Raw genomic sequence first — 1,153,433 nt, forward strand, 5'->3', positions numbered from 1 at the left:
TAACTTAAATGCCTCATGGACCATGTCCGTTAAGGCCTGAACCCACAAACTTTCCCCTTGGGAGGCTGAACCAGACCCCTCAGTATCCAGATCCTCGATCTCTGAACCACCCTGGTCCAAAGCGTCAAGTCTATCCAATTCCCCCAGGGAAAGGATTTCTGTGTCTGAGGGTTCTTGCTCGGGTGACGGAGACCTAGTTCGCTTTCTACCCGATATAGCTTTAGCTATCCTTTTTGCCATTCTTTTCTCTAGTTCACCTAAAGAAACAGCAAGAACTCTCTCAGTGACAAAGCCGGGGTTGGACTGACCTGGATCAGCCCCAGCACCAGATCCCCCAGGTCCCATCAAGGCGTGCCCTGATATGTCCTGTGGGGAGAGCAGCGGCATAGCCGTGTCTGAGCCCTCGGATTTTGCGGGGGAATCCCCACCCTTTGTACCCTCTGACCCAGAAGGCATGGTACAATACCGAGGTACACCTGCTATCACCCAGCCACAGACGTAGCTAAGGGGATCTGTCGGTTTGGGAGCGATAGAGACTAACGCCCAAACTGAGAAGGGAGATCAGCAGTTCTTTCCCTTCTTCTCTTTTTCTTTGAAGAGGAAAAGAAACCACTCTGTCTCCCACTAAGTATTGCCAATAGCCATCTGCTGAAAAAAGGAAAAGAAAACCTATCTGTAGGTTTTGACAGTCCTTAGAAAAACTGCAATTCTTCCTTTCGCCACCGGGTGTCCTCGGCGTGCTCCGCTCTGTGTCCTCCTCTCCTCTAGCTCAGGATGACACTGAGCTCTTGGCAGCTAATGGAAGGACCTCCCCTTCCTTTATTTGTGATTCCGCGCCCCCACCACGGAAACGGTGCGAAAATCGTTTATATCTCGGGCGCGCGCGCCCGTCGGCAGGGGCCATCACACATGGAGGAGGACGGAGCAACGCAGGCACCCAGGCAGGTAAGCCCTTTAGGTAGGTCACAGACCTCCTGTTAGCATGGGAAAAAGACTCCCCTCTTACAGAGATCCCACACCTAGCGCCAGCAGCCCAGCTAAGCAACACTTACCAGGGAGGTCACATATTACTGGGGAAAAAAGATTGAATCATCCTGTCTCTGTCATAGACATAGTGATTCCTTGCCAATGCAGAGCATACCCAGGCCTGTCCCCCTGTGCACCCCCTGTAGGGAACCTGCTAAGAACCAAGTTCCGCAAGCTCCCCCAATACTTACCTGCTCCATGCCGCAGGACTTTTGCACAGCAAGAGGTCCAATCTTCCCCCATCTCCGTGGGTGGCGTCTAGACCTTCAGGCCCTGGGTTCCTATGAAGGAGCCACTGTCCTGGGCCCATATAGCACCCTGGCAACAGAAACATTAGGCCCCCAAAGGTTTCTAAGTTCTGGGCCCAGGGTCCAGCTCTCTGAACAGAAAGCATTATGGGCTACACCCCAATGGTTTGGGGTCCGGTTGCTGACCACTTTAGCACTGAGGCCTTTGGACAGAACCGGTTAGCCCACCTTAATCCCAAGGATGTGGAGGTAAGCTAAACCATGACCAACACCTAAGACACTGGCGAAAAAACTGAGGTACTCCTCCTATGGGAGGGGGTTATATAGGGAGGGGCACTTCCTGTTTGAGATTGCCAGTGTCCATCACCTGAAGGTACTCCATATAATTCACATAGTAATGAATATGCCGCTCTGTGTCCCGTGATGTACGAGAAAGAAATACATTTACCCAGCGCCAACATGGCAGCACATAGATTGGCACCAGGAAATCAAAATTTACAAGTATTTGATACAATTTTCTGTTGTCCTCGTGCAAACATGACAGTATATTACCATGTGTGTTCTGCCATGGATTAGCACCAGGAAAGGAAAGTCACAGTAAGCAATACGTAAAGTTATTAAAAATACAGTATATGCATGAAAAATTCTTACATTTAAAACTCAAGCAAAAAAAAATATTGTAAAAAAGTAACAAATATAAAATGTGCATATATTTGGGGTTTGAAGGCCGCAATTAATGCGTACAACATATAAACTTTTTGGTTAGATCCATTATAGAAGTGAAAAAAATAAAGTTGATCCTGCCAGAAATCCCACAAGCTTATAATTTTCTGATGTGTGCAGTGTTGGCTCAAGCAGCCTTAAAGCAGAGCTCCACCCAAAAGGGGTAAATTCCGCTTGTCTGCCGCCGTCTTCCCAACAGTGCCATGTTTGGGAGGGAGAGGGTACCTGCTCCCACTTCTGGCTCAGTTCACAGTGGGGAAGTGAGCCGGAGGTCCAGCCCATTGAGAAAGCACAGCACGAGTCACGTGTGTGCAATAGGAAACAGTTTGTGAAGCCTCAAGGCTTCACTGCCAGTTTCTCTTAGCCAAGATGGCAGCTTGGCAACAAATCGGCTTGGGTGAGGACACTGCTGGATGCCTGGACAGGCAATTACCCCAATAGTAAAGTCAGAAGCTACAATATTTGGAACTCCAAGACTTACAAGAACTACCTTGGTTAGCTATATAAACTAAAGAAACCCCTCTCTCCCACTATTATGGAAAGGAGACGGAGTGGTTTTATAAAGTCCTATCTTAGGTAACAATGCTGATCCTCTAGCAGGATAACCAAGTAAAAAAATAAAAAGCCTGAGAAATGAAAAAACTAATGAAGTCACCACATTAAAAAAAAAAGAAAACACACACAAACAATACTGATGTATGGATTTTACTTTATTAAATCACAAAGCATATTCGCTACATTCACAAAAAGAAAAGCGTAAAAAAAAGAAATCTTATGAATAAGCACTGTAACGTGTTATTTTAGAACTTAATATTCTCTCTTCCCATGAAAAGTCTTTACGAGCAAATGTTTACTAAACCAGTACGTAAAAGCAGTCTCCTGTCACGGTTCAGTCAGTCAGCTGAGGGTCATGTCATAACTTAGTCTGTGGTCTGTAGAAAGAGCACAACACAGTTATGAAAATAGATATCTAAAAACTTGTCATTCACAGAAATGTATCCAAACACTGCATCATCTTCTACTAAACATACTCCTTTATTAATACAAAGGATGCTGATGTCGGTTTAAAAGATCAGTTCCACCTAAAAAATACTTGCTGTTGCTTACAGAGTAAAATGCCTTCAGTGATAAAAGTATGTGTGATTTATTGGATTACTCAAGCCTTATACGCATGCCAACTAGCATCTGGTGTTCAGTTTTCATGGGCATCACTGGACCAAATTCGAACAACCAGGTCATGTAGGATGAATGTGAGACATGAGAGCACCTTTCATAGGATTGGCATGTAGTGAGACAATCAATTTCACTAGAGATAAAATGTACAACTGGCACTGAAACACTGAATGAAAAATGAGAAATGGTTCAAATACAAAATGTCTGAATGTTTCTAAACTAAGGGAGGCCATGCGGCCAGTTAAAGTGGTTGTAAACCCTAACATATGCCCAGTGAAGTGACTGGCCGGTAACACACAGTGATTAAACAAATCCTCCCTACATCATTTGTACCCGTCTGTCCCCTATGTTTAAAGCACAGAATTTGAACTTGGCTCTGAAAAGCAGTGGGCGGAGAAGAAAAGCGACAGGGAAAAGCGAAAGGGACCCCCCCCCCCCCCCCCCAGGCTGTCAATCAGCTGGAACTCCCTCCCTCCCTTGTCACCTTGTATTCGGATACCATTCATGCAGATTTTAGATTGTAGGCTTGCAGGAGCAGGGCCCTCTTGTATTGTCGCCCTTTATATTGTAAAGTGCTGTACAATTCCTGTAAAATAGCAGCAGCAGAGAAAGCTACTTGGTTCTCGACTGAGACAAGTACACACTGCTTTGTTTATATTTTATGTCTGAGGTTTACAACCACTTTAAAACTTGCCTCATTCAACATGACACAATAAGGAACTAAACTGAAATACAACCAAATGGTAAAAGTAAAATAAAAAGACAAAAATATGTATATAGAGTAGAGAGGGATTAAATGTGACATTAGGGTCTTTTGACATCTGTGCCTTACGGAATTCTAAGACAACTCATCAGAACAATGATGCCCATTCGATTTTTCTTCTCATTCTGTTCGGACAACCTTAAAATTATGGATTTTCCCTGACCGTCTCTGGATCTACCGACTATATTGACAGTTTCAAATTAAGGTAATCTCTGCTTGGCATTTTTCTTTGCATGCTTAAGCTGAATAATTTAGACTTGTGCAGGTTTAAACCAAAATCGATTTCAGAAGGACTTCTATAGGCTGCCAAGAGTACGTCTGTCCTGTATAAATGAATAGGACTGCAATGTCTATGCACAGTATGAAGAGGAATCAGGCAGAGGTTTGTTTTTGTGCAGGTTTTGCTGCATCAGCAAATATTGCCAAAACAGATAGGGAGGTAAAGATAATAATGGGGGTAAAAAAAAAAAAAATCTTTAAAATGTTAAAAAAAAAAGGCAACCTCTTGGGTCCATGCACATTCTAACTCCTAAGAGGACATTATATTTAAAGCGGGAGTTCACCCATTTATTTATTTTTTTACCTTTTCCCCTTAGATTCCTGCTCGTTCGGTCTAGGGGAATCGGCTAGTTTTAAAATATGAGCAGTACTTACCCGTTTTCGAGATGCATCTTCTCCGTCGCTTCCGGGTATAGGTCTTCGGGAGCGGGCGTTTCTTCTTGATTGACAGTCTTCCAAGAGGCTTCCCGACGGTCGCATCCATCGCGTCATTCGTAGCCGAAAGAAGCCGAACGTCGGTGCGGCTCTATACTGCGCCCCGACGTTCGGCTTCTTTCGGAAAATCGTGACGCGATGGATGCAACCGTCGGAAGCCTCTCGGAAGACTGTCAATCAAGAAGGAACGCCCAGTCCCGCAGCCCATACCCGGAAGCGGCGGAGAAGATGCATCTCGTAAACGGTAAGTACAGGTCATATTTTAAAACAACTAGCCGATTCCCCTAGACAAAACGAGCATGAAGCGAAGGGGAAAATGTGTTCTCTATGGGTGAACCTCCGCTTTAATAATAATAAAAAAAAAAGTCAGGAATCGAATAATTTACTTTAAAACATAAAAGTTTGAAATCGCTTCCCTAAAACATTGATGGTTGATAACTTGTATCATGTCCAGAAGAGAGAGTAGTGTAAAAGAATTCTGCCAATCTGGGAGCTAGAGAATTAAATGCTGAATGAATGCCAGGAGGAGAGCACAGCAGCCAAGAACTCTAATGAGGAGCATACCTAGTGTCATGTTGTATCTCATATTTACCAGAACACTGAAATGAAGACACTCACTCCTCACCACACTTCAATATTCAGAGTATCATAACATTGTAAGGACTATGCTATGAAATTAGTTAAAGCTTGAAAAGGAAAATTAACATGTTGGCACTGTAAAAATTCTTATACCATCTAAGACGCTATTTGGCATGACATGAATGATTAAATTATATCCCCTCTGATTTATGAATACAAAATACATATTTAAAACTAATCACAAGGGAAGGTCAGGGTAGGATCAAATTGCTAATTTAAACTTAATTCTTCAGTCACTTTTAGAGAATGAAAAACTAGAACTGCCCAAAGAACTAGCCACAACAGGGAGTCAAGAATTGTCACACGGCAAATTGCGTAAATATTCATTTCAATTATAAAAGCACATTTGTTTACTTCATCTGTACATATTTAGGTATTCATAGTAAAAAGGCATCTTGTTTTACACAGATGAATTAAAATCAATATTTACACAATTTTGTGAATATTCTTACATGTACAGTGATACCTCGGTTCACGAACGCTTCTGTTCACGAACAACTCGGTTCACGAACAGGAAAGTTCATAAAAATATGCTCCGGTTCACGAACTCCGCCTCGGTTCACGAACAGGAGCCGCGGCCATTTTAATGCTATTTCCAGGCTGTCACATGGTGGTGACTTTCTGTAGGAAGACCGTGGAGAGAAGAAGACACACAGAAAGAAGTACTGTGTGTACTCTGCAAACATTTTGAGTGATTTTTTGATTTTTGGTGTGCTTTTTAGCACATAACAGTACTGTACTACAGTACTGTCCTTGCTGTATTGTACAGTTCACTGAAGGAGATCCCCCTGATGTCCTTATGGAGGGGGACTCTCCCTCCAAACAATAACTGCCTCCCACCTGCCTTCCTCCATGCCAGAAGTCATCTCAAGCAAGGTTAGTGTCCTCTCTTTATACATTACTATACTGTACTAATGTGTATTGTAATTTGTTTCATATTTTTGCGCTTCAAAAACCCCCAAAAAAAGGTCAGCACGGATTAACCGGATTTACATTGAACCCTATGGGAAAATGTGCCTCGGTTCGCGACCAATTCGGTTCGCGACCAGAGTCAGTTCACGAATTAAGTTCGTGAACCGAGGTATCACTGTATTACTAAAATCAGCCCAAATAGTTCCCACCTTCTGGGTGTCGAGTCTGAAACTAGAATGTTAGGTTTAGAGGGGGGTAACCTCCAATCCTGACCATTAAGCTAAAAATGTCAGACTTGGATCAAAAAAATATATCTAAATAAAAAGAAAATGTATTAATCCACTAGCAAGTAAGCTATTACAGGTAGAATAAAGATAGAAAATCTTAATTGATTTTCCACTTCTGCAGTCAAATTGGGATAAACACTAACTTTACAGATTATCGGTTGTCATTCACATGGCTTTATTTTAATACTTATATTGCTGCTTAGTTTTTTTTTTTTTTTTCTTAAATTGCCCTTACATTTTACTCAAACTAAAATTTCCCAGTGGAATACAAGTGGCCTGGGGATAAAAAAAAAAAAAAAAAAAAAAAAAAAAATGCACATTATCTCCCCTCCCCCCCAGGGAGCCTGAAAAGCCACCCCTGCATTCTTTGTCAACAAGGGACAGCTCAGTGTGTCCCCAGTGTGTGTAGGGGGACAGACACTATGGAGATAGTCCAGTGTTAAAACTGAACTCCAGCTTTTCATACACTTTACATAGTTTGTTTGGGCCAAACAAACTGTTCCTCTAGAACAAGTGAGGCAGCTGGGGAGGTGCTGTATAAAACGGAATATAGCCAAGGCTACATTACAGCATTCCGCACCGTGTCCCAGGTGCGAACCAAGATCTTCCCGTCTCATATCCAGAACACAGTTTGAGCGACGCTCAGTCATTCATAGAAAGCAGTGTATTCTATGAAAACAACGCTTCCTCTGATTGGCTGAGAAGTAGTGACATCAGCCTGCTTCTCCATGACGGGGGAAGCTTAGTATTCATTGCTATAAAACATGACTTTCTATGAATGGCTGAGCGCCGTTCAGATAGACATTAAGTCTCAGTTCGCATCCAGAACACAGTGCTGTAAATAGCCCCCGCCACATACAGCACATCCAGCGGCCTCACAGGTTAGTGGGAGATAAAGAACCATGTAAAGTGTAACAACATTTGGAGATCAGCTTTAAAGTAAGACTGGCTGTTGTATCTAAATAAAAATGATAAAATAAGCCTGAACGGTGTACATAGTAAGAGAAAATACTTACACAGAATGATTGTGAGAGTTCTCTTAACTAACAGAGTTTTGCATAATTAAGAGAGAAGGTTAGATCATGCATCATTTGCCTTAGATGGAATACACGTCTGCCTAGCAACCAGTTGTGCGCCTAGAATTAATGGGATCTACATTTTTCCCCCATGAGAGCATAGCTGAAGCAAAGAAAACTTTTTTGGAGAACCCTACATGTATTACAAATATGTAGTCTCTAAAAATACAACTCTGAGTGAGGCCCACTTGCTCACCAGAAATGTTTGCAATCGGGTACAAGGCCTTCTCTTCAGAAACATCTAGGTATTGCGTGTAAATGGGTTCACATACATAGTGGGGTTTTCTCAAATGTGACTGAAGACCATTCATTAAACACACACCAGTCGTACACACTGCCAGGAGAACTTTTGGCCGGGAATCCCGGCCATGTGTATGCTCCATAGCAGTTTTCCCGACAGGAAAACTGCTAAAAAAAACCCCCGGGAACCTACTCTATTTTCCCGGCAGAGTGTTTCCTGCCGAGAAAACCGGTCGTCTGCATGCTTACCTGAAGGGGACATAAACCACGCATGCTCGATAACAATTCGACGCATGCGCAGTAGCATAGAACGTAATTTAGCCAGCTTGTTGTAGTATTTGACATCACCGCGTTCTTGCCAATCAAAAAACGGCGGGTCTTGTGTGGCCGTGTATACATGGCTTTTCAAGGCAAGCTTGGCAGAAATCCCATCGGGAAAACTGTCGGTTTTCAAACAGACGGGATTCCGGGCCGTGTGTACAGGGCTTAAGGGTTCTCTTAAAATATAACTGTGCAGGCTTATTTATGTAGGTGTAGATTTGGTCCTTTATTTAGCTTTAGGCATGCAGAAGCTGAGATATACTATATTGGAGGTCAAAAAAGCAGACCCTCAAGCATCAGAATACACATAAAATGATATATATATATATATATATTAGTATTTAGTAACACTGCAATAATTTAGAAGGAAGAAGGGCTCTTGAACCAGGTGGCCATTAAAACTGTTCCTAAAAGTAAACAAAGTGGTCGATTTACTAAAAGCAAATCCACTTTGCACTACAAGCAGAAGTGCAGTCGTTGTAGATCTGAGGGGAAGATCTGAAATGAGGGGGAAGCTCTGCCGATTTCAATCATCCAATCGTTTACAAGCAAAATGTTTTATTTTCCTTGCATGTCCCCCTTCAGATTTACAGCGACTGCACTTCCACGTGCGCTTGTAGTGCAAAGTGGATTTACCTTTAGTAAATCAACCGCAAAGTGTCCCGTGCAAAAGATAGTAAATGTGTCCCACTGTGTGGTACTGATCGCTTCTGTAATCAGTGGCTTAATAAATCTTTAAAATCTGACATATTTGGGAGGGTTGGATTTCTGGTACCCTCTAAAAATCAGTATGTTCTGTAGAGACAGAGGTGGGGGGACCACAGGGAAACCGCAGAGCTGGGAGACTTAGGATTTGACACTAATGAAAGCATCAGGACCCTAAAGAGGGATTAACTTACACTTAAATAAAAAAATAAGTGATTGTAGATCTTTATTGCGGTGGTGTCTGGTTATGACACGGTAAGCCAGCCCTTTTTTTATAGGGTGCCTTCTGGGTTCTTTAAGGGTGCCTTGGCAAAAACGCCTACAAATTGCCACAAACTGACCAAAATTATCATCAACAAGCCAGCAAGTGGATCAAGCCTGCCTTTTGGTTACATGAAGCCACAGGTTTTTATAGCAGCATCTTAACCTTGGGTACCACACAGGCCAACCTCTGGCATCTTAAGGATTTCATTGGTTGACAAGACATTAGGATGCACAGCATCCTTGTTTGCGCCCCCGTCAGCACTAGGATCACATTGGCAGAGACGGGAAGAAAAAAAAAAAAAAAAAAGAATTGGAGGGAGAAACACTATTCAGTACCAGTTTGCAAAGTGTGGAAGAATAAATCACTTCCAATGCTGGCAAAGTGTGTGGATGATTCAGCAAGATTTAAAACTATTAATTCTGTTTTTACATTTTAGAATGGGGTGCCTTGAGGTTGTGTATAATTTTAAGGGGTGCCTTGACTGAAAAAAGGTTGCAAAACAAAAATTCATACATGAACGTGTGAACTCCTGTGTGTGAGCCAGTATGCCTCTCTTGGGCACTGGGTATGATCTGCATGGTTTTCCTTAATGGGCCTGAAGAAATTACAATAAATACAAACCTCCATCCTACTGACAAAGGGAGAAAATATGTCATTTTATATCTGCTGTGAAGGTCTGTTAACATGTGCTGGGTACAAAAAGTATGAGGCAATGACAAATCTGAAGATATTAGGCTGGGTGCACAGACAATCTTATTAAAGGGTCATCTCCTAGCAATTAATAAATCACTACATATGTAGTAGCAATTAATCACACACATTTGGAATGCTGTGCTACCATTAGAAATTAATCACAACCACATGCTACACTTTGTTGTTCCCCATGTGCTAGAGATTAAATTGCATGGCGAGAAGAAACAAAAAAAAAAAAAAATAAAAAAAAAAACTTCACCCGTGTGCACCCAGTCTTGCTGCAAAACAGTCCCTAAGTGAACCTTTACTACGTTACCCCTTTTTAAAAAAAAAAAATTCTGAAGAGCACATAATGCTTCATTTTACCTTTACTGGCCAGAAAAGGGTCATCTCCAATTTAAATTCCAAAACTAAAATCAAAAAGGGACAAAAAACTTTTCTAGCAAAAATCATGTACTGCCTGCTTTTAGAAAGGAAATGTACTTTTAAAAGTTTCAAATTGTGTACCCTGAAAACAGATATACAAAAGGAGACCCTGAACTTTTTTTTTTTTTTTTTAACTTTGCCAGAAGAAATATAAAATTGTATTTGAGTGAAGAAACATTTTAGAAGAAAGCTTTAATTAGACGGAGACCTGCTAGGAAGCTCTAGAAATGGGAAGACTGTTCCAAGCAAGTAACCTAATGAAACACTTACCTGAGACAAGTAAATTTAGTATGTTCTCTGTCTCTTATTGGATTCATCTCTTGGAGACTCGGCTTGCATTACTTTCAGCTTTACACCATTCACCATCTTTCCATGTAATGTGGCAATCGCATCATTTGCACTTGATACTTCGGAATATTTGACATAACCAATGTTCTTCCCCGGCACAATGTAAACTTCAATGAAATTGCCGAATCGACTGCAGTGATGTACAAGAGAATATTACATATATAATACTGTATTTTTTCAAAGACTCAGTTTTACACAATAAATGCTGACAGTATTTAATAAAAAGTAGCAACTGAAGAAAACATGGAAAAGTTCAGGGCTATTAAAGAACAATGTAATCATACCCCCGGCCCGGGCGACTATTGACGCTTGATGATTCCCACTATCGAATATGTCTTTAATGTGCACTTTTCAGCTGTGCCATGTTATGTTTATTGTTTATATCCCCTTCATGGGATTATTGCAGTTCTCATTCCTTAAAAACTTCTAATAAAAAAGATTGTTCATTTTTTCACATAAATGATTACACTTTGTTCTGGTACATACACATAAAATTATAGCAATATGAATGCCTCACCCAATGTGATTGTGACAACAAATGTCTCTATACATATGTTTACAACCCAATATTGAGTTCACAAAAATAGTCCATATAGTGAATAAAAGTGACCAATACAATCCAGGCAATGGAAAGCTGATCCAAAATAGTGGACAGTCCAAAAATAGATAGGACCCTCTGAATATATATGTAGAGCAGGGTTCTCAAACTGGTGGCCCTCCAGCTGTTGCAAAACTACAAGTTCCATGAGGCATTGCAAGGCTGACAGTTACAAGCATGACTTCCTCGGGCAGAGGCATAATGGGACTTGTAGTTTTGCAACAGCTGGAGGGCCACCAGTTTGAGGCCCCTGATGTAGAGAGACAACCAGATGACAACTTGTTAGATATGTATATCTTGTTACATATATGTAGAGAGACATTTGTGGTCACAATCACATTGGTTGAGGCATTCATATTGCTATAATTTTATGCTTATGTTCATTTTTTCACATACATGATTACACTTTGTTCATTAATAGCCCTGCACTTTTCCACAGCCACCATTTTGCTTTGTCCACAAGCTGTGCTGGATGCTGTTTGACTTGTCACAGCGCAGTATTTTCTAACTGAAGAAAACATCATTTTTCAGTAGATACATTTAAAAGCCTGAAACCTTATTTGTGATGGATGGTTTCTATGCTCCACAAAAATCCGGAAAAGGGGGGGGGGGGTTGTTCATCACAGGCCACAACAGTTAGAGACCCTGTCACCACCTGTTAATTTTTAACATAAACACAGGCAGGGAATTTGTATTGGTAGTACTATCAGAAACCCAACCCGTTTCAGTTTGTGGATTAAGGTGAAGAGTGCCATGCATGAAAAAGACTTGGAAACTCCAGCCGGTTGGAGAACCATGTTCACTTTAATATATGCCATAAAGCATAGCCAATGCGTTTTAGGGAGCATTCTTCAGGGCTTAGCTAGCATTAGTTCTGATGGCCGTGGGCACTACATTCTGTGGCCTAGCATGGTATAAAAGTGTTTTAATAGTACTTCAGAATGTCAACTGTGTGTAGGCACATGGTGCTCTTCTATAGGATAGGTGGATCGTGCCAACTTTTTCTATCTATATATAATATACATCTATCCACTCTCTGCAATATCCTTAACCAACACAAATTAAAAATATTCTGAATACAACCTATCATATAAATGCCAGTTAAAAAAAAAAAAAAATTTTTTATATATATATATATATATATATATATATATATATATATATATATATATATATATATATATATATATATATATATATATATATATACACACACACATACACATATATATACACATATATACACACACACACATACACACATACATACACACACAAGTATACACACATACATACACACACACACACACACACACACACACACACACTTTAAACTGGCATGTAATACAATATACTATACCTATAGAGCACAGAGTTCACAATTTAATTTGTGTTGGTTTAGGATATCACAGAGTGGCTATATATATATATATATATATATATATATATAAAAATAAAAGTTAGCGCGATCCACCTATCCTATATAATTTTCAAACACTCAGATCACAGGGGTGTATGTTTTACTTGATTACAGCAAACTTAACAAGCATATACTAACTGGTACCTTGGCGTCGGTAACACATTATTTACATGGTGCTCTTCATCTACCATCACATGGTCAAGGGGATCCACTGAGAATGTTCCATGAGTCAAGTAGTCAAACAATACCCAGAATTGCCAGATAGAGAGCCCTCTGGGACTATCCTCTACATCAGTGTACTAAAGGCCACTGCGTAGTAAGTCAGCTCCAATTGTTAACATGCCACTGAACACTCCATGGTCTTAAGGTTTGAAGGAGGGCACTGTTGGGAGTGTCAAGCTTTCAGGCTGCCACTAGCATCAAATCTACAATAGAACCAAGGCTGCATTCACAGCTGGCAATTCTGCCTGCGATTCGAAATGCCCAGGTGTAAAACGGAGCCAACACAGTGATATCCTTAGTAACAGAATTAAATTATTGTAGCAGGCAGGGCTTCTGTAGTAAGTACTTCCAATACAGCCATTTCCATGGATGCGTTAAGTTAGAATTGCAATAGGTGGTGACATTGTCTTTTTAAAAGTTTAAATCAGGTTTAAAATCCCCACTCCTGCAGATAACTGACAGTGCATACAAGAGCAATATTTAAAAAAAAAAAAAAAAAAAAAAAAAAGGGGGGGGTCAATGAGGAAAGCATTTGACTGGGGGGCTCAGCAGAAGGTGGTTTTGTGGCAATGTGTGGAACTGCTAGTAGTGAAAATGTCACCCTATAAATGCTATAAAGGCCAACAAAAGGTGGGCGAATTACAGGCGTATGTTGATAGTTTGTCAAATCATTTAGCAGGTATATTAGTTCTTACTGTAAAGACCATCTGATCTGTATATTTTGTGGTTTGCATAGAGGTACTCTTGGCAAACTAAAAAAGATTCATAGCTTTTTTAGAGAAGCAGGTGGGAAGACCTTCAGGCTATAAGCTGCTAGTTAAAAATCCTTACCAGAAAACATCTTCCGCAACGTCTTGTGGCAATGGGTGAGGATTGAAAACAACAAACAGTCTTTCCTTGGAGTGTGCATCACTGGAAGCTTTCTTTTTGTATGCTGGAAGGGTAGCGTCTGTCTGAATTTGAGAGGCAACGGGGGAGGCAAATGATCGATCATAGGCCTGCTGATAAAAACAGATTCACTTTGAAAACCCAGCTGAATACTTCTAAAACGATGCAGGCAGCTAAAAAAAACATCAACATTCCCTTCAAACCAAGAAGAAAAAACAAAAAACACATTCCAAGACTTTATCTCTTTAAGTCAAGGGAAGATACTCGGTAGCTTGAAAATGTATGATAAAAGTGTAACCCTAACTTTGATAAAATTTCAACGTTAACCTCCTTGATTGCCTCAACAGGTGTATGTGGTGTGCTGCTTTTACTCACAGATCTGGCTGCGTTTCTCTCCTTGCGTTCAGTTCTAAACAGCAGGGAGAAATTGAGGCAGAGTTTACAAACAGATCTGTACTGGGATTGGCTGTAACCTGCTGAAAAACTTGTGCCGCCTCCAATCACAGCACAGGTCAGCAGAGGGCTCGCACACGTGCACCTTTAAACCAGGAAGTACACCGACGTATGGGTACACGTGGTGCCTGGCTGTTTGCGGGCAGCACGTAGTTAAATAACTACTCTTTCTATGGTGGTTTTCAGTGAGACCGTCACTTTTCCCCAAACGAAGCCACTTTGCATGTTTTCACATACCTAGAAGTATTGGAATTTTCAATGTTGCACAACACTGTGCTTGACTGTCCAAATGTCAGGCATAAATGATGTCACATGGGTTGCCTAGCAGTATGCAGACTGACCATCAGGGTATGTCATTAGAATATTTACAAAGGCTGCACAAAAAAAAAAAAAAAAAAAAAAAAAGGCATGCAGCATTCACAGCAGCACAGTGCGCAGCAATGCATGTTAGGCCCCTTTCACACCTGAGGACCGTATGTCCGCTTTTTCATCCATCCGTGTGCAAAAAAAAAAAAAAAAAAGACATACATTGGACCATATGAAATTGCGGATGTCAGCGGATGAACATCCGCTGACACCCGATCTCGCCCGCTTCCACATTCCTCTGATTCTGCAGACAGAGGAAAACCTTATTTTTTCCTTCTGTCTGCGGATCGGGAGAACATGGACAGATGTGTTCATCCGAACCCCCCATAGGGGAGAGCGGAGAAAATACAGGGCGGTCCCTACACAGTGTGCGGGGACCGCCCCTGTCATCCGTCGGCTCAGCGGAGATCAACAAACGGATCCCCGCCGAGCAAGCAGAGGTTCACGGGGCGGATCATCACTGATCTGCCCCGTGTGGAAGGGCCCTTAGTGTAATGTACAGTTCCTCAGCGCTATACTGTGAATTCAACCTGCCATTGTTTCAATCTTTTGAACAGCATTGCAGATTTCCTTCTTTGCAATGAATCACACAATTTCTGAATCCAAATTCAAAGGCGTCACACTGGCAGAAAGGTAATAATGTGTAGTATACTGAAGTAATATTAGTAAAATGGTGGCATCCTTTGGTGTATAGAGCATTTACCTGAAAGTATTTTCTTTACTGATCAAAGACATGCGATGTGACCAATGTAAATGTGGTGAAGCAGAAAACGCATGCAAACTGAATTAAGAGCACTACTACTTCTTTCAATGAGATGAATATGAATGAAGCCATAAACTTTGTTTAGTCTCAGACCAAATGAATGTGTTTGCGTCAGAAAGGACTGGATTGGTGGATCAATTTGCTCATCTCTGCTCTCTCCTTGTGTAGGAGGTTTATTTTCAGCCTTGAATGCCTTTTACAGTCAGTTAGCGAAATATAAAGAGCAAATGCCAGCAAGACGTGGCATTAAATAGAACAGCAATGTCAACCTTGAGCCGGACACAACATGGAATAGTCTCGATGAGTCATGAAGTGCTGTTGCCACGACAACCTTACAATGAGCTAGAGAAGCCTAGGAACATAAAAATAAATGAAATGCCTAAACCAGCAAGATATAAAATATGACCCTCAGTGCCGGGGGAAATAAAGATCTGTGCCATAAAACTGAAACGGGGACACAGATAAAAAAATCAAATTGCTCCCACTTACTAGGAATATAAAAAAGGAGGAGCAGAGACATTTTACCCTGTGTTACTTGCCGACTTAATATAGGGGGGTCATTTAAAAAAGGCAAAACAAGTGCAAAGTGCACTTGGAAGTGCAGTCGCTGTAAATCTGAGGGGTAGAGCTGAAATGAGGGGAAGCTCTGCTGATTGTATTATCCAATCATGTGCAAGCTAAAATGCTTTTTATATTCCTTAAATTTCCCCCTCGGATCTACAGCAACTGCACTTCCAAGTGCAATTTCAAGTGCACTTTGCACTTGTAGTGCACAGTGGATTTGCCTTTCGTAAATAACCCCCTTAGTCTTCACTTTTTTTGTAGCCATCAGCTTACTGCAAGACCTCGTTCACACAAGCATACCCAAGCGTAAGCCTGTCTTTACCCCACAGAACATCTGTGCATCCCTATGCAGGCAAACTGGGAAGCAGCAGCTGCATGGTCACAGATGCAACTTCCAAATTTAACAGAAATGCAGGTGTGGGTTCCCAAAACACAAAAGTGCAAGTTCAGGGATCCACACAGATATCAAATTGGGAGAAGCGTCTGTGCAGTCACTGCGATCCAAATTACATGAATGGGAATGAATGGAACACCTGTGCAGGCATATGCTCAAGTAAACCTGTGTGAACTAGGCCCAATCTTATCAATAAAGAGCATTTTACACCTATGCAAGTATCGTACATACTTGAGTATAAGCCGAGGTACCCAATTTTACCCCCAAAAAAACTGGGAAAACCTATTGACTCGAGTATAAGCCTAGGGTGAGAATGCAGCAGCCACCTCAAGCGGGGAAAAAAAAGGGTCAACAATGCCTATTTGTACGCCTCATGTGCCCGAGTCAGTGTACCTGAAATTTTCACAGGCTGCGGGCTTCCATTCATTGTTTAAAAGTCGCAGTCTCCTCCTAGTCCTGTTACGCTGCTGGGAAACACCCATCATGGACTTCTCATCCTCGGACTCATTTTTCCAGCAGACACTGTGTTCAGTGTTCCGCCAATCACGAACATCTTTTCATCCTCGGACAAGAGAGAGTCCGTGATAGGCGGAACACTGAACACAGCGTCCGCTGGGAAACGCCCATCACAGAAGGGACCAGGGGGAAGCCGCGACTTTTAAACAATGGATGCTCGATGCCCTTAATGTACACTGACTCGAGTATAAGCCGGGGGGGGGGGGGGGGGGGGGGGCTGAAAAATTTGGCTTATACTTGAGTACATACGGTATGTTGTGTTGCCTCAGTTCATTCATATCCTGTTGGACCTGATGTCAGACTATTCATTTAAAAAACAATCTTCTCTAAAATTGTGTGTGTATTTTACATTTTAATAATGGTATTTACTTGTAAAAGCCTCCCTTGTGTAAAATAAGTTTAAAAATGTTGCCTCCCCATTGCCACACATACATTTTTTTAAATGCTTCATCCGTGTAGAAGTGCAGGCCCGACAAGGAGGCTTAATCACAGAGCAAAGATAGCCACACCAGCTCTAGTCATTGTCAGCGGGGGGGGGAAGAGAACATTTGCACCCATCAGTGGCAAAGAAAGGAAAAAGTCGGAATTACGCAGTCAAGTGACCACGGAGATTATAAAATGTATGTATGTATGGCAATGGGAAGGAAACATTTGAAAGTTGGTTTACTGCCTAGACTTTCCTTCTACTTTTAAAGGGTTTTTATTTGCCAAGTGTACATACATGTCAAGAAAGGTTACAAACGGGGTGTGTATCAAATATAGTAGTTAAAAAAAAAATTCTCTCATCTCTATGGCGCATTTCCACCGTACATTTAGCTTCTTTTTTTTTTATATAAACGATAGTCATAGCATGTGCTCATACAAATAACTTCCCTTCTACTTAATTACTTCATTAAAGCGTATTGTTTTTTCTAATGCAAGTACCTGAATTTGACCTGGCATAAGTCTTCGGGTTCCTGTACAGCGGGGTTGGAGTGTGAGGTGAAGCAGTACAAAGTGCAAATCAGTTCAGGTGCTGGCAAGAAACATGTTAAAAGCAAGAAAGCAGTGTGACTGATGAAGTCATTGCCGCGCTGCTTCTCCTTTTAATGTCCAGTCACAGGCTTTTACAGCAAAATCTGGTTTTGTTATTTTATTTCTGAAAAGGGCCATTTTTATGTTCTTATTTTTGACTGAAATTTTGTTAGATCTGCATTAATTTTGTCCGATCTACCTAGAGTTCAGCTTTATTACAACTAGGTAGCACAATATCGCATAATGGTACACAGAATGAAAATAAAGATTACTTACAGGGGCCGCTGCTGGGAATTGTTGTTGAACTTGGGGTCCCCATACTAACGAATTTACCTGGGCAGCCACCATCTGAGAGGCCATTTTTCTAAGCAGACTACAGAGAGAAGAAAACATATGTGAATACATTAAAACATTTGTCCTAAATGACATTATTCAGGATTTTTATTGTGCCAACAGTTTGTGCAGCGCTTTACAATAATGAGGGCAAACAGTCCTGTTACAATACAATTTCAATACAGGAGAAATCAGAGGGCCCTACCCAAACGTTCATATCACAAAATACTTTCTAAAGGGCTCTTTCACACAGAGCAGATCCGTATTGATCCGCTCCGTTAGCCCGTTTGGCGGGGATTTACGGAGGAATCCCCATTGAGCTGTCGGAGGACCCCGCACACAGGGCAGAGACCGCCCTGTCTCTCCTCCGCTCTCCCCTATGGGGAATCGGATGAATACGGACCGTGTGTCCGTATTCATCCGTTCCGCCGGAAGGAAGAAAAATAGGGTTTTCTTCCGTCCGCAAAAGCGGATCTTTGCGGACGCGGATGGTTGCGGACGTTAGCGGATGCATCACCGGCTAACGTTTGCAATCCCATAGGGATACATTACAAGTCCGTAAACGGACTTGTAATAAACGAACCGTTGTCCGTACGTGTGAAAGGGCCCTAAAGCTTCATACACACGATCGGACTCCAACTGATTTTTCTGTGGATTTTGCTAGGAAGGGTGGTGTCCGTGAACTTGGTATGCATACACACGGGAGGACTTTCAGTCAAACACAAAAGTAGTGATGTAATAGACGCACTGTGGTTTTTCTGCTCTTTACTGCCACCCTTTAGTCAACTTCTGCTATTGTCTGATCTTTAGCATTGGTTCTGAGCATGCTTGTTTAGACTTTAGTGTACACACTATAGGATTAGCCGATGTAGGACATTTGTTGCCGGAAAGTTTGGCTGTTCACACAGTGAACATTCGTCCGATGAAAAAGCAAAAAAGTTTGTCCGATGGAGCGTACACACGGTCGGATTGTCTGCAAAAACAGGTCCGTCTGAGGTTTGGTGTCAAAAAGTCTCATCGTGTGTACGGGCTGTAAGTATGCACTTAAACGTTATCCGACTGATCAAAGTAGTAAGTATATTAACCTCCTTACAACCGCACGCCTGTCATTAGAAGCTGCTAGGGGGGGCGCGCGGCCGTCGCGTTACTGGGAATAGTGCGCGTGCCCGGCGGCCGCCGGGCACCCGTGATTGCCCGGTAACTGAGCAGGGACGTGGAGCACTGTGTGTAAACACAGAGCTCCACGTCCTGTCAGGGAGAGAGGAGACTGATCTGTGTCTCTTGTACATAGGGACACAGATCGGTCACCTCCCCCAGTCACCCCCCTTCTCCCACCGTTAGAACACTGACTAGGCTACACATTTAACCCCTTCCCTGCCAGTCACATTTATACAGTAATCAATGCATATTTATAGCACTGTTCACTGTATAAATGTGAATGGTCCCAAAAATGTGTCAAAAGTGTCCGATGTGTCCGCTATAATGTCGCCGTCCCGAAAAAAATAAATCGCAGATCGCCGCTATTCCTAGTAAAAAATAAATAAAAAACATAATTATGTCCCCCTATTTTGTAGGCAATATAACAAACCAGTCACTATACGGTGATTGCGATTTTTTTTTTACCAAAAATATGTAGAAGAATACGTATCGGCCTAAACTGACATAAAAATAAAAAATGGGATATTTATTATAGCAAAAAGTTAAAAAAGTGTTTTTTTTTTCTTCAAAATTGTCACCGTTTATAGCGCAAAAACTAAAAACTGCACAGGCGATCAAATACCACTAAAAGAAAGCTCTATTTGTGAAAAAAAAAAAAAAAAGTAAATTTTGTTTGGGAGCCACGTCACACGACCGCGCAATTGTCAGTTAAAGTGACGCAGTGCAGGAAGCTAAAATTGAGTCTGGGCAGGAAGAGGGTGTATGTGCACTGTAGGCAAGTGGTTAAAAGACCATTGAACTAAGGAGTGTTGAAACATTTAATGAACTATAATAGATTAGTCCCCCTCTACTAAATTTCTCTTTCCGCTGCTCATCTTTGGAGAGAGTGTTCAGAGACAAGACAAGCTGGTGTTATAAAGCAGCCATCTTTCTTAGTTGTTGGATCCACTATAGCTAGAGTTATGAGCACATAGCAACAAGGGTCCAAACAAACAAAAACTTAACTGCATTAAAATGATGAAGCGGTGTTAAGAGCAGTTTTTTGATGTAGCAAATGTTTGTTGTATACATTCAACTATGTCTGACAATTCATGGAAGAAGAGAACCTACAAAAAGGGCAGGTCTTCCCAAATCAGATAACCTGCCTTCATATTAACATTATTGGGGTTCCAAAATTGATAATTACATCAGAGACCAGGCAAATGCCTGCTTACAATAGTATACTCACTCAGTGCCATCGCCACCATCATTTAAGTATGTGACACCAAGACGATTTCCAGGTGGGTACTCAAAGCCATGTAGCTTGAATTTGGCATAAATAGCAGATGAAATGTTTTGGTACTGAACCACAGCATGGGCTGCCAAAAAGGAAAGCAAGGGGAAAAAATAAAATTAGTAAAATCACAACAATCCTGTACAGCCATGTAACCCATTCAGAGAAACCTGTGAATGGAAAAACTACAAGTCATTGACACTTCTTCCAGCTTTGGAATGGACATCCTGTACAGAGGATACAGCCAAAAAAGTTAGAGAAAGTGCTTGGCAGAGCCCGACAGTCACCTCCAATCTACAAATCCCAGGTTCACTGCTCAGGCAGGCAACAGAAAAAAGTAAACTACACTTATATGTTGACACCATCGCGCCCCATGTAATCCCGCAATGACAGGTGTTTGCCAGCAAAAAGCGCTATACCGCCTGAAAAACTCCTCAGTTTGAAAGGGGTCTTGCAGTGTGTCAGAAGACATTTGGTGGATCGGTTATTTTTCTTGCACATTGCACTTTCTATGCTCCTTTTAGTACATGCTCAGTACATTTAATCGATCAGTGCAATATGTTTGTCATACGACAAATCCACTGATTTAATGAATAAGTCTATCTTTTTTGCATATTAAAAAATTAAAGTGTAGAGTGTCTTAGCGCGCGCGCACACACACACACACTTAATTGATTAGCACGATTGTTATTTTGCTTGTGTGGTCAATCACCTGCCTCACATAGAAAGAACAACGTGCATACATGTCAGATATGGCTCCTAGGCTGCATTCTGCCGTACTAGGGAAGCAATACTGCCCAATAGGTCAAGTGTTAGGCCATTGACTATTGTGCAATTTTAAATTGTACCTCTGCCTATCAAACACTTTACAATTATTTTTGTGTTAATCTAAGAAAAAGCAAAATCTTAGGATGCAGCCATCAAATTAGAGAGTATCTGCTGAGAGTAAACATGAAGGGCCATACTTTTTAATCATATCAACACTGCTTCAAAGTCTGATGGAGAAGTTACAGATCTGGGCACATACGAAGCATCACCTTAGTCACATGACATCACGCACGTGTAAACTGCCAGCCATGCAGACACTGCCCCCTAGCTGTGATGCCCCCACCATTCCCCATAGTGCAGGGACAGGTTCCAGAGTGAAACCTTGCTGTGGCAAAAAAAAAAAAAAAAAAAAAACACAAACCACGACAAAATGCAAGAACCAGCACCTTTCACCCTCATAATACTAGAATTTCAATTTCATAACTCCCCCTCCCTCATTTTAAATTTAAAGTTCAAAGTATATTTTTAAAAAAAATAAAAGTCTTACAGTAAGTACTGTAGAGATCCCTCTGAACCTCACAGAACTCCAGCCCTGGAACAAGGTCAAACAAGCTGTATAGCTGCTCCTGAAGAAGTGGCACCCGGGATACAACAGTGAGACGCTTAGACACAGCTTCCTGGTTCCTAGAATCTCCACCTTTATCATAAGCTGTATAATCATACTGATCTTTAAAATAAAAATAAAAAAGGAAAATAGTGTTGTTAATTACACATCTGGCTCTTCAGTACAAGAGAAACAGCAACATAAAATGTACAACATGTTTACTGGTAAATAAAAATGATGGGGGGGGTCATTTAATTTGGTAAACTTTGTAAATGCAAATATTAAAATTTGCTCAATAGGCTTGCATGTATAAAAAGAAAGCATTCGTAGTGTACAGAGAAATTGCAACTGTCCTTTCTCCACAATAGATTTGAAAATTAAAACTGCACCAACACATCCTTTATGAATTCCCCCCAATGCGTTTTAGTTCTATGCAAGAAAACTAAAATCTAGACACTGAATACAGTACCTCATTGACCCAGACAGCCTTCCAGATTTTCCCATGATATACAATGTATACTCGAGCCACTGACATTTCACAGCGCATGCACACATTGCTGGCTGTAGACAGGTATCTGCACCCCCCTCCCCCCTGAAAGGTGTCAAATGTGACACCGGAGGGGGGGAGGGTTACGATCAGCGGGAGTTCACTTTAGAGTGGAGATCCGCTTTAAGGGTCAATTCACGAACCTGTTTTGTTATGATCATTACTAACTTAGTAAAAACCAATTGTCTCCCAAGATGAAAATATACATATCTCTCTCTGTGCCCAGGTAGGTCCAATATGACATGGCAGTCAGAGCATAAGAATGGACCTTTTTAGCCATTTCTAAGGGTGGATTCAGCACCCAAATGCAAGGAGCATTATTCCCTTCTGACCCCCAAGGTAAGAGGCATTTTCCCCCCCAATGACGAACGTAAGAAGAATTCCTGCAATTGACCCCCAAATGATTAATTTTAGCAGGCGTTTCCCAGAAATAAAAATACATTTAAAGGTTCCTCAGACAATTCAGGTTGAGAAAGGCTGATCTCTATATTTTTCTCTATCCGACCCTCCTACATTTATAAACATCTACTAGTCAAAAAGAAAGTGCAGAAACTTCAGGGGAAAAAAAAAAAAAAAAACAACTTACCATAAGGATATATGGGGGGTGCGGCCGGTTCAAGCAGTGGTTCTGGGTGTCGGGAAGCACTGTGGTAATCTGGGGTATCTGATGTTCCAACTTTGTTTTTGGGTTCTGCCAGAATAGCCTTATAATCTGCAAAGCAATAAAATATAACAGAAACTTTGAGAAATAGTTTGTGGGATGACTGTCAAACAACACTCACGATACAGATAACGTATACCGCAAATTGCAACCCAGATTATGTGTGTGTAAGAGAACAAGTCATAAAAAGAGGGTCAATGAGGGATGCAGAGCTATAGGTTTGCCTCTGTCTGCCCACAGTTAAAATGGCTGCAGCCAGACATACGGAAGGCAGATTTCTGCAGCATATTTGGCAAGTACAGAATCACATTGTGTGTATGAGATAGATACCGTAGATAGATAGATAGATAGGACACACACACACACACACAATATGCAAAGTGGTTGGAGGGAAGCTTCAGAATGGCAAAGATGTTTTTATTACAAATGTGAGCAGACTGCAGTTCCTCTTGAATATCAAACCTCCTGTCTCCTACATAAAATTGCTAGTGGCTGGGCCTTGCAGCAAAAAAATGGCTGATTGTTTCCTCTTCGTTGCCCTTTCATTTTTATTTAGCTCGTAGAGACAGTTACCCGTTTTACATGCAATTGCTCTTTACAAGGACTACTGAAAGCTAAAAACAAATTACTAACAGAAAAGCAAAATATTGGAACAAAAAAACAATGCAACCAAAAAAGACAGCTCAGGTAGAGAGGTAAAGTCCAACAGGGACACACAAACCAACACTTACTTCGGTCACAGTTTTCTATCGCCAAGGCAGCCTGGGAAGGTTTCAAGAAGCGCACATATCCCAGTCCTTTACTTTCACCTGTGCTCTTATTTTTGATAATTGAGCAATACTCAATATGACCATATTCCTGGTAAAAAAAAAAAAAAAAAAAGTTATGAAATAAAAAGTCACTGCTTTGTCAAGTTAAAATAAAGGTTTCATTCTAAAAAAGGCATTTTTAGCTCCACTTTAAGTCATAACTCAGTTTAAATGTTCTGTGAAATCAATTGCAGTCAGATTTAACGCCACTTAGAGCCGGTTCACACTGGGGCGACCTGGGATCCGACTTGAAGTCTCCCCAAGTCATCCAAAGTCGTGCGGTTGAGAAAATCAATGGAAGTGAATGGAGCTGTCTTAATGTACACTAAGAAAGTCGCTCTGACTTCAGAAAAGGTTCCTGTACTACTTCAATCTGACTTGTAGGCAATTTGTACCCATTGATTTCAATGGAAGTTGCCTCTGAATTCTGATCACTGTCTTAAAGGGGAGGTTCACCCTAAAAAAACACTTTCTCTAATTACACTGGCCCCCCACATTACAATACGATTATGCCTGTTATGTTTTTTTTGATGCTGTACATACCTTCGTACAGCTATTCACCCGTCTCTTCGGGGTTGCGAGTCCCGCGGGAGTGGGCGTTCCTCACATGCTGGTGATTGACATTTTGACAAAAAAAACAGCTCCCCCCCGTCGCGCAAGCCGCGTCATCATTGGCGAAAGGAGCCGAACGGCGAGGCGCAGTATAGCGCCGACTCGCCGTTCGGCTCCTTTCGCCAGTCGTGACGCAGCTTACGCGACGGGGGGGGGGGGGGGGGGGAGCTGTTTTTTTGTCAAAAAGTCAATCACCAGCATGTGAGGAACGCCCACTACCGCGGGACTCGCAACCCCGAAGACACGGGTGAATAGCTGTACGAAGGTATGTACAGCATCAAAAAAAACATAACAGGCATAATCGTATTGTAATGTGGGGGGCCAGTGTAATTAGAGAAAGTGGTTTTTAGGGTGAACCTCCCCTTTAACTGAAGCAACTTTCCAGGAAGATAACATACATTTCTCAGGCAAACCCCTCCCTCCCACAGAGCTGATTGTTGTTTGATTGGCCACTGGAAAGCCTCCTGTCCTGGAGGCAACTTCAAGTTGCCTTGTAAGTTGCCTGATGATTCATACTCAAGTCGTGTCCAAGTTGCCTCCCAAAGTCGTGCTAGAAGAACCGACTCTTACATAAGCAGTGAGAATCTACCTCATGAATTAATATTGTCCACCTGTTATTTGTATTCCCTACGTAATGTTGCCATTCATATTTAAATCTCTTCTAGCGAGTTTAGGCTGGGTTCACACTATTGCGATATTAGACCTTGCATTTGATTTGCACCGCATTCGGGCCAAATATTGGCCCATTTCTATTGAACTGGCATGTGCCATCCAATATTCAGGCCTTGTGTAATAGGCTATAGGGCCTGTGTCAATAGCATCAGTTTGAGATCATTTAGAATTTATGGACAGTTGCCTTTGACCTGCAATTGACCTCCATCTGACCTGTTTCAATTGAATTTTGCATTGTCTTATATGGGACGGCAAAACCCGTTGAAAGTGAAGAAAAGCATATCGACACATGTTCTCAGTATATTCAGGTAAATGCATGACAGCCCCCATAAATTATGAACAGCAGAGGATGCATTACTGAAATCAGAGTTATATAGTATCCTAGATGTAACTCTTAACCGCTTGCCGACCATGGATGTTATACAACGTCCTTGGTTTGTGGGGGTATATCTGAATGATGCCTGCAGCTACCGGCATCATTCAGATATCGGCATTTTCAGCCTGCGATTCCCTACACCATAAGAACGATCATAGCCGCTGTTCCGCCGCTTGAACGTTCTTATGAGCGGCAAGAGGGGACGCCCCCGCCCCCCCCTCCCGCCGTTTCTACCGACTCACCTGTGCGATCGGTGAGTCGGTGACAGGAACTGACGAAACCGGATGTTGATCATACAGATGGTCGCCGGAGTCTCTATGATCGGAGGCCGAGCGCGATGTTATGACGTCACGCCCGACCTCTGCATTCAAAAAAATAATGGCGCTGCTTCGGCTGCGATTTTAAGTCTTCCCAGCCTAGAGGTGAGATGTGGGGTCTTATTGACCCCCATATCTCACTGTAAAGAGGACCGGTCATGCCGTATTCCTATTACAAGGGATGTTTACATTCCTTGTAATAGGAATAAAAGTGATCAATTTTTATTTATTTTTTTAAAGTCTAAAAATATTTTTTTCTTTTAAAATAAAAAATTGGCCTGGCTGTTAAATTGGTTATTCTTATTAAAAGGAGTTGAAAAGGCAGGTGTTTTTTTTCTCTTAAAGTGGATGTAAACCCAAATATTTTTTTTTTTTTTTATGTCACAATGTAGAGAATACGATTTTCTATCATCTGTGCCCAGTCTTGTCACACAGAGTTAATCCAGCGCTGTAAAGTGCACAATTCACATCCCCCTCCCCTCCAGCTCTCCCAGGATTGGCTGTCTTTCCTGTGTTTTGATTAAATGTTTTCAAAATATGGGGTGATCCACAGTTCAGTGTAAACAGCCATCAGAATATACATAGACAAGAAGCTGTGCTTGTCTGCAAGCTAGTGCACGAGATGTGTAAATAAGCTGTCACTCAAGCAAGGACTTTGGTCTTTATCTGGAAGTCTGTTTTATTTCACTGAACAATAAAAAGAGGATTGCTCTGTTCATCTGTGGCAAGAATGGGCACAGATGATAGGAAATCGTATTCTCTACATTATGACATCCACTTTAATGCATTCTATGCATCAAGATTTAAAAAAAAAAAAAACACGTGTGTAGCAGCCCCCCTCTAATTACCTGAGCCCCTTCTCTCTCCAGCGATGTCCACAATCCCCTCAGCCATCCAGAACACTCCTCCTGATTGGCTGAGACAGAGCAGCTGCGCCATTGTCTCCCACGGCTGCCAAAGTCAGCCAGCCAATCAGGCGAGAAAGGGGGCGTGGTCAGGGCACTGTGTGAATGGATACACAGAGCTCTGACTCTGCTTGGGTGCCCAGTGTAGCAAGCTGCTGGCTGAGGGGGCACTGAAAAGGAGGGAGAAGAGGAGCATCCAGGCAGCTCTGTGCAAAAAAAAAAAGAAGTATAACATACACAAGCCTTTACAATCACAAGTATGCGTGTACCTTGAATGTATCCTTGACATCATCTTCAGTGAAGGTTTTGGGAATCATCACAAATATCCTAGTTAATTCTTCATCTTCCACATCTCTGTGATTCGAAGACCCCCGGGATTGCGCAATAAACACCTACATTAAAAAGGATGCATGTTAAGGCAAGGCTTACTATAAAACTGAAACATTTTAATGGAACAGCAAGAAACTGTCTGTTTCTCCACAGAATTGGCTAAACCGAAGCCAAAAAACAGGTTATTCCCACAGACAATAGAAGGATTCCGGCACAGGTAGAATGCTGTTACACGCACATGGAATCTGCTTACAATTTCCATGACTTAGGTTTAAAACGTTCAACATATAGGAAAGGCAATCAGAAGCCGGTTATCGGCTCCCCCCCCGCCTCACACTGACAACATGAGGAGAAAAGAAGAAACCAGATAACAGGCTTCTGGTAAAGGGACATCAATTCCAACAGTGCCGCATCATCAGTGTCACCCAACGGTGAAGGAGAAAAAAATTACCTATTTGCAAAATTTTATAGCAGTTTTCGGTCTTTTTTTGTTTGGCAAAAAATAAAAAGGTGTCTGTTTATGAAGCAGTGATCCCAAGGATCACAGCCCATAAACAGTTTATGAAACAGTGATAATCGGGGGGAGAAGTGTTTGAATTTGTTCTCCCGCCGATTATCTCTACACACAGAGAATCCTCAGACTGACACAGCAACGGCCAGTTTATGAAGCTGTGATCTGAGAGCTTCACTGGTGATCTGAGTCAGAATTCACACTCCCCGATTCACCATCTCAGAGGTGGTGAAGTGGGGAGTGAAGAGGGAATCTCGGGGGTTCTGAGGAGGAAGGAGGAAGAGATATATATATATATATATAAAATCTCCTCCGTGAATGCCCGGAGAACGAAAAAGTGAATAGATTTCACTGCTTCATAAAAGGACACCAAAGTAGAAAAAAGTGGTGATTAAATACCAGCAAAAGAAAGCTCCATTTGTGTGGGGGGGGATGCATTTGAATACAGTATTGCATGACCGCGCAATTGTCATTAAAAGTGGGACAACGCTGAAAGATAAAAATTGGCCTGGGCAGGAAGGGGGTAAAAGTGCCCAGTAGGCAAGTGGTTAAACCAAATGATTCCCTCTTTGAGCACAGGATGCACCCCCAAACACAAGCATGCACACCAAGGAATTATTCAATTTAAATAGTACTGGCAAGGTAGGTGCTGCCAACCCAGTAATGCATACATCACTCTCACCACGTAGAAAACAAACGTTTCTCACTAGAACAATGAGAGCGCATGTGCAACATTGACAGCGTTTACGCTGCCGTCACTATAGCAACATACAAATAAAATTATTTCCCAGCTAGTGCATTAGGTTCATGGTGCAATGCATATGCACCCAGCGGGACATTATTAACGGATAAGTTGAACTTTTAGGCCCCTTTGATGCTTGTGTATTGTAAAGTCGCATGACAAGTTATACCCTATGATTTCCTATGAGTACCATTCATATCTGTGTGACTTCAAGTCGCAACAACTTCAAAGTTGTCCCTGTGCTACTTTGGTTCCGACTTTGATGCAAGTTGAGGTCCATAGACATCAAGTTTACACAGGCATTCCATGAAACCAGCAGCGAAATCACAGTAAAATCATGCAACTTTTGAGTTGCGGCAGTGTGAAAGGGGCCTTAGGGGGTAAAAAAAAAAAAATTCCTACAGAAGCCTGCAAAGCATTAGACCCGCAAATCAGTGGTGCAGTGCCAGGCTCCTGTATGCTCTCCCTCCAGGCGGCTGCCTGGGCCCCTGTAGTTCAGTTTAAAGTGGTTGTAAACCCTTACAGTCAAATTCTTACTACAGACAAGCCTATAATAAGGCTTACCTGTAGCTACCTCGGATATCTCCTAAACCAGGGCTCGACAAAATCCGGGCGCAATTGCGACAAGAAATAGTGACCTGGTGCCTGGGGAAGCTTAGGCCTGTAGAAGGCCGCGGCCTCAATTACCGGCCGGTTGGGGCGCACGGAGACACAGGATCCTGCGTCTCCGTGCGCCCCCACCTCCCCCGCTGCACGATCGTGGTGGCCGTTGGCATTACAAGTAAAACAGCAATTCTAATGTGTTTTTCACTGCCATCTCCTTCCCTCTAGAGTCCCCAAACATTATATATATTTTTTTATTCTAACACCATAGAGAATAAAATGTCGGTCGTTGCAATACTTTCTGCCACACCGTATTTGCGCAGCGGCCTTACAAGCGCACTTTTTGGGGAAAAAATAATTTTTTTAATTAAAAAAAATATATATATAAAAGACACCTGTAAAGTCAGCCCAATATCTTTTTATATTGTAAAAGATAATGTCACGCCAAGTAAATTGATATCCAACATGTCACGCTTCAAAATTGCGTCCACTCGTGGAATGGCCACAAACTTTTACCCTTTAAAATCTCCATAGGCGACGTTTTAAAAAAAATTCTACAGGTTGCATATTTTGAGTTACAGAGATGGTCTAGGGCTAGAATTATTGCTCTCACTCTACCGATTGCGGCGATACCCCACATGTATGGTTTGAATACCGTTTACATATGCAGGCGCTACCCACAAATACGTTTGCTTCTGCGCGCGAGCTTGTCGGGACGGGGCAGGTTTTCTGCCTCCTAACTATTTTAGCTGGCTCCTAGATTCCAAGCAAATTTGTCAAACCCTGTCCCTAAACACAGTTTAGGAGAAATCCCCTGTATCAGCATGTGCCAGCGTTATCGGCACACTGAAGCAACGGCTCGTTCGTGCTGTTGCTGCAGATTACCGGTGGCTTCCGCGTGCATGCGTGGGACTGACGTCATTGTGGCTCTGGCCGATCACAGTGCCGGAGCCCACTATACCCAGAAATAACTCCGGGAGCAATGTCGCCGGTCGAAGCAGTGTACGGGGACCGCTGCAGGGGCTTCGATCTAAGGTGAGAATTTCATAATGAGCTAGTATGCCATTTTAATACCGGGCACTTTTACCTCCTTCCTGCCCAGGCCAATATTCAGAGCTCTCACACTTTGAATGACACTTGTGCAGTTTTGCAACACTGTACCCATATGAAAAACTTTTAAAATTTTTGCTAAAAACGAGTAAAGACCAAACATTTTGAAAGAAAAGAAAAAAAAGTTTGTCAGAAAATGTAGTAAAAAAGTAATTTCTCTCCTACACTGATGTGGCGGCACTAATATGCTGCATTGACAGGCACTGTTGGGGCTGCACTGATTATCTGTAAGGCTGCTTTTCACACTTAAAGCGGTAGTTCACCCTCCTTTCCATCATTAGACAATTAAATTCGGCATCGTAGCGCGAGCTACGGTATGCCGGTCTTAAATTTTTAATCCCCGTACTCACTGTGCTATTGTTGATTGAAGAATCCGACTCCCGCGGGGAATGGGCGTGCCTATGGAGAGGGAGGATGATTGACGGCCGGCTCTGGCACGTCACGCTCCCCGAAGACAGCCGGAGTAGGTCTCGGCTATTCACGACGCCTGCGCACAGGCTATGCGCAGGCGCCGTGAATAGCCAAGCCTATTTCGGCTATTTCCGGAGAAGCGTGACGTGCCAGGGCCGGCCGTCAATCACCTTCTCTCACCATAGGAACGCCCATTCCCCGGATTCTTCAATCAGCGATACCACAGTGAGTACGGGCATAAAAAATGTAAGACCGGCATACCGTAGCTCGCGCTACGATGCCGAATTTAATTGTCTAATAAAAAAAAACTTTTTTTTTTTTTAACAGGGCAAACCCCCGCTTTAAAGTGCCCTGGTGTCAGCGGTAAAGCGACACTATTTTTAGCGACGCTTAACCGTCGTACTTGCGGCATTTTTTGGGCGCTTTTAAACGAAAAAGGGTTAGACAGCGCTTTGCCGGCGGTTCAGCAGCGCTGCCCATTGACTTCAATGGGCAGGGGCGCTTTAGGAGCGGTGAGTTCACCGCTCCTAAAGCTCTGCAAAGAAGCTGCTGGCAGGACTTCACTCCCTGCCAGCACATGCGCCCCAGTGTGAAAGCCATCAGGCTTTCACAATGGGGTTGCAGTTGAGGCTTTTTTCAGGCACCATTTTTAGAGCTAAATCACCTGAAAAACGTCTCCAGTATGAAAGGGGTCTTAGGCCTCTTTCACACTGGGGTGGGGTCAGCTGTAAAGCACCGCTATTTTTAGCGGCACTTTACCATCAATTTTTCGTCGCTATTCGGCCGCTAGCAGGGCGGTGTTACCCCCGCTAGCGGCCAAGGGTTTAAAACCACCTCTACAGAGGCACTTTGTCAGTGGTATAGCTGCGGTGCCCCATTGATTTCAATGGGCAGGAGTGATATACATACCGCTCCAAAGATGCTGCTAGCAGGACTTTTTTTTACCGTCCTGCTAGCGCACCGCTCCAATGTGAAAGCCCTCTGGAGACAGCGGCTGTTTCAGGTCGGTTTGCAGGCACTATTTGTAGCAAACCGTCCCAGTGTGAAAGGGGTCTAAAGGTCTCTCCTTTGAGATGCCGCAAATTGGCTCTCATCTCCCTCTAATCAGTGTAAGGCAAAGAGAGACAATAACCGGCACTTCCTTGTTTACATGTGATCGGCTGTGATTGGACCACATGGGAAAAGAGCCGCCTCACCAGCTCTTTACCGAGATCAGGGTCACGCCATGTAAAAAGGGACACAGCGCATGAGCGTGGCGAGACTGGGGTGACGTCATCCAAAAACAAGAGGATTTTGTCGTCATTTACCTATACAGGTGGCGGTTAAAAACCAGAGGGAGTGTTAATGGAGATCTCAATGGGCTGATCATCTCGATCAGCCCATTGAGATCTACAAGCTTTTTTTTTTATAGTAGAAGATGGAGGTTGTAGTGTAAATATATAATGTATGTAAATATGTGTGAGAGAGTGATGCGGCCAAAGGACGGAGCACGGGAGGATAGGAGGAGGGAATGTAGAACAATGCAGTGATCAGGCCTGGCTGGAATCCTCCATTGTCCGGAGATCCGGGGACTCGCAGCCACGTGGACAGGCCGGGGGTGACGTCACGCGGCCCTCACCTTGATGGGTTTGCTGCCGTCTCCCAGTTGACGGCCGTGCATCCCCTCCATCGCCCGGCAGGCATGGGAGGACTTGGCGTACTTGACGTAGGCGATGCCTTTAGACTCCTTGGTCTGTTTGTCCCTCACCACCCACACGTCCTGGATTTCGCCGAACGCGCAGAACTTCTCCCGGATGATGTCCTCCGATACCGACCGGCACACCACCAGAAACACCCGGCTGTTAGGAGGGTCGTCCAAGTTGCCGACTGAGGGGCGGAAGCCGCTGCTGTCCTCCATAGTGGCGGTAAGAATGGATTACAGCTGACTGGAAGATAAACACAAACCACACCGATGCAGGCCTCCAAGCAGTCAAGTTCTGCCCTTTCCGGCGACGAAACGTCACTTCCGTTTCACTATCTGACGAAACACCCAGTTGGTTGGCGAGACTCATTCTCTACGCAGCGACCTCTGCCGGCTAGAGGATAATAATGCAGTAGATGTAAAGGCGCCCGCTTGGCCTGATGTGGTTTACATATTATTAGAAAATCATCTGGCTAAAATTAGAATCACAATTCTTTTGCTTAGAATACAAAAGATCAAAATTCTTGCCGCGTAACATCATCTTTCACATTATACAAACAAATTGGGCTAACGTTACTGTTTCGTTTTTTTTTTTAGTTCACTGAAGAGTATTTTTTCCTAAAAAATGCCGTTACAAAAAACGCAGCGCAAATACAGTGTGACATAAAATATTGCAACAACCGCCATTTTATTCTCTAGGGTCTCTGATAAAAAATATATATATATATATATATATATATATATATATATATATATATATATATATATATAAAAAACATATGTATATATAATGTTTGGGGGTTCTATGTAAATTTCTAGCAGAAAATACAGATTTCAAAGTGGTTGCAAGGCAGGGTTTGACAAATTTGCTTGGAATCTAGGAGCCAGCTAAAAAAGTTAGGAGCCAGAAAACGCACCCCGTCCCGACGAGCTCGCTCGCAGAAGCGAACACATACGTGAGTAGTGCCCGCATATGTAAACGATGTTCAAACCACACATGTGAGGTATCGCCGCGATTGGTAGAGCGAGAGCAATAATTCTAGCACTAGTCCTTCTCTGTAACCCAAAACATGCAACCTGTAGATTTTTTTTAAACGTCGCCTATGAAGATTTTAAAGGGTAAAAGTTTGTCGGCATTCCACGAGCGGACGCAATTTTGAAGCGTGACATGTTGGGTATGAATTTACTCGGCGTAACATTATCTTTCATAATATTAAAAAAAATGGGGATAACTTTACTGTTGTCTTATTTTTTAATAAAAAAAAAGGGTAATTTTTTCCCAAAAAAGTGCGCTTGTAAGACCGCTGCGCAAATACGGCGTGACAGAAAGTATTGCAACGATCGCCATTTTATTCTCTAGGGTGTTAGGATAAAAAATATATATAATGTGTGGGGGTTCTAATTAGAGGGAAGAAGATGGCAGTGAAAATAATGAAAAATGACATTAGAATTGCTGTTTAACTTGTAATGCTTAACTTGTAATACCAACGGCCACCACCAGATGGCGCCAGCTTACACATCTGGTGGTAATAACTTGTAATACCAACTGCTCACCACCAGATGGCGCCAGCTCACCTTCCAAGCCAAGTCGCCAGGACACCATTTCTAGTCGCCATGGCGACCTGGCGCCCGGGATTTGTCGAGCCCTGTTGTAAGGAGATATTTTCCCCAAAACGGCAGCGATGTCTACGGCACATGCGTGCCGTAAACAACGGTGCAGGCACACTGAGCAAACCATTAGTGAAGGCGATCATGCCATCACTGCATCAAAAAAATTTTTTTGAGCCCCCTAACATACACACTCATATACAAAAGGTAAGCACGTGAATCAGGGGTGCCTACACATGAAAGGATGATTGACACATGTTACATATTGTCATGCATGCGGCAATAATCCTAGGCCCATTAATCTCATTTAGCCCTAGGCTGATAACCAGTAGGGGCTTTTAGACCCCTTTCACACTGAAGCGTTTTTACAGCGTTTTAGCGTTAAAAATAGCGCTATTAAAACACTCATAAAACGCTCTCCATGCATCTTAATGGACCCTTTCACACTGAGTCCTGCAAGCAGCATCTTTGGAGCAGCTTTTGGGCGCTGAAAAAAAACGCTCCAAAAACGCCTCTCTCCATTGAAATGAATTGAAAGCACTGTAAAAAACGCCTTACCCTTTCACACTGAAGCACTGCAAAAACGCCCTAAAACGTTAGGGTCTTAGCGGTGCTTTACCAGCACATTGGGATTGCAGATGAGGCTTTGCTCGAAAAACGCTCAAATAAATGCTCGAAAAAAAAAGCTTGAATAATGCCTGAAAAACGCTTGAATAACGCTCGAAAAACGCCCCAGTGTGAAAGGGGCCTTAGTGTCACCTATGGAAAATTTAGGTTACTGAAGTGTACCGCTTTTTCACAGGTGAACACAATATTAAAGTGACACAAAGCCCTGGTTAACACTGGTGCAATTTGACATGTCAAATCAATTGCCGGCAATGGCACTGTCCTAATCGGATCCTCCTCATCTTTGCTCCTGGCCCCTCCCTCCTGTTGAGTGCCCCCACAGCAAGCAGCTTGCTATGGGGGCACCTGAGCTGAGCCGCAGCTCTGTGTCCATTTAGACACAGAGCTGTGCTTCGGCCCCGCCTCTTCTCTCTCCTGGACGGCCGAGGTCGTCGTGCAACATCGCTGGATAGAGATGAGGCTCAGATAGGTATTGGGGGGGGGCTGCTTTTATCTTAACCACTTAACGACTGCCGCATGTACATATATGTCCACAGAATGGCATGTACAGGCATATGGGCGTACATGTACGTCCCTGCCTTTCCGCGGGTCGGGGGTCCGATCGGGACCCCCACCTGGTGCATGCGGCGGTCGAAAATCGTATGGGAGTGATCCAGGATGAGGGCACGGCTATTCGTTTCTAGCCGCCCCCTCGCGATCGCTCCCCGGAGCTGAAGAACAGGGAGAGCATTATGTAAACACGACTTGCCCGTGCTTCACTGTGGCGGCTGCATCGATCGTGTGATCCCTTTTATAGGGAGACACGATCGATGGCGTCAGACCTACAGCTGTGAACACACACTAGGTGAAACATAACTCCTTCAGCGCCCCCTGTGGTTAACTCCCAAACCGCAACTGTCATTTCCACAATAAAGAATGCAATTTAAATGCATTTTTTGCTGTGAAAATTACAATGGTCCCAAAAATGTGTCAAAATTGTCCGAAGTGTCCCCCATAATGTCGCAGTCACGAAAAAAAATCGCTGATCGCCGCCATTAGTAGTAAAAAAATGTTTTTTTTAGAAAAATGCAATAAAACTATGCCTATTTTGTAAACGCTATTTTGCGCAAACCAATCGATAAACGCTTATTGCGATTTTTTTTTACCAAAAATAGGTAGAAGAATACGTATCGGCCTAAACTGAGGAAAAAATATATTTATGTATGTTTTTGGGGGATATTTATTAAAGCAAAATTATCGCTCTATTTTTGTTTATAGCGCAAAAAAAACGCAGAAGTGATCAAATACCACCAAAAGAAAGCTCTATTTGTGGGGAAAAAAAGGACGTCAATTTTGTTTGGGAGCCATGTCGCATGACCGCGCAATTGTCTGTTAAAGCGACGCAGTGCCGAATCGCAAAACCTGGCCTGGTCCTTTAGCTGCATTTTGGTCCGGGGCTTACGTGGTTAAGGCATAGAATGTACTATCAGGAGATGGATTGGGGGGTCAGAGAAGACAGGATCAAACAGTCTTTTTACACAACATAGAGGATTAACCCCTTAGGTTCCACAGTGAGTATAACAAGCACACTTTACTGCATATACAGACTGATTTTACTGGTGTGGGTTTAGTGATACTTTAATGGCCACGCATTTTTCTGCAGCTATTTGTAATGCAAAAACAGAAGAAAAACTGGTCAGTGTGGAAGGGCCATTAGGTATCTATTTCCTTGGCACAACCTCATCTTTTATTTCACAAACAGTTGGGCAATACATGGTGTTTGTGGGCCAAAAAAAGGAACTTCATTGTATACTGTTCTAGTTTGTGTCTTATAAAGCATTGTGCTAATATCATGTGACATACATTTGGAACTATCACTATTTTATTCTCTGGAGCCTCTGTTTCACAACATATAAAACGTTTTTCGGGGTTTAAATAATCTCCAGGCTTAAAATGATTTTCCCCACACGCTTCATGTAGGCACACAGGGCTCTAGCAGCAAGCTCTCCTATATCAGTCCCTTGTTTCCCAGCACTGCATTATTATAGACTTTGTACATGTACTAGGAAGCGCTGTGGTACATGCCAGCGACATAGAACTATGAAGCCCCCGTGGCCGACAATACAGCCGCATTCCCCGCCCCAGGCTACACATCCTCTACCCGCTACTTTTCTATTTTAGGACATATCTCAGCCTGCCCCGCCCATCCTATTTTCACTGCCAATCGCCTCGTGAGAAGCACGGAACGCGTATAACCATTGGAGAGAGTTGGCGCTGGGCGTGGTGCCGGTCTCCAGCTGTGTGTGACGTCACGCTGAGCCCGGTGAATTCGGATTGGATGGAATTAGCCGGAGGCCGGGTCACGTGTGTGCAGCAGAGATCGTGATCTGCAGAGCGGTGCGGGGCGGACAGTGAGCGAGAAGTCCGGTGAGAGGGGGAGGAGGGAGAAGTCAGAGTCATGTGATCGGGTGTAGATTGCAGGGTCCCCCTGTGTCCTCATCTATGGAGGTCTAGGACTTTCTGTATGTGCAGCTCTCATAGGTCGGTCTCTGATCATGTGATCATGCATGCAGGGCTGGTGTAAGGATTTGCCTCCACCCCCCTTGGCCCCGCCCCTGGCTCCACCCATTTGCCCTGCCCTTGTAAACCCTGACACATACGCTGACCCACCTGACACATACACTGACCCACCTACCTGACACATACACTGACCCACCTACCTGACACATACACTGACCCACCTACCTGACAACTATGCTGACCTATACAGTGACCCACCTACCTGACAACTACGCTGACCTATCTGACACATACACTGACACACCTACCTGACACATACACAGATCCACCTACCTGACAACTACGCTGACCTATACAGTGACCACCTACCTGACAACTACTCTGACCTATACAGTGACCCACCTACCTGACAACTACGCTGACCTACCTGACACATACACTGACCCACCTACCTGACAACTACGCTGACCTACCTGACACATACACTGATGCACCTACCTGACACATACACAGATCCACCTACATGACAACTACGCTGACCTACCTGACACATACACTGATGCACCTACCTGACACATACACAGATCCACCTACATGACAACTACGCTGACCTACATGACACATGCAGTGACCCACCTACCTGACAACTACGCTGACCTACATGACAAATACAGTGACCCACCTACCTGACAACTATGCTGACCTATACAGTGACCCACCTACCTGACAACTACGCTGACCTACCTGACACATACACTGACCCACCTACCTGACCACTACAGTAACCCACCTACCTGACAACTACGCTGACCCACCTGACACATACACTGACCCACCTACCTGACCACTACAGTAACCCACCTACCTGACAACTACGCTGACCTACCTGACACATACACTGATGCACCTACCTGACACATACACAGATCCACCTACATGACAACTACGCTGACCTACATGACACATGCAGTGACCCACCTACCTGACAACTACGCTGACCTACATGACAAATACAGTGACCCACCTACCTGACAACTATGCTGACCTATACAGTGACCCACCTACCTGACAACTACGCTGACCTACCTGACACATACACTGACCCACCTACCTGACCACTACAGTAACCCACCTACCTGACAACTACGCTGACCCACCTGACACATACACTGACCCACCTACTGACCACTACAGTGACCCACCTACCTGACAACTACGCTGACTTACATGACACATACAGTGACCCACCTACCTGACAACTACACTGACCTACCTACCTGACAACTACACTGACACATAAACTGACCTACCTGACACAATGACTTCTACTTTCTGCACTACTCACCCCCATCCCCCACACACAGCTCGATGTAGATTGGGGAGGATCCATCCTCCTCCTTACCTCTGCGCTTGATTGATTAAATTATCAGGGCTCTCCTCAGCAGCGGGCGGGCGGGCAGTATAGCATAGGAGTCCCTGCCAGCGCCGCCATCCAGCCGCTCCATGGTGTCCCCGCTGGTCGGGAGGTCAGCTAACAGACGCCGCACCTTTCAATGCTCCAATCTCCACCAGGCCCCGCCCCTCCGCTGCAGACACACAGCGCCGCACCAGAGGGACAGGCTGAAGGAAATGTGACAGGGCGCTCAGCGGGACACATCGGAGGATTGTCGGTACGCACAAGAGGTGTTCTCTGGCACCGAGCTCACACACACCTGGAGCTTCACCAGGACAGAGTGGTGGCGCCCTAGGTTTGTAGTGCACCCTAGGCGGCTGCCTACTCCGCCTAGTGGTAGCACCGGCCCTGCATGCATGGAATAGCATCAAATGGTTGTCATCAGTAGGCTCCACCCCTTATTGATATACATTATACGCTCCCGATATCCTCTTCACCGCTCAGCCTGGCCGCTGATTGGCTAGAGCGGATGGATTGAGAGCAGCACAGTCATTGGCTGGCGCTGCTGTCAATCACATCCAGTGACGCGGCGGGGCCGAGTGATACAGTGAGTGGCTATGGCCGCTCGCTGTATCACAGGAGCGCGCCCGCAATTACTGACCACCATGCGAGCTCTCGCATTACTGTGGTGAGTTATTGCGGGGAGGACCAGAGACAGCCGCCGAGGGACCCCAGAAGAGGAGGATCGGGGGCACTCTGTGCAAAACGAACTGCACAGTGGAGGTAAGTATGACATGTTTGTTATTTTAAAGGAAAAAAAAAATCCTTTACAAACGCTTTAAAGCGGGATTCCGGGCATAGGGTTTTTTTTTTTTTTGCAATCCACAATACATTACATTCAATATTCTTTTACAATTATCAAAAAAACACGATTGGTACATAAAACCGTGTGAACACTTACCTGATATCTGCTCAGCGATCTTGTGGCCGTTTCCATGTTAGCTGTGGGCATGAGAAGCCCAGTTCCTTCGTCTTCCTGGATTTCCCTAGAGAGGTGCATGCTGGGATTTTTAGGCTCAGTAATGCCCAGAGACTCCTGGGAAATGAGTGTCATCATTTCCCAGGAGGGAATGGGGTCTTAGGACAGGAAGTTGAACCCGGGCTAGGAACTAGGCAGATTATGAAATCTGCCTAGTAACAGCCATATACAAGTAAAAAAACTTTTTTTAAGATTTTTTTTTTTTTACATTAAAGGCAAGCTGTTAATAAAAAGTTTGTTTTTAGGGTGGAACTCTGCTTTAACCATTTATCTACCAGTATAGTAGCTCAGTTGTTCTGACAGGACGTCATATGACGTCCTCGTATTTTAAAGCCGATAGGGGGCGCGCGCTCCCGCCGCATTACTGGGAACACGATGTGCGTGTCCGGCGGCCGCGATTGCCCAGTAACTGAGCAGGACCGTGGATCTCTGTGTGTAAACACAGAGATCCACGTCCTGTCAGGGAGAGGAGACCGATGCTGTGTCCCTTGTACATAGGGACACAGATCGGTCACCTCCCCCAGTCAGTCCCCTCCCCCTACAGTTACAATCACTCACTAGGCTACACATTTAACACCTTCCTCGCCCCCTAGTGTTAACTAACCCCTTTCCTACCAGTCAGATTTATACAGTAATCAGTACCTATTTATAGCACTGTTCACTGTATAAATGTGAATGGTCCCAAAAATGTGTCAAAAGTGTCCGATGAGTCCGCCATAATGTCGCAGTCCCAATAAAAAAATCGCAGATCGCCGCCATTACTAGTAAAAAATAAATTAAAAAATGTATAATTATATCCCCTATTTTGTAGGCGCTATAACTTTTTGCGCAAGCCAATCACTATACGCTTATTGCAATGATTTTTTTAAATAATGGGATATTTATTATAGCAAAAAGTAAAAAATATTTTTTTTTTTTCAAAAATTGACGCTCTTTTCTTTGTTTATAGCACAAAAAATAAAAACCACACAGGCGATCAAATACCACCAAAAGAAAGCTCTATTTGTGAGGAAAAAAGGACGTAAATTTTGTTTGGAAGCCACATCGCACGACTGCGCAATTGTCAGTTAACTACTTCAGACCCGGCATATAGTCAAAAGACGGCGTCCAGGTGGCTCTATAAATCCGAGACGCCGTCTTTTGACGTCCTCGGGTCCTCCGGCCACTGGGGGATGCACCCAGGGGGTCCCTGTGATGCCGATGCGCGTGCCTGGCAGCCGCGATGTCCGCCGGGTACCCGCGATCGGCAATGACAGAGCCAGGGACGTGGAGCTCTGTGTGTAAACACAGAGCTCCACGTCCTGTCAGGGAGAGGAAACAGGTTCTGTGTCCCTTGTACATAGGGACACAGCATCGGTCACCTCCCCCCACAGTAAGAATCACTCCCAGGATACACATTTAACCCCTTCCTCGCCCCCTAGTGTTAACCCCTTCCCTGCCAGTCACATTTATACAGTAATCAATGCATTTTTATAGCACTGTTCGCTGTATTAATGTGAATGGTCCCAAATTTTTTTCCGCCGCAATATCGCAGTCCTGCCAAAATTCGCAGATCGCCGTATTACTAGTAAAAAAAAAAAAAAATGAAAAAAAATGTCAGAATTCTATCCCTCATTTTGTAGCCACTATAACTTTTGCACAAACCAATCACTATACGCTTATTGCGATTTATTATCTTTTTTTTTTTTTTTTTACCAGATATGTAGAATACATATCGGCCTAAACTGAGAAAAAAAAATAGTTTTTTTTTTTTTTTTTAATGTATATTTATTACAGCAAAAAGTAAAAAATATTGTGTTTTTTTTTTTCAAAATTGTCGCCCTTTTTTGGTTTATAACGCAAAAAATAAAAACCGCAGAGGTGATCAAATACCACCAAAAGAAAGCTCTATTTGTGGGAAAAAAAGGACGTACATTTTGTTTGGGAGGCACGACCGGTGCTGCCTCACCCTTGCCCATTAATGCTACCTCATCAGTACCACTTATCAGTGAAGCCTCATTAGTGCCCACCAGTGCAGCCTCATCAGTGCCCATCAGTGAAGAAGAAAAAATACTTATCAACATTGTATAACAGAAACTAAGAAAAAAAAATTTCCTCCAAAATATTTGGTCTTTTTTTTTATTTTTATTTTTTATTCAGCTTAAAATAAAATACCCAGCAGTGATTAAATACCACCAAAATAAATCTCTTTTTGAGGGCAAAAAAAGATAAATATGAATATGGGTACAGTGTTGCATGACCGTGCAATTGTCATTCAAAGTGTGCGAGCACTAAAAGCTGAAAATTGACCTGGACAGGAAGGGGGTGAAAGTGCCCGGTATTGAATCAGTATAAAAAATAATTAAAAACAAGAATAAAACTACCCAGAAACATGCAGGGAAATGCACAGAAGTCCAAATGACTGCAGGTGCGTATTTAAATGCATTGTAATTAGTGTTGTACTGAAAATTCGGCTGCCGAAAACAACCCTCTGAAAATAGGGTTTTCAGCGTAGTGCTGATAATGGCTGACGAAAACACCCGCAATTTTGCCGCAATTTTACCTTGCTTATTGTGTGTTTTTCATAGGTCATGTGACAAAATGCTTACAAAACAACACGGGTGCATTTATGATGTATTCTTGCTGCGTTATCAATGCATTTCAATGGGGAGGTGCGGTTTGCCAAATATGCACCAAAAATGCAGCAAGCAGGATTTTTAACACCGCTTCAAAAGGAGCCAATAATGGCTGACAATAAATTCATATTTATTAAAGTTCATATTATTAATGAAAAATATAATACAATTATTTATAAAAAAATATATAAGAGCAAGAGAAGGGAATTATTCTCTTTCCTTTTTTTTTCTTCTCATCCCTTTTTTTTTTTTTCTCTCTCTTGGATGTTTTTCTCTCTTCCCTCTCGAATATATCTTCAGGGAATCGAGATAAATTAATTTGAAAAGTTTTTTTTTTCAAATTTTTTTCTAAAATAAAATCTGATTAACAAAAAAAATATTTCTAATTTTTATTTTTTTTAAACCATTAGTTTCAGTTTCAGCTAAGTGCATCCTGAGTTTTCGGTTTTGGTTTTTGCCATCGAAATTTTGATTTCGCTGCACCACGTAGTTATAATGCACGTTGGCCCTTAAAGTGAATGTAAACCCACTGTCATCCTTTCTAAACTAATGCCATAGTGCTGATCTATAAGGATATAGATGCCTCCTGCATGTATCCTTACCTATCAAATGTTTCCCCTCTGTCTGTTATAAGAACTGAAAAACTGCAGATTCTGTGGGTGGATCTGTTGTCTGGAGCTCGGTGGGTGGAGTCGTGAAGTAGACTTCCCACCCGCCTCTACCCTCCCCTTACACTAAATTCTGCTATGATCACCAACATACAGTCAAAATCCAGAAATGTATCCACATGACTTCAGAAAAGGAGTGGGGTGGGAATTAAAAAATAATGGGGTGGATTCAGGGCGTGCAAAACTGCAGCGGCGGCGTAACGTATGACATTTACGTTACGCGGCCGCAAGTTTTACGGGCAAGTGCTTGATTCACAAAGCACTTGCCTGTAAAGTTGCGGCGGCGTAGCGTAAAAGGGGCCGGCGTGAGCGCGCGTAATTCAAATGATCTCGTAGGGGGCGTGGATCATTTAAATTAGGCGCGTTCCCGCGCCGAACGTACTGCGCATGCGCCGTCCCTAAAATTTCCCGACGTGCATTGCGGTAAATGATGTCGCAAGGACGTCATTGGTTTCGACGTGAACGTAAATGGCGTCCAGCGCCATTCACGGACGACTTCCGCAAACGACGTAAAATTTTGAAATTGCGACGCGGGAACGACGTCCATACTTAACATTGGCTGCGCCTCCTAATAGCAGGAGCAGCCTTACGGCGAAAAAGACGAACGCAAACAACGTAAAAAACGACCGCTGGCCGCACGTACGTTTGTGAATCGGCGTAAGTATGCAATTTACATACTCTACGCTGACAACTACGGGAGCGCCACCTAGCGGCCAGCGTCAGAATGCACCCTAAGATACGACGGCATAAGAGACTTATGCCAGTCGTATGTTAGGCTACAGTCGGCGTATCTAGCTTTCTGAATACAGAAAGTAGATACGCCGGCGCTACTTAGCAATTACGCGGCGTATCTATGGATACGCCGGCGTAATTGCTCTCTGAATCCACCCCAATGCCTGTCTGAAGCTAGTGCATGAGATATGTAAATAACCTGTCACTCGCAGCAAGGGGGCGGAACGGACTAAGGGTTTTCTCTGTAAGTCTGTTTTATTTCACTAAACAATAAAAGAGGATTGCTCAGAGCTGGATTAACTCTTTGTGGCAAGACTGGGCACAGATGATAGGAAATCTTATACTCTACATTGTGACATCAAAAAAATAAATACACATTTTCGGGTTTACATACACTTTAAGGCGGCAGCTTTAACAAGACTAAATGACTTCAGCAGGTGCTTGGAATACTTCAAGGGAGGTCAGAGTTCTATTTTAAGTAGGTCTGAGTGACGCAACGCACCGTTTCTGCATAGACCAGCAAGCCTTATCGTATTTTCAGCACATGTTATTTGACTGCCTGACTTTTCTTATCTCCCCCATTCATTCTTTTATATTTTTCTATAGGCCAGAGGCAGGAATCAAAATGGGTGATGTGGAGAAAGGGAAGAAGATTTTCGTCCAGAAATGTGCCCAGTGCCACACTGTTGAGAAGAATGGAAAGCATAAAACGGGACCAAATTTATGGGGTCTCTTTGGTCGCAAAACAGGACAGGCTCCAGGATTTTCCTACACTGATGCAAACAAGAGCAAAGGTATTGTAGATGTTATAATGCAGGTAGTAATGTAAACCAACAGTCCACATGCTTCTGCTCTTCAATGGGATGATGGCAAGTTGACTTGTGCACTGCCAAAAAATGTGTCCCTTTTCGTCTTTGTTTCTCTTGGTTTTTGGTAGTTTTGCGGGTCAGTCGAATATTCGTAATTCGAGAATCTGAAAATAAGAAAGAAAAACCGAAAATTATAAAGATTAACTAATAATAACCAACTATTAAATTATAGGTATTGGAATTTCCTTTCAAATCTGGCTGTTAGGGCCCTTTCACACATACGTTTTCGGATAAAATAAGGACATACATGTATCCCTATGGGATAGCGGGTGTCAGCGGATGAACATCGGTCAGTGTTCATCCGATCCCCCCCATAGGGGAGAGCGGAGAAAAGACAGGGCGGTCCCTGCACAGTGTGCGGGGACCGCTCTGTCATCTGCCAGCTCAGCGGGGATCAACGGAGCGATCCCCGCTGAGAAAGCGGATAAGAAAGCTACGGATCCTCACGGATCCGTACGTGGGAAAGGGCCGTTAGTGAACGTTACGAATTTATCCAAAGTTACAAATGATCCAAAATAACGAATGCTGCATCCAAACAAATGTAACAAATTAATAATTAATAATAAAACGTTTTTAATATTGTTTTTTTTTAAATTATTAACCACTTCATTACTGGGCACTTAAACCCCCTTCGTGCTCAGACCAATTTTCAGCTTGCAGCGGTGACGCACTTTGAATGACAATTGCGCGGTCATACAACACTGTACCCAAATTATATTTTTATCTTTTTTTTCCCACAAATAGAGCTTTCTTTTGGTGGTATTTGATCATCTGTGCGATTTTTATTTTTTGCGCTATAAACAAAAAAAAGACAGAAAATCTTGAAAAAAAACACAATATTTTTTACTTGTTATAATATCCCAATTAAAAAAAAATGTTCCTCGGTTTAGGCTGATTACGTATTCTTCTACATATTTTTGTAAAAAAAAAAATCGCAATAAACATATATATTTATTGGTTTGCGCAAAAGTTATAGCGCCTACAAAATAGGGGATAGATTTATGATTTTTTTTTGTCAGGCCTGCGATATTGCGGCGGACGTATAGGACGCTTTTGACACAATTGTGGGACCATTCACATTTATACAGCGATCAGTGCTATAAAAATGCACTCATTACTGTATAAATGTGACTGGCAGGGAAGGGGTTAACACTAGGGGGCGAGGAAGGGGTTAAATGTATTCCCTGGGTGTGTTCTAACTGTGTGTGGAGGGGGACTGACTGGGGGAGGTGACCGATGCTGTGTCCCTATGTACAAGGGACACAGATCGGTCTCCTCTCTCCCTGACAGGACGTGGAGCTCTGTGTTTACACACAGAGCTCCACGTCCCTGCTGTCACTGCCGATCGCGGGTACCTGGCAGACATCGCGGCCGTCAGGCATGCGCATCGGCTTCCCAGCGATGCGCCAGGCACAGTGTTTCCCCGCTGCGTGCCCGGGGAATGTAAACAGGACGTCCAGGGACGTCCACCCGGCACTTGAGAGCCGCACTGTGGACGTCTTTCGTCTATAGCGCGGCCCTCTAGTGGTTAAAGCAGAGTTCCGCTGAATTTTTTTTTTTTTTAAGTCAGCAGCTACAAATGCTGCAACTGCTGACTTTTAAAATAAGGATGCTTACCTGTCCAGGGCGACCGCGATGTCCTCACCTGAAGCCAACCCGTCCCTCCGCTCCCGGGTGGAGGCGCCGCAATCTTCACAGCCTGGTTCCCTACTGCGCATGTAATTTTTAAATTCGGATAAATTTGTATTTGCTATGTTCACTAACAGGCAAATTTGAAAGGAAATTCCAATACCTATAATTAAATAGTTATTATTTCAGATTTTCAAATTTATGAATGTCCAAATTATCAAATTTACGAATATTCGAAAAGATTAGTTAAACAGTGTTTTCGTATTAATAAATTTGTCGAAATTCTTTAAAAAAAAAAGAATTCGGACCAAAACGAGTTGCACGTGTCTAATGGCAAGTGTTCCAAACACTGACATAAATATTACCCATTTACGGTCCGCCACACATTTATATATATGCGCGTCCTGTCAGCAAGTGGTTGTAACAAGCTCATGGCTGCAACCATTGGTATCCTTTTTTTACAGCTGGCAACCAGCTGTTTCGGTTTAAAAGCGATCTGAGGGTCTCTGCAGCCCCCTGATTCCAGAAGTGAAAAGGTCTGGTCCCCTAGCCCCCCACCTTGGCTACAGCCAGGGAAGCAGCCAACCAAAGGAGTGATGTCATCGCGGCTTGGTCATTCAAACGGCTGGACCCCGTGAACCCAGAAGGAAGACCGGGTGAAGATGGAACCCCTGTCAGCAGTGATAGGGCGCCGCTATAGAGATCTGTTTTTTAGGTAAATCGGTCATAATGTGCTAGCATGCACAGCATACTAGCACATTATGACATGAACCTGCGGGGGGACCCAGGCAGTTTACTACTACATTACAGTGCATATATTGTAAAGCCAAACTTTAGGTAAAAAGGTAAAAACTTTCCATTTCTGTTTTGGAAACAGGAAGCGAGAAGAAATTTCCCAGTGAGGGAATTCTCCCATCTTAGGCAGTTGTCATCAGAACATTTTTCCCCATTGAACGACTTTAACCACTTGCTGACTGCCCCATAGCAGCCCCTTAACACCAAGATAAGCAAATATGGTCCAAATACAAGAGGCATGCATGTTTTTCTTTGAATCTTGTGTGTACTTGTGTATTTCTTCTAGATCTGTTCAGCGATCCAGTTTGAAAATGTACCTCTCTGCAGGAGCTTCCTGTAATAAAGACCAGTCACTGCTGCTCTCTGTCCTTGTACAGGGCGACTGGTCTTGTCTCTGCCCCCTTTTGTAGTATTCTGCAGGTAGCCTGTAGTGGGTGGAGTTGGTGGGTCCCACCCACATCTCTGCTACCTGCACAGGCTGTGTACAGCGCAGGGATGTCACCACTACGTTTACGAGGTAATAACTGGGTTTTCAAAAGCATTTGGTGTACACAAAGTGGATTTTTATCCTCCATGCCTAATAAGGAATATATTTGAATGAAAATGTTCATGCTTGGAGTTCAGCTTTAACCGCTTAACGACCACCGCATGTATATGTACGTCCACAGAATGGCACTTACAGGCATATGGGCGTACATGTACGTCCCCGCCTTTCCGGGGGTCCGATCGGGACCCGCCCGCTACATGCGGAGGTCAGAAACCGGCGAGGAGCGATCCGGGACGAGGGCGTGGCTATTCGTTTCTAGCCGCCCCCTCGCGATCGCTCCCCAGAGCTGAAGAACGGGGAGAGCCGTATGTAAACACGCCTTCCCCGTGCTTCAATGTGGCGGCGCATCGATCGAGTGATCCCTTTTATAGGGAGACACGATCGATGACGTCAGACCTACAGCCACACCCCCCTACAGTTGTAAACACACACTAGGTGAACCCTAACTCCTTCAGCGCCCCCTGTGGTTAACTCCCAAACCGCAACTGTCATTTTCACAATAAACAATGCAATTTAAATGCATTTTTTGCTGTGAAAATGACAATGGTCCCAAAAATGTGTCAAAATTGTCCGAAGTGTCCGCCATAATGTCGCAGTCACGAAAAAAATCGCTGATCGCCGCCATTAGTAGTAAAAAAATAAAATAATAAAACTATCCCCTATTTTGTAAACGCTATAAATTTTGTGCAAATCAATCGATAAACGCTTATTGCGATTTTTTTCTACCAAAAATAGGTAGAAGAATACATATCGGCCTAAACTGAGGACATTTTTTTTATATATATGTTTTTGGGGGATTTTTATTATAGCAAAAAGTAAAAAATATTGAATTTTTTTCAAAATTGTCGGTCTCTTTTTGTTTATAGCGCAAAAAATAAAAACCGCAGAGGTGATCAAATACCACCAAAAGAAAGCTCTATTTGTGGGGAAAAAAGGACGCCAATTTTGTTTGGGAGCCACGTCGCACGACCGCGCAATTGTCTGTTAAAGCGACACAGTGCCGAATTGTAAAAACGCTTTGGGCATTTAGCAGCATATTGGTCCGGGGCTTAAGTGGTTAAATTGAAGAAGTAACTAACGTGTAGGATTGTAGGAAGGGAATGTAGTCCTCTTTTTTGTGCTTGCACAGCGGTATCCATGTTATTAACAGCTCCCCAGATCTCAATAAACGTGGAGTCACAATATCCAATGGCAAACAGCACCACCTACTGGCAAATGCATTGCTTCCTTCTGGATCAGTTAAAAAAGCCAACTTGAGAATGATTCTTTGTTATCAGTTTGATTTGAGTTACTATATACGGAAATAGGACAATGTTTCCTGACATCATTTATATTACTTTCTGCAGGGATTGGCAACTTTGAGGGCACTCTAAGGCTGGCCATACATTATATAATTTTCTTCTACAGTTTTCCTTTAGATTTACCAAATAATATGAGGTCAAACCCTAAACACTTTCAATTTGTATGCAATCAGACAGGCCCTTTCACTACATAGTTGAAGGTAAAGCTAAAGAAAATTGTATAATGTATGGCCAGCCTAATGCCTGCAGATTCTATTTAAACCACTTTAGCCCTGGAAGGATTTACCAACTTCCTGACCAGGACATTTTTTTGCGATACGGCACTGCATCGTTTTAACTGACAATTGCGCGACGTTATACCCAAACAAAATTGCTGTCTTTTTTTTCCCCCCACAAATAGAGTTTTTTCTTTTGGTGGTATTTGATCACCTCTGTGGTTTTTATTTTTTGGGCTATAAATTTTGAAAAAAATAAAACCGTTTAGGCCAATATGTATTCTTCTACATATTTTTGGTAAAAATAAAATCGCAATAATAGATTTGTGCAAAAGTTATAGCATCTACAAAATAGGAGATATATTTATGGCATTTTTATTATAATTTTTTTTTTTTTTACTAGTAATGGCGGTGATCAGAGATTTTAGAATGATTTGTGTTTAAGTGTTGACCGAAATCTGCCTATAGGCTTATAGGTTTTACTATTGTGTTATGTTCACACTCTTCTAGAGCCGTATCACAACCTCCTTTTATGTATCGGCTATGCCTCATATTTGACAATTGCAGGATACATTCACGCCACCTACAGAAGTCTGTTGATTAAGGATGAGCTCCAGCGTGTTCGCACAGTCCACGTGCAGAGCCCGCCAGGAAGTGGGCCCCGCGCTGCACTAATCACAGGCCGGTGCTCGGCTGCAGAGATCGGGAAATGTCTCCCTGCCTGTGATTAGCGCAGCGCGGTGCCGACTTCCTGACGGGCTCTGCACGTGGACTGTGCGAACATGCTGGAGCTTATCCTTCCTGTTGATCCTTCATTATTTTCCATTTCTCTCGCCCTCTGTATTTATTTTATTTCACTACCCCCTTTTGTATTTGTGTTTTTTATATTTTTGGATTGAAACAGTCAAAACGTAATAAAAATGTGTTAATTAAAAAAAAAAAGGCCGCTCTCATACTGATTCACTGTGATTTACCCACACCGCAGGTGCAGTGTGCCTGCAGCTTTCCTGGTGGTTTGCTGAGCTTAGCCATAGACTTCTGAATGCAGAAGTTTTGGTGCGTTTTCAGAAAATGCACCACACCTGCAGGATATAATAGAAGTCTTTGGCAAAGCGCAGCTAACCCACTGCACTCACAGTGCAGGTAAACCGCAGAACAACAGTGTGAACGTTTAACCCCTTGGACCTCACAGAAGCATGCAGTTGCAGAGTGGCACCATTTACTTGAATAGGACACAATTGCCAGGTGGCAGCACCCTCCAAAAGCAACAGGGGGTTTAATTTCTGCTGCAGCATGTGTTCAACTCTGACTGATGCCTCAGCAGCTAAAGGGGGTAGGAATTGGAGGCAGTAAAACCGCAATTAAACCGTACCACTCCCCAACTTTATATGTGAATGAGCCCTAAGGGTGCTGCTATCGAATGCAATTAAGGACATTATTCACAAGTGCAGCAGGCACTGCTGCTCCTCTGAGTGTGTTTGATATGTTGCCTCCTCACCACCTGATTAAAACCCATGATTGCCGAGCAATGCAATCGATTGCAACCTGGCAGTACGGCTATTGAAAGTTTAAATTGGGTGTGAGGAGGCGACACTGTCTGGTTATTTTTACTTCTCCCATGTTGTTCAGGTAGATCTCCACCTCTTTAAGGTTGCCTACCCCAATATAACGCATTTTAATTAAATCTGTTTGAGTGAAAAATCTGTTTGAGTGAAAAAACTTTTACCAAATCCTAATTCAGCTTAGAAAATCATAATAATGTGTAAACATAATGGGGCAGATCCACAGAGAGAGTACGCCGGCGTATCTACTGATACGCCGGCGTACTTTCAAATTTCCCGCGTCGTATCGTTGTTTTGGATCCTCAAAACAAGATACGACGGCATCTGGGTTGGATCCGACAGGCGTACGTCTTCGTACGCCTTCGGATCTAAGATGCAATTCTTCAGCGTCCGCTGGGCGGCGTTCCCTTCGTTTTCCGCGTCGAGTATGCAAATTAGCTATTTCCGACGATCCACGAACGTACGAGCGGCCGGCGCATTCCTTTACGTCGTCTCTTGTCGGCTTTTTTCGGCGTATAGTTAAAGCTACTATTTCGTGGCGTACTCAATGTTAAGTATGGCCGTCGTTCCCGCGTATAATTTCAATATTTTTTTTTTTTTTGCGTAAGTCGTTCGTGAATCGGGATGGACGCAATTTACGTCCAGGTCGTCATTTCGCGCAATGCACGGTGGGACATTTAGGGACGGCGCATGCGCAGTTCGTTCGGCGCGGGGACGCTCTTAATTTAAATGAAACACGCCCCCTACCCGCCCAATTTGAATTGTGCGCCGTTACGCCGCTTGAGATACACTACGCCGCCGTAACTTACGGCGCAAAATCTTTATGGATTCGAACCAAAGCCAGGTAAGGTACGGCGGCGTAGCGTATCTTAGATACGATGCGCCGGGGCAGATCTTTGTGGATCTGCCCCAATGATTTTCTTTTCTTTTTTGGCTTGGAAATTCTTAGTTATGGAATTATTCTTACCTAGGATAAAAAATGGAGATGTATCCAACTATATGAGTGTAGCATTATGAAAACATTTCTAGACCTAAGATGGGAATTTAGTACAGTAAAACCTTGGTTTGAGAGTAACTTGGTTTGAAAGCGTTTTGCAAGACAAGCAAAATGTTTTAATACATTTTGCCTTGATATACAAGCGATGTCTTGATATAAGAGTAGTGCCATGTCACAACTAAGTATAAAAAAGAAAAGAGGAGCCTCTAAGTGTAGCAATATGGTTACATTTAATGAAGGTATAACATTTAGCAACTTATTGCTACACTTAGAGGTGCCTCTCTTCTCTTTTATACCCTGTAAAAAAATGCTTTGATATACAAGTGCTTTGAATTACAAGCATGTTTCTGGAACGAATTATGCCGGCAAACCAAGGCTTTACTGTATATTAAATAATTCTTTCTACAAATACCTCCAGATTAGACATGCCCTCCAGGTGCAGTTCAAGTCACAAATAATTGAATGGAGCCAGATCCCCACTCTCCTAAAAATAATCAAATTAGATACATCTAAAGGGCTGATCTCCGAGTTATACGCCAGGTTGGGGGCTAGAATTATGAATGGAGTAGGACCTTCCAAAAGCATGGTAGGATGGGAGAGAGATGTAAGGGCAATAACCACTGAACAGTGGGATACGATTTTAGAACGAGGGGCATTAGTTTTGATTTCCCCCCTCACAGAAAGTATCTCACCTGTTCCTGGTACACAGAGCCTACTACACCCCAAAAAAATGTTTAAACTTGGTTGGAGATATGACGACGAGTGCCCTAGGTGCAAGGCGACAGGAGATTTCATACACATGATGTGGAAGTGCCCGAAGCTATTTAGATATTGGGTCAAGATAATAGAATAAATAAAATCTTCGGGACTACATTAGAACCAGAGGCCAAGACATGTTTGCTAGGGAGTATGGAGAAATTTAGAGCGCTGGTCGGCACTATTGAAGAAGTGCTGAGATGCCTATTCCAAGCGAGGAAATCGATTGCACAGAAATGGCAGGCACAGACCCCCTTAACAGTGGGAAATTGGGTTGAGACAAATAATACAACAGTCTGGAGCGAGAAAGTGGCATTTACTAGGTGTGACAATTATAAGAAGTTTGTGAGGATGTGGAGGCCTTGGTTGAAGGAGATGGGGTGTCCCCTGTGAGGGGATCGGATGAGAGTTCTCCCTCGCTCGCCGCCACCCCCCCACTTCCACTCCTCCCTTCTTTGTGACTCCAGACCCCTTTTTCTTCTGCCATTTTTTTTCTAAAGACATTTTTCTCTTCTTTCCTTCTTTCTTCCCCCTTGTTGTATTGCAATCATTGTAAGTACGCGCAAAATTAATGTTCGGGTGGTGTAGGTGGGTGGGTTGGGAGGGGGAAGGTAAAGTAATAACTGTTTTATGCAATGTAAGTCATTATATAATGCTTCACGATGGTGTATTTTTTTCTTGAGAATGGAGAAACAATAAAAAAGTATTTAAATTTAAAAAATAACGAACTAAATAAATAGATTATAGAGGTCTGCGGTCACTGTAATTCATCTGCTGTCAAATAAAGTACCTGACTTACCGTATTTTCCGGCGTATAAGACGACCCCCTAATTTTCCAGGAAAAATTTGGGTTTTGGGATATACTCACTGTATAAGACTACCCCCTTCTTACTAGTCTTTCTGGAAGCTGAGGGGTAGCCAGAACCGCTGACAGAAACAGGCTTTTTCAAATCTCACTGCACTGTGCCATTACATTACATTCCTCACTGTGCCATTACATTGCATGCCCCCACTGTGCCCTCACTTGCCCCTCACTGTACCATCACTCGCCCCTCACTGTACCATCACTTGCCCCTCACTGTACCATCACTTGCCCCTCACTGTACCATCACTTGCCCCTCACTGTACCATCACTTGCCCCTCTCTGTACCATCACTTGCCCCTCTCTGTACCATCACTTGCCCCCACTGTGCCTGAACTTGTTGCCCCCACTGTGCCTGAACTTGTTGCCCCCACTGTGCCTGAACTTGCCCCTCACTGTACCATCACTTGCCCCTCACTGTACCATCACTTGCCCCTCTCTGTACCATCACTTGCCCCCACTGTGCCTGAACTTGTTGCCCCCACTGTGCCTGAACTTTTTGCCCCCACTGTGCCTGAACTTGTTGCCCCCACTGTGCCTGAACTTGTTGCCCCCACTGTGCCTGAACTTGTTGCCCCCACTGTGCCTGAACTTGTTGCCCCCCCCGTGCAATCACCGCAAACCCTCACTTTTTTTGCCGGCGGTGACGGTCTCCGTACTGCGAGCGCTAGCGTCAATGATTTGAAAGCCGCGCCTTCTCTTCAGAGTGTTCTGTGATAGGCGGAACACAAATTTGCCCAGCAGCGCCTCTGTTCTGTGTTTTCCGCCTATCACGGACGTCTTCTCATCTCGTCCGAGGATGAGAAGGCATCTGTGATAAGAGGAACACAGAACAGAGGTGCTGCTGGGAAGATTTGTGTTCCTCCTATCACAGGACACGCTGAGGAGAAGGAGCGTCTTTTAAATCATTGACGCTCGCGCTCGCAGCACGGAGACTGTCCCCGCCGGCAAAAAAAGTGAGCACGGAGACCGTACCCGGCGTATAAGACGACCCCCGACTTTGGATGCACGTTTTTGCATCCAGAAAGTCGTCTTATCCGCCGGAAAATACGGTATGTTTGATTACACAAAAAAAAAAAGTTCCCTACCCCGATATAAAGCATTTTAATTAAATCTGTTTGAGTGTGGAAAAAAAGAGGTCTTACGCAACTTTTTCTTTTTACCAGTCCTAATTTAGCTTAGAAAATCATGATAATGTGTAAACATAATGATAATTGCAATGAGAACTTTTCTTTTTTGGCTTGGAAATTCTTAGGTGTGGAATTATACTTACCTAGGATGAAAAGTGCAGATGTATGCCCATGTAAAAGCTAATAAATGAATAGAACAAATAATGCTCATTGGATTATTGTTTCCTTTTTCACAGGTATTGTGTGGGGAGAGGATACTCTGCTAGAATATCTGGAAAACCCTAAAAAGTATATACCAGGAACCAAGATGATTTTTGCTGGGATTAAGAAGAAGAATGAACGCTTGGATCTTATAGCCTATTTAAAACAAGCAACATCGGAGTGATTAGTCTAGAATAGATGTATTACAAATGTAAAAGCCATGTTTGCAGCTGACAGCCACATTTGTGTCATTATAAATGTTGTCATACTCATCTAACAAACTACAAGAAACCCTGCGCTGAATGTCAACTGGAGGGGAGATACGTAACGCTGTGATCCGTTAAGGCTTCTGAAATATGATTGGATGAATACATAAAGGGAATCTATTGTGAATGGGTTGGTTCATCCAAAACTATTTTGTAGAAGATGCTGGTGAGTAAAATCACTTGCTGGCTTCTAAAGTCACTTGTGAACTCCGACAGTAAGAGCTCTACTCTGGAGCTCAGTTCCCGGCCACCTTCTGGGGTTGATTTACTAAAACTGGAGAGTGCAAAATCTAGTGCAGCTCTGCATAGAAACCCATCATTTTTCAGATTTATTTTTTTGTCAAAGCCTAATTGAACAAGCTAGAAGCTGATTGGTTACCATGCACAGCTGCACTAGGTTTTGCACTTTCCAGTTCAAGTAAATCATCCCCTCTGTGTTCATTATTAAACACTCTCACACTGCCTGTTGGGTTTTTGGCTACATTTTGGATGAGGTGGCAGAAGAAGTGAGAGGCCCGGATTCACAAAGCACTTACGCCGACGTATCTCTAGATACGCCGCGTAAGTGTAACTATACGCTGTTGTATCTGTGCGCCGTGCCCACAATTTGAGATACGCCTAAAAATAGGTTTCCTACAACCAACGTAACTTGCCTACGCCGTCGTATCGTGGGCGCATATTTACGCCGGGCGCATTTGCCGCTCCCATAGATTTTTTATGCACATATGCAAATGAGGGAGATACGCCGATTCACAAACGTAGTTGCCCATATAGGAGGCGCAACTCATGCAAAGGTATGGACCAGGGAACGCAAGCCATCGTATCTTTTGTCGTTTGCGTTGTACGTGAATATGACTAGGCGTGGGTTACGTTCACGTCGTAGGCAGTGATTCGACGTATCTTAGGCAGTTGTCTCAACGTGATTCTGAGCATGCTCACTGGGATGCGGCCACGGGACGGCGAATGCGCCGTTAATTTTAAGTACTTCTATGGCGCTCGGCCCATCATTTGCATGGGGTCACGCCTCATTAGCATGGCACACACCCACTTTCACCAACACTGGCTTACGCCGAGGAAACCCAGCGTATCTTTAACAGCGAGTGGGAGCAAGTGCTTTGTGAATCCAGTGCTTGCCTCTGTGCACTGCGCCGACATAGCGTAAAAGAGATGCGCTACGGCGGCATAAATATGCGCCGATGTATGTGAATCCGAGCCAGACTCTCTAGGATGGAAAAGCACAGCTTGATTCTCAAAGACATTAAAGAAGCCAATGGATGATTTGTTGAGCAGGCATCTGCCCAATAAAGAATCTGTTTTTGGTGGACAAACCCTTTTACATAACTGTGAATTCATATTTATGATACTTTCTATTTTATGTTACACATATAAGTTAATAATAAACTAATATGATTGTAAATTTGGAGTGTTTAGTCTTCTAATTTATATCTGGCCCTTGCATGTGGTAAACTCTGTGGGTCACACAATTTTAACTTAGGGGAAATTTTAACTGAAAAGGGACAGTGGTGAGGATCACTCCTGTATAGATAGCCAGTGGTGAACAATAAAGAGGCAATTTAACATAAATGATGTCCCAGTGCACAAGTCCCTGATGTACTGTATTAATGATAAAATAAATACTCCCGCGCTGAAGGCCACAAAATGTCTAAAAAGCAAAGCAGCTAGCACAAAACTCAGGGAAAGTGTCACGATAGAGAAAGCAAGAAGTGTGCAGCGCTAATGCCTCATGGGAAAACTGAACCAACCCGTATTGATATGTGCAAAATTAGCAAAAAAGTAATCAAAATGATAACACATCCAAAGTGCCTGCGCATACAGGTGATACTGGAAAAATTTAAATATCGTGCAAAAGTTCATTTATTTCACTAACGCGACTTAAAAGGTGAATCTAAGAATCGAATAATTGATATAGACTCATTACACGCAAAGCAAGATATTTCAAACTGTGATTTGTCATAATTATGATGATTATGGCTTACAGCTCATGAAAACCCCAAATCCACAATCTCAGAAAATTTGAATATTACATGCAATCAATAAAACAAGGATTTTACAATATCGGACCTCTGAAAAGTAGAAGCATGCAAATGTACTCAGTACTTGGTTTGGGCCCCTTTTGCAGCAATTACTGCCTCAATGCGGCGTGGCATGGAAGCCATCAGCCTGTGGCACTGCTGAGGTGGTATGGAAGACCAGGATGCTTCAATAGCGGCCTTCATCTCTTGTGCATTGTTCGGTCTCATGTCTCTCATCTTTCTCTTGGTAATGCCCCATAGATTTTCTATGGGGTTCAGGTCAGGCGGGTTTGCTGGCCAATCAAGCACAGTAATCCCACGGTCATTGAACCAGGTTTTGGTGCTTTTGGCAGTGTGGACAGGTGGCCCAAGTCCTGCTGGAAAATGAAGTCAGCATCCCCATAGAGCTTGTCTGCTGAAGGAAGCATGAAATGCTCCAAAATCTCCTGGTAGACGGCTGTGTTGACCCTGGACTTAAGGGAAGCACAGTAGACCAACACCAGTAGATGACATGGCTCCCCAAATCAACACAGATTGTGGAAACTTCAAGCATCTTGCCGTGTGTGCCTCTCCATTCTTCCCCCATACTATGGGTCCTTGGTTTCCAAATGAGATGCAAAATTTACTTTAATCAGAAAAGAGGACTTTGGACCACTGAGCAACAGAACAGGTCTGTTTTTCTTTAGCCCAGGTAAGACGCTTCTGACATTGTTGTTCAGGAGTGGCTTGACAAGGGGAATATGACATTTGAAACCCATGTCCAGGATCCGTCTTTTGATGCACTGACTCCGTCCACATCTTGAGAAAGCCCCCAACACTTTTGAATTGCCTGTTCCTGACAATCCTCTCCAGGCTGTAGTCATCCCTGCTGCTTGTGCACCTTTTCCTTCCACACTTTTTCCTTCCACATACCTTTCTATTAATGTGCTTTGATACAGCACTTTGGGAACATTCAACTTCTTTTGCAATTACCTTTTGAGGCTTCCCCTTCTTATAGAGGGTGTCGATGATGGTTTTCTGCACAACTGTCAGGTCAGCAGTCTTTCCCATGATTGTGATTCCTACTGAACCAAACGGAGAGACCATTTAAAGGCTCAGGAACCCTTTGCAGATGTTATGGCTTAATAAGCTGATTAGAGTGGGACACTTTGAGCCTACAATATTGCACCTTTTCACAATATTCAAATTTTCTGAGATTGCAGATTTGGGGTTTTCATGAGCTGTAATCCATAATCATTACAATTATGACAAATAACGGCTTGAACTATCTTGCTTTACGTGTAATGAGTCTATCTCATATATTAGTTTCACCTTTTAAGTTGCATTAGTGAAATAAATGAACTTTTGCACGATATTCAAATTTTTAGAGTATCACCTGTAAATAGATACAGTATCTTACAAAAGTGGGTACACCCCTCACATTTTTGTAAATATTTTATTATATCTCTTCATGCGACAACACTGAAGAAATTACACTTTGCTACAATGTAAAGTAGTGAGTGTACAGCTTGTATAACAGTGTAAATTTGCTGTCCCCTCAAAAGAACTCAATACACAGCCATTAATGTCTAAACTGCTGGCAACAAAAGTGAGTACACCCCTTACTGAAAATGTCAAATTAGCCATTTTTTCTTCCCGGTTTCATGTGACTCGTTAGTGTTACAAGGTCTCAGGTGTGAATGGGGAGCAAGTGTGTTATATTTGATGTCATTGCTCTCACTCTCTCATACTGGTCACTGGAAGTTCAACATGGCACCTCATGGCAAAGTACTCTCTGAGGATCTGAAAAAAGGAATTGTTGCTCTACATAAAGGTGGCCTAGGCTATAACAAGGTTGCCAAGACCCTGAAACTGAGCTGCAGCACAGTGGTCAAGATCATACAGTGGTTTAACAGGACAGGTTCCACTCAGAACAGGCCTCTCCATTGTCGACCAAAGAAGTTGAGTGCACGTGCTCAGCGTCATATCGAGAGATTGTCTTTGGGAAATAGACAAATGAGTGCTGCCAGCATTGCTACATAAGTTGAAGGGGTGGGAGTCAGTCTGTCAGTACTCAGACCATACGCTGCACACTTCATCAAATTGGTCTGCATGGCTGTCGTTCCAGAAGGAAGCCTCTTCTAAAGATGATGCACAAGAAAGCCCACAAACTGTATGCTAAAGACTAGCAGACTAAGGACATGGATTACTGGAACCATGTCCTGTTGTCTGATGAGACCAAGATAAACCTATTTGGCTCAGATGGTGTCACATGTGTGTGGTGGCAACTAGGTGAGGAGTACAAAGACAAGTGTGTCTTGCCTACAGTCAAGCATGGTGGTGGGAGTGTCATGGTCTGGGGCTACATGAGTGCTAACGGCACTGGGGATCTACAGTTCATTGAGGGAACCATTAATGCCAACATGTACTGTGACATACTGAAGCAGAGCATGATCCCCTCCCTTCAGAGACTGGGCCACAGGGCAGTATTCCAACATGATAACGACCCCAATCACACCTCCAAGATGACCACTGCCTTGCTAAAGAAGTTGAGGGTAAAGGTGATGGACTGGCCAAGCATGGCTCCAGACCTAAACCCTATTGAGCATCTGTGGGGCATTCTCAAAGGGAACATGGAGGAACGCAAGGTCTCTAACATCCACCAGCTCTGTGATGCCATCATGGAGGAGTGGAAGAGGACTCCAGTGGCAACCTGTGAAGCTTCATGCCCAGGAGGGTTAAGGCAGTGCTGGAAAATAATGGTGGCCACACAAAATATTGACACTTTGGGCCCAATTTGAACATTTTCACTTAGGGGGTGTACTCACTTTTGTTGCCAGCGGATTAGACATTAATGACTGTGTGTTGAGTTATTTTGAGGGGACAGCAAATTTACACTGTTATACAAGCTGTACACTCACTACTTTACATTGTATAAAAGTGTAATTTCTTCAGTAGTCACATGAAAAGATATAATAAAATATTTACAAAAATGTGAGGGGTGTATTGTATATAAAAAAAAAATCAAAAACATTTAGTGCTGGTGATAACAAAAAAAGTGCTAGTGCAAAAAAGTCCCAATGACAAATATAATAGATGAAGATATGTATAAAGGTTCAGTTTTCACATGACATTAAAGTACAGTTGTTAAGAGGGGGCAGAATAGGCTTCTCTGAAGTAAAGGGTTTTCAGGGATGGTCTAAAAGCGAACAGATTAGGAAATAATCAGACAGATTGGAGTAGGGAGTTCAATAGGATGGGAGAGCATCGGGTAGTCCTGGAGGCGAGCATGGGAAGAGTTGACGAGGGAGATAGAGAGTTAGGCCCCGTACACACGGTCTGTTTGGTCCGATGAGAATGAACCAAAGTTCATTTTCATCGGACCAAACCGACCGTGTGTATAGGCTATTGGTGTCATTGGTTAGGAAGGGGTGAATTTTGGAGATGCTGCGTAGGTTGAGGCGGCAAGCTTTGAACAGTGATTGGACATGGGGTTGAAAGGAGAGTTCAGAGTGCAGGATTACATCTAGAACCTTAGCATATGGCGATTGGTTGATAGTTGTGCCATCTATCTTGACAGAGAAATAAGGGAAAGGGGCATGTGGGGGAGAAAATATTATGAGCTTGGTTTTGGACAAATTGAGTTTGTTGAAGTGGTGTGACATCTAGGCCGATATGTCTGTTAGTAAATTAGTGATACCTGAGGAGACTGAAGGAGTGAGCTGAAGTGTAGAGAGATACATTTGGGTATCGTCAGCATAGAGATTATTGGGCAATTGCACCTACAGGTAAGCCTATAATAGGGCTTACCTGTAGGTACAGTGAATATCTCCTGCACGGACATGAACCCGGAAGAAGTTCTTCCGGGTGAAGATGGAAGTGCCTGTCAGCAGTGACAGCATGGCTGGAGGGCTTCGTTCTAAGGTAAGTATTTCATAATGTTTGATGCATACTAGCACATTATGCCTTTACCTTGCATGTTTGAATTTTTTTTTTTTGGTGAGGTTTACTACCACTTTAACTGACCCAGGGAGGAGCTGGAAAATAAGAGAGGTCCAAGAACAGAACCTTGGGGGACCCCGACAGAGAAAGGAAGAGGAAGTAGAATTGTAAGTAATGCTGAAGGTGCAGTTGGATAAGTGGGATGAGAACCAGCAAAGAGTACAGTCACAAGGACCAAAGACGTGGAGGTTTTTTTAGGAGGAGGGGTGGTCCACTATGTCAAAGGCAGCAGAGAGGTCCTTGAGGAGGAGTACAGAATAGTGTCCATTGGTGTTAGCCGTTAGCTGATCGTTTGTGAGTTTTAGGAGAATAGTTTCTGTGGAGTGTTGAGAGCGAAATCCAGCCTGAAGGGGATCAAGAAGGTAATTCTAGGTGACAGTGTCGACCGGTGGTAATTTTCTTTGGGATGGTTTCAAACGGTAACATTGCCCCCCCTTGGTCAGTCGGTTGGTGGGCGGGACTGGTGCACTTACCCCATCTATGCGGCGCTTCTCCCGTGCTCTTGGCAGCAGTGCCTCTCCAGTTCTCCTGCTCTCCACGGGTGTCGGCTCTGGCTTCTGCTTCCTCCCTCCTCGATGGCCAATCGGGAGTCTTCTCTTTTTGGCCAATCAGAAAATAAGTCTCACACCTGCTTCTGATTGGCTGGATTGAGGATCAGTGTTACAACAGCAAATCATTTGCTGTTGTATCACCTGGGTGGGCTCATGGAGCAATGCTCTGCGCCACGAACACATTGTTTGTAATTCAGGCACCCGGTGTCCTGAAAGAGGCCTGATGCCGTATAGGGGGTGGCAGTGGCAGCCGTGAATATCCATTAGTTATATAGGGAGTGGTTTTGAGAGAGGTAGCGGCACCCGGGCACCCTTAATGTACAGGCTGCCGCTGCTCGGTGAGGTGGTCGCTCAGTCGGATGTAGACTTTTTTTGGAAGGGGGGCATGGGGTACCTAGCTTTGACAGGTACCTTCTCTGATTTTCACTCAGATCGCCTAGGCGATCCAAGCAGAAGTTCTCCCCCAGCTGTAAAGCCGCAAGGAGTCACAGCCTGGCTGCCCACAGTTAACATGCCTGCACAGGGGACCAAAGGCCGATGAAGAATCCGGCCTGGGTGTGGATGGTGCTGGATCATTGGACATGTAAGTGTCTATTTATTAAATGTCAGTAGCTACAGTTTTTGCAGCTGCTGACATTTAATTTTCAAAGAAATGCCTGAAGAACCGCTTTAAAAGGTCTGCTACTTATGGCTTGATTCCAGGTACCACAGCATACCTTCAGATGTCTAATGGTGTCTATGCCTCTAGGGGTCAGGGCTGTTTTGGCAGCAAAGGGGGCTGTTTTTCAAGTATGTATTTTACAGTTTTTCAGGGATTCGGTCTAAGGTAAGAAAATGAAATAGGGCATAGCAGGAGTACAGTTTTGCTAATCAGACATACAAGTATTTATTAGGGCTGTTACTGATTAAAATTTTTGTGTTCGAATTGTTTTCTTTTAAATCGATTAATCAACTAATTTTGATTAATTATAACGCACATACAGATCCAACTACTTTTTGCTGATCTTCTTGCAGGCTGATTCCCAGTGCAGCTACCAACCATTGGAAAAATGGATAGCAGGATACAAAAAACACAAAGGCAGCGCTCGATGGAAATAGCATTAAAACTTTTATAGTCTTCAAGTAGGTAACAAAATAAATATTGCCCTGGAGATAAAACCGATGTAGCTACATAAACTATAAAAATGGTGCGAGTAATACCAAACGGTAGCAAAAGAAGTCATAAAAACTTGTAGCCAAGTATGATACTGGTATAAAAATGTGTACAACGATACCACTGCTGAATCCAGATGTGGAGGGGTTAACATCAGTCCGTCAGAGGAGCTGCGGTGGCTCAACGCGATTGGCACTGCGCTGACAAGCCATTCACCTCTGCAGCTAGGGGTTCGGATCCCGGTCTCGGCTACATGTGAATTGAGTTTGGTGGTCTCAGCCCGGCTCCCCACCGGGTGTGCTATGCGAGGTAAGCCTCCCTCCCACAAAAACCACCACACTTACACGCACTCGACATTGGGTTAACATGCACGCACTTTGACCACGCGGTCTCTAAAAAGAGAGGCGAAGGACTAACGGGGCTGGTTGAGCGGGCTAATCCTCTCACTCCCTTATAGGGAGTCCCTCTGCCCCATTGGGCTTCAAAGCGGAGCAGGTAGGGTGGGCTGTGTGGGAGGACCCCCTCACACACCCACCATTGCCACCCGGGGCATGGAGAAAGGTGACAGATTGCCTCTGGGGGAGGCCTGCCTACTCCCAACTCCTGCAGTCCGGCTCCTCTCTCGAGTACACGCACAAAATACACTTTAAAAAAATAAGAAAAAAAAACATCAGTCCGTCAGCATGTAGATGTCCCGTGAAGGGAACTATCACAACTCCCAGTTGATGGCTGTAGAATCCCAGGTTGATGATAGAGGGAAGTGTAACAGCCCTTGCGTGTGGCCGATAGTAAGGTCCCTCCAGAATGCAGATATGAAGGCACAGCAAAGGAGCCCTTCAGATGGACACGGCAAGCCCCGCCGGTGTCCGTGATGTCACCGGATCTCAGATGGAACTCCCTGAAGGCCCAGAAGCCGGCGGAGAGTTGAGTACCAATCAAAAAAAATTTGATCGATGAAAAAAATCGATCGAAAAGATAAATCGAGGAATTAATAGTTAATTTCCACAGCCCTAGTATTTATATTACCAAAGCAGGGCTCAAGTCCTGCGGGAACGCGTGGGAACGGAGTTCCTGCACTTTTTTCACAGCAGGAACGCAGTTCCCTTTGCAGGACTAGAGCAGCCGAGAGCAGCCGAGCCACCCGAGCCAATCCTTCACTAAGCGGCGATGCCCAGCTTGAGTCACTGTCAGGGGCAGACGAACCTTAGTCATCCTTTATGTTACTGGCCGCTTCCTGTATATGGATTCATCATCATCCGTCACTTCCTCGATGCCGCAATGTCTCCTGGGAGCTTTTGTCATTGTTCCCAGGAGACATTGCGGAGGTCTGCCGCGAGTTATCGTGGGATTTAGAAAGAACTTGCTTTAGAAAAAACATGCGGTTTAGTAATTATGCATATGAGCGTATAATTTTTTTTTATTTTGGTGGGGTAGTGGATGGGGGAGTTCCCACACTTTTTTCCCCAGGACTTGACCCCTGTACCAAAGTAATAAAACAACCACCAGAAATTATTAAAAAAGTATCACAGACAGAACTCAACAGTTTATACTACCAAAATAAGCATAGTTCAAATTTTTTTAATTATTGGTTTGTTAAGGCTGCGAATACAGATTTCAATCGTACTGATTTGGTCATCTCAATCTGCTCAGCACAGAAAGGCAATCTCTCTGCCTCACTATTCTGTCAATGTGCAGATGGCTTTTGATAGCAAGACAGTTCCTAAATGTGTTAGAGGCTTCCCTGGATGGTGTCATGACTCAAATGGCAATTTACTCTTTGCTAGTCACAGATTTACAGAACAATATGTTCTAGCGTGGATGGCGGGTGAACACATTCCATGGCACAATGCAAAATTTATAAACACATGGCACAAGGGAAATACACAAAATATTGTTTCTCTAACCAAGTTCCCGATCCTTACCAGCAAAAAGTAAAACGATGTAGCATGTACGATGTACACATGAGAGGGAAACATTTAGAAGAACCTGATTAAGATTATATTCCTAATTTAAATTTTTCAAAGAGAACCAGTCATAATTGAGTTCATGTAAAAAATCTTAAAGGGGTTGTAAAGGTAAAACATTTTTTTCCCCTAAATAGCTTCCTTTACCTTAGTGCAGTCCTCCTTCACTTACCTCAGCCTTCGATTTTACTTTTAATTGTCCTTATTTCTTCTGAGAAATCCTCACTTCCTGTTCTTCTGTCTAACGCCACACAGTAAAGCGAGGCTTTCTCCCTGGTGTGGAGTGTCGTGCTCGCTCCCCTCCCTTGGACTACAGGAGAGTCAGGACGCTCTCTACGTTGCAGATAGAGAAAGGAGCTGTGTGTTAGTGGGCGTCCTGACTCTCCTGTACAGAGCCGCCATCAGGGGGGTACAGGCAGTACACCTGTAAGTGGCCCGGAGGTCCCCAGGGGCCCGGATGGCAACCCCCTTTAAAAAAAAGGAGGTTGCCAGGCCCCCAGATGGCAACTCTCCTTTTTTTATTTTAATATATTATTATTTATTTTTTTATTAAAGGGACAATTTTTTTTTTTAGGGGTCCGGAGATCCCCAGGACCCTGGATGACAACCCCCCTTTTTTTATACATTTTTTTTTAATATATATTATTTTCTTTCTTTTTTTCATATAATTTTTTGTAATGCGATAACCCCCCCCCCCCCGCTCAACAACTCCGATCCACGGAATTCCCCCCCCACTTGGTGCTTTATCTGCATTAAATTAGCCTCAGAACCTGTGTAAATAATAGGTGTTCAGGTTTAAAGGGATGAGGTGGCAACCCTAGTCTCAGGTCTGAGGGGAGACCTGTAATGCACAGTGCTCTAATAAGCCGGTGGTCACCAGAGGGGGTCTGTAATGCACACTGTGCTCCGGATGGACTGTGGTCTGAGAAGAGGCCTGTAATTGCAATGTACATACTCACAGTGCTCTCTGCTTTGGACGGTCACCGTGAGTCAGGAGTGGGACACTTGTTGGGAGGCCTGTAATGCACAGTGCTGCTCTGGACGGTCGTCTAAAGGCTCGGAGGCCTGTAATGCTGGCTGCACAGTGCTGCTAACTGTTGCTAAGTGAAGCACGCTACCGACACGAGTCCCCTACTTGCTGGGAGTGGAAGCACTAACGGGCTCTACACAGGCAAAGCTTCGTGGAAACCAGAAGTTCACAAGGGTAAACGTCCCTTCCTCACATTTTCGTTTTGTTTTTGAACGTTAACGAATAGTGGATGAAAATATGATGTACTTTTTGTTTGGTTTTCGGCACTGTAAAATGTTTTCATCAACTAAATTAACACTGGTTGCTGATATAGAAAAAGCATGCACACAAAGAGACATAAATGGGCTTGGCTTACTTCTATTATGTTCCTTTGTTTTTAGAAGGTTACCTTGTGATAGATGACTGCAATGTTTGGCTGGAAACCAATTAGACGTTAACATAGTGTAACAGATATATATATATACTTGGAGTGATGTTGTTCCCCTTGTTTGTTTTGTAGATAGGTTGGTTTTGCAGACTTCTGCCTGGTGAGCACTGATTGATAACTGAGGAGCAATTCATTCTCAAATTTCTCCACAGAGGCACTGAAGTACACACAGAGTAGGAGCTCTGGAAGGGGAAGGCATAGTGAGCTTAGCTGCTGAAAGAACTTAAATGGCTTTTTAAATCTTCTGTTGTGAACTGATGAATTGCATAAATTGCTTCACACTGCTTGCAGCTAGTGGTCAGTGGGGGCTTGTTTTAAAGCTTGTTATTGCTTATTGAGAATATGTAACTACTTTAATGTATATAGCACTATACTTTAATGAGAGAGAGAGAGGCAGCTGGTTGCATGGGCTGCAAATAAAAGGAGTTTCTTTCTGGGAGCTACTTCTCAGGGAAGAGGATGAAGACTCTATGGATCAAATTATTTTCCAGTTCGTAACATTGTAGAGTCGCATAATAGATTCCAAACGGAGCAATGGAGAAAGGTTTGGTTGAGATTCAGTGATAGTACTGGGATAGTAGGAGGGTGAGAAATGCCTTGTGTGAATGTTGGCAAACGCCTTACTTATCATCTCACTGCATGAAAACTTTCTGCTGTATCTGAAAACTCAAATTTCCAGTTACCGTATTTGCCGGCATATAAGACCCCCTAATTTTCCAGGAAAAATGTTGGTTTCGGGATATACTCGCCATATAAGACTACCCCCTTCCTACTAGTCTTTCTGGAAGTTGAGGGGTAGTCGGAACTACTGACAGAAACAGGCTTTTTTCAAATCTCACTGTGCCATTACATTACATGCCCCTAATGTGCCATCACTTGCCCCCACTGTGCCATCACTTGCCCCCACTGTGCCATCACTTGCCTACACTGTGCCATCACTTGCCTACACTGTGCCATCACTTACCTACACTGTGCCATCACTTGCCCACACTGTGCCATCACTTGCCCCCACTGTGCCATCACATGCCCCCCACTGTGCCAACAGTGCCATCACTCACGTTTTGCTGATTTGTTTCCAGGCCGGTGACAGTCTCCGTGCTGCGAGCGTCCATGATTTGAAAGCCGCGCCTTCTTCTCAGCGTGTCCTGTGATAGGCGGAACACAAATTTTCCCAGCAGCGCCTCTGTTCTGTGTTCCGCCTATCACGGACCTCCTCTCGTCCGAGGATGAGAAGGCATCTGTGATAGGAGGAACACAGAACAGAGGCGCTGCTGGGAAGATTTGTGTTCCGCCTATCACAGGACACGCTGAGAAGAAGGAGCGGCTTTTAAATCATGGACGCTCGCAGCACGGAGACTGTCACCGGCGTATAAGACGACCCCCGACTTTGGATGCATTTTTTTGCATCCAAAAAGTCGTCTTATACGCCAGAAAATACGGTACTAAAAAAAAAAAAGACCAAAACCCTCCTATTTCCTTTTGTCCATAAGCAACGTGAGGTAAGCTGGTCATTGTCACACAGGAAAATGGGGTCTTACCTAAATAAATTCGGCCTTACAGAAAGTTGGTATTTTCATAAATTCTGGGATTCCAACAGCCCTCTGCAGTAGGCACATCCTAAAAGAGAAGTTTGGCTAAAGCTTTTTTGGCCATACTTCTCTTGTGGGTTACACGGTACACTTATGCCGCGTACACACAATCATTTTTCGGCATGAAAAAAAAACGACGTTTTTTAAAACGTCATTTAAAAAGATCGTGTGTGGGCTTCACATCGTTTTTCGGCTTCTGAAAAAAAAAAAAAAACGAACATGCTGCATTTTTTCATGTCGTTTTTTAAAATGTCGTTTTTCATGATGTAAAAACTGATCGTGTGTGGTCAAAAACGACGTTTTAAACCCACGCATGCCCAGAAGCAAGTTATAAGACGGGAGCGCTCATTCTGGTAAAACTACCATTGGAGTAAGCACATTCATCACGCTCTAACAGACAAAAAAGCGCAAATCGTCTTATACTAACAGGAAATCAGTTAAAAACAGCCCAAAGGCAAATAGAACTTCCCCTTTAGAGTGCCGTCGTACGTGTTGTACGTCACCGCGCTTTGTTCATCATTTTTAAAAAACAATGGTGTGTGGGCAACATCGTTTTTAATGATGAAGTTGGAAAAACTTCGTTTTTTGGACATGCTGAAAATGTCTTTTTTTTTTCATGCCGAAAAACGATCACTTTTGCTCTTCTGTGACCCAGAGAGAGCTATTGCCACTGATGGAGTAGAGATGCTCCAGGATCTGGAAGGATCCCAACAATATTGTCTTACTGACAGTCACTGCTCTCCACCCTGAGCAGGCCAAGCACTGAGCAATCTGTGGTCATGAGATCACTCAGTTCTCAGTTAGAGCAGACGAGGACAGCTGCTGCGTCACTCTGATGCTGCGCATAGAGGGGAGTATTGAATGTTTGTGTTTTTGAAAATCCCAAACTTCTCCTTTAATTTTTACTTCAAGCAAGTAATGCAGGTACAATTTAAAATGTTTCTTTGTCCAGACTATAGACATTAACGTAGTCACATATTCTTAGCAAGCAGTAAAAGAATTTGAAAACATACTATCCATGACCATGAAAGAAAAAAAGTAAGGATGGATTGGAGCTTTTATGCCACCTCTATTGTGAATTTTGAAGATTAATTTCTTCCCAATGCCTATAGCTGCAGAGGTGATCTAGGGCTCGTAAAGTGCTTCACCTGCTTGTTTTGAATATGTAAATGCTTTAGTATGCACAATTTAGGCACGAGTTAACTTAAAGGGGTTGTAAAGGTTTGTTTTTTATTTTCTAAATTGGTTCCTTTAAGCTAGTGCATTGTTTGTTCACTTACCTTTTTCTTTGATTTCCATTCTAAATGTCTTTTTTCTTTGTTTTCTTTGTCTGAATTTCTCACTTCCTGTTCCTCCTCAGTAAGCTGTTCTGGCTGACTAACCCCCATGGATGATGGGGGCAAGCTTACTGAGGAGAATCAGGAAGTGAGAATTTCAGACAAAAAAAATAAAAAATTTAGAAGGGTAACGGGTAAGTTTGATCTTATATGGCAACCATGGTTGGGGGATGCCAGTCTCGCGCCACCACAATTGGTAATGGATAGACTCCGGAGGTAGAGACTCTAGGGAGCTGAAAAGGAGGGAAGATGGAAAGGAGTAAAAAGCATAATCCAAATGAGTAAATGTATATACGCTAGTTCTAGAGAATCCCGGGGGTAGAAGAAAAGAAAAGACTGGCAATATTTAGACACAATAGGGCCAGATCCACAGCCAGCGGGCTTAACTTAAATGTTCCTATTTAAGTTACACTGCCGCAAAATTTCTACCTAAGTGCCCGATCCACAAAGCACTTACCTAGAAATTTGCAGCTGTGTTAAATCCGTCCGGCGCAAGGCGTGCCCAATCTAATGGGGCGAGTTCCATTTAAATTAGGCGCGCTCCCGCGCCAGACGTATTGCGCATGCTCCCGACGCTATTTTCCCGACGTGCTTTGCACGGATTTACGTTGCGCGCAGTTTTGAGAATCGCGACGGGTGTAAAAGAAAAAAAAAGAGTTGCGGCGGGAAAAAATTTTTTTTTAAAAAAAAATTGACAGCGACGCGGGAAAGAAGGGTCTACTTTTACATGGTTTACTAAGTTTACACTTTGTAAAAGCAGCCCTAATTTTGCGACGGCAAACTAACACTTAGAAAAAAAACGAAGGGAAAAAGCTTTGTGGATCTCCGTAAGTGCTAATTTGCATACCCGACGCGGAATTTCGACGAGAAATGCCCCCATCAGCGGCCGAGGTACTGCATCCTAAGATCCGACAGTGTAAAACTATTACACCTGCCGGATCTTAGGAATATCTATGCGTAACTGATTCTATGAATCAGCCGCATAGATAGAAACAGGGATACGACGGCGTATCAGTAGATACGCCTGCGTATCCCTTTTGTGGATCTGGCCCAATAGGGTATAAATAAGGTGGTGGTAGCTAGGGGGGTGGGGTGGAGGGGTAGGAGGGGGGGGAGGGGTAGAAAAAGGGGAAAGGGGAAAAACAGAAATAACTGCACAAAAGGTTACACGATTAATGATAAAATGTGTTTTCTATGTGTATTTTTTGTATATGACTAAAAGCACAGAGTGTATCATAAGATTTCAAAATAAAAAGAAAGGAATTAAAAAAAAAGCATGCTTCTTTAGAAAAATTCTAAGGATTGGTATTTTCAGCATAGTTTTTGCTATTTATAGAAGCCCCAATGCATTGACCAACCTAAACCATAAACCAACCTAAACCATGCATATAAACTATTACAATACAGAAGACTAAAGAGCTCCATTCCACCTCACCCTAGTCAGTGATAGGAGTTGATATTTTAAAATGGCATATGGTAATAAATATGGATTAAACTAAAATGCAGAGCAAACCGCAAATATCTCTCCACTGCAAAATCACAGTGCCGAAGTTGGTGCATTGCCAGAAAAGCATTGCAGAGAATTCATTTCTACCTAGAAACCCCTTTGATAAGCTTTCTCATTACTCATCCCTGCAGGAAAGAGGAGGCTGGGAACATGCATATTTACCAGTCATACATTATAATAAAAATTCCTATGTTTGAAGTTGAATGCAGATGCCTTTACCTGCTACCCAGACATTTTGACTGGCAGTGCCACTAAGGATTCTGGAAAATGTTTGAAGGAAAGAGAAGGGAAAGTAAAAACATAAAAAGATACATTTATAAACCTGCTTGATTTACCTATAGAAATATCCAAGCGGTGTTAAAAGTATAATCATTCTATGATGCTATTTTTTTTATACTCTTTATTAAGAAATCAGAAGGTGCCAATGATACCAATTAGGTAACTTTTATTTGCCAATTGAGAGGTAAGTTCATCTTTACCATAAAACTGCCATGGCAGGTAAGGGGTGTTTGTAGATAAAATCAAACTGTGCAGCTCTGACTAAAGTTATAATGCCCTTAATATAGGTGTAGGCCATTTATGTACCTCCTGAAGCCTGACCAGAATACTCCCAGAGAGGCCTAGTCATTACTGCTCACCTACACCATCACAGGAGGGAGCTCTTTCTCTGACTCAAACTGCCTCACACGTGCTTTCTCTCCCCTGATGCAGTAGCTCTGAGCTCAGCATTTAAGAGGTCGCTCCTGTGATGGTGGAGGAGAGCAGTAATGACTAGGCCTCTCTTAGCAATGTCTTGGGAGTGTTCCAATCAGAAGGTACGTAAATGGCCAATATTTATAGCAAGGGTGCTCAACCTGTGACCTTCAGAGCCCTTTGATGTGGCCCGTGACCTCAAATCAGGGAAGCGTATGCTAATGCTCTGGGATAGCAGGGCAGCAAGCCCAGATTGCGATCAACGGGTAGCCAACCTGCTATCCTAGAGCTTTAGCGTGCACATAGCCATCGCCGGCAGAAAAGGAAGCAGGCAGGTGCGGAGGGAGCAGGAGGCACAAAAGCTGACGCCTCCTCTGTAGCGCCAGCTCCTGTTTCAGGCAGAGTGATACCAAGTGCACTTCACATGGGACCTTTCTAGCAGCTTGAAGCGCAATGCCAGCAGAAGCTGGAAAAGGAAAATGCAAGAGTTTTAGTGAACTTTCAAAAAGTGCACCACACCTGCAAGATGTAATCAAAGTCTATTGCTTAGTGCAGCTAACCTACAGAAAAGCTGAAGGTGCACTGAGATGCACCTGTGGTGTGGGTAAATCGCAGCGCATAAGCCTGAAATCATCCTTATGGGGGCTCAGGACAGTAAGGGCTTGTTTACATTTGCGGTTTGGAGGGCAGTAATACCCCATAGTCCATTGTGGCCCATAACTGATTACAAAATTACTGGTTAAGCACCCCTGACCTACAGCAAGGGCATTCATAGGTGTGCGCAGTCTATGGCATTAGGGTGTGCACCCCAAATGTATTAAAACATGGATGGTGTCAGTAGAGCAGTGGACTTATTAGTAGAGCAGTGGTTGGTGTCAGTAGGGCCATGGACAGTGTCGGTAGCTTTTTATTTTTATAATTTTTTTTTTTACAATTTTTTTCAGAGGCATTGGTTCAATATCAGCAGGGGGAATCGTCACCTCAAGCGGTGATTAGGGTGTGCCCAGGCACACCCAGCACACCCCCTGCGCACGCCTATGAGGGCATTATTTAACTTTTGTCAAAGCTACACAATTCGGGCCAGATCCACAAGGAACTGCCTATCTTTAGGCAGGCGTAGCGTATCTCAGATACACTACGCCGCCGTAAGTTACGGCGGCGTAGTGTAAATGTGTCGGCGTAAGGGAGCGAAATTCAAATGACTAAGATGTGGGCGTGTTTTATGTTAATTCATCTTGACCCCACGTAAATGACGTTTTTTTTGAACGGCGCATGCGCCGTCCGTGGGGGTATCCCAGTGCGCATGCTCGAAATCACGTCACAAATAGTCAATGCGTTCAACGTGAACATAATTTACACAAAGCCCTATTCGCGAACGTTTTACGCAAACAACGTAAACGACAGAAAATTTGACGCTGTCCCGACGTCCATACCTAACATTGCGTACACCTCATAGAGGCAGGGGTAACGTTACGCCGAAAAAAGCCTTACGTAAACGACGTAAAAAAATGCGCCAGGCGGACGTACGTTTGAGAATCGGCGTATCTAGCTAATTTGCATACTCTACGCGGAAATCAACGGAAGTAGCACCTAGCGGCCAGCGTAAATATGTAGGGGCAGCCACTGTAGATTACCATTTCATACTTCCAGCATCTACTTTCCTGTAGCATATATTTTTTTAAACTCTATTCCGTAGCGCGGATTCATATCATCTTTCAGCAGTAACAGTGTGTCACTGGAAGATTAGTTTTAAGTAGGGTTGTCCAGATACCGATACTAGTATCGGTATCGGGACCGATACCGAGTATTTGCGGGAGTACTCGTACTCGCGCAAATGCTCCCGATACCTAAATAGAATACTTTTTTTGTATTTATCAACATGTTCTATGAAAATTCTTTGAGTTTTTTACTACTGCGTGACAAGCAAATAAAACATTTTTATTCATTTTTACTCATTTTTATTCTTTTATAATGTCTTGAGTTAGAGTTCTTCATAATTCTAAAGAAAATATCCTTAGTCTGTATTGTGGTTTGAAAACTGTCACATGACATTTAAAAAAAGTATCGGTATTCGGTATCGGCGACTACATGAAAAAAAGTATCGGTACTTGTACTCGGTCCTAAAAAAGTGGTATCGGGACAACCCTAGTTTTAAGGTAATCATTTCATAATGTGTTAGTATGCAATGCATACTAGCACATTATGCTCCTAACATACAGGGATTTTTTTTGGGGGGGGGGGGGGGTATGGGGTTTACTCTCACTTTAACAATATTCTGGATAACTACAGAATTATGTTTGTGTCTGGAGTTCAGCTTTCGATGTATGCGTCCACTACCTGCCTGGAGATTACTGTTCTCCCTGTGCTTGCGTGGGTTTCCTCTGGGTACTCTGTGTTCCTCCCACATTTTAAAGACATGCTGGTAGGTTAATTGGCTCCTGTTTAAATTGGCCCTAGTATTAGTATGTATGAATATGCATTAGGGACCTAATATTGTAAGCTCCTTGAGTGCAGGGACTGATGTGAATGTACAATATATATGTAAAAGCGCTGCATAAATTAATGGCGCTACATAAGTACCTGTAATAAATAATTAAAATAAGAATATTCACAGAAAAGGTCTGTGACGACGGAAGCCTCTAGAATCAGGACCATGGACAGGGACTGATTCTGTTTCATATCAGCTACAAGAATATATTTTTCCTGATTTAAAAAAAAGCTACAGTTAAAGTTAAAGTATAACTAAAGGCAAAACTTTTTTTAGTTTTGGGTAGAGTGGAGAGGGATTAGAACACCTGTCAGTTTTTATTATTGTCTGTGCCCCCATTAGGGAGATTCACCCTCTCTATTTGTCGTGTTTACCGTTATCATTAAAAGGAAAAGAAAATCATTTGGGGTTGCCCCCAGAAAAGTAATAGAGGGTAAGATTGCGCCGATAGTAGCAAATGCACCGATACCTGAGACTGATACTTTCAGGCTCGGTTCTTTGAGCTGGCAGTGGGTCTCCCCTGTTGACTGCTGAACTGTTAAAAAAGTCTGGTAATTGGAGCTGTCAAAAACAAACAAAAAACAACATCATTGCTCTGCCTGTAACACTAAAATAAAAAGAAACCTTGTTTTCTTTTGTATCTTTCTGTTTCTTCATCTGCAGATCAAAGGGATGAACAAATGTTCCTCTATTTAACCCCTAATTTATTCAAATTAGCCTTAACTCCCTATTCTCCTCCATTTAATTATTATTTTCCTGCTTTTTTTTCACGTCTATTTTTTAAACGATAATCAATTAAAACTTATTTTTTTGTTTGCTTTATTAGTGAATATTTTTACACATATATATTAACATATATTTACACATTTCACAAAATGAAAAAATAAAATAGATAAATTATTTAATTTGTCAATAACTTTTCAATGCTTTGTATCATTGCTGACAGCTGAAGTGAAAACAAAACAGTTGCGGTAGGTATCGGTAATTGGTATTGGCGAGTACTCAAAAAAAGTTTTCGGTACTCGTAAAAAAAATGGTATCGGTGCATCCCTAATAGAGGGTAAATCTTCCGATGGGGACATTAGTTCTGGTGACCTGGGGGTCTCCAAGGAATGTAATTCCCTTAATTTTCAGGGATTTCCTCTCACTTCCTGTTTGGCTATGAGACAGGAAGTGAAGGGAAATCCCCCCTAAGGGGACACAGATGGCTCTATCCAAAATGACCAAAAAAATTGCCTATAGTTCTACTTTAAGGCAGGCCAAATACAACCCCATTGTGTCTAGATACAAGAACCTGTGTCTAGATCATACACACTGAAATATATACCATGTTTTCCCCGAAAGTAAGACCTACCCCAAAAAGAAGACCTAGCGTTATTTTCCAGGAGGGCTGCAATATAAGCCCTACCCATGAAAATAAACCCTAGTTTAAAAATGCATGTACACTCCTATAATCCACTCTATTACAGTAGCATATAATGTACAATGTGTGTGTTTCTGTAATATAATTGCGGGGAATAGAGCTCCAGCGGGTCACAGAAGCGCAGCGCAGCGTTATAACAAAGGTATTTGGCACAACTATATTACAGAAAGTCAGAAACACACATATTGTACATTATATAATACTGTAATAGAATGGATTATAGGATTTTACATGCATTTTAACTCAGTTCACACAGAAGACAACACATTACATGTTAAGACCTACCCCGAAAATAAGCCCTACTGTGTCTTTTGTTGCCAAAATTAATATCCGACCCTGGCTTACTTTTGGGGAAACACGATAGACTTTTTGAACAAGTAGTAAAAGCATTTTAAAATAAGCCTTCATTTATCCTTGCATCTTTAAGTGTTGTGAAGAGATTCATTTTTAAAATTCACAACACAGCCAGTGTATGCATTCATAGAGACAGCATTCAGGCACAAAGCTTGCTGGGAGCACACACACCCTTCTGGGCAAACTAGCCATTCTAGGACTGGATTGTGGGGGCAACAACAATGGGACCAGCTGAACAAGTAAGAAAATAAAGTTTTAAACCCATGAGAAGCAGCACTCAATATAAGTGTGAACATGCGTTGCTGAAATATTAAAAAAAATATTGCGTTTAATCTATCTTAAAAGCAGCTAGAGCGGTCAAGATGGCTTACTTCAAAGCTCTTTTACTTCTTGGTAAGAATATGTAAGTAGTTTCCATAGTGTCCAAAGTCTGGGGACGGGTGCACTTTAACTTACTTCTGCTGAAAGATCATTTTCTTGAATGACCCTCGTCTGCAACCTTTTCCCCTGACTTGAACACAGGCAAAACGATATTCCTTTGTATTTCCAGTAGACAGATATTCCGTAGGGGATAAGGATGATACTTCAGTAGATGCAGATATTGTCAAGCATTCTCAAAGTATAAATTCACCTTAGCAGGTCAAAAAAGAAACACTGAGGCTTCAAATGTGCCAGTGCAGGTATTATACTGCAAATGTTCAGTAGATCTTATTCATATATATTTTAAATGACATACAGTACAGTATATGCCAGAGTATCTGAGATTTGAGAGGGCTTCATGTATCTAAAACCATCCCTGTAGATATACTGCTTCTCTCTCATGAAAAGATCCAAGGCAAATAGTATTTGAAAAAGTGACAGAACATAGTAAAGACTTTCGCAAATGGTAACTGACAGGTGATTAAATATTATGGAGAAAATAAGGTAACCAAAGCCAGTATATATTATAAGTAGGAATGAGAAAAACACGGGGGTTGGGACTTTGAATGAAGCACTTCGGAAAAGGGCCTCCATCTCTGATAGCAATGTGAATGCGAGAACAATTTTGGGACTTTAAATGAGGCACAAAGAGGAACCGGAGTGTAGAAACGATCATTTATTGATCGGCAATAACCATGACATAGTACACTCAAATGGATATTGCAGTAAAGGTTATGTTTACAGAAACTCGAATACAATAGAAAGATAAATAAATAACATAAGTGATACAAAGATATACAATAATATTCCCGTTATAGCTCCATGTACAAATTCGTATAAAACTTTCTTTTATAAAAAGGAATGAATATCCTCACAGATGGCGTCATTAGAGTATGCATCTTTCTAAGCTCTACGCGTTTCAATGGATAAATAATACCACCTCATCAGGAGCTGATGCGTATGACGTTTCTGTGAAAAGAGTATGTAGCGCTCACCCCCGAAGGAGCCGCTGGTTGAATTTGGGGTCGGCCTATTAAGTTACCCTGGTGTTGTCTAGGGGTGTATTTGTTGTGAGAACAGAGTTAGTGAGCAAAGGTCCAGGCAGTGAATAAAGGTTTTTACAATGCTTTATTTCCAGGCCAAACAAGGCCAGCATCAACATCAATTGGGAAGAACAAGGTTGATGAAGGAAGAGAGAGAGAACCTTGCAGTATCAGGCCTGGATATCAATGGAGCAGTACTGCTCTATATAGTACCAATCTGTAACTCGTCGCCGCTCTGCTTGAAGTGGGTGAAGTGCCCCCGGACAGACCCCTGCCACAAGCCTGGCAGCCGAGGTGTCACTTTAGATTTCTGGGAGGAACAGGCCTCTCTCACAGACCTGGCTCTAGGGCCTCTGCCACAGGCCAATTACAATAAATGAATTAAAGAGAGCGAATCCTCCCAGTAGACTTTTCTGTATAGGTCCCCGGATGACAGCAAGCATACCTGTCAGCGTCCCGGTCACCCGATCCCAGCCTTGGATCTTCTCAATAGATCCAGGAACCCAGTGAAACACTGGGGTCCCCTCTTACCTCTGGATGAGGTTCAATGCAGCCTGCAGCTTTGGCCAGGTAGGCCGCGCCGGCGGGGTCCATGGATGCGCGCACCCTGAAGGTGGATGCCGCACCTGGAACCGGGACCCCCGCGAAGATTTTAGAACACATGACACCTGTCACAGATATACTCCTCTCAAGCACGCCCCACGAGGGAAAAGTTCCTCTGAATTGGCTGCTGGAGAAACCTACTCTGCCAGAACCCCTCTGGCGCCAACTGCTGGCCAGGGATGGCATTGCATCCCTGGACCACAGACTGAACCAGTAGACATTTCTGGAATGACAGAAGTCCCAAAATGTAAACAAATTGTGAATGGGAGCAAAGTAACTCTCCCATTCCCCACTAACTTTAGCGTAGTGCCCATACTGAAAGTAAGGGGGCGCTACAAGTATAAAGCATTGAACATATATTAACCCCAATAACAAATGAAGATATGGGGAAGTTGATACTTTCTACTCACTTAAAAACTCAGCATGTCACTGTAATGCACCGAGAGGACAGGGAGCCCCAATAGTGTCTCCACCGGGAGCTGAGGTGGGAAAGGCACCCAGGGCATAGAGCAGCAAATGCCTCCCCGCCAGGATGAGGAAATCTCCACTTCAGAAGAGTCTGAAAAGTGATTCAGAAGCGTCGCAACACAAGCACTTTTAAACTCTTCTTATGCCGCTAGCGGGGGTTAAAAGCGCGCTGCTAGCGACCGAACAGCACCACTTAAACACTTAACGGACCCCCCACCCAGTGTGAAAGCAGCCTTAGTAAAAGCCCCTCCCCACAAACACTGGCTAGGCACACAGTTAACCCTTTGATCGCCCCTGATGTTAAAGTGGATGTAAAGCCACTCTCATCCTTTCTAAACTACTGCCATAGTGCTGATCTATAAGGATATAGATGCCTCCTGCATGTATCCTTACTAGGGTTGTCCCGATACCGATACTAGTATCGGTATCAGGACCGATACTAAGCATTTCCCCGAGTACTTGTACTCGTGGAAAATGCTCCGATACTTCACCCGATACCTGAATTTCCCTGTATCCTCCTCCAGTTCCCCCCATCCGTTCTGCTCTCCCCCTCCACACTCCGTGTCCCCCCTCCATACCACTGCTATCCTCCTGGGTTCTGCTCTTCCCCACCATGCTCTGTCTCCCCCTTCTGTACCGCTACTATCCTCCTTGGCTCTGCGCTCCCCCTCCATGCTCCATGTCCCCCCTCCGTGCCGCTGCTATCCTCCTCGGTTCTGCTCTCCCCCTCCTTGCCGCTGCTCTCCCCCTCCGTGCCGCTGCTCTCCCCCTCCGTGCCTCTGCTGTCCCATTCTGTGCCGCTGTTCTCCCCCACTGTCCCGCTGCTCTCCCCCTCCGTGCCGCTGCTCTCCCCCTCCGTGCCTCTGCTGTCCCATTCCGTGCCGCTGTTGTCCCCCACTGTCCCGCTGTTGTCACCCTCCGTGCCGCTGCTGTCACCCTCCGTGCCGCTGCTGTCCTCCTCCATGCCGCAGCTGTCCCCCTCCATGCCGCAGCTGTCCCCCTCCGTGCCGTAGCTGTCCTCCTTCATGCTCCGCTCTTCCCCTCCATGCTCCGTGTCCCCCCTCCGTGGTGTCACTCTCCATCTCCCCCTCCTCCATCCCCTCTGTCAGGATGGAGAGCGGCGGTAGGAGCCGCTGAACCCGGCTCCTACCTTTTCCGAATGAACAGAGTCAGTGATCACTGACTCTGTTCATTCATATAACTGAAACATCGTAACCTGTGTTTACAATGTTTCAGTTTATGAATGGATAGGAGCCTCTGTCTTCTCTCCATTCATTTTCAGTGCAGCTGAGAAAGGGACTGTCCTTAGTCCCTTTCTCCGTCTCAAAGGGGAGATATCAGAGGTCTGTTAAGACCCCTGATATCTCACCAATGCCCCCCCCCCCCCAACAGGGCTGAATGGAAAAAAAAATATTTGCAATAAATAATAATTAAAAAAATTAAAATGCTAATAATAATAATAATAAAAAAAAACACACTGACACTACCCCCCCCCTAAAAAAAAATCACTGTAAAAAAAAAAAAAATACCGCCACTGTCACATGACATTAAAAAAAAAGTATCGGTATTCGGTATCGTCGAGTACTTGAAAAAAAGTATCGGTACTTGTACTCAAAAAAGTGCTATCGGGACAACCCTAATCCTCACCTGTCAAATGTCTCCTCTCTGTCTGTTATAAGAACTGAAAAAATGCAGATTCTGTAGGTAGATCTGTTGTCTGGAGCTCGGTGGGTGGAGTCATGATGTCAGCAGACTCCCCGTCCACCTCTACATTCCCCTTGTCAACATGCATTTTGTCCTTTGTATTACTTACACTGAATTCTGCTATGATCACTAACATCCAGTCAAAATCCAGAAAAGTAACCACAAGACTTCAGAAAAGGAGCGGGGGTGGGAATTAAAAAAGAATGCCTGTCTCCAGGCTAGTGCATGAGATATATAAATATCACAGCAAGGGGGCGGAACGGACCAAGGTTTTTCTCTGTTAGTCCGTTTTATCTCACTGAACAAAAAAAGAGGATTGCTCAGAGCTGGATTAACTCTTTGTGGCAAGCCTGGGCACAGATGATAGGAAATCTTTTACTCTACATTGTGACAGCAAAAAAAATAAAATTCGGGTTTACATCCACTTTAACCCCTTCCCTTGCATATTTTTAGTACTGATCACTGTATTAGTGCCACTGGTTCCCCAAAACAAAGTGTCCAATGTGTCAGTTAGGTATCTGATTTGTCTGCTTCAATATCGCACTCCAGCTATAAGTCGCAGATCGCCGCCATTACTAGTAAACAAAAACAAAAATAAATAAATAGGATTGCCATATATCTATCCCGTTGTTTGTAGACGCTATAACTTTTGTGCAACCCAATCAATATACACTTATTGGGATTTGTTTTGTTTAATAAATCTTTATTGAGATGAGGTATAATTGTAAAGTGTTACAGGAAAAATTGAAATGCAATAATATATGGCCAATATTGAGGTTTATACAGCATTAAGGTGAGCGTAAGCATCTCAGGCAATGGATCCAAATAGTGAAGAGAAAGAGAAGGAGGGAGGGTAAAGGAAGAAGGAGGAGAGACGGGGGGGGGGGTAAGGGGAGAAGGGTAAGTGGCGGGGGGGAGGGTATTTGCATTAAACACATTTTATGACTATATTGTTTAGCAACGTATGTTACAATGGGTATTGATACGAGGAAATACACAAATACTAAAATACTAATGCCGCGTACACACAACCGTTTTTAATGTCATGGAAAAAACAAAATTTTTCCTGATGTGATTCTTCACGTCAAGCCTGCCTTGCCTACACACAATCGTGAAAAAAAAAAAATGCTCGAGCAAAGCGCGGTGACGTACAACACGTACGACGGCACTATAAAGGGGAAGTTCCATTCGGATGGCGCCACCCTTTGGGTTGCTTTTGCTGATTTTGTGTTAGTAAAAGTTTGGTGAGAGACGATTCGCACTCTTCAGTCTTCGTGATTTTCAGTCTGTTACAGCGTGACGAATGTGCTATCTCCATTACAAACGCTAGTTTTACCAGAACGAGTGCTCCCGTCTCATAACTTGCTTCTGAGCATGCACATTTTTTTTGCGTCGTTAAAGCCTACACACGACCGTTTTTCACGACGTGAAAAAAGACGCAAAAAAATAGAGCATGTGCTAAATTTTTAATGCCCATTTTTCACGTCGAGAAAAATGCTCTGGAGCCTACACACAATCGTTTTTAATGACCAATTACAAAAATTGCATTTTTCACGTCATGAAAAACGGCTGTGTGTACGCGGCATAATACTACTACCAGAACAGGAGTATGGCTATGCAAATATAATTAACTTTAATAGGAGCCGTGATGACTGATGGGGTGGATTTGAAGGCCAGCCAGCATGTATTGTGATTTTTTTTTTTTTTTTACCAAAAGTAAGTAGCAGAATACATATTGGCCTAAATTGATGAAGAATTTTTTATTATTATTATTAGTATTATTGGATATGTTTTATAGCAGAAAGTAAAAAATATAATATTTTTTTTTCCAAAATTGTGATCAAATGCCACCAAAAGAAAGCTCTATTTGTGGGGAAAAAGGGAAATACATTTTATTTGGGTGCAGTGTCACAGGCAATTGTCAGTTAAATTAACACAGTACTGTAACGCAAAAAACGGCCTGTCATGAAGGGGGGTAAATCTTCCGGAGCTGAAGTAATTAAGGGTGCAATGAGCTTTAAAATGTCTAAGGAACCATTTTCGTGGGCGATTTGCCATACTGTCATTCCCAGCAGCAGAAATCGACTGATTCCTGCTGCTGGGATTGACAGCTGCACGTGGATAGCAGCGGCTGCTGACCCTGCACACTGCAATGATAGGCTGCCAGCAGCTGCAGCTATTTATGCCAGTTCACTAAAAGGGACCAGAACATATTTGCGTTACAGCTTTGCAGCGCCATATATTTTGAAAGGCACCCCGATGTACTAAAGCAACGCACAGAAACGCATAATATGGCCGCCTTAATGGACAACATGCTAATATGCAAAATAGCGCACTTTGACGCGCGCACCACTAAGAAGTAAATAGGACCTTAAAGATTTATGATATCTAAGTGGTAAATTATCTACTTTGCTTAACAAGTCAAATTTCTGGCCATTTAGATAAAAGAACTGATGCCTGGCACATTAATATATAACAGAGAATAGCTTTGTGTTTTATCCACTGACCGGGTGTAAACCAGTGAAGAAAATTAGCTGTCTATGAGGATTTATAGCTTAATTATCTTAATCACTCACCTAAAAAAAAAAAAACGCACGTCAGTAAAACAGAGTTGTGAGAAACAGAACAATAATGTCAGATGTGTTTTATTGTCTTCAGTGTGAATGAATTGTCACCTACTAAAATATACATGGCCATTTAAAGGGGCATTGTTAAAAGGTTGTTAGGAATTTTTAACTAAATACTAATGTGACTATTACACTGTAAATATTATATTTTATGTTTTTTTTAAATATTGTGTTAAGTATTGTCTTTTTAACCAATTAAGACCCGGACCATTATGCAGGTTAAGGACCTTGCCCCTTTTTGCGATTTCCTACTGCGTCGGTTTAACTGACAATTGCACATTGTGTGACGTGGCTCCCAAACAAAATTGGCGTCCTTTTTTTCCCACAAATAGAGCTTTATTTTGGTGGTATTTGATCACCTCTGTGGTTTTTATTTTTTGCGCTATAAACAAAAATAGACCGGCAATTTTGAAAACAATTCTATATTTTTTACTTTTTGCTATAATAAATATCCCCCAAAAAAATATATAAAAAAAATTTTTTGCCTCAGTTTAGGCCGATACGTATTCTTCTACTTATTTTTGGTAAAAAAAATTGCAATAAGCGTTTATCGATTGGTTTGCGCAAAAGTTATAGCGTTTACAATATAGGGTATAGTTTTATGGCATTTTTTATTAAGTGGTCTTGCATAGCACATATATATTATTATTCTTATTATAGCCAAATTTGCCACCCTAACTCCTCCCACAGTTTTTACACTACATAGACGAGTAATATATCAAAACGTGCGGATTGTTCCCAATCGGTGGGCTATTACTTTGTGGAAAGTTTCGCCAAATTGTTCGTGAAATATCGTCGTTTTTGCGGCAAAATTTTCCCATAGGAATGAATGGTGAGAGGTAGAGTGTGGGATGTCAAAAAATGAAACAGAACTAGAAAATGCATTTCCTGAGGAAAATGCGTGTGGGAATGCTGAATTGCTGAGCCCGCACCAAAGCCATTCACCATAACCACTACACTATCTTTAGGACACACAGCTCCTTTCTCTATCTGCAAAGTAGAGAGTGTCCTGACTTCCTGGTCGCCCCTCCCCCCTCAAGAGGTTTTCTCCCCCCCAGGTCAGTGAGGAGGACTTCACTGAGGTAAAGGAAGCTATTTAGGGACAGAAATACCATTACAAACGCCTTTATATCATAGACCAAATACATGAAATAAGCCTTCAAACAAACCTTAATAAATCCACAACTGTACATGCGATCGATACAGCGACTTCACCGTTTGAAACACAAGGCTTTTGTGAACGAATCGGTATAAAATTTATGTTGATGAACTTAAAAATGTGGCCATGTCAGCGATTTAGAAAAGAGCGTCTTTGTGTGTTTTGCAGAAACATTTTTTTTTAAATCCAACAAAAAGTTTTTATTGATGAAAAGGTGGTACACAGCTTATGGCATTCAACATTTCACAGCAAAACCAAGAATACGTTTCTCATCGACCAGTCCCAGCCCCCCCTAGTATACATTTCCCCGAATTATAACATTTATCCCACATGCGCTCCCAGCAATCTATCCATAACCAGATCCACCGGTGAAAGCCCCGGTGTATCCAGCCACGGAGCCCAAAGGTTTTCATATTTACGGTTGCTTCCCCTGTGTTGGTAAATGAGTTTCTCCATACGTATCATTTCACCCTTGCAGAAACATTTTAAAGACGTTTTAACATGACGGTCAATGGGAGGAATTTTGGGGCTCTTGTCCTTTAGAAGCTCCTGGAACTAAAAATCAAATGCCTATCACAAAACTGATCACATTGCCTGAAACCAGACAAAAATACCTACGTTTTGATATATAAATTGTAGATCTTGTGGGCGTGAGAGCAATTTGTTCCCCCTTTTTTTAAAGATAATTTTTTTTTCAACGATCTGCACTGTAATGGTCACATCACACACTATAAACCTGCTTCATAGGAATTCATTATAATCGATACAATTTTCTGAAAAAAACACTAAACGTAAATTGCTTTTTCACAAAAACTATAAAAGATATCAATCTGAAAAGTCATAGCTGAATATTTTGTGACCGTTTTAAAGTTTGTTTGGTGTCTGTAAGTGAAAGTATGAAGGAGCTGAAACTTTTGGCAGCACGTGAGATTTGAAGCGGGAAAAAGGATGTTCTCATTGACTTCAATGTTAAAAAAAAGGGTCTAAAAGCTTAATATTTTAAAAAGTATAAATAGTACAAAAAAACTTGAAGTCCCATCGTTAGCTGAACGAGATGAACATTTTAAAAGTTGAATGGTCTCAATCGCTGAAAGTATGCAGAAGTTACGCAGATGCAAAAAACGTACGGAATAATAATAAAGGATAAGAATAATACATTTACGGATATCAATACTGGGAATGCTTATTAAAGCATTCCCACTAATTAAAAATCCAATATCCTCCTCTTCCGTTGGTTAAAAATCCAGCTTCTTTTTAAATAAAAAATTGTTTAATTTATAAAAGTTGCTGTGCAATATTTCTCCCGAAGTATAAAACAGAATAAATAATGGGATATCCTCCAATATCCTCTCTGTTGGTTATGCGCACGCTGGCAAGCTTGTCCCTAGGCGGCCACTCTGGGTTGCGAACCTACACACCTACAGGACTCAGCATTGCCAATCCTACGTGCTAACCAATACTCTACGGGTGCCGCCCAGACATAGAGCAGACATTTCAGAGTTAAAAGATATGTCAAAAACTGAAAAATCAGGACATGATTTGTAAACTGCGACCACTCCCTAATTTTCAAGCCGACCTACACAAATCTTATATCAAAACGTTCAGCTATCCCTGCTGCCACTACACGTGTTCACGGCTAAGCGATCGACCAAACTGTTTTCAAAATATGACAATTTGTTTGCAACCTACGCCATCCATTGATCTCCATTGACTTCCATTGAAATTCAAAGTCAAAACCCCTAAAAATGTTAGGACAATATATAAACTGCGACTGAGCTTTCAATTTTAATATTTTAGAGAGATACTATACATCAAAATGTAGGTCTGGGTCTTGTGATTCACACAATATAAAGGTATTCGCTGTACGATTTATAGTTTTTAAAATACAACCATTTGAACAGGACATGTATTAAAAAAAATCCTGAATTTCTGGTCTGTGTTTACAGAGAGCCCTCAAACCAAACAATTGGTCTCCTAGGAGACGCTGAGGAGTTTTATAACTCCTCACAAACAGCTGTGAGGTGAGTTGGCTCCTCCCACACAAGGCTGAGGGAACTTGGCTGTTTTTTTTCGGCTCTGTGTAACTTCTGCATATAGCATACTCTGCATATAGCAACCATCCATAGCAACCAATCCATAGAAACTGTCCATAGCAACCAGTCCATAGCAACCATCCATGGCAACCATTCATGGCAACCAGTCCATAGCAACCATCCATAGCAACCCGACCATAGCAACCAGACCTTAGCAACCCGACATTAGCAACCAGACCATAGAAACACTCCATAGCAACCACTCCATAGCAACCAGTCCATAGCAACCGTCCATAGCAACCAGTCCATAGCAACCGTCCATAGCAACCAGTTCATAGCAACCTGCCCATAGCAACCAGTCCATAGCAACCACTCCATAGCAACCAGTCCATAGCCATCAGTCCATAGCCATCAGTCCATAGAAACCCTCCATAGCAACCAGATTTTGATGGGGCAAATAGGATGGTGCAGTTTTGATGGTGCAGTTTTGATGGGGTAGTTTTTGATGGAGCAGTTTTTGATGGGGCAATGGGTCGAACTGGATCGACACACGGTTGGATCACATTTACATCTCCAGGCGCACTGTCTCCAGTCAGGAGTATTGGTGGAGGCAAGACCACGTTGCACAATTTCCCCAGAAATTGTATCTTTTCTAGTTAATAATTATTTTTTTACTAGTTATGGCAGCGATCAGCAATTTTTTTTGTGACTGAGACATTATGGCGGACACATCGGACACTTTTGACACATTTTTGGGACCATTGTCATTTTCACAGCAAAAAGTGCTATAAAAATGCACTGATTACTGTGAAAATGACAATGGCATTGAAGGGGTTAAGTGTGCCCTAAGGGAGTGATTCTTACAGTAGGGGGGTGTGGCTGTAGGCGTGACATCACTGATCGTCGTTCCCTATGACAGGGAACAGATGATCAGTGTCACTGCCACAGAGAAGAACGGGGAAGGTGTGTTTACACTCACCTCTCCCTGTTCTTCAGCTCCTGTGACCGTTCGCGGGACATGGGCGGCGATCGGATCCGCGGGTGCGGAGCTTAGGACCGGGTCGCGCGTGACCCACGGCTGGCCTCTTAAAGGCGACATACAGGTACGTGCCTGTTCCCAGCCGTGCCATTCTGCCGACTTATATGTGCAGGAGGTGGTCCTTAAGTGGTTAAAGAAAAAGTGTGCTTGGATTCAAATCCTTTAATAGGAAATAATCCTATATGTTTACACCATAGGTGTGAGCAGAGCAGGAACAAAAATTGTCTCTGGACAGCCGCACACTGAACAAATTGTAGTCTTTATTGAAAGAAGGACAGCACTACAAGTCACAGCAAAGTAAAATAAAACCCAACTGCTGACGCGTTTCGCACTGAAACTAGTGCTTAGTCATAGCTAAAAAATACAACAAATGATATCAAATATATATATACAACCTTAATGAGACCATATGACTGAAGACCCAAGAAAACAGATGGTGTCTAATTGTCTAATTAGTTGAAAAAAAACAATAAGTGGGTGGGAGTGTCATGTGAAAAAACCCTCTAATGAAAGAGAGAAAATGTGTGCCTGGTGATCTACACGTGTATACCTTCATGTACATACAAGGATTTTATAGAAAATATCTCTACAAAAAACTTATAGGGGCAGATCCACAGAGATCTGCACCGGCGCAGCGTATGTGAGATACGCTACGCCGCTGTAACTTACTTTTTTAAACTTCAAATCCTCAAAGAATTTGCGCCGTAAGTTATGGCGGCGTAGTCTATCTCTCGCGGCGTAAGGGCGCCTAATTCAAATAGGCGAGTAGGGGGCGTGTTTCATTCAAACGAAGAGCGTCCCCGCGCCTAATGAACTGCGCATTAGCCGTCCCTAAATTTCCTGCCGTGCATTGCGCTAAATGACGTCGCAAGGACGTCATATTTTTTAACATAGACGTGAATTACGTCCATCCCGATTCACGGACGACTTGCGCAAAAAAAAAATTCAAAATAAACGCGGGAACGACGGCCATACTTAACATGGCAAGTCTAACTATACGCTGGGAAACACACTAGCTTTAACTATACGCCGGAAAAAGCCGACTAGAGACGACATAAAAGAATGCGACGGCCGCGCGTACGTTCGTGGATCGTCGGAAATAGCTAATTTGCATACTCAACGCGGAAAACGACGAGAACTCCACCCAGCGGACGCCGAAGTATTGCATCTAAGATCCGAAGGCGTACGAAGCCATACACCTGTCGGATCTAACCCAGATGCCGTCGTATCTTGGTTTGAGGATTTAAATTTGAAAGTATGCTGGCGTATCAGTAGATACGCCGGCTTATCAGTAGATACGCCGGCGTACTCGCTCTGTGGATCTGCCCCATAGATGGTAAATGTTACACAGATGTAAAAACAACAAAACTAAAAGACAAAAGCACCTATTGTTACATGAGTGTGGATGTGTATGGGCCTTATGTGCCAGTGAATAAATGTGTGATGTGTGTTGCAGCACTAGGACATAAAGTTAATAAAGAGAAAATAATGAAATTCATGTGCAAGGCTGTACAGTGAAATGAGGAACAATTGATTATACAGCTGGAAATGGACAAAGGTTGTGTATGTGTATCATAAGCAGGGCTCAAGTCCTGCGGGAACGCGTGGGAACGGAGTTCTTTTCTTTCTTTTTTCACAGCAGGAACTCAGTTCCCTTTGCAGGACTAGAGCAGCCGAGCCGCCCGAGCCAATCCTTCACTAAGCGGGGATGCCCAGCTCGAGTCACTGTCAGGGGCAGGCGAACCTTAGTAATTCTTTATGTTACTGGCCGCTTCCTGTATATGGATTCATTGGGTATTGTGCGGGTATTTCGTCACTTCCTCGATGCCGCAATGTCTCCTGGGAGCTTTTGTCATTGTTCCCAGGAGACATTGCGGAGGTCTGCCTCGAGTTAGCGCGGGATTTAGAAAGAACTTGCGGTTTAGTAATTATGCATATGAGCGTATCATTTTTTTTCTTTTTTGGTGGGGGAGTGGATCTTGGGTGGGAGTTCCCACACTTTTTTCCCCAGGACTTGACCCCTGATCATAAGTGATTCAAATATTAGTGTGATAATAACACAAATGTGAAATAAATGTGTACACTGTGTAAAATAAATAAGTGAAAAGTAAGGCGAGTCCTTCATCCTTCGCTGACAAATTGCCCGCGAAAAATTGCTTACTTTTTGTTCCACGCAGCCGGTCCCCGGTGCCAAAAGGTTGGGGACCACTGATCTAAAGCATACATACGTGAACGTAAAGTGAACATATTTAAACATTAGTATAATAGTACAATTTTAACATTGATCAACCTATTGCATGGAATTAAACATCCATGCAATAAGTTGCAAGATGTAACGGAAGGGCCCATGGGACCCAGAAGCTCTTAGAAAGTATGAGATACTCCTGTTTCAGCTTCTCCGATGCCTCTTATGTGTAGATCCCCCTGTGTCTTTAATAGGGGCACAGGGTGATTGAGAACCCCACTATGGTCTGTGCTAGTCAGATTTAATGTGGTATATATTGTATATATATTGTGTGTTGGCTGTAGTGTACTATAAAGCTTGCTATGATGAGGTGGGGTATGATTGCATTCTATTGTCCATTGGGGTAATTAAGTCTGCTACTGTGATAAATGTGTATTGTGAGTTAACAGACAGTCTAAAGGTCAGGTGTATGAGTCATCAGCTGTAGTTAATTAGCTCATGTAAATTAGGTCAGGAGCCAGAGTCAGGGTGTCTGTTAAAAGATGTATTGAGGAGGATGTGTATTGGGGCTCATTAGGTAAACATTGTGTGATGTTGTGGGTGGAGTTGGGTCATTGTTCATTTGATTACTGCAGTATCCTAAAGTGTATATAAGAGCTGTATTTCTCAATAAAGGATCTATTCCTGTTGAACCTCAAACAGAGCTGTGTCTCGTTAATGGGGGAATTCTTATGGGTCGTGTTTGCCGGATTGTGGAGTGTCGGTAGCTGCCTTGTGTTCGGAAATGGAATATTCTAAACGGCGTTTACCCCTGTCCCATTTGGGGTTCCGTTACAGGGATGATAATATTTTGAATCTGAATCACATATTCCCTTTATATATTGCTTAATGTAGTATTTACTTAAAATGCTTGCAAGATGTCTCAGACTTATGCCACGTACACACGATCAGAATTTCCAACAACAAATGTTCGATGTGAGCTTTTCCGACCATGCATATGCTCAATTGGACATTTGCTGTCGGAATTTCCGACAACAAATGTCAGAAATTCAGATTGTCTGCATGCAATTCCGACAAAATCCACAAAAATCCTACGCATGCTCGGAATCGATTCAAGGCATGCTCAGAACTTAATTTTTCTCTGCTCGTCGTAGTGTTGTACGTCACCGCGTTCTTGACGTTCTGAATTTCAGACAACATTTGTGTGTATGCAACACAAGTTTGAGCCAACATTCCGTCGGAAAAAAAAATCCACTGTTTTGATGTCGGAAATTCCGATCGTGTGTACGTGGCATTACAGTCATGCAAGATCTATGAAGATCTGTACTTTATACTTTATTCTTGCTGTGTGTTTTAAATATTTATATATTTGTATATAGAAATATTTGAACTATTCTCTCACTTTAGAATTTTGCTGGATACATGCTACCAGTGGGAAGTTGAATCGTGTAAAAAAATGTCAGCTATATAACATCTGCATCTATGTTATGTCCAGAAAAATATAACAACATGAAAACAGCAAAAGAACAGCTTGCGCTACAAAACTGCCGACAATCCATTCTGCAGTAAACAATAGGTCCCCACTCTTATATGTGCACAATACTACACAAAGATAACCCACAGAATCAATCCTCTAAGTGATACAGGTTTTCCCTCTGTAATCACTGTAGACTGTAGAACTCAAAAATCTGAAAGTCATATTTTTACTTACCTTACTCTCCAGTGTCATAAATTATGTAAGAGAGGATGTGATGATCTTAAAATAAAACTTATATAATCTGCCTTCTATATTTCTCAAAATCATTGCATTGCCACTAGAGATGTACAGAACTGTTCGCCGGCGAATAAATCGCGGCGATTTTTGCGCGTTCGCGTTCGCCAATGCGCGCGAACATATGCGATGTTCGATCCGCCTCCTATTATTTTTCATTGAGCAAACTTTGACCCTCAATGTCACAGTCAGCAGACACATTCCAGCCAATCAGCAGCATACCCTCCCTCCCTGACCCTCCCACCTCTAGGGCAGCATCCATTTTAGATTCATTCCGAACCTGCATTCTTAGTGAGAGGAGGGATAGTGCTGCTGCTGCTGAATTGATAGGGAAAGAATAGCTAGAGTAGTGTTTTCAGTGTCCTGAACGACTCATCTGATCTCTGCTGTAAGGACAGCACCCCAAAAAGCCCTTTTTAGGGCTGGTATATCAGTCTGCTTTTTTTTCTCTGTAATCTTATCTCATTGCAGTTGCCTGCTAGGAAGGCAGCCTGTGTGTGTGTCAGGATCACAGCGTACACTGCCCAGTGCCATCCACCACTCATCTATCTTGGTGGCTTTTTTTTCTCTGTAATCTCATTGCAGTTGCCTGCTAGGAAGGCAGCCTGTGTGTGTCAGGATCACAGCGTAAACTGTGCCCAGTGCCATCCACCACTCATCTATCTTGGTGGCTTTTTTTTCTCTGTAATCTCATTGCAGTTGCCTGCTAGGAAGGCAGCCTGTGTGTGTGTCAGGATCACAGCGTACACTGCCCAGTGCCATCCACCACTCATCTATCTTGGTGGCTTTTTTTCTCTGTAATCTCATTGCAGTTGCCTGCTAGGAAGGCAGCCTGTGTGTGTGTCAGGATCACAGCGTACACTGCCCAGTGCCATCCACCACTCATCTATCTTGGTGGCTTTTTTTTCTCTGTAATCTCATTGCAGTTGCCTGCTAGGAAGGCAGCCTGTGTGTGTCAGGATCACAGCGTAAACTGTGCCCAGTGCCATACACCACTCATCTATCTTTCTTGGCACAGTAGATAACATTTAAAAAAAAAAAAATTATTACTGCAATATAATTGCAGTCAGTTGCCTGTCTGCCAGCGTGTGTCAGGGTACAGCGTACACTGTGCCCAGTGCCACCCACCACCCATCTGTCTTGGTGGCACAGTCGATAACATTAAAAAAAAAAATATTATTACTGCAATATAATTGCAGTCAGTTGCCTGTCTGCCAGCGTGTGTCAGGGTACAGCGTACACTGTGCCCAGTGCCACCCACCACCCATCTGTCTTGGTGGCACAGTAGATAACATTTAAAAAAAATAAAAAATTATTACTGCAATTTAATTGCAGTCAGTTGCCTGTCTGCCAGCGTGTGTCAGGGTACAGCGTACACTGTGCCCAGTGCCACCCACCACCCATCTGTCTTGGTGGCACAGTCGATAACATTTAAAAAATATATTTTTATTACTGCAATATAATTGTAGTCAGTTGCCTGTCTGCCAGCGTGTGTCAGGGTACAGCGTACACTGTGCCCAGTGCCACCCACCACCCATCTGTCTTGGTGGCACAGTACATAACATTTAAAAACCCCTAAAAATTTACTGCAGTAGAATTGTAGTCAGTTGCCAGCGTGTGTCAGGCTCATAGTGTAAACTGTGCTCACTTGCCCAGTGCCACCACTCATATATCTGGTGGCATAGTATATTAAATTTAAAAAGAAAAAACACAATTTTGACTGCAATAGAATAGCAGTTAATTGTCTGCCGGCGTGTGTCAGGCCTACAGCGTCTACTCTGCCTACTTCCGCCAGTGCACAGTGCCACTCATATCTGGTGTCACAGTAGCTTGCACGCATAGTACAACTAAACAAATAATAAAAAATGACTGGCAGAGGCAGGCCACCCCGCAGGGGCTATCGTGGTCGTGGTGCTGTGATTCCCTTTGGCCCTAGAATAATGCCGAGTGTTCAGAGGCCACGTACCCTGAACTCGAAAAGTTCTGAGGACATAGTTGACTGGCTAACACAGGACACCCAATGTTCTACAGCTTCTGCTCATAACCTTGACACACCATCCTCCTCCAGCTCAGCTTCGGGCACCTCTCAAGTTACCACTCGCCCGCATGCCGCCACCACCAACACTAGCATCACAGCTGCTTCACTTGATCCGTCAGAGGAGTTATTTACACATCAGTTGGAAGAAATGAGTGATGCGCAACCATTATTGCCCGAGGTTGTAGATAAAAGGGATATGACTCAGTCAGGCAGCATTACACACATGGACGTATGGTGTGATGATGATGTACCCGCTGCTGCTTCATTTGCTGAGTTGTCAGATACAAGTGAAGCGGTTGATGATGACGATGTGTCCGGGGATGTCACGTGGGTGCCCGCTCGAAGAGAGGAAGAAGAGGGGGAAAGCTCAGATGGGGAGACAGAGAGGAGGAGGAGACGAGTTGGAAGCAGGGGGAGGTCGTCGCAGGGAGCAAGTGGCACAGTCAGACAGCATGTATCGGCACCCAGGGTCAGCCAGACAGCATGCCAATCAACACATGCTGTTGCCACCACCAGAATGCCGGCATTGCAAAGCTCAGCAGTGTGGCATTTTTTTTGTGTGTCTGCCTCTGATAACAGTGATGCCATTTGCAACCTGTGCCAAAAGAAACTGAGTCGTGGGAAATCCAACACCCACCTAGGTACAACTGCTTTGCGAAGGCACATGATCACACATCACAAACGCCTATGGGATCAACACATGCTGAAGAAGAGCACAAGCAGCACACAAGCTCAAAGCCACCATCCTCCTCCTGCTGCAGCATCTTCAGTCACATCAACCACTGCTGTCTTCCTTGCCCCCTCTCAACCATCCGCCACTCCATCTCTCACCTTGAGCAGTTCCTGCTCATCTGCCCACAGTTTGGTGTCTGTCAAGGACATGTTTGAGCGTAAGAAGCCAATGTCACAGAGTCACCCCCTTGCCCGGCGTCTGACAGCTGGCTTGTCGGAACTCTTAGCCCGCCAGCTTTTACCATACAAGCTGGTGGAGTCTGAGGCCTTCAAAAAATTTGTAGCTATTGGGACACCGCAGTGGAAGGTACCCGGCCGAAATTTCTTTTCACAAAAGGCAATCCCCAACCTGTACTCTATTGTGCAAAAGGAAGTCATGGCATCCTTGGCACACAGTGTTGGGGCAAGGGTCCATCTGACCACTGACACCTGGTCTGCAAAGCACGGTCAGGGCAGGTATATCACCTACACTGCGCATTGGGTAAACCTGCTGACGGCTGACAAGCATGTAATGCGTGGCTCTGCAGAGGAGTTGGTGACACCGCCACGACTTGCAGGCAGGTCTGCTGCCACCTCCTCTACTCCTCCTACTCCATCCTCTTTGATAACCTCCTCGGCTGAGTCGTCTTCTGCTGCTGCGTCTTGCTCCACATCAACTTCACCCCCCCAGCTCCCCAGGGGCTATTCCACATCACGCATACGACAGTGTCACGCCGTCTTGGGGTTGACTTGCCTGAAAGCAGAGAGTCACACCGGACCAGCACTCCTGTCCGCCCTGAACACACAGGTGGATCAGTGGCTGACTCCGCACCAACTGGAGATCGGCAAAGTGGTGTGTGACAACGGAAGCAATTTGTTGGCAGCATTGAATTTGGGCAAGTTGACACATGTTCCGTGCATGGCACATGTGATGAATCTGATTGTACAACGCTTTGTGCATAAGTACCCAGACTTACAGGATGTGCTCAAGCAGGCCAGGAAGGTGTGTGGCCATTTCAGGCGTTCCTACACGGCCATGGCGCACTTTTCAGATATCCAGCGGCGAAACAACATACCAGTGAGGCGACTGATTTGCGACAGCCCGACACGTTGGAATTCAACACTCCTAATGTTCGACCGCCTGCTCCAACAAGAAAAAGCCGTCAATGAGTATTTGTATGACCGGGGTGCTAGGACAGCCTCTGCGCAGCTGGGAATTTTTTTGCCACGTTACTGGACGCTCATGCGCAATGCCTGTAGGCTCATGCGTCCTTTTGAGGAGGTGACAAACCTAGTCAGTCGCACTGAAGGCAGCATCAGCGACATCATCCCATTTGTTTTCTTCCTGGAACGTGCGCTGCGAAGAGTGCTGGATCAGGCCGTAGATGAGCGAGAGGAAGAGGAAGAGTTGTGGTCACCATCACCACCACCAGAAACAGCCTTATCAGCATCGCTTGCTGGACCTGCAGAAACGCTGGAAGAGGAGTGTGAGGAAGAGGAGTCAGAGGAGGAATGTGGCTTTGAGGAGGAGGAAGACCAACCACAGCAGGCATCCCAGGGTGCTCGTTGTCACCTATCTGGTACCCGTGGTGTTGTACGTGGCTGGGAGGAAGAACAGACCTTCAGTGAGATCAGTGAGGACGAGGAACGGGACATGAGTAGCTCGGCATGCAACCTTGTGCAAATGGGGTCTTTCATGCTGTCGTGCCTGTTGAGGGACCCTCGTATAAAAAGGCTGAAGGAGAACGACCTGTACTGGGTGGCCACACTACTAGACCCCCGGTATAAGCAGAAAGTGCCTGAAATGTTACCGAATTACCGGAAGTCGGAAAGGATGCAGCAGTTCCAAAATAAATTAAAAAGTATGCTTTACACAGCATACAAGGGTGATGTCGCAGCACAACGGGAATCTAACAGGGGAAGAGGTGAAAGTAATCCTCCTCCTACCATGACCATGCCGGCAAGGACAGGACGCTTTACAGACGTGTTGTTGATGGAGGACATGCGGAGCTTTTTCTGCCCTACGCGTCGCCACAGCCCTTCGGGGTCCACCCTCAGAGAACGAATCGACCGACAGGTAGCAGACTACCTCGCCTTAACTGCAGATATCGACACTCTGAGGAGCGATGAACCCCTTGACTACTGGGTGTGCAGGCTTGACCTGTGGCCTGAGCTATCCCAATTTGCGATAGAACTTCTGTCCTGCCCCGCTTCAAGTGTCCTTTCTGAAAGGACCTTCAGTGCAGCAGGAGGTATTGTCACTGAGAAGAGAAGTCGCCTAGGTCAAAAAAGTCTAGATTGCCTCACCTTTATTAAGATGAATGAGGCATGGATCCCGAAGGGACTGACAGTGGGCGATACATTTGACTAAAGGCCTGATGAGATGAGCTTCCTTGGGCTACAAATGGTCCACACGCTGCTGTATTTTATCTCTGCCGGATGACTTGCGTGGCTTATCCGCCACCAACTAGGGTTCAAGCCTCAATGTTTTAGTGCACTTTCTGCCTGGAAAACGTAAATTTTTCTGGCCGCTGCTACAGCAGCAGCTGCAACAATACTTAATTTTTTAGACATGTGTACATGCCTAATTTTTCTGGCCTCTGGTGCTGCACTGTGGCTGCAAAAACAAAACAAAAAAAAAAGGCACAAACATGTGTCAATTCCCCTTCGTGATCGCTACCTTGTTGTGGTGAAGGGGCTTGCGTATCACGATGAAGCGACCACCTCTATGAGTGTGTTGGCAATGACAATGCTGGCACACCCCAGATGATAAGGTCGTTGCTTCATTGTGATCAGACCAAAAGCGATCAGCTGGATAATTTTGCATAGAAAAACCATTAAATTTCTTTGTGATCATCTAAGGTGATCATTAAAGCCTACTAGGCCAACAATGGGCCCACACTGCAGAATCATTGTTTTCTGGGTCACTTAACTGTCACTGAACTACCTCAGCACGACCATAGGCTTTGAAAAACCCCCATCGCCTGCAATCTCAAAAACGTTCATTGACGTCAGTGAGGACAAGGAACGGGACATGGCTAGCTTGGTATCCAACCTTGTGTAAATGGGGAGTTTGCGGTTGTGCAAATGGACTGTTTGCAGGTGTTTGCGGTGCGTTAAACGGGGAGTTTGATCTGTCAGAGTTTGGTCTGTCACTGTGAACCCTAACCCTATTACAGACAGGGTTAGGGTTACAGATAGGGTTAGGGTTACAGATAGGGTTTGGGTTAGGGTTACAGATAGGGTTAGGGTTACAGATAGGGTTAGGGTTAGGGTTACAGATAGGGTTAGGGTTAGGGTTACAGATAGGATTAGGGTTAGGGTTACAGATAGGGTTAGTGTTACAGATAGGGTTAGGGTTAAAGAAAGGGTTAGGGTTAGGGTTACAGATAGGGTTAGGGTTACAGATAGGGTTAGGGTTACAGACTGTAACCCTAACCCTATCTGTAACTCTAACCCTACCCTAACCCTAACCCTAACGCTATCTGTTACCCTAACCCTAACCCTATCTCTAACCCTAACCCTAACTGTAACCCTATCTGTTACCCTAACCCTAACCCTATCTCTAACCCTAACGCTATCTGTTATCCTAACCCTAACCCTAACCCTTACACTACCTGATCGATATAACATCATACTTGATGTTTTAGAGCACGTTATTCCAAACAATTTATGAATGTTATGTGATTTATACCCCTTATGGATTAAAAACGGACTCTGCGACAACTACGTAATTTTCCATTGGAGTTTTGCCATGGATCCCCCTCCGGCATGCCACAGTCCAGGTGTTAGTCCCCTTGAAACAACTTTTCAATCATTATTGTGGCCGGAAAGAGTCCCTGTGCGTTTTAAAATTCGCCTGCCCATTGAAGTCTATGGCGGTTCGCGCGGTTCGCGCATGCGCGAACATATGCGCAAGTTCGCAATAGGCGTTCGCGAACGCAAAATTTTAGGTTCGCGACATCACTAATTGCCACATGCTAACCTTTTAATGAGTTTCTCCTTTTTGCATACACAGTAAAACCTTGGTTTGAGAGTAACTTGGTTTGAGAGCGTTTTGAAAGACAAGCAAAATGTTTTAATACATTTTGGGGCAGATCCACAAAAGAATTACGCCGGCGTATCTCTTGATACGCCACGTAATTTCAAATTTTGCGCGTCGTATCTTTGTTTTGTATCTACAAAACAAGATACGACTGCATCTCGGATCGATCCGACAGGCGAACGTCTTAGTACACCGTCGGATCTTAGGTGCAATTTTTCGGCGGCCGCTAGGTGGCATTTCCGTCGAATTCCGCGTTGAATATGCAAATTAGCTTGTTACGGCGATCCACGAACGTACGTCCGGCGGCGCATTTTTTTACGTCGTTTGCGTTCGGCTTTTTCCGGCATATAGTTACCCCTGCTATTATGAGGCGTACTCAATGTTAAGTATGGCCGTCGTTCCCGCGTCGCCTTTTTTATTTTTTTACGTCGTTTGCGTAAGTCGTTCGCGAATAGGGATTTTCGTAGAATGACATCACCATCGTAAGCATTGGCTTGTTTCGGTTTAATTTCGAGCATGCGCACTGGGATACCCCCACGGACGGCGCATGCGCCGTTCAAAAAAAGTCATTTACGTCGGGGCACAACGTATTTGCATAAAACACGCCCCCATCACATCCATTTGAATTCCGCGCCCTTACGCCACCAAAGATACACTACGCCGCCGTAACTTATGGCGGCGTAGTGTATCTTAGATACGCTGCGCCCGGCGGAGATATGCGCCGAGGTACGTGAATCTGCCCCTTTGACTTGATATACTGTACAAGCGATGTCTTGATATAAGAGTAGCGTCATGTCACAACATCTTCTCTTTTATACTCTGTAGCTCCTGCTGCATTTTGCTTCTAATCCCTTTGTGGAGGCTTCCATTTGTGGATGGACTTTTTATGGTTACACCACCCATCACATTGCTATAATCTTTTTATATGGACTATAAACTAAAAGACTTGTGAATAAATGATTGTGGAACGAATCATTTGAGTTTCCATTATTTCTTATGGGAAAACTTGCTTTGATATACAAGTGCTTTGAAATACAAGCATGCTTCCGGAACTAATTATGCTCGCAATCCAAGGTTTTACTGTAGTATGCCCAGGTCATCCTGCCTCTGCTTTGCCAAAAAAATGTCCAGATCTGACATTAAAGTGAACATATACTGAAATAATAGACATAAAAAAAAAAAACAACATGCATCTAATAGGCTTTGTTTATTTGTTTATTAGTTTTAAACTATGCTACTTGCCTCTACATGCTGTCTTTTTGCTACTAATGCTTAATCAATCACCCTATTTCTATATTAGCTGCCAACAATTACTTTGCATATGTAGATACCCTTGCATATTATAACATAGAAGCAATACGGGATAGTCAGTACCTTTTTCCACTTGAGTTGCAAGATATTTTTTTGAGCCCACACAAACAAATTAGTATCTCCAAAAGTAAAAGTGAAGGATCTTCATCGAATCAGAAGATCACTGAATTATATCAAATAAATGTACTCACCCTGCCTTAGAGCCGGTTCACACACAGGCGACACGACTTTGGGGGCGACTCGGCAAGGCGATCTCAAGGCGTCTTGAGAGGCAACTTGCAAAATGACTTCAGTATTGAAGTCAATGCAAGGCGCCCCGAATTGCCCCCAAAGTAGTACAGGAACCTTTTTCTAAGTCGGAGCGACTTACGTCGCTCCTATTAGAACGGTTCCATTCACTGCAATGGGACGCGACTTGTCAGGCGGCTGTGTCGCCTGACGAGTCGCCCCAGTGTGAACCGGGTCTTAAAGAGGAATTCAACTTCCCTCTAATGTTTGTACCTATAGGTAAAGCTATAATAAGGCTTACCTATAGGTACTGTAAATATCTCCTAAACTTGCACCGTTTAGGAGATATTTACTGTACAGTATACTGTGCCGATGGTGTCTAAATATCTCCTAAATGGTGCAAGTTTAGGAGATATTTACATTACCTATAGGTAAGCCCCCTAGTGTTAACCCCTGCCAGTGACATTTTTACATTGATCATTACATTTTTATAGCACTGATCAATGTAAAATAATGTCAGTGGTCTCCAAAAAGTGTAATTTGGGGTCAGATTTGTCCGCCGCAATGTCACAGTCCCGCTATAAATCGCAGATCTCTGCCATTACCAATAAAAACAATAAAAAATAAATAAAGGTCCCTAACTCTATCCCGTAGTTTGTATAACTTTTGCGTAAACCGATCAATATATACCTATTACGATTTTTTTTTACCAAAAATATGTACAAGAATAATATATTGGCCTAAACTGATAAATAAATTCATATATATATATATATGTGTTATATCAGAAAGTAATTATTATTATTTTTTTTTAATTGTTGGTCTTTTTTTATTTATAGCGCAAAAAATAACTCATCAGATGGTATCTAGACCCTGACAGTATATCCCTCCCACTGCTTCCGAGGTTGTACAACCCCGGACACACACATACACATCTGGTGGGAATGCCCTAGAGCCAACTTCTTTTGGATGGAAGTGTTCAAAATCCTCTCCACTATGTTCTATGTTACCTTACCACCTGATCCACCAGTAGCACTCCTGAATAGCAAACCACAAACCATAACCCACTGCAAATTCAAACTCATAACCACAGCAGCTAAGCAAACCATAGCGAAGGCATGGAAATCCACCTCACTCTGCATAGCGTCAGTCAAAGGAGTAAAACAAGCCCTGAATCAAAAACCGAAGCAATCCTTCAATAAAATATCCAAATTTGAATCATTATGGAAACCATGGATTGAATACTACCTACCCCAGGGCTTTGACAGCTCACTTCTACTACCCTGAGGGCATACTGTATAACACCCACTTCACCATTATGTTTAACCCACACCTAGCTCTCTAGACCAATGGTCCTCTCTGGAGACCCCTTCCGTCTCCCACCCCTGCACCCAACTCTTCCCTTCCTTGTTCATCCACCTGTATTCCCAACTAACATAGGGGACACTTGGGATAGTTTGGATCACTAATCCACCCATCAGATAACGGCAAGCCATAATGCCGGAACTTGACCCTGGTAATGTCTAACTATACCCCCAACTATCCCACTACAACTTGACCTATCATCCCATTCACAACTCTGTCACACTTGTTTAATGATCTAGTTACACTGTTTTATTTTTCAATGTTCACTGTTAACATGAAATCACAGCCTATGATACAACTTATAGAAAATATATTGTATCACCTAATTATCCTAAATTATTTCTCTTGTCAACTACTTTTCAACGGAGAAGCCTAATTACCAGTTCCTTTTCTCATTGTATTACCACATATGCCATTAATGTAAGAATTTTATTGTACTGTATTACTCAATAAAATATTTGAAAGAGAAAATCCCCCAGGTGCAACCCCCCCCCCCCTCAAAAAAAAAAATTGCAGAGGTGATCAAATACCCCCAAAAGCTCTATTTGTGGGTAAAAAATAAAGTACATTTTGTTTGGGTACTGTGTCGCACGACCACACAATTGTCAGTTAAAGCAACGCAGTGCCGTATCGCAAAAAATTACCTGGTCATAAAGAGGGCAACTCCTTCCGGAGCCGAAGTGGTTAATAAAGCGGTTAAAACCAGACCTACGTATGCCAACACCACTAGCATGTGATTTATGCAGATCCGTTTTAAGGCTTCTGACATGGTCCTAGTAAATAATAATGTGCAATAGGAAAAACTGATCCAACAAATCAATGCTCAATCGTAAAACGTTCAGACTTTACAAGCCTTGCTGAATTTGCACCTCTAATATAGGAGTTAAAATAAGACTTTGCCAAAACCAGTGGTACACATAAGAAATATTATTAATACATTATGAGCAAGGTATTACTTGATAAATTATTTACTTCATTCAGTTGGTAACAGCAGAAAATTATGGTACAAATAACAAGACACTATTGGCTAACATGGTTTTCAATGAGCAATACATTTGACAACACTGTAATGACTGGATTTTTGTGCTTACCATAAAACCTATTTCTTGGTGTTTTATTGACAGACATAGAATTCAGAGACAATTGGGTTCCACTGCTGCCGACAGGAGGATTTGAACACCGGTGAACAAGAAACAGTGACTATATATAATCCCTCCCACTCCCAACAGTCTTCAGTTTTGTAAAAAAGCAATACTGGGTGCAAGATCATTGACACACAAGGGTATGACCTGTGTCCTTTACTTATGGTAAGTAAAAAAAATCTAATTGTCCATATTGTTCATTGAGGAACATCGGATTCAGAGACATCCAAAAGCAGTTGAACTGTAGGTGGGCAATAGTAACAAAACACTAACAAGCCCAAATAACAACAACAAAACTTGATGCTGCCTGCAGCTTAAAGTACCACCTAAAGGACCTTACATACAAAGCTGGCATCAGATGAGGCTTAAAGGTGTTGTAAAGGAATTTTTTTTTTTTTTGCTGAAATGACTGTTTACAGGGTATAGAGACATAATAGTTAACTGATTCCTTTTAAACATGATTAAAAATAAATAAAAATCAATCATATAATGTACCTACAGTTTCAGTTTAGTTTTGCATGCTGTTTCCTGCTTCTGTGATGTACAGAGACACAGAGCCAATACAGGGCAGTGATGGTTTGTAAAACAAAACTGATTGGTGTTGAGGGGTTTTAGACACACAGTAATCACACCTCCTTGATTAGTGACCACAGAGCGAAAGCTCCCATGACTTTTTTCATCAGGAAACAGACAACCAGGAAGGGTTCAGAACAGAGAAGGATTACAGCAACATCAGAGCAAAAACGAACAATGAGGACATGAAACCAGGACTGCAGTAAGGTAAAGGAAGCTATTTAGCTAAAAAAAAATTCCTTTAGTGACCCTTTAAATATTCTTCTGGGTAAACTTAGAAAATGTATGATCAGAAAACCAGGTGACAGCCTTGCAAATCTGGAAAACAGTAGCCTGATGTCTATAGGTTCAAGAAATACTTGCAGACCTAGTAGAGAATCATGTCTTGCAATGCTGAGGTCTGGCTCTTTATAGTATTCAGGGCCAACTATTGATCTAGACCTGACTGTAAAAAAAGTGAGAATTCATCCAACTGAGTATCTCCTGGGATGAAAGTTTCCTCTCACTAAGCAAAGTATGCTTTCCAGAATGCCTTCCATCTCAATCCGGCAGTGCAAAAAAAGTTAAATGTGTTTATGGGGAAGAAAATACTACAGTAGCCTTATCATTACAGTTTGGAGGAATGTTTCTTCAAAGAGACTCATCAACAGGCACAAAGATCAGGCATGGATGGCAATCCAAGGGGGATTGCTACTCAGGACATTCTTGCATGCCAGAAACCTGTGCAGATACAGGCACTGCCCCTTTTGCATCATCCAGGAGGAAACATCATATCATGTTTTCTGGGAGTGCCCCTTTGCACAGGGCCTGTTGACGGCCTTGGAACCTGAACTTAAAGACTTTGTACCACAGACTGCTATTACACACTTTGGTGTGTTAAACGGACTCTTCTGTGGAACTCATTCACAGGAGGACATTGACAGTGCCTGGCGGGTGCTGTGTTGCTTTAAAGATGCTTTATGGTACGCCAGGAACCGCCGCGTACACCACCGGCAGAGGATGTCCATTGAGGACTGTCGCAGACTGACCCTCAGTCTGCTGAGAGACTATACCTTGAGGGACTTTAAGGAGGAAGAGGACGTCTGAAGATTTCCCCTTCCCCCTGACATTGACATTTCTTGACACGTTTTTTTTTTAACTGCTGTTTTCAGGGTAATGCGGCGTCATGCACGATGTGATGTTTCGGGGTCTCACAACTCTGCGCAACACATCAGGCATCATACCGCAGAATGGGTTGAATGAATGTAATTTAATTGTATGCTTGCAACTGTATTGATATGTAGTGTATTTATGCGCTGCGTCGCAGTACAGAGAATGTGACTAGTTGTGTTACAATGAAAAAAAATCTGCTTTTGTTAGTGATAATCCTATTTTTTTTCTTTCTCGTCAGGAGATCTTTATTTTATATCTAATATACAGTATGTGTGGTGATGTCACTATGGTCTTCTAGTCTACGATATTTATGTCAGCTCTCCGAATATTTGCTAGCTCATGGGATCCCTACTATTTGGCACACACACACACGGGCACATTTTTGAAGGCTAAGGGCACTCTATGAATGCGAAGCAATATACATAGTATATACCGCCTTAATAGTTCCTCCTGAAGAAGTGGATTGTCCACAAAACATGTCAAAGCATTTTGGACCCAACATAGGTATACACATATTTGTTACTATACTGTAAGAATTCTGATATTTTTAGCATCTACTCTACAATATACTGGATATGTGGAAGGATCAATAATTTTTCCAGTATGGTTTTGAATGTACAGTGCATTATTATATATGATGTTTTATAAAAAATAAGATTTTTTTCTACTGAATATAATTTTAGATTGTAATATCTTAAAAAACTAGAGTTGGTGTTGTACCTTAAAGTCTCATTGATTGTTTTTTGTTCGCTAGAACAATGGCCAACAAGCCTGAATTAAAGTCTCAGGCCTCGTACACACGACGGGACATGTCCGATGAAAAAGGTCCGCGGACCGTTTTCATCGGACATGTCCGCTGGTGGATTTTGGTCTGATGGCTGTAAACACAATCAGACCAAATTTCCCGCAAACAGCGAACGCGGTGACGTGGCCGCGCCGTCGCCGCGACGATGACACGGTGACGTGCGCGACCCTGGAAGGTCAATGCTTCCACGCATGCGTCGAATCACTTCGACGCATGTGAGGGCTTTTGGCCGAGCGGACATGTCCGGTGAGTCGTACAGACGACCGAACATGTCCGACGGACAGGCTTCCAGCGGACATGTTTTATAGCATGCTAAGAAACATTTGTCTGCTGGAAACCTGTTCGATCCGCCGGAAAATTGTCCGGTCGGCCGTACACACGACGGAACATGTCCACGGAAACTGGTCCACCGGGCCAGTTTCAGCAGACATGTTCGGTCGTGTGTACGAGGCCTTAAAGACATTATTTGCATGGCTTCGCTCACTATCCTAAAATGAGGACTTCTCCTTTTACTTTTGGGGTATGAGATGGAATGATACATGCAAATACCTTGTGTTTTATGAACGCATTACATGTGTATGTGTTGATAGATATGAAAGGCTTTTTTATTCCATTTATCCCCTTCTTACATTTACACATTATTAGGTAGATTCACGTACGGCGGCTTAACTTTGTGTGGGCGTAACGTATGTTATTTACGTTACGCCGCCGCAATTTAGAGAGGCAAGTGCAGTATTCACAAAGCACTTGCTCCGTAAGTTGTGGCGGCGTAGCGTAAATTGGCCGGCGTAAGCCCGCCTAATTCAAATGTGGAAGAGGTGGGCGTGTTTTATGGAAATTATTCGTGACCTCACGTAAATGACGCTTCGAACGAACGGCGCATGCGCCGTCCGTGGACGTATCCCAGTGCGCATGCTCCAAATCACGTCGCAAATAGTCAATGCTTTCGATGTGAACGTAACCTACGCCCAGTCCTATTCTGAATCGACTTATGCAAACGACGTAAAACGTGAAAAATACGGCGCTGTGCCGACGTCCATACTTAACATTGGTTGCGCCATCTTTTTGGTGGTTTACTTTATGCCTGAAAATGCCTTACGTAAACGGCGTATCTTTACTGCGACGAGCGTGCGTACGTTTCGTGAATAGGCATATCTTGCTGATTTACATATTCTAGGCGTAAATCAGCGTACATGCCCCGAGCGGCCAGCGTAAATAGACAGCTAAGATACGACAACGTAGGAGACTTACGCCGGTCGTATTTTAGCAACATTTAAGCATATCTCAGTTTGAGCATACGCTTAAATGTACGACGGCGCGGATTCGGAGTTACGACGGCATATCTACTGATATGCCGTCGTAACTGTACATGAATCCAGCTAACAGTCTTCACTGTTTTAACATTTTGGTTACAAACAGAGGAATTTTTTCCATACATTTTCAAATATATGTAAAACCATACTGCCACATCACAGCACCTCCTGAAAATTGTGGTCTCTAACTCTAAACTACCTGAGATCCTAACATGACACATACATTATACAGTACAGTAGAACCTTGGATTACAAGCATAATACTTTCCTGGAGAATGCTAGTAATCCAAAGTACTTGCATATCAAAGCGAGTTTCCCCATTGAAGTCAATGGAAACAAAAATATTTTGTTAAGCATTGACTTCAACAGGATGCAATACCGCATGCGGCCAGAGGCGGGGGGTGCCGGAGAGCCTCATAAACGTCCAAAAAGGCCCGAGGACACTTCGGCTGACCTCGGCAAACCTCGGAAAGACTTCCTACCTGAAATTTGCAGAGGTCAGCCGTGCTGTCCTTGGGCCTTTCCGAACTGCGCCAATCGGCTGCGATTGGCGACGTTCGGCTCTGCTCGGTTCCGGTGCCCCACTACCTCAAGCCAAAAGTGGTACTGCACACCGCTTTGGCCTGAATCTTGCTCGTTTTGCGAGACAACACTCGCAAACTGAGTCACGATTTTTTAAAATACAGTGCTCGTATTGCGAAACGCTCATTAACCGCGTTACTCGCAATCTGAGGTTCCACTGTATATTGCAATGCATATATTTTAGAGCAGACTTACATTGGAGGTAGCCCTGACTCCTTAAAGTGGTTGTAAACTGTCGTGTTTTTTCACCTTTTCATGCATTAAGGTGAAAAAACACATTGCAGTCACCCCCCCCCCGAGCCCCCGTTTTACTTACCTGAGCCCTGAATCTCTGTGGGTGCGATCCCCTGTTGCTTTCCCCCAGGTCTTGTTGGCTCTTTATTGGATGATTGATAGCAGCGCAGCCATTGGCTCCCGCTGCTGTCAATCAAATACAATGACGTGGCCACCGGGGGGCGAGGGCGAGTTATACCTGCAAGGTAACCCCCTCGGGAGACAGCTTCCCAGAGGGGGTTTGCTCTAGCGGAGAGGAGCCGCGAGAGCCACCGTGGGACCCCAGATGAGGACGATTGGGGCCACTCTGTGCAAAACGAACTGCACAGTGGAGGGAAGTATATGTATTTTTTTTTTTTTAATAATACCGGAACCTTTACAACCCCCTTAAGGATAAAGCAATACACCCAAAGCCCAGACTCATTTTAGTAAATGAATTCCTGTGTTGGTGAACTAAACCCACAACAGTAAAATCAGTCTGTATATGCAGTAAAACTTGCTTGTTCTACTCACTGTGGAACCTAAGGAGTTAATCATCTAAATTGTGTAAAAAGGCTGTTTGATAATGTCCTCTCTGATCCTCTCCTTCTTCCACAGTCCCCAATCCATTTCCTGATAGACCAGAGCCTTGAGAGCAAGCTGCACATTTTCTTGGGAGAGTGCATGTGACCAGCACAGGGCCAATCAGCACTCTCCAGACAGGAGGTCAGGGGTCCTGTAGCCTCATAAGACAATCAGGGGAGAATGAAAACTCCTTCTACAAGGTTTAAGCAGACACTGATTGAAGTCACAAGACTGCTATAACTGCTGATGAAAAAAGGTATTTTGTTTTAGTCTTAGTTTATACTTAAAGCGTTTGTTAACCCCCAAAAAATAAATAAATCCTGTTCTTAAAGCATTTTATACAGCACACAGTGGAGGTGCATCTATTAAGGGCACACAGGCGCCACCCCCTCTCTCCAGCCACCCCCCTTTAATGACTAATGGATAGACTCATGCATTGCTGAAAGGACAGGCGCTATGATTGGATGCCTATCAGAAAGAGGGGAGGAGACGCATGGAGGACACAGAAGCCACTGTCTGACCCGCTGCAAGGCTCGCCGCCGTCACCCACATGTCTAACCCACCCCCGAGACAGAATAAGTGCCGGGCAGAGGGCGAGCGGGTGGGGGGGAGTCACAGTGGCAGCACTTGATGGGGCACAGTAACAGCATTTGATGGGGTAAAGTGGCACTATTTGATGGGCACAGTGGCAGCATTTGATGAGCACAGTGGCAGTATTTGATGGGACATAGTGCAGCATTTGATGGGCACAGTGGCAGCATTTGAAAGGCACAGTTGCAGCATTTTATGGGCACAGTGGCTGCGTTTGATGGGCACAGTGGCTGCATTGGATGGGCACAGTGACTGCGTTTGATGGCACACTGGCTGCGTTTGATGGCACAGTGGCTGCAGTTGATGGGCACAATGGCTGTGTTTGATGGGCATAGTGGCTGCGTTTGATGGGAACAATGGCCGAGTTTGATGGGCACAGTGGCTGCATTTGATGGCACAGTCGCTACGTTTGATAGGCACAGTGAGACTGCAGATGATGTTTTTTTACATAATTTTTTAGTTTGTTTGCGCCCCCCCCAAAAGATTTGAAGCACCAGCCGCCACTGACAGTGCTTGTGCTGTGTCATTTGGCCCCCTGTATCGCCTGAATTACCTGGCTAAACCTGCCTGGCTATGCCCTCCCTTGGAGTCATCAGTACGTGCCTCTGTCAACCGCAGATACAGTGAGTGCAGGATCATGGGTTTAGTAACACTTTACGTGTTACAGACCACACTTTGTAGAGGGCATTTCTAGAAAAAAACATATATTACTTGTTTCTTTCGAGAAGTACAATATACACAAGAGAGAACAGTATTTATATTATTGTAACCAGTGACAATCAGGCACCAATAGCACATTGATGACGCAAAAGAAAAAGCCGTCTGCTAATTTATCTGGTTTGACAGGTTAATTAAAACCTTCTTAATTGGTTCTATAATTCCTACGATTTACTCAGCTACACTTGTTGGCGAAGGCAGCAGCTGTTTCATTACACTCCTTTCACTTCACATCTGCAAGGGGAAATTATTTGTGTGAATTTAACTTCCTTCTTCCTAAATGTTTTGCAAAACACTTATGATAACTCTGAAAATGTTATTTAGAACAGAGCTTACCCAAACAATGACATCGCCAGCCATTCTTCAAAAGACTAAAGGATAGGCAACAAGTGAATCCAATCAGCGAGGTATTAATGCTATTCAGAATTTTTTTTGCTAATACCACAACGTTTACTCACCTCATGGGGTTACTGTGCTTGTTGTTTCTAAAGCTTGTACCATGTAGACATGTGTGGTTTGTTTCAAATTCATATTCAGACACATTTTTCTTTATTCTGAGATTCGGATATATCAGAAAACCCGAATTACAATATAAACAAAATTTACCAAATGCTCTGAATAACGAAACTAAATTTGTCCGAATTTTGGAAATTCCGACTGAAATTCGAAACGAATATTACATCAAACTCCATTTGAATTCTAACTGTAAACATATTGCTGAAATCAAAGACTGTGGGCCAGATCCACGTAGCGGATCGTAATTTTCGGCAGGAGTAGCGTATCGTACTAACGCTACGCCGCCGCAACTTTGAGAGGCAAGTGCTGTATTCCCAAAGCACTTGCCTCTAAAGTTACGGCGGCGTAGCGTAAATCTGCCGGCGTATGGGCGCGAAATTCAAATGTTAAAGATGTGGGCGTGTTTTATGTTAATTTTACTTGACCTAACGTAAATGACGTTTTTTCTGAGCGGCGCATGCGCCATCCGTGGGGGTATCCCAGTGCGCATGCTCGAAATTAACCCGCAACAAGCCAATGCTTATGACGTGAACATCATTCTATGCAAAGCCCTATTCGCGAACGACTTACGCAAATGACGTAAAATTTACAAAATTCGACGCGGGAACGACGTCCATACTTAACATTGAGTACGCCTCATATAGCAGGGGTAACTTTACGCCGAAAAAAGCCTTACGGAAACGACGTAAAAAAATGCGCTGGCCGGACGTACGTTTGTGGATTCGCGTATATAGCTAATTTGCATTCTAAACACGGAATTCGACGGAAGCGCCACCTAGCGGCCAGCGTAAATATGCACCTTAGATCCGAAGGCACATTAAGACTTACACCAGTCGTATCTAGCCCAGCTTCAGGCGTATCTTGTTTTGTGGATACAAAACAAAGATACGCCGGAGCAAAATAGAAGTTACGCGGCGTATCAATAGATACGCCGTCGTAACTTCTTCGTGGATCTGCCCCTGTGTGTGTTATTAGAGTACCATTTCAAAATAATGCTGATTTAGTTAAGCCAATGGTGATTTAAAGAGTCATTGTAATCATTTGATGAAGATTTTTCTTTTGTTTGTTCACTTTGCCACATTCGAATAAAAAAAAATATAATCTAAAGTTTTCGATTCGGCTGACTCAAAATTTATCGATTTGAGCGTTTCGAATCGAAAACAATCGGTAAATTCGGAATACAAGTTCCGAATACAAATCCCAAATACGAATTGAACGAATCAACCAAATTTAACAAAACTAAATAAGTAGATTAACGAATCAAAACGAAACTAAACAAATGTTATCGTCATGCACATGTCTAGTACCATGTAACTCCTTGTATCTGTCCCCTCTGCATCATCAGTCATACCTAAACTCTTAAAGTGTTTGTTAACCTAAAAAAAAAAGCATGAATAACAGCACAGTGCAATTTGGTCCCTTCTATCACCTAAAAATCTGGCTGATCCTGCCTGGTTCTGCCCTCCCCCCTGTAAACTGACCACGGTTTATCAGGGCTGCTGAGTCCCGACACTGTGGTCAGTTTTGATTGCGGTTTGCAGTCCAACCAAAAGTGACGGTTCTGCCAGCCGGAGAACCTGTCATGGTTGGAGGTAAAGGGAAAGCGGTCGCCACTAAGGGACCATCCACCTTATTACCAGGGACCACAGTGAGTAGCTGAAGCAAGTTCCCGGAGCAGTATTCTCACCAACCGGGGACGGTGACGAATCGGGAAACTTCAGTGGGTATCAAGCCAGGGACCCAGCCAGCGGAGGTGATGCTTGCAGAGCAGCCTTGTGTGTCAAGCCAGGGACCGAGCAGGCCAGTGGGGTGAAGCTTGAGAAGAATCTTGAGTGCCAAGCTAGGGACCCAGCAGAGAAGTGGGGTGACGTGTGAGGAAGATACTACCGTGAAGATTGGAGAAGCTCAAGGGATTCAGTGACACTGAATCAACTAGTCTAGTGAGAGAGAGACTGGGAGCTCAGTGGGCTGAAGAACTACAAGAAGTGATTGTAATGGAAGTGAAGGAACTGTTACACTTTGTGTTAGGAACTGTTAAAGACTGTTGCCATAGAAGACAGCATTCCTACACATGCAGATGTGGCGTCTTGCTGGATGCCTTTCCCTGCATAGCTGTCCCCCTGTTGAAGTCTCGGAGTCTGCCAATTAATCTTGCAACTATCTAAGGGTGACCTGGCCCTAACCCTCTCTCACAAAGTTCTGATAAGAGAAAATAAATCTCTTTTGTATTTAAGAACTGTCTGGCGCCCAATCAATCTACCTTGCATTACACCCACTATGCCATGCAACCCACCATATACAGAAGGATGTCAGCTATCTCTGTCCTGGAGGTTCTCAGTAGACCAAAGGAGGCCTGGGACCTTGCTATATAGGTATGTCTGTCCCTGATTTACTGAAAAATACATAATTTCAACAAACCAAATAAATTATAATGGACATCTAGAGGGGTTTGAGAAAAAAAATGTGGCATGCAAAGCACACGTGTGGCAAACACTTGAAGGCATGGCCAATAGCAGGTGGGTGTGGTCAGTGGAGTTGCACATTCCTTTATGGCTTATGACTTGTAGTGTTGCACCTTTCCACCTTTTCTATGTTTTAGACAATATAGGGCTGTGGTATACACCAAAGAGGAAAGGCATTGCGCTGAATATTTGGCATAATAAATAGAGTCTGGGTCTACGCACCTATACACTGCAAAAATATGCTGTATCCACAAAATATGCCTTAATTACTGTCACAGTCTAAAAGTTGCTCATACATTTCAAGGCTAAGTGGTTTTCTGCATACAGAATATAGACAGAAAGCTAACAGTTGTCTCAAAGCTTAATTAAAAGTATTAAGGCATACTTGTCAACTATTCCGGAATTCCACTCGCCGATGTTTCTCTGGCTCACTGTTTCTACCAGTTGACCCTAGAAACAATCCGACGGTGTGGCTGGCTGCTCCCTTAGGCAATTAAAGAGTAGATACTCTTTGACTGCCTCTATGGCATTTGAGGACCGGACCGATCTTACAATGTCACTTCCGGTCCAGGTTGGAAGTAATTTTTTCTTTTTTAAAGCAAAAGATGAAAAAAAAATTGCTTTTTGATCTTTTGCTTTTAAAGTTAAAGAAGAGATTTTGGGTCTTTTTGATCCCAGACCCCTCCATAACCTGTCATCCTTATTTCTATTACAAAGAATGTGTACAGTCATATAAATAAAAGTGATTAAAAAAAAATCTAAAGAGACAGTGTAAAAATTTTTTTTTTGAAAGTACCCCCCCCCCATCCCTCTGTGCTCACATGCAGAAGGGAATGCATACGTAAGTCGCACATGCATATGTAAACGGTATTCGCACCACACATATGGGGTATCACCATGAACATTAGAGCGAGAGCAATATTTCTAGTGTTATGCCTCGTACACACGACCGGTTTTCCCATCGGATTAAAAAAACGATGGTTTTCCCAACGGAATTCCTTTCAAGCCTGCCTTGCATACACATGGTCACACAAAAGTCCGGTGAACTTTTGACTGCCAAGAATGCGGTGACGTAAAAGACTACAACGAGCTGACAAAATGAAGTTCTATGCTTCCAAGCATGCACGTTTTTTTTCCCCCTCAGAAAAGCATACAGACTAACGGTTTTCACGCTAGGATTTTTTCCTGATGGGAAAAAAGAGATCCTGCTCTTTTTCTGCAGTTTTCCCGTTGGAAAAGGAGCGTACACACGGCCGGGATTCCAGAAAAAAAGCTCTCATGACATTTTTTCAGACAGAAAATCCGTTTGTGTGTACGCGGCATCAGACCTACTCTGTATCCCTAACCAGGTAACCCGTTAAGCATTGCCTATAGAGAGTTTTAAATACCGTAGTTTGTCTCCATTCCACTAGTGTATGCAATTTTAAAGCATGACATGTTAGGTATCTATTTACTCTGCGTAACATCGTCTTTGACATCATACAAAAAAAATGGAGTAAATATTGTGGTTTTTTTTAATTCATTGTGTATTTTTTCCCAATTTTTTTTGTAAAACTGCTGTGCAAATACCGTGTGACATAGCAAATTGCAACAATCACCATTTTATTCCCATAGGGTCTTTGCTAAAAAAGAAATGTATAATGTTTGGGGTTATAAGTAATTTTCTAGCGAAAAATACTGACTTAAACTTGCCTGGTCCGCAAGTGGTTAAATACAGGCTGAAGGATTGTTTACAAATCTCTCTCTGCTTGTAGATGCTACTGCAGCCTGAAGATGGCAGCGTTCTTTGGTGTAATATTGTAATTATCAAATACAATTACAGTAGAAAGCCTAAATAAAGAAACCTGAGTTGGGCATTTATTAAAACAGATTGCCAAATAAAAGCCTTATGTGTCTTTAAAACAAAGTGAAAATAGTTTAGATAAGAAAATTAGTTATGTAGAGTTATTGTAAAAGCCAACGTTGGTGAATTGGGTGTCTGTGCATCTAGGTTTCAACTGGTCATGAAAGTTTTACTGGAGACTATACATGTACAGCACACACAGAGAGAAAAAAAGATATATATCTATAGATAGATAGATATCTATAGATATATACACAGTATAATTACTAGCTTCTTGAATTAGTTCTCTGTGTTATAGGAAGAATGGTCTGTTATTTGTGAAATGATATTGCTTTCGCTGCCAGTTGGTCTATTGGAAAGGGAGACTTGTTAGCTTAAAACATTTGTTCCAATTAAAATGCTTCTCTCAGTATGAAACCTTTGCCAGGACTTGTCATGACACACATGCTTAGAGCTGTTGTTGCAGTTTGTTTCGCTGAAGCCCCACTGGTACAGCCAAGAGCTGAGAAGCTTGTCTGTGTATCCTGCTGCCAGTGCAACCGTGTGCTTTGCATGCCCTGTGCTCTTCTTTGAACTGCCTGGCATGCACCCTGAGCAATACTGTACAAATGTACTTTATGGGAGGCCTGGCTGGTAGCATTTTGCTGGGAAAACAGGCACTTCCATGGAAAGAAATCTGAGTCAACAGATATAAGCTCATCTGTATCCCCCACGCTGTGTTCAAACATCAACATCATTATCTTTAAAATGTGGTAGCTGAACAAGGAGAATTATTGGGGAAAAAAATGGTTCGAATATATTAAAACTTATAGTAGAATATATTAGGGGAGTGGAGTTTTCACATATTAATATAATTGCATTTGTCTTTAGAGCATATCAAACCCAAGAACACAAATTTGATATTGTATATTCCTTAAATGTGGTGACTGCATTCGTTTTCCTTGTTTCTTTTTCATTTTTCTTCCTTCATATTCACATGATGATCCTGCCAGGATGAAAATACACACACCTCCACTCCTTTAGTCTTGAGTATGATTACATTAGTAAGAGGTGTATGTATAAGTGATCCCGACTGGGACCTATGTATCATATAACAATTGTGAGATTCTTGTTTTTAATAATAATTTACTAATGCATGGAGTGTTACTTTTAAAGCATTGTAAATAAAGATTGATATTTAAAAAAAAATTGTATTCTGTCCCATGTGGGTGCCAGTAAAGCCCAGGACTGGTTCCTGCAAATTGTACATTCAATAAATCTTTAATTATACATACTAGTGCTGTTTCCTGCAGTGCCTTCATTAATATTTTGCATATTAGTGTATGTATAGTGTATGCTACATTAGGGCACGTTTTTAATGATAATTGTCATAATAGCCAGTATGCTTTTTTTTTTTTTTTTAGCTTTTAACCAATGTTAAGCCTTCAAACGGCTGGTGTCATATCTGGTCATAAGTACATCACTGTGATGGATCTCGGATACCCCAGGTGGGCACATCCACCAGACCTGTGTCTCCTGTCCTCCAAACGCACCCACAGCCTGCAGATTTGCCATAACCAACCCTTAACCCCTCAATCACGAGACAAGCCACACAGGTGCTGAGGGTTAAACATGCAGAGCATAAACTGTTTATTAAATACAAAACATACACTTTTACACACAGTTAGGGACACTCCCCTTAGCCTTGTCATAGAGGGGAGGGGGTAGGGGACAAGGAAGAACCAATGGGAACGGAACACTTGTACACTGAAACAGACTACAGTTAAATATAAAGGGATTATGGTAAGCAGGCAGCCTCTCAATACACATCCCCTGCGGAGAGATGTCTTCAGTCCAGAGCATTGTCTATGTGCCATTTACCAACACAATTAGACACAGCAACAAGAGGGGGGGGGAGAAGGGATGTAGCATTACATAACATTATCTCAATGCCAGCTAGTGCCCAGGTCTCCAGTCTCTTCTGGGCCATAATCTGTGGGTAAGGGGCCCACCCACAGTCCCTTCCAAAACACACAGTGACAGTGGGTTCTGTCACAGTCACCATCACTACTGCAGATCTAAAGAGAGTTTAAGATGGCGCAGATTTGAGGATAAGAGGATGTTGTTCTGCTTTAAAGTGACCCTGTCAAGTCTAAAAAAAAAAACTAAAGCTTGTTCTCCACAATAGAAGAAAAATTGTGCTCACTTCTCCGGTGATCCATGTCGCCTACATTCTTTCCTCCAATACTTTTGGTCCTTCAACACATCCAGGAGTGTCAGAAGCCTGTGGCCTCCATTTACCGGCTGACACCGTTGCAGGAACTAGCTTTAGGATTTTTCAGAGACGTAACCTAAGAGATTAAAGTCAGAGTTACAATGAGATTCCAAAATGGTGGCAGTTGAACTTGTCACTGCAAACCCTAATATCTGGATGCTGCCATAGAGGCAGCCAAGCAACATGTAGGCTGACAGGACACGATAGTTCTAAAATCTACTAGTCCCAAGGACAGCATCTAGTGGTCCTATCCTCCTGCTTTATCACACTGTATTTATAACTAAATTACAGGCATACTTGAACTTTACAGATACTTAATCAACTATGGACAATTAGAACTTAAAAAAAAAAAACTTTTGACAGTTTATCACTGTAATCCTCCACAGGATTATTATGCAGTGTGTGTGTGTTCAGTCAATGAATGTTTATTCATTGTTATTCATGGAAACTGGGTATTGAAAAAGGGCTATTCTTATTTCCCTCTGGTAATTAATTCTCTCGGTTATTTTTGACTTGACAAAGTTGATGCCTCTGCAAATAAATATATTCTGAGCTTCTGCAAGACTTTTGTTTTGTGTCTTCAATTACGTTTCTAATTGCAATGATTTTGCCTCTAGCATATACAGAGCATTTATGAATTAAGAAACAGATTCTAGTCATACAAATATTTACATGTGAATAAAGCAATGCATTTAAAATGTAGTCTTTCCTTTTGAGAGAGAGCATTCCCAAAGAAATACAATAAATCTGACGTTAATTCTTGCCTTAGTCAGAAAATGAACAAATAGAGCCCCAAGATATGCAATTTATGTAATACAGTGTCTGTGATTACTTCTGTGTGGTAAACCTGATAGCGAGCTGTAGATAGTCTGTGGATTTTTAGGGTTCCTCCAAAGTTTGCTGAGGGTTCCTTGAGCTTTGACTTATTGATCTCCCATCTGATGGTGTCTCCATATTTCCAGGGGCAGTGCCACTTGGCAGAGCCAGCAATATGACACCGGTTATTATCATTTTAGCTGTTTGTAAGGGTAGAATTTTGTGACAATACAATCAAGATTTCTTGTATTTCTCCATTGGATCATTCTTCAAGATCCTGGGGTAGATTCAGATAGATTAGCGGATCTTTAGATCCGCCGGCGCAAGTTTGAGAGGCTAGTGCAGTATTCAGAAAGCACTTACCTCGAAACTTGCGCCGGCGGATCGTAAATCCCCCAGCGGAATTCCAATTCCGCGGCTAGAGGGAATGTAGTATTTAAATCAGGCGCGTCATTGGTTTCGCCGTGAACGTAAATTACGTCCATCCGTATTCGCGACCGACTTACGCAAACGACGTAAAAATTCAAAACTCGGCGCGGGATCGACGGCCATACTTAACATAGGATACGCCACATATAGCAGATGTAACTATCAGCCGGAAAAAGCCGAACGCAAACGACGTAAAAAAAAAAGCAACAGGCGGGCATTCGTTTCTGAATAGGCGGATCTCCTCATTTGCATATTCGTCGCATATACAAATGGAAGCGCCACCTAGCGGCCGGCGGGAGATTGTAGCCTAAGATACGACGGTGTTAGTCACTTACACCTGTCGGATCTAAGGTGAGATCTATGTGTAACTGATTCTTATGAATCAGTCGCATAGATCCGACCGTCGGATCTCAGAGATACGACGGCGTATCAGGAGATACGCCGTCGTATCTCTATCTGAATCTGCCCCAGTATACGTATCCCTATCCGATAGTAGCAATTCCATTTCCTTCAGGTAATCACTTTTCTTTAGTTTCCTCCCCCTCTTATTTTTCACTTGTGGGTGAAGCGCAGATTGCCCACGCTTTACATCATGTCATCATACCCACCAGGGCACTTGGCAGTTGTTTTTCTGTATGTTGTATACCTTTTCTAAGATGTGAGTACATTGCTGGTTTTAATAAAGTGGCATTTTAATCTACTACACTATTGTGGTTTCCTTACCCTCTCCTTATTTAAAGAAGTTAACACTTTGATGACCGATTCTTAAAGCTGTGTGAACATTTGGAAGTCTGTTCCTGGACTGACTATCGCTCATCCATCCATTTATTGAGGTTTTCTACTACAAATTGCTTAGACCTTCTTGCATCTGAGGTCTAGCTCTCTGGAAAGCAGCGGTGTGGATCCTTGGTAGCCGGCACACTGCGGCGGCAGCGTGTTATATGAAGATTTTGTTCACTCTGTCAGATAAGTGCCAGTGGATTGTTTTTTCTAAAATATGCTCAAAGAGTTATCAGAGTTGCTGAGTGGTGTTAGTAAAAAATGGAAGTCTACTAGTTCCTTAGCTTAGAATGTCTAAAGTATTCTAAAGATACACTTACTCAAGGTCAGGGATACAGATAGCAGTAAAAATCTGTCAGGGGTTCTAACCCCTCACCATGCAACACTAAAAAGAAAGTTCTGGCTTTAACTAATTTACTGTAGTTATGTCAATTTTAAACAAGGAAATTAAATGATTGGTCTTGGACAACATTTCATGAAACAGATGCATTGGTTTTGCTGGATCTTTTGTTGTGCCATATTACCATGTACAGTGCCAGGAGACTTTGATGACTAACTCTTCTGTTCAGTGGAATATTGGCTGGCTGCTTTTCCATAAATTATTAAGGAATTGCTCTGATGTCTGATTCATTCAATCTTTTTTGCATCAATTTTTTTCCTTAATGTATTTACTAGAAGAGTGAGACTTTTGTATCAAAACAGGATGCATGGAAAGTAGAGGTGTTATGTACAGCATCAAATCTAATTTCAGATGGTATTTGTACTAATAGAAATTAGAAGATTGATTGCTACAGGCAACAGCTTTAGTATTCCTTGCTAACAGGCTGTCCTTTGGCTGCCAAGACAAGGAATTAAGTGTAGATTTCGGTAAACTACAGAAACCATTCAAAATGATTCCTTTAGTTAACTGACATTAGTAAAAAAATGTGAAATCAGATTGGTTATTTATAGGTTGCTGTAATTTTTGTTTAGATTTCTTTTTCTTTGTACTGCCTTATTGTATAAGTCGATTAACTCATATTCATTTTTATACAAGTACTTTAATGTCTATTTATATGTTAGGCTTTTTTTTACTTTTAGTTTATAATTTAAATGTAATTTTATCATACTATATTAAATCCAAGGTAAGGGAGGCCTAGGTTATTTCCAGTGGCCCCTCTGGGGGTAAGTGCTACATCCCCTTCTTGATGCCCTGAAAAACAAAGGCTATAAATTGTATATAATGCTAGGATAACTGTCATATTCTACAGCGCTTTACAGAGAACACTTGTAAGGGAGCTTGCAATTGACTCTGTGTTGGCGCCAAAGAGTACAAGTCCCAGCCCTGCTTCTTCCTGCTAGAACCACCTGCTTGAAGCCCTAAACATCGGCCATCTTTTGCCTGACTCCTTGCCAGAGGCCTATTAGCAGGTTATTAAATCATGTGCTTAGAAGCTTGTTGTATGCAGGGACTACTTTACTTTCATTGATAAATATCAGAACATGTCTTTATCATGACTTTACATAGTGTAGACAAACAGGAACTGAATAACAAACAATTACACATTTTAGATACAAACACTACATCCTGTTATATCATAGAATACATTCACTATACACTATAATACTACAGTGCCACCTGCTGCATAGATAGGTATAATGCATACAGTATTGTCAGTTTATATGCAATTATGCTGTTGTACTTCCAACACCCCTTCTCAACAGAATGTGCTTTGTCAAATTATATTCAGCTTCTTCTGTAAATAGCTATGACATTGACGTTCCTTCCACAAAGGCTTGGTGATTGCATCAGCAGTCATCTCCTCTGATGGGCAGTATTGAATGTCAATAACACCTTGCTCTTGATTGTCCCTCAGTAGGTGATACTTGACGTTGATGTGTTTGGTCCTAGGATTGACCCTTTCTGATTGTGTAAGCTTTATACAACCCTGGTTGTCTTTAAAAATGGGAATTGGTTTCATTATGCTTTATATTTTGAAGAAAGGAATTCCCACACAAAATAAGTATAGTTGCTGCACTTTACTGTTGTTGTTTTAGGAGATGTCCATTACTGTCACATCACACAGACATGCTACCCGGGGTCACTTAACAGTACTTTGTAAATCACATAAGTGGACAAACTGCAGCAGTCACATGTGAAAGCAGCATACAATACTTAAACCTTCAGCCATCTTTCCTTTTAGGCCGCGTACACACGGTCGGACAAAACCGATGAGAATGGACCGAGGTTCAGTTTCATCGGTCCAAACCGACCGTGTGTATAGCCCATCGGTCTGTTTTCCTTCGTTCCAAAATTTTAAAACATGCTTCAAAATCGAATCGATGGACCGCTGCCCGATCGGTTCAAACCGATGGTTAGTACAGAAAGCATTGGTTCAAAACCCGCGCATGCTCAGAATCAAGTCGACGCATGCTTGGAAGCATTGAACTTCGTTTTATTTAGCACGTCGTGTGTTTGACGTCACGGCGTTCTGACCCGATCGGTTTTTGGAACGATGGTGTGTACGCACATCAGACCATCAGGCCACTTCAGAGGTGAACCGATGGAAATGGCCCATCGGACCATTCTCATCGGTTTGGAACAACCGTGTGTACGCGGCCTTACAGTCTCTCTCTTTCCCATGGTCATTAGTACTCATTCAGACGGCTCTGACTTGCCTTAGGGTATCTGTGTCCAGCTCATGACTCCATGCTTGTCGTTCCAGAGATAGGAACACTGCCGCTGCACCTCTACCTCCAGTACACTTCCCCAGGATCCTCCAAAGGCCTGGCCTCAAAGGCTTTTGAAACCCACTTTAGTCTCCCTCACCATAAAAAAGACAGGATGACTACAGCTGGCTCTTTGGGTGAAAAACTATAACTCCCTGTCCTTCAACCCTATGCAGGGACCCTGCATTAGGTGACTACATCTGCAAAGTGTGTGGTATATTGCTCCCATGTCCCAACTGTACTAAGGCTCCTCCCAACCTGGTTCATATACAGTATGGGTATTGACTCACCTATGATATCATTACAGGAGGGCTAAAGCTGAAAGGACCTAGCACCTGATAACACTATTCACTGTTACCACACACTATCCTGGGACAGAGCCACCTAGTGGCAGACTAGCTAACAACACTTGCTTACACGCTAATATCCTTAGTCTCTAATGGATAAAATGTCCCTCCCAGCACAATCATACAGACCAACTTTTGGTGGATGGCTGGATGCCATTAACCACTGCTATGTTTTTAATTGCATAGATTTTCTTCTGACCTGTAGAAATGTAATTCCAATGCAGGAAGAAAATACAAACCGGGCATGTTAAATATGAACCCAAGCCTTTAGTGCGGCAACTCATGGTGATGCCTACTAATCCACTGCAGTGCCTGCCTGCCTGTTTTGTCCTACTGTCCATTCTTTTCAATAATGTCTGTTACCTGCACATGGCCCAATTTATTGGTTTTATTGGTCAGGTTGTCACATATCAGAGAGGCTTATCATAGAATTATTATTATTATAATATTATGTAATGTGCCCCAATACTCATTAGGATCTTGATTTCTTCTTACTAGCAAATTGACAGAATGTTCAGCCAGAAATTCACAAAGCACTCACATGGTTTCCTAGGCTATAAATAAATGTGACATAGACAATCTGTAATATTTCATTCTTACTCCTTAGAGTGAAACTATGAAGAGAGATGTATGGAAGGTGCCATTGATAATTGTTTTGAATGAAACCTATTCAGCATGCTTGTTCTGGCTCACTGACAAATAGGTAAGTCAGGCCAGATATTGCATAAATTAAATGCCATGCTTTGCTATCTGCTGCATTAAAAAAATGCTATAGTTTTTTTTTGTCTGTTACCATGCATTTGTGGTACCTTAAGGGCTACCTTAAGGCAATGCAAGTTAACATGTAAAATACTGCACCAGGTTTTTTTTTTGTGAATCATACTTACCTAGCTGGATGCAGCATTAGTCCAATGCTGCATCTGTCCCCTGCCAGCTCTACCACTGAGAACCGAGTGATAGAACAATGCTGGTCGCTCGGTTCTCACAGCTTTCTTCTCTGTCTCCCTGCACTCAATGGAGGGCTGGGCTGTAGAGGGGGCGGGAGCGGCCGGCTCCGGCTCTCATCGGTTCGCTGAGAGGCTGAGCCAGGAATGTGGGTGGATCCCGACCATATGGTTACGATTCTAGAGTCTTAACTGGCTCTGTCACATGAACCAACAGCGGGCTTCAGCTGTTGTCTGCTGAAAACGGGTCACAGGTGTGCAAAATGAACTGCCCTCCTGTGATCCACAGGAGAAGTTCAGCTAAATGAGCTTTGGCTGTACTTCTCCTTTAATTATCCTAAATAAGTGAATCTAGGTTCTGCCTTCTTCAAAAACTGGAATTCTCCTTCAGCACCTTACCTGTTTGTTGCCACTAATTACTCTTATTCAAAGTTTCACTATGGAGAATTTTGGTTACTTTAGGGCTTGTGCACACCAGTACTTTAATTTTGAATGGTGACCTAACACACCACAAGGATACAGTTAGGTTGCAACACACTGCAGCAAGTAGGTGGGGTGCAGCATGGTGCGGCAGCAATAACTCACACAGACCAAGTACGATGAAAGAATTTGTATTTAAATAATGCAAGAACAGTTCACAATAAACATGGTGGGAAGACATCCCAACTGGAGACACTCACAGGTCCAATAGTGTGCAGAGAGCAGGTTTCAGCCAAAATGACAGCACCTGTTAGAATGTGGCCTGGCTGCCTCATACCCAAGTGGGGAGATGTCCAGAGAAGTTGCGAACCCTACGCTTTTCCTCCTCATCAGGAACCTTTCGCTGCCGCTAGTTCTGTCCCTACCAGCGGGGTTATCTGTCCCTACTCTACCAACTTGCAAAATGTGTGCCAAGCCTGGGAGCCAGAATCACATGTGGCAGCAGCACCCAATTGGATAGTTTTGCCAGTGATCCATGAAACCATAGAGGAACTTTGTTCCTCTCGACTTCCTCTTCAACTTTAGTGCAGATGCGGAAGAGCGCAACCTGCAGTGGAGAAAGTAGGCTGCACCTGCCTACAAGCACACCACAATACATGATGCTCTTTGCAGTGTGTTGCAAAAAACTGCAGCATGCCCTATATTTCTGTACACTAAGGTGCGTTGCAGGCCGTTCATGGACTGGCTAATGCTACATATCACTAACTGAACCAGTTTGTGGTCAGATGGGCCAGAGCCTAATAGCGTGTAACCTTCTCAAGAAGACATAACTATTATGAGGAACACCTCCCTGATTGCTGCCAGAGTACCTAGTTCCAGTGGGGTGGCCCTTTGTCCCTCTGGCTGCTTTCTTGTGTAGCGCTCACCCCCGAAGGAGCCGCTGGATAGTTTGGGATCGGCGTATTAAGTTATCCTCTTTCTTTTAGTCTAGGGGTGACACTTGTGAGTGTAGGTACAGAGCGAGTGTCCAGACATCAATTAAGTTTTAAATGCTTTCTTCCAAGGCCCAACACGGCCAACATCAACATGGCACACTATAGAGAAAGGTTGATGAGCATAGAGAGAACTTTAGTATCAGGCCCTGGATATGAAGGAGAGCAAGCCTGCTCTCGGCAATAATTTAGCTCAACTCGTCGCCACTCCAACTAGAGTGGGTAAAGTGCCCCCCGGACAGGCGGTTATCACAGGCCTGGCAACCGGAGCGCCACTTGCAAATCACTGGGAGGAACAGACCCGACTCAAGGCCTCTGCCACAGGCTTAGAAATTTTGGATATGAAGGATTGAATGGAGCTAATCCTCCCAGTTAGTTTAAATAAGGGTCACCATTTGACAGCTTTAGTGTACCTGTCATGCAACGTGATGACCGGATCCCCGATGGTTCGTCTAGCCCTCCTGGACAACCTCTATCTCTAGGTTCTCCCCAAGCCGTTTCCCCACCATGCAGCTCTCAGCTTAGGACCCTCTCAATGAAGGTCTGGGGCACCGCAAGTAGCTGGAGCCCCTCTCAATGTCAGGGTGAAGCTCTGCATGGTGCGCAACTTCGGTCAAGTAGACCACGGTGGCGGGGCCCATGGATGCGTGTACCCTGAAGGTGGATACCGCACCTGGAACTCGGGCCCCGCACAGAACAGAACAGAACATGACGGTTGCCACAGATATACCCCCCTCCAGCATGCCCAAAGAGGGAAACACTCCTCTGATTGGCTGCTGGGGAAGGTGGGTCTGTCAGGACCCCTCTAGCGCCAACTGTCGCCCAGGTGTGGTAACTCACCCCTGGAGCGCAGACTGACCTACAGGACAGTTCTGAATTGACAACAGCCCAAATTTCAATAGATTGTGAATGGAAGTAAACTAACTCTCCCATTCCCATTAACTTTAGCATAGTGCCCATACTGAAAGTAAGGGGGCGCTACACTTGTGTTAACAAAATTAAGCTGGGCTTCACTAAGGAGTAGAGATGAGCTGAGGAATCATCTGAACTCATCTCTAACTTGAACTCCAAACTTTGATTTTTTTTGTACTCCAATGAGGGTACAAAAGAGTGAGATTCTGGAATTGGGGCTAGAGATGAGTTCAAAGGATGACAAGCGCATCTCTACTGAGAAGGATACGGTTTATGAGGATGATCACAAGTAGTTGTACATTAGCTGTAAAGGATATACTATGCAGCCACATGTTACGCTGATTGAGCCAAAGACACATTGCTGTGAAGCGTCCATGTTTGTGCAGCTTTCACAATCTGTTCTGAACAGTATTATTCTGCAGTATATGCATGGTTTTTGCCATCCTGAACCCATTTTGCCTTACCTCTTTTAAAGTGGTTGTAAACCCTTACATATATCCCGTGAAGTGACTGGCCTCAGGTGGTACACATATATGAAACAAATCCACCTACATAGGTTGTACCTGTTTATCTTCAGCCTGGGAGCTGATTGGAGGGAAGGGACACACCCCCCTTCACACAGAACACAGGAATATAGTTGAGTCTGTCAATTAGCTGGAGCTCCCTCCCCTGTCACCTTTTTTCTCTTATGCCCCTGTACAGGACGCCGTGGCTGGGTCCTGGAAGGATGCTATATTTCCCCTCTGTTTGGACTGTGGTCCCTTTAAGGGAACAGAAAGAGTTAACGCACCTGTCCAAGAAAGTGGCTTAAAGCAAGACAGGACGTTGTAGGTGGGTGTGGAGGAGTATAGTGGATGGTGATGGTGGACAGGGAAAAGATGTGAAAGCTGTGAAAAGCTGTGAAAGCACTTGGCAGTGTCCTGCCTGGAATCCTGCTATCTGGGGAACTTACCTGCATCCTAAAGTAAAGACTGTTTAACTGCGATAGCAGTTCTGAGCTCTACAAGTCGGTGAGACTGTTATTTCTTTTGTTTTTGCTGCTGTGAAGCCATTTAAGTTAAATAAATCTCAGTTTTGATTGAAAAGCCTGTGTCCTGCGATCTAGCTGGTTTCTCCGAACTTTACACTGGTGGAGAATGCGGGCAGGACAGAATAACAGGCATAAGAAGAGAAGAAAAAAAACGTATTTTTTTCTTTTGCATTGGACTTTATATTTAACTGACATTTAAAGGCACAAAGAGGCGCTGGCTCTGCAGGAAGAAAATACTCGCCTGTTGGTGGCCCAGCAAGCAGGCCAGCAAGCAGCCCAGCAAGGGATTATGCAGGCTCAGGTGACTGCCTTAAAGGAAGCGGTGCAGCAGCTGTCTCAGGTTCAGGAGTAAGCGTCTGTTGCCCCTGGCAACCAGGTGACTGTGAGGGCAAGCCATTTTCTGCAGAAATTGTCCCTGAGCGATGATGTAGAGGCATTTCTTGCTACATTTGAGAGAACGGCGGAGAGAGAAGGGTGGCCTCAGGACCAGTGGGCCGGCCTCATTGCTCCTTTTCTCACCGGAGATCCTCAAAAAGTCTACTTTGACCTGCCACCAGATGATGCTAAAGATTATCAAAAGCTAAAGGCAGAAATTCTGGCTCGTCTGGGGGTGACTACGGCCATTCGGGCCCAACGAGTACACCAATGGAAATATCGTTCAGATCGGCCACCCCGGTCTCAAATGCATGACCTGGTGCAACTAGTAAAAAAATGGCTGCAGCCGGAGGTGTTGTCTGGCCCCCAAATCGTGGAGCGGGTCATACTGGACCGATACCTGAGATCCCTGCCAGATGACCTTCAACGGTGGGTCAGCCATGGAGACCCCAAAACAGCAAACCTCCTTGTCGAGATGGTGGAACGATATACAGTGGTGGAGGACCTGCTCGGACCTAACAAGCGCATAGGGCCCAGTCTTCCACGGCCTGTTCAACCAACTGCTGCCCTTCGAAAGGATGTTCCAAGGAGCCCTGGAACAAAACCCCCAGATAGCCCCGGTACCTCCTCAGCGTTCTGGTCCTGTTCGGAGAGGAGGGGATGTACAATGTTGGCAATGTCATTCTGGGGTCATACCAGGGCACACTGCAACTGCAAGACGAGCCCATGGAATGCGGGGTTCTTCGGAGGGGGTCTTTTTATGCCCATAAAGTATGTACCACACATCTCGACCTGGGTGAGGAAAAATTTGAGTGTGAAGTCCAAGTGAACAACATCCCTGCCCGGGCTTTGTTGGACTCTGGAAGCATGGTAACCCTGGTTCATCCTAGAGTAATTGGGAAGATCGCTCCGGTAAGCAAAACTTTACTGGTGGTGTGCATTCACAGGGACACTAGAGAATACCCTCTCATCTCTGTGTCCATCTCCTCAGCATGTGGCATTGGTACTCAAGAGGTGGGGGTGGTAAAGAACTTGGTACATGATGTTATAATAGGACGAGACTGTCCGTTGTTTACAAAACTGTGGGAACAAGGAGAACGGTTCAGAGACTGGGGAGAAACTAGCCCCCTGTTCCTGCTGCTGAGAGGAATAACCCTAAACTGCCAATTGTTCTTAATGTGGATCCAGATGAGGAAATGCTAATGATTTGGTTAATGGTGATGAAAGTAGTGTTGATCCTGTTGAGAATGTCAAGATATGTGGTCCACAGACCTACCAAAACACTGAGGGGGAGGAACCTTCCCCACTTCAGGTAATGCTGGGGGAAGAGGATGAGGAAGTGGCCTCTACCCCTGCCTGCCAGATTTGGGTGTTCCCCTGGGGGCATTTGGTACTGCTCAGATGCAGGACCCCACTTTGGCCCGTGCATGGGAACAAGTGGTAGTAGTAAATGGGGCTCCCCAAGAGCCAGGTGCGAATGAGCGGTGGCCACACTTTGCAATATATAATGAATTGCTTAATCGAGTTACCAAGGTGAGAGAAAATGTGGTAGAACAATTGTTGGTACCCCAACAATATAGGCGAAAGGTTCTGGACATGGCCCATGACGATGTGTTAGGGGGACACCTAGGAGTTGAGAAGACAGAGGCACGGATCACCGACCGGTTTTACTGGCCAGGTCTGAAATCAGAGGTAAAGAAATACTGTACCTCTTGTCCCACCTGTCAGTTGACCGCTCCGGTGACTCACTTCCGGAGCCCTTTGGTCCCTCTGCCCATAATTGAGGTCCCGTTCGAAAGGATAGTCATGGATATAGTGGGTCCCTTGGTAAAGTCGGCTCGAGGTCACTCCTACATATTGGTGATTCTTGACTATGCCACCTGATATCCTGAGGCCCTACCCCTGCAGAATACCTCCTCAAAGGCCATTGCCCGGGAATTATTCCAGTTGTTTACACGGACTGGTTTTCCCAAGGAAATAGTCACAGACCAGGGCACTCCGTTTATGTTGAGGGTTATGACCGATGTGTGCAAGCTGTTCCGGATTAAACAGCTGCACACATCGGTCTACCATCCCCAAACGGACGGGTTGGTGGAACGCTTTAATAAGACCCTTAAGTCTATGCTCAAGAAAGTGGTACAAAGGGATGGTAAAGATTGGGACTGCCTGTTACCTGCTCTCCTGTTTGCTATCCGGGAAGTTCCCCAGGCCTCCACTGGGTTTTCGCCCTTTGAGTTGGTATATGGGCAGAGACCTCGCGGACTACTTGATTTTGTTAAAGAGGAATGGGAAAGTGAACCTGTTCAGCATAAGAGTGTTCTTGAATACGTCTCCCAAATGCAGGAAAGGATCCAAACCATGATGCCACTAGTCAACGAGCATTTGCAAAAAGCCCAGGAGGCTCAATGACGGGTCTATAACAGGACTGCTAAAATAAGACACTTCCAAGTGGGGGATCGAGTGGCGGTGCTAATTTCCACTGTGGAAAGTAAATTCTTGGCCAGATGGCAAGGTCCCTTTGAAGTTGTGGGCTAACTAGTGTCATAGAGCATGACATTATCACAGAACCTGGAGTCAAAGTTTTTGTCCGGCCCTACCGCATCCCAGAGGTTTAAAGGAAGGCCATTTCAGAGGAAGTGAAAAAGATGCTAGACCTGGGGATCATTGAAGAATCGCAGAGTGAGTGGTCGAGCCCGATTGTGTTGGTACCAAAGCCCAACAGGACTCTGCGATTCTGCAATGATTTCCGGAAACTTAATGAGGTTTCACAGTTTGATGCCTACCCCATGCCCCGGGTAGATGAACTTATTGAGAGACTAGGTCCTGCCAGGTATATCACAACTTTAGACCTTACCAAGGGGTATTGGCAAATCCCATTAACTAAGGCTGCTAGAGAGAAAACTGCTTTTTCTACCCCAGAGGGGAGTTTTCAGTACAAACGAATGCCTTTTGGACTGCAAACTGCTCCAGCCACATTCCAGCAAGCAATGGATAGGATTTTACGACCTCATCGGGAGTATGCCTCAGTGTACTTGGACAACATAGTCGTTTTTAGCAGAGACTGGGAATCACACTTGCCCAAAGTCCAGGCAATACTGGACTCTCTTTGGAAGGAGGGGTTTACAATAAACCCTGAAAAATGTGCTTTGGGAATGGAGGAGGTGAAATACCTGGGCTATATCGTGGGTAGAGGGGTGGTGAAACTTCAGGTCAGCAAAGTAGAGGCTATAAAGAATTGGCCCCCCCCCCTCACAAAAAAGCAGGTACGTGCATTCCTGGGCATGGTGGGATACTACAGGAGATTCGTACCCATCTTTGCCACATTGGCGGCTCCATTGACCAATCTGGGTAGGAAATCGATCATGGTGGAGTGGAATGCAGATGCTGAGAAGGCTTTTTTAGAGCTCAAGTCAGCACTGTGCCAACACCCTGTCCTGATAGCACCCAATTTTTCAAAAGAGTTTGTTGTCCAAACTGATGCTTCCGATGTAGGATTGGGAGCTGTGTTGTCACAGGTTGTTCATGGTGAGGAGCATCCAGTTGTCTTCCTCAGTAGGAAGTTGACACCAGCGGAGAAAAACTACGCTATAATTGAAAAAGAGTGTCTGGCCATTAAGTGGGCTCTGATTCCCTCAGATATTACCTCTTGGGGAGGAAGTTTAGGCTGATTTCCGATCATGCCCCTTTAACATGGATGAGGCAAGGTAAAGGGACTAATGCCAGGATTACCTGTTGGTTCCTGGCGCTCCAGGAATTTAAATTTGTAGTGGAGCATAGGCCCGGGAGACTGCATCAAAATGCAGATGCCCTCTGCCGAGTCCATTGTTTGAGCTCCACTGTTGCCTCTACCTTCTTGGCGTTGGGGCACAGGGGGGGGGGGTTTGTACAGAACGCCGTGGCTGGGTCCTGGAAGGACGCTATATTTCCCCTCTGTTTGGACTGTGGTCCCTTTAAGGGAACAGAAAGAGTTAACGCACCTGTCCAACGAAGTGGCTTAAAGCAAGACAGGAAGTTGTAGGTGGGTGTGGAGGAGTATAGTGGAGACTGTGGATGGTGATGGTGGACAGGGAAAAGCTGTGAAAGCTGTGAAAAGCTGTGAAAGCACTTGGCAGTGTCCTGTCTGGAAGCCTGTTATCTGGGGAACTTACCTGCATCCTAAAGTAAAGACTGTTTAACTGCGATAGCAGTTCTGAGCTCTACAAGTCGGTGAGACTGTTATTTCTTTTGTTTTTGCTGCTGTGAAGCCATTTAAGTTGAATAAATCTCAGTTTTGATTTAAAAGCCTGTGACCTGCGTTCTAGCTGGTTTCCCCAAACTTTACACCCCGTATACACGATCGGAATTTCGACTGTGTGTATGCCCCATCGGATTATTTCCATCGGAAATTCCGAGGAATTCCGTGGGAGTTTAGATAGAGAACATGTTTTTTTTTACTCTGATGGAATTGCGATGTGATTTTGGTCGGACAAAGGTCCGACTATGTGTACGAGGCTTTAGTGCCTGGAAAACTTGTCAGAAGTGATTCATGCTGATAGCAGAGGAACAAAGCAGCAGACAGAAATGACACTTAGTGCTCTTAATTGAGACAAGTACACACTAAAGAGCAATATTGCTAGAAGACATTGCTATGGCGCTCCCGCCATTGATGTGTGTCTCCACCATCACAAGAACGCACTGGGATCCACGCCACATATGCACCATGAGCCGAGCACCATGGCAACATGGGATAGAATGTGCAGTGTTTGATTCTGAGAGAGCACACTTTTGCAATGGCAGAGGCGAGCATCAACGGCTGGAGCGCCATAGCAACAGGATGGGAAAACACCAGCTGTGGGAATTTTTTTGGGCAGGCTTTGGGAGATCCAAATGCTGGTGCTCACCTCTGCCATTACAAGAGCACAGTCTCTCTGATTCAAACATCATTAATATGTTCTCTCCAGTTTCTATGGTGCCAAGCACAATGCCATGACAAAGTGCACCTGTAACATCTAAATCCAAAAGAGACGTTGTTGTGGCACTCCAGCTGCTGATGCCCACCACAGGCTCTTGGATTCAAATGCTCCACCATCTACCCCATTGCCATGATACTAAGCTCATCACCATAGCAACAGGGAAGAACGTGCATATGCAGTATTTAAATCTGAGGGAGCGGACAACGTGTGGAGGCGGAGGCGATCAACAACGGCTAGTGCTCCAGAGCAATATCCTAGCATCAGTTTTGGATGTTTTTTGGGCTGGCTTCTAGAGGGGTTTATAATTCAATATTGCTCATAAGAGCACAGTTTGTTTTTATCTACAAGGGCAGATTTTTGGTAAAGTGGACTGGTCCTTTTAGTAAAGAGCACACCCTGCCCTCCCCAGTCCTGGAGTCAGCAGAGTGAGGTGAGGAGACATGGCCTCACAGAACTCCCACTGCCACTGTACAATGCATAGGGAATACAAATCACTTGTGTATTTAACTGTTTGCCTGGAGTAAAACCTCTTCCTTCCCCTCCCCCTGATCCATCCTGTTCCTTGGTCGATAGATGCAGGGCTCTCCTCCACATACCCAGGACATGTGACAGCCCATCCGTGACCTTACCATATTGTGCGCCCCAGAGTTAGAATTTCCTGAGTAGGAGGGCTTGTCTCTGGTGGGATTGGCCAGTGTAGGCGCTAATGGCACAGGGTGGGTATAAGTAGAAGGGAATAAGGAGTGATGCAGCGTGCTGTGGTGCCCATCCTTTCCTCCACACTCTATTCCCTGTGGTATCCAGATTTGTGCTGCGCGCTGCTGGGCACCCTCCATCGGCTTTGCCCCTCCTAATGCCCTGCTGGTAGTTCTGCCCCTGGCCTCAAGGGGCAGCTGCTTTGGGCCCCACAACAATGACTGGGCCCAAGTCAGCTTCCCCTTTTGCCCTGAGTTAAAGACAGCCCTGAAGCAAGGAAAGGGGCGCTTCTGAGTATGTATCATAAAAATATTTATTAAGACAACAATATCCACTCACATGGAGAAAATTTTAGTTGAGTTCAGACCCGTTTCTGGCTGAAGAGATGGGACTGCAGGTCACAGCAGGTCCGTTTATAGCTGGCACCACATCAGATCCAAGGGAGATAGTGTGGGATGGCTGAGCACAGCAACTGTCCAGGTATGGCACATCAAGGTCGGATGAGGTCAGTAGAAAGACCATCTAGCAAGATGTGGGTTCCGGGAGTGGTTAATTATTGGATTCAGACACCAGAGCCTGTAGCTGGCCGCACTGTGGTTCCAAGATGTTCGTCCGGTGTAAAAACACGGCCGACCTGCAGTTCCATCTCTTCAGCCCAGAAAGGGACCTGAACTCAACTCTAATTTTCTCCATGTGAGTGGATATTGTTGTCTTAATAAATGTTTTTATGATACATAGTCAGAGGCGCCCCTTTCCTTGTTTCTCTCCTAGCTCACTGGAACCCGCTTCTGGTCTTTTTGGTGGCAGCCCTGACAGACACATCAATATATATGTTTATATATATATATTTCTATATCCCTGCTCCTTGGACTATTGGAAACTACACAATATTATATTGAGGTATCTTAGCATTGCGCCTTCTAAGGCCCCATACACACGATAGAATTTATCCGCAGATACGGTTCAGCGGACCGTATCCGCGGATAAATCCTCTCTAAGATTTCAGAGGATTTCAATGCGATGGCGTGTACACACCATCGCATTGAAATCCGCGCTGAAATCCTCTGCCGATGACGTGTCGCGCCGTCGCCGCTATTATGACGCGGCGACGGGCGCGACACTGTCATATAAGGAATTCCACGCATGCGTCTATTCATTACGGCGCGTGCGGGGAATCCCTTTGGACGGATGGATCCGGTAAGTCTGTACAGACGAGCGGATCCATCCGTTGGAATGGATTCCAGCAGATAGATATTCTGTGCATGTCGACAAATATTTATCTGCTGGAAATCCATTCCAGGGGAGATTTATCTGCGGATAGATATCCGACGGAGTGTACACACCATAGGATCTATCCGCAGAAACCCATTTGATGGGATTTATCTGCGGATAGATTCTATGGTGTGTATGGGGCCTTACTTGTAAGAAAAAGACAGCCCTGGACAGCCATGGACAACCAAGACATGAATTAAACCTCATGTTGTATCCAGCAAGCAGTACCACCCACTGAAGGCAACCCATTCAAATGAATTGGGTCACACCATAACCACCCGGTGGTGTGGGCTTTTTTATGGGTTAAAACAGGCAGCAAGGAGGCAACATAATGCCACCTCACCACCTGTCAATCCACCGTGGATCACTCTTCAGAGGGCTAACACTAGTGTAAGTTAGCTCTTTCTGTGGAGTTTGTTTTGCTAACCTAAAACATTTCATTATCCCTATATAGGAAAAGTACACCTCATCCCCCCAGCAAATTTGTCATGGGAAATAATATTGTTTCACTGATAAGGTAATAATAAAATCAGATGGCAGCGAATATGTTCTTCCCCAAATGAGGTCTAAATGGATGTGCCGCTGCCTGTAGTAAAGTGCTTCTGGGTTTTTCAAGAGAACAAATTATATTCAGATCATATATTTTTTTGTATGACACATCTGTTGCAAGATTGATTGCAGCTGCAAATCTCTCAGTCATTTAGGGAGATAGGAAACCTGTCCTTTAGTTTGAATCAGGAAATCATTTCTTGAGAAGTATCACAGGATATGCAGAAAGTCGCCAATTCCTAAGATATTCACAGGATTACATTATGTAGAACTCCTCAGTAGGAAAACAGGGGAGATCTTTGTACAATGTACCAAACCATCAACTAACTACTTCCTCCCACACACAGCACTATCCACAGGTACGTATACAATACATGTTCACATTTCACTCTCAAAACTGTTCTTTTCGGTAATCATGCAGTGTTTTTATTTAGACAAAAGTAGAACTCCAGCCAAATCTTTCTTTTTAGTTTTGGATAGAGTGCAAAGAGTCAGATCTTCAGTAACATTTGTATTGGCATTTGATGGGTTTGGTGACACTGGAAGTCTTTAGCTGCCTTGTAAATGAGATGTATGGACGTCTGATACATTGTTGTACCTATAAAGCCTAACTTTGCGCAAATTAAAAATGATCCCGTTCAAACTTGAGCGCTTTGTAGCTTGTAATACTAGCCATATACAGTTCGAATCTCGGCCGGTTCAGCAGGAACTGGCCGAGATTCTAACCATTAATTGGCAGTCTGAATCAGTGGCGTCACTAGGGTTGGTGTCACCCGGTGCGGTAAAACATGGTGTCACCCCCCTCTGTCTAGGCTGCCCAGCACCAAGCAGGCAGCGCACGGGAACGGGGCGCACCCCAAACCAGCCCCTGTAAATGATAGTATAGGGCAGTATAGTGACAGGTTAGGGTAGTATAGAGTGGTATAGTGGCAGGTTGGTGTAGTGGGGTGGTATTGGACAGGTTAAGGTGGTATAGGGCATGTTGGGGTGATATAGGGTAGTTTTGGGTGGTATAGGGCAAGTTAGGGTGGCATAGGGCAAGTTATGGTGGCATAGGGCAGATTGGGTGGTACAGAGCAAGTTAGGGTGGCACAGGGAAAGTTGGGGTGGCATGGGAAAGTTTGGGGTGGTACAGGGCAGGCTGGGGTGGTACAGGGCAGGCTGGGGTGGCACAGGGCTGTTTGGGGGGGTACAAGGCAGGCTGGGGTGAGAGAGATCAGGCTGAGAGAGAGAGAGATGGGGCTGAGAGAGAGAGGTGGAGCTGAGAGAGAGAGAGAGAGGTGGGGCTGAGAGAGAGAGAGAGAGGTGGGGCTGAGAGAGAAGTGGGGCTGAGAGAGAGAGAGAGAGAAGGGTGAGGCTGAGAGAGAGAGTTGAGGCTGAGAGAGAGAGAGGTGAGGCTGAGAGAGATATGAGGCTGAGAGAGAGAGAGAGGTGTGGATGAGAGAGAGAGAGAGAGAGGTGTGGATGAGAGAGAGAGAGAGAGGGGGGGCTGAGAGAGGGGGCTTAGAGAGAGGTGGGGCTGAGAGAGAGGGTAGTGGACAGAGAGGGGGCTGAGAGAAAGAGAAGCTCAGAGAGAGAGGGTAGTGGACAGAGAAAGGGGCTGACAGAGAGAGGAGCTCAGAGAGAGAGGGAAGTGGACAGAGAGGTGGGGCTGAGAGAGAGAGGTGGGGCTGAGAGAGAGGGTAGTGGACAGAGAGGGGCCTGAGAGAGAGAGGGTAGTGGAGAGAGGGGATGAGAGAGGTGGGGCTGAGAGAGAGAGGGAGAGAGCGGTGGGGCTGAGAGAGAGAGGTGGGGCTGAGAGAGTGGTGGGGCTGAGAGAATGAGAGAGAGGGGGTGGGGATGAGAGAGAGAGGGTGGGGATGAGAGAGAGAGAGGGTGTGGGGATGAGAGAGAGAGGTGAGGCTGAGAGAGAGGTGAGGCTGAGAGAGAAAGGTGAGGCTGAGAGAGAGAGAGAGAGAGAGAGAGAGAGAGAGAGAGAGGTGAGATTGAGAGAGAGGTGAGGCTGAGAGAGAGAGAGAGAGGTGAGGCTGAGAGAGAGAGAGAGAGAGAGAGAGAGAGAGAGGTGAGGCAGAGTGAGAGATGAGGCAGAGAGAGAGAGATGAGGCAGAGAGAGAGATGAGGCAGAGAGAGAAAGAGAGAGAGGTGAGGCTGAGAGAGAGAGTAGTGGATAGAGAGAGGGTTGAGAGAGAGAGGGGCTCAGAGAGAAGGTAGCGGACAGAGAGGGGGCTGAGTGAGAGGGGCTCAGAGAGAGAGGATAGTGGACAGAGAGGGGGGCTGAGTGAGAGAGGTTGGGCTGAGAGAGGGGCTGAGAGAAGGGGTAGTGGTCAGAAGGTGGATCTGAGAGAGAGGGGGGCTGAGAAAGATGTGGGGCTGAGAGAGAGGGTGGTGGACAGAGAGGGGGCTGAGAGAGAGAGGTGGGGCTGAGAGAGAGGGTAGTGGACAGAGAGTGGGGCTGAGAGAGAGGGGGGGGGCTCAGAGAGAGGGTAGTGGACAGGGAGGTGGATCTGAGAGAGAGGGGGGCTGAGAGAGATGTGGGGCTGAGAGAGAGGGTGGTGGACAGAGAGGGGGCTGAGAGAGAGGGGGCTGAGATAGATGTGGGGCTGGGAGAAAGGGTAGTGGTCAGAAAGTGGATCTGAGAGAGATGTGGGGCTGAGAGAGAGAGAGAGGTGGGGGCTAAGAGAGAGGACGGCTGAGAGAGAGAGAGAGGACGGCTGAGAGAGAGAGAGGACGGCTGAGAGAGAGAGAGGACGGTATCTGAAGATAGGTCTGTGTCCATGTATGATGCCAAGTACCTTCTTGATCTGGGAGGTGCTCTGCTGCTTCTTACAGCAGTTCCCTGGCATCACATTAGTGTCACTGGTCTGACTCTGGCTGCACAAGAGGTTGGTGCAGTAGCTACAATAATAGCATAGATGGTCAGTGACATTAGGCTATTTTAAATCCTGCAGCATGAAGGGGCTTATTAACCCTGGACACTTATTCAGCACAAGGGGGTTATTTAACACTGCCATTGATCATTAATGCAGTGGTGGCCAGTGTTAATTTACCCTTTTGTGCTTTATTAGTGGTCAGTGTTATTTAACCACTTTGTATTAGAGCATGAATGGGTTAATTAACACTGGCCACTAATGCAGCACAAAGGGGTTAATTAACTGCTACTGGTTACTAATGCATTTCAGATCAATGGTAGTGTTCATTAACACCTCATACTGAATTAGAGGCCAGTGTCAGTACATTAACCCCTTCATGCGACACATTGCTAGCTAATGGCAGTGTTAGTTCATTGAAACCCACTGACAAAACCCACCACAGTTCTCAAGACAGTAACCAGTCCAGTCAGGGCACTGAGAAAGTGCTGAGTCACTGTAACATTACACATACAACATACATTCTGCTCTGTATGTCACTGCTCACTTACCTCATAACAGCAACATGCAGCTCCCTCGCGGTGCCTCTCTCTTCCTGTCCCAGCCTCTGAATGACATCATGACAGAGGCGGGGACTAGAAATGATCTGTCCAGTGGAGTTCACTCCTGATAGAGAAGTGTTTGCAATAGATGTGTACTAGTGCCGAGTGTAGGAGGCACACAGGGAGCGTTCCTGCACTCGGCACCCCGCTCCAGCTCTGCAAGTGCTCTTCAGGGTCTGACTTGGGCAGTGATTTGTGTACATGATGTACATGATGTTAAACTGCCATCGGGCAGACATAAGCCAGCACTGCCCGCACACTCATCTCTTCACGCCCCTCCTGTCCTGCTCTTGGTGTCACCCTCTGGTGGGTGCTAGGGGGGTGCTTTTTTTCTTAAAAAAAAAAAAATTTAGCTGACATGCCCAGCAGTGCTGGGCATGTCAGCTAAAAAAAAAAAAAAAAATTTAAAGAAAAAAAAAAAAAAAAAGGGAGGGTGTCACCCCTCTAGCGGGTGTCACCCGGTGCGGGCCGCACCCCCCGCACCCCCCTAGCAACGCCTCTGGTCTGAATGTACAAAGTTGATTGATCGATCAATTTGAGTACAACCAGCCTATCGGATTCACTTCCGAATATCACAAGTGGCTGCTACAGTTGCTAGCGATAATAACTGTCTTCTCCCGTTGGGACGGCTGCCCCTGCCGGTACAAGACAATTGCTTAGTGGGAGGGATTCCCCTGTTAACACTGTCTGTGTTGATGGGGGAATCGTTAGAATTTCTTTCCTGCAACACGCGGTTGCAGGAAAGAAGTTCACACTGTCTATGAGCTGCCTATTTCAAAGCACAAAATCGCTCAGCAAGCAAAAACCTATTTCTTGATCATACATCACGGGACACAGAGTCTTAATTACTTAATGGGTTATGTAGTCACCACAGGTGATTGGACACTGGTTAACCCAATTAAAATTGAGTTCTCCCCTATATAACCCCTCCCAAATGGAGTGTGTCTCAGTTTTTTCGCCAGAGTTTAAGGTGGTTGGTCGCGTTCAACATGGTCTAAGAAGAAAAATGCTCTTTTGATGGGCTGGCTGCGGAGACCTAGGACCTATAACCGGATCCATTCCTCGGGCCGATATCTAAAGCCTAAGATGGTTGGTACCAGGGGCCTCGTGTAAAGAAGAAACAAGGTTTGCCTTTAATGTCTCTCTGCAGAGGTCTGGGCTCTGGGATCCAGACTTTGGTGTACTAATACATCTGTGGCACGAAAAGTTTCTGGCAGAGACTTTTACAGGTATGAGGTTTCTCTAATGGATCCCTTGATAAACCTGAAGGTTGGCACAACTTGCCCACCGTGATGGGTGAAAGCTGAAACGACTTTTAGTAGCTCGTAGCCGTGTGGATAAGGTAAGAAGAGGATCATTTATTTTGTATTATCTTCTGTGAGTAGGATGTCTTTCCTGGTTTTCACCACTGGAGGGAGTAAGTGCATACCCAGTATATTCTTACATAGCCATCCAGGAACAAACTCAATGAAGTCGGTCAAATAAAAAACGCCACTCACCTCCTCCGCTGTAGGCTCTGCCACAAAACGCATACAGGGGTCGCCTCAATGATGCCCCAGTAATCTCTCCCCCTTCTCCTCGTCGCCCTGGGGGCCGCCATGACAGTGGCGCGCATCGGGAGTGCGCTTTATGCTGTCTAATGGGCAATCCACTCTGGCTAATGTGATGGAGAGGGGGGGCCGTGGTTGCGCATGCACTGTGTGCAGGCGCCAAGAGGCTGATTAAAAGCCCAACACGCCAGAAGCCTTCTGTAAGCGGCATGGACACAGAGCTGTGGGCTGTAAGCATCCCTGTGGATTTGAACCAGGCAAACTAAGACTCCTACTCTGTATCAGGTTGTGCAGTGAGCTAATATATGTGTATTGTAAGTCTGTAACACAACAGTGATTGCATTTTTTTGTGGATAGTACCTTTGCTTTGCAGTAAGGACTATGTCACCAAGAAGAGATATAGGGGCTGGTAAAGAGAGGCATCAGAAGATCCCCGCTTATGGCTAAGAAATCTGAGCTTGCCTGCAGTTTACCATCCCCCTCTGTCAGCCTGATAGCAGCCTCACAGGATGAGCCCCTGTCTGGTTCTGCATTTTCTCCTATGGCAGCTCCTGTATACATCACTGAGGACGCTTTAAAAGTTGCTTTGGATGGCTTAGAAGGAAGGATAGCTACTATTATCGCAACCTCCTTGAAAGATACCAGATAACAGAATAGATCCCCTTCATCTACTCTGGCTCTCTCATCAGATGAGCCTTCTGAGGGTGAAAAATCCCTCTCTGGAGATGAGGATCATGTGCAGTCTGAGGACTCAGAGGATGAGAGGATTCCTGCTACCTCTCAGTCGCTAAAGATGCAGGTGCAATAATATGCAGAGATGGTGCGTACCACTTATAGATTGCCTCCTGTGGAAGTTTCTATGTCCTTTGTTTCCTCTTTTGGGATCTCAGAAGTCCCTGCAGGCTGCATGCTCCTTTCCAGTTCATCCCTTGCTGGATAAACTGATGTATGATGACTGGGTTCACCCAGATAAACAGTTTTCTCCTCCTAAACAAATTTCCCTCCTTTATCCAATGGAGGAAAGTTTCACTAGAAATGGGAGGGGGGGGGGGGGTTACCTGCTATTGATGCAGCTATTTATTGTGCAAACAAAAGCCTGACCTGTCCTATAGACAATACTCAGGGTTTTAAGGATCCAACTGATAAAAATCTGGAGTGCCTATTGAAAGCCTTCTCCTCCATGGCTGGGGCTGTAGTACAACCTGCAGTTGCAGCCATTGGTGTATGTCAGTTCCTCAAGGAACTAATGAAGCAGATGATTAACCTCCTCCCTACAGAGGAGATTGAGGTTTATGAGGACCTTCTTAAGGCTTTGTGTTTTGCGATTGATACGATTATGGACTCCGTTCAGCAAACATCTCGCTTGAATCTCCTGCAGGTACACATGTGCAGGTTCTTTTGGTTAAAACATTGGGAGGCCGAGGTTTCTTGCAAAAGATACTTGGCAGTGTTCCCCTTTGGGGGAGGATGCCTGTTTGGGGATGACCTGGATAAATACATCCAAAAGTTTACCGGAGGCAAGTCTACTCTGTTGTCCGTTAAAAAGAAGAGTAAACGTCCTTCATGTAATCGTTCTCTTTCTCCAGCCCCTAGAACTTCATTCTCCAGGCAGTGGCGATGGCCTCCCCAGTCTAACACTAGGGGAAAGGCCCAGGGCCAAGCCCAAGGGCAAAAAAGGACTTGGGGTTCAAAGTCTAAACAGACCCCCAAAACTTCCCTATGAAGGGATGCCCCCGCTCGACCGAGTGGGGAGAAGGCTGCTGCAATTTGCAAACACCTGGTGGAAAGAAAGTTCAGGACAAGTGGGCCATCTCCACAGTGTCCTCGGGCTGCAAGCTAGAATTCAGAGAACTTCGGCCACCCCATTTTTTCTGAGATCAAGTGTTGCCAAAAATCCAGAAAAAAAGAAGGCCTTTGCTGTTGGCCTTGGAACACCAGTTGTCCCAAGGGGTAATAATGGAGTTAGCCCCAGAGGATCAAGGATCAGGGTTTTACTCAAACCTTTCAACGGGAATGTCAGACCTATCCTGGATCTGAAAGGCCTAAATCAGTTTCTGAACATGCGCTCCTTTCGCATGGAGTCTGTCCGTTGAGTTGTTTCCACCCTTCAGGGAGGAGAATTCCTGGCATTAATAGACATCAGAAATGTATATCTACATGTGCCAATATTTCCCGCTCATCAAAGGTTTCTAAGGTTTGCGGTGGTTCAGTGCCACTTTCAGTTGGTGGCCCTTCCTTTCGGGCTGGCTACAGCACCTCGAGTGTTCACAAAAATACTGGCCTCAACCCTGGCAAGTCTAAGGGCCCGGGGCATAGCAGTAACAGCCTATCTGGACGTCATTAGGATACGCCCACCCCTTGTCCAGATTGACTCTCTCTTGCCTACATAAACCAGAATCCCCAGCGGTCAGACACGCCCCCCTGATGACGTGGTAACCCACGAAACAATTGTCGGAGGCTAGTCTGGCACTTTCTCAGCACACCAGCTGATCCCGCACGCCGCTGCAATTGAACAACGCGCCTCTTCACACAGCAACCCACACAGCTGAGGGTCCTGTTAGACGCATGCAGTCCTAGTGCCGGGCAGGCACTCTCCAAGTAAGGGGCCAATCAGCTTTTTATGTTATGTGATTTTAAAATAAACGGTAATGCACTATAGCTTTTTCTTTTTGGATGGAATCCTGATCATCACTGGCATTGAATCTGCAGTCTGCACGTTATCATCAGTGTGCAGGCACTAACACCTGTTCAGCTTATCTGACCCAATTCATATGAAAGGGGTCCACTGCCTTTGGTAAGCCTCCCTTTTAGCAAGATCACTTCGGGTGCAAATGTATTAATGGTGGTGGCTGTAGCAACACTCATGATCGTTTGGATTGGTCAATAAGCACAAATGGACTGTTTTATTTAATTTTGCATATGGTTTTGAGTACCGCAATAAGACGCACTATTTGGATAGTGTTTTTTTGGACTTTCACTGAGGTCACCAGTGTGTGTGCTATATTAGCACAGTGATTGCATATGGTCAAATCGAGATATTTTTTGGTATAATTGTTTAGACATTAGAGTGTATCATATACACATTTCCCACATATACCATTTGGGATCACGTTTTCAACACCCCATTAGAGGTATTTTTTACTAGCGCCCTCTTCCCCCATTAGATTCCATTGCACAATATATTGTTTATGTTTTGACACAGAGGAGCAGCTGGATATTAAGTAGTAATTCCCAGCAGAGAGCAATTCACTTATCACTAAGTGGTTAATTGATTTCATTAGTGAATTATAATTATACTTAAATAATTTGGCGCGGAAACACATCTCACCTTTATCTGGACGATTTGTTGATCATAGATCAGTCCGCTGCACGCTTGGGCCAGAATATGCACAGTACAGTGGATGGGTCCTCAATCTGGAAAAATCCTCCTTGCAGCCTCAAAGAAGGCTGGAGTACTTGGGTATGATTATAGACACATCCCAAAGCAAGGTATTACTTCCCAAGCCAAAGGCAAAAGCCATAGGAGACTTGGTCCGAGTGATAAAGGCAAAAAGAAGGCCTTCCATCCATCTATGCATGAGATTATTGGGATAGATGGTAACCTCATTCGAGGCTGTTCCTTACACCCAGTTTCACTCAAGGCCGTTATAGGGCAGAACTCTGTCAGCTTGGAACAAAGATGTTCAGGCCCTTCTTATGATCTTATCTCCAAAGGTTCACCAGAGCCTCAATTGGTGGTTGCTCCCCCAAATTCTGTCAGAAGGAAAATCTTTCACTTCGGTTACCTGGAAATTGGTAACCACAGACGCCAGCCTTCATGGCTGGGAAGGGCAGTTCTAGAAGAAGCATCTGCCCAGGGGAAGTGGTCCGGTTTCCGAAAAGCTCCTACCCATCAACATTCTGAAAATTTGGGCAATTCATCTGGCCCTCAGAGTCTGGTCTTACAGACTGCAGGGTTGGCCTGTTTGGATTCAGTCCGACAATGCTACAGCCTTGGCCTATATCAATCACCAAGGAGGCACCAGAAGTCTGGATGCCCCAAGAGAGGTGAATCACATCCTGGCCTAGGCAGAAAGGCATATTCCTCGCCTATCTGCAGTCTTCATTCCAGGGGAAGAAAATTGTCAGGCAGATTTTTTTAACCCACCAGCAGCTGAGTCCAGGAGAATGGTCTCTACACCCCGACATATTTAAAATCATATGTCAGAAATGGGGTACCCCAGATCCGCATGTTGGCTTCCCGGTTCAACTCACAGCTGGACAAGGGTCAGATGTCCTGACAATCTCATGGGATTGTTGTTCTCTGATTATGTGTTCCCTCCAGTTCCGCTTCTCCCACGATTCCTTCAGAGAGTCAAGAGGGAAGGAAAGCCGGTGATTTTGATCACCCCGGCTTGGCCCAGGAGACCCTGGTACATAGAAATCGTACGGATGGCAGTAGGTAAACCTTGGGTTCTCCCACTACACACGGACCTACTATCGCAGGGTCCAATTTTCCACCCTGCCTTACAAAGTCTAAATTTGACGGTTTGGCTGTTGAGACCCACATTCTGAGGAAACGTGGGCTCTCAGGTCCAGTCCCATCCACTCTGGTTAATGCTAGGAATCCGGCCTCCAGACTCATCTATAGAATCTGGGAGGCATATGTTTCCTGGTGTGAACCCACAAGGGGGACATCCTAGGAAGTTAGCCATTAATAGGATTCTTGCCCTTCTTCAGTTGATCTTAAATATGAAGTTGGCTTTGAGCACTATCAAGGGCCAGATCTCGGCCTTGTCGGTATTCTTTCAAAAACCGCTTGCCTCTCATTCTCTAGTCCGGGCCTTGTTTAGGGAGCACTGCGGTTGAATTTGCCAGTTAAGTCTCCCGTGTGCCCATGGGATTTGAATTTGGTATTATCTATTTTATAGAAGCTACCTTTTGAACCATTTTACCATGCTTATTAAGTCTTCTGACAAAGAAACAGTTTTTTCTTGTTGCCATATTCTCGGCAACGAGGGTATCAGAATTGACGGCTCTCCCATGTAAAGAACCGTATATGATATTTATGATGACAGGGTGGTGCTGCATCCTCACCCGACTTTTTTTACCTAAGGTGGTTTCAGGATTTCATCTGAATCAAGATATAGTCCTACCGTCTTTTTTTCCAGATCCGCAGTCTGCGGAGGAAGACAGTCTACACTCTCTAGATGTCGTAAGAGCGGTAAAAGTTTATCTGCAAACTACGGCTTAGATACGAAAGACTGATTGTCTGTTTATTCTGCCAGGGCCCAGGGAAGGGCCAGGCAGTGTCGAAATCTACTATTGCATGTTGGATTCATTATTCAGGCCTATGGTTAGAAAAGAAGATTCCTCCTTTTCAGGTGAAGGTGCACTCGACTAGAGCAGTTGGTGCTTCATGGGCTGTGCATCACCAGGCCTCCATGTCTCAGATCTGTAAGGCTGCTACTTGGTCTTCGGTCCATACATTTACTAAGTTCTACTAGGTAGATGTGAGAGGGTATGAGGATGCCACCTTTGGGCGTAGTGTGCTGCAGGGAGCAGTATAGATCCTCTGGCGGTCTTATTTCTGACCTGTGTCTCCCTCCCCTCAATTTTAGCATTGCTATATGGGACATCCCATTAAGTAATTAAGGCTCTGTGTCCCGTGATGTATGATCAAGAAAATAGGATTTTTTATTACAGCTTACCTGTAAAATCCTTTTCTTGGGAATACATCACGGGACACAGAGCTCCCGCCCCTCTTCAGTTAAATGTGGGACACTTATTGCTTTGCTACAAAACTAAGGCAGTCTCCATTTAGGAGAGGTTATATAGGGGAGGAACTCAATTTTAATTGGGTTAACCAGTGTCCAATCACCTGTGTTGACTACATAGCCCATTAAGTAATTAAGGCTCTGTGTCCTGTGATGTATTCCCCAAGAAAAGGATTTTACAGGTAAGCTGTAATAAGAAATCCTATTTTTTTCAATAGCCTTTGTTCACATCTGAGCGTCCTGTCATTTGAAGCAAACTGCCTGTTGCTAAAAAAAAGTACCACTCCATTTACTCCTGGACGTTTTGGGATCTCAAAACGCACTACAATCGCAAAACGCAGATTCAGGTGCCAATATTTTCAATGTCACCTACAATTGGGAGCGATTTTGCTACAATTATGGAATGATTCATTGATCGGCAATCGCATTGTGTGAAGCTTGTCGCCCAAAAAAAAGCAGGATCTTCTTTTGGGTGACAAGCTTCACGGGATGTGATTGGCACACAATAAGTTGCAGCAAAACTGCACCATGTTTTCAGCGCCATTGAACATAATGGCGTTTGAACCTGTGTTTTGCGATTGTAGTGAGTTTTAAGATCATGGGTGTGAACAGGGCCTACAGTAAATGAGGCTACTTTTCAAGCAGAATTTTGCATTTTTGTCCTCAATGGACTTCAGTGGAAATGCCTCAAAATCATGGCATGAGCTTTTTAGAGCTTGTTGTCCTCAAACAGCAGCTATCCACCCCCTTTTCAGCAGCACTCCACACTTTTCAGTTGAAAAATGCCTAAAAAATTACTGACAAAAGCTGCATAAACGTGTACAGTGACATGAAAGGAGGATGAAGGGTTGTCTACTGGTGAGCCAGAAACCACAAGACAACAGAAGATCATCAGAAGAAACTATTGGCATGGAACAAGAGGTGGTCAGGGACTGTGGGTATGCTACAGAAGATGATTCGAGACTTTGGGCGTACAACAAGAGATGATTGGAGACTGTGGACATACTGCAGAAGATGGTCAGAGACTACAGAAATGCTACAAGAGATGATCAGAGGCTGAGGACATTCTACAGAAGATAGTCAGAGACTATGGGCATGCAACAATAGATGGTCAGACTGTGGACAGACTACAGAAGATGGTCATAGATTACGGACATGCAACAAGAGTTGATCGGAGAATGTGGACATGCTACAGAAGATGGTCAGAGACTGTGGGCACACAACAAGAGATGACTGGAAAGTGTGGACATACTGCAGAAGATGGCCAGAGACTACAGAAATGCTACAAGAGATGATCAGAGACTGAGGACATTCTACAGAAGATAGTCAGAGACTATGGGCATGCAACAATAGATGGTCAGACTGTGGACAGACTACAGAAGATGGTCATAGATTACGGGCATGCAACAACAGTTGATCGTAGAATGTGGACATGCTACAGAAGATGGTCAGAGACTGTGGGCACACAACAAGAGATGACTGGAAAGTGTGGACATACTGCAGAAGATAGCCAGAGACTACAGAAATGCTACAAGAGATGATCAGAGACTGAGTACATTCTACAGAAGATAGTCAGAGACTATGGGCATGCAACAATAGATGGTCAGACTGTGGACAGACTACAGAAGATGGTCATAGATTACGGGCATGCAACAAGAGTTGATTGGAGAATGTGGACATGCTACAGAAGATAGTCAGAGACTACAGACCTAAAACAAGAGATGATCAGAGACTGTGGATATGCTACAGAAGATAGTCAGAGACTACAGGCGTGCAACAACAGATGACCGGAGACTGTGAACAGACTACAGAAGATGATCAGAGATTACGGGCATGCAACAAGAGATGGTCAGAGACTGTGGACATGCGATAGAAGTTAGTCAGAGACTACGGACATGCAACAAATGATGATTAGAGACTGTGGACAGACTACAGAAGATGATCAGAAATTACGGACATGCTTTTGGAGTTTTTGGAGATGGGGGACATGCTTCAGGAGACAGTAATTGACTTAAGACACATTTCATAAAACTGCTGGAGTTTATTGCTATGAAATCACCTTTACAAAGCAATGTTTCTCCAGGTATGGCTCCCCACAGCCTTCCTAAGATTTACTTTACCACATTTACCTTCATGTCTCTCAGCAAGGTCCATTATAAAGGACCAGATTAACAAAAAAACATAAAAAAATATATAAAAGGTATGGACAGCATAGAAAAATTAGAACCGAGTGAAGGAAATAAACTGAAAATTTTAACTGTCTGCAGGGGCCCCAAGGGCCATACAATAAGTGCCTAATGAGCACAGTTTGGGAATTTAAACAGATCAGAGTGTAGCAGAATCCCAAGCAGTGTTAGACAACTGATAAACTGGTTAGTAAGCTAGTCTGGTTTGTCTCTTGTTTTGTGACCTGGAAAATTTGCTGTCAATGATGACAGAGAACTCCAGACAGCCGGAAACTTTCATGAAGGGATCCAGGTCACCAGTATATAATATCATATAAATAGCACAGTGTGCAACAAAATGTTATGCAGTGTTTAACTACCTGTACACTTGTGATTTTCAGCTTACCTGTGCAGTGCACTGGTCTTTTGAAATTCACCAACTTTAAAATATAAAATACTAAAAATACTAATCTCTCATACACCATATGCCGAGTTGCATTAAGTCATCTGTATTGTGATACAGTATGTACTGTATATATAGTATCTCACAAAAGTGAGTACACCCTGCACATTTTTTGTAAATATTTTATTATATCTTTTCATGTGACAACACTGAAGAAATGACACTTTGCTACAATGTAAAGTAGTGAGTGTACAGCTTGTATAACAGTGTAAATTTGCTGTCCCCTCTAAACAACTCAACACACAGCCATTAATGTCTAAGCCGCTGGCAACAAAAGTGAGTACACCCCTAAGTGAAAATGTCTAAATTGGCCCCAATTAGCCATTTTCTCTCCCCGATGTCATGTGACTCGTTAGTGTTACAAGGTCTCAGGTGTGAATGGGGAGCAGGTGTGTTAAATTTGGTGTTATCGCTCTCACTCTCTCATACTGGTCACTGGAAGTTCAACATGGCACCTCATGACAAAGAACTCTCTGAGGATCTGAAAAAAAAAATTGTTGATCTACATAAAGATGGCCTAGGCTATAAGAAGATTGACAAGATCCTGAAACTGAGCTGCAGCATGGTGGCCAAGCACATACAGCGGTTAAACAGGACAGGTTAAACTCAGAACAGGCCTCGCCATGGTCGACCAAAGAAGTTGAGTGCACATGCTCAACATCATATCCAGAGGTTGTCTTTGGGAAATAGACATTTGAGTGCTGCCAGCATTGCTGTAGAGGTTGAAGGGGTGGGGGGTCAGACTGTCAGTGCTCAGACCATATGCCGCACACTGCATCAAATTGGTCTGCATGGCTGTCATCCCAGAAGGAAGCCTCTTCTAAAGATGATGCACAAGAAAGCCCGCAAACAGTTTGCTGAAGACAAGTAGACTAAGGACATGGATTACTGGAACCATGTCCTGTGGTCTGATGAGACCAAGATAAACTTACTTGGTTCAGATGGTGTCAAGCGTGTGTGGCAGCAACCAGGTGAGGAGTGCAAAGACAAGTGGGTCTTGCCTACAGTCAAGCATGGTGGTGGGAGTGTCATGGTCTGGGGCTGCCGACACTGGGGTGTCATTGAGAGAACCATTGATGAGGATGAGGCCCTGACTCAAATCAGGGGATGCCTGTTCTGCGTGCTGGGTCCAATTGTGTGTGAGCAAGAAATAACAATGTTCCTTGCTTCAAGTCCCGTGCAAAAGAGGAAGGGGTGGAGGCCATGCGGCTTCCGTTCCTAACAATATGACATCACAAGCATAAGCATTCACATTGGTCAGTTTCATACAATTCAGCCCCTTATTACACGCCCCCTGTGACGTCTGATCTTTGCACACGGCAAACATTCTCCTTGTAAGTCCATTTATGGTATGGGGCTTCTCACAGCACATTTCAGCCTTGTGTAATGTCCATTGTACAGGGGTCCTTAGTCAACTCTGCAAGGGTTTTTGTCTTCAAAGTCATTTATGGACATAAGTGAAGCAAGGAGGAAGGGGGGTTTTGGAATGAGAGAAACAGGGGGGGGGGGGGGGAATGGCAGCTGAACAGCTCTTCCCGTTTCCAATGCTGAGTTGTAACTTTTTAAGACATCATATCTGATATAAATTCTCAAGGAAAACAAACACTATTGTGATATATATTTTTCACACATGCATATATAGATAATGAATATAAAACCAATATAAAAATATAAAAGAAATTAAAAGAATATAAGAAGAGAAAACATTTCAGTGGTTCTAATAAAAGAATTAGCTTAACACAAAATAGGAATTTTAGTATCATCCATCACACCATGAATGCCAACATGCACTGTGACATACTGAAGCAGAGCATGATCTCCTCCCTTCATAGACTGGGTCGTAGAGCAGTATTCCAACATGATAATGACCCCAAACACACCTCCAAGACAACCACTGCCTTGCTACAGAAGCTGAGGGTAAAGGTGACCAAGCATGTCTCCAGACCTAAACCCTATTGAGCATCTGTGGGGCATCCTTAAATGAAAGGTGGAGGAGCGCAAGGTCTCTAACATCCACCAGCTCTGTGATGTCATCATGGAGGAGTGGAAGAGGATTCCAGTGGCATTCTGTGAAGCTCTGGAGAACTCCATGCCCAAGAGGGTTAAGGCAGTGCTGGAAAATAATGGTGACGAAACAAAATGTTGACACTTTGGGCCCAATTTGGACATTTTCACTTTAGAGGTGTACTCACTTTTGTTGCCAGCGGTTTAGACATTAATTGCTGTGTGTTGCGTTATTTTGAGGGGACAGCAAATTTACACTGTTATACAAGCTGTACACTCACTACTTTACATTGTAGCAAAGATTCATTTTTTCAGTGTTGTCACATGAAAATATATATTAAAACATTTACAAAAATGTGAGGGGTGTACTCATTTTTGTGAGATACTGTGTGTATATATATATATATATATATATATATATATATATATATATACACATACATGCATATTAAATACATTTTGAGGCATTACAGTCATGGAAATCATTAAAACTTCCAGTTCTTTCAATTAGGACTGCACATAGGCTGCCTCCTTGTTATACAACATACAATTTTCTGATTAATGAGAAAGAGGTAAGGGGGTAATTAGACTGTAAAATGGGTCACCAAGACTCCTAATAGTCTCCTGTATGTAGATCGGAGTTGAGTCATATTTTACATGGTGTGCATTGGTCTACTAACTGTACGTTAACTCTTTGTGGGGACCTGCAGGAAATGTGCGGCAAGAGTATACTGTATCCAAACACAACTGTAATGCAAAGGTACATTAGTACATAAGAAAACACAACATAGTTTTAAGTATGCATCTACCCAAGTATAGTGATAGAGAAGAGAAGGGTCGGAAGTGAGTGAAAATATGAATTGAAGGGAATTCCCTGTTGGACAGTTGTCACCACAAGGGGTTTCCATTGAAACAGTTAGCCCTCGTTCACAAGGGCATACTTAACCCCTTAGGCCTCGTACACACGGACGGACTGTCCGCTGAAAAAGGTCCGCCGGACCGTTTTCAGCGGACAGTCTGCCACCGGATTTCTGTCTGATGGTTGTACACACCATCAAACAGAAATCCGCGCGGACACGATACGCGGTGACGTGGCCGCACCGTCGCCGCGACGACTACACGGCGACGTGCGCGGCCCTGTAAGGTCAATGCTTCCACGCATGCGTCGAATCACTTCGACGCATGCGAGGGCTTTCGGCCGAGCGGACATGTATGGTGAGTCTGTACAGACGACCGAACATGTCCGATGGACAGGCTTCCAGCGGACATGTTTCTTAGCATGCTAAGAAATTTTTGTCCGCTGGAAAACGGTCGGCTGGACAAATGTCCGCTGGAAACCTGTCCGATAGGCCGTACACACGACCGAACATGTCCGCTGAAACTGGTCCGCGGACCAGTTTCAGCGGACATGTTCGGTCGTGTGTACGGGGCCTAAGTGACAGAGAGTAAAACAAATGTTGATGCCTGAACACAATTTTGCAAAACTGTACATATCATCACAACTACTTTGTTTATCAAGATGAATTCTTTCTTTCTTTTGGTGGTAAATGGCAACAGATACTGTATCTCCTGATTTTCTTTTTATTATCAAAGGAAATCTGGCCCATTACTTGCTATTACCATAACTTACCATCAAAAAACAACCCAAAATAATTCTCCTGCTCCTGACGACTGCGGCGATACTACATATGTACATGTTAGTTTGCACCTGTAGTAAGGCCCAGAAACAATGGTGCGCATTTTTGCTTATTTGTTTTTAAATTCCTAACTAAAACACACTGGCCCGGATTCACATACATTGGCGCATATATATGCCGCCGTAGCGTATCTCTTTTACGCTACGCCGACGCAACACAGAGAGGCAAGCATGGAATTCACAAAGCAAATGCCCCCAACGTTGCGCTGGCGTAACGTAAATTCGTAGGCGTAAGCCGGCGTAGGTGGAAGTGGGTGTGACCCCATGCAAATGATGGTCCGAGCGTGGAGCAGTGTTTTACACCCGGCGTATCATGAAGGGAGCATGCGCAGTGACGCGGACGTTATTGCCAGGTGTCTGGAGCGGGAGCAAGTGGAGGGCCTGAAGGGCTTTGACTCCACGGATCCGAACTTGAGGACAGGTAAGTGTTTTTTATCCCCCATCCGGTGTGTAGCATGTGAGAGGGTGTAAGGGAACATGTGACAAGTGTGTGGGTCCACCAACATGTGAATGCTTTGTGTCATCCACAGATGTGCTGGAGGGAGCGGGCCCGTCGTCAGCTGCTGGACGACCCATGCCATCCTCGGAGGAGTGTGCCCACACCTCTCCTCTAGAGGAAGTTGAGGAGGAGCAAGTGGACCTTGAGGAAGGTGTCTACCTCCAGGAGGAGAACATCATCCCTGGACCCTCCCAAACCTCCGCCCCCATCAGGGGAAGCCCCTCACCCTCCTCTCCCATCAGGGGAAGCCCCTCACCCTCCTCCCCCATCAGGGAAAGCCCCTCAGGGTCCTCCCCCATCAGGGAAAGTCCCTCAAGGGCCTCCCCGTACAGATGGCCCCAAGCCTTTCCTTGCGGAAGACAAGGGGTGTTCCTGAATCCCTCATTGAAAAATCTTGCGAGCGAACAGGGCCGCCAGACCCGCCATATGGGTGCTATAGCCGGGGATCTGCGCCGTGTGGCAGACAGCCTGGCCTCCTCGGCCCAGATAACTGACAGCCTGCAGGATGTGAGTGGTAACTGCGCTGCTCTGGTCACCTGCGTTGGGGAGCTGCAGGCCTCGTGGCAGAGGTAAAGAGCCTGGCAGTGGCTGTACAGGCCAATACTGCTGCCATCGAGGCGGAGGGGAGGCAGACGAGGCGCCACCAGCGGCACACCACCACCCGCCAGCTGCGGATGCAGGCGCAGACTAACGCGGTCCTCACCCGCATTGCCCTGGCGTTGGAGGGCAGGCAGCCAGCACCTGCCAGGAGTGGCAGACCTGGGGATGATCCTCCTCCTGATGCCCCACCCCCCCACCCGAGGCTCCCCCCAGACAACTGAGGAGCCGGAGCCGTGGCACTATGCCTGGCCCACGACAGGGCAAATGAGTGCCTTTTTTTTGCTCAGGTTATGAGCTTTTTTATTTTGGAGTGTCGTGCACAGAAGGATGTGCCGGCCTCCAGTAAGGGCATGCCATGTTGGTCAATGGCATGAACCCTTTTTTTTTTTTTGTGACTGCACACGGTCAGTAGTGCAGGCTACAGTGTGACTGGTGTGTGAATGTGGGTGACATGCCTGCCAGCATGCTGTGTCACCTTGGGTCGTCAGGGAGAGGTTATGAATGGACAGTAACACCATTGGGGCCTTGGCGTGGCGTTGCTGCTCCCAAGTCCTGCATGGTGGACTTGGGCTAATCCAATGTGAAGTGGATGTGGTGTGTGTGAGCACAGGACCCCAGATGGCAAGTCACCTTTTTTTTTATTTATTAGAAAAAAAAAAGTTTTTGATATTTTTTAATTTCCTTTTTTATTCTTTTTAGTTCCTTTTTTTATATTTATTTTTCTTTATTTCGTCTTTCTTAATACGCGGCAGCACCCCCCCAGGCCGATGCCTGAAGCTGTGTAAGGGGCCCCATAATTCCTGATGGCGGCCCTGCCTGGCATGTTGGCATACAGATGTGTTGTCCTGCAAGTGTGGTTGCTCAGCTCATCCGTAACGGTGCTGCTGCAGCTGCTCTCCTGCTGACCTGTGCACGTCTGGTGCTGAGTTACACCTGCTTTATGAGGAATAACTTTAGGCCGGACGTACAACTTACGCGCACATCGCGTAGCCTGCGTCGGGCGCATGTACGTTTGTGAATCACCGTATCTCCCTCATTTGCATATTTGAATAGGAAATCAATGGGAGCGCCAGATGCGTCCAGCGTAAATATGCGCCCACGATACGCCGGCGTAGGAAAGTTACGTCGGTCGTAGGAAGCCTATTTTCAGACGTATCTAGTTTTGTGGGCACGGCGCACAGATACGATGGCGCATATTTACACTTACGCGGCGTATATATTGAGATACGTCGGCGTAAGTGCTTTGTGAATCCGGGCCACTGACGCTAATTTAATTCTTTTTAAAACCTTTCCAAAATATACCTACAGTGGGGTAGATTCACGTACCTTTTACGGCGGCGTATCTCCAGATACGGCGCCGTAATTTGAAATCCGCGCCCGCGTATCGTTACACCGATTCTCAAAGGCAGATACGCTCAAAAAATAGGCTTCCACCACCGACGTAACTTGATTGCGGCGGCGTAGAATTGTGTGCAATATAACGTTGGCCGCTAGGGGCGCTTCCGTTGTTGTCGGCGTAGAATATGCTAATTACCTAGATACGCCGATTCACAAACGTACGTACGCCCGGCGCAATTTATTTACGTCGTTTACGTTAGGCTTTTTCGGCGTAAGGTTGTTCCTGCTATTAGGAGGCGCAGCCAATGTTAAGTATGGACGTCGTTCCCGCTTCGAAATTTGAATTTTTTATGTCGTTTGCGTAAGTCGTTCGCGAATAGGGCTGGACGTAATTTACGGTCACGTCGAAACCAATACGTCGTTGCGCCGTACTTGGGAGCTATGCACACTTGGATATGTACATGAACGGCGCATCATATATTTACATAAAACACGCCCCCCTTCCACATTTGAATTATGCGCGCTTACGCCGGCCCCATTTACGCTACGCCGCCGCAACTTACGGAGCAAGTGCTTTGTGAATACTGCATTTGCTCCTGTAAGTTACGGTGGCGTAGAGTAAATACGATACGCTACGCCGCCGTATCATTGCGCGATCCTACCTGAATCTACACCACTGACTTTTGACCATTACCTTGACCCTAACACTAATCTTAGCACTGACCTAGATCAACCCTTTTCTTCTTTATTTTTTTTATATATTTTTTTTATTATTATTCACATTATTATTTTTTTTTACACACTTTTGTTTATTTACAACTTCATCTCCTGCAAGGAGAGAAAGGTTCAACGTATCTTTCTCTCAAATCAAAAGGGAAAGTAAACACATGAGCGAGCTGCACAGTGACTGATCATTGTGATAGCCAGTCAGAGGCTAAGACAGCGATCATTTGACCCAGAAACGGGCATTTGCCTGGTTGTTATCCTGAAAGATGTCATATGACGTCCAGTCAAGATAACGGAAGCACCGCCATTTTGCTATAGGCTGGGCGGAAGTGGTTAAGCCCGTCCCTGTGAACAAAGTCATACCCTGACTGCTTGATCTGCTGACAGTTGTAAAAAAATGGAATTCCCACCACTTCTGTCTTGATGATAATGGTCACTATATAGTGGTTCAGGCTTATGTATGCATAAATGCTTGGGCACTACAACACTTTAAAATCCAAACGAACCACTACCATACACGCAATACGAAAATAAAATTTCGTCTGACGAACGATCTGCTGATTTTCAGATCGTTAGTACAGTGCTTTTCGACAGTTGATTTCGATTTTTCATCCGACAAAAGCTGGATGTGCAGACTATAAAATATTTGGCGTACATGAACCCAACGTCCGATTTTCATTTAATCGTCTGAAAAAAATCGTAAGAGCAAGACTACGCATGCTCAGAAACGAAAGAATACATACAAATCTATTCAACACATGACATCACTTCTGAAGTTGTATTGTGTCGTACGAGAATTTACATATGGTGAGTAACCTCTTCGCTTTCGACATGAGACTAGCATGCCACAATAAACGGACAAGCAGTTGTCTAAAAATCTGATTGTGTGTACGAGGCTTTAGGGCCCATTTACACTTTGCGTAGTGGTAACACGCACTCCCGCTCACTTCATTTGAATTGGCTGCCCTATGTGCGTTTGTCGTAAAAGAGCAGCTAATGGACCTCTTTGGATGACGAGCTTTGTGCAATTTTTTTTCATGCGTTTCGCTGTGGTTTCCACTTGTGTTTGTCGCACGACAATCGTGGCTGTTTTATGAGAAGTACCTTTTTACAGCAGCCCTCGACGATCATGTAACCTGCCTGAGCTCTTCTTCTCCGCTCCAAGATTCCTGCTGGCATCAGCCCGCTTCGAGCACTGCAGAGGGAAGGGCTGAAGACGTCAGCCAGGAAGAGAGGAGAAGACCTCCGGTGGGTCAGTGGCGACTGGGGTATTTTGCATGATCGTTGCGGGGGGAGGGGGGGGATGCGGGGCACTGCACCTTATGTTTTACAAATCGGATAATTTTTTTAAAATTAACTTTACTAGGGCTTATTTTTGGGGTAGGGCTTATATTGCAGCCCTCTCCGATAATCACGCTAGGTCTTACTTTGGGGGAAACACGGTAAGATCATATTTTAAAGGATATGTTCACTTTGAATTTTTTTTTTTTAATAAATGCACATTTTTTGCAGGTTTATGTTTGCCTCCTCCTCCTTGTCATAGTGCAGTAATAAAAAAAGAGTGGTTTATTGAGCAGCAGCAAACTTACATCTAATAACGCAGTGTTCAACCTCACATAGATCAGAGACTTCCGGTCCGGTTCGGAAGTGACGTCACTCGACTCCACCTGACGAGTTGCGTCACAGAATAGGGACTTTATCGAGACTTTATGATGTCACTTCCGGTCGTGGCCGAGACAGAAGGTCTCTGATCTATGTGAGGGTGAACACTGCGTTTTTACATGTAAGTTTGCTGACACTCAATAAACCCCTTTTTTTTATATTACTGCACTATGGAGATCTCTTTCTATTCTATGTGAGCTTTGAGTGGAGAAGAGTGAAGAGTGGAGGATATCAAGGAGGATAATATTTACAGTGGGGTTTCCATTACAACATTTAGAATATATCCTATCTGGCTGGATGCTCCAAGGAAAGTAGTCTGTAGTTTTTCCCTTCAAGGTGATCTAACAACAGAGGTGTTACTAGACCTGTAGGGGTCATAACTTGAGGTGGGGGCACACTATTGGTACTGTATACTACGTTTGGTGGAAGTTATTATCACTTAATTGAACTGAACTTTTTGCACCTGATGTCACATTCATCACCAAGGATTTTTGCACAAACACTTTATTCATTTTATTTTTTGGATTTAATTTTTGGACTGATCACGTTATTTATATTAAGCATAATATTGTCTTATACAGTTTTGTGGTGTGATTGCAATTTTTGCACGTTTTTTATTTTCCATTTATGTGGACTGATTTATTTGCCCTTTTGGTGAATTTGCACTATGTTATTGAGTAAGCGCCACATTATCACACCTGATGTACTGACGGCCTATCTCATTTTAGGACAGTACAAATACCCCCCCAAATGACACTTTTTTAGAAAGTAGACGGTCCAAGGTATTTAGTAAGTGGTGAGTTTTTTGAAGTTGTGATTTCTTTCCCACGATTCTTTGCAAAATTAAGATTTAATTTTTTTCAAAAATTGTCATAATAACAAGTTATTTCTTACACACAGCATATGCATACCACAAATTACACCCTAAAATACATTCTGCTACTCCTCCTGAGTATGGCGATACCACATGTGTGAGACTTTTTTTTCACAGCCTGGCCACATACAGAGGCCCAACATGCAGGGAGCACCACCAGGTGTTCTAGGAGCATAAATTACACATTTAAGCCCGGATTCACGTAGAAGCACGCATCTTTGTGCGGGCGTAACGTATCCTATTTACGTTACGCCTCCGCAACTTTGACAGGCAAGTGCAGTATTCTCAAACCAAAGTTGCGGCGGCGTAGCGTAAATAGGCCGGCGTAAGCCCGCCTAATTCAAATGTGGAAGATTTGGGCGTGTGTTATGTAAATTTAATGTGACCCAACGTAAATTACGCTTTTTACGAACGGCGCATTCGCCGTCCGTGAAAGTATCCCAGTGCGCATGCTCCAAATTAACCCGCAAGAAGCCAATGCTTTCGACGTGAATGTAAATGACGCCCAGCCCTATTCGCGAACGACTTACGCAAACGACGTAAAACGTGAAAAATTTTACGCTGTTCCGACGTCCATACTTAACATTGGTACGCCTCATCTACGCCTCATATAGCAGGGGTAACTTTACACCGGGAAAAGCCTAACGTAAACGGCGTATCTGTAATGCGACGGCCGGGCGTACGTTCGTGAATTGGCGTATCTAGCTGATTTACATATTTCTAGGCGTAAATCAGCGTACACGCCCCTAGCGGCCAGCGTAAATATGCAGTTAAGATACAACGGCGTAGGAGACTTACGCTGGTCGTATCTTATACAAATTCTGGCGTATCTGATTCTTTGAATCAGGCGCCAAGATACGACGGCTCAGACTCAGAGATACAACGGCGTATATGGAGATAGGCCGTCGTATCTCCTACGAGAATCTGGGCCTGAGTTAACTGACTACCTATCACATTTTTTGAAGGCCCTGGAGCACCAAAACAATGGAATTACCCACGAAATTACCCAATTTTGGAAGGAAAACACCCCAATCTATATAGTACGAGGCATAGTGAGTCTTTTGAACATGTTTTTGGAAAATGTGGAAAGAAAGTGAAAACATATTTTTTTTACACAAAGTTGTCAATTTATAGATTTTTCTAACACATAGCATGTACATACCAAAAATTGTGCCCCAAAATATATTCTGCTACTCCTCCTGGGTATGACGATACCAAATCTGGGAGATTTTTACACAGCTTGGCCACATACAGAGGCCCAACATGCAAGGAGTACCGTCAGGTGTTCTAAAGACATACATTTCAAATCTAATTTCACTATCTATTACACTCTTGTGAGGCACTGATGGGCACTGTAGTGGCATGGATGTGGCACGGATGAGCACTGATGTGGCATAGATGAGCACGGATTTGGCGCTAATAAGAACTGATGTAGCATGGATGAGCACTGATGTGGCATGGATGTGGCACGGATGAGAACTGATGTGGCATTGATGCACCATGGATGTGGTACTGATGAGAACTGATGTGGCACGGATGAGCACTGATGTGGCATGAAAGTGGAACTGATGTGGAATCGATGAGCACTGACGTGGCATGGATGTGGCACTGATAAGAAATGATGTGGCATGGATGAGCACTGATGTGCCCCGGGTGAGAACTGACGTGGCATGGATGTGCACTGATGTGGCATGGATGTGGCACGGATGAGTACTGATGTAGCATGAATGTGGCATGAATGAGCACTGATGTGGCATGAATGTGGCATAGATGATCACTAATGTGGCATGGATGAGCACTGATGTGGCACGGATGAGCCCTGATGTGGCACAGATAAGCCCTGATGTGGCACGGATAAGCCCTGATGTGGCATGGATGAGACCTGATGTGGCACGGATGAGCCCTGATGTGTCACAGATAAGCCCTGATGTGGCACAGATGAGCACTGATGTGGCACGGATGAGCCCTGATGTGGCACAGATAAACCCTGATGTGGCACGGATGAGCACTGATGTGGCACGGATGAGCACTGAAGCAGCATGGATGTGGCACGGATGTGGCATGGATGTGGCACGGATGTGGCATGAATGTGGCATTGATGAGCACTGATGTGGCATGGATGGGGATCGATGAGCCAGGGAAGGAGCATGGATGCACATGAATGTAGATGCATGAGCCAGGAATGGAGCATGAATGAGCCTGGGACGGAGCATGAATGTGAATGGATGAGCCAGGGATGGAGCATTGTTGAGCATGCATGTAGATGGATGAGCCAGTAATGGATGGATGAGCCAGGGATGGAGCATGGATGAGCATTAATGTGGATGGATGAGTCAGGGATGGAGTATGAATGAGCCAGGGATGGAGCATGAATGTGGATGGATGAGCCAGGGATGGAGCATGGCTGAGTATGAATGTGGATGGATGAGCCAGTAATAGATGGAGCCAGGGATGGAGCATGGATGAGCATGAATGTGGATGGATGAGCCAGGGATGGAGCATGGCTGAGTATGAATGTGGATGGATGAGCCAGTAATGGATGGATGAGCCAGGGATGGAGCATGAATGTGGATGAATGAACCAGTAATGGATGGATGAGCCAGGGATGCAGCATGGTAAGCATTAATGTGGATGGATGAGCTAGGGATGGAGCATGAATGAGCATGAATGTGGATGGACGAGCCAGGGATGGAGCATGAATGTGGATGGATTAGCCAGAGATGGAGCATGAATGAGCCAAGGATGGAGCATGAATGTGGATAGATGAGCCAGGGATGGAGCATGGCTGAGCATGAATGTGGATGAATGAGCCAGGGATGAAGGAGCCAGGGATGGAACATGGATGAGCATGAATGTAGATGGATGATCTAGGGATTGAGCATGAATGTGGATGGATGATCCAGGGATTGAGCATGAATGTGGATGGATTAGCCAGGGATGGAGCATGAATGAGCCAGGGATGGAGAATGAAAGTGGATGGATGAGCCAGGGATGGAGCATGGCTGAGCATGAATGTGGATGGATGAGCCAAGGATGGGCACAGATCAGGGCTGTGGGCACTTCAGATCCAGCTGCTGCACCAGCTCCCTCCTCTTCTCTAGTGTTGCTCACGAATATTCGCATTGCGAATATTCGACTCGAATATAGCATATTCGAGAAATCGCGCTATATTTCGAATTTCGCGGTGAATATTCGCAATTCCGAATATTCGCATTTTTTCAATTTGATTTTTAAAACAGATCACATCCTATCGACGTCTAAAAGCATTGCTGGTATGATTAGAGACCCTGGGCCGAGTAGCTAAGCTGAGGCGATCCTTTTATGTTGCCAAATTGAAAAAAAAAAATTTGCGATTTTTCGCTATTGCGAATGCGAAAATGATTGCGAATTTTCGATAACTGTGGTAGGAGAACTCTGATTGTCTCTGATGCAAAAGGGGGGGGCTTTGTGTATGTGTATATTATGAATATTTGTATGTTTGATATTATTATTTTTTGTAAGAAGGAAAAAATTGCGCATACCTTAAAAAAGGGGAGAATACAGCAGCAACTCAAAAATTTTATACAACATAAATTAATACAAGACAGAAAATGGAGTCGCTCTACAAGAATAAAAAATATGTCTAGTGACAAGACATGTGGGCAAATTATAAAATAAGCAAGCGCAAATAACTTGTGAAATACACAGTGAAACAAATATATAAAGAAATATAGTCCCAATAATAGAAAAATAATCTTTCATAAAAATGTCTGATATGTGAAGTGAAAAAAAGTCCAAAGCATGCAGCATGAACGTGTTCAATCTTCAAGGTGTTTGATTGACAAACGGCTGTGACAGATGGATAGAGTAAAGAATCACCACCAATGCAAAACACTTTTTATTTTCTATTGTAAAATATCACGAATATTCTGAGCCAATCAGAGTGCTCCTTCCGCATTTGCCGAATATTCGCAATTATTTTGTATTGTAAAATATCAAGAATATTCTGAGCCAATCAGAGTGCTCCTTCCGCATTTGCCGAATATTCGCAATTATTTTGTATTGTAAAATATCACGAATATTCTGAGCCAATCAGAGTGCTCCTACAACATTTGTCGAAATTGCGCAATAAATATCGCATTCGCATGTTGCGATATTTCGATAAAATATCACGAATATTCTGAGCCAATCAGAGCGCTCCTCCAGCATTTGTCGAAATTGCGCAATAAATATCGCATTCGCATGTTGCGATATTTCGATAAAATATCACGAATATTCTGAGCCAATCAGAGCGCTCCTCCAGCATTTGTCGAAATTGCGCAATAAATATCGCATTCGCATGTTGCGATATTTCGATAAAATATCACGAATATTCTGAGCCAATCAGAGTGCTCCTACCACAGTTATCAAAAAATCGCAATTATTTTCGCATTCGCAATAGCGAAAAATCGCAATCATTTAATTTCGATAAAATATCACGAATATTCGAATTTAGCGAATATATCTCGAATATTCGAATATATATTCGAGATATATCGCGAAATCGAATATGGCATATTCTGCTCAACACTACTCTTCTCACACGCGTGAGGAGAGGGGAGGAGCTGAACCGAACATGCTCCATATTGTTTACAAGTGATCATTGGACGGCGTGATCATGCGTGATCATGTAGTAAAGAGCCACTGTCACTACCCCGATTCGTGACACCCTACAGTCACAGACATTCCCGTGTGCCCGATGCTGGAAGAATGTTATAGTGCGCCCTCCCAGAGTTTTTGGGCTATGGCCAGTCGGCAAGTGGTTAAAAACTTACCACACTAAGCAGGAGAAAGCACAGCGGTCAGTTCTCTAGCTGTACTGGGAGCTCTCCAATGATCAGACCTGTCCTGCCATGCCCACGTTGCATAGCCATTGACTGGGAAGCTCGGTGTGCTGCTGCTTCTCCTCCCCCAGCTCTTATGCAGGTGAGAACAGAGATCACTTATAAAAAAGGGAAAAAAGGGTTTTTATATCTATACCAAAATGTTTTGCCTTTTATTTCTATATTAAACTGCATGGGTTGTTTTACAAGGTGATCATTTGCAATCACTTTAAAAGTTAGCAGCTAAAGTATTTGTAGCTGCTGACTTTTATTTTTTGGTGGGGAGCCTGGAGCTCCTCTTTAACCATCAATCGAAATCCACTTCCCCATGTGTGGCATCATAGGTATGTGCATCCTTTTGTATTGGGGTATGCTTCCCAAAGCTCAAACACACATGCCTTTCTCTGCAGCCTCAACTGCATGGGACAGTGAATGAATGGGAAGTGCTCTGTGCTGATTTGGCTGCCTGTTCATTTACAAACTGAAGCATAGTAAACACAGTTTTCTATGGTTCAGTTATGAATGGACACAGTGAACGAGTATGTTCACTGTCAGGGATAACCCACAATGATCAGGACTGTACCCCCAATCAGGGACAACCCCACAATGATCAGGACTGTACCCCGATCAGGGACAACCCCACAATGATCAGGACTGTACTTCAATCAGGGACAACCTCACAATGATCAGGACTGTATACCAATCAGGGACACCCCCACAATGATGAGGACTGTACCCCGATCAGGGACACCACCACAATGATCAGGACTGTACTTCAATCAGGGACAACCCCACAATGATCAGGACTATACCCCAATCAGGGACACCCCCAAAATGATCAGGACTGTACCCCAATCAGGGACACACCCACAATGATGAGGACTGTACCCCGATCAGGGACACCCCCACAATGATCAGGGGGCCACCCCCACAGTGATCAGGACTGTACCCCGATCAGGGACACCCCCACAATGATCAGGACTGTACCCTGATCAGGGACACCCCCACAATGATCAGGACTGTACCCCAATCAGGGACATTCCCCACAATGATCAGGACGATACTCCAATCAGGGACAACCCCACAATGATCAAGACTGTATACCAATCAGGGACACCACCACAATGATCAGGACTGTACCCCAATCAGGGACACCCCCACAATGATGAGGACTGTACCCCGATCAGGGACAACCCCACAATGATCGGGGTATACCCCCACAATGATCAGGACTGTACCCCGATCAGGGACACCCCCACAATGATTGGGGTACATCCCCACAATGATCAGGACTGTACCCCGATCAGGGACACCCCCACAATGATCAGGACTGTACCCCAATCAGGGACACCCCCACAATGATTGGGGTACATCCCCACAATGATCAGGACTGTACCCCGATCAGGGACACCCCCACAATGATCAGGACTGTACCCCAATCAGGGACACCCCCACAATGATTGCGGTACTCCCCCACAATGATCAGGACTGTACCCCAATCAGGGACACCCCCACAATGATCGGGGTACACCCCCACAATGATCAGGACTGTACCCAAATCAGGGACACCCCCACAATGATCAGGACTGTACCCCAATCAGGGACACCACCACAATGATCAGGACTGTACCCCAAACAGGGACACCCCCACAATGATCGGCACTGTACCCAAAAGAGGGACACCCCCACAATGATCGGGGTACACCCCCACAATGATTAGGACTGTACTCCGATCAGGGACACCCCCACAATGATCGGGACTGTACCCAAAAGAGGGACACCCCCACAATGATTAGGACTGTACTCCGATCAGGGACACCCCCACAATGATCAGGACTGTACCCCGATCAGGGACACCCCCACAAGGATCAGGACTGTACCCCAATCAGGGACACCCCCACAATGATCAGGACTGTACTCCGATCAGGGACTTCCCCACAAGGATCAGGACTGTACCCCAATCAGGGACACCCCCACAATGATCAGGACTGTACCCAAATCACGGACACCCCCACAATGATCAGGACTGTACTCCGATCAGGGACACCCCCACAATGATCAGGACTGTACCCCCGATCAGGGACACCCCCACAATGATCAGGACTGTACTCCGATCAGGGACACCCCCACAATGATCAGGACTGTACTCCGATCAGGGACACCCCCACAATGATCAGGAGGACTGTACTCCGATCAGGGACACCCCCACAATGATCACAGTAGGTGATGTGCGGCTTGTCAGTGATGGGGATGATGATCTCCACTATCGGTGCACAGAGGTGACTCCGGTCGGAGGAGAGATCGGAGTTCCTCGGTCGGATTGATTCTGCATGGACTGTCAGCGCTGGAGGTGGCAGCGCAGGGGTTAACGTTAACCCTTTGGTGCACACGCTCCACCCCGAGGTATTTGCGTCACTGGGAGGTTCCTGTGGCTGCTGGGTGACACCTAGAGCAGCGCTGTGCTGTGCCAGTCTATCTTTGCAGGAGCAGAGAGAACACCGGCTGGGCTTCCCAGGATCATCATCACTGCACCGCACAGGGATCCCCTCTATACACCCAGCAAGGTGCACAGGAGAAGTCTTCATCCCATTGACAGAAGTAGAAGAGTGGGAATCCCCGGTGGGCGGGGGGGCAGGGATGGCTGGGAAGTAAGCAGGTGCAGAGGGACTGGCATTGCACACATCATCATGCTTCTTCTACAAACTTGAGGACTGGATCTCAGCGCTGGGACTATCACTGAACCTTCATCACAGAGGAGAGGAGCTGATCCTGCAGAGATGTCAGAACCAGCGCTGGACTTCTCCAAAGTGGAAAGTTTTTTGGACAGCCACCCAGATCTGTTTGAGGATTACCTGATCAGGAAAGGCAAGCAATGCATGGTGGAGAAGTGGCTGAAGAGGAACCAGCTACCCAAGACACCTCTGAACTCTGATGACAAGAACAAGGACTCTTGGGGGCATAGAGGGGAAGGGTTGCAGAGGAGAGCATCCCAAAAGGAGCTGAGGAAAAGCTTTGCCAGGTCCAAGGCCATCAATGTCAACAGGACCTATGATGAGCATGTCAACTCTAGAGCCCAGGAGCCCTTGACTAGCATGAGGAGAAGGGCATTGCTCAGGAAGGCTAGTTCTCTTCCACCCACCACTGCCCACATCCTCAGTGCACTGCTGGAATCCAGGGTCAACATACCCCAGTACACATCCACTGCCATTGACTACAAGTACTACCTGAAGGAGAACAATGAGAGGGAGTTCTTCTTGGAGTTGGTGAAGGACATTTCCAATGAACTCAACCTGACCAGTCTTTGTTATAAGATCTTGATTTTCGTGTGCATCATGGTGGACGCTGACCGGTGCTCTTTGTTCTTGGTGGAAGGCTCAGCCAACAAGAAAAGTTTGGTCTCAAAGTTCTTTGATGTTCATACAGGGATCACTCTACTGCCTTCTTGTAGAATGGAGAATTCCAATGAAGTCCAGGTGCCCTGGGGTAAGGGCATCATCGGCTATGTTGCTGAGCACGGAGAGACAGTCAATATCCCTGATGCTTACCAGGTAGGTCAATGTCCTTCACTTGGTGCCTCACTGTAATGCCGCGTACACACGATCGGAAATTCCGACAACAGAACCGTGGATTATTTTCCGACGGAATTTTGGCTCAAACTTGTCTTGCATACACACGGTCACACAAATGTCGACGGAAATTCTGAACGTCAAGAACGCGGTGACGTACAACACTACGACGAGCCGAGAAAAAGGAAGTTCAATGATTCCGAGAATGCGTTGAATTGATTCCGAGGGTGCGTAGGATTTTTGTGCATACAGACGATCGGAATTTCCGACAAGAACTTTTGCTGTTAGAATAATTGAGAACCAGCTCTCAAATGTCCTATGGAGCTTACACACGGTCGGAATTTCCAATCGTGTGTACGCGGCATTAGGGTAAGGGTTTTATCAGTTATGTGGATGAGCATGGGGAAAGGGTCAATATTATTAATTATTATTATTATTATTAATAATAATAATAAACAGTATTTATATAGCGTCCACAGTTTGTGCAGTGCTTTACAACATAAAGGGAGACAATATAGTTATGATTCAAGACAAGAGGGTCCCTAATGCTCACCAGGTAGATCAATGTTCCTCACCTGGTGCCTCATTGTAATGGAAATGGTGTCATTGGTTAAGCTGATGATAAGCATGAAGAAATGGTTAATATTATTATTATTGGGCTGGATTCAAGAAGCAATTGCGCCTGTGTAACCATAAGTTACACAGCGCAATTGCTTACTTGCACCGGCGTAACGAATGCTCCTGATTCAGGAACCTCGTTACGCTGACTGCAGCCTAAGATATGCGCGGCATATGGCTCTTATGCCCGCATATCTTAGGCTGCATTCTTGCGGTGGCCGCTAGGTGGCGTTCCCGTTGTGCTCAGCGTATAGTATGTAAATTGCATACTAACGCCGATTCAAAACGTTGCGCGAGCCCTGCGTACGCAATTTACGTTGTTTCCGTACTGCGGTTTTTGCGTAAGGCTGCCCCTGCTATTAGCAGGCGCAGCCAATGTTACGTATACCCGTCGTTCCCGCGTCGCGAAATTTGAAATTTACGTACTTTGCGTAAGTGATTCGTGAATGGCACTGGACGCCATTCACGTTCACTTTGAAGCAAATGACGTCCTTGCGACGTCATTTGCCGCAATGCACGTCGGGAAAGTTTCCCGACGGAGCATGCGCTCTACGATCGGCGCGGGAACGCGCCTAATTTAAATGATTCCCGCCCCCTACGGGATCATTTAAATTGCGCGCGCTTACGCCAGGCATTCTGCCGGCACGCCCGCGCAATTTACGGAGCTACTGCTCCGTGAATCAAGGGCAGCGCAGTAATTTTGCGGGGGCGCAGGGCAAAAACGTTGCCCTGCGCCTCCGTAAAAAATGCGCAATTCTACCTGAATCCAGCCCATTATTATTATTATTATTATTATTATTATTATTATTATTATACAAGATTTATATAGCGTCAACAGTTACACAGTGCTTTACAAAAAAAAAGGAGACAATACAGTTACAATTCAAGTCAATAGGGTCCCTAATGCTTACCAGGTAGGTCAATGTTCCTCCCCTGGTGCCTCACTGTAAAGGAAAGAACATCATCAGTTATGTTGCTGAGCATGAACACAGGGTCAATAATATTATTATTATTATTATTATTATTATTATTATTCAGGATTTATATAGCGGCAATAGTTAGCACAGTGCTTTACAAAATAAAGGGAGACAAAACTGTTATGATTCAAGACAAGAGGGTCCCTAATGCTTACTAGACATGTGCACACTGAAATATTTATTTTCTGAATTTCGTTTTCGTCCAAAAAATAAATTTATTTAGTTACTCTCGAATTTCGTTTTTACTTATTTTGTTTCGTTAAAAAAAATGCATTCGTCTGAAAATCCGAATTAATTAAGGTTGAATCTTTCATTGAAGGCTTATGGTGTCTGTCGAATGTTCTAAGAAGATTCGACGGAGCAGCTAAACTGTACGACGAATCGTTTATTTCCGGTCGAATGTTCCGCCTACAAGCTATAGAAGAATTCTAATGTTGTATGACACTAGTAATAATTATATTTATAAATTATTATTACTAGTCAACTAACATTCAAATTCTTCTATAGCCTATGGGCCGAGCATTTGACCAGAAATATACGATCGCGGCGTTGTACAGTTTCGACAGACACCATAAGCCTTCAATGACAGATTCATTGGCCCGGATTCAGATACCAGTTACGACGGCGTATCTCCGGATACGCCGTTGTAACTCTGAGTGTGCGGGGTCGTATCTATGCGACTGATTCATAGAATCAGTTACGCATAGATTTCCCTAAGATCCGACTGGCGTAAGTGTCTTAGGCTGCATATTTACGCTGGCCGCTAGGTGGCGCTTCCGTAGATTTACGCAAGGAATATGCTAATTAGGTAGATACACCGATTCAGAAACGTACGTCCGCCCAGCAATTTTTTTTTTACGTTGTTTACGTTCGGCTTTTTCCGGCATAAAGTTACCCCTGCTATATGAGGGGTATCCTATGTTAAGTATGGACGTCATTCCCGCGTCAAATTTTTAAATTTTTACGTCATTTGCGTAAGTCGTTCGTGAATAGGGCTGTACATAAGTTACGTTCACGTCTCAAGCAATGACGATTTGCGGCGTAATTTCGAGCATGCGCACTGGGATTCTTTCACAAACGGCGCATGCGCCGTTCGTAAAAAACGTAAAATACGCGGGGTCACATGAAATTCAAATAAAACACGCCCACATCATCCAGATTTGAATTAGGCGGGCTTACGCCGGACCACATACGTTACGCCGCCGTAACTTAGGGCGCAAGTACTTTCTGAATACGGAACTTGCGCCCTAATTTACGGCGCCGTAACGTATCTGAGATACGTGAGATATATATCTGAGATACGTTATGCCCGCCGATAGATACACCAATGTATCTGAATCCGGGCCATTGTTTGCTTGTTTTTCGCTGCTTCGAAGGAATCTTCGTCGTTGGTCTACATCAGGGGGCTCCAAAATGCAGCCCGAGGGCCAGATGTGGCCCTTTGCTAGCTTCTATCTGGCCCTTGGGGCACTATTCCTTCCACTGATATGAGGAACTGTTACTCCCACCGACACCAACAATGGGGCACGGTTTCTTCCACTTATACCAATGATGGGATACTATTCCTCCTACTAAAAGGGGCACTACCCCTCCTATTGACCACCAATCCTGAGGTCATATTTATTCTCACTGATGCCAACATTTTTTGCCCCTGTTGGCCACAATCCGGCCCTCCTAAAGTCTAAAGGACAATAAACTGGCCCTTTGTTTAAAAAGTTTGGAGACCCTTGGTCTACACCAACACTGTCTCTATAATGTCAAATCTTTTCTCTCTATGTAGAATAATCTTGAACTAATAGAGTTAAAGTGGTTGTAAACCCCTTCGGGAAAGTTACACCTACAAGTAAGCCTAGATTAAGCCTAGCTTACCTGTAGGTGCTTGCAAAATTTCCGAGACCTACACGGTCTCGGAGATATTTGCAGTTTCCCAGAGCGCCGCCACCTTCTGAAATCTTGAAAGGGCACTCTGTGCCGTTTCAAGCCGGGGTCATGCCATAAAAAGCAGCTCCGGCACGCATTCGCGGAGTGACGTCATCGCCGCTCTGGCCAATCACATTGCCGGAGCGGCGATGCCCGTGAAGTAACCTCCGGGAGAGATGTCGCTGCTGGAGGGGGAGACGATGACCGCTGCGAGCGCTTCGATTTAAGGTAAGTAATTCATAATGAGCTAGTATGCTAGTCATACTAGCTCATTATGCCTTTGTCTTTCAGGTTTAAAAAATAAATTGGGGGTTTACAACCACTTTAAAGCGGGGGTTCACCCAAAAAAATGTTTTTTAACATTACATTCAGCCGAGTTGTCAGAATGACAATCGGCTGTTTTTTTTTTATTTCATTGCCGTACATACCGTATTTTCACCGCCGCTTCCGGGTATGTAATCTGCGGGACTGGGCGTTCCTAATTGATTGACATCCTTCCGACCGGCGCATACAGCGCGTCACGAGTTGCCGAAAGAAGCCGAACGTCGGTGCGCAGGCGCCGTATAGAGCCGACTCGCAGTCCGGCTTCTTTCGGCAACTCGTGACGCGCTGTATGCGCTGGTCGGAAGGATGTCAATCAATTAGGAACACCCAGTCCCGCAGATTACATACCCGGAAGCGGCGGTGAAAATACGGTATGTACGGCAATGAAATAAAAAAAAACGGATTTCGGATTCTGCGCGTTCGTTTTCGTTTGTTAAAATGATATGAAAATTCGGACGAAAATGCATTCGGACGAAAACGAATGCACATGTCTAATGCTTACCAGGTAGGTCAATGTTCCTTGTCTGGTGCCTCATTGTAAGTTAAAGGGTGTCATCAGTTACGTTGATGCGCATGGAGAAATGGTCAGTATTTTTATTATACAAGATTTATGTAGCGCCAACAGTTTGCGCAGTGCTTTAAAAAATAAAGGGAGAAAATACAGCTACGATGAGGGTCCCTGATACCATGTACAACGTCCCTCACCTGATGGCTCAGTATAAGTATTCAGTTAATGACTAGAGGTGGGGGACATCGTTTGCCGGACTGATTGCCCAGGCAGATTACAGTAATCTTTCTAAACAAGGCGTTGGGTTCCCAGTTGCATTGATTCGCAAGTGATCCAACTCGCTGATGGTCAGTGAGTCTTTGGCACCTAATGACTTTAACTAGTGCTCAAGCCTATGGGAATTACAGCTGTCCATCAGCAATCAGCACTGCAAGGCAATATTTGCAAGGGATGAGCATGGTTGTACTTATCTTGCACTTGCTATTAATGGAAATCTACTTGTCCGCACTGTGGCTAATCGATTCCTTTATTTTCTGACATCACATTTGTAACCATTGGCTACATTTAATATGTATTTATAGCTATTTATGTATGTATGGTATATGTGTATCATAATTATAAAGAGTGAACATCACTAGGAAAATATTCACTGACACACTGTAACATTCAGCCATGGAGAGTCATTGTCAGTATGCTTTATATATTCATTATATGATGCATTGTATGTAAATAAATACAGCATACAGTAAATACAGTATATAACGTTACCATGTAATTAAGAGGCAAACTACACGCCAACCCCTGATTATTTAACTGGCCTGGTTTTAGGTTGCTTTATCAAGTAGGGCACATGATAATCGCTGTACTTCTTAATCTATTTTATGACTTTTTACGTATGAAATATTACATTGCAGGATTACCAATTTTTTTTTTTTTGAACAGCTGTCAAAAAAAAAATCAGCTCAAACTTTTTGAAGGATACATTACCATAACACTGGACTGCTCGCGGCGATGATCTCTTGTCATTTTTGGCTACAATGCTTTTTAGTTTTTTTTAACACTTTAGCAATTTTGATTTTTAAAGGACCATTATCAAATAAAAATAAACTTTGGGTGGATTGACCCTTTTTATCATTTGATTTAGGCCCCTTTCACACTGGGGCGGGAGGTGCGATGGCGGGATAGCGCCTCTATTTTTAGCGGCGCTATACCGTCGGAATTGCGGCAGTATTCGGCTGCTAGCGGTGCGGTTTTAACCTTCGCTAGTGGCCGAAAAAGGGTTAATACCGCCGGCAATGCGCCTCTGCAGAGGCGTATAGCCGCGGTGTCCTATTGTTTTCAATGGGAAGGAGCGGTGGAGGAGCGGTAAACACACCACTCCTCTCACCGCTCCAAAGATGCTGCTTGCAGGACTTTTGGAGCAGTCCCGCCAGCGCATTGCCTCAGTGTGAAAGCACAAAGGCTTTCACACTGAGACTGCGGGGCAGGACTTTTTCAGGCGGTATTTAGGCGATATTTTTAGCGCTAAACCGCCTGAAAAACTCCTCAGTGTGAAAGGGTCTAATGGTAGGCTAAGGCCTGATGTACGCTGCTGCTGCTAAACGGACGTTTAGGAGCAGTTGGGCATTTTTTTTTTCCAGCTGCCCCTGAACTCTCCTCTATGTTATCTTATCAGTACATGTACACAGAGTCGTTTAGAGGCTTTTCTAAGTAGTTTAATTTAGAGGCTTTTCCTGGAACCCAAAAAAATGCATTCAGAAGCTGAGTTTAGAGGCATTTCAAGCTCCAAACGTGGTGAAACGCAGTAACTTGCGTTTAGCGGCATTTCGTTTACAGACATTTTTCATTTTAACCTCCCAATTTTTTTTTTTCAATTCTTAAAAGCGCCTAAAAAACACTCCAGTGTGAAAGGGGTCTAAGATAAGCACCTGAAGGACCACAACATACAGGGATATACAATGTAATACTGACATATAATCACACACATAGGTTGGACTTGATGGACTCAAGGTGCACAGGAGCACAGGACAGCAGATGTCTCCATGAGGCTTACTGAGGCTCAAGCTGTGGCTAACACACAGCGCTCGTTGATCCCTCAATAGAGACCTCCCGGCGGCCCTCCTGTGCTCCTGTGACACTGCACATGGAAGCTCCCACCCGCTCTAGCACTCTGCAAGTGTTGTTTTATACTTATATACTGAATAAATTCCTAAACTGTGTAAAAGATTGGCTTGGCGCTTCTCTCTCTCCTCCTTTTGCTTTCCTTTTATTCTAAATGAATAAGCTGGCAATACACCACAATGCACAAAAAATTGTGCATGCACCAATTCTGGCAGTGCATCTCCTGGAAGTCCTTCGGCAACATGCATTGGGGTGCCATTCAGAACGATTGCCACCTGTAACCAGTGGCCCCCCTAATCCATGCGTCCGGCCCCCTAATCTACATGCAGAGTGCCAGACACATGGATTCCAATTGTTGTGTTTTTTTGTTTTAATAGAAACCACGTGATTAGAGCCAGAGGCTCTAGCAGGCTTTAAAAAAGGGTGGGCTCGGGCACAGTGAGTTGTGTGACAATAGTGAATTAATATTCGCTATTGTCATCCTCAGGCCACAGAATGCTACAGGACAGGCAAAACAAACAATTTCTTGGGGCCCCGAGCTGGCCTGGGGCCCCCAACTTCCCCTTCCCAGGCTGTAGCGTGGCTGAGTTCCTCTTCCTTCCACCTGGAGTCTTGTCAGTCTGGCCGGGTACCGCGTGTGGTACAGGAGATTCAGTTTCCTGTTCCCGGCCGGACTGACAGGAAGTGCACACTAAGTGCTCAATTCCTTTCAGTCCGGCCGGGAAGACAGGAAACTGAATCTCCTGTACCGCATGATACCTGGCCTGGCCCGGGCACTATCTGATAGGGGATGGGGGAAGAGGAGCTCGGCCACGCTACAGTGGCAGCCTACAGATAAGAAGGGGAGGTAAGAATAGAAAAATATTGTAGTGTAGCGTTAATGTAGGCTTTGCATCCGGGGGGGGGGGGGGGGGGAAGGGGTGCTTTGGGGCCCCCATTTTGCTTGGGGCCCCCAAATTCTATCAAATGGCCCTGGTCATCCTGACTATCCTCCCGGTTAATCAGGAAGCGGGTCCTGAGATCCGTCAACCGATTGGCCGAGAGGAGAAGCGATCCTATTGGCTGCCGCGGAGGGAGGAGACGCAGGGGAAGCCACCGTGAAGCACCAGGAGGAGGAGATGCCACCTGCCACCCAGAGGAAGCGATGGCCGCAAAAACATAGATGGGGTAAGTGCAGGGCCTGGTGACCGACCGGGGGGAGGTGCCTGTGACCTGACTGACTGACCAGCCGCCACTGCCTGTAACATACATTGCAGTAAAAAAGGATAACAAAGGAGCTCTGACCAGTATGCCCCTTATGGGTCCTAAAAATAATTGCTTGCTGAGTAAATCTAGGTTATTAAATTGTTACATTAATAAGGACACTGCTTTGTGGCATTTTCTCTATTCCTGTCCTCCTGCTTTCTGTCATGCACTTTGTGACTTGCAGTGTGGCCAGAAAACTACTTGCACCATCTGTAAACCATTTACTGAAGCATGCAGTGTTGTTTTAGCTTGTTCTGCAAATGTTCCAGCAGATCATTATTGTAAGATAAGGTGGAAAAGGAGAGCTTTATAGGACTGCAAAACCTGCCAGCCTTTTCCTTCCTTGTGGGAGACAATAGACACTTTATTAGTTACCTTTCCTTCTGGCCTCAGATCATGATTTCTGTTAAACAACAGTGAAGAACCGACCTTTTGAAAACCTGCATAGATTTCATATTCAGCTGTGCGGTCAGAGAGATTATCAATTATTGAAAAACAATGCAGCACTGAGGAAACTAGCGTACTAAAGCATGCTTTTCTGTGAAGGGTTATTTGAAGATTTAGGCAATTTTAGAGAGCGGAATTGGCCAACCATACGGTAACACTACAAGTCCCAGCATGGTTCTGCTATCAAGGTCCTCGAAAATGTTATATATATATATATATATATATATATATACAGGGCTCAAAATTTCAAGTCCTGAGCTTCTAGCCAGGCCTCAAGGGTTACTCGCCACCAGTTTCCCCACCCAACCCCTACCCTGCCTCTAATTCCGCCCCTAAACACGCCCTCATATATTATCTCATGAACTTACACTTAAATGTTCTATGCAGAATTACGTTATAAAGATAAATATTAACAACAACTTTATCCAAACCCAAAAATGCAGCCTGCCCGCGTCTGCCAATGCAGCCTGTGCCCGCCAGTGCAGCCTGTGTCCCGGTCCTCAGTGCAGCCTGTGTAACCAATGCAGCATGTGTCCCCAGTTTGAGCCTGTGTCCCCAGTTCAGAGTTTGAGCCTGTGTCCCCAGTTCAGAGTTTGAGCCTGTGTCCCCAGTTCAGAGTTTGAGCCTGTGTCCCCAGTTCAGAGTTTGAGCCTGTGTCCCCAGTTCAGAGTTTGAGCCTGTGTCCCCAGTTCAGAGTTTGAGCCGCCTGTGTCCCCAGTTTGAGCCGCCTGTGTCCCCAGTTTCAGCCGCCTGTGTCCCCAGTTTGAGCCGCCTGTGTCCCCAGTTTCAGCAGCCTGTGTCCCCAGTTTCAGCAGCCTGTGTCCCCAGTTTAAGCAGCCTATGTCCCCAGTTTCAGCCGCCTGTGTCCCCAGTTTCAGCCGCCTGTGTCCCCAGTTTCAGCAGCCTGTGTCCGCAGTTTCAGTCCCCAGTTTCAGCAGCCTGTGTTCCCAGTTTCAGCCGCCTGTGTCCCCAGTTTCAGCCGCCTGTGTCCCCAGTTTCAGCAGCCTGTGTCCCCAGTTTCAGCAGCCTGTGTCCCCAATTTTTTTAGCCTGTGTCCCCGCGAATGTAGGGGATGAGAGGGGAGAGCCGCCACTGCCGCCTGGCTAATTAGAGCGCTGGGGAACATAACAGCTTTCATTACAATAGCTGTGTGCTTCCCCGCTGTGCGCCACCATATACAGCCCCTCCCCCTTGTCCGGGGAACTTTGATAGACAGATCACCGTCCCAGGATTGGACGGTGATCTGTCTATCAAAGTGCCCGGACAAGGGGGAGGGGCTGTATATGACGCCACACAGCGGGGAAACACACAGCTATTGTAATGAAAGCTGTTATGTTCCCCACTCCCCAGCGCTCTAATCAGCCAAGGCAGCTGCGGCGGGTCTCCTCTCTCTTCCCCTACGATCGCTGGGACAAAAGCTCCCATACAACCCAGGCCGACGGCGGTGCTCCCCCCCCCTCTCCCAGGCAGCCCACACTCGCCCCCTCAAAATCCCACTGTATATATATATATGTGTATATATATAGATATATAAATAAAATAACTTTAAACAAAATGTAATTATTTTTTCATTTGTAAAAAAAAAAAATTCAATCTGAAAAAAATATTGTAAAAAATTGTAATTGTTGTAATTCGGTAGGCAGAGGCCTTGTGATTTCTAATGGCAGCCCTGCATAGGCCATCAATGTCAATGGATGCAACTAACTGCAGACACCTTATACAAGAGGATTTTGTCCTCATTCACAATGAACACAGGTTTGAAACATCGCACTATTTTCAAACCTGCATTTCAGTGCGAGTATGGGGGTTGATTTGAAAGACATCTGTGCAGGTCCATGCACAGATGTCATTAAAACGTCTCTGAAGTCGCCAAAAGTAGTGCAGGAACTACTTTTGGAAATTGGAGCAGAGCGTGCAGGGTTGGTTTTGCACCGATTGGGACAGTGCCATTGCCGACAATAGGCTGTGAGTTGGTATGCGGTTTAAAATGTCAAATTGCGCCAATGTGAACGAGGGCTAAATCATAGTGTTCCTTGATGACATGTGAAAAGTAAGAATTATATGCTTCTAAGTTTATACACAGTCACAGAGAAATGGTTCTATTTGTGCCTGTCTCTGTTAGATCCAACCCCAGAGGAGTCACTGCTCTGTAAAAATAATTATTCTCTGCCTTTCTCACAAAGCTCAAATCCCGGAACAGTTAATGGAGGAATAATTCAGAACCTTTTACAAAAAGCCCCTGTGTAACAGGTGTTGCTAATTACTTTCATATCAGCGTTATATTGTCTTTCTTCACTTTGTTAAACTATTTGTGTTCCCAGTATACTGAGTTTCACCACTTTTTTTCATGTGTGGACTAAAGCTCCTGCAGGTACTCGTGTCTGTCTTCAAATTTGTTTTTTAACCTCAGGACCATTTGGGCACTCGGGCACTGCCTGAGGGCCCCTTGCCACTAGGGGGCCCCATCAGGGTTGCCAGCCTCAGTAAAACCAGGGACAGTAAAAATCTGTGTGTGTTTTAAAAATCCCAAGATTATAGCTGCCCCGCCTCTCCAGTACCTTTTCAATGGGTGTATGTGTATTCTGTGTGTATGTGTACTGTGTGTATATACTGTCTGTGTATATTGTGTGTCTGTGTGTGTATACTGTGTATGTATACTGTGTGGCCCCATAATCTATTGCCTGGGGGCCCCATAATCTCCTATTGCCCGGGGGCCCCATAATCTCCTATTGCCCGGGGGCCCCATAACCTCCGATTTCCCAGGGGCCCAATAACCTCCTATTGCCCGGGGGCCCCATAACCTCCTATTGCCTGGGGGCCCCATGAGTTGTCAGTCCACCCCTGCTCAGGACCCATAACCCTAAATTCATGCTATATACAGGGCTTTGAGTTTGGGCCCCACCCGTCCTGATATAAAAGCGTGTCTAAATCCAAGAACAAAAATGTAATATATTGCAACTTACTAGTCCTCAGGTGTGGTTGCTTTATTAGTTTTCTTTTGATAAGCTTTTTCCCTTTATTTTCACCTGGTAGTTTTTTCAGTAACACACTCCCTGTCCTGGTGACAACGCTCATTCACTGTACTCTATGGAGAAGCAGAGTTGTCACCCTAGAACAGGAAATTTATTAGGACTACAGAACACCCCTCTCCTTTTCTTCATAACACGAGAGGTGTTCTGTGGAATTTCTGGCAGGATCAATAGTTATCAAACAGATATTCTAAAACATTTTTAATTGCACGTTTAACAGACCCAATGTAAGAAAATAAGAGAGCTTAAAGGGTAACTCCACTTTCGTGGAAAAAAAATAGCAAAAAAATTAATATAGTATATACAATTGCGACACAAATCATATTGTAATTAAATGTTATTAAAAATTATATTTTCTTTTCAATCTGAAGCTCTGTAAATATCTGCAATATGGCTAACTGGAGGTGTTCTGTACAGAATGTGTACAGAGCGCCCCCCAGAATCATACCATATCTATCGGCGTATAACACGCACAGGCGTATAACACGCACCCTAGCTTTAAGAGGGAAGTTTCAGGAAAAAAACTTTCCACAGCCCACTGCGTATAACACGCAGGAACAGTTTCTCTCTATTTTCAGGGGGAAAAAGTGAGTGTTATACACCAATAAATACAGTAATTTCCTGCTTGTGTGATTGGCTCACTGATTTACCCTGAAGTCTGCACTAAGATACAAATTTGATTTTTGGCATCCCCTGCAACAAAAATGCAATTTTTGGTGAGATACTCCAATAGGAAATCACAGCTAAAGGGATGCAGACCCTGCAAGTTTCCTCATTAGAGCTCTGCAGGTGCAGCAGTTCGTTGATAGTTATGAAACCACTCCCATTAGACCGAGCACAGGGGCACAGAGGAACAAACAGTGATTTCTTCAGAACAACAAAAGGTAGGAATCTACAACAACGTTTGTTAAAATCCTTGCAATGTACATAGATCACCCAGAGGGGAATGATTTTTTTCTTAACAAAAGTGAAGTTATGCTTTAAAGCTCAACTCCAAGAAAAGTCCTCTCTCGCAGTGGCACCCACACTGCAAGAGTCAACTGCTTGTTTTTTTCTAGGGGTTAAAAAAAGCACTTTTGTTTACTTGATCCTTCACTTTGTCGAGAAGCAGCGCTCCCCTACCCTTAAGCAGTGGACTGTACCTTGGCGTCCTCATTTCCAAAATAGGGCTTTGGTTCCTGCATCGGTCTTAATAACCATCAGAGAGCAGAAAAGAAGAGGTTGCAGGGAGCAGTCTAGAAGCATAAAGAAGCCTGCAGGAGCAAAAAAGATAGGACTTTTACTTTTCACAGAGTGAAGCTTTAATTGTCAGGCCTCGTACAAACGACAGTTGTCCTCGACAGAATCCATCAAGAAACTTGGTGGCAGAGCTTTTTTGCAGAGGAAAACGGTTGTGTGTATGTTTTTCATCGAGGAAACTGTCGAGGAACTCGACGAGAAAAAAAGAGAGCAAGTTCTCTTTTTCCTCGACGGGAGTCTCAATTTCCTTGTCGTGTTCCTCGCCGGGCTGGTTTTCTTTTTTTTTTTTTTTTTTTAAATCAAACCAAAGTTTAATGAGCATGTAAAAAAAGGGTTACAGACAGTGTTCTAGTCGGTGCAACATGCACCACAAGCAAGGATACATTGCAATGTCAGGTGCGCAGACTTGACAGACGAGGTAAATGAAAACATGTAACATGTGAAAATGTAGAGCAGCACATGAGGACGGGGTAGGTCGGAGGTGAAGGTCACAGCCCAATAATACTCAACAGGTACATATAAGGGGTGTTAAGCAGAGGGGGTAATGCAGGTGGAGGCATCTCCCAACCATCTATCCCAAATCTTGTTATATTTACCAGGGCAACCCCTGTGGACATATAGAAGCTTTTTAAAGGGTAGGGTGTCGTTGACAGCTTTGATCCATTGTTGTAGGGTGGGGGGGGGGGGCCCCCTAAGCCAAGTTCTCGCTATCTGAAGCCTTGCAAGGAACAAAGTCTCTTGTAGCAATGTGTTAAGATATTTTCCGGCCTCAGACAGCGAAAATATTCCGAGCAAACACTGACGGGGGCTAAGGGAAATGGGAGAACCCATGCGGTCATGGAGAAATCGGACCACCTGGGTCCAAAAGCCCTGCACGCAGGGGCACCCCCAGAGAAGATGGTAAAAGGTGGGATCAGGGGAGTTGCAGCCCGGGCAGTTAGGGTTTGGGGGAAACCAGTCTGCAGTTGACGAGAGCTTCATCCCAGTCCTCCGACGACAGCACCCCCAGGTCAGGAGCCCAACGAGCTTTAACCTGCTGGAGGGTGGCAGCCGCCGAGGGAGCCAGGAGGTATGAGTAGAGTTGGGAGGTCAGTTTCTTGGGGTCCGAGCCCATGACAATGTCAACAGGAAGCGGGATCTCGAGGGTAGGGATGGCAGCACCAAATTGTGTGGTAAGTGCGTGTCGAAGCTGGAGGTAGCGGAAGAACATGTGATTCGCTAGGGCATGGGTATCTTTGAGGGATTGGAAGGACCTAACCGAGCCGTGTGAAACTACTTGCGAAAGGTAAATAATTCCGCTCCTGACCCAGATACCATGGTCAGGGACCATGGCAAGCTCGGGCAGCAAGGGATTATCCCAAAGGGGTGTGTGAGAGTGGGGGGACGGGGCCTCGCCGACTGACATGGTAGTTTGCCAAATCTTGCGGTGGTGATGGAGCAGTTGATTACTATCGTCTGGGCGCCTAGAGTTGCGGGGTGGACACAGCATGAGTTGAAAGGGGTGCGAGACCGGGCCAGGGGCCTTGGAGCACACCATGGCCAGATATCGCCTCCTCTCGGAGTGATGAATGTAGTGAAAGTGGGAGAGCTGGGACGCAACATAGTAAAGGTAGAGGTCTGGGACCGAGGCGCCCCCTTGACTGGAGGGGCACTTTAGAACCCGCCACGGCAGTTTATGCCGGGACGGGCCCCAGATGAATGAGTTGAGAATGGACTCCATTTTTTTAAAAATACGGGGAGGGATACACAGCGGTGCATGCCAGAAGGCATAGAGCAGCTTCGGGAGAAGGATCATCTTGACTAGGCTTATGCGGCCCATCACCCCAAGAGGGAGACGGGACCACGTTTGCGTTTTGGACTTCAAGGTATGAAAGAGTGGCTCAATGTTAAGGCGTATGTAATCTAGAGGGGACCTAGTGACGAGGATGCCCAGGTACTTAATGACATCCGTCCGTGGCAACGGGAGGGCTGCCTGCATTGCAGTGGGGGGACCCAGATCTAAGGGGAGGATATAGGATTTGGTCCAGTTCATCTGCAGGCCTGAGAATTCCCCGAATTGGGTTATAACTTGGAGGGCCATACGAAGTGAGGGGCCGGCATCCGATAGGTAGAGGAGCATGTCATCAGCGTATAGGCTGAGTAGCTCAGTGACCTGGCCACAACGCAGCCCGCTAATCCCTGGGCGACTACGCAAAGCTATGCTCAGGGGTTCCACAGCGAGGGCATAGAGCATGGGTGAAACGGGGCAGCCCTGACGAGTGCCACGAGTCAGGGGGAAGGGAGAGGAGGTCCTACCATTGACCCTGATACGCGCCGTAGGAGCATGATATAGGAGTTGTAGCCATTTCACAAAGCGGGGACCAAAACCGAAACTGCCAAGGCATTCCCAGAGGTATTTCCACTCAACCGAATCGAAGGCCTTGGCAGCATCGAGGCTAACTATCACCCTAGAACCCACTTCTGCGTGTTGGGCCTGAAGGTTCATGTAAAGTCTGCGGAGGTTGAAGGCCGTGTTTTTGTTGGGCATGAACCCAGTCTGGTCAGGGTGTATTAAGCTAGAGATGACTTTATTGAGACGCAGGGCAAGAATTTTAGCGAGGATCTTCACGTCGAGCTGAAGGAGGGAGATGGGGCGGTAGGACTCGGGGAGCATAGGGTCCTTGCCTGGTTTTGGTATAAGGACAATGAGGGCCTCGCGCATGGAGGAGGGTAGCGTACCCGAATCAAAAATGTGATTATATAGCGCGCAGAGCCTGGGGACAAGGGAGTCCTGGAAGGACTTGTAGAATTCGAGGGGAAGCCCGTCGGAGCCCGGGGTTTTAGAGGTGGGGAGGCTTGCTATAGCCGTCTCCACACAGACAGTGGTAATTGGGGCCTCAAGCATAGAGACCTGACTCGGGGATAGGGTTGGAAAGGTAACACTCCGCAGAAGGGCGGTAAGCTCCTCCGCGGAGTGTTGTGCAGTGGAGGTGTAGAGCCTCGAGTAAAAGGACCGAAACTCTTCCGCCACCAAGTCAGGGTCAGAAAGTATCGCCCCGGACTCCGCGCGGAGGGCCACGACCACAGGGGGTTTGTGATCTAGGTGAGCCATATAGGCAAGTAGCCGACCAGCCCGTTCCCCATGCTCGTATGTGCGCTGTTTGCTAAAGAAGATACCCCGGCGTGCCTTCTCGAGGTGTAGCTGATCCGTCAGCCTGGACTGCAGACGGAGCTGAGAAGCAGTAGTGTCTGACGGATCAGCCTGAAAGGCCCGCTCAAGAGAACTAAGCTGCGCCTCGGCCTGGTGGATTAACAGTTTAGAGGAGGCTTTGTGTCTGTTGATGCGTAGGGATAGGAACATGCGAGCGTGTAGTTTGAACGCCTCCCACACGGGTCCAGCCGAGGCTGAGCCGTCATTGGTGGTAAAGAAACGGACCCATTCGGATCCGATGGAGTCCAATTCCGGGAGAGCCCTCAACCAAAACGGGTTGAGGCGCCAGGTCTGGGTCGTGGGGGGTGACGGGAGTCTCAGCCTGACCCAGTACGGAGAGTGATCAGACAGTGTTCTAGTATCAAACCCTACGTCAAGGAGATGTGGGAGGAGGGAAGGGGTCACAAGAACAAGATCGATACGTGACATCACTGCACGGGAGGGAGTAAAGCAGGAAAACCCTAATTGGGTGGGATACTTATGTCGCCAAGTGTCGGTGAGGGCAAATTCAGCTAGGAACCTACCGAACCTGGTGATTTTTGGTAAAGGGCCTGTGGGGGCGCTCTGGCCCAGTCTGTCCATGGATGGGGAAATGACCATATTAAAGTCGCCCGCCCATATGGCAGGCACCGATGGGTGGAGAGTCATAAAAGCCACCCCACGTTGAAGCACTTCAAACTGAAAGGGAGGGGGGACATAAAAAGCAAGGAGTAATACTTCGAGGCCTCCAATGGTAGCATGAAGGAACAAATAACGACCCTGGGGATCAGATTGTAGCGTATGTAGTTGGAACTGCTGCGATCTTGCTACCAGCACCGCCACCCCTCGAGAATTAGAGGTGTGGGGGGCTTGGTACACCCATCCCACCCAGGCTTTTTTGAGGCATAGCTGCTTCTGACCTGCGAGATGAGTCTCCACCAGGATAGAGACATCAGCACGCAGGGACTTTAGGTGGGAGAGGACCGCCGACCGTTTAGCCCGATCCCCCAAACCCCGGACGTTCCAGGACACTATTTTCAGGGAAGCCATGGGTAGGAATGGTGGGGTAGGGGGAAGGCATGGGGACCATGTGACTGGATCAGGAAGCAGTGGGTGGGGACCACGCGACCCCCGAGGGCCCAAATAGAGCCCAGCGCGGGTAGGCGCGGGGCCCACCCCATACAGAGAGGTACATCAAAATATTCAGTAAAGTCTGCAACACACTTTGACAATATTAAATCGAAACAGTAAAAAAAAGGAAAAAGAAAAAGGAAAAAACAGAAACCAACAATAACAGCGCTGCGATGAAACCGCAGAGCATAACCTGCAATAGCGCTGGACCGACACAGCAGGCATAACACCCCACCACCCACCAAAAGTCTGGGGACGGGGGCCGGCCAGGGAAACAGTAACTTAGCCATGATTGCCCAAGGTGATGAAAGTTCCCGAAGGATAGGGCAACCGGCGGGAACGGGGGGGGCGAAAAAGAAAAACTGCAGAGCACACACTGGTGCAAGAGTGGGGTGACTGTTCAGGCGGAACACCGATGCAGGTGAGCCGCTCGTGGCGCGTAACAGGGGGGGAAATTATCGGGGGAGGCAAGGGCAGAGAGGGGGGGGGATAGGTGGGGAGCCAGGCAGGGGGTACACGGATGGAGGAGAAGGAGGGAGGCCCCCGGGGAGGCAGCAAGGTCAACTCACGGTTCAGGGGGTACATGTTCCAAAAGTGACGCTGTCCAGGAGAAACAGAGCGGCCTGCCGCGAGGGGTAAGTAACAAGTGGGGCAAAGTGGAGACGAGGAATCAGTTGCGTGACGAGCCAGCTCCATCGCGGCGCTCCAGCCAGGAAAGGATTGCCTGAGGTTCCTCAAAGAACTGGGCCTTACCATCGCACACAACCCGGAGTCGCGCGGGGAAGAGCATAGCGTATGGCAGGTGATGCACGCGTAGCAGCCTCTTAGCCTCCGTGAAGCGCGCCCTCCTCTTCTGGACCTCCGACGAGAAGTCCGGGTATACGGCAACCGTTACGTTGCCGATGGGGATATTACCTTTCTCGCGGGTGAGTCGGAGGACGGCATCCCGATCGCGGTAATTAAGCATCTTGGCGATGAAGGTTCTCGGAGGGGCGCCCTCCGGGGGGGGTTTCGCAGCAAGGCGATGGGCGCGTTCAACAACAAAGGTGGCGGAGAAGGCCTCCCTGCCGAATGTTCTGATCAGGAGATTTTCCAGGTAAGTAGGGGGGTCTGCTCCTTCCGAACGCTCAGGGAGCCCCACAAAGCGCAAGTTACATCTGCGAAGGCGATTCTCCATATCATCTTGTTTAGAGAGCACCGCTTGGAGCTGATGTTGTAGGCTCTCCACCGTAACCTGAAGCGGGTGCAGGCCATCCTCCACGTGGTCCAGCCTGCGCTCCGTCTCAGACACCCGGTCCCGCAACTTTTGCATGTCGTGTCGGATGTGCGAGATATCCACCTTGACCTCCTCGATCCGGGTTGTAAGGGACGTTTGGCAGGCAGCAATAGCCTCCAGAACCCGTGCAGTGTCACCCGATGGACGGTCTTCGCTCCCAGGGGGCACGGCGACGCCATCTTCCTCCACCTGGTCCCGCTCACTCTGACGGCCCTTGTCGAGTTTTGCCAGGGTACCGGACTTCTTGGGGGGCGACATGGTGTAGTCAAATAGTAGGGGCATATGTGGGTAGGTTTGTAGCCGTTTTCAGGAAAGATTCCCCCAGGATGGATGTAGATAGGATCAGCCACGAGCGGAGCTCTCACTCAACACGTCTTACTCCATGCAGCTCCAGACCACGCCCCCGCCGGGCTGGTTTTCGACGAGAAACACGTTTGTGTGTATGCTTAGAAACCTGCGCATGCTCAGAATAAAGTATGAGACGGGAGCGCACCTTCGGTAAAAGTAGCGTTCGTAATGGAGATAGCACATTTGTCACGCTGTAACAGTCTGAAAAGTGCAAATCGTCTCTTACCAAACTTTTACTTAACACGCAGTAACATGAGATTAGCAAAAGCAGCCCCAAGGGTTGTGCCAGTGGAAGCAAACTTCCCCTGCCGTTGTATGTGTTGTACGTCACCGCGTTTGAGAACGAGGAGATTTGGTCTTGACAGTGTGTACGCAAAGACAGCTTGTCAAGTTTCTCCACAAGCCTGACAAGGAACTCGTCGAGGAAAACGATGTTTCATTTACGACGAGTTCCTCGGTCGTGTGTACGAAGCCTCAGGCCCCATACACACGAGAGAATTTATCCGCGGATACGGTCCAGCGGACCGTTTCCACGGATAAATCCTCTCAAAGATTTCCGCAGATTTCGATGCGATGGAGTGTACACACCATCGCATTGAAATCCGCGCGGAAATCCTCTGGCGATGACGTGTCGCGCCGTCGCCGCGATTATGACGCGGCGACTGGCGCGACGCTGTCATATAAGGAATTCCACGCATGCGTCAAATCATTACGACGCGTGCGGGGAATCCCTTTGGACGGATGGATCCGGTGAGTCTGTACAGACGAGCGGATCCATCTGTTGGAATGGATTCCAGCAGATGGATTTGTTGTGCATGTCAGCAAATATCCGATCTGCTGGAATCCATCCCAGAGGAGATTTCTCCGCGGAAACAGATCCGCTGGCGTGTACACACCATAGGATCTATCCGCAGACACCCATTTGCTGGGATTTATCTGCGGATGGATTCTATCGTGTGTATGGGGCCTCAGGGTTAACATACATTAAAGTGATTTGTAAACGATCACCTTGTAAATTTAATTTAAAATACTAATGAAAGGCAAACATTTTTGTATAGCTTTAAAAAAAAACATTATAAATACCTTTTTTATTTATAGAAGTGATCACATTCTCTCTGTTCTCAGCTGCATAAGAGCTGGGGGGAGGAGAAGCAGTAGCACACTGTGCTTTCCAGTGAATTGCTGTCGTAGCAGCATGTCAAGACAAGTCTAATCATTGTAGGAGAGCACACTGAGTTCCCAGCATAGCTAGAGAACTGACCACAGTGTGTTCTCCTGCTTAGTGTGGTCAGGTTTTAATAGGAAAGCCGAGGGACTGGCAGGAACCCCAGAAATTTCACACAAAGGAAGTAATACAAAGAGAACAGGATACTTTCTCATAAAAGTACATGATACAGCAGGCACATATCAGGAATATGAAGTGTTGGGGTAACAAACATTTTAAGGACTGCCCATGGTCATTTAGCTGTCAAATACCAAAGCGTTGGAGGGAGCCAAGACTGATATACAGCCTAGGCCTAGGATCCAGGGTCCTCCCCAGGCAAGCTATTGACTTGAACAGAAGGGCAGGTACCAAGCATGTAGTTTATCAACAATGTTAGTTCATACACTTTGCTAGAAAATGACAGGTTCACTTTGATGCTACAATGTAATCTGAATTTACAGGTGAATGCATTTTGAATAATTGTGAGCCATGTCCCAGAACACCCAGAACCCCTCTATGATTTCTGCTGATATTCTAATGAGAAGTAGAGATTTGAATAATAGTCTTAACCTGATTTATTACATATTTTATGAAAAGTATTAAATGATATCGCTCTCATTGTGTTTGGACAGAAAATAACCTTGAAAATCATGTTCAAAATATGTTCTATAATACAAACAGGGGAGCATATAGCTCAAAAATGATTTGACAAAATCCAGCCTTTTCAGATATGAACAAATCCAGTTGATGAGTCATTGCAGTACTGTAAAAATTCTGTCTTCTAGGGCCCGCGGCTATGAAGGCTTCTGGATTATACAAAGTGAAAAATCGTAATTCATTCGTTAGGGAGTCATTTTAGAAATATAACATTGTCTAAGTAAACAATTCTATACAGTACAAAATACTAGAATTGCACTTCCACGTTGGCATATTTTTAAATAGATTCCATTCTTGCTGGTGTACTTAACATTATAAATCCTTGTATTTGATGGTTGGATATCGCTGCTTTGGACTCTTCCACCGTCTGCATTTTTCTTTATAACCCAACAGAATCTGGGGCCTCGTACACACAACGGTTTTCCTCGACAGAATCCATCAAGAAACTTGGTGGCAGAGCTTTTTTGCAGAGGAAAACGGTCGTGTGTACGGTTTTCATCGCGAAAACTGTCGAGGAACTCGACGAGAAAAAAAGAGAACAAGTTCTCTTTTTCCTCGTCGGGAGTCTCAATTTCCTCGTCGTGTTCCTCGTCGGGCTGGTTTTCGACGAGAAACACGTTCGTGTGTATGCTTAGAAACCCGCGCATGCTTAGAATAAAGTATGAGACGGGAGCGCACCTTCGGTAAAAGTAGCGTTTGTAATGGAGATAGCACAATCGTCACGCTGTAACAGACTGAAAAGTGCAAATCCTCTCTCACCAAACTTTTACTTAACACGCAGTAACATGAGATTAGCAAAAGCAGCCCCAAGGGTTGTGCCAGTGGAATCGAATTTCCCTTGCTGTCGTACGTGTTGTACGTCACCGCGTTTGAGAACAACAAGATTTGGTTTTGACAGTATGTACGCAAAGAAAGTTTGTCAAGTTTCTCGACAAGCCTAACAAGGAACACAATGTTTCATTTACAACGAGTTCCTCGGTCGTGTGTACGAGGCCTAAGCGCTTCCATCTTCTGTAATTTCCCTTCCTCTTGCCATTCACATAGGTGGCAATAGGGAGGGAAAAACCGATGGCTGATCTGCATTTTTACTGCCCCCAGCCCACCCACCTGAAAGCTAACATGGCAGCTGGAGGGGCTTGTACACAAGGAATGCTTTCCTCCTTGGCAATTTTAACTCTGCATGTCAAGTTTGACAGGTTGCACTGCCTATCTAACTCACCCATTGCAGTCAGTGGGAATGAACAGCAACTGCAAGCCAAAAAGCTTGGTTATTAGGCTTGTGCAATTATTTTCGTAACAAATGGAAATTCTGACAAATTTAGCAACTTTCGGAGGTTCGGAAGCATTCGAATGTCCGAACAAAGCAATTACGGATAAAACCGAATGCAAAATAAATGATTTTGCAAATAGCGAATGCCCGAATGCCTTCGGCATAATTCGTTGCTGCGTTAATGCGGCCTAATTCAACAGCAAGTCGACTTGTGATCCCAACCACACATCCAACAATAACATTCTCTGCTCTGCTCTCTGCTCCTCCCTCTCAAAATGGTGTACAGGGGCGGAAAGTACAAATGAAAGTAAAATACGGGATTTCGAATCGTTACAAATAACCGCAATGTATTTAGAAAAGTACAAATCCATTTGAAGCACGTTAGGCAGCGCTATTGTGAGAGAGACATGGAAAATTACGAATCATCGAACCAAAAAAAAGTTACGAATCAACGAAAAACAATGTACTCTACCGAAAGTACGAATTATAAATCAACTAAAAATAAGGCTTACATTAATACGAATCATTCCGATTCAACGAAAAATGACGCTTGCGAAAATACGAATTAGTGCGAACACGAAAAATCCCGTTTAGCAAAATTACGAATGATTACGAATCAACAGGACGGAAAATTAACTAAACTAAACTAAACTAATTGTACCGTTGTGCACAAGTCTATTGGTTATTGGTTGCGGTGTGGTATTCCCATGCAAAATCCCCATTCAGCTGCAGCTACGGTATCTTATGCCAACCCTCCCCTACTGCCTGCATCTCTCTGCTGCATCACATGCCCCACACCGAGTAACATACTAAGGAAGAATTCGGGGACTGCATCTGCCAGGGCAGTCCATGGTAACGGTACCCAGCAAAAAGAGAGAAGGGGGGTTATTTAGGCAAATCCACTTTGCACTACAAGTGCACTGCAAGAACATTTGAAAGTGCACTTTCAAGTGCAGTCACTGTAGATCTGAGAGGGACATGCAAAGAAAATAAAAAACAGCATTTTTGGTTGCACACGATTGGATGATAAAATCAGCAGAGCTTCCCCTAATTTCAGATCTACCCCTCAGATCTACAGCGATCTACAGTGACTGCAATTACAAGTGCAGAGTGGATTTCCCTTTAGTAAATCTACCCCGAGGTCTTATCTCAGTGACCATGTTCTGAGAATGGAAGCACCATGGATTGATTTACTAAAGGCAAACAGACTGTGCACTTTGCTGAGTGCAGTTGCACGCTGCAGAAGCAGTTGCCCCAGAGTTTAGTAAATGAGCAGAAGTTCTGCTGACATCCCTCATCCAATCATGTGCAAGCAAATATGCTGCTCTTTCCCTTGCTTGTGATTGAGTATTCTTTACAAAGTGAAGCTTTTCCTCTTTTTAGGCTTGCTTCACACTGAGGCGGTTTTCAGGTGTTTTATCGCAAGAAATAGCCTCTAAATAATGCTTGAAAACCGCCTCCCATTTATTTCAGTGTGACTTTTCACACTGGGGCGGTGCGCTTGCAGGTCGTTCTGAAAAGTCCTGAAAGAAGCATCTTTGGGACAGCTTGGGAGCGCTGCATACAGTGCTCCCAAAACTCCCTGCCCCCTGAAATGAATGGGCAGCACTTCTAAGCGTTTGAAAAGCAATTTGGAAGCGCTGCAACACGGGTGGTTTTAACTCCTGCTTCGGCCGCTAGTGGAGGTTAACCACTTCAGTACTGTGGGTGTTTTTCAGATTTGGTGTTTACAAGACTAAAACATTTTTTTTTGCTAGAAAATTACTTAAAACCCACAAACATTATATATTTATTTTTTTCTAATACCCTAGAGAATAAAATGGCGATCATTGCAATACTTTTTGTCACACCATATTTGCGCAGCGGTCCTACAAGCGCACTTTTTTTGGAAAAAAATCACTTTTTTGAATTAAAAAATAAGACAGCAATAAATTTGGCCCAATTTTTTTATATATTGTGAAAGATATTATTACGGCGAGTAAAATGATACCCAACATGTCACGCCGCTCGTGGCATGGCGTCAAACTTTTACCCTTAAAAATCTCGATAGGCGACGTTTAAAAAATTCTATAGGTTGCATTTTTTGAGTTACCGAGGAGGTCTAGGGCTATAATTATTGCTCTCGCTCTAACGATCGCGGCGATACCTCACTTGTGTGGTTTGAACACCGTTTTCATATGCAGGCGCTACTCACGTATGCGTTCGCTTCTGCGCGCGAGCTCGTCGGGACAGGGCACTTTAAAACATTTTTTTTTTTTTTTTTTTTTTTTATTATTTTTTACACTGGAAAATAAATAAATAAATAAATAAATGATCACTTTTATTCCTATTACAAGGAATGTAAACATCCCTTGTAATAGAAAAAAGCATGACAGGTCCTCTTAAATATGAGATCTGGGGTCAAAAAGACCTCAGATCTCATATTTAGACTACAATGCAAAAAAAATAATTGAAACTGTCATTTTTTCAAATGACAAAAAAAAAAATGTTTCTTTAAGACGCTGGGTGGGACTGACGTTTTGACGTCACTTCCGCCCAGCAGAGCTATGCGGACGGGTGGGGGCGATTTTTCCCTCACTCGCATTCCCACACAGCAGCCGAGCGGACCCGATCATCTCCGCCGCTACCGACGGCTCCGGTAAGCGGCGGAGGGCGCGGGAGAGTGGCGGGAGGGGGGGGCCCTCTCCCGCCGCCGATAACGGTGATCTCGCCGTGAATCCGCCACGGAGACCGCCGTTATCGTTAATAGGACCGCTCACACTAAAGATGGATACCTCGGTTGTGGCAGCAGCTGCTGCCGTTACCGAGATATCCATCTTTAAAGTGTGGCCGTATATAGTCGTACAGCGGTCTGGAAGTGGTTAAAAGCACCCCGCTAGTAGCTGAAAAGCACCACTAAAACGAGCTACACTTTAGTTTTGCCACCAACTTTTGCACTGACAATTATGGTTTGGTCCAGTAAAACCATATGCAAGACAGGGGCATCCAGCAACAGGCACCCACAGCAGAAGAAGCAAGAGAGAGATAGAGAAAGATAAAGTGTGAGAGGGAGAGCCCTGAGAACCAGTCAACGCGCATAAATTCCTGTACACAGCTAAGACTAATAATAAGGCTACCAGTTGGGAATCTAGGAATATAGCCTTTATCCCACCCAAAGTTCTACAAAGCCTCCTGGCTGCACGACTTAGGACAAGAAGTATTAAAGTGGATGTAAACCTGAATTTTTTTTTGATGTCACAATGTACAGTATAAGATTTCCTATCATCTGTGCCCAGTCTTGCCACACAGAGTTAATCCAGCTCTGAGCAATCCTCTTTTGTTGTTCAGTGAAATAAAACGGACTTACAGAGAAAAACCTTAGTCCGTTCCGCCCCCTTGCTGTGAGTGACAGGTTATTTACATATCTCATGCACTAGCCTGGAGATAGGCATTTTTTTTTAATTCCCACCCCCACTCCTTTTCTGAAGTCGTGTGGTTACTTTTCTGGATTTTGGCTGTATGTTAGTGATCATAGCAGAATTTAGTGTAATAGGAAAAAATGCACATTGACAAGGGTAGTGTAGAGGAGGGCGGGGAGTCTACTGACATCACGACTCCACCCACAGAGCTCCAGACAACAGACCCACCCACAGAATCTGCAGTTTTTCAGTTCTTATAACAGGCAGAGGGGAAACATTTGACAGGTAAGGATACATGCAGGAGGCATCTATATCCTTATAGATCAGCACTATGGCAGTAGTTTAGGAAGGATGAGATTGGGTTTACATCCACTTTAAGAATCATACAAAACAAAAAAGAAACCCTGGAGCCCCCTAACTGTGTAAATGACAAACCCAGGCGATAGACACCATTCACAATCCTGCCTTTAGTACCTGGGTGTATATAAGTTTTGAGAGATGAAGCGTGGTGTGGTGGCAGTAACCACTCACTGCAGTTGCAGAGAACAGAACGTGTATTAATGTTAAAGTTCAGCAATACACAACAAGCTTGGTGGAAAAGCACCCTTCCGGAAACACTCACAGAATGCAACAGCGATGTGTAGCAAAGCAGCTCTCGGGCATGACATTATCTGTCTTGATTGGCGGAATACATCCTCGCCAGTCTGTGCCCAAATGGGGAGGTGTTCAGGAGGGATAGTTACATAGTTACATAGTTAGTCAGGTTGAAAAAAGACACAAGTCCATCCAGTTCAACCACAAAAAAAATAAACAAACAAAATAAAAAAACACAATACAATCCCATACACCCAACTCCATACCCACAGTTGATCCAGAGGAAGGCAAAAAACCCCAGCAGAGCATGATCCAATTTGCTACAGCAGGGGAGGCAATCGGATTTTCCCTGGATCAACTTTACCTACAAATCTTAGTACTCAGTTATTTTATGTACATTTAGGAAAGAATCCAGGCCTTTCTTAAAGCAATCTACTGAGCTGGCCAGAACCACCTCTGGAGGGAGTCTGTTCCACATTTTCACAGCTCTTACTGTGAAAAAACCTTTCCGTATTTGGAGGTCCTTATCCTTTGCCTTCTCTTCTGGAACCTCTCCCTGCTGCTAACTGTCCCTGTCAGACGGGTGACCTGTCCCTACACTACCCACAAGCGAAATGTGTGCCAAGCCTGTGAGCCAGGACCTCAAATATGCTCTGCCTGACCTGATATGGCTGCCAGAGTCACATGGGTTAGCAACATCCAATCATAAAGCTTCCCCAGTGACCCAGGAAGCCATAGAAGAGCCATGTTTCTTTTGACCAATGCCGCTGCGGTTGAGTGCCACCTACAGTGGAGCAAATAGACTGCACCTGCCTTCATATATATGAATATATACACATATATTTAATTATACATACATACACACACACACACGCTTGTGTGTGTGTTTTTGGCTTCTAGCTTTATATTACATTATAGTATTGTTTTTCTTTTATTTTTTATAACCCAACTAGTTTTTCAACCTGGAAATTGTGTTCAGAGGAGAAAGACAAAGGATTCTCAATGTAGCCTTTCAGCAGGCTTTTTGTATTACAATACAAGCACTTCTTGAATCCTCTATAAGCGTTAGTAATTTCACACAGCCTTTCAAAGTTTGTAAAGCGCTCGAGGGATGTTTTTTTACTGAGTCGTAATTAAATATTGTTATTGCTGGATAATACCGCAGTTTAACATCTCAAGAACAAAAGTTCTACTTGCTGGTAGGTGATTTAGAAATGCAGTAAACCTTGCTTCAGATCACTGTTGGGCTATTCAACCTACAGGGAGACGGTAGTACATCAATGAATCGTGGTCAGATTATTAATGCTTGACTCGGAGAACCCTGTTTTACTGCAACACTTTACATTTGTGAAAACATTTAAAATAAAAACAATAACATTATAGTTCTTACTTCTTATCATGAATGCTTTTAAAGGCAAAAGGAAGCAGAAATGTATGAGACGTTGCCTTGTAAATGCAGCTTCCTGACATTGAGGGTACGGGGGGCCAGATTCACAAAAGAGATACGACGGCGTATCTCCTGATACGCCGTCGTATCTCGGTGATCCGCCCGTCCTAACTATGCGGCTGATTCATAGAATCAGTTACGCATAGATAGCCCTAAGATCCGACAGGTGTAATTGACTTACACTGTCGGATCTTAGGATGCAATTCTATGCCGGCCGCTAGGTGGCGAGGCCATTGTGGTCGGCGTAGAATATGCAAATGACTAGTTACGGCGATCCACGAACGTCCGCGTTACGCGTCGCTCTAACTTTACGTCGTTTCCGACGAGATACGCGTCATAAAATTAGGGCTGAGCCCTAGGTGTTCTAAGCAATGTTAAGTATGGCCGTCGTTCCTGCGTCGAAATTTAAAAAAATCACGTCGTTTGCGTAAGTCGTCCGTGAATGGCGCTGGACGCCATTTACGTTAACGTCTAAACAAATGATGTCCGTGCGACGTCATTTAGCGCAATGCATGTCGGGTAATTTTCCAGACGGAGCATGCGCAGTACGTTCGGTGCGGGAACGCGCCTAATTTAAATGGTGCCCGCCCCATTTGAATTAGGCGGGCTTGCGCCGAGCGGATTTACGTTACACCGCCGCAAGTTCACAGGTAAGAGCTTTGTAAATCAGGCACTTACGCTGTAAACCTGCGGCGGTGTAACGTAAATGGGATACGTTACGCTGCCGTGGAGCAACGTAAATGTATCTGAATCTGGCACGGGGTTCTTTAGCATCTTATGGTTCTTGAGAGGGTGTTAGAAATATGTTAGCAGGAGTACAGCCAATGGAAAATGTCCACATTTGTTTTTGATGCACATTGAAGGGGGTATGGCATATTAATAATGTGGAGGTTTTCTGGACGCATTCACAGTAGGTGAAATCATATATATTAAACCACTGCTAATAGAATTTTACTTAATACTATCTTTGTTAAAGCAGACCTTGCAAAGAAATCTAAGATCACTTCTCTGAAAAGCCCCCAGCACACCAAAACAAAATGACTATATGAAAGCTAAAAAAAAAATGAAAAATAGAAAGTACTTACCTTGAACCCTGGCTTCCAGACCCTTTCTAAATCCCTAAGTGACATTATTGTGCCTTACCGGTGCCTCCTAGAAAGGCTAAGTGCCAGAAATTCCTTAGAACACAGTGCAAGAGTGTATATATTTTCCAAGGGGGCAGTGGTGAGGCACTGTGATGTCACTGAATACAAATAGAATTTGTATTAAAGTGGCTCTAAAGACTGAGCTCCCTCTCGATCAAGCGATGTGCACTAGAGCATCGGCGGGAGCCATTGGCTCCCTGCGGTTGTCAATCGCAGTCAGTGAATTAATGAGGAGAGAGGGGGCGGGCCGAGTTGGGGCTCTGTGTCTAAATGGACATGTAGTGTAGTGGCTCAGGGGGGTGCCTACTTGTGTGCCCCCATAACAAGCTGCTTGCTCCGGGGGAGCTCGAAAGGAGGGAGAGGCCACGAGCACCGGCGGGGGACCCAAGAAGAGGAGGATCGGGGCTGTTCGGTGAAAAATCGATGCACAGAGCAGGTAAGTATGACATGTTTTGTGTTTTTTTTTTTTTGCCTTTTATTATGACTTTAATATTTAACTTCAACAATAAACAACAAGTATATATTTGTTCAAGTTAGAACTGACTTACTAAATAATAATCAGACTTTTCTGCACTAAGTTAAGCTTTAAAGAACAGACCGTATTCATGTCTATAAAGATATCAAAGACAAGGGGCTAGATTCAGCAATGATTTACGCCGGCGGATCCATAGATACGCAGCGTAAATTCAAAGCTGCGCCGGCGTATCTTCTTTCTGTATTCGGAAAGCAAGATACGCAGACATTAGCCTAAGATCGGACTGGCGTAAGTCTCTTACGCCGTCGTATCTTAGGGTGCATTCTCACGCTGGCCGCTAGGTGGCGCTTCGGTCGTTTTCGGCGTAGAGTATGCAAATTACCTAGATACGCCGATTCACAAACGTACGTGCGCCCGGCGGTAGTTTTTTACGTCGTTTGCGTAAGGCTTTTTCCGGCGTAACGTTGCTCCTACTTCTATGAGGCGCACGCAATGTTAAGTATGGACGTCGTTCCCGCTTCGATGTTTGAATTTTTTACGTCGTTTGCGTAAGTCGTTTGGGAATAGGGCTGGACGTAATTTACGTTCACGTCAAAACCAATACGTTGTTGCGCCGTACTTGGGAGCAATGCACACTGGGATTTGTACAGGGATGGCGCATGCGCCGTTCGTATAAAACGTCAGTCACGTCAGGTCATCAGACATTAACATAAAACAGGCCCCCCTTCCACATTTGAATTACGCGCGCTTACGCCGGCCCCATTTACGTTACGCCGCCGCAAATTACGGAGCAAGTGCTTTGTGAATACCGCACTTGCTCCTGTAAGTTGCGGCAGCGTAGCGTAAATACGATACGCTGCGCCGCCGTAAGATCAAGCGCAGCTACCTGAATCTAGCCCAGTGACAATAATATTTTAATCCAGGGAATTGTTTTGACTGCTTTGTGGATTCAGGACCTCTTTCTTGAAAAAGCCAAATTGATAATAAGGATGATTTGGTTTTGCTTTCTCCTGAAACACATGCAGCCCCCAGTAACCAAGCATATTTTTTTATTGACCAAGAAAAAGATGAAAGCTGATCCGTTTCTTTGGGCAACCACTAAATGTTCTTGTGACTGAGGGATTCGCAGAGTACCCAGACTCAATTATCCCAAACCCAGTAATCCAAAATACAACACCTCCCCCATACCAAGTGACCAAGCAAAATATACCCATTTTTGAGGATCAATGGCTATAGCAGCCCTTTATTTTAACACAACAAATGAGAATAATGCAATCTACGCATAACATACAATCAGTACATTAACAGAACAGCAATTGATTCTACCGGGTTTAAGGTTTTTGAAGGCACCTATAAACCCAACAAAAAGGGAAAGGCCCCCAGCCGCTACTACACCGTCTCAGGGACAATTAAGAACCTCTGTACTCCCAGATACAACCCAGTAAAGTTAATGTTACCAATGTAACCTATTGTTGGGAAGGGGCAGACACCCATACCTAACATGGGCCCAACTCATAATCCTTCAATATTTTAATACAGCACTGCCTTCAAAGACCCAGAGACCTCTGCCCACTGCTTTGACTGGCAAACAAAATGACCAGTACATACCAAAAAAACAAAACAGTATGTCCTGGGGAGAGAGGATAGGAGAGACTTCACCAATGCTGGCAAAAGCTCAGACTAAAGCCAAACGAGGGTTCAGCTCCCTCTCCCAAGGCCTCGTACACACGACCGAGTTTTTCTGCAAAAACCAGCAAGAAACTTGCTGGGATTTTTTTTTTGCCGAGGAAACCGGTCGTGTGTACATTTTGACAAGGAAACTGTCGAGGATCCCATCGAGCCAAAAAGAGAGCATGTCTTCTTTTTCCTCGACGGGAATGGAGAAACTTGCCTTGTCGAGTTCCTCGACAGCCTAACAAGGAACTCGACGAGGAAAACTATGTGTTTCGCCCGTCGAGTTCCTCGGTCGTGTGTACGAGGCTTAATCCTAAGGAACCAACCTTGATCCCCCAACCCTCCAATGAAGCAAGTAACATTCCATTTTCATAAATAAACCTCCTAACCCATTGTACAACCTACCTCTTCTGCTCACTCCAGTCATTTTGGCCCTCCTCTTAGCTCTGCTCAGTAGTTTCAGGCCATATACCTTTTTATGTTCTCCAAGGTTATATAAATGTCCCTTATCTCAATTCATGTGCGGCGTGGGAACATTTACATATGTAGTTTTAGTTGTTTCACATAATGTATCGCTCATTTTATTTACCAGGTAATGGGAATAATAACTTGTTAAGATTTTAAAGTATTTTCCCCCTACTTTGGAAACAAATGCTGTGTGTATTATGAAGATTGGATGACATTGTATACAGCCAGCAGTGACTTGAAAAGCAATCGGCTTCACAATCTGCAGCACTACGAAACAAAAAGTGTCTTGTTATCGAATGCCATTTGAGTAGAGTGTTGTATACTTGTCTTGATTAAGGTTGCTGACTTCCCTGCCATTTTCATCTGATACATGCGAGCTGCTCACAATCACATGGCTGTATATTATTTAAACGAGAGGGGACCCGACAAGTTTAAAACAAACAGACTTAACGAGGCTCCGAACGATATGCACAGACAGGCAACAGATGTTCCTTTCAGATCATTGTTAATCCTGCACAATACAGCACTTTAAAAATTAATAGAGGGGGCCTGGTATGATTTTGTCATTGTCGCTAATGATGTTGCAGGTGTGTGATTTGCCGTTTAGAGGCATGTAGGGTAAATATGCAGTAGTGATCAAGATTCTACAAAATACTTTGACACTTTGTTTAAAATAATGGTCAGAGATATAAATATTCCGGGGAAATAATTAAGCATGCACCACATTAACCACATTGTTCCAGATCCAGTTCCATTGTCACCCACGCCAATTTCTATTTCAGAGTGAAATAAAAACTAGTACAGGTTGCACCTAATTAACAGAAGGAGTGTGGCAGTTTTCCATATGGAAAACTGACGCAGCTTCCTGCGAGGTGTGACCTGACTTCCAGGATAAAAGCAGATAGCTGTAGTGCTTCACCCGTAGGAGCTGCAGGATTACTCTCCAGGTCTTCCCAAACTCCTGCCCCACAGCCAGGCACACAACAGGCTCATTCACTCTTCCTTCAAGGACAGGTCTAGGGGATGTTTTTGTGGTTTTTATTTTTGGAGAACTTGGATACGGTTGAGGGAATTGGTGGAGTACTCCAAAGGTAAGAACCATGTACATCTGAGGACTTGATATTCCTTTCTGAGCTAGCTATAATGAAGTCCGGGCTTGTAAGAAAACAGTAGACCTCAGCTTAAAGTGATTGTAAAGCTTTGTTTTATTGTTTTTTAAATAACAAACATGGCATACTTACCTCCACTGTGCAGTTCATTTTGCACAGTGTGGCCCCAATCATCGTCTTCTGGGGTCCCCCGGCGGCTCTCGTGGCTCCTCCCCACATCAGATAACCCCCTAGGAGAAGCGCTCCCCCGGGGGGTTACCTTTGCTCATTCACTCTTTCTTCAAGGACAGGTCTAGGGGATGTTTTTGTGGTTTTTATTTTTGGAGAACTTGGTCGAGGGAAGTGGTGGAGTACTCCAAAGGTAAGAACTATGTACATCTGAGGACTTGATATTCCTTTTTGAGCTAGCTATAATGAAGTCCGGGCTTGTAAGAAAACAGTAGACCTCAGCTTAAAGTGATTGTAAGCCCTGGTTCACACTGGGTACGATTTGGTACGATTTGAGATGCGATTTCACATGTCAAATCGCATCTCAAATCGGCGGCATTTGCCGGGAATTGTCGGCAATGGCACCGTCCTAATCGGTGCAACGCCGCATCTGCGGCACTGCACAAATTTCAAAAAGTAGTTCCTGTACTACTTTTTGCGATTTTGGGCCGCGATTTACATTAAACCCTGCACAGATGTCTCTTAAATCGTGGCAAAACCGCAGCCGCAAAATCGCGGTAAAATTGCGATTTTACCACGATTTTGAATTCGCAGCAGTGTGGACCTAGCCTAAAGCTTTTTTTTTTGTTTTTTAAATAACAAACATGGCATACTTACCTCCACTGTGCAGTTCATTTTGCACAGCGTGGCCCCAATCATCGTCTTCTGGGGTCCCCCAGCGGCTCTCGTGGCTCCTCCCCACATCAGATAACCCCCTAGGAGAAGCGCTCCCCCGGGGGGTTACCTTTGCATTAAGGTGAAAAAACACAAGGGTTTACTACCCATTTAAGTAGTAATTAGAGCCACAAGAGTCCTTATAGATAGGAGATTATCTAGACAAAGCTCTTCAGGACACCAGCCGATAGGCCAGGGCTGCATCCATATTCATGCAGACATCTGCATAACTCAAAACCTATCATCCCAAAACTTGTCAAGATACCTGGATACAGAGGGAGCTATCCAGCAGACTGACAGCCACAGAGAACATAGAGCAGACATACTGTAACTAAAAAAATGTCAGCTTGCTGAGTATAGTGAGCCAAATTATGATTTTATATTACCCAAATTTACAGCCATCCTAACTACAGTGTGAAAACTAAATTGCACCAACACTTAACTATCATATGCACCTACCTAGGAGGGTGCTACATAGCTCATATCCCTCTCCCTCCCTGCCTGTACAGTGATTACAGTACATGGGCAGAGCCTGAAGGTTTAACAACCCTCCTCCTCCCTCCTGCTGTGAGCTGAGCAGGGGACAGCGATGGGCAGGGAGATTAGAGCATGCAGCCCTAGCTCTCCTGTTCTCTATGCTGTGTCTGTCACAGCCACATAACAGGTAATTCATCCCTGTGCCCTATTGCTGGTACCCTTTTGTTAATTAGAAACAGCATCTTATATATTTTTATGTTTAGATAAGTGGGGTAAGCATTCCTTGGAATTAACTAAAGGTTGCCATACATGGAATCTTTTTTCTTTTTTTCATCAGCCCTCTGGCTGATGACAAAAAAAAAAAAGGATTCCCCCATCTGCACAATCAAAGTGGCTGGGGGAATCCTCCCCGCTATGCTTTTTTATTCTGACAGTGGGACTGTTCGAGAGAAGTCGATCACTAGATCAACTAATCTTGAGTGGCTTAGTTGGTCTAGACCAGTGGTTCTCAACCTTCTAGTGCCGTGACCCCTTGATAACATTTCCCAAGTTGTGGGGACCCCTAACAGTAAAATTATTTTTGTAGCGTGGGTTGTCGGCACCCAAGGCATGACAAGTAATTTGCGCCTAAACCACAGACATTTAGCGCTCCCTGAGTCCTTTTAATCCCAACTTTAATCACACTCACTGTGTCTTCATGTTCACTGTGTCCCTGACTTTGTGGTGTCTCGCAGCAGTGACACTTATGCCGAAATCAGGAGATGGGGTCTCCTCTAGCCCATCCCACTTCACATTCCTCACCAGTCAGCTGACCTCTAGTCTCTGCCCCCAGCCATGCTGTGAACTGAATGGGCGCCTGCAAAGAGGCTGAATGGGTGGCCGTGGGCTCCAGGAACAGCCCAGCTGGGCAGCCACAGGCTCCAGGGACAGCCTTGCTGGGTGGCCGCAAAAAGGCTGGGAGAGTGGTGCGGGCGTCAGGAATAGCCCAGGATTCGGTGACCCCTGGCAAATTATCATTTGACCCCCGAGGGGGTCCTGACTTCGAGGTTGAGAACCACTGGTCTAGACTCTAGATGGATCACAATTCTGCAAAATTCATGTGTGGTTGCACATTTTGATGTGTGTCATGGTGAGGGCCGGCCCTACCATGGGACCCGATGGTACCATTGTACCAGGAAACACTTTGAGGGGGCGGCAAATTGCCGCCCGCACGCCATCCCATTCTGCCAGCTCCGCTCTCCACTCCACTGTGGGTTCAATTGCATTAATAGAGCCATAACAGGTCCTCTTTATACTCCTATATACATGTATAGAGCCATGATAGATCCACTTTAGTTATCATGATATAAAATAATGGATGTGGGGGCATTTTGGTGGGCGTAATTTTTTTTTTGGGGGGGGGCAGCATTTCATTCTTGGTACCAGGCAGCACAATGTCTTGGGCCGGCACTGGTCATGGTGCACCGACGGCCGTTATGATGTGCATTGATACACATCTGAATGTATTCATTAATGTGTTTCGATTTCAATAGAAAATGCCTCAAGCAAAAATGCAAAGACCTGAAAACTGAATTGTCATCACCCCTTGGATGTACTTCCTATTTTCTGCAGCGATGAAAGGCTAACGGGCATATTTATAAAGCAGTTAGGGCCAGTTGACACTTAACTGTTTCGTTGCAATGTGTTAATGCATAAGCGCTTTATGACCCACATTATTGTGCATTGTGTTAAGGAAGTCTATTCATTATGAATGGGCTGCCAATGCACAGCGACAGATGAAAAAACATACATTGCCCTTTTTTTAAAATGCAGCACACCACAATGCATGGTATATGTGTTGTGGTGCACTACAGTATTGTGCATTCAGCTCTACTATGCAATGGGGTAGATTTACTAAAACTAGAGCACTCAAAATCTGGTGCAGTTGTGCATGATAGCCAATCAGCTTCTAACTTCAACTTGTTCAACTGAGCTTTGACAATAAAATTTGGAAGCTGATTGGTTACTATGCAGAGCTGCACCAGATGTTGCCCTCTCCAGTTTTAGTAAATAACTGCCACTAGGTTGTAATGCAATTCACAATGAATGGCAATGTCATCAAGCAGGTCCATTGGCATGTTTTGTGGTAATACATGTTAAAGCAAGCGCTGCCACAACGCATTAGTGTGAATGTGCTTCTAAAGCGAAGCTCCAGGCTCCTTCAGAAAAAAAATTAGTCAGCAGCTACAAATACTGTACTGACTTTTAATATTAGGACACTTACCTGTCCACAAATCCAGCTCTGTGTTTTAGCCTAGCCAATTTTTTAATCAGCTCTCGGGTGCTGTCCCCGCCATCTTGGATAGGGGTAACCGACTGTGAAGCTTTGTAAATTTCCCCGCGGTGGCAGGGGAAGGAGAAGAGGGGCCAAACTTCCAGAAGAGTTTGGCGCTGCAAAGTCAGCCAGAAGTGGTTTTGACAGGTACTCACTCCCCCGGCGATAAGTGCCAAATGTGGTAGCGGAGGGGGAAGGAGGCAAATAAGTGGAGCTTCCCCTTTTGGGTTATGCTCTGCTTTATTGTGACATTTACCAAATATTCACTGCAGGCTTATCTTCCTAGTGCATGTGTTTTTAGTTACAGAGAATGACTAACTACCTGTGAATGCTTAGTAAATTTCAAATTCATTGCTTTATAAATACAGTATAACATGTTTTAAAATATTTTAAAAAAAATACCCTTAGAATCACTTTAAAGTGGAGTTTCCATCCCCAATTTTTTTTTCATTATTGTGCTCATTAGACCTAAAAAAGGAAAAAAAAAATGTTTTTTTTTACTCATCTGGAAATGCCTGTTGCTATGCGGTCCCACGAAATCTGCCTTTGGAATCACCTAGGATTCTGACATCATCTCCCTCTAATGCTCCTGGGAAATGTGTGTCATCATTTACCAGGATGCAGTGAGCTACCCAATTATCACTCCCCATCCAAGACTTCCAGGAAGTAACTGCTTGTGGGCTTCACAATGCCCACAAGCAAAATGACAACGGTGTGGACATAGTTTTATAAACAATCTTTTCGAATAACTATGCGGAGTGGCGGCGGATTGTAAAATAGTAAGTGACCGAATTTATATTATAAAAACGAATGATGAAAGGACATACATTTAAAAAATGCTAATTGTGGTTGGAACCCTGCTTTAAGAAAATATTATCTTTTTCCAGAATTCATATTTAACCACTTGAGAGCCGCGTTATAAACGAAAGACGTCCACATCGCGGCTCTCAAGTGCCGGGTGGACGTCCTTTTATGTGCATTACCTGTGCACCGCTGGGGGCGTTCAGCGGGTAAACACTGTGCCCGGCGCATCGCTGAGGAGCCGATTCGTGTGCCTGGCGGCCGCGATGTCCACCAGGTACTCACGATCGGCAGTGACAGCAGGGACGTGGAGCTATGTGTGTAAATACAGAGCTCCACGTCCTGTCAGGGAGAGAGGAGACCGATCTGTGTCCCTTGTACATAGGGACACAGCATCAGTCACCTCCCCCAGTCAGTCCCCTCCCCCCACACAGTTAGAAACACACCCAGGGAATACATTTGACCCCTTCCTCACCCCCTAGTGTTAACCCCTTCACTGCCAGTCACATTTATACAGTAATTAGTGCATTTTTATAGCTGTATAAATGTGAATGGTCCCAAAATTGTGTCAAAATTGTCCGATATGTCCGTCGCAATATCGCAGGCCTGACAAAAAAAACGCAGATCGCCGCCATTACTAGTAAAAAATTTAAAATAAATCATAAATCTATCCCCTATTTTGTAGGCGCTATAACTTTTGCACAAACCAATCAATATACGCTTATTGCGATTTTTTTTAACAAAAATATGTAGAAGAATACGTATCGGCCTAAACCGAGGGAAAAAATATTAAAAATAAAATTAATTGGGATATTATTATAACAAAAAGTAAAAAATATTGTGTTTTTTTTTTTAAATCTCTGTCTTTTTTTGTTTATAGCACAAAAAATAAAAATCTCAGAGATGATCAAATACCACCAAAAGAAAGCTCTATTTGTGGGGAAAAATGATAAAAATACAATTTTACAGTGTTGTATGACCGCGCAATTGTCATTCCAAATGTGTCAGCGCTGAAAGCTGAAAATTGGTCTGGGCACGAAGGGGGTTTAAGTGCCCAGTAATGAAGTGGTTAATATTCTTTCATTTTTTTTTTATTCATTATTTTTGACTATAGCTGCAGTATATTATAGCTTTCACAACATATTTTTTAGGTTCCTAGTTTTTTTTTTTTTTAACAGAAATAGGTTCCTAGTTTTATATATAAAAAAAGACAATTATGACTTAAAACGCTTTACTACAAGGTTTCCTTTTGCTGTATTTGATCTCAGAGAGGGGATTCCAAACATTTCCTGTACACAGAGAGCATTATTAATGAGACTAGAAGAACATGTCTTTGCTGCAGCTTGAGCTGTTCTACGGCTTTGTATCTGGTGATGCTTATTTTTAATATTGCTGCTTCCCTTTGTACTTCGCTTTCATTAACATTCCCAGGAATAGATTGAAATGGCAGAATAGGGCCAACAACAAGCAAAACAATGTTTGCTTATTTCTATTTAGACATTTTCAGAGGCAGCAGACGTGGATGAAATCTGTGATCTGTCTTCCTGTGGATGTTTCCTGAACTGTACAGTAATGCCGCGTACACACGATCAATCCATCCGATGAGAACGGTCTGAAGGATCGTTGTCATTGGTTAACCGATGAAGCTGACTGATGGTCCGTCGTGCCTACACACCATCGGTTAAAAAAACTATCGTGTCAGAACGCGGTGACGTAAAACACAACGACGTGCTGAAAAAAACGAAGTTCAATGCTTCCAAGCATGCGTCGACTTGATTCTGAGCATGCATGGATTTTTAACTGATGGTCGTGCCTACTAACGATCGGTTTTGACCTATCGGTTAGGAATCCATCAGTTAAATTTAAAGCAAGTTTGCTTTTTTTTAACCATTGGTTAAATAACCTATGGGGCCCACACATGATCGGTTTTGACCGATGAAATTGGTCGATCAGACCGTTGTCCTCTGTTTAACCTATCGTGTGTACAAGGCCTAAATCGTGACTCTTTTAACAGATAATCTAATGATTGCCTAATTTATTTATCTTTTTAATGAAGTAATGTACCGTATTTTCCGGTGTATAAGACGACTTTCTGGATGCAAAAAAATGCATCCAAAGTCGGGGGTCGTCTTATACGCCAGTGACAGTCTCCGTGCTGCTGCGGGCGTCCATGATTTGAAAGCCGCGCCTTCTTCTCAGACTGTCCTGTGATAGGAGGAACACAAATCTTCCCAGCAGCGCCTCTGTTCTGTGTTCCGCCTATCACGGATGCCTTCTCATCCTCGGACAAGAGGACATCCGTGATAGGCTAAACACAGAACAGAGGCGCTGCTGGGACGATTTGTGTTCCGCCTATCACAGGACAGTCTGAGAAGAAGGCGTGGCTTTCAAATCATGGACGCTCGCAGCAGACGGAGACTGTCACCGGCCTGGAAGCCAGAACCTGCAAAACGTAAATGATGGCACAGTGGGGGGGGGGGGGGGAGTGGGGGCAAGTGATGGCACAGTGGGGGCAAGTGATGGCACTGTGGGGGCAAGTGATGGCACTGTGGGGGCAAGTGATGGAACTGTGGGGGCATGTAATGTAATGGCACAGTGGGGGCATGTAATGTAATGGCATAGTGAGATTTGAAAAAAGCCTGTTTCTGTCAGCAGTTGTTTCTGTCAGCGGTTGTTCCACCTACCCCTCAGCTTCCAGAAAGACTAGTAGGAAGGGGGTAGTCTTATACCGCGAGTATATCCCAAAACCAAAACTTTTCCTGGAAAATTAGGGGGTCATCTTATACGCCCAGTCGTCTTATACGCCGGCAAATACGGTAAAAGGAATGGCAATTTTAAATATGCATGTGTTGTATTGCTATTTGTTGTACATAGTATAGAGCATTTGCAGCAACATGTCAACATTCCTTGGAGCTTCTGCACATGGGTCGGCTGAGCCTATTTTGCGTAACTGCAGCCATATTTCCTCCGTTCGGGCAGCCAGGTGTAGCGTATCGCCTGTCATTGACATGAATGGCTTCATGTCGTTGTACTCATGAATACGGTGCTTTCGCGAACACAAGTACTGGTGTTGGCATAAAACAGAAAAATGTAATTTTTTTGTGAATGTTCGTACTCTGGAATTAGTGTTTACGGTTGCACCGTCGTATGCACAAGTACAGCAGTGCACAACCGTTTGTGTTAATGACAGGCCATACACTGCACTTGGCTGCCTGGGTGGAGGAAACATGACTGCAGTTACACTGAACAGGTACAACCAGTCCTGTGCTAGAATCCTTGTTCACCAGGGGGAAGTTGTAATATACCAGTGGTCTCCAAACTGCAGCGTGGGGGCCGGATGTGGCCTTTTGCTTGCCTTTATCTGGCCCTTGGGGCATTTTTCCTCCCACTGATACAAGACAGTATTCCTTCTACTTTAACCAACAATAGGGCATAATTCCTGGTGGTGACATCAGCAACAGTGGAACTATTTCTCCCATTGACAGCAAAGATGGGGCAATATTACTTAAACTGATACCAGCAATTGGGATCTATTCCACTCACTGACACCAACAATGGGGCACTATTTCTTCCACTGACACTAATAATGGAGCACTATTCTTTCCACTGATACTAATGATGGGTCACTAATCCTCCCACTAATACCAATTATGTGGCCTAATTAATTCCCACTGATACCAATGGCGGGGCACTATTCCTCCCACTGATACCAGTGATTGGCCCCTATTCCTCCCATTGATACCAATGATAAGTCACTATTCCTCCCACTGATACCAATGATAAGTCACTATTCCTCCCACTGATACCAATGATAAGTCACTATTCCTCCCACTGATACCAATGATAAGTCACTTTTCCTCCCACTGATACTAATGATAAGTCACTATTCCTCCCACTGATACCAATGATAAGTCACTTTTCCTCCCACTGATACCAATGATAAGTCACTATTCCTGCCACTGATACCAATGAGAAGTCACTATTCCTCCCACTGATACCAATGATAAGTCACTATTCCTCCCACTGATACCAATGATAAGTCACTATTCCTGCCACTGATACCAATGAGAAGTCACTATTCCTCCCACTGATACCAATGATAAGTCACTTTTCCTCCCACTGATACTAATGATAAGTCACTATTCCTCCCACTGATACCAATGATAAGTCACTATTCCTCCCACTGATTCCAATGATAAGTCACTATTCCTCCCACTGATACCAATGATAAGTCACTATTCCTCCCACTGATACCAATGATAAGTCACTATTCCTCCCACTGATACCAATGATAAGTCACTTTTCCTCCCACTGATACCAATGATAAGTCACTATTCCACCCACTGATACCAATGATGGGACACGATTCCTCCCAGTGATACCAACAATAGGGCACCCACTGATACCAATGATGCAAAATATGGAGGAGGTTGGCAGTATGTGTGTTATGACCTCATCCGTCTAATTCAATATAATATACAAGAAAAAACCTAGTGCTCGGGGCACAATGTGACCCCTCAGGATTTTAGAAGGCGGACCAGGTATGCGTTAAAATTGAAGCTTATTGAGTTTACACAATGAACATTTTATAGACAATAAAATGGTATAGACAAATATACAATATATGACACACATGCGTCCAATGTTAATAGCATAGAATTGATGCCTTAACACAAACATATAACATGTTTCTCAGCTACCCTGTGTGCGTTGATGGGCTAGCGAGATTACATGTTAGGATAAATGACGCCTGACATGTTTCTGACTGAAATGGTCCTTCCTCATAGGCTTACTGGGCCAGATTCTGGTACATTCTGCGGTGACATAGCGTAAGCCATTTACACTATGCCGCCGCAACTTACTAGAGCAAGTGCCGTATTCCTCAAGCACTTGCTCCGTAATTTGCGGCGGCGTAGTGTAAATGGCCCGGCGTATCCCCGCGTAATTCAAAGGGGGCGGCTTGTATTTAAATTAAGCGCGCCCCCCCATCGATTGAACTGCGCATGCGCCGGGCTGAAAAATAGCCCAGTGCGCATTCTCCAGCTCACGACGGAAAACGTCAATGACGCCGACGTGTGCGTCATTGACGTAAAGTCGTATTCAAGAACAACTTAGGAAAACGACGTACCCGACGGGAAAAGACGACGCGGACCCGACGCCATACTAAGCATGGCATACGGCAGACTGGCATAAGGTTACCCCTCATATAGCAGGGGTAACCTTACGCCTACGGAAACGACGTAAGCGACGACTACGCAACGCAAATTTAAAATCCGACAGTGTAAGTCACTTACACCTGTCGGATCTTGGCCGTATCTATGCGAAAATGATTCTAGGAATCACTCGCATAGATACCCGGGTCAAAAAACAGAGATACCACGGTGTTTCCTGAGATACACCATCGTAACTCTGCTGAGAATCTGGCCCACTGTCATTAGAAGAGTCAGAAAGTATTCTACAATATAAAGAATCAAAATTAGTACAATAAATGTGATATATATATCTCAATCACTTTCTCATGATTTCTCTCTCAGCGATAAAGTTGCATGATCACAACCATATTGATCTTAATAGAATTCAAAGTTATACTTACATAGGCAAGCTAGTTGCAAATCTAGTTGGTCTCTCTAATAAGTACAATCTCTGAAACTAATATTGGTTATGCACAGTTGCTGAGAAAATCAAGAGTATATAATAATAAAACATATTATATTGGATACCAATGATGGGACACTATTCCTCCCACTGATACCAATGATGGGCCACTATTCCTTACACTGATACCAATGATGGGCCACTATTCCTTCCACTGATGCCAATGATGGGTCACTATTCCTTCCACTGATACCAATGATGGCCCACTATTCCTCCCACTGATACCAATTATGGGCCACTATTCCTCCCACTGATACCAATGATGGGTTACTATTCCTTCCACTGATACCAAGGATGGCCCACTATTCCTCCCACTGATACCAATGATGGGCCACTATTCCTCCCACTGATACCAATGATGGGTCACTATTCCTCCCACTGATATCAATGATGGAACACTTGTCTTCCCTCTGATACCAATGATGGGCACTATTCCTCCCACTTATACCAATGATGGATCACTATTTCTCCCACTGATACCAATGATGGGGCACTATTGCTCTCACTGACACCAAACACCGGACACTTTTCCTCCCTCTAATACCAAAGATGCATTGTTTATTCCTGTCACTGTAACCAACAATGGAGCATAATTCCTAGTGGTGACATCAACAGGGGAACAATTTCTCCCATTGACACCAACAATGGGGCACTGGTCCTCACACTGATAACAACAATTGGAATCCATTCCACCCACTGACACCAACAATGGGGCACTGTTTCTTCCACTGACACCAACAATGGGGCACTATTCTTTCCACTGATACCAATGATGGGACATTATTCCTCCCACTGATACCAACGATGGGGCCCTATTCCTCCCACTGATACCAATGGTAGGGCAGTATTCTTGTGCCTAACAATGTGTAATGTAGGATGATTTTTACTGAAGATCTGCTTTGTAGGCATAAGAAACAGAGAGATTGTTCCTTTTGTATATAGCCCTGTGCTGTTTGTCGAAACAGGGCTCTGGGCTGTGATTGGACACAGCTGATTAGCAGGTCCCGGCCATGGATCATTGGCTGGGACCTGCTGACAGACTCAGCAGAAGAGGTGACGGGGGTGTGCATGGGTGCATCCTAAACCCGGAAACAGGCAGTGACGTAACAATATGTCACCTAGTGTGCGGACAGCCTTTAAGTGGATATATTTACTTTATTTATATATCCATTTATTTTATATGTGCATGCATTTAGGACATACAGTATATTTATGACTCTTTTAATGTAATTTTGGTATAATTCAATTATTTGTATTTAACATGTATTTAGAACATTTTTTGGAAAGGAGACAGAGTGGGGAAAAGTTAAATAGGGACCAATGTTCTTAACAGGGACTTGCACCTTTAAAAATCTTACAAAGGCTCTAACCCTCCCTCACTTTATTGAACGCAAGATGTGGTTAGACTTCTGCTTTATTGGCAGTACCAGTTATGAATTGCAATTCTGCTTTTTTACAGTAGGTGTTATATGAGTGTATTCATTTCTGAGGACCCTAGTTGCACTATTGTCTTTATATTGTTTATGGAAAATACACACAATAGTGCTGAACTTTTACAATTATGGCACAGGTTTGTTGTTGTGTTTTTTTTTTTTTTTACATAGTTTTAAATTAAAGGAAAAGTTTACATGTTTAAATAATAATAACAAAATGTAAAAATAAATATTTTATACAAGTTTTAGAATTCCAGAACACTACTGATTAGCTAAAGAGACAGCACAGTGGTAATCGTATCCTGCATATCACTGCAACAAGTCATTCAGCACTGTGTTTATGATTAGTTTAAGCTACTGATCTCTACGAACAACGAAGGGTAAAACAGAGATTACCTTATGAAAAAGTAACCTAAAGTTTCACCTGCTGGCACAAAAAAAAAACACAAAGTATTCACAGAAAGTATTTTTTTAATATTTTCTAGAAAAACTCACTAGAAAAAAATATTATTTTTGTCCTGACCATAATAAACATTTATATAAAATATGTACAAACACACTCTGCATTCCCTTTAATTTAATTAGCGATTCTTTTTTTTTTCTTTTTTTATATGCATGTTCTATGACTCTTGAAGGATCTGGTTTTATTTCTGTCTTTCTTAGTATATGTATTTTATTTAGGTTTGTGGAACATCTACTATATATATATATATATATATATATATATATATATATATATATATATATATATAAATCTTTTTTTACTAATATTTTTATAAGGTTACATACATCCTATGGTAATAGCACTTAATTATATGTAGACTGTACATTAATATTTAAACAAATAGGAAATGAAAACAGCCAGTGGGCAGTATTATTCCTGCCAAACTTTGTGAACCTTTGGCTCCTTACAGAGCTCTTCATTTACTTCTTTAACTGATAGACATTATGTAGCATTAACCCTTAACCATCAACAATAGCGTGCAGTATGAGATATATTATATAAATGTGTGTGTTTCCAATTACTTTCATAATACAAACTTACAAATATGTGAACCTTTAACTTTTGAAGATGTAAGCTACAGGACTGATGCTACATATTCTGTCTTCTGTGTATGGAGGAGATGGGCAGGACATGGATGATATAATTGGAATGAGCACAGCGTGACCTCCAGCTTCTGAAGACGTCACATTGATGACGAAACGCGTCCTATGCACGGTTCGGTTGTTTACACAGGAGGTTTTTAATAGAATTTATACAGCGTTTTTGTAATGCACAGCCTATGGAGGTTTTAATAAAGCTACTTTAATGTTATGACACCATGAGGCGCCTGTTCTCAGTTTTTTTTTCTTCTGTGCCGTTGGTGATATTGGAGTGTTTGGAGCAGTGCGGAGAGGATCTCTGAGGAACTGGCAGGTGGATACTAGGAGGTCTTGGAGAACTAGTAAGCTTTTTCAGATCATTCTTGCTATAATGCAAGGGGGGTCAACATCATCTGGTAAGTGCAGACCCTGATTCTCCTTGTTGGAGCTACGATTCACGTAGGAGGAATTCCACGCATTGGATACTAATAAGGACTTTCTTGGGACTTTTGCACATATATATCACTTTATGGTACCTGCAAGTATCTATGTTAAGCTGGCCACAGACAGCTTGAATTTTGTCTAATTCCTGTGAATCAACACCAACAGGCTTGACAAACTTAGATTGAGACATCAAAGGAGCCAGACAGCAAAAAGTGGCCGAACAGTGACTGCAGCCAACCAGCTGCATTTTTTTAGGGCATTCTGACAGCCATGGGTGCTGGCTGTCAGAATACAATAGTGTGCAGCAGGAAAAATGTATTTGTGCTGTTTATTTAGCATGAATGGGGGAATTGAGCGTTTTTCTCTCATTTAGTCAGCTTATGTTTTCAAATTGATGGAAAGAAGACAAAACAGGAAAGAGCTGTGTACTACCTTCTATGAGTAAACTGCCCCAAAATAGTCCCACTTATAAGGCCCCGTACACACGAGAGGATCGATCCGCTGAAATTGATCCGCAGATCGGTTTCAGCGGATAGATCCGCTGGTGTGTACGATCCAGCGGACATTTATCCGCAGATATATTTCGGGCCGACCGATTTGCAGCGGATAAAAATTTCTTAGCATGCTAAGAAATCTATCCGCTGGAATCGGCTCCAGCGGATCGATCCGGTGGTCTGTACAGACTCACCGGATCGATCCGTCCGAACCCATCCCTCGCATGCGTCGTAATGATTCGACGCATGCGTGGATATCCTTATATGACAGCGTCGCGCACGTCATCACCGCGGCGACGGCGCGACACATCACCGCGGTGTGAATTCGCGCGCGGATTTCGATCCGATGCTGAGTACAATCCAGCGGATCGAAATCCTCAGAGGATTTATCCGCAGAAACGGTCCGGAGGACCGTATCCGCGGATAAATCCTCTCGTGTGTACCCGGCATAAGGCTTCCAACACTTATTTAGGTATTTAATCCAGGGGTCCCAAATTTTAGAACTTTTTTTTTTCCATTTTGGATAGAGTAGGGGAAGGTGGGACACCCCTGTAAGTTTATCTTTTACTATCTGTACCCCTTTCACTTATAGCCAAAGTGAAGGAATAACTGGTTGTCATCAGGGCTAGTGTCCCCATTGAAAGGTTTCCCCTTTATTCCTGTTCTGGTGTCAACCCAATTTGGATTTTTAACTTTTTAGTGATAATGGTAAACAGGACAAATAGAGAGGATGAATGTCTTTAACGGGGGACATAAACCACAATAAAAAAAACCTGACAGGGGTTCCAAATCAATCTCCACTCTATGCAAAAAGTAAAAAAAAAATGTGTTGCTTTTAGTCATACTTTAACTACACCCAGCAATCTATACATACAATATTTTTCGCTCTAATGGGCCTTTAGTTCTACTCGGACAGTTGCCGTGGATACATCACTGGTTTGTCCATAAAATGATTTTGTAAAATACTATTGATAGCTGGGACTGAGAGGGTTTGAAATGTTAGTGTTACAGATTTCTGAGTAAAAGCATAATCAACGTCAGGTGTTGTGAGCCGTAGGATAAAGTAATAACTTTCAGTAATGAGAGGCATTTCTCCAAGGAGGAAGAACCGAGTCTTTTCATGACCTGGTCTGTGGTTGCATTAGGCCGTCATCAAAATAAACTCTACCACTACAAAAGTAAAAAAAGACTAATGTATCTTTTGAAAAATTTGAGGTTGCTCCTTTGAAAAAGTTTAAAGCTAAAGCTGAACAGTAGCCATTTAGAAAATTGCATATAATGTAGCTGGGCAGGCATTTTTCCAAATTTATTATCTTCATGTCAATTTTATTTCTTTTTAAGGCTTCATTATCTGTTATAAAGTTGGCTGCTACCAATATGTATGTTTTTGCTGAAGTGGTTAATTTTTGAAAGCGCACAATCTCTGGTTTTCTGGCTTTGCGCATATCTGTTACCCAGCGAATCACATTAAATGCCCTTATCCACCAAATATGGACCATGGTGCCTATCTGGCCGTATTTCCTGAAACATTGGGTTGTAGCCTGTGCATTCAACCTAGTTATTTTGGTCTGGACCATATACTATTGTAGTAATGTTTTGTAGTTAGAATCTACTAGAGCCGTCTTGATAGATATCTTGGAGAGTTTTTTTGCAATATCCTGCCACTCCGGTAGGTCCCATGTGGCATTAAAATCTCCCTCCCAATGTTCAATATAAGGAAGCTTAGAATCTGGATCTATTATGTAACTGATATTACTGTATGTAATTGTATTGATATGTTTTGCATCATATAGAATGAGAGTGTCTGTTTTTAAAAGGAAAACATTGAAATGAGTGAAAGAGTGAAAAGCAAGCGTAAGAGCCGATTCACACAGGGGCGGCACGACTTCGGGGGCGACTCGGCCAGGCGACATGAAGACGACATCTAAGGCGACTTGCAAAATGACTTCTGTATAGAAGTAAATGCAGGTCGCCTCGAGTCGCCCCCGAAGTAGTACAAGAACCTTTTTTTAAGTCGGAGCGACTTGCGTCGCTCCTATTAGAACGGTTCTATTCACTAGAATGGGACGCGACTTGTCAGGCGGCTGCGTCGCCTGACGAGTTGCCCCAGTGTGAACCGGGTCTCAGGGATAACACAAGTCACAATACTAGGAGGGTGTTGTGCTCCTAATATACACTTAAGCTCACAATATACTGTACATTGCACACTCAATGTATAATCTATGATCAGTCTCCCTTAGATTTTCCTACACCATATAATATGAAAAACTACTTTAAAGCGTATTTCCACTTCTGCAGTCAAATTTGAGAAAAGTCCACCATATGTTTTTCCATTCACACTGCATGCCTAAAAATTTCAAATATATTTTTAAAATTTTCGATATTTCTCATGAGGGGGTATCATGACTGACTGCAAGGTTTTTCAAACAATGTTAGAGTGAGCCAGTCCCAAACCTGTCATTGTTACCATACAATGAAAGAAGCCCAAACTCTATACCCTTTAAGCTTTAATAGGATAAATCCTTCTCAAATCAAGATACAATTGATAATGAAGATCTGCCTGCACAGAACAGCTAGGGTTAATTATTGAAAACATAGCTCCCTAGTATTTTTCCTAGTATTTTTCCTTGCCAGAGGGTCCAGAATAGAGCATCTGAAAAAGGTGAACTGCAATTTTTATTGTTTACGTTATGCTGTGTGAATGGGGACATATAGCAAATATAAAGTACCGTATATACTCGAGTATAAGCTGACCCGAATATAAACCGAGGCACCTAATTTTACCACAAAAAAATGGGAAAACCTATTCACTAAGCCTAGGGTGTCCATCTGCATGCCTCAATGTGCCTCACTGTACCAATGCCTCACTGCCCATGCCTCACTGTGCCCATGCCTCACTGTGCCCATGCCTCACTATGCCAATGCCTCACTATGCCCATGCCTCACTGTGTCCATGACTAGACTGACGTTTAACATGGAGTCCATGGAAGGGGTGCCCAGCTTTGAAAAATCAGTGCTCCCCAGCCGTAGGGCCCTCAGACAACAAACTTGTCTTGTAGAGGAAGAGTGGGGCTACATGTGTGCCAAGTTTGAGGTCCAGGAGACCTATGGCTGGCCGGTACCGGGTCCCCAAAGTCCAGGTGATCACGCCCAAAAACTGGTGACCCGAGTATAAGCTGAGGGTGGCATTTTCAGCACAAAAAAAGTGCAGAAAAACTTGGCTTATACTCGAGTATATACGGTAGGTGTTATCCCAATATGGCTGCAAAAGTGGAAATACACTTTAACTATGCAATCAATTTGTATCTAATCGTCCAGGCCTTGCACTACATACTTTTTGGTAGATTTAAAGGAGATACTACAGCCATGTTGTAATGAGTGTGGCGAGCTTTAGATTTGTAGAATTTCCCCTCTTTCTCATAGGGCTTAATACCAGATGCCCCCTGTTTTTTTTACAGCATAACCAACATACCCTCTTATACCTTGATAAACGTGTTTGCCAGAATCTGAAAGAAAGATAAATGTTGAAAAGAACACTATAAGCGGAACAGTATACAGCATAAACTGAAACATTGCACAAATACCACTAACAGTGTACAAAGCTATTGTGAGACTCGGGCTATACAGCTAGTAGACTGAGGATGGAGAGCATGGCAGACATGAGTACAGTATAGTTCTCAAGGGCAGGGGCTAACTAAGACTAACAAAATCAGGACTAGAAACATAGGGGCAAGGTAGAGGTGAAGGTAGAGGTACATTGACAAAATGGCAGGCAACAACAGAATATAAGAACTGCAATATAAAGACAAATAGTAAGTTAGGTAGAGAGATGCAAAACATGCAAGAAAAAGCAGACAAAAGAAAGCCATAGGGCAGGGACTACGTGGCATGCAAACACAAGTAGGGAACAAACTGTCAAGGCTGGGATCCAACAAGTCAACAGTTCAGGACACCAAACACAAACTAGCAGAATGTTCCAGCAGGCTAATTAAAAATAATATGTGGTGCACTCAATCTAAAATTGAAAGTACAACCAAAAAGCAAACACCACAAATTGTCTTAACCCATTTAACCATGTCTGTATCTTGTAAGGTTATTTTCATTTTCCTATAGTGATTTGAGGAATAAGCCTAATTGACCAATGTCACTGTGTGTGTTATCTTTTCTACCTTGTGATTGCCTGATTGGCCAGCAAGGCATTCTCATTGGACAGACTGGTGGCCAGGCAGGGCTTAGGCACCAAGTACAAGCCTCCATAGCAAGCTGAAAGCACCTTCTAAATACCCGGTAGGATTGACAAACAAAACAGGAATAGCAGAGGCATCAGAACAGCCAAGGTATTGGTTTCAGTAGTCTGGTGAGCATAAAAAACGTACTGTTTTGTGGACAGAGCCACCCTTACATTATATAGCACACTGCACAACTTTTACATATTATGTTGCAATGTGCATGTTACCCTTTAATGACTTTGCATATCCTTGCTATTATTTTGAATCTGTTACTACCATGTTGTCATAGTAATACACTGGTGGTATCATAGTTGGTGAGTCCATGCTGCCACATTAGTGCTGTAAAAACTTGTTTTTAAGGGCGATTGTTAAAGAAAAACAAACCTTGGCTAACAATGTATATACTCTAGTGATACTTAAAGTGATACTAAAGTCTTGTTTTTTTTTTTAAAGAACAAACATGTTAAATTTACCTGCTCTGTGCAATGGTTTTGCACAGAGCAGCCTGGATCCTTCTCTTCTTGGGTCCCTCGCTGGCACTCCTGGCCCTTACCTCCTGCCTCCACAGCAAGCAGCTTGCTATGGGGGCACCCGAACTGAGCCGATGCGTCCATTCAGACACGGAGCTGTGGTTTGGCCCCACCTCCTCTCTATCCTCATTGGCTAACTGACTTTGACAGCAGCAGGAGCCTATGGTGCCCAATGCTGTGTCTCAGCCAATCAGGAGGGAGAGTCCCAGATAGCCAAGGCACTTGTGCCCATCGCTGGATCGAGATGGACTCAGGTAAGTATTAGGAGAGCTGGGGGGGCTGTTTTTTTTATCTTAATGCATTAATGCATTAAGAAAAAAAAATTCTGCCGTTAGAACAACTTTAATGCTCCTAAAAACATTACCTATTCCATTTCCTTCTCATTCCATTTTTTAGCTAAAAATTATTTTCTAAAATTCCTGAACAATGTTAGAATATTGCTTTCTTGCAAAGCCTTCCCAGACAAAAAAAAAAAACAGGAATCCCATGTAATAGGTTAATAATTTGTGTTGAGATATGTTTTAAAAACTCTTTCAGAATAAAATCATGTGCCTACTACAATGCTGATACTGATTAGGTGAATAAATAAAGGCATATCCTGTCAAATGGCAATCTGTTTATTAAAGATATAGGCATCTCCAGAATTAGGCCCCTTTCAGACTGAGGCAGGAGCTGCGGTGGCGGTATAACGCCGCTAAAAATAGCGGCGCTATACCGCCGGAATTGCCGCGGGTATCAGCCGCTAGCGGTGCGGTATTAACCCCCGCTAGCGGCCGATAAAGAGTTAATATCGCCCGCAATGCGCCTCTATAGAGGCGCATTGCGGGCGGTATTGCCGCGGTTCCCATTGTTTTCAATGGGAAGGAGCGGTGAAGGAGCGGTATACACGCCGCTCCTCTCACCGCTCCAAAGATGCTGCTGACAGGAGATTTTTTTTGTCTCCCGCCAGCGCATCGCCTCAGTGTGAAAGCCCTCAGGCTTTCCCATTGAGTCTGCACTGCAGGAGTTTTTCAGGCGGGATAGCAGCGCTATTTTTAGCGCTTTACCGCCTGAAAAACTCCTCAATGTGAAAGGGGCCTTAGGGAAGGTAAGAAACTGCAACAGCGTTTGATGCAATTCTCACAAAATATATACTTCAACTAGAGATCAGGTGGCCCTTTAGTAGGTAGAACAAATATATTAAATATAAAATGGGAACTGAAACTATGGTTACCCAATGCTCCAACACGGCTGCTTAGTGCACATGTCCTATTTCTTTTTATGAATGCAATTTTTGTTTTAATTATGTATTGCCAGTTGGATTGTATATGGTCCACACTATGTATGAAATGCATTAATATGGATTCATTACAAATTGGCTTGTTACCATTTTATCCTCTTTTTGTATTCAATATTTAATCATTTATTAAACAACAATGTTGGAAACGAGTTATTCATTGGTCATATGTGCTGTGCCTCATTTAAAATCCCTGGACAAATAAATTGGTTGATACTACTATGCATAGCTTCACCCGATTTTTACACTGTCTAGTTTTTAATAGCAGACCTTGCACAATCTTGGTTGGTCGAACTGGATGGACTCGTGTCTTTTTTCAACAAGATTAACTATAACTATGGGCCAGATTCTCGTACTTTTGCGGCGGGCGTAGCGTAAGCCATTTACACTACGCCGCCGCAACTTACTGGAGCAAGTGCCGTATTCCTCAAGCACTTGCTCCGTAGTTTGCTGCGGCGTAGTGTAAAAGGCCCGACGTATCCCCGCGTAATTCTAAGGGGCAGCTTGTATTTAAATTAAGCGCGCCCCCGTGCCGATCGAACTGCGCATGCGCCGGGCTTATAATAGCCCAGTGCGCATGCTCCAGTTCTCGACGGAAAACGTCAATGACGCCGACGTGTGCGTCATTGACGTAAAGTCATATTCAAGAACGACTTAGGAAAACGACGTACCCGACGGGAAAAGATGACGCGGACCCGACGCCATACTTAACATGGCATACGGCGGACTGGCGTAAGGTTATCCCTCATATAGCAGGGGTAACCTTACGCTTACGCAAACGACGTAAGCGACGGCTACGCGACGCAAATTCGTTCAGGAATCTGCGTATCAGGCTCATTTGCATAAACAAATGAGACCTGAACGTAAACGCCACCTAGCGGCCGGCAGGGAATTACATTTAAGATCCGACAGTGTAAGTCACTTACACCTGTCGGATCTTGGCCATATCTATGCGAAAATGATTCTAGGAATCACTCGCATAGATACGCGGGCCAAAAAACAAAGATACGACGGTGTTTCCTGAGATACACCGTCGTAACTCTGCTGAGAATCTGGCCCTATGCAACTAAAAATGCACAGTCTGCTTATATACCATACTAGGGAATTAAATAAAAAACTAAAAAAACTATCCTCAAAAGACCAAAACACACACACAAAATTCTTGTGGTAAACATCCTTCCCTGCTGCATCATGAAGCAATTCTTGCCAAAACGTGATTTGTCTTGAATGGTTCTGTATTTTCATCTCCCATTGCTGCCCATTGATTACAAGCCAACAGTGTGCATTTTACATTATGTTCTTTGAGGGCTGATTCACATTCCAGGAGAGGACAGGTTTCCAGTGCAGTTAATTGGCTTCTACAAAGTGGAGAGGATGATGAGAGGTAAAAGTGAGGGAACAGGTGCTTCAACTGAAAACTAAAGACGTTTGCTAGAAGTATAGCTAATGTTTATATACAGCAATTAATGTTTTATTGAATTATAATAAATGTTTAATATAGGTAAAAATCAAAGCAGACATACACTATGTTTGAGACTACCCGCAAATTAGGTGATTTCGAAGGCAACTTGCTTTTACATACAGCAATTAATGGTTTATTGAATTATAACAAATGTTAATAATAGGTAAAAATTAACCGCTTGCCCACCGCCGTTTTACGTCAGTAAGTCTGCTCCCCTGTGCGAGAGCACGTAATATAACGTTGCCCCCCGCTCGCCCCCGACTCCCGTGCGCATGCCCGGCGGGCACGATCGCCGCCGGGCACACGCGATCGCTCGTTACAGAGCGGGACCAGGAGCTGTGTGTGTAAACACACAGCTTCCGGTCCTATCAGGGGGAGAAATGCTGATCTTCTGTTTATACAATGTATAAACAGAAGATCGGTCATTTCCCCTAGTGAGGCCACCCCCCCTACAGTTAGAACACACCCAGGGAACATACTTAACCCCTTCCCCGCCCCCTAGTGTTAACCCCTTCACTGCCAGTGGCATTTTTACAGTAATCAATTTTTATAGCACTGATCGCTATAAAAATGCCAATGGTCCCAAAAATGTGTCAAAAGTGTTCGAAGTTTCCGCCATAATGTCGCAGTACCAAAAAAAAAAAACGCTGATCGCTGCCATTACTAGTAAAAAAAAAAATATTAATAAAAATGCCATAAAAATACCCCCTATTTTGTAAACGCTATAACTTTTGCGCAAACCAATCAATAAACGCTTATTGCGATTTTTTTTTTTTTTACAAAAAATATATAGAAGAATACGTATCGGCCTAAACTGAGGAAAAAATATTTTTTTATATATTTTTGGGGGATATTTATTATAGCAAAAAATAAAAAATATTCATTTTTTTCAAAAGTGTCGCTCTATTTTTGTTTATAGCGTAAAAACTAAAAACCGCAGAGGTGATCAAATACCACCAAAAGAAAGCTCTATTTGTGGGGAAAAAAGGACGCCAATTTTGTTTGGGAGCCACGTCGCACGACCGCGCAATTGTCAGTTAAAGCGACACAGTGCCGAATCGCAAAAAGTGCTCTGCTCTTTGGGGAGCAATATGGTCCGGGGGTTAAGTGGTTAAAGCAGGCATCCAGTGAATCCGGAAAGTATTCACAGCGCTTCACTTTTTCCACGATTTGTTATGTTACAGCCTTATTCCAAAATGTATAAAATTCAAAATTTTCCTCAAAATTCTACAAACAATACCCCATAATGACAATGTGAAAAAAAATCACATGTACATAGGTATTCACAGCTTTTGCTTAATGCTTTGTTGAAGCACCTTTGGCTCCAATTACAACTTTTACAGTATGATGCTACAAGACCTATTTTTGGGAAGTTTCTCCCATTCTTCTTTGCAGGATCTCTCAAGCTCCATCATGTTGGATGGGGAGCGTCGGTGCACAGCCAGTTTCAGATCTCTCCAGAGATGTTCAATCGGGTTCAAGTCTAGGCTCTGGCTGGGCCACTGAAGGACATTCACAGAGTTGTCCCAAAGCCACCTCTTTGTTATCTTGGCTGTGTGCTTAGGGAAGTTATCCCGTTGAAAGATGAACCTTCGCCCCAGTCTGAGGTCTAGAGCACTCTTGAGCAGGTTTTCATCAAGGATGTCTCTGTACATTACTGCCATCTTTCCTGCGATCCTGACTAGTCTCCCAGTTCCTGCTGCTGCTAAAAAACATCCCCACAGCTTGATGCTGCCACCACCATGCTTCACTGTAGGGATGGTATTGGCCAGGTAATGAACAGTGCCTGGTTTCATTCACACATGACACTTACCATTCAGGCCAAAGAGTTCAATCTTTGTTTCACCAGACCAGGGAATTTGGTTTTTCATGGCCTGAGAGTCCTGAGAGTATCTGTTAGCAAAGAAACTCAAAGACTCTTTTTAAATAAGAGAGCTTTGTTGAGCTCCAGGAAAACAGATGTATTCACAAATGAAATACATATAAGGAGACTGTACCTGCATATACCAGAGCTGAAGGGTGCAGACCCAGTGGGCACCAGAAGGTGTCTCCCAATCGCCATTAGATTCTAGTTTTAGGCTCCACCTGATCCTGGCTGCTGGGAAGGTATAAAACCCCTCCATTAATTTGAATCTTACAAGAAAACTGGACTTACTATTCACAAAGAACTGTTTAATAACCACGTTCTTCACTTTAAGGACGCTTCCTACCCATCTTCAAATCACATCTCAAAATGTATCTTTTTAAACTAACAATACTTCGTGTTTTTGTAATTTATTGGGTATTTAATGTATATTTATTTTTATTTATTTACTTTTTTTGTTGCTATATTTGTAAGGTGACCTTGGGTGTTTAGAAAGACACCTATAAATATAATGTATTACTATTATTATTATTATTATTATTATTATTATTATTATTATTATTATCTTTACGTCAGTGTTGTCAGATGTCTGTTTGCTGATTATTCCTGATTGTAACAGCACTGGTGAATGGAGTGACCCACAACCGCGGTTAGCAAAGATTTCAATGCGCTTCTTTATGTGACAACTCAGTATTGGGCCCCAGGTGTCACTCCTCACAAACAGGAGTTTGGGGGATCTCTACATCATCTCTCTCTCACATAAAGAAAGGCGTTGAGCTACTAAGAATGGACGCATTACAACATGTGACCAGAGCTTAGCGTTTAAAATTATATAATATACTTTAAAGATCAAGATTCCAATACACCTCTATATGCAAGTGATTATCAGTACAGGACCCCAGGCATCACTCCACACAAACAGGAGTTTGGGGGTTCTCTACATCATATCACTTTGAGCATATAGGGATGTATTAGGCCACTAAGGGAGTTGGTATGAAATACCATCAACCCTTAGCATAAAAAAGTTAGAGCGAACATGTTCAACAAATTAGGACAAGGCCTAAAAAACGATGTGTACTTATGTCAAGCTCGTAGTAAATAGGAGTTGTAGTGATAACAAGTAGTTGCGTATGAGAGGCAATATAGCTCAGGTAATAGTAGTTCCGTATAGGGTTGTCCTGATACCACTTTTTTAAGACCGAGTACAATTACCGATACTTTTTTTCAAGTACTCGCCGATACCGATACTTTTTTTTAATGTCATGTGACGCACTGATAGATGGCACTGGCTGATGTGCACCAAAAGGTGGCACAGACTGATGACTGGCAGTGGCACTGATAGGTGGCACTGATTATGCAGCACTGATGAGCACTGATAGGTGGCACGCACTGAAAGATGGCACAGATAGCTGGCACTGATGGCTGGCACTGACAGGTGGCACGCACTGATTGCTGGCACTGACAGGTGGCACGCACTGATGGCTGGCACTGACAGGTGGCACAGATATGTGGCAATGATGGACACAGATGAAGTGGCACTTATAGGGCTGCACTGATGTGTGGTACAGATAGGTGGCAATGATGGACACAGATAGGCAGCACTGATAAGGGGGGGCATTGATATAAGGTGGGCTGTGAGCTAATGGGGGTCTCCAAGGGGTGTTCTGCTGATCTAATGGTTGGTTACCACACATTATATCAGCAGTCAGTACCCCCTCTTAGAGACCCCCATTAGCTCAAAGCCCCCCCCCTTTTTTAGAGACTTCCAGAGATCAGAGAGCTGCCCTCTTTAAGACATCATTCATGTCTTACCAGCATGACCCAGGAGGGAGTGTGAGAGTCGAGCTGGGGGAGGGGGGCAGAGCCGCTCTTGGGGTATGCAGACAGTATGTTATGTTACTCACATGCACACTGTTCCCCGCAGCGCCGGCAGCACTTTCTTCCTCTCCTCCTGAACTGCTGAACGATGTCACGACAGGGCGGCACTAGAAGGCATCTGTCGGGCGGGGAAGAGATAATGCTGGGTGCAGGAGGAGTGCACACCGCTGCCATCCCTGTACAGTGAGTGATTTTCCCTCTGCGCCCACTGACTTCCTGTTGTTCCCGCCTCTCTCTCTCGCCTCTCTCCACCATCTCTCTCCCATCCCAGGTAACGGTGAAGCATCTGCAGCATTTGCGCGAGTACAAGTACTCGCGCAAATGCTTGGTATCAGTCCCGATACCGATACTAGTATCGGTATCGGGACAACCCTAGTTGCGTATAAGTGGCAATATAGCCCAGATAATTATAGTTGCATATAAGAGGTGAATATTGCACAGGTAATAATAAATGCACATGAGAGGCAAATATAGCTCAGGTAATTTGAGGGTAGCTGACCCTAAGCAGCAGATCTTCCTATAGCACTACAAGTGATACAATAGCTACTTATCCGTTTGCAGGTTTCAATGTAGGAAATAGGGATTCCGTGGTGTAGAGTGTTCAGCAGGAAGGCCTTAAGGTTGTCCCCAGCAAAGGCTCTGTGATGCAGTAGGTGCAACAGCACCAGCGTAGTAGTTGTTGCCTGGAGAGGTGTAGCAGCATGGGGAGTGATGGCACCGGTATGAGTAGCGTGGCCGAGCTATGGCTGACAATAATAGAACGGTGTGCAGAAGGCACACTGCTCTGTTTAAAGGATAGCGCCAGCTGTAGTGCATAAGCACTAATTCAAAAAGGAGCGATGTTCGCTGCGGCACACTTCCGCGTTCCACGGTGGAACGCAGAGGGCGCCGCGCGATGACCGTAAAATTTACCCTGTTATTCCATACTTCCTGTTTGTATATATTGTATGATAGTTAGGTTTGCTAGTTAGATTTCCTGTAACAAACGCATAATCATTTATTTCCTGTTTACCAACCTGTTACCATCCATTACTATATTAGAGATGTAGCTTTTACGAAGCTCCATAGATGCAGTGGCAGGCCAGTGAATGCTCTAATTATCTTTAGCACTAAAACAACAGTAATACATTTCTTTAACTATACTCCTCATGGGAATAAAGAAGAAATCCTGAAATGGATCTTTTCCAAACAGTTAAATTGTGTGACTAACAAGATAGCAAAAGTGTCCTCTAGAGAGTAAACAGTAATAGTTCTACACTTTGCCACGTTTGCTACAAATGGTGAAGACTTCACTGAAGCACTGCAATGATAGCACCAATAACCTTGTTATGGCTCACCATCATGGCCGAATGACGTAATGTAGTGGTAAATGGATTCTATCTACCAGGGGTGTATCAAAAATGAGTGAGCACATGTGCAAGATCACAAGTGGGCCCCAGGCATCGATAAATAATTTAAATGCGACGCGCATAGTGCGCTGGGTCGAAAAAGTGGGCGTGGTTTATATTGTGCTAAATATTGGGCATGGCTTAAAGGAGTGTGGTTAAATAGAGTCTGAGATGACTTGCACAGTACAGAATGTGGCAATGTTAAATAGGGAATGTACAGTGCATAGTATACGGCAGTGGGTAGTCTGTGCAGGAGAGGAGTGTACGGCGGTGGGTAGTATGTGCAGGAGAGGAGTGCAAAGCATAAAATGATTGGTAGTATGTGCAGAAGAGGAGTGTGTAGTGTATGGTGGTGGGTAGTATGAGAAAGAGAGGTGTGCAGAGTGTACAGTGGTGGGTAATATGTGCAGGGAGAGGAGTGCAAAGTATATGGCGGTGGGTGGTATGTGCAGAGAGAGGAGTGCAAAGTGTATGGCGGTGGGTGGCATGTACAGGGAGAGGAGTGCAAAGTGTATGACGATGGATAGTATGTGCAGGAGAGGAGTGTGGAGTGTATGGAGGTGGGTAGTATGTGCAGAAGAGGAGTGCGGAGTGTATGGTGGTGGGTAACCATATGTGCAAGTGAGGCGTGTATGGTGGTGGGTAGATGCGCAGGACGTTATCAGTAGGGCAGTGGACGGTGTCAGTTGTTTATTATTATTATATTATTATTTATTTTTTACAATTTAATTTTTTAGGATTTTTTTTTCAAAATGTTTTTGGGGGCCAGTGAATGGTGTCAGTGGGGCAGTGGGCTGTGTCAGTAGAGCAATGCACAGCATCATAATAGAAAGACACAGGGGGTCAGAAGAGAACACAGAGGGGGCAGAGGACACAGGGGGACAGTTGGGGTTAAACAGTGCAGTGGGGGGGGGGGGGGAAGTTACAGCAGGACCGCTATTAAAAATCATCGGGCCCCCTACAGACTGATGGGGCCCACCAACCCTGTCCCTGACCCCGCATACCTGCCTAAAAGAATGCAGCTTTGTCTTCAAGAGGGACTAAAGAGAGCACTGATGCAAAGACAGGGGAGGTGGGGGGTCCTGATGCTTGGTGGGGAGATATTGGGGGTCTTGGTGCTTAGTGGGGGGAGATGGGGTGTCCTGGTGCTTAGTAGGAAGAGAGGGGGGTCCTGGTGTATAGTGGGGAGAGATTGGGAGGGGGTTCAATGGTGCATAGTGGGGGTCCCGGTGCTTACTGGGGGGAGTTGGGGTTCCTGGTGCTTAGCAAGGAGAGATGGAGGGATCTTGGTGCACAGTGGAGGGAGATAGGGGGTCCTGGTGCTTAGTGGGGAGAGATGGGGGTCCTGGTGCTTAGTGGGGAGAGATGGGGATCCTGGTGCTTAGTGGGGGGAGTTGGGGGTCTTGGAGCTTGGTTGGGAGAGATGGGGGTCCTGGTTCTTAGTAGGGAGAGAAGGGGGTAAAGGTGTTTAAGTAAGGAGATATGGGGGGTTTTGGTGCTAAGTTGGGACATATTGGGGGAACTGTCAGTCAGTGGAGGAAGGGGCACTGGTACTCCTTACCTGGCTGCTTGATCCATTTGGAATTCTGTATAGAAGAAACACCCCCCTCTCACTTTTCTTCTTGGTAGATTGTTCTCATCTGAAGGGATGTCGGGGGTAACCAGTGCAGTGATAGCTCAGACTATCTCACAAAATTACATTTCCTTGCCCGGGGCTCCTGGATGAAAAAATGGGCCCACACCACTGCACTGACAACTCCATACAGATCATCCGTCCGTGCAGGGTAGGTCAGAGCACAGTGGGCCCCGTGTGCTGTGAACACCCTGAACCCATGGATGATACACCACTTCTTCCTACCTACCTATTCTAATGGTACAGTGGGGGCGGTTGTGGCACACACCTATTTACTTGAATGGGCCACATTTTGTGGCGGTACTGCCCGCCCAGTATGACTTGGGGGGTCGGGGGGCAGTAAAACTGTAGCTGAACTGACTGTTTTTTCCACCCTTTCCAGCTGCAAGTGTAAAACTAGGCCTAACAGTAAAAGTTGTACTGAAGATGCAATGGTTATGATAGCACTTGACTGACCCAAGTTTTGGAAACACTTATATATATGGGTCTGTGTTAAATATACCAAATTGTTATTTCTTCTTGCAAAAAAAAAAAAAAAATTAACCACATGCTTTATGACAGTAGGGCTTCCAAAGCCAGTCCTGTAAATGTCTTTCCTTGTACCACATCTGAGCCGTGAGCAGAAAGAACAGAATGGGAGCCACTCCAACTCTGAATCACCAGTTTCAGAGCCGGGAGAAATCTGTTGATACAATCTGTTAAGGTATCAGTTCTTGCAAATTTCAATGTAGTATGTAAATACAAAGTAGTATTGGGAAATGTTAATGCTGTAGTGAAAAGAAAAACACACTTTTCAGCTTGTTTGTGTATACTTCACATCCGAATGACTTTCCACTTTTTTATTCTTAGGCCTGATCGACATAGCCTGCACTATGATGCACAACCTGTGGCAGTAGATGGCTCCCCGCTGAGCAGAATTGCTTGCTGTTATACACAGCAACAGCGGGCAACTCTTATCCACCAATTATGTAGTCAGGCTGTTAGTCTTCATGTGGCAAGTATTTTAAAAGCAATTAGTTTGAAAAATAATTAAGTCTTGCACGCATTGACGTTTTGTTTGTTAAACTGCATCCAGACTTTATTCTCTGATAGCTTCCAGAAACAATAGGACATGTTGTGACTTTGTGTCTTTAACAGGGGACTTAGAAAATTTTGGAGTATACGAGTTAAAGCAGGAGTTCACCCGAAAAATTTTTTTAACATTAGATTGATGCTCATTTTGTCAAGGGGAATCGGGTGTTTTTTTTTAAATCGAAGCAGTACTTACCGTTTTAGAGATAGATCTTCTCCGCCGCTTCCAGGTATGGTCTTCGGGACTGGGCGTTCCTATTTGATTGACAGGCTTCCGACGGTCGCATACATCGCGTCACGGGTAGCCAAAAGAAGCCGAACGTCGGTGCGGCTCTATACGGCGCCTGCGCACCGATGTTCGGCTACTTTCGGATAATTGTGACGCGATGTATGCCACCCGTCGGAAGCCTGTCGGAAGCCTGTCAATCAAATAGGAACGCCCAGTCCCGCAGCCCATACCCGGAAGCGGCGGAGAACATCGCTCTCTAAAATGGTAAGTACTGCTTCGATTTAAAAAAAAAAACACCCGATTCCCCTTGACAAAACGAGCCTCAATCTAATGTTAAAAATGTACTTTTTGGATGACCCTCCACTTTAAGTCTGGTCTTATTCTTGTGATTCCTTTGGAGAAGAATTGTTGTTATGTAGGAAAAATATTTTTCAAGAAATCTACAAAAATCTACCTTCAAAAGAAAACTTCAAATTGCAAACTGTTAATTAACAAAACCTCAATACAGTTTCTGTATACCGTATTTATCGGCATATACCACACACTTTTTTCCCCTTAAAATCAGGGGAAAATCGTCTAGGCTCGGCCACGCTCGGCTCCGCCCGCCGCAGCCTAGAGCCGAGCCAAGCACTCAGCTAGGCTCGGGCCATGCTCGGCTCCGCCCGCAGCCACGCGAGAGGAGCCGAGACAAGCCGAGACAAGCCGAACACACAGGAAATCCGGGTCCTTTCGGCGCCAAATCCAAAAAACAAACACCGCTGTAACCCCGGGCAAGGTGCGGAAGGACACGCTGGACGGAGACTGACACGCTGGACGGAGACGGACACCTGGATGGAGGCCGCAAACGGACACCTCCAAAGCCGCAGATGGACACCCACAAGGCTGGACAGACCCCGCGCAAGGAAGCCGCAGCCGGACACCCACAAGGCTAGACGGACTCCGCGCAAGGCCGCAGACGGACGCCGGACAAGGCCGCCAATGGACGCAGGACAAAAATTTAGGTTTTCTTTTTTTCCTTAAACTAACTTTCTAAGCTTGGGGTGCGCGTTATACGCTGGCGCGCGGTATACCCTGATAAATACGGTAATTATCTTTTCTCTGGACAAAAAAAAACATACTATTTATCCATGCCAAGGGATCATACACATGGGCATTAGACGGTCATCCAAATAGCTCAGTGCACTCAAGCAGTGAAACGAAGCAAAATGCACGAGACACGCCTACTAGAAATAAGTAAGTCATTCAAAATTTGCTTGTAAATTTAGGCACAACTCTGCACCCATTGTGAATCCATTGTCCTGTACATTTTAAAATCAATTAATAAAATCATTACAACACAAAAAAACACTAATGTGTACACACGACCATTTTTAATGGTCTAGAAAAATTGATGTTTTTTTCGACCTGATTCTTGTCAAGCCTGCCTTGCATACACACGATCGTGAAAAAAAAATGCTAGAGCAAAGTGCGGTGACGTACAACACATACAACGGCACTATAAAGGGGAAGTACCATTCAGATGGCGCCACCCTTGTGGCTGCTTTTGCTGATTTCGTGTTAGTAAAAGTTTGGTGAGAGACGATTCGCGCTTTTCAGTCTTCGTGCTTTTCAGTCTGTTACAGCGTGACGAATGTGCTATCTCCATTACGAACACTAGTTTTAACAGAACAAGCGCTCCCGTCTCATAATTTGCATGTTTTTTTCAAGTCGTTAAAGCCTACACGACCATTTTTCACAACTTGAACGTGAAAAAATGATGCAAAATTTTTTTTAATGCCCATTTTTCACGTAATAAAAAATGCTCTGGAGCCCACACACGATTGTTTTTAATGACATTTAAAAAAAAAAAAATGTCACGTCATGAAAAAAAGGTCGTGTGTACGCGGCATGACACTAATTGTGTGTTTATGGGGGGGGGGGGGGGGGGTTGCTGCCTGCTATGGTACAATTCTTATTTCTCAACTTTCTGCACTCTGTGTCCTAGGGTGAAGAATAAAAAGATGACAGTTGTGAGAAATGTAGTTTGGTGAATGGGTTATTGTGGGAAGATAGAGTCAATAGTGGAGTGCTGGTGGCACTGCCAGCGGTGGAAGAGGAAGTAATTTTTCTCAGCAGATTCTGGTGTGTTTGTTCATGGTGACTGGTGATGGTAACAGTGGTGGTGACAGTTGTCTCTCTACCACAGTATGTAAGTCATAACTTATTAAGGACTTGATGAATGTCAATAACTCAATGCTTGATGGCAGTGGCAGGGTGCACCATTTGTTGTTGGTGTACCTACGGCACTAAATAATGTCTAATAAAGCATACTGGAGGGTTCGCTTTGGGCCACTACTTCAGTCTTTGGACCCAGTTATCCACTGGTATATTTGTTTTGGATTGTGGAAGGATGTAACTATGTATTTTAGTTTATTTTTCCGGTCAAACTATTTGTTTTGCCCTATAAAATGGTATAAAAAATATTTAAGCAAATCTAAAATGTTCCCCTCTCTGTCATGCTTTATGGATGCATTTACAGCTTTTTTCCATAGACCCTAATGAAGAAGACATCTACTTGCATCAAAACAGCTTCTCCATTAGAACCTTTGAAGCCAGGGTGAAGCATGCTCAGTTAGGAAGACCAATTCTTTTTTTCCGGTATGTAGTGTAGAAATCCTTTTTGTAGTGCCCACCTTGTTTTCTGGTGACTATACTGCTACCCATGGCATACCGGAAGTGTCAATCACAGGGTCATCTAGTCTGCCAACAGAAAATATGACCCGACAGCTAGCTTCAAATCACTGTCCTTTATTATATTTCAATATTTTTTATTGAATAGATCTGGCAGTAACAAAAATAACATTGGAACAAAGCCATGTTTCAGGTTGCCGTCATAGTAAGACATAGGCAAATAAAGTATGAACAAAAAGTATAATCCAACATTATATGAAAAAAGCATACATTAGGCAAAAAATGGTCTCAGGTTAACATCCAAGGGTTCAATGTACTGTCCATCATCATCAAGAAATGTATTTTTATTCCTGATTAATAATGAGACCGAATTGGCACTTCTTATCAGTAGCCAGGAATATAGCTATGTATGATAGAGGGCAGGAACAAGGGCATGGCATGGGGGAATAGATAGAGGGGGGGTCTGGAGATGAGAGGAAAATAATGGTTAGGGAGTCGCAGGGGAAATCCCCAACACTAAACCCTGAGACTATCATAGGACACACAACTGTATAAGGCCCCCAAAGACAACCAAATGTACATTACATGTAGATACCAGAGAAAGAGGGAAATAAAAGGCAAAGAAGAAGAAGAAGAAGAGGTTCAATCCGGAGCTCATTGGGGAGCCGAGATATAACAAATCCACGGATCCCATATCTTGTCAACCTTTTTGAAATTGTTATGAAGTATATGAGTGAGTTTGTCATTAACCATGTGTAACAGCCACTCCTCGCCCGGATGTTCCCTGTAATAACAGGCGCGTTCAGCGCCGTAATGCGTTCCATGCTGGAACGCATACGGTGCTCGCTCAATGACGTCCTTTGCCCGGCACCGTGGTGCGTTCCAGCGTGAAACGCAATAGTGCGCCGCGAATCGGCACTTCTCGTCGAATCCGTGCTAATGCACTGCACCTATTACCTGCCTATAAAGGCATTCACCGGGAATACAGACTTTGTTCGATTATTGTCGGCCGTAGCCGGCTAAGCTACAACCAAGCTAAAGCTACCAGTGATCCCTGGACTGCATCGCTCCCCATGCTGCTACACCGCTCCAGGCAACAACTACTACTTTGGTGCTGTTACATCTACTGCAACAGAGAGCTATTGCTGGGAACAACCTTGAGGCCTTCCTTGCTGAACACCTTACACCATGGAATCCCTGCTTCCTACACTGAAGCCTGCAAACGAATAAGAAGCTATTGTGTCACTTGTAGTGCCATAGGAAGATCTAGTGCTTGTGTTCCATCTAAAAACAATTGCTGTTATTTGTCATGTCTTGTGGCTATCAAAATACTATTTGGGATATACTGTTGTGCCTATGGCTCATTGGTAAGGAATATCTTAAAGGGACATTTACTTCCAAATTACCTCAGCTATAATTGCCTCTCATATGCAACTATTGTTACCTCAGCTATATTGCCTCCTAGATGCAACTATTAGTTGTCGCTACAACTCCTATTTACTACGTGTACTGTCAAAGTACCTAAGTTATAATTGCCTCTCATAAGTAATTATTGGTTGTCTCTACAACGCCTATTTACTACGTGCTGACATAAGTTCTACTTGTTTATGGGCTCATGCCCTAAGTTGCGGAACATGTTCGCCTAAACCTTCCTTTGCTAAGGGTTGACGTATTTCATACCTTCTCCCTTAGTCGCCTAATGCACGACGCTATGTAATACTCATAATCACTAGCGTACAGTTGTGCATTGGAATCTTTTAGTACATAATATAATTTTAAACGCTAAGCTCTGGTCGCATGTTGTAATGCGTCCAAGCTCAGTAGCTCAATGCCTATCTTTATGTGAGAGAGAGATGATGTAGAAAACCCCCAAACTCCTGTTTGTGTGGAGTGACGCCTGGGGCCTAATACTGAATTCTCACATAAGGAAGAGCATTGAAATCCTTGAATCCGCAGTTGTGGTTCACTCTTTTTCACCAGAGCCGTTACACCATGATCCAATTGAGTTTACTCCTAATGTAATCGAGAGGAATAACCGACTGTTTCCAATGCCTAGCAATTGTGATCCTTGCTGCCAGAAATATTTCATAGACCTTCTGGGCACTTAATCAGGCAGCTTGTGAAAAAGAGCTGGTTCTGGGGATCTGCAAATGTTCACCCCCCTCACCGAGTTTATAAGATTAAATATCCTGATCTGGAACCTAGTCACGGGGATGCATTGCAACCAAATGTGATGCATCGTCCCCAACTGGCCATAACGTCAAACAATTCAGGGATGTGGAAGGATGCATTTTGGCTATCCTAATCAGAACCAGGTACCAGCGGAGGAGTGTTTTATAATTGGCTTCAATTAGTAGTATTGATAAAGACTTTAGATAAATTCTAAGCAAGGTCCTGCCACTCAGTCAGATCAAATATAAGGTTCAGGTCCTTTTCCCATTGGTTTATATAGGTACGTTTCGAGTTAGGCTCAGTGAGAGAGGCATATTCCGCAGATACACGCCCCCTCAAAAGGCCCCTGGTTTGGCAAGATATTTCAAAGTTTGTCAGTGTAAGGGGCACTACCAGTAAGTTAAGTTTAGATCTGGCAAAGAATGGTATTTGATTGTATCGGAAAATTTAACTAGGAGGTATTTTCATTGTATCCTTAAAGTTTTGCAATTCCTAATAGCCCCTTATTAAGCCACCACTGAAATAATCTTGGTACCAAACCAGGTGGAAACTCTGGATTAAAAAAGATGGGAGCCAGTGGTGTATGTTTGGACGATAAAGGTTTGCGGTGACGTGTTCTGTCCCAAACTGCCAAAGAATGTGATAGAGTGGGACATTGTATGGGAGGGTGTAAATGGCTAGGAAGACACACTAATGATCCTATTGCAAATGGATGGCAAGAAAGTGCCTCAATGTAGACCCAAGGAGTGACATAGCCTTTAGCGGTTGTGTAGGATAATTGGGCAATTTGAGCTGCTGGGAAAATTGCCTGCAGATTGGAAAGACCAAGCCCACTCCCAGATTTTGGGGTATATAGTGTTAGTTTCTGCATCCGTGGTTTCCTGTTACCCCACATGAAGCACAGGACTTCAGCTTGTAGACGCTGCAGTTCCTCCCTCGGGACCGCCACTGGTAAAGTTCTAAAGTAGTAAAGTATTCTGGATAAGAACGTAATTTTCACTGTCCTTTATTATTGGCAGGAGTGCTGTGGATTGGGTTCACAAAGGCACTGCAGTGTCTTCGTTTAGGGTGACGCCATTGCACGACAGTGTTGCAGCATGTTGCATTCTGTAGAAAGGGTAAGATGCAGTTTTAGTTCTGCTGGGGTGTGTTGCCTGCTCATTCAAAATGAATAGGCTGCCTAAACACAGCATATGTTAATATTTGTGCATTAATGCACCGGACAATTGTGAACCTGGCCTTAACCTCCATGGCGGTAATCCAGAGTTTGGTTCGGGGTGGAAATCCAGTACCATTAGCGGTATCCCCGAGTCAGACTCGGGATTGCTTCGCAGTATCAAGGCTGAGTATACTTACCTTGTCCCCTGGATCCTGCAATGTCTTCCCACTGTGTGATTGAGCTGTCTCCTTGCTCGATTCACACAGTGCCGTGTGCCGCCGAGCTCCATTCCCTGCAATGTTACGATGCACGGGGAGATCGGCGCCAAATTCAAAAAAATAAAAACACAGTACACATACACATGCTTACATCTTACAGATTACAGTACTGTATACAATAAATACACACCCCCCTTTGTCCCCAGTGACCTGCATGCACTTTTATATAATAAAGACTGTTCTTTCTGCCTGGAAACTGTAGATTGTCCATAGCAACCAAAAAGTGTCCCTTTATGTCAAAAGTGGTTTTAGAGCAGCTAGAAATCAGCGATAATAAATTAAAATAACTTGCAGAATTGAGCGATAGCGATTTGTGGGGAAATTCGTCATCAAACACTGAAAGTAATAATTTTTATTATTTGTTATAATTTTTTATAGTTATTTATTATATTATAATTTATGATTTTGTGTTTCAAACTTTATCATACCCGGGATGTCTACTAGACACTTGTTTGGATAGATTTAAGTGAGTTATTCCTAAGGCCTACAATATAACATGCCGAATTTCTATGCAAAACAATTGTACTGCATTCAGCACCAAAAATCTGAAAGAATCATACCGCCAGGGAGGTTAAACAGCTTTGGATGAGCAAAAATAAAATTAACAAGTGTGCAAGTGGAGATAACAATGAACAAGCAATAGACTTAGGGGCAGATCCACAGAGCGAGTACGCCGGCGTATCCACTGATACGCCGGCGTACTTTCAAATTACCCGCGGCGTATCTTTGGTTTGAATCCTCAAACCAAGATACGACGGCATCTGGGTTAGATCTGACAGGTGTATGTCCTCGTACGCCTTCGGATCTAAGATGCAATACTTTGGCGTCCGCTGGGTGGCGTTCACGTTGTTTTCCGCGTTGGGTATGCAAATTAGCTATTTCCGACGATTCACGAACGTACGAGCGGCCGGCGCATTTTTTTCCGGCGTCTCTAGTCGGCTTTTTCCAGCGTATAGTTAAAGCTGGTATTTAGTCACGTATAGTTAGACCTGCCATGTTAAGTATGGCCGTCGTTCCCGCGTTTATTTTGAATTTTTTATTTTTTTTGCGTAAGTCGTCCGTGAATCGGGATGGACGTAATTCACGTCTAAGTTTAAAAAAATGACGTCGTTGCGACGTCATTTAGCGCAATGCACGGCGGGAAATTTAGAAACGGGGCATGCGCAGTTCATTCAGCGCGGGGATGCGCTTCATTTAAATGAAACACGCCCCCTAATCGCCGATTTGAATTCCGCCGCCAGAGATAGACTACGCCGCCGTAACTTACGGCGCAAATTCTTTGGGGATTCGAACCGGCCAAAAGTAAGTTACAGCGGTGTAGCGTATCTCACATACGCTGCGCCCATCTATTTCTATGTGGATCTGCCCCTTAGATTATAAAGCTGCTTAATCAACTGACAATAGAACACTTACTTTATATCTAATATGTCAGTCTTCCAGTATTAGCAGTAGACCAGTATATCCCACTTTGTATTCCCAAAGCACTCAGTAGTAACTTAGAGCTCTTAGCACTAGATCAAGGTAAACCAATTTCATTTTATTTCTAGCACAGTATATAAATATGTATCTCATGTAAATTGTGCAGCACACTCCCATAGTATTGGGCAAAGTTCACAGTTGTGTGACCCGTGTTTTGTGGGTAGGGCAGCCCATCCATTTCAGTGAAGTCCCAGACCCTTGTTTTTTTTTATTGTGCTACACAGAATTGCTTGCAGCATAATGCGGTTTCACGTGCACAAAAATGTGGATGTTTTGCCGATGTCATTCTTAATGGCATCCTTGCCCGTCTGCTAAAGAGCAGCGCAATTTGCCTGCAGGTTGGGAACACACATGATTTTTTATGGCATACCCGACCTGTGCACGTGTGAACCTAGCCTAAGGGGCCAGGTCACATCAGAACGCATTTGCGCCCATGTGTATTTGACAGCCCATTTATTTTAATGTGCTGCCAAATGTGCGGAAACCCGCAAATAGTAAGTCCTGTGCCATCAGTCAAGAGTTTCCCATAAACAATAGAAAATAAATCTGCAACCGTTTTGGATCCATTTGATTCTTCCTCAAGAATTAACATGCTCATTTGTTAATACTTGAAGAAGGATCGAATTAATTTGAAAGCGTTGTACTTGATTAACGTGATTGATTTGAATATGCATCTTGCATTGATTTGAAATAAATGCAAGATGCTTCAGAAACGTTGTGGATTCATTCTCTCTGATTAATTGTGGATTCATTCCCTGCTACAGGGCGGCACCTCTGCACACACACATATATATATATATATATATATATATATATATATATATATATATATATATATATGTGATCCAGCTCTAGACAGTGGGAGCCCAGCGCTAGGTACAGCAGGCTCAATGTCTGCCGACACCCGCCAATCATCGAGCAGAGAGACAGAAGGGCGGGCTTCCTATGTAAACAAGGCAGATCACCGTTCTGACAGGAGAGAGGGCATGGATTCTGTATCTTTGCAAAGCAGGGACCTTCCCATGTCTTCCCCTAGTAAAAGCACCTATCACAGTTTAGAAAAACACTGGTCAGGCACACAGTTAACTCTTTGATCGTTCCTGATTTTAACCCCTTCCCAGCCAGTGTCATTAGTACAGTGACAGTGCATATTTATTAAGACTGATCACTGTATTAGTGTCACTGGTCCCCAATAAAGTGTCAGTGAGTATCAGAATGTTCGCTGCAATAATGCAGTCCCAAGTCGCTGATTGCCGCCATTACTAGTATAAAAATAAATCAATAATTAAAAATATCCCATTGGTTGTTTAACTTTTGTGAAAACCAATCAATATTGGCTTTTTGGGATTTTTTCTTTACCACAAAATATGTAACAGAATACATATTAGCCTAAATTTATAAATACATTTAATTTTTTTCAATTTTTTTATTGTATAGTAGAGCTGCACGATTAATCATTAAATTGCATTGCAATCTCGATTCAACCCCCCTCCCAATCTTAATCTATGATTTATGTAACAAGTGCAGAGCTGTTCTCTGCTCAGAGCAGTCAAAAAAAAAGGCAGCCGACAAACTTTATCACAACATTGCTCAGCGCTGAGATAAAAAGAAACATTGCATCATTTGGTTATTTTAGATCAAAGGGATAAACTTCGGTCTGCAAATGAGGGCAGTTTAACCACTTAAATACTAAGGGCCAGATTCACAGAAGAAATACGCCGGAGTATCTACTGATACTCCGGCGTATTTTAAAATTTGCCGCGTCGTATCTTAATTTGTGATTCACAAACAAGATACGACGGCATTTGGCTAAGATCCGACAGGCTTACGGCTTCGTACGCCTTCGGATCTTAGGCTGCAATACTTCGGCCGCCGCTGGGTGGAGTTCGCGTTGTTTTCCAGCGTTGGGTATGCAAATTAGCTTTTACAGCGATCCACGAAGGTACTCGCGTGCGTTAGGTCGTCGCAAGTCGTTTTTTCCCGTCGCAAAGTTAAGCCAGCTTTTTCATGGCTTAACTTTACACCAGCCATGTAAAAGTATGGCCGTCGTTCCCGCGTCGAATTTAAATATTTTTTTTGGCGTAAGTACGTTACGCACGTCGCCATTCACAAACACGTCGGGGCTCCGTAATTTCGCGTAAAGCACGGCAGGAAATTTCCAAACAGAGCATGCGCAGAACGTTCGGCGCGGGAACGTGCCTAATTTAAATGGTACACGCCCCATTTGAATTAGGCGGGCTTGCGCCGGACGGCTTTACGCTACGCCGCCGAAAGTTTACACGCAAATGCTTGGTGAATCAGGCACTTGCGCTGAAAACTTGCGGCGGTGTAACGTAAAGACGATACGTTACGCTACCGCATTTGTACCTGAATCTGGCCCTAAGCCTTTTTCTGGCACTTGTTGCTTACAAGTTAAAATCAGTATTTTTTTGCTGGAAAATTACTTAGAACCCCCAAATATTACATATATTTTTTTAGCAGAGACCCTAGAGAAAAAAAATCGTGGTTGTTGCAATATTTTATGTCACACTGCATTTGCGCAGCGGTCTTTCAAAAACAATTTTTTAGGAAAAAATATACTTTAATTTATTTAAAAAAACTAAATTGTTTTATATAGTGAAAGAGATTGTTATGCCGAGAATCGTGATCTTTATTCTAAGCAAAAAAAAAAGATGATTCTCATTGTATTCAAAATCGTGCAGCTCTATTGGATAGGTTTTATAGCAGAAAGTAAAAAATGCCTATAAGGACATAAAGTTTATGTGGGTACAGCATCACATGACTGCGCAATTGTCAATTAAAATAACACAGTGCCGTATCGCAAAAAATAGCCTGGTCATGAAGGGGGATAAATCTTCCGGAGGTCAAATGGTTAAATAAGCATCCTGGGCCGGATTCAGATAGAAATACGACGGCGTATCTCCTGATACGCCGTCGTATCTCTGAGTTCCGTCCGTCGTATCTATGCGCCTGATTCATAGAATCAGGTTCCGCATAGATCTCCCTAAGATCCGACAGGTGTAAGTGACTTACACCGTCGGATCTTAGGCTGCAATTCCAGGCTGGCCGCTAGGTGGCGCTTCGTTTTTTTTTTACGCAGCGAATATGCAAATGAGGATTTCCACCGATTCAGAAACGAACGACCGCCCGGTGCATTTTTTTTTACGTCGTTTGTGTTCGGCTTTTTCCAGGGTATAGTTACCCCATGCTATATGCGGCGTATCCTATGTTAAGTATGGCCGTCGTTCCCGGGTTGAATTTTGAATTTTTTACGTCGTTTGCGTAAGTCGTTCGCAAATACGGATGGATGTAATTTGCGTTCATGTCGAAACCAATGAAGTCCTAGCGACGTCATTTGGAGCAATGAACGCTGGGAAATTTAGCGGACGGCGCATGCGCAGTTCATTCTGCGCGGGGACGCGCCTGATTTAAATGTTACACACCCCCTAGCCGCGGAATTTGAATTCCGCCGGGGGATTTACGTTCCGCCGGCGCAACTTTAGAGGCAAGTGCTTTTTTGCCTCTAAAACTCAAAAACTTGCGCCGGCGGATCGTAAATCAGATAGGTTACGCGGATCTAAAGATCCGCTAATCTATCTGAATCTAGCCCACTGTGTTTTCCCTTCGACCTAGTAAAATTTGACCATGCAAGAACGGTGTGCATTGACTTAAATCAGTGGTTTTTAACCTTTTTTGAGTCACAGACTCCTTTAAGAATCTGATAAAAGCTGTGGACCTGTCACCAAAAATATTGACATAAACAAAAGTTTGCATGCCATGAATATATGTACTTTATTTAACTGAAATTTGATAGCCTCATACATATATTTCATACATAAAGTTTGAATAAAGTAAACAATTCTACCAAAAACGAATTTTCTGTTTCAAATATTTTATTGAGCTTTATAATTATCAACAAAATTCCATTAACAGAGCACGTACAATAATTTATTAGAAATAGATATTCCATTAACAGAACATGTACAATAGTATAATAGAAAAAGACGTAATTATTCAGGAAAGTAACTCTTATAAATGTAAAAATAGATAACCTAGCGGATTGTAGGATAAGATTATGTAACATGAAATGCCATAATCATAGCTTCATGGCAGCTATTTGATGACAAGTAATTGAAAAATTAAGTTGATTGAAATAATATAATATAATAATGTCATCTATGAATAGAAAATAGAATAGGGTGAACCTATAAAGAAATATAAAGTTAGTGTGTTGTAGAATGGCTGGGGAAATAAATTCGGCTAAACCGGAGCCAAGTTCCTTCTCTTGGCTTGGCTTTATCTAGTGCGACGGTCAAAAATCCCAACCATTCAAAGCATCTTCTATTACAGTTGGTATATCGGATAATTAACAAAATAAACCTAGTAGAGGGGATAGGGCACAGAGGGGAGAGAGAAAAAAATATCCAGGAGGACCAATGGTTAGAGAATCGGGTGAAGGTATTCATAGTAGCAGGGTGGATATTAAAATCTCTCAGGGAGAAATTAGTGAACAGTCCAAACCAGGGGGTAAATAGTGTTCAAAAACTCCTTTTCATGAAAAAAGAAATGGCCTTTCATTACAAAGTGATAATAAAATGAACTACAATCATCTTGTGTAAATTAAACAAATCTATTTTAACCACTTGCCGCCCGCCAATGACATATTGACGTTGGCAAAGTGGTTGTAGAATCCTGACTGGACGTCATATGACGTCCTCAGGATTCTGAGCCGCTGCGCGCCCCCGGGGTGCGCATCGCAGCGATCGTTGTTGCAGGGTGTCAGTCTGACACCCCGCAACACCGATCAAGGTAAAGAGTCTCTCACAGAGACTCTTTACCACGTGATCAGCCGTGTCCAATCACGGCTGATCACGATGTAAATAGGAAAAGCCGGTAATCGGCTTTTCCTCACTTCGGTCTGTCAGACACGAGTAGAGGAGAGCTGATCGGCTGCTCCTGTGACAGGGGGGGGTTTGTGCTGATCGATTATCAGCACAGCCCCCCCCCCCCCGAGGATGCCCACTGGACCACCAGGGATGCCCACTGGACCACCAGGGATGGCCATATAGACCACCAGGGATAAAAAAAAAAGGATGCCACCCTAGACCACCAGGGATGAGGAGGACACACAAAATGGATGCCAATCACTGCCGCAATGGATGCCAATCAGTGCCCACAATGGGCATCACTGATTGGCAGGCATTGTTTGGCACTGATTGGCATCCATTAGTACAACACATACAATAGTGCCCATCTATGCCCATCCGTGCCACCTATCAGTGCCCATCCATGCCACCTATCAGTGCCCATCCATGCCACCTATCAGTGCCCATCCGTGCCGCCTATCCGTGCCCATCCGTGCCGCCTATCCGTGCCCGTCCGTGGTGCCTATCCGTGCCCAGCCGTGCCACCTATCTGTGCCCATCTGTGCCACCTATCCAAGCCCATCCATGCCTCCTATCCAAGCCCATCCATGCCGCCTATCCGTGCCGCCTATCAATGCCCATCCGTGCCGCCCATCAGTGCCGCATATTAGTGCCCATCAATGCCACCACATCAGTGCCACCTCATCGGTGCCCATCAGTGCCGCCTTATCAGTGCCCGTCAGTGCAGTACCATCAGTGCCCATCAGTGAAGGAGAAAACGTACTTATTTACAATGTTTTATAACAGAAACAAAAAACATTTTTTTCTAAATTATCGGTCATTTTAAAAAAAAAATTGCAGAAAATAAATATCCCAGAGGTGATCAAATACCACCAAAAGAAAGCTCTATTTGTGGGTACAAAATGATAAAAATTTAGTTTGGGTACAGTGTAGCATGACCGCGCAATTGTCATTCAAAGTGCAACAGCGCTGAAAGCTAAAAATTGGTCTGGGCGGGAAGGTGTATAAGTGCCCTGTATGGAAGTGGTTAATAATGCTCAAATGTTCTACTACTGGAAAATGAGAATTGGCACTTGCTGTTAAATAGTGGCACAAGGTGGCAGTCGGGCAGAGAACAATGATACAAAGGTAAATGATAAACATGGGTCAACAAGGAGTCAAGAGATGCTTAGTGCTAAAAGCAGTGGTAGGGTGCGCTTTCTTTCATTTCTTTCAATGGGAAACCATTGATTGGGACGAGGGGGGGGGTTTGGAGCTGCATAGTAAAGGTAAATGTTATTTTTTTTGTCTGACCCTCATGGACCTCCTGAAACCCATTAATGGACTGCTTAGGGATCCATGAACCCCAGGTTAGGAGGCTCTGACTTAAATGATCTGAAAAGCATGGTTGGAGTTTATTTTGTGTTGACAGTGCTTTATCTTTTTCCAGTTTTAGTGCATTGGTTCATTGATTTAAATCGTCTTTTGTTTATTAGGTATTACCTTACAACCTTAACGCTGCATAAATCATCAGTTTTTATAGATGTTTGTCCTGAATACAGTTATTATTCATATATGCTATATTTCACATATGGCTCTGCCATTAATAATTAACCATTGGGATGCTGTGAGCTTGTTCTTTTGGATAAATAATTCCAATAGTTTAACATGTTAAATGGAATAATGGCTGTATAGAGCAGCACTGAGAGGTTTGCTGAGTAGCTCAAGGTGATATATAAATTATTAATGATCCAGTTTCCCTGCTGTTGTGTACTTGCATTTTCCACTAGTGCATGAACTGTAGCAAGTAACAGCCAAGGCTAACTAATAATTGTTTGAGCCTAATATTCATTAGTTCTCTGCAATCTTTACCTTGCAGCCCAGCATCCCAGAGGACAAGGTACTCGCAGTGCGGCCGTTTCTTGGATAAACAGCAGCAAATCAATGATCCTGAGACTGATTTACTATGTAAACTCTTAGATGCAATTTCCTGTTACTTAAAGCAAAATAGGGCTGAAAACGTTTTAATCCCAGTTGCAATAAGAAGCTAGATTCAGAAAATCCAAGTAAAGTATTACATATATAGGCTTAGTTAATGCAGATCTGCCCAGGTTTTATTTGCAAGGGGTTAGTTGAAACCTGCATGAAATCCACAAAAGCTGAACTTAAAGTGGTTCTAAAGACAGAAGTTTATTTTTATCTTAATGCATTCAGCCCCCCTAAATATTTACCTGAGCCCAATCTCGATCCAGCGCTGTGCACGACTGCAGCAGCTCTTCTCCGCTCTCTCTCTTTTCACAATAGACTCAGCAGCAGCGGGAGCCTTTGGCATCCACTGCTGTCAGTCAAATGCTGTGAGAAAGGGACGAGGTCGAGCCGCACTGTGTGTGGTTATGGACGCACACAGCTCGGCTCAGGATCGATCCCAATCGGGTGCCCCCATAGCAAGCAGCCATGAAGGGGAGTTTCAGGGCTGCACTGTGCACAATCATTGCATATAGTAAAACATGTTTATTATTTTTCCGAAACAACAAAAGAACATTTACAACCACTTTAAAGTTTTAAAAAGTGTCTAAACACAGTGCACACAAACTCTTGAAAACCACAATCCCACATTCCTTTACCTCCTCCCATAACTGCATCCTCAGCTATTCTTGAAATATTCAAAATATATGTTGCACTTACCCTCGCATGGGCCTGCTGATTTGGTCCCAAGATTCTTTCCCCAGTTAATGTACTATAGCCAGACACATGGTTGCAGTCACTCTTCTGCCTCAATAAACAGTCTAAAGCCCTGTACACACGATCGGTTTGTCTGATGAAAACAGACCGATGGACTGTTTTCATTGGACAAACCGATTGTGTGTGGGCTCCATCGGTTTGATTTCCATCGGTAAAAAAAATAGAACATGTTTTAAAATTTTACTATGAATAAAAAAACGATAGAAAAATCCGATCGTCTGTATGGAAGTCCATCGGTCAAAAATCCATGCATGCTCAGAATTAAGTCGACGCATGCTTGGAAGCATTGAACTTGTTGTACGTCACCGCGTTTGGACACGATCGGATTTTTGACTGGTGGTGTGTAGGCAAGACTGATGAAAGTCAGCTTCATCGGATATCCGACGAAAAAATCCATTGGATTAGATTTCATCAGAAATCCGATTGTGTGTACGAGGCTTTAGGGTATCTTTTTCTCTGATACTTTATTAACCACTTAAGACCCGGACCTTTAGGCAGCTAAAGGACCCGGACAGTTTTTGCGATTCGGCACTGCGTCGCTTTAGCTGACAATTGCACGGTCATGCGACGTAGCTCCCAAACAAAATTGGCGTCCTTTTTTTCCCACAAATAGAGCTTTCTTTTGGTGGTATTTGATCACCTCTGCGGTTTTTATTTTTTGCGCTATAAACAAAAATAGAGCGACAATTTTGAAAAAAATGCAATATTTTTTACTTTTTTCTATTATAAATATCCCCCGAAAATATATAAAACATTTTTTTCCCTCAGTTTAGGCCGATACGTATTCTTCTACCTATTTTTGGTAAAAAAAATCGCAATAAGCGTTTATCGATTGGTTTGCGTAAAATTTATAGCGTTTACAAAAAAGGGGATAGTTTTATTGCATTTTTATTCATTTTTTTTTACTACTAATGGCGGTGATCAGAGATTTTTTTCGTGACTGCGACATTATGGCGGACACTTCGGACAATTTTGACACATTTTTGGGACCATTGTAATTTTCACAGCAAAAAATGCAATAAAAATGCATTGTTTACTGTGAAAATGACAATTGCAGTTTGGAAGTTAACCACAAGGGGTTACACAAGCTGAAGGGGTTATGTGTGACCTCATTTGTGTTTCTAACTGTAGGGGGGTGTGGCTGTAGGTGTGACGTCATCGATTGTGTTTCCCTATAAAAGGGAACACACGATCGATGACAGCGCCACAGTGAAGAACGCGGAAGCTGTGTTTACACACAGCTCTCCCCGTTCTTCAGCTCCGGGGACCGATCGCGGGACTCCAGCAGCGATCGGGTCCGCGAATCCCGCGGCCGCGGTCACAGAGCTTCGGACCGGGTTGCGTGCGACCCCACGGCTGGGCTTAAAGAGCCACGTACATGTACGTGGATGTGCCCAGCCGTGCCATTCTGCCGACGTATATCAGCGTGAAGGGGTCCTTAAGTGGTTAAGCTTGAACTTAAATCATTGCAGGGTAGCTGTGTACTCTTGGAGGAAAAAGTTACAACTTGAGGATATCTCTTACTTGCTCAAACTTCATAGCACAGTCCTCACAGCAGCAAATAATGAACTGGGATACACAGGGACACCATAAGGAATGTCCACTTTTAAGAACAGGCTGACCCTGATTCCATAGGGGTAGCAGCAAGGATCTCACACACTGGTCTGTACTCACAAATGTCCTTGGATATTTGGATGCCTCCTTCTAATATCAGCCAGACATGACTCCTGCGAACTCTCAAGACCAGATCCACAAGAAGAAACCCCCTGATTAGCGCCATCAAAGTTCAGTAGAATAGGCCTCCAGTTGACCCTGCTGGGACCTCAATGAGCAAAGTAAGAAGCACAGCTGGACTGTCCAGAAGGACAGCAGCCCTTCAAGCAGGAACTGCCTCCTCCTGGATAAGAAACCCTCTGCTCCAGGCCTCAAACTATTTATACACTCTCCCAGCCACCTACTGGGCTGCCTCCACATGATTGGCTGAGACCACATAAATATTCAGGCTGCTTATTTGACTGTCCCAGCCCACTACATTCCAGAACCCTCCAGAAGGCAGGGGAAAACAGTCAAACTTTCAACCAGTGAGACACAGAACGGTGCAAAATGATCACAAGCACCTCAGTTGACTACAGTAGAGCTAAAGAAGTACATTTACCTAGCTTGGCTATCTGCCTAACTAGGAGGGTGTTACATATAAACTCCAGGCATGTGTTTGGTAGAAATTGGCTAGCTTCAGGATGGTACATGAGCACTTTAATAGATAGGGAATAGAAATGGATGAGGCAGGTTTTGTCTTAAAAAAAAAAAATAAGAGTGTATTGTTTGAGAGACAATAGCCACAATAATTGCACAGTGGCTGCAGGATAAACAGCACCATGCCCCCTCCTCACGTAAAGAATAAAGCCTTCTGTCTTCTTCTTCTCTGATTGGTAATCTAAGCAAATTTGGGATGTGATTTGGTGGCATCACTAGTTTGCAGTTTTCATTGCTGGGGGCTATGACATGAAGAAGCAAGGTCATACGAAGATAGCCACCCTACACCGAGAGCAGAACAAGTTCAGTAATGGAGAAAAAAACTGCTTTTTTTATGGGGCACAACTTCTAGAGCTTAGCCCTTCTTTGAAAGCCAAAGCCAATGTCACTTGACCCTTCTTTACAGCATCACATCTTTTGCTGTGACAGGTGAACTTTAAGTGGGTTGCACATATTATAATAAACCAAAAGTAAACCACATTTTTTGATGATGAATCATCTCTCCTGCCATCAATCCATTTAATAATTTTTCTTAATTTTTTTTTACTTCCTTCTGTAAAATGAAATGGTTAACCCCTTGTATAGCAGTACACTTTAAAATAATTATGTTGCAGACTTTGCAATCAGTCATGGTGGATTTTTGTTGCACTCCAATGTACCCCTAACCAATGTGTGTTTTTTCCTGTTTAAATTCCATTTTATAATCTTTCTCACACCTCTTTATTTTTCACTTTTTATTTCCGCATTTTCTTTCTCAGCATTTCATGTGAAATGTTGGGTAAAGTACACATGGTACAGGGAGTTTTACTAAAGTTGGAGGCATTTTGCATGAAACAGTATCTTTGGAGAAATGCTGTTCTGCAATAATTGTGTCAGTATAAAGACAGCTATTCACAGTGACATGCAGAGCTCGAGTTCTTCTAAGGTAATGGGAGTTTTTCTAGAGTAATTACCTTTCAAACTCGCGCAAATGTTTTTCTATACACAAGGATGATTCCTATCTCTGTGTTTTTATAGCACATATCAGTTATCTCTGACGTACAAGAATGGTCTCCTCGGCTGCTAAACCATGTAGTACAGCATTATGGGTCCGCTTTGTAACTTCCTACAAGCCATTTAGATCCTGTTTTTCCTCTTTTATTGTTGCACACCAGTCATAGTTAAATAAGGCGTTTTCATAATTTTTTGGGGAGTTTATGCTTTATTTTTGTAGGGTGACCTGCCTTTTTAATAGCATTGTCGTAATTATAGTATTTTGATTCATTTTCACAATACATCAGTTTGCTCAATGTGAGAGATGAGAACTTTTTTACAATTCCATGTAGATTTCTCTCTCTCTCTGTCTATCTGTGTGTATATATATATATATATATGTATGTGTATATTGTGACAGGAAGCCAGGTAAATCTGGGGGTGTTGTCACAGACGGGAGATACATTTCTGCCTTGTTTAGAAAATTCATCAATTACTATCAGGTGTCGGCTGCAGAGGTAGCCAGAAAGGTTTAAGGACGTTGGATAGCTTCAGCTGTTCAGAATGGAAATTAAGGCCTCTATAAGTTGTCCAGAGGATTACTACTTAATGCTGCATCCTGAGGCTTGTTGAGTTAAGGAGAGCAGTGAGCTGATATTTTTGCAGTGTGATAAGAAAATCAAAAAGACTATTGTTTTCTGCTGGAAGACCAGCAGTGTCTGCCCAGCAGTAGGCTGTGCCAGACTCCATAGGTAGGTTCCTGTGTTGTGAAGGTAGACAGCCCAAGTGGCCAGGGTTTATTTTATGTTTTATTTTGTTTATGCTGTTTTGATGCTTGCACTTGTTTTCAGCAATATGGAAGAATAAACCATAACCCTTGTTTTTCAACCACCCACAGCTGCCTCTCTGTATAATTCAGTGTGTAGTGAGCCCACTCAGGAGGTCACACACCCCGCTACCGAGCTAACCCCTTACAATATATATATATATATATATATATATATATATATATATATATATATATATATATATATATATATTAGGCCTGTGGAAATTAACTATTAATTCCTCGATTAATCGTTACATTTTTTGATCGATCAAAATTCTTTTGATCGCTACTCACCTCTCCGCCGGCTCACGGGTCTTTAGGGAGTTCCGTCGGAGATCCAGTGATGTCACTGACACCGGCGGGGCTTGCCGTGTCCATCTGAAGGGCTCCTTTGCTGTGCCCTTATATCTGCATGCCGGCGGGACCTTACTATTTGCCACGAGCAAGGGCTGTTACACGTCCCTCTATTAACCTGGGATATATATATATATATATATATATATATACACAGTATCTCACAAAATCGAGTATACCCCTCAAATTTTTTCAAATATTTTATTATATCTTTTCAGGTGACAACACTGAAGAAATTACACTTTGCCACAATGTAAAGTAGTGAGTGTTCAGCTTGTATAACATTGTCAATTTTCTGTCCTCTCAAAATAACACAATTGGGACCAATTAACCATTTCCCCTCCCTGTTGTCATGTGACTCGTTAGTAGTGTTGCTCGCGAATATTCGTTACGAATATGGCATATTCGAATATTCGCGAATAACTCGAATTTCGCGGCCAAAATTTGCTATTCCGAATATTCGTATTTTTTCAAATTTATTTTTAAAACAGATCACATCCTATTGACGTCTAAAAGCATTGCTGGTATGATTAGAGACCCTGGGCCGAGTAGCTAAGCTGAGGCGATCCTTTTATGTTGCCGAATATTCGCAATCGCGAATATTCGATTTCCGAATATTCGCGAATACTTTCTCCGCCCTTCTTTTGCATCAGAGCCAATCAGAGTTCTCCTACCACAGCTGTCAAAATTTCGCAATCAATTTCGCATTCGCATTAGCGAAATTTCGATAAAATATCACGAATATTCGCAAATACTTTCTCCGCCCTTCTTTTGCATCAGAGCCAATCAGAGTTCTCCTACCACAGTTGTCAAAATTTCGCAATCAATTTCGCATTCGCATTAGCGAAATTTAGCAAAATTTTTTTTTTTGATAAAATATCATGAATATTCGATTTTAGCGAATATTTCACGAATATTCCTCTATATATTCGTGATATTTCGCGAAATCGAATATGGCGTATTCCGCTCAACACTACTCGTTAGTGTTACAAGGTCTCAGGTATGAATGGGGAGCAGATGTGTTAAATTTGGAATTATTTCTCTCACTGGTCTGGTCACCGGAAGTATATATATATATATATATATATATATATAAAAAATATACACACAGGAATAGGAAGGGTTTAATATGTTTATATGACATTTGACACACACACAAATGGGTCAGGGTATACATAAATAGCAACAAGGATTCTGAGGAGTCAGAATATTTGATTGTAACATTTTGTTCCGTAAACCTTAGTAAGTGATGTTTGTGGCTTTGGTCTCACCTGATAAAGTTTTTAAGCTAGACTGCCATGGTTCCCTTTAATTGCATCCCTACACCAAAAAACCTGCTTGAATGCAAGAGATATTGATCTGCAAGAGGGGCTAGTTTAATGCAGTTAACGTAACTAGGATAATATAGAAGACCTGGCTCCTTCGGAACCCAAGCCATTAACCACTCTGATATCAGACCAGTGTTTCTCAACTTCAGTCCTCAACAGGTCATGTTTTCAGGCTTTCTACTATTTTGCACAGGTGATTTGATCAGTTTCACTGCCTTATGCCTTGTACACACGATCGGAATTTCGATGGAAAAGTCAGACAGAATTTTTTAATCGGATATTCTGACCGTGTGTGTGCCCCATCGGAGCTTTTCCATCGTAAATTTCTACGGACTTAGAAAGAGAACATGTTCTCTTTTTTCCGATGAAAAAAATTTCTATTGGAATGGAACTCCGACAGAGAAAAAAACGTGCATGCTCAGAAACAAGTTGACACATGCTCGGAAGCATTGAACTTCATTTTTCTCGGCTCGTCGTAGTGTTGTACGTCACCGCGTTTTGGACGGTCGGAATTTGGTGTGACAGTGTGTATGCAAGACAGCTTGAACGGAATTCCATCAGAAAAATCTGTCAGAGTTTATCCCAACGGAAATTCCAATCGTGTGTATGGGTCATTAGTAATTACCACAGCTGTTTCATCTGAGGGAAATCCTGAAAACATGACCCTTTGAGGTGCCTTGAGGACTGAAGTTCAGAAACATTGTATCAGACCATCAAGCATCTCTCATTTCATTACCATGTTTGGAATACCTTGGGGTGGTGCACAAGCCAAGAACCAATAACCATATGTCTAGAGCAAGGTTGAATGCATAGGGTAAAGGCTAAATACAGGGTTTTGATGGGTTTGGGTTAGCAGGGGTTAATCGTGTGCAGGATGTGATGTCAGCAGGCAAATGGCTGAACATTTATTTCAGTTTTATCAGGTAGACTTTGGGGATTGTAGATAGGAAGGGGTCCTTTTACAGTCAGGCAGAGTTTAAACAGTGATTGGCAAGCATCCAACAGGGGTTCTTTTACTCTGTCACTGAAGAAAGATGCTTTCTCTGTGATCTTTTATTTGTGCCTATGTAGATTAAAGTAGAAAAAGAGACGAAAGTTCATCAGTGGCTAAAACCCATTCTACAGTGGTCAGAGCAAACATCTACAAGGGCTGCCAACACACTGACAAACCCAAGGGGGTTTAGGCTTCCTCAGCATTTAGGCCACAATAAGATACTCCAGTGCTTCAATTTTAGCCACTTTTAGGGAAAAGAAAGACTGGGCTGAGGGACAGAAGGACATTTTCACCCTAGGCAGTACAAATGATATACGAGCATTTGCCGCTGTATAAGGCAACTGGGTGTATAAGACGACACCCTAATTTTACAGTTTTTTTATGATTTTTTGCCTGTAGTCGCCGTAAAAGACGACCCCATTTCCGAGGCTTCCAACGCTTCATATTTCTTCCTTCTGGAGCCATATTCTTCTTTATTCTTGCTGGAGCTGGAGCCAATCACAGCGAGCGATGTATTCTATAAATGAATACAAAGCCTGCTTGGATTGGCAGAGGCTGTAACATCATCAGCCCATGCCTCTCTGACTCTCAAAGCCAATCTGCTCGGATTGGCAGAGGTTGTTACTCCAATCCAAGCAGGCTCTGTATTCATTTCATCGCATACCGGGATTGGCTAAGCGGTATATACTATATTACCGCACATCCAGCAGGCATCCGAGCAGCTGACCCGGTGTATAAGATGTCCCCTGCTTTTTGGACATTTTTTTTAAGTGTGATGCCGCGTACACACGATCATTTAAAAAATATGTCATTTAAAATGATCGTGTGTGGGCTTCACATCATTTTTCGGGTTCTGAAAAACGACGATTTTTTTCCCCGAACATGCTGCATTTTTTAACAACGTTTTAAACTATGACGTTTTTCGGGTTGTAAAATATGATCGTGTGTGGGCTAAAACAACGTTAAAAACCCGTGCATGCTCAGAAGCAAGTTATGAGACGGGAGCACTTGTCCTGGTAAAACTACCATTTATAATGGAGTAAGCACATTCATCACGCTGTAACAGACAGAAAAGCGTGTCATCCGCATGGGACTTCCCCTTTATATTGCCATCGTACGTGTTGTACGTCACCGCGCTTTGCTAGAGCATTTTTTTAAAACGATGGTGTGTGGGCAACGTCGTTTTAATGATGAAGTTAAAAAAATGATCGTGTGTACGCGGCATAAAAGGTAGTCTTATACGCCAGCAAATACAGTGGCCCAGATTCAAGAAGCTATTGCGCAATAGCTGTTTTGCTCCCGCGTAGCGAATGCCCCTGATTCAGGAACATCGCTACGCGGACTGCAGCCTAGGATATGACAGACATAAGCCTCCTTATGCCTTCATATCTCAGGCTGCATTCTTGCGCACGCAAGGTACGGAGTTTCCGTACGGCGACTTTAGCATAAGGCTGCTCCTTCTCATAGTAGGAGCAGCCAATGCTAAAGTATAGCCGCCCTTCCCGCTCGTGAAATTTAAATTTCACGTAAGTGATTCGTGAATGGCGCTGGACGCCATTCACGTTCACTTAGAAGCAAATGTTGTCCCTGCGATGTCATTTGCCGCAATGCACGTCGGGAAAGTTTCCCGACGGAGAATGCGCTGTTTGCTCGGCGCGGGAGCGCGCCTAATTTAAATGATTCCCGCCCCCGGCGGGATCATTTACATTAGGCACCCTTACGCAGGGCTAATTAGCATAGCGCCCGCGCAATTTACGGAGCTACTGCTCCGTGAATCGCGGGCAAATCGAAATATTTGCGTGGGCGCAGAGAAAGATATTTGCCCTTTGCCCACGCAAATATTGCGCGGATCTACCTGAATCTGGGCCAGTATGTTTTGCTAGTGACCTTAAAGTGGAGGTTCACCCTCAAAAAAAATTCTGACATCACACAGAGTCGCGCCATCCTACCGACAGAATTCTCAGTACATACCTCTTAATCCCGATTTTCACCTAACGGCAATCCCGCGGGAGTGGGCGTTCCCAAGCACTGCCTGTGATTGACAGGCTTCCGAACGGCGCATACTGCGTGTCACAGGTTGCCGAAAAAACCCGAACGTTGGTGCGGCTCTATACGGCGCCTGCGCACCGACGTTCGGGTTTTTTCGGCAACCTGTGACGCGCAGTATGCGCCGTTCGGAAGCCTGTCAATCACAGGCAGTGCTTGGGAACGCCCACTCCCGCGGGATTGCCGTGAGGTGAAAATCGGGATTAAGAGGTATGTGCTGAGAAAAAAGAAAAACACCGGCATTTTGTCGGTAGGATGGTGCGACTCCGTGTGATGTCAGAAATTTTTTTAAAGGGTGAACCTCCACTTTAAGTAGAGATATTCCCCATTTGGATTTCAGTCAGAGTAAGGCCTCGTACACACGATAGGTTAACCAGAGGACAACGGTCTGAAGGACCGTTTTCATTGGTCAAAACCGATCACGTGTGGGCCCCATAGGTTATTTAACCATAGGTTAAAAAAAGCCAACTTGCTTTAAAGCGGTGGTTCACCCTAAAATCCACTTTCTGTCACTAGATCCAGCATACTGCTGACATCTGCAGTATGCTGGATTTTTTTTGTACTTATCGTTTTATCCGTATGTCTGCTCCGGCTCCGAGCGGCGTATCCTTCCGGGTATAGGCGTTCCTAAGTAAAGCGCAGTTGATTGACGGGCTTGGATAGCGCGTCACACCTTCCGGAAATAGCCGACGTGACTCTCGGCAATTTACGGCGCCTGCGCAGTCAGCTCTACACGGCAGGCGCAGGCGCCGTATAGCGCCGTAAGCAGCCGAGAGTCACGTCGGCTATTTCCGGAAGGTGTGACGCGCTATCCAAGCCCGTCAATCAACTGCGCTTTACTTAGGAACGCCCATTCCCCGACGGATTCCCCGCTCGAGCCGGAGCAGACATACGGATAAAACGATAAGTACAAAAAAAAGAAAAAAAAATCCAGCATACTGCAGATGTCAGCAGTATGCTGGATCTAGTGACAGAAAGTGGATTTTAGGGTGAACCACCGCTTTAAAATTAACCTATGGATTCCTAACCGATAGGTCAAAACCGATCATTAGTAGGCACGACCATCGGTTAAAAATCCATGCATGCTCAGAATCAAATCAACGCATGCTTGGAGGCATTGAACTTTTTTCAGCACGTCGTCTTTTACGTCACCGTGTTCTGACACGATCAGTTATTTAACCTATGGTGTGTAGGCGTGACGGACCATCAGTCAGCTTCATCGGTTAACCTATGACAACGGTCCTTCAGACCGTTCTCCTCTGGTTAACCTATCGTGTGTACGAGGCTTAAGACTTGCAGTAGGTGATAGATGCTAGGCAATATATACAGTAGCTACCTGCAGAATATCTTTCATCATTGACCTCCCTTGCAGTATTTATTTGGGTAATTTTTCCAGAGCAGTAGTCATTTTGTTTAGCTCATAACAAACTTCTTTATTTACAACTCTTCCCTTTACAATCCTCTTTTTTTTCAGCATATGCATGTGACAAGATTTGTTACTCTGGCTGCCCATGACTATAGCATTATGGCACAGTTTGTGTAGCACACTTTCTTTACCCTACAACTGTTTCTACTATGAAAGGGCCAGTTTTTATTTTCTTCTTTGGCCAAAAGTTCCTCATTCTCTTCTACCCTGTAGCTGTGCCAGCAAAGCAGAGTTCTGCTTCAGCCAGTGGTCAAAATTGAGCAAAACGGAGAAGATGAGTATTCCCAACCCCCTATCAGCAGCCTCTGGTTACCTCACTGGATATTGTCCTGGTTGAGGAGGAAGCAATCTGTGGTTGATGGACAGCAGCATGTACAAGCTAGCTTCAGGGTATGGCTGGCACCTCTTGACCTTGGGGAGAAGATGAATATTGCAAACTATACACAGTACTTTAGAAGACCCAGAGTAAAAAAAAGAGTAAAAAGCAATGTGTGGCCTTCTTGGTTAGGCCCAAGAACACCCAATGTGGAAGGGGAGGTCATCATATGGGTGCTTTACCAGTGGCCTCAGGCAAGATGAGATAGTGGGCAAATGGTCCAGATATTCTTGGCTAGTCCCTGCTGGTCTGGTCAAAGTTCATTCCGTGTACGACTGGCTTTAGTTGGTGGTCGAAAAAGGGCATGAGTTCATCTGAGGCGTGGTGAATCCAGACAATTTTCTCCTGTTTTTTACCTTCTTAGCAGTTTAGAATAAAAGTAGGGTTTAAATTAGTTAGCTGGTACATTGTGCAAAAATATAAAAGTAGAGGGCGCTCAATTACAGGGTATAACTACCACGTACCAACCTATAATTGTGATTGTGTCAAATTAATACACACTTAAAAAACAAATATATGAATATGCAAAACCGTCCCAGTGATGCACTAAACATTAGTGCTGCTCCATGCAATAGTGACTAATTGTTAATGAGTCCCAATAATTGTATATTGAAAAAAAAACAATGACAAATCTTCTTCATCAACTTGTTATATATTCTTACTTAAGGTGATAATTGTGATCCTTCACCATTAATATATCTTCACCCGAAGTGCTCAAATGTTATAATGCGCTTACCACAGATATTTGACTTCTTTACTGAAAAAGATAGTCAAATATATTGTTGACAGGATTGTGCCTGCACACATACAGCTGGTACATTGGAGCAGGTATGCCAGGCCAGGGTTGGCTAGAGCAGGGTTTGACAAATTTTCTTGGAATCTAGGAGCCAGCAAAAAAAGTTAGGAGCCAAAAAACGCACCCCCGTCCCGCCAAGCTTGCGTGCAGAAGCGAACGCATACGTGAGTAGCGCCCGCATATGTAAACGGTATTCAAACCACACACGTGAGGTATCACCGTGATTGGTAGAGCGAGAGCAACAATTCTAGCCCTAGACCTCCTCTGTGACTCAAAACATGCAACCTGTAGAATTTTTTAAACGTCGTCTATGGAGATTTTAAAGGGTAAAAGTTTGTCGCCATTCCACGAGCGGACGCAATTTTGAAGCGGGACATGTTGGGTATCAATTTACTCGGCGTAACATTATCTTTCACAATATAAAATAAAATTGGGCTAACTTTACTGTTGTCTTATTTTTTTATTAAAAAAAAGTGTATTTTTTTTCCAAAAAAAGTGCACTTGTAAGACCGCTGCGCAAATGCGGTGTGACAAAGTATTGCAACGACCGCCATTGTATTCTCTAGGGTGTTAGAATAAAAAATATATATAATGTTTGGGGGTTCTAATTAGAGGGAAGGAGATGAAAAACACATTAGAACTGCTGTTTTGCTACTTGTAATGTAACTACTTGTAATGCCAACGACCACCACAAGATGGCGCCAGATCACAGAAGGAAGCTTAGGCCTGCAGAAAGCCGCAAAGCCGCGGCCTCAATTGCCACGACTTTGCGGCCTTCTGCAGGCCTAAGCTTCCTTCTGTGAAGGACGCAAAGACGCGGCCTCAATTACCGGCGATCGCGCTGCGCGATTGTGGCGGACGGTAATTGAGGCAGCGCCTTTGAGGCCTTCTGCAGGTCTAAGCTTCCCCGGGCGCCAGGTCACAATTTCTTGTCGCAATTGCGACCGGGCACCCGGATTTTGTCGAGCCCTGGGCTAGAGATGGTGACTTGTATTTCCTATCTCTGTAATTTTTTCCAGTTTATTGTCACTAACTCAATTTCTTCTGCCTAACTCGGCTAAACTACAAAAGCCATTGGTATCTAACTCCCTTATGGATGTCAAGGACTTGGCAGATGATGGCGTGGGTGACTAATTTACCCCTAGCTGTGCCGACTAGAGTTCTGTTAAGTGACTTAAATGATTTAATATCTGTAATGTCAGGAGATGCAACTGCTTTAGCTAGGGCAGTGCTGTGCTAAGTACAGTGTTGTCACCTGTAAAGGTGACACTAAAAAATACTTCTTAGTATGTCAGTGGGAGACCAGTTCTATTATATTAGAATAAGACAGAGCCAATGCTTATGGGATTAAATAGGATTACACATTGAAACACACAGATAGATAAAGGGCCTGACAGAGCATGTCATGTGGCTGGAATTCAGCTTTTTTTTGTTTTTAAGGGTTACCTTATAAGTCTCATGTAACTTGGAAAGTTGCCAAAATATTTGAACAAAAGTACATTAACATGATTTTTTTCTTCCTGTGGAGAACATTGAATGAGTTAAAGAAAATCAGATAAAAGTAAGAGAGAGTAGAAGAAGCATCATTTCAGGCAGCCAGGACTGCTGATAGACTGCTGGAATTTGCCATAGGCCAGCAACTTAATGATATCATTGTAAGCTAAGCTAAGGTGCGATGGAGGCAGGACCCATCTCAGACCCATTGACAGTTGTCAGGCTTATGGCGCGTACACACGACCATTTTTCGGGTTCTAAAAAATGAAGTTTTTAAGGGTCTAGAAAAAACAACGTTTTTTTTTCAACCCGATCATTAAAACAACATTGCCTACACACGATCGTGAAAAAAAACTCTCTAGCAAAGCGCGGTGACGTACAACACGTACGACGGCACTATAAAGGGGAAGTTCCATTCGGATGACGCCACCCTTTGGGCTGCTTTAGCTGATTTCGTGTTAGTAAAAGACGATTTGCGCTTTTCTGTCTGTTACAGCGTGATGAATGTGCATACTCCATTACGAACAGTAGTTTTACCAGAACGAGCGCTTCCGTCTCATAACTTGCTTCTGAGCATGCATGGATTTTTCACATCGTTAAAGCCCACACACGACCATTTTTTACAACCTTAAAAACGGCAACGTTAAAAATGTCGTGAAAAAATAGAGCATGTTCGGAAAAAAAATTGGCCATTTATTAGAACCCGAAAAATGCTCTGAAGCCCACACACGATCGTTTTTAATGACACTAATTTTTTTTTAGAACCCGCAAAATGGTCGTGTGTGTACGCAGCCTTAGTATTTGTATTCTTCTTTCTGCAGTTGCTGTTTTACAGTACAATTGTGTTGGAATATGCCTTTCTAGACCTTATTGGTTTGTTACTAACATTTATGGTTATATTTTTATTTGCTGTTTTTATTTTGTTGTATTTTAGATAAATAGGCTGTTGAGACTACAATAATCTAGGTAAAGTGATTGTAAAAAATATTTTTCTTTCCGGTGTGGTCTCTGAGCTTGTGGGGATGGAGAGATAGCTCTCGGGTACAGTGCTGGATTGCGACCAGGCTCAGGTAAGTACTTTGGTGGGGAGCTGAACACGTAAGGTGTATTACCTTAACGCAGAGAATGCATTAAGTTAAAAAAAAAAACCTTAGTCCTGCAATTTGTCAACTGTGTAATCAATAAAAAGTGTGAAGGCAGTTAAAAAGGCAGAATTGCATATTGCATTGAAAACGTAAAGAGTTGCTGTAAAAAAAAATGATATTTCATTCTAACATTGTAAGCTGAATCCCATGCTGCCTAATTTCCTCTTAGAGACTCTAGTAGCAAGATCTTCCTGCTAGAGTTCCTAGCTCTGCTCTCCTTGACTTTTACACCTGATTCCTTCTGCTCTATTTTTTATAATAGAAACGAAATTGAAAGACCAAAAGGAAGAATAAGGCCTCGTACACACGATCGGTTAACCAGAGGATAACGGTCCGATGGACCGTTTTCATCGGTCTAGACCGATTGTGTGTAGGCCCCATAGGTTATTTAACCTTCGGTTAAAAAAAAGGCAACTTGCTTTAAAATTTAACCGATAGATTTCTAACCGATAGGTCAAAACCAATCATTAGTACGCACAACCATCGGTTAAAAATCCACGCATGCTCAGAATCAAGTCGACGCATGCTTGGAAGCATTGAACTTCGTTTTTTTCAGCACGTCGTTGTGTTTTACGTCACCGCGTTCTGACACGATCGTTTTTTTGGGGGGTTTCGTCCAAAAAATACATTTATTTAGTTACTTCCGAAATGTGTTTTTATCCATTCATTTTTTTTCGTTAAAACATGCATTAGTCAGAAAATCCGAATTAAGGTCGAATCTGTCAACTGAAGGCTTATGGTGTCTGTCGAATGTTCTAAGAAGTTTTGACGAAGCAGCTAAACTATACGACGCCGCAATCGTACTTTTCCGGTCGAATGCTCCGCCCACAAGCTATAGTAGAATTCTAATGTTGTATGACCAGTAATAATTATATTTATTAATCATTATTACTAGTCAACCAACATTAGAATTCTTCTATAGCCTATGGGCGGAGCATTTGAGCATAAATGTCTGCTCAAATTGATTGTATGCTTCGTCGAATCTTCATGTCTCTATAATGTCAAATCTTGTCTCTCTGTCAAATAATCTTGGACTAATATGCCCTGTACACACGATAGGTTAGTCTGATAAAAACGGTCTGATGGATTTTTCCATCAGTTATCCGATGAAGCTGGCTGATGATCAGTCGTGCCTACACACCATCAGTTAAAAAAACGATTGTGTCAGAACGCGGTGACGTAAAACACAACGACGTGCTGAAAAAAATGAAGTTCAATGCTTCCAAGCATGCGTCGACTTGATTCTGAGCATGCCTGGATTTTTAACCGATGGACGTACCCACAGACGATCGTTTTTTATCCATCAGATAATTTTAAAACAAGTTCCTATTTTTTTAACCTATGGATAAATAACCGATGGGGCCCACACACAATCGGTTTGGTCTGATGAAAACGGTCCATCAGACTGTTTTCATCAGACTAACCTATCGTGTGTACGCAGCATTAGATTTGGAATTAGGCACATTTGACCACAGGTTCGATAGACACAGATCGCTATTGTCACCGCCATGTCGAATCTTCTATCTATATCGAACTGTTGTCACAACAAAACAAAAATTAAGCATTTTTTATGTCGGATCTTTCGGATTTCGGATTCTGCGCGTTCGTTATCATTTGTAAAAACAAACACGAAAATCCCAGAAATTCAGATGAAAATGCATTAGGACGAAAACAAATGCACATGTCTATTATTGATCCGATATTGTGTTAATGATGGCTTCCCAATAAACTATAGTTGTTATAGGCAGTGACAAGGAAGTCATGTGACATTGTCATTTGATTTGATATCCAGCATAAAAAAAGTTTCTTCACTAGCCTGATTGCTCATTTCCAAACAGTCAAATTTCTTTGTGTGGCCAACATGATATTTAGTAATTCTAAAAAACTTTTAGGAGAATATACATTTCTCGAAGCCCGATTCAGTCAGTAGCCACAACCTGTCATAAATTGGACATATCAGTAATGAATAAACTGTGTAATGATTACATACAATATAAAATGGCTGTAGTAATCTGTTTTTCATTATTACATTACATTGAAGTGGTGCTTTAAGACCACATAGCTAAACAAGTAATTGCAGTAAATCTCTACAGACTAAGCTGCATGATCATATTGGGCTTGTAAGAGAATTGATAGAATTGTAACTCATTTGTAATGAGTAAAAGTAACAAGCATTGTGTTGATAGGATCAATGCTTTTGATTTACCGCTTGTCTCCTTTGATCCACGGTGCTCCTAGAGCTCTTGACACAGGAAGATACTATAATGACTATGCTGTGCTTTGAAATGCTTCTTTGGTTATTGATCTAAATTGAACCCTGGTTAGATGCCGCTGGAAAAGAGTGCATTATTAAAAATCATTTATCTTGTTTATAAGCTCTATTAGGGAAATGGGCAGACTATGGGAATTCAGAACTTGGTCTATGCCGAAACCTCCTTAACAAGCTTTGCAAAGCAGCAGCACTTTAGTGAAGCCTAGGGGAACAAACAGAGGTCTTAGTTAGAATGCCTCTAATACATTTTAGGAATGGCCACATGATAGCACATTGTGATACACCAGGTTATGCGGTTTTCTGTGTTAAATGTGATGTTAATTTTACTGCAGTAACTCTGTGGTACTACTGGTAATTTACCAAAAAAACAAACAAACAGATACATTGATGTTTTCAAGTTATTGCTATTAGAATCTGCTTCCTAGGGAGACCTTTACTTTTAAAGAAGTCCAGATAAATGTGAAAACTGTTATTTATTTACTCCCAAGTGTACGTTAAAACGGAAATTAACAGTATCTAAATAGTACAAACTGAAAATGCTATTTTACCACTTTAAGACCGGGCCTACTTTTCAGACTTGTTGTTTTACAAGTTAAAATATTTTTTTTTGCTAGAAAACTTACTTTAGAAAACTTACTTTTACCCCCAAACATTATGGGCCAGATCCACAAAGATCTGCCTATCTTTAGGCAGGCGTAGCGTATCTAAGATACACTACGCCGCCGTAACTTAGAGCGTAGTTTCTGTATCCTGAAAGAATTCGCGCCGTAAGTTACGGCGGCGTAGTGTAACTGTGTCGGCGTAAGTGCGCGCAATTCAAATGGATAAGATGTGGGCGTGTTTTATGGTAATTCATCTTGACCCCACGTAAATGACGTTTTTTTTTTTAACGGTGCATGCGCCGTCCGTGGGGGTATCCCTGTGCGCATGCTCGAAATCATGTCGCAAATAGTCAATGCTTTCGACGTGATCAATATATACGCCCGCGTAAGTTCTTTGTGGATCTGGGCCTATATATTTTTTTCTAACACCATAGAGAATAAAATGGCGGTCGTTGCAATGCTTTCTATCATGCTTCTATCATATTTGTGCAGCAGTCTTACAAGCGCACTTTTTTTGTAAAAAATTTGAATTAAAAAATAAGACAACAGTAAAGTTGGCCCATGACAGGACCTCTTAAATATGAGATCTGGGGTCAAAAAGACCTCAGATCTCATATTTACACTAAAATGCAATAAAAATAAAAAATACAAAATGTCCCTTTAAGAGCTATGGGTGAAAGTGACGTTTTGACATCGATTCAGCCCTGAAATTGTATGGAGCCGAGTGGGGGGCCATCTTCCCCTAACTCAGCTCCATACCTAACACGGAAGAGGACGCAATCGCTCTAGTAAGCAGCAGAGGGCACTGGAAAGCGGCGGGAGGGGGGCAAATCCGGCGCAGAGACCACTTTTATCTGAAAGCGGACCGCCCGCTGAAGAAGTGTATACCGGGGTTATGGCAGCTAGCTGCTGCCATAATATATTAAACATTTTCTTTTACAAGGGATTTTTATTAATCAGTCAAACAGAGCCAACAATTGGACAGATACATTCAACAATTAATCAATGTGAGCATGAAAAGCCCAGATAATCTGGCTAATTTACTAACTGAGCCATACAGTATAAAATATTAAAGATTTAGGTTAACGTATAAATGTTAGCAACATCAGTATTAAATAGTATTTCTAATGATACAAATGCATAGACTTAGAAGTGTAATGTTTAAGGCTTGTTTTAGTATCAAAAGTTAAGATTGTACAAATCGTAACCATCTAAGCCAGGTCTACGCCTGATGGCCAGACATTCTTAGTAGCTGATCAAAAGATAGGAAAACAGAAGAAACAAAAGAGAAAGAGAGCAGGAGCTGGAAAGAAGAAAAAGAGAAAGCAGAAGAAGAAGAAGAAGAAGAAGAAGAAGAAGAAAAGGAGTCCCAGGGAATCACAAAAAATACAGGTATATGCGCAAGAAGCTAATAGTCCTATCCTCTGCCAATTAGCAGCATTTGGTATCATAACAGGACAGGTGGCGCTTCCGTATAGTTACGCAAAGGAATATGCTAATTAGGTATTTACGTCGATTCAAAACGTCCGTCCCGCCGGCGCATTTTTTTACGTTGTTTATGTTAGGCTTTTTTCGGCGTATAGTTACCCCTGCTATATGAGGCGTAGCTAATGTTAAGTATGGCCGTCGTTCCCGCGCCGAGTTTTGAAAATTTTACGTCGTTTGCGTAAGTCGTTCGCAAATAGGGCTGTACGTCATTTACGTTCACGTCGAATCCAATACGTCCTTGCGGCGTACTTTGGAGCAATGCACACTGGGATATTTTACGGACGGCGCATGCGCCGTTAAAAAAAAACAACAAAAACGCGGGGTCAAGTGAAATTTAAATAAAACACGCCCCCAACATCCCCATTTGAATTAGGCGGGCTTACGCCGCCACACATACGTTACACCGCCGTACCTAAGGGCGCAAGTTCTTTCTGCATACGGAACTTGCCCCCAAAGTTACAGCGGCATAACGTATCGGAGATACGTTACGCCCGCAGAAAGATGCGCTCGTCTTTCTGAATCCGGGCCCCTGCCTGTTCAAAGACTTATGTATAGTAGACTCATAACAATAAAACCTGGAAGCTGATTGTTTTTTATGCAGAGCTGCACAGGATTCTGCACTCTCTAGTTTTAGTAAATCGACCCCTATGTGTTTTATTATATTTTCTTTATCTACTGGATTTGGATAATTGTATTCCTTTCAGTTGTATTAGATAGAATGTTCCATTTGTACGTAGCAAAAGGTTGTATATCCTCCATGTTTCTCCATTTACCAGTGTGACTTTGACAGTCCCTTCCTGAGATATGTTGTGCCCCTTGCTTTTTTTTCCAAAGCCTATTGCAAGCACAGCAAGAAGCCAGGAATTGTGCCCCGGTAAAGATTACATTTGTCAGTATGATGCGATAAAACATCATGTGGTGCTGAGTGATATTGTGAAAGAAAAGCTTAGGTCAGATACACCAAGTACAGGCTGTCAGAAACCGCAGTGAAATGTAACAATGTCATAGACATTAAGGAAACTTTGTAGCTAAACCTATGCCAATCCTAGAGGTGTTCTACCTAATAAAAGGCTTGGGGAGCACACCAGGCAGGCACATGTAAACAAGACACAATATTTGTTTCTGAGCTCTGCTACTTAATTCTCAGACTTCTTAATAATAAATTCCTATTATTTAATCCTTTCGCTGCAAGAGCCGTTTTTGAAGGTTTTTTTTTGCACACGTTTAATTTTTTTTTTAGGCCTGATGATTGCACAAACCCCCAAAACATTATGGGCCAGATCCACAGAAGAATTACGCCGGCGTATCTATTGATACACCGCGTAATTTCAAAGTTCCCGCGTTGTATCTTTGTTTTGTATCTACAAGATACGACTGCATCTGGGCTCGATTTGACAGGCGTACGTCTTAGTACGCCGTCGGATCTTGGGTGCATTTTTCCGCTGGCCACTAGGTGGCGTTTCCGTCGAATTCCGCGTTGAGTATGCAAATTAGCTAGATACAGCGATCCACGAACGTACGTCCGGCCGGCGCATTTTTTTACGTCGTTTGCATTCGGCTTTTTCCGACGAATAGTTACCCCTGCTATATGAGGCGTATCCTATGTTAAGTATGGCCGTCCCCGCATCGAATTTTGAATTTTTTACGTTGTTTGCGTAAGTCGTTCGCGAATTGGGATTTGCGTAGAATGACGTCACCGTCGTAAGCATTGGCTTGTTCCGGTTTAATTTCGAGCATGCACACTGGGATACCCTTAAGGACAGCGCATGCGCCGTTAAAAAAAAACATAATTTACGTCGGGTCACGACGTATTTACTTAAAACACACCCCCATCACATCGATTTGAATTGCGCGCCCTTACGCCGCCAAAATTACACTACGCCACCATAACTTACGGAGCAACTTCTTTGAGGATAAGGAAAATACGCTGTAAGTTACATAGGGCCAGATCCTCGTAGCGCAGCGCATTGTTGCGGCCGGCGTAGCGTATCTCTGATACACTACGCCGGCCGCAACAATGCGCTGCGCTACGAGGATCTGGCCCTATATATTTTATGAAAGCAGACATCGTAGAAAAAAAAATCGTGGTAGTTCCAATTTTTTTAAATCACACAGCCTGTTGGAAATGCTTGATTTGTGCTACTGGCTATAGCCGACAATGCTGATGGGTGTATTCTGATGGCGAAGCCTCCCCACTGCTAGAACACAATAGCTCCATGGGGGGGATTCGCTGTAAATCTGAGGGGTAGATCTAAAATGAGGGGAAGCTCTGCTGATTTTATTATCCAATCATGTGCAAGCGAAAATGCTGTTTTTTATTTTTCTTGCATGTCCTCCTCTGATATTCAGCAACTGCACTCCCAAGTGCACTTTCAGTGCAATTTAAAATGCACTTTGCACTTGTAGTTTGCACTTGTAGTGTAAAGTGGATTGGCCTTTAGTAAGTAACCCCCCGAGTGTGTGGATGGGGGAATCTATTTATTTTCTTTTGTTCAATCTACTGGTTGAACGAAGGAAAATTAATAATTTATGGCCCACCTTAATGCCACAGTATCCTGATGCAAGGTTTAGGCTACATTCACATCTAAAGGCTCATACACACAGTCAGACATCCAACAAAATTTCCCTTGGATTTTTTTCCTAATTGATTTGTCCGGCCACACCCATAGCATACACACAGTCAGACTTTTCTGCAAACTTTTCTAAAACTTTCTTAACATCACGTGTTTTTTTTGCTATTTTCTGCTCTTTACCGCCACCCTTTGGTTAACTTCTGCTATTGTTTGTTGCTTTTAACATTGGTTTTGAGCATTCGTATTTGCACTTTGTCCATAAGTTGGTTGGATTGCTGTACACACGGTCACACAAAGCACCATCTGACTTTTGTTGCCGAAAAGTTGGTCCGTTCGCAGACCCAACTTTTTGTTGGATGAAACCAGAAAAAGTTGGTCTGATGGAGCGTACACACGGTCGGACAAATTTGAAAAGTTGCAGATTTTGAAGTTGGTTGGCCAAAAGTCCTACCGTGTGTACAGGGCTTAAGCGTCACAAATGTTTTTTTTCAAGAGTTTGTGAGCGTTTTTTGGAGCAGAATTGCAATTTTTTTCAGTTTTTGTCAGGTGTTTTTTCAGGCTTTTTTCAATGGAAAAATGTGAAGTTCTGCTGAAAAAGGGGCGGAGAGCTGCTGTTTGAGCAGAAAACGCATTACAAAACCCTTTAAAAAAAAGTTTAACAAAGCTCTTCAGGTGTTTCCATTGAAGTCTATGGGGACAAAAACACTTAATTGTGCCTGAAAGGTAGCTCATGTCTTTTTTTGATTGACAGGCATTTTGCTACTAGTGACGGGATGCTCAGATGTGAACAAAGGCTATTGAATACAATACGTTTTTGCTTGTTGAGCGTTTCTGAGCTTCAAGCTACAAGCTACAAAATGCTCAAGTGTGAATGGGGCCTAAACCTGCCCTTTAAAACACATTTAATTATATTCAGGGATACCAAGCAACCATTACATTTATCTTTTTCTTTATCTACACTTTAAAGTGGAGTTCCACCCATAAATATAACATTACATCAGTAGTTTTAAAAAAATGTCATTAGTCCTTTCCGAATTTTTTATTTTTTTTTAGATGCCTTCAAAGTGTTGTTGCTAGGCAGAATAGTTAATCTTCCCACTTCCTGCACCTAGGTGCTTAATGCTTCCTAACCTACACAGCACAGACTCCTGGGAATGTAGTGGGTGTAACTTTCCAGGAGTCTGTGCACTCCCCAGTCTCAAAGAATCATGTGACTTGGACAGCACAGGTGCTGAAACCTGATCTGACACTGCTTGTGCAGCACTGAGCATGTGCGAGATCTGCAAGGCTGAAATCCAGGAAGTCATACAGTCTGGCTTCATGATGCCCACACTTAAGATGGCCCCAGTAAATTTCTATTTTATAAAGTGTCTAAATGCTGTAACAACCTAACATAACGGACCTTAGTTTACAGACTAACTTTACTAGAATACATTAAGCTTGTGTATTACAGGGGTATTTATATTTAAAAAGTGAAATTGTGGCCGGAACTCTGCTTTAAAATGGAGTTCAACCCACATTTCCATGTTTGCACCATCCGCTTCATAGCAGCAAGTAGGGTTGTAGGACTGAATACGAGTACCGATACTTTTCATCAAGTACTCGCCGATACCAATTACTGATACCTATTTAAAAAAAATTGTTGTTTATGTCTGCAGTGACAGCTTCTTGGTGGGATAGCTCAGGATGGATTGGACTCATATCTGAACACACCAGTGCTCATCCCTGACCACCACTGCTGTAAAGGATAGGAGCATTTAGTTCAGCTTTAAGGACAACAGCGGGTGGGTACCCCGATGCCCTGTCACAAGCTGGTGACCCTGGTCCCCTGTCACAAGCTGGTGACCCTGCTCTGGCAGGCTCCTGGTTAAACGGACAGTCATGGGGCACTGCACATGCTTCTTCACTATCCTCCGCAGAAAAATTCAGAGCTCCAGAGTCCACAGAGGCCACTCTGCTCATTCTTCCACCTGCCACCCTCCAGCACCGGGCTCCAGACCTAAAGGAGCTGGAGCAGTTTTGCCAGGAGGAATGGGCAAAAATCACAGTGATAAAATGTGGCAAGCTCATAGGGCCAGATTCACAGAACAAATACGCCGGAGTATCTACTGATACTCAGGCGTATTTTCAAATTTGCCGCGTCGTATCTTAATTTGTGATTCACAAACAAGATACAGCGGCTTTTGGCTAAGATCCGACAGGCTTACGGCTTCGTACGCCTTCGGATCTTAGGCTGCAATACTTCGGCCGCCACTGGGTGGAGTTTGCGTCGTTTTCCAGCGTTGGGTATGCAAATTATCATTTACGGCGATCCACAAACGTACTCGCGTGCGTAACATCGTTTTTTCCCGTCGCAAAGTTAAGCAATCTTTTTCATTGCTTAACTTTACACCAGCCATGTTAAAGTATGGCCGTCTTTCCTGCTTCGAATTTAAAATTTTAATTTTTTTCGGCGTAAGTACGTTACGCACGTCGCCATTCACAAACACGTCGGGGCGCCGTAACTTCGCGCAAAGCACGTCGGGAAAATTGCGAACGGAGCATGTGCAGAACGTTCGGCGCGGGAGCGCGCCTAATTTAAATGGTACACGCCCCATTTGAATTAGGCGGGCTTGCGCCGGACGTCTTTACGATACACCGCCGCAAGTTTACAGGTAAGTGTTTTGTGAATCAGGCGCTTACGCTGTAAACACGATACGTTACGCCACCGGAGTTCTACGAGAATCTGGCCCATAGAGACTTATCCAAAGCGACTTGGAGGTGTGATAGCCGCAAAAGGTGGCTCTACAAAGTATTGACATTAGGGGGGTGAATAGTTATGCACATTTTTTTTTTCTGTTATTTTGTCCTATTTGTTGTTTGCTTCACAATAAAAAAAAAAGCATATTCAAAGTTGTGGGCATGTTCTGTAAATTAAATGATGCAAGTCCTCAAACAATCCATGTTAATTCCTGGTTGTGAGGCAACAAAAAGCGAAAAATGCCAAGGGGGTTGAATACTTTTTCAGGGCACTGTAAGTTCAGTGCTCGCAACCTTTCTTCATAACGAATATCCTCCAGACCCTTTATTAACTTTGTAGCCCTTTTTTGTACTCGCTCCATGTTTATTATTTTTATAGAAAAAAAACGAGACTTTACAATCACTTTTACCATTCTTTACTTCACCCGAAGCTGAAAAAAAAATAAACGTATTTTTTTTTCTTTGCATACACTTTAATATGATTTGAGACTTTTTTATGTCGGATAACTGAGCAGCTTTCAATCTGTATGTCTACGATTTTATCTCAGAGTTGCCAACTGCCACTGATCAATAAAACGTTGTTCTTAATTTTAAACCTTGTAATAGAAATTTCTGTTTTGCTACTTCCAGTGATTTTCAATATATGTATGTTATATAAAAGTATGTTAAACTATTTCAAATACAATTTAGTAGGAGTTTTAAAGTATCTATCTACATTATCTGTCTCTATCTACAAAATCTATCTATCTATTTATCTACAGTATAGGTATCTATCTATCTATCTATCTATCTATCTATCTATCTATCTATCTATCTATCTATCTATCTATCTATCTATCTATTTATCTATCTATCTACATGTTTTTTTTACAAAGCACCTACTTAGCAGCTAAATTTGTGTTATTCCGATTATGAACAGCCAATCTAATCATGATCAAATTTAGATTTTTTAAATGAAGGCATTTTAAATGTCTTAGCAACCGAATAGTCGTGAGCCTGTACACTATAATTATCAAGGTAGGAATACAATGTAAACGCCTCCACTTATTTGATGAGCATCAGTAACCAGGCCAGAATATATCATTAAGGCACTAGTAAAGTTAATAAAATAATATATGTTAAAATAAGATATCAGTTGTTAAACAAATTAATAGATTTTAATTCTGAAAAATGAAATGTTAACTTTGTATTTAACTTATTTTACTGCATTTTAAAGCATTGTGCAGACTCATCCTCTTCTGATGTTGGAGTGCCAGTGTGTTTTCTAAGATCTGCAGTGTCACATATACAAATATATGTATGAGGTGTGTCTAAAAAGTTGGGTGAATGGTATCAGAAAACAAACAAATAAAACAGAAATACAAATTACCTTATTTGGCCTTCAAATTAACCGCCATCCTTCACAACACACTTTTGGCAACGTTCAAAAAGCTTCTGGAAACTGTCAGCAAAGGTCTCTTTAGGAATTGGTCGCAGAACTGTTGTCACACATTCCTGGATTGCCACCAAATGTGCCCCTTTTCATGATGCTCTTCAGACGGGGAAACAGAAAAAAGTCCACAGGCGCCTGATCGGGGAGTACGGTGGATGATCGAGAACCAGTACGCCGCACTGAGCCAAAAATTGGCGCACGCTGATCGCACAGTGTGATGGCACAGGATGTATCCTGGTCACATGCGGTAATGAGATTTCCAGAAGTGTCCACCTTAGCTTGTGCGGCACAAACCGGGAACAGATCTACCCACATTTTCGTGCAAAGGGTGTCCTTGTTAATGCCCAATTCCTCTGCCATCAATCATAGTCGTTCACCAATCTCGTGCCAGCATTTGTCACACTCGCTTAACCATGTCGTTTCCTTCCCATCGTGAAAGCATTTGAACCAGTTGCAAACACATTTTCTGCTCACGGCTTCCATCCTGTACACTTGCAACAAAATTTCATGTGTCTCTGTCGCCGTTTTCCCCAATTTGTAGCAGAACTGGAAGTTCACTCGTTGCTCAATTGCACTTTGACCCTGCCTCTCACACTGACTATGTTTGGCTGCCCACAGCAGGTTTACCCTGATGGTCACAGGTACGCCACGCAAGGTGGCTCTTCTCAATGTGTCTCTGGATAGCCATGTGCATGCGTGCGCACCTGGCCCATGTTGCTCTTGAGATACTGGACCATACACCAAACTTTTTGGACACAACTCATATGCTGATAAAATAACAGGTATTGTACACAGCTTTATGTTGTCTATAGATAGCATTCCTGAAATGTACAACCATGAATCTTTTATCCAGCATCGACATCCACATTCTGTTATCTACTGTTGAAGTGCTATCAAGAATACCAAAGTAGTACACTCAATTTTACAGTATGTCTGTTTCCTCTGAATCTCTTTTTAGTTAGTTAGTTATTTTATTTCTTTACTTATGCCCCTTACACACCGGGTGGTGGGTGCTTCGGTGGTAAAACAGGGCTACTTTTAGCGCCGCTTTACCGTCAATTTTGCGGCACTATTAGGCCACTAGTGGGGTACTTTCACCCCCCCACTAGCGGCCCTTGAAAAAGGATTAAAACCACCACACTGCAGAGGCGCTTTGCCGTTGGTATAGCCGCGGTGCCCATTGATTTTAATGGGCAGGAGCAGTGGAGTAGCGGTAAACACACTGCTCCTTCACTGCTCCAAAGATGCTGCTAGCAGGACTTTTTCCAATGTCCTGCTAGCGCACCGCTCCAGTGTGAAAGCCCCGAGGGCAGCGGCTCTTTCAGGGCACTTTGCAGGCACTATTTTCAGCCTTAAAGCACCTGCAAAGCGCCCCAGTTTGAAAGGGGTCTAAGTTACCAGGGATTAGGATTATATTTGTTCTGTTGGGATGGTAACTTGCTGTTCAGGAATTTGGATTACATTTTTATACTCCGCTACCAAGGTTAAGATTATATTTTGACAATATGCTACCCACCTTTTAATGATACATTTTGTTGCTGTGTTTTCACATTAAGCATTTTTTCCACTTTTTGAGTGAAAAGTTTTTAACTTTAAAAAAAAAAAAAACATTATTCTGCAAGCCTACCAATGGTAGTCTAGGCCCATAGATGAGCATGTCAAATATATCGTTTCCAATACTCTGCCATGTATTTCAATGCACCATCAGGATTCAAAGACATTTATAGTGTTTTCATTTCACATTCTAATTTTCAAGACTATTACACTGATATTCAGGACTGTCTTCTGATCATAATCTAAAAGTCTGTACTCTCAAATGTCAGATGGGTTTGTGGTCCTTCTTGGTTCCAGTCATCCACATTTCTGTGTGGTAAAATGCTGAGAAGTGGCCATCATTTTAAACTCTTTGATTTATTGACGGATGTAAGAACTCACAGGATCTCAGCACTATAGATTTGCAAATAGCTGCTCTTGTGTTCTTATAAAGTTCTATTAACCAGTAATAAAAATAAGGCGCACAAATTAGTGCCAAACTCTGAATGACTTTATATAATTGTGAATTTATTTAAGACAATAAACTTATCCAAAAACATTGAACATTGACGTGTAAATCAATGATAAAATCAAACACTGTGAAATTTTTTTTATAAAAAAGAGTCTTTCCAAACAAAAAATGTGTCCATAAATTATTCCAAAAAGAGACCTCTTTGAAAGGGGATTAACTGAGTGAACACCCAAAAATTGTGAAATATGGATAATTCAACTGTGCCAAAAGTTCCTAAAGTGATCCAAATAAACACGGTGCTTGGACAGATCCCCTCACTGCATGCACACGCCTCTTACAAGAGGCAGATAATAGAGATCACATTCGCTATTTAAATTCCAGAGCACTCAGTGGCAGGGCTGGGGAAGACGTTTTGATTCACCGATATTCAAGATAATGACTATTCTAAAAATCCAGACTCGCTTTGAAAGCGCTGTCTCGCAAGATAAACAGGATTCAAGCCTCTGGGGTGTGCAATACCGCATTTGGCCAGAGGTAAACAGATAGTCAGAGCATAAACCATTACTGAAGATTAATGACCCAATGATAGCAAGAAGTAACTGTATGTGAACCACACCATTGCCCTAACAACTTTTATATGCAGATAGTCATTTCAAAATTAATTATTAATTATTTCCTGATAATGTTTTAAATAAGTTTCAATCAGAGTTGTGTAATATTTTTAATGATTAGGCAGATAAAATCTTTGAATTGTAAGTTGCTATAGACTTTTATTAACTGAAGCCTTAGAAAGCATTTTATCTTAATACTGTGGTAAGTTGCAAAAGACCTTGTAGGTACCTGGAGACCACAATTCTGCAGATCAATAGTTGATGTCTCAGCAAAGATTGACGATGTTGATGATGGGGACAGTTGTCTTGTTGGCAGCTTCTGCTTACAAGCAAATAGAACGATTTGTTGAGAAAATTAGCTGCATTGTAAAGCAGATATACCACATCCTTAAATATTGAACTTGTATGTCATGTTCTTCAACAGAGCTGCCACTGCTTCTCTCCTAAGAAACATTGGGCCAGATTCACAGTAGAAATACGCCGGTGTATCTACTGAGTTTGAATTCTCAAACCAAGATATGACGGCTTTAGGCTTCGATCCGACAGGCGTACGGCTTCGTACGCCTTCGGATCGTAGGTGCAATACTTCGGCGCCCGCTGGGTGGAGTTTGCGTCGTTTTCCGCGTCTGGTATGCTAATTAGCTGTTTACGGCGATCCACGAAGGTACGCGCGTTCGTCGCATTCTCTTACGTCGTCGCTAGTCGACTTTTCCCGGCGGATAGTTACGGCTGCTATTTCATGGCTTATATTTAGGCCTATATTTAGACTGCCCATGTTAAAGTATGGCCGTTGTTCCCGCGTCAAATTTAAAACATTTTTTTTGCGTAAGTCGTCCGTGAATAGGAAAGGACGTATCGCACGTCGCCGTTCAAACAATTACGTCGGTGCAACGTCATTTCGCGCAAAGCAAGGCGGGAAATTTCAAAACGGAGTATGCGCAGTACGTTCGGCGCGGGAACGCGCCTAATTTAAATGATACACGCCCCATTTGAATTAGGCGGGCTTGCACCGGATGCATTTACAATACGCCGCCGCAAGTTTACAGGCACGTGCTTTGTGGATCAAGCACTTGCGCTTAAAACTTGCGGTGGTGTAACGTAAATGGGATACGTTAGACCGCCGCAAATGTACCTGAATCTGGCCCATTGTTATTTAGTCAATCACACATAAGACAAATGGTTATTAGAATGACGTTGGAATGATCCGGACTGTCACTTTGAAATATATGTCTAATAAAACTTTGTTTTAATCATATTGGATGCAGTAAAATTTGCACATGCCGGAAATTCCGCACAATGGTGTAAATATTATACTTATGACAAAAATAGAAAGTCTCTCAAACGTGACTCTTCCTAGTGGTAAATAATAACTCCAATAATTGTCTGTGTGTAGGATTCAACCAACAGTCCAAATTTATCACCACGTGTTGATCCAAACCACCACCTTTGCACACTCGCCAGCTATTAAGCTGCAGCAGCACCACTGCCGGATCCACAGAAAAGGATATATAGTGTAGTCATTTAATCATAAAATCAACTTCTATCCATCCATTAAATTCATACACCAAAGATTACAGGTATAGCAGAGTGTAAATCTACCATTTGGGGTACATTCACTTACTAAGATGGCCGCCGGTCCCAAAAACAGGAGCAACGGTGTGACGTGTAGCATGTAGCTTCTCCCAACGCGTAATGTGCAGAGCTGTGACATCACTGACTCTCCTCCCACCTGTACACACAGTAGGTAGCGTGGCTTGGCATCAATCAAAGGTAAGGGGGTGTAGCAAAACAATTTGCTGGTGTCAGGATTTTTGTCATTAACACAGTGAGGAGGATTTCAGCTGATAGGCTGCTCTTTCACAGGCAGACTAAGGACAAGTAAGTTGTGCTTGCATGCTGTACTACCTAAAGTGGTCATTTTATATTGGGCTTTTTGAGTTTACAAACGCTTTAAAGCTGAAGTCCAGGCATATATAGAAGACACACAATGATGAAGCTCTGTAATATTGAATACATCATGGCATTTATACTCAGTTTAGATTGCAATCGGTGTAAGTACCTGCATTTGATCGGATGCCAGTAAGTTCATGTGCATGCTGTTAAGAGAAAGCAGAGAGACTTTGATTGGCTCTCGGTTATGATAACCTGGAAGTGATGACCTGAAATCACTTTTTTTCAAATCAAAAGCATTCAAAAACACTAATCTTGGATTTTAGGGGCAGAGGAGGGATTTGGGGACCTATAGACCCCAGATCTCTCCATAAAGACTACCTGTCGCATGCCTATTGTATTGCTGTCAAAATGATGTTTACATTCCTTGTGACAGTAATAAAAGTGATCAATTTTTTTTTTTTTTTGCAAAGCAACAGTGTAATAGAATATATATATATATATATATATATATATTCTTTTAAATACATTTAAAAACATTATTTTTTTCTTTTAGGTGCCCCCTGTATTCTCTCGTGCCTCTTCTTTTAACGATATATAATGTTTGGGTGTTCTAAGTAATTTACTACCAAAAAATACTGATTTTGACATCAGAAAAGGCCTGATTTGGAAGTGGTTAAAATAAAAAAAAAGTTCCAAATGATTCGTGCCAACCCTACTCTTTACCTCTGCAATTCACTTTCTATGAAATAGTATATTATAACATTTGAAATATGAATACCATGTTGTCTCTATAAATTGCTATTTATCTTGTATGCATTTTGCTTATTTTTTTAACAATATAAAACGTTACATATTACTTTAGTCTAGTCTAGACTAATAGCTAATGTATTGCAATTTGGTTGAAAAAATAATTCTTATCGATTTTAGACAATCTTACAAGTCTATTGTACTGTGTTGAAATTATCTTCTTGTGTATTTTTGTCCTTAAACATAAACTGTAAAAAAATATTAGCTTGAATGTGGTTAAACACAACTGTAATATAGCTTCAAAAAAGGAATGTTAACCAATGAACATTTAACATCTATGTTGATGTAGACTGTTACCGCCTTCTTTTTAAGCTTCACAAGACATAATAAGAGGGGTCAGGCCATCATTCCATCTTATGTCCAAATTATTGTGATATGCATTGTTTTATAAATGCTGCCGCACTGATTATAAGTAGTTTCACTTATGTAGGATAAAGAGTGCCAGTTATGCCTTGTACACACGATCGGAATTTCCGATGGAAAAAGTCAGACTGACTTTTTCCATCAGATATTTCGATCGTGTGTAGCCCCATCTGAGTTTTTTCATCAGAAATTCCGATGAACTCCATCAGAGTTTAGATATAGAACGTGTTATATTTTACTCCGATGGAATTCCGTCGGAATTCTGATGTGATTTGGCCAGGCAAAAGCCTGATCGTGTGTACGGGGCATTATTCTGCATGCCTATGTACCCACTGAGTGGAAAAGCTGTCTGAAGTTAAATAAAATGCTTTGATAGATGTGATTGGACTGTCAGACTTCTTTCTGGCTGCCATCATAACACTTGTCTTTTTGTATTGATGGCATATAGATGGCAAACAACCAAAGACTCTTTTTTCTCTTTTTTTAAATTTCCATCATTTCTATCTCATATTTATACCTCAGAATCAGATTCAGACCTATTCCAAAATGTTCCTGTGTGCAAAAATGTAATCTAAAAGTGTATATAAAGCCAATATTTTTCAATGTATTGCATAGAGTCAAAGGGTTAAGACCTGTGAAAACAATCCGAGATGTAGTCCAAAAATGTTTTATTTGTCACAGGAACAGGAGGGGAAATCTTTCACAAATGGCACACAGATAGTGGAAAAATAACCTAGGGTCCTAAACACACACTGTTTAATTTACATGATCCCTTCTCTTTCTGTATGTGGATGATGGCACTGAAATTATTTTAATTAAAAAAAAAACATCTAAGTACTTTTTTTACTAATCGATATACAGTACAGCTGTCATGACCTAGCCATTTACCAGCCTGTCTGCAGGGTAACAGTAGTAGGATGAGCTTCTAGTCCTCTGCTACGGGTCACGTGTTCACAAAAACTGAGTTAAAGTAAATAATTAGTATCAATAAACTATTTTAAATTGTCTTTCAAATATATATTTGAAATAAAAAATTTGTTGGCAATAATATGGTGCTGGTGGATTTTTGCCAGTCACAGGCTGCATCACACCCCTCCAGCCAGTGTCTTAAAATAAGATGGAGGTGAAACCTTTATTAATCTACATGTAATATCCCACCCCCATTGTTTTTAGCTGTTTAGTGAGCATAGAGGAGGAGGGAGGGAGTGGGCTGTCATTTACCACTGTGTATGCACCCACATGTGTGACTCCATAGTTCAGATGTGATTGGAAGGAAATGCTCAGCATAGGGACTCGCTGAAAACTGAGCATGTGTAGAGCTGCCAACACTGTTCTGCAAAATCCCTAGCTAAATTGGGGACTTGGACAGAAGGGGGAGATAGCGGACAGCAGGATCAACCAGGTTTTTTGCAGAATACAAAAAAAGAATCTCATAGTGAGTATAAGCATCATGAAATGGAGCAAAATGTTGAAAGCTACTCTATTTGTGTGTTGGGGGCCATTGCTAACGACTCTAATTTGCAGGGCAAAACGTGCATCACATATTACTTTGTGTTACTACAATTTATTGGTGTACAGCCAGCTTAAAGAAAACCTGCACTAAAAAAAATTGCTGACCTCTACGTATGGAAATAACGAATCCAAGGGTGGCATGCTGATCCAGGGACTTTAGTAATATCTGAGTTACTGACTTTGAACAAGTATGCAAGTTCTAACTTTATACTGACTTTCATCATGTACAAGCTTTTTCTAAGTCTGAGACATCTAGGCAAAAATCTTTTTTTAGAAGGTCAGCAAGGGCAACCTACATATTTCTCTTTGTACAGTAGATTGTTCGGATCTGGATATAGTCTGTTATAGTTTTATATAGTTTTATATCTATCATGTGGTTATGAACGAAATCTGTATTGCATGATGGGACAAAGTTTTATCCTATTTTTGGGAGTATCAGAATCTATTTCAGGTATTGATTGATGTCGGTGTCCCAAATAGGGAATTTTTTCCTCACTTTTTGCCCCTGAGACACAAAGAAGGGAGGGGAAATTTCCTTACAATTAGGGAAAATTGCACCTTTGAAAGCTTCGTCCATTTAGAGATTTTCTCCATGCTCCTCTATATTGTGCATTTCGCCTCACTTTCTGTCCTAGCAGCAATAGTGAAAAGGATAGAAATTGAGTGAATCTCCTTAACAGCAACAAATTATAAAAATTATTTGAAATTATTAATTGCGATCTTTCCTTTCAATCTAAAACTAGAAAAAGTATTCTGTCTGGTATAGCCTTTTACATTTGTACGCAACACTACTTAAATGTATGTTTTTGAATGCAAAACTCACATTTGGGGAGAAGAGACTGAGTTTGACACACTGTAAAGCCGTGTACACGCGATCGGTCCATCCGATGAGAACGGTCTGATGGTTAACCGATGAAGCTGACTGATGGTCTGTCGCGCCTACACATCATCGGTTAAAAAAACGATCGTGTCAGAACGCAGTGACGTAAAACACAACGACATGCTGAAAAAAATGAAGTTCAATGCTTCCAAGCATGCGTCGACTTGATTCTGAGCATGCGTTTTTTTCCCATCGGTTAGGAATCCATCGGTTAAATTTAAAGCAAGTTGGCTTTTTTTTAACTGATGGTTAAATAACCTATAGGGCCCACACACGATCGGTTTTGACCGATGAAAACGGTCCATCAGACCGTTGTCCTCTGTTTAACCTATTGTGTGTACGAGGCCTGACTGGAATCCAAACATTATTGTTAGGTCCTGCTGCGTCCAAAGAAACACAACACAGAGCATATCATACGCAGCCTCTGAACCTTCATTTACAGTACTCCATTGAAGTTAATGCGATTAATTAAACAGTGTCTGTGTACATGAGACCATAGTTGTTTGAAACAGAAAACTGCTTAAATCTATGTTGTGTTCATTAATATTTTTGTCTTTTGTAGGACAGACGATTCAGTGATGAAATAGACAAGCTTACTGGGTATAAGACAAAATCTTTGCTGTGTATGCCAATACGCAGCAGTGACGGGGAGATCATCGGTGTTGCCCAGGCAATTAACAAAACCCCAGGAGGAACCCCATTCACAGAGGATGATGAAAAAGTAGGATACATTTAAGCAGTTTTTTTTTTGTTGTCAAAGTTATCTTGGCAGTATAATGTCTATAATATAGTCTGGATGTTTATATGCATTGGCTTATGGAAGCATTTTATTAATGATTAATGATATGTTATCCACATTACTAAGTTCAAGGTGAGGAATTAATAATAGAGATCTAAAAAAAACTGGTATATGCACAGACATAAACTACCACTTGCCAGGCTTTATGGGGGAGTGTGTGAAACACTACTATTCCATGTGATGGTGCTAGTGATTGGTTGCTCAGGTACAACAGCACTGTCAATAAAAGATGAAGGAGAGACTACCCAGCCCGGTGTAAGCTCCAACTAAATCTATTTGAAAATTGTACCTACTGAACTGTATGAATTTTAATCCATCTATTGCCTTTTTAAAGTGGTTGTAACCCTTAAAAAAAAAAAATGCTCTGTCCCTTTAAGGCACGAGATATATCACAGTGCTTTTGCCATGCCAATTTCCCTTTCTATGTTCTGCAATACCTGACTGATCCTGCCTGTTCCGGTGTTCTATGATTAAGCACTAGCCAATAGTGCGAAACGTGTCGGCTACATTTATCCCCTATTTTGCTGTGATTTGTAGTGTTTTTACAATTTTTATAATAAAGGCAACCATCAAGTTTTTTTTGGAGTGAGGCTATCCATATATTTTCTCTATTTTTGCCTTGTGCATTGACGGCACCTGGGATTTTCTGAGAGGACATTGATTGTTATAACTAGGGTTGTCCCGATACCACTTTTTTAGGACTGAGTATGTCCCCCATATCCAGCAATGTCTCCCCATATGCAGAAATGTCCCCCATATCCAGCAATGTCCCCCATATGCAGCAATGTCCCCCATATGCAGCAATGTCCCCGCATATGCAGCAATGTCTCCCAATATGCAGCAATGTCCCCCCATATGCAGCAATGTCCCCCATATGCAGAAATGTCTCCCAATATGCAGCAATGTCCCCCCATATGCAGCCATGTCTCCCAATATGCAGCAATGTCCCCCCATATGCAGCCATGTCTCCCAATATGCAGCAATGTCTCCCAATATGCAGCAATGTCTCCCCATATGCAGAAATGTCCCCCATATCCAGCAATGTCCCCCCATATGCAGCAATGTCCCCGCATATCCAGCAATGTCTCCCCATATGCAGCAATGTCCCCGCATATCCAGCAATGTCTCCCCATATGCAGCCATGTCCTGTTTCCCTTACCTGTATCTCGCCGCATCCCCGCTGCCGCCGACTGTGTAATACGGGCGGGAACATTACAGGCAGCTTTGAATAGCTGTAATGATTGGCCCGGCGCTGCGTATAGACACTACCCCTTGCTCGGGATTGGACAGTTCACCCAAGCAAGGGGGAGTGTCTATGCGCGGCACAAATCATTACAGCTATTCAAAGCTGTAATGTTCCCGCCCGTATTACACAGTCGGCGGTAGCCGGGATGCGGCGTATCGCGGCGGCGGATTGCGGCTTCGGTGGCGGCAGTCGGCGGCGGCGGGAGGGGACGGGGGGGTGGCAAGTATTCTATTTGTGTATCAGGGCGGGGTATCTGCGTCTGAGTACCGCCGAAAAAACTCGGAATCGGTCCCGATACCGATACTAGTATCGGTATCGGGACAACCCTAGTTATAACATATCCACCTGGAGCGCTAACTCTCTTTCTCTGTTCCGGTGTTCTTCCGTGTGTATTGCATTGTATTGCTGTTGTATTGTGTCCCTATATATTGTAAAGTGCTGCACAAACTGTTGGTGCTATACAAATCCTGTATAATAATAATAATAATAATAATGACCATGCTTATCATGGCTACTGATCTCTGGTAGCATGATCAGATTACGTCCCTCTGGCATCCAGCTCTCTCCTCAGTATCTCTGCATCTCCCTGTCTCCCCCTCCCTCTCTCTCTGTCATTTCCATAGTCTGTGTGTGTGAACTGTGAAGCCGATCTCCTCCCTGCCCCGCCCCTCTCCTGCTGCCTTGTTTGAGTAAAATTCTGCAGTTGCTCCTCCCCTTTGTTAAAGTGTAACGTAATGTCTATTATATCCTTTACTTTTATCCTCTCTGTTTCACAAACATATTAAGTGCAGTGTTTAAATTTTAAAAGTTAAATGCCTTCTTTGCCCAGGGCTGCTGTGTGATCACATGTCCTCCCTCTGCTAGCTTGCATACATCAGAAGAAAATCTCAGCCCCTCCCACTGCATTCCTTAAATTGAGAAGGAGAGCAGAGGGAGGCCACGTAACCACACAGCAGAGCTGGGCAAAGGAGGTATTTAGCTTTATAAAAAAAAAAAAACACACACTGTATTTAATGTGCTTACCCCTAACATACGCTACAGCTAGCGTCTGTGTTCTTCACCTCTAGCACTCCCCTTTCCCATAAGACAAGCAGGCTTACTGGTACTCAATGCCACACCAGGGCATGCACATACTAAGCAAAGCAAACAGGTACTTGCGGTTGGCAGACAAGGTTCAGAATAGTCAGGGTCAATCAATAGTCAAAAGGCAGGCAAAGTTCAGAGAATAGTGAATATCCGATCTGAGGTCATAAATAGGGTAATCAAAACAGCAGAGCAGGACAAACAGACAGAGAGCTTGCACATATTACACACGCTATATCACAAGCACGAGACTGCAGGCTTGGCTGGCTTATATCAAGTTTGGCCTCCACCCAGAGACTGGCCACAATTAATCACCTTCGAGGTGGAGAATGCCACAGCCAAAACCAGAATGCTGAAATGAGGAGCAGGAACGCTAGATGCTCCTGACTATATGTTCCTGAAACAGAAAGGATAACAGAATATAATATATTTGACTTTACAACCACTTTAAGTCCACCTAATCTGGTTGTGGTATCCATCATGGCCTTGACTGGAGCATTTGCTGTTCAGTGTAGTTATTGGGAATGTGTGCACTGTTTGCTAAACCTGCGTTTGCAACAAAATTACTGATTTAGAGCTCATTCATATGGATGTATCACACTGTACCCCTGCAAAGGATGGATGCACAGGTGTTCCATGCTGACCCATGCAGGTAGCCTGTTCAAATTAATGACTGGCTGCCAGCTGCACAGACCTGCATGGATCTCCATGTGCATACTGAAGTATACATCAGTACAGGTCAGATGCACAAATCAAGACGCAGATAGACTTAAAAAGGTGGAGATCGTGACTTCACCACTTGGCCTCTCCACCTCATCCAATCAGTGAACACTTTGCATTCATTGTGCTCTAAATGGGGCTTGTGTCAAGTAAGCAACCTACTGTGTTCATTCCCAGCAGGGTAGCCACTCGGCACAGGACCCAGAAGCTAGCAGCATTCACTGTATTATCTGTGCCTAATACAGTCATTTTTAGCTTTCACTGGAATTAGCTAGGTATGGCACAAACATACTTAAAATTGGTCCAAGATAGACCATTGTAATTATGCAAAAAAAAATTATATTTTTTATTTTCTGCTATAATACATATCCCCAAAAAATTAATAAAAAAAATAATTTTTTTATCAATTTAGGCCAATGTATTCTTCTACATTCTTTTGGTAAAAAAAAATCCCAAAAGTTAGAGCGTCTACAAACTATGGGATGGATTTAGGGACTTGTATTTATTTATTGTTTTACTGGTAATCGCGGCAATCTGTGAATTTTAGCGGGTTTGCGAAATTAAGTGACACTTTTTGGGGACCAGACACTAATACAAAGATCAGTGCTATAAAAATGCACTGATTACTGTATAAATTGCACTGGCAGAGAAGGGGTTAACGCTAGGGGCGATCAAAGGAGGGAGGTGCTTACTAACTGTGAGAGGCAGTATCACACTGAAGGAAAAGAGAGATCTATGATTCAGCTTAGCAGATCACAAGAACTCTTTTTCCATTCCTGACAGATCCACCATTTGCCTTGTTTACACAGGCAGATGGCTGATCCACCTCTCCTGTGAACGATCGGTGGGTCGTGGCAGCCATCGCAGCCACTGGACGTGCTGATAGCCTCCCGCTGTGTCCATTTACAGAAGGAGCGGTGCCCCAGTGGCATGCATGTTTCCCCAAAACCGTGTGCACTAATTCACGTACAGGTACGTGATTTAGCGCAGCCGGGTCAACCTGCCGCAGTAAATGTACATGGGGGCGGTCCAGAAACATTTAGAAATCATCAACAGCACTTTAAAGTGGATGTAAACCCTTACATATACCCAGTGAAGCAGCCTCAGATGACACACAGATATGAAACAAATCTCCCTACATTAGTTTTACATGTACTGTATATCTACTGTCTTCAGCTTTATATATTCTTTAGAATGTTCAGATCATGTTAGGAGCTTTTCTCTTCCTGTTGAGCACTGCAGTGAAGTCTGGGCATCAGCCAAGACGGCTGATTGGAGGAAAGGCACACACCTCCACTCCACATAGGTAGAGACTCTTAGGCCCCATACACACGGGAGGATTTATCCGCGGATACGGTCCAGCGGACCGTTTCCACGGATAAATCATCTCGAGGATTTCCGCGGATTTCTATGCGATGGAGTGTACTCACCATCGCATTGAAATCCGCGCCGAAATCATCTGGCGATGACGTGTCGCGCCGTCGCCGCGATTATGATGCGGCGACGTGCGCGACGCTGTCATATAAGGAATTCCACGCATGCGTCGAATCATTACGACGCATGCGGGGGATCCCTTCGGACGGATGGATCCGGTGAGTCTATACAGACCAGCGGATCCATCCGTTGGGATGGATTCCAGCAGATAGATTTGTTTGGCATGTCAGCAAATATTCGATCTGCTGGAATCCATCCCAGGGGAGAAATATCCGCGGAAAACAGATCCGCTGGAGTGTACACACCATAGGATCTATCCGCTGAAACCCATTTGCTGGGATTTTTCAGCGGATGGATTCTATCGTGTGTATGGGGCCTTAGAGCTGTTCATTGAATAGTTCAGAAGTCTGCTAATCTATTTATAGCATCCTCCCCAACACAAAACTCAGGCTGCTTTTATCTCCTGTGATGAATAACTTGTCACGAGTTATCAGGCTGATAACAGAAGAACAGAGCAGGAGAAAGATATGGGGCATAGTGCTTTGGAGAGAGATAAGAAAACACTGCACATATATGAGCCCAGCTCAAATTTAATGAATCGGGTTTACATCCACTTTAATTTCACCTTCCCTATTGACTCCAATTTATTTAGTTAAAACGGCAAACGTTACAAATATGTCTTGGTTGTTGTTTTTAATTTTGCAATTATGTACTTTGCTTCGACATAGAAGTAAATATATAAGCCAACACACTCTCCGTTACTGTATTGTCTGGGTTTAGTATCAGTGAGGTCATGGGGAAGGAATAGAGCAGATATCTTGGAACAGTATTTTCCTGCAGGATACCCCAGCTGTTATGACATTCCTGGCATGATTGAATTTGCTTGCATCCTCCCAAACCGGACTTAGTTTGATTATAATGACAGTTCTATTTCATTTCAAATTGTGTATTCATTAAACATTGGTATATTAAATGCTTATAGCATATTAAATGAGAGTTGAATTGTATATGATTTTTTTTTTATTGTAAAACAAATGCATATGATTGTGATTTTAGGCATATTAAATTAGGTAGGTTAAAGAACAGCTACCGTATTTATCGGCGTATAAAACGCACCCTAACTTTAAGAGGGAAGTTTTAGGAAAAAAACTTTCCACAGCCCCCTTATTACGCGCAGGCACAGTTAACCCTCCATTTTCAGGGTAAAAAAGTGAGTGTTATACGCCAATAAATACAGTAATTATATTTTAGTGCCCTGCTGTCATGATTGGGGGTTCTTAGACGTTTGGAAAAAAAGCAGTTATATTTATTGGAAAGCACTGATAGCACTTATATTTTTGGCTCACGGCATCTTAAATTCCATTTAACAATGTGTTGTTCAAAGATTAAAATACAATTAATTAGCCATGAAATGTTTCTATTTTCCCAGGTGCATTATTTTGTCAATTTACAGTGGTTCGTAGTCTATTCTCTTTTCATTCCATGGTCTGTCCTAATACGCTTCAATAAATAAAGTCTTGGCATGTGTTGTTTTAGCCTTCCTGTGTTGCTTTTTTTTTTTTTTACTAAAAATGGGAACTGAGGGTCCATTACCAAAAGACATTAACAGATATTGATTCACATATGGCATACACAACATTCTGCACAGTTGGAAGAATTATGCTCTGGGGAATTGGCTTGTATTGGTTAGTTTCATGTTCGAGAAAATATCCAACATTATAAGGAAAGACACATAACTGATGATTAGGGAGATGGTCCTCAGGGGCATTCCCTATGTAACTTATTAGTCTGTTGTCAGTTTGTGTAGGCCATGTCATCTTTTTATATATTGTGGAGTATAGTATTGATCTCGAAATGACCCGATGTGTTGTATGCTTTAACAGACAGTTTTTATGTGCACTTTCCAGGCATATCAGGTTCAAACAGATACACATACACAAACACCAAAACCAGAGTTTCCTAACATTATATGTCAAATTGTGTGCCCATATAGAGGTCTGGCTTTGTGGAAGCAATATGCATCATGGCTTATGGTGGCATACTGAAACTTCGAGGGGGAGGCAGGCTGCTTCCCAGATAGCAAGCAATTGTGATGCACGTTTGAAAATGACTTGCTAAGCTATTGCTAGCCTTGTCAGGCTTCACAAGTTTGTATTTACAATTGCAGCAAGTCCCCATTGCATGACTCCAGACCAACGTTTTTGCAAGTCTGCTGCAAGTTCTGGTTTAGTTATGTTGTGCAATAGTCATCCCACCACATGGGTGTCAGGAACCATGAATCAGACTGAGACAGAAGTGAAGTAAAAATCACACTCTTTAATAAAATGGTACACACAGTGCTAACGTAGTCAAAACATAGCATGGGTACGGTAACCAGAGCTGGTAGTTAGAAGTAAAGAGGGAGTGGAGGGTTTGGCCTGGCTGTGTTTGTGTGTGTGTCTATGGATGCGCACAGCCCTGCTTGGGAACGCGCCCGCATGGGTGCCTCCTCAGCACATGGCTTGCTAAGAGGGAACCTGCAGCAAAGGAGGAGCAGACAGCATCAGTGGGGGACTCTAGAAGTGGAGGTAAGGGACCATTCAGGGCAGGTAAGTATAGCATATTTTTTATTTTAATACCATCACTATAAAGATGTCCAAAGGCATGCACTATATGCCTGTTCCCACCTTTTAATTAAAAAAAAAAAAAAAAACTTCATTGACTGGTGTACATGACTGTACTTTGCTTATATCAATAGTCTCAAAAGCTGCGGCTCAAGGGCCAGATTTTCTTAACTATTTCCTGCCTTTGGAAGACTATTTCTCCCACTGATTTGAGGCACTAATCCTCCCACTAATGCCAATGGTGGGGGCACTATTAATCCCTTTGATACCAGATTGGGCATTGTTTCTGCTCCTACTATAGGCTCTAACTTTTTTTACTCCCACTGACCATAAAAGCCTGAGATATTGTTTACTTTCACTGTTGCTGGGACATTTTTTACTCCTGCTGGGCACAATCTGGCCCACCTAAATTATGAACTGACCCCTTGTTTACAAAGTTAGTAGACCCTTGGTTTTTATGAAATTGTGCAAGCATAATCATGTCCAGTAGATTATAAATTGATTATAAACGTATTTTATACAAAGTGCTGGAAACTGTGCAAACAGCATAGTAAATTTGCCCATAGACATTAGATGATTGTTGCCCATTTCAGCTGAAGCTACATTGTTTCAGGCAAGCACCATTTATGTCCTTAAAGCGGGAGTTCACCCGAAAAAATTTTTTTAACCTTAGATTGATGCTCATTTTGTCTAGGGGAATCGGGTAGTTTTTTTAAAATCGAAGCCGTACTTACCGTTTTAGAGATGCATCTTCTCCGCCGCTTCCGGGTATAGTCTTTGGGACTGGGCGTTCCTACTTGATTGACAGGCTTCTAACAGGCTTCCGACGGTCGCATCTATCGCGTCACGAGTAGCCGAAAGAAGCCGAACGTCGGTGCGGCTCTATACGGCGCCTGCGCACCGACGTTCGGCTACTTTCGGAAAATCGTGACGCGATAGATGCGACCGTCGGAAGCCTGTCAATCAAGTAGGAACGCCCAGTCGCGCAGCCCATACCCGGAAGCGGCGGAGAAGATGCATCTCTAAAACGGTAAGTACTGCTTCGATTTTAAAAAAAACTACCCGATTCCCCTAGACAAAATGAGCATCAATCTAAGGTTAAAAATTTTCATTTCCGGGTGAACCTCCACTTTAAGATAAGCCAGCTCTGCAGATGTCTTCCTGTTCCCCTCTATCTTTAGTCATATAAATCACCAAGTTTTTCACCTCACAGGTTCAATACCTACACAAACATCATTTAGCCGCAGTTGTCAGCCTTATACACTGGATGGTTGTTGATATATAGTATTCAGATTTATAAGCTTAATTTTCAGTCACCCAGTCATGCAAAAGACAGATCCTGCAGTCAGCCTGTCCTCAGCGTCTTCCTTCTAGACACATGTAACGAGTATGTGTGTATTTATATATACAGTATCTCACAAAAGTGAGTACCCCCCTTACATTTTTGAAAATATTTTATTATATCTTTTCATGTGACAACACTGAAGAAATTACACTTTGCTGTGAGTGTACATCTTGTATAACAGTGTAAATTTGCTGTCCCCTCAAAATAACTCAACACACAGCCATTAATATCTAAAGCACTGGCAACAAAAGTGAGTTCACCCCTAAGTGAAAATGTCCAAATTGGGCCCAGATTGTCAATATTTTGTGTGGCCACCATTATTTTCCAGCACTGCCTTAATCCTCTTGGGCGTGGAGTTCATCAGAGCTTCACAGGTTGCCACTGGAGTCCTCTTCCATTCCTCCATGATGACATCACTGAACTGGTGAATGTTAGAGACCATGCGCTCCTACACCTTTTATTTGAGGATGCCCCACAGATGCTCAATAGGGTTTAGGTCTGGAAACATGCTTAGCCAGTCCATCACCAGTAGTGGTCGTCTTGGAGGTGTGATTGGGGTCCTTATGTTATAATACTGCCCTGTGGCCCAGTCTCCGAAGGGAGGAGATCATGCTCTGCTTCAGTATGTCACAGTACATGTTGGCAATCATGGTTCCCTCAATGAACTGTACCTTCCCAGTGCCGGAAGCACTCATGCAGCCCCAGACCATGACACTCCTACCATGCTTGACTGTGGGCAAGACACACTTGTCTTTGTACTCCTCACCTGGTTCCCGCCACATGCATGACACCATCTGAAAATAAAAATAAAAATGTCTTGGTCTCATCAGCCCACAGGACATGGATCCAGTAATCCATGTCCTTAGTCTGCTTGTCTTCAGAAAACTGTTTGTGGGCTTTCCTGTGCATCATCTTTAGAAGAGGCTTCCTTCTGGGATGAAAGCCATGCAGACCAGTTTGATACAGTGTGTGGCATATGGTCTGAGCACTGACAGACTGACCCCCCCACCCTTAAACCTCTGCAGCAATGCTGGCAGCACTCATATGTCTATTTCCCAAAGACAACCTCTGCATATGACGCTGAGCATGTGCACGCAACTTCTTTGGTTGACCATGGCGAGGCCTGTTCTGAGTGGAACCTGTCCTGTTAAACCGCTGTATGGTCTTGGCCACCGTTCTGCAGCTCAGTTTCAGGGTCTTGGCAATCTTCCTATAGCCTTGGTCAGGGCTTTTTTTCTCGGAGAATAGGTGCAGGAACTCCAAACGTCACCCTTCGTTTCTACTCCCTACCCGCCCCAGAGCACTGTTCCTTGGCTGCACCTCTTACCGACCTTACAGTACCGCCCATTTTAGAGAATACAGAATAAAGTATTATTTTTGCTACTAAGTGATTTGCACAGAATTTGTTAATGATAACAACAAAGAAAGACAGTAAAATAGATCCCCTGCATTCAGCAACAATAGATCCTTTCCCTAGCAACAGTAGACCCCCCAGCAACGATAAACCTCACCCCAGCAAAAATAGAGCCCCCACACAACAAAATACCACCCCAACAACAATAGACACCCGTTAGCAACAACAACTGTCCCAGCAGACTTCATCAATAGACACTCCAGGAGGCTGCAACAATAGACCTCTCCCTCAACAGTAGATCCCACCCAGCCACAATTGCTCCCTCCTAGAAACATAGGACCCCCCACTAGCAACAATAGATCTACCCAGCAACAAGAGACCTCCACACAAAATATATCCCCACCAATGAAAATAGATCCCCCAGCAGCAAGCATTAATGGACCCTCCAGCACTCCTTGCCATTACATACATTCATTGCTGGAGGTGCCGGAACTGCGTTTCCCCATGTTCCTGCAACAAAGATTTTTTTCAGATCCTCAGAGAGTTCTTTGCCATAAGGTGACATGCTGAACTTCCAGTGATCAGTATGAAAGAGTGAGAACGATAACACCAAATTAAACATACCGGCTCCCCATTCACACCTGAGACCTTGTAACACTAACGGGTCACATGACCCCGGGAAGGAAAATGGCTAATTGGGCCAAATTTGGGCATTTTCATTTAGGGGTTTACTTACTTTTGTTTCCAGCGGTTTAGACATTAATTGCTGTGTGTTGAGTTATTTTGAGGGGACAGCAAATTTACACTGTTATACAAGCTGTACACTCACTAATTTACATTGTAGCAAAGTGTCTTTTCTTCAGTGTTGTCACATGAAAAGATATAATAAAATATTTACAAAAATGTGAGGGGTGTACTCACTTTTGTGTGATACTGTATGTGTAATATATATATATATATTATACTGTATATGTCTTAGTAAGTGATCATTGCAAAGACTATCATGTCAGTGCACCCATCATTAGGAACACAGTGACATCACTTTTTCTTGTAACCCTGACAACCATTGACGTTTGTGAGAACAGATCTGTACACACCTACAGTAATTTGTGATAATTTCAGTGCAATTTCCATGACAAAATATGCATAATAGGTTGTTAATTGCATTGTTCTTAGAAGGTTCATATGTAAAATATATATTTTGGTAGGATATGTGCTAAAATGTAGCATGTGTCATAAAGTGTGTTTTTGTATTTTTCATTCGTTGAATTACTTTAATACTCATTAATTGGATTGGATTGTTTTAATATCCGTTTTCTGTTATTAGAGTTTTAAATACCACATCTGTTATTGGAGCATTAAAACAATATACAGTATCTCACAAAAGTGAGTACACCCCTCACATTTTTGTAAATATTTTATTCTATATTTTCATGTGACAACACTGAAGAAATTGCACTTTGCTACAATGTAAAGTAGTGAGTGTACAACTTGTATAAGGCCCGGTTCACACTGATGCGAGTTCATAACGAATGTGATGCGTCAAAAACATTCTAAATTCGCATGTCATCCATAAAGTCATTGGGCCAGATTCTCGTCCAGCGGCGTATCTTTGCGGCGGCGTAACGTATCCGATTTACTTTATGCCTCCGCAACTTAGACGGGCAAGTGCTGTATTCTCAAAGCACTTGCTCCGCAAGTTGCGGCGGCGTAGCGCAAATCGGCCGGCGTAAGTCCGTCTAATTCAAATTTGGAACAGGGGGGCGTGTTTTATGTAAATGTTCTGTGACCCGACGTGATTGACGTTTTTCACGAACGGCGCATGCGCAGTCCGTGGAAATCTACCAGTGTGCATTGCTCCTAATACGCCGCAAGGATGTATTGGTTTTGACGTGAACGTAAATTACGTTCAACCCCAATTCACGGACGAGTTACGCAAACGTAAATTTTCAAATTTCGTCGCGGGAACGACGGCCATACTTAACATTGGTACCCCGCACTTACGCCACCATATAGCAGGGGTAACTATACGCCGGGAAAAGCCTAACGTAAACGGCGTAACTTTACTGCGTCGGCCGGGCGTACGTACGTGAATTCGCGTATCTAGCTGATTTTCATATTTCAACGCGTAAATCAGCGTACACGCCCCTAGCGGCCAGCGTAAATATACAGTTACGATCCGACGGCGTAAGAGACTTACGCCTGTCGGATCTAATAGATATCTATGCGTAACTGATTCTAAGAATCAGGCGTATAGATACGACCGGCCAGACGCAGAGATACGACGGCGTATCTGAAGATACGCCGTCGTATCTCCACTGAGAATCTGGCCCATTGTTTTCAATGACGGTTGTTCACATACATGCGTTGCAATTCCTCTACGAATGCAATGCTGGAAGTTCAACATGGCACCTCATGGCAAAGTTGAAAATGCAAAACCTTGCACCAAATATGTAATAAATAACTAAAAAGCTGCTCCCCAGATAGCGTAGAAATCTACTAAATGAAAAAGAAAAGGTGATGGGGGCGCTAAATATTAAACCCACTGTGTAAATAGGCCAGTGATTGTGTTAAAGCGGGGGTTCACCGTGACCGGAAATCATCTCTAAGCATCCTATGCGAGCCATCCCTAGTGTCGGGAAAAGGCACTAGTACATGTAAGCAGGCATTTTAAGTTTAAGTTTGTTTTACCATCTTTTAATAAAGCAGTATTACGCAATTTGGTTCCCTTCCTTTCTTTCATTCCCAGTAGGATCCCATGGTGGAGAGGAGGATGGAGCTAAACAAGTTTCCAGATTCATCTCTATCTAAACAAGCCATAGGATTTTTTAACCAAGCACTTCCAGACCTTCTTTTTAATTAAAGAGGTCATGGCTATCTGGTGAGCAGGTTTCTCTATTCGAGCACATTGGGTGGTTTGAATCTATTGTCAAGTGGTGGAGGAATTTTATTGCACGTCATTGGCTAATTGGAGATACTTCACTGAAGATTTTATGGACTGTCTAAAAGACACTTGTACTTTCATTGTTTCTCAATATGTATTTTTAGCACTTGCTTTCCATGTATTATATGTGATCATAAGTGATTTATTTAAAGCGGGGGTTCACCCAAAAAATAATTTTTAACATTACATTCAGCCGAGTTGTCAGAATGACATTAGGCTGTTTTGTTTTATTTCATTGCTGTACATACCGTATTTTCACCACCGCTTCCGGGTATGTAATCTGCGGGACTAGGTGTTCCTAATTGATTGACATCCTTCCGACTGGCGCATACAGCGCGTCACGAGTTGCCGAAAGAAGCCGAACGTCGGTGCACAGGCGCGAATAGAGCCGACTCGCAGTCCGGCTTATTTCAGCAACTCGTGAAGCGCTGTATGCGCCGGTCGAAAGGATGTCAATCAATTAGGAACGCCCAGTCCCGCAGATTACATACCCGGAAGCGCCGGTGAAAATACGGTATGTACGGCAATGAAATAGAAAAAAAAAAGGCTAATGTCAATGTAAAAAAAAACAGCCTAGTTTAGACATTATTGGCTGTGTGTTAAGTTATTTTGACAGTTATTTTGAGGGGACAGCAAATTTACACTGTACTCATTACCTTAGTTTTTATATATATAGGAAGGCCAGTATGGTGGCCTGAAATTATGAAAGGTGCCCAGGGAGGTATTTAAGCAAACCACCCAAACTGGTCTTTGTCGGTTCCAGTGCACGGTATTACGTTACCAGGTTCATTCTGCCAGCTCCCTGCATGTTCGCGAGTCTGTGTTTTCGAACTGCAGGGTGTTGCAGTTCCCCGTTCGTAGGTTTTTGTTGATCGCCCCACGCTTTCTGTCGCAGGTAGGATTTGTTATTACCGTTCCTACAAACGAACCGTTGGTTATCATGTTCTCCGTTCGTAAAACTGTCATCACTACATGTCGTAAGTCTCTTGCCTTATTTCTAACGCTTTGTAGAAATGTTACCATATCGTTCGCATGTGTTCGTAATTAGTAGGGTTTTCAAGAGCCACTACCACCCATACGTAAAGATTTGTACCTCATTCGAGTCCAGTCGCATGTTTTACGTGATGACTTGTGTCAACCCACTGCTCAGGACTATTCGTATCAAGTCGCCTCGGCACGAACAATACGAATCCACATAACTCATTCATACTACAGCCATTTCCGAATCAAGTTGCATCAGCAGCATATGATTGAGCTACACCTGATTGAGTTTACAAGTAATTTTTAGGAGGGGGTGATCCTTTTTCCCCTTTTACTTGGATGTTATAAGTTGCACTGAGTAAAATACAGCTGGATAAAGCAAACACTGTTCTTGTCTTCATTTCAGGCTGCAAAGCAACAAAATGTGATTATTTTAAAGGGGGGTGATTTTTTTTATACCCACTGTATATAAAGTAGTCTTAGAAAAGACTAGTGTCTAGTGGTTTGCACTGAAATAAGTGGAAGGAAAAAGTGTCTAAATTAAGGCTGATGCCTCGTGACCAGTTTTCCTGTCGGCAAAACTGCCATAACAGCATTTGGCCGGGATAACTGGCTGTGCGTATGCTCCATGGCAGTTTTCCCTTCAGGAAAACCGCCAGGAAACCCGGCGGGAAAAGTGAGAACATGTTTTCTTTTTCCTGGCGGTCTTTTTTCCAGCAGTTTTTCTATGGGAAACACTGCAGTGGAGAATACACACGGCCGGATTTCCCGGCCAAAGCTCTCATGGCAGTTTTCCTGCCAGGAAAACCGGCCCTGTGTAGGGGGAAAAAGCTACGAGCAAGGCCTTAGCGTGCAGAAAGGGTAGAAGGATGAAGAGTTGGATCTTTTGATGGGAAATGGAGAATTATTCCCCACAATGAAGATATTGGGCCAGATTCAGGTAGATCGGCGCATCTTTGTGCCGGCGTAGCGTATCTCATATGCACTACGCCGACGTAACTCTGAGAGGCAAGAGCAGTATTCACAAAGCACTCGCTCCCTACGTTGCGCCAGCGTAACGTAAATTGTCTGACGCAAGCCCGCCTAATTCAAAGTAGGAAGGTAGTGGGCGTGATACATTTAAATTAACCGTGACCCCATGCAAATGAAGGGCCGAACAAACAGTGCATGCGCCGTCCCGTGGACGCTTCCCAGTGCGCATGCTCAGGATCACGTCGGATCGAACGCCTAAGATACGTCGAATCACTGAACGTAACCTACGCCCAGCCCTATTCACGTAGTCCTACGTAAACAACGTAAAATACGACGGCTGTTCCGTCGTCCATACTGTACCTTTGCATGGGATGCGCCTCCTTTTGCATGGGATACGCCTCCTATAGGTGGAATAAATTTACGCCGGATGTACGCCTTACGTAAACGGCGTATACTACTGCGACAGCCGCAAGTACGTTCGTGAATCGGCGTATCTCGGTCATTTGCATATTCGACGCGTAAATCAATGGAAGCGCCCCCTTGCGCCCAGCGTAAATATGCGCCCAGGCTCCGACGGCGTAGGAAACTTACGTTGGTCGGATAAAGCCAAAATTCAGGCGTATCTTGTAATAAGAATCCGGCGCATAGATACGACGGCGCATCTGTGCACTTACGCGGCGTATCTACACATACTTCGGCGTAAGAGCTACGTGAATCTGGTCCATTGTGACTGGGTTAGAATGAGGGCATTGAATATTGCACTGTTTAAAACAATTCCTCAGATTCTTTTACTTCCTATTTTTGTCTATGGATAAATTGTAATAAGCAAATTTATATAAGGACAGCGTGTCATTTTAAATCATAATAAATCACAATGTACTTTTGTCACAATATTATTTTATTGGAAGCCTGAATAATCTAACCATCACACTTTAATGCTTTGATGGTTTTCCTCCCCCACATTTTTTTTACAGGCCGCTGAAAATATTGCATTACTCATGAATTTAAAATTGTATGCTTAGCATCTTCCAGTCATCCTTTCTCTTTCTGAATAAGTGCAGCAATTACTTCTAGTTTATGTTGATTTTTTGTCAAAGGAATACCACCACAGCTTATTTTGAAGGAAGGCATTGTTGTTGTGCACTGAAATGTCAAAACTTTTTTTTTTTCTAGCTGGGGTTGGAGTGTAAAAAGTGAGACCCCTTGTCTCTTTGCTATCTGAGGCTCTCTGAAGCCTCGTACACACGGCCGAGGAACTCGACGTGCCAAACACATCGAGTTCCTCGGCCAGTTCAGCACTGAAGCCGCCGAGGAGCTTGGCGGGACGAGAGCTCCCATAGAACAACGAGGAAATAGAGAACATGTTCTCTATTTCCTCGCCGAGCTCCTCGTCGGCTTCCTCGGCCGAAAGTGTACACACGACCAGTTTCCTCGGCAGAATTCAGCCAGAAACTCGGTCGGAAGCTGAATTCTGCCGAGGAAACTGGTCGTGTGTACGGGGCCTACGAGATATATCCTTCACTTCCTGCCCTGGTGACACTTTTTTTTTTTACTAGAGAGGAAGTGGGGAAAAATCTGCAACAGGGAAAAAGAAAACAATAAAAAATTGACCGAAGTTCTAGCATTTCTCTATGTACATTAAAAAGCATTCTTACTTCAGTCTGTGTGGTTATTGGGGAGTTTTTCTCATTTTCTGTCTGGTATACCTGTGTCACCAGAATAGGAAATGAGGGAATTTTTTTCTAACCAAGCCCTGGATGCCAGTAAAACCTGACAGGGGTTTAATCCTTTCCCACTGAAAATTAAATTGACTACAGATACACGCGTAGAGTTGGAGCGCTGCTCAAAGCTGGAAGATAACAGTGTCCCTACCGGTATTCAGAAAGTGGGAGCAGACATCAGGCACCAATTCAGAAGCATGGACATATGTGGGGCAAGATGCCGCTCAAAACGGACCTAGTGCTTTAGATGTGGATATGGCTGTGTGTGACCTCAGGCTGACATGTTTCGCCCCACCTACCAGGGGCATAAGTGATGGCTGAGGCCATACACAGCCATATCCACATCCAGGCATGTACTGGCCATTGGGACTACCGGGAGTGTCCCGGTGGGCCGATGGCTCAGTGGTCTGGTTTCAGTGACAGCGGAGTTAGAGCACGCGGGGATTCCCAAACCCTGTCCTCCAATAAGATAATCTCCTATGTAGCTGTTTAGAAAAAATCTTCTCCGGGCCCCTGTGTTCAGTGGGGGCCGGGGGAAAAAAAGCAGACTATTTCATCACTTTCGTCTTTGGGTGGTTTAATCCGCGGCAGCGCACTACATAGTTGAAGGCCGGCCTGTGCTATATCAGTACACTAGAGCCAGCCGGGAGCGCTGCATGCTGATTCTGAGCATGCGCACTGGGATGCGACCAGGGGACGGCGCATGCGCCGTTCGTTTTAAGTACTTCTATGGCACTTGGCCCATCATTTTCATGGGGTCATGCCTTATTAGCATAGCTCACGCCCACTTCCACCTACGCTGGCTTACGCCGAGGAAACCCAGCGTATCTTTAAGAGCGAGTAGGAGCGAGTGCTTTGTGAATCCAGTGCTTGCCTCTGTGCACTGCGTCGGCGTAGCTTATATTAGATACGCTATGCCCGCATAAATATGCGCCGATGTATGTGAATCCGGGCCAGTGTGTTCTTTCTAAATCCCGCGATAACTCGCGGCAGACCTCCGCAATGTCTCCTGGTAACAGTGACAAAAGCTCCCAGGAGACATTGTGGCATTGAGGAAGTGACGGAATACCCACACACTACCTGATGAATCCATATACAGGTGAAATGGGCTGGTATGCCGGGAATGCTAACTGTCACATTTGCTTTTACTCTCATCCAAACTGTCAAACCATCAAATTGCTGGCGTCATAACTGATCACATGCTCAGCCTTTAAAGCGGAGGTTCACCCAAAAATCCACTTTTTGACATTAGCTGTAGCATACTGCTAACATCTGCAGTATGCTGTTTTTTTTTTTTAATTGTACTTATCGTTATATGTGCCCTTGTTTTCCGTCTCCGAGCGGGGAATCCTGTGGGGAATGGGCATTTCTAAGCGAAGAGGAGTTGATTGACGGCTGCTAAGGCGCGTCTTGGCCTATGTTTAATCTTCAACTGCCATGTGCTGCACATGTGATCAGTTATGACACCAGCCATTGGATGGTTTGACAGTTTGGTTGAGAGCACAACCAATGTGACAGTTAGCATTCCCGGCATGCCAGGAATGTAACTGCTTTTTCAAACTGTTAAATTGATGGGTTTACTTCCGCTTTAAGGATGCTGGAAAGTTCATTTTGAGGGTGAACCTCCACTTTAACTTTAGGCCTTTTCCAGTAAGAAGTGCACTGAGAATATATGAACTGTTGCAGAGAAGGGTACTAATTGGGCAGCTTTATGGCTGCCAGTGTTTAACAGTTTGTACCATAATTAAACCAATATAAAGGGTCAGCTTGACCAAAACCAATGTGTTACTTTAAAGCAGAACTTTACCCATAACAACTTGATAAAAAAAGAATGTTCTTTAGCAGGGAACATACATTAATAATTACGCTACCAAAATATTGTGTTCTATAAATTGCCTCCAGCTTTGTTCCTATTTCTTCTTGTTGGAGGCTGCCATTTTGCTGAAGCCCGAATGGCTATTATAACCACTAGCAGTAATCACAGTGTTCTCCTTATTGGCTAGGCTCCCCCTGTCTTGCACCCCCCCACCCCTGCCGCTGGGAGAACACAATGACTCTGTGGAAGGGATTCCCCCATTAAAACTGACTGTGTTAGTGGAGAAATTGTGAAATCTTTGCAGGTTTCAGGAAAGAAAATTGCTCCATCTACAGTCAGCTTTAGTCTGTTTTTTTCCAGTCTTTTCCATGATAGAAAATTAAGGAAGAGTAATAGTAGTGGGTACGGTGGCAGCTGGTCCATACCACAGGATTTTTCAAAAAAGAATGAAAAAAAAATGTGATGTCTGCGCTGTGAAATGCTGCTTATGGAGAAAGCAGTTAGGAAGGGGGAGGGGCCGTGAAGGGGGCGGGGGCACAGGTGGGCCCGTGGGGCAGAGAAGTGGGGAAATGCAATGTACAAACACAATGGGAAATACAACCTGCAGCCCAGACATCATGTTTTTTTGCATTATCACTAGAATAGACCTTTTTTTGTTTGCTGCAGTGTACACACCCACATTTATCATTCGTGCCCCCCCTCCCCTTTCTCTCCTCTTCCTTAAGTCACCTATCCAACACAGCGCAGGAGTTTCACCTACCACTTCATTTCGCAAAAAATGTCGAAGAAACCATGTCCACCGGAGTCTACTCAACTCAAATGTTATTTGTCAATGGCTTCTTCCTTTAAATGACCTATATATCAGTTTTATATTTTTGTTTGCACATAATTGGATGATGGAACTCAGCAGCTGTTCAACTCATTGACTAAGTTCTGAGGAAAAACCCCATGCGAAGTACAGACTTTTCTTGCAAAGTAAACAGCCTATTTGTCTTTAGTAAATCAACCTCACTGACTCAGAACAATTATACAGATCAGTTCTGACCTTACATGCTGAATATAGTCTCATGCCGCGTACACACGATCATTTTTCGGCATGAAAAAAACTTAGTTTTTAAAAAATGTCATTTAAAATGATCGTGTGTGGGCTTCACATCATTTTTCGGGTTCTGAAAAACGACAAAATATTTTTTCGAACATGCTGCATTTTTTAACGACGTTTTAAACTATGTCGTTTTTCGGGTTGTAAAAAATGATCGTGTGTGGGCTAAAACGTTAAGCAAGTTATGAGACGGGAGCGCTCGTTCTGGTAAAACTACCATTCGTAATGAAGTAAGCACATTCATCACGCTGTAACAGACAGAAAAGCGTGAGTCGTCTTTTACTAACACGGAATCAGCTAAAGCAGCCCCAAGGGTGGAGTCATCCGCATTAAACTTCCCCTTTATACTGCCGTTGTACGTGTTGTACGTCACCGCGCTTTGCTAGAGCATTTTTTAAAAACGATGGTGTGTGGGCAATGTTGTTTTAATGATGAAGTTGGAAAAACATTGGCCCGGATTCAAGTAGCAATTGCGCCTGTGTAACCATAGGTTACACAGCGCAATTGCTTACTTGCTCCGGCGTTACGAATGCTCCTGATTCAGGAACATCGTAACGCCGGCTGCAGCCTAAAATCTGCGTGGCATAAGGCTCTTATGCCACGCATATTTTAGGCTGCATTCTTGCGATGACCGCTAGGGGGCGCTCCGATTGTGCTCAGTGTATAGTATGCAAATTGCATACTAACACCGATTCACAATGTTGCGCGAGCCCTGCGTACGCAAGGTACGTCGTTTTCGTACGGCGTGTTTAGCGTAAGGCTGCCCCTTCTAATAGTAGGGGCAGCCAATGCTAAAGTATACCCGTCGTTCCCGCATCGCGAAATTTGAATTTCACGTTGTTTGCATAAGTGATTCAAGAATAGCGCTGGACGCCATTCACGTTCACTTGGAAGCAAATGACGTCCTTGCGACGTCATTTGCCGCAATGCACGTCGGGAAAGTTTCCCGACGGAGCATGCGCTCTACGCTCGGCGCGGGAGCGCGCCTAATTTAAATGATTCCCGCCCCCTACGGATTCATTTAAATTGCGTGCTCTAGCGCCGGGCAATTTTGCCGGCACGCCCGCGCAATTCACGGAGCTTCTGCTCCGTGAATCAAGGGCAGCAGATCAAATTTGCGGGGGCGCAGGGCAAAATCGTTGCTAAATCCGCAAAAAAAGCGCAAATCTCTTTGAATCCGGGCCATTGTTTTTTTCTACATGCTGAAAAACGTCGTTTTTTTCATGCCGAAAAATGATCGTGTGTACGTGGCATTAGATCAGCGATTTAGTGTATTACAACTAGAGAGGGACAGACAACTACCATTCTCAAAGGGATGTCAGTACTTGAAACCTTCCTTTAAAAAAAACACATGTTGTATTACAAAAATATTAAAGGTAAGACATGCAAAGGCATTTGCATGCAGTTTAAAGATATATATGTATTATGCATTCAACATAGAACACATTTTTAGTTGATGAATAATCTAGGACAGCATCTTCAGACAGACAGAGAAGACAACTCGACGGCATAAGAAAGGTCAGGGAAATGTTGCTCGAAAAAGCAACTGCTGCAGACCTTGAAAGGTCACCCTCATTAAAAACACTTTTTATAAGTAAGACCTTTTAATGGGTGTGTGCTTGTATGTCTGTTGTACTATCTTTATGCTAGTGAACATTCTGGTCTGCCATGGGATTCTGCTTTATTTCATTAACTGCTTGTCTAGATAGGATAAGCCGGACACCACAGGCTAGTACCAGGTCATTCTGGGGAAGGATTGGCAGCAGGAAGGCAATGGATGATACAAAACATATTGTTGTTGATTTTTGTGACTCAGTCTTTACAGTATGCTGGAAAGTGATAGGATGAAACTATATATAACAACTTTGGTGGTTTAGTAACCTAGCCCCCCACACCCCAAGAAGGAACCTTTGACAATAAAAATATAGGTGCTGATATTGCTTTTCTGATTTGTTTTTTATTAAGGTGCAGGCTTTGAAGTTCATTCTGGCAGGAGTTCTAACTAGAGATAAGCTTTGGGTTGACTTTAAATTCACCTCGAACCCAAGCTGTTTTCCGTTTGCCGAATGAGCGAAGATAATAGCCAGATTTGGCCAGTTTGCCTGTTTAAACCCCTGGCTTTTGCAGCCAGAAATCCTTTATTTGGTAGTGGTATTACTACCACTAAATATCAACCTCTTTCTCTGGGCCACCCCTCACCTCTCATCATTGGTTACTAGGATGCTGGCGGCCACCCTCCCCATAACAACCAAAGACAATATGTGGTCATGGCCCTCTATGTCCTCGCAGTCAAAGATACTGGGGGATCTGTAAGCATCATTGGTTGCTAGGGTGCAGTCAGATGCACAGCATCATTGGCTGCTAGGATGCAGGCAGTCACACAGGAGTTGATTTACTAAAACTACGGAGTACAAAATCTGCATAAAAAACAATCAGCTTCCAGGTCTTTTGTCAATGCCTGATTAAACAAGCTGAAGTTAGAAGCTGATTGGCTACCATGCACAGCTGCACCAGATTTTGCACTCTCCGGTTTTAGTAAATTACCCCACAATGTCATCAGTTGGTAGAACCCAGGTAACCAGCAACACTGTTTCATATTGTAAACAAGCTGACAGGTTCACATCCTGAGTAACATAATTGACCAAATAATTGTTCAATGATTTATTTTTATCTTCTTAATAAAAGACCTTTTCAAATGTTTATGTGTGAATCTGAATGAAAGCGTAAAATGAATTGTTGACTTAACAAAGATGCATTCAAAAAAGGTAAAAATCATACCTCCCAACTTTTTGAGACGGGAATGAGGGACACCTATCAGCAAAAGTACGCAGGCATAGAACACACCCCTTGCCACGCCCCTTAAAGGAGAATTGTACAAAAAAACAAGATTTGTTAAACCCACAAGGGATTTTTTTACCACTACTATTCCTTTATATTGGTTTTTGGAATTTACAAATGCAGCAATTTAGAAATCAGATGAAAGGTTTGGCGCTTGAAAACACTTTTTGATAGATAAAAAGTGCATTTTATATACAACTATATAGATCAGACCAAAATGAGGGACAAATGAGGAGAATGAGGGACAGAGGGACATTGCTCGAAATCAGGGACAGTCCGTCAAAATCAGGGACAGTTGGGAGCTATGTAAAAATGAAGAAACTAAAAAAGGGCAAACTAAAAATTCACTTAATTCCTTATCTAAATTTAATTGGCCCCAAAACCTGTGTAAATAATATGTGTTCGGTTTTAAAGGGATGAGGTGGCAACTCTATTACACACGCATCCCAGGAAAGGCAAGATGCCAAGCCTGCAGACTACTATAGCAAATTAGTCCTGTGGGCGACACTCTAAAACCTATTATAGTCTAATTTTATTTAAGAACAATGCAATATTTTGGGCTTTATTTTAATATTTTTTTATAAAATGGTACATCAGTTTAAACAGTTGACGTTTTCTATTTTCTGACGGTGAAAATGTTTAATTAAATTATATACAAAAAGTACAAAAGATACACAATCATCAAATGTTTTCTTTTTTCTATTGTGGGATTTGCAAAATATTGCATTTTATTTTTATGTAGATTTTGATTGTTCCAACTTTTTTGGAACTTTGGTTGTATTTCATTATTAGTAAAAAGTAGGAGTTGCGCTAAATAACCCTTATATGTAATTTAACCATATAGTATAAAGAAGGAATTGTGCTAGAAACACCTCGTAACGATGACCAAAAGGTCAAATGTGTAAATAGTCCCAATAAGATGTGAACACACAAAATTAGTGAAAATATATAAGATTGTCCAATCAGTAAGAATAGAATCTAATTCCGTGGCTAATGCTGGATCAATATCAGGGTAAAACACGTTCAAGCTGACCCTTACCAGAAGAATAGATCCTTATGGATCAAACTAGGCAATCCGTGATGTATCCAATTGAAGATCCAACATAGATATATTTCGGTTGAGAAGCTCCCACATCAATGGACTCAGCCCAGTAGATAAAGAGGAGTCCATTGATGGGCTGAGTCCATTGATGTGGGAGCTTCTCAACCGAAATATATCTATGTTGGATCTTCAATTGGATACATCACGGATTGCCTAGTTTGATCCATAAGGATCTATTCTTCTGGTAAGGGTCAGCTTGAACGTGTTTTACCCTGATATTGATCCAGCATTAGCCACGGAATTGGATTCTCTTCTTACTGATTGGACAATCTTATATATTTTCACTAATTTTGTGTGTTCACATCTTATTGGGACTATTTACACATTTGACCTTTTGGTCATCGTTACGAGGTGTTTCTAGCACAATTCCTTCTTTATACTATATGGTTAAATTACATATAAGGGTTATGTTGCGCAACTCCTACTTTTTACTATTCGTTTTTATGTTGTATAACATTTTGAGTTTGCTGCTTCTTTATTGAGTTTATTTTGGTATGCGCATTTTTTCACTTTTTTATATTTTTGTATTTCATTATTATGTTACAAATTATTACTGTATAGGATGTTTATGACACACATTTACTGCCTGCTTGCTTTTAAGGGATAAGTTTATATTTTGTAGCATGATTATGTTATACCCACACAAACCTACTGCCCCGTGCACCCTCATCCCAGTTTTGGCATCAAGCAGATCTTCTCCCTCCCGTACGTTGCGAGCCACAATCTAAAAAAAAACCTTCTGTGCTGCAACTACCCCCCTATTTTCTTACCTGAACCTGATCGTTCCAGCGACAAGCACAAGCCCAGCAGCTCCAGCTGCTATCTCTGGTCACCATTGGCTCCCGCTGCTGTCAATAAACACAGCAGCAGGACTCGGAAGTGCACCCGCACGGGTGCCCCCATGGAAAGTGGCTCTCCATGGGGGTACTTAATGTAGAGGCGGGGCCAGAAGCACAGCCGGGGTACCCCAGAAAAGGAGGATTGGGCCGCTTTGTGCAAAACCCTTGCACAGAGCAGGCAAGTATGACATGTTTGTTATTTAAAAAGAAAAAAATACAATAACTTTCACTTAGCCTTTAAAAGCTTTCTCCATGGTGTATCGCTGCTCTCCCAAAGTCTCTTCCCTTCATTGCTCGACTGGTTGCAGGATCTGTGACATCATAACACACAGTGCGGGACCAGAAGTCCAGCATTGTACATGAGGACAGAGGAGGCTTGCCAACACTCTGAAGCATCAAAGAGTGGAGAAGTGGAACAAGGAATAAACAAAATGAGCATTTAAAGGGGTTTGAAAAGTCAGAAGTTTTTTTTTATCTTAATGCAATCTATGCATTAGTATAAAAAGCCATCTGTGTGCAGTAGCCCCCTTCAGCCTCCCTAATACTTAACAAAGCCCATCTCTGTCCAGTGATGTCCATGAGTGTCATGGTTCTCCCTCCTGATTGGCTGAGACACAGCAGTGGTACTATTGGCTCCCGCTGCTGTCAATCAACGTCAGTTAGTTATGCAGGTGAGAGGGGGACGGGGCCTAACCACAGCTTCATGTCTGAATGGACACACGAAGCTGCAGCTTGGCTTGGATGCCCCCATAGCAAGCTGCTTCCTGTGGGGGCACTCAAAAGGAGGGAGGGGCCAGAAGCACAGAAGAGTTAACCGAGAAGAGAAGGATGCGGGCTGCTCTGTGAAAATCCACTGCAACAGAGCAGGTAAAAAAAACATGTTTGTTATTTTTATAAAAAACAAAGAGACTTTACAATCACTTTAACTATAACTGTGAATGGGGTAGGGGTGCAGTGCTTAAAGTGTAACTCCCCTTTTGTTGATAAAAAAACATTCCCCCCTGGGGGAGCTTAGTACACTACAAGGATTTTAACAAACATTGTTGCAGATTCCTACCTTTTGTTGTTCTGAAGAAATCCCTGTGTGTTTGTATGCATGTGGGAAAGTGAATCTAATGGGAGTGGTTTCATATTTTTCAATCAGCTGTGCACCTGCAGGCAGTGGCGGCCGGCCCATAGGGGGCGCCCGGGTGCCGCCCCCCCCTCCTGTAGGCACAAAAATATATATATATATATATATATATATATATATATATATATATATATATATATATTTTTTTTCAGTGGCCCCTTTAAGAAACTTGAAAAAAAATAGTTTTCCTTTACTTAAAAAATGTTTGAGCGCCGGCCACCATTGCCCTATGAAGCGCCGTGTCAATGCAATCTTTAGATTGCATACATGGTGCTTCATATGCGGGCTTTTCAATCCCTGCCTATCGAGCGCATTGCAAAGCGCTGATGACCTTCCCGTCCCCCTGACAGTGCTTGTATGGGCGCTGGGCGGCGGGAGCATTGTTACTTCCGGCCATTCGTCTTTTAGACGAAAAGCGGAAGTGACGTCACGCGGGAGCGCACATCATTTCATACAGCCCGAGCGGAAGGGTCGGCTAGGTAAGCCGATGGATGCCTGCCTGGGTTGTTGTGTCACGTCACGGCTGATGACTTTGGGGGCGATCAAGCCAATACTGAACTGCTTGATCCCCATCCCGATTGGAGCCTGTTATTGTAGTTAGACTGCTGGGACTTGTAGTTCTCCATCTTCTCATGGAGAAGATAGAGATTGGAGAACTACAAGTCCCAGCAGATTATACATACAATAAGGCTCTGAGGTGGATGGGTGTGTGGATTGCATGCACCTATCAATCCCCCGGGATTGAAACAGAAAGGTCATTTTTTAATAACATTCAAATACAATATGACTTGTGTCGCAATTGTATAAGCTATATTATTTTTTCTTTGCTATTTTTTTTCCCCACGAAAGTGGAGTTACCCTTTAAGATTACCGCTGGTAAATAAGTGAAAAGGAACACAGAACTCCCGCTGTCTGGAAATGGGTAAAAATGAAACATATGAAATTATCTTGTTTACCAGACCAATATGAAATATATATATATTCCCATATGTATTTTATATTTCGTCTGTATTTTTAGGCTGTAAGACAGAATTGAAATCCTAGACAGACTATATAAGGAAATTTATATAACTGAGTGTGGTAGTTTTCCTACTCAGCTTTTCTCCTGTGCCTTCTGCCTTAGTAAAATATCATACCGCTGAAAGTTTAAAAGTTTATTGTCAAGCACTGTTTTTAGTTCAACTGCAGTTGTCAAGATTTGTGGTTCTTGAGTTGAAAAGAATCCAACCATATTTACAAAATAGTTTTTCTTCCCATGGATAATATTAGCAATATCCGGAGTTAGAGAGCTGCAATGTGCCCATTGACTGTCTCATAACAGGCATTTTCTTTGCCATAACTTCCTGCTTTGTTTTTTTATGAACTGTAACTTTAGGCGCGCCGGTGGGGGACCCAAGAAGAAGAGGATCGGAGTCGCTCTGTGCAAAACCATTACACAGAGCAGGTAAGTATAACATGTTTGTTATTTATTTTTTAATCTGAAGTTTTAATATCACTTTAAAGGATCTGCTACTGACGGCTTGGTACCAGATACCACAGCACACCTTCACAGATCTGGTGGCATTAGGGTTGTTTTGGTGGCAAAAGTGGGACCTATTCAACATTAGGGGTGGGTATAACGTTTTGGCTGATCTGTATATTTGTAAAGAGCCATAACAACCATTATGTGCATGTCAAACTGCTATCTGATATGGTGCATTAATTTTAAGTCCAATGCTGTTTATTATTGTGCCACAGGTATTTCATCAGCAAAAAAATTGAAAAAAACCCACAGGGCCAGATCCACAGTGAGAGTACGCCGGCGTATTTACTGATACGCTGGCGTACTTTCAAATTTCCTGCGTCGTATCTTTAGTTTGAATCCTCAAACCAAGATACGACGGCATCTGGGTTCAATCCGACAGGCGTACGGCTTCGTACGCCTTCGGATCGTAGATGCAATACTTCGGCGTCCGCTGGGTGGAGTTTGCGTCGTTTTCCGTGTCGGGTATGCAAATGACCTTTTTTTCGACGATCCACGAACGTACGCGCCGCTGTCGCATTCTCTTATGTCGTCTCTAGTCGGCTTTTTCCGGCGTATAAAATAAAGCTGCTATTTTGCGGCGTATAGATAGACTTGCCATGTTAAGTATGGCCGTCGTTCCCGCGTCGAAATTTGAATTATTTTTTTTTGCGTAAGTCGTCCGTGAATAGGGATGAACGTAAGTCACATCTAAGTTCAAAAAATGACGTCGTTGCGACGTCATTTCGCGCAAAGCACGGTGGGAAATTTTGAAACGGAGCATGTGCAGTTCAATCGGCGCAGGGACGCGCTTCATTTAAATGAATCACGCCCCCTAATCGCCGATTTGAATTCCGCCGCCAGAAATACACTACGGCGTGAAATCTTCCTGGATTCGACTTAAAGCCAGGTAAGATACGGCGGCGTAGCATATCTCTGATACGTTGCGCCTATCCATTTCTATGTGGATCTGGCCCACAGTATCCAAAGATGTACATAACTCAAAGGGCCAACTTAATCTGTTTTTTTGCAATAAAATATAACGTTTTTACTGCATGCCAGTGCATTTAAAGTGAAAACTCCATTCTGTGGGACTAGTTCACATCTATAATACTTGCTGCTTAGCTTGTTTTTTTTTTTTTTGTTTTTTTTTAAGGGCATAATTTTTTGTATTTTTGTGTAAATGCAAATGCAAAATGCAAAAAAAGACAAAAAAACAGCATGAATTCAATACTAGTTAAAAATTTGCTGCATGTGCACAGGAGTGAAAGTGCCCTAAACTGACCCTAAGGCTGGGTTCACATATGAGCATGCAGCAAGTCACAGGAGAAGTCCAGTGTGTCCTTGTTCACTGTTTCAGGTCCGATTTCAGCCCGAATTTTTGTCTGAATTTGGACCTGAAACGCGCCTGAAAGTGGCACCGGGGTCCTGTGCAATTCTTATCGGAGCCACTGAGGAGATATGTAAACCGGCTCCATAGAGAGCTGGTCACAATCTCCTGCTGTGAGAATTGTATATGCGTTTCGCACTAGTGTGAACCCAGCCTAAAAGCTGGCTTTCAAGCATAACTAGTTGTCTCAATGATAGCAAAGAGAATGTTCTGATGAAAGATTTTGATCTGAACGTTCTTAAAAAAAAATCAAACTGTATGTGGCCAGCCTTACTTTTCTTTTTATGTTTTATCAATGTAGTTGTAAAGCCTTTACAACCACGTTATGCTACAGGTAAGCCTATATTAAGGCTTACCTGTAGCTACCCAGGATATCTCCTAAACCTTCAGGAGATATCCCCTGTCCTGTGCATGTGCTCATGTCATCGGCACATGTGCACTGGGGAAAACGGAATCAATGGCACCTATCTGTCTGTGTGCCGTTACCGGCGGCTCCCACACGCATGCGAGTGACGTCATTGCGGCTCCGGCCAATCACAACGCTGGAGCCGCGATAGCCCGAAAGTAAGCGCCGGGAGAAATGTCGGCGGCCGGAGGGGGAGACGTGGACCGCTGCGGGGGCTTCGATCTGAGGTAAGCTATGCATAGTAGCTCATTATTATGCCTTTGTCATGCAGGGTTTTTATTTTTATTTTTTTATTTTTTTAGGGTTTACTTCCTCTTTTAATATACATTAATGCTTATAATAATGCAGCTATATGTGTTATTTCTTCACTGTTATGAATCAAAAATATTGTCAGAATATTTCCTATGACCAGGTACTTTGTTTATTATAGCACTGTTCTTGCTTTCACTTAATAAGAGTTAGATCTCCTTTATTTAAGTGACTGCAGAGGTTTTTATGTTGCATTAGTAGCACATCAATTTGTACAAGGCGCTGAGGTAGAACAGGCTGTAATGGGTGACGTGCTTCATCGGAATTATCTGCAGAGCAAAGGGTCATTTGCTTGTCAGGGCGATCGTTTGAGCTGAAACAAACCTTAAAGATTGAATTGCAAAAATTCACATCAGTAATTTCTCTTTTCGACACTAAAGGTGACATTTAACATGTCTGCCGGGTTTTCCTAAAGTGATATGTTGACAAAATAAACTCAATCCAATAATTAATGTGGTGGGACACTTTCTATCCATGCAGAGGTTTCCAAATGGTTGGTCATTGAGTTTGTTTTACAGATAGTAGAGGTTGCATCTGTTAATGTTTTCATTGCTTCATAGGATACCCTTCATCATGGGCACCCACGCAGTGCTAAAGAGCATGGTATCTGTGTGGCCGAGGCACACAGCTTATACAGTTCTTGGCATGGAAATGCTCTTATGTATTCCCAGTGTTGTGCAACAACACATGGAAGTTTTCTGAATGCTGTTAAGAAAGGTTATAATAGGCAAGAGTTTTAAAAGTCTGCACATCTTTTGCACTTATTGTCTTTTTTATACATCGAGAGATTTGCAAATGGCAGGTCATCAAGTGGATACATTGTTTTACAGACAGTAGATATTAAATTTATTGCTTTTTTGCATTGCTCCATAGGGTGCCTTACCTAAAGGATACTCAATGCTAAAGACCATAGTGTCTGTAGACAAGCTTGTCCAATTCTTAAAAGTATTCTTGTGAATGTCTGGTTTGCTAGGATACATAAACTTTTTGTAATGCTGTTTAAAATGTTAGGAAAGGTTATAAAAAAGCTGAAGTATCTGGGTAAGGCTCCATTCACACTTGTGTGACTTGGACATCAAAGTCGCATGACAAGTCGTTCACTATGTTTTCCAATGATAACCATTTATAAATGTGTAAAAACTTGGGGCCTAATCCACAAAAGGGATACGCCGGCGTATCTACTGATACGCCGTCGTATCCCTGTTTCTATCTATGGAACTGATCCACAGAATCAGTTTCACATAGATAGGCAGAAGATCCGACATGTGTAAGGGACTTACACTGTCGGATCTTAGGATGCAGTACCGCAGCCGCCGCTGGGGGCATTTCTCGTCGAAATGCCGCTTCTAGTATGCGAATTAGCACTTACGGAGATCCAGAAAGCTTTTAAGCTTCATTTTTTCTCCGTAAGTATTAGTTTACCGTCGCAATATTAGGGCTGCTTTTACAAGGCCTAAACTGTTTACACCTTGTAAAAGTAGACCCTTCTATCCCGCGTCGCTGTCATTTTTATTTTTTTTATATTTTTTTTCCCGCCGCAAAACCCGGTGCAACGTAAAACCGCGCAAAGCAAGTCGGGAAAATGACGTCGGGAGCATGCGCAGTACGTCCGGCGCGGGAGCGCGCCTAATTTAAATGGGATGTACACATATTCGCCAGCACACCAAGGATCATTGAAAAAACGTCCAAAAATTTAATGCATAATAGCGATTCAAAAAGCAACGTTTCGAGGTCACGCAGGACCTCTTCGTCAGGCAAAAGACTCGCCCCATTAAATTAGGAACACCTTGCGCCGGACGGATTTAAGTTACACCGCTCAAAATTTCTAGGTAAGTGCTTTGTGGATCGGGCACTTAGGTAGAGATTTTGTGGCGGTGTAACTTAAATGGCAAAAGTTACGTTGCGCCGGGTTTTTTGTGGATTAGGCCCTTGTTACTGCTGTGCATGGTAAAAAGAATATTAAATAGATAACCAAAAACAAGCTGCTGACACAATATTGATGAATGTATATACAGATAGTAAAAAAGGAAAAAAGATGCAGGGCTTAATCATTAAAAATCATATAAGTCCATAGAAGCCAGAAAGGCTTCTTTCAAAGTGCAGCTAATCAGCGCATAAGTAAGGGGACCACCACCGAAACCCAATCACACTGCCTCCTACCCCTCTTTCCAGACCCTCAATACAAAGGTAAAGGCAAAAAACAAAAGAACAAAAGCTGGACAGCCGCACTCCAAAATTTTCTTTAAAAGAGATGTCTTTATTTTCAACTGTGCATACAGTCACTGCAAGCCCACAAAAATCAGTATGGCCAACGTTTCGCACTGGCGTCAGTGCTTAGTCATGGCTAAGCACTGACGCCAGTGCGAAACGTTGGCCATACTGATTTTTGTGGGCTTGCAGTGACTGTATGCACAGTTGAAAATAAAGACATATCTTTTAAAGAAAATTTTGGAGTGCGGCTGTCCAGCTTTTGTTCTTTTGTTTTTTGCCATTACCGCATTGCCAGCACCCTGGTGGTTCAACAACCCCTGATCATCACGAGGCTCACCTGGAGCGGTGAGAATTCTGTCAATACAAAGGTAAACATGCAGTGAGCAGTAGTAAAATGGAAGTCATGGAGGGACAAAAGAGACACTCCTCTTAGTGCAGAGATCTAATTTAATAGGCAATATAAAATAACACTCACATGGTAAATGAGTAAACATACATTGTCTCTGTTACAAAACAGCCAGTGTTTCAAACCAACAAGATGGCTACCGCATCCCGGCATACAGAAGTGTCATACGTCTCTATGACGTTAGGGAGAGTGTGATGAGTCTGAAGCATTATGGGTGGGGTGTGCATACTACAAAGGTTGTCATTTGAGTTTTTTATAGACCTCCCAGTGTTAGTGAGGGGGTGGAGACTCAGTTCCTTGCACAGATGGAAAGGGCTGCAAGGGCTGGGACAGTGATAATAATGAGGGATTTTAACTACCCGGAAAGTGACTGGAGTAACGGCACTGCTGGGAAGGTTAAAGGGCAAAAATGTATAAACCTTATACAAGACACATTTATGGTCCAGATTATTGAGGTCCCGACTAGGAATGACGCTCTGCTGGACCTGGTAATCTCAAACCATGCAGAGCTTATTACCAATGTTCATATGAAAGAACATCTGGGTAGCAGTGACCATAACATGACTTAATTTAATGTTAGTTGTAAGCAACAAACACATACGGTAAGTTAAAAACACTTAAAGTGTTTGTTAAGCCATTTATTTAAGTCTAAGCCGGCCCCTCCATTAGGGCCTGGCATAGCACACTGTGTAAGTCTTTTATAAAAGCAAGCCTTGTAAATACCTTTTTAGAGCTGTCTTCAGGCTGGTCACATGACTCGTGGCTGCTGTACAGCTCTGATGGATGGCTTCTGCAGGAGGAGCCAAGATCTTTCTCTGACATCAGCTGGGGAGATCACATGGCCGCTCAGCCCCACCTGCAGTAGCCCTGGAAACCAACCAAGAGTCATGTGACCGGCCTGAAGATCGTGCTAAACAGGTATTTACAAGCCTCCTTTTTAATAAAGACTTACACAGTGTGCTATACCAGGCTCTATTAGAGCATTTATCATTTTTTATTTTAATAATAGTGTCGGAGCAGAGACAGAGAGACAGACACAGGGCTGACAAGCAGGGAGGAGGGGTGAGGGAGAAAGAGGATAGCAGAGAGCAGGGCTGCGAATGACGAAGGGGCATATGCTGACAACAATGGTCAGAGCTCAGCAGTCCTGATTTCCGTGGTCAGCACAGAGAGGGGGAATACAAGTGGCAGGTTCAAGGAGGTTTACAGTTTAGAGAGGAGCAGATTACACAGCACAAGCACTGTGCTGTTTATTCTGCTTTAAGGGATCAGGATCTGCATTTTATTTTGTGGGTTAACAAACACTTTAACTTTAAGAGAGCACATTTTCCAAGGATGAGGGCTGCTCTCTAGGACTTAGACTGGGAGGGAATATTGGCATCACTGGACACAGAACAGAAATTTGAATTCTTCAAAGTGACTGTATGTAAACTCACTGAAAAGTATAGGATGCAAAAATTCAAAACGAGCAACAGTTGCAAAAGATAGTAGGACAAACCCCAAAAAAGTATATTAATAGTAAAAAGGTCAGGTCTGATCACGTAGGCCCTTTACAAAAAATCTAGCGTGGGTGACTGGGGACAAAAATAAAATTGTGAGCAAATGTATTAAATACTTTCTTCAGCTCTGTGTATACAAAGGAGCATGGGGAAGCTCATGTCCATAATAGGGGTGGCAGTGACACAGCACCAAATGTTCCACAATGGCTCAAAAGTGATATGGTCCAGAAATATTTAGACAGAATAAAGGTGGATAAAGCACCTGGACCAGATGGTATCCACGCAGGGATCCTAAAAGAATTGAGCTCTGTCATTTCATGGCCATTGTTTCTAATATTTGGTGACTCGTTAATGACTGGAATGGTACTACTGGATTGGTGCAGGGCCAATGTGGTGCCCATTTTTAAAAAGGGATCAAAGTCTTTACCAAGTAACTATAGACCTGTTTGTTTAACTTCTATAGTCGGAAAGATCCTGGGGAGTTTAATAAAAGATCACATAGACGAGTTCTTGAATATGCAGTTTAGTTTTGAGCACCAGTTTTCAAAACGGATATCGGGGAACTGGAGAAAGTGCAGAGAAGGGCAACCAAACTGATAAGGCATGGAGAAGCTCAGTTATGAGGAATGATTAGAGGAACTGAATCTATTCTCTCTTGAGCAGAACAGATTAAGGAGGGAAAAAATCAACATGTACGAATACGTAAGTGGTCTATATTGTGAACTTGATGTTGAGTTATTCACTTTAAGGGGCACTCTTTACGTCTAGAGGAAAAAAGATTTCATCTCCAAATATGGAAAGGTTTCTTCACAGTAAGAGCTGTGAAAATGTGGAATAGACTCTAGAGGTGGTTCTGGCAAGCTCAGTAGATTGCTTTAAAAAAGGCCTGGCTTCTTACCTAAATGTACATAATATAACTGTGTACTGACATTTATAGCTACAGTTCATCCAGGGAAAATCCAATTGCCTCTCGGGGGATCAGGAAGGAATTTTTCCCCTGCTGTAGAAAATCGAAGCATGCTTTGCTGGGGTTTTTTCGTCTTCCTCTGGATCAACTGTGGGTGAAGGATTGTGTATATGGGATTGTATTTTATTTATTTATTTGGTTGAACTAGATGGGCTTGTGCCTTTTTTTCAACCTGACTAACTATGTAACTAAGTAACTATCAATAGACCCTCCAGCACAGCCAACGACCCCTTGCCATTACATACATTCAGTGTTGGTGATGCCAGAACTGCATTCCCCCATGTTCCTTCTGAAAAAAAGCCTTGGTGGCATCTATTAAGAGGATCATTTCATTTGTGTTTAATTTGACCGGTAGATGCTACCCTTTTGCTGACTTCAATATGCCTGAGACATCAGTCAATTTTTTTAGAAGAGGTTTAAAGGAGAGTTCAATAATGTGATTGTTAAACTAAATAGTGTTTCCTCCATTACGCTTGGCTTGTGTCATTGCATTGCAGCTTACTGCAACCTTGCTGCAAACCTCCATGATCCTAGACAACATGTAATTTGGTCAAAGCAATTGACTGTGGCGACGGTTGGGGGAGTCCAGTGCTGCATTCAGTTAAATATTACGTATTATAGTGAACAAAATACTGAAGTGAGTACCATAAGGATTAAAAACCTATTGTGGTTTAAAAGAGATTTGCATATAAACATTAAAGCCGAACTTTACCCTCATACTTAGTCTTGCACAGTCACATAGGCTCCTCTATTGCACTGAAAATACTTAATCTGTACCTGTAAACAGAAAATACTTAATGTGAGCATCTCCTCCCCAGCTGGACTGTCATGAAGGCTCGGCATCATTTGTGGGTGTTACTAAGGGAGGCTCACTGTTTTCAGGGTGCTATTTAAAGCTCCTTTCATCAGCCATGATCTGCCACCATTGCAAAGAGAGACCCAATAATGACATTAATGGGTCTAAAATAAGGTATGTATTAAAAAAAAAACAGAAGGGGGCAGATCCACAAAGATCTGCACCGGCGCAGCGTATCTAAGATACGCTACGCCGCCGTAACTTACTTGGCTTTGTTTTAAATCCACAACGAATTCGCGCCGTAAGTTACGGCGGCATAGTGTATCTCTCGCGGCGTAAGGGCGCAGAATTCAAATGCGGCGAGTAGGGGGCATGTTTCATTTAAATGAAGCGCGTCCCCGCACCGAATGAACTGCGCATGCGCCGTCCCTAAAATTTCCCGACGTGCATTGCGCTAAATGACGTCGCAAGGACGTCATTGGTTTTGACGTGAACGAAAATGGCGTCCAGCCCCATTCACGGACGACTTACGCAAACAACGTAAATGTTTCAAAATTAGACGTGGGAACGACGGCTATACTTAACATTGGGTACGACACCAGATAGCAGCTTTAACTATACGCTGGAAAAAGCAGAACGGAAACGACGTAAAAGAATGTGACGGCCGCTCGTATGTTCGTGGATCGGAAATAGCTAATTTGCATACTCGACGCGGATTACGACGTGAACGCCACCCAGCGGCCGCCGGAAAATTGCATCTTAGATCCGACGGCGTACTAAGGCGTACGCCTGTCGGATGTAACACAGATGCCGTCGTATCTTGTTTGGTGGATACCAAAACAAAGATACGACGCGCAAAATTTGAAATTACGCGGCGTATCAACAGATACGCCGGCGTAATTTCTTTGAGGATCTGCCCCACGGTGTTTATTTCAAAATGTAATTAGCACATTAATTATAGGGGTGTGATAAACCAGGAAGCAGAATATAAGCAGATTAAATGTCATCTTCAAAGTGTTACTAAACCCAGGACCCATTCACTATATCTGGTCTCCCACAGTACACAGAACATGGAAATGCAATTACTTCAGTAGATACTCCATAAACTGCTAAATTCCCTTTCTCATCAGCAGTTTAGCAGTCTTGTGACTTCTATCAGTGTCTGGTTAAAGCTTGTAGGAGGAGTTTCCATCCTCCCATGATTGGCCACCCGCGATCGATCCACAGAGAACCAGATCTGTCAATGTAAAAAAAACAGATCCCGTTCTGTTAGGGGAGTAGAGTTCACCTGTTCTTGATCACCACTAGTGTTAACCCCTTCCCTGCCAGTGTCATTTATACAGTAATCAGTGCATTTTTATAGCACTGATCGCTGTACAAATCTGTCCGGCGCAATGTTGCATTCCCACTAAAAATTGCTGATCACCGCCATTACTAGTAAAGAAATTATAATAATAAAAATGCCATAAATCTATCCCCTATTTTGTAGACGCTATAACTTTTGCACAAACCAATCAGTATACGCTTATTGCGATTTTTTTTAACAAAAATATGTAATAGAATACATATTTTACTAAACTGAAGAAGAAATAATTTTTTATATATTTATTTTCTGGATGTTTATTATAGCAAAAAGTTAGAAATATTGCTTTTTTTCAAAATTCTCGCTCTTTTTTTGTTTATAGCGCAAAAATAAAAAACACAGAGGTTATCAAATACCACCAAAAGAAAGGTCTATTTGTGGGGGGAAAAGAGACACATGTTTTGTTTCGGTACATCGTCGCACGGCCACGCAATTGTCAGTTAAAACGATGCAGTGCCGCAAAAAATGGCCTGGTCAATAAAGAGGGTAAATCCTCCTGGTCCTTAAGTGGTTAACCACTTAATCCCCGGACCATATTGCTGGTCAAAGACCAGAGCACTTTTTGCGATTCGGCACTGCGTCGCTTTAACTGACAATTGCGCGGTCGTGCGACGTAGCTCCAAAACAAAATTGGCGTAATTTTTTTCCCACAAATAGAGCTTTATTTTGGTGGTATTTGATCACCTCTGCGGTTTTTAGTTTTTGCGCTATAAACAATAATAGAGCGACAATTTTGAAAAAAAATTATATTTTTTACTTTTAGCTTTAATAAATATCCCCCAAAAATATATAAAAAAACATTTTTTTCCCTCAGTTTAGGCCGATACATATTCTTCTACATATTTTTCGTAAAAAAAAACGCAATAAGCGTTTATTGATTGGTATGCGCAAAAGTTATAGCATTTACAAAATGGGGGGTATTTTTATGGCATTTTTATTAATATATTTTTTTTACTAGTAATGGCGGCGATCAGTGATTTTTTTTCAATACTGCGACATTATGGCGGACACTTCGGACACTTTTGACACATTTTTGGGACCATTGGCATTTTTATAGCGATCAGTGCTATAAAAATGCATTGGATTACTATAAAAATGCCACTGGCAGGGAAGGGGTTAACACTAGGGGGCGGGGAAAGGGGTCAAGTATGTTCTCTGGGTGTGTTCTAACTGTAGGGGGGGGTGGAATAACTAGGGTAAATTACATATCTTCTATTCATACATTGTATGAACAGAAGATCAGTATTTCTCTCCCTGACAGGACCGGTCCCCGCTCTGTAACGAGCGATCGCGTGGGCCTGGCGGCGATTGCGCCCGCCGGGCACGCACACGGGAGTCGGGGGCGAGCGGGGGGCGCGCGCGCCCCTAGTGGCCGCTTAGAGAGCTAACGTTATTGTACGGGCTCTCGCGCAGGGGAGCCGACCTGCCGCCGTAAAACAACAGCGGCTGGTCGGCAACTAGTTAAATACAGGAGCCGGAAAGCAAGCTTTTTTTTTTTCAAATATCTCAATTTTAGATGCACTATTGGAAGAAGTAGAACTTTTGCTTATGTCTGTAATAGAAAAGGGAAGAGGGAAATAATTATGGCATGCTTATATACAAACACAACATTTTAAAAATATGTTTATCCTTGTTTCCTCATGGTAAAGTAGAGCTCTAAAATGTTTTTAAAGGCAATCTGGTTCATGATATACATATGTAATCCATTATATCAACATTTTTTATATACATCATAGAAAATATTACAACGCGTTTCTTGAAACAAAGTCCACTTTTTCGTGGATGCATATGCAGTTCAAATGATGAAACAGATCTTATGGAAAAACAAAAAATATCATGAAGGTTGCAGATGTACTGTATTCTGTATGTATCATATCATCCCCATCATATATTTCATACAAAACCCAATTCAGACCTCATTTTATGGATCATGTTGATTACATTTAGGTTAAAGGGTCACTAAAGGAAAACATTTTTTTTAGCTAAATAGCTTCCTTTACTGCAGTCCTGGTGTCATGTCCTCATTGTTCATTTTTGCTTTGATGTTGCTGTAATTCCTCTCTGTTCTGGACACTTCCTGGTTGTCTGTTTCCTGATCACCACAGTACTGGGAGATTTCTCACTGTGGTGACTAATCAAGGAGGTGTGATTACTGTGTGTCAGCACCAATCCAGTTTCGTTTTACAAAGCATCACTGCCCTCTATTGGCTCTTTGTCTCTGTACATCAGAGAAGCAGGAAACAACAGCAAAAACTAAACTAAACTTCAGGTACATTATATGATTGTTTTTTATCTATTTTTAATCATTTTTAAAAGGACTCAGTTAACTATTATGTCTCTATTCCCTGTAAACAGTCATTTCAGCAAAACATTTTTTTCCTTTAGTGACCCTTTAAGAACCACCAGCCATCTATTTAAAAGTTGCTAAGAACCCATTTCATGAGATAAAATGTCAAACCCGAGGAACTGCTGCAAAATAGATAAAGAAACCAGATTAAAAAATCTTTAGCGTACAGAGACTCCTAAAATGTGACTATCCCCTAAAGAACCTTCAATACAAAGTCTACCCCTCAAAACTTGCACCTATCAATAGGATTAAATAGAAGTCCATTGAGTGATGTACCCCACATGGGGACTGCTCAATCTGCAAGCATCCACTGACCACAATGGGAGAGAAAAAGGCATTCTCCCCCACCATGTGGCAATGCATAGCATAATTCCTAAGATGGACAAAGAGCGTAGTGGACAGATGAAAAAAAGCCCTCCAAGTTATACCATACATACCGAAAGAACAAGATTTCCCAGGGTTATGTCTCAAAAAGAAAAAAAAAATTCTCAGGATGTGTTTGTTCTTTAAACTACCCACCAGATAACAGCAACACACCGATCATGGAGAGTGTACAGTATATGTATCAAATCACAAAACAATGCATATGTAACCAATTACAGTAAAACCTTGGTTTAAGAGCATTTTGCAAGACAAGCAAAATGTTTTAATCAATTTTGCCTTGATATACAAGCGATCTCTTGATATAAGAGTAGCGTCATGTCACAACCGAGTATAAAAAAGAAGAGAGGAGCCCTAAGTGTAGCAATATGGTTACATTTAATGAAGGTACATCATTTAGCAACTTATTGCTACACTTATCGGAATTTCCGACGGCCTAAAATCGGATTGATTTTTTCATCAGAATTCCATTCAAGCTGTCTTGCTTACACACTGTCAGACTAAATTCCGACCGTCCAAAACGTGGTGATGTAAAACACTACAACAAGCCAAGAAAAATTAAGTTCAATGCTTCCGAGCATACGTCGACTTGATTCTGAGCATGCGTGGATTTTTCTCCGACGGAATTCCACACAGACGATCAGAATTTCCCATCGGATTTTTTTCCATCGGAAGAATTTAAAACATGTTCTATTTTTTTACTCCGATGGAAAAAAGTCAGATGGGGCCCACACACGATCGGAATTTCCGATAAAGTCAGTGCTTAGTCATGGCCATGACTAAGCACTGACTGTAAGTGCGAAACGCGTCGGCCATACTGTATATTGTTGGTTTGCAGTGACTGTTTGTGCAGTTGAAAAATAAAAAGACAACTTTTTTAAGTGATTTTGGAGTGCGGCTGTCCAGTTCTCGTCCATTTATGTGCTATCATTAGCATTGCCAGCACCTTGGTGGTTCAACAACCCTTGATTGCTCACGGGGCTCACCTGGAGCGGTGAGATATCTGTCTGTTTACGCGGCATAAGTGTTTGTTCCTTAAGCTACCCACCAGAGAACGACAACGCACCGATCATGGAGAGTGTACAGTATATTTATCATATCACAAAACAATGCATATGTAACCAATAATAACATACAGTATATGTGAACTTATTAAATCTTATCAAAACTTTAGTACTATACAAAAAATAAGTAAAAATCTAAATAGTAACCAAAATAATATATTCAAATAATTTTTACAAAAACAAAAGTATTTTCTCATTAAGGCCTGAATATAATGGGGTCATTAATCAGCATGTCCACCTACATTCAGATTGCAGTAAGAGTATCAAGATCTCCACTTTTCTTTTTTTAAATATGGTTCAGGGATAAAAATGTGGCTTTGGAAGGGTCAAACCCACGATTTTTAGGAAAATACCATTTGTCCTTATGACAATGATCATATATTATTCTACACATTTCCATTTTTATCTTTAACATTGACAGAGCAGTTAAAAAATATTTAGAGATAGAAAGTTCCCTGTTGGGTTATCTAATTTATTTTAATGTGTGTACACAGTACGGTTTATCTAAATTGATTACAAGCCCCACATCTAAATGCGACTCTTAATATAGGTATTTTATTATTATTATACAGGATTTATATAGCACCAACAATTTGCATATTATTTTCTGCTTACTGGTATTAAAGTAACCATGACACCAATATGACTTTTAAAGATTATGCTCTTCTAAACATAATAATAGTAAATGTAAAGAGGAAAGGAAATTAGAAGAGGGGGTATTGTGCAAATAAAAAAAGTATTATGATATCCTATTTTTTTTTCCAAAGAATACATCCACTGCTCAATGGTCCTGTAATTGTTTTCCATAAAATAGTTTCTTACTGTGTTTTTTCTGCTTCCTTGTAACATTCTCCATTATCTCCTTTTGCCCATCGCTTCCATCTGTTTGGAACAAGTGCAGTGCAAGTTAATTACAATCATGTGCACTGCTCTAAGCACATTACACATCTCATAGTCCATCTCTTATTTGGATAACCCTTTGCATTTGGTGGTAATGCCGCATACACACGATCATTTTTCGGGTTGTAAAAAACTAAGTTTTTTAAAAATGTCACTTAAAACGATTGTGTGTGTGCTTCAGAGCATTTTTCGGGTTCTGAAAAACGAGCCAAAAATGTTTTGAACATGCTCTATTTTTTCACAACGTTTTAAACTATGTTGTTTTTCGTGTTGTAAAAAATGATCGTGTGTGGGCTTTAATGACGTGAAAAACCCACACATGCTCAGAAGCAAGTTATGAGACGGGAGCGCTCGTTCTGGTAAAACTACTGTTCGTAATGGAGTAAGCACATTCATCATGCTGTAACAGACAGAAAAGCGTGAATCGTCTTTTACTAACACAAAATCAGCTAAAGCAGCCCAAAGGGTGGCGTCATCCGAATGGAACTTCCCCTTTATAGTGCCATCATACGTGCTGTACATCACCGCGCTTTGCTATAGCATTTTTTTTTTTAACAATCGTGTTTGGGCAACGCCGTTTTAATGATGAAGTTGAGAAAAACATCGTTTTTTCTAGAGCCTGAAAAAGTTTGTTTTTTACAACCCGAAAAATTATTGTGTGTACGCGGCATAATTCAAAAGCTGAAGTATAAAAGGGGAGGTGTGAGATTATGGTGAGAATGCAGAGGCAATTTAGAGACTCCCTGCAGCTCAGGTAACTCACAGTCATCATCTCTAACTCTTCAAGCTCCTTATTGATCAACTCTCCTATCAAAATCTGTAAACTTACACGTTTTAGGCAATAGGATTGTGGATAACATTGTTGAAGGTCTTACAAAGAGTGGCATCATCCACATGTGTGTAGGACAGTATGAATTTTGGATATACTGTTAATAGTACAATACTGGAGCACCATTGTATGGGGTTCATGAAGAGGTACAACAAAGCAATAAAAGTCAACATCACTGCTAAGGAGCACCACTGGAAAATGTAGTATGCTAATGAAACACAGTGCATGTAAAGTGATAACAGCACACACGCTATCAAACTGAGACACGTTCCTGTTTGCAGGATCCAACATTGTAATAAACACCTTTTGTAACATTATTCATTCATAAGTTCAATAATCCTTGGGGAGCTGCATTGCATTTAGTTCAGATTCATGTTTGCATTGTAAAAATTGCAGGCATGCAGCATGCATGTGAACTAATTGCAGTGCAGCCAATGTTTTCCGTGCTTCTGGATGTACACAGCTGAACCTACTCAGGACCTCCTATTCTCCAGCTATATACCAAGCAACAAGGGCAATTTCTGCTTCAACCCTGACATTTAAAGTCTGAATGATGTAAATAAATATTGGTAAAGATTACACATCTCCAGGGCCGTATACATCTTAAGGCATTTGTGGGTCTAGAGTAAAAGGGTAAAAGGAGACCCAACCAACGGACAACAATGTTTTTTTTTAATTCTCAACAGCTCTGGACACACGTGGCCAATTGCAACACCAGATCAAAGAGAGGTCACAAGACTTTTTTTTTTAGCATGCTGTGATTTAATATTTCTCTGTCAAAAGCACATTCTGATTGTAGGATTTGTTGTAAAAATAATGGATCGTATTCCTGCCTAAAGGCTTGGAATCTGTGAGACGTGGTACCATCCTTTGCATGTACCTAAGGCGGTGTGACATTTAAATACAGCTCTGTGTCTTGGAATGTACAGTATATAACTGGCAGTTTGCTCCTTGGCGTAGGACTGGCAGACTGGACAACCTTGGCACATAAAATACATCAGCTTACATTGCTGTGCATGTGAAAGTTTTGCCAAGCTTCGTAGAACAATAATGTTTATGTTGGAACTGCTGCATACTCATTACCCTTTCAAAGCCTAAGGGATAATGTGTTTGAACCACAGTGAACTTTGTTGTTTCATTAAAATGTGGCTGATTAAGGCTGATGATAGCTCATATTACCCCACATACAGTAGGCTCTCATACCTGCTAAGCTAAGGTGACCAGATTTTTAAAATAAAATCCAGGGATATATTATTTTTTTTACTAGTAATGGCGACAATCAGCAACTCCTCTGCCCATCGTCGCCGCCCACCTTACAGCCTCTCAAGTCTCACTCTATGGGCCCCGGCTACTACTGGGCGGGGAGCGGAGGAAGGAGATAAGCAGGCAGGTGGCTGCGCGGGACTTGAGCCAAGGCAGAAGAACATGTGAGGGGAGCTGAATAAGTATGCACCCGAAACTGAAGAAATATTTCCTCCGCTCCGACCAGCACATGATCATCAGAAAGGGGCACAGATAATGGACCAAAATACACCCCCCTAAGCTAGTAGGAGCGGTGTGTAATTCAGATTTTTTTTTTATTCTGCACTGACTGTCTTTGAAATTGCCCCAGCCCCTGTTAAAATCCCATCCGGGGACAAAACCAGGTACAGTGTCCTCAATCCGGGGACTGTCCCCTGAAACCCGGGATGTCTGGTCAGCCTATGCTAAGCCCTACCTGCTAAATTGCTACTTTAGGTCTCTTAAGCCAAATGAAAAAGTAAAATGGCAGTTAATGTCTTCATAGTAGGCATATAAGTGTGTAGGCATATTGAATTGAGAAGTTGATTTCTATAGCAAGGTATGTTGTAAAAAACTTTGATTCATACTCAAATACAGTATAAAGCAGGTACCGTGGACTGGCTATTTAGTAGTCCCAGAAGTCTCCCGTGCTCCCCACAGACCAGCATCAAGAACTTTGAGGAGCACAAGAAAGGCAGTACCTGCTCCTCTTCCCAAGTTAGTTTCAGCATCTGTTATATTGTACTCATTGAGTTCCTAACCCTGTGTCACACATCCAGCATGGTTTCAATTTACCTTGAATTTAGATCTGACTTCCCTGAGGTGAGATTTCCCAGCTAATTCACCTCCACCTGCATAGAGAAAGCTCTGGGATACCAGTGAATGGGAGAAATTATCTGAGCAAAGAAATGTCATCAATCCAAAAACCTCATCACAGACTTTCTGGGGGACAACACTCAGAACTTTTTTTCCGCAGGAAGTGGGGGGAATGAAGTTCTGGCATCTTACTGAATGTGTGAAAGAGTACTTACTGAAAGAGTGCTGGGGTGTACTGGAGGATCTTTTAATGCTGGCTGCTGGCAATCTATTTTACAGGGGGGCTAATTGTTGCTGATGGGGGGTCTATTTTTGCTGGTGGTTGCTCTATTGTTTGGGGGGGGGGTCAGTTGCTGTTGGGAGAGATCTACTGTTGAGGGAGGGGTCTACTGGTGTTGGTTTCTGTGTTATCTATTGTTGCTGGTAGTTTATTTATTGTTGTTGGGGGTCAATTGCTGCTGGGAGGGATCTACTGTTGAGGGAGGGGTCTACTGTTGGCTTCTGGGGGATCTATTGTTACTGACAAAAATCTATATTTGCTGGGGTGGATCTGTTGTTGCTGTGAGGTATATTGTTGCTGGGGACCTATTGTTGCTGACTTAAGGTGTAAGTAACCCCTCCTATAGTTGTCAGCCAAGGAAATGGCCATCTTTGCCTCCAATTATACTACAACTGCCATGATGCTGCACATGACACCAGCCATTGGATGGTTTGACAGTTTGGTTGAGAGCACAACCAATGGAAGTGTTACATTTCTGGCATGTGTCAGAAATGAAACTGTTTTATGGATGGGTTTACTTCCGCTTTAAGGGGATCTATTTTACTGCTTTTATTAATATTGTTAACACATTCCATACAAATTACTATTAGCACCACAGAATGATACTTGGTTTTCTAAAAAAAGGGGTCATGGAAGCAGGAGATAGTGCTCGGAGGTGGTTAGGGGGCAGAGACCAGGGTTTACCCAGAAAGGGGGAGAATCTGCACCTATTCTCTCAAAAAAAAACCCTGACAACACTACTCTGTTTTATTTTTGGGTAAAAAACAATAGGAATATCAAGAGAGCAACTACAATCAAAGCACTAAGGCCATATTTATATAATTGTTTTTAATTTTAAGGGGCAGGCTTAGTTTTTTTTAAGTAATCTTTATTTTTGTTTTACAAGTACAGAAAAAAAAGAGGATATTCGTATAGGCGAATGGCAGTGGTGGACAGTGGTGATGTACAATACAACAGCTGTAATAACACTACAATCAGGGGTCAAGTCCTGGGGAAAAAAGTGTGGGAACTCCCACCCAAGATCCACTCCTCCACCAAAAAAAATTAAAAATGATACGCTCATATGCATAATTACTAAACCGCAAGTTCTTTCTAAATCCCGCGATAACTCGCGGCAGACCTCCGCAATGTCTCCTGGGAACAATGACAAAAGCTCCCAGGAGACATTGCGGCATTGAGGAAGTGACGGAATACCCGCACACTACCTGATGAATCCATATACAGGAAGCGGCCAGTAACATAAAGGATTACTAAGGTTTGTCTGCCCCTGACAGTGACTCGAGCTGGGCATCGCCGCTTAGTGAAGGATTGGCTCGGACGGCTTGGCTGTTCTCGGCTGCTCTAGTCCTGCAAAGGGAACTGCGTTCCTGCTGTGAAAAAAGTGCAGGAACTCCGTTCCCACGCGTTCCCGCAGGACTTGAGCCCTGACTACAATCATAGCCCCCAAAAATCAAAATGCACACCAAAACCCGTATCTGAAAAGTGCAGATAACATTCAGAAGTTATAAGGAACACAAGCAAAATTCAAATAACACAATCATGAGCTGGTTGGCTCTGGAGGTCCAGAAAATGGGTAGCAGGCCAAGCACTACCATTGCGACCTGGCATACAAACCATGCAGCAGAAATACTTGGTACCTCCTCATGCTGACAAGTTATCAACAAATGGCAACTAGGCCACGCCAGAGATACACCCAATCACTAGCACAGGCCCAGGCTTTTAACCTAAGCCTCTGTAATTTATTTCTGTTACTGCAAGAATCCTGTAAGTTTCTAAAGATCAGACCTTCTTTGTGCTGGAACATTCCAATACTAACCAACACCAGCGCTGGTCCTATAGGGCAGTTGCATACCTGGGGGGGGGGGGCAGGAAACTTGAAAGTGTGTGGAACTGACACTGTTACAATAGTGAGATTGCGCTCTGGAGTACGATGTGAAGAGACATGCGCAGGATAGCCGGACAAGAAACCATTAAGATTTTTTTTTGGGGGGGGGGGGGCAGGTGGGTACAAGGGCCCTGACAAAAGGCCCTAAGATTTCTGCCCTGACTTACAGCCAATGACTGACCACCAATGCTGGAGAAGGGGATGTTACTATTACAGCTTGCTTCTGACAACCAATGCTGGTAAGATAGGTGTGAGTTTACTGTTCTGGCCAATCATTGACCACCAGGGTAACTGAAAGTGGACAATATAGGAATTGACATAGAAGGTCAACAACATTAAGCAAGAAATCTTTTTAAACTTTCCTTAACGTTCATCATATTTAAGCTCCCGGCTATCATAATCTGATATACTATTATGAGGTCTGTCTGAATCTATGAAGGCATAATGTGGAAGCTTTCATCTTAAGATTTTAAGATGAACATAAAGCTCTGATGTTGGTGCAAGAGAGAAGCAGATAATACATTTTACTGGTTTACCAGCTTTAAACCATCTCTTATGCCTCGTTCACACGGGATGTATGAATCCATGTCCTGTGTGAGGATACACTCCATGTGAACGAGGCCTTAAACCCGGTACACAGTGAATTTTTTTTTTTTTTTTCATTCAACCCAGCAGGTTGAATTAAAAAAACTTACAGAGCACCATACCAACACAAGTGATGTTGGTGCGGTGATCTTCCCCGATGTATTATTGTATTCTGACAGAGGGGACACTGGCCAGTGCTCACAGCCATTGGCTGCAAGCGCTGATCACATGCTGGTTTTCCATCATGTCCCTTCGACAAAAGACTGTCATTACACCGACTTCTGTCGGACAGACAACTGTACACACTGATTGAAAGTCGAGTAGTTCCTTTGGAACCGGCTGATTTTCAGACACTGTTAGGTAGATTCACAGAGATTGCCGCAACTTTAAGGCGGCGTAGCGTATCGTATTTACGCTACGCCGCCTTAAGTCAGAGAGGCAAGTACTGTATTCTCAAAGTACTTGCCTCCTAACTTAAGGCGGCGTAGCGTAAATGCGGCGGGCGCGCCTAATTCAAAATAGGCAGAGGGGGCGTGTTTTATTATAATTTTGTTTGACCTGACGTGATTGACGTTTTTTTTTGAACGACGCATTCGCCGTCCGCCTACATTTACCAGTGTGCATTGCGGCAACGTACGCCGCACGGGCCTATTGATTTCGACGTGGACGTAAATGACGTAAATCCCTATTCACGGACGACTTGCGCAAACGACGTAAAATTTTCGAATTTCGAAGCGGGAACGGCGGGCATACTTTAACATTACTATTCCAACTATTTGTTGGAATAGCTTTAGGCCTGATAAAGCGTTACGTAAACAGGGTATCTGTACTGCGTCGGCGGGCATACGTTTGTGAATAGGCGTATCTAGTGATTTACATATTCTACGCCGACCGCAATGGAAGCGCCACCTAGCGGCCAGCCTAAATATTGCACCCTAAGATAGGACGGCGCAAGCCGTTGTATCTTAGATAGGTTTAAGTGTATCTCTGTTTGAGAATACACTTAAACTTAGGTCAGCGCAGATTCTGAGTTAGGTCGGCGTATCTACTGATACGCCAACCTAACTCCACCTGAATCTAGCTATGTGTATCCAGCTTAAGTCAAGTTCCTTAGAGTGTTATTTCCCAGACTATAAAACAGATTCGGCAGTTTTGCAGATAAAGACCAGACTTTGTCTCATAACTGATTATATTGTAGTCCAAACTTCTCTGACATATAAATAAAATAGCCTTCAACAAATGTCAAGAAACTTTTTTTTATGTTTTGGATAGAATGTGGAAGGTTCAGAGACACTCTCAGGCTTTCATTGCGAACTGTGTCCACGTGGGGAAGCTGCACTGTATTTGTCCTGTAACTGTTGTCACTAGGACTGAAAATGATAGGAAATCCAACTATTTTAGTTGTCACTGAAACAAAAATAGAGGGGAAATGGTTGAATGCATTCTAGTGACCTTTGTCTTAGGCTGGGCTCACACTTATGCAAATTGGATTCGGTTCATACAGCTCCGGGGTGGCTGTGGTTCACATTTGGAAAGGGTCCTGTGCCTCATTGGTTCTAATTCAGGCAAAAATTCTGACCTCATTTGCACCTGAATCGGTGAACAGGGACGCACTGGACCCCCTGTCGTGAGCCACGGCCACAGCATGTGTAAACCAGCCTTAGAGGGCATTTCCCTCTCTTTTGAGAAATTTCCAGTCACTTCCTCTTGCGTTTGTCAGATGGGAAATTAAGGAAAATCTTCTTAATGGGAAACAAATGGCAAAAAAAAAAAAAATCCAGTGATGATGGTTTACCAGTTCCTACTCTAACTAAAATAACAAATATTACATTTTGGCTTTAGATATACATTTATTCGAGTATAACGCGCACACGTGTATAACGCGCACCCCTAATTTTCGATTAAAAATCGGTATAAAATCATTGTAATTGCCAAAAATCATTTATTGTATTTATTGTATGTCCAGCCATGTCCCCTGTATGTCCAGCCATGTCCCCCGTATGTCCAGCCATGTCCCCCGTATGTCCAGCCATGTCCCCCGTATGTCCAGCCATGTCCCCCGTATGTCCAGCTATGTCCCCCGTATGTCCAGCCATGTCCCCCGTATGTCCAGCCATGTCCCCATATAACCAGCCATGTCCCCTGTATGTGCAGCCATGTCCCCTGTATATGCAGCCACCTACTGTTAATCACCGCGGCGCGGGAACATTACAGACAGCGTTAGTTTGAACAGCTGTTTTCCCTGCCGCGCATAGACACTCCCCCTTGCTCGCGATTGGACAGATCCGTCCAAGGGGGAGTGTCTATGTGCGGCGGGGAAAACAGCTATTCAAACGAAAGCTGTCTGTAATGTTCCCCGCGCCACGGGGATTAACGTTGTATCGGCGTTGGTGGCGGCAGCGGTAGCGGCGGCGGCGGCGGGGGGAGGGGGGAAGTATTCTAGTATCGGCGGTATTAGCGGGAGTACGAGTACTCCCGCTAATACTCGGTTTCGGTCCCGCCACTGTCATCCCACCCCAGTCCTCGTTTATAACGCGCACCCAAAACTTTGATTTTTTTTTTGGTATAAAATTTTGCGCGTTATACTCGAATAAATACGGTACTTAAAGTAGCTTGGATATAAGAATATTTTCACCTAGCTTTTAAAATACATATTCCCCTTTCTAAAACCTTGTTCAGGATCGTGCTGGTACCCGTGCTGTGTACAGGCTGCCTTTGTTTTGGTGTCTGCATCTCCCCCGAGTTGCGTGCAGCCAGCCTAACGTGGTGGATACAGATGCTTTGGCTGCCTGGACACAGCTGCATGTCAACATTTGACAGACGCGCAGGAGCAACTGCATGATCCCTAACACAGTGTGCACTTGTGGCTGTGCAGCCACTCCTGTACTGCTGTCAAATTTTGACATGTGGCTGTGTCTGTATAGCTAATGTATCTACAACCACCTCTACAGACTGGCTAGATGCAGCTCAGGGAGGAGGCAAAAGCCAAAACAAAGCAGCCTGTATGCAGTATGAGTGCTAGTGTCCTTGTGCACAATGCCTAACAAAATGCTCCCAACCTCTGCCTAATAAACAGATCTAGGCCTCTTTTCCTTCAGGTATGTAATTACCTTGTCAAACAGCTGCCTACACTGTATACATACCAGCTGGTAAAAGTCTAGTGCCAGGCTGCCCACACCTGTACATCATCATCCCATAGACTATAATGGGACACTGCTTCTGTTATATGAGTATTCCTCAAGTAAGTATATGGACTGGTGCAGGCAGTCCATCGCTATATTTTTACTATCTGGGCTGCAAACAACCTGGGAGGTGACAGTAATCAGAGGAGGTAAATATGGACCTGTGAGGAAGATGATCCAGCTCTAGTATTTTTTTTCGCAATATGATTACTTCCAGTATATTAGGCGAGGCTTAGTTTATCCAGCTACAGTGTGTTTACCAGTGCCAAAAACTGTCAAAAAGCATGTGTTTTTTTAAGGAAACATGGAGCCAGTCAAATGTCAGAAACCTGGTCTTTATACTCCAATTCATTGCGTAATTAGGTAGTAAATCAACGATAAGGATGAATTCCCCCAGAGTACAGATCAGCTATAAATTGGTAAACAAAATGTTGCGCTATAATAAAACGTAACCAAATAATCCCAAGTGAAAAATGACATTAAAAGAATATATAATAATAATTTAATGGTCCCAAAATAGATGGTGCTAAAATATTGCAGCCACAAATCAAGGTGAGTAACATCACACTCCCTTCACCACAAAGGCCGACAACCAGCAACCGGACAGGCTGTATAAAATAAGAAAAACCTTAAAAACTTTGATTTATTGAATAAAAATGTCAGTTTCTATATTATGTATGAAAAGAAAAGTCACATGGATAATGGAGCAGGAAAAAAGACTTGGCTCAATGTTGGATAGAATTACTCAGTTTAACAAAATTTGGGAACCATGGTTGAAGTATTTGGGAATCTCATACACCTTGCGGGTTTAGCAACACCATTCGCTGTGTACTGATGTATACATTTGGCAGGTAGGCTGGCTCTCTGTCCTTCTACCCTCTTATACCTACCCCCTTTCTTTTTCTCTTTCTCTATATCCTTTTCATGCTTTCTTTTTTTCTTTCTTATTATTTCTGTATCTCTATTTTTGTTTTGTTTATGTTCTTTATATATATATATATAGTACTATATATACTATATATATATATATATATATACTATATATATATATATATATATATATAGTACTTTCTTTATATATATATGTTATTCTTTGTTTTTAAAAAAAAAATCTATTTTTTCTATATAATACACTTTTAGTTGGTACAGATAAATTGAAATTTGTACTAGGGATACTTAAGACTTCTTGGGGCAGATTCTCGTAAATCGCCGCATCTCTGCGGCGGCGTAACGTATCTCATTTACGTTACGCCGCTGCAAGTTTTACGAGCACGTGCTTGATTCACAAAGCACTTGCCTGTAAAGTTGCGGCGGCGTAGCATAAATCCCCCGGTGCAAGCCCGCCTAATTCAAATGATCCGGGTAGGGGGCGTGGATCATTTAAATTAGGCGCGTTCCCGCGCCGAACGTACTGCGCATGCGCCGTCCCTAAAATTTCCAGTCATTGCGCTAAATGACGTCGCAAGGACGTCATTGGTTTCGACGTGAACGTAAATGGCGTCCAGCCCCATTCACGGACGACTTACGCAAACAACGTAAATTTTTAAATTTCGACGCGGGAACGACTGCCATACTTAACATTGGTTGCAGGGGCAACTTTACGCGTCGCAAATCTAACGTAAACGTTGTATCTTCACTGCGTCGACCATGCGTACGTTCGGGAATTCACGTATTTTGCTAATTTGCATACTCGATCGGGAAAACGACAGAGGCGACACCTAGCGACGATGAAAAAATTGCATTTAAGATCCGACAGCGTAAGAGCCTGTCGGATCTAATGGTTATCTATGCGTAACTGATTCTAATAATCAGTCGCATAGATACGACGGCCCAGATTAGGACTTACGACGGCGCACATGGCGTTGCGCCGTCGTAAGCCCTTTCAGAATCTGGGCCCTTGAGTCTATAAATTGGAGAATGGTTATGGAGTCGGCTTCTCGAAAATGTGTTTGTCTTAATTGTTTGTTAAGGGAAAGGGTGGGCGCGGGGGGGGTTACTCTTCCTCCTTACTCTTCCCATTTGGGGTGTCAGGGGGGGTGGAGAATGCCCTAAACATCTGCCTTCTATATAGGTCTAAATAATAAGACTTATGAGTTAATATATATTATAATTTAGAGACACTAGAAAGTGAGGCCCGGAGCAACTGGAAGTCAGTGTAGGGCCGGCCATGACAGGGTTAACAGAAACCCTAGTAGCTGTGGGGGGAGGAGCAGAGCAGGGGAGGAGAGATCACAGATATCTCTTACTCTCAGTTTCCCGGGCAGAGGCAGCGTGGGGGAGTGAAGTTGGTGGGGGAGTGAAGTTGCTGCTGTGTCTGCTCAGCCTGCAGGGATTTCGCTTGTCCCAAATTGTCACGGCGATGGCTGCGATCGAGGATTTATTCGGGAGATTGAGGGCGGAGGCGGCTATCCGGGGTGAGGACTGGCTGCAGAGGCAGTTAGGGGCGCTTTTATCGCAGGATGGAGGGGACATGGGGCGCATGGCGTCGGGGCCTAGCCGCGTCCAGACCGGACAAGCAGCATCGGGGCCGGAGCACACAGGTGTGGTGCTGGCGGAGTCGGGGCCTGAACGGTCGGTCCGGGGAGCAGGGCGGGCACACGGGGACACAATTCAGGTCGCATCGGGGCCTGATCACACAGGCATGGGAGCAGCGTCGTCGGGGCCTAGTCACACAGGCCGGGGGGCCTCGCGGACGCGCTCGTCCCGCCCCCCCCCGCCGGTATTCGCCCAGTATATCCCCGGGACGGCAGAGGGGGGATAGTGGACATAGCAGGGCCCCTTCGGGCCCCCCCGCGAAGCGGGCGGCGGGTATTGTGTCGGAAGGCCCAGCCGGGGGCACCAGGAGTAGCGTGGGTGCAAGGGGGGGACGGCCAGGGGGCTCAGATGCGGCGGCCTTGCCCGCCCGGCGTGTGGATCAGGCAGTGACGGGCCCGGTGGTGGGGTCTCGGCAAGTGGGATCGCAGGCCACGGTGGCTAGCCCCCCAGCTTCCTCGGCTAGCCACTTGCAGGAGGTGGAGCGCGTCGGCAGCAACAGGGTTATGCCAAGCAGGAAAGCTTCGGCAAAATCGCCGCACGGGTCCAGGGCCCGCAGGGGGAGTGAATCCGGCCCTGGGCCTTCGGCCTCCGGGACCGAGCCGCCCGGTGGGTCATCATCGGAGGAGGAGGATCGGTCGGAGGGAGAGCGGTCGGGATCTGAGGACGAGGTCTTGCCCAGGACGATACCAGCAATGAGGGATTCGAGACGGTCGGCTGATGGGATTGCTTCCACGCAGCCCGGTAAGTCATTTTACACTGATGTTTCTAATAGGCAATGTGTTGATGTGGTTGAGAGGAATGTGGTTGTTGCACCGGCGTCCCAGGTTACGGATGCACAGGTGGGTATTGCTGGAGGTGATGTGGGTTTGCAAAGGTTTTTGTCGGGGTTAGAGGCTCTGGTCAGTCAGCTAAAAGGGGGGGACAGACCTCCCGCAAGCCCGGCGGCGGCTTGGGGGCCGGTCGGGGGAGCTACGGGGGTGGCCGCGGCGGCGGTGGCGGCTGCCACTACGCCGTTGGTGGTAGCTGGAAAGGAGGCAAGTGGGGGCGGCTTGGGGGCCGGGGCATCAGTGCAGCCGGAGGTTACCGCCGAGTCGGCGGGGGCCGCTTCAAAAAAACGGGATTTAGTACGGTTAGCGGATGAGGCTAGGGGACAGGTTTACACCTGTTACGATGCGCCGCTGGGGTCGCATCTGAAACAGGAGGTACGGGAAAAGATCTGGAAGAGCGAGTACGTGGAGATATTCGCGCTGTTACCGCTGGAAAAATTCAATTTGGACAGGGTAAAACCAGAGGATTCTAAGAAGGAAGATGAGGAGAAGAGGAGGTACAGGCTAATACCTCGCACGTTTGCAAACTGGTCGCAGGCGTATTCCATTTTGGCCAGTGTGATTGGCGAGAAGAACCCCGAGCACTGCTCGGCGCTCTTCAGTTACCAGGAGGCGATCAGTGAGGCCTACAGGTGCTATGGGGGCACAGGTTGGCTTAGATATGACGAACAGTTCAGGCAACGTCGGGCGATCAGGCCGGAAATTCGTTGGGACGCCAAGGACATTAGCCTTTGGATGCGGCTTATGACGGCTCCGAGGACGTCGGCGCCGTTTTTCAGGGGGGGGCCGGCGGAGCCTCTTCCCTGGGACAGTCGGCCGGAAAGAAAAAAGGGGTTTGTTGGCAGTTCAACGAGGGTAGCTGCAAGTTTGGGGGGTCGTGCCGATAAAAGCATGAGTGCTCCGGGTGTGGGGGTAATCACCCCTCTTCCCGCTGCTTCAAGCAGGGCAAAGGACGTCCCGGGGATTCTTCAGGTAAGAGGGAGCACCCCGGTGATGGTGAGAAGGATGCTGCCGTTTCTCGGTAGGTATCCGGACAGAGCGGCGGCTCAGCTCCTGGAGGAAGGTTTTACTGTGGGGTTCCGTATTCCTTGTAGCTTGACGGTGGTTCCGCCGCTGTCCAAGAATTTGCGTTCGGCTCTCCAACACCCCGAAGTGGTTTCTGAGAAATTACGGAAGGAAGTGGGGCTAGGCCGCATGGGGGGCCCGTTTGAATCCCCCCCTTTGGAGGGTCTGGTGGTATCACCGTTGGGGGTGGTACCGAAGAAGGAACCAAACAAGTTCAGACTCATTCAACACCTCTCATTTCCGAAAGGGGGGTCGGTAAATGATGCGATTGATGCGGGCGATTGTTCGGTGTGCTACACATCGTTTGACGCGGCGGTGGGATGGGTCAAGAAATACGGTCGGGGGGCGTTGATGGCCAAGTCGGACATCGAGGCGGCCTTCCGGCTGTTGCCGGTGCACCCGGACAGCTTCAGACTGTTGGGGTGTCACTGGGGAGGGGAGTTCTATGTGGACAAATGTCTGCCCATGGGCTGCTCGGTATCCTGTGCGTTGTTCGAACAATTCAGTTCCTTTTTGGAATGGGTGGTGCGAGACGTGGCGGGAGTGAATTCAGTCATCCACTATCTAGATGACTTTCTCTGCATTGGACCGGGGGGGTCACGGATTTGTGCAGTTTTGTTATCTACGCTAGAACACATAGCGGAACGTTTTGGGGTGCCTTTGGCGCCCGAAAAGACGGAAGGTCCTAGGTCTGTCATTCAATTCCTGGGCATAGTCATAGACGCCGAGAAGATGGAATGTCGTTTGCCGCAGGATAAGCTAGAAGGCCTCAAGGCGGAGGTCAGGGGTATGATTGGAGTGCATAAGGTGCAGCTGCGGGCTTTGCAGTCGTTGTTGGGTAAGCTGAATTTTGCCTGCAGGATTATCCCGATGGGGAGGGTTTTTTGTCGTCGGCTGTCGGTTAGCACTGCGGGTGTTAGGTTGCCCAATCACTATGTGCGGCTCGTGAAGGAGCATAGGGAGGACCTGCGGGTATGGCACTCTTTTCTAGAGGGTTTTAACGGCAGGGCCTTGTGGATGTCCGGCCCGGTCAGCAATTTTGACCTGGAGCTGTATACAGATGCGGCCGGGGGTGCGGGCTTTGGGGCCTTCTTTCAGGGTCAGTGGAGCGCTGGCTCTTGGCCGCAGTCTTGGGTGACTGCGGGCTTTACAAAGAATTTGGTGCTGCTGGAGCTGTTTCCAGTGGTGCTGGCGGTTGAGTTATGGGGCACGTCTTTCCGGGATCGGAAGGTGCGCTTCCATGGGGATAACTTGGGGGTCGTGCAGGTGATCAATCGAGTTACCGCATCTTCTCCCCCAGTGATTCGTCTCCTGAGACACTTGGTGCTGCGCTGTATGCAGCTGAATGTGTTTGTGTATGCGGTGCACTTACCGGGTGTGGACAATGTCGTGGCTGACGCTTTGTCTCGGTTTCAGTGGGACAGGTTCCGGGAGCTGGTGCCGGAGGCAGAGGAACGGGGGGTCCCTTGTCCGGAGTGGCTGTGGCAGATTCCATTGGAACAATCTCCACCTGGATTAGGAAATCGTTGAGTGCGGGTACTTGGGCGGCCTATGAGAAGGTATGGTCGGAGTGGAGCGATTTGGTGAGGGAATCGGGGGTTCACCTTTCGGGACCGGAGGTGAGGACACTGGTTCTGTATTTTTTGTCTAGAAACATGGAAGCGGGAGTGTCGCCGTCGGCGTTGGATAAGAAATTGGCCGGGTTGGCATTTCTGTTCAAATGGCAAGGGTGGCCGGATCTTACAAAGGACTTCTGGGTGCGACAAGCTCTGAAAGGGTACAGGAAACAGGGGCGGCGACCTGACGCTCGCCGCCCGGTGTCTTTCGAAGTTTTGAGAGGAATCCTGGCTAAAGTGGGGGCGATATGTTCATCCAGGTTTGAAGTTACATTGTTCCGCGCGGCATTCGCGCTGGCATTTTTTAAGGCCTTTAGGGTGGGCGAGCTGGTGAGCCCGTCGAAATTGGTCCAGGGGGGCATGGGAGTTGCGGATGTCGGTTGGACCCCGGAGGGGGTCACGTTGTGGCTCAGAAGGTCCAAAACGGATCAGAGTGGCAAGGGAAGGGCGGTTCATGTGTTCCCAATTGAAGGGTCGGAGTTGTGCCCGGTCGGGCTGGTAAGGGACTACCTGGACATACGTCCGGGGGTGGGGGGCGCCTTTTTGGTACACGAAAATGGGTCCCCGATGTCACGATATCAGTTTGTGGCAGTGTTTAGGAAGTGTCTGGGGGCATTGGGCCTGGTGGCAAAGGAGTTCTCGGCTCATTCCTTTAGGATCGGGGCAGCTACGGAAGCGGCAAGGAATGGACTGGGTGAAGAGGCAATAAAGAGGATAGGGCGTTGGGAATCCAGGCGGTTTCAATTATATGTTAGGCCGCAGCTGGTGGCTAGTTTGGGTTGAAGGTCTGGGGAGTGGGGTTTTGAGTTACGGGGCAAAGGGGGTGACAGGGATTACTCAAAAGCGGGTTATCTCTATGTGGGTATGTTGGTGACGTGTTTTTTTTTTTTTTTTTGTTTACGGTTTTTCAGGTACTGGACCGCTTTTGGTCTGGATAATGGGCCACTCCTATGTGGTTCGGGGGGCCAGACGGGCGGATGATCGCCCGACCGGTCGCCAGCTGGGAATATCGAGACAGGAGGCGAGTGTAAGGTGGTTGGGGGTCCCCGGGATGTTATGGAGCAAGGTGGTGCCGGAGGTGCACAAATTTGCACAGCTGGACAGGCCACCGGAGGTTCTGGTTATTCACGCCGGGGGGAATGATCTTGGAGTGAGATCGATGATGGAGATAGCACGGGACATTAAATTTGACTTTCAGCGGATCCGGATGTCCTTTCCGGATACGATAGTGGTGTGGTCAGACATGGTGGCCAGGTCAACATGGAGGATGGCCAGGTCGGTAGAGGGGGTGAATCGGGCGCGCAGGAAGATAAACAGAAATGTGGGGCGGTTTGTGCTCAGGAACGGGGGGCTAGTGGTTCGGCACCCCGAATTGGAAGTGGACACATGGAGATACCTCAGGAGTGATGGTGTTCACCTCACGGACGTGGGGATTGATATGTGGGTGTTGCGTTTAGAGGAGGGGGTACAGCAAGCGATGAGGGTGTGGAGGTGCTCCCATAGGTAAGGGGTTACCTTTGGGTGCTGGTGGCGGGTGTTTTTGGACTTTGCAGGAGAAGATATTACCCCAAAGATGGACGCCAGTACCCAGCGGTGGGAGGGGTCCTGAAGGGGTTTCTAGTTCCCAGTCTACTAATGTAGCTGGAAGGTTGGTGAATGGGGGCACTGCGGTCAATGGTCGTCTTTGAGCCAGCTTCGGCTTGAGGCCTATGACCAGAGGTTAGGACACCGCAGTGCCAAAAAAGTGTTACATAGTTACAAAGTTTAAAGGTTAACGAGTTAAGGGTTAATGGGTCCTGCAAAGTCCAGCACCATGTTAGAGAGGTTATTATCTCAGGAAATAAGTGTTTTTTCTCTATGTGTTATTGGTTTTTGTTATTGGTTATTTATGATTATTTAAAGAGTATTTAAAATAAAGGAGGCTGCTACGGCCAGTTTTTACTCCAACACTAAGTAGTGGTCTCATTATTTATTAAAGGTTAAGTGGGGGTATTAACTGTAAAGGGGCTTTAGCGGTCAGGGTGAATTCTGGTATACCATAGTCAAGTGAGGCCCGGAGCAACTGGAAGTCAGTGTAGGGCCGGCCATGACAGGGTTAACAGAAACCCTAGTAGCTGTGGGGGGAGGAGCAGAGCAGGGGAGGAGAGATCACAGATATCTCTTACTCTCAGTTTCCCGGGCAGAGGCAGCGTGGGGGAGTGAAGTTCCCACCCACCCTCCCTTTATTCTGGGGTTTTATTGATTACGGTATTGATGGTATATGGATAAATTGGTATGTGGTTTGGTGCTGTTTTGGTGTTTTCTTTTCTTTCAGGTTTATGGATCACGTTGTCGTGGCAGTGGCGGGTGTTTTTGGACTTTGCAGGAGAAGATATTACCCCAAAGATGGACGCCAGTACCCAGCGGTGGGAGGGGTCCTGAAGGGGTTTCTAGTTCCCAGTCTACTAATGTAGCTGGAAGGTTGGTGAATGGGGGCACTGCGGTCAATGGTCGTCTTTGAGCCAGCTTCGGCTTGAGGCCTATGACCAGAGGTTAGGACACCGCAGTGCCAAAAAAGTGTTACATAGTTACAAAGTTTAAAGGTTAACGAGTTAAGGGTTAATGGGTCCTGCAAAGTCCAGCACCATGTTAGAGAGGTTATTATCTCAGGAAATAAGTGTTTTTTCTCTATGTGTTATTGGTTTTTGTTATTGGTTATTTATGATTATTTAAAGAGTATTTAAAATAAAGGAGGCTGCTACGGCCAGTTTTTACTCCAACACTAAGTAGTGGTCTCATTATTTATTAAAGGTTAAGTGGGGGTATTAACTGTAAAGGGGCTTTAGCGGTCAGGGTGAATTCTGGTATACCATAGTCATGGAATGAAGGGTTTGTGGAATTTAGGAGGGTGTGGGAGGTCAATCCAGCCAAGTTTTATTGTTTTCAAGAAATGTATGCTTTCATGTTGTACTTAGTTTCTTTTACACTTGGATAGAGCATTGTTTATGAAAGAAAAAAAGAAAAGAAAACCGTAAACAAATTGTGCTTTAATATTTAAGATTGTGTATCGCAATGTACTGATTTTCTGTGATGCTCTTTAAAATGTACTGACTCTATTCAAAAAATAAACTTAAACTTGAATGAAAAAAAATGTCACTTGCATAGATAAATGTTAAATGCACATGTATTTGTAAAAAGACACCGGAAGGTGAAAATGGCGTCCTCCGACACCTCCGGTCAACGTGATGACGTAGGCGTTTCTTCAGCCTTGGAAGAAGTCCTTTGGTGACAAAACGCGTATGGTAGAGCGGCATGTCTACGTCATTGCATCGCATATTATATATTTTTTTCATAATTTTTTTGCATGTTACTATATCCCAAACCCCCCCAAAGATGCTGCTTGCAGGACTTTTTCGAACGTCCTGCAAGCGCACCGCCCAGTTGTGAAAGCACCCATTGCAATAAAAGGGAGGCAGTCTTCAGGCGCTTTACAGGTGCTATTTCTAGCGCTAAATTGCCTGAAAGCAGCCTCAGTGTGAACAATATGCCACTTTTAAATTTGTATATGATATTTATGCTTGCACATGTTTGCTTTGGACACTTGATATTGAAAAGTTTTATTATAACAGTATATGAAAATGCATTAGAATTTCATTGGAAAGTTATGCTAATATAATTTAAATGAGATCCATTCATAAGACGCGTTTTAAAAGATTTTAGCGAAGATTAATTTTTGAAGTCACGTCCTTTTCATGAAATTGCTGTCAAAGTATATCCTTGTTATAAAATCGTTATTACAGATAGCTGAGAAGAGAATTCCACGTTGAGATAAAACAGGTCCCATTACAACTACATTAAATGAAATTAGGTTATGAAGCTAATATTGTTGGCTCATTAGAGAACTGGGGATAAGAAAAAAAGTCATATTGAAAAAGAATATCATTGTGCTAAGCAGAAAAAGATTCAAAGAATGTTAATTATGGCTTATTCCACTTGAGTTAATTTTAAAGCTGTATTAAACCCAAAAGCAAACATTTATTATATTGCAGCTTACTATTTTTTTCTGGTGATGGCTGCATTTGTTTTCTTTTTAGGTCTTCTTTCCTTATTTTCACCTGGTGATCTGACCAGTAGGTCTATTGTTTTTTTAACAGAACAAGCTGTTCTGCAGCAGTTACAGGGTTGAAATAAACAATTTGCTACTGACAGGGTTGCTTACAATGATCAGCACCACATCTAATGGTTGGTAAGTTTCAATCTATTACATTTTTGGTTTTGGGTTTAATACCACTTTGATTCATTGTTAACCACTTGCTTACTGGGCACATAAACCCCCTTCGTGCCCAGGCGAAATTTCAGCTTACGGCACTGCGTCGCTTTAACTGACAATTGCGCGGTCGTGCGACGTGGCTCCCAAACATAATTGACGTCCTTTTTTCCCCACAAATAGAGCTTTATTTTGGTGGTATTTGATCACCTCTGCGGTTTTTATTTTTTGCGCTATAAACAAAAAAAGAGCGACAATTTAAAAAAAATATATATATTTTTTACTTGTTGCTATAATAAATATCCCATTTTTTAAAAAAAAATAACAATTTTTTTTCTCAGTTAAGGCCAATACGTATTTTTCGACGTATTTTTGTAAAAAAAAAAAATCGCAATAAGCGACTGGTTTGCGCAAAAGTTATAGCGCCTACAAAATAGGGGACAGAATTATGATTTTTTTTTATTATTTATTTTTTTACTAGTAATGGCGGCGATCTGCGATTTATATTGGGACTGCAACGTTATGGTGGAAACATCGGACACTTTTGACACAAATTTGGCGCCATTCACATTTATACAGCGATCAGTGCTATAAAAATGCACTAATTACTGTATAAATATGACTGGCAGTGAAGGGGTTAACACTAGGGGGTGAGGAAGGGGTTAATGTGTGTCCTGGGTGTGTTCTAACTGTGTGGGGGGAGGGGACTGACTGGGGGAGGTGACCGATGCTGTGTCCCTATGTACAAGAGACACAGATCGGTCTCCTCTCCTCTGACAGCACGTGGAGTTAGTTCTCAGACTACAGACAGAGGTCATACATTAACCTGTGCAGTGCCAAGCAGCACATCTCATGTTTCTGCACAAACAGAAACTGCTGACGCCGGAACTTGAAGATTTATTTTACTTTAACCTGTGCATACAGGGCAACAAATGACACCATGATCAATGTAAATCTTATGCAGTTGATGTTTATAATGCCTTTAAACGCTTGAAAAATCTGGATTTTGTTCATGAATTCCTTATGTGCTAAAAAAAAGTGTCCCTCTTAATCATCCTGAAAAGTTGGAGGTATGTACGACAAATACACAGAGACTATTGGGCCCCTTTCACACGATCGGACCGTTGAGGTCCGCCTGTCAGTTTTGATGGCGGACCTGATGGCCACTCCGTCGGATGTCAGTGGAGACATGTCTGCTGACATCTGACCCCCAAAATCGGACGGATGGCGTTACGTCCATGGCGGATCGGATCGGGTGAGATCTGATGAAAACGGACATGCTGTTAGTTTTCATCAGATCTCCCCATAGGAGACAGCGGTGCTGCACAGGCCCGTCCCAGCTCAGTGAGCAGAGAGGAACTTGTCATCTGCCGGCTCAGCGGAGAGATCTTTCGCTGAGCCGGCAGGAGCTGGCGGACTTCGCAGCGACGGAGTCCGCCTGTGTGGAAGAGCGCTAAAATGGATAATCATGTCTTGTAGAAGAGTGAAATCCAGTTTAAACATGGGAGAAATCAATAGCATGTTGTGTAAGCATCATTGCTTATTTGTGTATTTCCATATTTAATTTGTATTTACCGTATTTATCGCGGTATAACGCGCTCCCGCGTATACCGCGCACCCCTAAAGTGGCCCCCAATCCTGTGGAAAAAACGTTTTTTTGTTCTTACAGTTTTGGTGTCTTGCGCGGCGTCCATCGGCGGCCTCGTCGGGTCCGGCGTCCTTCTGCGGCTTCGGGTGTCCTCTTCGGCGCATCCGGCGTCCGTCTTCGGTGGGTCGGGTGTCCTCTTCGGCGGGTCGAGTGTGCTCTTCGGCGGGTCGGGTGTCCTCTTCGGCGGGTCCTCCTGCGGCGTCCTCGCGTCCTCCCCGCTGGTTTCCCGCGCCAAGTTTGAATACTGCACCGACATATACCGAGCGCAGTACACTCGTGTATCGTCGGGCAGGCTCGGCAACTGTCGCGCTGACGTCCTGTACGCTCAGGACGTCAGTGCGAGAGGCGCCGAGACTGCCTGAAGATACACGAGTGTACTGCGCTCGGTATATGCCGGCGCAGTATTCAAACTCGTGGCGGGAAAGCGGGTATCGGCGTATATAGCGCACCCACGATTTTGCCCTAATTTTCAGGGCAAAATAGTGCGCGGTATACGCCGATAAATACGGTACATGGTATGAAAGCAGATAAGTAAATATTGGCATCACTGCCAAATCTAGGACTGTAATTCCTTCACGAGGTGGAATTTTTTTTCCTATTAGTTACTTATGGTAATTAAGACACTTACATTTTATCAGAATAAAAGGAACAATGCAAAATCCAGGACTACTTCATTATGACTTGTCAGACAGCAAGCCTAACAAGATCCATTTTGTTGCAGGCAAGTGAGCACAGTAATTAACTACTTAGAGTGAATATGTTCTTTCAAGTGTATTGCTTATATTATTACTTAGAGCTAGGGGAAGCGTCACAATCGGTTTTCTTTGTGTTTATCTTGGATTACATATTAATGTCACTGGGAATTGTATGCCATTAGCAGCACTGTAGAATTATTCATACATGCAGGATACGTTTTTGCTGCTCAATGTAAGCAATTTTTATTTCTAAAGAAAAACTCTGCTTTTAAAGGAAACAATCTGTTTGGCTGCATTGATAAATAAGTATGTAGTCTGTAAATTTTTTTTATAAAGTCAGTAATCCTGATATGCATGCTTATCCCTGGTCTGTGAATCAGAAACCATTGAAGGGGTTCAGTATGACAACCAGAAGGAGATAAGTAATGCTAGACCAAGCATTGTTCTTGTGACAGGTTTCTTTTAAAACTGAACTTTCAGTTTAACCAGCGAACAGGTAGGAAAGCTGCCGCTCCAGGTGAGCACACCTAAGGTAATCACTGTCCACTCAAGAACCAACGGGTGCCGGCAATGCACAAGCCATGCAAAGAGAGAAAGGTATATGGACAGCCGCACTCCAAAGTCTTAAAAAGACGTGCCCTTTGGTTAAAAACAAAATGCACTACAAAAAACAGCATACAGTGGGAAAAAACAGCTGATGCGTTTCACATTGAACCTCAATGCTTAGTCATAGCTGTTGGGGGCTCATGTTCGATGCTTATGGCAGAGCTCTAGTTCTGACTCAACAGGGGGCGTATCAGACCTCTGCAGAGAGGCTACCGCTTCCACACAAGAACAAGGGTCCTTAACTTAAAGCGGAGCTCCACCCTAATTATAACATTCCCTCTATTATATTTTAGCTATAAAACCTGCTAAAAACCGATGTTTACATTTAATAAAAATGTACAGTACCCGTACAATAGAACAGGCTTCCGGTCCCCAACGTTGCGGGAACAATACGGGCATTCCGTCACTTCCCGTTTCAAGCAGTGTACTATGGGAGCTTCTATGCATAGCTCCCTTTCTTCACTGCGCAGCCGTAATATAAAATGTGTGGCTGTGTTTACATCTGAGGGGGCGGGACGGGAAACCCCAGCCGTTGTTAGGGGAACAGAGACGCTGACGCCGCTGCTCCCTGCTAAGAGTGCGCATGCGCGAGATCGCGTGCTGCACGCTGGGATTACAGCGTCAGCGAAAGGAGGAAGTCGCTGCTGGTGGGATTGTAATGCCCACAATAAAGATGGCAACGGCGCACAGAGCAGAATATAAGTCATTATTGCAGACTGCAAGCGAATGCAGCGGACGTGTCACCGGCGAAACGTGAGTTTATTTAAGCCTTCCGAAGATACATTTAACTACCCCAAAAAAAACAAAAACGATTTGGCATGGGAGAACCGCTTTAAGCTAGCAAGGGACAGACATTTCTACAGTGCACTGAAGTGCAGCACACAGGGGGAATTTATCAAAACTGGAGCAGCTGTGTATAATAACAAATCGACTTCAACTTGTTCAGATAAACTTTGAAAAGGAACGTAGAGGCTGATTGGTTGGCATGCACAACTGCTCCATATTTTGGCTTCTTCAGTTTTGAGAAATTCCTCTCAACACGTTCACACATTCACATTCACTGTGTTGCCAAAAATGCAGAAGGACTTATTTATGCCTTAGGGTGAGTTACAACCTATTCATTTTGATTGGCTGCCTAACACTGTGCACTGCAGAAATGTATGAGATGTATGAAATGAGATTTTTTATCCTGTACCCTGCTGTGGTTTGTACTTTTGTAATTTTGCACAATAAAGGCATTTTTATTGGCGTACAGCTGTCCAGACCTTCCCTCTTCTAATTGCTGCCATTCCTAGCCAGTGGGGCGAAAGCATGGAGCGGAGCCAAGCCGTGCCATGTGTGTCAATGGACAAACACAGCACTGCGTGGGATCAAGCCCACACAAGTACCCTATAGCAAGTGGCTTGCTGTGGGGCTACTCAGAGGGGGTGAGGAAGAGCCACCCGGGGGTTCCTAAAAGAGGAGGATCGGGGCAGCTTTGTGCAAAACCATTGTATGATATGTTTAAAATATTTTTTTTTATTTTTTTTTTGAAAGGTAGAAATTGTACATAACTGGTATAGCAAAAAACGAGAAGAGCTGAAGTACACAACATAAAGAATATTACATCCCAAAGTTCTAACATAATATTACAGCAAAACATAGTAGCTTGCTAGTATAGAAACCTAGTTTTTGTTTGAAATGTGTATAGAACATTAACCTATTCATAACATTATAGAAATATAGGAAGAGAAAGCTAAGACTAAAACTAAGGTTGCGACTTTAAGTGAGGCAATAAGTATATAAACCTCCATCCCTGATAACGTTTGGACAAGAAAACTAAAGCGTGGGACTTTAAATGAAGCACACTGCCAATTGAAAGAACCAATCAATGCACACATAATTTTATTAATACAAAAAAGGTATACATACACATGTAAAATAGTAGCATTTTATAATAGTAGGTCGTAGTAGAAAGGCATAAACAATACACGATAGTGCACAATTGTCTAAACGTTTATACATAGTAAAAAACTTTGGGTAAGTAGACTGAGATTGTAATGGTATCATGTAAACAAGGTAACAGTGGCAGATTGGTTCATTAAAATAGAATAGTAGAATACAGATATTAAACATAGAAACTGTGACGTGTCATCATATAGGAGCTCTACGCGTTTTGTGGTTGAATACCACTCATCAGGAGCAGATACACAGTAAAGGGGTATCTATAATAGAGTAAAAATGCCAAGATGATATGATGGTACAAAAAGGGAAGTAAAAACTTGTAAAAGCACAGAAGAGAGAGGGGGACATGAAAGGTCCCAAGTGTTCTCACCTATCTGTATTAAATGGGTACAATTGTAGAATGGTATCAATGATAGCCGGCAGCTATAGAAGACATCATCCCCGGGAGCTGAGACGGTAATGCCCAGGGCATGGCGGTAGCACCAGCAGCCAATAGTAGATATGAGAAGGCCAGTTGTCAGCTAGGGTAAATGTAGTAGGTGGAATAGTTCATTAAGTGAATAAATTCCCAGTGGTATCTGTGGGGTTAATAAATAAACGAATTAAGCAGCTGATAAACTGGAAGTATAGTCTAAGTATGCAAGGATACTTTAGTTTGGTATCTCATGTAACAGTGTGGTAACTCGTAGGGATTGCCTCAGCCCAACTTTCCCTACGTGGGCTTTCTTATCAAGATCAATCAGCCTGTTGTGTGGGGGATGGGCTCTCCCCGTGCAGTTGCGGCCAGTGGCCCCTAGCAACTAAAAGGGTAAAGGTGGGTTCCGGGGGGATCTGGTGCATTGGCTGACCGAAAAATGTATTGGGATAGTGAAAAATAATAAACCATGAACAAAAATAAAGAATAACGAAAGAGGAAGAAAAGGGATAATAGAGAATGGGGTAAAAGGGAGGAGAAGGATCGATTGGGGGGAAGACCCTTGGATGTAGGGGAAAGGGGTTAGGGGCAGCTTTATCCTCCTCCTCTGGCTTGAGACTGATCTTTCTGGCATCTAATCAGGTCATCAGATGGGAGTCTTCAGTTGTTGTTTTAAAATGGTGCCAGCAAGACCAAATCTTTTAAAATTTTGAAGTTGTCTCCTTGGCTGAATGAACAAGCTCCTCCAACTCGGCAATCTTGTTTATGCAAAAAAAAATTCAAGGAATTTTTTAAATAATAGTCTGAATTTCAGTCAATACATGGCATTACTCCCTAACCTCCTTTCTCCCTTTGTAGCAATTGGATATTACATTGTTGTTCATCTTGCACAATTGGATGCCCTACCAACTGGCCCCTGCTGCGGGGTTCTGAGCAGTGAGAAGTAGAAAGGGGCAAGAATAGCAGGGTAGAGTAGTGCTGAGAGAGAATCATAAAAGGGTGTTGAGATTACCGGTCATCCAGCGCACAGAGAGGAATCCGGGGTGACTGCTATTTTCTACAGGAATTTGGCTTTCTGCAATGCAATACATCTTGCATCTTAACCATGATTGTTGGATATTGGCAAATAACGGAGAGGAAAACAAAGAGGATTTCATCAAGGTGAGGTCAGAGCTGCATTACAAAATAAAATTATCTGTGCCCGAAGATAAGCTTTAAAATATATTTTCACTGCTGATAAGAAAAAGCAATCCTCTTCAAGTCAAGTATATAAATTACAATGATTTAAAGCCTAAGTTTAGTAAAAAAAAAAAAAGCACAAGGGACAGCACTTACATTCAATGCAAAGTGCCCCTTGTTCTGCTGGTTGGTGTGGTAGTTAAAGTCCAAAGTCCTCTGCTCCCCCCATACCCTTGCAACCGTAATCTTTGATTTCTGCAGGATTTAATACCTGGCTGTTACAGGCACTCTTTAAGATTGCTTCTCCTCCATTCATAGAAGCTGTACTATAGCTTCCATGTATAAAAGGCACTTTATGAATGGAGGCAGACTTTTCATTCATCCTCCCACACTTTATTTATAAATCTCATTTTATTGAAGATCCCACAGTGCATTGCAATCAGCTATGCTTTTTTTAAGGTCCATTTACATAAGATGCATTGGGCTGTGCTGGGCAGCCTTGCCCAATGCAGTTTCAAGGCATGAGGTGGTGTATGCTAAAAAAAATACTGCATTTTGTATTTCTTTTCAGTGCAATATGCTTTGGTGCAATTCACTACCCTGCGCTACCCTCTGGTCATTTAATGAAATAAAGAAGAATTAACGAGTAAAGAAAAAAAATAAACGTGATGCTCTGTTTTTAGCACATGGACACCGCTGCCTTCCAGCACACACCAGCGGCAGTGGAGTAATGCATGATGCTTGTGTGAATGGGTTCTTAAGATTAACTGCATGGGGAGTTTATAGCATGTTGGATACTGAATATTTTTCCTCCATAATAAAGAAAGTAGACATGTTTAAGTACATTTAAGCCTAGTACACATTAGTAGTTATTTTTTTCATTAAATCCAGCAGGGCTGAATGAAAAAAACAAACAAACTGACAGCTCTGGAGGAGCCACAGTACTAACCATGTGATCTCCCCTGCTGTGATATTGTGTTCTGACAGGGGGATCGCCCCCCACGCCAGAACACTCACCATTGGCTGAGAGCGCTGATCAGGAGTCTGTCGGCAGACCTTTTTCAGTCATGTCCAATGGACAGAAGCCGACCTCAACGGCCGGCTGCAGTACACATGGGCCAAATGTCAGCCATTTTCTATTGATGATGCTGCCTGACATTCGGCCATTCGTGTGTACTAGGCTTTAACCTCACAAACAAAAAATTGTCATATTGCATCTCACCAATCTTTAATTGTGATGGCTGCTGTTTTTTTCTACCCTTTTTTGTTACCTGGTTATCCTGCCAGTAATGTACTTCTTGTTCTAGGTTGATAAATAATGTCCTTCGCGCTACTTGAAGAAATGAGTGAATATCTCAAATATACAAAGTGAAAATGCAGCAAAAACTAACAGTGTTTACAATACACCAAATAAAGATAACATGAATAAAGGTTCTCGCGCATAATCTATACACGCATAAATACTATTAAATTGAGGTGAATGAAACAATAACAGTGATGTGTAATAATCAATTTGTGTATAACACCAACAAATAGTCCATACACATAAGGCAGATAAACTGCTGAAAAAAATAAAAAAAAATTAAACAAATATAAATGTGTAAATGGAAAATAAACGTTAGTTGATCTGTAAGCCCAAAACAACGAATAAGTGGTCTGATCCCCAGCGTGTCTGGTCTCTCAGAACTCTCACCTCATATATATACAGCAACAAGGAAATCCATAAAGAGCTTCACCTCCATACATCAAACGATATTCCCACTCTATACACTTTCACTGGTATCTTTCAGACTTCCTGCAGACTTCATATATATTGCTGCGGCTTACTCCAAACAATTCCTCAAATAGTCCCTATTAGGGCTCCAATCAGGGGACCGGGGGAGAGAGAGGACAGAGAAAGACCTCCAATGGTGTAGTATCAAAAACAAGGGGACGTTTATTCGAATGTAAATGCTCTTACGTCAACATAAAAAAAAGGTGCAAAGTAAGAACTTGAACATCGGTGCACGTCTGTCCAGAGCCAATCCCTACGCGTTACAACACCGTCACGTGTCTTCATCTGGGTTGCTATCTCCTGATTTGAATATCTCTTCTTTCTTCATCTCCATAACATTTAGCAGTTCAATGGGAGAACTTGTTTTTAAAGACGAAAGGTTGTTTAACTGAATGCATTACATAAAAGAACAACAGGCAAAACTTTTTTTATTTTTTTCATTTTGGATAGAGTAAAGAATGGTTATAACCACTGTCAGATATTTTATTCCACAAGCTGTGTCCCATAGGGGAGATTTTCCTTGACTTCCTGTTCCATAGCCAAACAGGAAGTGAGAGAAAATCCCTGCATTTTAAGGAAATCACTTGGGGACCCCCAGGTCACCAGAAATAGTGTCCCCATTGGAAGATTTCCACCTCTGTTACTTATCTGGGGACAACCTAAAATTGGGGATTTTCTTTTACTTTCACTTTCAATGATAATGGTAAACAGGACAAATAGAAAGGGTAAATATCTGAAACGGGGGCACAGACAGCAATACCAACTGACAAGCTTTCTAATCCCTCTCCATCCTATCCAAAACGAAAAAAAAAGTCTTGCCTTTAGTTATACTTTAATCTTCCACTAGCTGTTCCCCCACAATACCCATCGATCCAGCGCTGTTCCCATCTGCAGTAGTGCTGGTCAGATAAAGAGCAGTGGGAACTGTTGGCTACTGCTGCTTTCAATTAAATCCAGTAAGGAGGGAGTTGGGGGTGGGGCCAAGCCAGGCTGTGCATTTCTATGGACACACACAGCCTGGCTGGGGAGCACACCCGCCTGTGTGCCCCCATAGTGAGCTGCTTGCTATGGGGGGCACAGACAGGAGGGGAGGAGTGAACAGTGCCGGTAGGGGACCCCAGAAGAAGAGTAAGAAGTAAGTAGGCGCTCTGTGCAATATTCTTGCACAGTGCAGGTAAATATATACTGTGTGTGTATGCATATATATATATATATATATATATATATATATATATATATAAAAATATATATTTTAGCAGAAAGAAACTGAGCATTTACAATCACTTTAAAAGGACTAACATTTGCACAAGAAGTTTAGTGGATTTCTGGCAGTATCCTTTTTTTGACGGTATCCTTTTTTGCTGTTGTTGTTAAAGCTCTTTCAATGTGATATTTTTATCAAACCAAAAGAGAAAAAACAGAAGTGAATTGTTAGTGTTTACATACATTTTATTATATTCATTAAAGTGGTTGTTAAGCCACACAATAACCTTGCAACAATATCCTCTGCCATTTTAAATAATCTCCCCAGTGCATTTGTTTAAAAAAAAATGTCACTGTGTACCTCATTTTTGAGCGGCGCTCATGTGACCGGCCACCTCTCTCCTCCCTCGAGCTGACAGAAAAGCTGGTGGGGCTGGGAAACCCCTGCTGATGTCGGCCAGGAGGAGCAAGAGGAGAGGAGGAAAGAAGAGGCCAGTCACGTGAGCACCGATCGGCGCTCTGAAATTAGGTACACAGCGGCATTTAAAAAAGAAAAACAAATGCACTGGTGCCTTTATTTAATATAGCAAAGGAGAATGTAGCAAGGTTATTGTATTATGTATTATGATAGCAGCAGGAGGGGAGATCTGGGGAGTGGATGGAGCTGGTGGGGTTGGGGGGAGAGCAGAGAGGAGAGCTGCAGAGGACGAACGGACGAAACTGACCACGGTGTAAGGGCTCAGCAGCCATAATATACCGTGGTCAGTTTACAGGGGGAGGGCAGAACCAGACAGGATCAGCCAGGTATTTCAGGTGATACGGGGGGCCAAATTTCACAGCACTGTGCTGTATAACATGCTTTAAGGGAACAGGATCTATTTATTTATTGTTTTATGGTAACACACACTTTAATTTTAACAGTTCTTCATTCAGGAGGCTGAGGTTCAATTAGAAGAGTTTGTTAATAAAATGGCCTTAAGCCCAAAACAAAAGCTCACTGTATATGAAATTTTCATTTAGGGCATGTCATTCAAAGCCTGGTTACACTCTCCACATCCTGAAAAGCATCTGTTGTACTGTCTTATGATGGATTCTCGTTAAAAAGAATTTGGAAAAGGCGGATGCACGTATCCTTGGCATGGCATTATTTATCATAGCACGCAGTGCATTCTTGTGGAAAAAAGATGAAGAGCAGAAACACATTGCTATAAATGGTTTCTTTCATTCAGAATTTCCAGGTATCTGCCATCTATAGCCAGAGCAATGAGAAAACATGAGTCTACTGAGCTGATAGGACTCCATGCCTGGCTGACACTACAATGTAATGCACTCCATTAATATCATTATTGTGATTTGTGCAACAGTGTGAACTAATGCTTAGCATCCTATAGGATCTATAGAGAATAACCGCAAACCAAAATGTTCATATATTATTTTCATTATTTCATATTATCCTGTTCATTCATATCATCTCTCAGGGTAAACTGCAGTTTATGAATGCCAATTTTTTTAATGAAATTTTCTATGGGGAATCCTTAAGAGTGTGGTCTCAGTAGCTCAAAATAGGCCCAGCATCATATATATGTTTCATGTTAACTCCATGGGGTTATTTACTAAAGGCAAATCCACTTTGCGTTACAATTGCAAACTACAAGTGCAAAGTGCATGTGAAATTGCACTGAAAGTGCATCTGGAAGAGCAGTAACTGTAGATCCTAGGGGGACATGCAAGCAAGCAAAATAAAAAACAGCAGTTCCTCGGTCATGTGTACGAGGCCTAAGGCATGGTCGTGTGTTTTTGGCCCTAACAAACTTCAATAGGAACACCTAAGAAACAGGCTTAATGCAATTTCAAAACTAACAACTGTCTGTTCATTCTGGTACCCAGCTTTTCATTGGCTAAAAGAAAAATGCACACCTCTGAATTTGGCTGTAACCTGTGCAAAGACATGCAAAAGCGCCCAAAAAAATCTCAAAAAACACATGAAAAATCTTACACTCAAGTGTGCATTCAGGCTTGTTCTTCAGCAAGCTGTATGCCCCATTTAGACAGTCTGTTCACTGATCATTTTTGTTCAACTGCTACTGGGAGCACAAACATAGATACTTAGAACACAACTAAAGCCTCGCACACATGATCGGATTTTCTGACAGATAATGTGTGATGACAGGCTGTTGGCGGAAATCCGACCATTTGTATGCTCCATCGGACAATTGTTGTCGGATTTTCCGCAGACAATTGTTGGATGGCAGGTTTTAAAATTTGCTGTGAACATTTATCTGTTGTCGGATTTTCCGATTGTGTGTATACAAGTCCGTCAGACAGAAGTCCAAAGTACAAACACGCATGCTCGGATATAATGCTCACCAAACACAACATTAGCATAAGGTGCCCAAATGGTGGCACTAAAGAGATGAAAAACCACTTTGTTTCGTGTTTGTTCCTCACAATTTTTTGCCGTTTGTATGCAAGACAAATTCCTGACCAACACCCTTCAGACAAAAGTCTTATGCTTTGTCCGCAAAAAATCCAATCGTGTGTACCAGGCTTAAGGTTCAGTATGAAAAAGCAATCAGACTGGCTAGTGGTAAATGAGCCAAATATATTGAAACAGGCTGCAGTAAAAAACAGTATGCACATAAATGAGTAAGTAAAGGATTAGATCAGTTACCGTTCACTAGACAATATGATCACGAGGCTATAGCAGAATAGAATGGAGTAATATGCTGCTAAATTACAGTAAACCTGATAATTCACAAAATCAGCAAAACATAATGGCATTAGAAAACAGTAAAAGCAATGGGAATCAGTATCATGATAACTCCTTTATAAACAGTACGCTATATCCACTCTAGAGTGCTCTCTATATGAATGGTAGCGATGAAAGTTAGGACTCCCTAAAGAGGTGTCTATTACTAGAGACAATAGGCAAAGTTCTTGTCAAGCAGCTATCTGAGTGAGCAGTCTTTAGCCCTAGTTCTTCAGTCAGCTAGTGCTGGGGCCCAGTCTTTACGGAACTGCACATGAGTAGAGTCCCAGTAAAGCCTGCATGCAGTAAATAATGCTGCTATTTTGATGGCCAATCCCTGCATGCTCAGGCTCTGCTAGCAGCAATAGGGTAATGGAAGCAATATCCTCTCACCAGTTCCAGCAATATAGCAACCGGGGTCCCACTGTTCAGATGTTAGCTCATTTCTGGATCTGTCTGGAAGGACTCTGATCCTCAGCACACTGCCACAGGCTTGTAGCAGGTTGATGTGCACACAGGAGCAGTAATGTGCACACCTCAGTCCCCTCACAGAAAAGAGGAGATCTCTCTGTATTCAGCCTGTGAAAATACAGCACTCTCTCTCTTTTTACCCGGCTTCCATTGCAAATTGTAGTCCAAAAGTCAATAAACGGGCAATAGTAAAGTTTTTTCCCGGAAGTCGTCTTCCAAGTCAGCCCTTGAGAGATGGAGCTCCTCCTCACAATTAGGAAACACGTAGCCACTAATTTTTCCACCCTTTAAGAGGCGGTCCCTGGTCAGTTTTAGTGTTTCCTCCATCCGGAGGAGACATGTTGCCAGGGACCTGGAGGGTTCCATCTCTCAGGGGCTGACTAGGGCAATGGTCCGATCGGCATGCTGTTTAAAGTGCAAGACTGCAGGCGACAGCAAAGCACAAGTAGGAGCGGTGGAGCTACTGAGTGGCAGGGGGTCAGGGGGCTCACTGGTGCCGTCGGATGCGGTGGAGGAGGTCGGTGTTCACGACCACAGGCAACCCTCTTAAAGGCAGTGACAGGAGGTGTCCTGGTTTCGGGAATTTCCCCCTGTGCCCAGGCGTGGAGAGGCGCCGATCCTGCATTCCCTCGGCGGCTTCAGCGGGGGGCGTGTACCCGTAGCTGAACGCCGCTTGACCCGGAAGATGCGGTGCATCACTTGACATCATCGGCGTGCGCCGGGGAAGCTGGTCCAATCCCCTTAAAGGCGCGGAAATTTCAAAACGGTCGCTGGTGCAAACACACGTGGAGTGGCTACAGGCGTTAGCACAACACAACACGGTGTATCAAGAAACGCTGCTGTGCATCTGGAAATGCTGGAGGAGGATGAGATCCCATCGGACCAGGCTCCAGGAGGCGAGAGCACCAGCAGGATACAGGTAGGCACCAGTGGGTGACCTTTTGTATCCATTTTTAAGGGAACAGCAGCTAGATGGTGGTGGTCACTAGCTTAGCTGGGGGCTTACAGGTGTAGTGTCACTGGGTGTGCACTGTAGATGGTATGGTGGAGTAAGTAGTCTCACCGCCATGGGGCCCCTGTGTTATGTGTCTTTTGACAGGTGAAAACACCTAAAGAGCCAAAGCCCACTCCCAGGAAGCGCTGTGTAAAGTGTAATACCAAGATTCCTTTGGAATACACAGAGCTGCTATGCCAGAATTGCATTGACAAGCTGGTACAGAAACAGTCTGACGCAGTTTATGCAAAGATTTTTGGATCCGTGAGGGATGATATGGCCAACACCTTTAAGGATCTCAAAAAGTTCATTACAGAGGTTAAACCTCCAGCAGTTCCTTTGGGAAGCCCCTCTCTCATGGCCTCACCCAGATCAGAAGTCGCATCAGGGTCGCATGAGTCTGTGAGGGAGTGAGCAGGCAGCAGCACAGCTAGCGTTATGGCCAGCGATGACTCAGAACCAGAACAGGAGGAGGGGGGTGAAGAAAGAAGGAAAGGTCCCAATTACAAATTATCGCTAGAGGATGTGGATGATTTGCTTGGGGCCATTTATGAAACCCTGGAAATTGAACATGAAAAAGAAGAACCTTCCAAACATGACCTAATGTACCAAGGTCTGAGGAAGAAGAATTCCAAGGTGTTCCCAGTTCATCAGGTGATGTCCGATACCGTGAAAAACGAATGGACAGATCCAGAGAAAAAAAACATTTTTTTGCGGCTAGTCACAAAAAGCGATTTCCTTTTAGTGACGATCCAAAGGAGGTTTGGAACAAAAAAACAAAATTGGATGCACCACTCTCCAAAAATTCTTCATTAGCTTTTGAAGACATGGGGCATTTAAAAGATGCCATGGATAAGAAGGGTGATATCATCCTAAAAAGAGCCTGGGAGACAAGTGTCGCTAGCCTAAAACCAGCGCTAGCTACCACCTGTAAGGCAAGAAACCTAGAATTCTGGTTAACCCAGTTACAGGACCATATCAAAAATGGGACACCTAGAGAGGAGATCCTAAAGATGCTTCCTGTACTCTCCAAAGCAGTAGGTTACATTGCAGATGCTTCTGCAGAGTCCGTTAAACTGGCAGCAAGGTCAGGTGGACTAGCTGTCGCAGCAAGGCGTGCAATTTGGATGAAATCCTGGACAGGTAACGCCGCACCCAAAACAAGATTATGCAATTTACCTTTCACAGGAGATTTTCTTTTTGGATCAGGCCTAGACGAGGCCTTGGAGAGAACAGCAGATACAGTAAGAAGAAGTCCTTTCCTGCTGAAAAGCACAAATTTCCACAAAAAAGTTTTTTTCTTGGAAGAAGAGATTGTCCCCAAGAAGGGAAGAAAGAGTTCCCGAAGAAAAACTGGACGGGTCACAAAGGAAAACAAAAGAGTAATCCACTCTTTGGCGCTGCTAACCAGGCCACCAAACAGTGACAACCAAGTGCCAGTAGGGGGAAGATTGGCTGCCTTCCTACCGCAGTGGCAAAAGGCGACAGCCAATCAGTTTATCCTAGAAATAATCGCAAAGGGCTATTCGCTGGAATTCAATTGCCATCCTCCAGAGACATTCCTATTGACAAAGCTTCCCTGAGATTCATGGTTCAAAAAGTCCTTATCCCAGTTCCAGAGAAGGAAAAAAGAAAGGGTTTTTACTCTCACGTATTTGTCATCAAGAAACCCTCCGGGAAGTTTTGTTTAATACTGAATCTCAAGCCCTTGAATCAAACGATTCAATACAAAAAATTCCGCATGTAATCCATTTTCTCAGTCAAAAACATTCTGCAACCAGAAACATTCATGGTGACTATGGATCTCAGGGATGCATATCTTCACATTCCCATCAGAGAAGAATCCCAGAGATACCTAAGGTTAGCAGTAGAAATAGACGGGAAGGAATACCACTTTCAGAGCAGAGCTCTTCCGTTCGGGTTGTCCTCATCACCAAGGATATTTACCAAGGTGTTGGCAGAGGTTCTAGCCCCTCTAAGGTTGAAGAAGATGACAGTAATTCCTTATCTAGACGACCTACTGTTTGCAGCACCATCAGAAGCGCAGCTGGTAAGGAACCTCAACGAAGCACAATGGTGGTTGAAGTCACTGGGGTGGATTCTAAACTTGGAGCAGTCAAACCTCTGTCCCACCCAAAACATTTGGTTCCTGGGATATCTACTCGGCTCCATAAAGCAGAAAACATCTCTTCCAGAGGAGAAAATTCAAAACCTCATCGGTGGGTGGGTTCTATTCAGAACAACCTACCGATAACTGTCAGAGAACTGATGTCGGTTCTAGGTCTGATGACATCATCAATAACGGCAGTCCAGTGGGCAAAGTTTCATCTAAGGCCACTTCAGATTTTTCTCTTAAAAAAACAAAGAGGAGATCTGGACAAGTCAGTACTACTTTCAATGTCAGTAAAAAGATCGCTATGGTGGTGGAGGGTCCACACAAATCTAAATCAGGGTCTGGCTTGGTCATTTCCGATCTCCCGAAAATTGACCACAGATGTAAGCAGTTGGGGTTGGGGAGCTCACCTAGCAGGGCAACCTGCTCAGGGGAGATGGTCTCCGGAGGAAGCCAAAGCATCCTCAAACTGGAGAGAACTCATGGCGATAGCCAAAGCCATAGAACTTTTTCAGGACCAACTGAGAAGTCGTCACATCCTGATACTATCAGACAACGCCACAGCAGTGGCTTATGTAAACAAACAAGGGGGCACAAGAAGTTCATCTCTGAGACACATCTCCAATCAGATATGCCGGTGGGCAGAAGGGAACCTGCTATCACTAGGTGAAGTCCATCTAAAAGGAGAAGACAACCAAGTGGCAGACTTTCTCAGCCACCAGGAGATCTCCCAAGAGGAATGGGTATTACACCCAGAGGTGTTCAAAGAAATTACAGCCCGCTGGGGAGTCCCAAGCATAGATCTTCTTGCCTCTCGGAAGAATGCTCAGGTGAAGTGTTTCTTTTCTCTAAACCAGCAAGACCAACCTCTTGGGATAGACGCTCTCCAGAACCCTTGGCCAGAACCCTTGGAACTTCAAAATGTGCTATGCCTTCCCTCCGGTTCATCTGATTCCACGAGTGGTAAAGAAGTTTCTACAAGAACAGACGAAACTCATACTATTTGCACCATACTGGCCCAAGAGAGCCTGGTTCTCTCAACTACTCAGTCTCTCAGCAGAAGAGCCATGGCTTCTACCTCACATGACAAACCTGATGTGTCAGGGTCCGTTAACAGGCCTAAAACAAGAACATTTCAAGTGGGCGGCCTGGTTTTTGAAGAGGACCTTTTGAGATCAAAAGGACTCTCAGAGAAGGTAGTGACAACACTTCTGAGTGCCAGAAAGCCAACCACCAGAGCCATTTACAAAAAGATCTGGAGAAAATTTAACAGTTGGTGCACGGAAAACCAAAAGACAGAAAATGGATACTTCGACTATCCTTGAGTTTTTACAACAAGGCGCTGACAAAGGGCTAGCGCTCAGTACACTGAAAGTGAAAGTGCAGGTTGCAGCACTATCATTTATTAATAGAATTTTAACAGTATATATAGTTTTCCACAGAGGGGTACACCTTTGTGGAGGCACATGGTGATAACCATAGGTGCTAAATAGTCCTTTATATTGCATAAGGCGAGGCTGATCCAGGTCACCTGCCAGGGTAGTGCAATCCTTGTATCATACCCTTTAGATTTTGGGCGAGCCACCACAGAGTGACTTGCACCCTTTGATTGCAGCAAACCATACAATATAGAACATATCTACAAATACAAATATTTGTATTTTTTCCATTTGCGCCAGTAGTGTTAGGTGAGATAAAGGAAGATGAACATGCACTACTAGTCAGGACCAACCTGAAGAGGTTAATAAGAACTATGTGTGCAGCACCTCTGTTCATCTACGGATTCTCAAGATGAAAATGTGTCAGGTCTCAGTGACATTGAGTCTCCTGGCATCTCATTGTTCTTAGTGAGACATCTGCCTGTGTATGGCTAGCCTAAAGTACAATATCTCCCAGTTTAAACAAAACTAAACCATCTGTAATTGTATTTTTCCATCTGACAATCATCATTTAATCTATATTTACACAGATATCATATTTTAATAAAACGTAATTACTCTTGCCTGAAGTACTGTCAGGCTACACAGCCTACACTTTTATTATTAAGAATTTTCTTCATTAGAAAGTGACTTAAAATATCATGAACTTCTTCATTAATTGTGTATGTTCTGCTCAAACATGAGACTATTGATTTGGGGAGCCATGTCATCCGCTGGTGTTGGTCCACTGTGTTTTATCAAGTCCAAAGTCAGCATAGCCCTCTACCAGGAAATTTTAGAGCAGCCTTTCTCTGCTAACCAGCTTTATAGAGATGCTGGTTTCATTTTCCAGCAGGACTTGGCACCTGCCCACTAGGGTGACCACATAAGTTCCCCTTTACAGAAAAATCTGTAAGGTGAACTTACACAGGCAGGGCTGTCTTAAAGCGGGGGTTCACCCTATTAACAAAAAAAAAAAAATTTGTTTTATTCTAGCATTACATTCGGCATCGTAGCGCGAGCTACAGTATGCCGGTCTTACATTTTTTATCCCTGTACTCACTGTGCTATTGTACATTGAAGATTCCGGGGAATGGGCGTTCCTATGGTGAGAGAAGGTGATTGACGGCCGGCCCTGGCACGTCACGCTTCTCCGGAAATAGCCGAAATAGGCTTGGCTCTTCACGGCGCCTGCGCATAGCCTGTGCGCAGGCGCCGTGAAGAGCCGAGACCTACTCCGGCTGTCTTCGGGGAGCGTGACGTGCCAGAGCCGGCCGTCAATCATCCTCCCTCTCCATAGGCACGCCCATTCCCCGCGGGAGTCGGAATCTTCAATGTGCAATAGCACAGTGAGTACGGGGATAAAAAATGTAAGACCGGCATACTGTAGCTCGCGCTACGATGCCGAATGTAATGCTAGAATTATGTTAAGGAGGGTGAACCACCGCTTTAATGAGAGAGCACACCTGGGCACTGCCCAGGGGCCCCAGCTGCATGGGGGGCCCTGCATTTTCCCCAATGCAGCTGGTCCTTGAGCCCACGCTGCCCCAAAATTGGGGGCCCCATGATGTCACTGAGAGTGATAGATACACATGGTCTGCCTCCTACCTACTTGATGTCTGTTTACCTGCACTGTCATCATTGTAGGGGCCCCAGAGTATTACTTTGCCCAGGGGCCCATGATGCCATTAAGACGGCCCTGTACACAGGACCCCCTCCTCATCTCCCCGGCCTCACTGACCTGGAGCCCGGCGATCTCCCGTTCTGACACCTCGTATAGCCGCCTCATTGGTCCGGGGTTTAGAAATCCTCTTGGCTTAATCTCCAAAACGCACCTCGTCAGGAGGTACATTTTGCAGCATTCTAATTGGTCAGTGCCGTCACATGGGCGACACGACCAGTCAGGACCCACGTAGCCTGTCCTGTCACCACAAGGGAAGAGGAGAGAAAGCCGCAGGGATTTTCTGTAAAAGTGAAAGGTTAAACTGACACTAAACAATATCCTTAGGCTCCAAAAATAATCCACATGCATCCACTACTTAATGGTCCTGTAATCTATTTGTCATGAAACTATACTCTATAGCTGCCCTCAAAATTTCCACTCGCCTGCTCACATTTGGAAAGTAGAAATACCTGAGGTTGAGCGTGGAGCCGCATAGGCAGAATCATGCAGAATTAAGTTACAAAAATAAATATTAACAACAACTTTATCAGTGCAGCCTGATTGGTTCCCATCAGTGCAGCCAATCAGTGCCCGTCAATGCACCCTTATGGGAACCGATTCTCCTCCCCGCGGTCGGCCAGGAACCTGGAGAAGAGAGAGTAGAAGAAGAGGAGAGCCGGCCGGATCACACAGAGAGGGGAACTCCGCTGTCAAAGTCCCACCTCCTGGACCGACTCCTATGATAGGGAGCACACGGGTCCAGTGCTGGGAAGTTGAAGTAGTGTGACTTCTAACATAGGAGCAGGTCCAGTAGGCGGGACTTTGACAGCGGAGTTCCCCTGTCTGTGTGATCCGGCCAGCTTTCCTCTCCTCTCCCTTCCCCACAGTTTCCTGGCCAATCACTAGGAGGAGAATCGGTTTCCATGAGGCTGCATTGATGGGTACTAATAGGCTGCACTGACGGGCACTAATAGGCTGCACTGATGGGCACTGATGAGGTTGCCCTGATAAAGTTGTTGTTAATATTTATTTTTGTAACTTAATTCTGCAAAAACATTTACCTGTTAAGGGACGGCGGGGAAGGATAGGGGTTGAGTGGGGCAACTGGCAGCGAGTAACTCGCTAGTCTGCTCAGGACTTGACATTTTGAGCCCTGACATATAGAGAGTGAAAATGTATCAGGGAGTCAGATCACAGTGGCAAAAACATAGTGGGGCAGATCCTTGTACAGCGGCGCATTTATGCGCTGGGCGTAGCGTATCCAAGATACACTACGCCGCCGTAACTTACTTTTTTTTAATCCACAAAGAATCCGCGCCGTAAGTTACGTCGGCGTAGTGTATCTTTGGCGTAGTGTATCTCTGTGATGGGGGCGTGTTTTATGTAAATACGTTGTGACCCGATGTAAACAACGTTTTTTTTAACTGCGCATGCGCCGTCCGTGGGGGTATCCCAGTGCGCATGCTCGAAATTAACCCGGAACAAGCCAATGCTTCCGACGGTGACATCATTCTACGCAAATCCCTATTCACGAACGACTTACGCAAACAACGTAAACATTTCAAATTTCTACGCGGGAAGGACGGCCATACTTAACAATGAGTACGCCACCATATATCCAGCTTTAACTATACGCCGGAAAAAGCCGAACGCAAACGACGTAAAAAAATTCGCCGGACGGACGTACGTTCGTGGATCGCCGTAACTAGATAATTTGCATACTCAACGCGGAATTTGACGGAAACGCCACCTAGCGGCCGCCGAAAAATTGCATCTAAGATCCGACGGCGTACTAAGACGTACGCCTGTCCGATCTAGCCGAGATGCCGTCGTATCTTGTTTTGAAGATACAAAACAAAGATACGACGCACAAAATTTGAAATTACGCGGCGTATCAAGAGATACGCTGGCGTAATACTTTTGTGGATCTGCCCCAATGTGGCTTATATATAAGTGTGTTGAGAAGAAAATTTCTTATTGGCCGTTATCAACCAAACAGCTTTACATTGTCATTTCTAGAGCACTTGTTTTTAAAATGTTGCAGTGCTTTTGATTGGTTTAACATAGCATATCAAGAAATGTTCTTGTTAGACAACTTTCCTTTGTCCAATTTATTTTTTTTAATCATTTTTTTTAATAAATGTATTTTATTTAGCTCTGGCTTACTTTCATTCCTTGAACTTATCCAATTGTATAGTTGCTGGCCTGTTGTGTAGATAATTTCTTTGCCTGGAGCTGTTTCCTAATTAACAGAAATATCCCTTTTTTGGGCCATCCGCAAAAAAAATGTGATTACCTTCTCTTTTACAGCAGCTGTGTCATAGTACAGAATGCAAGGTGTATTTGTTAAGTGATAATGTTTTTTTTTTTTTCGTTTTTTACATGCTAGAGCATTTCTACATTCACAAGTATACATTCCAATGTGTAGGCTTATAAGTGTAGTGATAAATGTAATGATGATAATGTGTACAGTACGTCCATACCTAATTTTGAAACAAGAATGTCTCAGCCTTCTCCTATCTTCCTTCTGTACTTAGCTTGTCAGTTGGAAATGTTCTGACAGCATCTCTTATCATCAAATCCATTTCCCTCTGGAAAAAAGTGTTAACGATCATATACAGTGCCTATTACAATGCAGCCAGTGGAGAAAGTGCTGAGCTAGTACCTTTGCTAACGAGTTTAATCAACCTCGTGCCTTGTTAAGCAGTTTCACAAAGTGAGTTTTCTACCAGTAAGGAAATCTGGATCTCTAGTTTTAGTCATCATAACTATGTTTCTATCCATAATGGAAAGCGAAAACCTCACTTTTTTTGTGTTTTTGTAGCTTATTTATTCATGATGTTTTAATGTTTTCATAGAAGAAACTTTTTTGTTGAAGTGTAATAGATTCTCATTTATAGCCTCAAGCTCTGTATACACGGCCCAGATTCTCGTCAGGAAAAGCTTTGTTTTTCCTGCCGAGATCCCTGGCAAGAATCTCTTGCCAGCCGAGTGAACCGCTGTTCTTTTGAATGGCACGAACGTGGTGACATCATCAACTACGACGAGCATGCGCTCGTCACATTCGATGCTGTCGGCGCCATCAGGGCCGATCTGCCTATAGGCTCACTATGCAAGCCGCTTAGGGCCCCGCAAAGCTGTGGACGGCCCCCCAAATGACTAGAGGCCCCGCCTGGTGAGAAGTCATTTTCGGACCCTCAGCCCGCTTATCAACTCGCTGGCTCCATGGGAGAATAGGTAAGAAGTCAGTGGAGTGGAGAAGGATCTGGGGGTTTTAGTTGATCATAAGCTCAATAATGGCATGCAATGCCAAGCTGCGGTTTCCAAAGCGAGCAAAGTCCTTTCTTGTATTAAGAGAGGTATGGACTCCAGAGACAGTGATATAATTTTGCCCCTGTACAAATCATTAGTAAGACCTCATCTGGAATATGCAGTTCAGTTTTGGGCACCAGTTCTCAAAAAGGACATCGGAGAACTGGAGAAAGTGCAGAGAAGGGCAACCAAACTGATAAGATGCATGGAGGAGCTCAGCTATGAGGAACTAAATGTATTCACTCTTGAGAAGAGGAGAATAAGGGGGGATATGATCAACATGTACAAATATATAAGAGGTCCATACAGTGAACTTGGTGTTGAATTATTCACTTTACGGTCAACACTGAGGACAAGGGGGCACTCTTTACGTCTAGAGGAAAAGAGATTTCACCTCCAAATACGGAAAGGTTTTTTCACAGTAAGAGCTGTGAAAATGTGGAACAGACTCCCTCCAGAGGTGGTTCTGGCCAGCTCAGTAGATTGCTTTAAGAAGGGCCTGGATTCTTTCCTAAATGTACAGAATATAACTGAGTACTAAGATTTGTAGGTAAAGTTGATCCAGGGTAAATCCGATTGCCTCTCGGGGGATCAGGAAGGAATTTTTTCCCCTGCTGTAGCAAATTGGATCATGCTCTGCTGGGGTTTTTTGCCTTCCTCTGGATCAACTGTGGGTATGGAGTTGGGTGTATAGGATTTTACTGTGTTTTTTATTTTGTTTTTTTATTTTTTGTGGTTGAACTGGATGGACTTGTGTCTTTTTCAACCTGACTAACTATGTAACTATGCAACCCCCCACTTCTCACTTTACTGTGAGATGTAATTTCCGACAGCAGAACACCCCCTCCCCCACTTCTCAACTTTAATCTTTAATGTGACATGTCATTTTCGGCAGCCCCTGCTTCTCAACTTTAATGTGACATGACATTTTGCTTAGGGCCCCAAGGAGGTCACTGAGGCGATTCAGTTCGCGATTCAGTTTGCATATGTAGCGCTATACAAGTTTCTCACTCACTCAGAAGCTCATTGGTTTCTATGCAGAAGTGTGCCTGATTTTGCACTTTCCATCTTTAGAAAATAAACCCCATTGTGTACTTAAAAGTGGGGTATGTATATATATATATACTGACAGTGTCAGCAGAGCAATGGACGGTGTCAGTAGATTACATTTTTACTATTTAATTTTTTATTATTTTTTACTTTTTTTTTACAATTTCTTTAAGAGCCCTGCTAGGGGGCTTAGGTGAAATATTAGGGGTCTAAACAGGGAGAATCTGCACCACAAGGGATGATTGGGGTGTGCCCTGGCACACCCTGTGCGCAAGCCTATGGAAAGAGATAGAAAGTAAAAGAACATTCTTGGAGCCACCCTATCTTTTGAGAAAACAATAGCATTCAATAAATAAAGGAAAAACACTGTGCTCATGTCTACCTTTAACCATACCTCCCAACTGTCCCTGATTTGATTTGTAACAAAGTCCCTCATCCCTCTGTCCCTCTTTTCTCCTCATTTGTCCCTCGTTTTGGCCAAATCTATATAGTTGTATATAAAATGCACTACTTATCTATCAAAAAGTGTTTTACAGCGCTAAACCCTTCAAGTTCTACGTTGATACAAATGACAAAATAGTAAATGACAAAAGCGAATATAAAAGAATAGTAGCGCAAAAAAAGCATTAGTGGGCTTAAGCAATCTTTTTTTTTTTTGCATCTTTCCTGTAAGGGAGCGTGGCAGGGTGTGTGTCCAATACCTACACACTGTTGCTAATAGGTGTCCCTCATTCCCATCTCAGAAAGTTGGGAGGTTTACTTTAACAGTAGCATGCCAGGCGGTGTCTGTAAATATTCTAGAAAGCCCAGAGATATTCAGTAATTTCTCAACCCGACCGTTATTAGCCCAACCATCTTATCTCTTTTGGCAACTTTAGGCCCCTTTCACACTGAGGAGTTTTTCAGGCGGTATAGCGCTAAAAATACCGCCTAAATACCGCCTGAAAAACTCCTGTCTCAGCATTCTAAATGTGAAAGCCCGAGGGCTTTCACACTGAGGCAATGCGCTGGCGGGAGAAAAAAAAATCTCCTGCAAGCAGCATCTTAGGAGCGATGAGAGGAGCTGTGTGTATACCGCTCCTTCACCGCTCCTTCCCATTTAAAACAATGGGAAACTGCAGAGGCGCATTGCGGGCAGTATTAACCCTTTTCCAGCCATTAATACCGCACCGCTAGTGGCCGAATCCTGCGGCAATTCCGACGGTATAGCGCCACTATTTTTAGCGGTGCTATACCGCCAACGCACCTCCGGTCCCCTGTGTGAAAGGGGCCTTAAGTGTGACTTAAATTCAATTCCTGTAGCCTCTACCTGAAGCAATATACAGTGGGGTTCCTACTGGACAAATGCTACCTCTCATTTATAGATGCAAGTAAAGATATTTATTGATTAATTGCTTACTTTTCCTTTATGATCAAAAATAATGCAAAATTATATTTCCTAAGTTCAGTCAAATATACTAGATATACAGTTTGAAATTTATTTCCAAAAACACTCACAATTGTATATTTTTTAAACAAGCGGCATCAATTGCACTTTTAATTGACTAGTGATATCAAGTTTACTGCTGGCAACGTGAAGTTTGATAAATTGAATCATATATGGAACAAATATCCTCCTCCAGGCAGATAGAGCAAACAGATGTGAGATGGTAAACAACTGCTCTAAATTATATTAGAAATTTTGAAAGTATTATGAAGTATTGCTGTTTTAACCTAATGTATTTCTAGGAGAACATTGAAAAATGAATAACAGAACAAAACTACGTGTGCAGACTGGAAAAACCCATTACAGCAGCACTTTGTGTTTGGTTTGTGTGTTTTAGCATACTAGATGGATATTAGGAAAATCCTATATTTATTGGCAATAACGACAAATCAGTCTTTTGCTTTTGTTTTCTAAACTGCATTTGAGAATTGATCGCTGGAACTTGATTAGTTGATGCATACCCTAATTTTTTATATTCTATACTATAACAACATCATACAGGAAACTCTAGGTCAGTGATAACGAACCTATGGCATACAGAGCCATTTCTTTGGGCACGCGAGAGAGTCCAGGTTCGTGACGGTGAGAACGCGGCACCCTCTCTATGTCTCTGCACTCTCTCTCTGCTCTCTCTCACTCTGTTCTCTCTCTCTCTGCCCTCTCTCTGCCCTCTCCCTTTCTCTGCCATCTCTCTCTCTCTGCCCTCTTAGGGGGCAGAGAGAGAGGGCTGCCCTCTATCTCAGCCCTCTCTCTCAGCCATCTCTCTCAGCACTTTCTCTCTCAACCCTCTCCCTCTCAGCCGTCTCACGCTTATTGCAGTGTTGGCACTTTAAATAAGATGGTTTTGTGTTGCAGTTTGGGCACCCTGGCTCAAAAAGGTTCACCATCACTGCTCTAGGTCATATAAGGCTATACCAGTTCTTCTCCTTTCTCTCTGATGAAAAAAACAATGATGCAGTGCTAAAAAATATGCACTGTTATTGTACTAATGACACTAGTAGGGAAGGGGTTAACATCAGGGGCAATCAAAGGGTTAAATATTTTCTAGGGTTTTCTAACTGTGTGGGTGGTGCTTGTACTGTAAGAAGACAGAGATCCATGTTCCTGCTTAGCAGAAACACAAAATCTGTCTTCTCCTGTCACAGAATGGCGATCTGCCTTGTTTACATAGGCAGACCGCTGTTCTGTCTGCCTTGGGAAGGATCAGCGGGTCCAGGCGAACATCGGGTCCACCAGACCGACTGGCTCCCGCTGTGTCCAGTCACATCGGCAGCGGGTTGCTGGCGGTGCACGCACACGTTCCAGAAGAAGAAATCACGTACAGGTACGTGATTTTGTGCTTAAGGGCCGCCCCGCCACAGTATATGTACGTAAGGCGGTCCTTAAGCATTTAAGGAAGGTTTAAAGAAATTAATGGTCGTTACTCACATTGCACAGAGTTCTGAGTTCAGTAGTAGTGATGAGCCGAACTGACCTTGAGTAGGGCTCAGCATATTACAAATAAGTTATTGCTGAACCTGAACCCCATTGAAATGAATGGGAGACAAATCTGTCAAATTAACCACTTCAATATCGGGCACTTTTACCCCCTTCCTATCCAGGCCAATATTCAGCTTTCATAGCTGTCGCACATTGAATGACAATTGCACGGTCATGCAACACTGTACCCATAAGACATTTTTATCATATTTTTCACACAAATAGAGCTTTCTTTTGGTGATATTTTGGTATTTAATCACCACTGGGTTTTTCATATTGGTAAATAAACAAAAAAGGACCTAAACATGTTTTTCTTTGTACAATTTTGCAAATAAATAACCTTTCTTCATTAATTTAGGTAAAAATGTATTCTGCTACATTTCCTTAGTAAAAAAAAACAAATCATTGTATATTTAGTCTGTAGGAAAGGTATAGTGAACATAAACTATGGTGCATATATATCTAAAAATCGATTAATCCTGATATACTGACAGCCTTATTTCTTGAGGCTGGAAAAGACCAGGGGCCAGATTCTCATAGAATCGGCGGCGGCATAGTGTAAGCCATTTACACCACGCCACCGCAACTTACTGAAGCAAGTGCCGTATTCTCCAAGCACTTGCTCCGTAATTTGCGGCGGCGTAGTGTAAATGGCCCGGCGTATGGCCGCGTAATTCAAAGGGGGCGGCTTGTATTCAAATTAAGCGCGCCCCCGCGCCGATCGAACTGCGCATGCCCTGGGCAGAAAAATAGCCCAGTGCGCATGCTCCAGCTCACGACGGAAAACGTCAATGACGCCGACGTGAGCGTCATTGACGTAAAGTCGTATTCGCGGACGACTTAGTAAATTGACGTAACCGACGGAAAAAGACGACGCTGACCCGACGCCATACTTAACATGGCATACAGCGAACTGGCGTAAGGTTACCCCTCATATAGCAGGGGTAACCTTACGCTTACGGAAACGACGTAAATGACGACGACGCGGCGCAAATTTGTTCGGGAATCGGCGTATCAGGCTCATTTGCATAGTCAAATGAGAACTGAACGTAAACGCCACCTAGTGGCCAGCGTCGAATTACATCTAAGATCCGACGGTGTAAGTGACTTACACCTGTCGGATCTACGCCGTATCTATGCGAAAATTATTCTAGGAATCATACGCATAGATACCCGGGGCCAAAAGCAGAGATACGACGGTGTTTCCTGAGATACACCGTCGTATCTCTTCTGAGAATCTGGTCCTATGACAGTAGAAATACCCCCTAAATGACCCCTTTTGGAAAGTAGACAGTCCAAGGTATTTAGTAAAAGGCATGGCGAGTTTTTTGGAAGTTGTAATTTTTTTGTCCAAATTTTTGGGAAAATTTAAATTTAAAAATGCAATTTTTCAAATATTTTTTTCTTTTTTTTTTAAGATTTTTTTTTTTTTAACACACTGTGACCAGAGCAATACAGTGTTACCATTGTAACACTGTACTACTTTTTTTCTTTTGTACACATGATTGCTTATACGAATGAATTTCATATATAAGCAACCATTTTTACTGAATGAAACTGAAACTGAATTCATGCAGTGTCTTTTGTTGTGATTACCTGTAATTGGCCAGAGAAAATCACATGGTACATATGGGCTGTGATTGGCCTTGTCTGTACCATGTGATCACCGTGACCAATCACAGCCAGCAACACATTTGTATACAATGGATGGCATGAAAAGAAGCCATCCATTTTTTACAATTTGTCAAGAGATCTGCTGTGATTGGCAGAGGGCCGGTATCAGTCATCGGCTGTGTCCGGCAGACTCAGCTGGTAACAGAACATGTCGCTGCAAGCACTTTTAGAGAGGATGTCATATGACGTCCACTAAGGAGGAAAGTACCACCCGGACGTCAATCTGCTGTGGGCGGGAAGGTATTAAAAATGCAAATTTTCTGGGCTAATAGGCAGAGGTTGTCAAAAAATTGTATGGGAGGAAAGCACTGCCCCTGTGAACATGTGAGCAGATGACATCGCAATCTCCACCTCAGTCAGTCAGAGGAAGTTTTGTATAAATTCAGAGAGTAGCCCTGTGTCCCATAACTGGAACAAAGGTCTGTACACTCTGTGTAGCTGAGGATACATACAGCACACTGAGCAGATGCACTTTCTAGAGTAGGAAATAGTTTATTTGGGCCAGCTTGGAGATCAGCTTTAAATAGCTGGCAAATGACATCTCTCTCCTGGCTTCTTTTTTTTTAAGACCCCAAAGGTGCCTCACAATACTTATCAGTCCCCTAGAGGTTTTTTTAATTTATTTATTTTTTTAAGATGTCAGCAATGAAGTAAAAAATGTTGTCAGCAATTTAAACTGTCTCATTTTTTTTTCTTTGTAAATGTCACTTTTGCTATAGCACTTTTTTTTAGCAAGATTTAAAAAAAATGCCTAGAGTCTGGTCCCTTTGAGTTTGGTATGGGTTTTAAGAGGGTATCTGATGCAAAACAAACAAAAAAAATGTATAAGGTACCCAAGGGAATCCATGCCAGACCCTAAGTGGGAGGTCCCCCTAAAAATATGTGCCAGGCCCTTAATCCATACTCCCCCCTGACATAACAACTTGCCTCCATGCCCCATGTTGATAAGGGCAAAGGGCCCCATCCCCACAACTCTGGGGGTCTGCAGATGGGGGGGACAGATAAGGGGATCCCCAGATACCCCCCCTGTGAATGAGTATGGGGTACACCCAAATGTTTGACAAGTCCTTTATTAAAAAAATGAATCCCCCAAAATTGCCCCTCATTGTAAATCTATTGTCAATCACGATGCCCATCCCTGCCCAACACCCTGGCCAATGATTTGTTCAAAAATGACCTATGGCATGGCTCACACTACTGATCACGACAGTAATCATAACCTAATGACAGCTCCACAAACTGTCATTGGCTATATAAGGGAAGGAGCAGGGATAGTGGTGACATCATTGACCAAATATAGCCAGGGTTTGGCCATTGATGTCACCATTGGTTACATGGCCAAGGATACAAGCACCGACTGCTTATTTAGGAACCAGTGACAGCAGGATGCTGTCATACATAGCTGTAATACTACTGCTTCTATCCTGCTCCCTCTGAACATGGTGCTAAACAGGCAAAAGTACCTAAGTTTGGACCAAACTGTAGGCTTATTCCTAGTCAGTAGTATGTAATGCAGAGTTCAGTAATCTGTAGTATATAACACAGAGTACAAAGATCATGAACACATAGCACACAGTACAGGGGTCAGGAGTAAGTAACACAGACTGTAGGGATCAGTAATATGTCATGCAGAGTGCAGGGGTCAGGAGCAAGTAATGCAGAGTGCAGAGGACAGTAGTATGTAACACACAGTGAAGGGCTCAGAAGCAAGTAATGCAGAGGGCAGGGGTCAGGAGTATGTAACACAGAGTATAGAGGTCAGTAGTATGTAACATAGAATGCAGGGGTTGGTAGTATGTATGCACAGTGCAGAGGTAATTAGTATGTAGAGTACAGTGCAGGGCTCAGGGGTAAGTAATGCAGAGTGCAGGGGTCAGGAGTATGTAACACAGAGAATAGAAGTCAATAGTATGTAGCACAGAATGCAGGGGTTGCTAGTATAACACAGCGTATAGGTCATAGTAGTATATAACACACAATGCCAAGACCAGGAGTAACCAACACACTTCTTCCCCCCACAAGCAAGAATATCCACTCCAGTACAAAGATCAGACCCCTCCTAAGCTAATTTTCCCTCAGCACAAATTCCCTCCCACCTCTGTAAAAGGCACTCACTAGACCTCAGATGCAACAGTGCTTGGCAGAGTTAAGAAAGTCCTTCCAGGTCTCTTGTTTCATATGACATGTCAGAAACTTGGACTTTGCTCAGTTCTGCAGTGCCTATTGCTGCTTGATCTGGAGTCTGAGAGGCAGTGGCCAGGGACAGGAGCTGGTGGCTGGCACAGTGGAGTCACGATCTGTCAACAGGTAGATCACAACCAACATTTTGACGACCCCCGCTCCATACCAATTCATACTTGTAACTGGTATATATGTGGGTTATTCTGCACAGTAATAAAGCCCATAGTGACCGACAGTTAACCTTTTTCCTTTATGAGGATGCATCGTGAAGTGCACACAGGTGTAAAGAATGTGTACATGTGCCGAAAAAAGGCAACAAATAGAAACTGAAAATACATAGCTATTACAAACATTACAGGTTGAGCTTTTTGTGTTCTCATTTTGATGGATATTTCCATAAAAAAAAAAGAGAATGTAGTAATTGCACAGATGAAAATAATGGGTGTTTCTACCGTGCTGCTGAATGAAAGTCTGATCCAGCAGCTCCTCCATCATGTCGGGGATTTCACCACCTAGAGGTGACCCACAGTGCTATCCATGCACCTGCGGGCATGACCAGGCGCAGGAAGGACACTTCTAACACTAAGGCCTCATGCACACGAGATGCTGTTCAGAGGCAGTTGGACACTTTTTTCAACTGCCCCTGAACACATTCAATGTTATCCTATGTGTCCATGCACACTCGTTTATTAGCGTTTTTAGGCAGTTGCGTTTAACCTCGTTTTTCCATAAGCAAAAAAATGGGTTCAGACACAAAAGTTTTCCACATTTCAGATGCAAAGCGCGGCTAAATGCGGTACCGACGTTTCGCCGCGATTTCATTTATAAGCGTTTTTAAAGGTGACCTATTTTTTTACATTACAAATCTCAAAAATGATGGCAAATTATGCAAAAACATTTAATAAATATAAAAAACTGTAGTTGCTTGCATTGCATTGTGGACAATCCACAACTTGTGGCAAGTGGACAATCCACAACTTGTGGCAGGTGTCGTGGCAAGTGGACACTCCACAACTTGTGGCAGGTGATGTGGCCAGGTGACATGGCAAGTAGACATTCCACAACTTGTGGCAGGTGACGTGGCCAGGTGACATGGTCAGGTGACATGGCAAGTGGACAATCCACAACTTGTGGCAGGTGACGTGGCAGGTTATGTGGCCAGGTGACGTGGCCAGTGGACATTCCACAACTTGTGGTAGGTGACATGGCCAGGTGACGTGGTCCGGTGACATGGCAAGTGGACAATCCACAACTTGTGACAGGTGACGTGGCCAGGTGACATGGTCAGGTGACATGGCAAGTGGACAATCCACAACTTGTGGCAGGTGACGTGGCAGGTTATGTGGCCAGGTGACGTGGCCAGTGGACATTCCACAACTTGTGGTAGGTGACATGGCCAGGTGACGTGGTTCGGTGACATGGCAAGTGGACAATCCACAACTTGTGGCAGGTGATGTGGCCAGGTGATGTGGCAGGTGACGTGGCCAGGTGATGTGGCAAGTGGACAATCCACAACTTGTGGCAGGTGACAAGGCTAGGTGACTTTGCCAGGTGACATGGACAATCCACAACTTGTGGCAGATGACGTGGCCAGGTGACGTGGCAAGTGGACAATCCAAAACTTGTGGCAGGTGATGTGGCCAGGTGATGTGGCAAGTGGACATCTACAACAACTTGTAGCAGGTGATGTGGCCAGGTGACGTGGCAGGTGATGTGGCAGGTGACATGGCAAGTGACATGGCCAGGCGATGTGGCAAGTGAACAATCCACAACTTGTGGCAGGTGACGTGGCCAGGTGACGTGGCCAGTGGACAATCCACAACTTGTGGCCAGGTGACGTTGCCAGTGGACAATCCACAACTTGTGGCAGGTGATGTGGCCAGGTGACGTGGCCAGGTGACGTGGCAAGTGGACAATCCACAACTTGTGGCAGGTGACGTGGCCAAGTGACGTGGCAGATGATGTGGCCAGGTGACGTGGCCAGTGGACAATACACAACTTGTGGCAGGTGACATGGCCATGTGACGTGGCCAGGTGATTTGGCAAGTGGATAATCCACAACTTGTGGCAGGTGATGTGGCCAGGCGACATGGCCAGGTGAGGTAGCAAGTGGACAATCCACAACTTGTGGCAGTTGATGTGGTCAGGTAACGTGGCAAGTGAACGATCCACAACTTGTGGCAGGTGACGTGGCCAGTTGACGTGGCAGGTGACATGGCCAGGTGACGTGGCAAGTGGAAAATCCACAACTTGTGGCCAGGTGACGTTGCCAGTGGACAATCCACAACTTGTGGCAGGTGACCTGGCCAGGTGACGTGGCAAGTGGACAATCCACAACTTGTGGCAGGTGACGTGGCCAGGTGACGTGGCAGGTGATGTGGCCAGGTGACGTGGCTAGTGGACAATCCACAACTTGTTGCAGGTGACGTGGCCAGGCAAAATGACGCATGCTCGGAAACAATTTGACGCATGCTCAGGAGTATTGAACTTCATTTTCTCGGCTCGTCGTAGTGTTGAACAACAAGCGTTCTTGACGGTCGAAAGTTCAGAGAACTTTTGTGTGACCGTGTGTATGCAAGCCAAGCTTGGCTTGGAATTCCGTCGGAAAAAACATCCAAGATTTTTCCGATGGAAAATCGGATCGTGTGTATGGGGAATTAGGCTGGGATGCAATCTCATTTGTGTGCAAGAAACACATTTCCACACCTCATCACAAACAAATTCTTCATATCTTCACTGCCTCTGCGCCAAAAAAAAGAAAGGACATAATAGCAGTAAAAAATACAGTGCACAAATCCTTCTGTGACCCAGAAGGCAGATACCTAATTCTTATTTTGCGATATATAAATAACAGCCCATTCACTGTAGTAAACACCTATGCACCCTACTCGCACCAGATCCACTTTGCTCGCAAACTTTTTTGCAAAGTCTCAAAAGTAAAACGCGTATCTCTTGTAATGTGTGGAGACTTTAACCTTACTGCAAACCTTCACCTGGATCTATATTCTAAACCTAGGAGACTTCCCCTAGCACTCTAGCAGATATTTACTAGAGAAGATTTACATGACACTAGGAGATGCCAGCATGCCGAAGAGCATGATTATACTTTCCATTCTTTACCCCACAACTCTTATGCCAGAATTGATACGATGTTGGTTGATAAGGTGCTGTCACAGGCTGTGTCCTCTTCCACTATACATGATATCATATAGTCAGACCATGCTCCCATATCTATATCAATAGCGGAGGAGCACACACCCAACTCTGCTCACATTTGGAGAGTCAACTCCCAGGTACTCAACTCACCCCAAAATGTCAACGCCATCACTAAACATCTTCAGGAATATTTTCAGATGAACTTGAATACTGTTTTAATGTGTGGTGTGCCCATAAGGCCTTCATTAGAGGTATCTTCATACAAATGTGCTCCTGTATCAAAATGCAGAAGTCATCGCAGCTTGACAAACTATTGGGAGAAATTTGGACTCTTCAGTCTATCAACAAAACAAACCCATCCCAATCTACTGTACAAGCACAACTTTATCCAAAATACACATAGATCTGCGGGACCTGCTTATAGAGCAACATGACAAACACATTAGGGCCCTTAAACTGATGCATTAATCCTCAGGGAACAAGACGAGCAAATTTCTAGGAAATCGCTTTAAAGCAAATAAACTACAATCTAAAATAGAGTTCTTACTAGACCCAACGTCTAAGAACAAAATTATTAACCCAAAGAATATTGCTGATGCCTTTGCCTCTAATTATGGATCCCTTTACAATTTAAAGGAGGATCCTGATGACCCCCAACCACAGGGTCCCAATATTGAATAATTTCTCACATACCTATCCTTACAAACACCCAAATCCAAACACTCAACGCACCTATAACTCCCCCCCCCCCAGGAAATCGGCAAAGCTATCAGGTCCCTCCCTTTGGAGAATTTTCTCTTCACCCAATTCCCTATTTTACCTACCTTGATCAAACGCGACCAGATGGACTTAGTCGCTAGGCGTGGGATGCAACAAGAAGGGTTTTGGGCTTTATTCAGCAGGCTAGGACTGGTTGGGTGCCTTCTCTGCTGTTATCTCTGGATGAAGGCATTCGACCACATCCATTGGCAATATATCCATAAGACACTCCAAACATTTGGGTTCACAGGACCTATCCTGTCTGCGATCTTAGCACTGTATTCTAGGGTATACAACTCCAATACGCTCTCCCACCCCTTCCAAATCACGAACAGAACTAGGCAAGGATGCCCCTTATCCCCTTCCACCTAATTGAACCACTATCGGAAGCTATCAGGGCATCCCCATAAATCCCCATAAATTCATGGATTCAGATTTCAGCAACGTTCTTACATTATAAATGTATTCGCTGATGACATCCTTATTTTTTTGATCTATAGCATGGGTCTCGACATGAACGTGGAGTTCATGTCGAGACCCATGCTATAGATCAAAAAAATAAGGATGTCATCAGCGAATACATTTATAATGTAAGAACGTTGCTGGAATCTGAACCCACAAATTTATGGGGATGCCCTGATAGCTCCCCTGATGATGTAATGTAGGACGAAACTAGTAGGGTGAAGTTTATGCTCAATCACATCACGCTAGTTTTTGATCTGCAGATTATTTTACCCAGGAATTTTTTTATCCATGTTTTGTTGGACTTTTTATACTATGTGGCAACTTTTTTCCCTTCTTTATACCATATCCGTGAGAGAGAAGGAGAGCGAGTAACCAGTGTGGTTGTATCAACATCACCCTGCTTATGTCCAGTGGATGGATCCCTCGTGATGTGTGAATCCATCTCTTACTAGATGCCAATAACGCAGGAAGGGCACATCCTTTTCCTATCACGGTGAAAGGTGCACTTTTGGCGTATAGTCATCCACCATCCTTGAGATACGATTCCTTCCTATTTGTTTGGACACTTTCATGGACTGATCACTGATATTTCTATTCAAGAAGAAGATGTGGAGATAGGCATCTTCTGCGCCTTTGCTACCATTTTCTACACTATGTTGGGTCTTCTTGAATAAAAATGTCCATCAAAGTGAGTGCACAACCTAGTAATATCATGATAACTTAAAATAAAACATTTTTTTCGGTGAATCTGCATACCTCTAATATGTGGGGAAGTTCAAAATGTTGCAAGTCACAGACAAGTGGCCTTCTGATTCATTGCTTAGACACAAAATGTGTCCAAGTGCTGCCAACCCAAAGTTAAATGTGAGTTTTACATTAGGCACAGTTGCAGTAGTAGATTGTGCAGGACTGCTCTATCCTGGAACTAGCATAGCTTTAGGGAGAAAGGCAATGGCAGCCTTCCATGTAATATTGTCAAACTGTCTGTGTTAATGCTTGTCACTTGCTCCCTTTAAATATCACTTCCAGCATATGAAGGAATTAATGGAACACATGAGCTTGTGGAGAGAACTTCTGCCTCTATCTAAATATAGAATTTGGAACAAGCTTATAAAGTTTTCCGCTCTATTTTCTTCTTGAAACACTAGAAACCCAATCAGCCCCACTGGTTTATGTAACACTAAGTAATGTTACAGTTTCTCAAACATAAAAAGGCAATGTGTACAAGGCAGACAAGTCGACATGCAAGTTCACTAGATGTTATATTAGATTTTTAGACAGGAAACTGTATATATACACACAGGCCCGGATTCACGTAGAAGCGTGCATCTTTGTGCGGGCGTAACGTATCCTATTTACGTTACGCCTCCGCAACTTTGAAAGGCAAGTGCAGTATTCTCAAACCAAAGTTGCGGCGGTGTAGCGTAAATAGGCCGGCATAAGCCCGCCTAATTCAAATGTGGAAGATGTGGGCGTGTGTTATGTAAATTTAATGTGACCCCACGTAAATGACGCGCTTTACGGACGGCGCATGCGCCGTCCGTGAAAGTATCCCAGTGCGCATGCTCCAAATTAACCCGCAAGAAGCCAATGAAGTAAATGACGCACAGCCCTATTCGCGAACGACTTACGCAAAGACCTACAACGTGAAAAATTTGACGCTGTTCCGACGTCCATACTTAACATTGGTACGCCTCATCTACGCCTCATATAGCAGGGGTAACTTTACTCTGGGAAAAGCCTAACGTAAACGGCGTATCTGTACTGCGTGGGCCGGGCGTACGTTCGTGAATTGGCGTATCTAGCTGATTTACATATTTCTAGGCGTAAATCAGCGTACACGCCCCTAGCGGCCAGCGTAAATATGCAACTTAGATACGACTGCGTAAGAGACTTACGCCGGTCGGATCTAATACAAATCTGCGTAACCGATTCTAAGAATCAGGCGCATAGATACGACGCCTCAAACTCAGAGTTACGACGGCGTATCTGGAGATACGCCGGCGTAACTCGTACGAGAATCTGGGCCACAGGGTTTTAGGCTAATGATACTCTGTAATCTGGTCACTCACAAGTAGTCTTGGTTCAATTAACCCCAATGGACTATCCTGTGGGAACTGTTTACGGCTATAAGTTGTTCTGGAGTTTTTTTATATGGTACCCCTTTTCTGTTGTTTTCATGCAAATCCTTCTACTATGCAATGTATGTGTCACTCCTACACATGTGTGTTGATGTGCTGGTATTTAACGCAAGATGTCCCTGGTTACTAATTTGAACTATTTTCCCGGTATACTCTAATGCCCCGTACACACCATCACTTTATGTGATGAAAAAAAATGACGTTTTTAAAAACGTCACTTTAATTGACCGTGTGTGGGGGAAAACGTCGTTTTATGTCTTCTAAAAAACGACCAAAAAAAATTGAAGCATGCTTCAATTTTATGTGTCGTTTTTCAAAACGTCAACTTTTACTTCACAGAAATTGACCGTGTGTAGCAAAAACGTCGTTTAAAACGACGTTTTTTCACCCGCGCATGCCCAAAAGCTAGCTTCAATGGAAAAAGTGGTGAGAACGTAACCTCGCTTTGCTAGAACATTGTGAGAAAAACGATGGTGTGTAGGCAACTTCGTCTTTGAAAATTGAAGTTTCAAAAACGTCATTTTTTACTTCACAGAAAATGTCGTTTTTTTTCATCACATAAAGTGATGGTGTGTACGCGGCATAAGGCCCCATACTCACGACCAAACATGTCTGCTGAAACTGGCCCGCAGGCCAGTTTCAGCAGACATGTTTGGTCGTGTGTGGGCGCGAGCGGGCCGAATTCCAGCAAACATTTGCCCGCCGGGCCTTTTCCCAGCAGACAAATATTCCTGGACTTGTTTTAAAACAGTCTGCTGGAATTCTGCCCGCTCGGACATGTACGGTCGTCAGTACAGACCTACCGTACATGTCCAGGCGCCCGCCGTCCCTCGCATGCGTCGAATGACTTCGACGCATGCGTGGAAGCATTTTAAAGGCGGGCCGCCCACGTCGCCGCGTCATTGTCGCGGCGACACCGCGTCATCGACGCGGCGACACCGCGGACACGCCCCGCGTATTGTTTACGCGCGGACTTCTGTACGATGGTGTGTACAACCATCGTACAGAAGCCCTCTGGCAGACATGTATGGTGAAAACGGTCCGACGGACCGCTTTCACCATACATGTTTGTCCGTGTGTACCCGGCCTTATAGCTGCTGGCCCCCCACTGTGGTGGCTTTGCCTACTCACATGTTGCCTTCGCCGTGCCTGCAGGAGTTAGAATTACCTCTTGGAACATTAGGGGGTTAAAGGACTCTGTTAAGTGTAACGCTATATTTTACTATTTTTCGCAGCAGGGAGCCTCCATCGCCCGCATACAGGAGGACAATTTTACCACAGACACCGCCCACCTGCTGAACTCTCGACTTTTCCCAGTACAATACAACTCTTTTTTCTTCCTATGCGAGGGGAGTCAGTATCCTAATTTCATTCAAGCTGCAATTTTCTTGACAACAAGCAGCCGCCGGACCTTGCTGGAAAGAAGTTTCCCGCGGCATGGACCGGCAGCGGTACCAACGCCTCGTTCCAAGGTAAGTATTTCATAATCAGCTAGTATGCAGTGCAATTTTTTTTTAGCCTATACAACCGCTTTAATCGGTAGCTCCCGACAGATAATATAGGTAATAGGGCCATTCTTTCACTAGACGCGGCTAGCGTGGAATGGCCCTATTTATGGGAGGTTCTACACCGGTTTGGCATGGGAGATAGTTTTATCAGGTGGGTAAAGCTATTGTATTCTAACCCTCAAGCGTCCATGCTGATCAATGGCTCTCAGTCTGATTCCTTTAGCTTACATAGAGGCACACGGCAGGGATGCCCTCTTTCCCCTCTCCTGTTTATTGACTATTGAGACGTTGGCTGCAGCCATTTGCCAGGCTGACTCCATAGTGGGTTTTAAAAGGGGGCAGGTGCAGGATAAAATCGCATTTTACACGGTCAACACTTTGATGTTTTTGGGAGGTGCTGGGGGTTCTCTTTCTTCACCTAATGTCCACTATTAGTCTTTTCTGGATTTGTGATTGGGATAAACTAGTGCTCTTCCCACTCAATGGCCAATCAATTGCTCTACCTTCATGTGCCCATAAAATCAAAGTAGTATCAGTGTTCAAATATCTAGGAGTTTGGGTACATCCCAGGGTACAAGACTACTTACAATATAACTTACAACCTTTGTTGGAAAAATTCAAGAATAAAACCAAGGCTTGGTGTGAGCTCCCACTATCTGTGGTGGGTCGCGCAAACCTGGCTAAAATGATTTGGCCCTCCCCCAACTGCTGTACGTTGTACACAATTCACCCGTCTGGATACCACTGAAGTGGTTGAAAAATATATATTACCTTTTTTAGCACATTAATATGGAAAGGTAAACAACCCAGAATTAGGCTAACTAGTCTTCAGCTACCCAAGGACGAGGGAGGCCTGGCTGTGCCCTCACCCTGTATGTACTTCTTGGCTGTCCAACTGCAGCACTTCTCTGGGTGGGGGTGTATGGACATTAGTGACTCCATACAGACCATTTTACTGGCCAGGTCCAAAAAATACCATTTACTGGCATAATTGGAGGCAGGAGGGTTATGGGAATTTCCCCAGTTCCCTTCCATAATTCTTATGGCTAAGGTCTGGGATGAGATGAAAAGAATCATGGGGTATATTGGTATCACCAGGTACCACCCCATATGGGTTTCTCAGAGTGGTACACCCTAGGTATTCACTATATACATCAACTATACAGTGATGGACACTTGAAATCATTTGAGAATCTATGTTCTGAGTTTGGTATTCAGTCCACCAGATTCTACCAATATCTCCAACTTTGACATGCCCTGACGATATAGGCTAGGAATACATCCTTCAGACAGATAGATGCCCCTTTTAGACAAAGTGGCCACTACCCCGGATAAGAAAGGCCTTATAACTTCCCTTTATGGGTCATTATTGTACTGTCTACAAGGAAATGTGCAGCTACCAGGCAGCAAAGGTTGGTCTAGGGATATCCTGAACTTAGATGGGGAAATATGGCAGTCTGTGCTGGAACAGGTTGGTGTCCATCTCCCCCTCCCAACGCTTATCTCAACACTTCATTATCCACAGACTTCATTGCACACCTCAAACATTGCATAAATGGCCTTGTAGAGACAGCTCGGAGTGTCCTAGATGTGTAGATCTGGAAGACGACCATATACATATGTTCTGGAATTGTCCAAAGCTAGTACAGTACTGGAGTAAGATAATTATCATCATTAATCTGACGTTTAAAGTGCATCTGAATAATGACCCTTTGACATGTACTTTAGGCTATCTAGATGAAGAACTGTTCACGCCTGGGGTTAGAACCGCTCTAACTAGATTACTGTTTCTGGCTCGTAAGTGTGTCTTGCTGAAATGGATTGCCCCATTGCTCCCTAAATTTAAAGACTGGCGTACGCAAGTAAACTCCTCTCTCCTTAAAGAGAAACATATATTCAAGGCTCGGAGCAGTCCATTAAAATTTGAGAAAATATGGGATCCATGGTTACAGGCACCTGGTCTGGCTCCGATTGCGTTAGTGTCCCTTCGAATACTTCAATGCTAATGCACAGTTCTGTGAGGTTTTGTATTACGGGAGCAACGACACATGTGTTAAGAAATGTAGCAGGTTCTTAATAATGTGAAGAAGGATGGATCTTAGTTGTAGGTTTTTTTTTGGGGGGGGCAGGGGGTTATGTGTATTTTCCTGTATTTGGAGGGCTGGGGGTCGATTAAGTATTTCTCAACTCACAGGAAGGCTGACAGCAGGAAAGCATACTCAGAGTCAAACTATCCATGACATACAGTATACAGTATATATCTCTGGAATTGGCTGGAGGCCTATTCTCACTGTTGGCTTTTATGGTGTTTATCATTTAGCAATGGTAAATCATATCAGTTATGTATGAGATTGCATGATTTGTGTCCCCTGTAAATTTGCCTTGCAGGTTTTTCTTTTTGTCCTTTCTTTTCCAGTTTTTCTTGGTTATGTTGTAGATTGTTAAATGAAAAAAACGTTCAATATAAAATATTTTGAAAAAAAAAAAAAAAAAAGAATGTGGGTGGGGGTGGGAGTAGGTTTAGAGTTTGGCTTTGCCTTTACTTCCACTTTAAGAATCAAAGCTGAGTGTCTGATTGTTGGAAGGCATCAGTGTCCCTTTTACTATGGGGTAGCACAGTTACCCCCTTGGTGATCACGTGACTAAAGCGATTGCACAAAATGCAGGATGCTTACATGACTGCAATAGATCAATAGACATACATAGCAGGCACTAGGCAGGAAAAAACTATTTATACTCATACAATAAAAGTATTAGAATATTGGAATTCCTTCACTTTTATTGTATTGTAGGCTGAATTCCCACTTCTACATGGCAGCAGTGTGTGCATTGTAACGTGTTGCTATGTGTTTCTGTAAGGCATTGCACATGTGTTGTACCATGTTGCTGTTATGACTCTGCAATACTCAAGATACTAGACTATAAGTTTGGATCTCAATTGCGGAGGCTACTCAGCTCTCAACCACCGGTTCACTCTCAAAGTGATATAGAGAGTTTGGGGTTAGGTCATCACAACCTCCAGAGAACAAACGTATAATATAGATAGCTTATTAACTCATAAGCTTGTTGTCTTAGTGCAGCATAATCACAGTCTTACTAATTAGTACAAGCTGACGTAGGTATTGTTTCAGGTTAACTGCACATTTAATTGAGAAAGTAAGAGACTGGCAACGCTCACAGAAGTATACTAATATCCATTAGACAGTTAGTATGGGGTTGAATACAGTCCTGTATAGTTCAGCATAAACTATAAGCAATACATCTACTGATAGTGAATACTTGCGGTTAGGAGATCTCTTCTGTAATTGGTTGTTTTGTGAGAGGAGAGAGTTGATGCTGGCGCTCCTAAAAGATATATATAATATGCAGGCAGATGATCCAGCAGGGGTTCTGTGACATGTAGAGGCAAAAGGATGAGTCCCAAATAAAGAGATTCCTGGTGGGGTTTCAGCTGATGTCCCCTGGGGATGAGAGCCCAGGGAGGAGAGATCCAGGGAGCAGGGTCCAGGCTGCAGGGAGCAGGAAGCCGAGTCCAGTGGGCAGTGGTTCCCTATAGGTGCTACAGCACGGTACCGGGTTCCAGGTGGCGGCAGGGTCCAACAAGAATAACCGAACACCCTGCCGCCGATCCTGGGGAGTTTAAATAACCCGGGTGCCGAGCGCCGAGCGTGACACGCTGGGACGCGCTTCCGCGTTCCAGCGTGGAGCGCAGACGTCCGCGCACCGGAAGTGACGCGGACGTCTTACAGAACGGAGCGCAGCTGTTAGAAACAGGGACAGCTGCGCTCGTTCTGCATGGAATAACGCCGAGGGCGTTACAGTTGCAATGTACATTAACACACAGTAGTGTGTTGTTTTACAAAATGCACTGTAAATGGGCCCTTTCTGTTGGAATACAGAAGGTTTAGGAAGAACTTACCAGGCTTTAGTCTCACTAAGTTTGGGAAACACTGATCTAATCTGTCTGAGCATCTTAAAAACCTATATCAATAAACAATACCAGCATAGCACAGGGATAGTAGAAAACCTGTAAACAAAAACTGTGGGATGAGCAAAAATGTAGCATACGATTTTCAAATTTCAAGAGAACTTTTGTTTTTTTTGCTGCTTATTGTGTAGAACTCCCTTTTCAGTTCATTACCAATCTTGAGTTAGAAGCTGTTGTTCCCAATGTTCTCATGCCACTCGATTTGCTTAAATTATTTGTGCTGTTAGAGTGTGGTAGAATCTAGACAGTCTGTGGATTCTCCAATGTATTTCCTTTTGCTAGTATGACAGCTCTCTGCTAAAAGTATACAAGAAAAAATACAAACTTCTTTCATCGTGTTGGAGGCGCGCAGAGCATCATGCCTTGCCTTGGGCATTGTGAGCTTGAACTAGTAATTAGACTGTGAGAGGAGTGCACTTCATGCAGCTTTTTCTTTCTAAGCAGCTGTAAGTCGCATTCTCCATGAGAATACACACACAGCTTGAACTGTTACAGATGGGAGGATGTTAACAAGGATGTCCAGGATGAGTAAAGAATTCATTAGTTTTCAAAGTTCCTTTACTGTCTGATGCTGTTCCAGAATTATGTAGATATCGACCATGTTGCAATTCATTTATGGCAAATATTATTAACACATGTTATTGTACCTAAGGGAAAAAAAATACTTATATGGTATAGTCAGCAAAATTTACAATTACAGGTTTGGGAAAACCATTATACACAGATGGAAATGCTTACAATGGTCACAAACCTGTTACTGTAAGTCCTTAGTGTTAACTGGCATTGTACCTTAATTTGTTTGTCTTTTACCAGAAGTTCTATCCAAGACTACGCTGTCCATAGGGGGCAATTACAGAAAGCATATCTCCTAACTTTTTCAGGATGGCCAGGACTGTCCTGAGATTTCATTGAAATACTGGCGTCCTACAGATCTAGGCTAAATCCCGAAGCCCAGTTCAGGAACAAGTTCTGGCCCTGGGCTTCAATAATCCCCCTGCTCTGATCAGGCTCAGGTTGCCTGCAGTGCAGCTGGTCTCTTTTACTCTCCCTCCTGTCGGCTGCACTGCAGGAGAATCTACACCCAGCTCCCTCCCAAACCCCCCACTGCTCCAGTCCCCCGTGTGCCCTGAAACTGCATAGAAAAGAATGAGGAATTCCTGTCCTCAGTCCTATTCTCTGTCTCAAAAGTGAGACATCAGGGGTCTGTTTACAACCCTGATATATCACCAAAACCCCCCAACAGGGCTGTTAAAAATGTACCAAAAAATGTAATAAAATTCTAAAACCTGTAAAAAAAATATGTTTTTAAAAATGATTAAGGGTTCGCTCACACTTTGGTCTCTGAAAAGCGATATCATTCAGATTACTCTTCAGAGCTCTGCAACCCTACACTTGTATTCCAGAACCGTGTGTATTGCACGCAGTTGCAGGGCACTTGCAGAGTAGTGCCATTCACTTGGATAGGTTGTGTTGGACAGGAGATATAATTCATGGTGCAGCTGTGAAGCAAAGCGTTGCCAGATTAAGAGGAGGTCATTTATAAAGCTTTTGTAGAAGAGAAACGCTGATATCCCTTGGCTAAAAAATATATCTATACACCCACTCCGCCAAAAATAGGTTAGCAATACTGGGCGCAAATTTTGCACCCATTGCTACTCCTGTACTTTGAATATAAAAGTTCCCCCTATACCAAAAGTAACTCAAACAGAAATTCAAGATTTTTTTAAGAAATATTTTCTGTAGTCAAGGAATGTGATCTTTTTTACTTAAGGCCTAATTCAGGCCTCATATTGCATCCTCAAGTTGTATATAAAGAAGAGACAGTGACAGTAACCTGATACACTTGTGTTCCTGGAAGCCAATGTGACCTGCTGCAGTGATCTCAACAAATCCTTTGTATCCTTCAGATGGGTTTTAGTAGATGTAGCATTAGGTTGTGAGAAAATATCCAAATATACTCCCAACTTAGATGTCACCGACCCTATTCCATTATCTATTGGTCTTAAAGAGTAAGCTTGCCTATTTTTTGTGAGGCTGTATTTTATTGGGATCCAACACTTGACAGATTTTTTACTAAAACTGGAGAGTGCAAAATCTGGTGCAACTCTGCATAGAAAGCAATCAACTTCCAGGTTTTATTGCCAAAGCTTAATTAAACAAGCTGAAGTTAAAAGCTGATTGGCTAACATGCGCAGCTGCACCAGATTATGAGTGTATCAGTTTTATTATATCTCCCCTTAGAGCAGTGTTTCTCATCTCCAGTCCTCAAGGCGCCCCCAGCAGGTCATGTTTTCAGGATTTCGCTCGGATGAAATAGCTGTGGTAATTACTAAGGCAGTGAAACTGATCAAATCACCTGTGCAAAATAATGGAAGGTTTGAAAACATGACCTGTTGGGGCACTTTGAGGAGTGGAATTGAGAAACAATGCTTTAAAGTCAGGTATTTAATTTTTTTCTTTGTGATTTCCCCCATCTTGTATCCTTCAGTAACCAAGGACTTCAATTCTCTATTAAAATCTTTTGTGGGGTCTTAAATCAACTTTTTATACATGTCCCTGCCTAACAACATACTTATCATCTCTTCATAGTATACTTTCCTATCCATATTTACCACCTCTCCCCTCTTGTCATTCGGACGCACAATAATATATTTCCTTCTTTGTACTTCCTTGATCCCTCTACCTATATAATGGGGTTAATGCCTTCCTTAACCAGACAATTCTCAAGATCCTTCTACCTAATGATTATTACTTAGAGGTAGATTGAACAGGGATTTATTTCTTAATTAACTTTTTATACCTTCCCTAGCTGTTTCTTCCCTTACTCTCGGGTAGAGCAAATTAGTAGTATTCAAAGAGGATGCAAATATCATGGTGTATCCCTGCATTTTTAAAAGATACATAATAAAAATCCATCCTTACTACAGTTTTGGGGGGTAGATAGGGCCCATCCACATTGGAGAGGGTCAAATGGGGTGAGGGAAGTTTCCAAAAAGGAGATCAAGTGGATATACCTGTTAAAGCCCCCGAACTCCAACGGTTTAAATACCAAGTTGGTGTTGAATTGCTACATTAGTGACTATTAGATGTGTAATATTTTTTTTAGTAGTGTAGTCTTATTATATAGGTGGGTAAATTAAATCGAGTTAAGCACCTCTAATTAGTACAGACCAATGGCTTCTTGTTTTTAATATTCTAACCATTGCATTTTAAATTGACATTTTTTTGTATTTTTAATACTTTTTGTATTTTATTTTAATCCATAAAAAATGTCCATATAAAATAAATAATTTTTAATAATATAGTGAATGTCTGAAATTTGATTGTAATTTAATGAAACCATTGTGGTGGACATTACTAAATCGATTATGCATGTTCTAAAGTATAGTAAAGTGATGTATTGAATATTCATTATATAGTTAAAATTTGTTGTTGTAGCACAGTAAAACATTTGAATACATAGTTATTAGGTGGATATTTAATGTATTAGATCTTCCAGTGGATCTCTGATAGTCTGCACACACTGTACTACCACTTATACCTACAGGTGAGCCTAGAATAAGTCTTACATGTAGGAACTGTGAATATCTCCTAAACTTACACACAGTTTAGGAGATAGTCAGAGTGCGTACAGCTAATGACATTATTGGATGTGTGCTCTGAAGGTCCGGCTTACAGTGCCGGATCTTCATAGACCATGCCGGAAACGGGGGGTCCCCTCGTACATGCGTGGCAGTGACGTCATTGCGGCTTTGGCCAATCACAAACCTGGAGCTTGCAAACCCAGGGGACAGACGGGGGGACATGTCAGCCCTCTCAATGGTAACTTTACAGCGCTGAAGGGCTTCATTCCAAGGTGAGTATTTCATAATGTGCTAGTATGTGATGCATATTAGCACATTATGCCATTGCCTTGCAGTTTATTTTTTTTCACAACCGCTTTAATGTAACAGTGTAGATTTGTAGTTGGCTGATGAATTTAATTGTTTATGGCCGCTCTTGGGAAATTAGAAGGAGAGCTACAGAAGAGTAAAGATTAATGGAGATGTTGTTTTAAATACGTTGGTTGTTTATCCCTGATTTCAATCGGAAGGGGTTAAATATAGTGGAACACAATTTAAAGCAATGTAGTAACACTATTATGCCATCCTCTTGAAAAGTCCTATACAGAAGAAAGGCATCGGAGCAAGGCCTACTGGTGGGCATGTACAAGCTGTGAGAGCTAGTGAAGGGAACTTCATTCTGGAGAGGGAGGCAGAGCGGCAGAGCGGCAATTGTCTGTAGGACAAACAAAGGAGATTCAGAGGTTTACTGATATATGATTATATCCTTCTAACTATGTGAGTCGTTTAAAAAAATAAAACCAATGTATGTGTTTTTTTCAAAATTACACTATTAAACTCCTTGTATTTTGATGTATACAGAAGGTGACCGTGATATTGTGTCAATCTCGCTCCCTTTGTCGGCGAGATTGATCACCTACGAGCCCCATCGCGGGAGCCAGCACCGAGCTGGCTTGCCACGATGCAGACAAAGCCGTCATAGAAGCGTCTTGGATTCCCGCCAATTCTAGCTGCAGCGTTTGGTATGAATACTGAGGGGGAACTACCACGCCAAATTTCAAATAAAAAAACGGCATGGGTTCCCCCCCCCAGGGGCATACCAGGCCCTTAGGTCTGGTATGGGTTGTAAGGAAACCCCCCCTATGCCGAAAAACTGGCGTGGGGGTCCCCCCACAGTCCATACCAGACCCATATCCAAAGCAGGCTGCCCGGCCGGACAGGAAAGAAGTGGGGACGAGCGAGTGCCCCCCCTCCTGAGCCGTACCAGGCCGCATGCCCTCAACATGGGGGGGTTGGGTGCTCTGGGTAGGTACCGGAGCATGATGGGACTGTGACAGCATAAGAGGCCTATATAAATCGGTGGGAACCGCGCACCCGTCATTGCAGCGGGAAGAAGCGTTGTGTCAACATCGGAAGAAGAGAAGAAGACGTCACAGAAGAGCGGGCTGGCCGCCGCTAGTAATTGAGCGAACACACGAAGATATCGGCGGCCAACCCTGAAGAAGAAGGCAGCGGGGAGCACCGAGATGACAGCGGAGAAGATGGGAGAAGACCCCCGGAGAGCGGAAGAAGACACCCGGAGAGCGGAGAAGACCCCTGGAGAGCGGAAGAAGAAGGCCCCCCTGGTTAAAGAGCTAAAGAAGAGAGGGGGGCCCCCCGGAGCTGTCTAATAAATTACTTTAAAAACCCTGTGTCATGTGTTTATTTTCTTTTACACTTTGCCTCCAGGTGAATGGGTAGGGTTATGATGTACCTCATATTCATTCACCTAGGGTGGGGGGCCGGTATCTGGGGGCCCCCTCATTAAAGGGGGCTTCCAGATTCCGATAAGCCCCCCGCCCGCAGACCCCACAACCAACGGCCAGGGTTGTCGGGAAGAGGCCCTGTCCTTATCAACATGGGGACAGGGTGCTCTGGGGTGGGGGGGCCGCAGGGCACCCCCCTGCCCCAGAGCACCCAACCCCCCCATGTTGAGGGCATTTGGCCTGGTACGGCTCAGGAGGGGGGGGCGCTCGCTCGTCCCCACTCCTTTCCTGTCCCGCCGGGCAGCGTGCTTTGGATACAGGTCTGGTATGGATTGTGGGGGGACCCCCACGCCGGTTTTTCGGCGTAGGGGGGTCTCCTTACAACCCATACCAGACCTAAGGGCCTGGTATGCCCCTGGGGGGGGAACCCATGCTGTTTTTTTAAATTTGGCGTGGGAGTTCCCCCTCAGGATTCATACCAAACGCCGCAGCTAGAATTGGCGGGAATCCAAGTCGGATCCCGTCGCTTCTATGACGCGCTCGCTGTAATGTGCTTTGTCTATTCCAGCGAGTGCGAGATGTCGGCACCCTGTCGCCGAGAATCAGCGTGATGCTGTCGTGCTGGAAACACATTCTCGGCAACAGGTACTGTATGCCTGTCTGGAGATGAGTTACGAGGTGTAAAGGGAAGCCAAAAAGTGGCGGTTGAAAGCCTACGATTAGATAAGATTTTAAATATTTTTTCTAGATCTATTATTAGAGAGGGAAAAAAAGCATATATTGTACTGTAAAAAACATGCACCAAATTAGCATAATAAAAAGATAATGCACACACTGGTTGTATGCTGTAATTACACACAAATATAGACATACAATGAAAGGCAAACTAACACATATACCAGGCAGCTGACACAATACAAATGTAGGAGACCACCAATTTTTGGCCAGTGTGCTTTAACTTATCTATTGTTAGAAATATTTAGCTGGTGTGCTTATTCAAAATATCGATCGTTTGACACTGACTTTTTCACTGATGTGGTTTAAGATGTACCCAATGCGAATAAGCACCCCTTTATTTTATTTTTGCTTTGAGATAAAATTGTCTTTGATTTTTGGCCAAGGATATCTTGGTAGGCTAGATGCTTTCCAATGACCCCCCAGTTCATTACTGACCTTCTCCTGCATTGTCCTCTTAGTGACTTCTTTTGATCCGCTTGCTGGCCTTCACTGGGCATTCTTCTTATGTGAATGAGTCCCATTGTTATCTTGCCATTACATATTCTTTATGTTGATTATATTGGATTGTATCTTTTGAAATAAAACCTTCATCCTCAACCAAAAAATAAATACAAAGTTCATATGCTTAGCCATTGTGCTAAAATATGGTCAGCCATGTAATTTTCTATCGTTATCATCCCTGGCCCTTAGATACATAGGCCCGGATTCAGATACCTTCGCCTATCTTTAGGCGGGCGTAGCGTATCTCAGATACACTACGCCGTCGTAAGTTTGAGCAGCAAGTTGTGTATTCACATACAACTTGCGCTTAAACTTACGGCGGCGCAGTGTAACTGGACCGGCGTAAGCCCGCTTAATTCAAAATAGGCTGGTTGGGGGCGTGTACTATGTAAAATAGTACTGACCCCAAGTTTTTGACGGTTTTAACGAATGGTGCATGCGCCGTCCGTGGACATATCCCAGTGCGCATGTTCCAAATGACATCGGCAAATCATCATGCTTTCGACGTGAATGTAAATTACGTCCAGCCGTATTCGCGAACGACTTAGGCCCCATACACACGGGAGTATTTATCCGCGAATACGGTCCAGCGGACCGTTTCCACGGATAAATCCTCTCGAGGATTTCAGCAGATTTTAATGCGATGGAGTGTACTCACCATCGCATTGAAATCCGCGCCGAAATCCTCTGGCGATGACGTGTCGCGCCGTCGCCGCGATTATGACGCGGCGACGTGCGCGACGCTGTCATATAAGGAATTCCACGCATGCGTTGAATCATTGCGACGCATGCGGGGGATCCCTTCGGACGGATGGATTCGAGAGTCTGTACAGACCAGCGGATCCATCCGTTGGGATGGATTCCAGCAGATGGATTTGTTCTGCATGTCAGCGAATATCCGATCTGCTGGAATCCATCCCAGGGGAGATATATCCGCGGATAAAGATCCGCTGGCGTGTACACACCATCGGATCTATCCGCTGAAACCCATTTGCTGGGATTTATCTGCAGATGGATTCTATGGTGTGTATGGGGCCTCACACAAACGACGTAAAAAATTCAAAACTCAGCGCGGGAACGACGGCCATACTTAACATTAGCTACGCCTCATATAGCAGGGGTAACTATACGCCGGAAAAAGCCGAACACAAACGACGTAAAAAAAAAGCGCCGGGCAGTCGTTTATTTCTGAATCGGCGTAAATACTAATTTGCATATTCCTTGCGTAAAAATACGCAAGCGCCACCTAGCGGCCAGTCTGAGATTGCAGCCTAAGATACGACGGTGTAAGACACTTACACCTGTCGGATCTTAGGAATATCTATGCGTAACTGATTCTCTGAATCAGGCGCATACAGTAGATACGACCGACCACACTCAGAGATACGACGGCGTATCAGGAGATACGCCGTCGTATCTCTTTTCTGAATCCGGGCCATAGACATGCAGATGGCGTACCTATAGAAAAATTGTGTCTACTGCAAAGCTACAAACTCAATCCAAGGGTGACCTGCAGGCATATTAAACTCAACGTTTGCTTGTGCTACTTTGGTATCAAGTCACATCTAAATCTTTTAAGGTGACAGAAAACCCCTTGGGCACTCAAACAAGTTTGCAAAAGAGGATTTCCATAGATTTTTTCACGTTGCTTCCGCATCACAACCTCTGTTTGGAAACGGTTTAAATTATCTCCCTTATACGGTATTTGTTTTCAAATCTAATTTACCCTACGGCGAAAAGTGTTCTCGTCTTTACAATAAGAGCAAACAAATTTATAACCCCGAGGAGAAGATAATGCTTTGTTAATCAAACTGTCACTTCTCCCGCAGAAAGAACGATTGTGACTTACTGCTTACAGGCAGTTAGGAGATCATTTGTGTGTCATAGTGGGAAATTGCCGCAGCTGGTTATATAGCAGACACAAGTTCAGTCCAGTGGTAAGTGCTGTGCCCATCAAATACTGGATTTTCCTAATTAAACTTATCACAGGCCACAAAGTATGCAAGTTCATTGAGGCGCAGCATTGTAGCTGCATTGCAAAACAGATACAAAACTGATAAAGGGGGAAAAGCACAGTTTTATATAGAAATGCTAATTGTATTTTTGTTTGCCAACCCCCAGACCATTAACCACTTCAGCCCTGGAAGGATGTACCCCCTTCCTGACCAGAGAACTTTTTGCAGGTCACTGGTCACTTTAACTGATAATTGTACGGTCGAGCGACGTTGCACCCAAACAAAATTTATGTCCTTTTTTTCCCACAAATAGAGCTTTCTTTTGGTGGTATATGATCACTAGTGTTGCTCACGAATATTCGTATTGCGAATATTCGGCTCGAATATGGCATATTCGAGTATTCGCGATATATTTCGAATTTCGCGGTGAATATTCGCAATTCCGAATATTCGCATTTTTTCAATTTGATTTTTAAAACAGATCACATCCTATCGACGTCTAAAAGCATTGCTGGTATGATTAGAGACCCTGGGCCGAGTAGCTAAGCTGAGGCGATCCTTTTATGTTGCCAAATTGAAAAAAAAAATTGCGAATTTTCGCTATTGCGAATGCGAAAATGATTGCGAATTTTCGATAACTGTGGTAGGAGAACTCTGATTGTCTCTGATGCAAAAGGGGGGGGCTTTGTGTATGTTTCTGTTATGAATATTTGTATGTTTGATATTATTTTTTTTTGTAAGAAGGAAAAAATTGCGCATACCTTAAAAAAAGGGGAGAATACAGCAGCAACTCAAAAATGTTATACAACATAATTTAATACAAGACAGAAAATGGAGTCGCTCTACAAGAATAAAAAATATGTCTAGTGACAAGACATGTGGGCAAATTATAAAATAAGCAAGCGCAAATAACTTGTGAAATACACAGTGAAACAAATATATAAAGAAATATAGTCCCAATAATAGAAAAATAATCTTTCATAAAAATGTCTTTGATATGTGAAGTGAAAAAAAGTCCAAAGCATACAGCATGAACGTGTTCAATCTTCAAGGTGTTTGATTGACAAACGGCTGTGACAGATGGATAGAGTAAAGAATCACCACCAATGCAAAACACTTTTTATTTTCTATTGTAAAATATCAAGAATATTCTGAGCCAATCAGAGTGCTCCTTCCGCATTTGCCGAATATTCGCAATTATTTTGTATTGTAAAATATCAAGAATATTCTGAGCCAATCAGAGTGCTCCTTCTGCATTTGCCGAATATTCGCAATTATTTTGTATTGTAAAATATCATGAATATTCTGAGCCAATCAGAGTGCTCCTTCCGCATTTGCCGAATATTCGCAATTATTTTGTATTGTAAAATATCAAGAATATTCTGAGCCAATCAGAGTGCTCCTTCTGCATTTGCCGAATATTCGCAATTATTTTGTATTGTAAAATATCAAGAATATTCTGAGCCAATCAGAGTGCTCCTTCCGCATTTGCCGAATATTCGCAATTATTTTGTATTGTAAAATATCAAGAATATTCTGAGCCAATCAGAGTGCTCCTTCCGCATTTGCCGAATATTCGCAATTATTTTGTATTGTAAAATATCAAGAATATTCTGAGCCAATCAGAGTGCTCCTTCCGCATTTGCCAAATATTCGCAATTATTTTGTATTGTAAAATATCAAGAATATTCTGAGCCAATCAGAGTGCTCCTTCCGCATTTGCCGAATATTCGCAATTATTTTGTATTGTAAAATATCACGAATATTCTGAGCCAATCAGAGTGCTCCTTCCGCATTTGCCGAATATTCGCAATTATTTTGTATTGTAAAATATCACGAATATTCTGAGCCAATCAGAGTGCTCCTACAGCATTTGTCGAAATTGCGCAGTAAATATCGCATTCGCATTTTGCGAAATTTCGAAAAAATATCAAGAATATTCTGAGCCAATCAGAGTGCTCCTACCGCAGTTATCGAAAATTCGCAATTATTTTCGCATTCGCAATAGCGAAAATTCGCAATCATTTCATTTCGATAAAATATCACGAATATTCGAATTTAGAGAATATATCTCGAATATTCGACTATATATTCGAGATATATCGCGAAATCGAATATGGCATATTCTGCTCAACACTAATGATCACCTCTGCGGTTGTTATTTTTTGCGCTATAAACAAAAAAAAGGCTGACAATTTTTAACTTTTTGCTATAATAAATATCCCCCAAAAGTATATAAAAAAAACACATTTCTTCCTCAGTTTAGGCCAATATGTATTCTTCTACATATTTTTGGTAATAAAAAAATAAAAAAAATAAAAATCGCAAAAAGTTTTCGCGTCTACAAACAAGGGGATCGATTTATGGCATTTTTATTATTACATTTTTTTTATAAGTAATGGCGGCGATCTGTGACATTGCAGCAGACATATCAGACACTTTTGACACTATTTTGGGACCAGTGACATTTATACAGCGATCAGTGCCATAAAAATGCACCGATTATTGTGTAAATGACACTGACAAGGAAGGGGTTAAACACTAGGGGGCGATCAAGGGTTACCTGTGTTCCCTCACTGTGTTCTAACTGTAAGGGGGATTGTCTCACTAGAACATGACAGAGATAACTGCTCCCAATCACTGGAAGCAGTAGATCCCTGTCATGTTGCTAGGCAGAACAGGGAAAAGCCTTGTTTACATAGGCATCTCCCCGTTCTGCCTCTCTGGCAGACGCCCACGCGCCAACTATCCTGCGATTTAAAGAGGACGTACAGGTACGCCCATTTGCGCAGCCATGCCATTGTGCTCCATTTTTTTCCCCCTTCTAGTTCTTTTAATTTCCTCCTTTTTCTTATCTGTGTATCTCATATGACTGTAAAGTTACACATATGGGCATATACACAGTGATAAATGACAGTCCCTCCTTCCTCTATGCCCTCCTATTGCTTAACTGTATGGGTACTTCCTTTTAGTCCAAGCACATAAACACCATAGACACAAGCTGGAGGGGTGTACCACATCCTGTGATGGGCAAAACCTTGTCCAGATATCTTTACAGTGTAAATAATGTCAAAGCTATTGGTCTACACCAGGGGTGCCCAACCTTTTGAAGCGTGAGGACCACTAAAGTGACTTGGTAACTGATCGCGGGCCACAATCAGCGGAGCGGGCGCATGTCAGGTCCATGTCCACTCTGCATATTCAGATCGGAACACGGACACAGCCTGATCGGATTGGAGGTTGGACACAAGTTGGTTTACATCTGCCACTCCTTGGAGGTGAATGGAGGGTCCAATTGGGTCGGACTGATCGTGTGAAAGGGGCCAATGGCTACTTTCACACTGATGCGCTGAGGTTTAACCGCACCGTGGGTGCAACACAGTGTACCTTTTGGCTTTTCTACACTTTGCACTAGACTTCTATAATATTCTGCAGGTTTGGTGCACTTTCAGAAAGCTCACCAAACTCGCAGGTAATAACAGAAGTCTATGGCTCAGTGAAGGTAACCAGCAGGTGCGCTGCTCTGCATCTGCGGATTAGTTTGAAAGCAGGCCAGTAACCACTGCAGAAAAGATATGCCCATATATACACTGTGGGGTAGATCCACAAAGAAATTTTGAAATTGCGCCGGCGTATCAATAGATACACCGGCGTAATTTCAAAATTCCTGCGTTGTATCTTTGTTTTGAATCCTCAAAACAAGATATGACGACATCTCGGCTAGATCCGACAGGCGTACGTCTTCGTACACCGTCGGATCTAAGATGCAATTTTTCGGCGGCCGCTAGGTGGCGTTCCCGTCGTAATCCGCGTCGAGTATGCAAATGAGCTATTTACGGCGATCCACGAACGTATGTCGGCCCGTCGCTTTTTTTTGCGTTCGGCTTTTTACGGCGTATAGTTAAAGCTGCTATACTGAGGCATACTCAATGTTAAGTATGGCCGTCCTTCCCGCGTACAATTTTGAATTTTTTACTTCGTTTGCGTAAGTCGTTCGCGAATAGGAATTTGCGTAGAATGACGTCACCGTCATAAGCATTGTCGGGTTCCGGTTTAATTTCGAGCATGCGCACTGGGATACCCCCAGGGACGGCGCATGCGCAGTTCCAAAAAAACGTCGGGTCACGACGTATTAACATAAAACACGCCCCCATTAGATCCATTTGAATTCCGTGCCCTTACGCTGCGAGAGATACACTATGCCGCCGTAACTTACGGCGCAAATTCGTTGAGGATTCAAACAAAAGCAAAGTAAGTTACAGCAGCGTAGCGTATCTTACATACGCTGCGCCCGGCGCAGATGTATGTGGATCTGCCCCTTTGGTTTTAGTAATAAACTGACCTTTAGTAACAGTATTCTATTCTTTTCCAGAGCAGGACGTCGCGGGCCACGTCAGAGGGCTCTGCGGTTCACATGTGGCCCCCGGGCCACTGGTTGGGCACCCCTGGTCTACACCATGTAATTGCTTTGAAATATATATTTGTAATAAAATGTAAAACATTTTGTAGCTAGTAATTACAGTTGTGCTCAAAAGTTTACATACCCTGGCAGAATTTGATTTCTTGGACATTTCTTTCGCTCATGGTTAGTGTTTGGCTGAAGCCATTTATTATCAATCAACTGTGTTTACTCTTTTGAAATTATAGTGGCAACAGAAACTACCCTTTTGCTACCTTTTCATCAAGCCAAACCCGAACACTTAGCGCTTGCATTTTTTGGGGGGGTATAGGCTATAAGATTGTAAAAGACCTGGAACACTTTTGGTGGCCTGAAAGAGAGTAGTAATGTGGCACATAGCTCGCCGCAGCAAACAGTGTGCGTGGCTGAATTATGAGTGTACTACACGGAATGCAGGGGTCAGATACTGTATGTCCTGGGGAGAGGGCTAGTACTAGCAGGGGGGTGGGGAGAGTTAGATACAGTATGTGCTGGGGGGCAGTGGCGACTGGTGCTCACATTTCTTTTGTCGGGCACAAACAAACTAAAAAATTCTGAAAAAAGAACATCAATTGCAGCCTCCGTGTGCCCCATCAAATGCAGCCACTGTGCCCCATCAAATGCAGCCACTGTGCCCATCAAATGCAGCCACTGTGCCCATCAAATGCAGCCTCTGTGCCCATCATATAAAGTCCTGTGCCCATCATATAAAGTCCTGTGCCCATCATACAGCCACAATGCCCATCATATGAAGCCTCTGTGCCATCATACAGCCTCTGTGCCCATCATATGCAGCCTGTGCCCATAAAATGCAGCCTCTGTGCCCATCAAATGCAGCCACTGTGCCCATCATATGCAGCCTCTGTGCCCATCATATGCAGCCTCTGTGCCCATCATATAAAGTCCTGTGCCCATCATACAGCCACAATGCCCATCATATGAAGCCTCTGTGCCATCATACAGCCTCTGTGCCCATCATATGCAGCCTGTGCCCATAAAATGCAGCCTCTGTGCCCATCAAATGCAGCCTCTGTGCCCATCATTTGCAGCCACTGTGCCCATCATATGCAGCTTCTGTGCCCATCATACAGCAACTGTGCCCATCATATGCAATCTCTGTGCCCATATGTGCTGGGGGGCGCTTAGGGGGTCAGATATGTGCTCTTGCTTTGTGAGAGAAGAAGGCCAGTGCAAGGGGAGGGGTAGGGGGTAGGATATGTGCTGGAGGTGCTTTGGGAAGGGAGAGAGATAGTGCAAGGAGAGGTTGTCAGATTTCAAATCCAATCCACACTTGTAGCATTGACTTCCCCCTTGCCAAAGCCCCCCAGCACATATACTCCTAACCCCTCGATCACTCCACATATTACTTGAATTGGTGCTAAAAGCATTGCCTGGCCCAGGGTGGAGAGGGCAGCGGCAGCAGCACAGCACCAGGTACCTGACCCCCCCCTCTACACAATGCCACTGGCTTATAGTGTCCCTGACTCCCTTCTACCTGGAAGTGGCGCCGCCCCCTGAAAAATGCCATCCAAGGCAAACGCCTTGTTTGCCTTGCGGCAGATATGTCCCTGCATACAACTGTGCAAGACTGAAAGTGGAGCTATAGTTCAGTTTTAAAGTGGTATTAAACCCAATTCTTAGACATGATGGCTGCATTAGTTTTCTTTTTTAGGCTTCCTTTCTTCAATTTTTACCTGGTAATCTAGCCAGTGAAACTGTTGTTTTTCAAAAGCACACGCTTTCAAGCAGAGTGTATCAGTTACAGAGATGAGGCAAACCATTTAACGCTAGCAGGGGTGCTTAAAATGATCAGCTTTTATTTATGTAAAACCTTTATCCCAAAAGGGAAAGAAAAACTGCTATTACTGCTTATAAAATATTACCTGGAGTTTGGCTTTAATTATTTAGTGTATTTAAATCTGCTGGTACATCTAAGGCCCCGTAAACACGACCGGATCTGTCCGCTGAAACTGGTCCGACGGACCAGTTTCAGCAGACATGTTCGGTCGTGTGTAGGCCCGACCGGACAATTGTCCGGCGGATCGGACAGTTTCCAGCGGACAAAAATTTCTTAGCATGCTAAGAAATCTGTCCGCTGGAAACCTGTCCGTCGGACGTGTTCGGTCGTCTGTACAGACTCACCGGACACGTCCGATCGGCCGCCAGCCCTCGCATGCGTCGTACTGATTCCACACATGCGTGGAAGCTTTGAACTTCCAGGGCCGCCCGCGTTGCCGCGTCATCGCCGCGGCGACGGCGCGGCCATGTCCCCGCCCAATGTCTACGCGCGGATTTCTGTCTGATGGTGTGTACAACCATCACACAGAAATCTCCGGGCGGACATGTCCGCTGAAAACGGTCCGGCGGACCGTTTTCAGCGGACTGTCCGTCCGTGTGTACGAGGCCTAACACTCCCCTCCCCCTAGACTGACAATAGTGCTGTCTTCTGTGTGTCCTGTGCTCTCATTCAGAGTTGTGTCTCACTTAAACAGGAGGGGCTAGATTCAGAGAGAATTACGCCGGCGTATCAGTAGAATCGACGCCGTCGTAAATTTAAGCGTATTCTGGAAACCAGATAAGCTTAAATTAGGCTAAGATACGAGCAGCGTAAGTCTCCTACGCCGTCGTATCTTAGGGTGCATATTTACGCTGGCCGCTAGGTGGCGCTTCCGTCGATTTCAGTGTAGAATATGCAAATGAGCTGGATACGCCGATTCAGAAACGTACGTGCGCCCGGCGGATTTTTTTACGTTGTTTGCGTAAGGCTTTTTCTGGCGTAACTTTACTCCTGCTATATGAGGCAAAGCCAATGTTAAGTATGGACGTCGGGCCAGCGTCGAATTTTGCGTCGTTTACGTCGTTTGCGTAAGTCGTTCGCGAATAGGGCTTTGCGTAAATTACGTTTACGTTGAAAGCATTGACTATTTGCGACGTGATTAGGAGCATGCGCACTGGGATACATTAATTTACGTGGGGTCATGTTTTATTTACATAAAACACGCCCACCGCTTGACAATTTGAATTCGGCGCGCTTACGCCGGCAGATTTACGCTACGCCGCCGCAACTTATGGAGCAAGTGCTTTGTGAATACTGCACTTGCCTCTCTAAATTGCGGCGGCGTAGCGTAAATAACATACGCTACGCCCGCACAAATTTACGTCACCCTACCTGAATCTAGCCCGAGGTGTGTACTGGCCAGATCACTAGGTGAAAACAGAGGGGAAAAAGTCCAAGAAAAGCAAACTAATGCAGCCACCACTCGAATGATTGGTAAACTGTAATATATTTTCATTTTGGGTTTTGGGTTTAATTCCACTTTAAGCTAAAAAAAATTGAGCCCGATGTTAATGATATGAATTTGTAGGATTGTAGAGTAAAAAGCTGCAAAATGTGTGATGCCCCGTACACACCATCACTTTATGTGATGAAAAAAAATGACGTTTTTAAAAACGTCACTTTAATTGACTGTGTGTGGGGAAAAACGTTGTTTTATGTCTTGTAAAAAACGACCAAAAAAAATTGAAGCATGCTTCAATTTTATGTGTCGTTTTTCAAAAGTGCACTTTTTACTTCACAGAAATTGACCGTGTGTAGCAAAAAACGTCGTTTTCTAAGACGTTTTTTCATCCACGCATGCCCAGAAGCTAGCTTCAATGGTAAAACGTGGTGAATGTAACCTCACTTTGCAAGAACATTGTGAGAAAAACGATGGTGTGTAGGCAACTTCGTCTTTGAAAATTGAAGTTTCAAAAACGTCATTTTTTACTTCACAGAAAGTGTCGTTTTTTTTCATCACATAAAGTGATGGTGTGTATGCGGCATGAGACCTGAAACGTGACTGAATAAAACACAATGGCAGGTTAAGAGACCCCTGCTTAGAAAATAAGTACCTTGAGTGGATTTTCCTTGAAGAACATTATGGTGTATTATGTACGGCTGGATGTCATTCCTGTAAATACATAATACTTATATCTGTTAGAGTGTTTCATGATACTGCAGTATACCAGTGTGATCTGTACAAAGAAACCAAAGGCTGCTATTTATCCATACAAGTCCTGAATTTTGCTTGTAGGATTTTTAAAGGTATATTCCTCTGTTAGAGTAGTGTTAAACCGCAGCTGTAAAAAAAAAAAAAAAAAAATCCCCTGCAAAGCAATGTCATAATGTGCTAGTATGGCTTTGCACACTAGCACATTATGCCAGACTTACCCTACTACAATGAAGCTCTCCAACAGGCACGCTGTCACCGCTGACAGCTCTGTCACTCTCCAACAGGCACGCTGTCACCGGCGGCGTAACGTATAGCATTTACGTTACACCGCCGCAAGGTTTACGGGCATGTGCTTGATTCACAAAGCACTTGCCTGTAAAGTTGCGGCGGCGTAGCGTAAATCCCTCCGGCGCAAGCCCGCCTAATTCAAATGGGACGTGGATCATTTAAATTAGGCGCGTTCCCGCGCCGAACCGACTGCGCATGCTCCGTTTTGAAATTTGCTTTGCGCAAAATGACGTCGCACCGACGTGATTTTTTGAACGTTGACGTGAGTTACGTCCTTTCCTATTCACGGACGACTTACGCAAAAAAAAAAAAATTTTCATTCGACGCGGGAACGACAGCCATACTTTAACATGGCAAGTCTAAAGATAGGCCAAGAAATAGCAGCTTTAACTATACGCCGGGAAAAGTCGACTAGCGACGACGTAAGAGAATGCGACGGCCGCGCGTACCTTCGTGAATCGCCGTAAACAGCTAATTAGCATACCCGACGTGGAAAACGACGCAAACTCCACCCAGGCGGCGCCAAAGTATTACACCTACGATCCGAAACGCATTGACATCTTAATATTTACTGTACCAATAAAGATTTTCTTGTTTATCCTATTCCCACAAATGCCTTTGATTTCAAAGCTGTTGCTAACCCAACCATGGCTTGGGTGCTTGTTCCTCTGTTCTTGTGTTTTTTAATACTGGCTTTCTACAACAAGGGCCTTTGTTGTTCCTGTGGTCAAGTCCCCAAACACAATCACCTATCAACAATGGCCCAGAGTGTGGGCGCACATGACGCTGCCGTAGCGCAAACGCCGTACACGGCGCCAACGTAGCGCAGAGAGGCAAGCATTGCATTTAGCAAGTTATTGCTCCCAACGCTGCGTCAGCATGGCGTAGGTTTCGAGGGCACAGGCCGGCGTAGGTGGAAGTGGGCGTGGCCCATGTAAATGAGGCTTGACCCCATACAAATGATGGGCCGAGCGCCAGACAGATAGTATCACGAACTGCGCATGCGGCGTAACGTGGACGCATCCCCCTGCGCCTGCTCACAACCATGTCGAAACAACTGCCTAAACTACGCCGGATCACTGCGTACGGCGTGAACGTAACCTACGCCCAGCCAGACACACGCCCAACGTAAAATATGCCGGCTTGTGTTCCCTGGTGCAGACCTTTGCATGTCTGCTGCTGGGTTGCACCTCCTTTATGGGGAATAACTTTACGCCGGACGTACAACTTACGCGCACTTCGCGTAGCCTGCATCGGGCGCACGCAGGTTTGTGAATCGCCGTATTTCCCTCATTTGCATGTTTGAATGGCTAATCAATGGGAGCAGCACCATGCACCCAGCCTAAATGTGCGCCCACCCTACGCCGGTGTAAGCAAGCTACGTCGGCGGGGTGTAGCCTGGTTTTAGGCGCATATCTGTTTGTGGGTCTGGCGCACAGATACGACGGCGGACATTTGCACTTACGTCGGCGTAAGTGCTTTGTGAATCTGGGCCTTTGTGTTTTGCTTATTGCAATTTTTTTACCAAAAATAGGTAGAAGAATACGTATCGGACTAAACTGAGGAAAAACATTTTTTATATATTTTTTGGAGGATATTTATTATAGCAAAAAGTAAAAAATATAGTTTTTTTTTCAAAATTGTTGCTCTATTTTTGTTTATGGCGCAAAAAATAAAAACCGCAGAGGTGATCAAATACCACCAAAAGAAAGCTCTACAGTATTTGTGGGGAAAAAAGGACGCCAATTTTGTTTGGGAGCCACGTCGCACGACTGCGTAATTATCGTTGAATCGCAAAAAGTGGCCCGGTCTTGGACTAGCAAAATGGTCCGGGCTGAAGTGGTTAATGTTGTGTCCCCCACTTGGGAGAAATTTCCTAACTATTCGTCTTACTCACTATTATCTTTGTGTGGAAAAAGTGACAAGTAATCCAATATTTTACACTACAGTAGGTATAGGGCAGGGGTGTCCAAACTTTTTTCAAAGAGGGCCAGATTTGATGAAGTGAACATACATGAGGGCCGACCATTTTGCCTGACATTCTTGGAAGGCAGTCGAAGTATGTTCGTCTGAGCACTAATACACTGCCCAACAAGAATTCTCCTGCCTTTGTGACTGTGTGTGGTGAAGAGATGAGCTTGGGCGTGTTATTTGGATATGCCGTATTTATCGGCGTATAACACGCACCTTCACTTTGAGGTCAAAGTTTCAGGGAAAAACGTACATTTTAAATAACTGAAGCACAATAAGGGTCAGTCCCCTTCAATGCAGCCTAAATCAGTGCCCATCCAAGAGTCATCCAATGGCAGCCCAGGAGACTACTTAAATACAGATGCCGCAGAGTAAACAGGAGATTCTCCTGTATGTAATCTGATGGCGCTCGTCCCGCCACCTCCCTGTCGCCTTCGAGGCAGCACTGATAAATATAGTATATATCTTTTGTGGCCCTGGGGGCCACAAAATATATGCATATCCAAATTATCAGGGGGGCCACATTAAACCGGAACGTGGGCCACAATTGGCCCGCGGGCCGGACTTTGGACATGCCTGCTTTAGACATATCCAATTTATTTTTTGCAAACCTACTTTCAAATATCATTGGCCGTGTTTAATTTTGAGATTAGGTGGGATTATTATTTGTTATAATCTATAGACATTCCCTTCTGTCATCCACCTTTTTATGGCCTAAAAAAACAAATAATAATCCCACCTAATCTCAAAATTAAACACGGCCAATGATATTTGAAAGTAGGTTTGCAAAAAATAAATTGGATATGTCTAAAGACTCTGTCGCAAATTCATTTTTAATTTTACCATTATTCTCTATGGGCATTCCACTATTCTCTATGGGCACACGGCCAATGATATTTAAAAGTAGGTTTGCAAAAAATACATTTGATATGTCTAAATTCCATCTCCCTGTTAAAGTCTACTACGAGAATTCCACTGTGTTAAACAATCACTTATCCTAAAAATTGCTCCATATGTATCAGCAGACTTGAATGGTTGAGCGGTTAGCCAACTGTACTACGGTGCAGAATTTGTGGGTTCAATCCTCCCTGGGTCTGTCTTTTTTTCCATCCCACCTAATCTCAAAATTAAACACGGCCAATGATATTTGAAAGTAGGTTTGCAAAAAATAAATTGGATATGTCTAAAGACTCTGTCGCAAATTCATTTTTAATTTTACCATTATTCTCTATGGGCATTCCACTATTCTCTATGGGCACACGGACAATGTTTTAAAAAATACCTAATTGGGAATATGGGAATATTTTTCTTCCCATTATAATCTATAGACATTCCCTTCTGTCATCCACCTTTTTATGGCCTAAAAAAACAAATAATAATCCCACCTAATCTCAAAATTAAACACGGCCAATGATATTTGAAAGTAGGTTTGCAAAAAATAAATTGGATATGTCTAAAGACTCTGTCACAAATTCATTTTTAATTTTACCATTATTCTCTATGGGCATTCCACTATTCTCTATGGGCACACGGCCAATGATATTTAAAAGTAGGTTTGCAAAAAATACATTTGATATGTCTAAATTCCATCTCCCTGTTAAAGTCTACTACGAGAATTCCACTGTGTTAAACAATCACTTATCCTAAAAATTGCTCCATATGTATCAGCAGACTTGAATGGTTGAGCGGTTAGCCAACTGCACTACGGTGCAGAAAGTTGTGGGTTCAATCCTCCCTGGGTCTGTCTTTTTTTCCATCCCACCTAATCTCAAAATTAAACACGGCCAATGATATTTGAAAGTAGGTTTGCAAAAAATAAATTGGATATGTCTAAAGACTCTGTCGCAAATTCATTTTTAATTTTACCATTATTCTCTATGGGCATTCCACTATTCTCTATGGGCACACGGACAATGTTTTAAAAAATACCTAATTGGGAATATGGGAATATTTTTCTTCCCATTATAATCTATAGACATTCCCTTCTGTCATCCACCTTTTTATGGCCTAAAAAAACAAATAATAATCCCACCTAATCTCAAAATTAAACACGGCCAATGATATTTGAAAGTAGGTTTGCAAAAAATAAATTGGATATGTCTAAAGACTCTGTCACAAATTCATTTTTAATTTTACCATTATTCTCTATGGGCATTCCACTATTCTCTATGGGCACACGGACAATGATATTTAAAAGTAGGTTTGCAAAAAATACATTTGATATGTCTAAATTCCATCTCCCTGTTAAAGTCTACTACGAGAATTCCACTGTGTTACACAATCACTTATCCTAAAAATTGCTCCATATGTGTCAGCAGACTTGAATGGTTGAGCGGTTAGCCAACTGTACTACGGTGCAGAAAGTTGTGGGTTCAATCCTCCCTGGGTCTGTCTTTTTTTCCATCCCACCTAATCTCAAATTAAACACGGCCAATGATATTTGAAAGTAGGTTTGCAAAAAATAAATTGGATATGTCTAAAGACTCTGTCGCAAATTCATTTTTAATTTTACCATTATTCTCTATGGGCATTCCACTATTCTCTATGGGCACACGGACAATGTTTTAAAAAATACCTAATTGGGAATATGGGAATATTTTTCTTCCCATTATAATCTATAGACATTCCCTTCTGTCATCCACCTTTTTATGGCCTAAAAAAACAAATAATAATCCCACCTAATCTCAAAATTAAACACGGCCAATGATATTTGAAAGTAGGTTTGCAAAAAATAAATTGGATATGTCTAAAGACTCTGTCACAAATTCATTTTTAATTTTACCATTATTCTCTATGGGCACACGGACAATGATATTTAAAAGTAGGTTTGCAAAAAATACATTTGATATGTCTAAATTCCATCTCCCTGTTAAAGTCTACTACGAGAATTCCACTGTGTTAAACAATCACTTATCCTAAAAATTGCTCCATATGTATCAGCAGACTTGAATGGTTGAGCGGTTAGCCAACTGCACTACGGTGCAGAAAGTTGTGGGTTCAATCCTCCCTGGGTCTGTCTTTTTTTCCATCCCACCTAATCTCAAAATTAAACACGGCCAATGATATTTGAAAGTAGGTTTGCAAAAAATAAATTGGATATGTCTAAAGACTCTGTCGCAAATTCATTTTTAATTTTACCATTATTCTCTATGGGCATTCCACTATTCTCTATGGGCACACGGACAATGTTTTAAAAAATATCTAATTGGGAATATGGGAATATTTTTCTTCCCATTATAATCTATAGACATTCCCTTCTGTCATCCACCTTTTTATGGCCTAAAAAAACAAATAATAATCCCACCTAATCTCAAAATTAAACACGGCCAATGATATTTGAAAGTAGGTTTGCAAAAAATAAATTGGATATGTCTAAAGACTCTGTCACAAATTCATTTTTAATTTTACCATTATTCTCTATGGGCATTCCACTATTCTCTATGGGCACACGGACAATGATATTTAAAAGTAGGTTTGCAAAAAATACATTTGATATGTCTAAATTCCATCTCCCTGTTAAAGTCTACTACGAGAATTCCACTGTGTTACACAATCACTTATCCTAAAAATTGCTCCATATGTGTCAGCAGACTTGAATGGTTGAGCGGTTAGCCAACTGTACTACGGTGCAGAAAGTTGTGGGTTCAATCCTCCCTGGGTCTGTCTTTTTTTCCATCCCACCTAATCTCAAATTAAACACGGCCAATGATATTTGAAAGTAGGTTTGCAAAAAATAAATTGGATATGTCTAAAGACTCTGTCGCAAATTCATTTTTAATTTTACCATTATTCTCTATGGGCATTCCACTATTCTCTATGGGCACACGGACAATGTTTTAAAAAATACCTAATTGGGAATATGGGAATATTTTTCTTCCCATTATAATCTATAGACATTCCCTTCTGTCATCCACCTTTTTATGGCCTAAAAAAACAAATAATAATCCCACCTAATCTCAAAATTAAACACGGCCAATGATATTTGAAAGTAGGTTTGCAAAAAATAAATTGGATATGTCTAAAGACTCTGTCACAAATTCATTTTTAATTTTACCATTATTCTCTATGGGCATTCCACTATTCTCTATGGGCACACGGCCAATGATATTTAAAAGTAGGTTTGCAAAAAATACATTTGATATGTCTAAATTCCATCTCCCTGTTAAAGTCTACTACGAGAATTCCACTGTGTTAAACAATCACTTATCCTAAAAATTGCTCCATATGTATCAGCAGACTTGAATGGTTGAGCGGTTAGCCAACTGCACTACGGTGCAGAAAGTTGTGGGTTCAATCCTCCCTGGGTCTGTCTTTTTTTCCATCCCACCTAATCTCAAAATTAAACACGGCCAATGATATTTGAAAGTAGGTTTGCAAAAAATAAATTGGATATGTCTAAAGACTCTGTCGCAAATTCATTTTTAATTTTACCATTATTCTCTATGGGCATTCCACTATTCTCTATGGGCACACGGACAATGTTTTAAAAAATACCTAATTGGGAATATGGGAATATTTTTCTTCCCATTATAATCTATAGACATTCCCTTCTGTCATCCACCTTTTTATGGCCTAAAAAAACAAATAATAATCCCACCTAATCTCAAAATTAAACACGGCCAATGATATTTGAAAGTAGGTTTGCAAAAAATAAATTGGATATGTCTAAAGACTCTGTCACAAATTCATTTTTAATTTTACCATTATTCTCTATGGGCATTTCACTATTCTCTATGGGCACACGGACAATGATATTTAAAAGTAGGTTTGCAAAAAATACATTTGATATGTCTAAATTCCATCTCCCTGTTAAAGTCTACTACGAGAATTCCACTGTGTTAAACAATCACTTATCCTAAAAATTGCTCCATATGTATCAGCAGACTTGAATGGTTGAGCGGTTAGCCAACTGTACTACGGTGCAGAATTTGTGGGTTCAATCCTCCCTGGGTCTGTCTTTTTTTCCATCCCACCTAATCTCAAAATTAAACACGGCCAATGATATTTGAAAGTAGGTTTGCAAAAAATAAATTGGATATGTCTAAAGACTCTGTCGCAAATTCATTTTTAATTTTACCATTATTCTCTATGGGCATTCCACTATTCTCTATGGGCACACGGACAATGATATTTAAAAGTAGGTTTGCAAAAAATACATTTGATATGTCTAAATTCCATCTCCCTGTTAAAGTCTACTACGAGAATTCCACTGTGTTACACAATCACTTATCCTAAAAATTGCTCAATATGTATCAGCAGACTTGAATGGTTGAGCGGTTAGCCAACTGTACTACGGTGCAGAAAGTTGTGGGTTCAATCCTCCCTGGGTCTGTCTTTTTTTCCATCCCACCTAATCTCAAAATTAAACACGGCCAATGATATTTGAAAGTAGGTTTGCAAAAAATAAATTGGATATGTCTAAAGACTCTGTCGCAAATTCATTTTTAATTTTACCATTATTCTCTATGGGCATTCCACTATTCTCTATGGGCACACGGACAATGTTTTAAAAAATACCTAATTGGGAATATGGGAATATTTTTCTTCCCATTATAATCTATAGACATTCCCTTCTGTCATCCACCTTTTTATGGCCTAAAAAAACAAATAATAATCCCACCTAATCTCAAAATTAAACACGGCCAATGATATTTGAAAGTAGGTTTGCAAAAAATAAATTGGATATGTCTAAAGACTCTGTCACAAATTCATTTTTAATTTTACCATTATTCTCTATGGGCATTCCACTATTCTCTATGGGCACACGGCCAATGATATTTAAAAGTAGGTTTGCAAAAAATACATTTGATATGTCTAAATTCCATCTCCCTGTTAAAGTCTACTACGAGAATTCCACTGTGTTAAACAATCACTTATCCTAAAAATTGCTCCATATGTATCAGCAGACTTGAATGGTTGAGCGGTTAGCCAACTGTACTATGGTGCAGAATTTGTGGGTTCAATCCTCCCTGGGTCTGTCTTTTTTTCCATCCCACCTAATCTCAAAATTAAACACGGCCAATGATATTTGAAAGTAGGTTTGCAAAAAATAAATTGGATATGTCTAAAGACTCTGTCGCAAATTCATTTTTAATTTTACCATTATTCTCTATGGGCATTCCACTATTCTCTATGGGCACACGGACAATGTTTTAAAAAATACCTAATTGGGAATATGGGAATATTTTTCTTCCCATTATAATCTATAGACATTCCCTTCTGTCATCCACCTTTTTATGGCCTAAAAAAACAAATAATAATCCCACCTAATCTCAAAATTAAACACGGCCAATGATATTTGAAAGTAGGTTTGCAAAAAATAAATTGGATATGTCTAAAGACTCTGTCACAAATTCATTTTTAATTTTACCATTATTCTCTATGGGCATTCCACTATTCTCTATGGGCACACGGCCAATGATATTTAAAAGTAGGTTTGCAAAAAATACATTTGATATGTCTAAATTCCATCTCCCTGTTAAAGTCTACTACGAGAATTCCACTGTGTTAAACAATCACTTATCCTAAAAATTGCTCCATATGTATCAGCAGACTTGAATGGTTGAGTGGTTAGCCAACTGTACTACGGTGCAGAATTTGTGGGTTCAATCCTCCCTGGGTCTGTCTTTTTTTCCATCCCACCTAATCTCAAAATTAAACACGGCCAATGATATTTGAAAGTAGGTTTGCAAAAAATAAATTGGATATGTCTAAAGACTCTGTCGCAAATTCATTTTTAATTTTACCATTATTCTCTATGGGCATTCCACTATTCTCTATGGGCACACGGACAATGTTTTAAAAAATATCTAATTGGGAATATGGGAATATTTTTCTTCCCATTATAATCTATAGACATTCCCTTCTGTCATCCACCTTTTTATGGCCTAAAAAAACAAATAATAATCCCACCTAATCTCAAAATTAAACACGGCCAATGATATTTGAAAGTAGGTTTGCAAAAAATAAATTGGATATGTCTAAAGACTCTGTCACAAATTCATTTTTAATTTTACCATTATTCTCTATGGGCATTCCACTATTCTCTATGGGCACACGGACAATGATATTTAAAAGTAGGTTTGCAAAAAATACATTTGATATGTCTAAATTCCATCTCCCTGTTAAAGTCTACTACGAGAATTCCACTGTGTTACACAATCACTTATCCTAAAAATTGCTCCATATGTGTCAGCAGACTTGAATGGTTGAGCGGTTAGCCAACTGTACTACGGTGCAGAAAGTTGTGGGTTCAATCCTCCCTGGGTCTGTCTTTTTTTCCATCCCACCTAATCTCAAATTAAACACGGCCAATGATATTTGAAAGTAGGTTTGCAAAAAATAAATTGGATATGTCTAAAGACTCTGTCGCAAATTCATTTTTAATTTTACCATTATTCTCTATGGGCATTCCACTATTCTCTATGGGCACACGGACAATGTTTTAAAAAATACCTAATTGGGAATATGGGAATATTTTTCTTCCCATTATAATCTATAGACATTCCCTTCTGTCATCCACCTTTTTATGGCCTAAAAAAACAAATAATAATCCCACCTAATCTCAAAATTAAACACGGCCAATGATATTTGAAAGTAGGTTTGCAAAAAATAAATTGGATATGTCTAAAGACTCTGTCACAAATTCATTTTTAATTTTACCATTATTCTCTATGGGCATTCCACTATTCTCTATGGGCACACGGCCAATGATATTTAAAAGTAGGTTTGCAAAAAATACATTTGATATGTCTAAATTCCATCTCCCTGTTAAAGTCTACTACGAGAATTCCACTGTGTTAAACAATCACTTATCCTAAAAATTGCTCCATATGTATCAGCAGACTTGAATGGTTGAGCGGTTAGCCAACTGTACTACGGTGCAGAATTTGTGGGTTCAATCCTCCCTGGGTCTGTCTTTTTTTCTAATCTCAAAATTAGTCTTTAGACATATCCAATTTATTTTTTGCAAACCTACTTTCAAATATCATTGGCCGTGTTTAATTTTGAGATTAGGTGGGATTATTATTTGTTTTTTTAGGCCATAAAAAGGTGGATGACAGAAGGGAATGTCTATAGATTATAATGGGAAGAAAAATATTCCCATATTCCCAATTAGGTATTTTTAAAACATTCTATAATAGGTTACCTTCAACAACTTTCTAGGGTAAGTGATCGTTTAACACAGTGGAATTCTCGTAGTAGACTTTAACAGGGAGATGGAATTTAGACATATCAAATGTATTTTTTGCAAACCTACTTTTAAATATCATTGGCCGTGTGCCCATAGAGAATAGTGGAATGCCCATAGAGAATAATGGTAAAGTTAAAAATGAATTTGTGACAGAGTCTTTAGACATATCCAATTTATTTTTTGCAAACCTACTTTCAAATATCATTGGCCGTGTTTAATTTTGAGATTAGGTGGGATTATTATTTGTTTTTTTAGGCCATAAAAAGGTGGATGACAGAAGGGAATGTCTATAGATTATAATGGGAAGAAAAATATTCCCATATTCCCAATTAGGTATTTTTTAAAACATTGTCCGTGTGCCCATAGAGAATAGTGGAATGCCCATAGAGAATAATGGTAAAATTAAAAATGAATTTGCGACAGAGTCTTTAGACCAGGGGTGTCCAAACTTTTTTCAAAGAGGGCCAGATTTGATGAAGTGAACATACGTGAGGGCCGACCATTTTGCCTGACATTCTTGGAAGGCAGTCGAAGTATGTTCGTCTGAGCACTAATACACTGCCCAACAAGAATTCTCCTGCCTTTGTGACTGTGTGTGGTGAAGAGATGAGCTTGGGCGTGTTATTTGGATATGCCGTATTTATCGGCGTATAACACGCACCTTCACTTTGAGGTCAAAGTTTCAGGGAAAAAACGTACATTTTAAATAACTGAAGCACAATAAGGGTCAGTCCCCTTCAATGCAGCCTAAATCAGTGCCCATCTGCAGCCTCGGAGGGGACAGGCAGGTTGGTGGGATGACCGCCGACAGATTACATACAGGAGAATCTCCTGTTTACACGGAGGCCTCTTTAATACAAAGTCCCGCCTCCTATGATAGATGGAAGAGTCATCCAATGGCAGCCCAGGAGACTACTTAAATTCAGATGCCGCAGAGTAAACAGGAGATTCTCCTGTATGTAATCTGATGGCGCTCGTCCCGCCACCTCCCTGTCGCCTTCGAGGCAGCACTGATAAATATAGTATATATCTTTTGTGGCCCTGGGGGCCACAAAATATATGCATATCCAAATTATCAGGGGGGCCACATTGAACCGGAACGTGGGCCACAATTGGCCCACGGGCCGGACTTTGGACATGCCTGGTATAGGGTAACATGTTTGTTCCAGTGACTAATTTTGCCTAATTTTAGAGGTATTTCTCTAACTTTCTGTTTTGTCTCCAGTGAGGAAGTGAAGGGAAATCTCCCGAATGGGACACACAAGAGAAAAAAAATCTGATGGAGGTTTTTATCATTCCCTACTTTGCCCAGAACAACAAAAAAGTTATGCCTTTGGATATACTTTTAGGATGAAAAGCTGACCTTGGCAGATGTATCTTTTTCAAATGAATGGAATTAGTATGTAGGAAACATTAAATGATATTCATCTCGCGCACGGATGATTACCATGAAGTCACCTTCATGCCAGTTTGATATGTCAACTAATCATAAGAATTTTCTTGGGTATTAGATAACTTCCCAAGCTTGGTGGAATGTTTGTCTTGAAGGCAAAGCCTTCTTTCTGTGTGTGTGATTGCTCAGTGGAAGCAAATGACGACTTTCATGTCTGACCTAACTGCATCCTGCAGATTCAACAGACTGTAATTAACTAGCATTGTCAGCTAGCCCATGTTATGTGGCAGTACTCTTATCTGCCAGCTATGTACGAATGCACGTTGTTCCCTCTTGTCTTCCTGACAAGATTTCTGGTAGTTGCATTGCTGACGATAAGCGACCATGTTGTACCCCCAAAATATGTTATCTTAAAATATATGTAAGTACATTTAAAATGAATGCAGTATTACCACTTGACCTTCAGAAGATTTACCCCCCTTCATGACCATTTTTTGGGATATGGCACTGCATTTCTTAACTGTTGCCCATCTAGTGCACCTGATAATTTCAATTAACAACAAAAGCAGCTGAAACTGATTAACAACTTTACTTAGTTAACTTAGTTAACTGATAATTGTGCGGACACTGGGCCAGATTCACATATAACTGCGGCGGCGTAACGTATCGTCTATACGTTACACCGCCGCAAGTTTTCAGCGCAAGTGCCTGATTCAGCAAGCACTTGCGTGTAAACTTACGGCGGTTTAACGTAAAGGCGTCCGGCGCAAGCCCGCCTAATTCAAATGGGGAGTGTACCATTTAAATTAGGCGCGCTCCCGCGCCGGATGTACTGCGCATGCTCCTTTTGAAATTCACGCCGTGCTTTGCGCGAAGTGACGTCATTTTTTTGAATTTTTTTTCGTATTCCCGGACGTCTTACGAAAAAAAATAATAATTGAAATTCGACGCGGGAACGACAGCCATACTTTAACATGGCTCGTCTAAATTTAAGCCATGTTAACTACTAGCCGACCAGCCACCGTCATTATACGGCTGCAGGTCGGCTCTCCTGGGCGAGAGCCTGTAGCTATACGTCCGCTCTTCGAGCGGCCACTAGGGGCGCGTGCGCCCCCGACTCCCGTGCGTGTGCCCGGCGGGCTCGATTGCCGCCGGGCACCCGCGATTGCTCGTTACAGAGCGGGGACCGGGAGCTGTGTGTGTAAACACACAGCTCTCGGTCCTGTCCGCAGGGGAAATGCTGATCTTCTGTTCATACAATGTATGAACAGAGGATCAGTGTTTCCCCTAGTGAGGCCACCCCCCCCACAGTAAGAACACACCCAGGGAACATACTTAACCCCTTCCCCGCCCCCTAGTGTTAACCCCTTCACTGCCAGTGGCATTTTTATAGTAATCCAATGCATTTTTATAGCACTGATCGCTATAAAAATGCCAATGGTCCCAAAAATGTGTCAAAAGTGTCCGAAGTGTCCGCCATAATGTCGCAGTAACGAAAAAAAATCGCTGATCGCCGCCATTACTAGTAAAAAAAATATATTAATAAAAATGCCATAAAAATACCCCCTATTTTGTAAACGCTATAACTTTTGCGCAAACCAATCAATAAACGCTTATTGCGATTTTTTTTTACGAAAAATATGTAGAAGAATACGTATCGGCCTAAACTGAGGAAAAAAAATGTTTTTTATATATTTTTGGGGGATATTTATTATAGCAAAAAGTAAAAAATATAATTTTTTTTCAAAATTGTCGCTCTATTTTTGTTTATAGCGCAAAAAATAAAAACCGCAGTGGTGATCAAATACCACCAAAAGAAAGCTTTATTTGTGGGAAAAAAAGGACGCCAATTTTGTTTGGGAGCCACGTCGCACGACCGCGCAATTGTCAGTTAAAGCGGCGCAGTCCCGAATCGCAAAAAGTGCTCTGGTCTTTGACCAGCAATATGGTCCGGGGGTTAAGTGGTTAAAGCAGCCGTAACTTTGCGACGGGAAAAAACGACTAGCGACGACGTAACGAACGCGAAAACCTTTGTGGATAGCCGTAAAAGCTCATTTGCATACCCGACGCTGGAAAACGACGCAAACTCCACCCAGCGGCGGCCGAAGTATTGCAGCCTAAGATCCGAAGGCGTACGAAGCCGTAAGCCTGTCGAATCTTAGCCAAAAGCCGTCGTATCTTGTTTGTGAATCACAAATTAAGATACGACGCGGCAAATTAGAAAATACGCCGGAGTATCAGTGAGTCTGAGCGGTCGTATCTATGCGCCTGATTCTTAGAATCAGTTACGCATAGATTTCTATTAGATCCGACCGGCGTAAGTCTCTTACGCCGTCGGATCTTAACTGCATATTTACGCTGGCCGCTAGGGGCGTGTATGCTGATTTACGCCTAGAAATATGTAAATAAGCTAGATACGCGAATTCACGAACGTACGCCCAGCCGGCGCAGTACAGATACGCCGTTTACGTTAGGCTTTTCCCGTCGTAAAGTTACCCCTGCTATATAAAGGCGTACATGCAGCGTACCAATGTTAAGTATGGACGTCGTTCCCACGTCGAATTTTGAATATTTTACGTTGTTTGCGTAAGTCGTCCGTGAATGGGGCTGGACGTCATTTACATTCACGTCGAAACCAATACGTCCTTGCGACGTACTTTGGAGCAATGCACACTGGGATATGTCCACGGACGGCGCATGCGCCATTCGTGAAAAACGTCAATCACGTTGGGTCACAAGTTATTTACATAAAACACGCCCCCCTGTTCCAAATTTGAATTAGGCGGACTTACGCCGGCCTATTTACGCTACACCGCCGCAACTTACGGAGCAAGTGCTTTGAGAATACAGCACTTGCCCATCTAAGTTGGGGAGGCGTAGCGTAAATAGGATACGCTACGCCGGAACAAAGATTCACCGATCTACGAGAATCTGGCCCTTAGTGTGCAGACACATAGGCCCGGATTCACAGACACTGGCACATATTTATGCCACCGTAGCATATCTCCTTTACGCTACGCCGACGCAGCGCAGAGAGGCAAGCACTGAATTCACAAAGCCAGTGCTTCCAAATCTGCGCTGGGTTTCCAAGGCACAAGTCGGCGTAAGTGGAAGTGGGCGTGAGCCATGCTAATGAAGCGTAACCCCATGCAAATGATGGGCCGAGCGCCAGACAGATACGTATCGCCAACTGCGCATGCGCCGTCCCGTGGACGCATCTCAGTGCGCATGCTCACAATCACGTCGGAACAACTGCCTAAGATACGTCGGATCACTGCCTGTGGCGTGAACGTAACCTACGCCTAGTCATATTCATATCCTACGTAAACGTTGTAAAATACGTTGGCTTGTGTTCCCTGGTGCAGCCCTTTGCATGGATGCTGCTGAGTTACACCTCCTTTATGGGGCATAACTTTACGCCGGACGTATGACTTTACGTGCACTGCGTCGGACGGAAGGACGTTCGTGAATCCGCGTATCTCCCTCATTTGCATATGTGAATAGAAAATCAATGGGAGCGCCAAATACGTCCAGCGTAAATATGCGCCCACTCTACGCCGGCGTAGGCAAATTACGTCGGTCGGATGAAGCCTATATTCAGGCGTATCTTAGTTCTGTGGGCACGGCGCACAGATACGACCGCGCATATTTGCACTTACGCGGCGTATCTGTGCGCCGTATATTTTTCAATGTGAAAAACCCTATTACTTATATCTCTACTCCTCACCGCACTCCTTCAGTCTCACATTACTAACTTACTAACTGACATATTAGCATGGATGTCACAGAACTTCCTTAAACTAAATCTCTCTAAAACTGAGCTGATAATATTCCCTCCTGACCATGCCCCCCTCCATAACTTTTCCATCAAGATGCAACCATCAATCCCTCCCCTTACGCCAGGTTGTTTGGTGTAATCTTAGACTCTGACCTATCCTTTCAGCCCCAAATCCAATAGTTGTCAAGAACTTGTAGAATTCACCTCCACCTCCACAAAATGTGCCCCTTTTTAACAAATAAAACCACCAAGCTATTCATTCACTCCTTCGTTATCTCTCGCCTTGACTATTGCAACTCCCTCCTCATTGGCCTACCTCTCCATGGGCTATCCCCTCTTCAGTCTATCATGAATGCTACTGCCAGACTCATCCACCTTAATAGCTCAGTGTTTGCCACCCCTCTCCGCCAATCTCTACACTGGCTCCTGATCTGTCACAGCAGAAATCAGAAAAACACAGCTGACGCGTTTCACACTGTCATACAGTGCTTAGTCTTATGACTAAGCACTGTATGACAGTGTGAAACGCGTCAGCTGTGTTTTTCTGATTTCTGCTTTGACATGTCAGTTTTGTGACCTATTTTATTAAAAAGGAACGCTTTTTTGGAGTGCGGCTGTCCTAGTCTTCTTCATCCATTTTTGCATGTCATTGCATTGCCGGCACCTAGGGTTTTGGATTTGGTGAGAGAGTTCTCTTGGTCTATCGGAGCGGTCACCCTTCTTCCCACTGGCTCCTGATCGCCCAGCAATTTAAATTCAAAATGCTAACTACAACATACAAAGCCATTCACAACTCCAAGCTACATCACCAATCTTATCTCCAAATATCACCCAAACTGTCTTCTCCGCTCCTCTCAAGACCTCCTGCTCGAGCTGCCTTATCTCCTTCTCCCATGCTCATCTCCAGGACTTCTCCAGAGCCTCTCTCATCCTCTGGAACTTTGTGCCTCAATATGTCCAGCTATCTCCTACTCTGACTGCCTTCAGGCAATCCCTGACAACTCATCTGTTCAGGGAAGCCTATAGCGCCTCCAACTAATCTCCCATTACTTCCATCAGCTCATTTCCCACAGTTACAACCTTTTGTACCACCTGCCCCACCCTATTAGATTGTAAGCTCTTCTGAGCAGGGCTGTCTTAACCCTCTTGTATTTTATTGTATTGTAACTGTATTGTCTCCCTTTTATATTATAAGCACTTGCGTAAACTGTTGGCACTATATAAATCCTGTATAATAATAATAATAATAATAATAATAATAATAATAATAATAATAATAATACCAAACATATAACCCAGGCTGCAGCTTTATTGTAAAAGGTTTATGCAAAACTGCTGTCTCATGAATGTGTCCTTGTGCAGGGGCAAGGTGAGGCAGGCTGGGCTTGGGTTGTGACGGCCTGGACTGTGCTGAGCTAAGCTATGCTAGGCGGTGATGGGCTTGGCAAGGTGGGACTTTTTAAATGAACACCGGCAAATCACAGAAACTCTTGTTTTTCCTTTCCTCAGCCTCCGTACTTCCTGAACATGGAACATGGCATTTCTGGGGGCAGCCAAGTACCAGTAGGCTAAGCTTATAGGAGCTGGGAATGCAATAAGTGGCGCTACACTAAGCAATATTTCCTGATTACATAATATGTTGTTTGAGGTTTATGCTTCAAGTGGTAAACATTGTGTATAACCCTACACTCCCATACACATGTCTTTGGTAAGCCCTGCAACAATACACTCTTTCCCATTTTTGGGTGAAGTTAGTGTTTTGCTTATTCTTGCTGTTTATCTAATTCTTGCAGTAAAGCCAGGGAAATTACCCAGTAATATATTATTGTACATAAACAAGTAAGAAAATTCTGCGCTTAGGTGTATATCCTAAAGAAAGCTGCAAACACAAATAAAGTCTGTGATACTAATGCCCGGTACACATGATCCGATTATCGGACGAATGATCGTCCGTTTTTTTTTGGATGCTAATCTCACGTCAAATCTGATGAGTTTACTAAAGTCAGGAAAATTCTCGTACAACAGAATAAAAAATCGGAAGTGATGTCATGTGTTGTATTGCATTTGTACTCGAACGACAGCTGTACTGATTAAACGAAAATCATACAATCTGGCATTGTACGAAAAAAAAATCCGTGCAGGTCCGATAGAATAATATCGGATGAACTGTCCTGATGAGCTCTCGAAAGCTCTGTACTAATGATCTGATTATCGTACGATTGTTTCGAAAACTGAATTTTTCGTACAATTTTCGGATCGTGTGTACGGGGCTTAAGCCTCAATAGGCGTATATATAAAATCAAATAATGCTAAGCTATATTACAAATATTGACCACAAATACCATGGGAAATCATAAACATATAAGTGAACACAAAACAAAAGACCATAAAACATTAAGAAGTCCCCAAAATTATCCAAAAAGTGAAGAAATCATATGCAAGTGCAAAGAAAAGAAAGTCCAGTTCCTCAAACAGGTCCAGACTAGAGTAAAACCCAGTGGGGCAGATCCACAGAGATCTGCACCCGCGCAGCGTATCAGAGATACGCTACGCCGCCGTATCTTACCTGGCTTTAGTTCGAATCCTGGAAGAATTCGCGCCGTAAGTTACGGCGGCGTAGTCTATCTCTGGTGGCGGAATTCAAATCGGCGATTAGGGGGCGTGTTTCATTTAAATGAAGCGCGTCCCCGCGCCGAATGAACTGCACATGCTCCGTTTCTAAATTTCCCAACGACGTCATTTTTTTAACTTAGACCTGAATTACGTCCATCCCTATTCACGAACGACTTACGCAAAAAAAAAATTAAATTAAACGCGGGAACGACGGCCATACTTAACATGGCAGGTCTAACTATACGCAACGAAACACCAGCCTTAACTATACGCTGGAAAAAGCCGACTAGAGACGCCGGAAAAAAATGCGCCGGACGCTCGTACGTTCGTGGATCGACGGAAATAGCTAATTTGCATACCCGACGCGGAAAACGACGTGAACGCCACCCAGCGGACACCGAAGTATTGCATCTTAGATCCGAAGGCGTACGAGGACGTATACCTGTCGGATCTAACCCAGATGTCGTCGTATCTTGGTTTAAGGATTCAAACCAAAGATACGACGCGGGTAATTTGAAAGTACGCCGGCGTATCAGTAGATACGCCGGCGTACTTGTTCTGTGGATCTGCCCCAGTGTGTCAAATCCATGCACCCATGGAGAAAGCAAAGAAAAAAAGAAAAAAGACACAAACCATTACCTTGGATAGTTTTGGGGACTTTTTAATGTTTTATGGACTTTTTTGTGCTCACTTATATGTTTATGATTTCACATGCTATTTATGATCAATATTTATAATATAGTGCTGCACTATTTGATTTTATATATGAATATATGAATGTGTCTTTAGCAAATAGGAATGCTGCATATACAAATATAATACAAGAACACAATTCAAGGCGTACAGAGAGAAACAAATATTCATACATGCATGTGCTATTGTTCGAATTGATGATCCTACAATGACATATGTTTGAAAAATCACATCAGATGTTTTAGGAAGGTGTGAAGAAATGCTGTAAAGTAAGAATGCTTTCAAAATATATCTTTTAATTGTTTATTTTTATCAATTTACAAAATGCAAAGTGAGTGAACAGAAGAAAAATTTTAATCTGGCAGATACTTATCCATCATACCATGCAATCAGTGAGGCGCGTAATTTGCCCAAAATGTATTCTGCAGCAGGGCAATAACCCCAAACATGCCACCAATGTCATTAAATTGTAACTCCAATTTCATTGTAAAAAAAACTTGCACATTAAAAAAATAATAATATAGGACCAGATTCACAAAGGAGATACGACGAAGTATCTCAGATACTCCGTCGTATCTCTCAGAGTATCTATGCGACTGATTCATAGAATCAGTTACGCATAGATATCCCTAAGATCCGACAGGTGTAATTGTTTTACACTGTCGGATCTTAGGATGCAGTACCGCGGCCGCCGCTGGGGGGAGTTTGCGTCAAAAACCAGCGTCGGGTATGCAAATTAGGAGTTACGGCGATCCACGACGGATTTTCGCATTCGCTACGTCGCCGCTAGTCTAGTTTCCCGTCGCAAAGTTAGTCGTCGTTTTTGGTGCCTTAACTTTACACAGCAAACGTATTGCTGTATAAAGTATGGCCGTCGTTCCCGCGTCGAAATTTAAAAATCAACGTCGTTTGCGTAAGACGTCCGGGAATACGAAAGTACGCTATGCACGTCGCCGTTCGAAAAAATGACGTCACTGCGCGCAAAGCACGGTGGGAATTTCGAAACGGAGCATGCGCGTAATTTCGAAACGGAGGCCGCTGGCGTAATTTTTCACGCAAGTGCTTGGTGAATCAGGCACTTGTGATGAAAAATTGCGGCGGTGTAACGTATCTACGATATGTTACGCCGCCGCCATTCTACCTGAATCTGGCCCATAGAGTATACAATTGTGACACAAGTCATATTGTAATGGAATGTTATTAAAAATTACCTTTCCTTTTATAAGATCCCATGGATCGTATTTGAGAAAGCCTCGATTACACCATTCTCCATTTCGGGTATTCTCTGGGGGAATAAAATCCCAATTCCAACCCTAAACTCCCGAAATCAAATAGTCGCTCACTCTTATCATCTATGGAAACTTCACAATGAAAAATACAATCTCACCTCTAAATCCCCCCCATATGCTACATTTTTGGGTGACCCAAAATTTAAACCAAATACCCCAGTAAACCTCACATGGTGGAAGGTTAATAACCTCACCTCACTTAATAAATTTATAATAGGCACAAACTTCATCTCCTTCCCTTCACTGAAATCAAAACACCAGATCCCAGACTCGGAATATAATAATTTCCTCCTCATAAAACAATTCTTTGATACTTATTTCACGATTACGAATACACAATCTCCCACCCATTTTGAAAAACTATGTCTCAACACTCCCAGAAAAAAAGGATTCATTTCTGAACTATATTCCACCTTAGCCAACAATACAGATTCTAATAAACTACTTTATATGACGAAATGGGAACATGACTTAAATTTCACCTTCTCCTCAGTAAACTGGGATAACTGTATAAATAATCTACACAAATGCACAAAATCTATCTCGATCAAAGAAACAGCCCTAAAAGTTTTCATAAGATGGTACTATACTCCGACCAAACTCCACTCCTACTTCCCCTCAATCTCCCCTTCTTGCTTCAGAGGTTGTGACGCATTAGGCTCGTTCCCCCATACTTTCTGGCTATGTGACAGGGTCAAAAACATCTGGTCAACTAGAGAATTTCGCCTCCAAAATCTCTGGTAATGCAATTGTCCTAACAACACAGAATTGTATAATATTTTCCCCAATCACAGGTCTTTCCACATACCAAATGAGGCTTATTCACACAATTTGTGTTGCCATACACTGGCTGATAGCATCCCAATGGAAATCTATAACAATTCATCTAGGTCCACTCAAACCCAGAATCAATGATATATACTTAATGGAAAAAATATCCCATACCTTACAAAACACGATGCACATCTTCAATAATAAATGGTCCCCCTGGACTGAATATTCCCCCCTGTTCTTTAACACAGGCTAGACACATTAAAATGTTATGTCCGCTATGAGATGGCTTGATTTCAACATTGTACATTGAATCACGATCTGTTAATTGACCCCCTATCTTTGATGATGCTTATCACCTTTTATTTCAAATACTGTACCTTTTATTGGTTCTGTTTCATATATAAGCTAATCGTAACTTTTATAATGACTCTTTTTTATATTGATTTGTACCACTATCTATTTTTTCAATAAAAGTTTGTAAACAAAAAAAATTACCTTTCCTTTTCAATCTGCAGCTCTGTAATTTTCTGTTAAGTGCAGTGCATTATGGCCACTCCCCAGAAACACAATTTCCTGCTTATGTGATTGGCTCACTGATTTTCCCAGAAGTCTACACAAGTCAGATTGGCATCCCTTGCAACAAAAAGTAATTTTTGGTAAGATACTCAGAAGACCGCATTGGCTCGCAGGAGTGGCTCTTAGGCTGCTTTCACATTGCAGCGTGGAGCCGCGGTGACGGTATAGCCGCGCTATTTGTAGCGTTGCGGGCTGTATTACCGCGGTATTACCGCGCTTTCCCATTAATTTCAATGGGAAGGCGCGGTATAGGAACGGTGAACACACCGCTCCTATACCGCGGTAAAGATGCGGCTAGCAGGACTTTTGTTGCGCTCCTGCTAGCGCACCGCTTCAGTGTGAAAGCCTTCGGGCTTTCACATTGAACACTACGGGGCATGATTTTTCATGCGGTATAGCAGCGCTATTTTTAGCGCTGTACCGCATGAAAAACGCCCCAATGTGAAAGGGGCCTAAAAGGCACACACACATTTTGATATCCATAACCAGAGATCAACATCTTTTGGTAGGAGGCAGAGTGTTTGTATGGTAGAGGAACTATTGTGAACTTTCTGCTCACTGGGGTTTATTTACTAAAACTGGAGAGTACAGAATCTGATGTAGCTGTGCATGGTAGCCCGTGGCCCGGTCTCCCTGAAAGGTGACAAATTTTACACCGGAGGGGAGGAGGAAGCAATTAAGCCAAAGTTCCACTTTTGGGTGGGACTCTGCTTTAATTTTGCATTAAAAATGGAGAGCAACTAAGCATGTGCAGAGCAGGGTGATACAGTGTATTACTGGATTTTAAAAAGTATAGGCACTAATTCTTAATGTATGTTTTACACAGCTAGATCTGCAAAAGTGGCCAGCCAGAAATGGTGGCTTCCACTCCCGCTTCCTCATTGATATCTCCTCAACCCACAACCTCCTGGAATAATATTACATATCCCAGGAGGCTACAAGACCAGTCGCACAGCAGGCTGCCATTGTGCACATGTGTAGTAGGGGGACCAGCTGTGCGTCATCAGGAAGTGACAGCCGGGTCCCAAAGCCAAGATGGCGGCCCAGCGGATCTGAAGCCCTGAGAAAATTGGCTGCATAGAAGACAGTACTGGCCTTTATAGGCTGGTAAGTATCTGTTTCTTAAAAGTCAGCATTTACCGTATTAGTAGCTGCTGGCTTTTAATTTTTTACACACTGGGATGTTTGGCACAGTTGCTACATTTCCTTCACAGTGGTAGCAGTTCAATGATTAATTGTGTGTTGCCTCGGACTGCTATTTAAGAACTTCCTGCTTGTTTTATTCTTATGAATGAAACTCAGAAAACAATGCCATTCATGCTAAACTATGAAAGAGACAGTTCATAACATTTATACATGTGAAGGTGACTACTTTACGAGTCTTTGTATTGATCTTTCTGTTGTTACGGCAACTATTCTTTGGTTCACATCTCTTTGAACAATTGGAGCATTCACATGCTGTATCAGTATGAAGGACAAGTTCCTTTTTAGATGTACATTATTTCCTGTAGCTTTTTACGAAGGTAGCTGTGTACATAGCACCCTGCTTCATATCGTCTTTTAAGGTCAATGTGATGCATTCCTTCGACAAAACGACCTCCATTTCTGTACATTCATGTGATGTTAAGTTTAATGGGATCAGCTAAGTGTTTATGTCACTAGAAATAAGTAGTGGCATGCCATATGAAAATAATTGAATGGAGAAGGTTTATTTATATACTCAAACATGTGTGCATTAAAACAGTATTAAACATGCAGCAATAAATACAACGTCATTTGTCAGTACTATGGAAGCAGTTCTTTAAAGTTGATATTTAGGTAGATAGGATCACATTTTATTCAAATTATATTTTCCTTAACCACTTTCAGATCATGCCTTTTCTTACATTCATAGTTTTTCTAACAATCAGTATTTTTTTGCTAGAAAATTACTTAGAACCCCAAACATTATATATTTTTTAAATCAGAGGCCCTAGAGAATAAATTGGTGGGTTTTTAAACTTTTTATGTCATCCTGTATTTGCACAGTGTTTTTTGGAAAAAATACACTTGAATTTTTTATTTCACAATACATAGCCCAATTATTTTGTAAAATATAAAAGATGATGTTTAGCTGAGTAAAAAGATATCTAACATGTCACGCTTTAAAATTGTGCATGTCTGTGCAACAAATGTAAATTTTATTATCCATAGGCGGTGCTTTAAAAGCCTTCACAATGAAAGCCTTTACAAGAATCCTGTCGGAGAAAAGTAGATTTGAGGTTAAGGTCAATGACTACATTTCATCTTGCATTATAATTATTTCTCCTTCTCCTTCCTGTGGCCATGGGCATCTGTTGTGCCCCGGCATATGTCAATCTGTACCTGGAGGAGTGGGAACGAATGGTCAACACCTCAGACAGCATGGCCCCTTTCATGGAGAATGTTGTGATGTGGCTTCACTACATCGATGATATTCTCATCATCTGGAGTGGACCCAATGTGGAGCTACAGACTTTTTTGCAACATCTTAATTCTAATGATTTTAATTTAAGTTTCACCATGACCTCTAGTTGTAACCAGATTGAAATTTTGGATATTTCTATACCCTAATATCCTATGGGCAATATTTGCGGTTGAGACGCAATTGCTCTGAGGAATTTTCCTTTAAAATAAAGGCAGACAAATTGAGGTCGAGACTTTGTAAACAAGGATGTCAGGAGGGGGTACTCACAGAGGCAGAGAGCGGCTCACTCTTGCAAAAAAAAGCGCACTCCACCCCCTAGAGATGATACAGAGGGTGGGTGGCACAAAGAGACACAAGCTACCAGCAGGCAGAGCAGGACTTGCGTGGAGATCCCAGAAGGCTTGTGCAGGAACAGACAGGTATCAGGACCCAATTGGTGGAACCAGGCAGAAAGTCCAGAACAGGCTGAGGGTCAAACACAAGAGGTTAGGTAAGTCCAGATCAGGTCAAGGCACTGGAGACAAGAGGCAATCCGGGTCACAGGCAGGAGGTCAAGGTGCAGGAGACTGAAGGCAAATCCGGGTCACAGGCAGGGGTTCAAACACAGGACATAGCAGCGGAGTCCGTTAAAGAAAACCAAAGGTCGGGTCAAGAGAGATCAGGTCAAAGGCAATCCGGGTCACAGCAGAAGATCAGACAGGCAGGAATTAATCACAGGAAGCTGAAAGACAAACCAGCAACTTGTTTGGGCACTTGCTCAGCTTTTATAGGCAGCCAGGAAGTCACGTGATGCGTGTGCTAGTGCGCCGTTCAATAGGACCGCAAATGCGCATTGCACGGAAGCGCCATTCCGCTGCGCATGCGCGCATGGACTCGGCGATGCTGGACAGATTGGAACCGACTATTTCTCTGACAGAGGATATTCAAGAAAGTGAGGAAAAAGATGATCCATTGCTCTTAAATAATAGACGTATTTATTGACAAGCCACAGTAGACAAATGCAATAGGAAAGGTTGACGCGTTTCAGCCTATAAGGCCTTAGTCATAACCACATTACAGACATGAAACTTAGTAACTCTAAGGCCCCGTACTCACGACCAAACATGTCTGCTGAAACTGGTCGGCAGACCAATTTCAGCAGACATGTTCCCTCGTGTGTACAGCCGCGCGGACAGGATTCCAGCAAACAATTGTCTGACAGACCGTTTCTGAGCAGACAACTGTTTCCCGGACTTGCTTTAAAACAGTCCGCTGGAAACCTGTCCGCCCGGACATGTACGGTCGTCTGTACAGACCTACCGTACATGTCCTGCCGCCCGCCATCCCTCGCATGCGTCGAATGACTTCGACGCATGCGTGGAAGCATTTTCAAGGCAGGCCGCCCACGCCGGCGCGTCATTGTCGCGGCGACACCGCGTCATCGACGCGTCGACACCGCGGACACGCCCCGCGTATTGTTTACGCGCGGTCTTCTGTTCGATGGTGTGTATAGCCATCGAACAGAAGTCCCCGGGCAGTCCCCGGCCAGACATGTCCGATGGAAACGGTCTGCAGACCGTTTTCATCGGACATGTCCTGCCGTGAGTACTCGGCCTTAGGATCATTGAATCCACCCATTAATTGTCTAAATTGACTGCAAGAAATTATCCAAGGAAGGGAATCAGCTGCAATGCATATTGGGTGATCTATGTGTATGCCACTATTGTTCAAGAAAGTGCCTCAAAAAGGCATTTAGGAAAGCTATTGCAAAAACAAGACAGGAGCTACTGTATGGACACAATGGAAAGAAAAGCGAGAGTAACCCTGTAACGGTCACCACCGTTTACGATATCCCATCCATCAACCACGACAGCTTATCTGACACTCCAACCAACAGGACCCGATCCATCCCATTTTCCAGAATAACCAAGACACACAGCTCTGGGTTCTGGTTTCAAATGAAAGACATCTTTAATGGTACGCTCTCAGGGTTTTATACAGTTCAAGCATGAAAGGAACAAAGAGACTCTCCACCCCCCTCATCACACACTGAGGCTTCAATACACCTGAGAAGTCACATTCCACATCTTAGACAGACGTTCTGTCTCCCCATACAGCTTGACAAGTTCCATTCCACATCTTATGTCAATAGAATTCACAAAAAGCAGCATCTCATAATGAGATGTCTTTCAGAAGCAGACTCAATTAGCATGTCAACAGTCTACACAGAGAAATGAGTCACTATTGACCGGTTGGGTCAACATTAACCAACAACTTGCAATATCTCAAGATCCTGCAATATGAACTATCAGTAATGTCCCATCTCATGTAATTTCTAATTAATATTTCTCAGTCACCCTATGCCCAAAAGGGACACAGGGTGACCCTAGACACAAGAGTTATTAGTGACGCTGGCACAGGAGTACCCCTCATCCTTCCAAAGTCTCTGTTTGTCACGGGTCATTCCGTTACATCTCTCCCCTTTCGGTGGGAGACTGACACAGGAGGGAACCCCAAACGGGTTGACTCCGAAGTTAGTCAGTAGTTCCAGTCCTCCATTGCTGGTATCCATACCGTACCCCAAATAAATGCTCCAGAGCATTATTCACCCCGCCAACTTCTGCCTCTCTCAGAGAACCTGCCTGCCGCTGGGGAGAGGCTTGGACTGGCCCTTCTCCCTGGAGTCCTTTCAGCCGCTGGAGAAAAGACAGGGTGATTGGGCTCAGTCCATCATTCTGTTGGGGATCTTGGCCAACTGGCCCCCATCCCTGGGGTATACCAGTGGAGACTGAAGTCCCATCCACTGGTGGTAGGTGAAAATCCCCCAGTGCTTGCAAAGCAAAGCCGACATCCTCCTGTCTCAGTGCTGCACCATTTTCTGGGGTTGTGTCAGTGAAGACTGAAGTCCCATCCACTACCCCAGGAACTCCCTCTCCTGCTAGTTGAGAGCAGAGACTTGTGGCACTCTGCTCTGTTGCCAGCTCTTCTGCTGGGTTGCTGTGAGTGGAGACCACAGTCCCATCCACTATCACAGGAACTCCCTCTTCTGCTAGTTGGGAGCATAGGCTCGTGGCACTCTGCTCTGTTGCCAGCTCTTCTGCTGGGTTGCTGAGAGTGGAGACCACAGTCCCATCCACTATCACAGGAACTCCCTCTTCTGCTAGTTGGGAGCAACTCCCTCTTCTGCTAGTTGGGAGCATAGGCTCGTGGCACTCTGCTCTGTTGCCAGCTCTTCCGCTGTGTTGCTGTGAGGGGAGACCACAGTCCCATCCCCGATGTCAGCTCAAGCTGCAGTTGTGTGCAGCAGCCAGTAGCATCCTGCCCTGCCGCCAGTGATTCAGCTGGAAGTAAAAGCTTTACCACCTCAGCTTGTTGCTGGAGAGAAGGGCCAACTGCCCCGGCTCCCTGGAACTCCACTTCCATGGCGACTGGCATCTGTACCTCTCCCCTCTCTACAGTTGCTGCTGCTGTGACTTCTGCTGCTGCAGCACCTCTTTGCTGTAGCCAAGTGGCATCCACAGCTGCTATAACCCGGTCTATGATCTCTGGTGGAAGATTAGGTCCATACTGTGCCAGTCCACGTCTAACAGCCCGATCAAAAAATTCTTCCTCTGTGTCCTGTCTGTTACTCTGGGCCTCTCAGCTCTATCCATTTCGACAAGTTGTGCGATAATGTCCCTTCTCTTACGGTTGCTGGCCGATCTGCCCCGGCTCTCCAGTAGGTCCATTACCGCTGAGAAACCAGAGGGGAAAGCCGAGAATCGGCTCGGCAGCCTTTTCCCCCTAGACACGGCTGGTTTTCCTGGCAGGAAAACTGCCATGAGAGCTTTGGCTGGGAAACGTGTGTATGCTCCACCACAGTGTTTCCCATAGAAAAACTGCTGGGAGAAAGACCGCTGGGAATCGCGGCAGGAAAAAAGAGAACATGTTCTCATTTTTCCTGCCGGGATACCCGGCGGTTTTCCTGTCGGGTGAAACTGCCATGAAGCATACGCACGGCCAGTTTTCCCGGCCAAAATATAGTGTTCACCTGTGTGTAATTTATTCTCAGTATAAATACAGATGTTCTGTGAAGCACTGAGAGGTTTGGTAGAGAACCTTAGTGAACTAACAGCATCATGAAGACAAATGAACAAAGCAGACAGGTCAGGGATAAAGATGTGGAGAAGTTTAAAGCAGGATTAGGTTATAAAAAAATATCCCAAGCTTTGAACATCTCACGGAGCACTGTTCAATCCATCATATGAAAATGGAAAAAGCATGACACAACTGCAAACCTACCAAGACATGGCTGTCCACCTAAACTGCAGAGATCCACAGTTGTTCACAGGACAACTGTTAGTCGTGCACTCATGGAAGAGTGACAAGAAGAAAGCCATTGTTGAAAGAAAGCCATAAGAAGTCCCATTTGCAGTTTGCGAGAAGCCATGTGGGGGACACAGCAAACATGTCAAAGCAGGTGTTCTGGTCAGATGAGACCAAAATTTAACTTTTTGGCCTAAAAGCAAAATGATATGTGTGGCGGTAAAATAACACTGCACACCACACACCATCCCCTACGTGAAGCATGGTGGTGGCAGCATCATGTTGTGTGGATGTTTTTATTCAGCAGGGACAGGGAAGCTGTTCAGAGTTGATGGGAAGATGGATGGAGCCAAATACAGGCAATCTTTGAAGAAAATCTGTTAGGCCCTGTACACACGGACGGTCCATCCGATGAGAACGGTCCGAAGGACCATTTTCATTGGTTAACCGATGAAGCAGACTGATGGTCTGATGTGCTTACACACCATCAGTTCAATAACCGATCGAGTCCAACGCGGTGACGTAAAACACAACGACGTGCAGAGAAAAATGAAGTTCAATGCTTCCAAGCATGCGTCGACTTGATTCTGAGCATGCACAGGTTTTGAACCAATGCTTTTGCGTACTAACCCTCGGTTTTGACCGGTTAGGAGTCCATCGGTTGAATTTTAAAGCAAGTTCTACATTTTTGGACCGAAGGATAACTGACCGATGGGGCCCACACACGGTCAGTTTGGACCGATGAAATTGAACTTCAGTCCGTTTTCATCGGTTTTGTCCGATCGTGTGTACAGGGCCTTACAGTCTGCAAAAGACTTGAGACTTAGGAGGAGTTTCACCTTCCAGCAGGACAACAACCCTAAACATACAGCCAGAGCTACAATGGGATGGTTTAGATCAAAGCATGTTCATGTGTTAGAATGGCTCAGTTAAAGTCCAGACCAAAATCCAATTGAGAAGACTTGAAAATTGCTGTTCACAGACACTCTCCATCCAATCTGACAGAGCTTGAGCTATTTTGCAAAGAAGAATAGGCAAAAATCTGAGGCCCCGTACACACGACAGAGGAACTCGACGTGCTTGGCACGTCGAGTTCCTCGTCTCGTTTTGGGATGAAGCCGCCGAGGAGCTCGGCGGGCCGCCTTCTCCTATAGAACAACGCGGCCAACGAGAAAATAGAGAACATGTTCTCTATTTTCTCGTCGAGCTCCTCGGCGGCTCCATCGAGCCAAAACTGTACAGACGACAGAGATTCTCGGCAGAATCCGGGTTTTGACCGAGTTTCTCGGCGAATTCTGCCGAGAATCTCTGTCGTGTGTACGAGGCCTGACTCTCTAAATGTGAAAGCTGGTGGTTCTACAAAGTATTGACTCAGGGGGGCTGAATACAAAGGCACGCCACACTTTTCACATATTTATTTGTAAAAAAATTAAAACTATTTATCATTTTCCTTCCACTTTGCAATTATATGCCACTATGTCAGGTCTATCACATAAAATCCCAATCATTTTTTTTTTAAGTTTTTGGTTGTAACATGACAACATGTGGAACATTTCTGGGGTTTACTTTGAGGGTCCCAGAGCAACTATTTTCAATATATTATTTGGCCGACTCCAGAATTTTTACTTATTTAATACTTAGTGGTTTTCTTTGTAAGTACTTTATACATGCATTTATTAAATGCATATTATACAGTATAGTGTCCTTTCTCTAAGGAACATATAGATTCATATACATAAAAAAGATAGATTGGCTTATTATGCTAAAGCGTTGCAGGTAGTATTGTATAAGAAGATCAGACCCACTGTATGCACTCATTTACTGCTTGGAACACGTAGGTTGTTTCAATAAATGAACAGACTCCTTCCAGTCTAATCTTTTGCTGCACATGCTGCAGTGTAGGCTTGCCAGGATGAGTCACGAAGTTGCTCTAGTAATGGGTCATTTAGTGAGGTGTCACAACTGACACTACTTTCCATGCTGTGAGAGGAAAGATCTTATCCGTTTAAGGTAACCATCTTCAAAGGGAATCTGTCAGCAAGAAATTATCTATTGAACATGTAGCAACCAACTACTTCTAAAATATTTTCTTGAGCCTGTCAGTCCAGATTAATGTTATCATGTAATACAAAATCCATTTCGGTTGCAGCCTAAAATAGATTTGAAAAATTACACAGAGTGGTCAAGGTTTACAACGGCATAATACCTTCTCCTATAGTATCTGAAATGTACATAGAAATAGGATCCAGCAGGCTATGATCCATGGTAAAATAGTTACAGCTACAGAACAAAATCCCTACATATACCAAATTGTCTCACCCCTGGTTACTACACTTTCTCCCACCAGTTTTGATGAATCCCTGCTAGAGCCTTGACCGGTCGCTAAGTGCCTTAACCGCTTGCCAACTGCCTCACGTACTTATACATCAGCAGAATGTCACGGGCAGGCAAAGCAACGTATATATACGATCAGTGGCGGAACTACCGCCATAGCGACCCACGCGGGCGCTATGGGGCCCGCAGCCGAGTGGGGCCCGGCAGTGTTGCCAACAGGAAGCCTGCAGGACTCGGCAAAGATCGTACAAACTCGGCTGGGCGGCTCATGCGCAGTAGCGAAATGTCGCCATCTGGCGCCATTTTTGAATGGGCAGTGGCGCGTCTCGGCATCAGTGGAGCGGGCTTTGGAGTCGGGCAAGGCGGTGCAAACTATTCCTGCCCTATGACTGCGGATGAGCGCCGGTGGATGGATTCCCCTCCCAGCACCTTCTGCAGCCTGCCCAGTGAGTATGGGATTGCCCGGCCGTGCCGCCCTCCTGCTGTGTGCCTGGATGGGAGCTCCGGTGGATGGATCACATCCCGGCGCCTGCTGCAGCCTGACCGACCCTCCCATAAAGAAAGTGAGTCCCCGGCCGTGCCGCCCCCCTGTGTGCCTGGATAGGAGGAGCGGCGGGGACAGCTGCACATGGAGGAATTGATCTTTCCATATTCCTCCTGCAGCCGCTGAATGACCGCTTCTTCTGCGGGCGTTCATTGGCTGCAGGAGGAATATGGAAAGATCAATTCCTCCATGTGCAGCTGTCCCCGCCGCTCCTCCTATCCAGGCACACAGGGGGGCGGCACGGCCGGGGACTCACTTTCTTTATGGGGGGGTCGGTCAGGCTGCAGCAGGCGCCGGGATGTGATCCATCCACCGGAGCTCCTCCTATCCAACTTTTTACTGCCAACGTGCTCCCTAGTTCCTCCCAGTTCTCCCTGCATACCTCCTCTGCTCCCTGGCTCCTCCCCAGTGCTTTCTGGCCCCCGTGCTCCCTGGCTCCCCCACTGTGCTGCCCCCCCCCCACTGTGCTGCCCTGTCCCCCCCCCTGTGCTCTCCCCCCCCCACAGTACTTTCTGTGCTCCCCCATGCTACCCCCACTGTGCTGTCCAGTCCCCCCCCCCACTGCTCCTTCGCTCCCCCGCAGTGCTCTCTGGTCCCCTCTGTGCTCCCTGGCTCTCCCCCCTCACTGTGCTGTCCAGTCGTCCCCGTCCCCCCCCCCCCCCAATAGCTCTTCACCTCCCCTCCAGTGCTCTGTGCTCCCTTGTTCCCCCACACTGATATCCCCACCACAGTGCTTTCTGGTCCTCCCTGTCTCCCCCCCTACTCCCTCCCAGTGCTCTCCAACCCCCTGCTCCCTGGATCCCCCAACATTGCTCTCCAGCCCCCTAGAGCTCTCTGCTCCCCACGTACTCCCTACAGGAGGGGCTGCAGACATGGACGGGGCTAGAGATCCCTCTCTCCCCTCCCCCTCTTGTTCCTGAGCCAGGAAGAGTGGGCTGCTGGGGACCAAGCCTGCCTTGAGACTGTAACTTTAATGGAGGTCATCTGTGTTGCACTGCTGAAGTGCTGTCAGAGTCAGTAATTTTCATATGTGCCCATATCTTGTCTTCCCCGAGCCGTAAAGGGGTAGCAGTCTGTTTTCTGGGCACTGCAGTCTGAGGCTCTTTTGCTGTTGGGGGCAAAGGCTGCATCTCTCTGTGGGGGGGGGGGGCAGAGGCTGCGTCTCTCTGTGGGGGGGGGCAGAGGCTGCGTCTCTCTGTGGGGGGGGGCAGAGGCTGCGTCTCTCTGTGGGGGGGGCAGAGGCTGCGTCTCTCTGTGGGGGGGGCAGAGGCTGCGTCTCTCTGTGGGGGGGGGCAGAGGCTGCGTCTCTCTGTGGGGGGGGGGCAGAGGCTGCGTCTCTCTGTGTGGGGGCAGAGGCTGCGTCTCTCTGTGGGGGGGGGGGCAGAGGCTGCGTCTCTCTGTGGGGGGGGGGGGGCAGAGGCTGCGTCTCTCTGTGGGGGGGGGCAGAGGCTGCGTCTCTCTGTGGGGGGGCAGAGGCTGCGTCTCTCTGTGGGGGGGGGGGGGTCAGAGGCTGCGTCTCTCTGTGGGGGGGGGGGGCAGAGGCTGCGTCTCTCTGTGGGGGGGCAGAGGCTGCATCTCTCTGTGGGGGGGGGGGGGCAGAGGCTGCGTCTATCTGTGGGGGGGGGGCAAAATCAGTCTCTCTCTTATAATAACCTGCCTTGCTATATATATATATATATATATATATAAATAAAATTAGTAATGTCTTGTTCAATGGCATTAGTTCATTTTTTTTGGAGGGGGGGGGCCCCATACAACATTTTGCTATGGGGCCCTGTGATTTCTAGTTACGCCCCTGTATACGATGCTTTGAATCTGCCACCTAGCGGGGCGCGTGCCCGCCACGCTCTCCGTGACCGTGCCCACGGACTCAATGTCTGCCAGTGTCCCGTGATTGGCTGATGGAACGGCAGAACGGGGGGTGCCTTTGTAAACAAGGCATCTCCCTGTTCTGCCTAGTGACACAACACTGATCGTCTGCTCCCTCTCATCGGGAACAGCGATCAGTGATGTGTCACGGTAAGCCATGCCCCCACAGAGTTAGAATCACTCCCTAGGACACACTTAACCCCTTCCCCGCCCCCTACTGGTTAACCCCTTCCCTGTCAGTCATACAGTGGGGATCGAAAGTTTGGGCACCTCAGGTAAAAATGTGTATTAATGTGCATAACGAAGCCAAGAAAAGATGGAAAAATCTCCAAAAGGCATTAAATTACAGATTAGACATTCTTATAATATGTCAAAAAAAGTTAGATTTTATTTCCATCATTTACACTTTCAAAATGACAGAAAACAAAAGAATGGCATCTGCAAAAGTTTGGGCACCTTGCATAGTTTATAGCATGCACTGCCCCCCTTTGCAAAGCTGAGACCTGCCAGTGTCATGGCTTGTTCTCAATCATCGTCTGGGAAGACCAGGTGATGTCAATCTCAAAGACTCATCTGACCTTGCCCCAACAATCAGCACCATGGGATCTTCTAAGCAGTTGTCTAGAAAACTGAAACTGAAAATAGTTGACGCTCACAAAGCTGGAGAAGGCTATAAGAAAATAGCAAAGTGTTTTCAGATGTCAATATCCTCTGTTCGGAATATAATTAAGAAATGAAAGTCATCAGAAACAGTGGAAGGTAAAGCAAGATCTGGAAGACCAAGAAAAATATCAGACAGAACAGCTCGCAGGATTGTGAGAAAAGCAATTCAAAACCCACGTTTGACTGCACGATCCCTCCAGAAAGATCTGTCAGACACTGGAGTTGTGGTATATACTTGTACAAATATGGTCTTAATGGAAGAGTCATCAGCAGAAAACCTCTTCTACATCCTCACCACAAAAATCAGCGTTTGAACTTTGCAAATGAACATATAGACAAGCCTGATGCATTTTGGAAACAAGTTCTGTGGACCAATGAGGTTAAAATATAACTTTTTGGCCGGAATGAGCAAAGGTACGTTTGGAGAAGAAAGGGCACAGAATTTAATGAAAAGAACCTCTGTCCAACTGTAGAGCATGGGGGTGGATCAATCATGCTTTGTATTGCAGCCAGTGGCACAGGGAACATTTCACGAGTAGAAGGAAAAATGGATTCAATAAAATTTCAGAAAATTTTGGATGGTAACTTGATGCCATCTGTGAAAAAGCTGAAGTTAAAGAGAGTATGGCTTCTACAAATGGATAATGATCCTAAACACACCTCAAAATCCACGGGGGATTACATCAAGAGGCGTAAACTGAAGGTTTTGCCATGGCCTTCACAATCTCCTGACCTCAACATAATTGAAAATCTATGGATGGACCCTAAAAGAGCAGTGTGTGACAGACAGCCCAGAAATCTCAAAGAACTGGAAGACTTTTGTAAGGAAGAATGGGCAAAGATACCTCAAAACAAGAATTGAAAGACTCTTGGCTGGCTACAAAAAGCGTTTACAAGCTGTGATACTTGCCAAGATATTAACTCTGCAGGGTGCCCAAACTTTTGCAGACGCCATTTTTTTGTTTCCTGTAATTTTGAAAGTGTAAATGATGGAAATAAAATCTAACTTTTTTGACATATTATAAGAATGTCTAATCTGTAATTTGATGCCTTTTGGAGATTTTTCCATCTTTCCTTGGCTTCGTTATGCACATTATAGAAACAAAAAGGCGCGCGACTTTTTGTTTCTATATTGTTGTTTGTGTATCACACGTCAGCTGCTGCCTTTAGTGTTAATTAGCAGGCTTATTAGAGCAGTTTTTTGTTTTTTCGTTATGCACATTAATACAAATTTTTACCTGGGGTGCCCAAACTTTCGATCCCCACTGTATTTATACAGTAATAACTAGTAACTAGTAACAAAAAATTATTAATAAAAATGCCATAAAATTACCCCCTATTTTGTAGATGCTATAACTTTTGCGCCAAACCAATCAATATACGCTTATTGCGATTTTGTTTTGTTTTTTACCAAAAATATGTAGAAGAATACATATCGGCCTAAACTGAGAAAAAAATTAGCTTTTTTTATATATTATATATATATTTATTATAGCAAAAAATACAAAATATTGTTTTTTTTTCAAAAATGTCACTCTATTTTTGTTTATAGCCTAAAAAATAAAAATCGCAGAGGTGATCAAATACCACCAAAAGAAAGCTCTATTTGTCGGAAAAAAAGACTGTCAATTTTGTTTGGAAGCCACGTTGCACGTCCGCGCAATTGTCAGTTTAAGCGACGCAGTGCCGAATCACAAAAAGTGGCCTGGTCTTTTGACAGCCAAATCCTCCGGGGCTGAAGTGGTTTTAAAGTGGTTGTAAACCCTTACATATACCCAGTGAACGCCTCAGATGATACACATAGATAAAACAAATCTTCCTACATACATTATTATTTTTTTATCTGCAGTCTTCTCTTCTCTACACCCCTTTAAAACGGCAGATTGTGTTAAAAATCCTCCTTCATCTGTTAGGAGCACAGAGGGAGCAGAGAGACTGCAGTTACAGTGTGTGAGAGCTAATTGGAGGAAAGGAACAACCCCTCCCCCCCCCCCCCCCCCCACACACACACAGTAGAAGAACTGTGTTATAAATAGACAAGCTCCGTTCTGAGCTCTCCCTCATGACACAAATTTATTTTTAATGTGTCAGGAAAACTTCTTAGAAGTGACTCATGCTCATAACAGAGGAACGAAACACCAGAGAGAAACGACACTTAGAGCTTTCGAGAGAGATAAGTAAACACTACAGATATGTGTGCTTTGTTCAGATTCCATGATTGAGGTTAACAACCACTTTAATTGCATTTCTCATCCTAAAGCCTAGTACACACAGGCCAAATGTCAGGTGCATTGGCAGGTTCAATAGAAGGAGCAGGATTGAAAAATGTCAGCCGATCGACTCCAGATCAGCTTTCTCAGCCAATGGCAACCAAAGCATCACACTGCTCCCTGTTTTTTTTTTTTTTTTTTTGCTTTGTATGAGCTTTAGTTGAAGTGTACAAAACATACACTTCATTTACTGCAATGTCCAGCAGCTTGCTGCATTGCGCTCCCTGCCATTGCAGCGTAATATGGGCCGGTGCGTCGCAATAAAATGCAGCATGTCTGCAATTTATTGCAGCAATAGGCTGCATTGCAGTGTGAATGGGACACATAGAAACCAATTGTTTCCTGTGTGTCCTTGCGGTGACAGACGTTTTACCAAGAGCTAATACATAGTGTGAATTGGCCCTAAATTAACAATTTTTACAAGTGCAAAAATCCTGGCTAGGGTGTATTACTTGCATTTTATCATATTCAAGGTTTTTGTAATTTCATAAATAAAGATTTGCTAATCTATTACAGAAACTTATTTTAGCGCTTTCTATGTTATATAGTTGTATATTACTCTTTACACTTTGTGGCTTGCCAGAGTAGTGTGATCCACATATATAAAATCATATTCAAAAGTTGTGGTTTAAAAAAAAAAAAAAACTCTATATTAAAAATGAAGCATATTTTAAGGAATCATACATGAGTATCAAGAGTGAATGTTAAAAAAAGTGAAGTTTTTGGAAATTAACATAGAACTTTCTATAATGAGCACAGGGAAACAGAATACTGCCAAGAATAAGGTATGACTTCAAAGCTGTCAGAGGGAGAGACTCACAGCTGAGAAAAAGCAAGAAGTGATTTAGAATTCTATTATATTCTGTTACTAGTAGTACCTTGTAAAACGATATATATATATATATATATATATATATATATATATATATATATGTGTGTGTGTGTGTCTCACTGCTACTTTGCAGAATATGCAATGAAAATATTATAGATAATTCAATATGTGTGTGTCTTATGTTTAACCACTTACCCCCCGGACCATATTGCTGCCCAAAGACCAGAGTACTTTTTGCGATTCGGGACTGCGTCGCTTTAACAGACAATTGCGCGGTCGTGCGACGTGGCTCCCAAACAAAATTGGCGTCCTTTTTTTCCCACAAATAGAGCTTTCTTTTGGTGGTATTTGATCACCTCTGCGGTTTTTAGTTTTTGCGCAATAAACAAAAATAGAGCGACAATTTTGAAAAAAATGAATATTTTTTACATTTTGCTATAATAAATATCCCCCAAAAATATATAAAAAAACATTTTTTTTCCTCAGTTTAGGCCGATACGTTTTCTTCTACATATTTTTCGTAAAAAAAATCGCAATAAGCGTTTATTGATTGGTTTGCGCAAAAGTTATAGCGTTTACAAAATAGGGGGTATTTTTATGTCATTTTTATTATATTTTTTTTACTAGTAATGGCGGCGATCAGCGATTTTTTTTTCCGGTACTGCGACATTATGGCGGACACTTCGGACACTTTTGACACATTTTTGGGACCATTGGCATTTTTATAGCGATCAGTGCTATAAAAATGCATTGGATTACTATAAAAATGCCACTGGCAGTGAAGGGGTTAACACTAGGGGGTGGGGAAGGGGTTAGGTATGCCTGGGTGTGTTCTTACTGTGGGGGGGGGGGGGGGGGGCCTCACTAGGGGAAACACTGATCCTTGGTTCATACATTGTATGAACCGAAGATCAGCATTTCCCCTGCTGACAGGACCGGGAGCTGTGTGTTAATGGCGGCTGAGAGAGAGGACGTCATACTACGTGCTCTCGCCCAGCCGAGCCACCTTGTGGACGTATAACGACGGTGCGCGGTCGGCAAGTGGTTAAACCATTTTTTTTATACTGCAGCAAATATAATGCATATATTACAGATTATCTATTTATGTGTCTGTGTTTTTTTTGTTTTTTATTCCCCTTTATGCAATGACATACCTAGGCCCGGATTCACAAAGCACTTACGCCGACGTATCCCGAGATACACCGCGTAAGTGTAAATATGCACTGTCGGATCTATGCGCCGTGCCCACAAAACTAGATACGCCTGAAAATAGGCTTCATCTGACCGACGTAACTTGTCTACGCGGGCGTATCGTGGGCGCATATTTACGCTGGACGCATGTGACGCTCCCATTGATTTTCTAGTCAATTATGCAAATTAGTTTGATATGGCGATTCACGAACGTACGTGCACCCGGCGCAGGCTACGCGCGGTGCGCGTAAGTTCAACGTCCGGCCTAAAGTTATTCCTCATAAAGGAGGTGTGACTTAGCACCAGACGTACACAGGTCAGCTGGACAGCAGCTGCAGCAGCACCGTTACGGACGAGCTGAGCAACCACACTTGCAGGACAACACATTTGTATGCCAACATGCCAGACAGGGAAAGACGAAATAAAGAAAAATATTAAAAAAACGAACTAAAAAGAAAAAAAAAATTTAAAATATCAACAACATTTTTTTATTTTTTATAAAAAAAAGGTGACTTGCCATCTGGGGTCCTGTGCTCACACACACCACATCCACTTCACATTGGTTTAGCCCAAGTCCACCATGCAGGACTTGAGAGCAGCAACGCCATGCCAAGGCCCCAATGGTGTTGCTGTCCATTCATACCACATTCACACGGTCGTGGGGATAACCTCTCCCTGACGACCCAAGGTGACACACCTTGCTGGCAGGCATGTCACCCACATTCACACACCAGTCACACTGTAGCCTGCACTACCTACCGTGTGCAGTCACTACAAAAATAAAAAAGCTCATAATCTGAGCAAAGAAAATAAAAAAGCTCATAATCTGAGCAAAGAAAATAAAAAAGCTCATAATCTGAGCCAAAAAAAAAAAGGCACTCATTTGCCCTGTCGTGGGCCAGGCATGGTACCGCGGCTCCGGCTCCTCAGTTGTCTGGGGGGAGCCTCGGGTGGGGGGGGCATCAGGAGGAGGATCATTCCCTGCTCTGCAGGTCACATGCAATAGCACCCATGTGGCGCATCTGGCGGGCCTGTTCCCTCGCAAGCCCTTGTTGGAGGGATTCCAGTACACCCCTTGTCTTCTGTGTAGCCTTCCTGGGGGCAGGAGAGGCTTGGGGCCGTCTGTATGGAAAGGCCCTTGAGGGGCTTTCTCTGATGGGGGAGGGGCTTCCCCTGATGGGGAGGGGCTTCCCCTGATGGGGGAGGAGGGTAAGGGGCTTCCCCTGATGGGGAAGGAAGGTTTGGAAGGGTCCAGGGATGATGGTATTCTCCTCAAGGTAGACACCTTTCTCAAGGCCCCAATGCTCCTCCTCAACTTCCTCTAGAGAAGAGGTGTGGGCACACTCCTCCAGGGATTGCGTGGGTCGTCCAGCAGCTGACGATGGCCCCGCTCCCTCCAGCACATCTGTGGATGACACAGAGCATTCACATGTTGGTGGACCCACAAACTTGTCACATGTTCCCTTCCACCCCCTCACATGCTACACACCGGATAGGGGATAAAACACACTTACCCGTCCTCAAGGCCTGGTCACCGGAGTCAAAGCCCTCCATGCCCTCCACCTACTCCCGCTCCAGACAGCTGGCGATGACCTCCTCCTCATCAGTCAACCGCAGAGCAGAAGCTGGTCCTCGTCCTGTGCCCCTGGCGTGCCTCCTCATGCTGGCCAGCTTATCACGGACCCGACGTCTCATGTCATTAATCTTCTTGTTGACATCGTCGGGGGTCCTGGTCTCATACCCAAGGGCATTGACCTCCAGGGTGATCTCCTCCAGGATCTCCCTCTTACGTGCCCTGCTGGTCCTGGCACTGTGGGCACCATGGAGGTACATATCAAATTTGGCTATTGCCGAAATCAGGATAGCCCTCTCCTCCTTAGAAAAAATCCTCTTCCTCCTCTCCTTAGTAGCTGCCATCGCTCAGCAAATGTACTTTGCTTCAGGGGGGGAAACAAGCAGGATGTACTTTTGCGCCGGGTATTTATGCGCTCGGCATAAGCTTATGGGCCGGCGTATCCCAGGAAGTTGCGCCGGCGTAGTTGTGAGCATGCGCACATGGGTGCGGTCATACGTCCGTGTCACTGCGCATGCTCCGTTCATGATACGCTGGGCGTAAAACACTGCTCCACGCTCGGACCATCATTTGCATGGGGTCACACCCACTTCCAACTACGCCGGCTTACGCCTTCAAAATCGAAGCCACGCCGACGCAGCTTCGGGAGCACTGGTTTCCTGAATTCCATGCTTGCCTCTCTGCGCTGAGTCGGCGTAGCACAAAGGAGATACGCTACGGCGGCATAAATATGCGCCAATATATGTGAATCCGGGCCCTAGTCTTTGTAGACAGTATGGTTACCTGCTGACTTAGCTAAACTCTTTAATAAGACACTAAAGTTGAATCCAACGCAATTTTATTTTTGCTAATTGCAGTATAGAGGGTGTCTATACAATTCTTTAACAACGCTTTAACTGACAATTGCACGCTCGTGCGACGTGGCTCCCAAACAAAATTGACGTCCTTTTTTTCCCCACAAACAGAGCTTTCTTTTGGTGGTATTTGATAACCTCTGTGGCTTTTATTGTTTGCGCTATTAACAAAATAAAGCGTAAATTAAAAAAAATGCAATATGTTTTACTTTTTTCTATAATAAATATCCCCCAAAAATATATAAAAATACATTTTTTTTCCACAGTTTAGGCCGATACGTATTCTTCTACATATTTTTGGTAAAAAAATCGCAATAAACATTTGATTGGTTTGCGCAAAAGTTATAGCTTCTACAAAATAGGGGACTGTTTTATGGCGTTTTTATTAATAATTTTTTTTTACTAGTTATGGTGGCAATCAGCGTTTTTTTTATCGTGACTGCAACATTATGGCGGACACATCAGACACCTTTGACACCATTTTGGGACCATTGTTATTTTTACGCCGATCAGTGCTATAAAAATGCACTGATTACTGTAAAAATGCCACTGGCAGTGAAGGGGTTAACCACCAGGTGGCGCTGCAGGGGTTAAGTGTTTCCTAGGGAGTGATTCTTACTGTTAGGGGGCGTGGCTACATGTGACACATCACTGATGACTGTGGAACGGTCATCAGTGACAGTGTCACTAGGCAGACGTGATTGACGTTTTTCACGAACGGCGCAAGCTCCATCTGTGGAATTTCCCAGTGTGCATTGCTCCATAGTACGCCGCAAGGACATATTGGTTTCGACGTGAACGTAAATGACGTCCAGCCCCATTCACGGACGACTTACGCAAACGACTTAAAATATTCAAAATTCGACGTCCATACTTAACATTGGTAGGCCGCATGTACGCCACTATATAGCAGGGGTAACTTTATGCCGGGAAAAGCCTAACGTAAACGGCGTATCTGTACTGCGTCGGCCGGGCGTACGTTCGTGAATTTGCGTATCTAGCTGATTTACATATTTCTAGGCGTAAATGAGCGTACACGCCCCTAGCAGCCAGCGTAAATATTCAGTTAAGATCCGACGGCGTAAGAGACTTACGCCGGTCGGATCTAATAGAAATCTATGCGTAACTGATTCTATGAATCAGGCGCATAGATACGACGGATCAGACTCAGAGATACGACGGCGTATCTGGAGATACGCCGTCGTATCTCCTTTGTGAATCTACCCCAATTACTTGAGTCTGCAAAGTACTAACACTGATTGAGGGAATACGGAAGAACTGGGGACGGTCTAGCTATCACTGAACTGACTAGCACCAAACGGGGTGGGGGGAAAACAGTGGGAGATACCAAATCACAAATTGTAGTGACTCTAACCTGCCACTAGATGTCAGCATATTGCAGAACAATAATACCCTGATGCAGTTCAATGCAACACAGAAAAAAATACATATAAATAGGACTGCACTGTTTGTTTATTTATCTATAGATATAGATATACATACACTCAGGTCTACTACATTAATAAGTGCAAATAGCAATGAAGATATGCAAAGTACAGTAGATCATAGATAAATTAAACTGAATACAGTTAATTTGTTGCTAATACAGATAGAGTTGCCACCTGTCTGGGAGTCACCCGGACAGTTTGGGTTTTGAATCATGTGCCTGGGTTTCGGACTGCCCAAAACCCGGGCACATTATTCAGCCCAGACCAGGGGCGGGGGAGGGTTCCTGTTAGCGTACTAGACACAGTGGAGACAGCAGCAGTGTCATTGCTTCTAAAGAAATACATTGTCTCGGCGGAGTGTTTTGGGAGTCTTAGAAGCTCCATTCTGTCCCCCCTCCAGTCTCCTGCACTCTCTCTGTGATATCTGACTACCCCTCCCCATCACCAGTGCCATAGGCGTGCGCACAGGGTGTGCCGAGTGTGCCCAGGCACACCCTAATCATTCTGTGCAGCCAGGGCCGATCCACCCTATAAGCTCACCCTCTCCCCAGAAATTATTTTGGCACCCCCAAAATCCACATGGTAGTAGTTGCAGATGTTAGTGTTTTTTTTTTCCTTGCCGGAATCTTCTTTATTGCTGCCTGGAAGCTGGGACTCTTTTTTTCTTGTGGAAGAATACAGCAGCTACGGCCGCAGAAGCCGATGATCTTTAGCTAGACCCGGTGATGTCTCAGAGGTGGATGGATATCCACCTCTCTGCTGCCTCCTCAGCCAATGGTGAAGACTGTACCCGCCCCCTTCCCCCAGCCCGCCTTCTTTGATTTCTGAGAAGAGGAGATGTCGGCACCTGGCAGCTGGAGAGAAAAGGTAGAGATGACTGAACACAGTTTGCTATGGCTGGGGGACACATTCCTCAGCCCCAGCACTAAGAAACAGTGAGTTGTGTTTGCCTGCAGTGCTGCCAGTACGGAGAGAACAAACTGCTTTCTACAGTGTGGGGGGAAGGTTACCAGAGAACAAGATGTTTATCTATCCTGTAATCTGACACCTGCAGTCCTCTCTGCCAGCACAAGTCATATGATTCTTACAGAGACTCTGACAGGGAGAAAATGCAGGATTTCTGAGTTATTCTTCTATCCACCCATTCACTCAACTATCCATCTACTCGTCCATCTGCTAATCTATCTATCCACTCATTCATCTATCTATCTACTCATCTATCCATCTGCTAATTATCTATCTACTCATCCATCTGCTAATCTATCAATCTACTCATCCATCCATCCATCTATCTCTATCTATCCATGCACGCTTTCATCTATCCATTCATTCACCTATCTCTATCTATCCATCCATTCATCATTGCTGGTGTCACAATACAAGAAGAATGGATTGAAAAATTAAAGGACATTCTGATGCCATGTGTGCGTATCGCACTCCTGAACCCTGCATTGTGTGTAGTGCACACCATAACCCTGCACTTTGTAGCACAAGCCTGAATCCTGCACTTTGTAAATTCCTGTAAATAGCGCACCCCTCAGCTCTGCACTCTTAACGTGACGCACTCCATGTATCCCCATACACCCCCTATGCTCGCTGCACACTCCATGTATCCCCATACACCCCCTATGCTCGCTGCACACTCCATGCATTGCCCATACACCCCCTATGCTCGCTGCACACTCCATGTATCCCCATACACCCCCTATGCTCGCTGCACACTCCATGTATCCCCATACACCCCCTATGCTCGCTGCACACTCCATGTATCCCCATACACCCCCTATGCTCGCTGCACACTCCATGCATTGCCCATACACCCCCTATGCTTGCTGCACACTCCATGCATTGCCCATACACCCCCTATGCTCGCTGCACACTCCATGCATTGCCCATACACCCCCTATGCTCGCTGCACACTCCATGCATTGCCCATACACCCCCTATGCTCGCTGCACACTCCATGCATTGCCCATACACCCCCTATGCTCGCTGCACACTCCATGCATTGCCCATACACCCCCTATGCTTGTTGCATAGTGCACTTTATGCACAGATTACACTTATCGTTTTTATCAAATATTTAATTTATATATTATTTACTTATATTTTTATGCTTTTACTGCTTTCTTTGAATTATTGTGGTGATAATTAGCTTTAGCACATTTTGTAGTTTTTTGGGGTATGGGACAATGTGCCTGACTGCATAGCCTGTCATTAATGTGTGACTGAGTTTTTGGATGGTTCTCTGGCTTCTTTGTGGCTGTTGACTTTTTATATTTAACTACCCCACTAACTTAAGGTTATTGCTGACCCAGACATATGCTGGGGGCTTGATTATTGGCATTGATGAAACCTATTTTACTTCATAATCTCTACGGTGTACCTCCAGGCTTTTTTTGGCCTATAAAAGATAACAACGTTGGGTGTGTTATCAGGCGTTAGGCGTGTGCACAAAATGTAACGTGCATTTTTCAAGCAGAAATATATGTGAAGACCAGAATTTTTCTTAGGGCCCCAGGGAGGTCAGGATCGGCACTGTATGCAGCACAGATTCACCCTACCGCCCTGGCTCCCCACTCCTTCCCTCTGTAGCACCGCTGGCTTCCCTCCTCTCCTCGCCTGCCAGATGTTGCTGCAGAGATGTTTTAGGATGAGCGAGGGAAGGGGCCGGTAAATATGTATTTATCAGCCCCTTCCCTTTCTGAATGAACATGGTGAGTGATCGGTAGTGTGTGTTTGAGCTTTGGGGTGCACACCCTAATGCAATAGGCTGCGCACACCTATGACCAGTGCCATGTGCTGAGAAAACCAGGAGGCGGAGCTCACTATAGCTACTGCCAGGCTGGTTGCTGCTCACACTACAGGCAGGGAAAAGGTGAGCAGAGTTTTTTTTTTTTTTTGCAGAGGAAAGTCTCCTTGGGTGGGAAGTTGCCAAAGTTTCAGGAGGATTTGTTTTGCATCTATAACATTGAAGGGTTAAAGGAGTTGTAAAGGAAAACATTTTTTTTTTTTTGCTTAAATGACTGTTTACAGGGTATAGAGACATAATAGTTAACTGATTCCTTTTAAAAATGATTAAAAATAGATACAAATCAATCATATAATGTACCTACAGTTTCAGTTTCGTTTTTGCATGTTTCCTGCTTCTCTGCTGCACAGAGCCAATACAGGGCAGTGATGGCAGTGATTGGTGTTGAGGGGTTTTAGACACACAGTAATCACACCTCCTTGATTAGTAACCACAGAGAGAAAGCTCCCATGACTTTTTTCATCAGGAAACAGACAACCAGGAAGTGTTCAGAACAGAGAAGGATTAGAGCAAAAACGAACAATGAGGACATGAAACCAGGACTGCAGTAAGGTAAAGGAAGCTATTTAGCTAAAAAAAAATTCCTTTAGTGACCCTTTGGTGACAAAGAGAATTGGAAGAGACAGCAGCTGACATATATCTCCCAAGCTGGCACATGTCTGTCTAATACAGATTAGAAAAGATATATTCTGATTGTTATAGTTTCTTGCTCTGGTGTGTATGTAATTTCAGACATTAGAAAATTACAGATTGCAATTATACTTAAATGATCCAGTGCTGCAGCAATGCATTGTAAAGCTCTGCCTCATCCTGGCAATAGACAATATTTCTTTGCTCCTGTTAGTGTACGAATGGCACATCCGATGAACTGTAGATTATATTTTAGAACGTTGATTTCATTTAGCAGAATTGTGCGGAGGTGTGTGTGTCAGCATTTTGCAAAGTACAATCCTGCTTTGAAAAGTTGTGGCTTCCTCCCAAAGCAACCTCCACATTTCTACTGCTTCTTTGAAGTCTGTGCCAGTGGTGTACCGACACAAGTTTAGGTGATCACAGCACAAAACATGTCCATGTAAATAATTCTGTGTTTCATATGAAATATGGAATAAACATATAAAGGTGCAAGGTATAGTGTGATATTGTATGAAGCGACTCCTTAGGCCTCGTACACGAGATAGGTTAACCAGAGGACAACGGTCTGATGGACCGTTTTCATCGGTCCAAACCGATCGTGTGTGGGCCCCATAGGTTAATTAACCTTAGGTTAAAAAAATGGCAACTTGCTTTAAAATTTAACCGATGGATTGCTAACCCATAGGTCATAACCGATCGTTAGTACGCACAACCATCGGTTAAAAATCCACGCATGCTCAGAATCAAGTCGACGCATGCTTGGAAGCATTGAACTTCATTTTTTTCAGCACGTCGTTGTGTTTTACGTCACCGCGTTCTGACACGATCGTTTTTTTAACTGATGGTTTGTACGCATGACGGACCATCAGTCAGCTTCATCGGTTAACCTAGGACAACGGTCCTTCAGACCGTTGTCCTCTGGTTAACCTATCGTGTTTACGAGGCCTTAAGGTAAAAGAAAGCTAAAAGTAACAAAAAAAACTATGAAATCACTTAATACCAAATCATAATGACTGATAAAATACAGAATAGTAAAAAGTAAAAAAAAAATAAAAAATTATAATAATATTATATTAATAATAATATTCATTAAACACAAATTAGGCCACCTTCACACAGATGTGTTTTTTTCAGGAGGGGATGCAAGTGCCTGCTGGCAGAAAAATGCACCCATCTAGAACAGTGGTTGTCCATTGCTCTACTGACCAGATACACTGCCCTACTGACCATGTCCACTGCTTTGCTGACCATGTCCACTGCTTTGCTGACCATGTCCACTGCTCTACTGACCATGTCCACTGCTCTACTGACCATGTACACTGCTCTTTTGACCACATCCACTGCCCCACTGACCATGTCCACTGCCCCACTGACCATGTCCACTGCCCCTCTGACCACGTTCACTGCCCCTCTGACCACGTTCACTGCCCTACTAACCACGTTCACTGCCCTACTAACCACGTCCACTGCCCTACGGACACTGTCCACTGCCCTATGGACACTGTCCACTGCCCTACGGACACTGTCCACTGCCCTACTGACCACGTCCACTGCTCTACTGACCACATCCACTGCTCTCCTGACCATGTCCACTGCCCTACTGACCATGTCCACTGCCCTGCTGACCATGTCCACTGCCCTACTGACCATGTCCACTGCTCTACTGACCATGTCCATTGCTCTACTGACCACATACACTGCTCTATTGACCACATCCACTGCCCCACTGACCATGTCTACTGCCCCACTGACCATGTCCACTGCCCCACTGACCATGTCCACTGCCCCACTGACCATGTCCACTGCCCCACTGACCATGTTCACTGCCCCTCTGACCACATTCACTGCCCTTCTGACCACGTTCACTGCCCTACTAAACACGTCCACTGACCACATCCACTGAACTACAGACACAGTCCACTGCCCTGCGGACACTGTCCACTGCCCTACTGACCACATCCACTGCTCTCCTGACCATGCCCACTGCCCTACTGACCATGTCCACTGCCCTACTGACCATGTCCACTGCCCTACTGACCATGTCCACTGCTCTACTGACCATGTTCACTGCTATACTCCCCATGTCCACTGCCCTACTGACCACGTCCACTGCCCTACTGACTGACACAATTCACAGTGCATACTGCCACCACTGGCGGAACTACCAGGGTTGCAAAGGTCGCATTTGCCATAGTGGTGGTAGGCCAGGGCCAAGACTGCAGGACTGCACACCATTTGAAAGGGATCTACTGCAGGGCCATAAAGGGTCGTGGGATCAGTAGGAAGGGCTCTGGGCTCAGATAAAATGGCCCAGGCCAGAGGTCAGGGGGTCCTTCATGGTTTCTTGCGCCAGGGCCCTAAAGGTTCTAGTTATGCCTCTGGTATCTGTTTCTGCTCCTGCTTTTCTTTTGACTTTTTATTTTGGTTTTGTACTGTAACGACCTGTATTCAAGGTGGTTTGGACCCTACAATTATGGTTGGACAACTTGGCCGGTGACAGCCCATTGACTGTCTTAAGAACTCTAACACCTGTGCTAGTACCTTGAAGTAGTATTATGTTGTGTTTTTTGTTTTTGTTTTTATTTTTGTACTGATTTTCTAAAAAACATATTACGGGAAAAAAATATCAGATGCATGCGAGTTACTGTATGTTATTTGTATGTGATTTGGAACAAATTAATTTAATACAACTTTAAAGCAGAACTAAACCCTTCTATCGTTTTCAGCCAAGGAAGCTGCCATCTTAGCCTCTGATCTTCAACTGCCAGGGTGCTGCACATGTGATCAGTTATGACACCTGAAATTTGATGGCTTTACAGTCTATATACATTTGTTCCCTCTCGTTATTCAGTATATAAAATTGTGATGTATATCCATTAATTACTTTATCATTAAAACAAAAATCCCCTTCAACATTATCTACCTATACTCCTACTGACTTCCATACCCATTCATCTTCCATCCATTCACAAAAAAAAAAAAAGGCTAGAAAACATATCTCACCCTCATTTCTCTCCCCTCCCTTTCCATGCTCATTTTTCACTTTATTTAAACCTACCCTTCCTTTTTCCCCTTATTTTTCATTTATAAATATTCTTTCAACCGGAATTCATCCCATTTTTGCCATATTACTGGCATTTGACTATTTCCGTATCCTTCTTCTCTTATCTGTCTTTCCATATATTGTATTTGATTCATTTCACATATTCACTCTACTATATTTGGGCTTTTATTTTTTCTCCAATTGCGAGCTATTATTGTTCTAGCTGCCGTTATCATATGATGAAAAATATCCCTTTTAATGCTCTTTATTGATTCTGGCATCAGAAATGGCACTGAAATATCTATATTTAGGTTCCTCTCTACTCCCGAAACTTTCTGAAGTTTCTCACCAGGCGTCATCCATACCAGATATGATCCATAGTCCCCCTTTCTACCTTGCATCTCCAACAAATATCTGTTTGTCCACTATTTCTTTTATTTTACGCTACTGGCTCCAATACCATCTCATTGCTATTTTATAGGTTCTTTCTTGCTATTTGTTTGCTGTATGTGTTTTATGAATCATTGAAAACATTTTCTCCCATTCTTTCTCTGATATCGATCTCCCTATTTCCTTTTCCCATTTTTTCATTCCTGTTAGCTCCCTAAGAGATCCTGAAAGGGAGTAATAGACCATATAGATAATTTTTCAGTTGACTTTTGTTCATCTATTAAAATGTGCTCAAATTTAGTTTTTGGTCTGTTTTATTAAGGGTAATTCTACATTTGTGTTTATGTTCAGGTCCCAAATCTTGCATTTTTGGTGTTTACCCTTCCACTAGGATCTGAGCCACCCTTGCGTTCTCCAATATGTTCCATTTTAAGTACTTTGTGGTTGCTAAAGCTGGTGGAATATTTGGATTGGAGAACAGTGGGGTCATTGGTCCCATCATGGTGGATAGGGTCCCCTTTTTTAATTCTGTGTTCCATATTTTTAATGTGGCTCTTGCAAATATTGTTATTTGTTCTTAGGTCTTAAGTGAGGTTTTATCCAGGGGAGCGCTTTGAGTTGAATTCCTATAATATCTTCTTCTAGTTTAACCCATTGTTTATCCTCCATATTTGGTACCAATCTACTATCCTAGTCAAAGAGGCTGCTTGTAAATATTTTGAGAAATCGGGTAATCCTAGCCCTCTGTTTTTCTTAGTTCCAATTAAGATTTCTCTTTTAATACGTGGTGTTTTATGGACCCAGATAAAGCTTCCTATTGTTCTCCTAAGTTCCATCATTTAGTTTTTTCACCACTTTGTTTTAACTGCTTGCCGACCAGCCGCCGCAGTTATACGGCGGCAGGTCGGCTCTGCTGCGCGAGATCACGTAGCTATACGTCATCTCGCCGAGCAGCCAATAGGGGCGTGCACGCCCCCCGCTCGCCCCTGACACCGAGGTGCGTGCCCGGTGGTCGCGATCACCGCCGGGCACCCGCGATCGCTCGTTACAGAGCGAGAACCGGGAGCTGTGTGTGTAAACGGTCCTGTCAGGGGGAGAAATGCCTGAAATACAATGTATGAACAGCGATCAGTCATTTCCCCTAGTCAGTCCACCCCCCTTCAGTTAGAACACACCCAGGGAACATACTTAACCCCTTCCTCACCCCCTAGTGTTAACCCCTTCCCTGCCAGTGGCATTTTTATAGTAATCAATGCATTTTTATAGCACTGATCGCTATAAAAATGCCAATGGTCCCAAAAATGTGTCAAAAGTGTCCAGTGTCTGCCATAATGTCGCAGTACTGATGAAAATCGCTGATCGCCGCCATTACTAGTAAAAAAAAAATATGAATAAATATGCCAAAAAACTATGCCCTCTCGCATGTTGCATGCCACATAAAAATCGTTTAAACATGGTAATAAACCCGGACGTCTCTTGGCATATCTGACTAGACCTGACCACTCTCCCATTTTCATCCCACGTATCCTTACTGCTCAAGGCGACAAGGCCCCATCAGTGACAACCCAGGGGATATCCTAGACTCCTTTTTATGCTTTTACAAAGACCTGTATACTTCTAGGGTTGACTACGATGACTCCCAATTTAATGACTACTTGGCTGACATTACTCTCCCCTCCTTGTCAACGGAAGGGCGTGAAGTGCTGGATGCACCTATCTCGGTTGAGGAAATTGCTGCAGCCATTTCACAAATGCCTGCACATAAGACTCCGGGCTTAGACGGTTTCCCGACTGAATGGTACTCATAATTTTAAAGACCTTTTGTGCTCCTTTGCTTTTGCAAACCTATAACAAACCTCTAGATGTCAGGATCCTCCCCCCAACAATGCGAGAGGCTTTGATTGTACTTCTATTAAAACCCCGTAAGGACCCACTTAAATGCAAATCTTACCGTCCAATTTCTCTTATTAATGTAGAAGTTAAGATTCTGGCCAAAATATTGGCAAACCGTTTGAACACTGTAGTCACGTCCTTGGTCAAAAGTGACCAAGAGGGCTTTATCCCCGGCAGGTCCACAAGAATGAATATCCGCAGGCTGTTTTAAAACCTGCAATATCCACATGACTGTCCTCCCACTCGTGCTATTGTGTCTTTGGACACTTGCAAGGCATTCGACAGTGTGGAATGCCCATATTGGTTTCAAGTGTTAGGCCTCGTACACACGACCGGATCTATCCGCTGGGATTGATCCGCGGATCAGTTCCAGCAGATAGATCCGGTCGTGTGTACGGCCTAGCAGACATTTCCCCGCGGATTAAAATCCGGCCGATCGATTTCAAGCGGATAGAAATTTCTTAGCATGCTAAGAAATCTATCCGCTTGAATCGTGTCCAGCGGATTGATCCGGTCATCTGTACAGACTCACCGGATCAATCCGTCCGCTCCCCTCCCTCGCATGCGTCATAATGATTCGACGCATGCGTGGAAGTACTTACCTTCCAGCGTCGCGCACGTCGCCGCGTCATCGTGTGTACAAGCCATCGGATCAAAATCCAGAGGAGGAATCTCCGCTGGAAACGGTCCGGCGGACCGTTTCCAGCGGAGATCCCCTTGTGTGTACGGGGCCTTACAGATGTATGGCTTTGGCCCCCGTGCTGTAGCATGGATAAAACTCCTTTACATCTCCCCTGTAGCTCAGGTGCGGGTCAATTCCTCTATCACTGGCCCCTTTCCGATTACTAGGGGCACTCGACAGGGGTGCATGTTGTCGCCCCTCTTGTTTGCCCTGGCCATGGAGCCGCTTTCGGTTCGCATCCGCTCCTCCCCCTCGATTAAAGAACTCCCAATTGCTAATATAGAGGAGCACATTTCACTTTATGCCGATGACACATTGGTGTATCTGGCTGATACTAATCAATCACTTCAGGCCATGTTGGTGGAGATAAATACCTTTGGAGACTATTCTGGCTTTCGGGTGAATTGGGATATGTCTAGTCTTTTCCTCTTAGATGGCTGAGCCTCCCCTGATTCACCCGGATTCCAAGCTTCAAGTGGTATCCTCCATTAGGTACCTTGGGGTTCTGGTGCGGACCCCTTTATCTTTATATGTCGCCAATAACTTAGATCCTCTATTGGTCCGCCTTCAGGAGCAGACCAAGCAGTGGATGGATCTGCCTCTGGATCTTATGGGGAGGGCCAACATCCTCAAAATAATCTACCTACCAAGATTACTCTATATCCTTGCCAATTCCCCTTGCAAAATACCTAAATCTATTTTTAAACGCATATATTCAATATGTACTACTTTCCTGTGAAAGGGTGGCTCCCCCAAGGTAGCACTTGAAACACTACGGTTGCCAGCGCACTTGGCAGGCCTGGCATTTCCCAACTTCTTTCTATATTATTTGGCATCCCAGTTGGTGCACATCTACGATTGGCTGTGCCCGGTTCTGGCCAATGCCTGTACCTCCACGGAGGGAGCCATCGCATCTTCTCTGGAAACCCTACATAATATTTTCTACAGAGGCCGGGTCCCCGATCTCCCCGGAACCTCCCTACTTGCCACTTCCCTTTCCTCTTTTCGTTATATTGTCACAAAAGTATCCAGGCACACCTGACTAAAATCTCCCAACAACCCCCTGTGGTTTAACCCCAATCTGCAGGAACTATACTCCCTTTTTGATCCCAATCGCTGGTACTCCAAGGGGGTTAAATATTTATGCCACCTGTACAATGCTCAGGGCTTTAAATCTTTTTTAAGCTACGTTTAGATTTCGATTTACCAAGATCGTACCTATTTTATTACTACCAGCTAAGGCACGCTATCCGTGCCCAGTTTGGCTCCCTGGATGATCCCACTGACCTGCCGCCATTGGAAAAACTGCTCAGACAGCCAGATCCCACTAAACTTGTGTCCACCTATTATGCAGCCCTAATGACTGACTTTAACCCCAGGTTTCACAAAGCTCAGGTAAAATGGACCTCTCTGGACATCTCCCTGGTAGAAGAGGACTGGTCAGAATTTAGTGATACGTACAAAACCTTTGTTATTGCTTCCCGGGACCGCGTCATACAGGTCAAAATTTTCCATCAAGCCCACCTCACTCCGGCTAGGTTACACACAGGGGCGTATCTAGGGTATGGCAGCCATGGCAAGTGCCATGGGCGCCATATCAAGGGGGCGCTGGTGAGTGGCTGGGCAGCAATGCACTTACCAGGGTCTGATGGTCTCTTCTTCCCTCCAGGCTCCTGAGCATAGGCTGGATCTCCCTTTCAGCACCTTTGCTAATGGACAATGGCAGTGCTGCAAGTGGGACTATTTCTCATTTCTTACTCGTAAGTGCAGTCACTGGTCGTGGAGTAAGCAGGCAGCTGCATTTCCTGATGCTACCGCTATAGTTCCGGTTACAGCAGCCCTGACAGCTGAATATCACTCCTCCGCCAGCTGTCAGGGATGCTATAGCCAGGACTATAGCGGTGGCATCGGGCCGGTGTATTTCTCGACAGGACACCTGGACTGTGGACTCAGTTAGAAGGTGTCTCCTCACATGCCTTCTGGCTCGGGGTCCTATCAGTGCAAAAGCATAGCCCAGTCACCTGCCCAGCAGGAGGAATAGCTGTACTGCCAGTGCCTTATGTTGAGACTGATCCTCTTGATTAAGATGCAGGCAAATTATTCATGCTTTCTCCTCTCCCTGCAGGCCATGGCTCCTTTGTAGTCTAAATCATATTTTTTTTGGGCCCCATGAGATCAAACACAGGGGCCCAGGAGGCTGTAAAATGGATGGATTATTTTTTCTAATTCGGCTTGCTGGAATATCAACTCCTCCCCGCTTGTATGTAGTTAATCTGGTCGGATTGGCAGCGCACAAAGGAGGAGCAACATCAGTTTCTCCCTCTCCTCTGTAACAACTGAGGCCATAAATTATGAAGATTTCATCACTTCCAGTATCGGTTCTGCATTTACCTGGCTGGTACCAGCTAAGAAAGCAGCCAGTAAACCTTTGAGGGCAGAGGAGGGACCAGGGGTCTAATAAACCCAGATTTCTCCTGAAAGAGGGTATGTTACAACCCAAGGTATCACAAGGGATGATAAATATCACTTGAAGACAGCTGAATTCTTTTTTGAGGTTAGGACAGGGCCAGGGATGGGGTCATGGGCCCCATCAGGTGGGCTGTAGGGAGCACCATGATATCTAACAGCGGCCCTGGTCTCTGATAAGGGGGTATTGGTGGCACAGACTCTGGCAGTGGCTGGGTTTGTGTAGCACTTCAGCAGGCAGGGAGAGAGGGTGTCCTCTTGTATATTGGTGCAGTCATCATTCTCAGTCACACTGTGTGTGTGGGGGACTGGGGAGCAGCAGAGAAATAAGAGCACAGCCTACTATGCTGGAATTTGTAGTCCCGTGGAGGTGGGGAAATGCTCACACATACTGTGGAGAGAGGGCTGGTCATATAAAGTAAAAGGCTCTGTGCTGTTACAGGGCTGCCATGGCTTACCTGACCCCTGTCTAAAAATACGGTACTTATTGTCTGGCATACTGCTTTAAGGGGGAACTCTGCAGAATCTGGGGTAAAGGGGAAAGTGGGATCTCTGGACTCTGTGATAACCAGATACCCCCTACATCCCAGTCTGCAGAGATTCCCTTTGTGTCAGAGTCCCCCCCCCTTACAGCGTATATGAAGATGACACCAGAGTCCACAACATTCTTTAGATCAGATTCCCCAGTATGAAGGGGAACTCTGTGGATTCTGATGTAAGGAGGGCTCTCTGGGAACACTAAGGGGGGGAACTGTGATATAAGATGTAACGCTATTGACTCTGGTGGAAGGGGTAATTAAAGAGCTTAAATTGTAGTTTTGTTAGCTGTTTTTTTTGTTAAGGTTATCTGAAAGATGGGTTTCAAATGTTTTGACAGGGGCGCAGTTTCAATGCTTGCCATAGGCGCCATTTTCACAAGATACGCCTCTGGTTACATAGGATGGGTCTCCTGCCCTCGGCTGCCTGTTTCCGCGGCTGTGGCCTGGAGTCCGATTTCTTACACTGCTTCTCGACATGCCTGATAGTCCAGGACTTCTGAGAAGAAGTGAGTGGTTTCATCTCATCGGTGCTAGGCCTCCCAAACATAATCCACCCCAAGAACTGCCTATTAGGCATTTTTGGCGAATTACACCTATCATCACATGCCAAGACACTGCTCCATATACTCTTCTTCTATGTTAAAAAATCAATTTTACTGTCCTGGAAGGGCACACAGACCTCTCTGAAATCCCTCTGGTTAAAACTTATTAATAACGCTATCCCACTGTATAAACTTACTTTTGAACTCCGAAAACGGAACAAAACCTTCCACAAAATTTGGGGTAGATGGTTGGCTATTCCGCTAACCCTCCCCCAGCACTGATTGTACTACTCTTGCTTGACCATTGATGGGCCGTGCCTCACGGGTCTCTAATGTCTGGACCTCCGCTTTTGCTATATCCAGGTATTATACCTGATCCTTTTACCACTGTGCCTACTTTATATTTTGCACTGATGTCAGTTTATTTTTCTATGTTTGAGTGTATTGCCTAACGTTTATGACCAGGTTGTCTGGTGTTTTTTTTTTTTTTGTATGTCTTTCTGTTTGTTCTGTCTTAAACCTAATAAAACAATCTTAAAAAAAACAAAAAAAAAAAACGATGCCCTCTTTTGTAAACGCTATAACTTTTGCGCAAACCAATCAATAAACGCTTATTGCGATTTTTTTTACAAAAAATATGTAGAAGAATACGTATCGGCCTAAACTGAGGAAAAAAATAGTTTTTTTGATATATTTTTGGGGGATATTTATTATAGCAAAAAGTAAAAAATATGTTTTCAAAATTGTCACTCTATTTTTGTTTATAGCGCAAAAACTAAAAACCACAGAGGTGATCAAATACCACCAAAAGAAAGCTCTATTTGTGGGGAAAAAAGGACGCCAAATTTTGTTCGGGAGCCGCGTCGCACGACCGCGCAATTGTCAGTTAAAGCGACGCAGTGCCGAATCGCAAAAAGTGGCCTGGTCTTTGACCAGCAATATGGTCCGGGGCTGAAGTGGTTAAATAAACGTTTTGAAGTATTCATGCATCAGGCCACACTCCTTCCTTTGCTCTTTCCTATACAGATAATGACTAGTCATTGTGACACTGGTGTCCCACAGTCTACCTATTAGATCTTTCCTAGTCCATATACAAGAAAAATAATGTAATGAGCTGCTATAAACACTCACATTGTGGGATGATCTCTACTCATGTATGGCAGGCGTTAAGCCTTTTAAATGGCAGCAGCTGTAAACTTTTTGAATCTGAAGTTCAAACTGTCTAAATTCATTTAAATTGATGCTCTTCAAATTAATTAAATTTGGAGATATGAATGTAACTTGCAAAATAAGCTGCATGACCTTATCTCTCTAGATATCCCTACAATCATGTCCCATTTGGATAAAGCAGTATCTTTAGAATTTTGTGTTCCGATATCGCTCTATACCCCAGATGAAAATAAATGAAGCCTGCAAATTGTATTTGACAGATGCTTGGGTAGAGATAACAGAATACATTAGTAATGTAAATTAGCCTATATTGTATTCTGTAGGGGTTTGTTATAAAACAAAAAGTAAAACTTTGGGTTCTTGGCTCTCTAAGTTTCTCTTTATACAATAGGACTATGATTAAAACATGCTATTTCTTGGTAATCCAGCACGGATACATGTTGGTGCGCGGTTTATAAATGACTTACAGAGACAGACTAATTATAATAAGGTAGCCAACAAGATGAAAAAGTGCAGTAACCCATGACTGACAATCAGAAAACTTTTTTCTTCGGTCTAACTAATCTAAACTGATGACGGGGATTGTGGTTGGTAGCTATGGGCACCTGCCCTTTGCATTATAATTGCTCCTTGTACTGCTTTAGTAAAAGCATAGGAAGCAAATAATCCCTGGAATGCATAAAGACTGGTGCAGATAGATTCTAAAAGCGGCTAAGAATGTGTCAAAATCATATACAGTACCTCTCTAGAACTTGTACTTGAATATGACTCGTGCTGAACTACTTTTAGACTGCATTTGAGACACTTTTTGCAAAATCGTTCTGAGACAGTTTTTCTCTCTGTAAGCCCAAAGCTGGTCTTAATTAGCTCCACTTTTACATTTGGCGCATTTAATGCGACACAAAGTGAAAGTGGCACATTCAATGTGACACAATGTAAAAGTGGCACATTTTAGAATTACCTGAATTTGATGCAGGAGTTGCTGTCAGAACCAAAAGTGTTGCAGATGCTTCATGAATTTGGTGCAATATATTAACAAGAGGGATTAACTCCATAAACGTGGTGCCAAAGTTTATTGAATTCCCCCAATGTGTTTCCATACATTTTCTTTATTTATGTATTATGCATGCTTAGGTGTAGGAAACAACTAACTGGTTCAAAATTAAAAAAGGAGTGTGGCAAGGATGTATATTGTTATCATACAAATTAAACTTATATGCAGGGCACATCATGCGAGATGCCAGGATCGATGAATCACATTAAAATTTCTGGGAGAAATATCAACAACCTGAGATATGCAGACGATACCACACTAATGGCAGAAAGTGAATAAAAAGGAGTGTCTCTTAATGGAGGTGAAAGAGGACAGCGCAAAAGCTGGCCAGAAATGTAACATTAAAAAAACAAAGATCATGGCAACTGGTCCCATCATTCCTTGGCGAATAGAAGGAGAAGAAATGGAAACAGTGACAGATTTTACCTTCTTATGCCTCGTACACACGACCGGGTTTTCCGATGAGAAAACTGCGAGGGGAGCTTTTGGCTGGGAATCCCTGGCCGTGTGTATGCTCCCCCGCAGTTTTTCCGACGGGAAAACTGCCAAAATCCACTGGCAAAAAAAAGAGAACCAGCTCTCTTTTTTTCCCGACTGACTGACTTTTTCCCGTCGGAAATCCTGAGGCGTGTGTACGAGGCATTTGGCTCCAAGATCACGGTAGTCGGTGACTGTAGCCATGAAATTTAAAGGACGCTTGCTTCTTCGGAGGAAAGTAATGGCAAACCTAGGCAACATTATAAAAAGCAGGGATGTCACCCTTACCGTCAAAGTGCCATATAGGCAAAGCTATGGTATTCCCGAAAAAGGAGAAGAGGCTGACAGAAAACAAGATGGATAGACCCTCCCTTTTAGAGCTCAGGCTGTTCAGCTGTCGGTTAATTGCAAGCACTGATCATTCCTCAATGACTCACCTGATGATCATATCCTGTTCCTTAACAAGCCCTGCTGGCTATTTAAGCTGCATGGATTAGATCTCCTGGGCCTTCGCCTTGGTCAACATATCTAGAGACTCTCTGCTGTGTTCCTGTTGAAGACTTGCCTGGCTGACGTCCCTTCTGGTTCCTGATCCTGTCTACTGCTCTGACTTTGTTTGATTTCTGGCTCACTAATTTCCTTGCTTGTTCTGACTACCCGATTTGGTTACTAAACCCTGGCTATGTTTTGACTACGTTTACCATTTGTATAATTTTTACCACTATATTAAATTGTGTGATTTATTTTTTTACTGCATTTTCTGTCTCCGTCTGATTCATGGTTCCTGACAGTAGGCAAAGACCATGAATTCAGAAGATGCAGGCAATTCACTTGCTGGCAATATTTTTTGCAGGTTGAATAGGCAGGGTCATTGCATGGATCAGTTTGCCATAGCATTACGACTGCTTCTCATTCGCACTGCTCACCTGGACCCTCCCACTGTGCAGCTGCTTCGATACAACCTGTGTTGCAGGCCATGCCTGCTGCTGATCCGGGCTCTGTGGAGGCACTCGCCTCGAGTATTACCTCTATAAGAGGTATGTCTGGTTCCGCTCTGCTTCCCCAGCAATTCGGGTGTGATCCAGTTCAATGCAGAGGGTTTCTCAACCAGCTTGAGATATACTTTGAGATGCTGCCTCAGGCATGTCCCACGGACAGAAGCAAAGTAGGCTTTGTGATTTGCTTTCTGGGAGAGCCTTGGCCTGTGCAAACCCTCTATGGGAGATGCAAAAACCTGTTGGCTTGAGTTGCCCAGAGTTTGTGGCTTCCTTTAAAAGGGTATTTGACATTCCCGCACACTCCACTTCTGCTGCCAAGAGCCTAATGTTCAGCAGAATACGAGAACTGTTGCTGATTATGCCATTGAATTCTGTACTCTGAAGGAAAGAGGTTGCTTGGAACAATGAGGCCCTCGTGGCTGCTTTTTTCTCATGGTCTCTCTGGTAGCATCGAAAATGAGATAGCAGCCCGAGACATACCCACTGAGCTGGAGTAGTTGATCACGTTTGCCATTCTCATTGACTCCAGACTCTGAGAGAGATCTTCCTTTTAAGGAGCGCTTGTGGAAGTGTCCTGTATGTTTGGCTCCGAGCTTTGTAGTCCCACCCTTGCCTCCCTTACCTCCCATACATCCTGGTACAGAGTCTGCCAGTGAGGTAGAACCTATGCAGTTGGGCTTCACATGTCTCTCTGCGGATGAGAAGGCCTTTAGGAGGAGGGAGAGCTTGTGCCTTCATTGTGGCAAGTCTTGTCCTACATGTTCGGGGAAACGCTTGCACCTGAGGTCCTGTAGGGGACAGACCTTAGGTGGCATTGTTACGTCCCTAGTTATTCAGAAGGATAAGCCCCTGGTTCCAGTTACCCTTTCTTGGTCTGAGTCGTCCATCGAGATACAGACTCTAATTAACACTGGGGCTGCAGGCCTGTAGATAGATGGTGTCTTTGTGTCATAGTTACATAGTTAGTCAGGTTGAAAAAAGACACAAGTCCATCCAGTTCAACCACAAAAAATAAAAAAAACAAAATAAAAAACACAGTAAAATCCTATACACCCAACTCCATACCCACAGTTGATCCAGAGGAAGGCAAAAAACCCCAGCAGAGCATGATCCAATTTGCTACAGCAGGGGAAAAAATTCCTTCCTGATCCCCCGAGAGGCAATCGGATTTACCCTGGATCAACTTTACCTACAAATCTTAGTACTCAGTTATATTCTGTACATTTAGGAAATAATCCAGGCCTTTCTTAAAGCAATCTACTGAGCTGGCCAGAACCACCTCTGGAGGGAGTCTGTTCCACATTTTCACAGCTCTTACTGTGAAAAAACCTTTCCGTATTTGGAGGTGAAATCTCTTTTCCTCTAGACGTAAAGAGTGCCCCCTTGTCCTCATTGTTGACCATAAAGTGAATAACTCAAAACCAAGTTCACTGTATGGACCTCTTATATATTTGTACATGTTGATCATATCCCCCCTTATTCTCCTCTTCTCAAGAGTGAATAAATTTAGTTCTTCTAATCTTTCCTCATAGCTGAGCTCCTTCATGCCTCTTATCAGTTTGGTTGCCCTTCTCTGCACTTTCTCCAGTTCTCCGATGTCCTTTTTGAGAACTGGTGCCCAAAACTGAACTGCATATTCCAGATGAGGTCTTACTAATGATTTGTACAGGGGCAAAATTATATCTCTGTCTCTGGAGTCCATACCTCTCTTAATACAAGAAAGGACTTTGCTCGCTTTGGAAACCGCAGCTTGGCATTGCATGCCATTATTGAGCTTATGATCAACTAAAACCCCCAGATCCTTCTCCACTACAGATCCCCCAGTTGTACTCCCCCTAGTATGTATGATGCATGCATATTCTTAGCCCCCAAGTGCATAACTTTACATTTATCTACATTAAACCTCATCTGCCACTTAGTCGCCCAATTAGACAGAGCATTGAGGTCGGCTTGTAAATTGGAGACATCCTGCAAGGACGTTATTCCACTGCATAGCTTGGTGTCATCTGCAAAGACAGAAATGTTACTTTTGATCTCAGACCCAATATCATTTATAAATATATTGAAAAGTAAGGGTCCCAGCACTGAACCTTGGGGTACACCACTGATAACCTTGGACCATTCAGAGTAAGAATCATTAACCACGACTCTCTGAATTCTGTCTTTCAGCCAGTTTTCTATCCATTTACAAACTGATATATCCAATCCTGTAGACCTTACCTTACACATGAGCTGTGTGTGCGGAACTGTATCGAACGCTTTTGCAAAATCCAAATATATCACGTCCACAGCCACGCCTCTGTCCAGGGTTTTACTTACCTCTTCATAAAAGGAAATCAGGTTTGTCTGACAACTTCTGTCTTTCATGAATCCATGTTGTCTGCTGCTTAAATAGTTTTTTTCCAGCAAGAACTCATCCATGTGGTCTTTTATTAAACGTTCCAGTATCTTCCCAACTATAGAAGTTAAACTAACAGGTCTATAGTTACTTGGTAAAGACTTTGTTCCCTTTTTAAATATGGGCACCACATTGGCCCTGCGCCAATCCAGTGGTACTATTCCTGTCTTTAACGAGTCCCTAAATATTAGATACAGTGGCTTTGAAATGACAGAGCTCAATTTACCTAGGATCCGTGGATGGATGCCATCAGGTCCAGGTGCTTTATCCACCTTTATTCTGTCTAAATATTTCTGGACCATATCACTTTTGAGCCATTGTGGATTTGGGGCTGTGTCACTCCCACCCCCATTTTGGACATGAGCTCCCCCATGCTCCATTGTATACACAGAGCTGAAGAAAACATTTAATAAATTTGCCTTCTCTTTGTCCCCAGTCACCCACTCTAGATTATTTTGTAAGGGGCCTACATGCTCAGACTTCACCTTTTTACTATTAATATATTTAAAGATTTTTTGGGGGTTTGTCCTACTATCTTTTGCATTCTGTCGTTCGTTTTGAATTTTTGCATCCTTGATTTCCTTTTTGCATATCCTGTTATATTCTTTGTAACATTTAAACAACACTAGTGTTCCTTCATTTTTATATTTTTTAAAAGCTACTTTCTTATTGTTTATAGCTTTTTTAACTTTGACCGTGAGCCACATAGGTTTTATTTTTAGCCTTTTAAACTTATTGCCCATGGGAACATACTTTGCAGTGAGGTTCCACACAGTCTTTTTGAAGAATTCCCATTTCTGTTCTGTGTTCATCTGTGCCAATAGTCCCTCCCAGTCCAAGTCCTGGAGAGCAGCCCTCATCCTTGGAAAATTTGCTCTCTTAAAATTTAGTGTTTTAATATTTCCTGTATGTATTTCTTGCTTATAGTTAACATTAAATGAAATCATGTTATGATCACTGCTACCCAGGTGTTCCTTTATCTGAACATTAGTAATAAGCTCTGCATGGTTTGAGATTATCAGGTCCAACAGGGCATCATTCCTAGTTGGGGCCTCAATAAATTGCACCATAAAATTGTCCTGCAATAGGTTTTTAAATTTTTGTCCTTTAACTGTCCCAGAAGTGCCATTAATCCAGTCAATTTCTGGGTAGTTAAAATCCCCCATTATTATCACCGTCCCAGACCTTGCAGCCCTTTCCATCTGTGCAAGGAGCTGAGTCTCCACCTCCTCATTAACATTGGGTGGTTTATAACAAACTCCAATGATTAATTTTGAACTACGCACATCTGTATGCAGTTCCACCCATAATGCTTCAGCACTTGATTCGTGCCACTCCACTTGCTATTGAGGCTATTGATGGGAGACCTCTAAAGCCTGCCGATGTGACTCATTTGACCCTCACCGTGAGAAAATCCAATTCCAAGTCATTTCCTCTTGTCATTTTCCGGTGGTTATTGGTTATCCTTGGTTACAGAGGCACAACCCCTCTTTTGTTTGGCTTCATGCTGAGGTTCTTTTCTGGTCGCCTCAATGCAGTAAGGCATGTTTTCAGGAAGTGGCTAAAATCTTGTGCACCTCTTCACCCAACCTCCCTGCCAGAGGTGTACCGCGATTTTAGCAATGTCTTTGACAAAGGTCAAGCCGGTAGTTTGCCTCCACACCAATCGTATGATTGCACAAATGACCTTCAACCTGGGGCCATACACCCTCGTGGCTGGGTTTACCCTTTGTCTGTCTTGGAGGACAAAGCCATGGAGGAGTATGTTGCAGACCCATTTTCTCGAGGATTCATCTGTAAATCCTTTTCTCCTGCTGGTGCTGAATTCTTCTTTGTGAAGAAGAGTGGTGAATTGAGACCTTGTATTTATTATAGGAGTCTCGAACATTTCACAATTAAGAAGGCTTATCCGATTCCATTAATTACAGAGGTATTTGACCACCTTGAGGGAGCAACAATTTTCATAAAGCTTGATTTGAGAGGGGCATACGATCTTGTGAGGATCAAGGAGGGCGACAAATGGAAAACTGTGTTTAATACCAGAACATGTCATTACAAGTACCTCTTAATGCCGTTTGGCCTTTGCAACGCTCCGGTAGTTTTTCAGGAATTTATCAACGATATCCTATGAGATTTGTTACAGCTATGTGTGGTGGTATATCTCGACGATATCCTCATATTTTCCTATTCCCTCAAGAGCCACCACACAGATGTCTGTCGTGCTTCAGAGGCTGAGAGAAAATAACCTGTATTGTAAATTGGAGAAATGCGAGTTCCATCGTGAACAGATTAAATTCCTGGGCTATGTAATTTCTAATGCTGGTTATTCAATGGACACAGAGAAACTTTCTGCTGTCCTATAGTAGCCTCCACCCCTTGGGTTTCGTCCACTACAACATTATCTTGGCTTTACCAATAATTATCTGAAGTTTATTCGTAACTTCTTGTCTCTGGTCAAACCCCTGACTGATATAACCAGAAAGTACAGTAACCCACAGAATTGTTCTCTGGATTTCATTAATGCATTTGAGAGTCTCAAGGCTGCCTTTGTTTCTGATCCTGTGTTGGCACATTCTGTTCCCACGTTACCCTTTATTCTGGAGTTGGCGCCCTTCTGTCTCAACGTCCTACCTCTGAGAGCTTTGCATCCTTGTAGCTACTTTTCCAATAAAATTTTACCTGACAGTGCAATTACGAGATTGGGGACAGAGAGTTGTTAGCAATCATTTTAGCCCTTAAAGAATGAAGGTACCACTGTGCTAGTTCTCATTCTGACTGACCATAAGAACCTCGCATTCTTGTCTGAGGCTAAACGCCTCTCTCCCATAACGGTGCGATGGGCTCTTTTCTTGTCAAGCTTCAATTATATAGTCTCATGCCACGTACGCATGACCGCTATTCATGTCATTGAAAAAAAACAATGTTTTTCTTGATGTGATTCCTCTCAAGCCTGCTTTGTATACACATGATCGTGATAAAAAATGCTTGAGCAACGCGCGGTGACGTACAACACGTACAACGGCACTATAAAGGGGAAGTTCCATTCAAATGGTGCCACCATTTTGCAAATTTCCCTTCTTATAACTTGCTTCTGAGCATGCACGTTTTTTTTCCATCTTAAAGCCTACACACAAGCGTTTTTCACGACGAGAAAAATGATGACGTGAAAAACTACGAGAAAAAATAGAGCAGGTTCTAAATTTTTAATGCCCATTTTTCTCATCGAGAAAAATGCTCTGGAGCCTACATACGACCGTTTTTCACAACCAATTTAAAAAAAATTGCATTTTTCTTGTCATGAAAAACGGTCGTGTGTATGCGGCATTATTCTTACCTGGTACTAAGAATGTAAGGGCTGATGCATTGTCACAAATGTTTTCCTCTGCTTTCATGATGGAGTCGGTTCCTGTTTCTGTGCTACCTCCCGATCGTATTCTGGCTATGGTTCGTACCAGTCTCACTTCATCTTTGGGTGACAGAATTCTTGCCGCTCAGATTCATTCTCCTCCTGAAAAACCTTGTGACCGCTGTTTTGTCCCTGAGAGTCTTCGCACTGCTGTGCTCCAGACTTACCATTCTCCCAAGCTGCTGGCCACCCTAGGAAGAATCAACTAATTTGGGCTATTTCCCAACCATTCTGGTGGCCTAGTCTCTGTGCTGATGTAGCGGCCTTTATAGCTGCCTGTTCCATGTGAGTTATGATTTATATGCTATGCACCACGACATCTTCCAATGAGCCTCCTACAACCCATACCCAATGGAGAGAGGCCTTCGACCCACCTGTCTATGGATTTTATTGTGGAGTTACCCAACTCCCAGGGCAACCCAAACCCGATGCCGCATGCGACCTAGACGGCCGGGAAGCCCAGGACGTCATATGACGTCCACCCAGGATGTGAGATCCCATCTGTGGACGTCATTTGACTATGGGCGAAAACTGAAGTGGTTAAAGAGAATCTGTGAGGAAAGAAATACAGAGACTGACAATGCTGACTGCAATGTGAAAATGCTAGTTGCCTGGCTGTAATTGGCTTTATTACTTTTTGAGACACATTCTCAGAACAAGCATGCTATTGAGGAAGGTCAGGATGAAATAGGAACTTTCAATGTGACAGAATCTCTTTAAATTCAACCCAACCCACTTTTACTTATCATTCCTGCTATACACTAAAGTAATTTTGAGGTATGGTTGCACACAAAACTAGATTATACTTGACTGCTTAAGAACAGCTTTTAAAGTGAAAACTGTATTGGACCACATTTATTATAAGAGAAGTATGGACTTTAAAAAACAAAAACCTTTAAACTCACGTAGATGAATGCAGCATCAGTCCTCCACTGACTCTGCAGTGAGAACTGAGTGATCAAACACCGCCGATCACTTAGTTCTCTCCTCCTCTCTATCAGCCATCAACTCTGTGTTCTGCCCCTCCAGTGCTTACTGGAGCACTGGGCTGCGGGGGGGGGGGACGAAAGCAGCTGGTTTAGGGTCTCAGCTAATCACTGAGAGGCTGAGCCAGGTGCCGATCCAGGCTTTTGGGTTAATCCTGACCACATGGTTAGAATCTTTTCATAGCCTGGACCAGCTTTGTAATGTCAGCAATGTGGAAATGTCAGTAATGGGGAAAAGTTTAGCTTCAGGGAGATCCAAGCAATACTGGTGACTAGTCATTTTGGGCATAGCACAGGTCCTTTTTAAGTGGAAATTACAGTATCATGGTTTTCGGTCAATGTTATTTAAAACATTTTTTTTTAATAATTGTTAAACTGATGTATTTTATGATATGCATGCTATACACAGTTTTTGTTTTACAAACGCTCATTTAATACATAATGAAGGATTCTCCTTGCACTATGGGTTACCTAAAGAGACAGCAAAGCAGCAGATGCTTGCCTTCAGCTTTGCCTTGTCTGAACCCACTTTCTGATAAGGAATTCTCTGCTGCATTTAGTTGTATGTGTATATTTCAGTGCTATGGAGATACAGAGGAAAACATGTAAAACACGAAGCATAACATCTGACCTGCTGACCAAATAGAAGACTAAATAATATTAAAATGGTTTCATATTTATCTTGTTTTAGTCTTGACCCTAATAAATAAGGAGAGGAAATAGGTACAACGCCACTAGACATTCCCTTTAATATTTATCACAGGACATACTGGCATCTCTTCTAAAATAGTTATTTAAAAGTACAGATGATCTGAAGCTGAGACTATTGTTCGACATAAAACATAGACAATGTTAGATGAGTATGTCAAACCTAAGTTGGTGAAGGCTGTACTGTGATAGGAGACAATGGTGGAAGGAACACACACAGCTTCAGAAAGGCATTTGGCTGATTAGGTCAAATCTATTTTTATGTCTCCATTGGCATTCAGTAAACAATAGAAGCACTGTTAAAAAGTCACTGATTGCCCTTGTGCTTTTTAAAGCAAGCTTTTTAGCAGCTGTAATGTATGTTTATTCAGAGACTCAGGTTAAGGTTTTACCTAAAATATATAATTCACTGCACATCTGAAGTTCCCATTTGTTAAATTTGCTTTATTTACATATAAAAAAAATAATTGTATAATCTAATTCCAGATTCCTTATTACCAGGGCTTTTTTTTTTCTGGCCGAAACATGCCAGAACGGCGTTCCAACACCTCCGCCAGTGGGAGGCACTGGGAGAAAAGCCCGCTGCTGCACTGTGATCATACGGCGGAGCGGGCGAGCATCCTGAGAGAGCAGAAGGAGGAGTGTTTTACACTCCGCTTCTCCTCTCCCTACAAACTGGAAACTCATTTTGGCGCGCCAGTGAAGTCACTGTTGCTGTGTAGCAGAGGTAAGGAGCGATGGACTATTTGTCTCCATGGGTACAAGTTTTGCTTGCCACTGATTTTTCATGTAGAACCTGTTGTGCTACCTCCTTATAGCACAACTGTGGTTACAATTTGTATTTAGTTAGCTGCCATCAGACCTCTGAGTGCTGCCCACTTACCTACAGCCCTGATCAAACAAGCTTCACTGTACGGCCCTCCTTGGAGCTGCACAACCTGTCCTATGAAAATGGCTGCTTTGTCATGCAGATGCACACTGAGACTGAATTGAATTCCTATAATAAAGCAGTACTCATGGCAGCCTCAAGTAGGGTTGCCAACTCATCCCTTTAAAACAGAACACATATTAATTACACAGGTTCTGTGGCTGATTAAGGAGGTAATTAAACTCACTTGGTGCCTTATTTGCTTTAAATTAGCCTCAGAACCTGTGTAATTCATATGTGTTCTGTTTTAAAGGGATGAGTTGGCAACCCTAGCCTCAAGTGGTCACCTGTGTAAGGATTTTTGTCTACACAGGAGAAGGTGTGTTAATTTAGAAAAGCTGGTAAATAACATATTTTATTATATTCCCCCACTCTCCATCTTGAAATAATCCCCCCGCAGCAGCTGGTGGGAGAGGAAAGAAGGGGGATCTGGCAGTACTGTGAGGAGGGTAACCATGGGAGTACACAGGGGGGCCTGGGCAGAAGAAGGATGTGGAACTTGGACAGAAGGGTGATTCCCTGTATTTTCCTCCTGCAGAGGCTTAGTGCTAATGGGAGGAAGAGGAGGAGAAACGCTCTTTGAGCGGCTGCAGGAGGAAAATACAGGGATCAGTTCCAGGAAATTCCACCAACGCTCCTGTCCTGGTGTAAAACCTAATGTGATAGGGAGTCTACAGTGGCTCTCTGGAGCATGGGCAGGGTTGCTATTGCAACCCCTGCAGTTCCGCCCCCTTTCCTGGTACGCAAAGCAGCCTTATGCTGGCACTGTCCCTGCTTGGAGTATGCCTTTTCCCGTAGGACAGAATGGGTAAGTATAAGACCAAATGGACAGCAGTCAAGGGGATGGGGAAACTGATTATGGCTTTTAACCCTTCCCTGCTTATCTCCCCCCCCCCAAAAAAAAAAGTTTTGGCTATGCATATAGCAAAAGGTAATCTTTCCTAAAGGAAGAACATGGAAGCAGCTGCATTTCTTCTACTAGGAACATAAGGACTTCTGATTTTTGTTTCACTTTTCTAATATTCTTGCTTGTTCTAGGTCAGTAAAGTTAGAGGGTCATCTTAAAGCAAGGCAATGAGGATCTTTAGAAGGATTCCGTAATTTAACAATGAAGGACTCTGTAATTGATTACTAGAGCTCAATATCACCCATACAATATCTAAATATATCCTAAAATCTTCATAATGTAGATTATGCTTTGTCACATTTTTAGATGCTGCTTTTCTGTTTTTTGTTTTTTTTGTTTTACATTGACACTTATTGATGTTGAAAAGAAGGGGGAAATTAGGTTGCGCTAAATAATCTACACAACATGAAAAATTGTGCAAAAATGGGTATATATAAATTAAATAAATAAAGATCGATACCCCTCCGGGGGATAAAAACTATATACCACTATATACTGTACCACACAAAATCTAAACTGATTAGTAAAAAGTGTGTCCAAAGATCAATAAATTGAATATAAATGTCCAATTCACATTAGTGACTGAAAAAAGCTGTAATAAAGTGAAAGAAAAGTCCACCACCAATTTGATTGAAAGTTGATTGAAAGTAACTGCTCCTCACAGTCACACCAGGATGAAAGGTGAGTGAGTGCCCTTACCAGAATTGTTGGACCCCCTGTTAGATGAGGTCAAGAAGGCCTGAACATCCACCCTGTCAAGGTGATGTCAAGGTGATGAGAAATCCCGGGGGCTATTGCGTTGCTCCACTCCCAGCAGCTCCTCACTTGGCTCAAGATTATGGGCCAGATTCACATCCGATTGTGTATCTTTGTGCGGGCGTAACGTATCTGATTTACGTTACGCGTCCGCAACTTAGACGGGCAAGTGCTGTATTCTCAAAGCACTTGCTCCGTAAGTTGCGGCTGCGTAGCGTAAAACGGCCAACGTAAGCCTGCCTATTTCAAATTTGGAACAGGGGGGCTTGTTTTATGTAAATGTTGTGTGACACGACGTGATTGACGTTTTTCCCGCCGTCCGTGGAATTTCCCAGTGTGCATTGCTCCAAAGTACGCCGCAAGGACGTCATTGGTTTCGACGTGAACGTAAATGACGTCCAGCCCCATTCACGGACGACTTACGCAAACAACGTAACTTTTTCAAATTTCAACGCGGGAACGACGGCCATACTTAACATTGTTACGCCACACATATGCCACCATATAGCAGGGGTAACTATACGCCAGGAAAAGCCTAACGTAAACGACGTAACTTTACTGCGTCGGCCGGGCGTACGTTCGGGAATTCGCGTATCTAGCTAATTTGCATACTCGACACGGAATTCGACGGAAGCGCCACCTAGCGGCCAGCGTAAATATGCAGTTACGATCCGACGGCGTAAGAGACTTACGCCTGTCGGATCTAACAGATATCTATGCGTAACTCATTCTAAGAATCAATCGCATAGATACGACGGCGCAACGCAGAGATACGACCGCGTATCTGGAGATACGCCGTCGTATCTCGACTGAGAATCTGGCCCTCTGTGTATCCCGTCCAGATGAAACCTTTAGGTAGGTGGTTGTCCCTCCAAAAGGCAATCCGCTCCTCCTCTGCTGCCACTTCCAGCAATGTCTTCTCTCTACTCCCACATGGAACTTCCTGTGGGAGTACTTATTGATGTTAGCTGATTGAAATTTTGGATGTTAGGATTTTGTTTTGTCCTTCAGCAAGTCACCCAATTCTGCTTTGACTTTGTAACCAATATAAAAAAATTATAGCTGGAATATGATTGATTGCCTTGGGCAGCCCCTTCACTTTCCTTTTTCTTCAGTTTATATGAATGAGTTCCCGCATGTAGAATAATATAGAATGTGGCTGCACAGGAATAGGAAGGATTACTGAATAGGTTATTTTAATAATGTACCTTTTACATAAAGGACACACAAAGACATTGTAAAATTTGTGGGGCTTTTTTTGCACTTGTGAACAGTAAAAAAAAAGACTGATTTGTAAGGAACATTATCTGCATGGAACATTGAACAAGAAAACTCAATAGCTGGATAGCTGGTGCCTCGACAATAACTCATTTCAGAGCACTTCCTCGGGTGAACAAGCTTTAAATTTACCTTTCATTGTACCATTTATGGGGCACTTGTTTTTTGTATCAGAAATGAATTGGAAGAAAGATATGAATACATTGCTCTCACAGTGTGAAATCTCGGTTATATGCACTCTCCAAGCACTTAAATTCTAGAAAGAACACAACTAAATACATACCAATTTCTTTATCGTTACATCACGGGACACAGAGCGGCATTCATTACTATATGGGTTATATGGAGTACCTTCAGGTGATAGACACTGGCAATCTCAAACAGGAAATGCCCCTCCCTATATAACCCCCTCCCATAGGAGGAGTACCTCAGTTTTTACGCCAGTGTCTTAGGTGTTAGTCAGGGTTTAGCTTGCCTCCGCATCCTTGGGATTAGGTGAGCTAACCGGTTCTGTCCAAAGGCCTCAGCGCTAAAGTGGTCAGTAACCGGACCCCAAACCCTTGGGGTATAGCCCATAATGCTTTTCTTTTTAGAGAGCTGGACCCTGGGCCCAGAACTTAGAAACCTTTGGGTGCCTAATGTTTTCTGTTGCCAGAGTGCTATATGGGCCCAGGACAGTGGATCCTTCATAGGAACCCAGGGCCTGAAGGTCTAGACATCCCCACCGAGATGGGGGAAGATTGGGCCTCTTGCTTGGCAAAGTCCTGCGGCATGGAGCAGGTAAGTGAGGGGAAAACTTGCGGAACTTGGTTCTTAGCAGGTTTTTTCTGGGGGGTCACAGGGGACATGCCTAAAGTTATGCGCTGCATCTGGCAAACTAGTCACATATCATAAAGATAGGATGGCTCTATGTGTATTATTCCCCATAAAATGTGACCTCCCTTGTAGTGTTGGAAAAGCATTGAGTGGGGCCTGTGTGATATAAAACTATATGTGTGTGTCAGAGAGCTGTGCTTACCTGCAAGCCTCCAGGCGATGCTCCATTCAGTCTTCCTCCTCAGAGCCTGCAAAGCAGGCAAAACGCTGACCTCCTCGTGGTTCCAGGCTGCAGGCTGCAGTTTGCTGGAGCTGAGAGGTCCCTTCCCCCCACCCCCCCCCCTGTCGGCGGGCGCGCGCGCGGCGCGCGTTCACGTATTATAGGCGCAATTGGCGCCGTTTAGCTGGGGGGGAAGGGCGGGTCAGTAGCTTAAGGAAGGGGCGGCCCTTCCTTGTTTGTTCCATACAGCTCATTCAATACTTTGGAACTGGGGAGGAAAGACCAGAGCGGCAGCACGGGGCGCCGAGGACACACAGTGGCCAGAAAGAATATTGCAGTCTTCAGAAGACTGTTTTCAAGCCTAGGAATAGGCTGTTTCTTTTCCATCTCATAGTTTTTCTTGCAATACTACTCAGGGGGACAGAATGTTTTTTCTTTCCTGGATTTGAAGCAAAAAAAAAAAAAAAAAAAAAGATTAAAAAAAAAAAAAAAAAAAAAAGTCATCTAGGGGAGAGGAAGCATTTTTTATCCCCCAAACAGGTGTTTGGGCAATTAACTATTTATAGTCCCAAGTACCCCCAGAGAGTCTGAGGTCTCGGACAAAGCTATGCCGCTGCTTTCCCCACAGGGAGCCTTGGGGCCATCGGGATCTGGGGCTGGAGCTGACGCGGGTCAGTCCAACCCTAAGACGGTCACTGACGAGGTATTACTCACCTCTTTAAAAGAGATGGAGAAAAGAATGGGAAAAATGATAGCCGCAGCTATGCGGGGCAGTAAACGGAGTAGATCTCCGTCGCCCGAGCGCGGACCCTCAGAAGAGGAGGTCATTTCCTCAGGGGAATTGGACGACCTCTTGGACAAGGACCAAGTAGGTTCAGGGATCGAAGATCCGGATACAGAGGAGTCTGGGGCAGTCTCCCTGAGGGAGAGCTGGTGGATTCAAGGATTAACGGACTTGGTCCATAAGGCATTCAACTTACCAGTACCAGATCTCCAGGTATCGACGGTTTCAGCTTTGGGCTCACTGAGGGCGCCTCAAAGCAAGGCTGTGTTTCCGATCCATCCTCTATTAGAGGGAGTTTTGTTCCAAGATTGGAACAAGCCAGATAAAATCTTCTTGCCACCTAAAAGATTTTCTGTCCTATATCCTATGGAAGATACATTTTCCAAAAGATGGGCTACCCCTGCAGTGGACGCAGCCATCTCATGTGTTAACAAATCGTTAACATGCCCTGTAGAAAACATACAGGTGTTCAAGGATCCAGTTGATAAACGCTTGGAAGCACTACTTAAGAACTCCTTCACTACTGCAGGGGCAGTAGTACAGCCAGCTGTGGCTGCGATTGGGGTCGCTCAAGCATTATCGGATCAATTTAAGCAGATGCTTAAACTTATTCCTGCCCAGCAGGCAGAAGAATTTTCGGACGTCCCTAAGGCCATATGTTTTACGGTAGACGCAATTAAGGATTCTATCCAGCAAGCGTCACGTTTATCGTTATTCCTTGTCCATATGAGAAGACTCTTATGGTTAAAGAGCTGGGAGGCTGAGCCCCCATGCAAGAAGCTCCTGGTAGGGTTCCCCTTCCATGGAGGACGACTCTTCGGAGAAGACCTAGATAAATACATTCAGACCATTTCAAACGGCAAGAGTACTCTCTTGCCAACTAAGAAGAAGTTGCAGGGGCCTGCGTTTAAACGACAGTATTCCCCTGGGCAGGGGCCCTCTAATGCCAAGCAGTATCGACGGCCTCCTGCGAAAGCAAACTTCGGCTTCAACAGCAAGTCACAAGGACAGGCTGCTAGAGGCAGAAAGCAGTGGTTTCGCAAACCAGCAAAACCAGCCCCCAAGTCGACCTTATGAAGGGGCGCCCCCACCCACGAAGGTGGGGGGAAGGCTGCGACTCTTTTCAGAGATTTGGGAAGCCAGCATTCCCGACGAGTGGGTACGGTCTTCCGTGGCCACGGGCTACAAATTAGATTTCCTAAGGTTTCCTCCTCCTCATTTCCAGGAGTCGAGGATTCCAAACGATCCGGAGAAGGGAGCCGCATTAAGATCGGCATTAGATCATCTACTTTCCCAGGAAGTAATAGTAGAGGTACCAGTCCTGGAACAGGGGCTGGGTTTCTACTCCAACCTATTCATCATCCCAAAGTCCAATGGAGATGTCAGGCCAATTTTGGACCTAAAGATGGTAAATGCATACTTAAAAGTCCGCTCATTTCGGATGGAATCCGTGCGGTCAGCAGCTGCCACACTCCAAAAGGACGACTTCATGGCGTCCATAGACAATGTTCCAATTTATCAGCCACATCAAAGATATCTACGCTTCATGGTGGCTTCGCGTCATTTCCAATTCGTGGCGCTTCCCTTCGGGTTGGCTACGGCCCCCCGGGTGTTCACGAAGGTCCTAGCTCCAATCCTAGCCAAGCTAAGGATCCAAGGGGTCACGATCCTAGCATACCTGGACGACCTCCTAGTCATAGACCACTCGTCTCCCGGCTTGGAGCGAGCAGTGGCCCTCACGGTCCAACACCTCGAGAGGTTCGGCTGGGTCCTAAATCGAGAAAAGTCAGCTTTCCTGCCCACAAGGCAGTTGGAATATCTCGGCATGAGATTAGACACAGAACAACAAAGAGTGTTCCTACCTCTGAGGAAGGTCAAAGCCATCAAGGAATTAATCCTACTGGTTCTAAGCAAGAAAGAACCGACTATTCACCTAAGTATGAGGTTACTAGGCAAGATGGTGGCCACATTCGAGGCGGTACCATACGCCCAGAGCCACACTCGCATCCTGCAGGCAGCCATCCTGTCAGCATGGAGCAGAAGGCCACAGGCCTTGGATATCCCGTTGCCGCTCTCATCAAGAGTCCGACAAAGTCTGTGTTGGTGGTTAGACCCTCAGAATCTACTGAAGGGGAAGTCTTTCAGCCCAGTGGCTTGGAAGATAGTGACCACAGACGCCAGCCTGATGGGCTGGGGAGCAATTTTGGATGGTTGCACTCGCCAAGGTACTTGGGCAAAGCCAGAGAAGCAGTTGCCCATCAACATCTTGGAGCTCAGAGCTGCTCGACTAGCCCTCAGGGCTTGGACGTCAAAATTGCAGGGGTTCCCGGTGAGAATTCAATCAGACAATGCCACGGCCGTGGCATACATAAATCACCAAGGGGGAACCAGGAGTCAAGCCGCTCAGAGAGAGGTGAGCTTGATTCTCCTATGGGCAGAGGCTCATGTGCCCTGCATATCGGCAATATTCATTCCAGGAGTGGACAATTTTCAGGCGGACTTCTTAAGCCGCCAGACTCTATGGCCGGGGGAATGGTCTCTGCATCCACAAGTCTTTCAAGCACTCTGCCAAAGATGGGGAGTGCCGGACGTGGATATCATGGCATCGAGACTCAACAAGAAGCTAGACAGGTTCATGTCCCGCTCAAGGGATCCGATGGCCTGCGGAACCGATGCGCTGGTTTGCCCTTGGCATCAGTTCAAACTTCTTTATGCGTTTCCCCCGCTCCAGTTACTACCCCGCCTGCTACGCAGGATCCGGGTGGAGCACATACCAGTTATCCTGGTAGCTCCAGCATGGCCCAGAAGGGCATGGTACTCACTAATCCTAAGGATGGTAGTGGGAGACCCTTGGACTCTGCCTCTAAGGCCAGACCTGCTATCGCAAGGTCCGATCCTCCACCCTGCCTTACGGCATCTAAATTTGACGGCCTGGAAGCTGAATCCCTGATTCTCAGGGGTAGAGGTCTGTCTCAGAAAGTAATCTCTACCCTAATCAGAGCCAGGAAACCGGTCTCTAGGGTGATTTATCACAGGGTCTGGAAGGCCTATGTAGGCTGGTGTGAGTCCAAGCTGTGGCTTCCTCGCAAGTTCACCATTGATAGAGTTTTAAGTTTTCTCCAGCTAGGAGTGGATAAAGGATTGGCATTAAGCACAATCAAAGGACAGATTTCTGCTCTGTCAGTGTGGTTTCAGCGGCCGCTGGCCACCCACTCGCTGGTTAAGACCTTCCTTCAAGGGGTCTTACGTATTAAACCTCCAGTTAAATCCCCGCTTTGTCCGTGGGATTTAAATCTTGTTCTGTCAAGTTTACAGAAACAACCGTTTGAGCCGTTGGCTGAAATTCCTTTGGTTTTACTGACAAGGAAGTTAGTATTTTTGGTTGCCATAGTTTCCGCAAGAAGAGTTTCGGAACTGGCGGCCTTATCCTGTAAGGAACCATATCTTATTTTTCATAAGGACAGGGTCGTTCTCCGCCCTCATCCTTCCTTCCTACCGAAGGTTATATCCAGTTTTCATTTGAACCAGGATTTGGTATTACCATCCTTCTTCCCTAAACCTACTTCCAGAAAGGAAGGGTTGCTGCATACCTTGGATATTGTCAGGGCCATGAAGGCCTATCTTAAAGCTACAAAGAAGATCCGGAAAACAGATGTGCTGTTCATTCTACCGGATGGGCCCAAGAAGGGGCAGGCAGCTGCAAAATCCACCATTTCTAGGTGGATTAAGCAATTAATCACTCAGGCCTACGGCTTGAAAGGGTTGCCTCCTCCAGTATCATTAAAGGCTCATTCTACTAGGGCCATGGGCGCCTCCTGGGCAGCACACCACCAGATCTCTATGGCTCAAGTTTGCAAGGCGGCAACCTGGTCTTCTGTCCACACATTTACAAAATTCTACAAGTTGGACGTAAGAAGGAATACTGATACTGCCTTCGGGCAGGCAGTGCTGCAGGCTGCAGTTTGAGACCCTCGGATTCCGGGGGCTCCTCTTTTTTTGAGTTGAATTTAAAATTTAAGATTATTTTTCTCAACTAAGTTGGATTTATTATGATTTGAGTATACCTCTAAATTAAATCCTTTTGTCTTGGAGATGTTCTCCCTCCCCTCATTGTAAGCATTGCTTTGGGACATCCCATATAGTAATGAATGCCGCTCTGTGTCCCGTGATGTAACGATAAAGAAAAAGAGATTTTTAATACAGCTTACCTGTAAAATCTTTTTCTTGGAGTACATCATGGGACACAGAGCTCCCACCCCTCCTTTTTGAGGACCATTTTGGGAGGCATACTGCTTGCTACAAAACTGAGGTACTCCTCCTATGGGAGGGGGTTATATAGGGAGGGGCATTTCCTGTTTGAGATTGCCAGTGTCTATCACCTGAAGGTACTCCATATAACCCATATAGTAATGAATGCCGCTCTGTGTCCCGTGATGTACTCCAAGAAAAAGATTTTACAGGTAAGCTGTATTAAAAATCTCTTTTTTGCTTGTTAAAATCAAGTGCATATTGTGTTCAAGCATGTGTTCAGTTGGACCCACAACCTTGCTAACATGCAAGCATTTGTTTGGAAATAATTCAAGCAAACAGATTACTTTAGGCCAAGTTCTGCCTTTTTTTAGACTCTATTTAAGCTTCTCACCTTCCTTGGATCTGGATGTGATCCTGGGACAGCTCCCTCCATACATACATTAGGATGGAGCCTATGTAAGTACTATTACTGAGCATACTTCCATTTATCCCCCCCTTGTTGCTACACCCCCATGGTATACTATATAATTCCTTGATATTATTATTTAATGCTACCAACTAACACTGGGACATGTACTCGGCACTGCTATTCACTTCCTCACACACACTTTCATTCACCATTTATATTCCCTCCCCTCACTTGCAATCACATTTTTTTCTGGCACACACTCACTTTTTCTTTTATCCCCTTTTTTGCCCCTTTCACACATTTCTATTGACATATACACTCACATCTATTTGTTCACCACACTCTCACACATTTTTCTTAACCCCTTTCCCCCCCCTCATTCACATCACACTGACACCAGTATGATGTTCATTGTACCAGTACAAAACCTTTGGTTTTGGTATACTTCCATCTACACCTTTGCAATACTAGCATTGGTGTATTAAGATTTACTAATATATTCCATTTCAATACTTACCTCCTACATACGCCCATGTTTATGATCCTATTAGATCATTACATGTGATCGGGGTCATAGCCGAATGGATGTTATCTATGCTTATGCAATATTATTAGTACTCACATTATTACTTATATTAAATTAAACTAAATATTCAATCAATACAGGTGTCTTCCGGTCGTCCCCTCCCCCCTATGGTCCACACTTGTGACTCCTTGTAAGCCCGGTTTGGTGGGTTCCCGTCAAGCGGAACGGGGGTTTCTCTTGCTATGGGGTTTTTGGATAATTTTTACTTCTCAGCAACCATCTCTGATTACATATTAATTCATTAACCCTTGAGTGGTAAATATAATTTCAACAATATTCTCTCAGCAGATGCTAAACATTTTTGTTAGAGGGATGTAACTTTAATAATAATTTTTCTAATTATATCTATCAGAGTACAATTCCCCTGAAGAAGACCGTGACAGTTTAGGTCGAAACGCGTCGGGGTACTCATATGGAAACAATTGGATCATGATGTAACGTGTATTGTATTGTTGATGATTTTTGCCACTGTTATTTTTATTTTCATGTATAATCAGAGTGTACTATATGTATATTATCTATATTATTTTACAAATGCTCCAACCATGTTGTACATTTTATTGTAATTCAATGTTGAAACCAAGTAAAGATTTTAACTTCAATATCATCCAACCACTCTTATTTATTGAGAACATCATGCCGCTAAAAAACCCCACTGGGGGACCTTCCCATTTTTGTTTTTGCATTTTCGGGGTGCGCGGCACACGGACTCCATATATGCGTTTTTCCTTGTTTCAAGTTCTGCCTTATTATTTGTTTAGCTGCTCTGGTTGGAGTGGACTTTACAGTGCACATAGCAGTACAAACATTTAGGGCAGTATTAAAATCTTTTTCACAAAATGTACAATTTTTAAACATACAAAAGTGCAAAATTATGGGGCACAGGAGGCAGCAATCACAAGGAAGGGCATATTTGAAATGGTACATTTTGTGAAAAGGAAAATTGTTTTTGTATGTAAACAGGATTTAAAGTGGAGGTTCCATCAAAAAAACTATTTTGCTTTAAACTGTAGCTTATGACTAAAAAAGAAAAAAAATTGTTTTTTTTACTCATCTGGAAATGCCTGTTGCTATGCGGTCCCACGAAATCTGCCTTTGAAACCACCTAGGATTCTGACATCATCTTCCTCTAATGCTCCTGGGAAATGTGTGTCATCATTTCCCAGGATGCAGTGCGCTGTCCAATTATCACTCCCCATCCAAGACTTCCAGGAAGTAAATGCCCGTAGGCTTCACAATTCCCACAAGCAAAATGACAACGGTGTAGACATACCGTATTTATCGGCGTATACCGCGCACTATTTTGCCCTGAAAATCAGGGCAAAATCGTGGGTGCGCGATATACGCCGATACCTGCTTTCCCGCCATGAGTTTGAATACTGCGCCCGCATATAGCGAGCGCAGTACACTCGTGAATCTTCGGCCAGTCTCGGCGCCTCTCGTACTGACGTCCTGAGCGTACAGGACGTCAGTGCGAGAGGCGCCCGAGCCTGCCCGAAGATTCACGAGTGTACTGCGCTCGCTATATGCGGGCGCAGTATTCAAAGTCGTGGCGGGAAACGAGCGGGAGGACGCCGCCGAAGATGGACGCCGGACCCGCCGAAGATGGACGCCGGACCCGCCGAAGATGGACGCCGGACCCGCCGAAGATGGACGCCGGACCCGCCGAAGATGGACGCCGGACCCGCCGAAGATGGACGCCCGACCCGCCGAAGATGGACGCCGGACCCGCCGAAGAGGACACCCGACGAGGCCGCAGAAGGACGCCGGACCCGACGAGGCCGCAGATGGACGCCGCGCAAGACATCAAAACTGTAAGTACAAAACAACAAAAAATCTTTTTTTCCCCACAGGATTGGGGGCCACTTTGGGGGTGCGCGGTATACGCCAGAGCGCGTTATACCGCGATAAATACGGTAGTTTTATAAACTATCTTTTTTGAATATCTATGCGGATCGGCGGCGGATTGTAAAATAGTAAGTGACCGGATTTATATTATAAAAACGCAGGATGAAAGGACATACATTTAAAAAATGCTAATTGTGGTTGGAACTCCGCTTTAAAGCGGGATTCCACCTGCAATTTTTTTTTTTTTTTAAGTCAGCAGCTACTAACAGTGTAGCTGCTGACTTTTAATAAGGACACTTACCTTGTCCTACTTGCCCGCGCTGATGGCCCCCCGATGCCGATCCCACGACTGATGCAGGTCCCGCGCCGCCATTCACACTACGGCTTCACTGGCCATTTCCTACTGCGCCTGTGTGAGTCTCGTGCCGTTTTGTGAATGGGCGGCTGCTCTCTGAGAACACACACAGTTCCCAGAAAGCAGCGCGCCCCATTCACTAGGAGAAGGAGAAGAAGAAAACACACCGCGGCGCCGAAGAGGCAGATTACGGACTTCCGCATAGCAACAGGTATTTCGGGTGAGTATAAAAAAAAAATTCCACTTTTTTTTTATTTTATTTTTTTAAGACTTTTGGCCAAATGTTGTTTTCCTGGGTGGAACTCCGCTTTAATGTTTATATTTGTTCTAATATTCTCCTTTTTAATACATAGTGGTTACTATTATCTCCTTACTGGATCCTCTACTGGTCCTGAAGAAGCCGCATTAGAAACACCTTGACCTAAGGGGACAATTGACATGAGGCAATATATCTCTTATGAGGAGTATATGTAATACATTGTATAATGAATCTCTGATATGAGATACCAGTTGGTAATAAGAGTTTAGGATCATGTAAATCCATGTATTCATGTTTTAAAAGGGTTGTAAAGGTACATGTTTTTTCACCTTAATGCATCCTATGCATTAAGGTGAAAAAACATCCGAGGGTACCGGTCCCCCCTGAACCCACGTTTTACTTCACCCCTCAAAAGTCCCGCGCACGTCCCTGTGATCCTCTTCAGTTCCCAGCCTGGCCGTTGATTGGCTAGGCTGGACGGATTGATAGCAGCGCAGCCATTGGCTGGCGCTGCTGTCAATCACATCCGATGACGCAGCGCGCCGGGGGTGGGGCCGAGTGATAGTCAGCAGCTATGCCCGCCGCTGTATCAAGGGAGCGCGCCCGCAAAAGCTTTCCACCATGCTCGCTCGCATGAAGGTGGAAAGCTTGTGCGAGGAGGAGCCGAGACAGCCGCCGAGGGACCCCAGAAGACAGGGTTCAGGGACACTCTGTGCAAAACGAGCTGCACAGTGGAGGTAAGTATAACATGTTTGTTATTTTACAAAAAGTATTGTAAAATAGATTTGAGTAATATCGAGTGTTAATTTTATACATGTAAAATCTGTGTATACATCATTGGGAAATTTCTAGAAAATAGCATGTTAATATAAAGAAAATCTGTCACAAACCTGGTTATTTCAAACTCAAGATATCAAAATGATCCCACCCCTTATGACACCAAAATTTCCCTACTGGTCAGTCACCTGTGTCCCTGGATGTAAAGACCATTTTCACATAGTAACCACGGCCTATGGATGTTTGAGGGCCCATGCATACCTTTCCAGTGCAGTACATTGTGGTAAAATGTGGCACTGCCATTCGTCGAATAGTACTTCAATGCACTAAGGCAGTGGTCTCCAAACAGCGGCCCGTGGATCAAATTTGGCCCTTTGCTTGCCTTTCTGTGGCTCTCTGGGCACTATTCCTCACACCGACACCAGCAATGGACCATTATTCCTCCCAATGACACCAACAATGGGGCACTATTCCTCCAATAACAATACAGGGCACTATGCCCGATCCTACTGATTAAAGTTGCTAAGTCAGAGGCATTATTTACTCCCACTGACACTGGGACATTTTCTACTCTTGGGGGACCACAGTCCGCCCCCCTCTAATGTCTGAAGGACAATAAACTGGCCCTTTGCTTAGAAAGTTTGAAGACCCCCACCACTAGGGCAATGCAGTGCATTACAAGGCACAGTGGTGCAGTACTGTGCATTGTGGTGCACAGTGTTTAACTAAAAAAACTTTTTTAATGTTTTAGCGCATTGCAATCCAGGAAAAAAACTGACAAAATAACACAATCCATGTGCTCAGAACCACCTGTTCATATGGGGAGACTATAATGCTGGTGCAATAACAATGGGCAACCCATACACAACTATAATCCAATAACCAAAGCAAAAATATTCATCTACCAAATATAAAAGCAAATAAATATGAACATATCAAAAATCGAGTTAATACTGTGTTTATTGGCGTATGACACTTTTTCACTCAGCAAATCTGTTGCAAATAGCGCGTGCATGTTATACGCCGATATTGCAATTTGGGCTGCCTCGGAGAGAACATTGAGGGGGCGAGACGAGCGCCGTCAGATTACATACAGCAAGAATCTCCTGTTTACTCAGCGGCCTCTGTAATAAGAAATCCCATCTCCTGGGCTGGCATTGGACCAGTGTTCTGTCTATCATAGAAGCCGGTCCAGGAGATGGGACTTTGTATTAAAGAGGCCACCGAGTAAACAGATTCTTGCTGTATGTAATCTGTCGGCGCTCTGATATCCCTCCCTGAGATAGGCATTGATCAGGCTGTATTCATGGCAAAGGGGAGGCTGCAGATGGGTATTAATCAAGCTGCATTGATGGGCAATTGTGAAGCTGCAGATGGGCATTGATCAAGCTGCATTGATGGGCAATTGTGAATCTGCAGATGGGCATTGATCAAGCTGCATTAATGGGCAATTTTAAGGCTGCAGATGGGCATTGATCAGGCTGTATTGATGGACACTGACCCTTATTTTGCTTCAAAGTTCTCTCTTTAAAACATTTTTTTCCTGAAACCCCCCTCTTAAAATAAAGGTGCGTGTTATATGCCGATAAATACGGTAATAATAATTTAACCAAATAGCGCCACTCCACAAGTATATTTGTAGAACCTGTATGTCTCTTTTAAAACTTTTTTAAAATATGTGTTACATTTACTTCATTGTTTTTGATCTGTACCGCTGTTATCTCTGTTGTCACTCGGTAGTCTTGATCATGTCAGGTACTGCCTCTAATTCATACCTTATCAAAAGCTTTAAAAGTCACAGGTGGCTTTTCACAGAAGGCTGATGAGGATTTCCCAGAAACGCGTCCCTACCAGCACAAAATTGATGTGACATTACTCCAGAGGGCGGACGTTGTCTGTGCTTATGTCTTCCCCAGCTTCAGAGGATTTCATTGCTCTCCTGGGCCAGGTTCACACAGAGACTAAGGCCCCGTACACACGACAGAGTTTCTCGGCAGAATTCGGCGAGAAACTCGGTCAGAGCCGGATTCTGCCGAGAAACTCTGTCGTGTGTACATTTTCGGCCCGATGGAGCCGCCGAGGAACTCGTCGAGAAAATAGAGAACATGTTCTCTATTTTCTCGTTGTTCTATGGGAGCTCTCGGCCCGCCGAGCTCCTCGGCGGCTTCAGGGCTGAACTGGCCGAGGAACTTGATGTGTTTGGCACGTCGAGCTCCTCGGCCGTGTGTACGAGGCCTTAGAGGATTTCCACTGACATGCTGTGCTGCTATATGCTCTGTCCAGATCCCATATGTGTGTGCAAAACTATAGAATGTGTCTTTTAATAAACTTCATGGTTTTCATTTACTATACATGCAGGCTCCTTTTTTGTGCTTTGGCCTTTTATTTTTATCTGTTCGTTTGAATGGACTGCCTTATCTCAGTGTACGTTAACACAGTGCATCAGGATGCCAAGGTCCGAATAGGACCTAAAAGTCAAAAGATATGACCAATTTCTGTAATTTACGTCCTTGGAATGATCTTGTGAAGCTAACTACTTTCTTATTTTTTAAAGCTCCCATATCTATGAAAATGCAGGCTGGGTGTTCACTGGTTCCAAGGGAAAGGTTTTCCAATGGAAAATGTGAAAAATACCTAGAAAGGGATGATACAATTGTGGAGCTGAACATTCTATGTGCTGTTTAATGAATCCATGTCTATGGATAGGATATTAAAGGGATTGTAAAGATACAATTTTTTTCCCTAAATAGCTTCATTTACCTTAGTGTAGTCATCCTTCACTTACCTCATCCTTCCATTTTGCTTTTAAATGTCCTTATTTCTTCTGAGAAATCCTCACTTCCTGTTCTTCTGTCTGTAACTCTACACAGTAATGGGAGGCTTTCTCCCTGGTGTGGAGTGTCGTGCTCGTTCCCTCCCTTGGACTACAGGAGAGTCAGGATGCTCTTTACGTTGCAGATAGAGAAAGAAACTGTTTGTTAGTGGGCGTCCTGACTCTCCTGTAGTCCATGGAAGGGGGCGAGCACGACACTCCACACTAGGGAGAAAGCCTTGCATTACTGTGTAGTTACAGACAGAAGGTGAGGATTTCTCAGAAGAAATAAGGACATTTAAAAGCAAAATGGAAGGATGAGGTAAGTGAAGGAGGACTGCACTAAGGTAAAGGAAGCTATTTAGGAAAAAAAATTGTACCTTTACAACCCCTTTAACCAGGAAAGAATATATCAGTTGCAATGCCGTTTGATATATTTAATTAATCAATCATTTAAGAAATTATTTGACATTTCAATTAATTAAAAACTGATGTAAAAATACATTTTATTGATAGTCATGCTTCAAATTATTGGTCGTTTTCAGTCTGGTAAATGTAAACTCTGAATAAATTAGATAATGATGTAGCAGCTATGCAGTAAAAGGGTTTACTTGATTTTACTTTGCATTATCCACACCTTGATGAATTCAACTATAACTGGAATTTATCCTGCTTTTATTATTGCAGTAGATGTAAACCATGCTAAATTACACTATGGTTGATTTACTAAAGGAAATAGACTGTGCACTTTATAGTAAAGAATACCCAATCGGATTCAAGGAAAATGCAAAGAGCATTCTTGCCTGCACATGATTGGATGAAGGAAATCAGCAGAGCTTTGCCACATTCTCTAAGCTTTTGGGAAAATGAGTCAACTACACTTGCAAAGTGTACAGTCTATTTACCTTTAGTAAATCAACTCCATTGTGTATAAAACTATTTCCATTTTTTTTATTATTATTATTATAATACAATTTTCATCTTTTGTTGCATCTCGGTGCTGCAGGTCATCCGCAACCTATTTTTCACCACGTCTTGTCTACATGCATACTGTATGCTCCAGCAATTACATAAATCTCAGAATAAAGGTTCAGTGAGCAAATTCCAGTAGGAATTTGGCACAGGATTTCAATTATGTGTCCCTCTGGATCTTTTTTTTGGCCCTTAGAAGTACAGTGGAACCTTGGATCCATTCCAGGAGAATGCTCGTAATCCAAAGCACTCGCATATCAAAGCGAGTTTCCCCATAGAAGTCAATGGAAACATTTTTTTTTTCTTTTTAATGCATTGACTTCTATGGCATGCATTACCTCATGTGGCCAGAGGTGGGGGGCGCCGGAGAGCCTCGGAAAATACTCGGAAAGGCTTGGGAACAGCTCGGCTGAACTCGGAAAACCTTGGGAAGGCTCGGGAACGGAGTATTTCCACGTTTTTCAGAGTATTCTCTGCTCGGCTCTGGCGCCCCCGCACCTCAGGCCAAATCCGCTACTGCTGTGGCTTGAATCCTGCTTGTTTTGAGAGACAACACTCGCAAACTGAGTCAGGATTTTTTTAAAAAAGTGCTCATATTGCGAAACGCTCGTTAACCGTGTTACTCACAATCCGAGGTTTCATCGTACATCATTATGGTGGCCGAAATGTGCAGTATGCCTTAAATAACGGGCTTTGCACCCTTTACCTGGTGAGCTGTGTGAGCCTGATCCAATGAAGGCCCTGCTGTTTTTAATCAGAAATGGATTTTGGAGTGCGATTTACAGCCCTCTGTGAAATTTCACAGTAACTATCTGATTGCTTTGGATTGAGCCCATTTGATCAGGATGTTGGACCTGTGATTTGCTTTTTCATTGTTACTGCTGGTAGTTGGGTTTTCAGTTTTGACCTTGGAGACTTCTTTATTTCTCTTTTGGGTTACTCTTTGATTTTTGTTTTCATATATGGTAAGTTTCATTTCCATTCAGTTATTCAGATATGACTTTGGTCCTGACCGAAACCAAGTATATGTAGGGTCATCTAGCCTTGTGGGGACAATGGGGGTGCTTCAGTTGAAAACTGTAGGGTGAAAGCCCAACTCTAGTCAACATTGTTTTTAGTTTTAGTTTAAGTAAGGTAGGGTTAGAACCATTGTCATGTTTTCAATATTGTCCATGTTTGAAACATTTCATGACACATTACGATTACTCAGACACCAATAAAAATGTTTTTGATTGGAATTGGGGAAGGTTTAGATTATGGTTACTCCCCGTTTTCCTATTCCCCTCAGTTTCTTTGTGGTCATTAGAAAATACACACGGCTTGAGTCTCCCAAAGAGTAATACAGAGAGCCTTGAAAACGTCATAGCGGTTCTAGTTCTTCCATATCCTATGTGAGACCCTATATTGTAGACTAGGGCACCATCTGTATAGAATTTATTTGGTCTCCTTGGTGTGGCCAATACAGACATAGGTCCGGATTCAGATAGAGATACGACGGCGTATCTCCTGATACGCCGTCGTATCTCTGAGTTCCGTCGGTCGGATCTATGCGGCTGATTCATAGAATCAGGTTCCGCATAGATCTCCCTAAGATCCGAAAGGTGTAAGTGACTTACACCGTCGGATCTTAGGCTGCAATTCCAGGCCGGCCGCTAGGTGGCAATTCATTTTTTACATGCAACGAATATGCAAATGAGGATTTCCGCCGATTCAGAAACGAACGCCCGCCCGTCGCTTTTTTTATACTTCGCTTGCGTTCGGCTTTTTCCGGCGTATAGTTACCCCTGCTATGTGAGTGGTATCCTATGTTAAGTATGGCCGTCGTTCCCGCGCCGAGTTTTGAATTTTTACGATGTTTGCGTAAGTTGATTCAGAAAAGAGCTGGACGCAAGTTACGCTAACGCCGAAACCAATGACGTCCTAACGACGTCATTTAGAGCAATGCACGCTGGGAAAATTCACGGATGGCGCATGCGCTGTTCGATCGGCGCAGGGACGCGTCTGACTTAAATTGTAGACGCCCCCTAGCCGCGGAATTTGAATTCTGCCGGGGGATTTACGATACGCTGCCGCAAGTTTTGAGGTAAGTGCTTTCTGAATTAAGCACTTGCCTCAAAAACTTGCGCCGGCGGATCGTAAATCAGATAGGTTACGCGGATTTAAAGATCCGCTAACCTATCTGAATCCGGCCCATAGTCTTTATTTTATTTAATATTTACTAGATACACCAGTTGAAATTACTTGTTTTTGGAATTCTGTTTGACATTTAATATGCTCATCTACACAGCTGGTTTATCACAGAGTCCAGTAACAGAGTTCTTCAGAATATTATAACTTCTGGAGATTTTTATTTGTTCAGTCAAGGGACATCAGTAACATCTTGTGGCCCAGTTTTTCCTATCTTATCGGCCTCAGGGAGTTGTTCCCTTTGCTTGTAAACAACATCTGTGCCTACAAATTTGCATCATTGTTTCACCATGGTTTTCTGAACTGGCATCACTATGAATATGACAGACATAAATAATAGACAGAAACGTAATGGGTGAAGTGGAAGCTAACCATTACAGTTTAACTATGTGAGGAAGGAAAGAGATGACTCATACATAGTTAGTGGCAAATTGTACAGGTCACAGAACAGTTGTCCTTTGACTTTCTGCCATTGGCCAAAAGTTTGAGACTTTTCTAGAGCAGTTGGGGAACTGTAAGTATCAGCAAACTATTTCATTCCCAAAACTAGAGCAGGTGTCTCAAACTCAAATTACCTGAGGGCCACAAGACAAGTTTCCATATCCCATGGGGGGCCGCATGCAAACTTTCAAACTTCAAAAACAGTACTGGTGTCAGCGAACGCATTATTAACCCTGACCACTACACTACACACTGACCACTCACCATCAGGGCACAGCACACATGAGTGCACAGCGCACATCAGGGTACAAAGCCCAGCACATCAGGGTACAAAGCCCAGCACATCAGGGTACAAAGCCCAGCACATCAGGGTACAGGGCACATCAGAGCACAGCACAACAGGCCACATCAGGGTGCACGGCACATCAGGGCAGGGCATATCAGGACAGGGGACATGGCACATCAGGGCACATGGCACATCAGGGCACATGGCACATCAGGGTACAGGGCACATCAGGGTACAGGGCACATGAAACAGCACATCAGGGTACAAAGCCCAGCACATCAGGGTACATGGGGCACATCAGGGTACATGGGGCACATGGGCCACATCAGGGTACATGGGGCACAATCAGAGCACATCAGGGCACATACGAGCACACCAGGGCACATGAGAGCATATCAGGGCACAATCAGGGAACATGGGGCACACCAGGGAACATGGGGCACATGAGAGCACATCAGGGCACAGCACATCAGGACAGGGCACATGGTACATCAGGGTACAGGACATGGCACATTAGGGCACAGCACATCAGGACAGGGCACATCAGGGTACAGGGCACATGAAACAGCACATCAGGGTACAAAGCCCAGCACATCAGGGTACCCCATGTAAATAAAAAAAATTGTGTTTACATCCACTTTAAGGAATTTCTGCTTACCATATAGCAAGCAAACAAGGCATGTTGCCATAGCCCAGCCAAGGTCTTGATTTGCACCAAAGATCCTATGGGTGGATGGCTGCAATGTCTCTCACACACTGCCAGCGCTGTAAAATCCGTGACAATCTCATTCCGGAAAGACCCAAAAAGAAAGACTGGCCATAGTGTAATATTGTCTAACTCGTTTTATTAAAAAAAGATTGTTAACGAGCGAGCGGATTCCCCCATAACTTACCGCCCTTAACTGTTTGTTCCGGGCATCAGGGGACTCCATGCCACTGCCGCCTCTTGGAGCCCTGCCGCCCCAAGGCCTGGCCTCAGTGGCCTTGTGGGAAATCCGGGCCTGGCCTCGGTGCAAAATCAGTTTATATCAGTATTTCACTATGGTATGCAGAATAAAAAAAGAAAAAACATTGCGGGTGATGGCCTACCGTAAGAGATTAGGATCAGTATCAGAAGTTTATCTGGTAAATTCAGGAGCTAGTTTTTTATTTGTTGGATTATTTATATATTTTTTTTAAGAAAACCTGTTTGATATCCCTTGCACGTTGCTTTTTTTATGTATTCATAACAGTTATTAGCCACATCATACAGAGTATGGTTTTAGTAGCTTCTTTTTTATTTTTATTTTATAGGTTATGCAGATGTACCTCCCATTCTGTGGAATTGCCATATCCAATGCTCAACTTTTTTCTGCCTCAAGAAAGGAATATGACAGGAGTCGGGTGAGTGTCTTTGAGTGTTTAATCGAGTAGACATATTGGTCTTTAACCAATTACAGACCAGAAGTTTTTCCCCCTTAATAACCAGTCCATTTTTGCGACACAGCACTGCGTCACTTTAACTGACAATTGTGCAGTCATGTGATGCTGTACCAAACAAAATTTACGTCCTTTTTTCCCACAAATAGAGCTTTTTTTGGTGGTATTTGATCACCGCTACGATTTTTATTTTTTACGCTATAAACAAAAAAAAAAATAAAAAAAAAAAATATATATTTTTTACTTTTTGCTATAATAAATATCCGCCCCAAAAAATGTCAAAAAAATTAATTTCTTTATCAGTTTAGGCTGATATATATTAAAAAAAAAAAATCGCAATAGGTGTATATTTATCTACAAGATAGGGAATAGATTTATGGCATTTGTAGTTTTCTTTTTACTATGGGACTGCAACATTGCGGCGGAAAGATTGGACACTTTTTTGGGACCATTGACATTTATACAGCGATCAGTGCTATAAAAATGCACTGATTACTGTGTAAATGTCACTGGCAGGGAAGGGGCTAACACTAGGGGGCAATGAAGGGTTTCAGTGTGTTCCCTGGGAGGTGCTTCTAACTGGGGTGGATGAGACTGACTAGGGGGAGGAGACAGACAGTTCCTATTCACTAGTAACAGAAGATCTGTCTCTCCTCCCCTGTCAGAACGTGATCTGTCGGTTTACATTGACAGATCACCGTTCTGGCTCTCGTTCACAAAGACATCTCGACCACACACATTGGGTCCCCCACCGTACAGCATGCACACCTGCTATCGCTCCTAAAGGTGCCAATGTACACCTACAGCGATTTGCAGGAACGTGCCAATCTGCCGCCGTATAACGACGGAGGCTAGTTGGCAAGTGGTTAACAGCAATGAAAAAAATATGGAATGAATCAAGTATATAATTAGGTTTTAGCAACAAGTATAATTGAAAAATTCATGTCAATCATTGAGCAATCACCCTTAAAGGAGAAGTACAACCAAAGCTGCTGATTGGCCGTCACCAGCTCTCTGCTCACAGATCTGCTGATTGACAGTCACCAGCACTCTGCTCACGGAGCTGTGAGAACTGAGCGATGAGCTGTGTTTGATCGCTCATTTCTCAGTGTTCGAGGGGTCGGGGGAAAGATGCAGCTTCGGACCGATGCTGGATTCACCTAGGTAAGTATGAATAAATAAAAAGAGAATCTTCACTGACAGATGAATAGCTGGGTGAGGGTGTGGCCCTTGCCGGCTCTCTAACAACCATCCTGAGCAGGCAGCTGTCACATTTAGTGCCACAGTAATAATACTTCTCTTAAACGTTTAACTTACTGCTGCAGCCAGATGTTGTGTCTGCAGGCGAATGATCAACCCATTTAGTTTGCCCCTTTAGCAAGTGCTGAACATACAAAATTTGCCCCATATTCAACACTGGTCAGAATCTGAAGCTGCTCATTACTATCAGGACTTCTTCTCAACCCATAAAGTCAGTAAGAAGGCAAAATAATTTTGAAGCAATTTCATGCAAATTAGAATTAGGCCAAACTAAGAGAAAAATTAAGTCATAAAATAATTCTAAGGCCTCGTACACACGACCGTTTTCCTCGACAAAATCCATCAAGAAACTTGGTGGCAAAGCTTTTTTGCCGAGGAAAGCGGTTGTGTGTATGGTTTTCATCAAGAAAACTGTTGTGAAACTCGACGAGAAAAAAAGAGAACAAGTTCTCTTTTTGCTCGTCGGGAGTCTCAATTTCCTCGTTGTGTTCCTCGTCGGGCTGGTTTACAACGAGAAACACATTCGTGTGTATGCTAAGAAACCCGCGCATGGTCAGAATAAAGTATGAGACGGGAGCGCACCTTCAGTAAAAGTAGCGTTCGTAATGGAGATAGCACATTCGTCACGCTGTAACAGACGGAAAAGCGCAAATCGTCTCATACCAAACTTTTACTTAACACGCAGTAACATGAGATTAGCAAAAGCAGCCCCAAGGGTTGTGCCAGTGGAATCGAACTTCCCCTTTATAGTGCCGTCGTACGTGTTGAACGTCACCGCGTTTGAGAATGACGAGATTTTGTCTTGACAGTGTGTACGCAAAGAAAGCTTGTCAAGATTCTCGACAAGCCTGACAAGAAACTCGTCGAGGAAAACGATGTTTCATTTACGACGTTGTGTGTACGAAGCCTTAAAGTTTATTGGTGTCTGTGTTCTAATTTGGGAGACTATTCTATATGTACTTGATCACCATTGTGACCTAGGAAAAATTCAAGATTTTAAAGTTGTTCTTGGAACATGGGGTAAGGTCAAATCTTCCAATCGGGACACCTGCTCCAGGGACAACTGCCTAAAAAGAGAATTCTCCCCATTTTTGTAGATTTTCTCAAATTTCCCCAATGGTACCCAGACAGGAAAAAATAACCTAGCAGGTTTTAACCCTTCCCTATTCTATTCAAAGCTAAAATTAAATTTTTGGCTGCAGATACAGTTCAGGTCCCATGCACACTGGGTGTTTAGCCCCAGTGCATGGAGCTCTGGGGTTGAGCCATGGCTGGAGAGAATAGGTGTCCTGTTCAGCCCTGCTGCCTGCAACCAGTAAAAATCTATGGGAGTCTGACAGCTGTCGTGGATGGACGGAGCTGAATGCTGCACCTAGCTGTATGCTTAGGGCAGTATGTGGCCAGGAACGAAAGCCCAGACTGCATATTATTTGTGTTCTGGTCATTTTTCCCAGGGGGGCAACCTGCCCTAAATGTTTGTACCACTCCATGCATCATCCAGCCCTGTCCAGTCACAGTAGCTGTCAGACTCTAATGCATCGGGGGTAAATGGCCAGTGTGCATTGGTACCTTTAAAGCAGGACCATCTAAACATAGGATAAAATGATTTAGGAGGCATAAACTTTTTTCTACTTCCCAGATGACTTCTGCATTTAACTTTTCTAAATACAGGTGGAGTACCCCCAATGTGAATGAGGCCTAAAAGATTACACTAATGCCCTGTACACACGATCGGCTCGTCTGATGAAAACGGACGATGGATTTTTTCATCAGATATCCGATGAAGCTGACTTTCATCAGCCTTGCCTACACACCATCGGTTAAAAATCCGATCGTGTCCAACGCGGTGACGTAAAACACAACAACGTGCTGAGAAAAATGAAGTTCAATGCTTCCGAGCATGCATCGACTTGATTCTAAGCATGCGTGGATTTTTGACCGATGGATTTCCCCACAGACGATCGTTTTTTTCTATCGGTTTTTTAACCATAAGAAAAATTTAAAACAGGTTCTATTTTTTTTACAGATGGGAAAAAAAACGATGGGGGCCACACACGATCGGTTCGTCTGATGAAAACGGTCCATTTTCATCAGACGAACCGATCGTGTGTACAGGGCTTTACAAGTCTATTAGATAACAAAGCATATTGTTTTTTAAATTCATTAAAACATAGAATCTGTTTTTATATTAACTGCACAATGCATATGATTTGCACATTAAGTCAGAACTATTGTCCCATAATTGTTAATGAAATGGTTTCTCATGTTACACAGGCTTTGCTGGAGGTCGTGAATGACCTGTTTGAGGAACAAACAGACCTGGAGAAAGTTGTCAAGAAAATTATGCATCGGGCTCAGACACTGCTGAAGTGTGAACGCTGTTCTGTGCTGCTTCTGGAGGACATTGAGTCACCAGTGAGTTGTCTTCCAAGTTTAATATCATTCATAATTAATGCTTGGGAAAGCATTCCACAGCTGTCAGGCGGTGTTGTTTTAGAAAGTTTAGGATAGTGTTCCATGTATTACCCTTGTAAAATCAACAGTGGTGTAAAGTTCCACCTGACATATGCTGCTGCTGTGTTGCCAATGTTGGATCAATATGGAAACTCAAACAACTTCAGACATCAGCTCCCACAGCACTCCACTCCTTTACTTTAAATAAGTATTTGAACACCCTGCTATTTTGCAAGTTCTCCCACTTGGAAATCATGGAGGGGTCTGAAATTGTCATCGTAGGTGCATGTCCACTGTGAGAGACATAATCTAAAAAAAAAAATCCAGAATTCACAATTTATGATTTTTTAACTATTTATTTGTATGATACAGCTGCAAATAAGTATTTGAACACCTGTCTATCAGCTAGAATTCTGACCCTCAAAGACCTGTTAGTCTGCCTTTAAAATGTCCACCTCCACTCCATTTATTATCCTAAATTAGATGCACCTGTTTGAGGTCATTAGCTGCATAAAGACACCTGTCCACCCCATACAATCAGTAAGAATCCAACTACTAACATGGCCAAGACCAAAGAGCTGTCCAAAGACACTAGAGACAAAACTGTACACCTCCACAAGGCTGGAAAGGGCTACGGGGAAATTGCCAAGCAGCTTGGTGAAAAAAGGTCCACTGTTGGAGCATTTATTAGAAAATGGAAGAAGCTAAACATGACTGTCAATCTCCCTCGGACTGGGGCTCCATGCAAAATCTCACCTCGTGGGGTCTCAATGATCCTAAGAAAGGTGAGAAATCAGCCCAGGACTACACGGGAGGAGCTGGTCAATGACCTGAAAAGAGCTGGGACCACCGTTTCCAAGGTTACTGTTGGTAATACACTAAGACGTCATGGTTTGAAATCATGCATGGCACGGAAGGTTCCCCTGCTTAAACCAGCACATGTCAAGGCCCGTCTTAAGTTTGCCAATGACCATTTGGATGATCCAGAGGAGTCATGGGAGAAAGTCATGTGGTCAGATGAGACCAAAATAGAACTTTTTGGTCATAATTCCACTAACCGTGTTTGGAGGAAGAAGAATGATGAGTACCATCCCAAGAACACCATCCCTACTGTGAAGCATGGGGGTGGTAGCATCATGCTTTGGGGGTGTTTTTCTGCACATGGGACAGGGCGACTGCACTGTATTAAGGAGAGAATAACCGGGGCCATGTATTGCGAGATTTTGGGCAACAACCTCCTTCCCTCAGTTAGAGCTTTGAAGATGGGTCGAGGCTGGGTCTTCCAACATGACAATGACCCGAAGCACACAGCCAGGATAACCAAGGAGTGGCTCTGTAAGAAGCATATCAAGGTTCTGGCGTGGCCTAGCCAGTCTCCAGACCTAAACCCAATAGAGAATCTTTGGAGGGAGCTCAAACTCCGTGTTTCTCAGCGACAGCCCAGAAACCTGACTGATCTAGAGAAGATCTGTGTGGAGGAGTGGGCCAAAATCCCTCCTCCAGTGTGTGCAAACCTGGTGAAAAACTACAAGAAACGTTTGACCTCTGTAATTGCAAACAAATAAATGTACCAAATATTAACATTGATTTTCTCAGGTGTTCAAATACTTATTTGCAGCTGTATCATACAAATAAATAATTTAAAAAAATCATACATTGTGATTTCTGGATTTTTTTTTTTTTTGATTATGTCTCTCACAGTGGACATGCACCTACGATAACAATTTCAGACCCCTCCATGATTTCCAAGTGGGAGAACTTGCAAAATAGCAGGGTGTTCAAATACTTATTTTCATCACTGTGTATATATATATATATATATATATATATATATATATATATATATATATATATATATATATATATATATATATACAGTATCTCACAAAAGTGAGTACACCCCTACCATTTTGTAAATATTTTATTACATCTGTTCATGTGACAACACTGAAGAAATGACACTTTGCTACAATGTTAACTAATGAGTGTACAGCTTGTAAGTGTAAATTTGCTGTCCGCTCAAAATAACTCAACACACAGCCATTAATGTCTAAACCGCTGGCAACAAAAATGAGCACACCCCTAAGTGAAAATATCCAAATTGGGCCCAAAGTGTCAATATTTTGTGTGACTACAATTATTTTCCAGCGCTGCCTGATCCCTCTTGGGCATGGAATTCGCCAGGGCCACAAAGGTTGCCGTTCCGAGCATGAGTGTTTTTTTGCGTGTCGGAATTGCATACAGACGATCGGTTATTCCAACAACAACAAGAAAATTTGTTTTCAATTTATTTTTATTAGTTCTTTTCTTAAATACAAAAACCTTTACATTTATACACGATTCTGTCAGAATATATATCTATTCCTAGTCGGTTTTCAATGTACAGAATCTAATCAATACCTATAAACCATATTTATAAAAAATTCTTTATCATAAATATCTCCATATATTCTACTTTCCTACCTTCTCATTGATCCTATCTCACATTCATCCACCATCCGCCATACACACACAAAAAAAAAATAAAAAAAACAAGAAGAAAACCCCATAGTCTCTCTATTCTCTCCCTTTCCATATACTCATTTTTATATTGCTTTTACAATAACCCTTCATATTCTTCCTGATTTTCCATTTATAGACATTCATTCATTCTATTTGAGAGCCGACATTCATCCCATTTTTGCCATATTTCTGGCATCTGACTATTTATATATCCTTCTTCTCTTATCTGTCTTTCAATATATTGTATTTCGTTCACTTCACTTTCCAGTCTGCTATGTTTGGGCTTTTATTTTTTCTCCAATTACCGTCGGAAAATTTTAATACCAGCTCTCAAATTTTTTCCGACAAAAAAAGTCCAATGGGGCCTACACGCGGTCGGAATTTCCGACCAAAAGCTTACATCAAACTTTTTTTGTCGAAAATTCCGACCGCGTGTATGCGGCATTAGAGTTACAGGGAAAGATAATATTAGTGTGAGGGTTACATGAAAGGTTAGTTTAGGGTTGCAGGAAGGGTTAAAGTTATGGGGGAGGTTACAGGTAGAGTTAGTGTTGGGGTGAAAGGAAGCCTTAGTGTTAGGGATGAGTTCACTGACCACATCTGTGCTACTATTGTCCTTTCTGTGAATTTAAAAACTGCAGTACCAACCTCTGGATAGTAGTGTGAGCTGAACAAAGTGGGGATATCTCTTTTTTTCACTAACAGAAGGGACAAGGGATTATAGGGGTATTGCTCTGGCTTTCCTAACATGTTGGCCACACATGATCTTCTAATGGCTCCAAAAGACTTGTAATATGATATCACTAGTTGTGTTAAAAATGTAAAACCTTGATCTTTTATTCTTTGGCTACCCTGTCAGTAGCATCCACTCCTGATGAAGTCAATGGATATTCATGAAACATGTTGAGATCTGGGATGTGCTTCATCTTGGTATTGATTTATGATTTTGGAAATGTTAATCTGAATGTTCACAGATAAGATATCACATTGGAATTATGAACGGATCGTGTTCAGAAAACTGACAATAGTAAATCAGCCTTTTTTTTTAACTATGTGGCTATGATTGATTTCATTGAATATTTTAAACAAAAAAAACATTTTTACCAATCTTTTGGTGTTCCTCAAAGAAAGTCCTTGCAAGTTAGTTTACTTTCTTTAATCAGGGAATAAAAGATTTTTTTTTGAGTAATCAGCCATTGTTCAAGGATGCTGGGGTTGATTTGCTAAAACCTGAGAGTGCAAATCCTGGTGCAGCTCTGCATAGAAACCAATCAGTTTCCAAGTTTTATTGTCAAAATTTAAATAGATAATTGCTTAATTTGTACAGCTGCGCCAGATTCTGAGTGCTTCAGTGTTCATAAATCTCCCACACTGTTTGGACAGACACAAGTTACAACATATTATGGCTGGTTTAGAAAAAGTGGAGGAACGAAAAATATCTTTGTGGCCCAATAGGCTGGACCAGCCAACACAAGCTTCCTCTACCTTCAATTATTACAAATCAGCCCAAATATTGATTTGGTCTTGCAACTGGTGCAATTCGAATATATCCAGTTGGAAGCTACCAGCAAGCTACTTGAAGGCTTCACAAGAAGAAAGCAAGGAAACTCTATTTTAATACTTATTGTTCAAGCCACAATGTTTCCTGTCCTGTCTTATGGAGATAGAGTTTGATAAGATAAAAGTAAAGGAGAAACCTGTTGTAGCTACAATATCAGAGTGAAAGGAAACAAGCTGAAAAAATAGAATAAGTAAAAGGGTTGTTGTGACATTTGTTGTGTATATATATTTTTTACAAACGATTTCTGCTTGACTGCTTTGCATACGGTGCACTGATGCATTATATACTGCCATTTATTAATAAACCATTACAATTTTACTCTGGATCAGACAGTTGCTTAAATGTTTAAATGCATATTAAGCAACAGATTTGTGTGGTGAACCCATGTGCATCATTTTAAACCTGCAGCATCCAAAGGTGATATGCAGTTTTCATGAAGTAGTAAAGCCTCTGTTATTTTTTTTATTTTATTTTTTAAGCTGCAAGTGTGTTTGGCATCTTCACTAAAATAGATTTTTCATTTTACATTATTGACAAGTTCAGTATTGTATGGGGCTTAAAGTGGATGTAAACCCAATTCATGAAATTTGAGCTGGGCACATATATCTGCATTTTTTCCCCGTACCTCTCTCCTGAAGAGTTCCTCTGTTATCAGCCTGATAACTCCTGACAAATTCTCAGACACATCAGATGAAAGCAGCCTGCAATTTCTCTCAGGGGTGGTTGCTAAAATAGATTAGCAGGGAGCTGGCCCTATTACAAAACACCCCAGAGAGTCTCTGCTTATGTGGAGAGGGGGGGTGTGCCTTTCCTCCAATCAGCAATTTTAGCTATCTTGGCTGTATGCCCAGACAACACACTTTGTGTTAAACAGGAAGAGAACATTTCCTAACACGATCTGAGCATTGTAAACAGTATATAAATGTGAAGGCAGCAGATATACATGTAAAACCTATGTAGGGAGATTTGGTTCATCTCTGTGCATTATATGAGGCTGTTCACTTCACTGGGTGTATGGAGGGTTTACATCCTCTTTAATTTACTAAAGAAGTAGAGAATAATCACTTTGGAAAATGAATGTTCTCTTAGAATAATGTGATGCTAAGATAAGGTGAAAACATGTGCCTGGGAAATCAAGAAATACTGGAATTCTTTGTGGACATAACAGGGTGGTTGATGTAATTACAACTTCACTTATTTACCCATCTAAAAGGGATGGCAAAATAAAGAATCTTCATTCCTAATTCTGAAATGTTTCAAAGACTCTGCCCGCTTGCAAAAAAATGGAAAAGGGGGGCGTGGGGGATAGCTGTTTGAATGAATTGTTCTCCATCAGCATTGACAGCTCTGTCTGCCACCACTACTATCTTCTCCACTGTTCTTCTGGATTGGCATCTTCTCTCTTCAGGCCCCATACACACCATAGAATCTATCCGCAGATAAATCCCATCAAATGGGTTTCTGCGGATAGATCCTATGGTGTGTACACTCCGTCGGATATTTATCCGCAGATAAATCTCCCCTGGGATGGATTTCCAGCAGATGGATATTTGCTGACATGCTCAACAAATCCATCTGCTGGAATCCATTCCAACGGATGGATCCGCTCGTCTGTACAGACTTACCGGATCCATCCGCCCAAAGGGATTCCCCGCACGCTTCGTAATGATTTGACGCATGCGTGGAATTCCTTATATGACAGCGTCGCGCCCGTCGCCGCGTCATAATAGCGGCGACGGCGCGACACGTCATCGGCAGAGGATTTCAGCGCGGATTTCAATGCGATGGTGTGTACACGCCATCGCATAGAAATCTTCTGAAATCCTCGAGAGGATTTATCCGCGGATACGGTCCGCTGGACCGTATCTGCGGATAAATCCTCTCGTGTGTATGGGGCCTCAGTCATTGGGCATCCAGTGATGATGTAACTCCCTGCATGTGCACTAGAATTACATTATCATACTACTTGGCTCTATTCTTATTCAGGTGCCAGGAGTATATGCAGCATTGAGCATGTGCCGCAGGTAGCGCACACAAACAAAACATTGCCAGCAGGCAGATAAGCATTTTTTTGGGCAGATGAGACATACAAAGTTTCTTCCACCAAACAAAAAAAAACTCTGCCTACCAGTTGTTTTTGCTATTTTAAGACTGCTGTAACACAATTTAGTAAGTTTGTGATAAAAGGCAGGTAGTGTACACAGAGGGAAAAAAATTGCCAGCAGGCAGGTTAAGCTTTGTGGCAGATAAAACGTACAAAGTCGCTTCTACAAAAAAATAATAAAAAACTACTTGCCAGCTATTTTTTGCTACTTAAAGTGGGGGTTCACCCTAAAAAAAGATTCTAACATTACATTGAGCCGAGTTGTGAGAATGACATTATGCTGACCTTTTTTATGTTCTTGCCGTACATACCGTTTTATCTATATTTTCACCGCGGCTTCCGGGTATGTAATCCTGTGGGACTGGGTGTTCCTATTCACATGCTAATTGATTGACATGCTTCCCACTGGCGCATACAGCGCGTCACGAGTTGCCGAAAGAAGCCGAACGGCGGTGCGCAGGCGCCGTATAGCGCCGACTTGCCGTTCGGCTTCTTTCAGCAAAACTCGTGACGCTCCTTTTGCAACGGGGGGAGGTAGTTTTTGTCATCACGTCAATCACCTGCTGGATAGGAACGCCCACTGCCGCAGGATTCACTACCCGGAAGCCAGGGAAGAAAATAGCTGTACGAGGTATGTACAGCAAAAAAAAACAAAAAAACGGCATACTGTCATTGGCGAGAGTCATGTCAATGTAATGTTAGAAAATAGTTTTTAGGGTGAACCCCCGCTTTAAGTACTGCTGTAACAAAATTAAATTAAATGTATTTACTACACAAGTTTATTATAAAGTAAAGATCTAAACAAAATCACCAAATTACTATTTGCATTCAAAACCTTTTAAACTGTTTGGCCAGCAGAAATAATCAGGGACTGCGGGAAGAATGGGCATTCCCAGTTTGAATATTAGCAAAGAATGATCCTTTGTCGTTAATAAATAAATAAAAATGTTGGGTACCCATATTTCTGTTGTCTAAAGTGCTTGATGGGCTGAGGATTAAGCACTAGCTAATCATACACAGTCACAGACTGTAATGGTGGTTTGCATGTACTTTGCAACCCTTGTTTGTATGAATAGCTCCCAAGGACCACCCATCTGGCAGAATGGTAAACACAGTCATGTGCTTTAGTTGTTGAATGATGCCATTTTTTCCTTTTCTCTCATTAAGGGACTCAGGATTCAGACACAGTTGGGTTATACTGCTTCCTACAAGAGGCATTGGATGCTAGCACGCAAAGAATATTATTGACCAACCATGAATAACCCTTTCCAATTTCAGCATGTCTGTTTTCTACTAAGCTCCTAGGAAGATGGATGTCTATTTTCTACTGAGGGAAATTTAAATGTTTTACCAGTCATTTTTTCCTTTTTCAAGATTATCTTTTTTTTCAATCAAGACTTAAAAAAGAAAAAAGAAAAACACACTTGATTTAATCTCTTCATTTTCCCCAAAATTTTAACAAAAATTAGAACTTCAAAAAATTCACCATGCCTCTTACTGAATACCTTGGACTATCTATTTTCCAAAAGGGGTTATTTTGGGGGTATTTGTACTGTCCTGGCATTTTAGGGTCTCAAGAAATGAGTCCCTCAATTCTCAAATATATATAGTTTGTAGACTGACTTTAACACAGACTAAATAATATATATACACTGATTTGTTTTTAATTCCACAATTATTTTATTTGAAAGGAAGTGCGATTACATGGGCCTAAAGGCCTAATGCCCTGTACACACGATCGGTTCGTCTGATGAAAATGAACCAATGTATTTTTTCATCAGATATCCGATGAAGCTGACTTTCATCAGTCTTGCCTACACACCATCGGTTTAAAATCCGTGTCCAACGCGGTGACGTAAAACACAACGACGTGCTGAGAAAAATGAAGTTCAATGTTTCCGAGCAAGCGTCGTCTTGATTCTGAGCATGCGTGTATTTTTAACCGATGGATTTCCCCACAGACGATCATTTTTTTCTATTGGTTTTTTAACCATACGAAAATTTGAAAACATGTTCTAATTTTTTCACCAATGGGAACAAAAACTGATGGGGCCCACACACGATCGGTTCGTCCGATGAAAACGGTCCATCTGTCCGTTTTCATCAGACGACCCGATCGTGTGTACAGGGCATAAGAGTATACAAAGGTAATGCACAAATCTGTAACATCCATTTGCAAAAACAACACAAATCGTAATGATAGTATGTTTAGACCTTAACAGGAATGAACACTTTTGTCTCTAAGCCCAGGATTCAAAGGGCAACGAGGAAAGAAAAACCAGGTCCTATCCCTAGAAAATGTGTGTTGAGCTGAAGTCTTAAAACTGGAGGGAAGGAGCAGAAAGAAGCCCATAATCTAAGGAAGGATAGTTGGAATACCTAGCCTCATTGGTGGGTTGGTTCGTCCAAAAGGCTGGTAGGTCAGCTGGCAGCCTTGTTTAGAACTAACCAAGAACTTTAGAACTCGAAGAGATGGGACTCAAGTAGTCCCCTAGAAAACAGGAATGCAAAGCTTGGCTGCATTTAGCATGTTAATGGCAAATGACTTGAGGAATGATTGTTTAGGTAGAGTAATATGGTGTCAAAGGAATTGGGTGGGAGAGAATTCTAAGGCAAAGGTTGAAACTCAAGCAATTAAGCTGTGAACCCTTAGACCAGAACTTTTGAAGGATGGGGCATATCCACCAGTTGTGCAACACTAAACCTAGTTCCGATTCGCATCTTCAGGATAGACGTGACGCAGATGGTGAACATTTATGAATGGTCATCAGGACTCTGTACCAACTTGACAAAACCGTATATCCATTTTTCTTTGACTGTCATGTTTACCAAGCCTTTGTGGATACATGTATAAATATGCTCCCATTGCTCTTCCATGAGGTTCAAAGAAGGTTCTGTTTCCCAAAATCGCCAGATCTTATCCTATTTCACAGAGGGTGTAGTGAAAAGAAGCGTGTAAAGAATGCAGACTAGATGCTGCCATGGTGTGGATCCAGAGCCTAAAGACTTAAAGGAGTTAAACTAGCGGCTCAAGTAGTTTGAACCCCCAAAATGTTTTGGATTTGAAGGTAGGTTCATGGGGGGTCTATCATTTGGCAAGCCAGATCTTCTTGACTCAAGGGTTTCCTCTTTGGAAGAAGTGCTTGGTCAGGACCTTCTCGTGTGGCCAGGTACCAACTAGGAACCGTCTTGACATCCCCAGGGGGAAATCAGGGGTTAAGGTGGAGAGGTGTCAGAGGACCTGGTGTAAAGAGTTGTGTCTTTCTGAAGATTTCTTGAAAGCACTGTTTAGTGGGGCCTATAAGAGGGTGATCTGTAGCAACAGAGGGGACCTATTTAGGGGTCTAATAGGGGGGAGAAGGCAAGGGGCAGAGGTATTTCCTACACATCGCTTGTAAGAGAAAAAAATAGAGGGTAAATGAATGGGTATAGCTTGCATAATGTCCCGTACCACAAAAAAGAGGGAGTGTCCCACTTCTGAATGTTGTCTCGTATTGCAGTCAGCCTGACAAAGGGTCACCATTTCTGCAGGCATGGTGTTGTTTAAAGCATATAACTTTGCCAAGTTGATTTTAGGAAATGGTCTGAAAAAAAGTCCTTCCATAAATTTGGAAGAGTAATATGGATGTCTGCAAGAAATAGTAGGATGTTGTCTGAAAAGGCTGCAAGTTTTTTTATTAAATTTTTTTCCACCAAAGAAAAATAGCAGATTATTGCTTGACTTGAAGAAAGATTATATATTTGCAAAGTTTTACAATAGAGAAAAATGCTTTTTTTTTAATGTTTAGTCTTCTTGTGCTTTATATAGTAGAAAGTAAAAAAAAAATAAAGTGTTGATTAACTACCACCAACATTTCTAAAAAAAATAATAATAACACATTAATTTGGGTACAGTGTTGCATGACTAAGTAAGTGTCATTCAAAGTGTGACAGAGCTGAAAACTGAAAAATGGCCTAACGGGAAAGGGGTATAACTGTCTGATCTTCAAGTGGTTAAAGACAGCACTGACCATTCCTGTTGGAGATGCAGTGTTTAAAGTGATTGTAAAGTCTTGTTTAAATACAATAAAAAAAATAACAAAAAACAAAACAAACTTAACAAATCATACTTACCTGCCCTGTTGCAGTGGTTTTGCACAGGGCAGCCTGGATCCTTCTCTTCCCAGGTTCCTCTTTGCTGCCCATGTCCCCTCCCTCCTGTTGAGTGCCCCCACAGCAAGCAGCTTGCTATATGGGCACCCGAGCCGAGCTGCAGCTCCCTGTGTCAATTCACACACAGAGCTGCCGTTCGGCCCTGCACTCTCTCTCTCTCCTGATTGGCTAACTGACTTTAATTGACAGCCTCGGGAGCCAATGGCACTGCTGCTGTTTCTCAGCCAATCAGGGGGGGAGAGTCGCTGGACAGCGAGGGAACTCAAGTAAGTATTAGGGGTGCTGGGGGGGGGGGGACTAAACATAGAAGACTTTTTATTTTAATGCAGTGAATGCATTAAGATAAAAAACCTTCTGCCTTTACAACTCATTTAAGGACCGATTGATAAACATTAGGAAATGGACTCAATGTTGATCTGGGATTGTTCTGCCCTAAAGTATGCACTTCCTGTTCTTGTTGAGGATGCCATATTTAGGGACCCCATGAGAAACAATTGGAAGCTCCTTCCAAATCCTTGTTTTCTCTAGCATACCATACATTTGCAACCTGCCATGGCAAACTTATGAATCTTTCATGTCTTAGCAGGATAGTCTAAACTCATGTTAAAGGATATGCCCACACTCTTGCATATGGGTTAGTTGATATCTCTTGTTTTATCTAATACATGATGTCTCCTATCAGTGATTATGCTAAAACATTGCTTAAAATGTTGGTCTGCAAAACAGCATGCAAAAAGCATCTGTGGGCATACTCTTTGAGGGTGAACATCTTATTGGAGATGCTTTGGACACCCTCACTGAGAGTGTCACTGGGCCTAAGACTACCTACTTTCCCCAGTTGTAGAAGCTTAAGCTGGGGAGTTTCCCCCCTCTTCTGCCAAGCTTCAGCTTTCAAGGCTAGACCCAAACCAGGAGCCAAATTCAGCTGCAAGTCTTGGCCCCTTAAACCTGCAGACAAGTCCTCTTCAACATGAAGGGACTCCCGAACTATCCAAAGTAAGGGAACATCTGTTGGCTTTTGCAGACACCTGGTCAGAAAGAAAAAAAGAAAGTTCTCAAAACAAAAAGTCTTATCTGTCCCATCTTGGATATGAAGGGCTTAAATGTCTTCCAGCCCAAAAATGTTTTATGGAATTTGCCAGGTCCATAATAGCTTCCCTTCATCAGGGAGACTTTCTGATTTCTGTGGACATCAAACTTGCATTCAATTCGCAATAGTGTGAACCCAGCCTTCAGGATCAGGTTCATACCTTTCCTGTTAAAGTTCATTCCACTAGGTCTGCGAGTGCCTTTTGGGTCTTTTAGCATCAGGCAATTGTTTCACAGATTTTCAGGTTTTACCTGGTTTAGGTATAAGGTCTTTCAGGCAGCACGCTGAGCTGCAGGTTGCCCCTAGTATCGTTATTTTGTTATGTGGGCCTGCTTTGGATGTCCCAGTTGTTTCTGAATCCTTTGTCATTAATGATGTGAAAGAATATAGGGTATTTGTAAGGAATACATTTTATGGTAAGTATAAAAATCCTATTTTAAACTGTATAATCCAGTGTATCTCAATTTAGCAGGACTTTCACAATACTGTATAAAGCACCACATCTTCTTGTTTCATGACTCTGTGCAGCCTGCCTTTTCATCCTCTCAAGCTGGCAGCTGTGGATTTAAGGTAATGTAGAAGCAAAGTATAGAAGATAAATGTCAGAATAAAAATTATAGCTCCTTAGTAGGCTGGCTTTGTCTATCACTTTTGATTAACTGAAAACTTTTCAACTTGACTAATATGTTCAATGCGATGAGTAAAAGTTAATTATTTGTTGTAATAAATGCTTTTACCTATTGATCCTTTGGCTCCTTTCTCTTCTGAGATAGTTCTGCCTAAAAAACAGCCAGCACTAACAACACTTTGTTCTAGATAAGCTTATCCATATAAACAAGTCCTGCACAATGAGTTAACCCATCTTTTTCTGCGTATTAAACAATATTGATTTTTCTGTATTGATTACACTTCTTAATTAATAATAAAGTAACATTGATTAACAGTAATTTACTGGAACATTATTATTTGAATGCATGTCACAGTATAATTTATATGAAAAGGATTGTGCCACCAGTATGTGACTGTTTTTTATTATTCTAGGTGGTGAAATTTACCAAATCTTTTGAGCTGCTGTCCCCCAAATGCAGTGCTGATGCAGAGAGCAGGTACATTTCTATAATAAACTGTATTAAATGACATGTATTAGGGCATTACTACAATGCCCTTACTATGCTGTGATGGAGGTTTTTATGGCCTGTTTTTATGGCCTGGTCTCCCTACTCTTGTGTCTACTTAAGTATCCCTTCTCTGATAACGCTTTCGTTCACATAGACAGACACCCAGGAATAGAGCCCCACATAGGAATGTTTAAAAAAAAATTCAAGTGTTACTAAACCCACAACAGTAAAATCTGTCTGTATATGCAGTAAAGCATGCTTGTTACACTCACTGTGGAACCTTAGGGGTTAATCCTCCACATTGTGTATACAGGCTATGTGATCCTGTCTCTCTGATCCTCCTCTTCTTCCACTGACTCCAGTCCATTTCCTGATAGAACAGAGCCTTTGGGGACAAGCTGCACATGCTCAGTTTGGTGTTTATTGCTAAAGAGTTTTTTTTTCTTGGGAGGGTGTATGTGATCAGCACAGGGCCAATCAGCACTGTCCAGACAGAGGGTCAGAAGTCCTTCAGTCCTATAGGTCTATCAGGGAAAAAAAACTCCTCCTACAAGCTTTACCCAGACACTGATAGAAGTCACAAGACTGCTCTAGCTGCTGATGAAAAAAGGTATTTAGCAGTTTATATTTACTAAAACAATTGCATTTCCATGTTCTGTGTACTGTGGAAGACCATATATTGTGAATGCATGCTCAAGGGTTAGTAACACTTTAAGAGCACTTTAAGGTGAGCACCAGAGAGGTATTAAAAATAAACAAATTAATGTGGTATTTATTATAAAAAAAAAAAACATTAACTGTGTTTGTGACGTGTCCACCTCCCCTCCCCATTTTCTGCCTTCTGCACTAGAACTCTACTGCATGGTCAGAGCTTGTTACCACTTGCAACCTTAAGAGGGTGCCAAATCTTGCGAGGTGCCCCAATCCACCCAAAATGCACCTTACATAAAGGTGAAACATAGATAAAGGAAAATGTATGTACATTAAGGTGGGAGATGATCTTGCCCACAATGACTGAATAAATATGTTCAGTTTTCCACCCCTAACCCTTTTTTGGTGTCGCGCTACTCCTTATCTTTTTATTCTAATGGGATAAAGATCTTTACTTTATTTTGACTATCAGCCAATCAAATAGAGAGGCTTTTGACAGTCATCAAAAGTAGAATGATGACAACCTTTCCATTATTTTATTTAAAAAAAACATCTGTAGGAATATTTGAAGTAACTTGTCAGTGTTTGTATTAATGCAGTTTCATTATTTTGCCTATTATAAATTGGGGATTTTTTTATAAATACAATCATGGCACCGTTATAGATGATAAAGCTTTTATTCACAGCCCCTTGCATGTACTCTACTGAGAAATATACATTCTGTAAAACTAATATCACAATACACATAGATACCTTCTTTATTACTCTGTTCATCCCTTATCCCCATGTTATAAACACATTTTGTTTCTGAAGACTAGTTCATATCTTTGTTTTTCATGATGTTACACAAAATGTGAATTCTCATTGATTTCCACTGCAAAGCTGTAAAAGACTTATAAAATATTTATCCGCTTGTTTCGTGTGCAGTCAGACTGAAAGGTATTTCTAGAAATGTGTTGTATACTACATTTTAGAAGAAATTTTTATGTTTTTGAGATTAAATAAAATTCACAGTGCTTTCAGTTTAATAGGGATAGGTTTTAAGTCACTTACAAAACTGCATTTTTTTAAACTGATCCGACAAATTTCATGACACTGCAAAATGTGTAGTGGGAACTGTTATGTGCTATTTTATGTGTCAAGGCATGAAAAGCAAATCGGGAAGATTAATTTCAGTAATAATAAATAATGATGTACTGTATCAAAATAATGAAACAGTAGAGAAATACTGTTTGACTTAAGCAAGCAGATTTTCATCAATAACAATTAAGACTGAATGTACGATAAGGAAATGGTTTCTACACAGTTGGGCTTTGGCTACAAAAAGATAATGAAAATAGCAAAAATCTCACCCGAATGAAAATGTTTCTATAGTTCATAATGGCAGAGATGTAGATAATATTTTCTTTCTATTCAATATTTTTATTGTTTTTCTATATAAATGAACAACTACAGCTTAGCACTTCAGAAAAATTCACATAAAGCGAGAATTACAGCGAGAAGCTCTGAAGTGTGCAATTACAAATGTGAAGTTACAAAAAGGCTTGACAGAATCGTGAACTGTCAAACAAATGGAAATTCACAATGAAATTATATACAGGAATAGTTTATGACTGTAATGTTAATCTGATGCCAGGGACATGGGCCTAGTCCTTGTAATGAAGTGTTCAAAGTTACTAAGAGGTACTTAGAAAACAACAGAAGGGTAGAAATAAACAGATGTGGTAGAAAAAGAAATACGTAGGGGAGAAGGGGGAAAGGGATAGAGACAGTTAGAAGTGCTCCATTCAAATTGATCCTGCGACTTAGGCCCCATACTCACGAGCAAACATGTCTGCTGAAACTGGCCCGCAGGCCAGTTTCAGCAGACATGTTTGGTCGTGTGTGGGCGCGAGCGGGCCGAATTCCAGCAAACATTTGCCCGCCGGGCCTTTTCCCAGCAGACAAATATTCCTGGACTTGTTTTAAAACAGTCCGCTGGAATTCAGCCCGCTCGGACATGTACGGTCGTCAGTACAGACCTACCGTACATGTCCAGGCGCCCGCCGTCCCTCGCATGCGTCGAATGACTTCGACGCATGCGTGGAAGCATTTTAAAGGCGGGCCGCCCACGTCGCCGCGTCATTGTCGCGGCGACACCGCGTCATCGACGCGGCGACACCGCGGACACGCCCCGCGTATTGTTTACGCGCGGACTTCTGTACGATGGTGTGTACAACCATCGTACAGAAGCCCTCTGGCAGACATGTATGGTGGAAACGGTCCGACGGACCGCTTTCACCATACATGTTTGTCCGTGTGTACCCGGCCTTAGAGTTCAAGAACGTGGCGGTCAAAAGTTCCCCAAAGACAGTGGTAAATCCAGGGGCCCTAGATCCACCTGATTTCATCATGATGCCTTGTCGATTGGGCAGCCCATAGATTATGCATTTTTTTTTTCTTTCCACCATGGATGAAAAGAAAGAAAATTGCCTTATGCCCTGTACACACGATCGGTTCATCCGATGAAAACAGTCTGATGGATTTTTTCATCAGATATCCGATGAAGCTGACTTTGATCAGTCTTGCCTACACACCATCAGTTAAAAACCCGATTGTGTCAGAACGCGCTGACGTAAAATACAATGACATGCTGAGAAAAATGAAGTTCAATGCTACCGAGCATGCGTCGACTTGATTCTGAGCATGCGTTGATTTTTAACCGATGGATTTCCCCACAGACGGTCGTTTTTTTCTATCGGTTTTTTAATCATCAGATAATTGTAAAACAGGTTCTACGTTTTTTCACGATGGGAAAAAAAACGATGCGGCCCACACACGATCGGTTCGTCTGATGAAAACGGTCCGTTTTCATCAGACGAACCGATTGTGTGTACGTGGCATTATTCCCCCATCAACACTGACTGTGTTGATGGGGGAATAAGGCAATTTCCTTTCTTTTCCATTACATTCTACAGCACTATTGTGTTCTGCCAGTGAGGAGCCTTCCCTGCCAGCAGAATACAAGGATCACTGCTGACAGCTATAGCTGCTAATGGGATTGAATGAAAAAAATCTGACAGGTTGTTTGTACTGAAGTTAATCAATGGACCAACTTTAGTACAACCAGTCTGCCCAAAGATGTCCTGCTGAACCAGCTGAGATTCGATCCATCTACGGCCAGCTTTAACTGTAAATAGTTACATAATTACATAGTAGGTGAGGTTGAAAAAAGACACAAGTCCATCAAGTCCAACCTATGTGTGTGATTATATGTCAGTATTACCTTGTATATCCCTGTATGTTGTGGTCGTTCAGGTTCTTATCTTATAGTTTATTGAAACCATTGATGCCCCCCACTGAGACCACTGCCTGTGGAAGGGAATTCCACATCCTTGCCGCTCTTACAGTAAAGAACCCTCAAAGTAGTTTAAGGTTAAACCTCTTTTCTTCTAATTTTAGTGAGTGGGCACGTGTCTTGTTAAACTCCCTTCCGCGAAAAAGTTTTATCCCTATTGTGGGGTCACCAGTATGGTATTTGTAAATTGAAAAATCATATCCCCTCTCCAGAGAGAAGTTCAGTGCTTGCAACCTTTTCTCATAACTAATATCCTCCAGATCCTTTATTAGCTTTGTTGCCCTTTTTTGCACTCTCTCCATTTTGAGTACATCCTTCCTGAGGACTAGTGCCCTGAACTGGACAGCATACTCCAGGTACAGCCGGACCAGAGTCTTGTAGAGCGGAAGAATTATCATTTTATCTCTGGAGGTAATTCCCTTTTTAATGCATTGCATGCTTAATGAAATCTTTCATTAATCAGAACCCATTGCATAGGGTAGTGAACTTTAGCTATCTGTGACACGCAATCCTCTGCTCAGGACGTGTGCCATCAGAGCATGTTCCTCCATAGGTCATAAATTGAGGAGGGCTTTTTGTGGCAGCAAGGGTATTGATTTTTGCAAAAGCTTATGCAAAATATCATCAACTTGGGTCCAGAATGCGTGTGCCACCAGACAGGACAACCAAATATGGAAATATGAGCCTGGGTCCAAGCAGCCGCAAAAGCAGGTTAGAGGGTTGATCAAGCATGCTCGAGCCAGCCTGGTGGGTATCATATGCCAGTGGAAGGGGACTTTGAAAAATTATTTATACCCCTTGAATGTTTACATATTTTGTCATGTTACAACCAAAGACATAAATACATTTTTTTTTTTTTTTTTTTTGTGATAGACCAACACAAAGTGGCACATAATTGTGAAGTGGAGGGAAAATGATAAATGGATACAGAGCATCTATAAACAGCAATTTTTAAGCCTTGCCACAGATTCTCTGTGAATTCTCTCAAATACAAATAGGTAGATTCACACACATTTGCCTAACTTTAGGGCGGCCTAGCCTAGCCTGTTTAGGCTACACCGCCGTAAATTAGTTAGGCTAGTAGTGATTTACAATCTACTTACCTGCTAATCTACGGCAGTGTAGCCTAAAAACGAGCGGGCGTAAGCGCGCCTAATTCAAATTGCTTGGAGGGGGGCGTGTTGTATGGAAATGAGACTTGACCTTACGTTTTTTGAAGTTTTTTGACACTGCGCATGCCCCGGGCGACTACATTTCCCAGTGCGCATTGCGGCTAAGTACGCTGTACGGGCCTATTGATTTTGACGTGTACGTAAACTACTAAAATCCCGATTCGCGGACGACTTGCGCAAACGACGTAAAAAATTTGAACCTCGCGACGGGAACGGCGGCCATACTTAACATTGTTATTCCACCTCATAGGTGGAATAACTTTAGGCGGCCTATCCCTTATGGAAACTACGTAATGCGACGGTGTAGGCCTGGCGTACGTTCGTGAATCGGCGTATCCCCTAATTTACATAATCTACGCGGGCCGCAATGGAAGCGCCATCTAGCGGCCACCAGAAATATTGCAAGCTAAGATAGAACGGCACAAGCCGGCCTATCTTAGCTTTGTTTAAGTGTATCTCTGTTTGAGAATACACTTAAACAAACGCCGGCGTAGATTCTACTGATCTACTGATAAGCCGGCCTAACCCTTTGTGAATCTACCTAAATGTGTTCAATCTGGATTTAAGGTGTTCTTGTATTAGAGTCATAAAAGTGAATTGCAGATCAATTAATGTCTCTGGAATAAATTAATTGTTTTCCAGATCTTCTAGTATGTAGTGTAAGGTATCATTTTCATCTCTCAACCGCTCAAGTTCTTTGACATATGTTGTAATGGAGGTAGAAACATCATCCATCCTGTCCTCTAATTCCTCACTTCTCTGGCTTAGCTTCCTTGTTTCTCTTGTTGAGCGCTCTGTAATCTGTATTGATGTGGACTGGAGTTTCTTCTGGAGTATTTTTTCAATTTGAGGTAGTAGATCTGCTTAAATGCTGGTATCCGCATAAGGGCTATTGACAACAGGGGGGCCTATTTAAGGAATGTCAGTGGTACACCTCAAGGTGATGAGTAAGCAGAGTGTAGCTGTGTGAAACGCATACACCTTTGTTTTGGCTTTTGCACTTGTGGTGTATGTCATGTCATTTTTATGGAACATACAATAAACGGACTTCAATCACGTCGGTGTGCAGCTAATCCTTTTCATTCAGAAAAGAGAGACAGACAAATTATCTCTTCCATGTAAGAGCCAATGTTACCAAAAGTACAGCGCTGACTGTAGTATTTGGTATATACAAATAACATTGAGACAGTATACTAAGACAATATTGCCCAAAAAAAGGCTTGTTTGTCCCTAAAAAATATATCCTACTTCAGTATTATAAGTAATGACAAAAGTATTGCCAAAATAATGGTCTATAGTTGAAATGTACAAATTGCTCTGCTCAGGTTTGGGAGCTGAAGTGGTTAAGATCATGGTTAGGTGGGCTAAATGGAACAGAAAACTCCTCTACTGAAATGCTGTGTGTGCATTGCTTTCTAAAAACAGATGTTATTTATATACCAAATAAAAATCAAGGAGTTCATTGCTTATTTTAGTGTAGTGAGCTGAGACATTAAAATCATACCTGCAAGTTTGTGTGGCCAGCTGCGCATCCGGAATTGGTTTTTAATCTCCTAATTGTTTTTGGATTTGCTATGCAAGTGAAGATTAGTGTTGCTCACGAATATTCGTATTGCGAATATTCGGCTCGAATATGGCATATTCGAGTATTCGCGATATATTTCGAATTTCGCGGTGAATATTCGCAATTCCGAATATTCGCATTTTTTCAATTTGATTTTTAAAAAAGATCACATCCTATCGACGTCTAAAAGCATTGCTGGTATGATTAGAGACCCTGGGCCGAGTAGCTAAGCTGAGGCGATCCTTTTATGTTGCCAAATTGAAAAAAAAAAAATTGCGATTTTTCGCTATTGCGATTTTTCGCTATTGCGAATGCGAAAATGATTGCGAATTTTCGATAACTGTGGTAGGAGAACTCTGATTGTCTCTGATGCAAAAGGGGGGGGCTTTGTGTATGTTTCTGTTATGAATATTTGTATGTTTGATATTATTTTTTTTTGTAAGAAGGAAAAAATTGCGCATACCTTAAAAAAAGGGGAGAATACAGCAGCAACTCAAAAATGTTATACAACATAATTTAATACAAGACAGAAAATGGAGTCGCTCTACAAGAATAAAAAATATGTCTAGTGACAAGACATGTGGGCAAATTATAAAATAAGCAAGCGCAAATAACTTGTGAAATACACAGTGAAACAAATATATAAAGAAATATAGTCCCAATAATAGAAAAATAATCTTTCATAAAAATGTCTTTGATATGTGAAGTGAAAAAAAGTCCAAAGCATGCAGCATGAACGTGTTCAATCTTCAAGGTGTTTGATTGACAAACGGCTGTGACAGATGGATAGAGTAAAGAATCACCACCAATGCAAAACACTTTATTTTCTATTGTAAAATATCAAGAATATTCTGAGCCAATCAGAGTGCTCCTTCTGCATTTGCCGAATATTCGCAATTATTTTGTATTGTAAAATATCAAGAATATTCTGAGCCAATCAGAGTGCTCCTTCCGCATTTGCCGAATATTCGCAATTATTTTGTATTGTAAAATATCAAGAATATTCTGAGCCAATCAGAGTGCTCCTTCCGCATTTGCCGAATATTCGCAATTATTTTGTATTGTAAAATATCACGAATATTCTGAGCCAATCAGAGTGCTCCTACAGCATTTGTCGAAATTGCGCAGTAAATATCGCATTCGCATGTTGCGATATTTCGATAAAATATCACGAATATTCTGAGCCAATCAGAGCGCTCCTCCAGCATTTCTCGAAATTGCACAATAAATATCGCATTCGCATGTTGCGATATTTCGATAAAATATCACGAATATTCTGAGCCAATCAGAGCGCTCCTCCAGCATTTCTCGAAATTGCGCAATAAATATCGCATTCGCATGTTGCGATATTTCGATAAAATATCACGAATATTCTGAGCCAATCAGAGTGCTCCTACCGCAGTTATCAAAAAATCGCAATTATTTTCGCATTCGCAATAGCGAAAAATCGCAATCATTTAATTTCGATAAAATATCACGAATATTCGAATTTAGCGAATATATCTCGAATATTCGAATATATATTCGAGATATATCGCGAAATCGAATATGGCATATTCTGCTCAACACTAGTGAAGATCTGTGGATGCATCCTGTTTTATAAAAGGAACATTATTTTACTTGAGTTTTTTGGCTCTTTAACACACCTCGACATAAACACAATCTGTGAGCAACACAGGATTTTCAGCATGCTAGAAGACTTTTTGGACTAATGAAACATATTTTGACACTTTAAAGCCCAATACAACCACCTTTGAAAACCTTGACAATCAGTTTAGGGCACATCAATAAGTCAGTGAGCTGTCTTGCCTTGATTTTGGTGCTGTATCTGAACAACCCTGCGTGCAAAATAACCCATGAGTCAGGCTACCCATTGAGTGGGACTTTCGCCTGTCTGTGGGTAAATGTTCAGAGGCTCACACAAGGCTAAAGGCTAAAAAAATTGCTGTAATGTTCCACACGTTCCTATTGGCCCATCACTGATGGGCCGACTCAGTAGGAATGTGGAGCGGTAGGACAGGATGGGCAAGCTTTAGCTTTAGCAGAAAGCACCAAAGCTCTGCATGTCAAATGGTTAAATTTTGGCACATTCCTGGTGCCTGCTGGTCCCAGCATTTGTCAAGCCTTGCTCCCACATTTAGTTTGTAATGTCAGTAAATTGCATGTTGTGCCAGTGGTAGAGAAGAGCATGCGTGGAGGCAGGAAGGTGGCAATGTGGAGATACAGTTCAATTGGGTCCTGTGACTGAGTCAGTTGCTCTGTAAACACTGACCACCAGTGAATGGAGGGGGGGACACAGCAATGCCACTGACTAGGAATGGGGGGAGGGGGTTATTTAGCAAATTGTTGACTACCAATGTGTGGCATAATATTGGGGTTACTGACCCCAATATTGATGATTATTGAAGTCAGTGCACCACTACTGGGGTTATTGCAATTACTGTCATATCCTGGGTGTTATAATTACTTTTGTCACTGTTACAAAGGCTGGAGAATATTATTATTATGATACAGGATTTATATAGTGTCAACAGTTTATGCAGCACTTTACAACATAAGGACAGACAGTACAGTTACAATACAATTTAGTACAGTAGGAATCAGAGGGCCCTGGTCATTAGAGCTTACAATCAAAGAGGGAGGGTCAAAAGATACAAAAGGTTATAACAGTGGGGTATGAGCTGATGGAGAAAATAAAAGTATTGTTGTTAGGTGGGGGCAGGGACTCTGGCTCTGTCCATTTGGAAAAGGTAGGAGCCGGGTTTAGCGGCTCCTACCTCCGCTCTCCATCCTGACAAATATAGGGGAGAGAGCGGCATGGAGGGGGGGATAAGACGGCACGGGGGAGAGCGGCACAGAGGGGGACAAGACAGCATAGGGGGAGAGCGGCACGGAGGGGGACAAGACAGCATGGGGGAGAGCGGCACGGAGGGGGACAAGACAGCACAGGGGGAGAGCGGCATGGAGAGGGACAAGACAGCATGGGGGGAGAGCGGCACGGAGGGGGACAAGACAGCACAGGGGAGAGCGGCACGGAGGGGGACAAGACAGCACGGGGAGGAGAAGACAGCACGGGGGGAGAGCCTCACGGAGGGGGACAAGACAGCACGGGGGGGACAAGACAGCACGGGGGGGACAAGACAGCACGGGGGACAAGACAGCACGGGGGAGTTCGGCAAGGATGGAGACAAGAGAGCATGGGGGGAGAGCGGCACGGAGGGGGACAAGACAGCACGGGGGACAAGACTGCACGGGGGGACAAAACAGCGTGGGGGAGAGCGGCACGGAGGGAGACAAGACAGCACGGGGGACAAGACAGCATGGGGGGAGAGGGGCACGGAGGGGGACAAGACAGCATGGGTGACAAGACAGCTCGGGGGGAGAAAGCGGCACAGAGGGGGACAAGACAGCATGGGGGGAGAGTGGCACGGAGAGGGAGAAGACAGCACGGGGGGAGAAGACAGCACAGAGAAGACTTGTAACTCCCCCCATCACTTGATACCTGACTGCCCAGGTATCGGGTGAAGCATCGGAGCATTTCAGCCAAATACAAGTACTCGATACCGATACTAGTATCGGTATCGGGACATCCCTACTTCCAACCATCCCTCATTCGATGGAAATACACGTTAATTTTTTGGGGGGGATATGTGGTAGCCAGACTATTAATTTTTACTTTGCATTATTTTGGTACATTAAGATTATAGTGAAATTCTTGCACTTTTAATTATATTATGGAGTCTGTCCTGTTTCTGAATTGAAAAAAACAATAATAATGTTCTCCCAAACAGTCTTCAATTTATTACTTGGTTGTGCACCACTCAGTGGTTGAACTTTTTGGACAGTTTATGGTGAGAATGTACTTTTGTGTATAGCATAGCATTTTGGTCACCTTATCCCCTGCTGTCGGGTTAATTGGGCAACCAGTGGTAGTCAAAGTGAACCCTGACCATAGATGATGATCGAAACTATATACATATTCCCCACCCTATCACCACCTCTATGGATGCCTAGTTTTTCACAAACCAAATGATGACATTTCAAATCAGTGGTTTGTGCTGTTCTGGTGTGCTGGACCCATTTCTTAATAAGTGCACTCATTTTTTTTTGTTCTCTTCTTGTGAACATGGGTTTTACTCCTAATGCCTAGTACACGCGTATGGGATTCCTGGCGGTAAAAAGCCAGCTGGGAATCCCTATTTGAAAACCTGCTTGGTAAGTTTTTCCCCCTACACACGAGAGGTTTTCCCGACAGGAAAACTGTGATGGAGCTTTGGTCAGGAAACCCGGCTGTGTGTATGATCCATTGCAGTTTTTCACATAGTAAAACTGCCAGGAAAAAGACCGCCGGGAATCCCAGCAGGAAAAATGAGAGCTGGTTCTCTTTTTTTTTTCAGCAGTTTTCCTGTTTTCCGGGCCAAAAGCTCTCATGTTGTGTCGTGTGTACGAGGCATAAGACATGTGTATACTCAGGTCTGTATGGCATGGCTTTGCTAGATACATTTCGGCAATTATTATAAATAAAAATACTTTCCATTAAATAAAATCTGCTTCAACAAAATTACTAATGTACATTTTTATGTTATATACCATTTATTACATTAATAGAAAATGCAGTGTAAATTAAACTAATAGCATGCTTCCCACTGCTTTATAGCATGCTTTCCTTTCATTTTAACTATTATCAGCCATTCTGTAGATACATTACTTCTACAGTATGAGTCACTGTTTCTTCCGCCTTTGTAGAAACATATGTTGGCTGTTTGAATTATTCCCAATATATGTGACTCATAAATATTGCTACAAAGATTCTGAACCTAAATAAAATGCATTAATGATAAATATCTCATATATTTTATTAGAATAAATACGTTTCTACTACTCTGACTCTTAATGTTTGACTGTATGAACTAAGTTTTATACAGTCTATATATGATGTCACAGTGCTTCTGCAACTTTGACCAAATGTTTCGGTCACAGGGTTTGATCTGCCAGAGGAATATTATGACAGCTTCTCAGGACCTAGCAGTTGTTACCCATGGAAGGGTAGATCTCTATATGTAATGAAGCAACCACAAGAGGTGGTAGAACACAGAAATGTTCTATCACTCCCTACTGCGGGGATTTTAAGCCTTTTTTACAATTACATACCCCACTGGATTGCTCAATATCTCCCCATATACAGTACATCATATCATCTCAACAAGTTACATTTCTTCCACAGTTATCCTAACATCTCCCTACCCCAATTCCAAAAAAAGGGGAGATTAATTATTCCTCCAACTCCTTGTTTCTTACATACATTCTATAAACACACTGCTCCATCTGTGTAACAGGCTCACTTCTTCTCTAAGCCTCCTCATTCACCACCTACTGCTCCTAACTTATCTTCACTTCTTTACCATTTGTATTATGTCATAAGAGCTGCAAATCTTCTAGTTTTTTTAAACTTGAACTATACATCCCATATTTCTGAGAATTTTCCCATCTTATCTTTACTTGAATAATAAAATTCTTCCATTTTACTGATATATTATTCTCTCCTAAACCCTTCTCTTACTGATGGAACCTCTTGCGATTGCCAGAATTTTAGGATAAGCTCTTTGGCTGCATTCAATAAGTGTGGAATAAGTGACTTCCTATATCAGGGGTTTCCAAACAAAGGGTCAGTTTACTGTCCTTCAGATGTTAGGTGGGGTCGGACTGATTAGTCAGGGTAGAAACGGTCCTGGTGTCAGTGGGAGTAAATAATTATTCTTTGGTATTGTGGGGGGGGGGGGGGATAGTGCCCCAACATTTGTGTCAGTAGGAGGAACGTTACCCAGTCAGCTGGAGGAACAGCGTCTCGTCAGTGGGAGGAACAGCACCCTGTCCGTGCGTTCAGTGGGAGGAACAGCGCCCCATCAGTGGGAGGAACAGCGTCCCATCATTGGGGTCAGTTGGAGGAACAGCACCCCATCATTGGTGTCAGTGGGAGGAATAGCACACCATCATTGGGGTCAGTCCGAGGAACAGCGTCCCATCATTGGGGTCAGTGGGAGGAACAGCGCCACATCATTGGTGTCAGTGGGAGGAATAGCAAACCATCATTGGGGTCAGTGGAAGGAACAGCGTCCCATCATTGGGGTCAGTGGGGGGAACAGCGCCCCATCATTGGGGTCAGTGGGAATAATGGCACCCCATGTCATTGGTATCAGTGGGAGGAATATCACCCCATCATTGGGGTCAGTGGGAGGAATAGCAACCCATCATTGGGGTCAGTGGGAGGAATAGTACCCCATCATTGGTGCCAGTGAAAGATATAGAACCCCATAGTACATCATTGTTGATGTCAGTAGCAGGAATTGGGTCCCATTGTTGATGTCAGTGGGAGGAATAGTTTCCCATAAAGGTGAGGAAGTGCTGCATCTTACCTATATAACTTTTTATTGTAATTGCTGCAATTTTATTCACCACTTGCTGTTCCGTGTGTTTTCATAATTTCCAGGCTTTTCTGTAACATTTTTGGTTTCCCTGATTTTACCATATTTGTAAAACATATACCGGTATATATTTTTTTAATTTGTTTTTAGTTGTATCCGTTTTAAACCTTTTTTTGCACAGTGAGCCACATTTAGCTTGACTTGGCATTGTATTTAATAAAGGTCAAAAATCTATATCAGTTTTGTTGGATTCATTTTCTTCAGTAAAACTGGGTGTTAGTCATTGTTTTCAGTTTCTATTTTCTATCGAATGTAAATTATTGTTATAGAGGTTGAAATCACTATGAAAAATTATACAACCGAGTATATAAATGTTCATTATGAATGCATTTACCTGAAAATTGCGCACTGAAATTTTGAAATCGATATCAATACATTTCTATTATATTTACCGATTTTTTGTTAAATATATTTAAACTGTATCAAACAATTGAGAGTACAATACAAACATGCAGAAATGTAATGTAATGTATGCAAACTTTTTTTTTTTTTTTAGATAGAATAAACAAGGATTAGAACCCCTGTTATGTTTTTATTGCTGTCTGTGTACACAAGTGGGCCAAAATGTAAAATTTTGAGTTGTCACAAGGGGGAATGAATAGAGGTAACATTCTCCAATGGGAACACTTGTTCCAGTGACAACTGTCTAAGAGGGGATTTCCCTCACTTTAAAGAGATTTAGGCTGCATTCACACCTGAGCGTTTTGTCGCCTAAAGCGCAACGCTCAAAGACGCTAGAGGGGAAAAATAACATTATTCTCTATGGAGATGGTTCACATCTCCAACGCAAAACGCCGAATGCGGAACGAACGTGGAACGCCTGAATTTCAAACAAGTCCCGGACCCTCGCGGTAAAAAACGCTGCAATTTGTCGTGGCAAATCGCGGTAAAAAACGCCGCAAATCGCCTACGCTTAGGTGTAAATGCAGCCTCAATCTCACTTCCTGTTGAGTACAGGCAGTCTCTGAGTTACAAACACCCGAGTTACGAAATGACTTCTACTTACGAATGGAGGTGGTGACAGCGTGGTGTCACTGCCGGACGCTTGCGCTCCACACTGATCCCGGATATTGCCGAGCAACCATCTTGCAGCGCCAGACACATACCACACTGCAGTACTGCATGGCCACAAGAGCCCCAAATAACATGACTGCATGTGCAGAAGTACCCGGAACATTCCACATCACTGCACAGGCTGGAGTTACACTTAGAAATGTACTGTTCCTACTTACAAACAAAATTGGCGTAAAAGCAAACCTACAGTCCCTAACTTGTTCGTAACCCAGGGACCGCCTGTATATAGGACAGAAAGCGAGGGAAATTTTCCCCACTGGGATACAGACAGGGGTTTTAACTAATACCTACTAGACATGTGCACACTGAAATATTTTGTTTCGTAATTTCGTTTTCGTCCGAAAAATACATTTATTTTGTTACACCCGAAATTCATTTTTATTTATTTTGTTTTCCGTTAAAAAAATGCATTCGTCCGAAAATCCAAATTAAGCTTGAATCTGTCATTGAAGGCTTATTCAACTCTTCATGTCTCTCTATGTCGAATTTTCATGTCTCTCTATGTCGAATCTGTCATTGAAGGCTTATGGTGTCTGTCGAATGTTCTAAGAAAAAAAAAAAAAAGAAGATTCGACAGAATCTTTAAAACAATATTTGACTCTTCATGTCTCTCTATGTCGAATCTTCATGTCTCTCTATGTCGAATCTTTTCTCTCTGTCGAATCTTTTCTCTTTATGTAGAATAATATTGGACTAATAGAGTTAAGGTTAGGCACATTCGATCGCAACGAAAACGAAAATAAAGCATTTGTTTATGTCGGATCTTTCGGTTTTCTGTGCTTTCATTATCGTTTGTTAAAACGATAACGAAAATACCTGAAATTCGGACGAAAATGCATTCGGACGAAAACGAATGCACATGTCTATTACCTACTATATTAAAAATAAAAAGAAAGGCTTTAGATATATTTTTATGCTGACATACATACATACGTCTATGTGATAATTTCTGTAAGTTTGAAGCACTCACCCAGTGCATGCTTTGTTTATGAATCTGGTTTTACACCTCCGGGCCTTTTTTGGCACTTTTTTTTCACATGTAACAATCAGTATTGTTTGCTAGAATTCACAAACATTATATATTTTTTTAAAAGCAGGTGCCCTAGAGAATAAATTGGTGGGGTTTGGAATTTTTTATGTCAAACGGTATTGCACAGTGGTTTATCAAATAATTTTTTTGGGGGGAGAAAAATACACTTTTCTTTGCATATTAATGGAAAAAAAAAACACAATACATAACCCAATTTTGTAAAATATAAAAAAAGATTTGACACCAAATAAATAAATACCAAACATGTCACGCATTAAAATTTCAAAAGCTCATTCAATAGCGACAAAAGGTGTACATTTTACTATCCATAGGTGACACTTTAAAATCCTTTACAGGTTACCACTTTAGATTTACAGAGGAGTTTCTAGAATTACTGCCCATAATCTAACATTTGCATGTCCGTCTCTCTCTCTCTCTGTGTCTGTCTCTCTCTCTTTCTGTGCGTGTCTGTCTTTGTGTCTGTCTGTGTCTGTCTCTCACGCTCTTTCTCTGTCTGTGTCTCTCTGTCTTTGCACCCCCCCCCTCAAGAAAAATGGTATGTGGCAAAACTGGCCACGCCAAAACTGCGGGTGTGGTCAGATTGCATAAACAGTGGAAGGGGCTTGAAGGGCCATTTTCTTTAATGACTGTGCCACAAGCGAGTATGTAGACAGTTCAAACCTCAGTACACTAATTTTATTAAAATAAAACTGTTCTATTGCATATCCTTTACTACACACAGCTAACCTTAACCCCCCTGGCGGTATTCCCGAGTCTGACTTGGGGTTACATTTTTCTGCTGCGATCGGTAACCCCGAGTCAGACTCGGGCTCGCCTCGCAGAATCCACAGGCTTGGTTTACTTACCTTGTCCCTGGATCCAGCGATGTCACCGCGCTGTGTGAGCGAGCGGGTCCTCGCTCGATTCACACAGTGCCTCTGTGTGCTGCCGATCTCCGTTCCCTGCGACGTTACGACGCACTGGGGCGGAGAACGGCGCCAAATTCAAAAAGGTAAACAAACACCTTACATACAGTATACTGTAATCTTATAGATTACAGTAATGTATGTAAAAAATACACACCCCCCTTGTCCCTACATGTACTTTTATATAATAAAAACTGTTCTTTCTGCCTGCAAACTGTAGATTGTCCATAGCAACCAAAAGTGTCCCTTTATGTCAAAAATGGTTTTAGAGCAGCTAGAAAACAGCGATAATAAATTATAATCACTTGCAGAATTGTGCGATAGCGATTTGTGGGGAAATTCGTCATAAAAAATAAAAGTAATGACAGCGACAATTCTGCAACTGAGCAAATTTCAGTGATATTGAGTTGATTACATTATTGAATAATTTTTATTATAATTATATTATTATTTATTATATTATAATTTATAATTTTGTTTTTAAAAAAATGTCATACCCGCGACTAGACTCTTGTTTGGACAGATTAAAGCGAGTTATTCCTAAGAATTACAGGCCTACAGTAGAAAACGCCAAATTTCCTTGCAAATAATGGTACCGCTTTCAGCACCTTTTTTTCTGAAATAATCATACCGCCAGGGAGGTTAAAGTGATATAAAAATCTTGTTTTTTCTCTAAATAATAAACATTTTATACTTACCTGCTCTGTGTAGTGGTTTTGCACAGAGCAGCTTGGATCCTCCTCTTCTCAGGTCCCTCGCTGGCACCCCTGGCCCCAATGGCTCCCGCTGTGGCCAAAAACCATTCAGGACTGCAAGTCCTCAGACATCCAAGACTCTCATGGACATTGCTGGATTGAGAGGGGGCTCAGTATATGTTAGGTGGGGCTGGGGGGGCTGCTGCACACAGAAGGTTTTTCTATCTTCATGCCATAGAATTCATTAAGATTAAAAATCTTGTGCCTTTACAAACGCTTTAACAAAGAATTTGCTATACTTAGAATGCAGTAGTCAGCAGTAAGAAATGTAAAACACAGTGAGGGGAATTTACAAAACTGGTGCAGTCACAATCTGGAGCAGCTGCGTATGGCAACCAATCAGCTTCTATCTTCAGCATGTTCAGCTTTAAAAGTGAAAGCTGTGAGCTGATCGGTTGCCATGCATAGCTGTTCCAAATTCTGTCTGCTCTAGTTTTGATAAATTCCCATATGGGCTGATTCAGACAGGCGCTGAGACAGGTCCTGTATGTTGAGCCACTTTTTGCTGCATCCACCAGAGAGCTTCACCTATAAAAGTGGGTGCACAGATCCGAATGCAGACACTGTGCGTTTGGATACATGCATCCCTTCTTGTCTACATGTCAAGTTTTGACATTCAACTATGTCCATGCAGCTTCTGCGTCTCAATTGACTTAGACTGGACTGCCTGCACAGAGATTCACAGAACACCATACATCCCCACACAGTACAAGGCCATCACACTGGGCATGGATGCATATGCCCCATGTGAATGAGGCCTAATTGTCCTGTGAGCCAGATAGCAGGAAAAAGGAGATGTCAGTTAATTAAAAGAGAATTATGGGAATTTTATTTATGAATCATACTTACCTAGGTAGATGCTGCATCTGTCCCCCGCGGCTCTAAGGCTGAGAACCGAGTAATCAAACATTGCTGATCTCTCAGTTCTCAGAGCTCCCTGAGAAAATAGCTAGAAAAGGCTGAGCTGGGTGCCAGTCCAAGCATGTGAACGGACCCAACCATATGGTTGCGATCTTTCCCCAGCAGAAAATGGGTCACAGGCAAAAAATCTGCTCTGATGGGACCAACAGAAGTACAACCAAATAGGCATTGGCTGTACTTCTCTTTTAATAAATCGCACAACCTGTCTCTCTGCTCCTGTTTGACATTACTTGTGACAATTGATAAATGTCCCTATTTATGTTGTAAACTCACCCTCCAGGGTCCAGGCAGGCTCTTCTTCAGCCTAGGCTTTGAATCCAGGCTCTTTCTCCCTGAAGCTGGAAGTTTTTTCAGGCACCCTCTTTCCCAGTCCATAGGGCCTCCACAATCCCTCTTTCATATTCCAGGGCTTCCAGACACCTGCTGCTCTAGTCCAGGGCTTTCAGATACCTCCTCTCCTAATCTGGGACCTCCAGGCACCCACTCACCTAGTCCAGCATCTTCCTTATACCTCCCTATCCAGGGGCCTTTGCCACACAAACCACAATTTCCTAGTCATGGCCTCCTCTGCACCAAACCCCCTAGTCCATGGCCTCCTCTGCACTCCTCTCCTAGTCCAAGGCCTCCTCTACAGCCCACCCCAAGATCAAAGCCTCATCTGCACCCTGCTGTCTTAATCCAGGCTCTTTACCACCATAACCCCAGTTTTCAAGTCCAGGGCCTCTTCTACACCCCCCAGTGCAGGGCCTCTGGTGTACTCCCCTCCTAGTCAAGGGCCTCCTCTGCACCCCCAAGTCCAGGGCCTCCTATGTATGCCCCTTCTAGTCCAGGGCCTCCTCTGCACCCCCCACACTTCAGCACCTCCTCTGCACCCCCTTGTCCAGGCCCTCCTCTGCATACCCCCCAGCCCAGGGCCTTCACTGCACCCTCCTATTCCAGGGCCTTCTCTGAACCCCTCCAGCCCAGGGCCTCCTCCACACCCCCCCAGTCCAGGGCCTCCTCTACACCCCCCTCCTAGTCCAGGGCCTTCTTTGAAGCCTTAGCTTCTCTGGGATGCCTCATGCAAAGACATAGGCTGTTGGGCACTGGACAGGGGGGGAGTCCTTACAGCACTCCGCTGGGTGCCTCTGCTCTAGGGTGTCATTGCCACCGGTTCAAGTGTAATGGACAGGCAGCGCCCGCTGTATAGTTTGCCAAATAGTGGAGAATCAAATAGAAGGGAGACCATTCAGGCGCACAAGCACTAAAACACTCCGCTCCTCCTGCCCAGCTGTCCTATAGAAAATAATTCCAGAGAAATGCTGCATCTACTGTTGCTTAGCGACATAGCAACAGTAGCCGAAGCGTCACTCTGGAATGTCTTTCTATAGCGCGGGTGGGAGGAGCAGAGTGATTTAGTGCTAGCGCACCTGTGCAGTCTCCCTCCTATTTGATTCTCCAGTATTTGAAAAACTATAGGTAGGGAGACCGCCGCTCCAGGTGAGCACAGGCAGATAATCAATGTCCACTCAGGAATCACACGGGTGCTGGCAATGCATAGAATTAGGCAGGTGGGAGAATGGATGGACAGCCGCACTCCAAAAAGTCTTGTTGAAAAAAGACGTGCTCTTTATTGTAAAAAGGAAAAAATGCACAGCACACAACAGCATACAGTGGGATGGACAGCTGACGCGTTTCGCATTAACAACTAATGCTTAGTTGTTAATGCGAAACGCGTCAGCTGTCCATCCCACTGTATGCTGTTGTGTGCTGTGCATTTTTTCCTTTTTACAATAAAGAGCACGTCTTTTTTCAACAAGACTTTTTGGAGTGCGGCTGTCCATCCATTCTCCCACCCATTTGAAAAACTATGGAGCGGGTGCTGCCTGTCCATTACACTTGATCGGGTGGCAAGGCAGTGACACCCTTAGAGCAGCAGTTCCCAGTGCAGGTGGGGGCAGCACCCCTGGCAGCACCCCCTAGATGCATCACCCGGGGCAGGTTCCCCCCTGCCCTCCCCCCAGTTTTGGCCCTGCCTACATGTTCCTCTTTAAAAATGCTTATAGATGAAAACGTGCCTAAACTCAGGTTACAGCTTTTACATGAGTTTACAAGCAGGTGCAAGCATTTGGCGTTTGGGATGTCAGTAAACTACAGTTCTGAACATGATTTATCTGCTTTCAAAAAAATGAAAATACCTCTAAGTGCCTATAAACAACTCAGTGTACATGTACAGATAAGATAACATAGAGGAGAGTTCAGATGCTGCTGAAAAAAACACACAACTTCTCCTAAACGTCCATTCATCAGCTGCAGTGTATATGAGGCCTTACAAACAGCCAATCAGAGCTGATTCCAGCTTTGCTTGGCTTGTTGCTTGGTGCTTGGGTCTCCCGATGGGATGGGAGAGCCGGAGAGAGCAGCGGGAGGGGGGATGTCCCCTCCCGCTGCATGTAATAGCAATCGAGCGGCTAGTTAGCTGCTCGGTTGCTATTACAAGAGAGCTGACCACTGGTTCGAAAAAACGATACAAAGAAAAAAGTTTTGCCTATACTGACCAATCAGGGCTCACATTTTATTTCCAGGGAAACAGGAGATAGCCATGGGAAAATGCCATGCATTACAATGCATTGGTTACAAAAATACTTTGGGACTTTTTTTGTTTTTGCCATGCATTCAAGCCCATTCTAGATTAACGGTATCATTAAAGTGCAACTAAAGGCAAAACTTGCTTTTCATTTTGGATAGAGTAGGGGGAGTATAACTCCTGTCACTTTTTTTGCCATCTGTGCCCCATAGGGAAATTTTCTCCTCATTTCCTGTCACATAATCAAAACAGGGGTTTAGGGGGGTCACCAGAACGAATATCCCCATTGGAAGGTTTCCCTTACTGTTCAGATGTCAACTAAAAATTTGGGATTTTCTTTTACTTTTTCTTTGATGATAATGGCAAGCTGGAAACATAGAAAGGGTGAATATCCCTAATGACACGCACATACAGCAATATAAACCGATCCTCCAATTCTCCAGGCCCACGCCGACACTCCCGGTGTTTATTTCAACCAGTTTCTCCTGTTTATAAAACTGCAAAACTAGATTTTGAGATTAGAAAACGTTGACTTATGCGTTTTAATGGTGGGTTCTTAAATGAAAACTCCAATGACATTTTGTAGAGTGCCTTCCTTGAGACATGTGATCAAACCGTTGCCCTGCTGAAGGGACCCTGCATGGTCCCAAGTGTTTTATGCCCTTAATGTATTAGTGACTTTTATGTACAAACAGAAAACATGGGTGTGCCAGCCCAGCAATGCATCTCCCTGCAGGTTTGATCCAGCTCTTCCATTTTCTTGTGCAGTTTTCTTATCAGCTATTAAAATCAGCTTCCCTGCTCCCTGATCTGGCGAAATCCTAAAGTGAAAACATCCATACCAGCACAATGACAAACCTTTAAATACATTTTAACAGATATTACCCATTTACCACTGCAGAACGTACATTGCCGTAGGCCCCTCTGGCAGGCAAAAGATTCCACAGACATCTGTGATCCCATCTAAATGGAACAAAATTGACACACACCATTTTGATATTTCACATTATATGCTAAGATACAGTATTTTTTTTTTGTGGTTAAACCCATTGGTACAAAAAGAGCTTAGTATTAAAACATCGCTGTGACTTGTTATATGATACTATATGACATGTAAAATTTTAGGGAAGCTTTACCTCCAGCAAAATACTTGTTGTGCTCATTGTACTATGAAACTCTGTGATTATGAAATGCCTACTGCAGATTTTCTTTCATTTACATAATATTACTTATGACAGACTGTGTCACTCTCAGTAAATTTAAAAACACCAGTCTGACCTTTCCTTAATAGGCTGTCACTGGAATGTTTGGGAACATTTTGGATAATACAACATGGTATTATATTATAAAATGCAGCTAGCGACAAACCATTTTTTATGTTATGATGAATGATAGCCTTTTGCCTTAGGGAAAAATAATTTGGAAGGATTGCTTAACCAGTTGCCGACCATGTCACACAGATATACTGCGGCACAATGGCACTGGTGGGCGAAATCCCATACCGGTACGTCCTACCCATTTTCGGCCACCAGAGGGCGCACGGCAAGGGACCCAATGCGCGTGGCCGGCAGGCACGATCGCCGCCGGCCATGCACGATCGCGTGCACAAGCGCCAGCACAGAGATTTGTGGGTAAAATCCCTGTGCCGTCAGAGAAGAGGAGCCCTATTGTTTCTTCCTACGAAGTAGGAAAAACAATAGGGGTTCTTTCCTAGTCACTCACATCCCCACACAGTTAGAACATGCAGAGGGAACACATTTTTAACCCCTTGATTGTCCCTTAGTGTTAACCCCTTCCCTGCCAGTGACATTTACACAGTAATAAGTGCATTTTTATAGCACTGATCGCTGCATAAATGCCAATGGTTCCAAAAAAGTGTCAAAAGTCTCTGATCTGTCCATCGCATTGTCGCAGTACCGCTAAAAATCGCAGATCACCGCCATTACTAGTAAAAAAAAATGATAAAAATGCCAAAAATCTTTCCCATAGTTTTGCGCAAACCAATCAATATACGCTTATTGCTATTTTTTTACCAAATATATGTAGAAGAATATAATTTTTTTTTAAAAAAAAAACATTTGGGGATATTTATAATAGCAAAATATATATATTTTTCTAAAATTGTCGCTCTTTTTTAGTTTATAGCGCAAAAAATAAAAACGCAGAGGTAATAAATAATAAATTATAATGAAACAACAAATTAATTTGTTTAATTCTAATCCGCAGTAACGCAACAACATAACGGATAGTCCAAACTGATTCAGATCCATTTAGTTTTTATGTTGCTATTGTTATAAACATCGCACTTCATACAAAATGGAAACATATTTCAATAAATACATTAAGGTATAAAATAAAAATAAGATGCTGATTCCTACTTAATGTGTTTGGGTTGTATGGAGGTGGATCCATCAGAATCTCTGAATTATAACAAATTAAAAGAGTTGTAAAGGTTTTTTTATCTTAATGCATTCTATGTATTAAGATAAAAAACCTTCTGTGTGTAGCAGCCTACCCAGTACTCCCTAAACATTCCCTGAGCCTTATCTGTTTCCAGTGATCTCCACGAATGTATAAGCCAGGACACTCCTCCTGATTGGCTGAGACACAGCAGCGGTGCCATTGCCTCCCGCGGCTGCCAGTCAGTCAATCAGGGGAGAGAGAGGTCGGGGCTTCCTGTCTGAATGGACACACAGAGCTGTGACTTGGCTCCAGTGCCCCATAGGAAGCTGCTGGCTGTGGGGGCACTCGATAGGAGGGAGGGGCCAAGCACAGTAAAGAGGGACCCGAGTGGGGGGGGGGATCCGGGCTGCTCTCTGCAAAACCAAATGCACAGTGTAGGTAATTATAAAAAAGAATGTAAATTTTAAACGAGACTTTACAATCACTTTAATCCAAAATCGTCCAGTTATGATTTGGAGATTCTGATGGATCCACGTCCATCCAATCCAAACAGTGTGCATAACTAATCTCCCAAAGTACGGAAATAACACAATAAGCCTAGGTTCGCATTGTTCCGATTAGGCATGTGATTTGACATGTCAAATTGCATGCCAAATCGGCGGCTATTGCCGGAAATAGCACCGTCCGAATTGGTGTAACGCCGACTCTGCGGCTCTGCACAGATTCCCAAAAGTAGTTGTTCCTGCACAGGAACCCGCACATATGTCAGTAAAATCCTCACCAAACTCGGACTGCATTACCAGGTTGAAATTGTGCAAGTTCAGCTGAACTTGCATGATTTCTAACCCACAGCAATGTGAACCTAGTCTAAAACTAACATAGTCAACCTACCGAAATAGCTTCTGAAATACAAATTGATTATCAGAATATAGGCAACAAATCCAAATGTTCAAAAACGAATTCCGAAAACCAAGACTTCTAACATAACGAATATGATGAAACAAAATGATTGAATCCAAAACAAAACAATACAAACTTTTCCATTGTGCACATCTCTACTAAGCACTTCTCTGTGCTTTATAAATGTGCCAAGAGTATTTTTTCTGTTTTTTAAAACTTAGGTATGACCACAAGAATGTCGTACTGCTGCCTAATAAATGTCCCCCTTAATCTGGTAACACTACAAATGATATAACTAGGAGGAACAAACAGAAGAAGGGGTAGAAGCATTTTACTTTTTGTAACCGAATTAGCATTAATTTGACCTCATAAAAAATTGAGTAGGAGGAACAGCCACCATGGGAAATGTAAAAGAAGAGATTTTGTCCCTGGAGTCCCTGCGAGACTCAAGATGGCAGTGTGTGACTCATTCCCCAAGAATCATTCCAAAATTGTTACAGAGCGCAACTTTTGGATGGATTAACCTTTAAACAATACATCAAGAAAGTAACATTTAACAGATATCTGAAGAGACAACCTAAAGCTAAGTCACCGTAGCTTTGTATCAGTGTTACAGTTTATAGTTCATTCTACAGGCAGTTATGGGCTGAAGATAAAATTATTTATCAGAGCTTACAAATCCACTGTATAGATAGGAATATTATAATTATGTTTTCATTAAAGTGGAGGTTCACCCTATAAAAAATTTCTAACACTAGATCCAGCCCAGTTCTGCATATAAAATGACACTGACCTTTTTTTTTTTTTTTTCCGTAGATAGCGTTTAGCCGTGGAATTCATCAGTGTCAGTGTCCTTTTATATGCAGAACTGGGCTGGATCTAGTGTTAGAATTTTTTTATAGGGTGAACCTCCACTTTAAATCATCCACGTTAAAAAGATTGATCATATATGACCATGTGATAGCAAATGTACAGGGAACCTCCTGACAGTAGGGCCTCTTTCACGCCATATGTGTGTAAAAACTAATAGAAAAATAACCCATATTTGACTTGCATAAAGATCTTTCATAAATCTAACTTCCAAAAAACATAGATAATATGTTAGGTATACTGACAGTATCCATTGTTTTAGTACTGAGGCTTCAGGACTCCCAATGTTTTGCCATGATAGAACACACCAGCAGCCCTGAGTATCGGGTACATTTGCTTTTTGCTTTTTTTGTGACATACAGTATGACTTGGAACCATAAGGGCTTTCTCCTGAACGTAAGCCAGCTTTCGACATCCTGTAGATCACTTGAACTGTTCTAAACAGTTAAGAGTCCCAAGTGAGGAAATTCACAGTTCTGTCCACTGCTGAGAGGCACTTGTGAAACTCTGCTTTCTATTACATATTGTAAGATTGGGGTTATTAGACTCCAGTGATAGATGCGTTTTCCAGTGAGTACGCCAGTCCAGAACTGAGTTTTTAAGGGCCTGGTAGCCCACTTTTATTTAAAAAGCACGAAAGTTCACAAATACAATAGTAGCCCTCGCAGGGGGTTCCACCATTCCTGTATCTTGACAAATTCAACAGTTTAGCCCCCTGGCTTTCACACACTTGCCATCCAGCTTTTTCAGGCCTTTAACTTAGGCCCAAGTTCTGCTCCTCAGAACTACCCATTTCCCAACGGTAAGCACACACCTAGCTTCGTCTGTCAGCGTCTTGCTGCGCAATTTCTGTTCCTCAGAACAAAACAGTTTCCTGGAGCCAAGCTCAAACCTCGCTTTCTCCAGTCTCTGACTTCTCTCAGAGAGGTTGGGAGTCACCTGACTCCCAGCACAGACCTCCTGTCTGTGGGGTGGGGCCCTGAGCTATGGTCAGGTCAGAACTAAATAGCCAAACACACAGCTGTGCAATCAGCGTGTCTTTCTCTCCAACATATGGGGTAACCCAGCAATCTTTCCCATAGCACAGGGTCCCGCCCTCACAATATGTACACATTAGTGTAAAGTAGAAAACGGTTTGTGTTGCCAGCTGTGATAAAGGTGGAGCTAGATTGTTTAATTTTATTTTTATTGTTGGTACAGATTGCTATAAACTATATATACTAGCCATTGAAACATTGTATATATATAACACATAGTATAATGATATAAGCAATACAATATGTAATAATTAGAAAACATTCCTTATCACTTCAGCCTGGCACAGCAAGGACTATTTTTTTATGGTATGGTAAATAGAAGAATCACCAGTGATATAATGATCCCTTTTTAAAGAATTCAGAATTTTGTTAATTTGCTTTATACATCCTAATCAGACTAGTAAACAGTTATGAAAATCATTGGTGAGTTGACATACTGTATGCAATACTTGTGCCACAATTATTAAATGCATAGTACATAAAGTGTAAAGCTCTTACGTGTCCATTACACGCCAGCTAGACTGGTGAGAAGTGCCCCAGATACGTTTTAGGATGCAATATTGTAATTTTTTTCAGGTTGGGGAAGATTTTGATTTGTTCTAAAGTAACACATTAGGCCCCGTACACACGAGAGGATCTATCCGCTGGAACTGATCTGCGGATCAGTTCCAGCGGATATATCCGCTGGTGTGTACAACCCAGCGGATATTTTTCCGTGGATTTTTTTCAGGCCGACCGATTTCCAGCGGATACAAATTTCTTAGCATGCTAAGAAATCTATCCGCTGGAATCGGCTCCAGCGGATCGATCCGGTGGTCTGTACAGACTCACCGGATCGATCCGTCCGAACCCATCCCTCGCATGCGTCGTAATGATTCGACGCATGCGTGGATATCCTTATATGACAGCGTCGCGCACGTCGCCGCGGCGACGGCGCGACACGTCACCGCGGTGTGAATTTGGCGTGGATTTCGATCCGATGGTGAGTAAACTCCAGCGGATCGAAATCCTCCGAGGATTTATCCGCGGAAACGGTCCGGAGGACCGTATCCGCGGATAAATCCTCTCGTGTGTACCCGGCATAACTTTTGACAGCAGAGTAATTTTTTATTGGAAGGAGGTTTTTCAGGCTCATCTTACAGAAAAGCCTAAACTATGCTTGTGGGGAATTATAGACGAAGTTCTGGGGGAAGAGGTCCCTAAATGTATCTACCAACACAGGGCAGTGGTAGAAAATTTGACAAAATATGGGCACTATGGTTGGATATTTCTGGCTTAGCTGGTAGATCTAATCATGCATCACTTATTGTAAAACTGATATGGCAGTTAACTGCGTGGGTTCTACACACTGGGTCTCAATGCTTATTTGTTGCTTTCTAGCCAGATGTTTATTGTTGAACCTGAGTCCTATGTGGATGCAATGTGAATATGTGGGGATAGTGTTCAATAACAAATGCAAAGTGATTATGTTTATTATGTAATACCATTTTTATTTTTTTTATGACTTTTTCAATAAAGTTCCTCTTGAGATAAAAAAAAAAGTTTAACGCTACATGTACACTGGCCACCCCTAAACTTAACTTAACCACTTAAGCCCCGGACCAATATGCAGCCTAAAGACCCAAGGTGTTTTTACAGTTCGGGACTGCGTCGCTTTAACAGACAATTGCGCGGTCGTGCGACGTGGCTCCCAAACAAAATTGGCGTCCTTTTTTCCCCACAAATAGAGCTTTCTTTTGGTAGTATTTGATCACATCTGCGGTTTTTAGTTTTTGCGCTATAAACAAAAATAGAGCGACAATTTTGAAAAAAATGCAATATTTTTTACTTTTTGCTGTAATAAATATCCCCCAAAAACATATATAAAAACATTTTTTTTCCTCAGTTTAGGCCGATACGTATTCTTCTACCTATTTTTAGTAAAAAAAATCGCAATAAGCGTTTATCGATTGGTTTGCGCAAAATTTATAGCGTTTACAAAATAGGGGATAGTTTTATTGCATTTTTATTAATTTTTTTTTTTTTACTACTAATGGCGGCGATCAGCAATTTTTTTCGTGACTGCGACATTATGGCGGACACTTCGGACAATTTTGACACATTTTTGGGACCATTGTCATTTTCACAGCAAAAAATGCATTTAAATTGCATTCTTTATTGTGAAAATGACAGTTGCAGTTTGGGAGTTAACCACAGGGGGCGCTGTAGGAGTTAGGGTGCACCTAGTATGTGTTTACAACTGTAGGGGGGTGTGGCTGTAGGAATGACGTCATCGATCGTGTCTTCCCTATAAAGGGAATGACGCGATCGATGCGCCGACACAGTGAAGCACGGGGAAGCCGTGTTTACACACGGCTCTCCCCGTTCTTCAGCTCCGGGGAGCGATCGCGACGGAGCGGCTATAAACAAATAGCCGCGCCGTCGTCCCGGATCGCTCCCCGAGCGAACCCGACCTCCGCATGTAGCGGGGGGGGTCCCGATCGGACCCCCCACCCGCTAATAGGCGAGGACGTACATGTACGCCCATGTGCCTGTACGTGCCATATTGTGGACGTATATGTACATGCGGGGGTCGGGAACTGGTTAAAAAGACATTACTGCATTTTCCCCACTATTTTGTCGCAGTTGTGTTTTTTGTTAAAACGTTCCTCTCCTTAACATGATTCTTCTACATGCAGGAGAGGAACATTAACTGCCCCTAAACTCTACATTCTAAATTGCACTGAAAGTGCACTTGGAAGTGCAGTCGCTGTAGATCCGAGGGGGGACATGCTTTTTAGCTTGCACATAATTGAATGATAAAATCAGCAGAGCTTCCCCTCATTTCCGATCTACCCCTCAGATTTACAGCAACTGCACTTCCAAGTGCACTTTGCACTTGTAGTTTGCACTTGTAGTGCAAAGTATATTTGCCTTTAGTAAAAAAAAAACCCATAGACATTTAGGGGCAGATCCACAAAGAAAGTATGCCGGCAAATCTACTGATACGCCGGGGTACTTTCAAGTTTCCCGCGTCGTATCTTTGTTTTGAATCCTCAAAACAAGATACGACGGCATCTGGGTTAGATCCGACAGGCGTACGTCTTCGTACACCTTCGGATCTTAGATGCAATTCTTCGGCATCCGCTGGGTGGCGTTCCCGTCGTTTTCCGCGTCGAGTATGCAAATTAGCTATTTCCGATGATCCACTAACGTACGAGCGGCCGTCGCATTCTTTTACGTCGTCTCTACTCTGCTTTTTTCGGCGTATAGTTAAAGCTGCTATTTGGTGGCGTACGTACGCAATGTTAAGTATGGCCGCCATTTACGTTCACATTAAACCAATGACGTCCTTGCGACGTCATTTAGCGCAATGCGCGGTAGGAAATTTTAGGGACGGCGCATGCACAGTTCGTTCGGCGCGGGGACGCGCTTCATTTAAATGAAACACGCCCCCTACTCGCCGCATTTGATTTCCACGCCATTACGCCGCGAGAGATAGACTACGCCACCGTAACTTTGTGGATCTGCCCCTTATTGAGTTGAGTTGAGTTGAGTTAAGGGCTTTGGCAAAAAAATTACAAAAGCTCATAAACTCACATTTAGGAGCAGCAGTGTACACAAGGCCTTAAAGTAGACCTTTCCCTCTTTTCACAAAAAAAATCACATTAGCATGCAGCTCTGCATGCTGATATGCAATCATCTTAAATTCCTTAGTTAAAGGGGTTGTAAAGGTTTGTTTTCTATTTTCTAAATAGGTTCCTTTAAGCTAGTGCATTGTTGGTTCACTTACGTATTCCTTCCATTTTTTATTTGTTTTCTTTGTCTGAATTTCTCACTTCCTGTTCCTCCTCAGTAAAGTGTTCAGTAAGCTGTTCTAAATGACTTCCCACCGCTCGGATGATGGTGGAAAGCTTACTGAGGAGAAACAGGAAATGAGAAATTCAGACAAAGAAAAAAATAATTTAGAAGGGAAATCGAAGGAGAAGGTAAGTAAACCAACAATGCACTAGCTTAACCACTTCCAGACCTTAGGTGTTTTTCAGATTCGGTGTTTGCAAGACTAAAACATTTTTTTTCTGCTAGAAAATTACTTAAAACCCCCAAACATTATATATTTTTTTTTCTAACACCCTAGAGAATAAAATAGTGGTCATTCCAATACTTTTTGTCACACCGTATTTGCGCAGCGGTCTTACAAGCGCACTTTTTTTGGAAAAAATTCACTTTTTTGAATTAAAAAATAAGACAACAATAAATTTGGCCCAATTGTTTTATATATTTTGAAAGATAATGTTACGCCGAGTAAAATGATGCCCAACATGTCACGCTTAAAAATTGCGCCCGCTCGTGGCATGGCGTCAAACTTTTACCCTTAAAAATCTTGATAGGCGACGTTTAAAAAATTCTACAGGTTGCATTTTTTGAGTTACAGAGTAGGCCTAAGGCTAAAATTATTGCTCTCGCTCTAACGATCGCGGCGATACCTCACTTGTGTGGTTTGAATACCGTTTTCATATGTCGGCGCTACTCGCGTATGCGTTCGCTTCTACGCGCGAGCTCGTCGGGACGGGGCGCTTTAAAAAAATTTTTTTTTGCTTTTCGCATTTATTTTTATTTATTTTAGAATTTTTAACACTGAAAAAAAAAAAAAAAAAAAAATGATCACTTTTATTCCTATTACAAGGAATGTAAACATCCCTTGTAATAGAAAAAAGCATGACAGGTCCTCTTAAATATGAGATCTGGGGTCAAAAAGACCTCAGATCTCATATTTGGGCTTAAATGCAAAAAATAGAAAAAAAATAAAAAATGTCATTTTTTCAAATGACCAAAAAAAAAATTTGTCTCTTTAAGAGGCTGGGCGGGACTGACGTTTTGACGTCACTTCCGCCCAGCCGAGCTATGGGGACGGGCGAAGGAGATTTTTCCTTCAGTCTCGTCCCCGCTCACCAGCCGACAGCATCCGATCGCCTCCGCCGCTACCGACGGCTCCGGTAAGTGGCGGAGGGCGCGGGAGAGCGGCGGGAGGGGGGGGGCCCCTCTCCCGCCACCGATAACGGCGATCTCGCGGTGAATCCGCCGCGGAGACCGCCATTATCGGATTCCAGACCGCGCACACTAAAGATGGATACCTCGGTTGTGACAGCAGCTGCTGCCGTTACCGAGATATCCGTCTTTAAAAATAGGACGTACATCGTCGTGCGCAGGTCTGGAAGTGGTTAAAGGAACCTATTTAGAAAATAAAAGACAAACCTTTAAAACCCCTTTAACCACTTGACAACTGGGCACTTAAACACCCTTAATAACCAGACCAATTTTCAGCTTTTGGTGCTCTCACGTTTTGAATGACAATAACTCAGTCATACAACATTGTAACCAAATGAAATTTTTGTCCTTTTTTTCCCACAAATAGAGCTTTCTTTTGGTGGTATTTGATCACCTCTGCGGTTTTTATTTTTTTCGCTATTAATGAAAAAAGAACGAAAATTTTGTAAAAAAATGAATTTTTCTTCATTTCTATCATATCATTTTGTAAAAAAGTAATTTTTCCTTATACATTTGGCCTAAAATGCATACTGCTACATATTTTTGGTAAAAAAAAAAAAAAATTTGGATATTATTTAGTCTGGGTGAAAGTTATAGGGTCTACAAGCTATGGTACCAATTTCTGAAAATTGAACAATTTGATCACACCTGAATTACTGACAGCTTCTCTCATTTCTTGAGACCCTAACAAGCCAATAAAGTACAAATACCCCCCAAATGACCCCTTTTTGGAAAGTAGACATTCCAAGGTAGTTAGTAAGAGTCATAGTTAGTTTTTTGAAGTTGTCATTTGTTCCCACAATTCTTTGCAAAATTAAGATTTTTTTTTTTTTTTTTTTTTCATACCAATATTGTCATTATAACAGGTTATTTCTCTCACATGGCATGTATATTCCACAAATGACACCCCAAAATATATTCTGCTGCTCCTCCTGAGTATGGCGATACCACATGCGTGAGACTTTTACACAGCGTGGCCACATACAGAGGCCCAACACCGAAGTAGCAACTTCAAGCATTCTAGGAGCATAAATTACACATCTAATCTCTCAACCACCTATTACACTTTTGAAGGCCCTGGAGCACCAGGACAATGGAAACGCCCACAAAGTGACCCCATTTTGGAAAGCTAACACCCCAACGTATAATCTATGAGGCATAATGAGTCTTTTGAACAGTTCATTTTTTTCCAGATGTTCTTGGAAAATGTGGAAAAAAATAAAAACGCATTTTTTTTACAGAAAGTTGTCCATTTATAGGATATTTCCAACACATAGCATGTACATAGAAAAAATTACACCCCAAAATATATTCTGCTGCTCCTCCTGAGTATGGCGATACCACATGTGTGAGACTTTTACACAGCGTGGCCACATACAGAGGCCCAACACCGAAGTAGCAACTTCAAGCATTCTAGGAGCATAAATTACACATCTAATCTCTCAACCACCTATTACACTTTTGAAGGCCCTGGAGCACCAGGACAATAGAAACGCCCACAAAGTGACCCCATTTTGGAAAGCTAACACCCCAACGTATAATCTATGAGGCATAATGAGTCTTTTGAACAGTTCATTTTTTTCCAGATGTTCTTGGAAAATGTGGAAAAAAATAAAAACGCATTTTTTTTTACAGAAAGTTGTCCATTTATAGGATATTTCCAACACATAGCATGTACATAGAAAAAATTACACCCCAAAATATATTCTGCTGCTCCTCCTGAGTATGGCGATACCACATGTGTGAGACTTTTACACAGCGTGGCCACATACAGAGGCCCAACACCGAAGTAGCAACTTCAAGCATTCTAGGAGCATAAATTACACATCTAATCTCTCAACCACCTATTACACTTTTGAAGGCCCTGGAGCACCAGGACAATGGAAACGCCCACAAAGTGACCCCATTTTGGAAAGCTAACACCCCAACGTATAATCTATGAGGCATAATGAGTCTTTTGAACAGTTCATTTTTTTCCAGATGTTCTTGGAAAATGTGGAAAAAAATAAAAACGCATTTTTTTTTACAGAAAGTTGTCCATTTATAGGATATTTCCAACACATAGCATGTACATAGAAAAAATTACACCCCAAAATATATTCTGCTGCTCCTCCTGAGTATGGCGATACCACATGTGTGAGACTTTTACACAGCGTGGCCACATACAGAGGCCCAACACCGAAGTAGCAACTTCAAGCATTCTAGGAGCATAAATTACACATCTAATCTCTCAACCACCTATTACACTTTTGAAGGCCCTGGAGCACCAGGACAATGGAAACGCCCACAAAGTGACCCCATTTTGGAAAGCTAACACCCCAACGTATAATCTATGAGGCATAATGAGTCTTTTGAACAGTTCATTTTTTTCCAGATGTTCTTGGAAAATGTGGAAAAAAATAAAAACGCATTTTTTTTTACAGAAAGTTGTCCATTTATAGGATATTTCCAACACATAGCATGTACATAGAAAAAATTACACCCCAAAATATATTCTGCTGCTCCTCCTGAGTATGGCGATACCACATGTGTGAGACTTTTACACAGCGTGGCCACATACAGAGGCCCAACACCGAAGTAGCAACTTCAAGCATTCTAGGAGCATAAATTACACATCTAATCTCTCAACCACCTATTACACTTTTGAAGGCCCTGGAGCACCAGGACAATAGAAACGCCCACAAAGTGACCCCATTTTGGAAAGCTAACACCCCAACGTATAATCTATGAGGCATAATGAGTCTTTTGAACAGTTCATTTTTTTCCAGATGTTCTTGGAAAATGTGGAAAAAAATAAAAACGCATTTTTTTTACAGAAAGTTGTCCATTTATAGGATATTTCCAACACATAGCATGTACATAGAAAAAATTACACCCCAAAATATATTCTGCTGCTCCTCCTGAGTATGGCGATACCACATGTGTGAGACTTTTACACAGCGTGGCCACATACAGAGGCCCAACATCCAAGAAGCACCATCAGGTGTTCTAGGGACATAAATTACACATCCAATTTCCTTACAATCTATCACATTTTTGAAGGGCCTTCATATTTCTAACACAGCATGTACATACCAAGAATTACACCCTAAAATACATTCTGCTGAGTAATGGGTAAAAAAAAAAGAAGATTACCTGTGGTTTTAGTAGTGCAATTGTCCACAGAAGGAGACCCCCGGATCCAGGCAGCAGGCAGGGACGTGGTCACTGGTCAGCGACAGTGAATGGAATTGTCCAGGCAGCAGGCAGGAATATTGTCCATAGTCAGTACAGTGCCAGCAGTGGCAAAATATTTGTCCTGGTAGGAACATGGTCCAAGTAGCGGGCCATGGGTAGGGGAATGGGGACAGGGGTAGAGGCTTCTCCCACCCAAATCTCTTTGAAGCCTCCGGGCAACCAGACCCTAATCCGGGAATGAGAAAACTAAAAAATTAGTTTTTTCATCCAGAAAAACAATTCTGGAGCCCCTCACATATGTGAGACCCCTGTGTTCCCACTAGTATAGCAGGGTAAAAGATCAATCCAAGGGGCAGGCAAAAAACGTGGTCAAACAGTCCAGGGTCAGTTCCAGAGCAGGCAGAGGTAGGTACAGTTTAGGGTTAGGCAAAAGAGTGGTCGTATAACAAGCCAGGGTCAGTTCCAGAGAAGGCAGAGGTATGTTTAGGGTTAGGCAAAAGAGTGGTCGTATAACAGGCCATGGTCGGTTCCGGAGAAGGCAGAAGTATGTTTAGGGTTAGGCAAAAGAGTGGTTGTATAACAGGCCATGGTCGGTTCCGGAGAAGGCAGAGGTATGAGTGCAGTGGCATAAAGGGTGTGGGGGGGGGGGAAGTACAGGAAATTAGAATTGCGTTTACCATACGTCCCTAATAATGAAGAAACGTATGGTAACGGCGGAAACATGTTCCAATACAGAGGCCTGGTTGGGAAGGACAATCGGGACAGTAATATGTGGTGTCTTTTCTAATTCCTCTTCTGGAGCACACCCGGCACCTCTTCTGATGTCTGTTGCCTGTTTCACGGGAGGGGGTTTGCTCAGGAAAGTGACGCTCGTGCAGTCTGCTCACAGAATCAGAGCGAATATTTTCCGGTGGGTTTTCAGGGTACAAAAGGGCGGTGATGACTTCTTCTTGATAGTCCAGATATGATACGGGGTTCTCGGATGATTTTTTGTAAATTACATAGGAATTGTAGAAGGCCAAACTAAAAAAATAAATGGACACTTTCTTGTACCAGTGGCGGGATTTTCTTGTGGGCAGGTAGGGTTCTAACATCTGGTCGTTGAAGTCCACTCCCCCCATGAACAAATTATAGTCATATATGCATTTTGGTTTTTGGATTGGGCCGGTTCTTTTGGGGACTTCCACGTGGGTGTCATTGTGGATTGATGAAAGCATGTGGACGTTCCGTTTGTCCCTCCACCTGACAGCCAATATCTCCTGGTTCCTCAATGCTGCAGACTCCCCTCGTCTGAGCTTTTGATCCACCAGTTTTTGCGGGAAGCCTTTCCTGTTGGGTCTTATTGTGCCACATGCTGGGGTATTCTGAAGGTAAAGACAGCGAAACAGGGGCAAGCTGGTGTAGAAATTATCCACATAAAGGTGGTATCCCTTTCCAAAGAGTGGATACATCAGATCCCAGACCACTTTTCCGCTGACTCCCATATACTCTGGACATTCAGGGGGATGCAGTTGGGAGTCCTTTCCTTCATACACCATGAACGAGTAGAGGTACCCTGTGGCTCTGTCGCAAAGCTTGTACATTTTGACCCCATATCGGGCCCTTTTGCTGGGGATGAACTGCTTGATGCCCAGCCTGCCTGAGAATTTGACAAGGGACTCGTCCACAGATATGTTCTGGTCAGGGGTATATAATTGGGGAAATTGTTGAGCGAAAAAATTTAGAAGTGGCCGAATTTTATATAGCTTGTCAAAAGCAGGGTCATTTCGGGGGGGGCACTGGGCGTTGTCGTTAAAGTGGAGGAACCGCATAATTATTAAATATCGGGATCTTGGCATAAGGGAGGAGAAGAGTGGCATGTGGTGAATGGGTTTGGTGGACCAGTAGGAGTACAATTGGTTTTTTTTTTTAAAGTGCCATAGTAAAGGTTAGGCCTAAGAACATTTTAAATTCGTCCACGGTTAGTTCTCTCCACTCAAAGGGGCGGGCATATCTGGAACCAGGGTTACTTCTTACGTACTGTTGTGCGTAGAGATTGCACTGGGCCACAATGGAGGAAAGGAAATCTTCGGTGAAAACTAAATTAAAAAAATTTATCATAGAAAAGTTTTCTGTGTTCACCTGGACACCTGGCTGGGCAGTGAAGGGGGGGATATTTGCTGCTCCGGAATTGGGGGGAAGCCACAGGGGGTTTTGAAGGCCATAGGGAAGGCTGGCATGGCCCCTATCCCTTTGGGGCTGAGATGACACCCTACTGGTGGACGGCACAGCTCTTGAGGTGGACGGCACAGCTCTTGAGGTGGACGGCACAGCTCTTGAGGTGGACGGCACAGCTCTTGGGGTGGACGGCACATCGCTTGGGGTGGACGGCACATCGCTTGGGGTGGACGGCACAGCGCTTGGAGTGGACGGCACAGCGCTTGGAGTGGACGGCACAGCGCTTGGGGTGGACGGCACATCGCTTGGGGTTGTAGGCACAGCGCTTGAGGTGGACGGCCCTGCGCGTCTGGGAGTAGGCCGCTTCTCCACGCCAGCACCCCTTTTTTTCCTGGGCACATGTTCTTCTTCAGACTCTGAATCGGACCCACTGTCTATAACGGGTTCATAGGCCGAATCAGAATCGGACAGAGACTCCTCGCTGCTCTCATCGCTCATGGCAAGTAGAAGATGTACGGCCTGCTCGCCGGTAAAGAATTTTTTTGCCATACTGGTGGCTGGTGAGGCTGTACTGCAGAGTACTGTGGTGGCACTGGTGGACACAGGTGGGCACAGGCGGCACTTATGTGCACTGTAGTGGCACGGGTGTGGCTCTGGTGGGCACTGGTGGGCACAGGCGGCACAGGTGGCTCTGGTGGGCACAGGTGGCTCTGGTGTGCACCGATTAGCAGCACTGGTGGACACAGGCAGCACTGGTGGGCACAGGCAGCACTGGTGGGCACAGGCGGCACTGGAGGGCACTGGTGGGCACAGGCGGCACTGGTGGGCACAGGCGGCACTGGTGGGCGCAGACGGCACTGGTGGGCGCAGACGGCACTGGTGGGCGCAGACGGCACTGGTGGGCGCAGACGGCACTGGCGGGCGCAGGCGGCACTGGCGGGCGCAGGCGGCACTGGCGGGCACAGGCGTCACTGGTGGGCACAGGCGGCACTGGTACGGCACTGTTGTGGCAATATTATAGGACTCTGGTGACTGGTGCGGCTCTGGTGACACTGGTGCGGCTCTGGTGACACTGATGCGGCACAGATGTGGCACTGTTGGGCACAGATGGGCACAGATTGGGCACAGATGGGCACAGATTGGGCACTTTAGGCACAGATTGGGCACTTTAGGCACAGATTGGGCACTTTAGGCACAGATTGGGCACTTTAGGGCACAGATTGGGCACTTTAGGGCACTTTAGGGCACAGATTGGGCACTGATGTGACACTATCGGCAATAGAACACTCACAGTTTATCTCCTCTTCTCTCCCGCTGATACTGTGTGAGGAGAGGAGAGGAGGTAAACTTTCCCTGACCTCCTGTGTTTACATTGTGATCGCGCCGTCATTGGACGGCGCGATCACAAGGTAAATGACCGTTGTTGCTGGTCATTTACCTAGATCTGTGTAGCGCCGGGTCTCATAGACCCGGCGCGCACAGAAATTTCTGTGTGCGCGCCCGAGGCGGCGCGCATTGCTGCTTCTGCGGGGCGCCGTTTCAGAACGGCGACCCCCAGTTAAGCATCCACCTTGCCGCCGTTTCCAGACGGCGGCTGGTGGCGAAGAGGTTAAACAAACAGTTTTTGATTTTACTCACAATAAGGCACATTAATATTTTTTTGGTTCAACCAGCAGATTGAACGAAAAAAAAAAAAACCCGATTCCCCCATCCTCACACTCGATGTAGATAGGGAATCACTCCCGCTGTGCTAATATGTTTTGACAGTGGGGAAACTTCCCTGCCATTGGCATACAATGATCAGTGCTACTTGCTATAGCCATCGGCAATGATCGTTTGAAAAAGAAATGACAGACTGGTTGTACAGAAGTCGATCAAATGATCAGCTTCTGTCCAAGGCCCGCGACTTTGGAACACTTTACCAACCTCCATTCGGTTGGAGGAGAACCATTTGGCCTTTAGGAGAAAGATCAAAATCCACCTCTTCTGAGCTCAAGGGAGAAGTGCTCAAACAAGCGCCCAGAGGCGATTCAGTTCGCATGTGTAGCGCTATATAAGTTTTTCACTCACTCACCCAAACATGGATTGAATCTAGCTGAATTTACATCCATGTATGAGGTACTGGTGATGTAACCAGGGCCTCACAGATGCATCCTGGAAAGGCTACATCACCGTGCCTTCTCCTTCAGATGATGTGTACTGTTATATGTCCCAGGAGGAAGAGCAAAAAATCCAGTAAGCAAAGGGAGATGGATATGGATGGATTTTGACATAATTTGTATATTTTTTTTTTTTTTTTTTTATGTTTTTGTATGTACTAATAAAGAATATGACTTTATCTTATATTTTGTGTGAATAATTTGCTGAGGGGCCACACCTATGACGTCCCATTGGTTTTTCTGTACATTGTGTTTATGAGATTCAAGATTTATCAAATCTTGTTTATAGGGTGTGGAATACATCTGTGCCCCATTGGGGCGGCACATTTTGCCTTCATATGTAGCATGGAATTTGCATGTATAATTACAGTCTATGCATAATAAGCATTAATTGCCTTAAGTTGATCATATGCAAACATATATTCAAACATATATATTTAAACTTATTCAAACATATATATAAAAAAAATCTTAAGAAAAATTGCGATGCACATTTAATGTGTTGGAAATGTCACCACAGCTTCACGCAGTGCCTTATTTTTTTGCTCTGTGATATAAATCTTAAATTGCATCTTTCTGCTCAATGAAAATACAAAGCTCTAGACTCCATTTGTATACCATACACAGGGATGACAGATCTTGTCATGAAGATCATTATCTCCTCCTCCTGTGTCTCTTCTAATGATGTGATGGTGCTGGTCAGCTGTCTTCATGTCACAAGTCTCATTTTATTGTGTGGGATAAAGACCAAAGTGGCAGCGACAGTGCAAAGACAGCTGAAGGGTACTGATGATGATCTTTCTGTCTCCTCTGCCCTAATTTTTCAGTGCTGTACAGTGTATAATGAATGTATAGAAAATAGGAAGGACGGATACAATGATTATTCGCTCTATTTGCCTTATCTAGCCTTGTTCAATACATGCCATTTAGAGATTCCTTTAGTATAAAGTGTATACAATAATGTCAACCACATGGGCAATTACTTTTTATTGATGTTTGCTGCAATTTTATAATTTTCTTGATTTGACAGTTTTTCTTTTTACTTTAACCACTTCCCTACCGAGTCATAGTAAAATGACGTTGGCAGGGACCTTTCGTCCTTCAGACTGGACGTCATATGACGTCCTTGCATTCCCGGCCACTAGGGGGCACGCACGCGTCCCCGCCGCATTGCTTGGGACCCGGTACGCAATCACAGCAGGACCAGGTCCTGTCAGCGGTGAGGAGACTGATGTGTGTTCTCAGTACAGAGGAACACACATCGATCTCCTCCCCTTGTGAGTCCCCCTCCCCCTACAGTTAGAACACACTTTAGGGAACATATTTAACCCCTTCAGTGCCCCCTAGTGTTAACCCCTTCCCTGCCAGTCACATTTACACAGTAATCAGTGCAGTTTTATAGCACTAATTGCTGTGTAAATGTGAATGGTCCCAAAAATGTGTCAAAAGTGTCCGATATGTCTGCAGCAATGTCACGGTCACAATAAAAATCGCAGATCGCCGCCATTACTAGTAAAAAAATTAAAATAAATAAAAATGCCATAATTCTATTCCCTATTTTGTAGACGCTAGAACTTTTGTGCAAACTGATCAAATACGCTTATTGCAATTTTTTTTTTACCAAAAATATGTAGAAGAATACGTATCGGTCTAAACTGAGGGGGAAAAAAAATTATGATATTTAATAAATCAAAAAGTAAAAGATATTGTGTTTTTTTTCAAAATTGTCGCTCTTCTTTTGTTTATAGCGCAAAAAATTTAAAACGCAGAGGTGACTAAATACGGCCAAAAGAAAGCTCTATTTGTGGGGAAAAAAGGGCGTCAATTTTGTTTGGAAGCTGCGTCGCACGACCGCGCAATTGTCATTCAAATTGCGACAGCGCTAAAAACTAAAAATTGGTCTGGGCAGGAAGGTCTGGGGGTTATTTACAAAAGGGAAATCCACTTTGCACTACAAGTGCAAACTACAACTGCAAAGTGTACTTGAAATTGCACTGAAAGTGCACTTGGAAGTGCAGTGGCTGCAAATCTAAAGGGAAAATCTGAAATATGGGGAAGCTCTGCTGATTTTATTATCCAATCATGTGCAAGCTAACAAAAAAAAAATTCCCCTTGCATGTCCCCCTCAGATTTACAGCGACTGCACTTTCAAGTGCACTTTCAGTGCAATTTCAAGTGCACTTTACACTTGTAGTTTGCACTTGTAGTGAAAAGTGGATTTGCCTTTCGAAAATAACCCCCTCTGTTCACCCCCACCCACTTATACTCACTTTCACTGTACTCTCCGGCTGCTCCAATAGAGCATTTATAGGGAATCATGTGCCCTCATCCTAGGATGCAGTTCTTAAACCTAAGTGGCCAATTGCCATGCTTAAACATTGTCATCTCAGGCCTCGTACACACGACCGAGTTTCTCGGCAAACACCAGCAAGAAACTTGCTGGGAGATATTTTTTTGCCGAGGAAACCGGTGTTTCGCCCGTCGAGTTCCTCGGTCGTGTGTACGAGGCTTAAGATAGAGGAGGATCAATCATATGTAAGTTTTTTCACCACCTGATACAGGGCTTGGACTCTTGCCTCCAACAGTGGAATAGTGCAGTGGGGGTGGGAGTTGGCTTTGTTGGTGAGGATAAGTATAAGAAGAACTGTGGGGGAGGGGGTATTATGAGACTGTACCACTTTGACCTAAATGGTTTAATTTGTACTGTCTGGCCCCTTCCAATTTTTAGTCATCACGATTTGCTGGGGGTTCTGTACATCACAGAGCTCATTCATTCAATAAACTGGCACGGAGTTCTATGAATATGCACAAAGTAAATTGATCAATATATCATTAGATACATAAAACAAAGTTTGCAAGGGCCAGGACTGATATTATGTTCTTACAAAATACTATTTACTTTGTTCCCCCCTGTCAAAATGTAGCTATTTGTAAAAATATGCTAAAATTAGTGGAAGAGCCATGGTGCTACAGAAATCGACGTGATTGATGTCCTTAACATGAGGGTTATGCGCTATATTGTCAAAAGTATTGGATGCCCGCTTTTACACACACATGAACTGTAATGGCATCCCAGTCTTAGTCCATAGGATTGAATATTGAGTTGGCCCACCCTTTGCAGCTATAACAGCTTCAACTATTCTAGGAAGACTGTCCACAAGGTTTAGGAGTGTGTCTATTGGAATGTTTGACCATTCTTCCAGAAGTGCATTTATGAGGTCAGTCACTGATGTGGACAAGAAGGCCTGGCTCCTAAACCTGGCTCCTAAAACCCCAAAGGGTGGGACAACTCAATATTGAACCCTACGGACTAATGCCGCGTACACACGGTTGTTTTTTGGCATGAAAAAAACTACGTTTTTAAAAACGTCATTTAAAATCATCGTGTGTGGACTTCACATAGTTTTTCGGCTTCTGAAAAACGTCAAAAAAAGAATCGAACATGCAGCATTTTTTAATGTCGTTTTTCGGGTTGTAAAAAATTATCGTGTGTGGGCTAAAACTACATTTTAAACCCGCGCATGCCCAGAAGCGAGTTATGAGACGGGAGCGCTCGTTCAGGTAAAACTACCATTCATATTGGAGTAAGCACATTTATCACGCTGTAACAGACAAAAAAGCGTGAATCGTCTTTTACTAACAAGGAATCAGCTAAAAGCAGCCCAAAGGCGAATAGAACTTCCCCTTCAGAGTGCCGTCGTACGTGTTGTACGTCACTGCGCTTTGTTCATCATTTTTCAAAAACGATGGTGTGTGGGCAACGTCGTTTTTAATGATGAAGTTGTAAAAACGTTGTTTTTTGGACATGCTGAAAAATTCGATTTTTTTCCCTTCCCGAAAAACGACCGTGTGTACGCGGCATAGGACTGGGATGTCACTTATGTTCATGTGTGTGTAAAGGCAGGTGTCAAAAAACTTTTGGTAATATAGTGAATGTTTACCCTTGGTGGGATTTAATTTCCTTTTCATGCCCTAATTCAACATTTTAATACCCTTTTACATTGCAACAAACCTTCAGGCTTAGCAGCACTGGAAGCAAAATGACTACTTACATAACCTAAAATCTTCAAGAGGGTTGAATAAATGTGACAGTTTCTAACAAATATTTCCTCACATGCCTAAGATGTCGGAGCATTGTTACAAGTATTTAAATGTTTCCAGACTCTACTTGGCAGTTTACATTGCAGCTTTTCCAAATGTATTTCTGGCTTGTTGAGTGAACAACTTTACGTGAGATCCCTTCTCACTATATATTGGCATTTAATTAAACGACTAGTGCAATTGGAGTATTAGCTTTTTATATTTAAATCAAAAATTCAAAAATGTGTGTGCAAATTTTTGAAATCAAAGCAAAACAGTTTTTTTCTATTTGTTATGATTTTTATATTTGTTATACAATTCAGTGTTATTATATTTTATATTATATTTTTATAATTTATATTATTTATATATATTCTATTATAACTTTTAGCCAGATTCAGAGAGAGTTACGCCGGCGTATCAGTAGATACGCCGTCGTAACTCTGAATCTGCGCGGTCGCAAATTTAAGTGTATTCTCACATTGAGATACACTTAAATCTAGCTAAGATACGACCGCGGGCGCCGTCGTATCTTAACTATCTTTTTAAGCCGGCTGCTAGGGGCGTGTACGCTGATTTACGCCTAGAATGCGTAAATCAGCGAGATACGCCTATTCACGAACTTACGCTTGCCCGTCGCAGTTTCAGGCCTAAAGTTATTCCACCAAAAAGATGGCGCAGCCAATGTTAAGTATGGACGTCAGACCCGCGTCGAATTTTAAAATGTTTACGTCGTTTGCGTAAGTCGTCCGTGAATGGGGCTGGGCGTAATTTACGTTCACGTCGAAACCAATAAGTCTTTGCGGCGTAATTTGGAGCATGCGCACTGGGATATGTCCATGGACGGCGCATGCGCCGTTCGTAAAAAAAACGTCAATCACGTCGGGTCATGGTTCATTAGCATAAAACACGCCCACCTCTTCACAATTTGAATTAGGCGCTCTTAGGCCGGCACATTTACGCTACGCAGCCGTAACTTAGGACGCAAGTGCTTTGTGAATACAGCACTTGCCTCTCTAACTTACGGCGGCGTAGCGTATATGCGATACGCTACGCCTGCCTAACGTTAGGCCCATCTACGTGAATCCAGCTATTTATATTTATATAATATATTATTTTATCATATATAATATTTTATTACACAAATATTGTCTCATGATAACATTTAAGGCTGGAGACACGCTGACCATAGTGTCTGCCACTAGACATGCAATAAAGTGTAACTAAACCCAAAAACAAAATTGTAAGTGGCTCCATTAGTTTCCCTTTTTCAGGCTTTTTGTTCCTCATAATGACCCTAGAACAACAAACTTTCAGTCCTAGGATAACAGCGCTCACTCACAATGAAAAAAAGATAGGACTAGTAAACCTATCGTCCATAACATAAGGAATAATGTGATTGATAACAGTCAGCACAGGTAGAGAGAACAGGACGTTACCAGCACACACACGATTTCTGGCACTATTAACAGGTATTTTTAAACTTATCAAGCAAATATACTGTTACAAAACACTGGAATATTTAACAAACCAAGAAGAACCAAATGAGTTTATTGTTATAGTTTACATAGACCCCTCATGATCATAGGTTTACAGGGTATCCAGTAGCTTTGAAATTTGCAGCAAATTAATGCAGAAATGTCACACAAAATGAATTGTAACCATAATCCACTACCTGTCCTTGGAACTTAGTCAGCTGACCATTACGAGCGTGTTTGGATTAGCAAGCCTCCTCACAATAAAAGGGTGAGGTCACAGCAGCCATATTGACAATGTGATTTATTTGTGATAGGGAAAGCATGACAGCAGGCACTGGCCCATACAGCTTTGGCCAGGGAATTCCAAACCCTGCAGCCGCACATAACAAAGGTGCAAGGGTGGTAAATGATGTAATTGACTAACTATGGCCATCTGATGCTAGATCATTTCTATCAAACACATACCTGTATACTACTTCCACCAGCAAAAATTTTAAAGAGAGGATTTGATGAATCCCCAACAAACCAAACCCAATGAGATTCTCCCATCCCTACACAGGTTTTACCAATATCCTACAGTGGTTGGATATTGTCCTCTGAGATGCAGAGAGCAGGACTGACATGGCAACATCAGTTCCCCTCTCTGCTTGAATACACTATGAGGCCTCGTACACACGACCGAGAAACTCGAAGGGGGAAACACATCGTTTTGTTCGTCGAGTTCCCTGTGAAGCCGTTGAGAAACTCGACAAGCCAATTTTCTCCATTCCCGTCAAGGAAATAGAGAACATGCTCTCTTTTTGGCTCGTCGAGTTTCTCGACAGTTTCCTCGACGAAAATGTACACACGACCGGTTTCCTCGGCAAAAAAATATCTCCCAGCAAGTTTCTTGCTGGTTTTTGCCGAGAAACTCGGTCGTGTGTACGAGGCCTGAGTGAAAGACTCTGTGGTGATGCCCCCAAGTGGGGGGCATTCATTCATATAAGTTCATAGTCCTCCAAGTTAAAAAAACAAAACAAATTGTGATTTGTGGTTGTCTTTTTGTGTTCAGATCAGATCCAGTGCTGGCAAGTCTGGGCAACTCCCATTTGTATTTGCTTCCAAAGCAACTCCCAATGTTACAGTAACAGGCATGTTTGCTGGTAGCCAAATTCGTCACCCTCGTCGTTCCCATACTAGAGATTCTGCATTACTGCCTTGCCAGGCTGATTTCTTCAAGGGTTGGGGGGGCCTTAGTGTTTTTTTAACAGAAAATAAGCCAAAGAAAAAAAAAGGCATTTTACCAGCAATTGCTATTTGTGGTGCTGAACCTATGCGGAAAATATGTTTATACAGTTTCAGCACCATGGACAGAAATTGAGACAGATCAGTGAAAGGGCTCCCATTAGTTAACAAGATTCACTCAAAGACTAGACCAGAAATATGAAAATAAACGTTGCTGTACTTTAGATATTTGATTGCCATTCACAACTTGACTATGCAAGATCCATCAACTGCCTGCATAATAAATGTAGTGCAATTTTAGAGGAATCCCAAAATATCTTTGGAGAAACATTTGGGTTAATACTCACTATGTAAATTACACTCTTTTGTCCCTGCATGAATAACCCATGCTGTGAATAGGGGCTGTCCGCAGTACTGAGACACTTCCTAATTGGGAAGCCAAAGTATACAGTATATGGATAGAAACAATGAGTCAGAGCTGAAAATGAGATAAGAATCCTAGGAGAGATGTTTTGAAGGATTCTTAACTCAATTTAGGGAATATAAGGGCTTTAATGGAATATATTTGTTACATAGGTGGAATAAGGCAATGCTCCTCTTGGTTTCATGTATTTATTTAATTTGTTAGTGAGGCATTTATCAGAGCAGGTAAGTGGACAGGAAACACTTGCCCATCTATCTTTATTATAATGTAAGTGAAATACCTTAATATGGCAGTTTGCTGACCTTATAACAGCCTTATTTTCCCTCTTTTTCATTAATGTTTCCGTAGTTTTAAAGACAGCCTGGAGAAATCTTCATATTCTGACTGGTTAATAAATAACAGCATTGCAGAACTAGTTGCATCAACGGGTCTTCCAGTAAATATAAGTGACGCTTATCAGGATCCTCGCTTTGATGCAGAGGTGAGTGTACTGATTGGACACACAGCTCATAAAAAAGCTGCTTAAATGAATCCTGAAATAAGAGCAATATGTTAGCTGCCTTTAATGACCTTTCTTTCTAGAAATGTGAGTTGATTGACTGTCATGGTGATCCAATTACTTCAATATTTTATACCTCTGAATTCACTGACACGTACTGTATCAGACTTAAGTAGCCAAATGCTTGTTCATCCAGTGACTTACATTTTCAATACCAGCAGCTAGCATTTTTAGATGATTAGCAGTGGTAGCCAACAACCACTATATTACCAAAAATATTGGGACGCCTGCCTTTCCACACACATGAACTTTAATGGCATCCCAGTCTTAGTCCATAGGGTTCAATATTGAGTTGGTCGACCCTTTGCAGCTATAACCGCTTCAAATCCTCTGGGAAGGCTGTCCACAAGGTTTAGGAGTGTGTCTATGGGAATGTTTGACCATTCTTCCAGAAGCGCATTTGTGAGGTCAGGCACTGATGTTGGAGAGAAGTGCGCTCTAATTCATCCCATAGGTGTTCTATCGGGTTGAGGTCAGAACTCTGTTTAGGCCAGTCAATTTTCTCCACCCCAATCTCGCTTATCCAATCCATGTCTTTATGGACCACTGGTCCAAATCATTTGGTGGAGGGGGAATTATGGTCTGGGATTGTTTTTCAGGGGTTAGGCTTGGCCCCTTACTTCCAGTGAAGGGAACTCTTACGGTGTCATCATACCAAGAGATTTTGGGCAATTTCATGCTTCCAACTTTGTGGGAACAGTTGGGGGGTGGCCAACCTGTTCCAACGTGACTACGCACCAGTGCACAAAGCAAGGTCCATAAAGACATGGATGAGTGAGTTTGGGGATGGAGGAACTTTACTGGCCTGCACAGAGTCCTGGCCTCAACCTGATAAAATACCTTTGGGATGAATTAGAGGCCGACAACAAGTCAGGCCCTCTCTCCAACATCAGTGCCTGACCTCACAAATGTGCTTCTGGAAGAATGGTCAAACATTCCCATAGACACACTCCTAAACATTATGGACAGCCTTCTCAGAACAGCTGAAGCTATTATAACTGCAACTGGTTGGACAAGTCAATATTAACCCTATGATTAATTAACATTCATTAACACTCATGTGCCTGTAAAGGCAGACATCCCAATACTTTTGGTAATATTGTGTTTTTCTATCAGATCAGGTTTCCTTTAATATATTTTTAATGCTAGTATGCCTATGTTTATATTGTCTTCCAACAATTTCTTTACTAAGATGTACACTGTGAGTCAATGAGGGCTCTATTTGTCTGTACATTGTTGACTGTCTAACAGGTTTTCAAGCACTGTGAACTGGAGGCAAACAGTATGTATCCCTCAGACTTGGGAAGCTTTATGTGCTTGGCAAATATTTGTGAATCACAAGAGTGATTAATATTTATATTTCTAGGGGAAAACAGTTAAAGAAAACATATTTTAAAAGCCAAGGGGTTAAACCTTTCATATATTTGAGTTTGTGTAGGTGGGTAAATTCAGCATGCTTTCTTGTGCAGTTTCCTTTGAGATCACTTTAAAGTGCTTCTGGGTAGGGATGCACCGATACCGATAAGTACGAGTACCGATACTTTTTTATAGTACTCGCCGATACCAATTACTGATACCAATTACCAATACCTACCGCAAATGTTTTGTTTACACTTCAGCTGTCAGCAGTGGTACAATGCATTGAAAAGTTATTTGCAAATTAAATAAAACATTTTTTTCTTTATCGTTACATCACGGGACACAGAGCGGCATTCATTACTATATGGGTTATATGGAGTACCTTCAGGTGATAGACACTGGCAATCTCAAACAGGAAATGCCCCTCCCTATATAACCCCCTCCCATAGGAGGAGTACCTCAGTTTTTACGCCAGTGTCTTAGGTGTTAGTCATGGTTTAGCTTGCCTCCGCATCCTTGGGATTAGGTGAGCTAACCGGTTCTGTCCAAAAAAGCCTCAGCGCTAAAGTGGTCAGTAACCGGACCCCAAACCCTTGGGGTATAGCCCATAATGCTTTTCTTTTTAGAGAGCTGGACCCTGGGCCCAGAACTTAGAAAACCTTTGGGTACCTAATGTTTTCTGTTGCCAGGGTGCTATATGGGCCCAGGACAGTGGATCCTTCATAGGAACCCAGGGCCTGAAGGTCTAGACATCCCCACCGAGATGGGGGAAGATTGGGCCTCTTGCTTGGCAAAGTCCTGCGGCATGGAGCAGGTAAGTGAGGGGAAAACTTGCGGAACCTGGTTCTTAGCAGGTTTTTTCTGGGGGGTCACAGGGGACATGCCTAAAGTTATGCACTGCATCTGGCAAACTAGTCACATATCATAAAGATAGGATGGCTCTATATGTATTATTCCCCATAAGATGTGACCTCCCTTGTAGTGTTGGAAAAGCATTGAGTGGGGCCTGTGTGATATAAAAGTATATGTGTGTGTCAGAGAGCTGTGCTTACCTGCAAGCCTCCAGGCGATGCTCCATTCAGTCTTCCTCCTCAGAGCCTGCAAAGCAGGCAAAACGCTGACCTCCTCGTGGTTCCAGGCTGCAGGCTGCAGTTTGCTGGAGCAGAGAGGTCCCTTCCTCCCAACCCCCCCCCCCCCCCTGTCGGGAGGGGCATTTCCTGTTTGAGATTGCTGGGGGGGAAGGGCGGGTCAGTGGCTTAAGGAAGGGGCGGCCCTTCCTTGTTTGTTCCATACAGCTCATTAAATACTTTGGAACTGGGGAGGAAAGACCAGAGCGGCAGCACGGGGCGCCGAGGACACACAGTGGCCAGAAAGAATATTGCAGTCTTCAGAAGACTGTTTTCAAGCCTAGGAATAGGCTGTTTCTTTTCCATCTCATAGTTTTTCTTGCAATACTACTCAGGGGGACAGAATGTTTTTTCTTTCCTAGATTTGAAAAAAAAAAAAGAAAAAGAAAGAAAGATTTTTTTTTTGAAAAAAAAAAAAAAAAAAGTGTCATCTAGGGGAGAGGAAGCATTTTTTATCCCCCAAACAGGTGTTTGGGCATTTAACTATTTATAGTCCCAGGTACCAATAAGCTAGCAGGTGTACCTCGGTATTGTACCATGGCATCCGGGTCAGAGGGTACAAGAGGTGGGGATTCCCCCAGAGAGTCTGAGGTCTCGGACAAAGCTATGCCGCTGCTTTCCCCACAGGGAGCCTTGGGGCCATCGGGATCTGGGGCTGGAGCTGACGCGGGTCAGTCCAACCCTAAGATGGTCACGGAGGAGGTATTACTCACCTCTTTAAAAGAGATGCAGAAAAGCATGGGAAAAATGATAGCCGCAGCTATGCGGGGCAGTAAGCGGAATAGATCTCCGTCGCCCGAGCGCGGACCCTCAGAAGAGGAGGTCCTTTCCTCAGGGGAATTGGACGACCTCTTGGACAAGGACCAAGTAGGTTCAGGGATCGAAGATCCGGATACAGAGGAGTCTGGGGCAGTCTCCCTGAGGGAGAGCTGGTGGATTCAAGGATTGTCGGACTTGGTCCATAAGGCATTCAACTTGCCAGTACCAGATCTCCAGGTATCGACGGTTTCAGCTTTGGGCTCACTGAGGGCGCCTCAAAGCAATGCTGTGTTTCCGATCCATCCTCTATTAGAGGGAGTTTTGTTTCAAGATTGGAACAAGCCGATCTTCTTACCACCTAAAAGATTCTCTGTCCTATATCCTATGGAAGATAAATTTTCCAAAAAATGGGCTACTCCTGCAGTGGACGCAGCCATCTCATGTGTTAACAAATCGTTAACATGCCCTGTAGAAAACATACAGGTGTTCAAGGATCCAGTTGATAAGCGCTTGGAAGCACTACTTAAGAACTCCTTCACTACTGCAGGGGCAGTAGTACAGCCAGCTGTGGCTGCGATTGGGGTCGCTCAAGCATTATCGGATCAATTTAAGCAGATGCTTAAACTTATTCCTGCCCAGCAGGCAGAAGAATTTTCGGATGTCCCTAAGGCCATATGTTTTACGGTAGACGCAATCAGGGATTCTATCCAGCAAGCGTCACGTTTATCGTTATCCCTTATCCATATGAGAAGACTCTTATGGTTAAAAAGCTGGGAGGCTGAGCCCCCATGCAAGAAGCTCCTGGTAGGGTTCCCCTTCCATGGAGGACGACTCTTCGGAGAAGACCTAGATAAATACATTCAGACCATTTCAAACGGCAAGAGTACTCTCTTGCCAACTAAGAAGAAGTATCAGGGGCCTGCGTTTAAACGACAGTATTCCCCTGGGCAGGGGCCCTCTAATGCCAAGCAGTATCGACGGCCTCCTGCAAAAGCAAACTTCGGCTTCAACAGCAAGTCACAAGGACAGGCTGCTAGAGGCAGAAAGCAGTGGTTTCGCAAACCAGCAAAACCAGCCCCCAAGCCAACCTTATGAAGGGGCGCCCCCACCCACGAAGGTGGGGGGAAGGCTGCGACTCTTTTCAGAGATTTGGGAAGCCAGCATTCCCGACGAGTGGGTACGGTCTTCCGTGGCCACAGGCTACAAATTAGATTTCCTAAGGTTTCCTCCTCCTCATTTCCAGGAGTCGAGGATTCCAAACGATCCGGAGAAGGGAGCCGCATTAAGATCGGCATTAGATCATCTACTTTCCCAGGAGGTAATAGTAGAGGTACCAGTCCTGGAACAGGGGCTGGGTTTCTACTCCAACCTATTCATCATCCCAAAGTCCAATGGAGATGTCAGGCCAATTTTGGACCTAAAGATGGTAAATGCATACCTAAAGGTCCGCTCATTTCGGATGGAATCCGTGAGGTCAGCAGCTGCCACACTCCAAAAGGACGACTTCATGGCGTCCATAGACATAAAGGATGCCTACCTTCATGTTCCAATTTATCAGCCACATCAAAGATACCTACGCTTTATGGTGGCTTCGCGTCATTTCCAATTCGTGGCGCTTCCCTTCGGGTTGGCTACGGCCCCCCGGGTGTTCACGAAGGTCCTAGCTCCAATCCTAGCCAAGCTAAGGATCCAAGGGGTCACGATCCTAGCATACCTGGACGACCTCCTAGTCATAGACCACTCGTCTCCCGGCTTGGAGCGAGCAGTGGCCCTCACGGTCCAATACCTCGAGAGGTTCGGCTGGGTCCTAAATCGAGAAAAGTCAGCTTTCCTGCCCACAAGGCAGTTGGAATATCTCGGCATGAGATTAGACACAGAACAACAAAGAGTGTTCCTACCTCTGAGGAAGGTCAAAGCCATCAAGGAATTAATCCTACTGGTTCTAAGCAAGAAAGAACCAACTATTCGCCTATGTATGAGGTTACTAGGCAAGATGGTGGCCACATTCGAGGCGGTACCATACGCCCAGAGCCACACTCGCATCCTACAGGCAGCCATCCTGTCAGCATGGAGCAGAAGGCCACAGGCCTTGGATATCCCGTTGCCGCTCTCATCAAGAGTCCGACAAAGTCTGTGTTGGTGGTTAGACCCCCAGAATCTACTGAAGGGGAAGTCTTTCAGCCCAGTGGCTTGGAAGTTAGTGACCACAGACGCCAGCCTGACGGGCTGGGGAGCAATTTTGGATGGTTGCACTCGCCAAGGTACTTGGGCAAAGCCAGAGAAGCAGTTGCCCATCAACATCTTGGAGCTCAGAGCTGCTCGACTAGCCCTCAGGGCTTGGACGTCAAAATTGCAGGGGTTCCCGGTGAGAATTCAATCAGACAATGCCACGGCCGTGGCATACATAAATCACCAAGGGGGAACCAGGAGTCAAGCCGCTCAGAGAGAGGTGAGCTTGATTCTCCTATGGGCAGAGGCTCATGTGCCCTGCATATCGGCAATATTCATTCCAGGAGTGGACAACTTTCAGGCGGACTTCTTAAGCCGCCAGACTCTATGGCCGGGGGAATGGTCTCTGCATCCACAAGTCTTTCAAGCACTCTGCCAAAAATGGGGAGTGCCGGACGTGGATATCATGGCATCGAGACTCAACAAAAAGCTAGACAGGTTCATGTCCCGCTCAAGGGATCCGATGGCCTGCGGAACCGATGCGCTGGTTTGCCCTTGGCATCAGTTCAAACTTCTTTATGCGTTTCCCCCGCTCCAGTTACTACCCCGCCTGCTGCGCAGGATCCGGGTGGAGCACATACCAGTTATCCTGGTAGCTCCAGCATGGCCCAGAAGGGCATGGTACTCACTAATCCTAAGGATGGTAGTGGGAGACCCTTGGACTCTGCCTCTAAGGCCAGACCTGCTATCGCAAGGTCCGATCCTCCACCCTGCCTTACGGCATCTAAATTTGACGGCCTGGAAGCTGAATCCTTGATTCTCAGGGGTAGAGGTCTGTCTCAGAAAGTAATCTCTACCCTAATCAGAGCCAGGAAACCGGTCTCTAGGGTGATTTATCACAGGGTCTGGAAGGCCTATGTAGGCTGGTGTGAGTCCAAGCTATGGCTTCCTCGCAAGTTCACCATTGATAGAGTTTTAAGTTTTCTCCAGCTAGGAGTGGATAAAGGATTGGCATTAAGCACAATCAAAGGACAGATTTCTGCCCTGTCAGTGTGGTTTCAGCGGCCGCTGGCCACCCACTCGCTGGTTAAGACCTTCCTTCAAGGGGTCTTACGTATTAAACCTCCAGTTAAATCCCCGCTTTGTCCGTGGGATTTAAATCTTGTTCTGTCAAGTTTACAGAAACAACCGTTTGAGCCGTTGGCTGAAATTCCTTTGGTTTTACTGACAAGGAAGTTAGTATTTTTGGTTGCCATAGTTTCCGCAAGAAGAGTTTCGGAACTGGCGGCCTTATCCTGTAAGGAACCATATCTTATTTTTCATAAGGACAGGGTCGTTCTCCGCCCTCATCCTTCCTTCCTACCGAAGGTTATATCCAGTTTTCATTTGAACCAGGATTTGGTATTACCATCCTTCTTCCCTAAACCTACTTCCAGAAAGGAAGGGTTGCTGCATACCTTGGATATTGTCAGGGCCATGAAGGCCTATCTTAAAGCTACAAAGAAGATCCGGAAAACAGATGTGCTGTTCATTCTACCGGATGGGCCCAAGAAGGGGCAGGCAGCTGCAAAATCCACCATTTCTAGGTGGATTAAGCAATTAATCACTCATGCCTACGGCTTGAAAGGGTTGCCTCCTCCAGTATCATTAAAGGCTCATTCTACTAGGGCCATGGGCGCCTCCTGGGCAGCACACCACCAGATCTCTATGGCTCAAGTTTGCAAGGCGGCAACCTGGTCTTCTGTCCACACATTTACAAAATTCTACAAGTTGGACGTAAGAAGGAATACTGATACTGCCTTCGGGCAGGCAGTGCTGCAGGCTGCAGTTTGAGACCCTCGGATTCCGGGGGCTCCTCTTTTTTTGAGTTAAATTTAAAATTTAAGATTATTTTTCTCAACTAAGTTGGATTTATTATGATTTGAGTATACCTCTAAATTAAATCCTTTTGTCTTGGAGATGTTCTCCCTCCCCTCATTGTAAGCATTGCTTTGGGACATCCCATATAGTAATGAATGCCGCTCTGTGTCCCGTGATGTAACGATAAAGAAAAAGAGATTTTTAATACAGCTTACCTGTAAAATCTTTTTCTTGGAGTACATCACGGGACACAGAGCTCCCACCCCTCTTTTTGAGGACCATTTTGGGAGGCATACTGCTTGCTACAAAACTGAGGTACTCCTCCTATGGGAGGGGGTTATATAGGGAGGGGCATTTCCTGTTTGAGATTGCCAGTGTCTATCACCTGAAGGTACTCCATATAACCCATATAGTAATGAATGCCGCTCTGTGTCCCGTGATGTACTCCAAGAAAAAGATTTTACAGGTAAGCTGTATTAAAAATCTCTTTTTTTTTAATTTTGCACTTTTTGTAAATATATGTTAAAGGTAAAAAAAATATTAATATAACATATAAGTGAATGGAAAAAATCAGCAGGTTGATTCAGGTAAATTAAGGGTCAATATGGGGTTAAACAGAGGTATATTTAATAATAAATATATATATATACAGCTCTAATTGCTGGGACTTCGTTTACACTTCAGCTGCCAACAGGGGAACCCCACTGACAGCTGAATGAGTCATCGGTTGTTAAGGAGCAGGGCAGCTGTATCCTTATCAACTGATAATTGCCGGCTTTTTTTTTACATTTCATCTGTCAGTGAGGGAATCCCGCTGACAGCTGAAAAAAACTGAGCCTGAAAGTATTGGTTTCAGGTATCGGAGCATTTGAACATGAACTGATGCTTAGTATCAGCACCGATACCTGTATTGGTATTGGTCCTACCCTACTTCTGGGTTCTACTGGGGTTCCTTTACAGTTGCAGTTGACCTCCTCAGACCTGCTGTTTCAAGACACTTTTCTGATCACATTCCCATTGACTTCTATGGAGAGTAAAGATGGATTGATGTGAACAAAAGCTCCACTTCCACTAACAGCTGTTTAAGCCCTCATGCACACTGGTTTATTGTTAATACTGTTTCTCCTAACAGGAGAAAATCAGCATTAAAAATGCACACAAGCCACATTTTTCCAGACTTGTATAGGCACGTTTAACTGTGTTTGGCAATTGGGTGTTTATTAAATTTAATTGGCCACATTTTTCATTTATTCTGGTCATTGAAATTAATAAGTGCTCAAACGCCAAACGGGGCTGGCGCTTAGGTGCATTTAGGTGCATTCTCGATTCGTCTTCATTTAGGAGAAGGAGCTTTCACTGCCTCCTAAACGCTGCTGCTCTTAAACTTAAACCTTGATATTCATTCTTTTAATCACCAAATTACAGCTAGAAAAGTCAATAAGAAATAGAAATCTGTACAAAAAACAAATGTAACAGAATGGCACACGTCCTTGGGAACATCAAATATTTTAATTTGTCACAGTTAAAAGGTCTTATTCCCGGGCCCAATGCTTATGCATTTCAGCCCTATGTGGGTCTTATACTGCCTACACACGATAGGTTAGTCTGATGAAAACGGTCTCTTGGAACGTTTTTATCAGACCAAACCGATCGTGCGTGGGCCCCATCGGTTATGTATCCATAGGTTAAAAAAATAGGAACTTGTTTTAAAATTATCTGATGGATAAAAAACCTAGAAAAAAACGATCGTCTGTGGGTACGTCCATCGGTTAAAAATCCACGCATGCATTCAGCACGTCGTTGTGTTTTTTACGTCACCGCGTTCTGACACAATCGGTGGTGTGTAGGCACGACTGATCATCAGTCAGCTTCATCGGATAACTGATGGAAAAATCCATCAGACCGTTTTCATCAGACTAACCTATCGTGTGTACAGGGCATAAGTCATATCGCTATGACTAAGGCCCACATAGGGCTGAAACACATAAGCATTGAGATGAGTACCGTATTTTCCGGCGTATAAGACGACCCCCTAATTTTCCAGGAAATTTTTTGATTTTGGGATATACTCACTGTATAAGACTACCCCCTTCTTACTGTCTTTCTGGAAGCTGAGGGGGAGCCAGAACCGCTGACAGAAACAGGCTTTTTCAAATCTCACTGTGCCATTACATTACATGCCCAGACTGTGCCATTACATTACTCACTGTGCCATTACATTACATGCCCAGACTGTGCCATTACATTACTCACTGTGCCATTACATTACATGCCCAGACTGTGCCATTACATTACTCACTGTGCCATTACATTACATGCCCAGACTGTGCCATTACATTACTCACTGTGCCATTACATTACATGCCCAGACTGTGCCATTACATTACTCACTGTGCCATTACATTACATGCCCAGACTGTGCCATTACATTACTCACTGTGCCATTACATTACATGCCCAGACTGTGCCATTACATTACTCACTGTGCCATTACATTACATGCCCAGACTGTGCCATTACATTACTCACTGTGCCATTACATTACATGCCCAGACTGTGCCATTACATGCCCCCACATTGCCATTGTGCCATTACATGCCCCCACATTGCCATCACTTGCCCCCACTGTGCCTGAACTTGTTGCCCCCCCCAGTGCATTAACACTCACTTTTTTCCCCAGCGCTGACAGTCCCCCATGCTGCGATCGCGATCGTGAATGATTTCAAAGCCGCGCCTTCACTGCAGAGTGTTCTGTGATAGGATGAACAAAAATCTTCCCAGCAGCGCCTCTGTTATGTTTCCCGCCTATCACGGACGTCTTCTCATCTCGTCCGAGGATGAGAAGGCATCTGTGATAGGAGGAACAAAGAACAGAGGCGTTGCTGGGAAGATTTTTGTTCATCCTATCACAGAACACTCTGCAGTGAAGGCGCGGCTTTGAAATCATTCACGATCGCGATCGCAGCATGGGACACTGTCAGCGCTGGGGAAAAAAGTGAGTACTGAGACTGTACCCGGCGTATAAGACGACCCCCGACTTTGGATGCATTTTTTTGCATCCAGAAAGTCGTCTTATACGCCGGAAAATACGGTACTGTAAACTTTTAATCATGGCAAATAAAGAGATTTGTGATCCCAAAGAAGTATGCTGCTCTGTGACATTTGTATATTGGTGGACAGCAATCAGGAGCTGTTTGTGAGTGCCGTCCATTTGCATTTTAATTTGAGGATACCTGGGGATGAGCAGTGGTGAGTGTATTACTTTATATTCTACAAAAATATCAGATTTGGTTCTAATTTATATGCATGTGATGTATACACAGTTTACTAGTGTCATCCGTGTGTTGTACCAGGTACATTGCCAAATATCAGGAATGAATGAATATTTCAAGAATACCATTATAGCCAAAGTTTTGGACATAATGCATCATGTTTTCTAAAAAATATACACAATACTTTATGTGGACTTTGAACAATAAGAAAGCACTTATTGTATCATACATGTACATACTTAAAATGTACAATCATTTTGTTCAGTTGCTGATCATATGAATATTTAATGTGGACAGTATGGGAAAAGAAGCGCTACAGATGGGACTCGCTTATTTGGACAAGCAGCATAATTAATCATACAATGAGCTGCAGGGGATGTCCTAAGCCTGCTTGTTTAGAAAAACAGTCAGGCCTCATCTGCCAAAGTTTTTTTAAACGATTAAGACAGGCTGAATATACAAACTTCACTTGTAAACTTTGTCTAATGACAGTATAATAGTATTAAAATAATATAATTAATAGTCATAAGCAATAACTATTTGAGATTTTTGGGAGAAACTTATTTTTTTGGTTGGTATAGTAAAACCTTGGTTTGAGAATAACTTGGTTTGAGAGCGTTTTGCAAGACCAGAAAAATTTGTAAATACAGATGAAACTCGAAAAATTTGAATATCATGCAAAAGTTAATTTATTTCACTAATGCAACTTAAAAGGTGAAACTAATATATGAGATAGACTCATTACATGCAAAGCAAGATAGTTCAAGCCGTGATTTGTCATAATTGTGATGAGTATGGCTTACAGCTCATGAAAACCCCAAATCCACAATCTCAGAAAATTAGAATACTGTGAAAAGGTGCAATATTCTAGGCTCAAAGTGTTCCATTCTAATCAGCTAATTTAGCCATGTAACAGAATGACCCATGACACCCAGAGACTTTTGGAGGATGAGGGGTACTCCTGTGCCAGCGTCACTAATAACTCTTGGGTGTAGGGTCATCCTGTGCCCCTTTTGGGCATAGGGTGACTGAGAAATATTAATTATAAATTACATGAGATGGGACATTACTGATAATTCATGTTTTGCAGGATCTTGGAATACTACAGTTTGATTTCATGCTGACCCACAACCACAATAGTGACTCATTCCTCTGCGTAACATGGTCTGTTGAAATGCTAATTGAGTCTGTACTGGGGTGAGGTGGATTTGAGCTTGGTAGACAGCCTGGCTCTTGGATCTCTCATTACTCATGCTAATACTGTTTTATGTGTGGAATGTACTTGTCAACTTTAGTAATTATGTCAGATCGGTGCCAAAACGTCTGACATAGAAATGTGTATTCTACAGGTGAATCACTTATTGTCGGAGACGTAACGTCTGGGGATAATTAACTCCGCTATGTAATTATCTAAAAGAATGTGATTGAAGCCCAGTGAGTGATGTTGGGGGTGGAGAGTTTGATTGTTCCTGTGCTTACTGAAACATGCCTTGTAACTGTATATAAACCTGAGAGCTAACCATGAAAGCGTCCATACTTTTGACTCAGAGAACGGAGCTTGTCTTGTTATTCTGGGAAATGAAATGGATAGTGTCTGCTAGATTGTGGAGTGTCAGATGAGCTGACGTGGGCTATGGAATGGGAGTATCGTAAACGGTGGTGACCGTTACAAGCCACAACACCTGCAAAGGGTTCCTCAGCCTTTAAATGGTCTCTCAGTCTGGTTCAATATGAATCACAATCATGGAAAAGACTGCTGACATGACAGTTGTGCAGAAAACAATCATTGACACCCTCCATAAGGAGGAAAAGCCTCAAAAGGTAATTGCAAAAGAAGTTGGATGTTCCCAAAGTGCTGTATCGAAGCACATTACTAGAAAGTTATGTGGAAGGGAAAAGTGTGGAAGAAAAAGGTACACAAGCAGCAGAGATTACCGAAGCCTGGAGAGGATTTTCAGGAAAAGTCCATTCAAAAGTGTTGGGGACTTTCACAAGGAGTGGACCGAGGCTGGAGTCAGTGCATCAAGAGCCACCACACACAGACGGATCCTGTGCTTCAAATGTCGTATTCCTCTTGTCAAGCCACTCCTGAACAACAAACAACGTCAGAAGCGTCTTACCTGGGCTAAAGGAAAACAGACCTGGTCTGTTGCTCAGTGTTTCAAAGTCCTCTTTTCTGATGAGTGCAAATTTTACATCTCATTTGGAAACCAAGAGTATGGAGGAAAAATGGAGAGGCACACACTGCAAGATGCTTGAAGCCCAGTGTGAAGTTTCCACAGTCTGTGTTGATTTGGGGAGCCATGTCATCATCTGCTGGTGTTGGTCCACTGTGCTTCATTAAGTCCGGGGTCAACGCAGCCATCTACCAGGAGATTTTGGAGCACTTCATGCTTCCTTCCGCAGACAAGCTCTATGGGGATGCTGACTTAATTTTCCAGCAGAACTTGGCACCTGCCCACACTGCCAAAATCACCAAAACCCGGTTCAATGACCGTGGGATTACTGTGGTTGATTGGCCAGCAAACTCACCTGACATGAACCCCATAGATAATCTATGGGGGATTGCCAAGAGAAAGATGAGAGACATGAGACCGAACAATGCAGAAGAGCTGAAGGCCGCTATTGAAGCATCCTGGTCTTCCATTACACCTCAGCAGTGCAACAGGGCATTGAGAGCTTCCATGCCATGCCGTATTGAGGCAGTAATTGCTGCAAAGGGGCCAAAACCAAGTACTGAGTACATATGCATGCTTCTACTTTTCAGAGGTCCGATATTGTTCAATCCTTGTTTTATTGATTGCATGTAATATTCAAATTTTCGAAGATTGTGAATTTGGGATTTTCGTGAGCAGTAAGCCATAATCATCACAATTATGACAAATGACAACGGCTTGAATTATCTTGATTGCAAGTAATGAGTCTCATATATTAGTTTCACCTTTTAAGTTGCATTAGTGAAATATATGAACTTTTGCACGATATTCAAATTTTTCAAGTTTCACCTGTACATTTTAAATTGATAAACTAGTGATTTCTTGATATACAAGTAGAGAGAGAGGTGCTTCTAAGTGTAGCAATATGGTTACATTTAATGAAGGTACACTTAGCAACTCACATGGTTGATGATTAAAACAGGCACATCTAAGTATGCAGGCATCCTTATTAAAGCTGTCCACATAGACCATCTTCCGCACTGCCACCGATGTCATCTCTTCCACACTGCGCTCCACAAGTGCATCAAGCCTCGCTTTTATATTGTTCTACTGCAAACGAGGTCATGATTGCAGACTGACAGCGGTGAGAGCCGGCGGTGCAGCGGATGGTCTATGTGGACAGCTTTACCCCGGATGCCTGCATACTTAGATGTGTCTCTTTTAATCATCAATATGAAGACATATGAATAAATGGTTGTGGAACTAATCATTTGAGTTTACACAATTTCTTATGATATACAAGTGCTTTGGATTACAAGCATGTTTCCGGAATAAATTATGCTCGCAATCCAAGGTCTTACTTTATTTCCATATTATATTGTCATTTGTTTGCTGAATTACAATTAGGGGCTGATTTCAGGAATGAGTATCATTATCCAATCTTCATTATGCTTCACAGTATTACTCAATATCATCACCTGCATTTTACGTTTCACATTTTAAAATACAGGCAGCGGTATTGAGGCTCAAAGCTTAAAGTGGAACTTTAGATAAACAGGCAGAGTTTTTAATGCAGAAGAGACATGCTTTGTCTTTTCTGCATTAAAATGACCTACCTGCCTGTCTGCCTATAGGGATGAGCTTTATGTTCGAGTCGAACAGCGAACAATTTGAGGTGTTCGCGGCAAATTCGAAAAGTCGCGGAACACCCTTTAAAAGTCTATAGGAGAAATCAAAAGTGGCGGTAATACAAATCAAAGTCATTGAAAAAAACGGCAGGGGTTCCCAGTCCATTACCAGGCCCTTTGGGTCTGGTATGAATATTAAGGGAAACCCCGAACCAAAAAAAAAAAAATGTGGGGGTCCCCCCAAATTCCATATAAGGACCTTCAGGTCTGGTATGGATATTAAGGGGAACCCCGCGCCATTTTTTTAAAAAAATCCATACCAGACCTTTATCCAAGTACGCAACCTGGCAGGCCGCAGGAAAAGAGGGGGGACGAGAAAACGCCCCCCTCCTCCTGAACTGTACTAGGCCACATGTCCTCAACATAGGGAGGATGTCCCCATGTTGATGGGGACAAGAGCCTCATCCCCACAACCCTTGCCCGGCAGTTGTCGGGGGTCTGCGGGCGGGGGGGCTTATCGGAATCTGAAAGCCCCCTTTAACAAAGGGGACCCCCAGATTCCGTCCCCCCTATGTGAATTGGTAACGGGGTACAGTTGGGAGAAGTCCTTTATTAAAAATTAAAAAAAACATTCCAGCGATGTAATCCAGTCTGCCCAGCGTTGTAATCCATTCTCTGTGTCCCGCGGTGATCCAATGTCCAGCGATGCTCCAGTCTCCACTCCACACGAAACCCCCATGACGCGTAAGAGGGGGCGGGGTCACCCGCCCACGTCATTGGGTAACCCCGGCTTTCTCCGGCAAAATGAAGAGGAAAGAGGGACAAAGGGAGTTTGTTCCAAATGAGGGACAGTCCCTCGAAATCAGGGACAGTTGGCAGCTATGCATTATAGATGTGTGGAGCAATTTTTTTTTTCATACAGCGATATGGCCAGAGTACAGCTACTTTGTATACAGTAGCTGCTTTTTAAATGAACCCATTACAGAGAAACTCAATCTAGATGAACGGTATGTAAATTGATATTAAAACAGCTCACTACATTTCATACTGTTTTCTGTCATCATCTCACTATGTTAGCATTTTACAGCCTCCCTCTCCTGTAAGTGTAATTGTGTTACAGTCAATCATTATGATGGCATATTTTGTGAATGCCAAAATATGAGTCTTGTGATTTTTAGGTGCGGAAAGCTGTGTAAATAAAAAAAAAAAGATACTAATGAGTAAAACACTTCTCTCACGAAAATATAAAGTGAGAGATGTGAGCTCTAAGTAACATCTTTTAGCAAACAATGGCAATGGGAATAGAAACCAGCTTCCAGTTTTTTTTGTCAAAGCCTACACACACACCGGACGTGTGTATGCTTCCTCGCCGTTTTCCCGTCAGAAAAACAGCCGGGAATCGCGTTGGGAAAAATAAAGAACCTGCTCTCTATTTTCCCGTCGGGATTCCCAGCGTTTTTTTTCCCCACCAGATCTACTACTTACCTATGGGAAAGACTACGAAACAGTGCTCCATGGCAGTTTTCCTGCCGGGTTCTCGGTTTTCTCTGCAGACTTTTTACCACTGAGAAAACCGAGCGTGTGTACAGGGCATAATTCAACAACCTGACATTAGAAGCTGATTGCTTACCATGTACAGCTCCACCACACTTTTCACTCTCCAGTTTTAGCAAATCTTACCTCTCAAGAACAGCAGCATTATTGGAAAATTGGGAGGACAATGGAAGGGTATATATAAGAAGGCCAGTATGGTGGCCTGAGTTTATGGGAGGAGCCCGGAGGGTATTTAAGCAGCCCACTCACACATGCTCTTTGTCGGTTCAGTGTGCAGTACTACACGTCACTGGGCCGACTCTTCCCAGCTCACCTCATGTCCGTGAGTCTGCGCATTCAATCGCATTCGACATCGCAAGCGCTTTGCGGCTTCTCCCTTCATGGTCTTCGCCGGCGGTTCCCGCTTACTGTCGCAGGTAGGATTCAAACCTTTTCGTATCTTGTGCAATCTTACAATTCCTATCCTGCATCCCTTTTGGGAAAAAATCTGCCTGAGTTACTTTTGCTTATGTTCCAACATCATTCGGCTCAGGCATAATACATTTGCAACTTCCTTCTGCCAAACATACGATTCATTTGTAAATCCATTTGGAGATTGACATGTGTTTGTATGGGTTCTTTGGCAGATTGAGGTGGTAATTGGACTCGCATGGTGCCTTCTCTGCACTTGATTAGCCTGGGGGGATGGGTGGTTGGTAGGTGTTCGGTTTCAAAGCAAGGGGTAGCATACACTCTACAACCAATTTGTATCAGATTCCTTCAATACTCCTTACTATCAATTCGTATCGGATTCATTTCATGCATTTTACAACCATTTTGTATCAGATACATTGCATACTTTCTACCGTTGTCATTCATTGTTTCCCCCATGTCGTGTGTTTTAGTTCCCGCAGCGGAACTTACGAATTGCTTGTACACAGCTCTTCTCTCTCATTTATTTACCAAAGTTATTGCCTGTGTGTCATGCATGGCGCCACACCACACTCTTGGGATGCGTTGCACATCCACTCCAGTCCAAAGCAAACCCAGTAGCACGTTCACTGTCCCAGGTAGGATTCGTTAGCTTGTTTGTCATGTCAAATTCGTGGCCACTCATGGTGTCACCTGTACCATATGTTTGGTTCCCGCAGTGGAGCTTACAAAGCATTGATACGCACTTCTCGTGTTCTATTTTCTACACCAAACCTCGTTGTTTTGCCCCATGCACGGCATCACGCTACCCCTTCCCGACATGTTTCACTCCAGCCACAGTCCACCGCAAACTCACTCGCATGGCCCACTGTCGCAAGTAAGATTTGTTATTACATTCTTTATGTTCTATCAATTTGCTACCATTCGTTGTCTCCCATATCGTTCATTAGTGGCCCCTATGGAACCTACGATTCAAACAGGCGTTGTCCTTCTACCTTATACTGCTTGCTTAAGGTACAAACAAACCAGGTGTTTCTATCCTTTCTCAGTAACCCAATTCTTATTGATTGAGACCTTGCAACCATGCAAATCATCTCAGCAGTCTGATACCCTTGCTGAGACCCTTGCAACACATGACCCTTACAAAATGCAAATAAAAAAAAAAAAAAAAACGCAAAAAGGAAAAAAATATATAAAACGCAAAAAAAAAAAAAAAAAAACTATTGCCACCACGTAATCTCAGCCCAGCAACCTGACACCTGTTGAGACCGTTGCAACGATGCAAAATTCGTCTCCACAGCCTGACACCCTTGTTAAGACCCTTGCAAACGCAATATCGTCTTAGCAGCCCCACACTCATCGAGACTCTTGCAACCACACTAAATCGTCTCAGCAGCCTGACACCCTTGCAAACGCAATACCGTCTCAGCAGCCCCACACTCATGGAGACTCTTGCAAGCACGCAAAATTTGTCTCCACAGCCTGACACCCTTGTTGAGACCCTTGCAAACGCAATACCGTGTCAGCAGCCCCACACTCATGGAGACTCTTGCAAGCACACAAAATTGTCTCAGCAGCCTGATACCCTTGTTAAGACCCTTGCAACACATGACCCTTACAAAACGCAAAAAAAAAAAAAAAATATGCAAAAAATAAAAAAATTAAAAAAAAAAAGCAGAAAAAAAAAAATTGTCACCACACAATCTCGGCCCAGCAACCTGACACCTGTTGAGACCATTGCAACCATGCAAAATCGTCTCAGCAGCCTCACACCATTGTTGAGATCCTTGCAAACGCAATACCGTCTCAGCAGCCCTACACTCATCAAGACTCTTGCAACCACACAATACCATCTCAGTAGCCTCACACCATTGTTGAGACCCATGCAAACGCAATACCATCTCAGCAGCCCTACACTCATCAAGTCCCTTGCAACCACGCAATACCGTCTCAGCAGCCTCACACCATTGTTGAGACCCTCGCAAACGCAATACCGTCTCAGCAGCCCCACACTCATCAAGACCCTTGCAACCACGCAATACCGTCTCAGCAGCCTTACACCATAGTTCAGACCCTTGCAAACGCAATACCGTCTCAGCAGCCCCACACTCATCAAGGCCCTTGCAACCACGGAATACCGTCTCAGCAGCCTCACACCATAGTTCAGACCCTTGCAAACACAATACCATCTCAGCAGCCCCACACTCATCAAGACTCTTGCAACCACGCAATACCGTCTCAGCAGCCTCACACCATTGTTGAGTCCCTTGCAAACACAATACCGTCTCAGCAGCGCCATACTCATTGAGACCCTTGCAACCACGCAATACTGTCTTGAGCAACCTCCCACTCGTCAAAGACCTTTGTGACCATACAGTCTCGCCCCAGCAACCTGGCATTCATTGAGACCCTTGCAGCCAGACAAATCATCTTTGGCCTCATGTACACTGCTGTTGGTAAAAAAAAAAAAAAATGGGTTCAGACGGATGTTCAGAGGCATTCGAAACGCATTCGAAACGCCAATGCCTGTAACAGCTTGTAAACACTGCCAGATGCGGTAACTCATGTTTACCAGCGTTTCATTCACAGTAGTTTTCATAAAAAAATTAAATAAAGGGGAATATTGTCTCAGAAACTTGACACTCATTTGAGACCCTTGCTAAATGTAATATCATCTCAGCTACCTCACACCCTTTTAGACCTTTGCAACCACACAATCTCATCTCAGCAACCTGACACCCGTTCAGACCTTTGCAGCCATACAAAGTCATCTTAGCAACCTGACACTCATTTGAGACCATTGCAAATGCAATATCGTCTCAGCAACCTGACACCCATTTAGACCCTTGCAGCCATACAAAGTTGTCTCAGCGGCCGACGCTCATTTGAGACCATTGCAAAACGCAACATCGTCTCAGCAACCCCTCACTTGTTGAGACATGTGCAACCACACCATGCCATCTCAAAACAAACCTCATAATCATCGACACCTTTGCAACCACGCAATATCGTCTCAGCAAACCAGACTGAGACACTTGCAACCACCAATACCATCAAACCTTCATACTCAAGGCCCCTGCCACCACACAATATCGTCCCAGCAACCTGACACTCACTGACACCCTTGCAAGCGCACAATATTGTCTGCAGTAGTATAAAACACTTGGCGGCACGCACCTACGTGCAAACCCGAATACAAACTAAACTTGCAAACACACCTCAGTGACAATCAGCCACACAAACACACAGTGGCACCCAGTTGGCCATTCATCTTCAGTGGCACGCGGGCCACTCATCTTTTCTCAGTTTTTTCCCTGCGGTTAGTTCAGGTTTTCATCCAGCACCAGTGAGTGCACGTTGGCCTGCGAGTGCACGTTGGCCTGCGAGTGCACGTATATCGTCTTGTTGAGCACCTGTGTATTGTCTTGATTTTCTCACACCAATGCAAGATCCAGTCCAAGTTCTCAAACTAGACCAAGCATCAGTAGCAGACTTAGCTATGTGGGACAACTTCCCCACCTGATAGAACATCATTTCAATCTTCATCCCGGCAGTGTCAGCCGAGCCACCAAAGGCTTTTGCAGCCATTTTTAGGCCGCCACTGGTTCTCCAAAACTTGGCCCCCAGAAATTCTCTTAAATTTTTGCTTCACCCAGTCTTCATCACGCCTCGTGCTGCACCCCATCGTGGCAGCTGCCCAGGTCTGGGACCACACTTGAACAGGACAGACACTGTTCTTCACCACAGACAATCAGGCCACAGCCGACATCATCAATTAAGATAGATCTAAGTCACTCCCCATCACTTCCTGCGCAGGCTCGCGCAGCTGTCACTCCGTCACCAGTTAATATCTTATGTAGACCTTTTCCAGGCAAATGCAAAAAGCAGCTGATGCGCTTTCCTATTCCAACCTTGGAATGGATGTTTTTTCCAGCAAGAGCCTGGAGCCGACCCAACAACTATCCCTGTCCCACCATGGACATTGCTGACGATGGACTGAAGTCGCATCTCGCCAATGCAATCCAACTTATTAACCACTCCTTGGCACGCAACACACTGAAGGCCTATCGCACTGCTTGGAACACTAATCGCAAATTTTTGGCCCCTTGCCCCGGAGCAGCAATAGGCAACGTTGGACACATCCTAGCCTTCATATCGTATTGCCACATGCAGCTGACCATTTCTCAATACTATCACGCCATATCTAGATGGCATCCAGCATTTCCTGTCCCTGCAGGACCCCAGTAAACCGTCAGTATTCTCGAGCCCATGCAGTCAAGTCCCTCCTACAGGGCATACAGAAGCACCAACCTGTAGTCAGTGGCAAGCGCCTACCTTTCAAGAGTCCCCTCTTTAGGCACATGTCTAAAATCCTTACTCGTTCCCTGTTTAGGGCTTTGCCCAGTCTAGTCACCCAACAGCCATCTACCAGGCCTTCTACGGTTCCCTACAACCTAGTGAATTTAGTCAGCGGCTCCGGCAGTCACACACTGCTCCGACGTCACCCGACTCGCTTTCGAACCACTACACTCTCACAGTCTGCAAACGCAACAAACAGGCCCCTGGGGTTGACATTACCCTGTTTCAGACTGACAACGCCTGACGCCCAGTGACGGTGCTCGACCCACTACTGCTCCATCTACCCAGCCAATCTGATGGTAGCTCGTTGCTACCCTTTCTAAACCAGCTCCCTGAGTGTCAGCCAGTGTGTCAAGCATGTCAGAATCCTCCTAAGTAACTTGGGCTTCAAACCCCAGTCAGTTCTCTGGACATTCTTTCCGAATTGGAGCAGTCTCAGTTGCCTCCCAACAGGGAGTACCAGACTACGTAATCAAGATACCAGGCTGATGGAAGTCTCCTTGTTTTGCCACATACATCCCAAATCCTCATGAAGGAATGGCACAAGCCTTTACCAAGCTGGCTCAATAAATACAATAAATCAATATAAACTATTTCCCTATCTGAGTCTTTTGCCCCCTTTTCTTGGCATACTGACCAGACCACCAAGGCACACTTCAGGTCTATTTATGTTGTAAGTCTTGTCGCGTGTTTATGTGATCCATATCTCTCTCGGTCAGAGGGTAACGACCATAAATAAGAAGGCCAGTATGGTGGCCTGAGTTTATGGGAGGAGCCCGGAGGGTATTTAAGCAGCCCACTCACACATGCTCTTTGTCGGTTCAGTGTGCAGTACTACACGTCACTGGGCCGACTCTTCCCAGCTCACCTCATGTCCGTGAGTCTGCGCATTCAATCGCATTCGACACCCTCCCGCCCTTCCCTTTTTCAGGGCACTTCTCAGCATGTCCTTCTTCAATTAACTACCCATTACTTAACTTGGGTATGCCCCCTTTTCTTGGCATACTGACCAGACCACCAAGGCACACTTCAGGTCTATTTATGTTGTGAGTCTTGTCGCGTGTTTATGTGATCCATATCTCTCTCGGTCAGAGGGTAACGACCATAAACTAAAGGTATCTTTTCTTAATTCTTTTTTTTTTTTTAACATGGAAAAATAATTTAAAGTGAAATTAAACACACACTGTTTAATTTACATCATCCCTTCTATATCTGTATGTGGATAATATAATTATTTTATAATAAAAAAAACATCTAAGTAACTTTTTCCTAATCAATATACAGCTGTCATATGACTCAGCCATTTATTAGCCTGTTGGGAAGAAAACATAAGCACTGGCAAGAGGAGCTTCTAGTCCTCTGCTGCTGGTCACATGTTAAAAAAAAAAAAAAAACACCCTTTAGAATACAGAGTAAAAATAAATAAATAATATCAATGAACTGTTTTAAATTATCATACAAATATATATTCGAAAGAACATCTTTATTATTATTTTTTTGGAAATAACTTGGTGTGGGTGGATTTCTGCCAGTCACAGACTGTGTGAAGCCCTTGCAGCCTGTGTCTTAGAATAAATAGCAGGGAGGTGAAGCCCCCATCAATCCACATATAATATCCCGCCCCTATTGTGTTTAGCTTGTTTAGTGGGCATGGAGGAGGAGGGAGGGAGTGGGCTGTCATTTACCACTGTGTATATGCACACATGTGTGACTCTATAGTCACATGGACTGCTCAGATGTGATAGGGGGAAATGCTTAGCATAGAAACTCAGTGAAAACTGAGCATGTGCAGAATTGCCATGACAGCTGCAAAATCTCTAGCTGAATTAGGGACATGAACGAAGGTAGAGACAGAGAATAGCAGGATCAGACCGTTTTTTTTTGCAGAATACAGAAAACTAATCCCATAGTGACAGAGTGAGTATGGACAGAATGTAATACAGAATGTATTGATAGTTTTTTATGATGTGGGTCTAGTGACGCTTTAACTGCTTGTTTAAAACAGTATTAAACCAAATGTTTATTATATTGCAGCTTACGGGCGTAATTCTCTTACGCTAGTCGTATCTCAGGGTGCATTCTCACGCTGGCCGCTAGGTGGCGCTTCCGTCGTTTTCGGCGTAGAGTATGCAAATTACCTAGTTACGTCGATTCACAAACGTACGTGCGCCCGGCGGTAGTTTTTTTACGTCGTTTGCGTAAGGCTTTCTCGGGGGGACGTTGCTCCTGCCATTAGGTGGCGCAGCCAATGTTAAGTATGGACGTCGTTCCCGCTGCGAAATTTGAATTTTTTACGTCGTTTGCGTAAGTCGTTCGCGAAATAGGGCTGGACGTAATTTACGTTCATGTCGAAACCAATACATCGTTGCGGCGTACTTGGGAGCAATGCACACTGGGATATGTACACGGACGGCGCATGCGCCGTTCGTAAAAAACGTCAATCACGGCAGGTCATCACACATTAACATAAAACACGCCCCCCCTCCACATTTGAATTACGCGCGCTTACGCCGGCCCCATTTACGCTACGCCGCCGCAACTTACGGAGCAAGTGCTTTGTGAATACTGCACTTGCTCCTGTAAGTTGCGTCGGCGTAGCGTAAATACGATACGCTGCGCCGCCGTAACTATGCGCGCCCCTACCTGAATCTAGCCCACTGTGTTCATGCCTCACTATGCCCATGCCTCACTGTGCCCATGCCTCACGGTGTCCATGACTAGACTGACGTTTAACATGGGAGTCTATGGAAGGGGTGTCCAGCTTTGAAAAATCGGTGCTCTCCAGACAACAAACTTTGCACACTTGTAGAGGGAAAATGGGGCTAATGTGTGCCAAGTTTGGGGCCCAGGTGACCTACGACCGGCCAGTACCGGGTACACATATTCACCGGAGAAATTACCATTTAACATTGGAGTCTATGGAAGGGGTGACCGTCTTTAAAAAATCGGTGCTCGCCGGCCGTAGGTTCCTCAGACAACAAACGTTGTACACTTGTAAAGAAAGAGTGGGGCTACATGTGTGCCAGGTTTGGGGTCCAGTGGACCTACGGCCGGCCTGTACTGGGTCCCCAAATCCCCCAAAAAAATGTGCTGAAATCTCTGCTTATACTCGAGTATATACGGTATATGATGCAGTCTATTACTAGCATTAACAAAACATTTCATGTGTCCCCATATCATTGATTTATTACCCTAATAGTCCATGCTGCCCAACAAAATCTTTAGCTGTAGAAATTGTAAAAAACACATATGACACTGCTTGGAAAACTTACAATGGCAAGCTTAAATATATATATATAGTTTAAGCCATTTTTCAGAAAGAAAAAAAACTTTGCTGTACCTGCTTAACAAATGGTATCTGGAGTTGGGCTTTAATATGTTAGTCCCTTACTTAAAATGGTTGTAAAGGCATAAATGTTTTTTTTTCCTAAAATAATAACCATGTTATACTTACCTGCTCTCTACAATTGTATTGCACAGAGCGGCCCTGAATCTGCTCTTCTCAGGTCCTCCACTGGTGCTGTGTGCTCCTCCTCTTTTCTAAATGGGTCATTTTGCAAAGTTAGGGCTGTGTGCAAGATCATAATTTGGGCCCTATTTCTTGATAAAAAAACAAGCTGTGCTTAGTGTGATGGAGCAAAGAATGGGCATGGTTTTCATTGTGTCAGGGTTGCTGCTAGTTTTATAAAAGGCTTGGGACACCTTTGGGCAATTTCAGTGTGGTAGTTATGCGGCACACGAATGGTGGCCGTGGTCATATTGTGCAACAGTGGGGCTTAAAGGGCGTGGTCAAATAAATCAAAAACCTTCTTATGCTCCTAAAATATGCTTAGATAGGTGAGCCACAAGTAAGAGTCTCACTGCCATTACATATGCTATTGTGTATACTGAAAATAGAGAGTTAACACTTTATCTGAGCTTACCTTATAGAAGAACTTCACTAGAATAGTCAGGAACTTCTTAGCAACCAGCAACTGTTGAGACAAAATTGTGTATATCATGCAGAAGTCTGTAATGTACAATATAGGGCACTGTATTTAGTGCAAGAGTCTGTAAAGCTGGCAATATAAATGTGTTTCTTTTGTTCAACCAGCGGGCTGAACAAGAAAAAACTGAACATTCCTCTATCCACACAAATTAGGGGGATGAAGGAATCCCTCCAACCGGGGCATTACCTATCCCTCGGTACAACTCTCCCCCGGGTCAGTCTGCCCCCAGTACAATATTATTCCCCCCCAGATTAATTCACCAGTACAATTCCCCCAATCAAGATAAGACTGTCCCCATCCCCAGTACAAACTCCTCAGGTCAGTCTGTCTGCATCCCAGTACGTACCTCCCCCAGTTAGTCTGTGCCCATTATATTTTCCCACCCAGGTTAGTCTGTGACCAGTACAATTCACATCCCTTCCAGGTTAGTCTGCACCTACTACAATTCTACAAATCCCTTCCCTAGGTAAGTCTGTGCCCACGACAACCCCCCCCCTCTCCCCAGTTTAGACTGTAGCCACCAGTACAATCCCCCCCAGCTTAGTCTGTGCCTGCTATAATTCCCTCCCCCCCTAGTAGGTGCCCACCACTACTTACCCCCCTCTCCAGTTTAGTCTGTGCCCACTACAAATTAACCCCCCCCCTACATTCCCCTGGTTAGTCTGTGCCCAAACAATTCACTTTTGCTGACTGAGCAGGTTGGTGCATCCAATCAGCAACCATGGGTCCTGCCAGCTGCTGAATACAGTAGCTGGCCAAAGCATTTCCTTCATTCATACTGTTTAGTGTGGATGGAGAAATCTAAATGTGCATGGATAGCTTAAGACTTACAGTACCCTCTGTGCTGCTGTGCAAAGTCTCCACAGAACAAATAGCATTGTCACCCTATTACAAAGTGAAAACAATCCAATCTACTGGCAGGATCAACAGGTAATAAAACTATGTTGCATGATGGCTTAGAAAAACAAAAAACACATCATTAATGCTAATGATAGCCTGCAACATATATGCCATTTTGAATTGTGCCCATAGTTATACTTTAATGCTAGACCTTTGTTGTGTGCAAGCATACAGTTATAAATCTGCAGGAGTATTGTATAAATGACACACTATTCTATATTGTATACACTTGCATTCCTATATTAAATGCCATTATCACTATGTTACATGTGGGCTGAAACATCTGCCAGCTCCTTGTGTCTCTCAAAAACCTCAGTGGTGAGATTTTCCAATAGTAGCCCCTAAAGACTTTAATAAACTTGTTTCCAGTTCTGAATCCATAATTAGACTTAATGAATGTGACAGAAGTGACTGTGGTGGGAACTCTGGTGGGGACATTGTGCCAAGAAAATCCCAAAGATATACATTAGAAGTCAGCTCAGCATGTATTCATTTAGAATGGGGCTGATCTGTAATTTTAGGCCATGGTGTAATTATATTATGTTTAGAAGAGTAAAATTATAAAGAACTGGACATTTCTAGGAATCAAGTTATCCATTACTAGTCAATGTAAAGCTGTAGCATGGTGCTATTTAAAGTAACAGTGTTTGTGAGTCACACGTTGTATCAGTACTGATGACTGACAATGCCTAGGGCAGTATGGAGGATGCATAATGTATCATAGCGTAGAAACTTTTCTTGGATTTCACAGCTCTTTATTATTGTATATATAATATACATCTTGGAGTTGTTAACTATGATGTGTAGTTGTGTATGTGAAAATATTGCGCAAGCTTGTAATGAAAAAAAGGTGAAAAGGTGGGCAGCCAACACACAAAAAGTATTTGTAAAGATAATATGTAAAGAAAAGTGTAGCGCCAATATAACTCAACTCCACTTAGGTAAGAACCCAAAAGGAGAGAGATAATGTAAAATTGGAAATGATCCAAATGTGTACTTAACACCGTGAGGTGTGGTGACAATTATGTGTAATTGAGAATTTTGTGAGATCCCAAAAATAAATAAAATAAACTTATAAGATGGGAATAAACACCTAAGAGGCAAAAATGTCTGTGAGACAAGTATTCCTGTGTGAATATTAGTGTGAACTCCAGAGGATCAACATACACCTGTTGCCAGTTAAGTCCTGTTAGGAACTTTAGAGAGAGGTATCAATACACTCAAATAAACACACTAAAGCAATTAACCTGCAAGGGCAGGTGAGCTATAGGTTCAAAACAAGTCCTTTTGGGAAAACATCTTAAATCATTTGGGATGATATTAAATCCACATAAATTATATATAGTCCGATCCCCTGTTGGGAATAATACATATATATGGTCCTTTTGATTGTATAAATGCGATGTATATCCTCAGCAACACACTTCAATCAGACTTTTGCGAGAGAAAAAATGACTGGGTACTCTTACCAGAACACGATGACCCACTGCTCATCGTACGATGGGTGGGTCTCCAAAGCTTGTACGGGCCGATTGCCCTCTCTGGTTACCCTTGCGATGTTGTTCTCTAAAGGCCTCTCCAACCTTATGTAGTCTCCGGATAGTGGTTGGTGCAAGATTATACTCACAGACAAAAGGACGCAGGTGTTCTCCAAAAAAGGCAGGTGATGGAATCAGTAATTGATAACAACAGAGTATGTGAAAAAACAAAAAAAGGGCTCCACATAGTGTAAAAAAGTTACAGTTTTAATGAAAACTTCAAACTTGTGTCACTTAAAAGGTGAACTCTCTGGATAAAAACAACACTTTGAACAAGATTTTCAAACAATGTTCAGCAGTAAAAATCAAAAATCCAACAAAAAATCAAATAAATCCAAAAAATCCAAAGAAACCATGCAGCAAACCAAAAAACTTTCCAATCCAATGAACGGACAGAAAATATATCCACAGATAATGCAGGTGATGGCGGTATGACCTGTGTACCCTACCGGTTTCGTCGCTATAAGGACTTCTACTGGGGTGTATACAGAGGTCTATGCCATCCACTGCCAATATATAGCCTAAAAAGTCCACCTGTCTGCAATCTTACCTTGTTCCACAGCTGACTCCGGCGTGCGCTCCAATTAGGCACCCATGTTTGGATTTGCTCTCCAAAGCCCGGAAGTAGTGGGGAGGGCCATTAATGATAGTGGGCGTATATGCTGGAAGTGTCTGTTAATGTCCAGTTTAACGCTGTCCTCGTTCTCCACCCCTCGCATATGCCCATTGGTATAGAGAGCGCTAAACGTCATGACGTCACGCGCATGCGCACATCATCACCATCTTGGTGCCGCGCTTCCGCGTGTCACAAGGTAATTCAAGCCTCGTTTTCACGCCGCACTTCCGGGGGATATGTTCATACAGCGCTGTGACGCAACGCACACGCTCTCCATATAGCAGCGCCGTGTGTCCGCGTGTCACGATGCGTTCCACGCCTCGTTATCACGTCATGCAAGCAGATTCCTGCATACAGGACAGCGGCATCTTGTGGGCAACTAGGGTTAGTGTTTCATTGAAGTCATTTGACAGCAAAGACCTATAGTATGGGTGTTCCACAATTCCCTCTGATGGTCATAAACACATCCAGGTAATTCTACATCCATTGGGAGAGTGAAAACGTGGATCCCAAGGAATTTAATTCCAGACAGGTGGATCAACATTGTGCAAAGGAAATAAAAAATAATATATAAAACCAATCATCAATATGCATTTAAACCGGCCACATTATATATTATCCACTTAGAACTATAAAGGGAATATAGAAATTATCAGGCTTCTTATATGTACTGAGGCAATAAAAAACTTGTCCAAACCATTTAAGATCTCCCGGGCAAACCAAGGGAAAAATGGCGCTAAGCCTGGTTGATGAAGGCGTTGACGTCCCACTCAACGTTTAACCCATATGGAACAAAACATTTTAGCTGGTAAATCCAGAATACCTCAAGCTTAGACACCCCTCTGACTTTGGGCTCGCCCCTCCAGTGGGGGACAAACCTGTCTATAATCTGGAATTTTGTGCCTTCTTGTTTTTTATTATGTTTTTCTACATAATGCCTGGGTACAGTGTGGTTAGTACGGCCTTTCAAAATCTTTGCCACATGCTCACCTACCCTTGTGGAAAAGCTCCGTATGGTACGACCAACGTACTGTTTTCCACAAGGGCAGGTGATCAAGTATACGATATTAGTTGTGGCGCATGTGAAGAAGTGACGCATGGGGTATTCTATCCCCGTGGTGGTGGACCTAAAACTTGTGGTTTTTTTCCTACCACATATATTGTTGGTGCACACTGTGCATCTCCTACAGGGATGGTATCCTTTTGAAAGGGGAAAGAAAGACGGCTTTATGGGGGGATCAGGGACATTAGGTGCAATCTGTTTCCTCAACGAGGTGGCCCCTCTGTAAATTATTCCAGCATTTTCGGGAAGGGATGGCCCCAAAATTCCATCACTCTTTAGCACTTTCCAGTGTTTAGAGATGATCCCCTTTATTTGCCTGTATTGCACTGAAAACGAGGTAAAGAAAGAATTTTTGAACTTAGACTCTCCCACCTCCTTTTGTCGTGCCACAGTAAGTGAGATTCTGTCAACTGTCGCTATATTGTTAATTTCCTTATCGACCAAATGACCTGGGTAGCCTTTATCTACAAATCTTTGTTTGAGGATCTGCGCTTGTGTCTGGTAGTCTTCAATGTTCGAGCAGTTACGTCTAATGCGCAACAACTGACTCTTAGGTACCGAAGAAAGCCAGGATGGATGGTGACAGCTGTCAACCGGAATATAACCGTTCCGGTCGGTGCTCTTGAAGTATGTTCTGGTTGTTAATTGATTATTTTGGACAAAGATCTCCAAATCTAAAAAGTGAATACTAGAATGGCTAGCCTCATGAGAGAGTCTGATGCCCAAATCATTTGTATTCAAGGTGACCATGAAGTTGTTAAGGGACTCCAGGTCCCCCCTCCATAGGAGGAGGATGTCGTCTATGTATCGAGCCCAGAGTACTACCTCTGGTCGATTATAAGCATAGACGACATCCTCCTCCCACTTGGCCATGAAAATGTTTGCCAAGCTGGGGGCAAACTTTGCCCCCATTGCCACTCCTTTGCGTTGTAAGTAGTATTCCCCGTCATACCAAAAATAGTTGTGCGCAGTAGCAAACTGCAGGAGCTCCAAAATGAAGGTCTTTTGCGCACCGGGGACTGCTTTATACCCCAACTCATGAGCAATACAGGTGTATAAAGAGGCAACATCCGCTGTCACCAGCAGCATGCCCTCCTCATACACTATGCCCTGAAGGAGTGAGATGGCATGCCTAGTATCTTTTAAGTAGGAGGGGATATCCTTGACTATGGGCTGAAGATGGTAGTCAATATATTTGCCCAAGCGTGCTGTTATGGAGTTAATCCCGCTAATAATGGGCCTCCCCGGGGGATGGACACTATCTTTATGAATTTTCGGTAAAAAGTACATCACCGGAATTCGTGGTACTTTTGGGACCAGATAGGCTCGTTCTTTTTTGTCCAAAATTCCCTTCCGGGTACCATCTTCAATGAGCTTCGTCAGAGAGCTTTTAAAGTTGTTAGTGGGGTTTGAAAGTAATTTGGTATAGGTTTCAGAATCCCCCAGTATTTTGAGCATCTCTTCATGATATGCTGATTTGTCCAAAATGACGATCCCTCCTCCCTTATCCGCAGGGCGAATGATAAGGTCTTTGCGTTCGCATAAACTTTTCAAGCCCTTCCTGATGTTAGGGTCAGAATAAGTTCTTTTTGGGGGAAGGTCATCCAAATCCTTCAAAACCAAATCCCTAAACACCTTCACACTTGGAGTCATTGGGCAGGGAGGGTTGAAAAGGGATGGGTTCGAAAGGCCTGTATGGATGATATCTGAGGTTACTTCTGATAAATTTGACCTAATTGGATTACTCAAAAAATAGCGTTGAATGTTGAGCTTGCGCACAAACTTCTGGACGTCTATAAACGTGTCAAACTTATTTAGGTTCTTAGGGGGAACGAATTTTAACCCCTTGTCCAAAACAACCTTTTCAGCTTCCGTGGGTGTGGTGGTGCTGAGGTTGAAGATACCTGTCCCTATTGAACCCTTGGCCTTTTCCGACCGGGCGCGCCGCCCCCCTCTCGTGCCGCGTTTTGTTCGTCCTCTCTGTTGTAATTGGCATGATCCCTGTAAAAATCCCCTGGGTAGTTTGGTCTCGGTTGGTCTTGATTATAATGATATGGGGATCTATCATGTTGGTTGACCTCTCGATACATGTACCCATATTGGTCATATGGTCTCGGTGGATAGTCCCTGTATACAGACCCCCCTCCCCCTCCCCGTCTCGGGGTGGTGGGAGGATGTCTTTGGGGTAGTCGTTGTGATTTCCACCGTAAGGTGAATAGTCACGTGACCGTCCTTCTCGTGAATGATCTCTTGGGTTATGGTGTTTACCTCGAGGTCCCTTCCCCTTTCCTCTGTTATTCTGTGGGTTACCACTCTGATGTGCATTTGGGGTGCGGGGTCCAACTGGTCTAACATTAGACCCACTTGACCTTATAGAGGGTACTGCTGCCAATACTGGCTGCGAGAAAGAGAGGATTTTGGCATCACTAGTGGACGGTTGCGACAAATCCATATCTGTCTGTTGGTGGTCGGTATTTGTGTTAAAATTGGTATTTGTTTGCCAACTAAACACAGTGCCTGCCTTGTAATCGGCAAGATCCCTATTGTATTTCTTTTGCTTCTTAATCCTTTGCTCACGTTCCTCCTTCTCCAGATGTTTTTTTAGGTTGGTGGATAGTGTGCTGTACTCAGGTGTAGTTTTGGATATTAGGAGCTTTTCTTTAATATCTTTAATCTCCTTATCTAACAAAACCATTTTGGATTTTTTTCTATCAGTTAAAAATTCTAAAAGGGATAGCCCCTGTTTGTTAAAAAACATAAACCATGATTCCAGGTCGGGGTCTCCTTGTTGGGGATGAACATCCCATCTAAGACCTCTCAGGACCATCTGTTCCTTGGTATAATGCTCCAAAAAAGCAGTGTCCCATTGGAGGTGTAGTTCTGAGGTCATAATATTCTTCAGCCTAACAAACAGACCTCCAATTTCAGAGTCTGAATTTAAGGCTGAGAAAACCCCTTCAGTATTAAAAGTGCGACTACTGCGGTAATCGAAAATGTCCATTTTCAAATGGAAGAAGGTGCTGCAATATATAAATATTTAAATTCCAAAAAGCAGTGTATGTGAAAATATTGCGCAAGCTTGTAATGAAAAAAAAGTGAAAAGGTGGGCAGCCAACACACAAAAAGTATTTGTAAAGATAATATGTAAAGAAAAGTGTAGCGCCAATATAACTCAACTCCACTTAGGTAAGAACCCAAAAGGAGAGAGATAATGTAAAATTGGAAATGATCCAAATGTGTACTTAACACCGTGAGGTGTGGTGACAATTATGTGTAATTGAGAATTTTGTGAGATCCCAAAAATAAATAAAATAAACTTATAAGATGGGAATAAACACCTAAGAGGCAAAAATGTCTGTGAGACAAGTATTCCTGTGTGAATATTAGTGTGAACCCCAGAGGATCAACATACACCTGTTGCCAGTTAAGTCCTGTTAGGAACTTTAGAGAGAGGTATTAATACACTCAAATAGACACACACTAAAGCAATTAACCTGCAAGGGCAGGTGAGCTATAGGTTCAAAACAAGTCCTTTTGGGAAAACATCTTAAATCATTTGGGATGATATTAAATCCACATAAATTATATATAGTCCGATCCCCTGTTGGGAATAATACATATATATGGTCCTTTTGATTGTATAAATGCGATGTATATCCTCAGCAACACACTTCAATCAGACTTTTGCGAGAGAAAAAATTACTGGGTACTCTTACCAGAACACGATGACCCACTTGCTCATCGTACGATGGGTGGGTCTCCAAAGCTTGTACGGGCCGATTGCCCTCTCTGGTTACCCTTGCGATGTTGTTCTCTCAAGGCCTCTCCAACCTTATGTAGTCTCCGGATAGTGGTTGGTGCAAGATTATACTCACAGACAAAAGGACGCAGGTGTTCTCCAAAAAAGGCAGGTGATGGAATCAGTAGTTGATCACAACAGAGTATGTGAAAAAACAAAAAAAGGGCTCCACATAGTGTAAAAAAGTTACAGTTTTAATGAAAACTTCAAACTTGTGTCACTTAAAAGGTGAACTCTCTGGATAAAAACAACACTTTGAACAAGATTTTCAAACAATGTTCAGCAGTAAAAATCAAAAATCCAACAAAAAATCAAATAAATCCAAAAAATCCAAAGAAACCATGCAGCAAACCAAAAAACTTTCCAATCCAATGAACGGACAGAAAATATATCCACAGATAATGCAGGTGATGGCGGTATGACCTGTGTACCCTACCGGTTTCGTCGCTATAAGGACTTCTACTGGGGTGTATACAGAGGTCTATGCCATCCACTGCCAATATATAGCCTAAAAAGTCCACCTGTCTGCAATCTTACCTTGTTCCACAGCTGACTCCGGCGTGCGCTCCAATTAGGCACCCATGTTTGGATTTGCTCTCCAAAGCCCGGAAGTAGTGGGGAGGGCCATTAATGATAGTGGGCGTATATGCTGGAAGTGTCTGATAATGTCCAGTTTAACGCTGTCCTCGTTCTCCACCCCTCGCATATGCCCATTGGTATAGAGAGCGCTAAACGTCATGACGTCACGCGCATGCGCACATCATCACCATCTTGGTGCCGCGCTTCCGCGTGTCACAAGGTAATTCAAGCCTCGTTTTCACGCCGCACTTCCGGGGGATATGTTCATACAGCGCTGTGACGCAACGCACACGCTCTCCATATAGCAGCGCCGTGTGTCCGCGTGTCACGATGCGTTCCACGCCTCGTTATCACGTCATGCAAGCAGATTCCTGCATACAGGACAGCGGCATCTTGTGGGAAACTAGGGTTAGTGTTTCATTGAAGTCATTTGACAGCAAAGACCTATAGTATGGGTGTTCCACAATTCCCTCTGATGGTCATAAACACATCCAGGTAATTCTACATCCATTGGGAGAGTGAAAACGTGGATCCCAAGGAATTTAATTCCAGACAGGTGGATCAACATTGTGCAAAGGAAATAAAAAATAATATATAAAACCAATCATCAATATGCATTTAAACCGGCCACATTATATATTATCCACTTAGAACTATAAAGGGAATATAGAAATTATCAGGCTTCTTATATGTACTGAGGCAATAAAAAACTTGTCCAAACCATTTAAGATCTCCCGGGCAAACCAAGGGAAAAATGGCGCTAAGCCTGGTTGATGAAGGCGTTGACGTCCCACTCAATGTTTAACCCATATGGAACAAAACATTTTAGCTGGTAAATCCAGAATACCTCAAGCTTAGACACCCCTCTGACTTTGGGCTCGCCCCTCCAGTGGGGGACAAACCTGTCTATAATCTGGAATTTTGTGCCTTCTAGTTTTTTATTATGTTTTTCTACATAATGCCTGGGTACAGTGTGGTTAGTACGGCCTTTCAAAATCTTTGCCACATGCTCACCTACCCTTGTGGAAAAGCTCCGTATGGTACGACCAACGTACTGTTTTCCACAAGGGCAGGTGATCAAGTATACGATATTAGTTGTGGCGCATGTGAAGAAGTGACGCATGGGGTATTCTATCCCCGTGGTGGTGGACCTAAAACTTGTGGTTTTTTTCCTACCACATATATTGTTGGTGCACACTGTGCATCTCCTACAGGGATGGTATCCTTTTGAAAGGGGAAAGAAAGACGGCTTTATGGGGGGATCAGGGACATTAGGTGCAATCTGGTTCCTCAACGAGGTGGCCCCTCTGTAAATTATTCCAGCATTTTCGGGAAGGGATGGCCCCAAAATTCCATCACTCTTTAGCACTTTCCAGTGTTTAGAGATGATCCCCTTTATTTGCCTGTATTGCACTGAAAACGAGGTAAAGAAAGAATTTTTGAACTTAGACTCTCCCACCTCCTTTTGTCGTGCCACAGTAAGTGAGATTCTGTCAACTGTCGCTATATTGTTAATTTCCTTATCGACCAAATGACCTGGGTAGCCTTTATCTACAAATCTTTGTTTGAGGATCTGCGCTTGTGTCTGGTAGTCTTCAATGTTCGAGCAGTTACGTCTAATGCGCAACAACTGACTCTTAGGTACCGAAGAAAGCCAGGATGGATGGTGACAGCTGTCAACCGGAATATAACCGTTCCGATGTGTAGTTGCTTATGACAGGTGATATATGGTGGCTCTAGAGATCACTGCTAATGTTTGACCCCCAGTGCTTTGGGGCACTGTTAATCCATTCAGTATTAATCTCACTTTCTTTGGCTCAAGGTCCCATCGTTCTATTATAGTTCTTGAAAAACAAATTTTTATCAACATATTGGCAATTTTAAAGAGTTAAGCCCCGTACACACGAGAGGATCTATCTGCTGGAATTGATCTGCGGATCAGTTCCAGCGGATAGATCCGCTGGTGTGTACAACCCAGCGGATCTGTTTCCGCAGATTTTTATCCCCTGGGATGGATTTCAAGCGGATAAAAATTTGAAGACATGCTTTCAAATCTATCCGCTTGAATCCATCCCAACGGATTGATCCGCTGGTCTGTACAGACTCACCGGATCAATCCGTCCGAATGGATCCCCCGCATGCGTCGTAATGATTCAACGCATGCGTGGAATTCCTTATATGACCGCGTCGCGCACGTCGCCGCGTCATCATCGCGGCGACGGCGCGACACGTCATTGCGATGGGATTTCGGCGCGGATTTCGATCCTATGGTGAGTACACTCCATCGGATCCAAATCCGCGGAAATCCTCGAGAGGATTTATCCGCAGAAACGGTCCGTTGGACCGTATCCGCGGATAAATCCTCTCGTGTGTACTAGGCCTAACACCACTTACGTTGAGAACAAGAAATCCCTTCTGGGTAATCTTTATACATTTAAAAGATTTTAACAAACTTTGTTGCAGATTCCTACCCTTTGTTATTCAATAGAAACTGTTTGTTTGTCTGTGTCAATATTTCTCTCAAATATTGTTCACAAATCTGTCTAAAGCCTCGTACACACGCACGTTTTTCTCGGCAAGAAAGCTGGTTCTTGCTGGTTCTTGCCGAGAAAACGTGTGTACGAGGCTTTAGACAGATTTGTGAACAATATTTGAGAGAAATAGGCCTTTTGTGTACATAGAAAAAGTCGGCAAACACAAAAGTGTTACGTTTATTTTTCTCGGTGTATATTACATTTTTTAAACTTTACTTTTATTTGTTTTTTACAATGAATTTTTCTTTTACATTTGTTTAAACCGTGGGTGTGTACGAGGCTTTCAGATTTCTCGTCAAGAAAACTGCCCAAAATCTTGACGAGAAAAATAGAGAACCTGCTCTCTATTTTCTCGTTGTGATTCTCTGCAGTGTTTTCCTGCCGTGAAACCCGAGAGTGTGTATACTTACCTGTTGCCGCGGAAACCCGTGTATGCTCAAAATGACTTTGACGCATGCGCGGTAGCTTCCTAGGCATAGGTAGGGTGTAGCAAGATGGCGAAGACGGCATTGAATGTGACAAGCGCATGCTCGTCGTAGTCGATGACGTCACCACGTTCGTGCCATTCAAAAGAACGGCGGTTCTTTTGAATGGAGTGTCTGTACACTCGGCCGGCAAGAGATTCTTGCCAAGAATCTCGTCAGGAAAAACAAAGTTTTTTTTCCTGACGAGATTCTGGGCCGTGTGTATAGGGCTTAAGGCCCCTTTCACACTATTCAAAGTTGCGCGATTTTACTGTGATTTCTTGGCCACGATTTTGGCGCGATTCGGGGCCACAATATTGCTATGATTTTAGGGAATGCCTGTGTAAGTGGCATCAAAATCAGACCAAAGTAGTGCAGGGACTACTTTGAAGTTGGAACGACTTGAAGTCGTACTAATATGAATGGTTGTCATTGGAAATCATGGGAAACAAGAAACAACTTGTCATGCTACTTTGCCATCACAAATCGTGGGACAAATCGTATAAGTGTGAAAGGGGCCTAAATCTGTCTTAGTGGGCACCTCTCCTTTGCCGAGATAATCCATCCACCTCACAGGTGTGGCATATCAAGATGCTGATTAGACAGCATGATTATTGCACAGGTGTGCCTTAGGCTGGCCACAATAAAAGGCCATCCTAAAATGGGCGGTTTTATTGTATTGGGGGGTCCGAAACCCAGTCAGTATCTGGTGTGACCACCATTTTCCTCACGCAGTGCAGCACATCTCTTTCGCATATAGTTAATCAGGTAGTCAATTGTGGCCTGTGGAATGTTGGTCCATTGCTCTCTCTCTCTCTCACAGACACAGTATATATATATACCATAGCTGTCAGGAATAGTGTCATTACTAGGCTCACCTTCTGGTTGCACTGTTGTGTTCGGCACCAGTGGGTATAGTTCTGGTGGCCACCAGCGGGTGTCTCCCTGCCAAGACTTCCAACCAGCCATCAAGCACACCTGATCTGGGTCTGCTGGGCTATATAAGCCTGCCCTTAACCAAGGCTCAAATGCTCCAGAATTCCATCTGCTAGCCTTGTCCCTGCTTGGACCTGCTTTCGGACTTTGACACTGACACTACAGGGGAGCCGCTTTACAAGCACTAAACAACTCAAAAGCAACTCAAAAATGCTCCAGTGTGAAAGGGGTCTAAGGAAATCTAGTCCAGAAATAGGGATGAGCTTCATGTTCGACTCGAACATTGCCTGTTCGCCTGTTCGGTGAACAACAAACAATTTGGGTGGAACACCCTGTTAAAGTCTAATCTAAAGTGCTAATTTTAAAGGCTAATTTTTTTAAAGGCTAAGGCAAGTTATTGTCCTCAAAAGTGTTTGGGGACCTGGGTCCTGCATCAGGGGACATGTATCAATGCAAAAAAAAGTTTTAAAAACAGCCGTTTTTTCGGGAACAGTGAATTTAATAATGCTTAAAGTGAAACAATAAAATTGAAATATTCCTTTAAATTTCGTACCTAGGGGGGGTGTAAAGTAAGCATGTGAAATAGCGCATGTTTCCCATACTTAGAACTGTCTCTGCACAAAGTGTAATTTCTGAAGGAAAAAAAGTAATTTAAAACCGGACTCGCGGCTATGATGAATTGTCGGCTCCCGGCAATTCAGAGAGAATTCATTCATTAAAAAAAAAACGTGGGGTCCCCCCAAATCCAATTACCAGGCCCTTCAGGTCTGGTATGGATATTAAGGGGAAAATTTCAAAAAAAATGTTGTGGGGTTCCCCTTAGACCCCTTATCCAAACACGTAACCTGTCCGGCCGCAGAAAAGAGGGGGGGACAGAGAGCGCCCCCCCTCTCCTGTACCGTACCAGGCCACATGCCCTTAACATGGGGAGGATGTCCCCATATTGATGGGGACAAGGGCCTCATCCCCACAACCCTGGCTGGTGGTTGTGGGGGTCTGCGGGCGGGGGGCTTATCAGAATCTGGAAGACCCCTTTAACAAAGGGGACCCCCAGATCCTGGCCCCCCCTATGTGAATTGGTAATGGGGTACATTGTACCCCTACCATTTCACAAAGGAAGTGTAAATAGTTGTAAAAAAACACACACACCGTGGAAAAAAGCCCTTTATTAAAAAAAAATCCAGCGGTGGTAATCCACTCGGTCCTGGCTCCCCGCTCCAACGTTGTCGGTATCCAGTGTCGGGTGATCTCCTCTACAGTCCAGTGATGAGAAGATCGTCCGGGATCCAGAGCGCAGCATCGCCAGAGACAGCCTGGCAAATGACGCTGCTGAAGCTGTGACATTTCTTATATAGGTAAGGCAGGGCCACCCGTCACGTGACCCCGCCCCCCTTGTGACCGCTTTTTGTTTTTTTTTAATAAAGGACTTTTTTCCACTGTGTGTGTGTGTTTTTTTACAACTATTTACACTTCCTTGGTGAAATGGTAGGGGCATGTACCCCATTACCAATTCACATAGGGGGGGGGCAGGATCTGCGGGTCCCCTTTGTTAAAGGGGTCTTCCAGATTCTGATAAGCCCCCCGCCCGCAGACCCCCACAACCACCGGCCAGGGTTGTGGGGATGAGGCCCTTATCCCCATCAACATTAAATTACTTTTTTTCTTTCAGAAATGACACTTTGTGCAGAGACAGTTCTAAGTACGGGAAACATGCGCTATTTCACATGCTTACTTTACACCCCCCCCCCCCAGGTACGAAATTTAAAGGAATATTTCACTTTTATTGTTTCACTTTAAGCATTATTAAATTCACTGCTCCCGAAAAAACGTCAGTTTTTAAAACTTTTTTTGCATTGATACATGTCCCCTGGGGCAGGATCCAGGTCTTCAAACACTTTATAGGACAATAACTTGCATATTAGCCTTTAAAATTAGCACTTTAGATTTCAAACGTTCTAGTCCCATAGACTTTAATGGGGTTCTAAAGTTTGCACGAACGTTTGGTGTGTTCGCAGGTTCTGGTGTGAACCGAACAGGGGGGTGTTCGACTTATCCCTATCCAGAAAGAGTGCAGTGTAAAACAAGACGTGCTGCCAGATGAAAAGGCTAGTGTCAGGGCACCAATCCTTCACGGACCTATTCTCCTCGGATCCTTGGCAGACCAGCTCTGCTGCGCGCGCCGCTGATGCACGTGCCCATGCGCAGTGCGTCTGGACTTCGTGTGCACGGGCGCGTGCGCGGGCGCGCTCACGGGCACGCACAAGCTCGCTTCACCTCGGGCCAATCAGAGGCCTGAGCGGCCTATTTAAACCAGCCCCTTCCTCTCTGCAAATTGCTGGTTCGTAAACAGCTTTTGGATTTACCTTGCTGCTGAAAACTTGACTTTGGATATCTTGTTACCTGACCCCTGGCCTGCTTTTGGATTGTCGCTTTCTGTAAACCTCTTGACCCTGGCTTGAACTTGGACTACCTGATCTCTTTAATCCCTGACCCTCGGCTTTTGGACTTTGGATATTCTGTTTGCTTCAGCCCCTGACTCCGGCTTGTTCCTGGTATTATCTTCAGCCTTGTTTCCTGTGTGCACCAGCTATTAGGACTGTTTCCTGTGCTATCCAAAAACAGTCTCCAGTGAGCCTCTGCTATCAAGTTCCCGGTCTTCATTGGATCTCCCTCTGCCACTGGTCCCGGTGCCTCCTGGTGCGTCCTTCCCTCTGTCACAAATCCAGGGGGCGGATCGCATCGGGTCACAAAGGTGAGCCGCCCTTGGCATCTTGGCCTCGGTAAGTTATTTCCTGACAGCTAGCACTGAATGGGAACACTATATGCACACAGCATGACCAGCGGGCTCCTCCCAGCGTCACACAGGTGCAACAAATGAGGAAAGGGCGTGTCCCTGCCAAGGCGGCAGCTGCCACCCTTTGAGGCTAGAGACACTCCCATCCATACGTTGACGCTGATGGAATGACGCATACACCAGCGCCCGGGTGATGTCACAGGCATGTTGTGGAAGTGTGGCGCTGATGCCAGGAGAGACAAATCCGCATCAGCTGATGCTAATGCCCTCATGTGCATCGCAGCTCCTGGGTTCTAGACAACAAATTAATAGCCCCACAGATCCGGATCCCAACAGACTGAACAGGCTCCACCTCACCCAGGGAATTGCTATGCAAAAACATTGAACAAGGTCAATCAATGGAGCCTCAAATAGAGGCAGACAAGCCTTGTCCTATAAATAATAGGACTATTATGCTATAACGACTCAATGGCACCCTAATCGCGCTGCGTTTTTGTTGCGATTGGCGCAGTCAGTCGCGCTGCAAAGCTTGTTGCTCAAAAAGGAACATGATCTTCTTTTATGCAACAGCATCGCACATTGCGATTTGCCCCTTAATATATATGGCTAAAGGTATGGGAGTCATTTTGAAGAAACTGAGCAAATGAATGTCAATAAAGATTGCAGTTTGGGCAATGGCAATGCCAGGAAGGAAAAGCCATTTTTTGTGATAAAAGACCCAGTCCTCCAAAGTATGCCTCATCTGATTTAGCCCTTTAACTGCAAAGAGGTTAATTCAGCTGTCTTAACTCGCTACCGCTTGCTTCCTAAGCCCGTGTTAGTATGTCGCTCCATAAAGCTTTCACAAGGAAAAGAATAATGTGCAATACATACGTTTAAAAGGGCAATAATTATTTTCGGGATCCATGTCAGAAAAATGTTCATTTTGTTCATGAACTGTGTGGGTCTGTCTACTTCATAGAAATCAGATTAAGCCAGCCAGCAGTGACTCAATGGGAGTCCTACACCTACTTTCACAAGTTCATAATCCCCTCTTCTGTTCCTTTCACAGGTTCCATCCCTGCACATTATGTTGTCACTTTTCTCTTGGTAGTGCCAATTTATAGCAAAAGGTTGATATAGTAGATGTAATACTATATTTAAAGTTAAACTCATAACAAGTAGAAATTATAGGTGGACTTTAATCCTTTCCATGTCACTGAGCACAGTGAATGTTATATAAGCAGCCAAGCATTATCAAATGGGATATTCAAAATAGATACTGGCTTTAAAATAATTGTGCAAGGCACTGTAATCCATTCCACAGCAACCAATCAGAATTCATCTGTCCCATTGGCCTAAAAATCTGTTTGGTTGCTCTGTGAATTTTGGGTATCATTGTTCTTGGTCCCATTTATCAAATACAATTCAGTACTCACCTACTAAGCTAGTGCTGAGGAGTCGAGATGTGCCGAGTGCAGTAACCAATTTATTAATTTGTATTATTCATTAGCATCTCATTTTAAATAAAGCTGCCAGAAAGGGGTCACAGGAAGCCAACATCAAGACAGAATCAGGTATTTGTGCTAGTTGTATTTAGACCCCTTTCACACTGAAGCGTTTTTACAGCGTTTTAGCGTTAAAAATAGCACTATTAAAATGCTCATGAAATGCTCTCCATGCATCTCAATGGACCCTTTCACACTGAGTCCTGCAATCAGCATCTTTGGAGCAGCTTAAGGGCGCTGAAAAGAACGCTCCAAAAATGCCCCTCTCCATTGAAATGAATTGAAAGTGCTGTAAAAACACCTTGCCCTTTCACACTGAGGCATTGCACTGGCGGGGCGTTGAGAAAAGTCCTGCAAGCAGCATCTTTGGAACAGCTTTTGGGCGCTGAAAAAAACGCTCCAAAAATGCCCCTCTCCATTGAAATGAATTGAAAGCGCTGTAAAAACACCTTGCCCTTTCACACTGAGGCACTGCAAAAACGCCCTAAAACGTTAGGGTCTTAGCAGTGCTTTACCAGCACATTGGGATTGCAGATGAGGCTTCGATCGAATAACGCTCAAATAATGCTCGAAAAATGCCCGAGTGTGAAAGGGGCCTAAAAAAAACATTTATTTTTAAAGAACTACAGTATCTCTCAAAAGTGAGTACACCGCTCACATTTTTGTAAATATTGTATTATATCTTTTCATGTGACAACACTGAAGAAATTACTCTTTGCTACAATGTGTGGAAGGGATCAGTGATTACTTCATATAGTGCCATATCCTAAAACTGAGAACAAAAGACAAAAATTTCCCTTGGGTTTGGTCTTTAAAGGCACTTGAACTCATATAACAATAGCCTTCAAAGTCCAAACCCAAGGGGATTTTTTGTCTTTTGTTCTTTGCTACAATGTAAAGTAGTGAGTGTACAGCTTGCATAACAGTGTACATGTGCTGTTCCATCAAACTAACTCAACACACAGACATAAATGTCTAAACCACTGGCAACAAAAGTTAGTACACCCCTAAGTGAAAATGTTCAAACTGGGCCCAAAGTGTCAATAGTTTGTGTGGCCACCATTATCTTCCAGCATTGCCTTAACCCTCTTGGGCATGGAGTTCACTGGAGCTTTACAGGTTGCCACTGGAGTCCTCTTCCACTCCTCCATGACGACATCAAGGAGCTGGTGGATGTTAGAGCCCTTGCGCTTCTCCACCCTTCGTTTGAGGATGCCCCACAGATGCTCAATAGGGTTTAGGTCTGGAGACGTGCTTGACCAGTCCATCACCTTTACCCTCAGCTTCTTTAGCAAGGCAGTGGTTATCTTGGAGGTGTGTTTGGGGTCGTTATCATGTTGGAATACTGCCCTATGGCCCAGTCTATGAAGGGAGGGGATCATGCTCTGCTTCAGTATGTCACAGTACATGTTGGCATTCATGGTTCCCTCAATAAACTGTAGCTCCCCAGTGCTGACAGCACTCATGCAGCCCCAGACCATGACACTCCCACCACCATGCTCGACTGTAGGCAAGACACACTTGTCTTTGTACTCCTCACCTGGTTGCGGCCACACACGCTTGGCACCATCTGAACCAACTAAGTTTATCTTGGTTTACACTGTTATACAAGCTGTACACTCACTACTTTACATTGTAGCTAAGTGTAATTTCTTCAGTGTTTTCTCATGAAAAGGTATAATAAAATATTTTCAAAAATGTGAGGGGTGTACTCACTTTTGTGAGATACTGTATATACAACTGAATTAAATAGTGTTTTACATAAAGCTGGAGTCAGTACTCTAACAGTGTGCTACATATAGCTGTGTTGCTTGACAGTCTGTTGGTTTTCTTCTGAAATAAATGTGCTAAATGCATGAAAAGTAACACAGCTGTGCAAAAGTTTCTCAGCAGGTAAACCATGTAGAAAATTTCAGGCACATATGGAGGTGCTGAAAGATAAACTAAAAAAAAAAGGACTTCATAGAAATACACATATATCAGAAAATACAAAGGGCCAGATTCACAGTAGAAATACGCCAGCGTATCTACTGATACTCGGGCGTATTTTCAAATTTGCCACGTCGTATCTTTAGTTTGAATCCTCAAACCAAGATACGACGGCTTTTGGCTTCGATCCGACAGGCGTACGGCTTTGTACGCCTTCGGATCGTAGGTGTAATACTTCGGCACCCGCTGGGTGGAGTTTGTGTCGTTTTCCGCGTCGGGTATGCTAATTAGCTGTTTACGGCGATCCACAAAGGTACGCGCGGTCGTCGCATTCTCTTACGTCGTCGCTAGTCGGCTTTTCCCGGCGTAAAGTTAAGGCTGCTATTTCGTGGCTTATATTTAGACTTGCCATGTTAAAGTATGGCCGTCGTTCTCGCGTCGAATTTAAATTTTATTTTTTTTGCATAAGTCGTCCGTGAATAGGAAAGGACGTAACGCACGTCGCTGTTCAAAAGATTACGTCGGTGCGACGTCATTTCGCACAAAGCACGGCGGGGGATTTCAAAACGGAGCATGCACAGTACGTTCAGCGCGGAAACGCGCCTAATTTAAATGATACACGCCCCATTTGAATTAGGCGGGCTTGCGCCGGACGGATTTACACTACGCCGCTGCAAGTTTACAGGCAAGTGCTTTGTGAATCAAGCACTTGCCCGTAAAACTTGTGGCGGTGTAACGTAAATGCGATACGTTACGCCACCGCAATTGTATGTGAATCTGGCCCAAAGTTATTTGCAATGAAGATAATCATCATATGTATCACGTTTAAAACTTAAAAGACAAATTCCACAAAGATAACCCAAATATAGTAAATGTATACTATACTATAGTAAATATTCACAAGATTAAAGCACATTATCAACCTCTTTTTATTTTGAATGTTTCTTGTTCCTACTTTCTTGCTGCAAAAGGGTTGTCCATATGTAGAATTTATACTGGTAGATCTTGTGTGGTTATGGTGGTCATTTAAACTGTTCACTATGAGTAAGGCTGGCCATGCATTATACAATTGTCCTATTCAAATTTTTTTAGCTTTACTATGAACTATGTAGTGCAAGGGCCTGTCTGATTGCATACAAATTTAAAATGTTTAGGTTTGACCTCTTTTAATATGGATTTGGAAAATTGTACAATGTATGGCCAGCCTAACAAAGTAATGTCTGGATGAAGCTGTATTTTCCAAAAAGCTAGTGATAGGTCAGAGGCTAAATGAATATTAGGACTAGGACTTGTGGAATTGGATAAGGGAGTTTATTTGCTCCCCTTATGAAATTAAAGATTTTTTTAGCAGTACTTACTTTTTTTGTGCTGTTTGTTTTCAATTTATTTCTATTGTTTCTTTTTTTTTTCTTAAATACCAAAAAAATACCATTTAATCAAGATTCTATCGGTTCCTATTAATTATACAGAACCCTGATCAATATCCATAAATTACATTACCTTTAAAACAAAATTTCTTACAACATATCCCACTACATCACCCATTCATCCAAAAAAAAAAAAAAAGACCCCTTAACCCTCCTGTTCTCTCCCTCTCCCTTTCCATGTACTTTTTTTATACTTCTTTTATCTTTCCCCTTCATATTTTCCCTTCTTTTTCATTTATAAATATTCTTCCATTCTCTTTGAGAGCCAAAATTCATCCCATTGTTGCCATATTTCTGGCATTTGATTATTTATGTGTCCTTCTCTTATCTGTCTTTCCATGTATTGTATTTCGTTCATCTCACATAACCATTCTACTATTTTTGGGCTTTTATTTTCTCTCCATTTACGAGCTATTATTGTTCTAGCTGCTGATGTCATATAATGAAAAATATCCTTAATACTTTTTATTAATTCTGGCATCAAAAATAATAATGAGACATCTATATTTGGGTTCTTTTCTATTCCCGATATTTTTTGGTATATCTCATAAACTTTTTTCCAGAATTTTCTCACCATGAGACATTCAAACCAGATGTGTTCCATAGTCCCCCTTTCCACCTTACATCTCCAACATATATCTGTTTGTCCACTGTTTATTTTATTTAACGCTCCAGGGCTCCAGTACCATCTCATTGCTATTTTGTCATTTATTTCTTGATATTTATTCGCTATAGATGTTTTGTGAATTATTTCAAATATTTTCTTTGATTCTGTCTCTGATATTGGTTTACCTATTTATTTTTCCTATTTTTTCATTCCTGTTAGCTCTCTAAGGCCGCGTACACGGTCGGACCAAACCGATGAGACTGGCCCGTCGGACCGTTTTCATCGGTTCACCTCTGAAGTGGCCGTACGGCCTGATATGCGTACACACCATCAGTCCAAAATCCAATCGGTCAGACCGCGGCGACGTAAAACACACAACGTGATAAAAAAAACGAAGTTCAATGCTTCCAAGCATGCGTCGACTTGATTCTGAGCATGCGCAGGTTTTGAACCGATGCTTTTCTGTACTAACCATCGGTTTGGTCCGATCGGGCAGCGGTCCATCGGTTCGGTTTTGAAGCATGTTTAGAAATTTTGGACCGAAGGAAACCAGACTGATAGCCTATACACACGGTCGGTTTGGTCCGATGAAAATTAACTTCGGTTCATTCTCATCGGACCAAACCGACCATGTGTACGGGGCCTAAGGGGTCCTGAGGGGAGTATATATATCTTGGATAATTGTTTAGTTGTTTTTTGTTAATCTTTTAATATTTCCTCAAGTTTAGTTTTTGATCTGTTTATTAAAGGTAGTTCTATATTTGTTGCAATATATGTATTTAATTCATGGTTCTGTAGCCATTTGTGTTTATGTTCGGGTCCCAAATCTTGTATTTTTGGCATTTTCCCTTCCACTAGGATCTGGACTACCCTTGCGTTCTCCAATAAGTTCCATTTTAAGTATTTTTGTAATTGCTAAAGCTGGCGGAAATTCTGGGTTGGAGAACAATGGGGTCATAGGTCCCATCATAGTGGATAGATTCCCCTTTTTTTAACTCAGCATCCCATATTTTAAATGTGGCTCTTGTAAATATTGTTAATTTTTTTTATCAGGTCTTAGGTGAGATTTTATCCATTAGAGGGCTTTAAGTTGAATTCCTATAATATCTTCTTCTAGTTTAACCCATTGTTTTTGTGCTGTTTGGTTTGAATGATGTCCTGCTTTGCGGTAAGCCCATGGCATCAAAAACACACCCTCTGGGGGGGCATCATCAAGACGCCCTGGATCAACAAGAGAATGCTATGGAGATAGTTTGCATTATTAAAGTGTAACTCCACTTTTTTTGAGAAAAAAAAACATTCCCCTCTGGGTGATCTATGTACATTGCAAGGATTTTGGCAACATTTTCTGCAGATTCCTACCTTTTGTCATTCTGAAGAAATCCCTATGGGTTTCTCTGTGCCCCTGTGGGAAAATGAATGGAATGGGAGTTTGTTTCCTAATTATCAATCAGCTTCTGCACCTGCAGAGCTCTAATTAGGAAAGCTTATGGGCCTGCATCCCTTTAGATGTGACTTCCTACTGGTAGTATCACACCAAAAATGTTATTTTTGTTGCAGGTGATGCCTGAAATCTGACTCTATCTTAGTGCAGACTTTTGGGAAAATTGGTGAGCCAACAAGCAGAAATTTATGTTTAAGGGGGGCGTTCTGTACACATTCAATTACAAGATGTCTCAATTGTATACGTATATTATATCTTTGCTTTTTTGTTATTTTTTTCCCCATGAAAGTGGAGTTGCCCTTTGAGTGAACAATGTTCTCTGCAGCATTTATTACCACCAACCACTTCCACAGGGTGCCAAAAGAATTTACATGACAGCGCTGTGGATTATTTATGGATTATCAAAGGGAGAACACAGCAGTAGTTATATCCTTTCAGTAATGCTTTTTCTGATTGAAACCTGAGACAAAGATGTGAAGCTGGAGTCAGAGCAGTAAGTCATTGTTCTCACAAAGTCAGTTGCATATGTACATTTTTGGCTTGGGGGTTTTGAGCTAATAAATGGCAGGTTAAAGGATTCAACATTTTCACCTGCTGACTGAATAGAAAACAACATAATATGCAGTATTTCATATTTGTCTGTCCCTGTTGCTTAGCACAATGGAAGACAGGGGCATTGCTAGGAGTGTGAAACACCTGGGACACCTGTGGACATATATAGGAAGTGAAGTTTATGGGAAAAATGGGAGTGGCCAGTGGGAAAGGAATAGCTAAACTCAATGACAGCATTCTTGGTGTATATACCACACATGCATGCCACAGCTTGCGAGTGAATGAGTCAGGCTATGTATGGTACAGAAATCAGGGATCAGGAGTGTGCTATGTACAGAGTGCAGGGGTCAGGAGTGTAACTGGAGGGCCCATGAAACACAGAATCCCGTAAATAGGCTGGGAAACCCTTGTTTCAGCTCCCTATGTACCTCCATTAGGGGCACAGGGTGACTGAGAAAATGTGGCTTGGATTACTTAAAATGGGACAGTAATATTTATCCACAATATCTCCCAGGATATATATAAAGACTATTCTTAGTTTGTTTGAGTCTGAACTCGACATGTTAAGCCCCGTACACACTATCAGAATTTTCGATGGAAAAAGTGGGATGTCTGATGCTAGCAACACCTACGATATAGGAGATTGGCTTTAGGCAGGAGGTACAAGTCATATTTACGCATTGTGATGCCCTATGACCACCTTAATTATTATGCTCCTGTTAATAGTTTATGCCTATATTTAAGTAATTATTTTAATATAAACTACTGCTAGAATGCACTAGGAGGCAGCATTTGGTCTGCTTTATAAGCAAAAAACTACTTACAGTATGTACTCATAGAATCAACAAACAAGAAAAAGGTTAGGGAGAATCCACCACAAACTGCTTTTATATTCTGCACTACATCAACAGAATACACAGAACAGTTGTTGGAAAGCTTTATCAACCAAAAGGTTGGCTTAATAGAATGTTTGACATCAACTTTTGTACAGATTTACTTGGAAGGCATTTCATCTTCATGACATTCATAGAGGACTATTATAAATTTAAGGGCATGCTGCTCTTTTAAGCCGAATTGTAAAATATTTATCATGCCACAAATGAATAGCGAGACAAAAAAACATTGTTCTTCAGATATGCCCCCAGAACTTTTTTTTTTGCTTGTGATAAGTTGTCAGAGCACATTATGTCAACAGAAGCATCTCAGACGTAAATCCCAGTGCTCGCAAGGCAGGCTCACACAACTTTTACGCTCAGTGAAAATGACTTAGCTGATGTGATGTTTTTGGATCAAGTAAACTTTTACCTGTTAAAAGTCACCGTAGATGTAAAATTATTAAAACAATCTGTGCAGAGAAAAATATGAAAGCTGCTTTTGATGAAACTTCTTGTTAGCCAGCTGATTTAAAAAGCTGAAAATCACAGCATCCTCTTGATGATTACTATGTCACTACAGGATGTAGTAGTGTTATGAAGGGCAGTTGGTGGAACCACTGAACGATGTCTGGGACACAAAAGGTTGATCACGACAATGTTTGGCAGTGCAAAGGGCTACAGAGGTAAGTATTCACTTTTTGCATTACAGAAGCAGTTTTTATTTGGACTCTCCAATCGCTAACAGGGTCACTTTGGGTATGTTGAAGTACAACCCCAAATCCCAAAAAGTTTCGGAAGCGGTGTAAAATCCACATAAACCAGAACCCGATGATTTGCAAATCCCATAAACCCATATTTTATTCACAATAGAAAAGAATAGAAACATATCAGATGTTTAAACTGAGAAAATGTACCCCCAAAAAATAAGGTAATTTTGAAATTGATGCTTCTGTAATGCAAAAAAAAAATCTCAAAAAAGTTAGGACAAGGCCATGTTTACGGCCTTTATGGCCTTTTAACCACTTCCTTACTGGGCACTTAAACCCCCTTCCTGCCCAGAGGACTTTTTACGATTCGGCACTGCGTCGCTTTAACTGACAATTGCGCGGTTGTGCGACGTGGCTCCCAAACAAAATTGACGTCTTTTTTTCCCACAAATAGAGCTTTCTTTTGGTGGTATGTGATCACCTCTGCGGTTTTTATTTTTTGCGCTATAAACAAAAATAGAGCGACAATTTTGAAAAAAAACAACATTTTTACTTGTTGCTGTAATAAATAGCTCAATTTTTTTTGAAATTTTTTTTTATCCTCAGTCTAGGCCGATACGTATTCTACATATTTTTAGTAAAAAAAAAAAATTCGCAATAAGCGACTGGTTTGCGCAAAAGTTATAGCGCCTAGAAAATAAGGCACAGAATTATTATTTTTTATTATTTTTTTTTACTAGTAATGGCGGCGTTCTGCGATTTTTATTGCGACTGCGACATTATGGCGGAAACATCGGACACTTTTGACACATTTTTGGCACCATTCACATTTATACTGCAATCAGTGCTATAAATATGCACTAATTACTGTATAAATGTGACTGGCAGGGAAGGGGTTAACACTAGGGGGTGAGGAAGGGGTTAAATGTGCACCCTAATTAGTGTTCTAACTGTGGGGGAAGGGGGGTGACTGGGGGGGAGGTGACCGATCTGTGTCCCTATGTACAAGAGACACAGATCGGTCTCCTCTCTCCCTGACAGCACGCTGTCAGTGTGAGAGCCGGCAATGCGAGATGATCTCATATGTTTACATATGAGATCATCTCTCATTGGCCGCACAGATCGCCTACCAAACAGCCACTCCGATTGGCCGTTCACGGCGATCTGTGATTGGCTGTGTCCAAGGGACACGGCCAGCACAGCAGTTCCCCGCTGCGCGCTCGGGGAACGCGGAAAGGGGCGGCCGTAAAAACACGGCGCCCCAGAGAAGTAGAACCACCCTGCGGCCGTATATAGTCGTACGGCCGTACGGAAGTGGTTAACAACACTCTGTAAAAATCTGGAAACTGAGGAGACCAATTGCAAGAGTTTTTGAAGAGGAATGGGAGAGTATTGTTGTCCAATTTTGCCTGATATAGGATTTTAAGTGCTCAATAGTCCTCGTCTTTGTCATATTTTTTGTTTCAAGATGTGCCAAATATTTTCATTTAGTGAAAGGTTTGGACTGCAGGAAGGCCAGTTAAGCACACAGACTATTTTACTACAAAGCCATGCTGTTATACTGTAGATACAGTTTAGCATTGTCCTGCTGAAATTTGCAAGGACTTCCCTGAAAAAGATGTTTGGATGGGTGCATATGCTGCTCTAAAACCTGAATGTATCTTTCAACATTGATGGTGTCTTTCCAGATATGCAAGCTGGATGACACCGCAAACTGTGTTCACAGACAGTGATTTTGGAAAGTATTCCTGAGCCCATGCAATGATGTCCATCAGAGTATAATGCCTGTTTTTAATACAGTGCCATATGAGGGCCTGAAAATCATGGACATCCAATATTGTGCTTCAGTCTTGTCCCTTGTGCACAGAGATTTCTCCAGAATCTTGGAATCTTAAACGATAGTATGTACCCTAGGAGGTGATACGTTTTATTTAAAGTCTTTGCAATTTTACGTTGAACATTATTTTAAAATTATTCAATAATTTTTAGATGTAGCTTTTCCCAGATTGGTGAACCTCTGCACATTTTTACTTCTAAAGCACTCTAACTCTCTAAGATGCTCTTTTTATACCCAATCATGTTTCTGACCTGTTGCCAATTAATCTCATAAGTTAAATGATCTTCCATCTCTTCCTTTTTAGTACCACTTAGGCCGCGTACACACGATCAGACCATCCGATGAGAACGGTCCGAAGGACCGTTTTTATTGGTTAACTGATGAAGCTGATTGATGGTCTGATGTGCCTACACACCATCGGTTAAAAAAACGATCGTGTCAGAACACGGTGACGTAAAACACAACGACGTGCTGAAAAAAAGGAGGTTCAATGCTTCCAAGCATGCGTCGACTTTATTCTGAGCATGTGCGCCTTTTAACCGATGCTTTTGCATACTAACAATCGGTTTTGACCTATCGGTTAGGCGTCCATCGGTTCAATTTTAAAGCAAGTTCTAATTTTTTGGACCGAAGGATAACTGACCGATGGGGCCCACACACGATCGGTTTGGACCGATGAAAATGGACCTTCAGTCCGTTTTCATCAGTTTTGACCGATCGTGTGTACGTGGCCTTACTTTTCTAACTTTTTGTTGCCCTGTCCCAACTTTTATGAAACTTGTCACTGCCATGAATTTCAAAGTAACCTTTTTTTTTTTTGACAGTGCACTTAAAGGGGTTGTAAAGGTTAGTTTTTCAGTTTCTAAATAGGTTCCTTTAAGCTAGTGGATTGATGGTTTACTAACCTTTTCCTTCGATTTCCCTTCTAAATGTTTTTTTTCTTTGTTTTCTTTGTCTGACTTTCTCACTTCCTGTTCCTCCTCAGTAAGCTGTTCTGGCTGACTAACCCCCAGCCAGAACAGCTTGGATGATGGGGGCAAGCTTACTGAGGAGAAACAGGAAGTGAGAAATTCAGACAAAGAAAAAAAACATTTAGAAGGGAAATCGAAAGAAAAAAGTAAGTGAACCAACAGCTTAAAGGAATATATATAGAAAATAAAAAACAAACCATTACAACCCCTTTAAAGAAGAACTGAGCTCCTAAAGATGTGCCAAAAAAGCAAGCGAAGTAGCAGTCACCAGTATTGCTTTTGGTCTTCCTACAGCTGATCGTTACATAGTTACATAGTTGGTGAGGTTGAAAAAAGACACAAGTCCATCCAGTTCAACCTATGGTGTGTGTGTGTATGTGTTTATGTCAACAGTACATTGTATGCCCCTGTATAATGTGGTCGTTAAGGTGCCCATCTAATAGTTTTTTGAAAATATCGACACATGCTGATACCACTGATTGTGGAAGAGAATTCCACATCCTTACCGCTCTGACAGTAAAGAACCATCAATGCAGTTTAAGAAGAAAAACGCTTCTCTTCCAGTTTTAGTGAATGGCCGGGTGTCTTTAAATTCCATGCTTCAATGCTTGTGGTCTTTCCCCATAGCTGAGATCCTCCAGTCCCTTTATTAGCTTTGTTGCCCTTCTCTGGAGTGTCTCTCTGAGGACAGGTGTCCAGAACTGGATGGCATACTCAAGATTCGGCCGGACCAGAGTCTTGTAGAGTGGGAGATTTATCGTTTTATCTCAGGAGTGAACCTCCTTTTTAATGCATGCCAATAGTCTGTTGGCTATGCTTGCAGCAGCTTCTCATTGCATGTCATTGCTGAGCCTATCATCTACTAGGACCCCCAGGCCCTTTTCCATCCTAGATTCCCCCAGAGGTTCTCTCCCTAGCAAGTAATTTGCATTTGTATTTTTGCCAACCAAATGCATTACCTTAGATTTTTCAACAATAAACCTCATTTGCCATGTAGTTGTCCACCCCATTATTTTGTTTAGGTCTTCTTGCAAGGCTTCCACAGCCTGCGTAGAAGATATTTCCCTGCTTAACTTTGTATCTTCTGCAAATACTGAGATTGAGCTGTTTATCCCATCCTCTAGATCTTTCATTTATGAATAAATTAAATAGGATTGGTCCCAGGACAGATCCTTGGTTGACCCCCACTTCCCATCACCCCTCATTACTCACTAAGCATGCCTTGTTTTGCACTGTTTCTGTGTGGAGGCGGCCATCTAAGTTGCTTCCTCATGTTAGAGCCATCAGCTAAGAGAGCAGTAAGCAAAACAAGAGTCACATCCAGGGCAGCCATCACAAATTTTGGGGCCCCTTACACAGCTTTAGTCAGGGCCCCCCTGGAGCAGAAAACCCGGGGGGGGAGGTGCTGACGAAAAAAAAAGAAGTGTAATCTCTTCTCTCCTGACGTGAGATAATAAGCAGATAAGCAGGGGGGTCCTGGGGACCATCGGGCCCCTTACAAGTGTAAATCAAAACAAAAAACCGGGAGGGGGGCCTGTAAGGGGCCCTGAGGACAATTGGGCCCCTTACAGGTGTAATGCAAAAAAAAATTTAAAATTTAAAAACGGGAGGGGGGCCACCCAGGTCCCTTACAGGTGTAATGCCTGTACCCCCCCCCCCTGATGGCGGCCCTGGTCACATCACCAAACTTCACTCCAAATCTCCTGGAGTTCCAGTCATATCTAGCAGTGCCTTAGAATCATGTTGCAGATATACATCTATAAGGCTATAGGCACAAGAATGCCTAGGCACCCTCACATACCAGAAAATGCACTGCTATTTTTCAGGGTAAATTCAAAACAAAAATTATATTTGTCAGGTTGTTACGAAGGTACAAATAACATTTCTAGATAACATAACAAACCTCCACTTTTTGAGTTGTTGAGGTCTACTTTGTTTATGCCAAGGTGGGTTTTCTGTTTCATCAGCCAGGTTAGTTCACCTTCAAAACTGCATATGCATTAGAACTTGGACTTTACATTAAATTTTGGACCTCCACTTTTAAAAATTATCTTTACTTTTGAAGCTGCTTCTACTGTGGACTCCTCTCCATCCTACTGTTGGATATGCAGCCTCAGTTCCCCTCAAACAAGTTCTTGGCTGCAATCACTCGGCTTGTCTAAAAACACATGTGCAGTCCACTATCTCTCTCTCACTCACAAGACCCTGAGCTCAGTCATGTGGCAAGAGAGAGAAGACTGCTCTTGCATGGCCAGGCTAAATTAATTCTTGTAGCTGAGTGCTCATTCGTGAGGTGCTAAGTCCGCACATCCAATGGTTGGCCAGTCCTGCGGCCGTCTAGGCATATGGGAGAGGGTGAGCCCATAGTAGAAGCAGATTTAAAAGCAAGGATCGTTTTTTAAAATAAAGAATGACTTTTAAATGTACGGTCTAAACTGTAATGGATATGGATTTGTTTTTATGTCAATAAAGGTGAACTAACCCTTTAAGGGTAACATTATTGCAGAGAGTATTAATGCTTCTATGGAATTATAACAGATTTGCTGCATGTTTTTAAATATTTTTCACCTGCAACCTTTATCTTCACTTATTTCATTTTGAATAAGCTACTAAAACTTCTACATATAGTATTTGTCCATGGATACTATTATACTGTAATAATTTCTAAATAAAAAAGTATTAAAAGTGTGAAGAGCTGTGTAGAAAGTAAAATAAAAAGGGGCATTAGTGAATAAAACATGCTTCTCTGAAAGGAATGTATCATTATCCCGTACCAGTCACACCAGCTTCCCCAGAAGCTAGCATCAACCCATGTCCTATTTAAAAAGTAAAACGCACCATATTACTGGGATTGGTTTAAAATAGCTGCACAATAAATAACTTTTAGAAAGAAAAAAAACGTTTTTCTTACGCATTACACATTTTCTTACAGATTGTTGTTATGAGCTATTCTCACTTGTTACATCTAATTGCATACATTACCGTGTCTTCATGTACCATGAATCAGACCTTCAAAGAATAAAGTAATGAGAATCGTATGAGTCACTGGTAAATACTGTTGGGATGTTGGGACAGGTTGTCTTTTGCAGGGACTTCTGAAGTGTGATATGAAATGTGCACAAGATGAATCCAAATGGTTTACTAATATCTTGCTTTTACTCTATATCTCAGGCTGACCAGTTCTCTGGCTTTCATATCAGGTCGGTGCTGTGTGTGCCAATATGGAATAGCAGCCATCAGATAATAGGTAGGCTTCATAATATATCTTTGGATAGATCCCTGTTTTGAAACTGCTTGTGTTTTGTGTGCATCAATGTCTTGCACGTTTGTCCATTTTAATCAGTTTTAATGCATATTTTAAAGAATATTTTACAGTGTTATTATTTGCTTAAAACTGCGGTCATAGATATGCTGTACATACAGTAGACAGCCACTTCTGACAATGTTGCTATATGTTGTCTAGACGTGCTCAGGGATGGACTGGCCATTGGGACTACCGGGAGTTTCCCGGTGGGCCGATGGCTCAGTGGGCCGGCTTCAGTGACAGCGGACTGCCACCCCCCTCTGCTCCTCTGTCTCTCCCTTCCCACAGCGCTCACCTGGGGGGATCAGAGGAGCAGGGGGAGGATCAGAGGAGCAGGGGGGACGACAGAGGAGAATGGGGGAGGGGACAGACAGCTGACTCAACAGCTATGGCCTGGGAGTTTCTCACTTCTGCCTAATCTTGTCCCATAAGGGGGGCACGGAACTGATTCTTTGCCCCGGGTTAAATGTCTAACTTCCCCACTGGTACTGCCTATAAGAGGACCAGTACCAGCCATTCTACTCTAATAAAAGTAGAATGGCTAGTGAAGGGGGAGTGGGGGGCTTGGATGGCTGGGGGGGTGGTGTGTGGGAGTTGCCCGGCTGCCATGGGAGAGACCTGACAAAATGGGCCAGTCTGGATGAAGTCCAGGGACAAATTTCTGTCCCAGTCCAGCCCTGGACGTGCTTATCCAATGGCTGCATTATTGTATGGGTCACTGACCTATGCAGGTCAAGAATTCTCCTATCACTTGTTCCAGGTCAGTGAAAACATTAAAGCCAAAAGAGCTGCATGAAAGGCAGACATTTAGCATTTACAGGTCAGCAATGACAGCTTATGTATTTCTCCAGCACCAGTTTGCATGATGGCTTAAGCATTCATTGTGTGCCTATGGTCATTTTAATGGGTCTTATTCATGTGTCTAAAGTTTATGCTTTGTCTGTAAAGTTATTCAGTTCCATTTTGTACCCTTTTTAGTAAAAAAAAAAAAAAAAAAAGGTTTCCATATACTACAAAATACAGCATCACAATCATAGGATTCTATATGCATATGCAGACTTAATGCCCAGCCAGTGTTGACATTTCTTCTGCATATAATTGGATGGGCAGCTCAAGCAGAAAAGCACCTCCTACATTAGTCCAGCAAATTTACTGACTGACAATCTTTCAACCAAAAGAAATAACTTAGCCAGGCTGCTTTGATGACTGACTTTTATTATTTTAGAAAGCGCCTTGCAGACACACTGAGCGGGTGACAAATTCTTTAAATATTGCACTGTTGTATAATTCATTGTGTGCCTCCCTTATTTTCCCAGCAATCTATAAATTACAAAGTGATAGTTTTCACACTTTTGTGTGGTTTGAACACAAGCATGCAGCATGTAGGTCTTGATTTGAGTGCTTTGCTTGACAGCACACAAATGCAAAGAGGACCTTTTAAAATAATGTGATTTTAGATGTCCTATACCTTCCATGCATTTTAATGATGTGTTAAGCACACAAAAGCACATAAATGTGCCCTAACTTGTTTATATGAATTACATCTTAATTAACCTTTTCACAATACATATGTTCAGAAACGAAATATGCTGCCACAAATTACAGCCCGTTCTGTTGCACATTAATATTTTTTTCTTTTTCTTTGTAAACATTTTTACTAAGCAAAATCATAACCGATTTTGACTATGTAGGTCTTGCTGTGTCAGTATTATCCCCTATGCCCTTTTATTTTGTGTGGATGACAAATCATAAAACTGATGGTCACTGGGCTGTTCCGCTATCCCAAAAAGGTGTTGAAGGAAGCAACAGGTAGGTTATATGCAAAGGTGGTACGTTACCACCCTCTGCATAAGACCTGGAGAACGATCAGTTCAAATTGTATCAAGATAAAATGTTCCCGGCAGTAGAAAGTCCGCCGGGAATACCGAGAACCTGCTAGGTAGTTCTTTCCCCCCTACACACGGCCGGTTTTCCTGGCAGGAAAACTGCCATGAGAGCTTTGGTCAGGAAACCTGGGCGTGTGTATGCTCCACTGCAGGCTTTCTACATAGAAAATCTGCCGGCTTAAAAAAAAGCCAGGAATCGTGTTCTCTCAAGAAAACATGTTCTCATTTATTTATTTCTTTTTTCTTCCTGTATTGGGTCATGTGTTGCTGATTCCATTAATACATTTAATCATTAACAGAAAGCCATTGTAACTGCTTTGCAGAATTTTACTACTGCATGTTTTTATATATTTTAGGTGTGGCACAAGTATTAAATAGATTAGATGGAAAGCCATTTGATGATGCAGATCAAAGACTGTTTGAGGTAAGGAAACAACCTTGCAGAGAAATATGCCATACTGTACATACACACAATCCAACTTAATGTGGCAGTTCAGACAAAAATGTTTTTATTTTTCTATAGAGTGGGGAAGTTTAGCAACCTACGTCTAGTTTTGATTGCATATTGGTCTGTATTGTGGCGATTTCCTCTCAATTCCTGTTCCCTTGACTACAAGAACTGAGAAAATCATTTCCTCAATCAAATTACAAGGTGAAATATACCGTAAAATCGCTAAAGCCCTGTACACACGGCCCAGATTCTCGTCAGGAAAAAAACATATTTTTTTCTGACGATATTCCTGGCAAGATTCTCTTACCGGCTGAGTGTACACACACACCATTCAAAAGAACCGCCGTTATTTTGAATGGCATGAACAAGGTGACGTCATCGACTACGACGAGCAGGCACTTGTCACATTCGATGCCGTCGCCGCCATCTTGCTTCACCCTACCTATGCCTTGGAAGGTTCCGCGCATGCATCAAAGTCATTTCGAGCATGGACAGGTTTCCATGGAGAGGTAAGTATACACACGCTCTGGTTTCTCGGCAGGAAAACACTGCCGAGAATCTCACGACGAGAAAATAGAGAGCAGGTTCTCTATTTCTCTCATCAAGATTCTGGGCAGTTTTCTTGACGGGAAACACACGCACGGTTTACTCGGCAAGAAAGCTCTGACAGCAGTTTTCTTGCTGTTTCTTGCCGAAAAAACCGTGCGTGTGTATGAGGCTTAACCCTAAAAATTCTGGTTGTATTGTCATATATGTGTCCTCACTTCCTGTCTGTAGAAATCTTCCAAATTTTGACATGAATAAAAATCCAACATATTTTTTAACCTTTACAATTTGCTTTAAAGGGGTGGTTCCCCCTAAAAAAAATTCTAACAATACATTCGGAAGACTGGTTACACTGCGGTTAGGCTGGGTTGTTTTTTTTTTGTACATACCTCGATCTCGCCGTTTCATCCCTCCGCTTCCGGGTTTGATTCTTGTGGGGCTGGGTGTTCCTAGTTGATTGACGTTCCTCCGACCGACGCATACTTGACGTCACGACTTTCCGAAAGACGCCGAACGTCGCTGCGCAGGTGCCGTATAGAGCCGGCTCTATACGGCGCCTGCGCAATGTCGGAAAGTCGTGATGCGCAGTATGCGCCGGTCGGAGGAACGTCAATCAACTAGGTCCAGCAAGAATCATACCCGGAAGCGGAAGGGATGAAACGGCGAGATCGAGGTATGTACAAAAAAAAAAAAAACAGCCTAACCGCAGTGTAACCAGTCTTCCGAATGTATTGTTAGAATTTTTTTTTAGGTGGAACCAGCCCTTTAACAAGAAAATAAAAGTTTCTGCTGAATTTTCGATTAAGTTTGCTCTACTGGTAGACCTGTGCCATAGAAAGTCTGGAACAGTGGTGACTGATTCTATATTTTTTTGGGGGGACCGCAAACAATCCACCTGCCACCCCCAATTGGTGGGTCACCAGCCCCACACTTTCCCCATCTAGGCCGCGGAGAGCGACTTTACCCGTTGTCTCTCCCCCCTTTGCTTCACGGTGGCTTCCCCTGCGTCTCCTCCTCTTCTCTTCCAATATGAGTGCTTCTCCTCTCAACCAATCAGGTTTCAGGACCCGCTTCTTGATTGGCCAGGAGGAGAATCAGGATGACAGTAGTGAATATTAATTTGCTATTGTCACACAACTGGGTGGGCTCAGGACGCAGTGCTCTGCGCCCCAAGCCCACCCTTTTGTAAGCCAATTAGAGCCTCAGGCTCTAATCTGCTTCTAAAAAACACATTATACACATGCATCCGGTGCATGTAGATTAGGGGCCGAGTGCATGGATTAAGGGGGCGGTGCCCCTGCGCCCCGTATGGATGGGCCACCATTGGTCTGGAAGCCAATAAATCACTACCACAGACAGAAAGCCAGCATTTTCTACAGGAAAGGTCAGAGACTCCATATTCTCACAGTACAAATGTACTTAAAAAGCATCCCTCTTATTTTGAAGTTGAATAAAACAGTAGGATTAGGAGGTATGGTAAACTACAGCAGTATATACATGGTACCAAAACTGGCCAGCTCAGTGGGAACCAGCCGACTTTCAGTCCCTGTGACCGCTGTCTGTTCAACAGAAGTAGTTCATGCTGAAAAACCAGAATTCGATCAGTGCTTTCAGCCAATGGATGCAGTCCTGCTCTGTGTATTGTGACAGAGGGAATAGCTGGGAGGGAAAGATCACCGCATTATACATGTCGATGCAGTGATCGGTCAGTTTTTACTGAACGTGTTTACCCAGTTTTAGACTTTAATTTGCAGTTTGATAGACCAATCCAGAAACTGAGTGAGATTTGGACTTAATTGTACTTTTTACTTTTTTTTAGGCTTTTGTTATATTTTGTGGCCTTGGTATTAACAACACGATTATGTACGACCAAGTAAAGAAATCATGGGCAAAGCAGTCAGTCGCTTTAGATGTAAGTATTTAATATAACATAAAAAATATCTTACAAAGGATGCAGGCTGCACTACCTCAACATACATTTCTCGGTAGCACTTTATTGTTCCAAGAGCTCCAAACATTCTACCAGAATCCTTGTAAAAATATTAGAGTTAGATGTTCTGGTATAATAACCAATGGCTGAACTTTTCCAAATTAAAAACATTCCTTGACATTTTCATGGTTGGTTGGTATAATAACAGTAAAACAAAGTAGGCAGCAAGGACTAAAATACACCTTTGTAGCACTGAAAGCTAAAATGGAGCCACTCAGTTTCTGAAAGTCTAAAGCCCTGTGCACACGATTGGTTTGTCTGATGAAAACAGACCAAAGGACCATTTTCATCGGACAAACCGATCGTGTGTGGGCCTCATCGGTGAAGAAAAATAGAACATGTTTTAAAATTTTCCTATGGATAAAAGAACGATAGAAAAAAACAATCGTCTGTGTGGAAGTCCATGGTTCAAAAATCCACGCATGCTCAAAATCAAGTCGACGCATGCTCGGAAGCATTGAACTTAATTTTTCTCAGCACGTTGTAGTGTTTAACGTCACTGCGTTTGGACACGGTCGGATTTTTGACCGATAGTGTGTAGGCAAGACTGATGAAAGTCAGCTTCATCGGATATCCATCGGATTAGATTCCATCAGATATCCGATCGTGTGTACAGGGCTTTAAATATGTTTATTGATGTTATCTGATACAGGGGAAATCAGCTGCTCTCTTATGCGATTAACTCTTCAGGAGCTTAATCATAGGATTACCCTCATGATGGAGTGATAGACGTAAGATGAGCAAGTGGATTTTCCCTGTATCGAATAACATCAACAAAAAAAAAAAAAAATTCAGAAGTTGAGCAGCTCCACTTTTGCTTTTAGTGCTACAATGGTCAGCAGATCAAGGAACGCCCGCTGCCAGCATACTTTGGTGGGTGGAGCATTCTTGGGAAAGAACGTGGTTGGTATATTTTGTAGAACACACCATGTTGTTTATACATCAAAGTAGAACTAAAGGAAAAAACTTTTCTTTGTTTGTTTGGGATAGAGTAATGGAGGGTAACGCCTGTCATTTTTTTTTCTTTTTTAGCCATCTGTGTCCCATTGGGGAGATTTCACTTCTCTCCCATAGCCAAAATGGAAAGTGATAGGAAATTTCTTTAAAGTGAGGGAATCCCTAGTTGTTACCAGGGTCACCAGAACTAATGTCCTCATTGGAAGATTTCCAATCTATTCCTGCTCTGATAAAAACCCCAAATTTGTGATATTCTTTCACTTTCACTGTCGGTGATCAACAGGACAAATAGAGAGGGTGAATCTCCCTAACAGGGCCACAGACAACCATAAAAACCTGTGTAATAACCCTTCCCACTAAGAAAGTTTTGCCTTTATCTATACTTTAGTAGTGAACAAATACCTAATTCTGGTCTCTTAAAGTCGGTATTAAATGTATAGAAGGGGGTAGTTTCACTTTAAGCATAATTTTCCAAAATACTCAAAATTCTTTATCAATAGTAGAACCAGTTACAGCCCATTCTCTTCCTTTAAAGTTTTAGTTGACATATTAGTACAGAGATGCCCTTTATATGGAAATCAACAGCCTCAAAAAAAGTTGTAATTGCAAGAGTTTAGAAAGCCACCACCGTTATTTCTTAGCATCTAAAACATAAACTGCCGTGAATAATGATGAATAAGAAACTCGAGGCTATGTGAATGACAGAATGGATATCACTGAAAAAGTTTGGCGTCTTCCGGCCACAGTCTGCGGGCAGACTGCGGGCAGGACGTCACCTCTCCCCCCCCCCCCTCGTTGTGTTCTGGGAACACTCGGCTCCCAGAGCACAGCAGGAGCCAGTCAGTAGGCGCAGCACGACTCGCGCATGCGCCGTAGGGAACCGGGCAGTGAAGCTGGAGCGCTTCACTTCCTGGTTCCCTCACCGAGGATGGCGGGGGGGCAGCAGAGTGACGAGCGATTGCTCGTCCTTTGCTGCGGACGACGCTGGACTCCAGGACAGGTAAGTGTGCCGATATTAAAAGTCAGCAGCTGCAGTATTTGTAGCTGCTGACTTTTAATTTTTTTTTTCAGCGGACATCCGCTTTAAGAACGAGTTCAATTGGTGGGCTTAATTTCGCTTTAAATCATTGCTCAGTTGTTAGCAGTTATTTTTTGTACTAAACAGAATAAAAAAATAGGGGAAGGGGTTATTACTTAAACACCACAATACCTAGTTCCTTCTAGCCATGGTAGGGACAGTATGCATCTCTATACAAAATATGTCACCAACATAAGGAGCGGAGGGGGGGAGACAGAGAAAGCTGTATTTAGATAACACTGTTTTACTGATTACTGACAAATGACTGTAATTCCAACGGACAAACTGCTAAACATATGTAATTCTAATTTAGAAATTTGTGAAAATGAATTTCAAGTTAGGTTGTTATGTTTGAGAATGTACAAGATGTGCTGTAATTAAAATGCATACATAAATAAATAGAACTATGTAGAACCTATTAGCCACATAACAAAAAGCAAAGGAGGTTTCCCAGAAAAAAAAATTAAAATACATTTTTCACTTGTAACGGCACCTGCTGCTGAAACCTGCTATTGCAGAACAGCCCATAAACACAGACATCGGAATTAGTGTCAAGGACACGCCTTAGAATTCCATCTGGCCATTATTGATGTTGCTTTCAACAGATTTTTGTACCTGCAATGAAGAGAAAACCAGCACATTAATGAGTAAAATCTGAAGCGGGATTTACCTATATCAGCAAAAAAATTACACCAACATTTCAAGAGCATGACAGCCCTCTTTTTTAGGGTGACTCTGTCTGTCACCTTGAAAAAGAGGGCCACTATGCACTTGAAATGTTGCTGTATTTTTTTTGCTGATATGGGACTTCAGTAAATCCTGCTTAAGATTCTGCTTCTCTTAATTGCAGGATTTTGTATGGTACCATCATAAAGCCAAGCACCTGTGGTATGGTTTGATCAATTGTTAATTGTGAGATTCGTGTACGGCCCCATACACACCATAGAATCTATCCGCAGATAAATCCCATCAAATGGGTTTCTGCGGATAGATTCTATGGTGTGTACACTCCGTCGGATATTTATCCGCGGATAAATCTCCCCTGGGATGGATTTCCAGCAGATGGATATTTGCTGACATGCTCAACAAGGCCATCTGCTGGAATCCATTCCAACGGATGGATCCGCTCGTCTGTACAGACTTACCGGATCCATCCGTCTAAAGGGATTCCCCGCACGCGTCGTAATGATTTGACGCATGCGTGGAATTCCTTATATGACAGCGTCGCACCTGTCGCCGCGTCATAATAGCGGCGACGGCGCGACACGTTATCGGCAGAGGATTTCAGCGCGGATTTCAATGCGATGGTGTGTACACGCCATCGCATAGAAATCTTCTGAAATCCTCGAGAGGATTTATCCGCGGATACGGTCCGCTGGACCGTATCTGCGGATAAATCCTCTCGTGTGTATGGGGCCTACCAGTCAGAAACAGGTACATGAGTTTGTCACAGGAGGCAGCCGACACTGAGGCTTAATATTACTGCACTCAACTCTTGGCCAGTGTGCCTGTTACACAGACAGGCACATAATCCATAGATTTTTATTGCAGTGTGGGCAGAGCCTGGTGGGAAACTCTATGTGACTATTGACTTGATAGGGCATGGCAGTGGGCAAATTCCATACCTGTCAACATACCTCCCAACTTCTTGAGATATGAACGAGGGACACCTATTAGCAAAAGTATGTAAGCATAGGACACACAGCCTGCCACGCCCCCTTAAAGGAGAATTTGATTAGTTAAACCCATAAGTGTTTTTTTTCTACCACTACTAATTCTTTATACTGTTTCTGAAATTTACAAATTCAGCAAGCTAGAAATCGGATGAAAGGTTTAGCACTGGGAAACACTTTTTGAAAAACAAAAATTGCATTTTATATACAACTATAAAGATCAGACCACAATTAGGGACAAATTAGGAGGAAAGAGGAACAGACAGTCTTTGTTCCATTCCATTCATTTTTAAGCTTTTTTCGGAAATTTAAAAATTCCGAAAATTTTTAAATTCTAACTTTTGGAATTCCCCAAAAATTTTGAATTTCCGATTTTTCAAATTTTCGAAATTTTCCTATTTTTTTGAATTTACGATTTTCGAATCTCCTATTTTCGAATTTCTGAATTTACGAATTTCCAATTTTCCAACTTCACAAACCACTTACCAGCTTTATAGACCCACTGCTGTTTAAGGTCAAATTACCCTTAGGCTCCATGCACACTGGACGCTAAAATAACGTTATAAAAACACCAGTAGCTTTGCAGGGAGTCTTTCAACGTTTTTTAACGTTTTTGCATTAGAGCCCATTAGCGTTTTTCAGCTTTAGCATTTTTTAGCATATTTTTTTCAATGGATCAAAAACGCTAAAAAAAGCTTTTATCGGCGTTTGCCTTTTTTTCAATTTTTTTTAGCACTTTGAACGTGATTTTCGGGCGTTCAGAAAAAAAGCCATAAACTCCACTGCTCATTAAAGCAGAGGTTCACCCAAATAACATCTATATAAGATGATATTCTTTATACTTCCAACATGTACAGTAGGCCCTTTTTTTTTTGGCTGTACATACCTTATAATCTATATTTGCAATCCGGCTTCCGGGTACTCACTCCCGCGGGAGTAGGCGTTTCTATGCTGCGGCGCAATGTCATCTGGGACTTCGCCCAGATGATTGACGTTCTTGAGAAAAATCCCCCCTGGCGGATAAGGCCACCCTTATTGCGTAGGCACGTCACGAGAGTCACGGAGTTTCCGAAAGAACCGGAACATGCAGAGCTGCGCGTCAGCTCTATACGGCGCCTGCGCAGTCAGCTCTACACGGCTCCTAGTCGGTGCGCAGGCGCCGTGTAGAGCTGACTCGCAGCTCTGCATGTTCGGGTTCTTTCGGAAACTCTGTGACGCACCTACGCAATAGGGGGGGTCTTATCCGCTGGGGGAACTTTTTCTCAAGGACGTCAATCATCAGGGCGAAGTCCCAGATGACATTGCGCCGCAGCATAGAAACGCCTACTCCCACGGGAGTGATTACCCGGAAGCCAGATTGCAAATATAGATTATAAGGTATGTACAGCCAAAAAAAAAAGGGCCTACTGTACATGTTGGAAGTATAAAGAATATCATCTTATATAGATGTTATTTGGGTGAACCTCCGCTTTAAAGCTGAAAAACTTCCATGTGTGCATGGCCACATAGGCTAACATAGAGTGGAGTTTATGGGCTTTTAAAAAAAACGCCCAAACTCCAATAAACTGCAGTTTATCAGCTCCAGTGTGCATGGAGCCTTAGGATCACGAGAGGGTTCCCCCACTTCTCTACCTAGCTTATTCAACATCACCACCTCAATTCTCTTGCTGTCACGTACCAGACGAAGGCTGAGATTCTGAGAGGGCTCCCCTTGCGGCTAAGAGCAGCGCTTCCCTGAAAGTGGTACAGGGAGAGCAGTGACCAGAGAAGCATGGTTTGCCAGGTACTAAGATAATATGAGCTGGCCACTGTAATGTAGCAGGAACAGGCTGGATGAACTGTACCGCTGGCGTGCTTATGGAGTACCAGATAAACTTGACTTGAGTAGCAAACTGGAGACAGAAATGAGAGCCAGGCCGGAGGTAATACACAGTAAGATCAGTTCAGATGATGAGATTGGATAGCTGGGGTCATACACAGGAAGACGGATCTGTAGCAGAGTCGATAAGCCAAGCCAAGGTCAGACATGGTGGAACATGCCGGAGTAAAGTCAAAAGTACAAGCCAAGGGTAAATCAGGAGATTAGAACCACAGGTCAGAGCAAGACGGGTCAATAACAGAAGTTCAATCGGGATACACAGGAACACCGGAACAAGGGGAAGCTGAAGATAATCCAGCAATGAGCGGCTCCAGCAGCAGGCTTAAATAGGCCAGGAAGTTCTGTCCACATCAGTCACACTGTGCACCATGGCGGCCATGATTGTCTTGGGCGGAATTACCAGTCCTTCTTCGGCCATTTCTCTGACACTTGCTCTCTGGGGTCTACAGTGCTTATCTCTCTCTATGGGATAACATATACTTACCAATATATAAATGATTGCTACAGTGGTGATAATGTCTATTACCTGCACTGTTGCCTTTGTAAATTGTGCAAACATCTATCAATGATCTCTCTTATGCCCTGTACACACGATCGGTTCGTCTGATGAAAACGGACCAATGGACCGTTTTCATTGAATATTGGATATCTGATGAAAAAATCCATCGGTCCGTTTTCATCAGACGAACCGATCGTGTGTACAGGGCATAAGTCTCTTACTGAAGTAATGAGTCTTTTCGTGAGTCAATATTGTGGCGTTTCTTTTAAATAAAAACTCTTTAATGTTTAAATGAGTCCGTTTATTCTGTTACTGCTGGTAAAGACGTACAATGGAAGTCAATATTCTTCAAAGTGCAGTGCTTCGGGAACACAATGTCCTCTAAGATATACTGTAAAATATCTTTTCACTGTGGCCTATTTAAAACCTTGGCAGCAAAGATTTCACAATTTATGTAGATTTTTGTCTGCAATAGTAAGCATATTCACTACCTAAAAAATTATTGAGTACCATTATACAAAATAAGGAATAATACTGTGGTCAGATAAAAAACGGTCACATTATCACCAAATGTTATTGAAATTGCAGATTATTAAGCTACATGTTACTACTTGCTACCACTAGCTACTTATCTACCACTAGCTACTTATGTGGAGTCATTATAGGTGTGTATTTGTTCTAAGTACAGGATTACGTTGGTAAAACATACAGCATTTATATATTATACATTCCACTGAAATGCAGAAACTAGTCCTTGTCAAGTGCTACTCCCAAAAGTCATCTAAAGCCGTGTATACACGATCGGTTTGTCTGATGAAAAAAGACCGATGGACTGTTTATGACCACATATTACAGAATATCCACATGAAATCAAAGCGAGGGAAACCACATAGTGTAAATTGGCTAAAAAACTTAAATTTAGATACACAATACAGGTTCTACACACATGATGAAACATGTTTATGCGCATTAAAAATCACAGTTCCCAGCTGTACAGAAGATTCCAAATCCAAGAAGGCATGGTGATGTCACATGCGTAGGCTCCTCCCAATGCAGTTTGTCACCTAGGACGTCCTCTAGGGCATCCACGCCACATGATCCCCCATGCCTATTTATATGTGCATTCAACCAATGGCTGTATGTAGCCTTTCTGAGGTATACGCTGAATCTTTTGTGCATTCATGTAAACATTACACATGTGCATTCGTTTTAGTCAGAATGCATTTTCATCCGAATTTCGGTTATTTTCGTTATCGTTTTAACAGACAAAAATGAATGTGCAGAATACGAAATCCGAAAGATCCGACATAAAAAAATACTTTATTTTCGTTTTCGTTGCTACAACAGTTCGATATAGATAGGAGATTAGACATGAAGCTGACAATAGCAATCTGTGTATATCGAACCTGTGGTCGAATGTGCCTAATCTTAACTATTAGTCCAAGATTATTCTACATAGAGAGAAAAGATTCGACATTATAGAATATTGTTGGGGTAGACCATTCGACATGAACGATGAAGATTCGACGAAGCAACGAAAAACATACAAACATTGAATCTGTCATTGAAGGCTTATGGTGTCTGTTGAAAGTTCTAAGAAGATTCGACAACCAGCTAAACTGTACGACGCTGCAATCGTACATTTCCGGTCAAATGCTTGGCCCATAGGCTATAGAAGAATTGTTGGTTGACTAGTAATACTAATTTACAAATATAATTATTACTAGTGTCATACAACATTAGAATTCTTCTATAGATTGTAGGTGGAACAATCGACTGGAAATGTACGATTGCAGCGTCGTACAGTTTAGCTGCTCTGCTAATCTTCTTAGAACATTCGACAGACACCATAAGCCTTCAATGACAGATTCAACCTTAATTAATTCGGATTTTTGGACAATTGCATTTTTTTTGGGGAGTAACTAAATACATTTATTTTTCAGACGGAAACGAAATTCCGAAACAAAATATTTCAGTGTACACATGTCGAGTAAACATGAGTATGTGAGTTTGATGTATTCCCAGAATGCAGACATTTTGTGTTCACGGAATATGTCGTACGCCCATGCGTGTATATATGCTAACGTACAAAATAATTGGCGTCTATCCAAGTATGGTCAATTATAGCCAGACATTTTTATGGCCAGGTGTATGTGTTACCTGTACCTCCACGGGCAGGGGAAAACCCTGGGATATTACACTAGACTAGAGCATATCTCCCAAACTGCCCGTGTGCATGAGGCCTAGAACTCCACCTATCCCCCATCACTCTCTGTCCCACTTCACATATATGCATTGTTTTTTTTTCAGCAAAACAGTGCTGATGCCTTGACTCCCAAAAGCTTGCCCGTACACTGTGTATAAGGAAATGGCTTCTGTAAGGTGTCGTTTTAGAAGCAGGCCTTCCTCTATAGTAACTGAGCTCCCAGCAAGGTAAAAAACAAAAATTATGCTGGGACATGCCCTAGATGGGGTGGAGGAGGTTTGGGGGCACATTTGTGCAATGCCTGGACAAACACTTTAATAGAGGGCCTGTGGTATCTTTTGGCACGCCTCACTATAAACTTAACAATATCGAAAGATTATTATTTCTATGCCTGATCTGATGTCACATTATAGTTTGCATTTTATGCCCTAGGCAATAACTAAAATGACACAAAATTCCTATTGCTAAATGAAATCATGGTGAACGGGCACAGGGAATAAGAAGCAATTATCTGGATTTTACAATGTGACTTTAACTTCATAAAGCATGGTTTAAATAGATGACAGGTTACCATTAGAATTTTTTTTTCTGGAAATCTGATCTGATTCCCTAACTTTTGATCCTAATGGCCCTATTAAGAAAGAATAAGCAAGCCCTGCTAGGTGTACCATAGCTGGATGTATCTAAATGACCATTAGTGGCAAAGAAATGATTTATGGTGATATTGTGATTTTTTTCATCAGCCGTACCTCAAGCAGAACGAGTATTTCCCACTGTTTAAGCCATTATGGAACAACAGTGAAAAGCAATATTACAGCTCAGAGCATTACTAATAAATGCACATACACACTTTATGAATTAAATATCATTGTTAATTAGTTTATAATTAAAGATGGGTGAATTTTTAAAGGGATTCTGTGACACGTGATGCAAGATCAAAGTGTTGTAGAGCAGATTAAACCCATGTTTTTAATTTCTTAACCCACGCTACCCATGCTGAGTAATTAACGGATGAAAGTCATCCATTTTTGAATCTATTATTAAAAGTGAATCTGTGTTAGCATGTGATTTAGAGCTTATACTGGGCTAGTTATTGAGATTTATCTGCGACAAGAAGGTTTGGATGTAGCTATAATTTATACCTGCTGCAGTTTGCTCCCCCCCATATGTAAAGTATAATAATAGGTAGCAATCATTGCTGTAGCTATATTGTATGTCCATTTTCTCTTTGGGGGAAATAGGTCTTCATCACAATCTTTATATAGAATGTATGGAAAAAAAAAAATAGCAGATTTTTTTTTTTTTGAGCACTAGGCTTTTATGAGAATGGTTAGGATACTAAGAGCTGTAAGAAGCATACATAATTATCAATTTTGTTGTTTGTTTCCTTCAGGTCCTTTCCTATCATGCAACATGTTTAAAAACTGAAGTTGATAAATTTAAGGTAAGGTAAACCATTGTTATTTATGTTAATTGCTGTTTGTTTTTTTTTTGGAACATTAAAATGGATCTACGTGACGTGCACTTTAAATAAATAGTAGAACACATCAACTTTTTAAATAACTCCTAAACAAATGAAAGAAGCTCAGCATTACATGAGAGAATTGCAGAAGTCTATGAAAGCATTCTCCATTTGACTTGCATCTACCTCTAATGTCGATGTATCTGAGGCCTAATACCCAACCCAGTTTCCACATTGCTTTCATGATAGTTTAGATTTAAATATAGAGCTTCAGTGCATTTTAATAAGGCAGTTGAGGGTATATATAGTGTATATTATTATTTTCTATGATGTACAAAGTAGTGAAGGAATTTTTGTCTACTGCGCATGCGCGAGTGGCGCTGTGCTTTTTGAATGGCCCCGTCGTCTTCTGGGAAACACACAGGTCCAAGAAAGCAAGCGAGGGAGAAGGAAGAGGGGACGGTGCAAATGCAGAGATGATGTACCTTGCCGCGGCGAGGTAGGATGGAAGTCCAGATGGAGAAATACAAGAAAAGGTACAAAACGGCTCTAGAGACACTTTAATTTTAGCCATGGAACTCTGCTTTAAGCAGAGTAAACATCTATCGAAATCCTACATTTTGAACCATGTGTACTGCTGTTTGTTCAACAGAAGCTGGTCAAAAGACTGGCTTCTGTTGAACAGTCATTTTGAAAAAACAGCATTCGATCAGTCCTCACAGCCAATGGATGCAGCGCTGATCAGTGTATTCTGAAAGGATGAAGAGGGATTCTCTGCTGTCAGAATACAAAGACACTAATGATGTTGATGCAAGTTTTTCTCCCAAGAAAGCTTAACATGTATACTCAGATTTAACAATAGCAAACAGAAGCAAACAATGTCCTTGAGCTTAGGAGAATGCCTACAAACACATATAAGATAAGATAAACAAAGCTCAGGTGGTGTACAGCTTAACTGCAAACACTTAAGCCTCGTACACACGCACGGTTTTCTCGGCAAGAACCAGCAAGAAAACTGCTGGCAGAGCTTTCTTGCCAAGTAAACCGAGCGTGTGTACGAGGCTTTCAGGTTTCTCGTCAAGAAAACCACCCAGAATCTCGATCAGAAAAATAGAGAACCTGCTCTCTATTTTCCTCGTCGTGATTCTCGGCTGTGTTTTCCTGCTGAGAAACCAGAGCGTCTGTATACTTACCTGTCACCATGGAAACACGCATGCTCGAAATGACTTTGACGCATGCGTGGTAGCTTTCAAGGGCAGTGTAGAGTGTAGCAAGATGGCGGCGACGGCATCGAATGTGACGAGCCCATGCTCGTCGTACTCGATGAAGTCACCGCGTTCTTGCCATTGACACTTGGCTGGCAAGAGATTCTTGCCAAGAATCTCGTCAGGAAAAAACATTTTTTTTTCCTGACGAGATTCTGGCCCGTGTGTACAGGGTTTGAGACTAGATTCACACATAAGCAGGTTGGGAATCTGTGATTAACCGCACTGCTTCCCAACCGGCAGACAAAATGTGCTGCTTTATAGCAGACAAAAGGGTTGCCATTATTTCTTAATGGAGCCCCATGCATTGGAAAATGCAGCATATTTTAAGATGCAGGAAACTGCATGATGACGCAACATTATGCAGTTCTGCGCAGCTGCCCTGTGGGTGCGTTTTTAGAAAAAGCGGTTGGGGAAATTTTCCATGCATCTCCGGCAGGTACAGCAGCCAATTCAAATGAAAAGGCCGCTGTGCCCACTCAAAGCGCCTGCAAAAAACAAAGAGGTGTGGACCTAGGTTAAATTTGGATAGAAACACTCCAGCTTAAAGTAGTTGTAAAGACAGAAGTTTTTTTCTATGTGCAGAAGCCCCCCTCAGCCCCCTAATCCTTACCTGAGCCCCATCTCGATCCAGCGATGTGCACAAGTGCCCTGGACTCTCCCTCTTGGCTGAGACACAGCAGCTGCGTCATTGGCTCCCGCTGCTGTCAATCAAAGTTAGTTAGCCAATGAGGAGAGCGAGGAGGCAGGGACGAACCGCAGCTCTGTGTCTGAATGGACACACAGAGCTGCGGCTCGGGTGCCCCCATAGCATGCTGCTTGCTGTAGGGGCACTCAAAAAGAGGGAGGGGCCAGGAGCGCCAGCGAAGGACCCGAGAAGAGGATGATCCAGGCTGCTCTGTGCAAAACATGTTTGTTATTTTATTTTATTTTTTTATGAAACTTTAGTATTACTTTAAGGCAGGGTCTGTACATGAAAAAAGGGTGTCTACTTGCTCTTAAGCCTGCTCCCCCTATGGGCTGCAGTGGCTTAGAGCAATCCACAGTACAGACAGGGGCACTTTCATAATGTACCTTAGATTCCTATAGACACTCCATCCAGCCAATCTTTATGAACATCTCTATTAGCCTAGATTACTTTGATAAATGATTCTGTTCAAGGGAAACTTAATTGTACTGACTGCTTTTGTTTTCAATAAGACAGGCTGACATCTGCTTATCTTTCCCCCCTCTCGTGCAACTTGCAAAATGGGCACAGTCAGTACTGTGGGGATGGAAGAATCCCACAAGAGTTCTTTGTTTTCTGTTGTAGTTTTGTGGGCACCTATGACAGTAGTTGACTCTTGGAACAATAAAGCATTTATCTTTCTGAAGTTTATATTAAATATATCCTTTGTTGTTTGTTGCTGTACGTTTGCTTTGTATTGGGATTAGACTAGTTCTTCAAGTGACATTTTACTATACAGCATGAAAAAAAAAAGAAACGTTCAATGTCTGCTTAGAAAACACAACTCTTGCTGAGCCTTCACCACCTAACCTTGGTCAGGATAAAAACAGAAAAAAAGATCTTTAGTTATGAAGTTTGGGTCGTAGAGCTTCTGTAACAGGGGAGACTTTACGTGAATTTTATTTTATTTTGCATGGTTGGTAAGGTTGAATAAAGACACCAGTCAATCCAGTTCAACCTGTGTAGGTGTGGGTGTGTGAAAACAATTCTGTCCTTTTCTAACCATTTCCTATATCCTAGTATAACGTGTTCGATAAGATGCCCATCTAAAAAAAAAAAAATAATTATCCACATTTCCCGCTGGCACCCCGTTTTTGGAAAGGTGTTCCACATCCTAAACAACCCAACAGTAAAAAAAAATTACAGTTTAAGGTTAAACCACTTCTCATCCAACTACATTGAGTGGGTTCATGTCTTCTTAACCTCCCTGGCGGTATTCCTGAGTATGGCTCGGGGTGGAATTCCAGTACCATTAGCGGGCCAGACTCTGGATCGCATCGCAGTATCCAGGCATGGTTACTTACCTTGTTCCTTGGATCCTGCGATGTCTCCCCGCTGTGTGAGCAAGCTGTGTCCTCGCTCGATTCACACAGTGCCCGAGTGCCGCCGAACTCCGTTCCCTGCAACGTTACAATGCACGGAGGCGGATATCAGCGCCAAATTCAAAAGAGTAAAAACACAATACACATACAGTATACTGTAATCTTACAGATTACAGTACTGTATAAAATAATTACACACCCCCTTTGTCCCTAGTGGTCTGTCCAGTGCCCTGCATGCAGTTTTATATTATAAATAAAAAAAATTCTGCCTGGAAACTGGAGATTGTCCATAGCAACCAAAAAGTGTCCCTTTATGTCAAAAGTGGTTTTAGAGCAGCTAGAAAACAGCGATAATAAATTAGAATCACTTGCAGAATTGATCGATAGCGATTTGTGGGGAAATTCGTCATCAAACACTGAAAGTAATGACAGCGACATTTCTGCAACTGAGAACATTTCAGTGTTTTTGATTTGATTACATCATTGATTCATTTGTATTACTATTATTTTATTATTTGTTATAATTATTTATAGTTATTTATTATATTATAATTTATGATTTTGTGTTTCAAACTTTATCATACCCGGGATGTCCACTAGACTTGTTTGGACAGATTTAGGTATTTCCTAAGAATTGCAGGCCTAAAATATAAAACGCCAAATTTGCAAGCAAAACAATTGTACTACTTTCAGCATCAAAAATCTGAAAGAATCATACTGCCAGGAAGGTTAAACAACCTGATAATTAATATTTTTTCCCCATGCTACTATCACCATTAAGATATGTGTTCTAATACGATTATGTCACCTCTTAATTAAAGGGTAACTCTACTTTCGTGGGGAAAAAAAATAGCAAATAAAGAAAAAATAATATAGCATATACAATTGCGATACAAGTCATATTGTAATTGAATGTTATTAAAAAAATTACCTTTCCTTTTCAATCTGCAGCCGCTTTAAGTTTCTATAAATGCAAAGCAATATGTCTTCATGGAGTTGTTTTGTACACAGAATGTGTACTGACCACTCCCCAGGAACATCATTTCCTGCTAGTGTGATTGGCTCACCAATTTTCCCAGAAGTCTGCCTAAGATAGAAGTCAGATTTCAGGCATCCCCTGCAACAAAAATGGAATTTTTGGTTAGAGATTTCCAATAAAGGGATGCAGGCACAGCAGCTTTCCTCATTAGTGCCCTGCAGCTGCCACAGCTAACTGATAATTATGAAACCACTCCCATTAGACCCACTTAGCCCATGGGGCACAGACAAACACACATGGGTTTCTTCAGAATAACAAAAGGTAGGAATCTGCAACAAAGGTTGTTATAATCTTTGCAATGTACATAGATCACCCGGGGGATGCTTTTTTTTCCCAGTTGCTCTGTAAGCTTCTCTTCTCCAGTGAAAATAAGTTTATTGATTGCAGACATTCCTCATAACTGAGATCCTCCAGCCCCCATTTTAGCTTGTTCTGGACTTTGTCCAGTTCCAGCACATCCTTCCTGAGTGAGGACTGGTGACCGGAACTGGACAACATACTTAAGTTGCAGCCAAACCAACGTTTTGTAGAATGGTAGAATTAAGACTTATCCATTTATTAATTAAATGCCAATTTTATTGCAACAGTCCACTGGCCTTGCTTGTTGCAATTAGGCATTGCATGCTATTGCTGAGTCTGTCATCTATTACGACCCCCAGATCCTTTTCCATTCATGTTTTTGGCTCCAAAGTGCATTACTTTACACTTGAACCCACATTGAACCTCATTTACCGTGTATTTGCTCACCTCTCTAATTGATCAAAGGTCTTCCTGTAGACTTGCTATATCCTGTTGTTAAGGTTATTACCCTACTAAGTAGATTTGGACTAGAAATAGGCACACAATATTAATAGTAAAAAACTAGAGGTATTTTATTTCTATAGATGTCATAAAAAACAGTTACAAATATAAAATCAAAGAAATTAAATCGATAACTGGTCCACACAGGTCATCACAATAGTATTAACATAATACAGTTTAATCATAGAAAACTCAAAAGAGTATAGTTAACGGTTTAGCTGTAAGACGTGTAACCAGGCGATGGGCCCAGAGGAAAGGAGGGCTCGCTCTACATGTTACGCGTTGTTAAAAGGCTTCCTCAGACGCATAGACATGTGAATAGAATTGACCGCGTTGAAAATAGACAACAATCTGTCTTTTTACTCAGACATTGGCAAATGTACCACCAAGTAAGTGTCCCCAAATTCGTTATGATCGCTTACTTGGCGGTGCATTTGCAGTCTGAACCTAAGAGTGGACCAGAGGTCTAAACCAAATTGTGTGATTCAAGGTTACCACTTTGATTACCGCTTTGACACAGTAACATACATTACTGCTCCGGACCAGCCGTGTCTCCCCTATACTACTGTTTGCTTACCAGCACAGATCGTCCTGCCATTCGCTACTCTAAATTTGTCTACATGATACTACTCCCCTGACTGGCTACTTGTTACAATACATTGCCAATGTCTAGGTAAAAAGACAGATTGTTGTCTATTTTCAACGCGGTCAATTCTATTCACATGTCTATGCTTCTGAGGTTACAACGTGTAACATGTAGAGCGAGCCCTCCTTTCCTCTGGGCCCACCGCTTGGTTACACATCTTACAGCTAAACCATAAACTAACTATACTCTTTTGAGTTTTCTATAATTAAACTGTATTACATGTATGTTAATACTATTGTAATAACCTGTGTGGACCAGTTATCGATTTAATTTCTTTGATTTTATATTTGTAACTGCTTTTTCTGACATCTTTGCTGCGCTAATGCCCCATGTGTCTGTTTATTAAAATTGCCTTTTGTAGAACACATTCAATATTTCTAATCTTTAAGAATGCCTGACTTTTATTTAATGTACTTCTTATGATGTTCAGTGCAATAGTGCAAATTCTACAGCATGTTTTATAGCTGAAAGCTGAAGGCTACATACTGCATCTTCTATTACCGCAATGTGATTCAGCCCCATTGCTCTGGTGCTCCCTTTTTCATTCCTATTCCTTGTTCTTTTCTTGACGCATTAATGAAAATTCAGAACAATTTTTACCTGTCTGAGACTGTATCTGTTTTTCTGTCTGCTTACAACTTGGTTGGAGGCACTGGTTAATTCCCAGTGCAGCATTCTTAAACTGACAACTACAAATAATATCATTCTGTTTTACCATTCCGTGTCGGTTGTGCCGGATTTGAGAAACCTAAGAGCGCAGATTTCAAGTAGAAGGCTTAGTCAGTGAGGGAGCAGAGGAGATGTTTGGGGGATTTAAAAGAATGTTTTTTTTTATACGAAAGCTAGCAAATTACCCCTTAATGACTGATTCTATGTACATTATGTAAAGCATCATTCATTGTTGTGAAGGTTTTGAGAAATTATTCAGTATGGCATTACAATGATATTAGCCACTAGGACACTCAGCGTGAGAGTTTCTATACATTGATATTAGTTTGTTAGACAGTCACCGGGAGATTCTATTTAATGTCAATACCGAAGTTGAGTTGGAAGATGTGTCCATATGGGTGGAAGGTGGAGCACAGCAAAACAAATGCAGGCAGTCTTAAGCCTCATTCACACTTTGCGGACTCCGTCGCTACGCTCCCGTCGGCTCAGCGGGAGATCAGTCCGCAGATCTCCACTGAGCCGACGGATGACAAGCTTCTCTCTGCTCACTGAGCGGGGAGGGGCTTGTCGGGCACCGCTGTGTCCTATGGAGTGATCTGATGAAAACAGACAGCATGTCCATTTTCATCAGATCTGACCCGATCCGATCCGCATAGACGGATGGGGACGTGGCCCCCATACGTCTGTTTTCAGCGGATCGGATTGGGTCGGATGTCAGCGGACATGTCTCCGCTGACATCCGACGCTCCATAGGAATGCATGGAGCCGCCGTTCAGGTCCGTGACAGACGGACCCGAACGGCCCGTAGTGTGAATGAGGCCTTACGAGACCGTGCAGATAGTGTATGAACTCAGGTTGGAGGGGAAAGAGAACTTCCTCAAATGAGGCCACTAATAGGAGAAGAGCTCTGACAAACCTACTACCACCAATGGTGGAGATCTAAGAAACAGAGACCTAGCAGTGACAGGATAGCTGCATGGACGCTAGAGGTGGACATGGCCCTATGCCTGTATAAAGTACAGTAACTTTAGCACAGCAGAGTATCATGTAAACTAGGTGCCATTCCTTAAAGTACAACTAACAGCAAACCTTTTTTTTTATTTTGGACACAGTGGAGATGGAATAGAACACCGACTAGGTTTTTGTTGTTATCTTTGCCCCCATTAGGGGGATTCACCCTCTCTATTTGTCCTGTTTACCATTATCGTTAAAAGTGAAAGTAATAGAGAGGAAATCCTCCAATGGGGACACTAATTCTGTTGACTTGGGGGTCTCACTTTCTTTTTTGGATATGGAACAGGACGTGAGGCGAAATTTCCCCAATGGGCCACAGATGACAAAAAAAAAAACAGATAAGGATTATGACCCTCCTTTACTCTATCCAAAGTGAAGAAAACAGTTATTTTAAATAAACTTAACCCAAAAGTAATCTTAAAGGGGGAAGGAGGATGGGTGTTTGGGGTTAAAAGAGGTTTACATCCCAGAGTTGGGCATTAGTTATCATTTTTTTGTATACAACATATCAACTGAGAGCGGGCTCAAATGGATCTGATTCTGCTATCTTCAAAACAAAAGTATAGGTATGAACTGCAGTCCTTACAGTTTTTGAACTTGGTGACAGATGGGTGCTTGTAGTGACACTAGGGGATGGTGCTGCTTAGACCACAGTAGAGGGATGAGACATCACCAGCACTCTCATGCAATTATATACTTTTATTAGTGCAAAGTCACATGTTCATGTGTAACGCAACGTTTTAGGACATGCAGGGTCCCTTCCTAAAGTGAAATCACAGTGGTGTAGTGGTTAGCACTTTTGCCTAGCCGAAAAGGGGTTAAAATCTCAACCACAATAGTACCTGCCTGGAGTTTGCGTGTTCTCCCTGTGCCTGTGTGGGTTTCCTCAGCGTGCTCCGGTTTCCTCCCACACTCCAAGGACATGCTGGTAGGTTAATTGACTCCTGTCTAAATTGGTCTTAGTATGTGTATGCATGAATACGAGTTAGGAGCCTTAGATTGTAAGCTCCTAGAGGACAGGGACTGATGTGAATGTATAATATATATCAGTAAAGCACTGCGAAAATTGACAGTGCTATATAAGTACCTGAAATAAATAAATAGTAATGGATCACATTGTCAAAATCAAAAGTTTTCACCAGTTGGAAGTTAGCAGTAATGTTACTTAAAGGGACACTAAAGGATTTTTTTTTAGCTAAATAGCTTCCTTTACCTTACTGCAGTCCTGGTTTCATGTCCTCATTGTTGGTTTTTGCTGTAATCCTTCTCTGTTCTGAACACTTCATGGATGTCTGTTTCCTGATGAAAAAAGTCATGGGAGCTTTCTCTCTGTGGTCACTAATCAAGGAGGTGTCATTACTGTGTGTCTAAAACCCCTCAACACCAATCAGTTTAGTTTTCCGAACAATCACTGCCCTGTATTGGCTCTGTGCAGCAGAGAAGCAGGAAACATGCACAAATGAAACTGAAACTACAGGTACATTATATGATTGATTTTTATCTATTTTTAATCATTTTTAAAAGGAATCAGTTAACTATTATGTCTCTATACCCTGTAACCAGTCATTTCAGCAAAAAAAAAATCCTTTAAGCTAAAACCTTGCAATAACTTTTGGCAATTGAATTTTATCATCAAAATGCTAAAAAATATCTGATAAAGTAGTTGCACCTAATATCTGGATTAATTTTCCCTCATTGTAAAAATTAGAGATATCAAGAATCATTGAGAAGTTCTGTGATCATATATCACCTTGTTATAGATCTCTTTTAACATATCTCTTAATAAATCTTCTTAACCTCATTCAGACCATGCACCGCTGTACCAGAATTTACACTCTCCAGTTTTAGTAAATCAGCCCCACTGAGACATGTAGAAGCATACCATTCTGTTCTCAAGATTTTCTGTTTATAGAAATGTATCATATTATTAATAACAGATATATGTGAATGGCTCTTAAGCTCCCATGCTTTATTTCTGTGATCAGCCGAGTCTCATTGACGCAGGGGCCGCGCAGGCAGCTCATGTACAGGACATGGATGCCCTCCCGGCAATAAAGGCCCATGCTGTAGCCGTCTTTCGGCTATAGCGTGGGCGGTAAGAGGTTAAACATCGTTCCTGGCCAAGTACACACATTCATGGAAACTGTATTTCCTGATGGCAGTGGCCACTTTTAACAGGTTACTGCATCCTGCGACACTGCAAAAATGGTTCAAAAATGGTTTGAGGAATACAAACAACGAGTTGGAGTTGTTGACTTGACCTCCAATTTCTCCAGATCTCCAGAACGCAATGGAAAATCTGTGGGCTGTGCTGGAAAAACAAGTCTAATCCATGAAGGCCCAACCTCACAACCTTCAGCATGTAAAGGATCCACTGCTGATGGCTTGATGCCAGATACCACAGCATACCTTCAAATGTCTAATGACATCCATACCTTGATGGGTCAGGGCTGCTTTGGTGGTTGGTCATAAAGTTATGGCTGAACAGTAAGCTCATTGAGGGACATGGACTAATGTAAATGGTTCTATGTGCCCTTTAAAAACCTTGGAATTCTTCAGAGATATTAATGAGTAACAGAAATAAATATATCTATGCATTACTGATAAAATGTTGCCAGCTTACTAAAGACAAACAGTAGCATGTAACAAGTAAATATGTTGTTAAAAATATCCTTTCATTTTTGTACTGGGGGAGAGTATGTGATTTTAGTTCATTTATTTCAGATCTGCCATAGTCTAATGCTGCTCGTTAATGTTTAAGGCTTTCACCTTCACTGCTTGGTCAGATTGGCTGTATGCCTGCGTGGGTGAATTAAGTTCCCAGAGGAAGAGCTCATTAAGCAGTGTCAGTCCCCTCTATAGCTCAGAAACGAGCAGTGACGTTGTTCTGCTGACAAATGCATGCACGTTCGGGCAGCTGAGTGCCTGTGGTATGAATAGAAGACCTTCCAAAGATAATTCTTTATCCTTGGTTGGAATTCTGCAGATATACTTAAAGTGAATATGTATATTAGACACATTAAATCAGGATACAAGGCATATAATATAAACCTACTTATACCTACAGTACTGATACAGCTCAGTTTTCTAAATTTTCTTCCTATATCACAAATTAATTAATTGTTTCATTATTAGATGAATTACTGCATTATTTCCCCATTTCCTAACTTGGCTTAAATTTGTGTTAAAGAAGGGAAAAAAAATGCAGTAATGATAAAAGTCTAAAGTAGAGTAACTTTTTTGCATTCACAACGCATATAGTGTCCCCCTTTGAAAAAAAGTATCTGACGTTAGGTGGTGAGACGTTCTCCCAAATACATATCTTGGGGTATTCAGTGAAAATATCTAGGGCTAGATTCAGCAAGAATTTACGCCAGCGTATCTATAGATACGCCGGCGCAGCTTTGAATTTACGCGGCGTATCTTCTTTCTGTATTCAGAAAGCAAGATACTCCGAAATTAGCCTAAGATCCGACTGGCGTAAGTCTCTTACACCGTCGTATCTTAGGGTGCATATTTACGCTGGCCGCTAGGTGGCGCTCCGTCGTTTTCGGCGTAGAATATGCAAATTACCTAGATACGCCGATTCACAAACGTACGTGCGCCCGGCGGAATTTTTTACGTCGTTTGCGTAAGGCTTTTTCTGGCGTAACGTTGCTCCTGCTTCTATGAGGCATACGCAATGTTAAGTATGGTCATCGTTCCCGCGTCGAATTTTGAATTTTTTTACGCCATTTGCGTAAGTCGTTCACGAATAAGGCTGGACATAATTTACGTTCACGTCGAAAGCAATGACGATTTGCGGCGGAATTTCGAGCACTGGGATTCTTTCACGAACAGGGCATGCGCCGTTCGTAAAAAACGTAAAATGCGCGGGGTCAACAATAATTTAAATAAAACACGCCAGTGCTGCCAAATCTGCGTTGGGTTTCCTAGGCGTAAGCCGTCGTATGTGGAAGTGGGCGTGAGCCATGCAAATGAGGCGTGACCCCATGCAAATGATGGGCTGAGGCTCAAACAGATACGTATAATGAACGGCGCATGCGCCCTCCCGTGGACGTATCCCAGTACGCATGCTCAGAAACACGTCGGATCTACTCCCTAAGATACGACGGATCACTGCCTACAGCCATATTCACGTCCAACGTAAACAACGTAAAATACGACGGCTTGAGTTCCCTGGTGCAGACCTTTGCATGGATGCTGCTGAGTTACACCTCCTTTATGGGGCATAACTTTACGCTGGACGTATGACTTTACGCGCACTGCGTCGAACGGACGGACGTTCGTGAATCGGCGTATCTCCCTCATTTGCATATGTGAATAGAAAATCAATGGGTGCGCCAAATACGTCCAGCTTAAATATGCGCCCACTCTACCCCGGCGTAGGCAAGTTACGTCGGTCGGATGAAGCCTATTTTCAGGCGTATCTAGTTTTGTGGGCACGGCGCACAGATATGACGGCGCATATTTGCACTTACGCGGCGTATCTCGAGATACGTCGGCGTAAGTGCTTTGTGAATCCGGGTCATAGTCCATAAAATGAGTGTAAATAAAAAATATGGGGAAAGTCCCAAATTAATACTTTCCAAATCTCTGCTGTGTCAGTGGTAGAAGAAATACATTTGATCAAATCTTGCAATCGCCCAATGAACCACCACCATCTGTGAGATAAGGACTCCAGAACAAACGGACTCCACTACAGAGTCATATCTGCACATAAATGACAATCACATCACAAAGGGATCCGAACCACCCAGCTGATTAAGATTCTGTAGTGTGTCCCACTCTCCAGCGAGCAGCAGCATCAATGGCAGCCATATAATTCACAAGCGTTTAGCATAAAACCAAAGATAGAAAAATCTACATCCACAGTGTAAATCCGGATAAAACTTGTACTGCACTTCAAAGTGTAAAAACCTACTCACATAAATAAATATTCACATAAATAAATACTCAAATATACGAAAATTCCAAACAGTACAAACAATCCAGGAAGGCGTGGTGACGTCACATGCGTTGGCTCTGCCAAACACGTTTCGTCATAACTGAAGTCATAAGGGACAGATGGATTATGTCTCAAACTATGGTGACTGGAAGTGAACCACAACTGCGGCTAGCAAGGATTTCAATGCACGTCTCTATGTATTGGACCCCAGGCATCACTCCAATCAGAACACAGAAGTTTGGGGATTCTCTACATCATCTCTCTCTCACATAAAGGAATGAATTGAGCTACTAAGTGTAGACGCATTACAACATGTGTCCAACGCCCAGCGTTAAAAGATTATGATGCACGTGTAGATTCCAATACACTTCCGTATGCAAGTGATTATCAGTACTGGACCCCAGGCATCACTCCAATCAAAGAACAGGAGTTTGGGGGTTCTCTACATCATATCAATTTAACATAAAAAAAATGTATTAGGCCACTAAGGGAGGAGGTATGAAATACCTTCAACCCCTAGCATAGAAAAGTTAAGGCGAAAATGTTCAGTAACTTAGGGCATCGGCCCATAAACAAGTAACAACTTATGTCAAGCACATTGTAATTAAGCAAGGTGTAGGCAACTGGTAGTTGTGTAAGAGAGGCAATTATAGCTCAGGTAATTTGAGAGTGTATGTCCCTTTAAGATACTCCACAGCATGTAGCCAGAAACACAACAGACAATCTCAAGCAGTATGCTTGACCAGCATACTGGTCATTGGAAGTACAAAATGGAACCTCATGGCAAAGAACTCTCTGAGGATTTGAAAAAAAGAATTGTTACTCTACATAAAGATGGCTTAGGCTATAAAAAAAAACATATATATATTGTTTTATTTTTTACATACTGTCACCAGTGCAGTACAGCATCATTATATGACTGGTGTGGCAGTGATCAGGGACACTGACTGGTGACAGCATTTTCAAAATAATAAAATAAAAAAGTAAAATATTTTTTTTATTCAATATTTTAAATATTTTTTTATATTTTTTTTATGTTTTAAATTTTGGTTTTTAATATTTTCACCAGAGTAGTTAAATATTACTATAGTAACATTGTATTACGCTGGAGGAGGGTGATCAGGGATTTTTTTACATACTGATTCGGTACAATTACATTTGCAGCATTAAGCAAATGAGTAAAGAGGTTTTGTGTGCTTTTGTTGAGAGAGGCGTAATATGGAAAAGTAATGCCAGAGGGTCGTTCTAGATGAAAAGTCCAGTTCATTTGTGAGTGATCTAAGTGACTATGGAGGTGAGTGTTTGGTAACATAATGTTAAAAATGTATAATTGGTCTCTTGATATCTGTTAGCTATACATGATTTATGAGACAAATATGGCTCAGCCATTGTTCTCAGTTTACCTCCTGTTCCCATTTTGTAATATAAGGCAGGGACGGATCTGATTCTTTATTAAGAAAAATTGCATGAGATTCTCATAAGATACAGTGCCTTAAAAAAGTATTCATACCTCTTGAAATTCTCAACATTTTGTTATGTTACAGCCAAAAACATAAATGCATTTTATTAGAATTGTATGTGATAGACCAACACAGTGGCACATAATTGTGAAGTGGAAGTAAAATGATAAATGGTTTTCAATTTTTTTTACAAATAAATATCTGAAAAGTTTAGTGTGCATTTGTTCTTTACTCTGATACCCCTAACAGAAATCTAGAGGAACCAATTGCCTTCAGAAGTCACCTAATTAGTAAATAGTCCACCCGTGTGTAATTTAAATAATATAAATGCAGCTGTTCTGTGAAGCCCTCAGAGGTTTGTTAGAGAACCTTCGTAAACAAACAGCATCCTGAAGGCCAAGAAACATACCAGATAGGTCCAGGATAAAGTTGTGGAGAAGTTTAAAGCAGGGTTAGGTTATAAATAAATATCCCAAGCTTTGAGCATCTCACGGAGCACTGTTCAATCCATCATCCGAAAATAGAAAGAGTATAGCACAATTGTAAAACTACCTGGACATGGCCGTCCACCTAAAATGACAGGCCGGGCAAGGAGAGCATTAATTACAGAAGCAGCCATGGTAACTCTGGAGGAGCTGCAGAGATCCACAGCTCGGGTGGCAGAATCTGTTCACAGGACAACTATTAGTCGTGCACTCCACAAGAAAGGAAGGATAAAAAGCGTGAAAGTTGCAACTTCAGCCACAACCCAAATGCATTGGTCCGGGGTGTAGGAGGGATCAATCTGTCAGAGTGAAATAAGTGGTTAACTCTACTTTGTGTTCCGTTATCCACTGGTGGAAAGTAGTATCAGTTAGACCAGGATGAAATGTGGGATGTCCAATGATGAGGGTAAGGAATGAGGGACCTGGGGAAAGTTTAGGGGGAGCTCTAGTTCTGACTTAGTGGAGGGCATGTCAAACCTCTGCAGAGAGAGCACTGCTTTCACACAGAGAGCAAGGATCATTCTCTACAACATGGTGGCAGATGGACAGACTTTTCTACTCAGATTGTGGCTCCTTCCTAAAGAAAACCGACTTCGCACACCTTTTGGTTTGATGCAATGGAATGTTGTTAGGTGATTTAAACTGGTTGCCGTACAGCCACCCTCTGACATGTTTCGTCGTATCGACTTACTCATCTGACAAAACATGTTTAAACGTGGCTGTACGACAACCAGTTGTGACAAGTGACACTGTTGGAATCGCCGGTTGTGACGTTGCTTTCAGGGCAGACGAGCGAGTGGAGGTTGAGATTAACTGGCTACATCCTAGGCCGCTGTGACCGTAATACACCGCTGCAAGCTTTTGTTGTCCTGAGAAGATTTACTTTTGAAGTGCCTTTTTATGTTTGAAGTGATGTAAGTGCAATGATTGAAGGTTACGTGTGCCTATTTTTTACAATAAATAGTTTTTACAATACTTCACTATTGGAAGCACTTTTTCATTTTACATGTGGAGCATTTTCTTTCTGGTGAACAGCGTTGGAATCGTTTATTTAACCTGGTGGGTTTATATAGCTTTTCTGCCGAGCATGAGAGTGAAAGGCAGATCTTTCTGGTGAGTGTATTTTCTAGAGGGAGTGGAATCACAATCACAAGCGGTGTGGTGGAAGATTTGATCTGATTTTGTCTAAAAAAGATTATTTGTTTAAGTTAATCACTTGGAAACATATAACAGTTTATGGACTTGATTTTGGATTTTTTTCACTTGGTTTTACCCAATGAACTTTATGGATTTTATATATATATATATATATATATATATATATATATATATATATATATATATATATATATATATATATATATATATATATATATATATATATATATATATATATATATATTTTTTTTTACTTTAAGACATATACATGCAATTCAATTTCACTTTCACGTGGTGTTTGTATGAACATAGCGCTACTATTTTCTCATTTAAACGCACTACAGTTTTCTCTTAATTCTTTAAGTGCCAGCTTTAGGATATACATATTTATCATACCTGTGCGCAGTGGTGGGATAATTTGTCAGGGGGCACGCGACTTGTTGACCAACATTTATAAAGCAATGAACTTACTTTACAAATTGATTTCAGATAAGCAATATGATATATATTTTTTTAATTGTAGTAGGGGATTTTAAAATGCCTGAAATTGATAGACCTCCCCCTCCTGGGGTGCAGCCTCCTAGCTCTCTTCCTTTCTTTGGTGGGTTACTGCAAGAGCTTGGGTAAATAGATATATTGTGAATGATACATTCTTGTTTCTTATGATTTTTGCTAATATAGACTTAGAGGTTGGCTATTCTAATATTATAAAATTATTTCATAAGATTGAATTTATAGTTAGTGGGTTTTCTAAACATTTTATGTTAATACAATTTAAAACCAATAAAAGAGATACTTATCATCTTTGGAGATTAAATCCTTGTTGGCTAGCATTGATTCCTCTTCTATTCATTCAGATCTGTAAAACCAACCTCAGTTGTTAAAGCAAAGATGAAGGAATGGGAGATGATGGCAGAAGTGAATAGATTGGATGTGGAATATATGGATGATCCCTCTATTGTTTCTGTAGAGAATGTGGAAGCTGCACAAGATCTAGTAAAAAAAAATTGTGTTGAAGAAGGTAGAATATTTTTTAAGCAGCATTCGTTTGAAGAGGGAGTTAAATTAGGGAATGTGTTATCAACTAGGTCTCCACAGCTATCTTCATACACAGGAGCAATATAAAAAAAATGGGTTCACAAGTCTCTTCTACCTCAGATACAGTAGATACCGATATTGATTCTATAGTCATTTATATGCATCTGAAAGAGCATAATTGGACGAACAACTAGTTAACTATCTAGAGCAGATAACACTACCCAAACTGGAGGTGCGAGATATAGATTACTGAGATTCTCCTTTTTCTTTGGAGAGGCTGAAAAGTGCATATTTTAAAGCTTCTTGTGAGTCTTGTGTGGTGAGCGTTAATTAATGCAGGCCATGATGGTTTAGTGCATTACATATCCTTTTCTTTTTTTACAATTTATTTATTTTTCACTTTTTCATTTATACACAAAAGCAAATCTCATTAACATATACAAAAAATAGAGTCTATAGATCACCCTCGTACAAACTAAATATATCATCCTGTTCTTCATTCAAGTTACAAATAATAAATTGATACATTCAGTTTCCACCCTTCACACCAGCTCCCTCCCCTAGAGTAATATCTCCTCAAGGCCCGGGTGGGGGGGGGGGGAATTCAACTCCTAATCTGGGTCACAGTAGTCATCCAGATAGTTGTGAGGGGGGAAGCAAAAGCTTCTTTTTTTTTTTATATAATAATAATAATAATAATAATAACAGAACTACTAAAAGTACTTCTTCCTCCTCTACTCCCTACCTCACATATCTTATCCTATTATCAAGCCTGGGGGGGGGGTGCAACCCCATAGCTCTTCCTACTCAGCTTCTGTCCCAGATTATTCCAGCTGCTCCTTCCTATTTGTAGTCCACTTTCGCTCTCCTACCTATAACCCCCCCCCAAAAAAGGAAAGAACCCACCCAGACCCGCCCCCAACATCTCCCCCCCTCAGTCCCCCTCCATCCGCCCCCTCCCCCGAGGCAATGAAATCATTCCTTGGTGACCACATTTTTAAATAGATTTCTCTCTTTTTCCTACTTGTCCATACTAGATCTTCCATCCTGTTTACTTCCTCCACTTTTTGATACCACATACTCATAGTAGCAGGTTGTCTCTGTTTCCATTTAAGTGGTATGCAAGCTTTAGCAGCATTCACTAAGTGACACAGAATGGAATTCCTATATGTATCCCCCGAACTCTCCGATAAATGCAAAAGAAAAAATGCTGGATCCTCCGGTATTTCCGCTTCACTAAATCTTTGAATGGTCTCTCGGACCTCCTTCCAAAATTCCCTAATTCTAGAGCAGGAATAGAAAATATGTAGCATACTACCCTGTTCTGTCTGGCATCTCCAGCATTCCCCTGTCACCTTTGGGAAGAATCTATGGAGTCTTTCCGGGGTTCTGTACCACTGTGAGATAATTTTGTAATTTGTTTCATGCATTTTTGTACATGTTGCTGTCTTAAATATTGCATTTATCATTTTAATTTTTTGAGATTCCCAGAAAGTCCTCCCCAGGTCTTATTCCCATCTATGAAAAAATGGCAACTGAAAATTCTCCAATGGTTTAGTCAATAACCCATACATTCTAGATACTGCATGCGTTATTGGTTCTTCTTCCATACATTGTTTCTTAAATGGTGTTAGAATTCGGTCCAGCCTACTTGGGACCCCTACCGTACTTAAGAAATGTCTTATTTGTGCTGCTTGCCAAAAATCGAGTTGGAAAGGGCCATTCTTCTGCATCAGCTCCTGCATTGTTGGCCAATTACCTGAGACCAAAAAATGCGAGGCCTGAAACAGTCTTCGTTCCATTAATAAAGCAAAAGGTCCTTTTTGTATACCCGGTATAAATTGGGGATTACCTAATATAGGCATCAATGGTAAATTACATGTCGATATTTTATCCCTAGAGAAAAGATTTTGACATACTCGTAATGTGGGCCCTATTATTGGATGCATCATAGTATTATTTGTATAATTTTTATAACACCAGGAGGCTCTGTTTAATAATTCCCTACATTGCGCTTTTTCTAAGTTTGGCCAGCTTTCCATATCCCTATGTCGACACCAGTCCAGTACTCGTCCTAAATGCACTGCTTGATAATACTTATATACATTAGGGACAATGCGTAAGATGTCCGGGAATACGGAAATACGCTACGCACGTCGCCGTTCGAAAAAATGACGTCACTTCGCGCAAAGCACGGCGGGAATTTCAAAACGGAGCATGCGCAGTAGGTCCGGCGCGGGAGCGCGCCTAATTTAAATGGCACACGCCCCTTTGAATTACGCGGGCTTATGCCGGAGGCCGCCGGCGTAGGTTTTCATTGCAAGTGCTTTGTGAATCAGGCACTTGCGATGAAAACTTGCGGTGGTGTAACGTATCTAGGATACGTTACGCCGCCGCACTTCTACGTGAATCTGGCCCTATGTCCCTAAATACTTCGAAATCTTGCAAGAAGTGCCTGGTTGTGGCAGGTTTATAGTGGAATGATGTTTTTTCCACTTTCGGATTATGGCCCTAACAGTACTCACTGGAATATTCAGAAGTTTAGAAATCCTTCTCTAACCAATGCCATCACTATGTTTTGCAACAATAAGGTTGCAAAGAGAGAGCGCTTTGCTTTTACCCATCATGAGACACCTTTTTTCAGGCCATCAGTTGAGACTGAACCAGCTGATATTAATTTGCACTGACAAAGGGAAGGATTGCTTTATAATTACTGATAGATTTCAGCTGGTGTCTTGACTCTCCATGCCTTTTTTGCACATCCCTTTCCTCATTTGCTCAATACTTTTTCCCTGTGTCATTCCATTTTATTACACATAACTTAAATTCTTAACATATTTGTTTTGGTTTCTTTGTATGTATGGATTGCATGGGTTGTTACCGATATGTGGTGAAAATTTCATGTCAATAGTACCTTTAAAAATATATTTACCTAGAAAATGGTGACGTGTTCAATACTTATTTTACCTGCTGTATGTATGGATTGTTATGTTGTATACAGCAGACATAATACACTTTGCATGACCATACAGTGGCATATCTTCTTTTTTGTTTCATAAATTTTGTATGGAATGAAGGTGCACATGTAGAGTATAGATACACTGATAAATAATCCTCCATGAAAATATACTGGAATAGTAAAGAGATTATATAGTACCTTGATATAAGTGAGCATCTTTGAATTACAAAAGCAGTTTTAACGCTGTGTAAATTTCATATAACCACACCACTGTTGTGCATGCGTTGTTCGTTAAGGACCTTTTATAAGAAGCCCATAAAAATATCATTAAAAAGGGGATTTTGCTCATGGAAAAATTGGATTTAATATGTTGTTATGGAAACAACCATTTACAGTGATTCCTTCAATTTAAAAAAGCACGTACAGTGTCACGTTACCATTCATTTATACTACTTTATTTTCGCCAGAATTCCTATTATATGCTTATTTAAGAGAAAGTATCAAAATGGTTTTGTTCATGAGACTGCATGGTGGCTCATTTGTTTCTTAGTACAGTCTTTTGTAATACAATGTATATTAGGCTTTATGAACATTTGTCTTTGGATTCCTTGAAAAGTAAGGAAATAATGCAGTCCCCTACAGCCTGAAAACATTTTGTGCATGCTGGTAATCGAGTGTAACACAGGCTTCAGCTTGTATAAGCAGTGTGAACAGCAAGCTTAGAAAAAGAATTTGCAGAGCTTTCAGCAAGATTTGTTGAAGCTCTTAAGCAGGCCATACACGGTCAAATTTCGAACAAATTTTCTTTTCAAAATCAGAACGTTCGTTTTTTTTTGTGATCCGATGATGCCATCATTGATTTTTGAAATTCGGCCGACCAAACTTTCATGTTGCCGGGAATATTCGTTTCTCTCCGGGAATTTTCTTTTCTTGCACATGCACATTTTTTTTTCTATTACATTTCTCGCACTATTCTCCCATCATTGATCAGAAAATCGCTTGTTTTTCCGAAAATTTCCAACATGTCGGATTTCTCAAATTTGTTTGCTGCACGAAAGTCGGCTGTTGCTGCAGCCCACTAACGGTGCGAAATTCGTACGAAAATTCTTTGATACGATTTTCGAAAGAAGATTCTTTTGAAATTCGTATCGTGTATGGCCACCTTTAAAGTACCATTCCACTCCAGTTTGTAAATGTTGAACACAGATCCTATTGGGAGAGCTGATTGCCACTTTGAACAAGCTACTAGCAGGCTTCGGGACTTCTTGATGCTTGTTGAAAGCCTGCTAGCAGCTTGCTTAAAGTGGCAATCAACATTCTCATTAGGTTCTGTGCTCATCATTTACAAACTGGAGTTTACAAACTGGTACTTTAAACGCTTCAAAAACTCTGCTTTATCAACATTTGCTGTTCACACTGCTCTTATACAAGCTGAAGCCTGTGTGAAAAAGACCTCATAGGTTTTCCAGACTAAAGCCCTGTACACACGGGCCAGAATCTCGTCAGTTTTTCCTGGCGATATTCTTGGCAAAAATCTCTTGCTGCTCGAGTGTACAGACACTCCTTTCAAAAGAACCACGGTTCTTTTGGAAGGCAAGAACGCAGTGACATCATCGCGTACAACGAGCATACGCTCGTCACATTCAATGCCCTCACCGCCATCTTGCTGCACCCTACCTATGCCTAGGAAGCTACCGCGCATGCGTCAAAGTCATTTCGAGCATGCACGGGTTTCCACGGCGACAGGTAAGTATACACACTCTCTGGTTTCTCGGCAGAAAAATTGTTCTCTAATTTTCTCGTCGAGATCTTAGGCAGTTTTCTTGAGGAGAAACCTGAAAGCCTCGTACACACGCTCGGTTTACTCGGCAAGAAAGCTCTGCCAGCAGTTTTCTTGCTGGTTCTTGCCCAGAAAACCAAGCGTGTGTACGAGGCTTCATTGTAATTAGGACATTTTGCATTACATTCGTAAAATTCAGAAATGTTGTACTAAAGGAAACAATCACTAGCAAGATAGGCCCAGGGCATGCAAAAAGCTAGAAGGAATTGAGCAGGGATTATATAACAAAGTTAAAGCAACTTTTAGGATACAGTATTGATGCAGGGATCGGGAGGAACCACTTGGTGCAGTGGGGGAGATCAACACTGTAGAAGGACTTGGGTCTGAAGCAGGCTTTAATGGAGCAAGATTCAATGACCCTGGTGGTAGAAAGTGGTGGTAGAAAGGTGGTAGAAAGTGGTAAGTATTCACTTACTATTTTGTAGGTTTTATAAATACTGTGTCATGACCTGGCTATTTCCTAGTCTGTCTGTAGGGATACATAAGCAGGAGGAGCTTCTAGTCCTCTGCTGCTGGTCAAATGTTGGGGAAAAAACAGCCCTTGGAATGCTGAGTAAAAATAAATAATTAATATCAAGAAACTGTTTTAAGTTGTCATACAAATATATATTTGAAATCAAATCTGTATTATTTTTTGGCAATGATATGGTGTGGACAGATTTCTACCAGTCATAGGCTGTGTAATACCCCTACAGCCTATGTCTTAGAATTAGAGGGAGGTGAAGCCTCCATTAATCTACGTGTAATATCCTGTCCCTATTCTGTTTAGCTGGTTAGTGGGCATGAAGGAGAAGGGAAGGAGTGGACTGTCATTTACCACTGTGTATACTACCACATGTGTGACTCTATAGCCACATGGGTTGCTCAGATGTGATAGGGAGGAATTGCTCAGCATAGGGACTCACTAAAAACTGAGTATATGCGGAGCTGCCAAACCTGCGCTGCAAAATCCCTAGTTGAATTGGAGACATGAACAGAAGGTGGAGGTAGAGAGCAGCAGGATCAACCAAGATTTTTGAAGAATCCCATAGTGACTGAGTGAGTATGAACACCTACAGAATTAGATAAGGTTTGCTAGGAGAGGCTTTCAGGGCTGGTTCGACCAGGCTTCCGAAGAATACACCTGCTGCTTACTCAAAACATTTAACAACTTGCTCAAGTTGCAAAGTTTGTAAGTACCCATGATAGGTGAGGTGTTCCTTCTTCAGTGTAGATGTTATGGGCTTTATCTGCAGTCTAATGTGTAATTGTCCCTGAGCTAGTGTGGTATGGCTTGGGGTCCATCATACCTTTCCCCCAGACACCGGGACTTTCTTATTTATGTTGTTGAGTAGTTATTTACTTGAAAAGATGTAACAAAAAGATTGCTATGACCCCACTAAACTGTACTTTTGTTTACTTTAATGTGGTTTTTGGGGGGAAAGGTAGGTTTAAAGAACGGATGATTGGCCAAGTGGTTGGATAACGGACTCCATCTGTAATAGCCTAGTCAAATCTAGGGAATATGCCAACACACACAATATAGTGAGCACTGCCATTGTTGCCTCGTAGCAAAGAGCCTGGTTTATTGAGGGTAAATTACCAAGAGCAGGCATTAATTACTATAGTATGTTGGTAATGTGGTATTGCATGAGCACATAGGTGCATGCACACCTGAATGAAACCCTCAATCCATCTATCAAATTGTACTCAGTTGTTCAATGTGGTTGGTGCAGCCCTAGATTGCAGTGCACATTAGACATGTGCACACTGAAATATTTTGTTTCGTAATTTTGTTTTCGTCCGAAAAATTTATTTAGTTACTCCCAAAATTCGTTTTGATTTATTTCATTTTTCGTTTAAAAAATGAATTTGTCCGAAAATACAAATTAAGGTTGAATCTGTCATTGAAGGCTTATGGTGTCTGTCGAATGTTCTAAGAAAAAGAAGAAGGAAAAAAAAAAAAAGGAAGAAGATTCGACAGAATCTTTAAAAAAAAATAAAAATTTTTTGACTCTTCGTGTCTCTCTATGTCGAATCTTCATGTCTCTCTATGTCGAATCTTCATGTCTCTCTATGTCGAATTTTCATGTCTCTCTATGTCGAATCTTTTCTCTCTATGTCGACTCTTCTTCATGTCTCTATAATGTTGAATCTTTTCTCTCTATGTCGAATCTTTTCTCTCTATGTCGAATCTTTTCTCTCTATGTTGACTCTTCTCGAATGCACATGTCTAGTGCACATTGAGCATCCAATGAATTCTACTTAGGTGCATTCTTTCCCAATAAGGTTCACAGAGGAATGTATGGGTCAACATTTTCTCTAAAATAACAAAATAAAGTGTGGCCAACCTGTTAAGCAATGGAATGTCAATGCACCCATGCAGGTCAGAAAGACCCATACACTGTGCTGCTGGAGCAAAAAGGAAACATATTTATGGGTATTTATCATTGAACCCCAACTTCAAAGAGCAGTGTATGCATTGGGGTACCTATGTAGGCTGTAGTAAAACAGGCCCACTGGGATCTTGGCTGTGATGCCCACTAAGACACTTCCTGCAACTGGCCAGACTTCCAATTATGCCGCACACATTATATTGCAAACTTTTCCTGTGCAACAGAAATCCGACTGAGAATGGGAGGCCATGCACTTTGAAATGGTCAGGTTTCTACAGCATTGCACAGTCCAACTTAGTTTCAGACACTTTGAACTGGAGGGGCCTTTAGGCAGTTTACTGGAGGAGGAAAACACAGGGAGAACTGCAAATGAGATGAGATATGAAGCTGCAGTAGTAACAAACCTTCACCCCATCCTGGTGTTTTTCATTATGACATGAATGTGGCTGTATTTCACCTTTAGGGTTGACTTACTAAAGGAAAATAGATTGTTCACTTTGCATGGGAAGTTTCACCTTGTAAGGACATTTTTTCCACAGCCGGGTGAATGAAGTCTGTTGACCTCTAACATACAATCATGTGCAAGCCAATGCTTTTTTGATTTTTTTTTTTTTTTAATTTGTACTCTATGGGCCTAATCCTCAAAAACCCGGCGCAACGTAATTTTTTCCATTTAAGTTACACCGCCGCAAAATCTCTAACTAAGTGCCCGATACACAAAGCACTTACCTAGAAATTTTGAGCGGTGTAACTTAAATCCGGCCGGCGCAAGGCGTTCCTCTTCTCCAGGGGGCGATTCCCATTTAAATGAGGCGCGCTCCCACGCCGGCCGTACTGCGCATGCTCGTGACGTCATTTTCCCGACGTGCATAGCGCGAAATTACGTTACGTCGGGCTTTGTGGATTGCGACGGGACAATAAAGTTGCGTCGGGTAAAAAAAAAGATACGGCGCCAAAATTTTTTTTAAAATTTAAAAAAAAAAGAAAGGTCTGTTTTTACAAGGTGTAAACAGTTTACACCTTGTAAAAGCAGCCCTAATTTTGCGTTTGCAAAATAAAACTTACGGAGAAAAAACAAAGCTGAAAAGCTTCGTGGATCTCCGTAAGTCCTAATTTGCATACCCGAGGCGGCATTTCGACGCGAAATGCCCCCAGCGGCGGATGCGGTACTGCATCCTAAGATCCGGCAGTGTAATTCAATTACACATGTCGGATCTTCGTCCTAACTATGGGAAACTGATTCTGTGGATCAGTTCCATAGTTAGGACCAGGGATACGACGGAGTAACAGCAGTTACTCCGTCGTATCTCTTTTGAGGATTTGGCCCTATATTCTTTTCAAAGTGAAATTACACCACATTAACTTAGCATTGGGGAAAATTCCATTTAAATGTGCAACTTTCCTTGCAAAGTCTGCAGCCTATTTGCCTTTAGTAAATCAACCCCTACGTATTTATCTCTGTAGTTGATCAACTTTTTTTTATTTGAGTTTAAAAGCAAAAACTATACATGTCTAACATGCTATTTTTGCAAATGTTCAGAACTGACAGGCACTTTACACATTTCTCTAGGCAAAACCGCATGTTATGGGGTCAGTGATCAGGTGACGCTTGTAGTAGAATGTATTTTGTTAAGGGCTAATGTGTTACCATGGCAGCAGAATGCTGTTGGGATACCTTATTATATGGCCCATCATTGACAAACTCAGACAATTTGATAGCAATTGGCTTAACAGTTAGCTGATAAATGCAAGACAAATGTGACTAAAAATAACACTAGATATAAAAATACATTTACAAGACATTGCCAGAGCTTTGAAAGAACACAAAAAACAAGAACGGATTTGTAATAAATGCTTGGCAACAATGAGCAACCAAAAGGGCTAATTAAAGATTCCTAATTTTACCTCTAACCACCTGTTTATTACCTAAACCAGAGTGACATGGAACATTTTATCCCATTATGATCAACGGGTAACACAGAGCTAACTTTAAAACATGAACAACTGAAATACTTAAAGTTATATTAAATTGACAGCTGTACATCAATTAGGAGAAAAGATACTTATGCCCTGTACACATGATCGGAATTTCTGATGGGATAAAATCCGATGGAATTTTCATCGGAATTCCATTCAAGCTGTCTTGCATACACACTGTCAGACCAAATTCTGACTGTCCAAAATGCAGTGACGTAAAACACTACGACAGGGCGAGAAAAATGAAGTTCAATGCTTCCGATAATGCGTCGACTTGATTCTGAGCATGCGTGTTTTTTTTCCCTGTCGGAGTTTCACACAGACGATCGGGATTTCCATCGAAAAAAAAAAACAAGTTCTATTTCTAAACTCCGACGGAAAAAAGTCAGATGGGGCCCACACACGGTCAGAATATTTGATGAAAAAATTCCGTCTGACTTTTTCATAGGAAATTCCAATTATGTGTACAAGGCATTAGATGTTTTTTTGTTCTTTATTAAAATAATTACAATGCCATCATCCATATACAGAAAGAGAAGGGACAATGTAAATTTAACAATGTGTGTTTAATATCACTTTAAGGTGAAAAAGATTTGCCTTTAGAACCACTTTAAAGCTACCCTCTCGCTTAGTGAAATAAGTGGACATTGAGCCTAATGCCGCGTACACACGGTCGTTTTTCGGCATGAAAAAAAAAACGATGTTTTTCAGCATGTCCAAAAAACAAAGTTTTTCCAACTTCATCATTAAAAACGATGTTGCCCACACACCATCGTTTTTGAAAAATGATGAATAAATCACGGTGACGTACAACACATACAACGGCACTCTGAAGGGTAAGTTCGCCTTTGGGCTGCTTTTAGCTGATTCCTTGTTAGTAAAAGACGATTTGCGCTTTTTTGTCTGTTACAGCGTGATGAATGTGCTTACTCCATTATGAATGGTAGTTTTACCTGAACGAGCGCTTCCGTCTCATAACTCGCTTCTGGGCATGCGCAGGTTTAAAACGTTGTTTTAGCCCACACACGATCATTTTTTACAACCCAAAAAACAAATTTTTTTCAGAAGCCGAAAAATGATGTGAAGCCCACACACAATGATTTTAAATTACGTTTTTAAAAAACTTAGTTTTTTTCATGCCGAAAAATGACCGTGTGTACGCAGCATAACAGTAATTTCTCTGTGCCAAAAATACCTTGATCATACCAGAAAACCAGTTCTTCATGTTGCATACCTTTTGTCTGTCCTGTGCTTGGAAAATGGAAGGGAAATTTTATTATCTGCCACTAGCAATAGGTCCCTGGTTGGCTTCCATAAAACAGCCCCCATAATATGTTTTGCTTCCTTATGGTCGCTTTTTCAACTAAACCAAACTTAAAAAGTCCCTTGAAGAATACTCATCCTTCGTTCCATCCGCGTGTGGAAACTTTGCTCTCTTGAACAGAAATGTGCCCTCTGCTATCCAACCCTTCCAGATGTGATTGATCGTATGTCCTCAGCTGGTTGCTGTGGTTCTCCCTTAGGATTTCTTCTTTATTACAGTACACAGTAATTATGTAAGAGCCACTACTTCCTGAATGATTACGTCCCCCAGCGTGCTCAATGGTTCTACCCACCGGCCTCTACATCAGTCACGGGTTCGCTTTAACCTCCCTTATAACACTTATTTTAAACATAAATGCCTTAAAACCTAGCTTCAGACCTAATGGTTAAGTTAAACCCCTGACCCTAACAATAAACTAACACGCAATGTAATCCTTTATATTAAACTAAGCCCTTCTGCAGAATTCTTGCTGTGTCCTACAATGCTGGCACTGAAAACCTCTGACCTGTACTGAAGAACACCAAAAAAAAAACAGCCAAAAAGACCTTTATAGTACATCTCCAAAGGATGACCATGTACGACTAAGAAGCAAAACCAGCAATAATAAAAAAGAAAATGCTATGCTGTCATTTTTTTTTCAGAATTCTGTGAATCCTACTTAAAACAATCTTTAAATCAATGCATTTTGTTTCACTGCATTTGACCCTAGTTTGCCATTAAATTGTTCCTCTAGATTCGAATATAAAAATGTTTCAAATGAAAATCTGTGATGTAAAAAAAATAAGTACAATATAGTTTCTTCTTCACCTTTCCTCCATTAAAAATAATCCCTATTTTCTTTGCCTTTCTCTGATACAAGTGAGAACAAATCTGGATAGTAAGGATACAGACAATCCCTCCCTACTCTTAAGTTTTGTTTGTAATTTACATTGTTGTAATTTTTTTAGTGCTAGCTTAGTCTGCAGCACTTTAATTGTGAATTTACAAGGAGTAGCACTAATTCTATTGAGTAATGCCGCGTACAGACGGTCGTTTTTTGTTATGAAAAAAAAACGTTGTTTTTGAAAATGTCATTTAAAATGACCGTGTGTGGGGAAAACGTTGTTTTATGTCTTCTGAAAAACGACAAAAAAAAAATTCAAACATGCTTGAATTTTTTGTGTCGTTTTTCAAAACGTCGTTTTTTGTGTCAATTAAAATGATAGTGTGTGGGCAAAACAACGTTTAAAACAACGTTTTTAAACTCGCGCATGCTCAGAAGCAAGTTATGAAGCTAGCTTCAATGGAAAAGAGTGCTGAACGTAACCGCGCTTTGCTAGAGCATTTTGAAAAAACGATGGTGTGTAGGCAATGTCGTTTTTGAAATTGAAGTTTCAAAAACGTTGTTTTATTTCATGATTTAAAACGTCAGGTTTTTTTTTCATCACAAAAAACGACCGTCTGTACGCGGCATAAGATCTGAGGGGGCGCTCATATGATCCAATATAATGTGCAATAGTATTTACGTATTCCTAGGAAGCAATACCTCTATATTCATATTAAAGTGCAATGTGCTATAATAAAATACAATCCATATAAATAGTGGTTGTGAACATGGGGTAAAGGTGTAGCGCTAAAACAAATGGTAGTGAAAAAGGTTCATAAATGAAGATGCCAAAAAGTTAATAACAAAATCCACATTGTGAAATCAGTGAGATGAAGAAGGTATGAAGCCGTCACCAACACCCGTTAAAACTGACCCTTACCAGAAATGCATAGGGTATCAGCATTGAGTAAACCAAGGCAATATCCACGGCTCCTCCTAACCAACGACCAACCGATACAGCGACAAGGAAACTTGTTTATAATGGCACACCAGATATGCTTGGCTGTGATCCCAGCAAACTTGGCTACACATACACTCCAGAGATGAAGCTCAGTAGTCACATATATAGAGGATGGAAAGAAAAAACGCTCATTGTGCAGACATCCAAAAACTAGAACATTTATTAAGTGTATGCTAGACATAAAAACTCACATTATGTGAAATGGTAATAAGCAAAAGGAAAGAGTCCAGCGCTTCCTACCAACAAAATGGTGACTGTAAACTCCGTCTGCTCCAGTGCGTCACACAACCCTCAATCCACCCAACAAAATGGTGAAAAATGTATAAAGAATTTATGACAAAAAGTCCTAGTGCATATGACTCTTCTGTGCTGGTTATCTTCTAAGTGGCATCATTAGTGAACAGTCCATCACCAACTGGATTTAAAACACCCAATGTGCTCCATATGTGGGTTCAGCTTACCAGATAGAGGTCACCTCTTTAGTTAAAAAGCAGGTCAAATGGCGCTTTTAGCAAGATAAACTTGCTTCCAAGAAGGAGACTGTTAAGGCAAAAATCCCTCCTCCGCAGGACTATGGATGGGGTATGTGAAAAAATATATAAAAAGGGAAAGCAATAGTGTAAACCTGTTTATTAACCACTAGCCACCCAGCGGCCGACTATTTACGGCCGCAAGGTGGCTCTTATCTGCCGGGAGGCCGTCTATATACGGCCTCCGGCCGCGTGCCACTGGGGCCTGCCGCGTCACACAGGTGCCGATGCGTGTGCCTGGCGGCCGTGATGTCCGCCAAGCACCCGCGATCGGCAGTCACAGAGCCAGGGAAGTGGATCTCTGTGTGTAAACACAGAGATCCACATCCTGTTAGGGAGAGGAGACAGATGGTGTGTCCCTTGTACATAGGGACAACCATCGGTCACCCCCCCAGTCAGTATCCTCCCCCCACAGTAAGAATCACTCCCAGTGTACACATTTAACCCCTTCCTCGCCCCCTAGTGTTAACCCCTTCCCTGCCAGTGACATTTATACAGTAATCAGTGCATATTTATAGCACTGTTCGCTGTATAAATGTGAATGGTCCCAAAAATTTGTCAAAAGTGTCCAATGTGTCCGCCTTAATATCACAGTGGTGACAAAAATCGCAGATCACCACCATTACTAGTAAAAAAATTAAATAAAAATAATAATTCTATCCCCTATTTTGTAGGCGTTATAATGTTTGCGCAAACCAATTACTATACGCTTATTGCGATTTTTTTACCAAAAATATGTAGAAGAATACGTATCGGACTAAACTGAAAAAAAATATATATATATATTTTTTTTTAATGGGATATTTATTATAGCAAAAAGTAAAAAAATAGTGTTTTTTTCAAAAATTTTCAAAATTGTCGCTCTATTTTTGTTTATAGCGCAAAATATAAAAACCGCAAAGGTGATCAAATACCACCAAAAGAAAGCTCTATTTGTGGGAAAAAAAGGACGTAAATTTTGTTTGGGAGCCACATCGCACGACCGCGCAATTGTCATTCAAAGAGTGACAGTGCCGAAAGCTGAAATTTCGCCTGGGCAGGAAGGGGGTATATGTGCCCAGTAAGCAAGTGGTTAAAAAACAAGGCCAAGTGGATTTAGTGGAAGAGGGTTTAGCTTTTTACATAATTAGATACATTAAGTGAATATTCAAACTTGTTTTTCAGTAAAAAATTCTCAATTCCTTAAGTAAAACGGTCCCAATAAAATTGTATTAATATTCACTTAAATTATCCAATCATATACAAATGAAATAAATAAACAAAGATTTAGGGCCCTTTCACACGCACGGACAAACGGTCCGTTTATTACAAGTCCGTTTACGGACTTGTAATGTATCCCTATGGGATTGCAGACGTTAGCGGATGATGCATCTGCTAACGTCCGCAACCATCCGCGTCTGCAAAGATTGCGGACGGAAGAAACCCCTATTTTTCTTCCGTCCGGCGGAACGGATCGGATGAATACGGACACACGGTCCGTATTCATCCGATTCCCCATAGGGGAGAGCAGAGGAGAGACAGGGCGGTCTCTGCACTGTGTGCGGGGACCGCCCTGTCCACCGACAACTCAGCGGGGATTAACGGAGGAATCCCCGCTGAGCCAAACGGGCTAACGAAGCGGATCAATACGGATCCGCTCCGTGTGAAAGAGCCCTTACTTTTTACATGATTAGATAATTGCAGTGAATCTGCAAACAAGCTATTCTGTTGACTATCACAAAGGCAGTACAGCATCATCATATAACTGTTGTGGCAGTGATCAGGAACACTAACTGGTGACAAAAAAAAAAAAAAAAAATTACATTATTATTATTTTACCATTTATTTTTACATATTGTGACCATAGCAACTCAGTGCTACCATAGTAACACTGTACTACTCTGGGTAGGTGATTGGGAATTTTTTTTTTTTTTTACACACTATATAACAATTTATTTCACTGTTTTAAGCAACCATTTTTTATGAATTAGATCTATTCATTTAGTGTTTAATATTGTGTTTAGCTGTGGTTGGCCCTGTCTGTACCATGTGATCACTGTGACCAATCGCAGAGATCGACACAGTAGTATGCAATTAATTGCATGAAGGAAAGCCATCCATTGTGTACAATCACCCTGTAATCTGCTGTGATTGGTCACAGCGATCATATGGTACTGGCAGCTGGCCAGTACACTGATCTATCATTCGCTGTGCCTGGTGGACACAGTGGGTGACAGATTGTGCCATAGCGTGGCCCCTGGGCAGGATGTTATAAGACATTCACCCAGAACAGTGAATGTCCTGCCCCCCCATTATTTTATTATAAGCTGGGCGGGAAGGTGTTGAAGTGATTGTAAAGTCTCATTTTTTTTAGTTAAAAATAAAAAACATGTCATACTTACCTGCTCTGTTAAATGGTTTTGCACAGAGCAGTCCAGAACCTCCTCTTCTCAGGTCCCTCTTTGGTGCTTCTGGCCCCTCCCTCCTGTTGAGTGCCCCAACAGCAAGCAGATTGCTATGGGGGCACCCGAGCTGAGTCACCTCTCCCTTTGTCCATTCAGACACAGAGCCGAGGCCTGGCTTGTTTCTCCGCTCATTGGCTGACTTACTTTGACAGCAGCGGGAGCCAATGGTGTCGCTCTGCTGTCTCAGCTAATGAGAAGGGGAGTCCCGGGCAGCCAAGACATTCCTGCAACATTGCGGGATCTAGATGGAGGGTTAAGGAAAGTATTAGGGGGGCTGTTGCACACAGAAGGCTTTTTATCTTAATGCACAGAATGCATTAGGATAATAAAACCTTCTGCCTTTACAATCACTTTAACCACTTAACCCCCGGACCATATTGCTGCCCAAAGACCAGAGCACTTTTTGCAATTCGGGACTGCGTCGCTTTAACTGACAATTGCGCGGTCGTGCGAAATGGCTCCCAAACAAAATTGGCGTCCTTTTTTTCCCACAAATAGAGCTTTCTTTTGGTGGTATTTGATCACCTCTGCGGTTTTTATTTTTTGCGCTATAAACAAAAATAGAGCGACAATTTTGAAAAAAATGAATATTTTTTACCTTTTGCTGTAATAAATATCCCCCAAAAATATATCAAAAAACTTTTTTTTTCCTCAGTTTAGGCCGATACATATTCTTCTACATATTTTTCGTAAAAAAAATTGCAATAAGCGTTTATTGATTGGTTTGCGCAAAAGTTATAGCGTTTACAAAATAGGGGGTATTTTTATGGCATTTTTATTAATATTTTTTTTTACTAGTAATGGCGGCGATCAGCAATTTTTTTTCCATACTGTGACATTATGGCGGACACTTCGGACACTTTTGACACATTTTTGGGACCATTGGCATTTTTATAGCGATCAGTGCTATAAAAATGCATTGGATTACTATAAAAATGCCAGTGAAGGGGTTAACACTAGGGGGCGGGGAAGGGGTTAAGTATGTTCCCTGGGTGTGTTCTTACTGTGGGGGGGGGGGTGGCCTCACTAGGGGAAACCACTGATCTTCTGTTCATACGTTGTATGAACAGAGGATCAGCATTTCCCCCCTGACAGGACCGGGAGCTGTGTGTTTACACACACAGCTCCCGGTCCCCGCTCTGTAACGAGCAATCGCGGGTGCCCGGCGGCGATCGTTCCCGCCAGGCACGCGCACGGGACTCGGGGGCGAGCGGGTGGTTGCGCGCGCGCCCCTAGTATCCTGCGAGAGAGCCGACGTAGAGCTATGGGCTCTCGCGCAGGGGAGCCAACCTGCCGCCGTAGAACGATGGCGGCAAGTAGTTAAGCAAGCTGCTAGCAGGCATTCAACAAGCCTCAAGAAGTACTGAACCCTGCTAGCGGCTTGTTTAGAGTGATCAACACTTCCATTAGGATCTGTGTTCAACATTTACAAACTGGAGTTAAATGGTACTTTAAAAACTTCTACAAAGCTTGCTGAAAGCTCTGCAAATGCTTTGTCAAAGCTTGCTGTTCAGACAAGCTGAAGCCCATGTGAAACAGGACTAACTAAAAAAAGGATTAAGGATAACATTGGGGCTATGATGAATAATGGATAATATGTAATATTTATCCTCTCCTGCTTAAAGTGTTCTGTCCAAATTATGGTTCAAACCATATTTACCATTGTAAAAAATATTGCTGCCCTATAGCATTTGGAACATAAAAAGAGTTACAATTCCATTCTCATTTACATGAACTGTAGTTTTCTCCATGTGCTGTTTCATGGTCTGTTTCCCTTGTCAGCATCCTTATAGGCAGAATGAAGTTTCCAACTAATTAGATTTTTCTTCCAAGGTTAGGTAGAAAAGGTTAGATAGAAAACCAGAATTAGATGCTCCTGGAAGCTTTCATTAAGATTTCCTATTCACTGTAATAGCAGGTTCTATTCTTATTTTAACACGTGCAGTTACTTTTTGTTGCAGGATTTTATGCTGCTGTGGCAGTGTGAACAATCTTATTTTTTACCTCAATTTAAATATCCCAAGAGGACATCAATGTTTTATTCGGATAATTTTTTTTTGTTACAATTGTAGCACATTAAAGTACATTTGTTATCAACAAAAAATAGTAGCTGAAAATGTTCGTTGCCTGGCTGTGGGACAGAGACAAAACACACATGCAACAAAAGAAAGTCAGAGATAAGTCAGAATTCCCTGGGCCAGATTCACAAAAGAGATACGACGGCGTATCTCCTGATACGCCGTCGTATCTCTGTGATCCGCCCGTCGTAACTATGCGGCTGATTCATAGAATCAGTTACGCATAGATAGCCCTAAGATCCGACAGGTGTAATTGACTTACACCGTCGGATCTTAGGATGCAATTCTAGGCCGGTCGCTAGGTGGCGATTCCATTGCGGTCGGCGTAGAATATGCAAATGACTAGTTACGGCGATTCACGAACGTACGCTTTACCCGTCGCTCTAAATTTACGTTGTTTCCGTCGAGATACGCCGCGTAAAACTAAGGCTGCCCTCTAGGTGGCCTAGCCAATGTTAAGTATGGCCCTCGTTCCCGCGTCGAAATATTAAAATTCACGTCGTTTGCGTAAGTCGTCCGTAAATGTCGCTGGACGCCATTTACGTTAACGTCGAAGCCAATGATGTCCTTGCGACGTCATTCAGCGCAATGCAAGTCGGGTAATTTGACGGACGGAGCATGCGCAGTACGTTCGGCGCGGGAACGCGCCTAATTTAAATGGTGCCCGCCCCATTTGAATTAGGCGGGCTTGCGCCAAGCAGATTTACGCTACACTGCCACAAGTTTACAGGTAAGAGCTTTGTGAATCAGGCACTTACGCTGTAAACCTGCGGCGGTGTAACGTAAATGGGATACGTTACGCCGCCGCACCGTAACGTATTTGTACCTGAATCTGGCCCCGTGTATCTATACTTGTTTTAAGTCAGTAAGTCCAATGGTGTGAAAGCCATAGAATTGCTGTAAATTGGTTCTTTCAGGTAGATCTAAACCCAAATTGCATTGAGGGCCTCTTTAATACACCATGAATACACTATTAAAGTACACACTTGGGGCCAGATTCACGTACAATTGCGCCTTTGGAAACTTAAGCCATTTAAGTTACACCGCCGTAAGTTTTCAGGTTTAGTGCTCGATCCACAAAGCACTTACCTGGAAACTTGCGGCGGTGTATCGTAACTGCTAATTTGCATACCGACGCTGGTTTACGACGCAAACTCCCCCCAGCGGCGGCCGCGGTACTGCATCCTAAGATCCGACAGTGTAAAACAATTACACCTGTCGGATCTTAGGGATATCTATGCGTAACTGATTCTATGAATCAGTCGCATAGATAGAAACAGATATACGACGGCGTATCAGGAGAAACACCGTTGTATCTCTTTTGTGAATCTGGCCCTTGGTTCCTCTTCTCCAAGTAACTCACACCAGACAGTTCTTTTTAAACAGTATCTGCTTTTACTGAGAAAACCATAATATTCACAGTTTCAGGGTAGTACAACTTATATATAAATCCCATATATAGTATATCCTATTCCATAAAGAATGTTATGCTGGGCCAGCAGCGGTGCGTCCATAGTGGGCACAGAAGCGCCGCCCCCTCTCTCCCCTGCGCTGTCACTCAAGTCTACAATACATAGATTCATGCATTTCATGAATCTATGTATTGTCGCCGGCGCCACTGCCGCCCACTATTCAGATGACCGCCCCCCTGGTGAGCGCCGGCCATCTGAATAACAGCAGTTTGCTGGGTTTTGGAAGTGTCTATCAGAGCCAGCGGCCATGCTGTGCTTTCCTTGGTTAACAATGACACGCGTCTTAGCCAATCTGGTTCACTGGGAAGGTAAGTGCCGGGTGAGGGGGGGGAGCAATCTGGTGGTTTTTGAGGGGGCAAACTGGCGACAATTGATGGGCACCGTGGCGACAATTGATGGCACGGCACAGTGGCTGTGTTTGATGGCATGGCACAGTGGCTACATTTGATGGCACAGTGGTGACAATTGATGGCACAGTGGCGACAATTGATGGTACAGTGGCGACAATTGATGGCATGGCACAGTGGCGACAATTGCTGGCACAGTGGCAACAATTGATGGGCACAGTGGCTGCGTTTTGATGGCACAGTGGCGACAATTGATGGGCACAGTGGCGACAATTGATGGGCACAGTGGCTGCATTTGATGGGCACATTGACTGCGTTTGATGGACACAGTGGTGGCAATTGATGGGCACAGTAGCTGCGTTTGATGGGCACAGTAAGGCTGCAATTGATGTTTTTTTTTGTTCATTTTTTTGCGCCCCCCAAAAATTTGGAGCACCAGCCGCCACTGTGCTGGGCTATAGCTGTGCTACGGTACTGTGGTTGGCTATTTACGAGTGGTGCTGTCCACACTTTATTTGATAACAAAGTCCATAAAGTAATGTCCATAGTCTGGTACTTGAAAAACCCATCACGGATCTCGATAAAGAGTCACCCCTCTGCTATGAAGGCTCACATAGCAGCACAGATGGTCTTCGCTGCATCTCTCCAATGCCCAGACAGGGACAAGGTATGACCTCCTCTGGTAAAAATCACTTCAGAAGTGGGAAGTGTGGAAGACACATAACAGGACAAAAACATTAACCCTTGTAGCACCACCCATTAACCCTACATTGCATTACAAATGATTACCTTAAGTAGGCACCTGCCTACAGACCTAGTGTACCAAAAAAAAGCCAGATTGAATGGCAAACTGTACGCAACACTATTCTTCCCTAATTAGCAGAAGGGGGGGGGGGGTTCAAGATCAGACTGGCAGGATTGAAAGTCTTGTCCGATTTCTCTTTTCTGTGAGATAAGCCAAAGAATAAGCATGGGTGTTTAATGTTTTACTAAGCCAAATATACATATTTATCAGGCACCGGGCTAAAGAATATGCCTACATGCCCAACTGCTTAGGCCTTTGGCCAGACACAACACTTTGAATATCCACTGAAATGTTCAACAAGAGAAAAAGCATATTCCCCTTATTGTACAATACTGCAGAAGTGTTACAGCTCTCAGGGCAATCAAAGTCACAGAGCTGTAGATTGGAAAGCAATAACAGGAGAAGGAGGAAAAAAAACAAGGTATTTCAAGGACAAATGCTGATTACTGAATTAATCTGCTACAGAGAAACGAGAACAGTGAAATTTATAGGTACGATGACCTGTGCGCTGATCGTTTCCAAATTCATGCCCACACACAGCAAAGCAGAGACAATGCTTGTATTAAATTGTGTTTCAATTGTATTTTACTGAGGGGGATAATGTACTCAGCCTGTTTACATCACAAGTTTTGCAAGTAATATGGGAAAACTTCTTCAGTTTGGTTAGAGGTGAAGTGTTCCCAAAATTATTTCCTGGATGCAATTTTGGTCTTAGGCCGGGTTCACACATGTTCGGTGCGAATTTCCCTTCCGTTTTTACTGCAAATTTCTTAAGCAGCCTTTTGAATGAAAAAAACAAACATTGCCGGCAATAAAAAAAATTAGAAAAAAAAATATTTTAACCACGTAATCACCGACCCAAGGCGGTTCCTTAACTCTGGGAGGACGTCCATGGACGTCCTCCCAGAATCGCGCTCCCGCGCGCCCCTTGTGGCTCGCACACGGGAGTGTCCATGACCGCCGGGTCCTCTGGATCGCGGTAAATTGCCGCTGATAGCGGCCGTTTACCACGTGATCTCTCCGTCCAATGACGGAGCGATCACATGTAAACAAACCAGCGTCATTTGATGACGCTGGTTCCTCCCTCTTCTCTCTGTACCTATCAGTACAGTGTGAGAGGAGAGAGTGGGTGTCAGCAGCGCTGTGGGCTGGATCTTAGACTATTGCAGTCACAAATCCAGCCATCCCTGCTCAGCCATCCCTGCAATACCCTGTGCAATACTCTGCAATACCCCCTGCGCAATACTCTGCAATACCCCCCGCGCAATACTCTGCAATACCCCCTGCGCAATACTCTGCAATACCCCCTGTGCAATACTCTGCAATACCCCCACGCAGTACTCTGCAATACCCCCGCACAATACTCTGCAATACCCCCGCACAATACTCTGCAATACCCCCGCACAATACTCTGCAATACCCCCTGCGCAATACTCTGCAATACCCCTGCGCAATACTCTGCAATACCCCCGCACAATACTCTGCAATACCCCTGCGCAATACTCTGCAATACCCCCGCACAATACTCTGCAATACCCCCCCAACAATTTTCAGATATTGGCACCATAGCTTGTGGACGCTATAACTTTCACAAAGACATATTCACCAAATTGTACTTATTTTTTCCAAAGATATGTAGCAATATAAATTTTGGCCAAAATGTATGAAGAAAAATTACAAATTTGCTAAATTTTATAACAGAAACAAAGAAATTTTTTTTTTTTTACAGAATTTTCAGTCTTTTTTCTCTAAATACCACCAAAAGAAAGCTCCATTTGTGGGAAAAAAAGGACAAAGATTTCATTTGGTTACAGTGTTGTATGACTGAGCAATTGTCATTCAAAATGTGAGAGCACCGAAAGCTGAAAATTGGTCTGGTTATTAAGGGGGTTTAAGTGCCCAGTGGTCAAGTGGTTAAGGGGACCCCCATGCCAAAATGAAAAAAAAAACACGTGGGGTCCCCTCCCCAAATCAATACCAGACACTTAGGTCTGGTATGGATTTTGATGACGCCAATTTCCTTTTTTTATGGAGTGGGGTCCCCACCAAAATCCGTACCAGACCCTTATTTGAGTGAACATGCAGCCTGGCTGCTTTTGCATGAGTTTTGTGTTCTGCCTGTAAAAACAGCTCAGTGTCAAAAGAACAATTACAGGCATATTTTGAGCTCAGCGTTTAGAAGCAGAAAAAAAACCCTTGGTTTGCGTTTTTGATTGGCGCTTTCTGGCAGAAAAAAACGCTAAGCTTGCCTAAACTGTGTACAAAAACGCTCTATATAAGTGTTTTTTTGCCGAAAGAACTGCCATTTTTTTTTACGCCCAGTGTGCATGAAACCTAATTCAGTAAGGTTAAGCTTTCATCCCTACCCACTGCCTTTGCAACTTAAGCGGGCACGGTTGAGGGAGGCAGTAAAAACACACATGCTACAGCCAAAAAATTATCCACCCTGTGCCTTTAAGCCATATTTCCTCCAAAACTGTTGACACGTACCTTCTAGATGAGCCTGACGTGCAGAGGGAGACCTCTTGTACAGCCCTGGTTCCAGGGTCACTGGAGTTGGGACAGTGACCGTAGGAGCACAGTGAGGGATGAGTGCCTGCTGGGTGCTCTAAGTCCGGAGATAATGACCACTGAGAGAGGCTGGAGCTGGCTGGAGTGCAGAGGATGCAGGTCCGCTGGACGCAGGTCAGTGGGATGCAGGTCAGCGGAATGCAGGTCAGCATGATGCAGGTCAGCGGGATGCTGGTGCGCCAGAGAACAGCAGGTGCGCACAGGTGCAAACGGCAGGCAGGAGAGGGGTCAGACAAGCCAGGTCATACACAGATGATCAATTCAGGCAGGAGCAGCAGGCAGAGGATGGTCAGAGTTCAGGCTAGTTTTGGCAACGCAAGATCAGGCAGAAAGGTAAACAGAGCAGGGTTCAGGAAGCCAAAGGTCAGGACTGGAGACAGCAGCAAGGTCAGAAAGTCGGGTCAGTATCAGATCAGGTGGAGGTTCAGAGTCAGGTCTCAGGATAAGCTGCAGATCAAACAGCAACGGATGAGCAGCAACCGCCCATTTTATAGGCCACTGGGCGCCAAGGCAGCATTACTGTGCACACACGCATGCACATTGGCGCACGTCTGTTTATCGTTGGAATCCTGCTGGCTGGGATGCACCTGAGCCCTGTTACAGGTCAAAGAGGCGTGCATCCATGACAACTGTAATATATTGCCCCCCGCTCCCTCCTTATTGGCTGGAGCCAGATGGCAAAAAAAATTCAGGGATTATAACCTTCCCTTACCCTATCCACACTTGAGGACTTTTTAGTTACCATGGAGCTCAGACTAAATATATGGGTTCAATCTTTTAGTATGTATGCCTCCTTATCTTTAAAAGTAGTCATGCTTCAAATGTCAGGGGGTTTCTTAGGGAACTGCAGCTCCTAGAATGATGATATTTTAAAGCAGCAGCTCTGATCTACACTATAAATTAAACTGGTTACCAGCTCCAAATAAATCGGGGATAAGAAAAATAAACAAGCATAGTGAAGCCTGCTAACATTTGAATCTTTTTTATTTAAAATGTATAATATACAATACCTTAGGTATTTTAGGTAAACAGGAAAAAAGGGTATCAAGACCAGCAGACTGTCAGGTCGTGAGAAGAAAATGCCGCAAGTAGTGGCTTAGTGAGCGTGGTGTTCGTCAGTAACAGCCAAAAACAAACGCGTTTCGTCATCAATGATCTATCACAGAATTTTACACATTGTCTTTATTATTTTTTCACTATGTATATGATTGTTTAATCTTCATATGATGTTCAAATGAGTTTTATTTTTTAATTAACATTTCTTGTTTAAAAAATTAAAAAAAAACAGAACAGTATACAAGCTTTAACAAAGCATGTGCAAAATTACAATTCAAGTACACTCTGTCGACACAAGAAACATATTTGACAGGTTTCAATAAACTTACATTTGGTGGTAGAACAAAATAGCCAACATCATAGAGCACAATAGAACGAACATAACATTTGTGACACAATGAACAATTCTAGTTGATCACTACGACATAGCAAATCTTTATTTTTTTTAATCCAGGTCCACCTTGAAGCACCTTTCTGTTCTATTTCAAATGTGTTGACTAGATATCTAAAAATGAATGCTGGATGTAGCTTTAAAAAGCTTTTGGCAAGCTTTAGCAAACTTTGCCACTACTACTAGATGCTTGTCAATGAATCCGACACAGAAGGGAGCAAACGCCTAGTGCAGTACCCAAGATTTATTTTTACAAGAAACCAAAAAGCCAAATGGATACTCACAGACTCACAAGTCCATTCATCGACCAATGTGGCATTAAGTGACATAAAAAATAGCAGTTTCAGGAAGCTGACATGTTTCGTGGATGCACCCCTTCCTCAGAGCTTTTCTTTATACAGTGGAACCTCGGATTGCGAGTAACACGGTTAACGAGCGTTTTGCAATACGAGCACTGTACTTTAAAAAATCGTGACTCGGTTTGCGAGTGTTGTCTTGCAAAATGAGCACAATTCGGGCCAAAGCAGTGTGCAGTATCGCTTTTGGCCTGAGGTGGGGGGGCGACGGAGCAGAGCAGAGCCAAATTTCACCGATCTCAACCAATCGGCGCCATTCAGAAATGCACGGAAAGGTCAGAGGACAGCACGGCTGACCTTGGCAATTCTCAGGTAGAAAGTCTTTCCAAGGCTTGCCGAGGTCAGCCAAAGTGTCCTCGGGCCTTTCCGAGGCTTTCCGGCGCCCCCCACCTCTGGCCGCATGCAGTTTTGCATCCCATTAAAGTCAATGCGGAACTAATTATTTTAGCTTCCATTGACTTCAATGGGGAAACTTGCTTTGATATGCAAGTAGTTTGGATTACGAGCATTCTCCTGGAACGGATTATGCTCGTAATCCGAGGTTCCACTGTAGTCCCATTTTGGATACCTTTGCCTGAGGAGGGCTGCATCGTTGTAGTATTGCACTAGAAGAGGCATAGACTCCACAGAGTTTCTTAACTTGATCTGGTGACAGTCCTTTGAGTGCTGAAGTAGTTGGTTGTTTGTTAGAAGTTTTTTAAAGACTGTTAAAGCCTGCCAAAAGCTTAATTTCTAGCTATAGCTAGCATGAGCTGTATTCAACACACCTAGACAAGACAAGGTGCTTTAAGAGTTTCAGTAAAACTGATCAAAGCTTGTGAAATTCTTTGCAAAAACTTCCTGAAGCTGATGCTTTCTAGACTCGCATTTATAAGATTAAACATTGCCCATGTAGTCAGGGCTTCTCACTGAGCTTTCCGGTCACGTTTGAAACTGTGAAGCTCACACTTGACAGTTAGGAGTATAGTATTCCTCTGGAACATTTCAAACTCATCACTTCAAAGACCATGATCTGTGGTAAAGGCTTTGTTCACCTTTGGGACCATGTTTCATGTTAGTTACACCCATATCTAAGTTAAAAATGAAACATTGCCATATTCCCCAACCTCTCCCACATCCCCAGCCTCAAACTGCCCCTCAACTTAACAGAATCTCTGGGTGCTTCTCCCTGCAGCCCTCTGTCTGTGTTTGAATTTGATGTGGCTGCAGGAGCCTACTACAAATCCCACATGCCACCACGGCAGAGGGACTCAACGATCTCAATGGAGCACCCGCGTGGTGGCATTACACTTGTAGTTCATTGATTACTTCCTCCAGCCCAATAATGGTAGGTGCTGTTGCAATGCGGGTGCATTTATTATTTTTTCAAAAGGTAGACTATGCCACTAATGCACTAACATTATTTTCTAGTGTTTCTAAAGTCTCTGGGGCAGATCCACAAAGAATTGCATGGGCGCAGCGTATGTGAGATACGCTACGCCGCTGTAACTTACTTTTTTTAGCTTTGAATCCACAAAGAATTTGCACCGTAAGTTACGGCGGCGTAGTGTATCTCTCGCGGCGTAACGGCACCTAATTCAAAAAACGGCGAGTAGGGGGGCGTGTTTCATTTAAATGAAGCGCGTCCCCACGCCGAACGAATTGCGCATGCGCTGTCCCTAAATTTCCCGCCGTGCAGTGCGATAAATGACGTTGCAGAATCTGTCCTAGCATGGCATTGCTTGCTCACTGTCCTGTATCTATGGACAAGCATCGTGTTCAGCCTGTGGCAGAATCACAAACCTCCTTCCCCTCTCCACTTCTATATATCGTAGGGGGAGGTGTTCTGTAGTTCACAGAGGTAGTTGAGAACAGTGTTAACTGATAACCACAGAGGACAGACTCCCTAGATTTCTAGTATTTTTTGCATTTATCAAACAGATATAACAAAATGGTTTCAATGGTGTATTCATCACACCCAAAGGGCGCAAAGTTTAGATGTTCCCTTGTTCACGTGATTGACTGGCAATGCTAAAAGTAGGCAGTTGAGCTGTGGTTTTATTGCATTCCAAGCGGCCACCTAAACAAAGCAGTGTACTGTACCTGCTCAGAGCTATACTCATGCTGCTACTGTGTCGAAAGTTATAAGGTATGCTGTATTTGGCAGGTGGCTCTGCCACTGAACACGACCCATTCAAGTAAATGGGGTCACACTGCAACCCCCTGCAGCTGAATGTTTTGCCATTTTAAGAGTCTAAAGTTAGGGTTGTGTAACAGCTCTAGTGACGGGAGTGAACCACAACTGCGGATGCAAGGATTTCAATGGTGAATGGGTTATTGCGCAGAAAAATTCATAATACTTAAATAATATTATATATCTCAAGACACATAAATAAGTGTATAAAGCAAGTGAAAAGGGTGATCAAATAAATCAATTGATTCCACTGGAAAATAAGAGTGACAAAGTCCAAAAGATGAAAGTGCAGATAAACTGCTAATGTGAGGTGTCCATTAATCCCAAGAGGAATGAACCTCAACCAAAGACAGCAGTCTGGTCTCCCAGAACTCTCACCTCAATGAGGGCTAAAATCAGCAATCAATGTGAAATACCACCACGCATCAATCTCCTCGATATCCTCTGGTAAAGGCAGATGGAACACTGGTCCCTTAACAGAGTACCTAAATCGCTCAAGCTCGGGGAACAAGAGGGACAAATGGAAGGCCTCCAATAGTGTAGTACGTAAATAAACAGGGCATTTATTCCATTTGTCCCTCTTGTTCCCCGAGCTTGAGTGATTTAGGTACTCTGTTAAGGGACCAGTTGTATGTGAGAGGCAATATAGCTCAGGTACTCCTTAGCAAACAGTCCTTAGCACAACAGTATATCGCAATAAGTATGTTGTTATCCACAAGGCATATTAACCACTTTAGCCCCGGGCCTGTTTTTTAGAGTCGGTGTTTACGAGACAAAACCATTTTTTTTTGCTAGAAAATTACTTAAAACCCCCAAACATTATATATTTTTTTTTCTAACACCCTAGAGAATAAAATGGAAGTCGTTGCAATACTTTTTGTCACACCGTATTTGCGCAGCGGTCTTACAAGCGCACTTTTTTTGGAAAAAATTCACTTTTTTAAATGAAAAAATAAGACAACAATAAATTTGGCCCAATTTTTTTATATATTGTGAAAGATAATGTTACGCCGAGTAAAATGATACCCAACATGTCACGCTTAAACATTTCGCCCTTAAAAATCTTGATAGGCGACATTTAAAAAATTCTACAGGTTGCATTTTTTGAGTTACAGAGTAGGCCTAGGGCTAAAATTAATGCTCTCGCTCTAACGATCGCGGCGATACCTCACTTGTGTGGTTTGAATACCGTTTTCATATGTCGGCGCTACTCGCGTATACGTTCACTTCTACGCGCGAGCTCGTCGGGACGGGGCGCTTTAAAAAAATTTTTTTTTGCTTTTCGCATTTATTTTTATTTATTTTACAATTTTTAACACTGAAAAAAAAAAAAAAAATAATTATCACTTTTATTCCTATTACAAGGAATGTAAACATCCCTTGTAATAGAAAAAAGCATGACAGGTCCTCTTAAATATGGGATCTGGGGTCAAAAAGACCTCAGATCTCATATTTAGGCTTAAATGCAAAAAAAAAAAAAAAAAATTTGGAAATGTCATTTTTTCAAATGACAAAAAAAAAAATGTTTCTTTAAGACGCTGGGCGGGACTGACGTTTTGACGTCACTTCCGCCCAGCGGAGCTATGGGGACGGGCGAAGGAGATTTTTCCTTCAGTCTCGTCCCCGCTCAGCTGCCGGATGGTCGCGATCTCCTCCGCCGCTACCAACGGCTCTGGTAAGCTGCGGATGGCGCGGAACAGCGGCGGGAGGGGGGGGGGGCCCTCTCCCGCCACCGATAACGGCGATCTCGCGGCTGATTCGCCGCGGAGACCGCCATTATCGTTAACACGGCCGCCCACAGAAGAGATGAATATCTCGATTGTGGCAGCAGCTGCTACCGTTACCGAGATATTCATCTCTAAAGTGATGACGTATAACGGCGGTGGGCGGTCGGCAAGTAGTTAAGTAACAACAAATGTATCAGATGAAACACAAGCAGCAGATCTTCTTATAGGACTACAAGTGATACAATAGCTACTTATCCTTTTTCAGACTTCAATGTAGGAGATAGGGATTCCGATGTGTAGGGTAGTCAGCAGAGGCCTCAAGGTTGTAGTAGGTGTAATAGCACTAAAGTAGTAGTTGTTGCCTGGAGCGGTGTTGCAGCATGGGGAGCGATGGCAGCCTGAACGCTGTGAGGTTCTGTTGCTAGCTGGCCATAACGTTGCCTCTATTGTAGCGTGGCCGGAACGACTAACAATAATAGAACAAAGTTCTTGTCTCCCTTGAATGCCTTTATAGGCAGGAGACCAGGTGCAGTGCACCGCACTGAATTCAAGCAAACCGCCGTGTAGCGGCGCACTTCCGCGTTCCGGGCTGGAACGCACCACGGTGCCGGGCGATGACGTCAGCGCGGGAGCGCCGTATGCGTTTCAGCATGGAATGCAATATGGCGCTGAAGGCACCTGTTAATACAAGGAACAGTCAGCGGAAGAAGCGGCTTGTTACAGGTTGCCACCTTTTCTTCAAGCCAAACCTGAACACTTTTACCCTCCAAATCCTCCTTCCCAGCACAGTCCCCCATTCCAGTAAAAATCCCCCCACCCCCAAATCTCTTGTCATACAGATCATCCTTCTCCTCCTCCCACTCCCCCCCCCACTCCAAAAAAAAAATCTTACTTTCAGCACAAACCCTTTCCCAAAAAAATCCCCCTTCCTAGCACAAATCTTCTTCCACCCCCAAATTCCCCTACCAGCACAACTGCACAAATACCCCAACGCCAAATCCCCCAAACATAAATCCCCCTCCCAGTACAAATCCCCCCACCCCAAGTCCACTTTTTCATGCCAACACGCTCCCCATCCTGGAACAAAACCTCTCCCCTTGTCCTTTCCAGCACAAATCCCCTTTCCCCCTAAGCCCATTCTATACAACTCCTCTCCCCAGTTCCCCAGATATCAAAACTTCCCACACATATTCTCCACTCCCAGTACAAACCATTGTCCCCCCAAACACAAATCCCCCCCCTAATACAAATCCATACTTCCCAACCGTCCTACTTTTCATGGGCCTTTTCTGAGATTTGAAAAAAATCCCAGGGTCCCTTTGAATCCAGGCTTAGAGCCCAGTGCTGGAACAAGTTCTGGCTCCACTAACTTTCCTGGAGGGAAGGCGCTAGCATGGGGGTGCCAGTGTACCAAATGCCATGATCATCCCCTCTGTGGCAGTCTGAATCTCTTTGATTTGGGGGAGGGGGGTCAGATATGTGCTGGAGGGGTGCTTTAGGAGGGGGAGGGCTAGCGGGAGTGAGGGGGTGGGGGAGGGACATGTGGCTCAGTTTACATGCCGCAAAAGACTGTGAGCAGGCAGATGGTGTATTTTATCGCAGAAGAGATATTGGGGTCTGTTCATTAAAGCTGGAGAGTGCAAAATCAGACTCACCTCTGCACAGAAAACAATCCGCTTCCAGGTTTTATTGCCAAAGCTCCATTCGCTGTCCTCATTGGATAGATTGATAGATGATTGGTAGCATTGGCTCCCGCTGCTGTCAATCAAATCCAGTGACACGGGAGCGGGGGCAAGTCCCGCTGTCTGTATCAATGGACACAGCAGCCGGACTCAGGAACGTGCCCGCAAGCATTCCACCATGGAAATCGGCTCTCTGTGGGGGCACCCAATGAAGGGGAGGTACCAGGAGTGCCAGTGTGCACCCCAGAAGAGGAGGATCGGGACTGCTTTGTGCAAAACCCAAGTAGGTAAGTATGACATGTTTGTTATTTTTATAAAAAAAAAAAATCGAACCTTTACAATCACTCTCAGTTCTGACTTAAGGAGGCAACACATCCTATCCTCACCACCAGTCAAACACCCTTTGAAAAGCGATTTACCTTAGATTGCTTTTTAGAGGAGTAGAATTATAGTGCGATTTACATCTTCCTTTTTCTGTAAGAAAATTTTTCATTAGCAAGACCTATCAAGAAATCCAATAAAAATGAAGCTCTATTAGTTGTATCCAAAACTAATTTAGTGAATCTGCCAGTTGTGAGCAGGCATATTATCTAAGTGCTAACTGACAATAATTTGTCATTAGCTGACGCTAGCCAGTTACACTTGCAAGTGTTTACTGAATACGGCTGCTAATTAATGATACATACCAAAGCTTGAAAAGAAGCATTGAATTCATATGTGTATGGTTAGTTATTCGATGTTCTATGCTGCAGGATCCTGTAGGTACAGTACTTGTATTATACTGCCCCCTAGTGTATTTTGTACAATGTACATGGGTTTAAGAATAAGAGCGCAAGGAGAGTCAGGATAATGTGCATAGTGCAGTTACCCACAGCAAGCCAACTGATTTCAGATGACTTGCACTTACACTTCAATTGTATTTTAAAAGCACACATTTTTAGATAGTGTAGGGAAGGATTAGAATTATTTTCAAGTTTTTATTTTTGTCTGTGAACTGGATAGAACCACTTTATTTATAGTGACCTTTATCAAGGAATCATGGGCCAGATTCACAAAAGGGATACGACAGCGTATCTGCTGATACACCGTCGTATCCCTGTTTCTATCTATGCGACTGATTCATAGAATAAGTTACGTATAGATATCCCTAAGATCCGACAGGTGTAATAGTTTTACACTGTCGGATCTTAGGATGCAGTACCGCGTCCGCCGCTGGGGGGAGTTTGCGTCGTAAACCAGCGTCGGGTATGCAAATTAGCAGTTACGGCGATCCACAAAACTTTTTCCCGTCGTTACGTCGCCGCAAGTGTTTGTTTGCCGTCGCAAAGATAGGGCACCTTTTACAAAGTGTAAACTTACTACACCATGTAAAAGTATACCCGTCTTTCCCGCGTCGCTTTTGAATTTTTTTTTACATTTTTTTTTTCCCGGCGCTAGTCTTTTTTTCACGTCACGATTCACAAAACGTTGGCGCATCGTAATTTCGCGCAAAGCACATCGGGAAATTTGCTTCGGGAGCATGCGCAGTACGTCCGGCGCGGGAGCGTGCCTAATTTAAATGGCACCCGCCCCATTTGAATTGGCCCGCCTTGCGCCGGACGGATTTAGGATACACCGCCGCAAATTTCCAGGTAAGTGCTTTGTGGATCGGGCACTTAGACAGAAAATTTGCGGCGGTGTAACCTAAATCGGTTACGTTACGCTGCGCCCGGGCTACGTGAATCTGGCCCAAAGTGATGTGAATCCCAAAAATGTCAGTTTTTGCCAAAACAGGAGGTGAGAGTAAAGCTGGCCATACCCAATTTTTCTTGTTTGAGGAATGTTTGTTAGATTTTCTAATCGTTAATGGGGTAATTTTTTATTACTGTGACAAGAAAAGTTGAAGGAGCAGGATGGAAAGTTTTTCCGAAATTAATGAATTTCTACCAGTGTACGTGGTTTTGGTTTGGGAAATTACATTCACTCCAAAATCAAATGTTAAATGTAAATACATTTTTGAAGTGTTTTTGAATGACATTTGTCAAGTGATCGAATGTATTGAGAGAACGTCTATTGGAAAAGTACTATTGTGAAGCCATCTTTTCATGTTTCTGTTACGGCTTTAGGTCAGGAAGTAAAGGGAATCTCCCCACTGTTGACACAGACAGCGATAAACCCTGGCAAAGTTTAAAATCCTTCACTGCTCTATCCAAAAAAAAAGTTTAAGTTTTGGTCCCATATTAGTGGCCGTTCATCCATAGAGGGCGCTTGGGGGCGCCGCCTCCACTATCCATGCGTCCGGGCCCCTGATCTACAAATCAGTGGCGCCAGATCATGGATTTCGATGCGGGGTGGGTGTTTTTTTGAAGCACATGATTGGAGTCCGAGGGCCAGATTCATAAAGCACTTACACCGTTTTTTTGGTAGATGCACGGCATAAGTGCAGATTTGCGCCGGCGGATCGCTGCGCCTTACCCAGAGAACCAGATTACGCCTCCAAATAGACTTCATCGCCTCGGTGTAACCTTTCCACGCCGGCGCGGCGTTGGCGCAGATTTACGCTGCTCGGATCTGGCGCGGCCATGGTTTTTGTGTTTTAAATATGCAAATGAGGTTTTTGGGCCAATTCATCAACTTAAGCTTGACCGGCGCAGGCTACTCCCGGTGAGCGGAGCTGAAATTTCCGGTGCAAAGTTACACCTCATAAAAGCAGGGGTAACTTTGCACCAAACTTGCAGAGGTCAGCAAGAGAGCAGCTAAAGCAGCAGCGTTACAAACGAACTGAGCAACAACACTTGCTGGACAACACATAGAGGCGGTCCCCATGTTGGGAGAGGCCCTCAATAATTACAGCCCTCTCCTCTGGGCTGAAATTGGTCATCCGCCCACCTGAGGATTTCTCATCAGCCATAACTGCCCCACCACAATGCAAACGACCTAGCTTAGAAAAAAAAAAAGCTTCAGTACATTTGCACCTGCAGGGCGGAAGTCTGGTCTGAATTATGGACTGGGCTTTGGTAGTGGGTCGGCGTAGCTCAGGGATCACGCCGGGGCGCAGTTCTGAGCATGTGCAGATTGGGGCATTTACCCCTGGATGTCACTGAGCATGTGCGGTCTAAGATGCGCCCCGGCGTGACCCCTGCGCCATGGTCGGCACTTCATTAGCATAGGGTGACTCCCAGTTGGCCTTACCCCGCCTTACGCCGTCTAAAATCCGCCCCGCTGGGGCATCGTAGACAAAAAAAGTTTCTTGAATCACCTAACTGCCGCTCCGCGCTGGACCGGTGTAGTCTAAAAATGATGCACCACGCCGGTGCAAATCTGCACCATTGTATATGAATCTGCCCCACAGGCTCTAATAGGCATCAAAAAGGGGTAAGCCTCGGAGCGCAGAGCATTGCGCTCCAAGCCCACCCAGTTCTGTGACCATAGCGAAGTCATATTTGCTATTATCGCACTAAAGTTCCTCCCCGCCAATCAGAAGGCAGGTCTGTGATTGGCCAAAGCGCCAAGCGATCTTATTGGATGCCTAGAGCTTTGGCGGAAGACATCGGAGCCGCCACGACCACTGCCGCACTCGAGGAGAGGACACCACGGCCCCCCCCACACGAGCGGGTCGGGCTGGACTGCCCACGCACGGCGGGGAGTGCTGTGCCACACCGCCGGGGGGGTGGCGTTGTTTGTTTTCCACCTTCACAAAGAAGAACCCACTATCCACCACTGTCTCATATATACTTTAAGAACTGGTTCACACCGGGAACGCACTGTGCGCTCCTGTGCAATTCACATGCAATTCTGTGCGGTGAGATTTTAGCCCATTTATTTTGAATAGGCTGAAATCACACCACAGAGCATCAAAATGGAAACGTGCTGCCAGTACACCGCATGGTACTTCTGTACCATGCAATCTGGTGTGGGCAAACACACTGCGTTTGCGACCTGTGTTTGGGGTGTCATTAACTTAATATTGACATCCTCTGCAGATTGCAACTGCAGCAAATTTTAAACACGGTTTTCTGCGCCACGTTCTGGTGTGGACCAGCCCTGAAGTGTTTGAACAATATTCTTCATTTCCATATACATAAGTTCCTAATTAATTTCTATTGACTGTTAAAGTGACCAAAAATTTTCAAAACATTGTAATTATGTAATGATTATTTATTTTTGTTTCCTTTAAAATCTGTGTTTCTTCAGACAATGACGTTACAAAGCATTGTCCTCAAGTCTCATGTATGTGATATAGTTGCTAGGAAACACAATGGGAAGGCACTTTAAGATGCACTAACAGGCTCTTCCAAAAGAAACTGATATGAATAATATCTCAAAAAGAGAGAAAAAAAAAAACGTATATTGTTGTCACTACATCCTTTTTTAAGGCTATGTTCACCCCTTGTGCATGTCAGGAATGCACGCAAAATAAAGTGCTGCGTAAATTGACGGCGCTATATAAGTACCTGAAATAAATAAAAAATAAAACGAGAGGGACAGCCGACAACGGATTCCCCATAGTAGGCATATGGGTGCCAGGCATCACCACTCAGGCATTCCATCCATTGTTGCTGCTCTCTTCTCTCCCCTATAGCCACCCGCTTGTGAGATTATGTGACCAGACAGGAGTGCTCTGAGAATTGGTAAGTATAAGCATCTTCATTTCATAGGGTAGTTGATATAGGAGTTAGAAAAGTAGGAGCTGTTTTAAGCTTAATGGTGGTCTGCTCCCTGCTGGGCTACGTGATCAGTATAGGTCCTCTTTACCCATTCATGCCTGGAGAGGGAGTGGTTCTCCTAAGCATACTGAGATCAGGGGTGGACTGACAATTTACGGGGCAATAGGAGATTATGGGGCCCCCAGGCAATAGATTATGGGGCCACACAGTATACACACATACAGTATACATACAAAGTATACACACACAGACACACAATATACACACACAAGTATACATACACACAGAATACACATACACACACTGGGCCAGATTCCCATACATTCCGCGTTGGCGTAGTGTAAGCCATTTACACTACGCCACCGCAACTTACTGGAGCAAGTGCCGTATTCTCCAAGCACTTGCTCCGTAATTTGCGGCGGCGTAGTGTAAATGGCCCGGCGTATGGCCAAGTAATTCAAAGGGGGCGGCTTGTATTCAAATTAAGCGCGTCCCCGCGACGATCGAACTGCGCATGCGCCGGGCGGAAAAATAGCCCAGTGCGAATGCTCCAGCTCACGACGGAAAACGTCAATGACGCCGACGTAAGCGTCATTGCCGTAAAGTCGTATTCAAGAACGACTTAGTAAAACGACGTAACCGACGGAAAAAGACAACACGAACCCGACGCCATACTTAACATGGCATACGGCGGACTGGCGGAAGGTTACCCCTCATATAGCAGGGGTAACCTTACGCTTACGGAAACGGCGTAAACGACGATGACGCAGCGCAAATTCGTTCGGGAATCGGCGTATCAGGCTCATTTGCATAATCAAATGAGACCTGAACGTAAACACCACCTAGCGGTCAGCATTGTATTGCATTTAGGATCCGACGGTGTAAGTGACTTACACCAGTCGGATCCTAGCCTAATTCCGGCGTATCTTGTTTTGCGAATACAAAACAATGATACACCGGCGGGAATTTCGAATTACGCCGGTATATCTGTAGATACACCGGCGTAACTCTTTTGAGAATCTGGCCCCTTGAAAAGATACTGGAGAGGCGGAGCAACTATAATCTTGGGATTTTTTTTAAAACACAGATTTTTACATACTGTACCTGGTTTTACTGAGGTTGACAACCCTGATGGGGCCCCCCAGTGGCATGGGGCCCTCGGGCAGTGCCCAAGATATTATTGTCCTGGGTCTCCTAGTGATATCCATTTGATAAACGTGGGGAGAGGGAGAGATAAGAGCAAAGTAAAGGAACAGCTTATACCTTTAGGGGACTGCCAGAGTCCTACACCCAATCCCATAGTCCTGCACTTCCCTTTGATTTCATCCTCCTCTGAGAAGGTGCTCAAGAATATGGATCCTCAAAGATACACCTCTGCTGCAGTGACACTCACACTGCTTCCCATGATTACAATGAGAGACTATATACAACCCTCCACCCAAGATGTCCCACACAGACAGGGGCAGGGGCCCGACTCTGAGAAATTATCCCTTGCAGTGGGACTGCACCTACACTGCAAGGGTTAATTGCTCATTTAGGTATAGGAGACTTGTTAAAGTAGATTTACTTACCCACTCCTACGCGCTGCTAGACTCGTCCTCATCCACATGCTTCAGCAGTCAAAGGTCCTGACAACATCAAAACCAATGCAAAGTCCACAGCCCTGCACTGTATGTGATACACACAGAGGAACAGTCCACTGCTGGAGTATTGGGGAGCGCCATCTACCAGGTGAGTGAAGGATCAGGTAAGTAAAAGCACTTCTCCTTTCAAACCAAACGATTAACGCCTGCGGTGCAGGCACAGCCCTGCTGCAAGGGATCATTTTTAAGTTTCCCAGGGTTGGGCTTTAACTCTAATGCCGCGTACACACAAAAAAAAATGTTTTTCAAAAACTTCATTTAAAATGATCGTGTGTGGGCTAACACATCATTTTTCAGGTTCTGAAAAACGAAAAAAAAAAAAAAATTTGAACATGCTGCATTTTTTAACGTCGTTTTAAACAATGTCGTTTTTCAGGTTGTAAAAAATGATCGTGTGTGGGCTAAAACGACGTAAAAAACCAGCGCATGCTCAGAAGCAAGTTATGAGACGGGAGCGCTCGTTCTGGTAAAACTACCGTTCATAACGGAGTAAGCACATTCATCACGCTGTAACGGACAGAAAAACGCGAATCGTCTTTTACTAACACGGAATCAGCTAAAGCAGCCCCAAGGCGAATGGAACTTCCCCTTTATAGTGCTGTCATACGTGTTGTACGTCACCGCGCTTTGCTAGAGCATTTTTTTTAAACGATGGTGTGTGGGCAACGTCGTTTTTAATGATGAAGTTGGGAAAATGTTGTTTTTTGGACATGCCGAAAAACAACGTTTTTTTTTTCATGCTGAAAAATGATCTTGTGTACGCGGCATTAGTGACCCTGCTAATCACTGCTCACTTATGATATAGGCTTCTTTCCCACTAGTGCATTGTGCAAAATTGTACACTTTCCAGCCACATAAAATTGTCTTATGGCACCCCCACGTATCTTGCAAGAGCATGCACAAAAATGCATGGTGCAGCAGTACCAGGTGTTTTGGTGCAGCGTGATTTTTAAAATGGTGCAGGGTCCCTTTTTTTGGCATATTTCTCCTGCATATTAACCACTTAAGGACCGGATCACATACACATACATCATCACTTTAAAAATGAATATCTTGGTAACGGCCGCAGCTGCTGCCACAACCGAGATATTCATCTTTAACGTGGCCGGTCCTGTAAACGATAACGGTGGTCTCCGAGGCGGACTCGCTGCAAGATCACCATTATCGGCGGTGGGAGAGGGCCCCCCCTCCCGCCACTCTCCCGCGCCCTCCCCTGCTTACCGGAGCCGTCGGCAGCGGCAATCGGGTCCTGTGTCCTGCTTGTCTGGGATACGAGTCAGGGCAAGATGGCCCCCACCCATCTCCATAGCATAGCAGGGCGGAAGCAACGTCAAAACGTCACTTCCGCCCATGCTTCTTAAAGGCACATTTTTCTGTTGTCATTTTTTCAAATGACAATTTATTTTTATTTTTTATTGCAATTTAGTCTAAATATGAGATCTGAGGTATTTTTGTAATAGGAATAAAAGTTTTTTTTTTTTTAAAAGTGTAAAAATTAATAAAATCTATTAAAATAAATAAGAAAGTGCCCCGTCCCGACGAGCTTGCGTGCAGAAGCGAACTCATACGTGAGTAGTGCCCGCATATGAAAACGGTGTTCAAACCGCACAAGTGAGGTATCGCCACAATCGTTAGAGCAAGAGCAATAATTCTAGCGCTAGACCTCCTCTGTAACTCAAAAGATGCAACCTATAGAATTTTTTAAACGTCGCCTATAAAGATTTTTAAGGATAAAAGTTTGACGCCATTCCACGAGCGGGCGCAATTTTGAAGCGTAACATGTTGGGTATCATTTTACTCGGTGTAACATTATCTTTCACAATATAAAAAAAAATGGGCTAACTTTACTGCTGTCTTATTTTTTAATAAAAAAAGTGTTTTTTTTTTCCAAAAAAAGTGCGCTTGTATAAGACCACTGCGCAAATACGGTGTGACAAAAAGTATTGCAATGACCGCCATTTTATTCTTTAGGGTGTTAGAAAAAAAAAGATATAGGGCTAGATTCAGGTAGGGGGACGTAAGTTTGTGCGGGCGTAGCGTATGTTATTTATGCTACGCCGCCGCAATTTAGAGATGCAAGTGCAGTATTCACAAAGCACTTGCTCCGTAAGTTGCGGCGGCGTAACGTAAATCTGCCGGCGTAAGCGCGCCTAATTCAAATGTGGAACAGGGGGGCGTGTTTTATGTTAATGACTAGTGACCCAACGTGACCCGCCGTTCGTGGACATATCCCAGTGTGCATTGCTCCAAAGCCCCATTCACGGACGACTTACGCAAACAACGTAAAATTTTCAAATTTCGACGCGGGAACGACGGCCATACTTAACATTGGCTGGGCCAGCTATTTGTTCGACTAACTTTACGCCGGAAAAAGCCTTGCGCAAATGACGTAAAAAAATGCGCCTGGCACACGTACGTTTCTGAATCGGCGTATCTAGTCATTTGCATATTCTCCGCCAAACTCAACGGAAGCGCCACCTAACGGCCAGCGTAAATATGCACCCTAAGATACGACGGCGTAGGAGACTTACGCCGCTCGTATCTTAGCCTAATTTAAGCGTATCTGGTTTCCAGAATACGCTTAAATTTACGACTGCGTAGATTCAGAGTTACGACGGCGTATCTACTGATACGCCAGCGTAACTGTCTCTGAATCTAGCCCATAATGTTTAGGGGTTCTAAATAATTTTCTAGCAAAAAAAAAACTTGTAAACACTGAGTCTGAAAAACAGGCAAGGTCCTTAAGTGGTTAAACTTGATGCGTGGGCATGCACAGAAATGTGAAAAAAGAGCATGTGCAGCTTGGTTGCACCTCTGTACACCTGTGCTTCCTACTCTTACTGCAGGATTTCAAACCTTAACTATGCTGACATCTAGTGGCCAATTTGGAGAACTACATTGGGCACATCTACTGTAGCTTAATTTTCTACATTTGTGAGAGGTGTACTTTAAATTTTGCTTTTCAAGATGTCCAGTTGGAGCCCTCACCTTGACCTATATGACCATTTTATAGGACCTTTAATTTGTGAACAGTCCTGTAACTTTTAGCTCCAATAGAATATATTTTGCATACATAGGCATCTTGCATTGGGCAATCCAATTATGTTTCCTTGTGTATATAGCTTCCTCTTCTCACTGAGTATATAATTTCTAAGCAAAGAACTGAGAGTGTTCCAGAGTAGCCTCCAAGCATAGACATTGCAAAAAGCCTTATTTCCGTTGGGCTAGATTCAGCAAGAATTTACGACGGCGTATCTATTGATACGCCGCGTAAATTCAAAGCTGCGCCGGCGTATCTTCTTTCTGTATTCAGAAAGCAAGATACGCCGAAATTAGGCTAAGATCCGACTGGCGTAAGTCTCTTAGGCCGTCGTATCTTAGTTGCATATTTACGCTGGCCGCTAGGTGGCGCTTCCGTCGATTTCAGCGTAGAATATGCAAATGGGCTGGATACGCCGATTCAGAAACGTCCGTGCGCCCGGCGGATTTTTTTACATCGTTTGCGTAAGGCTTTTTCCGGCGTAACGTTACTCCTGATATATGAGGCATAGCCAATGTTAAGTATGGACGTCGTTCCCACGTCGAATTTTGAAAATGTTACGTTGTTTGCGTTAGTCGTTCGCGAATAGGGCTTTGCGTAAATTACGTTCACGTCGAAAGCATTGACTATTTGCGACGTGATTAGGAGCATGCGCACTAGGATACGTTCACGGCCAGCGCATGCGCCGTTCGTGAGAAACGTCACTTACGTGGGGTCATGTTTTATTTACATAAAACACGCCCACCTCTTGACAATTTGAATTTGGCGCGCTTACGCCAGCAGATTTACGCTACGCCGCCGCAACTTACGGAGCAAATGCTTTGTGAATACTGCACTTGCCTCTCTAAATTGTGGCGGAGTAGCGTAAATAACATACGCTACGCCCGCACAAACTTACGTCCCCCTACCTGAATCTAGCCCAATGAGGTCAGCTTGTAGTGCACGCTGAAAAAAATGACTGCAGCGCAGCAGGTTGCAAAGTGAATAACTGCGTTGCAGTGCAGCTGTGGTTAACTGAACTTTATTGAAATATCAAATGTAAAAGTACTTTGAAAAAAAGGAAACAGTATGATGCACTGAGATTGGCATATCAGCACCGTGTCTCCCAGCACACACCAGCGGCCATGGAATCAGTACAGCTCTTTATCTTATTCTCTTCTTATTGACTCACTCTGAGATGATTCCCCCTGATATACCGTATTTGCCGGCGTATAAGACGACCCCCTAATTTTCCAGCCAAAATGTTGGTTTTGGGATATACTTGCCGTATAAGACTACCCCCTTCCTACTAGTCATGCCTCGCCTCACGGTGCCACCATTACATGCCAGACTGTGCCACTACATGCCAGACTGTGCCCCATTACATGCCAGACTATGCCCCATTACATGCCAGACTGTGCCCCATTACATGCCAGACTGTGCCCCATTACATGCCAGACTGTGCCCCATTACATGCCAGACTGTGCCCCATTACATGCCAGACTATGCCCCATTACATGCCAGACTGTGCCCCATTACATGCCAGACTGTGCCCCATTACATGCCAGACTGTGCCCCATTACATGCCAGACTGTGCCCCATTACATGCCAGACTATGCCCCATTACATGCCAGACTGTGCCCCATTACATGCCAGACTGTGCCCCATTACATGTCAGACTTGCTGTGCCCTTACCTTATCCTAAGACATGCAGAATCGCGGCCGTACGTTTTTTCAAAAGCCGCGCCTCCTACTTCTTCTATTCTGTGATAGGCGGAACAGTCAGCTTCCCAGGAGGCACTGTGTTCAGTGTTCGCCTATCACGGAGGCCCTCTCGTCCGAGGACGAGAGGGCCTCCGTGATAGGCGGACGCTAAACACAGGACGAGAGGGCCTCCGTGATAGGCGGACGCTAAACACAGGACGAGAGGGCCTCCGTGATAGGCGAACACTGAACACAGCGCCTCCTGGGAAGCTGAGTGTTCCGCCTATCACGGAACAGAAGACGTAGGAGGCGTGGCTTTTGAAAAAACGTTCGGCCGCGATTCTGCATATCTTAGGATAAGGTAAGGATGTTAGGTTAGCGGCGTATAAGATGACCCCCGACCTTTAAGAAGATTTTAAGGGGTTAGAAAGTCGTCTTATACGCCGGAAAATACGGTATCTGTTGCTGGCTTCCTGGAGTTTTACATTGAGCTCATAGTAAAATTTTGCAAATCCGGTCTTGAGGATTCATATTTGGGAAAAATAACATTAACATTACTTTGTAAACAGAGCAGAATTATATTTACCTCGCAGACCCCAGAGACCAATTTGGGTAGTCCTATGTAGCCTCATGTGTTTTAAATGTTAAATGCCAGAGCCTCCGTTTTCCATTTGATGAAAGATCTAAAGGCCAAGACAGGTTTCTTGTAGGCTCCTTATATCAGCCCTGTAGCGGTACCCCCATAGGGGCTGCTAAGTGATGTGGCTTACCTGTCACCCTGCCCAGCCGGTTCATTCCTCAGTCACTCTCAGGCAGAAAACAGTCCATATGTGTGTTTTTATTGAGGGAATAGAACTTGGATGGGTAAAGGAATATATGGGATGCCCAGTGGAATTTTGGAACAAACAATTGGTAGATTGTATAGCAATCAATTGGGACAACTATGTACACTCTCTGTACACAACACTTCTCCAGACTCCTCCTGCACAACTCTTGCTTGCAGACTATTGCTCTCTCTCTCTTCCTCCTGCACAACTCTTAACTCCCTGGAACAGCTAGCACAGGTCTGACACTGGCTCAGCCAGGCCCAAGTAACTTGCCCTATGCAGTAGGGTTGCCACCTTTTCTTCAAGTCAAACCCGAACACTTAAGCGGCGCACAGCAATTTTTTTTTATATAGTATAAACTATAAATATATTATGCAAATAAATACAATTTATAATCATGTGAAGTTAATCACAAGAGTCCCCCTTTACATCTGAATCCACAGATTTCCCCTTTTACATCTGAATCCGCAGAGTTCCCCCTTTACATCTGAATCCGCAGAGTTCCCCCTTTACATCTGAATCCACAAAGTTCCCCCTTTACATCTGAATGCACAGAGTTCCCCCTTTACATCTGAATGCACAGAGTTCCCCCTTTACATCTGAATGCACAGAGTTCCCCCTTTACATCTGAATGCACAGAGTTCCCCCTTTACATCTGAATCCACAGAGTTCCCCCTTTACATCTGAATCCACAGAGTTCCCCCTTTACATCTGAATCCACAGAGTTCCCCCTTTACATCTGAATCCACAGAGTTCCCCCTTTACATCTGAATCCACAGAGTTCCCCCTTTACATCTGAATCCACAGAGTTCCCCCTTTACATCTGAATTCACAGAGTTCTTCTTTTACATCTGAATCCACAGAGTTCCCCTTTTACATCTGAATCCGCAGAGTTCCCCCTTTACATCTGAATCCACAGAGTTCCCCTTTTACAATTGAACGTGCAGAGTTCCCTTACACTGTAAGGCAGGACTCTGCAGACTCTGATATAAGGCAGAACTCTTGGGACTCTAACATAAGGGATGCTCTGGGAACCCTAATTGAAGGGTGAACACTAAGTACTCTGATGCACAGAAAGGACTCTGATGTAAGGGGGAACACTGTGGTCTCTGGTGTAAAGGGAAACTGTGATATAATGGGTGCTCTGAGAACCCTGATTTACCTTGGTGTACTCACTTAGAGGCAGGAGAGAGAAGGGGGGAGACTTCAGTCACAGACGGTTATGGATGGTGAGCTCACTCAACCCTTGGCAGTCAGCACCTCTCATCCAGATGTATCTGAGGCTGCTGGACTTCAAATTTACGGCCCTCACTTTCCTTTTCTGAGGCACAGTGCCAGGGATTGGAGTGTGGGCAGACACAGAGGGGTAGGGGCGGGAGGAAGAGGAGCAGATCAAGTGTTTGTTCTTGCTTGTTAGTGCTGATTTTGGTTAGTGTGAAAGAGAGTGTAACAGACACTCTCAGTTTAGACAGCTGGAGCCAGCAACCCTGCTAGGAGGCCATAGTCCAGTCTGAATAATGTGTCCAGGTTTCAGGCAGTTGGAAACCTGGACACATGATTCAAAACCCAAACTGTCTAGGTGAATCCCAGACAGGTGGCAACCCTACTTTGCAGGCAGGGACTGCGGGCCCCTATGGTGTGGAAGAAAAAATAACGTGTTTTTTTGTGCTAGCTGTCCTATAGGTGGACAAATCCTCCCCAGCTGGGCTGACTCTGGGTATTTAAGGAGGCCTGCTCCCTGCCAATCCAAGTTGGGGATTGGTCAGGGCTCCTCAACACACGCCAGGCAGCTCCACCTTCCCTCTCCTTCTCCAGTACATTCCAGAAGGCTCTATAAAGAAGAGGGAGGTCTCAGTGACACAAACTGTGAGTCACCAGCTGCTAACTTTGAGCCACTGCCAGCCCACACAAATCAAAACAAACAAGTATAGCTTCCAGCTAGGTCTGCCTAAATTTGCCTGCACTACCAAAAAATCCTAACCTCTATCACCCACCTATGTAGAGGGTGCTACACCTGCATTTTTGTTACCTGACAAGTAATATTTACTTTAAATAAATTTGTTTTGCACTTTTTCCACAGTATTTTCTGGGGATACACCGATACCAGTTTTATAAGATCGAGTACGAATATCGATACTTTTTCTCACGTACCCACTAATACTTATTTTGCCCTTTGGGAAACTTCAGCTAATGTTGTGCTATGGTTAGCACTTTTGAGCATGCGTGTTTGTACTTTGGATTTTTTTCCCACGGACTTGTGTACACATGATCGGATAATCTGATGGCACAAATTTGTTGTCGGCCAAAATTTTAAAGCATGCTATAAAACATTTGTTTTCGGAAAATCCAACAACAATTGTCCGATGGAGCATGCAAACGGTCAGATTTTTCTAAAAAAAAACTGCCATCACACATTTGTTGTCGGAAAATCCGATCATGTGTACGAGGCTTTAGAAAGTACTAAGTCCAAGTCGATCAGACAAGCAGCATTTTAGAGACTGGCGAGCAATGGCAGCCCCCATATTTCTCACAATACAGTTTCCTTTAAATACTTTGGGCCAGATCCACGAAGAAGTTACGACGGTGTATCTATTGATACGCCGCGTAACTTCTAGGTTGCTCCGGCGTATCTTTGTTTTGTATCCACAAAACAAGATACGCCTGAAGCCGGGCTAGATCCGACTGGAGTACGTCTTAGTACGCCGTCGGATCTAAGGTGCATATTTATGCTGGCCGCTAGGTGGCGCTTCCGTCGATTTCCGCGTTAAGTATGCAAATTAGCTAGATACACCAATCCACAAACGTACGTCCGGCCGGCGCATTTTTTTACGTAGTTTCCGTAAGGCCTTTTTCGGCGTAACGTTACCCCTGCTATATGAGGCGTACTCAATGTTAAGAATGGACGTCGGGCCAGCGTCGTTAACGTCGTTTGCGTAAAACATTCACGAATAGGGCTTTGCGTCGAATTACGTTCACATCGAAAGCATTGACTTGTTGCAGGTTAATTTGAAGCACTGGGATACCCCCACGGACAGCGCATGCGCCGTTAAAAAAAACGTCATTTACGTCGGGTCAAGACGTATTAACATAAAACACGCCCCCATCTCATCCATTTGAATTGCGCGCCCTTACGCCGTAACAGTTACACTACGCCGCCGTAACTTACGGCGCAAATTCTTTCAGGATACGGAAAATATGCTGAAAGTTACGGCGGCGTAGTGTATCTGAGATACGCTACGCCGGACGGAAAAATGCGCGGAGGTACGTGGATCTTGGCCCTTTGTTGTATTTTGTTCCTGGACGATAGGCAGGTGTATTAATGCTGAAGCAGAAATAGAATTCTTGTTCTTCGGCACACTGCTGTTTTTATTGAGAATTTCAGTTTTTATTACAGTTGCAGTAGCCAAGCAAATAGTTGCTCCAGGGTTTGAGAATGCTACAAGTAAACAAGCAAATTGGAAACAACGAACAGAGGGAGCGTAGCATCATTCACAGAGTGAGATGAAATTAATCATGACTTGCTCTGTGCTGGCTGCGTAGTTGCTGAGTTACGCTGCGGTCCTCGGAGCCTTCAAGTACAGAAAACAGCGTAGTTCTTACTTGGCGTTCTATCCAGCCAGGAACACAATAGCAATTTAGAACTTGGCTAAGTGATTAAGATAAAGGAAAAAAATTCAAAAAAATAAAACAAAAGCAGCACCACATTTAAGGACTGGTAAGCGGCACTATTTATTTTTTTTGGTTTAGATATGCTTTAAATACTATTCACTTTCTAATTGTCACTTAACCACTTAAGGACCGAGTCTGTTTTTCAGACTCAATGGGGTAGATTCACAGAACAATTACGCCGCCATATCCATAGATACGCCGCGTAATTGCTAAGCTGCGCCGGCGTATCTACTTTCTGTATTCAGAAAGCTAGATACGCCGACATTAGCCTAAGATACGACTGGCATAAGGCTGCATTCACACCTCCGCGACTTGCTTTCAGGCGGCAGGCGTACGGCATCTATGAGATGTGAACCATCTCATAGACAGCAATGGGAATTCGCCCCTCCAGCGTATGGAGCGTCGGGTGTCGGGCGTTTTGTTGCCAAGGTGTGAATGGAGCCTAAGTCTCTTACGCCGTCGTATCTTAGGGTGCATTCTCACGCTGGCCGCTAGGTGGCGCTCCCATAGTTTTCAGCGTAGAGTATGCAAATTACATACTTACACCAATTCACAAACGTACGTGCGCCCTGCGGGAGTTTTTTACGTTGTTTGCATAAGTCGTTTTCGTCGTAACGTTGCTCCTGCTATTAGGAGGCGCAGCCAATGTTAAGTATGGACGTCGTTCCGGCGTCGCGATTTGAAAATTTTTATGTCGTTTGCGTAAGTCGTCCGTGAATGGCGCTGGAAACCAATGACGTCCTTGCGACGTCATTTACCGCAATGCACGTCGGAAAATTTTAGAGACGGCGCATGCGCAGTACGTTCGGCGCGGGAACGCGCCTAATTTAAATGATCCACGCCCCCTACCTACTATATGTATATATATATATATATATATATATATTATTATTTTTTTATTTCTAACAGCCAAGAGAATAAAACGGCGGTAATTGCAATACTTTTTGTCACACCGTATTTGCGCAGCGGTCTTACAAGCGCACATTTTTTGGACAAAAATCACTTTTTTTAAATAAAAAATAAGATAACAGTAAATTTAGCCCAATTTTTTTTATATTGTGAAATTGCGCCCGCTCGTGGAATGGCATCACATTTTTACCCTTAAAAAGCTCCATAGGCGACGTTTAACCAGTTCCCGACCCCCGCATGTACATATACGTCCACAATATGGCACGTACAGGCACATGGGCGTACACGTACGTCCTCGCCTATTAGCGGGTGGGGGGTCCGATCGGGACCCCCCCCCGCTACATGCGGAGGTCGGGTCCGCTCGGGGAGCGATCCGGGACCACGGCGCGGCTATTTGTTTATAGCCGCTCCGTCGCGATCGCTCCCCGGAGCTGAAGAACGGGGAGAGCCGTGTGTAAACACGGCTTCCCCGTCCTTCACTATGGCGGCGCATCAATCGCGTCATTCCCTTTATAGGGAAGACACGATCGATGACGTCATTCCTACAGCCACACCCCCAAACAGTTGTAAACACATACTAGGTGCACCCTAACTCCTACAGCGCCACCTGTGGTTAACTCCCAAACTGCAACTGTCATTTTCACAATAAAGAATGCAATTTAAATGCATTTTTTGCTGTGAAAATGACAATGGTCCCAAAAATGTGTCAAAATTGTCCGAAGTGTCCGCCATAATGTCGCAGTCACGAAAAAAATTGCTGATCGCCGCCATTAGTAGTAAAAAAAAAAAAATTAATAAAAATGCAATAAAACTATCCCCTATTTTGTAAACACTATAAATTTTGCGCAAACCAATCGATAAACGCTTATTGCGATTTTTTTTACTAAAAATAGGTAGAAGAATACGTATCGGCCTAAACTGAGGAAAAAAAATGTTTTTATATATGTTTTTGGGGGATATTTATTACAGCAAAAAGTAAAAAATATTGCATTTTTTTCAAAATTGTCGCTCTATTTTTGTTTATAGCGCAAAAACTAAAAACCGCAGATGTGATCAAATACCACCAAAAGAAAGCTCTATTTGTGGGGAAAAAAGGACGCCAATTTTGTTTGGGAGCCACGTCGCACGACCGCGCAATTGTCTGTTAAAGCGACGCAGTCCCGAACTGTAAAAACACCTTGGGTCTTTAGGCTGCATATTGGTCCGGGGCTTAAGTGGTTAAAAAAATTCTATAGGTTGCATCTTTTAGGTTACAGAGGAGGTCTAGGGCTAGAATTATTGCTCTCGCTCTAACGATCGCGCCGATACATCACTTGTGCGGTTTGAACACCGTTTTCATATGCAGGCTCTACTCACGTATGCGTTTGCTTCTGCATGCAAGCTCGTCAGCGTTTAAAAACATTTTTTTTTTCTTATTTTACTTGATTTTATTTATCTTTACACTGTTTAAAAAAAAAAAAAAAATGGGTCACTTTTATTCCTATTACAAGAAATGTAAACATCCCTTGTAATAGAAAAAAGCATGACAGGTCCTCTTAAATACGAGATCTGGGGTCAAAAAGACCTCAAATCTCATATTTAGACTAAAATCCAATAAAATTTTAAAAAATCGTAATTTGAAAAAATGACAACAAAAAACGCATGGGCGGAAGTGACGTTTTGACGTCGCTTCCGCCCTGCTATGCTATGGAGACAGGTGAGGGCCATCTTTCCCTCATTCGTATCCACACCAAGCAGCATGAAGGACTCGATCGCCTACCGACGGCTCCGGTAAGCGGCAGAGGGCGCGGGAGAGCAGTGGGAGGGGGGCCCTTTCCCGCCACCGATAACGGTGATATTGCAGCAAATGCGCCGCGGAGACCACTGTTATCGTTTACAGGACCGGCCACGGAAAAGATGGATATCTCGGTTGTGGCAGCAGCTGCTGCCGTTACCGAGATATTCATCTTTAAAATGATAACATATATGTACGTGTGCCGGTCCTTAAGTGGTTAAGTAATACCTGGTAGAGAAGAACACAAGGTACCCCCCTGCCTTCTCATAGTACCTCCGTGCATGTCCTCATGTCTGAGTAGCCAGTTACCATGCCTAAATACTGTCACATAAGGGAGGGGATTGTGCACAGCTCTGTGTACGTTTCAGTATTGGAAAGCCATGTCAATGGATCAGAGCAGCAGGCGAGCTCAGCACGGGAAAGTACTAGTTCATATTAAAAGGACACTGCCAGGATGGAAACATTGGAGCTGCCAATGGTAAGTTGCGATTGGAGACACATAGCTAGATTCACACATTGGCCTAAACTTGCGGCGGCGTAGCTTAGCGTGTTTAGGCTACGCCGCCGTAAGTTAGCCAGGCAAGTACATGATTCACAATGTACTTATCTGCTAAGTTACGGCGGCGTAGCCTAAATCGACGGGCGTAAGGGCGCCTAATTCAAATGTGTTTGAGGGGGGCGTGTTTTATGTTAATGGAGCTTGACCTTACGTTTTTTACGTTTTTTGCGAACTGCGCATGTGCCGGGGGCCTACATTTTCCAGTGTGCATTGCGGCTAAGTACGCCGCACGGGCCTATTGATTTCGACGTGGACGTAAACTACGTAAATCCCGATTCACGGGCGACTTACGCAAACAACGTAAAAAAAATCGAATTTCGACGCGGGAACGGCGGCCATACTTAACATTACTATTCCAACTAGTGCCTAGCTCTAACTTTAGGCGGCCTATCTCTAACGTAAACGGCGTAAAAGTACTGCGTTGGCCGGGCGTACGTTCGTGAATCCGCGTATCTACTCATTTGCATATTCTACGCCGACCGGAATGGAAGCGCCACCTAGCGGCCATCTGAAATATTGCAATCTAAGATAGGACGGCGCAAGCCGTCGTATCTTAAATATGTTTAAGCGCATCTCTGTTTGAGCATACACTTAAACATAAGTCGGCGTAGATTCTGAGTTAGGTCGGCTTATCTACTGATAAGCCGGCCTAACTCTTACTGAATCTACCTAACAAGCTCTAGTGTCGTAATCATTAAAGGGGATGTGTGGGAATAAAAAAACTCAAACATCTATTCTCAGTTACTTTAGATTACTGGTTAATTTCCCAGGAAGAGAATCCCCTCTGTTCACAGAGGCTCTGTCCTGGGTGGTGGTGTATTGTCACAGTTTGCTGCCTATCCTAGAATGCTCCGGAAGTCACGTGGCGGCCAACTGCGCATGCGCGATGCGTTCCAAACGCAAATGCGATGCGTTACAATGGATTCACGACAGTGCACACCAGTGAAACCTCGGTCGGCATCCAGGCTCTTTCCTTAACATCCCCGTGGATTGGAGGATGTTAAAAAAAGAGCCAGGAGGCCGAGCGAGCGGAGCGAGCCGTCCGAGCGAAGCGAGGACGTGAGGCCGATTGGCCACTTTCCTCTAAATCCACGTCGCCCTGAATGCCGGGTTCGCTGGTGTGTACTGTCGAAAATCCATTGGAACGCATCGCACTTGCGTTTGGAACGCATCGCACATGCGCAGTTGGCCGCCACGTAGGCAGCAAACTGTGACACTACAGCGGCACTGCCAAGTTTATTATCAAACCCACTCATCCACCTAGAGAAGGTTCTGGTTCTTTGTTACATAGATTACCTACAGGTTTAGCGCAATATCCTGTTTGGGGACAGCTGTTTCTCATAACCTATCCCATCTCCCAAAAAAAGGAATCTACATGTATTTCCAGTAAGTATTCATTTTGAGTTATTATTTTGATATCTACTTTAAAGTCTATCACCAGGCAAATGTATTGCCCTCCAAAAAATTTTTTATCCACCTGTGTCTAATGTCAGGCAGCCCTTCGCATTGTCTCTTTTACTGAGGACCTCATGGTGACATTGTCGCACCGCTGCTGGAGTCTTCAGGACACTGTGAGGACCTTGTCAATCGTCAGTCAATATAGTGTCCATATCACCAGGAATGGACATAGCTGATCTCAGAAAGATCCTCAAGCTCTTCAGTGCAGAAGAAAAGATTCAAGTCTCAGGGAGTTACATAGCCACAGACGCAGGAAAGAAATTGGGACATTTAGTTTATTTTGCAATCTATCTCAGGTGCTAGCTACCGTAGATGGGGATCAAATGGATGACGTTTGTTGGGGGGGGGGGGGGGAATTAAAGTGGATGTAAAGTAGGGTGACCAGACATCCCCGGTTTCCAGGGACAGTCTCCGGTTTGAGGACACTGTCCCCTGACCAAGATTGTCCCCGGATTTGTCCCCGATTTGGATTTGAACAGAGGCTGGGGCAATTTCAAAGACAATCAGTGCAGAATTTAAAAAAAAATCTGAATTACACCCCCTGCTCCGCCGTTCCTACTAGCTTAGGGGGCTGTATTTTTTTCTATTATCTGTGCCCCTTTCTGATGATCATGTGTGTGCTGGTCGGAGCGGAGGAAATATTTCTTCAGTTTCGGGTGCATGCCCATTCAGCTTCGCTCGCATGTTCTTCTGTCTTGGCTCAAGTCCCGGCCAGCCGCCTGCCTGCTTATCGCCTTGTCTTCCCTGGCGGAGTGATCTTCCTCCGCTTTCCCACCCAGTAGTAGCGGGGGCCCAGAGAGTGATGCCGCATACTGTACACACCATCACTTTATGTGATGAAAAAAAACGTTTTCTGTGAAGTAAAAAACGACGTTTTTGAAACTTCAATTTCCAAAGACGAAGTTGCCTAAACACCATCGTTTTTTCACAATGCTCTAGCAAAGCGAGGTTACGTTCACCACTTTTTTCCATTGAAGCTCGCTTCATAACTAGCTTCTGGGCATGCGCGGGTGTAAAAACATCGTTTTAAACGTCGTTTTTTGCTACACAAGGTCAATTTCTGTGAAGTAAAAAACGACGTTTTGAAAAACGACACATAAAATTGAAGCATGCTTCAATTTTTTTTGTAGTTTTTCACAAGACATAAAACAACGTTTTTCCCCACACGGACACGGTCATTTAAAGTGACGTTTTTAAAAACGTCCTTTTTTTTCATCACATAAAGTGATGGTGTGTACGCGGCAGGTGAGACTTGACAGGCTGTGAGGACTGGAGGGCGGGCGGCGCCGGGCAGAGAGTCACTGATTGCCACCATTACTAGTAAAAAAAAAAATGTCCCTGGATTTCATTTAAAAAATCTGGGCACCTTAATGTAAAGGTTTGTTTTTAATTTTCTAAATAGGTTCCTTTAAGCTAGTGCATTGTTGGTTCACTTACCTTTTCCTTCGCTTTCCGTTTTAAATGTTTTTTTTCTTTGTTTTCTTTGTCTGAATTTCTCACTTCCTGTTCCTCCTCAGTAAGCTGTTCTGGCTGACTAACCCCCATGGATGATGGGGGCAAGCTTACTGAGGAGAAACAGGAAGTGAGAAATTCAGACAAAAAAAATAAAACATTTAGAAGGGAAATGGAAGGAAAGGGTAAGTGAACCAACAATGCACTAGCTTAAAGGAACCTATTTAGAAAATAAAAAGCAAACCTTTACAACCCCTTCCCTTTAAGTCGGTCACTGGCTTTTAAGGAACATTCACATTTTTATATAATACATGTAAACTCTGTCTTGATGCCTGTATGTTTGTCGCTACATCATAAGGGCCTACGGCATGCATAGTCACTGAATTCTTTGGTGACTCCCAATATGATTTGCAGCAGGGGTATGCTATTTTATAGTAGAAGGCTTATTGTACGTTATCCAAATTTCACTTTAAATCACCTTTCTTCTGATGGTTTTTATATTCAGATATATATTCCACTGACAGAGATCATGTAATTCATAATAGAGAACTCTACGTGTGAGAAGTGTGACATTCAGTTTATCATTTTTCCAGATGCCAATTTTTTTTTATACTCTGATATTGCTACTCTTTGGCTATAAATTCAATTTTTCCATGTGTCACGTCACGGAACTCTAATAGTAAGCAATAACAGCGCCGTTCACCAATTATACATACACCGCACTCCTACCTTTCATACTGTTTAACTCAAAGTGACATGTTTGTTTGTACAATGTGCATTTGATGGCAGGCACAGATGCAAATATGATATTTTATTGCTGTTGCCCCAGCATATGTAGACATATATATCCAGACTACCTGAACTCGTGTGATTTATATCTTATTGCTCGGTCCCCGGGTGAATTCCTAGACTGTCATCTGTTGCCTGAAAGCAAAAAAGAAACTGTTCTCTAGCTGGCAGCTTGAGGTGATTCCAAACCACCACACGGTGACATTCTTGCTCCATGTTAAAATAGAGACAGAATTTAGAACAGAGCCAGTGATACCAGCATGACCAAGACTGGAATGGGTAGCATACTAGCAGGTGTCGTAACTCGTAAGGCCTATTCCAAATGTAAATTAATTCCCCAAAGGCTTTTCAACAGAATTTTAAAATGTATGTAAACCCTAACGTTCCTATTTGTTTGATGTACCATGGAGAAGAAGAGCGGGGAGGTGTTCTGTAGTCCTGTCCTAAGGTGGCAATGCTGCTGCTCTATAGAAATATAATGAGTGTGCATTGTCACCCTAGAATAGGGAGTGTGTTACTGGCAGAATCACTATGTAGAAGTAAAGTGGATGTAAAGCCACTCTCATCCTTTCTAAACTACTGCATGTATGCTGATCTATAAGGATATAGTTAACCAAGCCATCTTGGTTAAGGGAAAAAATGTTTCCACTTAACCAAGATGGCGGACGGCTGGTCATTCGGGACATGTGTCCATTGCTTGCTCCGCCCGCTGTTGTGTATTTAATGCGGTGACGCAGGACGCCTCCTCACACCCCGTGAACAAGTCTGATTGGACGAAACGTTGGGAGGAGGCATACTGACGTCACCGCTAGTGAGGAAATTCGTTGTGTTACCGGCCGGAACTTTTATGCTGTCTTTTATCTTATATGCTGTAAGTGCATTACCTTTTTACCTATTAAACGTTTAAACGATGTTACACTATTGTGAGTTCTCTTCTACATGCTCGTTTATCACCTGATTGCTTGTCTGAGGATCGCTCTGTGGAAAGCTTTCATCTGCTGCACATACTTCATATGCTGTTTGCGATTGTTATTTCCAGGGCTCTGGTAAGGACCAGTGTGTACTGTGGTGGTGGTGGTCTTTATATGTCACACTGTTCGTTTGCCAGTCACTGGGGGATGATATATGCAAGTGCTCTATACAGTATCACACTATTTTAGTCCATTTGTTTTTTCCTGGATACTCGGCTGGAGGATTATTGGGAAGATCGTTTCAAGATTCAGATTCCCTGTGCAGCCCAGGTGTATGGCTACTCGCTTGGCTTGATCCATTTGGATCGTTCAATCTGGTAAGGGTCAGTAATACCAGGGAGTTGTGATCCAGGTCCGTGGTTTATCTTCTGATCTAGATTTCCTTTCACCTTTGGGATAGCTGTTTGCGAATTTGATTATTTACAGAACTGATCACATAATTTGATATACCACATTTTTTTAGATGAACTTTTTCCTTTATTGTTTTCATCATTGGACTTTTATATATTTATTCCTGTCCCTTATGATTGGATAAGACACATTTATCACACATTAATAAAAGAGGATTGCTCAGAGCTAGGTTAACTCTGTGTGGCAAGACTGGGCACAGATGATAGGAAATCTTATGCCGCGTACACACGCGGTGACGTAAAACACAACGACGTGCTGAAAAAAAACAAGTTTAATGCTTCCAAGCATGCGTCGACTTGATTCTGAGCATGCGCGGGTTTTTAACCGATGCTTTTGCATACTAACCATCGGTTTTGACCTATCGGTTAGGCGTCCATCGGTTAAATTTTAAAGCAAGTTAAAAAAAATTTGACTGAAGGATAACTGACCGATGGGGCCCACACACGATCGGTTTGGACCGATGAAAAGGTCCTTCAGTCCGTTTTCATCGGTTTTGACCGACCGTGTGTACGGGGCCTCAAAGACCTGTATACACGACCCGCACAGGGAAACTATCAAGGCTGGTTTCTGCACCACACTTGCCACCTGTGTTCTAATGTGAACAGGGCACATAGAAAACGATTGTGCTAATACCAGCCTATGACCTGTGTTTCTGACCAAGCTGAGGGTGTGTCGGACTGCTGCAGAGAGACCACTACTTACACATTCTAGCAGCAGCCTACTTCTCATTGTAGAGGACTTTGTGCTGACTTTGTGCTGATGCTAAAATTGCATTATTGAGAAAAAAAGTGAGAATTCAATGCACAAGTAATATATCCGTTTCAAAAATGTGTTTTATGTAAATAATACATAATGCTGTCCTTTTAAAGCAACACCGAGTTTAATTATTGTTTGGAAATATTTGTGCAGTCGTGTTTGCTACATGTATACATAATATAGATTATCATATCATATTACTTTTACATTTATTTCCTTGAAATTATATTCCATTTAGTGTATATCAGAAATAAGAGATGAGGTTTGGATATGGGTCTATCATGGCTATCATCGGGGGATTCTGTCAGTTTGAAGTCCAGTCAAACGAATGCAGGACTTCGATAGGCTGAATGCGTTTCACAGATAATGTACTGCAAGGACCTTTGATCGTAGGTCAGCTGGCTTAGAAGGGCCAATTTTTGACAGCAGAATGGGCATTTTAGATGTAAATACCGTACTACAATTAAAACCAAAAATGACTGGCTTGCTGCATGATTAAACACGTCGAATGCAACAGAAGGTATCATTTTTGCACGTGTACAGCCCCAAATGGTTACATATTTCTTTTTTGTGGGTGGTAAAACTGCAGCTCAACCACTTGTTTTTATTTTTATAGTCCCTGGTCGCCTGTGTGAATGAGGTCTATTTCTAATTGCAAGCTCTTTTAAAAATCACATTTTTTGCTGCTCTCTTTAATTTTTATTAATGGATGCATTTTTAACTTTAAGTTTATTTTGTGGTTGATATAAGATTAGTGGTCACTTAGAGCTATTTATTTTTTTTGCTTTAAAAAAATGGCCTTTAAATATAACTGTAAGGCTGTGTACAGACGACCAAACATGTACGATGAAAGCGGTCCGCCGGACCGTTTTCACCGTACATGTCTGGCCGGGGATTTCTGTACGATGGCTGTACTAACCATCGTACAGAAATCCGCGCGTAAACAATATGCGGGGCGTGTCCGCGGTGTCGCCGCGACGATGACGCAGCGACGTGGGTGGGCCTGCCAGTAAAATGCTTCCACGCATGCGTCGAAGTCATTTGACGCATGCGAGGGATGGCGGGCGCTCGGACATGTACGGTAGGTCTGTACAGACGACCGAACATGTCCGAGCGGGCAGGATTCCAGCGGACTGTTTTAAAACAAGTCCAGGAATATTTGTCCGCTGGGAAAAGGCCCGGCTGGCAAATGTTTGCTGGAATCCTGCACGCTCGGGCCTACACACGACCGAACATGTCTGCTGAAACTGGCCCGCGGACCAGTTTCAGCAGACATGTTTGGTCGTGTGTACGGGGCCTAACACATGTTCAGCATTGTGTATATACTGTATAAGCTAAATTAAGCTTTTTTGTCACATTGGCTCTTTAAAATGCAGGCCAAGTTAAATATGCATTACAATGCTTATTATTAAAGTGGATCCACTGATAGTATCCTAACACAAACGTCACCTCTGGTAAGAAGACAATCAGTCTAAGAACAGTGGGATCAAGTCTTTTCTGACCCCATTCTGGTGTTTTTATAAACAGTAAATGAGGACACAATTTTCCTGTGAGAAGATCACATTTTTACAAATTTGCATATTTTATCTTTTCAGTGTTAGGCAATCTGAGGTTACCTGAAAAATAGAAATACATTGTGGATAAAGAATACTCTGTCAGGTTAATCTACATACTCCAATGGATGTTTCAAATTGTAATAGTTTTTGTTGCTTTTTGTCCTTTACAAGAAACAGTTATGGGTAATAATCATAATTCCATTAATAAGTGGACACTGGCACATGTATTTGCATTTTCAATATGATTTTTACATGATCTTTACCATATGACTTAAAGTGGATGTAAACCCTATCCTATAACCCAGTGGTTCTCAACTTTCCTAGTGCCGTGACCCCTTGATAAAATTTCCCAAGTTGTGGGCGCCCCTAACAGTAAGATTATTTTTGTAGCGTGGGTTGTCAGCAGCCAAGGCAAGACAAGTAATTTGCGGCCCTAACCCACAGTCCCTTCCACTTGTACAGTATTAAAACCCCTTATGGTACATTTTAGGATTTACCACTTTTTCTCTTTGTTTTCCTTTCTTTCCTTTTTATCTCTCTCTATCCTAAGTTCTTTTTTTTTCCCATCTCTCTCTCTAGCCATCTTTCTTGTTCTTTCTCTTATTCCTTCTCCCCCTTTTTTTTGTTCTTCCCCATCTTTTCCTCCCCCTTCCATGTGTATTTTTATTTCTTCTCTTACTCCTTGGTGGGGCGTGGGATGAATGGCAATGCTGGGGGGAGTTTTGATCAGCCAACTTATGTGCTCTTGATTAAGGTCATCTGCTGATCTGAGAAATGTAGTGAGGACATTTAATGGCAACTATAATCACAGGCAGGTGTTATTCACGGTGTCTCTGACTTTGTGGTGTCTCGTAGCAGTGGCACCTATACCGAGATCAGGAGATAGGGTCTCCTCCAGCCCCTCCCACTTCACATTCCTCACCAGTCAGCTGACCTCTAGTCATTGCCCCCCAGCCATGCCATGAACTGAATGGGTGGCCGCTAAGAGGCTGAGTAGGCAGCCACAGGCTCCACAGACAGCCCTGCTGGGTGGATGAAAAAAGGCTGGGAGAGCGGTGTGGGCTTCAGGAACAGCCCAGGATTCGGTGACCCCTGGCAAATCATCATTCTACCCCCTAGGGGGTCCCGACCCCCAGGTTGAGAACCACTGCTATAACCAGTGAAGTGGACAGCTTCAGATGATACAGAGAGATTAAACAAATCTCCCTGCATACGTTTTTCATCTATATTTGCTGTCTTCAGCTTTCTACAGTCTTTAGAAAGTGAATATTGTGTTACAAATCTTTCTTCCTGTTTCAGCAGTGGGTGTGGAGTCTGAAGATATACTGTGTGAGAGCTGATTGGAGGAAAGGCACACACCCCCCCCCCCCTTCACATAGGCAGAGGAACGTACGACAAGCTCTTTGCTGATCTATCTCTAAGTTCCCTCCTCAACACAAATTTCCAGCTGCTGTTACCTTCTGTGTCAGAGAATTGACAGAAGTTATCATGCTGATAACAGAGGAACAGAGCAGCAGTAAGACATGGCACTCAGGGCTTTAAAGAGAGATAAGTCAAGTCTACAGATATATGTGCCCAGGGCAGATTTCATGAATGGGGTTTACAACCATTTTAAAGTAGAACTCGGGCTAAGACTATCTAATCCCAAAACTGCTCTCACCCCCCCTCTAATGCCTCTATACTAACTACCTTGTAGAAAAAAGATTTGTAGGGGGGAGAAGCTTTAAGATTAATTTTAGCTCAGAATTGTACCTCAAGTCAAGTTGCTTAATGTGTACCTGCCACTCTGGCATGTAGAGATGAGCCAACAGTATGGTCCAAACCTAGGTCAGATGAACACCCAAACTTTTGCCCATCTGATCACCTGGCAGGAGTCGAGCATCATCTGTGGAAATGGTATTTCTATTGCTTCTATATATGACAATTCCTGATGTCACTAGTTACTAAGGAAGCAGCAGGTGCTTGCACCCACCACATCCCTGGGAACTGTTGACCCCATGGCACATTGCCTTACATACTAGTCTAACTCAGACAGAAGAAACATGCCCTTCTTACTGCTTGGTGTCACTAGCTAGTACCAAAGAGGCAGTTTTATAGATCACATATGCCTGCATACTTCAGTTCTTACGACAAGTAACTCGCATAATGAATTAAAATGTCTTTGCTAAGTAGCTTCAATACTGGCTAGTATGGAGGAGCATGTGACTTACTCTTCGTCCTCTCATGTGACAGCGATGCTGCTTGGAAATTGGGCCAACACTGTCACATGAAGATGGGGAGAAACTTTGTAACCCCTAAATAAACTCCACCAGAGGAATTTAAAATAGGAGCTTTAAGGGGGCATGTAGACTTTCTTGGTAGCATCAAGGACATTGAAGCTTACAAGGAGCTTGCTTTCCTTACTCAATGTTGATGGACTATGATAATAATAAAAACGTAATCTCTCTTGAGTGGGCTGTTTAGAACTTCACTACTGAACTCAAACTCTGCCATGACATGCAAAGCCAAGCTGCAGAAAACAAGGCCAGCAGACTATTAGCATGCATTCAAAAATGTATTTAATCAACAGATAAAGCTATAATTCTACCACTTTAACTAAAACTCTGGTTTGGCCACATCTTGAGTATGCTGTCAAGTTGTAGACACCTAATAAGAGGGCTGGAGGACCTTAGTTATGAGGAACGACTACAAACATTTAACAATCTCCCTGGAGAAGAGACGTTTTAGAGTGGATATGATCACATTATACAAATCTTTGAATGGTGGCTCTAGCATTGGGAGAAAACTATTTAATCTTAGGTCCCAAAAAAAAGACACGTGACCACACAATGAAATTGGAGAAGGGGTTCAATCTTAAACTGTGTAAGGAGTTCTATATTGTTAGAGTGGTAAGGATGCGGAAGTCCCTTCCACAGTTAGTGGTGCCAGCAGAGAGTATAGATAAACTTTTAGAAGTGTTTCTTAGCAAACACACCGTAAAGCGATATAGAAAAAAGTAGACACCCTTGCGTGTGCGTTGAGCTGGATGGTCTTTATTCAGCCTTACAAACTATGTAACTAGGTAACTAAAATTGTTCTAATGTTTATATCCTTTCATACAGCATATGCTTTACCAATTATTACTTATACTGTATGTCATCCATTCTTTTCAACCACCTTACATACTATATAGATAAAAATAGAACCGTAAATAGTGTAACTTCCATCCAGGGTCAGCAGTATTTCTGCAATTTGTCAGATTTCTGTTGACTGTAACACACAAAAACATAATTATCCAATGAAACAGCATGTGGTATCCAAGACAGCAAGATATCTTTCTTCCATTGTTCCATTATCAATTGATGTGCCATAATCTGTTTACAGTCCTGTGCAATGAACGTTTATGTGGCTGCTTTATATATTTTCTACTTTGTACATCTCATGCTTAAATAATGAAACAGAATTTTGGGGTCAGCTCCAGTTTATAAAGGAAGCCCTTTTGTTTAGGAACACCAGTATTTCACATTGCAAGGGCTAAATGATTCTTTTTGCCCAGGGTGCCATTAAAAATAAATTGTCTTTACTGTATCCCATACTTCCTCTGCAGCTGGCATTCTCCTCTTCCCTCTGGTGTTCTGGGTTGTGGACAGACCCCCAGCACGTTCTCTTAAAATGCGGGACTGCTGGTCCTGCATTGTAAGTTATAATGTGGGAGTAAAGGCCCGTACACACGATCGGATATTCTGACAACAATTGTCCGACGGACGTGTTTTGTCGGATAATCTGACCGTCTGTATGCTCTATCGGACAATTGTCGGAATTTCTGACAACAAATGTTGGCTGTGCATGCTCTCAAATTGTCCGACAACAAATGTGTTCTGTCGGATTATTCGATCGTGTGTACACAAATCTGTCGGACTAAAATCATAAGTACAAACATGCATTCTCTGAACCAATGCTAACCATCAAACAACATTAGCAGAAGTTGCCCAAAGGATGGCGCTAAAGAGCAGAAAAATCACGTAGTTTCGTGAATGTTGGAAGGAAAAGTTCTGCTGTCTGTATGGAGAACAAGTTCACGGCCAACGCCCTTTGGACAAAAATCCATGGATTTGTCTGATGGAAGTCTGATCGCGTGTACAAGGCTTAAAGGGGTTGAAAGGTTCGCGTTTTTTCACCTTAATGCATCCTATGCATTAAGGTGAAAAAACATCCTGTGCTTACAAGCCACCCAGCTTGCTTACTTACCTGAGCCCTCAAAAGTCCTGCGTCATGAACGCGCTGGCTACTCGCCCCTGTGTTCTCGGCTGTTCTTGGCTCTTCTTTGGAAATTGATAGCAGCGCAGCCATTGGCTCCCGCTGTTGTCAGTCTAACCAATGACGCAGCGCGCCAGGGAGTGGGGCTGAGTGATACACTTAGCGGCTATAGCCGCCGACTGTATCACGGGAGCGTGCCCGCAATCTAACCCCCTTGGGAGAGCGCTTCCCAGAACAGGGGTTAGCTCTTGCGGGGAGGAGCCAAGACAGCCACTGAGGGTCCCCAGGAGACCAGGATCGGGGTCACTCTGTGTAAAGCGAGCTGCACAGTGCAGGTAAGTATGACGTGTTTGTTTTAAAAAAAAAAAAGAACCTTTACAACCCCTTTAAGACTGCCGGACAGAACGCTGAAGCAAGATGGCTTCAGGGGACCAGTTACACAGAGGGGAATAAGCCTGCAGTAAGGAGGGATAATGTAAGTAAAGTTGGTTTCATAACCCTAGGCAAAAACAAGCATTTAACCCTTACAGTGCGGGGAGAACCTTACTACAAGGGTAGTTTTGATTTTAGCTTTAAGGTTACAGGCCACATTTCTGGTGGACGTCTGTGGTTTGAATTACCTAACAATGTTGTAGTACCTGTTGGAGTTGTAGGATAGGATCATTCCTTTGCTACACTAGTGAGCATAGGGGTTTTATTTCCACATATGTCTTCATTACTGTCACTGTCACTGGGGCAGAAAGTGAGAGAAAACACTCCTCAGCAATTAAAACCTTACAACATTTATAACACTTCCCCACTTTCTAAAAACAAATGTTTAAACTTTGCAGTAACATGCAAAACACGTGTTATGCGTATCGGTGTGCTGTGGTGCCATTATTTTTATTGCCACCCAAGTGCACCTTGCCAACAGACCTGCGTTGCAGTGCACCACAATGCATGCTAATACACCACAAACATATACAACCAGTCTAAGTGCATATCCAGCTAAAACCTTTTTTCTTTGGGTAGAGTGTGGAAGGATTAGAAAACCTGTCAGGTTTATTTATTTTTTTGATACCCAGGATTCCTGCTGAGATGTCCCCTAACTATCTGTCACATGACAACTGTTTCACCAGACAGGAAATGAGGTAAAATTGACAAGAGACACAGACTACAAAACAATTCTGACAGGGATTCTTGCCTTCCCCCTACTGTACTAATAATGGAGCATCATTATTGAGCCTCATGCACGTGGACATATAACAGCTCCTTGTGTGTAAAATTCTCTGTGCTTTCCTGGGCCTGGGGAGCTGCACCTGCCACACCACCCACGCATGCTGGTAAAGTGTTTCTCCCCCAAATGGGAAAGTAGCACATTGGGTGAAAATAGGCATTTTCACGCATTGGCATTTACCTGAGCGCAGCTGCATGCAGATATTCACTTGTGGTAGTAGGTCTATGCTGCACATATGGCTCCCCGCGTGCAGGAAAATGTCAGGGATTTTAGGCTTTAGCACACAGGAGCTGCTCTGTCTTTGCGCAACCTTAATTTTTGTCTTGCTATTGGAGATTTCACTTAAAGGGGTTGTAAAGGTTCGTTTTTTATTTTCTAAATAGGTCCCTTAAAGCTAGTGCATTGGTGGTTCACTTACCTTTTCCTTAAGTTTCCCTTCTAAAAAAATGTTTTCTTTGTCTGAATTTCTCACTACCTGTTTCTCCTCAGTAAGGTGTTCAGTAAGCTGTTCTAAATGACTTTCCACCGCTCGGATGATGGTGAAAAGCTTACTGAGGAGAAACAGGAAGTGAGAAATTCAAACAAAGAAAAAAAAAACATTTAGAAGGGAAATCGAAAGAAAAGGTTAGTGAACCAACAATGCACTAGCTTTTATTGCAATTGGCTATAGCCCAGCCACGGCCTTTCAATCCTCTGGATACTCAGGGTGGAACACTTATGTTAAGCAGCGAGATCCAAGCCTCAGCAATAGGATGGAAAGGAGTTGCAGTTCACTCTCAATAACCCCCTCAATAGACAGCAGCAATCAAGCGGTCCAGACACATACACCGGAAGATAAAGAAGGGGCACAATAGCGTGATACCGCAGGATAAAATATATTTAATAAAAGTAGTGTACTTACATCAGTACGAGTAAAAACAGCGTGTGACAACAAACAGTAAAGCCGGCCGGCTTGAGGAGCCCTCCTCCTTGGCGTGGTGACGTCACTGACGCAGCCTCCCAGACGCGTTTCGTCACTAATGGACGTTTTCAATGGGGGTCAGTGTTATTCTTACGGTGGAGGATTTGCACCAAATGCATGCATGTCACCTGGGTGTTCGAAGTTTGACTAAATTTAAGAACCTAGTGTCATTCATCAAGCAAACCAAAGGCTCCATCTGATGTTATTGCCTACATGGGGATTTCACCAATTTTCATTCATTGACTGACATTGTTTTTGAATTTATTAGAGTGGCGCGGCTTTTTTATACTATATATTGCTTTGTTTTTCCAACGTCAGCTGCTGCCTATAGACTCTGTGGTGGAAGCGCGGTTTTTTGTTTTTCCAATGCACTAGCTTAAAGGGACCTATTTAGAAAATAAAAGACGAACCTTTACAACCCCTTTAACTTTTTGCCTGGTGAATCTCTGAGGGCCCAATAAGACCAGCCTAGTCTGTTGTGGTGTGTTAAATGCATGTGTGTTAGCCCTGGTTCATATTGATGATACTTTAAAATCGCAGTACTTAACTTGAAGTAGCACAATTTCAAAGTAGCAAGGTCAGCGCGATTTCAGGTGCTACTTGATAAACATCTGTGTGGCTTCATACACAGATGTCTATTGAAGTCGCACCTGAAATCAGCAAAAGTGGTGCAGGAACTACTTTTGCAAATCGGTGCGGTGACGTAAAATCGGTGATGCACCAATTGGAACAGTGCCATTGCTGCCAATGGGCTGTGACTTGTCATGCGATTTGATCTCTGAAATCGCATGACAATTCGCTCCAATGTGAACCTAGCCTTAATGTGTTTTATTAGGGCAGCCCATCCACTTGTACACACCAAGCTTGCATGTAGAATTTTCAGCAGGGCACCAAACCTTGCATTAATGCATAGCTGTGCCCTGGGCTGCAACTAGGTTGACCACGTGTCCCAGATTGCCTGGGACAGTCCCGCATTTTGCAGGTCTGTGCCGGGCACATTAATTCCAGGACAATACAGTGTCCCGAAATGAAACTTACACAGCCACCCCCCCCCTCCTGGGCAAATCTGATGCCCCCCCAAAAAGTCCACCACATCACCGCTTTACTCACTGACAATACTTGTCCTGCCTGGGAATGCCTGGAGGAGCGCAATCCCGCCCCCTGCTTATGATTAGAGAAATCATAAATCCCACCTCTTGTGTCCTCCAATCACTGTGCTGTGATCCGTTACAGCACAAGCTGATTTTTGGGAAGGGAGGGTGTCCCTGAATGGTAGTTTGGAAATGTGGTCACCCTAGCTGCAACGCAAGTGCTCTAAGAAAAAATGGCACCACATTGCACCAACACGCTTAAGAAAGCCCCAGATAGAAGTGAAATCTGACAGAGGTTCTGATCTTTTCCCACTCTATCCAAAACTGAAAAAAACATTTTGTATTGGTGTCTACTTAATGCACATATGGTTATGTAAACAACTGTTAAGTAATTCTTTTTTGGGTGCTGTTAGTTTTTTCACTTGAAATTTAATTTCAGCAATCTGACAAGATGGACATCTATTTTTACTGCCTAATTCTAGTGAAGGACACAAACAACAGGGTTCTTGGCACAGAGAAACACATACTTTGATGTATTACTGAACATTTCTGGAAAAATAAATCCTATGTATGAACAAAGTCCATTTCTCACTGAAGCAGTGTGTAACTCGGTTCTCTATCATTCAAGGCAGCCAACATCCCCTTGGTGTCAGAACTTTCTATCGATGACATCCATTTTGATGACTTCTCCCTGGACGTTGACGAGATGATTACAGCAGCCCTGAGAATGTTCATGGAGTTGGGAATGGTTCAGAAGTTTAAAATTGATTACGAGGTAAACATCTGCTCTGCTCATGTATCAGCCTCTCTTGTACTGGCAAAGGTTCTCTGTACACTGGTAATGAGATCTTCTGCCATACATAGTACAGCACATCTTCATGCCCCTTCTGTTTTACAGACCTTGTGCAGGTGGCTGCTGACAGTGAGGAAGAATTATCGAATGGTTCTCTATCACAACTGGCGGCATGCCTTCAATGTGTGCCAGCTGATGTTTGCCATGTTAACTGTGAGTATTAAGGCTCCAGATCATTTTATTTGTGCTGTCTTTTCTATGTTTTGATATATTACTAGGTGTTCATCATTTAATTCAGACATTTCAGGAAAGTATTGGTTTAAAGGGAAATTTGAATGGTTTAGGGTAAATTTAATTTGTTTTTTTAAAGTGTAAAAGCTTTTAAAGGAGAAATATGGTCAAAGCTCTTTTGACCATATTTCTCCTGTGGGCCACAGAAGTGCACCTATTTCTGCACTCCTGTGACCTATATTCAGCTGACAGCAAGCTAAAGCCCTGTGACATTTTAGAGCCTTTTTAGACCAGTTTCTGCAGGGATCCCAACAATAAAGCTGAGATCCACCCAGATGCCTGACCGGCAACTGGCTCAGGCTATCAGTGCGCCGCTGAGAGCCTGAGCCAGCCGCTCTCGCCCCCTCCACAGCCTGGCACTCCAGTGAGCGCTGGAGGGGCAGAGCACAAAGATGGTGGCTGAAAGTCACTGCTTAGTGCACAAGAACTTGCCAGTCAACAGTCTTTGATCACTCAGTTCTCAGTTTAGAGCCAGTGGCAGACAGCTACATCATTGGATCAGTGCTGCAGCCATCTAGGTGAGTATGTATGTTCTTTTGTTCATTCCCACAGTTCTCTATTAAAGAGACACTGTCATTTTGCCCCACAGACCCCTTTATATTCACTTTACCAGCATTCCCTCATTGCTCCATGTTCCTTCTCTAGCTAGCAATGAAATTATTGGTGTTTGCAAACAGAAGGGGACTCCCCTAGTCATGCAACAGTGCTTGGGCCTAGTGAGTGGTTGCTAGAATAAGCACTGTCATAAGGGAGGAGGTCACATGCTTCTCCACACCAGGAAGAGTTGAGTATTGTAGATGACTGAGGAGAAGGTCGGTGTGGTGAGGAAGTGCTAGATAGCTGAGTATAATGGGTTGGGGGAGCTGTTTGTGCAAGTACATTGGGACACTGTCAGTTTGCCCCATATGAGCTATGTGACAGTCTCTCTTTAATGTATTTGGCAAGTCTAAACAAGAAATACTGGCATTCATACTGCATGGATACCAGGGCTGGTGCAAGGATTTTTGACACCCTAGGCGAAACCTCATTTTGCCGCCCCCTGGCTCCACCCCCAACCCCAGGAGGGGGGAGGAGGAGAGAGGGGAGGAGAGAAGAGGGGAGGAGGGGAGGAGAGGAGGAGAGGAGAGGGGGGAGGGGAGTGAGGAGGAGAGAGAGGGGAGGTGAGAAGATAGGGGGGAAGGAGAGAGAGAGGAGAGGGGGGAAGGAGAGAGAGAGGAGAGGGGGTAAGGAAAGAGAGGAGAGGGGAGAAGAGAGAGAGAGGAGAGGGGGAGAAGAGAGGGAGGAGAGGAGAGGGGGATAAGAGAGGAGAGGGGGAGAAGAGAGGAGAGGGGGGAGGAGAGAGAGGAGGGAGAGGAGAGGGGAGAGAGGAGGGAGAGAAGAGGAGAGGGGAGAGAGGAGGAGAGGAGAGAGGGGAGAGGAGGAGAGGGGATGGGAGGAGAGAGGAGAGGGGGAGAGGAGAGAGAGAGGAGAGGGGAGAGAGGAGGGAGAGCAGAGGAGAGGGGAGAGAGGAGGAGAGGAGAGAGGGGAGAGGAGAGGGGGGGAGAGGAGGAGAGGGGAGAGGAGAGAGGGGGGAGGGGAGAGGAGAGAGAGAGGAGAGGGGGGAGAGGGGGGAGGAGGAGAGGGGGGGAGGAGAGGAGGGAAGAAGGGGGAGAGGAGGGGAGAGGGGGAGAAGGAGGAGGGGAGAGGGAGGGAGACGAGAGAGGAGGGAAGAGGAGAGGGGAGAGGGAGGGAGAGGAGAGAGGAGAGAAGGGGAGGAGGGGAGAGGGAGGGAGAGGAGAGAGGAGGGAAGAGGAGAGAGGAGAGAAGGGGAGGAGGAGAGGGGGAGAAGGAGGGGGAGAGGGGAGAGGAGGGGGAGAGGGGGAGGAGGAGGAGAGGGGAGAGGAGGGGGAGAGGGGAGAGGAGGGGGAGAGGGGAGAGGAGAGGGACCCTTACATTCAGGCAATGTGCTTGGTATAATCATGACATCACACATGTCAGGAGTCTGAGGACAGATCAGTCTATACACATTTTACAGTAATACAGTGCACTTCAAGTTCAGTCACAAATCCTGCCTCAATGCCTCCAGCTGTCCCCAATCACCAGGCACTGACTTCTCCATTTGGCTATACTAGCATGTCTGCACGTGAGTGACACTGCCGCTGTACACACAGGACAGGCGACAGAATACCGGGAGGGAGAGCTGGCCTCTACAAATGACGGTCACAGGGAGGCGGGCTCAGGGGTCACATGACTAGACTCGGTATACAAGTCACAACTCTCAGTCACTGAATCATGTTTGGGCAGAGCTGGCAGTACTGGAAGCAGGGCTTTTTTTCAGGGGGAACTTGGGGGAACTCAGTTCCGCCACCTTTGGCTCAGACCCTTTGGAGCCTGCTCACCACAATCACTTGTAAACACAGAAGTCTGGTTTCTGTGTTTACAAGTGACAGCTCTGCACTCTGTGTGTAACCACCTGAACTCTGCACTCTGTATGTAATGCAATCCTGGTATTTAATGCCCCTTTAAGACCCTTCTACTGTTTGTGAAATCTGAACGGGTCGTGGTTGAGTTCCTGCACCTATTTTCTGAGAAAAAAAGCTCTGACTGGAAGAGATCAGAGACACAGTCAGGTCACTGATCCAATCATAGAGGCGCACAATGATGTGTTTGCTTTTGTTCCATCGGAAGACTCGGGACATATCCTCCAGTGCGGTGCTGCGCCTCTAATGATACTACGGTTGCCTGCCTGCCTAAGTACATGTAACATACTGCAGAGGCGCCGGGCAGCATCCCCTGCATTATACAGCACTGCACTCAACACCCAACACATACATAACACGGAGACCATGGGAGACAGGGAGTAGGGAAACCAGGGGCCGGGCGCCCTAGACGGCAGTGCGCCCCCACGCGGCGGCCTAGTTTGCCTAGTGGTAGCGCCGGCCCTGATGGATACCACTGCACTGCTATCCATGCATTTATGAAACAATCCTGCTAAATACCTTGTTTTGGCATTTGTTATTGTGGTCATGTGACTGCTCAGCCTCCTTTTCTGTCTGCCTAATTTGCGGTTGCTGAACTGGGAACTTGGATGGTGGGAAGGCACGTACACATCACAAGAGGCAAAACCATCTCTCATCCAGGACTGTGTCTTCTGTCGTGGCCACACTATAGCATAGGGCTGACAAAACTGTTGCAGCACTGTCAGACTTTGATCCCCTGCAGATTTTGAAAGTTTGTCCACTTACAAAGAAATTAAGGGTCTATAATTTTATCATAGGTGCATTTTAAATGATAAAGACAGAATATTAACCAAAAATCCATTAAAAACACATGATACAAATGTTATAAATTTAGTTGCAGTTCAGTAAAATAATTATTTGATCCCCAAGCAAAACATGACTTAGTATTTGGTGGAGAAACCATTGGTGGCAAGCACAGAAGTAAGGCCTTTCTTTAGGGTAGTTACAAGGTTTGCACACATCTCAGGAGGGATTTTGGTCTGCTCTTCTTTACAGATCTTCTCTAAATCCTTAAGGTTTCTTGGCTGTCGCTTGACAACTCAAAGTTTCAGCTCCCTCCATACATTTTTCTAAAGGGTTAAGGTCTGGAGACTGGCTAGGCCCTTCCATGACCTTAATGTGCCTTTTCTTGAGCCACTTCTTTGTTGCCTTGGTGATATGTTTTGGGTCATTGTCATGCTGGAAGACCCATCCATAACCCATCTTCAGTGTTCTGGCTGAGAGAAAAAGCTTCTCATCCAAAATTTTACAATACAGTGGGTGACCGCGATATTGTGTCAATCTCGCTCCCTTTCTCGGCGAGATTGACCACCTACGAGCCCCATCGCGGGAGCCAGTGCCAAGCTGGCTTGCCGCGATGGAGACAAAGCCGTCATAGAAGCCACAGGGATCCGACTTGGATTGCTGCCAATTCTAGCTGCGGCGTTTGGTATGAATCCTGAGAGGGAACTCCACGCCAAATTTTAAATAAAAAACCGGCATGGGTTCCCCCCCCAGGGGCATACCAGGCCCTTAGGTCTGGTATGGGTTGTAAGAAGACCCCCCCATGCCAAAAAACCAGCGTGGGGGTCCCCCCACAATCCATACCAGACCCGTATCCAAAGCACGCTGCCCGGCCGGCCAGGAAAGGAGTGGGGACGAGCGAGCACCCCCCCTCCTGAGCCGTACCAGGCCGGATGCCCTCAACATGGGGGGGTTGGGTGCTCTGGGGCAGGGGGGCGCACTGTGGCCCCCCACCCCAGAGCACCCTGTCCCCATGTTGATAAGGACAGGGCCTCTTCCCGACAACCCTGGCCGTTGCTTGTTGGGGTCTGCGGGTGGGGGGCTTATCGGAATCTGGGAGCCCCCTTAAATGAGGGGGCTCCCAGATACCGGCCCCCCACCCTAGGTGAATAAATATGGGGTACATCGTACCCCTACCCATTCACCTGGAGGCAAAGTGTAAAAGAAAATAAACACACGACAGAAGGTTTTTAAAGTAATTTATTAGTCAGCTCCAGGGGTGCCCCCCTCTCTTCTCTAGCTCTTTTACAAGGGGGGCCTTCTTCTTCCGCTCTCGGGGGGTCTTCTCCGCTCTCCGGGGGTCTTCTTCCGATCTCCAGGGGTCTTCTCCACTCTCCGGGGGTCTTCTCCCATCTTCTCCGCTCTCCGCTGTCATCTCGGCGCTCCCCGGTGCCTTCTTCTTCAGGGTTGGCCGCCGCTATCTTCGTGTGTTAGCTCAATTACTAGCGGCGGCCAGCCCGCTCTTCTGTGACGTCTTCTTCTCTTCTTCTCCCGATGTTGACACAACGCTTCTTCCCACTGTAATGGCCGGGTGCGCGGTTCGCACTGATTTATATAGGCCTTTCATATGATGTCACAGTCCCATCATGCTCCGGTACCTACCCACGTGGTACCTACCTTCTATGACGCGCTCGCTGGAATGTGCTTTGTCTATTCCAGCGAGTGCGAAATGTCGGCACACTGTCGCCGAGAATCAGCGCGATTTTGTCGTGCTGGAAACACATTCTCGGCAACAGGTACAGTACATGGCCCTGTCTGTTGGCCCCTCAGTGTGGCAAAGTCGGCCTGTACCTTTAGCAGAGAAAAAGCCCCAAAGCATTATGTTTCCACCTCCTGTTCAACTGTGATGCCCTGTACACACCATCCGATATCTGATGAAATCTAATCCGATGGATTTTTTTCGTCGGATATCCGATAAAGCTGACTTTCATCACCATCAGTCAAATATCCGATCGTGTCCAAAGCGGTGACGTAAAACACTACGACGTGCTGAGAAAAATTAAGTTCAATGTTTCCGAGCCTGCATCGACTTGATTCTGTCAGCAGTTAGCCTTCGACGAGGCCAGAGGTTTTGTTTTCTCTTTTTTCCTGTACGGCGGTGGAACGGGTGGCATGATTGATGATGGATCTATACAAGGAGACATTGTTTTTTATTTTTTAATGAAGGACTTGTCAAAAAGTAGTGTACTGTCTTTACTTACTTTGTACACCTTTTTTGGTGAGTGGGTAAAGGCCCCGGATTTGGGGCCCCCTTTATTAAAGGGAGTTTCCCGATTCCGATAAGCCCCCCACCAGCAGACCCCTACAACCCAGAGTTGTGGGGAAGCATCCCTTGTCCCTATCAACATGGGAACAAGGTGCTTTGGGGTGGGGGAAGGTCAGAGTGCTCCGTGTTGAGGGTATGAGGCCTGGTATGGTTCAGGAGGGGGTGCTCGCTGATCTCCCCCCTTTTCCTCACCTGCTGGGCTGCATGCTTGGATTAGGGTCTGGTATGGATCATAGGGGGGACCCGACGTCTTTTTTATTTTTAAATTGGGCATTGGGTTCCCCCTAAAATTCATACCAGAACCAAAGTGCCTGGTATAGGTTTGGGGGGCTATACTGTTTTTATTTTTTTGAAAATTCTATTGCTGGCATTCTTTTGTTTAAATTTTAGCTGTCAGTAGGGAAGCTCTCTGGCAGCTGATGAGTCATCAGTTGTTAAAACCGGCCCTAACCCTAAGGCCCTAAGGTCCCCCCCACACAGCTCTTTTCTCTATCTGCAACGTAGAGAGCATCCTGACTCTCCTGTAGTCCAAGGGAGGGGGTGAGCACAACACTCCACACCAGGGAGAAAGCCTTGCATTACTGTGTGGAGTTAGACAGAAGAACATGAAGTGAGGATTTCTCAGAAGAAATAAGGACATTTAAAAGCAAAATCGAAAGGATGAGGTAAGTAAAGGAGGATTACACTTAGGTAAAGGAAGCTATTTAGGAAAATAAAATTGTAACTTTACAGCCCCTTTAACCTTTCAAATTAGCACTTTTGATTTTTCACGTTCGTGTCCCATAGACTTTAACGGTGTTCGAACAAATTCTTTGCCTGTTCGCATGTTCTGCTACAAACTGAACCGGGGGGGTGTTCGGCTCATTCCTAATTATAAGTACAGAATATGTAGGGATGAGGTTGGATGTGATAAATCAGTGTCAGCTCCAGCACTGGTGGTTAACATCTCAGTTAATTTATATTGTCACAATATTATTTTTGAACATCACTCATAATTACACAAGCAACATCAGTCAACATCTTTAGAGGTGAGATAAACACTATTCTGAATTGTAATTTTTACAAGTCATCGGCTAACTTCTGGAAAGGGTTGTTCCTCTAAATTTTAGAAGCCTTCTAAATTTCATGGTATAACTGAGCACATTTTAATTTATTTAAAGCTCAACTGTGGTAAATACACATGGCAGTACAATGGAAGCAGGTCACTCATCCCTCTCTTTCACCTTCTTGTAAGCATGTTCACAGATTGTTCTGTGCAGTGCAGTAAAACCTGATTGGCTCAGAGTGCTGGCTACACCACCTAGTACTCAATTACAGAGAAGGTCAAGTTCCATTCAGCCCCTACCTGTCTTGAGCTTTCCCTATTGGTCAGTAAGACAGATAAGTGGCTCAAAAGAAGGCCTGGCAAATAGGAAGTGGGGTGAAGCATTACTTTTGCATAGCAATGAATCTCCTGAAATTCTTGGGTTCTCCTGCCCTTCCCAGTGGTGACCCATGCTTATCTGGACCTGACGCACCAGTTGTGATAAAGTGGGCTTTACTGAAGCTGGAACAAGCCCTAAAGGGAAGTTGATTTTACATGTATGCAACAATGACAGAGTTAACCTGGTTTCACATACTTGAACAAATATAAGTGCAACAGGGGAAATGTTCGATCCCCTTGTTGCATGAGAAACAGCCTGGCCAGAATGCATAGGGTAAGTGAAAAGGCAACAGCACTGCAGAAAGTGAAATCCACAAAGATCTGCCCCGGCGCAGCGTATCTGAGATACGCTACGCCGCCGTAACTTACTTTTTTTGGTTTGAATCCTGAAAGAATTTGCGGCGTAGTGTATCTCTCGTGGCGCCTAATTCAAATCGGCGAGTAGGGGGGCGTGTTTCATTTAAATGAAGCGCGTCCCCGCGCCGAACGAACTGCGCATGCGCCGCCCCTAAATTTCCCACCGTGCATTGCGCTAAATGATGTCGCAAGGACGTCATTGTTTTGATGTGGACGTAAATTACGTCCATCCCGATTCACGGGCGACTTACGCAAACAAATTTTTTTTCTTAAATTATACGCGGGAACGACGGCCATACTTAAAATTGCGTACGCCACCAAATGGCAGGTTTAACTATACGCCGAAAAAAGCCGACTAGAGACGACGTAAAAGAATGCGACGGCCGCTCGTACGTTCGTGGATCGTCGGAAATAGCTAATTTGCATACGCGGATTACGACAGGAACGCCACCCAGCGGACGACCCGAAAAATTGCATCTTAGATCCGAAGGCGTACGAAAACGTACGCCTGTTGGATCTAATCCAGATGCCGTCGTATCTTGTTTTGAGGATTCAAAACAAAGATACGACGCGGGAAATTTGAAAGTACACCGACGTATCAGTAGATACACCGGCGTACTCTCTTTGTGGATCTGCCCCACCATGTCTAGTCACTGGCCAGTGGAACAATAAAACAGTCTGCCAGCGGTCAGGCCCTTAAACTTGCAATGGTGCTCCATACACAGTGGGGGCCAAAAGGCCTCTCACCGCACTGATGTGGTGTAGAATAGATGTCCTCCTGACGACAGTCTATTCTTGGTTGGGTGCTGTAGAAGGCGGGATTTAACTGAATGCACTGTAGGTTGAGTTGACCTACCTGGATACTGGTGTGTGGAAAGTTGACCTCACTGTCTCTGACTGTAGCGGTCTCTCTTTATGACCTCTGTGATGCTTGCTTGTCTTTGTAGGGGTGTTGGGTGAATGGCAACCCGTAATGCTCTGGGACTCCCCTCTTTAACCTGCACCAGACAGAGCTACTCACCCTCCAAAACAGAGCTACTCACCCTTCATGCAAATAGGAAATCTATCTCCAGGACCACATGGACACCACCCACCATCCTCGGACAAACCATCGCGCCAAGCAATAAAGTCAAAAGTCTCGGAGTCATCTTTGACGCAGACATGACGATGGATGCACAAATAGGATCAGTCGTCAGCGGTTCTCATCATCTGCTCCGCATGCTACGTAGACTCATCCCCTTCATCCCGGAAGAGGACACAGCAGTAGTGGTTGGAACAATCATCAACTCACGACTCGACTACGCAAATTCACTCTATTTAGGACTACCGAAATACCAGATTTCACGTCTACAAGTCAAAACACGGCAGCCAGACTGGTAACTGGTAAAAAGCCGATGGAACCAATCTCCCCGGCCTTGAGGTCCCTCCACTGGCTGCCCGTACAGGACCGGGTGACATTCAAGACACTCTGCCTCACCCACAAATGTACACAGGGTAAAGCTCCTCAATATTTAAGCGAGAAAATAAAACCCTACGTCACCAATCGCGTGCTCCGATCAACCAACCAAAACCTTCTCCAAATCCCCAAATCTCACTACAAATCTAAGGGAGAACGTAGATTCTCGGTCCAAGGACCACGGCTCTGGAATGCTCTACCCACGACCATCCGCTTGGAAGAAAACCATCGGGTTTTTAGGAAAAAACTAAAGACCCACCTCTTCTGAAAGACCTGTACAACTCTGGATGCCAAGCGCCTTGAGGCGATTAAGTTCGCATTTGTTGCGCTATATAAGTTTCTCACTCACTCACCTCTTGCCTGCTGGCATCGGGGGTTTCAGCCACTCCACTGCTTAGCACGCTGCTCTTAGCTCTTAGTACAGCTACCCTCTCTCTATAGGCAGACTCCTTCCTCTTAGCTCTTTGCACAACTAGCCCCACCTTGGCTCTCTGGGGGCTTCTCCTAACACAGCATGTCCAGCTCACAGCCCTCCTCATTGCTCAGCCTGCACTTCCTTCACCCTGTACTTTCTGTCAGTCTTCCTTACTCTGCCAAGGAGAGCTAACTGGGGTACAGTTTGAAGATGCCTTGTGCTGTGTGACTCCTCCCAGTTAAAGGGGCCACCAGTCAGGGCTACATAGGATTTTGCACATAAATTAAGCTGCTTATATCTTTGGCTGTAATGGTCATATTGCATGTTTTTTTCTGAAAATATTCTCTACCTATCTGCATTTTCTCATGACATGCTTTGTGTGAATTGTCTAGATTTGCAACATTTTTACATTACGGTTTTACCTAGCTCTTATTATTAATATTATTTATTTTGAGTTAAAGATTTAATATATTTCAAGAAATATCATCTTTAAAATTTAACAATTATAAATGCATGACTAACCTACTAGACTGTGTGGTCTTGTTTTTAGTGGCTTATATGTATGTCTTAGGAGTCACAGATGCGCTACATTCCTGTTATTTTTGCATAGAAAGCTTAGTACTGAAGAGAAGGAACCTCTCTAAGGATGTATGGAGCTGGCCAAAAAGCCAGCTAAGGAATAACTTCATGCATATCTTCATACATAAGAAATAAAGAAACATCTGTTTGGTAGATGAATTATCATCTGCACTCTTCACGGTTTGTTGTCTCCTCCCGCTTTATAGTCATTGGGTAGCCACTGATTTACAAGACCAAGCTGGAGAATTGACACGTTGAGATTGCAGAGATGTGCAGAGGGCATAAAATATCTATGCAGCCATCATAAAATATTAATTCTCATGCTTCATCCCTGGGACCACTCAATAACAAAGTAGCTGACTCAGCCTGGCAGAAACAATGATCATTTGACAGGTGTAAAAACAATTTGACATGGAGCGGTGACTAACGGGTTGAGGCATAATTACACTTGTTTGGCTCTCTTCCCACCTTTGCCTATCAAGCCAAGCCTGTAAGTTGCAAATAGGTTGTAAAACTTCCAGTATTTGTGAGGAGTTGATTTGTCTATTTTTAAGTAGCTGAACATATTAAAGTAGATCTAAACCCATTTACTAAAATCTCATGTAAGCATTACCATACTAATGTCATTTTAAAATATATTTTCAGTCTTTTTGTGGGAAGGATTCCTAAAGTTTTCACGCAATCTGGGATTATAGATGAAAAATCTAAAAGAATTATGAAGGGTCAGTCCAACCAAAACTTTTTTTAGATTTTAGATTACAGAGATCACATCAGGAGCTGGAGACCACTCCAGCTAAAGCAGGAGGATTGTAACTCATTGAGTCTAGTAGCAAAGCAAGAAAGTCAGAGACCAAACATAGAAATCTGATCTATACTGTGGATCTTCATGAATAATGTATTTAAAGTGCTATACTTTTGTGACTGCCCAAACATGTCCTAAATCTATGTGATGCACAAGTCTTTACTAGCAGGATAAACAAGTATCTATAAGACATTTCATTGGGTAGAAGGGAACACTATTAGCTAGATTCACGTAGGGCGCCGCATCTTTAAGGCGGCCTAGCGTATCGTATTTACGCTACGCCGCCTTAAGTCAGAGAGGCAAGTACTGTATTCACAAAGCACTTGCCTCCTAACTTACGGCGGCGTAGCGTAAATGGGGCCGGCGTAAGCGCGCCTAATTCAAATGAGGATGGGGGCGTGTTTTATGTTAATGATTGGTGACCCAACGTGATTGACATTTTTTACGAACGTCGCATGCGCCGTCCGTGTACATATCCCAGTGTGCATTGCTCCAAAGTACGCCGCAAGGACGTATTGGTTTCGACGTGAACGTAAATTACGTCCAGCCCCATTCACGGACGACTCACGCAAACGACGTAAAAATTTCAAATTTCGACGCGGGAACGTTGACTAGGCCAGCTATTTGTTGGAATAACTTTACGCCGGAAAATGCCTTACATAAACGGCGTATCTTTACTGCGACGGGCGCACGTACGTTCGTGAATCGGCGTATCTATGCATTTAGATATTCTACGCCAAACTCAATGGAAGCGCCACCTAGCGGCCAGCGTAAATATTGCACCCTAAGATACGACGGCGCAGGCCGTCGTATCTTAGCTAGGTTTAAGTGTATCTCAGTTTGAGCATACACTTAAACTTACGACGGCTTAGATTCAGAGTTACGCCGGCGTATCTACTGATACGCCGGCGTAACCCTACCTGAATCTGGCTATATGAGCGCTGATGCAGTTTTTTTTTTTTTTGTGGCAACCATAGCTTTACCTTACCTACCAAATGTGTATATATTGTTGTTATTATTATTGTAGATTCCTCCCCATAACTTATTGGTGGAACCCATTTTCGTAAACTAGCATAAAGGCAAATTAAAGTCGTTGCCTATACAACCCGGGCAACAGTGTTTCTACAAACAAGAAACGTCTTGCCTAGTTTCTGTGAAAATCCACCAAATTGTAGGTGCTCAGATCACTGTTCTAAGCCATCTTCGATACAGACAGGTAGATTAGCACTTTTGTAAGACACTGTAAAAATCAATAGCTTATTGGAGCAACTATAAAAGCGACACAGATGTGCGACACATTAGGGACTCAGAAAGCCCTTTTACAAGCTAAACCTAAAAGCTTATACAGTAAATAAACCCCATTGTGTACTTAAAAGTGGGGTATGCCTGTACTGTATAGACTTGTTCTCATACTGTTATACGAAACCCAGAATAGCACATCCAAAGAACCTGTAACATGTAAAGCAGTTATATAGCTAGATAAAGGTGTCAGGCAGCTGAGGGGTTAGTATCCAACATACAAATAGGAATGGAAAAAAATTCAGTATGCAAAAGACCATACCCACAGGTGCTTGAGGCATCAGTAAATTAAGCAACACAAACAAAACAGGCCACTTCCATCTAATTGTAGAGATATCATCAAATTAAAAAAAAAAAAAAAAAAAAAAATGCACTCACTAGGTATAGTTTGACAAAGGGGCGGTACTGTTACCCTGAAAAGAGTAGCCAAGACCCCTATACATCCTGATGTCATCACAAAGCCGATCGAGGTGCTGATTGGAGCTGCGGATGCTTATGTTCAAGCCTAAAGCGTGACAGCTGAAGTCTTACAGCCAGCTTTCCAGCCAAACTCTGCCTAAGCCAGCTGCTTGCCTGCTGAACGCTGCAGCCCCATGGTGATACTTTGGTGGTGGGTGTTTTATGGCAAGCATTGATCTGCTATTAACTAATGGATGCATTTTTGTTTTTTTTTATAAATCTGTACATTTTGATGGCGGCTCCCTCTTGTGTTTGTTTTGTATATGTGCATTAAGATCTCAGAACCTATTTTAGAGGAGCTGCATCCATTTCCATCCAGTGTTCTTTTACCATCTTCCTGGTCCCTTCTTGCGCGTCATGTTTGATAGTTGGGGTCGAGTCAGCTCAATAGCTTGTTTTGTTGCTTTTTCTCATCGTCAAAATGAAGTCCTATTTAAATTTGAGACCCTTTAGGAATGGGGTGTCCAAAGTTATAATCCTAAATACCTTACATTTAAGTACCCTCTTCCTGAAATCACCACCTCTGACATCTGAATATACTCTTCCTTGAAAAGGAGTTTAGAAGTATCCCCTGTGTGAGCATGTATAAAAGGGTAAAACCCTCAACTCATAGAGCAGCATTTTACCTCTGAGGCCTCGTACACACGACCGAGAAACTCGTCATAAAAAACATCATTTTCCTCGACGAGTTCCTTGTCAGGCTTGTCGAGAATCTTGTCAAGCTTTCTTTGCTTACACACTGTCAAGACAAAATCTTGTCGTTCTCAAACGCGGTGACATACAGCACATACAACGGCACTATAAAGGGGAAGTTTGATTCCACTGGCACAACCCTTGGGGCTTTTTTGCTAATCTCATATTACTGCGTGTTAAGTAAAAGTTTGGTAAGAGACGATTCGCGCTTTTCCGTCTGTTACAGCGTGACGCATGTGCTATCTCCATTACGAACGCTACTTTTACCGAAGGTGCGCTCCCGTCTCATACTTTATTCTGAGCATGCGTGGGTTTCCAAGCATACACACGAACGTGTTTCTCATTGTAAACCAGCCCGACGAGAAACACGACAAGGAAATTGAAACTCCCGACGAGAAAAAAGAGAACTTGTTCTCTTTTTTCTCGTTGAGTTCCACAACAGTTTTCTCGACGAAAAACATACACACGACCGTTTTCCTTGGCAAAAAAGCTCTGCCACCAAGTTTCTTGATGGATTCTGTCAAGGAAAACAGTCATGTGTACGAGGCCTGAAAGCTGAAAATTGGTCGCGTAAGGAAGGGGGTTTAAGTGACCAGTAGGTTAGTGGTTAAAAGTACCTTGCATCAATAATTATTCAGAAACAATTGTTTCATTGCTAGTTTGTCAGAAGTATTATTGCATAATCTTGTGATGTCCTGTGGATCATTCACAATTATCTGTCCAATTTCAGAAACGCAGCAAAGACTACTGGTACCACTTATCAAAACAATACTGATTCAGTGATTGCGCTAGTTCATATTTAATAAATATATAGTGATAAAGTGTAAAATAATAAAAAAGGCGTTCAATTGGTTTCAGCAATAATTATGCTGCATAGTATGTTCTGCAGCTATACACATATAAATTTGCATTAGCATTCATTTCAAAGAAGAAAATATTTTCTTATATAATGTCAGTACATTTTAAAATGACTGTCTTTGTTCGTTTACTTTCCTCTCTTTTATGTATTCAAATTTGAAGAAATAAAAAGGGATAATTAAAGCCTTGCTTTACCTGTGGCACAATACATAAAAGTAGGTTATCGCCATATCACACAATTCATTTCTCAGGAAGTGAATGACCTTCATAACTCACTTTAAGATCCCTCACTGATGAATTATAACTCATTCTTATTACTTCTTCTGCTACACCAGCCATTCCGATGGCTTCCCTTTTTTTGGCTTTTTAGTAGCAGGTTGATTGTATTTAAAATCTAAAAATTACATTTTTTTTACTTTTTTTTTTTTTTTTGATGTTTCAGGTTGAGTTATCTAACATCTTCTTATAAGTTCAGAAATAGTGACATCTCTACCTGGGATTTCTAAGTCTGCTCATTCATGGCATTTATTACAGGAGGCTTTCCATCTTCTATACGATATTTACATTTTTGGGTCATTCCTCCCAAAAAAAATTTATTCGTTTTAGGCCTCGTACACACGACCGAGTTTCTCGGCAAAAAACAGCAAGAAACTTGCTGGGAGATTTTTTTTGCCGAGGAAACCGGTCGTGTGTACATTTTCGTTGAGGAAACTGTCGAGAAACTCAACGAGCCAAAAAGAGAGCAAGTTCTCTATTTCCTCGACGTGAATGGAGAAACTTGCCTTGTCGAGTTCCTCGACAGCCTAAGGCCCCGTACACACGACCGAGTCTCTCGGCAGAATTCAGCCAGAAACTCGATCGGAGCTGAATTCTGCCGAGAAACCCGGCCGTGTGTACACTTTTGGCCGAGGAAGCCGACGAGGATCTCGGCGAGGAAATAGAGAACATGTTCTCTATTTCCTCGTTGTTCAATGGGAAATTTCGGCTCGCCGAGATCCTCGGCGGCTTCACAAGGAACCTTCGACGAGCAAAACGATGTGTTTTGCCTGTCGAGTTACTCGGACGTGTGTACGGGGCCTAACAAGGAACTCGACGAGGAAAACGATGTGTTTCACCCGTCGAGTTCCTCGGTCGTGTGTACGAGGCTTGAGATGGGCCTTTGTGAGTTGGGTCAGCCCTTGTCTTCATATTTGTCTTGAATACTTCAGCAAGGAAATCATCCAGTTATAATTTGCTGGCCTGAAGAGTGAAGCTTTGCTCCCCTTGTTGATGAAAATGCTGTAGAATGTCACTCTCCAGGGAAAAAGTGATGCCACGCTCCTCCATCCCGAGAGGGAGTACAAAAAGGTGAGTATTTTCTGCCCTACCCCGTTCTACAAAGCAATCATGTAGCTGGCGAGTTGTAAAATTGTGACATCAGCTTAAATCTCCAGCATCCTATTCTGGAAATATCAAGTTTGGGTCCAAGTGAACCTTTAAATCCCCAAGACATATAAAAAGGCAGTTTGTGATTCAACTCGTCGTTGTCTACCATTATTTTACTTTTTTAGTTGTGTGAAAAATTACTTTTAGTATTTAGCTATTAAACCTTGTATACCTTTTATGTATTTTCATTTATATTACATGCATTATTAACAATAAAAAAATATAAACTTTTAAAATGTATTTTAATCAGGTAAATATGGACAATTGCATATGAGTATTTCACTTGGTGCTAAAAAAATTACCTTCTCTTAAACCTTTGTGTTAAAAATACACTCCAGCTAATAGAGATGCATTAAATTAATTTTCCAGCCTGCTATGAAGCATATATACACATAAAGCATATACAGTATGTTATATAAATATACAGTATACTTTATGCTTTGATTTTTCTTTTAAATATACTGTATAAAGTATACAGTATTGTGAGCTGAAAGTGATACTAAAGCTTAGTTTTTTTTTTTTTTTAAATAACAAACATGTTATACTTGACTGCTCTGTAAAGTGATTTTTCACTGAGCAGCTCCAATCCTCTTCTTTTCAGGTCCCCCTCCGAAACTCCTGGCTCCTCCCCCTTGACCAGTGACACCAAAGAAAGCAGCTTTCCCTGGGGCACCACTGCAAGCTTGCTCCCAAGCTGCTGCTCTATACGTCCAAAAGACACAAAGAGCTGCGGTTTCCCCCCTGCTCACTGGCTGTGGTTGACATCAGTGGGAGCCCATGGGCTCCTGCTGCTTTCCCCACCAATGAGGAGGAAGAGTCCCAGGATAGGTGAGGCCATTGTGAACATTGTGGATCAGAGGGGGGCTCAGGTAAGGGTTGCTGGGAGAGGGCTGCTGCACACAGGTTTCTAATCTTAATGTATAGAAGGTATGAAGGTTAAAAAACCTGCCGGTGGCCCGCTCCCGCTGTTATTGGACACAGGGGGGAGGGGATATTAGCGAGTCTGGTGGCTGCGATGGCCGCCGGCCAGCTGCAATCATTCGGGGGAATGACAGAATGGCGGTCTGCCTTGTTTACATAGGGAGCTAATCAGGTACATAGATCTATCTCTTTATCTAGTGTCAGCATCCCCAAGAAAAAAGGACATACATTTTGTTTGGGTACAATGTCGCACAACCGCACAATTGTCAGTTAAAGCAGTTAAGTGCTGTATCACAACAAAAATGGCCTGGTCATTAAGGGGGTAAAACCTTACAGGGCAAAAAAATAATTTAATTGACCAAAACTTTTATGGTTTCCCAGCATGAATATTTCAAGCTTTCATGTTGATATTTTAAATCAGAGCAGCAAATCATTTTTGCAAAAATATATATTTCTTAGTTTGTACACCTATTCTGTTACTAACTCATAACTGTGTGGATAAAAAAATTGGGCTTGGTTTATCTAAGCATATGCGTTTTTGCTGTTGCATTCTTAGTATAAGCCAAAAAACCCAGTTGTTTTATCATAGTAATTACTATGCACCCTTGTCATGCACAAACACATGCAAATCTGTTATAGCGTACACACAACAAGTTCACAACAAATGTGGTTTGCAAAAAGTATGTGCTCTAATGTCTGAGCATATACCAGCTAAGAGATGATATTTTGTGAAGAAAAATGTATGTTTTTTGAGGTTTTGGAACTATTTGACATATGTTAGTGTGGCACTGACTCCCTAGGGTGCAACTCAGATATTGGGTCCTCCTGCCGTTTCCAATGATGACTCGTCTTGTACCTGAACCCAACAAGCTGAACACTGTCACACCAGTAAGAAATGAATGGGCTTTATTAAAACCCCTGTAAGAGAAGTTTTATTTAAACATAAGCAAAACATACAGTGTTAAAGGGTTGCCAACCAGAGTTACATCAACTATTTTGCATCAGCATTTAATGCTGGAACAAGACTGCATGAAGTGCAAAGAGATATAAATAAAGTGTATGTATAGCCAAACCTTTTTTCATTAAAGTGCACGTTATAGCTAATACATTTTCTGTTTTGAATAGAGGGGATGGTTAAATTCCAGTCATTTTATTTATTGCAATCTGTGTGTTGTTGAAGGGTTGTCCATTCACTTTTTATTTTGGAAATGCAATAGGAAGTTAGAAGAAATCTCTCCAACGTGAAGAATATTACATTCTTTGACAGTTGTCATTAGAACAGGAGACCTCTGGACCTTCACTAACTTTTGTAGCTGCAGGCACTGTAGAACAATTCATTCTCACAGCAGAATTATTGAAGTCATCCCACTCAGCTCACTGTGCTCCTCCCTCTCATAAGTGACTCTGGAGCTTTGTAGTCTTTACTGTAATGTAAACAAAAGGCAGGATGAGCCGAGCTACTAAAACAAAAGATGACTTTCAGTGCTTCTTTGTGCTTCTTCAGAGGTCTGTGGGGCTTGTTTTAAAGCTCACTGCCTGTTTGGAATGTGTAAATATGTAAATATCCATAGCCTGGATGCCGTGGATTGACATTAGAATGAACACCAATACACTGTCACTTATACATAAATAAAATAGTCAAAGAGCTGTGTTACACCTGTGTTCAGGTTACAAGTAGAATGTATTAAATACATCTTTTAGAAAACTATTCCTATGTAATCTGTATGTGGAATTATTATTTATTTTTTTATTCCGTGAATGTCATCCTCTGTAAAAGAAATGTTCTGGATGTTGTTAATTTTTTTTATTTGAAACCTGAATAAATTTACCCTTAAAAAAAAAAATCCATCTTTTAGATTGTAAGTTTGAATGAGCAGGGCCTTCTGATTCCTTCTGTATTGAATTGTATTTTAACTGTACCGTCTGCCCTCATCTTGTAAAGCTCTGCAAAAACTATTGGTGCTATATAAATCCTGTACAATAATAAAAAAATACAGTTTATACATAATTATTTATTTACTTTTTTATTTTTAAACCCCAGACTGCAGGATTCCAGGAGATTCTGACCGACGTTGAGATTTTGGCTGTAATCGTAGGTTGCCTTTGTCATGATCTCGACCACAGAGGAACCAACAATGCCTTCCAGGCCAAGTAAGTTAAAGTAGAGTTGCAGTATACAGCACATGTAAATTCATGGTCTAACCTAATTTTCCTTGTCAGGAAATGGTAAGCTTGTTTTTATGTTCCATGAATACGACCAGCCATTACTATGTCTGCACATTTTGGGAAACAATCCAAAAGCTCTTCTTAGTTTAATTGGAGGATTAGTATCATTTCATGCTGTCAAATGGCATCTTTCTTTTAATGCAAGCCTCTTAAATTAAAGTAGGGTCTTGCACTATGATTATGTTAAAAATACTTAAACATAGTATATACCATGAGGGCTTAGCGTCAAGAGTAGTTGCAGCTCCACCAACAGAGACAGAAACACACAATAATAACAATTACATGCACCAGTGTAATTTTCAGGGTTCCTACCTGTTTTGTTCTTCAAGAGGGAGGTATAATGGGCATTTCCTTTCACATTGGGGTACAGCAAAATTAATCATATATTTGAAACCTCTACCTGGATATCTTTTCTCTCAGTCTGTTCTTAGCCACAGAAAGGAGTCCTCCCATAGTCTCAACAGACTCTATGTCACCTGAATCAGACTCCATGTCACCTGAATCAGAGCGTTCCCCTGACTTTAAACATCCACCTTTTTATCCAGCAGGTGAAAACTGCGAGTAGAGTGGTGGTGGTGGTGGTGGTGATAGTGGTGGTGGTGGTAGTGGTATAGGTGGTAGTGGTAGTGGTGGTGGTGGGGGTGGTAGTGGTGGTGGTAGTGGTGCTGGTAGTGATGGTGGTGGTGGTGGTACACTTTCTGTTCCCATTAGAGGAAGTAATTAGAACTGTCTCCAATGGGGACAGATCAACCCCAGAAATAAACTGATTTTATTCGAGTGTGAAAAGGGGAGAACCCTTTTACACACGGGGCGTACTTTTCTGTCTTTACTCATCTTTACTTATCTTTTCTGTCTCTACTTATTTCTTGTCTGGTGTTACAAAAATAACAGCGTACCAGATAGAAATATATACCCAATACTGGGGTGATTTCTTCCTTACTTTTTTAAAAGTAAAATAAAAAATAATGTGGTCCAAAGTAGACATGTGCACTGCCGAAAAGTTTGTTTGTTTTCGTTTTTTCTTTTTTTTCAGGTCATTTGTTATGTCATTATTTCGAATAAATTTGTAACTTCAGAAAATTTTAAATTTGTTATGTTCCAATAGTTTGGATGTGGTATTCGTTATTTTGATAATTCGGAAAAATCCGAAATTTAAAAATGTGAAAATCCGGAAATAAGAACAAAAATTCGAAAATTTGAAAATCTGAAATAATAAATAACTAATAATAACTAACTATTAATTTATAGGTATTGGAATTTCCTTTTAAATTTGTCTGTTGAACGTAACATATACAAATTTATCCAAACTTACAAATTATCTGAAAAAATTAATGCCGCATCTAATGGAATAGAACAGATGAATTAATAATAATAAATGATATTATTATTATTATTATTAATTTGTTACATTCCATTCGTCTGGAAGCATAATTTGTTATTTCGGATAATTCGTAACTTTGGATAAATCTGTATTCATCACGTAGGCTAGCAGCCAGATTTGAAAGGAAATTCCAATACCTATATTTTAATAGTTAGTAATAGTTATTATTATTAGTTGTTATTTTGGGTTTTTCTAATTTTCGGATTTTCGTTTTTAATTTCGGATTGTCTAGTCCAAAGTTGGAGTTTTCTAACAGTTGCTAAAAAAGAAGTAGGTGCAGGAACAGTAAAAATGAAAGTCTTTCATAACTGTTTATAATTCGCCATCACACGTAAAGTGGTATTAAACCCAAAAGCAAACATTTATTATACTGCAGCTTACTGATTCTTACATGGTGGGTGTATTATTTTTCTTTTTTCTTTTTCTAATTATCTGGCCAGTAAGTCTGCTGTTTTTCAACAGAACAAACTGTCCTATAGAACTATCAGTTAGAGCGTTGAGACAAACCATCTAACACTGACAGGGGTACTTACAATGATCACATTAAATTTATTTAAAACCTTCCCAAAAGAAAAAAACTGTGGGCCGGATTCACAGACACTGGCGCACATTTATGCCGCCGTAGCGTATCTCCTGTATGCTACGCCGACGCAGCGCAGAGAGGCAAGCACTGAATTCACAAAGCCAGTGCTGCCAAAACTGCGCTGGGTTTCCTAGGCGTAAGCCGGCGTAGGTGGAAGTGGGCGTGAGCTGGAAAGCGGCCATGAGTCACGTGACCAGCCTGAAGACAGCTGAAAATCAGTTTTTTCAGCTCTTATCTTTAAAAATGCTTTACACGGTGTGCTATGCCAGGCTGTAATAGAGGGGCTGGCATAGACTTATACAGATGGGTTCACAAACACTTAAACTACAGACTTTTATAATAAAATGTGTCCTCCTTTCTCAACTTGGAAAGATTAACTTATTTATCCTAGTTAATATTATCCCCAGGGCTAAAAATGATGGGAAATTCTAACATTTTAAATTGTCACCAGAAAAGGAATAGAGGTGATATTATCCAATGGAGACACTTTGGGCTAGATTCAGGTATCTGCGCCTGATCTTACGGCGGCGCAGCGTATCGTATTTACGCTACGCCGCCGCAACTTACAGGAGCAAGTGCAGTTTTCACAAAGCACTTGCTCCGTAAGTTGCGGCGGCGTAGCGTAAATGGGGCCGGCGTAAGCGCACAAAATTCAAATGTGTAAGGGGGGGTGTTTTATGTTAATGTGTGTTGACCTGACGTGATTGACGTGGTGTATGAACGGCGCATGCGCCGTCCGTGTACATATCCCAGTGTGCATTGCTCCAAATGACGTCGCAAGGACGTCATTGGTTTTCGACTTGAACGTAAATTACGTCCAGCCCTATTCGCGAACGACTTACGCAAACGACGTAAAAAATTCAAAAATCGAAGCGGGAACGACGTCCATACTTAACATTGAGTGCGCCTCATAGAAGCAGGCACAACGTTACGCCGAAAAAGCCTTACGCAAACGACGTAAAAAACGAACGCCGGGCGCACGTACGTTTGTGAATCGACGTAACTAGGTAATTTGCATATTCTATGGCAAAAACAACGGAAGCGCCACCTAGCGGCCAGCGTGAGAATGCACCCTAAGATACGATGGCGTAATAGAATTACGCCAGTCGGATCTTAGGCTAATGTCGGCGTATCTAGCTTTCTGAATACAGAAAGTAGATACGCCGGCGCAGCTTTAAAATTTACGCGGCGTATCTATGGATACGCCGGCGTAATTCTTTGCTGAATCTAGCCCTTTATCTGGTCACCAATGTCTATCAAGTCTTCATAATGGGAAGCAAAGGAAAATCCAAAATAGCAAAACGATATCTGGTTAAAAGTTAGTAACTAAAAATATGGAACCAAGAGGTAACTACATGATACTCGGACAAGTAGCAATTTTTTAGGAGAGCTCAGCAATGGAAGCCTACAAAGATGAAGGTTTCCCCTTTGAAAGTCTTAGAAATCCATCGACTTTGGAGTAAACATTTCTCAGACAATTTTAGGTGAACCTGAAGCGTGATGATTTTGCCACGGGTGTCATCTTCCTGCCGCCTTGCCATCGTACAGCTGCCCGGCTGATCAAATATCAGGATTGTGCAGCTTTGCAGGAAACACTCCAGGGAGGCTCAGTCTATTCATTTCCTAGCGTAACCTCTTACACTCATTTCTGGGGAATGAAAACCCATCTTGTCACCATAGGCTGAGATCCAGAAGTGAAATGGCAAGGCCCATAAATCTTTTGTGACAGTCCAATCCTATTCTCCACCCCCTCACAACAATTCTCCATTTCATAATTACATTGCTCCGTTTCTTCCCTGCCATTTTCTAACACTGGAGCCAGGCTCGCTCCTAACCTCTGCAGTGCTGTAGAGCCCCGCGCTCAGAATGCCAGCACTGCACAGCCACACACCAGCCGAATTAGATGCAGAGCGGAAAAGAACATGATAAATGGCTTTTCCTGCCATTGTGCACTTCTGCAGAACACTTTTACCAATCCCAGCACAATTAACCTTTTTAGCAGCCAGCATTGTGTACAGAGGGGCAATTTTAAACATTATTACACGGTGGAGGCAGTCAATACAAGCTAGTATTTCATGTCTAGGCATTCAGGCTTAGGGAAGAACTCTGGTCTAATAGTTAAACAGAATACTGTTCTTAAGAGAAACTACCGTTTTTTTTAAATAATTGTTGATGATGCTTACATTTTAGTTTGGCCTTTGCAGTGAAGTGTGAGAAATCCCCACTGTATTTATTATGTGTTCCAATTCACATAGCATACCTAAAAATAGTGCTTTCTTTGAATCAGGTTTATATATATATATAACTCTCTAGGCAGTTTGTATTGTTCAGAATAGCTTGGAATGTACAATTAGGGAACAGATGTAAGTACAGTTAAAAAAAAAAAAAGTACATTAACATACAATGTACCACCCAATACTTGCAATATTTAACCCTTTGTTAGGGCAGTGTGCACATCTAGTTTACAACTCATAATGAGATATGCCAGCACAGTCCAGACAGGGTTAATAATGGAAAACATAACTCCACAGCCCACTCCTTAAAGCGGAGTTCCAGCCTTTTTATGTTTATTAAAAGTCAGCAGCTACAAAAAGTGTAGCTGCTGACTTTTAATAAACAGACACTTACCTGTTCCACGGTCCAGCGATGCGGCTGCCCGTAGCGTTGCTCAACTCCCCCCCCCCCCTCTCCGCTGGCGCCTCCATTCACATTATGAGCACCCGGTCGTGACAGCTTTTAGCTTCATGGCAGGGCACTCACTGCACATGCGCGAGTCGCGCTGCGCTCTATGAGTGGACAGGCAATCTCAAATGCAGCCACTGTGCCTATCAAATGCAGCCACTGTGCCTATCAAATGCAGCCACTGTGCCCATCAAATGCAGCCACTGGGCCCATCAAACGCAGCCACTGTGCCATGCCATCAAACGCATCCACTGTGCCATCAATTGTCACCACTGTGCCATGCCATCAAATGCAGCCACTGTGACAATTATTGCCACTGTGCCCCAGTAATCATCGCCACTGTGCCCTGTAAAATGCTGCCCCGGCACGGCACGGCACTTACCTTTCTGGGGTCGGCCATCCTCCTTCCATGGTCCCTCGATGTCTTCTCCCAGCCTCGATGACGCTTCAGCCAATCAGGTTACTGGTAACCAGAACCGGTGAACCTGATTGGCTGAGATGCCTGTCAGTCTTATCCAAGGAACGCACCCCCCATGCATCCCTTGGATAAGTATTTGGAAGCCGATTACAGCCTGAGGGCGCTGGCTCCACAGCCAACCAGCTGCCGTTATTCAGATGGCTGGCACTCACCAGGGGGCCGGCCATCCGAATAGTCGGCGATAGCGTCAATACATAGATTCATGCAATGCATGAATCTATGTATTGTATCAGTGGCGGTGCGAAAGCGAGAGGGGGCGGCGCTCTATGGACGCACCGCCACTGCTTGCACATTTTGGCAGACTTACCTCTTAGTTTGCTCCCCTCACAGCGATGACCGATTCACACTTCCCAACAGCATTCTTTTGCTGCTCTTAAATTCTTCTCCCAGTTCAGTGTCTATTCTTGTTAGCCATCGGGTGGTCGCTAACAATGTACCTCCAGTGCATTCATGCTGGCGGTACAATGGCCCAACACTCGACTAAACCTTTACAAACCCCGGGGGTTTACACTGCACTGTACAAGTACCAAAATTGGTGTATATAAAAATTAAAAGTCAATTTTTGGTAGAAGAGTAGTCTCCTCTATCAAAGAACTCAACCTATCAATTTTATTTTCAAATTTAGCTCCACTATAAGAAAATATCTACAGTGTCTTGATGGAATTTGTTCCTTACAAATTAACAGCAGAGATTTATGCCTCATGTACACTGCATTATCTTATTAGTACATGTACACAGGGTCATTTATAGTAGTTTCTAGGCAGTTGAGATCAGAAGCAAAAAAAATGCATTCAGGATGGATGTCCAGTGGCATTTGAAACGCCAAATGCCTGTACCAGCTTGTAAATGCTGTGTTTCACTTACATACATTTTTCATTTTAACAAACGCTCCTAAACGCAAATGCGACAAAACAGATGTTTTTAAATGTTGGATACTAGCTGTCAAGTTAAATCGTTGAGAAGAGGTTAAACAACGTCCCGTGTACATGAAGCCTTAAGCCTTGTACACACAATCAGTCCATCCGATGAGAACGGTCTGAAGGACCGTTGTCATAGGTTAACCGATGAAGCTGACTGATGGTCCGTCACGCCTACACACCATAGGTTAAATAACCAATCGTGTCAGAACGCAGTGACGTAAAACACAACGACGTGCTGAAAAAAACGAAGTTCAATGCTTCCAAGCATGCGTCGACTTGATTCTGAGCATGCGTGGATTTTTAACCGATGGTCGTGCCTACTAACGATCGGTTTTGACCTATCGGTTAGGAATCCATCGGTTAAATTTAAAGCAAGTTGGCTTTTTTTAACCTATGGTTAAATAACCTATGGGGCCCACACACGATCGGTTTTGACCAATGAAAACGGTCCATCAGACCGTTGTCCTCTGGTTAACCTATTGTGTGTACGAAGCCTTAGGGGCCAAAGGCCATCTGTAATATGAGGGCTGCTGCCCTGTCAACTTCCTGACCGTAAATTACACATAGGATTTGCTTTAGTAAAGGAAAATAGGCTGCTGGCTTGCAAGGGAATTTTCCTAGCTTAGAGAATGAGGTGAAACTCTGCTGACTTCCATTATCCAAAAGTATATTGTTTTATAAATTTCCTTGCATGTCATTGGGCATCTTTTGCTAAGTGAATTTTCATTACATTCACTAAGCTAAAGTGCCTAATCTGCCTTTAGTAAATCAACCCATAGTCTTTTTTCCGACCACACTTAACCCCCCTGGCGGTATTCCGGAGTCTGGCTCGGGGTGGAAATCCTGTACCATTAGCGGTATCCCCGAGCCAGACTCGGGATCGCTCGCACCATCCAGGCATGGTTACTTATCTTGTCCCTGGATCCTGCGATGCCTCCCCGCTGTGTAATCGAGCTGCCGCCTCGCTCGATTCACACAGTGCCTGTGTGCCGCCGAGCTCCGTTCCCTGCGACATTACGACGCACGGAGGCGGAGATCGGCGCCAAATTCAAAAAAGTAAATAAACACAATACATACAGTATACTGTATGTAAAAAATACACACACCCTTTGTCCCTAGTGTTCTGCCCAGTGTCCTACATGTACTTTTGTATAATAAAAACTGTTCTTTCTGCCTGGAAACTGGAGATTGTCCATAGCAACCAAAAGTGTCCCTTTTATGTCAAAAGTGGTTTTAGAGCAGCTAGAAAACAGCGATAATAAATTAGAATCACTTGCAGAATTGAGCGATAGCGATTTGTGGGGAAATTCTTGATCAAAAAATAAAAGGAATGACAGCGACAATTCTGCAACTGAGCAAATTTCAGTGTTTTTGATTTGATTACATTATTGAATAATTTTTATTATAATTACATTATTATTTCTTATAATTATTTATAGTTATTTATTATATTATAATTTATGATTTTGTTTTTCAAACTTTATCATACCCGAGATGTCTACTAGACTCTTGTTTGGACAGATTTAAGTGAGTTATTCCTTATGCCGCGTACACACGATCATTTTTCGGCATGAAAAAAAACGTTGTTTTTTGAAAACGTCATTTAAAATGATCGTGTGTGGGCTTTACATCATTTTTCAGGTTCTGAAAAACGACAAAAACAAAATTCGAACATGCTGCATTTTTTAATGTTGTTTTAAACAATGTCGTTTTTCGGGTTGTAAAAAATGATCGTGTGTGTGCTAAAACGGTGTAAAAAAACCTGCACATGCTATGAAGTAAGTTATGAGACGGGAGCGCTCGTTCTGGTAAAACTACCGTTCATAATGGAGTAAGCACATTCATCACGCTGTAACAGACAAAAAAGCGCGAATCGTCTTTTACTAAAACAAAATCAGCTAAAGCAGCCCAAAGGCGAATGGAACTTCCTCTTTATAGTGCCGTCGTACGTGTTGTACGTCATTGCGCTTTGCTAGAGCATTTTTTAAAAACGATGGTGTGCAGGCAACATCGTTTTAATGATGAAGTTGGGAAAACTTTGTTTTTTCGAAAAGCTGAAAAACAACGTTTTTTTTCATGCTGAAAAATGATCGTGTGTACGCGGCATAAGAATTACAGGCCTACAATACAAAACGCCAAATCATCATACCGCCAGGGAGGTTAAACAAGATGGTGCAACCAGGGCATTTTAACCAAGTGGCTGGGCACAGCATTTATTGGTCAGCTTGAGCAGCCACAAAAGGCTATGCCGTTTGGTCGTTGAATGGCTGGGGGTTGGGGGCTAATTATTGACTTGGCTAGAATTTGAAGACCTGTGCAGAACCTTGGTCAGGCATGCAGAGGTTCTAAAGGGACAAAACATTTCATTTTAGTAGTGAAACATCCATGAACTGCAAGGTGTCTATTAGCTTGTGTATGTTCTTTAAATATTTTTTTTCTCTTAATATTCAGTAACAGCCAGAATAAAAATGCCAAGAGTATGTTTGACTCTGCTAGGGCAATGCGACAGTGTGCCAGTGATAATGCTCATCAATGTTTATGAACACAGCAGAGTAATGACATATTAAATGTTACATTGACAGGTCCCATCATACTGACGTGTTGTCCTTCTCCTCTCTTCTCTGTCTAGGACCGGCTCAGCTTTGTCTCAGCTCTATGGAACATCTGCCACTTTGGAGCATCATCATTTTAACCACGCTGTCATGATTCTTCAGAGCGAGGTACACAGATAATTGGGAGGCTGAGAGAAGTTTTATAGTATGTTCAAATTGTCTCAGATCCAAGCCTTACAAACAATAACTTGGGGACCTGGGATGACAGCCTCATATTACCAGTAATGGTACAAACCTATGGGCTTCTGCAGTAGGGCTCATGCTGCGTACACACGATTGGAAATTCCAACAAGAAAAGTCCGATGTGAGCTTTTGGTCGGAAATTCCGACCGTGTGTAGGCTCCATCGGACTTTTGCTGTCGGAATTTCCGCCAATAAAAGATTAAGAGCAGGTTCTCTATTTTCCTATTGGAAAATCCGCTCATCTGTATACAATTCCAAAGCGCAAAAAAAAACACATGCTCAGAATCAAGCAGAAGAGCCGAACTGCCTATTGAACTTCATTGATCTCGGCTTGTCGTACGTGTTGTACGTCACCGTGTTATTGACGATCGGAATTTCCGACAAGATTTGTGTGACCAAGTGCAAGCAACACAAGTTTGAGCCAACATTCCGTCATAAAAAATCCATGGTGTTCTTGTCGGAATTTCCGAACGTGTTTCCGAACGTGTGCAAGCAGCATAAGACCCCTTTCACACTGGGGCTTTTTTCAGGCGCTTTAGAGTTTTAAAAAAAAGCGCCTGTAAAGTGCCTGAAAGAAGCTGCATGCAAGCATGCGCACTGGGATACCCCCACGGACGGCGCATGCGCCGTTCAAAAAAAATGTTGTTTACGTCGGGTCACAACGTATTTACATAAAACACGCCCCCATCACATCGATTTGAATTGCGCGCCCTTACGCCGCCAAAGATACACTACACCGCCGTAACTTACAGCGCGCATTCTTTGAGGATTCGAAAAAAAAAAAGTAGGTTACGGCGGCGTAGTGTATCTTAGATACGCTACTCCCGGCGGAAAAATGCGCCGATGTACGTGGATCTGCCCCCTAGTGTTTAGGCTTAGGAAATGTCAACTTTGAGCTAATGCTTTTTTAAATTTTAATTGAATCTTGGTCATTGTTCTAAAACAGTAAACAGAATTCAGCACATGAAATAAGATCTTTCAAAATTTCATTAATATTTATTGATATTAAAATGGAACTAAACCCATCAATTTAACAGTTTCCAAAAACAGTTATGCCGGGAATGGTAACTGTCACATTTGCTTGTGTTCTCATTCTCAACCAAACTATCATATGGCTGGTGTCATAACTGATCACATGTGCAGCATCATGACAGTTGCAGATCAGACAGAAGTTAAGATGGCTGAAAAGGATATAAGGGTTTAGTTCTGCTTTAATGCTTCTGGGGTTTCATATGTGACTTTATCTACACCGTTCTCTGGTCATTTTTTTTTTTAAGTTCTTAGTGTTCATCCCATTATCTGTAGTTAACATTTACCATGAGAATGTTTTTATTACCATGAGAATGCTATTTATTAGCATTGAGACAGACAAAATGTCAGACATGTGTATGGCTCATATCAAAATTGTGACTTTTTAAAGTGGATGTAAACCGGATTCATGACATTTTAGCTGGGCACATATACTGTATCTGCAGTATTTTGTTATCTCTCTTCAAAGAGCTATGTCCCGTTATCAACCTGATAACTCCTGACACATTTTTGGACACATCAGATAAAAGCAGCCTGACATTTCTCTCAGGGGAAGTTGATATAAATAGATTAGCAGGGAGCTGGACCTGTTACAAAACACCTCTGAGAGTCTCTGCCTATGTGGAGAGGAGGTGTGTGCCTTTCCTCCAATCAGCAATTTTAGCTATCTTGGCTGTTTGCCCAGACATCACACTCTGTGTTAAACAGGAAGAGAAAATCTCTTAACACGATCTGAGCTTTCTAAACAGTATATAAATGTGAAGACAGCAGATATACATGTAAAACCTATGTAGGGAGATTTGGTTCATCTATGTGTATCGTCTGAGGCTGTTCACTTCACTTCACTGGGTGTATGGAGGGTTTACATCCACTTTAAATACCGTAAGTATTTATTTCATAGCATTTTGCCCATTTTTTAGTTTATCAACATGTATTTTTAAAATTTTAATGTTTATGCCTCTAATCTATACAAAGTAGCATATAATATCAAATTGAGTCCACCTGTATTCTAATTATTATTCGCATTATCTCATAAAATAGACACACCTGTTTTTGGACATTTATTAGAAAACATAACTTAACTTAACAAAAAGCATCACAAAGGCTAGGATGCTAGATTATAAAGAAGCAACAACCCGTGTTAGGTTAAAAAAAACGAATTCCTAAACATGGGTTAAAATTAGGAGTATTGCATGTTTATATTGACCTGTCTATGGCCTCCCATGGGGATAATCTTTAAAGAGGAGTTCCACCCAAATTTGGAACTTCCTCTTAACCCACTCCTCTCCCCCTTACATGCCACATTTGGCATGTAATTTTTTTGGGGGGGGAGTGGGGGCTTCAGCACGAGTGGGACTTCCTGTCCCACTTCCTCCTTCCTGTAGGCGACTAAGCTTAATCGCCTTCAGGAAGTGGCTGCTGTAGGCGATCGCCTAGGACACGTCACAGGTCCTAGGCGATCTCCTGGCCAATTACACGGCGCGGCGCCGCTCGCGCATGCGCAGTGCCGCGCCGCTCGCGCATGCGCAGTGCCGCGCCGCTCGCGCAGTGCCGCGCCGCTCGCGCTCGCGCATGCGCAGTGGGTGCCCGGCCGTGAAGCCGAAAGCTGTCACGGCCGGGTGCCCACACTGAAGATGAAGACGCCGGCCGGGGAGGGGGGGAGAGGAGCGGAGCCCCGGCCGGCGCGTCGCTGGAGCGCTGGAGCAGGTAAGTGCCTGTTTATTAAAAGCCAGCAGCTACACTTTTTGTTGCTGCTGACTTTTAATAAACATACAAATGGCTGGAACTCCCCTTTAAATTAGGTGTTGAAAATCACTTTATTGTGCAAGGAAGATTGCAACTGCATTTCTTAGATACATCCACCAGATGGCAGTGAGGTACCTTATCTTTCACTTTCTAAAACTATTCAGCATGAACAGTGTGCTTCTGCTGTTCTAGTTTGAATAGATCCAACAAGAATTACAAGGGACTTTTAAATGCTGTTTACAAACAGAACTAAAGTGTGATTTCCAGGGCTATGGGAAACAATGTATTCTTAATATGCCCTTCAAAAAAAGGATTTTGCTTTTGGATATCTATATGTTATCAAATTAACTTTCTTCAGTATGTAGGTTAATGATGGCTTCAGGTGATTATTAATAATTTAGTCTCTGTGGACTATGAGCAGCTAGTAACTTTTACTATACCTCTCAAAAATGGGTCACACCATGGAGTCACCATGACCCTGTATAGTAGGTTGGCAGTAGTGCTGATGGGCATAATGCTATTAGGAAAACCATTATTCTGTGCTGTATTTCCCACTGACACAATAACGGAGGTTCTATCCACTAGTCATCTTGTTCTTATTTCATATTCTATGGGTAGCATGGTGCTCTAGATCTCCCCACCATCCAAGAACATAGTGATAAGCTAACTAAGTTCTATGTCCATTGACTCGTATGTATGCGTGTGACTGCACCATTGTGCTAGGAACATAACACGTAAAGAGTATTATTATTATTTTAATACAGGATTTGTATAGCGCCAACAGTTTACACAGTGCTTTACAATATTAAAGGGAGACAAGTCAGTTATAATACAATAAAATACAAGAGGGCCCTGCTCAGAAGAGCTTACAATCTAATAGGGTGGGGCAGGTGGTACAAAAGGTTGTAACTGTGGGGAATGAGCTGATGGAAGTGGTAAAAGATTAGTTGGAAGCATGATAGACTTCCCTGAAGAGATGAGTTTTCAGGGATTGCCTGAAGGTAGCAAGAGTAGGGGATAGCCGGACAGGTTGAGGTAGTGAGTTCCAGAGGATGGGAGAGGCTCTGGAGAAATCCTGGAGATGAGCATGGGAGGAGGAGATGAGGGAGCTTGAGAGTAGGAGGTCTTGGGAGGATACAAACGGCACTGTATGGTGTAGTATGCAAGGTACAGTAGAATCTGCTTGCTCTATATTAGGAATTCAATAAAAGTATTTGGTAAAACCTACAAATCTGTAAGTCTTAGCACTTTCAATCCATAACTATCCACTGGGTCTAATGTGTTAGCATAGATAGTTGGTAGTCCTCCATGTTCCATCAGATCAAGCTACTCTGGAATTGGGATGTTGGCACTGCATGCTATCGGTGCAGAATCGGGTAAATAGGCAACATTATTGGTATCAGTGTTAAGGTTTAGTGTATAAGTTAGTTTCGGTGTTCACTTCAAGGGTCAGATTAAACGTTGGAGTTAGAGCTAGGTGTTAAAGTATAAATAAAGGCTTTATTTTTAGATTTAAAAAGAGTTGTGAGGGGTTAGAACCACATTCTTATTGCTGTCCCCTTCAGGAAGATCCACTCTCTATAAATGTCCTTAACACCAATGTCACCAGGAATGAAAGTGAAGGTAAATCCAAAATGTTGAGGTGACATCATAATAACGGGAATAGAAGAAATCTTCCAATGGAGACAATTGTTCCCATGGCAGCTAATCTTTGGAAAGATATCTAATATCATACCTCCCAACTTTCTGAGATGGGAAAGAGGGACACCTATTAGCAACAATATGTAGGCATAGGACACGCCCCCGTCATGCCCCCTTAAGGCAGAATTATACAGAAAGAAAAAAAAAACACAAGTGCTTTTTTTACCACTACTATTCCTTTTTTCTGATGTTTGATATTTACAAATGAAATTGGATGAAAGGTTTAGCACTGTGAAACATGTTTTGAAAGATAAGATAAAAATGTTATATACAACTATACAGATCGGACCAAAATGAGGGGCAAATGAGGAGGAAAGAGGGACTTTGTTCTAAATCAGGGACAGTCTCTCGAAATCAGGGACAGTTTCCATAGTCCCAGGCATTGGAAAGATATCCTGTCACTTATGCCGCATACACACCATCACTTTATGTGATGAAAAAAAACAACGTTTTTGAAAACGTCACTTTAAATGACCGTGTGTGGGGGAAAACGTTGCTTTATGTCTTGTGAAAAACGACAATAAAAATTGAAGCATGCTTCAATTTTATGTGTCGTTTTTCAAAACGTCGTTTTTCACTTCACAGAAATTGACCGCGTGTAGCATAAAACGACGTTTAAAACAACGTTGTTACACCCGCGCATGCCCAGAAGCTAGTTATGAAGCGAGCTTCAATGGAAAAACGTGGTGAACGTAACCTCGCTTTGCTAGAGCATTGTATAAAAACGATGGTGTGTAGGCAACTTCGTCTTTGAAAATTGAAGTTTCAAAAACGTCGTTTTTTACTTCACAGAAAATGTCGTTTTTTTTCATCACATAAAGTGATGGTGTGTATGCGGCATTACTGTTAAGTAAACAAACCCCCAAAAAAAGAAGGGAGATGAATGTATTGTGTTGCAAAGAGGGGAGAGAGTTTTTTATTTTCTAAATAGGTTCCTAGGCTAGTGCATTGTTGGTTCACTTACTTTTTCCTTAGATTTCCCTTCTAAATGTTTTTTTTCTTTGTCTGAATTTCTCACTTCCTGTTTTTCCTTAGTAAGCTGTTCTGCCTGACTAACCCCCATGGATGATGGGGACAAGCTTACTGAGGAGAAACAGGAAGTGAGAAATTCAGACAAAGAAAAAAAAGGGAAATGGAGGAAAAGGTAAGTGAACCAACAATGCACTAGCTTAAAGGAACCTATTTAGAAAATAAAAAACTAACATTTACAAGCCCTTTAAGGGGCTCAATTTATCGTTCATTACAAGGCCCTAGTCACAGCCCATATAATTGTGCCTGCTCAACCTGAGCATAGAATCGCTTGAAGCTTGTAGTTCAAAAAGTCCACGTGCTTCTTTTAACCTACAAACTTCAAGCGTTTTTGGAACCAGTAGACTTTTGTGGGGAAAAAATTGCAAATAAAGAAAAAATAATGTGTCATTGACTCACCAATTTCCCCAGAAGTCTACCCATTCCCTCCCCCCACATCACTGCCGACTTCCCTGTCTTTAAGGGGCCTGTTTAGTCCCATGATTTTTCACCAAAGCCCCCCAACAGGTCTCCTAAAAAAAAAATGTAAGAATAAATAAATATAATTTTGTGAAAAAAAAATACATTTGTAAAAAATAATAATAAAAATGTTAAATAAAACACTTGACACCACCCACGCTCTCTGACTCTGACTGACACCATCCTCTGGGGAAAGGGGAATAGCCGCTCCAGGTGGGAACCCAGATGAATATCCTCCGTTGCAGACAACTCAGGTGCAGGCAATGCACTTAGCAAAGCAGGAACAAAGATTGTCTCTGGACAGCCGCACTCTGAACAAATTGTAGCCTGGGGGGGGGGGGGGGGGGAATTATATATATATATATATATATATATATATATATATATATATATATATATATATATATATATATATAAAAAAATAAATAAAATAATATCATTTTTTTTATATAAAAAAGGGGGGTTGCCATCCGGGGCCCTGGGGATCTCTGGGCCCCTGGGGACCCCTGTACCCCTAAAAAAAAAATTGGCCCTTTAATAAAAAATAAAGTAAAAATATAATAGAAAAAATATATATTTTTTTATAAAAAATAAATAAAAAAAATGGGGAGTTGCCATCTGAGGCCCTGTGGGCAGGGGCGGACTGACAACTCATGGGGCCCCTGGGCAATAGAAGACTATGGGGCCCCCGGGCTTACAGATGGCCACCACGCCAAGAGGCAGTACAGAGGCGGGGCAGCTAAAATCTCGGGATTTTCACATCAGAAGCATGTTGGTTTCGGACATATCAGGGACAGATGTAAAAAAAAACACAGATTTTTACATACCGTCCCTGGTTTTACAGAGCCTGGCAACCCTGATGGGGCCCCCTAGTGACATGGGGCCCTCGGGCAGTGCCCGAGTGACTCAATGGTCAGTCCGCCCCTGCCTGTGGGCCTCCAGGCCCCTGGGGAACTCCGGACCCCTAAAAAAAAGGGGGTTGCCATCCGGGGCCTTTACAGGTGTACTGCCTGTACCCCGCTTGTATGGCCAGCACAGGACTTACAGCACTGTGCATAGTAATAAAGACCGGACTGGTGTCAGTAACAGTATTATGCCGCATACACACGATCAGAATTCCGACAAGAAAACCGTGCATTTTTTTCCGACGGAATGTTGGCTCAAACTTGAGTTGCATACACACGGTCACACAAATGTTTTTGGAAATTCCGAATGTCAAGAACGCGGTCACGTACAACACTACGACGAGCCAAGAAAAATAAAGTTCAATAGCCAGTGCGGCTCTTCTGCTTGATTCCAAGAATGCGTGAAATTTTGTGCGTCGGAATTGTGTACACACAATCGGAATTTCCGACAACAAAACTTGTTGTTCCGACAGCAAATGTCCGATGGAGCCTACACACAATCGGAATTTCTGACAACAAGCTCCCATCGAACATTTGTTGTCAGAAATTCCGATCGTGTGTACGCAGCATTAGAGTTGCTATACAGGGGATTCTAGCTGTCTAATATGATTCACTTATCTATCGTATTCTAGTTGTGTGTAAGATACATTTAGGGCCCATTAGATCTGTGCATTTGTATTCCTTTGTAGCATTAGGCAGGTGTGTTGTAAGAGAGACGAGGCTGCGGTGACCAGTCTTGTATAGCAGAGCAGAGGATCAGGCGAATAAAACTGCTTTTCCTGGTCCCCTAAATGTAAATGATAATTTAACCCTTGTAGTATGGGGACAGCCCCACTGCAAGAGAAGATATAAACTTTTCCCAGATATCCTCTTAAAATTAATGAGACTATAATCTCTTATAATGAAACTGCTACTGAAATTTGTTAAAGCGGACCTTCAGTAATTTTTTCATCTTTACATCTATTAAATCTTCTGCCCTTGTTGTTTTAACTTTGGATAGTAAAACATTTGCAAGTAAATACCTTATACAGCCCACTTCCTGTTTCTTGTCTGGAAAAAAGCCTAGGCTTATGACATCATGCACAGCTCTCTCTCTTTCACTCTTGTGAGAGTTTGCAAGGGGGGGTGAGTCATAAGAGAGCCAATGAGTGCTGCAGAGCTGGAGGTGTGCCTCTGTGTAAATACAGGAATTAAACAGGCAGCAGTTCAGCTGCCCACAGTTAAAATGGCGGCAGCCAGACTCAGTGGAGGGAGATTTCTGCAGCATATTTGGCAAGTACAGAATCACAGTATATATAAAATATACAAAGTGGTTGGAGGGAAGCTTCAGAATGGCTAATATGTTTTTATTATAAATGATGTGAGCAGACTGCAGCTCCTCTTTAAGCAGGCCAAGAACAAGTTCAGCTACTGCAGCTAAAGGATAGATCAGTTGGATTTCTAGCTAATGAAAAAGATACATTGCATAGATATTTAGTTTAAATAGAACATTACTCACATCTAAATTGGTTCCTGTGAACAATTATTCTGCTTTTGTCATTTTGTGAACTTGCAGTTTGAGCTTTGACCACTAGGTGACACTGTTGATTGCAACAAACAAAGGCTGGATAATGCTGGAACTGTAACACATCCCCAGATTAACCAGTGCGCTGCACCATGATGGATGGTTCGCTCTTCATAAAATATACTTATGAATAAACCTATGTAATATATTTACTCTGTAGCCTATTTAACCATGAAATAAGGTCATAGTTTCATTGCATTAAACTGCAAATTGTAATAGATAAGTATATATTTAATATATCATTGTCATTCTGTAAACAGGGAAACAAAATGGCTACAGAGTATATATGGGGCAGGTTAAGAGGACTTTTAATGCCAAAATTGCAGTATTAATCTACATGTAAATGAATGTAAATACAACGTTGTAGTCATCAATAACTTATTATTTAACTTTGATAGAAAGGTATAATTTGCCATTTAAAGGATAACTGCGCGGTTGCTATAAATCCGATATGCACCCTTGTCCCTTCAACCTCTGGAAAAACCCAGTAAGGGTCCTTTCACACGAGCGGACCGTTCGTCCGCTCATTACAAGTCCGTTAACGGACTTGTAATGAATCCCTATGGGATCGCGTCCGTTAGTGGATGGAGCATCCGCTAGTGTCCGCGTCAGTCGGGATCCGCTTTTCCGAACGGAAGAAACCCTATTTTTCTTCCGTTCGGCGGAACGGATCGGATGCAGACGGACAGACGGTCCGTCTGCATCCTATCCCCCATAGGGGAGAGCGGAGCAGAGACAGGGCGGTCTCTGCACTGTGTGCGGGGACCGCCCTATCCGCCGACAGCTCAGCGGGGATCCCCGCTGAGCTTTGGCGGACACACGGAGCGGACCTAGAAACGGTCCGCTCCGTGTGAAAGAGCCCTAAGAGTGTTACCTTTATAGCAGGTATAGAGAGCTGCCAATGGCCTATTCATCCTCATCAGCTGATGGACAAGCTGCTTCTTTCCTCTAGGAGGCGCTCCTTTCATAGTGTAAGAAAGTAGCAGAGGCACCCGAATCAACAGTAACAAACAATCCAAGGTAGATATCAACTTCTCAAAAAGGTTTTCTTTATTGAACACCAAATAACACGTTTCGTCAATATTTTTCATTTTTTCGGAAATGTTATGTAACACAAACTTGCCAGCAGGTTAATGTTCAGTTTGTTCAGCAGCATGCTAGAATACAGTCCTCTGCACTTTAGCATTCTGGGAGCTGAAGCAGTGCAGTGACTTATAGCTAAATTCAGAGAGAGTTACGGCGGCGTATCAGTAGATACGTCGTCGTAACTCTGAATCTACGCCGTCGTAAATTTAAGCGTATTCTGGAAACCAGATACGCTTAAATTAGGCTAAGATACGAGCGGCATAAGTCTCCTACGCCGTCGTATCTTAGGGTGCATATTTACGCTGGCCGCTAGGTGGCGCTTCCGTTGTTTTCCGCATCGAATATGCAAATGAGCAAGATACGCCGATTCACAAACGTACGTGCGCCCGTCGCAATTAGTTACGCCGTTTACGTAAGAGATACACCGGCGTAAAGATAAAGCTGCTCCCTAGGTGGCAGAGCCCATGCAAGGTATGGACGTCGGAACAAGCCTATCTTTTTACGTTGTTTGCGTAAGTCGTACGCGAATAGGCCTGTGCGTAAGTTACGTCGTAGGCAGTGTTCGACGTATCTTAGGCATTCTATCCGACGCATGCGCACTGGGATACGTCCACGGACGGCGCATGCGCCGTTCGTTGATAACGTCATTTACTTGGGTTAATGCTTAATTTCCCTAAAACACGCCCACCTCTTCCTCATTTGAATTAGGCGCGCTTACGCCGGCACATTTACGCTACGCCGCCGTAACATAGGACGCAAGTGCTTTGTGAATACAGCACTTGCCTCTCTAACTTGCGGCGGCGTAACGTAAATACCATACGCTACGCCCGCACAAAGTTACGCTGCCCTACCTGAATCTGACCAATAGTGTTTAGTATTTCTGCCTTGCAACAAGTACACTCGATCGGATATCTGATGGAATCAAATCCGATGGATTTTTTTAGTTGGATATCCGATGAAGCTGACTTTCATCAATTTTGCCTACACACCATCAGTCAAAAATCCGACCATGCCAAAACACAGTGACGTAAAACACTACGACGCGCTGAGAAAAATGAAGTTCAATGCTTCTGAGCATGCATTGACTTGATTCTGAGCATGCGTGGATTTTTGACCGATGGACTTCCACACAGACGATCGTTTTTTTCTATCAGTTTTTTTATCCATAGGAAAAATTTAAAACATGTTCTATTTTTTTTCACCGATGGAAACAAACCGATGGGGCCCACACACCATCGGTTTGTCCGATGAAAGCGGTTCATCGGTCTGTTTTCATCAGACAAACCGATTGTGTGTACAGGGCTTAAGAGTGCTGCTTCAGATACCAACCAATACGTTATCTGCATTGAGTTGCAGGCAGAACATTTGTGTATAAAGTCTCTAGTATTGTGCAATCAATAAATGTTTTTGGCAGGGGGTGCCTTAACCCCCTTAGCGGTAAACCCGAGCGTGATTCGGGGTGGATTTTTTATGCTAAGAACGGTAACCCCGAGTCACGCTCGGGGTAGATGTTCAGAGCGTGCAGCGGCGCGGCTTACCTTTCGCAGCATCCACAGACAAGTTACTCACCTTGTCCCTGGATCCTGCGATGCCTCCCCGCTGTGTGAGCGAGCGGGTCCTCCTCGCTCGATTCACAGTCTCCCTGTGTGCCTCCGATCTCCGTTCCCTGCGACGTTACGACGCACGGGGGCGGAGAACGGCGCCAAATTAAAAAAAGTAAACAAACACAATACATACAGTATACTGTAATCTTATAGATTACAGTACTGTATGTAAAAAATACACACCCCCCCCCTGTCCCTCGTGGTCTGCCCAGTGTCCTACATGTACTTTTATATAATAAAAACAGTTTTTTCTTCCTGCAAACTGTAGATTGTCCAAAAGTGTCCCTTTATGTCAAAAATGGTTTTAGATCAGCTAGAAAACAGCGATAATAAATTATAATCACTTGCAGAATTGTGCGATAGCGATTTGTGGGGAAAATCGTCATAAAAAAATAAAAGTAATGACAGTGACAATTCTGCAAATTTCAGTGATTTTGAGTTGATTACATTATTGAATAATTTTTATTATAATTATATTATTATTTGTTATAATTATTTATAATTATTTATTATATTATAATTTATAATTTTGTTTTTAAAAAAATATCATACCCGGGATGCCTACAAGACTCTTGTTTGGTCATATTTAAGTGAGTTATTCCTAAGAATTACAGGCCTACAATGTAAAACACCAAATTTCCTTGCAAAATAATTGTACCGCTTTTGGTACGTAATTCCAGACAGAATCATACCGCCAGGGAGGTTAAAATGCCACTCCAAGTTTGAATACCCCTTAAAAACATCCTTTTTCTCAAAATCAAATAAAAACTTGTATAAGAAAAAAACGTATTTTCTGCCTGGGGTGTTCACATATAGGAGGTGTGTGGCCATTTAAAAATGTGTGTCCGCCCCCTGCAGGAGCCACTGGATATGATGGGTTTCTGTTCTGCTCGGTCCCCATTGACACACTTCATTAGCAATGTGCTGCAGTACATTCCAAGTCTAAAGCCCCATACACACCATCAGATTATCTGCAGATTTTTGTCTTCAGATTTACCAAAACCATATAATAGGAGGTCAAACCTTGAGAGTTTCAATTTGTATGCAATCAGGCAGGCCCTTGTACTACATGGTTTTGGTAAATCTGAAGACAAAAATCTGCAGATAATCTGATGGTGTGTATGGGGCTTTATTGTCTGAGGAGACATGCAGACAAATCTTGGAGATGGGTTAGCAGTGCGTGATTTTTTTTTATTTAACTGTGCTAAACACAGCCTGCGCAGAGAGCAGAAGTGTGGGAGGGACCAAACCGACTCCACCCACTACAGTCTGTCTACAGAAAACTACAGGAGGGGCGGGGCAAGACCAGTCATCCTGCACAAGGAGAGAGAGAAGTAGTGACTGGTCTTTATTATAGGAAGCTCCTGCCCAGAGGCACATTTTGACATCGGATTACTGCACAGATCTGGAAGAAATACACAAAGCGCAACAAGATTGAAGATTACACACTCCTCTTGTATTTAGACAATATCTGACTATCCACAAGTTCAGCGTTAAGGCCCCAGGCACACTGGTGTATTTAAATAGAATAACAATTATAGAACATTCATTTAGTCTAGTAATTAGAATGCATTTACAGTACATGCCTTTCAAGCTGCTGTAATATAGAAATCTAAATTCTACAATATGCATGGGCACATTGGTAAAAAAAAGAGCTGGATTTAGAGGCACAAAAATAATGAAAAGAGCCTCTAAAGCCCCGTACACACGATCTTTGTCCGACTAAAATCACATCGGAATTCCATCGGAGTGAAAGAGAACATGTTCTCTATCTAAACTCCGACGGGATTCATTGGAATTTCTGATGGAAGTAATCCGATTGGGCATACACACGGTCGGAAATTCCGATCGTGTGTACAGGGCACAAAAGCAGCATTTTTACTGCCTGATTACATGAGGACTAAAAGCTATAGTTATATGCTGTGAAGGCAACATGTCCTAATGTATTATTTTTTTCAGAGGCTGCAGGGACACATGTAGTAAACGTCCATTTTTCCTGTCGTTTTTGAGAACATGCACTTTTGCTGGTCATTCAGAGCATGTTCAGACAGGTGGTTTACCAGAGTGGGTGGAGGCGATTCTCACCTCCTGCCCCCTGAACTGCCCAGGATTGTACTGGATTGGATAGCCTACAGTATGGCAGTGCAAACCAGGGAGGGACAAGCGGTGGGCAGGAGGGGACAGCTGCCCTGGGCACTGTGGTATCATGTGAGATGGGGTGCGCCACAGGGATATTTGGGGTGGGGGGTGTAAAGAGTGGTGATTTAGGGGGATTTGTGTTGGCAGGGGGGATGGTAGAATATGATTTGTGCTGGGGGGGGGGGGGGTTTGTGCTGGGAGGGGGATTTGAAGTGGGGGGGTGTACTAGGAGGGGAAAATTTAGGGGTAGAGGACTTAGGGTGCTAGGAGGGATTCATTTTTGGGGGGAGGGCATTTGAGCTGGGGGGATGAGGGGGGCAAATATTTGAGCTGAGAAGGGGATTTTAGCAGGGGGTGTATTTGTACTGGGAGGATGGGGGTTTATGCTTAGGGGGATTAGTGCTCAATGGTTTTGTGAGTGAAGTTTTGCTGGTACAAAATGATCGTACATTTCGGGGGGGGGGGGGCGCAGTTTGGCATGTTGGACCTGGGCTCTAGATGAACTTGTCCTGGCACTGGTCCAAACATTGAATACAGAATTACAGAATTTCAAACGCCTGGCATTGCCACAACCACAAAAACACTACCTTGTAGTGTTTTTTTCCGGATAACAATAACAAATGGAATAGTCATAGTTGATTATTTTGTGAGTCAAATCCATTACAACCTTTCTCACTCACGTTTTAGCGCTAAAAATAGTGCATAAATACCGCCTGAAAAACTCCTGCCCTGCAGTCTCAGTGTGAAAGCCAGAGGGCGGGCGGTATTAGCCCTTATTGCCCACTAGCGCACTGCACCGCTAGCGGCCGAATACCACCGCAATTCCGCTGCAATTCCGACAGTATAGTGCCGCTAAAAATAGCACCGCTATACCGTCAGGACACCTCCTACCCCAGTGTGAAAGGGGCCTTAGTCACAAATCAATATGTGTGGTTTTTCATGGCTAAAAATATACTCAAGCCACCCGAGCCAATCCTTCACCAAGCGGCGATGCCCAGCTTGAGTCACTGTCAGAGGCAGGCGAACCTTAGTAATCCTTTATGTTACTGGCCGCTTCCTGTATATGGATTCATCGGGTAGTGTGCGGGTATTCCGTCACTTCCTCAATGCCGCAATGTCTCCTGGGAGCTTTTGTCATTGTTCCCAGGAGACATTGCGGAGGTCTGCCGCGAGTTATCGCGGGATTTAGAAAGAACTTGCTTTAAAAAAAAAACATGCGGTTTAGTAATTATGCATATGAGCATATAATTTATTTATTTTTGTTGGTGGGGGAGTGGATCTTGGGTGGGAGTTCCCACACTTTTTTCCCCAGGACTTGACCCCTGGTGGAAGTGATACACCCCCATTAGGTTGAATGGGTCGTGTACTGCTCACCAAATGCGACAGCATTTTTTAGGCAATGTGGCATATTTACACCCATGTTCACTGCATTGTTATTACTTATTAATATTAACAAAATAATAATAGCCAGTTATATTATGTGCACAACAGGTTGAGTCAGGCTCCCACAACTTCACACCTCCAAAACCCATTTGTTCTTTAATATAATAGATCATCATTAGCATGATATAGGATGTTAAAGAGGGCCGCCCACTTTGACTTTTACAAGAAAAGTTTTTGCGTATAATTCCTCTATATCTGTTTTAAAGTGTATTTTTTACTGAAGGTAACCTCTTCTTGTGTATTTTCCCAATGATTTTCTCAGTTTGAATTAGTCTAGCCTAGGCTAGGGTGACCAGACATCCCCGGTTTCCAGGGACAGTCCCCGGATTGACCACACTGTCCCCAGACCAAGTCTGTCCCTGGTTTTGTCCCCGGATTGGATTTGAACAGGGGCTGGGGCAATTTCAAAGACAGTCAGTGCAGAATTAAAAAAATCTGAATTACACACCCCTGCTCCGCCGCTTCTACTAGCTTAGGGGAGTGTATTTTTTCCATTATCTGTGCCCCTTTCTGATGATTATGTGGTGGTCAGAGCAGAGGGAATATTTGTTCAGTTTCGGGTGCATGCCCATTCAGCTCCACTAGCATTTTCTTCTGCCTTGGCTCAAGTCCCATCCAGCCGCCTGCCTGCTTATCTCCTTGCCTTCCCTGGTGAAAGACAAGGCCAGAGAGTAAGACTTGACAGGCTGTGAGGCGGGCGTCGGTGGCGGTTATGGGCAGAGAGTCACTGATTGCCACCATTACTATTAAAAAAAATAATAATATGTCCCCGGATTTCAGTTTAAAAATCTGGTCACCTTAGCCTAGGCCTTTAATTCAGCGGTTACAGTAACAACTGAGACCCAGTGGTACATCTCTATAGCAGCCCCAGGCACATCAATTGATAGACCACCAGCTTTTAGGCCCATTCATATTCAGATAGATGTTGTTGTGGCTGTGTATTTTTTGTCTCACTGATTGTGCCCATGCATTTTCATTAGGCCCATAATGCATGTCCATGTGCCAAAATACCTGCTTCCTTTATCCTCCCGATTGTGGAGATAGGTGAGGAATGCAGTGTGTGAATACAAAGCCTTGGAACCTCCAGTGGTTTGGATGTCAATAATCTCTTGTTGTGTAAACCATGGGGATTTGCGCCCCACCGTTGGTGGTGTTAGTTCTTTTGGTCGTGGGCACTGCAGTCTGTGTCCTAATAGACTAAGGCCTCGTACACACGACCGAGGAACTCGTCGGAAAAGACACATCGTTTTCCTCGACGAGTTCCTTGTTAGGCTTGTCGAGAAACTTGACAAGCTTGCTTTGCGTACACACTGTCAAGACCAAATCCCCTCGTTCTCAAACGCGGTGACGTACCACACATACATCGGCAGGGGAAGTTTGATTCCACTGGTACAACCCTTGGGGCTGCTTTTGCTAATCTCATGTTACTGCATGTTAAGTAAAAGTTTGGTAAGAGACGATTCGCATTTTTCAGTCTGTTACAGCGTGACAAATGTGCTATTTCCATTACAAACGCTACTTTTACCGAAGGTGCGCTCCCGTCTCATACTTTATTCTGAGCATGCGCGGGTTTCTTAGCATACACACGCTCGCGTTGCTCGTCGAAAACCAGCCCGACGAGGAACACGACGAGGAAATCGAGACTCCCGTCGAGTTCCTCGACAGTTTCCTCGATAAAAAACGTACACACGACCGGTTTCCTCGGCAAAAAAGCTCTCCGACCAAGTTTCTTGATGGATTCCATCGAGGAAAACGGTCTCGTGTACGAGGTCTAATGCCGCATACACACCATCACTTTATGTGATGAAAAAAAACGACATTTTCTGTGAAGTAAAAAATGACGTTTTTGAAAGTTCAATTTTCAAAGACGAAGTTGCATACACACCATCGTTTTTCTCACAATGCTCTAGCAAAGCGAGGTTACGTTCACCACGTTTTTCCATTGAAGCTCGCTTCATAAGTAGCTTCTGGGCATGCGCGGGTGAAAAAACGTCGTTTTAAACGACGTTTTTGCTACACACGGTCAATTTCTGTGAAGTAAAAAGTGCACTTTTGAAAAACGACACATAAAATTGAAGCATGCTTCAATTTTTTTTGGTCGTTTTTTAGAAGACATAAAACGACGTTTTCACCCACACACGGTCAATTAAAGTGACGTTTTTAAAAACGTCATTTTTTTTCATCACATAAAGTGATGGTGTGTACGGGGCATTACAGTGCCTGTTTCAACACACTGCAAAGAAGTGCATGTGCTCTTCATTGATAAACTGGGAGAGACACTTACAATGTCGACTGCAAAGGTGCTCGCCTCCAGGAACTTAAATTGGGTGGCCACACGCTCTGCTACAACGTAGTAACTATTAGTTTAATTAGTAACTATTAATCCATATTACAAATATGCATAAAATCACATAGAGCAGGAATACAGATAGGAGGAATGGTAATGCATTTCACGCCCAATGGTGCTTATTCATAACATAAAATTAACATGACTATCTGCCTCCTATATAGTCCTAAATGACCATATATGTAATATATGTAGGAACCACTAATCGTCTGTTAACTCCTTGGGAGAAAAAAACAATGATAAAAGCAGAGCCTACAACCATACAACCAGTGCCCCAATCCACCATAGAATACTTGATACAAAATGACGCTGAAACAAAAATGCATACTAAATGAGAGAGTAAAAAGGAAATGGAACAAAATAAAAAATTAAACAATGAAAAGAACAAAAAAGTATCAAATATATCTTTAGATATATCTTTAGATATCTATAGATTATATAGATATCTATAGATATATTTTTATATAGATATATCTCTCTCTCTATGTGTATATATATATATATATATATAAGAGAGAGAGAGAGAGAGAGAGAGAGAGAGAGAGAGAGAGAGAGCGCGTGAGAGATATCCAAAAAAAAAATAGAAAAAAGTTAAAAAAAGGGGAAAAAAAGGATAACAGGATAAATAATAAAAAGAATATTCAAAGGAAATGGTAAACAAATAATCAAAAATGTATTTTCTTTTTTTATCAATTAAACGTTTTTTTAAACCAAACATTGCGAACTTTGGTTTAAAAAAACTCATGCCGTTGTGAAGTGTGTTAACATTCCTCCTATCTGTATTCCAGCTCTATGTGCTGTGTGCTTTTATGCATATTTGTGATTTGGATTGATAAAGTTACTACATTTCAGCAGTGTGTGAGCCCATCCATTTCACTTGAATGTGTTCTTTATTACATTGTGCTAAGGGACTGGTGTGCTAATTTGGTTTGTGCATGCGCATTGGGCTGCCATTGAAAATTGATAGAAATGCAGCAAAGCACGTATACACCATGGGGTTTATTTACTAAAGGCGAATCCACTTTGCACTACATGTGCGCTGCAAGTGCACTTGGAATTGCAGTGGCTGTAGATCTGAGGGGGACATGCAAGGAAAATAAAAAACAGCATTTTTGCTTGTACATGATAAAATCAGCAGAGCTTCCCCTCATTTCAGATCTTCCCCTTGGATCTACTTGCAGTGCACTTGTAGTGCAAAGTGGATTTGCCTTTAGTAAATCAACTCCCACGTGTTGTTGTACCACGCATAATGCTCACACAAAAGTTTGAAGGCAGCTTAAAAGAACACAAATGGATGAGCTGATACTGTATTGTGCGAACGCTTTTTTTTTTATTTATTTTTTACTGGTTCGGATCTTTTTTAGACTTGACATGATTAGGAGAAGGTAATTAGTATTTTTAACATGTAACCAATTTGTTCAAAACATAAACTTTTTTATTTATGTATTTCTTTTTATTTTTCTTAATCATTGATCAATGGCTAAAAAAAAAAAAATACAAAAATAGCATTTGCCACATTTCTTTAAACAAAACCACTGCCATTAGTGTGGTGCTCCCTTAAAAGGCAATGTATAAAAAAAAAAAAAAAGGAAATATAATCACACTCAAAATATCCAACATGTTATTAATATTATTATTGATAAAATATTGGCTATTTTGAGTGCAGCTATATTCCCTTTTTTCTTTCCTTTTCAGTCTTTCTTGATATGTTGCTTAATAGTAGTTGTCACAAATTGCACTAGGATTCTGTTATGTGCCCGATATAGATGCCAATAATGCTTTGCTGAGTATTTTTTAAATGACTCCTCTTAAAAGAATAGCCATCATACATACTTTTGTATACCATTAATACATGTCCATGATTTATAGTTAATCATACTTCGCCTCATAATGGTTATCTATTACCGTACAGAGATATAATTATTATATTTCATATAAAACAATAATTAGGATTAGATAATTGATGTTTAAATCACTGAGCCTTTGCCAAATTACAGAAAGTTGGCCGTTCTCTCCAGAAGGGGGCAGCAGCCTCAATAAATTGAGTCTCAATTTGTATCACAATTCTCGAGCAACGTCGTACATCCATCCATGGAAGGTTTATGTTTGTTTCAGCTTATTCGTACGCTTATTATTTCATCTTAAACCTTCTACTGCTCTGTATACATATCACACACGGTTTAATCACAGCAGAGATCTTTTGTTTCCATTCTCAGCATTAAACTCGTAAACATTGCGTTTATGCAAAACTGCTCCGGGGAATCAAATGGCTGAGAGTTATTTAGTGCAAATGTTCCAATTGATTTAAAACAGCGGCACTGCCACCACGGGCTGATAAAAGTAGGAATTTACATAGATAGCAGTGGGAGCAATGCATCACACAAATAAGAAGCTAATAGGACAATACATTAGTCTGTTGGGATGCGGTGTTAAAGCGGCACTTAAAGAAATGATGTGTTTTACAGCTGATCGGCTCTGTATTCCCAGTATGAAGAGCTGCACTCCTAATGAAGTGTCAGTGCTGGACTTGTGTCAGCATCTGGGCTCAAGCCAAAGGCCTAGGCAGCAGCCAGGGACCTACAAGCTGGATGTGAAACCACATGCTGTAAAGCAGCAATCCCTGTGGAACTGATTGGTCTAGGTGACGGCGAGGCAATTATCAGAGCTTGCTGGGAAAGGCTGCTGTCATTTTCCCATCATATAAAAGAAATTACTGCATAATATGCATATACTGTAGATAAGGCTACTGTTTATTCTGTGATATAGAGGCTCATCCAATGATGCAATCAAGTAGGTGAATCCATACACACAAACTGTATTTCGTTATCTAAATCATACTTATCTTACTCATATAGTACAGAACACAGGCTGAATATTCATATAGCTAGATTCAGAGAGACTTAGGCTGGCGTATCAGTAGATATGCCAGCCTAAGTCTGAATTTGCGTCGGCGCTAATTTAAGCGTAGTCTGGTAAACAGATACGCTTAAATTAGGCTCAGATACGAGCGGCATAAGTGTCTTACACCGTCGTATCCTAAAGTGTAATTTTTAGGCTGACCGCTAGGTGGCGCTTCCATTGCGGCAGGGGAGGGCTGGCAGCCTTAGGCCTGGGGGGCAAGTCAAGTGGCCCATTGAACTGCCGAAATCAGCTCACCATCCATGGCCCATCTGTTTTTTCAATGCAACCTCACCAGTGCCTATAAGTGCAATCAAATCCAGTGCCCATCAAGGCAGCCTGATCACTGGGACAGGTTACATGGGGTCTATGTGGGGGGGAATGATGGGGGTCAGCTAGGGGTGTCAGGGTCTCTCACCAAAGTGATCTCAGTTCAGCAGGTCCTTGCACGCCACGGCCTCCTGGGGGGGTAATGCTCCTGGTCCTGGGGTCAAGTTGCAGCCAGCGCCCAGTCCTGCAGCACTGCGTCCCTACTACCTGGCATTCCCTGCCTCTGTCTGTTGTAGTTTCCTATGCGCTGCTCTGTTTTCCACCCACTGGGAGCTTGAGCGTGGACTACAACTCCTAGAATGCAACAGCTAGTGGTCAGCCCGACTTCCAAGACCAGAATAAAAAATAAATGGTAGCAGGCATTTTGAACATAAGTTAGGGTGGCCTGGGAGGCAATTGCCACCCTGCCCCCTGGCCCAGCCCTCCCCTGCATTGCGGTCAGCGTAGAATATGTAAATGAGTAGATACGCCTATTCACAAACGTACGCCCGGCCGACGCAGTACAGATACGCCGTTTACGTAACGCATTATCAGGCCTAAAGTTATTCCATCAAATAGCTGGAATAGTAATGTTAAGTATGGCCGCCGTTCCCGCCGTCAGAAATTTGAAAATTTTGAGTCGTTTGCGTAAGTCGTCCGTGAATAGGATTTTACGTCATTTACGTCCACGTCTAAATCAATAGGACCGTGCGGCGTACTTTGCCGCAATGCACACTGGGATATGTAGGCGGACGGCGCATGCGCCGTTTGTAAAATACGTCAATCACGTCAGGTCAAGCCCCATTAACATAAAACACGCCCCCTCAGCCTATTTTGAATTAGGCGCCCTTATGCCCGCTCGCTTTAGGCTACGCCGCCGTAACTTAGCAGGCAAGTACTTTGTGAATCATGTACTTGCCTCGCTAACTTACGGCGGCGTAGTGTAAACACAATACACTACGCCGCAGGCGGGCTATGTGAATCTAGCCCATAGACTCTGGGTTATAGGCTCAAACCTTTAGGTCAGGGGTCTCCAAACTTTCTCAACAGAGGGCCAGTTTACGGTCCTTCAGACTTTAGGGGGGGCCAGACTAGGGCCATTAGGAGTAAAAAATGTCCAGGTGTCCAGTGGGAGTAAATAATACCATATCTTTGGTGACAGTGAGAGGACTACTGCCCCATCGTTGGTATTAATGGAAAGAATTCATGGTGTCAGTTGGAGGAATAGTGTCCCATTGGTGTCAGCAACAAGAATTATGACCCATTTAAATTGGATGGAATAATGCACCAAGGGCCGCATTAAGGCAAGCAAAGGGCCACATCCGGCCCCAGGGCCGCAGTTTGGAGACCCCTGCTTTAGGTGATTGGACACTGGCAAATCCTTTGAAAACACACCCCCTGGGAGCCTCCCCTACAGTGAGGGGAAGAAAGTATTTGATCCCCTGCTGATTTTGTACGTTTGTCCACTGACAAAGAAATGATCAGTCTATAATTTTAACAGTAGATTTATTTTTACCAGTGAGAGACAGAATAACAACAAACATATACAGAAAAACGCATTTCAAAAAAGTTCTAAATTGATTAGCATTTTAATGAGTGAAATAAATATTTGACCCCTTCGCAAAACATGACTTATGCCGCGTACACACGATCGGAGATTCCAACAAGAAAACCGTAGATTTTTTTCCAACGGAATTTTGGCTCAAACTTGTCTTGCATACACACGGTCACACCAAATTCCGACCGTCAAGATCGCGGTGATGTACAACACTACGACGAGCCAAGAAAAATGAAGTTCAATGATTCCGAGCATGTGTCAACTTGATTCCGAGCATGCGTTTTTTTTGTACGTCGGAATTGCATATAGACGATCGGAATATCCGACAAGAACTCTTCCTGTCTGAAAATTTGAGAACCAGCCCCCAAATTTTTGCTTTCGGAAATTCCGACAGAAAACTCTGATGGGGCCTACACACAGTCGGAGTTTCCGACCAAAAGCTCACATCAAACTTTTCTTGGCGGAAATTCCGATCCTGTGTACGCGCCATTAATAGTTGGTGGCAAAACCCTCACCGAGGTCAGATGTTTCTTGTAGTTGGCCACCAGGTTTGTACACATCTCAGGAGGGATTTTGTCCGAATCCTCTTTGCAGATCCTCTCCAAGTCATTAAGGTTTCAAAGCTGATGTTTGGTAACTCGAACCTTCAGCTCCCTCCACATATTTTATATGAGATTAAGGTCTGGAGACTGGCTAGGCCACTCCAGGACCTTAATTTGTTTCTTCTTGAGCCACTCCTTTGTTGTCTTGGCCATGTGTTGTGGGTCATTGTTATGCTGGAATACCCATCCACAACCCATTTTCAGTGCCCTGACTGAGGGAAGGAGGTTTTCACCCAAGATGCAACGGTACATGACCCCGTCTATCACCTTTTTGATGCGGTGAAGTTGTCCTTTCCCCTTAGCAGAAAAACACCCCCAAAGCATAATGTTTCCAGCTCCATGTTTGACGGTGGGGATGGTGTTCTTGGGGTCATAGGGAGCATTCCTCCTCCTCCAAACACAGCGAGTTGAGTTGATGCCAAAGAGCCTGATTTTGGTCTCATCTGACCACAACACTTTCACCCAGTTCTCCTCCGAATCAATCAGATGTTCATTAGCAAACTTCAGATGGGCCTGTACCTGTGCTTTCTTGAGCAGGGGGACCTTGCGGGTGATGCAGGATTTCAGTCCTTAATGGCATAGTGTGTTACCGATTGTTTTTGTGGTGACTATGGTGGTGTCATGGTTCCCAGAATTGCAAGTGCTCCATGAAACAAGGGATCTGTAGTTTCCCAGTATCATGTGAACAGACCAGAATAAAAAAATTCAGCTATAAAGCCTCATACACACGACTGTACTTCCAACTGACTTTTCTGTGGATTTTGCTCCGAAGGGCGTTGTCCGTAAACTTGGTATGCATACACACGGTCAGCCAACAAACACGAACGTAGTGACGTAATAGACCCACTATGTGTTTTTTCTTTTCTTTACCGCCACCCTTTGGGCAACTTTTGCTATTGTTGTCTGATCTTTAGCATTGGTTCTGAGCATGCGTGTTTGTAATTTGGACTTTAGTCCGATGGACTTGTGTACACACGATAGGGTTAGCCGACGTAGGACATTTGTTGCTGGAAAGTTTGTCTGTTCACACAGCGAACATTTGTCCGATGGAGCGTACACACGGTCAGATTGTCTGCAAAAACAGTTCCGTCTGAGGTTTGTTGTCAAAAAGTCTCATCGTGTGTACAGGCCTTAAGATTATCAAATAACTGTTTATTGGACTTTCCCTATACCTGGATTCATCTTTACCACCGTATCTGTCCACATCCTCATATCCTATTTAAATTAAAATGCTGCATTCCAACTCCTTCATAATTGCTTTAAAAGGGGGAAAAGAATGAATGTGTGATTCTCTGTGGAGCAGTGCAGAAACAATTGTCAGTGCTATATACATGAAATACTAGTGCTCTGACTGTTATGTGGAGATTTTTGTCAGTATTTCACCCTGACCCTATGCATGCTTGTTCCAGGTTGGGCCTAATGTACATTGGGCATTCAGCCCGGATGCGTGAAATGCTGGAATTTAGGTGCAGGCAGAAGGCACAGGTGCACCATCCAGCCTCCCCGTCGACAGCCCAAGAGAAAATGTCCAGAAAGCACACTGCTTGCATTTCGGACATTTGTACCTGAGTGCATACTGCCCTAAACATTAGTACCACTTGGTATACCCTCAAGCCCAGTCCAGCCACAGCAGCTTTCAGCCTTCCCATATAGTTAAACAGGCTGCCAATATCGGGGCTGGACGGTTTACTTGTGCCTTCTGCCTGCCCCTAAATGCTAGCATCTCATGCACCAGAGCTGAGTCATGCATAGTTGTCTTGCTGCAAGTGCACTAATATGAATACAATCCCCTCAAGTATCTATAATTTCTATCCATCTCCTGCCATATAGTACTGTGTAGTGTCGGTTTTTCTTGTACATACCTTCTCCCTTTCTCTGGACTTTTTATTGCATAGGAAGCAATCTAAAGGCAGGTCCATGGTCCATGATTGAAGGCTACCAGGGTGCAGACAGTTGCTAAAATCATGGAGGAGCAAAGCAGCAATCTGCTTTTACTACAACAGACTTTTTTGTATACTGTTTTACTTGCTTTAGGTTCTAGAGTATTACTCTTGCCTTTTTATTCAGGAAAAATATATAAATAGTGGGACAATTACTCATCTGCCAAGGTTTTCCTGGACATTGGACATTTATTTCTGCCTTTGCTCCCACAGGTTCACTCCTTCTATGGTTATTAAATATATTGCTTGTTATACTCAACACCCCCTACTATCTCTAATGGTCTAATCAATTTGATACGCGGTATGGCTGCCATTACCCTTACAAGATCATGGGGCCCCATAGCAAAATTTTGATGGGTCCCCCTGGCAACCTCACAATTATCATTGATCTTAATATAAAGTATATCTTCGTTGGGTTTACACTACCCACAGAAAAAAAAACGTAGAAAAAAAGTCCTGTTTTAATTTTCTTATACCAGTGTTGAGGATTCTGGCCCCCTCAATCCACCAATGATGTGAATGGTTGTGCCACAAATAAAAGATTCTTTAAGTGGTTGAATCATGCTGGATTTTTGCTCCCAACTAATGCCTATTAACCAAGTTTGCCATAATTTTTGTGTGCACTTTAAAGGATAACTAAACCCAAGAGCAAAAACACAATATATTGCAGCTTACAGTATATACAGTTACTTGAAAAAGTATTCATACCCCTAGACATTTTCCACATTTTGTCATGTTACAATCAAAAACGTAAATGTATTTTATTGGGATTTTATGTGATAGACCAACACAAAGTGGCACATAATTGTGAAGTGGAAGGAAAATGATAAATGTTTTTTACATTTTTTTACAAATAAAATATCTGAAAAGTGTGGCGTGCATTTGTATACAGCCCCCTTTGCTCTGATACCCCTAACTAAAATCTGGTGGAACCAATTGCCTTCAGAAGTCACCTAATAAGTAAACAGAGTCCACCTGTTTGTAACTTATTCTTAGTATGAATACAGCTGTTCTGTGAAGCCCTCAGAGGTTTGTTAGAGAAGCTTGGTGAACTAACAGCATTATGAGGCCAAGGAACGCACCAGACAGGTTCAGGGATAAAGTTGTGGAGAAGTTTAAAATAAAGTTAGGTTATAGAACAATATTCTAAGCCTTGAACATCCACAGAGCACTGTTCAATCCATCATCTGAAAATGGAAAGAGTATGGCACAACTGAAAACCTATCAAGACATGGCCGCCCACCTAATCTGACAGACTGGGAAAGGAGAGCATTAATCAGAGAAGCAGCAAAGAGGCCCATGGGAACTCTGGAGAAGCTGCAGAGATCCACAGCTCAGGTGGGAGAATCTGTTCACAGGACTACGATTAGTTGTGCACTTCACAAATCTGGCCTTTATGGAAGAGTAGCAAGAAGAAAGATATTGTTAAAAGAAAGCCATAAGAAGTCCAGTTTGCGAGAAGCCATGTGGGGGACACAGCAAACATGTGGAAGAAGGTGCTCTGGTCAGATGAGACCAAAATTAAACGTTTTGGCCTAAAAGCAATACACTATGTGTGGCAGAAAACTAACACTGCACATCACCCTGAACACACCATCCCCACCGTGAAACATGGTGATGGCAGCATCATGTTGCGGGGATGCTTTTTTTTTTAGCAGGGACAGGGAAGCTGGCCAGAGTTGATGGAAAGATGGATGGAGCCAAATACAGGGCAATCTAAGAAAACCTGCAAAAGACTTGCGACTGGGGCGAAGGTTCACCTTCCAGCAGGACAACGACCCTAAACATAGAGCCAACACTACAATGGAATGGTTTAGATCAAAGAATATTCATATGTTAGAAGGGCTCAGTCAAAGTCCAGACCTAAATCCAATTGAGAATCTGTGGCAAGACTTGAAAAATCTCCATCCAATCTGACAGAGCTTGAGCTTTTTTGCAAAGAGGAATGGGCAAACATTTCACTCTCATAGATGTGCAAAGCTGGTAGAGACATCCCCAAAAACACTTACAGCTGTAATTGCAGAGAAAGGGGGTTCTACAAAGTATTGACTCAGGGGGGCTGAATACAAATGCACCCCACACTTTTCACATATTTATTTGTAAAAAAAAATGTAAAACTATTTATTATTTTTCTTTCGACTTCACAATTACTGTATTTATTGGCATATAACACTCACTTTTTTATCCTAAAAATAGAGGGTAAATTGTGCCTGCGTGTTATAAGCAGGGGGCTGTGGAAAGTTTTTTCCTGAAAATTCCCTCTTAAAATTAGGGTGCGCGTTATACGCCTGTGTGTGTTATACGCCGATAAATACAGTATGTGCCACTTTGTGTTGGTCTATCACATAAAAACCCAATAAAATACATTTAAGTTTTTGGTTGTAACATGAAAAATTTTGGAAAATGTAAAGGGGTATTAATAATTTTTCAAGGCACTGTAGCTTAGATGTGTTGACGGCCTTTCTTTTCTTTTCTTTCTTAGCTAAGAACATTTTCAGCAAATAGAAAAAATACATGTCACGCTCACAAGAAATGTAGGCCCAGATTCTCAAAGGGCTTACGACGGCGCAATGCAATGTACGCCGTCGTAAATCCTAATCTGGGCCGACGTATCTATGCGACTGATTCTTAGAATCAGTTACGCATAGATATCCATTAGATCCGACAGTTGTAAGGCTCTTACGCTGTTGGATCTTAAATGCAATTAATTTTTTGCCGCTAGGTGTCGCCTCCGTCGTTTTCCCCGTCGAGTATGCAAATTAGCAAAATACGCAAATTCCCAAACGTACGTGCGGTCGACGCAGTGAAGTTACGACGTTTACGTTAGATTTGCGACGCGTAAAGTTGCCCCTGCTATATGAGGGGCAACCAATGTTAAGTATGGCCGTCGTTACCGCGTCGAAATTTAAAAATTTACGTCGTTTGCGTAAGTCGTTCGTGAATGGAGCTGGACGCCATTTCCGTTCACGTCGAAACCAATGACGTCCTTGCGACGTCATTTAGCGCAATGCACGTCTGGAAATTTTAGGGACGGCACATTCGCAGTACGTTTGGCGCGGGAAGGCGCCTAATGTAAATGTTCTACGGCCCCTACCCAGCTCATTTAAATTAGGCGGGCTTGCGCCGGGGGATTTACGCTGCCGCAACTTTACAGGCAAGTTCTTTGTGAATAAAGCACTTGCCTGTAAAACTTGCGGCGGCATAACGTAAATGACATACGTTACGCCGCCGCAGTTTTACGCCCATCTACGAGAATCTGGGCAGTGGTGTCCTTGTCACTTTCTATGAGCTGCCTAGGAATCTCCTGTAATGTATCCCCCCCCCCCATGTAGTGGAAATGAAGAGGCATAGACATTTTTGTAGTCCTTTTTTGTAGTATGTTGTAGTTATGTTTGTAGTAGCCTAGGGTGACAACCATGGTTCCCAGCATAGATACAGCAGAGGCATAGGCGTGCGCACAGGGTGTGCCAGGTGTGCCCAGGCACACCCTAATCACCCTGTGCAGAACAGATTCCCCCACTGACCTGGCTCCAACCTCCTTCCCCCCACAGCACTGCCGGCTTCCTCCTCTCCCCACTGGGTTGTTGCTATTGATGTTTTAGGATGAATGGGGAAGGGGGCCAGTATATATGCCATTTAACCGTCCCCTTCCCTTTCTGACTGAAACTTCATGAGTGATCGGTAGAGTGTGTTTGAGCTTTGGGGTGCACACCCTATGCCAAAGACTGCGCACACCTATGAGCAGAGGATTGACTTAGTCCTCCGGGACGGAAGTGTGTTATTTGCAGGATACCAGGTGAAAATAAAGCAAAAAAAACTTGAAAAATAAAACAAATGCAGCCACCACACTAAGGACCGATAAGATGCAATATACAACAGAGGGATTTGAGAGGGGGACAAATCATTTTTTTTATACACTTTATGGGCCATATTTTCATACATTTCAGGCGGCGGAAAGTATGTACTTTACGTTACGCTGCCGCAAGTTTAAGTGGCAAGTGCCGGATTCCCAAACCACTTACCTGTAAACTTGCGGCGGCATCGCGTAAAGTCCACCCGCGTAAGCCATCCTAATTCAAATGATCCAGGCAGGGGCGTGGATCATTTAAATTAGGCGCGCTCCCCGCTCGATCATAATGCGCATGCTCCGTCGGGTAAATTACCCGACTTGCATTGCGCTAAATGACGTCTCACGGACGTCATTTGTTTTGACTGTAACGTAAATGGCGTCCAGCGCCATTCACGGACGACTTACGTAAACGACGTTTAATTTTGAAATTTCGACGCGGGATCGACGGCCATACTTAACATTGAGTACGCCACCTGGGGGGGGGGAACTTTATCTTTACGCCGCATATCGCTTACGGAAACGACGTTAAAACACTACGGCGGGCAAGCGTACGTTCGAGAATCGGCGTGACTAGTCATTTGCATATTCTACGCTGACCGCCACCTAGTGGTCAGCGTAAATATTGCAGCCTAAGATACAACGGCTTGCGCCGTTGTATCTTAGGCATGTTTAAGTGTATCTCAGTTTGAGAATACACTTAAACATAGGAAACGGACTTACGTAGGCGTATCTGCTGATACGCCTACGTAACTTGTTTAAGAATATGGCCCTTATACCTAAACACTGACTGCAAAAATGATTCTGAATAAATCAGATACTGGATATTTTCTTATTTAATTCTTCAAGCTAGTGTCAATGCAAGCAAGAGGTTTAAGCAGCTCAGTAGGACCATCGATCTGTGTGCGGACTCCACATTGTGGCGACTGCGCTCATTGGCTCTCAGCTGGCTGCAGGCTGGACCCCGGCACTCATTACCATTAATAAAAATTAATGAGGTTGCTAGACCATTTCATAAGAGCTGAACACTTAATGTTATCTGAGGATTAAAAATGGTAACAGAAAAGGACCTGGAGCTCACATTGAACGCGGCGTCATTGGAACTTGGCACTTCGGCCGAGCGGTTTGCAGGTTTTAGAATGGAGAATCCAATTGTTTTCTGGAGCTTCTTCCAGCCACACGAGGCAAATCCATCAGTAGTTCTAAGCCAGAATGTATTTAAATTCATCAACAGCCTCTATTTGGCCATTTGAGACCTGACTGCCAAAGTTTTATTCACAGAATTGAAATTTAATGTAACACCTGTGGGGTAGAGCAAAATTCATTGTTTGTCACTTCTGTCCACAATTCCATATTACAGAGTGACAAAACACCTTCTGTTGTCTAATTAAAAAAAAAAAAAAGTTAACGGATTAACAGTAAACTTAAAAACTTGAATAAACTACTGTATGAATGAGGCTGTTTGGCCCTGCTCCAAAATCCTTATATCTTGTATCATTGATAAAAAATTTGGACAAAGGATAAACAGGTTCTATTTTTAATTTATAAAGTGCAAGACGTAAGTCTTTAAAGTAAAATTCCAGACTGTTTTTTTTTCTAATGATGGAATGCAGAAGGGTTAGAACCCCTGTAATGTTTATATGCCAAACGGTGTCCCAGTTGAGATGATTTCCCCTCATTTCCTGCGTCAATGGCCACAGGAAATGAAAATAATGCTCCCTAATGAAGCCACATATCCTTAAAAGTGGTTGTAAAGGCTCAAGGTTTTTTATCTTTATGCTTTCTATAATTTTAGGTAAAAAAAATTTTTTGCGTGCAGCTTACCCCCCCCCTCCAAATATTTACCTGAGCCCCATCTCAATCCAGCGATGTGCATGAGAGTAGCAGCTGTCCGGGTCTCTTCCTCCTTGATGGTCAAGACAGCAGTGGGAACTATTGGCTCCGCTAATGTCAATCAAAGCCAGTGAGCCAATGAGGAGAGAGGGGACAGGGCTGAGCCGTGCTCTATATGTAAATGTATGACACACAGAGCAGCTGGCTCGGGGAACAAGTCTACTTGGCAGGAGGGAGGGGTCAGGAGTGCCGGCAGGAGGATCCAAAAAGAGGAGGATCGGGGCCTCTCTGTTAAACATTTGCAAAATTTCGGCCTTTAATATCACTTTAACGTGTATTTCCACTTTTTCTGACAGATCAGTATAACACTTGGTTTACAGTATATTTGTTAAATGTCCCCATTTACATGAATATTGTAAAAATTATTAAAAAAATTCAGCTTAACTTTTGTAGATGCTCTATTCTGTACTCTTCAGAAAAGTAAAATCCTAGGTAATTCTCTTTGTTTACAAGGGGACTGGTTAGCTGTGTTTGCTATAATTAACCCTTCCTGTATTGTGCAGGCAGATCTTTATTATCAGTTGTAACTAGATTTGAATACTGTCTGTCCTATCAAAGGGTTAAAGATCTATAGGCCTTTCATCCAATTTCTAAATTGCTGCATTTATAAATTCCAAAAGCCAAAATAAAGGAATAGTAGTGGTAAAAAAATCTTGTTTTTTGTACAATTCTCCTTTAAGGGGGCGTGATAAGGGGTGTGTCCTATGCCTGCATACTTTTGCTGATAGGTGTCCCTCATTCCTATCTCAAAAAGTTGGGAGGTATGATATTTCAATGTGTATCCCAGTAACAACCCGCTGAATATCTCCGGTTCCGTGGGCATCTCAATGGCTCGGAGCTCGGGAGGTGACGTTGTGACGCTGTGACGTCACCAAACTCAATTCCCAGCTCTTCACGCCTGAGTCCCTCGAGTCCCACAGTAACGAGGCGCCAAACATCGACTGTTGGGGGAGACGGAGGAGGTGTAGGGGAAGGGATCTGTGTGGATGTGCTGTGTGTGTGGGTGCAGAAGACAAACCCCCTTCACTCATGCTCATACGTGAGTCTCCTCAGTAGGTCTGTCAATCACAGCAGAGGTGGCGTTTTTTTTTTTTTTACTGTAGGAAACCAGGGAAGATTACTAATGACAGGCTGCACCTATATGTTTATCAGCTTTATTCAAAATGTGAACTTGGTCTTTGTGTCTGAGCATAAAAGACTAACTTTAGCAGCATTGGTATGCATCAGTTAGCTTGATAATAACTTTATCGCTAATTGCTCTGACTGACAGCAGTATGTCTTATCCAACAATATTTTTGTGTTTCTATTTTTTAGTAAACCTACTGAAGACTTCAAGTCTGCCAAAGATTTTTTTTTGTTTTTGTTTTTTGCTGTTACTCTCCTGTGGATCACAAGAGTGCAGTTCGTTCTGCACTCTTGTGACCCGTTTTCAGCAGACAGCCCGCTGTCAGTTGACATTACAGAGCCGGTCCATGCTTGGTCAAGATTGCGACAATGAAGTCAGGATCCACCCACATGCCTGGACCGAGGGCTGAGAGCCTGAGCGGCTCCCGCCCCCCTCCACGGCTGAACGCTCCAGTAAATGCGGGGGGCAGAGCAGAGAGCCGATGACTGACAGTCACCAGCTCTCTGCTCGAGGAGCTCTGAGAACCAAGTGATCGGTGGTGTTTGATCGCTCAGTTCTCAGTTTTAGAGCCAGCAGGGGACAGATGCATTAGCGGACCGGTGCAGCATCCACCTAGGTAAGTATGATTCAGCAAAAAAAAAAACAGAATGTAACAGACTAGAGTAAATGAAAGTGCTGGTAACCTGCACAATATTTAAATGTGTGTCTAGCCAAAACTTTTTCTATGTTGGATAGAGTGGGGTAGGTGTTGAACCCTTGTCACATTTTTGCTGCTATCTGGGGATATCCACTTGCTTTTTTTCCCAGCAAGAGTGGTTTTTCTAGACAGAAATTGAAAGAAAACTTCCTACACAGACAGAAATAACATTTTTTTTCCTTTTTCTTGGAAGAGTGACTGAAGGCTAGAACCCCTAACCTGTCAGGTTTTTTTTCTGTCTCTGTCACTGTTGCAGATTTTCCTTTATTTCCTGGCTAGTGTTGTCAAAGTGGCAAGTCAGGGGACTTTTCTCGAAGGCAACTTTTAAACCTGTGGTTGGGCCAGTAAAAGCGTGTCGTTGAGTCGTGGTTTTACCGCCCCCGACCACCCAACCCCCACCTGCTCCTACTTAAGCAGCAGATGTGGTCATATACGCTGCAGTCACAATGTTTCGCAGTGCAGCGCTGTAATGATCTCTTCTGTTGCATTATGTGAGCAGCACCAACGACCCATTCAGCTGAATTTGGGTGCCCCGCAATGCTAATTGTCTTCCTCTCCCTTTACCCTGTGAAGTGAGGTATAGTCAACTGGGTGCCCCATCCAGGTCCCACACCAACACAGGTTTGCATTAGAAAGCATTGTTTCAGCACTATAATAACCCCCTCCCCCCAAGATCACCAGTCCCTAGCTGTCCTCTTCTGATGATCATTGTCCTTCTGGATCCTAAGGGAACCCTGCTACAGCCCGTCTAATAGGAAGTGTCCATTCTGGAGTGATACTTTAAATCAATGTCAATGGCTTGGTATTCAAGACTGCTATTTTTTTCTAAAGGAAATTTCCAAAACATGGGTACTTGAGGAATTAGATTAGGGAACATTGCCCTAGGGCAGTGATGGGGAACCTATGGCACGTGTGCCACAGATGGCACGCAGAGTCCTCTCTGTGGGCATGCCAGCTATACTGGGAAGCCGCCACCACTGTCTGCGCTTTCTTATCCTCCCCCCGCACGGCGAAGCTGCGGAAATGAGAAGTGCAGCGGTGACTTTTGGAGAAGTGAGCGCAGACTGTCACTGTATTTCCCCCGCTCGCCCCCTTCTTTTGTCAAGCAGCGCTGAACAGGGACAGAACGGCGCTTGCAGAGGTCGCTGCCCGCCCGGATTCCTCCTGCCTCCCCATTGGCTGCAGCCATGGACCAATGAGGAGCCAAGACAAGTGCACCATGGGACATGTAGTCCCAGAAGACTATGGGTCCATTTTAATGTCCAGCATCACCACAGAGAGAGAGAGAAAAAGAGAGAGATGAAATTGAGAGAGAGAGAGATTGCTGCAAGGAAGAGAGACTGGAGCAGCACACTATGAGCCTGGGGACAGAGCGGCTGCGAGGATACCACCCCTGCAGTGCCAGTTGCGGGTGTTGCAATGGGCAACCGAGAGTGTGAGGACATCGCTGGGATTGTTGAGAGGATCTTGCGGTCATTGTCTGTGGCTGTCACTAATTGGAAAATAAGTTGGTTTTGTGTTGCACCTGGGTTCAAAAAAGGTTCGCCATCACTGCCCTAGGGTAACACTAAAAACCCAAATTTCACCTGAGTTTCATATTGGGCATGAATTAGGGCTCATGATTGGACGAATTAGGCCTCCTTCACACGACCATTTAGCCATATACACCGGCTTCTAGCAGCAAGAATCAGTGGATTTTTGTGGCTCAGATGACAGGTGTATGTAAATAGAAGCCACCGCTCAGCCTGTGTAAACTAGAGACATGCTGACAGCGCCCACCGCTGGTGGACAGCTGCATGAACAATGAACTGTGAAAAGTGAGTGTCACTGTCAGCCTGTCATTAGTTTATATAAGCTGAGCGGACTCTGCTATTTGCACGTACCTGTCATTCCAGCCACAAGAATCCACAAATTCTTTCCTTTTCACAGTGTATGTGCTAAACGGACACGTGCAGGAGACCTATGGTTATCCCAAATAAATTCCAATGTTTTTAAACAATGTCTATACCCGTTAATAAAAAGGTAATATACTGCAACTTAGGTGGTGGCTGTATTTTTTTTTTTTTTTAAGGCTAAGTATATTTTCTGCATGTACAGAAAATACCCACTTTCTGTGGGCTGAACTGAAATCTCAAGCAATTTTATCAGCTTTCTCAGTTTTCTTCTATGAACTAAAATGCAATTGGTAACACCCCATTTATGTAATGAAGATGAGAAGACAGGGAGGAGTTAGTACTGGAAGTCAAGAAAGAAGCCTAGCTCGCTCTCTGCACTGTATCTATGGAGGAGCAGCGTAGTACCCTAGGACAGGAAGTGTGTTATTGTCAGGATCACCGGATACAAATTAGGGTAAAATTTGTGTTTAGTTGTAGTTGTAGCTTTTACAATAGTGTAAATTGTAACATTTTGTAACTGCATTCTGCCTCCTCTACTCGAAACAAAATGTGACAAATATATTAAAAGTACTGTATATACTCGAGTATAAGCCGAGTTTTTCAGCACATTTTTTTTGTGATGAAAATACCCCTCCCGGCTTATACTCGAGTCACCTTTATGCGCCTGATCTCCCAGATTTGGGGAACCGGTACCCCAAACTTGGCACACATGTAGCCCCACTGTTCCTCTACAAGTGTGCAAAGTTTGTTGTCCACGCCACCCCTTACATAGACTCCCATGTTAAACATCACATTTCTCTGGTGAATTTGGGTAACTGGTACCGGCCGGTCATAGGTCCCCTAGACCCGGAACTTGGCACACATGTAGCCCCATTTCTCCTCTATAAGTGTGCAAAATTTGTTGTCCAGGGGACCTACGGCTGGGGAGCACCGATTTTTCAAAGCCAGGCACCCTTTCCATAGACTCCTATGTTAAACGTCAGGCTAGTCCTTGACACAGTGAGGCATGGGCATAGTGAGGCATGGGCACAGTGAGGCATGGGCACAGTGAGGCATGGGCACAGTGCGGCATGGGCACAGTGAAGCATGGGCACAGTGAGGCATGGACACAGAGAGGCATGCACATGGACACAGTAAGGCATGCAGATGGACACAGTGAGGCAAAATGAGGCATGCATATGGACACCCTAGGCTTATACTCGAGTCAATACGTGTTCCCATTTTTTTGTGGTAAGATTAGGTGCCTCGGCTTATATTCGTGTCGGCTTATACTCGAGTATATACGGTACACTTTAATAACATGCTGACAGATTTATAGTCTTCCTGATAACTGAATGGCTAATCTGAAGCTCAAGGAACAGAGTGCATTGGTAACTGCTTGAAGAACATAGAAAATCTGAATTGGTAGTCTCCCTCATTTTTATTATTGCTTCTTATCCCTTCTAATGGTTATGAAACAAGTAATATCGCACTGCTGAGGCTTTTTATGTGCAAATATGACACATAAACTGTATTCTCTGGCGTAGTTAAAAATAGTAGGTGCATTACTGTTTTGTAGCGTGTATGTGGTAAAGGAAACAAAAGAACAATCTGCTGTGTTTAACTGGAGATGAGCAACATTCACCACTAGGTGGCAGAGTAGTCTAAGGCCGTCTTTTACTGAATTCAAGCCTGTGCTTCCAATGAGGGTGAGCAGCAATGTTCGCTGTTTGCTGGTAAAACGATGAATACTTATTGGTTCCCTGCTATAGCACATACAGGTTTACAGGTACTGGATGTAAGCAATTAGGGGTGATCTACTAATACCCCGTACACACGATCCGAAAATCGTACAAAAAATGACACTTTAGAAGCGATCGTACGATAATCGGATCCTTAGTACAGAGCTTTCGAGAGCCGGTCATTACAGTTCATCAGATATTATTCTATCGGACATGCACAGAATATTTTTTTGTGCTGTGCCAGATCGTACGATTTTCGTTTAATCAGTACAGCTCTCATTCAAAATGCAATACAAATACATTACAACACATGACATTACTTTGTGACTTTAGTAAGCTCATCAGATTCGACCTGAGATTAGCATGCAAAAAAAAAAAAAACGGACGATCATTCGTCCGATAATCTCATTGGCCCGGATTCACGAAGCACTTACGCCGACGTATCTTGAGATACGCCGTCGTAAGTACAAATGTGCGCCATTGTATCTATGCGCCGAACCAGAAACCAAGATACGCCTAAAAATAGACTGCATCCGACCGACGTAACTTTCCTACACCGGCGTATCGTGGGCGCATCTTTACGCTGGCGCTCCCATTGATTTTCTATTCAAATATGCAAATGAGTGAAATACGGCGATTCACGAACGTAGTTGCGCCCGGCACATATTATACGCGGTTTGCGTAAGACTTACGTCCGACGTAAAGTTATTCCCCATATAGGAGGCACAACTCATGCAAAGGTATGGACCAGGGTACACAGCCGTCGTATTTTACATTGTTTACGTAGTACGTGAATATGGCTAGGCGTAGGTTACGTTCACGTCGTAGGCAGTGATTTGACGTATCTTAGGCAGTTGTTTCGACGTGATTCTGAGCATGCGCACTGGGATGCGTCCACGGGGCGGCGCATGCGCTGTACGTTATTCGTATCTTTATGACGCTCAATCCATCATTTACATGGGGTCACGCCTCATTTGCATGGCTCACGCCCACTTCCACTTACGACGAGTTACGACTAAGAAACCCAGCGTAGATTTGGAGGCAAGTGCTTTGTGAATCCAGTGCTTGCCTCTGTGCGCTGCGTCGGCGTAGCGTATATTAGATACGCTACGCCCGCATAAATATGCGCCGATGTATGTGAATCTGGGCCATTGTGTGTATGGGGCATAAGAAGAAATTCAATTTACTTCTATTCAAAATATTTTCCAGCATGTGGCGTTTATAAATTAATACATTCTTAAAATATGTTTTTACAGATTAAAAAAAACAATAAATATATTATTTAAATAAACTTATATTTTTAGTAATATTTAAAAAATACTCCTACATTTCTTTGAATGTCTTCTGCCATTACCATTGATTTCAGACTGCCTATGCTTGTGTATGTTTGCAACGCTAGCCATCTTTTGCGCACAACAGAAGTCATCAGCCAAATTCCTGCCAGCGTTAGCATGCCTACAAGTCTCAGGAGCAAGTGCATAACAGAAAGATATACCAGACAGTTTTCTGACTTTGCTCTAGCACAGGGGTGCCCAACCAGTGGCTCGGGGGCCACATGTGGCCCACGGAGCCTTCTGATGTGGCCCGCGACCTCCTGCTCTGGGATGGAATAGAATACTGTTATTAAAGTTGTGTTTATTACTAAAATCACAGTGTATATATGGACATATCTGTTCTGCAGTAGTTACTGGGCTTCTTTCAAATTGATCCGCAGATGCAGAGCGCACCTGCTGGTTACCTGCACTGAGCCATAGACTTCTGTTATTACCTGCGGGTTTGGTGAGCTTTCTGAAAGTGCACAAAACCTGCAGAATATAATAGAAAGGAAAGCCAAAGGTACACTGTATTGCACCCGCGGTGTGAGTAATCCGCAGCGCATCAGTATGAAAACAGCTGTTCACACTATCAGACTGACAGTCCGGCCAATTGGGCCCTCCATTTACCTTTAGGCTCGATTCACACCTATGCATGTTGCTTTTGAGCGTTTTTGCAATGCTTTTTGCGGTGCTTGCTGCGTTTTTTGACGTGCGTTTTTACTGCGATTTTACCGCGATTTGCATTTTTTTTTTTTTTTTAGCCAGTAATTTTTATTTTTTTACATTTCCTTTAACTAGCTATAAACAGGTAAAAAAAAACGCAAATCGCGGCAAAATGCATTTTGGATGCAGGTCCATTGAATTATATTGCATGCAAAACGCTGCTTTTTGCAGGAAAAAAAAGTCCCTGACCCTTTCCAAAAACGCAGAGGCACAAAAAAGCATTGATGTGAACATGTTCCATAGGAAACCATGTTAAAAAATGTTCCTGCATTTCTGCAAAATGCATCAAAAAAAGCATTAGGCTCGATTCACACCTATGCATGTTGCTTTTGAGCGTTTTTGCGATGCTTTTTGCGGTGCTTGCTGCGTTTTTACCGTGATTTTACCGCGATTTGCATTTTTTTTTTTTTTTAGCCAGTAATTTTTTTTTTTTTACATTTCCTTTAACAACCAGCTATGAACAGAATGAAAAAAAAAACGCAAAATCGCGGAAAAATGCGTTTTGGATGCAGGTCCATTGAATTATATTGCAAGCAAAACGCTGCTTTTTGCTGGAAAAAAAGTCCCTGACCCTTTCCAAAAACGCAGAGGCACAAAAAAGCATTGATGTGAAAATGTTCCATAGGAAACCATGTTAAAAAATTTCCCTGCATTTCTGCAAAATGCACCAAAAAAAGCATTAGTGTGAATGGAGCCTTAAAGCGGATGTGCCACTAAAAAAATATATTAAAAGCCAGCAGCTACAAATACTGCAGCTGCTGACTTTTAATATAAGGACACTTACCTGTCCTGGAGTCCAGCGCCGATCACAGCAGATGACGAGCCGATCGCTCGTCACCCTGCTGCTCCCCCCTCCATCCACGGTGAGGGAACCAGGAAGTGAAGCGCTCCGGCTTCACTGCCCGGTTCCCTACGGCGCATGCGCGAGTCGCGCTGCGCCCGCCGATTGGCTCCCGCTGTGTGCTGGGAGCCGAGTGTTCCCAGCATACAACGGGGGACGGACGGGAAGCGAGGAAAAAACCCGTCTTTTGCCCGTATCGTAGGGCCGGAAGTGGGTGCAGATACCTGTCTGTAGACAGGTATCTGCACCCCCCTCCCCCCTGAAAGGTGTCAAATGTGACACCGGAGGGGGGGAGGGTGCCGATCAGCGGGACTCCACTTTAGAGTGGAGATCCGCTTTAAGGAGTGGCAGACATAAACCGACTTGTGTCCTACCTCCAATCCGATCGGCTAAAAAAAAATGCAGAGCAGACACGGACATGCCATCCACCCGCTCCAGTCAATGTGGCCAGCGACCGGTTACCAAGTTGCTTAATTGGCCCTCGCTCTTCAAAAGGTTGGGCACCCCTGCTCTAGCAGGTCAGTCTGTATGAACTGCCATGTCAGACAAACAGAAGGTTTCATCATTACAGATTTGATAAACAGGAAGCCAACTGGTGTCTGAAAGTATTGTAAACTATTTTATTAAAACTATGTGATTTGTTAGTGGCTATTTAAATTTAGATCTTTTTTTACTAATTCAAAAACAGAAAATATTGCATTTAGCCACAAGATGCTGGTAAATATTAGAGAATTTTCTGTGATACCTAATGCCATCTGGTGGCCAAATGCAGAATTTTACATTTTAATTCAACAAAAACATTTGCCAAGTACCGGATATAGTCGAATAACATTTTTTTTTTTGCCCCATTCACACAGAATAAACATATCTGCACTTTTATTGGCTGAATTGCTATTTTTTTTAAAAATATACCCATTATTGATTTATTTATAAAAAAAAAAGTTGCAGAGCACTTAATCCTGTGAAACTGTATGTACGTTTGTTCTATGCTATTGTCTCACCAGGCGGAATGTTATTATGTTAGGTCTCTGTTGTTAGGCCTATGTTTGACATGTGGTCCTCCAGACAAAAACTACAGAAATTCAGGGCAAGGGGGCCCGAGCCACCTAACACGTGGGAGGAGTTCTCTCTCACCATCAGGCAACCACTCAAGTGCCAACCAATCCTGCACAAGTAAAACACAACTCTCTCTACTTACGATGTATTGGCTGTACACAGGACCTTATTCCATCAGATCATAACACAGAGGCTTTTGGTTGTAATCAAACAAATTTACTTGCATAAGACACCAAAAAAAATGGTCCTGATAATGGTGTCAATAGTTTCCAAATCATGGCTTGCCTAAGTTCAGCATTCACTGTTTAATCTAGAATTCAGGAGCATTGTGGCACTTGGCATGAGGCTATTACTCTTCCTCTTAAGCTGGCAATACATCTCCAAATACGGAAAGGTTTCTTCACAGTAAGAGCTCTGAAAATGTGGAATAGACTCCCTCCAGAGGTGGTTCTGGCAAGCTCAGTAGATTGCTTTAGGAAAGGCCTGGATTCTTTCCTTAAAGAGGAAGTAAACCCTGGTGGGTTATACTTCCTCTTTTGCTCGCAGCAAAGCCTGCAAATGAAAAGCATAATGGGCTAGTATGCATCGCATACGAAAAAAGGAAGGGTTCCCCAGTGGGGTTTTTAGGCAGCAAAAATTATATAAACAATTACAAAGACGTACCAATTTGTTGTAAAAAAGTAAAAAATGTATTTTATTTTATTCATTACCTTTACAGGGGTGAGCAGCACTTTCCCTACCCCCTTTGTGTCCGTTCTTCATTTACATCGTATGCATCGCATACTAGCCCATTATGTTCCACTTACCTGCAAAAAATCCAGCAATGTCCCCAGTGTAGGCCGCGTCCATCTTCTGGCCCCTCTTCCTTCTGGGCCACGGACTCCGACTCTGGGATTCGCCGGAGCCACGTGACATCACTTCCGCACATGCACGCGGGAGCCGCGATGAACGGCACAGGCTAGGGAAGAAACGACACTTTGTTTTGTTTCTTCCCTGCGCATGTGCCGTTGGGATTTTCAGAGGACTACAAGTGAAAAATCTCCTAAACGGCGCACGTTTAGGAGATATTTCTACTACCTATAGGTAAGCCTTATTCTAGGCTTACCTTTAGGTAGAAGTCCAAAAAGTGGGTTTACAACCACTTTAATATACATAATATATTGATATGAAAGAGGGCGCTAGGGTTCCTGGAGGGGAACCTCACAGTACCTTAGTAAAGGTGAACAACACCTGGAGAAGTGTATGCAATAGCTTGACTAGTGCTCCCCAACTAAAAACATATAATTATGTGATAATTAATGAGTCCTAAAGATAGATCTAGATATACACACCAAGGGCACTAGGGTTCCTGGGGGGGGGGAGCCTCTAAGTGCCTTATCACATTACTGACACAGAGGAGCAGCTTTTTTAACACATAGCTTTTTATCTTCTCACTTTTGGCGCGGAAACACCCCCCTTTTCTAATATACATAATATAAATAATATAACTGAGTACTAACATTTATAGATAAAGTTGATCCAGGGAAAATCCGATTGCCTCTCGGGGGATCAGGAAGGAATTTTTTCCCCTGCTATAGCAAATTGGATCATGCTTAGGATTGGGTATATGGGATTGTTTTTTATTTTTGGTTTGTCTTTTTTCAACCTGACTATGTAACATGCATTGAAATTTGTCTGGTTCCGCTGGAACCGGCTGGATTTCGATCCATGTGTGGCTATTCCCAGTCTATCAAACGACTTCCCACAAATGGGACTGCTAGAAAAGTTTAATCAGCTGATTGACACTGATTAGTGCCTTCTGACAGTTGGGAGGCGGGGGAGTCTCACAATGACAAGGCGGTGAGGATTCCTGAGAATCGGGTCAGTTTTCTATATTCAGCCATGTATAAGCAGCTTTAGTCCTCTTATGCCACGTACACACGATCGGTCAAACCGATGAGAACGGTCTGATGGACCGTTTTCATCAAACCAAACCGATCGTGTGTGGGCCCCATCGGTTATTTATCCATAGGTTAAAAAAAAAGCAATCTTGTTTTAAATTTAAAAATCCACGCATGCTCAGAATCAAGTCGACGCATGCTTGGAAGCATTGAACTTCGGTTTTTTCAGCACGTCATTGTGTTTTACGTCATTGCGTTCTGACACGATTGTTTTTTTAACTGATGGTGTGTAGGCGCGACGGACCATCAGTCAGCTTCATCGATTAACCTATGACAACGGTGACAGTGACCCCGCCAACACTACCTGGCTCAACAAATTTCGACTAAGAAATCAAAAGGTATTTGTGCGGAAAAAAACTTGGCTGCTTCCTACAGCCCCTCAAAAAAAATGACTTGCGCTAAATGTGGCATTATTCTCAGCAAGATCCATTAAAAAAGGAAATAAAAAAGGGATGGACAGCAGAGATAGAGTAAAAGAAATAAACCAAACCATTTTATTAATACAACCCAGTTTAAAAAATTGTTTTCCTTCCCTGACCTGCGTAAGAAACTGGGTAAGAAATACACAGATTACTGTCTTGGGACATGAAAGGTGTCACGTCTCTGATGTGAGGCCGAGTGGCAGAGAGGGCGCCCCTTGCGGCTAAGTGCAGCGCTCCCCTGGGAGTGATACAGGGGATACGGTGCCCAAAGGTGCACGGGTTGCCAGTAGTGCTGCAACAGGCTGTTAAGCAGAATGTAGCTGGGGTGCGCTGGGTAGTAATGTCAGTAGCCGTGCAACAGGAAGTCCTGAGTAGGCGTATGCAGGATAAACCAGGAGCAGGGTTCGCAGCCAGGCCAGAGGTCATATACCGGGAGACAGTCCAAGAGCAAACAGGAGCAAGCCGGGTCATAAACAGTGGGCAGTGGATCGAAGAATAGTCAGCCAAGCCAAGGTCAGAGCGAGGAGATAATCGGGATCACAGGTCAGGCCAAAAGCAGAGATCAAGTCAGGAGTTACAAGGTAAACAGACACAGGAAGCTGACGACAATCCAGCAATTTGGATCAGACAGTGGCAGCCTTTTATAGGCCAGCAGGAGGAGGATCTTCCTGTCACATGATGTGTCTCTGGTGGCCATTTCTTCTGCTGGCAAGATTGCCAGTACTTCCACGGTCATTTCCCTGACGCAGCCTTCGGCCATTTCTTCTACTGGCAAGATTGCCAGTACTTCCACGGCCATTTCCCTGACAGTGCCCCCCCCCCAAGGGGCAGCCTCCGGATGCCCAACCGAGCCCATCTTTCAGGGTATCGGGCACGAAATCTCTGGAGAAGTCTAGGAGCATGTATATTGCCTGCAGGTTCCCAAGAATTCTCTTCTGCTGAGTAACCCTTCCATTTAATAAGAAATTGAATAGTCCTACCTCTCTTGCGACAGTCCAGGATGGATTCTACCTCAAATTCGGTTTCATCTCCCACTGAGACTGGAGGTGGAGGGTCTTCTTCTCTTCCTGGAAAAGGACTAGAAACAACAGATTTAAGAAGAGACACGTGAAACACAGGATGCACTTTATACGAACTTGGTAGTAACAGTTCAAACGCTACTGGGTTGATTTTTCGTTTAATTTCAAATGGGCCAATAAATCTTGGACCCAATTTCCGGGAGGGACAAGGGAGCCGGAGATTTGCTGAAGAGAGCCAGACCTTATCTCCAACCTCAAAACTAGGACTCTCTCCCCTCTTCTTGTCATATTGTTTCTTGTAGTCCTCTTGCGCTTTCTGCATGGTTAGCCGGAGGGTTTGATAATTAGCCTGAATGGAACTTATCCTGTCTTGAACTGCTGGGACTGAGGCTTCCGGAATGATGTTAGGTAGAAATGAAGGATGGAAACCATAGTTGGCCCAAAATGGAGATTGATTGGTGGTTGAGTGTACTGAATTGTTGTAAGCGAACTCTGCACAAGGGAGTAAAGAGATCCAGTTGTCCTGGGAGAAGGAGCAAAAGCAACGCAAGTATTGTTCTAAGGTCTGGTTAGTCCTTTCAGTTTGACCGTTGCTTTGGGGGTGATAGGCTGAGGACAGGCACACTTCAATTGATAGTGCTTTGCAGAGCTCTCTCCAGAATCGGGAGGTGAATTGTACCCCTCTATCAGACACAATGCTGTCAGGAAGGCCATGAAGTCTGACTATCTCCCTTACGAAAATTTTGGCCGTTTCTGCAGCAGAAGGAGTTCCTGCCATGGGCAAGAAGTGCGCCATTTTGGATAGGCGATCCACAACTACCAGGATTGTTGTAAATCCTTCAGACGGGGGCAACTCTACTATAAAGTCCATAGATATATTTCTCCATGGTTGCTCTGGCACTGGCAGTGGACGTAACAAACCCCAAGACCTGACGTTGGACCCTTTATTACGCTGGCAAGTAGTACAGGAGCTAACAAACTCCTTACAGTCAGATTTCAAGGTAGGCCACCAGAAGGATCGTTGGATAAGATCCATAGTTTTCCGCACTCCGAAGTGGCCAGCGAGTTGGTGGTCATGCAATGTCTTTAGGACCTGAATTCGGGCTTGTTGCGGAACAAAGATCTTGTCCTGATGCCAGAGATACCCCCCATGGTTTCTTAGAGAGGATGCTTCTGGTTCCTGGCATTGGAGGGAAGCCTGTTCAAGGGAAGATCTTAGATCGGGTTGGATCAAAAGAAAGTTCTGAGGTGACAGGATTGTGCTAGATATCGTCTCTTCTGGAGTATCGGGGAACATTCGGGATAAGGCATCAGCCTTTCCGTTCTTGGAGCCAGGGCGGTAGGTAATGTGGAAGTTAAACCTTGAAAAGAACAGAGCCCAGCGAGCTTGACGGGGTCTCAGGCGTTGTGAAAGGACTGCCCCTGTGGCTACTTCTGAGGCATCAACCTCCAAGATGTATGGCAAGGCAGGATCAGGATGTTGAAGAATGGGTGCAGAGGTAAACAATGACTTCAGTCTCTCAAAAGCATTTTGGGCTTCGGAGGGCCACTGGAAGCGCATATGTAAGCGGGTTACCTGAGTTATGGGTGAGATGATGGAAGAAAAGTTCCTTATAAATCTTCTATAGAAGTTTGCAAAGCCCACAAACCTTTGTACCCCTTTCTTATCCGATGGAGTTGGCCAATCCAGGATTGCCTGCACTTTCTGTGGATCCATAGCTATACCACCAGTGGAGATGATCAGTCCAAGGAATTGTATTGATTTCTTTTCAAAGTCACACTTTTCCGCTTTCACATAAAGTCCGTGTTTTCTTAGTGTAAGCAGCACTGTTTTTACATGTGTCCGGTGAAGCTCCAGAGTATCCGAAAATATGAGGATGTCATCCAGGTAGATGATGACGAAGTAGTCAAGATATTCCCGAAAAATATCATTTACGAAGTGCTGAAATGTTGCCGGAGCGTTACAGAGCCCAAAGGGCATCACGAGATACTCGAAGTGTCCGAATCTCGTTCTGAATGCTGTCTTCCATTCATCGCCCTCACGAATACGAACAAGGTTATAGGCACCCCTGAGGTCGAGTTTGGTAAATACTTGGGCCGTACGGAATCTCTGGAAAAGTTCAGGAACTAGTGGCAGTGGGTAGCGGTTCTTTATGGTGATTTTATTTAGCTCCCTATAGTCCACGCATGGTCTTAAAGTCTTGTCTTTCTTTTCGACAAAGAAAATGCCGGCACCGGCAGGAGAGGAGGAGGCTCTGATGAAGCCTTTAGCCAAGTTTTCATCGATGTATTGTCGCAGAGTTCCTAATTCCATTTCCGAGAGAGGGAATATTCGTCCAAATGGAATCTCGGCCCCTGGAAGTAATTCTATCGGACAGTCATATGGCCGATGTGGTGGTAGGACATCGGCTTTTCTTTTATCAAAGACGTCCAGGAATTCTTGGTATGCCTGGGGTACATTCTGGTTAGTGATAGATACAGGGTGGACTGTCAAGCAACTGGTAGTGTCTCTGGGTTCAGGAATGAGGCAATGCTGCTGGCAATAAGGAGAGGTGAACAGGACTTCCTTCTTGATCCAATTGATCTGAGGGTTGTGGGCTTGGAGCCACGGAATTCCTAAGATAACTGGGGACATAGGCGAACTTAGAGCGTCAAAACGTATGAATTCCTGATGACCATCAGGAGTGGTTATAAGGAGAGGGATGGTCTCTTGGGTAACAAGGCCAGAACTAGGCAATGTGCCATCTGCCAGGTGAACTTCCAGCCCCCGTTTCTTGTGGAGAAGGGGCAACTTAAGGTTTCTCGCTAGGTTCAAGTCCACAAAGCAGCTGCATGCTCCAGAATCTATTATGGCCTGCAGTCGGATCTCCTCTTTTCCAAACTGCAGTGTGATGGGGAGAACTAGGTGTGCAGGAGAGGCTCCAGAGACCTGGAAATACACAGAAGGGTAGGAAAGTGGCTTTTTGGGCCTTCTGGGGCAATTACACAAAAAATGTCCGCTACCTCCACAGTAGAGGCAGAGCCTAGATTGCATACGATGACGCCTTTCATCCGGGGTTAACGGGGAACGTAGCAGGCCGACTTGTCTAGGAACTGGGGTAGAGGTACTGGTGGGCACAGGCACTGGAGAAGGGAAAACGTTAGGCGGCACCATGGCAGGCCTGGAGAACTGAGTTTGTTCGGACTGTCTCTCCCGTAGACGTCGGTCCAGCTGGATGGATAACTGGATAAGATCCTCAAGTGTAGTGGGGACCCCAATCCTGGCCAGCTCGTCTTTGAGAGACTCGGAAAGTCCTAAGCGAAACTGGTGTTTGAGGGCTGCCTCATTCCAGCCTGTGTCTGTAGACCACCGACGGAAGTTGACGGTATAGTCCTCCACTGGTTGACTACCCTGCTGTAATGAATGCAGAGCGGCTTCGGCGGTGGCTGTACGCTGGGGGTCCTCATAGAGTTGTGCCATAGCTGCCAGGAATGTGTCCACTGTGTTAATGACTGGACTCTTTTGCTCCCATAAACTGTGGGCCCAGGTCTGGGGTTCATCGGACAGTAGGGAGATGAGGAACCCGACCTTAACAGTTTCTAAAGCAAAAGTCCGGGGCTGCAATGCTATATACAACAGGCAGGCATTCTTGAAGGATCGAAACTTTTTCCGATCCCCGGAAAATCGTTCAGGGATGGGAACTCGGGGTTCTGGAGGAGGGAACACCATCGTAGAAGCCACAGAGGGGTGTGCGTGGGCGGAGCTGGTAGAAGTTGGAACTGGGTCCGCAGAAGCAGATGATTCTGACAGGTGTTGCAGCCTATCCTCCAGCTGGAGGTATCCTTCTTGTAGTGTCTGGATTGCTTGGGTCAGAGTAGTGGCCTGTTGACACAAAGCCTCTAACGGGGACGCATCTCTGCCGGCCTCAGACATGGCTGGATTGTACTGTCACGTCTCTGATGTGAGGCCGAGTGGCAGAGAGGGTGCCCCTTGCGGCTAAGTGCAGCGCTCCCCTGGGAGTGATACAGGGGATACGGTGCCCAAAGGTGCACGGGTTGCCAGTAGTGCTGCAACAGGCTGTTAAGCAGAATGTAGCTGGGGTGCGCTGGGTAGTAATGTCAGTAGCCGTGCAACAGGAAGTCCTGAGTAGGCGTATGCAGGATAAACCAGGAGCAGGGTTCGCAGCCAGGCCAGAGGTCATATACCGGGAGACAGTCCAAGAGCAAACAGGAGCAAGCCGGGTCATAAACAGTGGGCAGTGGATCGAAGAATAGTCAGCCAAGCCAAGGTCAGAGCGAGGAGATAATCGGGATCACAGGTCAGGCCAAAAGCAGAGATCAAGTCAGGAGTTACAAGGTAAACAGACACAGGAAGCTGACGACAATCCAGCAATTTGGATCAGACAGTGGCAGCCTTTTATAGGCCAGCAGGAGGAGGATCTTCCTGTCACATGATGTGTCTCTGGTGGCCATTTCTTCTACTGGCAAGATTGCCAGTACTTCCACGGTCATTTCCCTGACGCAGCCTTCGGCCATTTCTTCTACTGGCAAGATTGCCAGTACTTCCACGGCCATTTCCCTGACAAAAGGTTACACAATAAGTGCCAAAGGGCCACAGGTTTGGCACCATGAAATTGGAGTATACTTCGAGCTCAAGAGATGTATGAGGATTCGACTGAATTTTCCATTGAAATACCGTATCATCAGTACAGGTGCCAGTGTAACCAGAATTAGTATTTCAGAATTAGAATTAGTATTTCAGAATTAGAATTAATATTTCAGTTATGAGAGAGATAGTTAAAGGGGTTGTAAAGGTTATTTTTTTTATTTTCTAATTAGGTTCTTTTAAGCTAGTGCATTGTTGGTTCACTTACCTTTTCCTTCGATTTCCTTTCTAAATGTTTTTTTTTCTTTGTCTGAATTTCTCACTTCCTGTTCCTCCTCTGTAAGCTTGCCCCCATCATCTGAGCCATTCTGGCTGGGAGTTAGTCAGCATGCTCGCTCCCTCCCTTGGGACTATATCCCTGTGGGGAGACGATGTGTACGTTCACAGGCACGGGAGGCAGAGAATCCGTGGGCGTGTCTAAGATGCTGTAGCTCTACCTCCCGTGCCTTGTTATTGTACTGAATGACCATCTAAGCAGCACAGCCCGCCTTAACTCCACCCCCTTATTTGCTGCATTGAGAGTTATGTGACACGGGGCAAAACGCGGCACTGCGCATGCGCGATGACGCTAAGCCTCAAGGGAATTGTAGTTCCTTTGATGCCGTGACGTAGCTTTAGTGAACGCGCTCCTAAACCTGGGAGTTGAAGAGATAATCAAGAGAGGGAACGAGGAAGTGGAGAAATAGCATACTTATTTAGCAGGTAACTACGGTAAATATTTTAAGCAGAAATAACAACTATATTGACTATCTATATAGCACAGAGATCACATATTGGCTAAAACCTTTTTACCTTTACAACCCCTTTAAAGTGGAGGTTCACCCAAAAAACAATTTTTTTAACATTAGATTGAGGCTCGTTTAGTCAAGGGGAATCGGGTGTTTTTTTTACAATCGAAGCCGTACTTACCGTTTTAGAGATGCATCATCTCCGCCGCTTCCGGGTATGGGCTGCGGGACTGGGTGTTCCTACTTGATTGACAGGCTTCTGACAGGCTTTCCGACGGTCACATACATCGCGTCACGATTTTCCGAAAGTAGCCGAATGTCGGTGCGCAGGCGCCGTATAGAGCCGCACCGACGTTCGGCTTCTTTCGGCTACTCGTGATGCGATGTATGCGACCGTCGGAAGCCTGTCAATCAAATAGGAAGGCCCAGTCCCGAAGACCATACCCGGAAGCGGCGGGGGAAGATCGCTCTCTAAAACGGTAAGTACTGCTTCGATTTTAAAAAGACTACCCGATTCCCATAGACGAAATGAGCATCAATCTAATGTTAAAAAAAAAAAAATTCGGGTGAACTCCCGCTTTAATGCATACACCAACTGGCTCCCCATATTCCAATAAGAACCTGGAAGTCAGATCTTCTCTAAGGGCCTATTTCTATCTATGCATGTGCGTAGAGGTGCAGATTTTGTAGCATTAATCAGGTGCATTGCCTGGTAACCATGTGTCAGTGTGCGTTTCCTTTGCATTGATGGACGTTTTGAGTGGACAGCCATTGGCCAAGGCTTGTTAATACACGTTGCCAGCACATCAAAGCGCATGTTTGATAATGTACTATTAACTTCTATGGGCCGCCCAATGCACTAAAACACATTGCAGCTCTGAGATGGGAACATAGGGCCAGATCCTCAAAAGGGATACGCCGGCGTATCTTTGGAACTGATCCACAGAATCCAAGAGATAGACAGAAGATCCGACATGTGTAAGGGACTTACACTGCCGGATCTTAGGATGCAGTACCGCATCCGCCGCTGGGGGCATTTTGCGTCGAAATGCCGCCTCGGGTATGCAAATTAGCACTTACGGAGATCCACAAAGCTTTTCAGCTTCGTTTTTTCTCCGTAAGTTTTAGTTTGCAATCGTAAAATTAGGGCTGCTTTTACAAAGTGTAAACTGTTTACACCTTGTAAAAGCAGGCCCTTCTGTCCAGCGACGCGTTTTTTTTTTTGTTTTACATTTTTTTTTTTCGCCGACGCAACTTTATTGACCCGGCACGATCCACAAAGCTTGGCGTGACGTAATTTCGCGCTATGCACGTTGGGAAAATGACGTCACGAGCATGCGCAGTACGGCCGGCGCGGGAGCGCGCCTAATTTAAATGGGAATCGCCCCCATTTGAAGAGGAACGCCTTGCGCCGGCGGAATTTAAGTTACACAGCCGAAAATTTCAAGGTAAGTGCTTTGTGGATCGGGCACTTAGATAGAAATTTTAAGGCAGTGTAACTTAAATGGGAATTTTTACATTACGCCAGATCTTTGTGGATCTGGCCCATACACTTTTTTATTTTGAGGAGGTTTGAGACATGAATTTTAGCGCATTGCAACGTGTGTGTTAAAGCACGACAGTGCAAATAGGCAATGAATTGTTTTAAACACGGCTTCCTATTGCCGTTTAGTTGTTTTAGAGTGACTCCAATGTTCTTTCTTAATTGTGCTTTATAAAATAAATGAAAACATTCAGCAGAAACAATAAGGCACCCATGAAAAGGCATCTGAAAATGGCCCCAGCCACATGCTTCCTTGCAACCATATGTGTATGATTAACACACCATTAGTCTTCAGACATGTACATACCTATATCATTAGTTATTTATTTTTTGTAGCTTTTGTGTTGCAGGGGCACAACATTTTCTCCAACCTGTCATCGCACCAGTACAGCGACCTCATGCAGCTTCTGAAGCAGTCCATCCTTGCCACGGATATCACACTTCATTTTGAGTATGTATGCACATTTTACTGTAGTCATAATGAATGTCTCCATGTTATAAATATTAAACACAAGGCAAAACTTTTCTTTTAGTTTTGGATAGAGTGGAGAGGGATTAGGAGACTTTTCAGGTTTTTATTGATGTCCGTGACCTCCTAGGGAGATTCATCCTCTCTATATGTCATGTTTACCATTATCACTGAAAGTATAGGATAATTCTACATTTTGGGTTGTCCCCAGAACAAGAATAGAAGGAAAATCTTCCAATGAGGGCCCTAGTTCTGGTGATCCTGGTGAGAACCAGGGATTCAAATAGTGAAAGGCCGTCACCCGAGAATTAAATTCAAATAAAAAGTTCTTTATTACATACTCATCAAGATACAAAGTTGTCCTATCCCTAAAGCCTCATACACACAATCGCATTATCCGACAGGAATTGTGTGATGACAGGTTGTTGGCGGAAAATCCGATCATTTGTACGCTCCATCAAACAATTGTTGTTGGATTTTCCGTGGACAAATGTGGGATAGCATGCTTTACAATTGTCTGCCAACAATTGTGTGTTGTCGGATTTTCTGATCGTGTGTACACAAGTCCAAAGTACCAGTGGTGTATTTAGGTTTTGTGCTGCCCTAGGCCTGACTAAACTCGTGCTCCCCCTAATTTAAATATTACCAACCCCTTCCTGTCAAGGCCACACCCCTTTCTGTTTAAGTCCCACCCTAGACCCGCCCCACTTTTCGAGTGGGGACACTAGTTCTGAGGGCCTGGGGGGGCAATGGATTCCCTTAATTTGCAGGGATTTCCTCTCACTTCCTGTTTTGCTATGGGGCAGGGAGTGAAGGGAAATTTCTGCAATTGGACATGGATGGTAAAAAATAAACTGACAGGGGCAGTGCGGCCGCTTTATGGGGGCGCTGGACTAATTTGCCTCTCAGCCCAATCCGATCCAGAGGGCAGCCATCACAAATTTTGGGGCCCCTTACACAGCTTAAGGCAGGGCCCCCCTGGAGCAGGAAAAAAAACTGTGTATTCTCTTCTCTCCTGACGCAAGATAATAAGCGTAAGTGGGGGGCCCTGGGGACGATCGGGCTCCATACAGGTGTAATGCAAAAAAAAAAATGGAGGGGGGCAGGCCAGGTCTGTAAGGGGCCCTGGGGACCATTGAGTCCCTTACATCTGTAATGCAAAAAAAAATGCCTGTACCCCCCTGATGGCAGCCCTGCCGGCCCATAAGACTGGCACTACACTAACAGTGTAGCACAAGTCGGCGGGGACACTTTCCGTGCTGCCCCCCTGCAAAGTGCTGCCCTAGGCCTGGGCCTTGTTGGCCTAGGCCAGGATACAGCGCTGCAAAGTACAAACACGCATGCTCAGAAGCAATGCTCACCATAACACTACATTAGCAGAAGTTACCCAAAGGGGTTGGGCTAAAGAGCTGAAAAACCATGTCGTTACGTGTTTGGTTGGCCGACAATTCTTTGCCGTTTGTATGCAATACAAGTTCTTGACCAACGCCCTTCGGACAAAAGTCCTAAGCTTTGTCCGCAGAAAATCCGATCGTGTGTATGAGGTCTTAGTGTAAAGCCTCGTACACACGATTTGTTTGTTGGCAGGGGATTGTCTGTTGACAGACAAATCTTACCGTTAGTACGCTCCTTTTGACAGTTTTTGGTCAACAAATGTTGGATGACAGGCTTGATGTCTGATTTTCGTATGGTCAGTACACAAATCCATCACACAAAAGTCGAAAGTGCAAACACGCATTTTCAGATTCAATGCTCACCAAACACAAAATTAGCAGAAGGGGCCCAAAAGGGTGGTGCTTAGGAACTGAAATTCCTCATAGTACGTTACTACGTTCGTGTTTGTGGCAAGACAATTGTGTACCGTTAGTATGCAAGACAAGATCCTGGCACACGCCCTTTTGCCATAAATCAGACGCTCGGTTGGCCAACAATCGTACCGTGTGTACGAGGCTTAAGGGTAGAAATGCATCAGCATCTGTTGTGTATAGAATCCCTTTGTATCCCAATGGGTATGTAATGAAGAACTTTGTATTTAATTCCTGGGTGCAGACCTTTCATTTTTTTAATACATACCTGTATGTGGGCAGCCTGTCTAGCTGTGGTCTTGGCACAGGTGGACCTTTTCTATATCCTAGAAGTAATATAGGGGTTGCAGCACCACACTTTGTTGTTATGGATTCTGACGACCAGGCATTCCCTTACTTTGGATGGGTTTCCTCTCACTTCCTGTTTTGACTATTGCAAAGGAAGTGAGGGGAAACTTCCCCAATGGGACACATATGGCCAACAACTCGACAGGAGTTAACCCTCCCTTACTCTATTCAAAATAAAAAAAGTTTTCCTATGGTTGTACATTTTTTGAAAAGAACGTGTTGCTTTTAAAATTGTATTCATTAATTGTCTTGATGTAAATTATGACTTTTTTTTTTTTTAATATGTATTGTCAAAAAAAATTTTTTTTTGAGCTATGCTATTCTATGGACTAACTGACTATCAGTTGAGAATCTGGCCTTCAGTGTAGGGCATTCTTCAGAAGTGACCATTCCTTTTCCTCCAGCTGGTGCAGTAAATAAAATAAGTGGTGTCAGGAAGTGGAGAGACTGAGCAGGCAGCTGAAGTTGAATATCCAGGTTTTAATGTAGATTAACATAGATTTATTGGGACTTTAGATATAACACTGTATTATGGGGCTCTATAAATGTGTTTGCTGCTTTATTACAAGCACAACCATCATTTGCCTGTAAAGGTTAACATTTATCTGCTTAATGTTTACATTGAAGCCTGTGTAGAGGTGACATTTTGTTAACCACTTCCTTACTGGGCACTTAAACCCCTTCCTGACCAGAGGATTTTTTGCGATTCGGCACTGCGTCGCTTTAACTGACAATTGCGCGGTCATGCGACGTGGCTCGAAAACAAAATTAACGTCCTTTTTTCCCCACAAATAGAGCTTTCTTTTGGTGGTATTTGATCACCTCTGCGGTTTTTATTTTTTGCACTATAAACAAAAATAGAGCGACAATTTTGAAAAAAAAAAAATATTTTTACTTGTTGCTATAATAAATAGCTCAATTTTTTTTTTTTACGTTTTTTTTTTATCCTCAGTCTAGGCCGATACGTATTCTACATATTTTAAGTAAAAAAAAAAAAAAAAAATCGCAATAAGCGACTGGTTTGCGCAAAAGTTATAGCGCCTACAAAATAAGGGACAGAATTATTATTATTATTTTTTTTTTTTTATTAGAAATGGCGGCGATCTGCGATTTTTATTGGGACTGCGACGTTATGGCGGACACATCGGACACTTTTGACACGTTTTTGGCGCCATTCACATTTATACTGCAATCAGTGCTATAAATATGCACTAATTACTGTATACATTTTTTTTTTACTAGAAATGGCGGCGATCTGCGATTTTTATTGGGACTGCAACGTTATGGCGGACACATCGGACACTTTTGACACATTTTTGGCGCCATTCACATTTATACTGCAATCAGTGCTATAAATATGCACTAATTACTGTATAAAATTTTTTTTTTACTAGAAATGGCGGCGATCTGCGATTTTTATTGGGGACTGCGACGTTATGGCGGACACAATCGGACACCTTTTGACACATTTTTGGCGCCATTCACATTATACTGCAATCAGTGCTATAAATATGCACTAATTACTGTATAAATGTGACTGGCAGGGAAGGGGGTTAACACTAGGGGTGAGGAAGGGGTTAAATGTGTATCCTAAATTAGTGTTCTAACTGTGGGGAGGGGGGGTGAACTGGGGGGGTGACCGATCTGTGTCCCTATGTACAAGAGACACAGATCCGTCTCCTCTCTCCCCTGACAGCACCGCTGTCTGCGAGAGCCGGGAATGAGAGATGATCTCATATGTAAACATATGAGATCATCTCTCATTGGCCGCACAGATCGCCTAGGAAACGGCCGCTTCGATTGGCCGTTCACGGCGATCTGTGACTGGCTGTGTCCAAGGGACACGGCCAGCACAGCAGTTCCCCGCGCGCGCTCCCGAGCGCGCAGCGGGGAACGCGAAAAGGGGCGGCCGTAAAAACACGGCCTCCTAGAGAAGTAGAGCCACCCGGCGGCCGTATATAGTCGTACGGCCGTCGGGAAGTGGTTAATAGCACTACCTTGCAGTGCAGACTATTACAGGCCACTATACAGGGCTACAAGCTGCATAGGGTGCACAGAATTGCCTTAGGTGGCTGAAATAAAGTATATACACAATATTATCAAAAGTATTGGGACACCTGTCTATAACAGCTTCACTCTTCTGGAAGGCTGTCCACAAGTTTAGGAGTGTGTCTATGGGAATGTTTGACCATTCTTCCAGAAGTGCATTTGTGAGGTCAGGGCAGGTGATGTGTTTGAGAAGGCCTGGCTCGCAGCCTTCAGCCCTAATTCATCCCAAAGGTATTCTATCGGGTTGGGGTCAGGACTCTGTGCAGGCCAGTCAAGTCCTTCACCTCAAACTCACTCATCCATGTCTTTATGGACCTTACTTTGTGCACTGGTGCACAGTCATGTTGAATCAGGAAGGGGCCATCCCCAATCTGTCCCACAACAGAAGCATGAAATTGTTTTAAAAATTGTCTAAAAAACAACCCCACGCCATAATCCCCCCTCCACCAAATGATTTGGACCAGTGCATAAATGGGCTTCTGGAAGAATGGTCAAACATTTCCATAGACACACTTCTAAACCTTGTGGACAGCCTTCCCATTAAGCCCTGTACACACGATCGGTTTGTCCTGATGAAAACGACCGATAGACCTTTTTCATCGGACAAACCGTTCGGTGTGTTGGCCCCATCGGTTTGTTTTCCATTGGTAAAAAAAAATAGAACATGTTTAAAATTTTCCTATGGATAAAAAACTGATAGAAAAAAAATGATCGTCTGTGTGGAACTCCATCGGAGAAAAATCCACGCATGCTCAGAATCAAGTCGACGCATGCTCGGAAGCATTGAACTTAATTTTTTCTCGGCTCGTTGTAGTGTTGTACGTCACTGCGTTCTTGATGGTTGGAATTTCAGACAACATTTGTGTGACCATGTGTATGCAACACAAGTTTGAGCCAAAATTCTGTCTGAAAAAAAGCCACAGTTTTCTTGTTGGAGTTTCCAATCGAGTGTTTACGCGGCATTACTTTTTCATTAAATAGAACGCATATTCTGCTTTTCTTTCTTCAGATAGAACAGATCCATGGTCATAGCTTTCCTTAAGTTTATTTCTAAATTAAATGTACAAAAACATCTTTGAGCTGCTAAGGTGAACTTACACTATAACTGATACTACAAGCATGTGTTTCCTTTTACGTAATTCTTTTTACTATAAATCACTGCGGTAACATACTGCTGAATGGCAGAAAATGAGTATTGATTAGTATTTACTTGATGGATTAGAGGACATGCATGGAAGTATTTTAATTAGCCCTTGATGTAATAATATTGGCTTCATTTAAAAGGACTGTAACCAGTGTCTAGCCAAAGGCCTATGGGAGAACAATGTAGATCTAAACCAGGAGCCCCCCAGGCATGTGCAAATTCAGCGTTCTATTGAAAAAATATATTTGTAATCTGTGTGGTGCATTGTGCAATGATGCCATCAAAGTTCCACAAATGATACACCTTTGATGTCAAAGAAAGAAAAGATACACTATTGTATATTGACCTAATAAGTATGTTTACTTAAAAGAGATATTTCAGTTTAAAATGGAGTCAGTGTGGGTGGAGCCATTTATCCCTTGGGGGAATGTTTTACCTTATGTCACTAGTATCATGTTTTCTGCTTTATTTTCTGTTGCCTTCATCATAATCATGAACCATTATCATTATGTCAGTGAAAAGACTTATGTATAGCAAAGACTTTTCATCATGTTTTTCGTTTTAGTTTATTTTTATGATTAGGAGAAACCTAAAAACCTCCAGCTGAGGCTCTGATCTAGGGCCCACAGCCAACTGAGCCCATATCACTCATGGGTAAGTGTATGAGAACTTGTATTAACACGTTACATGTCAAGGCAATGATACATGTATGAAACATCTGACAGGAAGGAAAGCTAGCCATAGCCCTCATTCAACCTGAGGACTGCAGTTGTACCCAGTGGTGTATTTTGGTTTTGTGCTGCCCCTAGGCAAGACTAAAAACAGGCAGCCCCCATCTAAATTTGTCCCATCCCAGCTGCTTTAAAATTGCGCACACCTGTGTAACGGCGGCAAACTACGGAAATTTTACTATGCATAGGCGACGCTTTAAAAGCCTTTACAGGTTACCACTTTAGATTTACACAGGAGATCTGGTGCTAGAATTACTGCCCATGATCTGGCGTTCGCGGTGATACTTTGCATGTGTGGATGATTCCTTTTGCGTGGCATGCAAGGACTGACAAGTGCGTTCACCTTTGCATACGAGGATGGAGGCACTTTTTTTGTAATTATTGTTTATTTTAATTTTATTTTTTAACGCTTTAATGTAAACATCTATGTGACAGCAATAGGCAGTGACAGGTACTCTTTATGGATAGATCTGGGGTCTATAAGACCCAAGTCCCACCTATGCCCTTAAAAGCATTTAAAAAACACTGATCTTGGATCTAGGTTTCAAAATGGCGCTGATGTTTCCCGAGTAAACCGTGATGTCATCGCTTCCGGTTTACTGTTATGAACAACCAAGCAAAGCTGTCGGCCAGTCGCTCAGGTCTCCCAGTGGGACAGGAGAACCGTGGAAGGTGTAGGTGGAGGGGACGTCCCCTCCCACTGCTTGTAATAGCTATAGAGCGGCTAGTAAGCTGCTCCAATTGCTATTACAAGAGAGCCAACCGCCAGCTCTAAAAAATTATATCTGGCCAGCGGCAGGCATCATCCTTGTACAAATGCCGCCCCCTACAAAATGCCACCCCAGGCAAACGCCTTGTATGCTTCATGGTAAATGCACCCCTGGTTGTACCTAGGATCTCCCTCCTTAACGTTTCACCCAATACATGCTTGATTACAACTCATATGATCAAGCCCTTACTGGGTAAAATGTTAGAGAGCGGCAATCCTAGGAAGGGCTTCAATGTGCTTTGTCTGAGTTTAATAAAGTTGGATGTGATCTGATGTCATCGGTGTGTGACTTCTTCCTTTCCTACTGAGTTTATAGAGTATGGTTGGACCCACTTTGGTCAACACCTGAAGTTCGAGGCAAAGACTTTCCATACAGGTCTGGATCAGTGACATCTCTTACGGGTGCGCGATTGTTGAATACAATAACTGACAGTGCAGGCTTCTCCATATCCATTGATGGAGCAATCAATTGATTTCTCTTTTTCAGCCTGCAGGCTGAATGAGAGAAATCAAAAATTCTATGGTTAGCTTTCCTGCCTGCCAGATGTTTCATACATGTATCATTGCCCTGACATGTACTGGTAATATGCTAAAAACAATTCTCATACACTTATCTACGACTGATATGAGCTCAGTTAAAAGTGGGTCCTAGATCAGAGCCTCTGCTGGAGCTTTTTGTTGCTGCTGTCAACAGTCAGAAGGTGTGTTTAGGCAGAAGTATTGATTAGTTGACAGTGACAAGCTAATGCCGAGTACATACGAACCGCAAATCGGTCAGGTTCAGCTGTAACCAGCCGACATTCAGTGTTTACATGTGTCTGTCCGACTGAAGCCAGTCTAATGACCAGCTTTTGTTGAAGGGCATTGTTGGAAAACTAGAATCTGATTAGCGCTTGCAGCCAATGGCTGTAAGCGCCGATCAATGTATTCTGGTGTGTGTGGGGAACTCCCCCTGTCAAAATACAATAGCACAGCGGGGGAAATCGTTGCACTAACATCGCTTGTGTTAGTACATCGATCTGTCAGCCCACTGGGTTGAGCAAAAAATAGAAACCTAGAGTGTGTACCAGGCTTTAATTCTAGGATCCCCAGCTGTGCTAGGGCATTGACTAGCCAGCTTTTGGAGCAATTTCAAAGGCACATTGCAAGTGAATAGAAAGTTATTTATGAGGAGGAAAACACTGTAAATATTGGGGGTTTCTCATCTTTTATCGGCAATTTTATAAAAAAAAAACATTTGCTGTTTTAGATAATAAGGAAGAGTTAGAATGTCTGTTGTTTTTTTTGTTTCCGTCTGTATACTGGCTTGGGGACTCACATTTTGTCCCGGTGACCACTGTCGCCATTTTAGGAGGTGGTGGAAAATCTACATTTTTCTAGCTATAGTCACCAGAACAGAAGGTGAGGGGGAATGTTGCAATGGGGATGCATATTCCAGTGAAATCTATAAGCGGATTTCCCCTCAAGTTGGAGAGCTTGCCACTCTCTTTTGTATTTGAAGGCCAGGTAGTGAAGGCAAATTTCCCTCATAGGTCACACAGAAAACAAAAGCTGATAATGGATTTGAACCCTTCCCTACTGTATCTAAAACTGAAAAAGGTTTGGCTTTACATACACTTTGAAACAGTACTAAACCCTTCTATTCTTAACAGTCAAGGGAGATGCCATCTTAGCCTCAGTTTGATCAGCATTTTCTATGATGCTGCAAAAGTAATTAGTTAAGGCACCAGCCATTTGACAGTTTGATTAAGAACACAGAAAACTGTGATAGTTATTCATGGCATGCCTTGGGAAACTGTTAAATAAATGGGTTTAGTTGCGCTTTAACCTAAAGTAAAATACTATTTTAAAGGGTGTAAAAATAAAGGGGAACTAAACTCAAGGTAACACTTCCACCTGAACAATTTTTCCCCAGGGCAGAGCATTGTCCACATGAGGGGTAATAAACAGTCTGCTTACTGACAACCCAGAGTGAAGGTGCTAGTACAATAGGCATGTGCATTTCGTTTTGTTCCGAATCAAAATTCGGACGAATTTTTCATTATTCGGACATTCAGATGCATACGAATTCCCGAATTGTAATATAACGAACGTTTTTGAATCGAAAACCCGCGGACGAAATTCGATCGAATTCGAAAACAAATTCTATTCGACTCGAATTTGAAAACAAATTCTATTCGAATCGAATTTGAAAACAAATTCGAATGAAAATTGAAAGCAAATTTGAATCAAAATCTAAAAAACATAAATCGATTTCTAAAAAAGAATCCAATAAAATAGAATATAAAATAATAAAACAATAGAATGAAAATCAAAGAATAGTAAAGAACAGAATGGAATTTAATAGAATGTAATCAAATACAATAGAATATGACCTGGCTTCTTCTATCTATCTTCTATCTATCTATCTTCCATTTTCTGAAATTCATATAGAATGAACTCAAATTCGAATAGAAAAATATTAGAAGAGTAGAATAATAAATATATATATATATTTTTTATTCTACTCTATTCTACTATTTTCTATTCGAATTGAGTTCATTCTATATGAATTTCGAATTTCAGAAGATGGTTATATATATATATATATATATATATATATATATATATATATATATATATATATATATATATATATATGTATATATATATATATATATATATATATATATATATATATATAAATAATTTTATATATATATATATATAATTACATTTATATATATAACCATCTTCTGAAATTCGAAATTCATATAGAATGAACTCAAATTCGACTAGAAAAATTATTAGAATAGAGTAGAATAAAATATATATATATATATATATATATATATATATATATATATATATATATATATATATATATATATATATATATATATATTATTATTCTACTCTTCTAATATTTTTCTATCGAATTTGAGTTCATTCTATATGAATTTCGAATTTCAGAAAATGGAAGATAGATAGAAGATAGATAGAAGAAACCAGGTCATATTCTATTGTATTTGATTACATTCTATTAAATTCCATTCTGTTCTTTACTATTCTTTGATTTTCATTCTATTGTTTTATTATTTTATATTCTATTTTATTGTATTCTTTTTTAGAAATCTATTTATATATTTTAGATTTTGATTCAAATTTGCTTTCAATTTTCATTTGAATTTGTTTTCGAATCGAATTGTTTTTGAATTCAATTCGAATAGAATTTGTTTTCGAATCCGATTGAAATATTATCGAATCCGGTCGAAATATTTTCGAATCCGACCAGATTTTTCGAAATTCGGTCGAAAATGAACGAATTCCAAAAACGAATTTAACACATGTAACGAATCTAACTTAACGAAATTAATAAATAACAAATTAAAACGAAACTAAACAAATTTTTCCCTTTTGCACATGCCTATAGTACAACTCATCTGCAAATACTGTACATAGAAAAGGAAAAGACCTGGAATACGCAGCACTTCTTCAACCTTTGTTGCACCCTCTTATAAAACATCACAGACAGTGTGGGCTACAGCTGAAAGTCAATGGCCCAGATTCAAGAAGCACTTGCGCCCGCGCAACCATAGGTTGCGCGGCGCAAGTGCTTACTTGCTCTGGTGTAACGAGTGCTCCTGATTCAGGAACCTCGTTACACCGAATGCAGCCTAGGATCTGACAGACATAAGCTTCCTTATGCCTTCACATCCCAGGCTGCATTCTTGCGTTGGCCGCTAGGGGGCGCGGCCATTGTGATCGGCGTATAGTATGCAAATTGCATACTACCACCGATTCACAAAAGTTGCGCGGGCCCTGGGCACGCAAGGTACGGAGCTTCCGTACGGCAACTTTAGCGCAAGGTTGCTCCTGCTATAGCAGGGGCAACCTATGCTAAAGTATAGCTGCGCTTCCCGCTCGTGAAATTTTAATTTCACGTCGGTTACGTAAGTGATTCGTGAATGGCGCTGGACGCCATTCACGTTCACTTAGAAGCAAATGACGTCCTTGCGACGTCATTTGCCGCAATGCACGTCGGGAAAGTTTCCCGACGGAGCATGCGCTGTTAGCTCGGCGCGGGAGCGCGCCTAATTTAAATGATTCCCGCCCCCCGGCGGGATCATTTACATTAGGCGCCCTTACGCAGGGCTAATTAGCATAGCGCCCCGCGCAATTTACGGAGCTACTGCTCCGTGAATCGCTGGGCAAATCGAAATATTTGCGTGGGCGCAGAGAAAAATCTTTGCTCTTTGCCCACGCAAATATTGCTCCATTCTACCTGAATCTGGGCCAATGCGTTTCACACAACATTTAGCGTTTACTCATATCCTAGAGGTTATGAGTAAGCACTAGTTGTAGCGTGTAACGCTTTACTTTCAGCTGTACCCTACACTGCCTGTGATGTTTTTATAGGATACAACGAAGGTTGAAAAAGTGCAGCGTATTCCAAATATTTTCCTTCCCCTATCAACACATTCCGCTGTGCTATTGTATTCTAACAGTGGGTGGTATCCCCATCATCAGAATACAATAATTACTGTTTCCAGCTATAGCCTGGTTGGTTGTACTGAAGTTGATCAATAGATTTACCTCAGTACAACCAGTTTGCCTGTAGATGGTTAGAAATTTAAATTTCATTCTGATTATGGCCGGCTTAAGCGTATGCAAATACCAAGTTTAGAAAGTCAGTATTTAACAACAGAATACTACAGTGTCCAGTGCTGAAGTCACAAGGGTAATGCTGTCAAGGCAGATACAGTTTAAAACCTTAGGGTACCAACTTTTTTTTATCACTCTAAAACTGTAACTTTTTCCTTATGTACAAAAACACTTTAAACTGAATCAAGATATTTTAAATTATGCTAAATACATACGTGCTAAAGACAGAGACAAGCAGGCCATTAAAATGTTCTGAAGATTCGTAACCGCATCCTACGTATTTCTTTCAGCCCTGATGTCCTTTGAAACTGATTAGGTCTTTTATTACCATTTGCACCAGCAGAAAGTTTGCCGTGGACCAGTTCTTATATTTGCAACAGATGTTACTGAAAAAGTTGAATAACAAAAAGAAAACAGCTATGCCTCGTACACACGACCGTTTTTTTCCGACGGGAAAACTGCTATGAGAGCTTTTGGTCGGGAATCCCGGCCGAGTGTATGCTCCATCGCAGTTTTTCAGACGGGAAAACTGCCGGACAAAAAAATAGATCGGTCCGTCTGTATGGTTTTCCGACGGGCAGAAAATAGCTGTAAGGGCTTACCTTGGCTGGAGTCCATATTGCAGAGTTGTATGCTCACCCTTACAAATACACACAGCCCACAGTAACAAAGTAAGAAGCCACCTGGGCTGTGAGTCTGTGCATGGGGGCTTGACAGGGATTTGCCAAAGGATGGTCAAAGTTAAGCCGTGGTCAGGGATTCCAGAATTCAGAAGACACGATAAACATAGCCAGGGTCAGAATCCAGAGTCAGTCTTGTAGCTGAAACAAAGAAAAAGGAATACAGGTACACAGGCACCTTTGGCAATGACAGGACAATCACAAGGAACTGACAAATCCCTCAGAGTGAGGCAGTGTTTTATACCCTAGTTTATTGGGTAACCTGCCTCAGCTGGACCAGGAGAGACAGGTGCAGATTGCAAGGAGATCCAGAGAAAGGCGATCAGCACATCATTCAGAACTACCTTAGCTGGAAAGCAAGCAGAATACCAAACTGAGGAGTGGCTCAGAGGTAAAGAACCGAAGCAGCAACAGAGAGGTCCCAGGTTCAATACCACCCAGAGCCACTTGGGGCACGACCACGCCTCGCCGTCTGCTTGGCACTAGCAATAGCGCATGCTCAGAATCAAGTATGAGACGGGAGCACTCGTTCTGGCAAAACAAGCATTCGTAATGGACATAGCACATTTGTCACGCTGAAAAGCGGACATGTTCGGTTGTGTGTACAAGGCCTTAGGGTTAGGATCAGGGCGCCCCCATCCCTGCAATAAACCATTGCGCCCAGGGCAGCTGTCTCTCCTGCCCACCCATTGTCCTGACCCAGGTTATGGTGGTCACACATATCAATATGATTGTACAATCAATTGTGAAATACAACTAATCTTTCAAATTGAATAAACACTGCAAACCAAGGATCCAGTTGAGCCTTGATTGACAAAATTCCCCTATGGGCGATCAACTTGGAAGAGTTCATCCCAATTGAAATGTCGTGATCGTCCCAACAGGTACACTATATTACTAAAAGTATTGGGACACCTGCCTATACACGCATATGAACTTTAATGGCATTCCAGTCTTTGTCCGTAGGGTTAAATATTGAGTTGGCCCACCCTTTCAACTATAACAGCTTCATCTCTTCACAAGGTTTAGGAGTGTGTCTATGGGAATATTTGACTATTCTTTCAAAAGCGCACTTTTGTTGAAGAATATAGGCGCTGAGGATAGGAGAGAAGAGGGGAGGAGCCAGGCTCTGTGTGGCCGCATCGCTGGACTGTGAAAATGGTACGTGTCTGTTAATTAAAAGTCAGCAGCTAAATTTTTGTTAGCTGCTGACTTTTAATAAACAATAAAAGCCTGGAACTCCGCTTTAGGGTGGTGCCTCTATTCCACCTCCTGAGGACTCTACCCTGACCCCCCCAGGATGCAGGACTCCTGACAGGGGCAAAGCTCAATATAGTCCACCTAACCAAAAGGCCTGGCAGACCCCTCTTCCTATGGTCATCTGAAGCCGACCATCGAGTACTAGGTGAGGGGCTCTCCCGAAGAGAAGATGAAACCTAATGGCCATGCATCCTGCCCCTAGACTTCAGGGTAGGCCCGAGGACTCACACCCTCCATCCAAGTGAAAGAAACATAGACAATATGTGGAAAGAAAAATACATCAAATAAATAGTGCTGGTATTTTTGTAGTTCATGTTGGAGGATATAATGCCTCTTTAACCCCCCTGGCAGTATTCCCGAGTCTGACTCGGGGGGAGATTTTCATACCAAAAGCGGTAACCCCGAATCAGACTCTGCCTTGCCTCGCTGCAGCAGCAGACAAAGTTACTTACCTTGTCCCTGGATCCAGCGATGCCACCGCGCTGTGTGAGCGAGCGGGACCTCACTCGATTTACACAGCGTCCTCCTGTGCCGCCGATCTCCGTTCCCTGCGACGTTACGACGCACGGGAGCGGAGAACGGCGCCAAATTCAAAAACGTAAACAAACACAATACATACAGTATACTGTAATCGTATAGATTACAGTACTGTATGTAAAAAATACACACCCCCTTGTCCCTAGTGGTCTGCCCAGTGCCCTACATGTACTTTTATATAATAAAAACCTTTCTTTCTGCCTGCAAACTGTAGATTGTCCATAGCAACCAAAAGTGTCCCTTTATGTCAAAAATGGTTTTGGAGCAGCTAGAAAAAAGCGATAATAAATTATAATCACTTGCAGAATTGTGCGATAGCGATTTGTGGGGAAATTCGTCATAAAAAAAATAAATAATTACAGCAACAATTCTGCAACTGAGCAAATTTCAGTGATTTTGAGTTGATTACATTATTGAATAATTTTTATTAGAATTATATTATTATTTGTTATAATTATTTATAATTATTTATTATATTATAATTTATCATTTTGTTTTTAAAAAAATGTCATACCCGGGATGCCTATTAGTCTCTTGTTTGGTCAGATTTAAGTGAGTTATTCCTAAAAATTACAGACCTACAGTATAAAACCCCAAATTTCCTTGCAAATAATGGTACCGCTTTCAGCATCTTTTTTCTGAAAGAATAACACCGCCAGGGAGGTTAAGTCACTAGACACACACATCTCCAGACTGGTACCCCATCACTGAGAATGTTTACATTTCACCTTCAGCCACTACAAAGGGTCTGGCATGCCTCCATGTCACCATTGTATGCATTACCGTATCAGTTGTTCCATGAGCATGACCTACCGGTAGACTCTCTATGACACTGGCAGCATTTTGAAGTGGAGCAGAAGTGCCTTCACACGGACCCTGATGAAAATCTAGGCACTAGTTAATGTAAGACTTCCATGTTCCTTTCATCTTACCATTTCTCCCCCTGTAAGGCTCTTAATGTCCTTGTCATGCCATGAATCCGAATGAGAGAAATTCATTTTGTTTTGAGCTTATGACTTTGAATCCTATTAGTAGCATTTGTAATATGCATTTGTGTCACATTCCAGTTCGCCTTGACCAGGCAGTATAAGCCTCTTTCATTTTATCCCGGCAATCTTTGTATTAGCCCGAGTAATGAAGAAAGAAAAACTGAAAAACATTGCAGCCATTTGCTATTTGCTGAGACAGCCTGCTTGTCATCTGAGTGGTTTTCACATTACACACATGGATTATGCCAATGTCAAATCATAATTCAGTTGGCGTGAGATTATTCATTTTTGTGAAGTGTTTCCATTTCTACGCATTAATCTAAACCATTGTGACAAAATATAAAATTGTTCAGAAAGAAAATAAAAAAGCCAAACATTATGGGGCTGTTCACTGCACAATAATTACTAATAACCACAGTCACCAAAGGATTTCAATACAATGTTGTGTATGCATCTCAATAATTGCACAATCACACATAGTTTGAGGCTTTTTACCATGATGTCATCAATACCACATTTTATTCAGTAATTATGAAATGTGTTTATTTACAAATAATTAACATTAACAATATAATTAACATTAACATGAACAATATAACATACAAGACCTTCCTCGTGGAGGAAGGTCTTGTATGTTATATTGTTCATGTAAGTGCATTACTACCTGGGCATTCCTGGGGGGTTTTTGTTTATTGTTGATGATATCACACGATCAGGCTTGTCCTTCTCTCTTACCCCACATACACTGCCGAGATCCTCATACATAACAAGAGCCGATTCGTGAACCATTGGGGACACGGGACTCCTAACCTTGGAGAACCAGTAAGGGAGAGGAAGGAGGGACTGACGAGCTCGGCGTTCGTGGATAAGAGCCCCAGTTTTTTCACCCACATGTGAGTGCATCTCTACTGGTTTAAATCAGAAGACATTGCTACCCCTCTCTGTGACGTTATCACACCATTTGGTTTCTACCCTTTTTACTTTTTCATGTAATACACTTTATGGAGACCCGTATGTGATATCCAACAACGGACCACACCCATCAGGATCAGGCTGATTCAATCTAGCTTGCCAGATTAGAGGTGAGCTGCTGGGATCACTAGAGGTGCATATATGAGATCTTGGTTACGGCTCACTCTCTATCTTTCACCCTTTTTGGATACAAGGCCTCCTTCTTCTGAAATACTTTGACCCTTATTTTTATTTTTATTTTTATATTTATTTTTATTTCTATTTTTATATTTTATTTTTATTGTTGTGTTTTTCAACATTTTTCACTTCACAACGTTATTGATTGGATTAAGTATTGATGAACTGCACCCCTATATGGTTGGATTTTGTTGTACCTGGACCTCTTCAGCATTGTGCCCTCGATTAAGGACTATTCAACAATATTGTTTACTGGTATATTAGTGTCACTCCCCTTTTTTGGACTTTCCCCACCCATTTTTTGACTTGTATATGTATGTGGTTATATGCACACACACATTAATTTGTATAACACTTTACAGCGCAAATATTTCACTTGTTACAATTACACATATACACATATATATATATATATATATATATATATATATATATATATATATATATATATATATATTAGGGCTGTGGACAAGATTAATTCCTCGATTAATCGAAAAAAATTTGATCGATCAAAATTCTTTTGATTGGTACTAGTGGTGCAACTGATTGTAAATGATCCGTGATACGAACGGGTCACCATCGGCATACCATGTGATCTGTGGAGCTCCGCTGCTGCCTCGGCCATAGCTCCCGGAGTGGCGGCCATCTTGGTCCAACTGGCGGCGGACTAGGTGAGGCTAGAGCGGCGTGCTGATGTCATCACCCGGCCTCAACTGCTCATGTTCGGCTGGCTTCTCTGGTAAGACTAAGCAAGCACTAATCTTCCTACACAGTGGGGGAGATGTGGACCATATTACAGTGGGGAGATGTCTGTGGATATTACAGTGGGGGAGATGTCTGTGGATATTACAGTGGGGGAGATGTCTGTGGATATTACAGCGGGGGAGATGTCTGTGGATATTACAGTGGGGGAGATGTCTGTGGATATTACAGTGGGGAGATGTCTGGATATTACAGTGGGGAGATGTCTGTGGATATTACATTGGGGGAGATGTCTGTGGATATTACAGTGGGGGAGATATCTGTGGATATTACATTGGGGGAGATGTCTGTGGATATTACAGTGGGGAGATGTCTGGATATTACAGTGGGGGAGATATCTGTGGATATTACATTGGGGGAGATGTCTGTGGATATTACCGTGGGGGAGATATCTGTGGATATTACATTGGGGGAGATGTCTGTGGATATTACAGTGGGGAGATGTCTGTGGATATTACAGTGGGGGAGATGTCTGTGGATATTACAGTGGGGAGATGTCTGTGGATTACAGTGGGGAGATGTCTGTGGATATTACAGTGGGGGAGATGTCTGTGGATATTACAGTGGAGGAGATGTATGTGGATATTACAGTGGGGAGATGTCTGTGGATAATACAGTGGGGGTGATTGTGTATATTACAGTGGGGGAGATGTCTGTGGATATTAGACACACATATATACTGTATATATATATATATATATACACACACAAACACAGTATCTCACAAAAGTGAGTACACACTTACATTTTTGTAAATATTTTATTATATCTTTTCATGTGACAACACTGAAGAAATGACACTTTGCTACAATGTAAATTAGTGAGAGTACAGCTTGTATAACAGTGTAAATTTGCTGTCCCCTCAAAATAACTCAACACACAGCCATTAATGTCTAAACTGCTGGCAACAAAAGTGAGTACACCCCTAAGTGAAAATTTCCAAATTGGGCCCAAAGTGTCAATATTTTGTGTGGCCACCATTATTTTCCAGCACTGCCTTAACCCTCCTGGGCATGGAGTTCACCAGAGCTTCACAGGTTGCCACTGGAGTCCTCTTTCACTCCATATCTTGGTCTAGTAATCCATGGTCCTTAGTCTGCTTGTCTTCAGCAAACTGTTTGTGGGCTTTCTTGTGCATCATCTTTAGAAGAGGCTTCCTTCAGTGTTGTCACATTAAAAGATATAATACAATATTTACAATAATGTGAGGGGTGTCACTTTTGTGAGATACTGTATATATTCAGTATATATTGTCATACTGAAACCAAAGCTTAACAGATGAGGTTCAGTCTGGTTCTGTTCCATGTATTAGTAGCACTGACACATGGCCTAAAAGCCCAGCCTCTCAGATTGAAAGGGGAGGGTGACGCCTGAACAACTAGCAAACTGGTACATGCTAACACCTCAAAACATGTAATTGATACCAAACTCTTCTAAAACCTCTATTCAACCTAGCATTCCTACTGAAGGCCCATTTACACTATGACATGCATACAAATGCTATAAAAAATGCATTTGCGTTGCCCTTTAGTCACATGCCATGTGTTTAAATGCGTGTATGTGTATTTTTCTGCCTAATGTATTTTTTAAAGGTGAGTTTTGCATTTACAGTGCTTTGAAAAAGTATTCATACCCCTTGAAATTTTCCATATTTTGTCATGTTACAACCAAAAAAGTAAAAAAAAATATGTATTCCATTGAAGTGGAAGGAAAATGATAAATGGTTTTCAAATTTTGTTTACAAATAAATATCTGAAAAGCGTGGCGTACATTTGTATTCAGCCCCCTTTACTCTGATACCCCAAACTAAAATCTAGTGGAACCAATTGCCTTCAGAAGTCACCTAATTTGTAAATAGAGTCCACCTGTGTGTAACTTAATCTCAGTATAAAGATGTCTTCAGAGGTTTGTTAGAGAACCTTAGTTATTCAACAAACAGCACCACGAAGGCCAAGGAACACACCAGACAGGTCAGGGCTAAAGTTGTGGAGAAGTTAAAAAGCAGGGTTAGGTTATAAAAAAAAAATATCCCAAGCTTTGAACATCTCACAGAGCACTGTTCAATCCATCATCCAAAAATGGAAAGAGTATGGCACAACTGCAGACCTACCAAGACATGGCCGTCCACCTAAACTGACAGGCCAGGAAAGCAGAGCATTAATCAGAGAAGCAGCCAAGAAGCCCATGGTAACTCTGGAGGAGCTGCATCCACAGCTCAGGTAGGAGAATCTGTCCACAGGACAACTATTAGTAGTGCTCTCCAAAAATCTGGCCTTTATGGAAGAGTGGCAAGAAGAAAGCCATTGTCGAAAGAAAGCCATAAGAAGTCTTGTTTGAAATTTGTGAGAAGCCATGTGGGGGACACAGCAAACATGTGGAAGAAGGTGGTCTGGTCTGATGAGACCAAAATTTACCTATTTAGCCTAAAAGCAAGATGCTATGTGTGGTGGAAAACTAACATGGAACAGCAGGCACATATCAGGCACATATCAGGCATTGGGTTGAAATATTATTAACTCACATCTCCGGAACACATATAGACATCAGGGGCAGACTGGGCCAGGGGGCAATGGCCCCCCCAGGCCGCTCTGATGACCCGTAAGGAAGTCTGCAGCGATTTCACTGTAGACTTACTAAGTATGGGATGAGGATGAGGACAGAGTGCAGGCCACCTGCCCCCCCAGCATGGATGGTGTATTCTGTGTCTGAGCAGAGGCCGGCTCTGTGTCCCACTGGAGGCTCTCTTCCCCCGGCCAGCTCTGAAAAACCCTGGCTCCCCCCTGCAGCCCCCGGCCACCCCCTGCCGACCAGTTCGGAAACCTGAAGTCCGTGCAGCAGGCACTGTCCAGCCTGACCCACCCAGTAAGCAGAGAATACCTGGAGCAGAGCTTTAGCCTGAGATGAGGGTCAGGAGGAGGCAGGGAGAAGGGAGAGCAGAAGGGAGGGGGACGAGTCATTGCACCATGGTTGTACCATGTTGCCAGTCAGCTCTTAGTAGTGTGAACACCCCGAATAAAAATGCATTATTTTCTATTTGTCATTGCAGTTCCCTGCATTCATCCAGTGCAGAAAATTGCAGGTAACTGCACATACAGTAGTATAAACAGGCCCTTATTGGTAATAGAACATATGGATATTCCCAATAAAAGGCTGGTAACAATCCAAAAAATAATTATAATGATACAAATTACCTTTCCTGGCTTTTACATATGCAGCATATTTTTTTACCAATGCTACAGTTTGCTATAAGCATTAGTGTTGCTCACGAATATTCGCATTGCGAATATTCGACTCGAATATAGCATATTCGAGAAATCGCGCTATATTTCGAAATTCGCGGTGAATATTCGCAATTCCGAATATTCGATTTTTTACAATTTTTTTTTTTAATCAGATCACATCCTAGATATCTCCATCGACGTCTAAAAGCATTGCTGGTATCATTAGAGACCCTGGGCCGAGTAGCTGAAGCGTTCATTGAATTTTCCAGAAAGATCGCAATGCGATTATTCGGCAAACGCAATATCGCGCGATTATTTTCCTCGCCCCGATCTTCCGCATCAGAGCGATTTTTACAGTTTCATTTTTAAAACAGATCACATCCTAGTGATCTCCATAGACGTCTGAAAGCATTGCTGGTATGATTAGAGCCATTGGGCCGAGTAGCTGAAGCGATCATTTTATATTGCCGAATATTCGCAATGCGAATATTCGGCAATAGGAATATTGCGCGATTATTTGCTCCGCCCTTTTGCATCAGAGCCAATCAGAGTTCTCCTTCCACACTCGTCACAGGTTAGCAACCAATAGGAACCTGCCTGCATGGACATTATATAAGCTCACTCCCAGCACCATTTCATTGCAGATTCAGAAGCTGGCTATAGAGTGTGGAGGCTGTTTCTGTGTTCCTGGTTTCCTGTGTCTTTGTTCTTGATTGATTTAGATCATCACCAGCATTGCTATTTAGTGATTCCAGTGGATCTTTTCCAGTATATCAACTGCTTTTTTCAAAGCAATAGACCCAAGAGCTTTTTTCAAAGCTACGTTTTGTGCTGTTTTGTGCTGTTTTTTTCATTTGTGTTACTGTTTGATCCTGCAATCCTCCCTGTTCAGTTATATTTGCAAGAGATTTCAGAACACATTTTGCTGAGCTTTATAAAAGAGCTTTTCTAAAAGCTAAGTTTTGTTCATCTTGTGTTACTGTTAGATCTTGCAGGTTCGCTGTTCAGTGATATTTGATAGGCATCTCAGTTCAAATTTTGTTTAGTTTTCCCTAAAGAGCTTTTATAAAAGCTAAGTTTTGTGTTCAGTTTAGTTAAATTTTGTGTAGTAAGTGTACACACTGTTAGTGTACATTTATTTCATCTAGCTTAGCTTAGTGTGTGTTTAGTGTCTGTGTTTTGTGTTTAAAAAAAAAAAAAAAAAAAAAAGTTAGTGTTTGTTTAGTGCTTTTTTTTTTTTCTTTAATTTTGTAGTCCTTGTCTGGTGTACTACTTTTCTTATAGTTTAGTAGCTGTCTGTGTACGTCTTTGTCTGCGTGCCTGTCTTGTAAAAAAAACACAAAAACACATTTTGTTCACATTTTCCCCCCCCAATAAAGTTTACCCCCCCCACACACATATCAGCAATAATGAGCGGCATCCGTGGCCGTGGCAGCAGGGGTAGGGGAGTTACTCCCAGTGCTGGATCGCTGCCAGCACGGGGTACCTCTCGTGCCCCTACTAGTGGTAGAGGATCGGGTGCAAGGGGAGTACGCCTGATCCGGGAGTTCTTCCCATCGGGCAGCCGCCCGATATTGCCATCTCAGGCTCAAGTAGTGGTGGACTACATGGGGCACAGCAGTGCCACTGAGTCGTCGGTCCCGACTCACAGTAGTACCACCATTACACCGTTGCCTGTACTACCCCCCCCCAGCCCCCAAGAGTCCAGCATCTTACTGTTCGACAGCGACAGTGATAGGGATCTCTTGGGGGAGGCCATGCATCAGGCAGACCTCCAGCTCTGTCCTGATGGTCAGGACCTTTTTGAAGGGATGGATGAGGAGGATGGGATACCTGCTGGCAGTATCCCAGAGACATCCCTTCAAACTGGTGCTGCTGTTTTGGTGCAGGAAACAGCAGCACCTAGTCAGACCCAGGCGTGGGTGAGGGGACAGCGGAGCCAGGCTAGAGGCTCCATGTCACGTGGTTCCCTCAGACCAACACATCTCAGCCCTTGGTCTGACATCTCTGGGGGCGAAGAGGGTGACCCATCATGGTTGCCATCTGACGCGTCGGCTCACTACGTCAGTGACGACGGGGAAGGTAGGCACCCTGGTGAAACGGTGCGCCAGGTCACCACCAGGGAGACCATCGTCAGGGTCTCCACTGGTGATGGCAGCAGGAGGTGTCAGGAGGAGGAGCAGCAGCAGCAGCAGCAGCAGCAGGCAGCTCCACCTGTGCGCACCGAATCCCAGCAGGTGCAAGTAAGCGTCACCCCATCTGACAGGAGGGCGGTGCTGAAGTCACCTGTCTGGAATTTCTTTACCCTGGTGGCAGACAACCCTACCGTGGCCATCTGCCGGATTTGTAAAGTGAGGGTGAAGAGAGGGAAGTGTTTGGCTCGGGTGGGTACCACAGCCCTGAACCAGCACCTGAGGATAAACCACTGGGCGTTGTATGACGAGATGAAGCGTGGTGGTGGTAGCAGCGCCACCACCACAAGTGAGCAGGGTACAGCAGCCCCTGCCACATCTTCATCTGTTTCCAGCAGGTCATGCCCCCCCGCTCCCTCTAGTAGAGGTACTGGTACCGGCAGCCAGACCTCTACTTCCACAGCACCCTCCACGTCTGTGTCCCGCACTGCCGTCCGGCGCCAGGCGTCGATTTCAGACGCCTTTGACCGCACCACTCCCTTCCCCCCTGGAGACCGACGTGTGCGTTCCCTCAATGGGCTCCTGGCAAGGGTTATTGCCCAACATCTGCTGCCCTTCAACATAGTTGACAGCAACCCCTTCAGGCAGATGTTGGAGCAGGCCCAACCCCAATGGCGTGTCCCCAGCCGCCATTTCTTTGCCAGGACTGGTGTCCCTGCCCTACACCAGCACATTGTGCAGAATGTAACCCTGTCGCTGGATCACGCTGTCAGCGACAGGGTTCATCTGACAATGGATGGCTGGACCAGCAGGCATGGGCAGGGACGCTACATCAGCTTCACGGCCCATTGGGTTTCCCTCCGAGGCGTCGGTGAGGGATCGTCGGCAACCGATCTTGTGGTGCCGCCCCGGGGTGTCCAGGGGAGAACTGCTGGTCTCCCTCAAGCCACTGTCTCCGCAGCTGCTGAGCCTCCCAGCAAGCGCCCCCGTAGCTACTCAAGTGTGGGGCACGTGCGCTGTCAGGCCGTGCTCCAGCTTGTTAGTTTAGGGGACCGGAGACACACTGCAGAAGAAGTGCTGAAAGCACTTCAAGCTCAGGTCCAGAAGTGGCTGACACCCCGAAGGCTCCAGCCAGGTATGGTTGTCTGCGATAACGGCAGCAACCTACTCGCCGCCCTCCATGCTGGCAGTCTGACGCACGTGCCCTGTCTGGCACATGTCCTCAACCTGGTGGTGCAGAAGTTCCTGCGCACTTATCCAGGGTTGAGTGACATTGTGGCAAAGGCGCGTAGGATTGCCAGCCACTTCAGGCGCTCCCCAACCGCTACCGCGTCCCTGTCCAAATTGCAGCGGAAGTACAATCTGCCCCTTCACAGGCTGATTGTGGACAGTGTGACGCGGTGGAACTCCACCCTCCACATGCTGAAGAGGTTGTGGGAGCAGCAAAGGGCGGTGAGGGAGTACCTGATGGAACTAGGCACTGAGAGGGCTTCACCACAACTCCCTTTCATCGCCTGTGCGCAGTGGGGGCAGATAAACCAGGTCTGCCAAGTGTTGTCCTCCTTCGAGCAGGCGACCAAGATGGTCAGCAGTGAGCAAATTGGCCTCAATAGCGTGCTGCCAATACTGTTCATGCTGGAGAGGACACTAGATCGCCTGCTCGAGGCTGGGGAGAGTGCCTTGGTGGAGCAGGAGGAGTCAGCAATGCTCCACCGAGACCAGGGCCAGGACCAGGAGGAGGAGGAGGAGGAGGAGGATGATGATGAAGAGGAGGAGGAGGTGGTTGCTGGTGTCGTCCCGGAGTCAGGGCCTGGTCAGGAGGGAGAGCCGGTGTTGGGGGCACCGATAGTCCGGGGGTTGGGCATGTCTGAGTTTGACCAGCAGCGCCTCAGGGATGAAGAGTCGCACCTCATTCACCTGGCCAGCATTGAGGAGTCACAGCGGGCTGTGCTCTTCCCCATGGCTGCCCACATGCTGAGATGCCTCAGGAGGGACCCCCGGGTTAAGACCATCAAGACGAGGGATGATTTCTGGATGGCCACCCTTTTGGATCCCAGGTGCAAGGGGAAACTGGAGCAGTTCATCCCAGCCAGCCGGAGGCAGCACCGGATGGAGGAACTGCAGGCAGCCATTGTCAGACGGTTGGAGCAGGCAACTCCCTGGCCTCCAGTTGTCCCCCCTCATCTCACCCAGCAGGTGGCTGCACCCAGCTGCAGCCGAGCAGGGGACCTAATGGAAGAGATGAGGATGTTCTTCCAAACCGAGCGACCCAGTACCACCACCAGCAGCAGCAGCAGCAGTCACCACCAGCGGCTGGCCCACATGGTGGCAGACTACATGGCGTCCGTCGGTGCTTCTGACAGTATGAGCACCGACGACCCCATGGAGTACTGGGTTGCCAGATTGGACACCTGCCGCGAGCTCGCTCAGTATGCGCTGGAGTTATTGTCTTGCCCCCCCTCCAGCGTACTATCTGAGCGGACATTCAGCGCGGCAGGTGGGGTGGTCACGGACAAGAGGACCCGTCTGTCCACAGACTCCGTGGACAGACTCACATTCATAAAGATGAATGAGTCCTGGATCGGCGGTGACTTTCTGGCACCCGTCGTCGGTTCAGGGCGCTGAAGGGTCCCTTGCCATGCATTCCCTGATGAAGCCCCGGACCTGATGTATTTACAGTGCTGAATATAACTATTTCAACATCAGAGAAAATCAATGTTAATATTTGGTACAGTAGGCTTTCTTTGCAATTACAGCGGTCAAACATTTCTTGTAGTTTTACACCAGCTTTGCACACACTGGAGGAGGGATTTTGGCCCACTCCTCCACACAGATCTTCTCTACATCAGTCATGTTTCTGGGCTATCGCTGAGAAACACGGAGTTTGAGCTCCCTCCAAAGATTCTCTATTGGGTTTAGGTCTGGAGACTGGCTAGGCCACGCCAGAACCTTGATATGCTCCTTACAGAGCCAATCCTTGGTTATCCTGGCTGTGTGCTTTGGGTCATTCTCATGTTGGAAGACCCAGCCTCGACCCATCTTCAAAGCTCTAACTCAGGGAAGGAGGTTGTTGCCCAAAATCTTGCAATACATGGCCCCGGTCATCCTCTCCTTAATACAGTGCAGTCACCCTGTCCCATGTGCAGAAAAACACCACCAAAGCATGATGCTACCACCCCCATGCTTCACATTAGGGATGGCGTTCTTGGCATGGTACTCATCATTATTCTTCCTCCGAACACGGTTAGTGAAATTATGATCAAAAAATTATATTATAGTCTCATCTGACCACATGATTTTCTCCCATGACTCCTTTGGATCAGTCAAGACAATTATGTCAGAAGTTATTTCACACCCTATATACTCTTATTAAGACTGCTGTACATCATGGCAACTCCTGCCCATGTGATATGACTCTGTATCAACTACTACTGTTAATACTACTACTGCTGCTTCAGCTGCTGCTGCCGCCCAGTCAATACACCTATGTCAGCAGTTGTTTAACACTCTATATACTCTTATTAAGACTGCTGTACTTCATGGCAACTCCTGCCCATGTGATATGACTCTGTATCAACTACTACTGTTAATACTACTACTGCTGCTTCAGCTGCTGCTGCCGCCCAGTCAATACACCTATGTCAGCAGTTGTTTAACACTCTATATACTCTTATTCCTACTGCTGTTCATCATGGCACCTCCTGCCCATGTGATATGACTCTGTATCAACTACTACTGTTAATACTACTGCTGCTTCTGCTGCTGCTGCCCAGTCAAGACACCTATGTCAGCAGTTATTTGACACTCTATATACTCCTATTCCTACTGCTGTTCATGATGGCACCTCCTGCCCATGTGATATGACTCTGTATCAACTACTACTGTTAATACTACTGCTGCTTCTGCTGCTGCTGCCCAGTCAAGACACCTATGTCAGCAGTTATTTGACACTCTATATACTCCTATTCCTACTGCTGTTCATGATGGCACCTCCTGCCCATGTGATATGACTCTGTATCAACTACTACTGTTAATACTACTACTGCTGCTTCTGCTGCTGCTGCCGCCCAGTCAATACACCTATGTCAGCAGTTATTTCACACTCTATATACTCTTATTAAGACTGCTGTACATCATGGCAACTCCTGCCCATGTGATATGACTCTGTATCAACTACTACTGTTAATACTACTACTGCTGCTTCAGCTGCTGCTGCCGCCCAGTCAATACACCTATGTCAGCAGTTGTTTAACACTCTATATACTCTTATTAAGACTGCTGTACTTCATGGCAACTCCTGCCCATGTGATATGACTCTGTATCAACTACTACTGTTAATACTACTACTGCTGCTTCTGCTGCTGCTGCCGCCCAGTCAATACACCTATGTCAGCAGTTATTTCACACTCTATATACTCTTATTAAGACTGCTGTACATCATGGCAACTCCAGCCCATGTGATATGACTCTGTATCAACTACTACTGTTAATACTACTACTGCTGCTTCTGCTGCTGCTGCCGCCCAGTCAATACACCTATGTCAGCAGTTGTTTAACACTCTATATACTCTTATTAAGACTGCTGTACTTCATGGCAACTCCTGCCCATGTGATATGACTCTGTATCAACTACTACTGTTAATACTACTGCTGCTTCTGCTGCTGCTGCCCAGTCAAGACACCTATGTCAGCAGTTATTTGACACTCTATATACTCCTATTCCTACTGCTGTTCATGATGGCACCTCCTGCCCATGTGATATGACTCTGTATCAACTACTACTGTTAATACTACTACTGCTGCTTCTGCTGCTGCTGCCGCCCAGTCAATACACCTATGTCAGCAGTTATTTCACACTCTATATACTCTTATTAAGACTGCTGTACATCATGGCAACTCCTGCCCATGTGATATGACTCTGTATCAACTACTACTGTTAATACTACTACTGCTGCTTCAGCTGCTGCTGCCGCCCAGTCAATACACCTATGTCAGCAGTTGTTTAACACTCTATATACTCTTATTAAGACTGCTGTACTTCATGGCAACTCCTGCCCATGTGATATGACTCTGTATCAACTACTACTGTTAATACTACTACTGCTGCTTCTGCTGCTGCTGCCGCCCAGTCAATACACCTATGTCAGCAGTTATTTCACACTCTATATACTCTTATTAAGACTGCTGTACATCATGGCAACTCCAGCCCATGTGATATGACTCTGTATCAACTACTACTGTTAATACTACTACTGCTGCTTCTGCTGCTGCTGCCGCCCAGTCAATACACCTATGTCAGCAGTTGTTTAACACTCTATATACTCTTATTAAGACTGCTGTACTTCATGGCAACTCCTGCCCATGTGATATGACTCTGTATCAACTACTACTGTTAATACTACTACTGCTGCTTCAGCTGCTGCTGCCGCCCAGTCAATACACCTATGTCAGCAGTTGTTTAACACTCTATATACTCTTATTCCTACTGCTGTTCATCATGGCACCTCCTGCCCATGTGATATGACTCTGTATCAACTACTACTGTTAATACTACTGCTGCTTCTGCTGCTGCTGCCCAGTCAAGACACCTATGTCAGCAGTTATTTGACACTCTATATACTCCTATTCCTACTGCTGTTCATGATGGCACCTCCTGCCCATGTGATATGACTCTGTATCAACTACTACTGTTAATACTACTGCTGCTTCTGCTGCTGCTGCCCAGTCAAGACACCTATGTCAGCAGTTATTTGACACTCTATATACTCCTATTCCTACTGCTGTTCATGATGGCACCTCCTGCCCATGTGATATGACTCTGTATCAACTACTACTGTTAATACTACTGCTGCTTCTGCTGCTGCTGCCCAGTCAAGACACCTATGTCAGCAGTTATTTGACACTCTATATACTCTTATTCCTACTGCTGTTCATCATGGCACCTCCTGCCCATGTGATATGACTCTGTATCAACTACTACTGTTAATACTACTGCTGCTGCTTCTGCTGCTGCTGCTGCCCAGTCAAGACACCTATGTCAGCAGTTATTTGACACTCTATATACTCCTATTCCTACTGCTGTTCATCATGGCACCTCCTGCCCATGTGATATGACTCTGTATCAACTACTACTGTTAATACTACTGCTGCTTCTGCTGCTGCTGCCCAGTCAAGACACCTATGTCAGCAGTTATTTGACACTCTATATACTCCTATTCCTACTGCTGTTCATCATGGCACCTCCTGCCCATGTGATATGACTCTGTATCAACTACTACTGTTAATACTACTACTGCTGCTTCTGCTGCCCAGTCAAGACACCTATGTCAGCAGTTATTTCACACCCTATATACTCTTATTAAGACTGCTGTTCATCATGGCACCTCTTGCCCGAGTGATTTGACACTGTATTGTCAATGTCTACTACTACTATTACAGCTCAGTCAAGACACTTGTTTCCCAATTTTTTGGTACACTATTGACTACTATGACCACTACTGATGCTGTAAAGTATTCCCCAAGTGTTTTTATGCTATGTATTACTATTACCACTACTGCTTGTAAATCATGCCTGTGTGATACTTAGTGGGAATGCTTTAATAAGCATTCCTAGTATGGATACCCGTAAATGTATTAATCTTAATTAGTGTGAATGCTTTAATAAACATTTCCAGTATTGATATCCGTAAATTTAGTAATCTTATTATTCCTTACGTTTTTTGGTTCTGCGTAACTTCTGCATACTTTCAGCTATTGAGACCATTCAACTGTAAAAATGTTCGTCTCTTTCAGCAAATGATGGGACTTGTTCAAGTTTTTTCCTACTTTTTACACTTTTATAAATTTTTTGCTTTTAAGACCGTTTTTTTAACAATGAAGTCAATGAGAACATCCTTTTCCCCTTTGAATTCACATGCCCTGCCAAAAGTTTCAGCTACTTCATACTTTCACTTACAGACACTGAAAAAACTGTAAAGCGGTCACAAAATATTTAGCTATCCGGCTATGACTTTTCAGATCGTTATCGTTTACAATTTTTTGGTGAAAACGCAATTTACGTTTTGCGAATTTTTCACAAAAATGCGATAGGTTATAATGTAATCCTATGGAGGGGATTTAGAGTCTGTCATGTGACCTTAACATTCTAGATCTTTGTAATTAAAAATATCTTTACAAAAAGGGGAAACAAATTGTTCTCACGCCCACAAGATCTACTTTTCATACACAATTTTTATATCAAAACGTAGCTATGCTTGTCTGGTTTATGGCAATGTGATCAAGTCTGCGATACGTATTTTAGTTTTAGTTATTGGAGCAACAGCCAGAAATTATGTCTCATAGACTCTCATGTTAAATTATCTAAAAAATGTTGCTGCAGAACTCACAAAGACGCTCTTTTCTAAATCGCAGACATGGCCACATTTTTAAGTTTATCTACATAAATTTCATATCGATGCGTTTACAAGGGCCGTGTATTTCAAACGGTGTAGTCGTTGTATCAATTGCATGTACGTTTGAGGATTTATTAAGCTTTGTTTGGAGGCTTAAATCATGTATTAGATCTGTGAATTAAAAGCGTTTGTAATGTTATTTCTTTCTATAAATCACTTTCCTGACCTCAGTGCAATATTCCTCCTCACTGACCTGGGGGGGAGGGGAAACCTATTGAGGGGGGAGGGGCGACCAGGAAGTCAGCATACGCTATACTTTGCAGATAGAGAAAGAAGCTGTGTGTCCTAAAGATAGTGTAGTGGTTATGGTGAATGTCTTTGGCAAGGGGCTCACCAATTAAGCTATTCAGCATTCCCACTCGCATTTTCCTCAGGAAATGCATTGTCTAGTTATATTATATTTTAATACTCCTGCTGCTGCCTCCATGCTGAGTAAAGCTTCATGACCTCTCTGGCACAGCGGATCCACCAACAGCCTCCGCTACAAGCTACCAGACCGGATCTAAACAGCAAGTGTAACTATAACAATGAACCTTATGTTAAACACTGTTTTGCGGCATTTATACTGCAACCATTGGGCTGTCTGCAAGAGCTCATCTGCATTCTCTCTCTTTCTTGCTCTCCCTCTCTCTTTGTATATATATATATATTGTTGCTTTTGTTATGTTCATTTTTCAACTGTTTATTTTGTGTTCGTCGTGTCTGTGTCGTGTGCTTTAGTTTGTCCTAGGTTACTGTTAAATAAAATAATAGTATAAAATGTTTTTGCTTATTATGAAGTTAAATGTGTTGATGTTGATTTGTTTGATGTTAAGTTAGATGTGTTGAAAAACCTACAAATCTATCTCAAAAAGAAATTAAACATTTCCAAAAAATAATATTTATTAATAAAAACATAATTTCAGATATAACTCTGATTGAGCTTCTGAAGGCGCTCCAGCTTCTCTATATTTTTTAATTGCTGCTGCTCCAGCAGCACATTTTGCTGAATAAGGTAGCGGATCTGGCGCTGATTTGCCTGGATCCTCTGGTGGGTTGTCTTTATGAGCGCGGTCTGCCTCCTCATCTTTCCTGATACTGTTAGGATATAATAAAAAAAAAATTTGGATTTAAAATAACGTTACCAAATAAATAAAAATTTTTTTTTGCTTATTAATCAATCATTATCATGTGTATACACTTGTTATGTGTCTAACACATCCCGGGAGTGCAGAATTATTAGGCAAATGAGTATTTGGACCACATCACCCTCTTTATGCATGTTGTCTTACTCCAAGTTGTATAGGCTCGAAAGCCTACTACAGATTAGGCATATTAGGTAATGTACAACTCTGTAATGAGAAGGTGTGTGGTCTAATGACATCAACACTCTATATCAGGTGTGCATAATTATTAGTCAATTTCCTTTTCTTTGTCAAAATGGGCCAAAAAAGGATTTGACAGACTCTGAAAAGTCCAAAATAGAGAGATATCTAGCAGAGGGATGCAGCACTCTTAAAGTTGCAAAGCTTCTGAAGCGTGATCATCAAACAAAAGAAGCGTGTGGAAAAACAAAGGTGCAAAATAACTGCCCATGAACTGAGAAAAGTTAAGCGTGCAGCTGCCAAGATGCCACTTGCCACAAGATTGGCCATATTTCAGAGCTGCAACATCACTGGGGTGCCCAAAAGCACAAGGTGTGCAATACCCAGAGACATGGCCAAGGTAAGAAAGGCTGAAAGACGATGACCACTGAACAAGACACACAAGCTGCAACGTCAAGACTGTGCCAATAAATATCTCAAGAAAGATTTTTCTAAGGTTTTATGGACTGCTGAAATGAGAGTGAGTCTTGATGGGCCAGATGGAAGAGCCCGTGGCTGGATTGGTAAAGTGCAGGGAGCTCCAGTCCGACTCAGACGCCAGCAAGGTGGTGGTGGAGTACTGGTTTGGGCTGGTATCATCAAAGATGAGCTTGTGGGGCCTTTTCGGATTGAGGATGGAGTCAAGCTCAATTCCCAGTCCTACTGCCAGATTATGGAAGAGACCTTCTTCAAGCAGTGGTACAGGAAAAAGTCACCATCCTTCAAGAAAAACATGATTTTCATGCAGGACAATGCTCCATCACACGTGTCAAAGTACTCCACAGCGTGGCTGGCAAGAAAGGGTATTAAATAAAAAAAAGTAATGACATGGCCTCCTTGTTCACCTGATCTGAACCCCATTGAGAACCTGTGGTCCATCATCAAATGTGGGATTTACAAGGAGGGAAAACAGTACACCTCTCTGAACAGTGTCTGGGAGGCTGTGGTTGCTGCTGCACGCAATGTTGATGGTGAACAGATCAAAACACTGACAGAATCCATGGATGTCAGGCTTTCGAGTGTCCTTGCAAAGAAAGGTGGCTATATTGGTCACTGATTTGTTTTAGTTTTGTTTTTAAATGTCAGAAATGTGTATTTGTGAATGTTGAGATGTTATATTGGTTTCACTTTTAAAAATAAATCATTGAAATGGGTATATATTTATTTTTTGGTTAAGTTGCCTAAAAATTCTGCACAGTAATAGTAGTCACCTGCACACACAGATATCCCCCGAAAATAACTAACACTAAAAACAAACTAAAAAATACTTCCAAAAAAATTCAGCTTTGATATTAATGAGTTTTTGGGGTTCATTGAGAACATGGTTGTTGTTCAATAATAAAATGAATCCTCAAAAATACAACTTGCCTAATAATTATGCACTACCTGTATACTTCTAGCATCAATACCATATTATGGTTCTACAATCTGACAGGTGCGCTTTATATGTTGTCCATTTTTATATCTACATTTTATTGTTGAAATGTTATTAATCATTGTGCACATATTTACCTTCCTGAACGAGGCTCACAGGACCGCTCTCTTCCTCCTGCTCTTCTGCTTGAGAAGTTGGGGTGGTGGGGGGGGGAAGCTCCTCAGCTTGCTCCTCAGCAGGAGCTGGGGTTGGGGAGTGGGAGGGCCCTGGCTGCTCCTCTTCATCCATCTCCTCCTCTGCCGCATCCTCCTCTGCCGCATCCTCCTCCTCCTCCTCATCGGCCTGGCGCCTTCTGCGCTTGGCGCGGATAACTGGCATTGGAGCTCCTATAATAACACAATGTTCATATATTATAAAAATGTTTTCTAATGACGTATGCAAATTCTGTGTACTCTGCTGTATTGTATATGAATACAAATTGATTTAACCAATGGGACAATGTTATATTAAAGGGTCTTGTGGGCACTACAGGGGACTGAGCGTGAGCTGGGATGCAACCATGTTAAAATGAGCTGTTTTTGTCTCCTTTGTTTTGTTCAGACCATCTCATGTTAAAAAAAGGGCCTGATGGAGCACACGGGATTACTATAACAACCCCACTCCTAACACAGGAATTTAGTGGTAATCTATATATATAAAACTCAACGTGTGTGTGTGCATAAATGTATGTATGTATGTATGTATGTATGTATGTATGTTCCAGCATCACGTACAAACGGCTAAAGATATTTATATGAAACTTGGCACACAGGTTACTTATATGTCAGCCACAAACATAGGATAGGTGGTTTAAACCTTACCCACCCCCACTTGCCATGGTCGGGGTTTTTCTTTAAAGTCCCATGCAAAGCAATGGGAAAATTATTTTGGGTTGTGTTTTGCACGCCACAGGCTTTTCAACAGAAAATAACCAGCTGGAGGCAGAATGGTTGCAAAACACTACGGGTTTGTTACCTAACTCTGGGTTTCAAGACCAGTCCACCTCCAGCTGTTGCAAAACTACTACTCCCATCAGCCACGGTCTGTCAGTGCATGCTAAGAATTTTACTTTTGCTGCATCTAGGGTGCCACAGTTTAGAGACCCGTGCATAAAGGCCTGAAAAATGGGGGCCTGCAGAACTTACAATACTAGAAGTGCCAGCATTCCCAGGCATGCTGGAAGTTGTAGTTCTGCAACATCTAAAGGGCAATATGTATTCGAACGTCCTTGGGCCTTGAGGACACTGAAGTCAGGACATTCGCATACGTCCTATGTCCAAAACATTTTTAAATTCATTATGCTAAATAACAAGGAAAAGTGCCTAAATACACATTTGCCAACCAGGGTGTCTGCAGCTGTCCAGGCATGCTGGGACTTGTAGTTTTGTAAAAGCAGGAGACACATTTTTTGTGAAATACTAATATATGATCATATATACTAACTTTTAAACTAGACTAAAATGCTGGGCTGGGCTGGGACTTGTAGTTTTGTAAAAGCAGGAGACACATTTTTTGTGAAATACTAATATATGATCATATATACTAACTTTTAAACTAGACTAAAATGCTGGGCTGGGCTGGGACTTGTAGTTTTGTAAAAGCAGGAGACACATTTTTGGTTAAATACTAATATCTGATCATATATACTAACTTTTAAACTAGACTTAAATGCAGTTGAAGATGATGAAATAACAGTGGTCAAAATACTTACACAAATCAGCAACTTTTCCTCAGACTTAGTGAAATTGCTTCCAACCATGTTGCTGTAATATTGCGCTGCGATCATAAGTTGGAAACTGGCAAGGCTCCAGGAAATGGTCGCGTGTTGTTCGCGCAATTGCGCATGCGCGATCGAAAAATCGCAATCGCAATATGTATTTCGGTTAAAATATCATACATATTCGATTTCAGAGTGCTGCTACAGCAGTTTTCGAAATATCTGCAATCAATTTCGCATTCGCATGTTGCGATATTTCGATAAAATATCAGGAATATTCTGAGCCAATCAGAGCGCTCCTCCAGCATATCTCGAAATTGCGCAATAAATATCGCATTCGCATGTTGCGATATTTCGATAAAATATCACGAATATTCTAAGCCAATCAGAGAACTCCTCAAGCATATCTCGAAATTCCGCAATAAATATCGCATTCGCATGTTGCGATATTTCGATAAAATATCACGAATATTCTGAGCCAATCAGAGAACTCCTCAAGCATATCTCGAAATTCCGCAATAAATATCGCATTCGCATGTTGCGATATTTCGATAAAATATCACGAATATTCTAAGCCAATCAGAGCGCTCCTCCAGCATATCTCGAAATTCCGCAATAAATATCGCATTCGCATGTTGCGATATTTCGATAAAATATCACGAATATTCTAAGCCAATCAGAGCGCTCCTACCGTAGTTATTAAAAAATCGCAATTATTTTCGCATTCGCAATACCGAAAAACCGCAATCAATTAATTTCGATAAAATATCACGAATATTCGAATTTAGCGAATATATCTCGAATATTCGAATATATATTCGAGATATATCGCGAAATCGAATATGGCATATTCTGCTCAACACTAATAAGCATCAATAACTTTTTTCACAGCTTTAGTTCAGGAAGGATGGTTATTATGCACTCTGACATGCCGATTGCTGATAGAGGGAGAAACTATAAGGTTATGATAATGACACACCAAGCAATAAGAATGTAAAAACAGACAAACTTACTTCCATGCAGACTGAACTAAAAATAAGAGCTCCAGGAAAATTGAAAACAGCTTTTCTGTGATATACTGTATGTTTGATGCATGATTGTTATAGGCTAATCCTTTTTATATGAGACAATCTTGCCTATTGTGACTCAAAAATGAGAAATTCCCACTTAATGTCAGGAAGCCATACAGAGAGGCTGTCTATAGGAATAAATTGATGCAGGTCACCAGCCTCTGCATGTTTCATATCTATATAAATGCAGCCTACAGCCCCTCCTATACCTGATCCCTGTCCAAACTAATTTGTCCTAAGAAAACATGTTTATTTGACTTTTTTGCTTAAAATATCTGCTAAAATTAATGTTGTCATGCTCATCAATATTATGAGGCTGATTTACTATGAACAATGCGCTGCGCCGGTTCATGCCTTAATTGGTGCGCCGGATAAATCATTTATTAAGCGTGTGAACTGGCGCAGGCAGTTCACACACTTAAATAATGAATTTTGCAGATTTGCACTACAGAACGTGTTCTATAGGAAACCATGTTAAATGGACTGTAGTGCAAGTCTGCAAAAAGCACCAAAAATGCATAGGTGTGAATCCAGCCTAAGGCTGGCCAAACATAAGTTATTTGTTTTAATTCAGCCTGCTTGTTGAATGAAAGAAGATGACTTGGGGGCAGATTCACGTAGATGGGCGTAAATTTGGGCGGGCGTAACGTATCTGTTTTACGTTACACCGCCGCAAGTTTTTCAGGCAAGTGCTTTATTCACAAAGCACTTGCCTGTAAAGTTGCGGCGGCGTAGCGTAAAACACCTGGCGGAATTCAAATTTGGCGGGTAGAGGGCGTGTTTCATTTAAATGAAAACGAACTGCGCATGCGCCGTCCCTAAAATATCCCGGCGTGCATTGCTCTAAATGACGTCGCAAGGACGTCATTGGTTTTGACGTGGACGTAAATTACGTCCAGCACCATTCACGGACGACTTACGCAAACTACGTAAATTTTTTAATTTTCGACGCGGGAACGACGGCCATACTTAACATTGACTGCGCCTCATAGACCCAGGGGCAACTTTATGCCGGGAAAAGCCTAACGTAAATGTCGTAACTTTACTGCGTCGGCCGCGCGTACGTTCGGGAATTCGCGTATCTAGCTAATTTGCATACTCGACGGGGAAATCAACGGAAGCGCCACCTAGCGGGCAAAAAAAAAATTGCAGTTAAGATCCGACAGCGTAAGAGACTTACGCCTGTCGGATCTAAGGGATATCTATGCGTAACTGATTCTAAGAATCAGTCGCATAGATACGACGACGCTAGGCAGAAATACGACGGCGTATCTGGAAATGCGCCGTCGTATCTCTTTTGAGAATCTGGGCCTTAATGCCTCCATCCACACACTCTATGTGGATAGGGGAATCACTCACATTAAATCATTGTATTCTGACAGTGGGGAGACTTCCCAGCCATCAGAATACACTGATCAGCACTGCTGGTTGGTTATTGCCTGCAGTGCTGATCAAGAGCAACATTTCCAACAAGCTGGTTGTACACAGGTTGATCGATAGATGCCTATACATGGATTGAACTTCAGAATTATGTACTGTATCTATGTATGTCTGTCTTTAGATTTTGACTTAGAAAAGACAGTCTTGTAATTCCTGTTTGCAAATGTCTAATACAGATCAGCACCTGTCACGCCCTCTTATCTTATGACATGCCAGAAGATAAAGGTGACCATAGATGACTCTTTTCTTTTTTTTGGTCAGCTAGTAGGCTGAATTAATAAAAACACACAGATTCCTCCATCTACACAAGTGAGGTGGAAGAAAGAATCCTCCATGCTGAGACATTGTATTCTGATAGTGGGACTCTGCTGTCAGAATACGTTGATCAGAGGACTGATTGAGAAAAATGTATCAAACATTCCCATGGACAGCCACATGGACATGGACAGGAATGGACACTTTTCGATCTATCTATGGGAGAGGAGACTGAAAAAATACATACTCCTGCCTGCAACAAAATGATGATATCATCTAAAAAAGTGTACACACGATCTGGCTTTTGCCCGGCCAGATCACATCGGAATTTCCGACGGAATTCCATTGGAAAAATATAGAACATGTTCTATATCTAAAGTCCGATGGAATTCATCGGAATTTCCGATGAAAAAACTCGGATGGGGCTACACACCATCAGAAAATCCGATGGAAAAAGTCCATCACTGCTCTTTTGCAAATGTTCTTGTCACTGCAATCAATTTGACCCCATTAATGATTCAAAAATCAAATGAACCTTCCTAAAGTTATAGTTTTTGAACAAAATTCTTCTAGTATATGATCTGCTTTAACGGTATTGCATGTATGTTTCACTCTTAAAGCGGAGGTTCACCCTATAAAACATCTATGTACCATCCCATCCAGCATACTTGCGTCAGCTACAGTATGCTGTTTTTTTTTTTTCTCGCTGTACTTACCGTTTAATCGTTAATTTTCTTTTCATCCTCCCGCGGGGAATAGGCGTTCCTATGAAGAGGCGTAAATGATTGACATGCGGCTAAGGCAGGTCACGCGTTCCGAAAATAGCCGGACTAGGACTCGGCTCTTCACGCCGCTATACGGCGCCTGCGCACAGACTGGGAGCTGACTGCGCAGGCGACGTATATAGCCGAGTCCTAGTTCGGGTATTTTCGGAACGTGTGACGTGCCTTAGCCGCACGTCAATCATCTACGCCTCTTCATAGGAACGCCTATTCCCCACGGGAGGATGAAAAGAAAATGAACGATTAAACGGTAAGTACCGCTTTAAAGAGGATCTTTATCCTAGAGAGAAAAAAATCAAAGTCAGCAGATACAAATACTGTAGCTGCTGACTTTTAATAAATGGGCACTTACAATACCTGTCCAGGGATCCAGCACTGTCCTCACCCAGGCCAGTTCTTCGCTGGTCTTTAGGTTCCTGGCACCGACATGTTTACTGTGGAAAGCTGGCTGTGACTTCTTGTGGCTTTACCTCCGGCTTCCCACTGCACTCAAAACTAGGTACCCCTTTCACCCCAAAAAATCAGCCAAATGTAGTAGAGGAGGGGGGAGGACATAAAGTGAAACCTTGCCTTTAGGGTGAAGTTCTGCTTTAGGTTTTACGTGTACATATTTTTAGCAACTGACATCACCACATTAGTGAGCCTGGCATATTACAGGTGGATCTGATACAAGCTGATATTTTTCAAGGATTTAATCTGGGAAAGATTCAGAAGTGCACCAATAATTTCCAGTACTTTAGTTTGCACCCTGTGCTTCTTTGTGATAAACATTACTCCAAGTACTGAGCCCTACATGCCATCATCTTGGCTATACATGCCCCATACCAGTGTGGTGCAGATCCTGAATCACTGAAGCAGTAAAAACAGAAGCAGAAGCCTTTCTGTGCCAGGAGGTGAGGTGAGGATGTTGTCATATGCATCCACTGAAGGTCTCTACCAGAAATAAAATCCTTCTCTTGTATTATCACAGGAATCGCTCCTGCAATGTTATGGATTGTGTCTTATGTGAAGAAAGAACACTGTATATGCGCTAATCCTCTCCATGTTCCAGAGGGTTCGGACCCTACAGAACTGCTTCCAGGCAGCTTTCTGATACAATATCGCTCAGCTTTTCTCTGTGCCTTAGTGAGACGGTGGTTCACATTGTGATCAGGCACAATGCCCGCTAGACAGATGGGCATAAGCACAGGCAGCCAGCAGCCCATTTATGCGTGAATGTTAAGGGCAAGATTCCCAGCTACATGAATCCTAATGGCTCCCCATTGTGTTTACAAGCCTATGGTTCAGGAAAAATGCCATCACTAAAATCCATTCCAAGTCTTGTTAACTGTTTAAGAAGGAATATAAATTTCAGAGCTGAAGGAAAGAGATTGGCTGGCCTGGTGTTACGACAAAAGACTATGATACTTGCTTATGCTATACCTTATACTGTATATCATGGCCATACATATATTTAAATATGCAATTGGGCAAAGACTGAGACAATAGGCATTGTACGCTCCGTGTGTCTCCGTCGGCTCAGCGGGGATCCCCGCTGAGCTGTCGGCGGATAGGGCGGTCCCCGCACACAGTTTAGAGACCGCCCTGTCTCAGCTCCGCTCTGCCCTATGGGGAACCGGATGCAGACGGACCGTCTGTCCGTCTGCATCCGTTCCGTTCCGCCGGACGGAAGAAAAATAGGGTTTTCTTCTGTCCGAAAACCGGATCCCGACGGACGCGGACGTTAGCGGATGCTTCATCCGCTAACGGACGCGATCCCATAGGGATGCATTACAAGTCCGTTAACGGACTTGTAATAACGGACAGGCGGAGCGGACGTCTGAAAGGGGCCATACTTTTCTGTAAACTATGGTTTCTTGCCCTATCAAAGTAGGCATAGGTGTGCATTAGGGCGTGCCCCCCAAAGCCCAATTGATTTCAGTCGGGTTTTTTTTGTATTATTATTTTATTTTGTTATTATTTTTTACAATTTAATTTTTTTTACAATATAATTTTTTTTTTCCTTTTTTTTATTTGTTAGGAGACCCATTGAGGGGCTTTGGTGAAATTGCAAAGAAATGGTCTGAGGACAGAGTTTCCCCAGTCCCTTTCTCTGTAGCCTCAGCTGCCACGGGGGTAGGGGCGTTCGGCAGGGAATATCTGCATAGCACAGGGTGATTAGGGTGTGCCCAGGCACACCCAGCACACCCTGTGCGCACGCCTATGAAAGTAGGCCTGGGTGTGTGGAAAATAAAATCTTGTTGATAGTTCAGAATGATGTTTCGAATATCTCAAAGAGTACCTTCCCATGCCCTGGGATCCAAGGTGAAACCCTGCATTTTTTGACCGCCACATAGACAGTTTTCTAGCACACACAAAAAAGGGCATTTTGTTCGTTGTTGTGGACAAGGCTATTGGTTTTCTTTCTTGGTTCAAGGGTATAACAAATAAATCCAATTATTTATAGCTTTTTATAGTCTGTTTAGACTTATGAGGATACTTGTGCCATTATGGAGTTGCCTCAATCTTGGATGAAATCTGACATGGTTATCAAATGGTTTGCTTAACACTGTGGACATAGGAGCTGCAGGAACTTCACTATATAACTTGTTAAAGGGAGCTCATTAATTGTGGGTAGAGCCATATTTTCTATAAGTCAACCTACACATTAATTTAAGTGTTACAGTGTGCACGTTTAAGCCACAACATTCTTCATGTCCTGTATCATAACTATGGAAAGCTACACAAAGCCAAAAAAAATCCTAGACATTCACATAGATTATAAACTGTGCTTGGTATATGAATGATTTTTGACTGAATGTGGGACTATCATGAACTTGGAGACAATTTATTCTGTTCATTTATATGTTGTGCCAAAACTTGAGACTGGTTTATCAGTCTCACCTGAGAATTCGCCAGTACCGCACTCTCCCAAGACTTTACCAGTGCCGCACTCACCCAAAACCCTGCCAGTGTCACACTGAAGCCCTGTTAGCTCCAACCTCTTATGAGGAAGACTTTTAGACTAACCCCTCACATACTAGAATCTCTGAATCTAATACGTTTGACTTTGTGCTGTCCGTAGTGTGAGCTAGTTCTTTTTGTTATGCTTGCTCTACAGTTAGTTACAAAGGGCCAGATCCACGAAGCAGTTACGCTGGCGTGTCTATTGATACGCCGCGTAACTTCTAGGTTGCTCCGGCGTATCTTTGTTTTGTATCCACAAAACAAGATACGCCTGAAGCTGGGCTAGATCCGACTGGCGTACGTCTTAGTACGCCATCGGATCTAAGGTGCATATTTACGCTGGCCGCTAGGTGGTGCTTTCATCTATTTCCGCGTCGAGTATGCAAATTAGGTAGATACGCCAATCCACAAACGTATGTCCGGCCGGCGCATTTTTTTACGTCGTTTCCGTAAGGCTTTTTCTGGCGTAAAGTTACCCCTGCTATATGAGGCGTAGCCAATGTTAAGTATGGACGTCGGGCCAGCGTCGAATTTTCCGTTGTTTGCGTAAAACGTTCGCGAATAGGGCTTTGCGTAGAATTACGCTCACGTTGAAAGCATTGGCTTGTTGCGGGTTAATTTGGAGCATACGAACTGGGATACCCCCACGGACGGCGCATGCGCCGTTAAAAAAAAACGTAATTTACGTGGGGTCAAGACATATTAGCATAAAACATGCCCACAACTTAGTGATTTGAATTGCGCGCCCTTACGCCGACACATTTACACTACGCCGCCGTAACTTACGGCACTAATTCTTTGTGGATACGGGAAATATGCTGTAAGTTACGGACTTTTTTTACAAATAAATATATTCAGCCCCCTTTTCTCTGATACCCCTAACTAAAATCTAGTGGAGCCAATTGCCTTCAGAAGTCACCTAATTAGTAAATGGAGTCCACCTGCGTGTAATTTAATCTTGTTCTGTGAAACCCTCAGAGGTTTGTTAGAGAACCTTAGTGAACAAACAGCATCATGAAGGCCAAGGAACACACCAGGCAGGTCAGAGATAAAGTTGTGGAGAAGTTTAAAGCTGGGTTAGGTTATAAAAAAATATCCCAAGCTTTGAAAATTAAACAGGGCACTGTTCAATCCATCATCCGAAAATAGAAAGAGTACGGCACAACTGCAAACCCACCAATACATGGTCTTCCACCTAAACTGACAGGCCGGGCAAGGAGAGCATTAATCAGAGAAGAAGCCATAAGGCCCATGGTAACTCTGGAGGAGCAGCAGAGATCCACAGCTCAGGTGGGAGAATCTGTCCACAGGACAACTATTAGTTGTGCACTCCACAAATCTTGCGTTTATGGAAGAGTGGCAAGAAGAAAGCCATTGTTGAAAGAAAGCCATAAGAAGTTCCATTTGCAGTCTGTGAGAAGCCATGTAGGGGACACAGCAAACACGTGGAAGAAGGTGCTCTGGTGAGTTGAGACCAAACGTTTACTTTTTGGCCTAAAAGCAAAACGCTATGTGTAGCGGAAAACTAACACTGCACATCACCTGAATACACCATCCCCATGAAACATGGTGATGGCAGCAGGGCCATGGTGCTGAGGATTTTGGTGGGCCTTTTATAAATAATAAATAAATAAATATACAAACAATTTTTTGTTATAACAAATGAAATTAAAGAGAGAGAGGGAGGATGAGCAAGAGAGAGAGAGGATAAGAGAGGGGTGAGGGGTAAGGGAGGGAGGATGAGAGAGAGAGAATGCACATGAGCATCCATGGGAATGACATCAACGCAGCCCAGCCAAGGCAAGGGACCGAAGGCACAGAGCCTAGAAGGAAGACCGGGTGAAGATGGAAGCGCCCGGGACCCGCCGGACTGATCACATCGCAGCACTGGAGGGCTCAGTCTGACAATTTAAGTGTACCCTAATGTGCTAATATGCTGTGCATATTTGTACACTATGGCATAACATACCTCAGGGCCTCTAAAAAGTAGTGGCAGCATCCTGTTGTGGGGATGCTTTTCTTTAGCAGGGACAGGGAAGCTGATTAGAGTTGATGGGAAGATGGATGGAGCCAAATACAGGGCAAACTTAGATGAAAACCTATTAGGCCGCGTACACACGGTCGATCCATCCGATGAGAATGGTCCGACGGACCGTTTTCATTGGTTCACCGCTGAAGCAGACCGATAGTCTGATGTGCGTACACACCATCAGTTCAAAACCCGATCGGGTCAGAATGCGGTGACGTAAAACACACGACGTGCTTAAAAAAAATGAAGTTCAGTGCTTCCAAGCATGCGTCGACTGGATTCTGAGCATGCGTGGGTTTTGAACCGATGCTTTTGTGTACTAACCATCGGTTTGGACCGATGGTCAGCCATCCATCGGTTCGATTTTAATGCATGTTCTATAATTTTTGTCCGAAGGACAACAGACCAATGGGCCGTACACACAGTCGGTTTGGACTGATGAAACTGGACTTCAGGTCGTTTTCATCGGTTTGGACCGACCGTGTGTACCCGGCCTTAGAGTCTGCAAAAGATTTGAGACTAAGGCATAGGTCCCTAAACATACAGCCAGAACTACAATGGAATGGTTTGGATCAAAGCATATTCATGTGTTTGAATGACTCAGTCAAAATCCAGACCGAAATCCAATTGAGAATCTGTGGCAAGACTTGACAATTGCTGTTCACAGACGCTCTCCATCCAATCTGACAGAGCTTGAGTTATTTTGCAAAGAAGAATGGGCACAAATGTCACTCTCTATATGTGCAAAGCTGGTAGAGACATCCCCAAAAAGACTTGAAGCTGTAATTGCAGTGAAAGGAGGTTCTATAAAGTATTGACTCAGGGGGGCTGAATACAAATGCACACCACACTCTGCAGGTATTTATTTGTAAAATATCTTGAAACCCTTTATCATTTTCCTTCTACTTTACAATTATGTGTCACTTTGTGTTGGTCTAACACAGAAAAATCCCAATAAAATACATTTATGTTTATGGTTGTAACATGATAAAATGTGGAAAATTGCAAGGAGTATGAATACTTTTTCAAGGCACTGTATGTTCTGGTTGTACCGGACATTGTTCTGTAGGTTCTTTGTACATCATTTAATGGACTTTGGAGCTACTAGGTTTTGCTATGGTGACTTAGCTGACATTGATGTAACATTTTTGATCCTCAGGTGGTCCCCTTATTTAAATTTTGGGTGTTGCAAGGCTGTCTTATACCTGGTTGATTTGTGGTTGGAGTGTCCAAAGACCACTCAGAGGAAGTAGGGGGTTGTTGTCAGGCACTTATCATGCTCTGCTTGATGTATCATCATGTGAAAGGTGCTGCTGTTTCTTTAATCCTTGTTCAATTCTGAATTTAATTACTTTTGTCAAACCCACAGTTCAGCTTTGACCATTATCTATCTAACGAGTCAGTCAACCCAAAACTGATATTTTAGTTTTTGTTAGATGCTGAAGAGTTTAACCACCTGAGGATTCCTTGTAACTCTTAGGAACCCGGGGCCAGATTCTCGTACCTACGGCGCAGCGTAACGTAACCCGAAAACAAAAAAATTCAAAAGCGACACGGGAAAGACGGGCATACTTTAACATGGTGGAGTAATTTTACACCATGTTAATAGCAGCCCTATCTTTGTGATGGGAATCTAAAACTTGCGACGACGTAACGACGGGAAAAACCTTAGTGGATCGCCGTAACTGCTAATTTGCATACCCAACGCTGGTTTACGACGCAAACTCCCCCCAGCGGCGGCCGAAGTATTGCATCCTAGGATCCGACGGTGTAATTCAATTACACCTGTCGGATCTTAGGGCTAGCTATGCGTAACTGATTCTATGAATCAGTCGCATAGTTAGAACGGCCCTAAAACAGACATACGACGGCGTATCAGGAGATACGCCGTCGTATCTCTTTTGTGAATCTGGCCCCCTATTCCTATTTTTAGCCATGATACCTGTGCTTGAATTCCTGGGTCTGCACTCCTGCTCTGGCCAGTGTGAGGGATTCTTTTTTTTTTTTTATGTATTTTATATAATGGAGAAGACAAAAAATGCAATCAGTCCCTACATTTTTTACTGCCTTAGAACCATGATAGTTCTACACAAATTCAAAACATTTTAGACCCTCTAAAGCAGGCCAAGGATAATAAAATCTGATTGTACAATCTCTATACAATAGACTGCATAGCGGTTGATAAATTGAATCATATTCTATAATTAGATTGCATGGTGTGTCACCAGCTTATCAAGTTACAGACGTCTGAAATATGTACAGTAAAACCTTGGTTTGAGAGCGTTTTGCAAGACAAGCAAAATGTTTTAAAGTGTTAGTACAGGAAAAAAAAATTGTAATTTAAAATAACAAACATGTTATACTTACCTCCACTGTGCAGTTCGTTTTGCACAGAGTGACCCCGATCCATGTCTTCTGGGGTCCCTCGGCGGCTGTCTCTGGTCCTCCCCGCAAGTACTGACCACAGTCATGCGAGAGCGCTCGCATGGTGGTGAGTAATTGCGGGCACGCCCTTGTGATACAGCGAGCGGCCATAGCATCAGTTTGATTGGTTATCTGGTAAGAGCACACACTTACCTTTCTCCCGGTGTGATTTCAAGAATTCTCCCCTTCTTTAACCAACCTCAATCTGAAATCGGTGGTGGATTCCTTTACATCTTTTTCATCTTTCTACTGTAAATGTTATTTGGATTTGGACAATTTTTCCACATGGTTTATTTATTTACATGTGTGTTTTTTTTGTTGACTTTTTCCTGATCTATATGGTATCAATTTAATCCCTTAGTGGCTGGTTCTAATCATACAATCACTTACTGGTATTTGAATATGTTTCCCAATTTTGGTGTGATGTCACCCAGACCTTTCTAGGGGTGCCATCATTGCTTCATGTACCAGCCACACAATATTCGTCTTATTTTGACTAGTTACTTAATTTTTAATATTTTTATTTTGACTTTTTTACCCATTTATGCACTTTCACCATGTTGCGTTGTTAGCGCAACCCTGTTCTTTGTCTTTTTGCCTTTTTTACACTTGTATATCACGTGTTTAGGTGTTGCAGCTTCAGTTATTGACTTAACACAATTTTTCATTAATTATTTACATTCATTTATTTAATCTTTTCACTTTCTCTTAGCACAATATATTTACCCCTAGTTGTTTTACCTTTGCACTACAAGCTGTACATGCTGATCCTCAGCCAGCGCATACAGCTTGCTCGGTACTTACATTTTTAGTGCCTCCCACATACCTGGTGATTGACAGCTCACTGGCTGGCCACATCATTGAGGAAAGATGTATATCTACATTGATTGTACAGGTGCACAAAGTAGAAATAGTTGAAGGGAGCAACGCACAAGTACACAACGCATGGCATTTAGAAGACCAAAATGTATTTTGAAAAAAAGTGGCTCTTTTAACCCAGTAATGGACCTATAGAGACTTGTAAGATGGAAAAGTGTTTTTCTGGGGATGGTTTAATTTTACTTATCATCTACTCATTGATTTATCTCAGGCACAAAACGTAGGCAATGCACATCAACCATGAATTCTCTCAATATTAGCTCAACCCTCCCCCTGCCCCCCCCCCCCGTAGACATTTAATGCACAAGGCTGATTATCTAATAGAATAGTAGTCTATACCTCCACTTGGACACTCTCCAAAACTCCAGCCTTTTTTGTCATTTGCCAGATTACCAGTCAGTCCTGTCTAATGGATCAAGGATACACAAGCACAGGAGTACCATGGGATGCTTTTTACTCTATATTGCCAATGAAACATTTTATAAGCGCCATTATTTTGCAAGGTGGATTACCAGTTAAGGTTCATCGTTTTAGTAAGCTTGAGACATTGCATTTGCTTTTATTCATTAGGATCATTGCAAGTACCTTCTATGATTATGTTTTCATTTTGAGTAGAGGAACTCTTTAACATATAAAGTAAAATCTCCCCAAAACTCAAGTTTTCATTGACAAAGTAATGAGCTGTTTGTGGGTTAATACGTTCTTTCCATGCGCTTGTTTACATGGCTAGACACAAGGCACAGGAGACGTACTTTGTGCCACCAGATTAGTCATTTTTGTATGGAGTGAGACTGTTCTGAGGCTGCTTGCAATTTGGTACAAATGAGCCATGCTCATTTTAAATGTCAGGGGCTGCCAGATGGGCCTGACAAATGTGATCTGTGCACAGGTTCAGTGGCTACAGTGTAAACCATCTCGCAAATGAGAAAGGCTTTTCAAGATCCCTTAAAGATGCAGTTCCTTAAAAACATACAACGTGTCCATTTGATCATGAGGCCACAGATTTATCATCTCATATAGACTCCCTTGCCTTCCATCCCCTATATGTACATGTAAAATAACTCTCGCAGCTCGGTGTCTGGAACCAATGAAACACAGACACAAGAAAATTCCCTTTGAAGGTAGTGGATTTGACATGGGGGGGGAACTGGCTGACTCCCAAAGATTGGTCAGCCGTGACAACCCTTTTCCATTATTGTTTGCTTCATATCCTCTGATCAAATGTATCCATATATGTACACATATAAGCCACTTAGTTTATGGCATTCATTGTATTTTATAAGTATAAATGCCAATGGATGAATTAGAAAATGTTCAACTTAGGATCAGTGAACCAAATGCCTGCAAATATATAAAAAAGAAACTAACCTATTGTAGATGGCATTGAATGTGTCCTAGAACCCAGACTGTGAGATAAAGTCCCAAGACTGCAATGAATTATCGGATGAGGAATTTCCTGGTGTGTCAAAGAAAAACTTCAAAGGTGTCAAACTGATACCATCATGATAATACTTGGTGGAGGTCCCTTATGCCACGTACACACGATCGGTTCATCCGATGAAAACGGACCGATGGATTTTTTTATCAGATATCCGATGAAGCTGACTTTCATCAGTCTTGCCTACACACCATCAGTTAAAAATCTGATTGTGTCCAATGCGGTGACGTAAACCACAACGACGTGCAGAGAAAAATGAAGTTCAATGCTTCCGAGCATGCGTCGACTTGATTCTGAGCATGCGTGGATTTTTGACCGATGGATTTCCCCACAGACGATAGTTTTTTTCTATCGGTTATTTAACCATCAGATAATTTTAAAATTAGGGGCAGATCCACATAGAAATAGATGGGCGCAGCGTATCAGAGATAGGCTACGCCGCCGTACCTTACCTGGCGGAATTTCGAATCCTCTAATATTTTGCGCCGTAAGTTACGACGGCGTAGTGTATCTCTGGGGGCGGAATTCAAATCGGCGATTAGGGGGCGGGTTTCATTTAAATGAAGCGCGTCCCCGCACCGAATTAACTGCGCATGCGTTGTTCCGAAATTTCCCGCCGTGCATTGCGCTAATTGACGTCGCTAGGACGTAATTTTTTTTAACTTAGACGTGAGTTACGTCCATCCTGATTCACGGACGACTTACGGAAAAAAAAAATTCTAATTTCGACGCGGGAACGACGGCCATACTTACCATGGCAAGTCTAACGATACTGGCTAACTAACGATGCTGGCATCTGCTGCCGCTGGAAGAGCGGAGAGAGAGAGCAGAGCGCACAAAGGGCTCATCCTGAGCGGACGTGTCAGCGCTGCATCCCGCCCCAGTTTTGGGAGATTGCTGAGTTGTCTTACTGATTGCTGGCTCCATCTGGGGACGCACAGAGCTGACTTCTTGTATGCTGTTACCATCTACTATTTGGAGGATATGTTATATGCTTTTTGACCTAGCCACAGGTCGAATTGCTGAGGTGAGAGGCCATCCATAGCCTTGGTGGAGGATATTCCTTTCCTGTGGGTCACTGATCTTATGAAAGATTGCTGCACAATTCGTCACCATTGTTTTTTTTGGAGCACCTTCTTTATCACCGTGCACTATATGGACTTCTATTAATTGTTACTAATTTTGTTATTTAGAGATTTTTTGTATTTGCGCTGCACTATTTACTTATTTAATTTCACTTTGAGATATTTTTTGGATTATATCTGCAGTGCTGGCTTGCAATTTATTTAGTTTATGTTTATGAGTTTAATTTTCCAGCGCTGAATTATTTCACTTTTTAAGTCTAACGATACGCCGCAAAATACCAGCTTTAACTATACGCCGGAAAAAGCCGACTAGAGACAACGTAAAAAAATGCGAAGTGTCTATGAGATTTTAGTAATTGGATTTGGATCAACTTTAAATAGACTTTTTTTTTTGTTTTTGGAGAGCTGAATCATTTTAACTGTATTGTATTGCCTTTAAGGGTAACTACTTTCATAGGGAAAACAATGTCAAATAAAGAAAAAATAATATAGCGTGTACAATTGCGACACAAGTCATATTGTTACATAGTAGGTGAGGTTGAAAAAAGACACCAGTGCATCAAGTCCAAATTTAATGTTATTATAAATTTCATTTTCAATCTACAGTGTTGTAATTTTCTGTAAAATGCAATGCAATATGGCTACCTGGAGGTGTTCTGTACACAGAAACATAATTACCTGCTTGTGTGATTGGCTCACCAGTTTTTTCAGAAGTCTGCTGCACCAAGATACAAGTCACATTTCAGGCATTCCCTGCAACAAAAAATGTCATTTGTGGTGAGATACTCCTAATAGGAAATCACATCTAAAGGAATGCAGGCCCAGCAGCTTACCTCATTAGTGCCCTGCAGGTGCTGAAGTTGATAATTATGAAACCACTCCCATTAGACTCACTTTCCCACATGGACACAAACACACAGGGATTTCTTCAGAATAAAAAAAGGTGCATAGATCACCTAAAGGGGAATGTTTTTTTCTCAACAAAAGTGGAGTTTCTCTGTTTTATATGTGCATATTTATTACCTGAGCTGCTCCCTTCCTACTTTATTATATTAACCAAGTAGCGCTGGACTGTTCTTTATATTGAATGGATTTGCTATTTCATAACAGATTTCTACATCCATTATGTTTGAAAAAAATATTGATACATATAACAAAAATAAGTAACTGTTCCTTGATGTATAAGTAATTTTAATTTGAAATATCAGCAACGTTTTATTAAAGTTTGCCAGGAACTTTAGTTATTTGTGCAAGTTATTACATTTATCTTCTTGATGCCAGTTTGAGGCCATCTAGTGGGTCTACTTGCTGTAAGCAGCCTTTGGCCCACCAAGTTGAATGGCTATTCATCTGGCCTGTCCAACATTTTCTGATTCCCTGCTTTCCTGTATGCACTGATTCTTGCCATGTGCAAGTGCTCTTCAACATATAGCATAGTTATCAGGGACACTTCTCTTTAGGCTTTTAACCACCATCACTTGACCAGGACTGTAGACTACCTTACCACCAGCTAATCTTTACACTTGTACTATAACATATAGAAAACACCAAATTTGCTCTATTTTAAATGCTAATTAATAGCCAAATATTTTATTTCTTTATATTGTTAACTTGGCTAATGTCACCAATACATACAGTGCCTTGAAATTATTATTCATACCCCTTACAACCAAAAATGTAAATGTATTTTATTGGGATTTTATATAATAGACCAACACAAAGTTGCACATAATTGTGAAGTGGAAGGAAAATTATAAATGGTTTTCATTTTTTTTTTTTTACAAATAAATATCTGAAAAGTGTGACGTCCATTTGTATACCCCTAATTAAAATCGAGTCAATAATTTGTAGAATCACCTTTCACTGCAATTGCACCTGTAATACCGCGTACAAACACGGTCGTTTTTCGGCATGAAAAAAACGTAATTTAAAATCATCGTGTGTGGGCTTCACATCGTTTTTCGAACATGCTGCATTTTTTAACGTTGTTTTTTAAAATGACGTTTTTCGGGTTGTAAAAAATCATTGTGTGTGGGCTAAAACAATGTTTTAAACCCACGCATGCCCAGAAGCGAGTTATGAGACGGGAGCGCTCGTTCTGATAAAACTACCATTCATAGTGGAGTAAGCACATTCATCACGCTGAAACAGACAAAAAAGCGTGAATCGTCTTTTACTAACAAGGAATCAGCTAAAAGCAGCCCAAAGGCGAATAGAACTTCCCCTTCAGAGTGCCGTCGTACGTGTTGTACGTCACCGCACTTTGTTCATCATTTTTTTAAAACGATGGTGTGTGGGCAACATCGTTTTTAATGATGAAGTTGGAAAAACTTTGTTTTTTGGACATGCTGAAAAACGTTGTTTTTTTTCATGCCGAAAAACGACCGTGTGCACGCGGCATAAGTCTTTTTGGGGATGTCTCTACCAGCTTTGCACATCTAGAAAGTGAAAATGTTGCCCATTATTCTTTGCAAAATAGGTCAAGCTCTGTCAGATTGGATGGAAAGTGTCCGTGAACATCAATTTTCAAGTCTCGCCACATACTCTAAATTGGATTTAGATCTGGACTGGGCTATTCTAACACATGAATATGCTTTGATCTAAACCATTCTAATGTATCTCTGACTGTATGTTTAGGGTCGTTGTCCTGCTGGAAGGTGAACCTTCCCCTCCAGTCTCAAGTGTTTTGCAGACTAGTTCAGGTTTTCTTGCTACTGCAGGTTGCCCTGCATTTGGCTTCATCCATCTTCCCATCAGCTCTGATCAGCTTCCCTGTCCCTGCTGAAGAAAAGCATCCCCGCATGATGCTGCCACCACCATGTTTCACGGTGGGAATGGTTTATTCAGGGTGATGTGCAGTGTTAGTTTTCCACCACACATTGCGTTTTGCTTTTAGGCTAAAAAGTTCAATTTTGGTCTCATCTGACCATCTTCCATCTGCCCTTCTTCCACCTGTTTGCTATATCCCCCACATGTCTTCTCGCAAACTGCAAACGGAACTTCTTATGTCTTTCTTTCAACAATGGCTTTCTTCTTTCCATTCTTCCATAAAGGCAAGATTTGTGGAGTGCACGACTAATAGTTGTCCTGTGGACAGATTCTCTCATCTGAGCTGTGGATCTCTGCAGCTCCTCCAGAGTTACCATGGGCCTCTTGGCTGTTTCTCTGACTAATGCTCTCCTTGTTTGGCTTGTCAATTTAGGTCGACGGCCATGTCTTGGTAGGTTTGCGGTTGTGCCGTACTCTTTTTCCATTTTCGAATGATGGATTAAACAGTGCTCGGTGAAATGTTCAAAACTTGGGATATTTTTTTATAACCTAACCCTGCTTTAAACTTCTCCACAACTTTATCTCTGACCTGTCTGGTGTGTTCCTTGGCCTTCATGATTCTGTTTGTTCACTAAGGTTCTGTAACAAACCTCTAATGCCGCGTACACATGGCCAGACTTTCAAACGGGAAAAACTTTGTCGGAATTTCCGACGGAAAAATAGAGAACCTGCTCTCTATCTAAGTCCATCAGAATTTCCGGCAGAAAAAGTCAAATGGGGCATACACACGGTCAGAATATCCAATGAAAAGCTCCCATCTGACTTCCGACCGTGTGTACGTGCCATAAGGGCTTCACAGAACTGCTATATTTATACTGAGAATAAATTACACAAAGGTGGATTCTATTTATTAATTAGGTGACTTCTGAAGGCAATTAGTTCAACTAGATTTTAGTTAGGGGTATCAGATTAAAGGGGGTGGAATACAAATGCACGCCACACTTTTCAGATATTTATTTCTAAAACATTTGTAAAACCATTTTTACAACCAGTCAACGGCAGTTGTAAATCTTTTAAAGTGGAGTTCCACCCCAAATTTTTACTTCTGCTTTAAGTGATGGTGACCCCCTGACATGCCACATTTGGGATGTCATTTTTTTGGGGGGGAGCGGATACCCAGTTTTTATGGGCAACTAGCTCTCACTTCCTCCCTGGGCTTCGCGGCTCCAGAAGGAAGTTCACCCTGCAATCTTTTGGGACACGTCACCATAATTGCCCGACCATTCGCAGCGTAGCTCGCGCCTGGCTGTGAAGCCACAGCCGGGCGCCCACAGTTAGAATGTCAATGCCTCAGAGAGGAGGTATGTCCGCATCGCTGGATCGTGGGACAGGTGAGTGTCTAACTATTAAAAGTCAGCAGCTACACTTTTTGTAGCTGCTGACTCTTAAATGGGTGGAACTCCACTTTGAGTTCTCTTAAGACTGCTTCAACATAGCACCAATTCTTTAATGCTGTAAAATTGCCAGGGTCATACAGTATGAATTATTTGTTCTTTTTAACGCATATGTCAAGGCAAATCAAAAAATCAAAAAACATATGCAGTGCATCCCTGCAATTCGTGCACATTTCGCATGTTTTATTCTTTTAAAGACCTTGTATATACAGAAAAATACCTGATAATCTGGCAGAAAGGCATTTAGGGCCAGATTCACAAAGGAGATACGACGGAGTATCTCAGATACTCCGTCGTATCTCTCAGGCCCCGTACACACGACCGAGTTTCTCGGCAGAATTCAGCCAGAAACTTGATCGGAGCTGGATTCTACCGAGAAACTCGGTCGTGTGTACACTTTTCAGCGAGGAAGCCGACGAGGAACTCGTCGGGCCAAATAGAGAACATGTTCTCTATTTCCTCGTTGTTCAATGAGGAAAGTCGGCCTGCCGAGATCCTCGGCGGCTTCAACACTGAACTCGACGAGGAACTCGATGTGTTTGGCACGTCGAGTTCCTCGGACGTGTGTACGGGGCCACAGAGTATCTATGCGACTGATTCATAGAATCAGTTACGCATAGATATCCCTAAGATCCGACAGGTGTAATTGTTTTACACTGACGGATCTTAGGATGCAGTACCGCGGTCGCCGCTGGGGGGAGTTCACGTCGTAAACCAGCGTCGGGTATGCAAATTAGGAGTTACGGCGATCCACGACGGATTTTCGCGTTTGCTACGTCGCCGCTAGTCTAGTTTCCCGTTGCAAAGTTTAGTCGTCGTTTTTGGTGCCTTAACTTTATACAGCAATCGTATTGCTGTATAAAGTATGGCCGTCGTTCCCGCGTTGAAATTTAAAAATTCACGTGGTTTGCGTAAGCCGTCTGGGAATACAGAATTACGCTACGCGCGTCGCCGTTCGAAAAAATGACGTCACTTCGCGCAAAGCACGGCGGGAGTTACGAAACGGAGCATGCGCAGTAGGTCCGGCGTGGGAGCGCGCCTAATTTAAATGGCACACGCCCATTTAAATTATGCGGGCTTACGGCGGAGGCCGCCGGCGTAGTTTTCATCGCAAGTGCTTTGTGAATCAGGCACTTGCGATGAAAACTTGCGGCGGTGTAACGTATCTACGATACGTTACGCCGCCGCACTTCTACCTGAATCTGGCCCTTAGCTCTTAAAGGGGTTGTATGGCTTTGGGTTTAAAAATAAACAAAAAAACAAACATGTTATACTTGCCTCCACATGCAATTCGTTTTGCACAGAGTGGCCCTGATCCTGGTCTTCTGGGGGGCTGGGGGGACCGAGATTGCAAGGTGTTTTTTCACCTTAATGCATAGAATGCATTAAGGTGAAAACACAAAAAGGTTTACAATCCCTTTAAGCTCAGTTGTGGTTTGATAACACAAAATGTTTTTTTGGATTGCGTGGTGTAAGCCCTACCCAGTGTCTTTTGCTAAACTACTCAATGATTCCTACTTCTACAGCATAAAGGCTAATTATTCTGTAATTCAAGATAAGAAATAGGAGGGCTCTTTTAGATAACACGAGAGGTGAGGAGAGGACACTATACAGCTCTGAATATCTGACGTCAAGTTGTTTTTTGTTTGCACTTATCAAACAGATACCACAGAATGCTTCTAATGGTAAATTAAACAGACCAAAAGGAAGCACATAAGAGAAGTTCATTGTTGGGGTTTACATACACTTAATGCAGTACTAAACTGTAACTTTAACTATTGCAATATAGTGACTCAAGAAAACTCACCAGTCTTGTCAAGCTAGACTTGACTAAAATGGTCCTTTTTTAATTACACCACTAGTGATTGTAAATCATTGGTTTTAAACACCACTTGCAATTAACTTCCCCATGCGTTATTCTGTGCCCTTTCCATTCTATTATTAGACTTGCAAATTATCACCAATGGAATACTAGGGGCCAGGTGATATAAAAGTGCAAATGACAAATTGCCTTTGCTTTGTAAAAGTTCAGATAATTGATTTTGTGAAAGAGGCACCACAAAACTTCAAATGAGTCCATTGAAGCTCTGAGTCTTGTGATTAATGGAATATAAAATATAGTAGTGTAGATTTAATACGATCTGAGTGTTTTTACTCTGTGTACAAAAAGCTTTGGCACTTTCTTTTTTTGTGGCGTTGTTTTGCAACAACCTGTATTTTAAGTAAGTCATAATCTGAAATATTGAATCGCAGTTTGCTGCATCACACAGCTCTAAAGCGTTGGGGGTATTATTTCCCCCATGTTGTTAAAGTGGAGTTCCTTCTGCCCTTTTAAAAATTAAAAGTCAGCAGCTACAGTATGACACTTGCCTGTCCTGGAGTCCAGTGAGGTCAGCACCGCAGCTGATGTTTCCATCGGCTGGTTGGGTGCTGCCGCCGCCATTGCGGGTAAGGGAACCCACCAGTGTAGCCTTTCGGCTTCACGGCCAGGTCCCTGCTGCGCGCTGGCCCAGCAGGAGAGGGAGGAGAGGGGAACCGAGCTGCTGACATTATTCGTCGTAGGCCGGTTTTCTGGAAGTGAGGACAGGGTACCTGTAAAGAACAGGTATCCGCTCCCTCCTTCCCCCCGAAAGGTGCCAAATGTGGCACCGGAGGGGGGGAGGAACTCTGCTTTAAGTCATTCCTCTATGTACTTTCTTGCTGTTTGAAAATATACCAGTTTTGTTGTTTTTTTCCTGACAAATTTTAAAATATCGGTTCATGGGCATTTTAGTGTAGCTAAAGCCCAAACTTTCCTTTAAGGTTTTGGTGTTAATACTGGCTAATACTGGCCAGTTTATTCTGGTTGCCTAACAGGAGTTTAAACTGTTCCTTACTTACTTGTTCCTTACTTGGCTTTAATTATACTTTAAGCTGTACCGCTGATTTATTTATATTTCATTTAAAATGATACTTGTGTCAATGTGCCATAAGGGCTCATTCATACGTATCTAAAATCCTGAGTTTAGATGCATACAATGTATAGTTTTGTATGCATCTAAATGCAGCAATTATATAAACTAATGGGGCCATATGCACATCTACAAATGAAAATGTGCTCCACATTTATTTATTATTACAGGTACTTATATAGCACTTTACATATTTATTATACATTCACACCAGTCCCTGCCCTTAGGAGCTTACTGTCTAAGGTCCCTAACTCACATTTATATATGCAGCACTTTCCCCATAGGGCTTACCGAGTGTTGGCTTCATGGGTCTCTCCCTGGTTACCTGCAGCTGGTTGCCAATGGTTCCCACTTAGGTGCAGAGGGTTCACACTTAGGCCCCGTACAGACGAGCGGACAATCCGATGAAAACGGTCTGCCGGACCGTTTTCATCGGACACGTCCGCTGGGAGATTTCGGTCTGATGGCTGTACACACCATCAAACCGATATCCGCGCGGACAGAGAATGCGGTGATGTAGACGACACCGACATTCTTTATCGCGCGAGTTCAAAGATTCCACGCATGCGTCTAATCAATTTGACGCATGCGCGGGATTTCTGTCCGCTGGTTAGACGTACTAACCAGCGGACCTGTACGCCGGACAGCTTCCCAGCAGACATGTTTCTTAGCATGCTAAGAAACATTTGTCCGCTGGAAATCTGTCGGATCCGCCGGAAAATTGTCCGGTCGGACGTACACACGACCGAACATGTCTGCTGAAAGTGGTCAGCGGACCAGTTTCGGCGGACAGATCCGGTCGTGTGTACGAGGCCTAAGATTCAGAGGATTTCCCGCTTTTTTGCTGAGGGTTTCCACTGTTGCTAGGGGAATTTTCCCACTATGTTGCTGTTGGCTTCTACTTGTTCTGCCCCTTACTCCCGTTTGCTCATTAGTCAATGACCAGTCAAAGGAATTTGGGTTTTTATATTTATTTGGAACTTAGATGGGAGAAGGGATGAGTGGGATACTCCAGCAAGAACTATTAACAAGGGATGAGGACAACTCTCACTTGGCCTCACCAGATTGGTAGTATAAGCAGTCACACTGCTTTGATCATACAGCCACATGTATGGAAGGGTTAAGTCTTCTTGCTCTCACTAGCAGCGGACTTGATGCACTAAATTATCTTCAGGACACTCTCTAGCATCCCCTTTACTGACACCAGTCCACTGACTCTTCTAGCTGAAGGGGGTGGCCCTCAATCGACAGGCCCCAAAGACACAGATCTGTACTCACAGTAGGCAGAACCAGATCCTTCCTGGTGTCTCCCTTCCAGTCAGCTTTGCAGGACCTCTGGGTTCAGCTTCTCTCTGGCACTCTAGGCCTCTGGGTCGACCACCCAGGGCCGCACAGCCTCCGGAGGGGAGAGGGCAGCTGCCCCTCTTCCTCCTAGGCTCTGATCTCCAGCTCAATTAACTCTGAGCACATGTACCCTGGCCTTATATACAGTATCCCACAATGCAATGCAGCACTTACCGTCTGACCCAGCCATTGTCGGCACCCTCTCCTCTCCCCTGCAGCAACTGCTCACTGACACAAGGGAGTCAGCACAGGGGAATCACACAACTGGACTGAAGCGGGTTAAAAATATAGTGGAACCTTGGATTGCGAGTAACACGGTTAACGAGCGTTTTTCAATACCAGCACTGTATTTGGAAAAATCCTGACTGGGTTTGCGAGTGTTGGCTTGCAAAACGAGCAGGATTCAAGCCACAGCGGTGTGCAATACCATGTTTGGCCATGAGGTGGGGGGCGCCGGAGCCAATGGGAGCTGTTCGGAAATGCTCAGAAAGACTCTGAAATTCTCCGTTCCCGAGCCTTTCCACGGTCAGCCGAGCTCTCCTCTGGCCTTCCCATGTGTTTCCAAGGCTCTCTGGCACACCCCAACTCTGGTCACATGCGGTATTGCATGCCATTGAAGTCAATGCAGAACTAATTATTTTCGTTTCCATTGCCTTCAATGGGGCAACTCACTTTGTGAGTACTTTGGAATTACGAGCATTCTCCTGGAACGAATTATGCTCATAATCGGAGGTTCCACTGTAGATACATAAAAATAGTACACACATCTTTTTTTTTTTACAGGTTAGATTGGATAGGTAGGAAGGGAAACATTTTAAGAATCGTTATTGTAAGGTTTTTTTTTTTTTTTTTTACTCTAAATTGCTGTGTAGTATGTTGGCTCTTAGTAAATGAAAGATAAAATACACAACTTCTTTTATGTTGCATCACCTCCTGGACTTTTATACCTGTTATAAGAGAATAATAGGGGGTGCCATTTATAACCTTCATCTGAATGTTAGTTACCTGGCTGTGTCTGGCTACAGTATTTTTGAGCCATACCTAAAACATGCAAAGAGCAAATGAGCGTGCAAAAGTCCGCCGTGAGTCCGTCGGAAGTCCGACGGAAAGAAAGAGAACAGGTTCTCTATCTAAGGTCCATCAGACTTCCAACAAAAAAAGTCAGATGTAGGCTACACACGACCGACTTTCCAAGATAGATTTCTATCCAAGAAAAAAAGCATGTCTGACTTCTTTTCTCGGAAAGTCCGGCCGTGTGTACGAGGCATTAGAAATGTCCGGAATCCTTATATCTTATGTGTTTCTGGTCAGTGGCACCTAGAGTTTTCCAAGTAGATGTCAGTAATGGTATATTTTATATTTCTCCCATGACATGTTTCTGTTAGAATAATACCTTCACCAAAAAAACTCATTTTTGGTGGAGTGTAAGAGGCTAAGTGATTGTCTTTTTGAGTTTATCACTGAGTTTGGGATGAAGATTAATGTATATTTAACAACTAAGCAACTATTTAAACAAAAGTGAACCAAAAATTGTGTGTTTCTTTTGAAGACCTTTTTATAAAATGTTAAAGGCCCCTATATGTCACTTTGTATGAGCAAGAACCATTTTTACTCAAGTGGCCAGAACTGTCTTGTCTATGCATTACTGCCAGACGTGTCTAATGGATGATATCAAGTAGCTAGCGAATGTGTTAAAAGGTCTTTGATGGTACATCTTATACTGTAGAATGGCAATTTCGTTTTTTTTTTTTGCAGGGGACCTCCATAGGGAGGGCAGTATGTTACATTGAACCCAGACTCTGATCCATCTTGATAAATTGTCATGATAACATTGTCAGCTACAAGTGGCAAACAAATCTCATAGCATCACATCCTATAAAAATCTCTATTTTTACATCTCTGATCCCATTAACCTCCCTATGCTCTGTGTTTTGCAGGAGACGAAATGAGTTTTTCGGACTGGTCAGTAAAGGAGACTACAACTGGAATGTTAAAAATCACAGAGATATATTTAGGTAAAACGAAGATACGAGATTTGATGTTGTGTTTGCCATGTTTTGCCATATAACGTACGAAAAAATAACACTTAATGTATTGCATTTATATTGGATGATATGCTAAAGGACATTCCGGTGTATATATATTTATTTATTTTTATCAGAAATCTGGCAATGCCAAACTGAGCATCTGAAAGAAAATAAGATTGTTTTTACTAAAAACTGCATGTCAAACCAATCATGAGAATGTAGGCAGCTGAAGTTACATCTAGATCCTACACTTGGCCAAGCCCCCAGCCTTCCAGACCAGACTCTATTGATCAATGAAATACAATAAAGGAGATGGATTTAGGGCCAAGCTTTGACTGGTTTTTCCAAAGGTTACTTCTTCATATGCATTTTATCATATGCTGAGATTGCATTGTCAAGGCTTTGCCTGATTTACTTCCAGAAGATCTGCTTTGAATAAATTCATTATTTATGTATATTATATATATATATATATATATATATATATATATATATATATATATATATATATATATATATATATATATATATATATATATATATATATATATATATAATGTGTATATATATATATATATATATATATATATATATATCCAAAACTTCAGTTTTTGCACATAAATGTGTACTGTACAATTTTCTATGCTGTCACCATTGTAGCCATTGTACAAATATCCAAAAGGAAAGTCCAAATATATAAAACAAATAAAAGTAAATGAACAGCGTAAATACCCTAACATTGTATACCCTATATTACCAAAAGTATTGGGACGCCTACCTTTACACACACATGAACTTTAATGCCAGTCTTAGCCCGTAGGGTTCAATATTGAGTTGGCCCACCCTATTGCAGCTATAACAGCTTCAACTCTTCTGGGAAGGCTGTCCACAAGGATTAGGAGTGTGGCCTTGTACACACGCTCGTTTTTCTCGGCCGAGTATACCGAGCGTGTGTACGAGGCTTTAGGTTTCTCGACAAGAATACTGCCCAGAATCTAGACGAGAAAAATAGAGAACATGTTCTCTATTTTTCTCGTTGTGAGATTCTCTGCAGTTTTCTTGCCGAGAAACCCGAGAGTGTGTATACTTACCTGTGGAAACCCGCGCATGCTCGAAATGACTTTGACTTTGACGCATGCGCGGTTGCTTCCTAGGCATAGGTAGGGTGCAGCAATGGCATGCTTGTTGTACGCAATGACGTCACCACTTTATTTCCCTTCAAGAGAACCACGGTTCTTTTGAAACGAGAGTCTGTACACTCAGGCGGCAAGAGATTTTTGCCAAGAATCTCATCAGGGAAAACAACGCTTTTTTCCTGACGAGATTCTTGCCCGTGTGTACAGGGCTTGAGTCTATGGGAATGTTTGGTCATTCTTCCAGAAGCACATTTGTAAGGTCTGACACTGATGTTGAATGAGAAGGCCTGGCTCGCAGTCTTCACTCTAATTCATCCCAAAGGTGTTCTATCAGGTTGAGGTTTAGGAGTGTGTCTATGGGAATGTATGACCATCCTTCCATAAGCACATTTGTGAGAGAAGGCCTGGCTTGCAGTCTCCCAAAGGTGTTCTATCGGGTTGAGGTCAGGACTGTGTGCAGGCCAGTCAAGTTTCTCCACCCCAAACTTGTTATCCATGTCTTTATGAACCTTGCTTTGTGCACTGGTTCAAATCATTTGGTGGAGGGGGGATTATGGTTTGGGGTTGTTTTTCAGGGGTTGGGATTTATCCCTTAGTTCCACTGAAGGGAACTCTAAAGGTGTCAGCATACCAAGACATTTTGTACAATTTCATGCTCCCAACTTTTTGGGAACGGTTTGTGGATGGCCCCTTCCTGTCCCAAGATGACTGTGCACCAGTGCACAAAGCAAGGTCCATAAAGACATGGATGAGTGAGTTTGGGGTGGAGAAACTTGGCTGGCCTGCCTGACCTCAACCTGATAGAACACCTTTGGGATGAATTAGAGCAGAAACTGCGAGCCAGGCCTTCTCGTCCACATCAGTGTATGACCTCACAAATGCGCTTCTGGGAGAATGGTCAAACATTCCAATAGACACACTCCTAAACATTGTGGACAGCCTTCCCAGAAGAGTTGAAGCTGTTATAGATGCAAAGGGTGGGCAAACTCAATGTTGAACCCTACAGACTAAAACTGGGATGCCAATAAAGTGCGTGTAAAGGCAGGCGTCCCAATACTTTTGGTAATATAGTGTATAGAAGGTTAGGTTATTTACACTGTTCTTTTTTTTTTTTTTTATATTTGGAATTTCCTTTTGGATATTTGTACAATTGTTACATTCTACAAATGTCTCGGGTGCTGGCGCCACCATCTCGGGTAAGGGAAACCGGCAGTGAAGTCTTGAGGCTTCACAGCCGGTTCCCTACTGCGCATGAGCAAAACTCACTGCGCTTTGTGAATGGCCCAGCGGCAGAGGAAGGAGGAGGACTGGCGAACTTCCAGATGAGTTCGCTGGGGGAAGGAGTAAAATAAGTGGAGCTTCCCCTTTTGGATGGAGAGCTGCTTAAAAGTAGAATTCCAGCTTAAACATAAAATGTCCCCTCCCTCCTCCTAACACCTATGATGTCTAACCTGTGCAAAAAAAGATGCATATACATACTTAGGCTGGGTTCACACTACGGTTTTCCCGTCCGTCAGCCGCATACGATTTCAGTATTGAAAACGTACGGGCACGGACGGGAAAACGTATAGATAGACAATGCATTGCAAATCGTATGCACTCAGATGCATCCGGGTGCGTACGATTTGCTGGCAAAACGTTTTTTAAACGTACGCAAAACCGTGTTCAACCACGGTTTTGCGGTCGTTTTTAAAACAGTATGGCAACCGCATACGTTTTCCTTTAACATTAATGTCAATGGAAAACGCACATATGTGCGGTTCCATACGTTCCCGTCCGTTTCAGCCGCATACGGTTTTCCATATAAATCGTATGCGGCTGACGGACGGGAAAACCGTAGTGTGAACCCAGCCTTACCTGTTTTCCTCGGATAGGCCATGAGAGCCTATGGATGGTGTCACATGTACAAATACATTGTAATAATAGGCTAGGATGACAAAGTCAAAGCAACTCAAGATCTCAAATATATGTATGAGTATAGATGTTTAAATTATGAGAATATGTATATGTATATAAATTTCAAATGCAAAAAAAAAGATTTGAGATATTAAAGAATTCAAGAACGTTTTAATTGAAATTCAGACCCAATATATATATATAAAGGCCCGGATTCACATTCAGCGGCGCATATTTATGCCGCCGTAGCGTATCTTCTTTACGATACGCCGACGCAGCGCAGAGAGGCAAGCACTGGATTCACAAAGCACTTCCTCCCAAATCTGCGCTGGGTTACTCAGGCGTAGGTCGGCGTAAGTGGAAGTGGGTGTGAGCCATGCCAATGAGGTGTGACCCCATGCAAATGATGCAGACAGATACGATTCGCCAACTGTGCATGCGCCGTCCCGTGGACGCATCCCAGTGCGCATGCTCACAACCACGTCGGAACTACTCCCTAACATATGCCGGATCACTGCCTACAGTGTGAACGTAACCTACGCCTAGTCATATTCGCGTCCTACGTAAAATACGTCGGCTTGTGCTCCCTTTGCATGGATGCTGCTGAGTTACACCTCCTTTATGGGGCATAACTTTTACGCCGGACGTATAACTTTACGCGCACTGCGTCGGACGGACGGACGTTCGTGAATCAGCGTATCTCCCTCATTTGCATATGTGAATAGAAAATCAATGGGAGCACCAAATACGTCCAGCGTAAATATGCGCCCACTCTACCCCGGCGTAGGCAAGTTACGTCGGTCGGATGAAGCCTATTTTCAGGCATATCTAGTTTTGTGGGCACGGCGCACAGATACGACGGCGCATATTTGCACATACGCGGCATATCTCGAGATACGTCGGCGCAAGTGCTTTGTGAATCCGGGCCATAGTCTCTAAAATTATCCAGTAAAATATGGATGGGTTTTTATATGTCATCCTAATATGAAAAATAGGTATCTCTAACTGAGACCCTATCAGTCCATAACGAAAGTCAGAAATAGGAAAGGGAAGAGAGATAAGGAAGAAAGAAGTGACAGATATAAAGTACTGTATGCCAACTTATCTGTGTATGAGAGTCCTTTAAGCTGATACATCTTTGGATTTGTTATCCAGATAATCAATCCAGGGTTTCCAGGATTTCTCAAACAATGCTAACCTATCATTCAAAATGGCTGAAAGATGCTCATTGACCATAATCCAAGACAGTTTATTTATCGTTTGGGATTTGTCGTTTTAGGCCCCTTTCCCACAGGCTATCTGATCAGATCCGTCTGTCAGTTTTTCAGACGCACCTGATAGGACCCTCCAGTCTCCTCTATGGAGCACCGGATGTCAGCGGGCACATGTCCGATGACACCTGCCGCCATCTGATCCTGTGGTCCTACTGCTCATCCGCCTGACGGATCGAATGGAAATGTCAGGCAGTCCGTTTCCATCCAATTGCCCCATAGAGGAGAGTGGGACTGTGTCCGCTCGGCTTAGTGAAGCAGACATGGATTTGTCATCTGCCTGTTCAGCATTAACTAACTTTTTGCTATAATAAATATCCCCAAAATACATATATATATATATATATATATATATATATATATATATATATATATATATATATATATATATAAAAACTCAGTTTAGGCCGATATGTATTCTTGGTAAAAAAAAATGGCAATAAGCATATAATGATTAGTTTGCGCAAAGTTTTGTGACATTTTTATAATAATTTTTGATATTTTTTACTAATAATGTCGGCAATCTGTGATTTTTATCTTGACTGCGACATTATGACGGACACATAGGACATTTTGATGCTATTTTGGGACCATTGTCATTTATACAGCGATCAGTGCTATAAAAATGCACTGATTACTGTGTAAATGACACTGGCAGGAAAGGGGTTAACCATTGGGGGGGCGAGGAAGGGGTTAAGTGTGTCTTAGGGAGTGATTTTAGCGGTGTGGGGGCTGGGCTACGAGTGACATGACAGTGATCACTGCTCCCGATCACAGGGAGCAGTAGATCACTGTCCTGTCACTAGGCAGAACAGGGAAATGCCTTGTTTACAAAGGCATCTTCCCGTCCTACAGCTCCGTGACACGATCGCAGGACACCGGCGGACATTGAGTCCGCAGGTCTCGCGGGCACGGTCACGGAGCTCACGGCGGACAAGGTCACAGAGCTCACAGCTGGCGCGGTCACAGAGCTCACGTCATGGCATGCGCCTGCACAACGGGATTTTCAAAGCAACCTACAGGTACGTTGCTTTGCCCACACAAGCCATTCTGCCGACGTATATGTTTGTGAAGCGGTCAGCAAGTGGTTAATGTGCAAGGTGGTCAGCGATGATCCTTTGCGGAGTCGGCGGATGTGCTGCGCTTCGTAGAATCATGAGAGATTAGAACCGATACAAGGGCTAGGGGTGCCAGAGTTTTGTTTAAAGCTAAACCTGCCCTTTAAATAAACTGCTAAAATCCCAGCAGAACACATTTATTTATATTCAGAATTACATACTGACCTGGGGAGAAATAAATAAAATGTCAATGTAGATTTAAGAGAGTTAGCGAACATCTGTATAAAGCAAAACATCATTCATCAATTTTATTATTATAAATGGGCATTATCTTTCCACATCGGAAATTCTCGGGAACACCATGGACTGTAGGCACAGGTATGGCAGACACCATACTGATATAATGATATATAACAGCGCTGTGGGTGAAGGACACTCGCTTAGTATGTTTGCAGTATGTTTGCTTTGATCCTCTTCTCTCTTTCAGATCAATGCTAATGACAGCATGTGACCTTGGAGCTGCAACCAAACCGTGGGAGATCTCAAGACAGGCAAGAGTTGATTTATTACTCGATAGGGGAGGAACTTGCTGATGGGACAATGTTATAATAGGATATGACTTACAAAACTCCACCATAGACAAAGTGGTGTATTTTATTCCTCTGTAATTACCGGTATATTTCTTTCTTCTCCTGAAGATATAACTAAAGGCAAAACTCGGATAGAGTGGAGAGGAATTTAGGGAGACTCACCCTCTCTATTTGTCCTGTTTATCGTTATCACAGAGAGCAAACAAGCACATTTTCCACTAGTTCTGGTGACAAAGAGGGAATCCCATATTATTATTATTTTAACTGGCTATTGTGCGGTCATACAATGCTGTACCCAAAAAAAATTATATAATTTTTTCACGAAAATAGAGATTAGACCCTGAGCACACACTAGTGCATCAGACCACAGTGATTTCACCAATTCCTGCATTCTCAGCATTGGTCAGGGTTGCCTGCCTTCATAAACACTGGTGTAAAATGACCAAAACTTCTTAAAAAAGTAGGAGATTATAGAAGATAAAATAAAACATCCCCAAAACATAAAAAAAAACAAAGTATAGTACCTTTTATAGCACTTCCAAACAATAATTATTTGTTTAAAACTAGCCAAGGTTCACCTCCAACATTTGTCTTTTCTGTATATAAATGAGAGCCACATTATGACATGCAACTGAAAATCAAATATCCAAGATATTAATGCTCACACGGTTGCTGGTTCTACAAGTAATATTACAGTCGTTTATATAACAACAATGTCCCAACTTTCAGATATTGTTTGGGCAATTGATCTACGAACAATTGTTTTCATGTAAAATTGGTGAGCCCTCCTGGTGGAAAATCTATTAGAATCTGACCAAATTGATCTCTCCTTGTGTTGTGTTAAAATATATTTTTTTTCAAGATATCAAAAGATCAGTTGGGTAAAATTAAATCTTTGGTGGGTTGTTTCTTTAACTTTACGTATATGACCAACATTGCTGATTTAGCTTTGTCACAGACCAATTTTTACCATTTCCTGATGTATTTATATTCTATATAAAGGGGTTGTAAAGGTTTGTTTTTTATTTTCTAAAAAGGTTTCTTTAAGCCTTCAACCCCCGGTCCGCGGCCCATTACCGGGCCGTGGCCCTTCTGCCGCGGGTGCGAGCGTGCGGTGTTGTTTGTTATGCACCGTGGCCCCTCCCTCCGTCTCTCACACGCACACTCCCCGTGCAGTGTGAATGGACGTGCCGCCTCCTCACTGAGCTCGCCCTGCTCTTCTGTCACAGGGGAAGGCGCAGCACACCGTCACCTCCAGGACAGCCCACAGTAACAGGGAAGCCACTGTCCCGTGGTAACGGGGGTGGATAGAGCTGAGAGGAGACGAGTCCACACTTCTTCCCGGATGCAGGGAGCCGCCCCCTCCCCTCTGATCCCTCCATATACTTACCTGTTGCTAATCCTCAGCCCTCACAACATGACTGAGCTCGGGGGGAGCCCAGAGTATAACAACACTACCAGTGACAGGGTAAGTGTGAGTGGGGACTGACTGGGACACATGTGTGCATGGAGTGTACAGGGCCTAGTGGGGGCACTACCTTCATCTGTGGAGGGGGGCACTACCTTCATCTGTGGAGGGGGGCACTACCTTCATCTGTTGGGGCCTTACCACATCTGGTGGCAGGCAGCATGGCAAGTGACATTCCGCATCTGGTGGCAGGCAGCGTGGCAAGTGACATTCTGCATCTGGTGGCAGGCAGTGTGGCAAGTGACACGCTCAAAGCATTATGGTGGGTTTAACTATTTCATTTATTACTACAATGTAATAATAGAAATAATGCGCTGACAAATTGCCCGCGAAAAATCGCTTACCCACCGCGTGCCATCCCCAACCTCCCCCCAACCGGGCCTTGGCAAAATTTTCTTCCAAGCAGCCGGTCCCCGGGGCCAAAAAGGTTGGGGACCACTGCTTTAAGCTAGTGCATTGTTGGTTCACTTACCTTTTCCTTCGATTTCCCTTCTAAATGTATTTATTCTTTGTTTTCTTTGTCTAAATTTCTCACTTCCTGTTCCTCCTCAGTAAGCTGTTCTGGCTGACTAACCCACGTGGATGATGGGGGCAAGCTTACTGAGGAGAAACAGGAAGTAAGTAATTCAGACAAAGAAAAACAAACATTTAGAAGGTTAATCGAAGGAAAAGGTAAGTGAACCAACAATGCACTAGCTTAAAGGAACCTATTTAGAAAATAAAAAAACAAACCTTTACAACCCCCTATAATGTTCTAAAGAAATTATGTAAAATGTATCACTTTGGTTAAAATGCCCTGACGCTAAAATGCAATGTTGTCTTCGTGAATGTTACATTTCTCAATGGTAAAATGTTTCTTGCCCATGAGGTGTTTATATGCTCTACATGAACAGCAATATTGTGCTTCCTATGCAAAAATATTGCTGTATGAGAATGGGTAAGAAATGGAAAGAAAATTGGGTTTGTAATTCCTTCTGTTGTGAGCATCGTTGTCTTTCATTCAACTCATACGGCTGCCCCATGGAGCTACCTCAGGCTCTGTCACATACTGACAATGATGAATCAGTTCCTGCATAGTTTTTAAATTTGAGGGCTTTCCACTCATTCAGTCAAATGTCTTCATTGGCCATCACATCCTGAGGGTAATATGAATGAGTACAAAGAATACTGATTAGCAGCAGGAGCTGGAGCTGGAACAATCGAACCTAGACAAGTGTATTTATATTTTCAGCAGAGGGTTGGAATAAAACCTTGGGGATGTTTTGTGAAAACGGGTGAAAGGAAATGTGAGCTAATGCTCATAGTAACCTGTCAGATTCCATGTCCTATTTTTTATTCAAAAGAATTTATTAAAAAGAAAGGGCTAGATTCAGCAATGATTTACGCCGGCGTATCCATAGATACGCTGCGTAAATTCAAAGCTGCGCCGGAGTATCTTCTTTCTGTATTCAGAAAGCAAGATACGCCGACATTAGCCTAAGATCCGACTGTCTCTTACGTCGTCATATCTTAGGGTGCATATTAACGCTGGCCGCTGGGTGGCGCTTCCGTCGTTTTCGGCATAGAGTATGCAAATTACCTAGTTACGCCGATTCACAAACGTACGTGCGCCCGGCGGTAGTTTTTTACGTCGTTTGCGTAAGGCTTTTTCGGCGTAACGTTGCTCCTGCTTCTATGAGGCGCACGGAATGTTAAGTATGGAAGTCGTTCCGGCTTCGATTTTTGAATTTTTTACGTTGTTGGCGTAAGTCGTTCGCGAATAGGGGTGGACGTAATTTACGTTCACGTCGAAACCAATACGTCGTTGCGGCGTACTTGGGAGCAATGCACACTGGGATATTTACACATGTAAAAAACTTCAATCACGTCAGGTCATCACACATTGCCATAAAACACGCCCCCCCTTCCACATTTGAATTAGGCGGGCTTACGCCGGCCCCATTTACGCTACGCCACCGCAACTTACGGAGCAAGTGCTTTGTGAATACTGCACTTGCTCCTGTAAGTTGCGGCGGCGTAGCGTAAATAACATACGCTACGCCCGCACAATTGTACGTCCCCCTACCTGAATCTAGCTCAAAGTGTTTTCTAACGGGAACATGTTTTTTTCTTCTGTAAATTGTATTTATTTTTTTTCAAACTTTTCATTTAGTACAATATTTTTAATAAAATGTTTTTTTTAAATAAAATGATAATTATATTTAAGGATTGTATTATTTTGTTTGGGGCTGGATTTTCAGCAATTTTTGCCAACATAGGCCATGGCCAAGGGCGGTGGAGCTGCAAGGGTTGATACACAGCCACCCACAGCTCATGTTGCTGACTGTCAGAAACACATTTACACATATAAAAAAAACAATTTAAGCTGCTTCTTACCGGTGCCATCTATCTTGGTTCAAATTATGGCTGTGCCTGCACAGTTTGGGGGTTTTCAACCAGTCCAAATACCAAAAGTCTAAAACCAAAGTAGTACATTTTTTAAATGGTTTGCTCCACTCAGTGGCGTCACTAGGGTTGGTGTCACCCGGTGCGGTAAAACATGGTGTCACCCCCCCTCTGTCTAGGCTCTGCCCAGCACCAAGCAGGCAGCGCATGGGCACGGGGCGCACCCCAAACCAGCCCCTGTAAATGATAGTATAGGGCAGTATAGTGGCAGGTTAGGGTAGTATAGTGTGGTATAGTGGCAGGTTGGTGTAGTGGGGTGGTATAGGACAGGTTAAGGTGGTATAGGGCATGTTGGGGTGATATAGGGTAGTTTGGGGTGGTATAGGGCAAGTTAGGGTTGCATAGGGCAGGTTGGGGTGGTATAGGGCAAGTTAGGGTGGTACAGGGCAGGTTGGGGTGGTATAGTGCAAGTTAGGGTGGCATAGGGCAAGTTGGGATGCCTTGGGAAAGGTTGGGGTGGTACAGGGCAAGTTAGGGTGGCATTGGGAAGGTTGGGGTGGTATAGGGCAAGTTATGGTGGCATAGGGCAGATTAGGGCAAGTTAGGGTGGCACAGGGCAAGTTAGGGTGGCACAGGGCAAGTTGGGGTGGCATGGGAAAGTTTGTGGTGGTACAGGGCAGGCTGGGGTGGTACAGGGCAGGCTGTGGTGGTACAGGGCAGGCTGAGTGGTACAGGGCAGGCTGGGGTGGTACAGGGCAGGCTGGGGTGGTACAGGTCTGTTTGGGGGGGTACAGGGCAGGCTGGGGTGGTATAGGGCTGTTTGGGGTGGTACAAGGCAGGCTGGGGTGGTACAGGGATGGCTGGGTTGGTACAGGGCAGGCTGGGTGATACAGGGCAGGCTGGGGTGGTACAGGGCAGGCTGGGGTGGTACAGGGCAGGCTGGGATTGCACAGGGCAGGCTGGGCATGTCAGCTAAAAAAAAAAAACGGGATGGTGTCACCCCTCTAGCGGGTGTCACCCGGTGCGGACCGCACCCCCCTAGCAACGCCTCTGGCGCCACTGTCTCCTAGTCATTGGTTCTAGGTGTACTGATCTTGAGGCTAACTAGATATTTGCGTATTAAAGCGGAACTAAACCCATTGATGTAACGGTTTCAAAAAACAGTTACATTCCTGGCATGCTGGGAATGCTATCTTTCACATTGGCTCGTACTGTCATCACATGGCTGGTGTCATAACTGATCAAATGTGCAGCACCATGGCAGTTTTAGATCAAACAGAAGCTAAGATGGCAGCTTCCTTGGCTGAAAAGGATAAGAGGGTTTAGCTCCACTCAGTAGCGGCTGATGGTATATTTTTTGGGGGGGTTGCAACACGTCCGAGCTGGGATTGGCCAGGAAGAGAATCAGGAAGACAATAGCGACCCCCGAGCCCACCCTTTTTTTAAGCTGAGTAGAGCCGCTGGCTCTAATCATGTGCTTCTAAAAAAAAAAACCTCCCAATTGGAATCCATACGTCCGGCGCCCTGCATTTAAATTAGGGGCCGGGTATGGATTAGGGGGGTGGCTCCCCATATGGATGGGACGCCGCTGGTTCCAGTTTCACATGCACTTTCCTTAGTTATGTTCATCAAAAAAACAGCCAGAGTGTTGGTAAATTGTATTTGAGATACGCACAGACAGAAATGTTTTTGAATAGGTAAATAAAAGATAAAACATAAACTGTTTTTGCTTTTCTTTTTAGGTGGCAGAATTAGTGACCAGTGAGTTCTTTGAGCAAGGAGACCGGGAACGAGCAGAGCTCAAGTTGACTCCTTCAGTAAGTTCCAATTTAAGCCATACTGGTTTCCCCTGTGTTTTTAGGGCAGTTCATGGTAGAAAAAATAGTTATGAAGAAACTCATCTCACATACTTCATAAGCATGTACACTATATTGTCAAAAGTATTGGAACACCTGCCTTTACATGCACATGAACTATATAATGGCATCCCAGTCTTACTCCATAGGGTTCAATGTAGAGTTGACCCACCATTTGCAGCTATAACAGCTTTAACTCTTCTGGGAAGGCTGTCCACAAGGTTTAGGAGTGTGTGTATCGGAATGTTTGACTATTCTTCCATAAGTGCATTTGTGAGGTCAGGCATTGATGTTGGACGAGTCTCCCCTCATTCATCCCAAAGGTGTTTTATCGAGTTGAAGGCAGGCCAATCAAGTACCTCCACCCCAAACATGCTCATCATGTGCACTGGTGTGCAGTCATGTTGGAACAGGAAGGGGAAAATCTCCAAACTGTTCCCACAGTTGGGAAGTTGGGAGCATGAATTGTCCAAAATATTTTGTTATGCTGATGCCTTAAGAGTTCCCTTCACTGCAATTAAGGGGCCAAGTCCAACCCCTGAAAAAAAAACCCACACCATAATGACCCCTCCACCAAATGATTTGGATCAGTGCACAAAACAAGGTCCATAAAGACATGGATGAGCAAGTTTTTGGGTGGAAGAACTTGACTGGCCTGCACATAGTCCTGACCTCAACCCGATAGAACGCCTTTGGGAGACTGCAAGCCAGGCCTTCTCTCACAAATGTGCTTATGTAAGAATGGTCAAACATTCCCATAGACACACTCCTAAACCTTGTGGACAGCCTTCCCAGACGATGCTGAAGCTGTTATAACTGCAAAGGGTGGGCCAACTCAATATTGAACCCTACGGACTAAGACTGGGTTGCCTTTAATATTCATGTGCGTGTAAAGGCAGGCATCCTAATACTTTCGGTAATATAGTGTATATCAATGAACAATACAACAGCCAGGGAAATAGTACCAGAAGAAGTGGCAACCTACATATTTTTCTGCGCAAAAATAATTTTAAAGCGGTTGTAAACCGCATAAACTTTTTTTTTTTTCCCCCAAACCTGCAATGCAAAAGGCATAATAGGCTAGTATGCATCGCATACTAGCCTATTATGAAATACTTACCTCGGAACGAGGTGTGTACCACTTACCTGGTCCACGCCGAGCAGGATGTCATCTTGCTCCGGCGTGTCTTCCGGGTATCGCCGCTCCAGCGCTGTGATTGGCTGGAGCGGCGATGACGTCACTCCCGCGCGTGCGCGCGGGAGATTTAAAATCGGCAGGGTCCGGCGATGCCGGTCCTTCAGCCGTGGAGTCCCCCCTGCGCATGCGCCGCCCGCATTGCGGGGGTAATATCTCCTAAACCGTGCAGGTTTAGGAGATATTCTCCTTACCTACAGGTAAGCCTTGTTGTAGGCTTACCTGTAGGTAAAAGTCCAAATAGTGGGTTTACAACCACTTTAAGAATAATAGTGTAAATTTCCAAAAATGAACACCCTCACTATGTTTAGTGACCATTGTCTCTGTCTCAGAAAGTGACGAGAAATCCAAAAATGTATTGCTTCTACCGTACAGGAGGCAATCATCCAATGAGGATACCTGTTCTAGTGATACCTGCCTGAGAGATTTTCCATTGATTTACAGAGATTTCTTCCTGCTGTGCCTTTTGAACAGGAAGTAAGGGGATATCCCCCCCAATTAGGTGTAAAAAAATAAATAAGTTTCTCAACCATTCCCTATTCTATCTAAAAGTAGAAACATGTTTGGCTTTACATATGGTAGCTTGAGGAATTGTATTTACCCTGTGTTATTTGCTAGTTTTTAGGATTAAAAACAAAGTTTTCAGCTTATTAAGGCTTTAGAGTATGCATAAGCTGCATTTACTGCCTTGTTTTATTATAATTTTGTTTAGTATTTATTAAGTGTGTAAGCAAATTCACAAAGTCCCTTTCCACATGAGGGCATTGCAGTCTGTGCATGCCATAATACTCCATGCTTCCTCATGCATTCACTGATTGTGTGTGGACCATGGCAAATCACTAATCATGAGAAGACCATGGCAACGTCACATTTCAGCTGTAAGAAGAGGAGATTAAGGGGGATATGATCAACATGTTCAAATACATAAGTGGTCCATATAGTGAACTTGGTGTTGTGTTATTCACTTTAAGATCATCACAGTGGACAAAGGGGCACTCTACGTCTAGAGGAAAAAAGATTTCATCTCCAAATACGGAAAGGTTTCTTCACAGTAAGAGCTGTGAAAATGTGGAATAGACTCCCTCCAGAAGTCGTTCTGGCCAGCTCAGTAGATTGCTTTACAATAGGACTGGATTATTTCCTAAATGTCCATAATATAACTGGGTACTGACATTTTATAGGTAAAGTTGATCCAGGGAAAATCTGATTGCCTCTCAGGGGGTCAGGACAGGATTTTTCTTAATTTGTAGAATATTGGAGCATGCTTTGCTGGGGTTTTTCACCTTCTTCTGGATCAACTGTGGGTGAAGGATTGTGTATATGGGTTTGTATGATTTTTTTATTGGTTGAACTAGATGGACTTGTGTCTTTTTTTCAACCTGAGTATGTAACATGTTTTGTGTGTCTTTGAACTTTTCTACCTAACAATATATATGAAGCTTGTAAAATAGTACTCAACGAGTTGTTCAAACACATCATAACTATTTGTATTTTCCACAACAGGCCATTTTTGACCGCAATAGGAAAGATGAGCTTCCTAGATTGCAGCTGGAATGGATAGACAACATTTGTTTCCCTTTGTATGAGGTAAAACTGTTACTTTTCTTAAGAGTGGTGTATGTTTATAGACTCCCTTTTATCTCCTTTTTTTCTTACGCAGTTAAACTTTAAGGTTTGTAAACTTGTTCACACTAGCCACTGCATTGCAACACAGCAGTTGGTGTGTGGTGTGGTGCTGCTGAGATCAGGCCTGTGATGATGCACTGATCTCGTGCATAGCACTGTTTCCTTTTTTTTTTTTTTTTTTAAACAAACTTTATTGAGATGTCACACGGACCTGTCATAAAGTTCAATTGCCAACCACACAATGCGAGGCAGTGGACAGCCTCGCAGCACACCATGCCCGTACACCAGGGCTGGACTGGGACAGAAATTTGGCCCTGGACTTCATCCAGACTGGCCCACTTTGACAGGTCTCTCCCATGGCGGCCGGGCAACTCCCGCACCCCCCCCCCCAGGCCACCCAAGCCCCCTCTCCCCCTTCACTAGCCGGGAAAAGTGGGAAAGCTAGACATTATTTCACCCGGGGCAAAGAATCAGTTCGGTGCCCCCCCCCTTTTGGGACAAGATTAGGCAGAAGTGAGAAACTCCCAGGCCATAGCTGTTGAGTCAGCTGTCTGTCCCCTCCCCCATGCTCCTCTGTCGGCGTCCCTGCTCCTCTGGTCCTCCCCCTGCTTCTTTGTTCCCCCCCAGGTGAGCGCTGCGGGGAGGGAGAGACAGAGGAGCGGAGGGGGGCGGCAGTCCGCTGTCACTGAAGCCAGCCCACTGAGCCATTGGCCCACCGGGAAACTCCCTGTAGTCCCAATGGCCAGTCCATCCCTGCCGTACACCACCGCAACGCAAGGCATTTTGCCTTGACATGTAGTGAGACTGCGCTGGAATAGCTGCCCAATGCAGTCCCACCGCATATAGTCTAAACTTACCCATAGTGAAAATATGACACTCCCTATGTACTGCAATACAATATTGTGTGATCAACCATACTAGCATGCTGTTCCTAAGGCTGGCTATACAAGAGTCAGTTTTTTTTTTTTCATTTAACCAGAGGTTGAACCCGATTCCCCCATCTACATATTGGTGGATGGGGGAATCCTCCCCATTGTGTCTTTATATTGTGCCTTCCCTACTGTCAAAATACACAGATCAATGCTGTGGTGCTGATCAAACAAAAAAATACCAATGGAATGGTTGAACAGAAGGCGATCGATAAATTGATATATCTTTGGGATGAAGACCTACAAGTCAGGTCATCTCATCCAACAAACCTGACTCTACAATTACTCTTTTTCACAAGTTCACACTCACACACTCTAAAATCTTGTGGGAAACCTTCCCAGAAAAGTGGAGTTTTAGCAGCAAAGGGGGAAATAACGCCATACTTATGCTCAAAGATTTAGAAGGGGATGCCCAACAAGATCAAATATGTGTGGAGGGCTAATGTGACCACTAAGTTTTGGCTATATAGTACACTCAAAGCAAATGTTCTAGAACAGTGGTTCTCAACCTGGGGGTCGGGACCCCCTCGGGGGTCGCATGATGATTTGCCAGGGGTCACCGAATCCTGGGCTGTTCCTGAAGCCCGCATCACTCTCCCATCCTTTTTGCGGCCACCCAGCAAGGCTGTCACTGGAGCCCGCAGCCGCCCACTCCGCCTCTTCACAGCTGCCCATTCAGTTCACGGCCTGGCAGGGGGGCAAAGACTAGAGGTCAGCTGACCGGTGAGGAATGTGAAGTGGAAGGGGCTGGAGGAGACCCTATCTCCTGATTTCGGCATAGGTGTCACTGCTGCAAGACACCAAAAAAATCAAACACAGTGAGTGACACTACCTGTGATTATAGTTGCCAATAAAAGGACTCGGGGAGCGCAAAACGTCTGTGGGTTAGGGGCGCAAATTAATTATCTTGGGTGCTAACAACCCCCCCTACGAAAATAATTTTACTGTTGGGGGTCCCCACAACAAAATACATTTTATCAAGGGGTCACGGCACTAGAAGGTTGAGAACCACTGGTCTAGAATGAGGCATACAATGTGGAGGCAGGGATGTTGTAGGCTTCACAGCAACATGTCTTATTCTTTGCCTATATCACGAGTGTCCCTGAACCTAACACCTCCTCATCTTACAAAATGGCAGCCTTTGCTTTATATGGCCAATAAGTAGTTTTTAACTCAAAAGTTCCATTCTGATTCATGTGGAAATCTGTATCAGCCATTGTAATGGTTTTCTATCGCTTCCCAAGTCATAGCATAGTGACTTTGCATTGATTTATATCCATTAACTACTTGTAGTTAATGTAGAAAGCGTTTGTGTTAGTTGCTGAGAGGGCAGAACATAGGGCATGGCAGACAGGGGATCACTTATGCCCACATTCTGAGAGGAGGCGAGTTTGAGTGCAGCATGTCGCTCGTCAGTCAGCCTCTACCAGGATTTCCTCCGGGGATGTAATGATGTCAGCGCCTCTTCTCTGTTGCAGTCTCTCCACCATGCTGTGCAGCTATTAGCTTGATGCTCAACTAAAGGGAAAACACAGCAGCAGACATCGAAGTCGGTGCTGTTAATGCCTTAAGGAAAATTGGAAAGCTGATGTCATGTTATCAAGCTGTGTAATTTGTCCTTCATAAAAAGTTGTGTTTCTTTTTTTATTCCTTATACTGTAACTTCACATCTACGTGCTGCTTTACCTCATTAAGAAACCACAAGTGTGCTCCTTTAAAGTTGCTTTCATGTACAGTATCCTTTTTTTTTTTAACCAGTACATATAGAATCAGAGAACATTTATTTATTTAACTTAGTCTTTGAAAAATCTGTAATTCTTTACATAATATATATAGTTTTCTCACTGGTTCAGGTTCCAAAAGAGAAAAGGTCCCAACCTCGGTCATTCTGGGACACTCACTTGGACCAAATTATACTCAGTAAACCAACCAGTTTTTTTTTTGGGGGGGGGGGGGGGTTGGGTTAGAGAATGCTAGAACAGCTGATACAAACACAGACAGAACATCCAGATCCTATGGAGATAAGTTCATCATTGGAAACAAGACCCAGAATCCCCACGTTGCAAATTCAAAGTGCTAACTACTTAGCTACCATGCTGCCCACTGATGGCAGATAAATACTACCTGGGAATTCAGTACATTTGGTTGTAAACATTTGTACCACCATAATTTTCCAGTTATAACACAGTTTCTGAGCAATGTTTGATATGCACCTATGGGGGGGGGGGGGGGGTCTATGGATAATCACGGTGATTCATTTCAGGAAAACAGAGGTGACCTCCTGAGAAGCTTTTTCTATTAAAATGTATTTATTGAGAAGTTTAAAGTAGTGCAACACACACACATACTGAGTCACCTTTATCGTGGCTTGTGTCTTCCACAAACATATATGAAAATGCATGCAACTGAAACATTTGTTAGGTCACATGTAGCTTGGTTTGCTGTGTTGTTTTCCCACCCCTCTAATTTTTTTGACACTGCTTGGGGACGTCCCTAAGGTCAAAGGCTGCTGTGTCCGTCCATGAACGGAAGAGAAAATCGGATTTTTGTACTCACCGTAAAATCAATTTCTCTGAGTTCATGGACGGACACAGCACCCCTCCTTTTTGTTTGTACTGCTTGTTACGAACTGGAGCTGCGGAGGCAGAGTGTGGGTTATAGCCGGGGGACCACGCCCCCTGGGAGGAGCTGTGCTGAGGAAAGTGTTTTAACACTTAAAGTGCTGTTTTCTGCCTAATCTCTCCTGGAAGGAAGGTGCATAATACCCTAAGGTCAAAGGCTGCTGTGTCCGTCAATGAACTCAGAGAAATGGATTTTACGGTAAATACAAAAATCCTATTTTTTTTATTTTTTTTGAAGAATCAACAACATTCTTCAAAAACAATTACAGTTTTATATCTTTATGTTTGAAGCCTGAAATGTGGCAAAAGGTCGCAAAGTTCAAGGGGGCCGAATACTTTCGCAAGGCACTGTATATGGCAGCTTAACCCAGTACAAGACTCTACCAAACTGTTTTTAAAAACGTATGCTGTAGTATTGTCATCCTTGACTTGTCACATAGAATGTCAACAGGAACAAATACACAGGTTAGATGACTATACACTTTACTGGTGACATGCTTGCTCTAGGTCAATAATTCACAAATTAGTGAGAGCAAAACAAAGTTGCAACAGGTTGTAAAAAATATTTTTTTTTTAAATTATTAGTAAAAAGTAAGATCCTCAGCACTAAATAGTCACAAGGTACCTAGGCAGCATTCGATCTTTCAGGCTTTTAACCCCTGATCTGTCTAGCCTCCACAGGAAAGGACCTTACTAGAGCTACAACATGACTTCCCCAGTTTTTCCTGATGTTTGCTCTAATGAAATGTTTACATAATCCAGCCCAAAGGAGTTACAGGGTCAATCCCCCTAAAACTCTTTCAGTCTTTGGTAGATGCTCGAGAATTAAAGCTACCTGGCAGCTTCCTATATCTCACTGGGATCTTATTGATGAGATCTCTCTGCTTGAGTTCCTGGGTCTGCTCACCTACCATTATGGTAGATCTCATTCTTTCCATGGGATATTTTGTTTATGGTATACCATAGAGATATTGCTAATTAGGTATCCAAAGACATACACTGCGAGCCAGGAGATGATTCAGCCAGTCAGGCCCTACTGCCATCTTTAAACGGGAATATAACATTGGCGCTCAGCTATGGTGATAGCAGGTTTAGAACAGCATGGATGAGTATAGGGAGTCTAGAGTGCTTGTATGGAATAGTGTTCTAACAAGAAAATTTATTTTTTCGCTGTAGCAACCAATCAGCTTCCAACTGTAACCTCTTAGGCCCCGTACACACGAGAGGATTATCCGCTTGAAACGGTCCTCCGGACCGTTCCCGCGGATAAATCCTCTGGCGGATTTTGATCTGATGGTTGTACTAACCATCAGATCGAAATCCGCGCGGATTCCATCCGCGGTGACGTGTCGCGCCGTCGCCGCGATGATGACGCAGCGACGTGCGCGACGCTGGAAGATAAAGACTTCCACGCATGCGTCGAATCATTATGACGCATGCGAGGGAGAGGAGCGGACGGATTGATCCGGTGAGTCTGTACAGACCACCGGATCAATCCGCTGGACAGGATTCCAGCGGATAGATTTCTTAGCATGCTAAGAAATTTTTATCCGCTGGAAATCCATCGGCCGGAAATATATCCGCGGAAAAATATCCGCTCGGACGTACACACCACAGGATCTATCCGCTGGAACTGATTTGCGGATAAATCCCAGCGGATAGATCCGGTGGTGTGTACGAGGCCCTAAGGTGTTAGTTCACCTTTACAGAAAAAATGTAAAGGTGAATTAACACTGGAGACCCGTCCCACCCCCTAGGTCCCCATTGTACTTACCTCTCAGGTTGCTGAGCTGTTAGCACCCCCACAGCCGCTCCAGCAGTCCATGGATTTTAAACTCCTGCTCTTCTCCCTCTTTGGTGCTTCCAGGAAGGACCAGATGGATACTGATTGGTCAGCACCATCAAATATTTTTCCTTTAAAAATGCACTAACATTAAAATCTGGCAGCACTAATCCACAAATTGTGCAAACAAATGGCAACCACCCTAACCTATAACTAGCCCTTGCAGCAAGGAGTACATGGAAGGGCAACGCACATCAAAAACAAACCAAAATTCCCAGCTCACTTACTAGTAAGCCTGCAACAAAACCGACTTGACCCTGTATAACAGTTCATGTTAAAAACAAGGGGTTTAGTCACACACATGTGGTTTTGTTGCAGGTTAGCTGGTCAGTGAGCTGGGAATCTTTGTTTGTTTTTGTTTGCTCTCACATCTAGGTAAAGTCACATTTACAAAATGATGCGCTGAGTGCCTTTGTGACCTGGAGTACTGAGCCCAAGCTGTCATGATGTTACAACCCTAGGGAGTGTGTCCATGACCACCTGGGTTCACAGGAAGTGAGCTGGATTTTGCCGGCATTATTCAACCCAGAAGATGACCACTGCTGGATTGTGGTGAGTCTGCAGGGGACAGCCCATATAAATATTGTAGCAAAACCTGCATTATTTATATTTAGGATTGCTGGGCTAATTATTTATTTTTAAATGTATCACAGGCATGTATATACTGTAGCACAGACAATTTACGCAGTGCTTTAACCACTTGCCAACCGTCTAATGCCGATATACATCGGCAGAATGGCACGGCTGCGCAAAGCAACGTACCTGTACGTTGCTTTGAATTTACCACTGTGCAGGACGCATGCCCGCCGCAAGCTCTGTGACCGTGCCCGTGAGATCCGCGGACTCGATGTCCGCAATCATGTCATGGAGCTGCAGAACAGGGAGGCATTTCCCCATTCTACCTAGTGACAGGACAGTGATCTACTGCTCCCTGTCATCAGAAGCAGTGATCACTGTCGTGTCACTTGTAGCCCATCCCCCCTACAGTTAGAATCACTCCCTAGGACACACTTAACCCCTTAATCGCCCCCTAGGGTTTAACTCCTTCCCTGCCAGTGTCATTTACACAGTAATCAGTGCATTTTTATATCACTGATCGCTGTATAAAAGACAATGGTCCCAAAATAGTGTCCAATGTGTTCGCCATAATGTCGCAGTCACGATAAAATCAATGATTGCTGCCATTACTGATAAAAAAAATTATAATAAAAATGCCATAAAACTATACCCTATGACCAATCAATATACGCTTTTTTGTTTACCAAAAATATGTATAAGAATACATATCGACCTAAATTGAGAAAGAAATATTTTTTTTTATATTTATTTGGGGATATTTATTATAGGAAAAAAAGGATGTCAATTTTGTTTGGGTGCAACGTCGCACGACCGTGCAATTGTCAGTTAAAGCGGAGTTCCGGCCACAATTTCACTTTTTAAATATAAATACCCCTGTAATACACAAGCTTAATGTATTCTAGTAAAGTTAGTCTGTAAACTAAGGTCTGTTTTGTTAGGTTGTTACAGCATTTAGACACTTTATAAAATAGAAATTGACTGGGGCCATCTTAAGTGTGGGCATCATGAAGCCAGACTGTATGACTTCCTGGATTTCAGCCTTGCAAATCTCGCACATGCTCAGTGCTGCACAAGCAGTGTCAGATCAGGTTTCAGCACCTGTGCTGTCCAAGTCACATGATTCTTTGAGACTGGGGAGTGCACAGACTCCTCGAAAGTTACACCCACTACATTCCCAGGAGTCTGTGCGGTGTAGGTTAGGAAGCATTAAGCACCTAGGTGCATGAAGTGGGAAGATTAACTATTCTGCCTAGCAACAACACTTTGAAGGCATCTAAAAAAAATTTTTTTTTTCGTAAAGGACTAATGACATTTTTTTAAAACTACTGATGTAATGTTATAGTTATGGGTGGAACTCCACTTTAAAGTGACGCAGTGCCGGATCGCAAAAAGTGCTCTGTCAGGAAGGGGGTAAATTCTTCCAGGGCTGAAGTGGTTAAATATTGTACACTCACATTAGTACCTACCCTCAAGGAACTTACAATCTAAGGTTCCTATCTCAAACTCATACATACACATAGGAGGGTCAGTTTTGACAGGATAGATTAAAAGTGATATTAAAGGCAATAAAAAAAAAATAACAAGCATGTTATACTTACCTGCTCCGTGCAGCAGTTAAACACAGAGCAGCCCTGATCCTCCTCATCTCGGGTCCCCCCAATGGAGGCACCCAAGCAGGGTCGCTCCCAAGCCGCTGATCTGCATGTCCATTCACCCACAGAGCCGTGACTCAGCCCTGTCCCCTATCTCTCCCCAATGGCTACTACTGCTGTCTCAACCAATGAGAAGGGAGAGTCCTCGGAGAGCCAGGGCTCTCTCCCCAGAGAGCCAACTGTACATCACTGGATCACAATGGGGCTCATCTAGGTATTGGGGCAGGCTGCTGCACAGAGAAGTCTTGTTTACCTTCATGCATAAAATGCACAAAGGTAAAAAACCTTGGGCCAGATTCACAAAAGGGATACGACGGCGTATCTGCTGATACGCCGTCGTATCCCTGTTTCTATCTATGCGACTGATTTATAGAATCAGTTACGCATAGATAGGCAGAAGATCCGACAGGTGTAATAGTTTTACACTCTCGGATCTTAGGATGCAGTACCGCGGCCGCCGCTGGGGGGAGTTTGCGTCGTAAACCAGCGTCGGGTATGCAAATTAGCAGTTACGGCGATCCACAAAACTTTTTCCCCTTCGTTACGTTGCCGCAAGTGTTAGTTTGCCATCGCAAAGATAGGGCACCTTTTACAAAGTGTAAAATTAGTACACCATGTAAAAGTATACCCGTCTTTCCCGCGTCGCTTTTGAATTAAAAAAAAAAAAAAAAAAATTCCCGGCGCAAGTCTTTTTTTCACGTCGCGATTCACAAAACGTCGGCGCGTCGTAATTTTGCGCAAAGCACGTCGGGAAATTTGCGTCGGGAGCATGCGCAGTACGTCCGGCGCGGGAGCGCGCCTAATTTAAATGGTACCCGCCCCATTTGAATTGGCCCGCCTTGCGCCGGACGGATTTAGGATACACCGCCGCAAATTTACAGGTAAGTGCTTTGTGGATCGGGCACTTAGACAGAAAATTTGCGGCGGTGTAACCTAAATCGGTTACGTTACGCTGCGCCCGGGCTACGTGAATCTGGCCCCTTGAACCTTTAGAACCACTTTAACCTACCAGCATGTCTTTGAAATGTGGGCAGAAACCAGAGTATGGAAACCTATTCAAGCACAGGGGGAACAGGCCAACTCCATGATAATGTTAGGCTTCAAGAACAAAGTTGAACTTAAAACGTAAAAAAATAAGACTGAAAAAAGGAATTAAGTTGGCACCCACTATATACTCCATTCTGAATACCATGAATAGCACAAGCTAATATTCTCCAAAGAAAGGATGGATCCAATGTCATGCAATGAAAATGACACAAACTGAGATGCACATGAGAACAGATAAAATGAATAACAATTCCGACAAGTTAAGATTGAAAAGACAGAAAGGAAAACAGACTGGAAGACACACTGAAAAGATGATGAATGGATGACTATATTGCCTTTCTATTTTCAGGAAAGACAAATAGCAAAATATACTGCATCAGAAAGGAACTAAAAACAATGATGGATGAAGCACTTCAGCTTCAAAGGAGACTTAAACATATTACAATCCTTTGGCAATTGTGGCTATGGCCAGGTAAATCAGGAAAGAGTAGCTCTGGATATGAGATTAATACCACTGGAAAAGATTTCTTAAGAGCTTTTACTAACCCAAGAGAAAGCCATTGATTGCCGTTCAATATAAATGTTGAGGAGAATGGGCTCTGGCAGCATGCATTTCAAGACAAAAACATAGGATCATTCGTGAAATGTAAATCATTTCTTTATGCATTATTGCAGTTTCCTTCAGTCACATTTAATTGGAACAAAAAGAGAGTGCAGTCAATTTTTAGGAAAGCAGTTATATTTTCATGCTATAAAAAGCAGTTAAAAAAAGAAGTTTTGTTCTGTATTGTTGAAACTTGCTTCCAGTTGTTGTAATAAGGATCACACTCATAATGATATAGGATACCTTTACCTAGATTCAGGTACGTTGCCGCAACTTTGCGGCGGCGTAGCTTAAGGCATTTAAGCTACGCCGCCGTAAGTTAGCGAGGCAAGTACATGATTCACAATGTACTTGCCTGCTATGTTACGGCGGCGTAGCCTAAAGCGGGTGGGCGTAAGGGCGCCGAATTCAAATGTGTGTAAGGGGGGCGTGTTTTATGTTAATAAGGCTTGACCTTACGTTTTTGAAGTTTTTCTTTACTGCGTATGCGCCGGGCGCCTACATTTCCCAGTGTGCATTGAGGCTAAGTACGCCGCACGGGCCTATTGATTTTGATGTGGACGTAAACAACATAAATCCCGATTCACGGACGACTTACGCAAACGACGTAAAAATTTCGAATTTCGACGCGGGAACGGCGGCCATACTTAACATTACTATTCCATGTAGGGCTAAGCTCTAACTTTAGGCGGCCTAACGCTAACGTAAACGGCGTAAAAGTACTGCGTCGGCCGGGCGTATGTTTGTGAATCGGCGTATCTACTCATTTACATATTCTACGCCCACCCCAATGGAAGCGCCACCTAGCGGCCATCCGAAATATTGCAATCTAAGATAGGACGGCGCAAGCCGTCGTATCTTAGATATGTTTAAGCGTATCTCTGTTTGAGCATACGCTTAAACATAAGTCGCTTGATATACAATATACTTTGTTAGATATCATCTTATTCTGTTTTCTCCCCTTTTTTGCTTTCCTGCTATCTTTGTTTTGTTGTTTTTCTGTTTTTTATGACTTTCCATCTTCCTTTAGATACACTCAAATGCTTAGACATAATTGTATATAAAAATATTGAAGATGCTTGCATTACTCAATACATGTCCTGTTTTACCTGGCAGAAATAATTCATGGCCACTCTTACCATCCATTGGTTTGTGGCGTGTTACTATGCATAATATAGCCTTGTCTATTGTTTTCCTCTTTTAGGAACTAATACTAAAAGTCTTTCTTACCTATGACTCAGTTTGCCATGACTGCTAGGACTGGCGCATCTTTTTGGGGTTTTATGGGGGGGTTGTGTACGGCCAGGTAACCGCAGCGTGTCTTATGCTGCGGATTGTTAGGGGATGGATGAGAGACTTCGGCCTGACCTGTACCTGTGTTGATGGCTTTGCCATCGAATACGTGCAGTGGCGGCCCGACACGCCCCGCCTGTTCCCACTGGCGGAGCGTGTTCTCATACTCCTCTCCTTCCACGAAGACCGGCCCTGTCATTTGCGTTGGCTCTGGTGGGCGTCATCTGACGCCCATGGAGCTTTTGCTGACAGGTGATTGGTTCTCGTGATCTCTGGTCGGAACACGTGACGCGGAAGTCCCATCCGCTCACGTGATTGGAGACATGCACGTTTATAACGGAGCAGGATCCCCAGGAAGCTACACGTTTGCTCCCATACACAGTGGCGTGTGAGACAACAGGTGTACCCAGACATGGTAAGCACTCCCTTACAGGACTCTTTCCTTTTTTTTTTTTTTTGGCAGCGGTGATTGGCATTACTGGTGATGTTATAACAGCCCTCATTTAGACTGTCTCTTTTTTGTTTATCCATCTCTTTTTTTCATACAGATACCATCTCATACCACTACAGCTCTGTTCTAATGGTCTGGTTTGGTTCTTACAATTTTTGGGATTTTGTTCTAACCGTTATGGGTATATTCTTATCCTACTCACAAATGTGCAGTATGTATATATGACCCTGCACTCCCTCCCAAACTTTGAACCAACCCGACACTGGCTGTACCCCATACTCTGGGTATGTATGTATATATGGACTTTTTGATTGGGGTTGCTATGTGCACTTAGGCTTTGCAAAAGCCCCATTTTCTTATCAGCACTCTTTATCTCTTATTTTACCAGACTTACACTTCAGTCCAAATTTGTCCGAAAATTTACACCTTTATCCATTTCGTTATCTGGAACCTGTTATCACAGTGATCCAGAATTACCCTTGGAATTCTCACATTTATATATTTATTCTTCACCTATCATTGCCGATGGTAGGTTTATGATACACTTTTTTTATTTTATATTACTATATAATCTTGCCTCTTTATTTACACAAAATGGTTCACTCTCACTTTCTTACTGGTGATGTGTGGAGCTTCGCTATTACCTTTCCCTGACTCTATTATCACCGACAATTGAGATATATATATATATATATATATACTCTTTTCTCTTCCCTGCTGTACTATCTATGCGTATCCGTCATTACTCGCCATTTTTTCCATTCTGGCGAGAACGGTGCCACTTCCCAACACCTTTGACTAACTATATGGGTATGTGGCATGTCCCTACACTTCCCTCACCTTGATCCCCTTTTTGCACTGGTGGTTTGGTGGTCTGTGGCAACCTGAGTCATCTTTTATGGTGCTTTCATGCACAAGAAACACTATCTATTTTTGATTCACACAATAAACAATGTTAATTTAAATCTGAAACCAATAATAGTCTATGTTTTTCCTTTCAGAAAGTATTCTTTTTAAGCTCCTGAAGAAGCAGTAACATGCGAAACATGTAGAGCCTATGTATAAAAATACACAAATTGAAGCCTACGTCGGTTCACCAACTGTTGTTGTTGTCCCTTGTGGACTATCTGTGGTTTCTGTACAACCCCTATGGGTTATTAGCATTTTAGAGATATTCTATGCTTACTAATGTTTTTAATATAGCCAATTATATGTTTTTTATATTGTTTTCCTATATTGTAATTGTTGATTCAAATACCCAGTTCTCTGGGCTTGTATCAATAAAAAACTTTTTTATATCCTATGTTGACCATTGGTGCCTATAAAGTCCATTATTCCTTCCAAATTAAATATCTCTACTTATGCTAGGACGTGGCACCGCAATACCTCAGGACACCCATAGTCCATCCTATGGTTGGTGTTCTTTTATTTTTTATTTCATCTTAAACATAAGTCGGCGTAGATTCTGAGTTAGGTCTAACTCTTACTGAATCTACCTACTTGTCTATATACCCCTATAATAGACATGTCAAGCGTCAAAAGCACGTTGAAAACTGTAAAAAAAAATTGAAAATTTTACTTTTAACGCCAACAAATTGAAATTTGCCTTGAACTTGACTCCAGGGAAAGGACAAGTCCTTTTCTCCAGGCAGCAGTCTGTAAATAAAACCATTGTGCTCTGTGTAAGAGCAGTGGCCCCTCTCCCGCAGTCTGACACATTCCTCTGACTTGGCACGACTACAGCGTTGCAATCAGTAAATCCTGTGCTTCCTATTGGTTGCAGCGTTTTAGCTGTGACTCAGCAGGAGGTGTGTCAGACTGCTGCAGAGAGATTACTGCTTTTATGCAGCCATGATCTGGATTGAAGGAAACCTTCTTTGATAACAAAGACAACAGTGTGCAGACAATCATAAAGAAAATGTTTATTAGCCTCAAGTGTAATGACCGACTAATTGCTGAATGTTGGCTATTGCACGTTATTGCAGTCCCTGGTTCATACTGTTCATATTATGATTGACACATTTACATCTTCTATAAAATAAAAAAAAACCTGGGCTGCAGTGCCACTGTCACTGCAGCTGCACAACCCTGGGAGCTAACAGGCCACACACTCCCCATTCCCTGGCATGAGAGAACTGTATGACCTTACAGGGAAGGGAGAGTCAAAGACTGTCATGGCTGCAGTTTCAGTTGCCAGAGTAAACCCCACCCACCAGGTCCAACAGGCAGATTACAGAGCTCAGGAGCAGGGGGAAACAAGCACTCTCATTGGCTGCCTTTGCAACAGAAGCCATGCCCATTTTGTGTCCACCCATGGGTGGAGCACAAGGATTTATGGGAAATGTAGTACCCAGGAAGGTGACCTCTGTTTAGAAGGACTGTGTAGGGCTAGAAATCCCAGAGGACAGTGTCACCAAGAAGGAGGTAAAGTACTCGGAAAGGTGGGATGTGTGGGAGAGAGGCTCACAAGAAGAGCCATTGAGAGAGGTGCTGAGTGAAACTCCTGGTGACCCTGCTGAGTTGCTGGATCAGGACTGAACTGTTGCATCTGTAGAGAGACTATCACTGTTGAAGCGATTTCTGAGTGTGCACAGAGGACTGTAAATGAAAAATGTGTGTCGTATCATGCCGCAGAGTGATAACTGTCGATACAACATATATAACACGTGCCACGTCCTATGAATATAGAATAACAAAGAGAATTTGGGGCTTGGACTTTATAGGCACAGTAACACAAGAAAAAAAATGTAAATACAAAAATATTAATTTATTAGCCATAAAAATCACAAACTTGCTAAAAGTCCACATTTGACACAAAAATCAACAATACCGCCAGTATACAAAACCTTATGTATCTATGGAATGATTCAAGGATTGCAAGTAACATTCCATATATTTAGCAACAGAAATCTGGTACAAAAGTATCAACGCAGTGAAGAATTGTTGGATAAGAAGAGAATTATGCTTGACATGTTCCCTGTGCAATCACTTGTCTTCAGGAGCATTAATTGTAAACTATCAAAGAAGTGGAGAAAAATTTAAATTAATATAAAAGAAAGAACAGTACATATAATAACATACATGTAATATAACAATGTTAGAGCTGATGAACTGCCTTAGCTGTAGCCATGGCAACCATGCCAAAATACAATACAACAGGTAGAGGACTGGCTGGTGGGAGACTGTTTCTCGTTTCAGGGATTTTTTTCTTAAGAGTATTCCTATTTTCCCCTTGAAATTACAAAATCTCTGTTTAGAGTGCTCCAACATAGACTTGGGCCCCAACACCAGCCACCAACAGATATCTACCACTAGACTGGGAAGGTAATAAGGAGGGACTGTAACTTATGATCACTATTTAGGGCTCCCCCATAAGTTAGGGTTTGGAATGATAGACTTTGCCCCCTTAAAGAAAGTTTTGGTTATGCGTTATATATGTGTTTTTGTAAATATATTGTATTTGCAAAGTGTGTTATTGGTGCAGTTGTTATTTTCCTCTGTTTGTTAATGTTTACTATTGTTTGCTATGCTGGGCATGTTGCATGTATAAATAACCTTTCCTTCATCTTTGGTGTGTTAAAGAGTGTGGTACTACCTAGAGGGTTGTACCCCCTTAAGCTCTACCTACTTTTGGGGCTGGAGCAAGGCCCTTTTTATTGTGACAATGCCAGGGCCTGGATTTTTAACACCAGAGAACATAGGTTTGCCATGCTAAGTAACATCCTTGTGCTAGGAACCCCTTCCCCTCCTTTACATTGATCATTTGCTTATTTCCTGGCTCTAATGTGGCTTATAATATTGTGATATTGTGTAAATGAATTTATAGGCGACGCCAATTCTTTCTGATAATGGAAACATTTTTGTGACCATTAACTATGTTGAGAAAAGCCACCTTTTTTCCTCTGACTCCCATAGGCATGTGGCTACTGTGCCAAAGGGTAAATTCAACCCTGAAAGCCACCTAAAACCTCTGGCTGCTGAGGTTATATATTTGTATTCGGCATGTTATAAAATGTTTATTATGTACTTTCCATAAAGATTTTTCCCTACAACCTTCTTAAAGCGGTAGTAAACTATAAAGAAACAATTTGAAAAAAAAACAATGTCCATTGCAAAATAATTAAATAATGTGCAAGTATGCGTAGCACATCATTAAAGGCTTACCATAGAACAAAGCCCTTTATTGGTGCACTGTCAGTGCTAACAGGGCTTCCATCTTCACCCAGTCTTCCTTCTGGCAGTTTAACTGGCCAAGCCGCAATGGCATACATGGGTCACGGCAGTGTGCATGTGCCAGTGATGTCACTGGCTTCTGCTATACAGTAGTAAACATCTCCTAACCGATGCATGTTTAGGAGATATTTTCTTTACCTTTAGGTCAGCCTTATTTTAGGCTTAGCTGTAGGTACAAGTAAACAAGGTAGGCTTTACTACCACTTTGACTTGTGGCCATTCGAGGCCTGGGTTTAGGGGTCTTTTCCATAAAACCAGGTATTTTTTCCAAGATGTTTAAACACAGCAAGCTATCAACAACTGTAAAAACAAATAATATAAAAACAAGTATTTCATATTTATAACTGCAATGTGGTAGCCTACGTGTCCTTTCAGTTTTAATAATAAAGTAATTGTAATTAAAATCATGTAAAAATGTATGGAGATTTCAGGTCACATGCTCTGTGCTCCTCGGCAATTCATTTTGCTTAATACAGGAATGAGCGTCCGATAATTAATTAGGAGTTTATAACTTTTTTTACCCTTCCATGCATTTCATTGCAGAAGTTATAGCAGTGCCCGCTTTGTATGCAAAGCGCATAGGCTGACTTCTTAAATCAAACTACCGTACTTTTATTGTGGAATAAAGTTCAGGAGGAGGCCAGTACATTTCTGGGCACGGCTTGTTAGAACAGCAGGACTGTGAATTAAACCACTGCAGATTCCTGCCTAGGACTTGCACTATGGAAGCTTAATCTCTCCTGAATAAATGGATGGCACACGTCAGACCCTTGAGTGCAATGCAAACTAATATATCAGCATGAAGTTGTTGATAGACAGCCAGTTCTACAGATACTAGTCCAACTCTCAATGTACAAATCTGTCACTGAACGGACATGGAAAACATTAACAGACTGCCACAAAGTGACAGATTCTATCTAGATTTTTTTTTAAAGTGACTCTAAGGCCGGGTACACACGGACAAACATGTATGGTGAAAGCGGTCCGTCGGACCGTTTTCACCATACATGTCTGCCAGAGGGCTTCTGTACGATGGTTGTACACACCATCGTACAGAAGTCCGCGCGTAAACAATACGCGGGGCGTGTCCGCGGTGTCGCCGCGTCGATGACGCGGTGTCGCCGCGACAATGACGCGGCGACGTGGGCGGCCCGCCTTTAAAATGCTTCCACGCATGCGTCGAAGTCATTCGACGCATGCGAGGGACGGCGGGCGCCTGGACATGTACGGTAGGTCTGTACTGACGACCGTACATGTCCGAGCGGGCTGAATTCCAGCGGGCTGTTTTAAAACAAGTCCAGGAATATTTGTCTGCTGGGAAAAGGCCCGGCGGGCAAATGTTTGCTGGAATTCGGCCCGCTCGCGCCCACACACGACCAAACATGTCTGCTGAAACTGGCCTGCGGGCCAGTTTCAGCAGACATGTTTGGTCGTGAGTATGGGGCCTTATAAGTAAAAAAAAAAATAACTGCTGCAGGTATAAAGTTCAGGCACTTAGAGGTCCCTACACATACCTACATCAGCCTCCAAAGTTGAACAGTTACAACCAATTACCAGGTCGTCTGACAGTAAAGCTACAACTCTTCTTCATAGGCAGTAGCTGCAAAAGCTTCAACATTACCCAGAATATCTGAGCTTTCCCTATCCAAATGGCCGCCCGTCTGAAGTTGACAGGAATGTAATGGAGGCTACCACCACCATTCATGTGCCTGCACTTTATTCCTATAGCAGCAGATATTTTTTTAACTGACATAGTCTCTTAAGGTCATATTCACACTGCTGCCTTGTTCCTATCCACTTGTATTGCACTGCAGCAAAATGTGTTGAAATGTGTTTCTGTATACTACACTAGCGAAAATGCTGCAGGCGTGATTATTGGTTCATTGTGTGGTTGTTTAGCCATCAAAAACTGATATATACATTTTAGAGGAGACGTTAGTAGATTCTAATACCCAGCAGCTTTGTTTGATCTCTTGGGGACTCAACTGGGGGGCAGCAATAGACTGATGAGCTCTGCATGCTGCTCTCTTTTACTGTCAGTGTGTTATTTTTATACAGAACACCTAGACTATGTATGTTGCATTGAGGTTCCATTCACACTGTTGTGCTGCAGGAGCATGCACAGTAATGAGCATTACACACATTGGCCCGGATTCAGTAAGAATTGCGCTTTTTTTACGGAGGCGCAGGGCAACGTTTTTGCCCTGCGCCCCCGCAATTTTTTTGCGCTGCCCTCGATTCACGGAGCAGAAGCTCCGGAAATTGCGCGGGCGCGCCGGCAAAATGCCCGGCGTAAGCGCGCGCAATTTAAATGATCCCGTAGGGGGCGGGAATCATTTAAATTAGGCACGTTCCCGCGCCGATCGTAGAGCGCATGCTCCGTCGGGAAACTTTCCCGACGTGCATTGCGGCAAATGACGTCGCAAGGACGTCATTTGCTTCAAAGTGAACGTCCAGCGCCATTCACGATTCACTTACGCAAACTACGTAAATTTCAAATTTCGCGACGCGGGAACGACGGGTATACGTAACATTGGCTGTTACGCAAAAACCGCCGTACGGAAACAACGTAAATTGCGTACGCAGGGCTGGCGCAACGTTGTGAATCGGTGTTAGTATGCAATTTGCATACTATACTCTGAGCACAACGGGAACGCCACCTAGCGGCCATTGCAAGAATTCAGCTTAAGATATGCGGGCATAAGAGCCTTATGCCGCGCATATCTTAGGCTGCAGTCGGCGTAACAAGGTTCCTGAATCAGGAGCATTCGTTACGCCGGGGCAAGTAAGCAATTGCGCTGTGTAACCTATGGTTACACAGGCGCAATTGCTTCTTGAATCCAGGCCATTGTCAATTTAGTGCCATTCATTCTGAAAGGCATGCCAACACATTTTGCTGATGGGTGTGCACGTCACTAGCCTGGCTGGTGCAGAAATCTTGCTAATAGAAACCCCAAAAGATCAAACAAAGCTGCTGGGTATTATTATTTTTTTTGCATTTAGCATTTTTGGCAGGCCAATTGATATCTTAAGAAGCCCATTTAATTCCTTGATGCAACACACGTGTACTAACGCACTGCTGTGGTGTGAGTAGGCCCTTAAAGCGTTTGTTAACCCCCCCCCCCCCAAAAAATCATATCCTGGTCCCCTAAAGCAGATTAAACAGCACAGTGCTTGTGCTGTGTAATCTGCCCCCCTCTAAACTGCAAAAAAAAAAAAGCGAATCTGCCACCTCCTGTATGCCCTCTCTAAACAGACCACGATAACCAGGGCTGCTCCGCCCTGATCACCGTGCATGACCAAAGTACATCCCTCCATCATACGCTGCCCTGCTCTGCTCTCCTCTCCCCCCCCCCCCACCCCCTCTCCTTCCTCCCTCTCAGCTCCCTAAGTCTGTCTGTCCTCGCTCAGCCCCACCCTCCCATCGGAGCTGGAAAGCGGCCACGAGTCATGTGACCGGCCGAAGACAATTGAAAATCGGTATTTACAATGCTCGTTTAAAAAGAATGCTTTACACAGTGTGCTTTGCCAGCCTAATAGAGGGTATGTTATAGACTTAGACAAATGGGTTCACAAACCCTCTAATGGTTTTTCTAAATAAACAAATTAATTAATTGTTATTGTTTGATTATCTTCTTGCAGTTCAGCTGAATACATCTGTTTTTCTTAACAAGAGTATTGGACTATATCATTAAAAGACCAGTAAATGCAGATCTGTATGCATCAGAATTAATTACCCATACTTTAAATGCAACAGCAAGTACCTGCATTTGTTTTGGTATGAGCTTTGTATAATCCTTTACATATCATCATTCAGACTTGGGGAATGAGAATTGGCATTAGCAGCTAGTCAGACATGACACACCCCTATGTGCTGATGGGTGGAGCAAAGGGATGACCACATCAGTGTGCTGCTGCTCCTTCATTGTCCACTCAGCAGGCTGGGTCAGTTTTGACTAAAATTCTTTACAACGCGTTCTGGATTGGTTTTCTTATGCCGCCGCCCCCTTTTCCCTCTCCCCCCCCCAAAAAAACAGCCACCACTGTTTTTTTTTTTTTTTTGCAGTAAAAGCCACCACTGGTTTTAGTGTTGTATCTTTTCCTTAGAAAGCACAAACATGTTGTCTGGTGAACAATAAAAATATGCACTGGACATCTAGGGCCAGATTCAGGTACCTTTGGCGTATCTCTGCGGCGGCGTAACGTATCCGATTTACGTTAGGCCGCCGCACGTTTTTCAGGCAAGTGCTTTATTCACAAAGCACTTGCCTGTAAAGTTGCGGCGACGTAGCGTAAATCACCCGGCGGAATTCAAATTCGGCGGGTAGGGGGCGTGTATCATTTAAATGATGCGCGTCCCCGCGCCGAATGAACTGCGCATGCGCCGTCCCTAAAATATCCCAGTGTGCATTGCTCCAAATGACGTTGCAAGGACGTGAACATAAATGACGTCCAGCCCCATTCACGGATGACTTACGCAAATGACGTAACTTTTTTAAATTTCGAACGACGGCCATACTTAACATTGGCTGCGCCTCATATAGCAGGGGCAACTATACGTCGGGAAAAGCCTAACGTAAACGTCGTAACTTTACTGCGTCGGCCGCGTGTACGTTTGGGAATTCGCGTATCTAGCTAATTTGCATACTCGACACGGAAATCGACGGAAGCGGCACCTAGCGGGGGGAAAAAAAATTGCAGTTTAGATCCGACGGCGTAAGAGACTTACGCCTGTCGGATCTAATGGATATCTATGCGTAACTGATTCTAAGAATCAGTCGCATAGATACAACGGCCCAGATTAGGACTTACGACGGCGTACATGGCGCTGCGCCGTCATAAGTCCTTTGTGAATCTGGGCCCTTGTGAACTGACAGGTATGTTTTTTACATTAGGAAAAGTAAGTAACAGTTTTATAGCCGTGCTATGGGTAGTGCCGGATTAAACTCTGTGAAGGTTCCCAAGCAGTTGAAACTTTGGGGCCCCCATCGCAGGTTTCTGGAGGTTTCTCGTGCATGCGCTTTAGTGGGATAATATTGAACTAAGTAGTGTGCACGTTGGCCGTTAGATGGAGATGACTATCACTACTATACATTACACGTACGTAGGTTGTACCAGAAGTTTTTTAAACTAACAGCTGAAAGAAGATGAGCTTTTAAGAGACAAACTGTAATTTGAGCATGATGTCTGAGGTTTAGGTACCCTAAAATGTTTGTAAATCCAGATATCAAAAATTGAACAGAACATTTTAGCTGAATCAGCAAAGCAGCACAACTCATTTGTTCACAGCCTGGCAGGGATAAGAGTGGCCTGGCATCTGGAATCCTCCCTGCTTTGCTACTGAAACAAAAATCACACATGCAGAAAATATGTGTCGCCACATCCCCTCTCCTTTGACTGACAGATATGCAGAGCAGACTCATACACGAGCATGAATGAAGGGTGTGTGTCTCCTGCTGCCCTAGTAAAAGAGCTTTTCATTTTAAGTGCTCTAATACATGCATCATTTTATAGTTTGCTATGTAAAAATCCAAACCACTGTATTATTATCTGTGTATTCTCATCTCTAAGGCCCCGTACACACGACCGAACATGTCTGCTGAAACTGGTCCGCAGACCAGTTTCTAGCGGACATGTTCGGTCGTCTGTACGTCCGACCGGACAATTTTCCGGCGGATCGGACAGGTTTCCAGCGGACAAATGTTTCTTAGCATGCTAAGAAACATGTCCGCTGGAAGCCTGTCCGTCGGACATGTTCGGTCGTCTGTGCAGACTCACCGGACATGTCCGCTCGGCCGAAAGCCCTCGCATGCGTCGAAGTGATTCGACGCATGCGTGGAAGCATTGACCTTCCAGGGTCGAGCACGTCGCCGCGTCATCGTCGCGGTGATGGCGCGGCCACGTCACTGCGTATCCTGTCCGCGGGGATTTTGGTTTGATGGTGTGTACAACCATCAGACTAAAATCCAGCAGCGGACATGACCGATGAAAACGGTCCGGCTGACCGTTTTCATTGGACAGTCCGTCCGTGTGTACGAGGCCTCAGACTATCAGAGCTCTCTGAAAATCTTCAGTGGTGGAGTTGTGACATCACTGGCCCCATCTACCAGCTGTACAACCCACCTCCCAGCAGCGAGTGATGTGTGCGCACACTTCCAGCACTGTGCACGCTGCTAAGCCTGCACTAGCAAGTGAGTGTACAGCGGGAATATTGGGCCAGTAATGTCATGACTCCGCCTCCCGAGCTTCAGTCCGAAGACACACCCGTGGACCAGAGATGAGAATACAGAGGTAATAATACAGCAGTTTTGATTATTACATAACAAACTATAAAATGGTGCATGTATTGGAGAAATGATGCATAAGAGGTTTACAACCACTTTAAGTTGTTATTGGGTATATTACATTAATACAGTATTTTCTCTATTAAAGTGGTTGTTAATTCACTTTTTGTACTTTTACCTACAGGTAAGCCTATAACAAGGCTTACCTGTAGGTAAGGAGAATATCTCCTAAACCTGCACGGTTTAGGAGATATTCCCCTCGCAATGCGCCGCTGCGCATGCGCAGGGGGGATCTACGGCGAAAGGACCGGCATTCATGCGGGTTTACAACCGCTTTAAGTCCCTAATGTAAATGTGTTTTTTATTTTACTTGATTCACTTTCTCTACCTGTTGGAAACAATTTAGGAAAGATTATTGTAATTTTCTCTCAATTGGAAATCTATATTATTTGGATCCTTTGTTGCAGTGTCTTAAACAGTAAGGAGCGCATAGGCCAATGTCTAATCTTCCTATTTGGTCATCTGGCACTGTCTATAGATAGGTATGGTGTAACAGCTAACAATTAGTTGCTGCTATTAAAGTAATTGCAAACGTTAAATGCTTTTATTTTTAAATAACAAACATGCCTATACTTACCTGCTCTGTGTAATGGTTTTGCACAGAGCAGCCCCAATCCCCTTCTTCAGGGGTCCCCCTCCTGGCTCTCTGGGCCCCTCTTCTTCATCGGGTGCCCCCAGGGAAAGACACTTTCCCTGGGGGCACTGTGCATCCATTGACACAGACAGCCGGACTTGGCCCCGCCCCAGTATCACAGCTTTTGATGGACAGCAGTGGTAGCCAATGGCTCCTGCTTCTTTCAATCTGTCTAATAAGGACAGCGAAAGAGGCTGGAGCTGCTGCGGTCATGCACATTGCTGGATCAGAATGGGCTCAGGCAGGGCTGGACTGGGACAAAAATTTGGCCCTGGACTTCATCCAGACTGGCCCACTTTGACAGGTCTCTCCCATGGCGGCCGGACAACTCCCGCACCCCTCCCCCCCGGCCACCCAAGCCCCCTCTCCCCCTTCACTAGCCACTAGCCATTCTACTTTATTAGAGTAGAATGGCTGGTACTGGTACTCTTATAGGCAGAACCAGTGGGCAAGCTAGACATTATTTCACCCAGGGCAAAGAATCAGTTTGGTGACCCCCCTTATGGGACAAGATTAGGCAGAAGTGAGAAACTCCCAGGCCATAGCTGTCTCCCCCCCCCCCATGCCCCTCTGTTGGCCCCCCTGCTCCTCTGGTCCTCCCCTGCTTCTTTGTCCCCCCAGGTAAGCGCTGCGGGGAGCGAGAGGAGGTGAGCGCTGCGGGAAGGGAGGAGCGGAGGGGGGGCGACGGTCCGCTGTCACTGAAGCTGGCCCACTGAGCCATCAGCTCCATGTAGTCCCAATGGCCAGTCTATCCCTGGGCTCAGGTAAGAAAGGGGGGGGGTCTGTGCGGGAGCTGCAACACAGAAGGTTTTTCACCTTACTTTACCTTACTGCATAGAATGCAGTAAGGTGAAAAACCTTAAGGCTTTACAACCACTTTAACTTGATGGAGTCTGGATCATGGGGATTAAAAGATCAGGTACTAAAGATCTGCATGTCTCTATCACTTCAGTGGAGCTGGCAATATCCACAGAATTTTACATGTTCTAATGATGTCCCATAACAACAGCAATAAGGAGCTAATGAATTATATATATTCCTCATAGATACCATCACTCTTTAATTGCTATTGAATATCATTCCAAGTACAGGGCACAATCATTGTAAAATTATACGTTCAGGGCACCTCACACCTATAAACTAGGAAATGAGACAAAATCTGTCAACTTTATAGCTCTTTAAGAAGTATATGCCATTCCCATTTGTCAAGGCTTCATCGGTATAAGACCAAAGATGCCTTCTAATCCCTGTGAAGGATAACTGTTTTTCAAACTATTAAAGGTTAGAGTTCCTGTATGGGCAGTACATGTCTGGACAACACAAATTTTCAGTCATTTTGGTTATGTTGCATGCATGTAGAAAGAACTTTTGTACAAAGACTTTTGTTAGATTATAATAAGTAACATTACATTTTTCCTTGTAATGTGCATTTGCTATACCAGGGGTCTCAAACTGGCAGCTCTTCAGCTGTTTCAAAACTACAAATCCCATTAGGCATTGCAAGGCTAATGCCACGTACGCACGATAATTTTTTGGCATGAAAAAAACGTTGTTTTAAAAAAATGTAATTTAAAATGATCGTGTGTGGTCTTCACATCATTTCTCGGGTTCTGAAATACGTCAAAAATTTTTTTCGAGCAATGTCGTTTTTCGGGTTGTACAAAATGATCGTGTGTGGGCTAAAACGACGTTAAAAACCCGCGCATGCGCAGAAGTAAGTTATGAGACGGGAGCGCTCGTTCTGGTAAAACTACCGTTCATAATGGAGTAAGCACATTCAACGAGCTGTAACAGACAAAAAAGCGCGAATCGTCTTTTAGTAACACGGAATCAGCTAAAGCAGCCCAAAGGGTGGCGTCATCCGCATGGAACTTCCCCTTTATAGCGCTGTCGTACGTGTTGTAAGTCACCGCGCTTTGCTAGAGCATTTTTAAAAAACGATGGTGTGTGGGCAATGTCGTTTTAATGATGAAGTTGGAAAAACTTTGTTTTTTCTACATGCCGAAAAACGTTGTTTTTTTTCATGCCGAAAAATGATCGCGTGTACGCGGCATTACAGTTACAAGCATGGCTCCTGCAGGCAGAGGCATGATGGGACTTGTAGTTTCGCAACAGCTGGAGGGCCGCCAGTTTGAGACTCCTGTGCTAAACTGATCAGGTTATGTTTATACAGAGGAGAAACATGTAATATCTCAGAGGGTGAGGAGAGAACATCACCATGTGGGCCCTGTACATGTGGTATGAATGTGAAAGAATGTTTGAGATGTAGGGTACCGGCTAGTGGCTGACCGCATTTGTCTCAAAATTTGTGTTGATGCAGCGTTATCTTTTCAGTAAAAGTACGGGCTGACGATTCATATAGTTCTCTCAGTTGAGAGCGGGCCAAAGTAAGTACCGAGAGTTTCAACTGTAGGGGAACATTTGTGTGCTGTCTCTAAGGGCCAGATTCACAAAGGAGATACGACGGAGTATCTCAGATACTCCGTCGTATCTCTCAGAGTATCAATGCGACTGATTCATAGAATCAGTTACGCATAGATAGCCAGAAGATCCGACAGGTGTAATGGACTTACACTGTCGGATCTTAGGATGCAATACCGCGGCCGCCGCTGGGGGGAGTTTGCGTCGTAAACCAGCGACGGGTATGCAAATTAGGAGTTACGGCGATCCACAAAGATTTTTCCCGTCGTTACGTCGTCGCAAGTGTTAGATTTCCGTCGCAAAGATAGGGCACCTTTAATATGGTGGAAAAGTACTCCACCATGTTAAAGTATGCCCGTCTTTCCCGCGTCGCTTTTGAATTTTTTTTACATTTTTTCTTTTTACCGGCGTAAGTCATTTGATCACGTCGCGATTCACAAAACGTTGGCGCGTCGTAATTTCGCGCAAAGCACGTCTGGAAATTTGCGACGGGAGCATGCGCAGTACGTCCGGCGCGGGAGCGCGCCTAATTTAAATGGTACCCGCCCCATTTGAATTGGGCCGCCTTGCGCCGGACGTGTTTACGATACACCGCCGCAAATTTCCAGGTAAGTGCTTTCTGAATCGGGCACTAAATCGGAAAACTTGCGGCGGTGTAATGTAAACGGGTTACGTTACGCTGCGCCCAAGCTACGTGAATCTGCCCCTAAATTCTTAAGTTTTTGTAACGCAAAGGCAATAGAAGCCGATCGCTCCTTTTTCATGTGTGTGTCTATCTGGATGGAGGCCCCTCGTAAGGATATTTCAACGCCTCCCATTGAATGGGGAAAGAGGTAGAGTCCATAGCGTAATCTGAGAGGAAGTTGGATATGGTCTCTGAAGTACGGGTAAGTGTCCTGAAGGACTAGCACATCTGCTGTTTGTTTATGTAATTGGTAGAGAATTTGTCCACGTTTAGAGGCGATGTTGAGGCTATTAACATTGTACGAGCAGAGTTTTAGCTTTGGGCAAGAAACAATTGTGTAGGCCATGACGGAGTACCGTACAAGAGGAAAGAAGAGAAAAAGGGGAAAATAGGGAAGAGAAAAGGAAGAGTCAGGAGTCAAGAGTAGAGAAAGATAAAGAGACACTCTAGTAAGAATGTCTCAAAAAGAACTCTAAAATGCCAGCATGAGCAAAACAATCAGAAAAAATAAAATCAGGCATTAACAGTGCCTATCCTACTTAGGGAGTGAGGTTGAAGTGTGAACAATCTGAGATGTGATCCCAACAGCATAGCAGGCAGGGGCACGTTACATCTCATACCTCAATATGTTGTATAAGAAAACTTTAAGGTATAAAATAATTAAATCTGACATTCTTTAGCACAACTAATGACACAATTCTCCAAGAGGACACAGCCAGGAATAGAATAGTAAAGTAGGCTGCCAACCATAATATTCAATAGTTCAATGTCTAATGTGCCCACCCCAAGAAAAAAAAAATCAGCATCATACTACTTTGGTATTTGTTGAGAAATTCTCATTATCCTAAGGGTCTCACTCGAACCCAGACAACTGGTGGCTAATATCATGCCAAAAGGCAAGACAGATTGTATGTGTAGGGGGAGAAGGGGGTGAGAACCCTTAGGCCTCGTACACACGACCGGACATGTCTGCTGAAACTGGTCCGCGGACCAGTTTCAGAGGACAGATCCGATCGTGTGTACAGGCTAGCGGACAGATTTCCAGCGGACAAAAGTTTCTTAGTATGCTAAGAAACTTGTCCGCTGTAGATCTGTCTGTCGGACATGTCCGCTGGTTAGTACGTCTAACCAGCGGACCGAAATCCCGCGCATGCGTCGAATTGATTCGACGCATGCGTGGAAGCATTGAACTCGCGCGATAGAGATCGTCTACGTCACCGCGTTCTCTGTCCGTGGGGATTTCGATTTGATTGTGTGTACAGCCATCAGACCGAAATCTCTGAGCGGATATGTCCGATGAAAACGGTCCACGGACCGTTTTCATCGGACATGTCCTGTGGTGTGTACGAGGCCTTAAAGATCAGAATACAAAACCAGTAACTTTCTAACTCCCAACCAATCCCCGCACTGCGATGACCCGGCCGGTTATCCTTCTCTTCACTCTTCCTCTGGGAGATCGCTGGGAGAACGGCTCCCATTCAACCTCGCCTGCCGGCGGTTTTAGACCCCCCCCCTTCTGAGGCAGCCCACGCTCACCCTCATTAATTTTCCACTGGCAAAATACGAGCAGGCGAGTGGAAATTTTGAGGGCTGCTTTAGTATATGTGATAAAATGCTAGCCAGCTGCACTATTTACTTCATAATTAGATGTAGTGGCTGCATACATTTTCTTCTATTTTCGTCCCCTCTTTTCCCCGTTTTCACCAGGTGATGTGACCAGTAAAACACCCCCTGTATTAGCATGCCCCTACTCTGGATGAAGGAGCACAGGGGCACCTTTGAACAGCAGCATTATCAGTCTGGGGGGAGGGGGTGTTATATGTACTAGCAGATTTAACCACTTGCTGCCCGAGGCGTTGTAATATGACAATGGCAGGAACCCTCCATCAAGGCCACCGTCATATGACGTCCTCGGTTTCCTGGCATTGTAGCATCACTCGGGAGCCTGTGATGTTCACTGGGTACACACGATTGCCCGTTAACACAGCAGGACGTGGATCTGTGTGTGTAAACACACAGATCCATGTCCTGTCAGGTGAGAGGAGACCAATCTGTGTGTTCCCAGTACAGAGGAACACCGTCTCCTCCCCTTGTGAATCCCATCCCCCTACAGTTAGAATCACTCCCTAGGTAACATATTTCACCCCTTGACCACCCCCTAGTGTTAACCCCTTCTCTGCCAGTCACATTTACACAGTAATCAGTGCATTTTTATAGCACTGATCGCTGTATAAATGTGAACGGTCCCAAAATAGTGTCAAAAGTGTCTGATGTATCTGCCACAATGTGAAAAATCGCAGATCACCGCCATTACTAGTAAATAAAATAAAAATGCCATGAATCAATAACCTATTTTGTAGACGCTATAACTTTTGCACAATCCAATCAATATACGCTTATTGCGATTTATTTTATTTTTTTCCCAAAAATACATATCGGCCTAAACGAAATAAAAAAATTGGGATATTTATTATAGCAAAAAGTAAAAAATATTGTGTTTTCTTTTCAAAATGTTCTCAATTTTTTTGTTTATAGCACAAAAAATAAAAACCGCAGAGGTGATCAATTACCACCAAAAGAAAGCTCTATTTGTTGAAAAAAAAATGATCAAAATCTTATTTGGGTACAACGTCGCACGACTGCGTAATTGTCATTCAAAATGTTACAGCACTGAAAGCTGAAAATTGGCCTGGGCAGGAAGGGGGTGAAAATTCCCGTTATTGAAGTGGTTAAATACACTAAGAAATGAAAGCTAAATTCCAGCTGATTGTAATCACTGCTGCCAGTGTTGAATGGTTTGTCTCATCCCTGTAAACTAATACAACTGCAAGAGAGCTTTTATAAAACAACAGACTAAGGCCCCTTTCACACGGAGCGGATCAGTAATGATTCGCCCGTGAACCTCCGCTTGCTCAGCGGGGATCACTCCGTTGATCCCCGCTGAGCCGGTGGATTAAAGGGCGGTCCCCGTACACTGTGCAGGGACCGCCCTGTCTTTTCTCCGCTCTCCCCTATGGGGGGATCGGATGAACACGGACTGTCTGTCCGTGTTCACCTGATCCGATCCGCCAGACGGATGGAAAAGTCGTTTTTTTCTCCGTCACACTTTGGCGGATCGGAGCGGGTCGGATGTCAGCGGACATGTCGCTGTTGACATCCGCGGCTCCATAGAGGAGCACAGAGCGCCCGTTCAGGTCCGCCTAAAAAACTGGCAGGCGGACCTGAACGGGCCGCCCGTGTGAAAGAGCCCTAAGAGCCCATTCACACAGGGGCAACACGACTTCTAGCACGACTTTGGGAGGCAACTTGGACACGTCTTGAGTATGAATCATCAGGCAACTTCAGGTTGCATCCAGGACAGTACAAGGCAACTTCAAGTCGTAGTCCAAGGGAGGGGGCGAGCACGACACTCCACACCAGGGAGAAAGCCTTGCATTACTGTGTGTTGTTACAGATAGAAGAACAGGAAGTGAGGATTTCTCAGAAGAAATAAGGACATTTAAAAGAAAAATTGAAGGATGAGGTAAGTGAAGGATGACCGCACTAAGGTAAAGGAAGCAATTTAGAAAAAACATTTTTTTTTTAACAGGGGGAAATTAGCAACCAAGGAAAGTGACATATAAGCAGATTAAACTGTAGCTTTAAGGAGCATGTGAAATGTGTACTGGCTGTATTTACTTAACAGTATAATACATGAATACATCTAAAACATTCTATGTCGAAACATTGGTCCATCTTTTTTCTTTTTCATTGTCTTCTGCAAAACTTGTCTCAGATCACCAGACTAAATTCAGATAATAGCAAAGACAGACTTCTGAAGTCATGTATTAATATATAAAGCTGTGATTTTACTAATGGATCATGTGACGCCTTGTACTGTAAAATTCTCACAATCCGATGACAGTACATAAGGCATGCCATTAAAAAGACAAATGGTACATCAATGTGTGTGCCACTCAACAAATAGCAAAATTGAATGTAAAACCAAGGGCTCAGGATGAGGTATTGGAGAAAGGTGATTGGACCAAACTCAAATAAACTTAAATGGCTTTAGAAGTAAACTCTAGGATTAATTGAGATCCCAGGCAGGTGCTAGAAACGTAATTCACGAAATGATCAAGAACATGCCAAGGAAGAGGAAAATGTGTTGCTTTTCAGATAATTTCCCAGAAGCTTCATAAAAGAAAATTGATTACTGAAATTTAATAAGTGCAGCAGAGTTAGAGAGGTAGTAATCAAATGAGTTTTTAATTAGATTTCAGGTACAAAAAAGAGGGGTCATTTTAATTTCTGTATGTGGATTTAAAAAACCTTTTAACTCGATTAACAGGTTATTTACCCTTTTTCATTGGAGTTAAAAAGTATTGCAAAACGAAAGCTCTCAATCAGAATTATATGGAATTATTTTTAGGTTTACATGCTGAAAACTTTATTCTCAAAAGGAAGAATAATAAAACAGACCACCGCAACGCAAAGAAAGTATAAAAGCTTTGTTTAGCACATATGGGTATTCATGTTGTTTATACCCCAAAAATACCCCCTGCAAATAAGATAGTTAATACTTATCCCTCCTTTACTGACAATCTCGGCTGTATTGAAGAGGTATGCTGCCCGAAGAATCTTTAGAATACAACATTTCCTAAAGAGTCAGATTCCTGCTCCATTCAAAAGTGGTGGATTTATATGTTTCTTTAGGTGGCATCATTTATCTCTAAATACTGTGTAGGTCAGTGGCAAGGTAGAGATGAGCATGAACTATGGGCCAGATTCTCAGTGGAGATACAACGGCGTATCCCCAGATACGCCGTCGTATCTCTGCGTTGCGCCGTCGTATCTATGCGCATAGATATCTGTTAGATCCGACAGGCGTAAGTCTCTTACGCCATCGGATCGTAACTGCATATTTACGCTGGCTGCTAGGTGGCGCTTCCGTCAAATTCCGCGTCGAGTATGCAAATTAGCTAGATACGCAAATTCCCGAACGTACGCCGGCCGACGCAGTAAAGTTACGCCGTTTACGTTAGGCTTTTCCCGGCGTATAGTTACCCCTGCTATATGGTGGCGTAAGTGCGGCGTATCAATGTTAAGTATGGCCGTCCCCGCGTCGAATTTTGAAAAAGTTACATCGTTTGCGTATGGGGCTGGACGTCATTTACGTTCACGTCGAAACCAATGACGTCCTTGTGGCGTACTTTGGAGCAATGCACACTGGGAAATTCCACGGACGGCGCATGCGCCGTTCGGGAAAAACGTCAATCACGTCGGGTCACAGTACATTTACATAAAACACGCCCCCCTGATCCAAATTTGAATTCGGTGGGCTTACGCCGGCCGATTTACGATACGCCGCCGCAACTTATGGAGCAAGTGCTTTGAGAATACAGCACTTGCCCGTCTAAGTTGCGGAGGCAAAGTTACGCGGTTCTATATGAATCTAGCCCTATGTTTTTTGAAGAAGACCTTTTTGGCACTTATATTCTAGTAACAGGAGTGCCTTTAAATAGTACTTTATCATCTTTCATATTACATTCCTGCTGTCCCAGCTTGTGTGCGGGGGCCACTCACCCTTCACGTGCACTGGTGTATCTCTGCATGTACACGTTCACCAATGCCCGGGACCATCTGAAAGTCAACAATGTGGTGGTACTCCAGCTTATAGTTGAGCTGCACACCGCATGCAGTGAATTGTAACATACAGAGTTCCTCTGTGGGCTATCCAATCCCATGTCACTACACACCTTCCTCTATAAACATTACATTTAGGAGGGACGCATCAGAGTTTATGCCCTCTCCACCAGTCAAGTGTATCTCTGCCACCTCTCTCCCAGCGACAGAATGGGGTCCCGCCGAGCACTAGCGCGGACCTCCTGCATGCCCATGAATAATTCCTTCTCTCACCTGTGCCATGCGGCTAGGTATATGGGGTCTCTGTACTGTGAGTTCAGTCCCAATTGCTTTTGGGGAACAGGCCACTAGGGAGGGAGCCAAAACACAGACCCCTTTGCTACCGGAGGACCTGCTACCTACACCAGGTACCACGCTTATTGACTGGCTGCTATGTATTTCTACCAATTCATGGTTAGCCACGGCAACTCTTGCTGCGACTCTTCTGCTGAGTTAATCCTTTGCAGTGGCCTTGCTTCTGTACTACGTGTGTGTTTTACAGGTCCTGTTCCTTCAATATGCCATGTACCACCATGAACCATTTTGCAAGCTTGCAACAGTTAACCACTTTATATAAATGCTTTGGGAACATTACAGTGTAAAGTGCAGCTCAGTCCTCCTGACCAACTACATTGTGGCTGCCCAGGCATACCTGTACAGGTGTGAGTTTATAATTGAGACATCTACGATCCATGGTGTGCTGGTGAATATGTTCATGTGGTTGATGGTTCCAGTGCCCAGCTGGTGATCGCTTCAGCACCCACTCCTTACCTATGAGCCGTTTTTCCAGGAACGTGTGCAGTTGGAATATTGACTAGACAGCTACCACCAGCAGTCTCAGGACTTTTGAAGGTCTACACAAGGGAGGAATAGGTGTAGGCACTCAGGAATAAGTGCCTTATCAGGAATAAGGGCTGTAGGTGTTTATGAAAAATACAAAATTCGGGTATGTTTCAGGGGGTTGAGGGAAATAATGGCAGGTTAAAAAGATCATGTCCCCAGAAAATTATTTTCCACAAAATTAATGAAAATTATTTTCATTATATATAAAGTCCAGCGCGCGTCCCTGTCATCCTGTTCGGTTCCCAGCCTGGCCGTTGATTGGCTAGGTTGGACGGATTAATAGCAGCGCAGCCATTGGCTGGCGCTGCTGTCAGTCACATCCAATGATGTGGCGCACCGGGGGGCGGGGCAGAGTGATACAGTTGGCGGCTATGTATCACGGGAGCTTTCCACCATGCGAGGGAGCTCGCATGAAGGTAGAGGAGGAGCCGAGACAGCCACCGAGGGACCCCAAAAGACTGGGTTCGGGGACACCCTGTGCAAAACGAGCTGCACAGTGGAGGTAAGTATAAAATGTTTGTTATTTTACCCAAAAAAAAATAATTGACTTTAGTGTTCCTTTAATTTACAACATTTATTCACTACTTCTAAATGGGTGCTTATTAAATAACTTATCAGTAACCTATCTGCTCTCATTACTTGCAAAATATTTACCTATTTTGTGGCACGGAAATATGAACCCTGTCAGGTTGACATTGGCTATTGACCAACATTGCTTTTGCTGTGTATCGACTATTAAAGAATCCTATTTATGTCTCCTGACTAATGGCCTGCGTTCTTGTGTACGTAGGTTCATATGTCCTCCTTTACCAACGGATTAGTCGAACTCAAGCTAAATATAGCTACAGCTTGTCAGTGTAAATGGTGCTTGTCATTCTGTCTTAAACAGCTACGTGTACACTTGTAGCATCTGTACAGCACAACATTTTAGTGATTTTGGCGAACATCAGCTTTACGCTGCACTGGTATTTAATGACAATTTATCAAGTCATTACTCCACCATTAATTAGGCTGTAATATGTTATTGAATGAACAATAAAAATTCCATCTGGGAAAATAAATGGGTAATTTTTTTCTTTGCTTTTTTTTATATTTTATCACTCGCTTTTGTATCTGTACCTATTTTTATATATAAAAAAAAAATCAATGTAAGATTTAAGATTTCAGGGAATCGAACAAAAAAATATAAAGGGTATGTTAAAGAGAAATTGTATTTATATGAAAGAGGCAAGACTTGAATAGGCTCTAGTATATGCAGTTTTTACCTGGTTGTTAAAAGTAATTTGCTGGGTCAGTTATCATGTTGTCCAGGACACAGACATCCTTATCACAATGTATTGACGGGCTACATCTTTAGTTTAAGGTTTTTTGAAACATTTTGGGCCAGATCCACAAAGAAGTTACGCTGGCGTATCTATTGATACGCCGCGTAACTTCTAGTTTGCTCCGGCGTATCTTTGTTTTGTATCCACAAAACAAGATACGCCTAAAGCTGGGCTAGATCAGACTGGCGTACGTCTTAGTACGCCATCGGATCTAAGGTGCATATTTACGCTGGCCCGCTAGGTGGCGTTTCCGTCGATTTCCGCGTTGAGTATGCAAATTAGCTAGATACGGCGATCCACGAACGTACGTCCGGCCGGTGCATTTTTTTACGTCGTTTCCGTAATGCTTTTTTCGGCGTATAGTTACCCCTGCTATATGAGGTGTACTCAATGTTAAGTATGGACGTCGTCCCCGCGTCGAAATTTGAAAATGTTACGTCGTTTGCGTAAGTCGTTCGCGAATAGGGCTTTGCGTAGAATGACGTTCACGTCGTAAGCATTGGCTTGTTGTGGGTTAATTTTGAGTATGCGCACTGGGATACCCCCACGGACGGCGCATGCGCTGTTAAAAAAAAACGTAATTTACGTCGGGTCAAGACATATTAACATAAAACACGCCCCCATCTCATCCATTTGAATTGCGCGCCCTTACCCTGACAAAGTTACACTACGCCGCCGTAACTTACGGCGCAAATTCTTGCAGGATACAGAAAATATGCTGTAAGTTACGGCGGCGTATCAGAGATACGCTACGCCGGACGGAAAGATGCGCTGAGGTACGTGGATCTGGCCCTTTATTTTTATGTTCACAAACTTATATACTTTTTTCAAATAAAATAATTTCCTTTCTATTTTACAAATAAATTATTTGTTCTTTTCTGTGTTTTTTTAATTACTAAAAGCATTACTGCATGGCTCAGCTGAAAACAGCACTAGCTGTAGGTTGGGGTGTTCCTATGGTGTATCTTTTGAGGATGTGAAAATGTACAATTTGAAGCAATGAAAAACTACCCTTTGTGAGATTAACTAATGATTTATTGAGTAAGTGAGGCTTTAAACAGGTAAATGCAAATGTGTGACCATTCCACGCCAAAGGTTGATATTTGGGTGTATATTTTAATTCCATAAATTGAAGAACAACATTAAAATGACATTCTGAATTAAACCTACTTGGTCTATCCGTTACACTTGTTTGTGAGGTATACTGTCCTTTCTGAGAAAGCCCAGCATTGTCTGCATGTTTGTTGGCAGACTGTGAGGCCCTGTACACACAAGGAGACATGTCCGATGAAAACGGTCCGCGGACCGTTTTCATCGGACATGTCTGCTGGGAGCTTTTGGTCTGATGTGTGTACACACCATCAGACCAAAATCCCCGCGGACAGAGAACGCGGTGACGTAGAAGACACCGACGTTCTCTAACACGGAAGTTCAATGCTTCCACGCATGCGTCAAATCAATTCGACGCATGCGCGGGATTTCGGGCCTCTGGTTATACGTCATAACCAGTGGACATGTCCGATGAGTCGTACTAACCATCGGACATGTCCGACGGACAGGTTTCCAGCGGACAAGTTTCTAAGCAGGAAACCTGTCCGCTAGGCCGTACACACGGTCGGACATGTCCGCAGAAACTGGTCCGCGGACCAGTTTCAGGGGACATGTTCGGTCGTGTGTACGAGGCCTTAGGCTGGTCATACATTATACAATTATCTTGAACAATTTCCCTTTAGATTTACCAAAACTATATAATATGAGGTCAAACCTAAACACTTTCAGTTTGTATGCATGTATGGATGTGAGTTAGGGACCTTAGATTGTAATTTCCTTGAGAGGGTAGGGACTGATGTGAATGTATAATATATAATATTGCGTTAATTGACGTATATAAGTACCTGAAATAAATAGATAAATAAATAAATCAGACTAGCCCTTGCACCACATAGTTAAAGGTAAATCTAAAGGATATTGAATTAAAAGAAAACTTGTATAATGTATGGCTAGCTTAAAGTGGAGCTCCTCCCAAAAAGGGAAGCTTCACTTATCTGCCCCCCCCCTTCCGCAGCTACATTTAGCACCTTTTGGGGAGGGAGTACCTGGCTATGACAGATACCTGCTCCCAAATCCAGTTGAGTTTGCCGTGGCAAACTCAGCCGGAAGTTTGGCACCACTCCTCCTTCCCCCCGCAGCCAGCCCATTCAATGAGCAGAGCGCAATTCACACATGCGCAGTATGGAACCGGCTGTGAAGCCGAAGGACCTCACTGCCAAATTGCCTTAGTGGGGATGGCCGTGGCAGCACCCAATAGCCGTTTGAAAAACTGGCTCGGATGAAGACACTGCTGAATTCCTGGACAGGTAAGTGTCCTAATATTAAACGTCAGCAGCTACAGTATTTGTAGCTGCTGATTTAAAAAAAATTCTGCAGGAGCCGGGAGCTCCTCTTTAAGACTCAAACCTGCAATATATTGCTGTAAAGCAAAGCAATGCCACATAATATTAGCAGAACAGCCTGTCAATTTTGTTAACCCTTTTATCTCTTTTATTTTGCAGTCTCTCGTGAAAGTTAATGGGAAACTTAAGCCAATGCTGGACTCGGTGACCGTAAACCGTGTCAAATGGGAAGAGCTGCACCAAAAAAGACTGCCATCCCAAGATAGCAATGCCTCCTTCCCCACACCAGCTTCCTCACCCCAACCACCTGTAGAGTGTCTGCTGAAGACTTAAGCTTGCAAGTAAACCGCCGCCACGCGTGAAAGTTATTTAAAAAAAAAAGGCTGTCATAAGCTTAGCTTTTTAATTAAGTTACCGCAGCCATGCTTTTATTGGTGAGGAGATAATGGTCATGGCTTGGCTTTTGCCTGGAAGCTCAGAAGACTGAAGCTAAAGAGAGGTGAAAATTTGGTGTCAATGAAGTTCTGTGGAGGAGCCAGTAGGAGGACTTCCTGTACAAGAGGAAACACGGCACTCATTTAAGCTTTGCAAACTCTTTACTGTTGCTGCAAGGTGGATAAAACACTGAACTAAAACATATGCTTCACCCATGCAGCACAGTGACTACAATGCACAGTATAAACGTCCACTAAACCAATGCTAAGAAAATAAATAAGGCATATTTTTTATTAGTGTTTGCATTTTCTCATGTACATACACAAAGGAAATTGTGCCTGCCTGATGTGATCGCTTTCACACTACCAATATTTTACATGCTTAATGTAAATTCACTGCATTTTTATTTTTTCCACCTTGTAAATGAATGGAAATCTCCAATGGCAGCTTATTTCCAGATTGCCCAAAGAAAGAAAAACAAACTATGCAGAGAAATTATATATTATTTTGAAAAGATTGACTACATTTTTTGTTGCTGTTTAAATTGTTGCACCATTTGTGTTTTAGGTTGTTGTGTTTTATTTTATTTCAATTTTTGTCTTCAAATTCACGCCATTGAATTGAACCCAGTGTATTATATGGTTTAATTGTCTACTTGTGTTTTGATCTTGTTCTATAGAAGGCCACACTGACATGCGACTGTTATTCGTCAGGTAAAAATCAATGGTAATGGGTCAGAGTACTTCATACTAAAACTTTGACTACCTCCTCTTTCTCGTTAGCTGTTTTTTTTCTTCTTGTACATTTTGTGCTTCTGAATTAATATTGCCCTGTCAATAGTAGGTCAGGCATCACATTGATGAATGATTGGTGAACACACCAAACCGTAAGCATGACAGGTCAACACGGTCAAATGTACTTAGATCTACAGTGTATAACCTATGGGTCATCTTCCTCTCCTAAGGCATTGATCATTTTAATAGCTACATCCAGAGGTGACTGCTGCTAACACAAGCAGGTAATCCATTGCAGATATGCAAACCACATCACTTCCATTTAACAGTAAAGCACAATTATGTTAATCTTCCTAGTGATTTTAAGATGCAACCTAAAGTTATTTTTATAAATATTTTACTACTAAAGGTAATAATAATTTTGGTAGTTTTAACTGCTGCCTTGCACAGTCATGAATCCCCAAAGAAGCTGTATTATGGTGTAAAGTACAATAGGATTACAAAATAGACCAAGGGTGCAAACAGCACTTGACACAACCAAGAACAGATCTAGGTTCCTGTGGGACAATTCACAACTAACTGAAAAATAGTTTCACTTGAAAAAGCCATACCCAACTGGTATAGTCATTTTTAAACTTCATAGTCAGCAGCAGAATGTCTGACATATGTTTTGTATAGTGGAAGGGGTACCTGGTTTAAAATCCACCTGCTCAGCACTCCAGAAACCCCCTGTTTGGTCCTTAGTGGAGAACTCTGCCCAAAGCTCATTGTTTTCTTTGGTAAATAGGTGTATAGTTCAGTCCCTTACTGGAGGAGAAACACAACTCTCTAAAGATGGCCACAGATGGATCAAAATTTGGTTGGTTCAGCATGGACTGGATGAATATTGATCCATCAATGGCCATTCCCGTTTGTGAAAAGTCAATTTAATAATCAACTTCTCACAATTGGGTTTGTTGTAAAACGTTTGTTCGATCAGCTCTGAAGCCATCTGGCTTCAGCGCTGATCAGTTTATTGTGACAGTGGAGGCCTGTTGTCAGAATACAATAACACAGCAAGGAGGCATCAGTGTATGGCCAGCTTAAGACATCACCAACCTCTGGAATGGCTATGAAAGCCAAGCTTTTGTTTTCATGTGCTAAGTCCACAATCCTTGTTCCTATTTAATATAAGCAAGAAGATAAATGATACCGCCTTCTGTTTGTTTTTTTCCTCTAGCAAATAATTTATAGGAATATAGGGAATTCCCTAGTGAAGGAGTGATACTTTAAAATGAAACGTTACCAGGTAGCAGTAAAGTGAGGTAGCATTTTAGCTATTACTTAGTCCTTACTGCTCGATATATATTTAGAAGGGAAAATCGACTTCTCTCACCATTGGTTTGGCTGGGACGGCCTGGACTCAGCTGTGATTGATATGCTTGGTGAACTGGGGGAACAGTGTCACCAGCATTATGGTAACATCACCCTTTACTGAGTTCTCCATGACTGTATATAGAAAATGTTGGGAAATAAGAGCAATCAGGAAATTCATCTTATAGCTTAGCTTTGCCAATGGTGAAGAAAGAGAAAACCTGGACTGCAGTACAGACTTAGTGGGGGATTAAACATGCCCTTTCCTACTCAAAGTATACTCTATCTACTCTACCACTGCTAAGTTGTTGTGTCTGGCAAGCACACTACAGAGTACAAGCAACAACTTTTACACCTTAGCCAGGGGCGGACTGACAACTCATGGGGCCCCCGGGCAATAGAAGATTATGGGGCCCCTGGGCTTACAGATGGCCACCACGCCAGGAGGCAGTGCAGAGGCGGGGCAGCTAAAATCTCTGGATTTTTACATCAAAAGTATGCCGGTTTCGGACATATCAGGGACAGATGTAAAAAAAACAAAGATTTTTACATACTTCCCCTGGTTTTACTGAGCCTGGCAACCCTGATGGGGCCCCCTAGTGGCATGGGGCCCTCGGGCAGTGCCCGAGTGACTCAATGGTCAGTCCGCCCCTGACCTTAGCACATAGTTTCAGTAAAGAGTCTTTCATTATTTAATTAGGGTTATAGAATATAAGTGCTCCTATATTGAAAAAATCTAACAAAATATTGGTACCTGCATCATAAAACAAATTATTGGATAAGTATGTATAAAGGGGCTAACATGATTTTTGTAGGTACGGTCAAAGACATTACAACAAGATAAAAAAAAAAAGTCTTTATTACATATTTCACATACAGCAAAATGTTTAAAAACTCATTAAATAAAAATTTCCACTTCGGAGTAATACATATATTTATTGAACAATTATTTGTTATTCTTATTATGTTTTTGTTACAGAATTGTATTTCCCCACTGTACTCCTGAAGACGCTGTTAACCTGCAAAACACGTTGAGTACTGGCTAACTATGTACCCTATCTGCATATACATCATGTTTATGATTATGGGCAATTACTAGAGTTGTAGTTTAGCCAACCAAGTGGGAATTTTTATTGATGAGTTTTTAAACATTTTGGGGTAGATCCACAAAAGAATTACGCCGGCGTATCTATTGATTCGCCGCGTAATTTTAAAGTTCCCGTGTCGTATCTTTGTTTTGTATCTACAAAACAAGATACGACTGCATCTGGGATCGATCCGACAGGCGTACGTCTTAGTACGCCGTCGGATCTTAGGTGCATTTTTCCGCTAGGTGGCGTTTCAGTCGAATTCCGCGTCGAGTATGCAAATTAGCTAGTTACGGCGATCCACGAACGTACGTCCGGCTGGGACATTTTTTTACGTCGTTTGCGTTCGGCTTTTTTCGGCGTATAGTTAAAGCTGCTACATGGTGGCGTACTCAATGTTAAGTATGGCCGTCGTTCAAAATTTGAATTATTTACGTCGTTTGCCTAAGTCGTTCGCGAATAGGGATTTGCGTAGAATGACGTCACCGTCATAAGCATTGGCTTGTTCCGGTTTAATTTCGAGCATGCGCACTGGGATACCCCCACGGAGGGCGCATGTGCCGTTAAAAAAAAAAATGACGTTTACGTCGGGTCACGACGTATTTCCATAAAACACGCCCCCATCACATCATTTTGAATTGCGCGCCCTTACGACGCCGCCGTAACTTACGGCGCGCATTCTTTGAGGATTTGAAAAAAAATAATAAGTTACGGCGGCGTAGTGTATCTTAGATACGCTACGCCCGGCGGGAATATGCGCCACGCTACGTGGATCTGCCCCTTTGTGTTTTATTTGAAATGTAATAATGGAATAAAGACTATTTATTTTTAATCTTGTTGTAATGTATTTGACAGTACCAAGAAAAATCCTGTTGCCCCCTTTATAAATACTTTATCAAGTAATTTAATTGAGGTTGTTACTAACCATTATTTTAACCATCTTTTTTTCTTTGTTGTGTGACATGTTCATTGGGTCTCTAGATTGCAACTGTACATATTATGTACCGTACATATTTTGATACGCTGCACACTGTTAATTCCTTATAGCATTAAGAAATTGTATGATACAGTCTTCTGTTTTCTGTCATCTTCCACACAACTGTTACTTCCACTTGGTGTTACAAGGAATATATCTACATATGGCAACTACTATATGCACACAACTGATCTAAATGTTTGACACAGAAAGCCAATTTTCATGTTTCCAATGACTCATTATTTAAAAAAACAGATGTTTATTTCAAAGACTTGCCATGATAAGCTTTGTTCCATAGCCTGTTTTTCTGCACAACACTGATTGTTCTTGTGTTGTATTTTGCTTAATCTCTATCGGTTTGTATCTTATAAATGTAACTTAAAAGACCAGTCATTACATTTTAATTTCAGAAGTGTTAATAATATTCACATATAGATACGTGACAAAAAAAAGTACCTTGTGAAACTGTAAAAATCACCAAAGTATTATAGAGGGAGTACAAAAGAATATATTTTATGAATATATGATTACGCCTTGTGATAGTGTGCCCAGTACATTAGCTAACCCTTTCCCATTAAATTGCACTCACAGGACAATGGTTAAGAAGTGAAGAATCCATAGTAACTTTAGAAGTGCTTGCTATGTTTTACTCTCAGCTCAGGAACACATGCGACTAAGAAAGAAACTTACATCTGGCATTTTGTACCATTTAGAAATCTGTCCCTGCTTATGGCATGATTGAATTATTTTTATACAGACTTGTATTCAAGTATTCTTAACAAAGCCACTTTTAGTAGTTACAAAAGACTGCAGCCAGCAGTGCCTACTAGTAGTTTATATAGATCACGAGCACTAGTGTTGTAGTATGAATCACTTTGAATTTATTCTTCACCCTTTGCTTTTCACCTAGATCCCTCTAATAAAATCTTGCCATCTTCATGTGATCCATGCAGCCATTTTGTATGTTGTAACAGCCATTTGGCAGATGAGGCCTGTCCGTTTAAAAAGAACCAAAGGTCCTGTGTGTAATTACCGATAGGTAACAGATGAATAGGCTGCATTCCCTTAAATGTTGCCTGATTACACAAAATAGCTCCTGTCGATGTATACATACTTTAGATAACCACAGAGCTGCAAATCTTTTGGTTTCGTTGGTAATACATTTTTTGGTTGTCATTTGCCATTCACCCAAGAAAAAAAGGAACGGGCATTAGAGTAATTCCTGGCTGCCCAAAACACTTTGGTCTTTTGACAGACAAAGAGCATTCCATAAAGAAGCACCAAAATGTGTGTTTCATTGGTCTAGCTACAATAAACTGCTGTAGGAGAAAATGTGGTTGGTTGCCATGAGTAATGGCACATCAAGGCTCTTTGCACTATTATTAAAGGCCGTGCTTCTTTGGCAACTCCAGGATCAAAGCCAACGCCAGTGTTGCACTCTGAATTACTACTCTGAATATGTGAATGCAGCTTGAAACGTTTTTTCTCTGGAGGTTTATTTGGTTTATGACCCTTCTATTTTGAATGTACGTTCTAATTTGCATGTCGGACATTGCAACTTCTAGTTCCGTAGTTATATTGTTGTACACTTTGATTATGATTATTCAGGTGTGTGTATTCCTACTTCATATATACATCTACACAGCACATCTCTCTAAATAAGATGCACTTTCTATCCCATGCCTCACTTTCCATTAGGTATACTCAAATCTATGGATAGTGTTGTGCCACAATATTTGTATCCTTTTTTTTTTCTTTTTTTTTTGTAGGTTATACAACACCATGCCTGTTAAGTTGTAATTTGTTAAACTCAGTCTTGTTTTAAAATAGCATGTTTTTGGGTAATGGCATTTATGGCTCTGTTTTTATTTGTTACTTTTCTCATAGAAATAAAAAATTACTGTATTTTGTTTTGTTCTTGTTTGTATGCACTGTCAGTCTGTATTGAAGTTCTAGATTAAAACGCAATGCACCTAAAATGCGCTGCACAGGTATGAAGTTTGTTTCCACTGTAGGGTGGAAACAACATGTCTCAATGTTATTATTGCATACTGTTTTTCCATTGTAAGCGCAAAGAATCCAATTTAAACTATTAAAAAAAAAATTCCAATCTACCCTAGCCCTCCTTGTCACATTTAGGCATCTAATGCTTTCCTATCTCTGCAGTGTCCTTTTAACCATTGGAGTGCATGACATATCTGACAGCTTTATTGCCTGCATTCACTGTTCTCAAAGCACACTAATGCCTCGTACACACGATCGGTTAACCAGAGGACAATGGTCTGAAGTACTGTTTTCATCGGTCAAAACCGATCGTGTGTGGGCCCCATAGGTTAAAAAAAATTCAACTTGCTTTAAAATGTAACCAATGGATTGGTAACCGATAGGTCAAAACCGATCGTTAGTAGGCACAACCATCGGTTAAAATCCACGCATGCTCAGAATCAAGTCGACGCATGCTTGGAAGCATTGAACTTCGTTTTTTTAGCACGTCGTTGTGTTTTATGTCACCGCGTTCTGACACGATAATTTTTTTATCCGATGGTGTGTAGGTGCGACGGACCATCAGTCAGCTTCATCGGTTGACCTATGACAACTGTCCTTCAGACAGTTCTCATCGGATGGACTGATCGTGTGTACGAGGCTTAACTGTTGAGCTTTTAACCTAAGGTCAGGGCCGTGACAAGGGGTGGGCAGGAGGGTAGGCTGCCCTGGGTGCAATAGTTGACCAAGTGTGCCTTCCTTCTGTTGCAAGACTGACAGGAGTAGCGACAGCGGCAGTGATTTTGAGGTTTTGTGCTTAATACCATTTTAAGGGTTGATAAGGTACAGTATATGAAAGGTAATTGAAAGGGATCTCACTCCCCCTGTTAAAATTATGCAGGATAAAGAGTGAGGTTCTTCTTACAGGGTCAGGGAGGTAAACGGCTGCCTTTTTAAAAAAAAACTTACGTATAAAGAGTTCAACATAAGCCATTTCAAAGACAATAAAGCAAAATCGACTAAACCGGTAACCATCCTGCCTAAAATCGCACGTTTTGGCCAAGGTCTGCGACTCCCACTTTCATGTACAGGAGTGACGTCGTCGTGGCACAGGCAATCAGACGGCCGGAGCACAAAAACTCGGAAGGAAGACCAGGTGAAGATGGAAGCCCTGTCAGCGGTGTGTGGGCGCGGCTAGAGGGCTTCATTCTAAGGTAAGCATTTCATAACATGCTAGTATGCGATGCATACTAGCACATTATGTCATTGTCATTTGTTTTTTGTTTTTAAAGGTGCGGTTTACTACAGCTTTAAGCCTAATATTAAGCACCCCCCTCACCACATGAAATGGTAACAGCACATTTCTTTACCTCTCAGATGAATGCAATCTATTTGGTAGTGCAGAACCTTAACAATTAAGCAAAAATCTAGGCAACTGACCCAGCTTGCTGAGCCAAGATCAACCTGGAGTTTGTACATTTGTTCATTCATTTAGTTTGGGAGCTAACTGCATTCCATCTGTCTCTGCAAAATGTTTTGTTTTAAAGCCAGTACGGCACAGGGAAATTGTAGAAAAAAATATTTTGCACCAGCTCACTCCATATGCCCAGATTTCTGCAGTATCACACATTTCCACTGGCAGAGAAAGCAACAGAATCAAATGCTTTCATGGGACACTGTAGGACAAAATAAGCTATTATATAACTGACCTGAGGCTACCATTATGCTAAATGTATAGATAAAAAAAAAAAAAAATCAGTATTGCATTTGGATTAACGATTTACTAACGGATGAGACGGGAATGTGGTCAGTATGAATATGCAGATAAAAATCAATGTTGATACAGAGAATGTTGCCACAGGCCACAGCTATGGTGACAGATGGAATATAACTACGGACTTCGGCACACTAAAGCCTAAACAGGAGACGGTGAAAAGCAAATTGGTCCTCACTGTGTGCTGTGTTGTTTGTTGTTTCCGATGTGTTCCAAAAATACAAATTGTGTCATAAGTCTGTATAGCAGCAAGACTGCTTTATAATGGGAATGGAGCCAGTATAGAAAAAAAAAATTGCAAAAAGTGTGAAATAATTAAAATACTCTGATTTAAAGAGTATCTAAACCCACGATCGGTTCGTCTGATGAAAACGAACCGATGGATTTTTTCATCAGATATCCGATGAAGCTGACTTTCATCAGTCTTGCCTACACACCATCGATTAAAAATTGTATCGTGTCCAACGCAGTGACTTAAAACACAACGACGTGCAGAGAAAAATGAAGTTCAATGCTTCCGAGCATGCGTCGACTTGATTCTGAGCATGTGTGGATTTTTGACCGATGGATTTCCCCACAGACGAGTTTTTTAACCATACGAAAATTTTAAAACCGGTTCTATTTTTTTTCACCGATGGGGAAAAAAAACTGATGGGGCCACACACGATCGGTTCGTCCGATGAAAACGCTCCATCGGTCCGTTTTCATTAGACGAACCGATCGTGTGTACAGGGCATTAGTGTTCCTTATTCAGATTGTTTTCCTTTTTTTTACACTTGGTGATCCTGCCAATAACCCACATGCAGTCCTAGGATGAGAGCACTTACTCATTTTACTGTATTTATGGAGGAGCAGCACTGATACTTTACTTGCTCCTGGTTTAGGCTACACTACAGAACCTTCCTTTCCTCATCTTCATAACTTGGGGGATAGGGGGCCAGATTCACAAAAGAGATACGACGACTTATCTCCTGATACGCCGTCGTATCTCTGTTTTAGGGGCTTCCTAACTATGCGACTGATTCATAGAATCAGTTACGCATAGTTTGCCCTAAGATCCGACAGGTGTAATTGAATTACACTGTCGGATCTTAGGATGCAATACCTCGGCCGCCGCTGGGGGGAGTTCACGTCGTAAACCAGCGTCGGGTATGCAAATTAGTACTTACGGCGATCCACAGCGGTTTTTCGCGTTCGCTACGTCGCTGCTAGTCTAGTTTCCCGTCGCAAAGTTAGTCTTCGTTTTAGCTGCCCTAACTTTACACAGCCCATGTTAAAGTATGGCCGTCGTTCCCGTGTCGAAATTCAAAAAAAATATTTCTTGCGTAAGACGTCCGGGAATACGGAAGTACGCTACGCACATCGCCGTTTGAAAAAATGACGTCACTTCGCGCAAAGCACGGCGGGAATTTCGAAACGGAGCATGCGCAGTAGGTCCGGCGCGGGAGCGCGCCTAATTTAAATGGCACACGCCCCTTTGAATTACGCGGGCTTACGCCGGAGGCCGCCAGCGTTGGTTTTCATTGCAAGTGCTTTGTGAATCAGGCACTTGCGATGAAAACTTGCGGCGGTGTAACGGATCTACGATACGTTACGCCGCCGCACTTCTACGTGAATCTGGCCCAGGATCTGTAGCCTACAGAAAACTGGCTCCAATTCTTGAGATTTCAGTACAGCAGGAGGAAGTCAGGAGCTCATTGCATTTTTGGCAGGATCAACATTATTTTTTACATTTGTTCAACAGTTGTAATAAAATCCTTTCAATTATATATTTGATAGACCAAAATAGAGCAAATAAGAGAAGTTCATTATTAGGGTTTGCGTATACTTTGAAGGTCAGGCTGCCCGAAAAATGTTATTTAGGTTAAAGTGGTGGTGGCATGCATGGCATTGTCTTCTTATGCCCACTCACTGACTCCAGGAGAGAGAAGTCTATACTGGAATGTTTCCTGTTCTTCCCTTGCCATAGTCTCATTACTCCTGCCACGGTTTCACTTCTACATTCTGTCTACTATAAAAGAAAATTCCCACATACAGAGGAGCATGACCTCAAAGTAATAGCTACACTGGGTGATAGGACCTCATATACATGGATATCACAGTTGGAAGAGTGAAGGGTGCCTAGGTCCATTATGGGGTATTTTTAAGGCTGCGGCCATTCAGTTTTCTAAAAACTGCAATTTGACTAGTTTCATATCTGAAGTCACTAATATAAATAAATTACATTTAGTGAATGCTGAACCCATTCTTATGTTATACAAACTGCAATGGAATTCTAGACATTTGACTTTTATGAAAACTTATTGGAGCCAAAGGAACTGTCATACGCACTCATCAAGTGTGCCTACTACACCTGCCCACAAACTCCATTCATAGAAGCTGTACTATCACTTTTATGAATGTAAAATGATCTATGAATGGAGGAGGCAGACCTTTCATTTCTCTGCCTGTTTTCCATTGATAGACTGTGTTTTTATTCATGGCAGCTATAATACAACTTCTATAAATGGAGGAGGTGGACAGAAAGGGCGTCGTAGTTGGCACTCTTGATGAGTGCATAGGACAGTTCCCTTGGCTTCAATAATCACTGCAGCACAGGAAGATTATGATGGCAGGTTAGAGGGTGGAAGATTTCACACTTTGCATTTACTGTAAGTAATGTCCCCTGTTGTGATCTTTGTAACACATTTTTTTTTAATGCACTTAGGCCAGGGGTGCCCAACCAGTGGCCCGCGGAGCCCTCTGATGTGGCCCGCGACCTCCTGCTCTGGGATGGAATAGAATAGAATACTGTTTAGAATAGAATACTGGTCAGTTTATTACTAAAATCACAGGCCCAGATTCTCAAAGGAGATACGGAGATACGCCGTCGTATCTCTGAGTCTGAGCCGTCGTATCTATACGCCTGATTCTTAGAATGAGTTACGCAATTGATTTGTATTAGATCCGACCGGCGTAAGTCTCTTACGCCGTCGGATCTTAACTGAATATTTACGCTGGCCGCTAGGGGCGTGTACGCTGATTTCCGCCTAGAAATATGTAAATCAGCTAGATACGCGAATTCACGAACGTACGCCCGGCCAACGCAGTACAGATACGCCGTTTACGTTAGGCTTTTCCCGGCGTAAAGTTACCCCTGCTATATGAGGCGTACATGAGGCGTACCAATGTTAAGTATGGACGTTGTTCCCGTGGCAAATTTAGAAAATGTTACGTTGTTTGCGTAAGTCGTTCGCAAATAGGGCTGGGCGTCATTTACGTTCACGTCGAAAGCATTGGCTTCTTGTGGGTTAATTTGGAGCATGCGCACTGGGATACTTTCACGGACGGCGCATGCGCCATTCGTAAAAAACTTCATTTACGTGGGGTCGCATAAAATTGACATAACACACGCCCACATCTACCACATTTGAATTAGCCAGGCTTACGCCGGCCTATTTACGCTACGCCGCCACAACTTTTGTTTGAGAATACAGCACTTGCCTGTAAAAGTTGCGGAGGCGTAACGTAAATAGGATACGTTACGCCCGCACAAAGATACGCGATTCTACGTGAATCCGGGCCACAGTGTATATAAGGGCATATGTGTTCTGCAGTGGTTACTGGGCTGCTTTCAAACTGATCCGCAGGTGCAGAGCAGTTTGCCTGCGGGTTACCTGCACTGAGCCATAGACTTCTGTTATCACCTGGTGAGCTTTCTGAAAGTGCACCAATCCTGCAGAATATAATAGAAGTCTATTGCAAAGTGCAGGAAAGCCAAGGGTACACTGCATTGCACCCGCGGTGCAAGTAAACCACAGCACATTAGTGTGAAAGGGGGTTTCGACCATTTGGACCCTCCATTTACCTCTAAGTAATGGCAGACATAAACTGAGTTGTGTCCTACCTCCAATCCGATCAGCTAAAATAAAAAGGAGTATAGCAGAGCAGATACGGACATGCCATACACCCGCTCCGCTCATTGTGGCCCGTGACGGGTTACCAAGTCGCTTAAGTGGCCCTTGCTCTTCAAAAGGTTGGGCACCCCTGACTTAAGCTTTAATACATATGGCTTTAAATGCAGCTTTGAAATCACAAGCCATGATATTAGTTTAGTGGTCAATGCAGGGTTACACACTTTAGGTCACTATTCTCTACAAGGTGCCAATTAAATGTGATTCAGGGCTTAGAGATGGCTCTATTACTAATCAAGGCAGCAATCTGTTAAGAATATATTCGGTAATAAGTGACATAAAATTATAGCTTTGAGGAACATTGTAATTACTAATTAAGAAAACAATCAACTAATGTATTAAAAATCCCCTAATTAATTACTTTCCTGTTATCGCAGCAATTTACTATTTATTTAGCCTTATTATTGGCAGTCCATTTAGTCAACCTATTAACCAAGGGAAATATGAATTTTGCTTCAGTTGTTAATATTTATTGAAGCATTGAATCCAAGTGCTAAGATGAGTCTCTCAAGTTGTCGAAATGCCATAGGACTTAATTATCAGGGATAACTATTTATACTGCCCCACACCACCCACTCAGAATCAAACTTGCATAAGAAGGTAACGGTTGAAGAATGAAAGCTTGAATTTGATTGGCTGCTTTTAAGTGCCCTTAAAATGGACCTAAAATTAAAAAGTGAGTGTTAGTTGAATTATAGGGAACATTTACAAATGTTAGTTGTGCCTATTCAGTACCATGAAAAATGTACCATTTTTTTCTGAAAATGCTTCTAAAAAACACCAGTGTGCTACCCCTATATGGGAGTGTCTATGTACACCAGTGCCTACATCCCTATAGCTGTTTATATTCAGTGGGAGGCACTGTTACCTCTGATTGCTAGTGTCAGGAGATTTGGAGTGGGATTTGGTAACTGGTGCCTCCACCAAGATGATTACTGCAGCCTCTGACTGCTTGTTTTAGGAGATTTGGAGGGACAATTGGTGAGATCACTATTGTGCTTGACAGAGCTCTCCTTGCTGGAGGCTCTGACACAAGGAAGCAAAACCCTGATTCCACCAAGATGAAAACCTGCATAGAACGCTCCACCCACAGCCCCCCTTGCCAAAACTCACTTAAGCCCCCTCTCCATTGGCTCCCACTGCTGTCAATTACAGCCATTGAGCGAATGAGAAGAGAGTGGGGATGGGGCTGAGCCGGGGGCTCTATGTATCTTTTGGAAACACAGAGCGGGACTCGGGAGTGAGCATGCACCAATGCCCCCATAGCAAGCTGCTGTCTTATGAGGCTGCAGAGCTCCAGACCCTCTGTTTGGAGATGTCTGGACAATGCTGATTGGTTCTCTGCTGATCACATGCACTCTCTCAAAACTCTAGCAATGCACACCAAACTGAGCATGTGCAGCCTGACTTCAAAGGCTCTGGACTTGTCAAGGGGGGCAGTGCAGGGAGGGGAGGATCAGAGAAAACAGGGTCAAGCAGCCTTTTTACACATACAGAGAGTTAACCCCTTAGGTTCCACAGTGGGAATAACAAGCATACTTTACATATACAGATGGATTTTACTGTTGTGGGTTTAGTAACACTTTAATATCACTTTAAAGGGGTTGTAAAGGTAAAAAAAAACAATCCACTAAAGAGCTTCCTTTACCTTAGTGCAGTCCTCCTTCACTTACCTCATCCTTCGATTTTGCTTTTAAATGTCCTTATTTCTTCTGAAAAATCCTCACTTCCTGTTCTTCTGTCTGTAACTCCACACAGTAATGCAAGGCTTTCTCCCTGGTGTGGAGTGTCGTGCTTGCCCCCTCCCTTGAGGGGGGAGGGGGCGAGCAGGAGAGTCAGGACGACCACTAACACACAGCTCCTTTCTCTATCTGCAACGTAGAGAGCGTCCTGAGTCTCCTGCTCGCCCCCTCAAGGGAGGGGGCAAGCACGACACTCCACACCAGGGAGAAAGCCTTGCATTACTGTGTGGCATTACAGACAGAAGAACAGGAAGTGAGGATTTCTCAGAAGAAATAAGGACATTTAAAAGCAAAATCGAAGGATGAGGTAAATGGTAAACTGCACTAAGGTAAAGGAAGCTATTTAGGATTAATTTTTTTACCTTTACAACCCCTTTAATGTGCATTTTCATATGTTGCCATTCCCACCAATGTGTCAATCCAAAATTGTACATTTTGTTTTTTCAAAATTGGACTTTGTTGTTAAAACACACAACAACTCGTTGCAGAGATGTGCATTAGCACTGTTAAAAACATCTGAAAACCTGAGAATTTTTTTTTGCATGTACTAAAATGCTTTGGTGTGAAGGTGGTTGTGGAAGAGTTGCCGAAACCACATGATGAATCCATCCAGAGATAACGAAAATAAAACTTGTTTCAGAACCAAGAAGTGTCTAAAGCCCTTATGACCCTGTGTTTGTGACTGCCCACCCATGACACTTCAAAGTGACAAGAGAGTGATGATACTACTGGCTCTCGGCCAAGAAACATTTTTGGATCATTGGAGTCACGGGCAATGTAGCTTGAAACTGGTAACCGTCTAATGTGATGGCGAGCAGGAGAATAAGCTTGCTGTAATGAAATAATATTATCAGTGTACAGTGTATTGATTCAAGGCAGAAGTATGAGTAAAGATCTATGTATGGCCTGCCTGGCTTAGGCTCTGCATATAACCTGCCCAAAAACTGCCCTCATGCTAACTGCCTCAAACACTAAAACCTCCTAAAAACCATAGTATCGTGAGAGTGCAAGGCAAACGCGGGAGCACCGGTGCATTAGAAACACAGGTGTATTCGTTTGACAAACACCTTATTCACCAAGGATAAAATGCAATGGCAACAAATCAGCATTTACTTTGTTGAGATCAAACAAGTGTCAGATGGATTCTGATTGGTTTCTTTGGATTCTCCTAGTTAAGAAAAATCACATTGGTGCACTATTAAACTTAAAAACCCTGGCCCGGATTCAGATAGAGATACGACGGCGTATCTCCTGATACGCCGTCGTATCTCTGAGTTCCGACGGTCGGATCTATGCGGCTGATTCATAGAATCAGGTTCCGCATAGATCTCCCTAAGATCCGACAGGTATAAGTGACTTAGGTGGCGTTTCGTTTTTTGTACGCAACGAATATGCAAATGAGGAGTTCCGCCGATTCAGAAACGAACGCCCGCCCATCGCTTTTTTTTTACGTCGCTTGCGTTCGCCTTTTTCCGGCGTATAGTTACCCCTGCTATGTGAGGGGTATCCTATGTTAAGTATGGCCATGTTTCCCGCGCCGAGTTTTGAATTTTTACATCGTTTGCGTAAGTCGATTCAGAATACGGCCGGACGCAAGTTACGCTCACGCCGAAACCAATGACATCCTAGCAACGTCATTTGGAGCAATGCATGCTGGGAAAAATCGCGGACGGCGCATGCGCTGTTGGATCGGCGCAGGGACACGCCTGATTTAAATTGTAGCCGCCCCCTAGCCACGGAATTTGAATTACGCTGGGGGATTTACGATACGCCGCCGCAAGTTTTGAGGTAAGTGCTTTCTGAATACAGCACTAGCCTCTAAAACTTGCGCCGGCGGATCGTAAATCAGATAGATTACGTGGATCTAAAGATCCGCTAATCTATCTGAATCTACCCCCCTGTATGGATTTCCCTAAACCCTTTTACATTGTACTAAAGGTGCTGCACAGACCCGATTTACCTTTGAATATCTCCCAGTGACTGTGCTGTAGATGTGACTAGAGTCAGTGTCCAAAGTGTCAGATGCCTGTGTCCCTTCTCATGCCCTGTAGTTCTGTCCTCCGACCCCTAGGTCAATACAGGTAACAGCAGTCATGGCTGCTGATAGATGGGATGAAGCAGTATCTCCGTACTGGGCCTTGGTCCCATTGAGTCAGAAAGGAGACCCGGGACCGGTAAGAGCTGCCTCACCAATTTTATCATCTATGGGTTACCACAGTAATATTCTTCACTCTGGACACCAGGTGGCATTGCTTGGTCAGGTGCACTCTAGGATCGGCTGGTGCTTGACAAGCAATATGTTAGGGGAGTTTACAGAGTGTATGCAGCAGGACTATAGAGTGAAGAAGACTAAGGAGTTAGGAGTAAACAAAGGGTTAATAAGGGGTTATAAGAGGAAATTTGTATCTAAAAAAGAGGTTACAGATCTAAGTTAGATGGTAAATAGAAACTAGAGTCTCAATGACTAAACAATAAAGGGTAAAATTATCGAAGATTGTCAGAGAATGCTTCGCAGTAGAACTGGCACATCTGCTAATGCCCAGTGGAATCGCAGATTGGCACATAGAAATTTGCCAATGCGTGCATGGGCACGAACGGCCACAAGAATCAATGTGCCAGTGCACATGCGCAATGCATGACAGATTCTGGCGCCCAGTGGCCTATTTAAAGCCAGCAGCATAAGCCATTAGTAGCTGGATGATCTTCAGCTCCCTCATGTTTTCCTGTGTTGCTTTTCTTGATATTTTTGGGATTTCCTCAGCATTCAGCCTGTCGCAACCCCAGCTTCTTTGGACATAGCACTCCCTTTTACCACCTTTAGGGGTGCCTTGCACTCAGCTGCAAAGGAAGCTCTCTCAGCACTTCGGCCTCTGACCAGGTATGTGGAAAAAGCTTAATTGACTTGGAACACCATGGATATAGGTGGAATATAAATGGGGTGATATATAAATGATGGTCAAGATGTGTGGCGATATTGTCATGGTGAAAGGTAAAGCCAGATGCCCATGGCCACCAATGGGGGGTACAGGAAAGGGGCCTTTCAGGTAAGCTGTATGGAGCTTCATGATTTCTAAACAGTGATATGGAATTTGGAGCATGGAACCAAAATGTGCCGTGGAGAAGTCAGGCATCAACACTCCAAGAAATGTTTAATGCTGAAAAATCTCATGGAGGCTGCAGATCTGGGACAGAGGGGAGAACGGAGACACAGCCACTAGAGAGATGAGTAAAAAAAGCTATTCTAATGCAGGCACCAATCCTCTAGATCAGGGGTCTCCAAACTTTCTAAACAAAGGGCTATTTTATTGTGCTTCCAACTTTAGGGGGGCCGGACTGTGGCCAGTGGAAGTAGAAAATGTCCTGGTGTCAGTGGGAGCATAGAATGCCCCATCATTGGTATTAAGAGAAGAAATAATGCACCATTATGGGTATCTATGAAAGTAATAATGCCCCATTGTTGGTATCAATGGGAGGAATACGTGCCCTATTGTGAATATCAATGGGAGAAAAGGTACCCCATCCTTGGTATTATTGGGAAGAATAGTGCATTATCCTTGGTATAAGTGGGAGGAATAGTGCCCCATTGTTGGTAACAATCAGAAGAATAGTGGCCCATCATTGGTGTCAGAGGAAGGAATAGTGCCCCATTGTTGGTGTCAGTGGGAGGAATAGGGTCCCATTGTTGGTATCAATAGGAGGAATAGCGCCCCATCGTTGGGTATCAATGGGAGGAAAAGTGCCCCATCATCGGTGCCATGGGGAGGAATAGTGCCCCATCCTCTGTGTCAATGACAGAAACTTTACCACACTGTTGCTGATAGTGGGAAGAATAAAGCCCCAAGGGCCAGATAAAATCAAGCAAAGGGCCACATCCAGGCCCCAGGCTACAGTTTGGAGACCACTCCTCTAGATTATTTATTTATTATTATGGACAGGGTCACTTTAATTCTCTCTCTGGCTCTTTAATGCACTTTAATGCTCTGGGAATTTTGACACATAGTAAAAAGACCCCCTAATTCATATGCCAAGCACCTTCACAAACTCTTGCACACACAAAGCCCCCTTATCTACAGTACCATCTATTATTTTGGAATGATGTTGACGTGTCTAAGTAGACCATAACAGCTGATTTACAGAATGTACAAAACATTAATGTCCTTGTGTGTGGTAATGAGAAAACAGTACTATGAATAAATCCTCGGGCCTAATAAGGCCTCAGAACCTCTTTCTAAGACTCAGTGGTGTGTCAGATGCTGCTGTGTTACAGCCATGCTATAAATGTGAGCACCTGTCAGAGACTCGGTGTCACAAAGCGGAATATCTGGGGAAAAGGGCAACGTTTTCTGTATCACTTCAGTGATTTGGTTGTGAGGGGATCAGAAACCACGGACAGAGATGAATGTTGTCACTGCAATGTTATAGGTAATGAGCTGCATAGTCATTCATAACCCTCTGCTAATCCCACAGGATCCAAATATGCAATACAAGCTGATGCAATGTACCTTACAGCACCATACAAGTCAGACACAGTCTCCTGCTCGCGTTTGCTAACAAATACTTAATAGAAAGCATGGCGACCCTTGTTTCTTGTCATAAGTCTCTGAGCTCAAATATGAAAATGCTATGAAAATGATTTAGGAAAACCTAAAGTGTGTCTAAACCAAAGAAGAAAAATGTTAAACATTGCAGCTTATAGCCTCGTACACACGACTGGTTTTCCCGTTAGGAAAACTGCCAGGAGAGCATTTGGCCGGGAATCCTGGCCGTGTGTATGCTCCCTAGCAGTTTTCCTGTCAGAAAAACAGCCTAGAATCCCAACAGGAAAATAGAGAACCCTGCTCTCTATTTCTCTGCCGGGTTTCCCGGCAGAGTGTTTCCTGCCGAGAAAACCGGTCGTCTGTATGCTTACATGCCCCAGATAAACCTGCGCATGCTCGATAACAGTTCGACGCATGCGCGGTAGCACACAAGTTTAGTGTGGGGTGTAGCAAGATGGCGGGCGATGGCATCGAATGTGACGAGCGCCGGCTTGTCGTAGTCGATGATGTCACTGCGTTCTTGCCATTCAAAAGAATGGCGGTTCTTTTGAATGGCCGTCTGTATGCACAGCTTTGCAGGACAAGCTTGCCAGGAATCCCATCAGAAAAACTTACGTTTTTTTCCTGACAGGATTCCCGGCCGTGTGTACAGAGCCTATCAGTCTTTAGATGTGGTGGCTGTCATCAGTTTTCTTTTTAGGTTTTCTTTTACTTTATTTTCACTTGGTGATCCAGCCAATAACAAACTTCCTGATTGTGGGGAAGGTAGCATTTTTTAAGCAGTTACAGTGACAGTTTTCCTTTTTTTGTGAAATAAAGGTTTTAATGGATAAAGATTCTTCTTTTCTTTTTTTTTCTTTTTTTTGCATAGACACATTGGTTTATTAAATTGGTGAACTGCTGCACATCTAAAAGCTCTTTTCTTAGCATCAGATTCTCCATACTCCATACATGTGTTCTTAATTATCATTGATTGTCGTGAGTCTGTTCTTAGCACTATAGATGTTCTAATTGTATTTTATGAAAATTCTTTTTTTTTTTTTTTTTCCATTTAATGTTTTATTTTATTGATGAAGAAATAAAGTAATACAATGTACAACATGAAGCTCTCAGTACATTCCATGGCAAAAAGTCAGCGACAAATAAATAATGAAGATACAATCCAAACTTCAATTTTCATTTTAGGTTAATCTAGCACCATAAAGGGAGAGCAATTAAAATATAAATCGATATCCCCGTAGGAGATCCCCTACTCAACTATGTGTAGGCTGGGCTGAAGAGGGGCGGGGAACCCAATCAACGCTTTCCGTACAGAGTCTCATCCGACACCCCGTAAAGGGAGCAAACTGTGTCGGATAAAGGGATAGCACAACTTAATATTGATAAGAGACTTCTGTGACCCCAGATAACCTAGGACCCCTCCCAAAATGTGGAAAAGAGCGCTAGACAACCCGTCCCTTCCCAAGGGACGTGTGAAGAGAAAGACCTCCCACTCCCCACCATACTCTCCCCCTCCCCCAGGGCGCTCCCATGAAAGTATTGCCTATTAACAGACTGGTATAATAACTAAATCAAAAATCTCGAAGAGGAGATTGTACCAAAGTTAGCATAAAAGAAGGAGAGAAAAAGAAAGAGAGGAAAAAAGAAAGAACAAATGAGAAAAATTGATTGCCAGTAGGCCAGTTAAGTACCCGAAGGGGACGGTGCATGACCCGGCGATAGGGATACGCCAACATGTCTGGCCCAAGGCTCCCATGTGGCCTCAAATATATCACTTGTATTAGAGATAGAGCTGACCATTTTTTCCTGTGTCATGATCCATGAAATCTTCCCCTTAGCTGCCAAGAAAGAGACCCTAGGTTGCTTCCAGGCCGCCGCCAAAGTGGTTTTAGCTCCTATGAGCATGAAAGCTATCAGTTTTTGTATGGGTTTGGAGACCTGAGGAATTTCGGAGCCCAGCAGAGCTATCTGCGGAGACTTCACCACCGGTACCCCCGTGACTTTTCTGATAAGGCAAAAGATTCTGTTCCAAAACCCCCTGATTCTGGGGCACTCCCACCAAACGTGAAGCATCGTGCCTTGGGCTTGGCAGTTGCGAAAGCATAACGGGGAAGACGTAGGAAACATCGCAGCCAGCCTACTGGGGACCAGGTACCACCGCATCAGAACCTTTGTGTTAGCTTCAGCTAATGAAGTATTTACTAAACCTTTGAAAGATTTCAAACCTACCTTGTGCCATCTACTCAGGTCCCAGGTCATCCGCAGGTCTCTCTCCCATGCCTCCATGTATGAAAATTTTGTGGAAACCTCAGATAAAGCTATATATATTATAGATATTCCCCCCTTGTGTTCCATCATTTGTTTACACCAGCTTTCGTAACTAGTAAGAGTTGCGTACCTGAAATTGTCAGTCCAGAAGGATGACACGAAGTTAAAAATTTGGGTGTACCGGACTCTTTCCGATAGAGGCAAGTCAAGTGTCCTCACACAATGTTCCAGTGAAAGTGGGCCCGTGGCTGTCAAAAAGTCGCCTATTCTATAGATCCCTTTGTCCAGCCACCATTGGAAAGCTGAAATGTCCATCCCTATAGGAAACTGAGGGTTGAGAAAGATCCTTGTCAAAGGCTTAGTCTCCGAGACCAAAGAAGGAAGGTGTCTCAGACCATCCCAGAGTCTGAAAGATTGCGACAATGTGGGGGATAGTATTGAAGGTCTAGATTTTTGGGGAGACCAAAAAAGGCTCTCTATCGAAAGATTAGGAATCGCCAAACCCTCCATGTCTATCCACTCTGGCTTTTCACATTCCGCAAAAATAGCAGAAAATTGTGCTAGTCTGGCAGCTTGGTAGTATTTAAACAGGTTTGGTAGTCCAAGACCTCCTTGTGTTCTGAGCCCGTATAGGACATTTTGTGCCACTCTATAACCCTTGCCCTCCCAAACGAATTTCAGAATTTTACTCTGTAGTGGTCTGAGTTGGTCTTTTTTAACAGCTATTGGTAGAGATCTGAACAAGTAGAGTAACCTTGGTAGGAGGGTCATTTTGACTGCGTTAACTCTACCTGTCCAAGAAAGTTTGTGTCGAGCCCACGTCTGTAGATCTAATTCTAGTTTACGAAATATAGGGGGATAATTAGCCTGGTAGAGATGTTCAATTTTGGTTGTGAGGTTTATACCTAAGTAACGAATGGATGATTCGGCCCACTGGAATTCAAAATAGGGTTTCAAGTGATTGATCACTGAGGGGGGGGTGGAGATGTTTAAGGCTTGGGATTTATTCCAATTAACCCGCAAACCCGAAATCTTCCCGAAAGACTCCAGTAAGTTGCAAAGAATTGGAAGAGAGGTGATCGGGGAGGAGATATACAGAAGAAGGTCGTCTGCAAAGAGGGCGCATTTATGGATTTGGGAACCACATGATACCCCCCTAATATCCGGATCCGACCTGATCGCAATAGCAAGTGTCTCAATCGCTATTGCGAAGATCAAGGGGGACAAGGGGCAGCCCTGTCTAGTACCCCTAGCAATTCTAATGGAGCCCGAAAAAAATCCCTGTAGTTTGACCCGTGCACTGGGTTCAGAGTAGAGAGATTTCAACAATCCCCGGAATTGTTCACCAAAGCCCCAACGCCGCAAAATCTCGAAGAGGTAATACCACGATACAGAGTCGAACGCCTTTCGTAGGTCTAAAGAAAGGAGGAGTCCTTCCTGCCGCGGGTTCCCGTCCCAGCCCGACTGAAGCAGAGAGATAATATCGATTGCTCGCCTCACCTGGTCAGGGCCCTGCCTACCAGGGACGAATCCAACCTGGTCCCTATGGATATAAATTTTTATAAAAGAATTTAACCTGTTGGCTAGTATCTTGGACAATATTTTTAAATCGTTATTGATTAGGGAAATAGGTCTGTAATTTTCAACGAGCTCTGAATCCTTATCTGGTTTGGGGATGACTGAGATAAACGCCTCATTCAAATTCGGGTGCATGGATCCGCCCTCCCTCCCCCGTTTTGAATTAAAAAATTTAGTGAGGTGAGGGGCCAAGGTTTCACAGAAAGTCTTGTAATATGGGACTGAGAAACCATCCGGTCCAGGGGCCGAACCATCCTTAAGTCCCCTAATTACCTCTATAGTTTCTTCTGTGGAGATCGGTGCCTCCATCAAATCTACATGACTCTCCTGTAGGTTCGGGATCACTAACCGGTACAAAAAGGAATTGACCTCGGAGTGTCTGGCCATCCCCGACCCCCGATATAGGGAGGTATAAAAGGTTTCAAATTCTTGCAGTATGCGTTTAGGGTTAAGGGTTGTTGTCCCGTCCCTGGTCTTAATCTTAGGCAGAGCAAACGTTCGGAACCTCGGCAAGAGCTTGGTGGCTAGCATCGTGTTCATTTTGTTCCTGTATAAATAAAATCTAGCGCTGGACCAATTTAACGATCGTTCCGCCCTAACCGTCAAAGCTAAATTTAAAGCTAGTCGAGCGGCATCAAGCTGCGGGGCCTGAACCGTCGTCTGGTCCTTCTTATGTTGTCTGCGCAGGGTTAAGAAATCTTTCTCAAGCCTCATCACCTCCGCAGACTTTTCCTTCTTTCTTTTAGAGGCTATCTGGATGATCCTGCCGCGAATGGTAGCTTTATGAGCTGCCCACAATATCTCGGCCGAGGTCCCTTCAACGCTGTTAAACCCAAAATATTCCTTGATGGCCCCTTCAATCTCTAAGACCACATTAGGGTCGTGTAGTAAAGTTTCGTTTAATTTCCAGTGTGATTTGTGAGGATCTGAGTTTTGAGTTTGTAGCGAGCAAACCACCATGGAGTGGTCCGATAGGGCTGTGTCCGTTATGTTAGCTTTCGTAATCAGGGGAATATGTCTAGCAGATATAAATATATGGTCAATCCTAGAGTACGATCGATGCGGATGGGAATAGTGGGAGTAGTCCTTTTTGTTTGGATTGAGTTCCCTCCAAATGTCTACCAGGTTATGCTGATATATCAGTTTTGCTATGTGTGAGCTGGCTCTAGTTGGGCGTGTCAATGCTGTAGCTATAGGTTTGGATTTGTCCAAGCTTAGGTCGAATGCAATGTTGGAGTCTCCTCCGCACACTATCATTCCCTCCAAGAGAGGTTCTAAGGTATCAAACATAGTTTTAAAAAATTCGGTCTGTCCTCTGTTGGGAGCGTAGTATGAGATAAATGACACTAGAAGTTCATCCAATTCCCCCTTAACCAACAGGAACCTACCATTAGGATCTCTATGAGTCAGGAGCGGGTTAAATTTGCAGGATTTCGCGAAAAGGATAGCCACCCCTCTCGTTTTATCCTCGGCGTTAGCCAGAAAAAATTGTGGGTATTGCGCATGAAGAAAGGAGGGCGTGTAAGTGGCCGGAAAATGTGTCTCTTGTAATAAGACAACTGACATCCTCCGGGAATGGTAAGAATGAAACACCTTCCTTCTCTTGACGGGTGAATTCAAGCCCTGAACATTGTGTGAGGCAACTCTAACCAAGTTCGGCAAAGTCGAGTTATGTGGTGAAGTCATTGGGAGAACAAAGTGGGTGCAATTTGGAACTTACCCCATCAACATGGAGGCATGGGAGACAGCAGAGCGGAGCAGGAACGGAGCCGAGGCCTGGAATACTATAGGCAGGATGACATAAGCACGGACTGGCAATCAAGAAAAAAAGGTTAGTGAGAAGAGAGATAAGAGAGCAAACAAAAGAAGAGATAATACATTTTAAAATATAAAGTATGTCCTCACAACGAACGTGGAAGGGATAAAGATCCGTTCCACCTTCGTCAGTCGAACCAATAACGTAGCCCTTAACTCGGGCTACAGGACCAAACCCCGACAGCGACATAGTCCCCGTCCAGGGATGATCTGAGGCGCAAGGCAACTGCCTCAGCCCCTATCAACCCTTTAGAGTCAACAAGGAGATGATAGCTTATCATATAACACTCTAAATGTATACTATCACGATACATGAAAAAAATATACGGATCACGGTCAGTGCGGAGAACATAAAACTAGGAAACAAAACAGTCTCAAAAAAAACTGTATGGGGATTTCATGGGTCCCCAGCCACGGATAGGGTACCCATAACCATTATACCTAACAGGTATAATATCCTCCATTAGAAACACCAAGCGGAGGCAAACTCCAGAACAGTGAGCAGGACCGCTATGATGATTATTTCAGGTCTTTGTGGTATCTTTGGTGCGTCTGCTTTTGCTCGTGTGCCAAGTAGGGGATAAAGGACTGGCCGGGGTGGGCCGTTTGGATGAACCTGGTGGAAAATTTGACGTGTCCATTGCTGAGTCCAGCGAGATCAGTTTCAAGGCTAGCAAAATTTTTTCTCCTTCAGATAGCGTGGTGAAGGCGTGGGTTTTGCCCTTGAAGGCGAATTTTAAGGCAAACGGAAATCCCCACCAATATTTGATGTCCTTTTGGGACAAAATCAGCAATAAAGGTTTCAGCGATCTGCGTCTTTGTATAGTAGCTGCAGAAATGTCAGCAAAAATTTGAATATCCTGACCCATGAAGGATATGCGGGGTTGCTGACGGGAAGCCCTCATGACCTCTTCCTTCACTGAGAAGTAATGGGGTTTTACTATGATATCCCTGGGAGATCCGTCCTTTCTCAGGGGGCCCAGGGACCTATGGGCCCTGTCCAGCTCCAGCTTGTGGGGTGCAATAGAGGGGATCATGCTTTTGATGAGGTCCTGGATAGCTTTGGGGATATCTGTAACGGATTCAGGGAGACCCCTCACCCTAAAGTTGTCCCTTCTGGAACGATTCTCGAGGTCGTCAATTCTAGTAAGGGCCACGTCTAGTTGCTCCTGAAGTGATTGTATTTGGTCAGTGTTCTGGTTAGTTCTGGATATAGTGATGTCCAATTTATTTTCTATGATCTCCATCCTGGAGCCCAGATTCTGGAAGTCAGCATGTATTTCCTTAGTAATATTAACTGCTGTTTGGGCTAGCCCTCGTTCAAGTAGTTCAGAGAACTTCAAAAAGAGCTCCCCTGCATTCTGAGGTATTTCTGATTCTGAGTGATCAGCAGCCATGGAGACTGGTGAGGCCTGTGTTGCACCTTGTGCCTGGCCAGTGTAGTGGACCAGTGTGGGGTCTGACTGGGGACCTGAGGTGGCTGCTGAAGGTGCCAGGGAGCCTGGAGAGCCTTGGGCCAGCAAAGGAGGGAAGTTTAAAGTAGCAGGGGCGATCACTTGCCTCAAGTCAGCATTTCCTCCTGTGTGAGGTATTTGTAGCTGAGGCGCGGCCGCCATCTTGGAATCGGCCTGAGTTTCTAGCGCCGTGTAACTCGCCCCCAGGCCCCTCCGGACCGCTCCGCTGTACATGGGGGGCTCGACCGAGCGTTCCCCAATCGAATCCGACCCTCCGGGATCTTGGCACCGCCGTGAAACCGGTGCTAGGGCTGACGTGGAGCTGAGGCAGAGCGGAGCTCCTAGCTTACGCGGCCATCTTGGACGCCTCCGCGCATGCGCCTCTTTATGAAAATTCTTAGGATACAGAGCACTAACATTCCACTCTTATTTATAGACAAGTCAGAAGTATTGGCATGTGCTTTGATATTATGCTTTTTAGAGATCTATTGTGTGTAATATATATATATATATATATATATATATATATATATATATATATATATATATATATATATATATTTTTTTTTTAAGTTTTCAAAAAAAGTTTATTGAAAAGCAGTGCAATACAGCTCAATGACACCATTTCACTCTGGGGCACATTACAAAATTTAACAAAGCAGTACAACTGGGCATCTGTGATATTATCAACATTTGTTTTCTTTTTCTATCCAATAACACTATAATTTCCTCTGTGTTCATAGAATAACCGAGTGTTCAACCGAAAGAGGTAAATCAGTGGGGTTCATAACAAATGATCGCCGGTCCAGGCGCCCCATTTGGGTGCACCATGTGCCTGGAGCCGACTGAGTCGATCGGAACAACAAGTATCCCACTCTTAATGGGGTCGATCCTGGAGCTCAAGAATAACAGTGGTCTCCAGAGCTGCATGAGCGACCCGAGTTCAAAACTAACAACTATCTTTCATCTAAACACCTCTTCAAAATACCCGAGGAGAACATCCAAACTGTTTAAGATCCCTCATCAGGCAGATATTAATGGAGGTGATGCATTAAACAGGTAACAATCGGGATTAAATCTATCGTCGTTTGTCAACTTCAATAATCAACCAGAAAGAAAGGGATAGAAGAGAAAAAAAAAGAGAGCGAAAAGGAAGAAGGGGGGGGGATTAAGTGCCAGCTAGTAGATTAGAGAGAGTTATCACGTCCCATTAACTCCCGGAACTAGAGAGATACCCATTTGTTTAGCCCAGGGTTCCCATGTCGCCTCAAATGCTTTGGTGGTCTTCATTACAGAGCTGACTAGCTTCTCCTGGGCCATTATCCACGAGACCTTTCTTTTGGCTGCCGCCAGAGAGACCTTTGGAAGCTTCCATGCCTTGGCTAATACAATTTTTGCACCCAGAAGCATAAAAGCTATCAACTTTTGAGTATATTTAGGGGTGTTGGGTATGCTGGCATTCAGCAGAGCTATTTGGGGAGACTGCACTACCGGGGCTCCCGATACTTTCCAAATAAGGCAAAACATCCTATTCCAGAAACCTCTAATTTCCGAGCAGTCCCACCAAATGTGCAACAAGGAACCCTGAGCCTGACAGCCTCTGAAACATACAGATGAGGTGGAAGGATACATCATTGCTAGTCTGGTGGGGACCAAGTACCATCTCATTAAAACCTTCAGATTAGCCTCTATTAATGCTAAATTCACAATACCTTTAAACGTTCTTGTTGCCGCTTTATGCCAATCCTCCAGGTCCCACGTGTCCTGCAAGTCTCTTTCCCATGCTTCCATATAAAGGAATTTAAAGGTGGGTTCCGATAGAGATGAGTATATTATGGAAATACCCCCTTTATGTTCCATTCCCTGGCCACACCAGCGTTCATAATGTGTGAACTCTGGGGGTTTGGATTTATTTTTCCATAAGGATGATAGAAAGTGGTATATTTGAAGGTGTCTAAACTTCTCAGATTCTGGTAGGTCCAGTTTTTCCAAGCAGTGCTTAAGAGAAAGAGGGCCAGAGGAGGTGAAAAAGTGTCCAATCCTATACATCCCTTTGTCTAGCCACCATTGGAACGATTTAATGTCCATGCCTGGGCCAAACTGTGGGTTGTGAAATATGTGAGCTAATGGCCTAATATCTGATGTCAGTGAGGAGAGGTGTTTCATATCGTCCCAAAGTTTCAGTGATTGTGACAGTGTAGGGGATAAGATCGATGGTCTGGATTTACGGGGGCACCAAAGTAGGAAATCTAGGGTGTGTGAAGGAACCGCCTGCCTTTCTATGTTTATCCAGTCAGGTTTTTCTAATCTAGAGTAGATTATTGAGAGTTGGGCCAGTCTAGCCACTTGAAAGTATCTATACAGATTGGGTAGACTCAGTCCTCCCCGTGTTTTAGGACTATAAAGGACGTTTTGAGAAAGCCTATAGCCCTTTTTCCCCCATACAAATTTAACTACTTTCCCCTGGAAAGATTTGAGATGCTCTCTGTTTACCAATTTTGGGAGGGACCTGAACAGATAAAGGAGCCTTGGGAGCAGAGTCATTTTTATCAAGTGAATTTTACCTAGCCATGAAATTTTATAATGTGACCAGGTCTGAAGGTCATTCTCAAGTTTGCGATACATGGGGGGGGGGGAATTTGATTTGTATAATTGTTCGATCTTGGGGGTTAAGTTAATCCCCAAATATCGGATCGAAGAATTACTCCAGTTGAATTTGAAAAAGGGTTTCAATTGGTCGATCAGTGTGGATTGCAAGGAAACATTAAGTGCTTGGGATTTGGACATATTTACCCGTAACCCTGATATGTTCCCAAAGGACTCAAGAAGCTTATTTATGTTGGGGAGAGATGTGATTGGGGAGGTGATGAATAGGAGGACATCATCAGCAAACAAGGCACACTGCCTGTCCACAGCTGACACCTTTAATGTTGTGGTCCGTTTTTATTGCTATTGCCAATGTCTCAATCGCTATGGCGAAGATCAGAAGGGATAGAGGAAAGCCTTGTCTGGTCCCTCTGGCTATTTTTATGGGTTCAGAGTAGTACCCCTGTAACTTGATCCTAGCTTCTGGCTCGGAATATAGCGCTTTCAAAAGCCCCATAAAATTTTCGCCAAATCCCCATAGGGCCATGAGAGAGAATCGAAGGCTTTCTGAAGATCTAAGGAAAGCAGAAGGCCCTCCTGTTTAGGTCCCCTGTCTCACCCCGCTTGGAGGATAGAGATGATATCCACCGCTCTCCTTACTTGGTCTGGGCCCTGTCCCCTGGGGATAAATCCCACTTGGTCCTTATGAATGTAACGGTTGATAAAGGAGCTCACTCTATTAGCCAAAATTTTGGTAAGAATATTCAGATCATTGTTAATTAGGGAAATGGGCATATAACTTTCTACTCTCTCAGGATCTTTTTCGGGTTTGGGAATGACGGATATGTAGGCTGCATTAAGATAAGTATCAACTGGATCTCCCTTATGTTTAGAATTAAAAAATTTGGTGAGGTGAGTGTAGTGATATAGAAAAGGTATAGTGTATAGTCCTCCGGTTAGAGAATTGATATCTTAGATATTATATGATGACTATAAACTCTGTTGTTTCGCAGCAACACACCAGGCTCTCCAGAGAACGCAATTTTAACTAACTTCCAATAACGAACAAAGTCCAAATTCCACAGATGATACAAATCCAACAGAGTATATAATTCACATCTCTTCCTAGACACGTGCTATATTTCTCAGTGACAAGCCCAGACTGAATGCCAGGTTGACTTTCTCAAATACTGGTCTCACACTGGAGGGAGTGGTTCTTCCAGGTCAACCAACTGAATGAAAACTTCCCCAAGTCTAATTAACATCAATAAATACTTCCTTATGTATGTAAGGAAGTACCAGGCCATCTCACACACCTAAGTAGTCTTAGATAAGATTAACACATTAAAGGGTCCTCAGCTGTTCCTTTGATCTGTGTTTGGCCACTAACCCTTTTGGTCAGCAAACACCCTTTTGATGTGTAATCTTGAATGCCTGTATGTAACACAGATATACCATGCCATACATATAACACAATATTTTAAATACCTACACATCTATATTAATATTACAACAGTGAGGGGCTAGTGTGTTCATAAAAGACTTGTAATATTGGGCTGAGAACCCGTCGGGTCCAGGGGCCGAACCCCCTTTTAAATCTTTAATCATCCCTATGGTTTCTTCTGTTGATATTGGGGCCTCCATTAGGTCAACATGATCCTTGTGGAGGGAAGGTATAGGAAGTTTATCCAAAAATTAGTTTATGGTGGGGACCCTAGCTGTAGCGTTTTTCTGGTACAGTTTAGTGTAAAACTCTTGAAATGTTTGTAGTATTCGTTGGGGGGTTAAGAGTTGTGGATCTACCCTGCAGCCTTATTTTGGGAAGAGCGTATGCGCAAAGTTTAGGGGAGAGTTTATTGGCTAACATCGTGCTCATCTTGTCTGACTGCGAATAAAACTTAGCACCGGACCATCGGATGGACTTTTCGGGCTTTTACCGCGAGCGCTAGGTTCAAAGCTAGTCTAGCATTGTCTAGTTGTGTGATTTGGACTTTGGACGTGTCCTTTTTATGCTGTTTGCAGAGAGTTGAAAACTCTCTCTCAAGTTTCTCTACTTCCGAGGCCTTTTCTTTTTTCAGTTTAGTAGCTATTTGAATGAGCTTTCCCCGGATCGTGGCCTTGTGTGCAGCCCACAGGGTCTCAGCCGAAATTCCATCCGTGTCATTAATGTGGAAATATTCCTTCAAAGATTCTTCTTTTCTATCTCGTTTCTCTTACTCCCCCTTTCCTATACTCCCATATTTTTATCAGTATTCTTCTCTATAGGAGCCTTTTGCTCCACTTTATTGTTCTGGTGTACTCGAGATTGCCATCTATGGCACTGCAAAGTGGACTGGTTGGGACAGAGCTTTGGATCCAAGGTGGTGACCCCAATAATAATTTAACTATCACTCCTTGTCACTCACAGTAACACTCCTGTCTGAAATACAAGAATTTGTGTTGTGTAGCCATAAATTAATTCATCAATAACTGTGGAGCAATGTAGCATATTATTAACTGTTAAGCGGCTTACACACAACCATTTTTCATGTCATGGGAAAAACCACGATCGTAAAAAAAAAAATGCTCGAGCAAAGCGTGGTGACGTACAACGGCACTATAAAGGGGAAGTTCCATTCGGATGGCGCCACCCTTTGGGCTGCTTTTGCTGATTTCGTGTTAGTAAAAGTTTGGTGAGAGACGATTCGTGCTTTTCAGTCTTCGTGCTTTTCAGTCTGTTACAGCGTGACGAATGTGCTATATCCATTACAAATGCTAGTTTTACCAGAACAAGTGCTCCCGTCTCATAACTTGCTTCTGAGCATGCACTTTTTTTCCGATCGTTAAAGCCTACACACGACCGTCTTTCACGTCGTGAAAAATAACGAGAAAAATTAGAGCATGTTCTAAATTTTTAATGCCCATTTTTCACGTCGAGAAAAATGCTCTGGAGCCCACACACAATCGTTTTTAATGACCAATTTAAAAAACGGCATTTTTCACATCATGAAAAACGGTCGTGTGTGTACGTGGCATTATTTCTGTGCTACATTCCCATAAAGGGAGAAGATGTTCAGAATAATTCATGTGCTTGTTTGCTGATTAAAAATTCTTGCCATTGGTTGGATTGTTTCTGAACCAACACAACTCTGATAAAACTGACAATGCAATAGCTGGTGTGGCAACATACCTTTTAAAGAAGAATGAATAAGACACCCCAAGCCAGGAACAAGAGAGAGGAGGTTTCAACAACAGAAAGTAAAAAAAAAATAGAAACTGACTTGCGCATGAGCCGTCCGTGTACATATCCCAGTGTGCATTCCTTAAAAGTACGCTGCAAGGACGTATTGGTTTTGACGTGAACGTAAATTACGTCCAGCCCCATTCACGGACGACTTACGCAAACAACGTAAAATTTTCACATTTCGACGCGGGAATGACGACCATACTTAACATTGACTAGGCCAGCTATTTGTTCGACTAACTTTACGCCGGGAATCGCGTAAATGGCGTATCTTTACTGCGACAGGCGCACGTACGTTCGTGAATCAGCGTATCTAGTCATTTACATATTCTACGCCGAACGCAACGGAAGCGCCACCTAGTGGCCAGCGTAAATATTGCACCCTAAGATACGATGGCGTAGGAGACTTACGCCGCTCGTATCTTAGCCTAATTTAAGCGTATCTGGTTTCCTTAAATTTACGATGGCGCAGATTCAGAGTTACGACGGCGTATCTACTGATATGCCGGCGTAACTCTCTCTGAATCTGGCTACTTGTGTATAACATGACCAAGTCCAATATTTTACTGGGTGATTACCAGAAGTCACAATGAAATCAGACCTAGCAGTTATTATGATGTTACGCTATCTTTACAAACTGCATTTAAAATGGAAGTGCACATCCTTTTCATATTGTTTTAAATTTACCGCAGCCCTATTATAGAGTGAAGGTCAGGGGAAAGGGCTTTTCTGCGGCAATTTCGTTCCATATAGATATAGTCATTCACTAATGAAACATAATCTGACATAATTTCACTGTAAATCACTGTCAACTGTGTGCTCTGATAAACATTCTAATTTTTCTGTGAATGCTATCATTAATGCTGTAAATATTAATGATACATTACTCTTAGGTTATATGTCGGAAGGTCCTGGAGTCCCCTCATTCCACAACAAAATCCAGGTGGAATGATAGAAAATCAGTAATGCATCATTAGGTGGACCAGAAACAGTGCAAGCCATCAGAATGACACACTCTAATGCCGCGTACACACCATCACTTTATGTGATGAAAAAAAACGACGTTTTTAAAAACGTCAATTTAAATGACCGTGTGTGGGGGAAAACGTCGTTTTATGTCTTGTGAAAAACGACAAAAAAAAATTGAAGCATGCTTAAATTTTTTGTGTCGTTTTTCAAAACGTCGTTTTTTGTTTCACAAAAATTCACCGTGTGTACCAAAAAACGACGTTTAAAACGACGTTTTTAAACCCGCGCATGCCCAGAAGCTAGTTATGAAGCGAGCTTCAATAGAAAAGAGTGGTGAACGTAACCTCGCTTGTGAAAAAACGATGGTGTGTAGGCAACGTCGTTTTACTTCACAAAAAAAAACGTTTTTTTCCATCACATAAAGTGATGGTGTGTACGCGGCATAAGGGTATTAAAGCGTTTGTTAACCACCCCCCCCCCCATAAAATAAAAAAATCCTGTTACCTTAAAGCATGTTATACAGCACAGTGCTTGTGCTGTGTCATTTAGCCCCCTGTTACACCTAAAATAGCTGGCTGATCCTGCCTGGCTATGCCCTTCCCTCTGTAAACCCACCACGGTATATCATGGCTGCTGAGCCCTGACACCATGGTCAGTTTACATGCCTCAGTCATCCGCAGCCCTGCTCTGTCCTCCTCTGTCATCTCTCCCCCTCCCTACCTGCCTGTCAGCTCCGTGTCCATGCTGCTTTTCTCCCCCCTCCTTCCTGCTGCTCAAATTATGGTTAACATTACACTATCCTCTCTATATATTCCAGTAATATGCCCTGTGTCTATGCCTTAAAGGGGTTGTAAAGGTAAAAAAAAAAAATCCTAAATAGCTTCCTTTACCTTAGTGCAGTGCTCCTTCACTTACCTCATGCTTCGATTTTGCTTTTAAATGTCCTTTGTTTCTTCTGAGAAATCCTCACTTCCTGTTCTTCTGTCTGTAACTCCACACAGTAATGCAAGGCTTTCTCTCTGGTGTGGAATGTCGTTCTCGCCCCCTCCCTTGGACTACAGGGGAGAGTCCACACCAGGAAGAAAGCAAAAAGCTAAATTTAAAAGCAAAATCGAAGGATGAGGTAAGTGAAGGAGGACTGCCCTAAGGTAAAGGAAGCCATTTAGGAAAAAAAATTGTACCTTTACAACCCCTTTAAAAAAATAATGCTGCTATATACCTAATTGGTGGGCACGTGATCCGCCGCCTCTCTCTCCTCTCTTGCATGACATCCTGTTTTACCATATTGGTGTTCAATATTTTGGGGGAGGTGGGGTGGAAGCAAACCAATACCACCGACATCTTAAGACTCCCTGCCCAATCGGGTCTCAGGACCCGCTTCCGGATTGGCCGGGAGGAGAATCAGAAAGACAATATCGAATTTTAATTTGCTGTCACACAACTGGGTGGTCTTTTTTGAAGCCAACTAGAGCATCAGGCTCTAATCCTGTGTTTTAAACAAAAAAAAACCCCCATTAAATTACATGTGTCCGGCATCCTGCATGTAGATTAGGGGCCGGGCGCATGGATTAGGGGAGCGCCAGACACTTTTGGCATCCCTTCCTCTCATACCCATACCCCTCTGTGGTTCAACCGTCTCCCTACCTAAGTTACTCCAGGTCCCTGACCCTTTTCTATGGGTTCTCTTTCTACCTCTGTTGGAATTTCCCATGGAAAAACTCCAATGGGGCACACACGGTCGTAATATCCAATGAAAAAATTGACCTTTTCCAATCGGAAATTCCGATCAGGTGTACAAGGCATGTCTCATATAAGAAGCTCATACAGTCGCTTGAAAAAGTATTCATACCTTTTGAAGGGGGCAGCGGCTGTAGAGTGAGGGAATCAATGCCTATCGAGCGCCGGGGGGGGTGTTGCAAGTAGATCGTCGCTTTGAACGATCGATCAAGAGCCCCAGGGGTTGGGGGGTTGCAGTGTGAGTGAGAGGGTCAGGTCTGTTTGTCACCCCCCCAAATATTGACCACCAGCCGCCACTGGTCCACTGGACAACTATTATGCCCTGTACACATGATCGGAATTTCCAATGGGATCAAATCTGATGGAGTTTTCTGTCGGCATTCCGTTCAAGCTGTCTTGCACACACACTGTCAGACCAAATTCTGACCGTCCAAAATGCGGTGACGTAAAACACTACGACGAGCCGAGAAAAATTAAGTTTAATGCTTCCGAACTCCGTCAGAGTTCCACACAGACGATCGGAATTTCCGATAGGATTTTTTTCCATCGGAAAAAAAATAAAACATGTTCTATTTTTAAACTCCGATGGAAAAAAGTCTGATGGGGCCCACACACGGTGGGAATGTCCGATGAAAAAATTCCGTCTCAGTTTTTGCATCGGAAATTCCAATGGTGTGTACAAGGCATAAGTCGTGCACTCCCCAAATCTGGCCTTTATGTCAAACCACAACAGAGCTTAAGAGTTGAGTGCCTTTCTGGCAGATTATCAGGTATTCTTCTGTATATACAGGGTCTGTAAAATAATAAAACATGGGAAATGTGCATAGATGCACTGCATATCTTTTTTTTTTTTCCATTTGCCTTGACATATGCATTAAAAAGAACAAATCTTTCACACTGTACCACCCTGGCACGTTTACAGCATTAAAGTATTACTTAGAAATTATTCAAAGATCTAGTAATGTGGTGCTATGGTAAAGCGAACTTAAAAGATTTACAACTGCTGTTGACTGGTTGTAAAATGGATTTTACTCTCATAACAAACTCTGCTACAGAGCCTTAAAAAAGCATTCCTACCCCTTGAAATTGTCCACATTTTGTCGTGTTACAACCAAAAAACATAAATGTATTTTATTGGGATTTTATGTGATAGACCAACACAAAGTGGCACATAATTGTGAAGTGAAAGGAAAATGATAAATGTTTTTCAATTTTTTTACAAATAAATACCTGAAAAGTGTGGCGTGCATTTGTATTCAACCCCTTTACTTTGATACTTTTTAGTCTAAAAGCAAAAGGCTATGTGTAGCAGAAAACTAACACTGCATATCACCCTGAATACACCATCCCCACCGTGAAACATGATGGTGGCAGCATCATGTTGTGGGGATGTTTTTTTTCAGCAGGGACAGGAAAGCTGGTCAGAGTTGATGGGAAGATAGATGGAGCCAAATACAGGGCAATCTTAGAAGAAAACCTATTAGAGTCTGCAAAAGACTTAAAACTGGGGCAGAGGTTCACCTTCCAGCAGGACAACGACCCTAAACATACAGCCAGAGCTACGATGGAATGGTTGAGATAAAACTTTATTCATGAGTCAAAGCTCAGATCTAAATCCAATTGAAAATTAGAGACAAGACTTGAAAATTGCTGTTTACAGACGCTTTCCATGCAATCTGACAGAGCTTGAGTTATTTTGCAAAAGAATAGGCAAAAATGTCACTCTCTAGATGTGCAAAAGCTGGTAGAGACATCGCCAAAAAGACTTTGCAGCTGTAATTGCAGCGAAAGGAGGTTCTACAAAGTATTGACTCGGGGGGGGTTGGCTGAATACAAATGCACACCACACTTTTCACATATTTATTTGTAAACCATTTTGAAAACCATTTATCATTTTCCTTCGGCCGGGTACTAACGAGCAAACATGTACGATGAAACCGGTCCGTCGGACCGTTTTCACCGTACATGTCTGCCCGAGGGCTTCTGTACGATGGCTGTACTAACCATCGTACAGAAGTCCGCGCGTAAACAATACACGGGGCGTGGCCGCGTCGTCGCCGCGACAATGACGCGGCGATGACACGGCGACGTGGGCGGGCCTGCCATTTAAATGCTTCCACGCATGCGTCGAACTCATTCGACGCATGCGAGGGACGGCGGGCGCTCGGACATGTACGGTAGGTCTGTACTGACGACCGTACATGTCCGAGCGGGCAGGATTCCAGCGGACGGTTTTAAAACACGTCCAGGAATATTTGTCTGCTAGGAAAAGGCCCGGCGGGCAAATGTTTGCTGGAAATCTGCCCGCTCGTGCCTACACACGACCAAACATGTATGCTGAAACTGGTCCGCGGACCAGTTTCAGCATACATGTTTGGTCGTGTGTACGGGGCCTTCCAATTCACAATTATGTGCCACTTTGTGTTGGTCTATTACATAAAACCCCAAAAAATACATTTACTTTTTTGGTTGTAACATGACAAAGTGTGGAAAATTTCAAGGGGTGTGAATACTTTTTCAAGGCACTGTATATAAGCATATATATAGGGTGCCATCTAAATATAATAAAATATGGGACAGTTGTTTAGCACTACCAGAGACGTGCATTTGAATGATCTATCATTGTATGTTATGGGATTGTTTGGGGTTTTGTAGGCCCTGATGGTGTACTTGCTTGTTACATACGTAGCCATAAAAGTCAATTGCCTATCATGTTGTTGTCCTGTATCATTTTATGTTATTTTTTCCTTTTTTACCAGCCTTTGAAGACTTGCTTATATGTTGAATTGGCTCCTGGGACTTGTTTATTACCAGTGTACATTGTAACTGACCGACTTTGTTTTAATAAAGTTGTTTTTGAACGTGAAAAACGAAATATCATCACACATGCATTGCCCTGCTCTCAGCACACACTTTGCAGTGTGAATGGCGCCTAAACGCAGGAAAAGTTTGCTTATATTTCCCAGATCATTTTTTCTGTGTTTAAATAAATCAAACGCAGAAGTCTAGTGTGAACGTAACCTTCGGTGATATTTTCTAAAGTTCCTTCATTTTGCCCAAGATACAGACAAAAGATTTGCCAACAAAAGAAAACAGAAATGCAGCTGTATATAGAATTCAGTATGAGGCTTGTAGCCTATTTCTGCAATAGACAAGCGTGTAATCTGATAAGACCCATCCCGGCCGCCACTTGAGGATCTGCAGAAATGTTCTAGAATAGGCAGAGATCCAAAGAACACGGGAAGAATAATGAAATGCTTTGCATGCCAAATATTTCAACCTGTTAGTCTTTTATTTAAAATTGATTCTGATCTAATGGAAAGGCAGGATATTGTTTTACATTGGAGAACTTATGAATTTATTGAATGTAACCAATTAACAACTTTTATTTCCGTTGTTGCAGGAGGGCGCAGTTAAAGCGGGAGTTCACCCGGAAAAATGTTTTTAACATTAGATTGAGGCTAATTTTACTAAGCAGAAAAAATGGATGCAGTACTTACAATTTTAGAGATCGATGTTCTCCGTGGCTTCTGGGTATGATCTTCGGGACTGGGCATTCCTATTTGATTGACAGCCTTCCGACGGTCGCATACAGCGCGTCACCAGTTGCCGAAAGAAGCCGAACGTCGGTGCGGCTCTATACGGCGCCTGCGCACCGACGTTCGGCTACTTTCGGGAACTCGTGACGCGCTGTATGCGACCGTCGGAAGGCTGTCAATCAAATAGGAATGCCCAGTCCTGCAGCCCATACCCGGAAGCGGCGGGAGAACATCGATCTCTAAAACGGTAAGTACTGCATTCATTTAAAAAAAAAACACCCCATTCTGCTTAGTAAAATTAGCCTCAATCAAATGTTAAAAAATGATTTTTTTGGGTGAACCTCCACTTTAATATATTCCTGGGCATGATACCCTCAATAATGTTGTGCCTGTACCTAGTTTTTCCAGTTCATCATGAGCACACTAGAAAATGCTCCAGCTGTATGATAGGAGCTCATAAATGTTACTGGTCGCCCTCTTACTGGCTTAAAGCGGAGTTCCACCCAAAAATGGAACTTCCGCTTTTCAGAACCCTCCCCCCCTCTGGTGTCACATTTGGCACCTTTCAGGGGGAGGGTGGTGCAGACAAGACAGGTTTTTGCACCCACTTCCGGGCATAGACTCCCATGGGAGTCAGGCCACCCCCCCCTGCTGTCTCCTGGGAAACACATTGGTCCCAGGAGAGAGCGGGGACCAGTGACGCATGTGCAGTAGGGAACCGGGCAGTGAAACCGCAAGGCTTCACTTCCTGATTCCCTCACCGAGGATGGCGGCGGCAGCATCCAAGAGACGAACGATTGCTCGGCCTCGTCTGCCGACATCGCGGGAGCGCAGTGGACAGGTAAGTGTCCATTTTTTAAAAGTCAGCAGCTGCAGTATTTGTAGCTGCTGGCTTTTAAAAAAAAAAAATTTGGGTGGACCTCCGCTTTAATCATAGCTGAGCATGGTCAGGTCAGGTGTTCTAACACACAGAAGGAAAAGATCAAGCCTTTTCACACTACTCCTGGGATTTAATGTGATTGTAAACGATCACCTTGTAAAACAACCCATTCAGGTTAAAATATAAATTAAAGGCTTTCATTTTTGTAAAGATATGAAAAAAAAAAAAACATTATAAATACCTTTTTTCCCTACTTTTATAAGTGATCACATTCTCTCTGTTCTCAGCTGCATACGAGCTAGGGGAGGAGAAGGAGCAGTACACTGAACTTCCCAGTGATTGGCTATGCAGCGGGGGCGTGTCAGGACAAGTCTGATCATTGGAGCAGAGTACACTGAGTTGCAAGCATAGCTGGATAACTGACCACAGTGTGCTCTCTTGCTTACTGTGGTCAGCTTTTAATAGGAAAGCAAAGGAATTGGCAGGAACACCAGGGATTTCACATAAAGGAAGCAATGCAAAGAGAAAAGAATATGTTCTCAATCATACAAGTACATGGTACAGGAGGCACATATCAAGAACATGAAGTGTTGGGGTAACAACCATTTTAAAGTCCTTGGTGGAGCATATAAATTACATTTCTTTCACAGATTGTGCAGTATGGCTTCTAAAGTTATGACTGGCTACTAATGTGGAATTTTTAGATACAAGCAGTGCTTTGTTGAGTTCTTGTTAACTTTGGTAAAGAGTATATCAGCAACATACCCATTGCATTTTTGTTGTGACTAATCAATCTTACTATTTTAATTATTGTTCATCTACCTGACAACCACCTTCACTTAGGGTCTATTTAAAAAATATATATATAGCATTCGCACAGCTATTGCAAACAATCCCTGTAATGTGTCTAATATATGTATTTCCTATGATTAACAACTCCAACTATTGGCCATCATGCAGTATTTTCCTAAAACACCACAATCAGGAAATCACTGCAATATGGTCACTAGATGGAGCTGACGATTATAGGAAATGCACGTTAGACACCTTATGAGGATTTAGTTAAGGCAGTTGTGAGACCTTTTGAACTCCCTTAAAAGCAGGAATGGCCTCTTTTTAAAAACTTGCCATTTTTTGGCCCTTACATAAGAAATGGTAGTGAAAAAGAACACAATATCCCTATTAGCATCACCTCCCAAAACTTTTAATATGACACCATCCACAGGATTAAAAAAGCACAGAAAAAAAAATGCACCGTTTTCAATATGTACAATTATTTAGCATTTTATGCATCAAATAAATATACATTTCATGAGAATTCAATCATTTGTTGCATGATAGTTATGCCTTTCTGTCCATACACATACTCCTCTCCATCCTGTAGTGCAGCACATCACTGTCTGCCCCTTCTCGCAACAGTATATAATCTGCTGTGGTACCAATGGTGGTGTACATTTTAGAAGAATTTTTAACTAAGACCATTGGTGCAAGTGCTTGATTATTTTGATCCATGCTATCACAACAATGCATAGAACTTGTTCAATCACATTGTTTATTTTGCACAAGATAAATGCGCTGATATTTACCCCAAAAATGTATGTAACGTATAAACTCGAGTATAAGCCGTGTTTTTCAGCACATTTTTTTGTGCTGAAAATGCCCCCCTCGGCTTATACTCGAGTCACCTTTTTGCGCCTGATCTCCCGGACTTTGGGGACCCAGCCCCCCCCCCCCAAACTTGGCACACATATAGGCCCACTCTTCCTATACAAGTGTGCAAAGCTTTTGTCTGGGGAATCTACGGCCGGGGAGCACCGATTTTTCTAAATCGGGCACCCCTTCCATAAACTCTCATGTTAAACGGTAATTTCTCTGGTAATTTGGGGACCCGGTACCGGCCGACCCTAGGTCTCCTGGACCCGAAACTTGGCACACATATAGCCCCAGTTCTCTTCTACAAGTGTGCATAGCTTTGTGTCTGGGGGACCTACGGCCGGGGAGCACCGATTTTTCAAATCAGGCACCCCTTCTATATACTCCCATGTTAAACGTAAGTCTAGTCATGGACACAGTGAGGCATGGGCACAGTAAGGCATGGGCACAGTGAGGCATGGACACAGTGAGGCATGGACACAGTGAGGCATGGACACAGTGAGGCATGGACACAGTGAGGCATGGGCACATTGAGGCATGGGCACAGTGAGCCATGGACACAGTGAGCCATGGACACAGTGAGGCATGGGCACAGTGAGGCATGGACACAGTGAGGCTTGGGCACAGTGAGGCATGCACATGGACACAGTGAGGCAAAGTGAGGCATGCAGATGGACATCCTAGGCTTATACTCGAGTCAATATGTTTTCCAAATTTTTTGTGGTAAAATTAGGTGCCTCTGCTTATATTCGGGTCGACTTATACTTGAGTATATGCAGTATTTTCTATTGTTAGTCCCACCATGTGTCAGTATAGCTGGTAAAGTTTCCCCACCACAAATCAGATTAATAGCTGCACTGATCAGTCTGAATTAGAATGTTATCTGTGAAGAAATAGTAATTGATAATACTGTCATTCCAACAATCCACCTTGTCTCATGGCGTGACTGTACTGTATGCAGTGCCAGATTAGTACTGCCTATTGCTACAGCGTATCACTCTGCCTACTGTCACCGACACATTCTTATAATAGATTATGCCTCAATTTGCAGTTTCTTCATTGTAAAGTGTCCCGTGAACTTACAAAAAAAAATCTTCTTTCGTTTGCACACATTTACATGTGTAAAGTGCAGAGCCACTATGAAGTGACTCCACAGCTTACGCATGTAGTTGCAAATATGTGCAAACTAAACCCCTGTTTTTAATGCCTACTTTTAGACAGGATAATTTGGTTGGTTGCAGGCTGGTCGGTAAGTTGAACTGGGAATTTTCTTTGGTTTTGTTTGGCTGCTTACATAATACAAGCATTTTTGAAGACTGCTGTAGGAGATAATTAGAGACTACACACATACTTCAGGAGATGGTCAGGAACTGCAGACATGCTAAAGAAGATTGTCATGGGCTGCAGATATGTTAAGAAGATTGTCCAAGACTGTTGACATACTATAGATGTATAAGGGAAAGGGGGGAAAATACTGCGCTAAACCAAAACAGTGGTAAAGGAAAGAAGACGCTAACAAACAAACAAAGTCTAACGTGAAATGTGGAAAAAAATGTGTGTAGCGCTAATTGTGAAAGTAAAGATACAATGCATATGTGTGCTGTGAAATGCACATAAAACACAAAAATTAAGAAAAGCGGGGGATGCACCACTAACTCACATTGTGTACAGTGCTGTTGCTGTGGTGCTCTCTGGTCAAGAATTGGGGTTTCACTGTACTGTCCTGTTCTACCGGACCCTTCCATCTACACAGCAGTGGATTCAGAGGAACCAAGGGTTCAAAGCCTTATTGACCCACTGTCGTATGTGTGTTCACCTCAGCTGGTAAGAGTACCCAACTTATTTATCTCTGAGAAGTCTTATGCCCCGTACACATGACCATTTTTCATGACGAGAAAAATGCCATTTTTTAAAATTGGTCGTGAAAAACGGTTGTGTGTAGGCTCCAGACCATTTTTCTCAACGAGAAAAATTGCCAATTTTTTAGAACCTGCTTTATTTTTTCTTGCCCTTTTTCACGTCGTTCTTTTTCATTGCGTGAAAAACGGTCGTGTGTACACTTTAACAAGGGGGAAAAAAAGCGCAAGCTCAGAAGCAAGTTGTGAGACTGGGAAATTAGTAAAAGCAGCCCAAAGGGTGGCGCTATTCGAATGGAACTTCCCCTTTATAGTGCATGACATGAATAATGGTCATGTGTACGCGGCATAAGAAGTAACCACAAGCAGTGGCGGGACAAGGTCATCCAGCGCCCAGGGCAAAAATGCCAAACTGCTCCCCCCTTTCCCTTAGGGTTAGGATAAGGGTGTCCCCCCCATCCCTGCAATAAACCATTGCGCCAGGGGCTGCCGCCCCCTCCAGCCCACCCCTTGTCCCGGCCCTGACCACAAGCAACCTCACACCTCTTTATTGAAGTATATTAGTGTCATCCATATCTGGAAGAGGATCCACTTTCCTCCGTGCCTTTGTGGACTTTATTGTGTGTAGAATCACACTATTTCTTTTTGTTTGCTTTTTCATTGGACTTGTATGTTTTATGCAACATGTATGTTTTTTTTACATCACTGTACACAATGTAAGTTAGTGGTACACAACCCCCCCCCCCCTTTTCTTAATTTTTGTGTTTTATGTGCATTTCACAGCACACATATGCCTTGTACCTTTACTTTTACAATTAGCGCTACACAAATTTTTTCCACATACTATAGATGGTCTGAGACTGCAGATGTACTAAAAGAGATAGTCACAGACTTCAGACATACTACAAGGGATTGTCAGAGACTGTAGATATACAAAGAACATAAAATAAAATTAATTAAACCTCCTTAAATGCATGCAAAAAAAGGAATGAATAAATCAATTTCACAACTTTTAAATAAAGAAAAGAGTCAACTTTTATTTTTTCGAGCAAATATTACCTTTTACAACTAAATGACTCAAAGCGAAAAAAAATATTATTTCTCCAAAATGATGTCAATAGCAAAATCAGTCATTTTTAGTTGAAATAACATTCCAGACCTCTAGTTGCACATTTCAGACACTCTAGTTTTTATATACTGTCCAGGTACTGGGGCTTGTGTCCCGTCTGGCACTTACAAGGGCTGTTGCCAAAATGTGAGGAGTCAGGCCATTGATCGTGGACAGGGAGAGCTATGAGGAACTGCAGAAAAAAAAATGTTTCTCGCCGCGTATTAAGTGATGGAATGCCCCTACTCCTCTCTGGAACAAGGAAAGTTTTCTCAGTAAACTTCCATACTAAGAATCAGCTCTAAAGAAACAGAGAAGACTGAGAACTCTGCTTCCTCCCTCAACGTTCTCACACTTTTAATGTGCGCCCGTTCCAGCAAAGCCCCTACCAAACTAACAATATCTTCTCAAGTGCCAGACAATATGGTATCCAAAACTCCCAGCTCTACTGTTCTGCGTCTCTCTTGCCCACAACATCAATCTTAATTTACAGTCTGTCATTTTTTCTATGTCTGTTATTTGTACCGTGCTGCAGAAAATGTTGATTCAACAGCAGGCCAGAGGCAAGATGATTGCCAAAGTAAAACAAAAATTAAACAGGGGGAGCTAACAAAACTGGAAAGAAAGTACAACTTTTGCAATAAAAAACCCTTATATGTAGGGAAGCCATTTATCAAGAACTCCCTGAAGCAAAACTGATACTATGTTGCAAAATTAAGCAGCCAACTATAATTGCAAAAATATGTCTAAATAGCAGAAAAATGTCTCCAGTAGATAAACAATGTAATATTTTACTTAAGAACATTTTACCAGCCAACTAACTAATGATTATGCACCATTACTAACCCTAACCTGTGTTTATTAATAAAAGCAAAAAGGCCACAAGAAAGAAGGCCGTCAGATTTTCGATTATTTTATTCCATTTTACGAGAAATAGCTGGATCGGGTGATGATCTAATTTCTCTGTTTCTTGCAGAAGCCCTTTGGTTGACCGCTTTTAAGGGGAATGATTGGATAGGTCACAAAATCAAACCAATTACCTCTGTTTACGGAGTGTCTGGTCATTGGTGGTGGCGAGATCATACATATGCCTATGTGTGTGTAACTTGTGTAAGTCACTTCACCATTTTATTTTTAGTGAGAACAATCCTCTCCAGGTAAATGCTATACAATGCAGTGACGTTACCAGGGCTGCTGATATTGGGTAGAGCTGTCCCTCCTGTACCAGGCCTGGGCCCCATCAGTTCATTAGAGGGCCAGTAATCCCATGGGCTGTGGCTCACAGCAATTGAATACAAGTTCCCAGGGTCCCATCAGTTAGAGAGGTTAGAGACTGCTTACTCATTTTCAGAAGCAGGAGGAGTAATTATTTGTGCCATTGTTCCCAACAATTAAATTAAAGTTCCAGACTCTTTTTCTATATCAATCCACTGGGGAGGGCCAGAGCTTGAATTTAATTGTAGGGAGCTGTTGCACAGAGGATTGCTCTGCCTGATCCCAACAATGGATAAATAGTCGCCTCTCTATCCTTGGCCCCTGCTGCTGGGGCCAGGCAGGCTAACAGAGCATGCATAAGGCATTTAAAGAAGATCTTCAGTCTGTTTAAAAAATAAATAATAAGTCTGCCGCTACAGAGACTGTAGCTGCTGACTTTTATTAAAAATACATTTATCAGCCCAGGGATCCAGTGCTCTCTTCACCTGGGTTGGTCTTTAGGTCCTCTATGCTGCCATGCTGACTGTGGGAAGCCTACTGTGACTACCTAAAGCTTCACAGCCAGCTCCCCAATGGACATGCGCAAGCCGTGCTGCACTCTGTGAATGGTCCCGTAGCGTCCTGGGACCTGTGACATGTCCCAGGAGGTTGTAGGCAGGGAGGTGGGAGGTGGGAGGTGGAAGCAGAACTTCCACCTGGATTGCCTAGGCCAGTGTTGACAAACCTTGGCACCCCAGATGTTTTGGAACTACATTTTTCATGATGCTTAACTACACTTCAGAGTGGGAAATGTAGTTCCAAAACATCTGGGGTGACAAGGTTCGCCATCACTGACCTAGGCAATCTCAGTGGAAGTGGAACCTGGTACCTGTTGAACCTAGATACCCCCCCCAAAAAAAATATTAAATAAGGAGAGAAGGAGGGGGAGGAGGAGAAGGGAAACTTCCCTTATTAGATGAAGTTCTGCTTTAAAGTCCCTTCTATGTGAGTGTGGGGTCATGGCCGTTTCAGGCAGACTGCAAGGGGGGGTTCTATGGGGCCCAATGGTGGAAAGGGGTCCCCACTATGGAGGTTGTCTGATAACTTTGATCCAGGAGAGTTAACGTCTAATGTGCAGGATCATGCTTAGGGATCATGCTGTAGCTAGTCATGGATCCCACCCTGTGATGCTCTGTGAGTAGAATTTTTGATTTTTGTCTTTTAATCCTGGTCAATACTTTGTCCAGCAGAACTAAACTCACAGAAATATTTAACTCCTCATTCCAGCGTTACATCAGTTACACTCCATGCCGGACATTTTCATCTTCTCCCTGGCTACATTTGGGTACCAGGTTTTTGACCTCTTGATTGGCAGGTCGGGGAATGATCTCATCCCATGCGGGAGTCTGCCATTCCGGCACAGCCAGGAATGCGCATTGAGCTATGCATGCCCAGCTCAGTGTGTATTGCATAGAAGACATTGAGCAGGCAGGTAAGTATTTGTTACTGCAGAAAAGACATGGCATGTCTCTTCTGCAATAAAAAGCTGCCTGCTCGCAGTTTTTTATTAGTTACATTTAGTCCGGCTTTAACTCTGTATGCCTAATGCCACGTACACACGATCATTTTTCGACTTGTAAAAAACAACGTTTTGCAGCCTCTAGAATAAACAATTTTTTTTCCAACTTCATCATTAAAACGACGTTGCCCACACACGATTGTTAAAAAAAAAATGCTCTAGCAAAGCGAGGTGACATACAACACGTACGACAACACTATAAAGGGGAAGTTCCATTCGGATGACGCCACCCCTTGGGCTGCTTTAGCTGATTAAGTGTTAGTAAAAGACGATTTGCGCTTTTCTGTCTGTTACAGCGTGATGAATGTGCTTACTCCATTACGAACGGTAGTTTTACCAGAACGAGCGCTCCCGTCTCATAACTTGCTTCTGAGCATGGGCAGGTTTTTCACGTCGTTAAAGCCCACACACGATCATTTTTTACAACCCGAAAAACGACATTGTTTAAAACGTTGTGAAAGCATGTTCAAAATTTTTTTTGTCGTTTTTCAGAACCCGAAAAATGCTGTGAAGCCCACACACGATCGTTTAAAATGACATTTTTAAAAAACTTAGTTTTTTACAAGCCGAAAAATTATCGTGTGTACGCGGCATTACACAATATTCATGGAGATTAAAAATCATAGACTGTCTTCTCAAAAGCGATAAGACATTTAAAGTTTTTCAGAAATTCAGAAAAAAAGTCAAACTTTAAAGATGATTGGAATTTCCGACAACAAATGTTCGATGGAAGCTTGTTGTTGGAAATTCCGACCGTGTGTAGGCTCGATCGGACATTTGCTGTCGGAATTTCCGACAACAAAAATTTGAGAGCTGATTCTCAAATTTTCGCAAGTTTTGTTGTCGGAAATTCTGGTCATTTGTACACAATTCCGACGCACAAAATTCCATGCACTTCCGCGGTCGGAATCAAGTAGAAGAGCCGCACTGCCTATTGAGCTTCATTTTTCTCGGCTCGTCGTACGTCTTGTACATCACCTCGTTCTTGACGTTCAGAATTTCCGACAACATTTGTGTGACCGTGTGTATGCAAGACAAGTTTGAGGCAACATCCGTTGGAAAAAAGTCAACGCTTTTGTTGTCGGAATGTCCGATGGTCTGTACGCAGCATTACACTAACCTCTCTAGCCCTGTAAAGATAAAATGAGTATACATATCTTTTCGCGGTTGACAGCTCAGCGTGGGATCAGACGTTATGGCCGCTGGAGATTGAGTTGGATCTTCTGTAGAAAAGGTATGTATACTGATTTTTTATTTTCAGTGCTAGACAGGTTAGTGTTAGAATGTTGGTGGCTATAGATGCAGGGATTTTCATTTTTGCATGGACTTCCACTTTCTAGTTTATTGTAGTGCATAGGAGATCTAACAATTGTAATATACATTAGGGGCCAAATCCTCAAAAGAGATATGACGGAGTAACTCCACAGAATCAGTTTCCCATAGTTAGGACGAAGATCCGACATGTGTAATTGAATTACACTGTCTGATCTTAGGATGCAGTACCGCATCCGCCACTGGGGGCATTTCGCGTCGAAATGCCGCTTTGGGTATGCAAATTAGGACTTACGGAGATCCACGAAGCTTTTCAGCTTCGTTTTTTCTCCGTAAGTTTTATATTTTGCAAACGCAAAATTTGGGCTGCTTTTACAAGGTGTAAACTGTTTACACCTTGTAAAAACAGACCTTTCTTGCTCGCGACGCGATTTTTTTTAAATTTCTAATTTTTTTTTTTGGCGCCGTATCTTTTTTTTTACCCGACGCAACTTTATTGTCCTGTCGCAATCCACAAAGCCCGACGTAACGTAATTTCGCGCTATGCACGTCGGGAAAATGATGTCACGAGCATGCGCAGTACAACCGGCGCGGGAGCGCGCCTCATTTAAATGGTAATCGCCCCCTGGAGAAGAGGAACGCCTTGCGCCGCCCGGATTTAAGTTACACCGCTCAAAATTTCTAGGTAAGTGCTTTGTGGATCGGGCACTTAGTTAGAGATTTTGCGGCGGTGTAACTTAAATGGAAAAAGTTACGTTGCGCCAGGTTTTTGAGGATTAGGCCCTATATACCTATATATAATGCTCGTCTCCAGGATTTTTCCAGAGCATCTCCAAGCCTATGGAACTCCTTACCCCAATCTGTCCGTCTATTTCCTTCTCTATTAGTTTTTAGAGGATCCCTGAAAACCCTCCTCTTCAGAGACTGTATTTTCATTTAAATCCATCCGATCATCCCCCACAGCTAACTACCCTTTGTCCCACTTGACCCTCCCTTCTAGATTGTAAGCTCTAACGAGCAGGGCCCTCTGATCCCTCCTGTATTGATTTGTATTGTGACCGTACTGTCTTCCCTGATGTAAAGCGCTGCGCAAACTGTTGGTGCTGTATAAATCCTGTATAATATTAAAAATAATAATAATATATATATGTAGCACTCGCCCCCAAGCAGCCACTGGAAATGGGTTTTCTTTGAGTAGTACAGAAGCCACCAGTCACTCAAGCACACTGACAATTAAAACTCAGTCCAAAGGTTGTCTTTTTAGGGTTAACTGCTCAAAAACTAGGAGAGAGTTTGGGGGTCATGGGATACACCAAAACCATCAGCAACCACAGCAAAAGAACAATAATCTCTCAGTAACAGCTTCTCTGCAGGTAGCTGGGGATGTCAGTACGTTTAAGGCCCCACTGCTGTAGACCATAAGGGCAATTGTTAGCAACTGGTTCCCTTCCTCTTCTATGCAACTGTCATTTCCCAGTAAAATCCTTACTCACAGTGTCACAGGAGCCACCCAGTCTCCACAGGGAAATGACAAAGTCCTCCTCCAGACCTGGACTCTGGAACCGTGTCCATAACGGATATCCTCTTTTTTAGCTGCCCTCCTTAGTTCTTTGGTGTAGCAGATGCTGAGGCCCAAACATTGGATTCTTGTCTTAGTGGTCCTAGGGGCAGCAAACCCAGGAGTATTGGAAGCCCCGTGACAAGGAAAGACCAGCCAGCCAATGGCTCCTGAATATTTCTAACCTCTCCAGTAATCTTTTGGGTGTCCTCTTTCAGGGACTGGCCAGGGCATGATTAATATATTTAGCTGATCATTTGAATCTCCCTCTCTATGCTCTTGAAGCTTTTTCCAGACTCAAGGGGAATCAACCAAACTCTCAGCTTAGGAATCCTGAGCAGACCAGACCAATCAACCACAACTCCACCGATTACCATGGAGCCAAAAACTAGATTTGCCAAGCACTAGATTTTGCCCAGATTTGCCCACAATATTCAGCACATGCAGGCAGCGTGGGCAGGATGGGGTGGTAAAAGGGATCACAGAATTTATAACTTAAACCAAAACCCTAAGATTTTTATATTTCGCCAACTATCAATAGATGCTATAAAATACTGATGAGCTACTTAGAGCCTAACAGGAGAATTAAGGTTAAAAGTGAATTCTCTGCATTGTTGCTTTGCTCTTACAACTCTCCACAGCTTTGGGCCTAATAGTTTACTGACTGCTAACAGCTCTCCTGCTGCCTTTCTTTAACTTAGATATATTTTCGAAGGAATCAATTACACTATTTTCCCAAATGACAATGCCAGTGCCAGATGTCACAGATATAGTTTGCCTGGGGAACTCCATCAAAATTTTGGTATGGGGCTCCCTGAATTGTAGTACTCATTTTACCATCAATTTTTTGGCAGTTTTTAATAAAAGTACATATAAACAAAACAAAACCTTATTTTGCCAGATATATTGTAAGTAAGGATGAGTGTTCAGTCCAAACACAAGTTTGGATAAGTTTCATCCAAATGCTGGATGTTTAGGGTGGTTGGCATGGACGAACAGTAAGACATGGAATCCCTGGTCATCTAACTGAATGGGCTGGATGATGTCAGTGGTTGCTAAGGACACGGTGGGTGCAAGCACCCACTGCACCCTCAGCAACCACTGATGTTCCATGGCCCTATTTGTTTACATGTCACAGGAATCCCCAGCCATGTTGGCAATAGGGATAGGGGTGATATCATTGCCTGAATGTGGCCACATGGCAAAATTTGGACAATAACATTGATGGCATCCCTACCTTGCTCCTTCCTTTATATTCCCAATGACAGCTCATGTCATTGGGAATGACTGTCCTCCTGTTGAAGTCTCGGAGTCTGCCATTTGAAATGGCAACTATATAAGGGTGTCCTGGCCCTAACCCTCTTTCCCTTGCAAAATATAAAAAAGGACTCTCAAAGAAATAAAACCTCTTTTACATCCATGAAGTTTCTGCCGCCCAATGAATTTTATCACCTTTGCACCCACTATGCCTCACAACCCACCACATATTGAAGGATGTCAGCTGTCTTTGGCCTTGAAGGTTCATATTAGATTGGAACAGGTCAGAGATTCTGCTACAGTTGTATACCCCAAAGACAGCTGCTCACAGCCATTTATGTCTATGGGTGGCTGTACGCAGCATATGAGCTAGCTGATTTCGATTGTTTGGGCTCAGGAGCCCATATGAAAGAACCCATGTATCATGTTCTTTGATGCCCTGGGTTCCCAGGAAGTGAGTTGGATGATGCTGAATGTCTTTCAAGCCAGAAGAAAACCAGATCTGGATAAAGCTGCTGTGAGCCTGCTGAGCACAGCACAAAGTAGAAGGGGCCATATTCTCATAGAAGTTACGATGGAGTATCTCAGGATACTCCATCGTAACTCCCTTTTTTGGCCCGTGTATCTATGCGACTGATTCTTAGAATCATTTTCGCATAGATACACTTAAGATCCGCCATCTGTAAGTCACTTACACTGGCGGATCCTAAATGTAATGACGCCGGCCGCCGCTAGATGGCATTTACGCGAAGGACTCATTTGCGTATGCAAATGATCCTTCTACGCCGATTCCCGAACGAGTTCGCGTCGCGTAACCGTCGCTAACATCGTTTGCGTAAGCGGAAATTTAGTCCTGCTATATGAGGAGTAAATTTCCGCAAGTCCCACGTAGGCCATGTTACGGATGGCGTCGGGTCCGCGCCGTGTTTTTTCGTCGGGTGCGTAGTTTCCGTAAGTCGTTCTTGAATACGACTTTACGACAATGACGCACACGTCGGGCGTCATTGACGTTTTCCGCCGAGAACTGGAGCATGCGCACTGGGCTTTTTGAAGCCCGGCGCATGCGCAGTTCATTAGAATCGGGGGCGCGCTTAATTTGAATACAAGCCGCCCCCTTGGAGATCCGCCAGGCTACGCCGGGGCATTTACACTCCGCCGTCCCAACTTATGGAGCAAGTGTTTGGGGAATACAACACTGGCTCCTGTAAGTTGGGACAGCGGAGTGTAAGTGCCTTAAGCGCAGCCCGCGGATTTTTAGAGAGAATATGGGCCAAGGTGAGCATTGCAGCAAAAAAAAAAAAAAAATTATTTTTTTATTTTACAGCTGTCAGGCTAGAGATTTTGTTATTCTATACAAAAAAAGGTGGAGTTAGGCTTGTTTTTTAGCAAATAACACATGGTAATGGAAATGCCACATGCAATATACATTTGTGAAATTTGATATTACAGATGATAAGGAGTCTCTTAGTTAATTGGAGGCGTTTTGTGAGCTACGTGTTACTAAAAAGAGTTGTCAGAAGCCGTTTCCATTTTACTTAGACATCCCCCTTAAAATATGCTAAAAGTAAAACAGCATAAACGTATGCAAATCCAAAACACTGTACAGTGCATTCACCACTTCGGAATATTTCCATATTGATGTATAGCAATGCACCTCTGATGATTTGCATTGCAATGATTAATGGCAGTCTTTGTCTGTTTTGAATACATTTGAAGGAAGCTTTCCATTATCCAGGCCAGTGAAAAAGTTGCTCTTTAATTACAGTCAATCTGGAGATTAATTCTTGTATCAAGTCAAAGAAAAATAAGGAAAAAAAGCAACCTGCAAGTTTTAGTGTCCAAGCTGAATTTCACGTACTGTACACAGTATTCCTGAAACTTGGAGTCATCTTTGTTCATGTACCTGACAGTTATCACACTTAGAACAATGTGGCTGAAACTCTGCAATTACAACTGCTACAAATCCAATTTGCTGTTATATACGCCATAAAAAGTAGGCCCTCCCAAATGCATATTAAGAATACAGTGGGCATAGAAAAAAATCATCCCCCTTAAAATAATCCCGTTTTGTTGCTTTGCAGCCTGAAATGACGACAGACACCGTTTTTATTTTATCCAGCCATATTTACTCAGTGCAACTTATAACATCCAAGTTAAAGATATAATACCAACATGTCAGATTTTTTTTTAAGAAAAATCAAAAACACTGAGTTGAAAAAAGGATCACCCCCCTCCTAAAAAGGAAATTCTTGAGGAAAATCTGCTGCCCTCTGCCAGAAAGTTGTCAATGGGAAGAAGGTTTACCTTCCAACATGACAATGACCCAAAGCACACAGCAAAAATGGCCACACAATGGTTGAAGGAGAAAAGGGTGAATGTTGTTCCTGCATGGCCTAGTCAGAGCCCGGACTTAAACTCCATTGAAAATCTGTGAAATTACTAACTGAACTTGAACAGTTCTGCAAAGATGAGTGGCCAAATATTGCAAGGTCTAGACGTGTAAAAGTTAGTAGAGACATATTCCAACAGACTAAAGCATGTAATCAAAGCCAAAGGTGGTTCAAGAAAATACTGACACAAGGGGTGATTCCTTTTCCAAACAAAAACTGTGTCTGCCTTAATTTCAGTCTGCAAAGCAACAAAATGGGATTATTTTAAAGGGGGTGATTATTTTCTATATCCACTGTGTATGTATATATATATATATATATATATATATATATATATATATATATATATATATATATATATATATACAGTATATATACATATGTGTAAGTATACGTACTTTGGTCGTTGTCACTGCTATGGTGATATCAGCACTATTCCTAGCCCATTGCCTTTATGCATAGTGAATACAGGGGTCGTGTTCTCGGCACAGATGCCATTCACAGAATACCTGGTATTTTTTTCAATGAATACAAGGTGTTCTCTGATTGGATGAGGTGGAGAATGTGACATCACTGCCCCGCCTCTCCACCTCATTCCTCTCACTTCCTGTTGTGTGTATAAGACAGGAAATAAATGGAAATGGGAGAGAGATGGCAAAAAAAACAGGGTTTTTTCAGTCATTCTCTACTCACAAGTGCTTAGTTAGCTAGTATCTAGGCTGCCCAGAAGGAAAGGGGTTAAAATAAAGCTTAGCAGTTTCCCAGGCATTTCTAGGCTCTGCCTTAATTCCTCCCTGTGTTGTATACAAAAGGGGAAAGGCCCTGCTCAGGCTCTCTCTTGCCTGGGTGGGAAGTAAGATCAGAGACAGGGAGAAGATGTAACTCTCAGCAACTAACGGACCCCTCAAAGGAGAAAGTCTGGCTCTCTGCTTAGGCTCTCTCTTGCCATGGCCTGGATGGGAGGTAGGATCAGAGACAGGGAGAAGATGTAACTCTCAGAAACTCACGGACCTCTCAAGGGAGAACATCTACGTTAGGACTCTGCCAGAATATGGACTTTAAGAACTCTTGTCTTGGGATGGTACTAACTGGGCAGCCTAATGTAGATAGTTAGGGAAGAACATTGTTTAATGTATGCTATGCCGTTGGACTGTATCTTTCAGTATGTTTGAGTGAAGCTTTATCAACTGTTCCACATCTGGTCTGAAGTTATTCAAAGGGGTGCATGGAGGTACAAGGCGTATTGTAAGAACCGGACCTGTAAAGCACATATGGGATAAGGAACAGGGATGGAAGGCCACCATGAAGAGTTAACTCAGCAGTGGATTTAGAGAAAGTGTGTAGTTGCTACGGGTAACCATGGACTGGTGGGAATGTAAAACCAGCCAGACAACATAGAGTGGTACCAGGCATGGGTTGCAGGTCCTCTGGTAGCAAGGGGGTCGGGGCTCTGACTCCCTACCTAGCGGTTGGTTCCCTAAGAGTAAACAGGACCAAACCTGCGGTATGGAGACTCCATGAAACTAGCCGTAAAGTACGGGAGAGCTGAAGGAGTTAATCAAGTGTAAGCATTAGGGCCGAGCTTAGTGCATGGAGGGAACCCTCTCTGTCACTGGGAGTGAGGTGGCAGAGGAAAGCGTCCTGCTGGTGGAGTGGGAAACAAGCTCAGCAGTGTCTTCCTTCAAATGCTACATTCATGGTGTGCAGTGACATATAATGGAATGTCTCTCAAAGGGAACCTGCAAGTTGCTTTACAGCTGCACAAGATGTATGTCTCCCTTCTAACGTGGGGTTCTGCCCTAATTTTGACTTTACATAACCGTGGCCCTGCCTGGTTCCAGGCATTAGTGAGCACTTACATGAGAAAGGTTCCCCCACGTGATATATGGGACTTTTTAGCTCAAAATTAAATTTTTTAAAGCCCAACTACGCCTATCAAATTTGATGTTGTAAGAGCAAAGAAACCATCCTTCTTTTTAGTGGTATTCCACTGTCTTGTTCCATCACACAAGAGCAGTTTTCTGAAATATCTATATTGCATTGCAATGTTCCAATTTTGCTTGTGGGAGTCGTAGTGTCATGTTGCGGCCATGTGAGCATTCTTTATTCAGCTACAGAGAACTATAACATTAGATGTACTGTTTTAGGATCCTCTCCAATATTCTATAAAATGGTTTGCATTGTCATCATCACTTGTCAGATGTCTTCCATCCTGATGGTTTGCTATTTACGGTATATCTTTTCAGCTATTATTAGATCTATTGCATGTTTGTTAAAAGTTAGATAAGTCAAAAGACACCATAAAGTCAATCAAGTAAAGGATTCATAAAAAATATATTGGGTAAAAAAACAAGCATGTGAGGACCCTTAAAGTAGAATTATAAGCAATACATATTGTATTATTATTATTTTGGATAGAGTTAAGCAGGCCATACACGGTCGAATTTCGAACAAATGTTCTTTTCAAAACCAGAAAGTTTTTTTTTTTGTGATCCGATGATGCCACCATTGATTTTCGAAATTCGGCCGACCAAACTTTCATGTTGCCGGGAATATTCGTTTCTCTCCAAAAATATTCTTTTCTCTCCGGAAATATTCTTTTCTCTCCGGAAATATTTGTTTCTCTCCGGGTATATTCTTTTCTTTTCTTTTTTTTCTATTACATTTCTCGCACGATTCTCCCATCATTGATCAGAAAATCGTTTGTTTTTCCAAAAATTTCCAACATGTCGGATTTCTCAAATTTGTTTGCCGCACGAAAATCGGCTGTTGCTGCAGCCCACTAACGGTGCGAAATTCGTACGAAAATTCTTTTATACGATTTTCAAAAGAAAATTCTTTCGAAAAACGAAGCGTGTATGGCCGCCTTAACCCCTGTCAATTTTTTTTTTTTCGCCATCTGTGTTCCATTGCAGAGATTTCCCTTCACTTCCTGTCCCATAGCCAATCAGAAAGTGAGAGAAAATCCCTGCAAATTAAGGGAATTCTTTGGGGACCAGGTCACCAGAACTAGTGTCCCCATTGAAAGATGGGCACAACCCAATTTGGGATTTTTCTTTTACTTCTACTTTCAATGATAACAGTAAACAGAACAAATAGAGAGGGTGAATCTTCTTAACGGGACACAGACATCTGAAATAATTAACAGGGGTTCTAATCCCCCTCCACGCTATCCAAAACAAACAAAAAATGTTTGCCTTTAGTTATGTGTTAAAAGAGAAGTTTGGGATTTTTTTTACTGCATCTGTCTCTAAAGCCCTGTACACACGATCGGTTTGTCTGATGAAAACAGACCAATGGACCATTTTCATCGGACAAACCGATCGTGTGTGGGCCCCATAAGTTTGTTTTCCATCGGTGAAAAAAAAAGAACATATTTGAAAATTTTCCTATGGATAAAAAAACGATAGAAAAAAACGATCGTCTGTGTGGAAGTCCATCGGTCAAAAATCCATGCATGCTCAGAATCAAGTCGACGCATGCTCTGAAGCATTGAACTTCATTTTTCTCAGCACGTTGTAGTGTTTTACGTCACCGCGTTGGACAAGGTCGGATTTTTGACCGATGGTGTGTAGGCAAGACTGATGAAAGTCAGCTTCATCGAATATCTGACAAAAAAATCTATCGGATTAGATTCCATCAGATATCCGATCGTGTGCACAGGGCTTAAGACTGAGAACTGAGCGATCAAAGAATGTCAGTCATCAGCTCTCTGCTATGCCCCCCCGTCCCCACCCCATGCGCACTGGAGAGCTGGGCTGTAGAGGGGGCGGGAGCAGCTGACTCAGGCTCTCAGCGGCTTGCTCCTGGCTCCTTGGAGGATTTCCCCAGCCTGGAGCAGCTCTGTGACGGGAGCCGCCAGTGGGCTTCAGCTGCTGTCTGCTGAAAACCGGTCACAGGAGTGCAGAATAAACTGCACTCCTGTGATCCACAGGAGAAGTAAAGCCAAGCAAGCTTTGGCTGCACTTCTCCTTTAAACCCTAGTTGATCCAGGGAAAAGCAAAAACTATTTTTTTTTTTAAACCTGGTAAAGTTTGCTCAAATAAGGAAACTAATTTTCCCAATAAAAAAAAATATATACCCTAGTTTTATACTATAGAATACAAAAGGCAGAGTATATTATATTGTGATCACGTCCCGACTTACTAAAACCTCACAGGGCAGCAGATTTTGGGAAGAGTGTTTGATGAATCTTTTCCAATAGAAGGTGCTCAGAACTTTCCTCTCTGGCATTTAAGACACAATACAGAAAGAATTTAGCAAATTTATTAAAAAGTGTCTCCTTTTCAAAAACTGACTTTCTGTGTAAATCTCCAAAATAACCAATTTCCCAGAAACGGCCATGTGAAAATCAATAAACACCAATATTAATGATTCCTAAGAACGACTGTTAAATCTGATATATACTCCAGCCATCTAACTGAAATGGCTTCACAATCTATAATACAAATTTTATATCTTTGCGGAGTTCCACCTTTTGTCTTCGACAAAGTCATTATACAGAACAATCATAGGAAGCCGCATGTGGTAGATGCTAAGTCATTCTACTTTAGTGCTGCTATATTGGTTAGAAATTAACAACCTACCTCTTACTAGTGACGGACTCATTTAAATGTCAATAAAATGGCACATCAGTTTTAGTGCGTTTGGTTTTCAGAGGACCCTGAAAGTGCTGTCTTGTTAACTTTCAGCTGATGCTCTATGACATGTACACTAAGTGCCCTTTTTCATGAAATAATATGTTAAAAGGCAGTGTCAGCTCCACGGGCTGGCAGTCTTAAAGGAACATTATCTTGAATAATTTATATTCTATAGTGTGATGTGTTTTTGCAACAATGGGTACATATATAAAGGACAATACATAATTGAACAGGACTGGTAGTGGGCAAAAAGACCAATTTCCCCACCTTTACACGTAACTCTTTAAAAGTAACCCTTCATGTAACCCTAACAATAACCATCTCTATAACCATAACACTAATTCCAATCGCACCCCTAACATAAACCCTCCCTGCCCCCCTAAAAGGGTAACTCTACTTTTGCACAAAAGAATAATAATTAGCGGGAAAAAAAAAACAATACAATTGCAATACAAGTCATATTGTGATATATATTGCTGTAATTCTCTGTAAAGTTCAAAACAATATGGCTACCTGGAGAAGTTCTGTACACAATGGTATACAGAGCACCCCCAGAAATGTAAATTCCTGCTTGTGTGATTGGCTTACTGATTTTCCCAGACATTTGCACTAACATACAAATCAGATTTTGAGCATCACCTGGAACAAAACGGAAATTTTTGGTGTGATACTCTCAAAGAAAAACACAGAATGCAGACTCTGCCACTTTCCTCATTAGAGCCCTGCAGGTGAAGCAGCTCATTAATAATTATAAAACCCCTATGCCCAAAGTGTAAAGTACATCAGGGGGGATTTTATACACCGCAGCAAAGAACAGGCCCTGCGGGCGGGGGGCTTATCGGAATCTGGAAGACCCCTTTAACAAAGGGGACCCCCAGATCCCGTCCCCCTATGTGAATTGGTAATGGGGTACATTGTACCTCTACCATTTCACTAAGGAAGTGTAAAGAATTGTAAAAAAAAAAACACACACACTGTGGAGAAAGTCCTTTATTAAAAAAAAAAAATCCACATACGGGCCTCCACTCGTGGTTCGGGACATGCAACATTTTCAAGATGAGCATCCTCCCCAAATTTTTGTACATCTTACAAGCCCTCCCGATTCACATACCCCTCGCCTACTTTTATCAAGTTAGGTCTATGTTTCTGACTTTCTTTGGGCGCGCAAACGACCAAGGCTAAACAGGCAGCAACTTACACTCCCTAAATTGTATGGCCGCTTGGCGGTCCCAGACCTGCGGAAATATCAACAAGCAACTCATCTGACCAGACTCATCAACTGGAATTTCCATAAGGCCACCAAGCTGTGGCACAGCTTGGAACAATACCAATGCAAGCTCCCGCTGGACAGAGCACCGTGGTGTTACCACCCGCTGCTGAGCGAAATCAAAAATCACCCACTAGTGGGACTGACTGCACGGACCTGCTCCTCTCTTTTCTTGAGATTTTCCCTTACCTCGACCCACTCTGCTTTGTATCCAATACTCGGCAATCCGCAATTTGCTCCGGGATCCCAAGATCCTGTTTTCCGATGTATGAAGAACTCTGGGTGCTTCCATTTTCTCACTAACGGCAAATGGTCATCCATATCTGAGCTCATGGATCCCGAAGGTCGGTTCCGATTGGACCAGTGGAGGGCGCTCCACAGATATCCAGGGAGTACTCTCCCCACAGCAAAGGCAAAACTCTCTCCGTTTTACATATAAATCCTCCATCTGCACAAAGATGCAGGAGACGAATTTCAAGATATTGACTAGATGATACAACACCCCAGCAAAACTACAAAAAATCTTCCCATTAGCCTCAGACCGATGTTGGAGGTGCCAGGTAGACAAAGGCACAATGATCCACATTTTCTGGTCATGCCCTAAGCTGGATCACTTTTGGAAGACGATCAGACACACGGCTCAAAGGTTCACCGAATGCCTAATTCCGAAAGATCCAGCCTTCTTTCTGCTCTACGCATCCAACATTCCGCAAATGATCTACAAAAAATCACTGATCCGCCACCTCCTCGATGCAGCCAAAGTGTCCATCCCTCTCTGCTGGAAATCCACACAACCTCCATCTATAGGACTGTGGCTCAAAAAGGTGGAAGAAATTAAAAAGATGGAGGATCTGATCCTCACTTCCCGCCACCGACAGGAACGCTTTACGGAGACATGGAGAATCTGGAATATCTTTGTTTACTCTGACGAAGGGCGGGCCCTTTTTGAGAGCGACACGGCTGTTCGACTCCTCTTTGGTAGATAAGCACTGCCGTCTGCGGTCCTGGGATACCGTCCGGACCCCAGTTGGAGTCTAGAACAGCAGCCCTGGGAAGGCACGTTCGTCCCCTCCCCACCTCCCCTTCTCTCTCGGTTCCTCTTCAGTCTACCCTCCCCCCCTTTTTGTTCTTCCTCTTGACCCCTCTTTCTAACTCGATATCTATCTCTTTCTGAGCTCTGTGATTTCCCTTTTTATCTTCTCCTTTCTTTCTTCTTTCGTGCTGTATAGTTTTCAGGAAGTTTCTATGGTGTTTTAAATTACACTGTTATATAAGATATAAAAATAGGGACAGGGGGCACGGGATCACACACTGCTACTTTTTCAAGGATTGGGGAATAGATACTGCTTATCTTAGTAAGGAAGGCTTACAGCCATGTCCCCTACAAACCAACGCAGGGCAGCTCATATAAGCTTAAAGTAAAATGTATGTTTGTATTTTTTCATATAGGTGCTTAATCTAAGTTTTGTTGGGTTGTTGAACCCTACCTGATGTCTTAGATTTACCACCAGCCTCATGTAACCATGGCTGTTGTGAACTGTGTTCCCATGTCTCGCTTAATAAACATCTCCGCTCCAACACTGTTGGTATCCTGCGACGGGGTGATCTCCTCTCTGCCGGGGTTTAGCGATGAGAAGATCTCTACATGCAGGTCCGGGATCCAGCGCACGCATCGCCTGTCTCCACCGGAGACAGCCCGGTGAAAGACGCGGCTTCAGCCAGTGACAACATGTAGGTGAGGGCAGGGCCATTCGTCACGTGACCCTGCCCCCTCTGACGCACCTGTCACTTCACTGGGAAAGCCTGGGCTCTCCCTGGTGTCAGAGGGGGACGGGGTCACGTGACGGGTGGCCCTGCCCTCACCTACTTAAGAGCTGTCACTGGCTGAAGCCGCGTCATTCGCTGGGCTGTCTCCGCTGGAGACAGGCGGCGATGCGTACGCTGGATCCCGGACCTGGATGAAGAGATATTCTCATCGTTGGCCCCCGGCGGAGAGGAGATCACCCGTCGCAGGATACTGACAGCGTTGGATCGGAGACCGAGAGTGGATTACCACCGCTGGATTTATTTTTAATTTTTTTTTAATAAAGGACTTTCTCCACGGTGTGTGTGTATTTTTTTTTTTTACAATTATTTACACTTCCTTAGTGAAATGGTAGAGGTACAATGTACCTCATTACCAATTCACATAGGGAGGGCCGGGATCTGGGGGTCCCCTTTGTTAAAGGGGTCTACCAGATTCCGATAAGCCCCCCGCCTACAGACCACCCCCACAACCACCGGGCAAGGGTTGTGGGGATGAGGCCCTTGTCCCCATCAACATGGGGACATGGTGCTTTGAGGGGTCACAGCCGTGAATGGGGCTGGGTGTAGTTTAAATTCACGTCGAAAGCATTGAGTATTTGCGACGTGATTCTGCACATGCACACTGGGATACGTCCATGGACGACGCATGCGCCGTTCGTTCGGTCCCTCATTTGCATGGGGTCACGGTTCATTTTAATAAAACACGCCCACTGCCAACCTACTTTGAATTACGCGGGCTTACACCGGCCCATATACGCTACGCCGCCGTAACTTAGGACGCAAGTTGTTTCTGAATACGGTACCTGCCTCTCTAAGTTACGGCGGCGTAGTGTATATGAGATACGCTACGCCCGCCTAAACTTACGTGATTCTTTCTGAATCCGGGCCATAGAGTTTCTGACCGTGCAGGAATGGGAGCTGGAGATTGCCTACAGACGGCTGATAGACTCTGCTCAGCGATAGGGCTGGGCTCCCTTTGCCTGGAACTATCCAGAAGTACCAGCCAATAGTCCTGAAATCTCGACTGAAGTGTCAGCAATGGGGCAGAGTAACAGTGTGCTTTGCCCATCTCTGCCTGCAGCTATGGAAGCGGAGGTCTTATGGCAGATGCAGCAAGTGTTGACTGACCTTGAAGAACCTGTTTCTGCACAGGATGAGCTTGAATGGAAAAATGTGTCTGTCCAACGGCAGTTCAAGGGTTCAGGAGAAGAGGAAGCTGTCCTCATTCCCCAGACATAGATCACAGAAAGCATGGATTTACTTTTCATCAGAGAATGTTATGGATGATGAGTCACCTGCCAAAGTGTTGGCACTGGGATCAAGGGCCACCAGCCCATGCCCTGGACTTTCGGCATTTCCAGAGACTGGGGATTTAATAGACTTTTCTGTAGAGGTCGAACGACCTAGCAAACCCCCAGCAGAAGTGCTGGCAGCATGATAGTGTACTGCAGACCCCTGCTCCACACTTGCATGGCAGTTTTGGAGGCCCATGGTGAGAAGGTGGTGGTTCTTTTTTTCCCAGTGGATTTCAGAGATGCAGGGGAGGGAAAGCAGCCATTCCCCCTCCCTAACAAGGATTTGCACACCTGGGAGACAGTACCAGAGAAAGGACATCCCAGCAGAATAATGACACCAAGCCAGCTGAAGCACTGGCAACCGGACAGAGGGTCCAAGACCTCTGTCCCACACCTGTGGAAGTTCTGGAGGCCCAGGGTGAGGAGGTGGTGGTCACTCCGAGCAGAAAATCCAGATCCAGGGGGAGAAGGGAGATGAGGTTGAGGTCTTCCATCCCAACAGTTATCCGGAATGGATGATGTGAGTGCTAAAGCGCTAATAGAGCAGAACACTACTGTCCACACAACAATCCACCCTGCAGGAGCTCCAGTGAGAGAATGCTATTAGCACCTCACAATGGCAGCTTGAACTGGTGTCGGTAGATGGGCCTGCAGTCTCCACTAACAGGGCAGAGTGCTTACAACCTCTGCCCAGTATTGGCAACAACTGCAGAGTTCCAGGGAGCCAGGCAGTCGGCCTCCCTCCCCAGCTACAAGCTGATGTAGTGAAGCTCCTACGCCCAGCTGAACCGATGGTAACAGGACAGAACGTTGCTGGCCTCTGCCCTCAACTAACATGTATTTCCTGTGAAAGTGGATTGGACTGCAGTCTTCACCTGTGTACCCCAGGGATGCTTGGCAGCTGGCCCAGATCACCAACAGCATGATGGAGTGAACCCAGCCACCCTGTCTTCTCTTCAGCGGTCTAAATGACTCCAGGGAGAAGGGCCAGTATGCACTTCCCTCCAGCAGCAGTTATGTTATACGAGAGAGGCAGAGGTTGGCAGGGTGAGTAATGATCTGTTTGAGACAATTTGTTTAGGGTACTATGTGGGCATGGGCATGGGCATTGGGGGACTGGAACTAGGGACTGACCCCGTCTGGGGTCTCCTCCTGTGTTCGTCTGCTGCTGAAAGGGGAGAGATGTGACGGGAGTCGCATTGGGTGGGGGGCCTGTGGAACCCAGAATCCCTTGGAGAGGTTGGTAAACCCTTGTTTCAGCTCCAACGGCCCTCTTATATATAATTCACCCTGCGTCTATTAGGGGCACAGGGTGACAGAGAAAATGATGGACAGCTACTAACGGACATTGAGAATGTGGTTTAGATTACTTCAGATGTAACAGTAATATTTATGCACAATATCTTCCAGGAAATATACAAAGACTATTCCTGGTTTATTTGATTCTTAACTATACATGTTAATTGAAAGAGTTGATCACATTGGCTTCAATTAACATGTATAGTTCAGAATCAAATAAACCAGGAATAGGCTTTGTATATTTCCTGGGAGATATTGTGGATAAATATTACTGTCCCATCTGAAGTGATCTAAACCACATTCTTAATGTCCATTAGTAGCTGTCCATCATTTTCTCGGTTACCCTGTGCCCCTAATAGACACAGGGTCACTTCTACATAAGAGGGGCTTGGGGAGCTGAAACTAGGGTTTCCCAACCTCTCCAAGGGATTCTGGCCCCCCACCCAAAGCGACTCCTGTCACAAGTATCATACAGCAATCCCTGTTAGGTGTCACTTCAAAGCCCATGGCACCTATTAAAAAAGGCCCTTAATTCCCCCCTCCCCGCAAGCTGTCCACAAGTATCACCAACATTTTGGAGAAATTAAAACTCTTCATTTTGTTCATCCCTAGTGGAGAGGTACTCAACAATTAGACCTCCAGGACAGATGATGCTTCACCATGCATCTTTATGGGTAAGTTTATATTTTGTATGCGTGCTTTATATGCTTTTATGTGCTGTTACAGCTCCAAACTAAAATATCCCATTTCATGCATGCCTCTAGCAAGAGCTCAAAGTCAACACTGACAGTGAAAAATAGCACATTTATGGGCCGTCAAAACAGCCCTATTGTCAGTGCGGCAGATTCAGATAGTATGTGGCACATACTTTTCACTGATATATCTTATAAACGTATGGCCACTGCATTCTGTACTCTGGACTGAACATTACATACTCCTGACCACTGCACTTTGCACATTATAAACCCCTGAGCCTATGCTTTATATGCTTTATTTTAATACATACTCTTGACCAAAGCGTTTATTGTCTCAACTGTTGCTGGCTTCTAAGTAGTCCTTGACTTTTTCAAGTTCTTCTATAAGGTAGGTCTATGTTCTGTCTATAGAAAACAATATGTGATGGAATTTTGGCAGTCTGAATCACTCACTGGTTCTAATGCCGCGTACACACGATCATTTTTCAGCATGAAAAAAAACTTTGTTTTTCAGCATGTCCAAAAAATGACGTTTTCCCAACTTCATCATTAAAACGACGTTGCCCACACACCATCGTTTCAAAAAAATTATCTAGCAAAGCGGGTGAAGTACAACACGTACAACGGCACTATAAAGGGGAAGTTCCATTCACCTTTGGGCTGCTTTAGCTGATTCCGTGTTGGTAAAAGACGATTCGCGCTTTTCTGTCTGTTACAGCGTGATGAATGTGCTTACTCCATTATGAACGGTAGTTTTACCAGAACGAGCGCTCCCATCTCATAACTTGCTTCTGAGCATGCGTGGGTTTTTTACGTCGTTTTAGCCCACACATGATCATTATTTACAAACCGAAAAACGAAATAGTTTAAAACAACGTTTAAAAATGCAGCATGTTCGAAAAAAAAATTTTGTCGTTTTTCAGAACCTGAAAAATGATGTGTAGCCCACACACAATAATTTTAAATGACGTTTTTGAAAAACTATGTTTTTTTCATGCTGAAAAATTATCGTGTGTACGCGGCATTAGTGATACACATCTACAGCCTGACCACTCTGTCACTTGGTCTTTGTACAGGCGGTCCCCGATTTACAAACATCCAACTTACAAACCACTCATACTTACAAACGGAGGGAGACAACAGGAAGTGAGAGGAAATCTACCCCTAGGCAGGGAAATTCACTTCTGTAAGAGCTATCATGGGAAAAAGGTGTCTCCGCTGAAGCTTTATCACCAATGCTTGTTTCGACAACAACCCAAAATCCAATTGTCACAGGGACAGATAGTAAAGTGAAATCATCTGAACAGGGGCACAGACAGCAAAACAAACCTTACCTTTTTGCTATCCAAAAAAACTATTTTTTTTTGGCTGGAATTACCCTTAGAAAATGTATCTGTTCCAATTTACGTACAAATTTAACTTAGGAACAAACCTAAGCGGTAACCCTATCGCCATGCCATATTTGCTCTGTGATGTATGATTATATGTTTTGAATATTTGAAATCATTTTATATGTCTCTTAGAGTCAACGATCCCCCTGAAGATGACCACCCTATGGTCGAAACGCATCGGGGATACATACCTACCTACATATGCTATGCAATCTTGTTTTACACTTTTCATGTATGGTACTCTTGTTCTACATTTTGCATGTATGGCAATATTGGATTATGCAGGATTTTTTCTGGCCAGACCGTTTTACATGTTTCACTTATTGTAATTAATTGTGACATTTGACAACTCCCAAATAAATATGTTTTATACTACTATTTAACAAACTATTCTTCGATCACGTTTATATTGCTGTCCAAAGCCCCACTGGATAAAATGTCCTTCTAATATATTATATATACCGGGGTTTGCAGCGCCAATATCTCCCCTATGTGTGTTTCTCTTTTTCAAACCTAAACCTTTGTAGCCCGGAGACTGCCTGTACATTGCCTTTCTTTGCTTCACGATAAAAGCTTAGGGGCCTCCACTCAGGCTGCCAAGGTCCGATGAATTGGATGAGGCTGACAGTGAGGATGCAGGCTGGAGAAAGGTTCATCCAGACTCACACTATAGAAATAGGGAGACATGGCTTGGCCACTGCACTCGTCATTGGGTTTGAGTGGTTAGCAGGTAAAAGCAGCCTCAGCTTTATATTGCAAGACCACACCCCCAACATATTTCATCCTGCCCCTGGGGCTTAATCATGTTAAAGGTCGGGGGCATGGCCTGAATGAATTTAGCTGAGGCTGCTTTTACCTACTAACTAAATAACTAAGTTACTAACTAACTCGGGCCAGGCGAGGTGTGCAGCGGCCAAGCCATCTCTTCCTTTTTCTACAGTATTTCTTTGCTTGTTGCATTGTGAGTATGCATTTGGCATTGTTTTACTTTTAATACATTTATGTGAGGTAATGCACAAGGCTTTTTTTCACCCCTGTGTTTGTTATTTTCTATAGATTCCCCTATCTGAAGAGAGCCGCATTGGTGGAGCACACCAGCTGAGGAGGAGAATGGTTAATCAGATGTCCCTGTATTGATGCTATTTAGGTTCCCACATTACCTTAGCGATGTCATGCCATCAGAGTGACTCTTTCAGGTAGAAGTTGTTCTTAAATCCAATGATAATCGAATGCGGTGACTACAGCTACAATTCCCCCTGGTGGTATTTATTTTTAAAAGAAGCATACAGGCTAATTCCGGGAACGCAATTCCTAGTGGCAGCTGTTTATTTAGTCTCTGTATTATCCCACACATATGGTAATAATGTCAATCACATACCCCATGCAGAGGCAGTAACATGCTCCACTTCATTTAACAACTTCAGGGAATAGCAGGTCTTTTTGACTTGCCAATTCTTACACCTACAATGCTGGGGTTTATATACAACCCATGGTGAAGCCGGTAGTACAAATAAGCATCTGGCATTTTCCAAACATTGGTTCACCCACAAATCCTGAAACCAAGATTTACTTTGGCTTATTTCCTGTCTTTTTCAACAGAGGTTTGTTGTTCAGGCACAGTGCCTCTACTTGTACTTTTATTATAAATAACAGCAACAAATTGTCTAAGCTCTTCCAATGTGCTGTTCAGTAATATTGCATGCAGTTCATTGATGATGCCAGGGGAGCAAAGATTAGCATAGAATTCAACTGATACACAGCGCATCTCATGGGTTGCTTAAGACAAATTGAGTTTTCACTATGGTATAAATTCATATGTGTATAAAGTTACAATAGGTTAATTTTTGCAGTTATGTTAAACCAGCAGAACTCATGTCACCACTTAAAACACATATAAACTATGCAATTAAAATGTTATATATTGCAGATTAGCAGTCCCTAGATCTGCTAGCTGTATTCGTTTTCTTTATTTTTCTTTTCAGGCTTTTTTGTTTTCTTTGTTTTAAACCTGGTAGTCCTGTGAATATCATATATCCCGTCTATGCTTTTTACTCCACTATATCTATACAAGAAACCATGATTGTCACACAGTCTGGACCTCAAACACACTTGGTATTGAACTTCCCTTTTACATGTTGTACGTGACCGCGTTCTTGGCAAATGGAATTTCCGACAACATTTGTGCGACCGTGTGTATGCAAGACAAGTTTGAGCCAACATTCGTCTGAAAACAATCCAAGGTTTTGTTGTCGGAATGTCCGATCGTGTGTACGCGGCATTAAGACGTCAGCATACCAAGACATTTTGGACAATTTCAGTTTGGAATGGCCCTTTCCTGTTCCAACATGACTGTGCACCAGTGCACAAAGCAAGGTCCATAAAGACATGAATGAGCGAGTTTGGAGTGGAGGAATTTGACTGTCCTGACTCCAATCCGATAGAATGCCATTAAAGTTCATGTGTGTGTAAAGGCAGGTCTACCAATACTTTTGACAATATAGTGTAATCTTAAGTTTTATTTTTGGACAGTGTCTGCACATAGCCAACCCCACACATGTATCTTTACCCAGCCAAGCTCCCTCGCTACCTCCCCGCACTACTAGATCCCTTACTATTGGATTGGTACTTCCAGGTATGCAGGAGCCCATAACCCCACCTATGAGAGAGTGCTAAGCCCTGAGTGGCCAATCACCATGCCTGAAAATTGTCTCATGCATACCTACTTACCAACTGTTCTTGATTTCCAAGGACAACTCAGTATTAATCAGTTGTACTGTGACCTCTGTGCTCCAATATGTAGAATAAGGCTCATTGAGGCTTACTGCACATCTGTCTGCACATCTGTCTCAAAGTACTCTGGGAATTTGGCAGACTGGGAGCTGGGTTCTCATTTAATTCCCTTAAGCCAGTTACTGTGGTACTATTAAGGGGGTCCCCACCTTTTTAGTTACTAAGTAACTGGCTTATCATTCTGGTTTAAAAATGATAGGCTATAAAAGAGGGAGGTGGGTGGAGCTTCAAAGGATAACTTGTTACACGGAGTGAACAGAGAAGGGTTCACCATCAGAAAGGATAAGAAATAGGACTGTGCAATGCTTTGTGAGTATCCATTTGAGAAGAGTATGTCCTTATGGGAGATAGCGTATTTTTGAGAGTCGGGTTGTGAAATACTTTCTTTACTTGGATGTTACCACCACTGAGCTGGAAAAGTTTTTGTTCAGTACTGGATAGACTCTTATAAGTCTTGTACTGGAATAAAGTTGTATTCTTTTGTCTCCGGTTGTGCTGCCCAGCATAGGAGGTTGTTTCTAAGTTAAATAATGGGGAAAAAAAATCAAAAATCAAATCTGATTTAAAAAAAGTTTTATTATTTAGCCAGACATGACTGCTGATTTTTGGGTTAGGAAAAAGTTTGTAAACATACTCAGTGCCGAATTAAGTTGTCTGTACAGCGAGTGTTGGGCTTCCCAGTGTCAGCCCCGTGAACTGAAAGAAGATATGGATAATGATGTTCACGAAACACATGGGCTCCAACCAGATAACCTGAAACCTAGAGTCTCGGTGTCATGTTACATAGTCAGGTTGAAAAAAGACACAAGTCCATCCAGTTCAACCACAAAAAAAAAAAAAAAACACAGTACAATCCTATACACCCAACTCCATACCCACAGTTGATCCAGAGGAAGGCAAAAAAAACCAGCAGAGCATGATCCAATTTGCTACAGCAGGGGAAAAAATTCCTTCCTGATCCCCCGAGAGGCAATCGGATTTACCCTGGATCAACTTTACCTACAAATCTTAGTACTCAGTTATATTTTGTACATTTAGGAAAGAATCCAGGTCTTTTGGGGGAGCCTGAGGAAGCTTTCCTAATGACTGTGGAGGTTTGTACTGGGGAAAGGAGCTCTGCTGCAGGGACTGTGTCTATGTCAAAAGAATTAATCCTAAATGTCAAGATCTTTGACTACTTGAAACTGAAAAGAACCCAAAATGTATCTGGGGTGTGACTGCCAGCCTTGTCCCACTAGTAACCCTTTTATGTTGATTCAGTGTCCTGGTACACTGGAAGAATGAGGACTGAGAAATGACTCCCTTATACACACTGGGCCAAATCCTCAAAAGGGATACGCAGGCGGAACTGCTGTTCAGCCTGCGTATCCCTGTGCCTATCTTTGGAACTGATCCTCAGAAGCAGTTTTCCAAAGATAGGCAGAAGATCCGACATCTGTAAGAGACTTACACTGTCGGATCTTAGGATGCAGTACCGCATCCGCCGCTGGGGGCATTTCGAGTCGAAATGCCACTTTGCGTATGCAAATGAGGACTTACGGAGATCCACAAAGCTTTTCAGCTTTGTGTTTTCTGCGTAAGTTTACGTTTGCAAACGTAAAATTAGTTCTGCTTTTACAAAGTGTAAACTAGTAACACCTTGTAAAAACAGATCTTTTTTTCGATCGCCGCATTTTTTTTAAAATTTTGAATTTTTTTTCCCGGCGCGGAACTTTTTTTTTACCCGACGCAACTTTATTGTCCCGTCGCAATCCACAAAGCCCAACGTAACGTAATTTCGCGCGCTGCCCGTCGGGAAAATGACGTCACGAGCATGCGCAGTACGGCCGGCGCGGGAGCGCGCCTCATTTAAATTGTCATCGCCCCCTGCAGAAGAGGACCGCCTTGCGCCGGAGACATTTAAGTTACACGGCCTGAAATTTCTAGGTAAGTGCTTTGTGGATCGGGCACTTAGGTAGAAATTTTAAGCCAGTGTAACTTAAATGGAAAAAGTTAAGTTAGGCAGGAATTTTGAAGATTTGGCCCACTATCTCCGAATTTTGCCACTGTGATCTGCATACTTATTTAAAGTGAGTCACTGAAAAGATGCCAAAGCCAATGGATCAGCATGACAGCTGGTCAACTAGCACTTTCGGGAGAAGAGGTACCTCCGCCCTTAAAGAAGAAGTAAAGCCAAAACGTGTTTGGCTGTACTTCTGTGGATCACAGGAGTGCAGCAGACAGCGGGCTGAAGCCCGCTGTCGGCTGATGTCACAGAGCCGGTCCAGGCTCGGAAAGGATCATGAATGTTCTCAGGCTTATTGCACTGAAATCTTGGCCTAAAAACTTGCTCCTATAAAATAATGGTGTGGGTGTAGTGTGATTCATATCCCAACACTTGAACTAAACATGTAATTAAAAGAAGCACCTCCCTAATTTTTTATAAAATGGTACATTACATTCATGTGACTGATCATAATTACAGTATAGATCTTTAGGGCATATTTGCAATGTACTGTACATTGATTACCTGCTGGACATTTTTGGGGAAATAAAACTTAAGCTTCAATTTAAATAGCTCAATAAAAGAAGTTTCCTTCGGTTCCCCTTGAAGAAACACTGTTTGCCTTCCCCTCCAGCAGCCCAGATTACCTGCCGTTATTCATCCCTCAATGTTCTGCCGGCATCTCTCCGACTGCAGAGACTTTAATAGGGGCAGACTTAAATAAACACACACTTTTCTCAGGTCATTGCTCACTAACTTACTGCACCACACTGACAGCTCCAGCTTCTTAATTTGTCTGTTTCCTTTTAATTGACCAGATTAATTATTTCCACCTTGCCATTTGTCAGGGAGGTCACTGCTCCTTCTCACCACGCTAATAAACTAATTCAGTTATTGTTCGTGTAATTAAGAATGTGAGTTACAGGTCACATTTTTAAATTGGTTTGCTGTGCGATAAATTCAAGTTTTATTAAGCCCAGAAAGCCAGGTATAACTTTATCATTTTGCGGAAGAAAGGCTATAACAGGCAAGGAGATACCTTGATTTAAAAAAAAAAAGTCTTGGCCTGATGTTTATTGTTTTGAATTGATACCTGTTTTATTGTTATCCTTTGATACCTTTTTCATGCTCATTGCTTGACTGGCTGATACAGTTGTGGGCAGTCCTGAAAGAAACCATTACAGAGGGCATCTGTAATAATGTACATTTTAACCCTTGAACTGTTATAACAGTTTAAAGTGGGGGTTCACCCTAAAACTACTTTCTAGTATTACAATGTCCCGACACATTACAATACAATTATGCCTATTTTTTTTTTTTTATGCTGTACATACCTCGGTACAGCTAGTTCACCCGCGGCTTCCGGGCTGCACCCGCGGGATTCACAACCCGGAAGCCGCAGGTGAACTAGCTGTACCGAGGTATGTACAGCATAACAAAAAAAAAATAGGCATAATTGTATTGTAACGTGTCGGGACATTCTAATACTAGAAAGTAGTTTTAGGGTGAAGCCCCGCTTTAACCTTACCCCTCAATAATTACTTTTTTTATTTTTATTATTTACTCGTATTCTCTCCTTGTCCGTACATAAATGACAGGCTACAAAACTCTCATATCTCCCACCTAAGGTGAGTGATAGGAGACACTCCTAAACTGCTGGATGTCAATGATGTTGTCAGGATTACAATAATGAAATAAAGCTACAGGCTTTGTTATTCTGGAGTTCCATCCAAAATTACAACCGACGGCAGCACCCCAACCCCCTCCGACCAGTTCCTTTTAATAAAAAAATAACTATGCATGTCTGTTTCTTGCACTTTTCTGTACAGTCTACTGTTATCACTGCAGCTTCCTCTTCATCATTGGCAGTGGCATGCATTCCACCTGGCCTCATTGGCACCCATGTAATGGCATTCTGGAGTACTGCAAATCCAGCCAGGGTGATAAATAGGGGTATGTGACTGTGACAGACCCAACTGAGACAGAGGCCCGGATTCTTGTGCGAGTTACGCCGGCGTATCTCCAGATACGCCGTCGTAACTCTGAGTCCGAGCCGTCGTATCTTGGCGCCTGATTCAAATAATCAGATACGCCAAAATTTCACTAAGATACGACCAGCGTAAGTCTCTTACGTCGTCTTATCTTAACTGCATATTTACGCTGGCCGCTAGGGGCGTGTATGCTGATTTCCGCCTAGAAATATGTAAATCAGCTAGATATGCCAATTCAGGAACGTACGCCCGGCCGACGCAGTACAGATATGCCGTTTACGTTAGGCTTTTCCCGACGTTAAGTTACCCCTGCTATATGAGGCGTAGATGAGGCGTACCAATGTTAAGTATGGACGTCGTTCCCGCTTCGAATTTTGAAAATTTTACGTTGTTTGCGTAAGTCGTTCGCGAATAGGGCTGGGCGTCATTTACGTTCACGTCGAAAGCATTGGCTTCTTGCGCGTTAATTTGGAGCATGCGCACTGGGATACTTTCACGGACGGCGCATGCACCGTTCGTAAAAAGCGTCATTTACGTGAGGTCACATTAAATTTACATAACACATGCTCATATCTACCACATTTGAATTAGGCGGGCTTACGCCAGCCTATTTACGATACGCCGCCGCAACTTTGGTTTGAGAATACGGCACTTGCCTGTCAAAGTTGCGGAGACGTAACGTAAATAGGATACGTTACGCCGCACAAAGATACGCGCTTCTACGTGAATCCGGGCCAGAGTCTTTTGGAAGCTTTTTATGGGGCAAGCCTCCTACCCACTGATTGTAGCTCATGGAGGAGACTTTTTGTCTGCTTCTTCAAGTCAGATCATGGTGAGGAACTCAGTTTAGCCTCTGATCCCATGGAGAGCAGATCATTTTCTAATGATGGACAGCCACGTGATGAACGCTGAGAACGAGGCTTGGATTAATTCTCTGAATAAGAACAATAAAGCTTCCCTTCTGGAGAGAATGGAATGGTGTAATATTAATCTTGTACAGGTTAATGGTCAGAGGGAATATGGTGGCCCTCCTGCAGACTGGGTTGTTGAGGCTCCTTCACTTGGGACAGAAATATGGGACATAAATATTTATCAACATTATCCCTCAAGAAATGTATGAAGATAAATTATTTCCGCCTTTTAAGACTGCTGGAACATTGTATGAGTTTGTGTCATAGACTTTTGTAGACTTGTGCCAGACAGTCTGAAGTGGGGTGGGATCACTGTTTATGTTATGTGTTTATTGTTTTTTTTTTTTTTTAAAGTGTATTTTGTGCGTGTACTCGAGAGAGGAGCCGGACTGCAGGAGTTGGGAGTAGGCAGGCCTCCCCCAGAGGCAATCTGCCACCTTTCTCCATGCCCCGGGTGGCAATGGTGGGTGTGTGAGGGGGTCCTCCCACACAGCCCACCCTACCTGCTCCGCTTTGAAGCCCAACAGGGCAGAGGGACTCCCTATAAGGGAGTGAGAGGATTAGCCCGCTCAACCAGCCCCGTTAGTCCTTTGCCTCTCTTTTAGAGACCGCATGGTCAAAGTGCGTGCGTGTTAACCCAATTTTGAGTGCGTGTGTAGGTGTGGTGTTTTTTGTGGGAGGGGGGTGGGCGTACTAAGCGCAGGCTTACCTCGCATAGCACACCCACCGGGAGCCGGGCTGAGACCACCAAACTCAATTCACATGAAGCCGAGACCGGGATCCGAACCCCTAGCTGCAGAGGTGAATGGCTTGTCAGCGCAGTGCCAATCGCGTTGAGCCACCGCAGCTCCCACGTTATGTGTTTATTGTTAAGTGTGTCTCTTCCATTGTGTGCCTCCTAGGTGTGAATTCTCATAGTTAATTGAGTCGCATATTGTTTCTGTCTGTCTGCTCATTTCCTGGAGATGTGATTAATATTGTGTCCACTTTACATTGTTATGGAACCATTGTGAGATATTTGTGCAGTGGCAGCCCGTCCATAAGGGGCTAATCTACATGCAGGGCACCGGACGCATGGATTCCAATGTTTTTTTTTTTTTGCAGCACATGATTAGAGCCTGAGACTCTAATTGGCTTTGAAAAAGGGTGGGCTTGAGGCGCAAAGCACTGCGTCCTGAGCCCACCCAGTTGTGTGCCAATAGTGAATTAATATTCACTATTGTCTTCCTGATTATCCAACAGTCAATCAGAAAGCGGGTCCAGAGACCCAATTGGCCAGGGAGACTTAGGTCTTTGATTGCCGCCTTCCCGGGGGGTTGGTTTGCCAAAATATTGAGCTCCTGTATTTATGTTTATGATAATGTGTAATGTGATCAGGCTCTACCTAAGCTTGTGTGCTTTACATTCTGTGTGAATTTTCAAAAAGTGTGTTCCAATTTGCACCTAAGCTAGTGTCATCTAGTGCAATATTCAGATATAATACCTGGTTCCTGGGTCCTGGGTCCAGACTGGAGAGAGCTGTATTTTGACAGAGGCACCCATATCCTATGCCGTGAAGCTAATATGTATGCAATCATGTTTTTTTTTTGTTTTTTTTTATGTCCATGCCCTGTATGCATGCGTGTATGAAATATAAATGAATAGAAATGAAATTTACTGTTTTTACTTGTCTTTGCATAATTGTTATGCATTTATACATTCATCTATGCCAATTAAATGCTTTTATAACCTAAACCTCCATTAGTCAATGGCCTCATAAAGTCCGAACCTCCATTTTCTTGCGAAGCTAACTAAGAATAAGCACAGTTTTGTGTTTTGAAGATTTGACGCAATAAACAGTTTATACAGATCTACATTTTACTCTTATTAGGAAGGGGGTTTAAAAAATGGAGTTCCAGTACAAAAAAGCTATTTACCATTCTTTAGCAGCCTGCAGTGAATGTCAGCTACATAGGCGTGCGCACATAGGGTGTAAGGTGTGCCTGGGCACACCCTAATCACCCTGTACTGTGCAGATTTCCCCTGCTGCCTGGCTTCAGAGAAAGAGACTGGGGAATCTCTGTCCTCGGTCCCTTTCTCTGTCTCAAAAGTTAGACATCAGGGGTCTGTTTAGACCACTGATATTTCACCAAAGCCCCTCAACAGGGCTCCTAAAAAATATATATATATTTAAAAAAAATAAAATAAAAATAAAATTGTAAAAAAATAATAATAATAATACAAATAAAGACACTGACACCAATCTCTGCCCTACTGACAAAGCCCTACTGACTTGCCCACTGCCATATACGGTATATTACACACGCATGTGTGTTTGAGCTTTGGTGTGCACACCCTAATGCCATAGGCTGCGCACACCTATGGTCAGCTATGTGCCGTGAGCTCAAGCAGAAGGCAAAAAAATGTTTTTTATATAACAGCTTGCCCCTTATTGGCTGTGGTGTGTGTATATTTTTTTTTTCTGCAGGACACCTGGAAGTGATTACCTGCAGTGTTCAGCAATGTAGTGGTGTTCCAATATATGGCCCACCAGGATTGTAAGTATATTTTCTCTTCCATTACAAGCTGGGCTTATGTGACTTTTTGACCTTGTAGTGGCAGAGTCACTTTAATTAAATTTTTTTAATCATTAATTAGTTGTTTTGTAAACTGTTGCCTCTATATGAATACTGTATTATAATAATAATAATAATAATAATAATAATAATAATAATAATTATAATAATAATAATTATAATAATGTTAAAAAAGGTTTAAATCTACTTTAAAGAAAACAGTTCCCTCGCTATGTGTTACGTATAATAATTATTTTTCAATGGAAACATCAAAAAATGCATATTAAACTATTGAAATTTGCATAAACTGCAGCGTGCAGAGTGTTTTAATAATGTACTACAATGTAGGACATATAGGAACACAATTCAACAGTTTCCCTGATAATAAGCAGAAATAATTGAAATGTTGTTTGTTAATTCCACACATTATCTGTAGTCAAGGTATGTTGGTGTGAATAGGGGCTTAGGGTACATCATCATAGACTGTTCATGGATTTTGCATTACAGCTAATAAAGTAGATAAAACCTGAGAAATTCTTCCCCAGCTTAGGTAACACCACCCAACCTGATATTGCAGAATAACAGAAATCACATCTGAGTATATTATTCAGGCTGGTATTTTGCTTTATCTCCAGGTGTAGAGCACACAGCTCCTTGGGGGTTTGGCAAACACAATACACTGTTACAGCTGAAAGTTCCGTTTTCCATATTATCATCTTACAGACAGGAACTTCATAAACTTTCAAGACAACCTGGATATGATTTCCAGTTCTACTGCATAGATCCAGGTGAGGTTTTATTAGATATATTTGTACCACGCCAAATATACTGAACTCAATTTTTATTTGATATAGACATATATATTTTGTCTATTACTAAAATGTAATAAAAAAAAAACTGTAAGAAGGTCAGTGACATGTAAAATCATGCAAAAATCACATAAACATTGTTAATTTTTTCTATAAATATTCTGTTCTCTGTTGCTACTCTAAAAAATCAATAAATTCTACTTTTGTTTGTGTAAAAATTATTAACATGTATGTAAAATAACAATGACTGTATATTATTTGCCCCCCCTTTTGTCTGTTTAATATATCATTAAAAGTGTTGTATTATACAGTATGTTCAACAAGTGAAAAAAAAAAAAAGTGCTATTCATCCAGCCAGAGATATTGTGAGCTGATGCCCTGGTTTCTTATCAGTTATCATTGTTCCTTGCTATCTCTGTGGGGTATATAGTCCTACATTAGTATAATTTAGTCCTAACACACTCCCTGTCCTTGGGTGACAACACTGCTCAGTATGGCTGTCACCCTGGGACACAAAGGGGCAGATCCACGTAGCGCGGCGCTTCTCTCCGCCGGGCGTAGCGTATCTAAGATACACTACGCCGCCGTAATTTTATTTTTTTCGAATCCTCAAAGAATTTGCGCCGTAAGTTACGGCGGCGTAGTGTATCTTTGGCAGCGTAAGGGCGCGGAATTCAAATGGCTGTGATGGGGGCGTGTTTTATGTAAATACGTTGTGACTCGTGACCCATCGTAAACAATGTTTTTTTTTGAACGGCGCATGCGCCGTCCGTGGGTGTATCCCAGTGCGCATGCTCGAAAATGAAACCGGAACAAGCCAATGCTTCCGACGGTGACGTCATTCTACGCAAATCCCTATTCGCGAACGACTTACGCAAACAACGTAAATAATTCAAATTTTGACGCGGGAACGGTGGCCATACTTAAAGCGGTGGTTCACCCTCCTTAACATCATTATAGCATTAAATTCGGCATCGTAGCGCGAGCTACAGTATGCCGGTCTTAAATTTTTAATCCCCGTACTCACTGTGCTATGGATCATTGAAGATTCCGACTCCCGCGGGGAATGGGCGTGCCTATGGAGAGGGAGGATGATCGACGGCCGGCTCTGGCACGTCACGCTCCCCGAAGACAGCCGGAGTAGGTCTCGGCTCTTCACGGCGCCTGCGCACAGGCTATGCGCAGGCGCCGTGAAGAGCCAAGCCTATTTCGGCTATTTCCGGAGAAGCGTGACGTGCCAGGGCCGGCCGCCAATCACCTTCTCTCACCATAGGAACGCCCATTCCCCGGAATCTTCAATGATCCATAGCACAGTGAGTACAGGGATAAAAAATGTAAGACCGGCATACTGTAGCTCGCGCTACGATGCCGAATGTAATGGTAGAATAAAAAAAAAAAAAATTTTTTTTAATAGGGTGAACCCCCGCTTTAACATTGAGTACGCCACCATGTAGCAGCTTTAACTATACGCCGGAAAAAGCCGAACGCAAACAACGTAAAAAAATGCGTCGGCCGTACGTGCGTTCATGGATCGCCTTAACTAGCTAATTTGCATTCTCGACGCGGAAACGCCACCTAGCGGCCGGCGGAAAAAATGCACCTAAGATCCGACAGGGTACTAAGACGTACGCCTGTCGGATCGATCCCAGATGCCGTCGTATCTTGTTTTGTAGATACAAAACAAAGATACAACGTGGGAACTTTAAAATTACGCGGCGTATCAAGTCAGGCCAGGCCAGGCCAGGCTGAGCGGCGAAAAGGATCTTGGGACCGCGCGCGGGACTTTCGACGGGTGAGGTAAGTAAAACAGGGGCTGGGGGGGGGGCTTTATACACTGAAGTTTTTTCACCTTAATGCATAAATTGCATTAAGGTGAAAAAACATTTTCCTTTACAACTCCTTTAAGTATCCAGTTATATTCTGTGCATTTTAATCTACTGAGCTGACCAGAACCAGCTCCTGATGGCGTTTATTACACATTTTCACAGCTCTTACTATAAAGAAATATTTTCATATTTGGGAGTTAAACATTCTTTTCCTCCAGACATAAAATGTGCCCAATTGCCCTTTGTGATGACCTTAAAGTGAATAACTGTACCCCAAGTTCACTATATGGACCACTTATGTATTTAAACATGGAGATCATATCTTTCTAATCTCCTCTTCTCAAGAGAGAATAAATTCAGTTCGGTTGAGCTTCTCCGTGCCTCTTATCCATTTTGGTTGCTCTTCTTTGAACTTGCTGCTCTGCCAGCTGGAGGGGGGGGGCTGCGTGCTACTGTACCTGCTTTATTCCCCCCCCCCCCCCCACCACTGTGACGCTGAAGTGTGGTCATCTGTCTACCCTCTCTTCCTGCTGGCCATAATGTCTGCAGTGACGGTGAGGTCTGTGAGGAGGAAGGGAGCTCGCCGGTGTGGTCGCTCATCTCCCTTTTCAACCTGGATGATGCAAGTGCACTGGGGGATGAAGTTGCGTGGAGGCACAGGGCTGTGAAAGTGGATAGGCTGTGGACAACAACACCCAGGGACAGCTTGATATAGGAGAAGAGAAAGCAGAGTTTTCCCTGGTTTCAGAGAGGAAGTGGGATCTTTTGCAGGAGGAGGCAGAGCTGCACAGATTGGTGCCACAGCCTGTCTGTGAGAAGCTGTAGAAGTGCGCACCTGCTGCTTACACCTGTCTGTGCCCACAGAGAGACTAAACCTGTGAAAGCCTGGACTGAGAATTGTGAGGACCAGAGAGCTGGAGCTGAGCCTGAGAGAACCTGTTTGTAAGAGGAGTTATTGGGGACTGAGATCCTGAGGATAGCAGACCCCCAAGTGTCCAGGACAGGGTTTCGGTGTATACCAGGAAGCGGATTCAGCTGTACTTTTTCCATCACCGTTAGCAGTTCAGTGAAATAGGAGACTGCCCTATTTTCCCAGTAGTCCCAAAGTTGTTCACTGAACGCAGCTTTAAAGAGATGGTACTAAGTGCACCACCATACAGTTGGGCCTCACAATTAACCAGCTGAAGAAAAACAATTAGGCACAAGGTACTATACAACTGCCTCAGTTACAGCTTAACACTCAAGGCCAATTACACAACACCTTCAAGTAAGCATATAACAAAAATGTGTGCAATGTAAAAAACAATCAATTCTCCTGGGGCAGGAGCCAGGCATGACATCACCTGTGGTCATCTTACTGGATTGTTTGTATATACACAGAGTGCTTGTTCATGCACTTGCGACAAGTGCCAGTTTTGTAAGTGATTTTTTAACATTATTTGAATAAATGATCGTTTAGCAGAGAGCACTAGATCCTTTTTTTTTTTTTTGCTTTGGTATTGCTGTCTATGATCCTTTGGAGGAATTGGGGCCTCAGATCTGCTTAGATCACCAGAGTATCAGATCCCTTCATGGAATGGCTAGTTTGACTGTCCTGTTGGTTTAGGGTATCATGGTCTTAAGGTGAGCTGCCATCTGTGTGTATGGTGGAGGTGCTACACATTATATGATACCTGCATGTTTCATCTAGAGACACCACTTTGCACCATCTGGGATCTTTTGTTTTATGAACTTTTAAGAATATCCTATGTGGACTTTTTTTTATATACATTTCATAAGATTTATAATAATTTGATTGTTTTTTGCGCTGCACTATTTTTAAATATATGCAATATATTTATACTGTATATTACTAATTTTGGATAGAGTAGGGTAGGAGTAGAACCATTATCCAGGCATCATTGAGGAAGATTCATTGTCACTTGTCACTTCCTGTCCTGCTGACAACAATTTCACCGGAGGAATGCTCCAACAGGGATACGGACAAAAATAAAAATGAGATAGAGTTTCGTCTGTTCATGGAGGTAGAAAGGAGTTCAACGGCAGCGCTCTTGGTCCCCGCTCTTGTGTTCAGGAAAGTCATTGCACATTAGTAAATGTCTGAACACAAATCACATTACCCAAAGCGTTTTGATGACAGGACATTAAATTATATCCCTGATTAAGGAACATTGCTTTTAGACTAAAGATTTATTAACTCTGTAATTTATCACAGCAGTGTCCTTGATATGATGTACAGTGAGTTGGGGTTGAACAAATTAATTGCATTTTCTCATTAGCATCCTTAAATATATTTTATGCAATATGTATTTGTGATGCAATCTTCAATGTTTAACCTGTTCTGGGATTTAAACTGCATGCTGAAATAGGTGAGGACTTTAAATAGACTGCTTTAATGACATAATAAGAAGATCATCTGCGTAATATAAAATAGCATTTTCAGAAAAGTTACAGAAAATTGTTACAAATCCCATAGACTTGTCTTTATATTTACATGGTCTCCCCTTGGTTTCCCCCTGGTAATCCAGTATCTTCCCATACTCCAAAAACATGCTGGAAGTTTAATTGGCTCCTGTCTAAATTGGGAAAAAAAGAGAAACTAGTGGGCATCCACTACTATTCAAATAAGAACAGTGAATATATGAATCAATTAAAAAAGTGATATCAAAAAAAGGGATTGAAGTGTTACATTTTAAAGGAAAAAATTAATTGCCGATGATCAACAAAATTAACATAACATGATGAATATAATAATCAATGTAAAGAAATGATAAGAAAAAAAAAGAAAAACTATTAGATGTGCTCAAAAATAGTAGTCCACATAGATATAATAATAGCGATGTGAGACACTGTATATCTTCCAATATTCCGAAGTCAGGAAATAATATCAATGCCGCTTACCAGATTCGAAGGATCTCAGATTATAGAGATCAAAGACCCTTGTGACTCCTTTTAGGGGAAACTACTCCTTCTCTTACAGGGGGATATCCAAACAAACACGAGACTTCAAGACGAAAATAACCACTTATTTCAAGATGGTCCTGGGTGATCTCATTGAGGCCGCGTACACACGGTCGTTCCAAACCGATGAGAATGGACAGTTTCATTGGTCCAAACCGACCGAGTGTATGGCCCATCGGTCTGTTGTCCTTCCGCCCAAAATTTTAAAACATGCTTTAAAATCGAACCGATGACCGCTGCCCGATCGGTCCAAACCGATAGTTAGTAGACAAAAGCATCGGTTCAAAACCCGCGCCTGCTGAGAATCAAGTCGATGCATGCTTGGAAGCATTGAACTTCGTTTTCTTCAGCACGTCGTGTGTTTTACGTCACCGCGTTCTGACCCGATCTGAATTTGAACTGATGGTGTGTATGCATATTAGGCCGTCAGGCCACTTCAGCGGTGAACCGATGGAAATGGCCCGTCGGACCATTCTCATCGATTTGGAACGACCGTGTGTACAAGGCCTAACAGAGGATAGAAGAGAGGGACTTCATGGTGTAGTATATCAAAAAAAAATTTATTGTAAAAATGTAGCAACGCTTACATCCAAGAACACAGTGAAAAGTAAAATGTTTCAAGACAGCCATGGCTCAAGCCAGAAGAGCCAGAAAAGACATATCTAGCTCTTCCCAATGTTGTCAATGTTTTACTGGATTCTAATGACTAAAATCTACAAACTAATCATGCTCACATGGTATATATAATTCACGTATAATTTAATACACATGTGAGAACAATAAAAAATAATTATATATTTTAAAAAAACATGTGTATACACATTAAAAATTTGAAAAATAATATATAATTTATACATGTATTGAAAGAATCATCAACAAAAACTTTCCAGTTGCTAAATAAATATCACAATATGTGACAGTCAATGCCTTATATGGGGAAATGCGTTAGGTAGAGCACTAGCCCTTGACGTCACCACGCAAACAGCAAGCTGGCTTGAGCCGCGGCTGTTTTGAAACATTTTACTTTTCACCATGTTCTTGGATGTAAGCGTTGCTACATTTTTACAAAAAAATTATTTTTGGATATACTACACCATTAAGTCCCTCTCTTCTATCCTCTGGTAATGAGATCACCCAGGATCATCTTTAAATAAGTGTTTTTTTTTCATCTTGAAGTCCCTTGTTTGAATTGGATATCCCGCTGTAACAGAAATAGTTATTTTCCCTTAAAGGAGTCATAGGAGGATCGTATTCCCGCCAGCAGGCTTGTGCACAGGCATCTTTGATCTCTATAATCTGAGATCCTTCGAATCTGGTAAGCGGCATTGATATTATTTCCTGACTTCGGAATATTGGAAGATATACAGTGTCTCACATCGCGATTATTACATCTATGTGGACTACAATTTATGAGTACATGCAATTTTTTTTGTATTTTTTTTTTTGATAATTTCTTCACATTTATTATTATATTCATAATGTTATGTTAATTTTGTTGATCATCGACAATTATTTTTTAACTTTGAGATATAACACTTAAACCCCTTTTTATTGGTATCACTTTTTTAATTGATTCATATATTAACTTTTCTTAATTGATTAGTAGAGGATGCACGCTCGTTTCTCTTTTTTTCCATACGTTTTTAGCTTCGGTATTTAGTCTATTTGCGAGCTGCAGCACCCTGTTTTATATATTTTGTAGAAGTTAGCGCAAATATTTACTTTTTTAATCCTGTCTAAATTGGCCTTGGTATGTGTTTGCATACAGTATGTACATATGTGAGAAAGGAAGCTTAGATTGTAAGCTCTTTGAGGGCAGGGACTGATGTGAACATACAGTCTAAGTTAACTAATGCTGGTAATAGGATAATGGCGCTGCAAATAAAATTCCACTGAATTGGTTCCAAATACTATGCAAAGTAACAAGTGTTGGGTAATCCTGTTCAGGGGTAGATCCAATGTAGTGAACCTCCCCTATTAGTGAACGCAAATGGATTTTTGTTACCCTGTTTGCTGGTGCCAAAAAATATATATGGCTGCCACTTGAGTGGCGGGTGGAGAAAAAAAGGGGAAAAGACCCTGACTGAGTCCTTACAATCGTCTGGTGCCCCAGTGATGTGGGCGTTCGTGATGGGTGTTATTACTAGTGATTGATGTTGTGCCAGAATCGTATAAACAAAAAAATTATATATTAAAGAATAAAAATATATAAAGCTTGAATAGGTGTCTGTTTGGAGACTCGACCCTGTGTGGGTATCCTACGGATCCCCAATAATATATGCACTGTATTAATTTCTGAGGTGAAAGTGCATTGAAGGTATGTGCATTAGCATGCACCCCCCGTTTTCTCTATCGTGCACAATAAGTGGTCCCTGAGTGCTAAGAAGTGTTCAAGGGGTGTAGCACACCAAAGTGTGAATCCCTAATAAAGTTTCTAACCGGTGCCTTATAATTAAGTGCAGCTGAACCATAAGTAGTATATAAATATATAAGTGAATATCAATGCAAAACCAATTATTTATAAAAGTGTGAATCCTACTGTCCCTCCTGGGACTAGAAGATCTGTAGCAAAAAATGTGTCACAAATCACAAAACTTAAAAAAGAAAAATAAATAAGAAAATAAAGGGAGACACAAGTCCCAATAATACAGTGCTAATAGCAGGTGTAGTAATTAGCATCCACTCTAGAGTCCGGTCAATCAGGAGCGGTGTTTAGACTAATTGCATAGGAACTTAACAGAGTTTATCTAACAGTTTTCTTCCTTTATTCCTGCATACGGGTTAACAGATTTAAACTGGTGACTTTTGGGTGCCGCTTCATTTGGTTAAGGCGGTGACATCTGTGCTCCCCACTCACCGGATGTCGTCACCCCCCAGGGGGCAAAAAGCGGATGGTAGTGGTACCTCGATGCCTGTGGTGTCACGACCTGTTATCCCAGATCCTCAGCTGTCTCCTTTTCCGGGGGCTGCAAGTTGAATGTGGTCTTTTCCAGGTTGTCCTCCAAAGTCACTCAGTGGTTAAAACGAAAAAAACAAAGGGAACCACATAGTGTAATATGTTTTTGAAGTTTAATTGGGTAGCACCCAAAAACTATATTTATTTAAAAATGACAGGGGCAATGATATGCCTCCACTGGAAGCCCTGCACAGAGGGGGGCTCCAATGAGCCAATATATAAAAAATATACGTGCACAAGAAAAGTTATATAATAAAAAATAAAAATAATAAAACACAAGGTGGAGAGACACACTGCACTGGCCTATGGGTCTCACACTAAATAGTGTGGCTGCTGCTGCTAGCGCCGTATAAAATCCTCCTTCGGCGCTGTCGGTTCTAAAGCAGGGAAAACAGCTGAGACAGGTAGGCGTGCTGGCGATTAGCGTGTGTCTCACTGAATGAGCTGTGTGTAGGTCACCTGACGCGTTTCGTCATGTGACTTTTTCAAAGGCGATAACTTACTACACACGCTCATATCCTTATATACGCTGCTCCATATGTGTCCCGCCCCCGGGCCGTGCGGAGGAAACAAATTTGGCTGGATTTTCCTAATCATGCAGGGAATCCCAGTTTAACCCCTGGAGATGTCCAATGCGAGGGACGGGAAACCATATGCTGCCGCTAGTATATACTATAAACTTTAAATAGGCTCTGTTGATTAACAATAAGAGTCCAGACTAAACAATATTAGTACAAGTAAAAGAATGTGTAAAAACATTATATAATAGATAGATCATTGGTGTAAATAAGGATGCCTTGTAATAGAGGTAATTATGTTGGCATGGAAATAGCTATATTAGTGTCATCTAATATCAAACCCCTTATTGTTGCAATTATTCTTTAACATAGTGGAAAAGAAGAAAAAAAGGGGAGAGAGAAATGTTTCTTAGTATGTATACCAGTGGACGGTTAGCTTACCGCCGTAGGTAATATGTTATTCATGTCTCCAAAGGTAGTCACTATGTATCGTAAAGTGGGGAATAACATAGGGAAGGGGGGGACATTATAACTAGTGGTTAATTGGTGGAAATGTTATCTCTTTTGTCCCTCATCAGATAATTGCTACTTTGTTTTACGTCCTGCAACTTACAAATCCCCAAAACCAGAGCACCCAAGTCTGTGTACTTAATACTCAGGTGGATCATGAGGCGTATGGCTACTAATTACTGGAAAACCAATAACTATACATAGTAAGCCATAAGTGATATGTTCTGAATATCAAATGGGGATAATTGGAAAAATAATTTTTAACTTCATGCTGTACTAACTGGGAGGGAGTATCATCACCCACGGTGAGGAGGCCTGTGATTTAAATGATGGTATTTATATATCCCCGATATCATTATATATAATTAGGATCATATTCAAAAAAATATAAAACAGCAATAGATGCTATGAGGTGCTGCTGTACTGTCTGGGGAGGGATATCTCCCTAATTTGGAGTGCAGGATTGGAGTGGGATTCACTCATCTATGTGTTCCATAGATTCTGGTTGCATGTATGACATGGTAATTAGTCCTTCCCATATTATTACTGGAGATGTAACACCTAAAGAAGGAGCATATAATTCCCAATGTTGGTATGAATGGGGGAGACCTGTTTACAAATGTTCGTGTTATACCACACAGGTATGTACCAGCAGTTATGATAGTAATGATCATCGTGCATTGGTCCTGAAATTATCTTAGGTATAATCGTTGCAAAATGGTTATGTTAATGCTACGTATTTTTTTTTTTTTTAGCATTTTGGGAGGGATGTGTTCCTTCGGAAAAAAAGATCCCTATGGAGAAATGGTAATGGATTAGGAGGTGTCTTCTATCACAGTTATTGGAGTAAAGGAGATTTTTTGAACGTTCTCGATTAGAAGATGAAATCTTAATCTGCTAGTATACAGATGCTAGTATCGATGTTAAAGATGAAACTTGTCCAATCTGTTATACCTAGCATATTTGGGACAGTATGTTATTAGTATTAATTAAATTCCCTAGAAATTTGAGATGAAACAATTTAGATCGATATCCAGGTTGAGGCCCCCAGGTGCTAGCGCCCCCAACCTGTGTATCCAGCGAGTCTCATTCTGGGAAACCTGGATTTTTTTGTTACCCCCTCGCCAATGGTCCTTTATAATGTCAATCCCGTAAAAAATAAGACATGAAGGATCATTATTGTGCTTTTCATCAAAATGTCTTGAGAGGCTATGTTTAGGGAAACCTTTTTTTATATTTTTAATATGTTCCCTTATTCTGACTTTTAAGGGTCTGGTGGTTCTGCCGACATATTGAAGCCGGCAAGGGCATTCAATGACATAAGTCACGTGAGTGCTATTGCAGGTTATCAGCTCCTTAATCTCGGAGTCTTTGTTCTTCACATAAGATTTGAAAGTAGTTCTTCTCCGCGGTTGTGGTCTGTTGGTTTTGCAGGTAAACACCTTTGCACCGATAGAAGCCTTTGAGCTCTGGACAGATATTCACCTGTTTGGGGGGGTCCAGGACGTTGTGGACAAGGTGTGTTCTGAGGGTAGGTGCCTTACGATATATGAATTTTGGACGTTGGGGCAACAATGTAGCCAAAGTCCTGTCCTCTCGTAGGATTGGCCAGTACTTCTTAAAGATTTTTTCCAGATCCTGGTATTGTTGACTGTACCCTGTAATGAAGGCCATATCCATGGCTGTTGATGACTTTGGTGGTTTTGCCTGGAACATTGTTCCCCTATCCATATTGCGAATGGTCATCTTTAACTTTGTTAGCACTTCTAGTTTGTAACCCTTTTCCAGAAACCTTGCGATCAGTAATTCAGCCTGTTGATCGTAATCTTCTATTTTGTGGCAATTTCTTCTAATGCGAAGTAGTTGACCTTTTGGGATGTTCCCTGTCCACTTGGGATGATGGCAACTGGATACTGGTATGTAGCCATTCCTATCTGTTTTTTTGAAATAGGTCTTAGTGGCTAACATACCATTATGTTTGAAAATTTGTAGGTCAAGATAGTCAATGGTCTGTGCATCCCATTTGCCTGTAAAAGTAATTCCAAATCTATTTTCATTTAGTTGCAATATGAAGTTTTCAACTTACAGTCTAAGTTGTGTTGAACCAATAAATGCCTGTAATGATGGTGATAATAATAATAATTTCTGAATTATTTGAACAGTTTCATGGGATGCCAGGGGTCCATGCTTAATCTCAGGTCTGCTGATAAGGCAGTACAGCCATCCCTCCGTACTGGGCCTGGGCCCCATCAGTTCAAAAGAAGGGTTTAGGTACCTGTTGGGCAGGAGGACCGGCTGTACTGTCTTCTTGCAAATACCAATCCTCTTCTGCCTACTTACTGCAGCGCTGCCAGCTTCTCCTCTTTTTTCCCACTCTGGCTGCACTGTGGGGGGATTGGTTTTAGCATGTGCTGTCCAAGCCCCCCTGTGGGCCCCTTTCCCCAACAGCGCTGCCAGCTTCCATCCTGGCCTCTCCTGCAAAAAGCTGCTGCTGGCACACAGGGGGATGTTTCAAGATGGAGATCAGGGGGTCAATAAACATCTCATTTACTGGCCCCTACCATTCCTGAATGAACACAATGATCGATCGGTTCCAACTACTCCTGTGTCCATTCATCAGTTTGTGAATGACCAGGAACCACTCGAATCGCTTCCTTTTCATTCATCTGTGAAGCTGAGGCTACAGAGAAAGGGACTGACAAATCTAGGTCCTCGGTCACTTTTGGACAGTGGAAGGGGGTAGGTAGGCTGCCAGGTAGGCTGTATGGGGCGCTGTGATTTCTAACAACAGCCCTTTGTTATCTGCTAAGAGGATAGATAAATCATGTGCTGAAATCAATCTGTACCTTCCAATACCATACATTTAGGGCTCATGCACACTGCATCTCAAAGAAACTGCTCCTACAGTAAACATGTAAATGTGTTGGAATAGCCTAGTCAAAGCCCAGACGTCAATCCAATAGAAAATCTGATATCAGACTTAAAGATTGCTGTTCACAAGCGCAAACCATCCAACTTGAAGGAGCTGGAGCAGTTTTGCAAGGAGGAATGGGCAAAAATTCCAGTGGTAAGATGTGGCAAGCTCATAGAGACTTATCCAAAGCGACTTGGAGGTGTGATAGCCGCAAAAGATGGCTCTACAAAGTATTGACTTTAGGGGGGTGAATAGTTATGCACATGGACTTTTTCTGTTATTTTGTCCTTTTTGTTGTTTGCTTCACAATAAAAATAAAAATCTTCAAAATTGTGGGCATGTTCTGTAATTTTAATGATGCAAATCCTCAAACAATCCATGTTAATTCCAGGTTGTGAGGCAACAAAACATGAAAAATGTCAAGGGGGGGGGGGGGGAGTGAATACTTTTGCCAGGCACTGTACATATATAGTCTGCCTTGTGTTTGGGTGTAACATTGGACCATATTGTTTTATGTATGCTTTTATTACAGACATTGGTGAACTTGCTCCTGATGATGTTGTAGGAAACCACAAAACGTGTGTCGTGCCAATTTTGGTGCACCATTTTCATTTTAGATGGTTTTATTTCATCCACTCCCAAGTTACCCCACCATGTTGATTTTCAAGTGATTCTTCATTATGGACAACTGTCCTTTACCTCAATATGCCATCTTCAAGTTGCAATGGTTGTTTTTTTGAATATCTGGTCAATAATATGTGATTGTTATGCTTATTTACAATGCATGTACTCATATTGCCATGTCATGTTTTTTAATGAATAAAACATGTCTTCTTACATTGACTCATCTTTTAGCCATGCTAGACCTACCTCATTTAAAGTCCAAAACCTTCTTTTCTTGCATATAGATAGGGATGGAGCTGTGTGATCCCACAAACCTCATTTAAAGTCCCAAACTCCTCTTTGAGCATTTTTGAGCTATCATTTTTTTCCCCCTGGAAACTCTCCTCCATGTTAGCCAATGTGTTCATGCACACAATGGCTTTTTAGCAGTTTACAGGCAGAAAAAAACCACACCAAACTCGTGTTTTTGAGAGGAGCTTTCGGGCAGAAAAGATGCCTAAGTGCCCAAAAACGCCCAAAAAAGAGTGAAAAGGCGCAAATGAGTTTAGAAATGGGCAAAAATGCACAAAAAACAAGGATGAACTGAGGGGAGGGTTTGTGAAAATAAAAAGCTTATGCTCACAAAAGCTCAAATAAAGTCAATAAAATGTGCAAAAGAGCACAAGAAAGCACAAGCTTCTTCAAGCTTTTAGGCAGAGAAATAAAAGCTCAAATGCTTGTAAAAGTCGTTTTTTTTTAGTTGCAGTATGGATGAGCCCTTAACATTTTAGCCATAACCTAGAAATTCCTAAATGTGACTATTTCTTTCTAGGTGTTAAGCCGCGTACACACGACCATTTTTTTTTTTAAATGTTTATTTATACATAGCAAGAAACTGGTCCACATGAACCATAACATGAACATTACAATGGTTGCACCATCAAGAGCATAAATACAGAGGATGACAACATTTCGGGGTCGTTATCTGTCACAAATAGAGAAGTAGGCATACCAGGGTAAATCCCTTCAACGCCCCACCTCCTCGTCCTCAGTAGCACGACTCTCGCACAACTCTTGTCGAGAGTCCAGAGCTGATGAGGTGCGATATGTCCATAAGGAACAGTGGGCACAGTTCCCCCCATTTTCCGTTTTCTAAGTTCTAGCAAATAGAGAGAGAAGGAGAAAGTAGAGTGTAGGTGCCGCATAGGGAGCGGCTAAAGGAGGATAGGAAAGTTGTATAGCGGGGAAGAGGTGAAAGGGGGGGGGGAGTCACGAGTATGGAATTCACGAGTCCGGGCAGCAACCGGGCAGCAACCGGGCATTGGTGGTCCACTCCAGGAGGTCTCCCTGGCACACGACCATTTTTAATGGTCTATAAAAAAATAAGTTTTTTTCAACGTGATTCATGTCAAGCCTGCCTTGCCTACACACGATCGTGAAAAAAAAAAATGCTTGAGCAAAGCGCGGTGACGTACAACACGTACAACGGCGCTATAAAGGGGAAGTTCCATTCGAATGGCACCACCCTTGGTAAAAGTTGGGTGAGAGACGATTTGCGCTTTTCAGTCTTTGTGCTTTTCAGTCTGTTACAGTGTGATGAATGTGCTATCACCATTACGAACGCTAGTTTTACCAGAACGAGCGCTCCCATCTCATAACTTTCTTCTGATCATGCGTGTTTTATTCACATCGTTAAAGCCTACACACAACGTGAAAAACGACGTGAAAAAATAGAGCATGTTCAAAAATTGTAATGCCCATTTTTCACGTCATGAAAAATGCTCTGGAGCCTACACATGGTCGTTTTTAATGACATTTACAAAAAAAATGCAGCAAGGTGATTCCCTCTATTCATAATCATCTCACAATTAAAGTGTTTTTCGCCTTAGTAGCTACACATGGATGATGCCTTCAGCTCACATCCCAAAACCTCAATTTGGCCATATTTGAGCCCAAAAACAACTGACTGTCATGTGAAAATCAGAAAACTACCTTACTACCCAAAATGCTCTTACTGCCCTGCCATGGAGCTTCAGCCTTAAAAAAAATCTTGGAGTTTTAACCTATGTTGGATGTGAAACCACACCAATAGAACATGCTCACCACTGCTATAAAAAAGACTCGATGAGGGATTGATTTAATTTGGCCAATGGTTTTATGCTTATTGACCTTGTGCATTTTCGTAATATGAGTTTGATCTGCATTGTTCGCTTCACCTGTGTTGTGTCTTTATGTTAGATCCTACTTTATTGTTGGCTGGTGCAGATGATGCAAAGAATAATCAGACATATATGGATGGCTGTAGTTTACTTGGATTCATTTGTATTGAAGAGACATACAGCAGAGAGCATGGTGCTCATGTTAGCACACAAGATATAGAAAACCAACAACAACAGATAACAGGAAACTGCAGTAACAGATAGTTAACACAAAGAACATTATGATAGAGTATCTGTGTATAGTGACATCTAGTGGTCATACTCCTAATACACAGGGAAATAAACCAAGCAATGTATAACATAGCATGAAACAATGTTCAGTCTCCAACACCCCTTCTCATTGTGAAGTGCTTAATTAGACAAACCGATTCTTCTTGTAAGATCCATATGTCTCTTTGCAGGCAAAGGCTTAGTAAGGATGTCTGCTAACATTTCCTCAGTGGGACAGTATTGTAGATCCATCTGTCCTTGCTCTTGCAAGTCTCTTAAGAAGTGATATCTCACGTCTATGTGTTTGGTTCTCGGGTTTATCCGCTCTGTCTGTGCGAGTGCTATACATCCTTGGTTGTCCTCATAGATTGGCGTGGACTCTTTCTGGATCTGATCTAGATCTTCCAGCAATTGTCTCAACCAGATTACCTCTTGCCCTGCTTGTGATGCGGCCACGTATTCTGCTTCGGTGGAGGACAGTGTCACTGTGGACTGTTTTCTGGTGGTCCAGCTGATCAGACCGTCTTTAAATAGAAACAGGTGTCCACTGGTGGATTTCCGATCACTGGGGTCACCTGCCCAGTCTGCATCCACATATCCAGTCAGACCACTCTTCCCTGTTGATGAAAATTTCAGTTTAAAGTCTATTGTTCCCTTCAAATAGCGTATGATCCTTTTTGCTGCGTTCCAGTCCATCTGGGTTGGCTGGGATACTTTTCTGCATAAGAATCCCACTGCTGTAGCTATGTCAGGCCTTGCCACTGTAGCAATGTATAGTAACTTCCCCATTGCCCTTCTGAATTGTGAGTCATTTTGCAAGGGGTTAATTGAGTTGTTTAATTCTTTAAGATAATTTGTCTCCATAGGCGAGTTGACTGGTTTGGCATCATTGAGCCCAAAAGTTTCAATTACTTCCTGTATTTTGTGACTCTGGTTAATAAGAAAACTACCATCTTCTTCTCTTTCTATCTGCATGCCTAGGAAGTGTTTGACATCACCTAGATCTTTTGTTTCAAAGTCCATGTTTAAGACCTCCAGCAGTCTGGAACAATCCCCTTCTTGCTCATAACATACTAACAGATCATCTACATAAATGAGTACAAAGATCCACCTACCATTTAGTTTCTTGGTGTATAGGCAGGGATCGGCCTTGCTCCTCTGAAAGGATTCTCTCAAAAGCGCCTCATTAATCTTCATGTTCCATGCTCTGGCTGCTTGCTTGAGCCCGTAGATCCCCTTCTTAAGTTTACACACCTGTTCTGGCTTTTGTGGGTCTACAAAGCCCTCTGGTTGCTCCATGTAGATGTCTTCTGTTAAGTCACTGTGTAGGAAAGCGGTTTTTACATCAAAGTGCTTTACTAGCATTTGTTTTGTAGTTGCAACTGTGAGTAGAGCTCTGATTGTGGTATGTTTGACGACTGGGGCAAATGTCTCATCGTAGTCTTCTCCATATTTTTGGGAGTATCCTTTGGCTACGAGTCTCGCTTTATATCTCTCAACTGTGCCATCAGTGTTGTACTTGACCTTGAAAGTCCATTTACACCCAATTGCCCTCTTTTTGGCCGGCAGTTGCGTTAGTACCCAAGCCTGCGTGTCCTGTAGTGAGATGATTTCTTCCTCAGCTGCCTTTATCCATCTCTTGGCTTCCCTCTCTGGGAGTTGTGTTATGTCTTTCCAACAAGTGGGTTCTCTTACGCAGGATGTTTCTACTTTGTACGAGAGTCTGTTGGGGGGTTTACCTTTGTTTTCCCTCACTGAGCGTCTTAGTTCAGCGTCATTAGCTGGTTCAGTTTGTTCCAGTCTTTTCTGTGACACAGTATCACTTTCGGGGGTTCGTTCCATGGGAAAGAAAACCTGCTCAGCGTTATTTGGTTCTTCTGCTCTTGGCATGGCTGGCTCCGTTACTTCATTTCTCGGGTCCTCGATAAATGTTACGCTGCTGCTGATTGTCACTTTATCGGTCTTCGGGTCTATGATTCTATATCCTTTGGTGTTGTCGGCATAACCAACAAAGACACCTTCAATTGCTCGATTCTGGAGCTTGCTGCGCTTTTCTCCCGGAATGTAAGCAAAAGCTTTGCTTCCAAATACCTTGAGGTGTCCTATGCTTGGTTTTCGACTGTGCCATAGCTCGTATGGAGTTTTGGTTGTTGCCTTGGAGTGTAGTCTGTTTTGTAAGTAGGTGGCCGTTTGTGCTGCTTCTCCCCAATATTTTTCAGGGAGTCCAGAATCAGTCAACATGCATCTGATCATTTCAGTCAGGGATCTGTTTTTCCTCTCTGCTACCCCGTTCTGCTCTGGAGTATATGGGACAGTCTTTTGATGTTCTATTCCTAGTTCCCTGAGTGTATTCTCAACTTGAAACCCGGTGTACTCCCCACCATTATCACTTCTGAGTACTAATGGTTTTCTGTGAAATTTATTGCTTACTTTGGTAACATAGTCCTTCAGCTTGTCGAATACTTCTGACTTATTCTTCATTAGGTATGTCACTGTAAACCTTGAGTAGTCGTCTATAAAAGTTAATATGTATTTATTTCCTCCTGGGGTGGTTGTTCTCATAGGCCCGCATACATCTGTGTGTATTAGGTCGATCGGTCTTGTTGCTCTGCTTTCACTTGCCTTTGGTGGGGTTACTCTGGTGGCTTTGGCCTTGATGCAGCATTCACACCTTAGCGTGTTTGGGCAGCCTGTTAACTTGAAGCCTTTCGTTAAATCCCGTCTGGCCAGCTCCTGTATGCTGTCAGGGTGCCTGTGGCCCAGACGTCTGTGCCATAAATGAATACAGTTCTTGTGTTTATGTGTGCAGAGCTTTGTTTCTTGCTCAACAACATCAAGTTCATAAAGGTGCTTGCCCGCTTTAGCTGTTGCTATCACTCTTTCCCCATCTTGGATAGTGCATTGGTCACCTTTAAACGTTGTGGTTAGTCCTTTGCTTGCCAGTCGCCTGACTGATATAAGGCCGCCATTGAGTCCGGGAACATACAATACATCCGTCATTGGTATTTTTAACACTTGTCCATCCTCATTTTTACAAGTGACTATTCCATGTCCTGTTCCTTCAGCAGTTGTGCAACTCCCGTCTGCAAGATATATGGCTTCTTTCTTGTCTGGATTGAGCTCTACAAAGAATTCTCTGTCGTTAGTCATGTGACTTGTTGCTCCAGAATCTATATACCATTTATGGTTGGTGACGGCATCTGTCACTTTAAAAGTTCCGTGCCACGCTGCTTGGTCGTTGTTTTTCATCATGGTTATGAGTGCCTGATTGGGATCTTTTTCCCTCTGCTCATTCCTCCACAATGGACAGTCGCGCTTGAAATGCCCAGCCCTGTTACACCGGAAACATAGTTTGGCCTTCCAGTTTGGCATCTTAGTGTCTGTTGCTTTAAGTGCTGCTCCTGTATCGCTCTCTTGCCTGTGAGAAGCTTGCTCCTTTCTGCGCTTGTATTCATCTGAAAGTCGAGATTTCACTAACTGTAATGTGAGTTCTGCTTCAGATCTTGTCTCTAATGCATTAATCAGAGGGTTGTATGACTCTGGCAGGCTGCATAAAAGTATTGCTGTCACATGGTTATCTTTGATCTCCTCTCCGAGGTCCCTGAGTTGTGCAACAATCTCCAGCACGCTTCTTATATGTTCTTGCATATCCCCTTCTGGAGTCAGTTTGGACTGGTACAGCTTCCTTAGTAAATATAACTTGTTGTTTAAGCTAGAGCTCTCATGTAATCTACGGAGTGCATTCCACATACCTTTGGCAGTATCTTCCCCTTTTATGTGGATAAGCTGTTCATCTTCTACCAGTAGGGCTATTGTGGCTCTTGCCTGTCTGTTTTTCTTATCCCACTCCTGGTTGTCTACATCCGGCCTGTCTGTGGTGAGGACATCCCATGTGTCATCTTTGCTCAGCAACATCTCCATCTTGAACTTCCACATCTGGTAGTTGTCACTATTTAGCTTAGTGATCCCCAGTTTAAGATCCCCACTGCTAGCCATGATTAATGTACCTTGCTCGTATTCCAAACACCTGGATACCTCAGAGCAGATTTCCTCCGCAGCTTGATCAAAGATGGTGTGCAGGTGAAGACTAGGCCTCTGTTCCGGCTGTCTGATGATTCACGTTGTCTGGGCCCATAACCTTTGTTGGCTGGTGCAGATGATGCAAAGAATAATCAGACATATATGGATGGCTGTAGTTTACTTGGATTCATTTGTATTGAAGAGACATACAGCAGAGAGCATGGTGCTCATGTTAGCACACAAGATATAGAAAACCAACAACAACAGATAACAGGAAACTGCAGTAACAGATAGTTAACACAAAGAACATTATGATAGAGTATCTGTGTATAGTGACATCTAGTGGTCATACTCCTAATACACAGGGAAATAAACCAAGCAATGTATAACATAGCATGAAACAATGTTCAGTCTCCAACATTTATATCACTGATTTTATCAGAATTTTGTGAGATATTGGGGTCAAACCTGATTGGATGTTTGACAAAAATACAAGCTTGGATGAAAATGAGTCCTTTAGTAATTCAACCGCATAGTATATCAGAGGTCTCAGATATATATATATATTTAGATGGCCCCAGGGCTCTTCAATAAAATACGTCTAACAGCCCTTGTTACAGTTACATTGTTGGATTGCCTTATAGAAGGCAGTTGATGTGTTCTTTTGTCTTGAGGTTGTATTAAGGTCTTGAGGTTGTATTAAGACTTGTGAGCAGAGTTCGGTGACTGGTGAGCAAGGAAGAAAACAAATGAGATAACACTGGCAACTTATCAATAGATGACATTTTCACCTGGCCAGTTATACTGGAGATGACAGCTGTATTTATTACAGTGTATATAGAAAACTGAAGCGCTGTACCTTCCAAGAGGAGAAAATACCGCACTGAATTGTAGTTTTTCTTCAAGTTCATATATACCAAACATGTGTGACTTATACCATTCTTTAAAAATTTTAAGTTTCTAGTTGTCGAAACTGTTACAGAACTTCTAAAAGTGTACAGTCTTAAAGGGGTTGTAAACCCTTGTGTTTTTTTTACCTTAAAGCAGTGGTTCTCAACCTCTCTAGTGCCGTGACCCCTTGATAAAATTTCCCAAGCTGTTGGGACCCCCAACAGTAGAATTTTCGTAGCGTGGGTTGTCAGCACCCCTAACCCTCGGACATTTAGGGCTCCCTGAGTCCCTTCCACTTGTACCATATTAAAACCCCTTCTGGTAAATTTTAGGATGTCTTTATGTTCTCCCTTTCTTTCCCTTTTATCTCTCTATCTTAATTTAGGGCATCTGCGAAAAGGCTGTGAGTGCTGCGGGCTTCAGGAACAGCCCAGGATTTGGTGACCCCTGCCAAATTGTCATTTGACCCCAAAGGGGGTCCCGACCCCCAGGTTGAGAGCCACTGCCTTAAAGAATCCTATGCATTAAGGTAAAAAAAAAACACCTGGCAGTCATTGGCCACCCAGCCCCCCCGTTTTACTTAACTGAGCCCCCTCATCTCTTCAGCTGGGACACGCTATCCCTCTCTCCACAGGGTGCTGGCTATCGATTGGATAAATTGATAGCAGAGCAGCCATTAGCTCCTGCTGCTGTCAATCAAATCCAATGATGCGGGTGTCGGGGGGCGGGCCGAGTCTGGCATTCGTGTCTGTGGAAGCAAATGCTGGACTCAGGAGCGCGCCCGCAAGGCAGGGAGGAGCCGTGAGAGCCGCCGGGGGCCCCCAGAAGAGGATGTTCGGGGGCCACTCTGTGCAAAAATGAGCTGCACAGTGGAGGTAAGTGGAGGGGGGTGAAACCATTTTTACTGCACCAATTGACACCAACCCTAGTGACGCCACTGCTTGCACTCCTTGCATTTACAAAAATGAATTACATATTAATGAATACAGAGCTGCATTATTATGTTTACTGTTTTCCCCCTTGACTGGAGCTTTAAACTATCATTTAGAGGCAGAGGTGACCCTACTTGAAAAGCTATGAGCAGGGCCCATTTTATGTCATGTAGTAAGTTATCCTCTTGACAGTCTATTTACACAGGTGCCGCCATGTTGCACATGTTCTGCGGGTAACCAGCTTGTGGAGATGAGACAAATCTGTGGTTGCTCAGCACTTGTATAGTATAATAAATATTACCCTATGAGCAGTGCTAATGTATATATAATGTGTAAATCAGAGAAAACATGCTGCACATATTGTAGGAGGACTGAAGGACAATTAACAAGCACCTCTTAATTGCTTTCATCTGCTAGAATTTTAACTGACAAATGTTTTTTTGAACATTCTCCTAATTGCCCTCATAGCATTCACATTAGTGTGTTCACATTACAAGGCTCGCTATATACTTGCAAGTGCAACAATTATCTGGATGTTAACAGGACTGGAACAGTTAAAATGCAGACATGTTTGGGGATGAAGCTTTAACTTGTTCCTATTCTGATTTATCACTTATTTGGATTTTTTATTTCTATAAACATCAATCCGCCACCTTATCCTACCTTCTTTATTCTGGAAACCAGATTTCTGTACAGCCAACATAGGCCATATCCTAGGGCAAAATAACTACCAAGAGCAGCACACAGCCAACCACATATCATTCTGCTGTCAGTGCCCCATCACTGGTGTCAGTGGAAGGAATAGTGCCCCATCACTGGTGTCAGTGGAAGGAATAGTGCCCCATCACTGGTGTCAGTGGAAGGAATAGTGCCCCATCATTGGTATTAGTGGGAGGAATAGTGCTCTGTCATTGGTATTAGTGGGAGGAATAGTGCTCTGTCATTGGTATTAGTGGGAGGACTAGTGGTCTATCATTGGTATCAATGCCTCATCATTAGTGTCAGTAGGAGGAATAGTGCCCCATCATCGGTGTCAGTGGAAGGAATAGTGCCCCCTTGTTGGTGTCAGTGGGAGGAATAGTACTTCATCATTGGTGTCAGTAGGAGGAATAGTGCCTCATCATTGGTGTCAGTAGGAGGAATAGTGCCCCATCATCGGTGTCAGTGGGAGGTATAGTGCCCCATCATCAGTGTCAGTGGGAGGAATATGGCCCCATTGTTGGTGTCAGTGGCAGGAACTTTGCCCCACTGTTTCTGACAATGGGGGAAATAACACCCCAAGGACTGGATAATAGCAAGCAAAGGGCCACACATGGCCCCCGAGCTGCAGTTTGGAGACCACTGTTCTAAGCCTGTAGAGCACAATACTTCTTAGAAGTTTGCCCAGTACAACCAGGAGTTGTACAAGACAAGCAAGAGAGTACAGTGGGCCAGAGGTTGTGCAATACAGCCTGCATTTTTGTACAGAGCAGACAGAAGCTTAGCAGACATTGTTCTACAGTTCTGGGTTATCCCATGCTTCCTATCCCTATCTACTGTTACTGTTCTGAATCTATCAAAGATAATTCAATTTACACGCCACATCCCCAAAAATCTGGTATAACCAAACTATCTATAGTGACATATGGGTCTTTTGAGGCACAACTTTTTAGTAAGATTTATAACATTTTATTTAATTTCCTTTTTTTTTTTTTTTATCTTTTTAACATCTAATAGACATATCATAAAATACAGTCATAAAACGGTCATTTTTTTAACCACTGCAGTGATTTATAACAAGCCTTTCTGATCAATGCGTTTCAGGGAGATTGGTCCTCTTCATCAGAAGCCAGCCGATTTGAATTGCTGCCATCTAAGTAGAATTACAAAATTGATCTTAAATAATCATATCAATATAACACGTTTCCATAAATCATGCTATAACTTCTCCGCAAAGACTAACATGCAATCAGGTATTCCTCACAGTCCAACTATACATGGCACAGGGGTCCCAAGGGGATGGAATCTCCCTCCTCCTTTCTCCTCCTCCGAAACCCTTCTCCAGATCTATGCATCGATACAATCCTGTCTCGGAGGTCTTTGGACTTCATGGCTTGATTTGTGCTCTGACATGCCCTGTTAGACCCCATACACCAGGGCTCAAACTTTCAAGTCCTGAGCTACTAGCCAGGCCTCAAGGGTTACTCGCCACCAATTGCCCTACCCGACCGCGCCCCTAATCACACCCTCATAAATTATCTCATGAAATTACACTTAAATGTTTTATGCAGAATTACATGACATTACAAAAATAAATATTAACAACAACTTTATCAGTTCCCCCTCAATGCAGGCTCACCAGTGCCCATCATTGCAGCGTGACCTGTGCCCATCATTGCCCATCATAAATACATTTGCAAAGATTTTAACCACTTGCTTACTGGACACATATACCCCCTTCCTGCCCAGGCGAAATTTCAGCTTTCGGCACTGTCATGCTTTGAATGACAATTGCGCGGTCGTGTGACGTGGCTCCCAAACAAAATTGACGTTCTTTTTTTCCCACAAATAGAGCTTTTTTTTGGTGGTATTTGATCACCTGTGCGGTTTTAATTTTTGCGCTATAAACTAAAATAGAGCGTCAATTTTGAAAAAAAACACAATATTTTTTCGTTTTTGCTATAATAAATATCCTATTTAAAAAAATATATATATATTTTTTTTCAGTTTAGTCCGATACGTATTCTTCTACATATTTTTGGTAAAAAAAAAACACACAATAAGCGTATAGTGATTGGTTTGTGCAAACGTTATAATGCCTACAAAATAGGGGATAGAATTATTACTTTTTTTTTATTACTTTTTTTTTTTTTTTACTAGTAATGGTGGCGATCTGCGATTTTTTCCACGACTGCGATATTACGGCGGACACATCGGACAATTTTGACACATTTTTGGGACACACCATTGGTCTCCTCTCCCTGACAGGACGTGTATCTCTGTATTTACACACAGAGCTCCACGTCCCTGGCTCTGTGACTGCCGATCGCGGGTGCCTGGAGGATATCGCGGCCGCCAGGCACGCGCATCGGTACCTGTGTGACGCGACGGGCTGCCCGGAGGCCGTTTATAGACGGCCTCCCAACAGATCAGAGCCACCTTGCGGCCATATATAGTCGGCCGCAGGGTGGGAAGTGGTTAAACAAACTTCTTTCACAGTGTCATTATGGGTTACTGTTTGTAGAATTTTGAGGAAAATAATTTAATCCATTTTGGATCAAGGCTGCAACATAACAAAATGTGGAAAAAGTGAAGCACTGTGAATACTTTCTGGATGCACTGTAGATATCCGAACCATAGAGACATCTACGCTGAAGTGTAATATTTGTTTTCAGCAGCCGTTTGTTGTGCAGTTGTTGATGTTATCATTGCATGTGTAGAATTGCAATGTCTAGTTGTCTCCGCAATATACACAGAAGCAGATGTAACCGGGCAGCTTGTGTTTGTCCTAAATATGTTTTGTCACGCAATATGTCTTCTATCTAACAACGCATTTCAAAACATAATAAAACCAGACACGGGTAAATATAAAAACGAAGGTCACTGCATATTTAATTCTGAATTTCATTATTCTGAAATTTGTTTTCAACGCACACCCCAATGTTTTCATATTAAATACCTTCATATTCCGAATAACAGACCTAGCCAATCCTGAGGTACAATTGACCTCGTACTAAACATTGTTCATCTGTTGTACGCAATCCTGTTATTTAAACCTCTTTTTGTTATTATATTTGGCTGCTTAATTTCGCAGCATGGTATGAGCTGCGCTTTAGGGAGTTCTTGATAAATGGCTTCCCACATATAAGGTTTTTATTTCACAGACTCGTACTTTCCCTCCAGTTTTTTCAATTCCCTCTTGTTTACTTTTGTTTTACTTTGACAAACATCTTGCTCCTTGCCTGTTGTTGAATCAACATTTTCTGCTGCAGAGAAAAAATATGAAGGAAGATAAAAAATTACAGACTTTACATTGTGATGTGGGATTTCAAACGCTGGTTTAAAAGTAAACCAGTCGCAGAGCCAGGAAACTCAATCCGACGTGTGATAAAGAATACATAAACAGGCAGCAGTCGGGAAATATAGGCGGTAATGCGTAATATGCAAATCTTGACTTTTCTATGACTTTGGATATTTAATTTTTTATCTATTTATTTCTTTATTTCAGGTACTTTTATAGTGCCATCAAGTTACACAGCGCTTTACATATTTATATATATATACATTCATATCAGTCCCTGCCCTCAAGGAGCTTACAACTCCGACACGACTTGAACATGAACCACAGGGCGATCTGAGGCGATTTACAACACGACTTGAAGTCGTCTCCAGGACAGGAGACTTTCCAGTGGCCAATAAAACAACAATCAGCTCTGGGAGAGGGAGGGGGAGGGAGGGGTGCAGGAGATGTTTCCCTGAGAAATGTATGTTATCTTCCTGGAAAGTAGCTTCAGATAAGACAGTGATCCGACTTCTGAGGCGACTTCCATTGAAATCAATGGGTACAAATCGCCTACAAGTCGGATTGAAGTAGTACAGGAACCTTTTCTGAAGTCGGATCGCCTTGAGTCGTGTGTATTAACACTGCTCCCATTCACTTCCATTGTTTTTCTCTACAGCGCGACTTGGGACGACTTGAGGCGACATGAAGTCGGATCGCAAGTCGCCCCAGTGTGAACCGGCTCTAAGGTCTCCAACTCACATTCATATAAACACATACTAGGGCCAATTTAGTCTGGATTCACACCTATGCATTTTAAGTGCTTTTTGAATTTTGCAGATTTGCACTACAGAACCTGACCCATAGGAAACCATGTTAAATGGACTTTAGTGCAAATCTGAAAAATGCAAAAAGCACTAACAATGCATAGGTGTAAATCCAGCCTTAGACAGCAGCCAATTAACCTACCAGCATGTCTTTGGAGTGTAGGAGAAAACCAGAGTACACGGAGGAAACCCACACAGGTACAGGGAGAACATGGAAACTCCATGCAGGTAGTATTAAAGTTGGGATTTGAAAAGACGAAACTAGTGTTCTGCGAGGCAGAAGCGCTTACCACTTAGCCGCTGTGCTGCCCCATATTCTCAAGATTGGTACTTGAGTTGTTGGAATGTTGCGTGTTTATGTTGTAGAGGCTAAAAGGAGGCTACAAAATTACACTTCTGGCCAGGTTGTCAAAGGAACAAGAGCAGAAATCAGGCATCCCTGGAATGAACAAACAAGCGGGCCACCCTCCAATGACACCAGCCTTCACAAAACGTTATTGTTTCAAGGGTATGCTGTAGTCAAGATGGCCATAGATCAGTGGTTCTCAACCTTCTAGTGCCGTGACCCCTTGATAAAATTTCCCAAGTTGCGGGGACCCCTAACAGTAAAATTATTTTTGTAGTGTAGGTTGTCGGCATCCAAAGCAAGTAATTTGCACCCTAACCCTTGGACATTTATCGCTCCCTGTGTCCCTTCCACTCGTACAGTGTTAAAACCCCTCATGGTACTTTGTTCTCCTAATTTTTCCCCCCATCCCTCGCTCTCTAGCTGTCTTTTTGTTCTTTCTCATATTCTCTCTCTCCCTTTTTCTTTGTTCCTCCCCCTCTTTTCATGCATTCTTTATTTTTTATTCCTTCTCTTACTCTTTGGGGGGTGGTGGGAATGGGATGAGTGGCAGTTCAGCAGGGGGGTTCTCATCAGCCATCTTTGGTGCTCTTGATCAAGGTCATCTGCTGATCCGAGAACTGTAGTGGGGGGCTTTTTTTTTTTAAGTGTATTTTTGTGCGTGTACTTGACTGCCGGACTGCAGGAGTTGGGAGTAGGCAGGCCTCCCCCAGAGGCAATCTGCCACCTTTCTCCATGCCCCGGGTGGCAATGGCGGGTGCGTGAGGGGGTCCTCCCACACAGCCCGCCCTACCTGCTCCGCTTTGAAGTCCAACGGGGCAGAGGGACTCCCTATAAGGAGTGAGAGGATCTAGCCCGCTCAACCAGCCCCGTTAGTCCTTCGCCTCTCTTTTTAGAGACCGCGTGGTCAAAGTGCGTGCATGTTAACCCAATTTCGAGTGCGTGTAAGTGTGGTGGTTTTTGTGGGAGGGGGGTGGGCGTACTAAGCGCAGGCTTACCTCGCATAGCACACCCACCTGGAGCCAGGCTGAGACCACCAAACTCAATTCACATGTAGCCGAGACCGGGATCCGAACCCCTAGCTGCAGAGGTGAATGGCTTGTCAGCGCAGTGCCAATCGCGTTGAGCCACCACAGCTACCTAGTGGGGGGCTTTTAATGGCAACTATAATCACAGGTAGTATTACTCATGGTGTCTCTGACTTTGTGGTGTCTCATAGCAGTGACACCTATGCTGAAATCAGGAGATAGGGTCTCCTCCAGCCCCTCCCACTTCACATTCCTCACCAGTTAGCTGACCTCTAGTCTCTGCCCCCCAGCCATGCCGTGAACTGAATGGGTGGCTGCGATGAGGCTAAGTGGGCGGCCGGGTGCTCCAGGAACAGCCGAGCTGGACAGCCAAAGACTCCAGGGACAGCTCTGCTGGGCAGCTGCGAAAAGGCTGGAAGAGCAGTGCGGGCTTCAGGAACAGTCCAGGATTCGGGGACCCCTGGCAAATCGTCATTTGAACCCCGAGGGGGTCCCGACCCCAGGTTGAGAACCACTGCCATAGATGGATAGGATTTCGAATGAAAATTCTTAGAAAAAGTCTTAGGAACATTTGAAAGAATATTCTCAGAACAAAATGTGGTTTGCTTTTTTATTATTTGATTTTGGAATGAATGGACTGTATATATATATTAGTTCGAGAAATTGTTCTCATCGCTGTGGTCGAAAACGAATGTCGATTTGACCCATATACAATTAGAAAAATAAAACTCTCTTTTCCCCAAAAAATTGTTGTTGGAAATTCTAACCATCTATGGCCAGCTTAAAGGGGTTGTAAAGGTACAATATTCTTCCTAAATAGCTTCCTTTACCTTAGTGCAGTCCTCTTTCACTTACATCATCCTTCAATTTTGCTTTTAAATGTCCTTATTTCTTCTGAGAAATCCTCACTTCCTGTTCTTCTGTCTAACTCCACACAGTAATGCAAGGCTTTCTCCCTGGTGTGGAGTGTCATGCTCGCCCCCTCCCTTGGACTACAGGAGAGTCAGGACGCTCTTTACGTTGCAGATAGAGAAAGGAGCTGTGTGTTAGTGGGCGTCACGACTCTCTTGTAGTCCAAGGGAGGGGGCGAGCACGACTGGCCGCATGCGGTATTGTATGCCGTTGAAGTCAATGCGGAACAAATTATTTTCATTTTCCATTGACTTCCATTGACTTCAATGGGGAAACTCGCTTTGATATGCGAGTACTTTGGATGAAGTTCATATAATCCCCTAATACAAGGCAAGTTGACCATCCATACAAATGTCTCCCATTTGTACTGGTCAGTGGCTACAGCTGATTGGCTGTAGTTACTGATTGATAAAAAAATTCAAACATGTCCCTTTAACAGAAGTTGATCAAAGGATTGATTTCAACAGAGCAGCAACTGCCACACACTAAGACCCCTTTCACACGGATACCCCTTTCACACTGAGGGCATATTGCAGGCGCTATAGCATTAAAAATAGCGCCTGCAATCCACCCTCAAACAGCTGCTCCATTGTCTCCTCCAGTGTGAAAGCCCAAGGGCCCAAGGGCTTTCACACTGGAGTGTTGCGTTAGCAGGACGGTCCTGCTAGCCGCATCTTTGGAGCGGTGTGTTTACCGTTCCTCCACCGCTGCTGTCCTCTGAAATCAATTGGACAGCACGGCTATATCGCCTGCGATTACGCGCAGTTTTAACCCTTGCTCGGCCGCTAGCAGAGGTAAAACCATCCCAGTAGAGGCCGAAATGCGCCGCAAATCCGTCCATAGCATCGGCGGTAAAAATAGCAGAGTTTTACCGCCTACGCTATGGGCGGCTCAGTGTGAAAGGGGTCTAAGTGACATGGGGCCAGTCATGTTTGAACCAGCCAATTTTCAAATAGTGTATGGTGAGCTTAAGTTTTAGGTAGGCAATTAGGAATTGGACATACAGCAGTGAACAGGCAAATACAGAAAAAAGACCATGTTAGACCCAACAGTTGATGCATTACAAGAAGAGAATTAAATTGTATAAATTGTCCTAGAGCACTAAGCAGAAATATAAGCTGCTAGTGACACAAGAAGCAGGCAGTCCATATATTATTTACCAGTTGGAAAGTGCATAGCAGGTATACAGAAGATGTCACCATAAACTTGGGTGTTGAAGGAGCCAGTTGGAGATTATGACAACAAACAGACTGTAGTACGTACAAAAGAAAGCAAAAAAAACGATTTTTTAGTTGGTTGCCATAGGTAACAGAAAATTTTATTTCCTTCACTTTGCATCCATCAGCCCTAAAATAAACAATCCAAACATTTTAAAAGCTTCTGACTACAATCCACATCTGCTTGCACTCTATAGATTATATATGCCTTGGAAATGAGGCCGATTGTGAATTGCCTATTTTGTTAAACAGGTCATTAACATTTTAAGAAGAAGTGCAAGGGACTCCATCTTAAAATAATTAAATCCTTCCAAACATTTTGGTTACATGTAAGTTATTGCTGTTTAAATTAAACTGCATATGTTTGTCTGTGGTGCATGGCAACTTAACGATAATTATTCTTTGGTAAAGCTTGTATATTTAAGTTCGTTTTGATGAATTCTAGTTTTTGGAAAGGAGGTACTTTTTAATAATCGCACTGCAAACAGTCAGCTGTATTTGTCGGAGTTTATTTGTTCAGTGCAGAGACAGCTTGCTTCTAAGACAATCCATGTGCAAGCTACAGGTGGCCCTGCAAGTTAAAGGGGGTCTGACCACGATGCACACAGTTTTGTTTTCAGATAGCCATTTATATATGACTATTTTGAATAGTTCGATATAAAAACAGATATTTTCTTGCAATTTCAACTGGTCACTCTGCAAGGAGTCACACGATAGCGTCCAAATATGATATTTGAGCATGATTATAGGTTATATTCAATTGAATAATCTCATCAGCCATATTAATCCTGTCGTGAAATGGCGGGAGGGACTCACTGTCTGCGCGATAAGTCTGGCGCAGACCGTATCGTATTGCCAATCAGTGGGTGGCGTTTAGAGTGCGCCGGTAGGTTCGAGGAGCACCAAGGCACTCTATTGAGGGGGATCTCGCTCTGGTCTTGTTCCATCTGCGCCCAAAGCTTGTTTTCCTGATTACGGCACCAATCCACCAGTCTACTTAGGTGAATTGCGTGGTGGTAGGTGCGGACATCTGGTACTGCAAGGCCTCCCTGGCATTTGGGTAAAACTAAGAGTTTAGCTGAAAGTCTCGGGCTCTTCTTAGCCCAGATGAATTCGGTAAGCGTGGACTGTACTTGTTTAAAATATGATGCAGGGATATGGATCGGCAGTGCTTGCATGAGATATAGAAACTTAGGGAGGATTGTCATCTTCACAATGTTGCATCGGCCTACCCAGGAATGTAGTCCCGTGTGCCATTTGTTAAGGAGTGCCCGAATCGTCCTCAGCAGGGGCGGGAAGTTAAGGTCGTATACCCATGCGGTAGTTTGGGGGATGTGTGTGCCTAAATATTTCAGGGCGGTCGTCGTCCACTTTAGTTTAAATCTATCTTGCAGGTGTGCGAGTTGTGTTTGCGGTATCCCCAGGGACTCACTGTCACCATAGCACCAATACATCACCAATGAAATGCCACCAGCCCAAGCAATGGCTGGCAAACACTTCATTTGTATAGACATAGAGTCGTTCAAATATATCCATAAATGCACCTATGTTTAATGGGACAACATTTGAGCCCATCGCAGTCCCCTCTTCATTGGAGGTAGTACTTGTCCTTAAAAAGGAAGTAGTTGTTTTCCAACACAAAATGTAAAAAGTCTTAATGAACCTTATTTTAGATGTTTTATACAAACCACTTCAATCAAAGAAACAGCTACCAAATTCACTTGGAATGCACTATACATGTTTAACAACTCGACCTATCCCATGATACAAGTATTACATTCTGTAAATCAGAAAGGTTACTTATATTGTCCCAAAATTGAGAGGTAAATAGGCACGGGTCTATTCTACCAGCAGTGTGAGCATACAATCCAATACTATATTTATGGGTGTGAAATTAGAACATATGACTGCCACTATAAGGTGAACTGGTGGGTCTGTAATGTGTTTATACACCTTAGGTAAGGTATACAGAACTGGAGTAAAAGGATATTGTACTCAGAGGAAATCATATAAATCAAATCACTTTATTTTTAAGTACCCAATCAAGGATATGTTTCAATATCAGGTCACTTGTAGGTATTTTAACATAGGCATTTTGGCTATCTGGAGTTTAGCTTTAATGAAAAATGCACACATTTAGAGACTGAACTGAACTTAAAGTGGTTGTATGCATGCAGTGGTTCTATGCATGCAGGTAAAAAACCTTTGCTGTGCAGCAGTCACCCCCCCCTTACCTAAGCCCCATCGTGTTCCAGCACAAGGGCCTTTTATCTCCAGGCACCCCCTCTCCCTATTGGCTGAGACAGCAGTGGGAGCCAACTGCTGTCAATTACAGCCAGTGAGCCAATGAGAAGAGAGAGGAGCCTATGTGAATGGCAAAGCAGCGGCTCAGAAGCGGGCCTGCTCGGGTGCCCCCATTGCAAGCTGCTTTCTCTGGGGGCACTAGGCAGGAAGGAGGAACCAGGAGCACCAGCGGAGGACCCGAGAAGAGGACCGGGGCTGGTCTGTGCAAAACCGCTGCAAAGAGCAGGTAAGCATAACATGTTTGTTATTAGAAAGGAATTGTCTTTAACATCTCTTTAAGACAGTTAAGATGTTACAATGGCTACATAATAATCTAAGGGTGGGGGCGTGGCCTGGCTAGCAGGGAAGATGGTCGCTTAGTTTCAGAGCTCCTGTCACCTCAGAGCAGCACAGCAGCTTAAGCGACAGAAAACTTCGCTTCCCCAACAGGAAATCACCGAATTTTGTATTCGAGACCCTTTCTGCACATAACTGGAAGACCAGCAGGGAAAAAAAAACGCGGCCCGAAACCGCCACAAACGGAATTCCCGTACCGGGGGAAAGCGAACCAGGAAAGACCGCGGCTTTGGCCTAGTAGTGGAGCGGTGGCCATTTTGGTCCCCCCGGGGACGGCCTCAGACGGTCATATCTGACCCCCTGCACTCCTCAACACCCCACCTTTGCCTGCACCGGGGACCGGACTGCTCGGGGACGCCACCGGTATACATTGAACCCCTCAAAATCTGACTGAACGGCCGTGGATTCGGCCTTCACCCGGGTTCGGCGGCCATTTTGGACCTCCTGAGAGACGAATTCCCGCGGTCGTACCGGACCCCCTGTGCCTCACAACACCTCACTTCTGCCTGGACCGGGGAACGGACAGTGTGGGGAAGCCACCGGTACACACAGCTTCTTGTAAAGCCTGATTTGAAAGGCCGCGGATTCGGCCCTCACCAGGAGTCGGCGGCCATCTTGGTCCTCCAGGGGACGGCTCCATACGGACATATTTGACCCTCCTGTGTCCCCTATCACCTTACCTCCGCCTGGATCGGGGACCGGACAGCTTGGGGTCGTCCTAGGAACACACCACATCCCTCAAGCGTCGACCGGGAGGCCGCAAACCCAGCCCTCACACGGAGTCGGCGGCCATCTTGGTCCTCCAAAGTATAGCTCCCTGGGGTCATACCTGGTTCTTCCTGCTCCTCTTCACTCCACTTCTGCCTGGACCGGGGACCGGGAGGCTTGGAGACGCCACCGGAGCACATTGCACCCCTCATCAGTGACTGTAAGCCGCAAACCCGGCCCTCACCCGAAATCGGTGGCCATATTGACCCTCCCCTGCGCCTTAACAACCCTCCACCACCTGGACCGGGGACCAGTCGGCCTGAGGACATCACAGAGGTTCCCTACACCAGGTAATATCCTTCTGCAGGGACACGACCCAGGCCCATTCCCAGGGTCGGTGGCCATATTGATACCCTCTGTGGGTGCTCCCACCAACCACTTTAGTTCTCCCCCTGCTTACTTACACCCCATTACTTCTTGATTTGGGGACCGGGCGGCCCGGGGTCACCGCGGGATTACACAGCCCCTTGGAAGAATTGCCGGGTGGACTGCAAATCGGCACTTGCCCGGGGTCAGCGGCCATATTGGCTCCCCCAGAAGCACTTTGAGGCCCCCTGTCCCCGCTTTTTCGGATCCCCCACCAATAACCCAGCATATCTCGTACCGACCGAACGGTCTGGAAACACCATTACCGCTCCACGTTGTGCCCGGGTTGAACCGCGAAAAGTCTCACAAATTCTGTCAGACCCTCGGCCCGGCGGCTATATTGACCCACCCAGAGGTTGCCTACATTAACTCTGACTAATTGATCCAACTATTCCTGCCCAGGTCTCGGTTAGTATGGGAACCTCATCCCGTCGTTCCTCGGCTTCTCGCTCACGGTCACCCAGAGTAAATACCGGAGTAGCAGGGCATAACACCATGGACCAACCCCATACTCCCCAAGGGAACACGGCACCCACCCTCCGGGGCTCTACCCAGACCATACACCAAGCCTCCTCACAAACACCCACAGATATTGTATTGACGGCCCCAGGATCAGAGATACCCTCTCAAATGAATAGGGGTATGGCGGACACCGGGAGCATTGGACTACCACAGATTAATATATTGGACTTAAGAGCAGTGGCGGCAGACATCAAGGACACTCTCGCTGCAGCAATAGCTGAACTCCGCATAGACCTGCGTTCCCTCTCTGACAGGGTGTCAGCCACTGAACAAATAACGGATGAACATGAAGTAGTTCTTCAAAAATCTACCAGAAAGATAGATGATCATACCCTCCAGCTGAGGGAAGTCAACCGACAGCTAGAAGATTTAGACAACAGAGGCCGACGCCGGAATCTCCGCGTGAGGGGATTACCTGAGGTAGTGGAGGGCGACCAGATTCAAAGAGAAGTTACTACCCTGTTCAACTCTATTATAGGTAAACCCCCTCAAACCTTTATCGATTTTGAGAGAATACATCGTGCCCTGCGCCCGAGGGGTAGAGATACGGATCCCCCTAGGGACATAATATGTTGTATGACAGATTTCAAACTAAAAGAAGAGATTCTGGGCAAAGCTAGGGGACAGAGATTGCATTGCGGTGAAATCCCGGTTCAACTGTACCAAGACCTTTCAGGAATCACCCAACAACATAGGCGTGATCTTAAACCATTGCTGGAAGCCTTGCGGTCAAGAGATATTAGGTATAAATGGAAATTTCCCTTCTGTCTATCAGCTTCCAACCAAGGTCGCAATGCATCTTTGAGAGTCCCAGAAGACCTGCCCAGATTTTGCGAAACACTTGGGTTGCCTCCAATCTCAGTACCTGATTGGTATGCACCTTACCGCCGGTCAGTTGGGAGAAGGGGGAGACCTCCAGATACACCCATGGAAACCCATGCTACCAGGTTTCGCAGGATGAGATCCCCCTCCAACTCAAGATCCCCCCAGGACTCCCCCGGGGCAAGAAGAGAACAAGACCACATGACCCCACCGGAGGCCAGAAGGGCCAGAAGAGATCACAAATAAATGAACAGATTGACACAGGTACACGTTGTCTAATGTACTTTTAAAATTTCATCAATTTCAGTTTGATGTAATTCGTCTCTTCATCTTTCTGAGTCCGCAAGGATAACTCTCTTCTAAGTCCCGGAGACAGAGAACTATTCTTCCTTCTCACCCTCAGGACATAAAGATAATTGCTTTCCATAACTGTGTCATCGTCAACTGATGTCCCTCGGTTCGACCGCATAGACTTCCCTCTATGGAAAAAAAAAAAAAAAAAGAGGCGAAAACATTCCGCCCTCAGAAACTGTTCTATAAACACCAAAGATACACTTTGACCAAAGAACATTGAGCTATTGTCTCGCCCTATATTGTGGACTATCCATTTTGCCCTGTCCAAAACCGGTAATACTCCACCATTAAACGATTGACGATCACAGAAAACGATAACCCTGGAATCGGTCTTCAGAAACTGAAGCTACCTGAAAATTCTCCGATCATCATCTCAACTGGATAGTATGACTCTGTCACTTTGGTCCAAACCTTTTGCTCATCATTAGTTTTGTCCCCACACTTGTGATTATTTAACAACATTGCCTCTCTTACCTTTTCCTTCCCTTTTAGAACTCTGAGGGGACCTCGACTTCCATGAATACTTACGGTAGCAGGTAAATGGCCTTGACCGGTCGTGTTGACAGCACATCCTTGCTACTGTTACTTTTACTGTATGGGTGGCTGCCTAACATTAATGGTAGAGGCTCAATAGAAATGGTACAGTAACAACTTTAATAGTGATTTTACGTTGCTCCCCCATAAGTTGAAAAGTTTTACAGTTTGTCTTTATTCTACTCTATCATATAGTAAGAAGTAAGAAGTTTGATTTGACAAAAATGTAAGATTCACACTGAGAGATCCTTTCTATACCCTAAACTAACCAGTTCTTATGATACACTTTATGCCAACTAACAAAACTGGCACCTGTTGCAACTTTAATATGCAATCTGTCTTCTCTCAGTCTGAATCTATTCTGGGGTGATTTGGCAAATATTGGTTATACTTATTTGTATTGTTAAGAAACCTAGTTATAGATTTATAGATAAAACTATATTAACAAAATCTTTTCTTCCTGTGCTGGCTTTGGCCAACCCCACAACAGTGGTGTGCTGGGGCTTCAGGGCTCTAGATAGGGTCCTGGGGGTCTGGTTCCCACTGTACCTTTCCGATTGTTCTCTGTAAATAGAAAGTGAGTGGAACATCCTCCACCACTTAATCGGTAACTACATATCACAGGCCGTCTGGCCTACCTTTAATAACATTGCCCTCTACTTGGCTAAATATCCCTGAGGCCTATATTCTTCCTATCTTAACCCTTTTTCTATCACATCTTTTGCCCTTTCCCTACCGGATTAGTGCTTCAGAGACATGACTCCGGTATCATCACCCTCCCCCATTTTACAGAAGAGGGGACCTTTAAGCCACATTAAATTATATTCCCTAAACATTAGGGGATTGAATACCCCCGAGAAACGTTCACGCTTACTTTTCTCACTTCAAAAAGAAAAAGTACACATAGCTTGTATCCAAGAGACACATTTTCGCACAGATGTAATTCCCAAATTGACTGATAGGAACTTCCCGCTAGTGTTCCACGCTCCTAATAGCGAGGCAAAATCTAAAGGAGTCTCTGATTTAATTTCTCGACATTGTCCCTTTCAAGTCTCAGAAATTCAGAGAGACCCTCTGGGAAGATATATATTCCTACGTGGTACCATACATAACGTGGTGTACACGATAGCTAATGTATATGCTCCCAATACAAAACAAGTATCCTTTTTTCGCTCAACCCTTTATCAACTAACTTCCTTCCAGAGGGGCACCCTTATTTTAGGTGGGGATTTTAACGTTCCCTTACAACCAGATCTTGACACATCCAATGGTTCCACCTGTTTAAAATTTAGTGCTCTGAAAGCTATTAAATCCACCCTCTCTACCCTGTCCCTACACGACACTTGGAGGACCCTTCACCCAAACGTGAAAGATTTTACCTATTTTTCACCACTTCATAAAAAATATTCACGGATAGACCACTTCTTCCTCACACAAAATGACCTCACCTCCCTAGTCAACGCTACTATTGACCCAATGCTGTTGTCAGATCATCACCCGATCACTATTCTGCTCTCGATTCCTACAAATTGTCCCAGATCACCCATTTGGAGACTTGACGACTCCATTTTGCTAGACAATAATTACACCTCTGATATATCCAAGGTCCTCTCAGATTACTTTGCTGTAAACATTACAGATGACACTCCTGCTCCATTGGTCTGGGCTGCTCACAAATGTGTTGTTCGAGGTCATTTCATTTCAATAATGGCCAAGCGAGCCAAGCTGCGGAAAGCACGCATTTTAGAGCTATCAGATAAAGTTAAGGCCCTGGAACTTACACACAAACAAACATTAGCTACCCAAACACATGACGAGTTAGTTAAAGCCCGAGAAGAACTTCTGGAGGAAGTTAAGAAAAGACTTGCCCGTAAACACACACTTACAAGCAAACTGTTCTATGAACACGGGAATAAGTCTGGCAAACTTTTAGCTGCGGCCCTGCAAAAAAAAAAGGCATCCTATACCATCAATAATATAACCACCACTTCCGGGGAATCTATTGTTACTAACAGTGGAATTGCAGATCAATTCGTAAAATACTTTTCTGGGCTATACAATTTGCAGAAATCCCGTCAGCAGGTAGAAGCTCCTGATAGAAAGACTTTGATGGAGGAACTCTTAGCGGAATTCTGCCCAACGTACACCACCCCTGAAGACGTAGTAGACCTAGGCTCCCCAATCACCACTGAAGAAATCACTTTAGCACTAAGCCAACTCAAACCTGGGAAAAGTCCCGGTCCAGATGGCCTGCCAGTAGGTTACTATAAGACCTTTTCCGACATATTAATTCCCAATTTTCTGTCAACATTTAACGCCCTTTCAGATTCCCCTTCACGCTCAAAAGACTTTTTAGAGGCTCATATATCTTTGATTCCCAAACCAGGCAAAGACGCCACACTTGTTTCCAACTATAGACCGATATCGCTATTGAATGTTGATGTCAAGTTATACGCCAAAATACTTTCAAACCGTATTCTCCCATTACTCCCCAAACTCATTTCAACTGATCAGGTCGGGTTTGTCCCTGGAAGGGAAGCCAGGGACAATACTATTAAAGCTCTTAATATACATCACTGGCTTTCCTCCTCAAAGAAAAACGTTTTTTTTTTGTCATTGGACGCTGAGAAGGCGTTCGATAGAGTGGCCTGGGATTTCATGCAAGCGGTTCTGACTAAGATGGGCTTACCATCACGCCTTACCCAAATGATCCAACTGCTATACACTGATCCCACTGCACGGGTCAGGGTCAATGGCCACCTATCGAGCGCCTTCTCTATAACACATGGAACCCGTCAGGGCTGTCCCTTGTCCCCCCTTATTTTTATCCTCACGATGGAACCATTTCTCAGAAAGCTTCGGGAAAACGATGCCATCAAAGGGGTCGAGATCCGGGGAAAGCATTACAAGACAGCAGCTTACGCTGATGATGTGTTGCTATTCCTTTCGGATCCGATAACCACAATTCCCAATCTCTTAAAAGACTTCAAATTGTATAACATTTTGTCTAACCTACAAATTAATTTTGAAAAATCGATAGCTCTAAACATTTCTTTGCCAACCCAAGTAGTTGAGTTATGTAAACAAAACTTCCCCTTTAAATGGGAATCTAACTATATTACATACTTGGGCATTAAGATCCCTAAAGATCTGAGTAAGCTATTTGCACTAAATTTCCTACCAAGCCTTGCGACAATCAAATCAGATTTATCGGATTGGAACAACGGCAGATTCTCGTGGTTTGGTAGAACAGCAATCCTTAAAATGAATATCCTCCCGAGGATCTTATACCTTCTCCAGGCGGTCCCGATCATGATCCCACAGACCTTTTTTGCAACTTTCAAAAAACACTGTAGAACATTCCTATGGGCAGGCCAAGCTCCCAGACTGAGCTGGTCTAAACTGATTCAGCCAAAGCACAAGGGGGGGCCTGGGTATTCCCGATCTAACCCTATACCACAAAGCGTGTTTACTCACTAGGCTCGTAGATTGGCATCTCCACACTGGTAATAAGGATTGGATTGCCCTTGAAAACGCATTCCTCTCCTTCCCCATCACCCATCTGCCATGGATAGAACATCGCTCAATTCCTACAGACTGTCAGAACCACCCTTTAATAGGTCCTACGCTCCAAAATTTCAAAGTGATATGCCGTTCTCTGAAAATAACTCCCTCCCCGGGCCCGCTGACACCCTTATCTCACAATCCTGACTTTTCACCAAACATATCCTATAAATATCCAGTTGTAGATCCTAATTCTCAGGCTATTAGAGCTCACCAACTTTTCCACAATGGTATCTTATTAACCTACCCTGAGCTAACTAAAATATTTCCTCAAGTGAACATGTCCGTATTCAAATATCTCCAAATCAAACATTTTCTAGGTCCCACCCAGTCACAACGGAAATGGTGCAGAGACCTCTCCCCCTTAGAACAAATATGTATAGCGGGAGAACCTAAACACCATTTGATCTCTACTCTACACTCACTACTGATGCCAGACCCAACTCCTTCCTCAAACACTCGTTCAGCCTGGGACAGGGACCTTTCCATGTCCTTATCTGATGAGGACTGGGACATTATATGGGATCACACACACAAAGGATCCATTAATGTTTCAGCACAAGAAAATCGATACAAGCTCTGTACTAGGTGGTACCGAACACCGGAAAAACTCCATAAAATTTTTCCAGCGGTTTCCCCGTCTTGCTGGAGGTGTGATGGAGCAGATGGCTCACTTTTACATATCTGGTGGGACTGCCCGCTACTAGTCCGGTTCTGGAAAGAGGTACATGATCGTATTGTACGAATAACAACAATACCAATAAGTTTTACCCCAGCGCAGTTCCTGTTACATCACACTCCCATTCCAAGATCGCAATACCGGAGATCCTTAACACTCCACCTTGTCAATGCAGCCACCCAATGCATCCCTGTTTTCTGGAAATCCAAAACTATTCCAACAATTGATGATTGGCATGCACGCGTTGATAGGGTGGAGGAAATGGAGCGCCTTATTCACCAAGCTAAGGACATGCACGAGAATTACAGACATACATGGTCATGCTGGTCACTGTATAGAAACCCCCCTTCACAAATACCATCCGATACCCGGTGAAATTCTAACACAACATCTAGAGATGTACTCACCCAACGACCTTATAGTTAGGTACTCTCTTATTCTGTTTTCCTTTTCATCTGGCCTCACCCCCCCCCCCCTCCCTACAAACAAGTCCACACACTCCCTTTGAACATAAAGTCTGACTTGACTTTTCTCGGGGGATGGTAAGGGGGAAGGGGTTGGGATACATTTCTGATATGCCAAACCCCTGCTATTACTCTTAATGTCCTTTCCGAACACGGGAAGTTAAGCCTATTTTGTTCCGACCTTCCCCTCTCGGCACTGCCCACAGATTGTCCCCGCTAAGGGGTGGGTAGGGCAGAGGGGGGCCGCAGTCACAAAGATATTGCGCAAAGCTATAATGCTTAATTTTCTTCTGTTAACATGAAATTTAGTGTTTGCACTTTGATATTTGTTCTCAGGATTTGTCCCATTTATGAACAACAATGTCGTTATTTTATCTTGTATGACATATTATTTATGATCAATTGTTACCATAAGATCCTGTGAAGACTTTGTGTAAAACTGAATGACATATATATGTTTTGGATTATACTGTAATGATTGAAAAACTTTCAATAAAATGTTTATTAAAAAAAAAATAATCTAAGGGTGCACTCACACTGGCACTTTGAACCTGTCTTGGGAACAGTTAAGCCCCTTGGGCAGGTTAATTTGTGTAATGTTCATTTGTGTTATGTGAGTGCCAAACTGCACCTGGGATTGGTAAAGCATACTGTGCCCAGGACCACTTGGATTGTGGATCCTGAGTACTGTTCACTTGTGGTCCGGTATGGTTTGTTTCCGTGTGAGTGCAAATGGTGTTAGAGCACAGAACCTCAACCCTCCATAGATGACACAGTATAGAAGCACAGATCACTGGTCTGGTTAGCAGAGGAGTGTGCCTGGGAACGATTCCTTATAGTCCAGGGTGAGTGCAAAGCAGCCAAGGAAATAGATGGGGGAAGAATTTAACATGTATGCCGTTTAGTTTAACCAGCACCAGTGTGAGTGCAAATTAAGAGAGCATTTCTCGATTTTATGCAAGGGACAACTCCCTGCATCTGGGGTTTAAAAATGGCCTGTGTGTACACAAAGCTCAGTGGATGGGTATTTGAAAGCATTCTTAAAATCCCAGAAAAAAATTCACTTGCAGAGCGGCAGAACTCACTATGTGCAGATCATCACTGAATTTCAGTAAAGTCGGAGTACATACAGTATATTAAGTGATGATTCACAAATGAATATGTTGCTATCTGGGGTATTGTGCTAGGAGCTTATTATTATATAGTGATCTACGCTAAATGTAATAAACATAGACAGTAGGAAACTCACCTTGCATGAGTATACTTTTCTTCAAAAAGAATTTAAGTGGGGTATTAAAGGAATACAATGTTAAGGGAAATTTGGATTTTATCACTGCTGAACTCTTTCTGAAAAATGATCTAGCTGTCACCTCTGCTTTCAATACTTTGAGTAACCGTGATCAGATTAACTACTTGCCAACAACCCACAGTAGATTTACTATTAACAGGCAGCACAGACATGGCAAAGACATGCAGCTGAACACATTTGGCCTACATTTTTTTGAAGAAATTTGATTGCTTTTTTTCAACATTTTCGATCTTTTTCCTTATATGCAATAAAAACATCAGTGGTGTTCAAATACCACCAAAAGAAAGCTATTTTTGTGAAAAAAAATGATATAAAATTAAATTTGCATACAGTATTGCATGACTGTGAAATTGCCAGTTAGTAGCACAGTGCTGAATAACAAAAAATAAATAAAAATGCCAGAGGTCAAGTGAATTCTACAAACTTGTACTTTTGCCCATGCAGTGTCACATCAGCAGGTTTTCTTTAATCTCCATCCCCAGAAGCATGTCTTTGTCTTTCCTTTACTCCAGGGGTGTCCAAACTTTTCTAACAAAGGGCCAGTTTATTGTCCTTCAGACTTCATAAGGGACAGATTGTGGCCAGCGAGGGCAGAAAATGTCCAGGGCCCAGCATCAGTGAGAATAAATATGGCCTCAGGGTTGATGGTCAATAGAAGAAGGAGTAGTATCGCATTATTGGTATGGGTGGAAAAAATAGTACCCCATTGTTGGTGTCAGTGGGAGGAATAGTGCCCCAAGGGCCAGATAAAAGCTAGCCGAGGGCCACATGTGGCCCCCGTGCTACTGTTTGGAGACCCCTGCTTTACTACATTTCCATTCCATCCAGCTTCCTAGACTGAAAAGAGTGCTTTTACATATGGGAGCGCTCGGCCTGTCACCAAGCACCACACTGCCACAAGGCCTAGCGCTGTCCATAGCCTGTGTAGAGGAAAACATAAGTAATTCCTGGTCTGCATATGCATCTTTCTTTAAAGTTGCTGCATACAAATAGGCAGATTCAGATACACCAGCCTAAGTCAGAATCTGCGTAGACGCAAATTTAAGCGTATTCTGGTAACCAGATACGCTTAAATTAGGCTAAGATACGAGCGGCGTAAGTGTCTTACACCGTCGTATCTTAAAGTGGAATTTTTAGGCTGGCCGCTAGGTGGCGCTTCCATTTCGGTCGGCGTAGAATATGTAAATCACTAGATACGCCTATTCACGAACGTACACCCGGCCGACGCAGTAAAGATACGCCGTTTCCGTAAGAGTTAGGCCGCCTAAAGATAAACATGCCCCCTAGGTGGCGTAGCCAATGTTAAGTATGGCCGTCGTTCCCGCATCGAAATTTGAAAATTTGACGTTGTTTGCGTAAGTCGTCCATGAATAGGGCTGGACGTAATTTACGTCCACGTCGAAATGCACACGCACACTGCACATGCTGCAATGCACACTGGGATATGTACACGGACAGCGCATGCGCCGTTCGTAAATAACGTCAATCACGTCAGGTGTCACACCCCATTAACATAAAACACGCCCCCTCACCAAATTTGAATTAGGCGAGCTTACGCCTACGCCGCCATAACTTAGCAGGCAAGTACTTTGTGAATCATGTACTTCCTTGCTAACTTACGGCGGCGTAGTGTAAACACATACACTACCCCCGCAAAGTTAAGGCGGTCTTTCTGAATCCAGCTAATAGTCCGTTAGGACCAAATCTGACTTTCCAGCACATCAGGGTGTGTTGGCAGCCAATTCAATTTTAATAACAAAAATGCAAGATGCAAATGACCCTCATTTGAAAGAACTGACCCCCATGCTTTTTAAACTACAAGCCCTTTTAATTTGTAGGACTATTAAAGGACAAGTGGGGTTAAAATTCTGTACAGCTGAATCTACCATAGTATCTTGTGCTGCCAATGCTGGGATAAAATCATATTTTAGATTTACTTCAATATTCTGATATTAGCCGTATGGTGTCCACGTTGCTGACATTATCTGAGCGCTATCTATAATTTTCTCGGTGTGAATAGTACATTCTTGTTATCTTTCAGTCATCTTCGCTTCTGGCTCAGATAATGCATCGTCTTGCTGTAGAAATCCTGATGATAAAATGCTTTATTTTAACGCCATCCATTTCCCTGATGTATTTGAAAGTTTCATATCAGATCAGTCTCAGCACTTCTCTTCTCTAAGAGATACATATTAACACCTTGTATGGAGGGCTGTGAGGTCTGCAGGGCGGATAGGATGTTTTACAATGAGACAGACAGACAGAGGCGCTGCTAGTGAGTGAGATTAATAGGCAGGAGGAAGGAGATCATTGGACGAGAGGAAGCAATGGCACGTTTAATTTCTATTTAATTCTGTTATTGTAACATAAAAGCCATGCACGATAACAGATCCATCTACCTGCAGTAAATAATAGACCCTCTTACAGGCTTATGGCTCCTGTGGTCCTGACTCCTTAATGTCAGTAAAATCCTGTGATGCATCTAATAGTCTGACTGTGCACAGCCAGCATACATTACGTCTTATAATGGATGTTATGGGTAAAAGCTCAATTCATCTTTCTTTTTTCCCTTCCGTGGTCTTAAAGATTCACGTAAAGTAGTGATAATAAAAGTCTAATTTGTGTTGTGAGTTTTCTGTGCTTTAAAGGGAACACGTACAGCAATTCTCGACCCGCAGGTATTTCTTTTTGGGAATTCGAAAGTGAAAAAAAAAACCCTGGTGGAAGCATTTCGTATAAATTGTGTTGTGGTAGGTTGGGGAATTCAGCATTTGCTCCACTTTCCCAGCATTATGGCTCTTTAAAAGGGTCCTAAATTCCCCACTGCCACCATCCTTGGTGCTGTAACGAAACATTTTGCCAGATTAAGGAAGTATTTAATAGTACCATTGTGAAAAACAAATTAAAAAATAAATAATTACCATCGAATTGGTAGATCACGAAACTGGAATTAACACCAACTGTAAGTTGGTATACAGAGAATGGCAGAAAGCCTGTCTCTGTATGCTATATGTAGCAGGGTGGCATGTGCATTACTCCCTCCGCACTTGTGACTGGTTGTCAAGGAGGCTGTTGGCTGACCCTGATAGTGGGTGGAACCATCAGGTCTGCTCTCTTTCTGATTGACAGCATGCAGTGCTCAGACTGGTCTATTGACTATGGATCTACCCACTAGCTGGTGTAAGTCACAAGTAGAGTGGCTCTGATGGGGAACTAGTGTCTCTAAAGCAAAAGTACACACTATACAATTTTCTGAAGAATGTTTTCCTTCAGATTCACCTTAAGAGTTTCAATTTGTATGCAATCAGGCAGGCCCTTGTACTACATGGTTTTGGTAAACCTAAAGGAAATCATACAACAAAAGTTGTATAGTGTGTATGGGGTCTTAATCTCCATTAGGTTTCACCCATCCAGCTTCAAATATCCTTAGTGGCTGTGCTGTCTAACAATTGCAGTGGTGGGGAGTGAATTTAGTTGAACCGAAGATAGCATGTCCCTATGAATGGAGTCTATTCGGTCTGTGACCGATATTTATGTACCTTTTTACAACAGGTATGTGAATCCCCCACGCACCAACAGTCTTTATGAAAACTTTTTTAATGTAAGCATAAAAACACTCTTAACAGGTTTCATAGTCGCTCGGACTACTTCTTTGCACTTTTTTCCACACTACTGAAAGGAATGTAAAGAAGTTTTGATGAACCATACATAATGAAAATAGCCATTACACTAAAATTCCATATTAAACCAAGACTGCTACAATCAGATAACCAACAATGTCATCCCTACACCTGGGAAAATATTTGTCAAAAAAGGTCTGCCTGGGAAACCTTATGAAGGCACTCGCAGACCTTGGAGAGGGAACCTATTTAGGTGCAGGCAGATTGAGGACGAACATGTTTACTTTTCTGGCCCGTTGGCCTTTTGTTGCTCTGTGCTGTGTTGGCAGGCTAGCTCCTCCAAGTCGGTATAGGATGATTGTTGTTGGTTGTCAAAAGATTTACTAGGTTTTATTATGCACTACTTAGTCACACTATGTCTTTGGGAGAAGATGCTATCCAACACTAATACAGAGTAGTGGACTTGGATCATGGACACATGGATCATGGACTTGTAGCAATAGGGATGTTAATGCTATGATACTTCTGTTATTTCCTTAGATGTGACATGATGATGTATTTTATATTGTCTGGAAACCATGTTAAATGGACTGTAGTGTGTTTCTGCAAAACTGAAAACCCATAAAAAAATAATGCATAGTGTGTAACCAGGCCCAAGCTTTCCATTGCTCCTGATTTTCACCAAAGTGATGGTGGAAGGCACTGGCACCTGTAAACCTTTAGGGCATTTTAGTAATCCCATACTTGATTTATCTTCTTTTATGTCAATCAGAAGAGCAATTAAAGAAAGCTCTTTTAACATTCTAAACCTAAGAGAAAATAGGTTGGATTATAAACTGGGAAAAATCCAGTCTGAGGCCCATACAAAAAGAGCAATCCCTGTGATATTTGTGGACTCAATACTACAAAAGATCAATCGACCAGATGAAAAGATAAAACCAGTGATTATGGCTACAGCATCCTTCAGTGCAATATGATTATTTCCTTTTGCAAGCAATGATCTTGTGGGTCAACACCAAAGTCTAACAGGAACACTTTCCAGTCTTATGTCCTGACGATTTGTGATCGAAATCCGCATTCCTGACAACAGGATCGTTCTTCAACCAAGATAAAACAAGGTCTCTCTGGTGGTGGAGAGTAGCAAATCCTTTTTTGATTTTCAAGAGACTCACCCTACTGTCAAACAATATCTCTGAATGGGCATAAAATCACCTTCCGTCTCTTTCAGCAGTAGAGGTGAAAGGAACTCGTAACCTTTTTAGTTGATTATGAATCTGGAGTTCTTCCCTGCAATAGTCTAGTAATAGGGAGCCTGCTTTCCAATCAAACAATAAAGTACCCACATTCCTCTCCTTAAGCTAGAGAGTGTGACATGATGGGACAGATACCCTGGCTCAACTGTGGGCACTCCCTCTATTTAAGCTCCTACTGACCATCTTGGTGAGGAAGTTCTAAGAAGAGAAGTTCTGATCTTATTGGCCCATTATTGGTCGAAAAGGCATTGTTTTTTTCAATTTAGATGACCCAGAGATGGATCCTATTCTGAGCTACCCTCCAGTAGTATCTTCTTCGTCTTCAGGGTCCAGTCCTTTTACTCTAGTACCATGAAGTCAGCAGCGTGGTATCTGAAGAAAATCTCTTAAAAAGTAGGGTCCGTAAGCAGAGTGGTCAAAACCCTATTTTTTTTATAGAAAAAGATTACTACAAGCTATTATGGAAAAACGTTTTTTTTTCTGCCTAGTGCCAAGATAAACACTTATCTATAGGGTTTCCTTCCATCCTCAAATTCTTATAAGATGCGTTAGAGTTTCATTATCAGCATGTTTACACTTTTTTTTGGAGTACAAGCTGGGCCACAGAATCTTGTTTTCAGATGGTAGGGCCCCTTTCTTAGGTCCACACAACCCATTCCAGTAAAGATCCTTCCTAAATGGGGTCATTTTGTTATAAAAGGACTGGGTCCAAACTCCTTTTGAACCCATGGACTCCTCAGAGTTCACTACTATTAAAATGCTCTATTGGGGCTGTTACTTACTTTCAGTTAGGTGCATCAGTGAGATACAAGTCTGGTCTATCAATAACCTTTCTTGCATGTTTTTGACACAGTTATTTTTTCTCAAAACTGATTCAGGATTTTGACCGAAAGTTTGTAAAACATTAACCTTTTACAAGATATGTTGTTACCTTCCTTTTGTTTCTCACCCTTCTAACAAAAAATAATAGTTTTCACATCAGCTTGATTCAGAAATTTTGTGTGTTCTAAGGCCTAGAACACACAAAATATCTATGTGGCTTAAAAAAGTTAGGAAAATAGGAATAATGGAGAAACTCCTGCCGAGGACGATAGATAAGAAAGAGCAAATTAAAATGATTTGGGCACCCTGGGAATTATTTGTACAATCAGAGGAAGGAAAAAAGTTACCAGGGGGGCAAGAATAATAATTCGAGGTGGAGGAGGAGGGAAGTGGAATAAGAGAAAAGAGAAAAGAAAAAAAGAGGAGAGAGGAAGGAGGTATGGATGATCAGCACCGGGGGGGACAGCGGAGAAGGGGGGGTTAAAATAATTTTTTTTGTATATATATATTTTTTTCTCTCTCTCTTCCTCCTCTCCTCCGGTCTGTGGTTATACACGGACGGAGGAAGAGAGGAGGTGGGGGCCTTGAGGAGGGGAAAAGGGGGGAGGCAATGAGGGGAAAGGGGAAAAAATGGCAAAGAAAGGGTGACAGAGATAAAGAGGGAATTAGTTTAAACAAGGAATATATATAGGGAATATATGGATAATTAGGGTGGAGATTAAATAACTGGGGAAGAATGAAATTAAGTTATAGCAGGAATAGCATTTTGGTTATGACATCTCTCCTAGGGGGAATAGAATTACAACTGCTTGGGATATAGTATATTATAATTTACCTCGGTGGTAAACTATAAATAGTAAAAAATAGTTGAAGAGAGAGATGTAAAGTAATATCCATATATGTTGTTTTAATGGATTTTGCTTGTTCCGTTTATTATGTTTCTTGTATTACCTTCTTGCCTTTTAAAAAAAAAAAAAAAAGAACACACACAAATAGCTTTATAAATTCAGAAGCTCTTTATCCTGCATGCTGGAAAAAGAAAAGGCCACCGAGTATACCTTCAAAAAATTGCTATCGAAAAGAGTACATGATAAGAGATGTATCCATTCTACTAGAATGTTATCGACCCCCTTAGGCTGCATTCACACTGAGCATTTCAGCTCAGAAAACACCCAAAAAGAAAAACACTGAAAAACACCCAACAAAATCAAAATTCCATTCATTTCAAGGACACCTGTTCACAGCTGAGCATTTTGTTACCTGAACAAAATGCCTGAAAAACACCTTGAGGCTTGGTTCACACTGGTAGGACACGACAGTCATCATACAACTTTCATCCTACTTGCTCTGCACATCAGTCCTACATTGGTCCTGACATCCATCCGACTTTCCATGAACAGGATACTACTTTGATCCAACTTTGTGATAGTCTGACTTGTTCTTTGACCAATCAAAACATCCCAGAGTGAGATAAATTCCTTTACTGCTGCTGTAATCACCATGTCGGATGCCACAAGTTGGATGGTTAGGAAAGGATCCTACTTGATCCGAGTTTCAATGATATTCAATGGGCTGAAATAGGATCAAAGTCGGACCAAAGTAGTGCAGAAACTTTTTTCAAAGTCGGGACCAACTGTGTTGGACCAGTTAACACGGCTCTCATAGGGAAACATTGATTTTCATACACCATCGACATTAGCTCCTAATTTGGAGCGTTTGTCGTACCAGTGTGAACCCGGCCTAAGCTCAAAAAAGAACATAAGCTTCTTTTGGGCAGATTACAGGCGTTTTTCTGCTTTTTTACATGGTGTACCTGTACAAAATCGTGGCAAAAACGCAGGAGTGAAATTCTCAGTGTGGATGCAAGCCTTAGGTTAAAACAGGCCTGTGTGAAGCATGGTGAAGCTACTGTCTTGATCGTCTCTTGGAATAAATGTTGAGGTAGTTCTCCCTCCCTAATATGGTAAATTCTCTCCTCTTGTGCTGTCCTATGACCTAGTAGTAACTATTTTCAGGAGTCTTCCAATACAACAGGGATTTGGACCCCCCATAATTTCTTTGTCTTTCTTCTGTCTTTATGTTCTGTGGTACTCGACAAAATACTGATGGACTGTATTGAGGGACCACCTGTATGAAGGCAGTTTAGTACCAGACAATTGTGGAGATGCCACTATATTGAGGTTGACGCAGGCACAAGCACTCTGGTCACCCACCAATGCACATAATAAGAGATGGTCGATGCACAAGAAAGGGATGGTTGCAGTTGACGAAAAGTTTTAATTGAGGTCCTGCAAAAGGGAAAACCTACTTTTGGTGGTAATCCTAGCAACCAGACCATCCTTTTTATGGAACTTAGGTAGACAGACTGACACCTGAATTCTGATTGGCTGTGTTGAGTTAGTGCACACCACAGGGGTTTAGTCTAAACAGTGGTGGCCTGTCCATAGGGGGCGCATTGGCGCCCCCCAAGCTAAAGAGAAAAAAAAGGCCCTTGTCTATGGAAAGATTCCCAGCTTGCAATCAGCTGTTTGCAAGCTGGGAAGCTGATTTCCTCTTGCTAAAGAGAAAGAAACCCCCCCCCCCCCCCGAAAAGCTGGGGAAAAAATAAACCTGTAAGAGAAAGGCATAATGAGCTATGCATACTAGCTCATTATGTGGCACTTACCCGAGATCGAAGCCCCCAAAGTCCTCCTCGTTCCCCTCCACCGCCTATGTCCCTCGCATCTTGTCTTCCTGTCTTCGCTGCTCCGGCCGCTGTGATTGGCTGGAGCGGCGATGACGTCTCTCCCTCGCACGCGACGGTCCTGTAAACAATAATGGTGGTCTATGCGGAGGATTCACTCTCCTGTGCCCTCTGCCGCTTACCAGAGCTGTTGGTAGCAGCGGAGGCGATCGGTATCCGTCAGTGGCTGGATATGAATATAAGTGTGGGCAAGATGGCTCCCACCCGTCTCCATACCATAGCGGAAGCGACGTCAAAACGTCACTTCCGCCCATATACGTCTTAAAGGGCCATTTTATTTTGTCTTTTCAAAATGACAATCTTTTTTTTAATTTTATTGCATTTTATGTCTAAATTGAGATTTGAGGTCTTTTTGACACCTGATCCCATATTTAAGAGGACCTGTCATGCTTTTTTCTATTACAAGGGATGTTTACATTCCTTGCAATAGGAATAAAAATGAACCAAATAATAAAAAAAAACAGTGTAAAAATAAAATCAAGTAAAATAAATAAGTAAACATTTTTTTTTTAAAAGCGCCCCGTCCCAAAGAGCTTGTGCGCAGAAGTGAACACAAACGTGAGTAGCACCTGCATATGAAAACGGTGTTCAAACCAAACATGTGAGGTATCGCCGCGATCGTTGGAGCGAGAGCAATAATTCTAGCCCCAGATCTTCTCTTTAACTCAAAACATGCAACCTGTAGAATTTTTTTAAACGTTGTCTATGGAGATTTTTAAGGGTAAAAGTTTGACCCCATTCCACCAACGGGCGCAATTTTGAAGCGTGACATATTGGGTATCAATTTACTTGGCGTAACATTATCTTATTTTTAACCGTGTAAACACGAGTCTGAAAAACAGGCTTGGTCCTTAAGTGGTTAATATGTAGAGGAGGGGGTAATATATCTGTGACTGAGGCTGCACTATATGTAATGCTGAGCTATATACCCTGATCTGTGAGGCTGAGCTGTAAACCCTGTCCTGTGATGCTGAGCTATACACTCTGTCTTTTGATGCTGGGGCTGTATACGCTGTCCTGTGATGCTGGGGCTGTATATGCTGTCCTGTGATGCTGGGGCTGTATATGCTGTCCTGTGATGCTGGGGCTGTATACGCTGTCTTGTGATGCTGGGGCTGTATACGCTGTTTTGTGATGCTGGGGCTGTATACGCTGTCTTGTGATGCTGGGGCTGTATACGCTGTCCTGTGATTCTGGGGCTGTATACTCTGTCCTGTAATTCTGGGGCTGTATACTCTGTCCTGTAATTCTGGGGCTGTATACTCTGTCCTGTGATTCTGAGGCTGTATACTCCGTCCTGTGATGCCGGGGCTGTATACACTGTATACTCTGTCCTGTGATGCAGGGGCTGTATACGCTGTCCTGTGATGCAGGGGCTGTATACGCTGTCCTGTGATGCTGGGGCTGTATACTCTGTCCTGTGATTCTGGGACTGTATACTCTGTCCTGTGATTCTGGGGCTGTATACTCTGTCCTGTGATGCCGGGGCTGTATACTCTGTCCTGTACTGCCGGGGCTGTATACGCTGTCCTGTGATTATGGGGCTGTATACTCTGTCCTGTGATTCTGGGGCTGTATACTCTGTCCTATGATGCTGGGGCTGTATACTCGGTCCTATGATGCTGGGGCTGTATACTCTGTCCTGTGATTCTGGGGCTGTATACGCTGTCCTGTGATGCTGGGGCGGTATACCGCTGTCCTGTGATGCTGGGGCGGTATACGCTGTCCTTGATGCTGGGCGGTATACGCTGTCCTGTGATGCTGGGCGGTATACGCTGTCCTGTGATGCTGGGGCGGTATAACGCTGTCCTGTGATGCTGGGGCGGTATACGCTGTCCTGTGATGCTGGGGCTGTATACTCTGTCCTGTCATTCTGGGGCTGTATACGCTGTCCTGTGATGCTGTATACTCCTGACACTAAGGGTGGAAGCAAGTGGACTACAGGGGAAGGTGTGAGTGGATGCTATAAGGCAGGGATCCTCAAACTACGGCCCTCCAGCTGTTGTAGAACTACACATCCCATGAGGCATTGTAACACACTGACATTCACAGACATGACTAGGCATGATGGGAATTGTAGGTCCTGAACAACCGGAGGGCCAAGTTTGAAGACCCATGCTATAAGGAATGGGGCTTATAAGTGGGAGGGGTCAAAAAGGAAGGGTGTGGGTGGCGCCCCCCCACATCCTAAAACTTCACCCAGCCGCCTCTGGTTTTATATCACATTACTAAATAGGCTAACTGATCTCTTTAAAAGTAGTTTATGTTTGTATTCTGAATAGTACACTGTGTTTGCCGTTTTCCCGTGGTTTGTGTGGTATATCAATCTTGATTCTGCTTCCTTTTATTTTTCTTAAAGTTATGGTGACTTATGTTGCAGAAGTTAGCACCCCAGGATCAGTGTACCGAACAATACAGAAATGAGAATCCGCCGCTCGCTCTCTCTGCTGATTCATTGCATCACACGCAGCATGCCAAATTAATTAGTATTCACTTCTCCATTAATGCCGGATTTCTGCAGGCCAACTGCTGAGCAAGATGATATAATTAGTATTTGTTTTACTAATGTTTCTGGTATTATTTCAAAGAAATACAAACAAGATGTTTACACAACAATGTAGTTGCTGGTTCATATTTTACAATAATCCTTCATTTTCCTCAATTAATTATTCAGATGTCTATTAGAGGGATGACATTGTCCAACCTAAATCATTCAGGGTTGGCATAAATGATTCTGCAGTGGCATAACTAAAGACACCTTTTCCCGAGGTCTTTGTTCACCTCCAAGTGTGTCAGTTAGAGAAGGACCAAAGAAGAAACGAGTACTGAGAGTACATGGGAGCTACCATTACAGACCTCTCCTGAAAATGCTAGTTGCCTGGCTGCTATCTTGATTCAATAGATTCAAATCGGTTTGGTTCACTCATTTTACTTTAATCTGCATCTCTAGGTCAGTGATGCAAAGCCTCAATTTATTAAAGGAGAACATCATATACACTTTGCAAAGTGAATTTTCACTTAAAAAAACTGCCTTTACAACCACTTTTAGCCATTTCTTAATGCATTAAAGTGATTGTTACTTTTATTGAAAAACAAACAAGATTTTACAAACATGTTGTACTTACCTGCTCTGTTTCAATGGATTAGCACAGAGCAGCCCATGTCCTCCTCTTCTCGGGTGCCTCTTCGGCGCTCCTGTTGAGTGCCCCCCACAGCAAGCAGCTTGCTATGGGGCACCCGAGCCGAATCACAACTCCCTGTGTCCATTCAGACACAGAGCTGCAGCCCAGCCTCGCCCTCTCTCTCCCGATTGGCTAACTGTCTTTGACAGCAGCAGGGGCCAATGGCACCGCTGTTGTGTCTCAGCCAATCAGAAGGGAGAGTCTCAGATAGCTGAGACTCTCGTGAACATCGCTGGACAAAGATGGGGCTCAGGTTAGTATTAGGGAGGGCTGCAGCACACAGAAGGCTTTTTATCCTAAATGCATGAAGATAAAAAAAAAAAAAAACTTCCGACTTTACAATCCCTTTGAGGTTCAGCTCTACCCCATTATTTACCTTAGCCCAATCTCAATCCAGCACTGTGACTGAGAGCACCAGCTCTCTCCTCTCTGGACATGGCGGCAGCCGTGGGAGCCATTGGCTTCTGCTACTGTAAATCACAGCCAGTGAGGGAGGGGGGGGGGGGCAAGCCATGCTGTGTGACACATAGAACCCCACACAAGTGTCCCGATAGCAAGCATCTTGCTATGGGGGCACTCAGAAGGGGGGAGGAGCAGAGAGGTACCTAGCAAGGGACTCTAGAAGAGGAGGATCAGATCTGATCTGTGCAAAACCATAGTACAGAGCAGGCAAGTATAAGACGTTTGTCATAAAAAATAAAATACTTTTACAATCACTTAAAAGATCCTCTTCATCCAATCTTTTAAAAATGAAAAGTTAGCAGCTACAAATACTGTAGCTGGTGACTTGAGAAACAGGCACTTATCAGCCCATGGAGTCCAGTGGGGTCTTTCCACAGCCAATTCTTCTCTCTGCTGCTGGATCCCTGGTGCCCCATCTTGAATTGTGGAGCCAAAGGCGACCGTCTGATTAATTGCAGCTGTTCTCCACTGTACATTCGCAGGATCGAGGGGGCGCAAGGCCAACTGGTCCTGCAGCCTTTTGGGATGTGTAATGTGTCCCAGGAGGCTGCGGTTGGGTAGGGGAACAAGACAAGGCAACGTCATTGTTGTCTAGACACGGACTGAAGAAATGGGAATGGGTAACAAAAAGCAAAAAAGGTCCCCCTCCCCACAAAAAAAGCAACCAATTTATAGGCTGGGAGTGCGCGAATGAGCGGTCCCAGTTCTGCTTTAATTAATATAGGGAATCAATCATTCAATACTGTAAAAGCTGAATTTTATAAAAAAAAAAATTGTAATTCTCAATCGTTTATTAAAGTGGAAGTAAACCCATCGATTTAATAGTTTCAAAAAACAGTTACATTCCCGGCATGCCAGAAATGCCAACTGTCACATTGGTTATGCTCTCAACCAAACTGTCAAACCAGCCAATGGCTGGTGTCCTAGCTAATCACATGTACAGCACCATGGCAGTTGAAGTTTAAACGGAGGCCAAGATGGCGGCTTCCTTGGCTGAAAACAATAGGAGGGTTTACTTCCACTTTAAATTAGGGTCAAAGTTCTGCATCAAGGCAAATAGCATTTTTAGAAAGAGGTCAGCATTAAAAGACTATTTCTCTCAGTGTGGGTTTCCTTCAGTTAAGAGATGACCAAATAACCAATTATAAACCAGGGTAAGAGGGGGACAATTTGTAAATGGATTGTGCAATTACTCCTGGAAAAGGATCTAAAGCATAAAGATGCAACCTTTCTGGCCATATTGCATTTTTTCTTATAGGCATAAATGTCCCGCAAATTATTGTGCATAGTCTGCTACCTACACCACCAAAAGATACATCTCTGTTGGAATTCCATTAATTTCCAAGCATTAAATTTTACCTTTTGATTTTTTGACTCCTTGAACCATATTGTCATGACTAAACAAATTAGAAAAACTTTAACCGCTTCTGGACCAGCCGCTGCAGTTATACTGTACATCGGCCCTTTCAGATTCCTCCGGCGGCGCGTGTCCCCAGAGCCGAATGCGAGTGCCTGGAGGGCGTGGTGACCACCAGGCACCCGCAATCACTCGTGACAGAGCGAGGACCGGCATCTGTGTGAGCAAACACACAAATCCCGGTTCTCTCAGGGGAGGAGACAGATCAAACCAAGTATGAACACCGATCTCTCTCCTCCTCTAGTCAGTCCCATCCCTCCTACAGTTCTAACTGTAGGGGGGATGGACTGACTTGATCACCCCTTCTTTTAACCCCTTCCCTGCCGGTGTCATTCATACAGTAATCAGTGAATTTTTATAGCACTGCTCGCTGTATAAATGTCACTGGTTCTAAAGATTTGCTGCAATATCGCCGCCATTACTAGTAAATAAAAATAATAAAAATGCCATTAATTCCATACCCTACATTGTAGACCTATGGGGCAGATTCACAGACAATTGGACAGGCGCAGCATATCAGAGATACGATACGCCGCCGTATCTTACCTGGCGTAAATTCGAATCCAGGAAGAATTTGCGCCGTAAGTTACGGCGGCGTAGTGTTTTTCTGGCGGCGTATTTGAAATTGGGCGGGTTGGGGGCAGGTTTCATTTAAATGAAGTGCGTCCCCGCACCGAATGAAATGCGCATGCGTCGTTCCTAAATTTCCCGCCGTGCATTGCGCTAAATGACGTCGCAACAACCTCATTTTTTTTACTTAGACGTGACTTACGTCCATCCCGATTCACGGACGACTTACGCAAAAAAAAGAAAAAATTAAAATTTCGACGCAGGAACGACGGCCATACTTTAACATGGCAAGTCTATCTATACGCCACAAAATAGCAGCTTTAACTATACGCCGGAAAAAGCCGACTACAGACGACGTAAGAGAATGCGACGACCGCGCGTACGTTCGTGGATCGTCGGAAAAAGCTTACCCGACGCGGAAAATTACGCAAACTCCATCCAGCGGACGCTGAAGTATTGCATCTGCGATCCGAAGGTGTACAAAGCCGTACGCCTGTCGGATCTTACCCAGATGTCGTCGTATCTTGGTTTGAGGATTCAAACTAAAGATACGACGTGGGAAATTTTAAAGTACGCCGGCGTATCATTAGATACGCCGGCTTACTTGCTCTGTGAATCTGCCCCTATAACTTTTGCGCAAACCAATCAATATACGCCTATTGCGATTTTTTTTTACTGAGGAAATTTTTTTCTTTTTTTAATATGGGATATTTATTATAGCAAAAAGTAATAAAAACATATTGCGTTTTTCCCCCCAAATTGTCACTCTTTTGTTTATAGCGCAAAAAAAAAAATTGCAGAGGTGATCAAATACCACAAAAAGAAAGCTCTATTTGTGGGGGGGGGGGGGGAAGGATGTCAAATTTGTTTGGGTACAGTGTTGCCACCATGGCACAATTGTCAGTTAAAGCGACACAGTGCCGTATCGCAAAAATTGCCTGGTCATTGAGCACCAAATCTTCCGGGGCTGAAGCTGAAGTTTAGATTTTGATATTTTTTGGCTTAGGTTACGTTGAGGTTAGCTTGGAACAATGTAAGTATGTATGTTCCACACCTGGCCAATCAGTGGGGAAGCTTGAATCACTGTAGTAGTCATTGCCGCTACAGTGATAGCAGCTAACTTCCGGGCCTCCTGAACGAGTGGCTCCCACGCTGCTAAATGAAACACGGGTGATCGCTCGCTCGCACAGCATGGGTGCCATTCAGAGAACAGTTTTCATTCCTCAATGAATGCAACATGTATTTGATTGGATAGGAGATCAAGACCTTTTCCCCCTAAAAAAAATAAATGACATAAAAGACGGATGTTTAAGTCAGCACTGTAAAAATGTAATTTCCCTGGAATGTACTTGTGCGGTCTTATTTTTTTTAGGCACGCTATCAAATATTATTAGTTTAATAATTAGGAATTATTCAGGCCCCCCACCAACCACAAAAAATCCAACACCAAGCCAGCTAATAAGTATGGTATTAATTAAATGTCATTACCAAAATGAAGGCCAAGGAACTTCTATGTAGGTCTGTGAACAAATGTGTTGTCAAAGATGAAGGGTCGTGAGTTGACCTTTCTGCCAGTGGTAACACATGGAAGCCGCTGATCAGAACACAGGGCTCTGGAGTTCTTGTTTATACAGCCTGGACTGAAGACAGATTTACAGCTCAAGGCCACTTATAGCCACAGGCTAATGGTCAGCATGAACAACTCTCCGGGAACATCTGTGGTGGTGAATGAGGAGATCTGTGCAGTGGAAGGAGGATTTGTTTTCCCCAACTGCAATCAGGAAATTAGGATAAACCTTTGCATATGTCAAGAGAGAGGACAAGCTAGGATACCGAAAGCTTTGGCCACAGCGATGCGGTTTAAGGAGAACTTAGTAGTGGATGTGCTGCAAAGTTGCTGAAGCTTTAGAAACTTCTTTAGCTATACTGTAGATCCAATAGTAATATTATTTAAATAAGCCAGTGTTAAAATGTAATACTGTGATGATTGACTTTAGTACTATGTTCCTTCACAGTGCACATAGAGAAGTGTAAGATTTCATTCACACAGGAAGTATTAAATACGATCTACACTGAATCTTTCTGCGAGGAGCTGGCAGAAAAGTCCAATATAAAAAATGCTGGTTTTTGGCACATAATTAAAAATGCTAATGCATAAAGGCGTATGGGGTTTAGAAGTGTATGTATGTAAAACTAATTTTATTGAACAGAATAAGAAATTTATTCCAACTAGACATGTGCTATTTGTTTCGCTACAGATTGAAATTCGGACAATATTTTCCCTGATTCGATGTAGCCAAATCACAATAGTAACAAATTTCAAAGAATCCAAAATAAATGATAATGAAAACAACAAATGTATTTCATTTTTTTGTGACTTAAAGCGGTGGTTCCCCCTCAAACAAATTTCTAACAATACATTCGTAAGACCCGTTACACTGCGGGTAGGCTGGGCTTTTGTTTTTTGTTTTTTAGTACATACCTCGATCCCCGCCGTTTCGTCCCTTGGCGGTTGGGGGCGTTCCTAGTTGATGACGTTTCTCCGACGGGCGCATACTGCGCGTCACGACTTTCCGACAAAAGCCGAACGTCATTGCGCAGGCGCCGTATAGAGTCGGCTCTATACGGCGCCTGCGCAGCGACGTTCGGCTTCTTTCGGAAAAGTCGTGACGTCACGTATGTGCCCGTCGGGGAAACGTCAATCAACTAGGAACGCCCACCGCCAAGGGACGAAACGGCGAGATCGAGGTATGTACTAAAAAAAAAACAAAAGCCAGCCTACCCCGCAGTGTAACGGGTCTTACGAATGTATTGTTAGAAATTGTTTTAGGGGGAACCACCGCTTTAAGAGAGTTTTAATAATGTGTCACATGCTATATTGGTATGATTGGACAAAGCCAAAAGTCGTAAGCAAGTCGCAAGGTAGCAAAGCTGCTCTGGAGACCTAAAGGAATGAATCCAAATCTTCTGAAATAACAATCTGAATATAGGAAACAAATTCAGAAAATGAATCATTCTAACATAAAATATGACAAAACAAAATGATTAACTTAATGAATAAATCTAAACTGAAAACAAATGTTTTTCATCAGGCACATCTTTAATTCTAAACCACTATACTGATTTTACACGCATTACTGTGATGATGCTGTAATGGTCATCTCAGCATCATCTCAATGGAGTCATCACAGAATAAAAGAAAAAGCTCCATATCGTGTAAAAATGGTTTAATAAACCTTATTAAATAGTAAAGCTTTGCACTACATCAATGAAAAAGGTTTAGCGTATTAAGATTTCTCGCTGGCATACAGCAAAATCAACCCGCAATTCCAGGGACACTCGATGACATCAACACGTTTGTCCTGTTCTACGCGTTTCATCATGTCACATCAAACAAACTTTCTATATGAACTTGCTCTATGTTAGACATCTCACAGCAGAATCGCTACTTCTATCACTAAAAAAAATGTGAGCATTTATTTTATCTAAACGCAGTTTCAATTTTTAATCATACACTGCTTCACTTTAGCAATGGTGTTGTAATAGAAATACTGAACTGCCACATTTAAAACTGTCATATAACCTGATTGAGTCAACTGAAAGCCTTGTTAATTTTTTCCGCATCATAGAAAAAAATATATATACTACCATGGCGGATTTCCAATAAAACTGCATCTGGCCATCATCTCACTTCAACGCTTTCTAAATCACTGAACCGGAACAAGTTTTAAGTTTAGGAGTTGTATTTTCTGAATTCATTCGCTGCATACTTACCAGGTCAGGGAGTCAGAAAGAAGTTTAAGGATCAGCCCGACAGCAAAGTTACCATAATTTTCCAGAAGGCAGCAATGCCACCCCATATATATATATATATTTTAAGTATCATTTAATGTGCTGATTTATTTTATAGCCATTCCAATTAAGGGTGAACTTCCTGAATTTTTAAAATTTAGTATACTTTAAATTGTTTTTACCGATTCTATAACCACTGTGGGTGGTGGGACCCTGTGCTACCTTAAAGATGGCTGGTTTACGCCAGATTTTAGAGAGCAAGGCACGCTGATTGCACAGCTGTGTGTTTGGCTATTTAGTTGTGACCTGACTATGGCTCAGAGCCCCACCCAACAGACAGGAAGTCTGTGCATGGGAGTCAGGTGGACTCCCATCCCTCTGAGAGGAGTCAGAGGCTGTATGGGCGCAGCCAGAGCATGCATGTCTGCAGGAGGCAGATGTCATTGGTGATAGAGCAGCAAGGCGTTGATCAGGAGCAAGTTTAACTCCAGAAAAAGTCTTTTGGTCAGAGGAGCAGACCTAAGGCCTAGGTTAAAGGCCTGAAAGCACTCATATGCAAGAATGTAAGCCAGGAGGCTAAAGTATTGCGTATACAGGATACAGTAATGGTGGAACCCCCCTGTGTGGGCTACGGATACCTTTGTGAACTTTTCTGTCATTTTAAATAAAAGTGGGCTACCAGGCTCTTAAAAATGTCAGTTCTGGACTGGCGTACTTACTAAAAAACGCACCCACCGCTTGAGTCTGATCACCCCAATCTTACACTACCCTCTCATTATTGGCCTGCATGTCCTGTAATAATATAGAAGTCAGCAGGAGATACCAGATCGTGTGGCGAGGAGCAGGTATAACACACCAAGATTGTGGCCAAGGGAGGCGATAGTGTTTCATCACACGGGCCAATGGAAAAGTAATCATAGGGCCTGTTCTTTGAGTACAAATGACCCAGGGGGTGACAGGGTCACTTAAAAAAGCAAATCCAGTACACAAAGGTAAAATCTGTTCTGTGTACAGTTAGAGGTATGCAGGAAACAGTTGAAAAGAACACTCAATTTTAACTTGAATTTGAAACGTACTTAAAGCAGAACCTTAGCAAGTTCACACATTTCCTCACTGCAGGGGGGGTGACATCACCACCATCATCAAAAATGTGTCTGATCCATCCATCTAGCTACTTCTTATCAAGGTGACTTGACCCCTAGACTGGCAGCGCTCCAGGAGTTCTGTGTGATTTTATCAAAAATTGCAAGTAGCACCTTTTACAACATCTGGGCTACTCAGTATTCCCCTAAATCTCACTGGAAGGATAGTGACTTCAGCTGTGGGTAGGAGTAAGTTAAATGAGTTGTAAAAGGCAGAAGGTTTTTAGTCGTATTGCAGTTCTATGCATCAAGATAAAAAAAGCTTTTCTGTAGCAGCTTCCCAGCATCCCCTAATTACTTACCTGAGCCCCATCTCTCTGCAGCTCGCCCCAGCAATGTCCTTGAATGTCTAAGCATCCAGGGACACTCCTCCTGATTCGCTGAGACACAGCAGCTGCACCATTGGCTCCCACAGACTTGTCAATCAAAGTTAGTCAGCCAATCAGGGGAGAGAGTGGCAGGGTCAGGCTCTGTGTCTGAATGACACACAAAGCTGTGGACTCGGCTACAGTGTCCCCATAGGAAGTTGCTGAATTTGGAGGCACTCAATAGAAGGGAGAGGCCAGGAGCAGCAAAGAGGACCCGAGAAAGGAGTATCCAGGCTGCTCTGTGCAAATCCACTGTACAGAGGAGGAAAGTAATAAATATGATTTTTTTTTTTTTTTTAAACAAGCCTTTACAATAACTTTAAAAGTAGAACTATAGGCAAACTTTTTTTCCCCCATTTTGGATAGAGTAAGACCTCTATAATGCTTATTTTTGCACTTTGCCCCATTGTAATAGAGGGGGAATCTTCCGATGGGGACACTAGTTCTGGTGACCTGGGATCTCGGAGAGACTCCCTTAATTTGCAGGGATTTCCTCTCACTTCTTGGTTTGGCTATTTTAAAGGAAGTGAAGGGAAATCTCCACGATTTTCCCTTCACTTCCTTTACAAATAGCCAAACCAAGGAAGTGAGAGGAAATCCCTGCAGTTTAAGGGAATCTCTCCGTGACCCCAGGTCACCAGAACTAGTGTCCCCATCGGAAGATTCCCCCTCTATTACTTTTCTGGGGACAACCCAAAATGTGGGCTTTTCTTTTACTTTCAATGATAACGGTAAACAGCACAAATAGAAAGGGTGACTCATGAGGGCACAGACAGCAATAAAAAAACTGACAAACGTTCCAATCCCTCTCCACTCTATCCAAAACTAAAATGAAGATTTGCCTTTAGTTTTACTTAATTATATTATTTAACTTTTGTTTACCCCCGTTTTTTTTCTTTTTTAGTTTTGTGCAATGTTTGTTTGCATTGGGAGGGGGGACTAGGTATATAGGAGGATATTGTGTTAAAATAAATAAAAATCAGTACATTTGCAGTACACTAACCGCATGTTTCTCCTCATTGTTGCCTCCTTTACTGAACAATGTTTGTCAGGTTTTTGCCAGCGGTTTCAGTGAGCTCCTTACATGTACTGTACCTGTGCCGCAGTGAACTCTCAAGCAGTGTAATCAGCCCTGCCCAGTTCTCCTCTATGAATATAGAACACCCCCTCCACGTATGGCTTTAAAAGCAAACTCCAGGATATCTAAATGTTATGCAGTGGGTGCTTCAACCACACTGCAAGGATTAACTGTTCAATTCTGTATAGGGGACTGAAATGCACTTTTTCTCAGATTCTCCACTTCCTTGGCAGGCAGTGCTCCCCGTGCTATGATCCCTGTCTGAATAGGGTAGAGGCACTTAGATTGACGAGAAGAGGCTGCGGGAACTGGTCTAGCAGCTCAAAAAACCTGCAGGTGTGGAGGATCAGGTAAATAAAAAAAAAAAAAGTGTTTTACCAAGTAAGTCCCCTAGATGTAAAACAAAGCAGAAAACTCTTGAAGTGTGGGCGCAGCCCAACTGCAAGGGAGGATTTTTTTTTTGTGTCCTGGAGTTCAACGTTAATTCTGTTCTTTTAAAATATGGATGAGAAAACAAAGTCTTACACTGAAGGTCCTTTATGACACAAGCCTTCTGGTACAATACACAAAGATACGTCATTTTTTCCCTAGATAAACTATTACTATTATCTATTTAAATACTTATTTTAGAATCTGACACTTTATAACCAGGAAATATTACATCACTATGTGCAATGTCCCTAATAATATGTAAACATTTGACAATTTCAAACTATGTATTGCTAACCTTGAGCCTTGGCGTTATTTACATGAAGTCAAAAACAATAAAAAAAGAAGTATAATAAAGTAAGAACTATAAAGCTTTCATTCCAACATAAACGACTAATAAAATGAAGACAGCAAGGCCGCTTGGGTGAAAACATTAATTTTATGTCATAAATTCTGTACTGAACAGACAATATGAAGATGTTAGCATTTCTGTACAAAAAAAAAAGTCGTATGGCTAGATTAGAATTTTAACCAGTTCACTGCTTGATAAAGGTGCTGCAGTAGTGAAGGGGTTAAAGGCAAGTATCCCATTATTACAAACAGAAAGCCATCCGGCCTATAACACAAATGGAAGAGCGAGCATTCGTGTCTTCTAGCTCGCTTTATCAGAAGGCATATTTGAGTTCACTATTGATATGAACATCGAGGCATTCGGTCCAGTTTTATCGGTCATCTGAAACAATTGAAAGTTGCGAGTGAAAACAAATAGGTAAAGGCCATTGGATGGCAGATACCTATAACCTTTGTTTCCCCAAATATGGGCTTCTTTTTAAACACAAAAACTGACAAGTTTCCTGGTTCTGAGTTCCATCCAATAACCTGCACCTTACTGATTTGGTAGTAAGCCTTTCAATTACAATGAGAAGGGATAGAGACAGTATTTCCATTACAAAGCACCCCCGGTTTAAAGGATTCCCAGGTGTTCTATAGTAAACTAAAGGCAGCATGGTGCCTGCTAACCAGCGTAAGTGGTCCTTTACAATTAATTTCATTACAGGGCAGCTTTAAGGGTACAACCACTCAAAAGATTTCCATATCAGTAAAAATGTTAACTAAAAAACACTTGAATTTTCTTTCTGAACTGATGATTGCTCCACCATGTCCGTAAATAGGAAATGCTCTGATCCTGCATGACATGCACTAGGTTAGGCATCTCTGCTCGTCTCCTACTGCTGGTCTACATCAGCTTAGCAGAGCATTGAATAGGCATTACTTTTCCAATCACATGGTGTGAGGAAGAGTGATCTATGCCTAAAAAACCTGCATGGGTTTTGACCCTGACGGTACTTGTCCCAACTGTTCTGGCTGTGGGAAAGAAATATGCATTCATTCCTCTGCTGTATGGAAGGACAGGCAGATCCAGGGGTGGCAATCAGGTTAAATTATGATATTTATTATACACCCCTTCTAGGTGTAAAAAACAGACTGGCCCAAAATGGGAGTAGGTGCCAAAATGACCTTCTGTACGTGAGCAGATAATGGCCCCCCAATTTCACAGCTCAGAGCTATGGAGAAAAAAAAACTCCCTATTATCTTAGCACAGCAGAGGAAAGGGAATGAGGAAATATTGAGCACTGTAGATAAAACAATGTGCTGGCCTGTTTTGGGAACTGTGCATTACAAGGTTACTGACACTCCTCAGTTCTCTCCTCTTGCTCTAGGTCTAATAACCGCAGGTCAGACCCAAGACAGAAGAGGAACAGTCTAGCTCTCACCAAAAACCTCATAGGATGGTAGATATCTGCTTATTTAAAAATAGTCCTAGATAGTGATGAGCTAAAGTGAGTTCAGATCTTAATCCGAACCATCTGGGTAAGCCCCAACAGGAAGCGGTCGCCTGTACTGGGCCAATCATCAGCCAGGACATTTCCTGCCCAGGAGCTGCATATATACATGTGGCTGCGGAATGGACAATGCCATGGCCACTTAGGATTGGCCTAGTACAGTGACAACTTCCAGGCTCACTCACTCACGTGGATTCAGACTAGGATCTGAAGTCACCTGAGCTCTTTGCCACTCTAAATAGCATACATTTCAGGAGATTCCTCTTGAATTTGCCAAAACAAAAGCTGGGGGTGGCCTTATTGGCACCAAAAATTGCAGTTTTGTTGAAGAGGCTGTGTGGAAAATTGCCATATGAACAGTGACTGTATCCAAACAGATGCATTAACTGTTTGGGTATTCTTCCCATCACAGGTGTTGGCTGTCAGTATACAGTAGGCAGCAGGGGACATTCCTTCATCCATTCTGCAGAGCGTGGATGAAGGAATCTTAGATTTCTCTTGTTCAGCCTGTGGGCTACATGCAAGGCTAGACTAAGGGTGCAAGGTACCTGATCTTTCTAAAAAATCTATGTATGCCATGGAACAAGAAAAATCCAGATGGATGCACACCACAATCCACCTTTATTAGACCATTGAGCCAAAATGACAGATGGTATAGGTACAGTAAAGGACTGACAGGTAAACGTTTGTCAGGCTAAAATCGGGCCTTATTTGTGAAAAAGCGCTGATTTTAGCCTAAAACGCGTTTACCTGTCAGTGCTTTACTGTACCTGTACCATCTGTCAGTTTGGTCTTAATAGTTTCATAAAAGTGGATCGTTGGTGTGCAGCCATCCAGATTTTTCTTCTTCCATATTGTGTAGCATACAAGCTGGGCTGGTGAACCCACCTGGAGCAGCGATATAGTGTGCTACAAATCTATGTATGCTCTTATGGAAAGATGGCAGCTGTATCATTCCCTGCTTCTAACAGCTGACATATTTTTACCTTCTTATTTCAGTTATATGCGCTTCACTGTTCGTAAACGCCGAGAGCTGGAAAATGTCAATGCAGTAAATGAAGTTCTCATAAAAAGATGGCGGCATAGCAACAAGACCAAGTTTCTTCATAAGTGTGTTCATTTTCCAGCTGTTCAACAGACAGCAGCAATGTGGAAATTGGATAATATGGATGCATATGTGCCATTAGGCAAGTTTACTTGCAGTATCGCATTTTCTGCTGTACAATAAAAACATCTGCAGTGTATCACTAGATATGCTTTTATAGACTAAAAAACTTTTGCTGCTCTGTCCCCTACGGGGACCATAAATGGGTGACCTGTTTAGATATCATTGTTCAGAGCAGGACTTTAATGTTGAGAACAGGCTTACATGTGAGAGTCTATCATAATTGTATGGCAATAGGGCAGAGAGTAGTGCACCAACACTGAGAAAAAAGGTATACACGTATAAAAAAGATTATTAAAAAGAAATTAGCTGAAATTACTTGCATCTAATAAAGTTTAGCATTGGCGTCTATAAACATTTTGCAGCTGGTCGCCCAGATTAAGCGCTTTCACACTGTCATGCAGCGGTTTAGCTGCAGCGTGGGTGCAGCACAAGGTACCCATAGTTTTTAAGCGGGTTATCCATGCTTTCCCATGACTTCTATTAGGGTGCTTTAGTGCATTTTCTAAATGCGCACGAAAATTCTGCATGCTGCAACTTTGGTTCGCTTTTAGAAAACATACCAAAAATGCTTGATCTAATAAAAGTCTATGGAAAAGCACAGTTAACCGAAAACCATGGGTACACGACGCCACGTCATTTTTCTGAGACGTCACCAGGCAAGTGACACTAAACAGAAGAACTACTATCAGGGCAACATTTGCCAGTAAAATCACAATCTCAGGTCATGTGCACTGTATTTTCATGTGAGCTGCAGCAATACCTGAGCAGAAGACCCTGTCATCAGACCGTTCATTTTAGCAACCACCTTCCCATAAGGTTATATGTGCACAATATTTACCTGCAAAAGCCTCTCTTGTTTAGACATCCAAAATACCCCCCACTTGGGTGTGATGTCAGCAGTCTCAAAGCCGTCAAAGTACACTCAGTCTATAGCATTTCCTTACACTCCTCTTCTGGCAACTATAATAAAGGTTCTGTAGGGGTGCAAAAGGAATGGCAGAGGAGCTGGGCCATCACATACAGTAATTAGACACACCTAAAAGAGGAGAGGGCTGTGATGTGCAAGGAGGCAGGGGGCTGTGCTAGGAAATCGGAAAAACTTCCTGGCGTAGTCAAATTTTCTAGCACACTCATTTTCTAGAAAGGCACATTGTAAACGAAGAAAATATAAAATTTAAGGAAAGTAAGTATGTATTTAAAACACTTGATTTTGGTATGTTACCTGCAATTTTTCAAAACTTTGGTGAAAATGTGTCTAACAGTGTTATTTATTAAAGCATATGGGGAGGTGGGTATTGAGACTGTACGTTGCATGTTAGTGGGATTTTTTAAATTTTATTTATTAGATGCATTTGACTTTTTCCAATAGTACAACCTAAACCAAAAAACACACAGCCGCAAATAGTTTTTCTTTAGGTTTTGTTTGCAGTCCCCTTTAAATATTCAATTTTACTGGAATGGATGGTGAAAATATCAAACAGTGAGACTTTTCTAAAGGGGAACGCCCAATCAACATAAGCAGATATGCATAGATAACGTCAATATGCCAGTACTGCTGCAGCTCAAATGAAATCAAATATATAAGAAAAAATTCAGATAACAGGTTATGCAGACTTACTGGTGATTTTGTACCGGAGTTCTGCTTTAAAGCATGATGGTGTTAATGTGTTTGCTCTCCCGGGAGACAGTCTACTAGGAGGCAGAGTGAACAGCTGTTTCTGCAGACACTTCCAAGAATCAGACTTTGTTGTCTCGGTAGGGATGCTCCAGCACAGAGCAGCTGCCACCCTCTGACAAGGAAATGAGGACCAGCCGTTTTGTGCATCCTAGCCACACATTATGAAAACCCTGTACCACTGAACAGTACAGAAGGCTGCCCGAGTGCCAGGCAGCGGATTGTAAAGGGAGGAGATGTATTGAGAGCGTCCTGAAAATAGCTAACCCATTTCTCACTATGCAGCTCTTCGGTCATGGAAAATTTCTCAAACTTGTAAGCTAAAATCAAATTTGAAGTCCTCCGCTTTGCTATAACAGGATCATTTTAGATCCAGATCATCTATAAACATTTAAACATATTTTTTTAAGGCTCTGTGCACACAGGTGTCAGAATGGGGAACTTGGTGTGTGCACCTGAACATGAAAAATCATTACCTGGACTTCTAAAATGTTTTAAGCTTCCCGAAATCAACTGCAGAGCAGGGCTAGGGGGAGAGAAGAAAGCAGCAACACTGGGAGTCAATTAGATCTTACTGCAGTCATTTGTGCCCCACTATTCCTCCTCTTAAAAATAAGCAGGGTGGGCTGTGTACTGATACATCGTCTTAAAGGATCTGGTGTTATCTGGCAGGTGTGTCTGGAACACAAGAACATTGTGAAAACAATGTGTGCATGGCTGTATATACTGTATTTGCCATAAAAAAATAAAAAATAAAATGTATTATATATATATATATATATATATATATATATATATATATATATATATATATATATATATATAAAAATAAAACGAGCCTCCCCCTGACTGTACCGAACTGCTTATATAGAGTTTAGCTTTAATGCCTGCACAATGCTTACTGACACTGGAAGCACATTTTCTGCAGAGCATCACCGGTGACCTTTTACCTCCCACATTTGCTTTTATTTCTAGGGCCAGTGCTTGAGCTATGCCATCACTAAGCCCCCAAGTCCCCCCCCCCCCCCCAAATCCTACTGCTGGCTAGAGGAGACAGGTCTTACAGCAATTTAACTTTAAAAACTAAAATCACTTCAAAACCTGCTACAACTTTTTCCTTTAGCTTATTGTTCAATCTACGTCTTGCATGCTGATAACAGATCTGGAGCAGTGTCTGTGCTTTCTAACTTCACTACATACGATGCCAGCATCTCAGGAATAGCATGAGGCTCGCAAGTCGAAGAATGAAAAATTCCATCATTTAATCTAGATTTGTGACAGATTGCCTTCAACATCTAGGCCATCTAAGGGCTCTCGCACACTGGCGGACTCCGCCCGTGGATGCACTTGCTCAGCAGAGGATCTATCCACTGATCCCCCGCTGAGCAGGCGGATTGACAGGTCCATGTTCCCTCCATTTATGCAGAGTGGACACGGACAGCCTGCTTTCCTCTATAGGTGGTCAGATGTAAACGGACTGCCTGTATGTTTACATTAGACTATCATCCGAACTGTCAGACGGATGGGGATTGAATCCCTCATTCTGTTTTTAGTGGATAGGATCTGATGTTGGAAGGTGTAAACGGACACATGTCCACTGACATCCACCGCTCTATAGAAGGCAATGGATGGTACAATTGGGTCAACCTAAAAAAAAAAAAAACTGACAGGTGGACCCCATCGGTCTTGCCATGTGAAAGGGGCCTTAAGTTAATAACACATTACAAATTGATAATACAAATCTCCTTTGGCTTTACCAACAAGTACATAGTACAAGGGTCTGCCTGATTGGATGTAAATTGATTCGATTGTTTAGGTAGGTCTTCAGAAGGAATAACATGCAGGTTTGAACATCTGTAGTATGCATTGAACCAAGGTCTGTTGCCATCAGTGTAGCATACACTGTATATATTAAAAACTTTGAATGTAAAAATTCTAAACATCGTCAATGCATTGTCATTATGTCACAAATACATGGTAAAAGCAAGTGCCAAAAAGAGGAGCAATCCTAGGTGTATTCACTTGCCCGTGACTCTACCAACCAATACAAACAGACCTTATTTTGATACTTTCATCAATATCACCACTTTTACAATGATGTTATTGAAAATATTGGGTGTTATTTATCAGATATGTAAAAGAGAATGCCTACATTTAAAATTCTAAGTTAGAAAATAAAAAGTTTGGTTACAAACAGAAGACCTTCATTGGTTGCTATTAGCAACACAAATGAATGTCTTTCAGACACACTTTACAGTATCATGGACTATGTTCACATATGTGCGGGTCGAAAACGCGTTTGTAAATCGCACGCGTTCACAACCCACATGCAAAACAAGCTGCTCACTAGCACATGCACAGGGGTGCCAATACACATTACAAAATAGGAAGAATTTTTACATGTTGATGTACCATGCGTTTTTTTGTTGTGCATTTAAAAAAAGGGGATTGGTGTCTTCTTCCCTGCATTTCCTACAGGTACAGCAGCCCATTCAAATGAACAGGCTGCCGTGCATACGCATGTACACACCTGCACATATGTGAACTTAGACTCAAAGTGCAGCAATGCCTTAAAGAGTAACTCCACTTTTGTTGAGAAAAAAAAAAAAAGGGCTAAGTAAAGGAATGGGAGGGACTGTAGAATTATCAATCAGCTGCTGCACCTGCAGGGTTCTCATGCGGAAAATAGCAGAGCCTGCTACCCTTTAGTCAGGATTTCCCTTTCAGAGTGTTTCACCAAAAATAAAAAATGTGTTGCAGGGGATGCTCAAAATTTGACTTTGATCTTACTGCAGACTTGTGGGGAAAATCATTAAGCCAATCACACGAGCAGGAAATGACAATCCTGCGGGGCGTTCTACACCATCTGTGTACAGAACACCTCCAGGTATATTACAGAAAATAACAACGCTGCAGATTGAAAAGGAAAGGTACTTTTTAATAACATCGAATTACAATAGGACTTGTGTAGCAATTATATATGCTATATTTTTTGCTATTTTTTCCCCACGAAAGGTGGAGTTACCCTTTAAATGCAAAACTATGCTCTCATGTCTCTGTAGCCAATTCTGCATCCAAAACCATTGCTTTACACCACAGCTACAGCCTAAATATAGAGCCATATTTCTGCTTTATTCAAGCTGGATAAATGGTAGAAATGCGATGATCTAGTGGCAATGGATGCACACTTGACTACTGGGCTGTACAGGAATAATTTGCATGCCTCCACCCACTACCCCACAATGAGGGATATTCAAACTCCTTATTTTTGGACTTGCAGTGAATGTGATGACAGGTAAATGAACCTCCGCGTTACGAAATGAAAGCTACATTTCATTTTTAGCGAATGACTTTTTAGCCCATTTCATTATAATCTGTATTCTTGTAGCAAAACACTTCCTAAATAAAGTCCGCCGCTTTATGTATTATCTTAATAGTCAACAATTCTGTCTGGTATACAGATGGCTTTTAATTTTACCATAACAGAGTTAGTCTGAATTGGTTAGAAAGTAAACCGTTTACCCCTAGCACTGGCCATGGCCTGAAAAACCGATCCCGATAAATCAACGTCTTGCCTGACTAGTTTAAGAAATTGCCATTTTGCTATAAAAAGCAGCATGCTATGCATTTTCGGTTAGAGCATGGCTGAGACAAAGTGAATTTTCAAACCCCGACAAGCGAGGGCACGTTAATGTAACATATGTCTGGAGGGTCAGGAGCAGTCGGCAAAGCACAGCTGTCCCCCTTAATACTGACTGCCAAGCCCAATTATTAGCAAGACTGCTCCTTAACAATTTATCGCAACAAAAGGACATTTGATCGACAAAGAATTTGTTTTTATCGCTCTCTCTGACTTCATCACGTTTCAGCTCTGCCTCGTCAAGCCTGTCCTGACCGTGCTGTTATAGTGGGATAACTGTACAGTAATAAAACATCTGGACGCAAAAATGGAATTACAGATAGCCGCGTTTATAAAAGGTTTCGGTTGCCGAAGATGTTGTTGGGATCCACGTAGTTCTTGACCGACTGGAGCATGCCGATTCCGACATCTGAAATGCTGTCCTTCAGCCATTGCTTCCTCAACTTGCCCACTGAAAAGAGAAGGAGGGAGGGGACAGAAAAAAAATTAAATAAATAAAAATAAATGCTTTGGTATATATCCATGATACAAGCAGCCAATCAATCTTGTGACCATGAATGAATAAACACGGGGTGATAAATGCTTTTATTCAGAAATGAGAAATGTTTTCCTTTATTTGATTTATTGAGCCCACCAGACTATCAAGCTCATTACATTCGCTGTATTCCCAAAGGAAGCCTGCATTCAGCCATCGCCTGCTTTCTCTGCAAACTGCAAAATGCAGATGAGGCTTAGGCAGGGATTATGGGTTGCTTAGCAAATAATGAAATGGTAACTACATTTATTTCCAAAGAACTCAAATCTTAATCTAATGATCTATTAAAAAGGCAAAAAAAAAAAAAAAAATACACACAGAGGAGGAAAAAGTCAAACTGTTCACTCAAAGTAAAATCTCATGTGTATTTTCAAGGCACCTGAAAAGCGATCATAGTAGCAACATATCATTTTGAGCTTTTACTGTGTTAAGTGCCAAGTGTGCAGAAACATTATTGAAACATCTATGTACATTAAACAGCTGGGGACCAGAAAGTACTAAATTAATTGTTCTAAATAAGGTTAACCAGCAAAACTAGAACAGGACAAATATAATGATTTTATACTATAAACTACTTATAGTTACCCACCCCCCCCTTTTTTTTGAGTATATATCTGCTTTATAAAAAGTAATTATTTTAAGAACAGGACAGGGGGTGCCACCATCTAAGTGTACTATAAAATCATATTACCCGTATTTATCGGCGTATATCGCGCACTATTTTCCCCTTAAAATAAGGGGAAAATCGTGGGTGCGCAATATACGCCGATAGCCGCTTCCCGCGCTCAGTTTGAATTCCTGCGCCGACATATACCGAGTGCAGTAAACTTGGGTACATTCGGCTAGGCTTCGCTCGTGCTCACGCATAAACGTCACAGAGCGTGAGCGCGAGTGAAGCCGAGCCTTGCCGAATGTACTGCACTCGGTATATGTCGGCTGAGGCGTTCGAACTGAGCGCGGGAAGCGGGGACTCGACTTGAGGCGCGCGCTGGAGAAGCCGGGAGGACACCACCGAGGCCGCAGACGGACGCCGGACTGGACGATGGACGCTGGGAAGACACCAAAACTGTAAGTAATAAAATCATATAACAATTTTTTTTACAGGAATTTCGGGGGCAACTTTAGGGGTGCGCGGTATACGCGGGAGCGCGTTATACCGCGATAAATACGGTAATTATGTTTCATTATGCTTTTACCTGCGTGGCAACTTACCTCCATGACACCAACAGCCAACTACTAAGACACTGTCCAAGTTAAAAAAACAAAAACTATCCAAAGTATAGCATACAGTAAACAGAAAAAAATTCTCAAATTATGTGTGATCTAAAACCTAAAACTATACTCAGCATTTTGTGAGGCTGAGAAACTGTACCAATAAAACAAAAAATAGAAGATCAAAACAGCAAGAATACTGGTAAAGAAAATATCCTAAATGACAGCCTTGCACACTTATTCCCACTAACAGATTGGTGCTGCCAACTTTGTTGCGATCTCTGGCCAGGGTCTGTATCCAAGCTGCCAGGTTTCTGGTGACCCTAGTGTCAATCTCCCACACTGGTGAATCATTGGAATGGGGAGGGGGGGCCCACTTGGATGCGTGGTAGATGGCTTCCAGATTAAAAAGTTAAATGTGACCAACATCTCAGTCCCTGGGTCCTACACTTCAGCATGGGTTTCTATACCCTAGCTGATGTAGCCCTTCACATGACCAGACCACCTGATAACCTGCCCAGCCAATTTACCAGAAAAATCGAAATGTCTATGAAAAAAAAAAAAAAAAATCGAATTCTTCCGCTTTCACATTTTTGTTGTTGGAAGGTGTTGGGTTCTCCAACTGCTTAGCGGCTGCCCCATGTACATTTACTGTGGCAGGGTGTCCCCTCTGTGCCAGATCACCTAGTACGTGACCTGACACCTCCGGGTCTGGGGCGTGCACCACCCACTTCCCTGCTGTGATTGGACACGGGACACGCGGGAGCCAAGCAGCGGGTCCAGTGGACGTTAAGTTTGCCGGGACCAGCTGATCGTTCAGGAGAAAGGCAGAACGGCAGTCTGCCTATGTAAACAAGGCAGACTGTTGTTCAGAGAGGGGAGTGCGCTGATCCTGTGTTCCTGCTAAGCAGGGAAATGGATCTTTACATTCCCCCAGTCAAAGCACCTCCCGCCAGCTAGTAAGCACACCCAGGGAACACATTTATCTCTTTGATCGCCCCTGATGTTAACCTTTTCCCAGCCAGTGTCATAAGTACAGTAACCATGCATTTTTTTTTAAGAACCCAAAAAGTGTCAGGTGTCCAATTTGTCTGTGGCAATATTGCAGTCCCACTATAATATCCCATAGTTTGTAGCCAACTATAACCTTTGCACAAACCAATCAATATACGCTTATTGGGATTTTTTTTTACCAAATATTTGTAGCAGAATACATGTTGCCCTAAATTGATGAAGAAATTCGATTTTTTTTATTGGAAATGTTTTATAGCCGAAAGTAGAAAATATTGTTTTTCCTTTCCCCTCAAAAATGATGGTCTTTTTTGTTTATAGCGCAACCCCCCCCCCCCCCCCACCAAAAGAAAGCTCTATTTATGGAAAAAAGGACATTGGTTACAGCTTTGCACGTCCATGCAATTAACAGTTAACCTTTTCACTGCCGGGTCCGTACACTTCAATGACCATAAACTTATATCAGAATTGTTCAGCAGAATTCTATAACACTGATCAGAGAATTAATAAACCCAAATGTAATCACCCCACTACCCATGCCGCTGCTTCCCTGTCCCCAAGCCTCTCCACCTCTCGCTGCCAACTTTCACCTAAAACTACTCACCCCACTCTCCTTTATTATTCCCTTCACCCCCCCCCCTTTCCCCAGCACGGATTACCCCCCTCCACCCAATCCAACCCCCCCCGCAAGCCTGATCCCCGCAGCTACTGTCATCCCTCCTCTGCCGCTACCGCCGGCTTCAGGTGCTGCATGGGACCTCCAGATGCGTGTCCCCCCCCATCACTCAGATCACCCTCGTAATGCCCCCGCACCCCCGATCCATGCGGGGGGGGGGTAGTGGTGCGGGTGAAGTTTGGGCCCCCCCGTAGTAGAGTGGGCGCGGGCAGCGATCAGTAGAGATCTCTGCTAGATGTCCCACTGACAGCTGATCATAGTAAACCACGAGTGTTACTATGTATCAGACTGTCATTTTATGAATGAATTAGGAATCTCTATACAGACTCCTTATTCGTTCAACTAAAGTGCTGCAGAGAAAGGGACTTTTTTTTTTAGACAAAGATATGGGGGTCTGTTTAGACCTCTGATATCTCAGCAAAGACACCTCCCTCCCCACTTCAAAAAGAAAAAAAAATGCAAAAAAAAGAATCCATATAAAAAAAAAAAAGTAAGACTTTTTTTGGGGACAGCAAACCCCCCCCCCCCACAGGTCCGCCCGCACTAAGCCACTCCACGGCGACGCCCCCCTGTTCTCCCACACTAACCCTTCATCAGGAGAATTGTCCCAAGTAGGCAGGTGCAATACTCTGTGCCCCGAGCCCAGCCATTTTCAAGCCAATTAGAGCCTCAAGTTCTAATCATATGGCTTGACAAAAAAAAAAAAAAACTCATACAAACGTATTAGTCCGGTGCCCTGCTGGGGGCGGCGCCCCTAATGGACTGGCCACTCCTGGTAAGACCTCTGTCACATGAATGGATGGGGAATGGAATAGCCATCCATCTGTTTTTAGCAGACTGGACTGGATCAGATGCAGGCGGGTGTAAATGGACACATGTCCATTTACATCAGCCTCTTCATAGAGAACAATGGGTGGTCTGATTGGGCCCATCTGAAAATTTGACAGGCAGACCCGATCGGTCTGCTTGTGTTAAAGGGGCCTAAGGCTTTGTTCACACAGGGCATGCACAGCATACCTTTATAGGGATGCACAGCTGTTCCCTTCATCTCTGTGCAGGCCGTCCCATTGATGTAATTTGGGATTCAGCCAATGCACGAATAGAACCGTTGCTCCCAATTTTACATCCATGTAGGTCCGCATGCATGTCCCTGAGCTCACACTATCTGCGTTCGGGTCATGTACCCACACCGATGTCAGATTGGGAACAGCAGCTATGTCTGTGCAGCCTATGCATCCTGTAAGGGGATGCACAGAACACCTGTGCATTCCTGTGCAGGTAAACCTGGCCCTCCATGGGCATACACTTGAGTATGCCACATGTGAACGATGCTTTAGTAGTAATGTAGCAGGAATTTTGTAAGTCACATTGTGTTTATGTGTACCATTAATGATTTTAGTGTATTTTTTGGTGAAAAAAGCCATATGAAGAACATTTTCTCAATTATTGCGGGGCACTCAGTAGCACTTTTTTTGTTCTACAGGTCATGCACTTTCAGAAAATGTCTAGTTTGAGGGTTCTTTTCAAATTCTGAAAGCTGTAAGTGAAAAATAGTAACCTATGGATTTTTAGAGTAAATTGTTGTGATTTACAGTTTAGCGTACCTTCAGTTTTCACCATTTAACAAAAAGGTGCAATTTAAAATGTATTTGTTATTTATTAACTCAATACAGTTTTAACTTTTATATTTACTAGGAATTTAGCAGGAATTTTGTACATTTTGTCGTGTACGAATCTACTAGTAATGATTCTAGTGTATTTTTAGCAAGAATATTGTTCTGATAAACATTTGCGCAAATATTGCGGTGCCTTAAAAACCAGTAGCATCTTTTTATTCTACTGGCCATATGCTTTTAGAAAATGTATGGTTTGGGAGGTCATTTACAAATTCTGAAAGCCAAGTGAAAAATGAAAGCCTCCAGATTTTTCAATAGCGTACGTCCGATTTTCACGATTTCTCAAATAGGCGCAATTTAAAATGTACAAATATTTGTTAATTTATTAACTCAATACAGGTTAAGCTGTTGTATTTAGTAGGAATTTAGCAGGCATTTTGAAAAAATGTGCTGTGTTTGCATCTGCCAAAAATGATTTTAGTGTATTTTTAGCGAACATATTGCTTTGGTAAACATTTGCGAAAATATTGTAGGGCCTTAAAAATCAGAAGCAACTTCTTTTTATTCTACTGATCCTATGCTTTCAGAAAATATATGGTTTGTGGGGTCTTTAACAAACTCTAAAAGCTGTAAGGGAACAATGAAAACCTTTTTAGAGAAATGTGGTTATTTACATTTTTTCGTACTTAATTTTTTTAACATTTTGCAAAAAAAATAAAAAATTACAAATATTTGTCATTTATTAACGCAATACAGGCTAAGCTTTTATATTTAGTAAGATTTTTGTAACAATGTGCTGCGTTTTTATCTGCCAATAATGATTTTAGTGTATTTTAACAAAAATATTGTTTTGATAAACACTTGCGCAAATATCATTGTGCCCTGAAAATCAGTAGCACCTTATTTGTAATCTACTGATCATGTGCTTTAACAAACTCTGAAAGCTGTAAGGGAAACATAAAAAAGCTATGGAAAAATTGAAAAAAATGGAGCACATAGCCTGGCAGCGAAAGGGTTAAAGTAACGCAGTGCCGCATCACAAAACATGACCTGGTCATGAAGGGGGTAAACCTTCTGGAACTGAAGTGGTTAAAGTGACATCATCATCTCTGGATTTTTGTGATTAAAACAAACATGTCATACTTACCTGCTCTGTGCAACAGTTTTGCACAGAACAGCCCCAATCCTATTCTTTTGATGTCTCCCCCCAGGTTCCTCTTCTTCAGCGAGTGCATCATAGAAGGCCATGTTCTATGAGAGCACTAGTGCAGGCTCACTCCTGAGCCACCCTGTCTGTGTATTGACACTGGCCCCACCCCCCACTTCCTGGTTACAGCATTTGATTGGCAGCAGCGAGGAGGGGGGGGGGGGGCAGCAGGGAGCCGCTGCTCTCTTGCACAGTGCTGGATCAAGATCGGGCTCAGATAAGTATGGGGGGGGGGGCAGGGGTCCTGCAGCACAGAAGGAATGTTTACTTTATTGCATAGAACGCATTTAAGGTAAAAAAAAAATCTTATGGCTTTACTGAGAACGCTATGCAAAATGTAGCAATCCCCAACCAGAAACAGATCGGTCTTGCTTTTACTGTACTTGGCTGATAAAAGGTGAAATAAGGTTAATTGTTTAATGTATACTACAGCTCTCTAGACACTCTCATTAGAAAAACCTCTCCGTGTCATATTTACACAGGCCATAGCTGGAATTTAGTGAAAGTTTCACTGCTAAGCTTCTTAAGAATACAAACACCCAGAGGGGAAAAGGCTGGAAGTAGTCAGTTCCAGAAATGAAGTTAAATTAATTGCTTAGGGTAGCCATATGCAACTCTTGAACTATGATTACATTATTGCTGCAGTCCAGGGATAAGACCAAAAAAAAAAAAAAGTCTGTATTGGTATAGCAAGTTAAAGCTCACCTTCAGGTACAAAAATTTAATTGTGTTAAATCAATTATATATTTTGTTCCCCTAAAAGGCCAACACTGTCATGCCGATTTTCTCCTACTTTAAGCAAACCTTGTTTATTAGTTATAGGCAGGAGGGAAGGGGAGTACAGCAGAAGCCCACTCTGCTGCAAGTGGTGCAGGTCTCTGACCGCAGTGCTATGGTCATGTCTTTGCCTCACTCTCCTTCTGGCCATTCACAAAACCTTGGGCTGTATAAGAGAAAGTCGGCATGAAGGGGTTGGCTTTTTAGGGAGTGGAATTGATCTCCGATTGACCACTGATAAGTTTTTTGTACTCGGCTTTAATATAAAACTCTAATGCCACGTTTTTCTCGGCGTGATTCTTGTCAAGCCTGCCTTGCATACACACGATCGTGAAAAAAAAAAAATGCTCGAGCAAAGCGCGGTGACGTACAACACGTACGAAGGCACTATAAATCGAATTTCCAGTCGAATGGCGCCACCCTTTGGGCTGATTATGCGAATTTTCCTTCTCATAACTTGCTTCTGAGCATGCGTGTTTTTTCCCTGACGTTAAAGCCTACACACCACCGTTTTTCACAACGAGAAAAGCGATGACATGAAAAACAATGAGAAAAAAATAGAGCATGTTCTAAATTTTTAATGCTCATTTTTCTCATTCTCATTGAGAAAAATGCTCTGGAGCCTACACACGATCATTTTTAATGACTAATTAAAAAAAATTGAATTTTTTCCCATCATGAAAAACGGTCGTGTTTACGCGACATTAGGCTCCGTTCTCACCAATGAATTTTCTTTCATGTTTTTTGCAGAAACGCTGGACATTTTTTTTTTTACATGGGTTGATATGAAACATGTTCACATCAATGCATTGCCTCAGCATTTTTGGAAAAGGTCAAGGATTTTTTTAAATGCAAAACCGTGCTTTTTTGATTCAATATACTTAAATGGCGAAGCTTCAGAAAAGCATGTAGTGTGTTTTTACTGCAATTTTGCCATGATTTGCGTTTTTATACCTCCCCCCCCCCCCAAAAAAAATAGAATGACCCTACAAATCGTGGCAAAATGGTGATAAAAAAAAAAAGCATTAAATCGAAGATCAAAAGCAACATGCATAGATGTAAACCAAGCCTTTGGACTCATTTACACTATTTGCGGTGACCTGCAGTTTTCTTGCACTGGCAGTGCACATAGCAAAAAAAAAAAAAAACTGTTCTGCATGTGCCCTGTCTGCAACACTGATGTGATGTGCAAAAAAATGCAGCTTTACTGCAACTTTCCCCACTGCAACAGATGGCACTGCATGTCACCAAACAGCAGCACAATGCACTATGCAATGACATGAATTGTCACTTCAAAAAATAAATAAGGCTTCATTTCCACTGGCGTTTTTACAGCCACTGTTGTTAGCCTTTTTTACAGCTTAAAAACGCCTGTCCATGTTTATTTTGTAAAAAAAAAAAAAAAAAAAAAAAAAAAAAAATTTTTTTTTGTGAGCTGCAGCTTTAAAAATGCCGCGGTCGCGTTTTTGAGCATTTTCGCGCGTTTTTTAACGTCTGGCGTTTTTACAGCTCTACTCTGGAGCTTCAGAACGCCCTGGTCCCGCGTTTTTTTTTACAGCTCAAAAACGTCTATGCCACTTGCAGCTCAAAAACGCCTATGTGGGAATGAAGCCATAGAATAACATGGACAGGCGTTTTTAAGCTGTAAAAAACGCTCAGAAACGTGGCTGTAAAAACGCCAGTGGAAATGAAGCCTAAAAGTAAAGTAAGCAGTGCGATGTGCTGAAAAATGTATCACACTGCTTTCTGTTGGCCCTAGTTTTACTTTGCAGGCTATTGCAAATGCAGCCTTAGTTTTTCAATATGAAAAAGAGGTATGACATTAGTGCACAACCAATAAGAACACATATTTACCTGACAAGACTTCAAAGTTAAAGCTAAACTATAGAAGATATAAAAGATACACATTAGTGCAGTTCTGTATGTTTTCGTACATAATAGAGCTGCTAGCAGTAAAAACTAATAAAATTTGACTCGGTATCTGCCCCTTACAGTCACAGAATAACAGAACACAGACTGGGAGAGGAAAAAAAAAAAGCAGCACAAGGAACATGCTGATTGGAGGACAAAGCAAGCCGACAGATAGGAGCTCAATACTTAACTGCTTCTTCTACAGGCTAGCCATACATAGGTGGATTTCTCCCAGGCCGATTAATTTCTCTCAATCGGAGGAATGTTCCCTGCTGGGTATTGTACTCAGACAGCTGCTGCAGCTACCTGAATCCCCAAACAAGAACTGCATCTGAGAGCATGCAGCCACTGTTTGACAATTAGCTGCTGTTGATCTCTCTCTCCTGAACTCAACTGCCTGGAAACGCCGATAAATGACTCGGTGTACATGTACCGATAACATACAGGAGAGTTCAGAGGTTGCTGAAAAAATTCCCAACTGCTCTTAAATGTTCATTTACCAGCTGCAGTGGGCATGAGGCCTTAGACCCGGTTCACACTGGGGCGACTCTTCAGGCGATGCAGCCGCCTGACAAGTCGCGTCCCATTCTAGTGAATAGAACCGTTCTAATAGGAGCGACGCAAGTCGCTCCGACTTAGAAAAAGGTTCTTGTACTACTTCGGGGGCGACTCGGGGCGACCTGCATTGACTTCTATACAGAAGTCATTTTGCAAGTCGCCTTAGATGTCGTCTTCATGTCGCCTGGCCGAGTCGCCCCCGAAGTCGTGCCACCCCTGTGTGAACCGGCTCTTACTCTCCATTCACCGACATCCTAGGTTAACAGCTAGTACATGCATGAAGTGCTCTAGAATTTCCTGGTGGAGGGCTGCACTGACTTTGGACTTGATAAAACACAATGGACCAACACCAGAAGATGACATGACTCCCCAAAATCATCACTGACTGTGGAAAATGTGGCATTTCCTTTAGAAATCGAGGTCCCAGAGTCTGGAGGAAGAGTGGAGAGGCACAGAATCCAAATTGCATGAGGTCCAGTGTGAAGTTTCCACAGTCCGTGATGATTTGGGCAGCCTTGTCATCTGTCGATTTTGGTCCACTGTGTTTTATCAAGTCCAAAGTCAGCGCAGCCCTTTACCAGGAAATTCTAGAGCACTTCATGCTTTTCTCTGCTGACCAGCTTTATGGAGATGTAGATTTCAGGTTTCAGCAGGACTTGGCACCTGACCACACTACCAAAAGTACCAATACCTAGTTTAATGATCATGGTATCACTGTTTAACCACTTAAGACCCGGACCTTTAGGCAGCAAAAGGACCTGGCCAGTTTTTGCGATTCGGCACTGCGTCGCTTGAACTGACAATTGCGCGGTCGTGCGACGTGGCTCCCAAACAAAATTGGAGTCCTTTTTTTCCCACAAATAGAGCTTTCTTTTGGTGGTATTTGATCACCTCTGCAGTTTTTATTTTTTTTTTAAATATATAAAAACATTTTTTTTCTCAGTTTTGGCAGATACGTATTCTTCTACCTATTTTTGTAAAAAAAAAATATCGCAATAAGCGTTTATCGATTGGTTTGCGCAAAATTTATAGCGTTTACAACATAGGGGATAGTTTTATTGCATTTTTATAATTTTGTTTTTTTACTACTAATGGCGGCGATCAGCGATTTTTTTCGTGACTGCGACATTATGGCGGACACTTCGGACAATTTCTACACATTTTTGGGACCATTGTCATTTTCACAGCAAAAAATGCATTAAAAATGCATTGTTTACTGTGAAAATTACAATTGCAGTTTGGGAGTTAACCACAAGGGGGCGCTGAAGGGGTTAAGTGTGACCTCATTTGTGTTTCTAACTGTAGGGGGTGTGGCTGTACGTGCGACGTCATTGATTGTGTTTCCCTATAAAAGGGATGACACGATCAATGACGGCGCCACAGTGAAGAACGGGGAAGCTGTGTTTACACACAGCTCTCCCCACTCTTCAGCTCCAGGGACCGATCGCGGGACTCCAGCGGCGATCGGGTCCGCGGTCACGGAGCTTCGGACCGTGACCCATGGCTGGACACTTAAAGAGGACGTACCTGTACGTGCTTGTGCCCAGCCGTGCCATTCTGCCGACGTATATGTGAAGGAGTCGGTCCTCAAGTGGTTAAATGGCCAGCAAAATTGCCTGACCAAAACCCTATAGAGAATTTGTGGGGTATTGTCAAGGGGAAGATGAGAGACACCAGAAACAACAATGCAGACGAGCTGAAGGTCGTTATAAAAGCAACCTGGGCTTCCATAACACCTCAGCAGTGCCCCGGGCTGATCGCTTCCATACCACGCCACATTGATGCAGTAATTCATGCAAAAGAAGCCCCAACCAAGTATTGAGTGCATACTATACTGTACATGGACATGCTTTTCAGTAAGCCAACATTTCTTTATTAAAAATCCTTTTTTTATTGGTAAAATTTTCTGAGGTACTGAATATTAGGTTGTCACTAGCTGTAAGCTACAATCATTAAAATGAAAAGAAAGAAATGCTTGAAATATAGAACTCTGTGTGTAACGCATCTACATAAAATATATGTGTTTCACGGTTTGAATTGAATTACTGAAAAAAAAAAAATTACTTTTTGATATTCAAATTTTATGAGATGCACCTGTATTTATTCCCAAGGGTAGCTATGGCACTCTTACATTTGAGGTTAATGCCCAGGTGCTCACCTCCCAAAAAATACAAAACTAGTACAGAGGCACCAACATATTTTTTTATTGCCAACATTTCCATGAAGCTCAGTCCAACTTTTTGAATACATCTTGAGAAAGATGGACCAAGCTTCATCGAAACGTTGACAATTTATTAGTGATAAATAATGTATACGTGTGCAAGAGGGATGATATCTATAGTAAAACTGTAGGCTACTCTATACATATATACATGTATTATCTCTAGAACAAAGTCCCTACTTAGTGTACACACACACACACACATTATATATATATATATATACACATACATACATACATACATACATACATACACACACACACACACACACACACATTTTTCATTTTATTACTCATATGGCACACTATTTGGATTGAGTGCTGGTATCTCCGTTCTATATAATAATAATATAATATATATTATATATACATATATACATATATATATATTTTTTTCTCTTTCTACAGAAGTCCATATATTATATTGAAGTAAACTTCCACTGAACCTCTAGCCGAGTTTACGTTTCCAAACACTATGATAATGTATCGCGCATAGGCATACTATACAATTACTTCACAGAGGCATAACATTTGTGGTATTTTTTTTGGGCATTTTCAATATCATACATTTGAGAATTTCCATAATCCGATTTTAATTATTATTTCACAAAAAGGTGAATTGCACAGAGTAGCTGAATATACAATATGCATTTTGTTTGCTGCCAGTATTCTGTATGTAAAAGTCAATTTACAAGCATCACAGTCATTTTTTTCCTAAAAATACCACAACTTTCTGGCTGGCGTTAAAAGTGTTTATATGAGGTCTTTGTACAGAAAGCAGAAAAAAATTGCCATTTCAAATACAAAGAAATTATGAAACGGTTTTGAATAGTTACAAATTTTTACTTCATATAGTGGGAAAAAAAAAAATGTCCACATTCAAATTCCATATTTTATGAATTATATATTTTGATGCAAAGATAAAATAAAGAATGAACGTATTTAAATAACGAACGCTTTATGAACTACCCTTATTCTTGTCTGTTACTGCTGCACAAAAAAATAAATATGTCATGTATATTCTCAACCAGTGATTTGAATCTTAAAAGGCTGCCATCTGTAGTTGATATATATATGTGGTCCTATATTAGTGACTTTTATTGTATAACAATAGAATGTCTAATGTACCAAAATAAGAACCTCTAAACTTTGTTAAAGTTTACTTAAATAAATGAAAAAGTGAAAAGCCACAATTCATTGTTTACATTTCTTAAACTATATCCATATCATGAACTCCCAGACTATGGGTCCATAGCTCCGTTTTATATTTTGATTAAAAAAATAACTTTACAAAATCTAGATAAATTACCTTTTTGGGCACTACACAGTGTGTTTCAAAGTAATCTGAAAACATATTTCTAAAGAATGTATTTCTGCCCACGGATTCCTGGGTAAGTCACCAGCAGCGTACCATACGCAACAGGTCACAGTGAAACACAAACACGTCTTGTCAGTAGCAGACATAATCCCACGTGTCAGTGTAAGTGATGGAAAGGCTTCTTTACAGAGAAGTTAAAGTGGAATAGTCTTTGTACTCAATTCTCTGGCCATCAAACTGTCATCAGAATAACTAACGATGCTGCCACATAGTAACTTTTCAAGTCATGTTTGTTTAGGACAGAAGGTACGGCAGAACACATTTTTTATCCATCTCCAGATTGCTCTGTTCATATAACTGGAATCTGTTTTTCCTATTCAATGCTAGACTTTTTCATTTCTAAGAATGGAATAAAAAAAAAAAAAAACTTTGGCACTAGAAAGAAAATCTCTATTATTAATGTTATATAATAGAGATGCTTAGTAACGCCCAAAGAAAAACAAACACACACTGGATTTTCTAAACCTGGGAAAATCTGAAATGATGCTCCACATTTTATTGTAAGGATTACTAAACAGCGAATATAAAGGGAGAACGCATTGCAAGTATTTTATACAATTCATAAGGTTACCATTTAGGTATTCCTAATGGCCAGGTATGTGATCTGCTACATACCTACAGAATATAGTAGTGATCAAATTAGATTCTTTCTTCACCATCAATTAGAAATCTTTTACACACACTGGAGGTTTTCCCTAGATATGGATAATGCATATAGGAGCTATTATACTATATTCTCCAGTAATGTTTGTGACCATGTCTAGGTTTGGCTTAGACAACATTTCAGCAGAGGTCAGAGGTCGCTGGAATGTTCAAGAAGGTAAAACAAGGAATTAAATTAAGTGAAGCAATCCTTGTGTTCCATAAGGTTTATTATACCCAATTTAATTAGTAAATCAAAGGACAGTATGGAAAATTATATATTATATATATATATATATATATATATATATATATATATATATATTAAAAAAAACTGTGTACACACACACGGCTTGACAAACTCCAAGTGCCAGGTCGCAATGGCAACGAGAAATTGCATTCTGCCACATAGGCTGCCACCCGAATGCTGCACACCACACTGCCCTGCCCCCTGCTGGGTAGAGGGGACACATGTCCGCTCTCCTTCTTGCAGTTGACCCATAATTTACGTGCGACACATCATATAAAGGAGAAGTCCAGCCTGAGATTCTCCTAAAGGCCACAGTAGTGCAATTCGTTATGCACTCCTGTGACCCGTTTTCATCAGAACGCGGTCTGAAGTCCGCTCTTTGCTGAGGTCAGTGGAATCAGCCCAGGCACCATGTCATCACGACAGTGAAGTCTGGATCCGCCAGGTGCCTGGACTGATGCCTGTCTCACCCTCTCCGTGAGCCGCAGAGATGGCTGCCCCCCACCCCTCCACATCCCAGCGCTCCAATTAGCGTGGAGGAGCAGAGAGGAGAGCTGCTGACTGACAGGGAGCTGAGAGAACGGAGCCATCGGCGATGTTCGGTTACTCCGTTCTCAGTGCAAAGACGGCAGGGGACAGATGCAGCATCAGTCCGATGCTGTATCCACCCAAGTACAATGGGCAAATAAAAAAAAAACATACATACATAGGTTTGACATGTTGGGTGTCTATTTACTCGGTGCAACCTCTGCTATTATATATTACCAAAAAATTGGATAATTGATTGCGCTTTTGTGTGCCTTAAAATTTACTTTTAATGTGTTTTTTTACTATAACCCTTGCGCTAATATGGTGTGACACCAAAAAAATAAATAAAAATGGAACCAACAATTTTTTTATTCTATAGTGGGTCTACTTTCAGAAAATATATATTGTTTGAGGGTTTTATATTTTAAACGTGTGCAAAAAACAGCTCTGGCTCTGAAACGGCTAAAGTCCACCTTTGGGAACAAGCTACATGTTCTACCCGTAAGCTTTGTTGGTAAAATAAAAAAAACTGACTCCCAACATTAACTGGCTTTTAGATTCAAAGCTAATTTTTCAAGCACTGTGTGTGTGTGCGCATATATATATATATATATATATATATATATATATATATATATATATATATATATATATATATATATATAATCTCTCTGATTAAGATATATATATATATATATATATATATATATATCTCAAAATATGAATTCATAATAATAATGTAACACAGAAGTATTTCCATTTATAGACAAGTAGCACTCTTATGAATTTGCTTAAACTGCAATTCTATTTTCTCATTCAATAAGTTTCTTTGAAGTTTATAAAGGATACAGAGCACAACCTCATACGAGTGTGTGAACAATAAGTGATATATTGGTGAGATCCAAAGCAGTATTCCATCAAGTTTCAAAGAAAGAGAAGTTAAACTGCCAATTTATTTTAATACACAATTATTTTATTATAATCAAGTCAAAAATAATGGAAAATTAGTCGAAAAAACTGTTTAAAAACTTCCGAATTATAAATTCATTACGACGTCTGCCTTGGTAGAACATTCAGCAACTGACCATAGATTGACAAGCATGAAACTATATTTATATTTTTTCCTTTCGTAGAATTGCTTATAATGTGTGCTTTTTATTTTTTTCCTTCTTATAGATACATTATAAAAACACAGAATATCAAAATTGAAACCAACACATAACATGGAAGATTTATATGTGTCAGGATGCAGAAAGAAGCCTTAAATACAGATTAGTCTGCATAGAGGGGGGAGCATCCATTAAAAAGTTTTAGAAGTTTATCAGAAATAATAAAAGATACGGTTAAAGAAAACTATTTTCTAAGACATGGGTAAGCAATATGCTGTAAGCCTTTTCATCTTTCTAAACACGGTTGCCACTATAAAAAAAATAAAAAATAAATTCAGGGTAATCACTCAGTTTTGATGCATAGGTGATCACAAATGCATGTTTGGTCAAGGTATTTGACACTAAAAACAAAGCATTAACATTATTATTACAGGAAATATTTGTTTGGTCTGGTTGATATATCAATTACAAAAAAAAATAAAAAAATGTATTAATAACACTCCCTTAATTAAACACTATTATAAGTTAGAATGATCATACGCCATGCTACTGAACTGATTTATTGTAAATAGAAGGCAAAAATAAAAAGTGCCCGTCTTTCTGTAACTGCGGTCTGTATTATTGCTGCAGGGAATATGTCCTGTGGTTATAGATGCAATTGTCCTGAAAATACTTCAAACAACTGCACACACAAGATGGAGTACATCAGAGCCACAGCGGGGTGTCCGGCAGCCAGCGTGCCTGCCTGCTCATCCACCTCAGGAAATACAGCAATTCCACAAGGAAAGCAACCAACTTGCGAGCAGCCACCAAACGGCCATTGCATATTTAATGAAGTCGCTCGCCAAGTGCTGGAAAACAGAAGGTGCTTGGAGTGCATCATTAGTTCTGTCAGAGTGATAATTTACACATCTATCTTGTCAAATTTTCCATGGTTTACACTTTTACTAGAATAAATCTAATGTGCATTTGATTAGCCGAGTGGAAATGGAGAAGAGGGAGAGGAAAAGGGGCTGGCAATTTCCACGAGTCCTCTATAAATGTATGTGATATAAGCACAAGTGTTTATCTGAGATGGTTTCCCTGAGGGAGTGCAAGAGCTTAATGTATGGCATTAACAGAAATATGAACATATATTACACAGTGAGGGCAGAGTGCCTAACCCCACTGCATTCTACAATGCATACCTGGCAAAAATATATATATTTTTTTAAAACAATTATTCAATTATTTCTCAGAAATACACTTTTTTTTGTCATAAAAAGCGCAGGAGTGGAAAAATAAAAAGGAAAGTTGCACAGGATCAAAGGATAAGGAAAACAGAAAAAGAAAAGCACGATTAAGAATTAGACATTGCATTCTACAATGTATACCTGGCAATATATATATTTTTTTAAAACAATATTTATTCAGTCTAATTCAGGCATTATTATTTTCTTTTAAGAATTGCCTGTGCAAACTTTCAGAATTTTCTCAGAAATACACTTTTATTTGTCATAAAAAGTGCAGGAGTTGAAAAAATAAAAAAGGAAAGTTGCACAGGATCAAAGGAAAATGAAAACAGAAAAATAAAGCATGATTAAGAATTAAAAATTATGTAAAATAGGCTAAATAAAAATAAATCACCTGATTAATAACAGCAGTAATAAAGAAGAGCAGCTACTAAACTGAAGTATTAAAAAAATATATACATTTCTATCTTTACTATGTACACAAAAAAATAATAATAAAAGGAGTAGAAAACAAAGCTTATTGGTATCTATATAGGACACGTCAAGGGCCTTTAATGCATTTTAGTAGATGAGACATCTAGTCGCACCTGATCTCTAAAAATGTACTAGCATACTTTCAATCTTTCTACTTTTTTTTTACAATTTTACAAATACCTAGTTTAGAAAGTAAAAGTCACCGCTTTGATATAGTAAAATATGTCATGTACTTTTAAGCCTGATGTATGGCTTTTGTGGTTCTCTCCCTTCATTAGTATTGTGATGCCGAAAATTAAAACAGGAAAGTACATTTGGTTACCGCAATTACATCTAATTTGCCACAATTAAAACATGAATGCTGCCAACAATCACATTGGACTGTAATTTCCATTATTGTGAACCTTTTCTTTCTGAGCAAAACTGTACTGACCCTCAAATGTATAATTAACTTCAGAAACCTGAAAACCATCAAGCCTGGTTTTTGCCACTAGTTTTACAATCATACATTTCCTCTTTAATTAACAGTAAACGTTCAAATAGAAAAAAAAATCCAAAATGTGAAAAATGTTCTTCCCTAAAATACATACCACAAATGATCTGGTAAACAAATTAATATGGTAATTTTCTCACAAAACTGTTGCCATCAAAGCACAGACCAGACCATGCTTCCTGTATATTGCAGAAACTACCAATAAAAAAAACCATATCAGTGGTGTAGTGGTTAGCAGCAAAAAGGGTCGCTGGTTCGAATCCCAACCACGACACTACCTGCTTGGAGTTTGCATGTTCTCCCTGTGCCTGTGTGGGTTTCCGCGGGTACTCTGGTTTCCTTCCACACGCCAAAGACATGCAGGTAGGTTAATCGGATCTAGTTTATATTGGCCCTAGTATGTATGAATCCGAGTTAAGCCTCGTACACACAATCTAATTGCTGGCCAACCCAAGCGTCGGATTTTTGTCTTAAGGGCGTGTGCCTGGATCTTGTCTTGCATACCAACGGTACACATTTTTCGCACAACAAGCCCGAATGTAGTGACATACTATGAGGAATTTCAGCTCATGTATGCCACCCTTTGGGGCCCTTCTGTCAATTTCATGAGCATTGATTCTGAGCATGTGCGTTTGTACTTTTAACTTCTGTGTGACGGACTTGTGTACTGACCATAAAAAAAAAAATCTGACAACCAACGGTTGCATGTCAGCCAACATTCGTTGGCAGAAAGCTGGACAATTGTCAAAAGCGCGTACTAACTGTCAGATTTTAGGACAACAGTCTGTCAGCAGACAATCCCCTGCCAACAATTGCATTGTATGTACAAGGCTTAAGACCCCATACACACTATACAACTTTCGTTGCCCGACTTCCTTTAGATTTACCAAAACCATGTAGTGCAAGGGCCTGCCTAATTCCATACAAATTGAGACTCTTAAAGTGGTTGTATTTGTAAATTTTTTTACTTTTACCTACAGGTAAGCCTATAATAAGGCTTACCTGTAGGTAAAAATAATATCTCCTAAACATGTACGGTTTAGGAGATATTCCCCTCGCAATGCGCCACTGACTTCAAAATATAACAAATGTACTAAAATTGTGACTTTCCGGAAAAATTTATTTAAAAAAGGTTGGAATTTTTTTTTTCAATGGGCACCAATAAAATAGCCAAATAGGTTGGCAGATTATTAAAAAGGAAAGAAAAAACAACAGTAGGTCAATTTAAATATGCTCAGGATAAGAGACCAGAACGAAAAAAAAAAAAAAAAAAAACAGGACTCCATGGGCCAGATCAAAGGTTTCAATAAAGTTCACAATTACCTTTACATACCGGCTGCAATTTTAAAGGAAAACTGCACACAAAAAAAAAAAAAAATCACAAGGTGTGGTTTATTATATAAAAAAAAATAAAAACAACAACATGCAGATTTTTTTTTTTTTTTTTTTTACACACAACACACTAATAAATACAGATTACCTAAACATTCATTTATCTTCATTGCACTCTTGAGCAAAAACCACTATGGGGAAAAGGGAACATTACTTTTATTTCAGGCCTATTTATTATGATACCCATTGATTACATGCCAATGATTAGAAGTCCCAGCCACCACTCACAGATCAATTGTAACTATTCATCCAAATGTCAAAGGTCACATATCCGTAATTATTCCACTAGAATCTGGTCATTTCTTAATGGGACTCAAACACACAATCCATAAAGTTACATTACTCTGCTTGAAGGGGATGTATAGTGATTTTCGCTGTGCATACATCACATCTGCATGTACACAATTTTGCATCTTAAATGGAATGTGATAGAATGGTGACGGGTCAGATTCCCTGCTGTCCAGGACTTCAGCTGAAAGATCTACCACTACAGTAGCATGTTCTGCCCTACTGTGTAGTCTCAGATACGTTCCACACACCAGGCATGACACGCATTCCCTATTACATTCTTAGGCCGCGTACACACGATCAGTCCATTCGATGAGAACGGTCCGAAAGACCGTTCTCATCGGTTAACCGATGAAGCTGACTGATGGTCTGATGTTCCTACACACCATCGGTTAATGAACCGATCATGTCAGAACGCGGTGATGTAAAACACAACGACGTGTTGAAAAAAAAACGAAGTTCAATGCTTCCAAGTATGCGTCGACTTGATTCCAAGCATGCGTGGGTTTTTGATCGATGCTTTTGCATACTAACGATCGGTTTTGACCGAAGGATAACTGACCGATGGGGCCCACACACGATCGGTTTGGACCGATGAAACGGTCCTTCAGTCCGTTTTCATTGGTTTTGACTGATCGTGTGTACGCGGCCTTAGTCCCACCAGATTCTAACTAAACGTTACCATTAATAATCTCATTCAAAAGTCTGAAATATTTTTATTTTACTTTTTCGCATGCCAACAATCACTATTTTGGAAGGTCAACTACAGATCCAGAACCATTGGCTTAAAAGCCCTCATCATAATTTGTCAGGAATCTCATTCAATCTTGATAAAAAATAAAAAGAGGTTTCCAATAAAATATACAACATTTTCCTATATAAAATTCAAAATTCTTCAACCTTCATGCCTGTTCATTAACCAACTTTCCTCAAACAAAATAATCTAGTCTCTATCTTAATATCCTAACCACCACCAGCCCACCGTATAGACCAGGAGTCTCCAAACTTTTCAAACAAAGGGCCACTTTATTGTCCTTTAGATTTAAGGAGGGCCGGATTGTGGCCAGCAGGTGCAGAACATTTTACAGGCTCAGCAACAGTGAGAATAAATATGGCCTCAAGATTGGTGGTCAATAGGAGGAGGAGTATTCCCCCTATTAGTGGGAGGCATAATCTTCCCATCTTTGGTATCGGTGGAAGATATAGTGCCCCCATTGTTGGTGTCAGTGGGAGGAATAGTGCCCCAAGGGCCAGATAAAGGCTAGCAAAGGGCCACATCTGGCCCTCAGGTCGCAGTTTGGAGACCCCTGGTATAGACAAATGAAGGTGGCAAGGTGGATTCCTCATTCTGGGATGACGTTGTCTCACTCACCCATATGAACAAGGAAATGCGGGTAAATCGGCTTTCTTCTCCTCACACTTTGACAACGTGAAAGGAGAGCCAATCAGGGGCATTTTCTCACAGGAGATAAATCGGGGCACTGATGATCAGTGCAGCCCCAACAGTGCCCAGCAGTTATGCCAGTCATTCCAGCCTTTCAGTGCTGCCTACTAGTGCCCATCAATGCAGCCTTAGCGCACATCAGTGAAGGAGAAAAATTACTTTACAAAATTTTCTAACAGAAATGAAGAACATTTTCTGTCTTTTTTTTGCAAAAAAGTGGTGATTAAATACCACCAAAAGAAAGCTAAAAAAACTGATAAAAATGTCATTTGGTTACAGTGTTGCATGACCACGTAATTGTCAAGGTGCGACAGCACTGAAAGCTGAAAATTGGCCTGGGCAGGAAGGGGGTGAAGGTGGCTAGTAATTAGGTTATTAAAAAAGGGACTAGCTAATCTCCAGCTATTAAAGCATCCATAGCCCATCCTCCAAATTAAAGACATCAAATCAATGAACCCCCCCCAATTTCACTCAACATGCTTTGCCATGATAAATTATGGCTTCCTCAGAAATGCAAAACATAAATAAAAGTGCACAATGTGCTTGTGCCCCCCCCAAATAAAAAATTTCAAATAAACCAAAACTTTTTGACCACCCGGGGTGTAGTCTACCCAACCGCCCACAGCTTCTCCCTCAGACCCCGATGTCAGCAAAGCTACCTCAGTAAGTATGTACTTTGCACTGGTACAAAGTGTGGTGCAGGTGCACTCTGGACACGTGAGGTTAGGACCCAGAGAAGTACCTGCAGGTACATGGGCAGAGTAAGCCTCCAAAGTACACAGAAGTGTGGGAGATTGCGCTAACATGCGGATGCTCTTTCTCTGCAACAGCAGCATAAATTTAGAGCACTATGGACTCGTTTCGGAAGAGCTGGGAGCAACTACTGAGCACGGCATTGGCAGAGCTGGGGTTTACTACTGAGCGTGGCCAAGCTTCATTAAAAGTTTCAAAAAGCATCACTGAAGCATCCACAAAGAATCACAGAAGCATCACCGAACAATCAAAAACACAGCTAAAGAGCATGTTAAAGCAGTTGGTGCTTTATTGTGTATTGAAGTTGAATCAAGTGTAAATGAGCCCTAAGGGAACTTTAGTAAGTGTTCATGGACTACCTTTACGTAAATGTGCTGGGACTCCTATGTATAATGTAGTGATAGGGTCACATGAAAATGAATACTGAAGTACAGGTCCACGTTAAGCCTGGTACCAAGTCAAAACCATTTTTCTCCATTTTGATAGATCAGGGAAGGGTTATAACCAGCCATTTACCATCTATGCCCTACTTGAGCAAATTAACTTCACTTCCTTTCCTGAAGATACAACAGGAACCGAGGGAAACCTTTTAAAAGAGAAGTTCCCTCATAAATAATTGTAACCGGAACAAAAGTCCCTATTGAAAGTCCCCCTCTATTCTTTCACAAAAATTTACTCAAAGATTTTTTTTTTGTTCACGTCAGCAGGACAAATAAATAGAGAGGAGTGTGTATTCTTTACACAGAGAAAAAAAAAAAATCGCAAATAAAAAATATGACAGTGGTTCCAAGCGCTCACAACTCTATCCAAAGCCAAAAATGCTTTGTATATCCTCGTTTGGCTCACACAAAGTGGGGGGTATATGCATGGACAGGGTTGGGTCAATTCTATACGAGTTGCCTGGAAAAGGGTGGGGCTGCGTCCTGCCAAAACATTTGACACATTTAAACTGCGTCTCCTTTTCAGGGAGAGCGAGAGCTTTTTTTTCCCTACCATTCACATTTTCAGTGAGCAACCATATCCTGTACATTTATCATGAATACAATTGGCCTTTATGTTTAAAGTCTAGATATTACATTTCACTACTCCTGTAAACTGGAAGTGCCCCGTAATCCTACATACTTCCCATAATGGAGATACAGGATCTTTAACATTTAAAAAGGAGAAGCAAAGCAGAAGAGGATGTGTCAGAAGAAACAAACCACCAAATTAGGTATTTGAGACTAAAAAGATCCCACACACACTGTAATAAAGTCACAAGAATCAGGTTTCTGAAACGGCTCACACCATTTACACGGTTTTAGACACAAAGCAATAGCAAGTCGAGAAAGCTTTTAAAAAACGTCATCTTGCAAAAACAGCATGCACAGTTTTAGTAATATACAATTTACTGTTTTCCTATATAGAGCTACAGATCTTTTTTAATATTTGAATCTAGAAGGACTCATAGGCTGGCTCTGTATTCTGATACATGCACCTGCTCCTACCTGCAGGTCAAACTTTGGCATGCATTTGTGTCCATGCCGGCACTGTGTGTGCATCCACTTATATTGGCTGCCTGCATTCAGCTCCAAGGTGTATGCACACACATCTGCCAGCAGCTCTGCATGGAGGATGATACTAATTGGCCAATCTAAAGAGCCCTAAAGTTCACCAGTAAAGAATATAATGCTGTCCCCGGGTGTCTTGTGAACCCTCATGATTCAAGACGAAAGCAGATCAAGAATGCAATTAACTCCTGACTTTCATGATCTACATACCTGCAGCTTATGGTACATAAACACTACACAAATATATTGTAGTTTTGCCAATTCTGTTACTACACGCTGTGAACATTTTGATTTAGGTAAATGTTTTAGGTGAAGTACACAGCCAAGCATTTAGAAGGTCCGTCCTTTTTTTTTTTTATCCCTCTGCCTTTCTTTCAACCACAGATATACACACAACCCCCTCTGTTTGAAAACTTCCTATGCTGCAGTGTATGTTCTTTGTAAAGAAATTCCCATTTCTACCTCATTTCAAAACGCTGCTCACGTGACTCCTCGCTGCTCCTTCTCCCGATCTGACAGCTACAGCGGGAGGGGCAGAGAATCCCCCGCTGACGTCTGGAGGGGAAAAAGAGTAGAGCAGCAAGGATTCACGTGATTGAAGCGGTGAAATAAGGTAGAAATGGGAATAAAATGTACACTGCCGCATAGGATGTTATCTAATAGAGGGGATTCATTCATTCATTCATTCATTGTATGTAATTTACAGTTATTTCAGCAGCAGGTGGGGAGAGGCAGGCACTGGTAAGAACTGACCGGGAGGGGGAACAGAGGAGAACTGTGAAGATGACTGAGGCACGTAAACAGACCACGGAGTCAGGGCTCAGCAGCCGTGATAACCGTGGTCAGTTTAGATTGAAGAGGGCATCAGTCAGGTATTTCAGGTGATAGAAGGGGCAAAATTCACAGCACAAGCACTGTGCTGCATAACATGCTTGAAGGGAACAGGAGACCGTATCCATTTTTTTTTTTAGGGCTACAAACGCTATAATATCCATTAAACAAAGGACCAGAAATATGTACTGTAACTACCAAAAATGTTAACTACACTAAAAATTTTCATCCAACCAAGTTATTGCATTTGTAATTGCGGTAAAAAAGAAAAAAGGATTGTAGAAAGATTAAAATTTGTAAGTAAACAAGTACGAAGTAAAAGACACCTTAAGATAAAGCCTGCAGGCTTACATGAAGAATAAGATAATATGTAATTCGTGACATATACTTGGCTAAAGTACTTATTTTTTTATACAAATATATAGAGTTATTTAAATGAAGCGCATCCCCGCGCCGATTGAAATGCGCATGCTCCGTTTCGAAATTTCCCGCCATGCTTTGCGCGAAATGACGTCGCACCGACGTCATTTTTTGAACTTAGACGTGAGTTACGTCCTTTCCTATTCACGGACGACTTACGCAAAAAAAAAAAAAAATTTGACGCGGTAACGACGGCCATACTTTAACATGGCAAGTCTATCTATACGCCACAAAATAGCAGCTTTAACTATACGCCGGGAAAAGCCGACTAGCGACGACGTAAGAGAATGCGATGGCCGCGCGTACCTTCGTGTATCGACGGAAAAAGCTAATTAGCATACCCAACGCGGAAAACGACGCAAACTCCACCCAGCGGGCGCCGAAGTATTGCACCTACGATGCGAAGGCGTACGCCTGTCGGATTGAAGCCAGAAGCCGTCGTATCTTGGTTTGAGGATTCAAACTAAAGATACGACGCCGCAAATTTGAAAGTACGTCGGTGTATGAGTAGATACGCCGGCGTACTTGCTCTGAGAATCTTTAATGGAGTTCCAAAGATCTCTATTTTTGTACAGGTAAAGCTCCAATAATTGTGTTATAAAGCTATAGCCAAAGGTTTAACCCAAAAAAATAAAGAAACATAAAAGGATCTATAATCTCTCACACATACACTTTATTGTCAAAAGTATTGTGACACCTGCCTTTACACGCACATTAATGGTATCCCAGTCTTAGTCTGTAGGGTTTAATATGTAGTCCAGCTTCAGCCTGGACTACATGACTGCTCCTCCACACAGTGCATCACAAGCATTTCCTCTTTTCTTTATCTGGTTTATTTGAATACGATTGTGGAGTCTGCTTATATCCGGATACCAACACCGTTTACTGAGGAGTTATACGCTGGGCTTGGTCCGAAGGGACCTTAAAATCTGGTAAGCGGCTTGCGACCACTGGTGGCGGATTCACTTTTGGATAATTTAGTCCACGGATAATCGCATGGTCATAAAGTGCACGGGTGTTCCCAACGGTCACACTATGGACTTCCTCTTTTCCTTTGGATTATTGAGAACATGAACTCTTTATGTCACAGTTTCCGTTTATATTGTAATAATTATTTATTGTCATTTCTGGTGGAAGCCGGAAAATCGTGATATAATTTATTTTTATATGAAATTTTTTATATGCAAAAACATTTTTTTTATTCACTCTTTTTGGGCATCCAGGGCTCTGGAGCTCAATCATCTAGTATATAGTCACCTAGATTTCAATTATAGGTCACTGTTATTTATTTTTTATTTTTGACACACATTTGGGTACACGTCCATTGTATTTTTCACAGGTTTCACATGATCTGTATATTTATGTGTACATTTCTGGTTTAGCGCAGTTACCTTCTTTTTCCATGATACCCGGAGTGACTTCTGGGTATCACCGCTCCGGCGCTGTGACTGGCCGGAGCGGCGATGACGTCACTCACGCGCATGCGCACGGAACGGCACAAACCATCATTACAGTCTTCAAGCATTTGAAAACATTACGTTAGTCAGTCTGCATCATACAGAGTAGAAGGGCATGCTTGAAGACAAGGATTTAGAATAGTAAAGAAGACATTGTACTCCAAATACTGAACCTGTTGGTTCAATTTGTTCAATGCCAGGAACTGCAAATTATTATTTCCATGCTGCACGCATATAAACATTGAAGAAACAGATGCTTAACTGCTGGAAGTCCTATATACATTTAAAGTGTTCCTAAACTCAGGACCCTGCATTCACTATATCTGGTCTCCCACAGTACACCGAACATGGAAATGCAATTATTTTATTAAATATAAACTGCTAAACACCTTTTCTCAATAGCAGTATATATCAGTCTTGTGGCTTCTCTCATCGTCTGGTAGATCTTGTAGGAGTTTGCACACTGCACTGAGCTGTCCTATAAGGATCCAGGACCCCTGATCCTCTTGTCTGGACAGTGCCGATTGGCCCTGCGCTGATCACATGCACTCTAGCAATACACACCAAACTGAGCATGTGCAGAGTGACTCCAAAGGCTCTGTCTTATGTTATGGAGTCAGTCGTAGAAGGGGAGGATCAGAGAAGACAGGATCAAACAGCCTTTTTACACAATGTAGAGGATTAACCCCTTCGGTTCCACAGTTCGTATAACAAGCATGCTTTACTGCATATACAGACTGATTTTACTGTTGTGCGTTTAGTAACCCTTTTAAGCTCTTCCCACTCCTCATCTCATTTGACAGCCAACTGATTAAATCAGGATGCACACCTAGAGCGGTCTTAATCCCTTCCTTGTCCTCGGTTCTGGTCTGAGTAGACAGACTGAATGTAAGCACAGCAGGGTTTTCACTTGTCTGTGCCTGTGATGACAGCTCTCAAATCAAAGTGAAAGAAAAGGCAGTGGTATATAAAGTCATGTTTGCAAAGGTGCTTGTTGTCCCTGGATATATCGAAATAGTTAATGTTTTATAAGAGTACAGATATGCTGCAAAATGCAGTATTGAAATAAAGTCAGAATACAGCGAGAAAAGTGTCCGGCTCCTCATTTACCATAACAAGCATTGGGAAGTTGAGTTAAACAGCGTTTATACTTCCTCATAGCCTCAAGTCTTAGACTACATCTGTTTTCTTTAATACACAAAACCAGAGTTAAAATAGCTCCATTTATCACAGCATGATTGTAGACAGACAAACCAGCCTGTCTGTTTTTAGATAGTGAAAGCAACTGTTATTTATCACAATTACAGGACCAACAGTACAAGTGAAATGGCATCAATATTTGTCCCCCTTTTCCCTGCTGAAACTCCAAAGCGTGTCTATGAATGTCAGGTCACGTCCTGAAGGTCAGTAAATAAAAGGTAAATTAAACAGTAAATCTGAGCCGTAAGCTCATACACTAAATGTTAAAACAAATTTCCATTACCTTCAGTATGTAAAACAAGCTGCGAGTCACAAGGATCAACAAGACTGCCGGAGCAAGCCAGGAACAAAGATCGGGAGTAATACAGTGCATACCCGTGAAAACAAGAACCATAAACGGTTATACAAGCTGTCAGCAGCCTGCAGAGAAAGTAGACAGTCTGTGAAGGAAACTATTGTTCACAAGTTTGCTAATTTACTGGTACATCCAGTCCTAAAGAACAGGGAAAATTCAGAAGAAGAACTGCATCTTATTTGCACCATGCTATTGTTTTCCCCTGCAAGTTAAAATCTTTTATTTTATTTTTTTACAGGTACACTCTAGAAAATGATTATACACCATGTCTTTAATACCAATGGTCTTCAAAAAAAGAACGCAAAAGTGCTAGAATGACCATAGTGAAATATAAATGATGACATGGAAGAGGAAAAGATAAAAAGAAGAGTAAAAAGAACAAAAAAAAAATAAGAAAAAGGAGGAGAAAGAGAACGCTTATGTACATGAACAAAGTCAGACCTGCTCATTACAAATGCTTGTTGTACCAGCCACGCCCCCCCCCCAGATCACCCTGCTTCTATGGTTCCCACCTGTCCGGTTTTGACCCGGACAGTTCAGGTTTTGACAAATCGGTCCAGGTTTCAGTCCACACAGCTGATCTAATGGGAGTCTTTATGGGGAGCCCCTGTGTTATGGAGGGCTGACACTGACCCCTTTATTACAAGAGGGGGGATGACAATGAATAAATGTACTATGAAGGTGGGGCGACACTGACCTCCGTATTATGAAGAAGGGGGCTGACACTGACCTTCGTATTATGAAGAAGGGGGCTGACACTGACCTCCGTATTATGAAGAAGGGGGCTGACACTGACCTCCGTATTATGAAGAAGGGGGCTGACACTGACCTCCGTATTATGAAGAAGGGGGCTGACACTGACCTCCGTATTATGAAGAAGGGGGCTGACACTGACCTCCGTATTATGAAGAAGGGGGCTGACACTGACCTCCGTATTATGAAGAAGGGGGCTGACACTGACCTCCGTATTATGAAGAAGGGGGGTGACACCGACCGCTATATTATGAGGTGGGGGGAGGCAACACCTAGGGATGCCATCTGACCTATATTTACCTGGCCTGTCTGGGTTTTAGCCTTCCTGAAACCCGGACACCTTATTTAGACCAGAATGTGGCTCCCTAAGTAACCAAGATAGTCACACACAAATCTGTTACCGCAGTTTAGCCACACCCACTGTTCGCTTCACCGCATTGCTACGCCCCATGGTGTACCCAAAAGGTGCCCCAGGTCTTCTGCAATCCTGCTAAAACAAAGTGTTTGGGTTTGGCTTAAAAGAAAAGGTGGCAACCCTACCTGCTTCCCCTTCCCAGCAGTGACTTCCTTCCAGCATTCCCAGCAGCTCTAGTGTAGGCACATCGCATTAGTGTAGTAAAGGAAGGGGCAGCAGGATGTACAAATTGTTTTGAAACTAATTTTACTTTTTGTTAGTAGAATTTTTGTAGTCAATTTAAAATCCTTTTTCTTGGAGTCCATTGAGGGAAACAGAAAATTATACTACGACCTACTGGAGGATTGGACACTGGCAAACACAAAACCTGTAGGCCAGTCTAGGATAACCCCTTCTACTACCAGTATGCCTCACTAATGTAGTAAAAAAAAAAAAAATGAGAACGACACAGAGAAGTGAGACTTGCATCCCTTAATGGATTCCAAGAAAAGTACCCTTACTGGGATGACAAAAGGGGAATCAGTTTTCCTGAAAGAATTTGTAGCCGAGAGGCTTTCGTGCCAAAACCACATACAGAAAATGGAGGGAAGTTTTCTTTATGGTGAACTGGAGTTGGACAGAGACTGAACAGTGTCCCAAGTGAGGTGAAAGGCAGAAACTGCCTTGGGCAAGGAAGGAATGGAAGACCTGGGCCTTAATAGCACCTTGTCCCAAATCCAGAAAGTGTTCCTCATAGGATAAGGCCACCAGTTCAGAAACATTCCCCTCACAGGAAGTGATGGCTAAAAGGGAAGCCACCTTATGGGTGAGAGTAGAGAGTAAGTTCAAACTGTGATTTCTGAAGCACAGAGAGAACCAGATTCACATCCCATGGACTCACAGGGGAACAAACGGGGCAAGCTACATGGCAGACCCTGTCTACAAAACTCCTAAATCAAAGAGTGAGAGACCAACAGCCTATGAAACACAATGTTGCATCACTTCCTCAAACTCAATCTATCCCAAACCGAACTTATAATTTTTCCTCCCCCACGTGCCCATTCCCCTGATCTTTGTCAAAAATCGATGGCACAACTATCAGCGCATCCCCACATGCCAAGGTCCTAGGAGTAGTCCTGTACGCTGAACTCTCCTTTAAGCCCCACATCCAAATCTTGCCACCTCAACCTCCGCAACATCTCCAAAATATGCCCCTTTCTAACTAATGACACAACAAAGCTCTTAATTTACTCCCTGGTCATATCTCTCGCCTCCTCATTGGCTTACCTCTGTATACTCTATCCCCCCTATAGTCCATCATAAATGCTGCTGCCAGACTCATCTACCTTACCAATCGCTCTGTTTTTGCTACTCCTGTTAATCCCTCCACTGGCTTCCGCTCACCCAACAAATTAAATTCAAAATACTAACTACCTACAAAGCCATCCACAACTCTGCCCCCAGCTACATCACTGACCTAGTCTCCAAATGCCAACCTAATCGTTCTCTTCGTTCCTCTCAAGACCTCCTGCTCTCTCATCACCTGCTCCCATGCTCGTCTCCAGGACTTTTCCAGAGCCTCTCCAAGCCTATGGAACGCCTTACACCAATCTGTCTGTCTGTCTATCTCCTCTATTAGCTTTTAGAGGATCCCTGAAAACCCTCCTTTTCAGAGAAGCCTATCCTACCCACACCTAACTGTATTTTCCTTTTGTCCATCTGACCATCCCCCACAGCTACTACCTTTTGTTCCACTTGACCCTTCCTTCCAGATTGTAAGCTCCAACGTGCAGGGCCCTGTGATCCCTCCTGCATTAAATTGTAACTGTACTGTCTTCCCTAATGTTGTAAAGCGCTTTGCAAATTGTTGGTGCTATGTAAATCCTGTATAATAAGAATAATAGAAAGGGCAGAACACTGACCCTCGATAGTGCTGAGAGCCAAATTCTGGTCCACACACAGCATCAGCACTCACACCAACTGAAGTACTCCTATGTCTGACGATAGACCTTGCAAATAGACTTCCTAGCTTTTAGCATTGTAGAAATCAAGGACTCAATGAAAATTGCTGTCCCTTTAGAACCTGATGATCAGACAGAGCACACTGTGCATTTGCCAGAATTCTTAACAGGTGACAAGCAGGGAACATAAGGCCCTTTTCACACGGACGGATAGAATGGTGCTTTTAGCTGCAGATTATCAAGTTATCTACTGCAGCTAAAAGTACACAATGCTTTCCTATTGCCCCATTCACACACTCCGTTTAGCTGTGGTTTCGTTACATGCGGTTTGGTGCGGATAGAAAAAAATAGAATTGACTGTGTCCAGGAACGATTTGGCGTAGCTATCTGCACATAAACGCAGGTAATCGCAGTGAACTGTGTCAGCTGCGTTTGGTATGAATCATGAGGGGGAACTCCACTCCAAATTTTAAATTTAAAACCTGGCATGGGTTCCGCCTCCAAGAGCATAACAGGCCCTTGGGTCTGGTATGCATTTAAAGGGGAACCCCTACGCCGAAAAAGAGCTGGAAGAAGATAGCGGAGGAGCCCGGTAGAAGGCAGAAAGAACGAGAGAGCGGAGAAGTCGGAAGAAGCCCCCCGAAGTCGAAAGAAGACCCCCGGAGCTGCCTAATAAATTAGTTTAAAAACCTGTCTAGTGTGTTTTTTCTTGACACTTTTTCCCCCAGGTGAATGGGTAGGGATACTTATTCTCATAGGGTGGGGGGCTGGGATCTGGGGCCCCATTATTAAGGGGGGCTCCCGGATTCCGATAAGCCCCCCGCCCGCAGACCCCCGACAACCAACGGCCAGGTTTGTCGGGAAGAGGCCCTTGTCCTCATCAACATGGGGCCAAGTCTTTTGGGGTGGGGCTGCAGGGCGCCCCCTGCTCCAAAGCATCCACCCCCCCCCCATGTTGAGGGCATGCGGCCTCTTTAGTCAATGTAATAAAACAACTTCTGCTCCAATTAGGGTTATAAATGAATATTCTGTTTTGGTAAAAACTGCCCAGACCTCTATTAGACAAATGTGCCCAGAACTTAGTAGAACATCTGGACAACTGAACATTTCAGGAATAAACCAAAGCACACTGCTAACGTGTTAAAAATGCATGGTAATCCATGTTCTTTTCGTAAATCCTCAGTTAACTCATCCAAACACGTCGGAAGGGGTAATCTGCAAACCGTTAACAGAGGATGCTGGCTGTTACAAGGAGACAATATTAAGGTCATGTAATCGCTCTTCAGCATGACATTAGTGTGTGACTTATAGTTTATAAAATGTTAATGCACTTGAAAGGACACAAAGAACTAAAATAATCAAGAAAAAGGAATCCAAAGACAGTTACTGCTTCTTGCACATGTTCTCTGTATAGTAATATCAACAGTCTAAAACAACAGACAAAATTGAAGCCAGGACCCCAGGGACCACAACCAGACCACGTGAATGTCCTACCTCCATGGTGATGTGAAAGGCTTCCTCCATTGGCAAGAATTTCCTCTCTAGCAGCAAACTGCATTGGAATAGGGAAAAAAGTGATTACTACAATTTGGACGACAACAGGGATGTGCCAAGTAACTCACAAAATGGAACACATTTTAAATGAATAAATATGAATGTTCTGCAACTCTAAACCAAGTTTGGACAAATCAATGAACAAAATGTTTAACCTGAATTAGGGATGCACCGATATTTCTTTTTACCAGTAAGTACCGATACTTTCGGTCAAGATACAGAGTACTAAAACATTTGAGGTGCCATTTGAGCCCATACAAAATGAATGGGCTCAAATCGCCCTGCAAAGAATCGCATGTGATTAAAACAGGCAGGCAGTGCGATTCCTGTGCAAATTGCATAAGGATTCCCGTACTGCTCCTGTGTGAACCCAGGCGGAAATCACTATGACGAGTTCACACAGAAGTGATGAGAGAAACAGCATGCCATTAAGATAGGAATCGCACAGCATTTTTGTTCAAATCGCATGCAATTATTTGCAGGGTGATTTAAGCCTATTAATTTTGTATAGGCTCAAATCACACCGCAAAGGTATCACTTTTGGATATTGGAGCATTTTCACAAATACTCGTGAAAATATTTGGTATCGGCATCGATACAGATATCAGTGCAACCCTAACATTTGGTTCCATTTAGCCCACCCCACTATAACCTGTCTGGTTATACTGTCTTTTAACTATCTATATACCCATTGCACATGTTCCTGGAAAAGACTTTAGGATACTGTGTGCTGCAGCAACCACCAGCTGGAGACTGGATCATGCCTAACACAGTGTTAGCAGATATTTGTTAGTACACCACAGATCTTCAAGTTGAGTCCAAATGGATTTTACTTAAGAACATTCACAGCACAAGCAAGCGCGAGCAATGTTTCGGAGTCACCCAGGACCCCTTTGTCAGGCATGACAAAAGGGGTCGTGCACGACTCCGAAACACAGCACTCTCTTGCTTGTGATGTGATTAAACTTCAAGTTGAGTCCAAATGGTTTTATTGAAGGTCCTTGGTGTGCTGGCAAATATCTACACTGTCTTTTAAGGCAGACCATTACATGATGTGCAGACATATCAGTAGGAGAGCAAAACGTAGAATCACAGTCATGGACCAACTACTTGCCAGACTCAGAATAACTATACCAAACAAGCTTTAAAGGTTTTTAGAAACATTGACATGCTTCATTATTATTCTGTCAGATCCTTTTCTTAAATTTTACACCAGCTCAGAATTCTGGATCAATATTCTACTTGTACATTACCTCAATTTCTTCATAGACGTGCACTGGGTCACTTATGCCCCTGTAATTAAAGGCAAAGTAGAAGTATACACAGGCACCGGCATCATATGTTTGGGTGACTCTAAAAGAAATCAATAAAAATAATTACTTTTACCATGTATTCAGCATAAAGATACAGTGAATGGTAAGGTGCAGTTAGCATCGCAGACAACTATAAAGTGTAACCCATATTCCAGTCCACTCACCTGTCCTACAATCCAGCGATGAATCTGCCTGAACCCTTGGTTCTCACCCTCACCTTTCCCTGGCATCACAAGTGTGGGCACCTGGCTGTGACAGCTTGTAGCTTCACTGTTAGGTGCGCACTGTGCATTCAATGGCCAGGCAATCTTCCGCTGGAGTCGCCTAGGCAGCCCGAGTGAAAGTGGGAGCTGGGTACCTGTCAAAACTAGGTACCCCCCCCCCCCCCCAAAAAAGAAATGCATGCCAAATGTGGCATGCAAGGGGGTGAGCAGTCCTTAAAGCGGTACTTGCACTTTTGGGTGGAACTCCGCTTTAAGGTCAGGATCTACCCAGATGCCTGACCGGCAGTGCACAGGTGAGAGCCTGGGCCGGCCATCCCTGCTCCTTCCACAGTCCTGTTGTCCAGGGATAACGGAAGGGGCAGAGCAGAGACTGACAATCACCGCTCTCTGCTCAGTGAAGAGGGATTAGCAGTCACAGTTTTTGGTCTTAGAGTCGGCGCAGGATAACTGCAGCATCGGACCGATGATAAATGTAGGGTTTTTTTTTTTGTTTCCCACACTTCTCCTTAGGATAAGTCATACTTTAAGCTTGACATGCATGTACACAAAGGTCTGTGCTGACTGTGTGGTTTAAGCTTGGCAATAAATAAAAATAGCAGTTATAAACTTGCCGTGATGGTTATATAGTGTGTGAGGTCAGAGGTTATCCACTATAACTGAAATTTAACGAGGATGCATTTGAACATTCCACAATTTTAGACTTTGAGAAGATTACAAAATTTCAATGGTACTGGAATTATGACATGAAACATTAATATCAAAACTCCACAAATGAAAAGACTGCTGTCAATAAAGATCTACTATGGAACATGTAAGAATTTGTGTGGATGCAAACCAAAAACACACAAGGATGAAAACCAAGCCAACATTTTCAAATGGGTGTTCCCAGTTTAGATGGTGCCTATCCGTGTCGCTGTAGCAGAAGTCCAATTGTAAGATCTGGGCTCCTTTATACAGCCTGTCTGCATACCTACAAGGTTACCACATTCAAAAATGACTAAGCAGCATATTTATAAAGCACTAACTGTGACATTCAACATAGTGCAGATGATCTCCCTGGTGCATGGGTTTTAAATTATAAAGATCAATTCACCCGCAGTGAATGTTTAGATTAGTTGTTTAGATGATCATATTCATATTCACTACTTTATAAATATGCCTCTAAGATTCTAATTCACAAAAACTGAAATGGAAGAGTAAAAGAAAGGGTAAAATAAATGACTATTTTGGTTTTTATTGATTTATTGGGTTTATTTTTTTATATAGATCACCCTGCCTCCATATATGCCTACGTGAGACTGGCATAGCCCAACCTCCAGAAGCCTACAAGAGATGATAGGCAGGTCACATCTACCAGGAGCATTGGCTTCCAAACTCCTAACATAACATAACATAACATAACAGGGATTCTGATTTCTTCTCAGGTACAGGACACCAAGGAACCATGCATGAATCCTTTTCACCTTCTTTATGATGGCTGGTTGCAAAGTCCATAGCGATTTACTTAATGGCTTACAGAAGTATAGCCAAAGCTTTTTTGGCTATACTTCTCCTATAGATCACAGGAGTGCAGTTCATTCTACACACCTGTGACCATTTTTCAGCCGACATCACAGAGCTGGTTCAAGCTCTGGAAATATCCTGACCACATGGTCTGGATACACCCAGAAGCCTGGATCGGCACCTGGCTCAGCCTCTCAGTGATCTGTTGAGAGCCAGAGTCGGACCCTCCTGCCCCCTCTACAACCAACCAGCTCTCTGCTCAGAGTGGCGGGGGAGAACTTAGTGACCAGCTCACTTCTCACTGCAGAGTCGGTGAGGGATTGATGCTGCATCCACCTAGGTGAGTATATATATATATATATATATATATATATATATATATATATATATATAATACCTACATCAACCTCCTTTGGGTTACTGGTGCACAAACCTGAATTTGCTTACCAGGATCTTTCTAGTTGCACTCTTGCCCTACTGCAAAGTCTTGGGTTCAGCTTCATAAAGGAGATCGGAAACACTAACTAGTTTTTCTAAAACACTGCATATCAAATAATTTTACATGATAACCTTTTAAAAATTACATTAAACACAATAAAGATTTTATGAGATTTTACCGAATGTATTTTATACAGTATGTACTTTAAGCAACCCATTTGTACCAATCTTTTCTGCCATGTTAAATTTGCTTGTTCCGTACAGGGCTGCTGTCAGAAATCATGGGGTTCTGTACAGCCTTCCTGACTGGGTCAGTAAGGCCAACAGCTTCAACTCTTCTGGGAAGGATGTCCACAAGTTGTAGGAGTGTGTCTATAGGAATGTTTGACCAAATATCCAAAAGAGCATTTGTTAAGTCAGGCACTGATGTTGAATGAGAAGGCCTGGCTCGCAGTCTCCGCTCTAATTCATCCAAAAGGTGTTCTATCAGGTTGATGTCAGGTCAAGACTCTGTGCAGGCCAGTCAAGTTCCTCCACCCCAAACTCATTCATCCATGCCTTTATGGGCCTTACTTTGTGCACTGGTGCACAGTCATGTTGGAACAGGAGGGGGCCATCCACAAACTGTTCTCACAAAGTTGGGAGCATGAAATTGTCTAAAATATCTTGGTATGCTGATGCCTTAAGAGTTTCCTTTACTGGAACTAAGGTGCCAAGCCCAACCCCTGAAAAACAATCCCACACCATAAACCCCCTTCCACAAAAAGGATTTGGACCAGAGCACTGCATAAAGTTGATTTTGTGCAATTCCTATAGTTAAAGCATGATATCAATGCCTCCAAAAATCAAGGGGGACAAAGCAGGAGGTATTGGGATCTTAATGACAGGAACCATGGTACATATATTGTAGGGGAGTTATCAAAACTGGAGCAGTTGTGCATGGCAACCAATCAGCTATCTTGTTCAATTAAGCTTTGAAAATGAAAAGGTAGAAGCTGACTGTTTGCCATGCATATATTCCAGCTGCTCCAGTTCTGACAAATTGCCCTTCATTATCTCTTTGATAAAACAAAGTCGATTTATCATTTTAAGAGGTTGTAAATTTCTACCGCATTTTAGTGATTGTAAAGGCTCACTTTATTTATTATATATATATTTAAACAAACACGTTATACTTACCTGCTCGGTGCAGTGGATTTGCAGAGAGCAGCCCCGATCCTGATCTTCTCTGGTTCCTCTTCGCTGCTCCTGGCCCCTCCCTCCTGTTGAGTGCCCCCACAGCACCTGAGCGGCACTCCGTGTGTCCATTCAGACACGGAGCTGCAATTCGCCTTCGCCCCCCCCCCCCCGTCTCCTGATTGGGTAACTGACTTTGACAGCAGTGGGAGCCAATGGCACTGCTGCAGTTTCTCAGCCAATCGGGGAGAGTCCCGGATGGCCGAGGGACTCATGGAAATCGCTGGATAGAGATAGGGCTCAGGTAAGTATTAGAGGGGCTGCTGCACACAGAAGGCCTTTTATCTTAATGCATATAAGGCCCCATGCACACGAGACTCTGGTAAACTCGTGTTCAGAGGCATTTGGGCATTTTTTTCAACTGCCCCTGAACACATTTAATGTTATCCTATGTGTCCATGCACACATTCACGTTTTTTTGCGTTTTAAAGCACTTGGGTTTAGGCTCGTTTTTTCAGACGCAAAATTTGGGGTTCAGACGCAAATGTTTTTGCGTTTCAAAGCTTTGGGAGGGTCTACAATGTCTTTGTTATGAACGCTGATAGCCGCAAAGGCGGTAAAACGCCGCTAAACGCGGCAAACCGCCGCAAAATTCGCGGCAAAAACAGGCGTTTTAAACGCCGGTTTTTGCCTTTGAAAACTTGAGTTTACATGTGTTTGCATTTGCTTCTCGTGTGCATGGGGCCTTAAAGGTTAATTTCTACTTACTTTAAAAATATAATTCTGCTTTATTTTAGAGCACCAGCTATATTTCAAAATGCAATTGAAGTTAAAGCGGTAGTTCACCCTCTCGTACTTGATGTTACCATCGAGACAGGCATTGTAGCGCGAGCTACAGTATGCCTGTCCCGATTTTTTTAACCCCGTACTCACCTCGTAGTCGTCCATCGTAGATTTCGGCTCCCGCGGGGAATGGGCGTGCCTATGGAGAGGGAGGATGATTGACGGCCGGCCCTGGCACGTCACTCTCCCCGAAGACAGCCGGAGTAGGTCTCGGCTCTTCACGGCGCGTGCGCACAGGCTATGCGCACGCATCGTGAAGACCAAGCCTATTTCGGCTATTTCCGGAGAAGCGTGACGCGCCAGAGCCGGCCGTCAATCATCCTCCGTCTCCAGAGGCACGCCCATTCCCCGGTATCTTCGATGGACGACTACAAGGTGAGTATGGGGGGAAAAAATTCGGGACAGGCATACTGTAGCTCGCGCTACAATGCCTGATTTAAAGGTAAAAGAAATTTTTTTTTTTTTTTTCCCGTCGATAGGGTGAACCCCCGCTTTAAATCAAAAAATGTTATTAAACCACAAGGCAACTTTCCCTTAAAAAAAAACCCATCTATTTATAGAAGTGTATTTAAATATCAAACTATATTTAGGTTACAAAACACAGTATGCTCCTTTATATAGGACTATAATCTGTACCTACAGACTCTGCCAAGACTATCAAGACAAGTATTAAAAGAAGCGGCTGCCATGTAGATCCGATACACCGAAATATACACATCCCCATAAACAGAATGCATGTAGGCATAAAGGATTCAGTATTTCCCATGCTTGTGTAATCCACTGGGCTGCAAAGGAATTGCTGTGCCGCTGCATTACTCTTGCTGAAAGATTGAATGCTGTAGTAGCTATTGAATTCCAGCTGTTAAAACATATTCATAAAACAGAGAGAGAAGCAGAATACATACATAGAATCAGTGTGTGATGTAGTTTACTGCTCCCTGGCAGACTACTCATCAGCACTTCCTAAAGGACAAGGCAACTCCGAATCACTCATCTTTTTAAAAGAATATCTTTATAGCAGTCATCTGCAAAAGGATGTCTTTTAAAAGAGGCGGTACCAACTCTGATTTATACCAAATACAATTCGATCCTGGGAGGTAAGGGGTGGTAGTGGTTGGGCAGTTTTTAAAGTGGAGCTTTGCTATGCAATAAGGAACATCTACAAATATTAATTGCCTAGGAAAATACCCTGAATGATTTATACTTTGTTCTAAATCACTCCTGAAAAAGAAGCAGTGCACTTCCTGATATGCGAGTGTGCTTACAGCCCCATAGATGTATATCTAGAGTGCAAGATCTAAGGCACTCCTCGATGGAGGATCTAACATGAGAAAAACAAAGCCCTACCTCTATTAAAGTGGTTGTAAACCTCAGACATGAAATCTGAACAAAATAGGGTGCAACTTCATCTCTCCACCTACAAGCTTTATAAATTCTGCACTTTCAACTGATGTAGAGAAGAGCAGACTGCAGATAAACAAAGGCCAGCCACTTCCCTAGGTATATGTAAGGGTTTGCAACTACTTTAACATAAAAAACAGTTTTGAGCAGCAAAAAGCAGGAAGGGGTAGGAAAGACACATAGTTTTATACAAAAGATACAATTTGTGTCTGGATTTTGTTTATCTGACCAATTAAAGTCAGTTTATTGCAACCCAAGTCTTCTTCATCAAAGTGGATATCGCTGGTCAGTCATTTAATCTGTCACCATGGTAAGGTGAAAGAACAGAGAAAATCAAGTATTTAAAATCTCTACTTAAAGCGGAGGTTCACCCTAAAAATCAACTTTCTACCATGGCATCGAGCATACTAGCATCAGCTAAAGTATGCCTTTATTTTATTTTTTTGTGCTGTACTCATAGTTTAATCCTTTACTTTCGTTTCTGACTCCCGCGGGGAGTAGGCGTTCCTATGCAGAGGGGAACATGATTGACGGCCGGCTATGGAGCGTCACGCTTCCCGAAAATAGCCGGAGTAGGACTCGGCTCTTCACGGCGCTATACGGCGCCTGCGCACAGACTAGGAGCTGACTGCGCAGGCGCCGTGAAGAGCCAAGTCCTATTTCGGCAATTTTCGGGAAGCGTGACGCGCCATAGCCGGCCTTCAATCATGTTCCCCTTTGCATAGGAACGCCTACTCCCTGCGGGAGTCTGAATGGATTAAACGGAGTACAGCGATAAAAATTAAAATAAAGGCATACTGTTGCTAACGCTAGTATGCTGGATGGCATGGTAGAGAATTTTTTTTTTTTTTTAGGGTGAACCCCCGCTTTAAAATGTTTTAATTTCCATAAATTATTTTTATTCACTTGAATGTGCCTTTTAACCACTTAAGCCCCGGACCAATATGCAGCCTAAAGACCCAAGGTGTTTTTACAGTTCGGGACTGCGTCGCTTTAACAGACAATTGCGCGGTCGTGCGACGTGGCTCCCAAACAAAATTGGCGTCCTTTTTTCCCCACAAATAGAGCTTTCTTTTGGTGGTATTTGATCACATCTGCGGTTTTTAGTTTTTGCGCTATAAACAAAAATAGAGCGACAATTTTGAAAAAAAAAAGCAATATTTTTTACTTTTTGCTGTAATAAATATCCCCCAAAAACATATATAAAAACATTTTTTTTCCTCAGTTTAGGCCGATACGTATTCTTCTACCTATTTTTAGTAAAAAAAATCGCAATAAGCGTTTATCGATTGGTTTGCGCAAACTTTATAGTGTTTACAAAATAGGGGATAGTTTTATTGCATTTTTATTAATTTTTTTTTTTTTACTACTAATGGCGGCGATCAGCAATTTTTTTCGTGAATGCGACATTATGGCGGACACTTCGGACAATTTTGACAAATTTTTGGGACCATTGTCATTTTCACAGCAAAAAATGCATTTAAATTGCATTCTTTATTGTGAAAATGACAGTTGCAGTTTGGGAGTTAACCACAGGTGGCGCTGTAGGAGTTAAGGTGCACCTAGTATGTGTTTACAACTGTTTGGGGGTGTGGCTGTAGGAATGACGTCATCGATCGTGTCTTCCCTATAAAGGGAATGACGCGATCGATGCGCCGCCATAGTGAAGGACGGGGAAGCCGTGTTTACACACGGCTCTCCCCGTTCTTCAGCTCCGGGGAGCGATCGCGACGGAGCGGCTATAAACAAATAGCTGCGCCGTGGTCCCGGATCGCTCCCCGAGCGGACCCGACCTCCGCATGTAGCGGGGGGGGGGTCCCGATCGGACCCCCCACCCGCTAATAGGCGAGGACGTACGCGTACGCCCATGTGCCTGTACGTGCCATATTGTGGACGTATATGTACATGCGGGGGTCGGGAACTGGTTAACTTGAGGACCTCCTTCCTGAAGAGTCAATTCTCTAGCACAGCCCCCTCCCTCATTGCACATGATAGTCCTCTCCTCATCTGGTATTGTCCAATTCCTGTCTGTGCTGGCTTAGCTCGCCCCATCCCATCACCTCCCTAAATAACCTTTTATGTATCAACCCTGGCAGGTTGGGGGAGGAGTGAAGTGAAATACTTCAGTGTGTCACTTGATTGACAGCTCTGAGTGTGATGGAAGCGGTTGACTTCACACCGAAAATGGCGGCATTTAGCAGCAACCTCAGGACTTTTTGATGTCTATACAATAGATGTTTTTACAGATAAATAACATACATAATATGCAGATATTAAAGGAAATTTGTTGTAAAAAAAGGAATACACTTACTTAAAAACACGATAAGATGGCGTGTAAAAATTAAGCCGGCCGGCTACAATACAAAAGCTCCTGCCCTGCGAATGTGGCGACGTCAGCACGTACCCCCTCAGACACGTTCAGTCAACAAAGACATTTTCAATAAGGTCCCTTATTGAAAATGTCTGACTAAATGCTTCTAAAGGTGGTACGTGCCGACGTCGCCACGTTCGCAGAACGGGAGCTTTTGTATTGTAGCCGGCCGGCTTAATTTTTACACGCTATCTTATCGTGTTTTTAAGTAAGTGTATTCCTTTTTTTACAATAAATTTATCAATTAGTTCTTTATTTCTTCTTGGGCACTTTCTATATCTACGAGCCGTACGAAGGTGGAGGTTATAGCAGTGAGAGTCTGCATATATCATCAGCCTGCAGTGGTCTCATACCCATTAATGCATACAAGTTTTTTGATCTGTCAATTCCCCATTTGCCAAAGGATCCATCTATAGTGGAGGAGTTGGTACTGGTGTACTAACCAAAGACCTGGGCTGGGTTTAGCCAACTGCTAGATTGGCTTGCTTTTTGGTAAGCATTCAATTTATCTGGTACTTAGGACCCAGGAAGTCTTTGTGTTTTCCCAAATAGTCTTTTTCTTGAACTTAATCATTTAGCATTTCTTTGGACTTTAAGTGCATTTTTTTTCTTTTATAGAATGCAGATATAATCTTATAAGAAGAGGGCAGTTTAAAATATCAAATATTAAATCTGTTGACTGGATCTCTTTAAAGCGGAGCTCCACCCATAATTTCATCTTTGTATAAATCAGTTCCTTTCTGCTTGCTTAACATTTGGGCGAAAAAATTATTTTTCCTTACTGAATCTGTCTTGTTGCTAGGATGTTCCATTCTAATCTGCCATTTTTGGGGCACAGTGATGTACGCCATATCCTCCTCCTCATCGTTTCCAGGAGTCCATGGGTATCGCAACAGGATTCGTTACTATAACAATGGGACTGGCCCTTCCTAAGTCGCCGCCCATTGTGATGGCAACCAGACACAATGTCTGCACTACGCCCTGTCTAGATTGTGCATGCGCGAGATCGGGAGGTGCATGCTGGGTAGCCAGCAGCACCTTATCCCGGAAGTGAGTCCTAGTGGGCTTCACATGCCCACAATCAAGATGGAAGCGCTCAGGCAGACGAAAACTAAGGTAAGTAAATTCTAAAAAAGATTTACTCTAACCGTGATTGCATTAGAGAGATGATTTACTGTATATGATTTATAGAAGCAAAGGAAATGCCGAAAAATAAATAAAAATAAATATGTGGGTGGAACTCGGCTTTAAGAAGAATATTGTTAGAATTTTATGACTGATCTCTTCCTGGAATAAGCTGGAGATTTGGGGGTTCTATGCAGCATGCATAGATAATTAGTAGCTTAAATGTCTTTGCACATATAATTTTAATACATTGATAGACTGTCATCTAATGCCTATATCTAGCTTTAAAAAAAAAAAAAAAGAAGGTTAAAATCTGTCAGCGATAGAGAAACAAAATGTAACCACAGGATATTATCCACCGTCACCTCCAAGGTGCATAGTACAATGTCAGCTATGATGAGCTTCAGCAGAGGAAAGACAACTTCATAAAATCTCAACTAGAATGGAAAAACAGAAGAAACATGACTGCGGATTTTCCACACAATGCGGTTTAATTTAATGTACTATGAAAGTACATAGAGCGTAATATATGGAGTTCAGAGCTAAAAATAACTTGTGCTTATTTGGACATGAACACCAAGATCTGCAGTGTAAATTTATCCTGTGTGCTTTATTCATTTCTAGCCAAAAATATCCTGAGAAAATACATAAAATGTCTATGATGGGGCTGCCATAAATGCAGTAAAACAGTGATGACCATAGATTTGCATGATGAGCATAACATTATTGTAATAGCTATTTTATATCATTTTTGAAGATGAAGTCACCTGCTGGAGGCTAAGGAAACTGAGGTGTGATGGGCCCATAAATGGTTTTAGAAGGTTGCATAATGGTGAATGTTACAAAGAGGAGATCTATTGTTCAGCAGATTACTGCAAAAGGTTTGCAAGATTACCAAAAGAAATTGCCATAGACTGACACATGGAGCACTTTCACTTTTTTGACAGATCTGCACAATTAGGAAAAAAGTGCATGAGGCGGGCCTATGTCATAACCCAGTGCAGGACAGGGACTGGGTAGTAATACCCAGCCCACACAACTCTCCCAAGAAAAGTGCATGTGTTTGACTGGCTATGTATTCATGTGTAGTCTGGATTATTACAGGTACTTATATAGCGCCGTCAATTTACGCAGCGCTTTACACATATATATTGCACGTTCACATCAGTCCCTGCCCCCAAGGAACTCACATTCATACACATACTGGGGACAATTTAGACAGGAGACAATTAACTTACCAGCATGTCTTTGGAGTGTGGGAAGAAACCGGAGTAAACTCACGGTAAGTAGAGTCATAGTTGGGATGCGAACCGATGACCCTAGTGTAGGCGGAAGTGAAAACTACTTATCCACCGTCTTGCCCCAATCTACTTAAAGTAAATCCAGGAGCAGAAGCAGGCATTTAGTTGTATGTCTTTGTATAGATAAATACATTTTTTGGGGGAAAACAAGACTGTGCGGGATCATCCATATATAGACTTAGGCAGGGCATACACACCCCCCCCCCCCTATTTAATTTAACCACTGGATTAAAAAAATATATATTTAAACTGGGAGATCCCTGCATCCTTACAAGCAATGTGGATGCAGGTATCTCCCCCGCCACACCATTGACTCCCCCTTGTCAGAAAACACAGATTAGCACTGCAGCCATTGGCTCCAAGTGCTGATCGAACATTGGCTTTCTAGCAAGAACATTCAACAGAAGCTGGCCATTAGGCTTCTGTTGAACAGATAGGAATATGCACATGCCAAAAGTCAGCCAGGACCTGCTGAACCAACTGAATTTCAATACGCGGCATGTCAAGCTTAAAGCGGGGGTTCCGCGGTCCGTTTTTTTTTTTCATGCTAATTTAAGTGTTTTAATGTAGGCAAGCTTGTAAAACTCACATGTTTAAGCTTCCTACTCCTCCGCGGTCTCATTCGGCAGCAAAGAATAATTTATAAAACTTCCTGGTGGCATTTTCCATTTTGCTTGTGGGCAGCGTGAAGCCCACAAGCAAATACTTCCTGGAATTCGTCTCCTGGAAAGCATGACACTGTGCTCCCAGGAGACATTGCGAACTAGTCCCAACAAACACAGGGGCGCTGAGAATTGGAAGAGACACGCCCACTCCCGCAGGAGGGATACCTGGAAGTGTCTGCAATTAACTACAGATGCAAGGTATTTATTTATATGCTTGAAAAAATTAGGGTTAGCGAAATGTCGATGTACTTTATAAGCTGTTCTGGATAAGCTCGAGTTCAGATTTAGGGTGAACCTCCGATTTAAATAATGGAGCTAGCCATCAAACTGAGGGAGATTCACTAAAATTGGTGCATACAGAATCTGGTGCAGCTGTGCATAGTAACCAATCAGCTTCTAACGTCAGCTTGTTCAAATAAGCTTTGAACAAATAAGCCCTCGTTCACATTGGAGTGATTTGGTCATCACATGACAAGTCAGAGTCTATTGTCGGCAATGGTATTGTTCCAATCGGTGCGATGCTGACTTTGTGGCGCCGCTTCAATATAGACTCAGTGCTATTACAGTCTAGTCGGCACCTGATTGCCCCGTCTTCTAGGGGAAAGGGAATAGCCACTCCAGGTGGGAACCCAGATGAATATCCTCCGTTGCAGACAACTCAGGTGCAGGCAATGGACTTAGCAAAGCAGGAACAAAGATTGTCTCTGGACAGCCGCACTCTGAACAAATTGTAGCCTTTTATTAAAAGAAGGACAGCACTACAAGTCACAGCAAAATAAAATAAAACCTGACTGCTGACGCGTTTCACACTGAAACTAGTGCTTAGTCATAGCTATGACTAAGCACTAGTTTCAGTGGAAAATGCATCAGCAGTCAGGTTTTATTTTATTTTGCTGTGGCTTGTAGTGCTGTCCTTTTAATAAAAGGCTACAATTTGTTCAGAGTGCGGCTGTCCAGAGACAATCTTTGTTCCTGCTTTGCCCCGTCTTCTAGGAGTGTCAGAATTACAAGACTGGCTGAACACATGTACAAATTATTTCATTTGTACTTTGAAATGAGTTGGACTTCCTTGTTAAACAGCTTATTTTCTACTAGCATCTAATTCAAATTACATTTATAATGTCATACAAAAAGCTTCCAAGATGCATGAGTAAGGATGGGTATGCACAGGTCGAAAATGGTCAGTTTGGCCGGAACCAGCTGACTTTTGGCTGTGTGCACAGTTGTCGGTTCTGCAGTAGCTGGTCCTAGCTTCTGTCGAACGATCATGCTGGAAAACCAGCATCTGACTGGCATCCGATAAGCACTGCCAGTCAATGGTTGCATGCGCTGATCGGTGTGTTTTGGCGGGAAAGGCAGGCCCCCTGTCCAAACACGAAGGCACAGCAGAAGATCGTTGCACCAACAGCACTTGTTAGTACAGCGATCTGTTTTTTCCCCCCATTCAATCAAGCGGTTTGTGTGTACCCCACATAAAACAATCAGCCTACATCATCTTTTCCTTGCGTGTGGCCAGCCTACGGGGCTAAACGTTTACTTAAAGAGTCTAACAAACCATTTTCCCCGATAGCAGTGCAGAAGCAAGATTTACATCTGTCCATGCTGCTGGAGGAACCCACGACGAAAGATAATCAACCCAAGCCGGACCATAAACATGTAATGACAAACCAGAGAATATGTTTGACATTTTTGTGTGAAAGAATTTGGTTTACAATTCAAGCTTTGTTTTTGTTAGCACTGCCGCGTGAAGATATATGCCCTGCAATTATCTCAACTGGAGAGAATAGATAATAGAGACACATTTGCAACGCACCACCAAGAAAGTTTTAAGGGCATTTCCTCAGATGTTGAGGCTTTTAAGAGATCTGTTATTCATCTTTTTACCACATCCCTCAATTATTTTCTTAAGTTCTAAATATAATCTACAATTCTGTTTACAGCTTTGGAAGTTTTTAACAACCCAAACTGCTAACAATTTAATCTAGCTCAATCGAGTAAAAAATAACACGTCAAAGAGAGATAAAAATGTTACTCGGCTTGTATAAAACAAAAAATAAAACTCCCAACAGTTCTTTGAGTGGATCTTTCCAATTTTAAACTCATAAAGTGCTGGTCGTAGGAATTAACAACCACATGATAATAGTTTATTTCTATTATGTTCGTCAAGTGGTCTTTATTTCGTTTTGAAATTTCCATCTTGAAACCTTGATGCGATTACTATTCAGTATCAATCGCAATCAATGTGCTGACTTTAACAAAGGTTAAGCACTCCAATCAATCAATCTTACTTCTAGCCTGGCTGGTGTTATAAAACCTTTAGATGACTAACCAACAGGAGCTATGATGCTTCCTCTAGTGGTATAGTATTAAGATGTCCTTTGCTCATAAAACTTTGCAGCGAAGGCATAAAAACTGTATGGTAATGCTGTTTCATGTGCAAGAACTACACAATTATAGATCCATGATGCATAACAAACTTTCAACTGGAATAGTGTAGTGGATGTTCTGACAAGGCAACAGATGACGTACCTGCACGTTGATAGTGGTGGAAATTGAACGCCTCTTTCTTTGCATTCTCGAACAATTCTCTCTTTGACGTTTCGACAAAGATCTAGCACCCTGCAATATAAAAAAATATAATATTCATAACTATGTAGAGCAAGACATTCCAATGCTTTTTGGTCCTTAACCACTGGGCACGTAAACCCCCTTAATAACCAGACCAATTTTCAGCTTTCGGTGCTCTCACAATTTGAATGACAATTACTCAGTCATACAACACTGTACCCAAATGAAATTTCCGTCCTTTTTTTCACACACATAGAGCTTTCTTTTGGTGGTATTTAATCACCGTTGGATTTTTTATTTTTTGCGCTATAAGAGAAAAAAGACTGAAAATTCTGTAAAAAAAAATAATTTTTCTTTGTTTCGGTTATAAAATTTGGCAAATTTAGTATTTTTTCTTCATTCTTTTGCATAAATGTGAAAGATGAAGTTACGCCGAGTAAATAGATACCCAACATGTCACCCTTCAAAATTGCACACGCTCGTGGAATGGCGCCAAACTTCGCTACTTAAAAATCCCCATAGACGACGTTGCAGGGTATTGTGGGGTATTGCGGAGTATTGTGGGATATTGCAGAGTATTGTGGGGTATTGGGGCATTGCAGAGTATTGTGGGATATTGCAGAGTATTGTGGGGTATTGGGGCATTGCAGAGTATTTTGGGGTATTGCAGAGTATGGGGGTATTGCAGAGTATGGGGGCATTGCAGAGTATGGGGGCATTGCAGAGTATGGGGGCATTGCAGAGTATTGCACAGGGAGGGATGGATGGCTGGATCTGTGACTGAATGTGTCACAGATCCAGCCCGCAGCAGCAGCAGCAGCAGCAGCTGCTGCTGCTTCCGCTCTCTCCCCTCTCCTCTCTCACACTGTACCGTTCGGTACAGAGAGGAGAGGGAGGAACCGGCGTCATCACATGACGCCGGTTTGTTTACTAGTGATCGCTCCGTCATTGGACGGAGCGATCACGTGGTAAACCGCCGCTATCAGCGGCGATTTACCGTGAGACACACCGTGAGACTCCCGTGTGCGCGCCGCCCCACAGGGCGCGCGATTCTGGGAGGACGTACATTGACGCCCTCCCAGAGTTAAGCAACCGCCTTGTAGACGTATTTCGTCTATAGGGCCGTTGTTAAGTGGTTAAAGCGGTAGTTCCCCCTCAAAAAATGTTTTACCCTTAGATTGATGCTCATTTTGTCTAGGGGAATCGGCTAGTTGTTTTAAAATCGAAGCTGTACTTACCGTTGTAGAGAGCGATCTTCTCCGCCGCTTCCGGGTATGGTCTTCGGGTATGGGCGTTCCACGATTTTCCGAAAGTAGCCGAACGTCGGTGCGCAGGCGCCGTATAGAGCCGCACCGACGTTCGGCTTCTTTCGGCTACTCGTGGCGCGATGTATGCGACCGACGGAAGCCTGTCAATCAAACAGGAATGCCCAGTCTCGAAGACCATACCCGGAAGCGGCGGAGAAGATCGCTCTCTAAAACGGTAAGTACGGCTTCGATTTAAAAAAACTACCCGATTCCCCTTGACAAAATGAGCATCAATCTAAGGTTAAAAAAAAAATTCAGGGTGAACTCCCGCTTCAATACATCTCGTTGTCAGCACTAAGAACCGTTATCTCCACCTCAGTCACTATTCAGTTTCAAGCTTTTATTATGATTATTATACAGGATTTATATAGTGCTAACAGCTTGAGCAGTGCTTTACAGAGTGAGGGCAGACAGTACAGTTACAATACAATTAATTACAGGAGAAATCAGAGGGCCATACTAATTTCTTATTACATTTCAAATGTACACCTCTGAGAATTTTTAATTTCTGATTGTAGCGGGGAAATGATGCAAGTTCTTTGCACACTTTTTATACAGAAGACCAAGTAAATGTGTTGTCAAAAAACAGGCAATGATATTTGACTGATTTGTGCATTGAATTTCTTAAATCTGAATGCACATTTGCAAACATACTAAAACTGCAGAAAAGTGACAGAAAAAGCTTATATTGCAAAAAATATTTGTAGATGTGTTTGCAGGAGCTTTAGACTTACAAATACAATTAGAGGCTGTATTAAAAAGGAATGCTTGGATATGGATTCAAGCCCAATTCCAGCCATTTTGCCTCATTTCTCCCTGTGATGCCTGCACAAGAAATGGGAGGTGCAGTTGTCACAGGGTCAGGAAGGCACAGACAGTGATGAAAACACTGAAGTTTTAACCCTTCCCCATTCTAATGAACACATTTGTATCTGTCCCTATTGGGATATTTAGAACTTTTGGTTGGCTTAAAGCCAAGATTAAACGGGAGAGGCAAAAACATATTGGAAGCTTGGATTACGAGCATAATCCGTTCCAGGAGAATGCTCGTAATCCAAACCACTTGCATATCAAAGTGAGTTTACCCATAGAAGTCAATGGAAACTAAAAGAATTTGTTCCCCATTGACTTCAATGGCATGCAATACCGTATGTGGCCAGAGGTGGGGGGCGCCGGAGAGCCTCAGAAATCATCAGGGACAGCTCGGCTGACCTCGGAAAGGCTTGGAAACACCCAGGAACTAATATTTTTGAGTGGCTCCGAACCATTCACCAGCGCGCCCCCGTGCCAGCTTGAATTCTGCTTGTTTTGAGAGACAACACTCGTAAACAGAGTCAGAAAAAATAAAAAAATAAAAGCTGCTCGTCTTTTTTAAAATGCTCGTTAACCGCGTTACTCGTAAACCAAGGTTTCACTGTATATGCATTGGTAACCAGTCCAACCGAAGATCCCGACAATTTTAATACTTCTCTGATTTTTTTTTTTTTTTTTTTAACATTCAAAGCCTACGTATGAGGCCCTTAAAGTGTTTGTAAAGTTAACAAAAATGTTATACTAAGCTGCTCTGTGCACATTGGAGCCCTGATCTGCCATTTCTCAGGTTCCCCACAGACACTCCTGGCTTCTCCTCTTAACCACGTGTCAAACAAGGTGAAAGTCTACGACTTCCATGTGCTCCTTGCAAAGGCCAGTTATAGGTGGAGGCAGTGGCCATTTGTTTGTTATGTTGAAATATTAGTGAGGGAACATACTGGACACCTTTGCTGCCATGGTGCTATATGCTGGGTGTCCAGTGCACCACTGGGCCTTTAAGGAGGGGTGGGCTCCTACAGAAAATACTGGGGTGCCTTGATGGGGCTCTGAATCTTACACATGCATTTTCAACTGTGTGCAAACTAAAACGCCTGTTTTTAATGCATATGATTAGACAGGATAATTTGGTTGGTTAGCAGGCTGGTCGGTGAGTTGAGCTGGGAATTTCTTTGATTTTGTTTTGACAGTCTATGACAGCATGCATACTCTCACAGGCTGACAGCCCTGGGGGAGAAACATCAGTTGGGTAAGTTAGAAGACCTGCCACTACTGGCTTGACAAAGGGCAGGGATACCTAAACTGTTGCTCTTTGGCTTAAAAGCAGCACCGCTTACATGCTTTTGTCAGATGTATCAGCTGGTTCAAACACAGCTGTTGGATGCTAGGTCACTATAAGAGCATATCAAGACTGACCATAAAGCCAGAAATGTTTCCCAGGACCACACACCAATACAGTGAATCACAAAACGGCTTCAGTTAGGCTCCTCTAACATGTTTCACCCATGTTGGCCTCTATGATCACAGTCCTACACAGATGACACATGTTAGAGGGGCTTTCCTGATGGGTGGAGAGCCAGCTGAAGCCATTTTGTGAACATTTGTTTTACGATTCATATTAGTGTCCAGTCCTGGGAAACATTTCCTGCTATATGGTTGGACGTGACATGCTCGTATCAGAAACATTTGTTGCTATTTGGATGTCATCGTTCTGTAATCCACTTTTCATTTGTTTCTCCATTAGTGTTTTTTCCACCCCACTGGCTAGCTGTGCAAAGTAGTTCAGCTTGGCCATGCATACTATAGTACTGGTGGGCGAAGCACTGTGAACTTTAGTTGTCCTGCTCTTCAATAGACACAAAGTGTAGACAGTTAAGCCAGTATTGTTATTTATGTTTCTGCATAAACTCCACTCTCATGGAATGTCAAATATTAAGACAGTAATTGATCATTTATTTCTGCACACTTCCTATTACTGTCCATCTGTTAAAAAGCGAATGCCATGCAGAAATGGAAAAACACATTTTTTTTGTAAATGTAGCTAGTGTAAGTATCCTAAATTGGCTTGGTATCGGCCTCTTGTTATCTTCTATACCAGGGGTCTCCAAACTAAGGCCGTACAGTTGTTCAGGAACTACAATTCCCATCATGGTTAATCGTGTCTGTAAATGTCAGTTTCGCAATGCCTCATGGGACCTGTAGTTCCGCAACAGCTGGAGGGCCGTAGTTTGGAAATCCAAGTTCTATAGAGTAGAGTACTGCACTGCAGGAGAAAGGTTGGGTAGTAGCAGCCAATTAGGTTTGCAGCATGCACATGTGCTTACAAGGAACATGCTGACAAAAGGAGATGGCAGAGTGATAGAGATGAGCTCCTCAGTGTGCCGATATGGGCAGGAAGGTGGCCTAGCTGCAATAGAGAGGTTACTAACCTGGTTTTGCTGTCTACAGCTCAGAAATTGCCAAAAAAATAAATAGATTGACTGGTAAAACAGTTCCTATATATCCATTTTAAACATGTACTAATCTATTTGCCTGTGATTCAGAATAAAGGAAGTCTTGAGTTGAGCTTAATCAGTGTACATGGAGTCTTACCTGTCCCACGGAACAGAAGTTTCAAAAGACTCTCCTATCAAAAAATAATCCATGCCAAGATCCTACAAAAACACAAATAACAAAGTCTTATGGAAGTGTCAGTGATATGAAAGATGTTATTAATTACTTCACTTTTATGACAACACCGATATTTATATCTACAGTACATACAGGTTTAGTCAAGATAAATACTTGGTTTAAATTCACTATCGTCTCAATGGGAAAAATTTGGCCATACAGATCACATGATCTGCAAAAAAAACCTTGAGCTGGAAAGTAGGAGACCTCAAAAAACATTATATGACAAATGGAAGAACATGTGCGGAACAAAAGAAAGGTTCATCAACATTCAACTTGACAGAGAAAAAGATCTACATTTGTGCTTAATTTTGTCAAATTGAATCTTTGACAACCTTTCTTGGCCATGATTTGTCACAAATTGGTGTATAGGTGTTTAGAACCAAACTTATGTATTATGCAGGGCATTACAAAATTGGCTGCATGATGCATATATCATTTATAAGGGATATTAAATGTAAGCACTAGTTCTAACACATATAAAGTACAATGAAAACCAGATCAAGAGTTATATAGAAATCCTTATCAATAGACAATCATGTGCATCACACAATACAGTCTATAACAACTTTAAAAACGTTGCTTTTGCTTTCAAAATCCACCTTAATCGCTCACCACTTTAACGTGATTGTGCTCCTCAAATTAGACAGGCACTCGCCATCTTTAGTACCTCTCCATTACAGATAGGCAACTCAACTTCACATGCATCTCCTCTGATTGTTTGCCTCCTTCCTACTGCAATAAGGTCACAGCGACCTGGCAATCCACAACTTTTTACCTCGCTTATCAGTCTGGATATGGCATCTTAATTTTAGCCATTAGATATGCAAGAAAAAACATATAGCTATATTCCGAAAGGGCGTCCTAACTTTGCGGCGGCGTAGCGTGTTTACGATACGCCGCCGTAAGTTAGCGAGGCAAGTACATGATTCACAAAGTACTTGCCTGCTAAGTTACGGCGGCGTAGCCTAAAGTGAGCGAGCGTAAGGGCGCCCAATTCAAAATAGGCTGAGGGGGCGTGTTTTATGTTAATGGGGCTAGACCTGACGTGATTGACGTATTTTACGAACGGCGCATGCGCCGTCCGCCTAAATATCCCAGTGTGTATTGCGGCAAAGTACGCCGCACGGTCCTATTGATTTCGACGTGGACGTAAATGACGTAGACGTAAAACCCTATTCACGGACGACTTACGCAAACGACGTAAAATTTTCAAATTTCGACGCGGGAACGGCGGCCATACTTAACATTACTATTCCAGCTATTTGATGGATTAACTTTAGGCCTGATAATGCGTTACATAAACTGTGTATCTGTACTGCGTCGGCCGGGCGTACGTTCGTGAATGGGCGTATCTACTCATTTACATATTCTACGCTGACCGCAATGGAAGCGCCACCTAGCGGTCAGCCTAAAGATTACACTTTAGGATACGACAGTGTAAGACACTTACGCCGCTCGTATCGGAGCCTAGTTTAAGCCTATCTGGTTACCAGAATACGCTTAAATTAGCGCCGATGCAAATTCAGACTTAGGCTGGCGTATCTACTGATACACCAGCCTAAGTCTCTCTGAATCTAGCTAATAGTGTAATCTGTTTTTTAAAATTATAAATATAAAAATAATAAGCACCTACACTAATGTACTCATTATATCTCACCACCAACAGATACCAGCTGATGTGTTTCATCAAAAACACTTTTTCAAAGATATTAAAAAAGTTAGTGTTAATGACAAAGAGCGTTGAGGTGCTTAATTTTCCAGGATAGAGAGTTTGTCCCTTTTTCCACCTTACTAATGGGGATGGTTTTTACAGTTTCCTTTTTGGAAGCCTGTAATCTGCATCTCAACCCTCTTTGTAAGCCGACTGCCTAGTTAAGAGTGGGTGCAGAAGGGGTTGCTTTGCCCTGGTACCCTACTGTACAATAGGAGGTTTCTTCTAGTTTTAGGTTTGTAAATGCATCTTATATAATTGAATTGATTAAAAGTAATTTTATCTGCACTGGCGCTCATCATCAGTTATATGGTCTATAGCAGTATTTCTCAACCTTTTTTCAGTTAAGGCACCCTTTAAAATTATGGACAGTCTCAAGGCTCCTCATTCTAAAATGAAAAAAAAAAGTCCAACAACATTACATATTGCAACTACATTCCACAGGTAGGACACCCAATATTAGGAGGTGATTCATTCTTCCAAAGCAAATACACTTTTGCACACTGTTACCGACTAGTCCTAATGTTTCTCAATTTCTCTCCATCAGTCAGCTAATGTGACCCCAGTGCTGAGGGAGAGAGGCACAGAAGGGTCAAACAAAGATGCTGTAGAGGCAACAGACATCCTCCTTTTTAACTGATGATGTCATTGGTTTTTAGGATGCCAGGGTCTAGAAAGTCGTAATGGTGCATAATGAAAAACAATGGCTTTGGGCAACTAAAAGGCAGGCTTGATCCAGCTGCTGGCTTATGTACAATTTTTGAACAATTTTTAGGCATTTTCACCCCTGAAGAAACCTCAAGGCATGCTGGGTAAAAAAGGCTGGCCTATAGATCAAAACAGAACTTGCAAGAATAAAAACAGTTTCTCCCTGGTTACCTATGAAGATTTCACCAATGTTTATGACAAAACGAATCAGATGGATATATTTCCATTGATTGTGAGATATAAAAGTGTATTATAGTGCTGTGAACACTTATTAAATGTGAGTGCAACAGCTTATTTTGTATTTATCATTTTAAATAAAACATTTTAAAACGGATTACATCTCTTTTTTTTGTATTTTTCACTGGTAACATACAAGACCATATCCAAACAGATAAGAGGGATACAAAGTTGTGAACTGACAGATCACCAATACCTTTCTGTAATGGGAAATAATGAAACAAAGTGGATCCTGCATGATAAACACAAACCGCAGGACATGCATATAAAACGGAGTTACTTTTTTGTAATGGAGAGGTATGAAAGATGGTGAGCGCCTGTCTAATTTGAGGAGCACAATCCCATTTAAAGTGGTGAGTGGGAAGACAAAGTAGATTTTGGAGTGAATAAGGGGTCCTAAGAGGGGCTGCATGACCTACTTTTGGTGCAGTGTGATTTCAACCTATTCAAAATGAATGGGCTAAAATCACACTGCACAGAACTGCATGTAAATGGGCCCTAAAAGTTCACAGCGTTAAGATATACTATTCTGTGATAGACATTATTTGTAATATTGGCTGTGGTAAATTAATAAATTTGGAGTACTGCAGATGTTTAGAAGTATTAATTTGCAGTTGAAGTTGACCAGTAAAATGTAGCAGGAGCTCTATAAATGTGGGATATTAATTGGGTAAATTATAGTAAGAATTTATAGCACTTAAGTAAGTTTTAAAGATATATTCAGGAAATTCTGGCAATTTGCATAAAAGATAATTTCTAAGTTACAACTAAACTAGCCTCTCATTTAAACTATTAATAATGAGCTATAGACTAGACTTTTCCAGGTCAGTCATGCTACGCAAGTACTATTGTAAATCTGATCAAAAAGGACCCAGCAGCTCTATATACAGAAACATTTGCATATAAAGACCAGTATTATAAAGAGTTATCGGTGTGCTACTAAAGCGGTTACTAAAAAGCTGCAGCTGTGCTAATGTTAGAAAGTTATCTAACTTTACCTCAAATCCTTTTAGTTTGGAATAAAAGGGGGAAAAAAAAAAAACACATTCTGTCAGCTTTCAATCTCCAAAAAGGTCTATTGCAACAACACGGTACCCTTAGTCCATTGAAGCTCCAGATTTTCTATTCCATCTGTGACTCCATTGGAATAGATTTCCCCTCGCTTCCTATCCCTGTGACACCCACATAAGAAATTGAGGAGCAGTTGTCATGGACAGCAATAAAAACACCAATAGAATTTATTCCAGAAAGGGTATTCTATCTAAATGGAATCTGCCCGAACCTCCTACTGTCGGACATGGGGGGGGGGGGGGGGTATCTGATCAAATCTGGGCTGCTTGGTTAGAGGCTAAAAACCCAAACGCTCTGATACTTTGCTAATGAGCTTGCACTGTATTCGATTAGTAATGTTTACCTATGTATGCCTCCTACAGTTTCTGGTGATGGAGTAGAAATCCATAATAAACTTGGCTCTACCACTGTATAAGCTTAGGTATGTGTGTCGGAAGTGCTCCAAAAAATCTGATAAAATCTGGACTGCTTAGGTAGAGGCTAGAGACCCAATGTTCTGATAATTTGCCAACAAGCTTTCACTGCATATTATTACTAAGGTTTACCCATGTATGCCGACATTGTGGGCTGGAGTCTAGGTTCATATATGTGCCTTTGATCTATTGTATTGGATGTTAGGTTTATTGGTTTCTAAACTCCTAAGTTTGGTATAGCGTAATCTCCCTCCTCCCTCTACTGTGACCGTTGTAAGCTCTACCATTATGTACTGTGGAATGACCGGTTATCAATGCATATGTGCATGCATATTATGTTGTATACCAGCAAATTATGTTCCGTGACTGTTCACTGACATTGTTTTCTGTTTGTCTACTAAAAATGAAGTTAAAAAAAAAAGGGATTTTTAATACAGCTTACCTGTAAAATCCTTTTCTTGGAGTACATCACGGGACACAGAGCAGCATATTCATTACTATGTGGGTTATATGGAGTACCTTCAGGTGTTGACACTGGCAATCTCAAACAGGAAATGCCCCTCCCTATATAACCCCCTCCCATAGGAGGAGTACCTCAGTTTTGTAGCAAGCAGTATGCCTCCCAAAATGGTCCCCAAAAAGAGGGGTGGGAGCTCTGTGTCCCGTGATGTACTCCAAGAAAAGGATTTTACAGGTAAGCTGTATTAAAAATCCCTTTTTCTTTATCGTACATCACGGGACACAGAGCAGCATATTCATTACTATGTGGGATGTCCCAAAGCAATGCTCACAATGAGGGGAGGGAGAACATCTCCAAGACAAAAGGATTTAATTTAGAGAAATACTCAAATCATAATAAATCCAACTTAGTTGAGAAAAATAATCTTAAATTTTAAATTTAACTCAAAAAAGAGGAGCCCCCGGAATCCGAGGGTCTCAAACTGCAGCCTGCAGCACTGCCTGCCCAAAGGCTGTATCAGTATTCCTTCTTACGTCCAACTGGTAGAATTTTGTAAACGTGTGGACAGAAGACCAGGTTGCCGCCTTGCAAACTTGAGCCATAGAGATCTGGTGATGCGCTGCCCAGGAGGCGCCCATGGCCCTAGTAGAATGAGCCTTTAATGATACTGGAGGAGGCAACCCTTTCAAGCCGTAGGCCTGAGTGATTAATTGCTTAATCCACCTAGAAATGGTGGACTTTGCAGCTGCCTGCCCCTTCTTGGGCCCATCCGGTAATATGAACAGCACATCTGTTTTCCGGATCTTCTTTGTAGCTTTAAGATAGGCCTTCATGGCCCTGACGATATCCAAGGTATGCAGCAACCCTTCCTTTCTGGAAGTAGGTTTAGGGAAGAAGGATGGTAATACCAAATCCTGGTTCAAATGAAAACTGGATATAACCTTCGGTAGGAAGGAAGGATGAGGGCGGAGAACGACCCTGTCCTTGTGAAAAATAAGATATGGTTCCTTACAGGATAAGGCCGCCAGTTCCGATACTCTTCTTGCGGAAACTATGGCGACCAAAAATACTAACTTCCTTGTCAGTAAAACCAAAGGAATTTCAGCCAACGGCTCAAACGGTTGTTTCTGTAAACTTGACAGAACAAGGTTTAAATCCCACGGGCAAAGCGGGGATTTAACTGGAGGTTTAATACGTAAGACCCCTTGAAGGAAGGTCTTAACCAGCGAGTGGGTGGCCAGCGGCCGCTGAAACCACACTGACAGAGCAGAAATCTGTCCTTTGATTGTGCTTAATGCCAATCCTTTATCCACTCCTAGCTGGAGAAAACTTAAAACTCTATCAATGGTGAATTTGCGAGAAAGCCATCGCTTGGACTCACACCAGCCTACATAGGCCTTCCAGACCCTGTAATAAATCACCCTAGAGACCGGTTTCCTGGCTCTGATTAGGGTAGAGATTACTTTCTGAGACAGACCTCTACCCCTGAGAATCAGGGATTCAGCTTCCAGGCCGTCAAATTTAGATGCCGTAAGGCAGGGTGGAGGATCGGACCTTGCGATAGCAGGTCTGGCCGTAGAGGAAGAGTCCAAGGGTCTCCCACTACCATCCTTAAGATTAGTGAGTACCATGCCCTTCTGGGCCATGCTGGAGCTACCAGGATGACTGGTATGTGCTCCACCCGGATCCTGCGCAGCAGGCGGGGTAGTAACTGGAGCGGGGGAAACGCATAAAGAAGTTTGAACTGATGCCAAGGGCAAACCAGAGCATCGGTTCCGCAGGCCATCGGATCCCTTGAGCGGGACATGAACCTGTCTAGCTTCTTGTTGAGTCTCGATGCCATGATATCCACGTCCGGCACTCCCCATTTTTGGCAGAGTGCTTGAAAGGTTTGTGGATGCAGAGACCATTCCCCCGGCAATAGAGTCTGGCGGCTTAAGAAGTCCGCCTGAAAGTTGTCCACTCCGGGAATGAATATTGCCGATATGCAGGGCACATGAGCCTCTGCCCCTAGGAGAATCAAGCTCACTTCTCTCTGAGCGGCCTGACTCCTGGTTCCCCCTTGGTGATTTATGTATGCCACTGCCGTGGCATTGTCTGATTGAACTCTCACCGGGAACCCCTGCAATTTCGACGTCCAAGCCCTGAGGGCTAGTCGAACCGCTCTGAGCTCCAAGATGTTGATGGGTAAAAGCTTCTCTGGCCTTGCCCAAATACCTTGGCGAGTGGAACCATCCACAATCGCTCCCCAGCCCGTCAGGCTGGGGTCTGTGGTCACTATCTTCCAAGCCACTGGGTTGAAAGACTTTCCCTTCAGTAGATTCTGAGGGTCTAACCACCAACACAGACTTTGCCGGACTCTTGATGAGAGTGGCAACGGGATATCCAAGGCCTGTGGCCTTCTGCTCCATGCTGACAGGATGGCTGCCTGCAGGATGCGAGTGTGGCTCTGGGCGTATGGCACCGCCTCGAATGTAGCCCCCATCTTGCCTAGTAGTCTCATACATAGGCGAATAGTCGGTTCCTTCTTGCTTAGAACCAGTAGGATTAATTCCTTGATGGCTTTGACCTTCCTCAGAGGTAGGAACACCCTTTGTTGTTCTGTGTCTAATCTCATGCCGAGATATTCCAACTGCCTTGTGGGCTGGAATGCTGACTTTTCTCGATTTAGGACCCAGCCGAACCTCTCGAGGTATTGGACCGTGAGGGCCACTGCTCGCTCCAAGCCGGGAGACGAGTGGTCTATGACTAGGAGGTCGTCCAGGTATGCTAGGATCGTGACCCCTTGGATCCTTAGCTTGGCTAGGATTGGAGCTAGAACCTTCGTGAACACCCGGGGGGCCGTAGCCTCCATTAGGTTGGAGTAGAAACCCAGCCCCTGTTCCAGGACTGGTACTTCTACTATTACTCCCTGGGAAAGTAGATGATCTAGAGCCGATCTTAACGCGGCTCCTTTCTCCAGATCGTTTGGAATCCTCGACTCCTGGAAATGAGGAGGAGGAAACCTTAGGAACTCTAGCTTTTAGCCTGTGGCCACGGAAGACCGTACCCACTCGTCGGGAATGCTGGCTTCCCAAATCTCCGAAAAGAGTCGCAGCCTTCCCCCCACCTTCGTGGGTGGGGGCGCCCCTTCATGAGGTAGACTTGGGGGCTGGTTTTGCTGGCTTGCGAAACCACTGCCTCTTGCCTCTAACAGCCTGTCCTTCTGATCTGCTGTTGAAGCCGAAGTTTGCTCTTGCAGGAGGCCGTCGATACTGCTTGGCATTAGAGGGCCCCTGCCCAGGGGAGGACTGTCGTTTAAACGCAGGCCCCTGAACCTTCTTCTTAGTTGGCAAGAGTGTACTCTTGCCGCTTGAAATGGTCTGAATGTATTTATCTAGGTCCTCTCCGAAGAGCCGTCCTCCATGGAAGGGGAACCCTACCAGGAGCTTCTTGCATGGGGGCTCAGCCTCCCAGCTTTTCAACCATAAGAGTCTTCTCATATGGATAAGGGATAACGATAAACGTGACGCTTGCTGGATGGAATCCTTGATTGCGTCTACCGTAAAACATATGGCCTTAGGGACATCCGAAAACTCTTCTGCCTGCTCGGCAGGAATAAGTTCAAGCATTTGCTTAAATTGATCTGATAAAGCTTGAGCGACTCCAATCGCAGCCACGGCTGGCTGTACTACTGCCCCTGCAGAAGTGAAGGAGTTCTTAAGTAGTGCTTCCAAGCGCTTATCAACTGGATCTTTGAAAACCTGTACGTTCTCTACAGGGCATGTTAACGATTTGTTAACACATGAGATGGCTGCGTCTACTGCAGGAGAAGCCCATCTCTTGGAAAACTTTTCTTCCATAGGATATAAGACAGAAAATTTCTTAGGTGGTAAGAACACCTTGTCTGGTTTGTTCCACTCTTGGAACAAGACTCCCTCCAATAGAGGATGGATCGGAAACACAGCACTGCTTTGAGGCGCCCTCAGTGAGCCCAAAGCTGAAATCGTCGATACCTGGAGATCTGGTACAGGCAGGTTGAATGCCTTATGGACCAAGTCCGTCAAGCCTTGAATCCACCAGCTCTCCCTCAGGGAGACTGCCCCAGACTCCTCTGTATCCGGATCTTCGATCCCTGAACCTACTTGGTCTTTGTCCAAGAGGTCGTCCAATTCCCCAGAGGAAAGGACCTCCTCTTCCGAGGGTCCGCGCACGGGTGACGGAGATCTATTCCGCTTACTACCCCGCATAGCTGCGGCTATCATTTCTCCCATGCTTCTCCGCATCTCATTTAAAGAGGTGAGCAACACCTCCTCCGTGACCATCTTAGGGTTGGGTTGACTCGCGTCAGCTCCAGCCCCAGATCCCGATGGCCCAAAGGCTCCCTGTGGGGAAAGCAGCGGCATAGCTCTGTCCGAGACCTCAGACTCTGTGGGGGAATCCCCACCTTTTGTACCCTCTGGCTTGTTCTTTGATGCCATGGTACAATACCGAGGCACACCTGCTACTTATTGGTACCTGGGACTTATAAATAGTTAAATGCCCAAACACCTGTTTGGGGAATAAAAAATGTTTCCTCTACCCCAGATGACACTTTTTTTTTTTTTTTTTTTTCAATCTAGGCAAGAAAAAACATTCTATCCCCCTGAGTAGTATTGCCAAAGAAAAGACTATGAGATGGAAAAGAAAAAACAGCCTATTCCTAGGCTAAACCACAATCTTCTGAAGACTGTAGTATTCTTTCTGGCCACTGTGTGTCCTCAGCGCCCCGTGCTTCACTCCAGTCCTTCCTCCCTCAAGCCAAAGTATTGAATGAGCTGTGGCACTAAGGAAGGGCCGCCCCTTCCTTAAACCACTGACCCGCCCTTCCCCCTCAGCTAAAACGGCGCCAAATGCGCCTATAACACGTGCATGCGCACCGCGCGCGCGCCCGCCGACGGGGGGGGGGGGTTGGGAGGAAGGGCCTCTCTGTTCCTGCAGCCGCAGGCCTGGAACACACGAGGAGGTCAGCGTTTTTTGCCTGCCTTGCAGGCATGAGGAAGAGGACTGGATAGAGCATCGCCTGGAGGCTTGCAGGTAAGCATAGCTCTCTGACACAACACATACATTTGTACACAAAAGGCCCCACTCACAGCTTTTCCAACACTACCAGGGAGGTCACTTTTTATGGGGAATGATAACATATAGAGCCATCCTATCTTCATGATATGTGACTGGTTTGCCAGATGCAATGCATAACCTTAGGCATGTCCCCTGTGACCTCCCAGAAAAAACTTGCTAAGAGCCAAGTTCCGCAAGTTTTTCCCCTTACTTACCTGCTCCATGCCGCAGGACTTTGCCAAGCAAGAGGCCCAATCTTCCCCCATCTCCGTGGGGATGTCTAGACCTTCAGGCCCTGGGAACCTTCTTCTTCCATGAAGGATCCACTGTCCTGGACCCATACAGCACCCTGGCAAACAGAAAACATTAGGCGCCCAAAGGTTTTCTAAGTTCTGGGCCCAGGGTCCAGCTCTCTTAAAAAGAAAGCATTATGGGCTATACCCCAAGGGTTTGGGGTCCGGTTACTGACCACTTTAGCGCTCAGGCTTTTTTGGACAGAACCGGTAGCTCACCTAATCCCAAGGATGCGGAGGCAAGCTAAACCATGACTAACACCTAAGACACTGGCGTAAAAACTGAGGTACTCCTCCTATGGGAGGGGGTTATATAGGGAGGGGCATTTCCTGTTTGAGATTGCCAGTGTCAACACCTGAAGGTACTCCATATAACCCACATAGTAATGAATATGCTGCTCTGTGTCCCGTGATGTACGATAAAGAAAAGATGAATAAATAATATTGTTAAAAAGGGGGGGGGGGGGGAAAGCCACCAGACTTTCTAACCCTTAACCACGCTACAATTAAAAAAAAAAAAAAAATGGTCTGTGTCCCTATTAGAGACATTTCTTATTGATTCCGGTTCTGACAAGTCTTGGTTGAAGTTGGCTTTAATCCAATGTATATGTAATTTACTGCATTCACAATCACGCATTAAGCGCGTCGGGACCCTTCGGGGTATAACTGCGCTATATTAAGATACCTCTCAAGTCAAATTGCGCTATGCGAGTCAGTAGGACTGTATTTCCTGAAGAAATAGTTAACACTCTTAAATAGCCGTTAACAGGACTTTCGGAAAATTTTATTTTCATTGACAAGAACAGAAAAAACTCCTACAAGGTAAACCGCCAGTTGTGTTTCATACAGAGTAACTACTTGGTAGTGGGATTTTTCCAGGCCTTGAGCAGCACATATTACATTTATAAATGGTTTTGTGATATCACTTTCATGCATAGAGCACTGAGGCCTTCCTGAATGCATGGTATTCCAAACCACTTGAATGGAGGCTGCCCACTTTATTGTTGACTGAATAAGTAGCAAATAACACACTGCCTGTTCCATTGATCGCTTTCATATCTAAACCCAGCAACATCTGCACCCCCTGGACTAATAAGCCTTTATGTGAATTCTATGGGAAGGGGGAGAGAACTTGCACAGAAAATGACAGCATGTTCTCGAAGAGAATAGCAAAGATGTGCAACACATTTTAAAAAGCCTCTCTTATAAAGCGCTCAATATTCTCTGGGGTCAGAATATGTCAATATCCACATTGATAAGCAGACAAAGAGAAGAGGAAAAGAAGGGTGACCTACCCGAAGGTAAGCAATGACAAATGTCAGCATGTAACCTCTCTGGCCATTATCTTCGCCTGCTGCTAGGCCGCTGCAATTGTAAAGATGGTCAATGATTAACTGGGTATTTATGCACAATCGTTACATGCTGCTCTATAGTAGTTCAATGGAATAAAAACACACAAACACATTTACAAAGCTTAATACAATGACGTCTGGCTGGAAAAAATTTATGCTATTAATACAATGTAACAATTTAATTACAATTCCAAGTGCAGTGCTTTTAATCGCAATTGTGGATAATTTGTCTTGTTTCTGGCTTAGATAAATTATTCAGACCTGCCAACGTTTTGCACAATTATACAGCTAGGAAGAGGAACATAAGTCTGATGCATCTTTTTTACATTAAAGTCTATGTTTCTTGGCAGTAGTGGCATGGCTTCAGGCTAAACCAAAATAAAACATATTCTTTTAGAACTTATGCTAAAAACACACATAACCCTTAAATCTGGAATGCTGACTTGCACTGACAGAAGGTTATTCTTTCTATAAACAGACTTCTAAAGCGTCAAATGGAGCAAAGAGCAAAGTATGTGGTAACCAACAGCAACAACACTCACTTCTGTTGTCGGATATATTTTGGAATGTACAGTATGTGCAATTGAATTTTATTCATTCATCATAAAGCTAATTTCCCTTCCTTTGTTCAATTTATTTTAGGGCCCATTTTTAATATTGCGTTGCAGTAATATGCATACGTTGTTGTCATGTGGTGCTATTTATACAGAATGGCAGACCAACTCACCTTGTAAACAGAAACAAGCTGCAGCGCTGCTTTCCATGAATGTGCATTGTGGAGCACTGTCAAAAATGCTACATACACCTTTTGTGGTGTTTTTGATGCATTGGGAATATCATTTACAGGAGCATTCCTGTCAAATCCTACTACTCCTTCTCCTACCTCATGCTAAGCTAATTCTAACTACCGTGTAAAAGGAAAGAGGTCTATACTTACCTATTCAGAGGGCACTCCAGCCCGGTCACATGATCGACTCCCAGCGCCGGCTTCAATTTAGAGGAAGAACAGCCGATAATGAATGCCCTGTAGTAAGCCTATGAGTGATGTCATTGTTCAGGCTATGCAGCCGCTATCAGCAGTCTATCCTCTTTACTGATGCCACCTGCTGAAGGGATCATGTGACTGGACAGAAGAGTCCTCAGGATAGGGAAGTATAAATATCTTTCCTTACAGGGTAGTTAGAATAGGCTTAGAATGGGGGTGGGATCAGGTTTAAGTATAGTTAGGCTTTGAGTGGAATTCTACTTTAGTTTGTTTTAATGCAATGTGCGCTAATGCATTAAACCTATTGCAAAGATTTATATGGACCCCAATGGGGAACCATGCTTAAACTTATACTTAAAGTTATTGTAAAGTCTTGTTTTGTTTTCCCTATAAAAATAACAAACATGTTATACTTGCCTGCTTTGTTGCAGTGGATCCTCCTCTTCTCTGCTCCCGGTCCCTACTTCCTGTTCAGTGCCCCCACAGCAAGCAGCTTGCTATGAGGGCACCCAACCAGAGTCACAACTTCCTGCATCCATTCAAACACAGAGCCACGACCTGGACCCGCTGCCTCTCTCTCTCCTGATCAGCTAGCTGACTTTGATTGACAGCAGCGGGAGCCAATAGCGCCGCTGCTGTGTCTCCATCAGGAGGGAGAATTTCAGACAGTTGAGACACTTGTTGACATCGCTGGACAGAGAGGGACCTCAGGTAAATGTTAGGGGGGTTGCTGCACACAGAAGGCTTTTTATCTTAATGCATAGAATGCATTAAGATAAAAAACCTTACTTTACAATCCCTTTTAAGCATTGTGCCAAAATTCCGAGTTCTGCTTATCCTTCCAAATCCTTACCCCACCTGAAACACTACATTAAAAAAAATTAAACATTTGGAAAAAAATGTGAAAATCGTACTTTACACCTCGAATTTCAAGAACCTAAGGGAACGTTACTAGCTTTCCAAGAAGATCCTGGGAAAGCGGAGGGCTCAAAGAGGGGGCTCATCTTCAAAGGCTCAGGCGAAGACTCATCAACACAGTATAGGAATGTGATTTTGGATCCTCAGCTTTCTCAAGATCTTGTTGGAAGGTCAGTGGCATTCCCCTCTCCTAGGTTATAAGGCAAGTATATTTTTCACTCTTTTAATATGTGATTTTTTTTGAATGTTTCATTACACATTTTTACATAAATGGTCCAAAAGGACAAGCTTATGCAACATTTTGATGCAAGGTCCACTTTAAAGAAAACAAGAAAACATTCTCCATAAGTGCTGCCATGTATGTAAATTAGAAATCTTCCAAATAATTACATTCAAACACACCCATTTAGAAGAACAACAGCATTAACTGTAGGAATCAGGAGTCTACTCTGGGTTCCAGCATTGTGCCTGTCTGCTGCAGCTCTTCTTTCCTCTTCCTGGTCTCACTAGAGGCTCCGACACCAGCGGGAGCCATTAACACCTGCTGCCATCAGGCAAAACCAGTGAGGAGAGAGTGGTGGGCGGGGCCAAGCCATAGCTTGCTATTAGGCAGAGTAAGCAATTTCAGTACAGGAAAGGAGCATTAACATCTGAGCAAGACTAAAATTCAGCTTTAATATACAACAAACATTGAGAGGCAATTTATTCACATTTACACATTTGTATAACCATTAAATGCACTTTAGATTGTGGCTAAACACCATTTGGATGTAAACTGGCCATTTATCATCACAGAGTGAATTTTCAGAAAAGTAACATCCCTTTCTGGGTAAAATGCTCAGTTTATGGGGATTCCATTCCACCATGACCTGTGTGAGTCCATTGCTCCTAAGATTGTTATAGCCAAGCACTCCCGATTCAGGAAATTAAAGCAATGCTTTCATGATCAGTAGAAGCTCTCCTTTATGTGTGTTCTCAGTAAACGATTATGATGCCAACGGTAGGGTAAAGACACAAAACGTCTCCTGGCAACACATTATTCTGGGTATCCAATTTTGCAGATCAGCTAATCTGCATGACAGCAGTAACCTGGCTTTTGGTTTTGTAAGACAAGCAACATTTTTAAATCAATTTTGACTTGATATACAAGCGATGTCTTGATATAAAAATGGTGTCATGTCACAACCGAGTATAAAAGAGAAGAGAGGCGCCTCTAAGTGTAGCAATATGGTTACATTTAATGAAGGTACAACATTTAGTAACTCACATGGTTGATTAAAACAGGCACATATAAGTATGCACAATAACAAAAAATCAGCGCTCAATGGAAAAAAGGCATAAAACTTTATAGTCTAATAAAATTACATTGGTATTACATATAATAAAATATAGTGCACAATGATTATAATAATTGTAGAAAATTTGTGTAAAAACACAATAGTTGTGGTATAATTAATAATCCAATAAAGAACCCACAACAATGCAACTGAGGAGTCTGTGATGGAAAAGGTTAATATCAGATGCCGAGTCACCAAAATAGCCCTGCTGCACCTTCAGCGCAGTAACCGCCGAAAAACAGATGGAGAAAAAAAAACTTGCGCAGTATGATGGCTCAAAAGTACCTGCTGTGATGGACAGCCTTCATGCTCAACAAGATGTGATGAGAGCGTAGTATGAGGGTCCCAAAGATAGGAACGATGGAAAACACAGCAACTAGCAGGCAATACCTGCACCGAGAGCCGATGGACGTAGCCGCACTACGGCGGGGGTATCCGTGACACACGTGCGACGATGCTAGAGGACCAGCCAATAGGAAGCAAGACGTGCTCTGATGACATCAACAAGGAACAACGATTCTACCAATGGAGAGGCATAGGCGTGGCATCTGTAGCAACACAAGTGTAACCACGGAGATGGAACTAGGTGAGGAAACACGGATAGGGCTCAGACATCAGTGGCGATCAGATGGATTTGGAAAGAGCCGTAACTGACATGTTTTGCGTTCCAACGCTTTATGAAAGACTTTGATAAAGTGTTGGAACGCGAAACATGTGCAGAATTATGCACATTCATCACGCTGTAACAGACTGAAAAGCGTGAATCGTATTTTACTAACACAAAATCAGCAAAAGCAGCCCCAAGGGCGGCGCCATGCGAATGGAACTTCCCCTTTATAGTGCCGTCGTCCGCGTTGTACGTCACTGCGCTTTGCTAGAGCATTTTTTTTCACGATCGTGTGTAGGCAAGGCCGTTTTAACGATCGGGTTGAAGAAAACTTTGTTTTTCTAGACCATTAAAAGCGTAATTTTTTACAACCTGAAAAACGGTTGTGTGTACGCGGCATTAGACTTCCCTTGGCTCTGCATTCACATTACCACTCTGATCTGAGTCATTATCTACTCATCAACTGTCCGAAATCACATGGTAGGCTGCAACTGGCAGATTACCGATCCCCAATCCACTTACGTGATACAAGAATACCAAATGAATAAAGTAGAAACGAGGCACTGTATTAAAACTATGAAAAGATCAGTTAGCTGATAAGAACCCAGGCTCTTTAAAGGCTACTCTTGACAAGAAAAAAAAAAAGTTCTTCAAGCATTAAGCCCAAAATTGAGGATTCACATGTATAAGGTCTAACGAGAGTGCCAAACAGTCTGAGTTTCCAAAAACTGCTTGTATTCGAATTGGTTCACAAATTAAAATGCAGAAGAGACAATGCATTTTGGGAGATCAAAAAACTCCCTCAACAGGTCCAAAACATACAAGGAACCAAAGCTGGCACAAATCATCAAAAGTGAAGTAGTTGCTTGACAGGTCATAGCCAGAATCAATGAATCAGCAAAAGTGATTCTAAATAGGTTCCCTTAAGCTAGTGCATTGTTGGTTCACTTACCTTTTCCTTCAATTTCCCTTCTAAATGTTTTTTTTTCTTTGTCTGAATTTCGCGAGCATGTCGACTAACCCCCAGCCAGAACAGCTCGGCTCATGGGGGCAAGCTTACTGAGGAGAAACAGGAAGTGAGAAATTCAGACAAAGAAAAAAAACATTTAGAAGGGAAATCGAAGGAAAAGGTAAGTGAACCAACAATGCACAAGCTTAAGGAACCCATTTAGAAAATAAAAAACCAACCTTTACAACCCCTTTAATAATTCCTACTGTTGGTGTTGCTTATACATACAAATGTGGGTTGTAGTATATGCCAGGGCTACTTTTTATGGCCATTTGGGCATGCAGAAGGGAATGAGAACTTTGTGTGCCAGATATTTACTACCGGACAATTATATGAAACCAGATACCTATTACTAAACTACAAGAACATATTGCATGTAAGCAAAATGGCTAATCTGGATTTATTTAACCACTTGACCACTAGGCACGTAAACCCCCTTAATAACCAGACCAATTTTCAGCTTTCGGTGCTCTCACAATTTGAATGACAATTACTCAGTCATACAACACTGTACCCAAATGAAATTTTCGTCCTTTTTTTCACACAAATAGAGCTTTCTTTTGGTGGTATTTAATCACCGTTGGGTTTTTTATTTTTTGCGCTATAAAAGAAAAAAGACTGAAAATTCTGTAAAAAAAATAAATTTTTCTTTGTTTCTGTTATAAAATTTGGCAAATTTAGTATTTTTTCTTCATTTTTTTGCATAAATGTGAAAGATGAAGTTACGCCGAGTAAATAGATACCCAACATGTCACCCTTCAAAATTGCACACGCTCGTGGAATGGCGCCAAACTTCGCTACTTAAAAATCCCCATAGACGATGTTGCAGGGTATTGCGGAGTATTGTGGGGTATTGCGGAGCATTGCGGAGTATTGTGGGGTATTGCGGAGTATTGTGGGGTATTGCGGGGTATTGCAGGGTATTGCGGAGTATTGCGGGGTATTGCGGAGTATTGCGGGGTATTGCGGAGTATTGCGAGGCATTGCGGAGTATTGCGGGGCATTGCGGAGTATTGGGGGCATTGCGGAGTATTGCGGGCATTGCGGAGTATTGCGGGCATTGCGGAGTATTGCGGGCATTGCAGAGTATTGCGGGCATTGCAGAGTATTGCGGGCATTGCAGAGTATTTTGGGGTATTGCAGAGTATTTTGGGGTATTGCAGAGTATTTTGGGGTATTGCAGAGTATTTTGGGGTATTGCACAGTGTGGGGGCATTGCAGAGTGTGGGGGCATTGCAGAGTATTTTGGGGTATTGCACAGTGTGGGGGCATTGCAGAGTGTGGGGGCATTGCAGAGTGTGGGGGCATTGCAGAGTGTGGGGGCATTGCAGAGTGTGGGGGCATTGCAGAGTGTGGCTGGTACTGCAGAGTATTGCACAGGGAGGGATCGATGGCTGGATCTGTGACTGCATGTGTCACAGATCCAGCCCGCAGCAGCAGCTGCTGCTGCTTCCGCTCTCTCCCCTCTCCTCTCTCACACTGTACCGTTCGGTACAGAGAGGAGAGGAAGGAACCGGCGTCATCACATGACGCCGGTTTGTTTACTAGTGATCGCTCCGTCATTGGACGGAGCGATCACGTGGTAAATCGCCGCTATCAGAGAGGGAGGGAGGACCCGGCGGTCACGGAGACTCCCGTGTGCGCGCCCCACAGGGCGCGTGGGAGCGCGATTCTGGGAGGACGTACATTGACGCCCTCCCAGAGTTAAGCAACCGCCTTGTAGAGGTATTTCGTCTATAGGGCGGTTGCTAACTGGTTAAAAATTATAAAAACCGTTAGACTGCAAGACAATAGAATGCAAAACACTTTCAAAACATAAAATGTGTGATTCTGGTCTTTCTTTCTTTATACAAGCTATTTTACCAGTGGAGGAAATGCTCACATCTTAAAGCTCAATTGAAGTCTCAAGTTCTAGGGCCAGTTCACACCATGCCTGCAGAGGAATCGCACAGAAACATGCTGTGCATTTCACTTGCCGTTCTGTGCAATTTCAGTCCATTCATTTTGAATGGGCTAAAATCGTACTGCGCCAAAAGTAATGCTACTTTTACAAAAGCACTGCAACTGGACTGCATGGTACTTTTGTACCATGCGATTCGGTGCAGGCAAACACGGTTTTGGGCATTATTATCTTACTATTGGATTTTTTTGTGCGCTTTCAGAAAATGCAGTAAAACTGCTCAATCTAATGGAAGTCTTCTGCAAAGCACGGGTAACCCACACGAAAACGGCAGGTACACTGCGCTGTGGGGAAACCTCAGCCAATGAGTGTGGAAGAGGCCAAAGGGTTTGTATTAATGCCCATAGAGTCCTGAGATTAATACAGTTCTGTCACATAGCCCTGTCTGGCAGGAAGGTGGACTTTATGCTCTGCTGCAGTTAAGCACTAAAGTCTCGTACACACGATCCGTTTTTCCGACAGGAAAACTGTGGGGGAAAGCTTTTGGTCGGGAATCCTGGCCGTGTGTATGCTCCTCGCAGTTTTTCCCCCCCGACGGGAAAAATGCCCAAAATCCGCAAAATCCAGTGGACTTTTGCCCGGTGTTTTTTGGCAGTGTGTACGAGGCAAAACGGACCGTTCTATAGCATTTTCACTGCTACAGGGCAGAACCTGTTTACTGGATCACGTGATCCGACATTTCCTGGAAGGGGGCGTGCGCATGCCGATTGTCAGGGATAGAGACAGAACTGTGATCTGTAATCAAGGCAGATTAGCGTTTAGACGGGTGGGGGGGGGGGGGGATGGAAGACGTTTCCCTGCAAAGCAGAAATAAAATTCAATCTCTACCTCTAGTAAAAGCACCTCAACACCGTACACAAACACTGGTCAGCACACACAGTTAACCCTTTGATCGCCCCCATTGCGCAACCCCTCCAAGCCAGTGTCATTAGTACAGCTACACTGCAGATTTTTAGCACTGATCATGTTATTAGGGTCACTGGTTCTCAAAAAGTGTTAGTGTCAAAATGTCTGCCGCAATATCACAGTCCTGCTATAGGTTGCCAATCACCGCCATTATTAGTGTAAAAAAATTAGTTTGCACAAAAGTTATAGGGTCTACAAACAATCAAGATAAGTTTATTGTGATTTTTTTTTTACCAAAAATATGTAGCAGAATACATATTGACATAAATTTTTAAGAAATTCTATTTTTCACTTTTTTTTATTGAATATGTTTTATAGCAGAAAGAAAAAAATGTCTTTTTATTTTCAAAATTGTTGAACTTTTTTTTTTTTTTTTTACGCTATAAACAAAAAACAGGTGATCAAATACCACCAAAAGGAAGCGTCATTAGTAGGGGAAAAAAAAAAAGGGCCTAATTTTATTTGGACACAGCATCACACGACCGCGTAATTATCCGTTAAATTAATACAGTGCCATATCGCAAAAATGGTCTGGTCATGAAGGGGATTAAGTCTTCCAAAGGTCAAGTGGTTAAGTAACACTTACAGGTCTTATCCCTACCCCAGTCTTAGACTGGACAGTGGAAAGAGAAGCACCGTACAGATCAGCTCATCGCTCTGTCACTCTGCTAATCAAGAAGTGTCTGGTTAGCATATGGTCATTGCAGAATACATGCCTGGCTCCTTTTGATACTTCTCCCACTTACTGTCTGAGCTCTGCCGTTCATGGACTGCGAGAGCATAGGTGCCTGAATTTGACCTGGTAGTAACCAGATCAAATTTAAGCACCAACATTGCTTACATTTAAAACTACAATTAATGATGTATTAATTAATATAGCCTTGTATTTGCATACTTTGTGCGTTTTATAATTACCTGGGAGTTTAGCTTTAAAGTATCTCTAGTCAAAACTTTTTTTTGTTTTAGACACAGCAAGGGTTTGAACTTTTGTCACATTTTATTGCTTTTTGGGACTCCACTGGATAGACATACCTTGAGGTTAGGTATAACAATTTACTTCCTCAAAACTCAACAGGAGTTGCAACTTTCTCTACTATATACATGTCCTGGCTCTTGAGGGGGCGAGCAGGAGTGTCAGGACGTCCACTAACACACAGCTCCTTTCTCTATCTGCAAAGTAGAGAGTGTCCTGACTTGCCTGCTCGCCCCCTCCCCCCTCAAGAGGCTTTCTCCACACCAGGGAGAAAGCCTTGCATTACTGTATGTAGTTACAGACAGAAGAACAGGAAGTGAGCATCTCTCAGAAGAAATAAGGACATTTAAAAGCAAAATCGAAGGAGGAGGTAAGTGAAGGAGGACTGCACCAAGGTAAAGGAAGCTATTTAGGGAAAAAAAATATTTCCTTTACAACCCCTTTAAGCTGGCCATTCACAGTTCCGAACTTTTTGTTCAGCCAGCATGCTGAACGGACAAAATAAATAAATAACAGGATCCTCCATGCTCAGAAAAGAGGTGGATTCAAGAATCCCTCGCTGGGACATTTTAACCTGACAGGAGGGACCCACCACAGTCAGAATACACTGATCAGTGGCTGCAGGTGCATGTCCCTTTGAAAAATGTCAATGAAAGATCGACTTCTGTTGAGGGCATTTGGCCAAATTTCGATCATATGGCCAACATTACTTTAGTTTTATGTGTGTTCTCTTTTCTTCAGCAGGAACAGGGAAGCTGGTCAGAGTTGATGGGAAGATGGATGGAGCCAAATACAGGGCAATCTTAGAAGAAAACCGGTTATGCCCTGTAAACACGATCGGATTTCTGTTGGAATCAAATTCGATGGATTTTTTCATTGGATATCTGATGAAGCTGACTTTCATCAGTCTTGCATATACACCATCAGACTAAATTCCGACCGTGCCAAATTGCTGTGACGTAAAACACTACGACGAGCCGAAAAACATGAAGTTCAATGCTTCCGAGCATGCGTCGACTTGATTCTGAGCATATGTGGATTTTTCTCCGATGGAGTTCCACGCAGACGATCGGAATTTCCTATCGTTTCTTTATCCATAGGAAAAATTTAAAACATGTTCTATATTTTTACACGGATAGAAAAAAGACCGGTGGGGCCCACACACGATCGGTTTGTCCAATGAAAACAGTCCATCGGTCTTTTTTCATCGGACAAACCGATCATGTGTACACGGCTTTAAGGCCCATACACACGGTCTGACTTTTTGCCAACAAACTTCAAAATGAGCAAGTTTTCCCAAAAATCCGACCGTGTGTACGCTCCATCGGACAAACTTTTTCAGTTTTCATTGGACAAAAGTTCGCTCTTCAAACGGACAAACTTTTCGGCAACAAAAGTCCTACGGTGCAAAGTCCTATAGTGTGTACAGAAATCCATCTGACTTTTGTCCAAAGTGCAAATACGCATGCCCAGAACCAATGTTAAAATCAACCAACAATAGCAGAAGTTGACCAAAGGGTGGCGGTAAAGAGCAGAAAAAACACGTGATGTTGGGAAAGTTTTAGGAAAGTTTGCAGAAAAGTCAGAGTGTGTGTATGCTATGGGTGTGCCCGGCCAATTCCCTTCGGACAAAAATCCACGGAAAAGTTTGTTTGAAGTCTGATCATGTGTACAAGGGTTTAGAGCAGGGGTGCCAAACTTTTTGAAGAGTGAGGGCCACTTAAGCAACTTGGTAACCAGTCGCGGGACACAATGAGTGGAGCGGGCAGATGACAGGTCACGGCTACTCTACAGGCTCTCTGATCCACCCTGATGGAAGGGGACGAATTACCTTCTGTTTTTCAGACTGGAGGTAGGTGGGCGTAAACAGACATCTGTCACTCCATAGAGGTGAACTGAGGGTCCCATTTGGTCGGGCTGGTCGTGTAAAAGGGCCTAAGACTGCAAACATACTGATGTGCTGCGGTTTACCCACACTATGGGGTGCAGTGTAGTGCACCTGTGTCTATCCTGCGTGTTAGCTGAACTTTGCCATAGACTCCGCCTGTGGCAAAAGCCAGTGCTGTAGAGGCAGCATCGGCTTATGGGGCTCTGCTCCGCAGCCACTTTCTTCCTCTACCAGCAGCTTCATTCACAACACTGATGCTGTGGTATCGCTGGTCGGCAACCTGCAATCTGGGCTTGCCAACCTGCCATTCCAGAGCAGGAGGTCATGGGCCACATCAGAGGGCTCCACGGGCCACATCAGAGGGCTCCACGGGCCACATCAGAGGGCTCCACGGGCCACATCAGAGGGCTCCACGGGCCACATCAGAGGGCTCCACGGGCCACATCAGAGGGCTCCACGGGCCACATCAGAGGGCTCCACGGGCCACTGGTTGGCCACCCCTGCTTTAGAGTCTGCAAAAGACTTGAGACTGGGGTGGAGGTTCGCCTTCCAGCAGGACAACGATCCTAAACATATAGCCAGAGCTACAATGGAATGGTTTAGATCAAAGCAAAATCATGTGTTAGAATGGCCCAGTTAAAGACCAGACCTAAATCCAATTGGGAATCTGTGGCAAGACTAGAAAATTGCTGTCCACAGACGCTCCAATCTAAGATATGAGTTTGCGCTATTTTGCAAAGAAGAATTGGGATCTCAATACCATGTGGTCTCCAATAGCTAAAGATTACATTTCCTTCAGCTGTCCCTTTAAAATTTAGATACATAGAATGCTGACATCATATAAAGAGCAGAACACTTAATTTAGGAGCAATGTAAGCAATCAGAATGTCTCCTTTACTACTGTAAACTGATAAAAGATTAACGCTGGTTGCTAAAGGTTACTAAACCTCATTAAACATTACAGTGTTATTAAATAAAGCATATTATGACTTCCAAAACAATAAAAACCTCTCAGTGCGAGAACCGACATACATAAAATGTATATGAATAACTATGGTAATACACATAATGTACATTAAACGTATCTTGCTTTTTACTATATTATTCAGTGCTTATGGTTGCATTTATCTCAATTACATTTTTTATTTCCTTAAATAACAAACGGTTGCATAAAATTTAGAGAACAGTATCCCATGATAACCAGAAAGTAATTCCAATAATAAGCTCGGAGAACATAGTCGGTCAAGAATGTTGTCTGCTCATGTGAAATAAATATATATGTATTAAAAACACAGATAATTATCTTAATTACTCTGGAAATGAGTGTGGCCTGTTCATGATTGATCTCCTGGATAACTGCCTACCCGCAGAGCAGTCTTTCACCCTTTGTGACACAAAATGATTTCATGATGTACAAGCAGCACCACATGAAAGATGAGAAGAACTGTGTATCGGTGTCACCGAACAGAGATCCATCAAATCTCTCTTCCCTCCAATGTGCTAATGATGGACCGGTGCACGAAAGTGAAATTAAACGTAGAACTGGACTGCCCTATCACCAAGGCCTGGGCAGAGGGGACTGTCGAATTGGGATACTCAATGGGAAACTGGGGGGGCAGGCTGAGCAAATGCCATTTTATTTGCCATGCTTTCCATCGATCAGCCATGTAATCCATCAAAGGAGACGGACAGAAAACTCCCCATCATTACTCACCCTGTTACTGGAGTGAAATGTTTTCTGTCCCTTTGTAGCGGCACAAAACAATTAGTGACAGGGGGTGGGCTATTGACTATTTATCAAATCTTCTTGATTACTTAGTTTCTTTTTTAAGAGAAATGCAGGAGTCTAAGCTGGAGTTGCTACACAAAAAGGATTAAATATTAACTTTCCCTGGTCTTTAGCTACAAAGATAAAATCAATACGGGACTAGCTGCGAAACCGACACAGTGGAAAGTAAGAACGACAATCATACAACACTTTACCCAAATGAAATCGTTATTTTTCTCCCCCACAAACAGAGCTTTCTTTTGGGTGGTAATTGATCACCTCTGGGTGTTTTATTTTTTAAACAAATTACTGTTTTATATTTTGTTATAAAACTTTGCAAATAGGTAATTTTTCTCCTTCATTGATGTACGCTGATAATGCTGCACTGACGGGCACCAATAGGCTGCATTGATCTGCACTGATAAGACTGCACTGATGGGCACTAATAGGTGGCACTGATGGGTGGCAGTGATTGGCACCACTGGTGGGCATTGGCAGGTGGCACTGGTGGGCACAGATGAGTTGGCTGTGCCTCTTCCTCATTGGGACCGCTGTCCCTTAACACAGAAGTCGGTGATCAGCTTTCCCCCCCCTCCTCACGCTGTCAGATTCCTGATCTTCTGTTTACATCACGTGATCAGCTGTCATTGACTGACAGCTGATCGCGTAGTAAGGGGCTGGGATCGGCCTCTTACTCTGATCTGTGATCATCTGAGTCTCATTGACTCAGTGATCACAGAGCGTGCCGTGTGGGCCCTGCGTGGGGCACGTGCAAAGGGAGGATGCCTATTGACGGCCTCCCGGAAAAGTAGGTCCGCGCTGTAGCAGTCATTCGGCTATAGTACGGACAAGAAGAGGTTAAACTTCAAGGCTTCATGCACACTGGACCCTCCCTAGAAACCTTTCTCCTGGCAGCAAAAAAAAAAAAAAAAAAAAACATGCTGGACGCAAGTAAACGTGTGTACTGTGCTCTTTCTTTTGGCCACTAGGGGAGTGCGCCCTCAGGCAATGCGAGTGCCTGGCGGGTGCAATGACCGCCTGGCACCAGCGATCGCCCGTGACAGAGCGAGATCCGGGATCTGTGTGTGTAATTCACAAATCCCGGTTCTTTCAGGGGTGTAGAGGCAAATCGTGTGTTCATACCAACTATGAACACCATTCGATCTCTCCTCCTAGACAGTCCCACCCCCCCTAGAGTTAGAACACACATTTAACCCCTTTATCGCCCCCTAGTGATAACCCCTTCCCTGCCAGTGACATGCAGCAATCTGTGCATTTTTATAGCACTGATCGCTCTTATAAATGTCAATGGTCCCAAAAATGTGTCAACAGTATCCGATGTGTCTGCCGCAATATTGCAGCACCGCCAAGAATCGCAGATTGCAGCCATTACTAGTAAAAAAATAATAATAAAAATGTCATAAATCTATCCCCCATTTTGTAGACGCTATAACTTTTGCACAAACCAATCAATATACGCCTATTGTGATTTTTTTTTACTAAAAATATGTAGAAGAATATATATCGGCCTAAACTGAGAAAAACTTTTTTTGAAAAAAAAAAACGTGGTATATTTATTATAAATTGTCGCTCTTTTGTTTATAGCATAAAAAAATTTAAAAAAATGTAGAGGTGATCAAATACCACCAAATAAAAAGCTCTATTTGTGGGGGGAAAAGGGAGGTAAATTAAGTTTGGGTATAGTGTCGCAGGACCGTGCAATTGTCAGTTAAAACGCAAAAAATGGCCTGGTCATTGAGCAGCCAAATCTTCTGGGGCTGAAGTGGTTAAAAATAAAAATTACCTTTACATTCACGTCAAGCCTTGCAGCTTCACAGCCTTTTGCCTGCCACGCTGCACATTGTAAATGGTATCGCAATCTTCAGGGACAAACACAAGTACCTACCCCCCCCCCCCCAAAAAAAAAGAATGCAAACAAGCAGAACTTTTGGATTAAGATCTGCTTAAATTGAAGCGGGTTGGCTACCATGCACAACTGCACCAAATTTTGCACCAGTTTTAGCAAGTCAACCTATATGTGTGAATGGACACATAGGCGTTGTGTTTGGGGCTTTGACAAAAAACACCAAAAGCTCCAAAAAGTTTAGTGCAAGGAAAGGACGTGGGGGCAAGATAGAGGCAACAAGGTGAACAAGGATAAAAGCGAGGAAACAAAAATGAGGAATATAGGCAACTACCCCCCAAAAGAATTATGACCAGTGCTAAATAGAAGGGGGGAAAACACAGGAAGGCAAGCAAGCAAAAGAAATTGCAAAAAAAAAAAAAAAGATAAAGCTTTACAAAAACACAAAAAGTAAGTTTTGGAAAGACTACAGGAAAATAAAAAAAAAGGAGAGAAAAAAATATGATAAGAGTAGCATGGAAGTAGAGGTGTCAGCAGAAAATATTCCATGCATACTTGTGATAACAATAACCTTTCTGATCAGGGACTATACTTTCTGAACACGCTCAGCTCCCGCCAATTAATATTCATTAGGCATTGCAGAGTGCGCTCATTGTCAGCCTCAGCTGTACTCTCCGCAGGGAAAGAAAGCTATATTTAAGATATTGGGAGAGATCCTCTCACAGGCAGAAGAGGCAGCAAGGTCATGATAGACCAATGAAACAATTTGCCCCACAGCAATGTCTCCCTTGAACACTTTACCTCTGATCTCATGGTGTTGATTAATGAAGCGACGATGTCATTTAGACTAATATACCGGAGCGACAAGAGAGTGAAAGCACTCACCCTTGTAACACAGTATCTGACACAGGACAAATGAATGTTCGTTTAATACATTTTCCAAGCATAGGCTAAAAATCATGCCCTGAGCATGGAAAGGCTTAATAGGGTACAATATGCATATTCGCAGATTTGAGGTGCTTAGTACAAACCACGCTGCTGCTCAGAAGTCACAGTCATTAGGATGCTCGGTAGGAGCTCCATGTATAATATTGTATGTGCATTTTTCTTTACCACTGGAGAATACAGTTAAGTAGAGCAATGAATGTGTGTAATACCAATGGATGGTTAAGCCACAAATGTCTCTTTATATGAATCTTTAAATGTGAATATATACAGCCTTCATAATGTCAGATTGGTAAAATGGATAACCCTTTGAGAAATTATATACACACACGCACACAGTACATTATACAGTGTATGTATATGTAATATATTATATATATACACACACACACACACACACACACACACACACACACACACACGCATCAAAGCAATGTCTGGTATTTTGGTCTGTTGCTGTACCTTTAAGAACAAAATGGCTGCCTCCAGGTGAGCCTGCTCTGTTTGTGCAGAGTTATACAGCAGTCATAACATTATGACCACTGACAGGTAAAGTGAATAACATTGATCATCTTGTTACAACGGTACCCTGATGTGGGTGGTATATATTAGGCAGCAATTGAATGTTGTCCCTGAAGTTGAGGTGTTGAAAGTGGAAAAAATGTGCACGTGTAAGGAATTGAGCGACTCTGACAAGCGTCAAGACAACTGGGTCAGAACATCTCCAAAACGTCAGCTCTTGTAAGATGTTACTGGTCTGCAGTTGTCATTACCTAGCAAAAGTAGTCTAAGGAAGGAAAACCAGGCAGCCAAGGCTCATTGATGGACATGGGGAGTGAAGTTTGGCCCATGTATTCCGATCCAATAAAAGAGGTTCTGTAGCTTAAAACTGATGAAAAAGATAATGCTGGTTCCGATAGAAAGGTGTCCGGACATACAATGAATTACAGATTGTTACGTATGGGCTGCGTAGCCACAGACCAGTTAGGGTGCCCATGTCCATAGGCAAAAGCACCTACAATGGGCACATGAACATCAGAACTGAACCATGGAGCAATGGAAGAAGGTGGCCTGGTTTTATGAATTTAAGAGTGGCTTGAAGAACATGAGTTTGAGGCGTTGGAAACCAAAATTTTCCTGGTCTTAATCCATGCAAGCATATGTGGGATGTGCTGGAAAAACGTCTGATCCACGCAGGCCCCACCTCACAACTTACAGGACTTAAAGGATCCGCTATTGACAGCTTGGTGTTGGACTCCTTTAGAACTCTGAAGGTATTCTGTGGTATCGAATACCTCAACAGGTTATAGTGGGTAGTCCTAACTGTATGGCTAAATTGATGAAAATGTCCCATAGTTGAGAAACTCCGATAATTTAGAGTTGGGGACCACACTCGGCAGAGGTGCCTTGATGTGGCTTCCACATGTATCTTTAAATGTAACTAAAACTGTTTTTGTGGTTTGTTAAAATATTCATATATTACACAAATATACATACAAACACTTAAAGAACACTAGTAAAAATCAGCACTTTTCAACTTGACATGAATACCTTTCTTTTTTTTTTTCACGAAATTTTACGGTCCCATACTTGTGTGAGAGTAAGATGCTGGCAAGTTCATCATACCGGTGTGTATCAAGTGGAGATAAGCAATAAATCCCACCAAAGACGGTTTGATCCGGATCTTCCTCACGTTCAGGTAGGAAGCAGGGATGAAAAGGGTCCAGGACTTGGACCTAGGAGTCCAGGGCTACCAGCACTAGCTGCTAGATGGAAATAGAAAGCCATCCTTTAAATCTATTGGTTCAGATTCTATTGGCCATCCCCAATAGCTCTTGCACACTGAACTGATAAATTTAAGGGGATTTAGCCAGTAAAGAGATCCCAGGATTACCTGCATACTATTTAAGGTATAAGCTCTCCAAAACCACTGCTTGGAAGGCTACAAATCATGCACTAATCCTTTTGCGGCTACCTATAACTGAAATTAGAGCTTTAGGTAAGACCATCAAGCTTTCAATGTTCTAAACATAATCATAAGCTGGTTGCACAAACTTTTACCTTAATGATGATATGTTACTACAGCACCACATCCACTATCTAGTTTTTGACAATAGACATCCAAAAATTAAAACTTTGTTGTTTTCAAAATCTATTAGGCCTGGGTGGTAATACGTTGGAGATGAAGGCTATGCTTACTATTTTGCAAATAGCAACCATAGAAAAACAAGTGCATGTGAGTAAGCAATGAATGCTTATGCAAGCACATTATATGGACAGAGGTTGAGAAACATTACATATGCATATTTTCTCATGCCTAATAAAAAAAAAAATTTTTAAATGCAAGAAATACTCCAATAAACTTTTTATTGTAAGCATTTATGTTAAATGAAGTACCATTTTATTTGCAGTGTTATTTGATATTTCTTGTGTATGTACATTTACATGGACAGCTCCTAAAAACGGACAAAAAGATGATAAGATGTTTTTGTAACAACTAGTTTGGTTTGGGCTTTCATTCATTTCCTTGCACCTGAGAAATAAAACATTGATTCTCTACCAACCCCGGGCAACAGCAAGAGGTGCACAGCCTGTTAAAACCCACATATATCATTATCTACAGAAGTTGTAAGTCAGTTACAGAACCATCAAAGTCTTACATACCCAAACTTTGCAGCGATGTCATACACTTGCTTCTCATGCTGCAGAACTTTCTCACGGTCACCCTCAAACAACAACGTTGCTACACAGAGACGATTTGGATCAAAGCCCTTAAACTGTAAAACAGAACATGTTAAATGTTTGGTCATAGTATGATGTTAACATCTACATCAACGCTTCACTGCTAAAGAAGCCCATACATACAGGATGACAGTCGCCCAATAATGTACATAAAGTAGCCTTAGACATTTGTCTCTACCCAATTTCCCTGTCACAAGTTAATACTAGAACAACATTACTGCTCCTTCCCCATGTATGGGCATAAAAGAATGGCTGATCCAACTGGTCAGATGGTCTGAATGTGCGATTGCCCTCTATAATACAACTTTTTACATGCCAGTGGAAGCATGATCTACAGTATGTGTGATCACTGTAATGATTGTTTATCTACAATGTGTGCCACCTGCTGATTAGGCAAGAGAAAGCCACCTTAAAGCGGATGTGCAGTCAAAAAAAAATATTAAAAGCCAGCAGCTACAAATACTGCAGCTGCTGACTTTTAATATTAGGACACTTACCTGTCCTGTAGTCCAGCGGCGTCCGCATCAGATGACGAGCGATCGCTCGTCACCCTGCTGCTCCCCCCTCCATCCACGATGTAACGCAATGCCCGTCTTTTGCCCGTGAATGCCGGGCCGGAAGTGGGTGCAAATACCTGTCTTTAGACAGGTATCTGCACCCCCCTCCCCCTGAAAGGTGTCAAATGTGACACCGGAGGGGGGGAGGGTGCCGATCAGCGCGACTTCACTTAAGGGTGGAGAACCGCTTTAAAGGGGTTGTAAAGGAAAACATTTTTTTTCATAATAAGCATCCTTTACCTGCAGACATTCCTCTTTTCACGTCCTCATTGTTAGTTTTTGCTCAGAAGTTGCTCCATTTCTTCTCTGTTCACTTCCTGCTTGTCCGATTGTTACTCACCACCGTGAAGGGAGGCTTTACTGCGGTGGTCAGTGACGTGCTCGTCCCCTCCTGGCAACTACATCTGTGTGGCAGGATGCTCTTTATGTGTTACTTCAAGGAGGTGTGAATTACTAGGCATGCCACAATGCATACTGGGAAATGTAGTTCTTACATGAACGAGCGATGCAATACAGGAAGTGAATGAGAGAACAGAAACTAGAACGACGGAGGTGATATAGATGAAGGAATTTAATGGGTATTTACTATTTTTTTAACAGAATCATTACACTATTCTGTCTGTCTACCTTGCAGACATTAATTTTAGGCAAAAACATTTTTTCCTTTACAACTCCTTTAAAACATACCTTAATTTTATAGGTGCTCTCAGATTTCAAAGAATGCAGATTAAGGCCTCATGTACACTGCTGCTGTTAAATGGAAGGAGCAGTTGGGCATTTTTTTCAGATGCCCCTGAACTCTCCTCTATGTTATCTTATAAGTACATGTACACAGGGTCGGGCAGTTGAGTTTAGAAGCATTTTTTGAAATGCAAAAAAATGCGTTCAGGACCGATGTTCAGAGGCATTAGAAACGCCAATGTCTCTGACTGGACAGAGAAGAAGCAGCACATACAGATTGAAGTGGCCCATCTTCTTATCAGCTTGGTCCCTGTAAACATACTTTCATGCAGCACACCTGATAAACTATATTAATTTATGTATTTTATATCTGCATGGAGTTCAGTATAAATACATTGTCTTTGTAACATCAATGCACCGCTACAAAAAAAGCGGTCTCCTGTCTTCACAAGACTCAATGTTTGTCGTAATGAGTCACTTACACTTCATGACTAGTCCAATCGTAACGTCACCTCTCTGCAGGTTTGCTTACAGACAAATGCTGTTAGCTTAAGACATTTTCTTACAGGGAACATACAGGCGTATAGTTTTCACCTACATACCAAGAGCTTTGTCATACACTAGATCTCAAAAAGTAGGTTAATACCGCATAAGTGTTTATGTATTTCCAGTTAAAGCGGGGTTCCACCCGCGATTTTTTTTTTTTTTTTTAAAGTCAGCAGCTACAAACACTAATGGTGCTTTGTGAATGGGCGGCTGCTTTCTGGGATACACACAGTTCCCAGAAGGCAGCGCGCCCCATTCCCCAGAAGACAACGCAAGAGGACGAGGAAGGCGACCTGCCGTGGACTAAGAAGAGGCAGATTAGGAAGATCCGCATAGCAACCGCAATTTCTAGTAAAAAAAAAAAAAAAAAGGTTTTCTATTTATTTTTTTGGCATGATTTTGGTGTCTTTTTTTTTTTTTAGGGTGGACCTCCACTTTAATGGTTTTTATAATGCTATAGCATACAAAGGCATTTTAGACAACTGTTCCTTTCCAACTTTATGGCAACAGTTTGGGCCTTTTCTGCTCCAGCATGACTGCCCCCCTGTGTACAAAGCCATCTCAATCAGTTTGACAAATTTCATATGGAGGAACACAGCTGGCCTGCTGAGGCCCTAACCTCAACCCCGTCGTACACCTTGGTGATGAATTGGAATGCTGACTGCAAGCAAGGTCTTCTGCAAAATCGTCACATGACCTCAGGTATTAATTGGCTAAAAAGGCACAAATTCCCAAAGGTGCACTCCAAAGCCATGTGGAAAGACTTCAAAAAGGTCTTAGAAATGTTATGTAGGTGTAGTGGTCAGGTGGCCGCAAACTATTTGTCACAAAAGAATCTTTAACCTATTTACCACATATGATAAAAGTACACATGAAAATTAAAAGCAATTAAAGAAGTAAAAAAGAAGAAAAAAAAAAAAAAAGTTAAAAAAGGTACACTCTCCCCTAAAACTTTTGTAGTGTATTAAAGCCAAGACTTTTTCTTGTGTCTTTCATAAGAGTAGAGAAGGGCTAAGGCCTCCATTAGGTTTTCATTACTCTCTGCGTTCCCACTTAGGAGAGGCATCCCCTCTATATGCTCTGGTAAATGATGTCCCCAGGCCTGAAAACTAGGGAAAATTCTAAATTATGAATGGCTACCGAAAAAGGAATAGAAGGAAATGCTTATAATAGGGATACTTCTTTTAGACCCCCTTCAAACTGGAGATGTCTTTCAAGCGCTTTAGTGCTAAAAATAGGACCTGTAAAGCGCCTGAAAATGCCTCATCTGCAATTCCAGTGTGAAAGATCGAGTGCTTTCACACTGGGGCGGGGTGCTGCTCTGGCATGACATCAGAAAAAAATCCTGCAAGCGGCTTCTTTGAGGCGTGTTAGGAGCCACGCCTAAAGCAACCCTGCCCATTGAAATCAATGGGCAGCGGCACTGCAAAGCGCCTCAGCAGCTGGTTCCAGGATCGCAAGAGTGTGAACCCAGGCTAAAGCGTTTTCCTCTCCCTTCTTTTTGTACCTACGGGACAGGAAGGGAATCCGCCCCTCTCCACCAAATAGGAAAAAGACAGCAGAGCTCTGGCAGCGAGAGCCCATATATAAATCACTGCCACAAATTGCACATTTATATAGTAACACTTAATACTGTGAGCAATTTTGATGTAGAAACCAAATGTCATACCTTTGTGATGTAGAATTTTTTTAAGCCATCCAAAAATGAAGTAAAAAGTGAGGCCACCTGAGGTTTAAGAGCATGCCCTGAAAAAAACAAAAAACAAAAGATGCAAGCACAAATAAATAAAAGTTTGATGGGCAAGCGGCTATAACGAGTGGTCAGCTAGCCCATCCAGTAGCAAAGTATATTTTTCTAGTGGTGTTTATGAAGGAATTTTTTTTTTTTTTAATTTTTGGAAAATCAGTGTGCTTGCTATAGTGGCTAGCTGGCCAGTCAGGGAACAGCAAAAAAACAAAAAACAAAACAAAACCAAAAAAAACAAACAAACATGCTTTTGGTTAAAGGCAGCCATGCCAGCTGAAGCCTACATTCCTCATAGTGGGATACAGAATAAATATATATTTTTATTAAATAAAGCAGTGACAACAACAAGAATGGTATACAGAGTCCACTAAAGCCCTGTACACACGATCGGAATTTCCGATGGAATAAGTCCGACTGACTTTTTCCATTGGAAATTCCGACCGTGTGTAGAGTTTAGATAGAGAACGTGTTCCATTTTACTCCGATGGAATTCCGATGAGAGTTTGGCCGATCGTGTGTACGGGGCATAACTCACAGTAGCCAATCAGATTACAACCTTTAGCAGTTTAACTGCTTGCCGACCAGCCGCCGTAGTTTTACGGCGACAGGTCGGCTGTGCTGGGCGAGATCACGTAGATCTACGTCATCTCTCCCAGCAGCCAATAGGAGCGCGCACGCACGCCCCCCCGCTCGCTTTTGACTCCCACGCGCGTGCCCGGCAGTCGCGATCCCTGCCGGGCACCTGCGATCGTTCATTACAGAGCGAGAATCGGGAGCTGTGTGAGAAATGCCTGACTGTCTGTTGATACAATGTATGAACAGCGATCAGTAATTTCCCCTAGTGAGTCCACCCCCCCTACATACTCAACCCCTTCCCGCCCCCTAGTGTTAACCCCTTCCCTGCCAGTGGCATTTTTATAGTAATCAATGCATTTTTTTAGCACTGATCGCTATAAAAATGCCAATGGTCCCAAAAATGTGTCAAACGTGTCCGAAGTGTCCGCCATAATGTCGCAGTACCGGAAAAAAATAAAAATCGCTGATCGCCGCCAATACTAGTAAAAAAAAAAAATATTAATAAAAATGCCATAAAACGACCTCCTATTTTGTAAACGCTATAACTTTTGCGCAAACCAATCAATAAACGCTTATTGCGATTATTTTTTACGGAAAATATGTAGAAGAATACGTATCGGTCTAAACTGAGGGAAAAAATGATTTTTTTTATATATTTTTGGGGGATATTTATTATGGTAAAAAATAAAAAAATTCATTTTTTTCAAAATTGTCGCTCCATTTTTGTTTATAGCGCAAAAACTAAAAACCGCAGAGGTGATCTAATACCACCAAAAGAAAGCTCTATTTGTGGGGAAAAAAGGCCGCCAATTTTGTTTGGGAGCCACGTCGCACGACCGCGCAATTGTCAGTTAAAGCGACGCAGTGCCGAATCGCAAAAAGTGCTCTGGTCTTTGACCAGCAAGATGGTCCGGGGCTTAAGTGGTTAAAGCAGAACAAAACAGGAGGTCAGAGGAAATCCCTGGGTGCCACCAAATCTAGTGTGCATATTGGAAGACTTCCCCTCTATTCCTGTTCTGGTGACAAGCCAAGATGTAGGATTCTTCTGCTTTTGCTTTCACTTTCCGTGATAATGGTAAACAGGACAAATAGAGAAAGTGAATCTGCCCAATGGGGGCCCTGACAGCAATAGAACTCCGACAGGTGCTCCAATTCCTCTCCACCCTACCTTAAAGCGGGGTTCTGGGCAGAATTTGTTATTTTATTTTTTGCAAGCAAAAATTAATCACATTAAATAGTCCCTAAAACATATTAATAGCTCCCCAATCGTTCCAGAAATCATTGCAAATACTTGCCTTATATCCTCCAGCTCATGTTGTGCCCGTATCCATCATATGTGTGGGCATGTGAAGCCCAGTTCCTTTTTCTTCCTGGTTTTCAGGGAGAAGTGCATGCTGGGCGATTTTTAGGCACAGTAATGCCCAGAGACTCCTGGGAAATGTGTCATCATTTCCCAGGAGGCAATGGGGTCTTAGGACAGGAAGTTGAACCACCTAGGACCAGGAACTAGGCAGATTACGAAATGTGCCTAGTAACAGCCAGATAGAAGTGACTTACATTAACGGCAAGCTGTTGATAGAAAGTTCATTTTTAGGATGGAACTCCGCTTTAAACTAAAATTAAAAAGGTTGGGGATAAAGTTGTGGAGAAGTTTAAAGCAGGGATAGGTTATGAAAAAAAAAACAACAACTTTGAACATCTCACAGAGCACTACCAAGACATGGCCGTCCACCTAAACTGACAGGCTGGGCAAGCAAAGCATTAATCGGAGAAGCAGCCAAGAAGCCCATGGTAACTCTGGGGGAGCTGCAGAAATACACAGCTCAGGTGGGGGAATCTGTCCAAAGGCCAACAATTAGTTGTGCACTACACAAATCTGGCATTTATGGAAGAGTGGCAAGAAGAAAGCCATTACTGAAAGAAAGCAATAAGAAGTCCCGTTTTTAGTTTGCGAGAAGCCATGTAGGGGACACTGTAAACATGAGTAAGAAGGTGCTCTGGTCAGATGAGACCAACATTTTACTTTTTGGCCTAAAAGCAAAAAACACTATGTGTGGCAGAAAACTAACACTGCACATCATCCTGAATACATCATCCCCACCGTGAAACATGGTGGTGGCAGCATCATGTTGTGGGGATTCTTTTCTTCAGCAGGGACATGGAAGCTGGTCAGAGTTGATGGGAAGATGGATGGAGCCAAATACAGGGCAATCTTAGAAGAAAACCTGTTAGAATTTGCAAAAGACTTGAGACTGGGGAGGAGGTTCACCTTCCAGCAGGACAACGACCCCAAACATACAGCCAGAGTTACAATGGAATGGTTTAGATCAGGGGTCTCCAAACTCTCTAAACAAGGGGACAGTTCACTGTTCTTCAGACTTAAGGGGGGCCAGACTATTGGGAGAAGAAAAGGTCCCAATGTCCATGGAATAAACCATGCCTCATCATTGGTGACACTTGGGGGAATAGCACCGCATCTTTGGTGTCAGTGACAAGAATGGCACTGCATCTTTGGTATTAGGGAGGAATAGTGTCCCATTCTTGGTGTTAGTTCGAGGAAATGTGCTTCATTGTTGGTATCATTTGGAGGAATTGTGGCCCACCGTTGGTGTCATTGGTAGTTATTCTGTCCCTTCAATGGTATCAGTGGGGAAAATGATGCTTCTTTGTTGATATCAACGGAGAAAAATAATGCCCCATGAATCAGAAAAAAACAAAGGGCCACATCTGGCCCCGGGCCACAGTTCGGAGACCACTGGTTTCGATCAAAGCACATTCATGTGTTAGAATGGCCCAGTCAAAAGTCCAGACCTAAATCCAATTGAGAATCTGTGGCAAGACTTGAAAATTGCTGTTCACAGACGCTCTCGATCCAATTTGACAGAGCTTGAGCTATTTTGCAAAGAAGAATGAGCAAAAGATGGTTCTACAAAGCATTGACTCAGGGGGGCTGAATAGAAATGCATGCCACACTTTTCAGATATTTGTAAAAAAAAAAATGAAAACCATTTATAATTTTCCTTCCACTTCACAATAATGTGCCACTTTGTGTTGGTCTATCACATAAAACACATTTATGTTTTTGGTTGCAACGTGACAAAATGTGGAAAACTGCAAGGGTATGAATACTTTTTCAAGGGCAGTGTATAGTCCAAAAATAAACTGTAAAAAAATGTTGTATAGGCTTGTGAACAAATTATTGGGTTCCTAGCTCTAGGCGTGCCAAAAAAAAAAAAAAAAAACCACCATGATTTCGATTCTGTGCCTTACCGCCTACAGAAGCTCAGAAAAGCACATCACAGAGCTGGGAGCCAGGGTTTTGTTAAATTTGGCATGATCAGTTTTCAGGTCACACAGAATGCATCTCGCTATACTTGTGGGAGTTTTAGCTGTAATGCAGTGGATATACACGACTTAAAGCAGCACTAAACATTCCGATACCTTCTAAAGTCTACAAGATCGCAGTGGGACCCCAAAACCCAAGAACTGTAATCTGCAGACTTTTAACACTTTCTTAGAGCATTTCAGGGAACATTGAATGCAAATGCTGACTTTATAATCAGAAATTTAATTCAGATAACAGGTCTCATACTTGTCCGTGTGCTCTTGGAAGTGTCATGAAAACTTCCAATTGCAAGATTTTTTTTCTGTGCATTGTTAAATGTTTCTTTTGTTTAGTTTTACCGTTTGGGTCATGTTGGTGCTTAGCAGAGATGTTCTTTGGTAACATTTTAATGCTTATTACATACCTAAACTGTCAGGACTATTACAATATCTATGTTACTATGTGCGCTATGATACAAGGCAAAAATTCATTATGAAAAATCTGAGTGTTCTAAGAAACCTGCATTTTTCACAATCTTACACAACGCCTACGATAGAGAAAGGATTAGTGCATACCATCTAACGGTCCCAGATTTTGCAGGACTATAAGAGATTTTTGACAGAAGTCCAGCAATCCCACTAGGCATTGCCCAGCTTTACCCCACTGCCCAGCATAGCTTGCCATCCTCCTGCACAGCATGTACATGCCTGGAAATTTGACAGCAGACATTAAACACCAGTCGATCCTTCTTTTCAGTGTAGCCAATTAAATGCAGTGCAACCAAACAGAAGGCCTGGATACCGTCATGTGAAAGTGACACACCTTTCCTTATTGGAATCAGTTCCAGGACTACTGAATGGTTCCATGTCATTGGCACTCATCTTGCACACTGGCCCTGGGCAATCAGAAAATGCTCCTGCTTGGAGGACCCCAGCAAGACTGGGGGGAGTATGGAGAACTGGGGGAGAAGGGGGCACAGAAAGCAGGGACAGCAAGGTGGAATGAAGCACATCTTTACACATATCACAGTGAAATTGTATTATTGGCAACAAAGTTTGCATGCATATTGGTATCTGTGTGTACATGCATAGCAGGGCATGCACTGTACATCTTTGTGTATATATGTGGCAGGACATGCACTGTATTTTCTCACTCTGGATCTGTGCGTAAACATGTGCATGTTTTTTCTTTTAAATTGATCCTTTTAGGTTTATATATGAGTGTTTCACTTATAGCATAGTAATTATGGAGTATTTTTTGGGTACAGGACTGCAGACTGTGTATACCATATGCAGGCTTAAACTATTTAACCATGCTCTTTTAAGACACATCCAAAATTCAGCACAAGTCACACCCATTTTCGCTGCACACACTCTCTCTATCACATGGTTTCTCCATCCCTAGGTGTCCCTCATCCTCAAGTTCAAAAGTTGGGAAGCATGTGTTACCTACTTCCTTTTCTTGGAGTACATCATAGGACACATGATGGCAATTATGAAACCAGTGGGTTATGCTGCTGCCTTCAGGTGACTGGACGCTGGCAAAGCAAAGCTGATTAAATAGTACTAAACACCACCTCCCACTCCCAGCCTGCCTTCAGATTTGTAGCAATCAACAAGAGTGGATTTTGGATACAAAATTGTTTGGGCTAAAGAACACAAGGAATGGACATTAGACCAGTGGAAATCTATGCTTTGGTCTGATGAGTCCAAACTTGAGATCTTTGGTTCCAACCCCCATGTCTTTGTGCGACGCAGAAAAGGTGAACGGATGGATTCTCCTCCATGGTGGGAACCAGGCATGTAGGTGTGATGGTGTGGGGGTGCTTTGCTGGTGACACTGTTGGGGATTTAATCAAAATTGAAGGCATACTGAACCAGCATGGCTACCACAGCATCTTGCAGCGGCATGCTATTCCATCAGGTTTGCGTTTAGTTGGACCATCATTTATTTTTCAACAGGACAATGACCCCAAACACACCTCCAGGCTGTGTAAGGGCTATTTGACCAAGAAGGAGAGTGATGGGGTGCTGTGCCAGGTGACTACCTCTTGAAGCTCATCAAGAGAATGCCAAGCAGTAATCAAAGCAAAAGGTGGCTACTTTGAAGAACCTAGAAAATGATATATATTTTCAGTTGTTTCACACTTTTTTGTTATGTATAATTCCACATGTGTTAATTCATAGTTTTGATGCCTTCAGTGTGAATCTACAAGTTTCATAGTCATGAAAATAAAGAAAACTCTTTGAATGTGAAGGTGTGTCCAAACTTTTGGTCTGTACTGTATGTAGCGCCCCCTTACTTTCAGTATGGGCAATACGCTAAAGTTAGTGGGGAATGGGAGAGTTATTTTGCTCCCATTCACAATTTGCTAAATTCTGGGCTGCTGTCATTCCTGAACTGTCCCTGTAGGTCAGTCTGCGCTCCAGGGTTGCTGATTCCACCCCTGGGCGACAGGTGGCGCTAGAGGGGTTCTGGCAGAGCCACTTTTCCCCAGCAGCCAATTAGAGGAGTTTTCCCTCGCGGGGCATGCTGGGGGAGAGTATATCTGTGGCAGACGCCATTTTGTGTGGTTCTTTCGCAGGTTCCAGGTGCGGCACCCACCATCAGGGTGTGAGCATCCAACGGACCCCGGCGATGGTCACACACTACGCGGAGCTCCATGTTCCTGAAAAGGGGCCCCAGTGACTTACTGGGTCCCCAGCTCTACTGAGGAGATCCCAGGCTGGATGCCGTTCGATGGGGGGTCGGCTTGAGGAGAACCCGGAGGGAGGTTGTCCAACAGGGCTTGAACGAACCAACAGGGATCTGGTGACCGGGATATTGACAGGTACACTTCAACTGTCACCCTGTGACCCTTACTTAATCTACTAGGAGGATTCGCTCAATCCGTTCAGTTCACTTAAAGTACTAGGCCTGTGACAGCGGCCCTAGAGCCAGGCCTGTGGCAGAGGACTGTGGCAGAGGACTGTGGCAGAGGCCTGTGGCAGAGGCCTGTTCCTCCCAGCAATCTAAAGTGACACTTTGGCTGCCAGGCTTGTGGCAGGAGTCTGTCCGGGGGCACTTCACCCACTCTGGCTAGAGTGGCGACGAACTGTAACTACTACTACTGTGCTGTCGAGAGCAGGATTGCTCGGTTCTTATCCAGGCCTGATACTGCAAAGTTCTCTTTTGCTTCATCAACCTTTTCGCTATACCTCATGTTGATGTTGGGCCTGGAAATAAAGCATTTGAAAACCTTTATTCATTGACTGGACATTCATTCACTACTTTGCTTACTACTCTGCTCATCAAGTACACCCCTAGACAACACTGAGAGCTAACTTAATATGCCGATCCCAAAAACAACCAGCGACTCCTGAGGGGGTAGTGCTACATTATATATATATATATATATATATATATATATATATATACACACACACACACACACACACACACACACACACACACACACATATATACATACATACATATACACACACACACACACACACACACTATACTGTATAACTTAGTAACAAAACAACACAGCAAACTTCAGATCCTTACAACATGAAAAGGTGAACCTGGGCTTTTCCTGCATCATGTATTTTTTTTTGTGGTGTTAACCTAAGCATATATCCAGTATATCCACTATCTGTCTGATAAAATAAAGCATATAATGTACAACTGGTAAGCTCACTCCTTTGTGCTGACAATTTAGTTCTGTCTGAAGCGTTGCACAATTTATTCTCCTGAAGTCCATTTGTTCCCTCAGTCAAATACAGGAGTGACTGTTCACTAATTAAGGTTCCAATCCCTAACTGTACACTTCTGATAACTGGACGGCATATTAACAAGACATTGTGAGGGTTAAAATAATTACATATTGATTAGTATTGATTGAAAAACAAGCCGGTGAGTCTGATGTTCTAATCCTGTAGCAGCATTTTGCAGACACATTAGGGACTAGATACATGTGCTTATCACACCGTTTCATCAGCACAAATAGTTAGGCACACTAAGCAGAACCGTGACACTTACCGAACTGAAACTGAGCATTGTCCATAAGGCGAATCGAAGCTGGAGCACATCTCTGAAACAGAAAGATATATTCACATAAAAACATTAGAATATCTTCACACTAGAGATGGACAAAAAATATATGTCCACTTGGAGCAAGTCAAAAAACAGACAATAGCCAATCAGTAACTAAAGCCTAGTACACACCATGAGGCTCAAAACTGACAACTCCGGTCGTGGCCGATGTACTAACAATTTAATGTTTGTACAGCGATCTCCCCCACTGAGCTATTGTGTTCTGACAGGGCACTCCGGTCAGCGCTCTCAGCCATTGATTGGGAGCCAGTTGGCTTTTCCTGCATGCATGTCCAACAGCCTTCTGTCTGACAAGCTGGCATACACATGGGCCAAATGTCAACAGTTTTTATTGAACTGGTTGATTTTGCCTGACATTCAGCCTGCGTGTACTAGTTTTAACCAAGCAGAAAACCAGCCCCTCAAGTCTTATTTGCAAGCAAAGAGGATGTCTGAAGCATTACTTGCAATAATCAGGTTGTGTGAGAGTTGAACAGTTCTAGTTAAACTCAGATTTCAGTTTAAGGTTTTGTATATTGCTTGGGGCTATAGTAAAGAGATACTTCCAGCAGAATTAATAGTTCCATGCAACTGCCTTGAATCTTATCTGAGGCCCACACCATTTCCTGTGCTGTAACCGATTGTCACCAAGTTAAATACCCTTTTGTAAGCTTCCTGTACCCCCATTCCAATGGTCTATGCCAGGGGTCTCCAAACATTCGAAACACAGGGCTGGTTTATTGTCCTTCAGACTCTTGGAGGGCCGGACTTTGGCAAGCGGGAGGTGGAAATTTTTCTTGCATCAGTGGGACTTAACATATGGAATTAGGGGGAGAGATGGTGCCCCATCGTTTGTATCATAGGGAGGAATAGTGCCCCATTAGTGGCGTTGGTGGGAGAAACGGTGCTCCACTGTCAGTGTCAGAATAGTGTCTTGTATCAGTGGGAGGGATACTGCCCCAAGGGCCGGATAAAGGCAAGCAAAGGGCCACATCCGGCCCTCCGGCTGCAGTTTAGAGACCACTGGTCTATGCTAAGATAAATAATAGCCAAAACCCTCATCATGAGCGCCCTTATGCAGATATGTGAGTGTGTCTGGACATGTCTATGGGATTATTGGGTGCACAGGAAAGGAAAGGGTAGCCAAACATTTGGTGCCTATGGGAGTGCACAGTTATACTTAGACACTGTGTAACTGCTATACAAGGAAAATGGAATAAAGTATCAATATTAAGGTTGTCAGTGTGATGCTTGGCACTTCATTTGGCCTTCCTTTTTTTAAAATGAAGGCTTCACAATAATCATAATGAAGACTAAGTGGGGAAATGAGTTAAAGAGGGACAATAAATCCACCTGTGCTCACCGAAAATGTAAGTATTAGTTTCGAACAGAGAAATTAATTTGTAACCAAGAAGCACACAAGTCTATACTTTGAGACAAGGAGGAAAGTTGTGGCTGGCATAAGACTAGCACTTGTTTCAAAGTGATGGTAAAGGTTTGAAAGAAAAGGTGTGAGATTGACTACAAATCAGTCACAGACCAATGGTGCATCATGAATGTGCGCTTTGATGATATTTTTTAAATGGCACCCGACACACATTTCTAAACAAAATGTAAATGCATGGATGAAACAAACATGGGGAAAAAAAGGCAGGTGTGTTTCTTGTCCTTGGACAGCATTGAATATAAATAGTAATGTTTAATGACAATGTACCCCCCCCCCCTCCAAAAAAAAAGGCATAAATGTACACACAAGTGTGATTAGGACCCAAAACCTCCTATTGTTCAAAGTCTGCTAAAGTGAAAGCTGATTGCTAGACTATAGAAGGCAAAACCCATCAGAATGATGCACAATGTCCAGTCCAGAATACAGCTTCTACGAGCTTAAGACTGGGTTCACACTAGAGATCACAGCGGCTCACAGCAGGAATCCAGTGCGTCTACATTCACCATTTGAGGGCTGAATTCAGACCTGATTTCACTCCTGCTTGTCAGTCCCGATTTCGGCTGTGATTACAGAGATATCTGTGCAAGTTTCTGTGCCAGAGGACCTCCCCTGCCCTCCCTTATACTTACCTAATAAGCCCGATCTCAATCAAGAATTGTGTACGAGAGAGGCGGAAATAACTTTAAAAAAAAAATCACTTCAAAAAGAAAACCTACAGAGACAATTGATCCAAAAAAAAAAAATAGGAAGCAAGCACACCACCTATGTGCTTGCTCCAGGTTAGTGTCACAGGTAGCACTACCACCAATGCATGGTCCGCTCATCATGTCTGGGCTACCTCCTCTATAGAGATCACCTGCTAAAAGAATGTGCACATGGTATGTGTAAAGAAAGAAAGGAAAAAAAAAAAAAAAAAAGTTAGATTTGATACTTGTTGGGGAATAAAGAGAAGAACAAATCTCGTCAGAAGACACTCCATTTTAATGCAAGAGCGTCTTCTAACAAGGAGTGTGATATCACCCTTGCTAGGTGCCATGGATGGAAGGCAAGTGTAAAACAAGTATAAAATCACATTTTTTTTCTTCTTTACAGGTAAATTTTGCACATACTCATAGCAGGCGATTTTTACAGGGGGAGAGGGCCCATACATCATAAGCAGATCTCACATTTTGCACCAAAGTCCGATATTAAATAATTTACTAGTTAAATCATCTAACATTTACCATTTTTGCAAGGATTAGAAGTCAGCATTAAGTACATTTATATAACTCCATGATTGTAACAAAAAAACATTAAAGAGGAGTTCCACCCAAATTTGGAACTTCCTCTTAACCCACTCCTCTCCCCCTTACATGCCACATTTGGCATGTAATTTTTTTGGGGGGGGAGTGGGGGCTTCAGCACAAGTGGGACTTCCTGTCCCACTTCCTCCTTCCTGTAGGCGACTAAGCTTAATCGCCTTCAGGAAGTGGCTGCTGTAGGCGATCGCCTAGGACACGTCACAGGTCCTAGGCGATCTCCTGGCCAATTACACGGCGCGGCGCCGGGCCGCGCCGCTCGCGCATGCGCAGTGCCGCTCGCGCAGTGGGTGCCCGGCCGTGAAGCCGAAAGCTGTCACGGCCGGGTGCCCACACTGAAGATGAAGACTCTGGCCGGGGAGGGGGGGAGAGGAGCGGAGCCCCGGCCGGCGCGTCGCTGGAGCAGGTAAGTGCCTGTTTATTAAAAGCCAGCAGCTACACTTTTTGTTGCTGCTGACTTTTAATAAACATACAAATGGCTGGAACTCCCCTTTAAGGGTTCATGCACACTAGGTGGCGGAAAAAATGCCAAAACCTCTGGCAGAAAAAGCAGCATAAAAAATGCTCATAGTGGCTCGTATTGCACAAGAGTTTATGGGCATTTGGTTTTATAATGTTTTTTTTACCTCAAAACATTCCATTGTGCTAATTTTTACTATAATCAATGTATACTTGAAAGCAATGAAAGCGCCTAAACATGTTTACAGTGGCAAAAATAATAAATTTGACCCCTTGCAGTTTTTGAGACAGAATATCAACCAAAAGTCCAGAAAAGACACATGATACAAATGTTATAAATGAAGTTGCAGGTCAGTGAGAAAAAAAAAAAGAAAGAAGATTTGATCCCCTATCAACCTACAATAACTCACGTGGTACACAGCAAGTACTGCCAATTTAAGAAGGTGCTTCTTGTTATGTGTATAAAAGACACCTGTCCACAGAATCTCTTTCTTCACCAACATCGGCAAGACCAAAGAGCTGTCAAAGACCGTCAGGGACAAGATTGTAGACCAGCACAGGGCTGGAATGGTCTACAAGACTATTAGCAACAAGCTTGGTAAGAAGGAGACAACTGTTGGAGCGCTTATTCGCAAATGGAAGAACTACAAAATAACCAGTAGCCCTCGGTCTGGAGCTCCATGCAAGACTTTGCCTCATGGGGTAAGGATGATCATGAGAAAATTGAGGTATCAGCCTAGAACACAGAACGGGAGGAGCTTGGGAATGATCTCAAGGCAGTTGGGACCACAAGCACCAAACCAACCATTGGTAACACAATACGCCTCCATGGATTAAAAATCCTGCAGCGTTTGCAAGGTCCCCCAACTAAAGAAGGCATATGTACAGGCCTATCTGATGTTTGCCAGTGAACACCTATATTATTCAGAGAAGGATTGTGAGAAAGTGCTGTGGTCAGAGGAGACCAAAATTTAGCTCCTTGGCATTAACTCGACATGTTTGGAGGAAGAAAAATGCTGACTATGACTCAAAGGACCCTAAGGGACTAAGGTCCCTACAGTCAAGGACAGAGGTGGAAACATTATGCTTTGGGGCCGTTTCTCTCCTTAAGGTTTAGGCCGACTGTCGTATTGAGGAGCCAATGGCCATGTATTGTAAAATCCTGGATGAGAACCTTCTTCCCTCAGCCAGCCAACACGGAAGACGAGTCATGAATGGGTCTTCCCGCAGGACAACAAACCAAAACAAACTACCAAGGCAACAAAAGAGTGGCTCAAGAAGCAGCACATTAAGGTCATGTAGTGGCCTAGCCAGTTTCCAGGCCTAATCCTATAGAAAATTTATGGAGGGAGCCGAAACTGAGTTGCCAAGCGACAGCCAAGAAACCTTAAGAATTTAGGGCCAGATTCAGATACAATTACGTTGCTCCACGGCAGCGTAACGTATCTGATTTACGTTACACCGCCACAGGTTTACAGCGTAAGTGCCTGATTCTCAAAACGCTTACCTGTAAACTTGCGGCGGTGCAACGTAAATGCGCTCGGCGCAAATCCGCCCAATTCAAATGGGGCGGGCACCATTTAAATTAGGCGCGTTCCCGCGCCGAACGTACTGCGCATGCTCCGTCGGGTAAATTACCCGACGTGCATTACGCTAAATGACGTCTCACGGACGTCATTTGTTTCGACGTTAACGTAAATGGCGTCCAGCGCCATTCACAAACGACGTTGTTTTTTAAATTTCGACGCGGGAACGACGGCCATACTTAACATGGCTTAGAACAACTAGGGCTCAGCCCTAATATTACGCGGCGTAACTCGACGGAAACGACGTAAAGTTAGATCGACGGGCAGCGCGGACGTTCGGGAATCGCCGTAACTAGTCATTTGCATATTCTACGCCGAGCGCAATGGCCTTGCCACCTAGCGGCCGGCCTAGAATTGCATCCTTAAGATCCGACAGTGTAATTCAATTACACCTGTCAGATCTTCTGGCTATCTATGCGTAACTGATTCTATGAATCAGTCGCATAGTTAGGACGGCCGGAACACAGAGATACGACGGCGTATCAGGAGATACGCCGTCGTATCTCTTCTGTGAATCTGGCCCATAGAGAAGATCTGTAAAGAAGAGTGGACCAAAAACCCTCCCGAGATGTGTGCAAACCTGGTAACCAACTATATGAAAAGTCTTACCTCTGTGCTTGCCAACAAGGGCTTCTCCACCGAGTACGAAGTCATGTTTTTCATGGGGATCAAATATTTTACTCACTGAACTACAACCCAATTAATAACATTTGCATCACGTTTTTTTTTTTCTGGATTTTTGGTTGACGCTCTGTTTCTATCATTTAAAATACACCTATGATAAAAAAAATTGACGTTTAATTTCTTTGTGGGCAAACGTAAAAAATCTGCAGGGATCAAATAAATATTTTCCCCACTGGATGCTCCTCAAACGGTTTATCTGCCCAAAAGCTCCTTACAAAAACACGATTCAGATGGGGTTTTTCTTTTTTTCTGCCAGAAAATGCTCCTCTGTAAATATGCCTGTAAACTCCCTATTGTGCATAGACAAATAGGCTTACATACAGCTGCTTATACAGGCTGAGGAAAAAGACGCCTAAGGCTTGTATCAGCAGCATGTTATATGCCCAGTGTGCATAGACCCTGAAGATGCGGAGGGCTGCTATGCACAGGTCTTGTATTATTAGCAGCAGCTGAGGAACAGGTGTTTAACACGATAGGAAGTATAATCCCAGAAATGTCTGATAACAAGGATTGCAGTTCTCGAGGAATAGAAACACACAGGTCAGTGGTCTGCTGTGAGATGCAGCATAATTCACCCAAAGGCCACAGCTCTGGTTATCTGCCTGCACAGACATTACATAAGTAGGACAGACATGAGCATAGACCAGGGTGATACCATTACACAATCTGCTCATAATCTTTATCCATTTTTCATTCCTTGACTGAACATATAAATAAAACAGCTTTGCTCTTTGAAAAATACTTTTTAATTTCAAAGTGTGCATACTAGAGGTGATTGTAGCCGTATTAATGCCCTTGTAACAAAAAGTATCACGGATAGTACTCAATTGTTTTTAATTTTGCACCAACATCCACATTTTCAGGACAAGCTTTTGGGGCTTCCCTCTTCTGCTAAAACTGTGTGTATTAGTACTGCTTGGGCCTTGGAGAAAGGGGTACATTCCCGAAATCTTGTCCTGTGGATGTTCATGCAAATAAAAAAAGTATTAGCCCTGGTTCACATTGGGTACAATTTGACATGTCAAATCGCATCTCAAATCGGCGGCATTTGCCGGCAATGGCACTATCCTAATCGGTGCGACGCCGCGAAATCGTGGTAAAATCGCGATTTTACCGCGATTTTTAATTCGCAGCAGTGTGAACCTAGCCTCAGGGACAGTTCTCAAGTGTGCATACACAGAGCTCCCTGGATTTTTTTTTTTTTTTGTGAAGGGACAATGCTTAGCCCCTGTTCACACTTGTGCACTGTAAATTCACGGCAAGTTCTGTCTGGATTTCGCACCGCAAGGAAATTGACGCCCACAAAAATTGGTTCACAAAACACAGTGCGATTTGAAGAATCGCGTCGTACGAGTGTGAACAACTAAGGCCCCTTTCACATGTCCGCTCCGCTCGTCCGTTTATTACAAGTCCGTTTACGGACTTGTAATACATCCCTATGAGATCGCATCCGTTAGCGGATGGAGCATCCGCTAACGTCCGCGACCATCCGCGTCCGCTTTTGCGAACGGAAGAAAACCTATTTGTCTTCCGTCCGGCGGAAAGGATCGGATGCAGACGGACCATCTGCATCCGATTCCCCATAGGGGAGAGCGGAGCAGAGAGAGGGCGGTCTCTGCACTGTGTGCGGAGACCGCCCTATCCGCCGACAGCTCAGCGGGGATGACGGATGATCCCCGCTGAGCTTTTGCGGACACATGGAGCGGACACAAAAACGTTCCGCTCCGTGTGAAAGGACCCTAAATAATCTGATTCTGGTGCAGCCAAAAAAAAAAAAAAAAAAAAAAAAAAAAAGAGTCCTGCACGTTTTTGGTGTGATTTGAGCCATACAAAATAATGTCTCAAATTGCACTGCTATATATTTGCATGCAATTTGAACAGGAATCGCACCACATCGTGTGAACAGGGGCTTTAAGCATGGTAAAAAAAAAATCCAGTCAATTGTGCATTGCGTTATCTTCAAAGGATTCCCCACCCACCTATAGAAGTTTATATGCTTCCAGCTAATATGCCTCTTGACCGATGGGCTGGGATCTGAGCTGAAGACAGTTTTTCAGTCACTTTACATTGGAGTTGAATGCAGTAAGCTGCAGTATCTGCATGCTATATTACACAAATAGGCCTGTCATACAATATGCATCACTAGCTTATAGGGTTGTAATAAGCCAATAATGCATATTGTGTGACAGGCCTATTTATGCAATACAGAACGCGCATATCGCCACACACGATATTCAACTCCAATGTAAGGTAAATGAAAAACTTGGACCCAAAAACTATAGCTGCCACTCAGGTAGAGAGGTAAAGTCCAAATAGACCTCTCTGAGTGCAGGCAGGGACAGGGAGCTCGTCATAGTTTCAAGCTGCAGAAAATTCCAAGGAAAAGATCCATAAACCACAAATCTGCTTTTCTGAACCCTTCCCCCCTCCGATGTCACATTTGGCACCTTTCAGGGGGGAGTGCAGATACCTGTATAATACAGGTATTTGCACCCACTCCCGGGCATAGATATCCACAGAATCTGCGGATAATGTATGCCACTTCCTGTTTGCACTCTTGTGACCAGTTTTAAGCAGAGAGCGGTCTGAAGTCCGCTCTCTGCTGACATCACTGGAATCAGTCAAAGCACAGCGTCATCCTGACAATGAAATCTGGATCCGCCAGGTGCCTGTCTCAGCCTCTCAGCAAGACGCTTAGAGCCCAAGAGGGCCGCTCCCCAGCTTAGTGCTCCAATGAGCGTGGAGGGGCAGAGAGGAGAGCTGCTGATTGACAGTCAGCAGCTTTCCTCTCAGGGATCTGTGAGAACCGAGCCATTGGCAGTGTTCAGTTGCTCGGTTCTCAGTGTAGAGACACCAAGGGACAGATGCAGCATCGGTCCCATGCTGCATCCACCTAAGTATAAGGGGGGGGAAGGGGGGAAACACACTTCTCTTTCTATTTACATATAGCCCTTTTTTATATTCCCCACAGCTGCATCATTTATGAGAAATCCACCTCTGTCCCCTGCAGTGACATCAAAGACGCATGCGCCTTTCTGCTCCGATTCACAACACACTCAGTGGGTCGTCAAACCTTTCACAAAGGTGTCAAGCCAACGTCATCAGCATGCAGCGGCATCAATTTTAATGCCACAAGATTTCCGGCACTTGCAAGCCATGTAAACATCGGGTCTGGCCAGCAAGATAAGTACCACCACACATGCGCGGGATTACGGCAGGAAGGGCAGAAATATACTCCGCTCTGGAAAAGGATACCAGGAGCTGACATGGCTCAGGCTGCTGCCAGGAGACAGATGGAGAAAGTCAGAAAAATTTACATAAAACCTGACATGAATGGGAGAATTTAAATGAGTGCTTTGTAATGTTTGCAAGTATTGATTCATTGATAAATGAGGGATTCTGTAGGCTTAGATTACTTCCTCTTTAAATGAAAAACTGGCTTCAGCAAAGATCCCAGCCTCTACAATTAAGCCCAATGTAGGTGAAACATATTACAGGGGCGTAACCGTTGTGGGCTGGGATCAGACAGTTTTTCATTCATTTTACACTGGATTTGAATACAGTGTGCAGCGGTATCTGCATGCTAGATTACACATTTTAGGGTGAAAAGTGTTCTATTGTTTCCAACACCTGAATACAGAATAGACAGTGTAAATCAGGGAGACTGGTACTGCAGGCTTGGAGTGACGCCGATTTGATATGGGGTTTGTGAGGTCTATTTATGGCCATCTTGTGACTCCAAGGCAGGAAGGGTTGAGAATATGGCAGTGCTGTCTGGCAAGGGTGAGTGGATAACAAGACCGGCTGCACAGAACAAAATGTTTGCCAGATGCAAGAAGTATATATATATATATATAATCTTTCAATAGATTCTAAATATTGGTCCATTACCATTCCGGACGAATTTCACTAAAGAATCTCTATCAAAAAATAAATAAAATTGTTTTAGACTGTGAAGGCAAAAACCATTAGTGAGTTAGTGGTTAGCACTGTTGCATAGCACTGAAGTCCCCAGTCTGAATCCCAGTCAGGTCACTGTCTGCATGGGAATTTGCATGTTCTTTATGACTGGCCTTGTGCATGTCTCCTCTGGGCACTCTGGTTTTCTCCCACATTCCAAAGACATGCTGGTAGGATAATTGCCTCCTGTTCAAATTGGCCCTAGTGAGAGTGTGCATGCATGAGAGATGGGCACCTTGGATTGGAAGCTCCATGAGGGCAGGGACTAAATGATTGTACAGTATGTAAAGCGCTATGTAATTGGAAGGGCCTGCAATAACTTAATTGACTCATATCTGGCAAAAATGGTGAAACACTCCGATTCCATGCTTAACACACCTTAGTTTAGTCATTCAGCTAGTAGGATATGAAATTTGACTTTACAGCAAAGGCAGCATTACTGCTGGTCCATTCCAATAGCTTACCAGTATATAACAGATGGCATCGTGCCTAAAAATATACAATTTTCCCACAAAGAGAAATTTATAAACTACAGCGTGTTATAAGATACACTGTTTAGAAGGCTAGAAACCCCTGATCAAAAGTCAGGAAACCATCACTCAGATCGATGTGAGCACACATTTGTTTTGCCAACATTTACTCGCCAGTAATGACAAACCCTAACCAAACTAATATATACCACAGGCCCCTACATCCAAACACAGGAAGGAAAGTTAATGTCAATGGTGATTTATAGGCAGAGTGGACGTGTGCTGTTTTTTAAGTGCCACAATTCCAACCTGGTAGTTGCAGAAGCAGAGCTGGTCATTTTGAGCTTTGATTCTGTGACCCATAACACTGCCCTGGTTCCTGTAATTATATAACCCATGTGGCTGGAAAGGAGGAAACAAAGCCATCTAATAAATCAACAGCTCCCCAAGACACAAAATATCTTGCTGCAAATTTGCAGACCTACCGACAACAAACGAGGTAAAAAAAAATAAAAAAAATAAAAAAATAAGAAGTTTCAATAATTTATGTAACCAGGTTCGACTAAAACACATACACAATGCACCATTTATTAACACAGACTAAAGCAACAGTATTTGCCAAAACCGGGTTACAGGTATAAAACCTACAAAAATTCAAATTTATCCCCAAAAAATTCAGGATAAGCTGCATATAGTAGAACAATATTGTCCTGGATATTTTATAGATAGGCAACACCTATCTTCATATTGATTAGTGGTTCCAAATTAATAATAACTACTGCAGTAGGGAACAGACAGAGGGCCCAAAGCCTGAGGGCCAGAGCAGCAGGGAAGCTGTGAGGAAAAGAGCCAAACAGTGGTACAGCATTCATACAGGAACACAAGGACGCTGTGTTACAAGGCCTTTGCAGTAGCATTTGCCAATGGACATCAAGATGTCCAAGTCAGGATTTTATGAGTATGCACTTTGTATGGAGAGGTTTTCTTGATGTTCAGTGGCAAATGCTACTGCAAAGGCCACAGTAAAAAGGTTATCAGAAGCAGTTTGTAAGTACAGAGTGCCAGAATCTACACAGAGTAACAATTTTTTATGGGAAAGTCCTTACTAGAAGTTTTTTGGTTTTATTTTTACACCCCCTACTGTCTACAATCTAGTGGAAAAATTAGAAGTGTAAGAGTAATGCTGCGTACACATGGTCGGAATTTCCGATGGAAAAAAACAGATGGGAGCTTTTTGTCGGATATTCCGACCGTGTGTATGCCCCGGACTTTTTCTGTCGGAATTTGACGGACTTCAATAGAGAGCAGGTTGTCAATTTTTCAAACGGAAACAATTCCTACCGTTCTTCTGTATGCAATTCCGACTGGGAAAAAAAAAAAACACGCATTCTCGGAAACAATTTGACCCCTGCTCGGAAGCATTCTTTTTCTCACCTCCCCGTAGTGTTGTATGTCATTGTGTTCTTAACGCTCAAAAGTTACGGGTGTATGCAAGCCAAGCTCCAGCGGAATTTGGTCGGAAAAAACATCCGACTTTTTTCCAAAGGAAAATCCGTTCAGGTGTACGCGGCATAAGAAACTAGAAAACTATTGCCTGAATGTTTTCTTATATTTTATTAAGTTCCTAAGGGGAAAATGGACTCTCTCCCTATGGGATTTTGTTTGGGAGTGTGTTGCTTTTATTTGTCTCAACAGTTGAAGTCCTCCATTCGGATTTCACAGAGAACGGTTCTGATCTTTTAAGGTTGTCGCCACAATTGCAGATCCTAACAGTTTGGAAGGATCTCAAACTAAAGCTAGGTGACTTGTCAAGAGACACACACCGTAATGTATAATATATATATATATTAATATATATATATATATATATATATATAAATGTTTGGAGACACAACACAGCGTCTATTTCATATACAGTTTTGAAAAACTTGAAGGAAGTCACCTGAATCCACATCAGACAATGCAAAAATGTCAAAATTAACAGAAATCTGTGTTTTATTGGTTTTTCTCTTGGAATCACAGTCTAGGGTACCAGTTATTCTAATGCTTTATTGGCAAGTCTCTCTCTCTATAGATAGATAGATAGATAGATAGATAGATAGATAGATAGATAGTAAACGGAAATTTGTAAGTTCTGTATATAATTGTATTCTATTTTGTATGTTTTGCAAACTGCATGTTTTCAGAACGCTTGCATTATTTCCAGTCCTGATTAGAATTAGCCTGCCTATGTTACGCCCTTTGTTAAAATAAAAATAAAAATTTACTACAATTTGGCAGACCAGAACAAGAAACGCATTGTGCAAACATAAAAAATAACTTGCAACACATTTTACAAAATGCAGTCAAAATGTCCCCGTAACACAAAGCTTCCTAGCCCTAAATGAAAGTAAAACTCAAAAAAGGCAAAACGAAACTTTTTTTCCCACTTTGGATAGAGTAAGGGAGGGTTATAACCCCTGTCTGTGTCCCATTGGGGAGATTTCTCTTTGCTTCCTTTGTTACCAAAGCAGGAAGTTGAGAGGAAGTCTCCCCAAAGTGGGGGAATCCCTGGTTGTCACAAGAACTAGTGTTGGAAGATTTCCCCTTTATTCCTGTTCTGGTGACAAACTAAAATTTAGGATTTGCTTTCACTCTCGTGATAACCGTAAACAGGGCAAACAGAGAGGATGAACCTTCCCAATGGGGACACAGACAGCAATAATCCCTCTCCATTAGAAACTATAAAAAACAAAAGGGGTTTGACTATAGGTATAATTTTAAAGTAAAAGTAGGGCCTTAGTACTCCGGAGTGCACATTGTTCTGTTAAAAGTACACTGTCGGCTGACGTCCCTCAGTCGGTCTAGGCTCGGGAGAGATTGAGCCAGCCACTCCAGCCCCCGCCACAGCCCAGCGCTCCAGTAAGTGCTGGAGGAGCAGAGCGCGATGACTGGCAGTCACCACTCTCCGTTCAGAACTGACCGAGACCTGCGAGATCAGTGTAGAGGGGGCAGGAACAGATGTAGCATCAGACTGATGCTGCATTCACCTAGGAGAGTATAAATGTTTTTTTGTTTTTTAATCCCGAACTTCTCTTAATACAGCATTATACCAAGATGACCACGTTTGAACAATTTCTATCTCACTAATTATGATATGCATCAGACCCACCAAATACCTGTGGCTTGGATTTTTGTGAAGAGATGAACTTATGGAGATCATGCTGAATTCTCATGGAGGCATCCTATTTAAAGTGGATCATGCAGAATTTTTCTTCACTCCCTGCAGGTGAAGGGAACAGCAGTGGATGGAAGGCGAGGTTAGGTATATGTTGTTGGGGGAACCGGCCTTAAAGTGAACCTGTCCTGCAGGGGGAGGAGGGAGGGTGATGGAATGTTATATGTTACACCCTACACATGTAACATGTTCTGAAGGTGAACTTGGCCTTCAAATAGTAATTGTACTGGTTTCTCTCTGTACTCCTCTGCTATTGTACAACAATTATGACCCAATTTAAAGCAGAGAATGGTCTTAAAATAAGGTGGCGTTGTAACCAATAAATATAATTAATATCATCTACTTATCTGGCAATGAAAGAGAAGCTTATTTGCAGCAAACCTTAAAAACTGAGTCTGTGCCCGACCCATGCACTACATCATCCTGATGACATCACAGATTACACAGAGCCAAGTGATGCAAGTTTACATCATGTGAACAGCGTTGAATATGGATTTACACATTTATCATTAGTGTAATGCTAAAAAAAAAAAAAAAGCCACCAATAAAAATTATCTAACTTTCCTCAAAGATACTGGTATATTGTAAAAAGTAATGCTGCACATAGACGTGCAAGGGCTGTCATACATACATACATGATTTGACGGTCTTGAACCTGCGGACTCGAGTGGCACTCTTCTAAACATAAAATGTTCAAATAGGCCATCTGCTTGAGTTTAGTTTATGAAAAAGCTTATTTTTTTAATTTTAAAAGATAGTTGCCACAAGTTAAACTCCTTGAATCACTCTCTCTATTTACACTGGAGACCACTGTCTCCAGTGTAAATAGTGTAAAGAAAGTGAGGAAAATTCTAAAATTTTGAGTTGTCACCAGAACAGGAAGAGAGGAGGAGCCTTCCAGTGGGGACATTTGCTCAAATGAGAGCGAAGTAAGGATTTCCCTTCCTTCGGAGAACTCTTCTCCCACCGTTGATTTTTTTTTTTTTAAGATAGGAAATCAAGGAAAACCTTCACAATAATTAATAATGTTTTGGGTTCAGATATACTAAAACGGAGAAGAGAAGAGAGTAACAAGGAAGAACAATAATGACTGTGATAGTTTGACTAACCTGCAGAAGGGGGTGTGTTTCACCATCACCCTCCCCCAGATTATAGGAAACATCACTCCCTGTCAGCTACATTTCCCAACTACTTGTGTACTTCTATTTGAAAAAGGGGGGTGGGGGGCTGGATGCAAATTAACATATCATTGCAATCCTCATGAGGGCCAAGTGGAACTAAACATTTCATTTGTGACATCCTACCAATAAAGTGCTCAAGAGATGTAAAAAAAACAAAAAAACAAAAATAAAACACACACAAACAAAACAAAACAAAAACGGATCAACCACAACTGACAAATCGATTTTGGGTGGTGCCGAGTTTTAACACTGAGATACCCACTGCATACATTTTGTCATGACTTGGCCACCTACTAAATCAATTGGAATAGAAAACCTGTTTCATCCATGGACCGTTATTAATGCTTTGATCTAAAGACAACAAGTTTGGAAAAGTAAAATCAAATTTCAGTCTATTTTCAGAGGGAAGTGAGCTGCATAAAAGCAGAAGCCTGGAACGGTCCTCTTCATCTGCCCAGTCTGTGCTTTTATATTTTTAACATATAAAGCAAATACATGTTTATCAGCACTATCAAAGCTCTTCTTTCATTAAAGCTCTTGGGCCATTCATCAATGTCAGAGCAGCTTGGGAACAACGGTGGGAAGAAACGTTTATCTGCAATCAACGTCCAAGCAATTAATCATCTAATGGTACGCCCTTTTTCCTCCGTTTTGGTTAGAGATCAACCTTTTATTTTCATTTAATTCTGAGCTACTGAGAAAATATACATTTTCTACAGAACTCACTTTTCTACTGCTTGTATAGAATAAACTGCTTAAACAGAATAAAAACCCAATTTATATTTTACTCTTTTTTTGCATATCAGAGCAAAATATGGCGTACATAGAGTAGGCTTATCAATCCAAATTGTGATCTGATTGGCTGCTGTGGGATTCAGCAACCAATCAGATCTCAGATTGCTGCAGTCAGTCCACGTTTTGCTCTATTTATGCTCTGCAGAATTGTATTAAATAAACATCTTTTGTTACCACGCAGAGACAGAGCTGCCGGGAGATACAACATGCAGTAATATCAAATATGCATCCTCTATTGCACAGATCCTATATCTCTGCAGGGTACCAACTAATAGGCCATGCAGCAGAAGGCAAATTTACAATATTAAGTGTGATTTGCTAGACAGACCCAAAGCCAACAGACAGGGGTTCACTTTTATTTTTATGAGGCCCAAGAATGGTAGCAAATGCTAAGCACCTTTCTGCCTCTTCAAAGCTAAACTGGAAAGAAAGAAGGACATATATGACAAAAGAAGCTTACAACCGGAAACATCTCGAACAGCAGTGGTGTGATTGTACCGTATTTGTCCACCCAACTTTCCATAAAAGTGTTTGAACCAATCTGGATGTCTAGTATCCCTGCCAGTCTTGCGATTCATAGAGGATGGAAAGAAGCAACTGAAGTGACAAATATACTGTATACACAGTGTAATTTCACCACTAAATTAACCACCCTATTTGAAATATAAACCAATACTGACAAATGCAAAAGCCATTCCAAACAATTAGTAAGTAACCCCTAATGATATCCAGGAAACAAACTGTGCAAGTCAGAAAACACTCAATTTATCTTAAAGTGGTTGTAAACCCTTACAGGCCCCTTAGACCTACAGGTAAGCCTAGATTAAGGCTTACCTGTAGGTGCAAGAAATATCTCCTAAACCTACACGGTTTAGGAGATTTTTGCAAATGACATGCACCGATGTCTAGGGCACATTCGCCATAGACAACGGCGCGCAGGCGCACTGAGCGTGGAGTGACATCATGCGCGGGAGTGACATGACGACTCCGGACAGTCACAGCGCTGGAGCCGCAATACGATGAAGACACTCGGGGAAAGATGGCGGCGATGGAGGAGAGGAACGAGCACCGCTGCAGGGGCTTCGATCTCAGGTAAGTAATACATAATGAGCTAGTATGCTTTTTTTAAGAGGGTTTACTTCCTCTTTAAGTGGATATTTCCGTAATCTACTGCAGATTTCAAATAGGGATGCGTGTACCTGCTTGATGGCTTCAAGAAACTTTGTAGTGATACACAATGCTCTCTTTATGTAAGAGACAGCAAGGAGTCGAATGTCCATTTCAGTACATGTAAACCAAAACTAAAGACAGTTTGCTAAAGCACTGTGTGTCATAAAAACAATTTTCTTTAATAAAGCACTTGGTGAAACATGCCAACTTAATTATTGAAAATTACCTTTGAAATGACATTAACATGTTAAGGCCGAAAATTTCAGTGATTGGGTTTGCATCTACTTTACACAATGGGGTTTACAGATCACCAAAATATTATTACGCCTACAGCAGTGTGTCACACCCTGGGGTGCCACAGCAACAGCCTGGTGCAAGCGATCTTCTTGTTAACTTCTGTGTATAGAACGGGGGCAGAGAGCTCAGCCCACACCTCCTTCCAGCTCTATCCTTCTCTGTTCTATTGCCGGCAAAACCGATCGCATTCCATCAACCGATGACGTCAACGTAATTTCGGGCGGCCTGCTTTGCTAGCAATAGAACAGGGAGGAAGAAGAGGGAGCTGGGTGGAGGTGTGGTCTGAGCTCTCTGCTGCTGCTCTATACACAGGAATTGGCAGTGCTCTCCTTCTCCTCAATCACAGGAGTTAACAGAGATTCTCATGTCAGAATGTACAGAAGGAAGAGGAGTGTGGCGGGAAAGTGAGGGAGAGGAATTGGGGGGCAGTGGGGAGCACACATTACACCCTCCTGGCCATCTACTGCTGTTACCACTTCTGTAGGGACACAATTTGTGCTAGGAGGTAGGATGGGGAAAGGGATTTGGGGGAGGGATGTGGTAGGAGGATGATTCAGTGGTAGGAGGGGTTTGTGTTGTGCTAATACGTGCAAAAATGTGCATTTTCCCATACTGCAAATAAATTACATCCCCACGATTCTAGAAAATGGGCGTATGTTTGCACCTGCTAAAATGCTAGTTTTGGTGCAGCACAATTTTAAAATTGTGCCGACACCTTTTTGCATGTTTAACATGCATAAGAGAGAAGCTCATTAAAAAAAAGCAACATATGGGAATGTGCAAAAAGGTGTGCAGGCTCAGATGCACCTCCTGGTGTGGACAAACCCTCAGACTTGTGTGCCCTGGGATCGTGCGCAATTCTAAAGTGTGCCATGACTGAAAAAAGGACAGAATTTTTAGTTGTGACCGGAGTGTATCTTTGGGTCTCATTCACACGATGCATTAGCCGACACACACATATATTATTTCGGTTCAATCCAACACAGAAAAACAGAAATAACCATTTTTAAAAATTAGTATCACACAAGTGCACTGTGGGGATCTGCAGGGTGGGTGCATTCAGATACTATTAAAAAGGAATGGTATTGCAACCAGTGGTGTATCTTGGTTTTGTGCTGCCCTAGGGGAAACTAAAAACCTGTTTAGGACCCACCCCTTCATTTGTAAACTCCACCCCTTCCTCTTTAGGCTCCACCTCTTCCAATTAGAGACTCAGGAGTTGGTCAGAGACTGCGGTCATGACACAGGAGATGGTCAGACTGCGGACATGACACAGGAGATGGTCAGACTGCGGACATGACACAGGAGATGGTCAGACTGCGGACATAATATAGGAGATGGCCAGACTGCGGACATGATCAGACTGCAAACATGATGCAGGAGATGGTCAGACATGATCAGAAACTGTAGACATTATACAAAAGATGGTCAGAGGCTGCAGTCATGATAAATGAGATGGTCAGAGGCTGGGAAAATGGTCCGAGGCTGGAGAAATGGTCAGAGGCTGGAGAAATGGTCAGAGGCTGGAGAAATGGTCAGAGGCTGGAGAAATGGTCAGAGGCTGGAGAAATGGTCAGAGGCTGGAGAAATGGTCAGAGGCTGGAGAAATGGTCAGCATCCTCTCCAACATTATCATCGTCCTTTTTCTAATACATTTTCCGGTTATTACTTATATCACTGTGACCGTCCCCTCTGCCCGAGCCCAGCCAAGCTGAGGTGAGGAGAGTCAAAACCGCCTGCCCCCCGCAGCACTGCCAAGCCGAGGTGCGGCAAGACCGCCCGCCTCCCGCCCAAGCAGCACTGCCGAGTCGAGGTGAGCCGAGACCGCCCCCCCCCTCTGAGCCAAGCAGAGCGGAGAAGACCCATGCCCGAGCACCGCTGAGGTGAGCGAGACCGCCCCTCTGCTCAAGCCCAGCCAAGCGGAGACCGCTCCCCCGTCCGAACACAGCCAAGCAAGCAGAGACCACCCCTGCCAGTCACTTAATGCCGCTTAATGGGGGACTCTGTGTGGCCGTTGGGACTCTGGAGGAGGTGGGAGGCCTTTTTCATGTGGGGGGTTGACTTTCTTTGCCACCCCTCTGCAAAGTGCCGCCCTAGGCCTGGACCTTGTCAGCCTAGGCCAAGAAACAGCACCGATTGAAATACATGGCTAAGGTGCACTATGGCCCAGGCATGAATGGGCCCTAAATGGTTTAGTCCAAGCCACTAGGAGACATAAGATTCTGTTAACAATAAAAGTTTCAGAAAAAGTTAAAAAAAAAATCTTCTGCAAAATCAGTAGGCAACCTTGGGCTCCTTTAACATCCTAACCCCATATTAGGTCATTTTCTGAGTGTGCTAAGCACACAGATTAGGTTTAGGTTAGTGATGACAGACTCAAACAGTTAAAGATCAGACCATTTAAGCTATGTATTTAGGTGCTCTGGAGCGCTTGAAAAAGGTCAGTAAGGCAGAGCGTTTCCTGGCAAACCCTATATATATATAAAAATCAATGTAAACTAAAACATTTTTGATATCCGTTCTGTTGGCAAAAGCTTCACTGTGAAAAATCACTATAAAAAAGGCAAATCAAATCTTAAGTTCATTGTTTTAAAAAGACGGGCCAACTATCGCTCAGGTCGGTGGTCAGCTTCAATCATCACTGCCATACTTCAACTGTTGGTTTTCTTCCCTCGAGAAGAATTAACATGGGCATGCAGGACACAAACTTCTCTGTAATCATATTGCCTCTAAAATTGTATTTTCCAAACACATGCTGTGCATCCCCGCCAGTTTGACCCTTGGCTGGTGTTATGCAGAAAGTCCACCATTTTGGATACAAGGTTCAATGACACTGCAAGACAGATGTGCTCTGGAATGACAGAGAAGAATGACTAGCAAAGCCCAAGGCATTACTCTGTATGTCTCTTGTCCCCAACTATCAGTCAGAGGGAAAGCAGATGGCCTGCTGTGTAATTGATTTATTTTGCTATCCATTGATATGCCAAATTTACGGATTAGAATTTGATCAGTGTTGTGCCTTGCAATGGCCAATCAACAGAAGGTTACATCAAACATGCTCGCTGGCCGTCTGTGTCCCTTTCCATATGGATCTAAAACTATTAAGGTTAAAAAAAAGGTTCCCTTAACATAGAATACAAGATGATCCAATAAGAAAAGACAAATGCAACATCCACAAATCTAGAAGACTGAAATTCAATGCAATGTAAGATTTTGGAGTACAGCCAAACAGGGCAGAGTATATTATTCTCCTTTACCCAGACATTAAAACAGGGCTGGACAAATCCCAGATTTAGAGCGAAGTACTAAAGACATCTTACCTTTGTTTCTTTTGCCAATAGCAAAGGCTCAAAAGTCACTGGTTCCTTAAAAATACCAGCTTCTATTGGATTTGATTTGAGGATCCGAAGCCCCCGCCATGGATGCAAGCCCCTTATATTCGCCCACTTATTCCGCTTCTTCCTCTACCCCTCCTTTTTTTCCCCTCTTCTCACATCTCTCACCCCCCCCCCCCTCAGACACCGTAGGGTTCCACTCCTGCCATTATAATTTCAAAATGTTTTCTGGTGTTGATAGCATGGGTATGATTGCTCGCAGGCCATGTGTACAGGTTGTAAATCTTATGCTTCACCTGAACTCTTTTCCCTAGCTACTATTTTAAGGTGTGTGGGTGTGATCGCTGGATCAAGATGGGGCTCAGGCAAGTATTAGGGGGGCTGCTGCACACAGGTTTTTTTTTTTTATCTTAATGCATTAAAATAAAAAACCTTCTGCCTTTAGAATCACTTTAAAGTGATTTAAAGTTTCCAATTAAAACTAACATGTTACACTTGCCTGCTCTGTGCAGTAGTTTTGCAGGGAAGCCCAGATCCCCCTCTGACGCTTCTGGCCCCTCCCTCCTGTTGAGTGCCCCTACAGCAGGCAGCTTGCTATAGGGAAACCCTAAACCAAATTCTGTGTATTCAATCAGACACGTATCTGTGGCCCAGCCCCGCCCCCTCTCTCCTTATTGCCAACTTTTATTGACAGCAGCGCAAGCCAATGGTGCCACTGCTGTGTCTCAGCCAATCAGGAGGGAGAGTCCCCAAAGGGACTGGTGGACATTGCTAGATAGAGATGGGGCTCAGGCAAGTATTAGGGGGGCTGCTGCACACAGAAGGCTTTTTATCTTAATGCATTAAGATTAAAAAAAAAAATCTGACTTTACAACCCCTTTAACTACTTGCCGACCGCCCACCGTCGTTATACGTCCTCACTTTAGAGATGAATATCTCGGTAACGGCAGCAGCTGCTGCCACAATCGAGATATTCATCTCTTCTGTGGGCGGCCGTGTTAACGATAATGGCGGTCTCCGCGAGATCGCCGTTATCGGTGGCGGGAGATGGCCCCCCCCTCCCGCGCCCTCCGCCGCTTACCGTAGCCGTCGGTAGCGGCGGAGGAGATCGCGACCATCCGGCAGCTGAGCGGGGACGAGACTGAAGGAAAAATCTCCTTCGCCCGTCCCCATAGCTCTGCTGGGCGGAAGTGACGTCAAAACGTCAGTCCCGCCCAGCGTCTTAAAGAAACTTTTTTTTTTGTCATTTGAAAAAATGACATTTCCAAATTTTTTTTTTTTTTTTGCATTTAAGCCCAAATATGAGATCTGAGGTCTTTTTTACCCCAGATCTCATATTTAAGAGGACCTGTCATGCTTTTTTCTATTACAAGGGATGTTTACATTCCTTGTAATAGGAATAAAAGTGATAATTTTTATTTATTTTTTTCAGTGTTAAAAATTCTAAAATAAATAAAAATAAATGCGAAAAGCAAAAAAAAATTTTTTTAAAGCGCCCGTCCCGACGAGCTCGCGCGCAGAAGCGAACGTATACGCGAGTAGCGCCGACATATGAAAACAGTATTCAAACCACACAAGTGAGGTATCGCCGTGATCGTTAGAGCGAGAGCAATAATTTTAGCCTTAGGCCTACTCTAACTCAAAAAATGCAACCTGTAGAATTTTTTAAACGTCGCCTATCAAGATTTTTAAGGGTAAAAGTTTGACGCCATGCCACGAGCGGGCGCAATTTTTAAGCGTGACATGTTGGGTATCATTTTACTCGGCGTAACATTCTTTCACAATATATAAAAAAATTGGGCCAAATTTATTGTTGTCTTATTTTTTAATTTAAAAAAGTGAATTTTTTCCAAAAAAAAGTGCGCTTGTAAGACCGCTGCGCAAATACGGTGTGACAAAAAGTATTGCAATGACTGCCATTTTATTCTCTAGGGTGTTAGAAAAAAATATATATATAATGTTTGGGGGTTTTAAGTAATTTTCTAGCAAAAAAAAAATGGTTTTGTCTCGTAAACACCGACTCTGAAAAACAGGCCCGGGGCTAAAGTGGTTAAAGAATTTGTGTAAAATGTATGTATTTTAACATTGGCGTATAGTGTACAATACTTGGGTACCCTCAACGTACCACATATAGTGGACCCTTTTTGTTAGATTTACAATAAAAACATATTGATTTTAGGAAAATTCTATACATTGATACATGATGCCAAAATTGTTTTATTTAGGGATAACACAGTTCAAAGTACAGGTTCACCAATTGTTTAAACCCCCCCCCCCCCCCCCAACTCCCTCTCCCTAGTCCTCTGAAGGAGTAACACTAACCTACACAGTTACATAGTTGGGTTGAAAAAAAAATACGTATATACACAAACACGTACACACACACACACACACTCCAGAACCTTCACTTGAACGGAGTGAATAACAACTGCGGTTAGCAGGGATTTTAATGCGCTTCTTTATGTGAGAACTCCATATTGGGCCACAGGCGTCACTCCACACAAACAGGAGTTTGGGGGGTCTCTACATCATCTCTCTCTCACATAAAGAAAGGCGTTGAGCTACTAAGGATGGACGCATTCCAACATGCGACCAGAGCTTAGTGTTTAAAATTATATTATTCACTTTAAAGATCAAGATTCCAATACACCTCTATATGCAAGTGATTATCAGTATGGGACCCCAGGCGTCACTCCATACAAACAGGAGTTTGGGGGTTCTCTACATCATATCACTTTGAACATATAGGGATGCATTAGGCCACTAAGGGAGTTGGTATAAAATACCATAAACCCTTAGCATAGAAAAGTTAGAGCGAACATGTTCAATAATTTAGGACAAGGCCTATAAGCGATTTGTACTTATGTCAAGCTCGTAGTAAATAAGAGTTGTAGTGACAACTAGTAGTTGCGCATGAGAGGCAGTATAGCTCAGGTAATACTAGTTGCATTTAAGAAGCAATATAGCTTAGGTAATTATAGTTGCATATGAGAAGCAATTTAGCTTGGGTAATTAAAGTTGCATATGAGAGGCAAATATAGCTCAGGTAATTATAGTTGCATATAAGAGGCAAATAAAGCTCAGGTAATTATAGTTGCATATGATAAGCAATATAGCTTAGGGTATTATAGCTGCATATGAGAAGCAATTATAGCTCAGGTAATTTGGAGGTGGATGGCCCTTTAAGGCAGTGTTTCCCAACTCCAGTCCTCAAGGCACACCAACAGGTCATGTTTTCAGGCTTTCCATTATTTTGCACAGGTGATTTGATCAGTTTCACTGCTTTAGTAATTACCACAGCTGTTTCATCTGAGGGAAATCCTGAAAACATGACCTGTTGGTGTGCCTTGAGGACTGGAGTTGGGAAACACTGCTTTAAGGTATTCCTTAGCAAACAGTCCTTAGCACTACAATATATCCCAAATAGTATGTTGCTATCAACAAGGCATAATAGGTAATAGCAATAGTATTAGATTGAACACAAGCAGCAGATTTTCCTATGGCACTACAAGTGACACAATAGCTACTTATCTATTTGCAGGCTTTAGTGTAGTAAGCAGGGATTCCGTGGTGTAAGATGTTCAGCAAGGAAGGCCTCAAGGTTGTCCCCAGCAATGGCTCTCTGTTGCAGTAGATGTAGCAGCACTAAAGTAGTAGTTGCAGTCATGACTAAGTCTTTTATGACGAAACATGTCAGGGTGTGGCTGTGCGGCAACCATCTGAAGTGAACGTGTGACGCATCAAGGCCGATCAAGGAAGCAGAGATCCAGGAAAGAACAGCGGGGAGGTGGTGAGCGATCAGTTGACACCTTGGGTCTGCTGTGACCAATATACTTGGTTTTTGGTTCATCTCTGAATGAGTGTTTGCTGTGCAGTGTATTGCTCTATTTTTTGAGATTCATGCGAGTGCTATATTTGAAGATTCAAGTGTGTTATTAAACTGATTTTACGGTATCACGCTATTTTGAGCACTTCTTTTATTTACATGCGGAGCTTTCTGGCAGTGAATTGGTTGGAACTGGAATTATCTGCTATACCTACCAGTGAGGTCTTTTTGTACATGTTTACATGCCGAACACGAGAGTGTAAGGCAATTTGAGTTGGTGAGTTTTGCATCCGACGGGAGAGGATTCACTGACACGGGGTGTGGTGGAAGATTGGGAGCCATTATTATTTTTTCACAAACCTATTTGATGTGTTTTATGGACTTCCATTTTAATTAATATTTAAACACATTTATATATATTTTTTGAAATTTGTGCACATATTCACTTTTGTCACATGGTGATGTTTATGGACATTAGCATTATTTTTGAATACCTGTGAAAACAGATATTTCATCTTACATTGTTTACAGCGCTGCTTATATTTTATTACACTAATTTTAGGGTTTTAGAATATGTTTTTCACAGTTTGATTTTTTAACAGTAGCTGCTTCACTCTTTTGCCAATTTGATTTTCACTATTTGTTCATAAGCGCAGTGGTGGGAACACAGAAAGGGCGGATTTATCTATTTTACCATTATTTACAGCTGAAATACATCGGCAGTCATTTGAAAGAAGCGACGTATAGTGCAGTGCACTTCCGCGTTCCACAGTGGAAAGCACAGGGTGCCGCGCGGTCGCCGTAATGCGTTCCAGCGTGGAACGCATTACAGAAAATAAATGGCGGAGCGCCTGTTACACAATGAAAGGTTGACTTGGCCTTGTGTTTGGGATCATTGTCATGTTGGAATGTCCAAGTACATCCCATGCGCAGCTTCCTGGCTGATGAATGCAAATATTCCTCCAGTATTTTTTGATAACATACTGCATTCATTTTGCTATCAATTTTGACCAAATTTCCTGTGCCTTTGTAGCTCACACCCCCCAAAACATCAGCTATCCACCTCCATACTTATCATAGGCCTTGTTGACTCCTCTCCAAATGTAGCATTTATGGTTATGGCTAAAAAGCTAAATTTTGGTCTCATCACTCCAAAAGACTTTGTGCCAGAAGGTTTGAGGCTTGTCTCTGTGCTGTTTGGCATATTGTAAGTGGGATACTTTGTGGCATTTGCGTAGTAATGGCTTTCTTCTGGTGACTCGACCTTGCAGCCAATCTTTCTTCAAGTGCCTCCTTATTGTGCATCTTGAAAACAGCCACACCACATGTTTTCAGAGGGTCCTGTATTTCACCTAAAGTTATCTGTGGTGTTTTCTTTGCATTCTGAACAAGTTGTGGCTGAAATATTAGTTAGTCTACCTGACTGTGGTTTGGTTTCAACAGAACCCCTAATTTTCAACTTCTTGATTCGCGTTTGAACACTGCCGATTGGCATTCTCAATTCCTTGGATATCTTTTTATATTCCTTTTCTGTTTTATATGGTTCAACTACCTTTTCCCGAAATCCTTTGACAATTCTTTTGCTTTCCCCATGACTCAGAATCCAGAAACATCGGTGCAGCACTGGATGAAAGATGCAAGGATCTGTCAGGCATCCAGAAACTTACTGACGTTTTATACACACACACACTAATTACAAACAAACAGATCACAGGTGAGGATGGTTACCAGAACCACCTGTGGAGAAAGTATATTCCACATTTTCAGAGCTCTTACTGTGAAGAAACCTTTCCGTATTTGGAGATAAAATCTTTTTCCTCTAGCCGTAAAGTGTCTCCTTGTCCTCTGTGATGACCTTAAAGTGAATAATGCAACACCAAGTTCACTATACATAGAGCAATTATGTATTTGTACATGTTGATCATATCCCCCCTTAATCTCCTCTTCTCAAGAGAAAATAAATTCAGTTCCTCCAATCTTTCCTCATAGCCGAGCGCCTTCATGTTTGGTTGACCTTCTCTGCACTTTCTCCAGTTCCCCGATTTCCCTTTTGAGAATTCGTGCCCAAAACTGAACTGCATATCCTAGATTAGATCTTACTAATGATTTGTACAGGGGCAAAATGATATCTCTCTCTCTGGAATCCATACCACTCTTAATACAAGAAAGGACTTTGCTCGTTTTGGAAACCGCAGCTTGGCATTGCATGCCATTATTAAGCTTATGATCTACTAAAATCCCCAAATCCTTCTCGACTCTGGATTTCCCCAGTTGTACCCCCCTAGTATGTATGATGCATGCATATTCTTAGCCCCCAAGTGCATAACTTTACATTTATCAACATTAAACCTCATTTGCCACTTAGTTGTCCAATTAGACAGAGCATTGAGGTTGGCTTGTAATTGGAGACATCCTGTATGGACGTTAATCCACTGTATAGCTTGGTGTCATCTGAAAAGACAGAAATTATACTTTTAATCCCAGACCCTATATAATTTATAAAGATTTTAAAAAGTAAGGGTCCCAGCATTGAACCTTGGGGTACACCACTGATTACGTTCTTTTAGCCAGTTTTCTATCCATATACAAAATTGATCTTTCCAAGCCTGGTGGTGTCAAATGCTTTTGAAAAATTCAAGTATACAACGTCCACGGCCTCCCCTCTGGTCCAAGGTTTTACTTACCTCCTCATAAAAAGAAATCAGGTTTGTTTGACAACTTGTCTTTCATGAATCCATGCCGTTTGTTGCTTAAAATATTTTTTTTCCAGCAAAAACTCATCTATGTGGTCTTTTAATAAACTCTTGAGTATCTCTCCGACCATAGAAGTTAAACTAACAGGTCTATAGTTACTTGGCAAAGACATTGATACATTTTTAAATATGAGCACCGCATTGGCCCTGCGCCATTCCAGTCCCTAAAAATTAGAAACAATGGTTTTGAAATGACGGAGCTAAAATTCTTTCAGGATCCATGGGTGGATGCCATGCTGTCAGCAGCCCTGATGGTAATAAGCTAGTGCCATGCTGCCTGTGCATGACCCATAGACTACAATTAGACATTGTTCCTGCAGCACAACTATGGCGCATTCAAATAAATGAAGAGTTAGCACACTGGCAGTTTGGTGCTAGATGTTTAATGGCTGGGCCGGGGGAGGCGCCATAGATTACTGTGTTAGGGGAATTTTTAATAATTAGAGAACTTGTATTTTAAATGAAAAAACCCTCCTGAATAGGAATAAGTCCACTGAATTCATCGGCACCAAGCCCACAAATATTGGTTAAACTAATGGAATGGATACTTATGAAGGGCTCGAGTTGTTTCCTTAGGCTTTCATAAAAGAGGTAACATGATAACAACTGTTCTGTGCGCAAAATGGTTTCCACCTCAGTGATTATTAGGTCACAGTAAACTGTACTATGAAAAAAGCTATACAGGAAGGCCTGTGGTGGGCAAAATACTGCATACTTTATTGGATAAAAAAACACTTTAGGGAACTATTAATTTTCTCTCTCTCAGCTAAGAGTCCAAACAAACTCCTGGGTTACTGGCAAGAATTTCAATTCTTTCTCATGTTTTAATTAAACGCAGGAACAGACTCTTTCTTAAGATAAAGTTAAATAAGCTTTAAACATTACCAAGCGGATCTTGGCTGTAATTTTAAGGCATGTTACTACCAAAGAAAACACGAATAAAAAGGCTCTGTTTATAGAAAACTTTCAAGAGAAACAACTGGAGAACAAAAGAAACTAGCATTAGCCAGACCTAGACATAATAGGCATTATAATGGCATGTATAAATGGTTCAAAGTCCAACATTTTTTTGCAATAAAAAGGTCCATTATGGTCCAGAGTTACGAAGCTTGTTTATTAAAGGTGTCTGAAATATTACACTTTGTATAGCCCCAAACACACAGATTTATTGTGGATGCTAGAATAGCATGGGACAGGGTTAGAGTCTGTTTTTCGTACTCAACACAAAATACAAAATGGTGCAGCGCTCAACCAATTCATGTAAAATTATAAAATGCCACAGTGCATAAGAAATGTATATACACACACACACTCTCTATCGATCTAGATACACACCATACAGTGCCTCAAAAAAGTTTTCATTCAAACCCCTTGAAATTTTCCACATTTTGTCATGTTACAACCAAAAATGTTAATGTATTTTATTGGAATTGTATGTGATAGACCAAACACAAAGTGGCACATGATTGTTAAGTGGCAAGAAAAAATAATTGAAAAGTGTAGCATGCATTTGTATTCAGCCCCCTTTAAAAAAAAATGTAAGCAGCACCTTTAAAAATGAATACTGTGCTTTAACCACCCTGTCAATAGGAGTGGACCTGTGCTGCAAAAGCCCACTCTAAATGTGGGCTCCGGTTTATTATCTATGTTTCTTGTATAGTGAAGAAAAGGTTAGTTGAAGTGTATGTACAGCCAAAACATATTTTAAAGCTTTGGAATGCATAGGGAAGGTTTAAAGCCAGTCAGGTTATTTCTTCACAGATTGTACTGTTAGGAAGCTTTCCTTTCACACTTCCTGTCCCAAAGATGCAACAGGAAGTTAGAGGAAGTTTTCCAAATTGACATTGTTTTCATCAGAACAGAATAATGTTGACCTTTACTTCTTGTTCTGGGACAACAAAATTTGTGGCTTCCATCACTTTCTGATACAATGATTTTTATTAGCATATAAAGAAAGAACAGATCAAAAATTCCCACGCAGGGGATATGAATATTAAGACGCAATGCTGAATTTGCATGAAAACACTGAAAAAGATGGGTCATAGGGTACAGACCATTAACGCACCAGGATATACCGACCCAGGTCGGGGACCAATGCATAATGCCTGGCCGTAAGACTCAGAGGCCAAGGTAAGCAAAGGGAGCGAAGGTGGCCGCCATCACTTTTAATCCTTATGAAAATGGTTACCAGGATAAATAGAGGGGTGAATCCTCCTAAATGAGATACAGACAGCAATAAGGAAACATTTTTAAGTAGATTTGACCCACCTCTACTCTATCCAAAACTTTCCAAAGTGCAGAACAGCACGGATTAAAGTGGTTGTAAAGGCAGAAGTTTTTTTTACCTTCATGCATTCTATGTATGAAGGTAAAACATCTTCTGTGTGATGCTCCCCCCACATCCCCCCTAATCACCTGTGACCCCTCTCAATCCAGCGATGTGCACAAGAGACTCAGCTGTCTCCTCCCTGGCTGAGACAGCAGCAGAAGCCACTGGCTCCCACTGCTGTCAATTACAGCCAGTGAGCCAATGAGGAGAGAGTGAGGGGGCAGTGTTGAGCTGCAGCTTTATGGACTTATAGAGCAGGGCTCAGGAGCAATCACGCACCAGTGCCCCCATAGCAAGCGGCTTGCTATTTGTGAAACTGGTCATGAAGGAGAAGCCAGGAAAAGAGAAGAAGAGGATTGGGGCTGCTCTGTGTAAAACCACTGCGCAGAGCAGGCAAGTATGACAGGTTTATTTTCTAAAAAGCTGAACCTTTAATACCACTTTAAGGCTGTACTTCTGAGGCAGACGACTGCTGCGCCTGGATGGTGCACAGATTGAAACTAGTGCTTAGGGCTGTATGCACCCAGGGACAAATGCTTGGAACACAGACTACTTGCAGAATATGTGTACCAGCTACAAGTCTGATCTCCATCACATATGTAATAAATTTCCTGGAAGTCAAATTATTTTTCAATTTCTTCCATGTCATGAAACTGCAATGGGCTTATGTTATGAGGTCAATTTTGAGGCAGACTGTGCTTTGTAGAGTTGTTCAGTGTTTGATTAAATACAAAATCCTCTGAATGTGAAGGTGTTAATCCAGACTATAACTATACAAAACGGACCACTTATCTAGAAGTCTGCAACCAGTAAAAGCCTTGCAGCTGGTCAGGATGTTATATAGCTGCCATGACTTTGTGAACAGTTCAGCATCAGTGACAATTTTACAACTGTTCCCAAGTTGGATCTGTCTGTAGTACACTCCAAGGGCTTTAAATCCAGGTTGGACAAACCTATAAATCTAGTTGTTATTGGCTGTGCTGCTAAGTTCAGAACCCTTCCAGTGACTTTATTTACTTACTCTAACTGCACCCCCTACTTAAATTAATTTAATACCTGCCTAATTTTGTTTTATCCTTCTGAATCCACAGATCAGCACTCTAACCTCTCTAAACACTCCAGTTAATTAATGTGCTGTTACGAGCGCTTTTTCTCCCAATAATAAATTATCTCTCCGTCATAAACATTGAAGGCTGCAGCACTTCCAAGCTGAAACACAATGCACATATTACAATGTGAGCTGTATAAGGGAATCTTTACATCTTTTATATATACAGTACAGACCAAAAGTTTGGACACAACTTCTCATTCAAAGAGTTTACAATTTTCATAGTCATGAAAATAAAGAAGATTCACACTGAAGGCATCAAAACTATGAATTAACACATGTGGAATTATACATAACAAAAAAGTGTGAAACAACTGAAAATATATTTCATATTCTAGGTTCTTCAAAGTAGCCACCTTTTGCTTTGATTACTGCTTGGCACACTCTTGGCATTCTCTTGATGAGCTTCAAGAGGTAGTCACCTGGCGCAGCACCCCATCACTCTCCTTCTTGGTCAAATAGCCCTTACACAGCCTGAGGTGTGTTTGGGGTCATTGTCCTGTTGAAAAATAAATGATGGTCCAACTAAACGCAAACCGGATGGAATAGCATGCAGCTGCAAGATGCTGTGGTAGCCATGCTGGTTTAGTATGCCTTCAATTTTGAATAAATCCCCAACAGTGTCACCAGCAAAGCACCCCCACGCCATCACACCTCCACCTCCATGCTTCACGGTGGGAACCCGGCATGTAGAGTCCATCCGTTCACCTTTTCTGCGTCGCACAAAGACACGGGGGTTGGAACCAAAGATCTCAAGTTTGGACTCATCAGACCAAAGCACAGATTTCCACTGGTCTAATGTTCATTCCTTGTGTTCTTTAGCCCAAACAAATCTCTTGTGCTTGTTGCCTTTCTTTAGCAGTGGTTTTCTAGCAGATATTCTACCATGAAGGCCTGATTCACACAGTCTCCTCTTACCAGCTCTAGAGATGTGTCTGCTGCAAAAGGTGGCTACTTTGAAGAACCTAGAATATGAAATATATTTTCAGTTGTTTCACACTTTTTTGTTATGTATAATTCCACATGTGTTCATTCATAGTTTTGATGCCTTCAGTGTGAATCTACAATTTCATAGTCATGAAAATAAAGAAAACTCTTTATGCGATTTAACATGCTTTAAAGTGGCTGTAAACCCATACAGACCACTTTAACCTACAGGTAAGAGTAGATTAAGTCTTACCTTTTGGTGCAACAAATATCTCCTAAACCTACATGGTCTAGGAGATATTTGCAGAAAAAACGGCACCGATGTCTACGGCGCATGCCAGTCTTGTATACACATCTCTGCCACACTTTTTAAAGAGCAGGCTGGAGAAGACAGGGGCCTGCACAGCTGAACAGGCCTGGCTGCAGATGTTGGCAGAAGTATGTGAATCAGAGTTCCTAATCAATGAAACAAGATTTCTCTATAGAGGAGTGCACAGGAGAGGGTGCCTCTCTGTCAGATCATCATTAGTGTAGCTGAGTGTGGAGATCCAAAGTTGTTCATCCCCAAAGCACCAGAAGTTCAACAGCGGAAAGAGGACAGGACAACGATTCAGGGAAGATTTATACAGAATCGAGCAGCCTGCACATTGTGGGACATCCTTCATTACAGACAAGTAATTCAATATTTTTTTTTTTAACTGAACTTCAGCTTTAAAGTAACTGTAAACCTTCGTAATTTAATTAAAATGATAAACAGGTTAATTGCCTGCTCTGTGCAATGTTAAGGCACTGCGCAGTCTGTTAACTACTCTTCTGGAGTCCCCTGCTGACGCATGTGGCTGCGTCTCTTCTCTGTGTGCCTCCTCAGCTAGTCGTGTGCTGAGGGGGCACTCGTGTGAGCATGCTCACAACCTGGGCTATGTGCTTCCAGAGACACACACACACAGCATGGCTTAGCCACACCCCCTACTTCCTCCTCATAGGATTCGACTCACAACAGCAGCCAATGCTTTAAGTTGCTGGCCGAGTCTCTGGAGAATGCAGAAACAGGAGAGCAGCACTGCTGCACATGGGACACCGCTGGGTGGAGAAAGGACTCAGAAAAGTGTTTAGGGATAGCTGAGGGGGAGGAGGCAGAGACATAGGAAGTTTTTTTTTTTTTTAAACTTCATGCAGATAATGCATGAAGGTTAAAAAAAACATTTGTCTTAGCCTATTATGCTTGTGCATTTGCAGCTTTAATACTAGGTGTTCAAAATGATTTATAAACAAGAAAGCGAGTAAGCACCTGTTAAGCAAACTCATGAGTTAACATGACCACCAATTCTGTCTTTGCGTATAAAACCAAAACTAGGAGGCTCAATTTGAGAGGGTCGAAAGCCGCAATTCTGACACAGACCTGTGAGTACTAAAGTAGGTTACGATTCCAATTAAATGCAACAGAAAACAGGGCATGAGCACAGTCCATAAAGTCCCTGCTTGATTCACTCTGCTGCAAGAAAGTCCCGACACAAATAGCCAAGTGTTTCACATGTCTTCATTCAGGAAGCAATTTAGAAAATGAGGACCAAATTTAGAAACGCATTGTGTTATGACTATCTATGCAAATGCATCTTAAAGGGTCACTAAAGGAAATTTGTTTTTTTAGCTAAATAGCTTCCTTTACCTTACTGCAGTACTGGTTTCATGTCCTTATTGTTCATTTTTGCTTTGAAGTTGCTGTAATTCTGCTGTGATCTCCACACTTCCTGGTTGCCTGTTTCCTTATAACCATGGTACTGGGAGATTTTCACTGTGGTCTAAGCTGTTATTACTGTGTGTCTAAAACTTAACAGAACCAATCAGATTCATTTTAAAAACAAAACACTGCCCTGGATTTGTTTGTTTTTGTTCTGTGTGTCTCTTTAGTTCACAGGAACATGAAACCAGTTTAAAAGTGAAACTAACCTGCAGGCACATTATATGATTGATTTTTATCTATTTGTAATCATTTTTTAAAGGAATCAGTTAACTTTTATGTCTCTATACCCTGTAAACAGTCATTTCAGCAAAAAAATGTTTTTCCTTTAGTGACCCTTTAAATACACTTTAATACATTAAAGGCTAAGCTCCCCTTTTAGGAAAAAATAAATGAGCATATTTTTTGTAATAAAACAACAAAAAAAAAAGGAATGATCCACGGTGATAAGTGAATCATGGGTGCAAAGTCAGGTTTCTGTACATAAGCCCTATAGCTTTCAGCCCGTACCTCTGTACAAACTTTTAGTTTGAAAGGGCTTGTGAATGAACTACGAGTGCGCTCATTAGTGTCCTCGGCAAAACATCTGCAGAAGTGGAACAGGGGACTTGTAGTTCTCTCATTCACAGATTCCTGTGAATGAATAACGCGACTGTGAGGGCGGACCTGCACAGCTGCATCAAAATTACACATAAAATATTACAAAAATAGTGTATTCAGTTGATGTGTGTATTTAAACCCAGAATACCTATTTTTGGTCTCAAAAATTAAAGTGTGAAGCATGGTCACGAAAATAAATTTTTGCACCATTCTTTAACCACTTTACTACTGGCCGCCGTCAATTGACGGTGGCACGATAGTGCTCTAGTTCTCGGAGGACGTCATAAGCCACTAGCGGGCGCACCCGCCACGTTACTGGGAACCTGATGCGTGGGCCCGGCGGCCGCGATGTCCTCCGGGCACCCGGGATTGACCAGTAACTGAGCAGGAGCGTGGATCTCTGTGTTTAAACACCGAGATCCACGTCCTGTCAGGGAGAGGATACCGATGCCGTGTCCCTTGTACATAGGCACACAGATCGTCACCTCCCCCAGTCATCCCCCTACAGTTAGAATCACTCACTAGGGTACACATTTAACCCCTTGATCGCTCCCTAGTGTTAACTCCTTCCCTGCCAGTCACATTTACACAGTAATCAGTGTAATATTTATAGCACTGTTCGCTGTATAAATGTGAATGGTCCCAAAATAGTGTCCGGTGTGTCTGCCACAATATCGCAGTCACAATAAAAATCACTGATCGTTGCCATTACTAGTAAAAAAAAAAATGCTATAAATCTATCCACCAACTTTGTAGCCGTTATAACTTTTGTGCAAACCAATCAATATATGCTTATTGCGATTTTTTTTTTAACCAAAAATATGTATCGGCCAAAACTGAGGAAATGATATATAAAAAAATAAATAAAAAAAATAACATTTAATTTCCCTGGTTTTCTAGCTTGTTTTTCATGCCAATATCACTGAGCAAGCTTACCTGTCTTGCAACTTCTCTCAAACAGGCCACACCTTGCTCAAAATTTGGAAAGACCACTGAACCATACTTCTGATATTCTGGAAGAGGCCTGATTTTTATTGTCACTTCTGTAACTACTCCAAGTGTTCCTGTTAAGAAAGAAAAAAATATATATTATATTCTATCTATCTATCTATCTATCTATCTATCTATCTATATATATATATATTATTTGCAGTTTGATATGCTCATCTGAATCATATATTAAGGGCCCTTTTCATACGGGACGGATCCGTGATGATCCGCCCCGTGAACCTCCGCTTGCTCAGCAGGGATCGCTCCACTGAGCCGGCGGATGACAGGGCGGTCCCCGCAAACTGTGCAGATGCCGCCAGGTCGGATCTCCGCT

At 43.1% G+C, this 1,153,433-nt stretch overlaps 4 protein-coding genes and 2 long non-coding RNA genes across 7 annotated transcripts in view; 3 read left to right on the plus strand and 3 right to left on the minus strand.

Annotated features, from left to right (window-relative positions):
- Window positions 1-2,689: 2,689 nt before the first annotated feature.
- RBM45 (RNA binding motif protein 45) lies at window positions 2,690-32,498 on the minus strand. 2 transcript variants are annotated; one of them, XM_040357668.1, is made up of 10 exons: window positions 32,118-32,498; window positions 27,062-27,184; window positions 23,833-23,959; window positions 23,027-23,152; window positions 21,837-22,016; window positions 20,477-20,606; window positions 18,034-18,130; window positions 13,631-13,797; window positions 10,482-10,689; window positions 2,690-2,929 (listed from the first exon to the last, which is right to left on the minus strand). In XM_040357668.1, exons 1-9 carry the CDS (start codon window positions 32,394-32,396, stop codon window positions 10,497-10,499), a joined length of 1,422 nt encoding a protein of 473 aa, XP_040213602.1. In that variant the 5' UTR covers window positions 32,397-32,498; the 3' UTR covers window positions 2,690-2,929; window positions 10,482-10,496. The 2 variants fall into 2 exon arrangements, with proteins under 2 accessions (XP_040213602.1, XP_040213601.1); XM_040357667.1 differs by having other exon boundaries at window positions 13,631-13,800; window positions 32,118-32,497.
- Window positions 32,499-36,699: 4,201 nt separating this feature from the next.
- On the plus strand, window positions 36,700-54,415 carry LOC120943966 (cytochrome c, somatic). Its single transcript, XM_040357669.1, has 3 exons — window positions 36,700-36,821; window positions 43,968-44,155; window positions 54,261-54,415. The coding sequence occupies exons 2-3, from the start codon at window positions 43,987-43,989 to the stop codon at window positions 54,407-54,409; spliced, it is 318 nt and encodes a 105-aa protein (XP_040213603.1). The 5' UTR covers window positions 36,700-36,821; window positions 43,968-43,986; the 3' UTR covers window positions 54,410-54,415.
- A 107,493-nt stretch (window positions 54,416-161,908) lies between these two features.
- On the plus strand, window positions 161,909-883,145 carry PDE11A (phosphodiesterase 11A). Its single transcript, XM_040357670.1, has 20 exons — window positions 161,909-162,972; window positions 273,044-273,202; window positions 480,442-480,531; window positions 484,102-484,242; window positions 496,732-496,796; window positions 542,572-542,704; window positions 597,656-597,731; window positions 600,031-600,098; window positions 602,491-602,583; window positions 612,347-612,397; window positions 693,196-693,342; window positions 693,466-693,573; window positions 711,927-712,036; window positions 720,785-720,875; window positions 771,072-771,172; window positions 830,139-830,216; window positions 836,077-836,140; window positions 841,775-841,849; window positions 844,587-844,670; window positions 880,430-883,145. The coding sequence occupies exons 1-20, from the start codon at window positions 162,202-162,204 to the stop codon at window positions 880,601-880,603; spliced, it is 2,679 nt and encodes an 892-aa protein (XP_040213604.1). The 5' UTR covers window positions 161,909-162,201; the 3' UTR covers window positions 880,604-883,145.
- Window positions 395,044-403,042, plus strand: LOC120943969. The gene is made up of 3 exons (XR_005750342.1): window positions 395,044-395,114; window positions 402,478-402,580; window positions 402,989-403,042. It is a non-coding gene; the product is annotated as an uncharacterized LOC120943969 (long non-coding RNA).
- LOC120943968 lies at window positions 399,616-401,453 on the minus strand. The gene is made up of 3 exons (XR_005750341.1): window positions 401,374-401,453; window positions 400,458-401,103; window positions 399,616-400,081 (listed from the first exon to the last, which is right to left on the minus strand). It is a non-coding gene; the product is annotated as an uncharacterized LOC120943968 (long non-coding RNA).
- Window positions 883,146-1,025,568: 142,423 nt separating the features above from the next.
- Window positions 1,025,569-1,153,433, minus strand: part of AGPS (alkylglycerone phosphate synthase) — a 287,284-nt gene continuing 159,419 nt past the window's right edge. The window contains exons 11-20 of the mRNA XM_040357672.1: window positions 1,153,046-1,153,173; window positions 1,118,876-1,118,927; window positions 1,110,871-1,110,947; window positions 1,107,340-1,107,452; window positions 1,089,459-1,089,528; window positions 1,078,111-1,078,172; window positions 1,073,363-1,073,452; window positions 1,059,727-1,059,826; window positions 1,058,414-1,058,471; window positions 1,025,569-1,026,742 (exon numbers count right to left, since the gene is read on the minus strand). Of these exons, the coding sequence (XP_040213606.1) occupies window positions 1,026,621-1,026,742; window positions 1,058,414-1,058,471; window positions 1,059,727-1,059,826; window positions 1,073,363-1,073,452; window positions 1,078,111-1,078,172; window positions 1,089,459-1,089,528; window positions 1,107,340-1,107,452; window positions 1,110,871-1,110,947; window positions 1,118,876-1,118,927; window positions 1,153,046-1,153,173 (872 nt within the window). The 3' untranslated portion in view covers window positions 1,025,569-1,026,620. The remainder of the gene's footprint in view (window positions 1,026,743-1,058,413; window positions 1,058,472-1,059,726; window positions 1,059,827-1,073,362; window positions 1,073,453-1,078,110; window positions 1,078,173-1,089,458; window positions 1,089,529-1,107,339; window positions 1,107,453-1,110,870; window positions 1,110,948-1,118,875; window positions 1,118,928-1,153,045; window positions 1,153,174-1,153,433) is intronic.

Source organism: Rana temporaria, chromosome 6 (genome assembly GCF_905171775.1).
Source record: "Rana temporaria chromosome 6, aRanTem1.1, whole genome shotgun sequence".
NCBI lineage: Eukaryota > Metazoa > Chordata > Amphibia > Anura > Ranidae > Rana > Rana temporaria.

Coding starts and splice junctions, on each gene's coding strand:
- RBM45 (XM_040357667.1), bottom strand. CDS start 32,396: ATGGAGGACAGCAGCGGCTTCCGCCCCTCAGTCGGCAACTTGGACGAC. Junction 23,960..27,061: donor ATGTCAAGGATACATTCAAG/GTACACGCATAC, acceptor TTTTTTTACCAG/GAATATGGTCATATTGAGTA. Junction 13,801..18,033: donor AATTCCCAGCAGCGGCCCCT/GTAAGTAATCTT, acceptor TGTTTTTATCAG/CAGGCCTATGATCGATCATT.
- LOC120943966 (XM_040357669.1), top strand. CDS start 43,987: ATGGGTGATGTGGAGAAAGGGAAGAAGATTTTCGTCCAGAAATGTGCC. Junction 44,156..54,260: donor TGATGCAAACAAGAGCAAAG/GTATTGTAGATG, acceptor CCTTTTTCACAG/GTATTGTGTGGGGAGAGGAT.
- PDE11A (XM_040357670.1), top strand. CDS start 162,202: ATGTCAGAACCAGCGCTGGACTTCTCCAAAGTGGAAAGTTTTTTGGAC. Junction 484,243..496,731: donor TGGAGGACATTGAGTCACCA/GTGAGTTGTCTT, acceptor TTATTATTCTAG/GTGGTGAAATTTACCAAATC. Junction 844,671..880,429: donor TTTGTTTCCCTTTGTATGAG/GTAAAACTGTTA, acceptor TTTATTTTGCAG/TCTCTCGTGAAAGTTAATGG.